Source organism: Lissotriton helveticus, chromosome 6 (genome assembly GCF_964261635.1).
Source record: "Lissotriton helveticus chromosome 6, aLisHel1.1, whole genome shotgun sequence".
Taxonomy (NCBI): Eukaryota; Metazoa; Chordata; class Amphibia; order Caudata; family Salamandridae; genus Lissotriton; species Lissotriton helveticus.
Genome location: NC_136067.1, coordinates 1,464,514,635 through 1,465,339,625, shown reverse-complemented (window position 1 = coordinate 1,465,339,625; position 824,991 = coordinate 1,464,514,635). Strand labels below are relative to the sequence as shown.

Here is an 824,991-nt window from a genome sequence, read left to right as displayed (position 1 = left end):
ATTTGAACCGTTAAAAGGGGAAACCTTAAAGGGTTTTCTGAAATTGCAAATAATGCACAATATTGCACATATTTTTCATTTTCCTTTTGACCTTTATAGCAATTAAAATATACTTACAACTTAAACAAGTTGACAAATTGAATTTTGGGTCAGAATGCAGTACACGTTCAACGTACAATTAAGATGTTTTAGAGTTAATTGTTTGTTATTGCAGGAAAGATTCCTTTTCTAATTCGAGATCAGGACTCCCTCTTCTAAAGAGGGACCATTTAGACTGGTCCACAATGACATCTGAGTAAGTCGCTAATGCTCATCATTAAATCACTTGTATGCAACATATAGTAAAAGTATTAGAGATAGATATTCTTGTTTTTGACTAGTTTTATGTTCATTTTTATTATTCAGTACAACCTTACAAGTTAGAAGTCCGTAATCCACTTAAAATGTGTTTTGCTCTGCAAAGGAAAGAATTGCTGTACCGAGCTCCCAACAAACTGACTACATTTGTAATTAATAAAGTGTGTTTTGAAGGACACTGATTTTGTTTTTTTGTTCATTTTACAAGCCTGTTGTGTTTGAGAAGGGAACCTTGCACAGTTTGTATGTTTATCTATGACCGCATTAACATGGGGAGTGTCTACTGAGGAGTCTTAAATTAGCATTTTTTTCCAGTCACAACAGGTAATAATCATGAGTAGGGGCGTAGATTAGTCAAAAACATTAGCGGGGTGTGAGTCGGAGAGTTCCCAACTTGTAACATTGTGGACCCATCTAAAAAGAGTAGCGACTGGCTGAGGTCACTGAACGGGAATAATGGACAAGCTTAGAGGCATTCGTTCTAAGTTATTTAGTAAAGTAAGGACATTCCTGATAGCAATAATATAGTCTTAAGTCACAACACAAGTTAGCATAGAACTCAAAGTGTCTACTATTTATTTGTGAACTACAGTATACTATAACAATTTTTTTAGCATGTGCTTAAAAGGCGCGATTGAACACTTATAATGGGAAAGAAACAGCTTTGACCTGAAAAATGAATTTGAGTGTTTTTTTGTGTTGCAATTGTTTATTAAGGAAGGCATAGGGAGGGGAACATAGCATGGGTAATCATCATCCAGCAGCCAGGTACGGCAACTTAACGTACAATGGTATTTAGGATGAGATGGTACATAAGTACATAAGGATGAGAATGGGGAGGGAGGGTGGGAAGGTAGTCATGGAGTGGGAAAGGTAGGAGACAGGGGCTAGGGGCCTCCGGCTCTTGGGTGGGCTCTTTCTGTGGTGTCTGCAGTGTCATATGGTAACGGATGGTTGTGGGGGAATATGAGCATCCTGGTTAAAAAATATCCTTTATGTTAGGTAGCGATGGGGCTGATGAACACGTATGAGTGTCTGAGTCCGGGTGTCTGAGGTTGTGTGTGGGGCAGAGGTCAAGGTTGGGATGTAGAATGGGCAGGAAGTAAGGGTTGCTTGCCTCTGATCCTGCTATCAGTGGTATATCCATAGGTCATTGTATAAATGAATGGGACAATGATGAAAAGAAAGGGGAGGGAGACGGGAGATGAGAGGGCCGGGTTGATGGTGCTGGTGTTCTCATCCGCTGTCGTCAGGTTGAGGGGAATGGGAATCCATATACATTGGTGGATCTGCATGTCTGTGGGGGAGGAGGAAGAGGGGGGAAGGAGTTGTGGGAGGGGGAGTTGTTGGTGGAATTGTGGGAGAGGATATGAGGAAGAGAGGGGGCAAGGCTAAGGGGATGGGCCAGGGAGGGAAGGGGAGAGGAAGGAGGGATAAGGGGTCCATGGGGAGTGAGGGGGAGAGGTGGGAGGGGAGGGTAGGGATGGGGAGAGGTTGGGGAGAGGAGAGTGAAGGTATGAAGGTGAGGTGGGAAAGGGTAGGCTGCATTAGGCTAGGGCAGAATAGGTTGGTGGAGGGATGAGGAGAGGGTTGCTGTGAGTGGAACTGGTCCTGAGAGATGAGGCAGCACGCCCTGCAACCTATGAACTTTGCTTTTTTCCCTACTGACGATTGAGGAATCATGAAACACGTGTCTAGGGATACGAATTGAAACTAATAATACAGCACTGGCTATGAACACTTTGAATTTAATTGAGCGAGAAATAATGAACTACATGAACCATCATGCAAGAGGTAATTACGCTGGGGCGTGTCTGGTGCGCTCCCACCCCCCAAAGAGTATAAAATGTTTGTGAGCTGACGAGCTTGGGAGCCTGCGCCTTCATGCTGTGAGTGGAACTGGTCCTGAGAGATGAGGCAGCACGCCCTGCAACCTATGAACTTTGCTTTTTTCCCTACTGACGATTGAGGAATCATGAAACACGTGTCTAGGGATACGAATTGAAACTAATAATACAGCACTGGCTATGAACACTTTGAATTGAATTGAGCGAGAAATAATGAACTACATGAACCATCATGCAAGAGGTAATTACGTTGGGGCGTGTCTGGTGCGCTCCCACCCCCCTAGGAGTATAAAATGTTTGTGAGCTGACGAGCTCAGGAGCCTGCGTCTTCATGCTGTGAGTGGAACTGGTCCTGAGAGATGAGGCAGTACGCCCTGCAACCTATGAACTTTGCTTTTTCCCTACTGACGATTGAGGAATCATGAAACACGTGTCTAGGGATATGAATTGAAACTAATGATACAGCACTGGCTATGAACACTTTGAATTGAATTGAGCGAGAAATAATGAACTACATGAACCATCATGCAAGAGGTAATTACGTTGGGGCGTGTCTGGTGCGCTCCCACCTCCCTAAGAGTATAAAATGTTTGTGAGCTGACGAGCTCGGGAGCCTGCGCCTTCATGCTGTGAGTGGAACTGGTCCTGAGAGATGAGGCAGCATGCCCTGCAACCTATGAACTTTGCTTTTTTCCCTACTGACGATTGAGGAATCATGAAACACGTGTCTAGGGATACGAATTGAAACTAATAATACAGCACTGGCTATGAACACTTTGAATTGAATTGAGCGAGAAATAATGAACTACATGAACCATCATGCAAGAGGTATTTATGTTGGGGCGTGTCTGGTGCGCTCCCACCCCCCTAAGATTATAATAGAGGGTCAGTACATGGGTAGCAGTGGAAATAGGAGTGGGGAGGAAGGATGGGAGAAAGTGAGTAAAGATTCTGTGCTGAAGGGGTAGGCAGCTGTGCGGAGCAATGCTGCCAAGTTTAATCCATATGGTTGGAGGGGGACTAGGGGGAGGGCGAGGGACCTGAGGCGCTTGATGTAGGGCATGTGCCATGGTTCTCGTTATGCAAGAAAGGTGCCCACGTTTGGAGGAACAAACCTGTCTGGTCTTGCAAATTGTAAATGATAGGTTCAGGCGAAGCTGCTTGGACCATGGCCACAAGCCCGGCCTCCTGCAATGGGGGTGTTGGCGACCTCCATTTGCGGAGGATGCATATCTTGGCTGTGGCCAAGGCTGTGTGGAGGAGTCACCGCTGTGGCCGTGAGAGTTCCGGTGAGTTCTGTGTATTACTCAGGAGAATAGCTGAGGGGGTGAGTTGTAGGTGAGGAGACATGTAGGTTCTCAAGACTGATCCAATATATGACCAGAAGGGTTGGATCAAAGGGCATTCACATATGAAATGTCTTATATTGCAGCAGGTGTTCACGCATCTTCAGCAGTTTGCGTGTGGGAGGAGAGCTGCTCTGTTCAGTTTTGTTGGTGTTCAATACCAATCGTGTATCGTCTTAAAAGGGCAGAACTTCAGGTGGGCGTCCATTGTGCCCATATGCAGGGCCTCAAGGGCATCTGCCTACTCGACGTCTTCGTGCGTGACTAGCAGACGGGCTTGCCATCTGGCGTATAGAGCTTGTGATAGGGGTTGCGCGAAGAGATGGGATGAAAAAGTACCGTACAGTCCTGACATCACCTCTATGTGTTTACCCCATACCTGTAGATAGCACACTACTGGGGGAGGCTGTGGGGACCATGGGCGAGGACCCAAACAACCCCACCATGCCTCTGTGAAAAGGGTATCCATGTATGGCCGCTTTGGTGGTACCAGCCGAAATTGGAAGGGCTTCATTTATGTCCCAATATATTATATAGCCAGAAAATGAGGAGAAGTTGTCGATGCCCAGTAAGGTCGGTTGGTATCATTGCAGATCAGTTACAGTGAGCAGAATGTCATCTGTGTAGAGATAGAGCTTGGAGTAGCCTGTTGGGAATGGTATGCCCGCTAAGCTGTCAGAGTTGCAGATGGTAGAGGCTAAGGGTTCCATGGCCAGAAAGGAAGAGGAGTGGGGAGAGGGTGCATCCCTGATGTGTTCCCTGGTGAATTGGGAAGGGTTGAATAAGACGCCCTGCAGTTGATGTGGGCAGTGGGGCAGTCACACAACAGTTGCATCTTAGCGATGAATTGGTCTCCCAAGCCGGAGTGCTCCATCGCCACAAATAGGTAACTCCAGACGGAGAGGGCCAATGCATCAGTCTGGAGATCTTTGGCTGTCCAAAGAGTGTGTGCCACAGTGTGATGGTGGTTTCTGGAAGACCGGCCTGGTATGAAGCCTACTTGCGTGTGGTGTATCAAAGAGGAGAGGACTTTTCGCAGGCAGGATCCTAAAACACTGGCCAACATTTGAATGTTGCAGTTTAGCAGGAAGATGGACCTGTAGTTGCCACATAGTAGGGTGTCTTTCCCAGGTTTGGACTGGATAGGAGCACTGCCTTATTAGACAGGGGACCCAGGGAGGATGGCAGTTCCGCCTCTTGAAATGCGACCCGCAGGGTGTCAACCATCTCTTCTCCAGACCACCTATAAAATTCAGCTGGGAGGCCATTTTCCCAGGGGGCTTTTTGATAGGGTAGTTTGGATATTGTGAGGCCTTTCTCCTCTTTGCTGAATTCCCCATTCTAGGAGCTCTCTGCCATTGTCTGAGAGATGGGGAGGGTATGCGCCCCTGCTGATTTTATAGCGGGATGGCTATGACGGCTTCCAGTTGACGGAGCTGTGCTGCCAGCAGTAGTCCAGCTTTTTCCCCTTGTACGTAGTGTTGACCTTTCATGCATTGCCAAGCGCATTCAGATTTAGAGGTGAAAAGGCTATTAAGGGCCATGTTCTAGGGATCTTGGTGCTGCAAGATGGGGTGGGCGGAATAGAGGCGGGTATAGGACAAGATGTCCCTCTCTAGATCCTTCTGGCGGCTGCCTGTTTGTGGGCCACCTCAGCATCCCTCATGAGTTGGCCCCTGATGGTGGCCTTCGCGGCAGCCCACAGTATTCTGTGAGAGGTCACTGAGTTATGGTTATCAGAGAGATGGGCCTTTAGTTGGGATTCACCCCGAGGGGTTCCGTGCCGCTGTATGTTCATGCACCATGGATCTGAAAGAGACCATTAGTTATAGATTCCTCACCTTAGAATTACCCCTAGGTGTCAGACTGGATCCGGAGAATCTTTCTGTAGCAGTACCTCGGCACGTTGGTAGCTGGAATTGGTCGACTCCTTGTCTGTCGGCGGTTTTGTGGTCGCCTGGATGACATCACGGTGTCTACTTAAACTGCACCCCTGCAACTTGACGTCAGTTCTTTCTTTTTCCGCGCCAGCCAGTGCAGATCCAGTGAGAGCTTCCCCCTTAGTCATTTTTTGCTGAATTTTTTTCCACTTATGTCGAGGTCTTTTTTGAGTCTATTGACTCCTGGTAGCACGAGGGATGTCCCATCATCAGACCGGCTTCAAGCCTTGTGACTCATGTCAAAGGTCTTGTCCCCCCCTCCTCAGCACCTTGAAACCCTCACGGGTGAGTAGCGCGCTTTACAAACCCTCATTGATTGATTGAATATGGTTCCGCATGGAAGACTGCTCGTGGCGGATACATCCCTCAAGACTGCATTTTGGACCGTGATTATCAGATTGCGTTCCGGTTGTTTTGGCCTGATGAGTCCTGTTTCTCTCAAGTAAGGTGATTGATGTATTACATCACATAGGTCGAAAATCGATCGTTTCATTTCACGCAGTCTGCCTTTCCTTTGAAATATTGTCGTGGGGTCTCAGTGAAACATGTTTTAAGAATCTCTCGGTCATCTGAGTTGGAAATCTATGTTTGCCGTCGCTCTATACTATTGGGATTGACATTCATATAGTGTTTACTTGAAAAATTATGCTGCGAGAATCTCTTTGAATTTCACTTACTACCCCTAAATTTCATCACTCCGAATTCCAGACTACAGGAAAATTTTCCCACGCTGTCATATCTTGATGGATGACCAACACTTTTGTTGTATATTCTGCATTGCTCTTTGACATATACGGAGATATAAGGATTGACTTACAGATCACCCTGAAGAAGTCCCAGACTGGGACGAAACGTGTCGGCTGTACTGTTTTTTCTACCACATAATGGAATAAAAGAGATCAAAACTGAGGAGCCTCGCTTTCATTATCATTTGGAGTTGGACTTCTATCCATCTTAATTGTTGTATTGAGCTTTATGACATGGTACACCCGTGCTTTTGTTTGAATGGTTCCGCACCTCGTTTGCCTTTGGTGCCTGTAGCGCAAGTGCTGCCATAGTGCCTGGAGGAGGCCTGGGCAGTTCTCTCCGTCGCAGTGGCAGAGGGTTGAGATGCTGCTAAGTTTGCCATTCAGTGTGGGCTGCATACCGTCAACTCTCTAGGCAGAATGGTTTCCACGTCAGTAGCCTTGGGGCACTACGCCTGGTTAAGGACATCTAGTTTCTCTGGGGATGTCCAATCCACCCTTCTGGACATGCCTTTTAATGGCGTTGCCTGCTCAGTGACAAGGCAGACTCAGAGCTTGAGCGTTACAAGGAGGGCTACAGCCAGATCCTTGGGCCTCACAGCCACTTCTCAACCCAAGCAGTCCGCCTTCCGGCCCTTTTGTTGGTACGGAAGAGGTGCCTCATGACTAAGTATGGGCGAAATTTGCGAACTCGCGGTTCGCGAATCTGTGCGAAAGCGAATTCGCGTTCCGCATAATCCGTGAATTTGTGCGAATTTGCAGATTTTTTTTTGCGTGTTCGTGTTTTTTTTTGCGTATTCGCGGGTCGCTTGCAGCGCACCGACCGCGAAGTTACCCATGCGGTCGTACATGGGCGCGGCCATCTTGTGCGCCTTGCGTATTTCCGTTTCCGGGCGCTATTTGCAATCTTGTGTTGTGTGAGGGGTGCTATTACGAGTTTGCGTGTGTTTTTGCGTGCTCGCGGGGGAAATATCGCGCAAACTTACCCACGCGGTCCTCATTTGGTGCGGCCATCTTGTTTTTCATTCATTGCTATGGTTCTGGGCATGGCTTTTCTATCCTCTTTCAATCTTTGCAATCCTTTGTTTCTTTGAACTTTTTTTTGCTCTTTTTTGCTCATTATCTATCTCTCTATTTGTCTAGATCTATATTTTGTGTTTTTTTCAACTTTTTGTTACTTTAAAAACTACTTTTTTTGTTTAGCTCTCTCTTTTATTTTATTTATTTTTTTCCACCTAATCTTTTCTTCTTTTGCCCAGGACCATGGCAAAGGGAGCCGGGAAAAGTAAGGGGAAGGGTCCCGCACCCCGTACCCGGCTCCCATGCGGGCGATTGAGGGGGGATGTAGTGGCCAGGGAGATTTTCACCGCGGTGGAGGTGGCCACTCTTATATTTTTTGTTTTGCGCCACCTCCCTAAGACCGTGGCAGCAGGGGGCAGGCCCGGTCAAGGGTATGGCCTCCGGGAGCGTCGCCAGCGGTGGGATAAGGTGTGCCGGGCCATGCAGAGGGAGTCGGGGGTCCGGCGCACCTATGACCAATCGACGCACCGGTGGGCCGACCTCCTCGACCGGGAGCAGGACCTGCTCGACCTGCTAGGCGTGGAGATTCCTGGCCTTGGTGAGTAGCTATTTAATAACTTTTTGGTTTTCTTCTGCTCTGTGTTATATTGCTAATATATGTTTTTCCCGAAGAGCAAGAATGCTGCCTATTGGATTACATTGCAGGTAAAATAATGTTTAAATAGCTTCTGTGATTGCAGGTGCTCGCCTCCTCAGGGGCGTTGCTACTATGCTTACTTGTTTGCAACTTTGTGCTCATTTGGCCTGAATATGTATGAGTGTAGTACTTAGTTTACAGAACTGCGTAATGCTAGAGAGACTAGAGACTCAAGTCTAGTCCTTCCTTTGTACTCCTGCTGCCACTAAGAAGAAAAGATAGTGATGGATTAATAGGTTGAGTATATTATGACTTGTTATTAGTAGTAGGACATTTTTTAGTGGTCTGCAATCATGATGACGGACTGTGTCTGTCACGTCGCGTGCTGCTGAGTGCTGGCAGACCTAGTAGAACCTTTTTGTTGTTGGTTTAGTTAGTGATTTACATAACTTTCCAAGTAGACGGTCTGCGAATCCAGCAATACTGTACTAGTATCCTCCTAGTTGACCAGATCAGATAGGTCAATACATGTAGTGCAATTGTTGCTAATTTGTTTCCCCAAGATAATTTTAGATTGTGGTCAAAGAAATCAAATATTTCAAAAAAACAATCATCCATGTTTGTGTTTATTTCATGATCATCAGCACCTCTCATGGGCAAGAAGACAGCAACACCCCAGACTCCGGCGGAACAGAGTGGGCAGGAACGGTCCTCTGCAGGCTCTTCTGCTGGCCCCAGTACGTTGTTCTGTTGTTAATATAATTATACTTCCCTAACTTTTACAGCTCCTATTCATTCTAAACTGTTTCCTAATTCTACTTTTTACAAAATAGTCTTTGATCTTCTTGTAGACTGTTTCTACATTCTTATCCTGCCTCTCTACCATCACGCTCTGTGCTACTACTATTTACTATTATTATGAGTCGGTCTGTGTAGGTAGCTAAGCTTGCCCAGTCGGCAAACGGTATTAAACAAAACTATGATCCAGCAATAGCTCTAGAGGCACTCAGTGCAGTCCTTTGGGTTGCCCTTGCTGTCTATTCCAGTCTTCTTAATGTTAGTGCTTGGACAATTTCCAACAACAAAATGTCAATGTCCACCAAGAATAAGCTTAGTACTTGGCTTTTTGATTTGATAGTAGCACATACCATACCGCTAGTGTTTCAGGGACTATTCTGCACATACAGAAGTATGGACAAGAGAAATAGGACATTGTTGCTTATAGGTGCAGTTCGACTTTCCACATACCTCAGTCAGAAGTAACTTTGCGGGACTCGGGAGCCCTCACCTTGTTGGAACATCAAGTCCTCCTGGTGGTGATGAGGAGTAGTTGGTTCTGTCTGTAATTATAAAAATGTTGCACGTTAAAGAGCAAGCATTCATCATTTGTGCCAAAAAGAGTTGCATGTTATGGCGAAGCATATAAGTTAACACCCTCCCCAAAACCGTGACTTTTCTTCAGTCCCAATAATTAAAATTTGTATATGTATTAACATTTTCTCTTCCATTACGAGATGAAATAGGGGGTGGTGTATGGCATCTAAAAATATGACATGTTTTTTCTAGGCGTCACAACATCGGATGCGGCACTACCCACCACCAGTGCCGGAGCCAGCAGCGCGGAGGGGTCCACTCCAGGGGCGGATGCGGCGACGCCACAAGTACCACCAGGAGGAGCTGAGGGCGATGGCTCAGCAGCGGCGGATGGTGGTAAGTTATTATTATACACCTTACTTATTGACATTTTAGAGAAGGCTCGCAAGGAGTGTATGATGTACTGTACAGTAGACAGTACACTACTACAAGTACACTGTACTGTTAAGAACAGTTACTGATTTAGAACTACATTTTAGCCAATCACAGAGAAGACAGTCACCCTTGACTTAGCAATAGCATTAGCGGCGGTAGTTCTTGAGTAAGCAATGGCCCCCTCTATTTGACTTCAAATCAGCTGGGAAACTTTTATCGTGAAGCCAAGTCAAATCAGATGAACTTGAGGGATGTGATGAACGAAAAGGGAAAGAACTTAGGTTCAATGGAAGGACGAGCGAGTCGTAACATTTATGACTATAAAGAATGATATGTGTTTTTGAATGCAGGCAGAGGTGGCTGATAGGAAGGAATCAGATGCATGGCTGCTTGAAGCAAGGATGCATCGAGCAGTAGCCCTTGATGTAACTGAGTATGGCCAGTGCCACAGCTATACAAAATTAAGAGCTTCCCTATCCCCACCTGCATGTACTGCTTAAAGTAATGCATGCAAGTCTTCGTCATCATGGCCTGTGTCTCTTTTTCTTGGGTGCAAGCTGACTGAGCTGGCATTATGCCGGCTACCACAAGTTCACGTACAAGTAATTTCTTTTGCAAAACTATCGGAAAAAAGAAGAATACTGGTGTACTCTCTGACTCTCTGACTATGTATTGAGTCCATAGTGCTGCCTGATAGTAGAATTCCTGAAACTCTCACTGTTACAGGCCTACAAAGACGGCGGAAAGATACATGCCACAATGTTATACTGTGCTTGCAAATTGCTAGTGTTACTGTGAGACAACTTTCTGTTGAATTATTTTGTGTTATTTTTAAAGAGTATTGGTTACATTATTTTTCTTTCTTGTTTCATATAGATGCTCCAAAAAAGCTCACCAGACAGGAGATGGCTGTCCGGGCCAGGGCCCGTAAGCTGGAGGCCATTTGTGTGGAATATCGCCGGCTGTGGGCTCGGGAACAGGAGGAGGGGGCGTCAACATCAACAACCTCCTCCAGTGCCCCCGTGTCCACCAGCCAGCAGCCTCCAGCATGGCGCCGTGCTCGGACAGCCTCCCGCCACCGCCCAGCTGCAACAACACCAGCAGCTGGCCCCCCAGAGCCTGGATGGCACGCCTGCCCCGCCTATGCCTCAGAGTGGACTACCTGGAGCGCAAGGTGGACAATCTTGAGCAACAGCTCCGGGAGCTCCGCAAGGAGCGGCGGGACCGCCTGTCCAGACACCGCCGGAAGTGACTGTGTCCCTTGCCCCTTTTTTAAAGACTGTTGGGGTTGGGAACCGGGAGTTGGGGATTATTTGGGACTTTTCAGAGGACTATTTGAAATGGACAATTGTTTGGGTTAGGGAGGGGTGGGACTAGTTTATTTTTGTTAGGGTAAATATAATTATTTATTTTACATACTTCAACATAGTGTAAGCGTTGATGTTATTTTGTGGGGTGGTGGGCGGGGGTTACGGCACGTTTGGTTTCCTCAGACTTACCAGCATGAATTATCTAAAATGTCCAGAAATGTTCAAAAGTGCCACTAACAGAGTTAGTGAATTCAATTGGCCTACTAGTACTTTACTAGTACTACTGGCAGTCTCTCCTCCGAGTCCTAGCCCATTATTCTACCTCCCCAAAATGCTTATCTTACCTGTGATTCGTGTTTGAGAATAGAGCTAGGCACAGCGCTGGCTGCATGGCAAATGGCGATTACGCCACCCCGGACCGAAATTCCATTGTTGTGGTGTTAGTAGGAGTGGTACCACACTAGCAGTAGCAGCATATGAAAAACAAAGTAAAAAAATGAGACATTGAGTGGCCTGAGAGGAGTATTAGAAGGAACAGTAGCCTAAGCAATGCTGAAGATAAGTATGGGGAAAAAAGAATTGCATGGATGATTATGGCTACAACAAGAACAGTGACACAGCAGCGTAACAAGTCTTCTTGACATGCAGGAGGAGGATGTTGACAATGGATCCAATCAATGGTGGGCATGAAATTAAGAATTTATTTTAAAATACTTGTTTTTTTAACCAGAATTGCAATATCCTAGGATTCATCTAGCTGCCTTAAAATTGATTTGAGGAGGTTGCTTGCACCTTATCCTCCCCAGCAAGTGTGTGGAATTATTGTTGTAATTTACTCACACCTCAATGAAAAGCACACAGCCCGGGGGAAGAGGGTTAGGGTTTGAAACTTGGATGGGAATGGGGTTTGTGGGGAAAGTTTTGTGGAGAGAGGGAAAAAAAAAGCACAGCATGGACAACAACAAAGGAAGATAAACAGATCTTTGGATATGAAGCTATCCATAAATCTTTTAAGGGACATAAAGGAAGTGCATGCACTACTGCATGCATGAAGTTGTTTGCTAAATGGATAGGTTACTGAAAAGTAAGTAGTAATTTCTACAATGTACTAACTATGACGAAACAATGTGACAGTACAGGGCTGCAGTAATTAAGCAATTTCACTTGCCTATCTGCCCTCAGAGAGAAGAACCACATAATACATTAAATTAGTTTAAAAAATAGCAAAGAAAAAAGTATACAATGGCTGGAGGGATAAATTGAAGCAGAGAGCAAACAAATGCACAGAGTCACACTCATAGAAGTTCACAGCAATAACATTACTTAAAAGATAAGTAGAAATGAAGATGGATACTGTAACTGTATGTTGTTGTAGTTGTCCTGTTGAATTTGGGAAGTTGCATGCATCCAGCCATTCCTCTTTTTCGCGGTACTCCTCCATTCCATCTGACGCTCCGTCGATCAATGTTGGGAACCAGAAGACACCTTCTCCACTGCCTGCCTTGAGGATGCTGAATTGCGGCTCACTAATGATAAGCCTGAGTTCATACTTTTTCCCATTGCACAGGGTAAAAGCCGGCCTGTAATTGTTGATGGAAAAACAGGAAGTCATATTAAAACACCAGGGAGAAAAGAATATAAGGTACGCTGTGTAGTGCAAAATAACACTTTCAGTTTCAGAGTCGACAGTATTACAATACATACAAGCATCATTTCGAAAGTGCGTACTCTGTGTCTCCTTTTCAAGGATAAATAAGTGTGGGCGAAATTTGTGGATCTTTCCCCTCAAGCTAGGTGTAAACTGCGATTTTAGAACAAAATTAGACCTTCCCAGCAGTGCTCCCAGACCCCTCAACCCACCCCCAAAAATCTAGAACACCCCCAAGTAGCCCCCCAAAAACATGCGGTACTGCGACCTGGCTGAGGCCTACTTGAAAATCGTGCTAAAATGCGCTCTGCAGCTAGGCCCAAACCCCCCTTTTCCACCATGGATTTTCTTCAAACCACTTGCAATCAAAATTAGACCTTCCCAGCAGTGCTCCCAGACCCCTCGACCCAGCCCCAAAAATGTAGAACCCCCCAAACAGGCCATCACAGAAATGCAACACTTAGAATCTCCTGAGGCCTAACTTTAAATCGCTCCAAAACGCGCTCTGCAGCTAGGCCCAAACCCCCCTTTTCCACCATGGATTTTCTTCAAACCACTTGCAATCAAAATTAGACCTTCCCAGCAGTGCTCCCAGACCCCTTGACCCACCCCCAGAAATGGAGAACACTCCCCAAGCAGCCCCCCAAAAACACGCAGGAGTGCTATCCTCAGCGAGGCCTACCTTTAAATCGTGCCAAAAGCGCTCTGCAGCTAGGCCCAAACCCCCCTTTTCCACCATGGATTTTCTTCAAACCACTTGCAATCAAAATTAGACCTTCCCAGCAGTGCTCCCAGACCCCTCGACCCACCCCCAGAAATGGGGAATACCCCCAAACAGCCCCCCAAAAACATGCAGGAGTGCCTAAAAAAACTTTTTCACCATAGATTTTCTGCAAACCACTTGCATTCAATATTAGACCTTCCCAGCAGTGCTCCCAGACCCCTCGACCCAGCCCCAAAAATGTAGAACCCCCCCAAACAGGTCATCACAGAAATGCAACACTTAGAATCTCCAGAGGCCTAACTTTAAATCGCTCCAAAACGCGCTCTGCAGCTAGGCCCAAAACCCCCTTTTCCACAATGGATTTTCTTCAAACCTCTTCCAATCAAAATTAGACCTTCCCAGCAGTGCTCCCAGACCCCTCGACCCACCCCCAGAAATGAAGAACACCCCCAAGCAGCCCCCCAAAAACACACAGGAGTGCTATCCTCAGCGAGGCCTACCTTTAAATCATGCCTAACGCGCTCTGCAGCTAGGCCCAAACCCCCCTTTTTCACCATGGATTTTCTTCAAACCACTTGCAATCAAAATAAGACCTTCCCGGCAGTGCTCCCAGACCCCTAGACCCACCCCCAGAAATGGGGAACACCCCCAAACAGCCCCCCAAAAAAATGCAGGAGTGCTATCCTCAGCGAGGCCTACCTTTAAATCGTGCCAAACGCGCTCTGCACCTAGGCCCAAATCCCCCTTTTTCACCATGGATTTTCTTCAAACCACTTACAATCAAAATTAGACCTTCCCAGTAGTGTTCCCAGACCCCTCGACCCACCCCCAGAAATGGAGAACACCCCCAAGCAGCCCCCCAAAAACATGCAATACTGCTGTCCCCAAAACATGGGAAATCGCAAATCGCGCCTTGACAAAAAAGTGCTGTTTTTAGCACTTCCGCTACCTCGATCCTCTTGAAACTTACCAGGATACTTGTTCCAGTGATTCCCAAGAATCTCAGCAAGGCAGAACAAAATCGATCCACTGTAAGGTGTATGACTAGCTCACCCAAACACACGCGCCCGCAAAACACCAAAAAAGGCCACAATTCGGCCAATTCTGAAAAAACGCCAAACCCCCCTAAAACCTTGCCAACATCATTATGAACGAGCCTGCATCGGCCCTGAGCCCTAGACTCCGGGAACCCTAACAAATTATTAATTAAACCCAAAAACCCTAGTAAACCGCACTGAACCCTAAACCCTAGATATGCTTTGTCTGTCTGTGTCAAAGAGCCTAGGTATGCTACATTAGGTTGCTTCACTCAGTGGTGCCTGCCTTGACCGTCTGCATGGCCCTGCCGCAAGCATGGGCCTAAAATCAGTTCCGCTCACAAAGTTTACTGTTTTTCGGCGGCAAATTCACAATCCTAGAATCTAGCGAAATAGCCGGAAATTCACAAACTCCTGAGCGTAACAGATTTTTGGCCCATGCTTGTGTGCAGGGCCATGCAGAAGGTCAAGGCAGGCACCACTGAGTGAAGCAACCTAATGTAGCATACCTAGGCTCTTTGACACAGACAGACAAAAGCATATCTAGTTGTATGCAGCAAGCCACATAGCCCCAATTTTACATGAACTGCTGTACTCTGTAATCTGCCTGGCATAACACTACACTGCCTCGACCACTCCATATCACGACTAGATAGACATGTAGTTCTGCTGTAGTAGTTGTTGTAGACTTGTTTACCTGTTTGACACTCACGAATTGGCCATAGTTCTTCCCTAAACCGACACTGATGATCCATCCATCCCAGTGAGTGACTGTAAAGAAAAAAGATATAATATTTAATCAATCATCATGGTATATTGGCAAACAGTAAGTCCAAGGACATTTGCATATTGGAAAATGCAACATAGTGGCCCCTGCAGTTGAAGTACAATTTGAATTAAACAAGGTAAAAAAAGCAGAGTAGACTTGAGTTACATTTAGTGGGTAAAAGATTAAATAATAACATTAATTAATAAATTTCATGCACAACAAACAAACATCAATTGCTTTCATCAGAGCCTGACAGCCATTGATGTCCACTGCATGCCATCTTCTTCTCATTATTCATTACCTGTTCCATTTTTTGTCCGCATCTTCTTCTGAAAGTGCGGGACCACAGGGCAGCCTCTCCTGTCAATTTCAGAAGTAACTGTCAGCAATCAGCAAGCATGAAGTCAGTAATTCCATTCCCACTTGAGGGGACCCGTCTACGAGTACGAAGACAAAGTTTCTTTATTCTGCGTAATCCAGCCATCTGCCTTGAGGGAAATGGATAGGGGGAGTCTGGAGGAGGAGGATATAGGAGCATGATTGAGTTGTGAACTTGTGAACCTCACTAGTCAGGTGCTGGGTCTTGGTCTGATTCAGGAGGGTGTCAACAGCATGGGGTACTAACATTGTAAGGGGGTTGGAAAGCACAATTCCTTCACTCTGTCGTATCGAGACTGCAGCGGCTGCAACAGCTCGTAGGCAAGCTGGTAATGCTCTGGCTACGGGGTCAAGAGTGACTGAGAAATAGGTGCAAGGGCGCTGTTTGGGGCCAATCGATTGGGTCAGGACAGATAATGCACATCCCTCTCTTTCGTGTGTGAAAAGGGAGAATGGTTTGGAGTAGTCTGGGGTTTCTAGAACGAGTGCCGAACAAAGGGCGTGCCGCAATTCTTTGAACGCGGTCTGGCATTTAGAGGTCCAGGGGAGGGGAAAGAGAACATCTTTGGCTAGAAGGGAAAGTAAGGGCTTAACAATGAGACTAAAGTTCGGCAACCACTGTCGGCAGAATGAGGTGAGGCCTACCAGAGAGCGGACTTGCTTCTGGCTCTTAGGGACGGGAGTGTCTAGGATAGTCTGGATTCTGTCCAGATATGTTACTAGGGATTTACAAAACTGCAACTTCTTTCGGGAAACTTTGTGACCATTCTCTGCAAGGAAGTGTAGGAGCTGGATGGTGGCTGTGACTGCAAATGGAGTGGTGTCGGCTGCTAAAAGGATATCATCGACATACTGTATCAACACCACCACGTCCGGTAACTGAACTGCATCTAGCTGTCTTTTGAGTGCTTGGCTATAGATACTCAGACTTTCGATGTAACCGTGGGGTGCTCGACAGAATCCATACGAGCGGGATCTTAGGGTAAATCCGAAGAGGTAGCGGCTGTCTGGGTGAATGGGTATGGAGAAGAAGGCGTTTTTGAGGTCGATGACAGTGAAGGTGGTGGCAGTGGACGGGATCAGGGTCAGGATGGTGGTGATGTCAGAGACTACAGGGTACTGTGGCACAACTATCTTGTTGACCTCTCGTAGGTCGATAATGAAGAGATACGCTTTCTCATCTCCCTCTCCTTTTCTTTTGATGATCGGTAGAATTGGGCTGTTGCAGATGTTGCTAACTACTTCTTCTACTACTCCTGCGTCTACTAGCGACTGTATTATTTCAATTAGTGCTTTCTCGCCTTCTGGTGATATCTTGTACTGAGGTACTTTCGGTAGGGTCGCTTCCTGTCGTACAGTGACATGCACTGGATCTATCTTCATTCGTCCTACGTCTGAGTCAGCTTTCGCCCATAAGTGCGATGGTAAGGTATCAAGTAGGGATATGTCTGCGTCAGCAATGGGGTACATGTGTCGTGGAGGGCAAGATCTGAGTAGGCTGGGGTTGTCATATAGGATGACTCGGACTCCGTCGGGCAAGCATCTAATAGTTGCTCGAAAATATTTCAGCAAGTCAAGACCCATAATGGCGTCTGGGGTATTGGAGGAAAGGAGAAATGTTGTGTCAATGATATTGTCTTCAAGATCAAAAGGGATCTGTTTGGACAAGGGGTTGGTGGAGGGCGTACCATCAAATCCTATTGATGTCACGTGTGAGCCAGACAAGGGTGCCCTTGGAATCAGTTGTTTGGATAATGCACTACATGTTGCTCCCGTGTCTACCAGAAATGGAGACTTTGTGCCTAGGACCTTTGCAGTAGCATAAGGGCCTTGCTGGTCAACATAGAGCTCGACTGGATCCCTCCCTTGCCCTTGGCAGTCCTATGCATAGTCATATGCGTTGTCGCAGTCAGACTGCTGGTACTGATTCTGTCGGGGACGGTCAAATGTATTCATTCTACCTGGCCTTTCGTCACTAGTGTCATTTGTGTACCCTCGTCCACGTCCTCTATTTTTCGGTCCATTCGCTAGTTCTCTTGTCTCTTTGTTCCTATTCATTTCCAACAGGACCGGACATTGGGACTTCCAATGCCCGTACTCTTTACAAAAAGCACATTGGTTCTCGCCTAAGTCTCTACGTCCAGCATAGGGTGCGAGTGCATTGCTTCGGGGTGGTGGAGTTCTTGGGGTATTCAGTTGATAACCTCCCTTGTATTGTTCTTTCCCTATACTCACGCCTTGTAATTGGGCTATCATAACTCGTTCCTTTAAATCCTTCTTTTTCCTTTCGGAAGCTCTATTGCTTTCATTCTTCTGGTGCTCGTAATACTGGGCCATTTGGAGGATGGCTCGACCTTTGAGGCAGACCAACTGCTTTCACTGGTTTGTAATTTCTGTGAAACTTCCGGTAACAGACCTTTAACATAATTCTGTACAAACAAGTGATGTACGGTTGCAGTGGTCATGTCCTGTCCACTGTAATCGGAGAACACCGTTTTGAACCGGCAGAAGTATTCGGAGAAATCTTCTTGGGTTTCTGGTGGCAAGCTGTTACTATAGACCAGTCTACCTTTTTCTCGGGGATTAGAGTCTTTACTATTTGTACGATCTTATCTGGGATGTCTAGTATGGCTTTCAGGGGTTTCTGTCCAGGGTTTTGTTGCTTATCGAGATTGTCGAGTTGTTCCCAGGTATGCCCGAACAGGTCAGTGTGGTTGACTTTCCGGATTTGCTTCCACACGTCAGCTGGCAGACATAGCCCAAAGAACAAGTCGATGTCGGCAAGGGTCATGATTGTCAATCCTAAAGCGGTACCTAATTCCGTAAAGAACGCGGTGGGATTCTTTCGCAAATCCGGCAAGGATTTGCGGAATGTCAGGATGTCCTGTCTATCCTAAGGCTGATACACCCAGTTGTAAACTACTCTACCTTTTGCGTCCTGGTGATTTATGTCATCGTGAGTCCCCTGTCCTCTAGGGGGAACCCAATAGGGGGCAGCTTCTTTTATGGGCATCATATTGTCAAATCTTTCTAGCGGGGATTCAGCTATTACAGGTGTGACGGTCTTGACTATTCGTCCATGTTCTATGAGGTGGCGGAAGACTTCTAAAGTGTAGGAGAATAGTTCTGCTATGTCGCATTCACTCTCGTCCCCTGTGTCCACCTTTCTATATAGAGTCATGAGTCGGTCAGGTCCTATTTCCTTATATTTTTCTTCGTACGCTGTGAGGGTGTGATAACAAAATTGCACGACAAAGTGTCGTTTGTAATTGCCAGCGTAAGAGTTACACGTGTCTGTGATATGTTCTTCGGCTTCTTTCCTGTCAACTAAGGTCTTAACTATTTTTTCGATGCTGGCCCGTTCAATTTTGCTTAAACGGGGAATTCTCTACGGTTCTTTCTCTTTGGTTTCGATCCCTTCTGAGGTGTCTTTTGACGAGGTGTTTAGTACGAGAGGCTCGGTCGGCACGGAGGCCGTGGGAACCGAGGCCCTGGCACTACCTTCAGTTAAGTTCTGGGGTTCTAGGTGCTGTACTAAGGGATGGGTAGGGGCATAAGGAGGAGGCATGTAGATGATTGGGGGACCTAAGAGTAAATCATCATCCGTCCTTTGTATTGATGGGAGCTCAGGGTAAAGCGCTGAGGGTGTCCTAACAGGGCATTGGCCTGAGGTTTCTGATTCTCGTTCTTTTCTAGCGTTTTCTCTTTCCTTTACTTCTTCTTCCAACTTTCTCCCAGCTAAGTGAGCTGCTTTTTCGTAGCTCTTAATCGATCTTTGCTTCGTCTCTTTTCTTACGTTGCGTTGCTTCTTTGCGCCACATGCCGAGACTATCAAGCATGGTTGGCGTGGTTTTATTTTTGCGAAGGGCTATCTCTAGCGCTTCTATTTTAGCGAGGTCAAAAGATCCCATCAGTGGCCACTGACTTTCTCGATCTTTCTTAGTATTTTTATGCCATAGTTTACTGTAAGCTACGGCGACTAGTCCATATCTAACATACATGTCCTTATTAGGAGTGCCTTCCAGTGGAGCTGGATTATCTACCTCTAATAAACGGTCCGGGTTGAACCAATTTCCAATCAGTGGGGAGAAGATAGGCATGACGTATATCAGACAAGTGAAGATCTCAAATAATGGTGGACAAAGGTCCGCACTACCTATCCTTCACTACCTGCAAAGACTAGACAGAATATTTCTATTCTTCGTTGTTTGCAAACAGAGAATATCTCAAAGAGAACCAATATGTCGAGTAGCAACGAAGGCTTAACAAACCAATAAATATAAGTAATACTAGTATTTTCCAAACAATCAATCAATCAATCATTCAATCAAAAACAGTTGTGCTGCACGACCTTACCCGGACCGAATGGACTGTTTCTCGTCTTCCACTTCCAGCGCCCGATCGTCCTCCGTTCTCCGTTGTTGCCGCGGCACTCCTGTCGGATCCCAGTCAGGACCGTCGATCACTCGAGAGAGAGGTCCGTTCAGAACCAGTGAAGGTCGGATGATCGGCTGCCAGACGAGGGTCTATCGGGCAGGAGCTCTTCCCGATCGTTGCAGTCGTTCACTCCGTCGTTAGGACCTCTCTCACTGGACCCACGTGTCGCTGATGGGCCCCACGTTGGGACGCCAATTGTTGAATAAGCAGATTTTCCCCAGATATCCTCAGGCACTGCTTGGTGTTAGTCGCCTCTAATTCAATCGGTAGTTATCAAATAAAGAGGCGGGCGCTGGAAATTGGAAAGCAGGAAACGGATTTATTTCTTCGAAGGAAAACACGTCGGGTCAGACGAACAGGGCGTCATTTCGAGGTGCTCTAACTGCATCTCTGTGGCCTGGCCTTTTATACACAGTTTTATCTCTTTATTGCAGTGTAACACATTCCTGACATTACTTTGATGCATTGTAAACCATCTTTGGAATCCCCGTTTCAGGCCCGTTCCCACACATATCAACAGTACTGTACCCCACCCCGGTCTCAGTAAGTAAGTATTTATTAGCACAGTTAATTAAAACCAATGCAATACAAAAGTAGAATATATAAAAACAAGAGTAAAATAACATGTATTTTAAAACCGACATAACATAGTCATTGCTGTTCTATTCGTGCTGGTAGTAAGGTTCACGCAAAAAGTACTTTGGCAGTGGAATTAGTTTTTGTTTTAAAAGCGGTTTAAAAATCGGTTCTGGGCATTTTTTTCCCACTGCCTTTAAATATTTTACCAGGCTGCAACTCAGCTGGGGGTCCTGAGATGAAAAACAGGTGAGAACTGCACTCCTTCGTGTGCGAGTCCCGTATCGAATGAAATGGCGCTTCAACAGGAGTTTCCGCTCATCTAGCAGTTTCTTGCAGGAGCATAGCAAGTGTAGCATGTCCTCTTGCGTAGCGCCGCATAGCCGGCATAGCGTGCCTGCTTTCTCCTTTAACCAGTGTGGAAAATGCTGAATGCAGGGTAGCAAACCTAACCGGTACCTTAGTAAGCACATTTAATAGTTTTGGCATAGCCCATGCTGAGATAGTTGTGAGGAGCTTTTGCCGAGTACGGTCTCAGTAGGTGATTGCTATCGCGCAGCTGGGCATTCTGGCAGGAGCTGAAATACGCGCAATCGGTCGGATCTCATGGGGTTGTGGCATTGATTACTTCCGGCTCCTTTGATGGGAGGCGAAATCCTACTGTACGGGGGCAATAAACTGTATCCGCAGGGGTTGGTTATGGCCTGAGATCGGATCGAACAGCCAGGTGCACGGGAGGAGATTATCGAAGGGTCTGTTCGTGCGCAAGGGATGAAAGGGCATGTGGGCTCGGCACGGTAAGTGGTTCCAGGGCAGGGTCGCGCTGAGAATGCTTTATGACTCTAGCATGTGTGCTTGGGGGTTGCCAGCGCGTGGGGGATGATTGCGAGGTCGGGGAGACGTGCAGGCGATCGGCAATGTTACGAAATGGCCACCGCTTACGCGCCCGCAGAGGCCTAAGTGGGACAAGATGGCGCCGGTAATGTTCACATCGCATTCTAATATTTAACATGCCATCCAAGTACTGGGTGTAGACACCTCTGGGCAGTTACTGACTAGTTTGTCTACCATAGATCGAGATTTTCTAAACGTTAGCTCGGGTTTCCTTGAAACCAGCCCTCCTATGACAGGATGCGCTGTCACTAAATTCCAATTTTTATAGAAAATCCTCCTAATCTCGTTATGTTATCTGTTGAATGTTACTATTGCCCTAGGTTGGATTTCAGATTTATTTTCCATCCCCTCTGCTGGTTTTGGTTTGAGAGTAAGAGCTTGATCTCTCGTTAATGCTCTAGACCGCTTTATTGCTCTCTTGAGAACCTCCTCTGAGTATCCTCTAGCTATAAACCGTTTTCTACTTTCTTCTTAGGCAATTTGACACTCCAGATCTGAGCTACACACCCTTCTGATACGCAGCATCTCCCCAAAGGGGATGCTGCTTATCAGGTGGTGTGGATGTTGGCTTGCCGCATGCAGGACAGTGTTGCCTGCAGTCATCTTTCTATGTAATCTGGTTGCAAGACCAGTGTCCTCTACATACACCTCAGTATCCAAGAAACGGACTGATTTTTCATCAATTGTGGAGGTAAATTTTAAATTTAAATGGGTATATATATATATATATATATATATATATATATTCACTGAAAAAACCATAGGTTATAGACCATATATAGTTAGGAATTAGCATTTACAAAACCTTGAAAATTCACTGAAAAAACCATAGGTTATACACCATATATAGTTAGGAATTAGCATTTAAAAAACCTTATTTTACTCACACAAAACCATTGAAATTCCATATATAGTTAGTTGTACTAACTATATATCGCGCACCCGCAATCCACTGCTGATCATGTCACATATTACATCATTCATGACATGGTCAGTGACATCACTGATGACATCACTGATGACATCTCAAATGACATCACTGATGACAACATCCAGTGACTGTATTTTTCTGTAAAGTTAAAATATGTCTTACATATTGAAGATTGAGTGGATGTATAAGTGTCTGGATGAATGATTTAGTAGGTGCATGACTGACTGTATGAATGAGTGATTAAATGTGTCTCACTGAGTGCATGGGTTAGTGACTAAACTGTCTCAATTTGTACATCATTATGTCTGTTGTTCTATAAACTGCTGCATGTGTTGATCATTAGCTATATGATTAACTATATGGGTTATTGATTGGTTGCCCAAGTATTTGTATGGGAGACTGAGAGTGTGTATGGGTGGCTGGGAGGTGTATGACTGTGCATAGATGTGTGAGCAGTTGATTCACTAGATGTATGGGTTCAAAAGTGCATGTGGAAACAGCTGTATGGGCGGTTGACTGTGTGCATGAGTGTATTGGTGAGTGAATGGATATCTCAGTGCTACATGTCAAAGTAAGTACATATGTAAAACACAGTACATGTGAGAGTTGACATATATAAATAACTGTGCAAAAGAGCCAGTGAATGTGTGAGTGGCTGTATGGATCATTGTGAACTTGTATCAGGGATTGTATAAGAGAGTAAATATGTGTTAGTATATGTTTGAATAAGTAAGGTGTGTATAACTGTATAGTTGAGGAAATGGAGGTGTGATTGATTCTTTGCATGACTGACTAGGTGTGTGAGTAACTCCATGGATGAGTGACAGTCTGTGAGTGTCTGTTTACACTGAGTGTATCTAAGGTTATATTAGAGTCTGAAGAGCTTCATCGTATTATCACATGAATGATGTCATCAGTGATGTGATCAGTAATGTCAAATGAGATGTCATCAGTGATGTCATCAGTGATGTCATTTGAGATGTCATCAGTGATGTCATCAGTGATGTCACTGACCATGTCATGAATGATGTAATATGTGACATGATCAGCAGTGGATTGCGGGTGCGCGATATATAGTTAGTACAACTAACTATATATGGAATTTCAATGGTTTTGTGTGAGTAAAATAAGGTTTTTTAAATGCTAATTCCTAACTATATATGGTGTATAACCTATGGTTTTTTCAGTGAATTTTCAAGGTTTTGTAAATGCTAATTCCTAACTATATATGGTCTATAACCTATGGTTTTTTCAGTGAATTTCATTGGTTTTTTAAAAGCTAATATCTATAGCTGTAAAATGTATTCTTCTTTAAATCCAAAAATATATTTTATATGTTTATTAATAATTTTTTTTAAATATTTTTTTTGTTTCGCTCCCGGTCCGCGAACCGGAAAGCTTTCCGTTAGCTCAAATTGATGCCGCGACCCGGTCCGCGAACCGGTAAGAAATCAACATCGTGACGCGTCGCGAAAGCGCGACGTATCGCGTTGCCGCGTAATGCGTCTTATGACGTACCGCACTAGCGCACCCGGAAGTGCCCCGGGGCGCGGACCGAGGCGCGAAACGCAGCTCCCCGGAAGCGATCCGCGGCGCGTCGCGAAAGCGCGACGTATCGCGTTGCCGCGTAATGCGTCTTGTGACGTACCGTGTTAGCGCACCCGGAAGTGCTCCGGGGCGCGGACCGAGGCGCGAAGCGCAGCGACCCGGAAGCTAACCGGGGCGCGTTCCGCAGCGCGTAACATGAGCGTGAGAGGTCATGTGACTTGTTAATAAAACTTTTCATTGGTTCATTTCACTTTTGGTTTCATAATCATGTAAGGCTAGGTCAGGTGACCTAAAAATAACACTTTTCATTGGTTGAGAACTATTGTTTTTCCCAAATGATGAAAACCCCTCCTTCTTTCCTCACTCTGACTTTCATCATTGTGAGAGGAAGACCTTTATTAATACTTCAGAAATGGCTTCAGTAGTTGCTTCAGCTGGTGCACCCCCACCACCACCTCCACCACCTCCACCTCCTCATGGGAAGAGAGGACCACCTCCCCAGGTCATGACCAACACAGAGGAGGAAGAGGAAGAAATGGAGGAAGAGGAGGGAGAAGAACCACAGTTCTTAGAAGAGTTGCCCCGGGTTTCCCATAAGAAACCCAGTTTCATCTGGCAGTTTTATTCAATCCCTCCTGGCCAAAAAAAAGTGAATGCGAGGTATGTCACCTGCCTCATCTGCAAAGATAAATTATCAAGAGGGACGGATAAGAAGTATAGTTATGGGAACTATACTATGCATAGGCACATGACCAGGAAGCATCCACTTAATTACAGCCGGGCGGAAATACGGGATTTGCAGGAAAATCCAACATCAACTCCTGTGGCCAGATCAAGATCGTCAATTTCATTGACACCAGCAGAGGCACGGGAAACTGTGCTAAACATACAAGAGAATTTTGGCCACATGAAACATACTTGTATGCACTGTGGTGCGTTGATAGCATGTGGTAATATGAGTATAAATGCTATCAACCTGGCTTATGAACATCATAATTGCCCTAACCGCCCCCAGTCATTTTTTTTTTGCTGCTGTTGAGCCCTTTTCAATGCCTGTTTTTTGTTGTTTCCCCCCCCAAAAAAAACAAAAAAATATAAAATCGTTCAAAAAATACAAAAAAAACAAAAAATGTTCAAAAAATTAAAAAAAATATAAAACAACAAAAATATACAAAAAAAAAGTTCTTTTCAGAACTACCTCCCCTTTCAAAAAAAATTGCTAGAATGTTTAGCACTCTGGCAAGCTCTATTTCTTTTGGTTCGCTTCCCGGTTAGCTTCCCGGTACGCGGACCGGGAGCTAACCAAAAAAATGTTTTTAAAAAAAAAGAGTAAGTATAAGGAAAGTAAATAGAGAGTGATGTTAAAAGAAAGACAGCTATAGGGAGTAAACCAGAGATACTGTTTAATAGATCTATTTACCGAAGAAAAGACGGAAGAGGGTATAATTGTGAAAAACAAAATAGATAAGGAAGTGATAGAAAAAAAAAGAGAGTATAACATTAACAAAGAAGAGTTTCTTGGAGAATGTGAGTGAATGTTCAAAATAAGATTAAAACATGGGGAATAACAGAGAGAAAAAATAGAAAACAGAAAACAAAAAATAACAGAAAAAGATTAATTGAAACAGCAAAGAAATGTAAGTAACATAGAGCCATATCATCAACATAGGCAATAAAAGTTTTGCAGCTTTTATTGGCAGAAATGTGTCGCTAAAGCCGCTTTTGCGGCAGAAAACTGCCGCTAAAACCACTTTTGCACCAGTTTTCTGCCAATAAAAACAGCAATAATTTTATTGGCTGTGTTCATAATATGCCCCTTAGTGTGCTTCAACTACACAGAGAAAGCATTATGAACAAATAGTGATAGAGTGATCAGTCAAAGACACTAAGAGTAATAGAGACGGAGTGAGTGAACAAGAGTGAGGAACTATGAGAAGAGAGGGACTGAGAAAAAGAGTGGAAGGAGTTGAGTAAGTAGGTAATAGAGAAAGGAATGAGGGAAGTAGCAAAGGCAGGAAACTGAGGGTTAAAGAAATGAAGCAGTGGAACTAATAGAAGTTAAATGTGATAGAAATGTAACGAAAAGAGTACAAAACATTTACCTTATAATTGTTGTTAAATTACTCACTTTTTGTTTTTATACTTGAATCTGTGAAAGAGAGAACAAACATTTGAAAAATATTAAAACATGTATTTAAAAATTACAAAAGACAAGGGAAAAGATTGAAGGACAAACAGTTTTTCAACAACTTTGACACTTACAGAAGCTTCTGCTTCTCCAGGCCCCCTACACAGTCCTAAAGATATACATTTTAAACTAACAGTATCTTGATGCAGATGAAGTGAGGCCTATCTTAAAACATGGTGCATCTTTTGCATTGCTGTTGTCTCAGAAAAGTGTCGCAAGACACTAAAATTTTAAATGATTGCTTCAGGATGCCAATAAGATGTGTCCTATCCAGAGGTTTGTTTGAGGTGAGGCCTACTCAGGGTTGCAGATGAAATTTCGAGTTGTTGAAGAGAATAGAGGACATAATACATGTGAAGGTCTACCAATGAAGTGAGTCATGTCCACTGCACTCTTGAACAAAGTCCAAACCTCCTATGTTTCCCTGGACAGACCTAAACTTGATCTGCACAATGTGATTCGTAATGATAGGAAACACAGGTGATGTAATTGAAATACGTGCAATTTCTTTTGCTCATTTCACAATCACATCACTTGTGTTTCCTTTGCTTAGGTATCTCATTGTGCAGATGTAGTCCAGCATATGAAAGAGTACGCAGAAGTGCAGCACTGCATGCAACAACTTTGACACTTACAGAAGCCTCACCTTCTCCATGCGTCCTACACAGTTCTACATATACATCATAAATGCAAACAGTACAGAATTAATTATACATGTTAAATGGTTTCTTTTTGCTGTTCTCAGAATGTATCAAAATTCACTAAAAACAGTGACTTGAAGGTATTCATCATATAACAGCGGGGAAAAAAAAACACAATCAAAATGATTGTGTTTAAAAAACCCATACAACATAACAAATCAGAATTCAGAACTCCTTAAAGTTAACTTACTTTCCATGACGTCAAAGGATGTCCTATGAACAGCTTACACTCTGTTGTGCTGTTATTACTTTCAGCCCGCCACTTTCTGAAAGAAAACCTCCATCGTTTTTAAAAACATGTTACATGCAATAAATTACTTCTTGCTCTCTACCACAAGTTTCCACAAAGCCAAATCTTGTCAGAGCCATTTATTACTCTTGGATTTCTTGTAAGCCAATCCCGTCATTTGGCATTTCTGCAACTTTCAGAATTAAAATGTTGAAGATCATTTTCACAATCCTGGAATAGTAATATCTTCCCCTTCTTGCTCAGTCATGTTCTACATTTCCTATGACACTGATACTGCTTACTATGAAGCAGACGTACACTATCTCTATGACTACTACAATTATTTAATTCTCTACATCACTTTTAATCACAAAGCAATGTAAAACAGTAGACAGCATTGCAGACTTACATTCCCTCTACTCTATGTTTTGATTGGCTGCTTCAATTAGCTTATAAAAAGAAATAGTTTTTCTGAACTCATTCAAAGTGCACTTATTTCTCCATGACGTCCAGTCTTATGGTTAGAAGTTATGTCTCTGAACTACACTTATCCTCAAGGCCAAATCGTGTAGGAGCCATTAGAACTTCTTGAAATTCCACAGAGCACATCCCGAGATTCTTTCCCTAAAATTTTGGTTTTAAAAACACCAGGTAAGAGTTTTTAAGGTCATACGGCAATTTTTTTTTGAAAATTAAAACAGAATCATTGCAAAATGACCAGCCATTTCTAGACTTTAAATAAGCTGTGTAATGTCCTGATGTTATTGAAGGACCGTCATGATATATAATTGCTGCAGTTACAAAAGTCCTTCCTGATATTGACAACTGCGAAGCCACAAATTTTTTTATTAAAGTTGTCAATTTTGTTCCATCAGGCCTACATCGTTGGAACATTAAAATGACATACTGGCCATATGTTCATATAAATAATGTGGACATCATTTCAGATTTACATTGGCTACACTCCATGTTGTGATCAGCTGCTTTTACTAGCTTATTAAAGGAGACTGATTTACTGTCTGGCAAAGTTAAATATATAAATCTTTCTGAGTCTACACTAGTAGTACTTGATACCATACAGTTCTCGCAGTCATGCTGCCATTGATAAGAAAGCCCAAACAGCTGATCTACATCTACACCTTCAGCATGCAATACATCAAGCATATACATTAAAAACTCCTGACAATCTTGCTGAATATTTTGAGAGAATTGTGTTTGGCCTGAACATCTGTCTAACAGATTTCGAATTTCAGACACACTTTCTATGTTTGTTCTATCAGTGCTACATTTCTCTAACACAGAATTTAACAAACTGCAAAATCTTTGATCAGAATTGACCACAATCTCTTCTTTTACATTTTCTAGAGAAAACAAAACATTAACCACTACATTAGCATAGCAGTTGACACCAGAACTGTTTTCAAATTGAAAACCAACAACATCTTCAACAGAATTCTTTTTGTTTCTGCTTATAATTTCAGGTTCATCGACTTTTCGTCTTTTTGCTACAACCTCCCCAGTATTGGTTACATTTCTTCGTTTCCGGCCTACCACACGTTTCTCAAACAAAGGATATTGAGGCAAATGTGGCGCATACTCTCTTCTTAACCTATTGTATTCCTTAACACAATCTAGATCCGCACAAATGCTTGTGACATCACACTCAATCAAGTACAATCCCGATAAAGTTCTAACTCGTGACAATGCCACATATGCCATACCCTCCTTGAACACAGAACTGCCAATATTCACCAATGCACTGTCTACACTTAAACCTTGCGATTTATGGATTGTCACCGCATATGCCAAGCAAACAGGAAACTGCTTACGGCGAACATATAAGTCTTTTACAAGCAAAAATCTAGCAGAGCAACGACCAATTAGCTGTACTTCCTCAATGCCATCAAATTTAATTTTAAAAAATTCTATTCCATCTCTATTTCTGTATTTTACAAAATCAACAACATTACCCATTGATCCATTTACCAGACCTCTTTCAACATGTAAATTCCTTCTTAAAATTATACGGCAGTTCAAGCACACATTCAGAGTCTTTTCAAAACCTGCAGTTTTAGATATACTCTTCTCTAATGAATCCAATTTTGTTTTCAGATTCTCAGACAAAGTAATTGTTGATCCCATATGCTCTACTCTGTCAATAGCTTCCAGTTTCACAATCTCTTGCTTTTCTAAATGCAACATTTTGTTGTTGAATTTGGCACATTCTGCAAGAGTTGGCATCAAACATATTCCAGATTTCTTCTCAGTAATTTTCTGAAAAATATTCTCAGGCACAACATCTTGTTCTGGATATAAATTTGACAGTAATCGTGCATGTAAAGCTTCTTTCCCATGCTCGGTCACTTTTCCAATTCTAACATCTTGTAGAATAGTCTTGTAAACTTCATCCTTCGCCTGACGCATATTTTCATGCAGTTCAGCATAATTGAAGTTTAACCATATATTGACGTTGCCAATGCTGCCTAGGCACTTCCTGGTATCTTCATGCGTGAGCATTTTGAACACAGGTTGTCCTTTCACTGGTGTCAGCTGCAGAAGATCTCCGAAAACAATGATGTGTTTGCCACCAAATAACACATCATACTCTGTTTTGAGAACTTCTTGCATTCTCAAATGCACAAAGGCAAGCATGACATTGGAAACCATGCTTACTTCGTCAATGATAAGAAGTTTCATTTTCCTCAAGATTCTTGAAACTTCAAAACAAGCATCTCCAGATAGCTTGTGATATTGTAATTTGTTGTCATGCTCCACTGGCAGCATCAGTAAACGATGTAAAGTAATCCCTTTAATGTTATGTGCTGCCAGTCCAGTTGGAGCGGTGACAACACAAGACAGCGATGACTCTGTCCTTTCCTGCAAATAGCATGAAATTGCTTTAATGAGGAAACTTTTTCCAGTTCCCGCTTCTCCACTCACGTACAGTCGGACAGGCTTCAACGACGTACATGAGCACTCTTTCTTGTCATGACTTAATCCATGATCAATTTGCATGGTAACTTCGTCATATATTTTCCTCTGCTCAACGTTGAGTTGTCTTTCCAACTCTTCTAAGTTAACCGCATCCTCCTGAGCATGTGCCATGGCTCTTTCCACTTCATTCATAGCAGTGGCAGCTTCATTTTCGATAACAGGTCCTCCTAGTGGATCCTGACTCAATGAAGCAGAACTCTGACTGTCCTGAGAACTGTCTCTGGCAATCTCGGCTGCAATCATTGCTTCCTGCTCAATTTCCGCATTCAACATTTGTACATATTTGGGAAAAGCAGGACATTCTATGGTCTCCTTGGCGGCATTGAAAGAGTCTTCGTAACAGAGAAAATCTCCAAGCAGTTCCTCTTCTGCACGCCAAGGCTTGAAAAGTTGCAAAAGTGCTAAATAGAAAAACTCCTTTTTTTCAGGAGATTCGCCACTCAATTTTCGATGGTTTACCAAGTGGCATTTTCTTTGCTTGACCAGACATCCCTCACTTCCTATTACAGCATACACTCCTTTCTCAGTATCTTCTTTGATGTTCCTCTTGAATATGTAATTTTGCAGAACCTCATATAGACAAACATTCTCGAGGTGACTGCTTCGATTTGGATAATATGTATCCAACATGTTGGTCTTCAAAATGTCGGTACTGTTTGGCTCCTTTTCCGCCAAATACTCAATTTCCCGCACAGGTTTGAGAACTCGATTACGCGTTGCAGCAAGACCAAGACTGGCCAAAATAAAACTCCTTGACTTGGCATAGAGACTTGCTGAAGACAACCGGTCAGAACATTCGTACGCTCCGATTTCTCGATGCGACAACATCTTCAGACTGAAACTGTACAACTTCTTGCTGAGGCTCTTTTCATGGGAAATGTCCTCCCACATATCCTTCAATTCTGTCTTCTCTTTTTTGGTGATGTAAGACGTCACATACCGAGCCACAGCCATACAGTTATCAGCCACAAACTGTATATCCATGTTAGCATTCCACATGGACAAAATCACCAGGTTGTAGTCGTTGATGTACTTGGACTCTTCGTTCCTCTTCAAATTGTATGTGTTTTTAGGTGATTTCTTCATCACATTATGTCGCAGCGAAGACATCAAACTGTTTACTCTTCCTTTAGAAATCACCGGTCGTGGAAAACCGAAACGACATTTGGTGTAGAACTTGTGCTTGTTTCGGAATTTACGACGACAGTACTTTCCACATCGATGGCTTTGGAAACGCAGAACTTTTTCTCTTAGGCTTTTCTTCTCCTTTGCGTTTGGAACAGCACACGTAGAATACTGTTGTATAAAACTCATCACTGAGTCTTCTGGATCCGTTCCAAATTTAGGTGCATCCTTGATCCACAGCAACATATGTATATGAGGAGCACCTCTTGCTTGGTACTCCTTTCTCCAGAAGAAATCCAACACCTCTCCAAGAGGTGGATTCTTCTTATTCATGATGAAAGACATCATAGCTTCAAATCTATGATTGAAGTACCTACATACATTGACTGGATCCAAAGAGCACAGTTCTCCGGGTGTCTTGAATTCGATGTATTCTACGTTAGCATTTGCCTCTCGTAGAAATTCAAGTAAGTCTTCCCAGCCATACTCGGCACAGCTCAGAGTGAGGAACCATGTGGGAGTACCTAAGTTCCTCAGCATACATTTTAAATCACCATGACGACGGTACCAGTACTCATTAGTACCACGCTGACACGCCATGAGATTAATCAGGTGAGAATCCAAAATACTGTCTTGGACATTGACTTTATCCATAAATTCACTTGCCGAGATGTTTTGCATGTGTATACCCCTTTTCAAGATGTGGTTCACTGCATATGACAGTCCAGACAGATCGCTTTCAAACAGGAGATGAAACAAATAAGGAATGCATTGTCGAAACCTAGCATCTCCTGCATACAATCGCAAAGTCCGGTATTCAGAAGCAGGAATTTGATGAGGTCGCTCATCATATCTTCCTCCCTGACCTGTTGGAAAAAGCTGTGGGAAACACTGAGCTTCCAAACTTTCCTCCCAAACACTAATGGGACTCCCTTTGGCTTGTTTCATTTGAAACAACTCAATAGCATTCCCCATGACTTCCTTGGAATGCAAAGGATGAACACTATAATGTTCATATATTTCTTCACTAGTAGAGGGTTCTACTTTCTCAATTTGACCAGCACACAAATCGCTATCCTCTTCCTCACTTACTTCCTCTTCTGCAACATATACATTCTTATAGTATTTATTATTTTTTTTCAAATACAATGTTGCCTTTTTAACTTTCCTAACATCTACTAAATCTTGCCATATTTTCTTATTCTTTGTCGGAACCCCATTAACTAAGATAACCAGAGGTTCCTCGTCCACTTTTTCTACTCCAATTGTGTTAATGTTTTTCTTCAAATCTAGAGGCAAATAAACAACTCTTCCCTTTAATCCTCTCTGTAAATCTGATGGAGGCAATTTCCCTGTCTTTGGCTCCATTCTTACAATAGCCTGAAAGGGATGGATACTTTGAATCAAAATAGATTCATAAGTATTTAAATCCTTCAATTCAGAAGGAATCTCAACCAATTCCAGATTATTATGAACTGCTCTAGCAGGCATCTGGTTTTGATTTAATTTGCAACAACAATAAGTACACACACGTTGATCCAATCCCAAATCAAAACAATTTTCTACCATCAAGTATGTTGCGAAATCCTTCCATTCACTAATTTTTTCCCTTTCACTTTTTGCATATAAATCCACTAACTTAGTCTGATTCTTATAATAAGTGCGTCGACAACACACACAAGTGAAATTGGGCCTCTCACTTGATTTGACCTGAAACGTGGCAATTTCCCTCTGGAAATTATCTGTACTGGAAACCTGTACACTATCTTCCACATTACCCGCTTCTTCTTGGTCAATTTCAACATTCTCCTCTTTACTTCCAAAGTAACAAAACTCAATTTCTTCACATATATTCTTCACATCTATTTCAGAACCATGCAAAAGAGCAGCACATAATTTTTTAAGCATAATTGCTGGACTCTTAGCATAATACAACATTCTAACTAATTTCCTCACTTTATTATGATGCACTGCTAGCATCCTGAAATGATGAAAAACACTCTGGCATACTCTCCTGGAAAGACAAGCCAGTGAATGACCATGCAAACCTGTCACTTCTCTCACTCTGCAAGGATCTAATTCTTGCAACAACCTTATTTTCTGCTTCAAACTTTTCTTATTAAATGACCGTACAAAATCACAAAGCAAATTGATGGAATCCTGTCGCACACTGCAAATACTACTACACTTCCAGGTGTACACAGGACCCTTAGCACGTCTTCCTAAAACCTCATTACCTAACACCTCTTCTGCCTCTGTTGTCACAAGTTTTTCTTTTTCAACTGGACAACCATCTTTCACTTCATAAGCACGACCACTGGTGTCAACTGCATGCACCAAATCATTATCCTGGAAATAACTCTCCTCATTAAAAAATGCCTCACAGCTTGAACTATGCATCCATTCTCCAGAAAAAACTTCACAAAAATTACTACGATTAACTATTCTCTTCCATCTACTATTTCTTTTGAAATCATAAATTGCCTTGTTTAGCTTCCTAATTCTATTGATTATCAAAATAAATAACTTACGTTTAATTTCGAATGCCTGATCAATAACTTTCTCTACTTTTTCTTTTCTCTTATAAAAAACCACTTTCTGTTGACCTTTCTTAATATTTTTTAACAAATTGCCAATTATCCTGTTGCGGAACATTCGTTTACGAATGTCCCTAAACTGTTGTTTCCTTCTACTATCATGCACAGAGTTATCTCTTGCTCTAGCAGTAACATTTTTGATTGGCCTTTCCTTTCCATTTGAATTGTTTCTCTTTTTCTGGACTGAAACATTTTCTGTAGTAATATTTTTTTTACTGCAAATATTTCTTATGAATGTTTTTGTACTCTTACCCGGTGCTTTCTTGTTGACTTGACAAATCTTTTTGTTAGAGGACTGCTGCTTTTTTTCAATCACCTGCTGTCTTTGACGTTTTGCAGCCTTTCTCAGTCTTTCTTTCGTTGGCATGGTGAAATGTTGAAATGATCTGCAGTTGAATCTGTGGTAAAATATATTAAAAAATGTTATTAACCACTATTACCCAACAGTACATCAATAACAGTAATCAAAAACTTAAAACACTACTTTACATTTTTACATATAAGATTTTTTAGTGCATGGCAATTTTAGAATACAGAAATAGCAGAAAAGAAATGGAATTTATAATCATGTTACCTGTGCTATCTTATATGTGAATCTGATCTAATTTTATGAGCATATTTTAATATTTTATTGAAGACACTACACATAACCTGTTTTTGAAGGTGTCTTTATTTTTACATTAAACGGTTTACATTTTTACTTTTTTTTTATTGTACATTTTTAAAATAAATGTTTATAGTTCCATAGGCTCAAGCAGGTCAGCTTCCCACCCTATGTCATATAATTCGGACAAATCTGCATCCTCATCACGTTCTTCTTCATCCTCAGGATTTAAATTATCCAAGGGATCAACATCCACTGATGTTTCAATTACAAGTTCAATGATGAGGTCGAAATCAACTGATTGCAGATTATCGCTCATGTTGATGTTGTCTTTATCTTTAAAGAAAGATAACAACAATGAGATGTTGCAGAGTAAGAGACAAATCTCAGAGATTATAATAGTAAAATTGTTTAACAAGAGTAACATTTTGCAGATATTATTTAGCCATGTCCAGCGATGCTGAGCAGGTGAAGCCTATGTCTAATTTTTCAGTGAGCAGGACTCATCTCTTCTTAACCTTGGATAAGCCTCACCGACTCTGTGTCCCCTGCACATACTTAAATGTAAAGGGGCAGATTTATGTTAAATGGCACATCCCCAGGCATGCACCAGTTAACGTGCACCGCTGCTCTACCACCCATGGTGTGCCGCATTTACAATCAGATAGGAGAAAGCTGCGTCAAAACCCTGCGCCTGCTTTAAGCAGGCATAGGTCTTGACGCAACATTGTGGAGATGGGGCACCTCTGAGCCTTGCTGGAGCTGCATCACACTTGCAATACAACTCCAGCAATGCGCCACCTTTACAGCACAGATACGTCACGCATCTGTGCCATTTTTGCCCCATGCTGCGCCGCATTGTAAATGCAGCACACCATGGGTGGCGGAACAGCGGCGCAGGATGACTGGCACATCCCTGGTGATGCGCCAGTCATCATAAATCTATCCCTAAGCTTCTTATCTTGTTACAGATGAACCGCCATATGTATCATCAAACTATTTAGCATTTCCTAAATAGCGAATTTTAAGGAATAAATAGCAATTCTTTACCATTCCTAATTTGCAATGAGCAAATTGCTAATTGCAAATTACCCATTCATTTCCATGGGCCAGGAGGCCCATAGGAATGAAGGTGCAATTTGCGATTAGCAATTAGCTCATCGCAAATTAGGAATTTTTTCAAGGGTGCAGGGGTGTCTCAAGAACACCCTGCTGCACCCCCTGAAAAAGAAATTTGGGGGCATATGGCGCACATACATGCCCTAAGGGCATGTATGGGCGTCATATGGCACCTTTTGTTTTTTGGAAAAAAAGCTTTTTGAAAAGAATTCGCAAATTACCACCAACTAGAAGTTGGTGGTAATTTGCAAATCCTTAATGGCATTTTTTGCATATTTTTTGTTTGATACATTGCATTTAAGGAATCGCAAAATTTGCAAATCCTTCAGTGCAATCGCAAAATAAGGAATAGCAAATATTGCTATTCCTTATTTTGCATCAAACTTGTTTGATACATACCATTTGTCTAATTAGCATTCGCAAAGGCCGAAATTTGCAGAATTTTGATCTTTGCGAATGCTAATTAGCTTGATACATATGTCCCAAGTGAGGCCTGTCTTGCAACATGGTGCATCTTTTGCATCACTGCTGCATCAGTTTCATGTGGCACGTTTTTTTTACACCATGACACATCTTGCTAAATGCATCAATTTGTAATTTTGTCGCCTCATAGCAAATCTTTTGCACCGCCGCTGCATCATAAAAGTGACGCACAGTGGCGCAAAAGAGGCATACACCTATCATAAATCTGTCCCTAGCATTTTAAATGATTAATCCAGGATGACGATAAGGTGTGGCCTATCCAGAGGTTTGTTTAAGGTGAGGCCGACTCAGGATTGCAGATTAAAGTTACGCTTGATGAAGAATACAGAGGAGATAATACATGTAAAGGCCTACCAATGAAGTAAGTAATGTCCACTTTATTGCGCCAGTCATCATAAATGTATCCCTAAGCTTCTTATCTTGTTACAGATGAACCGCCATATGTATCATCAAACTATTTTGCATTTCCTAAATAGCGAATTTTAAGGAATAAATAGCAATTCTTTACCATTCCTAATTTGCAATGAGCAAATTGCTAATTGCAAATTACCCATTCATTTCCATGGGCTAGGAGGCTCATAGGAATGAAGGTGCAATTTGTGATTAGCAATTAGCTCATCGCAAATTAGGAATTTTTTCAAGGGTGCAGGGGTGTCTCAAGAACACCCTGCTGCACCCCTGAAAAAGAAATTTGGGGGCATATGGCGCATTGGCGTCATATGGCACCTTTTGTTTTTTGGAAAAAAAGCTTTTTGAAAAGAATTCGCAAATTACCACAAACTAGAAGTTGGTGGTAGTTTCCAAATCCTTAATGTCATTTTTTACATATTTTTTGTTTGATACATTGCATTTAAGGAATCGCAAAATTTGCAAATCCTTCAGTGCAATCGCAAAATAAGAAATAGCAAATTTTGAATTAAGGACATTTTAAGTCATTTCCACATGTGCAGTGTTTTCAAATTTTGATTTGAAAATCGTTTTTAGGGAAAAGGAATGGTTTGTAAATTTATGACAAGGACATAATGGTGTATGCTTCTTTATAAGGCATTTCACTGTCTCTGATGTCATTTTTCCCATATTACATCATAAGACCTTTCCCCATGGAGCACATTCCTTGTAAATATGCTCCCACCTGTGCATGGTGAATTTAGATTTTGACTGTTTGAGTCACATAGCCATGTTAAAAGTGACCCAAAAAAATTGCAAAGGCTTTAAAAAAACACTTTCATGTGTCTTAAGGACATTTTAAGTCATTTCCCCATGGGCAGTGTTTTGTAAGTGGCGCAAAAGAGGCATACACCTATCATAAATCTGTCCCTAGCATATTAAATGATTAATTCATGATGACGATAAGGTGTGGCCTATCCAGAGGTTTGTTTAAGGTGAGGCCTACTCAGGATTGCAGATTAAAGTTACGCTTGATGAAGAATACAGAGGAGATAATACATGTAAAGGTCTACCAATGAAGTAAGTGATGTCCACTTCATTGCGCCAGTCATCATAAATGTATCCCTAAGCTTCTTATCTTGTTAGAGATCAACCGCCATATGTATCATCAAACTATTTTGCATTTCCAAAATAGCGAATTTTAAAGAATAAATAGCGATTCTTTACCATTCCTAATTTGCGATGAGCAAATTGCTAATTGCAAATTACCCATTCATTTCCATGGGCCAGGATGCCCATAGGAATGAAGGTGCAATTTGCGATTAGCAATTAGCTCATCGCAAATTAGGAATTTTTCCAAAGGTGCAGGGGTGTCTCAAGAACACCCTGCTGCACCCCTGAAAAAGAAATTTGGGGGCATATGGCACACATAAAAATTAACAACATTCCTTTACCTCAAAAACGATTTTCAAGTCATAATTTGAAAACACTGCCCACAGGGAAATGACTTAAAATGTCCTTAAGACACATGAAAGTGTTTTTTGAAAGCCTTTGCAATTTTTTTGGGTCACTTTTAACATGGTTATGTAACTCAAACAGTCAAAATCTAAATTTACCATGCACAAGTGTAACCATATTTACAAGGAATGTGCCCCACGGAGAAAGGTCTTTTAATGTAATATGGGAAAAATGACATCAAATGTCCTTAAGACACATAAAAGCGTTTTTTGATTGCCTTTGCAGCATGTTTGTATCACTTTTAACATGGCTATGTAACACAAACATTCAAAATCTAAATTTGCCATGCACAGGTGGGAGCATATTTACAAGCAATTTGCGCCACAGAGAAAGGTCTTACATTGAAATGGGAAAAATAACATCAGAGACAGTCAATTGCCTTATAAAGAAGCATACACCATTATGTCCTTGTCATAAATTTAAAAACAATTCCTTTTCCCCAAAAACGATTTTCCAATCATAATTTCAAAACACTGCACATGGGAAAATTACTTAAAATGTCCTTAAGACACATAAAAGCGTTTTTTGATTGCCTTTGCAGCATGTTTGTATCACTTTTAACATGGCTATGTAACACAAACATTCAAAATCTAAATTTGCCATGCACAGGTGGGAGCATATTTACAAGCAATTTGCGCCACAGAGAAAGGTCTTACATTAAAATGGGAAAAATAACATCAGAGACAGTCAATTGCATTATAAAGAAGCATACACCATTATGTCCTTGTCAGAAATATTATAACCATTAATTTTCCTCAAAAACGATTTTCTAGTCATAATTTGAAAAGACTCCACAGCTCCTATGCAGAAAAACACCCTGTCAGTACTAATACTTCACATTTTCTCCAATTACATTTTCTCAAAGAAACAAAATCTATTTGTAAAACACTTGAGACAAAGCAACATTTGAAAAACACAACTTTCTTCATAATTTTCTCCTTAAAGCACACTATTCTCTATCTAAATTAAAGAAATATTTTCTCACCTTAGCAAATACTTTGAGTTTGAAAACAGTCTCAGAAACACACCAATTTGTCTTCAGCAGAGCAAAAGGTATGCACTCCAGAGTCTGCAGCTATCAAAAGCACAGAAATGCTGTAATTCTTCACACATATCTCTCATGTCACCCAATCAAAACTCTTCCCTCACTTTTTTTCAAATGAAAACCCTTCCCCCCTCTGCCATTTCATGCCTTTTCTGCATGGCAACCACCTCTTGGAAGACTTCTGGTGTTTGCAAGTTCACACAACAATGTTGCAATTGAACTCTGAACTCTCAGTGCACCTGCGTATCCACTGCAATCTTTCATTTAATGACTTTTTATTGACCATTCAAAATACATCTTTCAAAGAACTCATCCATGCACCCTAACTTTCTGTTTTCAGCAATCAAAATCCACCAATCACTGTTACTGCTTCATTAACACAGAAACTCCACAGTTTTTTTCATTTTAAACTCTCATTTTTTCAACTGCCATTTCATTGCCACACTTCATCTGACTGCAGCAGAACCTTCTCTCACCATGTTTTCTGTCTGGATTGTTGGACATAGTTACATCTATTGGGCTCACAGGTATGCTGAGAACAGGAATTTACCTAACCTCAATTTACAAGATGTGGAAATTAAGTGATTTGGCCACAGAGGATTAAAATGTCACCAATTGATACCATTGGTGAAAACCTTTATGCATTTGCCAAAACCTGACCTGTTAATTGTGCACTGTGGAGGTAATGATTTGGGCACTTTGACTGGGGTAGGTCTGGAAATGCTTTTAAAGGACACCTTTGAGCAATTGATGGCACTTTTTCCTCAGACTGCCTTGGTATATTCAAATATATGCCAAAGACAGAAATGGAGGTGGTCAAACCAATTTTGTCCACAAATTGAGAAGTCGAGGAAGCATGTAAACAAATCTGTTTCAGCTTACATGAGAGACCATGGAATGGGCTCCCTGTACAACAATAACTTGCGTTACTACATGCAAGATATCTACAGAGGAGATGGAGTTCACTTCTCAGATGAGGGCAACAGAATTTTCATTCTGAATTTAAGACTGTGCATTGGTACCTACTTATAAGTACCTAAATGTACCATAAACCCAAAAGCTCTTCTCAGAGCTACCCTACATCTGATCACTCACAATTATTATTTTACTCTAACATTTTTCACTAATTTTCAACAAAGTACGCTCCCTGGGGCGCTTCCCGGTACGCGAACCGGGAGCTAACCTCGCGAAATTTTTTAAAAAAATGTATTTTTTTCGCACATATAAGCCTCCTCAGCCACCCTCAGAAAACCTAGGGGGTCAAAATAAGTCTACCGTGCCCCCTTCTACCCATTCTGAACATTATTTGCCCTCCATCTTGTATCTTAATTCGACCGAAACACAAAATGGTGGACTCCCGTAACGCTTAAGGTTCGCGAACCGGGGCGCTCACCAGTTCGCGTACCGGGTCGCTCCCTGGGAAGCGCACCATCAAAAAAGGTGGGAAAGTAGTTTACAGAAAAGCAACTGGAGACAATTTCACCAAATATAGATTAGCTCATACTACATACCAATCCCTACCATTTTCACAAATTTGATTGGAATTCCATTTAGCCATTTAGCCTGTAGACCTCTCTAAATACCCTGAGGTAAATTACTTCTCAAAACACATCTGAAGTGTTGGAATTGACAACCAATTAAAATGTTACTTTCATTTTCTACTTTTTTTACCTGACATTTGATTGGTTATGTACCTGAATATATATAAAGAAAGAGAGAGAAACATAGCCATTTTGACTACTACTTCCTGAATTACATTGCAAGATCATTTTCACTCACAACTTAAACTTGTTTTTAGAAGGTGAGATATTATTTTATAAATTTGAAAACATTTTCAGATAGTTATATACTATCCCTCTGTAAGAGTTAGACATTGAGAAAGGCTTCTTTATTATAATTATGGATTGATTTATGTTTCTGTGGTATAATTATGAATTTACTTAGGCTTCTTCACAGGCACTTTTTAATAGTACTACTTCACGCCTGAAACCATACAGTGCCCATAGATTACTTCTCTGTTATAAACTCACAAGTACCTGTCTGAACTTAAACCCAACAGTGTCCTATCACTACTGATATATTTATTTTTTATGCAAATTACAGCAATAAAATGGAAGGTGAGCAGAATGTTTCCTTCGAAATTGTTCTGGACAGCAACAATGAACAAGTTATGGAACCCATTGATGACTTAGAATTCATGGATTAGTCACGGGACTATGAATTACTTCAATGTGTAGAATCTGTCGATCATTTACTCCATTATGATGACGGTCAAATGTGGGAACTTATGTTCACTCAACAAGAGGACATATCGGACAGTCAAATGCTAGACGTTTTATTAAATTTTGAAAAACAATCTGAAAAATAAAATTGTATGTAAAATAAAAAAATTGTTTGAGTCTTTAATCATTTTTATATGTAATTCATAAACTAGTTAAATGTTAGAAATGTTATTAAATTTTGAAACACAATCACAATAATAAATAATTGCTTAAAAAATAAAAAAATTAAAAAATAATCAACAAAACCAACAATCAATTAACATACAGTATTTGAAAAGTCTATCATTCATTTTTCATTATAGTACGCTGCCCAGAACGCTTCCCGGTTCGCGGACCGGGCGCTACCCACGCAAAAAACTTTTTTTTTTTTTTTTGCCCCGCGGGGCCCTTTTAAAGCCTCCACATTAAACCTAGGGGGTCAGGGAGGATATACTATGCCCCCTTATGGTCATTTCCCCCTTTGTTTTGGCCTCCTCTTGTCTCTCGATCCTACCGAGAGACAAGATGGCGGCCGCTCCGGACTGTTTAGAATGTTGACAGGCACCGGAGAGCCAATCAGCTTCGCTACGCGAAGTTCCGGTACGCGTAAAGTCCGCGAACCGGAGCGCTGCCCGGAGCGCGCTTACAGATATATATCTTTTTTTAAACGTTAATTTCTCAAAATCCACTGAAGCACATATATTGAGACCTAGCAAAGGCACATCGGGCTACCAGTCCCTACAATTTTGCCAAGTTTCGTGCAAATCCATTCAGCCGTTCGGGCTAAAAGTGAGGCCAACCGCCCTATGGAAAACTCAATGTTAAAAACACGTTTTGGGACCCCCCTTTTTTCTCAGAAACCTCCCAAACTCGAAACGCGTAGGCGGACAGGATCAAGTCCTAAGTTTTTGAGAAATAGTTAAAACTGTTAGGAACATTAAGCCTGCTAACATTTCTACCGAGAGGTCGTTTTTGTTATGTGGAAGCTCATTGAAAGGCTTCATTTTGGTCAAATATTTCTGAATATTGCATGAAAATGTCATGAAATGATACATTGAAAAATTCCCCTTCAATTTGAAATGAAACCACATGTTTTTGTATATTGTTTATTGGTTATATGTTTTCACAATTTATATGTATGTTACGTCAAATTATTGTGCAATCACGCAATTTTTGATTTGAATTTCATGTTGTACGTTTATGGCCAGTACGTTCAAGACATTGATACTTCTCTTGACTGAAGTGATATCTACTGTTTATAGAATTGATGAATAAAACGGCGTAACTAATCGCCAAGATAAACATATTAAGCTTTGTTTATCTTTTTCATCCCAAATCAAAATGGTGTGAAATACTATGAAGTGTGGGTTCCTTTGCTGTTTTTACAAAGTATTTGGGCCCGTACCCCACTCCTGTCCGAATGGGCCACACTCCCCTTTTGTAAAAAGTTTAGAGCGGGTTGCTACCCGAGTGAGTTAGGACTGAGACGGTTACTGTCTCTTGGGTATCACGAAATTGATTAAATTCATAACAAGGAATAATCTTCCTTGTCAAAGCATGTCAGAGAAGGAAACATTGTCTTTTACGGAAAGCCACATACAAAACTTGATTGCTTCTAATCCCTTCTCGGGTCTCTCTCTAAGTACCACTGCAAAACATCAAAATGAGGCAGATAGGTTAACTCGTCTCCAAAAAAAGCATATAAGGACAGAATTGCACGGACATTTCCTTCTACAACATTTGCGGGCTGGCACAATACCTTGGGGGCTGCAAGTGAAAAATATACCAGTTATCTTTGTGGAAGATCCGGAATATAAGAAAGGCTTTAGTTACATCAATACTAAATGTAGTCGAGACCTCATGGTCCACACAATTGAGACCGCTCAACGTCTATGCAGTGAGGAAGAAAAAGAAATTGCTGAATTATTAAAAGCCATTGCTGACAATAAAACTGAAGTAGAGGCAAAAAATTTACTAGATAAAATCGAAAAAGAAATCCAGACTTTTAAAGATATAACTATTAACACCAAAACTGCCCAGTTCGAGAAGGACTCCAAGTCTTTTAAAATAGAGCAAGTGTATCCCTTTTTGAAGGAAGACTATTACACCACCATTGACTCAAAAAGAGCTCTAAACTCGTACCAGGGCAGATCAAGAACGAGATTCACCACCTTCTCATCCACTTCATCATCTGGATCGTCTCCTGATTCCAACCAGGGTCAGCAAAACAAAAAGGGCCCTAACCAACCTTTTTTAGGAAAGGGCGGGCAACAAAACGTCCGCTTCAAACAACCACCATGGGAAATGCGGACAAGGAACAGATACTACAACAACTAGCTGTATCTACAATAGTGAACCTCTCTGATAAAATCCTCACTGAGGACGAAAACAAGATCCTCAATTTGGGTCTCAAATTCGTCCCATACCGACGAACTGATTTCACTAAACTCAAGCTTGAGGCAATGGATTTTTGCAGGAAAATCAGATTAAAAACGTACTTTGCCGGTGTAGAAGCCGCCACGAGCAATGAAACTACTGGCCTTAGAGTGAAATCCAAATTTTTGCCTACTACTAATATTCCCAAACAGGTGTACGCGTTCGAGCAAGCAGTCTTGTCAGCGCTCACACAATTAGAAAAGAGAAAATCATTTATCAACTACAATATCAGTAAGGGTCAGCTTAAAGCTATAAAAGATCTGAAATCAGACCCTTCGATCATTATCAAACAGGCCGACAAGGGTGGGGCAGTGGTGGTATGGCCACGCCCAATGTATCTATTGGAAGGAAGGACACACGTGGACAATTTGGAATGGTACCGAGCGGTCAAAGAAGACCCGGTGGTAGAAATCCAAAACAAAATTTCCTGTATCACCAAAGAGGCATTGGAGAATGGCTTCTTGGGTCCAAAAGAATTTGAATTTCTAAATAAAAAGTCACCGAGAACACCTGTTCTCTACTTCCTTCCTAAGATCCACAAAAATAGTACAACACCCCCTGGGAGGCCGATCGTCTCCGGCTGTGACTCAGCCCTTGAGCCTGCTTCAAAATATACAGATTTTTTCTTGAAACCATTTTTGGATGGGGTCAAATCGTACCTAAGGGACACTATTGACTTCATCAATAAACTCCAAGAAATGACGTTTGACTCTGAAACGCAGTTGATGGTAACGTTAGACGTTACCTCACTGTACACCCAAATTCCCCAAGATGAGGCTCTTGAGGTGATGGAAATTTATTTAGATCAACGCGAAAGACCACACAGAGTTCCAACTGATTTTATTCTGGCCTTGGCTCAAATCACACTAAAAAGCAATTATTTCAAATTTGAAAACGAATTTTTTGTTCAAATCAAGGGCACAGCCATGGGTTGTCCCTATGCTCCTGAGATGGCGATGCTGTACATGTCACAGTACGAGGAAAAATTTATTCATAAGGACAACCCTTATGGTGCAAATATCAAACAATGGTTAAGGTATATTGATGACGTCTGGCTCCTGTGGCAGGGGAGCCAGACCGAACTCATGGCCTTTCATGAATGGCTAAACTTGCGACACCCTGACATCAAATTTTCCATTGACTGTAGTAACCATAGAATGACATTCCTCGATGTGGCTGTTGGCACGGAAGGGGGTAAGTTTACCACTACTTTGTTTAAGAAGGCCACAGACAAAAACACTATTCTACACTACAAGAGTGCCCATCCACAGTGTTTGAAAGAGAACCTCCCATATGGCCAACTGCTTAGGATCAGGCGCAATTGCTCTGACCTTGATGAGTTCAATGTACACGCAGATACCTTTTGTGATGAACTAAGCAAAAGAGGTTACCCCAGAAAACTTCTTAAACACTCTAAGAAACGAGCCCGCTTTACCCCCGAGAAGAACTTCTCAAAATAAAAACCAAAAAAGAGTTGGACAAACTTGTATGTGTCACCACATATGGAGCTCACACGAACAAATTTCGCCAGATCATCCTGCGTAATTGGCATTTGTTGGAGGGATTAGACTTCCCTTTGCAAAAGCCCATTTTCGCTATGAAGAAAAACTTGAGCGTCGGCCAACAAATTATTCGAGCTGACAGTTTCATACAGAAACCCAAAAGTGATTTAATTTCTAAATGGAACCTCAAACCCGTCACAGGCCACCACAAATGTGGTACTTGTGTGGCCTGCAATAAGGTTGTAGAAGGAGATGAATTTTGCCACAATGGCATAAAATGGAGACACAGTTTACACACAAACTGTAAAAGTAAAAATGTAATCTATGGGATCTTGTGCGCCTGCAATAAATTGTACATAGGTAAAACATGCCAACAGGTAAATGTCCGGATAACTCAACATCGCTCGCGACTCAAGAAAAAAGTACAAAATGCCCCAATGGTTGAACATTTTGCTACTGCAAACCATAAAGAAACCGACTTCAGATGGACCGTTCTGGCCGGAATAGATCCACAGCATAAATCGCCTAATGTAGAGAAGGCATTGTTGCGCAAAGAGGCCTATTTAATACTGCGGTTTGACACTATCAATACCGGCCTCAACTCAATGAGTGAGCTATCAGGCTGTAAATCTGCACCCCAGTCGATTGGAATCTAGGCCCGTTAATGCAACAATGGGTGGAAGTGGCAAAACCTGCATCCCATTTTAGTGGACTTCAGGCCCCATAATGCACCACTAGGGCACAGCAAAAACATCCCACCTCTGATTGGCCAAGCAAGAATGAGTTGGCCCCTTTGAGACACTGAGGGAATCGACTCGCATCCACCTTGTGTGATGGAATGAGGAAGTGGAAGAACGCTGTTGAACTGACAGGTATGGCGACCACATAGCTATCAGCGGGCCAGCGGTAACGCTGCATTTCACGGCGGTTGCACTCATTAACCGTAAATTAGGCTAGACAACACCACAATTTTTTTAAATGTTGGTCTACTAAAATTGGTTCAAGTCGCGCCGACGCTTTACTCTCAAAACATCCAGCGCGCGCTCATTTCCCTGTAAACCGAAGCATGATTTCTAACGAACACCCGCGTTTTCTCAAACAGAACCGCGGCACTTGAAAACAATCCAGAAGGGACTCAGGCAGAAAACCGGCCCAACTGAGAACTAAGGCACCTTTGAACTCTGCCAGTTTGGGACAAATTCAGTAAGTCATGACCCGCGTGCGCAAAACTGCACTTGGGAGTCTATTAGATAACTTCATTGAAAAAGCAAGTAATGTGCTTATTTCACTTGCAGTGCACCATGTGAAACACGAACACCTTCATTAATGAAAATTACAGCTGAATTTGGTCCCCCTTGTACCTGACAACCAGGTATGAACGTAATGCCTGTTTATCCGTTAATTCAAAACAAATGTGTACACACAGCGCTTCATAAAAATCCCTGATTCTTTTAGATTAACGCACAGACCCCACAGATCTACAAGAGTGTTTTGGATGAACCGAATTACCTCAAATCCCCAGGGGTACGTGTCATTTTAAAGCTGTACATAAGAGAAGGATCGAGCAGGTTGAGGGGAGCAATCTGTAACGAGTATCCACAATTTTTGTGTCTTTTATTAATAGGTTTATCAAATGGGGAAAGGAATACATTTGGCCCTGAAGAGAGTTTGAGAAGAAACCTCCCAAACTCGAAACGCGTAGGCGGACAGGATCAAGTCCTAAGTTTTTGAGAAATAGTTAAAACCGTTAGGAACATTAAGCCTGCTAACATTTCTACCGAGAGGTCGTTTTTGTTATGTGGAAGCTCATTGAAAGGCTTCATTTTGGTCAAATATTTCTGAATATTGCATGAAAATGTCATGAAATGATACATTGAAAAATTCCCCTTCAATTTGAAATGAAACCACATGTTTTTTGTATATTGTTTATTGGTTATATGTTTTCACAATTTATATGTATGTTACGTCAAATTATTGTGCAATCACGCAATTTTTGATTTGAATTTCATGTTGTACGTTTATGGCCAGTACGTTCAAGACATTGATACTTCTCTTGACTGAAGTGATATCTACTGTTTATAGAATTGATGAATAAAACGGCGTAACTAATCGCCAAGATAAACATATTAAGCTTTGTTTATCTTTTTCATCCCAAATCAAAATGGTGTGAAATACTATGAAGTGTGGGTTCCTTTGCTGTTTTTACAAAGGAGTTGTATTTTGCGACACAACTCCAGCACTGTGTCACCTATATGCTGACAGATGCGTCACGCATCTGTCTCTCCTTGCGCCATGGTGCGCCACATTGTAAATGCGGCACATTCATGGTGGCGCAAGGGGTTCCTAACGTCACGCAACATAACTGCTGCATCTCTGCTGATCTGCAGGGATGCCCCAGTTATTGTAAATCTGCTCCTTAGCGTTTATGGACCACTACAGAAGGAAGCACGCAAATTAGCCATGCCTCCTAGGGGAGGGAATTAAGGAAGGGAGTTCCCAAGCGTATTTCATTTTAAAGTCAGGCAGCTGATAATAGATATAAGTTATTGATTTAGTTAGATTCTTTTTAGGCACACAGCAAACTCTTCTCGTCTCTACTGAGCTACAGTTTGCATACCATGGGGCTTATTTTCAAGCATCCAATACTCAAAATCAAAAAGAGAGGGAGGATTAGAGAACTAGTCCTTATCACCTGAGGTAATGTGTCTAATCAAAGAGAACTAGTCTAACTGGATGTGATATAAGGCTCAAAACTGTATGGTTGATGATGAAAAGAAAAGTCTTATTTCTTTTTATAAAACTCTCACCCACCAACCTAGTTGGTGGCATGCTTCATCTTCGGGCGCACCCAGTGACACCGAATGTGTCCCAGGTGGGCTACAACACCCGTATTGCTGCGGAGCAAGTATATTACTGAGTGTGCAGTGATGGTGACGTGAGAGTGATAGTTTAAAAACTGTCCAGTGGTCCCATTACCCAAAGGGGTTATTTTTAATGTTTGGGCCTCTAGCAGTAATAAAAACAAGGTGGTGGATGTAGGTGAAGTAGTATTAGGGTACCCCTGCATCCAGCGGTTGGTCTGCATGTTTCAGCCAGGCCTTTTGGTATACACTGGCTTTTCTCATGACCTTAGTAATATGTGAAATGTGAGATCTATACTAGCTTTCGTGTTAGACCAGAAAATGTGTTGCACTCGCTATGGTGCCCTATGTGTGAGAGGGGGTTTCCCGCTCAAGGAATTCACTAGCGTTTTGCTGCGAGTGCCCTATGAGATTCCGGCAGGGGTGCTGGCTTACATTGTTGCTCAGGACCCTCGTAAAAACCTGTGCTGCTGCGTTGGATTTTCCCATGTTAAAAATGACGCAATAGCGGCGCAAGGGGCTTGTAAATAAGCCCCAATATCTTTCCCATGCTTCGCTGCGAACATGTCATCTAGCACCTATCCGCTCAAAATAAAACTGCTTTAATTTGATAGTCAGGCAGACATCATCAGGTACGAATTAGGCATAGTCCTCACCGGGGGCCATTGTACAGTCAGGTAGAATACTGGTAAGCAACTGTAGTAGTGATGAGATTACCTTGTTGATAACATAAAAGTTCTTCTCGTTTTTGATGCCCCATTGCGCTGACCTAGAATTTACTCCAAAATTATTAGTTAAAAGCGGCCCGCACCTCTGATTATTAGCACACCTGAAACAAATGCACATCAAATGGAAATAAAGGAAGGCATTGGGTAGAGGATGTGACCAAACAGCCCTGGCCGCTTACTTTGGATATGGGGATTCTTGTTCGAGTCTCGGTGTCGGCTCAACATGCCTACCAAAAATAAATGTGACCTTGTGTAATGTAACTAGTGCTCATGTAAAGCGCTCTGATACATTTGGGTTAAGTTTGCGCTATATACAAACTGCAAAAAGAATAAAGACGAGGGAGGAGGAGGGCCCATTTGAAGGACTGGAAACATCAAGGATGCTGATGACGAAGAAGTAAAACAAAAAATTAGATAAGGAGGTGACTTACAGGGTAGGTTGAGCACGTTTTGTGGAATCCTATAACATGAGATGAAGCAAAAGAAAGAAGTAGTGCTCTGAAACATGTAAAGTGCCAGATGTGAGAGCTTACAAGTAATAGGGCAGGTATCCATGGTTGGTAACAATACACCAAGAGGCAGGACAAATGTAAATGATGCACCACAGAAAAGCAAGGAGCTTTGAAGGGCACAGAAAAAAACTAATAAGCAGCGATACACTGGATACAGCAGTATCCAAAATACAGTACATGCGCTGCCTAGGCGAGACCTAAAAATAGGTTCAATGGTGTGTTGCATTAACAGCATACATTGGTGCAAAATTTCAAAGAAGGGAGTTCAAATAGTATATAATGCAGCGCAAGTTTCAAGAAATTTCATTAGAAACAACTCAAAGGATAACACTGACATAATATTGATTAGCATAGTTTGTAAAGTCCAGTCCCTTTGTGGCTCAGGAGGGAGCTTATTACCTAACAGCCATCCTGCTCAACAATTTTCAGAAACAGAACGTTTTACTCATAGGACACCTTTCAAAATACAAATCTCCATTCATGCTTATTTAAGGACTCCCTGTTGAGGGGCGAGCTCTGGTTATTCCAAAGTTCACACTCCCAGATGCTCAGAATAGCAGTATTCTGCTAAGTGCAGATCTATCTGTTCAGTGCAAGTTCCATCTTAAGTGCAGAGCTCTCTACTCTGCAATTAACAGGGCTCATTGCTCAGCACAGAGTACACTGAACAGTAGAGGGCCCCCTCTTCTATAAAATAATCTCCTGCCCATGAAAGGGTTCATTGGTGAGTACAATGCTCCTCATCAACTGAGAACATCCTTCATAGCTCCAGTGTCCTTGCACAGTCCTATCTACATGTGCGGGTTAATTCATCTCTTGAATGTTATAGCTATTCATTGGGAAGGATTCCAAGATTTAGGAGAACCAGAGAAAAAACAATGAAACAGTTCACAAAAGTGACTAACCTTATGTGACACAAGCACAATGACATATGTACTGGGAGAATACAATATCTGTCTAGATAGAGAAGCAGCTTGACAAAGGAAGTAGGAGACACTTAAGTGGCCACATTTGGAGGGATGTTGGTTCCTCCGCAAGGACTATATGTCTAGGATTGAGTGGGAATGTTCAGAGACATCCTAAAGTTTCAGGGGACTGAAATGCAGGGGGTACAATGGCTCAGGTATAGGGGCATATAGAGAGTCCCCATCAGGAAAAAATATGTACCCTTGCAAAGAGAGGCAGGGAGATTACAAGTCCAGGGGAAGTGAACAGGTCAAATCAGAATGAGTGTGTTCTAGTTGAGAAGAGATCCTGTTGTCCTATAGTTCCTATATGCCCTATACTGGATCTGCGCATTTGGATAACATAAACTGTGGGATTGGTGGCAGACTGGTTCCGTGCACCCCCACCGAATATGTTAGCCTGTCTGTATCAGCTAACTCACAGTGCCACTAGAATCACCTCTTATGGGGGAGAGAATAATTTTTGGCATCCTCAGAATAGGACTACCCTGATCCCTCAGAATTGTGGAAACAATATACTACCTTTTGCTCAATCATTCATGCTCACTTAGTTGGTCTCAGAGATACACAGAATACACATACTAGGCATTTTGTCACTAAGAATTTATTGATCAGTTGTTATTTTATTGTAGAATACATGAGCTGTAACAACCATTAGACAGGAGCCGAGATATATGATTAGCAGTACTACGAAAGTGAAGGGATGGTACAGTTTTACCATTTTGCAGTAATCATGAAAATATACAAGTACATAAAATACATGATAAAAAGTGGGTACTCCTACGATGCCTCCCTAACTAGATATACCTAAATATACCTAGCATCTATGTATGTGTTATGCCAAGAATCCCTCTAGGATCAAGTCAACCATATTACCTGAGAATGAGAGAGTATGGGACCCCGTCCTGATCTCGATTTGGACACCCCGCGAGGGATGTTAGACCACTACGAGCTTTAGTGTCTACTTTCAGCAACCTCAGCGTCTCTGGTCAGTGTGTCAGCCAGGAAGTCACGATCTTCTCTGTCTTCTTAAGCAAGACATGATGTATATATACCCATAGATCTCCCCAGGGGTCCTCCCTTGTTGTGTTACTGTGTCGGCCTAAAGGATGAGGTCGAACCTGAACTATATACAGAGATGTTATATAGGAGATAGTAGTCCTGCTGTGCTTCCAAGAAACATCATGCATAATGTAAGAGATTTGAACTAGGGAAAAACCTGCATTCTGAATGCAGTGTCGTATCTAGGTAAAATGTCAGTCCCTAAGAACCATTATGTATGTAATGTAGGGAGATTATAGGTGAACGATTGTAATGTTACCTGCACCTATATAGGGTACCTATATTTAATACAACACTGTGCCATGGGTGAAATATCCAGGAAGGACGATGTCCTCAGAGAGTGAGGGCAGCTAGGTATTGGGAGAATGTCCTGGGATAAAGGCTGTATCCAATGAGAACATGCATTCTGGTGCAGAGGGAAAATGTACACAGGGAGCTCTCCTGGAACATTTCCTTGGGATGTACTGGTTGCAAGATATGTGAGCATATCTACCGAGACACAGCATGTCCAAATAGGTGAGGAATGTGAGGACAGATGGACCAGATACAGGGAGATGCACTTTCAAGTATTGCCAAACTTGTCCAAAGAGGGAGCATGGCCAAATACATGAAAAGCTTGTGTCCAGGCATCTGTGACATCTCTGAAGGCAAGGGTGATGGGGGTTGTGTTTAGGGGTTGTGGGTATTTGCTTGGGTATTTGCTTGGTAAATGCATGGATTACACAAATGGATTTGGAGGGGAGGGGAGAGGAGAGGACCTAACTGAATTGAGACATGGAGGGTGGACATGATTTCAAGCCACTGGGTCTAATTTAAACCAATCACTGCAATCACACACTCCTATCTAAACACAACTCTGCTTCATAGACGAGACATAGCTCTGAAAAGGCACCTCTGTTTCACACATTTTATGCAGGTCTGTAAATGCACTTCACACTCATATACAGCTCTGTAAATGCACTGCCGCCAAACTCAGCATCATTACCACTGCTGCTCAAGCACTGAAACACTGGCATAGCTTATCTAATGTATCTCAAAAAGCTCAAGTTGCACCCAGTAATACCTAAACACAGGCAAAGCTCAAGCAATTCATCAAAGTTTTGCCCTGTATCACCCAGTGGTTTCAGAAACACCCTCACCTTACATATAGACCTCTGGCTCCTTACCTTACAAACGGGAGATCTATTGCTAAGCAGCACCTCTTTTATTATTTCATTTCATTTCATTTAATCTTTATTTCGGTCAAGTGCAACCATAAAAGATACATTTTAAAATCAACATTTCATTTGTATTACTATTCTCCTTTCCATTTACATAAATCAAAGGCGATTAGGACACGGAAACAAAAAGGGTAGCAGATACGATTGTTCATATGTAATCACAGCCTCTACACGCCATAAAACCTATCTAAGTCATAAATACATTAAAACAAGCTAAACATCCTTTAAAACAATTTAAAAACATACACATGTAAACATATACGGGATGGTTAAGTCACAGTGAATTTTTAACCAATTGGAAGGTGCAAGTGCATTTCTTATTCAGCTTGATGTTATAAGTCTTAATCGCGTGGGATGTTTTCCTTAAAACTTTAACCCCATTCTTTTCCTTGTCAGAAATACATTAAATAGGAACCTACTTACAGAAAAAACTATTATTTGCGAGGAATCAGTTCTTAGGATGCGCTCAGCTTCGCTGCAACTCCTAATACCTAAATATCTGCAAAGGGGTTTAATCCAACGTTTCCTTGCGGAATTATATGCTGTGCAAAAAAATAGTAAATTAGCATCATTTTCCTTTGTTTCCTCTGCCCATAGGGGGCACAAATCACTTCCCTTGCCCCCCCTTTCCCCGTTCCATCTAGATGTATTGGCACCTATTTGCAGAATTCCGTATCTGAATTGCAAGAATAAGGATTTTGCTAGCGGCGGTTCTTTCTCATCCAAAAAGGGCTCTAGGCAAGCAACATCTTTGGAGGCTAGGAACTTCATAGTTAAAGGTCCAATGGTCGAACTGTGTAGCAGACTGTTTGCTATGTGGTTCCAATATGTCAGTTGTAGTTGTTTTTTACAAGATCCCGTTAGACGTTGGGGATCTTCCCAGTAATGGGATAGACCTAACTTTTGCATCCATGTCATAACGTGTATTAGCCACGGGATGTCTCTACATCGTTTTGTATTTATAATTTCCTCCAACCCTGCTTTATAATGTGTCAGGTCTGGAGTCGACCAGATTCTGATCCAAAATAATAAATGTCTTAATGCTGCACAGTGGTCCGTACGTTTTGTATTCAGATCCATGAACACTGGCAGCAATGGTGTCCTTGTTGGAAGTTTTAGTAGTTGCCTATAAAATGTATTTTCTTTCCGCTTAAAGTTCTTTTTACAATGGGATCCCCAGATCTCTGCCCCATAAAGTTCTGCTGCTTGGGCTTTGGATTTATATACTTCCAGTGCGGGTGATACAGCCTTGGATGTGCTAGCCTCATGTTTTTTTAATATGGGTATCGAATTCTGGAGCAACATTATCCTACTCTTTTCAATTTGACCTTTCCAGGACATTTTACAGTCTAAGGTAATTCCTAAATAATTAAAACTTTCTACATATTCAAATGGTTGTTTATTTAAAACAAGATTCTTTTTAAATGACTTGTGTGAGTTTAGTGACATATATTTAGTCTTGCTGGAATTTATTTCAAGACCCCTCTGTAAACAGTAACTATTAAAAGTATCCACTAAACATTGGAGTCCCTTGGAGGGTTTGTGAGATTAAAAGGGTATCATCGGCGTATAATAAAGCCGGTACCGCTTCGCCCCCAAGGTGTGGAGAATCATGCATGCAATCCAGTAAGAACTTGGGGATATCGTTTACATACAGTGAGAAGAGGGTGGGTGCTAGTACGCACCCCTGTCTAACTCCTCTTCTCACCGGAACCGGTTTGGTTAGTTCTCCCTTTGGTCCCCATCTTATCATAGCAAAGTTCCCTGTATGTAGCCTGATTAGTTGTCTAATTAGTTCTGATGGAACCCCGATTTTCTTCAGTGTAACCCATAACTGGGAACGGGGGACCAAATCAAATGCAGCCCTAAATCTATAAAAGCAATATATAGGCTGCCTTTCCTAAAAATGACATATTTCCAATAAATACAAAGGAACCTAAATACTTGATCAATAGTGCTTGTTTTAGGTCTAAACCCTGCTTGATACTTTGATAAAAGATACACCTCATCCATCCATTCTAATAATCTAGTTAAAATATGCCTAGCATAGACTTTCTGTAAAATATCAATTAAACTGATTAGGCGGTAGTTAGCTGGGTCTTGGGGATTACCCTTTTTAAAAATTGTGACAATCTCTGCCCCTTTCCACGTGTCAGGGATTGGTGTCCCAGCCGCAATTGAGTTACATAAAACATTTACGTAGGGAGTCCAAACTTCTAAATCATGTTTTATTAGATCGCCTGGGATCTTGTCGGGGCCAGGTGCCTTCCCTGATTTAATGGCCATTATAGCATTTTTGGTCTCCTCTAAGCTAAAGTGCAAGTGAGTGTCCACTATTCCTTCTTCTAATTCATTTCTTGTGATAAATGCACCCCACCACTATCGTGGTAGAGATTGGCAAAGTGGTCTACCCATGTTTTCTCATCTAGGAAAAGATCTTTTGTACTTTTCCCAGTCCTATTTCCCTTTGCAATTAGGCTCCAGAAAGCAACCTGGTCTTTGGTTTTTGCAGCGACTATTAAGTCCGACCAAATATCGTTATCCCAGGCTTTTTCTGCTTCTAGTAATATCCTTTTGTATTTTTTCCTACTCTCGCTAATTCCGGTAGGACTCTTGATTTTAATCGCCTGTATGAGTTTCATCTTTGCTATTCTACATTCTTTACTATACCAAGGATATACTGTCTCTCTTTGGTTACTACTTCCTCCGTCTTCCTTTTTGTACAACTTAGTCAGTGACGGGAGGAGAGCTTCAACCAGGTTGTAATGCAGTTGTAGTACAGTTTCTTCCCCTTCCGTTAATTCTTGGAGAGGGGTGACAATATCAGAAAAAGTATTATATATATTTATCATTGTTGCATCTCTGGCTAAGATATAGGGCCATTTCAGGGCTCGCCTATTACTTATTTCTAACTCTCCTGTAGGTGGGTTATTTTCTTCCGCCCGCACCTTGATAGACTTGAAGGGATGGGATTCTATTATCAATTCTAGAGGATAATGATCACTCTCTACTCTATTTACGACCCTTAGATCTATGGTAATATGCCATAGATTCATGGAGATCATAATATAGTCTAGCTGGCTAAGTGAATTCCCTCTGCAGAATGTAAAGCCGCCAGGTCTATCGGACGGTTAGCGACCATTACATGCCCGTAAGTCGTGTCCTACCGTAAGTTTTAAAATTTGGGCTGCCACGACCGTACATTTAATCTCTTTACTGAAGGCTAAGCTGGGAATTTTATAAGCCATATCTTGTTCTTCAAAAAGTTTGTGTATTCCCGCTATGGGTTCATATTTGCAATTGAAATCCCCCCCCACAGATTACACTTGACGCAGGCTCGACCATATCTAAGAAAGAACCAAGCTGTTCTATGACTCATGTTTCATTGTAAGTACTATTTGGTCTGTTGTAAATATTAAGTAGATATATGAGCCTATTGTCTTGCGTTATTACTTTTACTCCCAGTATATACGGGGATTCAATATACAGGGGGATTATATCTACTTCTAGAGTGATACTTATCCAAATGACCAAACCGCCAGATGGCCTACCTCTGCCACACTGACTAGCATTTATACTATAAGTTTTATATCCCAGTCTCTGTGAGGGTTCTAGCGACCAAGTCTCCTGCAGGAGTATTATATCACTCTGATCTATATATTCACTCCATATCCTGTCTGCTAGATTTTTGGCAAGGCCTGCGATATTCCAAGAGATTATCTTTATTTCTAGGCCAGTGTGTTTTCCCTTGGCTACAACCTCTTCTTCAAAATCTATATCTATTATTTCTTTATTTGCAGCCTCGGGCTCTATTTGTTGGTTCAGGGCTAATGTCTCACATATCATGCCTACTTCTAATCCTAAAGTACCATCTATTTTGTTTGTCTCTGATACTCCCCGAGGTATCTCAGCCATAATTTTGTTTCGTGTTCCTTTAGGAGTATTAACATTCGGGCCTACTTGTACCCTCGGACTGCTCAGTCAATCCAGGTCATCCAACGTAGACAACTCCGAGAACCTGTTGAACAGAGATATTTGAGGGGCCGACACACCGCCACTTCCTCCCTTAGTTGATTTATAAAAATAGCCCAATGGAAGCGTATTTATGTCTGTGGTACAATGGGGAGTTTCTTCCTGGCAATCTAATATGCTTCTCACTAGTTGCGGCCGTCTAAGGTTTATGAACACACAATCACCTCTGATGTGTTTTGGAGCATCCCCCACCCATCCAACTCTGCGAACCATCAGTATATCATCTACATTTGTTGGATGAAACCATTTAAATTTTATAAGCCAATCTGCTGTTTTATTTCGAAGATTGGACCATGTTTCTTTTTGGTCTCTTCTTAGAGTTGGGACTCCAGTTAGTACAATTACATATGGGCAAGATGCAGGAGGTAGTTGTAATACATCCTTGTTAGGTAATAGATCGGTCCCCTTCGGCCTATATATAGCCGATTTTTCAGTATTATTGGTTGAATTGCCAGGAACGGCTAGTTTGGCCATACTACTAGTAACACTTCCCCGCGTGGTCTCGCTATCTCTATCTGAGCGTCCATTCTTGTTGTCGGGCTGCCTATGTTCCTCAGTGCTAGCACTGACCAATGGGGTAATGTTAGTAGTTCCTCCAACTCCTGACTTGTTTTGTATGTTCCTATTATCAGAGGAGGTGGATTTCCCTCTGCAAACATCACCCCTGCTATTGTTTCCAACTAGTTTACTCATTTGCTCAACCTTAGTTTCCATCTGCCTGAAGCTCAATTTTTTCTTGTGGCAGTTGACCAAACTCTGTGTGTGTGCTGGTGGATTTCATTTGTGGTATTTCGCCCGCCGGCTCACTAGTTATTTCGCTAGTTTCCGTTACCTCTACTATTTTCCTGCTTTTAATGTTACGTGGGGGTGGATTTGGCTTCTTTGGCAGCCCAGGGTCACGACTCTTGTTTTCCAAGGCTGGCCTTGGTTTGCGCAGCCTAGAAACTAGAGCAGTGCTGGTTACACAATTTGTTGATTCCTGGTGTCTGTTGGAATTAAAATGGGAGTAATAGATAGCCGTTGGGCGTTAGTAGTGATAACTATGGGGCTTAATGGTATTATATGCGATTGTTCAATATGGGGTAATGATTGATCCATAATCGGATCTTTAGGATCACAGGATTCTCGGGCTCCAAGTCTTCCTATATTTGGTGATGTTGGAACGGGTTTGCCTGGCCCTGAATCTTCTATTTCTATACTTGTGTACGCTAATACTTGTGGGACTGTTACAGGTGATTTAGCTTTCCCTATTGCTCCTAGAGATGATCTTATGTCGGTAGTCCCCGTGGATAAACGCTTCTCTGTTAGTATAATCTCGTGCTCAAGGAGCGATTCTGCCCTGTTCAGAAAAGCATCAAGAGTCCCAACCATACTGCCTCCCACCCGTGTACCTTTTTTCCTTCCCCCAAAAAACTCGACCATTGTTTTTGCTCATAATGTAGCTCTGTGATGAGCATCTTCCCAGTATTTTACTTCTGCTCCTTCTGCCTCCTCCCACGTAACTCGTAGGGCAACCCCCTTTGTGCCCCTTTTTACCTGTCACCTTTGGTTGAGTCTCTATCCAACTGCAGATTCCTCACCAATCCTCCCAAAATCCCTGTTTTGTGGTTGGACTCTAGCTATACATAACATCTCAGATCTAGGAATCTGCACACTTGCCACATCAGTTTGCTTTTGGGGCTCTGGGTCTGGGGGTGTGGATACTCTTGAAAGCTACTGAAGTCAGTTCATGGCAGTGGCGCCATTAAGGCTCCACATGTCATTTCCGGAGGGAAATAGCATCAGTACAGAGCCGCACAGCACCACCTACCAGCGGGCAGAGGTACTTCTGACAAGATTCTGGTTCCAATCTGACACCTTGGTAATTATTCAAAAGGTGAGGAATATGTGGCTGGATAGTCTCTACCAGACAGAGCATTACCAAAGGTAAGTAACTTGTTCTTCAGCACCTTACATAGGGGTAGTAAGCACTATACACTTACTACCCGGCTCTTGTAGAGGCCAAAACAGACACTGAGGGGGAGCCAGCCTACTGCTAGGAAGAGAGCTGCCATTTTCTAGCACAGTGACGCTGCCCCTGTATTTTCAGTAGTCAACACTTTCTAGTTTTTTTTGTACTTAATGCCTTGCTACAGCTTACTTTGCACCCAGAATCATTGTGTTCCTAAATATGATTTGTGCATGGAAAAGGGTTTTCAAACTTCTGTTGGTGTTACATTAAAGATGATGTCACACCTACACACGAATTTGCACTTTAATGTGATTTGTGCTCCTAAACGTCTTCCCATACTCTTGTTGATATTGGTCCAATGTTAATTGTATACCTAAATATGATGTTACTCTAAATGGGATGTTGATCCTTAAAGTGTTTCTGTAGTCTTCATTTTGAACCAAGTTTGATTTGGCACCTAAATAAAATTTTATATCTCAGTCGGATTTATTTCCCAAATTTCTTACATTCTTACTTATGTTAAACCTAAAAGTGATTTTACCCATTTGTGTGATTTGAGCAACAAAACATTTTCCACACTCATATTGACAGTACTAAAGGTGAATTTGCATCTCAGGTGTTGTAAACCATTTGTGATGTAATACTAATGAACACCTTTTTGTATCCACCGTGATACCTAACTCCCAGAGTTTTTCACCTAAATGGCACCACACCCCCTTGTGCTGGCTTTGCACAAGGGATGATTTTGCACCTGCATGCATTTGTGCACCCAAATGTGATGCTTGCTGCTAAAGTTCTTTTGCACTTAAATTAGATTTTTCTCCTTCAAGTGTTTCCACAGTCCTGTTGATTTCACACCAATGGAGTTTTTGAACTTGCATGTGATTTTTCACCTAACTGTGGTTTGCTTCTAAATGTGATACATCATCACTGGCACCTAAATATGAGTTTTCTAAATGTTTTCTATACTCAAGCTTATGGTACACCTAGAATGATTTTACACCTAAATGAACATTTGCATTTAAATGTGATTGTTGCTCAGGTGTTTCCACATGCTTGCTTATGTACCAAGTATGATTCTGCACCTAAATGTGATGTTATCCCTAAGTGTGATACCACAGTACTGCTTACTTTGCACTAATGTTAGTTTAGTACCCAAGTGATTTTGCATGCAATTTTGAATTGTGCTTCTAAACATTTCCATACACATGCAAATGTTGCACCAAGGATATTTAGTCACCTCAATGTTCCATCAACCAAATATTGTGCCAAACTGATGCTGTCTGTATCACTGTACAGAGTGTTATGCTATGGCTGTCCTATATTGAATCTACTTCACTTCACTAGTAGGGTAGTGGGAAATTTAAATTAGGATTGCTTGGCTGGTAACGTGGTTCATAGGTGGAACTCTTTTGAGTTTGAACACTAATGCTTGTCCATTGCCTGGATCAGCCTTCGGAATAAAACAGCACAACAACCTGATTTCAAAGCCGACAAGCTAACAGGTGTATGTCTGGACCTTTTAGCAAACCCTTGGTGGGGATGTCACTCTGGAGTTCTGGTCTGCAAAGTCTGAGCCTCCCAAGCAGTAGGGATGGTGGCCTTGACTGGTGCCTGGATCCCGGGCCTTCAAGGAAGATGCCTCCCCAAACAAAAACCATGGCTTTACCTGCCTCTCACTGGGGATTACTGAACTGAAATTGTTTGGCCTGTAGGAACCCCCAGACGGGCCCGATGCCAACTTGCCCTGGGTAAGTTAGGGGGCTCTGCCCTATGACTGGAGCCCTGGCCTGGGGTATTGGGCCTTGATTGTTATAGTCATGGCTTCTGCCACCTCTTACTGGGGATTCATGGAATCTCCAGCCAGAAGAAGCCCCAGACTCCTATGTCCAACACTGCCCTGCCTTTAGGGAAGGTGGCCCTGGTTGGTGTCTAGACCAGGCCTACGAAAACCAGACCCTTTGGTGAAACCATGGCTGCACCTGCCTGTCCTCTGAAATTACTGGAGATGTTGAGGCCAGCCTCCTCGCCGGGCAGGCTAGGTGGGACTGACTTGTGGTGAAGCTCCGTCCTGGGGGACCATGCCTCCCAGGCAAAAACAATGGCTTCGCCCACTTCTCACTGTTCGATTCTTAAAGTTAGTTGATCCGGAGAAGCCCCAGACTCCTCCATGGACTAATGTCACCCTGCTTTGGAAGGGAAGGCCGCTTTAGCCAGTGCCTGGGAGACTAAGTCCCTTCAGGTGTGAGCACTTGCTTCACAACCATCTCTTGCTGGTTATTCTTGAAGCTGGTTGACCCTGTGGAGCCTTAGGTGCCTCCCCCGTCTGACACCGGCCTGCACTGTGTAGGGAAGATCTCAATATCTCCCTGGCTGACTGCTGCCAACCCAGGCATTTGGCCCTGGATGCCTTGGGGTGATATTTGCCTGGTTTAGCTATTTTCTTCATTGATTTATGAGCTGAGTGATCCACCAATGGGAGTCCCAAGCAACACTGTTACATCTGACCAGCTGCAGGCACAGGAAAGGCAGGAGCAAGACAGCACTGCACATGCAGTGAGAAGGTATGTCACCCCATGAGGCTTCCACTCTGGAAGTTAACATTGATGAATCAAAAAGATTTTCCAGGTGCTTTTCCCAGAAGCCCCACCCTGTGGCACCAGGCAGGTGAGTGGCTCCCAATGCAGCGGAGGTAGGCAGCTCCACTACCAGTCTGCCCACACATCCAGGCAGTCCTATACACATCTTCAAAGCTTAGCCTAGCCACATGGGGCTGGGCAACCAGGTGTCTGGCAACAAGGAAGGGTCTGCCATTCACTAGTCAACGCAAATGGTGGGAGCCAGGGCTGACCCCTGGGTGTCAAGAGCCCCTCACCTAGGCAGCCGGCATGAACCATCTCGCCAGGTTGGGGACCCCATGCCCGGTATGGAGGGGCCAATGGAGAAGGGGCATGTTATTCCACACTCCCGTAATGATTCACACAACCATCGCTGAATTGTGCATGTGGAAGCCACAGTGGCTAGGGCCGGATCCCCTTTCACCCCTCAAAGCAACAACCATGTGCATCTGCTGAGGTTTGCGACAATGGCATTTCCAAGTGGCATGGCATCCCTACTGAAAGGAGTTGGGAATGCACTCATGTCCCTGCTCCCTCCCATTCCAGTCTACTTTGCTCCATCTTCTGGGCACTCTAGCAGGGATGTTTCTGATCTCTTGCAGGGCTAATCAGAGAACCTAAAACATAGATTGAGAGGTAACAGAAAACAAAATGTAGCAAATAGCAATTTAGACAGAGGACTATAGCAAACAAGAAGAGTCAGTCACTGCTTGTAGTTTTCTCTTTCTTTAATCCATTTCTTTTCAATAGGTGCAGCCAACCTGTTTCACCTGAATGTAGCTTCTTCAGGGTACAGTAATGCACACAAATGGTCTATTCCTTGTCTGAGCCACATTGTCGCACTCTATCACAGCATTTTCCTCAGCATATCACAGTTTTACTTTTCCAAACATTGAACTTAATGGAACTTTAGTCCTGTTTGAGGTTAGTTTGGCCGCAAAAACATCATAGCAAGGAGAGTTTCCCGGTTAATAGTGTCTTCAGCAACGCGATTTTTATTGACCACAGTGTCCCAAAGTAGAGTCAATGGGACTTGGGAATTCAGGTCACTAAGTCATGCCTGGAAGTGACGTCTTTTATTTATTTAGAATACAAAATGTCACCAGAGATATTGGCTTGGCACCTTTTGTACCACCCATGTGGTCATGGTGAATGGCTCACAGGTGTAATTTCGTACACCCCTAATTAATATTCTGCACACCCCTAATTAGTGCCTTACACTTTTTCTGCATCAGTTTATTATGACGACCAAACCATAAACAGAGAGCTTCATATCCTATTGCACGCTAATATGCAGGTATCAACATGTTGGAATAGAAATGTTCATGTTTGTGCATTGCCCTATGTCAGTTAGCATTCGCAGCACCATTTTCTATTCAGGCGCCATTATGAATCATGATCGAAACTTATCCTTTGCTGTTTCTGAGAAAAAGCCTCCGTTACGTTTCTGCACTGTTAGGTTTTGCTTCACTAATGAATAGATTGTTCATATTAGTGCATACCTTTCTCACTAGATAGAGGCCCTCTACCACTTGTCTGCTGGTGGGTGCAGGGTGAAATGACCTAGGGTTGTATTAGGTGGTGTGAGATATAAGAATAGAAACTTATTTTTTTTCTATTTCACTGTCCAGCTGCATCTGCTTGGAAAATTTCTCTTTGGGCGTGCCTTCGCGCGGTCATGAAATGTAAATAATGTATCTTTGTGCTTGTTGATTTCAGTCCTCTCTGCAGCACTCCTAGCGACTGGACAGACTGGGCTCCACTCTGAGTATATATGAATAAACAGTTATTGGTTTGTATTCTCTACTGTCTGACCGACTCTTCATTTGGTATGGAAGGCTGAGAGGTGGTCATTAGTGACCCGGGTGACCCTAAAACACTTCCTTCAGTTGCCCGAACAGGGACTCCTTCGAGTGATTGATCCATCCCCTTTCCGCAGATGGGGGTAGGCCAAGGACATCATCGGGTTGGACTGACTGGTTCAGGGATCCCTGTACAAAGGGTTTTTGTTACTCGCAGCTGCCCCTTCTGTCCCGCGGGACGGTGCCTTGCCCAGTGGTCATCCCAACCGTAGTCCTGAACGTCGAAATCCTTGGATCTGACCATTTGGTCTGAAGAGTTTGCAGTGGAGAACAGGTTTGTTTGTACTACTGATATCAGGTGAGTTTGTTTTGGTTCTTTGTGGATATGGCACCATTGTGTTTTAAGTTTTGTATGGTCTGAGGACCATTTTTGATAAAAGTATTTGAAATTACTTTGCTAGGTAAAAACAACAAAGTTAGTTTCCTATTAAAATGGCTTGTTTTAGTAAAATCTTGTATTCGTGTTGTCGTTGTTGTTCTGCAGATACTCGATTGGATGAAGCTCAGCCGGCGCCTCCTGAAGGCAGCCCTAATTTTGACATGTATGTGAAGCATGGTATTGGCCTATTATGTTTAGTACATTATGGCACAAATATACGAGGGATATTGCCGAGGCACTTTTGATTAATAAAAATGTTTATAGAGCAATTATTTAAGAAATGAAGTAGACAGTCCATGTTTGATTCCCTCAGAACTTAGCAGAAGGAGGCTAGACCGAGACGGTTAAAGATGGGTGCACGGAAAGGGAAAATGCAAACATTGACACAGAAAGCTGTGGCACATGATAGAGAAAAACAAAAGTCTGGAATTGAATGTGAAGATAGGAGATTTTGATTGCAAAATGATGTCTTATTTGACCAAAGAAGAAGACGATATCTTTGTAGAGGAGCTGCTAGATACTCGACTCCCACCTCCTTATGCCCCACAGAGGATATATCCTACCGTTTATTTACATTCACAGCACCCTGTTACGTCTGCTTTGGCTATTCCCGTATCAACGGCTGTTGTTTCGAAGGCTTTCACTACGGCACATCCTGCTCCTTCTTTGTCCTCGCCATTTTTGCCAATTTTGACTCTCAGCACATCTACTGTCTCGGCTCCTGTATCCACTGTTCTTTCTCCTCCGGTGCAGGCGCCAGCAACGATTGTACCTGTCACTTCTGTTGTTTCTCCTTCCAAGGTCTTTCATCCTCGAAGAGAAACAAGTATTAGCTGACAAGGCAGCGTGGTGGGCTCGAAATGCGATCTATAGTGTGGAGGATGTTTGGGAAGTCATGCACGATTTTGAACCCTTTATACAGCAACATGCCATTAAGCATATGTCTGCTTCATTGATTAGTCTTTGGCAAAAACACATTGGGACAGAAGCGCCTCAAATTTTATTCAATATTAGAGACCGGGTTTATGCTACTGATTTGGTAATAGGCCAAGTACTTGGGAATATTATAACTCTACTTGCCTACAGGGCTAGAACACATGAGATGAGCCATACTCAGATAACTCAGTTTCCAATGCAGGAGGTCCATCCCATATATCACCCAGAAATACCTGAGATAAGGATCAACGCAGTAATGTTACTAGACTGGCTGCAGTGCCCCGTTTTCAGGAACAATGGGTTTATAATCCATGGGAAAGGAGTGAGGGTCTAGCCCTTAAAGCTCATTTGTCTGATTCTAGGAAGAATCCTACAGCTTATTATAAAGAATTAACTGAGGCTGCCTCTTCTAATGTAATGACTATTGCTGATATTGAAATGTTTTTTGGTCTCCTCTTTCTTGTTGATGTTTGGAGACAGATTCATGTGCAAGACCATGTCGTGGAGTTGGGTGGTACATGGAATGTGATTAAGGGATAGGGTCAGGAAAGGAAGCCAGGTGATACACCCTGAGCTGAGATACTTGCTTTGTCAAGTCATATTATTACATATATGCATTCTCTTATTCCGACTAAGAAGGTAAGCTGCGACAAATTGACGGCTTGTCAACAGAAGGATGAAAGTGTGTCTGATTTCTTTACCTGGTTTGAAGATACTGTTTTGGACTATAGTGGGCAGGATATGTCTATCGAGGGAGGAGTTTGATTGTTTCTTGAAAGATTTGTTTAAATCTTCTTACTGAAATTACGACTCATTTAAAGGCGTCTGAGAGTACTTTGTCCACCTCTTCCCCCTCTGTTATTTTGAATGTGGCCCAGTACTATGAACATCGAGATCAGGAGGAAAATGATAGGACTGATAAGGAACACAAGGATTTAAAGATGAAGGTGTTGTTGCAGCAAAAATGTAGGGGAAATAGTAGGGGACGGTGTGGTCCTTCCACATAACAGTAGACAGTTTTCAACAACACCTTTAGGGCCAAATCAGTGTGCGTATTGTAAGGAGGAGGGTCATTGGTGTAGCCAGTGCACTGTGCAAGTTGCAGCTCCCAGAGGGTGCGGTTCTGGTGGGAGAGGACGTGGGAAAGAGAGAGCTCAGAATGCTACGGTTTAGCAGGGTCGTTCTGATAATAACTACTTTGATGACCCTCGTGTTGGCCAGTATTATCATGATGACTATGATATATATGAGGTGACAGGTATGTCCTATAGCTAGGACAGCCAGCGACAGGGACCAGTTCAGATACCTGTAGATCAGCGTGGTCCTTATATCACCGCGGATTTGCGAGTCTCGACTAAGGAATTTTTGTTGGACACAGATGCGACAAAGAGTTCTGTTTCTCGACATATGGTCCCTGGGGCAGCCCTGTCTGGCCACAATAATGTTTCGGTAGGTTTTTCAGGTGTTCCGGTTTTAAGCACTATTTCATGCCCCCTTATATTGAATGTTGGTCCTTTTACTGAGGAATCTCCGTTTTTGTTGACTTATAACTGTAGTGACAATCTGATGGATTTGGACTTGTTGAAGAAGTTGTATGCTACTATCTATTGCTCTCTTGCAGGTGTCTATATTACTATGGGTCTGGATGTGAGTACTAAACAGTGCTTGTCTCAGGATGCACCTCTTCCAGCGGAATTTGCAGATGTCCCACCCACTCAAAGGGTGACACGTGACACCAGTGTAGGACTGTTGCATATACCAGCAGTTTCTATACAAGTTAAAGAGAAAGCTGTCTTGCTTCATATTCCGCAGTATAAGATTCAGCAGGCAAGAGAACAGGCTCTTCTTCAGTTTATGCAGGATTTGATACAAAAGGCAGTAGTTGAGGAAACGTCTGGCAATATTTGTAATAGTCCTATGCTTCTGATACTTAAAAGGGCACCTTCAGGCTCCTCTGAGAACGCTGATGATGTTTATCGTTTTGTGAGTGATCTGCGCGAGGTTAATAAAATAGTGGTTCCAAAGTTCCCTGTGGTTCCTGACATTACTGCGCTTTTGACGATTATTCCTTCTACAGCTACATTTTTCTCTGTTATTGATTTGAAAAATACTTTCTTTAGCATTCCTATCCATCCAGACAGTAGATATGTGTCTGGGTTCACACTGGCTGGTAGGAGTTTTAGATACAGTCATGCTTCTCAGGGCTATACGGAGAGTCCTTGTATTTATAGTCAAGAATTAAAGGGTCAGTTGGTCCTTATCACTTTCCTCAGATAATGTATTGGTGCAGTATGTTGATGATCTACTCATAGCTTCTGATACGGACAGAGTTGCAAGGATAGTGCAGTTAAATTGTTGCTGCATTTGGCCCATCATGAACACAAGGTTTCTCTTTCTAAATGTCAGTATTGTCAACAGTAGGTTACCTATTTAGGTTACCTACTGTAGATGGAGGATAGGTGGTAAACCCTTGAGCACATCAATACCATTGTTAAAATATCCATTCCACAAAGTCAAAATGATGTGCGTGCTTTTATAGGTATCACTTCCTACTGTCGTCATTGGATACCTAACTATTCCCTACTAATTAAATCTTTGCTTGCATTAACAACAAAAGAAGTGCATGAGCCTTTACCTTGGACATCCGAATGTCAGCAGTCTTTTGAGCAATTGAAAACTGCGCTTTGTTCAGCTCCAGTGCTTAGTACACCTAACTATGGGTACCTGTTTGTGCTCTATGTCCACGAGATGATTGGTTACACGCTTTCCGTCATAACACAAAAATTTGGTTATAAGCAAGAACTGTGTGCTTATTTCTCTGCTGTGCTTGATCCAATCACAAGAGCCCTCCCGAGTTGTCTGAGAGCGGTCACGGCTGTGGCCACTTCAAAAAGACAATCTGCTGGACTCGTACTTGATACTGACCTCACAGTTATGGTACCCCATGCTGTGGATACACTTTTGAGTAAGACAAAGACACAGCACCTCACCAGGGCACATCTTACTGGCTATGAATTGAACCTCTTTGCAAAGCATATTACAATTAAAAGATGTGCTACTCTGAATCCGGGGGAAAAACCAAAGGAAATGATGGACGGAGCGTTGACAATACAAGCACTCACCCCCAGTCAACTGATCTGGGTTTAATCCATCACCGTTCTTTAGCCCACTCCGCCACCCCAGTTCACTTTACTACCTCTCCCTTTCGAGAACGATGCAGTTGATAAGAATGATTGTATCTACCAGTAAGAAGAGACGAAGGCATGAGTAGACCTGACTGATGTTCCCATATCTGACCCCCAAGGAGAACTATATGTCGATGGGTCTTGTTTTAAATTACCAGATGGCACCACGATGGCAGCTTATGCTGACACTACGTTGCTCACAGTGGTAGAGACATCACGGGTCCTCTATCAGTCAGCTCAAACTGCTGAGCTTACTGCTCTTATTCGATCTTGTGAATTGAGGGAGGGGCTGGTGTTCAACATCTTTACTGACAGCCAGTATGCCTCCGGGGTCACGTATAATTTTGGGCAACTCTGGTCAGAGAGAGGGTTTCTTACTTCTCAGCTTTTGTCTGCTTTAACGCTCCCCCAAAAATTGACCATAATTAAATGTAGTGGCCACAGGAAGGTTACTGATGACGTGGGTAGAGGGAATGCTTTTGCAGATCAGATAGCTAGGGACACGGCCCGGACACAGATGAAACACATGTTCGTAGCAGGTCCAGCTAGGTGGGTCCCTAAAGTTCTCATGTTTGAGAATACCCTTGAAAGTGTAAAGGAGATACAAAGTGAAACTACAATGGAAGAAGTAGGGGAGTGGCAGGAAACTACAGCACAGTTAAATGAGGAAGGATGTTGGATTGATAAATCAGGGAAGCTGAGATATATATTATATTTTTCCTGTGGTTACTATGGCACATGGTCCAGCTCATATTTGTGCAAAAGGCATTTGTAAGCTGTTAGACCCTGTTTGGCAGAATGTTAATATCTCCAAGACAGCTACACATTTGGTGAAACACTGCATGGTCTGCATGATGCATTATCCAGGGAAAGGTACCCCTACACCTCCCGATAATTTTGCACCACCCACTTTTTCTTTTGAAATCCTTCATATGGACTATATTGAATTAGAGAGATGCAATAATCTTAATTATATTTTGGTGGTTGTATGTGCATTTAGTAAATGGGTCGAGGCTTACCCCACTAAAGATAATAAAGCCATTATGACTGCAAAGGTACTCCTGAAGGAGTTCTGTCCTCGTTTCGGCTTGCCCCGAGTTATCTGGAGTAACAGTGGAAGTCATTTGAATGCAAAAGTGATTCAATTGATTTGTGAGGGTCTCCATATGAAGCAAAGATTCCATGCTGCCAATCATCCACTGTCAACGGTACTCTCAAACTAAAATTGGCAGAAATTCAGGAGACCACAGGGTTAAAATGGCCAGATGCTTTACCATTAGCACTTTTGTCGACAAGAACAACATCACATTCTAGGACAGGACTGTCTCCTTACAAGGTAGTGTTTAGGGACCCGGCTAACGTCTGGGGCGTCCTGCATCCTCGTAGGTTCTCTGATATTGAGTACACTGTGTTGCTTGATTACCTTGGCCAGTTAACAGGAAATTTGCGTTCTATTCACCAACAGGTGCGAGAGTCCCTACCTTCTACACCAGAGGGTGTCGGGCACGATATTCAGCCTGGTAAATTTGTACTATTGTGCAATTTCCAGAGGAAGAAAAGTTTCGAGCCATGCTGGAAAGGCCCTGAGCAGGTTCTGTTGGTGGCACGCAACCCACTGTCGGAGGGTTCCCTTGCCTCTGCCCTATGACCAGTGGGTCAAAGACGGAGTTGAGGACTCAAAGTGCGAGCGGGTGCCCAGGTCTGTCCCTTTTAGTAATGCCCAGCTAACGTGGACGCAGATGGATAAAGAGAATGAGAATGTATTGAACAAGCTGTTTCTCCAGAAATACGAGCTATCCAAGAGCCTTTGTTCACTGATCACACGATGCCTGGGGCTACCAGGTACAATTTGCGCACCCAGCTGAGGAAATACGGATTCCAAGGAGAAAAGAGATTAGGGATGGACTGCATAAGATAGGTTGTACTGCGGTATAGTACCAACAAAGTAAGCTCAAATTAGTGATGGATTTTTTGCTTACTTTATTCTAGTTGTTTGAACATTAGTTAAGAAACGCCGAAGTATACCCTAAGGTATACCATCTTGATCGACGTGGGATACATTAAAGAGCTTAGGACAGAGCAAGCTCCAATGCCGGTGCTCAAGAGTGCCAACTTATTGATGGACAATTGGAGCCTTTACCAGTGAGGCTCTGACGGACACTGAGAACTTGTATATTACCTTTGCATTTTGCCCCATTTTATCATTCTTTATGAATCTCTCTGGTAGACATATTCCTGAGGAAGAGCAACCAGTGATGTAGCTCTTGGGATGGTGTTGCCCTTAGGTCTGCCCTGCAAATACACTAAGACTAATGTCCATTAGGTTAAAAGGTCAAAGGATTTTGACCAAAGAATTCTGTGAGGGAGTGACTGATATAGAGGTCAATAATTATAGTAATGGTATTACTTTTGGGTACATCCTTTCTTCCATTTTCACTTTGGGTGGTATCTCTATGGACTGGGATGAGAAAGCCAGAGAATATTTTGGGTGCAAGTTACAAATTTTATCTAATACTACCTTGGCATTTTACGCGACTTCACCACTCAGTTGGAATGTATGCCAATATATTCCGAACAGGCTAGATACGCGGTTGATTTTATCTTCGCCAAGAGTGGTGGTGTAGGCGCAGTAGTGGGAGACCAGTGTGTAGTCGGGATCAAAAATATGGAAAAGAATAATACCAAATACATTCTCGATATCCTCGAGAATGTCAAGGGAATGGAAAGTGGAAATTGGAGTTGGTCTCTTTTCGGTAGTTGAGGCTGGATTCTTGAAATGGTGATTTACATGATTGTGATATTGGTGCTTCGTTGTGCCCTTATTCAGTTGTTCCTATTGCACCACCATTCTCACCCCCAAACGGAAGATATCAATTCTTGATACCAACGCTGAAATTATGGTACAGAAAGAAATTGAGGAGCTCATGAACATAGATTAGGGCATTTTTGAGACTTCTTCCCTCCTTACAGTCTCCTTTCCCGGTACTGAGAACATGGAATGCTCCTAAGGATTTATTGTAATTATTGTTTATGGTTTCCTATTTTCCTAGTTTTCTGTTTTCCTTGTTGCTGTTAGAAAATGTTTTAGCTGATGCTAAAAGGAGGATCTGTTAGAATAGAAATGATCATGTGTGTGCATTGCCCTATGTCAGTTAGCATTCGCTGCACCATTTTCTATTCAGGCGCTATTTTGAATCATGATCAAAACTAATCCTTAGCTGTTTCTGAGAACAAGCCTCTGTTACATTTTGTTTCTGCAATGTTAGGTTTTGCTTCACTAATAAATAGACTGTTCATATTAGTGCATACCTTTCTCACTAGATAGCAACGTTCATGATCCCAGTCGAACGGAATGTCCGAGGACAGTACATAGAGCTGCAGCCTATGGTCGCCATCTTAATCTAAGTCATCAGTTAAGTTCCACCACAAGAAGAAGTCATAGAAGTCGAAGAGGTCGAAGAGGTCTTTGACAAAGAAGTCGAAGAGGTCTTCGACAAAGAAGTCGAAGAGGTCTTCGACTTCACAGTGCCCGTTCAAATCCTTGGACAAGTTGAGGGAGAATCGGCACTCCAGACCTCGCACCTCGGCAGAGCCTGTGCCAGGGTTAGCTTCTCAACTCCCTAACTTTCCTGGAACCAGAACAATCCCTACTCAACTGAAAGAGTTCTATGAGGACATGCACCTCATATATAAATGGCCCGACCTGTCTAGAGCACCTTCGGGTGTTATGAGTTTATGAGGAGCCCCCACTGGATGGCCACCCGGCGCAGCATCAGGGAAACTGCAATTGGATGAGCGGCAGATCCCTCTCCTTTCCCCAGCCACACTTGGCTGTAGTGACAGATGTTATGAAAAAAACAGGGGTTATGCCCAAATTACCCTCCTATACATGAGCAAGGTACATCAAAAGATGTGTATAAACAAGAAAAAGTACAGAGGGATCAATTCAATATTTATTTTCATACAGGGATAAACTAATTACCCTGATGTTTCAAACGATTTTTAGAAAAAATATATTCACAAATTACAAAAACATATATACGTGTCAAGTGACAAGGTGGGGCACAGACAAGGTATATACAAAAAAATACACATACCCTAAAGACTATACAACAATGAAACACCCTAGTTTGCATTCATCTGTATATACAGTACTATGTACAAAATATATACAAGACATTATCACAGTGTACACTCTTAAATCAAAGTGATAGACTTCTAGGAAGTCCTAAGGAGCGCCAGAGGTATGCCACCCCTAACTCATTATTTATAATGGCGCTTATATTGGAATATGAACCAACTGAAACTTTATAGCGGACTCCTTCTTAGAGTGTCGACGCAGTCGCGGTCGCGTTTCAGCCACTCGTTTCTATTAGCTTCATCAGGACAAGGGCATGAATACACTTAAACAATGGTGCAGGAGCACTCTCCAATCCCTAATTGGTACAGGGACGGGTCAATATAGGCACTCAATCCAGGAGTACCTGAATTTAGGATGTTTTCTGTGGGGGTCGCTTGTGTTGCTATCTGTTGGATCCCTTAATGGTGTCCAAACACTTTATAAGACGCTCTTGCGCCCGTGTTCTCTTCTGTTTTAGAGGCAACCTTCAGTCAATTAACTCGCGTTTCTTATTTTTAGCGTGTCTACTCTTATCTCATTCTATCAAGCTTGCAAATGGCATTTCCTAATGTAGTGACAGATGTGTCACTCGTAGGCTGGGAAAGGTGGAGACCGGATACCTCTGGTCTCCAGATAAGTCTGGTCTCCACATCGACCTGTTGGAGCTGCAGGTGAACCAATTGGTATTAAAGGCGTTTCTTCTCTCAATCAGGTCTGGTGCAAGTATTGATGGACAACACCACCACCATGTGGTACTGCAACAAACAAGGCAGGGTGGGGTCGTGGTTCAACACATGGTAGGATCTCTGAATCCCAGGGCAGACAAACTCAGCCATAGATCACTAGCGAACCACGAATAGCATCTCTATCCGAAGGTGGTGCAAGGTCTCTTTCAAGAATTGGGAGAACCTTGGTTAGATCTGTTTGCCACTGCTGAGAATGTGCAGAGTCAGATGCTTTACTTTCTTTTCAATAAAATATGAAAAGAGCAGGCCCAAGTCATTCTTGTGGCTCCGGATTGGACACGGAGAGTCTGGTATCCCGAGCTATGAGCATGAGCCTCACCTCCAGTCAATTTGCCTCTTTTGGAAGATCTTCTGTTGCTGCAACGGGGAGGGTTCTGTGGTTCTGAAAAATATGGATCCGTAATAGTACCGGACTCGAGAATAAAAACTTCGTCGAAATAGGACGAATTTGGTATCAAAAGACCGAGAATGACGAGTACATCAAGTACATGTATTTTTCGGCATATTCGAGTGACGATTTCACCTCGAAATCGTCATTTTCCTTCTAAACCCTTAGCTGCATGTTGCCCTCTACATAGGCCTTAATCCAGTTGAATTTGATTCCACGAGGACACATACTCCTTAATCGACTTCTTCCTGACCCCAGTACAAGTTAGAACCATTGCCCCAGGCCGAGCTCGTTAGGTCAGTTCCCTCCCAGTGGCCGAGCAAGATAGCATCTAGGCCCAACCGGCCATAAAGCCATTTCAACGCGCACACCTGCCATATCTCGCTCACATCTTTCTCCACTCCTTTTCCTCACTTATTTTATGATGGGGAGGTGACCGTTTTTATTAGGGGTCCAGCGATATCTGATGAAATGTTGGGCCTTGCCGGATGATTTGTTATGAGCAGCACGACGTGAAATATGTACATGCCATCATGACTCTGCTTTTCTTTTGTAATCAGTAACCATAAATGAAATACCGCGAATCCAAGGAATGTTTTGCCCAAGGGTGAAAATTGTGTATAAGAAGAGAAACCTAACCTTGTGAAAGTGTGCAGTCTCCTGAATATACTGGTATTGTACTTCTAGGACCCTGTCACCTTGGTTGCAGCCAGTAAACGAATCTTTGACTTCACCTGGAAGACTCTGAAGTTTCTGTAGGTCTGACTCAGGAGAACCCGAGGTCTCTGGTGTGTTGATCCCCTGGCACCGCTGGGTTACCGGTTCGGTACCGGTTCTTAAAAACCCAGTACCTCATTTGGCGCCCAGCGTTTGGGGCGATTCCAGTGGTACCAATCAAGCCTGAAGATCGTGAGGAGCTTCGTGTGAAAATTCCGGAGGAGGGCCCACCACCTCATCGACCCCTGCATGTCGACGTGGTCCGAAGGTCTTTACTACGAGGTTCCCCGCTTCTCGACGGCTACAAGGACTGCTGCCCTGGCTATCGCCCTGATGTTGGACCCTTGAAATTTTCGGTAGAGCGAAATGCTGAGACGAGTCTTCTGGTGAAGCCATCGATATTTTCAGTTAAGTATAAGTGGAGCGTCTCCCAGTCCTTAGTTGGACTTACTTTGTGGTATCTTGGAGATACATAAAGGTTTTTTTATTGGTTCTTGCAAGCACCATAACCGAAGGACTCGTGTATTCACGAGAAATATCGTAATCGATAAATCCTTTGAAGTTTTGGAACTAGACTAGAGAGTGAGGATGCCTAGTCTTAGACTCGGGAATTGGTTTTGTCTTGGTAGTAATAATAGGGACTCCCGATTGGAGGACTCGTGTCCGGTTCCTCCAGTTGGAACTCCGACTTACGAGCTGTACGTTAAACATGGGGTAGGCCCCATCGTTTACAACGAGGTATGGATTAAATACACTAGGAAAGATGGTGTTTTAAAATGGCCCCAATATGGTAGCTTTGATTCTGAAATTTTAGACAACCTTGAAGTTAAGCTCTTCAAAAAGAAAGCCCGGCCGGCGATGTTTGACTCTTTCCGCATATGGCGCAAAGAAGCCAAACAAAAAGAAATTAAATTAGCTAAGAAAAATAAGAAAGAAGGGGGACTTTCAGTAATGCAAGCTGCCGTGCAGTTTAAAGATAATGAGGAAGAGCAGATAAATGAGCAATTGCACAGGCAACGTAAAATGGCAATAGATAAGTGCTATGCAGTTTTGCCGTCTCTTCAGCAAGGGACAGCAAAAGAGCGTGAAAAAGACCAATTAATGTCGCAATTGTTAACTTCGCCACCCCCCTATGCGCAGAATGCTACAGCACCCCCGCAACCTTTTGTTGCACAAGCTGCGCCTCTGGCTCTTCCACAGCACCCACCAGCTGTTCTTCAGCTGGCTCCTACTTCTTCGGTGCAGCCTCCTCCAGGCCCACCGACCACTTCTGCTTCATCTATGTCTTCTACGATTTTGCCTACTGTACTTTCTACAACTCCTAATGCCCCTTCTATGATTTTGCCTAGTACCACATCTATTATTCCTCATACCTCTTCTGCCATCTCTGCACCCGCCTCATCTCACCCCCTTCTTTCATCTGTTTGTTCTTCCGTTTCACCTTCCCTTCGGCAGAAAATGGCCAGCACTGTTACTAATCTTCTTTTACCGCTTTTCGGGTCGCCTGCTACGACCCCTAACATAGGAAGAAGACAGTTGCGAAGTCAACTGCCCGATTATCAAGAGAGAGATTCCCTGAATAGTTTAGCTCGGAAATGGGTCATGGACACTGCAAAATATGATTTACAGTCTGTCATGGAAGTTTTTCCTCAATGGGAAACAGCGACACAGAGATATGTGTTCGAACAGATGTGTGTTTTTCTTTGCGAGGATTTAGAAGACAATGATCAGGATTGCCTCCCACAAGAAATGTGTCGTATAAAGTTTAAGTTTAGTCTGGGTATGATTGTAGGTCCCGATGTAGAAAAAGCAGTTGAAATGCTATTATCATATCGAAGTAAGGGAAGTAGTTCTGGGTCACCATCGGAATCCAGTGCATCTAGTAGGAAAAAGGCACGACAATACCCTATGAGAGAAGTTCCCCCACAATGGAGAGAGGGTGACGCGACAGCTGTCCCACCTGTCCTGCCCCACTTTCACCGCGTATGGGTACATGTTCCATGGAAGCGAGCTGAAGTTTTAGCACTCAAACAAACACTACCAGATCCGCGTAAAAATCCTGCAGGGTACTATAAAGAATTGTCGCAAACTGCTGGATCATGTATAATGAATTTGGCCGATATCGATATGTTATTCGGGAACGTTGTTCCACAGCCTTTATGGGGAAAAATTCGTCATGTAGATCATGACCAGGAATTAGGTGACACGTGGGCTAATATTACTGCTGCAGATGCACGACAAGTTGGTGGTGCCAAGCCTGAGCCTCTGATAGCGGAACTACCTGGTAGAATAGTAGATTACATGAAAACGATAATGCCTGCAATACGCGTAAATTGGGATAAGTTATCTGCATGCAAGCAAAAGAAAGAAGAAACTGTTTCAGATTTCTTCACCAGATTTGAAGAAACATTCATTGACCACAGCGGTCAAGATATGACCACAGAAGGTGGTCAGAGATTGTTTGTCGATAAATTTGTGCACAATCTACTTCCAGACTTGTGTAGAAAATTGAAAGATTCGGAAAGTTCTTGGGCAGTCTCATCTTCAGCCCAGATATTAGCTACCGCACAGTACTACGAGAATAGAGACAAGGATGAGAAAGATAAAGTAGAAAAGAAAACTAGAGAACTCAAAACGAAGGTTTTGCTACAGCAAGCCTATCCGCCACGAGGTGGTGGTAATAGAAATAATAATGGTCAGAATAACTACCAGAACACTTTTCAGCAGCCTCAGAGAAACTTGCAGAGATTCGATTACAATCAAAACCGCGTAGGTCCCAACCAGTGTTTATACTGCAAACAAGAGGGTCATTACAAATATGACTGTCCTGCCCTACCACAACGTGCGAATGGAATTTCTGGCGTAAGAGGTCGTGGTAGTCAGCAAGCGCCTAGAGGTAGAGGGCGTGGAAACGCCCCTCAGGACGCACGTCCCCTTCCACCACAAAACTCTATGAACAGGTTTGACCAGCAAAATAACGTATCTGACAGGACAGCTCAATACTACGTTGACGAGTATTACACAGAAAATGAGCAGTGGGAGAGTAATGATTGCTAGGACAGCCTAAGACAAGGAGAGGGAGTTGTTTCAGTTCCAGTAGATCAGAGTGGACCTTACGTTGAGGTGATTACATCGGGTGTGTCAGAACCTTTTCTGTTGGATACTGGTGCTACAAAGAGTTCTATTATGCACTCCAAACTCCCTGGCGCACCTTTGTCTGGCGAAATGAACGTTTCCGTAGGTTTTTCTGGCGCCCCGGTTAGAAATCCGATTTCTGACCCTTTATCTCTTTCTGTTGGTCCTTGTGAATTCGAAGCACCCCTTATTTTGACAACAGGTTGTGGTGAAAATTTGCTAGGATTAGATTTGCTAAAAAGATTGTATGCAACTTTGTACTGTTCTCCCTCAGGAGTACAACTGACTTTAGGCAAGAAAGTGGTTTCTCCCATGTATTTGTCGAGAAATACGCTTCCAGCAGAATTGGCACTCCTTCCGGATATTCTTTGGGCTACTGGTCCGAATGATGTAGGTCTTTTAGAAATTCCACCATATGTTGTAACATTAAAGTCGAATGTCAAAATGCCACGAGTTCCCCAATACAGAATATCCAATGAGGGCGAAAAAGCTTTGCTAGCGATTGTTTACGAGTTAATTGAGAAAAACGTAATTGAAGAAACACGAGGCAATGTTTGCAATAGTCCTGTTCTGCCTGTTTTAAAACGAACTGACCCTTCCCAGCCACCTGTGTATAGATTCGTGATTGATCTTAGGGAAGTAAATAAGATAGTGGTGCCACAATTCCCAGTTGTCCCCGACATTACAACATTATTGACTATGATTCCAGCCTCTGCATCCTGGTTTTCGGTGATTGACCTGAAGAATGCTTTCTTCAGTATCGCGATTGCTGAGGAAAGCAGGGATATTTTTTCCTTTAGCTTAGGTGGTCGCAGTTTCCGCTTTAAACGCGCTCCTCAAGGCTACTGTGAAAGCCCCTCAATATACAGTCAAGCTCTGAAAAGTCAGCTCGACGCAATGGTTTTGCCCAAAGGTTCCACTCTCGTACAGTACGTGGACGATTTGCTCATAGCCGCGGATACCGAGAAAATATGTAAAATGGCCACGTTGGCACTACTGCGTCATCTATGTGATCTACATCACAAGGTGTCACTTTCCAAGCTCCAATATTGCCGACAAGAAGTGACCTACTTAGGTCATCTCTTATCGAAGGAGGGAAGGAAACTGACCCCAGAAAGAATTCAGGCAATAGCAAAATTAAATGTGCCAAGAACGCAGAGAGAAGTACGCGCTTTCTTGGGCATTACATCGTACTGTAGACAGTGGATTCCAAATTTTTCGTTATTAGCCAAACCCTTATTGGCACTAACGTGTACAAATACACCCAATCCCATTCCTTGGTCTGATGAGTGTCAGAAAAGTTTTCTTGAATTACGCACAGCATTATGTTCGGCCCCTGTGTTAGGTAACCCCAACTACAGTAAACCTTTCACATTATATGTCCACGAGAAGGAGGGTTGTGCATTGTCCGTGCTGACTCAGTTATACGGAGATAGACAACGGCCATGCGCCTATTTTTCGTCAACTTTGGATCCGGTAGCACAAGCATTGCCAAGTTGTCTAAAGGCCACAGCAGCAGCAGCTGTTTCTATTCGACAGTCTGCAGGTCTAGTAATGAATAATACACTAATCGTGATGGTCCCGCATGCAGTAGACACATTGTTAAATAGGACCAAGACACAGCACTTAACTAGTGCTCGACTGTCCAGTTATGAATTGACGCTACTAGCAAGCCATGTGCACATCAAAAGATGCAGTACCCTGAACATAGCCACCTTGTTACCAATTGCTGAGGAATCGGATGCTTCAGAACAGCACGATTGTTTCCTCAGAACGGAGGAAGAAACGAAAGGGAGAGTTGACCTATTCGATACTCCTCTCGCCGAATGTGATGGTACATTATGGGTGGATGGTTCATGCTTTAAGCTCCCAAATGGTAACGTGACTACAGCATATGCCGTCACAACTTTGCACACAATCGTTGAAACTGCGCGAATACCACACGGTTCAGCTCAAGCCGCTGAACTCGTGGCATTAACGAGAGCATGTGTGTTATCCAAAGGAATGAGAGTGACTGTCTATACCGACAGTCAGTATGCTTTTGGAGTGGCTCACAGTTTTGGGCGATTGTGGAGAGAACGTGGGTTCCTGACTTCGCATGGAGCTAAGATTCAGCATGGTCAGTTGGTGAATGAGCTTCTTGAATCACTGACGTTGCCCCTGAAAGTAGCGATCGTGAAGTGTAGTGCACACAAGAAAGTGATTGATGATGTTGGTCGTGGAAATGCATTTGCTGATGAAACTGCTAAGGAAACGGCAAAGAATATGATGAGCCGAATGTATGTTGCGAGCCCAGAAAGATGGACTGGTGATGTTGGAATATGTGAAGACACGATAGAAAGTGTGAAGTCCATCCAAGCTGAGGCCACGGAGAAAGAGTTAAGCATGTGGAGAGAAAGTACAGGGAGAATGGATGCAAATGGTTGTTGGATTGAATCGACAGAGCAACAGAGATGGTTGTTACCCGATGCATATGTGCCTGCAGTGGTTACAATGGCTCATGGGATGGCCCATATCAGCGCGAAAGGGATTTGCGAGTTGTTGGCCCCAGTGTGGAAGAATTCAGGGATTCCCAAGTGTGCAGAGAATGTCGTCAAGAATTGCATGGTATGCCTGAAGCACAATCCTGGTAGGGGAACCCCAACTCCAGCTGGTCATTTTGCACCTCCTACGTACCCGTTCGAGGTTTTGCAGCTAGATTTCATACACATGGAGAGGTGCAACAACTTAAAATATGTGCTCGTGGTTGTTTGTGCCTTCTCAAGGTGGGTAGAAGCCTATCCCCTAAGGGACAATACCGCCTTGTCCACAGCGAAAGCCCTTGTGAAAGAGTTCTTCCCCAGATTCGGAATGCCTAGAATGGTCTGGTCGGACAACGGAAGTGAATTTGTGGGTTGTGTGATGAAACGAGTGTGTGAAGGGCTAGGCATTAGTCAGAAGTTCCACGCTGCAAACCACCCCCAATCAGCTGGATTAGTGGAATGTTACAATGGCACGCTTAAACTTAAATTGGCCAAAATCCAAGCGAGCACAGGTCTTAAATGGCCTGACGCTCTACCCTTAGCACTCCTATCCACCAGAATGACTGTGCATTCGCGAATGAAACTCAGCCCCTATGAAATAATCTTTGGTCGGCCAGCCAACATATGGGGAGTGCCTAGGCCCACGAAGTTTAGCGAGCTGCAACACCCCATTTTGCTCGACTATCTGTATGAATTGACGGCTAAATTGCGTGTTTTATATCAACAGGTCCACAACACCTTGCCTCCGATCTCTGAGACACCAGGTCACTCCATTGACCCTGGCTCCTGGGTGTTGGTCAAGAATTTCCAGAGGACAAGAAACGACCAGCCCAGATGGACCGGACCTCACCTCGTCCTCCTGTCTACAAGGTCGACCGTTAAAGTGGAGGGGAAGGCCAATTGGGTCCACGGGATCCATTGTAAGAAGATACCCTTCCCTCTGCCACATGACCAATGGGTCCGGACAGGAGGCACTGACTCAGAGCGCACAACTAATGAACGTGTAAAGGAAGCTAAACGTGATTGTGACAGTGAGAACATTTTTCAAGAAACTACGCCGCCATCAGAACAATTGAACTCTGTGGAACCTGAGCTACTATTTCCGGACCAGACAATAACCGGGAAAAGACGCTATAATTTACGACCGAGAAAAACAGACTAAAGTAAAAGTGATTTATTTTATGATCCGAGAGAAAAACCTGTGGACTAATAAAGAAATAAGTTTTTTTCCAAAATGCTATTTTTGAAAGTACAGATTCTCCCATCTAGGTAACTTGCTTATTTTTGTTTTTTTTCGAACCGCCATCCGGGTTCCGCTGCTAGGGTCGCGGTTGACTAAAGACTTTTGGGTGCAGCTGACAACAATAGGTTGCTGGTTCCAGTTGGTCGAAGGGAGCCACCCTAGACTGACGGAAGCATCCCTTAGCAGAAACAACCTACCGCCGCGGGCAGCACCTTAGAGAGGATGGAGTTTCCTGATGTGGAGAGAACTGCCAAACAAATGAACTTTAAGCAGAGACTTTTGAAAGCAATGAGAAAGAAAATTTTTATAATAATGTGTATTTTTATGCTATTTAGCGTAATGGTGTTTTTAATAAGCTATGTTCTATTCTCTTTTCATGTGACATTCACGCCCACTACATCACCCATACCTCCCCCTACTGTTTCCTCTCATTCTTTCCACTCTTTGCCTGACCACGAATCAAATAGGAGATTAGAGTTCATTAATAACTCCTTCGTTCAGCTATTACACCAACACCAACTTGTAATGAACACAACCAACTGTTGGGTGTGTGGTCTCATGCCCCACACCACGGATAGAGGTATCCCCTATTTGGTCCTGCCATTTAGTCGCAATGGGTCAGTATGGGCATATAGAACAATGTTCATATATGCACGAGAAATCCAACCCCTACGTTCGGTAAAAGACAACCTCAAGACTAGCGCCCTAGTCAAGGGTATAGTTGACATGATCAAGGTAGTAACTTCTTACGAAGATACCCCGGATGATGAGATACTTGCATATGTAGGTTGGAATGTGACCGGATATGGCACTACAGTAAGTGAGAAACAGCAAGCCAAGAGATCGTCCCCTATCTGGATCGTACCCCATCAAGGTCACCTGTGTCTGCAAGGTATTGGTAGGAATCCCAGAGCTCAGCTAGGGAAGAGTGTCTGTACAGAAACGTACGTTTTTGGATCTCAGACTTCCCCTGCCTTTTTAGCCGCAAAGGGTACTTATTTTATCTGCCATAATAGAGCCTATACATGGTTGCCCCCTGACTTCTCGGGCTCATGTTTTGTTTCATTCCTGTTACCTCCCACCTACACAGCAGCGGCGGATTACCATCGGACAAGGGTAGTTCGAGGTGTTTTGAGTAAAGAAGACCCTGCGGGTCAAGAATTTGGTGACTTTGCAATGGGTGTTCTGCCGTTCTGGGGAGCCATGGTTAACAGCAGAAACATAAGGCAATTGACAAGGGTAGTTGAATCCACCGTGATTGAAACTGCTGGTGCCCTTAGTAACCTGACTGCTGAGCTCCAGTCGGATCGACTGATGACCCTTCAGAACCGGGTCGCTTTGGATGTAATACTTGCGGACCGGGGTGGGGTATGCAAATTGATCCAGTCCAGTTGTTGCATTTTCATTCCAGATAATGCTCCAACAGTGTACGGGGCCATCTCCAAACTACATAGGATTTCCGAATATATTCATGTGGATAAAGGAGATTGGTCATTAATGGGATGGTTCTGGGGACTGATATCTGCCTGGGGATGGAAAATTCTGATGGTCATTGGGATGGTCTTAGCCATTCTTTTCCTGTTCTGTCTATGTATACAGTGTGCTCCTGCAATATGTGGCCTCTGCGCTACATCATGTGTAAGGAAGCCTGTGTCAAGACATGAACTCAGCACTAGAATGATGTTGCAGCAACATCTCAATGACTTTAGGAATATAGATCTGGACTCAGATTAACATGAGGATAGATTAATTGCCTATGTAAGGGCAAAAGGAGGGTCTGTGGTTCTGAAAAATATGGATCCGTAATAGTACCGGACTCGAGAATAAAAACTTCGTCGAAATAGGACGAATTTGGTATCAAAAGACCGAGAATGACGAGTACATCAAGTACATGTATTTTTCGGCATATTCGAGTGACGATTTCACCTCGAAATCGTCATTTTCCTTCTAAACCCTTAGCTGCATGTTGCCCTCTACATAGGCCTTAATCCAGTTGAATTTGATTCCACGAGGACACATACTCCTTAATCGACTTCTTCCTGACCCCAGTACAAGTTAGAACCATTTCCCCAGGCCGAGCTCGTTAGGTCAGTTCCCTCCCAGTGGCCGAGCAAGATAGCATCTAGGCCCAACCGGCCATAAAGCCATTTCAGCGCGCACACCTGCCATATCTCGCTCACATCTTTCTCCACTCCTTTTCCTCACTTATTTTATGATGGGGAGGTGACCGTTTTTATTAGGGGTCCAGCGATATCTGATGAAATGTTGGGCCTTGCCGGATGATTTGTTATGAGCAGCACGACGTGAAATATGTACATGCCATCATGACTCTGCTTTTCTTTTGTAATCAGTAACCATAAATGAAATACCGCGAATCCAAGGAATGTTTTGCCCAAGGGTGAAAATTGTGTATAAGAAGAGAAACCTAACCTTGTGAAAGTGTGCAGTCTCCTGAATATACTGGTATTGTACTTCTAGGACCCTGTCACCTTGGTTGCAGCCAATAAACGAATCTTTGACTTCACCTGGAAGACTCTGAAGTTTCTGTAGGTCTGACTCAGGAGAACCCGAGGTCTCTGGTGTGTTGATCCCCTGGCACCGCTGGGTTACCGGTTCGGTACCGGTTCTTAAAAACCCAGTACCTCAGTTCAGCACCCAAATCTGCGCACTCTCTACCTTCATGCATGGAAATCTAATGACGACAGTTATTAGATTTCAACCTTCCTCCCAGAGTCTGTGATGTTATTTTATCAGCCAGGCTTCCCTCCATCAAGACGCTGGGACAAATTTATGGCATAGTATACTTCCAAAACTATTTACCCTTTCTCTGCACCCCTCTCTCAGGTTTTACTATTAGTTTGCTCCTTGGCCCAGCAGGCACTGCTCTGGCACATTTAAGGGCTACTTATCAGTCATTTTGGCATTTTTGTGGTTGTCGGCCCAACCTTCTTTGTTTAAGCGACCCATTGGGGCGAAGTTCCTTAAAGGTCTCCAACATGTTTCTTCCCAGGCCATTCCTTTCATGGCCCAGTAGGACTCAAACTTAGGGGCTCATTAGGATGGCGGACGAACTTGCGTCCGTCCGCCACCCTAGAGTAGGAGGGACCGTCCGCATGGGCTGCGGCGGTCCCTCCGTGCAAATTAGGATGTGACCGCCACCCTGGCGGTCACATCCTGGATATTTAACATTGCATATGTATGCAGCAAGCAGCAGGCACCGCGCGGTGCCTGCCGCTTGCTGCATACATATGCAGGAGGGTACCATAGGTACCCCCCATGTGCACCCCCCACCCCCCCTTCACCCAGGGGGCCCGCAACGGGCCCCCGCAGTGAAGCTCCGTATGCTTTTACACGGCGGAATATCCGCCGTGTAAAAGCATTTCTTTCTGTGCATCCTAATATGGTGGACGGTGTCTGAGAGACGCCGTCACCATATTACAGCTTTTCCGCCACGGTTGTAAGCCAACCGCGGCGGAAAAGCTGCGGACGGAAACCAGGACCCACCAGCCATCCTAATGTGGCGGTGGGTCTTTGGTGGGTCCGCTGCGGTTTTTCCGCATCCTCCGGGCCGGCGGTGGATTCCGCCGGCCCAGAGGATGCGGAAAAACCGCCATCCTAATGAGCCCCTTAGTTCTGACTTTTCTGATGTGCGCACCTTTTGAGCATAGCATAACTGCCCACTGCATTGCTAACCATAAAGATATCCTTCCTAGTGGCCATTTCATCGGCCAGGAAGGTCAGGGAACTGCTGGAACTGTGTGTGCACCGTCCTTTTACCACATTTTACTCAGACAAGCTGGTCCTTCGAACACATGCCTCCTTCCTTCTGAAGGTAAAGATACCCTTTCATGTAGACCAATACATCATCTTGACTACCTTCTTTGCTCTGCCTCACACTTCCAAAGAAGAGGATAGAATCCACTACATGGACTCAAAAAGAGCATTGTCGTTCTATCTGGATTGTACCAATGAGTTCAGGGTAGATCATTAAGTCTTTGTCAGATATGTTGGAGCTCAGAAGGAGAAGGCCATGCAGAAATGGACCATCTCATGCTGGATAGTGTTCTTCATAGAGATCTGCTACGCATTGGCAACAAGTAATTCTCTTAAGGATTTGGCACTTAATCCACCTGAGCCTAGGCTGCAACACCTGAATTAGCTCACAGAGTCCCTGTCCTGGACATCTGTCAGGCAGCTACGTAGGAATCGCTGCACACATTTTCCAAACACTAGTGCCTGGATAGTCAGGTCCATCGTGATCGGCACTTTGCACGTTCTGTCCTGCAGAACCTTTTGGTCTGACTTGATTTTGCAGACTCGCCGCAGGGGAGGCATTGCCTGGGTATCTATTCTAATCTTCGGTTAGAAGTCTCCATCAGATGAACAAGTTACTTACCTTTAGTAATGCCTTTTCTGGTAGAGATTCTATCTAGCTGCAGATTCTTTACTGACCCTCCTATCTTCCCGGCTCTGCAAACTTGATTTCAGAGTAAGGGTCACCCTTCTAAGGGCCTTAGAAATTCACACCAGTCGTCAGTGTTGCCTGTGACTACTTGCTTCTGGCGTGAAAAGTCATGAAATGAAATTGCTGTCAGCGTGCTGGAGTGGCTTCTATATAGGCATCACATACATCACTTCCAGGGGGGACAGCGCTGATGATGCGGAGTTGGAGCTAAATGACACCCCACCTGCAGGGCGCAGGGGTACTCCTATAAAATTTCCAGATCCAGTCTGGCACCTGGGAAATATTATAAGGTACGGAATCACGATTCTCCATAAAAGCAGATATTCCTCGTGGTGATCAGCTACACCAGGTGGTTAACATGTCAACTTCTACAACATGTCCATCAAAGTAGAAGAAAATTATATATGTAAAAAAAATATAGTTATGAGGGAGGAGCTTCGCGCGCATCCGAGATGGCCGCGTGAGCACAGGGCTCCCGAGGACCCACGCTACCTCCCGCATTTATCCTGGATAATATCCTGATCTGATGGAAGATCATTGAAGACATAACCCGGCTGATGTACTAGCAGGTTTTTGGGTCGGAAGCGGACACAGGGTCCCCGAGATCTGCCGTCCTGAAAATTGCGGCCTTCTCCTTGGAACAGCCTGGACCTAGGGTTGTGGCAGTGCCCAGGTCGTAATCCAACAACAACGCCTTGAGGGGATCAGACAACAGCCTCACTTCACTTTCGGTTTCGTTTCTCCGGTGCACTGTCTCCTATCTGCGGTGTGTCTGTTGTTCGGACGAGCCCAGGTGCCATCTCGTTGAACCTCGAGCTAGCGACTGTTTGGCTGTGGACTCAAATTGGCTCAACTTTGCCTCCTGTATTCTTGTGTGTGAACTTTACGGAGCCATTTGGACCAGATCCCGAACCTCCCTCCGGGGCACCCGAATCACCATGACGGGCAAGCCTGAGGGTGAGAAACGGAAAGTCAAGAACACCATCCGTGGAGGTTCCACCCAGACGAATGTCATGGATCGCTACACACTTTCTAAAGGATCCCCTGGTGGCGCACCTAAGACCCGGGAAGAGACCATCGACGATCCTGCTGTATTGGCGGACTTAACGCTACAAGACGTGATGGGCGCCATTGCTGGCATTCAGTCTTCTATCGGCCAACAGTATGAAGCCTTGGCTTTGAAGTTGGACACGGTGGCCATTGATGTTAACCTCATTCGCACTGATCTGGCCAAGACGAATGAGAAAGTGAAGTCATTGATTGTCAAAGACATGCAGCCTTTCTACGGATGTGTCCGACTTGCAAACTGAAGTGCGCAACCTTAGATCGGCTAATGACTTTTTTGCTCGTCGCCTGGAGGATTTTGAAGGCCGTGCACGGCGCAATAACGTGCGTATTATTGGGGTCCCAGAAGATTCTAGTTCACTCGCCACTGATTTTCGAGTGGAGGACCTCATTCTTAATCATCTTGCACCCAAGGGCCTGAGCAAATTTTTTGCCATCGAACGTGCGCACAGAGTGCCAGGGGGACAGGTGAAGCCCGGTTTTCCCCCCGTCCGATTATTGCACGGATCTTCAACTTTAGAGATCGCGACGCCATTTTGCAGGTGGCACGGACAAGCGGCCCTACGCAGTTCGAAAACGCTGCTGTGAGCTTTTATCCGGACTTTTCTCAATCGGTCCAGAAACAACGTATGGGATTTCAAGGAGTGAAACGGCGGCTTAGAGACATGGATCTAAAATATGCTATGTTATTCCCGGCCCGACTGCGTGTTGAATATGACAATCGAACATTCTTTTTTATCAGGCCTGAGGAAGCGAGTGATTGGTTGGACACTTTGGCGGCTCGCCGTGCTGCCCAGGAACATGCTGGTGGTGCTGAGGGGTGACTGATGGACCTAGAATGACTATCGCGCCTGTGTCCGGAACACTACTCAATGTGACCAGCTGAGGCTCACTGACTTCTTTGATCATTCCATTCGTATCTTGGGAGGTGGCGGGGACGGTGGGACCCTTTCCTCCTCTGGGGTTTTCTTTGTGTAGATTAGTTCTTCGTTTGAAATTGTTAGGGCGACAGGCACACTGCAAATTGGGGTGGCTTTTGAGTCGGTGCAGGGGTGCAGGGGTGCAGGGTGGGGGGGAGTTGTGTTGGGAACCTTGGGGGGGGAGGGACACGTTTTGGGAATGTTTGTTTTTTCTTTTTCAAGGCAAGGTACTTTCACTATCTTTGACATTGGTGTGACGCTCGTTTTGCGATGGGAATTCACTGTGGATCTGAATGGGGGTAGAGGGTTGAGGGTATTGAGCTGGAATGTGAATGGGTTGGGTGATCGCATAAAGAGAGGGGTGGTCCTGCAGCTGTTGCGGCGCCTTTTGCCTGATGTCGTTTTGCTACAAGAAACACACTTGATAGTAAACACTTGTCAAGCTCTTAATAGACGGGGTTATCGTCTTGCTGCCCATTCTGGATTCACATCTAGTTCTAGAGGAGTGGGTATTCTGCTTAGGATTTCCTTCCCCCTTAAGGTTGATGATGTGATCCTTGATGCCAGGGGTCGATATGTCGCACTTGTTGGGAGGGAAAACCGATTTCGTTGGTGTCGGTATATGTCCCCCAGGGCTTACAATCCACGACATTTACGGACCTGGGGCGGATGGTTCTGGGTCTCCCGGAGGGTGTTTTGATAATCGGTGGTGATTTTAACTCTGTCGTTTCTGGCAGGATAGACCGTTATCCCCCCCGAGATCTCCCTGCTGCGCAATCCTGGTTGGGTGACTTCCTGGAAACATTGGGACTCATTGATTGTTGGAGACTAATGCATCTGGAGCAAACACAGTTTACTTTGCATTCGGGAGCTCATGGTAGTCTCTCTAGACTGGATTATATCCTAATACCGGCGGCACTGTTCCCCTCGATTGGGGAGATCAGACACTTAGCCCGGGGTATTTCGGACCATTCCCCTATTTGGTTTCATTTTAATCTTGGCATCGGAGCCGAAGGGAGAGTGGCTCCGATTAACCCCTGGCATCTTCTTAACCCTAAGACTCGCACTGAATTGATTAAATCATTTGATCTGTATTTTACTGAGAATGCTGGTTCTGTGTCCTCGCCTGTTTCGTTATGGGAAGCTTTTAAGACTGTGATCAGGGGACAGGCATTGTCTCTGGTGGGGTGTGCCAAGAAATGTAAGAATGAGGCAATTGTTCGGCTTGAGACCGAAATCACAGATCTGGAGACTGCATTGGAGCGAGAGGTGTCTCGAGAAGCGTTACATGTCCTCCGCCTTAAACAATTAGAATATAAAAATTTGGTTACGGATGCGGCAAAGATGATGAGTAGGGAACAGCAGGGGCGGCTATATGATGTGGGTGATAAAGCAGGAAAATTGATTGCCTGGCTGGACAGAAGGGAGAGAGCGAGTCAAGTGGTTCCGGTGATTGAGACATGCAATGGTGTGCGTGTAACGGACCCTGTTGAAATTGTTGAATGTTTTGCTGATTATTTTCGAGAGGTCTATACCTCGGTGTCCGACAGGCCCGAGGAGGATTCGCAATTGTTACTTCGGGATATAGCACTTCCATGTTTGTCGGAATTGGATCGGGACAGTTTAGATGCCACGCCCTCGGGGATGAGGTGGCTCTCGCGCTGCGCTCCATTCGTTCCGGCAAGGCTCTGGGTCCCAATGGCCTTCCTGTTGAACTGTATAAGTTACGTCCTGACACTCTGGCTCCCTATCTCCGTGAGATGTTTTTGGCTGCACGAAACAGTGGCTCCTTCCCTAGAGATCAGCGTCTTGCGACCATTGTGGTGATCCATAAGGAGGGTAAACCGCGTGATCGCTGCTCGTCTTATAGACCCATTTCGCTCTTGAATGCGGAGCCTAAAATCCTCGCCAAACTGCTTGCTAATCGTTTGATTGCGGTTATTAGCGACCTGATTCATCCGGATCAGTCGGGTTTTATCCCGCACCGTAACACGGCATTAAATTTGCGACGTTTGCATGGTGTTCTCACGAGGGCCCCGACGCTGCGTGAACCGGCCATCTTGGCGTCCCTAGACGCCACGATGGCCTTTGATACAATTGAATGGTCCTATCTCTGGGCGGTACTCGCCAAATTTGGATTCGGCGCGGGTTTTATTGGTTGGGTCAAACTCCTGTATGAAACGCCACTGGCACAGGTGGTGGTTAATGGCCGGGTCTCCGCGCCTTTTACCCTCGGGAGGGGCACGAGGCAGGGTTGTCCGTTGTCCCCACTCCTCTTTGCTTTGGCGTTAGAGCCACTCGCTGCTTGGCTACGGTGGGAACCTTCAATGAAGGGTATATGCTGGACGCCGGAATTTGAAGATCGCATTTCCTTATACGCGGATGATATTTTATTGTACCTTACATCTCCCCAAAAATCGCTCAACGTATTGTTTGACGTGCTCAACTTCTTCGGGAAAAACTCGGGCCTTATCATTAATTGGTCGAAATCCTACATTTATGTACTTGCTGGTGATGTCCCTCGTTTGCCATGGGGCTGTCCCATCCAGTTGTCGCAGTCTGGCTTTAAGTATTTGGGTGTGTTTATATCGATGGATCCGGCGGTTCGCTATGAACGTAATTCACTCCCTCCACTCCAGAGGTTGCGCTCCGATGTAGCGCGTTGGTGTAAATTGCCGTTAGCTCCCCTAGGGCGTGCGGCCCTTTTTAAAATGATGTCCCTACCGCGGTTCCTATATGCACTTCAGAATAGTTTTGATATTTTCCCATCGAAATATTTCCGGGAAGTAGAATTGTTGCAGAGGCAACTACTATGGGACGGGCGTTCACGCATCGCTCTTCCGAAATTGACACTCCCCTGGTATGATGGCGGTATAGCGCTCCCGGATATTCGTAGGTATTATTGGGCTTCCCACCTCGCTGCCATCAACCACGGGATGTATGGCCCGGCGTTGAATCCAGCTTTTGAAATGGATAGGTGGCTGCTCCCCGGTGGTGATTACTATAGGGCGCTTTATTCGGGACCCTCCCGTTCACAACTCTAGGGGCCTACCGCTATAGCCGTGCGGGTGTGGCATAGCGCAACGGCGGCTATGGGCTGGAGTGATAAATTAACCGGTGCGACTCCGCTCTATGCCTCTGCGAAGTTGGGTAGCCTATGGATGACGAAGGGATTTGATAAATGGGACACGATCGGTATTAGTAAAGTGCGTGATCTCTGGGGTGAAGACCTTCTCGGATCTGCAAAAAGAGTATAAACTGAGTGACAGGGAAAAATTTCGATATGTCCAGGTACGCCATACTCTGAACTCTGTGTTACTAGTGGGTAGCGATATTCCGGATTCTTCCCCCCTCGAAGATCGTATACTAGACGGTTATGTACCGGATAGTACTATCTCATTGTTCTATAAGAAAATGATTAATGACCGAGCGAGCTTACTCGATCGCCTCCGTGAAGCCTGGACTGCTGATGGTATTGAATTGGATGATGAGGACTGGCAGTCTGCAATCTCCTCTCCCAGGGAGGTGGCGATTCCTGCCCGCCTCCATCTGGTCCAACTTAAGATCCTCCACAGAATCTATGTCACCGGTCCCCGTTTGATCCATATGGGCTACTCCACGGATGGCATGTGTAGGCGTGGGTGTGGTCTCCTTGGCACCTATCTCCATATCATATGGGAATGCCCTGAGGTGGTGCGAATTTGGAAACGTATACATGAGGTGATGGATGAAGTAACGGGTGTTGTGATGATGCCGGAAGCCCGACAATGTTTATTGAATGTATGGGGTCCGAATGACTATGATGTGTCACAGCTTCGATGGGTGACTCTGGCCAATATGGTTGCGAAGAGGGATATTGCACGGTTGTGGGGGTCCTCGAGGCCGCCTACAGTGACTGCTTGGATAGAGAGTCTGGACTGGTGCATGTTCAGGGAGAAGACAGTGTATGTGGCAAGAGGCAGACCCAGGAAATGGGGAAAGATTTGGAACCCTTGGAACTCATACCGTGGGGATATCTGCACGCCCCCACTCACTGCTATTCCTAGTCCTTCCCTATCGCCCTGACCCACATTCCTTCTAGCTGTGGTATATTTTGCTGTTCATATGCAATTCTGCCTTCGCCCCCCTCCCCTCATCGGTATTCAAAGAATCTTTTCTCCTGTTCTCATGTATTTCCCGTCCTCCTTGAGCGCAGACCTAATGATTGTATTATCACCGTATTGCCTTGCCTGTATGTTTTATGTGTGATTTTTTTCATGTTTTCAAAATAAAAAAGTTACAAAAAAATATATATATATAGATATTAAATTACAAATGTCATACAGAAACAAGCAGCCAGAGTGTTTCAGCAACCGCCTTTAACTGGGCAAACCAGTACAACAATCACAATACTTTCTACATTATCAATAAATCACTAGAATGCTAACCTTATGTTCTATTTTGTCATTAGTATCCACCATTAATTTCTCTTGATCTATCAAGGTAACGTTTACAGACACATTTCATTAATATTGAGTCTAATGTCATCTATTCTTTAATTCATATTTCCTAATTTGCATTTCAAATTTCATTTTAGTTGAGCATAAATACTTATTTGTTCATTCAAAATAAATATTAGTATAAGAAGTGTTGATTATAGCAATGGCTATCAATTTTTAGCATGTTGGCAATTTTAAAACCATTTGTTTAAATCAATCAAAAAAAGACTATATATTTTTTTCTCATGGATCCCCCTGACCTTCAAATGTGCCCTGTGCTATAGTTCAATTCTATGAAATATGCTGTAATTGTCATCAAAAGTGCAACAAATATGTAATGTTAAAGACTATCCAGGTCTCAACTTTTCCAGCAGTGACAGGCTCATGCATATGGTTTATAGGCACATCATCGATCTCTTCACTTAAATATTGTTGTAAACATAACACAAAGTTCAACAGATGTATAGTGTTGGGAGATGTTCTAGTCTGAACTTTGTTGCGCAACAACAACAAATTGCAACCCATAATTCATCACCAACGTCTTAAATTAAATGTGAATATGAACAAAATCCTATTATGTTTTCTTATTGTTTAAAGGACAAAATCCATGTGCATACTACTGATGTTAAATCACAGTAAGCAATTCGTTATGGTAAATCACAATACAATGATAAATCACAATAAAGAGGTAAATCACAATAAAACATTCTCAAATATATCAATTTGTGAAACAATAGGATCTCAAATAACTATAATAAACCTATCACATGATAATAGCATGATTGTATAACCCTTCTTAACTGCTATCAAATTATTAAAATGTGAACATTATACATGTACATGGAGTTTTGCACCCAAATTATGTCTCCTTGATATTTCGGTCCCTAGTAATAGTATCATCCTTGATTCACATTTACATGGCCACAATTCATGATCTCCACTTTGTGGATGTAATTTGGTATGTTTTATTACATAATATTTGAGACCAGTGAGATTGCTGTTATGGACATACCAAAAATGTTTAGCCAGATGGTATCTCCTGTCATGATTTCTAATGGCTCTTAAACTTTGTAAAATGTATAGAGGTAGGTGGTAAACTCCGCTCGGCTGGCGGAGTTCACAGAGTTTTGCTCACTCCGCGCTCCCCTTGGAGCATGAAGTTCGTCAAAAACTCAGCTACTGGTGCGTCGCGGAGTTTGTCACCCACCCCTTAATTAAATATTTATCCGCATGCGCTTCTGTACTGATTGTAAGTCTCCCAAATGTACATACAGAAGAGAAGTGATACTGCGCAACCGTAAGTAACCAACTGAAGTGTCAGACTGACTTTGATCGATAGGGGTTCTTACCAATCAGAGAAGAGTATGATTTCCCAACATGGTGTGGCATCTAGTGGGAGTTTATGGATGGAGGCGGGATATGCCGAATCAGGTTTGTCTACCCCTCACTCCTCGTGTCAGGTCCTCCTTACCCGCTCATCTGCCTCGAAGCAGTGGACTGCGAATCGATGAGATGGGAAAGTTGTTAAGCAGTGACCACGCAGCTCTGGGTTTAAGGAGGTAACACTAACATGCTTGAGAAGGGTGCGGAGCTCTCCGACTCCAAGCGCCGCATCTGAGACAACACAGCCAGTAATACAACTCTGGTAACACTAAGTGGGCAGGGGTGGCCTTAGGCATGTGCAAGCTGTGCACCTGCACAGAGCCACCAAGCCAAGATATATCCTTAATATATTAATCCTCTGAGGATGGATACATATTTGCGTGGCGGCCCCTTGCAGGGATTTGGCGGCCTCGGCTCTGATCCACTTCCAAACACCCTGAACCCCCATCCTCTTCACTGCCCTCTGCGCTCCGCCCCGCCCGGACCCCCTGTTCCGGGGCCCCCTACCTACGCTCCCTGCCCAGGGCCGCCATGAGCCTAGAGCCGCCCCTGAAGTGGGAACCTCAGCAACAATAGCAGGGCTGCCCCTGGCAATGGTACTTCATCATGGGAGGAAGGCAGCTCTGGTTCTGGCAGCGAAAATGAGCAACCTCTGGTGAGACCCTTCTGGCCCCCCTCCTTGGTTTCTCCCCTCTGTCCTGCAGGTGGAAGCATGCGTGCCGGGCTGCAGAATCAATCAACTCAAGCAGTTGTTCCGGAGTACAAAGCTGTTAAATCTGGCAATAGTTTCATTTTATTGAATGTTTTGAGCATCGATACATGCCTCAGAGCGCTATTGGGTATATGTAATGCTGTGTTAATGATTCAATCCATTTTCTCACTGTTCTCTGTGTAGTGCTGGTTAACTTCTGTGCTGTTCCTGTCAGTGCGCTCTTACGAGCACCTCCATGTATAAAACAAACTGTAAAGAACACAAGTAAGAGAATAAATGGTAGAGCGAGTACGCGTAGAACGTGAAATAATTGTAGTTCTAGTTCACAGACACTCAGACGTGGATAACTTGCGCGAAGTTTACTTGCAACTGATGTGTGTTCATATAGATGTTTCTATTTGGTTTTCATTCGTGTCCCCGACCCGATTTCCAAGTTGTGTGAAAATAAACAATAAAAAACATTTCCAAAGGATTCTCAGTCTGCTCCACTGCTCTCTTTAACTATTTTACTCAAAGGAAATGTACAGCTCCCCCAAAGACTCCCCACTGCTCTTCTAGGCTGTAGCACACACCCATAACACATGCTTTCACAGCTCAGACCACAAGACTGTGCTGCCGACGGGGCACTGCCTGAGAGAAGTCAAACACCTACCATTGTCCTACACAATGACCAAAACACAGTGGGGCTTATTTACAAGGCCCTTGCGTCACTTTTGTGTCATTTTTAGGGAAAAGTGACGCAAAGTGGCGCAAGGGCCTTGTAAATCTGCCCCAGTGTTTGCAGTGAGAGACACGCTGCCCTCAAGTCGGGTCCCAATTAATGTATAACAAAGCTTCCCCAAAGAGTATCTCCCCTTTTATAGGAGTGTAGACATGAGGCTGTCCGTTTGATGAGTATGTTAGTGTATGGCAGCTGCATCCAGATATATTATTGGGGTTTGAATGTGAGGCTGTCAGAGTTGCGGTGGCGTTGGCTATTATTTGCTCCAATACTCCACCCATTAGCGGAACTCTGCGAATTAGTTTTTTGTTAACTCTGTAGAATTACACAGAGTGAAACTCCACAAGCTCCACCCAGGCCTAAAAATGTGTATCTTAACTTTGAGAATTGTATTCCCAACATATTTCATCCAGCGCATACATTCCAACACATAAATAATAAAGTCTGAGTTTCATAAAATCCTTTCAGTGATCTCTCAGGTCCCACCTTCAAATGTTTTATATTCCTTTTTGTTGATGCTGTATGACCATGCTTTACACTTCCCTCATTTCCAAAAACCATTGTTCTTTTTGATCAGCCAATTTTCTTTATTCCATTATGTACACATGCTACTCCAATAGGAGTATATTGCCCAGTGATTTGGTTTTATGATATGTGATTTTGGTATTTGAACTTATTTTGGTATTCAGATGTTCATAATGTTGAAGGATGTTGCTAAGAATACTCGACACTGGTAAATTCTCAACTATTTATTAATGGCCAACACGCATGCTCCTGCAACGTGGAGCGTAGCTGCAGTCGGCTCGGCGATCAGCTGGTAACTGTCAAACCGGACAGTTATCAGCTGATGACCTCACCACTGGAACGGTGTCCTCGCAGGGACACTGGAGAGCACACCGGGTATGGTGTCCTGTGAGGGATAAACACAACACATCCCCCTCCTTTGGGGAGTACTGGAACAAATAAGAACGGGAAGAGAGCATAAGGCTCTGCTATCCACATATATAGTCCTTAAGTTTAGTTGACGGTCCTAACAGTCCACCAGCCCTGCTACTGTCCACAGGTCACGCCAGGTCACAGACTGGGATGGCAGGTAGCCTGTGCCTTGCGCCTACAGGTCTGGATGAAAAGGCCGAACAGTCCCCTGATTGGGTGTCATCATGTACACCATCATCACTTCTCCGTCCTGGGGTAGCAAAAAAATCAATGTCGGATTCAGTGTCAGAAAAATATCGTCTTGCCGTACTATCCTTCCGCGTACTGGATTGCTCTGCGGTAGCATCAAAAGGTGTGTTATCCACCGTTTCGTTCTCGGGATGTCTTTGAGCTGACAGTGCTGTGAAATGCCAGGCCTTCCCATCCCTCAGGCGTGCAGAATTGCAGTACCCTTCACAAACGGTTACAGGTTTGGTGTATCTCTCTTGACCCTTGCCGACGTGTCCGCTTCTTCTTGCCTTCACTGCATATCTAGCCTTGATTTCCACCTCCTTGCACCCATGCTTTTTGTTGTAGTAACTCTTGCTCCTGGATTGTGCTTGAACCAGTCTTTCTCTCACCACCTCTGAAGACCAGTGTACTCTTTGTGCAGCCTTGACCCAGCCCACATTGTCCTTCGTAAGTGGAGTCCGTCCGCGCATGAGTTCGAATTGGCTGTGGCCAATAGACTCACACGGCGTTATTCTGTAGGCCCACACGGTCTTCAGCATTTCTTTCTTCCAGTCCAGTTTGTTTGAGGTGGCTATCTGAATGATACCTTCAAGTATTTTTTTTAATCTCTCTGCAGCTCCATTGGCTGCTTGCTGGTATATAGACGTTGTTATATGTTCAATGTGGTGCTTCTTCATGTATTTTTCAAATGGGTCTGAGGTGAATTGTACGCTGTTGTCACTTACAACTCTTTTTGGTAATCCCTCACGCATAAAAGTGTCTTCCAAGAATTGGACTACGTGTTGAGAGTCGGCTTTTCTGGTGACTCTTACTTCTGTCCATTTTGTGTAGTGGTCAATTATAACCATTATGTATCGTAGTTTGTTCTCATCAGACACCGGTCCTTTCATGTCAATGCCATTAATTTCCCAAGGCATAGATGGGCACTGTATTGGCTGCAGGGGAGGTCTGTAAGTCACTTGAGTTTTGTCTGCTTCCACACATAACTTAAAGTTTCCCACCTTATTTTCAACGTCTTGGCCGATGCCTGGCCACCAATACATGTTTTCTACCTTGTTTTTACTTTTGGCGATGCCCAGATGTCCTTCATGGCATTCTTCCAGTATTTTCTTCCGGAAATCCATAGGAGGTACGTATCTCCCGCTTCTCATAAGTAGTCCATCTTCTATGGATATTCATCCTTCACCTCCCAGAAAAGTTCCATTCCGTCTTTTAGTTTATTCTCGTTAGACCAACCTTCTTTGACCATTTTGATTACCATTCCTGTGTCCTTGTCCTTTATTTGTTCCTCCATCCATTCTTCCCTTGATATTCTGTTGGAACATTCCCATACATTTGTCGTGCATAACTCATCCACTTCATTTGTTTCAGTGTCATTGTCGGTCTTGATAGGCATTCTACTTTGTGATTCAGCGTAGTCGTCGGTGTCTGGCACGCTAAGCACGGGTTCACGGCTGTTGGGATCCAGCTTGATTCCTAGACTTCCTTGGTCCTTCCATCCAAGTACAGATGGTCCAACTTTTGATACATAGAGTTTACATTGAGCCTCTCTACTCTTAAATATGAACCTGAGACTTCTGTACCCTAATATTTCAATAGGTTTTTCATTGAATGATTTAAAAATGATATCTGGTTCATAGAGTTTCTCACCGATCACCTCCTTGAAATTTGCTTTTCATACCTTTTCGTTAACGATGGTGTAAGGCGAGCCTGAATCTGCCGCTATGCTTATTTCCACCCCAACAATAGTCATAGCACACATCGGTTTTCTTGTCTTAGCTCCTTTTCTTGTTTCTTTTACCTCTTCTCGTTCATCTTCTATGTTGAGAATGTACATGTTGATGTCTTCATCTGTGTCATCCTCCAACTCATCTTCATCGTCATCCACTGCTTTTACATGTTGTGGTTTTTTCCTATTACATGCCTTGTTGAAATGTCCAATTAGGCCACAGAATGTGCACTTTGCTTCACTGGCGGGGCATCTAAAATCATATGCCATGTGTGCAGTGCTTAGGCATCGGTAACAATATCCTTTCCACCGTTTCTCATGTCTTTTTTCTGGTTGGTTAGTGTCTTCCTTTCTTACAGTTTGTTTGCTGTCTTTCCAACCTCTTTGATCGGACACCTTGCTGACATGGTCACTTTCTTTCATTGCTTTATCGTCTTTTAACACCGCCTTTGCACATCGTCCAGTGAGTTCTGCTTTCCTAGCTATATCTATTATGTTCTGCAGTGGGTACTCCCCCTTAGCCCAAAGATTATCTTGAATATTTTCATTTGAGCCTTGCATTACTATTTGGTCCCTTATTAGTTCATCGTGTAGTCCTCCGAAACGCAGTTAATAGCTAGGTCTTTTAGAGCAGATACATAGTCGTCTATTGTCTCCTCCTTCGCTTGTTTCCTATGGAAAAATTTGTATCCGTCTACCCCAACACAAACTGTCGGTTTATAATATGCGTTTGTCATCAATAGCGTTAGAGAACACATCACCATCGTTTTCACCTCTTGTTCTCTTGTTTATTGATTTATAAACTTTTATACCTCCTGCGCCTAAGCTGTGCATTAACATCTTGTACTTCTTTTCTGGTTTCAACTCTGCATCCTCTTCAATTGTGGCGATGTAGTTGAGGAAATACTCCCTCCACTCTTCCCACTTTAAAACCGGTACACTACCAGCTCGTAGAAAGGATTCAGGGGGGACAGATTCCAAATGCAACCGGTTGCTAAGTCACTCATTCTGGAGGTATAGTCTAATGACTTCTCAATGTGTTGCCACTCCTGCACCTGTATGACCTTTCTTTCCCTGTAGTTAGGTTGATCTGCTAAAGTCCCATGAGCGTTTTCTAATTACTAATGATAAAGTTACTGTATTTTTGTATTATTTTTGCATGAATCTATGTATGTTTTTTATTCGAATTTACAGTTTTTCTTCTGCTTTTAGTATTGCACAGGTACACCTCTTGTTTCTTAAGAGATGAGCTTTGATAATACTAAGTCTCATAAGTGTTTACTGATCGCTATATAAAGTCACTGTATGCTGTTGCAATGTTCTGAGTTATTGGATTAGCTCGAATTTACCGTTTTTGTCCAGGTTCTTGTAGTTGCTCAGAAGCACAGCCACTCGTCTGGTCACTGAAGAGATGTGCTTAGTTCGCGTCGTGTTTGCACATCAAACTCACTTCCTCGTTTTAGATTTGGTGAACTAGAACGCTGAGTAATATATTTCTCAATGGAATCCAAAATGGCCGCTAACGTCAATTACGTGACGATGCGATGACATGGGACCGGCTCCGATTCTCCTCAGCTGCTCGTTGACAGTTCACTGCTGCAGACGTTAGTTTTGATGGTTGACTTGGCAGTGGAACGTTTTCTTTTGAGGCGCTCAGTTCTTTTGTACCAAAGTGCCAGATTTATTACTGTTTTCCTTCGTATCGCCGCTTATTGCTGTATTTTAATATTCCGCTGCGCATTTATTTCACACACTCTGCCAGCGCGTAAGTTCACTCACAGTGTTTTCCGGCTCCTTTTTCCTCAGTTTCCTTTTAGGATATATTCCTTCAATTAGCCGCTCTTCTTATATGCGCTTTGTTCGGTTGATGTTACCTTGTCATCTCAATTGTTTTTCATAGGAATTGATTTCCTTTTACAGACTGCTTTTATTTCCTCCGTGGGTTCGTTCGTGTTGGCCCCTCGTCGCCAGTATTGCTAAGAATACTCGACACTGGTAAATTCTCAACTATTTATTAATGGCCAACACGCATGCTCCTGAAACGTGGAGCATAGCTGCAGTCGGCTCGGCGGTCAGCTGGTAACTGTCAAACCGGACAGTTATCAGCTGATGACCTCATCGCTGGAACGGTGTCCTCGCAGGGACACTGGAGAGCACACCGGGTATGGTGTCCTGTGAGGGACACATGTATGATAAACACAACAGATGTGTCAATTTGTTTCAAGTATTGATCTTATATTCTGATGTTCACTACTGTACTCCATGGAAAATATAATCTGAGACTCATTTGTATTCAGATCTTTCTCCGGATGGGTTCCAGAGGATCCTCTCTGATTCATTCAATATAACAGTTCATCTACCTTTCTCATATTTACTCATTGATACGCTCCAAATAGAATCGTTTTTAGATAACCTCTATTCGAGAGTCTTGTCACCATTCTTTTTGCCTCTTTTTCAAAATCTTCAACTGAGGAGCACATTACTTGTTCTCTTAATAACGTACTGTAGGGTATGCTCCATTTCAATGCTTTCTGGTGTCTACTGTGTGCATGAAATAGTGAATTACTTGTTGTTTCCTTATGATACATTCGTGATTTTAATTTATCATTCTTGACATACAGTGTTATAGCAAGGAAATCTATCTTGATTTTTCTCCATGTTAAAGTGGGTTGGATGTTAAGTACATTGTTGTTTAATTTAGAATCCTCTCTTGGATTGGTGTCAATCTCACATTACATATATTAATCACAAGTAGCTTTTAATCCAGAGTTTTGCTGTTCCCAAGGTCTGTATCTATGCTTTGGCTGTTCTTCCTCGTGCCCCCTCCTCATTTTGCACTTCTGCGTCCTCTTCCTCCTCGTTTTCATTTCCCTCTTTGTCACGTAGTCATTTGTTATAATCTCATTTCCCCATAACCACTTGTCTTCTCCCTTGTACCTTCATCTGCAGATTAACCTAGGTCGAATTTATTTCAGTTTCACTATCTTTTTCTTTTGCTCTCAGTGATTTCAAACCTTTTAGCAAATGTATAAATTCTACTGAACTGATAGTCTAGTTTCTCACTGTTGAATGTATGCGCTCTCCTTATTATGGTTTCCTTCATGTTTCATAATATTTTCTTCCATTTTAGTTAGTAATATTTTTGCTTCTTATTTTTTTTATTCCTTCTATTTCTTTTAATCATTCCTCAGTCTTGTTTGTATGTCCATTCTGCATTTAGCACGCTTAATTAGTGTAGCTATCAATTTTATAAAACAAAACTCTGTGTAGGTGCTCCATTCAGTTAACCTTTTAAAGGCGGCAGTCGGTCAATTTCCGACAACAGCACTACCTCCACAGTGTGGTTGTCGGCCATTGCCCAACACTGATGAGATAAATATAGGCCCGTTCCCCAGCAGCCTGATTGTTTTTTGTTTGTCGTGACGATCGTTACTATAGAATGGTGAAAGTAAAACGAGCTGAATGGCTTGTATTACTTTCGCTGCATCAGTACTCAGTGGCATATCTTAGCACCCCCAAGCACTGGCTGCTTTTGGAGAGGTATTGTTGTGATAAGGATAATCTCCCCTATCTAATCGTACCTCTGTCCAGTGGAATCCTGTTTGGGGATCACCACAGGAGAGCAATCCCCAAGGAGGGATCCACCCACTCGGCCACAAGAACATGAGGGAGCAGCACCTTATGATGGTCCATCTGGGGATGTTGAGGATGAGTCAAGCTGTGGTGTTCTGTATGGTCTGTCGTTGGAGGAGGTGGGTGGTGGTTCTGGTGTAAAGTTTATTCCCGTAGTCCACTCGGCTGGTGATGAGGGCTTGGGTCACTGTTTTCCTGGTGCTGATGGGGATCCACCTAAAAATCTTGTGAAGCATGCAGAGGGTGTGGAAGAGGAGGCTACTGAGTTGACCTGAAGCTTCTTGGATAGATCACTGTCCAGGATGATGCCTAGGTTGCAGGCATATTTAGTGGGGGTAGGTGAGTGACCAAGTGCCTGGTGCCACCATGTATTGTCACATTGGGAGATGTTCCTTCCAAAGATCAGAACTTCAGTCTTGTCTGGGTTTAGTCGCAGGCAGTTGGATTGTAGTGAAGGCAGGGCCTTGTTTGTGCACATTGCTATGTTAGCATAGGCTTATTAGAAGTATAAACGCCATTTTACCTTTTTGCTGCTTTTACACACAACACTGCATATAACTGTTGTTGTAAGTTAGGCTGTGTGTATTTCTTCACATGAGAATGACTTGTTTTCAACATCCCTAGACTTACATTGCGACCTTATTCTGCATAGTGAGTGCTAAAGCCTCCAAGGTTATCATAACAATGTTAGTTGTTGTTCGGGCTGATCGGCTCACATTTTAGACACAGCATGCTCGCAGCTTGCAGCTAACTGAAATTCTGGCGCCTTTAATATTGCACTGTAGTCATGATTCTAGGCACTTGGAGAAAATCTGTTTCCAGAGAGAGAGAGCTTTTGCAGATCTTGATGCGATTCACCTCTGCTGATCTTGGAGGTATGGGGTCCCCTATTCAAGCCTAAGAGATCTTCTATTTTTTTATAAAACATAGTTCCTAGCTAGGCAGGGTGGCATTCAAGGCACTATAGGACCTGTTTCCACTATCATTATAATATTATTTCTCCTTTTGTGTTTTATGGAATTGTAACAATGCTGATCATATTATTTTTAATCATATGCCTGTTTATGTTAGCAAAAATACTGCATCTTAGAGCACGTCGTTAAAATAAACATTTCAAACATTTCCTTGTCTCTATTTACGCCTGTTGTGGACTGGTATGAGAATAACAAATGAAAGAATGTTCTTGAATCCCAACCGTTCCTGAGTGTAACCTAAATCGCATGTCTGGGTTGTCTAATCATTTTACCTTTGCTGTAGGATGAAGAGCTAATGAGACACTGAGGCTAGTCGGTTAGGGGGTTCTAGGCACTGAGGTGAGTTTTTTGGTCTACCACAATTCACTGTAGTCCTGGGTCTCTGTGCACAGTTCTGTGTGTGAGCAGAATCCCTGCAACAGGATCTCATCCAGTCTGCGACATTGATCATGGCATTCTGGAAATTTCATCTGGTGGTGGCAGTGTCTTTCGTGAGAAAGAGGATGAGTTGGGTGTCATCAGCATATGAAATGTTGAGTCCTTGGTTGCCGACAATGTCTGCCACATGTGTCATGTAGGCATTGAAGAGGGTGGGGCTGAGAAACAATCCCTAGGGGACTCTACAGATTATGCTTTTGTGTTCAAAGGTAAATGGTGGAAGGTGGATTTTCTGAGTGTTTCCTGAGAGGAAAGAGGCGATCCATTTGAGGGTGTTTTCTCTGATGCGGATGCGGTGGAGTCTGGTGATGAGGATGTGGTGGGATGCAGCATTGAAGGCTGCAGAGTGGTTGAGGAGCATATAAAATTAATTAATTCCAATAATATCACATGGCTTAAATCAATATTCATTATAAAATTACAAATGGATAGCTGAATGGTAAAACCCTGTAAAATCCCTTTCCAGAGGATCATAAGAGATCATAGGGGATTCAGTTGATACATACAGCACCTCAGATGTAAACCGGACAATTTCTGTCACATCAGGACGCCATATATTCCTGCAAAAACCAAAACAAAAAACAAGGCCTACCCTTCTAAATGAACTTGGTGCCAACCTATTCAAAGCGCCCTGATTAGTTAATCTCCCACTTAATCACAAAAAAAAATTAAACCATTGTGTGTAACATATCGGGCAATGAAACACTGCTTCTGGGTCAGGTGTTCCAGTGCTATGGAGTGTAGCCAGCTACAGACCTAACCATTGAGAAGCTGCAGTTTGCCAATCATCATGCCCAGGTGACTAATCGCCCAATTAATCAAAGGGGATCAAATCCTTTTACCCAGCCTCCTAACCCCCTTTCTTTACAGTTCTACAGTGATCTTTCTAAATTATAGATAACCAACAATCGCTCAAGCATGCTTGAATAGTGGGAGGATTTGCACTTTTCCACACCGTTGTGATTAGAAGCAGAGCTACTGCTATTAAAATAAAGATAAAATACATCTGAGTCAGATCTCCTTTGCAGTGGTTATCCTAACCGAGGAGGATCATGATGGAACTAATGTATATGTCTTTACTAAACAGCTTTTTACAAAATAACGCCATGCCTTACTTCAGAGACTGTAATCCTTCACAACTATAAAACATATGTGCCATATTAGCCAGACTTTCTCCACACCAAGGACGCTTGTTGTCTTCTCTCTTACCCTTCTCAAACAACTTTGCTAGGGTAAAATAGAGTCCAAAACAGTTTTCTAGTGTTGGTCTCTCAGATTAGATGAGAAGAACCTTCATTCCTAGCCCAATGTATATATGTAGATCCATGTCCGCCTCCCCTAACTTCCTTACCCAGTTTGACGCAACCTTCTCCAGGTCATCCGAGCTGTTTCCATTAACAGTTTATAAATCTGTCCTATCGTACTATCCAACTGCATCATTGCGTCAAAGGGGGGGGGGGGTTCTTTCCAGTGAAAATATATTTACCTTGGGCTTCCTCAAAAATTCCCTTATTTGTAGATATTTAAAAAAAGGACCTGGCCCCTAGCCCAAATCTTGTTGCAGTTCCATAAATGAACATAATTGGTCAGCAGAGTAGAAATCCCCTACCTTATTGAGACCAGAATGTTCCCAGTGCTGGCCCAATGTGTCATAGAAGTTGGTCATAAAAAGCAGAGAACGTCACATGGGGGTATGCCTGTTATATTTTTTATAGTCAACAGTTGGTCCTAGACACTGATTAACCATACAAATAAATTTGAAATCAGTCTGCTACAATTAGTTTCCTTAGGTCACCTTTTGATTAAATCACTATGATCAACACAGAACAATGCATGAAATATATAACAGCCCCAACATTTATCAATTGGTATAAGAGAACCACACCTGAAACCAATAAGTCTACATAAAGTCCATGAGACTTTCTTATTTAATATACAATTTCACAATCACAATTTATAAAATACAGTTATATACAAAGGGTTTCAATATCAATAACGTGCACAGAAAAGAGTGAGAATAAGTGCTCATGTGATTGATCAAAGGGATCAATAAAGAAGAGTGATAAATGATTTATATACAAGAATGATGAGCCTGCCCTAACTCAACGGCTTGCAAAAAAATGTAACTCTTTTTCGCTGGCGTATGAATGAAAAAGTCCTCCCGTATTTCTTTATTTGCACCAATTGGCAAAGGAAAAAGGGGGGGGGGAAGGGAGGGAAAAGGGGAAATTGCAGGTGCAGGCTCCAAGGGAAATATGTCGACGTTTCGACCCAGAACGAAATTGGCGGGTAATTGGATTCCTCAAATAAGGGTCTTCATCAGGACGGGGCGGGAAGGGGCGAAGGGTTTCTCAATGTGCACGATAATAATTTGACCAGAAGGTCGGTGGGTATCTGAAACAACAAATGAAAATAAGGGCTGAATATCTCCAAAACGTGTTCTAACTACAAAACTAAATAAATGAAAAGGGGGCGTGCACTCACCCTTGTATGGTGTGCCACCCGTACGTCGTTAATCCGCACCCAAAAGACTTCTCACTTTGCTGACTCTATCACTGTAAGGGGGACGGATATAAATATTCCATCAGTGCTACTATCAATCAGTAGTCCCTGCTCTATACATCACTTTTAATCAAGTTACGTCACCTAGTACAGGCAGAGTCAATGTTCCTAGATGGTACACAGTAATTTGTCTTTAACATAAGAGGAGAATCGACCTGTTACCAGCCTCCTCCAAGAAGAATCCTGTTTCTGAACCCTTCTACCACATTATCATACTGAATCCATCAGCGACTTGTATGCAAACATTCAACCAAACTTCTTACTTCCTAATTTAAAAAGAGGTCTGGGTCGTACTCACCCATGAGTCGTCCCATATTCAACTCCATTGCTTTTTTGTTTGCTAAAAACAGGGCAAAACAAAAACCTCAATTAAAAACTTGGCCAGTGGCTTCACACACAGGACAAAAAAATTAACATAAGAGGTCATGAATTTTTGTCCTGTGTGTGAAGCCATTGGCCAAGGTCCTTTGACTATAATTGGGTTAACCCCTGTTTTATAACTGTTATATTTTTTAATCATCAGCAAATTTAGAACCCTGTACCAGACTCTCCAAGCTGTGATCAGATTGTTAAGCCATACTTTTTTAAATAACAACTCAACTTGTCGAAGAAGACAGCCCCATGCTGTTTTATAAAGCGCCAACTCATATACAGTAGGAGGCAGTGTGCCATATCCCTGATCCTCTCTATTGCCCCTCTCTATTGCCCCTTTTAGAAGAAAACAATACCCCCATAGTTTGTAAGAGGGCTGCCAATAAAAAAACATAATATTAGGAGCTGCCCAGCCCCCGTGTAGATTTATATGATATATAGTGATAACCTTCTGGTTTATTTTGACCCCTAGATACGGAACCGTATCCTGCCAAGAGCCTCTGGATGGTGGAGTCGGCCGGGGCATGGAACAGCAAGCTGCCATCAAACAGAAGGTCAATGAGGTGCTCCCGAATATTCTCAGGGAATACTCCATCCCGAAGACAAGCATGACAACGGAGAGTGACCGAGGAAGCCATAGCCCGCACCAATACCTCTGAGATGTCCAAGGCGGTGCGGAGAATAAACGCCGCCAGCTCCCGGCCATCCAACGGATGATGCCTTAAGTCCATTTGACCACCCTCCGGGGACGCCGCTGATCCCAGAGATTCAGCCGAGTCCCACAACCAAGAAGAGGCAGGAGCCAGCACACACAAGGTGTTCAGAGCCCGCAGGGTAGCGTTGGTCGAGGCAAACATGTTGCGCCCCAAAGAGTCCAGCCAGCGGCCCTCTCGGGACAGCGGAGTCAACAGTGGTGGAAGGGAGGGAAAAGCAGTCCGCAAAAGATGACTGAAGGCCAAGGGGTGGAGGGAAAGGCACGCCAGGTCACGCAGCGCTGGGAGATGCCAGTGCAGAAGATGTTGAGGCACCGGATCCCCCGAGGCAGGACGCCTCCAAGCCCCTGTCAAAGAAGAAAGGAGGGAACCCTCAAAGGGGAGCAGAATCTCCCTCCCACCAGAGCCCTGGTGGAGGACCTCCAGCAGATGGTCCGCTGGAAAATGAGCCACCAGGTCACCCATACACAGGATGCCCACAGCCGTGGACACCGGGTGAGCGAAGGCCGTACCTCCCTCCGTAGGGCCCCGCGGAGGTGAAAGCAGCTCCTCCGTGGGCGACGGCTGCGAACTAAGGCCGCCGTCCCCGAGGCCAAGCGAGACGGGCAAGGACCAGACCTGGAAGTCAGAAGGAGCCGACGAATGAGGGACCTGCCTCTCTTCTGACGAACACCTCTGCCTCCAAAAGGGTGGGGAGCCACCCTTCGACGCCGGTGAAAAATACACCACACGGCGACCAGGCTCCTAGGAAGGATGACACCAAGATACAAGCTGCCTCCGGAGAAGAAGGAGCGTCCGAAGACGAATCCGTGGTACGACCCCTGTGCGGAGCCGTAGAGTCCGCTGCCTGAGGCAGAGTGAGCACAATTTTCATTTAATCATTTTTACTTTTTCATTTTTCAAAGCATGTCGTCATATCCAAAAAACAAAACCATTGTAACACTTTTTACACCTTCAATACATAAACATCCAAATTTTTAAAAAAAGACAATATAAATAAATGACAAAACATCTGTATCAAAAAAAGACACCATATAAAAAGTGAAATGCCTCCAACTACTTAGTTTAGAGGGCACCAGTCCTTATGTGATATATACATAAACAAGCGGACAATAAATATTTCAAACAGGGCCTGCTTGTTTGCTGTGCTGGAGACTCTTGGTATAGAGGGTCGAATTATCAAAGGGAATACATCCTATAAGTAATTCCATGTAATTCCCATTATTATTCTTGCTTCAGCACAGGGTCAACTCGTTTCAAACCCAAAGCTGCTTAAGGGTTCTCATAAGGCGTGGACTGGAAGTGGCCTTCACTATAAAACCAGGTGCGTAACACAGGCCCCCGCAGCCCCTGCGTTGCGGGGGGGGCCCTGACCTCCAGGGGCCCCCTCGGGCCCCCTCACTCGCAAGCCTCTTCATCATTAATTTGGTGCACACGCCCGGCCTCTTGATAAATTAAATGATGTACACACACGCCTGGGTGGGCCCCGAACGGGCCTTCAAGGCTCTTTATTAGTTAGATAGTGCACCACACGGGCGGGGCCCAGGCCGGGGCTCCTAGGAGCTTTATTAATTAAATGGACTGTGGGTGGATGCGCGCGGCGCGCAGTTAGTTGTCTCCGAGTCTTCGCGCTCTTCAGGGTGGGGCTTGTGACCAATGCCATGATGAAATGGTCATGCGCATTGCGGAGCGCGCACAATTAAAAGTGCACGTGTGAGGTGAGGCATCCCAGGACCCACCCACACCACGCCAGAGACGGAGAAGGCAGGACCGGTCACCGTCCGGCACCTTGACCGGCCATAATGTACATTATTACTACGAGCCCCTGCTGTGCTGGCTAGCTTGCCTTGCCCTACCTTCTGCTGCCTGTGCGCTCGTGCCTGTCTCTGAAGCTGCAGGCCAGGCACCAGCCACAGCCCGCAGGTCAGGTGAGTGTCTGTAAAAGTTAGACATAGTGTAGGCGGCCCAGGGAGTAAGTAATACAGGCCCCTGTGTTGGGGGGGGGGAGTTGAGGGGGGGCGGTTGCGTGCATGCGGGGCAGTGGCATAACGAAACTTGAGGGGGCCCCCCTGCAAAGCACATGAAGGGGGCCCCCCCGGTGGCCTGGCCTGGCCCACCACCTACCACTTTGCCCCCTACCACCCAGAAATCTAGTATATGTTGATTTGAAACCTCCAACATTTAAATAAAATGCCTCTATATTGTCTTTCTCTATGTTCTAATGGTAAAATGGGAAATACTCTGAACATACAAGCTATGCCATTTGTAACAATACTGTCAAAAGCAGATTATTTAATTGAGGCTGCAATCAGAAGTTGTCGCGTCAACACCTCAGCTCACCGCTGGCATGTGCTGGGCCCAGGCAGTGTCACAATCCGGGGAGGTGAGCACTCAAGCAGAGGGTGCAGCAGGTGCAGGTAGACGGGGCTGCTGCTCGTTCTGTCTGCTTGTTTTGCTAGATTCTCTGGTGCAAGGCGAAAGGAAGTCAAACCCCATGTCAGATAAATAATATCAATCCAAATAATAATATGGAAAGAGAAAGTGCTGGGGCCACCTGCATGCCTTGTCAAATACTGGAAGAATCCACACAAAATGTGAAACATGATAACTCGCTGCACCTTAAGGAACATATGGCACAACATGTAAGCCCAATAGCATCAAAATGGAAGTATACTGGGTGCAATGTCCCTGTGCGGTGCAGGGAGCCAGGGCCATTCGCCAGCACCAATCCCATGGCTGGCATCATACGTCATTAAACATGTAGAACAGCTGGGCTTAGAGAGGTCTACTTGCTTGCATTGAAACTATACGCTCATACGGTATGCCGCATAAATTCACTTGCTGAAGGAGTCTGCCGGCAGAAGTCCTACGAGGCGAGCGAGCACGAGAGCAAGAGCGAGACTGACTGCCAACTGGTCTGTTATGTGTTGCTGTAGGGGTCTTGATCTGTGTGCAATGGCTTTTCAACACGTTTACTCCTCAATCCTTAATAAGGCTTGGGGGTTCAACTGTTGTTCTAGCGCCAGGACACCTTATTTATATTTGCCTGGCTTCTCTACCTGCATATTTGGATATGTTTGCCATGCTGGCCAGGTACCACATGGAGGTAAAGTCTGACATTGACATTTGAAGTGATCTCCAGGCCAGACGTTCTCATTCCTGCCATACTGTTGATAGAGTTCAGTCTTTCCGAGGACGGTGAATTGAGTGCTATTACACTTTGCTATGGTAACGCCATTGTTTAAAGCAATTAGAAAGGACAGATGTGTGGCATGAAGTGCTATATAAATTCAAGTTATTGTTATTTTCAATAAGTGCCTAGATATTGTGTGTCGGTATACACCAATTATAAGTCAAACTTTTTAATTTTGTCAGTGGTTGTTATCACAGAAGATGGAGCTCATCTGATATCAATTGTTAAGTAATAAACATATAAACCACCGACAATCGTCCGTCATGTAATTGCAGTTGCACTGTCACACATACCACCCAGAGTCCATGTAAAATGCATGCTACTTCACAGCATAATTCTGAAGCCCAAAAGACAGCGGATAGGCATTCTCGTTCACACAGCACTGTACCTGTAGTGCATTTGACAAATTCCCTTCCACTCATAAATTCCAGCTCTACACTAAAATTTACATTGCTTCTCTCTTCTCTCCAAGGGTTGTAAAAAGTGGTGGAAGTGGGCGGAATCGGCAGGGCACGGCATGCCCCCGCTTCTTTAATTACATAGATTCCGTTCCCCTACTTTTTTTGTTTTGAACATTCGTCCCAGGATGGCAGAAAAAGCTAAGGTCTACAGATAATGCTCGGCATTTGTGGCAGTTTGGGGAAGGGCGGGCGGGCAAAGAAGGAAAATTACTTGCCTTTTCCTTCTTGCCCAGAGAATACAACAGTTTCAACTTCTGCTCTGCCGCTTCAGCTTCCCCTCTATCTTTCTTCCTCTTATTCCCTCTCTTTCTGTCTAGCAGCTCCTTCTCCCTTTTGAAAACTAACTTGAAGAAACAATTCTCACCCTCTTTCTCCTTTTCTTCATTTGTTCCCCTTTGAATTGGATCCAAAACAGAAAAACACTTTTACTGGAAATGTTGTTTTGTTCAGACATTTTTCTATTCCAAAGTGTAGCCCCTGGAATAAAAGTACTAAAATATAAAAAAAAAAGGAAGAACTAAATAAAGCAAGACAGAGTGGTAGCAAAGTCGCCAGACTGATTATATTCACACCCAAACACATTAGCGCAGAGTTTGCAAGTGAAGCATTACTTTTGTTTTCTTGACTTTCTTGGAACAACATTTGTTTCCCAAGGTGGGGAACTAGTGCATCAATCCTGAAGGATGTAAGCAATGGACATTGAAATGGGTCCATGTCCTTAACTTTTCAGGCAAAAACACTCACTGATTTCTGAATAGTGAGTGTAAAAGCATTAAGATAACTATGTTGTTCCTGCTGACATTTCACATGCTTTACTTAATTTTGCATTCCCTATGAGTGTTTGCTTTTTCCAGGATGTGCATACAGGTGTTTATAGCAGGGCACAATTGGGTTGTAGTTGAAGGCAGTGCGAGTTTCTGTCAGTGGGGTAGTATGGTGTTCAGTTGGGGAGAGGATGTGGCACTATGGTCAGAGCTGCCGAATTTTAAACTGGGGACTCAGGCTCAGCTTTCATGACCAGTTCACCAATCAATCAATCAAAGCATTTATATAGCGCACTACTCACCCGGAGGGTCTCAAGGCGCTGGGGGGTGGGGGGTCCGCTACCGCTCGAACAGCCAGGTCTTGAGCTGCTTCCTGAAGGCGAGGTGGTCTTGGGTCAGGCGGAGGTGGGCCGGGAGGGATTTCCAAGTCTTGGCGGCCAGGTAGGAGAAGGACCTTCCTCCTGTGGTGGCTCTTCGGATGCGGGGGACGGCGGCGAGGGGGTGGCTGGTCGATCGAAGCTGGCGTTTGGGAGCGTAGAAGTTGAGGCGGCTGTTTAGGTATCCTGGGCCTTGGTTGTGTAGGGCTTTGTGTGCGTGGGTGAGGAGCCGGAAGGTGATTCTTTTGTTGACCGGGAGCCAGTGCAGATCTCTCAGGTGTCCGGATATGTGGCTGCGGCGGGAGATGTCCAGGATGAGTCGTGCTGAGGTGTTCTGGATCCGCTGGAGTCTCTTCTGGAGTTTGGCGGTGGTTCCGGCGTAGAGGGAGTTGCCGTAGTCCAGTCGGCTGGTGACGAGGGCCTGGGTGACCGTCTTCCTGGTCTCGGTGGGGATCCACCGGAAGATCTTACGTAGCATGCGCAGGATGTTGAAGCACGACGAGGAGACGGCGTTGACTTGTCTGGTCATGGAGAGGGAGGAGTCCAGGATGAAGCCCAGGTTGCGTGCGTGGTCTGTTGGTTTGGGTGCGCTGCCCAGGGCGGGGGGCCACCAGGAGTCGTCCCAGGCGGAGGGTGAGGATCCCAGGATGAGGACTTCCGTCTTGTCCGAGTTCAGTTTCAGGCGGCTGTTCGACATCCATTTGGCTACGTCTGTCATTCCTTCGTGCAGGTTGGCTCTGGCGGTGGCGGGGTAGTTGGTGAGGGAGAGGATCAGCTGGGTGTCGTCGGCGTAGGAGATGATGTTGAGGTTGTGCTGGCGTGCGATGGCTGCGAGGGGGCTCATGTAGACGTTGAAGAGTGTTGGGCTGAGCGAGGAGCCTTGGGGAACGCCGCAGATGACTTCGGTGGCCTCCGATCTGAACGGGGGAGGCGGACTCTCTGTGTCCTTCCGGCGAGGAAGGAGATGATCCAGTCCCGTGCCTTCTCCTGGATGCCGACGTTGCTGAGGCGCTGTACTAGGGTACGGTGGCAGACAGTGTCGAAGGCCGCGGAGAGGTCCAGGAGGATGAGGGCCGCTGTTTCTCCGTTGTCGAGCAGGGCTCGGATGTCATCGGTAGCTGCGATCAGGGCGGTCTCGGTGCTGTGGTTGGCCCGGAAGCCGGACTGCGAGAGGTCGAGGGAACCATTCGTCTCGAGGAAGGCGGCCAGCTGCTTGTTGACGGTCTTCTCGATGACTTTTGCCGGAAACGGGAGCAGCGAGATGGGGCGGTAGTTCTTGAGGTCGGTGGGGTCGGCTGATGGTTTCTTAAGTAGAGCGCTGAGTTCGGCATGCTTCCAGCTCTCCGGGAAGGTAGCGGTGTCGAAGGAGGTGTTGACGATGTCCCGCAGGTGGGGTGCGATGACAGCGTCGGCCTTGTTGAAGACGTGGTGAGGGCAGGGGTCGGTCGGAGATCCGGAGTGGATGGAGTTCATCGTGCGGATGGTGTCTTCGGTGCTGATCGGGGTCCATGCGCAGAGGGTGGTGGTGGGGGGCGGTGGTTCGGTCGTGGCGTGCGTCGGTTGAGTGCTGAAGCTGTTGTGTATGTCCGCGATCTTGTTGTGGAAGTAGGAGGCGAGGGAGTTGCAGAGGTCTTGTGAAGGGGTGATGTTGTTGTTTCCGGCATTGGGGTGGGAGAGCTCTTTCACGATTTTGAAGAGTTCCTTGCTGTTGTGTGCGTTGTTGTCCAGTCGTTCCTTGAATGCGGTTTTCTTGGTGGTGTGGATCAGTTGGTGGTGTTTTCGGGTGGCGAGCTTGAGGGCAGTCATGTTGTCCGGTGTTGGGTCTCTGCGCCAGGTTTTCTCGAGTGCTCTGCAGTTCTTCTTGGAGCTCTTTCCTGAGGGAGCACATTCCATTGATAACTTTAGAAGGCCCTGCTAGACCTTAAAAGCCCTGGTGTATTAGCACCAACAAGTGGATGCTAGAGGTGGCAAGTGTGGGTTAACCTTCAATGCTTGTCCACCACAATCCATACTGAAGTTCACCTCCAGTCTTGCTGGCAGGCCTATGAAGCAGCACACCCAAGAGCAACAGTAACTGTCACTGAGGTCACACGACCCTTGAGAAGGGCCGGCTCTAGGGTGGTGGGACCGGTGTGACAGCACTGGGCTCTGATTTTGGGTGGGGTGTCGTGTTTGCATGTATGTTTTATGCTTTTAAAAGCACTTGCTGCCTCCTTCCTGGCCTTCAGCAATTTTCGGCAACAATAAAAATGTCATGATGACTCCGGTGATTAATGTTCTTCCTAGAGAGAGATTGGTGTTTTGTCTAATGGAAGTTTTGACTCATGGAAAGGTAGCACAGAGGGTTAATGTGCATGCTGTAAAGAACATGTACCATGCAGATCACAAAGTGCACATAATATAAGTAGGTCAGAGGGTTACTGCTTCAGTCAGAGATCATTTTGTTACTTGCAGTTTATAAGTTAAAATCCTAACATAGAACAGTGAGCTATTAACTGTCTTCTAAGAGGTGCATACAAACTGCAAGGTATAAATTAGAGCGTTATGTTTTCTTCCCCCAGTCCTTGATTATCCTAATGTTGCAAAAAGTGTTCTTTTGGGTAGAAATCAATTCTGATTATTAAAGAGATCCCCCAATCATGGATTACCTTTTAAATTCTGAGTTTGTGTTTCTCCAAACCAATCACTATTAAACTATACTGCCTACTAATATGGTTGTCATGTGACTCCTACACCTTGTAGTCCTTAATCTTATGTAATATTTTCTATGCAGTGATTTACACACATATAATTGATGTCTCTGTGTAATATGTGTGATGTAAAGTGATCTGACACCCTACACTGGTATGAATGGCGCTGTAAATCAAATTAAATACACCTGAGAGAGTGTGTGGTATGGAGACTTGAGGGGCACTTTTAAAGGATGGTAGTGAGAGAATCCGTGGTGGAGGTGGTCGCTGGGGGCATTAACAAACATTGTTGCACACAGCGCCACCAGCGCTAAAAATGTCCCTGCCCTTGAGGCCAGTCCGCCCCACGCATTGGTACCTCCATTGGCCTTGTTTCAGCAATAGTAGATGCAACTCATCAGTGATCGGTAATTCGGGGTTTGCACGCACACCAAACTAAGTTTGAAAACTTCACAGTCTCTCTGCTTCATTCACAAGCACTTTTAACATATGCTGCCTGTTTTGGGCCACTGTATTTACGCAACAAAGGAGGATAAAATTATGCTGCAGTGTTGACTAAATTATGCAGTAAAATGGCTGCAGCCTAATGCAGTATACTTTCTGATATTTTATTATTTTGACATATGTACACATGCTAACAGTCTCTGGAAAGATTTTGCCTCATTAGCACCAGTGTAACATACAAATGCAGCAGTGAGAAAGGTGATCAGTCAACCTTTGCAAAGGGCTGTCCACGTCGCAGCAACACAAGTCGCATTTTTTTGTAACTTTTGATCCTTTTGAGCCAAAAACTATTTATTAGTTAAAATTGTCAGATTATGCAGCAGATCTTGTATTATGTAGAAAATATGGGAGAGCCATAATTATAAAGAAAATATTTGCAAATTAGGATATTTTGCCATTCATGTTTGAACTGCTCTTGTGGAAAAAGGGAGAAGTGCTGATGACAGAAACTCCATGGCTTAGAGGCAAATGGCTTGTGCTTTCACTTTTAGGCGTATTTAGGACATACTGCGATTGGAAACATATCCCACTTTGTGAATGTATTTTAATGTCAATAACTCATATTAAACCTTCAGTAATCATGTGTATCCTTTGGTTGAATAAAATAACATAATAAGCTGTAACTGGGCAGTGAAATGCAAAACAAATACTAAAAATGGGGATGTTTTGTGCATTCAGGCCACACATCTGACTCTGCCCACTGATCCAATCTTCGGGTTGATCCCGCCATCTGATTTTCCGCCCACCGTTCCCCTGCTTTTTTTCCCCCACTTCGACCACTGGTTGTAAATAAAAAAAGAGTGCACATCTCATCCTCTGATTGGAGGAAAAATAACCAGGTTGTACTTTAACTCCACATAATTTTTTTCCACAAAGAAAAAAGGCGACCACGTAAAACGTTGCATTCATTTCCCTGGCTACAAGGACCTGTTTATTTGAGCAAAGGCGCAATGTTGCCATCATCTTAATATTACAGATAGGAATGCACTCACATCAGACGCTTTAGGAGGAGTTTAAAAGTCACCTGATAGTCCTGAACCTGCATAAAGCACTCAGTCTGAGGCGTCTTTACTATGGCCTACTATATCTTTGCAGTGTACAACGGAAGTGTTAATCCTACCAGTTTCTTCAATAGTGCATTGAAAAGTGCGAAATGAAACAAAAAATCCACAATGTTGCATTGAGGTGGGAACAACAAATTAGTCACCGCTTTGTCAGAGAGCAGTTTGTTTTAGGTATTAAATATCTATTGGAGCACAAAAATACCACTGATTAAAAGTCTCATTAACATACATTTGTAACCACTGTATGCAGTTTCGAGCGAAATAGTAAAGTCTAGTTTGTTGTTGTAAGTATTTCTGTTTTGGATTAAGTGTTGGCTGCATTTTCAACAAGACTGTCTTTAGATGACTCCTAAACACGCAGTAAGTCACTGGAGCTCTCAAGTGCGGGCTTGGAAGTTGTAAACCATCTCGACCCATAATGGTGTATTCACTTTGCAGAAGTTTGGGAGTTCAACTTCTATTCAACTGAAGTCAGCTTAGAACCATTTAGGGAGATTTTCTTAATTAAGGTTCATTGATCATAAATTACCATCTTTATCGTCAGCTGCAGCTTCTGTTACTTAAGTGTGAAACTCAACCGCATGCATTTCGCATCAAAGAAACCGCTTCAGCCACATCACCCAATATCTCACTGTGGACTACGAGACTAATCTGATCTGAGGCCGACACTTTCTCCACTTGTGATAGATTTTTGTTTTACTTTGCTTATGCTGGGCCAGGGCCGCTTACACTATGTTTTACTTTTACAGATTAGTAACAGTAAGGATGGGGGATACTATAATAGGAAGACCTAATGAGGAAAGAAAAAGAAAACAGTGAGGAGATAGGTTATGTCATTTAAATATTTTCTCATTTATACTCTGAGGCCCGTCCGGGGCCCATGTTTCCATACCCCAGATGCCAGACAGACACTACACTGACGCAAACAGCCAGAATCTGACCTCTGAATACAAATGGGTCTCCCAGCTGCCTCGCTTCATTTGCTGGCAGCGAGGGCGCCAAATTTATTTCCGCCCAGGGCGCCACTCTGTCAAATGCCGACTCTGTATTCGACCACAAATGAAAAAAATACATTCTCACAACCAAGATTGCAGTATGTGTTTTACATACATTCAAAACTTTATTGAGGACTCACAAAAATCTACAGTAGTCGCCATTAAACCAATGCGAGTTCCACGTCATTACACTTTCTCAGCAAATGTCAGCGGATGATCAGAAATCAGCATGAATCGGGTGAGTCGTGCTGCGCACTATCTAATTAATGAAGAGGCTGCTGGCTCACTGAGAGGTCCCCGCATGCACGCAACCGCCCCCCCTCAACCTAGGGTGACCAGATTTTCAAAATTAAAAACCGGGACGGGCACAAACATAGAAAAAGGACTAAATGTTCTGTTAGTTTCATGGATATATATATATATATATATATATACACACACACACACACATACATGTATATATAAATACATTTTTTTATGAACCCAAACATATATATTTGTGCTCTTTTAAAGAAATGTATTTTCACATTACCTCCCGTTCTGTGAAGAGCACCAGGGTCCAGCTACTGCTGGGCCTGGCCTTGCCCTGTGGCCTCTGCAGCCCTGATTCACACCTCATTAAATCCTGCTGTGCTGCTCAAGTGAGGCGAAGCCGCACAGCAGGAGAGGTAAAGAACTGAACTTCTGCCGCCGTTTCCTGGAGGGCGGGTCGCAATGTGAACCTGCAAAGCCCTGCATAACACTCATTAACTTGCAGGTTCACCCGACCCTTGCTGAAAAACCGGGACATTTCTTTAAATAACCCAGGCACTACTCAAAAACCCGGACATTTCTCCAAGTTGGAGAAAAGTGTCGGGACACCGGGACACTTCTCCAAAACCCCGGACCGTCCGGGGAAAACCGGGACGTCTGGTTACCCTACCTCAACCCCCCCCAACACAGGGGCCTGTATTACTTACTTACTACACTATGTCTAACTTTTACAGAGACTCACCTGACCTGCGGGCTGGGGCTGGTGCCTGGCCTGCAGCTTCAGAGACAGACACGAGCGCACGGGCAGCAGAAGGTAGGGCAAGGCAAGCTAGCCAGCACAGCAGGGGCTCGTAGTAATAATGTACATTATGGCCGGTCACGGTGCCGGGCGGTGACCGGTCCTGCCTTCTCCGTCTCTGGCGTGGTGTGGGTGGGTCCTGGGATGCCTCACCTCACACGTGCACTTTTAATTGTGCGGAGCGCAATGTGCATGACAATTTCATCATGGCATTGGTCACAAGCCCCACCCTGAAGAGCGCGAAGACTCGGAGACAACTAACTGCGCGCCGCGCGCATCCACCCACAGTCCATTTAATTAATAAAGCTCCTAAGAGCCCCGGCCTGGGCCCCGCCCGTGCGGTGCACTATCTAACTAATAAAGAGCCTTGAAGGCCCGTTCGGGGCCCACCCTGGCGTGTGTGTGCATCATTTAATTTATCAAGAGGCCGGGCGTGTGCACCAAATTAATGATGAAGAGGCTTGCGAGTGAGGGGGCCCGAGGGGGCCCCTGGAGGTCAGGGGCCCCCCCGCAACGCAGGGGCTGCGTGGGCCTGTGTTACACCCCTGATGCGGGGACCTCTCAGTGAGCCAGCAGCCTCTTCATTAATTAGATAGTGCGCAGCACGACTCACCCGATTCATGCTGATTGCTGATCACCCGCTGACATTTGCTGAGAAAGTGTAATGACGTAGAACTCGCATGGGTTTAATGGCGACTACTGTAGATTTTTGTGAGTCCTCAATAAAGTTTTGAATGTATGTAAAACACATACTGCAATCTTGGTTGTGAGAATGTATTTTTTTCATTTGTGGTCGAATACAGAGTCGGCATTTGACAGAGTGGCGCCCTGGGCGGAAATAAATTTGGCGCCCTCGCTGCCAGCAAATGAAGCGAGGCAGCTGGGAGACCCATTTGTATTCAGAGGTCAGATTCTGGCTGTTTGCGTCAGTGTAGTGTCTGTCTGGCATCTGGGGTATGGAAACATGGGACCCGGACGGGCCTCAGAGTATAAATGAGAAAATTTTAAATGACATAACCTATCTCCTCATTGTTTTCTTTTTCTTTCCTCATTAGGTCTTCCTATTATAGTATCCCCCATCCTTACTGTTACTAATGTGTAAAAGTAAAACATAGTGTAAGCGGCCCTGGCCCAGCATAAGCAAAGTAAAACAAAAATCTATCACAAGTGGAGAAAGTGTCGGCCTCAGATCAGATTAGTCTCGTAGTCCACAGTGAGATATTGGGTGATGTGGCTGAAGCGGTTTCTTTGATGCGAAATGCATGCGGTTGAGTTTCACACTTAAGTAACAGAAGCTGCAGCTGACGATAAAGATGGTAATTTATGATCAATGAACCTTAATTAAGAAAATCTCCCTAAATGGTTCTAAGCTGACTTCAGTTGAATAGAAGTTGAACTCCCAAACTTCTGCAAAGTGAATACACCATTATGGGTCGAGATGGTTTACAACTTCCAAGCCCGCACTTGAGAGCTCCAGTGACTTACTGCGTGTTTAGGAGTCATCTAAAGACAGTCTTGTTGAAAATGCAGCCAACACTTAATCCAAAACAGAAATACTTACAACAACAAACTAGACTTTACTATTTCGCTCGAAACTGCATACAGTGGTTACAAATGTATGTTAATGAGACTTTTAATCAGTGGTATTTTTGTGCTCCAATAGATATTTAATACCTAAAACAAACTGCTCTCTGACAAAGCGGTGACTAATTTGTTGTTCCCACCTCAATGCAACGTTGTGGATTTTTTGTTTCATTTCGCACTTTTCAATGCACTATTGAAGAAACTGGTAGGATTAACACTTCCGTTGTACACTGCAAAGATATAGTAGGCCATAGTAAAGACGCCTCAGACTGAGTGCTTTATGCAGGTTCAGGACTATCAGGTGACTTTTAAACTCCTCCTAAAGCGTCTGATGTGAGTGCATTCCTATCTGTAATATTAAGATGATGGCAACATTGCGCCTTTGCTCAAATAAACAGGTCCTTGTAGCCAGGGAAATGAATGCAACGTTTTACGTGGTCGCCTTTTTTCTTTGTGGAAAAAAATTACGTGGAGTTAAAGTACAACCTGGTTATTTTTCCTCCAATCAGAGGATGAGATGTGCACTCTTTTTCTATTTACAACCAGTGGTCGAAGTGGGGAAAAAAACCAAAGGGGAACTGTGGGCGGAAAATCAGATGGCGGGATTAACCCGAAGATTGGATCAGTGGGCAGAGTCAGATGTGTGGCCTGAATGCGCAAAACATCCCCATTTTTAGTATTTGTTTTGCATTTCACTGCCCAGTTACAGCTTATTATGTTATTTTATTCAACCAAAGGATACACATGATTACTGAAGGTTTAATATGAGTTATTGACATTAAAATACATTCACAAAGTGGGATATGTTTCCAATCGCAGTATGTCCTAAATACGCCTAAAAGTGAAAGCACAAGCCATTTGCCTCTAAGCCATGGAGTTTCTGTCATCAGCACTTCTCCCTTTTTCCACAAGAGCAGTTCAAACATGAATGGCAAAATATCCTAATTTGCAAATATTTTCTTTATAATTATGGCTCTCCCATATTTTCTACATAATACAAGATCTGCTGCATAATCTGACAATTTTAACTAATAAATAGTTTTTGGCTCAAAAGGATCAAAAGTTACTAAAAAATGCGACTTGTGTTGCTGCGACGTGGACGACCCTTTGCAAAGGTTGACTGATCACCTTTCTCACTGCTGCATTTGTATGTTACACTGGTGCTAATGAGGCAAAATCTTTCCAGATACTGTTAGCATGTGTACATATGTCAAAATAATAAAATATCAGAAAGTATACTGCAATAGGCTGCAGCCATTTTACTGCATAATTTAGTCAACACTGCAGCATCATTTTATCCTCCTTTGTTGCGTAAATACAGTGGCCCCAAAGCAGGCAGCATATGTTAAAAGTGCTTGTGAATGAAGCAGAGACTGTGAAGTTTTCAAACTTAGTTTGGTGTGCGTGCAAACCCCAAATTACCGATCCCTGATGAGTTGCATCTACTATTGCTGAAACAAGGCCAATGGAGGTACCAATGCGTGGGGCGGACTGGCTTCAAGGGCAGGGACATTTTTAGCGCTGGTGGCGCTGTGTGCAACAATGTTTGTTAATGCCCCCAGCGACCACCTCCACCACGGATTCTCTCACTACCATCCTTTAAAAGTGCCCCTCAAGTCTCCATACCACACACTCTCTCAGGTGTATTTAATTTGATTTACAGCGCCATTAATACCAGTGTAGGGTGTCAGATCACTTTACATCACAAATATTACACAGAGACATCAATTATATGTGTGTAAATCACTGCATAGAAAATATTACATAAGATTAAGGACTACAAGGTGTAGGAGTCACATGACAACCATATTAGTAGGCAGTATAGTTTAATAGTGATTGGTTTGGAGAAACACAAACTCAGAATTTAAAAGGTAATCCATGATTGGGGGATCTCTTTAATAATCAGAATTGATTTATACCCAAAAGAACACTTTTTGCAACATTAGGATAATCAAAGACTGGGGGAAGAAAACATAACGCTCTAATTTATACCTTGCAGTTTGTATGCACCTCTTAGAAGACAGTTAATAGCTCACTGTTCTATGTTAGGATTTTAACTTATAAACTGCAAGTAACAAAAGGATCTCTGACTGAAGCAGTAACCCACTGACCTACTTATATTACGTGCACTTTGTGATCTGCATGGTACATGTTCTTTACAGCATGCACATTAACCCTCTGTGCTACCTTTCCATGAGTCAAAACTTCCATTAGACAAAACACCAATCTCTCTCTAGGAAGAACATTAATCACCGGAGTCATCATGACATTTTTATTGTTGCCGAAAATTGCTGAAGGCCAGGAAGGAGGCAGCAAGTGCTTTTAAAAGCATAAAACATACATGCAAACACGACACCCCACCCAAAGTCAGAGCCCAGTGCTGTCACACCGGTCCCACCACCCTAGAGCCGGCCCTTTTCAAGGGTTGTGTGACCTCAGTGACAGTTACTGTTGCTCTTGGGTGTGCTGCTTCATAGGCCTGCCAGCAAGACTGGAGGTGAACTTCAGTATGGATTGTGGTGGACAAGCATTGAAGGTTAACCCACACTTGCCACCTCTGGCATCCACTTGTTGGTGCTAATACACCAGGGCTTTTAAGGTCTAGCAGGGCCTTCTAAAGTTAGCAATGGAATGTGCTCCCTCAGGAAGTGGTCTGGTGAACTGGTCATGAAAGCTGAGCCTGAGTCCCCAGTTCAAAATTCGGCAGCTCTGACCATAGTGCCACATCCTCTCCCCAACTGAACACCATACTACCCCACTGACAGAAACTCGCACTGCCTTCAACTACAACCCAATTGTGCCCTGCTATAAACACCTGTATGCACATCCTGGAAAAAGCAAACACTCATAGGGAATGCAAAATTAAGTAAAGCATGTGAAATGTCAGCAGGAACAACATAGTTATCTTAATGCTTTTACACTCACTATTCAGAAATCAGTGAGTGTTTTTGCCTGAAAAGTTAAGGACATGGATTCATTTCAATGTCCATTGCTTACATCCTTCAGGATTGATGCACTAGTTCCCCACCTTGGGAAACAAATGTTGTTCCAAGAAAGTCAAGAAAACAAAAGTAGTGCTTCACTTGCAAACTCTGCGCTAATGTGTTTGGGTGTGAATATAATTAGTCTGGCGACTTTGCTACCACTCTGTCTTGCTTTATTTAGTTCTTCCTTTTTTTTTTATATTTTAGTACTTTTATTCCAGGGGCTACACTTTGGAATAGAAAAATGTCTGAACAAAACAACATTTCCAGCAAAAGTGTTTTTCTGTTTTGGATCCAATTCAAAGGGGAACAAATGAAGAAAAGGAGAAAGAGGGTGAGAATTGTTTCTTCAAGTTAGTTTTCAAAAGGGTGAAGGAGCTGCTAGACAGAAAGAGAGGGAATAAGAGGAAGAAAGATAGAGGGGGAAGCTGAAGCGGCAGAGCAGAAGTTGAAACTGTTGTATTCTCTGGGCAAGAAGGAAAAGGCAAGTAATTTCCTTCTTTGCCCGCGCACCCTTCCCCAAACTGCTACAAATGCCGAGCATTATCTGTAGACCTTAGCTTTTTCTGCCATCCTGGGACGAATGTTCAAAACAAAAAAAGTAGGGGAACGGAATCTATGTAATTAAAGAAGCGGGGGCATGCCGTGCCCTGCCGATTCCGCCCACTTCCACCACTTTTTACAACCCTTGGAGAGAAGAGAGAAGCAATGTAAATTTTAGTGTAGAGCTGGAATTTATGAGTGGAAGGGAATTTGTCAAATGCACTACATGTACAGTGCTGTGTGAACGAGAATGCCTATCCGCTGTCTTTTGGGCTTCAGAATTATGCTGTGAAGTAGCATGCATTTTACATGGACTCTGGGTGGTATGTGTGACAGTGCAACTGCAATTACATGACGGACGATTGTCGGTGGTTTATATGTTTATTACTTAACAATTGATATCAGATGAGCTCCATATTCCGTGATAACAACCACTGACAAAATTAAAGTTTGACTTATAATTGGTGTATACCGACACACAATATCTAGGCACTTATTGAAAATAACAATAACTTGAATTTATATAGCACTTCATGCCACACATCTGTCCTTTCTAATTGCTTTAAACAATGGCGTTACCATAGCAAAGTGTAATAGCACTCAATTCACCGTCTTCGGAAAGACTGAACTCTATCAACAGTATGGCAGGAATGAGAACGTCTGGCCTGGAGATCACTTCAAATGTCAATGTCAGACTTTACCTCCATGTGGTACCTGGCCAGCATGGCAAACATATCCTAATATGCAGGTAGAGAAGCCAGGCAAATATAAATAAGGTGTCCTGGCGCTAGAACAACAGTTGAACCCCCAAGCCTTATTAAGGATTGAGGAGTAAACGTGTTGAAAAGCCATTGCACACAGATCAAGAAACCTACAGCAACACATAACAGACCAGTTGGCAGTCAGTCTCGCTCTTGCTCTCGTGCTCGCTCGCCTCGTAGGACTTCTGCCGGCAGACTCCTTCAGCAAGTGAATTTATGCGGCATACCGTATGAGCGTATAGTTTCAATGCAAGCAAGTAGACCTCTCTAAGCCCAGCTGTTCTACATGTTTAATGACGTATGATGCCAGCCATGGGATTGGTGCTGGCGAGTGGCCCTGGCTCCCTGCACCGCACAGGGACATTGCACCCAGTATACTTCCATTTTGATGCTATTGGGCTTACATGTTGTGCCATATGTTCCTTAAGGTGCAGCGAGTTATCATGTTTCACATTTTGTGTGGATTCTTCCAGTATTTGACGAGGCATGCAGGTGGCCCCAGCACTTTCTCTTTCCATATTATTATTTGGATTGATATTATTTATCTGACATGGGGTTTGACTTCCTTTCGCCTTGCATCAGAGAATCTAGCAAAACAAGCAGACAGAACGAGCAGCAACCCCGTCTACCTGCACCTGCTGCACCCTCTGCTTGAGTGCTCACCTCCCCGGATTGTGACACTGCCTGGGCCCAGCACATGCCAGCGGTGAGCTGAGGTGTTGACGCGACAACTTCTGATTGCAGCCTCAATTAAATAATCTGCTTTTGACAGTATTGTTACAAATGGCATAGCTTGTATGTTCAGAGTATTTCCCATTTTACCATTAGAACTTAGAGAAAGACAATATAGAGGCATTTTATTTAAATGTTGGAGGTTTCAAATCAACATATACTAGATTTCTGGGTGGTAGGGGGCAAAGTGGTAGGTGGTGGGCCAGGCCAGGCCACCGGGGGGGCCCCCTTCATGTGCTTTGCAGGGGGGCCCCCTCAAGTTTCGTTACGCCACTGTATAAAACGTGAAATACAAACAAAGGGGAAATAGGTGTCGGTGACTCTGAACCTTATATTTCAATGACTCTCTCTCAGACTCCACACTAGACACCTAGTTATACCTGTAATTTAATGTTCCTTCCATCATTTCGATTTTCTATTCATAGGAAAGCATGGAAACTCTGTGGATAGATAAACACATGTTGGGGAATAATCAGCACATGAGATATTAGCGGCTGAATACCTCACTGGTAGGCCTTGAATGTATAAATTACTACCTCCCACTGTAAAAGGCACGGATTTGTATTTCAAATTTCGCAACAGTGGTAAAAGCGCTCGAGTGAAGTAATTTCAAATGAAGCTCTGGAGAAACATGACATTTTACATTAGTTCCTTAAAACTGGATTATGAAGTTTTGCTAGATTGCAAGGAATTTTGAAGAAAACTGATCGAAGACTGAGCCTACCTCGATAATAATTCACAGTTTCAATCAAGATCCACACTGACAGCCATGGCGGGGGCCCCTCTCTGATCCCAAATTCAAGCTTCACTCTCGACCGATCCTACCGGGAGAGAAAGCATGAATTCATTGTTTACACAAAGTTGGAGTGAAAGCAGCCGCTGGCTTGGCATTTCACACGCTTCTAGTTCGAAGACGGTAGCGCGATGCACTCGCGTCTAAAGCGTACCGTTCTTAGTTGTTTTCATGCGTCCGGCTCCTCAGTTCCTCTGCCGTCGCGATTCTGAGAAACCTGTATGTGGAAGTTGCGCTGATTTAAAGGGGCAGCTAAAATGGAATAGAAAGCACCCGGAGCTTATGATGCTAGTAGTTTGAAAGCTGGTAAACTGTGTAGATCGAATAAAGAATGAGGATTTTGAAAGGAGGGGACCTTTTCTATTTATTTGGATCTAGCCATATTAAAAGGCAAACTGAACTGTCAATATCCAAAAGATGAATCTCACAGATTACGCAGTTCCGAAAGTTCATTCAATCCCTTCATTGCCGTGTCAAGTTTCAAGATCAAAAAGGCCTCTTTTTGAGATAGCCGCAAATCAGGATCACCCCCTCGTGAGGAAAAATTTTCAATGGCCAGAATAGTCCATTTGAAATCGTTGGGAGTGTGATTCATTTGTAAAAAATGAGGTACCAATGGGGCCGTTGTGACTTTATTCTTGATCCGTGAGCGATGTTGTATGATTCGTTGGCGTACTTCCTGTGTGGTTTTACCAACGTAAACTTTTTGACAAGGACACACAATAGCATAAATTGCATATTTAGATTTGCAATTAGAAAACTCGTCATGTCGCTGGAGGATGAGACGGATGGTGCTTCCCAGTAACTCCGTGACCAATGCTCTCAATGGAACTTTGACGATGCCCCCTGGGCTGAAACCATAACATTCTGTAATTACAGCGGTGCCAAAGCAACCTTGGCTGATACCCGTTGGAGCTGTCCTATGCAGCTAAAGAGGCATTTGGCTCTGGTACACCCCTCGGCTGTCACCTACCCAGCCGGACATCAGACAATGTTTTCCTTGTCTTCCTGTTGTGTCTTCCACCTGCATTCCTTACCTGTTTACCATTCCCCGTCTACTTTCACTCCCCTGAAGAAGTGCATACGCGCTAATAACTCATATTATTGTGTAATCTCTTGTTTTTTTCTCCTATGTCTATACTTGGCTATGTAATTATGTAACCTGTAACTCACTGATCCTCATGTAAAGCGCTCTGATACCTCCGGGTCTCGCCAGCGCTAAATAAAACTTTGCAAATAAATCAATCAATCAATCAGGGAATTGTAAGCGCGCTACTCACCTGTGAGGGTTTCAAGGCGCTGGGGGGGGGGGGGGGGGGTGGGCGCAGATCTGTTTAGCAGATGCGGCAGGTCTTGAGGGTCTTCCTGAAGGTGTTCAGGGAGAGGGCACGTCTGATGTCTGTCTGTAACTCGTTCCAGGTCTTGGCTGCAATGTGAGAGAAGGATCTTCCGCCTGCTCTGGCTCTGTGGATGCGCAGAGTTTCAGCCAGTGCGAGGTTGGAAGATCGGAGGTTTCTTATGGGTACGTGGAAGTTGATTCTCTCCTTGAGGTATTTGGGTCGGATGTTGTGTAGGCATGAGTGATGATTTTGAAAGTGACTCGGGGAGCCAGTGGAGACTTCATAGGTTTTGGCTGATGTGTTTGTGTCGGGGGATGCCGAGGACGAGTTTGGTGGCGGTGTTCTGTATTGTCTGGAGTTTGCAGAGTAGGGACTTGTTGATGCTGGCGTAGAGTATGTTTCCATAGTCCAGTCTGCTGGTGATGAGTGCATGGGTGACTGTCTTCCTTGACTCAGGGGATCCACTTGAAGGTCTTGCGGAGGATGGGGAGGGTGTTGAAGCAGCTGGAGGTGACGGCGTTGACTTGTCGGTTCATGGTGAGTGATGAGTCGAGTACGATGCAGAGGTTCTTGGCGTGGTCTGAGGGGGTAGGTGGGCTTCCGAGGGCAGCGGCCACCAGGTACTGTCCCATGCAGAAAGAGTGGTACCGAGGACGAGGACTTCTGTCTTCTCAGCTTTGAGCTTCAGGCAGCTGTTGGTCAGCCAGACTGCGACGTCTTGCATTCCATTCTGGAAGTTGAGTTTGGCAGTGGTGAGGTCTTTGGTGAGGGAGAGGATGAGCTGGGTGTCGTTGGCGTAGGATACAATGTTGAGGCCGTGTTGTCGGACGATGGCTGCGAGGGGGGCCATGTAGATGTTAAAGAGGGTGGGGCTCAGCAATGAACCCTGTGTGACTCCACAGGGGATTTTCGTGGGGTCGGAAAGGAAGGGTGGGTGTGTTATCCTTTGGCTTCTTCCGGTGAGGAATGATCGGATCCAGTCCAGGGCTGTTACTTGTATGCCTGCATTGTGTAATCTGGCGACTGGTGTGCAGTGGGAGACTGTGTTGAAGGCCGCTGATAGGTCAAGTAGGATGAGGGCTGCGCAGTGGTCTTGGTCCAGGAGGGTGCGGATGTCATCTGTGGTAGTGAGTAGGGCGGTCTCTGTGCGGTGGTAGATTCGGAATCCAGATTGAGAGGGGTCGAGGACGGCGTTCTCTTCAATTAATCATGTCAGTTTCCTGTTGACTTTTTTCGCTTCAACTTTAGCTGCGAAGGGGAGGAGCGAGATGGGCCGATAGTTTTTGAGGTCGGTAGGGTCAGCTGTGGGCTTCTTGAGCAGGCTTTTGACTTCTGCATGCTTCCAATCATCCAGGAAGGTGCCTGTTTGGAAGTGGTGTTGACGATGCGTTGTAGTTCGGGTGCGATGGCGGCTGCGGGCCTTTGGTAGATGTGAGGGGGGAAGGGGTCTGTGTGGGGCCCCCGAGTGGATGCTTTTCAAGGTCGAGGCAGTGTCTTCGGCCGTGATCTGTGTCCAGTTGGAGATTATGGGCTGGCTGGTATTTCTGGGGGGCGGGGGCTGTCTGGAGAGCCTGGTGATGGTCGAAGAAGTTGTTGTACAGGTTTTTGGTCTTGAGGTGGAAATAGGTTTCAAGCTTGTCACAGAGGTCTTGGGATGGGGATGTCTTTTGCTTCGCTGCGTGGGTTGGTGAATTGAATTCTTGAATGACACTGAAGTTTCTTCGAGTTGGTCAGGATTTTGTTGTGGATGAAGTTCCTCTTGGTGGCTCTGATCTGGTTGTGGCAGTCCGTCATGGAGTCCTTGTAGGTGGTGTGGTTTTTGGTTGTCTTGCTGTTTCTCCAGTTCTTCTCCAGCCGTCTGGCCTCTAGTAGAGCGGTGGTGAACCAGGCGACTTTCCTGGAATGTTGTCTGTAGGGATTGCGTAGCGGGGCGAGCTTGTCTGCGTAGTTGGAGATCCAGGTGTGGAGTTCTCTGGCTGAGTCATTTCTGTAGGGTGTGCAGGTGAGGTTGTCTCGGATGAGGGTCGAGTTAAGTTATTCATTGGTAACCTTGCGCCAGTTCCTTCTTGGTGGGTGTGGGGCTGGTTTGGGTGCCTTGGGTTTGTTGATGGCGAAGTGTACGCAGTGGTGGTCAGTCCATGGCGGCTGCGCTGTGTGGCTAAATTGGACGCTGTTCCTGCCACGAAGATGGGGTTGAGGGTTTGTCCTGCTCTGTGGGTCAGTGTGTTTATGAGTTGTTTAAGTCCGATGTTGGTGATGTTGTCATGAAGGATAGTGGAGTTCGAGTCACTGGAGTTGTCGAGGTGGAAGTTCAGGTCTCCAATGAGTATGTAGTTTGTTGAGGCGATGGCGTGGGGTACGATGAAGTCGGTGATGGTGGTGGCGTAGGGTGTTCGTGGGCCGGGGGTTCAGTAGATGAAGGTTCCTCTGAGTGTGGCTTTGAAGGTGGTCTGGATCTGGAAGTGCAGGTGTTGGGCGGAGGTGAAGGTTCACTGGAGATAGTTAGGTGGAGGGTGCTCTTGTGGGCGAAGTCTTCCAGGGTTGAGTATGAGGAGGGTGGTGGTGTCATAGCGATGGGTAGTGGGAGGTCCAGTGTTTCTGGCGCTGGCTGTGGTCAGGTTGCGGACAGGCACCGATGGGCTCGCCTATGGCACGCCAGCAGTGCGCCCGTTGCAGCCTTTAAGTAGAGGAAGTGGGAGGGGAGAGAGGCTGGGAGGAGGAAGTGGGGGAATTCCGGGGGGGAATCCGGGGTGCGAGGGGCCACAGGGGCAGCAGTGGCGAAAGGAACAGGCAGGCACAAGAAAAAAAAACAGTGGTGGAATTAGAGCAAGACACAGATGGTAAATGGTAAATAGTTTCTTGTGATGATTATTTAAAATCTTACAATATTACACATCTCAGACAAAAAATAAAAACTGTATTCTTGAATAAAACACAAAATGTTATTTGTAAATACTTAGTTATCTAAAATAGTCATGACATCTAGATTACTTTTAACTATCATTAAAAACTTTACAAAAATAGCATTTAAAATAATGTCGTTTGAGTTCATGCAATTAATCAAGGCCTGTCTACATGTCCTTATGCCACGTGCTTTGAAGGGAAACTTTAGTAATGATTTCCTCTCCTGTAGAAGCATAGGGCAGGTACAGAGAAGATGAAGCATATCTTCCTCACCATAGTTACACAGTCTACATTTCATTTGAGTTTTCGGTCTCTCCCATGGGGGGAGGTGAGATAGGCCTGGCATAATTCCAAATCTGGCTTTAAGGAGAACCTGTTTTTTTTTTTCTGTCCATGGTGTTACCAGGTATTGTTGGATTTCCTTCTTTTTGTATCCATTAATTACCATCCATGCATGTTTTCTTTTGGTGAGGATAGCTTTATCGTTTAAGATGGATAGATGATTTGCAGTTTTATTAATTATTTTCTTGAACGATGACTTATTTATATTGTTTTCCCATATTGGCGTGATTGCAAAATCCTTTATTGCTTCCCTAAGGTAGATCCACGCAGTAGAATTTGTGTCCTTATTTATTTCTCCCCATAAGAGTTGCGATATTTCATTTTGATGGTCATTTTTTATTTTATTCCATACTTTTATAAAGTGGCCTTGCCTTGCATATTGCTGTCAGTCCGAACTCTAGCCTTACTTGGGCGGGGGACGCATTTGCTGGTAAATGGAATATTGCTCGGTAGGCTCTGGTTATGATCTTATTCAGAGAATCACTATCCTTGCCCATTATTGCTTCACTGCCATAAGTTATGGTCGGTAGGAGTTTTGCGGCAATTACATTCAGCAGGGGACCATAGGTGAGGCTGGGAAGTGACTTTTGCACAATTCTGAATGCTGCAGTTAGTGAGTTCGCTTTTCTTTGAATCTCAGTTTTTTGCAGTTGATAGCTACCATTTGCAAAATCCTTTATTGCTTCCCTTAGGTAGATCCACGCAGTAGAATTTGTGTCCTTATTTATTTCTCTCCATAAGAGTTGCGATATTTCATTTTGATGGTCATTTTTTATTTTATTCCATACTTTTATAAAGTGGCCTTGCCTTGCATATTGCTGGTTGGTCAGTCCGAACTCTAGCCTTACTTTGGCGGGGGACGCATTTGCTGGTAAATGGAATATTGCTCGGTAGGCTCTGGTTATGATCTTATTCAGAGAATCACTATCCTTGCCCATTATTGCTTCACTGCCATAAGTTATGGTCGGTAGGAGTTTTGCGGCAATTACATTCAGCAGGGGACCATAGGTGAGGCTGGGAAGTGACTTTTGCACAATTCTGAATGCTGCAGTTAGTGAGTTTGCTTTTCTTTGAATCTCAGTTTTTTGCAGTTGATAGCTACCATTCGCATCAAATAGCACACCCAGGTATTTATATACCTCTACTTGCTCCAGCTCCATTGTATCCATAATCCATTTACTTTTATATCTTCTCTTGTTGTTTTTGGCCACTACCATAATCTTTGTTTTAGTCTCGTTTATGACCATCCCGTTCTCTTTGGAGTATGTTTGAGTCCGCATGATTAGACGTTGTAGTCCCACTTTGGTATGGCTCAATAGTATGACGTCATCTGCATACATCAAATTCGTGAGACGTTTATCAGCTAGTTTCGGGGGATGCGCATTCTCCTCATCCAGTATTCCCGTTAGGTCTGCAAGAAACTAATTAAAAAGTAGGGAGGCTAAAACACAGCCTTGTTTCAGGCCTTCCTTTGCTGGAATCTCCTTTGATAGTGTTTGTCCGTCCCCCATCCTCACACTTACCCATGTCTCTGTATATAAAAGTCGAATCAGCTTGAGGAGGGGGAGTGGAATATTCATTTTTTCCAATTTATTCCACAGAATGTCTCTTTTAACACAGTCAAATGCTGATTTAAAATCTATAAAACATAGGTACAGGGGTTGTTTGAGTCTGATTGATTTATCCATTAGTAATGCCAGAACCATTATATTAGTTGTTGTTCCTAGGCCTTGAATAAAACCTGTTTGGTTTAAGGGCAATTTCTTTGTTTCTCTCACCCATTCAGATAGTTTTGTTAACAAAATTCTTGCAAATAGCTTCGCATCCGTATCTTGAAGAGTAATCAGTCTGTAATTTTCTGCAAGAGCCCAGTCTCCCTTTTTAAAAATTGGAGTTATTAAAGATCCTCGCCATGACTTAGGGACAGTTCCAGTTCTAATAACTTCTATGTATAGTTTCTCTAGTGTGGTCGCCCATAGTTCTGGGTTTTCTTTAAAGAGAGCAAACGGTATCCCATTTTGTCCGGGAGCGCTGTTTTTCTGTTTTTTTATAAGTTTCGTTATCTCTTCTATTTCTATAACTATTGGCGGGTCGAAATTATTATCATTAAAGGGAGGTTTATCTTTTTTGCACCCCTGTCCCTTTTCGAGGATTCTTGACTGTGAAGTGTCCTGATTTAAATGTCTCCTCAAAAAGATCTCCCATTCCTGCTCCGTTAGTGGTGATGAGATTACCTGCTTGTTGGGTCTAGCAAGGCTATTGATCATCTTCCAGAAGTCTCTAGTATTCTTTTGCTTGCTAGCGTGGAATACTTTTGCCCAAGTTGCTTGTTTTGCCAGATTTTTCTCACCCCACAGACACAGATGGGTACAATAACCGTGGCACAAAAGGGAAAACAATAATAAGAAAAAAAGTCTGAGGAAGGTTACGGTGTTTCCAGGCAGTCTGGTCACAGTTGGAGCGGGCAGCAGGAGCGGAGCTGTGGGAGAGAGTGGACCTAGACCGAGTAAGTATTGCTCAAGCAAAGGTTTCCCGATCCAGCCTGGGAAATTGTAAGGTAAGGAATCTGCAGCTAGAAGTATCTATCAGATAGACAAGCCACACCACAAATTGTGGATAGAAGGCTTGGTGGGACCTCTGGTCTTTCTACTTCTCTGTCACAGTCCAGCTGGAGACAACTTGTGCCAAGGTTGAGCCATATAGTAGGCCATGTGTCAAGGTGCAGTGCATAGCGGTATTACATGCTCCCTCCAGGATGGTACTGTCCGTGTGAAGCCAATGCTGGACTGGTGTAATCACAGTCTAGTGCCACCTGACTCAGAATCACTGCTCCTCACAGAGAAGAGATGGGAGATCAGTAAACAAAAATACCTCTCTCCATATTCATAGGCTCAACAGATGAGGCACCAGTTCACTGCACCACATGCAGCAGGTTTGTTCAAGTCACTCTTTTTTTGCTTTTCTGGTGCCAGCCAACCAGTGAGAGATTGTCTGTCCATGGTTGGGCCCAGAGATAGGACGGCCAGCAAAGAGGGTTTATCAATGATCCGACCATAGCAGTCTAGGGTGTGAATTAGCTGAAAACTGAAAATAAATTGAGAGTTGTTCCGAGTAGGCGGCTCCAAATTATATTAGATTTGTGACACCCAAAATGCTTAAGATGCCTTGATAATGATGTGTTTGTCAGTTTGCTGGAGAATGCATGTGTATGTCTATGTAAATGTCATTGTATGCACGAGCACCTGTTTAAATGTATGTGTGTGTGTGTGAAATGTGAAAGCCTGAGAGGTAGGAGGTATTAAGTCTGGGAGCCGGCAAGCACAGGCACTGGAGTGGCCAAAAGAAAATAATGTATTCCAACAGGCGGCAACTCCTATCTGCTCCCAATAGAGTTAATGGTACTGTACAAGCACACAATGCTCAACCCCCTACACTTTGTGCATTCCAAACCTTGCAGACTGGCACCACACACAGGGCCTTAATTACCAAATTATTTGTCTCCACACAAAATAACAGACATGTGGCTCCTGACCTGGCATTAGAGAAATGGAATGCAGTACTTGATCTGACACTGGCACCGACTGACTGGACTTTTTTTGCTGTCCGCAAACTGGCATGCTCACACCTTATTGTAATCTGTGCATTATTTATTTAAGTATCTTTATCAAATGTATTATACACTTATTAAACTATATAGATTTGGTCTAAGAGGGGATACCAACTGTGGTCGGAGCGTCTGAGGCAGAATTCCTGCATCTAGCAGGGTCCTGCCCACCCGTCGGATGTTTTTGGACGCAAGTCATGGAAGCCCTAACTGCAATGGTGTTGGAATCTGTGTTGTGTCACCCACATATGTGCCTGCTTGGATTATTTAAGGATTTACAACTGGCCAATCGTAGACTCATGGCAATGGCCTTACTGCTGGCCAAAAAGAGAGTTGCCATGTATTGGGGCAAATGCGCGGCACACACTAGGTGGCAGTGGCTGTCGGATAAGGTCTACTGCATAGAACAATTTGAACTGTATGCCAAGGAACGGCTGGTGACCACGTGACCTAAGGGTATATGGGTTCCCCTTACCACCTACCTGCTGACACTTTAGGATCTTTCTTCGAGGAGATACGGTGGATGGATGGTTCAATTTATTGGATTGGAATGCTGTGATGAAGGTACTTGTGATATAGCTATGACACAGATTACATGCTCTGTCTAATGTAAGCGGCACTGTTTGGTGTTAATGGTTTGTACTTCATATGCATGAAGCAAAAACGCCCAAAAATAAAATAATACATAGATTGCCATAATAAAAAACACATAATGCTTTTTGGAGAAGTAGCAAAGTGAGAAAAGGAAAGAAGCTGCTGCAGAAACATTACAGTGTTTAGCAGATTTCGGACTGCAACTTGGTGGGATTAGTCAACTTGAAGAAATGTCTGCTCTCTTTCCTGTCTCTCTCCAATGACTGTCATTCTCCATGCTCCTGTACATATTTCTCCTCCTGGATATCTTTTCTTTTGTCACTCTCTCCCCTTCTTTTCTCACAGTCACGCTCTGTCCTCTCTTTCATGTCTTGCTTCTGTCTTATCACTTTTTAACTTCATCTCAGTGTCTCCCCTTTCAATTTCATTCACTCTTTGTTGTCTATTCTCTGGCTGTTTCTCTTCACTGTGATGCTTTTAGCTATGCGTATACTGTCATCTTTGCTCTCGCTGCCTTTCTTCATACTTTCCATACCTCTCTTTCAGTTCTTTTACTTTCTAACTTAATTTGAAAGCACCATCCTTCTTATTTACTGGGGCACCCTGCCCTCATCTCTGTCGATGGGCCATTCTAATCCTTTTCCTTTCACCATTTGTTGTATTCTTCTGTTTGTTTTTGACTCTCCCACCTGTTCCACATTTCTCTTGGGGAAGCCCTTCTCCATACTGCTGGAACTCTCCTAGGAAGGAGTACGACTTTTTGGTGAATGCATTTGTGCCCCTCCACTTTAAAAGTTCACCAGCCGGCACTGACCAGCCATTTCTAAAAGAACTTGTGTTGTGTGCAGCATATGTCCATCACATTAAACTTGCTCTATTCTATAGTTGGGTGTCGTATGTAAGTACTGGCTACCTGGCTTTTCTAAAGAAGGCTTCTGAATGATAGGCTCAAGTTATGGCTAGGAAAAAGGGCTTGCCTGTTCTTCAAATGCAGATCGCAGTATAGTTATACCATAAAGCCTTGACCTAGGCCTGATGTTCTCATGATCAGGGGCATGGATTCAGGGGGGATGTATGGGGTGGAAGCATAGTCGGTTCTGCTGCCAGTAATCATGTGTTTATTTTATCCAGATTACTGGTGCCACGAAGAGGCACTGTTGAGAGCACAGGCCGTGCCCTGAGCTCATAGCACCTATCCAAATGAAATTGGCACAATTCCAAAGCAACGGGCCTCTCGCTGCCTGTCGATCACTCCACTCTGCTGCTAGGGTGATCCCTCAGTGACCTTACTACAACTCATTCCCTCTGAAGGCCGCCTGGTTCACCACAGAACTCCAAGAAGCCAGGCGCTCATGCAGACGCCTAGAGAAAACCAGAAACCACCTAAGCACGGAACCACCACAGGAGTGCCCTGAAGGAATACCACCAGCGCATAAGAGACACCAAACGGACCTTCATAAGAGACAAAGTCCAGACCAACGCGGCCAATGCCAAGGAACTGTTCAACTTCATACAGCAGTTCACCAAACCCCCCCAGCGAAGCTATGGACGTCACATCTTCCCAGGAACTCTGCGAGAAGCTCAGCTCCTACTTCCATCAGAAGATCCAGACCCTCTACGACAACTTCAGCGAACAGGCGCCGGACACCACCCCCCTCTCCACCACCGCAGACAAGCCAATCGTCATGACCTGGAATCCTGCCACCATCGAACACATCACCGCAACCATGAAGAAAACCCACTCAGGGGCCCCAATGGACCTCTGCCAACCGCACATATTCCACAGGGCCGCCATCGCACCCAAACTAGGACATACCATCAATGCCTCCTTTAGTTCTGGCATCTTCCTTGATGACTGGAAGCGAGAGGAGGTTAAACCCCTTCTCAAGAATCCAACAGCTGACCCAACTGACCTGAAAAACTATCGGCCCATATCTCTCCTCCCCTTTGCGGCCAAAGTCACTGAGAAACTTGTAAACGCCCAGCTGACCACCTTCATTGAAGAGAACTCCATCCTTGATGTTTCACAATCTGGATTACGCAGCAACCACAGCACCGAACCTGCCCTCCTCGCCGCCACGGATGACATCCGCTTACTACTTGACCAGGGACACACCGCGGCCCTCATCCTCCTAGACCTCTCCGCAGCCTTCGACACTGTCTCTCATCATACGCTCGCAGCCAGAATTCACAACACAGACATACAAGGAGTAGCCCTGGACTGGATCCAGCCCTTCCTCTATGGCAGAACCCAGAGATCAGACTCCGTCCCTTCCTCTCCGAACCCACTGACATCAACTGCGGAGTACCCCAAGGATCATCGCTCTGCCCAACACTCTTCAACATCTACATGGCCCCCCCCACACCATAGTCAGACAGCATGGGCTCAGCATAGTATCCTACACCGACACCCAGCTCATCCTCTCGCTCACGAAGAACCCCGAAGACACCAGACTCTACTTCCATGAAGGACGTCGCAGCTTGGATGAAAGACAGCTGCTTGAAACTCAACTCAGAGAAAACCAATGTCCTCATCCTCGGTCCCTGCACCTCCGCCTGGGACAACACCTGGTGGCCTTCCGCCCTCGGGAAGCCACCCACCCCTACAGACCACGCATGAAACCTCGGCATCATCCTCGACTCCTCCCTCTCCATGAACCGCCAGATCAACGCCGTTGCCTCCATCAGCTTCAACTGCCTGCGCATCCTCCGCAAGACCTTGAAATGGATCCCTCCGATTGCAGAAGGACCGTCACTCATGCGCTCATAACCAGCAGACTAGACTACGGCAACGCTCTAACGCCGGAATCAACAGAACCCTCCTACACAAACTCCAAACGAGCCAGAACGCTGCAGCCAGACTTGTCCTCGTAACACCACGCCACAAACACATGACCCAACACCTACAATACCCCCACTGGCGCCCCGTTGAGAAGTGGGTCACCTACAAACTTTTCACCCACACCTACAAATCCCTCAGCAACATCAGACCCAAATACCTCAATGAGAGTCTCCTTCCACGTACCCAAGAGAAACCTCCGCTCTGCAGACCTCGCCCTGGCAGTGGTCCCGTGCATCTGCAGGAACAGAGCAGGTGGGAGAACCTTCTGCGATATCGCAGCCAAGACTTGGAACAAGCTTCCCCTGAACATCAGATGCTCCCCAACCCTGCACACATTCAGGAAGGACCTCAAGTCCTGGCTCTTCGACTGATCCGGAGCTGCCCCTCCCTACCCTCCACGCCTTGAGACCCTCACGAATGAGTAGCGCGCTTTATAAACCCCCTGATTGATTGATTGATTGATTGAGTGATTCTTGCCTTCGTTGGGGTGTGGCGCCGCATTCAGGGTCCAATGCTTGAGCAGCATAGTGATATATGCTGTCTCAGCATGCTGGTAATTTTATCTACAATTGGAATTCTACTTGTGTGTTCTGGGAGCGCTGTGCTGCCTCTTGAGAAGGCAAGTGTACCAGCCAGGTGAGGGAGACTAACACTCTTCCGGTGTGTATTGTTTACATTTTTGTCTACCACAGGCCGCATGTGCACCTGCCATGTATATATACTGGACTTGTTTGCAAATTCTGATGTACGAGCATCATGTATTTATTTATGTATGTTTTGTCCTGCCAACAAGTGCTTTGAAGCGGTTGTCTGTTAACAGCAGCACTGTAAGAAAGTCAGACAATAAAAAAACCAAAATATTGACTCTGGAAACAGGCATTTGAAGTTTCAAACTTGCACGTGTGTTTTGGGTGACCCACAGCTGGGCATGGAACAGGGCTGACTTTTAGGGCACTGAGGCGCAGAGTTTGGGGGTGCTGAGTTAGGGGGCACTGTCAGAAAATAACTTAGTTTAAATATGTCTGCTACAGCAGAGTTCCTTGGGTGTTTCAGCAGGATTCAGACAACAATAGCAATGACAAAATAACGCTGGTGATTAAAAGTTATGGTTCTACTGGAGAGCGTATTGGAGTTTTGTCTAGTAACTGTTTCAACTGTAGCGCAGAGTGTTGTAAGGAATGAATCCATCAAACGTAGATAAGTAGATGTAGAGGTATTTATTGTATCATATGCAGTAGAGTAAGAGCGGACCCTCCACAGCAGCAGCAAGACACCAACTGCCACAGTGAAGAACCCAATGAGCGGACAACACAAGAACATGGAATATAGATCATAGGCTAACAGGTATTCCAAATAAACTAGAAAGGTAACTTACATGTACTACACATCTTCTCCCTTTCTGTTGTGAAAAAGAAAATTAAAGAAGAGAGAAAGAAAAAAAAACTTAACAGATAAAATCTTGCAAATAAGCAGGAGGTCGTCGAGACATAAGTGAACGTGAACTTACAGGATCATTGTTTGTAGAGAGAAAAACCTGAGAAGAAACAGGAGCATCACCACCCCCCGAGCTAGTAACTGGACAAGGAAGTGGAGACTCCAAGGACATATGATCAGCCAATAAGTAACCACTCATAGAAGAAGCTGTATTATCAGGCACACGAGAAGTAGAACCACTCTTAGGCAGAGCAACAGAAGGCAAGGTAGATTTCACTCTTTTGTAGAGAGCCACACGCCTGAAGTTCCAACACTCACCATTGTTAAGTATAACACAATGGTTCAACACTTTCTTAACTTTGAAAGGCCCTTTGAATTTGGACAAACCTCTTTGCAGTCTACCCAACTTAATTTTAACTAAATCTCCTACTAAAAAAGAAGAAGAAACAGGAACATGAGAAGAGGATGGATTAGCCTCTTCCCCATCAAAAGTGTTAGACTGAATCCGCAAAGTAACAACATCTCTCATCCATGAAGGAAACAGCTTCAATCCAGGATCACGCCCTCTCATTAATTGAAATGGTGACAAATCTCCAACAACCAAGGGGGTGGTGCGGTAGGCTCATAACATTTCGTCCACCATCTTTCTGACAACACACCCACCACTGGAAGCCATCTGAATAATGCCCTTGACTACCTTATTCGCCCTCTCACATATCGCATTGCCCTGAGGGTTATACAAGGACGTGCGATGATGAGAGATACCACAATCTTTCAAAAATGCCAGCATATCTCCAGAAGTGAGTTGAGGTCCATTATCAGTAATGATGACAGAAGGTAGACCCTCCTCTTTAAAGAGATTACCTAAGAATCTGATGGTACAAGATGTAGTGATCTCATTAGTAAAATGAACAACCAACCACTTAGTGAAAACATCAAACACAACTATGGCAAATCTGTCCCTCTCATTCAGCTCACCCATCGGACCAATGAAGTCCGAGCAAATCGTGTGTCAGGAACTACCCTAGGACCAGTTTTCAGACGTTTCTCCCCTTCTCTGCACATTGGACAATTTTCAACCCACTCAACCACTTGCGAATCTATGCCTGGCCACCAAAAGTGATCCTTGATGCGTCTCTGAGTGAGAGTCTGACCCATGTGTCCCTCATGCGCCAAAGCTAGTAACTTGTTTCTCAACCCAAAAGGTGGTATACATTTTTCACCCTTAAAAAGAATGTCATTGACAATTGACAACTCATCCAAAACCTTTATATAAGGTCTCACAGATATTGAGACAGAACTCTCACGTCTTGATCCCAATCTAATCAGTTTGATAACTTCTTGAAGGGTAGTGTCAGCAGTCATCTCCTTCAACCAATCACTGGAAGAGAACACACCCTCACCAACAAAAACAGCATCCTCCACTGAAGCCACAGCAATGTCATCACTGTCCAAGGACACCTCCGAATTATGAGAAGAACGCCAGTCCAACGGCAACCTTGAAAGACAATCGGCCTGAACATTCCTCCACCCTTATATATATTTTACAGAATACTGAAACTCTTGTAATCTGGCTGCAAGCTTCATAAGCCGGGCTGAACCTTTACCTGCTCCTCCCGGTGAGAGTATCTTGATAAGGGGTTTGTGATCAGACCTTAAAATGAATTTCATGCCCCACAGATACGTGCGGAAATATTCCACAGCCCAAGATGCAGCTAGCGCCTCCCTTTCAATGACTGAGTAATTTTTCTCAGTATCTGTGAGAGTCCTTGATGCGAAAGCTATGGTAACCTCTGATGATCCCTTCATTTGCGAGAGCATGGCACCTAAACCATGTGCACTGGCATCCACCGTGACAATAGACTTTTGATGTATATCAAAAGGAAACAAAACTTTGGCATCACAGATCTCTTTCTTAATGTTATCAAAACATTGTTGTTGTTGGATTCCCCAGGTAAAACTCACACCACGTTTAAGTAAAGATCTGATTCCAACAGTTTTATCAGAATTTTTTTTACCGAATTTCGAATAATATTTGATCAGTCCCATAAAGGAACGTAACTGATCCTTATCACATGGCTGAGGTGCAGAACGAATGGCTTCACACACATTTTTTTTGTTTTAATTCCTGAGGAAGTGATGGTGTAACCTAAATAATCCACCTGGTCCACTCCAAACAAACACTTATCCTTACGCAAGGTAAGACCAGCAGTGGATAACTTCTCCAAAACACACTTAAGTGTGGCATTGTGTTGACTTTCAGTTTGACCATAAATCAAAATGTCATCCTGAAAGTAAACGACTTTTGGTACACCTTCAAAAATGCTAGAGACCATACGTTGGAAAACACTCGCTGCCGAAATGAGACCAAAAGGGAGTCGAGTGAACTGATAGGTTCCCCATGGGGTGATAAATGCTGTCAAGCATTTGGAATCCTTGTGCAAATCAATTTGGTGGTATGCACTCCTGAGATCTAATTTAGAAAAAAACTTTGCACCATTAAGAGTAGTAACAAGTTCAGTTATGTTGGGTAATTGAAAGGTGTCAGCTACAACACACTGATTAAGGGACCTGAGGTCGACACAGAAACGGAGCTTGCCGTCAGATTTCTTCGTGACGACAATAGGCGAAACCCAAGGAGAAGCCTCAATTGGTTCCATTACTCCAGAAACCAACATGTCATCCAAAAGAGCTTTAACATCGTCTCTAATAATAATGGGAATGCGTCTAACCCTGTGTTGGACAGGAATGGCATCTTTTTTAAGTATAATTCTATCGGAATAACCTTTAAGATGGCCTAATTTTTCACTGAAAACCGTTTTGAAATTTGAAAGTGTGGAATATAATTCTAAATCATCTACAACCATGACTTGAGGATCTGCACGGGGATTAACAATGATGGAAAGGTCGTATTGGTGAACCCAACCCAGGATAGCGGGACCAGACTCAGAAACATAAACTTTCCCTTGAATTTGTCTCGAGGAAAACTTGATAGTGGCCTGAAAATACCCAAGGATGTCTAGGGGTTCACCCTGATAGCCACCTGGAGAAATGTCTTTCGGAAGAAGAGGACCCATACCCCACACTTCCACATAAACACACTTAGGAATGATAGAGTAGCGTGAACCAGTGTCCACCATTAAATGTACATTCTTCTCAAACAAAGCTTTGGGTCTGTTTTTCCGTTTGAGTTCTTCATGCTGAACATTATCATCATCGCTAACTACTAAAATTTTGTTAGATTCCTCATTAGATTCTGGCATATCATTTACACAAGATACAGAAGACCGAGGTCTACTTTTGCATACTCTAGCATAATGCCCCAACTTGCCACATTTCAGACATTCTTGTTTAAGTGCAAAACAAAATTTTTAATCGGTGGCATGACCATAACTACCACACCTTAAACATTGTTTAAGAGTTGCTGGTTTGAAAGTGTTCTGACTTTTCACATTCCCCATTTTCTTGTTTGGAAACTTCTTCTGTTTGATGAGAGCGACTTCATCCTGATCATTCTCCTCGTGTGGAGAAAACATGTGAGTGTGACTAGACACTTCACTAACGTCACTAGTGACCGCTCTCTTTTCCAGTTCCTTCATACAACCCTCAGACTGTTCAACAACCTTGGCTAAATCAATCGCAGTTTGCAGATTAGGATTCTTCGCTGCCCATAAGCGCTCTTGGATTTTTTTGTTGTTGCATTGTACTATGAGCTGGTCTCTAATTAGCTCATCAGTCATGTTGCCGAATTTACACTTGACGGACATTTCCCTTAGTCTAGACACAAAATCATCAATAGTTTCACCAACCTTTTGACTTTTCGTGTAAAATTTGTATCTGTTCATTACTAGATTTTCTTCCTTGGCATATCTTATCTCTAATCTCGAAATAGCCTCTTTGTACTCATCTAAAGAAGCTTGCGCACCTGCTTGTAGGACTTGAGGTAAGTACTTAAAAACGCGTTGACCCTCTTTACCTAGTGAACTCAAAAGTAGCACTTTTTTTCTCTTAGCTGAGTAATCTTGAGCATCCAAGGCATCCAAATAGTTTTCAAACATAGGAAACCAATCCTCCCAGGATATGCTTGGCTGACCTGGCATAGGAAGAAAGCTAGGTGGTAGGACTACAGCACCACTTTGTAAGGCAACATGTTCTGACATGGTAATATTGTTTTCTGGAATAAGTTATTGAATGTGCAAGATCACTACAGTTGTGGTAATAGTCAATAGGTGCTAAATAATCAAGATAGGCATTGAGAAAGGAAGAAAAAAAACTTTGTAATGTAAATAAACATAGTAATGTCAAAAACGCTTTAGTGAGAGTAATATAATATTAGAACTTTACTTGAAGTGAATGCGCAAAAGACGTGCGCATCGTCGTTGCTTTGCTGAAGGTAAAACGAGTGAACCGCTATCTTCGGTTACTCCGGCAACACAAAATGGCTGCCTGATGCGTGCTGACGTTAGACCAAATGACGTTGCACACGTGACTTCCGACTGATGCGCGTTGACGTTACAGAAGCGCCACTGCCATCACGCAGGCTTAGAGGGTTCGCGCGTACACAGACGTCAGGCAATCTTCCACCAACTCTCCTCGAGTGTTCTAACACGTCATCATTCACTCCGCGGAACAGACCGGAACAGTAGACAGAGGGAGAACGATGCGGTAGAACAGGTAGGCGAGGGAGAGGGGAACAGTACTTGCCAGCGCTTCGTTGTAAAAGTTGTAGGACTTCTGTATGCAGTCTCTGGAGTCTCTGGACTTCTGTATGTAGTCTCTGGAGTCACTGCAACGTTGCGTGAAACAGCACGATGTCGGATTTACCTCATCTTGGTCCGCTCTTAGTTCTCTGGTCAGAAGACGAGGTCAATAATTCGTGGATTCGATGTATCGTCGCCAAAATGTTGTAAGGAATGAATCCATCAAACGTAGATAAGTAGATGTAGAGGTATTTATTGTATCATATGCAGTAGAGTAAGAGCGGACCCTCCACAGCAGCAGCAAGACACCAACTGCCACAGTGAAGAACCCAATGAGCGGACAACACAAGAACATGGAATATAGAACATAGGCTAACAGGTATTCCAAATAAACTAGAAAGGTAACTTACATGTACTACACAGAGGGTTAATGAGTCTTCTGAAAAGAAAGTGTACCATCCAGATCACAGAACTGTATTTCTGTAAATAGGTCAGTGGGTTTCTGTTTTTGTCACAGAGATCCTTTTGTTACTTGTGGTTCATAAATATCAATTCTACGTAATATACCACAGTGACCCATGAACTGTCATCAAAGAGTCGCATGAAAACTGCATGGTATAGATTAGGACGTATTGTTTTTCCCCAGTCTTCCATTATCCTAATGTTGCTAAAAAACGTTTGGTTTGTACAGAAAGAAATACAGTCTTATTAGTATAGCCTACCCCAATAGTATGTTAATCCAAAATTTGTGTTTCTTAAAACCAATCACTCTCAAAATATACTGCCTACTAGTATGCATTACATGTGATTCATACACCTTTTAATCCTCATTGTTTTATGTAACATTTCCCACAGAATGATTTACACATGTATGATTCATTGTCTCTGCATAGTTTATGTTTGATGTAAAGTGCTCTGACACCCTACACAAGTATGCATAATGCTATAAAACAGGAACTCTTTTGGATAATCGTACATGTGGCTGTCATTATCAGGCAGCCAGTGTAATGCCTTTAATACTCTCAGTAATGGCAGTTTTCGAGGTAAGGAATGCAACAATTACAGATTATAACTTCACAATGTTAATCTACATTAAATAGTATTGGCAGGAAGGTGAAACTGCTTCTTTTGGCACGTTGAGGGCTTGAAGATGGAACTTTGTCTTTGGCACTTTGGGGGCAGTGGCATGAAAGCAGAATCGGTGACCTAACGTAAACTGATGAGCCCCCCCCTGCAGAATGGGCTCAGTGGGTGCTCTCCTGAACGGTTGGGGTCCCCTATACTGCAGAGGCATGCTCGGTAAAGCAGAGTGGGTTTCGTGTGTGTTTAATTATTTCATATTCCATTTCATTGCACGCATACTGCAAGGCGTGCAATGGCATGGCCTAGAGGGCGAGGAAGCCCCCTCCAAAACAAGAAAACACAGGAGCCCCCCGACACTGCGCAGGCCTCCATTACACCCCTGAGCATAATTGGGTCTTTGACATCTAGGAGGGTTGAATGTTGAATTGGGTCTTTGGCATGCATAGGCGTGATGTGAAGTTGGACCTTTGCAGTTTTGGCCAGTTAGTTGGTCATAACAGGAATTGGAGCATGCATCTCTAAATGCTTCCATGTGTCATTTGCATATTGCACTGCAACCTTGTTTTAAACGCAATCTGTAGATATTACCACAGTGTGGTTGACATTTGTTTTGCATCTGCTTGCTATTGGCAATTACCTCAAATGAAATTCTTTCAAAGAGGATTCTTTCACAGATGCTTCTCTTTTCTACCAGAAAATTCCATGTGTGTATTTCTTTTGCATGCTCTTCAGTTGGATGTCTTTCCATCTACTTAAAAAAAAAATTAACCTCTGTTACTCACTCCCATTATAGTTTATGCTTTCTAAACTGAAATGTCTGTATACACACCTACCTTGTTTATAGCAGGTAAATAACTGATATAGAAGCTAATGAAGTGACTTCCTTAAAGCCACACAATTCATAGTACAAAGTTTGCAAATATGGAGGTACTCTCTTGGTTCCAAAAACTGCAAGCAGGACGCTAGATTTAATGAGATATGTATTTCATGTTACATTGTTTTTATCCCCTCTTCTTAAACTATGTCAAATGTGAAACAACTCATCACCTCACCGACGCACAAGGCAGGACACACCCTCGACCCTATCTTCGCAGGAGGAAACAGCGCCTACTTCAGCCACACCATGCAACCCCCCTGGACGACCACCACTACGTGCACTTCAGCGTTGACAAACCCAAGCTGCCAAAACCCGCTCCATGCCCGCCGCAAAGGAACTGGACCAGAGTCACTGAGGAACAATTCAACTCCACCGTTAACCACACCTGGATCACAAACTACGAAGACAATCTCGCCCCTCTACCCAACGTCAACGGACAACGCCCCAGGGAAGCCGCCTGGTTCATCACAGACCAACAAGAAAGCAGGCACACATGCAGACGCCTGGAGAAGAACTGGAGAAACAACGAGACACCCGAAAACTACACCACCTACAAGAACACCATGACGGAATACGACCACCACATCAGAACCACCAAAAGGAACTTCATCCACAACAAAATCCTCGCTAACTCCAGCAATTCTGAGTAACTTTTCAGCGTCATCCAGGAATTCACCAAACACCCCAGCGAAGCAAAAGACATCACCCCTTCCCAGGACCTCTGCAACAAGCTTGGATCCTACTTCCACCTAAAGATCAAACACCTCTATGACAACTTCAACAACCACACACCGGACCACGCAACCAGGCCACCCTCCGACAACTCTAGCCAGCCCACCATCTCTTCCTGGTCATGGGTCACTACCGAAGACACCACTTCGACCATGAAAGGCATCCACTCAGGAGCCCCCCACAGACCCCTGTCCACCAGACATCTAACACAGAGCCGCCACCGCCGTCGCCCCAGAACTATGACGCATCATCAACACCACCTTCGAGACCGGCATCTTCCCTGACGACTGGAAATGCACTGACGTCAGGCCCCTGCTCAAGAAGCCTACAGCAGATCAGGGGCCTCAAAAACTACCACCCCATCCCGCTCCTCCCCTTCGCTGCAAAGGTCGCAGAAAAAAACATCTAAGTTGAACTAACAATGTTCCTCAAGGACAACGCCATCCTCGACCCTTCGCAATCCGGACTCCGCAACAACCACTGGATCCGTTCGTTCCTCACCGGCAGAAGCCAAAGGATCAGGTTGCCACCCTTTCTCTCTCCGAACCCACAGAAATCAACTACGGAGTGCCCCCAGGGATCATCGATCAGCCCTACCCTCTTCAACATCTACATGGCCCCCCTCGCCACCATCGTCTGCCAGCACGGCCTCAGCATAGTATCCCATGCCGACAACACCCAGCTCATCCTCTCCCTCACCAAGGACCCCACCACCCCCAGACTCAACTTCCAGGAAGGAATGCAGACTGTCGCAGCCTGGATGAACAACAGCTGCCTGAAGCTCAACTCAGGGAAGACAGATGTCCTAGTCCTCGGGACCACTCCGTCGGCATGGAACAACACCTGGTGGCCCACCACACTCTGCAGCCGGGTAACGCCAGCGCCTCAAGCAGCTTCTACACCCTCCGCATCCTCCGTAAGACCATCAAATGGATCCCCACGAAGTGAAGGAAGACAGACACCCACGCACTCATTACAAGCAGACTGGAGTAAGTCTCTACTGCGCAAGCGCCAGACAATACAAAGCATCCCCGCCAGACTAGTCCTCTGTATCCCTCACCACGAGCACTTCAGCCAACACCTACGGAACCTTCAATGGCTCCCCGTCGAGAAGAGAATCTCTTTCAAAATACTCACCCACGCCTACAAATGCCTACACAACACAGGCCCCCAATACCTCAACGACAGAATCAACTTTCACCTACCCAAAAGGAACCTCCGATCCGTCAACCTTTCCGAAACCCACAGCATCCACAGAGTCAAATCAGGGGGAAGAGCCTTCTCCCACATTGCAGACAAGACCTGGAACGAGCTCCCGATCAACATCAGACCACCTTCAGGAAGGCAATCAAGACCAGGCTTTTTGGCTAAACCGAACTGCTGACCCCCCTCCCAGCGCCTTGAGACACTCATGGGTGAGTAGTGCGCTTTACCCTGATTGATTGTGATTGCTTCTGTAATGCTATGTCTTGTAAAGCACGTTGATACCCTCAGGTCTAGCCAGTGCTATATAAAACTCTCAAATAAATACAACAATTGAAATGCATTTGCGAGAGGGGGTATGGAGAGAAGGGGGCAATGTGGGATTGTTGTAGTGAGGAAATTAGTGGAAAAGAAGGTAATTGGGGGAAGGGGTACCAGTCGCCACCAGCCCTAAAGCCAGTCCTGGTATCGGAATAAGTTGCTTAAACAAGAGACAAAAAGGGAATCGTCCTTTTGTGATGCAGTGACCTGGTTGTAGAATTAAACTTGAAATACTCAAACTCAAAATGCGGAGTAGCGATTCTTCTCCGTAAATCCCTGTCGGTCACAGTAATGAAGACGTGGCCTGACCCAGATAGCAGATATGCATTTGCCAAGTTGTGGATGGGAAAACAACAGGGTTATACCCAAATAACCCTCCGATACCTGGGTAAATAACAAATTGTTATACAAACAAAATTTAGTATCAAAGGAAATGATGCGGGAGACTTTAAATGAGTCGAGTACATTTAATTACTCTCTCAGAGATGACCATTGATCATCATGAATATATCTTTTAGATACACAAAAGACCACAAAATACAATTATTTATACATATATAAGACCAATACACAATGTAACACATAACAAAACCCACATAAATTAAACATACGAGCGTCCCCCTATAATGTCTAAGAGAACCACTCTAAGGAAATCTGACCAGTATGACACAGTATGGCTATTCGCTAAATAGACCTTGCTCACAGCAATTCAATACATTTATGATTTATCCTGATTCCTCCAACTGAGTGTCGACGCAACCACGTTTCAGCCTTATCTTTGTTGGAGGCTGGACAGGTATGGGTGGAAGACCGTCCCCTGCTGCTGCAACAGAAGTCCTCCCAAAGAGGCAGTCTGATTGGAGGATCGATGGCCATGCTCAAGAGCTCAGGATGCTGGACTCTTCGTGCCCAGTCCAGAGCCACAAGAATGACTTGGTCCCGATCTGGCTTGATCTTCTTCAGCACTCTGGGTAGAAGTGGTACAGGCGGAAAGGCGTACAGGAGGCTGCAGTTTCACTCGTGACTAAAAGCGCCTCCGAGCGAGTGCTGCCTTGTAAATTCCAGAGTGAAGAATTGCTGACATTACGCGTTCTCTTCGGTGGCGAACAGATTTAACCACGGCTCTCCCCACTACTGAAAGAAACCTTGCACCACCCCTGATTAAAGACGCCATTTGTGATCCATCATGTACCAGGGGCTGCCCTGCCGTTCAGGGAACCTGCCAGGTGTTGAAGCACCAGGGATATGACCTGATTTTCCAGCAATGTCCAAAGGCGAAGAGCCGCTTGACATAGGGTCCACGACCCCACCCCGCCCTGTTTGTTGAAATAACACATGGCGGTTGTGTTGTCTGTGAATACCTGCACTACTCTTCCTCTAACAGAAGGAAGAAATGCCTTCAGTGCAAGACGGATCACTAGGAGCTCAAGAAGGTTGATATGGAGATCAGACTCCGCCGGAGACCAGAGACACCTGATCTCTGCCTCTCTCAGGTGGCTGCCCCATCCAAGGAGTGACGCATCGGTCACTACTGTGAACTCTGGTTGGGGGAGGGAGAGGGATCTGCAGCTGAACCAATCCTGGTTCGTGAGCCACCACAATTAACGTGCAGTTCCCTCAAAGATCTGGACGACATCGGAAAGATTCCCCTGATGCTGCACCCACTGGAACTTCAGGTCCCACTGCAGAGTCAGCATATGCCACCTGGCATGATCCACCAGTAGGATGCAGAAGGCCATGAGGCTCAGCTGCCTCAGGGTCATTCTCATTGAAATCCAGGATAGAGGGTGCAACATCTGTATCATAGCCCGAATATCCCAGACTTGCTGCTCGGGAGGATAAGCCCGAAACTGTGCTGTATCCAGAACTGCTCCAATGAAAAGGAGCATCTGAGAGGGAGTCAGGAATGACTTTGGCATGTTGATAGTGAACCTCAGCAAGTGCAGGAGGTTTTCCATAGACTAGAGGTGGGAGACGACTGTTTGGGGTGAGCCCGTCTTCAACAACCAGTCATAGAGATAAGGGAAGACTGGAACCCCTGATCTGCGCAGAAGAGCTGCGACCACCGCCATTACTTTCGTGAACACCCGAGGGGTGCTGGTAATGCCAAAGGGGAGCATGGTAAACTGAAAATGCTTGTAGCCTACCGTGAACCGTAGGTAATGCCTGTGGGCTGGCAGGATGGGGATATGGAAGTAGGTGTCCTGCAAGTCCAACGCTACCATCCAGTCTCCAGGGTCGAGGGCAGACAGGACCTGAGCCAACGTGAGTATCATGAACTTCTCCTTCCGGATGAAGCTGTTGATGGCCCTGAGGTCTAAGATAGGCCTTTGTCCTTGGGTCTCAGAAAGTAGTGGGAGTAACAAGCACAACCTACTTCTTGCACAGGGACCTTTTCAGTAGCTCCCTTGGCCAATAGAGCGGCAACCTCCTGGCGGAGAAGTGCCAAGTGATCCTCCGACATGTGATGTGTGGTTGGTGGCATGGAGGGAGGGGTTGTCTTGAAGGGGAGGGAGTGGCCCCTTCAGACTATCTGCAAAACCCACCTGTCCAACATGATGTTTTACCAGTGGTGGAGGTGATGGCAGATCCTGCTGCCCACTGACAACTGGTGGCCTGAAAGGTCAGACTAGGAGACTTTGGAGTCTGCTACAGGGGAGTTATGAGTGCACTGGTCCACCCGCTGGCCCCAGACCTGGGTCACTCGGTCCCACATCTGCGGCTATGTAGTGGCTGGGTAGCTTGCGCAGCCCTGTGGCCAAACTGGGTAGAACGTGGTGGGGCACCCCTTCTGTAGCAACAAAAGGGGCGAAAGGCAGACTGCGTGGGGTGAGAATCCTTGAAGCACTCGAGCGCTGAGTCCGCCTTGTCGCCGAACAGGCAACGGCCATCAAAGGGCATGTTCAGAAGGGTGGATTGGACATCCCTAGAGAAAACAGACATCCTCAACCAGGCGTAGCACCTCAAGGTCACCGACGTGGAAACTGTTCTGCCTATAGAGTTGATGGTATCCAGCCCACACTGAATGGCGAACTTAGCTGCGTCTCGACCCTCTGCCACTGCACCTGTGAGAATTGTCCGGGCCTCCTCCGGGCACTGTGGCAGCACTTGCGTAACCGTATCCCACACCGTATGAGAATAACGGCCCAAGAGGCATGCAGTGTTCACTGACGACATCGCTAAGCTGGTGGACAAAAACATTTTCTTCCCAAGGTGGTCTAGCTTCTTGGATTCCATATCTGGGGGAGCAGTAGGGAATGCGCCCTTAGCAGACGAGGCTTGGACTACCAAGCTCTCGGGGACAGGGTTTTGGGAGAGGAAAAGTGGGTCACCCAGGGCCGGGCGTCGGCGTCGGGCAATCATCCTATTCACAGGAGCCCCTGTGCTGGGCTTGGACCAAGCGCCCAGGTGGACATCATTGAGGGCTTCATTAAAAGGCAACAGGGGCTCCAAAGAGGCCATTGCCGGTTGAAGTACCTGTCAGGACGTTAGTCCTGACTGCCACCGAGGAAGCTCCAAGGCCCCAGGCCTCAGCCACCCTACGCAACACCACTGCAGATGAAGCTTCCTCCTCCGTAGTCACGGTAGCGGGGGAGAGCATGCTGACGTCTGGGGAGGTATCCAAACCACTGGCATCACCCAATTCCTCTCGCCAGTCTGGCTCCTCAAGCTGGTCAGCTAAATTGTCTCCAGACTCCTCCCAAACCTTCTTACCCTCCTCTGGCTGCCACTCAGGGCGATAGGGAATGGCAGGGATGAACAGCAGTACAAAAGTACCCTCCGGTGCCGGTACCGACGTCGGTCCGGCTCTGTGTTCATGTCGGGGGTGAGGCAGGGGTCGATGCCATTTGGGAGCACAACCGGCATCGGGGCGTCATCACTAGAGGAGGGGAAGGTACCCTGAGGTCGACCGTTGCCGATCCCGATCCAGGCCTGTATCCTCAGGGGCCCTTCAGCACCGGAGTCGAAGCAGCCGGCATCGAAGGCCTAGGGCTCCCTGAGAAGTCCTCGCGGGCGGAGTCGGGCTGCCCAAAGGTAATGTGAAGTGCCTCATAAATAGCTCGAAGCTTGGCAGGGGACACTCCTGCTCAGGGAAAGGGAGGGAAGCCCTGAGCCGTCCCAGAAGTGGGCTCTGAAGATGGAGCTAGAGAGCAACAACGCATCTGGTCCCATGTCGCATCGACCGAGGGATGGGGAGAAGGCGAACAGTGACTATGCTTCTTAGCCTTCCTCTTGTGCTTCGACTTACCTGAGGACTACGGAGACTTCGATGACGAGGGGTGGTGGCTCCAAGACCTACCTCTCGACCGGGACCTCGAATGACGTGGAGCGGACTGCCGGACCTCTAAAAGCTTTCTGGACCGCTCCTGCGAAGACTCCGGATTCATGCCCCGGCAGTCGGAGCACAACTTCGGGCCATGGTCACGTTCCAGACACCAAAGGCACACGAGGTGGGGACCCATAATGGACATCAACTTGTGACAGGAATCACAAGGCTTAAATCCCTCCCTTCCCCCTGGCGCATCTCCTTATTCTTGCCTGCTCTCTTCCTCATATCTTCTCCCACTACTCCGCCAACAACTCTCCCCTCCCATAACACCTCCGCTCCTCCTCCCCCTACCCCACTGATACGCAGTTCCACCAAATTATATGGATTTCCATTCCCCTCAACCTGACGACTGTGGATGAGACGCCAACACCATCAACCCAGCCCTCTTATCTCCCTCCTCCCTACCCTTTCTTTTCATCATACTCCCATTCATTTATACATTGACCTATGGATATACCACTTATATCAGGATTGGAGGCAACCCTTACTTCATGCCTGTTCTACAACCCAACCTTGACCTCCGCCCCACACACAACCTGTTCATCAGCCATGTCGATACCTAACATAAAAGATATCCCTTAACCAGGATGCTCATATTCCCCCACAACCATCCGTTACCATACAACACTGCAGAAACACAGAAAGAGCCCACCCAGGAGCCGGAGGCCCCTAGCCCTTATCTCCCTCCCTTCCCCTTCCATGACTACCGTCCCTTCTTTCCCTCCCCATTCTCACCCTTATGTACTATGTACCATCTGATCCTAATTACCAGTGTACAAAGTTGCCGTACCTGGCTGTTGGATGATGATTAACCATGCTATGTACCCCTCCCGATGCCTTCCTTAATAAACAATTGCAACACACAAACAAACCCACTCAAATTCATTTTTCAGGTAAAAGCTGTTTCTTTCCAATTATAAGTGTTCTATCGCTCCTTTTAAGCACATGCTAAAAAACTTTAGATATTGTATACTGCAGTTTGCAAATACAAAGTAGACACTTTGAGTTCTATGCTAACTTGTGTTGTGACTTAAAACTAGAATATTGCTATCAGGATTATCCTTACTTTACTAAAAACTTAAAACGAATGCCTCTAAGCTTGTCCATTATTGACCGTTCAGTGACCTCAGCCCGTTGCTTCTCTTTTTAGATGGGTCCACAATGTTGCTAGTTGGGAAATCTCTGACTCACACCCCGCTAATGTTTTTGACTAAGCTACGCCCCTGCTCATGATTATTACCTGCTGTAACTGGGAAAAAAATACAAATTTAAGTCTCCTCAGTAGACACTCCCCATGTTAATGCGGTCATAGATAAACATACAAACTGTGCAAGGTCCCTTTTCAAACACAACAGGCTTGTAAAATGAACAAAAAACCAAAATCAGTGTCCTTCAAAACACACTTTATTAATTACAAATGTAGTCAGTTTGTTGGGAGCTCGGTACAGCACTTTTTTCCTTAGCAGAGCAAAACACATTTTAAGTGGATTACGGACTTCTAACTTGTAAGGCTGTACTGAATAAAAAACGAACATAAAACTAGTCAAAAACAAGAATATCTATCTCTAATACTTTTACTATATGTTGCATACAAGTGATTTAATGATGAGCCTTAGCGACTTACTCAGATGTCATTGTGGACCAGTCTAAATGGTCCCTCTTTAGAAGAGGGAGTCCAGATATCGAATTAGAAAAGGCATTTTTGCTGCAATAACAAAAAATTCACTTTAATACATCTTAATGGTACGTTGAACGTGTACTGTATTCTGACCCAAAATGCAATTTGTCAACTTGTTTAAGTTATAAGTATATTTTAATTGCTATAAAGGTCAAAAGGAAAATGAAACATATGTGCAATATTGTGCATTATTTGCAATTTCAGAAAACCCTTTAAGGTTTCCCCTTTTAACGGTTCAAATGAGGTAGAACAATTGACAAACCACACAAATCTCTAGAGAGAGATTTTTTCCGAGGAGTCACACGTGATGTGATTTCACACAAGTAACTTGTGACAGTGTGATCACTTTGCCCATGACAGCGCTCACTTGGAAATCACTTTGCCTATGACAGCGCTCCCCCTTTTGCTTTCAACAGCAGTTTTCGAAATGGTGTAATTATTCTGAGAGAGCACCACATTCTATACGTAAACAAACAAAAGTATACTTTTCTACACATAAATGGAGTATGTTTCGTGTTGGATTCGTTCAGCAGCTGTCTGAATTGTACTTTCTCTTAAACGCTCAAATATAGTATTGTGCACCAGCAGAAGAACAATGATTATTAATAACAGAATAAATAATAATGGACAAATTCGGGGTAAGTAAGGGTGTACCACTTTGTTATTTTATATTGCTCTGCGTTTTTGTGTGGCTCCCTCGACTTGCTCAGATCTTCATAAACCGGAGTTTATTATTATTTGTGAATCAAACACAAAATGCCTAGTTTCAGATTTAAAATAGGGAATGCCCATTTGATCCACACGGCCTTCTCTTGCAATTCGGTAGAAGTTCAAAAATATTTTCAGGAATTCCGAAGTTCAGCTCTCTTTTTGTTTTAATTTTCTGTGGTTATGTTCCTGCATGTTATGATTTGCCATTACAAATTAGGACAAGTACTCAAGGCAATCTTTCTGGATTTGATGGAATTAAATCCTAACTCTGAAACGTCGAGTGTTCTTGGCAAGGTCGTTTGGTGATACTTCATTCACAGTTCTCCTTTTGATGCGCAAATGAATGTTACTAGTCTTATCTTAAACTTTAATTCCGAAAGTTATTACTCAAAAAAATCGACCAAGATTTATTTCATTTACAAAAAAACTGGAAAATGTTAAGTTGGACTTTCTAGGGGCACACATATGGCTAACCTAATTTACCCTATTACAAATAGTTGGTACACTTATTTTGCCACATTATAGGTTTCCATATTGCAAGTGGCTGCTTTAGTGGTTGAGTCATATGGAACAAGTGTTGCTCCCAAAGTGCTATGGTTGTTTAAACTTTACTGACATATCCCTTTACATTATTGGGACTTTATATACACATGTGTGATCAGTTCAACATTCACTACAAACATAGGTTATGTTAAACTCTTTACATCGATGATTTAATGTAACATTTGTGCACTGATCAAATCTTACACATTAGTGATTCAATGTAGAACTGGATATTTGTCTGCAGGAATGAGCACCTTAATTTTAGGCTGAACTTAAAAACATATATATTTGCAATATTCTCTGATTATGTTTCGCTGGGTAATAGCCGCGATTGTTCTTCGTCTGTGCCATTTATATTGCGCGATGCCAATCTGATTAAAAAGAAACAGAAATACGTGAATGTTTCAGAGTTTCTTTGACCTCAGTGTTTTTCACAAAGAACTAGGACATGTCAATATAGAATATCGAAGATAAACCATAGCACCGCATTCAACTGACCATTATTGGTTAACAAAGGTATTTTCACAAAAGAAGTTCAGTAGTTATCAACAACATATTTTTTTGTGTTACAGTTGCCTTCTTGTCCCCTCACAGACTTTATGTCATTTGTGCTCGTCAATGCACTGGCATTTCAATGATTCACTTCTAATATCGCTGTATGTTTAAAGAGAGACAAAATCAAGACATTGGAGTGCCAACCTGCTCTTTGTTTTGTATCATTGCATTTACAAAGGCTGTTTATCAATCTGCGCTTGGAGAAGCGGGTGGGCGGAAGAAACAGCCAACATGGATAATATGCAATGCACCGAAGACAGCAAGGCTGAGACATATGCAGCACAGAGTGGGTAAAACGGAAAAGGCTAAACTTCAACAGATAAAATGGCTGTCTCGATGCTGTAAAATAGCTTGAATTCTATGTTGTAGCTACAGGCTGAAACAGAAAAATGTTATTTGAAAGGGTAAATATGTTCACCCATGTAACAATGTTACACAAAACATGAACAGAGTAAAATTCTTTGGATATTCTTCCTTATCTCACTCAAGAGGAATGCCAAATACCAGCTCAATAGAACCAACCCTTCAGTCCTACCATCAATAAAGATAAGGCCGTTGCTACCAATATTGAGTTAAAAAAGGTGCTTGGGAAATGTAAAAGTATAGCTCTGTATAAACAGCAGATGTTAAAGATTAAGGTACTCTTTATGTACACTCACAGCACATCTATCTAGACTGCTGTAATTGTGTCTATGAGATGGAAAATACTATCTGCCGGGCATGTGAGAGTAAGGGACAAACAGACTATTTTCCCCGTCCACATTGCCACTTCTCAGTGGCATAACAAGGGGGAGGCCAGAGCCGTGATTGCCCCAGGTGCAAAAATCTTAGGGACATACTGAAGGGTGCAACATTTTTAAAAAGGGAGCAACATTTGAAAAGAAAAGTGGAAGGATACTTGCCCTGCCCCGGACGCTGGCAACCCATGCTATGCCACTGCCACTTCTACGTAGCTGTCCACTGGAAATGTCTCCACTGGCTCTCTCTACATCTGCAGGGGACATATTTGGTTCCATTACTGGAGGATGGTTCTCCTGGAACCAGTTTTCATGCTGGTGGGACTCAGGGAGATGCGCTGGTGCCCAATATATATCTTCTCCAGGATCAGACCAGCAAAATGCCATTTAAAACTGGAGTATGTAGGCAACGGCATAGCTTAGTTTGTGATGTCAAATTGGTATTAGTAGCTAGGAACAAGAAGGAAATTCCCTGATTTGCAAAGAGACACTTCCAGGAAAAGTGTGCTGGATCATTGTGCAGGCTCCAGGGAGTGATGAGCAACAGTCCTCTTCTGATGTCTGGTGGGAGCCTGCTGTGGACCTATCCCCATTCAATACAAACCTGCGCTTTTGAGTAATGTGGTCCGTGTGATTCATAATCTCTGTGAGTGACAGGTTTCTGCAAGAGCAAAATGTGGTCATCAACGGTTCTGACACAGCTTTCTCAGAAGTCGGAGAATTGATGGGCTGGAATGAAATGCATAGTAGAGATTGAAATGCCTTACTCAGGCAGAATCCGTTTCCCAGGGTTCACTGCAACAATAACTGTAGGGCACAGATCTGCGGGCAGGGTGTGTGTTCTCATGAGTAGCAAAGAGCTCCACAAGAGGATTACTCAAGATGGACTAATCTACCTCAGGATGAAGATGCCAGTTGTGACTGGCAAGAAGGCACCAACTGAGATTGTTGAAAGACATGTTAGTTGTTGGGTGCGTAGTCCTACGCACTCAGACTGTATTTGTAGATTAATTCCAAATGGAAGATGGACCTGTCGCACACCTAGGTACCTTGCGGTACACCTGACTGTTAGTGAGGTCGTTGGTGCAAGTCAGTAAACCCTCCTGAGTGTGAGGGTGAATAAACTGTTTAATTAGCACTGCTCCCGAAGGGGAGAGCGTCCCCAACTCACACTCCTTTGAATTTTTAAATAATTTGAACTCTTGTAAACTTTCAAAAAGTATTTTTATTCTTCTTTTTCACATTGTTTTTGTTCAATTCATTGAATCGTATCTCTTTCATCAGTAATATTCATGTCTCTTTCACATGTGATTACTATGTTCCGCCCAATGCATTTCGGGCTTATCCCTCCATCAGGGGACTTTAGTCTGTAAACACAGAGTTAACTTTCAGCACAAGAATAACAGGTAATTTTTCAATAATACACATGAATGTCACCATGCATCATTCATTCAAGTAAATATCGTGTGTGAAGGTCATACATTCACGTGGTGTGTAGAATGAATATTCATAATAAAACCGTGTTGAGGAAAAGTAACAATTGAAATCGGAAGAAATAAATGAAGTTTGGGTGAAAAGCGTGATAAAAAGTTTAAGTGTAAAGTGTTATAAAAAACGCTATCTACAACAATGAAAATGGAACAAACGTCGAAGAGCATGCCTCGAGTAAAAAAAAAGGTAAAGTAAAGTGCAATAGCGGGTGAACAAGTTTATAAGGCTATGGTACCCCTTATGTTGTGTGTACATTTCCGTGTGTGAGGTGACATTCAAGGGTGCTCGCGGTTTAAAGAGGTGATATCCAGAAAGCCGGTGGTTGTCAGTCCAACCAGGTTTAGAATCGACTGGAAATTGCAGTGACTTATGAGACGGCGACCGCTGGCAAGCGACCGTGTCCTCAAAGCAGTTAGTCTAAAAAGGAATAAATAACTCCAGTGAATCGATGTGCACAATTCTTCAATAGTATTGGCACCGGGTCATCTAAAAACTGACTTACCAATCTATCGAATTTTCCGTGGGACGCGGTGTAGTCAAAATCGAGTATGTGTTCCCTGTGAACCGGAAGTATTTAACCAAGTCCTTCCGGTAGAGATTGAACAAGCGAAAACTGACTACAATGGTTCCTTCCTCTAAAGCCACAGTAGGAGAAGAAACAAAATCAGCATCGGAGTAGGTATCCAGCCCACTGGCATTCACCAAATCCGCACACCAGGTGTGCTTTGGGACATCTAGGAACTGATACTCATCAGGGTCCAGTGGCCCCTCCCAATCTTTCATAAATTCTAGCCCAAAGCCAGCCTGGGCAGTCTGCCCCTAGTTGGCATTGGAGTCATCGTCAGACGAAGCCCTTCCAGCTCCATCTCAGAGTCAGGGATGACTTTGGGGACTGCACCACCAGTGGGCGCTGGTGGCGCAGGGGATGTCGGCAGTGGAGTCGATGCCGGGGAATGTCGAAGTGGCTTGGCCGGTCTGATTCATCCATGGATCCAAGGGGCCTAACTGACACCAGAGCGAACCATCCGAAAAAATCCCAAAGGTGCTCCAATGGGGACGGGCCGCCTAAATATGAGGTGCATGGCCTCATAAAATGTTCGGAATTGAGCAGGGGTTGCTCTAGCTCCTGGAAACTTGGGGAGGTGCGGAGACAGCCTAGATGTAGGCACAACTGCGGAGCCACGCCTCGAATGCCGATTCTTCCTTGCATCTTTAGGAGACTTTGGCGGAAGGGGTGAAGTCGAAGACCTCTTTAACTTCTTGCTCTTCTTTTATTTATAAGACTTACCCAACGCTTACCCAAAAACATGGACGACTTGGACTGTGACGATGAGCGCTTGAAGTGGCTCCGCGACCGATCCTGGAACCTTCCTTTCGACCGGGAGCAAGAACATCACAGCATCACACGTTGAGCAGCAAGAAGCGTGAGGGACCACTCCTTCAAAGGGTTGGGTTGCATGGTACGAGTGTCGATGCAGGTCTTGGCCTCATGGTGACGTTTGAGGCCTCACCGATGGACAAAGTGTGATTCCGTCACTAAAATCTGCCAGTAACAGGCACCACAAGGCTTGAAACCAACCTCCTTCCTTGGAGACATCCTGCCACACCAGGAGACAAAGTCTAAAAAAATCACTGACAAAAGGATTGACAAAAGGTCAGTTAAAAAGTGAATAGTGGTAGCTCTTCTCCAGATCTGCGGTGATTTGCGTTAAAAGAAAAGATCTGATGTCAGCGAGCTGGGGTGGTACCTATATAGGCACCACACACATCACTTTTGCCGTGGACAGCGATGCCACACAGAGCCAAACTATGCCAACTTCTGGCACACAGGGGTACTGCTCACAAAAAAATCCAGATCCAGTCTGATGCCTTAGGACTATTCTAATGTAACACATCTATGGCTAGATAGAGTCTGAGGTGTTACAGAAGGTAAGTAACTTGTTCTTTAAAATTGCACACACAGACTGCAATGGCAGGCCTGAGGCATGCTTACAGGGCTACTTAAGTAGGTGGAACAATAGGTGATGCAGGCCCAATAGTAGCATTTCATTTACAGGCCCTAGATGCATATAGTACCACTTTATTATGGACTTAGAAGTAAATTAGCTACGTCAATTGGGGATGACTCAAAGTTACCATATTTTAGGGACGGAGCACATGCACTTTATCACCGGTTAGCAGTGGTAAAATGTGCAGAGTCCTAAGGCCAGCAAAAATTAGACCAGCATAAATAGAGGAGGAAGTCAAAAAGTTTGGGGGAAGACCACCCTAAGGCTGACAGGTCTTACAGTACTGGACTCCCCCTTCTCCACCACAACAGTGGACTCCACTCCTTCCCTGTAAAGAATCAGAGCCATACAGAAATGGTAAGTAATCTGCAGCTAGAAGTCTCTATCAGATATGTTTTTCTCCCAGTGTCCTGGTTTAATAATATTTCCTTCATTTTCATAATGGCCATGTATAATTTGCAATACGATACTGACATTATTACAATGTAATGCCCAAACATAAAAATATACATGGAACTATTCAAGGAATTGTTGTCACTAAGAAGTTTCTCTGAAAGAACACACACTAGTACCCCTAGTTGGGCTTATCTTTGGGTATCCTCCATTAAGTTTCCTAAATTATAAGACCATCGGGATGGGCAACAATTTAAAAAATGCATCTACACAAGTCTAGTAAATTAGCTCTTTTATACTTTATATCTTTGAATCGAATTGTGTCAGCACACAAAATCATGCTCAACTGTGATTCAGGATGATGAACAGTTAGAACAGGCAGCGGTGTAGACTTAATTCAATGCAATGTGTGAGTGACAGTTTGCATGTCATTTTGCATGCTCGATGGCACATGCACCACTTGCAAATGCAGGAGATGGAGACATTCACCAATCAAAGACCAAGTAGCTATCAATGAAGGGGCAATAAATGGTATTTCCTCAAGTCCTGGTGATATTTTACATACCAAATATATTGTGCTTTTTATCAGACACTTTGATGTTCAATATTGGACTGAACTTAAACAATCTCCTTATTCACTAATTTTGTTTCACTACAGAGAGGTACTGTCACTCTCCACCCATGGAGTGAGCACCCCTATTTCTACAAAATAAGACAATATTTTGTGTGCCACAAGTGTGTCATATGTTACATGTTCATCTTTTTTGCCTTGATACACAGGCGGTGCTGGTTAATAGCATGGAGTGCAGCATGGGCCAATTCCTAATTGATACAATCAAGGGACACAATTTAGAGCACGTATACCTGAAAGAGAAATGGTTGCCAACTATTTCATGTTGTTCCACAATAGTATGAAACTTCTGGTGGCTTACTTAACGGCATTTAATCACGTCAATATATGTTTAACTGTGAAAGATAAAGTGGATTTAAAGGAGCAAACACACATGCCATAAACGTGTTGTCATAAAAAACAATCAAATTGAGTTCCTACCAAGTACAAACTGAGACAAAGTTAAAGTAGGAAAACAAGAACTACAAATCATCTAAAAATTAACAAGAAAAAAAGTTAGGAAACGGAATAATTGAATGGTAGGCATAAAGTAAACAAAGACATTGCCTGGAAATGTATGATAATACACCTATCGTCCTCTAACCTGGAGTTACTGACAACATCTGTTAACCTGAAACTGGAATAGAGACATGAACCACACCCCAGTTCTCTTAAATTCAGCAACTTAATTCCACAATCTTTAAAAAGGGTGACTTACCTTTTTTTAACCAGGCTTTCTCTGAAGTAGAATATTCCTACTGACAGACCCTGAAAAAATTGTCACAAGTTAGTATACCAAAACGCTACGAATATAGTTCGTATACATTAACTGAAACACACTTAAGAACAAACATCTGCCAAGAAGTCTGCATTTGAGTGTATGGGAAATATAGCCAAACATTAGCACTCAGTATTACCAACGTTTTGCATATAACACTTCGAACTTTTGTAGTAAATAGCCTTGTAAAATGAAACGTGATTTGTATGGCTTGGACACTTAAGTTAATTTAAAAACTTCTCATCCTTCACATTTCCTTTTTTGTTTTTGCTGAAACCCACAAATTAAATATTGTTGGGCAACGGATTGCTTACAAGCACATGATAAGTCACTCGAGCTATTCCTGGGCTAATACGTTGGATCACAATGTGCATTTAAGGACCTTGCGACGTGTTATTTAGTGGGATTTGTTTCTTACACATTCTGTCCCTTGTCTATCCGCATATTACTTTTAATAGTTTGGTACTTGCCACATAATTCTGAGGTTTCCATTGCTGAACTATGTCTGATACAGCGTGACATGTTATTGGTGTTGTGAGTATATGTCTTATTGACAAGAGTTAGGGGTCTGTGATTGTGGGCGTGTGTGCAAAAGCCTGTGATCTTTTGCTTACTATTATTGTTTTTATCAATGCTGTGCTGGACGCATGTCAGATAAATCTGCATAATATGTTCTGATCGATGGCTGTGCAAGTCATACCATGGAGTGAAGTACTGTTACAAGCATAGTAATAGCTACATGGCCTATCTGTACTTCGTTGGATGCATGAAAGGTTTCTTGTCAACTTTGTTCTGATAGTTGTTTTCTGTATTTTAGTCACGAGACTGACTGCAATACCTGGGCTATTTTGGATGTATGCGATATTTCGAGCATTTGTATATTGTTGAAGGTTGGAGTATTCTGTGGGAAAATGCAGGCAGTACTATATAATATTTAAATAACAGATATTACAATTATTAAGTTACAATGAACAATGACAAAACACAGTTGAGGACCCTAGTGTCCCTATCCCAAAGGGGAAGTGTACTATACTGTGTTAGATAATACACCTGTTTTTCTTAATAATTGTGACATATGAAGACTATAAGCATTGTTTTACAAAGTGATCCTTCATTTAACATGTTCTGTTGATCGCTTGTCTTACAATAAATATATCACATATTATGGCTTTATGTCTCGCTGAATAAAGGAGTGTTACTGTATCAGTGTTTGTTTAGTCGATATGCATACTTGAGCCAATTGTGTCTGATGCTTTGTTGGATCCTCAGAGTCTGGAGGGTTTTAAGAAGAGTCTATTGGTCACTGAAAGAGAGGTGGTGTCTATGAACCCATATGCAAATCAGTGATAATACAGTGATGCTGATCCTTGCAGATACTGCATAACATATTCTTATTGTTCTTCTTTCAGTTATACATAACTCATGCCCTAAGGCAACTATAACTCAGGCCCTCAACATGTACTACTACTTACCACACATATTACATCAGTTATGACATGTTATATGACATTATTGATAATATACCTGCACCATTTGCACATTTGCAGTGAAATCATTGATGACAAAACCATACATAGTGGTGGCACATGTTCTAATTACCTTAGGGCATGAGTTCTAGTTACTGGAGATAAGTTCAGTGGTTTTGTTATATATCTTTTAACTGACATATACAACTAACTATAACATCCCTTTAACTATATATATATATATATATATTCACAGAAAAAACCATAGGTTATAGACCATATATAGTTAGGAATTAGCATTTACAAAACCTTGAAAATTCACTGAAAAAACCATAGGTTATAGACCATATATAGTTAGGAATTAGCATTTAGAAAACCTTATTTTACTCACACAAAACCATTGAAATTCCATATATAGTTAGTTGCACTAACTATATATCGCGCACCCGCAATCCACTGCTGATGATGTCACATATTACATCATTCATGACATGGTCAGTGACATCACTGATGACATCACTGATGACATCTCAAATGACATCACTGATGACATCACTGATGACATCTCAAATGACATCACTGATGACATCATGACACACCAATACCAGTTACTACATAAGCACTCACTGATTCCTACGTCTACACACACATTCACTCATTCACCCATACAATCACTCATACATACAGTCACTTATTATTACAACACTATCATATGCACTCATACACCTATGCAGACAGTCACACACTGCCACTCATCCATGGAGTTACTCACACACCAAGCCAGTCCTGTAAAGAATCAATCACACTTCCATTTCTTTATCTATACAGTTAAACACAGAACACCATACTTCAGTGACATCACTGATGACATCACTAATGACATCTGAAATGACATCACTGATGACATCTCAAATGACATCACTGATGACATCATGACACACCAATACCAGTTACTACATACACACTCACTGATTCGTACGTCTACACACACATTCACTCATTCACCCATACAATTACTCATACATACAGTCACTTATTATTACAACACTATCATATGCACTCATACACCTAGTCAGTCCTGTGAAGAATCAATCACACTTCGATTTCCTCATCTATAGTTAAACACAGAACACCATACTTTTCACACATATACTAACACATACTTACTCTCTTATACAATCACTGATACAAGTACACATTGATATGCACAGAGTCACACACCTCCCAGCCAGCCACACACACACTCAGTCTTCCATACATCCAGTCATTCTTCAATATGTAAAACGTATTTAAACTTTACAAAAACACACAGACACTAGATGATGTCATCAGTGATGTCATTTGAGATGTCATCAGTGATGTCATCAGTGATGTCACTGACCATGTCATGAATGATGTAATATGTGACATCATCAGCAGTGGATTGCGGGTGCGCGATATATAGTTAGTGCAACTAACTATATATGGAATTTCAATGGTTTTGTGTGAGTAAAATAAGGTTTTCTAAATGCTAATTCCTAACTATATATGGTCTACAACCTATGGTTTTTTCAGTGAATTTTCAAGGTTTTGTAAATGCTAATTCCTAACTATATATGGTCTATAACCTATGGTTTTTTCTGTGAATTTCATTGGTTTTTTAACAGCTAATATCTGTAGCTGTAAAATTTATTCTTCTTTAAATCCAAAAATATATTTTATATGTTTATGAATAATTTTTTTTTTTAATATTTTTTTTTCTTCGTTCCCGCTTCGCGAATCGGGAAGCTTCCCGTTAGCTGACCTTGATGCCGCGAAATAGACCGCGAGCCGGTAAACGTTTCTTTACCGCAAGTGCCGCGTTAGAAAACAACATCGTGACGCCTCCCGTCCGCATGACGTTTCACGTTGTCGCGTGATACGTCATATGACGTGCTACGTTAGCGAACTGGTACGCGAAGCGAGTCGCAAAGCGCAGGTTTCTGGAAGCAAACCGGGAGGCCCTGCAAAGCGCTTAACGTAAACACAGCAAGTCATGTGACTTGGTAATAACACTTTTCATTGGTTCATTTCACTTTTGGTTTCCTAATGATGTAAGACTAGGTCATATAATCTAAAATGAACACTTTTGATTGGTTGAGAACTCTTGTTTTTCCCAAATGATGAAAATCCCTCCTTCTTTCCTCACTCTGACTTTCATCATTGTGAGAGAAAGACCCTTTGTGATCACTGAGCAATGGCTTCTTTAGTAGCTTCAGCTGGTGCTTCCCCACCACCTCCACCACATCCAAGGAAGAGTGGACCACCTGCTCAAGTTATAATTCAACAAGAAGAAGAAGAAGAGGAACAGGAGGACGAGCACGAAGAGAGGCAGTTTTTGCCTGAGCAGCCCAGGACGTCTCACCGGAAAGAAAACTTCATTTGGCAATTTTTTAAAATTCCCAAAGGTCAGAAAAAAGTAAATGCAAGATACGTAACTTGCCTTATATGTCAAGATAGACTGTCCAGAGGGACCGACAAAAAATACAGTTTCGGAAACTACACAATGCATCGCCATATGACTAGGTGGCATCCTAACAACTACAGTGCTGCACAGTTTCGGAACGACCTAGATAATCTCCCTATTATGGCCAGAAGATCTGTTGTACCGGAAGTAACGGGACCAGAGGGCAGGGAGATGGTGCCAAATATACAAATGAGATTTGGTGAAGTAAAACACACCTGCGTATTTTGCGATGGATTCATTTCCTACGGAGAAAGAAGCATCACTCTGATCAACAGAGCTATTGACTATCATATGCAAGTTTGTCCGAAACGCCCAAAATAATAAATACTTCTTTTTTTTGTTTTGTTGCTCCTGTTGAGCCCTTTACAATGAATCGTTTTCATTGCCCCCTCCAAGAAAAACCCCAAAAAATATAAAACTGTTCCGAAAAATTCAAAAACAGTAAAAAAATGTTCAGAAAAATAATAATGTTTCAGAACTACCTCCCCGTTATTAAAAAATTGGTACAATATTTGGAACTGTGCCAACCTCTATTTCTCTTAGTTCGCTTCCTAGTTCGCTCGCCGGTACGCGAACTGGAAGCGAACCAAAAACAGTAAGTATAAGGGAGGGAAACACACACTTATGTTAAAATAAAGACAGCTATAGGGGAGTAAACTAGAGATACTATTACCCGTAATCCACTGCTGATGATGTCACATATTACATCATTCATGACATGCTCAGTGACATCATCAGCAGAGGATTGCGGGTTTTTTGACAACATGCCTTATCCACGGTTTAATAACGCTGCCTTTTGCTTTATATAAGTTTTCAAATTGTATGAAATATATACCAATAGGTCGTTATGAACCTTTAGGTAGTGCTTTTCTTCATGAGGTCTGGTCGCTTCCATACACATACAGATGTTTCAAAGATGATCAAGAAGTTTATCTGAATGGAGAGGAATGCACTGAGACGCCAGATCATTCACTAATGTGTAGGCACATACAGTTACACGGTTCATGCAACAAACACCGACCAAATATGGCTTGCGTGTTGCAAGGCACGCCAGTTCCTGCTATCATCCCCACGTTCAAGTTGTTGGAAAATGGTAGTTATTTGATGCTCAATAATGAAGATTGTTCTGAGTTAATTAAAAGTATTCCTTTTATCGTAACAGTAAGTGAACGGGTTATTTGCTGCAGAAATGTTCTATTTCCTCCCACACATGAACATAGGGAGTTTTCAATCTGGCCACAAATACCAACCTTGGGACACGTTTCAACGGCATGGCAAGAATAAGAGCTCTTTTGTCTCAGAGAGAGGTGGCCTTGAGTTCGGCCCGTGAAACTTTCGTACTTCACATAGCGAACACCCGTACAGAGGTGCACACCCTTTTCAATTAAGATTTGCCTTTCAATTTCAGCAACATGTTTCCGACTATCTTTAACGCATCCTCCACAAAGTCCCTGACACACTTTTTTAAAGTTGTTACCAGTGGTCTCGTGACTTCATTTGAGAAAATCTTTGGAGTCATCCCTGCTTCCTTTCATTGTATTTTCTGCACTCTGGTTCGTGGATTGGCATTTTTACTTGCATTACCAGCGGACGCTCTTGTGCTTTTTTACATTTTTAAATATGGATGTCCCTCCTATGCAACCTCCGACCCTGCAGCTGCTGACACTGTTCCGCAATCGCATGCTAGAATATTATGGCACAATGCCGTTGGCGATATTAAGCACGGCATATGGATTATCTTTTCGGTTCTCCTACTTCACCTGTGTCCAGCCTGTATTTCACTGCCTGACCTGTGATTTCGATTGGGCCATTGATTTGTGTCTCTGCGGACCGGTTTCTCCTGACGTCGACTTTAATCAGCTGATGACTCCTATCATTACTCACGAGTTGGTTTGTCCTGGCGAAAGGATTATGGCTGTGGCATTGATGCATGGACTACTTGGTCCCTGGAATTTACTGGCGGCAGCACAGTCTTTCTTGGAAGAGAGCTTTCTTGAAAACCCACCGAGCTGTCCTCTGATGGTGATAGAGGATCCGGTGCTGGGAGAGCACGTATGTTCTTTTCCGCTTTTAAATTGGATGGCTGAACTGTTTTCGGATGAAGACGGTGACTTCCTATTGGAGGCTGTTGCAGCTTATTTTGCATACACAGTTATGTCATAGACCTTTTTCATGTTTGATATGCTGAGTACTAGCATTTCATTGACAATTCATTGACTTATTTATCAAGTTTTTATTATTTACCTTGCCTATTGGCTTAAGACTCGATAAAGTACTTGGCTGTTTTATTTTTCTTTAGCATTAAATTTTCCTAGTTTTTAATGCTTTACCTTGCGGACCGTCCACATATAAACTTGCAATCTGCTCTCATGAGATGGCACTTCTATTATCTTATTCAGTTCGTTTCCGGATCATGAGGAGGTGTCATCTAGGTCCTGGATATCTTTACACCGTGTTAAGTTAGCATGGGCTCATTACCGGTTTAAACGCCATTTTTCCTTTTTTGCAACTTCTGCACACGACACTTAGTTGTTGCTTTAGCTTTCCACCTAGTAGTTCATCGTGGTTTACATGAGAATAATATGTTATTGGTCTACTATCTGCTTTACTTGTTAAACTATATCTGTACAGCGAGTGCTAAAGTTTCAAGAACAACACGATACAGAATTGTTATGAGGTCTGATCTCCACGACTTCATACTCATAACATAAGTGCAACTTCTGCCAATTCTGGGCATGAGGCGGGTTTTATATTGCTTTGCCGAACACACATACACAACAGTTGATGCGGTTCACATGAAGAGAGAGCTGGTGTATGGTGATGTGATTCCTTCAAATCTAAGACACTAAAGTATGGGCACGCCCTAAACCAACACAAAGAGACCTTCTTAGCAAATAATATAATATGTGTATTAGGGAGGGTGAGATATAAGCAGCCGCGGGCCGTGGAGGGAGTTACGATGGGGCAGGGAGGCGGGGAGGGGGAGAAGCAGGGTGGAGCCCTCTCTACCTTGCCCCTCCCCCTCCCCGCCTCCCTGCCCCACCGTAACTCCCTCCACGGCCCGCGGCTGCTTATAAGTGTTGCTAACTCTTATTCATTTACAGCATGTTAACATACTGTCACCATTCGCTTTTTATGTACTAGTAACTATGCTGGTAATTTTGCTACTGATAATATGTGTACTTGTATTCTCCACCCTGCTTCTCCCCCTCCCCGCCTCCCTGCCTCACCGTAACTCCCTCCACGGCCCGCGGCTGCTTATAAGTGTTGCTAACTCTTATTCATTTACAGCATGTTAACATACTATCACCATTCACTTTTTATGTACTAGTAACTATGCTGGTAATTTTGCTACTGATAATATGTGTACTTTTATTATCTAAGGTACTACGCCTGAGAAGACGGCATTAGTAAATAAACATTTCAAATACACATCTGTTCTTCTTAACTCCATGTTCTGGTTTCTAAGAAATCTATAACGACCGACTGTTCATGAGTTCCACGTATCCTGAGGTACTATAAGTTCATATTCTGGATTGTCTAAACATTGAGAGTTTGTTATATCCAATGTGACACTGTACCTAGCTTGCTAAGGAGTTTTTGATTACTAACGTGAGTTTTGGGACACCCTAATTCGCCGAGGTTCCAATCCTCTGTCCACAGTTCTGTGTGACAACAGAAACCCTGCGACAGGGGCACCCCCGACCCTTGCTGGAGCTTCATCACACTTGCGATACAACTCCAGCAATGCATTCGCCGAGGTTCCAATCCTCTGTCCACAGTTCTGTGTGAGAACAGAAACCCTGCGACAGGGGCACCCCCGACCCTTGCTGGAGCTTCATCATACTTGCGATACAACTCCAGCAATGCGCCACCTTTACGGCACAGATACATCACGCATCTGTGCTGTTTTTGCCCCATGATGCGCCGCATTGTAAATGCAGCACACCATAGGTGACGGAACAGCGGCACAGAATGACTAACACATCCCTGGTGATGCGCCAGTCATCATAAATGTATCCCTATGCTTCTTATCTTGTTAGAGATGAACCGCCATATATATCATCAAAGTTTTTTGCATTTCCTAAATAGCGAACTTTAAGGAATAAATAGCGATTCTTTACCATTCCTAGTTTGCGATGAGCTATTTGCTAATTAGCCGAATGTAGCCCAATGAAGCCCAATGTAGCCCAATGTAGCCCAAAGATGGCCGCCAGACACACAAAAAAACAAATGTAGCCCAAATATCAGCCAGATGTAGCCCAACTATAGCCCAGTGACAGAATGACCAATCAGCTTCGCAAACCTCCGTTACGCGAAGCGGAGCGCTGTTACAGATATATATCTTTTTTTGAACGTTAATTTCTCAAAATCCACTGGAGCACATATATTGAGACCTAGCAAAGGCACATCGGGCTACCAGTCCCTAATATTTTGCCAAGTTTCGTGCAAATCCATTCAGCCGTTCAATTATTATTATTATTATTTTTTTTTGCCCCGCGGGGCCCTTTTAAAACCTCCACATCAAACCTAGGGGGTCAGCGAGGATCTACTATGCCCCCTTATAGTTATTTCCCCCTTTGTTTTGACCTCCTCTTGTCTCTCGATCCTACCGAGAGACAAGATGGCGGCCGCTACGGACTGTTTGGAATGTTGACAGACGCCGGAGAACCAATCAGCTTCGCTTCACAAAGCTCCGTTGCGCGAAAAGTCCGCGAACCAGAGCGCTAACCGGTCCGCTGTTACAGATATATATCTTTTTTTAAACGTTAATTTCTCAAAATCCACTGGAGCACATATATTGAGACCTACAAAAGGCACATCGGGCTACCAGTCCCTACAATTTTGCCAAGTTTCGTGCAAATCCATTCAGCCGTTCGGGCTAAAAGTGAGGCCAACCGCCCTATGGAAAACTCAATGTTAAAAACACGTTTTGGGACCCCCCTTTTTTCTCGGCCCCCACTGGACGAACCCCCCCAAATTTTCAAGGGCTGCTCAGAAACAAAATGTGCCATTTTCCTGAAAATTTCAGCCAATTCCGTCCACAAACGCCAAAGTTATTAGACATAGAATTTTCAAAAAACCCATAGAGAAAAAATCCTAACTATATATACCTACTGGCGACCGCCAGTAGGTAATATATATATATATATATATATATATATATATATATATATATATATATATATATATATATATATATATATATATATATATATATATATATATATATATATACATATACATTACCTACTGGTGGTTGCCAGTAGGTAGGTATAGTTAGGACCTAGTTTCCATAGGAACAAAATGTTTTGTTTTCCCAATAACTTTGGCGTTGTTTGACGAATCTTTGCGAATTTTTCAAAACTCGTGCGGCGCTCCGGTCAGCTCCTGTCTTGAAAGTTTCGGTGTGATTCGATAAGCGGGGGCCAAAAAAAAGGGACGGGTCCCAAAACTTGTTTTCTCCATGTTATCTTCCATAGGAAACTTTAGACACGGTTACAGCTCGACCTACTGAAAGGAATTGCACAAAATTTGGCACAAAGGTAGTCCTTGCTTCAGAAAGAGACCTTTTATTAATTGGAGTAAATTCGTTTCGTAGTTCCTGAGAAAATCTAAAAATAAAAGTTTTGATATATAGAGGCACGGTGGATCCGCAGACCCTTCCGACAATGAGCTTTATACTAATTGGCTATCTTGTGACTCGGTAGAACTGAGTCTGATGAAAACAGGTAAACAAAGGTGAGAAAGAACAAAAGGGGGCAGGGCAGAAGCACCCTGACCCCCTAGGCCTGCTGGAGTTTTTTAAAAAGCAGTTAAATGTGCGCTGGGCCAGATGAAAAATAAAAAAATCGAAGCAAGGGCTTCCGCACCTCATTAATTTTAGGCCCCCAGGTGGGCCAGGTCCCAGGGTATTTACAAAATGTGTAGCGGTGGCCCGCGGGGGCCCCCGCAGCCCCAGGGACCACACCTCCCCGGGGCACTAACTGTTTAAATGCGGGGGTCCATTATGGAACCCCGGGCCCCGGGGACCATCGCCTTTGGAAAAGTTGGGAGGGGGGCTGTACAGCACCCCTCCTGGAGCCTTCAATGGCCCTGGGGACTGCCACCACCAAGGGCCGGCTCCTGCACTGTCCCAGGGTGCCCACCCCTGAGACACTGCTGTTTGCTATGGTAGGGCGGGAGCATGACTCCCGCCTACCATAGCAAACTCTGGTTTGGATTTTGGAAGAGAGAGCAGGGAAACCTGCTTTCTCTTTCAAAATCCAAAGCAGATTGCTTTTCCACATGGACTTGGGGATCCGGCAGGACTGTGGGGGCATTGGGGCTCCCCCCACGGTCCCCAACAAAGTGGCTAGGCCCCAGGGGATGGGGTCCCCGGGGTGAATAGAAATTAATTGTAGGAGCCGTTTTTTTCCGTAAAATTTGGAGTTCTGAACATAGTGCGGCGCTCAGTGCGACCCCCTGGTGTGAACGCGAGAGGTGTGCTGTTCCCAGCGTGGCCCACTGGTGTGAACGCGAGGGGTGCGCGACTCCCAGCGCAGACCCCTGGTGTGAACGCGAGAGGTGCGTGGTTCCCAGCACGGCCCCCTGGTGTGAACGCAAGGGGTGCGCGACTCCCAGCATGGCCCCTTCTGTGAATGCGAGAGGTGCGCAGTTCCCAGCGCAGCCCCCTGGTGTGAACGCGAAGGGTGCGCGACTCTCCGTCACGCTGGGGGCGTGACACCCAGCACAATTTTTTTATTTTTCATAAACCTAGGTTATATGTTAGGATATTGGGTGGCTCTAAAAAGAGCCCTTGTGTTTATTGGGAGATTTTTGTCACTACATGTAAGTGCCGATGCAGAGTCTTAAGTTGTTGAGAAGGACCCTGTTTCCCTTATCTGTTGAAATGTGCACCATCAGTCCTGTAGATGCCATCCATATTAAAACGCAGATTGTTGTTGTATATGGACCCCATACTATGGGCTCTGAGATAAGCAGGAATAGCTTTATTGACATTTTTTCTAGTTTTCTCAATCTGTGGACAAAATTGATTGGATCAGTTCCATTTCTGTCTTTGGCATATGTTAGAGTAGACAAAGGCAGTTTGGAGAAAAAGTAACATTAAATTCTGCAAAGGTGTCCTTCATTAGTATTTCCTACCCCAGTCAATGTGCCTAGGTCATTGCCACCACAGTGCACAATTATGAGTACATTTGACTGTAGCACTGCATGTCTTAATGCCTGAGTCATTGTACAAGTGCATGGATACTGACTGGATAGTTAGAGTGCTGGTAGTTGACAACAGGGTGAGTTTAATAAGTGCTTGTGTTTCGGCACAGTGATTAGATAAGGACATGGTTCTGTTAGGACAATTGCAGAAGTGGGCAGAGAGTGACATTGTGATTGGGACACTGTATGGCTACTACCTGCGTTATTGCCGGAGTGAATCAGTAATCTGTAGGGGGTTAGGACCTGGATAGAATGTGCACAGAATATTGTAGGTGTACTTATGTTAGTGGCTAGGCCATTCCATAAGTACATGACTAGTAACTAGAATGATTACAGTGCTGCAAACAGAGTGAAGGTGAATTTTTAAGTGCTTAGGTATTGAAGGAGTGATAGGATAAGTAGATAGTGGTGGATAAGTGATTGGAGAAATGCATGGGACAGACAAGAGGATTTCTAGGCTGCATGAGTACTACCTACATATATACAGGAGTGTACCAATAGTATGTACCTAGTTAGAGGTCTGCATGCATTTTGCACAGAATATTGTAGGTGTAATTGTGTTGGTGGCTAGGCCATTCTATAAGTACATGACTAGTAATTGGAATGCTTACCATGCTGCAAACAGAATGTATGGTGAATTTATAAGTGCTTAGCTATTTGCGGAGTGATAGGATAAGTAGATAGTGGTGGATAAGTGATTAATACATCAATTTACAATAGGGAGCACTTGCACTGTGGCACTGGACAGCAGTGGCACATTGTCCAAAGCATCTAACACCAGCAAAAACACATGAGACAACAGCAAAAATGGAAGGGAGACCCACGCCAATGGTGCCAGGTCGAACACTGATTATGACTGATTGTTTTAATGTGTGAATATGTACATTAGTAGTATACCGCATAATTTTAGGTGTTGATTTCAAATTGGAAATGTATAAGTAGAGTTAAGGTATTAGTGATAAGACTAGTTTATATGAGTCTCTAAAGAGGTACAGTTATAATATGCGACATCATTTTTGGTGTTTGGTTTCAATTTGAAGTTTGTTCTGTGAATTTATGTGGTGTAGATAGTGTTGTGGTAGAGAGACACTCATTTATGTTTTTCAGTGATATGGTGAGACTTATAGCAGAGAAATGTGAATGGTTTCTGCTTTGTATTTGGCTATGTGAAATATTAATAGTAATTGTAGAAAGGTAAAGTATCAGTAGAGATTTATGCAGTACTTTAATCCTACAAGGAGTGTTGTTCTTGCAGATCAGGTATGCCCTGTTAGTACTGAGACACTCCTCCAATCACCCATCGAGCACCATACAATTATTCATTCAGTGCATTAATACCTAAGCACTTATAAATTCTCTATGCACTCTGTTTGCTGCACTGTAATTATTCCAGTTACTAGTTATGTACTTATAGAATGCCCTAGCCAGTAACAATAGTACAGGTACGTTATTCTGTGCACTATGCATGTAGATGTCTAACCAGCTACAAACTATTGGTACACTCTTGTAAATACCAAGTTAGTACTCATGCAACCTAGGAATCTTTCTGTCAGTCCCATGCAACTCTCCAATTACCCATTCAGCCCTATCTACTTATCCTATCACTGCACCAATACCTAAGCACTTATAAATTCACCATGCACTCTGTTTGCAACACTGTAATTATTCAGTTATAATGTCAAGTACTTATGGAATGGCGTAGACAGTAACACTGGTACAGCTTAGATATTCTGTGCACTATGCATGCAGACCTCTAACCAGCTACATACTATTGATACACTCTTGTAAATACCCAGTTAGTATCCAGTCACTGTCCATGCACTTGTACAATGCCTCAGGCATTAAGAGGCGCAGTGAGACATTGCGGGGGTGGATGGTGCAGAGATTTTTATACATGCTAGCAGTGCCGCATGAAATATTTATTTTTATTACCTCTTGAGAGGACCCTCTCACACAACTTGCACATGACTTTCCTCGCATTAACTTTCTTTTCTCCAGCTGGAATAGTAAAAAACTTCCAAATGACAAATTCAGGTCTCTGCTTTGATGGTGCCTCCTCCAACACTTCTTCATCTGAAGAAAGATGTATTTGCTGCTGCCCAGATGCCATTGCTGCTGTAAAGTTTTTAAGCAACACCAAAAAAAACCTCAAACAAGTTCTGGTAAGAGAAGAGATGTTTCTCATAAGCTGCTCCAACAAGAACAAATAAAATGGGTGGGGTCCTTCAACAGTGGGAAATGTTATTTTTTAAGGTCACATGGAAGTCGCGCACCCAGCGTGCACGGAGAATGCACCCCACACAACTTCGCGAAAATATATTTAACAATAATATAAGTTTATTACAAGTAGAAATATATTATTTTCATGAATATATTCATGAATAGTTTAGATAATCTCTTGCCCTGATATGTACATTAAAGTTACATATATATAGTTTTACAATATAAAAACTTTTACAGGAGTCCCGCAGCCAGCACGTATGTGACGTCATGCGGGACCTGCCACCGCGCAAATGTCACGTACCGTAATGCGCACATGACGCGAAAACGCAGGAGCATGAGTTGCGCACCTGGCGCATACCAATCACGCACATCACTTGATGTTATATCTATATGGCGTAACACGAAGCCATGCACCCGTCGCAGACCGTATGCCGATCCTTCACGACTTTTCCAATATGGCGGCTACCATACGCGCACCCGCATCATACCATTTCCCAATATACTGATTAGCGCAAATTGTGAAAAAACTTGAGCCTGCCCACCCAGCTGTTGCTGTTCAATGTTCAATATGGCTGCATTACATTTTCGAATCATAATATCACAGTGCCCACCAAAAACAGTCAAGAAAGAAACATCCCCAAACTCCAGACCCTCTGGTTCCCTCCCCCTCCCTGCCCTCCTGTATAAAATCAAACCCACCCCCCAACCTCACTCCCCCAACTGCCGCCCCCCTCCTTGCCCCCCTGTCCATGGATTTAGAACTACCCACTCCCAAACATGGCAGAGTGCCTCTCTCCCCCCTGAAATGCTGAAAATGCACGGGATAATTTACTCCCATCCCCACCTGTTCACATCACAATTAACTTGTACTGTAGCCATCCCCTGTTCGTATTGATTAGTCCCGTTCTGATCACATTGTTTAAACCCATCAGTCTTAACCCGTGCATCAGGTCCCTTGTAGTAAGTCATGCACCTGATGGGTATACCAAACCCTCACCCATTCCTCCCCTACTTGCGCTTTCAGTTGGGCACCGTCTCTCCATCCGTAAAGCCAAGAGTCCTCACTCCTGCGACCGACCTTCTTCCTCTACTGGGTCATTTGTTACAGCGGCCGCTCGGCTACCTCTGCGCTGGTTAGTCCTTTCAGAGCGTCCTCGTCTTTGGCTTCCCACCGTGCTCCATCCTTCCATCCAGTCTCAGACTGCCTCTGGCTCCACTCTAAGCCTTGTAGGAAAGAACATCGCGTACTTCACCTCATGGTCCCGGAGTTCCCTTTTCACCGCCGGAAAGCTACGACGCTGGGCCTGAACCTGGGTCGTGAAGTCAGGAAAGAAGGCCACCTCATAGTTATCTATTTTCAGCGGGGGAGTGGATCTCGCCGTCTGCAGGATAATGTCTCCATCTCGATAGTTGGAACACTCGAGCAATCAGAGGTCTCGGGGGCGCTCCCGGCTTTGGTCTACCTCCTGGTACCCTGTGGGTTCTTTCAATGGAAAAATTGCTGGACAGAGTCTTAGGCTTTAGGTGCTTCATGATGAGGTCTTCTACATATAGGTCTGCTGCCGGCCCCTCCGTTTTTTCTGGAACCCCTAAGATACGAATGTTATTGCAGCAGGCCCAGCCTTCAAAATCATCGAGCTGCTGAGCCATCCTCTCCTGCTTCTTCTGCATTTCGAGCATCTGCGTCTGAAGTTCCGATGTGTCCGTCTGTAGGGCAGTAGTGACTATCTTGAGCTCCTGGACTTTCTCGTCCATCTTCCGGAAATCCGCTCTGATTAGAGAGACGGCCACTGTGACCGAGTCCACTGAGGCACGCACTCCGTTAATAGCCGCCATTACATCATGTAGGGTGGGCTCCGGTCCTTGTTTAGAGGCAGCCGCTCCTCCACCTTCTCCGATTGCGGCGAGTCACCTTTTTCTCCCACTTTAGACCATGCAAATTTGGCAAGCTGATTTTTGTCATTCGTCTTAGGTCCCTTCCCACCTGTTGCCATGGATGTGCACTAGTAGATGACCCACTAGGTGAAAACACAAGGTAGCGTCGGTGGATGAGCCGCCGATCACTGGTGAGAGTAGACAAAATCTTGGGAATCACTCTTGGAGTCGCTGTCTGGCCACCGCGGTCCTAAAAAACAGATTGTCCAGGCTGGGCTTCTGCGCTTGTCGCAATTTTCATCCGTATGGTTGAAGTGCCTGCACCAGCTTTCTTTAGGGACCATCTCCGCACTCCAATCGTGACACTCTAGTACAATATCTCCCTCTTGCCTGGAGCTTTCAGCCCCTCCTTCCGACAGGCAGCCCGGGTTCAGAACGTTCCTCAAGCCCCTGCTGCAGCGCCCGTAGCATCAGCCTGTCCTTGATCAGCTGGGGAGGTTTCAAGAGTCAATGCGCCCTACTGCAACCTCGACAATGTCACACAAGCGTTACCAGTACTTGGCCCCATAGAAGGTGGAAGCAACCCGCTGCGCCAACGCGGTCCAGATGTGGGGAGCCGTTTGGGCTATTCACCTTCAGACTCAGGCGCCCTTTGTCGCCAGTATACGTCACTTCTTGTCTCAGGCTCCACGTGCAACCATGCAGGCCCGGACGTTCTATGAGTTCAGGCACTCTGGGCAGTGGATATATTAATTTGCACCGGTATGCTATGCCATCCATCCCTACAAAGCAGTCTGCAGCGTGTTTTCCCTTTTCTGGGCGTCCCTCACTTAGTGTCCAAAGTGCCACCTCGCCCGCTCTCCTATCCCTTCCCGCACCTCACCTCTTTTCGTGAGCCGCGGTAGGCCGCAAAGCCGGGGCCTCAATTTGTGGCGTAGCGCAGCCCACTTCAGTCGAGCGGCTGCCGCGCCTCCTCTTGCCATCTTCTACCGGAGGTCGGGTTTGCTGGCCGAGCCCTTGGACTAGGCCTCAGTCCCCCGCAGCACCCGGGAAGACCCTTCAGTGGGCTCCTTCGCCCTCACGTCTATCCGAATTGCGCCAACTGCTCTGTGTGCGGCAATGCCGGATCATTGCTCGGGCCTCCGGCTGCAGCTGTGCCTCACCAGCACTCACCAAAATTGCCGCCCTAAGGGCGCTGGGGATGCCCAGACGTGGGTCCCAGGCACTCCACACCACTTGGAGTCAAGCTAGCCGGGCTGAAGAGAGGTGTTACCTCGAAACCGGTCCGGTCCTCGGATGCTTGATTCCGGTCTGGGAAAGATATGGCTGTTGTAGTTCGGACTGGACTGTTCCCATGGGGCAACAGGGTCAGAGCTGATTTGCATAAAGCCATTATCTGACCCAGGGTGGTGTGGAGTGCAAAAAAACGATGGATTTGGGCCCAGATCTTTTGACTGGGGGAGTGTGTGACATTGATCCACATTCAGTCCATCACTTGTTGTTTTTTGCAATTGCCGCCCTAAGTGCGCTGGGGATGCCCAGACGTGGGTCCCAGGCACTCCACACCACTTGGAGTCAAGCTAGCCGGGCTGAAGAGAGGTGTTACCTCGAAACCGGTCCGGTCCTCGGATGCTTGATTCCGGTCTGGGAAAGATATGGCTGTTGTAGTTCGGACTGGACTGTTCCCATGGGGCAACAGGGTCAGAGCTGATTTGCATAAAGCCATTATCTGACCCAGGGTGGTGTGGAGTGCAAAAAAACGATGGATTTGGGCCCAGATCTTTTGACTGGGGGAGTGTGTGACATTGATCCACATTCAGTCCATCACTTGTTGTTTTTTGCAATTGCCGCCCTAAGTGCGCTGGGGATGCCCAGACGTGGGTCCCAGGCACTCCACACCACTTGGAGTCAAGCTAGCCGGGCTGAAGAGAGGTGTTACCTCGAAACCGGTCCGGTCCTCGGATGCTTGATTCCGGTCTGGGAAAGATATGGCTGTTGTAGTTCGGACTGGACTGTTCCCATGGGGCAACAGGGTCAGAGCTGATTTGCATAAAGCCATTATCTGACCCAGGGTGGTGTGGAGTGCAAAAAAACGATGGATTTGGGCCCAGATCTTTTGACTGGGGGAGTGTGTGACATTGATCCACATTCAGTCCATCACTTGTTGTTTTTTGCAATTGCCGCCCTAAGTGCGCTGGGGATGCCCAGACGTGGGTCCCAGGCACTCCACACCACTTGGAGTCAAGCTAGCCGGGCTGAAGAGAGGTGTTACCTCGAAACCGGTCCGGTCCTCGGATGCTTGATTCCGGTCTGGGAAAGATATGGCTGTTGTAGTTCGGACTGGACTGTTCCCATGGGGCAACAGGGTCAGAGCTGATTTGCATAAAGCCATTATCTGACCCAGGGTGGTGTGGAGTGCAAAAAAACGATGGATTTGGGCCCAGATCTTTTGACTGGGGGAGTGTGTGACATTGATCCACATTCAGTCCATCACTTGTTGTTTTTTGCAATTGCCGCCCTAAGTGCGCTGGGGATGCCCAGACGTGGGTCCCAGGCACTCCACACCACTTGGAGTCAAGCTAGCCGGGCTGAAGAGAGGTGTTACCTCGAAACCGGTCCGGTCCTCGGATGCTTGATTCCGGTCTGGGAAAGATATGGCTGTTGTAGTTCGGACTGGACTGTTCCCATGGGGCAACAGGGTCAGAGCTGATTTGCATAAAGCCATTATCTGACCCAGGGTGGTGTGGAGTGCAAAAAAACGATGGATTTGGGCCCAGATCTTTTGACTGGGGGAGTGTGTGACATTGATCCACATTCAGTCCATCACTTGTTGTTTTTTGCAATTGCCGCCCTAAGTGCGCTGGGGATGCCCAGACGTGGGTCCCAGGCACTCCACACCACTTGGAGTCAAGCTAGCCGGGCTGAAGAGAGGTGTTACCTCGAAACCGGTCTGGTCCTCGGATGCTTGATTCCGGTCTGGGAAAGATATGGCTGTTGTAGTTCGGACTGGACTGTTCCCATGGGGCAACAGGGTCAGAGCTGATTTGCATAAAGCCATTATCTGACCCAGGGTGGTGTGGAGTGCAAAAAAACGATGGATTTGGGCCCAGATCTTTTGACTGGGGGAGTGTGTGACATTGATCCACATTCAGTCCATCACTTGTTGTTTTTTGCAATTGCCGCCCTAAGTGCGCTGGGGATGCCCAGACGTGGGTCCCAGGCACTCCACACCACTTGGAGTCAAGCTAGCCGGGCTGAAGAGAGGTGTTACCTCGAAACCGGTCCGGTCCTCGGATGCTTGATTCCGGTCTGGGAAAGATATGGCTGTTGTAGTTCGGACTGGACTGTTCCCATGGGGCAACAGGGTCAGAGCTGATTTGCATAAAGCCATTATCTGACCCAGGGTGGTGTGGAGTGCAAAAAAACGATGGATTTGGGCCCAGATCTTTTGACTGGGGGAGTGTGTGACATTGATCCACATTCAGTCCATCACTTGTTGTTTTTTGCAATCACCAGCACTAAACAGTTCGAGCGGCTGCCAAAAGAGCAGCGCCGCTCAGCCTCCTCAGGGTATCTCTGGTGCCGCCTCTTTGTACGGAGCTCCGCCGGGCTCTCACTGGGGTCTACAGGCTACAAGCTGCTTCCGCTCCACAGATGCCGCACCCCCCTCGCTCACCGTCAGGGAACCGCCATTACGTCTCTAGTCGGAGTCTTTGGAAAGGGGGGTTATAATCCTCATACACACTGCAGCACCAGCCAGTCTTCCCGGGGGGAGGTAGGGAAGGAATCAAGACGATTTCAGGCAATTTGTGTGGGGAACAGGAGCTCCGTTAGGCAGCGGCCATTCTTGTTGGCTGCTAGCCTTGCCCCCGCCGGCAATTATTTCTAATCCACATACAGGAACGTAATTCAAACAGCTGATTAAATATATATATCATAGAAATGTATATTGCCTAATAGACTGGCCGATGTAAAGCGCAAATTCTCACAGAATTATAATTATGCAAGAACAAATATCCTCAGCATATGGATGTCCTCATGTTAGAATGCTGATTTTACTGCAATAGTGTCTACGGTTTAAGGTACGTGTGCATATGTTTCACAAAATGCAGGGTAAAGTACCCTATTTAAATATACACACGTGTAAGCCTATATATGCAAGTTGTACAACTTTATGCATACTTTAAATCTCATTATATTGAATTAATTTTGATAATGATGAGGATGGATTAACTTTTCCCCTAACATTTTTAACATCAAGGGCATGTGCGGACATTTCATACTGCACTATTAGAAGTTAGGGTACCTGATTTAAAATCAATGTAAAAGTTACTCTAAACTATCTAGCATGAAATGCATAGGATAACATATCATACTGCACAATTGGGGGATTGTGTATCTCATTTGAAGTTAAAGTAACAATTCACCTAAACTATTTAACATAAAGTGCATGTGCTAGAATTTCCTATGGCAAAGATGGAATATAAGGTGCCTGATATAAAGTGCATATACAGTAAATAAATTATAAAGTGCCAGATCGAAGGTACATGTGCATCTTGAACTGTAGAATACATAAAATACTAACGCCAATTATTGCATACTTAGGGGCCGATTAGGATTGCGGTAAATCCGCATCTTCCGGGCCGGTGGAAGCCACCGCCGGCCCGGAGGATGCGGATTCACCGCTGCGGTGGCTACGAAGACCCCCGCCAGATTAGGATGGCGGTAGGATCAGCGGCGGACGGCAGGTCCGTCCGCTGCTGAAGGGAGGGGTGTAGCCTGATATTTGGTGGCGGTGTCTGCAAGACACCGCCAGCCAAATTAGGAAGCATGTGTAAACATGCTTTTCCGCAGCGGTTTTTCTGCCGTGGAAAAGCATGTGGACCTTTGCTTCGGGAGGGCCCTTGCTGGCCCCCAGGGTGAAGGGGTGGGGGGGGGGGGTGGCACTGCATTTTTATTCACAAAGCGGCAGGCACCGCACGGTGCCTGCCGCTTTGTGCATGCAAATGCAATGCATGCAGTTTTAACATTGCGGCGGGTGCTGCTTCAAGCAGCACCCGCCGCAATGTTAAAGTTACAGGATGTGACCACCAGGGTGGCGGTCACATCCTAATTCGCACGGAGGGACCGCCGCTGCCCCTGCGGACGGTCCCTCCACCTCTGGGGTGGCGGACGGACGCAGGTCCGTCCGCCATCCTAATAGGCCCCATAGTTTGAACTCAATTTAACCATATGTCCTATTAATTCAATATCCTGTCTAGGATGTTTTTACTCCTCAATTTAAATACGTTCTACATCGGCTAATACACTTAACCTAGGACTCTCCTTATCATATTCAGATACAGGTTTATCTTCTATAATTCTACCCTTCTGGTCACCAAAAACAAACATGTCTGATAACTTGAAAGGTGGACATATTGTTCTGCATGCACATTAGGTCTCTGCGGATCTCTGTACCCAATAATAAGATCATCAACATTAACTCCTGATTTCAACCTCCCGGTTTCTAGGCTATAAGATGGATGCCATAATAAATCATAATAAGTCAGGCCTATTTATTGCCATCATATGCCTCACAGATATGTTTTGCCATTGCAAAACAAATCTTCTTTAAGTCAAAAGAAGAGTGCACACTCCTGAGCTGACAAGCAAGAAAGTTTATTATATCAAAGTGACATGCAACAGAGTTACCAATGTGTTTTAGCATCACAGATTTTTGTGCCTTGTGCAAGGCTCTGATGCCAAAATGCATCAGGTTACTCTGGTACCTTTCACTTTGATGTTATAATAAGTTTTCTTGCACGTCAGCTCAGGAGTGCATGCTCTTCTTAGCCTTGAAGATTGAGTGGATTATTTACAGGGTTTCACAATGAGGCTCAGGGAGGGGGGCCACACACTATCATCCACCTTCTATTAATTGGCGAACCCCAGGTGGTGGGGTTCTCAGGGCCTAAATCAGCTTGGGGAGAGAAACCCATACACCCACTCCAGGGTCATTTAAAGTAAAATAAAAATTCAGTGGCTGCCATTTTTTTAAATGCAATCCTACAGGAGTACAGCGGGATCGCATAAAAATACATATTTCGGCAGAAGATGTGGCTCTGGGGCTAGGGGGACGGGGTACCCCTACACTGCCCTTTATATCTTATTTCTTTTTTTTTTTTGAAGACTTTATTTATGTCTGCTCGTTTTACACAGCATATGCCTACAACCCGGAGGCCGGCTGCTACTTATATAGTACTTTCACAATCGGAATCTTTTCCTCTCCGTACATTTATAGTCCTGCAGCAATAAACCCATATGGTAGCAGAAAATACGATCGTATTGATTAAGAGAAATGTTCGTCTTACTTTTTTGTTTTTTGCATTTAAAACTCGAACTCACGAAACTCAATTTGTGACTCAAATATCTCCAATGTATCATAATATCCTAAGGCATCACATTCCAGGCAACCCGGCAGCACAGCATCCCTGTTCGAGCTCGTATGTCCCCCCACTTCAGAAATTCACATGGTCACCCCACCCCCTTATCACTCCCTCAGCTGGGCCCCCTATCCTATCTTCCATCTAGGGCTGCTAGCCCACCTCTTCCTCATCCTCTGAGCTGTCTAGATCTTCTTCTGACAAAGGCTCACATAGGTCCCCTCGGTACCTGTTCCACGGCAGCCAGACCTTATTCCATTTCCACGGGTTGGCCCTTTGCTGATATACTGCGCGCTCAACCACTAATAACATGTCCATGTGTTTGCACCATTGAGTCAAGGTTGGTGCCTCGGCCGCCCCCCATTTTTGCGCTATATCACGCTTAGCTACCACAATGCCTATAGTGGCCCACTACTGCCCCTGTCGTGTCAGGTCGTTTGGCCCCCAAATATTCAATAAGCAGGTTCGTGGATTAGGTGTGATGGATACTTCCAAAGTTTGTGAAATGGTGCGCATTATCTGTGTCCAGTAATCTGCAATTATAGGGCATTCCCAAAGTGTGTGTAGTAGTGTACCTTCCTCCCCACAGCCTCTAAGGCAAAACGGGTGTTCAGCCCTGTGAAATTTATGCAGCGCAGTCCTTGTGTAATAAACCCGATGCAGTATCTTAAATTGCACCAGTCGAAACCGTGCTGAGATGCCTGCCTCCCTCGGGGACGCCGTCGCAGCATTCCATTCTGTCTCGTCCATCTCCCCTATCTCATTCTCCCACTTTTCCTTTAGCTTCTGCAGAGGGTCTGGCACATTGTTTAACAATTTCCTGTATGTGTGAAGTGGCTTTATTTCGCAAGTAGTCCGTAAGTAGTCGGTCTTCTAACGGCGAGGATTCCGGGACCACCGTACCCATTTCAATCGCCGTCATCAGTGCATGTCTAATTTGTATATATCGGTACATTTCGTTACTACCAAGGTTATATTGTTGCTGCAGCTGTTCAAAGGGGATCACGCCATCTTTGGTCCACATGTCACCCACCGTGGAGATACCAATATTATCCCACTGTGTGAACCCTTTACTGTGCCTCAACTGTCCCAATGCCTTAGTATCCCACAGGGGCGTAAGCTTTGTAATGATACCTCCCCATTTCATCCTCGTCTGAGCTTTATGCCAGAGTATTACTGTGTGTTTGGTTGGCCCTATGAGCTTTGCCGTTAGGCTCTTGTTATACAGCGGGGCCAGCAAACTGTGCGTGCCCAACTGAGCTCTGTCCGCGAGAAAGGCCGGGTCATCCTGTGGCGCGTGTAGCCACTGGTTGACAACCTTAAGGTGTGCCGCCCAGTAGTACAATTGCACATCTGGTAACGCTACCCCACCGTCGTACCAATCCTTGACCAGTTTCACGTGCGCCACACGGGCCGGGCGGTCCCCCCACAGCAGACCGGTCACCGCCGATGTTACCCTGCGGAAATACGATGGGTGCACCAACACCGGTGAATTCTCCAACACATATAGGAAGCGAGGCAGCGCCATCATTTTAAACATGGCCGCCCTCCCCAACAGTGTCAGCGGAAGCGCCTTCCAGTGTCTCGCGTCAGCTTGCAGCCGGGCGAGAGGTGGCAGCAAGTTTAGCTCATAGAAAGACTTAGCATCCTGAGTAATGTGGATCCCCAAATATTTGAAGGAGGTGCTCACTATCGATAATGGGCAGTCATGCGGGAGATTTGGGGGTGGATCCCTTAGTACATAAATAATCGACTTAGCCCAGTTAATCTTATATCCTGAGGCATGCCCGTGTCGTTCACACAGTGCCAGCAGTATCGGGATGCCCCTCTCGGGGTCTGACAGGTAAATGAGCATATCGTCTGCGTACAGGGAGACTCTATCTTCCCAGTTCTCCCCCCATCGTATCCCCTTCAGCAGTTGTGATGTTCTGATGACTGTAGCCAGTGGCTCTAGGACCAAGGCGAACAATAAAGGCGAGAGTGGGCATCCCTGCCTCGTTCCTCTAGCCAACGTAATGTCACGGGAGATATGGCCATTTGCCGCTACATGTGCCACTGGATCCGCGTACAAGATCCGAATCCAGGAGATGAATTTAGAGCCAAAGCCCATGTGTTCCAGCACTGCAAACAAATACTGCCATTCCACCATGTCAAACGCCATCCTGGCGTCTAGCGACAGAATGGCCGCCGGTTCCGTCAGTGAGTGGGCCCTTGCTAGCGCCCCGTGCAGTCTGCGTAAATTGAGTGCTGTGCATCTATGCGGCATAAAGCCCGACTGATCCGGGTGGATCAGCCCCGTCAGGTGCGGCGTCAATCTAGTGGCTAACAGCTTCGCTAGAATCTTAGCTTCCGCACTGATGAGGGAGATTTTATATCTTATTTTTAACTCATTGTCAATTCAAGGGACTGTGTTCCAAGTTGTTTTAGCCAGCTAATCAGAGTTCTAGTTCCCATTCCATGGGACCTACACTCCTGCGGGAACGAGATGGCCCAAGAAAAACAAAGTCCTCTAGGCCAATCAGGATGCTTTATTTTTTTTAATTGGAGCCTGAGGGACTCTTGCGAGAGTCACTCAAACCCAACTGTCCAGATATACAAATATATGTGTAACTTATTTTCTCAAAAACCACTGAACGGGTTTTCACCAAACCACAAAAAGCATGCTTTCTGGGCCAAGTTCGAGCTTTTCTGCCATATTTAATGTAATTCGGCAAGTTGCCTTTGCGGTATTCCTGTTAAATATTGCCATAGAAAATTGCATGCTTTTGGGATCCGCCCATTTTCTCAGCCCCCTGCTTAACAGATCTCCCAAAAATATTCCAGGAAGGAGTTGAGGAGGAAGACACATTGTTTTGTGAAGATTCATCTAACAGCGCCAACGTTATTAGCAAACCAAAAATCACTTATGATGTCATCCAAGCGCTGTTTTCCCCATATATTGGTCTATAAATTACTATGGAATTAGAGGCCTGACAATAAGTACAAAATAGCTCAGGAGAATATCAGCCATCATTACTGCCATCACAGATACAACTCCGTTAGGTGTAGAAAGCATGCATTACGTGCAACTTTGACCCTATACCATACCCTTTACAGCTATCAGAGTTCATATTAACAGCCAACCACGTCTATATAGAACACCCTATGGTGTTCAATCAGTATTCCAGTCTTCAGAGAAAGCCAAGTTTCTAAAAAAAGCGAATATCAGTTCCAAAACACCTGAATCTCGCCGACCCTACATTGAGAAATGAAGTTGATATCAGTAGAGAACTGGGTACTGTAAACAGGGCATACTCTATGGAAAGAGTTTACTTTATACCACACTGTTTGCTAACAGGGAAACGTTCATAAGAAACACACCATTATAAAGTATCTACAAACAACAATGCACACTATGCAATAGTTTTCAAAAAATAGTCTATTTTCTAAAAATAACCAAGATCTGAAGGTGCTAAACATCCTTCAACCTGCTTTCTTATACTGTTGTGAAAATGTTACGGATAGCCCATCTTCTCACCCAAAACAAACAATTGTATATAGGTTAGTACCTGGTGCACTGAATCTTAAGTTATGTAGAAATTGTCATGCTGACATGATTCCGTCTAATAACTCAAGGCTGCTTCCTAGGCCCCCGGGTGTCTCGTTTTCAGAAATATCTGCATTTGGTGTTTTTCCCTAGATGGCAGTCGAGCCTGAGACTAAAAACACAAGTGCCCCCCTTCCAAAGCCAGATCGTTTTGTGATGGATAATTTTGAAGTGTCAACAATACATTTTGGACTCTACCCTTACGATGTTCCATACAGGTACTCAAATATAGGCCCGGGTAATATCATACACCTTCACCTACATTACCTTCCCTACACTATACAGTAACAAGCCTTTTAGGATTCAACCTTTACCTAGTTCTAGTCCTGGGCGCAGAAAGAGGGTTTCCCTCTGAACAATAGCGTCCTATAACTTTATCAATAGACTCACACAGTATGAATTAATATTCATAAGGGTTCTTGGAAAGCAGGCAGGGGCTAAATCACCACCTGCATAATATCTATGTACAAGGTTCATCCCATACGTTATCCTCAAATACAACAAGGCTAACACAAGAAACAAAGGACAAAGTAACCCTAGATACTTCCTGTATAAATACAGCACATCTTGCTAGTGTTAGCTAGAGGAGACCGAGGCTTCCAGCCGGCACACTGACCAAAGAAGCTGAGGCTCCTGCATGCAGATGCTCCAACTGACAGTGGTTTAACACATCCCTCGTTGGATGTCCAACTCGAGGCCAGGAAGGGATCCCACACTCTCTCACTTCAGGTAATGGGGTTTGACTAAATCCTACAGCGATTCTTGGCTTGACACCTACTCACATGCCAGGTACTCTTAGGTACATCTAGACAGGCATCGTAGGAGTATGTGCTTTCTTTTTATCATGCATTTTATACTCATGTATGTATTCATGATCATTGTAAGATGATAGAACTGTACTATCCTTTTATATTCACTGTATTGCTAATTATATATATCTGCTACTGTCTAACGGTTGTTGTAGCACATTTATTTTACACTAGAAGAACTGTGCAATAAATTCTTATTGTAGCATGCCCAACTGTTTCTTCTGTGTAACACTCTGAGACCGAATAAGTGAGCATCACGATTCTGAGGGATCAGTGTTGTCATGTTATGAGGTTGCCAGAAACTATTCTCTGGCCAATAAGAGGAGATTCTAGTGGCATTGTAAGCTAGCTAATGCAAACAGTCTAACATTCTCAGTGGGTGTGTTCGGAACCAGTCTGCCACCAGACCCACAGTTTATGTTGTCCGAACCTGCAGAGTCTGTATGGGAATATATAGGGACTACACAACACCCTTTTGTGGGCACTTAGCCCACCCACAGAAAACACAAAAGTGATAAAGGGACCAAGGGATTTTATAGACTTGGATTAAGTCCCCCGATCCTTTACGATCAACAACAAACAGAAAATCCCAAGTCTACTCTATTATTTGCCTATTTAAGGAGAACGATAGCTAAACAACTCTGTCATCAAGAGTAAACCACAAGAGGATATAAAACGTTATAGAATAAAGAGACCCTTGTAAATAGTTGGATTCCCATCACTCACCAACGTGATCATTATCATCATTTGGGTATCCATCCTACCTTCCACTAGCCCTCTTGATCATAGAGGGGAATTCAGTGGATTGTTTCCTCAAAAAGGGTCGTGTAGGAAAAAATGAAATTAGACTCGCATGGAACTGTAAGGGGAAAAACCCACAGTGTATGTGAGAATAACAGGTACAGTGCAATAGTGAGAGTAAAAAGGATATACAAGAGAGAAAATAATTTATTGGGATATCTATTGTAATCCTTATTAAAAACAGTGCAAAGAAGCAGTTTCCAAAATAGCTGCTTATACCAACGGTCAACATTTTTCAGCCAACAGGACAAATGGTCCACGGCTTTCTTTAGGACCTTTCTGTTAATAGTATTGCTACTGCATAGAATCTATTGTGTCCAAAGACTAGTGACAAATAAAGAGAGAAGCAATAAGATACGAAAAATACACGTGAAGGTTGGAATTATTACAACATCTGGTGCCAATTACAGATCCTCGGAATAGACGAGTTGTGGAGGTCACCTGTAAAAGAAATTTAGATCATGGTACTCTTAATGACAGAAAAAGGTTATAGGTGAATAATACAGAGGTATATACAAATTATTAGTCTCAAGACAGCTTCAAGCTTGTAATGCATTATAATGGGAAAACATTGTTTTGCTCACCCGTCTGATACGAGGACTGGACCTCACCTCACATGGTACCCACTCAGGTCGATAAGGCCCCGCTCTGACAAACTTAGATGGAAGAGGGACATGTACAAAATAGATCTTGTAAGTAACTGTATCGGACTATTTACCTAGTCCCTCCGTCTCCCATACGTTATGTAAGTCTGTTAGGTGATTTCGCTGTCAACTGATCAGAGAAGTCAAATTACACTCAAGTGTCCCATGTGAGGTTTAAAACACCTTATAAAACAAGCATTTGCAATGCAATAAGTTCCGCAATATTAATGTTTGAGCTATTGGCATTGCTTAATAATGCAACACCAAATGCTCAAACTTTAATAATGCGAGACCTATTTCATTGCAAATGCTTGTTTTAAATGTGAATAATTCTTTAAAATAATCTAATATAGAAGAAGGAACACAAGTAAGACGATCACACTAGGAAATAGAGGGCACATGATATTTTGAAGACAATAGTAACGCTCACAAGAGAATATTCGGACAGCCTGCAATGACAAAAATACAGTGAGGTGGGACTGGATTTGGGGGAAGGTGGCTAGGGTCAGGGAGGCCAAATGCTGGTGTCTGGTGGGAGGGGTGAAGAGTCAGGTGGTTGTTCAGTCAGGTCCCGTGTTGTGGAGGGCTTTGTAGGTGTGAGTGAGCAGCTTGAAGTGGAGTCTCTTCTTGATGGGGGCCAGTGCAGGGGGCGGAGGTGGGGTAGGGGGGGTAGGGGGGGATGTCTTGGCAGATTCAGGGAGATTTCTTGCTGCTGCTTCTGGAATGATCGACTCTCTCACCTTCGCTCTTGTACTTCTGCCTTCATATCCTCTCCCTGTTGGATCTCATCACAAACAGAAGGCCAGTGGCAGTTTAGTGTTCTCCTACATTGCCCCTAAAGCACCTGTCTCTACACAAGTACTGCTGATCCCTCATAGAAGTACAGTGGGGCCCTGGCCGCCTACCCTTGGGTTCCCCCACCGCAGGCTTGTTAAGATGAACACGATCCTCTCCCAGGGCACCCCCCATCCGTGGCGCCGGGCCCTGGGTGACACACTCCAGTGTGTGCTGTGTTAACCATCAGTGGCACACGCCATCCATGGTGCTGGGCCCTGGGTGACGCACTCCAGTGTGTGCAGTGGTGACAATTTGTGGGGCACAGCACGCATGGCACTGGACTTGGGTGACGCACTCCAGTGTGTGCAGTAGTGATAATTCGTGGGGCACAGCACGCATGGCACTGGCCTTGGGTGACGCACTCCAGTATGTGCAGTGCTGTCCTCCCCTCTACCCGTGTGTCCTTGCACGGTTTATGTTCACCATGATACTATGTGCTTCTTTGTTCCAGTGTACCTCGCCAGTGTCTACCCCTCCACCGTGGTGGTGTACCACACACACACACAGCATGAAGGAGTTTTTTGGGGTGTGCCAGGCGGCTCTTTGTGGTTGTTTGATATGGGGTACATGTGGCCTTTCTATTTACATATGACCAGTTGCTTAAGGAATTAGTTACTTCATTGTTTGCTGTCGCGCTGATGTCCCCGGGGCGCCACCTCCCAGTGCTAGTGCTCACAGTACTAACATCTTAAACACATACCCTCTGCCAGATACAGTTCATCTGATATACTTTTTTCACATCATTATGATACTCTTTTTAATCAAACTCCCATATACATCTTCATTTCAAATGTACATTGTGTATATATTTAAAAAGTTATATACACACCAGAGAATTGTGTTTGTCTATTATTGTTGTTCTAGATCTCTCTGGATAGTTTTGACACTGTTAAGATTTGTAAAAACAAAGCACAAGAATGGCACACCACTGTCATAGAAAGCAACTCTAAAATGGCAACCTCTTCAACTTTCCACTCTATCATCAAAAGCAACGGCAGCAAATGAAATCATGTCTTTCATTTAGACTACTGCATCACCACTTGTAAATGGTTAGCATCTGTTAACCCTATCCCTCTCTTTCAAATAGAGGTTCCTGTTGATGCGTTTTAACAATGTTTTTGCGATGATCGCAGAGAAATTGCTGAAAAAAACAGGAGTTAAAACCTATAGCTAGACACTGACTGTTTGGGAAGCGCGAGCTCTGCCCTGCGAGGTCCGTCCTGTTTGGATTTGTCTGCTTTGTCCTGCTGATTTACCTCGCGGTACCCGCTCCGCGGGTCCCGCTTCGCCTGTGTGCCTGGGCGCACCATTACTGCGTGTGGACAAGGGGAGCTGCTGGAAACTCGGGAAGAGGGCTGCGAGCGCCAGGTGAGGATCAGGGACTCCATTGCCCAGGAGTCCCTGTGCTGCCATCATTCCCTGCACCTGGACGCTCTCCCTCTCCCTGCTGGACACGCCCCATAAACACCCACTCCCTATATTAGGTGCAGCTTCCCCCGCGGCGCGGGAGCGCGCGGGAGGGCGCCGGGAGAAGCCCGGGACAAGGGCGGGACCGTCTGTGGCCGTCAGGGGCCGCAGGAGGCCGGGCTGGGCCACCCCTTTTCCATTTACAGACTTGTGTTTGATTACAATTCAGTACTTAATTGTTTTCCAGGATCAGCTAGTCATTCGAGGGCAGCAGGGGGTTGAAAACTATGGCGAATACCTTAAATACCTCTGCTTTATTGACTTCCATGGGTGATGCTGAAACTGCGGTGATGGGGCCTCTGGATTCGTATTTTAAGCGTTTGCCCCAAGATATTGACAGGGAAATTGCCTTGGCGGAAAGACGCGCTGGACGAAGGTTATCGATCGAATTGATGAAAAATCCCCTTGAAAAACACATAGGACAAAGTTTCCCTGCACTAGTCACCCCGTTATCTTCTACAGTATTGCCACTTACACAAGAAACACTGTATGATATATCTGTATGCAATGAGCTGTTGGGTGCCTCTCCTATAGATACAGTGGTTACCGCCCTATCATCAGAGCATTTAAAGGCTTCTAATGCTGCGCGTATAGGACAAAATGTTACACCAAAAGTAATTGTTCAAGTACACGCTGTCAAGCCCAAAGTATGCTCAAAGAGGAAGAGGGTTACAACTTTAAAAAAATCCATAGTCCCTAACCCAGCAAGGAAGATTAGGAAATTGGCCATCAAAACACCCATAACCCATGCACTAGCTGAACAACAGAATGGGGTAACAAGGGGGGAGGAATTGGTTACCCTAATAGACGTAGAAAATCCCGAGATTCCGGCATCACCAATAACAGAAATAATCCCCATTGCCATAGCATCTCCAGGGAAAATGAGGATTCATCCGGAACATTTATTGGATTTGGAAAAACTTATACGCTCCCTCTTAAGTCCCCTTGAAACTAAACTGGAGAAGTTAGCAAAACAACTTGACCATTTTGAACAAGCTAGTTTGGATAATTTTTTCTCAGTAAAATCATTAATTAAGGCTCAGAACAAATTGGATGAGAATGGGCGACAAAATAACCCAGTTGAGCAGGATTTGGGTGTTACGGGGGTCGAGTTGTTTTCCGCTAAAGTAAGTGGGGTTTCTACTCAGCAGAAACAGGGACTGAATAATAATAAAAAAAATTTAGCAGTACCCCGACCACCGGTAAACAATAGTGGCCCTGGGCGTACTAATACCAACTGCACTAGCACAACGGCCAACAGTACTAAGGATAGTATAAAAAACTGTGCCCCTGTGGTTCAGAAAAAGTGTCCACCTTTACCATCTACTATGGACTGTGTGCAGGGTACATTGATTGATACAGATAAAAACCCCGTTATAACTATTGATGGATTAAATGGGCCGCCTGTCTCTCAGTTAGTAAATAAGGGTGGCCATGTAGGAAATGGTAATCACACAGCCAGTGGAAACAATGCTAGTATGCCTGTGGGAAATAGTGTTCCCGTGAGTGTTGCTGCTCCAGAACGCCGCCCACCAAAACCTTATGCTAATAAACCTTTAACTCGGATTCCCCCGGTCCAACTTACCCCTGATTCCTATCCATATGTGGCCATTCTCACCAATGTTCCTCCCCTACCAGATGGCCAAAGGGAAACATATGATATGTTAAAAAATAAAGCCATGCATTGGCTGCGGGTAAATAGACCCCTGCCAGGAGATGTGGATGGCTTGATCATTGGGGTCAGAAGGGTCAATTGGATTGGGAACACTTATAAAAAGCAGGGGGGTGAGTGTATTATAATTAATTTTCAAGACCCAAGGGTAGTAGGGTTAATTACGAAACCTGGATGGAATATTAGCATTGGTGGGATTGGCGTTGTGGATTTGACCTTTTTTTATCCAAGAACTCAGTCATCCTACCCAGGGGGGAATGAGTCACTGAGATTTAGTTTGCCTCCACGGGTAGAGGCTAGCTATCTCCCTGCTCCCTTCTTGCGTCCACAGGATGGTTACAACCAGGTATATAATTCTGATGGTGGCGCAGGTTACACGAGATGGGGATACTGTCGAAACTTACCAACGTACCATAACACAGGCCCTATTATGGATTTGGTTAATCGTTTTAATCCTTTAAGTGATTTGAACATTAACGGTCGTCTACCCACATTTTTAACAGCGCCTACAATACCAATGCCTGAGAGGGTAACTTCCCTATCATGCTCATTTATGACCTGGAACGTTGCAGGAATAAGAGCTAAAAGATCGGACCCTACTTGGATACAACATATTTCTAAACATAAGGTCATAGCTCTGCAAGAAACATGGGACACCTCACTTTCTTTTTCCCTAGATGGCTTCCTAAGTTTCATAATACCCGCTAGTACCAGTAACGCGGGGAGAGCAAAAGGGGGGCTTATTACATTTTTTTCTTTGGACTTAGCAGGAACTTTTAATCTTTTGAATTCAGGTTCCCCAAACATTTTAGCGATAGAATGGATAGCCTCCCCAAGCTGTACTATACTAGTAATTAATTTTTACAATGCCTGGGGTGGACCAAATGAATTTGAACATGTGCATTGTTTGGAGAACTTGATAAATAAATACAGTCAAAATTCACATACTCCTTTCGAAATTTTTTTAATGGGTGATTTTAATAGCCACAAATGTCAATTGCCCTGCCAATCACTAGATGTAGATTCTCCGGCTGGAGTCTACATTCCTCACTTTGAACATACCAAAATGGGGGAGTCACTTGACCTATTGTGTGCTAATTTTAATATTTACGAATCATACAAAACTGCTTCTAATGAGAAGGTCCCCACCTTTAAAGGCACAATTAAGGGGACGATAATTGATTACATATTTATGTCCATAGGCTTAATCTCAAAGACAAGTGACTATAAGGTTACTGTCTCACCCCATAGCGATCATAACCCGCTGTCAACTGTAATACACTGGAGTGACTTATGGCGCAGACAGGTGGATCAGCCCCGGGTTTGCGCCTTGGCGGTGCCCAGTGATCAGGGCAGACGGCTTAGATGGGGTATGGCTATGGAGGAACGGTTTATGGAAACCTTACTCCCCAAAATTGAGGGACCAATAGAAACTTGTCTTGACCAAACTGCCTCGAACCTTCAGGTTGTTACAGCTTTTAATTGTATCTGTGCACAAACTGTCAGGGATCTTACAAAACCCAAATCAAAGTACCCCACAATGCCCCACAAATGGTTTGATAGCAAATGCTCAAGGTCACATAGAGAATTGAAACTGGCCCTTAAGGCCAAGGAAAGGGATAAAGAGTTAATCTCTCATCTGAGACGGGCCTACAAAGCCAACGTGAGGGCAAGGAAGGATGAGATCAAGAACAATGCATGGAACGATCTACTCAATGTAGATGTTCTAAAAAACAGTAAACAGTTCTGGGAAATCATTAACCACCCCTTTTTTATAGGGGAGAACAATCTGAACACAGATTGTGTAATTCCCGATGAGAGATGGGTACAGCATTTTAGCTCTATTTATGGGGGTGAACCATTAGTCTGCCCAATTACTACTGTGGCGGCCCATTGCGCAGCCACAGTGGTATTTACGGAAGAGCAAGTCCTAAAAGCCATTATGGACACGACAAAAAATAAGGCTCCTGGCCCTGATGGTGTCCCGGCAGACTTTTTTAAATTTTGCCCAGTAATATGGAGTAAAGTACTGACCAGAGTGTTTAGAGCAGCAGCCGAAGGATTCCTACCTCAAACATGGGCAACATCTATAATAGTTCCCATCTTTAAGAAGGGAAATCGGGAGGACCCCGGGTGTTATCGCCCAATTTCCCTTATCGACTCTACTTTTAAAATCTTAGGTAGAGTCCTTTTGGTTCAACTAAGGGAACATTTAGAATTGAATGGGGGACTCTCGAATATTCAATATGGCTTTCGCGAGAATAGGGGGACATTGGAACAATGTTCCAATCTCCACCTTCTAGTCTCCAGGTATACGGTGGTCGGGGAGGGGTCAGTTTACTTGGCCTTTATGGACCTCTCCTCGGCCTTCGACCTGGTGAATAGGAGTAAGTTATGGACTATTCTACTAGAGCTAGGTATAGAGGAGTCTTTGGTGGCATTTATGGCAAGGTTACACCAAGATCTTAAGGCAAAAATAAGAGTCACCAGGGATGGAAGGTGCACGGAAAGTTTTAAATCTGAAAAAGGGGTGCGCCAGGGTTGTATCCTGGCCCCCCTTCTTTTTACTATTTATATAAATGGCCTGGGGAAACACCTAGAAACAGGATTGGCTGATGTTCCCCGTGTAGGAGGAGCTCAGATCCCAGCCCTCCTATACGCGGACGATGCCGTCCTGATAGCACGTACAGGGATTAGCCTACAGATTCTTCTGGACCGTTTTGGTTCCTTCATGGAGAATCTAGACTTGAAAATCAACGTCGCCAAGTCCCACACCATGATTATTGGTCGCAAAGTGAATATGTTGCAGAAAAAAACTTTTATTTGCAAAGGGGAGATTCTTTCCAGGGTTCCAGTCTTTCCTTACCTGGGAGTCCTCTTTGATCAACGAGGGTCCTGGGTCCCCCAGATCAAAGCAAAAAGTCTTAGCTTAGCACGATCCTCATCAGCCCTGTTGGCCTTTACAAAAAGACTGGGAGCCAAACCAATGGAGGCGCTGATTAAAATATACAACAGCAAGTGCGTTCCAATCGCTATGTATGGATCTGCGATTTGGGGCTATGTAGAGACGGCAAAGTTGCAGAGGATAGAAAATGGTATCATTAGGAATATTTTATCTGTCCCTGATTCCACACCCACTTTCTCTATTCATGAGGAAATAGGTTTACCATATATCTCTGACAAACTAAAATTAGCCCCCCTCCTTTTCTGGGTCAAAACATGGCTGAACCCCGAGCTGACGTTAAACCATGCCATTCTTAAGGACGTCATTGCAAGGGATAATGCCATGAGAATTCCCTGGCTAAAATATATTAAATCTACATTACTAATGCTGGGGAGACCGGAACTTTTTAATAACCCATCTAGCATCAGGAGGGAGGATGTCAGATTGATTAAGCAGATGTTTCTGGAGAGGGTTTGTATGGATAGAGAAGAATTGGAATTGAGGAAACCCATGGTGAGGGCACATATTGTTCTAACGACTTCGCCCACCATGGAACCATATTTAAAAATTGTGACTAATCCTCTTCATAGACTCCTCTTAACTAAATTCAGGATGAACTTAATCCATTACTCTCTAGGAAATTTTCCGGTGTGGTCAAAACCTGATGATGGTCCGCCATGCGGATGTGATCAATTTTCAGTTCAAGACACCCTTCATTTTATATTCTTTTGTGACTTTTATAGTAGCGAAAGGAAAAAATATTTATTCCCTGTATTGAAAGCGGCGGGCTTTTCTCAAATAAGGCCAGCCTTAATCTTTCTCCAAATGTTAGCAGATACCTAAACCATGTTTAGCGTTGCTTGCTATTTAACTGCTGCATTTAGATCTAGGAAAAAAAGATTACCCCAGATAGACCTGTCGTAAACTCAAATTTGTTCTTAAAGATTAATTCTTAAATTTGTAAATAGATTTGTACTTTTGAGAAACAACCTGATGAAATGTAATCATTGAGCAGAAAACTTTTTGTAATGAAATCGAGTGATGTTTTAAAGTAATTGTATTTGTGTTTGCTTGATGTCTTTTATGATTTTAACAAAAATCGAATAAAGAGTATTTTGACTGACTGACTATAGCTAGCTTCATTTTTTAAATTTAAATACTGAACAACAGTTTATTACATAGCCCAGAGTTGAAAATGAAAGCTTGACATTATTTAAATTGTGTCATCAATCTATATATTTAAAAACAAATATTCTATCTCTTTAACACCCTTCCCCCCAATACAGTCTCAGCTCAGTGTACCTAGCAACCAAGTGGAACTAGTAGGTCACAAGTACACAGCACATTCTAGAAGGAACATGCTACTTCCAAATAAGATACAGCAGGTGTGCTTTACTCCACAGATTCAAAAGCATATCCATGTCTGTATTACATTTCGTTTTTAAACAACAGCAAATAATAAGACTTCTTGCTAAGGCTTCAAACACACTACCTAAATTGTACTCACTTTCATGCGGACAGCATCTAATGAAATATTTCTTTAAAAAAAAATGTAAAAACACCTCCATTTTAACTGCTTTTCCTTTGGAAAACTACCTCACTCAGATCTAGCCTTCTCCTGACTACTATTTTTCCTTCACATCAAAATGCTTGGAGTATACATTGTGGGATTCAGCTATATCTATTGAGCTAAAGAGGCTGCAAAAAAGAGAGGTTTTGACAGGGACTTGGGTTTTCCAAATGTGCAAATTACTTGGTTTGGCCAAAGAGGGTTAAAGTTTCATCAGTTACGGGTTAAGTCTATTGTGGATTCCCAAGCTCCTCATCTCATGATTATGCACTGTGGTGGCAATAGCCTAGACACATTGACTGAGGTAGGGCTGGAAATCCTAATGAAAGAAACCCTTTGGAGAACTGATGTCGCTTTTCCCTACATTGTCTTGGTGTACTCTAATATATGCCAAAGAAAGAAAAGGAAGTGGCCAAATCAATTCTGTCCACAGATTAATAAAGCCAGGAAACATGTTAATAAAACAGTTTCTGCACTCCTCAGAGGCTATCACATGGGCTGTATCTATAACAACAATCTGCGTTTTGAAATGCATGGACTTTATAGAAATGCTGGAGTGCACTTTTCAGATGAAACACTGCATCCGGTCTTATGTGTAGCAGCCGTATACACACAAACAACGGAATGGCTCTTGTCAAAACCTCCCAGGTACCTCAAATATTGTGAAGTTTTTTGCTACAGGTTTTTATTTTTTGACAATCTTTCTGAAGATGTCGCAATCCCCTCGGACAGGTCACAAAAACAAAAAACACAAGCAGACATTCAATGACCACCGACATACCAAACATAATATGAAAAAAAAATCCATTCTGAACATTGCACTACAAATTTTACTATATACATACTTCTTTCAAAGCATGTTTAAACTCAAACATCTTTCTGATCTATTTTCCTTTTTCGCTGATATTCGGGGCGTTGTGATGACGCCGTTAACAAACGACCATGCGGTTTCCATAAAGTGAAAACACATATATGCACATATATTACAGTATTTTACACACTAGGGTTTTATTACCGTACACTTCAAACTCATGTTTTTTCTAGTGTGTTTCTAGAACAACCATCTCTAAAACCTATTTTCTGTTTACACAGTGAGGTCGGCAATCGCGATCCCTGCAGTTATATCCCAAAGGCAGAAAGCAAAAGCAGGAATTCAATAGCCACATTCAAAAATGATAACTATATAATTAATTCTAACCATCACAGTAGATAACTCACTATATAAATACCTCTATAAAAACATTTATCAGAATCTCAATATCGCTATAACAATGTGTATTAATGATTCATTGATATTTATTTTATATTCCCACCAATATTCGTGATGAGTTTGCGCTGGTCTCGACATTCCTTTGACTGTACACGGGAACAGCGTTGACGGTCTCGGCGTCATTGCCAATATTGTGTCCGATTAAAAAAAAAAACATTTTGGACACAACTTGTGTACCTAACACCCCCATTTCTAAAAACATGGGGGCAGAATACCTCTACTCTGACCACTTATGTTAGCTTTTCTCAGAAATGCTCAGCCCCGGGAACTGTTCTTGAGCAATAAAATGGCAGCCGCAACTTTCTGGTCAGATTCTGTCCAGCAAATAAGAACATTCCTGTTAGCATGTGCTTTCGCGATTAATCCCAAAACCGTAGCTAAATATCCGCAACCAAAGATATCACTATAATTTCTGGCTTAAATTTCGCTAAAACTACTGAACGGATTTACACCAAATAGACAAAAGGCACTTCCTTGAACCAACATCTACCTCCCTGCCAAATTTGGTGTAAAATAGGAGTGGCAATGTTTCCGATGGAAATAAACATTACAAGTGCACACATATTTTGTGTCCCAAATTCCTGGTCCCCACTGCACAGATCACCCCAAACTTTTAATGATTGGTCAAATGACGCCAAAGTTATAGGCAAGTCAAAAAATGCTTTTCCTATGGAAACAAGGTCCTAACTATAACTACCTACTGGCAATCGCCAGTAGGAGATAATATATATATATACATACACATATATACATACACATATATATATATATATATATATATATATATATATATATATATATATATATATATATATATATATATATATATATATCCTACTGGCGGTCACCAGTCGATAGTTATAGTTAGAACCTAGTTTCCATAGGAAAAGTATTTTTTGATTTGCTAATAACATTGGCATCGTTTGACGAATCTTCACGAAATTGTCCAAAAAAAAGTATCCAGGTGAGCTCCTATCCTGAAATTTTGTGGGTGATTCGTCAAGCGGGGCTGAGAAAAAAGGGGCGTCCCAAAAGGCATTTTTCTTGTGTTTGTTTCCATAGGACATTTTGGGGCAGGCTACAGCCCGAACTGCTGAATGGAATTGCCCCAAATTTGGCAAAAAGGTAGTGCTTGGTTCAGAAAGCGACCTTTTTTTAAAAAAATGGTGTAATTCCGTTCAGTAGTTGCTGAGAAATTAAAAAAATAGAAGTTTTGATATCTGTGGCCGAGGGGGATTCGTGAACCCTCCCGTCCTTCACTGTGATTGGCTGCCAACACTCCAAACAAGGAAGTGTTGGCAGCCATCGTGAGACTAGGTAGAACCGAGTCACAAGAAAACAGAGAAATAAGCAAGAAAAACAAGAAAAGGGGACAGGGTAAAAACAACCTTACTGACCAAGGCCTACGCAGGGGGTCCCACAAGGACCCCAGGCCAAAAAAAAGCATTTTGTTCTTTAAATCGGTCGAAGTTGCGCTGGGTGCGAGAGTTCAGACAAACATTTTTTTTAAAACAAAGCACGGGTTCCGGCGCTACGTTATGTTTAAGCCCCCGGGTGGGCCAGGTCCTGGGGGCATGCAGAAAATGTATAGCGGGGGACCGCAGGGGCCCTGCAGCCACGGGGACCGCCACCTCGCCGGGGCTCTATTTTTTAAATAATTATAGTATACATATATATATACACACATACATATGTATATATATATATATATATTCTCGGGACTCAAGCTTTGGACAGGGTGTCATTTCTACAAGCATGTTGCCAGAATTGCAAACTCCGTGACGAAACATCATTTGAGTTATATTGATAATTAATGCACCGGCATATTGCAGTGAGCGCGATAATAATTGTGCTCAAACAACAAGAACTGCTCTTCGAACACCAAGCTTTAAAGTATATGTTCCAGTTGCATTATGGGACTTGTATTTTAGAAAAGTCACGTGATGTTAAGACTTACTTAAAAGGCGTGCACACATGCACTTGGTGCTTACTTTCCTGTCCGTGATCAAGGCTACTCGCCGAAACATGTCGGAGAATGGAAGCTTTCTTGTGCCGCATACCCCTGAATAAAGCTGTTGTCCTCGGAAATGTGCCTCTGCATTTTGGTTTCATTGGAGCGATGGAGTGACGGGCTTCTCCGTGCCCGCCTAACAGAGGCCGCCCTGTAGGGTTGGAGGCTCCTTAATTAGAGGGTGTTTGTGTGGATATATATATATATATATATATATATATATATATAATGCGGGAAACGCTATGTAGGAAGTACCGTTCATACGGCACACGTCCGAATCCTACAGCATTTGCGAGCCATAAGTAACAACGATGAAACATACCCAGTGGCCAGACACATTAACAAATCACACTCAGGCAACAGCAATGACATCAAATACTTTGTCATCGACAGTATTGCAAAAAATATCAGAGGGGGAAACCGCAGATTGGCCTTGCGACGTTTGGAATCCAGATACATAATCCTTTTGGATTCCAAAATCCCTAATGGATTAAATGCCGACTAAGCACTGACAGTACACATATAGTCCAGCGTAGCCTACTCCCTTAACCCAACCCACTCCCAAACATCTGCAACTTCACTTATGTAAATACTTTGTTTCGTTTAGACACAATTTTTTTATTTTATTTATAGAATTCTAGCACATAATTACCTTGTATCAATACTAGGGGAGACCCACCGCATCAACACCATTGTTTGGAATCAACCAGGGGGTAATGTACATAGAGGATCTATGGGTATATTACTATGTGTATTCAGCCACATATTGTACACTATGTAGAGTGTTTTCACACGTTATGTTACTCCACTTGGAGACGAGGCTCGTTTGAGTATCCTTTCGTGCGATTGCTTTATGAAAGAAACACTTGTCTTCTTACATTTTACAATAGAGGGCAGGATGAGAAATGTGGCAATGTTACTAGGTATACGTATTCATCTGCAATTGTAATGTGAATCGTTTTGAACACGCAGATATATACTGTATGTTAACTGACTATTAGACAGTAATCAAGCCCTTTGTCAAACATAATGAATTATCAAAGCGTGTTTTGTATCAATTACATAGGGAAAAACACGAATGTGCAGTTTTTCCACCGCGCGTTTTTTAGATCCGTGTGTCTTTTCCCTAGTTAGTAAACGCTGACATAGACACCATGTTTAAACTGTGCATGTAAACAGTAATACCACTCGGTAGGCACCTACGTTATTTAACTGTATCTTAAATTTCCGTTGGTATGGGGCAATATGCACGGAATAATACTAATACAATCATCGTTTAATTTTGAGTATCATTGTGTGTGAATTTACGTTTATATTCTGTAATTTTCATGCGCTAGACTCTTCTATGTCTGTTGTTAGAATACCGTTACATCACTGGTAACCAAGGTGACGATTAACGAATCACAGTGAGGTAACTGTGCATGTGCTGGAATGTACTTAATTGACAGCGTCATTCATGGCAGATGAAGTGAGCAAGGCGGAGGCTTCCGCCGAAACGCGTCTGTAGCAGCTTTATGGATTAAAACTTTTTCTTGAGTTGAATTCACGGTGTCAGTGCCATCCTTGATCGGAGTAAATGTGGATTGGTAACCAATATATATATATAGCGAGCAAGGCATCAGGGAACGCCGAAACACGTTTGGTTTTTATGGTACAGCAATGCACGAAAAAATTATTACAAAATAAAAAATACCAGCGGCTGCTAAATGCAACAGAGTCCGTCTCTCTCAATTGTGGTGAGCGGTGGATGAATGCAACGTGGAGAGTGGAACTTCGATATATATATATATATGTATATATATATATATATATATATATATATTCGTAACCAAATGCCCTCAAGCTTCGGAAGGTCACTCAGCTGTCTGCCAACCATCCGGTTTTCACTTCTTTCTCCCTTTAGCATCCCGGCAAATAATAACATCGCCTGACGCGTTTCAATGTGGTATACATCTTATTCATAGGCTCACTGACGTAGGCTGTGACAGAAAATGCTCTTTTATTTCATTTCCGCATGCTTAATTAACATTAATTGTCCTCAGTGGGCTTGCGCATAGTGCGTGAATGTTCAGTGGCATGTTGGGACCTGTAATCCCTCCTCGAGCAGTAATTTTCTGTACACAATTCTTAATTAAAAAATATTTCAAACAGTTCATAATTTCAGGTATGCTGTCCCGCATTATACCCAGAAAAGTCTAACTTGTTCAAAACATATAGTTCTCATAACAGTTATGAGAACTATATGTTTTGAACATTATCAATGGATACAACATAATGGCCACCTGGGCAGAATTGTGGTACTGTAAAGGAATGGAAGCCCACTGGGGCGCAATCCGAATAGACTTTTCTGCATACCTGAAATTATGAACTGTTTGAAACATACTATGATGCAATAGTTATGGACTTATGTATATAGCATGTACATAGCAACCTCAACACTTCACATATTGTTGAAAGCATTTAAAGATTTCTGCCAGTGTTCAATCGAAGTAACAGTGTTTGGGACGGGTAGTCCTACTTTTATTGTTATTATTTAAGCACTAGATAATGGAGGCATTCAGGAAACTGATTTACCCCTGACCAAGGTGCGGCTGCACCGAAACGCGTCGGGTGTTTTTTGACGCTTTCTGTTATGAATAAATAACAGGCTTTAAGGATTTGGGCTTGAGCTTTGCTTTTTGTATCACAAACCAGCACCTGTCTGAATATTGGAGGGGTCGCTCCCTCGCTCGAAGCCCGCCGTCGCTGGAGGCTGGAGGATTGGCGAAATTGCTAAGAAATATATATATATATATATATATATATATATATATATATATATATATGTATATATATACATTATCTACTGGCGGTCGCCAGTAGATAGTTATAGTTAGGACCTATTATCCATAGGAAATCCGCAACAATCTATTTGGAATACCTTTGGCGCCGATTGACGAATCTGCACAAAACTTTCCAGACCTTTGGCCATCTCCGGTCCGCTCCTATCCTGAAAGTTTGGGGGTGATTGGTCAAGTGGGGGCCGAGAAAAAAGGGGGGGGTCCCAAAACGCATTTTCCCCATGTAATTTCCCATAGGACCTTTAGACGCAGCTACAGCCCGAGCTGCTAAATGGAATTACACCAAATTTGGCAAAGAGGTAGTCCTTGGTTCAGACTCGTGCCTTTTGCCTTTTAGTGTAAATCCGGTCAGTAGTTCCTGAGAAAATGACAATTAAAGTCATTTATATATCTATGGGTGCAGTGGATCCGCGTAACCCTGGCGTGCACGAGCTGTACGCTAATTGGCTTTCAACAGTGAAAATCAGGAAGTGTTGGCAGCCATCATGTGCCTCAGTAGAACTGAGGCACAAGAAACCCAAAGCAAATGCCAAAAAAACACGAAAAGGGGGCAGGGTAGACACACCCTGACCCCCTAGGCCTGATCAGGGGGTCCCACAAGGACCCTCACGGCCAAATAATGTTTTTCTTTTTTTTTTTTTTTAATCGCGGGATGCCCGTAGGATCCGCGCATTCTAGCAATGGAAAAAAAAAACGCGGTCTCCAGCGGTAAATATGGTAATTTGCCCCTGGGGGGCCAAATCACGGGGGCATTAAAAAGTGTGGGAGGATCCCAATCCTCCCCACACTGCCCCGCAGACCTTATTTTGTTATAAGGGCTTGCATGCTTGCTATCGTGGCTGGATTGGTATATGCAAGGCCTTTGAGGTGCCTATTGTGGCACCCAGATATTGTTGGATGTGGGACAGTTGGAGGTGAGAATTTGTGAGGTTTATTGTAAACCCTAAGTTGTGAAGTAGTTGGATTGTGGTGTGTGTGTGATTTACAAACTGGGTATGCGACTTGGCTTTTATGAGCCAGTCATCCAAGTATGGGAAGACGTGAATTTGTTGTCTTCTTAAGTGGGCTGCTACCACTGCTAGACGATTTGTGAAAACTCTGGGTGCTGTGGTGACTCCGAATGGGAGAACCTTGAACTGGTAATGCTGACCGTCCACTATAATCGAAGATATTTCCAGTGAGCAGGGTGAATGGGAATGTGGAAGTATGCGTCCTTGAGATCTAAGGTGGCAAAGAAATTGCCTTGTTTGAGTAAAGGAAGGACCTGTTGAAGAGTGACCATATGAAAATGGTCTGATTGTATGTATAGGTTTAATGGTCTAAGGTGCGAGATGGGCCTCAGGGTTCCGTCCTTCTTTGGAATGAGAACATACAGGAAGTAAACCCCTGTGTTTTGATGATGCAGGGGAACTGGTTCTTTTGCATGTTATTGTAGGATGGAAAGCACCTCTTGTTTTAGAAGTGTTAAATGCTCTGCGGACATTGGACGCTGTTTGGGTGGTATTTTGGGGGAGTTTAAGTGAGCTCCAGGCAATAACCGGATTGGATGATTTGTCTCACCCACCTGTCCGTGTTAATGGTGTTACAGACAGGTAGGAACTGTAGCATCTTCCCCCGACTGGAGTATAATGGTACGGGGGGAGTGAAGGGAAGTCATTGTTTGGAGGAGGAGGCAGTGCAGGTCTTGGTAGTTTTGCCTCTACCTTTGTGGTTATTGCCCTGGTAGCCTCCTCTGTAATAACCTCTGGTAGAGAAAGTCCGTGTGGGACTCTTATAGGAGGGGGAGGAGTTATCAATGGTAAAACCTCTAGAGGCACCCCTATAAGAGGAGTGACAAAAGGAACCTCTGGGAGTTTCCGATTGCAAAGCTCCCATTGATTTAGCAGTACTCATCTTTTTTCATCTTCTCTAAACAATTAATCTACAGTAGGCCCAAATAAATGTTCCTGTTCAAAGGGTTGGTTTAGTATGGTAGTTTGAACCTCAGGTTTGAACCCTGAAATATGTAGCCAGGCATGTCTGCGCAAAAGAACACTGGTATTAATAGCTTGGGAGGCTGTGTCTACAGCATCCAGAGCACATCGAATGGAGGTATTGGTTATAAGTTTCCCTTCCTGGATGAGATCATTGGCCCATGTTTTATTTTGATCTGAAAGGTGTTGTAGTAGGGGCTCTAATTCATCATAGTGTGCCCTATCGCACCTAGCCAGCAAAGCCTGTGTGTTGGCAATTCTACATATGTTGGCTGCTTGGGACGCTGTTCTTTTACCAGATGCGTCCAACAGTTTTGACTCCTTATCAGGAGGTGTAGCATCGCCTGGGGTCTGGGAGTTAGCCTTTTTCCTGGCGTTGGAGACTACCAAGGAATCTAAGGGAAGCAGCCCTTTAAAGTAAACAGGGTCAGCTGGGGCAGACTTGAATTTCTTTTCCACTTTGGGGTTAAGGCTCTGCCCTTACAGGATCTTTAAAGACTTCAAAAGCGTGTTTGATTACCCCTTTTAACATTGAGAGAATGGATGTGGACATTTGAGATGGTGCAAAAGTGTCCATGAGGAAATCTTCTTCTATAGGGTCTGTGTACAAATTTACACCGTCGTATTCTGCAGCTCTTTGTATGAGCTGAGTGAATCCTATAGTGTCCTCTGGAAGGGATGGTCTTGATGGGTAGATATCCTCTTGTGGTTTATATTAGGAAAATATGGTGTGCCATAACTTTCCGATGAGTCATTTGGGATGTAAGAATGACTAGGTTCCCCTAAAGGTTCATCATCCCCTTCCCCCCCAGAGGCGTCCTCATCATCATGAGGTGGAGGAGATTGTGAGGGTACTGGAGATGGGATAGGAGAGATGTGGTGTGGAGGAGGAGGTGGAGAAGAATTCTTAAAGGAGAAGTGGCAATGTCTCTTTTCTTTAAAGGGAGTGGAGGTGGTGCAGGTTTGTTCATTTTCCTTTTCTTGGAAGGACTAATTATAAGGTGACCTGTTTTGGGGTCTATTTCGAGAGTTTTTTGGGTCGGATCAGGTTGAATAAGCTCCTCCTCTGGAGTGTGTTGCTTCGGTGCCGATTTTTTCGGAGCTGACTGTTTGTGTGGATTAAGTTTTGGAGTTGTTTTATGCTCCTTAGGTTTTGTATCAGGAGTTTTCCTGGGTTCCGAAAGTTTAATCGGGATCTTTGGAACCGGTTGTTTGATTGGTTCCGATGATTTTTTGGGATCCGAAGTTTCTGTGCCAGTGGTCTTCGGAACTGGTTGTTTCTTTGGTTCCGATGATTTGTTCGGATCCGAAGGTTCAGTGCCAGTGGTCTTCGGAACCGGTTGTTTCCTTGGTTCAGATAATTTTTTGGGATCCGAAGGTTCAGTGTCAGTGGATTTCGGTGCTGAGTGCGCCAATGTGGAACCAGGCTTTGGTGCGGACGAAGACAGTGGTTTCTCATTGGGTTTGTCTTTTGTTGTTGGTGCCGGGGATGGGGTTTTGGTACCAACGGTAGGCTGGCTCAACCAGAGTGGCCTGAAGGCTTATGTGTGGACTTCTTTGCTGGGTCCGAAAGCGGGGTGTGGGAAGTTTTGTCCTGGTGTGCACCTAGGCCCAAAGGTGAAGGTGTTACCGAAGCCTTTTTATAAATGGGGGAGGGGTCGACATCATTACTTACGACCTGCTGCCCTGGAGTGATGTCTTCGTCTTCGGAGTCGTCGGCTTCAGAGACGCTAATGTTGCCCTCTTCGATCTGCTCCTGCTCTGGTACATTGATGCCTTTTTCGAAGATATTATATGGTATTGAAGTTGATGATCGAGCCATGCTTCTTCGAGCCCAATGATCCTGTATTGTTTTCTTGGAGCCGAAAGAGGCACAAGCTTGACAGCCTTTGGCCTCGTGCTCGGGTGAAAGGCAGAGGTTACGCACCTCATGAAGATCGGCGTGTGGAAACTTGGATCCACTTGAGGACACTTTTTGAAAGGAGTCCTTTCCATGAGCCAAAGAGCCTGATGGCGCAGATAGGCCCAAAGGCATGTGTCAACGACCGGAACGGAAGAATTCAAGTTTGCAGAGATGCGCGCCGAATGGGAAACGCGATCGAAGACAATACCGAAGAAAGGGTAAAGGATTGCGTGTCGAAAGGTAGAATGGTAACGACACCGAACTGGAGCGCGCCGAACATAAAGATGGAGTCGGTGCCCAGGCGCACTATTGTCCAGAGGAGGAGTCACCTATCTCGTGACTTCCAAAGACTTGTTCCAAGACAATAACAAACTGCAAACATCCGGGCCCAACACCAGATGGCAATCTATGCATAGTGTGTGATCTGCAGCTCATATCCCTCGAGCATTACATTGGAATGCGGTCATAGGTATGAGAGCGTGTTTTCCATTTCAGGAAACCATGCCTAGGATTACAGCCAATCCCACAGCTTTGCAAATTCTAACCTTATTGACATTAATTAGGCAGGTAACTAGGCTGCCCCCTTCAATTCCTTATTTTGTGAATGAGCCTAATAATACATGGGTCAGTTACGAAAATACTATTCCATTAGCAAAAATAGTGTGCACAATTTGCAAACATTTTTGCAAATGGAATAATATCAGGACCTTAACTGGCTTAAGAAGATGGATGCCAATTCTGTTCACTCCTTGTTTGTATTTCTACCTGGAGGTAAGTGGCTGTTAAAATCTGCATTATGTACAATGATACCAAATGTAATCTGGTTAGCTTTTTCGCCGCAGCGGATATTCCACCGGGGATACGCCCAATCCGACGTGTGCGCAGATCGGACAGCCCCCGGCCGTCCGACGCACACGCCCACTGTGACGTCAACACGTTACTTACCTTTGGTAACGATATAACTGTAAGAAACATTAGTTAGTGTTAGATTCCTTACCTCGGAATATCCCCAGGTGTCAGACTGGATCGAAAATTTTTGTCAGCAGTACCCCTGCGCGTCCATAGGCGTCGCCTCCGGCTCCGCGTCCATCGTCGGCGTTGCGATCCCCGGGATGACGTCGCTGGAGTACTTAGACGCCGCCCTCGCGTGCTGATGCCAGTTCTGTACATAGCTTTCCGTGCCAGGAATGCAGAGCCATGCAAGAAACCAACACTGGTGCCATGAAACTAGGGCCCTGACAGGGAAAATCCTTAACCCTAGATATCTATTCGCAGAACGGGGAGGATGGGTGGGACGGTAACGAATCAAACCCTAACTAATGTATACCATTTTTATGGAGGGACGCCTGGCTGCCAGAATGACATCACAGACTTCAGGAGGCAAGTTAAATGGCATCAACTGTCGCCGCTCAATCTCCACGCATGGAGGTGGAAGCTGGACAGGTTCGGGTGGAGGACCGTCCCCTGTTGCTGCGACAGAAGGTCCTCCTGAAGAAGCAGTCGAATCGGGGGATCGATAGACAGACTGAGTAGCTCGGGATATCAGTATCTTCGTGCCCAATCTGGAGCCACAAGGATGACTTGGGCCCAGCCGCGCCTGATCTTCTTCAGCACTCTGGGCAGAAGTGGAATAGGCGGAAAGGCGTATAACAGAACTCAACTCCACTCACGACGAAAAGCATTTCCGAGCGAGTGCCGCCTTGGAAAATTGAACGCGCAGAACTGATGACATTGCGCGTTCTCTTCGGTGGCGAATAGATCTAACTAAGGCTCTCCCCACTGCTGAAAGAGACCTTGTGCCACGTCCGAGTTCAGACGCCACTCGTGATCCATCATGCACCGACGGCTGAGATCATCCGCCCTGGCGTTCAGAAAACCTGCCAGGTGTTGAACCACCAGGGTGATGCCCTGATGTTCCAGTCATGTCCAGCGGTGCAGAGCCTCCTGACATAGGGTCATGACCCCACCCGCCCTGATTGTTGCAATACCACATGGCGGTGGTGTCCGTGAACACCTGCACTACACTTCCCCGGACAGAGGGAAGGAATTCCTTCAGTGCAAGTCGGATCGCCCACAGCTCCAGAAGGTTGATATGGAGCCGGGACTCTGCCAGAGACCAGAGGCCTCTGATCTCCCCCTCTCCCATGTGGCCCCCCCCATTCCAGGAGGGACGCATCCGTCACAACTGCTCCAGTTAGGGTAGGGAGAGGGATCTACCACTGACCCAATCGCGGTCCATGAGCCACCACTGCAACTGTCTCGCAGTGCCCTCCGAGATCAGGACGTGGTCGGACAAGGTTGCCCTGGTATTGTGCCCACTGGAACTTCAGGTCCCACTGCAGAGCCGGCATCCACCACCTAGTGTGATGTACCAGCAGAATGCAGGAGGCCACCAGACCCAGCAGCCGTAGGACATCCTGACCGAAACTCGGGATAAAGGCCAAAAGATCGGAATCAGAGCCTGAATATCCCAAACCCACTGCTCAGGAGGATAAACCAGAAACTGTGCCAAGTCCAGAACCGCTCCGATGAAGAGGAGATCTGGGAGGGACTCATGTGTGACTTCGGCATGTTGATGGAGAACTCCAGTGAATGCAGGAGGTCAGCCGTAGTCTGGAGGTGGGAGACGACTGTTTGGAGCGAGCCCGCTTTCAACAACCAGTCGTCGAGATAGGGGAAGACTGGAACCCCTAATCTGCACAGATGAGCTGCGACCACCGCCATCACTTTTGTGAACATCCGAGGGGCACTGGTGAAGCCGAAGGGGAGCACGGTAAACTGAAAGTGCTTGTGGCCTACCATGAACCGCAGGTAACGCCGATGGGCCGGCAGGACAGGAATATGGAAATAAGCGTCCTGCAAGTCCAACGCTACCATCCAGTCCACATGGTCTAGGGCAGCCAAAACCTGAGCTAACATCAGCATCTTGAATTTCTCCTTCCGGAGAAAGCAGTTGACGCTCCTGAGGTCCAAGATAGGGCGCAAGCCTCCTTTGCCCTTCTTGGGAACCAGAAAGTAGTGGGAGTAACAACCCCGTCCTACTTCTGGGCCAGGAAGGCGCTCGATGGCCCCCTTGGCCAAGAGAGCCAAAACTTCCTCCTGCAGAAGTTGCAAGTGATCCCCCGATATGCGGTGGTACTGCAGTGGCATGGCTGGAGGGGTCGCCTCGAAGGGGAGGGAGTAGCCCCTTTGGACGATTTGCAGCACCCACCTGTCCGAAGTGATGGTACGCCAGCGGAGCAGGTGATGGCGAACTCTGCCTCCCATTGGCATGGAATGGGCCTGAAAGGCTTTGAGGCAGATGCTGCGGGAGCGGATGTGGACTGACCCGCTCTCTGTCCCCCTGCTCCGCCGCGGCGGAATGCATGTCCGCGACCACGTTGAGGTTGGTTCTGCGGCCTGTAGCTGGACGAACGTGCAGGGGTGTCCTTTCCGTGGCCACGAAAGGAGCGAAAAGCAGAAGTTTGCTGGCACTGGGTCGACAGGCCCAAGAACTTGGCCAAAGCCCTGGCGTCCTTAAAATGCTCCAGCGCACTATCTGCTTTGTCGCCAAAGAGGCGACGGCCATCAAAAGGCATGTCCATGAGAGTGCTCTGGACATCCCCTGAAAAGTTCGTGGACCTCAGCCAGGCAGGACGACGAATCGCCACCGTTGTTGCAATCACTCTGCCCAGCGAGTCCTTGGTGTCAAGTCTACATCGATTGGACTACCGTGCTGCATCCCGCCCCTCAGCAAGAAACTGGGCGAGCCGTGTCCTGGCCTCCTCCGGACACTGGGGCAGCACGTCCACCACCGTATCCCACAGAGAGTGTGTGTAACAGTCCAAAAGGCATGCGGTATTAAGGAATCGCAACCCTAGGCTGATGGAGGAAAACAGTTTATTGCCAAACTATTCCAGCCTTTTGGATTCCCGGTCCGGTGGTGCGGTCGGGAAGGCGGTTTGGGACGTGGAGGCCTGGGTAACCAGACTCTCAGGGGTGGGGTGGGTGGACAGGAAGCAGGGGTTGCCCCGAGCTGGGCGGTGGTGCCGGGTCACGTTCCGATCCACAGGGGGAACAGTGGTGGGCTTGGACCAAGTGCCCATCAGAATGTCAGTGAGTTACTGGCGGTTGAAGCACCTCGGTGAGGAGGTTAGTCCTCACGGCCGCTGCAGGGAGCTCAAGGCCCAGGGCCGTGGCCGCCCTGTGCAGCACCACAGCATAAGTTGCTCCCTCCTCCATAGCCACGGCCTCCACCAGCTCATCTACCCAGTCCTGACATAACTGGCACTGCTGTGCCAGAGGGTCCTCAGATCACTCCCAGTCCTCCCCTTGATCCATGTCCTGATAAACAGGCAGAAATTTCGGAGCCGGGGCATAGGTGAACAACTCACCAGTCGGCGTCAGAGCCGGCGCCGGGCACGGGCCGGGGTGCAGAAACCGGGGCTGGCGTTACCCGAGAACGATGCCGGGGTTGGCTCTGAGGGGGTCGGCACCGGCAGAGGAGTCGTGAGGTCAACCGGCGTCGACCGGGATCCAGGCCTGGATCCCAGGGGGTCCTGCGGTGCTGGGACGAAGCCACAGGCAACACAGGTCTAGGACCCCCTGTCGGACCCGCAGGGCCCGAAGGCACGCTGGCAGGGCCTGACAGTAGAAAGAGAGTCCTCATGGCCACGAGGAAGTCTCGAATCTGCTCCGGAGTCGCATTGAGCCCAGGTAATGAAGGGTGTGCTGCTGGATGCCACTGTGCGGGCTTCGCCGGAACCGCGAGGGTGGTGCCACCTGAACCCTCAGCCGAGTCGCGCGAGGGGAGGTCGAAGAAGAATGGTGTTTCTTCAACTTCTTTTTGCCATGCCTCGACTTACCAGAGTGCGAGGACTTGGATCCCGACGATCGGTGATGACTCCGGCCCGCGACCGGTCCCTCGACTTCCTCCTTGACCGGGACCTTGAGCAGCATGGAGCCGACTGCTGGAGCTCGAGTAGCTTGCGGGACCGCTCCTGCCTAGCCTTCGACATCAAGGCCCGGCAGTCGGGGCACGACTTGTCATCGTGGTCGGCCCTCAAACAGTAGAGACACTGGCGGTGGGGGTCGGTTACCGACATCAGTCGATGACAGGCGTCATACGGCTTGAAACCGGGCATCCCTACTGGCACCAGGAGTCGAGTCGACTCAAAAAAGTTAGACAAAAATGTCCAAAAAGTTAGTCAAAAAATGACTAAGGGTACGCTCTTCCCAGATCTGCGCTTGCTGGCGGGGAAAAAAGAAGATCTGACGTCAGTGCGCGAGGGAAGCATCTAAGTACTCCAGCCACGTCTTCCCAGCGATAACGACGCCGACGACAGACGCGGAGCCGCAGACGACGCCTACCGACGTGCAGGGGTACTGCTGATGAAAACTTTCCGGATCCAGTCTGACGCCTGGGGGATATTCTAAGGTAAGGTATCTAATACTAACGTGTTTCTTTCAGATAAGGGTAGACATCAGCCCAGTAAATAGTAAAGTTTCTTTCCTATTGGCATGGTTACTGGACAAGTTTGACATCCATTCTGCTATTTAGCCAGCTACTATGTCAATAATGAAAATTATTTTCTATTTGCATGGCTGCTGGCCAAATAGAATATAATTTCTGCTATTTTGTCAGTGGGCAGGTAAATATTGAAGTTTCTTTGCTATCTCCAAGGCCAAATGACATGTAATGTTTGCCATTTAACCTTTCAGCAGGTGTCGGCCAATGGCTGACACCGGCACACCTTCCCCAGTGTGGCTGTAGGCCATTGACTGACACTGGGAGAGTTGGAAAGGGGCTATTTATACTTTCACTGAATCAGTGATTGGGGGACTAGGCAATGATTCTAAAAGGAGAGGCGCTAGAAAGGGAAGAATCTCCCCTTTCAAAAGGTAGTCCTGTCAAGTGGTTCCCTGCTAGGGGATCGCCACAGGAGAGCGATCCCCAGTCAGGGATCCACGCACTACACACCGCTGTGATTGGAGGAACCAGCCCCTTATGCAAGAGATTTTTCTCCCCTCAGGAATGTTTGTTTGAGCAGTCTTTTTGCCCATTAGTAGTTTTATAATTTTATAGAGGTGGGGGGATGAGCATGGCCATGCACCCACCCCGCATACATTGGGAAACTGTACTCCAGCCCCCTCTTGGAGTCCCTAAGCAAGGGTTCCCATTAACCTAGTTTTGATTCGTTCATGTTACTGGAACAAGGACCAGCCACACAACTAGGGCAGCAATTTTATCGGCACAAGTGGGGTAATGCTGGGAGGTAGGACGTTTGTGGGTTCTTGCAGGTTCTGGAAGGTACCATCACTGAAATGTAGGGAAAATGCATGATTGCAGGCAAGGTTTGAGCTTTGCAGAGCAGTGTGGGTAAAAAAGTTCATGGGATCCACCCAAATCACACCATCATGGATTCCCCCAGGTGTTTAGTTTTTAAAAATGTGCAGGTCTGCTAGGCTTCCTCTGTGCTGGCTAATTTAGGGACCATAATGCACAGTTACCCACTTTGTAAAAAGGGGGTCAGGTTTGAGCGGAAAAATGTGAAGTACTCATGTTGTGTTTTGGGACATTTCCTGTTGCGGGCTCTAGGCCTTCCCACACAAGTGGGGTACATTTTTATCGGAAGACTTGGGTAGAAGGAAGTTTGTGACTTCCTGCAGATTCCTGAACTTTCCACCACAAAAATGAGAGGAAAGTGTTTTTTCCAAAGTTTGGGGTTTGCAAGGGATTCTGGTTAACCTCTTCCATGCTGGTGACGGAACGGTTCCGTCACGAGCCACGGGTGGGCTGTGCTGGTGACGGAACGATTCCGTCACGGCCCTGCCGCCGCGCCTGCGCGGCGCGAATTCCGAGCCTGCGCTGACGTTCTGAAGAACGGGCGGGGCCATGACGGAACCGTTCCGTCACAAGCACAGCTCACCCGCGAGCCGTGACGGAGCGGTTCCGTCACAAGCACGGAACCGCCGCGCGGCCGCCCCACCCCCTTAGCGCTGCGGCGGAATAGCCGCCGCAGCGAAGGGGTTAAACAACCTGGGGATAGCAATGCAAGTCACCCATGCTGGGTTGCCATAGGTGTATTTAAAGATGTACTGGTTTTCTAAGTTTCACTAGGTGCCGGCTGAGCTAAGGCGCAAAATCCACAGCTACCCACTTTGCAAAAAAGGGGTACGTTTTAAATGGAAAACAGAGATGTATCCATGCTACGTTTTGGGCCATTTCCTGTTGAAGGCACTAGGCCTACCCACACAAGTGAGATACTATTTTTGGAAGACTCAGGGGAATACTGGATTGAGAAAGTTTGTGGCTCCCTGTATATTCCAGAACTTTCCATCATAGAAATGTGAAGACAATGTTCTTTTTAGAGTGTGAAGTTTGCAAGGGATTCTGGATAAAACAGCTGGGCGAGAACGACGCACAACACCCCATCCTGGATTCCCATATGAGTCAGATTTTTTTATTTTTTTACAGGTTTGTAAAGTTTCCCTAGGTGCTAGCTGAGCTAAGTCCCAAAATCCAAAGTTACACACTATGCAAAAAACAGGTCAGATTTGAGTGGGAAAATGTGATGTATCCATGTTGTGTTTTGGACCATTTCCTGTTGTAGACAATAGACCAATCCATATAAGTGAGGTAGCATTTTAATACGAAGACTTAGGGGAATGCTGGGAGGAAGGAAGTTTGAGGGTCCCTGCAGATTCTGGAACATTACATCACAAAAATGAAGGTGTGGAAAATGTGTTTTTTAGTCAACGTTTGAGGCTTTTAAGGAATTCTTGGTACAACAACCTGGCAAGAGCCATACAAGTCACCCTATCCTGGATTCTCCTAGATGTGTAGTTTTAAAAAATGTACAGGTTTGCTAGGTTTCCCTACGTGCTGGCTGAGCTATGGCCCAAACTCCACAGTTACATACTGTGCAAAAAACGGATCAGTTTTGAGTGGAAAAATGTGATGTATCAGTTTTGCGTTTTGGGCTGTTTCCTGTTAAAGGCACTAGGCCTACCCATACAAGGGAGGTACTATTTTTATCGGAAGACTAATGGGAATGCTGGGTGGAAGATGATTATGGTTCCCTGCAAGTTCCAGAACGTTCCATCACACAAATGTAAGGAATTTGTTTTCTCCCTAAGTTTGAGGTTTTCAAAAGATTCTGGGTAAAACAACCTGGTGAAGCGACGCAAGTCACCCATTCTGGATTGCCATAGGTGTCTAATTTGCAAAAATGTACAAGGTTTGCTACATTTCCTAGGTGCAGACTGAGCTAAGGTCCAAAATCGAATGTTCAACTCTTTGCAAGAAACAGGTCCGTTTTGAGTGGAAAAAGATCATGTATCCATGTTGTGTTTTGGGCCATTTCCAGTTAGAAGCACTAGACCTACCAACACAAGTGAGGTACCATTTGTATTGGAAGACTTAAAGGGATGCTGGGTGGAAGGACGTCTGTGGCTCCCTGCAGGTTCCAGAACTTTCCATCAGATATGTGAGAATTGTTTTTGTCTTTTTGTCAAAATTTGCAAGAGATTCTGGATATAACAACCTGGCAAGAGCCAGGCAAGCCACCCTATCCTGGATTCTCCTAGGGGTCTAGTTTTTAAAAATGTACAGGTTTGCTAGGTTTCTCTACATGCTGGCTGAGCTATGACCCAAAATCCACAGCGACATACTTGTAAAAAATTTTTTTTTAAAAGGCCAGTTTTGAGTGGAAGAATGTGATGTATCTATGTTGCGATTCGGGCCATTTCCTGTTGCAGGCTCGAGGCCTACCTGCACAAGTGAGTTAGGATTTTTATCAGAATACATGTGGGAGCATAGAATAGTAGGATATTTGTTATTAACAAATGGATTTCACTGCATGTGTGCCTTTCAAATGTAAGCCAGTGTGTAAGACATTTTGAATAATCCCTCTAAATCATGTGCTCCTATGGGTAACCACAAATGTTGATATGTACAAATAACTGCTGCTCCTAAATTCCATATGTAGTAACCATTTTAGAAATGTATAGGTTACCTTGATACCTATTTTTCACTCTACATATTTTCACCATATGGATTGGTCTATACTCAGTACACAATGAAAATCATTGTACGGTGCAGCTTAGTTGTTGACTTTGGGTACCTCAGGTTCTTGGAGAACCTACAAACCCCATATATCCCCACAACCAAAAGAGTCTAGCAAACGCAATGATACATTGCTTTTATAAATCGGCCTGTGTGACAAAACTTTATAGATAAAAACATTATCACAAATGGTTGTTTTCTTCCTACTCCTATGGTTGTTTTCTTCCTACTCCTTTCACTATTTCAGCATTTAGGGCCTTATTAGGATGTTGGTCAGGGATTATCATGTCCTTTTCCCACAGCCTTTTCATTGTGGTCCCACAACCATGGAAAGGTTGTCGTAAAGGAATTTGGGGGTCTCTAGCAGGACCCCCGCCCCCTGTAGGCCTCCGTTATGTGGCTAGGAGGGATGCAGGAGGTGCCACCAAACATTCATATAGCACATGGTGCCTAGCCACGGTGCATGTATGTTTGCACACATGCCTTTTACTATGGCGATTGGCCGCAGCACATGTTGGAATAGTGAACTACATGTTTCAGACCACTTACTCTGCGGTTGTATCATAATATGGCAGGTGGAACCAACGACTACATGTTAGGCAGTCTCCGTCCCACCATCGTAATGAGGCCCTAAGTTTCTTTGGGTAAATCTTGCAGGATCTACACATAGAACTCTTTGCTGAATTGGGAATGTTGTCCACTTTTCAGAAATATATAGCTTTCCTAGATCACCCATGGGTTTCACAATGGTTGCCACCACAAACAGAAAGTAGGTTAAAAGCACAAAAAATAGGAAAAATGGGCTGTATCTTTGAAATATGCCAAAATTGTGGTAAAGAATTTGTTTTTTTTATTCCGCTCTGCATGTCCCTGAAAGCTGGGAAGATCGTGACTTTAGCACAGCAAACCATTCATTGATGCTATTTTATGAAGTAAATAACCAGACACTTGTATCCATAGTACTTTTCCCCCCTATTTTTCCCCCAAAACTCAACATTTAGCTATACTGTGGCTATTTTTTTAGTCACAGTTACATAAACAAAGGGAATCCTACTGACAGTGTTTAAGGGAAGTGTTACCCACGGTGATGTGGGAGCACTTAGTGTTTTTTAAAATACCCCTCACACACCAAAAGGCCCCTTGGTGTCATGCTTCATCATAGGGGTCTTCGCACCCCTCTAGCGGGATGCGGCGTGCTACGACTACGCGGGAGCACTTATAGTAATGACTATGTGTGGTGCGTGTGATGCAGGTGGTAGGGATACTTATGTGAGTGGTGGGATTTAGTAAAGAGTTAAAAAGATACCTGGCTCGTGGGTGTATTGGAAAAAACTTTATTCACAACCCCGGGCTGGTACTACTAAAAGAAGTGAAGTGCGAGGTTCAATCTGTCGTGTTAATGGACAGTACCTCATGTGTGCGTCGACATGTTTCGGAGCATGTGCTCCTTCTTCAGGACGGGGGCACAACTTCCCCACCTTACTCACGTTTCACTAGTTTGTAACTCAAAAGTTTTTTGTATAAGTAACAAAAAGTGAAAAAATTATTTATGTGTATAAAAATATAGGCTATAATGTGCCTCAGAGTTTTTGCTCAAGTTCAATGCAATTTGCATGGCCTGAGAAAAGAAAAAGAAAATGGAGAAAGTCATCATGGTCATGGGTAGCTCAGACAGGTGCAGTCACCTGGAACAGACCATTTGCCCAATTGGCCCTTTAAAAGAAGGACTGACAAGACATACAACATAGAGAACACACATTTTGTCACTCAGATGAATATAAAGGAAGTGTTGGTCATACTTAATAGGTATAGCTTGCTTGCTTCATGAGCACTCTAGAACGTCTGGGGGGTGATTGCCATTAGTGCAATCTAAGTAAAGAAACAATCTGGGTTTTAAAATCATTACTTACTTAGTCATATGGAATGCTTGTGTTGCGAACACCATACTCACAAACTCGGGATGAGTTGTCCTCCGTCTTACCCCACACGCTGCTCCGCCGGAATTAATTTCAAAGTCTGTCGTGTGTGGTATTTATACTCGGTATCCCAAATTAGTGATTCTGGCTTGTTAACCCAAGCGGATGTGATGGTGTGCCCAAATAAGGGTTATCCGCCCTTGATTAGTAAATTGTTTAGATAATTATGGGTCCTTTTACGGGAGGTCCGGTAAAGCGTGATCTCTTCTTAGCCCCGGGTTCCTGCGCAAGCGCCGGTAGTCTTTCTCTGCTCGCGCATGCTCGGTTCCATATATTCTACAATGCGCATGCGCGACGGATAGACGCGATTCCTAGCGCATGCGTGCTTTCATAAGAGTATTCGGGCTGCACGTTTTTTAACAAGGAGGCAAATTACAAGTTTGCTATGAGAGCCGAGGGGGAGGTTTTTAATGTATATGTTCAAGTATTTGCCAAACATGAATGTTTAGGTAGAGCCATACATGTATGAATTAAAAACACAATTTTTAAGACACAACAGAACAAATATCCATCACCAGTTTCAGGGCTTTAGTGATATCTTGTATTTGGCAGATTCTATTGCACGTGTTTAAGTCATCATTTCTCTATTATCAGTAGTACATTAATGGAAGTAGAGATATTCTAAAGGTGGTGAGTATAGCTACTAATGAGACAGCTGTCCCCAAGGGACATCATCATTTAGTCCCTGGATGTGCGTACCCAGACGGAACACCCATCTTTGTTCCTTTTGAAATAAGCCTGCTTCTGCTGGCAGTTGTTCAATGATTGTCCATCTTAGATCATTTACACAGTGTTGTGTTTCGAGGTAGTGTGTCGCCATTTTAGTTGTACTTTTTTTGCAGCGCACATTGCTCTTATGCTCGTTTATACGTGTTTTCACAGCTCTGGTGGTCATACCCACGTATTCCAAACCACAGGGGCATGTGATCAAATAAATGACGTTCCTGGTGTTGCAATTCGCAAATTGTCGCTGTTCCCAAGTGGTGCCATTCCTGAATGTCAATACACTGCTCTTTTGGGTTAGGTGGCAGCTACTGCAGTTTCCACATGGGAAGTGACCTTGTATCCCAATGGTGTTTTGCCTTATCTCATTGTTGGGTTTTGGTCTTGTATGTACCAAAATGTCTTTAAGGTTTCTACCTCGGCGGTGTGCGTACATCGGTTTTTCCAGGTTAAGTGTGCCACAGTTCAGAATACCCCAATGTTTATTTATGATTTTAGAGACTTCATTGGACACGGTGGTATAGGTAGTGATGCATATTGGTCGTCTGTTTTTGTTTGTCTCCTGTTGTTTGTCCTCCAGTAGGGCTTCTCTGTGGTTGTTTTTTGCCCGTTTCATGGCTTTGTTGACGATTTTTACTGGGTACTGCCTCTGTATTAGTTTCTCTTTCAGGTCATTGGCCTGTGTCTTACACTCAGTTAGCTCAGTGCAGTTGCGTCTAAGGCACAAAAATTGGCCGTACGGTAAATTTTCTCTCAGGTGTCTCGGGTGGAAGCTATCATATCTTAACAGACAATTCCTTGCTGTGGGTTTGAAATGGGTTGTACTTTTGAGCCTGCTCCCTTCGGTGTAAATGTTTAGATCCAGAAAAACCATTGATTGGTTAGAGACTGCGCTGGTGAATTTCAGGAATGCATTCTGATTGTTAAGCCATGTGAGGAAGTCGACTGCAGACTGTTGGTCACCGTCCCAAATGACCAAGACGTCGTCGATATACCTTTTCCAGGTATTGATGTTTCTCCTGTATGGGTTATTTGCATGAAGAATTTTGGTTGTCTCCAAGTGGTGGACATAAAGTCCATCCAGACTTGGAGCAAATGTACTACCCATGCTGGTACCATGGGTCTGTAGGTAAATAGTCGATTTATATTGAAAAAAGTTTTGTTGTAATGCCAAAGAAATGCACTCGAGGACTAGACCCCTTGGTGTTTGGTACTTTTTCAGTCCCCACCAGGAGAATCCACAAATCTTGGGTACCTTTAAAATCCCAAGGATGTTGGTGAAAAAAAGGACATACATTTGGCATGGATACCTAATGTGGACACAAAGGTATGGAGGCCTAAGCACAAATTACCCCAAATAGCCAAAAAGGGCTCAGCATGGTGGGGGGATGGGGAGCCCCAGCAGTCAAGGGGTTTACTAGCATCCAGGTAAATTCATTTGCTGTTGGCACAGTCAGTCGCCAAATAGTACAGAATTTCTTGTATTTAACAAGCAGCCTGGTAAATAGTGACATTTCTCTGCTATTTGCAAGGTCATTAGCCAAATAGTACATCATTTCTGATATTTAGCCAACAGCCGGGTAAATAATTAAGTTTACTTGACATTTGCATGGCTGTCAGCCAAATTATACATAATGTCTGCTCTTTTGTTAGCATCTGGGTAAAGAGTTCATTTTCATTGCCATCTACTTGACTGCTGGCCAAACAGTACATAATGTCTGTTAGTTATCCACAGGCCATGAAATAGCAAAGTGTTTTGCTATTTGCATGACTGGTGGACAAAGAGTAAATAATCTCTGCTATTTAGCTAGCGGCCCAGTAAAAATCAAACTTTCTTAGTTATTTGTATGGCTGCCAACTAAACTGTGTAGAATCTTTACTATTTAGCCAGCAGAGCCTAGGCTAACTGTTAAAAAATGTCTGCAATTTAGCCAGTGGGCAGGTAGTTAGTTGAGAAGCTCGTCAACACGCCCACCCACAGAGCGGGTCACACCCTCGACCCCGTCTTCGCGGGAGAAATGACATCCGGTTCAGCCACACCACCCAGCCCATCTGGACAGACCACTACTGCGTCCACTTCATCTTCAACACCACCACTGCAGCCAAGCCAGCCCCGCGCCCGCCATGACGGAACTGGAGCAAGAGGAGCACCTCATCACTATCCTCCATCAAAATCCCCCCAGCAACGCAACCAACATCAAATCCGCAGTGAGGGAATTTCACCGCTGTGTCTCCTGCTACGCCGACAAGCTGATACCCCTCCACCACACCGCCAACAACACCCCCTGAAGGCAGCCTTGTTCACCATGGAACTTCAAGAAGGCAGATGCACCTGCAGATGCCTAGAGAAAATCTGGCGACACCAGAAAACCACAGAAGCCCATAACAACCACAAAAGCGCCCTGAGGAAATACCACCAGCGCATAAGAGACACCAAACGGACCTTCATAAGAGACAAAGTCCAGACCAACGCGACTAACATCAAGGAGCTGTTCAACGTCATATAGCAATTCGCAAAACTGAACTGCGAAGCCTCGGACATCACACCCTCCCAGGGACTCTGCGACAAGCTTAGTTCCTACTTCTTAATCTGAAGATTAAGGCCCTCTACAACCACTTCAGCGAATCAGCACCGGACACTACTGCCCTAACCACCACCACTGACAAGCCAACCATCAGGTCCTGGAATCCTGTGACCTTAGAACTCATTACCGCGACCATCAAGAAAAATCACTCAGGGGCCCCACGGACCCCTGCCCACCACACATCTTTCACAGGGCCACCGCTGTCATTGCACCCAAACTAGGACGGAAAATCAACGCCTCCCTCAGATCCGGCATCTGCCCAGACGAAAGAGGCAATGGTGAAACCCCTCCTCAAGAAACCCACAGCCGACCCTACGGACCTGAAGAACTATCAGCCCATCTCTCTCCTCCCCTTCGCAGCCAAAGTCAACCAGCTGACCGCCTTCATCGAGGAAAACTCCATCTTCGACGCTTCCCAGTCCGGATTTCCGCAGCAACCACAGCTCTGAGACCGCCTTCCTCGCCGCCACTGATGACATCCGAATGCTTCTAGACCAGGCTTACACAGTGGCCCTCATCCTTCTGGACCTCTCCACAGCCTTCGACACCGTCTCACATTGCACACTCATAGCCAGACTTCACGACGCAGGGATACAGGGAACCGCCATCGACTGGATCCAATCCTTCCTATAAGGCAGAACCCAGAAAATTCTACTCCCTCCCTTCCTCTCCGAACCCACGGAAATCAACTGCGGAGTTCCCCAGGGGTCTTCTCTCAGCCCCACGCTCTTCAACATTTAAATAGCCCCCCTCGCCGCCATCGTCAGACAACATGTGCTCAGCATCATATCCTATGCCGACGACACCTAGCTTATCCTCTCACTCACGAAGATCCCCGAAGACACCAGACTCTGCTTCCAGGAAGGAATGAAAAACTTGGCAGCTTGGATGCAAGACAGGTGCTTGAAGCTCAACTCAGAGAAGACCGAGGTCCTCCTTCTCCTCAGACCCTGCACCTCCGCCTGGGACAACAACTGGTGGCCCTCCGCCCTCGGGAATCCTCCCACCACAACAGACCACGATCATAAACACGGCATCATCCTGGACCCCTCCCTCTCCATGAGCCGCCAGATCAATGCCGTCGCTTCCACTAGTTTCAACTGCCTTCGCATCCTCAGTAAGACCTTCAAATGGATCCCCCTGACTGTAGAAGGACCGTTACCCATGCACTCATAAGCAGCAGACTGGACTACAGCAATGCCCTGTACACTGGAAGCAACAGGACTCTCCTACACAAACTCCAAACCATCCAGAACGCCACTGCTAGACTTGTCCTTGGGACTCCGCGTCACGAACACATGACCCAACACTTACAAGACCTCCACTGGCTTCCCGTCGAGAAGAGCGCCACAATTCAGGATCCTCACTCACGCCTACAAATCCCTCAACAACATCGGGCTCAAATACCTCAATGAGAGAGTGTCCTTCCACGTACCCGAAAGGAACCTCCGCTCCGCAGATCTCGCCCTGGCCGAGGTCCCCCACATTCACAGAAACAGAACCGGTGGAAGAGCCTTTTTCTACATCGTCGCCAAGACCTGGAACAAGCTCCCTGTGAATATTAGAAGCTCCCGACCCTGCACAAGTTCAGGAAGGACCTCAAGACCTGCTCTTCGACTGATCCGGAGCCGCTCCCCCCCATGAGCCTTGCGACCCTTATAGGTGAGTAGCGCGCTATACAAACCCCCTGATTGATTGATTATTTACATGGCAGCCAGCTAAATAGCCATCAAAATACATTTTATTGTAAGCTATTCCATATAATTATGTAATGAGTCCATAGTATGTTATTGGTTTCAGAAATCTAGCAGGATTTCGACATTCATAGCTTATATTTTCAATAAACCAGTATGAAAAAAGGCAAAGTTGCCCAACTACAGTTCCCTAGGAAATAAATATGTACTCACAACAGCCAAAGAAATTGCTCCTTGTATTGCTGAAGCCCATTCAAAGTGAAATCTATCATTTAGGAATCCACCAAGTGTTGGTCCAATAAACCCTCTAAAATGAATAAAAAGATAATATTTTAGTACAGCAAGGAATATACAAAATACAAAGCATAGGTACAGGTAAGCACACATGGTCAGGCCAACCGGCCATGCATCTTGGGGGGATAGACAAGCAGGTTGGCCCTAGTCCCCTCTTAGTTCTCAGAGCAGTTTTTAGTCCAAACATTTTCTCAGTCTCAAGCTTTTGATTTTGGTTATCAGGGTACCCTTAGCGCCACCACTAGGAATCCAGGACTGGAAGGACACCAATGAGGTTAGGACTCACTCAAGTTGGGTCAAGGTGCAGGTTCAAGTTGGTTGGAGTTGGTTCTGTCCCTGAAGATCTGATCAGGAAGCCAGCCAAATAGCCCTTGGAGACACTCTGGTGGAAAAATGCTCAGCAGTAGAACAGGACTCAAACAGCAGGACAGGCCTTTGGCGGTTCAAGACAGTCTTCAGGCAGCAAAGCACCCCTTCCAGGTGCTGCAAAGCAGTCCTATTATGTACGCAGCTGGCAGTCCTCTGACAGTCCTTCTGCAGATCTACTGAAGAGTGGCCTGAGGGTCCTAATTTTATACCTGGTGCCTCCTTTGAAGCAGTAGAAGTTTCTAGAGCATTTTCTTTGAAGTGCTTAAAGTTTCCTGCTTCCTTTGCCTCATGGCTTTCCTTTGTGTGAAGGAAGCACACAAGTCATTCAGTTGCAAGTGGGGCTGCCCCCCCACCCCAAAACCTGCCAGTGATGGCCCACTCAGGCACACCTAATACCTCTGTTGTTCAGCTGCCTCGGAGGAATAAACAAAGGTCAACTGCCAACTACTCTCAATCATATGACCTAGGAACAGGCGGAAGACACTTTTTAAAAGTGGCATTTTCAAAAGTACAATTTAAAATACAACATTACAAATAAAGAAGATTTTTATTCACAATTTCTCAGACACCAAACACAAATTATTTACAGGTTCCCAATCAAAGGTAAGCATTTAATAAATGTAATAAGGCAACTGCATGTAGTCTGCAATGGTAGGCCTTGGATATGTTTTAAGGGCCACTTAAGCCAGTGGCACAATAAGTGCAGCAGGCCCACAAGTAGCATTTAATTTACATGCACTTCGCATACGGTATACCATTTTACTATGGACCCATAAGTAAATTAAATATGCCAATCAGGTGTAAACCAATTTTGCCATGTTTATAAAGGAGCACAAGCATTTCAGCATTTGTTAGCAGTGGTAAAGTGCACAGAGCCCTAAACCAACAAAAACAAAGTCAGGAAGTATAGGAGTGGTGAATGCAAAACGTTTGGGGGTGACCCTGCCCTCAGGGTCATGTCCAACACTCCTTAAATTCTGCAGCCAAATGTTCAGGGCTCTTTGCTCTTTGCCTTTGAACTGATCAAGAATTTATGCTACGATTCTTGTGGTGCTAAGACTACATTCATTGATCTCATTGGTCTCACTGACATACAAGTTACTTTCCTTCCGTAACAATGTATCTGGTAGAGACGATTCTACCTGCAAATTCTTTAACGTTAAATTATTACCAGGTGTAAGACTGGATCCGGAAAATTTTCTTTGCCACAGCATTTTCTTTGCCACAGCATCTCTGCACGCCGGGGGGGGGGGGGGAGGGAGGGGTCGGTACCATGTGACTCCGCCCTGACCCTGGAACACCCTCCCTACCCGCCTGCGACAGACCCAGGAGCTGCTGGCCTTCAGGAGACTTCTTAAGACCTGTCTCTTTGATCAGTAGCAGCCCCCCCCCAGTGCCTTGAGACCCTCACGGGTATGTAGCGCACTTTACAAATATAATGATTGAATGATTGATTGATTGACGTTGTCCGTAGGCATGACGTCAGCAAGGTCATATAAGCCCCATCCCGCGGAGCCATCACAAACAAAAACTGTGAGAATATGGGAACAGTGTGCGAAAAAATAGGAAAAACAAAAAGGGAAGAAACGAATGGTGAGGAACAGCACCAGTCGGGAGAGTGCCAGGCACTGTGGCACCGAAGGGCAGAGAAGGGAAGAACAGAGCACAGCTACTGCGAAACAACCCTGCAAGCAAATACGACATCCTCCCTGGGGCAGAAAAGCAAGTGAAAAATGTCACAGCAGACGAAGAGGCCTGCAACCACAATCAATAAACAGTGAAGGACAACAAGGCCGGAACAGAAGAGTAACGACAATTTGCCCCAAGACAACACCAGCAAGGAGAGGCGCATCCCCTGTAAAGAACTAAGGGCCGAGGCACAGCCAAGGGACCCCAACTCAGAGGATTGGAGAGAAGTCAGGAATGTCAAGCAATGAAAAACGGAGATGAGCATAAGTAGGCCCCACACTGGAAGACCAGAGTGCAGGGACGCATAAGTAGCCATGAACGCACCAACCAATCACCAGAAAGGAAGGAGAGGATCAAACCAACAGACCGAAGCATCTCACTATGGAGGAAGCGAAAGAGGGCACTCGCAGAAGACATAACCACCCGGAGGCAGGCGAGTGGGTAAGACCAGCTGAAGGTCCTTGCGAAACGGGAAGGAAAGGAGGGTCGTGAAGGGATCTGCGGCTAGAATAGTCTCTACCAGATACATCGTTACCGAAGATAAGTAACTTGTACATCTGGCAGAGACTACTAGCCGCAGATTCCTTAATGCAGAATAGATACCATAGCCATACCCAGAAGGGAGGAGGCCCTGCGAGGGGGCCTCCCAGTAAGAAGAAACACAAGGCCCCAGCAGGGGAATTGTGAAGGGGACAAGAAGGGCGTCCCAGCCTCACCAAGCAGAAGGAAGCATTGATGAGGCGAAGGGAGGCCAGCACACCCCAAGCCCAGCCAGGAACATCCGCCAAAAAGCCCCGGAGGGACAGACAATGGCAGAGGAGTACAGAGGAAGAAAAGAATCACCCCAAGACTCCAAGGAGGGGAGGTAGAAATGGAGGTAAAGCCCTCCACAGGAAAACACACACACAGTGAAGGGGACAGCTGAACCGGCCACAGCCTCGAGTCCGAGGACAAGGCAGGAACAGCTCCACCGTCAAGAAGAGCAGGCATGAGAAGAAAGACGTAGTCACACAAGGGCTCCAGCAGAACAAGAGACAAAAGCGGAAGGACCCACGCCAGGACCCCCGGCCATGCACCAGAAAGAGCAGGCATGCGCAGCCAGCAGCTGGCAAGTACCATGAAGCCGAGCACCCAGACCAAGCCGAGCGTAAGACGAAGGCCAAGGCTAGGGGAATCCCTAACAACCCCTAAAGGGAGACTGTTCTGGACATAACTGACCCACAAAAAGAAGTGGGACCAGCCAGAAGAGAAAGACACGTAGGACGGACAAAAACCTGTTAACCAGAACACAGGGAAACACCAGGAAATCCTATCCACCCTGGAACACCAGAGGATCAGTCCAAAACACCAGACAAAAAGGCAGAAACACCACAGTGCAATGCTGCAGACGGCATACCAAGCTGGCCCAGCGATGCAGCGGATACTGAAACGACAGACCCATGAGCAGCGCAAGCTATGCCCAGACAAAAATAAGAGAGCCGTACCAGCGGTATACAGAAACGTCAGGAAAGGCGAGGAATCCACAAAAGGGAGTCCACCTCCTCTCAGCGTATGACAAAGCTATACAATATCTATAAGTACCCCACTTAGGGTATGACATGTCCCAAAGAAAACATGGGAACCACTCTTAAGGAAAGAATCCCGCATCAGAGAACAAGAACATAGGACCTGCAGTAAGACCTGCGGTAAGAACCACAGATGGCTTAGCAATCAGCCAAAAAATACACACTTGCCAAAGGGCTGAACTAGCAGCCAACAGAAGAGAGGGGCCAACCAAGGGACCCCGAAGGCACATCAAACCACACAGAGCATGTAAACGGGCCACTAAAAAAAAACGATTCCAGGAAGCAGATGGGATAACACCTCCCATCAAGCCTCAGAGGATCAACAAGCTAGTCTACGGAGGGGAAGGAGGACGGAGCCCCGCAAGGAGACGCTGAATAGCGGAGTCCGCATGAGTGTTGAATAAAAGGACCCCGTCAAAGGGCAGTTCAACCAGATGCTCCCTAATACTCTCAGGAAAAACAGCATCTCTTAGCCAAGCAAGGCGATGAAGAGCCACAGAACTGGCCATAGCACAGCCGAGAGCATCGGCGAGATGCTAGGCCGCACAGAGAATAAATGCGGCCATGGTGTCTTAGATCAGCGCTGTCACCCTCATGGGAGACATGAGAAAGAAGGGACTCCACAGAATCCCACAGGCTGGAGGTAGCCCTGGCCAACACACAAAGAGTGTTGAGCGCCCACAAAGCAGCACTGGAAGAAGCAAAGGCGTTATGCCCCATGAATCCAACCACCGGGCCTCCCGAGACGGAGGAAACAACACAACAGGCAGGGACGGAAAAGCAATCTGTAGAAGAGAGCCTTGAGTAGAAGGGTGGAAGGAAAGGCAGACTTGGACATGCGAAGCAGGACGGTGGCGATGCACGAGCGGCTGAGGCACCGTATCACCCGTGGCAGGATGCCCCCAAGCCCCCAGAAGAGAATTGACACTTCAAAAGGAAGGAACAGCTCCCGTCCACCAGAGCCCTGGTGGAGAACTTCCAAGAGATTATCTGTAGGGAATGGGGTGATGGGGTCACCCACCCGCAAAATGCCAGCGGCCGTGGAAATAGCCCGAACAAAGGCAACACTGGCCTCCGTAGGGTGCCGTGGTGGAGAAAGCAATTAGCCCGTGGGCAACGGCTGCAAACTGAGCCATTCATCCCCATGTCTAGCTACAGGGGGAAGTTGCCACCCCCGGAATGGTGGGGGATCCACAAACAAGTGGGGGACCTGAGGGACCCCTGGGAAGAAGCCGGTGGAGGAGCCAACCACGAGTTGCAGAAAAGAGGGTCAGAGGATTGAGGCCGCGGGGACGGCTAGGAGCCCTCCCTGGAAGACGCCAGTGAAAAAGCAACAATGCTGTGTCCTGTCTCTGGAGAGGAAGAAACCAGTAGATGACAAACCTCCGGAGAGGAAGTAACCTCAGGAGACGAATCAATGTCTCGATACCAGCACGGCGCCGTGGAGTTCGCCACAGGGGCAGGCACTGCATCGATCGGTGCCGGAGTGGGCACTGGCGGGGCTGAGCCGGCCTCCACAACCACGTGCTCCCTAGGAGAATGGGGTGACGTCGGAGCCGGTTTGGCTAGCGCCGGCTTGACCTCACACGGGGCAGCCGCCTACGCAGAGGACCGAGAGGGACTTGGGAAAGCACCCTGGGCCCTGCCATCCACCTGTGGCACCGCCAGGGCCGAGGAGGAAAGCCTGCGGCACGGAAATGGTGCCGGCTCTGCCTCTGGCGAGGCAGCCGCCCGGTGAGAGGGCCGAGGGGAACTCGGGGACAAGCCCTGAGTCCCGGCGACCTCCTGTGACGCCACAGGGAGCCCCGTAGGGATTTGTGGCAAGGCAGGGATGACGTGTCGAAGAGGGGAGCCCCGTAGGACCACGCCTCGATGACACCACCCTCCAACAACCTGAAGCAGAAACCTTCGGCACTGCCGGCGACTCCACGGACGGTCCCGCGCGAGGCAAGGGATCCGCGAACATCTCAGGAGGTCTCAGGAGACCGTCTCAGGAGCTGCAGAGCAGCAGCATAGGCTGTCATTTGGGCCCTAGTCGCCCCAACGCCTGGAAACGGTGGGTAGGGTGGCGACAGTGCACGGTCCGAGGTGAACCAGTGCCCTCTGCCGAAGGAGGACAGGGCCTTGGACACAAGCTGCAGGACCTACAACTCAGCGAGCAACGCCCTTGGAGCCGTGGCGAAGGGCGATGTCGCAGACGGAATCGGCGGCTCCTGGCTTCCGAGGTAGGGGGCGGATGCTGGGACAACACTGACCTGGACAAGCGGGCCAACAGCAATTTCAACCGGCGTTCCCGCCGTGAATTTGGTTTAAGGTGCTGACAGGCATAGCAATCCGTCGAGTCATGGTGCTCGCCTAAACACCACATGCAAATCGGGTGAGGGTCCGTCGCTGACATTGGACGTGCACAAGCGGTACACGTCTTGAAGCCTGAAGGCATTCGCACACTGTTCCTCAATGCAAAGCGTGAAAGAGAAGGCCTGAAAACAGGCAAGGACATGATCCGGATCCGCGTTGCACGCGTAAAAGAGAAAAACTGACCTTGGCGCGCCTGGGTGGGGCTTATGTGACCTTGCTGATGTCAGGCCCGCGGACGTCAGGGCGGAGTCACGCGGTACCGCCCCCGGCGCACAGAGATGCTGTGGCAAAGAAAATTTTCCAGATCCAGTCTTACGCCGAGGGATAATTCTACGTCAAGGAATCTGCAGCTAGTAGTCTCTATCAGATGAGTAAGCCAACATCTTACACCTACACTACAAGTGGGACAGTTTGGTCCTGGGCCTTTGGAGAGTTCCTTCACAAAACCTATGCCTCTTTTCTTGTTAAAGCCCAAGTGCCTATTGAAATAATGGACATTGTAATTGTTCCTCTCCAACTCACTCTTCTACTTCTTAAACCATGACTCTATATGTAAATGTTTCTATTATGAAGAGGTTTGCATGAAAGGCTTGACTGTGCCAATGTAGTGAGAGGCTGAGGAGGCAGCCACCTATCACTATACAACCACCAAAGTACTGAGGGTCTGAAAATAAAGTTGTCAAACTATTGCAGGGAACCAATACTTCTTAGGATGAAATCCATCACACAACCCTAGGTGGCAATGCTTCATCATAGGGTTCTTCGTCACACCCTACCCATAGTGTACGGTGTGGGCTACAACTCTCCAGCTTGAGAGGAGCTCTTTTTATTGGGTATCTCCTATGTGGATAAGTGGTATGAGTGATTGGTGCAGAGTGTGATAATGAGAAGCAAATGAGAAGAGTGAGAAAGAGTTAAACTACCTCTTGGTGGAGCTAAAACAAACTTTAATTTGTCCACAAACTGGTCGGTGCACTCAAGTAGTAAGAAAAAGTCTTCAGTCCAACAATAAATGATGTAGTCTACTTTAATCTGATTCAGCTGTTCGAGCCAAGGAGGGGTAACCCATAAATCTTCACAAAAAGACTAGTTAAAGTTGACACAGCCAATGAAAATTCCAATGAATTGTAGAATTGTACAGCCAGCATAGAACAGCTCAGCCAACACGTGTTTCGTTGTTAGGCATGGGACACCTTAGCTTCTTAAGGTACACAAGGAGCACTCTCCCTGGCGCATTACTTTGCTGCTGTATTGTAGAGCATTAACCTACTGGCTTATGATCACGGCACCATTGTGCCGGTTAGCCTGATATACTTTTTAATATTGAGCAGATTTACACTCACGTATCATCCCTGAAGAAGTCAGGGTGTTACGTGCCTATCAACGAAACACGTGTTGGCTGAACTGAAACTCAATTTTCAAAGAAAAGCTGGGGTGATATTGTGTTATGAAACCTTTACTCTATAACCATAAACCTAATCCCAAGCTCTTTCTCTAGTATTCGTGGTCTTTGTAAACAATTGTATTATTTGCAGCAGTAGAAAAAGCATCTTTTGGATTGCTTACCATTTTGACCAAGTATATTCAATACACCTAAAGTTTCAAAAACTAGTATCTATAAGTTTACCATTAAACATTGTGTGGAGAGCAGTCAAGGGAATAGAAGGTTATGGGGAGATTACCAAAAGTGCATTTCTCATTATAATTCCCCAATGCAATATGTAAGAATGCAAAAACATTGGACATGCATAGGCAATAAAAGGTATTGACATAAGAAGAAGCCAAATACCACATCCTGTTGCACATTCCTGCTAGTCAGGGCCTAAGGCTGAACTCGGAAGGGTGCTGAGGGCAGGTGCTAGTACAGGGCTTCACAATAGGCCACAAATGCTGGAAACAGCCACAGGTACTGTCTAGCTGAACTGGGTCAGGTCATTGGGTGCAAGGTATGGACAAAGCCCATCCCTAATGTGTAGTATTCAGAAGCCAAATCAGGAAGATGTGTCCATCAAATAATGTGAACAATGTTACTGGGAATAGGACATGACCTTCAGTCACACCTGTGTCCAGCATGCAATGAGTCAACTAAAGGCTGTGTTAAGTGGGTACCATGTTTGGGAATCTAGCTGCAGTGTCAGGCTGAAGGCCTTGCCCTACATCTTTTCCCCACACCCAAACCAGGTGGGTGTTAGATCTGGGGGTCTCTAGTTGGCAATGGTATTCACCTTTGTCCAAATATGGAACCTTACTTCTAAGTCAGGATAAGGGGATTACACTTCTAAATAACCACTGCTCACCCCCTTGGTAGCTTGGCATGAGCAGACAGGCTTATCTCAGAGGCAGTGTTTTAAGCATTTGTGAATATACACATTAATACAGTGAAAACACTACATATGGACACAACAAAGGTTTTATAAAAATAAGTATTCTTTATATAGACTTAACATGAGACCACAAACGACAAAAATCCACAATACTGTACGTAAGATTGACTTAAAGTTGGTAAAAGTTACTTAGTTCAAGTAGATGATAAATGCGACAAACTTTTCAACAAAGTACCTGGATGCTTAACGCAAAATGAACAAAAGGCTCCCAAAAGGGGAGATGCGTCTGTTCCGTAACCCCGGGGAGATGATGCGCGTGCCTCAATGCTTGCCCAGCATAGGGGATGCGTTGTGATCCTTACCAGTGCGAGGTTGATGCATAGATTCTCGACTTTCGGGATGGTGGCGATGCGCAAGATGGCGCCTCGATGCGATGTGATAATCCGGGTGCGATGCGAGAAGATGGTGCCCTTGATGTGATCGTGATGCGTAGACACCCTGGCAGCCTTGCGACAACTCTGTTCTTTGGAGCCGCGACAGGCCCTACGACACGCTTCTCCGGTGATGTAATGGCGACTCTCTTGATGGAGTCACGCTTCTCTGGTGATGCGACAGCAGGCAGCTTTGACGAAGACACGCTTTCTGGGAGATGCGGCGGCGGCGCACTTCTCCGGCGATGCGACGATCTCCGCTGCGGCTGCATCACACTTCTTCTCGTTGCGACGCGCTTCCAGCTCCCAGCGACACGCAGGCTTCTGCAGTTAGAATTCCCAGCAAGGAAATTCAGGGGGGAGCTGGAGATGAGGTCTTTTGTCCCCGAGACTTCAGCAGGAGGCAAGCACAAATTCAAGCCCTTGGAGAATATTCTGTAGATAATGAAAGTCCTTAAAAAGTTCCTTCTCCTTCCCCTTGGCAATAAAGAAACCACTGCAGGCCAACCCAGCAAACAGCACACTGGCAGAGGGGCAGTCCAAAACGCCTGTATCTTCCTTGGTTCTTCTCCTTGGCAAAAGGTTTCTTGTTCCCAGAAGTGATCTAAAATTCTTGGGTCTGAGGCCCAATATTTATACTACTTTTCTCTTTGTTCTCTGAAGGCAGAGGGGCCTTTGCCCAGTCCAAACCAGCTTGTGAGCACTCTGTTTACAGGATTTTCCTTTCACAGTGCAGGGCAGAAACATCAGCCGCACCCCAGGAGGTGGAGCCAGCATTGTGAAGGGAAGGCCCAGCCCTATTCAGGTCCAAGGTGCAACTCCTCCCTCCCATCTAGATGCAGATCTCCCTATTCACCACTGGGCTGACTCATTCTGTCTCTTGGAATCCCCCAGCCCTGTCACTCAAACTCCAGACAAGGAATACACAACCTAGCAGAGGCAGGCTTTGGATAGTTAGACAAGAAAATACCTACTTTCTAAAAGTGGTATTTTCAAACACAGAATGTTAAAACCAACTGAGTTCAGGCATACTAAATTCGAATTTCTATCATGTTTCTTGAGTCAGTTAGCATTATGAGATGTAATAATCTAACTGCCCATTCTGGCCTATGGAGAACAGTTTGCCTTGCAATAGTGAAAAACGAAAATGGCTGTAATTCACTATTAGGACATGCCACACACACACCAGGGCATGTCCTACCTTATACTTACAATGCACCCTGCCCTTGGGCCTACCTTAGGGGTGTCTGATAAGAAGAAAAGGGAAGGTTTAGGGACTGGCAAGTGGGTGCACTGGCTAAGTCGACATGGCAGTACTAGACTGCACACAGGCCTTGCAATGGCCAGCCTGAGACACACTTTACAAGCTGCTTCTGCGGGTGGCACAACCAGTGCTGCAAGACCACCAGCAGCATTTGATTTACAAGCCCTGGACACACATCGTGCACTGTTCTAGGGTCTGACAAGTAAATCAAATAACCAAATCATGGAATCACTAATCAGTACATCAATTTAACATAGGAAGCACTTGCACTGTGGCACTGAATAGCAGAGGCACAGTGCCCAAAGCATAAAACCAGCAACAAATATCAAAAACCGAGGAGGCAATCCGTCAAAATGGAAGGGGGACTCACGCCAATGATGCCAGGTCTAACACGTGTCCCCTCCAGCTGAAATGTGGGGAGAACTACCCTTCCCTTGGGAGTTCTCTTCACTAAGGCGGAAAAATCTGGACAGACCATCAGCGTTGGCATGTTCTGTCCCAGGGCGGTGTTCCACCGTAAAGTCCATACCCTGTAGGGAAATGGACCACCTCAACAACTTTTGGGTTCTCTCCCCTCATCTGCAATAACCATCTGAGAGGTCTGGGGTCAGTCTGAATCAGGAAGTGATTCCCAAACAAGTATGGTCTCAACTTCTTCAGTGCCCAGACCACAGCAAATGCCTCATGCTCAATTGTACTCCACCTCTGTTCCCATGGAAGTAACCTCCTACTGATAAAGGCTACAGGTTGGTCTAGACCCTCTTCATTAATCTGTGATAGAACAGCCCCCACACCATGCTCTGAAGCGTCTGTTTGAACAATTAATTCCTTTGAGAAGTTGGGTGCCTGAAGCACGGGTGCTGTGCACATGGCAGTCTTCAGGGCGTCAAAAGCCTTCTGACAGGTGTCAGTCCAGTTCACTTTCTTGGGCTGCTTCCTGGAAGTCAGCTCAGTCAAGGGTGCAACAATGCTGCCATACCCCTTGACAAACCTCCTGTAGTACCCCGTGAGTCCTAAAAAGGCTCTCACCTGTGTCTGAGTCTTTGGGGTTCCCATGCCAGGATGGTATCAATCCTGGGTTGTAGGGGCGCCACCTGGCCGCTCCCTACCTGGTGACCCAAGTACACCACGGAACCCTGCCCGATCTGGCACTTACTCGCCTTGATCGTGAGGCCTGCCTTTCGCAATGACATCAACACTTCCCAGAGGTGGTGCAGATGTTCTTCCCAACTGGCACTGAAACCTGCAATGTCATCCAGGTAGGCGGCACTGAAATCCTCCAGTCCAGCCAACACCTGGTTGACCAACCTCTGAAAGGTGGCAGGGGCATTCTTCATCCCAAAAGGCATCACCCGGAATTGGTAGTGCCCATCTGGTGTAGAGAATGCTGCCCTCTCTTTGGCCCCATCAGTCAAGGCGATCTACCAGTACCCAGACATCAAATCAAACGTGCTGAGGTACCGTGCAGCCCCTAACCGATCAATGAGCTCATCAGAACTGGAGTTTGGGTGTGGCGCCAGGCGCGGCAGCCTTTGGGATCCAAACAACTGGGCTGGCCCAAGGACTGTTTGAGCACTCAATCAACCCTAAAGCACAGATTTTGGAGACTTCCTCCTTAATGTAAGCTCTGACCTGGTCAGTCACTCTGTAAGCCTTGTGCTTCACAGGAGGACAATCCCCAGTGTCCACATCATGGACACACCACTCAGTGACACCAGGAACCAAGGAAAATAGATAAGAGAATTGTCCCAACAGTTGGCGACAATCTTGCTGCTGATCAGGGGTCAGTGTGACAGAGAGGCTGACACCATCCACTGACCCATCTTGCTCTGTTGCAGACAGGAGGTCAGGAAGAGGCTCGGTCTCCTCCTCCATTCCATCATCCGTCGCTAGGAGCATGCCCACTTCGGACCTTTCTAAGTGGGGCTTCAGGCGGTTAACATATAGGACCCGCAAAGGGTTCGTTGGAGACAGCAAGTTCACCAAGTAGGTGACATCACTTTTGCGCTCCACCACCTCAAAGGGACCAGTCCACCTGTCCTAGAGCGCACAAGGCTCTACATGGGGGGCCCTGACCTAAACTTTCTGTCCAGGCTGAAGCTCAATCAGAGTGGCATTCAGATCGTACCCCCACTTCATCTCTTCCTGGCTGGCTTCCAGATTCGTCTGAGCGAGATCTCTGAATCGCCAAGTCTGGTTCCTGAAGGCCAGCATGTAACTGTATACATCCTGGGGAGGTTTCCTGGGAGATTGCTCCCAGCCTTCCTTGACCAGACTCAAAGGTCCTCTTACCGGGTGTCCCTACAACAGTTCAAAGGGGCTGAACCCTAGGGACTTTTGTGGCACCTCCCGGTAAGCAAACAGAATGCATGGCTAGAGGACGTCCCACTTACGCCTCATTGTTTCCTCAAGACCCATGATCATGCCTTTAAGGGTCCATTCAACCTTTTAACCAGCCCATTACCTTGTGGGTGGTAAGGAGTGGTGACCTTATAGGTAACACCACACTCCTTCCACAGAGACTTCATATAAGTGGAAATTAAGTTTGTACCTCGATCAGACACCACCTCTCTGGGGAACCCTACACGAGAGAAAATCCCCATCAGTGCACGTCCCACCACGGGGGCCGTCACTGTCCTGAGCGGGATGGCTTCCGAGTCCCGGGTTGCATGGTCCAGCAAGACCAGGATAAACATGTTGTCAATGGTTGTCTTTGGGACCAGTGGCCCCACAATGTCAATGCCCACCCGTTCAAAGGGGGTACTGACTAAAGGGAAAGGTTGGCGAGGAGCCTTGTGCTTCCTTCCACTTTTCCCATTTGCCTGGCAAGTTTGACAAGTTCTACAATAATTATCTGAACTCTTCCGCATCTGGGGCCAATAAAAGTGGGAGACAAGCATTTCAATTTCAATTTCAAAGATTTATTCGATTTTCACATGTTAAAAAAAATCATAAAAGCAGTTCATACAAAAAATATATCCATACAAACATACATAGCATTTAAAAAAAGTATTAAATCCATTAAAGTGATTCAATCGAATAGTTAATAATTCATAATAAGCTCCGTCGTTTCAGAACACTTTTTAAAAACATTGTCATAGTCATTATGCATAGAGGGTTTCCCAATAGTTGCAAGTTCAAATACGCTGGCCTACACTGCCGCCAGGCCCCACCTCTCAGGTATTGTTTTATCCATCTGGAGCAGATGGAAGGCGGTCTGGGAAGACGCCTTGTCGCATGGGCAGACAGGCAGAGTTCTGTTCCAGTCGTTTTTGGTTGGGAATGAGACTATATGGTGAAAAATATTGAACCTAAATCTAGTGAGGATAAAACGTTCAAACCCCAAAGTCACAAGGTTTAGATAAGGTTGTATTTTATGGGTAGTCAGCAACAGTTGGTGGTCGAGCACAGATTTTTTGCTGACTTCACTTCCAAACCTTAGTATATTAAAGTGCTCCATGCATAATTTTTTCAGAACTTTCTTCGGGATTTCCTCAATTAATTCGGGGTTGTTGTACCATTCTGGCCTATCAATGTCCGTTAGAACTCTCCTAACGTACTCAAGCCATTTAATACGTTTTGCATTGTCTAGGGCCATAACGTCGCTGATTATTCCTCGATTTAGGCCCAATTCTGGTGTCGCCCATACTCTACGCCAGAGCAGAATTGGCTGGGTTCTAATCAGATCTGTCAAATGTTCCATTCCTAATTCCGCATGGCAATTGTAGACCGATATGCTCTTCGGGAGGGCCAGAAGGTATCTTAAGAAATTATTTTCTACAATTTGGAGCGATGTTACATCTTGGTACCCCCATACGCCTGCTCCATACAGTGCGATACTTCTGCATTTTGCCACATATATATTGAGCATGATTTCAGGTTGTTTTTTGCCCAGTTTGCTTGCAAAGTGCTTTATGGCCGCAATAGATCGTTTGAAGGCTAGAGTTCTATTTTTCACCTCGGGACACCAAGCCCCGGATGCCTCAATTGTAACCCCTAGGTATGGAAATATTTTAGTGGCTTGTACTTGGAGTCCTGCTACATTAAGTTGATTAAATCTGGCTCCACCTTTACCACAGCACATCACGAAGGATTTTTTAGCGTTGAGTTTAAGGCCCCTTGCTTCCATATAATCTACATATTTGATTAGGGCCCTTTGAGCACCGACCTTCGTTCTAGCCATTAACACGGCGTCGTCCGCATATAAAAGTGAGAACATTTGCCTACTTCCAAACTTTGTTGAATCAATATTACTGGCTCCCAATTCCTTCTCTAAGCTGTTGGTATATAGTGAAAAAAGGAATGGGGCCAGCACGCAGCCTTGTCTCACCCCCTTTTGTATGCGGAAAGACCCGGTACATTCCCCCCCCCCCAGGCCAAACCTAACTTTGGCGGTAGCATTTGAATATAGTTGTCTCAAAAAGAGAACAATAGCTGGGTCCACATTCATCTCCTCTAGTGTTTCCCAGAGCTTAGTATGTATTACACAATCAAATGCAGAGGAGAGATCGACAAAAATTGCATAAAAACAGCCCTCTTTTGCTCTGATGTACTTCCCTTGTAACAAGACAAAGTTTAAGACTTGTTCGACTGTACCCATCCCAGCCCGAAACCCATATTATACGGGTGTTAAAATGTCATTTTCCTCTGCCCTTGACTGTAGTTTAGTCAAAACCACTCTGCCTGCAATTTTCATTAATGAATCTAGCAGAGATATGGGTCTATAATTTGATGGGCTTTCCCTATCTCCCTTTCTGTATATTGGGATTATTAATGATTCTGCCCATGTTTTAATGAAACCTTCTGAGCAACAAGCACCCAGAACCCGCAAACAGACTGGTGCCCATAGGTCAGTATTCACCTTATAGAGATCACTAGGGATCCCATCTGGTCCCGGGGCTTTATTATTCTGGGTAGAATTTATTGCCATTAGCACCTCATCTAAGTTGAGCTCAATTGGGATGGGACAATGATTACTCACTAATTGAGATTCCTCCTGGGTGTTGCAATATACATTCGAAAAAAAATCCACCCAAGATTTTTCATCGATGGCTATCTCCATCCTAGCTGCCACTTTGTTATTAAGGAACGGTAGATTAACTACCTGCCAAAATAATTTTGCATCTCTGCTCTCCGCAGCTTTCACTAGGTCTTGCCATGCTTTTTCTTTGATTGCCTTCTTTCGTTGGTGCCTAGCTAAATTGTATGCCTTTCTAAGTGACCTAATTACAACATGGTCCCTTGTTGTTTCACTCAAAGCCAATTTGAGGGCCTTATGTGTCTTAGTGCATTGAGTGTCGAACCAGCCCGTGGGGCTATTACTTTTTTTAGAGCGGGTCCTGGTCAAGACACCCTGTATGGTGCTAGTAATGTTACTAAATGCCTCCAAGATTTCATTGTTTGAGGACCTTTCCCCTAAACACACCAAGAATGAGGGAAGAGCACCTTCCACAATTTTCTGAAGAGTTTTTACTGGGTCTACCATACTCCATTTTAGGGCAATGCCATTTTGCCGTGCTACAGCAAGGTTTTGCGACCATGCCAGGGTCTCAGTTATTGTGGCAGTTTTAGATCCTGGGGCACTAACAAGAATTTTTAACGGTAAATGGTCACTCAAACCGATAGTGGGGGTCTCGTAATTTGCCACCCGGCCACCAAACATATTCGGCAGGATGATGAAATCAATAGTTGAGTGAAGTCCCCTCGCTAAAAAGGTAGAAGTGAACTTAACCTTGGGGGAGTAAAGCCTGTTTGCAAAGCCCAAATCAAACTTGGCCATAATGCCATTTAATATTTCCCCTTTATCATTGTGTTGGAAGTGACTACTATCCACATGGTCCCCCTCCCCGTATTCCTGGAAACCGCATGTTTCACTAGTGCATAGGTTTACGTTGAAATCACCTACCCAGACCCATATTAGATCTTTCCCTTTCATGGGTTTTACCTCCCTTAATTCTTTTGTCAATTTTGATAATTCTTCCCTAAAATTAGAGTTCTTGATATTATTATAAAAATTAATCACTATTAACACGTTGATGGAATTTAGAGGAATGGTAACCAACTGAAAGTAAGGTGAGGTTGATCTTCCAGAACTACTACTAGTGTTTAAGCGGTTGGACATGTACACACATAGTCCCCCTTTGTTCCTACCATGGCTAGAGGGCACAGCAGGGACATGGAAAGTCGTAAATCCATCTATGTGTAATTCAGTTAATACCCAAGTTTCCTGAACACATAATATGTCGATGTTGTTAACAAACTCCCCCCACGCTGTTTCTTGAACTTTGTTAGCAAGCCCACACACATTCCACGACACTACACTTACTTGGCGTTCATGTGTGCCTATATCTTTGAGTTTGGGTGTATGTTTACTTTTGGTTATTTTACACGAGATCTTCGTTATCGTGTCATCCTTCAAAGTGGCCCCCTCAATAGAATTCTTCTTGACCCGGGCTTCCTTTCCCGTCTTACTTTTTTGCTTGGACCCAAATTCCCTGGCTCTAGTTGTATTAGTACTGGTTTTAGGGTGCATCTGCTCAAATACGGAACACTTGGGTACAACCTCTTTTCCCCCCCCAAATTTGTTACCCGGTTTAGAGACAGGAGAACTGAGTCAGTCATTTAGGTCCATGCCTGAGAGGGGTTCAAAAAGGCGTTGTATTGGGATATTCCAATATTCTGTCGGATTTGTGGGGTAGTGGGCATAGTCAAAGGGAATAGCAGATCTATATTGGGGTAGAAAAGAAGATTGGGAATTATTTACATAGTGTCTTGTGAGATTAGGGTGTGGTTTACGATTAGGGAATTGCTGGAAATCGGGGCGACCCCATTTTGGGGGATGAGTACGAGGCCTCATCAGAGCTTCGGGGTAAAAGTAACATAAGTTTCGAGGAGATATACTGCCCTCCGTTCTCCCCGAAAACCAATCACAAAGGTGGGTTACAACTCTGTGGTCTCTAAAGTTTGTTATTACCACATCTCCCTCTATATCTTTGGGTCTCACCCCTACCCAATCACACCGTCTAACAGACACTATGTCCCCATTTAAATGTGGTGGGAGAGGTCTATTAATCCGCAGCCAGTGTATGACCTTATTTTTGAGACTGGTGTTTGGTTCTATACTACCCACTGTTATCACAGGAACACCAGTCAAAATGATAACATAGTTTGTTGATTCTGGGGGTAGGTCAACATTTCCCTTAATCTTTGTTTTTACCCTGTTCTGTGGTGGTACATTTGTTAACCTCGGGGCTGTGGGAACAGAGGCTTTCAAGGGGATTGGCTTAGCCTTTCCCTTATGTAGTGCTTGTGTGGCCACTGATCTAGGGCTGTTGTTGTTATTCGTGTTTTTTTTTTTAGATTTATCCTGTCGTGGGGTCAAAGTATTCTGTACAGGTTGTGTTTTTGAAGGACGAGTTTCCTTTGAAGTATTTTCTTTCAGGGCTTCCTTGGGTGTATATGCTGCTAAAATACGGTCCATATTTTCCCCTAACTTTTTGACCCTTTCTAGGAGTGGCAGCATTAAAGATTTAAAGAGACGTTCAATATCCTCAAGGAGTCCTTTGGACGTCAGTGCTTCAGAAAACATGCTCATATCTGGTTGTGGGTTGCTTAATGCGTCTATCTCTAGTTTCTTACTAGTTTTGTTTAAAGAGTTCTTTATTAGTAAGGGTGAATTTATGCTTTCAGTCTTTTTTCTCACCCCAACATTCCTCCTTTTTTTCCTTGGTGGCGAGTGGCACACTTCTTGGCCTTTCTTTTTCTGTATCTTTTCTTTGGGAGGACTAACTATTTGCAATGATTGTGTCTCCATTTGTACAGCCTCCACCGAGGGTCGATTCGATACAGGGGATGAGGGACTTGAATTGGACTGAGAGACATGATCCAACACTATAGGAGAATTCGGGTCAATTAAACAATGGGATATAGATGGTGACTCATTAATGTTGATAGCGTTATTTGACTCATTTATAGTTATATGGGGTGGACCTTCCTGAAAAATCAGAGGGAAGTCATTGGTGTTAAATAAGTCTGCATCTGACTCTCCCATAGATAGAGCGTTATTTGATGAATGAGGAGTTAATGCCTCTTTTTGTGCCAGGGCTGGGAGTTTGTGTTTGAGAAGTTCAATAGAGAAGCGACGCTCAGCTCGCTTCTCTGCCAGCGCTATCTCTCTGTCTATTTCCCTAGTTGCCCGTGCAAAGTACTTGTCTAAAGGCCCTAGTATAGTAACCCCTACAGTAGAAGGTAAAGAAGAGTTTAACACGTCTGAAGGCATGCTAGTGCCTCGGATCGATATTGATAAAGGTGATGGAAAATGGTAGTTGGTTTACAGTCATAAATTAGCACAACACTCAGGAAGCTACAGTTTATCCTTTGGCGGTTATGAAACAGGGATGATGGCAACTTACATTTCAGGTTACGGTGGCAGGATAGGCGAAGTGGGAGCTTGAGACCGACGTTAGAGGATGGGCCCAGCCCAGCCTCCGTCGGCCCCCGACGGCCACAGACGGCCCGCCCTTTGCCCGGGCTTAGCCCCGGGCGTCCCCCTCGCGTCCCGCGACGCTGAGGGCTCTGCTTCTTCAAGGCCCCTCCTGGCGCTCTATTCGCGTCAGGGCAACGCGCCGCCGCAAAGGCTGCCGGGATATGTAGTCCCGGAGCGGCGGCCCGGTTGGTGGCGGTATGACCTGCGGCGCTCCTGTGTTCGACCGGTGCTGGTGCTGGCGGCTCTGTTCCCTCGTAGGTAATGCGCAAGGCTCCCCCCGCTCCACCGAGGGCTCTGCTTCTTCAAGGCCCCTCCTGGCGCTCTATTCGCGTCAGGGCAACGCGCCGCCGCAAAGGCTGCCGGGATATGTAGTCCCGGAGCGGCGGCGCGGTTGGTGGCGGTATGACCTGCAGCGCTCCTGCGGCGCTCCTGCGGCGCTCCTGTGTTCGACTGGTGCTGGTGCTGGCGGCTCTGTTCCCTCGTAGGTAATGCGCAAGGCTCCCCCCGCTCCACCGAGGGCTCTGCTTCTTCAAGGCCCCTCCTGGCGCTCTATTCGCGTCAGGGCAACGCGCCGCCGCAAAGGCTGCCGGGATATGTAGTCCCGGAGCGGCGGCGCGGTTGGTGGCAGTATGACCTGCGGCGCTCCTGCGTTCGACCGGTGCTGGTGCTGGCGGCTCTGTTCCCTCGTAGGTAATGCGCAAGGCTCATTTCAAATGTCTTGTCCTGCCCCAGATATCCAGCTAAAGGAAAGTCATGAGCCAACCTCAGTAGGAAGGCTCTGAAGCACTGGGGTACCACCAGCACACGGGCTGACCCAGGCTCACCAACCTTAGGCCCGCTATACAGGAGACCGTTCCCCCAGTAGATCCAATGTGATCCAGACTGATCACCTGCTGCCTGGTTTGTGTCCTGTTGCCTCAAACCCTCAAGAGAAGGGCACTTCTTCTGCTCTGCACAAAAGTCCTCCCTGTAGGTCCCCCCTTCTTGCTGCCAATGGTTCAGCTCAGGTAGGTTCCCCAGTTCAGAAACTTGCTCCCCTGTAGGTTCCAGGGCATACCCCTCAAGGTCTGCCTCCTCCTGGACCGTGGGAACAATGGGGGCTGGTTTCCCGCGCCCCCACCTCTTCTCTTTAAGGCAGGTTCCTGGGCCATACTATCAGGCTCCAGGATCTCTTGAACACCCTTGTCTGCCATAGACCAAGTGGTCACACACGCCCACTCAGGCAGACCCAACATCTCTAAATGAGCCTTCTTCTCCACCTTAGCCCAAGGGGAGCTTTCCAAATCATTGCCTAACAAACATTCAGCAGTCATGGCTGGCCTCACAGCTACTTGAAGAGTACCAGAGACCCACCGCCACTCAAAGGGAACTTGACCCACTTTGCAATGGCTCTCTGTATTGTCAGCAGCAACAACTGGGAGGAATGCATTGGGGACCCCCTGCTCTTCAGACACCAAGTGACACTTGACAGTTGTCACACTGGCTCCGGTGTCTCTAAGAGCCTCCACTCTATGGCCATTGATGGTCACCCACTGCCTGTACTTTTTAGTGTTATCAGGCAGCTGAGTTTTTGGACCATCTCAAAGTCTCCTAATGAGACAAGGGACATTTCTGCGGGACCCCACCCACCTTGGGCACCCTTCTCTTCCCCACCCATGGCTACACTGGCCATCTGATGGGGTGGTGCACGGGGTGGCACATACTGACCCTTTTACGGACACTGGGGATCATACCAACGGTGTCCCACCTACTTACACTGAAAGCAGGTAACAGGCCCTGTATGAACAGGTTTACCTGTTGGGGATCCTAACTTCTCAGGGGGAGGCTGGGTACCCTTACCTTGGGTCCCTTGGGAATTACTTTGGGGCCCTTTCTGGAACTCCCTCTGTTTACCCTTGTCCCCCCCACTCTTCTGCTGGGGACGCTGCCCACCTTTGGCAGAGTCTCCCACAAGACCTGGTGAAACCTGGTACTGACCCAGCGGTCCGCCTCCTCAGCAGGTTTTCTAGGGTTAGTCAACTTGCTATCAATAAGGTGCTGGCGTAGCTCTGGAATCCAATTAGCAGACAAGTGCTCCCTGGCAATCAAATCATAGAGCGCTTGAAAATTATCCACATTGCTACCCCTCACCCAACCATCCATAGCTCTGCAAAAGTAAGATACATATTCTACCCACGTGGTTCCCTCCAGCTTCTTACAATTCCTGAACCTCTGATATAGAGTTCAGGGGTTAAACCATACCTTGTCGTCAGTGCTTCCTTCATGTGGGCATAGGACATCTTATTCTCACTGGGTAGGTCTAACAAAGTATCCCTCCCCTCACTCACAAAGCGGTCCCACAACCCTGCTCCCCAATCCTTCTCAGGGACCCGGTGGGCCAACATTGCTATTTCATAGGCTGCAAACCACTGCCCAATATCTTCATGCTTATGGAAAACTTTGATGACATCCTTGGGAATATTTACCCTGCCTTCTGAAGGCACAGATGGTGCGCTGCCACCAGAGTGATTGATCTCTAAGCCCTTCACCTTGATCTCTAACTCCCTCAACATCTTCTCATGTGCCATTCTCATTCTCTCTCTCTCCAAGGACAATCTGTTATTCTCTGCTTCTCTCTGACTCTCCATCTTAAGCTTAGCCATCTCCAGCTTGTGTGCCTTATTTCTCTCCCTGTCTTCCAACTCTCTGGGGGACAGGTCTTAGGAAGAGATACTGCTGCCAGGTGGGGATGGTACCCCACCTCTCGCTGAAAACACTGGCCTATCAATTTGCCCATCTGCATCCCCAACTGGCTCCACCACAAGTTCTGGGGCATTTCTTGCTTCTACCCAGGCCCTCAGCGCCTTTTGGTAGTCATACTTTTTAGAAATTCCTGGTGTAGCAACTTTCAATTTCTTGCAGAGATGCTTGAGCTGTTTCAAAGTGTAGGTTTCCAACCTCTCTTCCTCAAATTCAAGATCCATAGATGCAACAGATGCTGGTTTACTCATGGTAGTAAGAATTGGGAGTTTTCAGGAACAAAATAACAGTCCAAGGAAAAAGATTCAATAAAAAAAAGTATGTGGTCACTTTTGGTCTGCACTCACTAGTAGTGTACACCAATTACTGTATATCATTTCAGTTCAAAAAACTTTATTTCGGTAATACTGCCATAAAATCACAGTAATGGAACACATAAAAAATGCTGCAATAACACAAAGGAGCCAACGGCACAGCTGCAATGGCTCACGCAGGCGGTGGCGCGGGAATTTAGGGGCCCAGATGGCCCGCAGGGCAGAATCATTCAGCGCCATGTCTTGTCCTTCATAGTGCTCCAGCAGAGGCTCCAGCTGGATCAGCTCACTCTCGAAGAGCGTACCCTCCGCCAATGCTGGCTACGTAGCCAGAAACGGGCGGGATTTCCCACCCCCTATGCCCCGGAGATCCCTTTGGGCATGTGCACTACCCTCCCGCATGGCGGGGATTGGTCAGCGCTGACCGTATGGGAGGACCGCGGGGTCCACATGATAGGGGACTTGTATAGGGATGGTACCTTGCTGCCGTTTCACGAACTACGAGATACCTTTGATTTGCCAAGGGGTGACTTTTTGCTGCATGCGGCTTTGGTGTCCGGAATCCAGAAACGCTGGAAGCTGGGTCTGGTAGAACCCCCCACGTCATTGGGCTGCCAATACGTCACGATGGCCGCTGGCACCTTCAAGGCTGTCACCTGCTTGTACAGGAGATTGGCATTGGATGGACCACCGCCCCTGGATGGGCTGCGGGAGCGCTGGGAGAGAGACCTCGGCCAGCAGATACCGGAGACGACCTGGCCACAGCTCGTGCGACGGGCCTGGAAGGGCACACGCACAGTTCGGTTCCAACTAGTCCAATACTTCACCCTGCACAGGGCTTATTGGACGCCGGTTAAAATCCAGCGGGTCTTTGGTGGAGCACACTCAGTGTGTCCTCGCTGTAATGCGGAGGGTGCTGACTTTGGTCATATGTTTTGGTCATGCGCAGAGCTCGGTCCATACTGGACTGATGTTATGTCTTGCTTAAATGAGGTTACGGGACGTCAAATTGACACAAACATGGGGGCTTGCCTCTTACTCTGGTTCCCGCACACGACAGCCACAAAAATTACAAGTAAATTCTTTGACCTGGGGTTGATTATGGCCAAGAGAGAGCTCACAATGCACTGGAAGTCAAGGGGAGGCCCCAGCTTCCTGAGTTGGCGGGGGAGTTTTCAACAATGGGTGAATAGTGAAGGGACCCTTAAATTACAGCTAGCCAGACGCACTTCTAATGACAAAGCGCTAGATGCGGCTAGGGTGTGGGGTGCGCTGGTGGCGGACCTTCAATCAACGATGGAAGCTAGTGGGGGAGACGAGTTGGCTGCGCCGGCGAGTCAGACAATGGAGATTAGGGCGGGGACTGTGGGGGTGCACGCGGGGGGTGCAGCCAGCTAGGCCCGCGCGCCCTGATACATGTGAGGATTTGAGTGCCCTTGCTGAAAGGGAACGAAGGACAGCTAAGGTGCCATGTTGTATTTTGCGCACTTTCTGGAACATCAACCAGCTGAGGGCTGCGACTGGGAGTGCTTGGGAGGGAGTTGGGCACCACCGCACAAAGGTTTATGCCAATTTGTGGGAAAGACGGTAGAGGGCACACTGACGAGGGGGGGTGGGGGTAGAGAGGGAGGGGGGAGGGAGATTCGTTAGGGTATGGAGGTTGCGGGCTAATGTGGGGTATGTCCTAGCAAGGACCATGGCGCTGACGCCCCGTTTTTTGATGCATGGTTGTAAGATGGTTGAACAAAACTCAATAAAAAATCTGTTTAAAAAAAAAATAACACAAAGGAGCCAAGAGGGAAAGAGTAGGTACAGAAGGCATCGCCCTCCACTCAAGTCAATTAAATCACAAAAAGATCCCTGTACCAAGGACAATAGTTAGCATACGTCTAGTCAACATGAGTGTACACAAATCTGGATATTTTACTATATAATTCCAGAAACACCCCCTCTCTCTTCACGGTTAGGTGTGTATTCTCTAATGTCTTGCTGTCCACAACAAACCAATGTTTGTCTCTAAAAACCTGGAGTTTCCGGGTTGCATTCAACTCAACACGTCCAATGATGTCTGCCCCCTTAAGACAGTACATCCACCCACAATTAAACAGATGAAAAAATGTGTGGTGGAAAGGAAGGCACCTCACGGGCGAACAACCCTCGGGGAACTTGGCAGATGTTACCAATTCTATGCCCCTTTCTCATCATTGGTTACCATTCCAATTCCGAAAAGAAAATAGTGTACAAAACAAAAGGTGCGTGCAAAGAAGTGCTAGACAAGAAGCTAAATCAATAGCTCCCTAGTGTGACCAACATACAAGAGTGATATAAAATCATCAGACACACTCATTATATAACTTTATTATTAGTACTAGTGTGTACTGGTGAGTTAAAAAGGCTGGTAGCTTAATATGGCATACCACTACCTGACACCGACATGTTTCACTGCCCCATTACTTTTGGCAGATTCATCAGGGTATTAACACTCGGTCACCACACCAATATTGGACATCTTTTTAGGACACTGTTGAGTTGAAGAACACACCCATTAAAAGCCACATCTGGACCAATCTCGGGACCTTATTCTATGAAATGTTGATATCAATATGGGAATCATTACCCTCAATCAGCCATGTCCTCTCATACCAGCTGATCAGGCAAACATCCGCCCCATTGTAGATTGAAGCATCAATCTGGAAGTAAAAGGTCTGTAGCTAGAGCTATCAAATATGTTCTACATCGGTGTATAGAATGTAAAATTACACCAACACATATTCCTTCATTATGGGATCACAATCTACCCTGATATAAGTCACCTATCTTACACTTCTAACAAAAGGATGAGGACCCGGTGTGCATGAACCCACATTCACCCTGTAGAAGTCGTTAGTAAATGGAGACTGAATCTCCGGTTAACTCCCTGACTCAATAGTCTTGCCGCCTGTTACCTTTATGTCCCACCGCCTGTTACCTTTATCGGGCAACTATTACTGATACAAACCACATGTATCACTTCTACCGCTACCCAATCTCCTCACCGTACACGTATGGAACCAGGACCTTGTATAATCCCAGGAACGCCGCGTACTACCTGCCGGCGTTATTTAACTGTATGTTGATTTTGACACGCCCGAGAATGTCCGGTCACATGGTGTGCGGAGCATGCTCAGAAAGGCTTAATCGTGTCTGGTAATGGCGGGCCCCATCTTAGCGTGGGGTCAGAAGACGTTTTCCAAGATGATTTATTTTAGTGAGAATGCCCACGAAGCCGCAAAAATCAGTCCACAAGTTATGTGAATATCCAAACCGATACACATTAAACCGCCATGAACACTGCCATTTCCTGATAGTATAACTGCTCGCATCGGTTGTTAGCATCGGTTTAAACATCACAATATACACATCTGACCAACCTACAATATTTTATATATATTCTTAGTTTACAGAGACAATGAAAAAGGACAAATTGGGGCCGGTTGTTTAAAAACTAACTGTATTCAGAGATTGCATTACACATAAAAAATGCCACAGCATAAGATAGCATAACGAAGTATAAAAACAATTACATTGATTGCTCTCTCGCATTTAAACCCTGAATATCAAAAACTAAACAATATAAAGAGGGAAACTGCCCCTCTACGGATTAACCCTTGGTAAAAGTTAGGCAAAATCGAGCATCCCAAATATAATCAATCTTTAAAATCAAGATAGAAAAATACCATCATATAATACTAAAAATTTAAATTTCAAAATATAAAAAAGCTAACAGGTGAGTTTAAAAAATTTCAACATCAGTTAATACCATTTAAAATCAGGAAATTGATCAGTAGTAAAATAACACCATCTAAAACTCAATCCAAGCATCTCACTAAACATCTGCGTTTGCACCACATTGCAAATAAATATTTTGCTATAGCAACAACAACAACCGGGTGCGTATCATGCTTTAGTAATCTATAAACCTCTCTGTAGTTTCTTGTTCCTAAGTTCTTACATAGTTGGAGAATCCATTTAGATCTAGCCGGATGGTATGCTGGGCAAAAAAAGATCACATGGATCTCCGTCTCTTCTATCTCATTACACCCGGGACATAGTGATTTGTTGGCACCCACCCACCTGTTAGTAAATGCATGAAGGGGGAGCGTCCCGTGCCTGAATTGAAGAAACAATTTCTTAGCTACAAGAGGTTGTATCACATCTAAAGCCGGCTCCAGGGTATAATGCAATTTTACATCCAAAAACCTGGAGGTTAAACTAGATGACTCAGTCGATGGCATAATTCTTGTCAATCTGAATTCTTTCAAAGCAGAGGTTAGTGATTGTTTGGAGGTAACAGGACAAGACTCCTCAGGTACAGACCACAAATCCTTTCTCACTATTTTACGAAAAGTGTCCCGAATAAAGGACAGCCAATGGATCCTCTCCACTCCCAAAATTGACATAACCGATTTCAGTTCCTCTCTATAATCCATCAACTCTGGCGTACTCCATAGCCAACGCCAGTAGAGAACTGGACGAGAGGTGATTAGGTCAGCAATGGGAGCAATTCCCAAATCCATCCTCAATGGAATTAGGGGAGTGCTCTGTGGTAGACCCAAGAGTTGCCTTAAAAAGTTATTTTCTGTCACAATTAGAGTATTAGTTGGGCAATGACCCCAAAGTCAGCACCGTATAAAGAAGCTGCCCTGGTTTGAACCTTATATATGGGGGCCAATAACTTTAACAGCACAACTTCTATGGACTTTTAAAATTCCCCCACTTGCTTGGGTTAATTTTAGATTCACCTTAAAAATCTGAGGCCCCCATTCCATTCTCTCATTCAATGTAAGACCCAGATAGTCAAAAACAGGCACCTTTTCTAGTGGTCTAGAATCCATTTTAGGATGGGGGCAGTTGGTAGAATTGGCATGAAAGACCATGTACTTTGTTTTCAAAATGTTGACCTCCAGATTCCTTTTCTTACAAAATGAGCTGAATTCATTTAAGACACGCTGCCTCCCCATAGGTGTTTTAGATAGGAGCAGCGTGTCGTCCGCGAACAGTAAAGCAGGTATTCTGCGGTTAGCAAGTTTTGGCGGGTCTATGTCCTTAACAGATAAAAGGTTCTTTATAAGCCCATTTAAGAAGAGGGAGAAGAGAGTTGGTGCAAACACACAAACTTGTCTCACGTCCTTCTCCACAGGGAAAGGGGCAGAATGTTTCCCACTATTCCAGAATCTTATTTTGGCAAATGTACCTTCCTGTAAACGTTTAAGCTGTTGACAAAGGTAAACTGGAGCCCCCATTTCAAGCAGTAAATCCCACAATTGGTCTCTACCATATCAAACGCAGATTTGAGGTCCACGAAAGTTAGGTAGAGAGAACCTCCCTCCAACAGTATAGTTTTCCAGTAGATCAGTTGTAGTCTAAACAACTGGTCTATAGTGGAGGTTTTAGTCCTAAAACCTGCTTGTAGGGTAGTAAGTATATTATGGTCGTCCATCCAGCTCTGCAGTCTTCCCAAGAGAACACGAGCAAAAATCTTTTGTGTTACATCGATCAGGCTGATAGGCCTATAATTTGCCGGTTCTAAGGGGGAGCCTTTTTTATGAATGGGAATGATCTCCGCACCTGCCCATGGTTGCGGGGGGTGTCAGGCCGTGAAGGATTGCATTAAATAGGTACTGCAGATATGGGCCCCAGACCGCCAATTCAGATTTGAACAGGTCTCCTGGGATCCTATCCAGTCCAGGTGCCTTGTTTGGGAGGACTTTGGACAGGGCCATTGTAACCTCAACCAAAGAACAGGGAGGTATATCTACCTGGTGGACAAGAATAAGAATAATGGTAGGCAACCCCATCGCAAATACTCCATTTTGAGGTTTGGAATACAGAGGTTCAAAATAGGAGCGCCAAACCTCCTCCCCAAGGTTTGGTTCAATGGCATTCCTGCCCTCAGGGGTTCAGTTCATTACCAAGTTCCAAAACCCTCTGGAATCTTTATCTTCTAGGGCTTTCCTAATGGCCTGCCATCTGTCAATTTCCCATTCTAATTTAGCTTCTAAAATAACATTTTTAAAAGATGCTCTAGCCTCCCTTATGCGTACAGTGTCACCCTGTCGTAATTGAGTCAAAAGGGCGTTCTTTGCCTCTCTACATGCCCTATTGTACCAAAGGTTATTGGTTCTTTGATTATTCCTTATATGGGTTGATGCGCTAAACAAAAAACTGACCTAGGGTGCTGACCATAGCCACATGGTTTTCCCCCCCAACACTTCTAATGAGTCAATAGCGCCATTGTGATCTACAAATGAGCTTGCCTCAACTAGAAAGGGTATAATAGATTCATACAGGGAAGCCTTCGCCTCTGGGGATTGTAGAAAGATTCCCTATCGAATTCTTCTGCCTCCATCGACAGCAAGCAAATCAGAAGGGGGGGTGTAGTCACAACCTGTCCCTCTGCCGAATGGCACCACTCCAGGGTAGCAACCAACGGGTTGTGATCACTTTCGGGACGGGACTGCACCAGAAAGTTCACAATCCTATGCCAAACTTCCACATTAACCAAGATATCATCTATTGCGGTGGCTTGGCCATTCCTTTCAAAGGTGTATTTCCCTGGATTATCGGCAGATAGGCAACAATTGCATTCTCTCAATGAATGGCTAAGAATAAGAGTGGTCAATTGCAAGACTAGGGGGGTCCAGCCCTTCACCGGGTAATGGTTACACATTACACATTGGGATTCCCCACGATGAGTCCTCATCACTCGTGACAGAATCAGGTAGAGAATTCAAAGATTCAAAGTGGCAATTGAAATCCCCACCAATGATAGGAAAAACTCCATCAGGCAGCGTAGAAAGAAGGGAGGATAAATAGCCTACCGTCTGCGACGTCTGGCCATACCTAATCGGACGAGAGTAGACGTTGATAATGGCCACCTTTGGGAAATTAATGAGGGAGGGAAATTAATGAGGGAGAGAATAATACAGAGGATATCAGGGCAGTGGGTTTCAATCGTCCTAACTGAGCAGTCTAAATGAACGCCAACCCAGATACCCAGCCCCCCCGATGGTCTTCCCGTGAGCCCTTGTACCGCTGCTTTGCAGTATGTTACAAACCCCACTCTATGCATAGGCTTCAAGGCCCAGGTCTCCTGGAATAGGCAGATCTCATGAGTGTCAATGAATTCACCCAAATCGGGGTGTTCCATTTTGGTACTCAAGCCAGCAATATTCCAGGAGAGCATCCTTAGCCCTTGTACTATAAATTCCTTATTACTCTGTGAATCTGGAATGGAGTCCCCTTTCTCATAGACCACAGACAACGCTTCCTCATCGTGGCCAACAATAGTTTCAACAATATCCTCGGGACGGAAAGCGACTGACCCATTAAGATTCTCTATTAAAACCAAATAATTACCCAACTTCACAGGATAATCAGGGGCCTCAACTTCCTGTTGCCTTTGAGCTTCTGTGACCTGGGGTAAGGAGGTCGGTTTCCCACAATGAGTCGCAATAGACTTATTCCTCACCCTGCCGGGCAATGCACAAACTTTGTTGGTCGGTCCCTTAGACGATTCCTTACTCAACAGTTCCCTGTTCGACAACAAAGACTGCTCATGGGCCACAACTCCCTAACCAACAGTAGGAAAACCTAGCCGTTGGGTCTTAGGAATTAAATGATGGCTACTGGTGATTAGTCAGTCTACCTGATCTAGGACACTAAATCTGTTGCTTTCAGGGAAGACGATTGGTAGAATGGTGTTCCTGCCTGCACTCTCGATTCCCTTCTTACCCAGTTTTCCCATGACCCGCTCCTTCCCTCTGAAGATGGCTGAAAGGGAATGGCAGGATAAAAATAGGTTAAAGGGTTGAAGACCGTGTCAGGTGCCAATGGCAAATGTGCTCTACCGCCCACATGTCCCTAAAGTTAATCAAGATGCAATCGCCCTCAATATACTTCTTTCTTTGGCCCACCCAGTTGACTGTACGGGCAAATAACATTTCGCTGTATACCTGCGGTGGAAGTGGCCTGTTAATGTTTAACCAATGGGTACATTTGTTTTTGTGATCAGAATACGACTCTTCTTTACCATAATCCAACGCAGGGACCCCAGCTAATACAACAACATACGGAATGGATGCGGGTGGTAAATCTATACTTTGCAAGCTTGGCTTCATTACACCATGACTCAGCGAGCTCCTATGGGGGGCACGAGTTTTATCTATGTTCACGGCTTCAGGCGCCAAGCCACCCCATCTCGGTCGGTATCACTCTATTCGTGTTCTCAGTAGTATCTACCCCCCCCCCCACGTATCATACTGGCAGAATTTACAATATTGGGAGCATCAGCATTCCTGCTACAAGAGGGTAAAGGTAAGTTAGACAAAACTGGAAAAGATGAACTAGAGGGGGCAGAGGGGATACACAGTACTTTTGCTATTGTTTCAGAAGGTCAAATGTCCCCCCCATCGGGTTAGCGATATTAGCATGATTAGGGGCAAGCAATGATTCAAAATGCAAAAGCCTTTCCTCTAATAAAGAGAGTCTTTCCAGGAGGGGTACAAATGATCTAGTAATTAACGCTTCCATTCTAGCCCAAAAGTCCACTCCAATTTGGGACAAATGGGCATCACCCGAATTTGGAGAAGTCATACCCTCCAGGTGAGACAAGGAACAAGTTTCAGATGTTGTTGGCGCTTCTGTTGTTTCCGTTGTTCCGGTCCTTGCAGGTTTTTGGATTTTGGCATTTTTGTTTCTCTGGGGACCGCCACCCTGCTTTCTCTTTGTTGCCGGGTCTCGCAGTTGAGCCGCTGCTTGTAGCGAAGAACTATAAGCAGACCTTGTTAAAGCTCGGGGAAATGCACTACTAGCAGACTTTTTGTTCGCAGGATTAATATACAAGGTCGTTGTTGCAGACTCCAAAGAGCAGGAAGTGTTTGCTGGATTCACTAGATCCTGCGATAGCTGGTTGGCGCCTCCTTCAGGGGCAAGAAGATCAGTAGCCGAGACTAAAGATTGCTCGGGTGACCTTACGTGCATTAACCCGCCCAGGGATGAACATTTGGCTAACATGGGGTCCAGGGATAAACGTTGTTCAGTTAGTTTAATTTCGTGCTCCAGTACCGATGTTGCTCTAATTAGAAACTGGTCCAGTGTCCCCACCACTGACCCACTCGTTGAATTCCTCCCATTTCCCCCTCTGATAGACATCGCAGCTTTGTAACCACCCCTACAACCAAGCCCAAGTTCAAAGACGTCAGATGGAGATAATAACACAAATGTGCAAATGGTCTTATGAACACTAACCTTAGAGTACAAGGTTCAGAGGGGGGGCCCGGCCCGTCCTCTTCCGTTCTCGAATGGGCTCAAACAGGCCCGCCCGGCGCGTGCCCGCACCCGTCCCGTGGCGTGGGAACTGCGATGCGCTAAGTAGGTGCCAGGGAGGTGATTCAAGCAGGCACAGGTGAGGGCTCTCCGCTCACGCCCCCTGTGACTTGTGGTTCAGCAAGCGTCCTCCTCTGAAGTGCAGGTGAAGCGGCTCCCGCAGAGCGGGAGCTGCGAGGCGCTAAGTAGGCACCAGGGAGGTGATTCAAGCAGGCTCAGGTGCGGGCTCTCCACTCACGCCCCCTGGGACTTGTGGTTCAGCAAGCGTCCTCCTCTGAAGTGCAGGCTAAGCGGCTTACTGTATATGAAACACAAATGCAGGTCCAAATCCTCACCGCTACCACCAATATTAGATCTGGGGGTCTCTGGTTGGCAATGGTATTCACCTTTGTCCAAATAGGAACCCTTACTTCTAAGTCAGGATAAGGGGATTACACTCTTAAATAACCCCTGCTCACCCCTTGGTAGCTTGGCACGAGCAGACAGGCTTATTTCAGAGGCAGTGTGTTAAGCATTTGTGAATATACACAGTTATACAGTGAAAACACTACAGATGGACACAGCACAGGTTTTATAAAATAAGTATTCTTTATATAGACTTAACACAAGACCACAAACCACAAAAAACCACAATACTGTACTTAAGATTGACTTAAAGTTGGTAAAAGTTACTTAGGTCAAGTTAATGATAAATGCAACAAAGTTCTCAACAAAGTACCTGGATGCGTAACGCAAAATGAATAAAAGGCTCGCAAAAGGGGAGATGCGTTGGTTCCGTAATCTGGGGGAGATAATGCTTCGTGCCTTAATGCTTGCGCAGAGTAGGGGATGCATCGTAATCCTTACCGGTGCGGGTTTGATGCGTAGATTCTCTACTTGCGGGTCGGTTGCGATGCGCAAGATGGCGCCTCGATGCGATGCGATAATCCGAGTGTGATGCTGGAAGATGGTGCCCGTGATGCGACGATGCGACGGTGATGCGTAGAAGCCCTGGCAGCCTTGCGACGACTCTGTTCTTTGGAGCCACGACAGGCCCTGCGACACGCTTCTCCGGTGATGAGATGATGACTCTCTCGATGGCGTCATGCTTCTCCGGTGATGCTACAGCAGGCAGCTTTGACAAAGACACGCTTTCTGGGAGATGCGGGGGCGGCACGCTTCTCCGGCGATGCAACGATCTCAGCTGCGGCGGCGTCACGCTTCTTCTCATTGCGACGAGCTTCCAGTTCCCAGCGACACGCAGGCTTGAGCAGTTAGAATTCCCAGGAAGGAAATTTAGGGGGGAGCTGGAGATGAAGTCTTTTGTCCCTGAGACGTCAGCAGGAGGCAAGCACAAATTCAAGCCCTTGGAGAATATTCTGTAGATGTTGAAAGTCCTTAAAAAGTTCCTTCCCCTTTCCCATGGTAATAACGAAACCACTGCAGGCCAACCCAGCAAACAGCACACTGGCAGAGAGGCAGTCCAAAACTCCTGCATCTTCCTTGGTTCTCCTTGGCAAATGGTGACTTGTTCCCAGAAGTGATCTAAAATTCTTGGGTCTGAGGCCCAATATTTATACTACTTTTCTCTTTGTTCTCTGAAGGCAGAGGGACCTTTGCCCAGTCCAAATCAGTTCCTGAGCACTCTGTTTACAGGACTCCATCTTTCCTTTCACAGTGCAGGGCAGAAACATCAGACGCCCCACAGGAGGTGGAGCCAGCATTGTGGAGGGAAAGCACAGCCCTGGAGCACTTTGTTGACATGATTCCTTCTCTTCTTTCACAGTGCAGGGCAGAGACATCGGCCGCACCCTAGAAGGTGGAGCCAGCATTGTGGAGGGAAGGCCCAGCCCTATTCAGGTCCCAGGTGCAACTCCTCCCTCCCATCTAGATGCAGATCTCCCTATTCACCACAGGGCTGACTCGTTCTGTCTCTTGGAATCCCCCAGCCCTGTCACTGAAACTCCAGACAAGAAATACACAACCTAGCAGAGGCAGGCTTTGAATAGTTAGACAAGAAAATACCTACTTTCTAAAAGTGGTATTTTCAAACACAGAATGTTAAAACCAACTTTAGTAAAAGATGTATTTTATCATTCTGAGTTTAGGCATACTAATTTAAATTTTCTACCATGTTCCCTGAGTCAGTTAGGATTATAAAATGTAATAATCTAACTGCCTATTCTGGCCTATGGAGAACAGGTAGCCTTGCAATAGTGAAAAACGAAAATGGCTGTAATTCACTATTAGGTCATGCCACACACACCAGGGCATGTCCTACCTTAAACTTACAAGGCACCCTGCACTTGGGCCTACCTTAGGGGTGTCTGATATGAAGAAAAGGGGAGGTTTAGGGACTGGCAAGTGGGTGCACTGGCCAAGTCGACATGGCAGTACTAGACTGCACACAGGCCTTGCAATGGCAAGCCTGAGACACACTTTACAAGCTGATTCTGTGGGTGGTAGAACCAGTGCTGTAAGCCCACCAGCAGAATTTGATTTACAAAACCTGGACACACATGGTACACTATACTAAGGTCTGATAAGTAAATCAAATAACCCAATCATGGAATCACTAATCAGTACATCAATTTAACATAGGGAGAACTTGCACTGTGGCACTGAATAGCAGTGGCACAGTACCCAAAGCATAAAACCAGCAAAAACATATCAAAAACAGAGGAGGCAATCTTCCAAAATGGAAGGGAGACCTCAAGCCAATGATGCTAGGTCTAACCGTGGGTATGGAATGTCATAGATGATACCTCCTGGGAAGCTAAAGTTATGATTGTGCAGATCACTACAGTGGTATAATATTGCTTCAACACATGCCACAAAAACTTTCAGAAAAAGGTATGTTATTGTTATGATCCAAAACAAAGAAAACCTTTTTCACCACATATGCTGAGCTGTGCAGCCATTCACCAGTGACACCATTCCTTATCTCTTCAGAATCAGCTTCACACGCCCTTCAGCAGTGCACTGCACGCTCCTGGCACCAGACTTGGCCTAAGGCTACACCCTACATTCATCTTAACATCCAGAGTTTGGGCCCCAGAATCTGACTCTGGGTGCAGGGTGACAGTGATGTTGAGTACAGGGCTTGACAAAAGGCCAGACCTTAATACTATTTCTGTTGTTCAGAGCCAGCTATCAAACTCAGTGTTCTTTGATTTGCAGCAAGTAGCTTCGGGATGTTGGAGAAGGGGAGCAACTGGGTCATCATAAAGCTAGATATTAGTTCCGCTTCAGGGCATATTTGGTAGGTATTATATATCATTAGCAGTTTTCTATGCATTCTTACTGCATTGGATCTAGAATAGTATCGAGTGCTAGACCACGTATACTATGAAGTGTGGCAAGGGATGGATGATATCAGTTTAGTGGAGAAAAATAAAGAGAAGGTAGGGGTGGGTAAATCGGATACAGGGCTAGTGGCGTGAGAAAGCCCGCTTACACATTCTCAAGGTAAAACGGGCTTGCGTACTACGAGTGGAGAAGGTGTACATGACTAAGTGGAGGGTAAAAAAGATCAAAGGTGTGGAATCATTCATTGCCGTTTGGGGGAGAGAGCAAACATGTACACAATGCATGCACAAAAATCCCAGTGTTGGCAGAAGCGAAGTTCCACCTCTCAGCTTCATGTGTAAACTAAATCAAGGGACAGTGTAGAAGCTCTTGTTAAACAGGTACGTGACCCACATTGACAGATCTCATAGGTTGTGATGTATAAAGCATGATGCAAGAGTGAAAACATGAGAAAATGGAAGTACTCAAGGATGACTTTCAGTTTTTGAAGTAATAATATCACAAAGAGAAGCAGCAGAAGCAGGTTAGGCAAAGAAAGTGGGCTCCTGGTTTGAACATATGCACTTTTTTTTAGCATGGCTAGAACAGAGTGATGTGCATTAATCAGAATCAGAAACTGCTGCCTCCTTCAGGTGGGGATCGGAGACTTCTGCCTCCTTCAGGTGGAGATCAGAATGAGCTCTTCAAGGTAAAACATAGGACACCCAGGTTCAATGTATGTACACATGGTAAATTGAAAGAGACATATTTTGATGTAGTTAAACTGCATCATTTTTGAGCAGCAATAATGCATTTTTGTTCTTTCAAGCAAAGTCAATAGGTACAATATATAACTAGAAAGGGAGACCAAATCTACACCTAGGAGGTTAATAACTCAGGCTTACATATGTACAATATATAGAAGCAACATAGAGATATTGTTTCCAGTACTATCAATCCTTGAAGACATTTCTGTCGTTTTGAAAATGGTCCATTCTGAACAGCGTATCCACTTGATACTTTAAGGTCATTGCAATTTTCCTGGAGCCATAACTGGATTACTGCACCTCTGGGAGAGGGGGTTACTTCCATAAATACCATCTCCAAGTCCATCCTTTTTTCATATCAATTATTTATTAGTGTACAAAATGCAAGAATACATGCAAAGACCTTTTTAAAGTCACCCGCAGGCAGCAAGCCACATCGCAACTAATGTGTTAGGTTCCCCATCATACAACAATGTACACCCCCCAAGTTGCCTATACACCAGAAACACATTCAAACGTAGACCTATCAGGATCCTGTATCTCAACTAAAGCCCGGAGACAACTGCATAGCGACAAGTGGAATGGGGAGTTTCTGACAAAGGAAGGAAGGGTGAGGTCCCATCATGTTCAAAGTCAATCTTTGAAAATCTAAAAACCTTGTATCTTCTTAAGGGATTCTCACCAAACCGTCCAAACATGTTTGTGTGAATCTGAAGTATGTTTGGACTTCTTTAGCAAGCCCAGTCTAATTTGTATGGCATGGCAGGCTAATTTATTGTCCCTATTTTATGTATCACATGAAACCTTTGGGGTTTATTTCTCCAAAAACAAATAATGTAACTGGTTGCCAGTAAGCCCAACGATTGATATTCTGGAACATTCTGAGCAAGTGACCAGGAACATAGTGACAGCCATAGCACATTTCATAATGGATCTCTCTACCCTAAACACACTTGGAGGAGGAATGTATGTCCCTGCTCCACCGTCCCACTGTTTTTCTGACACCCGTTTGCCTAAAATTCGTTCGTACTCCTAGTTGAAAGGCCAAGACTGGGGGGGCCTCCTGTGCAAGCAATGCCTGGTATTGGTTAGACAGAGCACCTCCACAGCCTACTGGATTAGGAAATTCAGGATCAAGCCCTGGGGCAGCCCTAGTGCGACAATGTGAGTATCAATGGGACTCCTCCTGTTTCAACCTTCAAGTCAAGGTGAACACCCCCTTGGCCGAATCCCAGATCCATAGAAGGACAAAAGCGTTCCCAGCCTGGGGAGTTCAATTGATCATAAATGCCTTGTGTTAACCTCAAAGCTACAATGTATGTCTCCTGTACGTGCCCCTTGTCCATCGTCAGCCTCAAAAGTGAGTTCTGTCTCCCGAGCATTAAGGAGTAGGATTGTGTGAGGAAGAAAAAGGTACTTAGCCCGCCCTTTGGCGGAGGTGTCGGTGTCACTGGTCATCCGCCCGAGAACCCATCAGTTAGAGTCATTCTTGATCCCGCCATGTGGCAGTGCACCTTTTCGGATGACTTCATCCAGATGTATCTTGTCTCTTCCAAAATGCACCAGAGTTGTTCCTTTGTTGTGATGCATATGTTGGACGCACAGACTCAGTGGTTCCCAGCTCTGTGACATCATGTTGTTTATCTCCTAGTTCAAAAGGAAGACCGAAATGATATTTCCAAAAATACTTAACGCTTTCTTCGTGCAACTTCTGACAGATCGCCTTGAATTCTGCTGTTTGATGTAGGGCAGCCTGCCCTAAGTGTTGATAAATGGAGCATGTGTATTCTTGAACTAAAACATTTCCAAGTTCTCATGCTTTTCCCAGCTCTACTTTAATTTCTGAGTAGTAATGAAACTTGACCAAAATGTCTCTCTGTCTTTGTTGTTGGATCACTTGCTGAGGGCCGGCTCTGTGGACCCTATCAAGGGGGACTTCACTGTTCCCATCTCCCGGTACTTCGGAAAATATAGCTATCATAAAGGTGTTTAGATTAGGCTCTAAAACTTCTTCCCTCAGGCCGCATATGAAGGGTTCTAGAAGTTCTTTAATTTGTCTAATGTCACCTTATTGGTGATTTACCACAGAGGTAAGAGAAAACGTAGCAGCATCCTGTTCCCACAGGCTATCAAGCCTGGTTTCAATGTCCATGATGCATTAAATACCAGACTCAAAGTCTGAGCGTAATTCCAGTATTTTGGAGTTCGAGTCAGAGCGCATATCAGCAAGGCTGAGAAATCCTGTATCAGTTCATCGTGCAATTCTATTTTGAATGTGTGGAGTATATCCAGAAGTTCTGTTTTTCATGCATCTCCATGTACCACTCGCAACCCAGAGGTGCCCCCATACCTTGCAGGGGAATGCAAAGCTGATCTGTCGTCCCATTCTGCATCAGGGTTCATGTATGGGATTGCTTCTATCTTCTGCGCTGTAGGGCAAACACTATAAAGAGGAGACTTAGGGGCCTCAGAGTTGAACCCTCCCCATATCTCCATCAGTCCACCCCTACAGTACTGGTTCAGGCCACCAGGGCACACTTGTCACTTATGTGGGATTTGATGTGGAGATACTAGCAGCCTCGATGCAGGTTTGTTGGAACTGGAGGTCTCTGGTTGGCACAGGTATACACTTGTGACAAGCAGAAACCCTCAGCTCCACGTCAGGGCAAGGGAACTACTCCTTCGAATAACCCCTGCTCACCCTCTAGGTAGTGTGGCGCGAGCAGACAAGGCTAATCCTCAGGGCGATAGTTAGTTAAGCATTTATGATCACACACAGTAAACCCTCTGACCCACCACAAATGGACACCAGTCGTATGGTTGTATCAAAAATAGGTATACTTTATATAAAAGATATGTTCAAGCAGGATTATCACAAGACCAAAATAACATTTAGCGAGTTGAGGCCACAAGATTACAATAGGCAAGCTTAGTCTTTAACCCCTTGCATGCTCATGACGGAACAGTTCCGTCATCAGCGTCGGTGCTCCGGCGCTGATGACGGAACATTTCCGTCATGAGCCAATATGGTTTTAAACCCTTCAGCACTGCAGCAAAATTCACGCAGCACTGAAGGGGTTAAATGTTCGTTGTTCAGCAAGGTACGATGACAGGGAAATAAGAACGTTGCGGACCCTGGATCCGATATGAACTCGGGACGGAGTTCAAGTGTACCTTGCTTGTGGAAGTCCGAGGCGTTTCAGGCGCGGCTGGTGAGGGCGGACCCTGGACGAGGCCGACGGTTCTCCAGAGGAGATCTCTCCGGCTCGGTCCCCCTCGAGGAGCGAGGCGGGGGAGCTAGACTGCAGAGGGTTGCGGCGTTCTGGGATCGATGCAGCTCACGGGGCGAGGCGCCGTTCAGGCCTGCGGGACGTACTACTTCTTAGCACGCCGGGTCGTACTTGTGGATCTGTGAGGGGCGTCGCGTTCTCGGGCAGACGGGTGCAGCGCCAGGCTTCCGGTACCACTGTACGGGAAGGCCTTTCTTGAGGTGCGGCACGAGCCTTGGTATGCAGGAGGGCAAAGCGAGACAGTCAGGTACGTGACGACGTACGGACCGTCCGAGGCTATGGAATGCTCTCCGTGCAGATTCCGGCTGGAGAAGATGAGAGGTACCCAACGCTCTCCGTTAGCGGCGAGGTGACAGGAGAGCGGGCGGCCCAGCACTGAAGCGGAGAGCGACTCAGGGATGAGCGGGGATCTCTACGGTGGGGCGACCAGGCTCCGAGCTGTCACGACCTGGGAGGGGGCGAAGGCACCCGAGTCACAACTCTGGCGAGGGAATAAGAAATAAGGCCCAACAGCAGACGGGCACAAGCAGATAGAACCCAATGGTCCTGGGGTTCCGTTCAGGGGGCAAGCTCTCGATCAAGCCCTTGGAGATCGTTTCAGGCACAAGTCTACAAAGTCCTCTCTGGTCCTTTTCTCTCCGTTCTCAGCAAGGCACCACTGCAGGCCAGTCTAACAGGATACAGACTGGTTTCCGTCCTTCAGCTTCTCTTGGTCCTTCTAGTCAGGCAGAGGTTCGTCGTGGTCAAAACTGGATCTGATTTGCAAGGAGCGGAGCTCCTATATTTATACTGCGTTTCTTCTAACTTTGCAGGCCAGGGGGCCTGAGCCTGGTTCAACCCGGTTCTGGAGTACTCTGTTGACAGGACGCTGCCGTCTTCTTTCAGGGTGCAGGGCAGAGACATCAGACACTCCGCAGGAGGTGGAGCCAGCATTGTGGTGGTGGAGCACAACCCTATTCAGAGTCAAGGACTACTCCGCCCACCCATCTTGGTGTAAGCACCCCATTCACCACCTGGAGCACCCGACGGTCCCCGGGAATCTCCCAGCCCTGTCACTCACACAACCCCAGACAGCATATACACATCCTGGCAGAGGCGGCTGAACAGGTAGGTGAGCAAAGGCTAACTTTCTAAAAGTAGCATTTGCAAACACAGGATATTAAAATAAACCGTACTAAAGGAAGTATTTTATTATTCGGAATTCAGGCATACTAAACTCGACGTGCTACCGTGTTCCCTGAGCCTGCCAGGACTATAGCGTGTAATAGCTCCGACAGCTCAACTGGCCTAAGAGAACAGGTAGCCCTTCAATAGTGAAGAACTTGCGCAGTCAGCGTGACAGTACGGGACTGCACGCGGGGTCAGCAATGGCGGACCCGATACATATCTTACGAGTCCGCTTCTGTGGGTGGCGCAACCAGCGCTGCAGGCCCACTAGCAGCATTCGTATCTACAAGCCCCGGCACTCCTTGTGCACTTTACTGGGGACTGACAGTAAACCAAATAATCCAATAGTGGAAATCAATTACATATACACTTTACATTGGGAGCACTTGCCCTGCGGCACGGATTGGCCGTGGCGCAGTGCCCTGAGCATCGAACACCAGCAAAACATCTGAGCCACATCAGCAAAAAGTGGAAGGGAAACTCACGCCAAGGTGCCAGGTCTAACAAGGTTAATGCCCTATCCTGTCTTTAAAGTGTCTACAAGGGTTGCTGGAATGTCTGCGCACGGGGGAGGCGAGTGTCACAAGCCAGTCGCATAAACCTGAACCTTTTTGAGTACACTGAAGGTTGACTAACCTGAGATTCTGTCCTGACCGGAGCGATGGAGAAGAATGCTAGACAGCCCTCCTACGTCTCACTGTGTTCACCAAAAAGTCCAAGAAACTACGTACTCTAGGAACCCCGAAGGGTAAGGTGGATTAGGCTGAAGGAAACAGAGAGGGTGTCTAATGCCGGGTATGTATCTTCTACACCGTGCACATTTCGTGCTGTGTCTTACTAGATTCTACTATGCCACCTTAGACTCACGAGCACATCCGCACTAATGAGAAAAAAACCACAAAATTAACTTTGGTATACCAGACTTCACTTCTTCAAATCTTATAAAACCAATTTGCACCCTCCAATATATTTTCTATTTGCTTGATTCCTTTTTTCGTAACAAGTGCAACCGGTTCTGGTTGTTTTCCAACAGTCTCGAGGTAGCTCTCTCCCTTAATTAAACTTTAATTCTTAGTTCAAATAATAGAATGTTAGTCACTTGTGCATGTGTGCTTGGATCTAACATTTTTCTGTTGAATATTCACAGATCTGCGCTCGAGTCGACTTAAGCTCGACTTCCAAATTGCCTTGCTTTTAACCTTGTATTGTCTCCTCACTCAAGTGTGCATTGAATTCTCTGTCCGTAGCCCCAAGAGAAAATAATCTTTGGACTCATCTCCTTCTTTGTTTTCTTCTCCTTACAAGTGGCTTGAGTTGGCCAGGTTGATGCCATGCAGGAAGATCTCATCCTTACGCTGAGTACCGTGTGTATGTGAAGCTAAACCAAAACACTGTTGCGTTGTCAGATAAAAACAGATAAATCGTGAGTCAGCGATTTCTCTTTGAACGCGGATTGCCTAGCAAAGGTGTAGCTCACAGGGAGATGGGCGCCGAGATTTCAATATCATGCAACCTGGTCCAGAATGTTTTTTGGGTTACATCGTACTTCAGTTTGTTTGTAATCCTGGTGGTCGGTTCTTTTACTTTGTCAATGCGACAATTTTAGTGCTCCTGGTAGCCAGCTCTATAATTATCACGTTAATGCACAATGATATATTGATTATGTGTCATCACTATTGCATTTTAACAACATACGCACATCTTGATACCGTGTGCTTAATCTCGCCGCTGGTGTTGGGAAACGGCTACTTTTAGCCTCCATGTTTAATCAACTCGATCCAATTCTTGGGGGTTTTAACACTTCTAGTTGACTTGTATTGGGGACTCCTTTGCATGACCATGACGGATTGCAGCTCTGTGTGGCTGTGCAGGGGACAAAGTCAGATCCATCCTACGTCATTAAATATCAGAATGTAGCACCCATGCGCGACCCATTATGCCATCTTGTTTTCCCCACGTTGTTTGCAGGGTCTCACAGGCCTCTCCACTATTGGGCTCCAAAGGCAAGTTCATCCCGCCAGCGGAGCTCAACTCATCTGTCCGTTACCATAGCTGACGCAACCCAAGTTCACAGCCTCTAACAATGCCACACGCTGGAGCATGCCTTCCTGGGCTCCTCTGTGCCACACCTGGCTCCATTTCAGCCAAGCCGGGTCTCTGGGAGCATTCCTCTTTCGGGTAGGGTCTACGACCAGGTGCATCTCCGCAGTCGCACCTCCTCTTGGAAAGGGACACCTGGCACCTGTGAATCAAAGCAGCATGCTAGGGAATTTGAGGAATATGCTAAAAATCACCGGCCAGGCCTGAAGCAGAGACAGAAAGTCTTCTGCTAATCCGCAATCTTGGCCACGATCCCACTGGAATACCTTGTTCAGACATCCTAAGCTTAACACTCTACCAAATATTCTTTCATTCTTACGCTTATTGACAACCTTGTATTCTTCTATTGCTCCTAAAGGAGTCCCAGTGCACTTTAACTACCTAAACATTTGGGGAGATGCTGCAGTCATCCCTACACATTTGCCCATGGAGGCGAAAACCCTACTTTCAGATATCAAGGAACACAAATAACACAAATCGTCCTTCCTATACCAGATGTTGCTGCTCAACCAACTATACCCAATGGTTGGGGTGAGGGAGGAGTGGACAAGAGACTTGGGACCACTGGAGAACGAGGACTGGATTGAGGCTATGGCTGCCCCTATGGAGGCAATGATAGCTTCTCAGTTCCGGCTGATCCAGCTCAAACTGTTGCATTGCACATACCTTTTAAGTACACGATTGTTCAAAATGGGATAGGTTGGCTAGGGGCGTTGCCTGTGCTGTGCAGTGACAAGTAAATCAGGGACAGAGATGACCATTTGACCTCCAGCTTGAATGCTGTAAAATATGATGCGTCTGTAGACCTTACCAGGAAGGCTGATTTGGATCTGTCAGATATGTGCAAAGCGGCTCCAGATGTCTCGATGTTGTGAAATGGGGTGCTGGAGGGAGAACTACACCTCAACTGTGTTGTTACAGAACACTGCATCCTGCAGCCAATTTTTTCATTTGGGGACTGGGCCTTTCAGCTGAGCCATCGCTACTCTATGTTTAGATAGTGGAAGTAGCATAGCAGTCAGATGATTACTTTGTTTTGGAATATCAGCAGCATCACCAAATAAACAAGGAGAGGTGTGGGCTGTATAGGAGAGTGGGTCAAAATAACACGTTACTAACTTTCAATAGCGTTGTTTCTGGTGGGACCTTTAAATGTAGAATCCTTACCTTTTTTAATATCCGCAGGCAGTAAACTGAATTTATTTTGAAGCACATGGTTCTGCACATTGGTAGGTGGTGCCATTGGGCTTCATACAGCCGCTGGAAGTGATGGCGTGGAGCTACCCCACCCTTGTGGGGTGTACTCAATTTACTTTGGACTATTTCACACACTCAGTCACGGATCACCCATGACGAATTTGAGATGTCAGTGTGCTATATAGAACTTTGTACCTTTTAGCAGCTATGGGCAGCCGCACCACAGAACGTGAGGATAAAGGTCAGTGCAGAATCTGCAGTTAGATAGAGTATAGACGAGAAAAGGTGTTACAAAAGTTAACTAGCTTGTTCTACTCATGGATACTTCTATCCGCGATTTCCTCACTATTTGAATAGATACCAAAGCTGTACTTCCCCCACCTAGAAGAGTGGTCTCACACCCAATAAAATTCTTTAGGACCATGTGGGCAAAACAGCCTTCTCTACGGACCCGACTGTAGTGCTTGGTGAATGTAAGCATTAGTGCCCATATAACATCCTGGCAGATGCCCAGGACAGGAACAATCCTCACCAACACTAACAAAGATGCCTTAGCTCTGATGGAATGAACCTGTTGGCCCTCGTGGGACTTCTCCTTAGCACAGCATGTTTTTACATAAACGAAGATCCACCTGAATAGGGTTTGTTTCTGTACCACTTTCCCCATCTTAGCTCTGGCAACTTGCAGTAAAAGCTGGCCACCAACCATGCACTCACCTGAATGCTCAATGTAGAGACTGAGATCCTCTTCAGGTACAACCAGGGAAGCCTCTACTCCTCTTTAGAGGTACGTGGAAGAGATAAAAACAGGGAAGGTAGTTCTCTTTCACACACACCAATGGAAGGGCAATAAGACATTTAGCAGAAAGGAAGTATCAGCCCTCAACACCAATTTGCTGGAGAAGAAGGCGGTGAATGCGTTTGTAATGAATGCCTTCAGCTCACTAACACCGCATATAGAATTGTCATGAATATTACATTCTTGATGGTGAGAATTTAAAGAGAACAGCTGTACATCTGTCTGAAAAGCAGGCCCATTAGAATTTAAGGACCAAGTTAAGGAAATATTGAGGCAGAACGTAAACCATAGGTGGGAATGTGTATGTCAGCCCTTTGAAAAATCTCATCACAAGTGGTGAATTGAATAACAAATCTTGATCGAGCAGGGGCAAAAAGGTCAAAAGGGACTACATATAGCTTTTAATTGTACCCACTAGAAAGCCTAGGCTAAAGATAGAACAAACAACAAAATGTAACAGAATTTGGCTGTTAAGTACAAAGCTGATTTGTAACTAGTAGTGTGCTGTTTTCCCTGGTCTACCAACACTACACTGAGGTGAGTGAATTCTAAATGGTCATTCAGGGCACCCTTAATATGATGCACTACTTTGCCTCACAGTTACTATGTTGAGGGAGGATGTAAGCTGGACTGTTTGATTTCCTCTCCATCCCCCTTTTGTTTGATCAGAAGTTTGGATATTGATAATTTCTACATAAGACTCTTACAGTTCAAATCCTTAACTACTGAACACGATTGAACTCAACAGTACTGGCACTATGGCTACATTTCAAGGTCTCAGCTATAATGACAACATGATCACAGCAATCATTCAAACACCTTCCCTTTTAGAGGACAGTAATAGTACTCTGCTGAATAGCATCCAAGATGAATTGGGATGCCTTCTCCTTAATGAAGAAGAAACAAGTTAACACAGCTCTACATTGAGCATTATTGACTGATTGTCTCCTCAACAACGCAGCTCCTATTAGCCTTTTAGTGACCAATGAGCCAAGGATATTTCTTGATGACATTAGCTTTTGGAAAGACTGGCCAAAAATAGCTCGGAAGTGTACAATTTATTGGTTAATACTCATCATCAACATAGCAAAGCGATTATCAGATGATTTTCTTGCTAAAATACTCTTAGATGAAAACTCACTGAGAAGTCCTGTGCAACTGACCCTATATAAGAAAAGACTTGAAGAGATCAAAACTGATATCAATAAAAACAAAGAATATCACTCCATACTGAAAACAATTAAACTACAAAAGAACAAAAAGAAATTCAGTTAAGAAAAGTATACTTTTGCTGGAGTGGAAACAGGAATTAAAAGACATGGTTGATGAATATCATTGCTAACCCCTGCAGCTCACTTCTAATGCGATAGATCTTTTCCGCTGTTCTAGAGAAGATCAGGAGCTCTGCATCACATAGGTTATAATCACAATCACTAATCTATTTTCAGTCAATAATGAGAGTTTGGTATGTGTTAAACTTTTTTTTAATCAAATCTTTTAGTAAGTCATGTTTATTAGATCACAAGTTAAATCGTATTTATCCCAATCATCGAAATATTAACAGAAATCAAAAATCAATATTAGTTACTCAGGTCATATAGTAAATGCATTAAAGCGTATTCCATAAAGGAAATAATCCCTATAATGAGAATCAGGAAAAAAATGGGAATCAGTCAGAACCCCTAAAGAGTTCTAATCCGAGAGAGTGAGCGAAATATATAAACTTTTAGCACTAAAGTCAGCTCAAATAGATGAAAAATATATCAAAGCAAAACTGTCCATAAAGAGAGGTTCAAGAAACTAACTTGAGTCTCAGAGTAACGTGGACTGGGGAGAGTGAATGAGGGATGCAAAAGTCTCAATGGTAAGTCGTAATGAAACGGTAGTGAGCCTACTCTAGGGACAGACACTATTATAGAGAACACATTTTATCAATGTTGCAGCCTTCAAGCTTCTTTTTCCTTTAGTCAGCCAATCAGCGTCCAATGCTTTCATGGGAACAGGATCCCTCCTCATCTTCTCATAGAAATACAAAAGTCTACAGACAGCAATGTTAGATTTGCAACATAGGGGCTCATTACGATATCGGACGGAAAGCAAACCACCCGACTCCTTGTCGGATCCAGTTCTGACCAACTGGCGTTCAGCGTGTCCTCACATCCGATTACGATACTTTGCTACACTGTTCGGAATGTCTCCTATTGACTTTAATGGGAGCCTGTGTTCCGACCGAGAACACTGGCTCCCATTAAAAAAAGGGGTGGTTGCTGAAAATCTTGCACCTTGTGGCTGGCACCCCATGGTGCCTGCCACTTTGTGCAGGGTATTAAAGAGGGGTCCCAGGGGTACCCCCCACCAAAGGCCTAAGGATGAAGGGAGGCATGCCAGGGGGCCCCAAAGTCCGTTTCCGACAGCCTTTTCGTTTCGGACAGACAGAGTCGGAAAGGATGTCCGAATCCGACATCGTAATCTGTCAGTCGGAAACGTCTGTAGAGCTGTACGATTTGGCTTCAACTGACTCGGAATCTCCAAATGCTGGTCAGAACCAATTCGGCCCAACCGAACGGTTTCCTTTCAGACCGCGAGCATCGCAATTTGTCGGTCGGAATTTTGTACGACCCAGTCGAGCGGATAGGTTCCGACACGGTTTAGAGGAATCTGACTGCCGTTCTGAGGCTTTCAGAGCAACATCGATATCAGCCCCTAAGTCGCATCCATTCTAGTGGGTCATTGTCCCATTCAGGCCTATTTGCCCACGTTTAAACCACGTTTCTATTCTTCTAATATATCAAGTTTCTTAACAAAGGTCAATGTAGAAATTGAAACACCAATATGACAAAAAGAAAAACATATGGCACAACAACCATTCATATTCGTTAAAATTGCTGCATTTTCATATATGCACTCTTCATTACCCCATTGAAAGACTAGTTTCTAATCATTTGTTAACAGTGTTCTTTGTGTAAGTAGAAAAGTTCTGTGGAAAAATATGAAAACATTTATTTATTATGAAAAACTTATTTATGGAAAGGTTAAGAAGTAAACATTTTAGGCGCATTTAAAGTTTCTAGTCAAGTGAGCTTGTCAGGCAATGTTGCTTTGGCCATTTGAGGCCTAGTACGAGTAAATATGGCTGCTTATTACATTTTTATGGATTTAAATACATTTTATTGTTCATTAAAGCTTACACGCTAACTCTGCACATTATCATAAACTATATGATTTTCTTATTATTTAAAAAAAAAGCTACCCCACACTTCCAACAGTTGTGATTACCAGACTCCACAACCAACTATTACTACAAAGGTTTGTCCCTGCCAAAACAGGTGGACATCTAGCTCAGATGAGTGGAGCAGTGGAGATGAATTTTCAAAACCCCCTCATAATTTTGTGGGCCATACAGGCCCATCTTACTACCCGCCACCCTCATTTTACAACTAGCAATGGGTGGCTACCCACCAAGATATACACACCCACAGAACATCCAGCCTTTTTTAGGACAAGGCAGAGGAACTACCTGGCAAAAGGGACTCTAACCCCATGTCTGATGGACAGAATAACCACGGATGTAAACAAGGAGCAAAACAAAAGGCACCAGCACAACGAAGACAACCCAATTGTCAGCATATCACAGCAATCGTTATATATTTATTTTGAGAAGAAAGTATTAAAACAGGGATTAGGCTTCGTACCCACGCCTGAGGAGGACCACTTAAGGTTACATTGTGAATTGTCAGCTTTTTGTTAAAGAAACAGTTACAATTCTTCAGACAGACTAGATAGGGCGGAGAACAAAAACACTGAACTGAGGAAAACCTCTACCAGTAACCCTCCCCTATCAATATTGCCTAGTAACATTCAAACCTTTGACCCAGCTGTCCTAAAGGTAATTCTGGACTTTTCATAACATCTTTAGAGAAGAGACAGAGGCAAATATAAACCCTCTCTAATGACAAGACCATCACAATAAAACCAGCAGATAAATGGGCAGCAGTGGTAATTATTTCATTGGAAGATTACAGGGAAAAAAATGTGCGACTCTTTTCTGATGGTAACAGTTACAGGAGAATCACCAAAGATCTAATCCCTGACCTGGAAAACAAAATAGAGACAATGGTCTACAAAGCTTAAACTGTGAGGTGGATAAGAAAAGCAGAGTTCCTCCAAAAGCACAACCCTAAGATCTCTTACTTCTACACACTCCTAAAAATGCATAAAGATAGAATACCATTGCATGGAAGACCAATCATATCTGGCATCAAATCCATACTGAAAACATTTTCGTACCGACATGGAGGCTCTTAACAAGAGCATTCCACAAGATGCCACACTGTTCCTCATTGAAAAACTACTGAGATATTCACACTGGACAGTCATACCCCAATCAACTTCATCATTCATCAACAAGTGTGACACTAAGGAAAACATATTTCAATTTGAAAATAACCTGTATTCAGAAACTCAGAGTATGTTCATGTGAAGCACAGTCTCACCGAGTCTGGCCTGCCTCTATATGCATTACTTTGAGAACACATTTATTTACAACTAAAACAATGGATACAGACAGGTGATTAGTCAATGAGGCAGAATCATTGATATCTTAGTAATATGGAAAGGAGAAAGATCCAAAGCTGAGGATTTCTTCAACTTGGCGAATAGGCTGAATTTAAAGTTAACCCACACACTCTCAGATGAAGGAATTTCATTTTGGGATTTAACAGTCAATATTGAAGATGGTGCTTTAAATACTAACACATATTGTAAGAAAAGAGACAAGAACAGCCATGTAAAAAATGACCGCCACTATCCCAGAGCCCTAGATATGAATTTACCATATGGACAATTTCCGTGAATACATAGGAATTCCAATAGAATAGAGGATTACGACACTCATGCTGAAGATTGCTCAAAGAAACTCAGGATGAAGAACTATCCAGCTAAAATAATCTGCAATACTAGGAAATGGACAAGGAACAGCAGGAAAGCATTACTGGAAACTACACCAAAGATGCCCTATGAATGAATCACTTGCAAAACAACATATGCTTCTATGTCGAATGAGATAAAGAAGGTCATAAACAAAAATTGGAGCATTCTAAACACCGGAAAGCAGAACTTACCATGACCACTGATTGCGTTCAAGTGATCCAGTAATCGAAGAAACATTTTGGTCTACACCAAGCTTCAAAAACACACAAAGACTGAATCGATCACCACACTCTGAGGACTCCTGAGAATTAATGGGCACTACCCTTGTTGTGACTGCAACATCTGTCCCCTTAATGAACCAACAAAGCAGATTGACTTTGTCGAAACAATGGTGGCATTGTGTAGTTACACTAACTGCAACACTAATCTGCAACATACTTAATCCAATGCCCATTTAGCTTGAAATATAGGGGTGTGTCTAAGAGGGCGTGAGTGTGAGAGCGTTTTCCTGGAGCTTTGCTGTACGAGCGCTGTACTGAGGCAGATGGCGTGCTCCTCTAGGACTCTCACTGACTGTATCGGTCCCAGAGCAGAAACTAAGTGCAAGGGGCTAGGATTGACTCTGCTTTGACTGTTGTGACCACTTTGGAGGTCACAGTCCAAGAACTGGTCGGTTGACCGCGCGGCCAAAGTTGCATCCACCAGATGGCCTTGGGTCTGAAATCCCCTTCCAGCTGCAGTCAGCCGCCTGCAGCCTTCCTTCACTTTTCAGGCCTGTGGTGATGGGCGCCTTTTCTGGCAGGGACAGTGATACCATGAGGCCTTCACCTGACTGATTACAAACCTGCGTGACTCAGCCGCCCGACCCCAGTTATGGCCAAGAGTCGTCTCCCCTGGCTGCCTGCATGCTGCCCGCTGCTGGTGGCCGCATTCCCTCCCTTAGCCTCGCAAACTCTGTAAACCTTGCACGGTGGGGGTTGCTACACAATTCTCCACTGCTACCTTCAGCCTCCCACAAGCTGGGGGTCGACCTATGCCTGGACCCGAAAGTGGCAGATGAGTCCTACGACTGGAGAGGACGCTGAAGACAAGCCTGTAAGCTGACAGGGACTTGGCGGGCCGGTTAGGGCCAAGCACAATTTCCTGACAATTCGAGTGATCAAAAACACGCTCTGCTCACAGCAGTGAAGGCCTTCCTCCGACGCCCATCCCCTGATGACAAAGCACTTATAGCAACTAGTGCCTCTTTATTAATAGGAGGTTCCATGGGAACTGACTGCTTTATGGACACCTTTGGACGAGACCCTGAGATGGATAGAGGTGTGATAGGCCGTGCCAAGGACTTTGCTTTTCACCCTGGTGTACCATACACCTCGCAGGGCCCCTTCTCATTCTGCCTGAATGTTGCTGTAGTTGCCTATGCTGTGACGCTTGGTATCCCTACATGCCTAATTCCATCAATAGCGTCATAAACCTCGTTCTCCTGTGGGCATGCAGACACCTATTGTAATGCTCACCCACACCCATCACCGCACCCTCAGCAATACTGTGCCCACGCCTTACATGCCCCAAAGCTGACAAACTTGAATGGGCAAATCTTGCAGTGGTGGCCCCCCTTGCTCCTAAGACGCTGCTTCTGGCCCTCTATCGACTGCACCGGACCCTGCTCACTAAAACACTAGTGGGGGCACAGCACTGCTGTGACCTCGCATCGAAACACTAAAAAGGATACAACTCTGAAAGAAATGTTTGCCAAACCACTGGCAAAGTAACCACATCAAAACAGAGAGGTGCCCTTGACAGCACCCCTAATGGCAGAGACAGTTGCGGGAAGCTCCTAAGGGGACCCTTAGAATGGAAATTGCAACACTCAAGCAAGACATAGCGGCAGAAGTAATGGATATCAGATGGGACCTTGACAACCCGAATCAACGAGTGGACTCTTTGGAGCAAACCAATGACTCCTATAAGGAGGAACTGGATGGCACTGAGCTGAGAGACAAAAACATGGAACTCCGTTACCAGCTAGATGATCTCCCAAAAAGATCCAGGCTCTCAAATATCCGCATAAAAGGGGATCCCTTGCAGGCAACATCTGGAAAGTTGGAAGACTAGGTCACTGGCCTGTTTCGCCATGTGGCCCGGAACTCGTAGACCAGGACATCATTCTTGGCAGTAACTACAGAGTAGGACGCCCAGTATTATTGGCAGAAAGAGGCCATCACGTCCACGGTGCACAACAGAAATGCTATTTGACTTTGTAGGCCCAAAGACCTTCTGACTACAACTGACTCCCTCTGCAAAGAAGAGATTAAATACAAGTGGGGGCACCCTTTTCGGCTACAATTTGTTTTGGAACAATGAACCTAGGAGTATACCCATTTAGATTAGGCCCAATCACTGCTGGGCATGGTGGCTCTCCTAGGGGAACCCCCTCCTCCAGAACTGCACCGTTCTGTACGTCAAAGGAGGAAGACAGTTCGTAACCCTTGCAGACCGAAAGCCACAAGGAAAATGCTGGCGAGACAATGGAGGATGGGCCTACTCCTCTTTTAGGCTCTGAACAAACACTGTTTGTAGCTGCAAGGGCCGTGGGATCGGATCCCCCATAATTGTTTCTGTTTTTTGGCTGTGGAACACTCTGGCGACCCCGCACTGGAGAATGATATGAACTATTGCCAAAGATATGGACCCTCAAGTTTTGTTTTTCTATGTTCCAGGACAGGGAACTCACTTGTTGAACTGCTTCTTTTTCTTCCCTTCCTTCCCACACGAGACAAACTGTGCCTTTTCACATACACTGCAGGCACCACACTGTGGCAAAGCTTGTAGGGGTACATGGGTGCCTCCACGCTCTCCCTGCTCTCAATGACTCCCTCCTACTTGCTTACTATAATTAATATATTTAGCTTATGCATCAGAGGAGTCAATGCCCCAGTGTAATGCCTTGCGCTTCTTTCCATTCTCCGAGATACGAGGGGCCTCATTACGATGTTGGTCGGAAAGCATTTCGACCGACTCTTTGTTCCAACCAATTTGGATTCGGGGAGCCAACCAACTGATTATGATGCTTCCAAACACCGTTCGGTCAGACTCCTATTGACTTCAATGGGAGCCTGTGTTCCGTCCGACAACACAGGCTCCCACTGAAGCAAGGGGTGGTTGCGGAAATCCTTGCACCCTGTGGCGGGCACCCCATGGTGCCTGCCACACCATGCATGGTTGGAAAGTAGGGACCCATGGGTAACCCCACGGGCCCCAACCAGAGGCCTCAGGTGAAGGGGGTCTTCTATGGGCCCCCCAGAAGTTATTTTCCAACTGCCGATTCAGAAAGACAGACCGAATCAGACATCGTAATACGTCGAGTGGAAACGCGATCCGTAGCCCTGTATGAGTTGGCTCCAACCAACTCGGTTTCTCTGAATCCCCGTCAGAACAGAGTCGGAAAGTCCGAACGGTTTCCAACTATTGTAATCGGTCAGTCAGATATGTTTACGAGTCTGTAGGAAATGCGGGTTCCGACACGGATTCGGACAAACCGAATGCCGTTCAGAGCCTTTCCAACCGACATCGTAATGAGACCCTAAATGCGACATCTGCTTCCTACAGGAAACCCATCTGCTTACAGTTGACAGGAAGCGCTTTAGCTCCTGGTCATTTGACCGCTGATACTTTTCATCAGGACAAGGGAAGAAGGCAGTGGTTGCAATTCTCCTGGCTACTATCTTTCCAGGGAGGCGGACTAAAAACACACTGATGTGCCTTGCAGGCATGAAAGGTCACACGTTTACATTGGCAAACCTTTATGTCCCATATGGCCACCAAAAAGCTTTTCGTAAGGACGCAATAGTCCGCATCCTTCACCCCCCCCTAACTTGGATATCATAGGGGCCCTGAGGTGTGGAATGTATTAAAATATCTACTTGCCCATGGGACAGGTTACTTCATAAATCTACTTGTCCTGTAACAAAATCCACATGTCTGGTGCCATTTAGTGCGTCGACAAATTATGGCAGCAATCTCATTATATAGGAGCTGAGATATAGTCTCTCTGATTATGCCAGGGCTCATACCATAGAAGTGTTTGAATACTTGCAATCCCCTTATGTTGCCACGTTTCCACAGATCTACATACTGGGGCTGAAGGTAGTGGTAAGCAATAGTTCCAGGGTTAGAAAGCTCTTTTGAGACTGTGCAAACCTAATTTGCATGTTTTACGGGTTTTCAACAACTCTTGTCTAATCTGTTCCAATACTAATAAATGTTGGCAATTTACTCCTAACAATGGCAGACATAAACCTTCTTTCAGAGTTGGGAAAAAAGTGGTTGGAGGGAAAGTGAACTTGCAAACACTCAGATTTTCGCATGAGCAAATTTACATATGCATATTTGCTCATGCTAAAATGCAGTTCACAAATATTTTCTAGGAGTTCTATTTCTTGACCTACTTCTGTAACTTCTTGGGAATTCACGAAAGCCGTATAGCTGCACTTAATGCAAGGACATTTACCATGGGTGCACTTTTGAGACTTTCTTTAATAATTGGGCCCCTAACATGGTCTGACGTTAACCGTGACCTTTTGAGTCTATTAAAATTCTGTCTCTCTCTCTCTCTCTCTCTGTATTGTCTGCCTTCACTGTGAGTGACAGCATTCTGTTCTTTCACAAGGAGCATATCGGCACACAAAGTATTTTTGTTCAGTGCCAGTAACTGTGGCAGTGTGCGCTTTTTGAGACCAAAAGCTACTTTTGCTTTTGTTAATGTTTGTTATAATGGTGAAGGCCTGGCAGCTCCCACACCAATATGGTTTTACAAAAACCATGCCAAAACAAGTCATACATTGACAAAACTAAAAAGCTGACCACCAATTCCAGGCTTACTGGCTTTGCCAATGCTTGATTATGTTTGTTTCCCAAAATCTTATTGGAACGGGCTACACTGATTTTACTTTATGAATATTTTTGGGAAATATTAGCATGCATCAACACATAACTAAATGATGCTGCAAAGAAATGGTACCTACAATTTTACAGTGGTTTAGAGATTTTTTTTTTCCTGCTTTCATTTTTTTATGAACATTTTTTTTTTAAGGCAAAGAATCATCCATCTTGCTTTCAAGCTTCTGAAAATATTTGGATTAAATCAGAGAGTATTCTGGGAACATTATACATAACCTCATATTGCTAAACTTTGAAAAAGTGCATACACTGTCAGTAGTACAGTCCGAGCTTACAACATTTACTTAGTGCACTCACCCTAATAATAAAGGTTTTCAATTAATGAACCATAAATACAAGTTTGAACAGCATTGACACATGGACAAAAATATTGCCTTAACTGCAGACAATGCCCTTCCCTGATCCATAATGTGGAACTTCAAACTGGCAGGCACATGGTTTGTGCTGCAGGAGGTTGGGCCTACTTGTCCCAAGGACAAAATACACATGAAAACTTTTTGGCCTTGACCCCAAACAACATGTCCTGGGCGTTGGGCTATAGGAATTCCACATCCCTGTGGGGGAAATTTTAACATAGTACTCCATGAACGTCTAGATAGATCCATCCAGAGGACAGGACATACTGGTACCGTTACCACAGCGTGAATGCAGTGACTGGCAGACGAAGGGTTGGTGGATGTGTGGTGACAAAAACACCTGACTGTGAAGGACTACACCTTTTCCGCGGCACACCAGACTTATGACTGAATTGACTTCTTTCTCACATTCCCACACATCACTAGCGTGACTGCGGCAGTGGATATCGGAGTGGCTGCCCTCTCAGATGCGCCCTTCCTAGCTCCACACCACCACCACACACTTGGCACCTCAACTGCAAGCTCCTCACCTATGAAAAACTGTCACTATTATTACGGACACTATCAACTCCTTAGCTACCAATGACACACCAGACAAACCTAGAGCATTGCTGTGGGACACACTAAGGGTGAGTTTATAGATGTAGCAGCCCACCTCAATAAAAACAGTCACAGCACTTGAGCTCAGTTGGAAACCAAGATAAGGGAATTACAAGAGGCACACAACTACACTGGTTCATTTGCGATACTGCCCCAAATTACTGTCGCGCACAAACAACATAAGGCCTTAGTTATGGATAGAGCAGAATATACCCATTTACTCACAAAACTGAAATTTATTTTAGAAGGAACAGAGCGGGATGCCTACTGGCCCACCATCTTCGCTCCCAAGCTGTTCCACACAGGGTGGGTGAGCTTGTGGATTCTGACTGTACCACAAACCATCAGGTTGACCTGATCGTACAGGAATTTGAACATTTCTATGCCACCCTCTATACAGAAGAAGAGCAAGATGCTGGGAACACTGACTCTTATTTGGCCGTGGTCCCCTTGGCTTGCAACCCTCAGGGAGATCTTTCCACTTTAGAGGCGATATCACCCCCATTGAGTCCTCATGGTCATACAATGCCTACAAACAGGCAAAGCTTCTCAGCAAGATGGTTATAGCGTAGACTGCTATGAACTATTTGGATCATTGCTAGCTCTCATACTGGCGTGCCTGTACAACACCTTTAGTACTGCTGGTACCCTTAAAGATACAATGCAACTTGCAACAATCACTGTAATCCTCAAGACCAGTGAGGATCCTGCACACTGCTCCCACTACCGACCTATCTTGTAACTTAGTGTGGATGCCAATATTTTAACGGTTGTTTTAGCACATCGTCTTGCTCCCTATATGCAAGGCATAGTGGACCCTGCCCAAACCGGATTGATACATGAGAGAGGCTGTAGCAATAACCCAAAGCATATTTGTCATCTGTTAGATAAGAAGCAGATTTCCCGTATTCCTGCTCTTTTGCTCTCTATAGATGCAAAGAAGGCTTTTGAATGGGTACACTGGCTGTATCTTCGCTCGGTATTGGCAAAGTTTGACCTTCGTCCACGGTTTTGTTAGTGGGTCCAGTGTAGTTATACCTCTCCTAAAGCAATGGTGAGAGATAATGGGCTCCTGTTGCAGCTCTTCAATTTCTTCAAGGGCACTCACCAGGGTTGCCCTCGCTTTGTGCCTTATATATGGGGCCCTTTGGCTTGTGAGTCCCAAGGAGTAGGGTACCTGGGCTTGCCGATACACACTACACCTGGATAAACAGTTAAGCACAACTATGCTGCAATCTTGACAACCACCCGTTCTTATTTATCTATGTGGAGAAGATAAGGCCTCTACTGACTGGGGTTCTTAGCGGCTGTTATAATGACACGTTTACTGAAAATTCATATATGCAAACATTGCCACTCAAGCCCCCCCCTTGCAGGTAATCGAAAAGCGTCAACGCCTTATAAAAGACTTCATATAGGATGGGAAGAAGGCACGCATGGCAAAGAGGCAGGCGTACTTGTATCAGTCGAAGTGTGGGCTAGGTGATCCTAATCTATTATGCTACTATCATGCACCACAACTGCGCTATATGGTGGAGTGGTCTCGGCCTAGCACTGGAAAACACTGGTGTTTTATAGATCAAGCGGTGGCTGGCATTCGTATTTGGAAGGTACCAAGGCTTCTGAAACAGCATCAGCCAGTAGGGGTCTATGTCTCACATGTGCCCTGGCTACAATGGGAGTCTAGAACACGGTGCACGTCCACTGAAAACTGTCTACTTATACTTCAGCCTAGACTACGATTATTGTGAACCCAATCTTTCCCCTGCACTACATGGTTCCGCGTTTACTCAATGGCAATATGCCAATTGCAGGAGGGTGGGTGACTTCTTTAATGTGGCGGTCTTATGGAATTTACTCAGATACAGTATGCTTACGGTCCCAATCCACTGTGCATTGGTAGTATATCGCCAACCACTATTGGGTTTCACAAACTCTGATTCATTCCCATGCCAGCAGTCTCCTCACGGCCTTCGAAAAATGGCTCTATACTCTCTCCTAGGAAAAACGACTTTTTTCAGCCATATACACATTCCTCAATACACCACAGATGCCCTCAAACACCTGCACAGCAATGGTGGGAGAAAGAATGTGAACATACATTTACCATCAAAGAATGGTGCAACATTCTACACTGAGCCTGTGCTTCTGCTCACAGTACTTACGGCAAAGAAATGTGTAAAATTGCACATTATTGGTGGCGTGGCTACGAGGGCGAAGATGGTGGATGTGGCTTGTTAGAGCTCCCACCAGCCCGTTATCAATCCGTCTATTTATCCTGGCCTCCGGACCAACATCCCACCTCACACCTGTGGCGGAGGTAGTAGCTGGCGAAGGGTGCCCTCCGGTGTACAAATCTGGGCTTCCTGATCTTCGGTGGCTGAGATAGCGGTGGCAGCACCCCGGGGCCTACGCGCATCGTGGACGACCGCGGCCTCGATTTTGGCGATCCCGGCCGGGAGCTCCCGGAGTCAGCTGGCTGTGACAGCGGTGGGGCCCGCGTTCCGGGGTCTGGGCCGGCAGCAGGGCAGTGAGTGGAGGTGCGACAGTGACCCACGAGAGAGGCGTGTGTGCAGGCGCCACAGGAGCACCGATAGAGGACTGCGGCCTACATCGAGACCCGGGAGCCGGGGCCTCGAGTTTGGGCGACCCCAGGTTCCTGGAGGTAAAGTGTGAGTGAGGCAGGGGCCGGGCAGCAGCGGGACTGATAGTGGTGCGGGCCCCCTGGGGTGTGACCCTGCTCGCTCTCCGGACTGGGAGCGACTGGATTTGCCTGGTCTCCTGGCCTCGAGGGCCCCCCCGGTGTTTGATCCCCCCGGAGGTGGTGCCTGCAATCTGGTGTGCGAGCGGAGGCCGGCGGCAGTGGCGAGGTGCGCACACGGTGTATCTCTGGGGCCCCGAGTGACTGGCTGGGAGGCGGTGAGGCTGGAGCCCGCGGAGAGCCCGATTGACCGCCCTGGGGTGACGGCTGAAGGTGTGGGAGACCCCCAACAATCTGTGGCGAATACCTGGCGGTAGATGGTCGGGATTGGAGCCACATGCCCCGGGAGGTGTAGCTCGACCGGTGTCACGCTATTCTCGTCGGCCCACGACCGGAGCTCCATACACCCTGGGGCAGTGGAGCCCACAGGGAGCAGCGACCCTGATTCCGCAGGGGCTTGCCCCGAAGAACCCTGCTTGTGCCCCCCCTGTGGCGGACTGAAGCGGTTTGCGAGAGGTGTGGAGGCGGGGAAGGCCATCCTGAACTGTTTTCTTGGGCGGTTATTGGAGACGCGGGATACCTTGCCGAGAAGACCCGCGACTGCTGCGAGGGCAGGTGCCCCGGAGTGAGCCTCATCATGACCAGAGGGGGGGGTGGGCCTGCCAAGCAGGGACCCATCGACAAGTTTACGGGGCCCAGTGGAAGCTCCGGAGCGTCCGGTGGCCAGGGGCCGGGACCGGACAACGCAGCGCTCATGGCGGCAATTACCCAGTCCAGGGACATGCTGGATGCCAAGATTGGGGCGGTTGGAGCACACGTGACCCTATTGCGCCAGGACCTGCGCAACGCAGTGGCACGAATCACAGAGACGGAATCTAGGACCTCGGTTGTGGAGGACGATGTTGGGACCCTGAAGCGGAAAATGGCGGCGATGGAAAACATTCAAAGGGGCCTGGCGCTCCGTGTGGAAGATGCTGAAGGGCGGGCGCGCAGAAACAACCTTCGCTTTGTGGGTTTTCCGGAGGGTTGCGAGAAGGGCCATATGGAACAGTTTCTATCCCAGTGGTTGGAGAGTTGGCTCCCCCCGGATGTCCTATCCCGCTGTTTCGTGATTGAACGTGCACATAGGGCCCTGACACAGAAGCCGCCAGCGGGAGAAAGGCCCAGACCGGTGATTGCTAGAATCCTGAACTTTCATGACAGGGACACTATATTGAGGGAAGCAAGGGCCAAAGACTCCCTTCTCTTTGAAAACCAAAAGATCATGATCTTCCCGGACTACACCAGGCTTGTACAACAACAGCGGCACTCCTTCATTGCCGCCAAGGCGAAACTCCGTGGCCTCAAAATTCAATACTCCTTGCTCTACCCAGCCCGCCTTCGGGTGGTCTTCCAGTCACGTACTCACTTTTTTGACACACCGGAGGATGTTTTCAAATGGACAGATGAAACGGTGAGCGTCAGGCCCCGTGCTCAACCTGGTTTAAACCCGGGCCGCTCGAGAGACCCGTCGCAGGACTGAGGGGACCAGACTGCCCGAACCAGAAGGAATAGAAGGTCTCGCTCTAGGAAACGCTCTGCTTCTTGAAGTGGGTCTCCCACGGTTGCACCTAGCGACTCTGATCAGTCTGGAAAGGGTTGATGAGACACTGTGGGGCGGTGTGCCCTGTTACAGACGCCGTGAGCTCCGACGGAAAGGAGCTGTACAGCTGTATTCTACTGTATTGATGATTGACTGCTGCGCCTCCTGCTGCGGCTAGTTTGTTTATCTGTCATTGTGTGGGGTGGTGGGGAGGGGTTCGGGGTGCTCCAGTATAGGGGCTACTTGCCTCCTACATTAGTGGGAGTTGTCTAGGGAGGGGGGGGTTCTTATTGTTTGCAGGGGTAGTTGGGATCCATTGGTATGGTTGGCTTTGGGCGCTCTGTTTTGTGCCCGAGGTTGCCCATGCCGCGACAGATACTTCAGAGTTCTATGAGGTATAGGGGTGGGGGGCAAGGGGGGACGGGGGTGGTGGGTTTGGGGGGGGTTTGGTTGGTTGCCAGGTGTGTGGGGAGGTTGTTGTTGTTGGGGGTACAGGGGTGGATGGGGGGGATTGCACGTGATTTCTAATGCTTTGCCAATGACTGTGATGTGTGCTTGGGCGTGGCACCGGGGGCCCGATGGGTTCGGTCCAATTGACTATGGCTGACGCGTCGCTTCCGGGGCTCCCCAGGGAGTCCATTCGTGTGATAACTTGGAATGTGAGGGGGATGCTGGACAAGATCAAACGGGGGGCGATCTTACGATGGGGGAAGAGGGAGGCAGCGGATGTACTCTTGTTGCAAGAAACACACATGATGGGGACGAAAGTGCTTAGTCTGCAGAGGTTTGGTTATCAGCAAGTCTATCATGCCGGGTTTTCGAGGGGGTCCAGAGGGGTTGCTGTTTTGGTGCACCGCAGGCTGGCCTACATCCACGAGAGACAGTGGTCTGACCCACAGGGTCGCTACATTTTTATAAAGGGGATGGTAGGTACTGAACCAGTGGTCTTTGGAAGTATTTATGCCCCCCCTCCATTGCAATGGTCATTGTCTGAGAAGTTGTTTGCGGTGTGGGCGGAAATCCCTGAGTCCTTGGCAGTGTTGGGAGGTGATTGGAACGAGGTAATGGATGTGTGTATGGACCCCCGGAGATTGCAGGGGATGTTGACAGCGGCTGCCCCTACCTGGTTGAATGCGATGGTGGAGGGGATGGGCTGGGTGGATGTGTGGCGACATATGCATCCCAAAGTGCGAGACTACACGTATGTATCGGCAGTGCATGGTTCATTCTCACAACTGGACTACATATTTGTGCCCAGTGCGTTCCTAGACAGGGTGTGGGAGGCGGGGATCTTACCTAGAGGGCTGTCTGATCACTGCCCGGTAGCTGTTAGGGTTGGACTACATAAGGTACGTCAGCCGTTCCGGTGGAGAATGTCCTCATGGCACCTTCAACAGGCCGACTACATTCAGCACCTGAGGGGCGCGATTGCTCATTACTGGCAGGAAAATATGGTGGAAGGTATGGATGCAGTTGTGGTCTGGGAAGCAATGAAGCCCACCATCAGAGGGGTGGATATCGCATGGTGTGCGGCGGCACGTCGACAACATCGAGAGGCCATCACTGAGGCGGCAGCGCGGGTGGAAACTCTAGAACAGCGGTGCCGGGAAGGGGGGGACGCGGTGGCGGTGAGGTTGCTCCTGCAGGCACAGCAATCATATGCATCTGTGCTACTGGACGAGGCTCGACAAGCGTGGCTGGCCACGCGGAGCAGAGTCTATCAGTGGGGAGACAAGTCCTGTACCATGCTCCACAGGCTATGTCAACGTACCCTCCAGCCACTCACGCTACCGGGTCTCACCAACGGGGATGGCGTGGCGATCATGGACCCGGCTGAACTGGCGGCGAGCTTCGCCCGCTATTATATGGAGCAATATGCTCCAAGGGATTGCCTATCAGTGGACGCGATTGCTAAATTCATTGACGACTTGCCTCCGAAGGCGGTCTCAGATGAAACCAGAACGGCACTAGACCTTCCCCTGACGGCAGAGGAACTGGGAGACGCACTGGGACAGCTCAACACAGGGAAGGCGCCTGGGCCAAGCGGCTTCCCGTGGGAATTTTATAAGACATTCCAACTCCAATTGGGGTCCCATTACCGGACCGCACTGGAGGCGGCGCAAACGCAGGGTAGACTGCCAGCTGACTGGCGACACGCCGAAGTTGTGGTCTTTCAAAAGCCTGGCAGACCCCCCAGACAGGCCGGACTCCTATCGCCCGATCTCCTTACTCAATATTGAGGCTAAGCTGCTGGCTAAGGCCTTGGCGAACCGCCTTCTCCCATATGTGACTGACCTGGTCCATCCGGACCAAGCTGGTTTTATACCAAATAGGGCGACGCGGCACAATATCAGGCGGGCGCAGGCGGCTGTTGATGCTATTGGAGCCAAAGAAGAACAGGCGGCCCTACTACTGGCAGATATAGATAGAGCCTTTGATTCGGTCAGTTGGACATACCTGTTCGCGCTCCTGCCCCGCCTCAACCTGGGCCCAGTGTTTATCTCCTACGTCAAACTGCTCTATACCGATATCACGGCATCTGTACGAGTCTCCGGGGCGGTCTCCGAGAAGTTTACAATTGGCCGGGGGACCCGACAGGGGTGCCCGCTCTCCCCGTATTTATTTGCATTAGCTATGGAGCCCCTGGCCTCTTGAGTACGTATCGACGCGCAGATGCGGGGTTTTGAGTGGGGCGGAAACCTCACCGACAGGATTGCACTATATGCCGATGATGTTCTCTTCTTCCTAACAGATTTACGCAGATCGGGCCCCCGAGTCTTAGAGATAATGCGCATCTTCGGGGAGGTATCAGGCCTTTGGCTGAACCCGCGTAAGTCCACTCTGTGGGTGTTGGGTGGTGGGGTGGTGGCGGATTCATGGGCGTCGACATTGCAGGTGGCGGCCGGGGGATTGAAGTATCTAGGTGTGTTCCTCTCCGAGTCCGCGGACGTTGCGTGGGAATGCAACGTGGTACCGGTGTGGGAAAAGGTCCAGACTGATGCCAAAACGTGGTCTCGAATGCCTCTTACCATCTTTGGTAGATCTGCGATCTTCAAGATGGTCGCACTCCCGCGCCTCTTATACCAACTGCAGAACCACCCCCACCTTATTGCTCCCCAATGGTTTCGGCAGGTTAATTCTGTCTTGAGCCGTTTCCTGTGGGCTGGAGGGGCAGCTAGGGTGGCGTTGCGGACGTGCTTCCTGTCCACATATTGTGGTGGCCTAGCTACGTCGTACCTACTGTCTTACTATCAGGCCTCCCACGTGCTGGTACTTAACGAATGGTGGTATGGGGACAGAGGAGACCCGGCGTACGCTCTAGAGCGCTAGCTGATGGGTGATCATACGTTGCACACGATCCTATACTCGGCCAAGCTACGGCGCGAGCTGCCGTGTACCGCACGAGTGGTATTTGTTGTATGGCGGCAGGCGCTGCGTCGCATGGACTGGTGGAGCAGATTAACAGCAGAGACTCCGTTGTGGAAGAACGGGAGGCTCCCCGGGCTGGCCTCGTTGACGGGGTTCGGTGGTTGGGACACAGTCGGGATCTCGGCACTAGGACACGTACTGACCGGGGTCACCCTCAAATCCTTCCAGGAGCTCAGTGTTGAGTTCCAAATGCCCAAGACCCAATTCTTTCGCTATCTGCAGTTTCGACATGCGCTGGCGCCTAGCATTGCGGGCTTGGAGTCATTGCCGGAATTCAGCCCAGGCGAAAGTCTTCATGGGTGACCTTGGTGATAAGAAAGTATCCAAAATCTATCAGACGCTAGTTACACACTGCTCCTCCACCCTACTTCCCCTTAAAGATGCCTGGGAGAAGGACGTTGGACCCTTAGACGATGATGATTGGAGGGAGGCATTGGAGTCCCCGAGAGGGACGGCCATAGCAATAAGACTCAGGCTTATTCAGTTCAAATACTTACACAGGGCCTATTACACCCGGGAACGATTGTGGAAAGGGGGCCTGATTGTGTCTCCGGAGTGCCTGCGCTGTGGAGTTGAGAGGGGTACGCTGCTGCACACGGTGTGGTCTTGTGCTGTCCTGACCAGATTCTGGAGTGGTGTATGGAGTTGTTTGTCAGAGGTATTGGGGTGGGATCTTCCTCGCACTCCCCGCTTGGGGCTCCTCCATGTACTAGAAGGAGTAGGTGGAAATATATACAAGCGCCACCTATTGTTTCTGGGTTTGGTCGTCGCAAAGAGGGACCTGGCAAGGGCATGGAAGGGAGTGCGGGCCCCCTCATTGTGTGCATGGAAGGCAGGTCTGGACTACTTTATGGGGCTGGAGCGCCCGGTGTTTGAGGCCAGAGGATGCCCCCGTAAGCATTACAAAATTTGGAAACGATGGGCGGAGTATAGGGGGTTGATTCTGGACCCTCCAGCAGAACAGGAGGATGGTCTACAGGTGGAGGAGGGCCTAGGGGGTTGCGCCATACCGGGCACACTACGACCAAGTGCTGAAGGCTTAATGTGATCACGTGCATAGGGTTAGGGAGGGATAAGGGGCGGGTAGACGGGACGTTGGGTGGTTGGGGAAAGGGGGTGGAGGTGGGGGGGGGTGGTTTGTGTTTTCCTCTTTTCATTGATTGGGCTATGCAATAATACTGAAACATGACATGATATTTGGTGGTGATCTCCTGATTGTGGGGAGCCACGTATATGATTTTACCTGATCAATTAATCAATAAAATTTGTTGTGAAAAAAAACATTTGCACATTATTGGTATTTTACAACAGCCAGGAAAGCTCAGTGGAGAATGGCAGAGACAGTATCTTCAGGACGGGATGTAGACAGACTGGCACCCTTACCTCTTTGGCATTGCCTCAAAATAAGCTCCTTTTGGTCAGAGGTGTTAGCAGCTGTGGACGAAATCTCGACACTGACCTCCCAGGATTTCCTAGCTACATCCTATTGGGACCTTTGAACCCTCTGGCACACCCCTTAAAATCTGGAATGCGACATGCCATTACCTGAGCGCTCAGGGCCTCCAAACAACATTTGTTTTCTCGCTGGTGCTCAGATGCAATCCCAACGAGACTGGACTGGCTGCATAAACGGTGACGGCTATTGGGAATGTCGAATTTGACAGCAATAGTGACCAATACGCTACAAGTTTGATAAGATATGGGGACCGTGCATCTTTCAGACGAATTTTGAGAACTGACTTGTTCAACATCCCTGCATGTCCTCTGCCTGACATACCCTGACTACGCACCTACCTGAACCAGCATGCTACATGTTGTCCTCAGTCTTTCTCACCCCCCTTTCACTTTGTGGTTGTGGCCCACTTCTCTCAGGTTGTCGACACACCCCTACACCCCCGTATGTCTTCCTACCTCTAATGCTATATATTTTGTGTTGTTTCCCCACCAGCCAGTGGATGTAGGTGGGATGGTTATTGTACCTTGTTGCTAAAAATACTTAAAGATTTAAACCTTAACTTGAAATATACAGGCATGAGTACAAGACAAATGAAAACCAGGATCAATAAGCACAGTAGCACGATCCAATGCAATGAGGAGAAACTAAGCTAACAAACCACCATGTCGAATATAATTGCACTCTCAATGATATGAAGTGGTTAATTTTAGAAAAATTACAAAATGGGCCAAATATTCAAGAAAGACTACTTAATAAGGAACAACACTTGGGGGCCCATTAGGATGGCGGGCGGATTGCCCCCGCCAGGCTGGCAGTAGCCACCTCCGGCCTGGCGGGGGCAATCCGCCCGCCATCCTAACCAGAATGACCCCCGCCATATTAGCATGGCTGGGGGGTCTGCGGCGGACGGAAAGACCGTCTGCCGCTTTTCCGCCCCGGTCACCTTGGAAAAGGTTTAATATGGTGGCGGTGCCTATCAGACACCGCCAGCCATATTAGTATGGGCTGCAACAGATGCCTTCACGGAAAGGCAGGCAGTCTTCACTTTGGGGGCCCACTGCGGACCTCCGGAGTGAAGGCGAGGTGGGGGGTGCACATGGGGGGTACCGCAACCCCCAGCATTTGCATACACAAAGCGGCAGGCACGTGCGGTGCCTGCCGCTTTGTGTATGCAAATGAATACATGCATTTTTAGCATTGTGGCGGGCGGTGCTGAGAGCACCGCCCGCCACAATGTTAAAAATGCAGGATGCGCCCGCCACTGTGGCGGGCGCATCCTAATACCCCCCACGGGACCCCCGCCCTTATGGTGGGCGGTCCCAAGTACCGTGAGGATGGCGGGCGGGCAAAGTCCGCCCACCATCCTAATGGCCCCCTTGGTCTTCAAACTGCATACTGACAAAAGTGGATTAAATGATGAGATACAATGGACATTCGGTTCAAAAAATTGATTGAAGACTATTGCTGACCTGTTCTCCCATTTTCAATATTGGGGTTACAGACTCCCTCTAAGAGAATTATCATTTACTTTCATGAAGCCTCACCCTTGCTATAACTTTAGAGTGAAGATTGGGATATCTGATAAGAGAAGCATTGAGGCAATTTACTCTAACATGGCATGGATTTCCCTGTTTCATTTTCTGCAAGGAACTTTTGCATTCACAAGCAATTGTACAGAATCGCACTCTCCACAGGGAATCCTGATATATCACCCGCCGATAAGCACATGCAAGTATTTCGAGCTACTATTTGGGCCATCGCTCAATGGGTACACTACATATTGGTGCCAACAAAAAGCTATGAAATAACTTTTAGAGCATTACCGCCCTACTGGATAGCACACTTCCATACAAACACTGGAGAATAATTGCTCTCCAAATGGTGCCTACTAAACACAGCCAAGACTGCCTAGCATCAATTCACGCCAATCAGGTACCTCAGAAATTATTCCACTTCAAAATGGCCCCCAGGAAATGTGATGCATACCTACCTTGTACCACGTCACTTGCATTACACCGATGAATAGACGGTAGGAACAGATTAAAATCCCTCAACTAACATGTTGTCCCATTTTCTGAGACCAAAGAAGGGGGTAGGTTAATTGCAACTCTCCTTCAAGACAAAAGTAGGTGCCTAGGACTCATTTTCTATAAAACGGGAATGACTTACTGCACCACTGATACAATATCTTAGTTATTCCGTGAATCAGCATAACTATACTGTGTTCATATGCTGTTGTTGTATGAGAAGCGGCTCCATGCCACTCCAAAGGCGCTGGTTTAGATTCCAAAACGGGTAAGATAATACCCTTTTTTAGGGCTTGAATACACAAAAACCACCAATTCGTTTGCAGTGATCTCTTTGTCCGCATGCCGGGTTCTTAATTGTACAAACTGAATCATAATTCATTATGTGCGAAATTTTACCGTTTGTCTCTGTAAACATTTACATCTTGTTGGTCAGAGTGTTAATAACAGGTCATATACGGATAAAAACTCCAATGTGAGAAACACCCCTTTTTTCCCAATTAGATGTATTCATTCCAATTCAAGGATATACAGCAACACATTCTAATATAACCAACACTAAGTAGATTAGGGCACTAACTTTGTGACCTGAAGTTTTGCACTTTACACATTTTTTTCTTTAAAGTTTTATATAGCGCAAACTTGAGCCAAAGGTATCGGGTATCAGAGCGCTTTACATGAGCACCAGTTCCGTTACACATGGACACATTCATTTTTGTTAGGCACAGGGAGATTAAGTGATTTGCACAGAAACACAGGATGCTGAGCGTCATTGCCAAGAGTCGAACCCGGTCCCCCAGATTTGAAATTGCCCACCCTAGCCTGTTAGGGCACATCCTAAGTTGACCGCCACATAGAAGCGAAGACTCAGTATTCCCCCAAACACATGATATTTTATCCTTGGCATGGGAAACCTCTGCCAATTTTACCTCTAAACATGTTCCTGATGGAGCAGGGTTTTGAGAAAGTAAAACCTGCTCAGATTAATCCCCTAGTAACATTTACTACGGGTGTGATGCATGATTAACCTGCACCAACACGAACATAATGGAAAAATGCTTTGCGCATGCGTGCACTAATGCTAAGACTAATGTGTGAAAGACATGGCCGCATTTGCGTTCGGCTTTTAAGTTTAACAAAAATAATGCTGCTTTTGCACATTAATGTTTTTGCTAGGAAAAATTACATTGGGTTAGTACAATGGTGGGAGGTTAACAGTGAAAAGTATATTTCATGAAATTAATAATGTCTGTTTTTCATTTACTTTGGAAAAGTAAGGTCTATATTTCTGCATGAACATTAGGAGTTAAAAATGGTCAAAGTACGAAATTATATGCTGAAAATCGAGCTCTGGAAGAGAATGGAGAGGTGGCAGGGACTAACCTTCGCTAAAGAACATTGCTTGTCTGCCAAGTAACGGAAAGATGGCTATGGGAATGAAAGAAAATGTACAAACTTCTTCCGTCAAAAGCCGCAGAGCTGAATAATAAACATGTAGAAAACTGAAACATGTTACAGTCAAAAGGAAATGGGTGGATAGTTTAATGTGAATGAATACAAGACAAAGAGAGTATTAAAAATTATGATCATGAATATGGTGGTCTGATAGAGCACATCCAGGCTTTGCCGATGAGACACTGAGTTTTCCAAAATGTTTCAACTACTGTTATGTTATGTTATAAAAGTCTCTTCTATAGCGCACGGCTACTCCATAGAGTGTCCCGGCGCTTTTGGCAAAGAGAACTACAAAGAAAAATGCACAACACAACACCGGCCGCGGGCCGACAGAGAATTACTGGGAGAAAAGCCAGGTTTTCAGTTCCTTTCTAAAAGAAAGCAAACTATTGGCTGTTCTCAAGGAAAAGGGAAGCTCATTCCAGCATCGAGGTGCCACGTGCGTGCACGTCTGATGGTGGGAACAACGGCTTTAGCCAGCGAAGCGGACCTGAGAGTCCTCCTGGGGGCATAGAAGGCCATACGCTTCCCGAGGTATTTTGGGCCAATCGAGTGGAGGGCCTTAAAGGCCAGGGTCAGGACCTTAAAAGTAATTCTCTTAGAGACCGGGAGCCAATGCAGTCTCTCGAGTAGCTCCGAGGCTCTTGCCCTTCGCTGTAATCCAAAGATGGCTCTGGCAGCCGAATTCTGCACGACATGCAAGCGTGCCATCAGATATTTGGGAAGGCCAAGGTAGAGAGCGTTCGCGTAATCAAGACGCGAGCCTACCAAGGCCTGGACAGTAATTTTTTTATGTTGCAGGGATAGTAGAGGAAGAAACTTCCGCAGCATTTTCAGGATGCCGAAACATTTCCCTGTCAGCCCTATGATCTGGGGTCTAAAAGAGAGATCATCATCACACAGGACACCTAGATTTTTGGCTTTTAACGAGGCAGCATCAGGCGGAAACATATCGCGGGGCCACCATGTCTTCCAACAGGGATCTGGCGGGCATCCGAAAAAAAGCAGCTCCGACTTATCGGAATTGCACTTCAGACTATGCCTCTGAAATCAGTCAAATACAGCGCCCAAGCATTCCTTAAACCGGCCGCCGTCAAAATCCTCACCCTTGTTGCACGTGAAAAGGAGCTGGGTGTCGTCAGCATAGGATATGATCCGGGCACCAAAAGATTCCGCCACCGCCACTAGAGGGGCCATATAGATGTTAAAAAGGGTGGGGCTCAGGATGGACCCTTGAGGAACCCCAACCTCCAGCGGCGGCATTTCGGCGGAAAACGGGGGTGCCCAGACCACTTGTCGGCGGTTGGTCAGAAAAGACTTAAACCAGTTCCACACCGTCCCACGAAAGCCGATCTCCCAGAGTCTTAAAAGGAGACCGTCGTGGGGAACGGTGTCGAAAGCCGCCAACAAATCCAACATGACCAAGATGGCTTTACCCGCACCATCCAAAATCTCTCTTATGGCATCGGTGATCTCAAGAAGAGCTGTCTCCGTGCTTAAATTCGCACGGAAACCCGATTGAGAGTCATGCAAGATATTATTACTCTCTATAAAGCTGGAAATGGAGAGATGCACATGCTTCTCAATCACCTTAGCCAGAGAGGGAAGGAGGGAGATTGGTCTGTAATTGGCGTGAACAAGGGGATCTAAAGATGGTTTTTTAAGCAGCGGCAGAATCAAGGCGTGCTTCCAAGCCGTAGGAACCTCTCCCGATGTCAGGGAAGAATTAAGCAGTGGGTTGAGCAAGATATTAACTGCCGACGGCACTCTCCCTAGGCATTTTGCTGGGCAAGGATCAAGCGGCGAACCCGATTGAAGCCGAGACAGGAAGTCAAGAGAGGAAGCAAAAGAAATGGAAGGGAAAGCCGAAAGAAAAGGGCCTTTCTCCTTCAAGGATGGTGGCACAGTTATCGGATGACAGGCAGCTGGACTTAGGCCCACAGCAGGAAAAGAGCCCTGAATAGATTTGATTTTATTAATAAAAAACTCACTAAGCTGCCTAATCCAAACTTCAGTGTGAGAGTGGATGGGCGTGCTCGAGGAAGGGGAGATAAACTCTTTTACAATTCTAAAAATGTCTTTGCTCGTATTTTCCGCTGCATCAATTCTGCGCTCTAGATAGACTTTTTTTTCATCCTCCATATGTTTGTGGTACAGTTGTATTGCATCCCTATATTTAATTTTGTCTTCCGGGTCATACATGCGCCTCCAAGCTCTTTCAGCCCTCTTGCAATCTTGGCGCATCTTACCTAGAAGAGGAGTGAACCAAGGGGCCGAGGCATGTCTACCCACAGAATTGGCTGGCTTACCAGGGGCTAGCTCCTCAAATCTAATTGTAAGCCACTTTTGCACCAAGTCAATGTCTTGTTCCAGGTTACCAGATAGCAGGCAGGGATGTTGGCAGATCATCAGAGAGCATTTCCGCCGTAACTCGATGGAAAGGCCGAGATACCCTTCTGGTATCTTTCGCCCGTCTTGTACCTGGCGTAACTACAGAAAGAATGCAGAATTTAATTAAAAAGTGGTCTGACCACAGAACTGGAAGCGGTGGGGAGACATCGATTAGACTAGTAGAAAAGATCTGATCAATAGTATGGCCTTTGATATGAGTAGGGCTGGAGACATAGGGAATCAACCCTAGAGAAGAGGCAATGTGCTGCAGCTTACTAGTATCCGGGTCCGCTGTATTGTCCATATGGAGATTAAGATCTCCCAATAGGATACAATGCTCCGATCTCAGGCTGGGCACCGAAAGTGCCACCTGTAGTTCGTCAAATAAGGAGCCTAGCGGTCCCGGTGCCCTGTAGATAATAATCCCCGCGCAAGTTTGATGGGGAGATAGCCTAAGAGTGAAACCTAAGGCTTCGCAGCCCGTGATATTATCAACGGGGAAAGTTGAACAAGGAAAGCTCTTGTCAACAATTAATGCCACACCTCCACCCCTGCCTACCACTCTATCCTTCCTATAGATAGTATAATCCGGAGGGATAGCAGCGGCAAGATCAGGGCCGGAGCACTCACTCAGCCAAGTCTCAGTAAGAAACAGACACGATGTTTTAAAGTCTGATAGCAAATTCCAGATGTCAGTGGAATGTCTACTGAGAGATCTGGTGTTAAGCAGATGACAATGAAAGTGTAGGGGTGTGGATTCAGGCAGAAAGCCCTCCTGACTCTGCAAGTGCCAACCACAGCCAGAGCAGCCCTTCCTAAGAGAACGGCCACCTGGAAAGACATGGTGGCAGGTGGAAATATGTCCTCGTAGAGCTAATAGCTCGCTGGAGGAATAGGAGAGCATGGAAACTAAAAGTGCGCACCCACGACCGGACAAAAGAGCAAGACGTAGGAGAAGAACCACGGGCCTATCTCGCCGACCTCCGAGACGCTGACGAGCGCAGACGGGCAGGACTCTGGCACGGATCAGGCGCAGGGAAGGCGCCTGAGTCGGTTGGACATGTAGGTTTTAGGGTATAACTGGGGTGCTTTAAGGGGTGTGGTTAGGTCGGCATTGGGAGATGCGATTGTTGTTGTCCGTCGGTTTGCTGAGGCCTACCTGTTTCCTGTCCTTTTGCCAAATATTCTGATGATCTTTGATCCATCCCTGAAACTATCTCAGGGGATCCCCTACTATCCCTGTGGCCAAGGGGAGGTATTTCCTTATTTTCCTTGGGTTAGTATTAGCTAAATAAATAGTACTTTGCATAATCAATGGAAATGTATTTTGTCTCTGAAACTTTTTTGTCTATTCGCCTATTCACACCTTCATGTGCATTTATTCATTTTGATATGAGTTTGATACGATTTACATTAATATATGTTCTCTCTCTGTGTGAATAATACATTGTTTGCCTTGTGAATCTGTACATATATGAGCTCTTATTATTCTTACATTATTTGGTGATAAACAAAATTAACTTTACACTGAGTTTGTGGCTATTCAGATAAACATAGATAGATAAGATAGTTATTATTATTACCATCAACTTCTCAACTTTAGGTCCATCGACCAGAGGAAAGAAGTTGGTATGCAGGCTCAGTTAGCTATTTAGAAAATTAGATACAAGCCTGTATAATGAACAACTGATTTATTAGTGTTCTTTTAGTCTTGAAACTAAAATACAGCGTCATTCAGCGGATTCATGTGGTGTGAGTTGTGTTATGGGCCTGTGAATGTGTCAAATGGTCATTGATTATCGATCCCTGATTGGCGCTGGATCAGTTTTTGGTAGCAGAGGATGATTAATTATAGATTACTTTGGTAATAATTATTGATTATTTGTTTCCTAACATGAAAAGTTATTGTTTTGTTCTATGTCTGGAAATGCGGGTACAGAGTTACCTGAGATCCCGGGATAATACTGTTTTAGCTTGAAGTAGGCAGAAGAAGAGTGTGGATAAGTTATCACACTGGAGAAGTACTTTGCCTGTTGTCGTAATACTGAACAGCGAAAGGATGTAGGTATTATATTAGGGACTATTCGTATGAGAGTAGATTTTTGTGTGTAATAGTGAAAGGTCAACTTCCGAAACTCGAGCCTTATCCCCAAGACTCCTTTCCATGTGAAGGTCCTCTTACGAAACTTTGGCCTTATCTCTAGAGGAGTACCAAATCCTTCTGTAGCTTGTTTGGGTATAGAATAGCGCTGGTCATTGTTTTACTCGAAGTGAAAGAATTCTCGTTTTGAAGTGAAGACTATCTCTTTACCTAGTGGAACAGACAAGGTAGCATTGTTTTATGTTGTTATTAACAAGATTTTGGTCAAGAAAACCTAGAAAATACATTGTTGTATCATTTTGTAAAGGGAGGGTGTTACGGCGGGGCTAGGAATAGGAAGCAGACGTGTCCTAGTAGTAGAAGATTTTATTTTATCATACAGGTCATCGGTACAGGTTTTTCTTGTGGCTCCCTTTCTAGGGGTTCGGCTTCTTTCTTGACGGGTCTTTCGAAGCACTCCCTCCTCCTTCCTCCGGACGGGGCTCCTCCTCCTACTGCTGGGCTCTGGAGGCTCCGTAGTGCTCGCCCTCGCCGGCCGCCGAGAAGGGAAAGAGAAGAGAGGACAAGTAAATGCTTCGTGCTGCCAAGAACGGTATTTGAGTGGGGAAGGGGGGTGTGAGGTACGTGGGGGGAACACACGGTGCTCTGCTACTTGGACTCGTGAGGGTGCAGTTACAGTGCCGGTTCAACAGGGGAAACAGATGGTCTCTACGACCTTTAAACTACATAAGTTGTCGGCCTTTCCGCCTCCACCACCCCAGGAACCGTTCACGTACCTCGGCTAGCCGTACTCCTCCTGGCGTACGGCTGGGCGGCTCGTGGGGTTGGCCTCCAGGCTTTGCTGGTCCCGTCTCTTCTCTCCCGGCGTTCTCTGTTGAGGTCTCCGCTCTCCTTGAGTCTTGATCCGCCGACTCCGGTAGCTGCTCCCTTGGTTCCGGGTCCTCCGTTTCCGCAATGTTCTCCTCGCTCAACCACCTCTCGCCTCCGATCCGCTCCTCGTCCTGCAACCACCTCTCTCCTCCTCTCCAGTCCGTCTCACTGCTTCCCGCCTCTCCGCTCTCCTGCACTCTGTCCGCTCCTCCGGTGTAGTAACACACCTGGGGACTGTCGGAGCCTCCTTTTACCTGCTCGCGAGGCTCCTCCTCCATCAGGGTCTCAGTACACTTAAAGGGCCCCCATCCGTCCTCCTCCTCTTCGTCGCAACTATACCTTTCCAGTGCGGACCATCCAGGAGTTTGGGGAGGCTGTGGAGACAAGAGGGGGGGGTCGGACATCGTTAAAGGGGGTCCCTCTTCCCTGCGAGACCCCGTACCCTGGTTACAGAGGGTCAGTGGAAAGAGTAATACTGACGTCAGAAAAAGCTTCGAGAGCTGTGATTGATTGACTGTTGTAAGCAGTATTTGTATTGGTCGAGATATTGCTTACATAGTAGTGCTCTAATTGGTTGAGTAGTGTGCGTCGCACTGATATTGGACGATTGTTAACAAATAGAAATTGCAGAAGTACGAAGAATTTGTTGTTTGCTTATTGAATTGTATTTTAGCGTAAAGAGTTGGGAAAATGAAATTAATGAATAAGATTAAAGATTTCTTTAAAAAGACAAACCCATGGGGGGGCGTGGCTTGCTCCTGAGCAAGATGGCCGCAGACTAGAGAAGCTCCCGGGAAGAGACTGACTCCCCAGCACATCGGTATATTAATCCGTAGGTCTATTGTGTCCCAAAGGCATCTACTTGTACCTGACGACGAGCGGATCTCACTGATTCAATTCCGGCACTTCTCCGAGGCCCGTGGCATTGTGGAGAAGACTGAGACGATATCGGCCTGCTGAAGCGGCTCCCGCAAGGGGACTAAAGTGTGGCGCGTGCCCGCCTCCGGGGGGCTGTGTGCGGCAAATCTCGCCTGACCTGTGTGGCTGCAGGAGGACTGTGTTGGCCGCGGATGCGGCGGGAGTGGTGGCAGCCTGCAGCACTCGTGACATCTGCCAGGTACGGGTGCCCCCCCTCCTCCTCCCCCTGTAGCAGCACGGACTACGGCCTATATTTAACCTGCGAGGCGGACGGCGAGCTGGGGGCCGGTCTGATAACGCGACAGGGCATCTCCCTGCACTGATTGAAGCTCTGTTCTGGCCACCTTTGATGCAGAAAATATCCCATGTTTTGCTGCTGGGAGCCTAATGCCCAGATTTGATCGGTGCATATACCTGGAGACGGGCCCGCCCGGGCAAGGATGCAGGAGGTGAGGGGCGCCAGGTGCTGACCGCTGCCCAGGACACGGTGGAGAGGTGAAGCGATCTGTTTGGGGGCCAGGAGGGCTGTTCGGCTCCCGCTGTCTGTACCAGATTTTGCCTCCTGGCGAGTGGAGAGGGTCTTGGGCCCAGGGGAACCGCCTAGAGCACGGCGTGAATTAGAGAATCCGGCCTTGGGCCTAGGCCATGGCTGTAGCCCGGGAGGCCTCCCAGACTGTTGCCCAGCCTTGTGTAGGACCGCGTTGAACGGCGGGAATAGTGAAGTGTATGGTTAGATATAACATATAGGTGTCTCCCCTGCCTCCGTTCTACAAGTTACGAGACCCCCTGGACGGCCTATACTGAGGACAGATTGACGACAGGCCGTGCAAACCCTAAGGCCTCGCGGCTGGTATCGGCGAATAATGACTGGCATTGTACCGCCAAATGCAAGATGGGGGGCAGGGGCCCTCGCACGACCTCACAAAGTAACTTTGACAAATTTGCATATAATAAAGACTTTCTCCCGCTGTCGCAGCGCAAAGACCCAGTGGATAAGACCCTAGATGACAGTGTTGTGCCTAAGGTCACACTGGAAGATATAATGGCAGCCCTTACTAATGTTCAATCGACAGTGGGGTCAATCTACACAGATGTCACTCTCCTGCGGGCCGATTTTCAGAAGATGACCGCCAGGGTCACAGAGGTCGAGCAAGTGACCAAATCTTTAATGAAGGACACTACTACATTGCTCCAAAAGGTGTCACAGCTTGAGATGGAAAACAAACGCATGGCGGCGATGCTGGACGATCAGGAAGGGCGCGCCCGCTGCAACAACGTCAGAATCACGGGCATTCCAGAGAGCGAAGGGGGCCTGGCAATGGACCTGTACGTAGAAGAACTCATAAAAAATAGACTACAACCCAGAGGACTCTCAACCATTTTCTCTGTAGAACGTGTACACAGGGTGCCGGGAGGAAAGCCCAACCCGGGACCCCCCCTGACCAGTCCTTGCCCGAATTTTCAACTTCCGGGATAGGGATGTTATACTACAGACGGCACAGGTGGCGCTGCCATTACGTGTTCAAAACTCGACAGTGTCCTTCTTCCCGGACTACACGGCGGCGGTGTCGGCGTGTCGCAGGAACTTCCCAAAGGTTAAAAAGGAGCAGAGGGCCCGAGAACTGCCCTACTCGATGCTCTTTCCAGTGAGGCTACGGGTGGTAGCAGACGGAAAAACATGCTTTTTTGAGACTCCCGAGGAGGCCCACGACTGGTTGGAGGGATGGCGGCAGGTGGAAGGGACTGGACGACCTGACAGACGTCGGCGACATCACAGAACAGAGGACAGCCACAGAGACCGAGAGCACGATATGGAGGGGGACCACCAGCAACATAGGGAGGCCGGAGAGTGAGAGTTTAGAATGCAGTTGAGCATCGGATTCAGGAGTTATGCAGTGGTGCATAACCGAACTCATTGTCAATCAGGGACGGTAATGGACCCTTAAGAAAAATTGCCTTTGAGGAGGGGAAAGATGTAACTTCCTCCAGACTTCTCTCCCCTTACACGCAAGTAATGTTCATGGGGCTTGGGTCTAAGCACTCTGCTATGTTGGGGTGGCGGGCAGTTGTGAGTCCATCTGGCAGGGAGGCAGGGTGGGGGGTGGAGGGCATGGGAATGTTTCTTTGTTCATGTTTGTTTATTATTATGATTTCAAGCACAGTACTCAGATGTGCATTGTTCAAACGCAGTACAAGGCATAGGTGTAGCCCCAGTGATCCGGCATGGCATCTCAAACACTTCACCAGACAGGACACAACACGCCCCACCTAGCCCTACGCAGGGAATGTGCTCGTTGACTCAGGTGGCTCCGCTTTCCCTGCTCACAAGGAATGGGCGTGGACTGGGGGACAAAATTAAGAGGAGCTTGGTCCTACAGTGTATCAAGCAATGCTCGCCAGCGGTAGTATTGCTGCAGGAGACGCACTTTACTGGCACCACCGGTAAAGCAATGGACAGATGGGGTTCACAATGATAGTGCACTAAGAATTCTCCTCAGGATCTTGGGGGGGTAGGTATTTTGGTGCGAAAGCAATCCCCACTGATAATCCATAACACAAAAATAGATGATCAAGGTCGGTTTGCAGCCCTGATCGGACAGTGGGAAGGGCGATCAATTAATATAGTCTCAGTTTACGTCCCACCTGCATTGCATGCGATTACACTCCCGGCTCTCAGTAAATTTCTACTTGACCTTCCGGTGGGGGAGTTACTGAGTGGAGGGGACTTCAACGCTACTATAGACGGGACTATTGACCGATACCCTGTGACGTCCAGTGACTCCGGTGTATCTCGCCTTGGCTGGTTTCTGGAGGCACTCGGACTTACGGATGTATGGAGATGGCACCACCCGACCACATGGCAATACACATTCCACTCCGGGTTACATAATAGTCTGACAAGAATAGATTATTTTTTGGCCTCAGTGGACAGCCTCAATAATATTGATAGCATAGAAATCAGACCCAGGGGTATCTCAGATCACTCCCCAAAACTCTTGCAATACACGTACCACCACAAGATGCGACGGCGTATATATCCGATAAACCCTGGCTACCTGCAGGTCCCCATAATCAAAAAGGCCATCACTATGGCGACAGATCTCTATTTCCGAGAGAATGTTGCGTCGGTTGATTCCCCTACCACCCTATGGGAAGCGTATAAAACAGTCTTGCGAGGGCAGGCTGTCGCATCTATTACAGGGCATAAGCTGGAGAAACAGCAACAGCTGCTAGATTTAGAATTGGAATTGCATAGGGCAGAGACACACCACACTGTTAATCCAACACCCGCCACGTCCCAAACCCTGCGTCTGAAACAACAACAACACAGAGAACATCTCCGTAAATTGGCCTTGCAACGGTTAACGGCCGTGAAACACGGGTATATGAAACAGGCGACAAGGCAGGAAAACTCCTTGCATGGCTTGACAAAAGGGAGTGGGGTGCTAGGTGGATAGCGTGGATCTCTACGGAAGGGGGCGGGCTTAGTACGGACCAACGGACATTAGTGCACACACTAGCACATCACTTTCAGAGGGTATACACGTCCACCTCTATGATGACACAGGAGGAGGCTATGGGTTATATAAAAGACATTGATATGCCCAAACTCACCCCAGAGGCAGCGTTTGAGCTTGAAGTGGATCTCTCGGTAGAGGAAGTTCAAGCGGCAATTAGTTCACTGCAGTCTGGCAAAGTGGTAGGGCCTAATTGGATACCTATAGAACTCTACAAAAGAACCGCGGGGACCACTGCCTCACACTTCCTGCGCATGTTCTCCGACAGCCTACAACTGGGCGAGCTCACGCCAGACCAACGTATGGCTACTATAGTGACTATACTGAAATCGGGCAAACCTGCTGAAGACACCACCTCGTACCGCCCAATATCATTGATTAACGCAGAGGCCAAAATCCTTGCTAAGCTGTTGCGACTAGGCTCACACCACACTTGACACCCTGATACACCTCGACCAGTCCGGTTTTATGCCCGGTAGGAATGCGGCCTTCAACCTGAGGCGCCTCCATGGGGTATTGGCCCGTGCTCCGTACATACAAGAGCCGGCGGTCATCTTGTCTCTGGATGCCCGAATGGCCTTTGATATGGTCGAAAGGCCCTTCCTATTCGCCGTGCTCCAGAATCTGGGCTTTGGGCCTAATTTCTGTGCCTGGGTCCGTCTTCTCTACACTAGGCCGATGGCCCATGTTGTGGCTAATGGACACATTTTTGATGACTTCCCCCTGACGCGTGTCACGCGACAGGGATGCCCCTTGTCGCCACTGATCTTTGCCCTGGTGTTGGAACCATTGGCGGCATGGATTAGGTGGGACCCAATGATACGAGGACTAGGTGGACTGAAGGGTGGGAAGACCACATCTCTCTATATGCGGACGACGTCCTATTATATTTAACCTCTCCTAAACGTTCCATACTAATTCTCCTAAACATCTGTGAAATCTTTGGGAGGGTGTTTGGATACACTATAAACTGGTCTAAATCGGTCCTTTATGTCCTACATGGCCCCCACCACAGCCCTCCCTGAACTTCCCACTTCATATCTCCGAAAAGGTCTTTAAGTATTTAGGTATACATATAACAGACCACCCTGACGAATTCTTTAAACAAAATCTCCAATCCCCGTTAGACCACCTTAAAAGAGATGCAACACACTGGGGGACCATGCCGTTAACATTGTTGGGTAAGGCAGCACTGTTCAAAATGATGGCCCTCCCTCGATTTCTATACGTGTTTGTTAAATGTTTGGGAGATCAACGACCTCACTCACCAGGCACAGGACTGGGCCACATATGGGATTATGTTAGCCAAGCGTAACAACGCACAAAAATGGGGCTCAGCGGAGATACCAACACTGGCCTCATGGTGCAGGGACATGAACGAGGCCATGGTTGCTGAAAGAACGGTATTCATCAATTGGGGATGTCCCCGGAAGTGGAGTAAAGTCTGGGGGCATGGAACTAATTTAGGAGGGACATATGTGAACCACCAAGTGATCTTGATGAGGAGGGTTTGGAGGAGGATTAGCGTGGTAGGGAGCGTTGATACTGCGGTGGGAATGGGCTATGATGGGCGAACAAACTCTATTGCTGAATTGCCTGTGACAATTATGAACGAATGTATATTGAAGATTGATCGTGTACATCTGAAACTTTATAAATTGCTGTACTGTGATTTCATTGTTAATAAATCAATATACATAATTTAAGAAAAAAAAGACAAACCCATAGTGACTAGAGAGGGAATTCTTATTCCACCTATAAGAATGCCTGCTTCTTTTATGATGTTAGATTGTGGTTTTCACACATGCACTTGGTCAGAAAATTGGATGAAGTACACTGAAGATGACGGTATTTTGCCTTTTCCAGAGCATGGTACATTTAACGTAAGGACTCTACAGAATCTGAGAAATCGAATGAATTCTTTACAACCAAGACCTAGACCTCCTCAGTATGAAGCGCTTGAGGAATGGGAGTAAGAGACATTTGAGCAAGAGATTTATAGGGGTGAAAGAAGATACAGGAATATGATACCTAGATATCCTTTTGAAAATTGAGAAGAAAGATTGAAAAGATGGAGGAGAGCTATAGTAACAGAGGGTTTATATCCAGTTTTAGTTGCTGATGAATCGACTGGAGGCAAATGTAAAGAGAAAAAGAAAAATGTAGAGACATCAGGATTAAATTTAGATGATTCTGACGCTGAATTGCTAGATGATATTTTGACAAAAAGACCTCCGCCGTATCAAGAAAGTTCAAAAGAGTCAGTTCCAAATGCACCATTAATGGGAACACCACTGTTTCCACAGGTTCCACAAGTTCCAGTAGTTACTAGAGTAGTACAAGAGAAAGAAATGGATATGTTGACTAAATCAAGAGACAAATTGACTCAGAAAATTAAACAATTGAGTTTGAATGCGTAAGCTTTGACAGTGCCAATAACAATTGGTCCTATAGTTCCATTGTATGGAGATAAATAGAATGTAACAAAAGTACATACATTGACAGTCCGAATGAATGGTGTTAGGAATGAGGTAGTAACAGTAGCTGATCAGGTTGAACAAGTTGAGTCAAATACTTCCTTGATTGATCTTCCAGTTTGTGACTTGATAACTGAAACTCCAAAGACAAGTGCACAAATAGAACCAAGGAAGATAGTGCAGAGTGTCACTCCAGCGTCAGGGAGTTCAATGGGTCCTTCACCTGATGAGTTAGATGATTGGATAAGGGGAATGATAAAGGGAAAACCTGAACCACAGAGTATAGGTGTGAGTAAACAGAGTGGGTTTGGAGGAAATGATTATTGGTACAATAAGTCCAGATAGATTGAGTACTTATCGAGATGAGGAGTTATTATTCTGTGTAAAGATATTACCTAGAGAGCAGGAAATCTTAATGAGCAATTGACAGATGCTTCTAGTGAGTATGGTGTAGACATAGAGAAGTCAAAGGTATTACAGAAACCGTTTGGAATAGATTTTACTGATAAGAATTTTGAGAGTTTGAATGCGTCTGGTAAAAGATTGCAAATAAAAGAGCTGATATATATTTTGAAGAAATGGAGAGAGATGTGGAACGATGGAAAGGTAGACGAGCGAAAAAGAAAGAAGAAGCGAATACTGATAAAAATGTGTCTTTGTTACCATTGAGGGAAGCAGAACAAGCTGAAAGGGTGTGTCCAATGAGAGAAGCTCCAGGTGGTGGATATGTTCACATTCCTTGGAATAGACAGGATATATTGTCCTTTACAGATGACTTTCCTAGATTGAGGGAAAAACCAGTTGAGTGGTACAAACAGGTTGAGACGTTTGTGAAAGTTTCAACGGTCTCGTTGAAAGATTCCAGGGTTTGTTTGAGATTGTTGTTCCTGCTGATATGTGGACTGAGTGTAAGATTACTGTTGATTGGCCTAAAGAAGAATACCCAAGAGATCCAAAACCAGGTGCACCTTTTGATGATGTGATGAAAAAGTACAATCAGGTAATAACTTATCTGAAACAGATTGGGTAAAAATAGACAGAACAACACAAGAACCGAAACAATCAGTACATGCATACTATGAGAGGTTGTTACTGGTGTTCAAACAATAAAGTGTGTGTGAGAATATTGGAAATAAAGACATGGGACATTTTGTATATTGTTTTGTGTTTGGATTGAAACCAGAGATTAGTAGCATGATTCAGCAACATTTGATATGTTGGCAGAGCAAGACAATCAATGAAATATTGAGGTATTGTAGTGATTATATTGAGTCGAAACATAAAAAGTTAAGAGAAAATGATGTGGGCACAAGTGAAAGTAGCAGAGCAGCAAGAAGCAAATAGGGGTTCCCAAACAGATTATCAGATGAAGGGTTTGAATCAAAATGGTCAGGTATCTGGTGGTGGCAAAGGTAGATTGAAAATGAGTAAAGATGATTTGAAAAAGAAATATCATTGTCATGTGTGCGGAAAATTTGGACACGGGAAGAACAAGTGTAGAACTGTTCTAAAGAGAAATAAGGTGTATCAAAATTTAAATCCGCAGATGCAGTTTGAGTGGTTGTGACTCAACAACAGCAACAGCAGCAGCAGGTAGTTACTCCACAGTTACAGGTGCCACAAGTTCCTATGCCAAATAATGTGAAGGTTCAAGTATAGAGGTACAGTGTGAACAATGGATTTCACGCAGGTGAACAAGTTGGTAAGAATGTGCAAATGATTTCGCAATACTTCTTGCAATGCAATGAGAGCGATTCAAACTCATCTCAATGATGGTGCCTGAGGGGGGGGAAGAGTGGGTGCTTGGCGCAACTCTAGAGGTAGATCAGTCAGGTTCATTTGTTGATGGAAAAGTGGAAGGTAATGATATTACATTCATAGTGGATTCTGGTGCTACCCATTCGACTGTGAGAGCAGCAGAAATTCCTAACCTACCCCTCTCAGGAGAATTATCCAAGTTGTAGGAGTCTCAAATAAGCATATTAAAACTCCAATCACAAAGCCAATAGAGGTTCATATTGTAAGATTTAGAGACATGCATCAGTTCGTGGTATGTGATAAAAGTCCGGTGAATCTTTTAGGAAGAGTTTTACTTTGCAAGATGAATTGTACTATGTATTGCACGCCAGACGGTATTGCTTTCCAAACACTAGATGAGGATGTTGTATTTAAGATGATGTTAGGGAAGCAAGGGACAGAAGTGGATGAGTTGTTTTCACTTCTCACTGAAATAGATTTGCCTGCAGAATTGAGAGATTCAGTAAGGTCTGATGTATGGGACTTTAGCAGGAGTTTCTCCTGTAATTGATCAAATGATTGAACAGGGTATTTTGAGAGAAATACTGAACAGTCCTTGTAATTTGCCTATTATGGGAATTAAAAAGCCAAGCGGAAAATATAGAAGAGCACAAGATTTGAGGAAAATTTATAAGATAGTGGTACCCTGTTGTCCAATAGTGCCAAATCCTTTGTGATGCAGAGTGGTACACAGTGATTGATCTGTGTCAAGCATTTTTCTCGATTCCTTTACATCCAGATAGTCAATATTTATTTGAAATCCGATTTAGTGACCATGTTTTGGCTTGTTGCAGAGTTCCTCAAGGGTATTCAGAGATTCCCACAATTTTGAATCAGATCTTGAAAAAGTGTTAGGAGACTTTGGAAATTACAGAAAAATCAGTATTGGTTCAGTACATTGATGACCTACTGGTGGCATCAAAAACATGAGAGGCATGTGTGACGGATACAATTGCCTTATTGAACCATTTGGCAGAAGATGGACAGAAAGTATCACCAGCAAAATTACAATTTTGTAAGCAGGATGTCCAGTATCTAGGACACAAAATAGAGAAGGGAGTCAGGAAAGTGACACCAGAAATGATCCCTATGATTCAGCAAATGAGTCTACTCAAAACTCAGTGAGAATGTTCTTGGGAATGGTTGGATACTGTTGACAGTGGACCAGTGGTTTTTCACTGACTGAAAAACATTTACAGAGGCTGACACACAAAGATGTGACTGATCCGATTGAGTTGGATAATGAGAGCATGAGGGCTTTTATTGAGTTACAAGACAGTCTTTGTCGTGCACCTGCATTGGGAATGCCAGATTATGGAAAGGATTTTGCATTATACTGCTGTGAGAGATACAGGTGTGCATTATCAGTTTTGACTCAAAAACATGGAATGGCACGATGTCCAGTGGCATCTTTTTCTGCTACTTTAGATACAGTGGCTGCAGCATTACCAGGTTGTTTGAAAACAGTTGCTGCAACTTGTGAGAGTCTGGAACAGAGTGAATCGATTGTGATGGGACATCCAGTTAAAGTATATGTTCCACATTCAGTTGAGATTCTTTTTACAAGAACAAGGACACAGCATATGACTTCTAGTCGGCTGACTAGGAATGAAAGAGAGATATTGGGTGCTGAGAATGTGACAGTGGTGAGATGTACGGCGATAAATCCTGCAACAGTGTTGCCTAGTCCGTTTAGCGAGGAGGTAAAAGACGGAGCAGATCATGATTGTTTGGATGTGACAGAGTTGTGTACGAAACCAAGGCCGGTCATCAAAGACAGTCCACTAGAAGAATCAGTTAGCGTAATGTTTGTTGATGGATCATGTCTGAGAAATGAATGTGGTGTTTTGAGTTCTGCCTATGCAGTATGTACAGTGTCTGCAGTTCTAGAAGCATCCTGCCTAATTGGGGTAAAATCTCCACAAATTGCTGAACTAATCGCTCTGATTAGAGCTTGCAAAATTGGCAAAATTTTGAGAGTGGCCATATTCACTGATAGTCAATATGGCTTTGGGGTGGTCCATGATTTTGGGCAGCTATGAATGCAAAGGGGATTTCTGACTTCTTCAGGTTCTCCGATTAAAAATGGCAAAAATGTGAAATATTTATTGGATGCCTTGCAATTGCCCAAAAAGATTGCAGTGGTGAAATGTTCTGCACATAAGTCAGGAAATGATTATGTGATGAATGGCAACAAATATGCAGATCAAGTAGCGTATTTCTGTGCACAAAATTCCATTGCCATCAACAGAAGGGTGGGAAAAACAAAAAACAATTGCCACTTGACGTTTTCCTCTTTAGAATCTTGGGATGAAATTAGGCAGTTGCAGGATGAGGCAAGTGATGAGGAAAAAGAGCTTTGGATAAAATCAGGCTGTACAAGAAGAGCAGAAGATGAAGTGTGGACGTACACAGATGATAGGCCAGTAATGCCAGATTGCTTACTTTACCAAATGGTAAGGGTATACCATGGAATTGCACATGTTGGAAGAGCTGCAATGATTCAGCTCTTCAAGCAGTCATGGTATAACCCTACATGTAGGTTCATTGCAGAGAGCATATGCCAGAGATGTGTCATCTGTCAGCGCCGAATCCAGTTAGAAAGACAGTAATTATTATTATTATTGAATTTATAGGGCGCACAGCTACCCGAAGGTGTTCCGGCGCCAACGGACACACGCAAGAGGTGGAGCTGCCCTATTGGTTAAATAACCAAGTTTTCAGATCTTTTTGGAATTTCTAGTAAATAGTTTCATGCCGACGTTGTAAGGGGAGAGAGTGCCACAGTGAGGGAGTTAGACAGGTGAAGGATTTACCACCCATGCGTACTTGTTTGATCAGGGGGACTTGGAACTTCGCCTGAGATGAGGATCGAAGTAGGCACGTAGGAAGGTACGGGTGAACCAAAGCCCTGAGGTACTGTGGCGCTGTCCCAGATTTAATACTATGCATGTAGCAAAGGGCTTTAAATTTTGTGCGATTTTCCACCCTGAACCAATGAAGGTCACGGAGGGTTCTGGAGATGGATGCCTTTCTAGGTAATTGGCACAGTAACCTGGCAGAAGAATTCTGGACGACTTGCAGCTTACCCACCACTGCTTTGTTGGCGCCCAAGTATAGTACGTTGCCGTAATCCAGTCTAGACACAATTAGGGCGTGTATGATCGTTCTTTGTGTGGACCTGGGCAGCATCCAAAGTATTTATTTCAGCCATTTTAGGATGGCAAAGCAGGTCAAAGCGACCTTGACCGCATTCTGTCTCATAGAGAGTTGGTCATCTATGATTATACCAAGATTGCGGACTGATTGGATGGTTTAGGGAGATCGCCCATTGGAGGCGGCAAATGTTGGGGGCCCCAAAGATATTTGTTTCTGCCGAGGATAAGAACTTCCGTTTTCCCACCGTTAAGTTACAGCCGATTGGAAAGCATCCAGCCAGCTACCTTTTGTGGCCCTACCTGGAGCAATGACACATTAGATGTCTCCTTGGAGGACAAGGAGAAGATGAGCTGGGTATCATCTGCATAAGAGAAAATTGTTAACCCAGCTTCCTCAGCAATAGTGGCCAGAGGACTAACATAAATGTTAAAGAGTGGCGGGAAAGTATGGATCCCTGTGGTACTCCATGTGGGGAAACATGGGCCTTAGAAATAGCAGAAGGAGAGAAGACCTGAAAAGTCCTATCCGATAGAAAGCTAGACAACGATTTGAGTGGAGTGCTGTTCCGACAATGCCCCAAGAATGTAAAGTTTGTAGAAGGGTAGGATGCGATACAGTGTCAAAAGCAGCACTCAAGTCAAGCAGTATGAGTGCATCGTTTCTCCCTTGTCCAGGCGCTTGCGAAGGGTTTCAGTGACGCCCAGGAGCGTGGATTCTGTAGAGAAGCCAGCTCTAAAACCTGATTGTGATGCATGGAGGATTTTTTGTGAGTCTGCGAACTGTGACAGTTGCTGGTTGACATGTTTCTCCAGGATTTTAGACAAGGCTGGGAGAATGGAAATAGGGTTGAAATGAGAAAGTTCCGCTAAATCAGCATTTACTTTTTTCAGCAGGGGTAGGACCATGGCGCGTTTCCACGCCGCTGGTACTATTGCTTCACGTAGGGATGAATTAAGCAGTTCCATGATAACATTAAGTAATGGTAGTTCCAATTTTTGAAGGATGGGAATGAGAAGTGAGTCTTTGGGGGAGCCAGATCGAAGACCGGTGAGGATGGGACTAAAAGATGGTGTATCTAAAGGCAGCCAGCTTTCCAGCGTCTCACCAGGGGTGGCATTGGTTGACTGTATCATAGAAGAAATGGTACTGCCCAATGTGGGTGCAATGGGCTTTGGATACGGCTCTGTATTCGTAGGCATGTTTCAATGAAGTAGTCCGCCAGGTTTTCACATTGCACTGTATTTAGCCCCAGGGACATGGGTTGGCAAGATGCACCTGACAGCTCTTTTACAACTTTAAATAGGACTTTAGGATTGCTGTGAGATAAAGTGATGGTGTCATTTGCATGTTCCGCATGCGCAGCTTTACATAGTTCATGGTAATCCTTTTTTGCCCGTTTATAGATAAGTTTTGACTCTGGTGTATAGTTCTTTCTCCAATGTCTTTCTAGAGCTCTACATGTGGTTTTAACTATTTTTAATGTATCAGAGAACCATGGGGCATGTAGGCGATGATGGCTCATTTTTTTGTGGAAGAGAGGTAAACATGCGTCAACAAAGGCCATCAACCAAGACTGAATGTTGTCCACCTCCGCAATCTTTGTTGGGGGGTGGCGGAATATTGTTTAGAAGATGTTGATTAAATTGATCAATATCTACATTTTTCCAATTTCTGAAGCCCGCTTTAGAAGGAAAGGTAAACGAGTTTTTGCACTGCGTCTCCAGTTTTACCCTAAAATCGACCAGGAAGTGATCTGGCCAAATAATGGGGAGGGCTGTCTGGCATAAGATGTTAGCTAGATTAGATAAAATAGGGTTGAGCAGATGTCCCGCCTGGTGAGTGGGCCCAGAGTTATGAAGTAACACATTCATGGCTGCTAAATCAGCAGTCAAGGTGGAGCTGACAGTGCATGTGGGGTCATTGAAATGGATATTTAAATCTCCTAGAACAGTGAAATTCGTAGCTTCCATTAACTCTTTCGATGCTGATGACGGAAGCGCTCCGTCATCAGCTGCGGTGGCGCTGTGCTGATGACGGAGTGGTTCCGTCATGGCCCGCACGCCGCGCCTGCGCGGCGTGGATTCCGCGCCTGCGCTGGGGGTTCCATTGAGCGGGCGGGGCCATGACGGAACCGCTCCGTCATGAGCACAGCCCAACCGCGGCTGGTGACGGAGCTGTTCCGTCACCAGCATGCGCCCGCCACGCGGCCACCCCGCCCCCTTAGCGCTGCGGCGGAATAGCCGCCGTAGCGATGTGGCTAACAGGGGAGCAATGAGTTTTGGGAGCAGCGATCCCCAAGGTCCAACAGGACCCGTAGGTCAATAAATCAGGATCCCAGAAAAAGTCAATTGCGAAGTGAGCGAGAGTTTAAATAAGCTGCCTTCACAGTCTATGTAGGATAAATCCTCCCATTTGCAGGTGTAAGTATTTTTAAAGATTTTTTTTTAAAAACATACTTTATTAAGTACTACATCATAACAGTCATGCGTCCTAGCAAGGACTTTGTGAGAGTTATTTTTTTTGTTTTACAATCGTGTACAAAACACTTTTTAGTACAGTCCAACCAACAAGGTTTCAATGCCAATATAACTCAATGTAGACAATACAAGTATAATACAGGTAATGTATGTCGATCAATAAGCCGCAATAACTCTACATATAAGTACAATTCACGATTTTGAAAACAATTCCAGTAACATAAACTCAACTTCCCTCCCCCGCCCTCCCTCCTGGTCTGTCCTTCCCTGAATAAGTCACAACCAAGTATAGTTACGTATTAGTAATTTCTATTAACCCAGATGATGTACCGGTGGAGAGCTAATAGGGTAGGTATGGTGTTCGCTGTCTTGTACCTGCAGGAGCTGCTGGGTGGATTATGGAATGGGATTGAGGTGTGTAGGTAGGAGGTCTTTCTGTCTAAAGTCCTCCAGCATAATGTCCCAGTCCATACAGATGGGATGTTTCCGCAACCCTCTCACCTCCTCCCGTCGAAAGGCCACACTTTCAGCACCACCCCATCGAAGCATGTCGTCCTGCCACACGGTCAATGGGGGGGGCATCTGGGCGATTTCCATCTCATGGCGATCGCCCTGATAGCCAATACAAGGGCAAGGTCTAGAAAGCGTAATTGGACCTTCAAGGCACTGGTGCACCTGCGGAGTCCCAGCAAGCACTCCAGAGTGTTGTCTTGGAGTGTGAGGTGTGTGATCTCCCCGAGTGTAGCCCGGACTTTTCCCCAATAGTCAATAAGGTGGGGGCAGGACCAAATCATGTGTAGAAACCCCACCTCATCTGTTTTGCATCGCGGACAGCAGTGTTGGGCCTCTGGAAACATGCGCTGGATTCTATTTGGGGTTAAGTATGACCAATGGAGTATCATGGTTTGTATAAATTTAAGTTTGGCGTTGCGAGAATCTCGCTTATGGTGTTCTAAGATACTCGCCCAGGCTTTGTCAGTAATTTCCAAGTCCGCATCTTCTGCCCATTTTGTGCGAAGGGCACAAGTGCCCTAGAGGCTTGCGCCCGAATGTCAGTGTACAACCATTTAACGAGATGGCCACCCTCTCCCAGATAATAAAGCATGTGCACTAGCTCTTGTTGTAGGGGTTCCATACGTTGGGGCGCCCATGTATATTTAAGGTAATGAGCTATTGTTGAGTACAATAAGTATAGGCGGTCTGGTGCACCAGTTCTCTGCACCAAAGTGTCGTGGTTTAGTAGGGTGCCCTACCCAAAGAACGATCCGACCTCTCCCAGCCTGGCTCCTTTCCAATCTCGCAGATGGGTCCTTGTGAGTCTGCCCCCGGGGGTTGGCAGTCCTAGGAGGGGTATATTTCTCGCATATGAGACTGCGCCTGAGGTGTAGCGCAAAGCCCTCTTCCAGCACTGAAGTGCAGTTTCTAGCAGGGGGGCCCCGTCCGGAGGAGTTTTTATCTTGGGAAGAGGTAAGTGGTGTAGGGCTCCACGGTCAAGGTCACGGGTTCCGTAGCCTATTTCCTGCAGGTTTCTGCCAGCCGTCCAGAATGATAGCCATTGGAGTTGGTTTGCGTAGTAATACGCTCGGAAGTCAGGGACTCCCATTCCTCCCCTATGGGGCTCTAGTTGTAACTTCTTTAGGCTGACCCTACGCCGACCTTTCCTCCAGATAAGCTCCGTGAGCAGTGTGTCCAGAGTGCGGTAGGTGGATTGTGGAACCAACAGGGGTAGGTTTACAAAGAGGTAGAGGAGGAAGGGAAGCATCACCATCTTAGAGATGGCAATTCGCCCCATTGCTGATAGAGGCAAGGATGTCCAGAAAGAGATACTCGAACGTATGGACGTAATTGCCCTCATAAAGTTACCGTCTAGTTGATCAGTCGTGACCGGTATATGTGGAAACCCAAATATTTGAAAGTAGTATGCGCAACCAGCAGATTATATGTGCCGAATTGGAGCACATCAGTCCATCCTGAAAGTAGAAGGCATTAGATTTTCCCTCATTAATGGCGAGGCCCGAAATACGCTCAAAAGTGGAGAATATGGTGGGGAGGGGAGCCGCCCCAGCCGTCAGGTCGCGCAGATAAATAAGGATCTCATCAGCACAGATGGAAATTAAATGTGCAGTACCAGCTATTGGGATTCCCAGCCGTTTGGCTGATTGTCTCAGGGCTATTGCTAACGGCTCCAGCGCCAGAACAAACAATAAAGGTCAGAGGGGCATCCCTGCCTTGTGCCCCTATGTATAGTATATTCACGTGAGATATGGTTCCCAGTGCGTGCTCTGACGGGGGGATTAAAAGGGAGCAATCGTACCCATTGTAGGTACAATTAAGGGAGCTCAAAGCGTTGTAGGGTCGCAAACATATAATTCCATGTTATGGAATCGAAAGCCTGTCGCAGGTCTAGTGCCAAACATCCGGCATCCCCATTCATCCCAGGGGTGGCCCTCATGGTGTGGTGTAGGCGTCTAGTGTTCAGGGAGGTACTGCGTGCCGGGAGAAACCCACACTGGTCTTTACGTATGAGCGTATTTAGGACAGGGAGTAGTTGATAAGCAAGGGCTTTGCTAAGTATCTTATATTCGGTCGCTAACAAGGACAAGGGCCTATATTTAGATAGATCCGTACCATCGCATCCCGGTTTGGGGAGGGAGACAACTAGGGCTTGCATGGTGGAATGCGGCAGGTGTCCAGAGGTCAGGTCCGTCTTATAAAGTTCCTCCAGCTTTGGTATGAGAGTATCCAAATAAGTTTCATAAAATTATGTGGGTAGGCCATCTAAACCTGGGGCTGTGCTCCAGTTAAGGCCTTTTATTGCGACTCGTATTTCGTGCTGGGTAATGGGGCCTGAGGATCTCGCTTCGCAGCTGCCTTAATACTGGGGAATGTCAGGCAATTGAGGAAATCGTCCATTAGTGTGTCAGTGGTGAGTGTCGGTGCCGCATATAAGTTACTGAGGTAAGTGCAGAAGGCTTTGTTAATTTCGAGTTGTGTATATACTAAGCTTTTGGTCGGGGTATGTATGCAAGTGATGACAGGTGTTTCCGGGTTGTCTTGCAATATCCAGGCTAGCAAGTACCCGATTTGTCGGTTTCAGCATGCTTGCGCTGTGTGTAGGCCTGGTGGTCAATAACACAGAGAGTCTCTAGGGTCTCGGCATGTCTGATACGAGCATCCCGTAGGGAGTCCCGTTTATCTGGGTCTGTCACTGCTGCTTGTTCCAAGTCGGTCAATTGGCCCTCTATAATAATAAGGTTGTTATGTGCTTCTTGTCTAGCCCCAACTATGGACCCAATTGCGGAACCTCGCACCACCACTTTCAGCGCATCCCATTCTACGAGGTGGGAGGAGGCCGTGTTCCAATTTTCAGAAAAATAATTTGTAATGGTGGTAGATAGCGTGGTACGGAACGGATTATCTTCCAGGAGCTGGAGCCAAAGTCTCCAAGTAGGAACTGGGGTGGGAACTCTGTCCCATGATAGTGTGATCTCTAAGGGGTTATGGTCCGAGAAGGTCTTAGCTAGGTAAGTGGAGTAGTGTATTTGCGTGGCAATGGTGTGGGAGCATATAAACCTATTGATCCTCGTGTGAAGTTGGTGAACTGGTGAGTAAAAAGAGTATTCTGTGTGTGTGTGGGGTGCAGCAGTCTCCATACGTCCCTCAGTCCCCAACCAGACAGCCAGGTGTTCAGGAGATCGGTTAGTTTGAGGGCGGCTGCGGAATGTAGAGGGGGATGAGACCTGTCTAAGGCTATGTTTAGAACAGCATTACAATCGCCACCCAGGATCCAGGGAATAGTGTTCCAACCAGTCAGGGCCATACTCAGTCGCTGGAAGAACTTGTCCTGGTCAAAGTTCAGAGCAGAAATACTGCCCAGTACCACAGGTAGCCCATCAAGGGAACCCTTCAACAATATGTATCGGCCCTGATCACCAACCCGGCGGTCCAGCTCTGTAAACTGGACCCCGTGGCAAATCCAGATGGTTGCCCCACGTACAAAGGCCAAATGGTTAGTGGAAAAAATATGTCCCCGACATTTTGTACGGGCCTTCGCGGCTTCAGTGTCCATGAGGTGGGATTCCTGGAGGAAGACAATTTGTGCCTTCCGCTTAAGGAGGTGGGCATGAACCCGGTGCCTCTTATGTACCGCTCCTAAACCTCTCACGTTCCAGGTCAGCAGTTAATATGTGCCTAAGGTGGGGGTCCAGCTAGGCATGGTCAGTTATTATAGATCAAGCTACCTCTAAGTCAGAACCGTGTAGCTGTTACAGACCAGGAGTACCCAATTTCCTTCAAACAAAACAAACTCGGCGCAGCCATTAAACTATGCTTTGCCAAACCAATAACCTCAACATTCAAATACCATGAAACAGTGCATTCGCTTTGCGGGGGTTCGGTGCCGCCGTTCATAGTGTTGTCTACGTGGTTACTTAGCTCCGGTGGCTCAACGGAGCCCGGGGAGGGCATACATATGACAATTAACATGCACAAGAGGAAACGCCTCAAAGTGTGGGTATAAGAAGCTTGATAAAAGGCAGTGTGCCCATGGGGTGCCAATTAAAGTATAGTGACAGACTAGGGGGGCCCTAGTTGTTTATACTATACAAACATTGTGATATCATAACAAATTGCACACATATGACTAGGTATACCACGTTTAATAGAGTTTAAATGCGTTTTGATAAAAAGATACTGGTGCAGCTGGTGGGTCAGCAACTAGACGTAAAGGACCCCTCTGGGAAACGAAATGATTATCAGATCTTGCACTTCAATTATCTACTAAATCATCTACAGACTGAGGTGTCACCGAAGGGAACAGAGTGATGCTATGATCCGAGTCCGACTGAATGGTGCTATCCTCCGAGTCAGTCACAATATCTCAAGATCTTGGGTTTTTACAAATCCAATAAACAAGTCCTACCGGTAATAATACAAAAGCCTCTGCAATATAAATCACAAAAAAAAAAAATACATCAAAACATCAGCTGAACTCAGAATCAGCCTTAAATATCCAAACACTTTACATACAGCAGACACATCAATTTCTAATGTAAACTTCAAAATCTTTATTGCACATTAGAAACACCTCAACCACTGTCACGAGCACATGAATAATTCTACCCTATTCATACTTCCAATCCAAATTGTTCAGGATCAAAATTGCAAACAGCCTTGGCACAAAGGGATTTTAGAAGCAGAAAAGCAGGTGCTCTTTAACAGGTAACCATCCTCTGCAACCAGGATATGTGAGAGCAAAATCACTGTACCCCAAAATCAAGACACTCAAGTTTTACCTCAAATACTGTTCCCACATTAACTGTATTGGAGATGGTTTTAAACCTCAATTTGATGAGGCAATTTGCCTCCTCATTAAGGCACTCCCTAAAGCCTCAAATCAGGAGAAAATACAAAGCATCTAAATTAATCCAATTTTATCTTCGATTGGACCACTCAATCAGTGAGTTCTAGAAGAATGAACATTTTAATTACAAAATTCAAAAATAAGTGGTAAAGATTCAGTGCCATAAAGGCTCTCTTAAACAGAGTTATAAGGAGTATGTGCAAATCAGAAATGATTGTAAGTCCCAAAGGGTTGCAAAATCGATAGAAAAATGGACAGCATCTATTTAAGCATCCATGTCTATAGGAAAATCTTCTGGTTCAACCCCCAAATCAAGGTTTTTTTTTTACACATTGTTCTTAATTATTAAATTAAGGCTTCTGCATATTCATCCTGGTGCAAGTAAATTCATCATTTCTTCAGCGAATAAAAGCACAAGAAAGATAAACGTCATATTGCCTTTCCACTTTAGCACTACCCAATTTCATTCATAATTATTTAAGACCCTCTATACTAATGTCATCCAGACATGCTAGAACAGAATATGTTAAATCAACAAAAAGGGCCTGATTACCATACCGATCGTCTGCCATGGGAGCAATCCGATTAGAACTGCTGAGGCTGGGAAAATTCCCCCGCCGTATTACGATGCAACCTATGTTACAGTGGCAGTCTCATCAACAGCTGTGGACATACCCCCGAGTATGTTGCTGCAAGTGCTTGCAAAATCACAGAAAACGTGTGATATGTACAGACACATTCATGACATATGTGGGGATATGCCTTGTGCACCATGCACCTATTTCTGGAGTGTGGTGATCTGTGCACAGTCCTGTCAATGGGGATACATGCCACCTATGGACTTACCTGCATTCCAGTGCCCACAGGTTTGTATTCTTCGGGGTTCAGCTGCTACTGTGTAGGGTAGACCTGGATAAATGGATCCACGCTGTAGACTGTTGTGGAGAAGTTGATTTGAGGGAGCATGCACCCCAAATCAATGTTTTACGACAACTCCAGGCAGACGGTCGGACTGCCACAGTGGGGTCATCAGAAACTCACATCGTAATCCAGACGACGGTCGGCTGCCCAATGGATGCTATATTTCTTCAACCCCCATCTCGGCGGTTGGACAAAGGCTGTGGAAGTCTGTGGTCTTTTCGCGGTCAGTCGGAGTAGAGGATGCATGCATTATAATCCAGCGGTCGGACCTAACGCTTCCGATGAGACAGTGGCAGTCAGACTGCCTCCAACAGGACCAAGGAAGCTGGTCTGACCGGCATCGTAATCAGGCCCTTAGTGTTATGTGAAAGAACAGGTCTCAGTTAACCAGTGAAAGGAAGGAATACATGTTATGAGTTACAGCTGACTGCAGAAGTTAATCTGGAACAGGACAACAATTATGCCAGTGGACAGTACCTTAGCAGATTTCAGCTCGACTGTGCTCTGAAAAGCCTGAGAGAGGTGGATCTGTGCAAGCACTGAATTAGTGACAGAGATGACTTCCTTCTTGGGCAAGAGGCTGATTTACACAGAAATGTGGCAAGGGTAATAAATATCAGAAACATACACTTATTTGTGTCATAGGAAATTCGTTTCAACACCAGTCATATTACATCAGTCTATACATGTGAATGTGTATGTCTAACTGAATAACTCACACTGTTAGTGCTGTTAACAATGTGCAAAAACACAAACCCATACAAATCTCTAACAAGGGTTACGATGGTAAAAATGTATTATCAAAACTCTGACAAAAAATCTTCTAGGAAGCTGAAATTTATAAATAATGTGTTACATCAATGGCAAGAAAAATGTGTATTACGAATTTTATTTTCGAAATTTGGGTGCTGACCATGGTTAAAGAATACTCGAGCTGCCTAAGTGTGAAGAGAGTTCTGTGGTAGATTAATATAACTAACACAAATCATGCAAATAACTACTAATACAGCTAAAACTGCATAGAGATTTTGTACCTACCCAATCGACCAGGTTGAAGTAAAGAGCCCAGAAATGAGACCTAGGGTACTTAATCCTTCCTGAAATCCATTTTCACTGCAAACACAAAAAATGCAATAAGTGAATCATACAACTGGCAAGACACAATTACATATTTGGAAAACTTGAAAATGTAAGCATGCATCACAGAAATACAGTTACATACACATGAAGGGGTTGACACAACCAACTACACTGAAGTACGTCATTCACCAACTGAAATCCAAAAGAAAGGTAAACTTAAAGAACCTGAGTTCAGTTTTAAGTAAAAAGATATGCTTGTAAAGTAAATCGGCCATGGAATCTGTACCAGTCTCATTTTTGTTAGAAATGTTTTACCCCAAGACTTTGGCTTTTACAGTTGAAAATTCCAAAATATAAACCATTTATGAAAACAAGAAACATTTGTGGTGGGAAACGATCCATCAGTGTATAGATACGTTTCCAAGGAAAATGTGCCGTATCACGGGGCTTTGAAAATTGATGATTCTCTAAACTATGCAACAAGGATCTTTGAATCACTTTCTATTGAGAATTAAAGGTCCTTAAATTATACAAGGCATTACCAATTATCCTTGAACTTGGGTCTACTTAATCCGAGAATTAAGGAGATCGAATCTGTTGGTTATATTAAACATAAACACGACATGACACGGCTCACCAACATCATCCAATCGCAAAACAATTACCATCATGTCTTATGCCGATGACACCCAACTCATTCTCTCTCTGATAGGCAAGACAATCACCACCAGAGGACAACTTCACCAACTGCATGACAATGATCGCAGACTGCATGTGAACCAACTGGCTGAAGCTCAATACCGACAGGATGGAGGTACTAGTCTTCATCAAGAAGACATCCCCATGGATTACAGCTGGTCACTGTCGGAGCTAGGATCAACACCCACAGATTATGCAACAAATCTAGGTGTCATGCTAGATGACAAGTTCAATATGATGGCTAAAGTCAAAGCAGTGAGCACTGCCTGCTTCCACATCCTATGCATACCACCAGACCATCACACAAGCACTTAGCACCAGCAGGCTGGACTACAGCAACACTCTCTAAGCCTGAATCTTCAAAAAACTGTTACACAGACTCCAGACCATCCAGAATGCAGCGCCAAGACTCATACTCAACATATCATGCCACATCCACATCACACTACACCTCAGGAAGTTCACTGGCTTCCCATTCTTAAGCACACACAGATACAAAGCCCTGCACAGGACCAGAATACCTGAACAGCTACATACTCTTTCACGAACCCACCAAACACTTACGCTTTGCCTCACTATCACCTGCACACACTCCCTGCATCAGCAAAAGCAAGATATGCATAACCTCCCTCAACACATTAAAGCATCCTCCTCACTTCTTGAGCTCCACAAGAATTTGAAGACCTGGCTCTTCATAGAAGCACCTTGAGTTTGGTAAATTCTCAGGATACCACTTATATTAAGACAAAACAGAAGTAATAACATGGAACTCAAAAACTCTGACTAAAGTAAAAGAGATGATATACCTGTGGATCAACATCAAACAGAAACTATAGAAGCTCAGCGCAAAAAACTGTCAAGGGTATCAACGGACATAAATATCCTTTTGAGGAAGTGGCAGCATCTATATTTAACTATCTATGGGAGGGTCAATCTAATCAAGATGTGTATACTGTCTAAAATAGCTTTGTTGTTCAATTGTATCCCACTAGAGTTTGACAGAAGAGATGTCCATAGCTGACAGTGAGTCAAAGTGCAGGGACTAGGGGGCAAATGCATCAACCAAAATACCGGTCGCAAACGGTCCGATTCACAGAATCAGCCCCTTTGCGACCGGTATTTTGGCATTTGGGATTACCTAAATTGCAAATGCATTTTATTCCCTATTTGGGATGCAAGAAGCCTTTCCTAAATGCAACTTCGCATTCAGGAAACGCTAATTACCATCAACTGCAAGTTGATGGTAATTTGCAAAAACTTTAGAAAATAAACAAAAGTGCATTTTTCAAAGTGGCATGTGGCCCACACACATGCTCTTGGGGTATGTGTGTGCGCCACATGTGCACACATGCCTATTTCGGGGGTGCATCAGGGTAGCCTTTTGGCCCCCTTGCACCCTTGAAATTGCATGCACATTTTGCGAGTACCTACTTGGTACTCGCAAATTTTGCATGCAACAGGCCCATAGGAAGGAATGGGAAGCTATTCCTTAATAGCGAATCGCAATTTGCAATTGGCAATTAAGGAATAAGTAGGAATCGCTAATATTTTAGCAAAACCTACATGCATAGGCAATTGCGATTCCCATAATTGCGATTCTTTAATAATCGCAATTAAGGGATCGCAATTGCCTACCTTTGATGCATGTGCCCCTAGATTTCTAGATTCCGATGACATACTCACTGCTTGCTGTTTTTCAGTTGGTCACTAAGAACTAGCCAGGCCTCCGATAAAATCCAAGTAAAAGCAAAAGGATTTATATGCAGAACCAGGTCTTTTCACACTACACGGTGCTTTTCTTTTAGTACTGTAGTTTGGGCGTTTTTTTAATACAAGCATCACTTTTCTTTCGAATCTCCATTTCCTTCACTGTACAGAAGAACCACATGTGTCCCCTGCATCACAGTGCTCCTCAATATCATCACACTGCGCTGCCCCCATCCCCTCTGTGATCCAGGGCAGAAAGGAGTCAAAACAACAAAACTGTAAAAGCTGCAGCAACGCACATCGGCTCCGCAGTCCTGGATCAGGACTCCTTGGCATTGGCAGCGCTGCTCTGTCCCTTCCACTAGCAGCTCCTCACGTAAACGGAAATAGCAGCCCTTCCTGCAATCAGAAACAGGGTGGTAGCCCCACCAGGAGAGGTCAAGTTCTCAGCGTTACATAAAAGTATATATAAGTATATACAGGTATATTATAAGATGTATAAGATTCAAGACAGCTGGGAATTTCTGTCCAGGTTGAAGGATGGAGCGGCCCTCGCTCCTACAAGTATCTTAATTAAGGAGTAAGGCGTTTTAGATATTCGCTTAAAAGTCATTCGAATGGAAACTATTGGTTTACTAACCTTTAAAAAGTGAAACAGTTTCAAAGGAAATTGATGGATCTGAGTTTCATGTAAAAAGAAACGTGTTTTGCTCTAATACGTAAATCTTGTTCGTTAAGAGATGCAGGTTTATACTGAAACTTAATTGGTGTTTCATTTCTTTTAACAGTAAGGAAAACACCAAAGCCACGTGCCTAGCTTGTTTGTATTTATGCGTTATAAAATATGATTTGAAACGTATTCATATTCTCTGAATCCTGTTCTCTAACTTAGAGTTAGTTAAGTTCCTCATGAAATCCTATTGATTGTTATCCTTTACGTGTGATCATTTAAGGGCAACATTTGTGATGACTAACTCTTTGTTACTCGATTGCTGGACTCTGAATATTCCCAAGGCATCAGAGTGGATTCCAGAAACTTTTGAGCAGCACCTGTGCATGCAGGTAGATGGGGCCGTGTAGCTCTGCACTGACGCAGTATCACTCAGAAAATGACATACAGGGCGCCTATGTAGGTACCAATCCCGCGCACTGACGTCAGTTGCTTTCGAGGCTGTCCAGGACCCAAGATGCAGAGCACCAGCAGAAAACTGGCTTTGACTACCAGTGTGTAGATTTTTAGACATCAGATCTTCTTAATCGGTGGAGCCCAATTCACAAAACAGGGAGGATGGGATGGCTGTTGAGGAATCTGCAGTAAGATAGAATTTCTATCAGAAAACGAGTAACCAAACGTAAGTAACTTGTTTTTCTGATAAAGGCTCCTAACCGCAGATTCCTCACCTTTTTAATAGATACCAGAGCAGTACCTATTAGGAGGTGGGTCTGTGAATTGGCTCAAACCAGGTAATCCTGTACAACCGAGCAGCCGATATGCCCTTCTTGGCAAATAGGGCCGGACTGGGAACCAAAACCGGCCCTGGCAAAGTGCTCGGCCGGCCTCCCTCCCCCAGGGGTTGGGGGTGCTGCCGAGCTCCTTGCAGGGCCGGTTTTCGGCCGATTTTGTTAGACGGCCGATTTTGCAGCTATGCTGCAAAAAACGGACCTGCAACAAAAATGGCCCCAGGGGCCCAAAACCGGCCCCCACCCGTGCAAACCACCGGGGGATTGCCCGAGGCCCGCTTCAGACAGTCCAGCCCTGTTGGCAAATTGGCTATCCAGACAGTAGTGTTTTTTGAATGTATGAAACAATGCCCACTTAACCACCTGGCAGGTGTCCAGCACATGAACTCTTTGTGCCAACACAGTGGAAACAGCTTTGGCCCTTGAGAAAGGGTTTTGCCGACCTTCTGGAGGCTGCTTTTTTGGTCAGTGCTTAGCAGATCTTGCTGCAGGGTACGATCCAGCAAGAGGTGGTCCTCTTCTGCATGGCCTTGCCTTTCTTCGCTCTAGGGAATTGAGGGAGCAAGGTTTCATACGTATAGAAACTTGCTCGAATTCAAACCTCTCGAATTAACATGTAACTTATTAATCAATATGTTTGTATTATTAACAATTACCTTACACAACATTTCTAGTATCTAGGGGAAGCTTGCGTATGTGCTTTTACTAACAATAACCCGAGTATCTAAAAATGGCCCCCGAAAACGCGGGAACTGTATTGCGCATGCGTCTGCCACATCTACGTGGTGTAACACATCCCTGCTTTTGGTGGGAAATTTCTACAGCTGCACACTAATGCCAAAGATGGCCGCTTCATGTCTCACACACTAATGCACCTACTGCTGCTTGAACTAAACTTTGTTTGTTCTGCTTAACTATTAATGCTATAGTTAAAATAAAGTAATGGGAATAGAGTAGAAATACGTGGTATACAGTGCATTCATTTCTTTTCGCATTCTAATGCATCTCTCTTTGACTTTATTAATAGCTTGTATTTGGGCCTGAAGGGTGACTTGTAACGCCATATTGAATCCGTACTGCGCATGAACCAAAAGTGCTGAGAGACCTCGAGCGGTAGCATTGAACCAATGCCAATGACGGTCTTGCCTGAGATGCGCATGGGAACCCGACCCTGGGACCTGCAAAGAGGAGGACAACTTGCAAACTTATATTAACTTTGTACATTAAATGAAATAATATTGTTAGGCGGAATAAAACCCATGGGAAATTAAATTATGGGCGGGAACATTGATCAACTATAGCGAACGGAAACGATCTCATACTGGCATGGTGTGATGACCTCTCCTCGCCTTTCTGACCAATCAAATGAAGGGAATACACATATTCGCAACATTGGGGGGTGGTACATTGCCCTGGAAATTGTATAACTAAGGTAGGCTTAGTCCGTTAGTTTGTCCGACTTGTCACAGACCTGTCACAGACCCAACGTATGCTAAAGGAGAATCGAGAGCAGAGGGCTGGTCGAGTACTCTGTCAGAAGAATCGGGGTTTGCTGAGGGGGAAATATCGATTACCCAGTCGGGATCCGAGAGTAGCCAGAGAGGAGTGTGATGCTAGCGTTTTCACTTAGCTGAGGATACCTGTCCTGTCCTGATTTGCACCTGTGTAAATGTAAATGTAAATGTAGGTGTACTTATATAGCGCAAACCTGTCACCCAAAGGGCATCCTGGCGCTTGCTTAGGGAACCCGTCCTGGTATTCCCCTGTGAGAAACCCCGGCAGGGTGTCCACAAGGTGAAAGCCAGGCATCCCGCCGCGAGGGGCCGTAGTGGAGATTAAGCAAGCTATTGCCCAGAGTTGCAGAGTGTGACCCCGTGATTCGAGTAGGCACCGGAGCGCGAATTGTCGAGTCCGTGGAATTTTTGAGCCCGAGACCCGCCGAGGCGGGGAATCGAACCCTGGTCCACGGTCGATCTCAGCTTCCGGGTCTGCCGCCTCTAACCACTGAGCCATGCTTCTCCACTGTCCTGTCCTATTGGCACCTGATTAGTCGGGGGAAATTCCCTTGTCCCAGCCCGTTGCCAGGGTTGATCTTCGCTTTTTTTTTATTATTATTTTTTTTTTAAACATTTTTATTAAGCATTTCCAAGAAGTTTTTCCACATATTCCTGCATATGATTACAGCACATACCTATTTCACAGGTGGTTAAGAACATTATTATACATTTATGTCGAAGAAGAATCATCAGACAGATATATACATAATATATACTACCCATACCTATACAACAATCGAGAGGAACCCAGATAAAAGGCAAAAAAAATAAATAAATAATAATAATTCTTTCTTTCACTGACCTGGGTTTAACCTACTGTTTTTCCACCTCGTGATAGGTTGCCATATACTATTACCTAATACCTTAGCCCTCCTTCCTTTCCTTTCATAGATTGCTTTTTCTAAATTATATATAGACAGAAGACTTGCAATCCATTCCTGGAATGGGGGGGGAGCCTTATTCAACCAGTTTCTTGCTATACATATACGATAAACTGCAAGTGAAACAAAAATAAACTCTACTGGCATACCTTCTGCCGAACCAACCACCCCCAGTATAACTAATTCATCAGTGAGTTTAATCCTAAACCTAAGTGATTTATCAAAAAAATCCTCAATGGCCTTTTTCAGGGTAAACAGTTGTGGGCACTGTGAAAACATATGTACAATATCTGCTTCATTTGAGTTACACCGAGGGCATGATGTACCCGACGTGCCGCCCCACTGTGCTATTCTGGCCGGGGTGTGATAAAGTGAAAATAGTGTCTTAAAGTGCTGTGATTGGAGGGTTGCAGAGCATAGCACTGTTCTGCCCAAATCCAAAGATAACTGGAAAGTTTCTAACCCTGACCCCAATTTTCCTGCCCATTTTTGTGAGTATTTTGCCCTTTCATCTGTTTTATAATCTTTCAGTTCCGCATAGAGTTGTCTGATCGTACACTTATTGGTTATTTCTATATATTCCATAATTTTACAGTATCCCAATCCTGCCGGGCCACCTTGTTTTTGCATTAAAAAACTTCTGGTTTGAAGATATTTATAAAAGCTGTTGTGTTCTAACCCGAATTTAATTTTTAAGGCCCCAAACTGTAGCATATTCCCCTGGCTATCCAACAGATTCCCTATTTTCACTATGCCCTTATTATACCAGTCTCTCATAGTAACATCCCTAAAGATCTCCCTCGGTAGTGAACAATTTGTGTACAGCCGCGTGTAGTTATTAAATCTACCCAAACCAAGTTTTTTTGTCACTCCTTGCCACACCCTGTAGGCTGCCTTCAAGGTCTTAAACCGTGTATGCTTAAAATAAGTGAAATCTGTTGTGTTTAAAAACCCATTCTCAGCCTCCTCACCCAACAGTGTAATATAGACATTAGTTGATCCTGCCTCGGTTTCTCTTGTATGTTCTGTACCTCCCCCGCCTATTAACCCCCGGCAGTACTGCATTACAGCGGCCCAATAGTAGAGCCTGAAGTCCGGCGCCCCCCAACCACCTTTATCTCTGTCTACTGTTAGGTGTCTATACGCTCTCCTTGTCTTCCCTTTGGCCCAGATGAATTTATTCAAGATCGCTTCCAGCTTATTAAACCATATGTTTAAAAAAAATAATGGAATAGATCTAAACAAATACAAAGCTTTTGGGAATGTTACCATTTTGATTACATTAATTCGGCCCATTAAGGTCAGATGCAAATTATTCATTCTTTCTGTATTAGTTTTTATTTTTGACAGTAGCGGACTCATATTAATTTCGACTAGCCTATCTAAGTCAGTTGTAATCTTAACGCCTAGGTACGTAACTTCAGTAACTACTCTTGTATCCTGAAAGTTCACCCAGTTATTTTGTATAATCTGTGTTTTCCCTTTATTCAGTGAATATCCTGCGATAGTGCCAAAGAGTACAGCTTCTTGTTCGATTTCTACGATAGCCGACCCAGGTTCCGGGGTAACCACCGCCACGTCATCTGCGTAGGCAAGTGTTTTGTGCTCATGAGAATGCAATTTAATCGGGAGAATGTTGGAGTTCCCTTCCAATCTTCGCAGAAGAGGGTCAAGGTATAAGGCGAATAACAATGGCGAGGCCGGACAGCCCTGCCTTGTACCGCGTCTTATACGTATACCATCAGTATACCCTCTGTTTATCCTTACTTTGGCTGTGGGTTCTAAATATAGCGCCTTTATAGCCTTTATATATCCTACTCCTAGCCCAAACCACTCCAAGACCTTCCACAAGTACCCCCAGGAGACCCTGTCAAAGGCCTTCTCTGCATCCAAGAAGATGGCCGAGGCAGGGTCTCCTGTGGCGCCTGCAGCGTCCAATATAGTAATCAACTGCCTTGTGTGTTGAGTGGTCCCTTTACCAGGTATAAATCCGTGCTGTGTTGTGACTACCATCCCCTCGATTACCCTACTTAGTCTTAGTGAGAGAGCTTTGGAGTAAATTTTGGCGTCCGCATTCATAAGCGTTATCGGCCTATATGAACCGGGATCCAGGTGTGATTTGTTTTTTTTCAAAATAACAATAATATTTGCTCCGGCCCATGATTTTGGTACATTTTCCCCCCTCTGTGCGTGTCTTAAAATTTCCAGCATATCAATCCCCAGGGTGTCCCAAAAGACTCTATAAAATTCCGCCGGAATTTGATCGGGTCCCGCAGCCTTCCCTGAGGGGAGTTTAGTTACTGCCATATGGATTTCTCCCAGTGTTAGTATAGATTCCAATGTCTCCTTGTCCTCCGCACTTAATTCTTTATGTGGGATACCCGTTAGGTAGTTCTCTATCTCATCCTCCACATCTCCCAAATCTTGATCATATAGCTCAGAATAGAACTCCCTGAACACCTCCCTCACGTCTTCTACCTTAGTCACAACATTACCCCCTTTATCCTTAATTTCTTTAATTTCTCCTGCTGCCAGATCTTGTCTAATACGGACTGCTAACATATGTCCTACCCGCTCATTAAATTCGTAACATTTCTCCTTTTTTACTAAGTAATTACTTGCCACTTTGTTTGCCAGTTTTTCGCTAGTCTCTGCCCTTTTTAGTTCTATTTCTAATAGGATCTCCTCCAGAGGCCCTTGATTAGTGACCGCCTGGATAAGCTGTTGTTCTAGCTCTGTTAAATCCTGTAGCCTATTTGTTAATTCAAGTTTTTCTTTTTTGCTCCTGTGAAGAGTATAGGCCAGTGTTTCCCCTCTTATCCCTGCTTTGAATGTATCCCAGACCACTCCTGCAGAGGCCGTGCCTCTATTTACCTCCCAGAATTGTCTGATCCACCTCTTCATTCTGTTAACATAATCTTCTTCCTTAAGTAGCCCTCTTTCAAAGGTCCAATTATATTCTTTATAGGTAGTATTGCAGTTCTGAGGAATAGTCAGTACCAATGGATTGTGGTCTGAAAAAACCCTGGGCAACTTTTCTATTTTTAAATTTGATACCAAGGGACTAGAGACTAAAAAGTAGTCTAATCTAGCAATAACTTTGTGGGGTGCCGAGTAAAAGGTGCTGCCTGTTCCCGTGGGGTTGTGTGCTGACCAAACATCCACCAATGCGTTATTGCCCATTAAATTGATAATAGCTCTTCGTGTTTTCTTCTTTCGGTCTCCCTTCATCCCCCCTCCCGACCTACTCAACCCTGTTAGCCCATTAATATTAAAGTCCCCGCAAAAAATTACTGGCTCTGTCCATACTGCCAGCTAGACATCAAGTGTTTCGAATAGTTCAGGTTCATCTTCGTTCGAGCCGTATACAGACACAATTGTGTATCGCCCTCCAGCAGTCTCCCCTTCTACCATCACCCATCTCCCTTCATCGTCCTCCTTCTTTTTCTTCACCACCATAGTCCCTTTTTTTGCAACAATTGCCACTCCTTTTGTTTTTACATCTTGTTGTGTGTGTGCTAATACTTCATACCCTAGCTGATCCATACGGTATTTATCCTTTCCTCTCACATGTGTCTCCTGAAGACATATAACATCCAATTTTAATAGTCTACACATAGCTGCAACTTTCTGTCTTTTCCCACCATCATTTAAGCCGCAGATATTAATGGTAGCAACTCTTAACGCCATCTGATCTTAAAAGTTAAGCCCGCAATCATCCTCCTCAAAATATTTATTGTCACCTGTTTATACCTGCATAACTTCTTAGCTTGTGCTGTACATAACCTTACTTCTACACCGCCCCTTTCCCTCCACCCCCCCTCTCCCGCCCCCCTGTCACACCCCCTCCCCTTGCTGACCCCCCCCGTTACAGGCAAATAGGTCAATCATGACCTATGTGTGGCTACACACTGCTGTAGTGTCGCCTCCTTCTCCTACCCATCCTGCCTGTGTATTCCCATATTCAATATAACTTGAAAAATGGAGCCTATGCTGGTTCGGAGTCCCTACTTCTCTTGCCTTTCTGATTCTCTGCGATTTCTGCGAGATACTCGCCTGCTTTTACTTCTGAGAAAAACATTCTGACGCGACCCCCTGTAACAACTTTCAGCTTTGAAGGGTATATTAGGTATGCTTCAGAACCCTGGCGTTGAAATGGAGTGATTAGCTGCCTAAGTTTCCATCTTCTTTCTACGGTCGTGTGACAGAAGTCTGGCCTAGTAAAGAATGTGATCCCATCAAATGACTTTTTTTTCTCCGGTCTGGCAGTCTCCATAACTTCCTGTCTGGCCAAAAAGTTTCCAAAGAAAACTAACATTGCCCTAGGAAGGGCATTCGGGCTATTTTCTCTTGTTTTCTTCTGCGTCAGTGGGAATCTGTGCGCTCTCTGGATTTCAAGTTCCCATTGCCATTGTGTCTCCGGGTATGCGCCTTTCAACAGTTTGATCATGAGCCCCCTTGGGTCTTTCCCTTCCACTCCTTCTTCTAGACCCAGAAATCTCAGGTTGTTCCTCCGCTGGCGATTCTCGAAATCCTCCAGCTTCCACTGTAGATCCTCGATCACCTTTCCTTGCTCTGCTCTAGAAGCCTGCCAATCTGTGACTTCGTCCTCCAACCTGCCAGTTCTTTCCTCGACCTGTACCACCCTTTCTTCCACCTCTTCATATTTTTTGTTCATTTTCCTGATACTTGCTTGTATTTTTTTAGTATCTTGTCTAGCTCTCCTGCTCTCCAGACGAGCTTCCATGTGCATTTGTTTCAGCATGGCAAACATTCCATCCAGAGTCGCTTGGGGTGGCGCTTCGGTTGTAATTTGAGAGATATTTGTAGGATGATTGTCAAGGGCATCGCCTAGCTCATGTTCCTGGTATATTTTAGAGGTACTGCCATAGTCCCATAGCAATTTCCTATTCGTACTTGATGCAGCTCTGTCTATGTCTCTGTCTCGTCTTATCATAGTACGTCTTTTTTTTCTCTGTGTTTCTTTACTTCTGTGCTCACTAGAGTGGGACCCTTCCGACTCTGATCCTAGCGAGAGATCTGTGGTACTATCTTCCTCCTCTGAGCCCAGTAACGAGGAATCCGAGCCTTCAGTCACAGAGTAAAATTTTTCCGCCTCGGGGGAGCGTACTCTCCTTCCTTTAGCCCCCTTTGATGCACGACTTTCTAAACTTTTCATGCTTCCCCAGTTGGATTGTGCTAGGATATTACTGTCCCCAGGCGTGGGTGCAAGGTTTACCTCCATCAGAGCTTCAAGCATTTGAACATTGTTAACATTCATTGCCTCTCCTGCCTTCTTCAGCTCTGGTGTTGAGTCTGCGTCCGCCTCTGTCACTGCATCCACGTCTGGCCCCTCGCCTGCTTTCTCTGCAGCCTTCTCTCTCAGTACGGCTCTCTCGTGAGGCGTGCACGCCTAGGGCTCCGGTTGCCTGGCAACCGCCGTGCTTGCGTCCTCGCGGCCGGTGAGCTCAGCTTCCGTGTTTGTCTCAGTGCCAGAGACCGCAGCGCTTTCGGAGATCAAGATTGCTGGCTGGATTCTCCCCGCAAAAGCCTCCGTGACTGTGGATTGCCGTAAATCTTTGCCTGGGACAGGTACATTGCTCGTGTGCTTCGGAGCTCCGCTGTCCGATTGGTGGCGCCTCTGTTGTTGTTGCTGTCCTTTAGATGCAGGGGTTCCCGCTTGTGACGTTGCCTTGGGCTCAGCTTTTTCTTTAATGGCTTTATCTGGCTTCTCTCCTTTCTCTCCTTTCCTAAGCTGTGCCTTTTGAGCGGTAATGCTCGCTGCAGTGGTTCGTTTGCTCAATGCTGTCGTTTTCGGGATAGCTCCTGTGCGCTGTGCCATCCTTTTAAGTGTAATGAAGCCTTGATTGAGCGTTTTCCTCAGTTGCTCTCCAAAATAAAGTCGTAAGGCAATCAGTGTTTTCTTTAGCACCTCAGTACTTTCATCACTGCTGCGTGTCTTCCAGAAAATCAGCATATCTTTCTTGAACTTCCAGCCTCATACTCCATGGATCAGGAGAAGGAGTAAGTGCGACTGCTTTCTACAGTAGCCTAGCGGCCATCTTGAAATAATATTGTTAGGCGGAATAAAACCCATGGGAAATTAAATTATGGGCGGGAACATTGATCAACTATAGCGAACGGAAACGATCTCATACTGGCATGGTGTGATGACCTCTCCTCGCCTTTCTGACCAATCAAATGAAGGGAATACACATATTCGCAACATTGGGGGGTGGTACATTGCCCTGGAAATTGTATAACTAAGGTAGGCTTAGTCCGTTAGTTTGTCCGACTTGTCACAGACCTGTCACTGACCCAACGTATGCTAAAGGAGAATCGAGAGCAGAGGGCTGGTCGAGTACTCTGTCAGAAGAATCGGGGTTTGCTGAGGGGGAAATATCGATTACCCAGTCGGGATCCGAGAGTAGCCAGAGAGGAGTGTGATGCTAGCGTTTTCACTTAGCTGAGTATACCTGTCCTGTCCTGATTTGCACCTGTCCTGTCCTATTGGCACCTGATTAGTCGGGGGAATTTCCCTTGTCCCAGCCCGTTGCCAGGGTTGATCTTCGCACCATTCTAGGTAAATATAATCTCTGTGGTATGTCCATGTGCCGTATCCCTTTCTCACCCTTCTCAGGTACCAATGTCTAGAAATAATCTCGTAGTATTTCTACAGCTCATTACTTTGATTATTATTTTCTTGTTTGAAAAGTCTTTGACTGCACTTGTTTGGACAATCATTCACAAAACGTTACATAGATAAAGTGTTTAAAATTTCTCAGTCTGTGGTTATTTATAAAGATAAATGTTATTCCATTACCTATTATGCTAACTCCCTTCGATCCTTAGGACTTAGAGCACAGGTGACAAGGATTTGGCAAGTCATGGTGTATAAGCATAAGTCCTAAAGTGAATAAAATTTTGATAGGCAGGAGGTTAAGTAGGATTACCGGTTCAAGGTGTGAATGTTTTAGGCCCAGGTGAGTATGGTAAACCGAGCTGGTAATCCCGCGCCATCAGTATTTCTTTGGTAGCAGAGTAGTGGTTAGGGTTAGTTAAGATAGGTAGTTAGTTGCACATTGATTTTGTATTGATAATATGTATTAACCAAAACCCATTTGTATTGTTTTATGTTGTCTGCAATTCCCCGGGGATATTGAATAGCGGGTGGTTAAAGGAAGCCACACTACAGTGAGGTTACTTGCCTGATGAAGTAAGTGTGTAAAGTTAGGTAGAACTTGAAGCACTAGTTAGAGATTATTTTCTGGGGTAAAAGTGAGAATAATTGATAGCAAAGGAGTTCACTGGTAAAAATGTTGGTCTTATATCACCTAGAAAGGGTAAGTCTGAAGGAGTAATAGGTTCCTTGATGCTCGTATGAAGAGTAAGCGGAAGAGGTTTTACTCGCAGTGTGTGAAGGGTAAACGGAAAGGTTTTACTCGCAGTGAAAGAATTTGTCATTTTCTTTGAATTTAGTCAATCAGGTACAGTAGCGAATGTTGTTATGTTGTTAAATAATAAAATGTGCATTTAAATTGAAAATAAATTGAGTTGTCTTATTACCTTGCAAAGGAGGGGTCAGTCGCGGGTGCTGCACTGACCTCACAGAGAGCAGAGCTCGGATTGGTTGAGGCAGCGGGTGTGTACATGAGGTAATATTGTAAAGGAGGGGTGAGTGCAGAGCGCGAGAAATCATCTCAAAGGAAAAGCTACTCAACCATTGGTTGAAATTATTTGAATTTTAAATGTTGATAGGTCACTGAAAATAAGAGACGCGCTAGTATTGGAGAAGCATTTAAGTGAAGTAAACAATTGAGTATACTGCAATAATTAAAGGTTTCAGTGTTAATTATATGGGGCATTTAGATCCAACAATTATAGGCAATCGCCCTGATAGAAGGTACTTAGGTTTCGCTCACGAACAGTATATTAGAGGAAGACCACATATCATGTATGGAGAAAAGAGAAAAATTTCATTTTTGCAGAAAATTAAGAATTATTTTAAAAAGGATAACAATTTTAAAACGAGAGAAGGGATTATTATACCCCCACCAAAAACGCCTGCATCATACATGATGATAGAAAGGGGCTACCACACTTGCGTATGGTTAGAAAACTGGATAGAGTATACAAAGGATGATGGCATATTAGCTTTCCCAGAATATGGTACATTTATTGGTAGGATTTTGCACAATTTACAAACTCGCATGAATGAATTAGACCTCAGACGAAGAATGAATATGAAGCAATATGAAGCATTAGAAGACTGGTAAACTGAGGCTTTTCAGTGAGACAGACCCTGATGTGACAGGAATTTAAGTAGATTTACCCCAGATTTCCAAAAGATACAAGAGATAAGCAGATGAAACAATGGAGACAGTGCATGTTAGTAGGAGGACTATATACTGTATTTACCGCATAAGAACAGTCAGGAAATAAAAATACAGAGAAAACTAAACATTTAATAACTAGCAGTGGTGATTCAGAAGATAATTATCTTGAGGATTTATTAATGAGAAATCCACCACCCTATCAAGAAGATACAAGGCAGGTTACCCCAAGTGCTCCATTCTTAAAACCACCTTTGGTTCCTCAAATTGTACATGAGACCACATTAGAAAAGGTATTAGGAGAAAATGAAAGAGAAGCAATAAATAGAGAAGTGAATTAGTTCAGAAAATCACTCAACTAAATATGAGTCTTAAAGCCCTAACAATAGCAGTAACAATAGGTCCTGTCGTTCCCTTATATGGGCATAAGCAACCTAGTTCTAAAACTCCTGTTCTGACTACACCCGTTGTACAACCCAGAAAAAGAAAATATTATTATTGATGACCAGGCTAGTGAGTGCGAGTCAGTGATTTTCCTGATGGATTTACCCATAAGAGAACCTGTGGGTGATTCGATCAGGAATGTTACTCCTGGATGCTCTAGAGAAGTACAGATTGAAACATCCACAGGAACGAGAAATGCCACTGTAGTGACCCCAGAAGAAATAGAAAGATGGTCCTGTGAGATAGAGAAGCCAAAATCACAGCCAAAGGTATTGGACATTTTCAAACTAGAAGAAATGATAGCTGGTAATGTTGGATTAGAAAGACTAAATACATTCAGGGAAGAAGAATTGTTATTCATATGCAGAAGTATCACTTGTAATACAAAAATATTTCATGAGAAATTAATGAATTTGGCCTCCGACATGGGAATTAACATAGGTAAATCTAAAGTATTGCAGACACCTTACAGAGCTGAATTTTCTGACAAAGGTTTAGAAAACATGAATGTTTCAGGACGAAAATTGTAAATAAAGGAATTATTGTCATTGTTACAAAAATGGGGAGACTTAGACAGATGGAAAGCTAGATGGACAAAGAAAAAGGAGGTAGCTCAGGCAAATCGAACCACATCTGAGTATTTAATGACAGAAACAGAAAAGGTAGAAATGTTGTGTCCAATGAGAGAAGTTGCAGGAGGAGGTTATGTACATGTCCCTTGGTCCAGACAGGATATTTTATCATTTACAAATGACTTCCAAAAACTCAGAGAGAAACCTGTAGAATGGTACAGGCAAGTTGAAAGGTTTGTGAACGTTTCAAAAGTATTGCTAAAAGTTTTAGATGGTGTATTTGACATAGTTGTCCCTGCAGATTTATGGACGGAATCCAAAATTACGGTAAATTGGCCCAATACCCTAGAGATCCAAAAACAGGAGCTCCGTCAGATGATGGTATAAAAAAATACCATCAGGTAATAACTTTTTGAAAGGAAAGGTACCTCCAAAAGAGACAGATTGGACGTGAATAGATAGAACAACCCAAAATAAGGATGAGTCAATGCACGCATATTATGAGCGCCTTTTAAAAGTATTCAAACAGTACAGTGGGTTGGAAAATATTGATAACAAGGAAATTACACATTTTATTTATCGTTTTGTGTCAGGTTTGAAGCCAGAAATTTCGCAAATGAATAAAGACCATAAAATATGCTGGCAGGCAAAGTCTGTTGATGAAATCCTCAAATATACAAAATATTGTGTGGATGAAATTGAAAACATGGGGAAGAATTTGTAAGAGAAGGTAATCTGGGCACAAGTAAAATTAGCAGAACAAAAGGAACTTCAGTTAAGTCAGCAGATACATAATCAAGGAAAAGGAGAAGGTCAAGGAGATGGAATTGGGGGCAGATCAAAAGGTACATTGAGCAGAGAAGAGGCAAAGAAAAAGTTTCCCTGTCTGGTGCAGAAAATTGGGGAATTGGAAAAACGAGTGTAAGTGTATACAAAGTAATAATGTCTAAAATGACAATTTAAAGCCACAGACGCAGAACGAGGTGTCAAGGAGACAACAGCAACAGGTAATACAAAATCAGTTACCACCTGCCCCTATGTCAGATTTTGTGAATCAAGCCAAAAACAGTGTGGACAGCAGATTTCGGGAGGGAAGTGGTAAGAAAAATACGGTAACACCACAATTTCTTTTGCAAGACACATTTTTTTAAGAAGACATTTATTGACGGTGCCTTAGAGGGGGAGAAGAGGATGGCGTACTTGGTGCATCCTTATCGGTAGATCAGTCAGGTCCTTACGTGGAAGGCAAGGTTGAGGGAAATGACATCACCTTCTTGTTGGGCACTGGTGCTACCCGTTCTACTGTGAGAACAGCAGACATCCCAAACCTGCCCCTCTCAGGAGAAGCGATCCAAGTAGTGGGCGTTTCTAATAAACAGATTAGGACCCCTGTTACAGAACCAATGGAAGTTCAAATTGGCAATTTTAAAGAAATGCATAAGTTCATAGTGTGTGACTCCAGTCCTGTAAACTTGCTAGGTAGGGACTTGTTGTGCAAAATGGACTGCACAATCTTTTGCACCCCAAGTGGTATTAAAATTCAGACTCCAGACGAGGACGGAATATATAAATTAATGTTAGCTAAGCAAGAAACCGAAATTAAAAAGATTACCAGAAAAGATTCACCAGAAGAACTGCAAAATACTGTAAATCCTAATGTGTGGGATTTTACCGGAAAAGAAGTACGATTAATGGCAAATGTTGATCCAATAAAAGTGACAGTGAAGTAAGGGGCAGTTTCCCCAAATACCTGACAGTACAAAATGAGCCCAGAAATAAAGGCAGGTGTTTCAGCAGAAATAGAGCGTTTGGTTGAGCAAGGCATTTTAAAAGAAATAATGAGCAGTCCATGTAATTCACCTATAATTGTCATAAAGAAACCGAGCGGGAAATATAGGGTGGCCCAAGACCTCCAAAAACTAAATAAAATTGTTGTTCCATGTTGCCCATTAGTACCAAATCCAGCAGTGATTTTGTATCAGATACCAAGAGGAACTGGATGGTTTACTGTAATTGATTTATGCCATGCTTTTTTCTCCATCCCATTGCATCCAGACAGAATATTTTTATTCTAGTTTAAGTTTGACGAGCATGTATATGTCTGGAATCGTGTTCCTCAAGGGTACAATGAAAGTCCATCGATTTTTAATCAGATTTTGAAATCATTTCTTGAATCTTTGGTGCTGCCCGGACAGTCAGTATTGGTGCTGTATGTACACGACCTACTGGTTGAGTCTTATACCCGAAATGACTGCATTGTGGATACAATTGCATTGTTAAATCATTTGGCTGAAGGAGGACATACAGTGTCACCAGAAAAATTGCAATTCTGTAAAACATCAGTGAAATATCTGGGACACCAGATAGAGAGAGGAGTCAGGAGAGTGACACCAGAGAGAAGTAAAATATTCAGAAACATGAATTTACCCCAAACACAAAAAGAAATCAGGATGTTTCTCGGGGTTGTAGGTTACTGTAGGTAGTGGATTGTGGGATTTGCAGTCCTAGCTAAGCCTTTGATTAAACTGACAAAGAAACAAGCAAAAGATCCAGTAGAATGGGTTGAAGAGAGCATGACTGATTTCTTAAAATTACGTAACTGTATGTGCTCAGCTCCAGCATTAGGGAAGCCAGATTATTCAAAAGAATTTGCACTATTCTGTGATGCAAGAGACAATTGTGCACTTTCAGTTCTGACCCAAACCCATGGCATAATGCGACACCCTGTGGCATATATTTCTGCCACACTGGATCCAGTGGCATCTGCATTGCCAGGATGTCTGAAAGCTGTAGCTGCAACTTGCATGAGTTTAGAACAAAGTGAGTCTATCATAATGGGACATCCAGTGGCAGTGTATGTTCCTCATGCAGTTGTGATTCTGTTAACCAGAACACGCACTCAGTAAGTAACTCCTAGTCGGCTGACTAAGTATGAGCGAGTCATTCTAGGGGCAGAGAATGTAAAAATAGCAAGATGTACTGTCCTGAATCCTGCAACACATTTACCTAATTCACATTTTGAGGAGGTAAGAATAGAAGTCGAGCATGATTGTGTCGATCTTACAGAATACTGTACTAAACCACATCCAGACATACAGAAAGAACCACTAAAAGAATCAGAGTACGAGCTATTTGTAGATGGCTCATGCATGAGACATGAGGAAGGAGGATTGAGTGCTGCTTACACTGTGAGCACATTGATTGGTATAGTCGAAGCATCCTATTTACCAGTAGTCAAGTCTGCACAAGTAGCTGAATTAATTGCTCTAATAAAAGCTTGCATAATTGGGAAAAATTGGAAAGTAACCATATACACTGATAGTCAGTATGGTTATGTGGTTGAGCACGACTTTGGCCAACTCTGGATGCAAAAGGAATTTATGACTTCTTCAGAACTCCTATTAAAAATTGACATTTTGTAAAAGAATTACTTGAAGCAATTCAATTGCCAAAAGAAGTGGCCGTGGTCAAGTGTGCTGCTCACCAATCTGGAAATGACAAAGTGACAGCCGGTAATCGTTATACTGATCAGGTGGCTCAACATTGTGCCAAATACTAAATGGCAGTAAACACAAAAATCGATGTATGTGGAATCAGTTGCCAACTTATGCTATTAGAAGGAGTAAAAACATGGGAGGAAGTGAGAGACTTACAAAATTAAGCAGAAGCAAAAGAAAAAGAAGAATGGGAGAAAATAGGTTGTCAGAGAAGGGCTGAAGATGGTGTCATAATTTACCTAGATTGGAGACCAGTGCTACCAGACTGTATGCTTGCACCTATGGCTAGGATGTACCATGGGGACGCACACATAGGCAGAGATTCAATGATAAGACTGTTCAGACAAGACTGGTCTAGCACAAGGTTCAGGAATGTAGCAGAGAGTCTTTGCCAGAGACGCTTAATTTGTCAACAAATGAACCCTGGTAGGATAACTGCAGTTTGCCCCGGGAAAATTGGAAAGGTAGAAGGCCCATTCATAAGACTACAAGTTAATTTCATTCAGTTACCTTGTCGAGGATTAAAATATGTCCTTGTCATTCTCTGCCTGTTTTCCAAATGGGTGGAGGCTTACCCGACCAGAAGGAATGACAGCTTAACTGTAGCCAAACTACTGTTGAGAGAGCTGATTCTTAGGTTCGGTTTTCCAGTGACGATTGAATAAGACCGAGGGTCTCATTTTAATAATGATATAATTTGTATAATTTGTGAAGCATTCAAAATTGAGCAAAAGCTGCACTGTGCATACCGATGTCACAAAGTGAACATAGGTTATCACTAACCTCATAAGCCGGATACAGGGGGAGCGATGACCGATGCTACTTCTCCTTTTCCCCATACATGGAACTACCTGCGAGCAATAGTAAACTCAAGCAGACAGCACCACAACAGGGGAAGGGGAAAAAGGGACAAAAGAAACAATAAAGTTGCCGCAGCTTGAATAATCACTCAAGGACTGGTTGAGAGCCGCTTGGATCCTAATCCTCTATAGCCCGTGAATTCTGCAGGGGCGAGAGAATATGTCATACATACAATACACACACTTCCTAATGTAAATCATATATGACTATGTGAAGATATACACTTACATGTAAGCTGCCACAAGTTACTTTAGTTACTCAACATAACTTCCTGTCATGACTTATCTGAAAACCAGATGGATTCTAGTTACTGTAGCTCTTGCTTGGATCTAGCAAGGTAATCCGAGCTTCTCAACAGCCCTGTTCATCAGATAAAGGGCTCTGACGATTGATGCGGTTTGGAGAGTTCCACCTTGTAATTGTTAGTACCAGATTCCAAGGAAAATATGAAATAGGAACATAAGCGCGTCCTATTGCGGGAAAAAAAGAGTGCACTAAAGGGCTTAATATCAGCCTTTCTGCTTTCAAACAGTACGTGCACAAAGGAAACCAAAAACAACTGAAGACTCCTTTTGGACGGTGAAAGCGCCTCTTCGCGCTTTCACAGAAACAAGGGCAAGATTCTGAGCGAGGCCTCACAGAAGGAACATGTCCGCGGCAAACTTGGAATTCAGTTTCCGCATTCCTTCTTCTCCCATTCCGCCGCGTCTGAGTGCAGCCGAATCCAGCGCGGAAATGCGCTTGCTACACACAGAGACCGCAGCGTCTACAGGCATTTAATCCAGCGCGGCAATGCGCTTCTAACATACGGAGTCCGCGTATTCAAGCCGTTAATCCAGCGCGGAAATGCGCTTTTCCGCCGCGTCTCAGTGCGGCTGAATCCAGCGCGGGAATGCGCTTTCTACACTACCAGAGAATACAATCAAAAAAGGCTTACCAGTAAACCATGAGCATAGTCTTTCAGCCAGAACATGAAGGATTCAAGGTCAAGGAAGCAAGAAATCAAGTGACAAGCACCTGATAGCAGGAGAGGAGGAGCTTAAATAATCAATGAGGAAAAGACTGTGAGACTCCTCTTACCTCAGCATTCTGTGAAGTGTAGTTCCAACTTTCATCCCTCAGGCATTCATCGTATACCTAACGCATCTAGGGTGAAATGTGACAACCGCCCAGAGGCTTCTGTAGTGGTAGAACAACTCAATGGCGCAACCAAATTGAGATTGGGAAAGATGTGTGAATCCACTCGATTAGAGTAGCTTGATGCTTTAGCTCTTGTTCTGATGGGACTCAGAAGCATTCCAGATAAAAATACAGGCTTGAGTCCCCATGAGATACTCATGGGAAGAGCAATGAGGCAGGCATGGTTACCAGGACACAAGCTGATAAATATAAATGATGATTTGGTAATGGAGTACTGCAAAGAGCTGGCTGACCAAGCGCGTTCTATCTCTCACCAGGTTGGGGAAGACGCTGTGGCCAGACAATCAACTCCAGCACATGACTTGAATCCAGGTGATTGGGTAGTGATAAAAGATCGCACGCAAGAGTTGTGCCTAGCTCCAAGGTGGTAAAAACCACATCAAGTAATACTGGTTACCACCACAGCTGTGAAATGTAAAGGCATACCAAACTGGATATATGCCAGCCATACTAACAAGCATTTGCAATGCAATAGGTCTCGCATTTACACGAGTTTAAGCTATTGGCATTGTAAATAGCAAACCTTTTATTTATGTTTTAAAAACGAAAACTGAAATAAAATGCCTTGTTATTTGCACTGTCAATCGCTCAAACTCGCGTAAATACGAGACCTATTGCATTGCAAATGCTTGATAATCTTGCTTTGGGACTTTAAGATTAAAGGACTTGTGATGGGGGTTTCTTATGGGCTATTTTAACCACTTACAATGAAGATCCCTTGGATATGATCAAATCTAAGTGTTCCCTCACTCGAGGGCGAGCCCATCTACCTGCATTCCGCAGGAGGCCGGGTGATGCAGCGTTCCACAATGGTGATGAATCGGGCTACGTCTCCTAGTGACGGGTGCAAGCAGACTTCTGCAGCAAGCGCATTAACCAACAGAGCTGTCTTACTGCCAGTGTACCCTGCAAACTGTTGGGTCTGGACAGATGATTGCTGAGTTTTTAAAAACTGGATGTTTAAGTGGCTTGTCAGACACTCTCCATGTCTCTGCCCCCTTCCCCCACTCACGCCCCCCCTCCCCTCTCCGCGGCTCCAGTGCCCGCTCTGCTGCCCTTGAACCCCAAGTTATGAGATCTTTTTCTGTTTCTAGAGCCGCCTGTATCCAACAACCAGCGTTTAGCCAGGGCCACCAAGCAGTCGCGACATGGCCTCGACATGGAGCCGGTGGTCGCATGATTGCTCCACCCGAGTGGTGTCTCCGCGGAAGACAGCGCCGAGAAAATGTGAGGCACCGCCGGGGGGCTTTTAACGCCAGACTGCTGTCCATGGTGAAATCGGGAGCAGGGTGAAATGAGGTCACTGGTTCTGTGCCAAGAAACCCTACGCTGTGAGTGCCTGGTGCGCGCTCCGGGCCGGGGTATCTACTGTCAGAGCCCCTCCGAGGCGGCAGCTCCTTCTCCTCTGAGCCCACGGGCTGGAGGCACAGGGGGCGGACGGAGCTGAGCACACCTCCCGGGCCCCGCCAGCCTCCCACGGGGGCAGGCTCCTCCCTCACACCCCTGGGCCCTCCCTCTCAGCCTCTTCACCACAGGCAGCGCCGCTGTGCAGATGTCCGCGGAGGATAAACCTGGCAGAGCGCAGGGCAGCGGGCATGACGCGCAGGGGCCACTCCAAGGTAAGGGGGCAGCGGGCATGACGCGCAGGGGCCACTCCAAGGTAAGAGGGGCACCGGGCATGACACGCAGGGGGCACTCCAAGGTAAGGGGGCAGCGGGCATGACACGCAGGGGGCACTCCAAGGTAAGGGGGCAGCGGGCATGACACGCAGGGGGCACTCCAAGGTAAGGGGGCGTGACGCATGAGGCACAAGTGCAACTCCAGGGAATGGAGGAGCACAGGGCATGGGCAACTCCAAGGTAAGGGGGCACTGGGCATGGCGCGCAGGGGCCACTCCAAGGTAAGAGGGGCACTGGGCATGACGTGCAAGCCAGGGCAACTCCAAGGTAAGGGGGGCACCAGGTGCATTGGCAATACGGGGCACGGCGCGCAAGCCAGGGGGAGGTACGGGGCATGGCGCGCAAGGCGCAGGGGCAACTTCAAGGGAAGGGGACACCTGGCATGTTGTGCAGGGGCAGCTCCAAGGTAAGGGAGCAGCGGGCATGACGCACCAGGGCCACTCCAAGGTTAAGAGGTATAAAGCGCAGTGGTAACTCCAAGGTAAGGGGGAGTACCGTGCATGAGGCACACGTGCAACTCGAGGGTATGGAGGGGCACAGGGCCTGGGCAACTCCAAGGTAAGGGGGCGTGGCGCATGAGGCGCTGGGGCAACTCCAAGGTGAGGGGGGGCAGGGAAAGAGCGCTACCAGAGCGCCTGTGTGAGCAGTGGCGCGGGGCCGGGGGACCTCTGAGAACCCCCAGGTGAAAGGTGGGGGCAAGACAGCTCGCAGCACCCCTGCTTGGGGAGTGAGGGAGGGCACAGGGCCAGAGGAGCGCCGAGAAACACGATTTCAAGAAGGACAGGTGAGGGCGCAGGCCTTGTGGGGCGTTTGCAACCCACAGGTAAGGAGGGGAGATTGGTGCCAAAGGGCACGGAGCGCTCCCCCCCCCCCGCAAGGTCGGGGGGGCGGGCGGAGGTATGTGTCTCTGGAGGGCTCTGAGGGGGCAGGGCGCTGCCCCGCTGCTGCAGGTGTGTGGTATCACTCCTGGGTGTGTCTGTGCTTGTTTTTCATCTGTGACATGTGACCCCCCCCTGGCTATCTCCCGTCAGTGAGGATAAATTACTCCCCCGACCCTCCGATCCCACAGAGAGCCCTGTCTGCAGCCCTCCCCCTCGTCCATGCGCCTTCTGGGCGCTCTCTGCCGCCTCGTGTGGTCAGGGGCGCGTCGTGTCCCACGCCCACGCCCGCCCGCGCGTGCACGCACCAGCAGTATCTGTCGGTGTGTGCCACGCTGACCCATGAAGACTGCATGCCCCCCCCTTCTGAGGTTCACCCCATGTCATATATCTTCATATTGCGCACTCAAGGGCCTCAGGCACGTGTGTGCGTGAGTGTCTGTGAATTCTCACTCACACACAGCAGTGCGTTTGTATTTTTGTGCCGCTTCTGACTCTTTATGAATGCATTTCGATTATTATTGTTTTCAGTGTTTCATTCAAAGTGTTTTTGTGCAAAAGTGCAGGCATTGGTGTAAGATTTAACATATAGCATGCTGTGTGTACGCGGGCCAACTTCCAGTTCAGCAAAGCAGGCAAATGAAGGGATATGAAGCAAAATGTCGTTGCTCACGCAGGTTGATGAAAGGGGAGCCGGGATTGGCTTGCACCTCTTCAGATCCTGGAGTGCACCATTTATCACTAGTCACACTCGTGTGCGGCTGGTTTGAATGCTGTGTTTTTCAGGGGCCTCCTGTCTGACTGCTTCATGTCACCTCTGTACCAGTCTTCTGCATTTGAAAGACCTGGGAGAATTTTGTGTGCACATATATTATATTTTGTGTGCGGCGCTGTTTTTCCGAGTGATGCTCAGCGTGTGACCTAGTGCGGAAGTCTTGACCCCAGACACCTGCAGTCTGGGGGGCTGGATCCTTCACGGCAGACGCTGTGCACAACATATTGGATTTGAAATATATTGCTTTAATAACAACTAACTAAAGTTATTGCTCGTTTTAAGTTCCGCATTCTTTTATCGCTTCAGCTGTTTTTATTCGGGGTCATAGGTCAGGCGCGGGTGCCTGTAAAAGCGAGATTGAAGTTGTAGCCCGTGTGTGTTTACAATGAGTGCGAAACAGGGGGCACTTCACACCCCCGGCCACTGACACTCTTATTTCAACCCTGGGCCTCTCTGGACCACTGCAGGCCCGGGTTATTTACAGCGGTGTCGTTCCCTCCCCTTGAAATGCTATCGTAAGGGGGGGAGGGGGAGGGAGGGGGTGTTGATGAACAGGCCTGAGAGGAGGGAAAATAAAACGAACACCTGGGATTTCTAACTCGTCTTGGTAAACTGATGGATCTTCTCAAAACTATTTGAACGTCTTTCAAGTCGAAATTCAATAAAAAAATTCTTTATTTCGGCCTTGATGGCCATAAAAGCACAATGAAAAGAATACAGCACCGTTTATAGATATACATCTTACAAAGATAAAGTGCGCGTGCGTTGCAGTATTTAAACAAGCATTGGCCGCGCGAATTCGAGGGTGCCTACCGCTCTTGCCCCCAAAACAAATCACCGCCGCAGCCCTGCTCCGTGAAAACCGGAAGTCAGGCACTTTTGGCCGAGACGGGGGCGGGGCCTGCAATCCGGCAGGAAGTCCCGCCCGCCGCCGCCGAGGAAGAAGTGAAGCCGGCCGACTGATGGCCTCTCCGCAGCCAGGGGCTCCCAGGTGCTGGAGGGAGCCCCGGGAGTGAAGTCCTGCCCCCTGGTGCCGCGACGAGACGAGACTGCCGCAGAGAGGAGCCCGATCCCCAGCAACTGCCCAGTGAGTGCCCGACCAGCGCTGCAGAGGAGACACGGTAAGTGGGAGGAGGAGGCGGGGGGTGTACGCTCGTGTGTGTGTTCGAATGTGTCTGTGCGTGTGTCTGTGCGTGTGGGTCTGCGTGTGTGTATGCAGTGTGTGTGTGCCTGTGTATGGCTGTGTATGTGCGCATGCGTGAGTGTGGAGTTTGTTTGCGCAAGGGAATGAGGCACGAGAGGGGTACGGCGCGGTGCGCGCTCACGAGGTCAAAACTGAGCAAATCTGCGCTCGTGCACCCTCTCGTGTCCACATTCCCAAAAACGGGTGACATTAGTTGTCGAAGCAGACTGCAATCAATGCTTACGCATTGAATGCAGGTCGTGCTTCGACCTAAAAAGGTTAATGAATCTGACGAGGCAGAAGCTGAAGGTTGTGCAACTGAACGGTCCCAAGAAATCGATCCTGAAGTAGCTGATGAGGAACGACCTAGCACCAGTCAGGATGAGTGCATACCCACAGTCGACATACCTGAAGATATTGTGAGAACCAGAAGTCAAACCTATCTAGATAGACAGAGTGATTGTAAGGATGAGTCAGGAATAGAAGAACGCACTCAGATTACAGAAATCAAAGCCAATAGTAATTCTGAGGAGGACCAGATAAGGAAAGATCAATATACTCAGACACACAAAACACCCGCCAGAACTCCAGAGTCTGAGGAGGGACAGATAGGTACTAGAGAAAAAGCTTAGGCAGAAGAAAATCAAGAGAAAGAAAGCCCTGAGCAGGACCAGACAGGTATAGAAAAACAAGTTCAGGAAGAAGAAGGAGAACAAAGTCAAAACCAAATCCAGCAAACTCCTGAACAGGGTCAGACTAGTGTAGAAAAACCTATCCAGGCGGAAACGACAATAATAATAAGCCCTGGACAAGGTCAGATAGAGAGGAATTCTGAAGACGAAGAAAATCAAAGTGTTCCACCAGTTAATGAAAATAAAAGGACACTTGAGGAAAATAAAAGCACAGTGCCAGCTGAGAGGCTCAGAAAAAGTGATACTTGGCCTGGTTTTATCGAAAGACTGAAATTTTGCCTTAAAATAAATGAAGAACCTGATCAAGTAGATGAAGTAACAAGTCAGTCTGGACCATCCACAGAAAAACCCAGAAGGAGAAGTCCACGATTGAAAAGACTAAATAATAAATTCAAGGGTCCTGAATAGACGTACGTGATTCTCGAAGAGTTTGAAAAACTGGAGATCAGTGATGATGAATTCATTGCTGATCAAATTGACGAAGAAGTGAGATCAACTTGAAATTAACTTCACAGGTTATATTCTATGCAAACGTTACAAAGAGGGGCTAAGTCCTCTTAGTCAAAAATGGCTGATAAAAGAGCTGCTGGAAACCAGAAAAGAAATTGTTGTAAGACATGACGTAGAATAATCATATGTAGTATTTTAATAGTACTCATAGCATGGTTAGGACTGACAATAGCTATACCTTACTTAATGAGTGAGTGTAGACAGAATGACACTAGTGCACATGGAAAGGTAGCTAATCTTAAGCAAGGCAGAGTAGAATTAGAAGCACCAGATGAGAAAAAATTACAGAATAAATAGAAATGAGACAGAAATGAATGTGTTTGCTGATTTTTTAGTACATCATGTAGAAACTATGGAAGTTAGTGATTGCTATGTGTGCATGAAATTGCCCACATCAGTAGCTGAAGGAGTGACATATCATCATTTACCACTGACATATGGTGTTTCATGTAGCATTCTAACTAGTTTATTTATAGAACTGGAAAGTTACAGTATTATTATTCTAACATAGATATGTTTTTTTTCTGAGAATCCTATACGTAGAAACATGAACCCTGTCCTTAGCGCTGAAGAGGCACAATTTTTGGTAAATTTTTTCTAACCATGAAAACAATAGATATATCTGAAGCACACAAAGATAATCTTACATGTAAACTATATGAACAAGAGAAAGTGTTTTTGAATTTAGTAGAGAAAAGGAGACACGATTTCCATAGAAAGCCACTGAACCGAAACCCCAGATATCCAAAAGGGCTGAAAGGGAGGATTTTATTGCAACTGGCAAGGCTCATGCTGCTATGTCTCTGGACTTTGAAAAGAAAGGGAAAATCTGTCTCATAGGTTAAAAACATAATATAACAATATTTTTATGGGTTCCAGTGAATGTGAACACAATTTCCTGATAATTGGGGGTTGGGGACTAAAAGGGGGAACTGATGCAGTGTTTCCTGGAATCTATTATATTTGTGAGAACAAGGCATATTTTAGGTTGCCTGATCAATGGTATGGGAGTTGCTATTTCGGAATAGTATTCCCAAAGGTATACCATATAAAAAGAATCACTGGAAGCAATGAAGAGAATAATGGACTAACACAAAATAAAAGAGCTAGTTTTGCTGAAATTGTACGTGACATATTTTATGCATTGATACCTTCAGTGGGAGTGGTTCGGAATACACAAAGAATTTGCAAATTATCAACAGTAGTGGATCGCTTATCGACCGACACTGCTGAAGGATTCTTGATGATCAATACCGAATTAGTTGCGGTAAGATCAATGGTTTTCCAAAATTGACTTGCTCTTGATATTTTATTGGCAAAAGAGGGCGTAGTCTGTAGAATGTTGAGGGCTCAACATTGTTGCACATACATTCATGATAAAAGTGTTGAAATAGAAAAGTACGCATTTGAAAGAAGAATTGAAACCACTGGAGGTTGATAGTGTGTGGAAGAGACTATCTTATGGTCTCTCCTCTATAGGTAGTTAGTTTTCTAACGTAGGAAAAAGTATTGTAGGTCGAATACTGATACCAATAATGGGAATAGCCCTATTGATTTTAGTGATAATGATTTGGTGCAAATGCTGCAGAAACAGAAAGTGGTATGCAGTAAATGAGAAAAGAAAGAAGATGAAATGAAGGGGGTGTTTTATTAAAGAATGAAAGGCTTTCAAAAGAATAAAGAAAGAAGACATTCTAAAGTAATAGAAGAAATAGAATTGGGAGAATGTTAAAGTTGGCATCTGGTTCCATAATTAGTAATGGTATGGAATGCCATCAAAGAGGGGATTGATGGAGCAAGGTTTCATACGTAAAGAAACTTGCTTGCATTCAAACCTCTTGAATTAACATGTAACTTATTAATCAACATGTTTGTATTATTAGGAATTACATTACACAACATTTCTAGTATCTAGGGGAAGCTTGCATATGTGCTTTTACTAACAGTAACCAGAGTATCTAAAAATGGCCGGTGAAAACACAGGAACCGTACTGCGCATGCGTCTGCCACATCTACGTGATGTGATCCATCTCTGCTTTTGGTGGGAAATTTCTACAGCTGCGCACAAATGCCAAAGATGGCCGCTTCATGTCTCACACACTAATGCACCTGCTGCTGCTTGAACTAAACAGGAGAGGCTCTGGCGGGCCCATCTCGATCCCTTGGAGAAGGAACAACACAAACTCTGTCTAAAGGAATAGAAGTTAGCCATCGTGGAGGAAAAGAGGGCTTATTTCTCTAAGGTTACTGCCTCTCTTAACTCTCCTAGAGATCTTTTAAAATCATAGACTCCCTATCCTCTCCCCAGGTAGCAGATTCTATAGTGGAATCTCAAGAGCTGTGCGATAACATTTCTGCCTTTTTCCATACTAAGATCTTGGATATCTATGGCACGCTTGAATCTTTAAACTCTGGTATGGGACCTCCTATCCTCCCTGCCTCTTTTGAGGCCGGGAGTCTGCCTGGTGAGCAGCTCTCGAGTCTTTTGTCCTTTCCTCTCTTAACATCAGAGGTGATGACTCAGCTTTTGGACAATACTAAACCGGGCTCTCCCTTAGATCCTTGTCCGCTTAAAGTATTGAAAGCTTGCTGGGAAGTGGTTATTCCACCTCTTATGAATGTTATGAACCGTGCCATTTCGGATGGAGTTTTTCCCTCCTCATGGAAGATGGCGGTTGTAAAACCACTTCTGAAGAAACCTGCTCTGGACCCAGGGGATTTGAAAAATTTTCGTCCAATTTCTCTTCTTCCTGCCCCCGCAAAGATGTTGGAGTCCTATCTCAATCTCCATCTTAGTTCTTACCTCAGGAACTCTGCCCTTTTGGATGTCTCTCAGCACGGCTTCAGGAGACTTCACAGCACTGAAACTGCTCTTACTGCTGTTGTTAACAACATTCGCTCTCAGGTCGACAAGGGCCATACCACTCTTTTGGTCCTGTTAGACCTTACGGTGGCCTTCGACACTCTGTCCCCATCCATACTGGTGTCTCGCCTCAGGGAGATAGGGGTCGGAGGCCCTGCCTTGAGACTTCTAACTTCCTTTCTCAACGAAAGGGAACAGAGAGTGAAACTGGGCCAGTTTCTGTCTGCCCCTAAGCCTGTGCACTGTGGGGTCCCTCAGGGCTCTTCATTGAGCCCCAAATTGTTCAACATCTATGTGGCCCCACTTGCCAGGGTGGTTAGATCATTTGGGCTGGAGGTGCTGTCCTATGCTGACGACACCCAAATAATGGTCTCTCACACTCATTCCGTGAAGTACCCTGCCCAGAATTTCAGGAGCTGTATGGAGGCTGTCTCCCAGTGGATGGTGCAGAACTTCCTGAAATTGCACGGGGAGAAAACTGAGGTTTTGATCTTTGGGGGCAATCAGGATATCTGGTCAAGGGACTGGTGGCCGCCCTCACTTGGGGAATGCCCCCCCAAGCCAGTATGCTAAGAACTTAGGGGTGCTAATGGATACTGCCCTCTCTTTTGACCGTCAGGTCAAAAGGACCGTTTCCACTTGCTGTGGCATCATAAGGGTTCTCAGAAAGATCGCCCATTATCTTTCCCCTGATGCTCGGAAACAGGTTGCGGTGGCATTAGTCTCCTCTAGACTGGACTATTGTAACGCCCTTTATCTGGGCGTTAGCAAGAGCCTTATCCATCGTCTCCAAATGGTCCAGAATGCTGCGGCGAAGATGGTTTTGAACCTCCCTAGATTTGCTTCAGCCTCGGCAGCCCGGGAGAACGTGCACTGGCTCCCTATACACTACAGGATCACTTTTAAGATTTTGTGTCTATCTCATGGAGCTTTTTACGGTACGGGCCCAGAGGGAATTAAGTCTCTTGTTCATCTTTATTCCCCTAGTAGATCCCTTTGTTCCTCCAATAAAAACTTTCTTGAGGTCCCCAGGTTTGTAAGAGCAAAATGGGGAGGCAGAGCGTTTTCCTCTGTAGCACCCAGATTGTGGAACTCTCTCCCCCCTGGGCTCTCAGGGCAACCATCGCTCGCACTGTTCCGTAAGACTTTAAAAACGTGGCTCTTTTCTGAAGCGTACTTGTAAAACCGACTTTGTCTGACTGTGTGCTGGATGACCTGCTTTGGCGCCTTGATGCCCTTGGGCTAAGTTGCGCGATATAAAACTCTGTTCATTCATTCATTCGTTCTGCTTAACTATTAATGCTATGCTTAAAATAAAGTAATGGGAATAGAGTAGAAATACGTGGTATACAGTGCATTAATTTATTTTCGCATTCTAATGTGTCTCTTTTTGACTTTATTAATAGCTCGTATTTGGGCCTGAAGGGTGACTTGTAACGCCATATTGAATCCGTACTGAGCATGAACCAAAAGTGCTGAGAGACCTCGAGCGGTGGCCATGAACCAATGCCAATGACTGTCTTGCCTGAGATGCGTATGGGAACCCGACCCTTTGACCTGCAAAGAGAAAGACAACTTGCAAACTTATATTAACATTGTACATTAAATGAAATAATATTGCTGGGTGTAATAAATCCCATGGGAAATTAAATTATGGGCGGGAACATCAATCAACTATAGCGAATGGAAATTATCTCATACTGGCTTGGTGTGATGACCTCTCCTCGCCTTTCTGACCAATTAAATGAAGGGAATACACATATTCACAACATTGGGGGGTGGTACATTGCCCTGGAAATGGTATAACAAAGGTAGGCTTAGTCAGTTAGCTTGACCGACTTGTCACAGACCTGTCACTGACCCAAGGTATGCTGAATGAGAATCGAGAGCAGAGGGCTGGCCGAGCACTCTGTCAGAAGAATCGGGGTTTTCTGAGGGAGAAATATTGATTACCCCGTCGGGGTCCGAGAGTAGCCAGAGAGGGGTGTGGCGCTGGCGTTGCACTTAGCTGAGGATACCTATCCTGTCCTGATCCGCACCTGTCCTGTCTAATTGGCACCTGATTAGTCGGGGGAAATTCCCTTGTCCCAGCCCGTGGCCAGGGTTGGTCTTCGCACCAATCTAGGAAAATATAATATGTGTGGTATGTCCATGTGCCGAATCCCTTTCTCACCATTCCCAGGCACCAATGTCTAGAAATAATCTCGTAGTATTTCTACAGCTCATTACTTTGAATATTATTTTCTTGCTCAAAATGTCTATGACAATTATTCACAAAACCTTACATATATAAAGTGTTTAAAATTTCTCCGAGCCTGTGGTTATTTATAAAGGTAAATGTTATTTCATTACCTATTTTGCTAACTCCCTTTGATCCTTATGACTCAGAGCACAGGTGACAAGGATTTGGTAAGTCATGGTCTATAGGCATAAGTCCTAAAGTGAATAAAATTCAGATAGGCAGGTTAAGTAGGATTACCGGTTCAAGGTGTGAATGTTTTAGGCCCAGGTGAGTTTGGTAAACTGAGCTGGTAATCCCGCGCCATTAGAATCCCAAAAAGAGCTGATTGTTCTCCTGGTGTTCTTTGGGATGATAATGTAAGCTAGGCGCTCTTTTGAAGTCCAAATGATGAAGCATCTCCTCCTCCTTAGAAGGGTGAGGTGGAGCATAGACCGCCGGCAGGGTGTTGGATTGACTGAGGTTGAACAGCATCACGTGAGGTAAGAAAGATGCATGTGTCAGCAGAACCACTTTGTCTGGGAAGAAGGTGTGCACGGCAGCCTGACACAGAGAGCCTGAAGCTCACTCACTCGCCATGCCAAAGTGATAGCAATGAGGAACACACTCTTGAGGGTGAAGTGGCGCAAAGGACAGCTGAGAAGCAGCACTAACGGAGTGCATATCAAATGTGTGAGGACTAAGTAAAGGTCCTACAGACGTATGACGAAAGAAAAGGGAGGAAACAAGTATTGGAGACTCTTCAAAAACACATCACAACTGGTGACTTGAATATAAAGGGCTGATCCAGCAACCATAAAAATGGCAAAAGATCCAAATGGTACCCCTTAACTGTGCGCAAAGCAAAGCCTTGCTGAGCAAGTGCCAAACAAACAATAGAGGGTCAGATCATTTGGCCTGGAGGGGTCAATCTGCCATGTGTTGCACCAAACCACATATATATCCCAATGACAGGTGTATAAAGTTTTTCTTGAGGGATGCCTGGCAGCCATGATGACATCAATCACCTTTGGAGGAAAATCAAGGTGTACTGCTGTCACCACTTAATCTCCATGCATGATGGTGGATATTGCGATGGCCTAGGTGCAGAACCTGGCTCGTTTGTTGTGATCGATGTTAAAGCCCAAGATAGCTTGATACAATACTCTTCATGTCCAATCAAGGATTACTAGAATGACTTGGGCTCGGTTGTTCCTGATCCTCTTCAGAACTCGGGGTAGGAGTGGTTTTAGAAGGGAGGCATACATGTGTCCTGAGTTCCATTCTAGGCAGATTGTGTCCCCTAGTGAGTGGTGCCTTAGAAACTCCAATGTACAGAACTGCTGACATTGCACGTTCTCAACAGTGGCAAATAGATTGAGCCAAGGCTCCCCCCATTTGTGGAAGGGACCCCCTGCCACCACCAGGTTTAACTGATGTTCGTGATCCCAGTGGTTCCCAAACTTTTTCGACCCACGGCTCCCTTGACCTATTGGCCATTGACCACGGCTCCCCACTATACTAGTTTTTTTGGAGAATGGGGGGATGTAATACCAGCCTTGGGATGAAGCTGATAAAGGTATTATAATCATGTACGCAGGTTGTTTCGTATTACTAAGGCGATAGTGTGTTAAAGTGCAGTGAAATTAAAAATACCTCTGGGAAATTCACTAACCAATACTTTATTCTCAGTGGCCCAGGGTATATTACAAATGAATGAACGAGATGGATAATATGTCAGAACTACTAATTGTGTCAGGATTATCCCTTGGTCAACATATTTCAGCTCACGGTAAAAATCAAGGAGCTTTCTCCAGGACCTCTCTAGTGAATGGTGGTGCAGAGTGAAAAAGTGAGTGGTAAAAATTTCACCACGTGTTAATGCATATTTAGCACACGCTCCAAGGTGTGCATGTCATGCTGGATGGACAAACCGTATTTTAGGGTCCATCAATGATAAAATACCTGCATGAAGAAAATAGACAGGACAAAACGACATATAACATATATGAGAACATTTGTAAAAACATTGGCTGTTTATGGTTTTAACTTCCATTCTGTGATTGCCCATGTGGTGCTCAAAACACTTGGTGTCCTTCATCCGTGCAAGGACACTCATACGAATGCAAGCAATACATGTTTTCAAAGCTTAATTGCAACTGTAGTGGACATGCTCGTAAATAAAAACAGGTCATAGGTGCGTTGCACCCTATGTCAAGAACAGCCGTGAGATGTGCGCTGTTGGCTGCGGGCTGACGAGCATGCTTGAAACCCAAATGTGGTGAGCATGCCGGTCTCTCTTGTTGCGAGTGCACGCAGCGTGAAGTGTCACTTATCGCTCTAAGTTTAAAGTGATAGTGACTGAGTATAGCGGTTGAGAAGCAGCATCTGTGTGTAAATTAGCGGACGCTCTGCACTTGCTAATTAATGTTGGCTTTCTATTGTGAGACAGAAAAAACAGGATATTGCCGTATAATTTACATTAATCGTGGTTTTTTGGGGGCCGCTCGGTTCTAGGGAGGGGTGAGTTCCTATTAGATACTCTGAATGAGAATGGAAACAATTAGAAGAAGAGTCTGGGTCCGTGACTGGCAGGTACAAAAAAGAAATGAAGAATTCATGCCACTCTGAATTATCACATAGAAAAACCTTACTTCATCTCGGAGCTCGCCCGCATGTACACCTATTTCGGTCTCCTTTGAAACTGGATGTGCCTTGCGGGAAGTTACAGTCTTGTCTTTAAATATTATTGGGCTGCCGTACTTCCTGATTGATGACGCAGTATGGGAGGACATAACGGCAATGCTGCATCATTCAGAGCATTAGACTGCTCATCTTCAGTGCGAAACTGTCCTAGCAGCGCTGCGCGATGACACGGTGCGTAAGGCCGTTACAGCAATGCTTCATCATTCGGAGCACTAGGTTGCTCACCTTCAGTGCACGACTGCCCTAGCTGTGCGGTGCAATGACAATGCGTTAAGGTACTATGTAATGGCGAGCTGTGAGACGCGAAAGGTTGACAGTACTTAGTTAATAGTATATATACCATGAAAAAAACAATGACAAAAACGATGAAAAAAACAATGAAAAAAACGATGCTCATTGGATTAGTGAGTTTATCGTCTCCCAATTGAAGTTTAGGCTTCAAAGAATTCTATGTTGCGAAATGTTCATATGATGGCTACATCTGCTCATAACTCTGATGGGTAATCCCACTATATTGCCAATTGTCACAAAAGGAGTATCCTATATGTAGTTGATAGGATACTCCTTTTATGACAATCATATGAACATCTCGCAACATAGAATTCTCTGAGCGACATCATTGTCTTTCCCGCTTTCCGACTCCACTAACACCGCTGGCTATGCTGGCTCCCCTACTCCGCTCTGCTGCTGGCTGGCTGGCTCCGCTCTCCTCTGTGGCAAGACTGCAAAACCCGGACTGGACTACCGGTAAGAGGCAGGAGGGGTCCAGAAAGAAGGAGGAAAAGTGCAGAAAGAGGCAAGAGAATTGCTGAAAGTAGCAACAGAGGTGCAGAAAGAGGCAAGAGAGGTGCAGAAACCGGGATTAAAGTTACGAAAGCAGGGAACAGAGATGCAGAAAGAAGCTAGAGCAGTGTGGAAAGAACCAACAGAGGTGTAAAAAGAGGCAAGAGGGGTGCAGAAAAAAGGCAGGAGGGGTGCACAAAGAGGCAAGAGAGGTAAAGAAAGAGGCAGGAGGCTGCAGAAAGAAGGAAGAGAAGTGCAGAAAGAGGCAAGATAATTGCTGAAAGAAGCAACAGAGCTGTAGAAAGAAGCAAGAGAAGTACAGAAAGTGGCCTGTGAGGTGCAGAAAAAGCAAGAGCAGTGCAGAAAGAACCAACAGAGGGGCTGAGAGAGATGCGATGGGTGCAGAAAGAGCAAGAGAAGTGCAGAAAGAGGCAGAGGTACAGAAAGAGGCAAGAGAGTTGCAGAAACAGGAAGGAAAGGTGCAGAAACAGGAAGGAAAGTTGCAGAAACAGGCAGGAAAGGTGCAGAAACAAGGAACATTGATGCAGAAAAAGAGGCAAGAGAGGTGCAGAAAGAGGAAAGAATGGTGCAGAAAGAGAAAAGAGGGGTGCAGAAAGAGGCAGGAGATCTGCAGGAAAAACAGCGGAGGTGCCGAGAGGCAAGTGAGGGAGAAAGAGATGAAATCTGCAGAAAAAAGCAAACGAGGTGCTGAAAGAGGCAAGTGAGGTTCAGAAAGAAGCAAGAGAGATAGAGAAAGAGGCAATAGAAGTGCAGAAAGAGGGAAAAGGGGTGGAGAAAGAGGCACCAGTGATACAGAGAGAGGAGAGAGAAGTGCAGAAAGAAGCAAAAGAGGTGCTCAAAGAGGCAAGAGGGATGCATAAAGAGGCAAGAGCAGTTCAGACAGAACCAAGAGATGTTCAGAAAGAACCAACAGAGGTGCTGAAAGAGGCACGAAAGGTGCAGAAAGAGCAAGAGAGGTGCAGAAAGAGGCAACAGAGGTACAGAAAGAGGTAACAGAGGTACAGAAAGAGGCAAGAGAGTTGTAGAAACAGACAGGAAAGGTGCAGAAACAGGCAGGAAATGTGCAGAAACAGGCAACATTTGTGTAGAAAGAGGCAAGAGAGGTGCAGAAAGAGAAAAGAGGGGTGCGGAAAGAGGCAAGAGATCTGCAGAAAAAACAGCAGAGGTGCAGAAAGACGCAAGTGAGGGAGAAAGAGGCAAGAGATCTGCAGAAAAAAAGCAAACGAGGTGCTGAAAGCGACATGTGAGGTTCAGAAAGAAGCAAGAGAGGTAGAGAAAGAGGGAAAGGGGATGGAGAAAAAGGCACCAGTGATACAGAGAGAGGAGAGAGAAGTGCAGAAAGAAGCAAAATAGGTGCTCAAAGAGGCAAGAGGGATGCAGAAAGAGGCAAGAGCAGTGCAGAAAGAACCAAGAGAAGTGCAAAAAGAACCAACAGACGTGCTGAAAGAGGAGCGAAGGGTGCAGAAAGAGCAAGTGAGGTGCAGAAAGAGTCAACAGAGGTACAGAAAGAGGCAAGAGAGTTGCAGAAACAGGCAGGAAAAGTGCAGAAAGAGGCAGGAAACATTGGTGCAGAAAGAGGCAAGCGAGGTGCAGAAAGAGAAGAGAGGGGTGCAGAAAGAGGCAAGAGATCTGCAGAAAAAACAGCAGTGGTGCTGAAAGAGGCAAGAAATCTCCAGAAAAAAGCAAACGAGGTGCTGAAAGCTGCAAGTGAGGTTCAGAAAGAAGCAAGAGAGGTAGAGGAAGAGGCAATAGAAGTGCAGAAAGAGGGAAACGGGGTGGAGAAAGATGTACCAGTGATACAGAGAGAGGAGAGAGAAGTGCAGAAAGAAGCAAAAGAGGTGCTCAAAGAGGCGCAAAGGGTGCAGAAAAAGCACGAGAGGAGCAGAAAGAGGCAACTGAGGTACAGAAAGAGGCAGGAGTTGCAGAAACAGGCAGGAAAGGAGCAGAAACAGGGAACAGGAGTGCAAAAAGAGGCAGGAGGGGTGCAGAAAGAAGCAACAGAGGTGCAAAAAGAGGCAGGAGAGGTACAGAAAGAAGCGAGTGAAGTGCAGAAAGAGGCAACAGAGGTACAGAAAGATGCAATAGAGGTGCAGAAACAAGCAAGAGAAGTGCAGAAAGAGGCAAGAGAATTGCTGAAAGAAGCAACAGAGGATTAGAAAGCAAGAGAAGTGCAGAAAGAGGAATGCGAGGTTTAGAAAGAAGCAAGAGCAGTACAGAAAGAACCAACAGAGGTGTGAAAAAAAGGCATAAAAAGAGGCAAGAGGGGTGCAGAAAGAGGCAAGAGCAGTTCAGACAGAACCAAGAGAAGTGTAGAAAGAACCAACAGAGGTGCTAAAAGAGGCGCAAAGGGTGCAGAAAAAGCACGAGAGGAGCAGAAAGAGGCAACTGAGGTACAGAAAGAGGCAAGAGAGTTGCAGAAACAGGCAGGAAAGGAGCAGAAACAGGGAACAGGAGTGCAGAAAGAGGCAGGAGGGGTGCAGAAAGAGGGAAGAGGGGTGTAGAAAGAGGCAAGAGGGTTACAGAAAGAGGCAGGAGGGGTGCAGAAAGAAGCAACAGAGGTGCAAAAAGAGGCAAGAGAGGTACAGAAAGAAGCAAGTGAAGTGCAGAAAGAGGCAACAGAGGTACAGAAAGATGCAATAGATGTGCAGAAACAAGCAAGAGAAGTGCAGAAAGAGGCAAGAGAATTGCTGAAAGAAGCAACAGAGGATTAGAAAGCAAGAGAAGTGCAGAAAGAGGAATGCGAGGTTCAGAAAGAAGCAAGAGCAGTGCAGAAAGAACCAACAGAGGTGTGAAAAAAAAGGCATAACGAGGCAAGAGGGGTGCAGAAAGAGGTAGGAGAGGTGCAGAAAGAGGTAAAAGAGGTACAGAAAGAGGAAGGAGCGGTGCAGAAAGAAGCAACAGCGGTACCGAAAGAGGCAAGACTAGTGCAGAAAGAGCGAAGAGAGGTGTAGAAAGAGGCAAGAAAGTTGCACAAAGAGAAAAGAGGGTTACAGAGAGAGGCAGGAGGGGTACAGAAGGAAGCAAGAGAGGTACAGAAAGAGGCAGTAGAAGTGCAGAAAGAAGTAAGAGAAGTACAGAAAGAGGCAAGAGAATTGCTGGAAGAAGCAACAGAGGTGTAGAAAGAAGCAAGAGAAGTACTTAAAGAAGCAAGTGAGGTACAGAAAGAAGAGCAGTGCAGAAAGAACCAACCGAGGTGCTGAGAGAGATGTGAAGGGTGCAGAAAGAGCAAGAGAAGTGCAGAAAGAGGCAGAGGTACAGAAAGAGGAAAGAGAGGTGCAGAAACAGGGATGAAAGTTGCAGAAACAGGGAACAGAGATGCAGAAAGAAGCTAGAGCAGTGTAGAATGAACCAACAGAGGTGTAAAAAGAGGCAAGAGGGGTAGAGAAAAAAGGCAGGAGGGGTGCACACAGAGGCAAGAGAGGTACAGAAAGAGGCAAAAGAGATGCAAAAATAGGCAGGAAAGGTGCAGAAACAGGGAACAGGTGTACAGAAAGAAGCAAGAGTGGTGCAGAAAGAGGCACAGGATCTGCAGAAAAAAGCAAAAGAGGTACTGAAAGAGGCAAGTGAGGTGCAGAAAGAAGCCTGAGAGGTGCAGAAAAAAAGGAAGTAAAGTGCAGAAAGAAGCAAGAGGTGTAGAAAGAAGCAAGAGAAGTGCATAAAGAAGCAAGTGAGGTACAGAAAGAAGAACATTGCAGAAAGAATCAACAGAGGTGCAAATAGAGGCAAAAGGGGTGCAGAAAAAGGTAGGAGGAGAGCACAAAGAGGCAAGAGAGGTACAGAAAGAGGCAGGAGGGATCCAGAAAGAAGGAAGAAAAGTGCAGAAAGAGGCAAGAGAATTGCTGAAAGAAGCAACAGAGATGTAGAAAGAAGCAAGAGAAGTGCAGAAAGAGGCAAGTGTGCTACAGAAAAAAGCAAGAGCAGTGCAGAAAGAACCAACTGAGGTGCTGAGAGAGATGCAAAGGGTGCAGAAAGAGCAAGAGAAGTGCAGAAAGAGGCAGATGTACAGAAAGAAGCACAAGAGGTGCAGAAACAGGGAACAGAGATACAGAAAGGAGGGGTGCACAAAGAGGCAAGAGAGTTACAGAAAGAGGCAGGAGGGGTACAGAAAGAAGTAACAGAGGTGTAAAAAGAGGTAAGAGAGGTACAGAAAGAGGCAGGAGAGATTCAGAAACAAAGAAGAAAAGTGCAGAAAGAGGGAAGAAAATTGCTGAAAGAAGCAACAGAGGTATAGGAAGAACCAAGTGTAATGACCGGATTTTCTGACCAAGTTAGCAGCTCACCCAAACACCACAAACCCAGTCATCACGTAACTCCATCCCTTCCCAGTCCCTATTTACAACAGTACCTGGGGTACTTACCTGGGAATGGGGAACCCACAATACATACAAACATATACTACTAATATACTACTAAATCCTAGAGAAACTACGGAATTCCATCCTACATCCTATGATCTCACCTGGTAACCCCACAGTAATCTGGCTTGGGCTACTCTACTCCCTCTCGTGTCAGGGAGCAGCTCCAATATATTTATCCCCACTTGTAGCCCCACGACGATCCGGCCTGGGCTACTCTACCCCCCTCGCTCCTCGGGGAGCAGCACACTCTACCACACCATCCACAATTGGTGTTCTCACTAATGCCCTATCTTGAGCAATCTCATTACACTGTCCTATTAATACCTCCCTCTCTCTCTCTCTATTGGGGAATCTCCTAAGTACCTAATATCTACTGGAAGTATCTATCTCATATGAATTGTTACAAGAATTGATTATTAAGAAGATCTGACATGTTTCTTGATTCGACCCACACTCACCCCCGTCAACAGTTACCTTGTCAGAAGGGAATGTCCCATCCTTCTGTTCATCAGCATCTGGCTCGAAGAAGGGTTAACTCTATCATGGAAACAATACTCAGATGCAAAAGGGGTCTCTTTATTACACAATGATAAAATGACAAGGAGCTAAACAACTAATGCTCTTTATGACACAATGATAGAATGACAAGACAAAGGAAAACATTGCATAATAAAATCATATTAGCACCTAACAGTCTAAGCATAGCCTGAAAAGTAAAGGAAAGAGTTACTTCACCTAGAAAGCAAAAAGGGGGTGAATGATTATATATAGTGCAAACTAGCTAAGAATACCTCACCCTGTTAAGAAGGGTCCAACTGTCTGTTCCTCTCTCTCTGGTGAAATCAGGACTCTCTCTCTCTCCTGCACCATCACCAACGTGCTGACTTCACTCCACTGGTTCAACTGCTCCAAAAGCTCCAACTGGCAGCTCCAACTCTTCCATCTGACTGGCAACTGCTTCAATACATTCTGACAAACTGGCAGCTCCAGCTGACGGTTCCAACTCCAAAGATCATCTCTGACTGCTTCAACTCCAAAGACCAACTCACTCCTTCAGCTCCAAAAACCATCTGACTTCTTCAGCTCCAAAAACCATCTGACTGCTGACTTCTCTGCACTTCAGTAATATAGAGTGCTCTCTACCCATGGAAATTTCCAACAGAAAGCTGCCTCCCACCGAATTTCTGTGCCAGCTCGAAGGCTCTCTGCGCAACCGCAGTGGCCACTTGCGTGTTGCGCCTAGGCCTAAGAGACAAACACATTCCTTCGATAAGAACCAGTTTTCACTGGCTCCTCTCTAGCACATAACAGGCTGAACTCTAAACATCACCTTTACCCTGCAAGCGCCTCAGTCAGCAGAGGCAAGAACAAAGATGGCTACCCTCTAGTTTAGGCCTCTAGGCCCGAAAAGAGGCAAAGAAGGCACAGAATCATGCCAAAGCCAATAGGCGAACACTAAAAATGGGCACACATAAGGCTGAAATAAAGGATTCAAGAATATATACTGAGATGGCGGTGGACAACAGTCACCATTAGCCCAGATAGCATAAATTATCCGGGCACCACATCAAGGTAGAGCAGAAAGACGGGAGAGCAGTGAAGAAAAAAGCAAGAACAATACAGAAAGAACTAACAGAGGTGCTGAAATAGGTGCAAAGGGAGCAGAAAGAGCAAGAGAAGTGCAGATAGAGGCAACAAAGGTACAGAAAGAGACAAGAGAGCTGCAAAAATAGGCAGGAGAGGTGCAGAAACAGGGAACATGAGTGCAGAAAGAAGCAAGAGAGGTGCAGAAAGAGAAAAGAGGGGTGCAGAAAGAGGCACAGGATCAGCAGAAAAAAGCAAAAGAGGTACTGAAAGAGGCAAGTGAGGTGCAGAAAGAAGCCTGAGAGGCGCAGAAAAAAAAGGAAGTGAAGTGCAGAAAGAAGCAACAGAGGTGTAGAAAGAAGCAAGAGAAGTGCATAAAGAAGCAAGTGAGATACAGAAAGAAAAGCATTGCATAAAGAACCAACATAGGTGCAAATAGAGGCAAAAGGGGTGCAGAAAAAGGTAGGAGGAGAGCACAAAGAGGCAAGAGAGGTACAGCAAGAGGCAGGAGGGATCCAGAAAGAAGGAAGAAAAGTGCAGAAAGAGGCAATAGAATTGCTGAAAGAAGCAACAGAGCTGTAGAAAGAAGCAAGAGAAGTGCAGAAAGAGGCATGTGAGGTGCAGAAAAAAGCAAGAGCAGTGCAGAAAGAACCAACAGAGGTGCTGAGAGAGATGCGAAGGGTGCAGAAAGAGCAAGAGAAGTGCAGAAAGAGGCAGAGGTACAGAAAGAGGCAAGAGAGGTGCAGAAACAGGGAAGAGAATTGCTGAAAGAAGCAACAGAGGTGTAGAAAGAAGCAAGAGAAGTGCAGAAAGTTGTCCGGGAGGCGCAGAAAAAAGCAAGAGCAGTGCAGAAAGAACCAACAGAGGTGCTGAAAGAGGCACAAAGGGTGCAGAAAGAGCAAGATAGGTGCAGAAAGAGGCAAGAGGGTTACAGAAAGAGGCAGGAGGGGTGCAGAAAGAAGCCTCAGAGGCGCAGAAAAAAAGGAAGTGAAGTGCAGAAAGAAGCAATAGAGGTGTAGAAAGAAGCAAGAGAAGTGCATAAAGAAGCAAGTGAGGTACAGAAAGAAAAGCAGTGCATAAAGAACCAACATAGGTGCAAATAGAGGCAAAAGGGGTGCAGAAAAAGGTAGGAGGAGAGCACAAAGAGGCAAGAGAGGTACAGCAAGAGGCAGGAGGGATCCAGAAAGAAGGAAGAAAAGTGCAGAAAGAGGCAATGGAATTGCTGAAAGAAGCAACAGAGCTGCAGAAAGAAGCAAGAGAAGTGCAGAAAGAGGCACGTGAGGTGCAGAAAAAAGCAAGAGCAGTGCAGAAAGAACAACAGAGGTGCTGAGAGAGATGCGAAGGGTGCAGAAAGAGCAAGAGAAGTGCAGAAAGAGGCAGAGGTACAGAAAGAGGCAAGAGAAGTGCAGAAACAGGGAACAGAGATGCAGAAAGAAGCAAGAGCAGTGTAGAAAGAACCAACAGAGGTATAAAAAGAGAGAAGAGGGGTGCAAAAAAAAGGCAGGAAGGGTGCACAAAGAGGCAAGAGAGGTACAGAAAGAGGCAGGAGGGCTGCAGAAAGAAGAAAGAGAAGTACAGAAAAAGGCAAGAGAATTGCTGAAAGAAGCAACAGAGGTGTAGAAAGAAGCAAGAGAAGTGCAGAAAGTTGTCCGGGAGGTGCAGAAAAAAGCAAGAGCAGTGCAGAAAGAACCAACAGAGGTGCTGAAAGAGGCACAAAGGGTGCAGAAAGAGCAAGAGAGGTGCAGAAAGAGGCAAGAGGGTTACAGAAAGAGGCAGGAGGGGTGCAGAAAGAAGCAACAGAGGTGCAAAAAGAGGCAAGAGATGTACAGAAAGAAGCAAGTGAAGAGCAGAAAGAGGCAACAGAGGTACTGAAAGGTGCAAGAGAAGTGCAGAAACAAGCAAGAGAAGTGCAGAAAGAGGCAAGAGAATTGCTGAAAGAAGCAACAGAGGATTAGAAAGAAGCAAGAGAAGTGCAGAAAGAAGCAAGTGAGGTTCAGAAAGAAACAAGAGCAGTGCAGAAAGAACCAACAGAGGTGTAAAAAGAGGCATGAAAAGAGGCAAGAGGGGTGCAGAAAGAGGTAGGAGAGTTGCAGAAAGAAGCCATAGAAGTGTAGAAAGAGGGAAGTGAGGTACAGTAAGAAGCAAGAGCAGTGGAGAGTGGACCAACAGAAGTGCAAAAAGAAGTAAGAGGGGTGCAGAAAAAGTAGGAGAGGTGCACAAAGAGTCAAGAGAGATACAGAAAGAGGCAGGAGGGGTGCAGAAAGAAGGAAAAGAAATGCAGAAAGAAGAGAATTGCTGAAAAAAGCAACAGAGGTGTAGAAAGAAGCAAGAGAAGTGCAGAAAGAGGCAAGTGCTGTGCAGAAAAAAAGGAAGAGCAGTGCAGAGAGAACCAGCAGAGGTGCTGAAAGAGGCACAAAGCGGTACAAAAGGGGGTGGTGATGGACGGAGCATCTGAACCAATCAAACACTCACACCCAGTCGAAAGATCTGGGTTTAATCCATCACCGTTCTTTAGCCCACTCTGCCACCCCAGTTCAGACATGGCTATATGCAAATCAGTCTGACTCTGTGCCTCATGGGAACAGTCCAGCCCGAACTGCCAAGCCATGCCTTCCCTGGACCGGAGACAAGCTTCCGAGGACCGGTTTCTGGCATTACAGCCTTCTTCAGCCCGGCTTGCTTGAATCCAGTGGCAAAGTGAGCAAGGGACTCACGTCTGAGCATACCCTGCCACACTTATGGCGGCCAAAAGCGGTACAAAAGGGGGTGGTGATGGACGGACCATCTGAACCAATCAAACACTCACACCCAGTCAAAAGATCTGGGTTTAATCCATCACCGTTCTTTAGCCCACTCTGCCACCCCAGTTCAGGCATGGCTATATGCAAATCAGTCTGACCCTGTGCTCATGGGAACAGTCCAGCCCGAACTGCCAAGCCATGCCTTCCCTGGACCGGAAACAAGCTTCCGAGGACCGGTTTCTGGCATTACAGCCTTCTTCAGCCCGGCTTGCTTGAATCCAGTGGCAAAGTGAGCAAGGGACTCACGTCTGAGCATACCCTGCCACACTTATGGCGGCCAAAAGCGGTACAAAAGGGGGTGGTGATGGACGGAGCATCTGAACCAATCAAACACTCACACCCAGGCACAAAGGGTACAGAAACAGGCAAGAAAGGTACAGAAACAGGGAACAGAGTGCGGGAAGAGGGAAGAGGTCTGCAGAAAAAAACAACAGAGGTGCTGAAAGAGGCAAGTGAGGTGCTGAAAGAGGCAATAGATCTGAAGAAAAAAGCAACAGAGGTGCTGAAAGAGGCAAGCCAGGTGCAGAAAAAAGCAACAGAGGTGCTGAAAGAGGCAATAGACGTGCAGAAAGAAGCAAAAGGGGTGCTCAAAGAGGCAAGCGGGATGCAGAAAGAGGCAACAGCAGTGCAGAAATAACCAAGAGAAGTGCAGAAAGAAGCAACAGAGGAGCAGAAGGAGGCACGAGGGGTGCAGAAAGAAGGAAGAGAAGTGAAGATAGAAGCAACTGAGGTGCTAAAAGAGCCACAGAGGGTGCTGAAAGAGGTAAGCCAGGTGCAGAAAAAAGCAATAGAGGTGATGAAAGACGCATTAGAAGTGCAGAAAGAAGCAACAGAGGAGCAGAAGGAGGCACGAGGGGTGCAGAAAGAAGGAAGAAAAGTGCAGAAAGAAGCAACAGAGGTACAAAAAGAGGCAAAACTGGTGCAGAAAGAGGGAAGAGAGGTGTAGAAAGAGGCAAGAGAGTTGCACAAAGAGGAAAGGCAGATGCAAAAAGAAGCAAGAGGGGTGCAGAAACAGGGAAGTGAAGGAAGAGGCAAGTGAAATGCTGAAAGTCGCAACACAGGTGTAGAAAGAAGCAAGGAAAGTGCAGAAAGAGACAACAGGGGTGGAGAAAAAAACAAGACAGATGTAGAAAGAAGCATGGAAAGTGCAGAATGAAGCAATAGGGGTGCCGAAGGAGGCAAGAGAAGTACAGAAAGAAGCAACAGAGGTGCAGAAGGGGGCAAGAGAATTGCTGAAAGAAGCAACAGAGGATTAGAAAGAAACAAGAGAAGTGCAGAAAGAGGCAAGTGAGGTGCAGAAAAAAGCAAGAGCAGTGCAGAAAAAACCAACAGAGGTGTAAAAAGAGGCAAGAGGGGTGCAGAAAGAGGTAGGAGAGGTGCAGAAAGAGGCAAAAGAGGTACAGAAAGAAGAAGGAGCAGTGCAGAAAGAAGCAACAGAGGTACAGAAAGAGGCAAGAGTGGTGCAGAAACAGGCAAAAGAGATACCGAAAGAGGGAACAGAGGAGCAGTGAGAGGCAAGAGAGGTACAGAAAGAGGCAAGTGAAATGCAGAACGAAGAAAAGGAGGTGCAGAACGAGCCAACAGAGCTGGAAAAAGAGGCCAGAGGGGTTCAGAAAGGGAGAAGAGAGGTGCACAAAGAGGCAAGAGTGGTACAGAAAGAGGCAGGAGGGGTGCAGAAAGAGGAAGAGAACTGCAGAAACTAACAGAGTTGCTAAAAGAGGCACGCAGGGTGCAGAAAGAGACAAGACAGGTGAAGGCACAAAGGTACAGAAAGAGGCAAAAGTGGTGCATAAAGAGGGAAGAGAGGTGTTAGAACTGGGGGTCTCTAGTTGGCAGAGGTAGGTACCACTGTCCAAATAGGTACCCTTGCTTCTAGTCAGGGTACGGAGGAAACCCTCGGAGATAACCCCTGCTCACCCCCTTGGTAGCTTGGCACGAGCAGTCAAGGATTATCAAAGGCAATGTGTAAAGTATTTGTACGAACACACACAGTAACACTGAAAACACCACAAACTGACGATGCAACAGTTTAGAACAATAAAGGTACTTAATCTAAACTGCACAAGACCAAAACGACAAAAATCCAACATACACAGTTCAAGAATATGGTTTCAAAAGAGTTCTTGAGGTTGCGTTAGAATTGTTTACAGTTGCGTCATGTTTTAGCCAACGGTACCTTTAAATGCGACAAAGTTCCAAGTGAAAAGCTGTAGCGGTGAAAAGCAAGCGATACGTCACTCCTGAGACCCTGGGGAGGCGATGCGACAACCCTGCTCGATGTAGCGGGCGTGTTGCAGTGACTCCGTTCTGTACGGGGAGGGATGCAATACCTTGCGTGGATTCCGGTGCACATGTTTTCGGTGCAAGCGGCTCGCAAAAGCACGATGCGATAATCTTTGGGGGCTGCGACAATCTCCGGGGCGACGATGTGCGGTCCAGCGGCTATCTTCCTTTCGCAGCTCCTCGATGCGATGGCTCTGCGACGATTCTCGCAGCGACATGATGCGGTCCACAAGCAATCGGTGCGGCGATCTCACCCAGCGACGACAGGCTCTGTGACGATGTTCGCAGCGATGGAAATCTTTCCGCATACGAAGGATGCAACGTCGCTGCGACAATCTCAACTTTCGTAGTGGTGGGTATTTCCTTGCACTGTCGGGGATGCGCTCCGCAAGCGAGCGATGCGATAAAACTTGCAGAAAGTTCCTTAAAGCTTATTGTCCAGCTTCCCAACACAGGTACAACTTCCATAGGCACCACAACTGGGCCAAGCACTCCAGGAAGGACAGAACTCTCTCAGCAGAGTTCAGGGAAGCTGGGGGCGAAGTCCTTTTGTTCCTGGGACTTCTTAACAGGGAGCCAGCTCTTCTCAGGCCCTTGGAGATTCCTTCAAGCAAGGGGACACAGCACAAAGCAAAGTCCTTCCCCTCTCCTTGGCAGCAAAGCAACAGCAGGTCAGTCCAGCAGAGCAATAGCAGGACAGTTTTCCTTCTTCAGTTTCAGCTTTCTTCTTGGCAGAGATTCCTTCTTGATTCCAGGATGGTCTAATTTTCTGTAGTCAGGGGTACTGTACTTATACCCCTAAAAGTCTTTGATCCCGTTGTGCAAGAGAGCTCTGAGCCCGGTCTGAACCAGTTCTGGGAGTTCTTTGAGCACTTTATTTTCCTGGCCTCTCCTTTCCTTTCAGAGAGAGGGGCAGGGTCATCAGCCGCCCAGCAGGAGGTGGAGCCAGCATTGTGGAAGGCAGGCACAGCCCTATTCAGGCCCAGGTGCTACCCCCTCCCACCACTCTAGATGCAGATGAAGCTATTCAGCCCAGGGATTGCCCACTCAGCCTCTGGGAGCCACCCAGCCCCTGTCACTCACAAACCAGACAGCCAATTCACAAACAGGCCTAGGCACACAGAAAGGTCAGACAAGAGAACAGCAACTTTCTAAAAGTGCTGTTCTCAAACACAGGATTTAAAAACAACCTTTCCTAAAAGATGTGTTATTAAATTCTGAGTTCAGGGATACCAGACTTTTACGTCCTATCTTGCTCCTATGGGAAGATATGCTGGTAGCCACTGTAGCCATCATTCCCCATGATAGCCTATGGGGAAAGATAGCCTTACAATAGTGAAAAACAAAAATGGCTGTAATTCACTACCAGAGCATGTCACCTGCACTAGTACCTGCTCTACCTTTCACATACACTGCACCCTGCCCAAGGGGGTACCTTGGGCCTTCCATAGGGGTTACCAATATGTACAGAAAGGGAAGGGTTAGGCCTGGCCAGTGGGGACACTGACCAGGAGGACATGGCAGTTCACAGACTGCACACAGGCACTGCGGTGGCAGGCCAGAGACACCATTTAAGGGCTACTCTTGTGGGTGGCACAATCAGTGCTGCAGGCCCACTAGTAGCATTTGAATCACCAACCCTGGCACTCTCAGTGCACTTTACTAGGGACTTCTTAGTAATACAAATATGCCCATCATGGTTAACCAATCACAATTTACCCAGGGAGCACTTGCACTTTGACACTGAACAGCAGTGGCAAAGTGCCCAAAGCATCTAAACCAGCAAAAACGGAATCCAGCACAGCATCAAAAATACAGGAGTTAAAGGCAAAAAGATAGGGGGAAACCACGCCAAGGATGCTAGGTCTAACAAGCGGTGTAGAAAGAGGCAAGAGAGTTGTACAAAGAGGGAAGAGGGGTGCAGAAACCGGCAAAAGGGGTGTAGAAAGAAGCAAGTGAGGTGCAGATAGAGGCAAGAGAGATGCAGAAAGGGGCAAGAGAGGCGCAGAAAGAGGACATTGAGGTGCAGAAAGAGGCAATTGAGGTGCAGAAAGGGGCAAGTGATGTGCAGAAAGAAGCAACAGAAGTGCAGAAAGAGGGAAGAGGGGTAGAGAGAGAGGCAAGAGGGGTGCAGAAAAAAGAACTGCAGAAAGAAGGAACAGAGGTGCAGAAAAAAGCAAAAAAGGTGCAGAAAGATGTAAGGGGGTATAGAAAAAGGACAGGGAGGTACAAAAGAGGAAAGAAGGGTACAGAAAGAGGCAAGAAGGGTACTGAAAGAGGCAACTGATGTGCAGAAAGAGCTAAGAGAGGTTCAGAAAGTAGAAGAGATTAGCAGAAAGAGGCAAGAGAAGTGCAGAAAAAGAAAGAAATGTGCAGAAAGAAGCAACAGAAATACAGAGAGAGGCAAGAGAGGTGTAGAAGGAAGCAAGAGAGGTGCAGAAGGAAGCAAGAGTGGCTTGCACACCATTATTACCAATTTAACACCCTCATTTAGCAATAAGTAACAGGTGAACAATCTAGGTTTCAAAGGGCCTTCCACCACGTTGTGACACTTGTTGCATTTTTGGTAACGGTTGGCCCGCTTGAGCTAGAAACAAGGCTTTTTTTGTTCAAATCTGCAGATTAGGGGAAAAGATTATGAATTATGTGGCTAATGCGGAATATTTATAATTGTGCAAAAGTCGGTGCAGCCAGTCGCATAATTCCAGTGGCTCTGCTCATACCTCTGACTAGGTCAGTGATTCCTTCTTTATTTGTCTCACTGAGTTCATAGTTGAGCTTCTATGGAGATGAGGAAGACTAAACCTGAGGTTACCACTCCACAACACAGATTACCACACTATGGAATTACTCTCCATAATACATAATCTCACTCTACATAATTCCTATATACTAAATACCACATACTTTCTATCCACATAATTTCACTGCACAACATACCACATAATTCCACTACACACAACGTACATTTTTTTTTTTTTTTAAGAGTTTTATATAGGGCTGGCTAGACCCGGAGGTATCAGAGTGCTTTACATGAGGTTCCACAAAATTGCAAGATTACGTCAGTTCCAATTTACATCAGTTGCTAGACAATTACAAGAGCATAGAAAAATGAGATAAGTGAACAGTAGAGGGGAAGGGGGTAAGGGTAAAGGGGTGGGAGGGAGATATGGCAGAAAGACGAAGGAAAGTCTGCCCAAAGTCCGGCTGGGTATGTGACGGTCGAGGGGGAAGTCCCAAAACCCCAGGAGAGACGAAAGGAAGTCTGGCTAAAGACTGACTGGGTAGGTGACGTCCAAGGAGGGAATCCCTGACCTGTCTCCCCTATAGCTAAACCAGGTAGCTCCATCGGGCATCAGACAAAATAGCTAGATCTCAAATGACGAGGGAAAACTCACAGGTAAACAGGGTGGGGACTAGGGCCAGGACAGGTGAGGGCAGAGGTCAGTAGCAGGAAAGTGGAGAGGAGCAGAGCAGAGCAGAGGTAGTTCGGTAACAGTTACATGGTTACAAACAGTTACTGGAGCATGGTGAAGCACACGAAGCAGCTACATTGGCTTCCTGTGACGCAGCGGTCGATGTTTAAGACCGGATGCATGGTCTTTAAGACCTTGTTCAGTTTGTCCGAAATGGACAGGTCAGGTAGAGGTGTGGTAGTTAAGGCCCATGTCGGGGTCTTTGGCATGTTTTCTGGTGCGGTCACGGGGGCCGCGGCATGCTGCGATGCTGTCGGTTTCCCCATTGCTGCGGCGACTGAAGGCGTGGTACATGGTGTTCTGCCCATTGCGTGTATGCTGGGTGATCCTGACGAAGGAGTGGCACCCACCTGATGGAAGAGGGAACGCACAGCCGTTCGATGGGCGTCAGGAATTGCGGGGGCCCTCGCTCCGGTCAGCTCAGAGTTGATCTTGCCACTTTGTAGTTGCCGGGGGAGGCGGGTGCTGTGCCGCAGTTTGGGTGTTGTCGCGGGGAAGCAGTCTTTGTAGGGACCCCAGGTGGTCGATGTGCTAGTTCGCGTGTTTGTCCAGTACCCCAGCGAAGAGATCTGAATAGGGAGAGTCAGGGTTACAGGGCCACCATTTTAGGGTTAGGCAGCCACCCTCATGGAGCCGGTATGTTTTTGCATCTGGGTGAGGGAGTCTCTTTGGAAGTGCCACCGATTATGTGCAATCCGCTGCTCACCTTACACTCAATGATGCCGTACTCCCCTAGGAGTGTCCAGATGTTTAGAAACTGATCCGTTTTGGGGTCAGGCGTAACTGGCCGGTCGGGAGTTATCTCGTGTTTCCCCACGAAGTTGGGGGCAATAAGCGATCATCCGGTGCAGGAGTTGCCGTCCAGCAGCGTGTGGTGTCGCGACTGCATTCCATGGAGTCGCATGTCTCATAATAGCTGCCATTGGTAAGTCAGGCAAGCCGGCGCCGATACACAAAGCCTCCCTAAAATCGACAAAAATGTTCGAAATACCTTGTCTTATAGGGAACCGCCCGGTCCACTTCAGAGGGGTGATTGTGTTAAAATTGTTGGGCCGCATCAATTGTTAGTCCTTTTTGTTATGTTCGGCGAGCAGCCGCCATTTTATGCTTCTCAGCTCCAGTTCGCGTCGGAGAAACAAACACCGATTTCGCTCAATTTAAGTCAGCGCAATCCACTGCGAAGGCATCCTCTTGAACCATGTACCTTCCGAAACCGGAAACTGCAGCCGCAGTGTAATTAGCGGTCGTCTACACTCCTGGAATCCAGCATTTCCTCTCCGCTCCAACGGAGCCCCTCCACTCCACTCCCCAAAAAATTAGTAAAAAACATTTACATTTACAACACCAATCGCTCTACCTCTTGCAAATGTGAAACCTATTACATTTCAAACACTTCTTTAACTAGTAGTCGCGTTTGCAGAGTGGTGGAGAAAGGGTGCTGGGCCTCCGCTGCATAGAAATTACAGGAGGTACCAGGAGGCCTTCTTGGCCCCCAAAGTCCCTTAGGAGTAAATTGGACCTCATCCTCCATCCTGTAGTCTACCAGGAGGCACGTTTGCAGAGTGGTGGAGAAAGGGGGGGCATGGCCTGCAAAGACGTCTTAGCAATCCCACTGTGTAGGACTTACTAGAGGTAACAAGAGGGGTAGTTGGCCCCCAAGGACATCCTTGGGGGCAAAGTACCCCTCCTATTACCCCCAACAAGTCCCACACAGCAAGATTGCTAAGTTCTCATAGCAGGCCACGCTCCCTTTGCCCACCACTCTGCAAACGCGCTCCCTGGCACGCTCTTGGATGGGGATTGAAGTCCCCTTCGCAGCTGAGGGTCCTTTAGGGGCCAAATAGCCTACCTCTTACCTCCAGTAAGCCCCACACAGTGGGATTGCTGAGAGGTGGACACAGGCCACGCCCCCTTTTTACACAACTCTGAAAACATGCCTCCTGGCGTGCTCTTGGTTGGGGGATGAAGTCCCCTTTCCTCCTGAGGGTCCCTGGGGGCCAACTAGCCCTCCTGTTACCTCCAGTAAGCCCCATGCAGCTAGATTGCTGAGAGGGCTCAAAGGCCACGCCCCCTTTTAACACAACTCTGCAAATGCAACTCGTGTCGCACTGCTGCTTGGGGATGAAATCCACTTGTGTACTAAGGTCCTCAGGACAAAAGAGGACCTCATCGCCCACCAGCAGTGCGTCAAGAGGCGCGTTTGCAGAGTGGCGTAAAAAGGGGCATTGCCTCAGACCACCTCTCTGCAATTCAGCTGTGTGGCGCTTAATCAATGTACCTAATGGGCTAGTTGGCCCCCAGGGATCCTCAGTATTCAAGGGGACTTAATTCCCCAACTTAAAACACGTCAGGGTGCGCGTGTGCAGAGTGGTGTAGGGAGGGGGCCGGGGCTTCTGGAGAGATGCTGGCTTTTTTGAAAAATATTTTTTCTTCTTTTTTGGGCCCTGGGGATCCCATTCCCCAGGGCCTGACCCTTTAAAAAAATACATAATTAAAATAACAGGGTATGGCCTCTTTAAAAAAATAACTATTTATAGGGAAGGGGGGCCGCGTGGCTTGGACATTTTATTTTTAAATTTGAGGGGGGCTAGGCAACCCCATCCCCAGGCCGATTTTGGCCCCGGGGACCCCATCCCCCGGGGCCCGGCCATTTTTTATTTTAAAAATAAAGGGAGGGGGGCACTTCTGGCCTCGGGGACCCCATCCCCCGGGACCCACCATCAAGTTGAGGACTGTGGGGGGAGGCCCAATGCCCCCACGGTCCCTGCTGGCTCCCTGCCTCCTGCGGGAGCCAGCATTGCTTTTGGGCAAGGGGAGCTGCTAACATGCAGCTCCTCTTGCCAAAAAGCAATCTGCTTCGCTTCATGGAAGCGAGAGCAGGTTTCCTGCTCTCACTTCCATGAAGTGAAGCAGAGTTTGCTCCCGCTCTGTAATAGCAAACAGCTATGTTACGGGGTCGGGCACCCCAGGACATTGCAGGAGCCGGCCCTGGGAGGTGGCAGTCCCAAGGGCCATCAAGGGCTCCAGGAGGGGGGCCTAGTGCGACCTAGTTATGCCAAGTAAAGCAAACCTAAATTAGGTACTGTTATTTTAATATAAAAGTAGGCCCTCACAAATCTAACTTTGATCATTATATCACATTCACCTGGCTACAATATGTCAGTCATCATTATTGATTTTTCAAATCATTCGTCTGTGATGCTTTCATATTATTGTAGGTGGCAGCAATTTGTTCATCAGGAGCAATCCCTTCCTTTGACATTTGCCTCATCATCTGCTTCTTCTTGTTACTACTCTTACATATAAAACCCCTAAAAAAGAACTAATTTACGAAACTTTAATATTAGCACAACACTCATTATTATAACCATTATTATGACTGAAATATTAATCGTTATTAGTTTAGCTTTAGTAATCCTTTTAATCCATTAATCTATATTTTGCTAAATGCTTGGTTCTCCTAATGATCAAATCTCATTCCAGAGGAGTGTCAAGTTGTCAATATATTTGTTAACACTCTCGCTATTATCTGAAATATATGTGCAACACTGAGGGCCCAATTCACAAAGGTAAACTTAGACCTGAAGTCTAGGTTCCTGATTCACAAAGGTAAACTTAGACCTGAGGTCTACGTTTAGACCTGAAGTCTGAGTGCCTGATTCACAAAGGTAAACTTAGATCTGAAGTCTAGTTTTTTAATCCTCGCAATATTAAAACCAACACCTATAGGTGGAATCAAAAAACAAACCAATCTAATACTTGCTGACTTCAGTTCAGTTCTTTATTTATTTCGGTGGTTAAAAACCATCATAAAAATCCATAACATTACATATCCACATATAATCAGACTGAACATAACAATATTAAAAACAGGTATAAAAATTATTATTATTTACAAGCTTTATCCAGAAGAAGGGAGCAGTAAATTCATAACATCCTCCGTCAACCCCTTGTATTTCTTATTTGACCACCATTTTTAAAAAGCTCAAAATAGTACACAGGGTACGTGTCTCAGTTGCTCTTTGCAAAAATAATAAAGCAGTTTTTGCATGATAAATTTTTGATTCCTTTAAAATGTCCACCAGGAATCTTCGACGCGGCATTTTATAAAAAGAACAAAATAGTACAAAATGAAGGGTGTCCTGCGGAGACCTATTGTCGCAGCCGCAGGCACCCTTCTGCTCAATTGTTAGTGTAAAACCAGACGGGTAAGATAAAATATTGTGTAACAAATTGAGCCTAAAACGAGTCATTAAAAACCTCTCATGTGGACTGTAACTTAAAAAGAGATACGATTCCATACCCATTTCATTGCTTACAAGCGAGTGGGCTGCTACCGAGGATTTTTTAGAATCAAATTCATTCCTCCTGTTTTCGTATTTTTGTGACAGCTGCTTTTGGACATAAAATTTGCAAGAGCTATCCACGTTTGAAGGGTCAGAAAATAATATTTGCTGGTGGATGGACTCTAGGGTTTCTTTAATGTATTTTAACCAGGGGATTTGCAACCATCTGTCTCTCTGGAGACAGTCCTTAATAATCTGTTTTGTTAATTCCGCATTTGGGTTTAGCCAAATTCTAAGCCAGGTCAAAATTGGTCTCACTCTGATCAGATCAGATATATATGGAGTGCCCAGCTCTTTATGAATGATAGCTGCCGGGATGCTCTGTGGTAGCTTTAATAGTTTCTTTAAGAATTTGTCTTCCTACACTTGAATCTGATGTGCATCCCTAAAACCCCACACCTCTGCCCCGTAGGTGGCTTTGGAGGTACTGACCGCTCTGTACAGTGTCAACACCTGCTCAGGAGACCAACGTCCCATCCTTCGTGCAAAGTTTAGTATGGCCCCGTTTGCTGAGACGAGTTTCCTGGACCTTTCCTCAATCAGTGGGGCAAACTTAATCTTTTCGTCAAACAGGAGACCCAGGTATGGAAAAGTGGTCACAGTGTCCAAAACGTGAGTTCCTATTTTGAACACAAATCTCTTGTGAGGTTTTTTCCCTGTCACAATAATAAAAGACTTGGTTAGATTAACAGAAAGATCCAGATTCCTCATAAATTCTGCAAAACCAGTAATTAGAAGCTGGAGGCTCACTGCTGTTCGAGCAAGAAGGACCGCGTCGTCCGCGTACAGCAGTACCGGTATATGGCGCGATCCCACTCTTGGGCAGTCAGTTTGTGGTAAATAAATAAATAATACCCTATTTTTGACTAAGCATATAGCATAACAGATAGCTCAATAAAATAAGAGTCAAGATTCGAGGTAGTAGGAGTTTCTGCAGGTTTATTACAGCATAAGGACAGGATCAGGACAACCTGCATAGGATGACCCAGCAGCTGCTGGGGCTTGGTCTGGGATGAGCGCGCTAACTTTTAATAACAATACATCAACTTATATACATAGCGCAAACACATAGCATTACATTGCAGTAGGCGTAGCAGTGGGTGGAGCAGAAGGCGTGACGCGTAGCAGTCGCGAAAGATAACAGTAAAAAGAGGTGTAACTGGGAGTATACTTAGGCATGTGATGAAAACGTAACAGAATATGTCATGAATGGGCGGAAACATAGGAGGGGGCTACCTAAGGAGCCGGGACCTCTAACCTAATGGTGCGCGAAAACTGGCAATGACGTATTACTAGGAGAAGCTGGGGGCTATGAACTCTGTGCTAGGAGCAGAGACTAGAGTCTGGAGGGTCGGAGCGACATGTACCTAAACCCTATCTGGTATCTGGTGTTTAGGGAACATGTTGATATAAACTAGAAGTCATGAGGGGAAAAGCTAACTTGACTCTAAGACTGGACCATGCATTATTCTACATGTAGTGCGTGATGAAGAATACTAAATGACCATTAAATACAGTATTTCTCTAACATGGAGACGAGAAGGCTAGACAATGACGGAAACTATTGATGCAGTTCAGTAGCTTAGGAATGCAGAAGAGGAGGACTGAACTGATAGCTGGAACTATAACATACTTTTGGCAGACTCAGAGACAGAGCCGAGCTGCACCGGGCACTGCGAGGCAGGAAGTAAGTGAAGGGTCGAGGATACAGGTGGGGGCTGTATCGCTCCTCAGCGAGGCTTTCAGGAGACAGGAGCTGAATCTGATGTCCGGGCCCTTTTGAGGCCTGGAAACGGGGACCTTATTATGGAATAACGTGCACACTGAGAAACGTGGCAACATTACTTTACATAGGCCTGATATTCGTAGTATTCACGAGGACTGGGAAATGACATACCAGAGGTGGACACAACTGTAATTGCGTCTTGATCAGACATGGGGAATAACATATGCATATTGGTCATGCACACATAACATATGATGGATGAGGCGTAGGGACACAGAACATGGCAAAATTTACTTTTCCACATTCCCTCCTTGTCACTACGTTTCCATCAGGAAACATCAATTTTCATGATACCATCTATCATTTCATACAGTACCATTTGCTCGTCTCGAATTGTCTTGGAACGGGACTTAGAACGGGGCTTGGGACTAGGAATACAAGAGGTAGCACAAATGCCGCAAATCGCAGGGCCACATTGTATACAGAGGCAGCAGCTGAATATGATCGCTACTGCAATACCTAAAAAGGACAGGACTTTCCATCCCCATGCGGAAATTATATTCCAGAACCAACCGGACCATGTCCAGGTGCCTGGATCTTGGTGTAACAGATGGGCAATTTTATGGAGTCTGGTTATAGCTGAATAAACAGACGGCGCGTTATTTGGAATGAAAATGCAGCAACTAGATCCGATGACTCTACAGGCCCCGCCCCTATCGGCCAGTATGACGTCAAGGACGAGACGATTTTGCAAAACGACAAATCTCATAGCAGATTGTTCTTCGGTTAAGTTACCTAGAGCAGAGGCAGTCTCATTTACTACAGCTTCAAGGGTTCTTGTTAACCTACGGATCAGTTTACTATTCTGGACAGGTCCTACAAAGAAGAAGAAACCTTTATTGAAATCTGTATACTGTTCTAGAGTAGTTTCAGTATAATCGACAATTGGGGACTCCCTTCTATGTCTAATGTGTACTAGATGTGTATTTCTGTGATAATCAGATGGGGCTAGAAAAACAGGTGGCAGTAGGAAGGCAATTTAACAGGTTCCCTCCCAATCGAGGGGCAGACGAACATATGCAGTTTGACCACAAATAAAATAAGAATGACGTGAAGCTTTAAAAATAGATTTCCTACTGTCACTGTACTGGATAACAGTAGTACATTCACTATGACCTACATGTATGGAACCATAACTACGAACACATAATTCGCCTTTGACAGGTAGTACTGAAATAGCAGGTAAGTCTGGAGTAGTATCAGACTGAACATTCAGGACCATGAAATTAGACGAATAATTACCTAAATTATAAACTTCATTTTCTAGATCTAAACCTGTTCTGTGGGGGAGACCTTGCTTGTCTGGGAAACATGTACTGTTAAGAAAAGACATATCTGTTAAGGATGACGTTAACGTGGACCATGCTCCACACGAACCATTATGTGAGAATGGATAAGGAAAAAGTGGCAGAACTCCCTTCGGTGTCTGAAAAGGGGGGAGTCGACCACACACCCAACAATTAGTGGCATTGCTGGTCTGGTGTGAGTAGTGTAACATACGGATAAATGTGTTGTTACGCATAGCGAGGCGGTAAGAATATTCGTGAGGAGGCAGATCACTAAACGTGTGCTCTACTGTAGCATTAGCAGACATATTTGCATGAGGAACTGGAAAATACAGATAGAATGCATAGCTGGTGCAGGAAATCATTATGCTGATGAATAATACGAAACTCAGAAAAACGATACATGGAATTGAACTTCGACTGACTCTCTCACTATGGGGGTCTATTTTATACATGTCAGAAACAGTCTAACCGTTTCACCTAGGGGAGGACTTATACAATCAAACTGACTGACTTATTTTACTAGACCTGAGCTTTAACTTATACTCCTGTTGCGGAGTTTTCTCTAACAAGGGAGGGGTTGTAATAATGTCTTGTGCGGGACAGTCCTTAAGAGCAATATTCTGGCAGTCCTTCAAATCCTGGGAAATGTTTTTAGAAACGGATTTCAGTCCTTTAAAAAGTTTAATATGAGAAAGGTGGATCCATCCTTTTCTGCCTTCCAACTTGACGGCAGTACGGGTGGTCAAGAGGACCTGACGTGGCTCCTTCCAACGTGGTTCCAGCGGACTTGATCTGTCGAAATTCCGGACCATCACTAGGGAGCCTGGAACGATTTCATGTGGTGCCACCTCGGTATTGTCTGGAAATGCGGCGGCAACCTGTGAACGACATGAGTTGAGGGCAGACATCAAGGAAGCTAGGTAATCTGTCAGCATATTACATGAAACATCAGTAATACTTCGGGGTCTAGGAGTACCCCACATATTAGGGGGGCGGCCGAATACGACCTCATACGGGGACAGACCTGATCTGGAATGTGCGACCATGCGCATATAAAACAAAGCGACTGGCAGAGCTACTAGCCAGTCCACACCTTTTTCTTTACAGACTTTGGCAATACGGATTTTCAGAGTCTGATTATGTCTCTCTACGAGACCGGCTGCTTCAGGATGGCGTACACAATGAAACTTCCACTGGTACCCTAACAACAGGGAAACATGCTTCATGAGTTCAGATGAGAATGGCTGGCCGTTATCAGAATATACGACTCTAGGGAGTCCATATCTAGGGAAGAATTCACGAACCAACTGTTTGGCAGTGGTCGCGGCTGTGTAATCTGGGACTGGATATGCTTCTGTCCATCTGGACAAAGCGCATACAACTACAAGGACATACTTGAAACCTCGACATCGCTCCATTTGAATATAATCCATCTGGAGGACCTCAAAAGGGTGGTCAGGGGGCTGGAAACCACCTTGTTCCACCGGGACACTTTTACCTGGGTTAAACTGACAACATATCATACAGGTACGGACTTTCTGCTTGGCTGCAGCTCGTAAATGCTTATTGAACCAAATATTCTGGATACTGTCTAACATAGCTTTTTCTCCTAAATGTGCTGGACTATGTGCGGTATTGATAATGACTTGAACCATAGAATCGGGGAGAAACCATGTGGCTCTACCCTTCGTTAACCATCCTTGATCTGTCTGGACCCCTCCTTGTTCAGACCATTTCTTGATTTCATCGGGAGTAGCATGTAACTGGATATCTATGACGTCTTGTGTAGGGTCCTTAACTGTCATGCATGTAATCGGATCTGGAGTATGTGTCTTATTAACTGGAATGTCTGGAGTCTGTGCTGTAAGCTTGGCTGTGCGGTCTGCTAGGTCGTTACCTTGGGAAATAATGTCAGTAACTTTCGTATGTGCTTTGCACTTCATGATAGCAATAGATGTCGGTAAATGTATGGCATCTAACAGGGCTTGAATAAGGAGACCATGCTGAATCTTGGTTCCATGAGAAGTCATGAAACCTCTCTCCTGCCAGAGCACTCCGAAGTCGTGTACAACTCCGAATGCGTAACGTGAATCTGTGTAAACATTAACTTTCAGGTTCTTGGCGTGTATACAGGCTTGTGTCAGAGCGACTAGCTCTGCTGCTTGAGCGGACAGGGTATCAATACGGTGTGTTTCAATAACTTCGGTGTCAGTAGTCACTGCATACGCGGCGACTAGTTCTCCTGTACTAGTTCTCATACATGAACCATCCACATAAAGTGTCAGGTCGGGATCTGGTAATGGAATGTCTGTCAGGTCTTGTCTTGGCTTTGTCGTAATATTAACTACTTCCACACAATCATGTGGGTCTGGATTTGAATTAACTGATGGTAACAGTGTAGCAGGATTCAGGACGTTGCAGCGTCTGATTTCTATGTGTGGCTGGAACAGTGTCAATTCATAACCTGTTAAACGTGCAATTGTCAAGTGTTGAGTCTGTGTTCTGTTTAAAAGAACTTCTACGGAGTGTGGAACTTGTACTGTCAGGGAGTGTCCTAAAACTATGGAATCACTTTGTCTGATAGCTAGAGCTGTGGCTGCAACTGACTTGAGGCACGCAGGCAACGCCTGGGCGACTGGATCTAGTGTGCTCGAAAAATAAGCACAGGGCTTGTATTGTCCTGCTTGATCTTGTGTGAGAACAGATAATGCTGTACCTTCACGTTCAGTAACGAAAAGTGTAAAAGGCTTACTGTAGTTCGGTGTAGCTAGAACTGGAGCTTGACATAGGGCTTTCTTTAACTCGTTGAAACTAAGTGTATGGTCAGATGTCCAAGGGAGGACAGTCGATACGGCTGCCTCCTGTGTCGTTAACTGTATCAGTGGCTTGGCTAGAAATGCATACTGGGGAATCCATTGTCTACAATAAGAAGTAAGGCCGATAAAAGCACGTACCTCCTTCTGGGTTCTGGGCTGGGGAAGACTCGCTATTAACTGGATACGGTCTGGTGTCAACTGCCTACCCCTCTTGGACAGCAAGTGTCCTAAGTATACCACTTGCTGGACACAGAATTGAAGCTTCGAAGGTGACACCTTGTGCCCCATCTCGGCTAGGAAATACAGAACTGTAAGGGATGCTCGTTCGCAGTCACGTTCAGAACGGGCTGTGATCAGTAGATCATCGACATACTGGAGCAGGGCAGTGTCAGTTGGCATGTGAATGTTGTCTAGTTGTCTCTTAAGTGCTTGACTGTAAATACTAGGACTTTCTGTGAAACCTTGAGGAGCGCGTGTAAACATATAGCTCCTTCCATTTAAACAAAATCCGAAAAGAAACTGGCTGTCTGGATGAATTGGAACACTAAAAAATGCATTCTTGAGGTCTATGACAGTGAAGAACATGGCTTCGGAATCAATGGCTGTTAACAGGGAAGAGATGTCTGGGACAACTGGGTACTGAGGAATAATACATTTATTAAGCTCTCGTAAATCAATCACTAATCGATATACTGGGGGTGCATTCGGATCAGTACGTTTCATGACTGGAATGATCGGAGAATTGCATACATTGGAGTCAGTTTCTACAACTACTCCTTGAGCCATGAGCTCGTCAATAATTTTGGACAAGGCTGCTACAGCCTCAGGTGGCAATCTGTACTGTCTGATTCGGGGTAACACTACACCTGGTTTGAGAGTCACACGATGGGGTGTGATTTGCATATAACCTACATCAGTTGGACCTTGCGCCCATAAGTGCTGTGGAACATTAGACAATCTTGAATCAAAATCTCGTAATACATAGTGACCCTTAAAGTCACGTAGGAACAGACGTATTCCCTCTGGGGAACAGCAAATAACTGCACCTAATTCTTTCAGTGTCTTAATGCCTAACAGATTTTCTGGACATGACTTAGTAAGTAACAGATCAGTAGTGCGGGACAATGGACCTACTTCTAGAGTGACGGGCTTTGATATCTCATTAACTATTGGCTTTCCTGAAAATCCAAGGGAAACATTTCTTGAGCCTGAGAGCGGAGCCCCTGGAACTTCGGCGTGACTAATTGTGGTCCTACTTGCCCCTGTATCGATCAAAAACTTTCTGTCTTTCCCTAATACTTGACTGTGAACATAGGGACCTTCTTGATCTACAGGTATCTCGATGAGAGGCAAGCCTACCTCCCTCTCTAGGCTGTTTCATGAATATGGCTGATACTCTGGATACTCAGACTGTGCATACTGGTACATCTGCGATGTAACGTGCTGTGTTGCAGCAATAGGCTGCGGTGCGGAAACTGTCTGTGGTGCATTCTGTGACTGCGGAGTCTGTGAAACTTGTTCTTGTCTAGGCGGACGTGGTCTTTCTTTAGTCTTACCAGTAGCTATATTATGTTTCAGAACTGCACACTCGTTTATAAAATGACCTGGCTGTTTACAATAATTGCAGTTCCCTTTAACGGGAGCTGCAGGATGACTGGCTTGATTCGGACCCCTCTTCTGACTGTCTTGAGGAACAGATTGTGCAACTAGCACTTTCATTTTCGTATCTTTCATACGTTTTCTCTCGTGTTCTTGCTCTTCCCTAACTCTATTCTGGTGATACTGAAGCATCTGGAGCATCTGGGACGGAGTATTTGCTTGCCAGGTGCTTTCGACTTTCAAAACTCGATTTTTAATTTGTGGACTTGAATTCTCGACTAATTTGGTAACGAAAAGGTGAGGGTATGACTCACTACTTGTCTTGAGACCACTGTTGATACTGAAACATTTTTCAAATCTAGAATAAAAATCACTAATATCTTCATCTTGTTTCTGTTTACAGGCTGAGATTGCATCCCAGTCTTCCTTCCTAGTTGTCAATAATCTGGGTAAAACTTGAATCAATAATTCTGGTAATTCTTTACATTTATCTCCAAGACCGGTACCTGGTACTCGTGCCTTGTCTTCAGCTTCTAGAGCTGCCCAATCGATCTTTTTCTCTCCCACCTCCCATTCTTTTTCCTTTAACTTTTCATACACCCCTGCGGGTAACAGGACCTTTAACATTTTAATGATATCTGGGTAAGTGTATTCTCCCATACGGAGCATGTCTTTTAATTCTCTATGGAACCCGGCTGGATCTTTGTCATGACAGGGAATTAATTTCTTCATTTCAAGAAGTTCCATCTTTGATATTGGAGTGTATACAAACACTCGTTGCATTACGCCACCCGCCCCTTGGACTGGGTGGACTTCTCGTAACGGATTCTGTCTGTCTATGTAGAATGATTTACTTTCTGGGGGTGAGACATGAACAAAATGCGGGTTCAGAAACGTTCTGTATTTGTGACGCTGTTCTAGAATGACACTAATTAAATCGGTACCTAGACCTCTCCATCTATACTGGAGTAACTCGTTCAGAATATCATGCAACGGACCTGGATCAGAATGTTGACCCTCATACAGAGTGATGAGGTGCTGGATCATATACATACCCACCAGTCGTTGCTCGGCTGGGGGCAGTTTCAGAAACATTTGTGCCACTATTTCGTCTGGAAAAGTGGTAGAATCAGTAATCCATCGGACTGCTGATCGGGCTAGTTCTTGTTCATGCATGGTACTTAACTCACTGTAACCGATTCGTGATTTCAGAATGTGATCGGTAGCTTGAAATACTTGTTCTAGAGAACCTAGTTCTAGTGCTGGATGATGAAAAATAGACTTGTGTTCTAGACGTAAATGGCGATCCGGAAATCTAGATTTTCCTACATACGCTATTCTGGCGGGATTCTCGTCCTCTTCTTCAGGATCAGAGATACTTTCTTTCTCGCTTACTTGTGCTGCTTTACGCTGGTCGTGTAACCTTATTATTTCTTTACGAATTTTCTTGTACATACTCTCCATAGCACCGACGGTCTTGTGCTTACCCTCGGCTATATTATCACTCCACCTTGTCAGGATTTTCATCTCGGCGGAATCTTTAGACGGGTAATCTTGTTCTCTTATTAGACAATTGATCAGGAACTTTAATATCATGAGCTGAATCTCGGCTTTTCTTTGAGACATAATCTCGCCAATACTTTCTGGACCATCCCCTGTACGGATGAAACGATATATTCTGTCTAGATCTTCTTTCATATTCGGCAAGGTGACTAGATACTCGGTCACTCTCCTTACACGTAAGGAATATAAAACCATATTATATTCGCCTGGAACTGGATCATAGACACATTCGTTAAGGGTTTGCCTGATTTCTGTAACAGACTGATGTTTGGGCGTGCGCTGTAACGCTTGAGCATGTAATTCGAGTAATGTTAAACGCTTGTGTGGCGGCGGGGTTTGAGGAAGACCTCCTCCTGCGGCCCCTAGACTAGAATCGTCGACTGACATTCTTCGTCCTGGCAGAGTCGGTAATTGTAACGTGGGCTGGACTTGTATGGCGGACTGGGCCGGGGGAGCTGTTAAGGGCACCCCGGTGTCTGGAGGAGCATGAATTACCTGATTTACAGGGACTGGCGGAGCGCGAACAGGATTTGCATATTCTGGGACTGTGTCGTCCAAGTAGGACGAAATAAAAATATCAGCTGCGGTCGGTTTGTGACGTAGCTTGGTCGGAACTAATGGTGGCGGGAAATTACTAGATGCCTCTGGGGTCGCTTTTGGCACACCTTCGGCAAGAAGAGGATACATACCCTTAATAAGGGCATGCCTCTGTCTGTCTGACTGTTCGGTTTTGACTTGCTCACCTATCTCGATTAATTCTCTTTCTTGGGCTCGTTCCTGGGATTCTCTACTTAACTCTGACTTTCTGACTTCCTTTTCAGTTCTTTTATGAGCTTCTTTACGCCATAACTCGATGGCATCTTTCTGTGACTGTCTGGCTTTCTTTTTCCATAATGCTTCTTCTACTCGCATGATACATTCGGCATCCCATGTACCCGATACGGGCCATCTATACTTTTCTTCTAACTGTTTGGTATACTCTACCCATAAATCTAGATACAATATGGCGCTTATGCCATGTTTCTGATACATAAAATGACCTGGACTGTCCCTGGGCGGGACAGGAACTGCTTCTTCTAATAAACCCTTTCTAGTTTTTAACTGACGTAATCTTGAAAAGAGCGGCATTGTAAACTTGAATCGGAACACAATACAATACACGAAAAACAATAACAATTGGGAAAACAATTCAGGCATACCATGACATTGGAAATACATTGAACAACATTATAAATAACAGTTCGAACAGAATATTACCTGGAATACTGAGAACAGAAATACAAGAATTTCTCGAGAACGGAACAGACTAGAGTTACTGGATGCACTGCTATAACAGTACGGAACATACCGGTCCCATAAAGGAACGCATCAAGACCCGTATCCACCTAGGTGAACACTTCGTTTGTGGGCTTGGGTACCACCAACCCACGGACCAGAGTCAATTTAGACTGACCCTGTCTAGATACTACCCCAGCAATGGTACACACCGGGCAGCACGGAACGGAAGGCCTCGGACGGGACTGGACTGCTACGACGACGAACTTCGGACTTCGGACCTCAGTTACGGGTGGGCCTCCGGATACCTCGGACCTTGGACTCTCGGCTTGGGCTCTGGTCGGGACTCGCCGCGTTCCTCCACCGTCTCGTTCGGATGCTGGACCGCCTCCTCCGTCTCCTCCGTGGGCCTGAGGGATACTTGAGCAGAAATATCTGCCACTGCGCAGAAGAGTTCCGTCACGACTGCAGAGGGTCAGGGGGTCGGCGTGGCTTCACCGACGCGTGGGGAAAGGGCAAGTCCCTGTTCGGGCGCCATTATGTGGTAAATAAATAAATAATACCCTATTTTTGACTAAGCATATAGCATAACAGATAGCTCAATAAAATAAGAGTCAAGATTCGAGGTAGTAGGAGTTTCTGCAGGTTTATTACAGCATAAGGACAGGATCAGGACAACCTGCATAGGATGACCCAGCAGCTGCTGGGGCTTGGTCTGGGATGAGCGCGCTAACTTTTAATAACAATACATCAACTTATATACATAGCGCAAACACATAGCATTACATTGCAGTAGGCGTAGCAGTGGGTGGAGCAGAAGGCGTGACGCGTAGCAGTCGCGAAAGATAACAGTAAAAAGAGGTGTAACTGGGAGTATACTTAGGCATGTGATGAAAACGTAACAGAATATGTCATGAATGGGCGGAAACATAGGAGGGGGCTACCTAAGGAGCCGGGACCTCTAACCTAATGGTGCGCGAAAACTGGCAATGACGTATTACTAGGAGAAGCTGGGGGCTATGAACTCTGTGCTAGGAGCAGAGACTAGAGTCTGGAGGGTCGGAGCGACATGTACCTAAACCCTATCTGGTATCTGGTGTTTAGGGAACATGTTGATATAAACTAGAAGTCATGAGGGGAAAAGCTAACTTGACTCTAAGACTGGACCATGCATTATTCTACATGTAGTGCGTGATGAAGAATACTAAATGACCATTAAATACAGTATTTCTCTAACATGGAGACGAGAAGGCTAGACAATGACGGAAACTATTGATGCAGTTCAGTAGCTTAGGAATGCAGAAGAGGAGGACTGAACTGATAGCTGGAACTATAACATACTTTTGGCAGACTCAGAGACAGAGCCGAGCTGCACCGGGCACTGCGAGGCAGGAAGTAAGTGAAGGGTCGAGGATACAGGTGGGGGCTGTATCGCTCCTCAGCGAGGCTTTCAGGAGACAGGAGCTGAATCTGATGTCCGGGCCCTTTTGAGGCCTGGAAACGGGGACCTTATTATGGAATAACGTGCACACTGAGAAACGTGGCAACATTACTTTACATAGGCCTGATATTCGTAGTATTCACGAGGACTGGGAAATGACATACCAGAGGTGGACACAACTGTAATTGCGTCTTGATCAGACATGGGGAATAACATATGCATATTGGTCATGCACACATAACATATGATGGATGAGGCGTAGGGACACAGAACATGGCAAAATTTACTTTTCCACAAGTTCCCAGTGTCAGCAGGGCACTCTCTAGGTCATTTATGTAAAGAGAAAATAGGAATGGAGCCAGGATACACCCCTGCCTTACCCCGCCAGAGCACGGGAAGGGATCGGTACTCACCCCCCCCCCGCGCTATAGCGGACCTTGGCAGAGGTGTTCCAATGCAGTTCCTTGAGTATATTGATCAAATCTGGGTCGATTCCCAATCTAAACATAAATGCCCAGAGTTTAGCTCTATTAACATTGTCAAATGCCGCTGCCAGATCCATAAATCCCATATACAGCGTCCCGTCATCTGACTTGATGTATTTGGCTGCTAAAAAATATAAGTTTAGACATTGGTCACTTGTAGACCTGCCTGTTCGAAAACCATACTGGGTGTCCACCAAGGTGTTATGGGTACCAGTCCACTCTATCAGGCGATTGAGAATTGCCCTACCTAATACTTTGGCCGAGACATCAATCAGCGAGATTGGTCTGTAACACTGTGGGTTGTCTCTGCAGCCTTTCTTATATATGGGGACAATCACTGCTGTTGACCAAGATCTCGGTAAACCAGATTTAATTGCGGCATTAAGTACTCGGGTCAGAATTGGTGCCCATAAATCAGTATTACTTAAAAATAGGTCTGGGGGGGGTGCCATCCGGGCCTGGTGCCTTATTTCGCGTCAACCCTGACACTGCTTTTAGAACTTCCGGCAAGGAGAATTCTAAATCAGTTGCCCTGGGTCCCTCCCAAATCCCATCCTCAATAACTACCTCCTTCTGATTGTACAGGGTCTTAAAGTGATTAGTCCATTGGTCTGGTAATATATTGGTACTGATTACTGGTGAGCTTGAGTCTTGGTGACAGGGCCTGTTTATAATTCTCCAAAATTGGGCATAATCCCTATTTTCCCCTGCTTCTCTAAGGTCTGCCCAAACTTCCTTTTGAAGAGCACTCTTCCTTCTCTTAACCTGCGTTTTGTAATTCTGTCTACAGTGGGCGATTTCATTCTTATCTCTCGGGGCCTTCTTTAAACTCTGTTTTAATTCTCTTAATGCCCTCGAGCAATTTGTGTCGAACCATCTTGGTGAAGATAGTTCCTTTATCGGCCTCTTAGTTTTTAATAGCCCATCCACTATTTTGATTAGAGATTCATAAGCCAGAACCACTCCTCTGCCCTCTATCGCAAGGTCTAGGCAGGTCTCTATGTGTTCTTTCCCTTTGCCCACTAGGTTGGTGTAGAAATCCTGTGGGTCAATCATTCCCCACCTTATGCGCCTCCCTTGGTCCGTAGGTTGAATAACAGTGCTTCCTCCCATATTTTTTACTGGTAGATCATTATATTTAATTTCCAGGAAGAGAGGATTATGATCGCTAAAGGGGCTCCACTCCGTTCTTGCTCTTATAATCTGATCTTTAGCAAAGGCAGAGATTACCATAAAGTCTATTATAGACGCACAGCCTCTACCTTTGAATGTAGGTGTGGGAGTCTCCCCTGCTTTCAACGGCACCAAATCCATTGTGTGGGTAAGCGCGAAGCTGTCTAGAAGCTTCATCAATAATGTGCCCTCCTTGTTGTGTTCAAAATGGGGACCCTTTTCTACAGGGCAAGAGGACCAATCGGGAGAGATGGGGAGTAACTTAGGGCACAGATGACAGTTAAAGTCCCCCATCAACAAGATAGTTGGTTCAAGCCCTCCCCGCCTTAGATCTGTTTCCTCATTTAGCCTACTCTCAAGCTCTAGCAGAATAGGGAAATTTCCATCACTTGAACCCGGATTGTAAAATTTTAAGATCAGAAGTCTCTGGCCCTGCCCCTGCAGTAGAACTGCTTGTATTGTGTCTGACGCCCAGACCGGTTGTGACCAGGTGCCTTTTAGATCTAGGTCTGCATATATCACAAAGCCTCCTTTTGCTCTCCCAGAATTAACTTCTTTGGCTGATCTAAAAAAACATTTATAACCCTCCAGTTGACATGAGTCTGAGTCTCGCGCCCATGTCTCTTGTAGAGCTATAATGTTACAGCCCCTTATGTATTCATTCCACTCCTTATTGTTAAGTTTAGCCCCTAAGCCTGCTATATTCCAAGACAGGACCGTTAGTCCGGCCCTATTCGCCTTCCTGCCCTCTGTACTGGGTACCTTTGTTATAAAGTCACCTAATTCTATGGGTTCTGTAGCATTTTCAATCTCGACCCTCTGCTTAGGGGGTTCTTCCAGTCTCAGTTTTAGCTCACGCCTTGCGCTGACAGGACCAACCTCTATTGCAGACACAATGAATTCCCCAGTTGCTAGAGGTTCTACAGGTTCATTTTCCGTCATAGGTAGTCAGTCATTTTCCTCGAGTGACTGCAAAGGGGCAAATCTATTTCTCCACTGAGAGTAGTCTCGTGGAGGTAGAAACTGATCAGGGTATCTTGTAGGTCTGGCTCTTTGTATGTGTTGCGGCATTACAGGATGCCACCCAGCATTATCAGCGTTATTAGCGTTGTTACTACTCCTGCTCCTTGGGTAGAAATACCCCAGCGGGAGCGCACATATTGTGCTAGTAAGGTTTCTGTTGGGGTTCTTCAGGATATAATCTACAAGTCCTGTGTCTCTAAAATTTGCTACTATGCAATCTCCTCTTATGTCCTTCTTTCTACCACCAAGCCAATTGACTCTTCTCACATGGACTATCTCACCTCTTTCCCCATTATTTAATGGTCTGTGTATATTTAACCACTTGGAGATCTTCGCATGCAGTTGGGAATGAGATTCTTTTTCTGAGGCCCTAATTTCCGGAACCCCAGCAAATACTTTAACAAAGGGGCTGGCATCTGGAGGAAGATTTATGTGTGGCGGGGGGCTATCTCTAATAGAGAAGGGATCCTGGTCCATAAGGGATGAGGTTTGGGGACCAATTCTTTGGTAGTGGTCTACCTGCCCCAATTGCATTAGTGGTTGTGGGGGGGCTTTATCAGGGTTTTTAGCGTTCATCTTGTGATTGTATCCCCCCTCTCTGAACTTGGTTTGATCCCCCTCTCTGCTCTTGGGGAGCTTTCGGCGCATCGTGTATCTGGGCAATTGTATGTTGGGTATGGCTAACACAGTTGTTGCTTGACAGTGTGTTTTTGTCAATGTTATCATTAGTGGCCGCCATGCTTAGTTGGTTGGGGTCAATGGGGGGTTTCTTAGTTGTGAGTTCTATTATCTTACTTTGTTTGGACAGCTCATTCACTATCTTATCCACCTTACTTATAATGGGTTTCAACTGGGCAATTAGAAAGGTTTCTAGATGTTTTTTGAGGTCTCCTAGGACTTCCTCGATCCATCCTGGTGGGTTTATATTTATGTGTTCGTTATCATCTACCAGGATGACCTCTTGCCTATTTTTTTTTAGATCTGACAGCCCTTATGAGTGTCTTGTTTTGCCTTTGTTGTCCCTTGGTCCTCCCCCGACGTGTTGGTTTTCTCTGGGGGGTCAGTTTGCTAAGACCTGAGATTTCTGTCCCGGGGGAAGGTGGGAGTTGAGCACAGGGAATGGCCTCAGTTGCGTTAATTGGGGAGGCTACATTCCCCGTCATATCAGCTAATAGCGGGTCTCTACAGGGTGTTGGAGTCGCTACAACGGGATTAGGTGAGGAAGATAGACTCCTTTCCATGCGTTCTATTTCCCCGGATACCTTCTTTAGCATCAGGTCAATAGCGGTAGGTTTTTTCCCTTTACTTAGGGCTAAATCTTTTGAATTTGCCAATGTTTGTTTGGGGGTTTCAGTTTGGCGAGCTTTACTCATAGCCAAGCGTGTTTTAGGGTGGTTAGACATATTATAGTCTAGCTCTTTACCACTTATCCTCCCCCAACAAAAACCACAAATCCTTATAGTGCCTTATACTGCCTTTATGCGCATCCTGGCGCTGGTGAGGGCGTCACTGGTGGTGCGAAGGGCCCCGGCAGAGCCAAGCCCGGCCGGGAGACAGGCGGAGCAAGGCCCGGCCCTTTGCTGGTGGTGCTGCGGCGGAGCAGAGCCCGGCCATAAGGATTTCAGGTACCGTTTGTGTCCCCCAACTGTTCTCTGTCCTGGCGCTGCCTTTATGCGCCTCCTGGCGCTGGTGAGGGCGTCACTGGTGGCGGGAGGGGCCCCGGCGGAGCCAAGCCCGGCCGGGAGACAGGCGGAGCAAGGCCCGGCCCTTTGCTGGTGGTGCTGCGGCGGAGCAGAGCCCGGCCGTAAGGATTTCAGGTACCGTTTGTGTCCCCCCAACTGTTCTCTGTCCTGGCGCTGCCTTTATGCGCCTCCTGGCGCTGGTGAGGGCGTCACTGGTGGTGGGAGGGGCCCCGGCGGAGCCAAGCCCAGCCGGGAGACAGGCGGAGCAAGGCCCGGCCCTTTGCTGGTGGTGCTGCGGCGGAGCAGAGCCCGGCCGTAAGGATTTCAGGTACCGTTTGTGTCCCCCAACTGTTCTCTGTCCTGGCGCTGCCTTTATACGCCTCCTGGCGCTGGTGAGGGCGTCACTGGTGGTGGGAGGGGCCCCGGGGGAGCCAAGCCCGGCCGGGAGACAGGCAGAGCAAGGCCCGGCCCTTTGCTGGTGGTGCTGCGGCGGAGCAGAGCCCGGCCGTAAGGATTTCAGGTACCGTTTGTGTCCCCCAACTGTTCTCTGTCCTGGCGCTGCCTTTATGCGCCTCCTGGCGCTGGTGAGGGCGTCACTGGTGGTGGGAGGGGCCCCGGCGGAGCCAAGCCCGGCCGGGAGACAGGCGGAGCAAGGCCCAGCCCTTTGCTCGTGGTGCTGCGGCGGAGCAGAGCCCGGCCGTAAGGATTTCAGGTACCGTTTGTGTCCCCCAACTGTTCTCTGTCCTGGCGCTGCCTTTATGCGCCTCCTGGCGCTGGTGAGGGCGTCACTAGTGGTGGGAGGGGCCCCGGCGGAGCCAAGCCCGGCCGGGAGACAGGTGGAGCAAGGCCCGGCCCTTTGCTGGTGGTGCTGCGGCGGAGCAGAGCCCGGCCGTAAGGATTTCAGGTACCGTTTGTGTCCCCCAACTGTTCTCTGTCCTGGCGCTGCCTTTATGCGCCTCCTGGCGCTGGTTAGGGCGTCACTGGTGATGGGATGGGCCCCGGCGGAGCCAAGCCCGGCCGGGAGACAGGCGGAGCAAGGCCCGGCCCTTTGCTGGGGGTGCTGCGGCGGAGCAGAGCCCGGCCGTAAGGATTTCAGGTACCGTTTGTGTCCCCTTGCTGACTTACATTTTCTGTGTTCACTCTCCCATGATGTACATCACTCAAACTATCCACATGACAGATTTTAGAAAAAACTAAATCTAAATGGCACAAAGCTGCCCTACTTGGTGTAAAATTAGCAGTTTTGTTATAAATGTGATAAACACCTCTACACATATTATCAACACTACCTACTGTATGAAACCAATCTGTGATATAATTATAATTACAAACACTATTCCCTTTCGTAAGTTGTTATGCCTTTCATTAATTTTTATTCGCATCATACTCCCACTGCCTTCTTTTTCTTTCTAGATTATAGGACTAGAAGGTATTTGTGAATTTTTTATCAGCGTCTCTTCTCTTGACTCATATCTCATCCGTTCATAACTTCTCAACGTATCTTTTGATCTGTTCCTGTTTTAATAAAATCATCATCTGCATCAGTCAATCTACACACATTTTTTATGTTAGCTCTCCCAGGGTCAGTACGATGAAACGCTATAAAGCCTTTATATGGTTCATGGTGCTTGATAATAGAGTAATATACTATGGACAATAAACTATAAGAAAGAGGTAGCTATGTATAAGTCACACCTGCAGAAGCAGGAGTAGGTAAGTGAGTACAAATATAACAATCTTACAAATTCCCTAGAGGCCTTGAAAAATCTACTCGCCCACTCGCTATGACGAGTCAGATTTTATCAGGTCAAGCTATATTTAGGACCTACTCGCCCATTCTGGCGAGTTGACAAAGAATTGTTCAGTCAGAAAGGGAAGGGGCAATAAAGATGCCTTTATATTTTTTTTTTCTTGTCATATTTGCTCTGTGTCCAGAAACAGAGGCCAGAAGTCAGTTTACAGTTAGTATTCCTTATCTTACGTTCATGTTTCAATTTCCTTTAAAGGAAATCATTATAAACTCAATTAGGGTCTCTATTTGCATGTAACAAAATAACCTTTCACTAGCTTCCCTGGAAACGATGTTCTCCTGTTGCAACATTGCAAGGCTGCTCAGCTGAGCCACTGTTAACATGTCGGTGTTATTTATGGGCAAAATAAGTTAATTGTTTTCTTGTGTTAATAAAACGTGCAATTTCTTCTGTGATACAAGTTATGTGCATTGTTAGCCAATGAAAATAATGAACATGTAGGAGTTGATTTTAAATTAATAGCAATATGGTTAGATGTGCAAATAAAATCTCAATACTGTTTTTACGTAATGTGCTATGAAAATTATGTGTTTTCATTGTTCATAACATTGTAAAAAGACAGATGTTTTGGGAAAGTCCTATTCCTTTCATGCACTGCATGTAGTTGTTTAGACAGCTTTAGGGTCAATCTGCTGGTTGCTCAGGGAGGGACAGATGTTTGTGGTCCTTGTGGGACTTATTTACTATTATTTGATTAAGTGCCAGATGTGCAGTGCTTATTCAAATCCTTAAAGGTACATTGCATTAGAGCATTTATGATTTTGGTTTTAGACTAATTCCCTCAATGAATTAACGTTTGCTTCTGTCAAGTTACTATCAGGGTGAATAAATCTAAAAATACTGAAAACTGGAAAAGCTGTGTTCTGCAGGTTTTCCTAATGATTTTGCCTGAGCATTCACGTTCAGGATTCTCCCTTTCATGCCCATCGACCATCGTTAATTAAATAGAGATGGAACCTCGTAATTAAGATGAGCTGGAAAATGGTGGAAATTATGCCATATGTTATTCAGTGATCTGGGGGCAATGGCTCAAGCACATTCCTGAAAGGGATTTGGTATTCCATCATATGGATCCAGTGCTTGTTATTCCATGAGACTCAAGCTCTCCCTTACTGACACGATCCACTGAAGCTAACAAGTGCCTGTTGTTGTATGTGGTTTCTTGCAGGGAAGGAGATAGGGCATAATCGCCAGAGCTGTCGAACTTCAAACTGGGAAACCAGCTTTGAGTTCTGGTTTCAGTTGAACATCCTGTATTTTTCGGAAAATCACTTCGGGCCCGATGTAGTTAACCAAATACCGGTCGGTAACGGCCGATTTCGGCCGTTACCGACCGGTATTTGGTTTTTAATATGTAGGGGGCCTAAAATTTACAGAATCTGTAAATTTATAGATTCCGTAAATTTACCGATTCGGTAAAATACCGAATCGGTAAATGTACCGAATCGGTAAATCTAGATGTAGGTGGCACTGAAAACAGTGCCACAGGCCCTTAAGAATTCGTTATTTACCACAAAATACTATTTGGTGGTAAATAACGAATTCCTGTGTACATGCACATCTGTGCATGTCCACCTGTGCCATGTGGCACACATACATGCCCTAAGGGCATGTATGTGTGTCACATGGCACACAAGTCAGAATCAGGGGTGCAACAGGGTGTCAAAGTGACACCCTGTCCCCCTTGACAATTCCGTAATTTTACCGAATCGGTATTTACCGATTTGGTAATTGACATTGATTCCTATGGGCCTCAAGGCCCATAGGAATCAATGGCAATTACCGAATCGGTAAGTACCGGTTAGGTGATTACCGAATCATACCGATTCAGTAAAAATTACCGAATTATTTCCTACATCTCATTTACCGAATCTAGAATACCGAATCGGTAAAATTCGGTATTCTAGAGTCGGTAACTGAGATTTACCTACATCGGGCCCTTAATCTCTCCGTAGCTGAAAAAATGATTTTTTTTTTAACAACATGGTTTATTGTTGACAGCCGATACAGATCTGGCTCCACCAGGGGGGCCAGAAACACACAGTAATTATTAATAATACTGATATCAAAATGTTTGTCATTACAGTTATACAATTTTTGACATATGAATGTTTGAAAACAACTTTTAACAACAAAACAAACGTGCCATATTAAGCTTAGAGAAGAAATAAAGAAATCTAAGATACATAGATCAGGCCCTCCAATGAAAAGACAATTATACTCACAATCGCGGACCCAGTACAAAACAGTCATGTCTGCAGTCCCTCAATATCAGAAGCTGAGGAATAGGTTCCAGGTAAAGCCCTCTATAGTTTGCCCACCTCTTCCATATTTTAGGGAGTTTCTGGGGGCATCCCCTCACCTTAAAAAAGGTATTTCCAGACCCATAGAAAAATCAAGGCCTTTTTCCAGATTGCGACAAAAGGCGGAGACTCATCCTTCCACGTCCTGGCAATGACACATTTAGCTAGTGTGAGGCTTAGAAATAATAAGTGATGCTTTTATCAGTTGCCACCCAGTCCATCAGTAATGTGGAGCATAGTCAGGAATGGCGAAAGTGGGATATCCCATCCTAGGACCTTCGAAAGGCAAGTGGTCATCCCCCCTTCAAAGCCTCAGTAGAGACATACACTGCCATACCATATGTATATGAAAGTGCCCTCCACCACCCCACAAAACAGACAATGGAAGGAGGCAACAAGCCCAACAGGATAAAGCCTATATCTAGTAAAGTAGACTCTGTGAAGGTATTTAAATTGAAAAAGTCTCAAGCGTGCCGCAATCGCTGCGGTGCGGACTCCAACGCCTCCACCCAATCGTCCTCATCCAGTGGGCCAAGGTCATTCTGCCATGTGTCCTAAGTCTTGTGCAGCATAGTGGGACTATCATTTAGAATTGTCCGGTATATTTTGTTTATTTTATGATCTCCCAGATCCCCCCCAAACACCTTAGCTTCTAATGGGGTGAAATCTAGTATGTCCGCCTGCTGTGCTAACTATGGGGAGAAGGCATGCCGGAACTGGAGGTATCTGTAGAATTGCGATCTGGGCATGGCATATTCTGTCTGGAGTTCCTGAAAGGACTTCAAATTTTGACTGTGCATGACCACCCCCACTGTATCGATCCCAATATACTCCCAACCCCGAAACCAGGCCAGCTGGCAACAAGCCGTTATGCAAGAGGGGTTTCTTTGGTCAATTTACCCCACCATCCCATCATGCATAATACCTGTTTCCAGGTTGTAAAAACTGTTCTGGTCGCAGGACAGTATGTGTACTATATGTACCGGCATAGCATCCATCAACAAACGCTCAAATGCATATGTCTTCATACCACTAGTCATTAAGGATGAGGAAATGTGATGCTGCATGGTAGGCCTGGATGTCTGGAGTGGCCACTCCACCACAGTAGATAGATTTGAAGCAGGTTTTCTACACCACTTGCGCCATGCCCCCTCCCCTTCCACCCCCCTAAGACACTGAGCAAGGATTGAATTTTGTTGCCTGAACCACGATGGCCGTATCGGGTATGAGCGATTCTGTAGCTAGTACAGCAGCCGAGGCAACAAGACTATTTTAAATATGGCTGATCTGCCAAACAGGGTCAGAGGTAAATGGAACCATGAGCGCACCTGGTTCCCGGTCTGTGTCCACAGTGGGGCCAGATTCCTGTCCCATGAGATGGACTGGGAATCAGAGAGGAACACCCCTAAATACTTGAATCCATCGGGGACCACCGTCACCTCGCAACCATCCACCCAACTGATCCCCGTCCTGCAATGGCCACAAAAAGGATTTACACTGATTTATGTAGAGGCCAGAGATTTCACCAAAAATGTGCATCATTCTGAGCAGGCGTGGGCCAGTTCTATTGGGCTGCATGAGAAAGAACAGCACATCGTCCGCTTAGAGCGCTATGTGGTCCGAGACTTCTTGTGACCACTCAAAGCCATAAATCTGAGCATCTATTCTCACACACTCTGCAAGCAGCACCATAGCCAGCGCTAATAGATACGGGGAAAGGGGGCATCCCTGACGAGTTCCCCCTCCAATTCTAAAGGTATATGAGATGGAGTTAGCTACACAAACTGAGGCTGTGATGTCAGTATATAGCAAGTGTATTAAGGAAAGTAGTCGAGGACCAATATTCAGGCGTTTGAGCAAAGCGAAGAGATAGGTCCAACTAAGTGAATCGAATGATAGAGTTGATTTACGGCAGCGATAGCATTGTGCACCTGTTGAATATTATGCCATGTGGCCTGGGTTGAGCATAAAGCCAGCCTGGTCAGGGTGAATCAGGTCTGTAATATGTGGGACTAAGCGGTTAGCAATTAACTTAGCCAGGAGTTTGGCTTTGAAATAGGGCAATATGAGGAGTGGAGTTCGGGTGGTCGACCCGCCTTTAAGAAAATCACTATCTCTGCATGCCTACAATCTGGAGGGAGGCACCCATCTTCCACCGCTGCATTAATGGCTACCAGGTATGGCGCCATCAATTGAGATTGGTATTTTTTAAGGAACTCAAAGGGGAAACCGTTTGGGCTGGCCGCCTTGCCCGAGTTCATATCCATCAATGCTTGTTGAATCTCCTCCGTCGACAGGGGAGCTTCAAGGGCCTCACGTACCCAATCAGGAAGGGTCCACTGGGGCAAGTCTGCAAGGGATTTATGGATAGTGTTGGCATGGAGGGTCTCTCGAGAGGGATAGAGGTCTGTAAAGTAGGTGGCAAAGTCGGCTACGATTTGTGATGGGTTTGTAAGTATCTTCCCATCTGGGCCACATATATGTGGACGAATTTGTGGACGTAATGTCTGTTGACACAGGGGGTAAAGTAAGGCGCTGGATTTGTCACCCCACTGGTGAATCTGGCTACGGGTGGCGAGCCAGTAGAGTCTAGCTTCGCCTAGCAGCTCGCTGGCATGCGTTTGCTGTGTGCTAAGTAGTTGTCTGCGCACTGTACCCCCCTCTTCCTCCCTGCTTTTATGCTCCAACTCAATCAGCCAGGCTTAGTCTGTAATAACTTCTCACGGCGTTGTCAATGCGGCGTGGCACAAAAGGTTATGTCCGCCCCCCTAAGTGTAGGTTTCATGGCTTCCCATAAAACTATAGGAGATCCGACTGTGCCCGTGTTACATGAAAAGTAATCAGTGATAGATGTAAGGAGATGTAGTCTATATTGTACATCTTGCAGCAGCCACGGAACGGTGAGCGTTTAGGGTCGAGGCACAGTTGTAGTGAAATTGGTGAATGGTCAGACAGACCTCGGGGTAGAATTTCAGCGGATTGTAGTCTGTGGGTGTGAGGTACAGAAATAAATATATAATCTATGCGGGAGAAGCACTTGTGTATCCCCGAAACGTTTGTGTATTTATGCTCCATGGGGTGTAACGTCCTCCAGGAGTCGACCCATCCCATTCCCTGAATCAACAGCAGAAGTTTTGACTCTTGCATAGCCGATGGTCGCTCTACGCCGCGCCATCTATCTCAAGCAGGGCACATCATTCCAGTCCCCACCAAACATTGTCAGGCCAGATGGGATCTCAGTCCAGAGCATTGTCAAGTGCTCTACGAGATTCCAAGCTAAGGGAGGAGAGGCATATATGCTGCCCAAAACGAGGGGCTCACCATATAGTGTTCCAGTAATCACTATGAATCTGCCCTGCGGGTCAGACCAAGTCTTAGAGTGAACAAAAAGAACGCTACAGTGGATGAGGATTGCTACTCTGCGGGACCCCCTAGTAAACCCAGAGTGAAAAGTCTGAACAAACCCAAATCTAGCCAGGCAGGGCGTCTTGGTGCCCAGCAAGTGGATTTCTTGTAGGAGTAACACTTTTGCTTTATAGCTTTTAGCCTGTCGGAGTACGGCTCCCCATTTAATCTTGTCCAGGAGGCCACGGACATTCTAGCTAATGATTCGAAGTTCTCTGTGACTGGTGCCCTCCGGCATTTAAGTCTGAACCAAACAAGTGCCAATACTGAACACTACTTCCCATACACATTTTCAATGGTACCAATGCAAATACATCACAGGTTCCAAACCGAAATCAATTCACATATTTCTTTTTATTTTCAAACTTTTAGCTAAGTTTTAGAAAATCCATCTCAATACATTAATAAACTCAATAGAAAAATACATCCACCAATTCATAACAATTTACACAAACACCCTTACGACACCCACTTCACTCAATATTTTCCTTCAGCCATTCCACAATCATTCCAGACAGACACATAACCCACTCCACACAACCAACAGTTACCCTACTTGTTAAGCCAAAATGAATCGTTTTTTTAGAAAGGCAGAGCACAGAAGGGAACACCGTGCCAACAGCCAAACACCACACTTGCAGCAGTCTCAATGAATGGAAAGTACAGCAAGAAAATTGCACTCACAATAAACACATGTGATGTATTTGCATTGGTACTATTGAAAAAGTGTATGATAAGTAGTGTTCAGTATTGGCACTTGTTTGGTTCAGATTATATTGGCTCAGCCTTACTGAGTAGACTCAAGGCCCTTTGGAGTTTCTTCGACATTAAGTGTCATGACTGGCTGTTAGATATACAAATGAAGGTATGTACCTGGATGATCTGATTGGCCCGGAAACTACGTGTGTAATAGCTAACTATGAACGGAAACTTCTCAATAGCCCTCCCACCCTCCCATCCCACCCAAATACCTCATAAACATTGAAGTATCTGTCACGGTATGATTTGTCTCCCATCCCAAATGAGGAGTATTTATTTATTTATTTATTTATTTATTTCATTTGTAAAGCGCTCTATCACCTGACGGCATCCTGGCGCTGAGAAACTCGGAGTACAAGGCAAGAGGCGAACAGCAGAGCGGCAAGGGCAAACTAATACAGGACAGTATAGCAGCTAAACTTTCAGAAACAGCAGCGTTTACCCATCCCGTGCAGGGCTTTAAACACTAGGCAGAGGGACTTGAACTGAATTCTCTGTCTCACCGGGAGCCAATGTAATTCTGCCAGGGCCCTGGAGGACGAAGACCGTCTAGGCCAGCCCAGAGCAAGATTAGCTGCGTTAGACTGAATTTTAAGAAGTCTGTCCAAAGGAGACTTGGGAGATTCAAGCAAAAGGGCATTACAATAATCCAGTCTGCTCAAAACGGTACTCTGTACAACTAGTGCCCACGCTTGAGAAGGTAGTAAAGGAAGAATTTTACATAGTGACCTAATAATCACCAGGCAGCTTCCCACCGTTCTGGTGAATTGAGCCTCCATGGTCAGCTTGTTATTAAACATAATGCCCAAGTTACGAACCTTCTCCACTGGTCTCGCTGCAGTTGACATATCACTAGGCCAGAAGTTACTAGGCAGCACTGAGGGGGTCCTGTCCGCAGAGCAAAAGAGTACCTCCGTCTTACCGGCATTGAATTGCAATGAGTTATCCTTCAGCCACTGAGCCGTGTCACGCAAACAGCAATGGAACTCCTCAATAGAGGTAGATTGTTCTCCCTCCAGTGAGAAAATAAGCTGCGTGTCGTCGGCGTTATTTGTGATGTTAATCCTATGCTCTTTAACAACCGCAATCAAAGGTTTCATATATATGTTAAAGAGAATCAGGCTGATTGCCGAGCCCTGAGGTACCCCATGTGTGATGTTAATCAGTTCTGACCGTTAAGGAGGAAGGGACACCGCCTGCGTTCGACCCGTAAGAAAAGAGTGGAACCATTGCAAGGTGCAACCCTTCACCCCCACCTTCTCCAGCCTGCTTAGCAGAATTCCATGGTTGACCGTGTCGAACGCGGCAGACAGGTCAAGCAGGATAAGAACCGCTGCCTGATTCCTGTCTGTCCGCAACCGAAGTTCATCCATCACGGTCACCAGGGCCGACTGTGTACCATGAGCAGGCCGGAAGCCGAACTGAGCCTCCTCCAACAGTTTGTGCTGCTCCAGATGATTGGAGAGGGTCCTACTGACCACTTACTCCATATTTTTGGCCGGAAAGGGCAGAAGTTAAATCGGCCTATAGTTTTTGGGACATTCTGGATCCAAAGAGGCCTTTTTAAGCAAAGGAGTTACCAGAGCTTGTTTCCACTGCAGCGGCACTACACTGCTATTAAGGGACTGATTACAGATTAACCTAAGCGAAGGAAACAGCTCTGTCTCAAAGGTCTTCCAAATTTTATGAGGTACAGGGTCTAAGGGGGAGCCCAATGAAATGCCCTGTGCTACTTTACAAAATTCTTCCAAGGTCAAAGGAGCAAACCCAAATTAAAACGTTATCACTTTTAGTATCTAGGTGGTCAATAGGAACGACCTTTACCTCTTTCTCCTTATCGCCGCTACCCACAGAATCAGTGGTTCCAGGCACCACATGCTCATTCTCCTCCCCCAACACGTCCTTGATAGCTTTGATCTTAAGATGAAAAAAGTTAGCTAAGTTGTTACACAATTCCTGGGAGGGAGGTATCTGCTTTTTTGTACATTCCGGGTTGGTAAGATTATTTAAAATATTAAAAATACTTTTGGAAGCATTGGGGGCATTAAGGATGACATTTGAAAAATATTCTGCCTTAACCCTGATTGACTCCTTTTTATAGCCCACAATCTTAGATTTCCATATTTGTTTATCTGAATCAGAGTAGCCCCTTCTCCATTTTTTCTCAGCCTGTTTACAATACAATTTCATAGTCTTTAAGTTCTCATTGAACCATGGCGCCGAGGGACTACCTCTAGTTCTATGCTTTTTCAATGGTGCCAGAACATCCAGGTCTGCCATGATCTTTGCGCAGAGAGAAGTATAATTTTTCCCGACTGGCTTGGTAACTGAAAAACAGTTATCTACCGCAAACAGCGGGACTGAGCCTCGCTTGCGTAAGAGCCCCTTCCAGTCACGACCAACATAATTTTTTCTAACCCCACTTGGTCCTATTGTTCTTTTTGACAATGTCCACTACAAATTTAATTACAAAGTGGTCGGACCAAACCAAAGGTAAGAATTCCGTGATAGTAAGAAGATGCTCTTCAGAGAAAATCAGATCAAGTATATGGCCTCCCTTATGGGTTGCTTCTACCACCCGCTGAAAAAGGCCAAGGCCCTCACACGACTGGAGAACATTAGGATACCCTGAATTGAGGGAGCCATTCATCCAAAAGTTTAAATCTCCTAATATAACCACTCTGTGATAGGCAGCGACCATGTTCGTAAAGATCTCCAGTAATAGCAGCTGTTGAGGCCCCGTAAAGACCCCAGGGGGCCTATAACAGATAATCCCTGTTAACACATACGCATGGACATTTTTAATGGCAAAGCCTAAAAGTTCTATTCCTTCAATCTCATCAATACCAAATCCCAGGAGTCCTTACAGATTACCCCAATCCCCCCCTCTCCCGCTCAATCTAGGTTTGTGACAGAATTTATAACCGGGTGGATAAGCCACACCCGAGTCAACATCACAGTCCGGGCGAGTCCAAGTTTCCGTCAAAAACAGAACCTCCAAACCATGATGCTCCAACAGCAATTGAATTTCCACACCATGTTTAGGTAAAGATCTTACATTCAAAAGCCCGCATGACAGCAGGTCTTTACTCACAAAATCTGTAATCGGTGGAGCCGTTACCTCAAGTCCAATACTCCCCGTACCTTTACCCTGAATCCCTATGTTACGTAGCTCAGCACCGGAATACCTTATGGTAGACCCTCCCACCGTACCTCCGAGATTTCCAGTGGAAGGGGCAGCGTGGCAGGCGCTGGGCGCGTCCTTAGCGCGGACGGGCGCAGACGGGCCTGCCTTTGGCGCGTCATCGGCGCGTCCGCTGCGCATTCGCGCCGTCATCAGTTTTTATGCCCCGCCAGCGTCGAAATCTGGACCGCTTACTCCAAAGATGGCGGGTCCGCTCGCACGGACGGGCCCGCACTCAGGAGAGCGGCAATGGTGCTGAGCGTGTGTGGGAGGATCGTGTGGGAGGAAGGGGGTCACCCCCAAAGTCTGCCTGATATTGGTAAGTTTTTAAAATAAGATTCTAGTATTAGCGGTACAAATAAAAATCGATAGCAATAAAAGTTAAAAAACGGGCGTAGTTGCCTCTAAATTCTCTGCAACGCCGCACTGTGAACTCGCAAGCTTCAGTTAATGGTGTAATAGAAGCAACATTCAGTCAATGGATCCCCATTTGGAGTCCCCTGCACATAACAACGTCTATTAACATAGAGACATATGTACAATTGTAGCCCAAGTCTGTTAAACATCTGAGTTGTAAATGTCTTTTCACTGTCCTCTACCTATAATTAATACTCAAAATAAATCAATTATTTGACAGATATTAATACATTGGAATTAATCCTGAGCAAAAGAAAGCGAAATGTTCTTGTCTATGCATATATATACAATGTACCCATCAAATGTTTCAAAAGATGTTCATGTCGAACATCTACATTTATTTAAATATTTACAATTGCATAAAAACTTTTTTCATACATCAAGAAAAAACACTGCCAGGTGCAGTTGTGAAGTGCAAGGAAAAGTGCTCGTGTGAAAGAAAAGATTGATGAAACAGGTTAGATAATTCACATTAAAGAAATAAGGTACAATTCCTTATAACAGAAACCTGACCCAACAAAAACTAATTCAAAAGCATTTGACGAGAATGGGGGGAGGAGGGGAAAGGATTCAGGTTTCCAAAAGAAGGGATGTCGACGTTTCGACCCTGGCGCATTAGTGGGTGGGTTAGCACCTCAGCTACGGGTCTTCATCAGGGCTGGGACGGACAAGGGGACCTGGGGTGAAGATGAATAGATCATCAGTTCTATAATATCATACGGATTAAAAGTTCAAGAAGCCGCCAATCAGTAGAGTACATTAACTAAGATGTAAGAGGCAGCACTTCAAAACGATGGGCCACCTAAGAATAGACAAGAACAGTAGGCTAAATGCCAAGAATCAAATATTGGCACTACACAGCTCTGTGGGGTACTCATTAAAAAGAAGAAAGGGAAGACGCACTATTTTGGGTGATACCCCATTTTCTTAATGTTTTCACGGTCCTCAGCGGGGCTTGATTAGGGTGCAGCGTGCTGCGGCTGGTCTTCAGCCAATAGTCTACAAGACTTACTGCAAATTTTAGATCTTTTCTTAGAACGCGATCGGCGGCGCAGCTTACAGCCACCTCAGGGGACCCAACGCCAGGCCCCCCCGGATGAGGAGTCAGACTCAAGTCTGGGTGGAGTATGGGGCTGAAGTTTCACGACCTCATCTGTCCAGTGAAATACCTCCTCTGGCATCTCAAAGAAGTACGTGCGTGACTCGTAAGACACTCTCAGGCGGGCTGGAAATAGCAAGGAGTATTGGATCTTGAGGCCACGAAGATGAGCCTTGGCCTCCACAAATGACCAGTTGGTATAGTCAGGGAAGATCATGTTATGGAGTGAGGCAAATACATGGGTAGCTTTGAGTCTGGCTTGCTGCATTCTAACATCTTTGTCTTTGTAATTAAGGAGCCTCGCTATGATTGGCCTTGGGTGGGCACCCGGTGGGGGCTTCTGCAGCAACTCCCGATTTGCACGCTTGATTATAAAGCATGGAGAGACTGTGTTAGGCAGGAGCAACTCTGTAAGCCATTTGATAAGGAAGTCCTCTACGCTTCCTCGAGGAATCCAACAAAACAGATTACTTCTATGAGCGCACCATTCTGAGGCTTGTAAACGCAACGCCAGGCCCTTCATGAGCATCTCCAGGGTAGATACTTTCTTTTGGAGGGTGTTTACTGTGTCTTCCACCACTGAGACCAGGGTTTCTGATTCAACTATGCATTGCATAGTATTTCTAAGATCTTGCCTGAGCAGCATAACATCCGAGCCTACAGCACCTATCTTGGCCTCAAGTGATCCTCCGACTGTGCAAGTAGCGCTGCATTCTCCGGCATATGCAAAAACAACAGTTGATGGACAGAATGCAAAACAATGTCATACATTCACCCCAGTACAGAGATCTGGGCCTAAATCCATCGTTTATTTGCTCTCCACACCACCCCAGTTCAGACACGGCCATATGCAAATCAGCCTTGACCCTGTGCCTCATGGGAACAGTCCAGCCCGAACTGCCAAGCCATTTCTTTCCTTTCCTGAATCAAGCATCCTAGGACCGGTTTCTGGCTATCAGCCATCAACAGCCAGGATAGCTTGACTCCAGTGGTGTGGAGAGCATTGGACACACGTCTGAGCATGCCCATCCCACTCGGGGTGACAAATGCAAAAACAAAAGTTGATGGACGGAATGCCGAACAATGTCATACATTCACCCCAGTACAGAGATCTGGGCCTAAATCCATCGTTTTTTGCACTCCACACCACCCCAGTTCAGACATGGCCATATGCAAATCAGCCTTGACCCTGTGCCTCTGGAAACAGTCCAGCCTGAACTGCCGAGCCATGTCTTTCCTGGACCGGAATCAAGCATCCTAGGACCGGTTTCTGGCTATCAGCCGTCATCAGCCAGGATAGCTTGACTCCAGTGGTGTGGAGAACATGGGACTCACGTCTGAGCATACCCATCCCACTCCGGGTGACAAATGCAAAAACAACAGTTGATGGACAGAATGCAGAACAATGTCATACATTCACCCCAGTACAGAGATCTGGGCCTAAATCCACCGTTGTTTGCACTCCACACCACCCCAGTTCAGACATGGCCATATGCAAATCAGCCTTAACCCTGTGCCTCATGGAAACAGTCCAGCCCGAACTGCCAAGCCATGTCTTTCCTGGACCGGAATCAAGCATCCTAGGACCGGTTTCTGGCTATCAGCCGTCATCAGCCAGGATAGCTTGACTCCAGTAGTGTGGAGAGCATAGGACTCACGTCTGAGCATACCCATCCCACTCGGGTGACAAATGCAAAAACAACAGTTGATGGACAGGATGCAGAACAATGTCATACATTCACCCAGTACAGAGATCTGGGCCTAAATCCATCGTTTTTTTGCACTCCACACCACCCCAGTTCAGACATGGCCATATGCAAATCAGCCTTGACCCTGTGCCTCATGGGAACAGTCCAGCCCGAACTGCCAAGCCATGTCTTTCCTGGACCGGAATCAAGCATCCTATGACCGGTTTCTGGCTATCAGCCGTCATCAGCCAGAATAGCTTGACTCCAGTGGTGTGGGGAGCATGGGACTCACGTCTGAGCATACCCATCCCACTCGGGGTGACAAATGCAAAAACAACAGTTGATGAACAGAATGCAGAAAAATGTCATACATTCACCCCAGTACAGAGATCTGGGCCTAAATCCATCGTTTTTTTGCACTCCACACCACCCCAGTTCAGACATGGCCATATGCAAATCAGCCTTGACCCTGTGCCTCATGGGAACAGTCCAGCCCGAACTGCCAAGTGATGGATTAAACCCAGATCTGTTGACTGGGTGTGAGTGTTTGATTGGTTCAGATGCTCCGTCCATCACCACCCCCTTTTGTACCGCTTTGATCGCCACAAGTTGGCAGGGTATGCTCGGACATGAGTCCCTTGCTCACTTTGCCACTGGATTCAAGCAAGCCTGGCTGAAGACGGCTGGAATGCCAGAAACCGGTCCTAGGAAGCTTGTTTCCGGTCCAGGGAAGGCGTGGCTTGGCAGCTCGGGCTGTACTGTTCCCATGAGGCACAGTGTCAGACTGATCTGCATATGGCCATGTCTGAACTGGGGTGGCAGAGTGGGCTGAAGAACGGTGATGGATTAAACCCAGATCTGTTGACTGGGTGTGAGTGTTTGATTGGTTCAGATGCTCCGTGCATCACCACCCCCTTTTGTACCACTTTTTTCGCCACAAGTTGGCAGGGTATGCTCAGACGTGAGTCCCTTGCTCACTTTACGACTGGATTCAAGCAAGCCTGGCTGAAGACGGCTGGAATGCCAGAAACTGGTCCTAGGAAGTTTGTTTCCAGTCCAGGGAAGGCGTGGCTTGGCAGTTGGGCTGGACTGTTCCCATGAGGCACAGGGTCAGATTGATTTGCATATGGCCATGTCTGAACTGGGGTGGCAGAGTGTGATAAAGAACGGTGATGGACTAAACCCAGATCTGTTGACTGGGTGTGAGTGTTTGATTGGTCCAGATGCTCCGTCCATCACCACCCCCTTTTGTACCGCTTTGTTCGCCACAAGTTGGCAGGGTATGCTCAGACGTTAGTCCCTTGCTCACTTTGCCACTGGATTCAAGCAAGCCTGGCTGAAGACGGATGGAATGCCGGAAACCGGTCCTAGGAAGCTTGTTTCCGGTCCAGGGAAGGCATGGCTTGGCAGTTCGGGCTGGACTGTTCCCATGAGGCACAGGTTCAGACTGATTTGCATATGGCTATGTCTGAACTGGGGTGGCAGAGTGGGCTAAAGAACGGTGATGGATTAAACCCAGATCTGTTGACTGGGTGTGAGTGTTTGATTGGTTCAGATGCTCCGTGCATCACCACCCCCTTTTGTACCGCTTTGTTCGCCACAAGTTGGCAGGGTATGCTCAGACGTGAGTCCCTTACTCACTTTGCCACTGGATTCAAGCAAGCCTGGCTGAAGACGGCTGGAATGCCAGAAATTGGTCCAAGGAAGCTTGGTTCCAGTCCAGGGAAGGCATGGCTTGGCAGTTCGGGCTGGACTGTTCCCATGAGGCACAGGGTCAGAGTGATTTGCATATGGCCATGTCTGAACTGGGGTGGCAGAGTGGGCTAAAGAACGGTGATGGATTAAACACAGATCTGTTGACTGGGTGTGAGTGTTTGATTGGTTCACATGCTCCGTCCATCACCATCCCCTTTTGTACCGCTTTGTTCGCCACAAGTTGGCAGGGTATGCTCAGACGCGAGTCCCTTGCTCACTTTGCCATTGGATTCAAGCAAGTCTGGCTGAAGACGGCTGGAATGCCAGGAACCGGTCCTAAGAAGCTTGTTTCCGGTCCTGGGTAGGCATGGCTCGGCAGTTCGGGCTGGACTGTTCCCATGAGGCTCATGGTCAGACTGATTTACATATGGTCATGTCAGAACTGGGGTGGCAGAGTGGGCTAAAGAACGGTGATGGATTAAACCCAGATTTGTTGACTGGGTGTGAGTGTTTGATTGGTCCAGATGCTCCGTCCATCACCACCCCCTTTTGTACCGCTTTGTTCGCCACAAGTTAGCAGGGTATGCTCAGACGTTAGTCCCTTGCTCACTTTGCCACTGGATTCAAGCAAGCCTTGCTGAAGACGGATGGAATGCCGGAAACCGGTCCTAGGAAGCTTGTTTCCGGTCCAGGGTAGGCATGGCTTGGCAGTTCGGGGTGGACTGTTCCCATGAGGCACAGGTTCAGACTGATTTGCATATGGCCATGTCTGAACTGGGGTGGCAGAGTGGGCTAAAGAACGGTGATGGATTAAACCCAGATCTGTTGACTGGGTGTGAGTGTTTGATTGGTTCAGATGCTCCGTGCATCACCACCCCCTTTTGTACCGCTTTGTTCGCCACAAGTTGGCAGGGTATGCTCAGACGCGAGTCCCTTGCTCACTTTGCCATTGGATTCAAGCAAGTCTGGCTGAAGACGGCTGGAATGCCAGAAACCGGTCCTAAGAAGCTTGTTTCCGGTCCTGGGTAGGCATGGCTCGGCAGTTTGGGCTGGACTGTTCCCATGAGGCTCAGGGTCAGACTGATTTACATATGGTCATGTCAGAACTGGGGTGGCAGAGTGGGCTAAAGAACGGTGATGGATTAAACCCAGATTTGTTGACTGGGTGTGAGTGTTTGATTGGTCCAGATGCTCCGTCCATCACCACCCCCTTTTGTACCGCTTTGTTCGCCACAAGTTAGCAGGGTATGCTCAGACGTTAGTCCCTTGCTCACTTTGCCACTGGATTCAAGCAAGCCTTGCTGAAGACGGCTGGAATGCTGGAAACCGGTCCTAGGAAGCTTGTTTCCGGTCCAGGGAAGGCATGGCTTGGCAGTTCGGGCTGGACTGTTCCCATGAGGCACAGGTCCAGACTGATTTGCATATCGCCATGTCTGAACTGGGGTGGCAGAGTGGGCTAAAGAACGGTGATGGATTAAACCCAGATCTGTTGACTGGGTGTGAGTGTTTGATTGGTTCAGATGCTCCGTGCATCCCCACCCCCTTTTGTACCGCTTTGTTCACCACAAGTTGGCAGGGTATGCTCAGACATGAGTCCCTTGCTCACTTTGCCACTGGATTCAAGCAAGCCTGGCTGAAGACGGCTGGAATGCCAGAAACCGGTCCTAGGAAGCTTGTTTCCGGTCCAGGGAAGGCGTGGCTTGGCAGCTCGGGCTGTACTGTTCCCATGAGGCACACTGTCAGACTGATCTGCATATGGCCATGTCTGAACTGGGGTGGCAGAGTGGGCTAAAGAACGGTGATGGATTAAACCCAGATCTGTTGACTGGGTGTGAGTGTTTGATTGGTTCAGATGCTCCGTGCATCACCACCCCCTTTTGTACCACTTTTTTCGCCACAAGTTGGCAAGGTATGCTCAGACGTGAGTCCCTTGCTCACTTTGCGACTGGATTCAAGCAAGCCTGGCTGAAGACGGCTGGAATGCCGGAAACCGGTCCTAGGAAGCTTGTTTCCGGTCCAGGGAAGGCATGGCTTGGCAGTTCGGCTGGACTGTTCCCATGAGGCACAGGTCCAGACTGATTTGCATATGGCCTTGTCTGAACTGGGGTGGCAGAGTGGGCTAAAGAACGGTGATGGATTAAACCCAGATCTGTTGACTGGGTGTGAGTGTTTGATTGGTTCAGATGCTCCGTGCATCACCACCCCCTTTTGTACCGCTTTGTTCGTCACAAGATGGCAGGGTATGCTCAGACGTGAGTCCCTTACTCACTTTGGCACTGGATTCAAGCAAGCCTGGCTGAAGACGGCTGGAATGCCAGAAATTGGTCCAAGGAAGCTTGGTTCCAGTCCAGGGAAGGCATGGCTTGGCAGTTCGGGCTGGACTGTTCCCATGTGGCACAGGGTCAGACTGATTTGCATATAGCGATGTCTGAACTGGGGTGGCAGAGTGGGCTAAAGAACGGTGATGGATTAAACCCAGATCTGTTGACTGGGTGTGAGTGTTTCATTGGTTCAGATGCTCCGTGCATCACCACCCCCTTTTGTACTGCTTTGTTCGCCACAAGTTGGCAGGGTATGCTCAGACGTGAGTCCCTTACTCACTTTGCCACTGGATTCAAGCAAGCCTGGCTGAAGACAGCTGGAATGCCAGAAATTGGTCCAAGGAAGCTTGGTTCCAGTCCTGGGAAGGCATGGCTTGGCAGTTCGGGCTGGACTGTTCCCATGAGGCACAGGGTCAGACTGATTTGCATATGGCCATGTCTGAACTGGGTGGCAGAGTGGGCTAAAGAACGGTGATGGATTAAACCCAGATCTGTTGACTGGGTGTGAGTGTTTGATTGGTCCAGATGCTCCGTCCATCACCACCCCCTTTTGTAACGCTTTGTTCGCCACAAGTTAGCAGGGTATGCTCAGACGTTAGTCCCTTGCTCACTTTGCCACTGGATTCAAGCAAGCCTGGCTGAAGACGGCTGGAATGCCGGAAACCGGTCCTAGGAAGCTTGTTTCCGGTCCAGGGAAGGCATGGCTTGGCAGTTCGGGCTGGACTGTTCCCATGAGGCACAGGTCCAGACTGATTTGCATATCGCCATGTCTGGACTGGGGTGGCAGAGTGGGCTAAAGAATGGTGATGGATTAAACCCAGATCTGTTGACTGGGTGTGAGTGTTTGATTGGTTCAGATGCTCCAACCATCACCACTCCCTTTTGTACCGCTTTGTTCGCCACAAGTTGGCAGGGTATGCTCAGACGTGAGTCCCTTACTCACTTTGCCACTGGATTCAAGCAAGCCTGGCTGAAGACGGCTGGAATGCCAGAAATTGGTCCAAGGCAGCTTGTTTCCAGTCCAGGGAAGGCATGGCTTGGCAGTTCGGGCTGGACTGTTCCCATGAGGCACAGGGTCAGACTGATTTGCATATGGCCATGTCTGAACTGGGGTGGAAGAGTGGGCTAAAGAACGGTGATGGATTAAACCCAGATCTGTTGACTGGGTGTGAGTGTTTGATTGGTTCACATGCTCCGTCCATCACTATCCCCTTTTGTACCGCTTTGTTCGCCACAAGTTGGCAGGGTATGCCCAGACGTGAGACCCTTGCTCACTTTGCCACTGGATTCAAGCAAGTCTGGCTGAAGACGGCTGGAATGCCAGAAACCGGTCCTAGGAAGCTTTTTTCCGGTCCAGGGAAGGCATGGCTTGGCAGTTCGGGCTGGACTGTTCCCATGAGGCTCAGGGTCAGACTGATTTACATATGGTCATGTCAGAACTGGGGTGGCAGAGTGGGCTAAAGAACGGTGATGGATTAAACCCAGATCTGTTGACTGGGTGTGAGTGTTTGATTGGTTCAGATGCTCCGTTCATCACCACCCCCTTTTGTACCGCTTTGTTCGCCACAAGTTGGCAGGGTATGCTCAGACGTGAGTCCCTTGCTCACTTTGCCACTGGATTCAAGCTAGCCTGGCTGAAGACGGCTGGAATGACAGAAACCGGTCCTAGGAAGCTTGTTTCCGGTCCAGGGAAGGCATGGCTTGGCAGTTCGGGCTGGACTGTTCCCATGAGGCACAGGGTCAGACTGATTTGCATATGGCCATGTCTGAACTGGGTTGGCAGAGTGGGCTAAAGAACGGTGATGGATTAAACCCAGATCTGTTGACTGGGTGTGAGTGTTTGATTGGTTCAGATGCTCCGTCCATCACCACCCCCTTTTGTACCGCATTCTCCGGCATGGCCTGCCTCATGGACACCCTGAGTCAGCACCGGGGACCCCGCACCAGTATATTTATCCATTGTGCTCTGTTCAGATGGGAGGTCCGGTGGCTTATCCTTAGCCATTCTGTATATGTATTTACTAGAAAGTCTTATGAGTGCAGAGCCAAAAAGCGACCCAGCCCCTCACACTCAGCGCAGAGCAACATCACTGGTTTCGATCTGTTTGGCTGGTCTACATGGGGGGTTCAGCCAGGCAAGAGTGCCACATCCGCAAGCTGACTCGCACCTAGTCCGACCGCTTCTGCGAGCCGTGCACCCCACATCCCCTAGCAGGTGCCTACAAACCACCCAATCAAATACCACCACAGTAGGGAGGTCGCTGGAGTGGTCTGTGTGGTTTCAGTGGAGACTGCCAAAAAGGAGTGTGTGTCCAGGCCCAATATCAGGCCAATGACTGGGGTTCCCCCTCACCCCGCCACAGCTGCACCAGGAAGCCCAGAGGCGGGAAGAAACAGCGAGGGGGGTGGGGAAGGGCCCCGCTCCAAGCCTGTCTGCAGAGCTCAACAGGGGGGCCAGTCGAATATCCCCCGCAGCCAGCACGGGGCTCAATGCGCGTCCAAAGCTCCCTCCAGCCACCACAGCTCCAAGTGCGTCTCCTGTCGGGAAGTGGGCAATGTACACCGTGGCTCGAGCTAGCCCCCGAGGCCCTGACAGGCCGCAAGACAGAAGGCGGATCAGGAGTGTCTCTTGCGGCCTCTTGGCACTCAAGTGGGGGTGCGTCCACCTCCCACCACACCGCAGGATCAAGGCGGCTCAGTATCGGTGGGGCTGCAGCCGCCAAAGTAGGGTTTTGGCACCCAAACGGCAGCAGCCAGATGGCGCCAATGCCCAGCAACAGTCTCCTCTCCAGATCTGGCACAGAATGTGGAGCCGCCCTCTGCTCCGGCACCCTCACAACCATTGTCCGCAGTGCCCATCAGGGATGGCCAGGAGCGGGAGTCGCTCCGCAACAGGGCCCGGGTGATCAGCACAGCACCCGGCTGTCTCCACGCCGCGCCCCGATCCGACCACCGAACCACCGGCTGGATTCGACCGGGAACAGCCGACTCCACACTCCCAGGTGCCGCCACCAGCAGCCTCACCGCGTCGGGCGTAACCTCCCCCACAGCCCTCTGCCGAGCAGGCGTCCAGGTATCTCAGCAGCTCGTCTTCCGCAAAGCGTGCCTCATCGCCGTATCAGGGCCGCTCACCAAGCTGCCACTCTACAGCATCAATCACTGTGTTGCACCCTCTGGAGCCCTCAATATGTTTCGGGTGAGTTTTTCTGGTCTCCGCAGTAGCTTATAAATAGGTAGGATTGGCAGATGCGGCAGGATTATTGAAGGATTATTAGCAGGCTACGGGACCTTTGCTAAGGCCCGTCTGCCATGTTGGATTGCCGAGCCACGCCCCCCCCCCCCCCAAAAAAAGATTCTGACCTTATGTAATGCAATTTTGTGCTCATATAAAACACTCTGAAGGTCTTGAGCCAAATAAGTTCTATAGTAACAAAAAACTGTAAAAAAAATGTTGACTCTAAGACCTGTCCAAACAGCTTCTTCACTGGTGGGCTTGAGCTTGTTTACATAGAGTAGCAAAACATAACATGTATTTGTAAAGCACACGTTCAATCAATGGGATCTTGGCGCTGAATGACAGATGTTTATTGTTACTCAACTTAATGGTACTCATTTTATCAACCTCAGAAGGATAAAAGGCTGGATGGACCCGCCAAGATTTGAACCTGTGACCACGAGGTCGAATACAGGTCCCTACAGTAGATACATTAGTCCACTGAGCCACCAGACCCGTGGTAGGCAGTCCCTGTACATAATCACTCATTTGCCTTAGAACATTCCCAACGGTTGTAGTCGTTTCCATCGTAATTTAGAGTCATGCAGAAAAAAATGTTGCATCTAATCCATGAAGTCTACATTACGTCTATGTCAACAATTCAAGTTCACAATCATTGACCAAACTCATAAAACGCTGGCAGGATGACTTCATTCCTATATACACAAAACAAATTGTCCGTACGTCTTGTAAACAACTACCAAAACAATAATGTTCCATCTTCCTGGTTTGTTGCCTATGGGTCTCCCTGGTAACCATTAGGCGTTTGATACTGTCAACTCCTTTAGGGTAGAACAACCTTCCTTCAGAATCCTTCACCCCTTGCTGTTAAAGTGAACATTAACATTCATACTGTATAGATCAGACAATTACTTACATTTTACTACAGGTATTTCCATAAAGACCTTTGCTTTTAGGCCAATCCCCTGAGCCCTTGACTACAATGTGTTTCAATGTATTTAATACACGCATAAATAAGGCAAAGGACTAGTAGAATAAATGGATATGACGTGGACCAATTAGAACACATCTGTTGCATGTTAGTTTACTTTATCACACTGTTTGAGCGGCCTTTAGTAACCTTTCTACTGCGAAACCCGGCGGAGAAAACATCACGTTAATAAATGAAACACTTTGACAGTGTTCTAAATGTAACGGTTTAACCACAGAAAGAACACAATGTATTACTTACTATGCACACGAAAGCATTTCGGGGAAGATAGGAATGGCAGACAGCCCAAGAAAAATGCCCAGAATGACCAGTGTTAAGACGAACAGCCATAGCACACTGTGAAAAAACAAGTGGGAAACACCACAGTTAACAAATTTGATTTCTTTTCTTGAAAAGTAACAGTGATTATTTCTGATCAGATGACGACTTTAGGCACTGGCCAAAACATAAAGAGATTGATAATAATGAAAAAGCTATGCATGTGACTCATATGGTCTGCCAATGGGCTCTGATGTGCAAGTGCCAGGTCAGACCTTACTATATGGCTGTGTCACAGAAACAACATAGAATCACCTACGCTCATCTCAGTCAGGCGTGATGCAAGGGTAGAACAAAATAGCAAGCAACCTTTCTTCTGTGAACATGTTATGTCCAACTTCAACATTATACTAATCATGTAAAATCGGCAATGATAATCGACGTTCTGCAAACAAGAGATAAGGAACTGTACATAACTCATGGTTATTTCTGTTGTCTCTGTCCCTTGCAATGAAACACTTTCATCAGGACATACACAATGAATATAACTGGTGTTCTAGGCAGTTCTCAGCCACTCTTATTTGCAATTTTGAGTTCCCTTTTGGCAACCAATAACCGTTCTCTGTGCAGGGCCTTTGATCATTGTGCGCTATCAACCAGATGGGGGAACATGTAATTCCGGTCACCGAGGGAACTGACCTAGCAGGTCTCTGGCTGAAGAGGGTCTTTCCTCCTCAGGCCCTTTCTCCAAAAGAACTCCTCAGTGAGTTTCACATCAATGGACTGAAAGGTTACCAGAAGACGTGTTTCATTTTGGGTTAACCACACTTCTTCCAAAGATCAGGTTAGGACCGCCTTCTACAGCTAGTATGAGAAAAGTACACCAATCCATAGAGAAGGTGGGTGAGCTGGATTCTGAACGTGTAGGCTACGCTCTATGAGTCTAGCCCAGAAAACTGAGGCAGGGGCAGTAATCACACTTGAACTCCTCTTGTGCTACATGATGTGGTGTCATCCCCCGACCAGTGGTTATGGTGATCACCTGGCATGGAGGCAAAGTCTGGAAAGGACTGCAATTCAGGACAAATATTCAGGACAAGAGACCAATTTTACAGACACATCCAGGGAGCGACCATACCCCACTATTGTATAAGTGCATTTATTTTCATTTTTTTATATTACACTATTTATTCACTATGATCTATATGTGATTGCCTCTAGGTGTCACGTCCAAAGCACTCCGAACATTGAACGCTGCCTGGGCATTTAAGAATGAACACAGGTAAACATGGGTAGTCTAACTTTGATTAAACAAAAGCTCACCCTATCACCACAGATAATATACAAACAGGAGTCAGGAGTATTGATTATTTAAATGGTGAATAATCCTATGTGAACACGGAACACTACATGTCCCATGATGCTGTGGAGACATAGCCTCAGCAGGAAGTGTGGGAGAGGCTGGACTATAAATCATGCTTCCCCACAGTGTGTTGTAGATTATTTGTTTCTTCAGCATGGATCTCAGCAGTGGATAAATCATCTGTGGTGGGGTAAGGGTGCCATTGCACCTTTTTTGGAACTTTTTGTTTTGCATCACTCCTAAGTGAGGGGAATCCTTTGTGGAAGGTTCCATGGCTCTCCTTCAATTTCTTTCTATTTTGTATTTCTTAGAAATCCTAAGAGACACAGCAGTGTTTTCAGCTGAAATGAATTAATGTTAAGGATTGATTAATGGGTAGTCTGCCCTTTCAGGTGACCTATGGATTTATTGAAGTTAAATTGAAAGCAACTTAAGTTGCTTTTCATTTCTTTAGTTATGCAAACATTTCTTAAAGAAACTCAAGTAGATTTTCTTTTATTTTATTTATGGAAACAATTCTTAAAGAAACTCAAGTTGTATTGCATTTATTTCCTTTATGGAAACAATTCTTTGGGGCTCATGCTGTGTGATAAACAGAGAGGCCAGGATGGAAATGAATTACAAATACAGTGCGATTTCTGAGGCTGTGTTATGTTTGGAACAGAACAAAGAAGTTTTGAGAAATAAACTCAAGTGGTATTTATTTATTTCCTTCATGGAAACAATTCTTTAGGGCTAATTCTGTGTGAATAAATGGAGTTCAGAAGGGTAATGAATTCCAAATAAAGTGCCATTTTTTAGGCTGTGTTTTGTTTGCAATAGTACAAACAAGTTTTAAGAAAGAAAGATACTTTTCCTGGGGTTTACAGATAAAGCTATGAGGAATAAAATAGCTTTTTACAACTGTGTAAATCTGATCACTATGAAGTATGTTTAGGAGCTCTTGTAAGAGGAATATCAAGAGCCTTCAGCTACAGGAGAATTAATTTGCTTTGCTTGTTTTGCTATTACCAATTAACAGGGGGTGCCAATAGAGTGCAGTTTTGTTCTCCTCCCCTACGAAGCCTGGCAGGAGCTTTCTTAGAGTGGGTAACACTCAATGTGAGTTGGTCACAGAATATTTTACTAGGGAACAACAAAAGGAAGACTGTTATGTTGTTCTAATTCTAGATCTTTTGTTGCTTTTTTCGTTTTCACAGTACAATCATAATTCATATATCTCATTTAAAACAGACTTCCATGTTCTACATAGATATATCTACATACATATGTGTTTGACAGACGTCACCGATGACAGTTATATTATTTTACAGGTATTTGCATAGGGAAAAATGATGAATATATGCGACTCTGAGATAAACTATTGTTAATGGTGTTATTTGATTATAGGTCTTCTTCTCTGCTGTTCCCATCCTTTCCTTCCCCCACTTTATCAGCTCATTCTGTGCTTTAAGAGAAAGCAGAATTGAGGCGATTGGGAGGGGGGCCCATTTTGTGCAGCGAACCGATCCCGAGGTATCAGCAGGCTGACACTGGGGATGCTACATTCAAGTGACACGTTATGCCCTTGTTCAATAGAAAATTGAGGCTCTTGGGCATTGTGTCAAGGACATCACCCCAAATTTACCCAGACTTTCTTGGAGAAAAGCAACATTTTGATAATAATTATAAACAGTTTAAAACAGCTGAAAAAAACACTTTGTGAAACATTAAGCTAAGTGACGTTATCACCTTCTGCTAGTTTAGACAGGTTGAACAAAATCATCTGGCTCTACTTACCCTTCACTGGAGTTTAAAGAAATGAAGCACAGCAGATTGTGTGAGTGACGGTGTCACACTTAATGACAGGATTTGAAATAGCCACAAATTGTCTGTAGCCTCACAGCATCAAGAAGGCCCGTCTGCAGCATTATGCAGTGATTGCCAGGCACTCAGTATTTATCTCTGAACTGGGAGCAGCGACCACCAGACAAAGAGAATTAAAGAGCAACATGAAGTCAAGATCAGATGCAAATCCACAGCAATTAATCCAAAATGTAGTTGTTAGGAACCAGATAAAGAAGGGGAAAACATTCCTAAAATCAGGCAAATTGGGTCCTTTGTGAGTGGTGGAAAGTATTGCGTACCAGGAGAGGAGCCTCAGCAGAGAGGTCAGAAAGAGTAGAGGCACTGTCAAGTGATTGAACAAGCAGCACCCATCCACCCCTGAAAAGGGTGCTGGGGAAATGTTCCACTAGTGATGCTTGTGTAGGACGAGCAGGAGCCAGACTCCTTGGAAAGTTGTACCCAGTGCAATTGCCCACACTGCCCATGTCTTAAAATGCCGTGACAGTTGAGCCAAGCTGAACTACTGATCTGGCCAATCCCCAATTGCCAAAGAACATGAAGAAATTCAAAATATTTGTAACGTAAATTACACAGCTAACAAAACGTAAGAACATGATAAAGATTTTAAAATGTAGAAAGTGCTTATTTAAACATATAGGAGTGTTTCAATTTAGTACATTAGATCACAACACTGCCGCAACATGAATTTGAAATGTGAATTTTTCAAAATGAACTGTAAAACATTTATTAATCCTCCCTCCTTACAACACCATGAGTGAACAAAGGGAACCAATTGTCTGGTGTCCCGTATATCATGGGCAATAATATTCTTAGCTACTAAAGCTACTAAAGCATATGAAAGTGAGATTTTGTACATGATCCATCTTGAACTCAATTACTTGAAAGTGCTCTCAAAGTTCACTATCATGTAAAGTAGATACATGAAGTTAATTGATTTGACATAGATCATCTATTTTAAACATGTGGAGCAATCTGGGATTTGAACCCAGGTTTCCTAGTCACATTAAGTACCATTAAGCCACTAACTAGATTAATTTATTTTTCTCAATCCCCTTTAACACCAGAGGACAGTATCTTTGCACAATTCTGTCAGATGGGTAGCAGGCTGTCCTAAATAAACACAGACAGATCACAGGTTAATCTGACACTGTAAGGAAAAAGGCTTTTTGCAGAACCCCCCCCCTCCCAACTTTTTGCCCCATTTGGACTGCTCGCTGCGGTTTTGCGACTCTGAGAGTGCACTGAGGCTTGCTATCCAGACCTCAGTGCCACTGTTCTAACCCATAACAAATTGTATGTCAAATTGGGTAACCACAACTGGAGGAGACTGAATTACTTATAAATCCCTAGTATATGGTACCTCTGCCATGTACGGCAGAGTGCCTATCCAGGGCTGCACCACTGATTGTGCCACCCTGTGTGTGACAAAGTACAAAATGGCTCCCAGCCTGCCACTGCAGACTGGAAGAGCAGTGTTAGCACGGCTAGTTCGACTTTGCAATTCAAACCAATGGCTAAGTCACCACTTCCCTTAACCAAATATTTAATTCTCCCCTAAGGAAGACTCATTGAGCCCTGAGGCAGGGAGCTGTATATTATTAGGTGGGACACATATTTTCTATATATGTCCTAACAGCAAAACTTCCAAATTGTTGTTTTTGCTGTGGAGGGTGTTAGTAGCTCCATTGCTAACACAGAGTTACCAGCTGACCACTAAGCCTAACTTCTGAATAGGACTCCTAAAAAGGGTACTTCAAGGTATCAAATAAATTGTGCCATTAAACCCGACTTGATGCCCAGCTGAATTTAATGTCACTTGCAGAAATGCAAGTTCTAGAAAGTTGCCACTCTATGTCCCAGTTTGTACAGTGGTCTAACATAGCCACTGGCCATCAGGCAGCTTTCTGCCCTCCTGCGAGTCATGTGAACAGCTCCTACACTTAGGAACAAAAGAAGCCTGCTAAAAGGTGAGGTGTTACCTCCCCTTCGCAGCAAGCCACTAAAGGTGTTACCCCAAAAGGCGAGCTTCAAATGATAAGCTGCCTTTGCTGGGCAAACCGCAATCAAACTCCTGTGGGGCCCTTTGTTCAGGCAGACAGGCTGGCGGCGGAATCAGAGAGTAGAGACCAATGCCCAAACTGGTTTTCCCATGGGTATGTAGCCCACAGGTAGCAAAACCTTTAGGGTGGGCTACCAATCGCCTAACATCCAAGGGAGAGTTCAGGCATCTTGAGAGTGAGCACAATGGTGTCCTCTGAGATTGGTAGATGCCACTCTTAGCTGAAAAGTTGTCACACAGCGCTAGGGGACCTGGTAGTCTTGCAAATATTTGATAATAGAGCAAGCGTCAGCCAATTGCTGTGGCCACACATATAGGAATCTGGAGTAAGAATATACAGCAAGTAGAATTAATTTAAATGCAACATCCAAATTTGGAGGACCACAATGATCTAGGTACAAGCAGTGAAGCAGTTTGTTTGAAACTAAGAGGGTGTCTGCGGTGGGCGTGCAATGGCGGAGCATTCTATTTGTTCGGAAGTGTTACAACTAAGGACATACTGTTTTTTCTGCTTGCACAGACCAGCAGTGCTTTTGTAGTAAAGAAATTGTGGCCGCCACACCAGCATGGGCTGACATTACACCCTCATGGGCAGCTTTGATTATTCTAGCCTGGGGTCTTGAATGGGAATTACACAATCACCCACCATAGGGATGGTAGCAAAAGGAATATTTTGGGCACTTAAGTGGTAGCAATATTTTGCTGGTTATTTTTTAGGTAAAGGGGTGCAGTAGCTGGAAACATTGATTGCAGCCATGATAGCTTCATCTACCCTTGTAGGAGGACAAGTAATCGCAGGACTGTAGCAGTCTTAACTGCAGATTTGGCTGCTTCATCAGTCAACAAATTCCCTACAACGTGTATTCTAACATGCTGATGACTCAATGTATGTATCACATGAGCCTGTGGAAAACTGTCTAAGTTGTGCCAACTTTTCTCAAAGGAGCTTGTGCCTGATAGTATTTCCCTTTGAGTCTCTGAATCCATTAAGGAGCCAACAATGCAAGTTTTCATTAAAAGACTGGACACAGTAATACAAATAACACACTATTAGAGTGGGAAATTCAGGATCCATATTCTTTAGCGACAGAATCAATGCTTTTAGTTCAGCCAGTTGTACCGTGCAGTCCCCTAGGGACTGTGTAAAAGCTTCTTGAAGATGGAATTTTCCAGCCGTCATGACACCGTGTTCGGTGGCACAAGCCACTGAGTATTGGTGTTTAATGTCTATAGCAGGCTGGGCTGAAACATCAGTATATATGATGTGTTTATACTAATCAAGAGGCAATATGTTACTGGGCATGGGGTATTCATGTTCACATTTGAGAAATTCTTGACTTTGTGTCAAAGACATAGTTTGCATCAGTAGCCATCAGGGAAGTGGCCCATTGTATTCATCCAAATTTACCCAGACTTTCTTGGAGAAAAGCAACATTTTGATAATAATTATAAACAGTTTAAAACAGCTGGAAAACACTTTGTGAAACATTAAGCTAAGTGACGTTATCACCTTCTGCTAGTTTAGACAGGTTGAACAAAATCATCTGGCTCTACTTACCCTTCACTGGAGTTTAAAGAAATGAAGCACAGCAGATTGTGTGAGTGACGGTTTCACACTTAATGACAGGATTTGAAATAGCCACATATTGCCTGTAGTCTCACAGCATCAAGAAGGCCCGTCTGCAGCATTATGCAGTGATTGCCAGGCACTCAGTATTTATGTCTGAACTGGGAGCAGCGACCACCAGACAAAGAGAATTAAAGAGCAACATGAAGTCAAGATCAGATGCAAATCCACAGCAATTAATCCAAAATGTAGTTGTTAGGAACCAGATAAAGAAGGGGAAACCATTCCTAAAATCAGGCAAATTGGGTCCTTTGTGAGTGGTGGAAAGTATTGCGTACCAGGAGAGGAGCCTCAGCAGAGAGACCAGAAAGAGTAGAGGCACTGTCAAGTGATTGAACAAGCAGCCCCCATCCACCCCTGAAAAGGGTGCTGGGGCAATGTTCCACTAGTGATGCTTGTGTAGGACGAGCAGGAGCCAGACTCCTTGGAAGGTTGTACCCAGTGCAATTGCCCACACTGCCCATGTCTTAAAATGCCTTGACAGTTGAGCCAAGCTGAACTACTGATCTGGCCAATCCCCAATTGCCAAAGAACATGAAGAAATTCAAAATATTTGTAACGTAAATTACACAGCTAACAAAACGTAAGAACATGATAAAGATTTTAAAATGTAGAAAGTGCATATTTAAACATATAGGAGTGTTTCAATTTAGTACATTAGATCACAACACTGCCGCAACATGAATTTGAAATGTGAATTTTTCAAAATGAACTGTACAACATTTATTAATCCTCCCTCCTTACAACACCATGAGTGAACAAAGGGAACCAATTGTCTGGTGTCCTGTATATCATGGGCAATAATATTCTTAGCTACTAAAGCTACTAAAGCATATGAAAGTGAGATTTTGTACATGATCCATCTTGAACTCAATTACTTGAAAGTGCTCTCAAAGTTCACTATCATGTAAAGTAGATACATGAAGTTAATTGATTTGACATAGATCATCTAATTTAAACATGTGGAGCAATCTGGGATTTGAACCCAGGTTTCCTAGTCACATTAAGTACCATTAAGCCACTAACTAGATTAATTTATTTTTCTCAATCCCCTTTAACACCAGAGGACAGTATCTTTGCACAATTCTGTCAGATGGGTAGCAGGCTGTTCTAAATAAACACAGACAGATCACAGGTTAATCTGACACTGTAAGGAAAAAGGCTTTTTGCAGACCCCCCCCCCCCAACTTTTTGCCCCATTTGGACTGCTCGCTGCGGTTTTTCGACTCTGAGAGTGCACTGAGGCTTGCTATCCAGACCTCAGTGCCACTGTTCTAACCCATAACAAATTGTATGTCGAATTGGGTAACCACAACTGGGGGAGACTGACTTACTTATAAATCCCTAGTATAGGGTACCTCTGCAATGTAAGGCAGAGGGCCTATCCAGGGCTGCACCACTGATTGTGCCACCCTGTGTGTGACAAAGTACAAAATGGCTCCCAGCCTGCCACTGCAGACTGGAAGAGCAGTGTTAGCACGGCTAGTTCGACTTTGCAATTCAAACCAATGGCTAAGTCACCACTTCCCTTAACCAAATATTTAATTCTCCCCTAAGGAAGACTCATTGAGCCCTGAGGCAGGGAGCTGTATATTATTAGGTGGGACACGTATTTTTTATATATGTCCTAACAGCAAAACTTCCAAATTGTTGTTTTTGCTGTGGAGGGTGTTAGTAGCTCCATTGCTAACACAGAGTTACCAGCTGACCACTAAGCCTAACTTCTGAATAGGACTCCTAAAAAGGGTACTTCAAGGTATCAAATAAATTGTGCCATTAAACCCGACTTGATGCCCAGCTGAATTTAATGTCACTTGCAGAAATGCAACTTCTAGAAAGTTGCCACTCTATGTCCCAGTTTGTACAGTGGTCTAACATAGCCACTGGCCATCAGGCAGCTTTCTGCCCTCCTGCGAGTCATGTGAACAGCTCCTACACTTAGGAACAAAAGAAGCCTGCTAAAAGGTGAGGTGTTACCTCCCCTTCGCAGCAAGCCACTAAAGGTGTTACCCCAAAAGGCGAGCTTCAAATGATAAGCTGCCTTTGCTGGGCAAACCGCAATCAAACTCCTGTGGGGCCCTTTGTTCAGGCAGACAGGAAGGCGGCGGAATCAGAGAGTAGAGACCAATGCCCAAACTGGTTTTCCCATGGGTATGTAGCCCACATGTAGCAAAACCTTTAGGGTGGGCTACCAATCGCCTAACATCCAAGGGAGAGTTCAGGCATCTTGAGAGTGAGCACAATGGTGTCCTCTGAGATTAGTAGATGCCACTCTTAGCTGAAAAGTTGTCACACAGCGGTAGGGGACCTGGTAGTCTTGCAAATATTTGATAATAGTGCAAGCGTCAGCCAATTGCTGTGGCCACACATTTAGGAATCTGGAGTAAGAATATACAGCAAGTAGAATTAATTTAAATGCAACATCCAAATTTGGAGGACCACAATTATCTAGGTACAAGCAGTTTGTTTGAAACTACGAGGGTGTCTGCGGTGGGCGTGCAACGGCGGAGCATTCTATTTTTTCGGAAGTGTTAAGAACATACTGTTTTGTCTGCTTGCACAGACCAGCAGTGCTTTTGTAGTAAAGAAATTGTGGCCGCCACACCAGCATGGGCTGACATTACACCCTCATGGGCACCTTTGATTATTCTAGCCTGGGGTCTTGATTGGGAATTACACAATCACCCACCATAGGGATGGTAGCAAAAGAAATATTTTGGGCACTTAAGTGGTAGCAATATTTTGCTGGTTATTTTTTAGGTAAAGGGGTGCAGTAGCTGGAAACATTGATTGCAGCCATGATAGCTTCATCTACCCTTGTAGGAGGACAAGTAATCGCAGGACTGTAGCAGTCTTAACTGCAGATTTGGCTGCTTCATCAGTCAACAAATTCCCTACAACGTGTATTCTAACATGCTGATGACTCAATGTATGTATCACATGAGCCTGTGGAAAACTGTCTAAGTTGTGCCAACTTTTCTCAAAGGAGCTTGTGCCTGATAGTATTTCCCTTTGAGTCTCTGAATCCATTAAGGAGCCAACAATGCAAGTTTTCATTAAAAGACTGGACACAGTAATACAAATAACACACTATTAGAGTGGGAAATTCAGGATCCATATTCTTTAGCGACAGAATCAATGCTTTTAGTTCAGCCAGTTGTACCGTGCAGTCCCCTAGGGACTGTGTAAAAGCTTCTTGAAGATGGAATTTTCCAGCCGTCATGACACCGTGTTCGGTGGCACAAGCCACTGAGTATTGGTGTTTAATGTCTATAGCAGGCTGGGCTGAAACATCAGTATATATGATGTGTTTATACTAATCAAGAGGCAATATGTTACTGGGCATGGGGTATTCATGTTCACATTTGAGAAATTCTTGACTTTGTGTCAAAGACATAGTTTGCATCAGTAGCCATCAGGGAAGTGGCCCATTGTATTCATCCAAATTTACCCAGACTTTCTTGGAGAAAAGCAACATTTTGATAATAATTATAAACAGTTTAAAACAGCTGGAAAACACTTTGTGAAACATTAAGCTAAGTGACGTTATCACCTTCTGCTAGTTTAGACAGGTTGAACAAAATCATCTGGCTCTACTTACCCTTCACTGGAGTTTAAAGAAATGAAGCACAGCAGATTGTGTGAGTGACGGTTTCACACTTAATGACAGGATTTGAAATAGCCACATATTGCCTGTAGTCTCACAGCATCAAGAAGGCCCGTCTGCAGCATTATGCAGTGATTGCCAGGCACTCAGTATTTATCTCTGAACTGGGAGCAGCGACCACCAGACAAAGAGAATTAAAGAGCAACATGAAGTCAAGATCAGATGCAAATCCACAGCAATTAATCCAAAATGTAGTTGTTAGGAACCAGATAAAGAAGGGGAAACCATTCCTAAAATCAGGCAAATTGGGTCCTTTGTGAGTGGTGGAAAGTATTGCGTACCAGGAGAGGAGCCTCAGCAGAGAGACCAGAAAGAGTAGAGGCACTGTCAAGTGATTGAACAAGCAGCCCCCATCCACCCCTGAAAAGGGTGCTGGGGCAATGTTCCACTAGTGATGCTTGTGTAGGACGAGCAGGAGCCAGACTCCTTGGAAGGTTGTACCCAGTGCAATTGCCCACACTGCCCATGTCTTAAAATGCCTTGACAGTTGAGCCAAGCTGAACTACTGATCTGGCCAATCCCCAATTGCCAAAGAACATGAAGAAATTCAAAATATTTGTAACGTAAATTACACAGCTAACAAAACGTAAGAACATGATAAAGATTTTAAAATGTAGAAAGTGCATATTTAAACATATAGGAGTGTTTCAATTTAGTACATTAGATCACAACACTGCCGCAACATGAATTTGAAATGTGAATTTTTCAAAATGAACTGTACAACATTTATTAATCCTCCCTCCTTACAACACCATGAGTGAACAAAGGGAACCAATTGTCTGGTGTCCTGTATATCATGGGCAATAATATTCTTAGCTACTAAAGCTACTAAAGCATATGAAAGTGAGATTTTGTACATGATCCATCTTGAACTCAATTACTTGAAAGTGCTCTCAAAGTTCACTATCATGTAAAGTAGATACATGAAGTTAATTGATTTGACATAGATCATCTAATTTAAACATGTGGAGCAATCTGGGATTTGAACCCAGGTTTCCTAGTCACATTAAGTACCATTAAGCCACTAACTAGATTAATTTATTTTTCTCAATCCCCTTTAACACCAGAGGACAGTATCTTTGCACAATTCTGTCAGATGGGTAGCAGGCTGTTCTAAATAAACACAGACAGATCACAGGTTAATCTGACACTGTAAGGAAAAAGGCTTTTTGCAGACCCCCCCCCCCCCAACTTTTTGCCCCATTTGGACTGCTCGCTGCGGTTTTTCGACTCTGAGAGTGCACTGAGGCTTGCTATCCAGACCTCAGTGCCACTGTTCTAACCCATAACAAATTGTATGTCGAATTGGGTAACCACAACTGGGGGAGACTGACTTACTTATAAATCCCTAGTATAGGGTACCTCTGCAATGTAAGGCAGAGGGCCTATCCAGGGCTGCACCACTGATTGTGCCACCCTGTGTGTGACAAAGTACAAAATGGCTCCCAGCCTGCCACTGCAGACTGGAAGAGCAGTGTTAGCACGGCTAGTTCGACTTTGCAATTCAAACCAATGGCTAAGTCACCACTTCCCTTAACCAAATATTTAATTCTCCCCTAAGGAAGACTCATTGAGCCCTGAGGCAGGGAGCTGTATATTATTAGGTGGGACACGTATTTTTTATATATGTCCTAACAGCAAAACTTCCAAATTGTTGTTTTTGCTGTGGAGGGTGTTAGTAGCTCCATTGCTAACACAGAGTTACCAGCTGACCACTAAGCCTAACTTCTGAATAGGACTCCTAAAAAGGGTACTTCAAGGTATCAAATAAATTGTGCCATTAAACCCGACTTGATGCCCAGCTGAATTTAATGTCACTTGCAGAAATGCAACTTCTAGAAAGTTGCCACTCTATGTCCCAGTTTGTACAGTGGTCTAACATAGCCACTGGCCATCAGGCAGCTTTCTGCCCTCCTGCGAGTCATGTGAACAGCTCCTACACTTAGGAACAAAAGAAGCCTGCTAAAAGGTGAGGTGTTACCTCCCCTTCGCAGCAAGCCACTAAAGGTGTTACCCCAAAAGGCGAGCTTCAAATGATAAGCTGCCTTTGCTGGGCAAACCGCAATCAAACTCCTGTGGGGCCCTTTGTTCAGGCAGACAGGAAGGCGGCGGAATCAGAGAGTAGAGACCAATGCCCAAACTGGTTTTCCCATGGGTATGTAGCCCACATGTAGCAAAACCTTTAGGGTGGGCTACCAATCGCCTAACATCCAAGGGAGAGTTCAGGCATCTTGAGAGTGAGCACAATGGTGTCCTCTGAGATTAGTAGATGCCACTCTTAGCTGAAAAGTTGTCACACAGCGGTAGGGGACCTGGTAGTCTTGCAAATATTTGATAATAGTGCAAGCGTCAGCCAATTGCTGTGGCCACACATTTAGGAATCTGGAGTAAGAATATACAGCAAGTAGAATTAATTTAAATGCAACATCCAAATTTGGAGGACCACAATTATCTAGGTACAAGCAGTTTGTTTGAAACTACGAGGGTGTCTGCGGTGGGCGTGCAACGGCGGAGCATTCTATTTTTTCGGAAGTGTTAAGAACATACTGTTTTGTCTGCTTGCACAGACCAGCAGTGCTTTTGTAGTAAAGAAATTGTGGCCGCCACACCAGCATGGGCTGACATTACACCCTCATGGGCAGCTTTGATTATTCTAGCCTGGGGTCTTGATTGGGAATTACACAATCACCCACCATAGGGATGGTAGCAAAAGAAATATTTTGGGCACTTAAGTGGTAGCAATATTTTGCTGGTTATTTTTTAGGTAAAGGGGTGCAGTAGCTGGAAACATTGATTGCAGCCATGATAGCTTCATCTACCCTTGTAGGAGGACAAGTAATCGCAGGACTGTAGCAGTCTTAACTGCAGATTTGGCTGCTTCATCAGTCAACAAATTCCCTACAACGTGTATTCTAACATGCTGATGACTCAATGTATGTATCACATGAGCCTGTGGAAAACTGTCTAAGTTGTGCCAACTTTTCTCAAAGGAGCTTGTGCCTGATAGTATTTCCCTTTGAGTCTCTGAATCCATTAAGGAGCCAACAATGCAAGTTTTCATTAAAAGACTGGACACAGTAATACAAATAACACACTATTAGAGTGGGAAATTCAGGATCCATATTCTTTAGCGACAGAATCAATGCTTTTAGTTCAGCCAGTTGTACCGTGCAGTCCCCTAGGGACTGTGTAAAAGCTTCTTGAAGATGGAATTTTCCAGCCGTCATGACACCGTGTTCGGTGGCACAAGCCACTGAGTATTGGTGTTTAATGTCTATAGCAGGCTGGGCTGAAACATCAGTATATATGATGTGTTTATACTAATCAAGAGGCAATATGTTACTGGGCATGGGGTATTCATGTTCACATTTGAGAAATTCTTGACTTTGTGTCAAAGACATAGTTTGCATCAGTAGCCATCAGGGAAGTGGCCCATTGTATTCATCTAGGATGTAAGGCTTTTGCGTTAGGAAAGCTGGCCTTTGTAACAGCCTTTAAGGTTGGGACAGGAGTAATGATAGTTATGTGTTTCCCTTGAGCCAGTGGCCTTTCCTTAATGACAGGAACTGTCTGATTTACAGCACAAGGAAGACCATAAGGAGTGGGAGATGGTTTATCTAACTCACAGCCAGTAAACCTATTGCTACTGGTCACACACAAATTATAACAATCATAATTACAATTTTTGCAGATTTTATTAATTTTACCTCTATGGTATAACATGGGGAAGAAGGCGGCCTTGAGCTCCATGCAACTAGGTACTACCCTCCTACATCATCGATGAAATGCGACAGAGGGCGGTGAGTGCCATTAGTAATTAAATGGACCTCACTGAGTGAAGGCTCTCCCTTGGTTTATCGAATCTGGCCCTACCCCTCGCCCCATCCCATGTTTCTGTAGACTTGGGTAGTTATGATGAAACAAGGCCTTCATATCTCTCTGCTTGTCCCATGCCAGCCACCAAACGCTCAAAGCAGCTGACAAAGGTTACCCAAAGGAATAATCCATGCAGATGGAAGCTCCAACCCTAGACCCTGTTCAAACTTCTCAAACTGTAGCTTCTATCTGTGAACAGCCCAATTCATTGGCAGAGAAAGCTAGGGCCCACACAATAGTTCCTAAGTCGCCGGAGGAGGTACAGTTATTGGAGGATTGCTTTGCAAAATTCAAAGACCTATTACAAGCAGTAGTATCACTGATCATCTGACGACTTGATGCCTTGGAACATTCACTCCTGCGATTAATCAGTCAGAGGACAGAGCACGCCTAAACCCCGCTGCAGCTTTAGTATCATTGCCGGCTTCAGTCACGGACCAAAGTCGGACTCAAAGCATCCAAGGACTATCTGCTCCATCACAGGGTGATTCCACAACATTGTTGGAATTGCAAAGCCACTGCACGTTGATTCCACCACTAATGGGCAGTGATTCTACCCTAAATGATATAAGATACATTCAAAGGGATCCCCTGGAGACTTGTGCAAGACAAAGAGCAGAGCTAATGGGGGGCTCAGCTCAAATTATTAAGCAGCCACTAATCAACCTACCCCCAGCATCTTGCCCCTATGCTCTGGTACCATCAGGAGTCATTCCATTGCGGAAGGACCAACTCAAGACACAAAATAACCTCTTGAATAAATCTCTGCATTGGGTAACAAGACACAGGAACTTTCCCCACAAGTTGAGAAGCGATATTTTGCTAACAGAGGTGTGGGTTGGATTGGCCCTGGACCTAAGGGCAGACCAAGTGCAATAATTAATTTCAAATCACCCCCCCCACTCCCCCCGGTTAAGCAACTCCTTTTCCGGAAAGAAGTTAGTCACCCAGTTGTTAGCAACGTTCTACCACTCCCCCTGTGTTATCTCTTCAAACCAGGTTTGTTTATACAAAGCCCTCCAATTGTCCAGCTGCTCCTTCTATCATATTGCCATCTTCATCCTTTACTACATAAAAGAGGTTAACCTGCGGTCACCGGACATACTTGGAATTAGTCTTACATTGTGTGGTACTATTCCTTGTCATGTCTATAATATATACTGCAGGTGGCCAGGGGTGGAAGACCCGAGTCGGATGTGATCAGCTTGCTAATGGCGCATTTAGCTTCATTCCCAAATGAGATAATGAAAATTGTAGCAGGTGATATCAATTGTCAGTTTGAGCCCTTGGATGCTCACTTTATACTTCATTCTACAGAGGAAAACTTGGCCTGGTCTATACCCCAATTGTCAATTTTACCAGCACTCAAATTGCCCCCCTTGGCAGTCCAACTAAACGCGTTTGTGCTAAACAAGGGCCTAGGGCCTGTAATGGTAGATCTACCTCATATAGAGGGAACCCATACATTTAACCATCATTGGGGGTCGATCCTTTTGTATTGCATCCTATTGGATGCGCGCCTCTGGGCTGCTGTATTAGACATGACAGTGATCCCTCGCATTGATCGTGACCACAATCCCTTATCATTAGAGCTGAAGATGACAATACCAACAGCATGTACTAACCCAAATGGCCCTCTTGAGAATAGATTGGTTTTGTCATCTAGCAGGTGGAAGGTGCGCTGGAGTACTATTTTAACATCAGAAGAAAATATTGACAATACTTACTAATGTGTTGCTGGGGAAATTGGCGATATTCTTAGACCAGTTTCAGCTTGAGTCGGGAAAATGGGCAATCTTACAGATTCATATTAACATTGTTTGGAAAATGATGTGAATTGTTCCATGTAGAACCCGACCACTGCAGCAGAAGGCTCAAATCCCCAACATGGTACAACCAGCAGTGTAAACTTGCAAAAATAGCACTGACAGTGGCCCTAAAAGAGCAGGACCGTTCTATGAAGGGAGGCTCGATTTAATATAAAGGCTGAATAACAGAGGCCAAGAGAGAATGGGAATGGATGAAGTGGACCAATCTGTTGGCTGCGGCAAGAAGAAGGGATTCACACTCCTTTTGGAGCATAATTGCTACTCGATTAGTGGATGGTAAGCCCCGGTTGAAAAATATATTCCTATGGCAACCTGGGTTGCAAATTTTACAAGCTTGTATTCCTCTCATGATTCTAACTCGCCAACAGCTGCTGAATCCCTTACCCCTAGCAGCAGCGCCACTCTAGCGACTAGTACTGCCTCTACAGGCATACTCCTGCATGCCTAGTCGCCACAAACAAAGAAATCATTGCAGCTATTACCAAAATTGTCCCCCAGAAAGCCCCGGGTTTGGACAGGGTTCCAGGAGATCTTTTCCTAGGTAGACCCAATGTGTGGGAAGCCTATTTTTCTTTGGTCTTTAGCGTCTTAATGTGAGGAGCTCCCATACCTCCAACATGGCTTGCAGCTGAGATAGTTCCCATCTTTAAGAAGGGAAACCACAATACTCCAGCTAATTATTGGCCCATTAGCATAACTGATGGTGCCCAAAAACTATTTGCAAGGGTTATTCTGAATAGGCTCCCAGAGTGGATGTTTGAGGTCCTTACAGCCTTACAGACAGGGTTCAGGCAATTGATCAGCACACTGGACCAGGTGCTCTGTTTCCAGTTCCTTTATTGGAAATGTGTTTCTCTGGGGTGAGGAAGGCTTAATATTTCATTTATAGATCTCAGATCTGCCTTTGATCTAGTTCCCGCCCCAAGTTATGGCAGGCCCTGGATAAATTGTGGGTGTCGCAATGCCTGTTGATTACGATTAAGCGTCTACATGTAACAACTTTGCCCAAGTGAGATGTGATTCAATGGGCAAATTAACTGAGCCTTTCCCTGTCCAAAGGTGAGGCAGGGCTGTGTCTTAGAGGGTTCCATTTGGAGCCTGTTAGCACGTTTGAGTATTTGGGAATGACCCTAAATAAGCACATTAATTGGGACCACGATATGACTAGAAGCAGGCTAATGCTTGAGCAAACCCATGGGGGTATTATAAAACTGCAAAAGAGTTACCCTTTTAACCCTGTTACCCTGGAACTACAAGTTTTGAATCCCCAAGCATTAGGCTTGGCCCTTTATGAAGCTCTGGGGGCACAGGGCTTGTAGAAAAAGGATTCTTGTGAGAGCTGCCAGGGCTCCCTACTAGTACTCCATTGCTTCTTTTAAGGTTAGATGCGGGGCAAGAAAACCTGATTGATGTGGTTGGCTTAAAGCTCCTATTCTATTGCAAGAGACTCTGGTCTACCCGGAGCTTGCTTCCTATCAGTCAGACCTGTAGGAGATTCTATGTTGTAAGGGTGCAAAATAAATCCCATGGTTTAAGTACTTCATGGCTACATTCACGAACATTGGGCTAGGGCAAATTTGTGATTCTCCCACCGAGTGCTTCGAAATATCAAAGGCCCAAATTAAGAATTCCTATTGGCAATACATTTGCATGCCAAGTCAAATGTAGTAACCTTAACTCTGGCATTCCTCCAATGGAAGGATAGCTATGGGCTGAAGTGCTTCATGGATGATATTGAGCCGCTAGCTGCAAAGAAACTTTATCTGCATTTTAGGTTTGAGTCCCTATTCCCCTTTCTTTTACAACTAGATTGGTTGGCTGACTTGAGGCCCTATTCCCACCAACGTGCCCTTTGCCCCTCAGCAAGTGTAATAGTAGAGCATGTCCTATTCTGTTGTCCTGCATACCAAGGCCCTAGGAAATTGTATATCCAATTTTTGTGTTGATACCTCTGGTACAGGACATGTCCAGAAGCTCTGAGAATATGGAAGTGCGATTCTACCCATTATATAGTATTCACAGTCTCACAGTCCTTGATGACTATGTGGAGAATTAGGCACACATTTTATGAAAATATTTACTGTGTAGCCCTTCAATGGTGTAAATACCTAATTAATTGAAGTGCTTATTGCTACTTTATTGACTTCTATTTCTTATATGGATTTTAATGATGTATTTATGCCTAATAGCACCTATCTTTTTTTACCACGATTATAATTGTTTTTTTAAACACTGATCCTGCACTTTGACTTCACATTTGGTAAGCAAAGTAAAGTAAAAAAAATACAATGGTAAGAAAGAAATGGGAGAAATGCAGTAGTATAATGATACCTATTTTGATTTTATTGTATGGTGTGTTTTTTTGAGCTGCCCATACTAAGAAAGTCATATAGATAATGCAGGTGACATAGAGGACCATTAATGAGCACATTCCTAGGGCTCTTTTGAGGTTTTTGTTCCTTTGGTTTTTTGCCTCAGTATTGTGATAGCATTTTAACAAACGATGGACTACAATTGCATTTGTTTTATACATTTATACAGCTATGGCCTGCGTCTAGTATTCATTATGTTTTTTGTCGCTAATGTTTTTGCACTGTGCACTTTTATGGTTCACTGAACCGAATAAAGTTGATTGGTAATTTATGCTGCTTAAACCTGCGTGAGGCGTTGGTGTATGACAAATGCTGCTGCTTTACCTTTAATATTACTCAAAATGAATGAGGATATAGTAGCAAAATTTCCCATGAATTACATCTCCAAATCCAGGGAAGGGGCCCCGTATTTATTTTGAATTCGTGTCAGCACTTTCGGCAAAACAGCAAGTGATGGTGTACCATGTGTCATGGTATATATTGCCACCAAAACTGTACCCCATGTGCGACAGTCATCAATGTTTGGAACCATCCAAAGTGGCAAGCACATCATGAAATGAAATGAAATGGATGCATTTAATATAGCGCACAGCTACTCAAACAAGAGTGTCCTGGCGCATGGAAGCGGCAAGAGTGGCAGAATGCTGAAGAAGGGCTAGTTTTTAAAAAGCCAGATTTTAACATTCTTCCGGAAAGTTATCAGGTCTGGAGTTAATCTCAGAGGAAGACTGTTCCACATCAGTACCCCAAGGAATCCAAAAGATCTTCCACCCGAACGCGCAAGGGAATGAGGGCAAGGTTTGCATTTGAAGATCTTAGGGATCTGGTTGAGATATATCAGTTTACGCGTTTGTTTAAATAGCAGGCTCCTATGCCATAAAAAGCTTTGAAAAAGATCACCATAGCTTTGAAATTGATCCTTTCCTTCATGCTCAGCCAGTGCAAGGATCTTAAGATGGGAGGCACACTAGATCTGGGTTTGGTTCTCACAATAGCTCTGGCAGCCGCATTTTGCACCACTTGCAGGTGCTGAATAAGACATTTGGCCAATCCGAGGTACAAACTGTTGACATAGTCTAGTTTTGAAGTCACCAAGGCTTGCACCCCAATCTTTCTACTGTCTAGTGATAGCAGTGGCAGGAATTGTTTTAACATGCAGAGTATGCCAAAACAGGCGCCTGTTAAAGTTTGGATCTTTGAACGCATGGAGAGAGTATTGTCAATGACAATAGCTAGGTTTTTTACTTTCTCCTAAGCTGAAGGTGACAAGTCTTTCGGCCACCAAGTGCTCCAGTTATAAGTTTCAGGTGGTCCAAAGAACACGATTTCTGTTTTATCTGGATTACACTTCAACTGATTTATCTTGACCCAATTAAATAACTTTGTGAGTCAGGACCTAATATTTGCTCCATCAAAATCAGTTCCTTTGTCACAGGTAAACATCAGCTGTGTGTCATCTGCGTATGAGACAATTTTAGCGCCTTCTTCTTCTACCAAAGGTGCAAGGGGTGATAGGTATATATTAAATAGGGTGGGACCGAGGATAGAGCCCTGGGGATCACCCACATTCATAGCAGATATGGGAGATGAAAAAGGGGGGAGACAGATGTCCTGTGATCTATTTTCCAGGAAGGAGGACATCCAGGTTATGGTGGTCCTGCCCAATCCAATGTTCAGTAGTCTAAAGAGAAGCCTCTTGTGTGGGACCGTTTCAAAGGACACCGACAAATCGAGTAGGATCATAACTGCTTTTCCTTCCTGGTCTAGCTTACCCTTGATAAATTCTGTCACCTCCAACAGAGCAGACTCCGCACTGTAGTTAGACCTAAAGCCTGATTGTGAATCATGATGTAGCTTCCAGTCTTCAATATGCTTTATGAGAGCTCTGCCTACATGTTTCTCTAATACCTTAGAGAAGGTGGGAAGTACTGAGATCGGCATATAGTTGGCAGGATCGTTATGATTAGCATTTGCTTTTTTTTTAAAAGAGGTAGGATCTTTGCCACCTTCCATATGTGCGCATTTTACCAGAAGAAAGGGATAGATTGAATAGCTTATTAGCTGTAGGATTGATGATAGTTGCTCATAAATTTAGTATATTCGTCAGGCAAGAGTCAGTTGGAGAACCTCACTTTATGCTTCGGAGAAGAGTGAGCGACTTCTCTAATTGTAGCTCGGGGAAAGATAGTAAAGTAGGGATCTCATGCAAGACAAACTTTCCATTTACCGAGTAATCCTCAGAGATGTTATCGAATTCTTGTTGAATTAAAGTGATCTTGTTATGGAAAAATTGCGCTACCTGCCTAGACCATTCCACCGTGAGTGGTCTTTCCTTCTTATCGGCTTTAGGGAAAGTGAATGATTTCAGTATGCTGAAACTTTCTTTACTCTTATTTTGGGCTGATTCGATCTTAGTCTGGTAGAAGTTTTTCTTAGCCACCCTCACTTGTGTATAGTGAGCTTTTAAGGTGTCTTTATAGGATTTTCTATCTTCCGGCAGATAATGTTTTCACCATTTCCTTTCCAATCTTTTGCAGTTCTTTTGTCTAGTTCTAAGAGATTCGTTGAACAAAGGCGATTGAAGCCAACCTCTTAGAGGAGTGGGTGGCTGCGGGTGTGGCAGCATCAATGTTTGCTCGGAGCCAGGACTCCAGTAAGAAGGCATCCCTGTCAGGATTGCCAGTGAGCTCCGTGGAAGACCGGTCGAGGGTGTCTACTAAAGCAGGGATAGATATTTTGTGAAAAGCCCTGCAGTTAAAGTCCCTCCTATGTGCATTTGATAAGGGATCTGTACATATGTTGGGAATTTTAAAATTGAGAATGAGGTGGTCTGACCAGGTAATAGGCAGAGGTGAACTTGCGAGTAGATCAAAGTTGTGAAAAATTTGGTAGAGGGTATGGCATTTGTCATGGGCGGAAGCAGAAGTTGATGGGATAAGATTACAGGCCTGCATGGTATACAACAAGGAAGTTGCTATGAGGTCATGTTTTTTATCCATGTGTATATTAAAATCTCCCAAAATGAGGCAATTGTTGTATTTTAAGGCCAGTAAGGTGGAGGCTACTTTGTTAAGCGTAGTGATAAAATTACTGAGTGCACCTGGAGGTCTATATAATAGAATTCCTGCTATACTTAGTTGGGGAGATAAAATGCAATGAAAGAATAAACACTCTGCCCCCTCAATGTTATCAATCATAATAGGAGAACAGTCCAGTTTATGTTTAAAGATAATCGGTGACACCTCCTCCTTTCCCACAAGCCCGTTCCCTTCTGTGGATTTTGTAGCCCGCAGGGATGGCTGAGGAAATGGTGTGGTTAGAGGCCTCGGACAGCCAGGTCTCAGTGAGAAATAGAAGATCTGGTTGTTCATCTAGCAAGAATTCACGAATGTGTAACTCATGATTTTGCATAGAGCGACAATTCAGTAATGTAGCGTTAATATTATCTATTTTATTCATGTCCTTCAGCTTGTTGCTAGGAAGTGGAGCCTTAGATAAAATCTCTATAGTACGAGAAGGGGTCCAATTGCAGCCTTGGCAATGGAGGCTGTTATAGGTATTAAAGTCTACAATTCTACATTGGCAGGATACGGAAGACTTTAGACTGAAGAGTTTATCACGCTTATGTTCTAACAGTAGAATCTTACCTGCGGGATATGGGCAGCATGGCTGGCGCCGGCCACCTTCGGGATGCTGACTGGCGCAGACAGGCTTAATTTAGGCACACCTTCGGTGCGCCAACGGTGCACCCACTGCGCGACCCCGCTGCGCGCCTCCGCTGCGCGCGTTCACTGCTCGTCTGCATTAGCATCAATTTAAGTAGGCGAGGGCCTTCGATGCAACTGGACTGCTAACCCGGCAAGAAGAGGCTGGGTGGAAGTGAGGAAGCCAAGACCAGCCCTCCGCACAATCGGCAATGCAGCCGCGGTGCACCAGGGCAGTAAGGAGGCAAAATTAAGCGGGGACCACATACAAATTAGCGCTATGACATAAAGTGCTGAAGTAAGTTTAAAATCAAACAGTTTAAAATCACAAGGTTTTAAAGTTTTTTTTAAAGCGTAGCATAAAATTGTGCACTAGCTGTAGGCATCAGCAATCCTTACCACTGTCCACTGGGGAAACACTGATTCAAGCTGATTTGTTTTTTGTGCAACCCAGAACAGAATTTCCTTCCATCCGGTGGGAATCTTAGCCATGTTAGCACTGGTAGTTAGGGGCCTAATAGAAAGCACAGCTAACTGTGGCTAGACACCTTGAACAGCCCTCGCTGGGGCTGTTGTTATCGTATGCATAACAAACTGTGTTAAATGTCTGTATAGTGTGACTATACCAGTATAGAGATTGTGTAGATCACCCGCATTAAGCAGTGCTAAATTTAGGTATGGTGTGTAACCAGTCAATGCAAACCATGTAGCTCCATCATTGCTGAAGGCACCCAGTCAAATGTTATGTAATATATGTGGTAGGTCGCCTTGGAACCAATTTTGATGTTCCTGAAATATTAATGGAATGTCTAAGTTGTTATAAGCTCTGTATTGGCTTGGTAAGGCAGCTTCATTGTATTTTTGAGAAAAGTTTGTGTGTTAGCATCTATTGCTAGAAAAGAGAACCATGAGCATAATCCTACAGTTCTATAAGCTTTGTGAGCCTCAATCGGAAGGTAACAACTCCACCCTAATTTTGTAGCTTATGTCATATTAAATGGGCTATAACAGCAGGTCTGCAATTATCAGGAATATTGATTGCATTCACTATTGTGGTGAGTAGGATTCATAGAGGGAATCACTATAATGGGGTATCCTTTTAGAGGGTCAAGCTTGAACAGCCTACAGACAAAAATAAGTGCTTCCTATTATGCTGGGGAGAATCTGTCCATAACACCACGGGCATCTCCATTTGAAGGGGACTAGAGTACCTTGCGAACACATGAGAACTACTCAGGACACCCGTCAAGTAAGTACCTGACCTAACAATGTAGGTAGCGCCATGTTATATGGTTCCCACCAGAAAATGTAGGACACATTTTTAGGAAAACAGGACATCAGAATGCAGGGACTGAGTCCATCTACACCATCAGAGGCTGTTAGCCCAATTCTCAGCTAGCTCACATTGACTCACCCAAACACCTAACCTTTACAGCGTAGCAGGTCATTTTAGCAGCCTTGAACATGGCACTCTGATCCCCAAAGGATCATGGAAACAGATCTTATCCCTTTTATTGTCAACTCATGCATGCCCTTGGTAAACATAAGAAAGATACAAAGGATGTTTTCAATACATTTATTTAAAATCGTAATCTTGCATAGAGAGAATGAGCTACGATTATTAGGCAGCTAAAACAAAGCAAAGTAACCATCATTATGAACATTGAGAAAAGGATGAACAGTCCAATATATATATATATATATATATATATATATATATATATATATATATATATATATATATATATATATATATACACACACACATACATACATACTGCCATGGTTGGACTTTTCATCCTTTTCTTCATGTTCATAATGATGGTTACTTTGCTTTGTTTTAGCTGATGTTGAACTAACACAGCTGTCGTTCCAGGACTGTCATGGCTGGAGTGCCTCTCCGACCTGTAAAGGGGCAGTGCACTGTTTATATAATAAACAACTGTGTTGAGATACAGCTCTGATGCAATCATGTGCCTAGATGTAAGAAGCTGTCTCCAAGTGGGCAATGAAAACACTATGATATCTTGTTCTGTTCTTAGCCTTGAACAAAGTGTACAGATTATGTTGCAGGATAAATAGTCTAAAGACAAGCAGCATGTATAGCGCCTTCTCAGAAAAAAACAAGTAGAAACAATATAAGTAAACAAAGTCTGCTAAAACGTGTAAATGTAAAACTGAACTGGAGAACCAAAGTGGATCCAAGAGGGTCTTACTACAACCTGAAGGGGCTTAAGTGTGTTGAGAGACTGAACTCACAGTGAAAACCTCTGTATAGGGAGAAATCTGCACTTATTAGGGGCCTGCCCACACAAAGGATATATGGTGTGGCAAGGGACTGACCTCCATGTCAAAAGCTTTGCACAGGCGAAGACTCTGTGTAGTAGGGTCTTGCTCACGTAAGGAGGCTGAGGTGTGGTGAAGGACTGCCCTCGCTAAAACCTATGCAGAGCGCAAAGGCTGTGCATAGTAGAAGCTTACACAGGTAATGGGTATTGCGAGGCACTGGCCTGTACTTGAAGATCTCTGTACATGGCAAAGGATGTGTGTAGTAGGTGTCACTGCAGATTGCACAATCCATCAATACTGCCAGCACTGTCAATAACAGTAACAACCATTACACTCCTATAAATATGACAATTCAGACTATTCCGGGCCCTCAAATATATAAGAATTGTTCGGGTGGCAGTTATTAGTCATTTTTAATTTATATTAAATGAATATACAACTGTTGTTGTGCTCATCTCTAAATTAAACAGACAGTGCCATCATGTGACAGACTGTCATAAGTGCCGGTGTTGACAATTAAATGCAGAGCACCGAAAACCACCAGGCTCAATTAAAGCACTGGTCTAGGTTGTCTGGAGGAGTAGGCTCTCTGTGAAGAGTTAAACACGAGGGTGAAGGTTTGCATAGTAGGAACTAAGCCCCTTAATTAGGCTTGGGTGTCTGAAAGAATGGTCTCTCTGTGAAGACTTTTGTCCATGGTGAAGGGTGTTCGCAGTAGGAGCATTGCCATCTAACAGGACACGCGAGTATGGAAGAACTGGCCATTGCGTTGGGTAAAGGCTCAGTATACTAGGAACTTGCCCAGCCCAAGCAATGGGGCTTGGTTGTCTTGACTGAGTGGGCTCTCCGTGAAGTCCCCTATGTAAGGCAAAGGATGAGCATAGCAGGAGCATAGTCACCTTTTGGGGCTTAGGTGTCTGGAGGGAGTGGGCTCTCTGTGAAGACTCCACTACAAGGCAAAGGATGTGCATAGTAGGAGCATAACCACCTTATGGATACAAGGGACATGAGCACCTAATTGGGCTTGGGCACCTAGAGGAAGTATACTCTCTGTGAAGACTTCTGTACAAGGTGAAGGGTGTGCATAGTACAGGCTTAGATACCAATTTGGGTTTGAATTTTATTTGTTTATTTATTTATCTCCTGCGGGTCCAGATGGGGGACAAGCTGAGTCTCTTGCAGGAGTTACCAAAAACACGAGTGAGAGCAGTGCAGAAACGGTGCACTGAATTATTAATGTTTGCTTTTATTTTGGCCCTGGACCTACCTACAAAGGCCATGCAAAAGGTTTCCCCTACCTTACCCCTTTAAACTGATCATAATTTTATTTATCAGTATAAGGGGACCAAGTCTCTGTTGGGGTTACGTGTGGCCAGGCAATTAGAAGGCTAAGGTCCCATGGTGCGGAGATGGCCAGCAGGAAAAAAGCCCATCTAAGCCAACTTGATTTTTTTTTAATTGTCTGTTTCACCGGACTAATCGTCCAGAGGTCTCTATTTTTTAAAGATTCATTTAATTTAATGAAAAAAGAACAGATTTACAGAAAATCACAAAAAGCCCACTTTCTGCATAAAAATGTTGCTTTCTGACAAAGTTGGCGAACCTCAGTTCAGCAATTTACTCTGTATCACTGTTGAAATTACCTATGGAAATTTAATGAGAAGATTGCACATTGAAAACCCACCCCTCTTTTTCTCGGCGTCCTCTTGACAGATCACCTCGAATCTTTCCAAGAAGGAGATGGATGAACTTTGGTTTTGGAAAGTTTTGTGAAGATTGTCAAATAGCATCAAAGCTATTAGAAAAACAAAAAAACACTCTTGCTATGCAGTGTGACCTAATTATAACTATACAGTGGAAATGCCCACTGTGTAATATATGTCTTTCCAAACACTATTTCCCCATGCAATTTCCAGAGGGAAAATTAAACAAAGATACACAACAAATGGCTGATGAGAATTACACTAAATTTGGCTAAAGCTTTCTCTGCACTGAAAGAGTGCTTTTTGTGAATGTGTGCTTTTTGTGATTTGGGTAATTCTCTTCAACTGCTTCAGATACATTAAAATAAAAAATAAAAAGATTTCTGTTGCAGCGGGAGTACAGTAGGCAAAAAAAGGGAAAAAAATAAAGCATTCTGATTGGCCTGGTCATTGACATCAAGAGCAGTCCAAATGGACCAAGCAATCTGATTCTCTGATCTCAACATGAGAAGAAATGATCTGGCTCTGTCCCCAAGTCCAATTTTTTATTTAAAACACATAGAAATGGGCAGGGTAGGTATACCATGACTCCCTAGCCCGTGCAGGTAAAAATGGAGAGTGGGTGTTGCATTCCTATGGTAGTCAGCACGGCCTCTGTGTAATCCCTTGGAAGTCCTGTATGCCCCCCCCCAAAAAAAAAACAATGTATAAAGGAAGAAGGTGGGGTGGGGTGGGGATTCATGGACTGTTAGTCGCTCTTGAGGGAGGAGGGATTGACAGCCTGCAGGGAGTTTGGTGCAGGGCCACGCTGCAGGCATGGCCCTTTGGCCAACACTCCTCCACACACAATTGAAGGCCATGTGCGGTGGGGAGCTGGCCACCTTTGTGTTGGAGGCAGATCCCTGCCGCAGGCCACCTTATATAAGGTAAGATCTTACTACCACACATAACATCATTTTAAGGTGTTTTTTGTGTGAATTTCCAGGGTTTTTTAAATGTACATAAAGATCTTATTACCATATTTAACTATATGGTCTCTGTAACTTTTGACTTTTTCTTTGACTTTCTGGGGTATTTGATCATACTCACCCAACTCCCGGACTGAGAACAGCTTTTAGCCACAGTGTGGGGATGGTCAACCCAAGCAGACCTCACCCCACATTTTCACCCACTGAAGCTTGCACAGTGATGCTGAACTGATCTCACTGGAGGACGGTGGTACCTCGCAGGAGGATCATGCAGGGTCCTACAAGTGTACTGCGGTATCTCACGGGGAGGGTCATATTCTGTCTCGCTGGAGTACTGCGTATTGCAAAGCATGACCATTTATTTTTTATTATTATTTGGGTCCTGGGGCGGGGGCACTCTGAGCACCCCTCCCCTACCCCTCAACCTCAGAATGCCATCGGGCCAGCTTACCAAGAATACAAATCAGATCCATCACAATAGTAGAACAGTATAAGGGCTTGAGAGGAAGATTTCTGAAAACACAGCTTTATGAGTGGTAAACAATAGCTGAGAAAGAGAAGCATTTCCATTAACCAGTCCAAGGGGAATGGGGAACCACATACATGGGGGACTGGTGGTTAGTCTTTGCAATGTGAAGAGCTAGAGGATGTGGAGAACTCAAGGAACAAGGAACACTTCGCAATGCAGAAAGGAGTGCGTGCATTCAACCACTTTGCATTCTCACTCAAACCACTCTGCATGCTCACTCTGCTTTGGGAGTTAAGAATTGCAGTTGCTCATTCAACTGGTAATGTGATTCTGCATGAAATCTCATGTGTGAGCATTGCCTCTGTATTTTCAAGAGCTGCTCTGAAACTGCTCTAGGAGAGAATCTACCAGAAAAAGCTCATCTCATTAAACTCAGAAGAAAAACTAAGTATATTGTGTTACAATAAGACCCCACTTGCTCATCGGCGTAACAGAGGCCCCCGCAGCCCCCGCATTGCGGGGGGGCCTCTGAGCTCTGGGGGGGCCCTCACTTCATCATGAAGTAAAGGGCGCGTCCGGCCTCTTAATAAATTAAATAGTGGTGCGCAGTGCGCACGGCACAAACGGCCTCTGCGGCCCCGGCCGGGCCTTAGAGATATGCCTCGCTCTTCATTTAATTTAATGGTGCGAAAGTGCTGCGCATGCGCGGGCCCCGGCCGGGCCTCAGGCTCTGACTGAGCCTCTTCATTAAGCCTCTTCATTAATTAAATAGTGCGCAGGCCAGGCCGGTCCTCTGAGGCTCATTGCTTTGCTTTCCCAGTCCTGCGACCGGACTCTCGTCCGCGGCTCAAAGTAAGTACCAGTCGCCTGTATATTAAAACAATTACAGCACCTGCTGTATGGCCTTAGTTAGAGGCTTGCTCAATCAATACCCGGATGTGCTTCTGTCACGTCAGCGAGTAAAATACTGACTGCTGACTCTAAACTATGTTCGAGAGCTAAACTCATCTGTGTCACTGACTGCAATGCCTGCGGGGCTGGGAAGGTAGCAGCGCGCAGATAGTGACCACTTCAGAGTAATGGTTTCATTTGGGCTGAGAGTAATATAGTTTTTGAAATAAGTACACTGCAGCGCCCGTCCCTGGCTGCCAGCTCAGCTGTGACCCAACTATGTCACTGTGCGTGCCTTAGCCTTCCCCAGATCCCGACCGGGGACATGTGTCAAGTCAGCTGACTGTGTTGACTCGTAATTTTGCAGCTGAGAAGGTGCTCTTACGAGTTCCGTGTCGTTGGGGCCCCTTTATATTGTAGTTCTATATTTTATCCTGGTAAATTCACAACTTGAACAACTAAAGAGCAAAAACAAAACAACTGGATGAGCTATACACACATACATGGAATTGGGAAAGTTGAAAACTGTTTCAAACAGAAAAGGTGGAACATACATGTTAAAGTGCAATCCAAGCTTCCTTGCAAATAGAACAGGTGTGTGGTATGCGCAGTAGGCGCACAGAAGTATCACAATATTGCAGTGTGCACTGATAATCCTTGTGCACAAAATCATCTAAAGCATGGGAGCAGCTCCGTGTTGCTCTATCACCTGAGTGCTTCTTTTCCTCTTCTATGCTCCGTGTTGCACTCATTCATTTGAATGCACCTCCCGATTCCACAGTATTCCTCTCCCTTGTCGGCTGCTTTTAATTTCCCCACTCCATCCCATCCCTCCCCCAACTGCACCTCCATTGCCCTTACACCTGAGTCCAACGTTCCCCCCGACTTTGGTAGAGCCAACAGGCCTCAAAGACAAGACCTATTGGATTTCATTGACTCCCAGAGGGGATCCAGGGGGCCCAGTGAGCAAATCAATTAATTTTTCTGCCGGCCCACCCGGCAACACTATTGAGGGCTAAGATGAGAATGTTGTTCGGGCCTCGCATCCTGTTAGTGAAGTGTCCCATGTGGGACAGAGAGGCCCTGGAGTCCACACTGTGATGGTTTGCAACTGCGCTGGCATCATTAATAGCCAGGGAGGAGCATGGGGGCCCAGTCGGAAAAGCATGGCTATGGCAATCGGTTGTTAACTGACTTTTCTGTCGATCCTGCCTGCAACACATCAGTGTGTCCAATCAGGCACTGGCAGCGCTTCTCTGATGTTTTCCTACCTCAGCTTGTGCCCCTGCCCAACCCGGGTGTGTGTCTACCTTATGTGCACAGAAGTTTAATAAAATACTGCCTCTGAAATACTTGTTTAATGCCATGGTTACACATTCGTTGAACAGTATGATCAGATTACAAAAGCTCTTTTTTTTAAAATATATTTTTATTGCAGAATCAGAAAGAAAACCATTCAATAGGCCAACCCACACACCTACGGCCTCCCGACAGTTAATATGACAGTATTGCAATACACAGCCATTTAGCCCACATCCCGGAGGCTGGGCGGCGCTTCAAAGTATCATTCTTCGGGAAATGCCTCAGTGTGTGCCCTGTCCGGGCTGTAGGTCAGTTATGTCGTGTAATATCTGCTTTTACCCCACAACACCCCTCCCCCCCGCACCGCCAATCCCCAGGCTGCCCCTATGGTCGCTCCCTGCAGATCCAATCTATTTCCTCACTGGGCCATCCGGGTCTGATATACTGCTTTGCGGTGCTAAACTACCTACTCCACGAACACCCCCTCTCCTCCCTCCTCCCCCCACAACTGCTGCTAATGCGGGCACCCAGAATCTCTCACAGCTCTGAGGCACGTCATCCATCAGGATATTCAGACAAACATGCATATCACATGGAATTTCAGCCAAACTCTAGTCTTCCTCCGCATCGTCTGTTACGTGCTCCCGTAACGCCTGTACTACCAACTCCCAGGACCGCGCCAGTTCCAGACATTTCCCGTTGCCAGTTCTAGTTGCCTGACGCATCTTAAGCACACTCTCGCAGCCCGACCACCTTAACAGCTCATTCCTCCATCTCCTCACTGACGGGCCTTCCTTAGACTTCCAATGCCAGGTTATTTCACGCTGTGCCAGCATGATCCCCAAATCAATGAATTTGCTTGTTACTTTAGTCTTCCTGGTATGCGGGAACCAGAGGAGCAGGCACGCAGCCATATCAAAGTCTATCTCCCTGTCCGTAACAGCATTCAGGAGTTCACCGACTTCCGGCCAGTACTCCCCTAACTTCGGGCATCCCCACAGCATGTGATCCAGATCTACCTCTGGCTCCAAACATCTCGGGCACATGGCGTCAAGCACCTGGAAGTGCCGTCGTAACCTCTCCGGAGTCAAGTACGCCCTATGGACAATGAAAAAATGCACTTGCTGAAACCGTGCATTCCTCGTCCCTTTCCAGGTCCTATGCAACACTTGGCCCCATACGGTGTCTGGTATTTGTTTACCTATGCTGACCTCCCATCGCGACTTTAGTGCCAACAAGGGCGCCAGTCCCTCATTCAGCATTCTGGTATGAAGGCAAGTCACAGCCTTGACGGCGCCCGCGGCCATTACCACATATTGGCATGCCATGGTCACCTCCGGCTCCGCCAGCCCTCCCCCCAATATCGTTGCATCGCTGTCACCACCGCCGCATGTAGTAAGAAGGTTCCATCCGGTAAGCCAAATTGCTCCTGTAAAGTCTGGTACGGAACTAGCGTCCCGTCCATATAGAGGTCACCTACCATCTGCAAGCCCAGCTCTTCCCATGTCAACAATCTGGACCAATCGCCCCCGTGCGGTAGCGCGGTCAACATTCCCAGCGGTATCTCCGGTGCATACGGCTCTTTTCAGGCTCCTATTCCAACTTAATTTGAGCGTCTTTTCCTCTATCGCAAGATCCCTCATGTCCAGTTTCTGTTGCATTACGATAGACGACAAGACATGTCTCTGGATGCCGATCCCCCGGTCACGATCCGGACCCCTGAATTCCCTGGCCACGTTCTGCGTCAAAACCTGGAGTTGCGCCGCCAGATAATATAACTCAAAGTCGGGAACGGCCATCCCCCCCTCGCTCTTGGGCCGTGTCAGAGTAGTCAGTGCCACCCTCCGTCGTCCGTGGCCCCATAGGAAGCCGGTCACCAATGTCTTCAACTCTCTAAAGATTCTCTGCGGGATCCACACCGGCAGTGTCCGGAAGTAATAAAGTAGCCGCGGGAGTGCCACCATCTTCAGCAGTGCCACCCGACCCAACACGGATAGTGGGAGAGACGCCCAGAAATCCATGCAGCCCTTCAGCGCTCGAATACAGCGCTCCACGTTCCCCTCTAAGAGGTCCTCTGCATCGTGGTAGATGCGCACCCCCAGGTAGATGAAACAAGGAGGGTTCCCATACCACCGGTCTCGTGAGCTGTGGGCAGAGCGTAGCCTTCCGCAAAGGGAACACACATGTCTTGGTCCAATTCACCCTGAGACCTGACAGCCTCCCGAACCTGCCCAGCATGTCTACCGCACCTTCCAGAGCTCTCCCAGGATCCGCCAGGTACAATAACAGATCATCAGCGTATAGTGATATGTAGTGCGAGTCAGGTCCCTGCGCTATCCCGTCATATTCAGTGCCTGACCGTGCCTGCGCCGCCAGTGGCTCCATCGCCAAGGCAAATAGCAGAGGAGACAGCGAACAGCCCTGCCGCGTGCCCCTACAAACCGAATAAGCTGGAGATACTATGGGCCCTAGCCGTACTCGCGCCTTCGCTGAGGAATAGAGCACTCTCGTCCAACTCCGAAACCCCTCCCCAATTCCAAACTTCTGCAGCACACCATCCAGGTACTCCCATTCTAAGCTATCGAATGCCTTTTCGATATCAACTGCTAATACCACAGGATCCCACTCCGTTGTAGCAGCAACGTCAATGACCCGGACCAGTCGACAGATATTCATCGAGGTGCTCCTGGTCGGGATGAATCCCGCTTGATCCCTATGCACTAAGGTGGTCATCTGTGGTAGGAGCCTGGAAGCTAAAATGCGACTCAAGATCTTATAATCCACCGTTAACATAGACAATGGGCGGTAAGAGGTCACGTCTAACGCGTCCCTGCCTGGTTTCAACAGCGGCACCACCAGCGCCTCCCTCATGGAGTCTGGTAACCGCCCCACCCGTTTCGCCTCCGCGTACACTATCAGCAGTCTGGGTGCCAAGATATCCACGAATTTGGCGTAGAATTAAATCGGTAACCCATCCACCCCTGGCGTTTTGTTCCGTGCCATGTGTTTAATTGCCCCTCGTATCTCTGCTAAAGTGATGGGGCCCCCCAGGTCCTTCGCCTCCTCTGTATCCATCAACGGTAAAGGGATCGGGTCCAGGTATTCACCTATCTCCGAGGCCTCCGCCTCCAGGTGGCTCGCGTACAGTCCCATATAGTAGGACTTGAACCGCTCCAAGCCCGCGATTGAGAATAAATCACTTCCCCATCTTCGCGTCGTATACTCATGATCGGACATCCTCTAGGTACCGGATCGGCCAGCTTGGCAAGGAGTGTGCCCACTTTATCCCGTTCATCATGCACTTTAACAACATACAACTTATAGTCATAACACCGCAGTCTTTCCGTCTCAGTCGCCACCACCTCTTTAGCTTGCATCAGTTGGTCCTGCGACTCTGGCCTCTCGGGTCTTCGCTGTTCCAGCCCTCTCAGCGCCTCCTCCGCTTTCGCAAGGTCATTCAGCACCGTCCCTCTCACATTCAGAAACCTACCCATGCATACCCCTCTCACCACAACTTTCATTGCATCCCATTCAATCGACCTCGTTGCTGCTGAACCTGCATTGTCTGTAAAGTAACTGTCAAGGCCCTGACGGACCGTGTCGCTGAACACCGGGTCTTCCAGTGTGTCTGGACGCAGTCGCCATGATGGAACTGCCGATCTCGTCAGCTGCCACTGCATGGAGATCAACAGGGGATTATGGTCCGAAATGGTCCTGGACAGATATTCAGAATGAGTCACTACACTCGCCAATGAGCTGCCACACAGCACTGAGTCCAGTCTAACATGTAGGTCGTGCAGCATGGAAGAATAAGAGTAATCTCTGATCTCAGGATGTTGTGCCCTCCACACATCCACCAATCCCCATCTGTCCTGCCATTCCGCCTGTGAGTTGCTAGCCGGCGTACCGGGGAGTCTACTAGTGGTGGGTGCGACCTATCCAACAGCACATCAGAGATGGAGTTAAAATCCCCCGCCAGTAAAATAGGGCCCGCTAAATAATACGCCAGTGAGCGCGATAAATCCTCAAAAAAACGAGCTTGATCAGAGTTGGGGGCATATATGTTACACAGCACCACCTCCCTACCATAGAGACGCCCCTCAACCGCCACATATCTACCCTCTGGATCTATTCTCTGGCTCGTGACTTGAAATGGCGTACCCGCCCGTATCCATATCAATACCCCTCTGGCGAATGCCGAGTGTGTCGTGCCAAATACCTGACCTCGCCACCTCTTCTGTAATGCCCCGCACTCCTTCTTAGTCAGGTGAGTTTCCTGAAGCATTGCGATCTGAACGCCCCTTCTTACCAAGTAGGCATGCACCTTGTGGCGTTTCACCATCGTACGAATACCCCGGACATTCCATGTGACACATTTCAAGTTAGGTAACGTCCCCATAAAGTATCGTTCTACACAGTGGCGCTAGCCAATAAATGATTCCCGCATTGCAGCAATTGTACAGCCCCTTCAAAACAATTCCCAAAACTCCCTCTACCCCCCTCCCCAGGACAGGACCTAATAACCCAGCTTCAGCCCCCTTCCAAACCTTAAACACCCCACACATCACACTAACCTGTGGTCGTCACCACAGAAGACCTTAAGGGTCTGAGGAGGTCAATGGAGCCCCGAACCAGAACGGCAGAGCTACCACCCCGCGCCCGCTGTCCCAAACTGCTTACGCAGCCCCATACCTGGCAGTCCAATATAAGTCTGGAGAGTCCATACCGACAGGCATTCCTGAATCGTTCATTAGCCACGATCCTCACTCGTTAAACATGCCATCCGAAGTTTGTGGGGTGACCTCCGGTCCCCGTGCACCCCCTACATCCGAATCGTCGTCTCCAGTCTTCCCCTCTTCCTCCTCCGATGCCGAGCCTCCAGACGTTTTCTCCTGCTGTGATCCCGTGATGATCGCTGTGGCCGCCAACGCACTCTTCCTATCGGCCAGCATTTGTGCATCTCGCTCGGCCCGCTGGCGCTTATTCCAGGAGCGGATGCGCTGGGATTTCCTGAGCTTGACTGGTTGCTGCCGATCCTTGTTGGTTCTGTGTGCACGATCCGTCCCCGCACGATATAGTTCAAGCCAGGACCATGCCTCGTCGGGTGTTTGGAAAAAGTGGGTTCTGTCATCAACGACCACTCTCAGCTTGGCGGGAAAAAGCAAGGAGTATTGGATCCCCTCCTCTCGCAGCTCCTTCTTCACTGATAAGAAGGATGCTCTGCCCCACTGCACTTCCTGCGTGTAATCTGGGAAGATCGTGACCCTGCTATTATCCACCTGGAAGGGACCTTGGGATCTCGCTCTCTGTATTAACAGATCCCGATCTTTATAGTGCAACAATTTGACCACCATCGGCCGAGGTGGTGGGCCCTCTAGGGGCGGCTTGGCAGGCACCCTATGCGCCCTTTCCAGGGAGAAGAAGGGGGACAGACCCTCCGGCGCCACCACCGTGCGGAACCAGTCCTCCATATAGGCCACTGCATCATCTTTCTCAATTTTCTCCGGAAGCCCCACCACCCTCACGTTGTTCCTCCGGTTACGACCTTCCGCGTCCTCCGCTCGTCGTTCCAGGAGCGCCAGTCGGCTAATAATGTCTGTCAGTTTATGTTCCGCGGTGACCACCGCCGGTTTCAGCTCCTGAAGCAGTTGTTCGTTCGATTTCACTCTATCAGAGAGCTTGGCGGGGTCTGCTCTTAGCAGGCCCAGCCCCGTCACCACCTGCGCAATGTCCTGGTGCAGCGCGTCTTTTGTAGCAGTGATCGCGTCCAGAATAGCGTCAAGCCGTTGGTTCAGCCTCTGTTCCTGCTGCGAGGTCACCACTGGGGCTGGGGCGCCGCCATCTTGGATCAAGGCATTCCCGTCCCCCTGCCCTGGCGGCGCAGCGAGGCCAGCACCCAGCGCGGCCATCTCGGTTGCGAGAGATGCGCCACTCGAGCCGCTTCCACCGATCACAGCTCACCGTGGCAATCCCACTAGCCGCACCGTGCCCGGCCCCTCCCAACACCGCCCAATGGCAGATAATGAAACGTTCAGCACCCTCTGCCCCAGATCCAGCTTGTCTATTCGAGACCAATAGGCCCCCTTCTGCGTGCAACCGCCTGCCACTGAATTATAGGTGCGCACTGCACAGTTCCATCCACACGCGCACAGCGCCTCTGGTATCCACAATGGTTAGGGCAGCGAGCCTAGTGCGCTCCTCCAGGGAGAACCGACGGGTGTGGTTCCGGGCAAACTGAGCTCGCCGCTCATATCAGCATCCCAAAACGCGGGCTCTAGCGTGCACCAGCTTCCAGCTACTGTTCCATCAGCCCAGTGCCCCACACCGTGCCGACCCCGCCTCCGGTGGCAGGCCCACCGTCCACTTCCAGGTCCGTCCGCTCCCCTGGGCACACAGGAACCGTGGGGGGCCTGGCCTCGGCCCAACCCCAGGGGTAGTCCACTGCACGCCGCTACTCCGCAGCGGTCCTCAGCCGAGCACCCGGGCCCCCAAACAGTGCTGACCCCGTCTGCCTGGCCCCATCAGCAGCAGTCTTATCGGTGGGCGACCGTCACAGGCCAACAGCGTCGTCACCTGTCCAAGTCGAGGCCAAGCCCTCCAGCCAGGAACCGGAGAGCAGGAAGGGGGAGGGGCACCGCTCCCACCGGGTCTCCGCCGCGGACCGCTTTGCCTCTCAGGATCAGCTCCAACGATCCGCTCCCCAGCTTTCTGCACCACTAGTGCCGCCCAGCAGTCGCCAGTGCGCTTGTTTCTCTGCGGTGCAGGGCCTCTAGCGCTCCCGATCCGGCCGCGCCGCCATCTTGCCTTTGTTCGTCAGTCCGTCCGGCCGGGCTCCCAGATCCGGTCGCGTGTGTCTTCCAGGGTCCCTATAGGGTCCAGACTCTCCTCTCTGGGTCAGCGACCCCTCCGGATCACGATTTATGCCGCCAGGGGTACCAAGGGCAGGTCGAGCAGGATAATAGCGGGACTCGGCGCGGAGCAACTCGCTCACGCAGCCATCCCGTTCTGCGCTTAAGCCACGCCCCCCATCAGATTACAAAAGCTCTTCAATTTCTGGTCCTTTGTAGAAGTTTTTAAACCCTTGTTACTCAAATGGGTGTAATTTCTAATATTTATATGTTTCCCTCGTCTTCGCTGCTAAATTTTGCTCACACGAAAGTGTCACTCATAGTCATTGAAATGTCACTCATAATTACACTGAAATTATGAAAATGTCACACACTGCAATCTGAAACCTTGGCAGCTTTCCATTAAATGGTGAGTCTGAATCAGGGTAGGTGCCACGCTCCTACACTGTCGCCAGAGACTGAGAAGGCCCTGTCCGAAGTCCCCATCCATAATTTAAATGAATTTCTCAGTATTCCCTCCCAACCCCCCGCCTGGCTACCCTTGCCATGCCCCTGCCTTATGCTTCTGCTGCCTGCCCAGCCTCGCGCCTTCCTCGGAAGCAGCAGGCCAGGCTAGGCCCAGCCCTAAGGTCAGGTGAGTCTGTGTCCAACTGTAGTAGCCAGGAGTGGTGCGTGGGTAGTGGCGAAGACGGCAGACCTCCTAAAACCCACCAGGAGTAAGTGTGAAAGTTGGGTAGCAGCATTTAACAGGTGGGCATAATCACAGGGCCAGGTTTTTCAGGTCCAAATTTACTTGTGGAAATGCACGTTACCACAAAATTGTCACAGGTCGATAGCCTGCAATGTGGACAATGCATATGTTTAGTGCAGGAGAAATGTACCGGACAATCCACCGGTGCTGTAGATTAACTGGCATAACGAAGGTGAAATATGTGAACTGCATAAATACAAAAACGTACGCAGGTGGAAACTTACTAGTGTAGATCGCGAGGTGTTTAGGGTCAACTGGTAGGTGCAGGACCCTTTTTGAAACCCCACAAATCTTCATCTGAGCTTTTCCCAAAACTACATATTAAGTTTTTCTGAACGTATATTTTAAGTTCTAGTTGATCTAGGCTTGCAATCAATATCAGATTTAACAAACAAGTTGCTATAAAATAAATCAAAACCATGCATTTGTGTTAAAACACAATTTGCTAGAAATAAGTTTTACTAAAAAACAATAGGGAGAACATAGATGTACATGGTAGGAAATTACAGGAGTATAAATTAACCATTACCCTAGCCCCAACCACAAAACTGCCAGGAAAACCAGTATTATTTATGACCATTTTGATTGTGAAAGCGTGACATCAGAGTCAATGTGTTCTTCATAGTGTTATTGTTTGACAATTCTTAGATGAAATAGATATTGTTAAGAGATTTTTGTGACCGAAATTAGTTTGTACATTTGTACATCTCAAACCCATAAATGCAAAGTTAGCAAAATAGTTATAAAATCAATGTCTGGTATTTTTGCACTGTAATGAAGAAAACCATGTTATCGCCCTTTTTTCAATTTAGTGAATGGGGGAGGTCCCTAAAATCCCCCATGGCCTATTTCAAACCCCTTGTGCAGTTTAAGAGTGTTCTGGGGCTTAGTTGTACTCAGGTTTGCTCCTAGTGAGATCTACCCTGCCCATTTATGTTGGACTTGGCCCTTATGGCAGGTTCACCCCTAGACTTTTTGCTTTAAATGGTGAATTGGTGATGGTGATTTTTGGTTTCTGCGTACTTTCACTGTGTCCCAGTGGAAAGTGCGTGCGCACTCTGAGTGCGTGGAGTGAGGTTGGCCTGCCCTCCCATAGGAATGCATGGGGAATATATGTGTCCCTGGTAGTTCCTGACGTGTGGGGAGTGCAGGCTCGAGTTTGGTATGTGTGAACTCGTGAGAGTGAATGCTGCAAAATGGTGTATGCGGCATGTATGTGTCTAGTGGGGAAGTGCCACTTCTAGACATTGATGTGTGTGTGCAGTGAGGGTACTGGCGTGTGATTGGCTGGAGCTGGCTGGCATGCCAGGCTCCAGGAAGTCTGGATGGGTCTGCCTGGTGGTGAGTGGGAGATTAGCATGCTGATGGCTGGGGAGGAGTGTACCTGTGTCCTGAATGAGGCTGGGCTTTCCCCAGACAATGCTGGCTCCACCCCCCTGTGGTGCGACTGATGACCCTAGCCCTGCCAGTGTATGAAAAGGGTGATTGAGCACATCAAGAGTGCTCACCAACCAGCTGCGACTGGTTTCTCCCCTCACCCTGTGCCAGAACAAAGGATTTACAGTATAAAAATGGGGCTGTGTCCCCACAGAAGTTGTTCTCTGCCAGGATCCTGCCTGAGGGGGCTGCTGCTGCTGCTGCTGGGCCAGAGTACTGCCACTTGGATTGACTCCCTGCCTGGAGACCCAGTGAGCTGGATCTGGGCCCAGCCTTGCCCCCTGCCTGCCTCCAGACCTTGCTGGAGCTTTGTGGATTGCCTCTTGCGCTTAAGAGCGCTTTATTTCTTCCCTAAGCGCTGGGAGCTCTTTATTCTTTCCCTAGCGCCTGAGAGCGCTTTATCCGGCCCCTAAGCGCTTGGGAGCGCTTTTTGCACAGTCGGTGCCCACCCGGCGTTTGCCCGTCTACTTTTGCCGATTTGGGAATCCCCTGGCAGGTGCCCACCCCGCCAGGGACCTTGCCACTATCTGCGCGGCCCGACCGAGTGCCCACTTCGCTTTCTATTTTTCATTAGAGGCCGGTGCCCACCCGGCATTGCCCCCGAGGGATTGTGAATAGCGACTTCACCGCCGCAGCCCAGGAGACCCTGCCGGGCCGCCGCGCTGCCTACGGCGACCCGGAAGTCCCGCCTCTATACCCCCAGGGCCGCGCTGCCATTGGCGGCCCCGAAGCGGAAGTCAGGCGGACGGTAGCGAAGGGAGAGCCCCGGCAGAGGAGGAGCCGTCCCGCCAGCGAGACAGCCGGTGAGTGGGGCTCAGAGTGCAGAATCGGGGAGGGGGGCGTCGGGGCACATTGCCGGTGCCCGCCCCTCCCCGTCAGAGTGAAGAGCCGGTTAAGGCTCTTGGGGGCAGTTGTATTGCTCCTGAGTCCCCCGTGAGGGACTCCAACGAAGCCCGCATATGAGATTGGAGCCCCGAGGCTCCTGGGGGCAATCTGTTCGTCGAGCCTAGAGAGGCTCAGGGCATCCCCAGTGCTTCCGGGTCCCCCCTGAGGGACCCCAACAGCCCAGTGAGGCTGCATCAGTGTGCCTAAAGAGTCCAGGGAGGCTCTAAGTGCATGTCTTGGCCAGAGCCTGCGAGGCTCCACCGTTTGGCCACAGCATTGCTTACAACTGCCCAGCACTTCGTGGGCAGTTGCACCGTTTAGGACCCTGACATTGGGACTGCCACAGGTTGTGGTTTACGTGACTGTGTTGCATAGTTGCTTGTTCCTTACACCTCTGAATGGGTAAATTATTCATCATGTGTTCTCCTGCGCTGCACCTCTGAATGTGTTGATAATGCGTCATGTGCCTTGTTCTTACACCTCTGAATCTATTGTTGATGCATCATGTGTTTTCCTTCCTTACACCGCTGAATGTATGTTTATCCATCATGTGTCATGTTCTTACACCCCTACAGGTATTGTGATACTTAGGTGGTTGTTTTTCTCCTAGTACAGGTGGTGCTAGTGAGGTCCTGGTTACCAGTAGTTACTGGTTGTGTGCTTTATGTTCTAATTTGTGCTACAGTTATTTTATATTCTAACTTCTAAGTGCTATTTCTAAAAAGTGTTACTTTTAAAAGTGCTGATTCCTGACAGTGGTCCAGGTGGCCCGGTCTAGCACATATCCCCTGTAAATTCTACCCGTGCCTGTTGGCACATTGTAAAGTGTGTGTTTTTATCTAATGTGTTTTGGTGTAATACAAAGGCTATTTTTAAATATACCCTTGTGTGGAGTTTCCTTTGTGGTGGGCCTGGGTGTTGTTGCTGGGGTGCGTGCGCAAATACTTAACTCACATCACCTCCAAGTTTAGCCTTGCTGCTCGCGCCACGTTACCTAGAGGGTGAGCAGGGGTTACCTTGGTGTGTAACTCCCTTGCCCTGACTTAGGAGTGGTGGTCTCTGACTGACTTTGGCGCAAGCCCTGGCCAGCCAGGGATCCCATTCTAACAGTTTATTATTGTAAGATGCTGATGCCTGTGACCTCGCTGACCCTTGTAATAGCCATAGCCACTCCTGGTTTCCTGCCCCTGTCAACTGCCATTTCCCACTCCTGCCCCTTCTCAGTTTATGCTCTAAATTCATAACTCTTGTAATTTGCCTATTCTGCAGCTTATGAAAGTCAGCTCAGTTTTATATGTTCTGTCTGTTCTATTGCCTGCTCTCATCACGTGCACTACTCGATCCTGAAAAGTTATGATTGAAATATAACAAGGTTATAAAACAGAAATTTCAGAGTTTTTTTTTAGGATTGTTTGTTTTCAGATCCATGGCTGCCCACTTTTCTGCTGTTCTGACTGCCTGGTGAAGAAAGCATTATTTTCAACTTGGCCCTTTGACGATAATCTTGCGTGCCTTACCCATTCGTTATTACACGTGTTTAAGATATTTAAGTTGTCTGAAACTCTTATTTGACATATTGGTTTCAACAAGACCAAACTATACTGAAGGCATCAGACTTTAGTCCGGAGAGGACATCAGTGGTGACATTGCATATTACCATTAACTCCAATGAATAGCTCATGAAAACAATTTTTGCTACATTTATTTGCTGAAGGTGGATGATGCCTAGAGTGTGGTGGGCATGGCTGAATGTGATGCTCTATGGGGTCCAGTGGCAGTAAAAGTTAGTTTGGGGTGTGGCTAAATGCCATACAGCACAAGGGATGACCAGATGCCATGGACTCATGCTCTGAGGTCACTTGGGAGTGAGTGTAGAAAGTGACCAAAGGCCAGACACTGCATTTAGTAGGCTCTCTGGACAGAGGGACATCATTAGGAGGGGAGTCTATACCCATATTGATATGGAGCGAGGGAATAGGGTGCAGGGTGTGCCTGAAGATTGTATCCTTCGACAATGGCCTTGTGGAGTGGACTCTTGGTGCAAAGAACTTGGGCAAAGGCTGGCCCGAAACTAGTGTCTACATTGAAAAATTACCAAAGTAGTTAAACCATTACTGAAAAAAAACTTTATGGGAAGTTGTAATTGTTTACTCATATCAAAAATGTATTATAAAATAATCATTGTCCTTCAAGATCTTAAGTTAGATAGATGTTACTGCTATGAAATGATATGTGTAGAACCTGCAGACCCATAAAATGTGCTAGTTCTAGTAGGTCTTACGCATTCTGAGGAGTGCGGTGTTCATTATGTCACCACTGCATTTAGTGTTGATGTTGGGTAGTGAGAGGCCTCTCCTCCTGCATCACATCATGGAGGTAGGGACGGGTGTAGAGTCCAAGGAAGTAATACTAAGGCCTAAGAATAGGCAGAGAACAGCGGCTGGCTGGCCTGTCTCAAAACTGGGACATTTTCTTTCAAGATCAGTGTCTCTGAAAGCTTGTGAGGGTCGGGACAGAGTCAGTCGCTTCTCAGGCAAACATGCTTAATTTGTGCTGGTGGATGCATGTTGTATACTCGGGCTTTCAATATTTGGGTATCCAGAATTATTTTTCATTTCCAAAGATTGACCCAGTCCAATAGAGAGAAAGGCAGAAAACAATGGACAAAGAAGCAGGAAGAGAAGGATACGACAGCAGCAGTGATAAAAGCAGGAATCGGGATAAAAATAATCCCAGCTGTGAGCTTAGAGTCCGTGTGTAGTGGAAGAATCAGGCATGGGGTGGAATAAAAATTAGGCTGCTCTGAAAATCTCCCAGTTTTCTATTGTGCCTGTGAAAGGCTTATCCTTTGCTCACAGCTTGTATCTAGAGAGATGGGTGGGTAGATGAGGGAATTAATGGATGATATGGACAGATGGTCTTGATTTGGTATGTGTTTCGATGCAAGTGTTTGGATGGATGGGTGGGGATGGATGAACGGTTGGGTTATTGTGTTAGGTTGGCTGACTGGCTGGGTGGGTGAATAGATGGATGAGTTTTGCTAGTTTGATGGATAAAGGGTTTGGATGGATGAATAGATGGGGTTGGATAAGTGGGCGGGTGGTGGATGGGTCATTTTGGTGGTTTAGTTGGATGGGTAAGGATAGATGGGTTATGACTTGTGGATGGCTAAGGGATGAATAAAAATACAAAAGACAAATGTGTAGCATTTGACTCGAAAATGGTCACACAAAAGTGTCAGATATTGGCACAGCAATGACGTTATTAAAAATGTTCCCGCCCTCGCCTGCATAATTGTGAGCATCCTCATAATGTGATATCAAAAACAATGTTATCCCGGTGCACTCTGTTTTCTAAAAGGTTTTGACTGAAGTCTTAGGGTGGTGCTCAAGTCGTCGCACGTAGTCTAAGCGCGCCTTCAAATATCAGCGAGTATTGAGGGTAGAGCACACTATCCTCAGGGCTGAGCACTCTTTAACAAAGAAAACTTGTTTCTACTCCAACTCTTTCGTTTTAAATTCATCAAATTTATTAACGTGGTTCAAATCATGGAAAACGTTGTATGTTCATAAGCAAAAATTCATAACGAACATAATTCCATTCTTATGTAATCATAAACTGATTTTTGGGAAAGCTTCCATTCACCCAATGCATTTCGGGTCCACAACAATATGACCCTTCGTCAGGGGTCTGAAAATTAAGCGCAAACAGGACCAAATTAGTCACTCATGTAATATACTGAGGCATTAAACAACGTGATTTCAAACATTCGTCAAGTAATAACTACATCACAAATTAAACTGTGCATCCCAAACATTTAGAGTCGTCTAGCGGCTATATTTAACATTGCCGACTGCAACTAAAGAAGTGCGTTAGAAAACAAACATTTTATCACTTACGAGTAACGGGACGCAGCAGCGTCTTCACAGTTGAGATTCGAATTCCGCATATGTGAACGGAAGTATAAGTCACGGGATTTAAATCACATGATCGGGCCTGTGACCAATGACGGCCCAGTATCTCCGATCGTGTGAGAAACCTATTCCATTTTTACATACGATAGCGAGGTTTGAATCTCAAAACTTTATCGCCTTTTGTTTAACTAAACAACGGTCACCAAACAATTCAATTATCGGAATACTGTGGGCTGTACGGGGATCAGAAAGTGTCAGAAGTCAATGCTGAAGTTACAAATCATAAAAAACATGCGTGTTCAATCCGATCATTAAGCCCGAAGGGCTGGGTTGAATTCAGTTTTTTTATCCAGTGAAATTCTGCCCCTAGTCTCTGCTTCATAGGATCCATGTCTGGGCGTTGCTGGATACTCTCGATGACCATAAATTTTAGCTGAGAAATTTGGTGGCCCATTTCTTTCCAGTGGCTTGCCAACACGGATTTTGCGTTGCTCAGTCTGATGTTACTTTTATGCTCCGTGATGCGGACCTTGATCTTCCGCTCTGTTTGTCCGATATAAATCTTACCGCATGGGCACTTGATAAGGTATATACAATTAGCTGTATCACATGTACTGGAATGATACAAGTTGATTGGAAAACCTTTTGTTGGATGACTGATTGTTCTTCCCATTATCACATTGTTGCAATGAATACAATTGAAACATTTAGACATGCCTTTCCAAACTGTTTTGGGTTTAGTCGGGGTATTTAACAATTCTTTCAGATTTCTAGACCTTTGAAAGGCAAACGTGATTTTCTTGTCGAATAGAGTGTTAAGATCTGGTTCAGTTTGAATCAAATGCCAATGTTTATTTAGGATATTTTGAATTTTACGAGAATCTGAAGCATATTTTAACACACAAATGGTTTTCCGTTGTTGTTGTTTACTCTTAGTGGCCAATAAATCACTTCTCTTCATTTTCTCAACTTTGGTTGATGCTGTTTCCAAAATATCCGCAGGATACCCTCTCAACTTGTACTTTTCTGTTTGTTTCAGTATTTCTGTCTTTGAATTCTGTTCATCTGAATTAATTCTTTTCAACCTGATGTATTGGGAGGTCGGTAAATGTTTCTTTAGAGATTCTGGGTGAAAGCTCGTGAATAACAAACTAGCATTTCTATCTGTCGATTTGTGGAAAACTTTAGTGCTGATAACATTATTGTTCAAAGTGATTTGGACATCCAGAAATGCTATGGTTACATTAGAGATTGTATGAGTAAACTTGATCCTTTCATTGTGAGTATTGAGTTCAAGAATGTTAGACTCGAGAGATTCTTTGGACCCATGCCATATCAAAAAGATATCATCGATGAAGCGCTTGAATAAAATCAAGCCATCCGTCCAAGTTTGTTTACTCAAAATGTGATCTTTCTCAAATTTTTGCATAAAAATGTTTGCATAGGAGGGTGCACCCCCAAAACCCATCGAGGTTCCATTAGATTGATTGAAAAATTGGCCATTCCACTCAAAATAGGTATGGTATAGTGCGAATTGCATCAATTGTAAGATCAAATTTGTTGATGTTCCTCTAAATCGCTGTTGAGCAAACTCCACTCTAAAGCTTCAATGCCATCTTTATGTGGGATAGAAGTGTATAACGCCACCACGTCTATGGTGCACAGCAAATAAGTTTCTTCAGGATTTAACTTGACTTGATTGAGCATGTTTAAGAATGATGTCGTGTCTTTAATGTATGTCTCTCCCTGTTGAACTCTGGGTTGCAAGAATTTGTCTACGAACATGCCTGCAGGTTCCGAGATTGACCCGCAGGCCGAGACAATGGGTCTAAATGGCGGTTTGACAGGATCCTTATGTATCTTAGGCAACATGTACAGTTTGGGCCTTCTGGGGTATTTCAATTGAAAAAACGCATATGTTTTTTGACTAATCCATTTCATGGTAAGTGCATGTTCCAAGATTTGTTGTAACACTTTTTGATATTCTTGAGTTGGATCTCCGGCTAATGGTAAATAAATGTCTTGATTGTGAACGTGGTTGTCCACGCTCGTCTGGTAGAATACTCTGTCCATCACGATGAGGGCGCCGCTCTTATCGGCTTTTTGAAAAACAAGGCTTTTGTCTCGGGTGAGATTTTTCAGTGTATTCCATTCTTTGGAGGTTAAATTGGTTTTCTTTGGTTTAGCAAAGGCAAGTTTCTGGATGTCAGATGATACAGCTCTTTCAAATGCTTCAATGGTTTTGTGTGTTGTTGGCGCACAAAATTCACTAGGTGGTTTAAACTCACGGTCCCATTGTTCTGTTTGAGTAGATTCCATGTCTTTGAAAAAATACTGTAATTTCAGGTTGCGGAAAAATTTGAAAAGTAATATTTCTGTTTCACCTGCGTTTGTTCTGTATGTTGGTACGAACGTGGTTCCTTTGTTCAACACTGATGTTTGCATTTTGGTTAATTGTTTAGATGATATATTTAAAACGAAAGAGTTGGAGTAGAAACAAGTTTTCTTTGTTAAAGAGTGCTCAGCCCTGAGGATAGTGTACTCTACCCTCAACACTCGCTGTCATCCTCATAATGTGGCCATATTGCTCTCGTTGGCTGTTGCTCACCCATATTTATTATTGATTGTTGCCTGGGAAATTTTTGTCTGCAAGTGTGTGGTTTTTGCAGCAGTTCCTTGGAATTTCCAAAGAAATAGTTTGGGCTGTTCTGCCTTAAGCTTCTATTGCCAGCCCTCTATTCAAGTAGCATGTAAGTTGGTAGGATTTAAATGTCCCCCAATGCATCACGCTTCCCTCTTCTCACAAAGGGCGTGCAGATGTTAAGTGTCTTACGGCATCTTCCATGGCATGTGCGAGATATATTAAAAATGTGTGCAGTCACCTCGGTCCTACAAGTTTCCTCAGTGGGTTTCACTGTTGAATCCAGTCCTGGATTTGCTCTGGTAAGCTCTCGGTCAGCATAGGCCCTTGACCATGAGGGATCACCCACCTTGGCCCACCCCTAAGTTTCAGTGGGTGGTGGGGTGGTAATCGGATAATTTGGAATCAGGGAGGGCATCATAAAGGGGCGGCTGGGGCCCGGCCGGCAATAAAAGTAAAACATAGTGTAGGGCAGTACATACTTCACCCACTCTCCATCTGGTGCCGGTCATACACCTGAAGGAAATTCGCCCGCATATACTATAAAATCAATTGATCAATCTACAAGCAAAATGAAAGCCTTTCCAAACTATGGGGTCAATTAGCTCTAATATGGTGGCGGTGTCTATCAGACACCGCCAGCCATATTAGGCTGTGCTGGGGATATGCCTTTCCGTGGTGGCAATGCCGCCACGAAAAGGCATACGGTTCCTGCTTTGGGGGCCCATTGCAGGCCCCCAGGTTGATGGGGGTGTGGGGGGTGCACATGGGGAGTACCTATGGTACCCCCCTGCAGTTGCATGCACAATGCGGCAGGCACCGCGCGGTGCCTGCCGCTATGTGCATGCAACTGCACAGCATGCACTTTTAACTTTGCGGCGGGTGCTGCTTAAAGCAGCACCCGTCGCAATGTTAAATATACGGGATGTGACTGCCAGGGTGGCGGTCACATCCTAATTGCAATGGAGGGAACGCCGCTGCCCCTGCGGACAGTGCCTCCACCTCGGGGCCATCATAATCAACCCCTATATCTAAATGTTAGTATTTCTACTTGTGGTTGTCTAATCTCACATCGGGGCTCTAACGGATTCAGTATATATTGATGAACATCATGATCCTTGTAATAGGCAATGTTTCCTTAATTTGCTTACCGCTTTCACTTGTTTATCTACTTGAGTTGATCATTGTCGTACTAAATCCTATTTTACGTCATCAGTGACATACTAAAGTCATAATGTGGCTTTAAGTTTGGCTGATATAATGTTTGCTGTGCTCTAATTTCTCACATATGTCTCAGTCATGTATTCACCCCCCCCCCCAAAAAAACTTCGAGCTGCCTTTAACAAATGCCTCAGAGCACTCTACGAGGAGCCCTGTGTATATACACCTATCTGTGATAAACGCGGTACTTCTACCAGTTATGAGTCTAACATGACGAATTGCTGGTCTGAGATGTCGAGATGATATACTGTAGGTGGTGGGCCGGGCGGCGCGGGGGGGGGGGCCTTTATGTGCTTTGCAGGGGGGCCCCCTTAAGTTTTGTTACGCCACTGCACTAGCTCAAGCAAAAAGTCTAGAGGACTGCCTTAAAGGTATCCTGAGCAATGAAGAAAAATAAATTAAGGTTTTCAAGCAAGACAGTGATAATCAGGGTTCAAACTCTAATAGTACCGGAAAGGATGCAATGGTGGAGCGACCTTTGACCCTGCTCGCAGGCATGTCGCTCCCCAGGCCACCACACAGCCGCCAGCTGCCTCGTGTCCTGCTTCCTGCCGCTGCCTGGTTCCCGCCGTCTCCCGATCCTTTCCCGCCGATGCGTCCCTGCGCCGCCGCCTCCAGCTCCCCATTGGCCACCCCGCTCCCGCCTCCCAGCTGCTCCTCCCTCCCTCTTCCCCTCTTATGGAGGCCGCGCAAAGGAAAGCCCATCTGCGCCCGTCCACGCCTGGACCGCGCCCAGCGCCAGAAACCCTGGACCCCACGAACGCCACAACACCAGACTCCGCTACGATGCCAGCACCCTCTACGCACTCAATGCCGGCCGTAACCACACCTGCTTCCAAGCCACCCCGAAACGGACTCACGGACCTTTCTCCTGCCACACCTGCAGCTTCACCTGCAACAGAACCACCAAACCTCCAAGGACTGTACCCAACCAGCTCCGCTGCATACTCCTCAACACCCGCTCCGCACGCAAACACCCCGTCGAGCTCTGGGATCTGCTCGACACCTCCGCCCCAGACGTGGCCTTCCTGACCGAGACCTGGTTGAACGACTCCTCTGTGCCTGTTATCGCCATAGCCATCCCAGACGGCTACAAGATCACCCGCAGGGATCGCGCCAACGGAATCGGAGGAGGACTATCGATCGTCCACAAATCCACCCTCGAGGTCACCACCCACGCAGACGACACCCTCAACACCGCCGAACACCTGCACTTCCGGATCCACACCGACCCCAACACCACCCTCAGAGGAACACTCATCTACAGACCATCCGGACCCCGAGCTCAATTCAGGGACTCCATCGCCGACCTCGCCAGCACCCACGCACTCGCCTCCACAGATTACATCCTCCTCGGGGGCCTGAATTTCCACCACGAGAACAACGACGCCAACTCCGCCACCCTGATCGACAACCTCGCCAACCTCGGCTTCAGACCACTCGTCACCGCACCCACCCATGCCGCTGGCCACACGCTGGAACCCAGCTTCTCCACAGGCACCCACGTCGCCTTCAACCACACCACGAACTCTAGTGGACCGACCACCACTGCATCCATTTCACCTTCAACAAATCAACCACGCACCACCGCAACCAACAGCTGCCTCGCCGCTGATCACCACCCTCGCCCAAAACCCGCCCACTGACCCCACCAACCCAGCCCGCAACCTCAGACAGTGGATCGACGACTGCGCCAGCACCCTTTGCCCCACTCAAGAAACCCTCCAACAACCACGCCAGCAAGAGAGCCACCTGGTTCACCGATGAGCTGCAGACCTCCAAAGACACCTGCCAGAAACTGGAGAAGATATGGCTCCACGAACGCACTCCGGACAACCACGCAGCCCACAAGGACGACACCCGCAGACATCACCACCTCATCAGATTAGCCAAGAGATCCTCCATCAAAGACTACCTGGAAAACAACGCACATGACAGCAAAAAGCTCTTCAGCATCGTAAAGGAACTCTCCAACCCCAGCACCAATGCCAACGACATACCGCCCTCACAAGAACTGTGCAACTCACTAGCCATATTCTTCCACCGCAAGATCGCTGACATCCATGACAGCTTCCACACCATGACCGCCCTGACCACGCCAGACCCCACCTCCCCTGCGAACACCACCAGCGGCAACCACCCGACCTCCTGGTCCAACATCAACGACGACGAGACACGCAAAGTCATGAACTCCATCCACTCAGGATCTCCGTCAGACCCGTGCCCACACCACATATTCAACAAAGCAGACGCTGCCATCGCACCCCAACTACGGAAGGTCATCAACATCTCCTTCGAAAACAGCGACATTCCAGGAAAGCTGGAAACACGCCGAAATCAACGCCCTCCTCAAGAAGCCCAAGGCGGACCCCAAGGACCTCAAGAACTTCCGGCCCATCTCCCTGCTCCCGGTCCCGGCAAAGATCACCGAGAAAATCGTCAACATGCAACTGGCCCGCCACCTGGAAGACAACAACATCTTGGACCCGTCCCAGTCCGGGTTCAGACGGAACCACAGCACCGAGACAGCCCTCATCGCCGCCACAGACGACATCAGGCGCCAACTAGACAACGGCGAAACATCAACCCTCATCCTCGACCTGTCAGCCGCCTTCGACAAGGTCTGCCATCGGACTCTAAAGACACGCCTCATGGAAGCGGAATCCAAGAGAAGGCCCTTGACTCGACCACGCCCTTCCTCTCCGGCAGAACCCAGAGCGTCCGTCTCACGCCCTTCCGATCCGAGGCCACGGACAGCATCTGCGGCGTCCCCCAGGGCTCATCCCGACGCTGTTCAACATCTACATGGCCCCTCTCGCACAAGTGGCCCGCTAACACGACCTCAACATCATCTCCTACGCCGCCGACACCCAGCTCATCCTCTCCATCACAAGGACCCGCACACCGCCAAAACCAATCTCCACGAGGGAATGAAGGCCGTCGCCGACTGGATGAGGAACAGCCATCTGAAGCTGAACTCAGACAAGACAGAGGTACTCATCCTCGTACCCACCCCCTCAGCCTGGGACGACTCCTGGTGGCCGACCACACTGGGAACTGCACCGACACCCACCAACCATGCACGCAACCTAGGATTCATCCGTGACTCCTCCCTCTCCATGTCTAAACAGATCAACGTCATCTCCTCCTCCTGCTACAACACCCTCCGCATGCTCCGCAGGATCTACAAGTGGATCCCGAACGAAACAAGAAGAACGGTGACACAGGCCCTCGTCAGCAGCAGACTGGACTACGGCAACACACTCTACGCAGGAATCCCAGCCAAACACCTATGACGACTACAACGCATCCAAAACGCCTCCATCCGACTGATCGTCAACGTCCCCCGCCGCAGCCACATCACCTCCACCTGAGAGACCTACACTGGCTCCCCATCGACAAGAGGATCACCTTCAAGCTCCTCACCCACGTAGACAAAGCACTCCACAACGCCGGACCAGCCTACCTGAACAGCAGGCTCAGCTTCTACACCCCGACCCGCCAGCTCCGCTCCGCCAGCCTCGCCCTTGCCGCTGTCTCCCGCATCCAACAAACAACCTCCGGAGGCAGATCCTTCTCCTACCTCGCCGCCAAGACCTGGAACACCCTCCCTACGGCAGACCCAAGACCTACTCGCCTTCAGAAGACTCCTTAAGACCTGGCTCTTCGAGCAGTCGCGGCACCCCCTCCCCTCAGCGCCTTGAGACCCTCACGGGTAACTAGCGCGCTTTACAAGTACTCTGATTGATTGATTGATTGATTGCACAGCAAATGTTCAGCATTTAGAGTGGCTAAAATATCCTTATTTAACAATCCTAAATTTGTGATCCTTCTCTCTGTTACAGTCAATGAGTAATTAATCAGTTTTTTCTTTCTATTCATATTTAGCAGATAATACACAGCTCCATGGAAAAATCCCATAGCATGTTAACTTTTTTCACTTTGTGGTGCACTTAAAACAAATAAATAAAGTGAACTGTACCTTTTAATGTGCAGGAAAGGGACCGGTCCTAACAGGACAAAACATGCAGCTGTCCCCAAGCAACCAATGACGACAAACCATTTACGTACCGCCTAAAAACAAAAAATGCATCTTCTTCAGTGCACATTTATACATTTTACTTTGTTGTCCTTTTTCTGTTCTCTGGCTAATACTTAATTTGGGTTATTCAGCTCTTTACTGCCATACCCTACCTCTTTCATGTTCATTTCACTTCTCATCTGGCACAAATATGGAACAACATTCATGGTACCTGTTACAATGTGGTTGGTGACTAATGGTTTCATCTGTAAGATTACATGACTAGCTCTTGTTACATCGTTTTGGTGCATAAAAATATTCACAAAAAAAAGAATGAAAAAGAACCAATGCAAAGATAAGAAATGTTCCAATTACTTACCGGTAATTACATTACTCAGAGTACATTTTCGACTATGTCAATTACGTAATGAGGCTGACGTGCCTCACAGATACACCCTTTCAAATCCAAAAAGAGTACTAAAGCCCCACCCACCCTCTTCACTTCCTGTTTTAGTTGACTGAAGGCACCAAAGAAATACAGATGGAATGGTCACCACAGGGCAGATGGAAGGTGTTAATTATTCTAAACGAAAAAGTACTAGGAGTAATGTAAACACAGTCCAGGGCACACGTTATGGGGACATAACAATAGTAGAAATGTCTCGTATTGTACCAATTTCTGTGGTCGACACCAGTATATTTGTTCGAAAGTATTTAATAATGCAACAACAAAGAAACAACCAGCCGACACGTGTTTCGTCACATAGGGAACTGTCCCGTGACTTCAATTCAATTCAATTCAAATAAGCTTTATTCGGTTGGGACATACAACCTTAAAAGCACAATATATGATCACATTACATGAAAAAACAATTGATAAAAAGTTGACATCCATAATGAAAATGACATACAAATACTGATTCCATTAAACATCATAAACTGCGTCAGTTCTCCTAATGTAAACAATAGACTCATAGCAGCATTACATAATTTTGGTAACAAAGATCCAGGACACGTGGGCTTCAAAAAGTGCAAAGTGTAAAGTGCAAGGTGCTTAATTAGTGAGACCATCCCTAATCATTGTGGAGATAGTTAATTACGTTAGAACAACATACTCTTCCTGGCATTGATTGAACTTAAAAAAATGTAACGGTATAGAAACAAATCTCAGGTTCTTAGGGTCATAGCAGCATTAGTGGTTTTGGCATCATACTTTCTAAACAATGGTTTAAGATAAGCAATTCTAAAAGACAGGTACAAATCACATAAAAGTAAAAAGTGCAAGGTGCTCTGCTTTGTGTTCCCGTCACAAAGGCATGGGGAAACGGGGCGCTGTTTCATCGTAGGGAATGCAACTAAATCATGCACAAGGCCTAACCTCATTCTGGTTAAAACATAGCGGTGGGAAGGTCTCGTGACAAGTGAAAGGTATGTTTGGAAGCCCTCCGTATCTATATGCAGATGATAAAGTTGATACTTGGTTTGCTTCCTTACTATTTTCAGCCTGCGTTTATTCTTATGGGACAGGAAGGTACTCTTTAACTCCTGTTTGGACAAACCAGAGGCTTCATTTTGATTTTCCAAGATAGTTAGATCGAATATGACCCGAAAGGAATTTGCTAAATAATTAAGCCAGGGGATCTTAAGTAATTATCCAGTCGCAGGCAATCATTAATAATAGACTTGGTAAAAATGGTCTCCTCTTTTAACCATATTGATCTCCATAACTGATGTGGTCTCAGGGCTATTAAATCCATCAGATAATTAGGACCAACTTCCCAATGTATAAGTTCAGAGGAGGCTGAGACCGGGAGACATAAAAGCTTGTTTTTAAAATAATTCTCTTCCATTTGTAAATCACAGCAAGAATGGTATCCCCAAATCACAGCCCCATAGAGTGCAACCGATGTGCATCTTGCTTTATAAATATTAACCAGGTCTTTGATACGGCGATCCCCTAAGTTAGAAGCAAATTTAAAAACACCATATATGCTTTTCCTCAATTTGGCCCGGACATGAGACAATTTATGGTTCAGTTTCCCATCCGAAGAAAAGGAAATACCTAAATAACAAAAATTATCCACGTTTTGTACTTTATTGCCTTCAATAAAAAAGGTTTCAAACTCTTGTATTTCGGGCCGCATACCATTGTAAAAGTTTTAGCCTTATTTATCATCAGCTTCCTCTTACTAATAAAAGCCGCAAACCCATCGATTACCCTCTGGAGGCTTACCCTTGACTTCTTCAGGGCTATTGGAGGTTGGAAACGTCCTGGTGTGCTGTGTGGAAATTAGGGTAGAGTGCACGAGGAAGTGTAAGACGCCTAGGCAAACTGTTGCTAATGACGTCCAGGTAATGAAGGAGACAATTAGGTGGGTGAGCCATACTGCGGGGAAGTATGAGACATCTTAGGGGACAGTATAAGGAATGTCTAGTGTCAGGAGTGAGCGAAGGCTGGGTGCGCCAAACTACTCGAGTTGGTAGGAGAGGACGAACAGACACTGGGTCCGTCTCGATATCCTTGAAATATATACTGTCACGTTGGGAAACTGACATTAGCTGTTATTGTTGGATGCTTATCATTTCCAATTGTGTACACTTGTTTGTTTCTGAGCCCTGAAGAAATCACTGCGCAAAACCGTAGAGCGCAATGAAACGTGCGTTGGCGAAGGCTTTCGAGAATAAACTGAAGTGATTGTTCCAGCAAAGAATCAAGCATTTTTGTTACACTGCTATTGATATACTGTATATACTGTTAGTGTGTGCAGGGGATTGTTGTTTTGTTCTACCAGTGGTTATCCCCGCGCTGGGGAGGAGGGTGGCCCTCCCTACCCTTATGCACCGCAATCCTTACTTATTATTAGTGTATACTCACATGCGCACTGCCCTGGAGTGCCAATCCCCTCAGAACTACCTACCGAGTAGTTTCAAAGGAAAGCAAGGAGCTCAAGGTGAAGAAATTGCCCTACATGGGCATCTCCTAACTGATGAGGGCTCATTTGATTGAAGCAAGATAGAGCAAAGGAAGGGTCCTGGGATGAGGAATATGAGATGGCTAGGGTACCAGTCACTATTGAGAGTTGGACGGCGGCATCTTGATATACGCCAGCAGGTAATGTGAGAAATTCCAGGAAGCCGTGCAGAGTTGTTTAAATACATGTATGCGATCTGGAAGGTTCACATTACTTTTGGGAGGTACACCTGGGTGAGGTATGATGAGGAATTCAGAGCGAGTTTGGCTTACGATGCCAAGGGCAAGTGGGGGGGAGCCGGATAATGATTTGTGACCCCATACCATGGGGCTATCGTGGCCCACGCCAACGATCTTTATGGCCTGTGGGTTGCCAGTGACATAGCAGCCCTTTGGAAGCGTGGAAAAGCGTGGCTCAATGGTTAGAGCGGCAGACCCTGATGCAGAGGTCTGGCCCGGGACCAGGGTTCAATTCCCGCCTCGGCGGCTCTTGGACTCAATTTCCCCGGACCTGATAATTCTCGCCTCCGTGCCTAGTCTAATCATGGGTCCCACTCTGTGACTCTGGGCAATAGCTTGCTTAATCTCCACAACGGCCCCAGCAGCGCTTGGATGCCTGGTTTCACCTTGGAGGTGTCCAGGAGTGGACATTTCACAGGAAAGCCAGGATGGGTTCCACAGCGGTATGAATACAGTGCTACGAGACCTCTGGGTAGAAGTGCGCTTTATAAAATACAAACACATTTACATTTACAAGCATCAGGAAAAGGAGAGCCAAGTCAAAGAAGGGCGTGTTCAGCATAAAACAGACTTGTGCCTTAGGGGATTATTGTAAATTTAGACACAAATGTTCAAGAAGTGCGAACAGGCACCCACATATACATTGCAGAGGGAATGCAGGGACAAAAAAGGGGAAGGGGGGACAGTGGCAGCAGTAAGGGTACAAAGGGGGAAGTTTGGGAAATCCAAGCACTGGGGGGGAAGGGCTCATATGCCAGTTAAATTGTATAGATTGGCATACTGATTGCAATGATACGGGAACCGGGAGGACAGGGAGTTATTGACAGCAGGGTTTCGCGATGGCATTACATTGGGGTATGAAGGTATAGAGATGGGCAAAGAACAAAGTCAGAGCGAGACCACCCAAAGGTGGTGCAGGGTAAGCTATACAAGGAAGTCATGGAGGGGCAGAACGTGGGCCCTTTCGACGCCTGGCCACAAGAGAGGTTCATTGTCTCGCAATTGGGGTAGTACTGAAAAGGGAGAAGGGGAAGTTTTGACTGATACAGCACCTTGTCCTTGCCCTTGGGCCAGGCCATTAATGATTTCATTCCAGAGGATCTTTCGAGGATCTACTCTTCAATGGATGTGGCACTGGACATTGTGAGTAAGGCAGGTCAGAGGCGACTATGGCAAAGAGTGACATCAAGTCAGTGTTCAGGCTGCTGCTTGTTTCTCTCCAGTATTTTGAGCTGTTGTGTATACAGTTGTGGGAACAATGGCACGTGGATAAGGCACTGTCAATGGCTGGCATTGTCAAATCTGTCTTTGCTCCACTATTGGATACGTTTGGAAGCAGGGGTTAAGGAGGACATGGGGATGTGGCAGGCATTCTTGACTCATTTCAAAGGGGTGTCATTGGAAGCCTTATGTGAATGATCGGACTGGCAAATACAAGTCTTTTCTGATTCTGCAGGAGGGACATGCTTTGGTCTGTAATGGCAGGTACATTGGTGTGTTGAACGATGGGTGGAGGACTAGAAGAGGGGTGTGAGAAGCATTGCCTTTCTGAAGTTGTTTCCATTGTTAATGGTGCAGGCTCTGTGTGGAGGTGGATTTGCAAACAAAAAAGTGTTGTTCAACATGGATAACATGATAGTGATGGAGGTGGTGAACCGCCAGTCACCGCGTGAGGTACAAGTCTTGAAGTTGCTGAACGTTTTTGTGCTGATCTGTTTATGCCAGAACATTTGTTTCGAGGCACGACGTGTACTAGGACAAGATAATTACAGTGCAGATGCTCTGTCCCGTTTTCAGTGACAGAGACTCTGTGGTCTTGTTTGGGAGTGGACAAGGACTAGATGGTGATGCCGGCAGACTTGTGGAAAGTAGTAGAAAAAGGATGCTGCAATTGGTAATTGGTTCCTGGGCCATTTCTACAAGATGGGTGTACGGTCAGGCATGGTGGGAGTTTTTGACATTAGGGGCCCAGAGGAGAAGATGGGACAGCCACAATGGCAGACGGCATGATGATGTGGTGAATTCTATCGTGGAAAAGGTGGAACAGGGTTGGTTGAGGGTAACTATCACCAGGAAGCTTTCCAGTATTGCTTCCCTTGGGAAGCATTTGTGGGGTTATGTGCCTTCGACTGGAGAACTGGGTAAGTGGCTATTGGAAAGTGGGCGGGGGAGGATGGTAATGGGGGTTAAAAGCAGTTACCTCTTGTTAGACTTGGCCCTTTTGGCAGGTTCACCCCTAAACTTTTTGCTTTGATATGTGACCTGGTGTTAGTTATTTTTGGTTTCTGTGCACTTTAACACTGTGTCCCAGAGTAAAGTGCGTGCGCTCTCTGAGTGCATGTTGTGAGATTGGCCTGCCCTCCCATAGGAATGCATGAGGAATGTGAGTGTCCATGGTACTTCCTGATGCGTGGGGAGTGCAGGGTCGACTTTGGTATGTGCGAACTCGTGAGATTGAATGGTGCGCAATGATGTGTGCGGCGTTGATGTGTCTAGTTTGGAAGTGCCACTTCTAGATGCAGGTATGTCTGTGTAATAAATGTGAAGTGACTGTCTGGCTTGTGATTGGCTGGAGCTGGCTGGTGTGCCTGGCTCCAGGAGTCAGGATGGGTCTGCCCCGGTGGTGAATGGAGAGATCTGCATGTTGATGTGAGGGAGGGATGCACCTGAGACCTGAATAGGGCTGGGCTTTCCCTACAGAATGCTGGCTCCGCCCCCTGTGGTGCGACTGATGACCCTAGCCTGTCCTCTGAATAGGGAGAGGGGCTGAACACAACAAAGTGCTCCAGAACCAGCTGCAACTGGTTCTCCCCCTGCCCTGCAGCCTGAGACAAATAATTATGTGCATAAAAAGGGGTGTGACCCCATAAATGTGTTCTCTTTTCTAATCCTAACCTGAGGGGGGCCTGCTGCTGCTGGGCGCCAGGAGGACTGCCACTGGGGACTGCCTCCCTGCCTGGAGGGCCCTGTGAGCTGGCCCCCTGCCTTCCTAAGGACTTTTTCTAGACTTTGTCCCTGGACCTGTGGGACTTTGGTGGCCTGCCAGCGCCTGGGAAGTGCTGGCCTCGCCCTCAAAAATAGCGCGTTGCACCACTAGTGCGGCGATCCCTATCTTGAGGCATTCCCCGGCGTGGGGATCCCCCATTTCCTCATTTTCTGTGCAGGTGCCCTCCCCGCTTATTTGCCGTACATTTTAATCATTGGCAGGTGCCCACCCTGCATGGTGTGACTAGCGGGTGCGGACCCCGCGTTTCTGCAGCTTCTGGCCCCTAGCATTAATAGCGGGTGCCTACCCTGCTTTCTATAGTCTTTAAAGAGGGAGCCTACCCCTCGAAATCACCGCCAGCGGCCCGGGAGCTTTGGGAAGGCCTCCCCCCCCGTTGCCGACATCACGAGGCCGCCACACTGGGATTGGTCCCAGCCGTGGGCATTGCCTTGCAACAAAGAGGAAGTAGCGGGACATCGCGGCACCGGAGAAGTGAAACCGGAAGCCAGCGGCGGCTCGAGCAGGGCTCCCCTGAGGAAAGGGAGAGCCCCGCTTGGCGCCTGGAGACCGGTGCCAGAGTAAAGACCCAGGCGGGAGCCTACCCCGCGCTGGGCGGCACCGGAAGGAAGACCCGCCCCTGCATGCTGCTGGTGAAGCCCCTGTGAGTAGTGCAGAGGAGGGAGTTATCTTGTCAGGAAGTCAGGAGTCCCCGTAGACGAAAGGGGAGCTCCCTGTGCCCAAGTGCGGTGCCTTTTGAGGCACCACGCCTGACTCAACTGTTTCTGAGTGGGCCTGCCGTTGTGGGTCGCTCCAACGTGAGGGGCAACAGTTTAGTTAGAGCCGGAGAGGCTCCACCAAAGGGGGCATTGTTCTTCCGAGCCCATGAGGCTCCCGGGCACATTGTTGATTAGAGCCCGAGAGGCTCCCACACCCACATTGTTGGGGGCATTTCCGAGGGTAGAGCGGCCCCGGTTGGTAGCGGGCCACTTCGCCAGTGTGGCTGCATACTTGTTCTCGAGCCCACAAGACTCCAACGTGAATTGGGGCATTTTGTATCTAGAGCCCACAAGGCTCCCACGTTGTTTTTGGGCACTATGTTATTTGGAAGCCCAGAGGAGAGCCAGGAGGCACGCTGGTGCCAGGCTCAGTTCCAGCCGCCCAGCACTTAGTGGGCAGCTGCATCGTTTAGGCCCTTGCGCATTCTTCTTTGGCTGCCTGTGCAGCCAGCCCAGACATTCTGGACATTGGGTCTGTGAGCCCCTGAGAGGCCAAGTTGGCCTAGGGGCAGTTATGTGATTTTTGGTGCAAATGTGATTACCAGCCTAATGTGATCTATACCTCTACATGTGTTTGTCCTGCCTAGGAGGTTGTTTTACCTAGTATAGTTCTACTAGTGAGGTTGTGTCCCTGCGTGATATATGCCTAAGGTGGTTAGGGTTGCGTAGTGTGTACCTACGTTTTACCAGTAATTACTGGTTGTGTTCTACAAGTGCTATTTTATGCTACAATTATCCTATGTTCTAAGTGCTAATTTCTACCAAGTGCTATTCCTGACAGTGGTCCACGTGGCCCTGTCCCATGTATATAATCCCCTGTAAATATTGCCCAGTGCCAGTTGGCACAGTGTACCTGTGTGATTATGACCTAATGTGTTTATGGTAATACAAAGGCTATTTTTATATATAACCTTGTGTGGAGTTCCTTTTGTGGGGGACCTGGGATGTTGTTGTTGGTGGGTGCATGCGCAAATACTTAACTTACATTGCCTCCGGGATCAGCCTTGCTGCTCGTGTCACGTTGCTAAGGGGGTGAGCAGGGATTATCTTTGGAGTGTAACTTCCTTGCCCTAACTAGAGTGGTGGTTTCTGCCTGGCTTTGGCGCAAGCCTCAGCCAACCAGAAATCCCATTTCTAACACCTCTGTTTTGGCCATTTATTTGCAAACTGATAGATCTCTTGACAGCATTATGCTCCAGTGTCGCGGAAGCGGTTTTATTTTCATATCTGATGTGTTGCATGGTTTTTGGGGCTTTCAGGGTGTCAGAGATGCTTGGATGGAAAGGGGTTGTAGGTCTATGTTGATGGGATTACAAGTCAGCATTCTGAAATCCACGGTGGATCAGGAAGGAAAAGGGGCTACAGGATGACTGCGGCCACATCCACACAGTGTTGTCCGGTTTTGTGGTGCTGGAAGTTGCAAGGATGAGCAGGAGGCCCACAGGGCATTGTTTTCCAGCTTGTAAATGGGTCACCGGTGTCATCCTTTCAGCTTTTGCAAGTGCTGCAAGAGGCTCTGCAGCATGTGGGGCTGCCAACAGCAGAATATGGGACATATTTCTTTAGAATCGTGGCCCGTTATAAATACTGTTAAAACGGACCACAATTGAGAGATTTGGCACTGAGCCTAAGGGCACAGCTGTGTTTTTACCAGTGCCTGTCAGTGGGTTAAATATTTGCCCCACCAGTTTTGTCTGTCGCTGGCCACCACTGCAAAGTAGTTAAATGACAAAGCTACACACAGTCAGACTCTAAGCCTTTTGTTGGAATGTATTTTGGGCATTTATTTTGAGCAAAGTTCAGCACTGGAGTAGTCTACGGGTCCCAGCCTGGAATGGAGGCGAATTTGGTAAGTGGCATTATACAGGAAAAAGAGTCAACATTCAGAACAAAATTCAAGTTAAAGTAATGTCAATTTCACAGGGTAAGTTAAGGTCACTTTTACAAAAACACTTGAGGATGTCAAGCAATAATATGGGAATAATATAAGAGTACGTAAATAGAACGCTGACACAAAACACACAATATATTCCTGGATACCACCGAAATGAAGAACAAAAAGTTGGTTGATTGAGGACAATGGACATGTGCCCAAAATAACAGTGCGTATATGTAAATAACAGCTAGGTGGTCACCATAAGTGGTGTATAGCCACTGACAGAAAATAAGAATTATGGACACAGGCGGTAAGTAACAGTCTGAACAGCCTGATTCCGTTGGTTTTCTGGAAACTGAGATATTTGGCAGGGTGGAGGATCCTTGAAGGAGCAATCGTTGCAGACCTGAATCTGGTTCGCTTTTAGTAAGAAAAAGGCATTCTTTGGGATGAAGAGCGCAAATTTTAGCAGGGTAGTAGATACGAAAAGTAAAAACTGGGGGTTTGTTTCAAATGCTGTGCAAAACGCAGCAGTTAAGCTGAATTCATTTTGCAACCTTCAGGGAATGACGTGATTCCAAGGCCCAATAAATGTGATCCCAATTGCGTAGCTTACTGCAGTTCATCAAGAGGGAGTGTAATTGCTACTCATTAAAAAATACTTTGCAGGAACGGACATTGAATACCACTGGTTAGAAATAACGACCTCCTTGGTGACACCTGCTCCATATCAACTTCAGGTATATGGGTCCTTCGAAGAAGCAGTTTTAAGTTAAATATAATCAGCAAAAATATTGTCTGACAAAAATATCGAGTCCTAAATATGGTTTACAAAATCTACGCTCACTGGGTGTAGATTTTATACCAGTAATCGTAATGAGGCGCAATTTTTGTAAATAATATTTAGGGCATCACATTTCTGCCAGAAGATATTTAGTTATGCTGTTCTGGTACAGCATTTAAATGGTTCTCAAGGATTCAAGGACATGGCCATTTGTATCAAGCTTGGACGGTGAGCCACGATGCATCCTACTAGGCACCAAAAAGGAACCTGGTATCAATTAAAGCTCATCGATCAACCACTGAGGCACCTAATATCAATTATGGCACATCTGATCAACCACTGAGGAACCCGGTATCAATTGTAGCACATCTGATCAATCACTGAGGAACCTGGTATCCATCATTGCACGTATCACACAAAATGCACAACTGTGGTCAAGGTCATGTGTATATGGTAAATGAGTAAGACAACCTCTCTCATCACCCATGTGATGTCATGCAGCTGACTAGGGGAGACATCCCTTAAAGATAAGAACCCTCACTCACCCGAGGGTGACATGCTTCATCATATGGGTCCCCCTTACCAGTGTAGAAATCCTAGTCCACACTGGGAGCTACTACTCCGGGATCTTAAAGGAGGAGCTCAGAGATGTTTTTGTGGGCAACGGGATGATAATCCCATATGTGAGCAAGAAAGGTGTAGTGAAGATTGCAGCGCTGTGTCAAAGAATAACAAGTGAATTTAAAACTATCTAAGGGGATACACTAAACTATTTTATTGGTGTGTTCCACTTGACAGGATTAAAAAGTAACAGCACAGTGGTATAGAGGTAGAACCACTGTCACTAAGTGGTCGACATGTTTCAGCCTCTTGATCATAAAGTATCATCGGCTTTCTTCAGGACCAGTTGGAAAAAATGTGATATTGCTGCTGTCAGTATGTGACAAAAACAATACCGGGACTGCACTGTAGCACTGATTGCAAGACGCATGTGTCGTCTTGGCTAAACCGGCTTCAGGACACTTAAGGTACATTTCGCGCATGTGCGCGACCCAGACACTACCTTTAATAACGAGAGCGCGTTGATAGCAGTGTAGTGTTATGCTGCACTAAATGCGCATGCGCAGTCTATCAGCGTGTATCCAGAGCGCATGCGCAGTTCTAAAACAGGCGATTAGGGTAGACGCCGTTCAACATTAGGCCCCCGCCGCAGCAGCTGCGGGCAATCTAATCAATTAATCATACGCTATATAAACAGAGAGCCTTCCTGCCGTTCGGTACCTCCCGGGGCTAGCTCTACTCGAGCCACGAGGTACCGACGGACAGGTAAGACTATGGGGACAGATCCATTATTTTGGACTCATATTTGGGAGTTGAGTCTGAGAGAATAGCTTAAACTTATAAGAATCTCTTCCCTCCAAACTGTTTGCTCCTTCCTTTTTCCTTTTTGGGTCAGTGCAGTACAATACCCGTTTGAGTGCCTAAAACTCTTCTTTTGGTTGAGCCTATTTTTGGAAATTGTAAAATGTACCTTTTAGGACATTTGTGCTCTCTGTAGTCAATAATATTGATACATGAATATATATTAATTTTTCCCCTCAGTGCGGGGCCTCCTCCCAGAGCAGCTTGCCAGGTAGAGGTGAGGCAGGATTTCCTACTTAATGAGGGTAAGTCCTTATGAGTGTTACAACCCCAAACCTATTACACCATTAAAGTATATGATACATATTTAAGGCAAATGTGTAATTTTGATCAAATGTGTATATGTTTTTCCTCTCTCCTTGTGTTTTGCTATTCACCTTGCAGATACCTGGGTATGACCTGATCAACAGAATAAAAGACAGGAATACCGGTGTAGTATTTATAGTATCAATTTATTTCCTTGTTTTTGTCACATACTGGCAGCAGCAATATCACATTTTTTCCAACTGGTCCTGAAGAAAGCCGATGATACTTTATGATCAAGAGGCTGAAACATTTCGACCACTTAGTGATAGTGGTTCTACCTCTATACCACTGTGCTGTTACTTTTTAATCCTGTCAAGTGGAACACACCAATAAAATAGTTTAGTGTATCCCCTTAGATAGTTTTAAATTCACTTGTTATTCTTTGACACAGCGCTGCAATCTTCACTACACCTTTCTTGCTCACATATGGGATTATCATCCCGTTGCCCACAAAAACATCTCTGAGCTCCTCCTTTAAGATCCCGGAGTAGTAGCTCCCAGTGTGGACTAGGATTTCTACACTGGTAAGGGGGACCCATATGATGAAGCATGTCACCCTCGGGTGAGTGAGGGTTCTTATCCTTAAGGGATGTCTCCCCTAGTCAGCTGCATGACATCACATGGGTGATGAGAGAGGTTGTCTTACTCATTTACCATATACACATGACCTTGACCACAGTTGTGCATTTTGTGTGATACGTTACCTGGGGAACGCACTTCCAGTGGTCTAACAAAATTCCCCCACAGACCCCCAATCTACGGTAGTTGTTTCATCCATCATTGCACATCTGATCAACCTCTGAGGAACCTGGTATCAATTATAGCACATCTAATCGACCACTGGGCCTTGAAGCAGCTTAAACAGGGACGGGGGAGATCCTTGGGAGTACTCAGTCCTAAACGCACAAGTTACTACTTGTGTAACGATATATCTGTAAGAGACATTAGTTAGTATTAGATTCCTTACCTTAGAATATCCCCAGGCGTCAGACTGGATCCGGAAATTTTTGCGTAGCAGTACCCTTGCGCGTCGGTAGGCGTCGTCTGCGGCTCCGCGTCCGTCGTCGGCGTCGTGGGCACCGTGATGACGTTGTCGGAGTACTTAGACGCCGCCTCCGCGTGCTGACGTCAGTTCTTAGACACAGCTTTTCCCGCCAGAATTCAGAGCCATGTCAAAAACCAACACTGGTGCCATTGAAACTAGGGCCCTGAAAGGGGGTAACCCTATAACCCTAGATATCGGTTCGCAGAACGGGGAGGATGGGTGGGTCGGTAAGGAATCTAATACTAACTAATGTCTCTTACAGATATATCGTTACACAAGTAGTAACTTGTGCATCTGAAAGAGACACGTTAGTATTAGATTCCTTACCTTAGAATAGATACCCCAGCAATACCAAACCCGGTGGTGGGTCTGCGAACCAATAATCACACCAGAAAGTCCTGGAGGACGGAACGGCCAAAGAAGCCATCCCTCCGGACTTGACTGTCCAGGCAGTAGTGTCTGGCAAACGTGTGCAGCGATGCTCACGTAGCTGCCTGGCAGATATCCTGTAAGGGCACACCCCGGCCCAGGGCAGTAGTAGTCGCCGTGGCTCGGGTGGAATGAGCCCGTAATCCAACAGGGGGCTCCTTTCTAGCCAAGGAGTAGCATGCCTGGATACACAAGATGATCCAACGGGAGATGGTCATCTTGTGCACCGCTTTTCCCTTCTTAGCGCCCACGTAACCAACAAAGAGTTGGTCATCCACCCGGAACTGGAGTGTGCGATCCAAGTAAAATGAGAGCGCACATTTTGGGTCCAGACGGTGGAGCCGCTCTTCCTCTTTAGAGGGATGCGGTGGCGGGAAGAAGGTTGGCAAGGTGATAGACTGCCCGATGTGGAAGGCCGTGACAACCTTGGGCAGGAAAGATGGCTTAGTACGCAACACCACTTTGTCAGGATGGACAGAAAGAAAAGGTGGAGTACAAGAAAGGGCCTGGAGCTCACTCACTCTCCTGGCAGAGGTGATGGCAACCAGGAAAGCAGTCTTCAGAGTAAGAAGGCGGAGAGGACAGTTGTGAAGTGGCTCAAAAGGAGCGCACATCAGAAACGTAAGAACCAGGTTCAAGTCCCACTGAGGCATCACAAACCGAACAGGAGGAAAGGTGTGTGTAATGCCTTTTAGAAATCTATTTACAATAGGGGACTTGAACAAAGAAGGTTGATCAGGCAGCCTTAGAAAGGCTGAAAGGGCAGAAAGGTAGCCCTTGATAGTGCCCAGAGCAGAGCCCTGCTGGGCAAGAGAAAGAAGGAAGAGAAGAACCTCAGAGAGAGGGGCAGCAAGAGGATCCACAGCCTTTGCTGTGCACCATGCCACAAATTTGTTCCACCTGCAGGCGTATACCGACTTCGTGGAGGGATGCCTGGCTGCCAGAATGACGTTAAAGACTTCAGGAGGCAAGTCAAATGGCCTCAACTGTCGCCGCTCAATCTCCAAGCATGGAGGTGGAGACTGGACAGGCTCGGGTGGAGGACCGTCCCCTGCTGCTGCGACAGAAGGTCCTCCTGAAGAGGCAGAGGAACCGGGGGATCTACTGACATACTGAGTAGCTCTGGATACCAGTACCTTCTCGCCCAGTCCGGAGCCACAAGGATGACTTGGGCCCGGTCGCGCTTGATCTTCTTCAGCACTCTGGGCAGAAGTGGTATAGGCGGAAAGGCGTACAATAGCCCGCAACTCCACTCGCGACGAAAAGCGTCTCAGAGCGAGTGCCGCCTTGGAAATTCCGATTCATAAAGGGGGTGGTGATGGACAGAGTATCTGAATTAAGCAGAACACTCCTACCCAGTCAAAAGATCAGGGCTTGATCCATCACCGTTTTTTAGCTCACTGCACCATCCCAGCTCAGAACCTGGCTACATGCAAATTAGTCTGACCCTGGCCCAGTGCATTATGGGAACAGGGCAGACCAAACTACCAAGCCAATTCTTTACTGGAAAAGAAACAAGCTTCCGGGGACCGTTTCTGGCATTACAGCCGTCTTCGGCCCGGCTTGCTTGAATCCTGATGGTGCAGTGAGCAAGGGACTCACATCTGAGCATACCCTTCCACACTTGTGGTGGCCAAAACGATTCATAAAGGGGGTGGTGATGGACAGAGTATCTGTATTAAGCAGAACACTCCTACCCAGTCAAAAGATCAGGGCTTGATCCATCACCGTTTTTTAGCTCACTGCACCATCCCAGCTCAGAACCTGGCTACATGCAAATTAGTCTGACCCTGGCCCAGTGCATCATGGGAACAGGGCAGACCAAACTACCAAGCCAATTCTTTACTGGAAAAGAAACAAGCTTCCGGGGACCGGTTTCTGGCATTACAGCCGTCTTCGGCCCGGCTTGCTTGAATCCTGATGGTGCAGTGAGCAAGGGACTCACATCTGAGCATACCCTTCCACACTTGTGGTGGCCAAAACGATTCATAAAGGGGGTGGTGATGGACAGAGTATCTGAATTAAGCAGAACACTCCTACCCAGTCAAAAGATCAGGGCTTGATCCATCACCGTTTTTTAGCTCACTGCACCATCCCAGCTCAGAACCTGGCTACATGCAAATTAGTCTGACCCTGGCCCAGTGCATCATGGGAACAGGGCAGACCAAACTACCAAGCCAATTCTTTACTGGAAAAGAAACAAGCTTCCGGGGACCGGTTTCTGGCATTACAGCCGTCTTCGGCCCGGCTTGCTTGAATCCTGATGGTGCAGTGAGCAAGGGACTCACATCTGAGCATACCCTTCCACACTTGTGGTGGCCAAAACGATTCATAAAGGGGGTGGTGATGGACAGAGTATCTGAATTAAGCAGAACACTCCTACCCAGTCAAAAGATCAGGGCTTGATCCATCACCGTTTTTTAGCTCACTGCACCATCCCAGCTCAGAACCTGGCTACATGCAAATTAGTCTGACCCTGGCCCAGTGCATCATGGGAACAGGGCAGACCAAACTACCAAGCCAATTCTTTACTGGAAAAGAAACAAGCTTCCGGGGACCGGTTTCTGGCATTACAGCCGTCTTCGGCCCGGCTTGCTTGAATCCTGATGGTGCAGTGAGCAAGGGACTCACATCTGAGCATACCCTTCCACACTTGTGGTGGCCAAAACGATTCATAAAGGGGGTGGTGATGGACAGAGTATCTGAATTAAGCAGAACACTCCTACCCAGTCAAAAGATCAGGGCTTGATCCATCACCGTTTTTTAGCTCACTGCACCATCCCAGCTCAGAACCTGGCTACATGCAAATTAGTCTGACCCTGGCCCAGTGCATCATGGGAACAGGGCAGACCAAACTACCAAGCCAATTCTTTACTGGAAAAGAAACAAGCTTCCGGGGACCGGTTTCTGGCATTACAGCCGTCTTCGGCCCGGCTTGCTTGAATCCTGATGGTGCAGTGAGCAAGGGACTCACATCTGAGCATACCCTTCCACACTTGTGGTGGCCAAAACGATTCATAAAGGGGGTGGTGATGGATAGAGTATCTGAATTAAGCAGAACACTCCTACCCAGTCAAAAGATCAGGGCTTGATCCATCACCGTTTTTTAGCTCACTGCACCATCCCAGCTCAGAACCTGGCTACATGCAAATTAGTCTGACTCTGGCCCAGTGCATCATGGGAACAGGGCAGACCAAACTACCAAGCCAATTCTTTACTGGAAAAGAAACAAGCTTCCGGGGACCGGTTTCTGGCATTACAGCCGTCTTCGGCCCGGCTTGCTTGAATCCTGATGGTGCAGTGAGCAAGGGACTCACATCTGAGCATACCCTTCCACACTTGTGGTGGCCAAAACGATTCATAAAGGGGGTGGTGATGGACAGAGTATCTGAATTAAGCAGAACACTCCTACCCAGTCAAAAGATCAGGGCTTGATCCATCACCGTTTTTTAGCTCACTGCACCATCCCAGCTCAGAACCTGGCTACATGCAAATTAGTCTGACCCTGGCCCAGTGCATCATGGGAACAGGGCAGACCAAACTACCAAGCCAATTCTTTACTGGAAAAGAAACAAGCTTCTGGGGACCGGTTTCTGGCATTACAGCCGTCTTCGGCCCGGCTTGCTTGAATCCTGATGGTGCAGTGAGCAAGGGACTCACATCTGAGCATACCCTTCCACACTTGTGGTGGCCAAAACGATTCATAAAGGGGGTGGTGATGGACAGAGTATCTGAATTAAGCAGAACACTCCTACCCAGTCAAAAGATCAGGGCTTGATCCATCACCGTTTTTTAGCTCACTGCACCATCCCAGCTCAGAACCTGGCTACATGCAAATTAGTCTGACCCTGGCCCAGTGCATCATGGGAACAGGGCAGACCAAACTACCAAGCCAATTCTTTACTGGAAAAGAAACAAGCTTCCGGGGACCGGTTTCTGGCATTACAGCCGTCTTCGGCCCGGCTTGCTTGAATCCTGATGGTGCAGTGAGCAAGGGACTCACATCTGAGCATACCCTTCCACACTTGTGGTGGCCAAAACGATTCATAAAGGGGGTGGTGATGGACAGAGTATCTGAATTAAGCAGAACACTCCTACCCAGTCAAAAGATCAGGGCTTGATCCATCACCGTTTTTTAGCTCACTGCACCATCCCAGCTCAGAACCTGGCTACATGCAAATTAGTCTGACCCTGGCCCAGTGCATCATGGGAACAGGGCAGACCAAACTACCAAGCCAATTCTTTACTGGAAAAGAAACAAGCTTCCGGGGACCGGTTTCTGGCATTACAGCCGTCTTCGGCCCGGCTTGCTTGAATCCTGATGGTGCAGTGAGCAAGGGACTCACATCTGAGCATACCCTTCCACACTTGTGGTGGCCAAAACGATTCATAAAGGGGGTGGTGATGGACAGAGTATCTGAATTAAGCAGAACACTCCTACCCAGTCAAAAGATCAGGGCTTGATCCATCACCGTTTTTTAGCTCACTGCACCATCCCAGCTCAGAACCTGGCTACATGCAAATTAGTCTGACCCTGGCCCAGTGCATCATGGGAACAGGGCAGACCAAACTACCAAGCCAATTCTTTACTGGAAAAGAAACAAGCTTCCGGGGACCGGTTTCTGGCATTACAGCCGTCTTCGGCCCGGCTTGCTTGAATCCTGATGGTGCAGTGAGCAAGGGACTCACATCTGAGCATACCCTTCCACACTTGTGGTGGCCAAAACGATTCATAAAGGGGGTGGTGATGGACAGAGTATCTGAATTAAGCAGAACACTCCTACCCAGTCAAAAGATCAGGGCTTGATCCATCACCGTTTTTTAGCTCACTGCACCATCCCAGCTCAGAACCTGGCTACATGCAAATTAGTCTGACCCTGGCCCAGTGCATCATGGGAACAGGGCAGACCAAACTACCAAGCCAATTCTTTACTGGAAAAGAAACAAGCTTCCGGGGACCGGTTTCTGGCATTACAGCCGTCTTCGGCCCGGCTTGCTTGAATCCTGATGGTGCAGTGAGCAAGGGACTCACATCTGAGCATACCCTTCCACACTTGTGGTGGCCAAAACGATTCATAAAGGGGGTGGTGATGGACAGAGTATCTGAATTAAGCAGAACACTCCTACCCAGTCAAAAGATCAGGGCTTGATCCATCACCGTTTTTTAGCTCACTGCACCATCCCAGCTCAGAACCTGGCTACATGCAAATTAGTCTGACCCTGGCCCAGTGCATCATGGGAACAGGGCAGACCAAACTACCAAGCCAATTCTTTACTGGAAAAGAAACAAGCTTCTGGGGACCGGTTTCTGGCATTACAGCCGTCTTCGGCCCGGCTTGCTTGAATCCTGATGGTGCAGTGAGCAAGGGACTCACATCTGAGCATACCCTTCCACACTTGTGGTGGCCAAAACGATTCATAAAGGGGGTGGTGATGGACAGAGTATCTGAATTAAGCAGAACACTCCTACCCAGTCAAAAGATCAGGGCTTGATCCATCACCATTTTTTAGCTCACTGCACCATCCCAGCTCAGAACCTGGCTACATGCAAATTAGTCTGACCCTGGCCCAGTGCATCATGGGAACAGGGCAGACCAAACTACCAAGCCAATTCTTTACTGGAAAAGAAACAAGCTTCCGGGGACCGGTTTCTGGCATTACAGCCGTCTTCGGCCCGGCTTGCTTGAATCCTGATGGTGCAGTGAGCAAGGGACTCACATCTGAGCATACCCTTCCACACTTGTGGTGGCCAAAACGATTCATCACCACCCCCTTTTCTGAATCGTTTTTGGCCACTATAGGTGTGGCAGGGTATACTCAGACATGAGTCCCTTGCTCACTGCTCCATCAGGATTCAAGCAAGCCGGGGCGTAGAGGCTGAAATGCCAGAAACCGGTCCCCGGTAGCTTGTATCCTTTCTGGTGAAGAATTGGCTTGGTAGTTTGGTCTGCCCTGTTCCCATGATGCACTGGGCCAGGGACAGACTAATTTGCATATAGCCAGGTTCTGAGCTGGGATGGGGCAGTGAGCTAAATAACGGTGATGGATCAAGCCCTGATCTTTGGACTGGGTAAGAGTGGTCTGCTTAATTCAGACACTCTGTTCATCACCACCCCCTTTTCTGAATCGTTTTTGGCCACTATAGGTGTGGCAGGGTATACTCAGACATGAGTCCCTTGCTCACTGCTCCATCAGGATTCAAGCAAGCCGGGCCGTAGAGGCTGAAATGCCAGAAACCGGTCCCCGGTAGCTTGTATCCTTTCTGGTGAAGAATTGGCTTGGTAGTTTGGTCTGCCCTGTTCGCATGATGCACTGGGCCAGGGACAGACTAATTTGCATATAGCCAGGTTCTGAGCTGGGATGGGGCAGTGAGCTAAATAACGGTGATGGATCAAGCCCTGATCTTTGGACTGGGTAAGAGTGGTCTGCTTAATTCAGACACTCTGTTCATCACCACCCCCTTTTCTGAATCGTTTTTGGCCACTATAGGTGTGGCAGGGTATACTCAGACATGAGTCCCTTGCTCACTGCTCCATCAGGATTCAAGCAAGCCGGGCCGAAGAGGCTGAAATGCCAGAAACCGGTCCCCGGTAGCTTGTATCCTTTCTGGTGAAGAATTGGCTTGGTAGTTTGGTCTGCCCTGTTCCCATGATGCACTGGGCCAGGGACAGACTAATTTGCATATAGCCAGGTTCTGAGCTGGGATGGGGCAGTGAGCTAAATAACGGTGATGGATCAAGCCCTGATCTTTGGACTGGGTAAGAGTGGTCTGCTTAATTCAGACACTCTGTTCATCACCACCCCCTTTTCTGAATCGTTTTTGGCCACTATAGGTGTGGCAGGGTATACTCAGACATGAGTCCCTTGCTCACTGCTCCATCAGGATTCAAGCAAGCCGGGCCGAAGAGGCTGAAATGCCAGAAACCGGTCCCCGGTAGCTTGTATCCTTTCTGGTGAAGAATTGGCTTGGTAGTTTGGTCTGCCCTGTTCCCATGATGCACTGGGCCAGGGACAGACTAATTTGCATATAGCCAGGTTCTGAGCTGGGATGGGGCAGTGAGCTAAATAACGGTGATGGATCAAGCCCTGATCTTTGGACTGGGTAAGAGTGGTCTGCTTAATTCAGACACTCTGTTCATCACCACCCCCTTTTCTGAATCGTTTTTGGCCACTATAGGTGTGGCAGGGTATACTCAGACATGAGTCCCTTGCTCACTGCTCCATCAGGATTCAAGCTAGCCGGGCCGAAGAGGCTGGAATGCCAGAAACCGGTCCCCGGTAGCTTGTATCCTTTCTGGTGAAGAATTGGCTTGGTAGTTTGGTCTGCCCTGTTCGCATGATGCACTGGGCCAGGGACAGACTAATTTGCATATAGCCAGGTTCTGAGCTGGGATGGGGCAGTGAGCTAAATAACGGTGATGGATCAAGCCCTGATGTTTGGACTGGGTAAGAGTGGTCTGCTTAATTCAGACACTCTGTTCATCACCACCCCCTTTTCTGAATCGTTTTTGGCCACTATAGGTGTGGCAGGGTATACTCAGACATGAGTCCCTTGCTCACTGCTCCATCAGGATTCAAGCAAGCCGGGCCGAAGAGGCTGAAATGCCAGAAACCGGTCCCCGGTAGCTTGTATCCTTTCTGGTGAAGAATTGGCTTGGTAGTTTGGTCTGCCCTGTTCCCATGATGCACTGGGCCAGGGACAGACTAATTTGCATATAGCCAGGTTCTGAGCTGGGATGGGGCAGTGAGCTAAATAACGGTGATGGATCAAGCCCTGATCTTTGGACTGGGTAAGAGTGGTCTGCTTAATTCAGACACTCTGTTCATCACCACCCCCTTTTCTGAATCGCCTTGGAAATTCCAACGCGCAGAACTGATGACATTGCGCGTTCTCTTCGGTGGTGAATAGATCTAACCAAGGCTCTCCCCATCGCTGAAAGAGGCCTTGCGCCACGTCCGAGTTCAGACGCCATTCGTGATCCATCATGCACCGACGGCTGAGCTCGTCCGCCCTGGCATTCAGAGAACCTGCCAGGTGTTGAGCCACCAGGGTCACGCCCTGGCGTTCCAGCCATTGCCAGAGGCGCAGAGCCTCCTCGCAAAGGGTCCACGACCCCACCCCGCCCTGTTTGTTGCAGTACCACATGGCGGTGGTGTTGTCCGTGAACACCTGCACTACACTCCCCCGGACAGAGGGGAGGAATGCTTTCAGTGCTAGACGAATCGCCCGTAACTCCAACAGGTTGATGTGGAGCCGGGCCTCCGCCGGAGACCAGAGGCCTCTGATCTCCACCTCTCCCATGTGGCCTCCCCAGCCCTGGAGGGACGCGTCCGTCACAACTACGTGCTCCGGTTGGGGAAGGGAGAGGGATCTGCCGCTGACCCAATCGCGGTCCGTGAGCCACCACTGCAGCTGTCTCGCAGTGCCCTCCGAGATCAGGACGTGGTCGGACAGGTTGCCCTGAAGCTGGGTCCACTGAAACTTCAGGTCCCACTGCAGAGCCCGCATCCGCCACCTGGCGTGATGCACCAGTAGGATGCAGGAGGCCATCAGCCCCAGAAGCCGCAGCGTCAACCTGACCGAGACCCAGGATAACGGCTGAAAGATGGGAATCAGAGCCTGAATATCCCGGATCCGCTGTTCGGGTGGATAAACCCGAAACCGCGCCGAGTCGAGAACCGCCCGATGAAAAGGAGCTGCTGAGAGGGGCACAAGTGTGACTTCGGCACATTGATGGAGAACCCCAGCCGGTGCAGGAGATCTGCCGTAGTCTGGAGGTGGCTGACGACTGTCTGGGGCGAGCCCGCCTTCAGTAACCAGTCGTCGAGGTAGGGGAAGACTGACACCCCTGACCTGTGCAGATGAGCTGCGACCACTGCCATCACTTTCATGAACACCTGAGCGGCGCTGGTAAGGCCGAAGGGGAGCACAACAAACTGAAAATGCTCCTGGCCTACCGTGAACCGCAGGTAACGCCGGTGGGCCAGCAGCACGGGGATGTGAAAATATGCGTCCTGCAAGTCCAACGCTACCATCCAGTCACCAGGGTCGAGGGCAGCCAAGACCTGAGCCAGAGTCAACATCTTGAACTTCTCCTTTCGGAGGAAGCGATTGACATTCCTGCGGTCCAAGATGGGGTGAAGGCCCCCTTTGTCCTTCTTTGGGACCAGAAAGTAGTGGGAATAACAACCACACCCTACTTCTGGCTCAGGAACGTGCTCGATGGCCCCCTTGGCCAGGAGGGCCGTAACTTCCTGTTGGAGAAGCGCAAAGTGATCCCCGACATGTGGTGGAACTGAGGTGGCATGGCTAGAGGGACAGACTCGAAGGGGAGGGAGTAACCCTTCCGGTTAATCTACAGCACTCACCTGTCCGAAGTGACAGAGCGCCAGTGGGGGAGGTGATGTTGAATCCTGCCACCCACTGGCGTGGGGTGCACCCCAAAGCTCAGACTAGGAAGGCTTCGAGGCGGATGCTGCGGGAAGAGAGGTGGACTGACCCACCCGGTGGCCCCCTGTGCCGCCATGGCGGCCTCCACGCCTGAGCTGATTTTGGTTTTGCGCAGGCTTCTGGCTGAATGAACGTGCAGGGGTGCCCCTTAATTGGTCACGAAAGGAACGAAAGGTAGAATTGGTCGGGCGTGTGGTGGAGAGACCCAAGGACTTGGCCGTAGCCCGAAAGTCCTTGAAACGCTCCAGCGCACTGTCCGCCTTATCGCCGAACAGGTGGATACCATCAAAAGGCATGTCCATGAGGGAGCTCTGGACATCCCCCGAAAACCCAGTGGACCGCAGCCAGGCATGGCGACGCAGGGCCACTGTTGTGGAGATCGCTCTCCCTAAAGAGTCCGCAGTGTCCAGCCCACACCAAATGGCGAACTTAGTGGCATCCTTCCCCTCGGCAACAGCTTGGGAAAGGACAGCCCAAACCTCTTCTGGGCACTGGGGCAGTGTCTGCGCCACTGTGTCCCACACCGCGTGAGAGAAGCGCCCAAAAGGCATGCGGTGTTGACTGACTGCAGCCCCAGGCTGGCAGAGGAAAATAACCTTTTGCCAAATTGTTCCAACTTTTTCGATTCCTTATCCGGCGGGGCAGTAGGTAACGCACTTTGGGAAGTGGAGGCCTGAATGACCAGGCTCTCCGGAGTCGGATGATTAGTTAAAAAGGCATGGTCACCCGGTGCCGGGCGATGACGCCGGGCCACGTTCTTATCCACAGGAACCCCTGCGGCTGGGTGCCCATCAAAATGTCCGTCAAGGCCTCATTGAACGGAAGCAGAGGTTCCATAGTACTTGCCGCCGGCTGAAGCACTTCAGTAAGGAGGTTCGTCTTATGAGTGACAGTAGGCAGATCAAGGTCAAGGGCATCAACTGCTCTACGGAGCACCACAGAGTAAGTGGCGCCCTCCTCCATCACAGCGGGAGGAGACCTAAAACCCGGTTCAGAGGAGAGGTCAAGGCCACCTGAATCCTCCCATTTCTCTGCCCACTCATGTTCGGACTCGAACTACCGTGCAAGAGGGTCCTCCGACCCCTCCCACTCATCACCCTCCTCCACGGCCTGAGGCACTGGCGGCACTGGGGTAAACAAATGCTCCAACGGCATCGCCAACGGTGCCGGCCGGCGCCGATCCGGCTCCATGTCCCAATTTGTGTCCCAAGCCGGGGTAAAATTGCTCAGGATATCCGGCAAGGGCAGAGGTGGAACGAACGGAGCCCATGCTGGCACCGGGAATGGGACGCAGGGGGCATCGGGCCGGAGCCGCCAGCAGAGGACCCTGTGGCACCGGGGCCGGAGCCACGGCGGAGGACCTTGCAGCACCGACGGCGGAGCCGGTAGCGAGAAAGGGCCCTCCATTGGGACGGCGAGGCCCGAAGGCATGAAAAGGCAGTCCATGGTGGCAAGAAACTCTTGCATCTGGGCCGGAGTCGCCGATGGACCGTATAAGGTGGGTAGGCCACAGGACTCCCCCCACGTCCACATTCGAAGACTGACACGGCGACATCGGAGAGCAAACACGCTTCTTCGACTTTTCCTTGTGACGCCGCTTACCGGATTCCGAGGGCGAAGACTTTGAACCCGAGGAGCGATGATGATTTGATTTGATTGTTAGATTTATATGGGGCACGATTGCCTTGGGGTGTCTAGGCGCTTTGCGGAGGAGAATGCCAGAGATGGTATATTTTAGTTGAAGAGCCATGTCTTCAGTAGTTTTCTGAAACCAAGCAGTTATGGGCAACTTTTGATGTTTAGCGGGAACAAGTTCCACAACCTCACAGTACCCAAGACAAAGCTTCTGCCTCCCCAGTTCAGTTTCTTAAATTATGGTGTCAGGAGGAGTTTGTTTTGTGCTGAACGTAAGTGCCTTGATGGTTGGTACCATGTGATGTGTTGCTTTAGAAATGCTGGTCCATTTCCGTAAACGGCTTTGTGCACTAGACTAAGAGCGTTAAAGTCTATTCTTTTTTTCATGGGAAGCCAGTGGAGTTTTTTCAAACCATCAGCGATGGAATGGAATTTGGGAATGTCTAGCAGCATTCTGGCGGCAGCGTTTTGTGTTCGCTGAAGTTTAACCATGAACTGTTTTTGAAGACCTAAATATAGTGCATTTCCATAGTTCAGTCTGGCCATGGCTAGGACCGTCACTAGTGCTTTTACAGCTTCTGGGGGAATGAAGGAGCGCACTTTGCAGATTGATTTTAATGTGGGAAACACCAAAGAGATGACTTTGTTGACCTGGTGTTGGAAGGTCAATCTGTCACCGCGGATGGTCCCTTGAGCGACCCCTGGTCCTTGAACGGCAGCTTTCCGGACCGCTCCAGCAAAGCCTTCGGAGCCATGGCCAGACAGTCGGGACATGACCAAGAGTCATGTTCGCGCTCCAGACATTAGATACAAATGTCATGGGGGTCGGCCACCAACATCGTACGGAACAAGCCCCATAGGATTTAAATCCAGGCATCCTTATGTGGCACCAGCAGTCAAAGACTCAAAAGGAGGAGAGACAAAGTCTCAAAAAGTGAGTCAAAAAGTGATTAGGGTACGTGCTCTAACCGGATCTGCTCTTGCAGGTGCGGAAAAAGAAAGAACTGACATCAGCGCACAAGGGTGGTGCCTTAGTAGTCTCCATGACGTCATCTCAGTGCTTACGACGCCAGCGACGGACACGGAGCCGCACAACGCCACCTACCGACGCGCAGGGGTACTGCTGACGAAAAACTTTCCAGATCCAGTCTGACGCCTGGGGATATTCTAAGGTAAGAAATCTATCACTAACATGTCTCTTTCAGATCATAATTTTTTTCACAAAGAATAATTACTTAAAATGTGTTCCTATACAGTTTGATATATGGTTATTTTGCCTGTTGCAGGGGTATGTGTGTAAAATGAGTGTGCCAAATTTGAAGCCCACTACGAAGACCGAACCAACGAAAGAAACAGCAAGGACTGCAGAATATCAGCCAGAAAACAGGCTACTACATGAAAAGAGCACTTCATAGCTGGGAGGCCTGCAGGAACAGTGAAGGAGTAGTCAGCAGAAGAAAATGTTACTTATCCAGTAAGCATCTCTCTGTGGCATGAAGTGCTGTACATTCACATGCTATGCATAATCCTCCTATCTAGTGTTGGGCCTGGATGTGTGCTAGTTGTTTTTCTTTGAAGAAAGTCTTTCGAGGCACAAGGTATTGTGATTCCTCCTCTTGCTGGTAATGTGCATGGTCATCAACTCCATTGTGAGATTGTTTTCCTGCATGGCAGGTGAGGTTTGGAATGTGAAGTAAAACATTGTATAGCGAGATGTCCAAGCCAAGAAAGGAAATTGAAAATATATATGTGACTGCAATAGCCACAGACGTCTGGGGAGGAGGGTGGGCTCATGTAAATCTATAGCACTACATGCCATGAATAGATGCTTACTGGGTGAGTAACATTTTCCGTTTGAGACATGTGTGGCTGTAAATACACATGCTGTGTATAGACTATAAAGACGTCCTCCAATAAAAGTGGTGGCTAGCCTGTGGCAGGACAGTACATAGACACAATAATGTTTAGCGAAAGTATGTGTGTGGACCATGTAGCTGCTTTACAAATATCAGCTACAGGAATGTTGCCAAGGAAAGCCACAGAGGCTCCTTTTTTCCGAGTGGAGTGGGCTCTAGAAGGGATAGTTAATGGTCTTTTGGTTTTAGCATAGCATGCTTGTATGCATTTAACAATCCACCCAGCAGTGCCTGATTTAGAAAGAGCTTTGCCTTTATAGGGTTTGGAGAAAGCAACAAATAGTTGCTCTATTTTCTGAAAAGTTTCAGTTCTGTTAATATGATACATGAGGGTTCATTTAACATCTGCTGTATGGAGCGACCATCCCGCAACTGAGTCAGGCTGAGGGAAAGAAAAAGAAGTCCAATGGATTGACGGAAGTGGAACTGGAAGAGCACTTTTGGGAGAAACTTGGGGCAGGTGCGGAGTGCGACACTGTCTCTGTGTATTTGGAAGAAAGTTTCTTTTAAAGTTAGTGCCTGAAGCTTACTGACATGCCTAAGTGAAGTGATGGCGACCAGAACTGATACCTTCCATGTGAAAAACTGGAGGAAGCAGTCTTGTTAGGACAATGTTAAGATTCCATGTCTGGACTCGTGGGATCCGATTAGGAATGACTCTTTTAAGTGCTTCCATGAAAGCTATAATTATAGAAATTCTGAAGACGAAAATGTGTTGCATATTCTGAAGATAAGAAGCTACAGACCCCAGATGTAATCATATGGATGTGAAAGCTAAACCACAACTTTTCAGAGGAGGCAGGTAGCAGACAATTTATTGTACTTTGCCTGCTAGTAGGCCAATAAGTTTCGACCAACAATAGTAAACGATTTTCTACCACTTAGCCGCATAACAGTCACGAGTAGTAGACTAGTGCTCCTTTTTAAGAATGTCCATGCATTGGGGTGGACGGTTAAGTTATCCAAACCCTAGGACCTCAGGAGCCAGATTGCAAGGCTGAGAGACTTGGGGTCCGGGTGTCTGATTTCTTCATGGTTCTGCATGAAAAGGTCCAGCCTGTTGGGGAGTTTCTCGTGTGGAACTACTGTGAGTTCTATGAGAGTGGTGAACCAAGGTTGGTGTGCCCATGTGAGAGCTATCAGGATGAGGGGGAGAGATGTCTGCCGAAGCCTCCGAACGACAAACGTGAGTATGGGGAGAGGAGGAAAAGCCTAAGCAAATATCCCTGACCAACTGATCCATAGCGAATTGCTCCTGATGGTGAGTGTGGGAACCTGGAGGCAAAGTTTGGGTATTTGTCATTTTCTGCTGTTGTGAAGAGATCTATGTCCGGCAGTTCCCAGCGTCGGAAGTAGTTCAGAAGGACTTGAGGTGAAGTTCCCACTCCTGGACTTGTAGCTTCATCCTGCTGAGTTGTTCGGCAAAGTTGTTGTCCACTTCCTGTAAATATTTGCTAAAAGATGGATCTTGTGTCTGAGTGCCCATCTTCTGATGCTCTGGGCTAAGTGAGAGAGCTGAAGGTAATGTGGTCATGTTTCCCGTTTTGAAGAAGGCTACCTTGCAAGTGAGGTGGGGTAGAAAGGCTTCCTACGCAAGGTGAACATGTAGCAGTTCCACATAATTTATGAGAAGACTCTTGTGTATAGGTGTCTACTGCCTTTGAAAGTCAGGTCCTGTGAGTACGCCTCCACCCCATAAGGGAATCATCCTTTTTGATTGTGCTCTGTGGAAGTGGGGCGGGAAAAGGCCATTTCTGTAACCGGTTGTTGGTGTTCCACCAATGAAGAGAACAATAAGCTTAATGGCCCACCAACACTATATCATCCCAATGACCCTCCACTTGAGACCACTGGTGCACTAAGCATTCCTGCAATTGATGCATGTGTAACCTGGCATGGGGTACTATGGCGATAGAGGAGGCCATCATGGAGAGGAGACGCATGACTTTCCTGATGGTGACTTGTTTGCCTAGTTGGAACAGAGGGATGAGTGTCTAAAAGACTGTATCCTGGTGGTATTTTGGTAGGCCATGACCATATCAGAGTTGAAGAATGCCCCAGATAAGGTTGAATCTGGAGAATCTGGAGGTGTGATTTTGAGGTGTTGCTAGTAAAGCCTAGTTTGTGGAGTAGATTGAGGGCGACCTGAGTGTGTTCAAGACATTTCTGATGAGTGGCACTCTTGAGTCGATCGACCAGATAGGGGAAGACGTGGATGCCTTGACTGCATAGGTGAGTGGCCATCACCACGAGGCACTTGGTAATAACCCTGAGTCTGGTAGTGATTCCAAAAGGGAGCACTTTGAACTGAAAATACTGTCCGCTGACTACACATCTGAGGTACCAGCAATGTGCGAGATAGATTGGAAAGTGGAAATAGGTGTCGTAGGTTTGAGTGCGGCCATGAAGTCACCTCGTTGTAATAGTGGGATGACATCATGAAGAGTGTCGATGTGAAAGGTGGTCTGAGAGCATGTATTTGTTTAAGGGCCTGAGGTCCAAAACTGGTCTGAGTAACCCATCCTTTTTTGGGGTTCAGAAAACTCCTGTAGCCTGTTAATGGTGAGGGATGGGCTCTATAGCATCTTTTTAAAGAAGCGTTTGTAACTCTTCACGTGAAGCTGTTGATGTTGTGGGGAAAGTTTGTGTTTGTGAGCTGGACTGGTGGGAGGTGTAGAAGTGAGCTTCAGATAATAACCATGTTGGATAATATCCAATACTCACTGGTCACTCACAGCCTCGAAAATAGCCTCTGGATGAAGTGTGTTGTGCATGTGGGCGATGGTTCCGGAGAGTAGGTCTTGGAACCTCCACAAAAGGCTGCGCAGCAAAATGACCCGCAAGAGGTAGGGGTTTGAAAGGCACCTTTTGCCGTAGCTGTCTAAGTGCCCTTCTTTATTTTCTCTAATAACTGATCAACCTGCAGTCCAAAGAGGTGTTGACCATCGAAAATCAGGCCAAATGTGAGAGATATGGAGCCATACATGCCTGCGCAACAGGCCACTAGAATTAACCTCCGTAGCAGAAATGTCCACAGCATGTAGGGTGCAGTGGATGGTGGACATAAGTTCTTGTTGCCCCGATTTGTTGGGTACCAGACCCTCAGAAGTGAGCTTGTCTGAAAGGTGAGCATTTCGGTAACATTAAAAGGGAAAACATAAAGGTTGCAATGGCGATCCCTAGTGACCTATGAATCATATCCAAAAAACAACGTGTTATTCACTCCAACATATTTACACAACTAATATTCGTACCGTATTTGCATACAGAATAGTGATATGTTATACTTACTGGCTTTTTATCGCTTATTAAGCCTAGCAGTGGAGATGAAAGTGAATAGGACAATGCAAGACCGAGGAATACCAACCCCACTTGGCCAACTGGTAAATGGAACTGTGGATACAAAATTAATACATTTGTCAAAACAACATGCATTCCTTTCATTCAGTTATGAAAACAATACATTTAGGGGCAGATGTATCAACAACCAGATTTGCGAATCTCAAATAGCGATTTTTTAGAAATCGCCATTTGAGATTTGCAAATTGGTATGTATGTAGAAATGCACTTTTTTTTGCGATTTCTTAGAATTCCTTAATTGAGATTAGCAAATTGCGAATCGCAATTAAGGATTCATTTCCCATTCATTCCTTTGGGCCAGGAGGCCCATAGGAATAAATGTGAAGTTATTCTCAATTTGCGATTCGCAATTTGCGAATCGCAAATTGAGAATAATTTCAAAGGTGCAAGGGTGTCTTAAGGACACCCTGCTGCACCCCTGAAATTTACATGTGTGCGCATATGGGGCACATACATGCCCTAAGGGCATGTATGAGCACCACATGGCAACTTTACAAATGCCAAAAAGTGCATTTGTAAAAGAAATCGCAAATTACCACCAACTACAAGTTGGTGGTAATTTGCGATTTCTTAGTGTAAATTCGCAAAACTTTTTTTGGTTCTTACATAGCATTTAAGGAATCGCAAATTAGCATTTAAGGAATCGCAATTTACGATTTTTTAAATGCTTACGCAATATTAAGGAATCGCAAAATGTGTGATTCCTTAATATTGCGATGCGTTTTCAATGATACATAGCATTTTCCTATTTTTTTGTCGCAAACGCTGCTTTTTAGCGAATCGCAGCGTTTGCGACAAAAAAAACGTTTGATACATCTGCCCCTTAGTTATTTGGTTTGCTATGGGTGACTGACACAGCACTATGGAAAATATGCCTGAAAGTTGCCAGTTAATTATGTATTTTCAATACCATGAGAAATTAAAAGTAACACATTGGTAAAGTAAATATCAAATTCCCTCGTAAACAAATGTATCTTGTCTTATTTATTAGGAGATAGGATCTGCATTCAATGTAGAGTCACTGTTAAAGTTGCCGGACTAATATTGTCGCATTGCATATGTGATTTAGTTTACTTATCACAAGGGACCCGATTCACAAAAGTAATCTGAGACAAAATCCTAACTTTAGGACTTTCGGTATTCACAGAGGCATTTAGGAGTACTGAAGTTAAAGTTAGGATTCCTAACTTTACTACTCCTAAACTGAGAAAAATCCTAACTTTACGACTTTTGGTATTCACAAAAGGCATTTAGGAGTAGTAAAGTTAGGATTCCTAACTTTACTACTCCTAAATGCCTTTTGTGAATACCTAAAGTCGTAAAGTTAGGATTTTTCTCAGTTTAGGAGTAGTAACGTTAGGAATCCTAACTTTACTACTCCTAAACTGAGAAAAATCCCAACTTTATAACTTTTGGTATTCACAGAAGGCATTTATGAGTACTAAAGTTAGGATTCTTAACTGTACTACTCCTAAATGCCTTTTGTTAATAACGAAAGTCGTAAAGTTATGATTTTTCTCAGTTTTGGAGTAGTAACGCTAGGAATCCTAACTTTAGTTGTCCTAAATGCCTTTTTGAATACCGAAAGTCGTAAAGTTAGGATTCTTCTCCGTTAGGATTTTTCTCAGTTTAGGAGTAGTAAAGTTAGGAATCCTAACTTTAGTACTCCTCTAATGCCTTCTGTGAATACCAGAAGTTTTAAGTTTAGGATTTTGTCTCAGATTGTTTCTGAAAATCAGCCCCAAAGAATTTTAACATACCCAATGTTCACATTTCTGAAAAAAATTAAATAAGGTTTGTCACGTTTTAATGCAATAAAAATACACGGATCTAAGCAACATTTGGAGCAAACATGTCACGCTGGAGCCCTGCATGAAAGCTACATTAAGGAACAAGCATTTGCAATGCTTTAGGTCTCGCAATTGCAAGAGTTTAAGCTAATGGCATTGTAAATAAAAATGCCTTTAATGTATTTGTTTAGAAAATTAACTCATAAATAAAAGGTGTTGTCCTTTACAATGCCAATAGCTGAAACTCTTGTAAATGCAAGACCTATTTCATTTCAAAGAAGCAGCTGCCAGTTGTAGGAATCTGGCTCTATATATACCATACCAAAATGAGGTATAGTGTGCACAGAGTCCAGTGGAACCCCAAAGGTAGGCAGAGGTAAACGTAGATAGCACCTAACTCTCTATTTGTGGTAGTGTGGGCGAACAGTAAGGCTTTATCAGAGGGTAGTGTTAAGCATTTGTTGTACACACTCAATCAGCAAATGATGTCACACACTTAACTTCTTCCACGATTAGGATGACCCCCGGCCGTCCGATGTCATGGTGGTCATGTGCGTCGGACGGCCGGGGGCAGTCCGATTTGCTCACGTGTGGAATTCGCCCACACAGCAGGGGAATCCGCGCCTGCAGCGATGCGGTTAAAGACTGAACTCAGACCAATCTGATTTGTATAAAAATATTATTTAGTTGTATTTATATCCTAGAACCAAGCAAACCTGGCACAGGTAAGTGTATTTGGTACTTTTCAAGGCAGGTTGAACAATACCAGCAAGCTGAATGAAAATGACTTTTACAGGTTGGTAAATGTTTACAATACAGTGAAAATGACTGTTAGATTACTTTGAATTAATTTGCAGATAACTTTCTGGATTACTTTTTCTACTCAGTGTGATGCACCTAGATATCACACTTGGACATTTCATAGAGAAAAGGTAAGTAAGCAATTTTTAGTTCTTTGCAGTTTTTCAAAGTTCCATGCATAGCCAAATCCACACAACATATTTCAAGGAAAAACTGTCTGTATTCCTATGGCGAGAAATTAATTTAACGGTTAACAGGTACGTACTTTGTTGTGAGAGTTGGTATTCTGGGGTTAGAACCTGGGTTCCCACAGGGTCAAGGATGCACTCTGAAAACACCCTGAGTGGCATTAGGGCGGCAGGGTGTAGAGTGCTGAGGCCCAATGTTATCCAATGGGGGCCAAGGGGCCTCTGGTTGGTGGCTGCTCATGAGCAGGCCACAAGGTTGTGGGAGCAAAGCTCCTAGGATTTAGCTCAGGGCAAAGGGGGATCCGATTTAGTACCCAAGCTACGCCCGCTGTGGCGCAGGGGTGGCAAGGTACTGGTTTTGTGTCAACACAACAAAGACTACAGGTTCGGGGACGAAGATCTTCTGGAGGTAACCACCAGAAGGAGAGGTAAGTTGGGATGCTGGGACACCGTTGGTTGAGCCACCCAAGGCCGTGGGACTTCGGGTGCAGGGGTGTCTTTAGGCGTTGGGTTTTCCTTACCAGCTCCAGTCGAGGTCGGGGGGATCCTCCAGAAAGGGGCTGCAGGCTTCGCTGGGAAATTCAGGCAGGTCAGAGATCACCAGATCTCAGGTCAGGATCACCGGGGGAGACCTCCTCATGGCGTTGGGCCGCTCGGGCCGTGGGTGTCGGGTGCAGGGTGGGGCAGACTTGCGGATTTGGACAGAGCCAGAATCTGTGAGTAAACAAATCCGGTGCTCAAGGGAGACAAAGTCTTTCTTGTGGAAGGCAAGGCAGGTCCTCTGGGTTTTCGAGGTTGCTGGCTGCAGGACTCACCAGGATTTCACTTCTGCAGGTTTGAGGTGGGGACAGGCCGGTAGGGCTGGGGCCATGTCAGTGGGTGTCCTCTTCTTATCTTGAGCACGGCGTCTTCGGTCCTTCTTTTTCCTTTCTTCTTGGTCGGATCTTGTCTGAAGAGGCATGGTTCAGGGTTCCCCAAAATACTAGATTTAGGAGCCTAACAGGTAGGTAAAGGTTGGGGTGGGTACACCTCCTACTATGCCTCCCTCTGGTTGGCTAGGTTACCCCACCTGCAAGATGGTGGGGACTGAGAGTTGTGCGTCACCTCGCCTCCCCCACCTGAGGAGTGGGGTTGGCAAAGGTGGGCACACCTTCCTTCCTCACTTGGTTTTCAAGAAGATTCTCCCGCCCAAAGTGAGGGTCAGAAACGGTGGGGGCCAGTTGCTGGAAGCAGCCAAAGGCCTTGGGAAGTTCAGAAAGGTGGCAAGCCTTGAAGCTTCCCCTTCGTGGACCCTACCCATCCTGGGGAAGGATATTTTGCACCTCGTCCCAGGATGTGCATTGCTTCAGACCCCGAAAGCAGCAGGCTCTCGACCCAGGGGTCCAGAAACATGCCTGGTGGTGGTACCTGGCAAGCAGCCACTCAGCCTGGACACTAGACTTAGGTTGTTTTTCAGGGGGCATCTCTAAGATGCCTCCTGTGTGCATTTTTCATAAATCCCACACTGGCATCAGTGTGGGTTTAATGTGCTGAAAAGTTTGATAGCAAACTTCCCAGTTTTCAATAAAGCCAGTATGGTGCTGTGGAGTTCGTAATGACAAACTCCCAGTACCATATACTCCTAACCCTTTCGGTGCTCAGGACGGCTGGGAGCCATCCTGAGACACAGTGGTGTGTGCTCAGGACGGCTCCAAGCCATCCTAGCACCCACTCACGGAGGAACCACTGGCGCTCCCCCCATGGACTGCTGATCGTGGTGCCCCCACCGGGGAGGACAGCGGAAGAAGCCCTTCCACTGCCCCCTCCTCTATGTCATCTAATGACATCAGCGCGCATCGCGCTAGACATCAGTAAATGAAACTGGACGCAGTTGAGGTTCCGTGACGATTTTACTCGTGTTTGTAACATTGTCGTAAATACATAATTTTGGTATCAGTGAACCGCAAATGATCCATTTAGTATATCCTGGTGTTTTCGCTATGCTACGAGCAAGAGCACTCCTGTTACAAACACATTTCTGTTCTACCCATGGCATCCATCTTAGACACGGAAGCCATTTTGTACTCCTTGCCCTCACATAGTCAATGGACACGCAATGACCTCTTTTCATTTAAGGACACGTAGGCTTTAACCGGCGATTCACCTTGCGAGTGACACGTGCACCTTAGGCCAGCAACTCTGTGGCAGCATGACTCGGCAAGAGCTGCCTCCCCAGCCTGAGGCCAGTCCTGCTATACTGGTTCTTGTGTCCGTTGGCCTGATCATGATTAGGCGGCCGAAGCTGGTAACCGTGCCCATTTACGACCCACAAACATCTCTTATCCTGTCTTTCTATCTTCCACACCTGGCTCTGCTCCTTTCCTTCTGGGCCTTTATTAGGGGGAGGTAACTAAATTTACGATGAGGCGGTCCGGGTCTTGAATGAAGAATTGACATGGGATTATGATGGACTAGTGGGAACCCCTCATTCGTAATGTTTTGACATCAGATACTGTTGACGATTCCTGTGCAACGCCAAATATTTATTGTTTAAGACACGAATGTTTAGAACTGTGGTAACATGTAAAGAATTTGCCCCGAGCAGAATATTTAGTATATAAGGAACAACCCTCTTTGTACAAATTGAACAGGCTCCTAGACACTGCCCGTGTGCAGTTTCTGTGACTTCTGTGTCCCTGCAGTAATAAACCTTCGGTCTTTGACGCCACCATCGAGAAGCCCGTGTTTCTGTTTGTTTGTGCACCGAGACAGGTTGAACTCCGGGGTCTTCGGGTGTTTTCCCTGACACCTCTGGACGGAACCAAAAAGTCCAGAACTCCAATTGGCGCCCAACGTGGGGCGACGTCATTCGGTACCGGTCCAAAAGCCTGAAGAGTTCGAGGAGCTTCGTGTGAAGATTTCAGAGGGAGGCGCCCCACTTCATCGATCCCGGCATATCGCAAAAGTGGCCCCGACGTTCTCTTCCGCGAGGGTTCCCGTTCAGACGGCTGCAGTGGTCCGTTGCCTTGACCGTCGCCCTGTCTTGGACCCGAGGTGCAGTCCTTAGTACGGCGAGACGTGACGGGTTTCTCCTTGGTGACGTCTTCAGTACCTCAGTTAAGTATTTTGTGAGGGTTGCTCCTGTTTGAATAATCCTTTTAGTTCTCAGTTCAGTTCAGTTCTGTAAGATTATCACTGGTTATTCTGGTTACGATAATCATTCTGTTCAGTTCAGGTATCGATACGTTTATCAGTTCTGGTAGGCCTAAGTTCTTGGTTCGAGTGCGCATCTTTTCTGTTTGTGTCTTGTTTGTTTTGGGTTCCGGATTATAAAATGGTAAGTCGGAAAAATTGTATGTTGTCTTGTTTCAGTTGCAACAGTGATTCCCAGTTGGAGGACTCGTGTTTGGTTCCTCCGATTGGAACTCCCCTTTATGATCTATATTGCAAATTTGGTGTGGGCCCTATCTCTTATAACGAGGTATGGATCCGCTTCACAGAGAAAGATGGTGTCCTTAGTTGGCCACTACATGGTAGTTTTGAACCTGAAGTTCTCGATAATCTAGAAAGAAGGTTGTTTAAGAAGAAAGCCCGGCCGGCAATGTTTGATTCTTTCCGTTATTGGCGAAAAGAATCTAAACAGAGAGAAATTAAAAAGTTGAAGAAAGAACAGAAAGAGCAAGAGTTGACTTTAGAACAGTCTGCTAGGCAGCTGCAACTCAACGAGTCTGAGAAAGCGATGGAGGTGGCCAATAGAGAACGTAATTTAGCGATAGACAAGTGCTATCCTGCTTTACCATCGAGTACGGCTAAGATAGTAGAGGACCCTGAAAAGGATCCCCTGTTGTCTTACTTGTTACGATCACCCCCACCGTATGCACAGGGTGCTACGGCTCCACCTATACCGAATGTTCAATTACCGGTTGCTGGACAACACGGTGTCCCTGTTCCCGCTCCCCTGAATCAAGTTCCTGTACCTCCTGTGGTCAATATTAATGTTCCTTCGACAACCCCTCTTCTAGGGTTGCCGGCTTCTTTACCTATGCCTGTGTCGCTCACACCTGCTAGTTCACAAGCTATTTTTCCTGCTACTCCTACTGTTCCTAATCTATCTGTTCCAACTGCTACTCTATTTACTGCCTCTGCTAATATTATGACTCCACTTTCTGTTCGTCGGAGAATCACTGATTCTGTCTCTAATATTCTATCTCCCTTCTATAAAACTCTGATTAAGACTCCTACCTCTGACTCTGTACAGAGGCGTAGTCAGCTTCCCAGTACTGAAGAAAGAGGAATATTAGATTCCACTGCTCTTAGATGGGTTTCGAAAGTTGGAAGATATAATGTACAAGATGTATTAGATACATTTATGCAATGGAATGAACCGACACAACGATATGTGTTCGATGAAATGTGTTTCCTTCTACGTGAGGAATTGGAAGAGGATGACCCTGAATCAAATCTAGGAGAATTAATTAATGTTCAGAAAGAGTTTGCTGCAGGTATGATAGTCGGTCAAAATATAAAAGAAGCGATGGAACTGGTTCTAAGTTATAGGACCGACTCATCCCTTCGTTCACCGAGAGAGTTAGAGAAACGCAGTACGAAACAAAATCGTCAATACCCAATGAGAGAGGTTCCACCAATTTGGCGTGAAGCTGTGCAAGCTAATGCAAACCTTGGTATTGCAGCCGCTCCGGCCCAATTCCAGAGAGTATGGATACATATTCCATGGAAGCGAGCTGAAGTATTAGCAGTGAAACAGGCCTTGCCAGATCCGCGTAAAAATCCTGCAGGGTACTACAAAGAGTTGGCTCAAACAGTTGACGCTTGTGTATTGAATCTTGCTGACATAGATCTGCTATTTGGTAATGTAGTACCGCAACCAATTTGGGCTAAAATTCGTAAAGAGAATCATCCAGTTGCCCTAGGTGGTGACTGGGCAGCTATAATTGCAGCGGATGGTCAACAAATAGGTGGTTCTAAACCAGAACCCCTAATTGCTAATTTGCCTGGTAGGATAATCGATTTAATGAAAACCTTGATGCCAGCATTACGCGTTAACTGGGACAAATTGTCCGCGTGCAAACAGAAGAAAGACGAAAGCGTCTCCGATTTTTTCACAAGATTCGAGGAGACTTTCGTGGATCATAGTGGTCAGGATATGAGCACAGAAGGAGGCCAGAGATTATTTGTTGATAAATTTGTGCACAATCTGTTGCCAGAACTTAGTGGTAAATTAAAGAATTCTGAAAGTGCGTGGGCTGTCTCTACGACTGCGCAAATACTTGCGACTGCCCAGTACTATGAAAATAGGGATAAAGAAGAGAAGGAAAAATCAGATAAAAAGACGAAAGATTTAAAAACTAAAGTACTTTTACAGCAAGCTTATCCGCCTCGCACGAATCAGACTAATATGCAGCAAGGGTCATATCAAAGAACGGATTATAATTTTCAAAGGCCACAATACCAATGGAATCAATGTGCTTATTGCAAAGTGGAAGGTCATTACAAAAATGAGTGTCCAGTTCGGGCACAAAATAATGCTGCGGCAGCTCAGAAAGGTCGTGGTAGTTCCATGCAAAACTCTAGAGGTCGAGGACGAGGTGCTATGCCTCCGCAGACGAGTGATCGCCCTTCTAATTATTTCGACCAGCGAAATGGACAATCTGCCCAACAGAATAGGTCTCCACAATATCATGTTGAAGACTATTATGAAGCTAGTGAGGAAGTTCAGCAAAGTGAGTACTAGGACAGCCATGAACAAAGAGAGGGAGTAGTATCAGTTCCAGTAGATCAGAATGGGCCTTATGTCGCAGTAGCAACATCAGGTATAGTCGAACCGTTTCTGTTGGATACTGGTGCAGCAAAAAGTTCTATCATACATGCGAAACTCCCTGGCGCACCTTTGTCTGGCTCAACAAACGTTTCAGTAGGTTTTTCGGGCGCCCCTGTTCATAACCCTGTTTCTGGTCCTTTGTCTATTTCTGTTGGACCCTGTCAATTGAAAGCACCCCTGATTTTGACGACAGGTTGTAATGAAAATCTGCTTGGTTTAGACTTGTTAAAACGCCTATACGCGACATTGTACTGTTCTCCAGCAGGAGTACAGCTTACGTTGGGTAAAAGAATAATCTCTCCGATGTACTTGTCGATGGATGCGCTCCCACCAGAGCTGCGTTCACTCCCTGATACTCTTTGGGCGACTGGTCCTAATGATGTAGGTCTATTGGAAATTCCACCCTATGTAGTAACTTTGAAAGCAAATGTTAAACTTCCACGAATTCCACAATACAGAATCTCTAGTGAAGGTGAGCGTGCGCTCCTACTGATAGTGCATGATCTGATTGAGAAAGACGTTATAGAAGAAACTAGAGGTAATGTCTGTAATAGTCCTGTACTGCCTATTTTGAAACGAACTGACCCTACAAAACCTCCAATATATAGGTTTGTAATTGATCTTAGAGAGGTTAATAAAATTGTGATTCCACAGTTTCCTGTGGTTCCAGACATTACTGCATTGTTAACGTTGATTCCTGCTACAGCAGCATGGTTTTCGGTTGTCGACTTGAAAAATGCCTTTTTCAGCATTCCGATAGCCGAAGAAAGCAGAGATATCTTCGGTTTCTCTCTAGGAGGACGAAGCTTCAGGTTTAAACGCGCTCCACAAGGCTATTGTGAAAGCCCATCCATTTACAGTCAAGCATTAAAAAGCCAGTTAGATTCCTTCGTACTTCCTCTTGGTTCTGCTTTAGTACAATATGTCGATGATCTTCTAGTGGCTGCTGATGACAAGGAAACTTGCAAAACAGCTACAATTTCTTTATTGCATCATTTGTCAAATTTGAATCACAAGGTGTCACCTTCAAAAATGCAATACTGCTGCCAAGAAGTGACCTACCTAGGTCATCTCTTGTCAAAGGAGGGGAGGAAGTTGACCCCAGAGAGAATAAAAGCAATTACACAGATGAATGTTCCTAGCACGCAGAGAGAAGTACGTGCCTTTTTAGGTATTACCTCATATTGTAGGCAATGGATCCCAAATTTTTCTCTTTTAGCAAAACCATTGGTAGCCTTGACTGGGAAAAATGTTCCGAGTCCGGTACCATGGTCTGCAGAATGTCAACAGAGTTTTTCTGAATTGCGAAATGCACTGTGTTCAGCACCTGTATTGGGTACACCCGACTACAGTAAGCCATTCACGCTCTATGTTCACGAGAGAGAAGGTTGTGCATTGAGTGTTTTGACGCAGAAATTTGGTGATAAACAACGCCCTTGTGCGTATTTTTCATCGACGTTAGACCCGGTAGCTAGAGCGTTGCCTAGTTGCTTGAGAGCTACAGCCGCAGCTGCAGCTTCCATTCGACAATCTGCTGGTTTAGTAATGAACAACATGCTAGTGGTTATGGTTCCTCATGCGGTGGATACACTCATGAACCGAACCAAGACGCAACACCTGACCAGTGCTAGATTATCAGGTTATGAACTGACACTGTTAGCTAGTCATATTCAGATCAAAAGATGCAATGTATTGAATCCAGCAACATTGTTGCCGACTAGCCAAGAGTCGAGTGATTCCGAACCACACGACTGTTATTTCAAAACTGAGGAAGAAACAAAAGGACGAATTGATCTAAGAGACACTCCGTTGTCAGATCCAGATGGCACGTTGTATGTTGATGGGTCTTGCTTCAAATTGGAGAATGGTGATGTGACTGCTGCTTATGCAGTAACGACCTTGAGTACGATTGTGGAGACTGCAAGAGTGAGTCAGAATTCTGCCCAGGCTGCAGAATTGATCGCGCTAACAAGAGCGTGCGTTTTAGCTAAGGGAAAGAGAGTGAATGTGTTCACAGATAGTCAGTACGCGTTCGGCGTGGCCCATAGTTTTGGCCGTTTGTGGAAAGAGAGAGGTTTCATTACGTCCCATGGGACTAAGATTCAACATGGTCAACTAGTTAATGACTTGTTGGAATCTCTAACCTTGCCGACTGAAGTTGCGATTGTAAAATGCAGTGCTCATAAAGCAATCACGGATGATGTTGGTCGTGGGAATGCTTTTGCTGATGAGACTGCAAAACAGACAGCTAGAAATATGATGAGTAGAATGTATGTTGCAACGTCTGCAAGATGGATTTCTGAGTCTGGAATGTGTGAGGACACAGTGGAAAGCGTGAAGGAAATTCAGAGAGAGGCGACTGAGGAGGAAAAACTTGCATGGAGAGAGAGCACGGGTAAATTGGACTCGAGTGGGTGTTGGATTGACTTGTCGGAACAACAGCGTTGGATGTTGCCTGATGCGTATGTGCTTGCAGTAGTGACGATGGCACATGGAACAGCACACATCAGTTCAAAAGGGATTTGTAAGATGTTGGCTCCGGTCTGGAAGAACGATGGGATTAGTAAGTGTGCAGAGAGAGTGGTGAGAAATTGTATGGTATGCTTGGTGCATAATCCTGGCAAGGGAATCCCCACACCTGTAGGTCACTTCGCTCCTCCTTCCTGCCCCTTCGAAGTGATCCAGCTAGACTTCATTCACATGGATCGTTGTAATAATCTGAAATACGTCCTAGTGGTAGTTTGTGCTTTCTCCAGATGGATCGAAGCATACCCGCTAAAGGACAATACTGCCTTATCCACTGCCAAAATTCTTCTTAAAGAATACTTCCCCAGATACGGAATGCCACGGATTGTATGGTCAGATAACGGAAGTGAGTTCGTAGGGAAAGTTATGCAGAGTGTGTGTGCCGGCCTAGGGATTAGACAGAAGTTTCATAGTGCGAATCATCCCCAGTCCGCGGGTTTAGTCGAGGGTTACAATGGCACCCTTAAACTGAAACTTGCTAAGATACAAGCATCCACGGGTTTGTCCTGGCCAGACGCATTGCCTTTGGCTTTGCTATCAACAAGAGCAACTGTACATTCTAGAGTAGGGCTTAGTCCTTATGAAATAGTTTTTGGTCGTCCTGCAAATGTTTGGGGGGTACCTAGACCAAAAGAATTCAAGCAGCTGGAATACCCAATGTTAATTGATTACCTTTTCGACTTGACTGCTAAATTGAGTCTTATTCACCAACAGGTTTTCGATGCATTGCCAAAGCCACCGGAGAGTCCAGGCCATCAGCTGAAACCGGGTGATCAGGTGGTCATTAGAAATTTTGCAAGAACGAAAAATCTTCAGCCCAGATTCATTGGCCCTTTCCAAGTCCTACTAGCAACGAGAACTGCTATTCGTGTGGCCGGAAGGAAGAACTGGATCCATACGACACATGTCAAACGTGTGCCTTTGCCACTTCCTTACGACAACTGGGTAAAGAAAGGAATCGGTGCCTCTGAAACGGAACAAGTCCCCAGGTTCATACCTTTCAGCGATGCAGAACTGATCACTGATTCACTAAATTCTGACTCTCCTCTTGAAACTGCTCTTTTGAACCCTGAACATTTGTCATCCACACCCAACGAACATTTGCCATCTGCACCAAAAGAACATTTGTCATCTGAAAACGTGAACATTGCAACGTCAGCTGAAAATACATTGTTTCCAGATCAGACAGCTCCTGCAAAACTGAGATACAACTTACGTTCTCGCAATATGGACAAATAAAGCAGGAAACTGCCTATTTTCAGATTTGAATTTTCTATACATTTGCCTCCAGCCAGGAAGTTTGCTAATACTTTGTATTGTTTCTTTTTGTTTTAAAATTGCCTTGCCGTCTGGGTAGCCGTAGGGTCGTGGCTGTGTGCCTAGTTGAATCTGCGGGGGTCAGACACAAGGTCGATCTTTCTGTTAGTTCTGGGAACTCCCAGGGCTGATAGAGGCATTTTCATCTACGTACACATCATCAGTGGTCGCGAACGGTCGTAGAAGATGGAGCTTCCTGAGCTGCAACGAGAAAATGTAATTTATGTTCGCAGAAATAGACTGTACAGAATACTTCACAGCAAATGCTTTCTAATGCAATGTGCAGTTACATTTTTAATTGTTTTAATAACGTTGGTGGGTGGAATCGTCTTTGGTGTACATTTGATTTTTATGCCAGTAACTACAGTACCTTCCCTTGATCCTACTACTTCTACGGTTTCTTCTATGCATTCTTTTCACTCATTTCCTGAACACGAACAAGCTCGACGCTCAGAATTTATTAACAATACATTTGTACAGCTCTTGCATCAACACCAACTGGTAGTTAATACTACAGACTGCTGGGTGTGTGGCTTGATACCTCACACTATGGATAAAGGCATTCCCTATCTAGTCTTGCCTTTTAGCTACAATGGATCATTTCAGGCCTTTCAGACCATTTTTTCATATGCCCTTGAGACCTATCCTCCGCGTCCACCACGGTCCACTAAATACAACTCAGTCAACAAAGCTTTAGTCCAGGGAATTATTGACATGATTAAAGACGTCAATAATACTCCATCTTACCCTAGAGATGAATTACGGGTGTATTTGGGTTGGAACTCTACAGAGTATCGCCTTAGTTTGGGAGAAAGCAAGCGTAAAAGCTCCACTTCAGTTTGGGTCGTGCCTCACCGAGGTCAGGTCTGTTTGCAAGGAAATGGGAGAAATCTGAGAGCTCAGCTAGGGAGGAGTGAGTGCGTTGAGACTTACGTATTTCCGTCTAACTCCTCCCCTGCCTTCCTTACTGCTAGGGGTACCTACTTCATCTGTCAGGACAGAGCATACACATGGCTGCCTGCTGACTTTTCAGGTTCATGTTATATTGCTCGATTGTTACCTCCGACATACACAGCTTCTTCAGATTATCACAAGACCAGAGTAGCAAGAGGTGTCTTCAGCAAGGAAGATACCGCTGGTCAAGAAGCTGGAGACTTTTTCAAAGGTTTCCTTCCTTTTTGGGGGCCTATGGCCAATAGTAGAAATCTACGTCAACTAACACGGGTAGTTGAATCTACTATTACAGAAACTGCTGGTGCCCTTAGTAACTTAACAGCTGAGCTTCAGGCGGATCGTCTCATGACGTTGCAGAACCGTATGGTCCTAGACGTAATACTTGCAGATCGAGGTGGGGTATGCAGAATGATCCAATCGAGCTGCTGTGTCTTTATTCCAAATAATGCTCCAACAGTCTATGAAGCAATCTCTAAGCTACACAAGATTTCCGACTCTATACACATAGATAAGGGAAACTGGTCCTTCATGGAGTGGTTTTGGACTCTGGTATCAGCATGGGGATGGAAGGTTCTGATGGTCATTGGTGTCATCCTAGTATTTCTGTTCTCGTGCTGTCTTATTATCCAATGTGGTCCCGCTCTGTGTAGTCTCTGTGTTGCAACCTGTTTCAGAAAACCACCTGCATTAGGAGAAAAGGCACGAGACAGGATGATGATACAACAACATGTCACTGACCTAATGAGCATAGAATTAGACTCTGACTCTGATATAGACTGAGTAATTGCCTATGTAAGGGCAAAAGGAGGGCCTGAGGTTCCGTGACGATTTTACTCGTGTTTGTAACATTGTCGTAAATACATAATTTTGGTATCAGTGAACCGCAAATGATCCATTTAGTATATCCTGGTGTTTTCGCTATGCTACGAGCAAGAGCACTCCTGTTACAAACACATTTCTGTTCTACCCATGGCATCCATCTTAGACACGGAAGCCATTTTGTACTCCTTGCCCTCACATAGTCAATGGACACGCAATGACCTCTTTTCATTTAAGGACACGTAGGCTTTAACCGGCGATTCACCTTGCGAGTGACACGTGCACCTTAGGCCAGCAACTCTGTGGCAGCATGACTCGGCAAGAGCTGCCTCCCCAGCCTGAGGCCAGTCCTGCTATACTGGTTCTTGTGTCCGTTGGCCTGATCATGATTAGGCGGCCGAAGCTGGTAACCGTGCCCATTTACGACCCACAAACATCTCTTATCCTGTCTTTCTATCTTCCACACCTGGCTCTGCTCCTTTCCTTCTGGGCCTTTATTAGGGGGAGGTAACGAAATTTACGATGAGGCGGTCCGGGTCTTGAATGAAGAATTGACATGGGATTATGATGGACTAGTGGGAACCCCTCATTCGTAATGTTTTGACATCAGATACTGTTGACGATTCCTGTGCAACGCCAAATATTTATTGTTTAAGACACGAATGTTTAGAACTGTGGTAACATGTAAAGAATTTGCCCCGAGCAGAATATTTAGTATATAAGGAACAACCCTCTTTGTACAAATTGAACAGGCTCCTAGACACTGCCCGTGTGCAGTTTCTGTGACTTCTGTGTCCCTGCAGTAATAAACCTTCGGTCTTTGACGCCACCATCGAGAAGCCCGTGTTTCTGTTTGTTTGTGCACCGAGACAGGTTGAACTCCGGGGTCTTCGGGTGTTTTCCCTGACACCTCTGGACGGAACCAAAAAGTCCAGAACTCCACAGTGGAATCCATTTGCTTCCAGCGCGTCCAGGAGGAGAAAGTGAGTTTCTCCTTGGGGACGGGGGACTATTGGTAACAAAGAGGCATGGGGGAAGGGAAAGGATTTTCCTTTCCTCCGATGTCTCTTTGAGCATTCCTGCTGCGAGATCGCTCGATCGGCAGCAGGAATGCCCACTAGACACCAGGGATTTTTTTGGGGTGTTTTTTTTAATGTACTATATATTCAGGGAGCAAGGCAAGGGTCATTCCCCCTGGGGGACATATTGTTTGGCCGTTTTTGTCCTGTGGGGAGGGAGGTAGATCGGGCCAAATAATTTTTTAGATTGCCCACTGGGCCACCAGGGATTTTTTGCTTTAGTTTTTTTTTTTATTGATTTCTAATGCATGCGGGGAGCTGCCCCTTGGGCAAGGGTCGCTCCCCTTTGGGGGACATATTGTGTGGCCGTTTCTGCCCCCCCCAGCCCAAATTAGTTTTAGATGGACCACTGGGCCACCAGGGACTTTTTTAAAAAAAAAATTGTATTACTAATGCATGCGGGGAGCGCCCCCTTGGGCAAGGGTCAATCCCCTTTGGGGGACATTTTGTCTGGCTGTTTCTGCCCCACTGAGGGGGAGGGAGACTGGCCCAAAATGATTTCAGATGGCCCACTAGGGAACCAGGGATTTCTTTTTTTATATAAATGTTTGTGGGGAGCGGCCCCATGGACAAGGGTTGCCCCCTTTTAAGGGGTCGAATATTTCAGCTGTTTCTAACCCCCTTGGGGTCAGCCTTTTCCTTTTAGGCCCACCTACCCACCAGCTTGGCTGGTAGATTGTGGGTGGACTGGTTCATTATTTGCATATGTGATTGTAATGTTTTATTTTCCCTTTATTCTTGTGCTTTTAGTTCCTGTTTGCGGTTTCTGCAGTTTTGCATAGTTGCATTTATTTGGTAAGAAAAAAAATATTGTTGTGTGTACTCCAAATGAGTATTATTGTCATGAACAATTGATTTTTTTGTAAGTGGTGTCAAAACAGCAGCATATTTAGTTTGTGTTTGGAGCGTGAAATTCTTTTCGATGTCTTTTGCGTTGTCTTATGTGTAATTTTCTTTTCTTTTTCTTTTTTAGGGGGCTATTGTTGGTCCTTGCTGTGTCTGTGCAGAGTAGGTGGTGAGTCTATCTGCTTCTGACAAGTGAGTGGTATAGTTTTGGAGTATATGGGTTTTTGTGATAAAGCCCCATTTTGGTTATTAGTTATTCTACAAAGTGTTTGTTGTTGTTGACTTGTTTGACAAGTTACCCTTGTTAGTAAGGATTATAGCTAGCTGCAGAATTACTGCTCAGCAGGTGGTTAGTATACTTTTTGAATCTTCCTCTGACCATGATTATGAGACTGACAGTGCATTTGAGGGAGAGGAGGGAGTGCAAGACTCAGGCAGTGAGTTTTCTGTCCATGAGGAATCATCTGATGATGAAGCAACTCTCAGTGCAGATGAAGCTACTCTCAGTGCGGATGAAGTGCCTGTTTTAGAGGAGGGCACAGATGTGCCGAAGATGCATGAGGCATCTGGATTGCAGCATGGTGCTGCAAGGCTTCCCATTGGAAGTGCTGGACTCTGGGTTAATCCAAACATGGTGCAGCCGGTGTTGCCTGCCTTTAGTGGTGATGCAGGGTATAGACTGAATTGTGAAATATTTTTGCCTATACAGTTTTTTCAGTTGTTTAGCAATGATGTATTTTTGGCTGAGATTGTTGAGCAGACTAATTTGTATGCTGAAGAGTATTTGAGGGACAGCAGTGACAGACTTAGGCCCCACTCTAGAGCTACCCGGTGGACTCCCACAAATCTGGATGAGATGATGACATTTTTGTGTTTGACTTTTTGATGGGTTTGATAAGGAAGCCGTCCATTGCTTCATATTGATCTACTAGAACATTGATGGCAACGGCCATATTTCCTGAAATTATGAGCAGTGATCAGTATTTACTTGTGATTTGGATGCTGCATTTTGTTGATAATGCTTTGGCGTTGCCACAAGATCACCCTGACTGTGACCGTCTTTTTAAAATTCAACCTGTTCTTGATCACTCAGTAGATCAATTTTCAGAGATCTATACTCCAGGGAAATAAATAGCTATTGATAAGTATTTGGTCCTGTTCAAGGGTTGTTAGGTTTTTAGACAGTACATTCCTAGCAAGAGGCTTGTTATGGAATTAAGATGTATATGTTGTTTGACAGTAGGACAGGATATGTCTATAATTTCTGGGTGTACACTGGTAGGGATTCCACTGTCCTCCCTGGTTGTCCATCCACTTTAGGAGTTTCAGAGAAAATTGTGTGGGAACTTGCTAGAGGACTTTTTAACAAAGGTCACCATTTGTACCTAGATAACTTCTACACTGCTGTGCAATTGTTTAAGGAATTATTCAAAAAGGACACTTTTGCTTGTGGCACAATCCGCTCTAACCATAAAGGTTATCCAAAAGATCTTGTTTGCACAAAGCTTCAGAGGGGACAGTGCAGTGCCTTGCGTAGTGATGAACTGCTAGCTACGAAATTCGTGGACAGGAGGGATGTGTACATGCTGACTACCATCCATGATGAAAGTACTTCACCTGTGGTTGTTTGGGATCAGGTTGCTGAAGTGTGCAAACCTGTGGGCATTGTAGACTAAGCACATGGGTGGTGTTGATAGAGTAGATCAGAGGTTGGAACCTTACACTGATATCATAAGGCTTACATTTGGTATAAGAAGTTGGCCATCCATCTTTTCAATGAAGCAACTTTTGGATGGTGGGGAAGAGCCGTCCTCATCCACCTTGACCTGTCAGCCATGTTCGATACTGTTAATCACTAGGTATTGACACAAAGGCTGAGGGCGGCAGGCATTGAGGGTTTGGCTCTAACCCTATTGACATCTTTCCTGGCATCTCGCGAACAACTGATAGATTGGGACGGTCTCAAGTCTGCAAAATTCGGCCTCCTGTGCTGGTGTCCCACAGGGATCCGCATTGTCACCCATGTTGTTTAATCTTTACGTAACCCCTCTGGCCAGGCTAATAGGAGATCATGATTTGATGCTTGTATCGTATGCAGAAGTTACCCAGATAGAGGTATCAGTAACCCAAAATGTGGACAAGATGGCGGTTAGGTTCAGGAACTGCCTGAAGAATGTTATGCAGTGGATGAGCTCACATTTTTTAAAGCTCAACACAGAAAGGTCAGAGGTGATCGAATTCGGGCAGAAGCCTTCAATATGGAGCCCACTGAGGCTGTGAACTGCCCCATTCCCGTAACTATGGCTAGGAACCTTAGTTTCATGTTTGACAGCAATCTAAAATGTACCCAACAAACGAATCAGTTGTCATCTGCTTGTTTCTACACGCTGAAAAACCTGCGCAAAATCCTTCCGTTTACCTCCTTAACCATGAGGAAAACGGTAGTCAGGGCCTTGATTCCCTCCAGAATCGATTATGGCAACGCCCTTTACATGGGAGCAGACAAGGGCCAGACTGCCAAACTACAGTCCACTCAGAACGCGGCGGCCCGGGTGCTTTATGGTCTTCACAAATATCCCCCTACTTCAGCCACTATTAAATTGCTCCACTGGCTACTGGTTCGGCAGGGAGTGGACTTCAAGGCTCTCTGTCCTGTACACAAAGCTTTGTATGGTGGGGGAGCCGCGGATGTGCAGCTGCTATTTAAATGGCATTCTCCCCAACGCTCCCTCAGATCAACGAACACAGGTCTGATTTTGATCCCCAAGATAAAAAAAGTCAGATGGGGTGGCAAGGGTTTTGCGAACCAAGCGGCCAAACTGTGGAACGTACTCCCCGTACAGATCAGACTACAATCAAACAGGACCATCTTTAGTTAACAAATAAAGACCGGGCTCTTTCCCAAACTGGCTGATTGATCAGTGTGGCCCGCTTTTTTTCTCACTCAGCGCCAAGACGCCTCGGCATTCGTGCGCTTAATAAATAAGTCAGTCAGTCAGTCAGTTAGTGCATTTGTTGTGTTCAAGGAGTGTTCTCCAGAGTCAAAGATGACTTTTGTTCAGTTTTAAGAGTCTGTGATAGGCAGCCTTGTTGTAGTGGAACAGGCAATTGTTCCTAGAGTTGGAGTGGTGGAGGTGTGGCTAGATTGAGAGATTACCACTTTCCCAATGCAATTCCTCCCACGCCCCCAGAAAAACAATCCCTGTAAGAGATGTAGAGTCTGTTTGCAAAGAGGTATGTGGAACGAGAGTGATATGCACTGTGCTGACTGCCCTTCTAATCCTGGGATGAGTGTGTCCACATGTTTCAGATTATATCACACTCAAAAGAGATTCTGGTAGCAACCGTAAGTCTAATAGTGTACTGCCTGGTCTGTATGTTTTTTTATTTGTTGTTCAGTTTCACGTTTGGCATTTGAAATACTTCTTTAGTTACTGCTGTTGTGTTTGTAGTTATACTTTTGTATCTAGTTCCAATTGGTTTGTAATTTCTTTCTTGTTAAAAAAATTATTTGACAGTGTGCGTGGACTGGCGCTTTGCTGGTAGTGTGCATGGACTGGCGAGTGGCTTGCGGTGTGCGTGGACTGACGCTTGGCCGGCGGTGTGCATGGATTGGTACTTGGCTGGCGGTGTGCGTGGACTGAAGCTTGGTTGGCGGTGTGTGGGCCTGGCGCTTGGCTGGCGATGTGCGTGGGTTGGCGCTTGGCTGGCAGAGAATGCGGGCTGGCGCTTGGCTGGCAGTGTGGGTGGGATTGTGCTCGGCTGGCGGTGTGTGAGTAGTGACTTGCTGCTGGTCATCACATACTCTGCTAGTCAAACGCACTGCAGACACTATGTCAACCACCAGCTGGTGGATTTCTGTGTCAGTCATGTGGGCGTATGAAAGTGATGGGCCCTTGAATGGCACTGTCTGTACATGTGAATGTTGTAATGTGCTGGGCCCGTGGCTGGCGATGTGAATGGTCTTGTGTGTCACGTATGAAAGGTGTGTGAATGGCCTGTAAAGAGATTCGTGCTTTGCCGTGGCTTTACACCTCACAAGGTGTAAGTCATTGGTTCAGGTTTTTAACCTTTTAAATATTAACAGTGCATTTCCATTTTCGGAAATCTCTGGTTAATAGAATTCTACGTTCTGAACCTTCACTCTCCCTCGTGTCAAATCCAACCAGTATCTGTGAGTACTTAAGGGATTGTTCATTTTGAAGGAATATTTGTCTTTTCTGTCTCTCTCTGCCAGAGTGTACATTGTCTCCACATTGTCTGTGGATGTGAGTGTTGTAATGTGCTGGGGCCGCAGCTGGTGGTGTGAAAGTGTGTGTCAAGTATGAAAGGTGTGTGAATGACCTATAAAGAGGTTGGTGCCTTGTCGTGGCTTTACAGCTCACGAGCTGTGAGTCATTGGTTCAGGTACTTAACCTTTTAATTATTAACAGTGCATTTCCTTTTTGTGAAATCTTTTGTTAATAAAATATACATTTTGAACCTTCCACTCACCCTCCACTCACCCTCTTGCCAACTACAACCAGTATGTTTGTGTACTTGAGAAACGGATGGATAGGCAGTCATATTTGTCTCATGTCTTTCTGTGCTAAGGTGTAGTCTGTCTCTAGGGAACATTTACCAACTTTAGATATTTCTGTAAAGTAAAAGAAAATGGGGAGTGCTGAGTGGTGTGCCTCTCATGGATCCCAACAAGTTTTTTTTACTCACGATGCCATGCAAACCTCAAAATGTGACTATAGTCAAACATTTTCCTTGCATTACTGTGTCATATTATTCTGCTGTCAATAAAACCACAATTTCCCTACCACCCCCGATAAAAATGGTACCTCACTCGCGTGGGTGGGTCAAGTACCCGCAACAGGCAAGAGCCCAAAACCCATGGAGGCGACCTCAAAATTACCTATCACAAAACAACCTGGTTTTGCAAGGGGGGTCTCCTGGGTTTTTGTCCCGGGGCTCGGCGGCCATCTTGTAAAACTACCAAACCCACACATTTCCGAACACTAACACCTGGGGGAGTCCAGCGAGGTATGGCTTGCGTTGACCCCCAATGTTTCCTACCCAGAATCCCCTGCAAACCTCAAATGTAGCTGAAATAAAATCACTTTTTTTTCAAATTTCTGTGTGGGAAAGTTCTGGAATCTGCGTGGATCTACAAATTTCCTACCACTCAGTGCTCCCCGAGGTCTCCCGATGAAAATGGTAACTCACTCAAGTGGGTGGGTCAAGTACCCGCAACAGGCAAGGGCCCAAAACCTATTGATGAGACATCAAAATTACCTATCACAAAACAACCGGGTTTTTCAAGGGGGGGGGGGGGGATCTGCTGGGTTTTTGCCCCGGGCCTCGGCAGCCATCTAGGGAAACCTACCAAATCCACACATTTCTGAAAACTAGACACCCAGGGGAGTCCAGCAAGGTATGGCTTGTGTGGATCCCCCAACGTTTCTCTACCCAGAATCCCCTACAAACATCAAATTTTGCTGAAAAAAGCTAATTTTTCACAAATGTCTGTGTGGGAAAGTTGTAGGATCACTGGGCAGACACAAATTTCCTACCACCCAGCGTTCCCCCTGGTCTCCCGATAAAAATGGTACCTCACTTTTGTGGGTAGGGATAGAGGCTGCAACAGGAAATGGCCCAAATCGTACTGTGGAGACTTCAACATTACCTATAACAAAACGACCTGGTTTTTGGGGGTTGCACCTGTTTTTTTGGCCCCGGGCTCGCCGCCATCTAGGGAAACCTACCAAACCCACACATTTCTGAAACCTAGACACCCTGGGGAGTCCAATGAGGTATTAATTGCAAGGATCCCCCAACGTTTCCCTACCCAGAATCCATTTATATCGGGAGACCTGGAGGAATGCTGGGTGGTAGGAAATGTGTGGATCCACGCAGATTCCAGAACTTTCCCACACAGAAATGTGAAAAAAAGTGATTTTTTCTCAGCTAAATTTGAGGTTTGCAGGGGATTCTGGGTGGGAAAACGTTGGGGGGGCCCACGCAAACCATACCTCGCTGGATTCCCCCAGGTGTCTATTTTTGAAAAATGTATAGGTTTGCTAGGTTTCCCTAGGTGCCGGTTCAAAATCTACAGCTAGGCACTTTGTAAAAAAAGGGTTAGTTTTCACTGTGAAAATGTGGTGTGTCCACATTGCGTGTTGTGCCATTTCCTGTTGTTGGCACTAGGCCTACCCACCCAAGTGGGTCACCATTGTTCTCGGAAGACTTTGGGGAATGTAGGGTGGGTGGAATTTTGTGGATCCACACAGATTCCAGAACTTTCCACCACAGAAATGTGAGGAAAATGTGTTTTTTTGACAAATGTTTTGGTTTGCAAGGGATTCTGGGTAACAGAACCTGGTGAGAGCCAGACAAGTCACCCCATCCTGGATTTCCCAGGGTGTCTAGTTTTAAAAAATGTATAGGTCTGCTAGGTTTCCCTATGTGCCGGCAGAGTTAGGGTTCAAAATCTACTGCTGGGCACTTTGCAAAAAAAGGGTCAGTTTTCACTGTGAAAATGTGGTGTGTCCACCTGGCGTTTTGGGTGGTTTCCTGTCGCGGGCACAAGGCCTACCCACACAAGTGAGGTACCATTTTTATCGGGAGACTAGGAGTAAGAGGGAATGCATTTCTGCCTTCCAAATTAAAGACAATGTGTAAATAAATAGTCACTTTGAAAATGTCCTATAATCTCACTTTTTGAAAAATGTTGAGCTCCGAATTTGTATAAAAAGGCTTCTGGGCCATCAATATAGACGCCCATGTTGTATTAGTGAGCTCCCCTGCCAGCATACGGATGTTCTTAAATTGAAAGGCCATACATTAAAGTCTTATGTCTGGCAATGCTAACCCTCCCTTTTTGAGGCTGCTCCCTATTTTTTTCCATGAAAGGCGGACCCTGCCGGATGCCCAGATGAAACTTGATATTTTCCCCTGTATTTTATTGAATTTAGCCTTAGGGAAACTGAGTGGTATGCAATTAAAAAGGTGTGTTAATTTCAGAAGGATCAACATTTTTACCAGGTTAGCCCTCCCGCAGATAGACAAAGGTAAGTTATTTCACCTGGTTAATTGCTTGTCTACCTCCTTCATCTCTTTCTTCAGGTTGCGGGAGGGGATCTCATTGATTTTGTCTAAAATTACTATCCCCAGGTATTTCATCTCTGTGCAGCTGCTACCTCCCCAATCTCCCATATTCCAACACATTACTTCTGTCTTATATAGATTTACTGAACAGAAAACAGCCCTAAGTGTTAGGAAGCTGGCCATGCTTTGCCATCACATGACCTGCCTTGCCGGATATTTAAGACTGGCCCTGCCCATGAACCAGTGCTTGGTATCTTTTAGTATTGGGTTCCAGGTTCTGGGCTGTTGTTTCTGAATCCTGCTTTGTTGGGTTCACGGGCTTGTGATCCCTTTCTAGGTTTTCCCTTCCTTTGGTTCTAGTTTCATGGTGCTTTCATTCGATCCCTGTCCCCTTTATTTTTGTATTTCCTTTAACCTGATTTTTTGGACCTTGTCCTTGGAACTCGTTTTGTTGTTCATATTGGATTGACGAGGGACTGCTGGGGCTCCAGCCCCCTCGGACACTTACCCGGAAAAGAAGCGCGGCGCATTGGGACTTCTCCGGTGACACATCAGGATCATCTCGGAAGAGGCTGCGTGGAAGCCGAGTAGCGCGCTCGGTTTCCGCATCTTGTGTATCCAGTCCTCATCGTTATGGGCTCCTTGGTCGTTTTCCGACGCGCTGAAGAAACAGAAGAGCGCGATTAGTGCCGGAAGCGGTGTTTTGAAGTAATTGTGAGTATTACTCCTTAGGTACAGAAGCGTGGAGGTGGTGGCAAGTTTTGGTCTGCAGTCCAGGTTGGGGTAAAGCCATTCCTGACGTCTCTTTCCCTTGTTTTGTTTTCCCACCCCCTGTCCTGGGCTCCGGTGTTGTCTCATGGTTATATATCCTATGAGTGACATTTGAGTCAGGGTAGTGGATTGGGCCATACTACGTTCCTGCAGTGTTTGGGCCGGTGGAATCCAACAGAATACCAAGCCCACGAATATTAACACTGCCTGGACGAGTATGGATGAGGATGCGGGCGGAGTTCATAGCGTACCTACTTTGCAGAATGTAATGGGGGCGTTAACAGCATTACAGGCTCAGGTACAGGATTTACGGCAGGAAAATGCAGGACTTAAACAGGAGCTTGGGGCAGTGAGGGCGAGAGAACAGGCACGTGATAGGGGACCGGGTCCTATCATACAACCAGCGACTTTTCAGTATGGAGGAGGGACGGGACAGGGTTCGGGAGGAGGAGCTGTGTGTAAATGTAAATGTATAGGCATTTATATAGCGCACTACTTACCCGTAGGGTCCCAAGGCGCTTCGACCGCTGCGAAACCCTTCCTGGCTTCCCTGAGAGATGGTCCCTTAGTGGGTATCTCCAGGGTGAGACCAGGCATCCCCGGCGGTCTGGTGGGGCCATTAGTGAAGATGAGGCAAGCTAATGCCCAGAGTTGCCGAGTGTGAACGCTGATCAGAGTGGGCACCGAGGCGAGAGAATTATCGAGTCCGCTGACCCTGGTCCAGAAACCTGCCGCGCCGGGAATCGAACCCTGGTCCCGGGCCGTCCTCTGCTCTCGGGTCTGCCGCCTCTAACCAGTGAGCCACACTAGCTCCTATCGCTGTTACAGTTACAACACCTGTTCCTGTTCCCTTAGCCCCCCCGGAGAGGTTTTCAGGAGCTAGCGATAAGTTCGGGACTTTTATGAACCAATGTCAGCTGCATTTTATGTGCAGGCCGAACGCCTTTCCCGATGATGCAGCCAAGGTGGCTTTTACTGTATCATATTTGGCTGGCACCGCTGCTCAGTGGTCGATCCCCCTTGTGGATAGTGATGACCGCGTTTTGTATGACTATTCAGCATTCAAAGAGTTAATGAGAGGACTGTTCGCTAAGCATGCTTTTATGCAGGCTAGCGATGCTGAACTCTTAAAGCTAAGACAGGGCAGACAGGATTTGTTAACGTATATATCTACCTTTAACAGATTGGTGTCAGAGACTCATTGGCCAATGGCCAAAAGGACATCCTTGTTTGATCAGGGTCTTTGTGAAGAACTTAAAGACGTGGTATCGCAGGTAGTAGATCCTCCAGACGACTGTGCCGCTTTCATCGATCTAGTGGTAAAATTAAATCATAGGTTGTCTGAGAGGCGTGGGGAACGAAATCGTTTTCAAGTGTCCAGGGGGAGTTATGTGAAATCAGAAGTAAAATCCCTGCCAACCATAGGGTTGCTCCTGAACCTATGGAGATAGGCGGGGTGAGAGGTCCATTGACCCTGGAAGAGAAGAACAGAAGGAGGGATCAGAATTTATGCTTGTATTGTGGACAAGGTGGTCACTTTGCAAGGGAGTGTCCCATAAAACCTTCTGGTGCGGCGTTGAACAAGAGGGTAGCATGTATACATATGTATACATGTGGACAGTCGTCCAGCCTCCAGGGAAGGAGCTGGGGGAACGTATGATGTACTGGATGTACTGGGTGTGGTGGATCGGGTGCCTAGGCATTTTTTTATTCCTGCTCATCTTTTGCTCTCCGTAAATAACCGAGTTCCAGTGTCAGTCTTGCTGGATTCCGGTGCAACCCGGAATTTCATCGATATCTCTTTGGCTGAAAAGTTAGAGATACCGTGTCGATATAAGAACCAGCCAGAACCTGTAAGAGCCATCGATGGAACGGAATTAACTTCGGGGTCTATTACCCGTCAGACTGAGCCGTTGAGGTTGTTGTGCGAGAATGGTCATTCAGAATCGGTGGTGTTTGATCTCATTGATGCCCCTTCCTTTGGTCTAGTATTGGGGGTTCCATGGCTTCAGGAACATTATCCTAAGATCGATTGGGTGCAACGTTTGGTGACCTTGGAGTCCACACATTGTCTCAAGCATTGCTATAAGGAGGCCAGTGAACAGATTACCCCATTGTCGTGTGCGTTGGCTGAGGTTGGGGCTGTGCCTTTGCAGTATTCGGCCTTTCAGTGTGTTTTCGACAAGGTTCAGGCTCAGGGTCTTCCTCCTCACCGGTCTTTTGATTGTAAGATCGAGCTGGTACCGGGTGTTCCTTTACCTTGCTGCCGCATATATGCGCTCTCAGAACCTGAGGAGTTACATCTTAATGGATACCTGGAGGATATGTTGCGGATGGGCTATATCCGCCCATCTTGTTCGCCTGTGTAATCGGCGATCTTCTTCATTCCGAAGAAGGAGGGGACGTTGAGAGCCTGTGTGGACTACAGGGCTCTTAACAAGGCTACGGTGAAGAACAAGTACCCTCTTCCACTCATCCCCGTGTTGCTGGATCAGCTCCGCAAAGCGACGGTTTTTACCAAATTGGATTTGCGGGGCGCTTACCATCTCATACGTGTACGCCCCGGGGATGAGTGGAAGACGGCATTTAAGACCAAATATGGCTTGTTCGAGTATTGCGTAATGCCGTTTGGCTTATGCAATGCGCCGGCGGCCTTCCAGTTCTTCATTAATGAAGTCCTCCGTGATTATCTAGATAGAAGTGTCATCGTCTATCTAGACGACATCTTGATCTTTTCGGAGACGGGGGCTGAACACCAAGAACATGTGACACAAGTGCTACAGAAGTTACAAGATCATCATCTGTATGCCAAATTAGAAAAGTGCCAGTTCAGCACCCCTAAGGTGGAGTTCTTGGGGTTTATCATTTCAGCGGAAGGCATCCAAATGGACCCCAGGAAGATACAGGCTATTGTCACCTGGCCAATACCGTCCTCTGTTAAACACATCCAGGTCCTTCTGGGTTTTGCCAATTTTTATCGGCGATTTATATCCCACTTTTCTGATATTGTGTCTCCCATGACCAGGTTGTTGAGGAAGGGGGTTCCCTTTGTTTGGTCTGCTGAGGCTCAGGCTGCCTTCCATCTCTTGCTTGGGAAGTTTACATCAGCACCTGTATTGGTGCATCCCGACCCTGCCTTACCGTTTTTTGTGGAAACGGACGCTTCACTGTGTGCCGTGGGTGGGGTGTTGTCCCAAAGGGATGCTGTAACTGGTCATATACACCCCATTGCCTTTTTTTCTAAGACCCTGTTACCAGCAGAGCGTAATTACACTGTAGCGGAGAGGGAGCTGTTGGCGGTGAAATAATCTTTCGAGGAATGGCGGCATTACTTATGGGGCGCCCGGCATACCATCACGATCTATACGGACCATAAAAATCTGGAGTTCTTCTGGTCTGCCCGTGCCTTAACACCTCGTCAAATGCGGTGGGTCTTATTTTTCAACGAGTATGACTTTGTCATAACATATCGACCCGCTGCACAGCAGAAGAAGTCCGATGCTCTTTCCCGGATACATGTTGTCATTAGGGATGAGGGACAAGAGAAGGAAGATAGACCCATGATCAGTGGTGAGAGGATTATAGAGGGTACGTGTACTGAGGACTTCCCTTCTTTAGTGAAAGATCAATTGCGTCAATTGGATTTGGCCCCTTGGTTAGCGTTGCCTCAGGTTGTGGTTCATGACGGATTATTGTACCATGAGGATCGATTGTTTGTTCCCCCCGTCCTGAGGGAGATGGTCTTGCAAGGGTGTCATTCCTCTGCATTGGTAGCACATCCAGGGATGCGAAAAACAAAGGAGATGTGCTTGCGATGGTTTTGGTGGGACACATTGGCTAAGGACATTCAGAGTTATGTGGCAGCTTGCCCTGTTTGTGCCACTAGTAAGCCCACCCATTGTAAACCAGCTGGCCTGTTGCAGCCCTTAGAGGTCCCTCCTGCTCCTTGGCATACTGTTAGTATGGATTTTCTGACCGATCTTCCCTCTGTGTCAGGATATACTGCAATCCTGGTGGTGGTGGATCTATTCACTAAAATGGCGCATTTCATCCCGCTCTTTAAGATCCCTACTGCTAGAGAACTGGCCTTGGTGTTTATGTCCTCAGTAGTCAGGATCCATGGGTTACCTTCTGCCATCATATCTGACAGAGGGGCACAGTTTGTGTCCCATTTCTGGACTGAGCTCTGCTCTATGCTTAAGATGGAAATACGATTAACATCGGCGTATCATCCGCAGTCTGACGGTCAGACTGAGCGGACCAATCAAACCATGGAGCAGTATCTGAGGTGCCTTGTGTCATCCTTGTCCTGTGATTGGGTGGCTGCTCTTCCCATAGCGGAGTTTGCCTATAACAACAATTTGCATTCCGCTATGGGCATGACTCCTTTTTACTGCTCAATGGGGTACCATCCTAGGGCGTTAGCCATCCAACCCACTGGGCATGTGCCAGCCATAGATGATACATGTAGGAGGTTGAGCGATATTTGGGGTGTAGCACGGGAAAATTTGCAGGAGGCAAAGGTCAACATGAAGGCCCAGGCTGACAGACATCGAGTCCCTGCTCCATCTTATCAGGTGGGAGATCAGGTGTGGTTGGCCTCACGTAATCTTAGGCTGCAGGGGTCTCGTAAGTTACAACCTAGGTATGTGGGCCCGTTCTCTATTGTGCAGGTTATTAACCCCGTGGCTATGAAGCTTGAGTTGCCTGATGATTATAAGGTCCATCCTGTGTTTCATACGTCTCTGTTGAAACCATACGTTCCTTCTGCTCAGGTCTTGCCACCACCTCCACCCGTGTTGGTTGATGGGGAGGCGGAGTTTGAGGTTCAGGCCATTTTAGATTCCAGACGTAGGAGGGGTCGCCTTTTCTATCTTGTTGATTGGAAGGGTTATGCCCCTGAGGATCGGACATGGGAGCCGGCAGAAGGGGTACATTCTCCTTGGTTGGTCCGTTTGTTCCATAGACAGCATCCCACTAAGCCCCACCCTGTGGGGAGGATCATTAGGGGGGGTACTGTTAGGAAGCGGGTCCAGTCTGCTTTCTATGGCCATGCTTTGCCATCACATGACCTGCCTTGCCGGATATTTAAGACTGGCCCTGCCCATGAACCAGTGCTTGGTATCTTTTAGTATTGGGTTCCAAGTTCTGGGCTGTTGTTTCTGAATCCCGTTTTGTTGGGTTCACGGGCTCGTGAGCCCTTTCCAGTTTTTCCATTCCTTTGGTTCTAGTTTCATGGTGCTTTCATTCAATCCCTGTCCCCTTTATTTTTGTATTTCCTTTAACCTGATTTTTTGGACCTTGTCCTTGGAACTCGTTTTGTTGTTCATATTGGATTGACGAGGGACTGCGGGGGCTCCAGCCCCCTCGGACACTTACCCGGAAAAGAAGCGCGGCGCATTGGGACTTCCCTGGTGACACATCAGGATCATCTCGGAAGACGCTGCGTGGAAGCCGAGTAGCGCGCTCGGTTTCCGCATCTTGTGTATCCAGTCCTCATCGTTATGGGCTGCTTGGTCGTTTTCCGACGTGCTGAAGAAACAGAAGAGCGCAATTAGTGCCGGAAGCGGTGTTTTGTTTTGTTCGTGTCCTACTCGTCCCTGGCCCCAATATTTAGCATTCAGATTGTCTCTAGGGGTTTTTTTATGCCCTTAGTAAGACTTTTTCCCCCTAAAACCCGTTTTTGATATCCCTGGGAAAGGAGTGCTTTATCGGAATCTCCCCTGGACCAAGAAGCAGCTTTTGCAGAAACTTTTGTTCTTCCTGCTACCAGGACCTCCCGAGGCCAATCCTGTCTTGAAAACAAGTAAGGAGGTTGTGTTTTATATATGGCAGAGTGTGGTCATGGGAAAGGAGGGAGGCTGTTAAGTAGGAATCGGGGATTCTGAAGTAATTGTGTGTATTACTCCTTAGGTACAGAAGTGTGGAGGTGGTGGCAAGTTTTGGTCTGCAGTCCAGGTTGGGGTGAAGCCATGCCTGACGTCTCTTTCCCTTGTTTTGTTTTCCCACCCCCTGTCCTGGGCTCCGGTGTTGTCTCATGGTTATATATCCTATGAGTGACATTTGAGTCAGGGTAGTGGATTGGGCCATACTACGTTCCTGCAGTGTTTGGGCCGGTGGAATCCAACACTAAGACTGTGACTTGCAGTGAGAAGATCATTAAATATTGGCTATTTTTCAGAACTTTCCCCAATCGGGGAATCCCCGGAATACCGGATTGTATGAATGATGCCTTGAGTTTACCTCTAAAGCAATCGGGGATATCATAATGGAGGGATCTGTTAACAACTGAAGGAATGACGCCCTGGGAGGTTCAAAGTATGAGGACAGACAACAAGCTATCCACTTGCAGATCACCTCATGGTCCTCAACAGTCATGGAGGAGGTTGGGGGTAATTGGGACTTTGAGACCTCACTTCAGGACACTAGCCGGAGGACCAAAGAAGTGGCAACATGGTATGGTCAGTTTTTGGAGGCAGAGGAAGAGTCACTGAAGGCCCCCTCCGATATTTCGTTAAATACACTGCACAAAGGCGACATACAATCTATGTGGACAGACTCATTGAAATTTCTTTACGCTTTTGTAACCCCTGCTCATTTTAAACGTCATAATTTTTTTGTCATACACAGGTTGTATTGGACTCCACAAAGATTGGCCAAGTTTGTGCAACATCCGGTTCCCTGCTGTAAGAGGTGTGGTCTCTTAAGGGGCAAATGATGTTCACGTTTTACAGGTCCAGTGATTAATAAATTCTGGAAGAAGGTAGAAGCCATCTTAGGAGCCATATTTGCAGAGAATATAGTCAAGTCTGAAACACTGGTAATTCTCGGGGTGGACAGCATCTCACAACACGTCTTATGTAGAAAGCAAAGGGGTTTACTTTTCTATTTGCTGCCCCTGGCCAGGCGTGAGATCTGTAAACGTTGGTTGGACCCCCAACCCAACCTTGAAGGATCTATACAAATGACCCTTGTGTATTCAGAATTTTGTCTACTTTTCTAAAATGTATGGCTTTTCAAGATCCATTATTGCTTTCATACCCATTTCTACCATTAACTGGAAGAAGATTGAAAGCACAAAAAATAGGAAAAATAGGCTATGTCCCAGTAAAAAGCCAAAACTGTGTAAAAAAGTTTGGTTTTCTAACAAAAGTCTGCCAGTCCCTAAAAGCTAGGAAAATGGTGACTTCAGCTCCATAACCCCTTTGTTGATACCATTGTTAAAAACAGACGCTTTCATTTGCAGCACTTTTTTTCCCATTTTAAAAAACCCAAAACAAATGTAGCTGTATTTTGGCAAATTTCTGGGTCCCCTCTGGGGGGATCCACAAATCCTGGGTACCTTTAGAATCCCCATGATGTTGGAAGAAAAAGACGCAAATTTGGTTTTGACACCTTATGTGGTCAAAAAGTTACAGGGGCCTCAGTGCGAACTACCCCAAATAGGCAAAAAAAAAAGGCTTAGAACAGGGGGGAAAGGCCTAGCAGCTAAGGGTTTAATGGCATTACTGCACTTACAATGCCTAAGAACTGGCTTAGACACTGTAGGGGTACAGGGCGTATGCACCTTTACCCTCACCACTGGTATAGTGCACCAAGCTAGAGGGGTGGCTGACCTATGCCAGGGCTGTGGGTTGTAGGCATGGAACACCCGGATGTGTGCCATGTGAACCTCTTCACTTTGTTCCGCACCAAAACACACAGCCTCGAAAGGAAGTATGTGTGTGTAAGGGTACAGGGTCTCGAAGGGTGGCACAATAAGTGCTGCAGCCCTTAGAGGCCTTTCCCGGCCACAGTGCCTTTGGTACAGGTGGTACCATTTACAAGGGACTGACCTGTGGCCAAAAAGTGCTGATTGGGTTTTGTTTTCAATGCAGTTTTTGGGAAAGAACATAGGCCCGGGGAACCTGTTTTGCAGGAACCCAGGGCACACTCAGTCAAAGCACATCATCAGTTTAGCAAAAAGTGCAGGCAACCATGCAAAAAGAGGACCCTTTCTTACACCACTGACCGGAGCTGCTTTGAAAGTGAAAGCTCGCATGGTGAATGTTGCAGGAAAGCATGTTATGCCTGCAGTAGGAGAAACTCATTGAAGAAAATAGTGCTTACAGACTAAATAAGTCATACCGTGTAACAACAGAAGTAAAAGGGCCAGTCCTCATGGGAGGTCACAAATGAAGACAAGGCGGTACTAAGGAGGGACTAACAAGCCTATTAACGAATCAGAGCCCAGCATTTACAAAGGGCAATGACACAAGCCAATGAAAAATATGGGCGGAGAGTGGGCTAAGCTTCAACTACATACTAAAAAACAGCATGAGTCGCAGAACAGCGCATGCGCTGCCCAGACATGACCGAAAAAACACTGCAATCTAAATTAAATGAATCTGAGACAGCGGCTTTAGAGCTCCATAGAAAGCAACACACTGGGGAGGGCCAGAATACGAGCTGCATGGCATTGACATGGTCCAAACTCTGCATGCGCAAATACGTGCGGTAACACCCTGCCACAGCAGTGCAATTAAGAGTTCATCCTCAGAGAATTCAAAATAACCGTAGGGACTTGGGATTTTCAGTTCTAGTTCGCAATGAATTTCCTACTCCATACAAATTAATGTTCACACTTACCACCGGCTGCGAGCAGATGGTGAATGGGGTTGGAGGGCAGGGCGGTGAGGCAACAAGAGGGTAGAATGTCAGTGGTGAGGATTGATGGAGCGAGGCAGAGGGAAGCCATGCATGCTCTCCCATTACGTAGTAGGGGAGCGGGCTACACTTATGCCTTCAACCCATTTCCAATGCTTCTGTGATTTTAACAACTTGATATTTCTGGCCAATAAAATCTGATAGGGCCTGGTGTCCAAGAAACCAGGTAATCCGGGTGCCTGAAGATTGGGCCACCAAAAGACACCTGACTTACAATTGGGCGTTAATAGGGCAGGACAGAAGGACTCGGAGTCAGACAAAATGGAATGAACGGTTAACACTTTACTGATTACATTTTGGTCGCTCTCCTGGGCCCCTTCAGATTTGACAACGTAGCTGTTTTCTAAAGGATGATCCCCAGAAATGAGCCTCTGATCTAGCAAACTAACTATGTCCACCATGCCTTTGCTACGATTGTCTATGATACAAGTGAAAATCTCTGAGGGCTGCATGATCTTTTGCTGACTTAATGGGGGTTTGGTGTCATGGGGTGGTGGCACAGTGACGGTGAGATTGGCCCTCATGTAAACAACAAACATGGCCCCTCCATTCCTGGCTTGGAACTGAAAAAACAGCTATAATTGGGGTGCAGTGAGCCCCTCAAAACCTTGGGGCCTGGTGCCACAGAATCAGCTGTATTATTGATGGGTAACCCATTGTCACGGTTAGCGACTCGCAAGTAGTCAATGGCAGAGATCAGAAGTGCAGATCCTGAAAATGAAGAGTGAGGAGCCTCCCAAGCAGATGTAGGTGCATGAAAGAGGAGGAGAGAGTGAGACTGAAGAGGAGAAAACATCAGACAACAGCAACATTGCAGGATCCAGTGCAGTTCATGTCACTGTTATCCTAAAAATTCTGCACGCTGAAGGCACTGGGATACGACCAGCTCCTTTTCCACAGCAACCACAGGCTTTGGATACACGCTGCAATTACTGGATGACATCATGAAGTCAAAATCCTAAATGATAGATACCTCAGGAGGAGATCTAGACTCACCATAGTCCTACTAAAGAACAAGAAGTGCTAATTAATAAATAAATACTCGGATTTGTAGAGCACGGCTAATCACCCGTGAGGGTATCCAGGCATTGTCCGTAAGCACGGGGAGATTAAGTGATTTTCCCATGATGTTGAGTGGATGCTGAGATGCGAAGCTGGATGCCCAGCTCCAAAGTCAGCAGTTCCAGTTGTTACACCACATCTTCTCACTCAATGTTGGATGACAGCAGAAATATTTGAAAGGGAATAAAATGTTGTTGGACTTGGCCCTTCTGGCAGGTTCACTCCTAATCTTTTTGCTTTTAGTATGTGATCTGTGTTAGTGATTTTAGGGTCTCTGCGCACTTTTTCCCTGTGTCCCAGGGTAAAGTGCGTGTGTGTAGTATGGCTGGCCTGCCCTCCCATAGGAATGCATGGGGAATGTGTGTGTCCATGTTAGTTCCTGATGTGTGCGGAGTGCAGGCTCGAGTTTGGTATGTGTGAACTCGTGAGAGTGAATGCTGCGCGATGGTATGTGCGGCTTGTATATGTCTAGTGGGGAAGTGCCACTTCTAGACATTGATGTGTGTGTGCAGTGAGGGTGCTGGAGCGTGATTGGCTGGAGCTGGCTGGCAAGCCTGGCTCCAGGAAGTCTGGATGGGTCTGCCCAGGAGTGAGTGGGGAGATCAGCATGAGTGATGTGTGGGAGGGTTGCACCTGGTTCCTGATGGGGCTGGACTTTCCCCACACAATGCTGGCTCCGGCCCCTGTGGTGTGTCTAACGACCCTAGCCTCCCCAGTGAATGAAAGGGGTGGTTGGGCCATCAAGGGTGTTCCAAAACCAGCTGCAACTGGTTTCCCCCCACCCTGCACCCTGAGACAAAGGATTTAGTGGTATAAGAAGGGGCTGTGTCCCCTTACAATTGGTTCTGTTCTGTTCCAGGATCCTGAGGGGGCTGCTGCTGTTGCTGGGGCCAGGAGGACCGCCACTTGGATTGTCTCCCTGCCTGGAGACCCAGCGAGCTGGCTCTGGGCCCAGCCTTGACCCTTGCCTGCCTCCAGACCTTGCTGGAGCTTTACTTTTTGCCAGAGCGTCTGGAAGCGCTTTATTCTTGTCCCTAGCGCCTGGGAGCGCTTTATTTTGTCACCAGCGCTGGGGAGCGCTTCCCTTTCTCTTCGCCGGTGCCCACCCGGCATTTGACCCGTTTTGGCTGTTTTTCGTATACCTGGCAGGTGCCCACCCCGTCGGGACCTGGTGCCGTTCTTTCGTGGCCCGATCGAGTGCCCACCTCGATTCATTGAGTGATTTAAACCAGCCGGTGCCCACCCGGCGTTGCCCCTCGAAAATCACCGCCGCAGCCCAGGGACATTGAAGCCGTTGCCGGGCCGCTGCCTAGTGCGACCCGGAAGTCCCGCCTCCATACCCCCAGGGCCGCGCTGCCATTGGCGACCCCAGAGGAAGTCAGGTGGATTGCAGCGTGACGGGGCCAGGCCGGAGAAACAGGAAGCAGCCTGCCACATCTTGCCGAGGCTCCCGAGTGAGAGGAGAGCCCCGGAGTAGCAGAGGAACCGAGAGACCGCAGCGGAGCCCCGCCCGCCTCCAGCGAAGTCCGGAGCAGGAAAGCCGGTGAGTGCGAGTGGGCCCTGTGGGGTCTCCCGGGCGGCCCCCATTGTTCGTAGATCCCTAGAGCCTCCAGGCATTCAGGAGGTGACAGAGCGGCCCCGAAAGGCAGCGGGCCGCTCCAACATGCATAGTTGCTCCGAGTCCACGAGGGACTCCAACTTCAGGGGCATATTTAGTATTGAGAGCCCGTGAGGCTCAGGGCATCCCCGTTTTCGAGCCCGGGTGCTCCCCACGCCCGCAGAAGTTTCACGAGCCCTGAGAGGCTCAGGAGGGCCATTTGTACTTTAGAGCCCACGATGCTCCCAGCTCCCGCCCATAGTTGTTTTAGAGCCCCGAGAGGCTCAGGGGGCAGTCCATTGTTTTAGAGCGCTGAAGCTCTTTAGTGCCATTCTATTTACTCTGCAGAGCCCAGCGAGGCTCCAACGTTGGCCATCATTGATTTACAACTGCCCAGCACTTTGTGGGCAGTTGCCACGTTTAGGCCTGTGTTCTACGCTGCCTGCGCAGCCTGTCCTGACATTTTTGACTAAGGGCATTCCAGCCCTTGCGAGGCCAGTTGGCCTGAGGGACAGTTCTTGTGTTGTGCCATGTAATTCTGGCGCATTGTGATTTATGCGCCATGTGCACCATACGCAATTTATGATTTACTTGCTTATGTGATCCCTTTGCTAAATGTGACATGCTTAGGTGATTGATTTATGCTTCCTTCCCTTTGCTAAAAGTGACCTGCTTAGGTGAATGTATTTTGATGCCTCATGTGCAATGTGTTTAATGCTTCGGTCCCTTTGCTAAATGTGACCTGCTTAGGTGATTGAGTTGTGTTTCTTCCCCTTTGCTAAAAGTAACCTGCTTAGAGGAGTGTTTTAGGTTTCCTTCCCTTTGCTAAATGTGACATGCGTAGGTGATGGTGTTTTCCTTCCATAGGTCCTGAGAATAAGGTCCTAGTTCCCTGCGTGATTTTCCTACAGTGTTTAGGGTTGCGTAGGAGGTATTTACCCTTTACCAGGAAGTCCTGAGTGTGTGCTACATGTACTATTTTGTGTGTTACATTCATTATAGGTCTATGTGCTAAGTGTTATACCTACAAGTATTATTTCTAAAAGTGCATTCCCCTGACAGTTGTCCAGGTGGCCCTGTCCTGTACATAATCCCTTGTAAATTCTGCCCGTGCCTGTTGGCACATTGTAAAATGTGTGTCTCATCTAATGTGTTTTAATTATAATACAAAGGCTATTTTTATATAACCTTGTGTGGAGTTTCCTTTGTGGTGGGCCTAGGGTGTTGTTGCTGGGGTGCGCGCGCAAACGCTTTACACATCGCCTCCGAGATTAGCCTTGCTGCTCGCGTCACGTTACCTAGAGGGTGAGCAGGGGTTATCTTGGTGTGTAACTCCCTTGCCCTGACCTTAGAAATGGCGATCCTGACTGACTTTGGCGTGAGCCTTGGCCGGCCGGGGGTCCCGTTTCTAACAAATGTTCTTTCAAGAAAGGAAGGATTAATATGCGATCCATCGAAAAGGGGAAGGGCAGGGAGGCTAGATGTTCTTGGGAGAGATCCAGAAATAGTTGGAGGACAAGGTTTCCTGGCAGACCATTGTAAAAATCTAAGTGTATGCTCTATGGTTAGACATAACAGTATGAATAGATGTGGAAAATTGGGAGCTGTACAACTGTAAAAGGGGTGCAAGCAGGGAGTCATTTGAGTACCTGTCCAAAGTACCTATTGTATGCTGGAAAAAGAGCTGATGCCATCCTACAATCTCAGGAAATCTCTGCCAGGGGCGTGAGGTGGAGAGGGGAAAAAACCTGGTGTCTGTTTTTGTGAATCATAAAAACTTGCATCTATTGTGCTTTAAATATGAAGCGATATCACTAGACCTAGCTCTGGCTAGGTGGTTTGAGAAGAAGAAGAAGGACACAGTGCACAACGCTGCAACCAATATGCAGGACACAGAGCAGCCAGTACAAGAGCAACACTTCCACAAGAATGATTTACAGGCACTCTCCAAGAAGAAAAGATGAAAGTGAAGCATACCAATGGCGAGACACCTTATCTGTTTAATGCAAATATAGCACGTTATAATGCATGCTTTACAACGCGGTAGGTAACAACACGGTTGATACAACGACCACGTTGTTACAACGGGATGCCATTACTACACAAGTCATTACATCGATTTGCAGTAGATGGCGCTGTAACATTAGGAATGTATAATTTACTATTCCAACTCCAGCCTACGCAACAGAAGGAAAGGTGTTGGAATAGTAAAATATACTATTCCTTATGTTAGAGCGCCATTTACTGCAAGTCGATGTAATGACTTGTGTAGTAATGGCACCGCGTTGTAACAAAAAGCGCTTGTTGTAACAAATGCGTTGTAAAGGCATCGAGGTCTAATGTTTATGTTTTGATGCTTGTAAAGAGCTTGAATGCCTAGGCGTCTTGGCGCTGAGATGTAAACAGAGAGACATAATGATTAGAGGCCTATGCAGCTGTGAACAGCCAGGTTTTCAAACTCTTCCTAAAAAGTTGATAGTTGGATTGAAGCTTCATAGGAAGTGGCAGTTTGTTCCAGAGTTTGGCAGCGCAGTGTGTAATTGAACGGCCCCCCCATCTTGCCCGTCTAACCTTTGTAGTTTTAATAAGAACTAGACTGGCCGATCTGAGGGTACGTGGAGGTACATATGGTGTAAAAAGTTTTTGAAGGTCCTCAGCACCGCCTCCATAGATTGCCTTATGCACAAGACTTAGAGATTTGAATTCAATGCGCTGTTTAATGGGCACCCAATGAAGAGATTTAATTCCTTCTGAGGTTGGCTGTCCTCTAGGAATGTTTAGTTGAAGTCTCGCTGCCGCATATTGAAGGGATTGCATTTTTGCAGTTGTAATTTATCAATTCCCATGAATAGAGCGTTACAGTAGTCCAGTTTGGATAGAAAAAGAGCTACTGTCACTGTCTTTTGAAGCTCTTGGGTGATAAAAGGGAAGATCTTTCTCAAGATTTTTAAGAGAAAAAAACAGGATGAGATAAGACTATTTATCTGGGAACCGAAATTCAATTTATCATCAAAGATGATCCCCAGGTTCCTGACCTTTGCTACTGGGTAGGGACACTCTCCGGCTTCGGTTGGCCACCAGGACCGGTTCCAACAGGGCTGGCCTGACCCAAACTCCATCACCTCTGTATTATCTGTGTGTAGTAATGACTCACTACTCAAAATGAGGTTTCCATGAAAGTAGATTTATTAAGTCTTGAACAATAGGTGCTCCCAGCTTGGCGGCATAACTCTTCTCACAACGTTCTAACCTGCGCTCCCGGAGGTAGCGCGGACCATACCAAGTGGGGAGAAAGAGAAGGGGGGGGCAAGGGGTGAGGGAAGAGGGAGAGGTTACAACACACCATCCTCCCTAAGGAAAATAGATGGAGGGGATACGTATGAACTCCCAGCAGAAATGGGTGCTGGAGAGATGGGGAGAGAGAGAGATAGAGAGAGAGAGAGAGAGAGAGAGAGATGTATAGATGTAGATGGATAGATGTGAGACACAGAACAAAAGGGACGGAAACAGGGGACCCCTAGCCAAAGTATAATCGGAGGATAACATGAGACTACTGCTGACTAAGGTGCATGGGATATGAGGGGTAGATTATTTGACATGAATAGGAGATGTACTTATTTTATCCCCGGGCATATACAGACAGGATTGCATGAGACGCTCTTGTCCAAATATATGTCTACCTAAAACAGGACAAAACTCATGAGAATTCAGATTGCAGCAATGAAAATTATGAGATGAGAAACTTAATACATAAACAGCTGTAACATTCTGGAGCCACAAGAGTGTGCCCAGTCAAGATATGGGTTGTGCCATACAATGAATGCACGGTTACGTGCTTAGGCGACCTGACATGGTTAAATCACGGGTGTAGTGTCACATCCTTTTAACCCTCGAAATCAACCAGCGCAGGACACACTAGTGAATGTCTGTTGCACCATGGGTGTGCACTCCTATGATGTGGGCAGTACAATTAAGGGATTTACAAGTATGTACTTTAGGCATCCTGTCCGGGGTAAAACGCAGGTTTATCGATCGCCACCTTATTTTTCCCTTGGCTCCTTTTTTCTGTCAGAGCTTGCCCACAGTCTATTTCTACCTTGGATTCCGAACTTCTCCTGCTAATATTACCCTTTCCTTCCGGAGGATTGATACTGGCGGTAATGTTCTTTTCCTTGCTCTTACATTTTATCCTTTTGCATTTCTTAACAGTGGAACTGGTGCCTTCACCCTTTCTTTCGAAAACTCTTTCTGCTCCAACTATCCCTTCACAGGTTTTTTTTCTTTTTCCTTTTTTTTTTTTTCTCGTGCTTCTTACGTATTTCTCTCTCATCCACCAAGCCCTGGTAAGATTCTTGTCCTCCTCTTAGTTTGCACTTGGCTGTATTCTCCGCACGTTCTTTCGAACTGGTTGCACTTTTGCACCCACGTTTTCCTCTAAGTTTGCACCTGGCAGTATTTTCCACCCGTTCAACACAACTTGCTGCACCATCACAACTGCCTTCCACTTTTACACCCATGTTTTTTCCCAGTGCCTTTTCCTTCATTTGTTCTCTTCTTCTTCCCTCAAGAGATATTCTCAATTCTTTTTTAAGCTTACAAAGTTCCTCCATAGCCATGGTGGATTGTTCAACTACATGCCTTTCCTCGTAGGCTAATTCTGGTACTTCCAGAGCATACTGTTCACTGATCATTATCCTTATTTCTTTCCTTACATTGTCTCCAACAACGTTTCCCAACAACACATTCTGTTTTTCCTCAAATTCGACAAAGGCTGCTATTTTTTCCATTTTGTACTTCCAAACCCCTCTAGTCGCTGCTTCAATGACCTTAGATGGAGGCGTCTTTCCTCTCACAAGCCCCAGCAAGGTAAATTGACTCCTGTAGATTACCCCCGACCCTCTCCTGGGTTCATAACTTTTGAAATTTCGCAATGTCCTTACTTTCCAACTTTTCTCCCCTTTAAGTACAGCTAGCTCTTCTTCCACATCATAAATCTTGTTACTTTTCTTCCCTTGACTCCACACTATCTCTCTTCCTCCACTCACGATGCTGTATTCACCCGTTTCTTCTACATCTAATTCATTTCCTAGAGTTATATATAATTCACTCTTGCTAAAATCCTTGTCTACCACAGTACTCTGTGGCCCTGAGACAGAGATGAGGCTCATATATGCTCCCCCTATCAAGATGGTGTGCCTCTGCTTTGCTTCGCTCTTGTTCCTCACCATTACGTTATCTCCCTCTTCTCTGTGCATTTTCCCCACTTGTAGATTGGCACTCCCTCCCTGCTGCCAATGTTCATTAGATTCCTGCACAGTCTCTTCCCCGGCGTATCTGTCTGTTCTTCTTATCTCTCTCTTCTCTCTGTTATTATTCATTTCCTGGTACCTGTTCCCGAAGTTTAATTTAGGCCTTAGTTATATCACAAAATGTTAGTTTCTACCAAATTTCCCTCCTATGTTCACGAACATCTAATGCTTCTTTTGTATTGAATATGTTCCTCTGACCTCAAAGGTTACGCTCTTCCTCGTCGGACTCAGCTCACACTTTACCTTATTTTCACCGGGTGGCGGTTGTTGGCTTGCTACTTTTCTTCACTCCCATCAGGAGACTATAGTAATCACCAAACCTTCTCCCCCTCACGTTGAAGCACAGAGAATATACGCATCACACTCACTACGTGATGACTACGATAAATTCAAATGCTGCACCAGGGTTTGCTGAACCTTCTCGAATCTCCTCACGCAGCTCACACACGCTGCCAAAGATCAGTTTCAGACGCGGACACCCAGTCCTGCTCCCGTTGGCCCTGACGGTATCAAAGACTCCTCACACGCACCTGCTCCACCTCTGTGCTTCCCAACATGGGTTTAGCCTTTGGGTACTTTTCATCCCACACTCCTCAACGAACATGCCTGAACTCTCAGAGGCTGATCACAACTCGCCATCCAATTCAACTTTGTGTTTGGAAACAACACTTCCTAATGCCGTCTACGACAATTGCTTCAGTAGCTCGGAGCCCAGTTCAGTTTCAAGTGCTAGGTCGGGGTTTTGACTAAATTCCTGCTCCGTTCCTTTCCCCAAGGTCAGCTTCAATGGCTCATCTCAAACTCATGTGCAGTTCCACTAGAAATCCGGCCGGGGTCTTGCTTTCCTTCACTATGGCAATTTCAAAGATGCGCCAATCACCACACCTCAAATCCAAAAGTCACCGGAATATGTTTAACTCACTCAAGCTTAAGCTGTCAAACTCCTTTGCACTTTATTTCAATAATTCCACACGTGGGTAGTTTCCTGGTGTACCCTTTTACACACCATACTAACTTCATTTACTGGAACAGTGGCTCGCTACACACACTGTTTCCCTAGTTTTATTATTATATTTTCCACCTCTATTTTTACACAGATGCGATGCACCACCTCTATGCAGTGTCACGAAGCTTAAGCACCTAAGGTTTCGCTCCACGCGTCTCACAGTATTTCTGGGGCTCAACACAAATAATGCAGTCCAGCCCGGGTCCCCCACGGATATTCTCCTTCACCCAACAAGTGGATTCCTCGAGACTTTCCACGCTCCTCCTTCAATTCTGGGATCAGGGGCAAGTAATTAAATCATACCTCATACAGCTCACGTTGCTGCCTCAGTTTAATTTCAAACACGGAAACAAAGGTTCGCTACACTCTTTGTTCCTCAAATGTCACCTCACACAGCTGCTGCACGCTGTTTCAAAGCGTTACCTCAGATCCTTTTCGCGCGTTGCAACAGGGATTGACTGCCTTCCCTGATATTCACCGTCACTTAAATTTCCGCTCACCTCAAATCAGTCCCTTTCGCGATGCTTAATATGCGACTTATGATGCACGCTCAGCTACTTTCAAACGTCGCTCACCACAAAACAGTTCTTTATGTGTTACTTAAGATGCGACTCTAATACTTGCACCGCTCACCTCACCTCACGTAGCTTCAAGGTCTCACAACATGGACCTACGTAGATCTACGGCACATGGAGAACTATGCCTTACTTCATTGTCTCCTGCAACTTCGCACCGCTGGCTCAGTGCGCTGAGCGTCGCACGTCACTTTCACTGAGGAGTGTCTACCGCTTGATAGATTGCGACAGGAGAAGGTTGGTTCTGCACACTGACGCCGTCCTTGCCTTCGCACTTCGCCTTTGCCCTCCTGTGCCCAGCGTGACACTCGGTCAGCACCCTATCGTGATGGGAGGGATAGTGCTTCTGAGTCTTACTTCTCCCCCCCGATGGTAGAACCGGAACTTCCTGTCAACGACTCGACAGTTCCTCGGGGCAAGACCATCCGTCTTGTCGCGCTCTGAATTCCTTTCTACGCAGACAGCCTGACAGACTTCCGCTCCACAAGGGAAACTTATTACGGTGCCAAAAGACGCCTCTTCAACGCCAGCAACAGAACGCTTTCGCTATGTGTGGTGCCCGGCTGCCTCAGATCAACCTGCCGCTGCTTAGTTACAGGTCTGTGCACCTCTTCTGGACCACTCACCAAATCGCTCGATGCGCCCAGAAGCCTCAGATCAACGTGCCACAGCTAATTACGGTTCCTTACACCTCTTCAGATCGTTTCATTAAATAACGCGTTGTGCCCGGCCACTTCCGCTCAACCTGCCGCTGATTCTTCGTAAGTCCCTCCGTCACTCCAGCGGGACTGTACGCACCGGCTTCACCAACGCCTGTGACTTCAAACGAGGAGGCAAGCTTCCTCTCCTCACCTCAGCACCAGCTCACCGACTCCCCGGCTAAAACCACTTCCGACTTCTAGAAGCGAGAGCCTGACGTCCAGCAGAGACGCTCTTCGGTTGATTATATCTGGTGCTGGGAAATCCACAGTTCACTCGATCCGCAATGTCCGCACAAGCATCAAGTTCATCCCGGGGAGGGAAAGCACCTCACTGACCCCGGCTCAGCTCCCGGTCCTCGTCGCCACAATGTAGTAATGACTCACTACTCAAAATGAGGTTTCCATGAAAGTAGATTTATTAAGTCTTGAACAATAGGTGCTCCCAGCTTGGCGGCATAACTCTTCTCACAACGTTCTAACCTGCGCTCCCGGAGGTAGCGCGGACCATACCAAGTGGGGAGAAAGAGAAGGGGGGGCAAGGGGTGAGGGAAGAGGGAGAGGTTACAACACACCATCCTCCCTAAGGAAAATAGATGGAGGGGATACGTATGAACTCCCAGCAGAAATGGGTGCTGTGTTTATTTTCAGATAGTTCTGACTCATCTAGGTCATAATCTCGGTGAGACAAGTGTGGAACCCGGCTGCTGTGGTCTCTGGCTGATTGATGACAGAGATGACGAGTTGGGTGTCATCAGCGTACGAGACCAGAGCAAAGCCATGCTTCCTAACGAGATTGGCCAAAGGGGTGATGTAAAGATTGAACATGGTCGGGAAAGGGCAGACCCCTGTGGAACACTGCAAGGAAGATGAAAGCTGCTCGACTTCATGCCATCCCAGAACAGCCTCTGCTCTCTGGCCGCCAGAAAAGAGGACAGGAGGCAAGTGCGGCCCCCTCTACCCCAATACTCCTCAGCCGCTGCACCAAGATGGTATGGTTTACGGTGTCAAACTCGGCTGATAGATCAAGGAGCACGAGGACCGCCCTGCCGCCCTCATCCACTACCCTGCGGATCTCTTCAGCTGCAAGGATTAAGGCAGATTCTGTGGAATGGCGTGAGCGGAAGCCGTGTTGCGTGGTGTTCAACAGATTGTTGGCATCAAGGTATTCGGTCAGTGCAGTATTCAGTTTTTTTCTCTAAAACCTTAGCCATGATCGGTAGGCCGGCAATCGGGCGGTAGTTCTTGGGGTCATTACGGTCTTGGCTAGGTTTCTTCAGGAGAGGGGAAATAGATGCCATTTTCCAGATTTTTGGATAACAGCCGGAGGTTAGAACTTGGTTCAGAATTGGGGTGAGATTTTCACAGATCTTATAGGTGGCTTGATGCATAATGGAAGGGGGGCAGGGGTCAGTGGGGGCGCCAGATTTTATAGAAAGCAGAAGTTTCTGTACTTCAGCACTACTCATCGGCTGAAAGCAAGTTAGCTTACAGTGGGGACGTATCACAGGTATTTTTATCTCCTGTGGTTCTGGAGCATGTAAGAAATCATTATAGATTCCTTGCACATTCTCTTGAGAATGCCCGGCCAGTTTATCACATAGGGTATGATCAGGCTTAAAAGCGTTGTCCTGCTGGGGTTTGGTTAGCATATTAACGGATTTAAACAGTTCCTTTGTGGAGTTGCCTGCCTCCTTTATTTTCGTAGTTAAGAACAGGTTTTTTTCGGCTATGATTGCCTCCTTATATGGTGAGATGGTGTTTTTATAAATAAGTTTCTTTTCCTCTCCGTAGTCCTGCCTCCAAAGCCGCTCGGAGTTTCTACAGCTGATCTTTAAGATTTAAGTTCTGGGGTGTACCAAGGTGACGTGGTCTTAACTCTTTTGACTGTCATAAGTTTCAATGGCACAACCCATTCGGCTGCTGACAATATCCAATCATTTAGCTGTCGGACTGCCCCATTGTTGTACGTGTTGTGGGTGAAAATCAAAGGGTTGGAATGCTTCTCCGAGTGATTGCCAGTGGTAAGACTTTTTGCAAGCATTCCTCCCATCACCTGCTGTATGTATTCTGTACCAACCAAATAGCTGTGCTATGAATTTGCAGATTGGCATACAAAACTCCAAAATGGGGAAATGTAAGATGAGCCCCATTCCCCATATGGAGGTAGCTTTTCCTTCACCATCCTTGGCTCTTATTCTTTTCTCTTTAGTTTTCTCACTGCACTTCCCGCTTACTCCCTCACTTTAACTCTTTACACCCTTACCTCTCCCCCTTCCCTTCCCGTTCCTCTTCTAATTCCTTCTTGGTATTATTTTTTTTCTCCCTATATTGTCTTATTTTTTTTACAGCACTGTCAGTAGTGGCACCGTAGCTAAGAGAAAAAGTCAGTGAGCCAAGGGAAGAAGCACCAGAAGTAGCTGGAAATGGCAGACAGTAGAAAGCGATGAAAGACTTTGTTTTGCTTCCACTGCTTATACTAATGAAATATTAACAAAATGACAATTGGGCGTAGGAAACACTTATTAAGCTTATTACTATGTGTACATTTATTAGGAAAGATTAGCGTAAGTACAGTCTTAAAGCCTAGTATTTGAATAAGTTGGGTGGCACCAGCCAATCGAAGTTTACACAAATAGTTCTTGTACTTCAGCTACTATAACCGTTTGTATGGTTGGAATTGTATAAGATAAGACAAGACAATAATAACGCATATGTTTTATCAATTGCACATCTTCAACATACTGCTAGGTTGATTATGCCATGCCCTGCACCGCCTAGGACTTTCTTACCTGTTGGTGGCTGAGTCAGATAATTGAGTCTGCTTAGCTTAAAATTAAACATCTGGCGTATTTTTATGAAATGTGCAAACTTGTTTTATGTTCTCAAAATAAGACATTTTACTGACTGACAGATGAAAGAAACATGGAGAAATAAATAAAGGTCAGTATATTTCACTGGGTCTCTGGGAACCAAGTTTTAAAATTCATCTTTGCATGATAGTGGCTCTGACATGGCACCAGCTCAAAGTTTGCAGGTATTGCGTTCAGCACAATAATGGCAATGTATAAATACAAATAATAGGTCAACCTTACGGGTTAAAGCATATTTTGTGTTTGTACAGAAGACTGGGGGCACTCACCCCCAGACATGATTCTTGATCCTGCTTAAAGATACAAGGCGCCCTGGGCCACAGCATCTCTGATATTCGCATGGTACTTTGGGATGTTGTTAATGTGCCTGTTGAGTGATGCAAGGCTGGCATTTGAATGGAAATCGCCAAATAGCTGCAAGTCTCCCAGGAACGGTTTCCACCGTATGTCATAGAATGAGGGCACAGGGAACATGCAGCACTGAGACCAGTGACACAAGAACATGGTCAATGGGGACAAAAGGACAGTAAACCACCTGTTGCAAGGCAACACTTTCCATGGGCTACAGACCTCAATACAAATCCTTACAGACATTTCATAGTAATCAGTCAACAGGGTTCCACAATAAGAGATTTTCACAGACCCTAATCAGCACACCAGGAACTTGACAACCTAGTCGCGAACACCTAGCTAAACCAGATGAATATGGGTTCCCACCCAATGTACACTGTCTTCGGTGGAGAACAATGACCAAGACATATGTCAAGACTCAAGTAGACCCAGGCACACAGTAGCTAAAACGTGTTAGGTAGAGGGTCCTAAAAACCCAAACCCCATTGGTGAGCCACAATGCAGAGACAGCCAAACACGCCCTGAGCAGACCCACAGATTAGTTTGGAAGTCCACATAAAACGTACATTGAATAATGCCAGTTATTACCCTGTTGAACTTGGGAGGGTTCATTGCAGTTGATTTTGAAACAGCGAAACTTAAAGTGAGCATATGTCAAGAAAGCGATATGACAACAGCTGCAACTCATTCTCTATTGTTATCAAGGCAGCTCAACCCTTTTTAATAGGGCCTCTGGAGGGAACCTGGATGTTGAAGACATAAGCAATGTTTGGGTGTAAAGGTGTCATCCTTGAGAACAGACAATCCCGTTGCAGTTTATAGAGCAAGGTTATGCACGTAAATCGACTTGTTTGGACTCAACCCTCTCAAAATAATAAGTAATGTATTAACCAACATGTTTTGTCTGATAACAAATGCACCACACGACATTTGAGGTATCTAGGGGAAGCTTGTCTATGTGCTTTTACTAAACAGTAACGCGAATGCATTAAAATGGCCGCCGCAAAGCAGGAATTTTTCTGCGCATGCGTCTGTGATACTCACGTGACATGACGTATTCTTAAGCTTGGTGGGAAAATCTTTGCTTCTGCGCACTAGAACTAAAGATGGCTGCTCTAAGTTCTCATGCGCTTACGCTTGCATTGCTGTTTTTACTAAATTGTTTGTTCTGCCTAAACCTTAATGCTGTAGTTAAAATAAAGTAATGGGAATAGAGTAGAGATAAGTGGTATACAGTGCATTCATTTATTCTTTGTTCTAAAATAGTTTTTCTTTGACTTTGTTATTAGCTCGTGTTTGGACCGATTCAACGACAACGTTGCTTCATCTTGGGTCCCGCGACTGCGCATGCTCTATGTTCTCAAGAGTCCACAAGCCATGGCATTGAACACGAGCCAACTCCTGACTTGCTAGAAGATGCTCATGGGAACCTTACCTTCTGACCCTCTGGAAGGAAGCTGAACAAATCGTTATAATACATTGTAATTCTTATTGATACATTCACTGCCGGGTGGAATAAAAGTGCATGGGAAAATAAAATTATGGGAGGGAACATTAATTTAAATATTTGAATGAAATTACTTCATTCTGGTATGGTGTGATCACCTCTCCTCGTCTTTTGACCAATCAAATTGAGGGAATACACACATTTGCAACATTGGGGGGTGGTACACTGCCCTGGAAAATGGTATAACTAGGTAGGCTTAGCTAGTTAGAGTCTCCGACTTGTCCGAATAGCTGACCTGTCACTGATCCAATGCACTCAATAGGCGAACGAGAACAGAGGTGCTGGCGGAGCACTCTGTCAGAAGATTCGGGAGAAGAGGTGCTAGCGGAGCACTCTGTCAGAAGATTCAATAACCCAATCAGGGTTCTGGGAAGGAGTTCGATAACCCAATCGGGGCCAACTGTTAGCTGTAGAGAGGGGTGTGACGCTGGCGTTGCACTTTAGCTGTGGGTGCCGGTCCTGACCTGCGGTGGTCCTGTCCTGATCCAATTTGGTCCGTACTAATCCTGGTTCTGGTTTGCACCTGTTCTATCCTCTTGGCACAGGCACTATCGGGGGTCCTGTCCTTTATCCCAGCCCGTGGCCAGGGTTGGTCTTCACACCATTCTAGGTAAATATAAAAGTTGTGTGGGTAAGTCATTGTGCTGTTTCCCTTTTCTTACCCTTCCTATATTTCAATGCTTAAAGAACGTTTCATAATATTTCCACATCATCTTGCTTTTATTATATTCTTTCTAATTGAAATGCGATTTAATCAAATTGGTTTGGACTCTGACATTTAAGAATTTACATAGATAACGTGTTTAAATCTTTCTCGAGTCGGTGGTTATTTATGAATGCAAATGTTTATTTACTACCTATTTTCTTGCTACCTCCTTTGCTCCCTTAGGACTCTAGGTACCGGTAACAAGGATTGGTAAGTCAAGGTATAGGTCCTAAAAGGTTAAAATACAATCACTGATTTAGCGTAGGTTTACCTGTTTCAAGTGTATTTGTTTTATGGGCCCAGGTGAGTATGGTAAAATCTCGGGAAGGTGAGCCCGCGCTCTATCACAGTTATATTCTGAATATTGTGTTCATAATGTGTGACTGAGTATCGATTAGTTACTGTGCTTTGTGTGGGTGTCTCTGAATGAGTACCCATTAGTTACTGTGCTTTGTGTGGGTGTCCTTGAAATTTGTGGTTAAGGAGTATTCGAAAGAACTCCAAAGTGACGACAATAACAATTAAGAAGACAACCAGGGTATTCTGCTTGTTACGGGGTAAGAAGATGAAAGTTCTGCATACGTCATTTTGAGAGTCGTGAAGAGCAAAACAAGTAAAAGTTATTAGGCTTTCCCTCAAAAGTAATTTTGAAACAATCTGTCGCATCTTTAGATGCAAACCTAGGTACATGATGCAATCTCACAATCTGCGGAGATTATTGTGGCAGTTCTTCCCTGTACCTAGGACCACACAGCACACCTTTGGCTACAACCCAAACCTCAGTGATAATCAGATTGGGCAGCTCCTTCTGCTGACGGATAAATTGCACATTAACAAGCCAAAAAAAGGCAGCAACCACATGTACAACGTTTAATAAAATCTGTCCCTCTTAGATGCAGAAACAAGACGAGCGCAGAGGTGGTGATGAGGAGCTGCTAAGCAATAGATTTTCTCAACTGACTCACTCAGTGTGTTCTTGCATTGTAAATTTGAGTACAATGTAACTATACTATAGGAATTGAAAGGAGTAGCATGCCAAAAAAAAGGCAAAACAGGGCAACGCTAATCAATTCCAAATAATCTTAGAATCTTAAAAGTCATGAAGCAGATATAATGTAAGACCTACTTGCTGTTGGTCGGTTACCCTCCTCGGGGCTCAGGAGGTAGGAAGCTAAATAATACAGCCATCATTCTTGTAAGTTCTGGGAGGCTTAGCACCACATGACTAGGCTAGCATAGGAGCCCCCGAAAGAGAAAAATGGTTTCCCGTGTACACAAGGCACAATGGCATATAGGGTTGCAGGCAGGTTGTGGCTTACCTTTTCTGTGATAAAAAGTGACATAGTGGGATCCAGAAAGCCCAGGCATGAGCTCATTGAGGTTATAATAAGGCACATAAACATTATCTTTGGTAGTGTGATCAGCCTCCAGAAAGAATCTCGGCTTGGAACTGCATCTGGATTACAAAAGGTAGGGGAAAAAAAGTAAATGAATTACCTCCAAACTGAAAACAAAACAAGGAAAACAACTAATGTCCAGACCCCGCACTTAAGTGATGGCCTTGTCTTAGAAAAAGTTGCTTACCTGTAACAATTGTTTTCCATCTGGGATCTTTTCTATACATTCCCAGGGTGAAAATCTTAGTGGACAATTAATCCAAGACTCATTCCATTAACATCATTGTGAAAACTGAATAATGACATCAGAATGAAGAGCAGGCAACTGATGAAATTATATTTTACTTTTTTACACATTAATACAAGATCACTGTGATGGATAAAAAATAAAGCACTTGAAAAAATCCTGTGATTTTTAGTACTTATGCAAATGTAGAGCACATATAAAAAATATTCTAAATCACGTTCGCAATCTCAACAGACCAGGGCTTCGTCATCTGAGCCTTTGGAACATACAATGCAAAACTCACTTGCATTTTGGTGCTCTTTTATAGGTTTCCTGTAATGCAGCAAACAGAAATGGAATACGCGGTTCAACAGAAACTCAAGTTGGTAGCAAACAAGCAGGTGCCTAGCTCTTCTCCTGGGAAAAAAGTGACAAGACCTTTAGATAAACATACAGTAGGATACAATAGAAAGCTTACTTCAATAAATCTGCAGTTTCTCTCATCATCCCCATCTCCTTACTGAGATGAGTCAGTTCCCTTCCAAGTGACCTCTTTCTTAATCAAAGAGCTCCCTTTGAAGTGTACTGAAGAGCCTGGCTCTCCCTTCCATTAGTGTATCTCACCCAGCTTACAGGAATGCAGCATTACACATTTGTTCTACCACCTCTCCTCATGATCCTCCAGTCAGCCCCAGGTCTCCTAGAATGGAACCCATGAGTTTTCCATGTATTGTACAGTTTACAGGCATACATACACCCAGCCCGTGCACATGAGATACAGGGATTGCACAGCACTGTATTATGTCTGTATTGTACCACTCACTGGCCAACATATACCCAGCAAATATATTCCACTCACACACTGCGCAGCCCTACACACCAAACTGATGTAGAACACGGGTGAGTTAAGCACACAGCAGCAGAACTTTAAATTAATGAGCACGTCTGCCTCACTCCAGTGACACAGGTAAAAAGGAGATTCTCACTGGTACGGATTACTAAACAGTATGCTGCCAGCACTGCGCTTATCCCACTTAACTACTGGCAAAGGCAGCAGCCTTTCATCACTATGAGGGTAGCTCTTTACACGTCCCTACTGGTCCAAAACGAACACAATCCATGAAACACGCTGTAAGAAATTGGGTTATTGACTGAGGATGGTGAAAACTGAACTGAAGCAACAACCACAATCCTTGCCAAGGTGAACTACAAAAGTCACTAAATGAACTTGTGCTAAGCCTCTGGTAGCTTGGAACTAAAACAGTAAATCTTAACTTAGAGGCACCATGTAAAGCATGTATGCAGCACATCAACAGTAATACAGTAAAAATGCAAGAAAAGCCTCACGCGATTGTACAAATGTAATCAGTAGAACCAGAGTTATGAATTTCAAAAGTTTTGAGTGTAAAATAGAGCCTATAAGATCAAAGCGCCAACCTTGGGCATCTAGTTGCCAGAGACTGGGGCAGTCAAAAGTTATGGCCAGACGTGATGGAGCCCAGTACGGATACACAAGGTCAACTGGTCTGAAGAAAATTTCCTGAGAAGGTAAAACTCAGCGAGACAAGGGAGCCGGCAGTGTCTAAGGAGGAGGTATTGTGGTCAAGGAGCCACTGGACATAATCGCAGAGAAGGTTTCTATGTCCAGACTATGTACCCTTTTTTGAAGTCGAAAATCTCCAGGCGGGCAAAGCTGGAGGCTGTTGCCAATGAGGGCTCCATAATGCAGAATACCTTTTACGAGAGGACCAGCTGAACAGCTGAACAGGATTTGCTGCTGCAGAGAAGAGCATAGGGGGGCTACTTCAAAGTCAGGATGCTTCTCAGGCGGATCAGCGAGCAGTTAGGTCCTGGTCTTCTGTAAGCTCTCAGGAAAATGTTTGGTGGAAAATGTTTAAAGTTTCAGGTTTTGGCTGAAGAAGCACCTTTAGCACCACTTCCAAGGGTCCAAGACTGGTTGGGCAACATAAGGAGCGTCAGGACTCACTCAAGGCATAGGCCAGATGAAGTGTTATATTCCATATTGGTAGTATAATATAGTCCTCGGTAAACTCATTACCCTTCACCTATATTCTCTCCCTACATTACACTTGTCACGGTTTACAGGGACTGACCTTTTGCATTCAGAACGCGGGTTTTTCCTAGTTCGAAATCTCAAACATTATGCATGAGGATACTTGGAAGCACAACAGGACTTCCATCTCCTGTATAAAATCTATGTACAAAGTTCAGGCCCAACGTCATCCTTAGGCCGACACAGTAATAAAGCAAGGTAGGACCCCTGGGAAGACCTATGGGTATATATACATAATGTCTTACTAAGATAGCTAGAGGAGATCGAGACTTCCCGGCCGACACACTGACCAGAGACGATGAGGTTCCCGCATTCAGACACTCCAGTTCGCAGAGGTCTAACATCCCTCGCGGGGTGTCCAACTCGAGACCAGGATGGGGTCCCACAGTCTCACTCAAGGAAATGGGGTTGACTAGATCCTAGAGGAATTCTTGGCTTAACACCTACAACCATGCTAGGTACACTTAGGTACATCTAGATAGGGAGGCATCTTAGGAATAGGCACCTTTTAGCATGTGTTTTATATACTTGAATGTATTCATGATTTTAGTAAGATGGTAGAACTATACCATCCTTTTACTTTCATAGTACTGGTAATCATTTATATCCTATACTGTCTAACGGGTGTTGTAGCACACCAATTCTACACCAGAATAACAACTGTTCGATAAATGAATATTGAAAACGCCCAGCTTGTTTTGGTGTGTCTCTCTGAGAGAAACTAAGTAAGCATGAGTGACTGAGCGAAATGGAGTACATTGTTTCCACAGTCCTGAGGGATCAGGGTTGTCATGTTCGGGGGTTTCCAGAAACTGTTCTGTCCTTGGTAAGAGGAGATTATAGTGGCACTGTGAGCTAGCTGATACAGAAAGGCTAACGTGCCCGGTGGGGGTGATCATGAGTTCGTCTGACACCAATCCTTCAGTGTATGTTGTCTAAACATGCAGATCTTGTATATTGTCTATAGGAACTACACGACATGGCGCCACCAACGTTGGTTGGGTACTTATTCAACAGTAGAATCTAAGTAGTTCAGTAGTGCTATTGGTCAGAAATCCCTATTCACAAAACACCAGAGACGTCTGGAGTGGGTAGGCTAAAATCCGCAACAGCTGAGTAGGCAAACATCCTATTTATTGGCTGGTAGTTTAACAAGCTAGAAAGAGAAACATTCCTAAAATTGTGCAAAAACCTTATTTTAGTTTCCTTGAAAGGTTATTTGGTGTTCTGAAAACACAATGACTAACACAGACATAAACCCATTAGATCAAGCACTGGACCTCTCAGAAGACGAGGAGGATGCAGACACAATATAGATTGCAGCAAATGTTAGACATACAGTCACCCTGAAATTGCTTGCGCATGTTCAACAGTTAGAGGTGGCATAGTAGCTTTCGTGATCGAGGCATACAAAGCATACAGAACAGGGGTATTTTATTCATGGATTACATTTCCAGCAGCAAATGCAAGAACGAAACCATTTCACTCCTACACAGAAAGTGATGCACCAGCGGAATATTGTCAGTTTGAAGAGATTGAGGTTCCAGGAACACTTATACTGGTTTAAAGGATCCCTACCCCATATAAGAAGAAGAGTAAGACTCGGTCCGCTTGGAAGAGAAGGAGCGACATGGCCTATATTGGCAACTTATACACCACACCCTGACATTGAAACTATGCCAGGACCAGACTTACTCATATTTCACAAAGAATGAATAAAACTTCTCAGAAACATGACGCAATATGTCATGAGAACATTAACAGTCCTGCCAGCAATGGTAACAACAAATACAGCTCAAGTTCAAAATACAACTACTAAAATTACACCACAAACATTACACGCAGTAATGGGTAAAATGCCCGCAAAACGTGAATTAATGCCATTGTGGATAGCTCAGAAAATAACACAGCTAGAATCAGTATTCCTGAATACTAGCCCATATGAAAAACACAGAATGCTAACAATCTGCTTGCCCATGGGGATCACACCACAACTAGAGGACTGTACCTCGTGGGGTACAGTTCTCGCTGCCATATATACCAGAACTCATGGTATCCCATCATTAGCAGTAGTACCAGACATATTAAGACAAATACAAAATAAGTACGGAGCAGAGCGTGCAAACTTAGGGATGAAGTTACTAGGTAACTATGCCCAGGTATCAGCGATAATACTGGCAAATATTAAAGGGGAAGAAGCATCAGTGGCCATCCGCCAATGCCTAAGGGAGTTCAGTTCTTTACAACAGGAGGAGGAACTACCCAAAATAATTGAAACTGCATATGCAGAATTAGGCAAAAAAGATCTCAGTCCAGAGGTATTTCTCCTCTACAGGAACCCTCCGAAAGTAGGTATATCCTTAGGAATAGGGGTAACATTAGGAAACCTGACAGGTATCAGGATACTGATACACGTTCCTCCCGTTCCTTTCAGGATTCATCGAAAAACTCAGAGAGGGAAGGACGGTCAGAAAGACAAGAAGATCGTACAAAGTCCAGAGACAAGCAGCACACTCAAGAATACACTTCCAAAAAAGAAGATAAAGCCAAACCAAAAACACAGTTCAAAAAGAAGAAGGTTGCAGGTCTAAACATCAGACATTCCCAGAATTCTGGGGACTCAACTACTGGACAGGGAATAGCCTCTGACGATGCTAGACAGTGTGGCAGAAGTAACAATAGCTCACCAGAACCTGATGGAATTTCTGCTGACAATGGACTTGAATGATTATATCACGGTGGAAACATCTGATACTAGGGTAAGTGTCCCACATAAATTGTATGAAATAACACTCTATACGGAGGGGGACAAATGTAGTACAGTTAGAGGTCTCTTTTGGGAGAACCTGACGTTTGGCTTTGACATTTTGTTAGCTGAACAAGACTGGACACAAGCATTCTTCATGGATTGCCCTAGGGGAGAAATGGTAAATTTACCAGCATTTTCCGACCACATTCCAAAACTCTTAAAAAATACATTTGAGTGGGAGTGAGCGGTAGCCCAGGCTCCAGCATTATACAAAAACCATGTTGGATGGGATGAGGACTCAACCCACCAAATTATTCCACTAAAAAACAATCCAACTGCACAAAGGCCGTACCCTATAAAGCAAGAAGCTAAAAAAACAGGTCAGGGAGATCTTAGATCAACATGAATATCAGGGGGTGATTGAAACTTGCACCTCTCAAATGAATAACCCTTTGTTTCCAGTATCAAAACCAGACAATTCGTATAATTTAGTTTTAGATTACAGGCATTTAAACACTTACACCAAGACGTTTGCAGTTCAAATTGTACAAAGTGTTGCATTGATGAATAACATTGTGCGGTAAAAATACAAAACAACAATAGATATCGCATATGGATTCTTTGGCCAAAATATAGTGCTTAAGAGCAGATACTTGACAGCATTCTCACTGCTAAGGTCCCAGCTGCAATTCTGCCAACTCCCCAGGGGTATAAGAACAGCCCGGGGTTGTTTTCAGTAAGAGTAACTGAGTTACTTAAAAATCTGGATGAAGAGGCATTGTCCTATGTGGATGATATTTATCTTACGGACGATGACCTGGAGAACACTTGAACAGAGTAAATACCCTAATTTTGGGATTCGCCTCTGAGGGTTACAAATTACACTTTAAAAAATCAAAAATAGCCCACCTTAACATCCTTTTTCTAGGATATGAACTTTCGAGTGGAGGAAGAAGCCTGGCAGCTGACTTTTTGTGCGCTGCTCCAACCTCCGAAATCATTAAAAAACTTACAATCAATACTGGGGTTGCTTAATTTTGGCAGAACATACATTTTGAATTACGCAGAAAGAGTAAAACCTTTCTGCGATTTAATGAAACCTGACTTTTCAGTTAGAATCTGGACACAGGAACACACAGATAAGAGGTTAAGTAAGAGGAATCGGAATAGGACTCCGCTATAACCCCTCTATCTGAGGAAATACCTCTGAATTACCTGTATCAATTTATGATAAATAAGGGTCACCGCCAAGATTTAGGCGCACGTTAAGTTAGTCACTTCCATTTCGCACAGTTTTCATCACATGCTCAGACCTGTGTCTGAGCGCCCCAACGTGGTAAAAGGGAATGTTTGGGTGGGGATTGGGGGGGGGGGGGAGGACGCGGGGATGGGGGTGGGGGGAGACCTCGAGGTGGGGAGGTGAGTTCTACAAGGGGGAGAAAAAAGACTAAAATAATTCACTATACCTGGTACAAAGCTTTGGTTAAAGGGATATTTGGAAACTGTCTGAGATGTCTGAAAAAAGGAGAAAAGCTACTAAAGTCTGAATTACAAATACAGAATGGGGAGACTTAGCATCTGCTCTATTAATGTCAGGGGTCTTAATGATCGGGGTAAAAGACAGAGGATGGGTTAATATATTATACTAAGCCAAACTGATATTCTCTGTCTACAAGAGACCCATCTACCATGGTCTAAGAAACATCTTCTGAATATAAGAGGCTATGAGTTACTCGCTAGCTCCTCTCAAACCTCCAATATTAGAGGCGTAGCCATACTGGCTAAACCAGGTTTGGGTGGAAGCAGACGACACCTGGTAGATGCTCATGGTCGCTGGGCAGTGGTTGAAATGGAGCTGGGCTTTACACTATGTACTATATATGGGTCTAATCACGATGATCCAGAAACTTTTGATGACCTTGAGATTGAAATATTGAATTGGCCCGCCCCTCTTGTAGTCTGTGGAGACTTTAATGTCTCTGCGGATTTTACAGAATCAGGTAGAACTATCATATATCAGGGACGTAAACCCAGGGTATTTCGCGCCATAACTGCATTAATTAAAACCCACGGGCTGCAAGACGTATGGGGAGAAAAGGAGCCTAATAAACCTCGATATACATACTTTTCCTGCCCGGCCAAAAAGTTTTCTAAATTAGATTATTTTCTTGTTTCTGCTGTGATTTTAAATAGGGTGGAAATCAAGAAAGCCCCCAAGGTAATCTCTGACCATAATCCTTTGATACTTCAATTCTCTATCGATACCCTGACTAGACCATCATCAAGGTGGACTTTCGAAAGAAAGTTATTAGCAGATAGTAAATTTGTCGACCACCTAAAGAACTGGCCCCAAAGTTACTTCGATATTAATCGTTATAGTTCAACTCGTAATACTGTCTGGGACTAATTCAAAGCATCATTAAGAGGAGAGGTAATTAGCTTTTCTGCGCGACTTAGAAAGGAAATCAAAGCCTATAATGAGAACCTTCTAATTCAATTAGCAGATGCAGAAGAACTAATGGTCAGAGCGATAGCCAGGGGGCATGAGATCATAGAAACACAACAGAAAGTTATGGTTATTAAAGCAGAAATAAATCAGTAAATATCCCAAAGAGCGGCCGATCAATATCAAATAGATAGGGGCTCATTGTATGAAACCGGGGAGCAGGCGGGTAAACTATTAGCTCTTAGAATTAAACAAAGGAGTAGTCAAAATATTATCAAAAACATTCGTGAGGGATCCCAAACTTATTCAGAGCCAGACGAGATTCGAGAAACTTTCAAAAATTACTATCAGGCACTGTATGAGGAAGAGATAAGGTCGGATTTCTCTAATATAAGCTGGGATGATACGGGCCCAAAATTGATGGAACAAGATAGCCTCGGGCTGGAAGAAGATATATCAAATGAGGAAGTAACCGAGGGTATGAGGGACCTTGCGATAGGAAAAGCTGTAGGACCAGACGGCATCCCGCTGGAACTGTATAAATGCCTACAGAATACTATAGCTCCTTTACTAACGGATCTATTTAATGGCATAATCTATACCATGGATATCCCTAGCTCATGGAAGGAAACCAATATCGTAGCATTCCATAAAAAGGGTAAGCCTAAGGACAAACCCGGAGCTTATCGACCAATATCCCTCATAAATTCAGATACAAAGATCTACGCCAAAGTCCTGGCAAATAGATTGGGAGGGGTCATCGCCGGTCTGGTGTCCCCCTGGCAGCATGGATTTATCCGGGGTCGGGGAACAACGGACCATGTGAGACGGGCAATTACGCTGTTCGATATCCATGCTGCCCGGGGGGATCGGATGGCGATGATCCTTCTCAACGCTGAGAAAGCGTGTAATCGTGTCACCTGGCAGTTTTTATGGGGGATATTGGCGCGAAGGAGATTTGGTCCGAAAATAATGAGTGCAATAAAAGCGATGTATCGCGAACCCAGGGCCCGGATCCAGATGATGGGGGGAAGCTCGGAAGAAATGTTAATATCTCGCGGGATACGGCAAGGGTGTCCATGCTCTCCAATAATCTTTGCCATATACAAAGACCCCATGATTCGCAGAATTTTAGGATGTGAGGCAATCAATCCAGTAGTATGTAGGGGCTATGAAACAAAAATATTGGCATATGCCGATGATCTGGCTGTCTTAACTCCAAATCCAGAAACGGCTATAATAGCTCTTACAGATATGGCTAGGAATTTTGGTAATTATTCTGGATACCATCTTAATGAAACCAAGACTCAAGTTATATGCACCAACAATATGGTAAGACATGATACTAGGTGGGTCGACTCGGCAGTCTATCTAGGGATCAGGATAACCCCAGCAGTTAATACCATAATCGAAGAAAATTTTGCTCCATTGATTGTCTCAATTAAGCAAGAATTAAAAATAAGAGATACTATACATCTCTCCCTAATAGGACGAGTAAATGTTTTAAAAATGACTATGTTACCAAAAATACTCTACCTCTTCCGATCAATTCCACTTCTGGTTGGAGAGGGATGGATAAAAAGTATAGAAGCAGTAGTCTCAAATTTTTTGTGGTCTTATGGTAAAATCAGAAGATCCTTAACATATCTATCACTTCCGCAAGAAAGGGGTGGCTTGGCAGCACCTAATATTAGATTCTACCAATGGGCATGCCTTACGAGTCAAATGAGTATATTGTTTGATATTTCTGCAAACCATACTCAGCTAAACGATCCTCCCTCTATCTTCGAACTACTAGTGGGTGAAGATGCTCAAGGCTTATTGTTACGTCAAACAGAAAGGGGGTATTACAATAGGACAAAATATAAAATTATGGATGGCATATGGAAAATGTGTAAAGCTATCCAGAAAACATTACTAATTCCTAAAATACATTTTTATACTCCACTTTGGGATTCTAAAATCCTCCATCAATTACGTAATGATAGGATGGGGGCTATTTGGAAACAACAAGGAATCAGAAGAATGGGGGACATTCTGGATAAGGGTAGAGGGGAACTACTCGCTTTTACTGATATCCAAACTAAATTTGGCATCCCCCCACACATGCATTTAAGTATCTTCAGATCCACCAAATATTACATGGGAGAAGACCCCACATACATCCAGGAGGGGAAATTAAAATAATTAAGCATATGCTCGGAGGCGAAGCCCAGATTAAAATTAAATGTATATATAAATCTCTAACCGATTCAATAGTAGACGATATGGATAAAGTAGAAACATCATGGATGACGAAATTGAGGGACCCCGACTTTGACCTAGATTACGCTCTTCAGCTCGCGAATAAAGTGTTCCGGTCTACCAACTTAAGGGCCCAACAATATAAAGTCCTCTTTAATCTATATTATACCCGGCCAAACTTTCTAAATGGGGTAAAAGGGGGACGATAAGTGTCCAAGATGCCAGGAGGGACCTGCCGAACAAATCCACATATTCACGCAATGTAAAAAAATGAGGGGAATCTGTGCAGAGATTGAGAGGTTTTGGGGCTGCTAGATATCCAGGTAAACCTATCACCTACCCTCATGATTTCTGGTATTGGTAACAATCCTAACTTAGAATGGGATAAGGAGGCTTTCTTATTTATATGTTTAGCAGTCCTTCGGATCCTGGTGGCAGCAGGATGGAAGGATGACACTGCACCTACTTTTCAAATGTGGCTTACTAGATTTCTGAACTGGGGTGGCAGAGTGGGCTAAAGAACGGTGATAAACCCAGATCTGTTGACTGGGTGTGTGTTTGATTGGTTCAGATGCTCTGTCCATCGCCACCCCCTTTTGTACCGCTTTACTAGATTGCTAGGCATCCATAATATTGAAGCTGCTCTCTATAAAAACAGGGGGGGGGGAGATGAGGGAAGGAGGGCTCTGCGTCTGGGCTCCACTTGCTTTGTGGAGACAAACCCCCTGAAAGGTTATTTTTGTGTTTATGTACAGCTATGAATTCCCCAAAAGCTCAATGTACCTATCTCTCATTCTCTGCCCTCTATTTTATTTATTTATATATATATGTCTTCTGTTTATAATGGCAACCATGCAGTCTATCCTTTATGTCTATGTATGCCTGAAGGAGGGAGGAGGGCTCTCTCTCTATATATACCAATAATGTTATGGCGCCAATTAGATTGACAAAGCCTGCTGTGCAGGCGAAACGCGTCTCTCTTTTACTGCAGGGTCGTGGGAGACCCAAACATCAATAAAGAAGCCTGATCCATGCATGCCTCGTGTACGTGCCTCTTCTTCATTGAAGTAGGATTGTTTTCTCTCATTAATTTCGGCGTCGGCAGTTGGCGCTGTACACGTATCACCAGTCGTTCTGTGGCTCTACTATTAACTGCAACAAACTTTGGGAGGAGCACGGTAGTGCTATGCTGTAGAGCCCCCAGAGAGCACGCCAGGGAAAGGACCAAGGATGGCAGCTGTGGGGATTCTAGATTGCAGAGCGAGGCGGTCTTTGCCGACTGTCAGCACAGGGGTCTGCTTTCCGCAGCAGGAAATGCCTTGCCTGGGATTCTGGCGACCTTTGGTGACTGGGCACTGTGGTTGCTGATGCATAAACGGTGAGGTGTGTGGGGCACACTGAATTTATTTACTTCGGTCTCCTACTACCCTGTTTGTGTGCCTATGATTAATTGATCTTGTGCTGCCTGGCAACTCAGACATTTGCGAGACTCCCCTGCATTTATGCCCTTTATCTTTGATCTTAAGCCCTCCGTGGGACAATGTTCCGGTATTGACTGCATCGGTTTATGAAGCTGTGGCATTTTTAACCTTCGCAAAGGTTTCTGATGAAACTCTGACTTGTATAGCCGCCTGAGGGGATTATGGGAGATGTAGTCCCACTCGGAGGAGCAGCCAGCACCCATAGGCTAAAACCGCCGTTGGAAATATGCACAACATGTGCAACTCGGAGCCCTGTGGCAGCGCTATAAGTTCTTTGTCCCTTCATCAAGAGTGCGTATTTTCGCGCACATTTGTAAAACATTGCTTTGCAGAAACAGTCATTCAGCATGTCTTCGTCTTTTGTACCGGACAGACAAGGAAGTAGGAGCCAGTAAACATTTTTAATACAGGCAGCACAACCTGCATTCACGCAGTTTCTAAATCTTTCTGTACACAGTAGATTTTTTATCAGAAAGGCAACGCATGTTGAGAGCATTTGGCGCCAGTATGGTGTTTCACTTTGACAACTCCTCGGCATGCCCTCATGACTTTCAGGCTAAACAGACTCTTGTATATAATTGTTTTTTGGCTCATATGTTATGAATTCGTTCATGTTTTATTGTGGACATTATTTGCCTGTAGTGCAATATGCAGTTATTTATTACTTTGAATGTCTTGCACTTTGCAAGGTATGCATATGTTGAAGGCCAGTATGTCTTCTGTTTATAATGGCAACCATGCAGTCTATCCTTTATGTCTATGTATGCCTGAAGGAGGGAGGAGGGCTCTCTTTCTATATATACCAATAATGTTATGGCGCCAATTAGATTGACAAAGCCTGCTGTGCAGGCGAAACGCGTCTCTCTTTTACTGCAGGGTCGTGGGAGACCCAAACATCAATAAAGAAGCCTGATCCATGCATGCCTCGTGTACTTGCCTCTTCTTCATAGAAGTAGGATTGTTTTTTCTCATATATATATATATATATATATATATATATATATATATATATATATATATATATCTATATAAAGTTTATTTATTTTTTCTTTTATATCCCTATTCTATATTCCCATGCTAATTCTGACTAGCTGAGAACTATATATTTTGTTTCTTCTACAATCTGTAAGCTATGTCACTATGAAACTCCATGTTCAAAATGCTTGTTTTTTTCTCCTTTAGGAATTTACAGATTTAATGTATTGCACCAGGTAAAATGAAAATAAAAATATTAAAATAATAAAAAAGGAACACACAGATACACTTAGGGCCCGATGTAGGTAGGACTTATTTACCGATTTTTAATTACCGAATTTTACCGATTCGGTAATTAAGAATCGGTAAATAAGAAGGGGGGGTATGTAGGAACATCCAGATGTTCCATTTACCGAATCGGTAAATATCTGTATATACCGACCGGAATGAATGGGGCATTACCGGTCGGTATTTACCGAATCGGTAAATACAGATTTTGACAAGGGTGCAGGGGGTGTCACTTTGACACACTCTAGCACCCCCAAAAAAGGTTTGGGGCCATGTGGCAGGCATACCTGCCCTAAGGGCAGGTCTGCCTGTCATATGGCACAGGTGTGCATGCACACATGTGCATGCACACCTGAATCGGTATTTTAACATCAAATTGAATTTGATGCTAAAATACTGAATCGGTAAGGCTTGTGGGACTCAGAAGAGTCCCACCTACATACCAAATTTACCTAATCGGTAGAAATACCGATTCGGTATTTTACAGAATCTGTAAATTTACCGATCGGTAAATTTACTGATTCTGTAAAATATGTGTCCCTACATACCAAAGCTCAAATACCGGTCGGTAACGGCCGAAAATACCGATTTTCGGCCGTTACCGACCGACCTACATCGGGCCCTTAGTTCCTAAAAAGCTGACATGATAGTTTCAAAACACTTACAGACACGCGTAAATGTACACAACCTGGTGATTCGAATAGTTGCAGGTCAATCAGGGTACACTTATCTAACATATAATGTAGGTGAAACAGTACCAATAGCATATAAATCTCACTTGTACACAAATGCTGAGATGCGTTTCGTGTCTACAGAAAAAATTCTAACAGCAGTACAGACTGCTGTAGTCCGAGAAAAGAGCCCTGGCTCAGTGAAAACGTATAATAGTTGTGACCTCGGTTCCAGCCTTAGAGGCTGCTACAAAGGCAAGCGTTCCCAATGCTAAAGCATTACATCCAGGATGGATACAATGGGCCAATTCTCTCACTGCAACAGATGTAGAATACAGGTACGACCCACATTTAAAAACACAAGCATTTCTGCAGTACGAACAAGAATATCCTCTACCGAATTAAATAATGCCTCTAGATTGGTATGAATACATTATTTACACTGATGGTTCTGCGCAACCGGCCATAGGGAGTAAAGAGCAATACAGTGCCGCGTGTGCTATAGTTAAAGGACGGATGCAGGATGGTAAAATTCATCCAAATTACACAAAAACACAGTCTCTTGACGACTGTACGGCACAGCTGGCATAGCTAAAAGCACTAATACTGGAACTGGTAAATACGGATCGAGAATTCCCCCACACTAATCGTGTGCGAGTCTTTTTACTGTGTACAGTCAAACAATTAATATCTACATCACTGGGGACAGAATGGGTTAAAATATGCAAAAGGTGGCACAATTAAGCACAAAATGCTATGGGAACAGGTAGTGGAGTTGTAAAATGAACTACCAAGGGCTCACGTGATACACACACTGAGTCATCAACGTGATGGCATTCACGTTGAAGGAAACTCATTGGCTGACGAAGCCGCAAAGGGGGTTGTACACATGGCTTCTGTAGCTGCAATCACTCGTTCAAAAACGAGAATAGACGGTGAAATAATGGTTGTGATTATTGCCACACACAATAACTCAGCGGTACCGAAAAAGTTTCCACTGAAGTACTCCTACAAGTTGGATGCAAACAATGTTCCATTTGCTCAGATTCCTGAAGAGGGGGATAGAGTAATACCAAATATGGAACAAAGGTTAGGATAATTCTAGCTGCGCACAAATGTATAGGCTCTGCACATGCAGGAGTTCCTGCTACGGTTTCTTTATTGAAACAACGCTACTGGTGGCCAGGACTAAGAAGGCAGACTAAAGACTACGTCTTGAAATGTGACATCTGTCAGCAGATGAAAGGTTCCACAGTAACACGTCCAGAGCAACAACATTACTAATATCAGACAAACCCCTTGTGTGTGTTTTTTAGACCACTGCGGCCCCTTACAATCTGATGAGGCGAACAAGTATATCATGGTGGCAGTGGATTCCTGCTCTAGGTTCCTAAGGGTGTGGCCACAGCGACCGGCTGACGCTCGAACTGTTATAAAAGATTTGCGAGTCTTTATAGGAACATATGCAATAGGCACACTTCATTCTGACCGTGGCCTCGTGTTTAGCTCTCGGGTTTACAAGGAAACTATGGGAAGTCTGGGTAGCATTGCGGTACTCCTCTCCGTACCAGCCCGAGGGAAATTCGGTTGTAGAGAGGAAAAACCAGGACTTAAAGCAATCTTTAACAGCTAGATTATTAGGCTCGGTGGCAATTTGGTAAAACATCTGTATGGAGTCCAAAGAGCGCTGAATAATCAGCCAAGAGCCTCCCGGGGGGGGGTCACTCCTTATGAGGTTCTATTTGGTATGAGAATGTGGGTACCTGATCTTGATTGTGAAGGCACAGTGGCGGATAAAAAACCTTTTGACATCCATAAAGGTTCGGCTGTTTTACTGGACCTGAATGAAACCAGGGCACAACAGAGTAATGCCAATATAAAGAAGAACGCCACTGGGGAAGCAAACGTGTCACGGCAAGACCTGTCTGGATCCCTAAAGTTAGGGATCTAGTCAGAGAGAAAATAGCAGACAAAAAATAATTTGGGCCATCATACAGAAAGCCTGTACCTGTCCTGGCAGTTGAAGGAACAAGAACAGTACTTCTGCCACCTCTTGCCAGTAAAAAGGACAAAAGATTTGCCTCAATTGACCTAATCAAACCAGACTATGTGGCCGATACTGAGTAGTAGGCCACGTGGACTCCAAAGTAACAGACACCCTCCTCTCACAACTATACAAGAAGTTTAAACAGACATCACTTTTGAAGGGTCACCTACATGGAATGAAGGACTAAGCAGCAACGCAATGGAACTCGCTCCTCTTGAACCTGAAGTTCAACATGAAAACTCAGCTGAAAGACAAATTTCAATTAGATCAAACATGGATATCTACGTCAACATGCCCCAACAGGAGCAAGCTACAGTTTCCACGAAAATTGTGGTACTACCGAAAATTGATCGAACTGCATCTGGCTATTTCATTGACTTTGACAACTTCTCATTAGATCCAAGCAATACCAAAACAACGCCAGCCCAAACAACTAGTCGCCAGCAATTTAAAGACTTTCTGATCTTTCTCAAAACAATTTACCTGGTATCACCTTTGGTGGAACTCTGGGTATCTACAGGAATACTTTTCTTTCTTTTCTGGATAGGCTTAGTAATTGGTTTTAGTATGCTTATTAATGGAACTTGTCTTTGAGAAAGCTCTGCAACATGAAAAGTGAATATGATCTTGAAACAGCACCTATCATCACATTGTGAAAGAAGAGGCCTGTCAACAGTGAACATTACAGCAGTTCCTATACCTGATGGTATAGTATGGGGCAAGGTTGATTTCAATATATTTGGCCAGACTGAACTTATAAAAATGCCACATTTATTCAAAATAGCATTGAGTGATATCATTACCTCAAGTACACTTTCCGATGATTGGGACTATGAAACTGTAACTAATATGTTGTGTGATTTAGAGAAATCTGGTGCTTTTTCTAATAATGAAATGTTAGAAGACACATCAGACTTTGAGAAAATGCATACATCAGCTAACCCTAGGAAGGTTTTAACATATCACCAATGGGAACATTGCCCAACACCGTCGAGAAGCAGTTCAAAGACATTTGTACAAAAAGTTCGGTATTTCTCAGGGTTTAACACCTCAGACCCAGCCTCATATTATTATAAGGTTGCACCTACACCAGCACAGAAAAATATGCTGACAAACACCAAACAGATCTATTCTGCTTCCTTTATTGCCCAGTTGCAAGAATAAGGGTAGGACCTATGGAAAGACACAATAGACTTAAAATCAGTCTAGGGTACTAGAGACTGGCGGTCCAGGGAACAGAGGCACTATTTAGAGCATGTCTCATTCCTCATCAAATAATGTTCTTAAGTGAAAAAGTACAACAAACAACTTCTCTTGGGTTAGCCAGGAATAAAGATCTAAATACACCTCGGGTGCAAGAACCATCACACACTGAGGAGAATGCTACATCACAAAAAGTGGTTACTAAACATGACATCTTGCAAAGCAATAGATCAGACCCCGATTGGAATGGATGGTTGATTTGGCCCACAGACACCAATAACCGTCAAGAAAGATTCTTGGGTAAAACTGAAGGATTTAGTATCAACAGGCCAGATCCATGCTATGTACAGACACGACACCCAGGGGTAGTGACATCATACAGTGTTGGGAAGTTATGCCTCGATTGGCTACAACCCTCAACACTCACACAGGTGAAACAACACTTATCCTTACTTACAGGGGATAAGGACCTGCAGGATTTTTTACTAGGTCCTAGGAAACCACGTCCAAAACTTTTTTTATATGCTGTCTATAATGAAATACGGAAAATTTCTCAACTAGAAGCTGCGGAAAGATTACGAGAAATCACTCGTCTAAATCTAGAGAAAGCTCTATCAATGGTCGATAATGGGTTAACAACCTTAACATCCAAGATATATTCACTGGGCAACATTGTATCTTCTGCTATCTATGTACTAGAACTAGACGTGTCCATACTACAACACGGACAATCGCAATTACGTTCTATTATGTTGCTAAGCTGGATGCTGCAATCTTTGTGCGCAGGCTATGTGCCATGGCGTTTTATAAGCCACACAACTCTGTTCTCCTCTTACAATCTGACAAAGAAACGGATAGAAATGGCACACAGGGGAGTGAAGTATACAATGCTGCGCGTTGAAATACTGGACAGATTAACATTTGCAGTGGCAGAATCACCGTCTACAGAATGGTTAATCCATGGCCACATAACTCTCCCGGTCACAACTTTTCAATTCCATTATTGCCTAGAACAAATGCAGGCAGATATGAGAAATTGGGTAAGGAATTCATCAAGGAATCTTGGAAATTTTAATACAGATTTTGATGCCGAAGTGGGGAAAAAGAAGTATTTCTTAGCGGTACTAACTGTGAGAATACCTTAAGTGGATCACTTATATGCCAGGATATAATGCTTCATGGGGCCTGTAATGGTTCAATAGCAGATTTGTCCTGTCACTTCGAGGGTGCCCCAGCTGCCATGATAAATCCAGTATTCAAACTACTTTCGAATGAGAGTTACTTAATGCTGAACTATCAAGGTTACTGTGGGATGCTTCCGGGCATTGCATGTCTGGTAACGTTAACTTTCTATGTTACTTACTGTATGCAAGTATTGTTTCCCCCAACACATACAGTCAGGGAGGTGCAGCTTTGGCCTTCATTAAATATTTCATTAATACGGTTTGATACTTTGAGCAGAATGAAAGCCATGAATAAACAGAAATCTGTGTTCTTAACCTCCGCTCAGGAGACTTTTGATCTCGAAGTAGCAAGGTCTTGAGCAGAGATACAGGCCCTTACACGTACCAACTGCCCTTTTCATTTTGCAGTAAATGGTAAATCGTATCTTTAAAATGTCTGATAGGACATGCATTGTTCACCTATTTAAGAACGCAGGTTCTGGACTGTTAAACACCTTTCAGACTGTCCTCGGAGTTATTCCAAACTTTATACACTACGTATTGGGAAGCATTTTTGGAGGACTGCCGCTGATCCTGTTTCTAATAGTAGGTATCCTGATTGTCGTTTTTCTGCTACGTAATGGATGTTCCGGTTACCAAGGAGATGAAAACAGTACTCCTGGAGAGAAAATACTGTGATCGCATGGCAAGCCACACTTCGCCTAAGGGAACTAAGTGCTTCTTAGTTCTTATAGTTCAGACCAGTCTGGATGGACTGCATCTTAGCTGTCCTCAGATGCCTGTTTTGCGGAGAAGAATGCGTGTTGAGTCTCTGTCTGACACTCCCATCATGTTTGCGACCGGACGTTGATGCTTTACTGGACCTGATAATGGCCCAGGTTTTGCAGTGTCCTCAGCGTATTCTTATGTTGATGTCGGCATTCTTAGAGCCACCGCAGGTAACATCAGCACCTGTTGGTACAAACACCAGCTCCTCCTCTCGCACCCAGACCTTGGATGGCGCACAGGCTGCCCCAGCACCGGCTGTGGACAGTACAGAAAATCATCTGTGCTCAATAGACATAATCTGTGAGGTGTTACAAGGACAGCAACTGCAGAAGCAAGCAACAAGAATGTTGAGTCTACCAGCCAGGACATAAACATTTGGCTCATTTGGCCCGTCATGTGCTGGGAAGAAATTCTACTTTAAAAAAAAAAAAAAAATAAACCAGAAAACTGAAACTATATCAAAATTGACATTCCTTTCACGCATGTGTGGCTTTCAAAATGCTTGTAGTAGTTCGGATTATATCTACGGACATAGAGCAATAGCCTATCTGTCAATTCCTAATACTTTCCCTTTTTTAACAAACATTTTTTTTTAGATTTTTTAGAAAAACTTTTTAAACTAAATCTCAAAAACGTTTTTGGGCCCAAAGGTGTAACAGGACCTGCTGTAGAATTCTTTGAAATGTAAGTAGGGCATGGAACAGCTCTGCCTCATCCATTCTGGCAGGATGTCCCATCTTGCTAACACCAAGTCCCCCTTTCTCTCACTGTCTGAGAGGCATACACAATGTTTGGGTGCCAACTATTCACTGTCATGTGACCTAGGAAATGGGCTGCATGCACCACATGGATAGGACAAGAAAATCACAAATGTCTAAAATGGCATTTTCAGAATTGTGACTTAAAACTCGACTTCACTATTAAACAGGATTTTAAATTACAATTCTTTTGAGACCAAACATGGCATTTTTACCAGTTCCTAAACAAGAGTTAGCACTTATTAAATGTAATTCAATGTTAACCTTTGGGAGAGGAAGGCTGCGTTGTACTGAAAAATCAATTGAGGAGTTTTTCCCTACTACTTATGTAAAACTTAAAAACACATTTCCAACCTTTTAAATACAAGATACCCTTCCCCATGGGATGCTTCGGGTCCATATTAGGGGTGATTATGTATGTATTTAAATAGGAGTTTTATGCCTGACAAAATATTTATTTTGATAGGTTGAATCAGCAGTTTAAAACTGCACAGAACCTGCTATGGCAGATGGCCTGAGACATGTTTCAAAGGACTACGTAAGTGGGTGGCACAATAACATGTTGCAGGCCTACTAGTAGCATTTAATTATCTGGCCCTGAGAATGTATTACCACTTTACTAGGGACTTACTTAATTTAAATGTGCCTACTGAGTATAGGCCAATTTTACCAATTTTAAAAGAGTGAGCAGAAGCACTTCAGCGCTGGTTATCAGTAGTAAAGTGCACAGAGTGCTAAAGCCAACAAAAACAGCTTTCAGAAAAAAGGAGGGGAGAAGGAGTGGAAAAAGGCAAGATAATGCTTAAAAGAGAAGCAGTAGCAATTTTTAAGTTAAATACATTAATGCATTAATTAAATATAAAAAAATAAAATCAAAACAAAGTAAAAAATGTATGTTCATAAACAAATAACATAAAATTAAACACATATTAATAATAGTATATATATTGAAACAATATGAAGATAAGTATTGAAGTCAGGGAATAATATATATATATACTATTTCCAATCCAGTTTATGCAACAGTAGGGAAAGTATAGGCTTTCAGAAGGGTTACATTTACTATTCCCACTCCAAACAGGTCAACAGTAGGGAATTTACTGAACTTAGGAGGGATAAGATTTACTATTCCACCTCCAGTCAGTGCAAGAGTAGGGAAAGCATTGGACTTCAGAGGGATTAAATTTACTAGTTTCACTCGTCTGTGCAACAGTAGGTAAAAAGTTGGACTTGGAAGGGTTGAAATTTACTATTTCAACTCCAGTGTGTGCAACAGCAGGGAAAACATTGGACTTCGGGAAAGTAAGCTTTGCTAATCATACTCCAGTCTGTGCAACAGCATGGAAAGCAATGGGCTTCAGAAGGATTACATTTACTATTCCAGTCTGTGCAATGGTAAAAAAGAGTTGGTCTTCGGAAGGGTAAGATTTACTATTCCCACTCCAGCATCTGCAACATTAGGGAAAGCATTGGATTGTGGAGGGGTTAAATTTGGTATTCCTACTCCAGTCTGTGCAACAGTAGGGAACGTGCTTGACTTCAATCACATTAAATATTTGAATAACCCTATTAATTTAGAATATATAATTCTTAGTATGAAAAGAATATATATATATATATATTACCTACTGGCGGTCGCCAGTAGGTATATATAGTTAGGATTTTTTCTCTATGGGATTTTTGAAAATTCTATGTCTAATAACTTTGGCGTTTGTGGACGGAATTGGCTGAAATTTTCTGGAAAATGGAACATTTTGTTTCTGAGCAGCCCCTGGAAATTTGGGGGGGGGGTTCGTCAAGGGGGGGGCCGAGAAAAAAGGGGGGTCCCAAAACGTGTTTTTAACATTGAGTTTTCCATAGGGCGGTTGGCCTCACTTTTAGCCCGAACGGCTGAATGGATTTCCACAAAACTTGGCAAAATTGTAGGGACTGGTAGCCCGATGTGCCTTTGCTAGGTCTCAATATATGTGCTTCAGTGGATTTTGAGAAATTAACGTTCAAAAAAAGATATATATCTGTAACAGCGGACCGGGCAGCGCTCCGGTTCGCAGTCTTTTCGCGGTACGGAGCTTTGTGAAGCGAAGCTGATTGGTTCTCCGGCGTCTGTGAACATTCCAAACAGTCCGTAGCGGCCGCCATCTTGTCTCTCGGTAGGATCGAGAGACAAGAGGAGGCCAAAGCGAAGGGGCAAATGACCATAAGGGGGCATAGTAGATCCTCGCTGACCCCCTAGGTTTGATGTAGAGGTTTTAAAAGGGCCCCGCGGGGCAAAATAAAATAATAATAATAATAATCGAACGGCTGAATGGATTTGCACGAAACTTGGCAAAATATTAGGGACTGGTAGCCCGATGTGCCTTTGCTAGGTCTCAATATATGTGCTCCAGTGGATTTTGAGAAATTAACGTTCAAAAAAAGATATATATCTGTAACAGCGCTCCGCTTACTTTTCGCGTTACGGAGCTTTGCGAAGCTGATTGGTTCTCCGGCGTCTGTAAACATTCCAAACAGTCCGTAGCGGCCGCCATCTTGTCTCTCGGTAGGATCGAGAGACAAGAGGAGGCCAAAGCGAAGGGGCAAATGACCATAAGGGGGCGTAGTAGATCCTCCCTGACCTCTTAGGTTTGATGTACCATTTTGCCAAGTTTGGTGTAATTCCGTTCAGCCATTCAGGCTGTAGACGTATGTAAATGTCCTATGGAAAATTGCATGGGGAAAACACATTTGAAAGTGTTGAAATTTAGAACCAATTAAAATGTTACTTTGGTTTTGTATTTGTGTGTAATGAAAGTTAATTGGTTATGTATATATCTCAAATGAGAGGAAACCACAGCCATTTTGTGATACTACTGTCTGAGGTACATTTGTGAGGAATTTTTGGTGGTCAATTTTTGGTGTTTGATTTACACAGTACTAACACTTCTCCTACTTTTAAAAAGGTGAGTTGTTAATTTGTAAGGGGAACTATGTTGTACACTTGAAGATAATTTGAAAAATGTTTTCTGTTATTTATTTGCAGTCTTCTGTTATACTAAATACTTGATAAAGTTAGTTTTATATTATGTATTACTAAAAACGATAAATGAAAGTGATTATTTTTTTCTGCAATTTACAGCAAGCAATTTCAAAATAAAATGGCTCACAATGAAGAGACCGTGGCAATTTCTTTTGAATTATCCACTACATTGATTGAAATTGACAGCACCAATAATGAAATATTGTCACAAGGAGGAGATGACATGAATGATTTTTTTGATCAATCTGTTGATGGCGAATTTATCGAATGTTTGGAGACCATAGAGTTACAAGAATCATCATTGCAGACTTTTAATGAGGAGATTCCAGATGAGATGATTGAAGAGGAAATTCCTGATGAGGACATGTTACTAGTTCTTTCAAATTTAGAAAATTCAGAAGAATACATTTATATTTAGAAATCAAAAATTGTTTGAGACATTATTCATTTTTATTTTTAATTTATGAGGTTGTAGCGAAGTGATTGTAGTATAAAATGAGACTTATAGTATAGAGTGCAACATTTTTATGTTACATGGTAAGTTTACTCATATTTACTTCCCTTCTACCACTATATTATCTCCAATGTGTATTTGACATCTCTTCTTCATCTCCGGCCTCCTTTCTCTCACTGTGTGTCTCTGATGCATCTTATTGCTGCTATTTTATGTAATTACAGAAGAGAGTAAAATAAAATAGTTCGGAACGTGAAAAGGGGGCAAAGTAGAGTACCCCTCACCCCCTAGGCCTTCTCAGGCGGTCCCAAAAGGATCAGTTTCTGCTTTCCTGAGAGATTATGGTATGAGTTCCATATACCACAATAACTTGCATTACAACATGCAAGATATATATCTCCTATTACCAACTTTTGGAGATATTTGCGCTAAGCGCGAATATCTCCAAAAACTAACACCTGCCCTGAGCAGTTCTTAGCCATGTTATCCAATGGGAGGTGGATAACATGGCTAAGAGCATTAGCTCGGTAATGCATGAATATCGCTGACTTTTTAGCGATATTCATGCATTGCGGCCGTTTTTTATCGCATTTGCGATAAACCTTGATAATAGCAAGGTTTAGCTTCGATAATTTCTGACGATGCTTAGCGGTAAAAAATTCGTTGGTAAGCATCGTTAGCGATAAATATCGCTTAACTTTGGTAATATGCACCAACGTCTGTTAACGTTCGATTAGAAGGAAATGAGGAAGTGTTGAAAAACATTGTTTGCGCCATCTTGCCTTTTTTGAAATGCCACACTTTTGTCGTGCACGGCAGCCATTTTAGATGCCTTGACCAGACCCACTCTCTGCACGCTGTCGATTCGTAGCATGGGTCCCCACCCTCGCAAGCATCTTCCCCAGGCACTGGTCACCCCCGCTGTCTGTCTTATGCATGGGCAATAAACCTCCCCCCATCTGCGCTGCTCTTCCCTGAGAATCACACTCTGTGCCCGCCCGACACCTCCCTTTCGCCCTATTCACTACCGCACCCTCTGACACTCCTCTTCCTCTGTGTCCGATTGTCCAGGCTATCAGCTAGCCCTGCAGATGTAGTTTATGGCCCCAGCTGTAAAGAATCACCCCTCTTCAAAGGAGTTATAGTAGATCAAGGCCCACACCCGATGAGATCCGTCACACCACACGTGTTCCTACTATCTGAAAACCATCCTGTATTGTGATTGGGGAGGGGACCGAGCCTGAAGCCGAAGATTCCAGGGATGACTCTTTGTACATCAAAGTTTTTACATTTATGTGTCACATTAAAAATATATAGCACTCCAACAAAGTAGTAGGATTATAAAACTTTAATAACTTATAAATATATACAACAAAACAAAAACAGTAAAAACATTTAAACAACGAAGAGACCGTGGCAATTTCTTTTGAATTATCCAATACATTTATTGAAATTGACAGCACCAATAACGAAATATTCTCACAAGGAGGAGATGACTTGAATGATTTTTTTGATCAATCTCTTGATGGCGAATTTATCGAATGTTTGGAGACCATAGAGTTACAAGAATCATCATTGCAGACTTTTCATGAGGAAATTCCTGATGAGGACATGTTACTAGTTCTTTCAAATTATGAAACTTCAGAAGATGTTGCCTGGGTGCTGCACTGATTTGGGTATTCGGCGTGGGGCGTCCCGGGGGGTGGATTGTCAGTAGCGGTCTGTTGTGCGAATAGTTCCAAGGCAGCAGAAAGCGCTGAAATCTGGATGTCACGAAGGTGATGTCTAGTAAGTTGCCGCCCAGCAAATAACGGCGTGGGGCGCCGCGGGGGTGAGTGAGTCCAGTAGGCACCACAGCTATTCTTACCGGCATTGCAGAATTACTGCTGGGGACAATGCCTCTGCTGTAGCAGGGTCACGGCAGAAACAAAAAGGATTCTGTTGAAGATGTTGTTGGTCTTCAATTTGAAAACAGTTCTGGTGTCAACTGCTATGCTAATGTAGTGGTTAATGTTTTGTTTTCTCTAGAAAATGTAAAAGAGGGGGAGGCAGTCCAAAGTTCTGGTAAAAGGGCAAAGGAAAGGATCGGTGGTTTGAACTATCAGTCAAAAAGGGGAGGGGGTGCAACAATTTTTCCTACCGGGTCACAGTGTGCTTTCACCGGAACTGAGGTCTGCAGGATTCTAGTCATTCAAAGTGAGGCTGGCGCCAGCATGGGAGCGCCGATGTCCCGCGGATACAGTTTCGTCACTCCACGGGCGATCATGGCAGTCATTCCCCATCGGGGGTGTCTGCGGGGGTCGGAGACTCCCGCGGCTCCTCTAGAATCTTCAAGGTCGTGGAGGACTACGGTGGTGGAGTCAACCAGTGACCGGGCCATTTCTTTATGCTGGGCCCGCTCTTGCCAGGTCGACCGCCATTTTGAGAGTTCGGTAGCTACTGGCGATCGCGGGGTCAAATGAGCGGACGGGCTCCACCCTGCCGGGCGAGACGTTGCAGCATCGCCACAGTGGAAGAACCCTTTTCCGGGCGCCTGGAGCGCTGAGGGTGCAGGTGGGAAGCCTCCACTGGGGAGGCAGGAGAGGCCTGTTCGCACCGTCTCTCTCTCCCAGTGCACCCCACGGCGTCTCGCTTGAGATTTGTTATGGCCGGACCAGGCGATGAGGACGAGGGGGGGGGGGGTCGGAGGCATGTGCAAGACATCCCCCCCCAGTGTTGTCAAAGCCATTATTGAAGAAAGAAGAAATGTCCCGTCCGTCTTCGGGCCGGGCTTCCGGTGGATGTCGGCCGGACGCCCCTTGCTCTGGCCCCATGAACGGGTTCCTTGGTTTATCGGCTGCAGCCGGATCCCATCGGCCCCGGCCGTTGGTGGCCGGACCGGTAGAGAATGTGGCGGGACTACCTGCAACTGTCAAGGGCCACCGCGGCCGGACTGGGAGAGAGAGGGGAGGGTCGAGGACACGGATATTCCCCCCCCTGCAACTCTCCAGCGTTGTCAATCCCCCTGGCCGGGTCCCGCTGGCCTCGGCCTCTCCTCCGGCTACACCCTACGTGATGATCTCCTGGCCGAGGCGTGGCAGCAGGACCCGCCTTATATGTGTTGCTTCCGGCTGGGCGTAGCCGAAAACCTGTTGCCCTTTGGAAGTTTCTAGAATGGGGCGGATGTCTGCTGACTTCTATCTTTCCCAGTTTGCCGTTATTTGGCCGTGGCAGGCGGTGTGACAGACAGGTTTTGGGGCAGTGAGGGGCGATGTTTTCAGGTTTCTTATTACAGGCTTACTTCTAACGTTTCTTGTTTCTAGGACAATAATAGGTTTTATCATTACGTATTGTTATCGTTTCTTTGTTTGTTATTTAATAAAAAGTTCATCAGTGTCCTACTGATTTTCGTTTTCCTATTCTTTTCTTTCCAGGTTGTTTCATGCTAAAGTTTCTGTTAACAGGATACAGTGATCACTTCGTTATTATTGCATATGTCCTTTTCACTAGGAGTGCTCTCTGGTCGGGCCAGATGACGTATCTCTAGTAAATGGTCCGGGTGAAACAGGTGCATCAATCAGTGGGGAGTAGATAGGCATGACAGATTACAACGGGGGAGAAAGGTCCGCATTACCTACCCTTTCACTACTTGCAAAGATTTTCCTACGTATATTTGCAAACAGGGAATACCTCCAAAAAGAACCAATTCCCAAACAGTCAATGTTTGGGCAAACAATCAATCAATGAGGAACGAAATAGGCACGACGTGTTAAAGGTTTGCGTTACCTACCCTTCACTATCTGCAAAGGGAGAGAGAATATTCCTATTCTTCCTCGTTTGCAGGCAGAGAAGATCCTTAAGAGAACCAACTTCGAACAATTCAATGCTCGATTCAAACAATCAACAAGGGGTACTGTGAACACAAATGGACGCCGCTTATGTACATACACATTGCTATTTTCAACAGGTTGTTCTTAATGTTTCTATTTTAGCGAGGTTAAAAAGAGATCCCATTAGTGGCCTACTGATTTTGCTCGATTCCTTTTGTTTTTTTACACGATTTTTCGCTATCTGCAAAGACTAAACAGAGTATTGCGACTCTGTGCTTGTTTGTAAATAAAGAATGAACCAAAGAGAACAATCAATCAAATGGAGAGAGAAGCAGGCACGACGGATTACAACGGGGGCAAAGGCCTGCGTTAACTACCCTTCACTATCTGCAAAGAGAGAGTACTCCTAATAGAAATGAGGGGTGGGGGGCAGCATTCAAAGCAGATCAGTGTGCATAAACACGAAAATGTTTTTACTTACCACGTACTTGACATTCGACAGCTTATGATATTTGCTATTAAAAAACCATTGAAATTCACTGAAAAAACCATAGGTTATAGACTATATATAGTTAGGAATTAGCATTTACAAAACCTTGAAAATTCACTGAAAAAACCATAGGTTATAGACCATATATCGTTAGGAATTAGCATTTACAAAACCTTATTTTACTCACACAAAACCATTGAAATTCCATATATAGTTAGTTGCACTAACTATATATCGCGCACCCGCAATCCACTGCTGATGATGTCACATATTACATCATTCATGACATGGTCAGTGACATCACTGATGACATCTCAAATGACATCACTGATGACATCACTGATGATATCTCATTTGACATCAATGGTCACATCAATGATGATATCATTAATGTGACAATACAATGCATCTCCTCACACTTTAATATAACCTCTGTTACACCCAGTGTTAAATACAGAGTATAATTTTTGAAACCATTGACACACCAATACTAGTTACTACATACGCACTCACTGATTCCTACGTCTACACACACATTCACTCATTCACCCATACAATCATTCATACATACAATCACTCATCTTTACAACACTATCATATGCACTCATACACCTATACAGACACTCACACTCTGCCACTCATCCATGGAGTTACTCACACACCTAGTCAGTCCTGTAAAGAATCAATCACACTTCCATTTTCTAATCTATACAGTTAAACATAGAGTACCTTACATTTTCAAACATATACTAACACATACTTACTCTCTTATACAATCATTGATACAAGTACACATTGATCTGCACAGAGTCACACATCTCCCAGCCAGCCACACATACACTCAGTCTCCCATACAAATACTTGGACAATCAATTAATAACCCATATAGTTACTCATATAGCTACTGATCAACACATGCAGCAGTTTACAGAACAACAGACATAATAATGCACAAATTAAGACAGTTTAGTCACTAACCCATGCACTCAGTGAGACACATTTAATCACTCACTCATACAGTCAGTCACCCACCTACTAAATGCTTCATCCAGACACTTATACATCTACTCATTCTTAAATATGTAAAACATATTTAAACTTTACAGAAACACACAGTCACTGGATGATGTCATCAGTGATGTCATCAGTGATGTCATTTGAGATGTCATCAGTGATGTCATCAGTGATGTCACTGACCATGTCATGAATGATGTAATATGTGACATCATCAGCAGTGGATTGCGGGTGCGCGATATATAGTTAGTGCAACTAACTATATATGGAATTTCAATGGTTTTGTGTGAGTCAAATAAGGTTTTGTAAATGCTAATTCCTAACGATATATGGTCTATAACCTATGGTTTTTTCAGTGAATTTTCAAGGTTTTGTAAATGCTAATTCCTAACTATATATAGTCTATAACCTATGGTTTTTTCAGTGAATATATATATATATATATATATATATATATATATGTATATATATATATATATATATATATATACAATTTACATGAATAAACAATTTAATAATTATCAATGCAAACAAATTGTTATTTATTAATGACTTAACTCCCACACTGTACTGCCACAAACCCAGCAACCCACACTTAAAATATAATTAAAATAAATAAGTATTACAAAATTAACATAATTGATAATCGATTAATTAATTAATAAATATTTGTGAATTATTTCTTAATGAATGTCCTGTCCTATACCCTTACAAACCTAGCAACCAGAAGCCAAATATAACTAAAATACATTAATATGACATAATGTAAAAAATTTATTATCAATTAAATAATTAATAATAAATAATTCATAATTCACACCTAATTAAGTTCCCACTATATATCCCTATAAACCCAACAGCCCACACCTAAAATAGAACTATTGTATAACATGATTACAAAATTGACATAATAAACAATTACAATAATGAATATTAAATTAATAATTAATTGTTAATTACTACTTAATTAACTTCCTACCCTATATCTCTACAAACCAGCTGCCCACAAATAAAATTTAACTAATGTATAAAGGTATTACACAATCTAGATAAATAATAATCAAATAATGAATACATTAATAGTTAATTGTTCATTATTACTTGATAAACTTCCCACCCTAAACTACTATAAACCCAGTATCCAGCACACAAAATATAACAAATATAATTATTGCACAATTTACAAAAGTACTAAACAATTAAATCTGTAATAATAAATTAATATTTAATTGTAAATTATTAATTAACTTCCCTCCCTATACCTCTACAAACCTAGCAACTCACTACAACCATATAAAGTACTATTAGTAATTACATGAAAAATTAAAATGTACTTAAAATTGCAACCTATATTTGCAAATATTATTAATAATATTACAAACAATAATGACAAAATGTATACATGAACTAAAACACATTAAAAACAATATTTTTTAGAACTAGATTATTCAAAATGATATGAACAACAATATTCTTAAAAATGATATTACCTGAAAAAATAATTATATTCTTGACAACGCTTTTGTATCACAAGATTTTTTCTCATGACATACAAAACTCAATATTTTTTTTCAATCACGAACTTCCTAGGCCTTGCAGAAATCATCCCAAGTAGGCCCTCCCGCAACTAGTAAACACTGCAGCTCTGGAAGTGATCCAGCCTCCAGCACCTACCCCAATTCTGGAACCTCCTCCCCCCTCCCCCCCTCTGGAGCAGAAGCAAAAACCTCCATGTCCAGTATTCCTTTCCTGCAAACTACCTTGTGCTTGTCCCTGCAAATCAGGAGGATTCCGCACTATGAAACTTGTGTGCAGTATGTGCTTTGGTCACTTCACTGCTGTGGGCCAGGCTATAAAGGCTCCTGTTCCTGGAACCCAGTATGGGGCAATCAAATCAATGCCCAAGAAACATCCAGCACCCTGCTTTTCCCTTACACAAACATGGACCATGGCCACCTTGCCATGAGCTCAATCTCAACCCTGCCAAGTGGATACTCTATGCCCTCTCCACTGGCTACCAAACCTGTATCCATAGTCCCAAAGAGTATCTCCTCAGGCTTAAGGTACTTCCTCTCAACCATAGAGCAGAATCCTCCAGTATTCCTCAGGACAGGCACTTTCCTAACATTGATACTAACTTCCTGCACAAACCTCATTGTGTTCAGAGCGCCTGTGTCCCTCCCCCAGATCTCCATAGTAACTAGTTTGAGTGCAATCACACCCTCTCTGGTCCCTTCTCCCACATGTAATATGACTGCTATCATGTGTGCTACTGGGTAATGGTCTTTTGTCTGACAATCCCTCTTTAAGTGTCCCACCTGGTGGCAATAGTGACAAAGTCCTTCCCGTGGACATGAGAGAACTTCCCTATTCTCCCTTCTCATGACGCCACTTTCCAGTGCCCCATGGAAGAGCAATGAGGACATACTTTGCATCCTCTGTTGAGATGGTGGGTGGCAGGCTTCATGCAAATGCAGGTTGGGCAGTCCAAGGCTTCTCATGGGGAGATAGACACAGGAGGGTGAGCGCCGGCTCATAACTCAAAATAGGTGCAGTAGCAGCAATAACGGATTAGCATTACCATTTTCATGGACCTTGTGTGCTATGCCAGTTACCCTTACCCTTAATCTCTTGTTTGGAACCAGTCTGTGGAAAGTTCTTCTACCCCGTTGGCTTAGAACCGTGCTGTTATAGACTTTTGTGAAACCTCTTAGCTAACCACTTGTCAACCAATACTGCAAGCTTCTATGGATCCCTCAATGTCAAATCAGACAGGTATTGCTTAAATGGGGTAGACCCCTATTCCTTGAGTTGCGTTGTCACCATGAACCGGTTAAGGGACTGAAAGTCTTTGGCCTCAATCCCTCTCACTCACCCATTCCAATCATGCACTACACCATGAATCCCAACACTCAAACAGAACACTGTCCGCTCTCTTACAATCACTGAATCTCTGATGGTACTGAATTGGCTTCAGTCCAAACCATCTAATCAGAGCTTCTTTCATTCACTCACAGGCATCCTTCCAATGACGGTTGTCTCATCCACTTCATACACCCCATTAAGACAGCTGCCTTAAACACCTCATATAAGGCCTGTGCCTTACAAGCGACCTCAAAGCTCACAAACTATTCCAAGATTTCCTGCCCTTCCTTACAATTCTGTACAGGATCTCTTGGAACATTTGGCACAAACTGGCCTGAAATGGACGTAGTCATTTTTCCCAGATGGAGTTGCAATGGCTGCCATTTCAAGTTTCTCTCTCTCAAGGGCTATTTTCCTCTCCAGCACTCTTTCCATTTCTTTCTGTCCCCCCTCTTAATCGCTCTATCCTTTTCCTGTCTTTCTCTCTGTTTCTCCTCTCTCTCTTGCAATTTCTCTTACAAGGCCCATTCCTCCTGTCTCTCCTTTCCTCTTGTTCCTGGCGACCTAGTCTTAGCATATCCCACCTCAAACTCTCTGGCCTTCTCTTCTTGAAGCACCAGCTGCACACTGAGGGTCCCTGCTAGACTCAACCCATCCAAGGGGTTTACTCATGGAACTGCTGACAGTGGTACCCTAGAAATTCAAGGTGCTGTACATACACACAGTGTCTAGGTGAACCTGTGAAAAATACATTATCGGACACACTCTGCATGGGTGAGGAATTGATCTGATCTAAGAGGATCCTAGAGCCTGACTCTACAGCGCTCTCTTCTTGCGTCCCTACCATGGTTCCTCACCAGAGCCAACTACAGTCTTATCCCATTCGCCCAGTGCTTCAAACTGGTCCCTATTGAAGTTAGCAATGTCCTCTCTGTCTCTACTTCAGGATATCCTCCACCCTGTGTCCCTAAATCAATCCTTCATTTACTAACATGGTGCTGAGGTCCCTTCCCATCCCTTTGTTTTCCATCATCTATGCGTGTCAACATTATGCATAAAAACTGGATGTATTGTACTATCGGGTGTAAATTGTAAATAGCCATTGTCGCACCGGCATCCAAAGTTCCTAAATGTTAGGCATGGTACCTCTTGCCACCAGTTCTCAGAACCCTGTTCAGAGGGCCACAGTGCAAGCAGGAGCTATTTGTCCCACCTGTGGTGGCTGATGGGCTGGGGCTCAACCAACTATGAATCCTGATCAACTAAGCCAAGTATCCCTTCAGCACTTGGCTCTCAGTGTCAAGTACTAAACTTTTTGGTGCTGCAAAGGCGTGCTGGAACTCCAAGATGCTGGCTTCCAACTCACCTTGATACCAAAGCCCTTTCCACGTTCTCCACTTGGTCAGGACAAAGACACACACAAGGGTAATGTAATGAATAGAGAAAGCGGCTAGGAGGACAATCTCTGTTTGTGCGGTGCATCAGCGCCGTAGTTGGCTGTTCCTTCTCTTAATGGTGTGTCAGATCTGCAATAGTAAAGACGTTTTTAGCACATTATGAATTCAAGTTGAATCTTATCCTCTCTATTTCCTCCTCAGAAACTATTATTGACATGTATTTTTTGCTGTTGATGAACTCTCTCACTCCTTGTTCATGGTATGATCCTAGTACGACCTTGGATATGTCAGTACTTAGTCTGCTAGCTCCTCTTTAACTTGTCCACTTTATCCCCTCCATGTTCCCCTTTTCTTAAACATGATGTTTCTATCAGGTTCTTATCATACACTTGAAGGTCTTACGGTGTCCATGTGAAATCTCCAGTGCCATTGGTTTAACAGTTCACATCATCACGTACTAACAATTAACTGTATAAAAATTAGAGATGCATATATAGTTCTATACATGCATTACATTATCATCAAGTGAGCTACAAGCTGCAGGCAAAAATAAGTGTTAAAGAGCAACACACTCCAGGCAAACAAAGTTAATGTGATCATTCTTGGGGGCGTGGCCAAGTCGCCGACCAAGATGGCTGCGCGACATTGAAGCTCCGCCAGCCGTTTCCAGCTCAGTAGAAATATCCCCTAAATATGCGGCATTAGCGGACCCCAACTTGACGTCGCTCGATCACTAAGCATGTGGTGTACATGGTGATTCCTCCGGTTCCCTGTTGAAGGCTCCGCAACCGATTTCCTAGAGCTCAGAGGGAATGGCTATTGTCGGCCGCAGCCGGATCCGTTTCCTGCGCAGCTCGACTGGATGCTCGACTCGACCGTGGGGTGTCATCAGACTGGAGTGAGCAGCAACCGCTGCGGTGAGTGCGCTGGGCACGGGTCCCTCTTTGTGCTTCCCTCCTCCACATATTCTCTGGTCCATCCGGGGAGCGGCCACATTTGGCTGTGCCCGGGCTGTTCCACCTGTTCCTGCCTTATCCTGGAGGCCCCGCGGGGACAGGTCCCACGGGTGAGCCTTGGAGGCGACCCCCCAGTTGCTTGCTTTTGTGGTTGTGGGGGGTGTATCCATCTTTCCCGGTGCCTGGTTGCAACCACGCGATGTCCCACCATGCCGGCCCACTCGGGGTGCAGCCTGTAGGCCTAACTCTCTGCCTTCCACCTGTATCATGGGGCCTGAGATTGCCGACACCACAGCATGGCACTTTCCCCCTTGGGGGCATCTGAATCCTGAGCCTTGGCCTAAACGCAACTGCCAAAGCCCCATACTTCATCTGCTCCCGATTACATGCATTCCAGCCCACAGACCCCATCACAGCATTGAGGCGCAGTTAACATCCGGTCATACCTCTACATCGGTGAGGGCTCGACGGAGTGCTCGCTACCTGTGCACTCATCAGTCCTCTTGGCAGACTGCCCCGGGGTGCGATTCGACTGCTCTTGATGCACCCTGCGCACCGTCTCCATTCCCCCCTCTCCTCTCACTAGTAGAGGGACCTGGTTTCGTCTCTCACCCTTTATTTCCTCAGGGATCATCTTACTGCCTCCCTATTCTCATCGTTACACAGCGGCATGGGCCGCAAGGACCCTAAGAAAAAGACCCTTCCTTTGGATAAGCTTGTCAAGAAGGTGCCAGAGGGCAGTTCTGACATGGCGGAGAACGACAGGGCGCGGACCAGGATGGCGACTCCAGTGCTCAATCCTTATTACTAATACAGGAGTTGAGAGCGGGTTTCAGGTCGCTAGATGGGCGGTTTGACACCTTAGACAAGGAGCTCCAGAGTCTGGGGGCCAAAATTCAAGTGCATGACAGGTGCTTAGATGTGGCAGAGGCACGCATATCGGACATAGAGGATGGCACGGCACAATCGCTCAAGAGGCTGGAGTGCGTCAAACGTATCCTCAAGGATGTAGTGATCAAGAACGAGGACCTTGAGGCACGCAGCAGGCGCAATAATATTCTCCTCTTGAAGGTGCTGGAGACAACAGCCATGGGGCTTCTAGACCTTTTTGTTGAGGCCTTGCTTACTGATCTGTTTGGGAGGGAGTCCTTTACCCCTGGCTTTGTGGTGGAAGGTGCTCACCGTACTCTGAGCCACTGACCGAAGCCGGGCCATCCCCAAGACCCATAACATCAGGCATCATGAACTACGCCTCACCAGAGAATGCAGGGATACCATATGGCCGGACTCCAAATTATCTCTCTACCCAGACTTTACCATCATGATGCAGGAGGCCCGTCGTAAGTACAATAGGGTCAAGGCCACCCTCAGGTACATGGGTTTGAAGTATGGCATGCTATACCCTGCCAGATTGCGAGTTGATGTTAATGGCCGGGCCTGTATTTTCGATAACCCAACTGAGGTGCAGGAATTTCGCCTTACATGCAAACAACACAACAACCAGACGGTCGCTGACGGGGTTACGACCTCCCCTCCACACAGCGACTCCGTCGCAAGTATGGAACTCTTTTCAAGTTCTGGAACGGGCTGACTCTATCGCCCTGGTCCTCTCCTAATGTTGCATGGCTATATTGGGATAATATTACTCCTCAATACAAAATGTGTCGAATAGCTGGTCGACTGGCGTGACATTGCCACCCTTCATGGTGTACACCTTGAGTTTGTTTCTAGTGACACTAGTATACCGCTCTAGGGTTTTCTCATTCCAATGCAAAGCTACTAGGTATATCATGTTTTGTTGTCTTTTGTGGTTTTTGCCTTGCTTTCTTCGTAGTGAGGTTAGTTTGGGTGGGGGCTAGGGGGACAACTATCCTACAGACATTTTACAGACATTTTTGTTTCTTTACTGTTCTTCTCACTGTCCGATTTAGCATTTACCAGCAACTGATTGTTTTTGTCATTTGTGCCAAAACCACTAGATGGCCCAACTAGATGGTCGCTCTGGCTTGTCCTTTATGTCCTGGAACATCAGGGGTCTTAACGATAATCGTAAGAGAAGACATGTTGTCCATGATTTACTTTGTCACAACATCAACATTGCTTTTTTGCAGGAAATGCATCTGCCCAAATCTGATTCCGCACATTTTGCTTCAAGCTGGGGTGCACACAGATAGTTTGCCAACTTCCGCAATTATGCTAGGGGCACGGCCATTCTTATTCACAAAAGGGCCATCTTCAGTCTTCCCTCCACCATAAAGGATAGCGAGGGTAGATACACCATTGTTACTGGGTCACTAATGGGTCACAGCACTGCTCTGGTGTGCGTATATGCTCCGAACACTGATTCCCAGTAATTCTTTCATTCCCTGCATGCCAAGCTCTTAAAGTTAGATCCTGTTCTACTACTGGTGGGGGGTGGGCGACTTCAATGTGCTCCTTAACCCCGACTTGGATGGCACCGCTAAATCTCCTGGAACTAAACCATGCGCACGCCGTGATCCTCTTTACCTTTGTGAACAATAATTGCTACTTGACATTTGGCGCAAGTGAACCTCTCCCTCACTGAATACACACATTTTGCTAGCCAACACAACACTTTCACTAGGATCGATTATTGGTTGGTTTCTCCTGGCATCTCCAGCTGGTACCACTCAATCACGACTCTACCGAGAACATATTTCGACCACTCCCCGGTTAAGCTTATCCTTAGAGGTCCCCGACCAGATGGGTTCGAAAGTCAATGGCACTTTCCAAGACGCTCCCTCAACGATGACCTCTTCTGCTCTGAAGTGCGCAAAGCCATTGAAGACTACTTTGCCATCAACACTGGCTCGGTTGACACTTTGGCAGTCCTGTGGGAGGGTTTTAAAGCATACATTAGGGGCGTCTGCCAGGGTACTAAAAACTCTATGAGCCACACTCTCTCGTTTGGAACGCGACCTGACAGAATTGGATAGCGCAACAATGAACACTTCTAATCCAGAGGCAGTTGGACACCGGCTAGCCCTTTTCACTGAAGTGAAGAGGGCTAGCAGATCCGCAGATGGCGAGAAACTTTTTTTAGGCAAATATCAAACTGCTCATCGCTATGGCGAAGGCGCACAGCCAGGCCGGGTGCTAGCTCAGATGCTTCGACCCCCATAAAGCAAAGCCTACATCACTGAGTTGCGATCTTCCACAAACCAGGTGCTCACTGACACCTCAGAGATTCGTTACGAATTCCTTGATTATTTCACCACTCTATACACTTCTAGAGAAGGGTGCGATCCCACTGCATAGGAAGCATATTTATCTGAGATTGTTGTGGCCTACCTAGAGAAGAATCTACAGGACTTCTTGGCTGAGCTGATCTCGGAGAACGATGTCATTTGTGCCCAGGGGCTGGATGGCTTTACGGGGGAATTTTAAAAGTCATATAAGGATCTACTGGTGCCGCAACTGAACGATGTATATGCGAAGCCCCTCGAGAAAAAAAATCTTACCTCCCACACTTCGTGAGGCTGTCAATAAACTCCTCCCCAAACCCGTAAAGGACCAGTCGTTATGTGGGTCATACAGACCTTTATCCCTACTATATTTAGATAATAACGTTCTGGCCAAGATCCTTGACATGCGCTTGTCTCTATTGATGGAATTTATCATTTCAGCCCAATACAGCTTTGTTCCCCACCGATCTACCTCACTGAATCTCAGGACGCTCATCTTGATTCTCCACAGAATTAACCCAGAGGTCCCAGCTGCCGCAATCCTGTTGGACACTGAGAAGGCAGTTGACTCCTTAGAGTGGCCTTTTTTTGTGTCTGTCATGCGCCGCATGAGAATGCCTGTGGGATTCATGGACACCACTGCATTACTGTACAGCTGCCCCATGATGAGACTTCAACTGAACGGCACACTTTCCCGAACCTTCTCTCTATCTAGCCGCATACGCCAATGCTGGCTGTCCTCTGTTGCCCTTATTCTTTATACTCGCTAAGGACCCCTTAATCCGCCATTTCCAAGAGAAGGATCTACAGAGCGGCCACCAAATCAACATTGGCCCCCTTCTGGTCTCGCTCTATGTGGACAACACTATCCTTAATGTCAGGGAACCTCAGCTCAACTTGGAGCCTCTCATCAGAGAGATAATCAGATTTGGACAACATTCTGGCCGGGGCATTAACTTCCCCTTAACCTCGAGCACGATTCCATGGGAATGTGAATTCCCCCTTGAATGGTGCAACAACTCCATTAAGTATTTGGGCATGATTATACATCAGGACACCGGCAAGATCCTCCGCCTCAATTATGGTCAAGCAGTTAGCGCCCTCGAGGATCAGGTGGAGAGATGGCTGCGGTTGCCATTGTCTATTGCTGGCAGAGTTGCAGTAATCAAGAAGGTTGTTCCAGTTTTTGATCTCCCCAAATATTTATATATTTTTAATAACATCCCTGAACAGTTTCTTTTTGACATTACGCTCGCATCTTATCAGATTGTGTGTGGGGGGGGGCAAACAGGCTTGCATGTGTTGGCAAGTACTGACCCTTCCATATGAGAGGGAGGATAAGGGGTGCTTGACCTACAATTTTACTATTGAGTGGCCCAATGCAGCTACACCTTTGCTTGGTTCCACCCTGATGCTAGGATCCCATTTCTCCACCCTGAGGCAGATTTCGTTCTGCCTAAGAAGTTATCTACAGTATTACCCAAGGGCGTACCCAGAGACCATATCGATATACAGACAGTCTATACCACCAGCTGGGCCTGGAGAAGGGAGGCAGGTCACCGGCACAACCACACTATATTCATCGGCTCTACCTATCCCCAATGCTCGCTCTCTGCCAATCACTGGTGAGAGACGGGTGCAGCACACCTTGGCCAGCTTTGATATCACTAATTTTGGAGACTTGTACCCTGGAGGGCATGTCTTCTCTGTGACGGACGACGTCCAATTTCACAATGCCACCTTCATGGATCGCTTCGTTCTGGGTCGACTCCGTTCGGCCCTACGTGCCTCCCTGCCTGGTCTTCCTATTAAAACAGACTTGTTCATTCCACTCTCCATGATCATTGAGAGCAAAAAAAGGGTTCACCTTATATCTAAACTATACAAGGCATGTTCTGGCATTATACCGGTCAACAACGACAGGATTCGTAAAGAATGGGAGGATGACTTAGGCCGCCCCATCGCAGACGACCAGTGGGCTAAATGCCGCGCAGTAACGTAAGAAGTCTCTTTAAACAGCCGACATCAATTACTCCATTTTAAATTCTTGCGTAGAATATACATTACCCCTGCCAGATCCCACAGACTTGATCCATCCAGACCTCACACCTGTCGTAAATGTGATGACCCACACGCAGATTTTGCCCATCTTACGTGGACCTGTCCAAAACTACAGTCATATAAGGAGTCAGTACACAAAACACTAGGTGACATGACCGAACTGACCCTCATCCCCTCACCCGAAGTGGGACTTTTAGGTTACGTGGTAAACTTCCCCAAAGGAGTCAGGAAATGTGTCTCCCTCAGTTTACTGCTGCCCAAAAGAGAAATCGCTATTCATTGGGGCCAAAAGACAGATCCCACATTGCAAAGTTGGCTGAATAGTCTGGCATTCTTAATCACAATTGTTTGTTTACCAATGCTCCTCTGGGTGATACAGTGGTTGTGACTTTTTGATTATGTGGCTATACCTGAAACTGTTTGGGTATAGGAGGCCCCGATGGAGGGCTGTCGGATGGCGGACGTCTCCATTTGGGGAAGCTGGGCGGGCCTTCAGGACTGCATTCTCAAATTTTGCTGGGTTCCTTCTTTCCCTTTCATTTCTTGGTATATTGACTCTTACATTGATGTATTTTTTCTTTTTTCTCATTATTCAATGGTAATGGCAATGACAGTGAGCACCTATGTTTGTATTGCTATAATGCTATAATGTACTAAATTGGTAAATAAAGTTTAAAAAACTAAATGTTAGTCTTTCTTTATCCACAGAGAAAAAAGATACGCTATTTACACCCATGGTAAGGTATTTTCAATTCCTATTTGTTTTAACTGTCCTATATCCGAGGCGTGTTACCGCCAGGCATGTATACTATGCGCTGTCCTAATGCTGTTCTTTTCCTTCACTTCTTAGACACCCAGGCATGGAAGCAACTCGGCAATGGAGACCAGGAATCCAGGTGAAGACGGGAGCAGTGACCAGGAAGAGAATCCTCTTAAGGTTGAACAGCAAGCAACTTCCAGAAGATGAGCACTGCTAAAATAGAAGATGGCTGCTAGTTCTCGCTCGACTACTCAGTCTCGAGAGACTTCAAAAGAGTTTTTCTATTTATCCCCCATATTCTGGTTGCTATGTATGCGCTAAAAGCCCTTGGGGGAGGGGGCTTTTTAACGAACATGCCATTCATGGAACAGGGGTATTTTGTTTTATAGATATGTGCCCCCTGGAAGGCAATGAGGACATATTTTGCATCCTCTGGTGGGAAGGTGGGGGGTAGGCCTGACCGTTGTAACGCAAGTCGAGTAGTCCAAGGCTTCTCAGGGGGAGATAGACACAGGGGGGTGATCAACAGTTCATAACTCAAAATAGGTGCAGTAGCAGCAATAACGTATTGCCCCGTCGAATGATTGCTATTATGAAAAAGGAAGTATTATATCCAAACACAAAGTAAAATGCAATGTTCACTGCCAAACGTGCCGGGAATCCCTCTGCGCTTCATGGGCGCCTTCAGATTGGCACTGCAAGGGCGTGTAACATTTCAGAAACCCTAAGAATTGGGATCCTAGACAACTTATTTCATGATGGAGTACTCATCCCATTTGAAATACTTACGTAGCAGACAGGACTTCAGACCAGTACGTTTCTGGCATAAAGAGTCGCCTCATCGCAATAGGGGAGCGGATTTGGGGCATAACTATCTCATAGCCCGCCCCTCACCCCCGACACAGACACTCTGCACAATGGGTGAAGGGCGGAGACTCATCTCCTAGCTTGCGAAAGCCATCTCACATTAAAGCACTAGACCTGTTTGTTCTCCTACGACAAACATGAGAACACTTCCTTAGATGTACAATATCCCCTAAAGAATGGAGTTGGGAGCTTGCATACACACGGAAGGTTGCACATTTCCAATACATACAAAATAATATACTGCACAGAGAATATCTAACACCTGCCAAGTTGCACAAAATATATCCTGCCTGTATCCCCCCAATGCTGTGCTCCCACAGCAGATATCACTCATGTTCTGGGACTGCCCGATCACCAGCACGCCCTGGACAGGGGATCTGCTCGACCCTTGTATGCACTACGGGCAGACAAGCACCTAGACTGCTTGGCTTGCTGCTTACTGTGCCTTTAAAAGTGCTACAGAGATAGTGGTGCATCTAACTGCTTTATTGACTTGGCCTTGCTGAGTGCCCGACCGTTGGCGCTTTGATGCAGCACTGACTCACTGCAAGTAATGAGGGGGCCAGAATTGAGAGGAGAGCGGCGACGTGGCAGAGCCTATCGGAACAGCGATCTGCCCGCTGGGGCCTTTACGCAAGATGGCTACAGCAAAGTGACTCCGAATGAAGCTTTAGCATTGGAAAGTGGTGTTGAGTGAGAGCAGGACAAGTGTTAGAAAATGGTGCAGCATTTGGGCTGAGCCTTGGAGTGCTAACCTGCGGACAATGGAACTGAGGGGGCCATCCCAGGCAGAGTTGGCGTTCATTGGATCAGCATGGCAGGAGCGGATATGGCAGTGATCCCCGGCCATCATGTATTCGGCCTGAGCACATAGGGCGACCACACGGCCTGGGAGACTGACTCCGTGTGTAAGAAAGGCAACGCTGACCAAGACTTAACCTGGGAAGCAAGATCTAGGGTCCGCAGCTTGGAGAGAGGAGGAGGCGGATGCTTGCGGTGGTAATACAGGAATCGGGCCTTTGAATGATGCGGACCCCTTGGGTAGTGACTGGACCAAGGCCAGGTCTTCATGTACAGCACTGAGGACGGGTGGGCTTGGTAGGAGAAGGCTGCATGTGGTCCCCCGGCTGGCCAGGGAATCGACCGGGAGAGTTCTGACAGGGAGTGTTCTGGGGCTGGCATTCAAAGCTGACGTGAGCCAACACAGATTGGGCGGTTCCTCCCCGCATTCATACTGGTGGTTGCTGCCGTGGTGCTGGTGCAGCTAGGAGAGCCCCCCATACCTTTAGGGGGCCAGGGCATGGAGGAAATAGATCCGACTACTGTCCCCAATCCCCCTGTTGTGCCTTTGGTTCGGTGTCTGATCTTGGGTTTACTGATTAAATACATTGACTGGAGCTCTGAACTGCAGGTTGGCAATCGGAGTCTGTGGGAACCGGAGCGCAGTGGGGTAGTCACCCCTGTGGACCATGCACTGCTATATTGCTAACTTTTGGATTGAGACAGCCATTGGCATTTGGGGACCCGGCCTCCCCCTAGTTGAACCTACCCAATAGTGTGTGCTCCAGATCATAGAAAACTAAGATGGACTAATATACAAGGTTCCCCACTATGTGCCCTGCCACTCTGAGACAGATGTGGGGGAGCCCTCAGTGATTTTGGGGGGAAAATACAGGTGCGCAGATACTAGCAGCCATTGCATCAACCAAAAGGCGCTGGAGGGGAAGATAGATTCCATCTCCATTGAGGTCAGGAAACCGGAATGAAGGTGGAGTCCCTTTCAATAGAAATGAAAGAACTTCAGGCCATGGTTGGGGCACTGCTAGTCAAAGCAAAACAATTGAGCCTCCAACTGGAGGACAAGAAGGGTAGAGCTCGAAGGTACAACCTGCGATTCATTGGTTTTCCGAAGATATTGGAGGGTGCTACTCCGGTGGCCTTCCTGAAACATTGGCTCTAGGGTGTTGTCGACTCCTTGAACTTGTCACTCTATTTTGTGATTGAATAAGCTCACCATGTGTTAACGTCCTGGTCGCCAACTGGTGTCCTGCTACACACCATCATCGCAAAGGTGCTCAACTATAGTGATCGCGACAGCATAATACAATAGCCCTCGACACATGGGGCCCCTCACTATCACAGAACAGAGATTGAGACATTCCTAGATTAAACCTGTAGGCTGGAGGCCGAGGGGCACATTTCAGTCTGCCAAGCACTCCAGTTCCTGGCCTACAAATACATTTCGATGTTCCCTGCTAAGCAATAGGTGGTGAATGGCAGCCAGTCTTAATCCTTCATGAGCCCTAAGGAGGTGTGGAACTGGTTAGACACAGAGGACTTACAGGATGCGGGTAGGGAGCAGAAGAGGGCTCAGAGCCCATGAAGAAGGAAGCTGCTTAAACCCAGTGGATCGACCAAGCAAAGGCATTGGCGCATAGGGTCTGCTCCAGACCAAATTCCGGGTGGAAGTGCAGCGGGATAGCGCTGGCTGTGGCAGAGTCTGCCTCTCCAGAGGACACTTTGGGCCGCCCCCCCAACCATGACATTATGCTGCTATTTGTGAAGGGGATATCTGGGGACTGAGTGCCTCCTGAATATACGTTGGTTGGATCATGTTGTTCTCCTTCTTCATATGGGACCTAAGGAGTTGGTCTGAATCCTTTTTGCTGCAGCGGAGGTATGTTATTTCTGTGTTTACCACCAGGGAAGATGGCAGGAGCAATGTGTAGGACCATCACACATTCCCATCTTTTCGCTTGTGCTTTTTGATTCTAATACTTGGTTTTCTCTCAATTCATTTCTTCTGTGCTTTCTACTTTAATTTTTTTTTTAACATGTTATAACTGAGCAGCTCTAGGGGAAAGGTTAGGATTCCGGGGTCTGGCTGGCACATGTCCTCCATGAAGTTGGCTTAAGGTTCGTTAGATGTCAGTTGTCGGCTAGCTCGAGGTTTGTGGCTGCTACACTGTGTGGGAGGGAGTGAAGGACTCATAGGCATCTTGAATGGGGAAACATCTCTGGGAGAAGCGGTTTGATGTTTACCCGGTGTGTCGGGCTTTCTTGGTCTGGTGGTGGTTGTAGTTTGTTGCTCATTTCTAGGGGGTAGATTTACACAGGTGAGACAGGGGCACAGACACTTCCACGGTGGGTGGGGGTGTCAGGGAATTGACTAAGTTACCCTTCACAGAATTCAGAGGCAAGATGGGCAGGGAAGAGGCAGGTGCCCGGCGGGGAGACAGGGGGCGACCTGAGATGCCATGGCGAGGGAAATGAAACTTTTTTCCGGGAATGTCAATGAATTACAAGATTATAAGAAGCGATACAGGGTCCACACCTACCTTAGATGTCATTGGGTGGTCATAGGTCTACTCCAAGAGATAGGCCGCACGGAGTTAGAGGTAGATGAGCTGCAGAAGAAACAGAGGGGGCAGCTGTACATCTCTACTTACTCCTCTTATTATAGAGAAGTAGCTATATTGATTGTCCCGGGTGTGTGCCCTTTTGCCTTAGTGAGACGAGTGCAGATGTGGAGGTGTGTTACTTGTTTCTTTCAGGAGCTCTAGATGGAAGGGACATTAGCTTCATGAATGCATATGCCCCCAACTACAATGATATAGCCTTTTTTGGTAAGGTGTTGGGCACACTATTGCATTGTCTGGAGATGCATCTTATGGGGGCAGGCTATTTCAATTGTCTTTTAGAAGGAGACATGGATAGTAACAACCCTCCCACCCAATCATACTACACCAGGGATGGTTAAGAAGCTGGCAGCGTCAATGGCACGTTTGGATTGCATTGATGCGTGGCAAGCTGTGTACCCCAACAGGGAGAAATACACTTTTCATTCAGAAATGCATGATAGGAACAGCAGGATGGACAGGATCCTTGTGGCGCGAGACCTGGCTGATAAAATGATGGCGGTGGAACACCTAGGGTGTTTTCTGTTTGTTCATGCCCGGTGCTCATGACATAAATGTGCCTCTCTGAGGTGTCTGGCATTAAGCACCAGCTTAAGGTGGAGTTATGGGTGCAAGAGAGTGAGCTGGATAGACTTCAGCAGTGGGGTTGGCAGGGAACCCCCTATTACAGGGCAAAATAGTGAATGCTAAGTGGTTGAGACTTGGGACAGACTAGATAACGTCACACTGAGGGAAAACAGACAATTGCTACATAGCAAAGGTGATCGGCCAGGCCACCTTCTGGCATGGCTCTTCTTAGAAACCGCCACCTTGATAATGTGCCTGCAGTCAGCAGGGGTAAACAGGTTATGAGGCAAGCTTCAATCAATAGCAAACTCCGGGCATGCCTGTACCAAATGCAGGAGGATTGTGCTGCCTCTGAGGTGCAGGAGTTCTCGGCCGTCTTAGATTCAAGAAAACAATTGTTGTCACAGCAGGAGGCCCTGTATTTGGCACTGACCAAGGAGGAGAAACAGGAGTTGATAAAGGCCATGCCATGACATAAGACCCCAGAGTTGTATGGGTTCCCTACAGAATTCTATGCAGCATACTCTGATGGGCTCGCCAAAAAAGGGAAGACTCTGATAATTTTGCCTCCTAAACCAGACAGAGACCCTGAATGGCTTGGTTCTTATCGTCCTTTGTGCATGATAAACATCAAAGTGAAAATCCTTTCTAAGATACTGGCTAATAGATTGCGAGGGGTAGTCGTTTCGCTGGTGCATGAAGATCAATGCAAATTTAGACTGCAGATAAGCACCTTCATGAATAAACACAGACACATTTTTACGTACTCAGTGCAGGATGTAGTGATGGAGATGGCAGTGGTGGTACTAGACACAGATAAAGTCTTAAACACGATTGGCTGGGGATACATGAGAGATATCTTGAAGCATGTGGGCTCTTGCACAAACCTGCTTAAAAGGATAGCTCTCTTATCCTCAAGACCCTCAACAAGAATCAAATCTGGAAAATGTGTCTGGCAGCCTGGATATACAGAGGAGTAGGCAGGGTTGACCCCTGTCCCCTCTCCTGTTTGCGTTGGCCATGGAACCACTAGCAGCATATCTGAGGGCCATGCTATATGGCCTAGGGATACGGGTCGGCGACACCAAGCATACATTTCCCTGTATGCAGATGAAACCCTGGTATACATCAGTGGATCAACGTCTGTGGTGCCGTTCTTCCGAGAAATGTTGAGTGCATTTGGAAGGTTGTCTGGCCTCCAGCTGAATGTGACTTGGGCCCACATGCATCATTGTGTCTTTTTGCATTTCTTAATTTGCGAAAAATAAGGAATCGCAAATTAAGAAATGCAAAATGATATGCATCAATGTTTTCGGTATTCTTGTGGGATTCGGTAAAAATCGCATTTTTTACCGAATCCCAAAGAAATACCGATTTCTTAACTTAATTTTCGCAATTCCCATTGATTCCTATGGGCCAAAAGGCCCATAGGAGTCAATGGAAATTGCGAGTGGCACTTAGAAAATTTCATGGGTGCAGGGGGGGGTCCAAAGGACCCCCCCATGCACCCCTGAAATGTACTTTTCAGCATAAGTTACATACACACATGTCCTAAGGACATGTGTGTGTGTAACTTTACAGTTTAAAAAATGCATTTTTGTGCATTTTGAATAAATTTCGCAATTTACCACGAAGTTGAACTTCGTGGTAAATTGCACTTCCAATTTAAATAAACGCATATTTTTCTTTAATGATGCATAGCATTTAAGAAATCGCACAATTGCGATTTCTTAAATGCTAACGCAATTTTAGAAATCGTAAAAAAGATGCGACTTCTAAAATGGCATGATGCATCCCAACAAGCACTTTTGCATTCGCAAACGGCCGATTTTAAGGAATCGCACCGTCTGCGACTGCAAAAATGCTTGATGCATGTGGGCCTAAGTCCCTGATAATCAATATCACATGGTGGGCCAGAGATGCCCCTGACCCCCTTCCTAACCTGGGCCGGAGGTGGAAAAGGAATAGCTTCCGGTACCTGGGGATACAGCTGATGCACAAGGCTGAGAATCAATTTGCTTAGAACTTATGTCAAGGACACCACAGATTGTTTATTGAAATTGGAAAAAGTCCGCCATATATTTGATGAGGAGGTGATCTTATGTTCCAATGGTGTGGTCGCGCTTTATACCTCGATAGCCCATGATGATGGCCTAGAGGCCGTTGAATGGAGTTTACTGGCCTCCTCACTAACAACTGATAAGAGTATTTTTCTACTAGAACTGTTGCATTTTTCACTCTATCACAGCTATTTCAGTTGGCAAAACAAATTTTATTTACAGAAGACGGGCACTTCGATGGGTTTTCCCGGGGCCCCTTCATATGCCAATACATTCATGGCTTATTTTGAATACAATCACATCTTGACTAACTCGAAATGGATTGATAATGCAGCAGTATTTCTGCGATATATATATGACATACTTGTTATATGGAAGGGATCAAAGATATCACTGATGGAAAGTATCGCTGAATTAAATGAAGTCAACCCTAGAAATCAATTTACATATGATATACAAAATGAGAAAATCCATTTTTTGGACATGCAAATTTGCAAAACGGATGCAGGATTAATAACATCAGTGTATAGGAAACCCACAGATGTAAACAATGCGCTTCACTTTTCAAGTGCACACCCATACTCCCTGAAGCAACACCTACCAGTTTCTCAACTAACAAGGATTAGGAGTATTACATCAGATGAGGAAGCTTGTTCAAACTTGATGCAGGATCAATTGATGCGATATAAGACCAGTGGCTACCTGGACCAGACTTTGACAAAGGCAGCACAGAAGGTGGCATTAAAAACTAGAGAAGCTTTATTATTGCCAGTTGTGAAACAACTTGAAAATCCTGAAGTCTTTGTTTTAAAGTATTCCATTCAAGCATCTCAGATTAAAAATGTTATCAAAAAACGTGGGTAAATTATAGCTCAAGAACCAGACTTTTCCAATCGCTTCCGAGGTTCTCCGATATTTGCTCATAATAGACCCAAAAATATGCGTGAACTGCTAAAACCTACTGTGAGAGTTATAAAACAAGTCAGTAAGGGAACGAGGAAATGCCACAATTGTGGACAATGTGGAAACGTAATTGTAGGAGATGTCTTCACACATCCACATACAGGCAGAAAGATGAAATTGCACCACAGAAAGGGTAATATATGCCATCAAGTGCCCATGCAGATTGGTTTATGTTGGTAGAACAAGCCGCAAAGTTAAAACATGTATGGTAGAACACAAGAGTAGGATTAGAAATAAAAATACTAGCTCTTCACTGGTTGCTCACTGGCTACAGGCATCACATACCATCCCACAATTGAGGTTCACCATTTTAGAACAGGTAGCCATAAGTTCAGGAACAGATGTTAACACCGCATTGGCGCGCAGGGAGACACATTGAATAAAAACACTTGGTACAGTGATACCTTGGGGTGCTCAATGATCACTATGAGTTATTGTGTTTCCTCTGAGTTGACTTTAACTTTATTTTAATCTGTAGACCTTTGCAAAGGATTTGCACTCATTCTTTTTGCCTATTCATTCACATCATTATTTCACATCATCATGATACATTACTTTTTCCTAGTCCCTTGTAATATGTGAATTTCCACATAAGCCCAACCCTTGTTTGTCACTTCTTTTTACCTCTAATTACCTACACATAAGTGTTCAGGTAATATATAATTTTCAATGTTTGGGAATGAGGTTTTTATCCTTTTTTGGTTTTTAGTTGGAGCGTAGATTGCGAGCTCCTTCATCGGCTAACACCCGATATTTCTAGTATTTTGTGTCTTTACGACAGGCACTACCGAGCATATTGTACTCTTGTTGATATCCTATGGGAGTCTTTTTTGATTACTTATTAATGAGCTTAGACTCTTATGTTTGCTTCTTAATAATGCACATCTAAGGTGTATGATATCCCCCTTTGTATTGTCAAGTTTACGGGCACATTAAAGTTTGTTGAATACGAATACGCCCGTGTTGGGATGTCTCTTTAAATCTTCCGCACGCTGCTCGCGTTGTCTCTTTAAATACGCTCAGCATGCTGGGTACACTTACGTACTCCGGCTACTGGCGTTTGTTTCGTATGAGGTTCAAGAAGTTTCTGCTTCGGCATCTATAACCACCGTGAGAACTGCGGTTCAGCTAGTTCATTTCTTTTATATTTTCGCTTAGACCTGTACCGTTACCAGCTTATTTTGTTTCGTTTTTCAACAGAAAGCATCCGTTCTGCAGAACGCATTTATTTATTTATTGCTGGCCGCGCAGCTAGTAACACCCTGATTATCTGATTACACGGGTCCATGAACCGGGAGCGTTGGTTCTCACCATGCCACTCGTAGTGTCGGGTAAGCGTCATTTTGGATGAAATTAACTTGGCGAGCCATTTCATAGATTTTAGTGTCTCTGAGGCTCATTAGAACAATATCTTGATATTTATTTTATTATTTTTTTCAGTGACACATCCTGCGTCTTTTCATTTCCAAGAGTAAGAGTCTATTGTTCTGACTTCATCGAACCACTCAGCCTTTTTAGGGACATTTCTTTGGACCTGTACTGCATGACTGAGATAGACACTGGTCACATTTTCTGGTTATGAACTGGGTTTCAATGTGCATTCCCACTATTCACAAGGTAGCATACCAATCATTCATTCACTTTGTCCTTTCTCTTTTCTTTTCTATGTTGCTTCACCATTTGAGTGCAAATCCTATTCACTTTTATGTATTGTCCTACAACCTATATTCGATTGGTTGAGATTAATGTGTGATTAGTTCACATCTGTTGTGTTGTAGATTCCAAAGGAGGACACACCAGACCTTATACAGCTATTGTGTGATGTAATTCAACCCCTGAAGAAGGGTTATAAACCCGAAATGCATTGGGATTGTCTCTGTTTATATCCTATAGACAGGGATTGCTATATGTTACGGACTGTATACATATGAAGTTCAATAAATCAATTTCTTTCTTTCTTATTACGATGTGAATTCGTATATTTTTCATATTATAACATTCTGTTTTGTATGGAATCAACTACACTAAGTAGTTTACTACATTGTTGAAACTTACATTGATTATGTTTATTGAATACAGTATACTTGAACAGAAAATTCTGTGCGTAATCTATTGAAGACACTTATGTCCTTAGCTGTGCTCCGCGTAGACTATGGTTTTCTATAGCCTCCTTTTTGTTGTATGCTTATCGTGAAGGATAAGGGCTGTACCCTCCACCAACGTGGATGCACGCAAAACTTGAGTAAATTCGCTTAAGGACTAGTATATATTTTTTTGATTATTTATTTAGAAATTGATGTGCTGGCCCACTCCAGGTATTGATATTTCACTGTAGCATCTGCCTTTATTTCTGCCGTCCTGCTTCAGCTGCTCTAACTTTGCCTTTAACTGCCCCCTACCCACTTTCTGTTTCCTCCCCTTCCTGGAAGTCCCTTTTCCAGACTAGAACTAGACTGCTAACCTCCCCAGGGCACACAGTGTCGTTCCAAAGTGTAGTTCATGGCTGACATTTCAACAAGTGCCACACGCATCTTGTGCCAGACTAACGCATTTGCTGATTATTGTTGTATCAGTGCAATGCCCCAAGATTGTCGGGCAATAAAAATTAATTAAAGGCTGACTGTCTCTCAGCACCTCGCAGTAATGCCTGTACCCGCTCCGTTAGTGTTATTTGGCAGCTCACTGCTGCCTGCGCCAACTATACAGTTGCTGATGACACCATGAGTAGTCTGTCAGTACTATTATCCCATCGTCGTGTAGTATGTGCTGCCTGTGCTGAATCGATTGCCTTTGTAATTGGCTGGCTTGCACGCTTAACCCAGCCAAGCAATTACCAAGCTGCTTCATAAGTGACCCTTGCACGTGATAAACACTAGTCAGTTCTGGGCCAACACAGCATCAGATAAAGAACAGTGATGTAACAGTACACACACACACAACCACACAACCACACACACACACAACCACACACACATAACCACACACACAACCACACATACAACCACCACCACACACACAACCAAGCACACACACAACCACACACACACAACCACATACACACACACAACCACACACAACCACACACACACAAAACCACACACACACAACCACACATACACACAACCACACACACCACCACACATACAACCATAGACAACCACACACACACAACCATAACCACACACACACAACCATAACCACACACACAACCACACACACACAACCACACACACAACCACATACACAAACACAACCACACACAACCACACACACAACCACACACACACACACACACAAACACACACATAACCACACAACCACACACACAACCACACTGTCAGTGCACACTTTCAACAGACACCATCAGTCGTCAGTGCACGCTTTCACCGGGCACAAACACCACCAGCCGTCACTGCACGCTCACTGGGCACAAACATCACCAGCAGTCAGTGCACACTTCCACCAGGGACACACCACCAGACGTCAGTGCACGCTTCCACCAGGCACACACCACCAGAGGTCAGTGCACGCTTTCACCAGGCACACACACACCACCAGCCGTCAGTGCACGCTTTCACCAGGCACACACCACCAGCCGTCAGTGCATGCTTTCACCAGGCACACACACCACCAGCCGGCAGTGCACACTTCCACCAGACACACACACCACCAGCCATCAGTGCACAATTTCTACAGGCACACACACCACCAGCCATCAGTGCACACATCAATTGTTAACGCATCTACAATTAACAATTGTAGCAATCGCAGTATGGCGCACTTTACTTTTCAACATATTCATCTAAAGCGCAGCATGCCACCATTGCTACAAAAATAAATACACATTTTTTTGGCCTACAATTTATAGACTTTTGGTGCAATTGGTGTTGCAATATTTAGCAATGCCAATAGCTCAAACTTAATTAATGCGAGACCTATTGCATTGCAAATGCTTGTTATTTATCCGTTGTGATAATTAACACATAAATAAAAGGCATTGTCATTTACAATGCCAATAGCTCAAACTCTTGTAAATGCGAGACCTATGTTATTTCAAAGAAGCGGCTGCCACTGTCCTGAGCTGCTTGGAAAGTGAAAGTGCGCATGCCGTGCTGATTGTTGCAGGAAAGCATGTTATGCCTACAGTAGGAGAAACTCATTAAAGAAAATAGTGCTTACAGACTAAATAAGACATACCGTGTTACAACAGAAGTAAAAGGGCCAGTCCTAATGGAAGGTTACAAATGAAGACAAGGCAGTACTAAGGGGACTATTAACGAATCAGAAGCCAGCATTTACGAAGGACAATGACACAAGCCAATGACAAATAAGGGCGAAGTGTGGACAGAGCTTCAAGTCCATACTCGAATACAACATGCCTCACAGAGCAGCGCATGCGCTGCCCAGGCTCAACCTAAAAACAAACTTACAATAAACAAATACAGATACAGTTTCGTTAAGAACCATTCACACAAGTGCTGCATACAGTCTACGTTGCTGACCTAGTTAACATTTTTATTTCCTCTCCTTGTCCTTACTTTAAAACACACACCTCACACTGTGATATCTTTGCTGGCATCAGCTGTTATATCTTGGTACTTAATACACCTTGTATACATATGACAAGGTTACAGCTGGGATATTTCAAAGGATAAAATCACATTACAGTCCTAGCGTCACCCTAACATATGGTGATTTTGGTCAATTTACACTGATTAAGGCCCATTCACTGTCCAGCCTTCAGAGAACTGTTTCAAGATAAGATCTTTTTCCAGGGGATAAGGCAGCCAGCACATAACACTATTTTGGTAACGCTTCCATTTGATTACTTTGTTTTGTAAAGCACATCTGCTTTTTTGAGGGAGGCTAAAACATCTTTTAGCCTCCCTCAAAAGTCCCACCCGCACCTTGCATTGACTCTTGATTGACCAGTGACCCTCCTTCCTCTAGGTATGCCCTAAGTCAGTGTACCATCTCTCCTCTACCTCAAAGATCACACAGAAAAAGAAATATTTATGTTGTATAGACTGGCTTCCGGTGCCCATTGCATCTGACTTCACACAAGCCTTCCCCGTGTTAGTTATCAGAATGATTCCCAGAAAGAAGAAGCGTGCGCCAGAGGATAGCATATATTCCTGAATCAGACTGTATGACTCAGTGTGTAGTAATTGTATAGATATTTAATCCCTGGTGGCACACCATCCGGGATAATGTGCTGCATGGTTAAACACTTATAAGGTCCCAAAGGCGAAAGCTATTGGCCATGCCAATGCCTGTTTAATTTTAGTCACAGGGGAATTACTGGGACTGCCTAGCACTCTTTTAAAATACCCTGTTCTATCATTTTCTTGATTAAGAGTTTCATGCCCTACTATGCTTCCCATACAAGCTTGCACTAAGGTGTTTGAGTGCAAACTACATTAGGTTTAATTTTCATTGGCTTTGCACTTTTCTTTTAATCAACCATATTGCTTTACCTGTAAAATCTCATATCTCCTCCTTCACTGGGTTGCCTAAATTAGGAGACAAATCATCTTTTTGAGTGTACTGGAAAGAAATCAAATATTGTGATTTTTAAAACTTAGTCTTCGACCCGCGTTTGAATCGCTGCATCATCTGCAGTGGTGGCTCCTCCGCTAAGGCGGAGGAGCGCCACCCCACTGTTCACGGAGCAGTGTAAATGAAAAAATAAAATCATAATAACTGAAGTTATCAACATTTTACTTTTTGTATAGTCAGGCTAGGGTGAAGTGGGGATTGGCTCTTCTGATGTTGGGGTGGAGGAGTGGTTGCGCATGTTATTCATGCAGGCAGCATTACAGCCTGCATGGAGAACATGCCCAGGTCCCCGTTACCTTGCTGAGCACCAAACTACTGCACTCAAACCAATAACAACACTGCATTGCAGCATTGTGTTTGGCTCAGGGGAGCCTGGGAGCTTACCAATCAAAACGCTGCGTAACAGCATTGTCACTGGCTGTGGGGAGCCTCGGAGCTTCACGGTCCCTGAAAGAGACTCATTAGACATGGAAAAAACGCAGAGATGGAGAGACGCGGCGAGATCAGATGTGTGATTTTTTTCATTTTTTATTCAACCCCCCCCTCCTTGCCCCGCCACCCCCATACCTTACCAGCTGCCACTGACCATCCGGTGTACAATAAATCATGCAATTCACTTTGCAATGATGATCTCTAACTAAAAGGTTTATATAGCTCATTTCACAAATGATAAATTTGAGATTGCTCTCAAATGGGTCCATGTTTATGGGAACATTTGCTGAGATCTGATTTATAATTTGATTGTTATTAATTCCAACTTGGGACTTGTTTGTTTGAGAGGGGTAGGTTTGGAGCCTCCATGAGCTGAACCGTGGAGCAGGTAGCGCCAGTATAGATCAGAAATGATACTGAAGGCCATTCACTTCACCATCTACATATGATCTACCCTGATCTACCTTTAGGCAAGACTGCAACAAGCATGCAACACTTCTCCCCTAGTAACCGTCATTGTGAATTAACCGCAGATCCTGAAAACTGTAGATAATCATTATTAGACATTAAAGGACTCTGTTGATAGACTGGCATTCTATATTGCATGTTGTGTAGCATTACTGAAGCTACTGGCATATTCATGTTGAATTGCCTTTTATTTAGCAAATTCAGCTCAGAAGCCAGTTGGACTGGGTCAACTACCTCAGTTGGTTGCATTTCCATCTGGATTTGCTTCTGCTGCATTTGAGGAAACAAAATGATTTTCCATTCAATCTGGCTTCTGTCTACTTTCACGTTTCCAGTGTCCAAGATGTCTGAAGTAATAGCAAGGGGTGCACTTTTACAACCTGTTGATATTTGTATTTGTTCCATTCAAGTTATTCACCTCTGCCTTGAGGACTATCATTAGACTTATCATATCCTTGCAAAATTACTCTCTATATGTTCAAATTTCCACTATCAACTGAACTAGTCTCAAAACGTGCACCCATTACCTGACTCTTTCACCTTTCTGAAAATGCTTAGGGCCTGATACGAGGACCGCCAAACTCGTGGTGGAGGTCTCGTGGCGGTCTGGGACTGCGGCACCAGTGGTACGACCACCGTTTTACAACTACAGTGGTGGCATTAATCACTGTAGTACTTTGCACTTGAATATTTAATCTACTCTCTTAGTCTGCCAACACATCACACTCTGCTCGGTATGGAAAGCTTTGGAAGAATACCGATCACTAACTGTTAGAAATGGGGGTCTCTAGTTGGCAAGGGCTTGCACCATTGTCCAAGTAGGGACCCTTCTTCCTAGTCAGGATAAGGGAGTTATACTCCTAAAATAACTTCTGCTCACCCCCTTGGTAGCTTGGGACGAGCAGTCAGGCTTATCTTAGAGGCAGTGTGTAAGGCATTTGCACCTAAACAGTAATACAGTGTAAGCACTACAAAAGGACACCACACCAGTTTTGAAAAAAAGTCTTGCAGTTCCAGCTGACCCATCGGTACGGGCCAGTAACAGCATGAACAGACCCGTTAACAGTATCTTTCTTAGTGCGGCTCACACAGAGGGGCGAGTCGTTCTTGAAATCCGTTGCGGTTGCAATGCAAAGTGGAAGCGGTGCAAGGTGCGGTGTCTTCTCGATGCGGTGCGAGCAGCGGCTTGGTGACGATCGTCCAGACTGCGTTGGTGAGGCCAAGGCTGGCGGTGCAGGGCGAGACGGTGCTTGATGCGGTGCTGGCAGGTTGTGGTGCAGGCCAACCCAACAAAGCAACAACACAGCAAAGGGGCAGTACTCCTCCTGGCAGCTCTTCTTCTTGGCAGGTTCCTTGATTCCAGCAAGTTCTCTGAAGTCTTTTCTATCCCTGAGACTTCTAACACGAGGCAAGCTCTACTTCAAGCCCTTGGAGAAAACTCTAACAACAGGATGATGAAAGTACAGTCCAGTCCTTTCCCTACCCAAGACAGAAGCAACCACTGCAGGCCAACCCCTCAACACGCAGCATAGGGGCAGTGCTCCTCCTCCAGCTTTCCCGGTTCTTCTTCCTGGCAGGTTCCTTAGTTCAGAAGTAATCTAAAGTCTTGAGGTCTGGGCCCCAATATTTATACTAGCAACTCCTTTGTCCTCTGGAGGGAGAGGGCCCTGGACCTAGTTCAAACCAGTTTTGGGTGCATCCTGCCAGTGTGCACCTTCTTCCTTTGTCAGTGTGGGCCGGGGTCATCAGACTCACCACCAGAGGTGGAGCCAGCATTGTGGAAGGCAGACACTGATCTATTCAGACCCAGGTGCTACTCCTCCCACCCATCTATGTGCAGATCGGTCTATTCAGCCCTGTGGTGACTCACCCTGTCTCCAGGAGTCTTCCCCTGTCACTCACAAACCAGACAGACAATACACAAGCTAGCAGAGGCAGGCTGGATGGTTAGGTCAGAAAATACCTACTTAATGTTAACATCAACTACACTAAAAGGTGTATTTTATCATTATGAGTTCGGGCATACTAAACTTGAATTTCTTCCATGTTCCCTGAGTCAGTTAGGATTATAGGATGTTATAATTAAACTGCCCACTCTGGCCTATGGGGAACAGGTAGCCTTGCAATAGTGAAAAACGATTTTGGCTGTAATTCACTATCAGGACATGCCACACACACCAGGGCATGTCATACCTTTAACATACAATGCACCCTGCCCATGGAGGTACATTGGGCCTACCTTAGGGGTGACTCACATGTAGAGAAGGGAAGGTTTAGGGACTTGCAATTGTGTGTACTTGCCAAGTTGACATGGCAGCCACAGGCTGCACACAGGCTCTGCAATGGCAGGCCAGAGTTACACTTTACGGCCGTTTGCGTGGGTGGCAAAATCCAGTGCTGCAGCCCACCAACAGCAATTGATTTATAGACCCTGGCACTCACAGTGCACTTTACTAGGGACTGACACATAAATCAAATGGCCAATAATGGAAATAGCAATGCATAACACAGTTTGCACAGAGAGCACATGCACGTTAGCACTGATTAGCAGGGGTAAAGTGCCCAGAGTCCTAAAACTAACACAAACAGGTCAGAGAAAAAGAGGAGGAAAAAGCAAAAAGTTTGGGGATAACCCTGCAAAAAGGGTAATTTCCAACACAACCCCCTTTCAGCCTAAATCCAGGGTAGACCAATCCATACCTTGATGGACTTCCCTGCTTGAGGCGATAGAACATGGAACCTGGCCCACAACAGCAGCGTTTCATTCCCGTTCTATGCATTCCTGAATCTGGTTGGATCCCTCTATCCATACTCTCAGGGCCCACTAAGCTGACCCATGGGGAACCATTCTCCTCACCTGTGAACCCCATCTGTGCAGCGCCTAAACTTACTTTGCGCACAGATGTGTCCCAACAGACTGACAGTACCCACATGGCCCAGTCCACCCCCGGGGTGTGACTCCTGTCCCCCCCTCCCAGGGGAAACCCTGTCCACCAGGACAGCAAGCCACAGTGGCTACCGACAGTGGGGAGACCCAGACTTTATGCCTCTAAGGGCTCTCTAACCTATGTGACGTCAGAGAGTGGGGGGTGGTAGCCCCAGGTGCCTGGCACACTTCGTCCACTCTCCCTCTTGTCAGGTCAGGGATGATATCCAGACACTGACCCACCAGCCCAGGGTCTGTACCCGGCGGCTGGACAGGAGACTGGGGTGGGCTCTCCCACAACTGGTCCTCCTCCCTGGGGCTCTGTACCCTCCCACCTGGAGCAGTACCCCCTTCCAGAATGTCAAGGCACCTGTGGCAGGTGTCCTGCCCAATTCTTCCACCAGTTCAGGACCACCCTCCAGCAACTGGTCTACCAACCTATGGTCTAACCCCTCAGGTTGAACCGGGGTCAGAGGCATGGACCCACTCCCTCTGCACCCCCTTCCAGAGCTCTGCACTCTCCCACCTGGAGTGGTACACTGAGAAGACAACCTGGTCAGGACACTGCTTACAGTCGTCCTTCCCTCCAGGTCAGGCAGGACCTGAACCTGGCTTCCCAACCCAGGAACTAAACCCTGAAGCTGAGCACCTACCCGACACACCAAGACTTCCTTGGGAGCACGCATGCCCCACCCCTGAGGGTAACACATGACTCATGTGTTGCGTGATAGGCTGACTGGCGCAGATCTCCTGACCTCTGTCTATCTGGCAATGCACGAAGATCACCCAGGACAGAAGTGGTGTCACCATGGTCACTGCTAGGAGATTCAGCCCTTCTGGCTGGCCCTGACCCACTGGTTCTCCCACCCAGGAACGCATCCCCCTCTCACCCCTCCATCTGGACGTCTGTACCTTTCCAACTTGAGCAGTGTTGCCAGACACCAGAACCGGTGGGATGCTCGTTACAGCAGTCCCGCCCAGTTCCCCAGACACTAGGGCATCCCCCTTACTGGGTGGCCTGCCAGTACAGCTTAGGCTCCTTACCTGGTGCCCCTGAATGGAACCAACCAGGCTCTGGGACCGGGTTTCGGGCACCTTGGGCCACAGCCCATTCCCACTCCTTCTCCGCGGAGAGTGGACGTGAGACCCTACACCCTCCCCACAACACCAGGACATATCTGGGCTACCACAAACCTCTCCCACCACCCTCGGTTGGGAAATACCTAAGCCACTTCCTTCCGGGTCACCCCCAGATGCTTCTCCAGACCCTCTGGAATCCCCCAAAAGGTCTGCCTCCAGTGCGGGCTCCCTGGGGTCAGAGAACTCACACTCCACCTGGTGTTTGGCATACCTTTGGAAAACAGGGACTTAAAATATGCTCTCCAACTATGAATCACACCGCCCCACACAGTTGTTAACCAAACTACCCTTCACCCAACCATCCAGGGCCTCAGATAAGTACCCCATTCTCACAAGACTAGTGAGACAGTGTCTAACTGTTGCTGTCTCTCCATCCATGCTCTTCTGACTGGTCTCCATACCTACTTATCAGGACCTCTATTGTGGGGGGACCCCTCTCCCTGCATCTCACATCTAGAGTCAGTAGAGTTTCCCTCCCACTACCAGGAATATGATCCCCTGTGCCAGTTCCCCAATCTCCCTCAGGGACACTGTGTACCACGAGCGTAACCTCACAATCTTGAACCCCCTGGTGTGTCAACCTCCTCCTTGAAGCAGGGCTCCAAATCTGTGTGTGCGTGTACCTTCCCCTCAGTACTGGACACTACATTTTTGCTGCCACCATCTGGGCTGGGCAAAGCCCTACTGGCTTCCCAGTCCAGCTCTCTCATTTTAATGTCATGGTAGAACATCCACTTCCTTTCCTCCATGGTTATTCTTTTGTCTTCTATTTCCCTCTCCATCCTGAGTTTTTCCAACTCAAACTTCCTTGCTTCCCATCTGTCCTCCAGCTCCTCTGGGGACAAGCTACTGCTGCCTGGCCTGGAGGCCCCCCTCCCAAAAGCACATCCACCATTGGAATAGGCACCTCTGCCTCACCACTGAGATCACCAGATTGCCCACTGGCATGTCTAGCTGCTACCCAGGCCCTCAGCGCCTTTTGTAGCTCCTCCTTCCTAGTGAGGCCTCTGATTTGGATTCTTAGGTTTTTGCAAATCGCTCTCAATTCCTTAACATTGAACGATTCCAACCTATCCTCCTCAACGCCAATTTCCAAGAGTGCAACAGAAGATGCAATTGACTCAGCCATGTTGAAGTAGCAAGTTCAAACTTGCAAGATCAAAAATAGGCCAAAAAGAAAAAAAGAACAGTATGTGGTACGTAATGGTCTGCGATATGGTAGTAGTGAACACCAATCACTGTAAGTCAAGTGCAAACACAAGTCCTATCCTCTCCACTGACAACCAATGTTAGAAATGGTGGTCTCTAGTTGGCAAGGGCTTGCACTTTTGTCCAAGTAGGGACCCTTCTTCCTAGTGAGGATAAGGGAGTTGCACTCCTAAAATAACCCCTGCTCACCCCTTTGGTAGCTTGGCACGAGCAGTCAGGCTTATTTTAGAGACAGTGTGTAAAGCATTTGCACATAACCAACAGTAATACAGTGTAAGCACTAGTGTAAGCACTACAAAAGGACACCACACCAATTTAGAAAAATATCCAATATTTTTAGTAGTAAATGTTTTTATTGAAGAAATCAACACAGTTCAGGCATCAACAATCACGAGCATTTGTCAATCAGTTCAGTAGCGCTAGGGCGCGAGTTCATCAGAGGGCAGGGTATGCAGCATATAGAAATTGTAGTTATACACAGCAAGCCGCCTACAACCCAACCGGGCCGGCCGCGTTTCAAAACATTGCAACGTTAGTCTAAGCAGCTCTAACTTCTGTCTTCCGCCCGTGCCCTCCGACGCTGACGTAAGCTATGGCTCATTTCCAGCACTCAACCGTGCAGTTTGCCAACACACTATTAAACTATCAACCCCTCCCCAATATACCCTACCCATCCCATCCCTTCCTGAACCCAGCCCCCCCCTTACCCCGAAACTCCAACCCCAACAAACCCACACCCCACCCCCATTGCCCCCCCCCCTCCACACCTCCCCCTGGTGATTCATGGTTTCATTCCAGCAGGTCATACCTCAGCCCGTTACTGATTTGGGGGCAGGCTTGGCGTTCCCCTCCGTTGGGGCAATCTCAGTCAACCTCAACAACCGAAGATACCTCGGGCAGGTGACTTCCACAAATTCCGAGGACAGAAGGGCTAGAAACGGCTGCCAAAGTTCCGCATACCTTGCCCCTTCCCCCGCTTTATACAGAGAAAGTCTTTCCATACCCAGGACCATCCACAGGCGGTGGAGCCACCCCTGATATGTGGGAACGTGGGTCGTGCGCCAGTGGGTTACAATGTTCTGTAGTGCCGAACCCAGAGCTATGGCTATCAGTCGTCCCCTTCGTGAACGTAAGGGGTATGTCAGTGCGTTTGGGAGCCCTAGAATGACGTAGGACGGGAAGCGCGGGATTTCAGTGTCAAAATGTTTATCAACATCATCTAGAACTTGACGCCAATAATCCTGCAGAAAGCTGCAGTCCCAAAGAGTATGCGTGAGGGTGCCTAGTTGTCCGCAACCTCGCCAACACAGGGGGTCTTTGTTACTATCCATCTCATATAGCCGTTCTGGAGTGTAGTACCAGTAGGTCACCACCTTCGTTAAAGTATCCGTGAGCCCCATATGGTACGCCGAGTGTCGTGCCCTGTAATATATACCCTCCCATTCTTTATGGGTAAATGTCCTCTCCATCTCTCTCTCCCAGCGTGCCCTACTCGCGCTGTAGGTGTGTTGGTGCTTGAGTGTGAGCATTTTGTATAAATCAGAGATAAGCTGCTTGTCCGACTTGCGGGTGATCAACCAATATTCGAAATTCGTCAGCCGCCGATCCGCGTCTGGTCTCACCGTATTGCTGAGGGCCCAATGTCTGATTTGAAAATAGTGGAGTCGCTCGGTCTCCGGGAGGCCGAAGTCCTGGCGTAGTTGCGGAAATGGGATTATTCCTTCGGGCCCGTATATCTGGCATAGGGAGCGACAACCGGCCGACCTCCAACGTTCGAAGGCCTTTCCATCCAGCCCCGGCTGAAAGTCGGGGTTATCAAGAATGGGAGTGAGAGGTGAGGGGGCGGTTGTGAGAACGAGCTCCACACCCACCCGATCCCAGATTTCAAGCGGGACACGTGTAATGAGGGAGGCGTACAAGTTGTGGGGCCTGTGTATTTTACGCATAAACGGGATCTCTTGCAGTGTGCGCCCTGCCACTGCCTGGTCTTGGAATAACCAGTGTTTCCCGGACTCCCATTGGACCCATTCCGCCAGGAAGCGTAGTTGTGCCGCCTGGAAGTAGGAGGCCAAGTTCGGAATCCCGATCCCCCCCTGTTCCGGCGCGAGCATCGCTATTTGGGCTTTTAGGCGCGGTTTCCTCCCGTTCCACACAAACTGGGAAAGATCCGACTGTACCAGCTTAATCCATCCTGTAGGAGGGGCGAGAGGTATAGTGCGAAAAAAATACAGAATCTGGGGAAGGATCGTCATCTTGATCGCCGCAACCCTGCCCAACCAAGACAATGGGTAGTGTTTCCACTGTCCTAGCTCCTGTCGACTTTCTGCCGGAGGTGGGTGTAGTTAACGTCCACCGTGGTCTGAAGGGAGGCCGCCAGATTGATCCCCAGATAGGGAACCGTCTCCGTGGCCCACCGTAGAGGGAACTGGGCCTGCAGCGTGGCACGCGTGTCCGCGGTCAGTGAGAGGTCGAGGGCCACTGATTTCGCCAAGTTGACTTTGAACCCCGACACACCTCCGAACCTGTCTAGGACGGCCATGCAGGCAGGGAGAGAGCTTCGGGGGTCCGCGAGTGACAACAAGACATCGTCCGCCCCGAATTTGATGCCTCTAACTTCCGGGTCAGTTCGGATAAGCTGTGCCAGCGGCTCCATATATAAGGCGAACAGGAGAGGGGACAGCGGGCACCCCTGCCGGGTGCCTCTCTCAATCTGGAAACGCGGGGAGGACAAGCCATTAACCCTGACGGAGGCCGAGGGAAATTTATAGCAGTTAAGTACTCTGGCCCGGAATTTGGGACCCATACCTGCTTTCAGGAGGACCTTCTCGAGATAGGGCCAATGAACCCTATCAAAGGCCTTCTCTGCGTCGACGGTTAGCAGCATATATTCGCCTCGCGTCCGGGATGCTTTCTCAATGAGATGGAGGGCCCGCTTGGTGTTGTCAGATGTCTGGCGCTCGGGGATGAAGCCCGACTGATCCGGCTGTATAAGGCCTCCCATATAGGGGCCCAGCCTAGAAGCGAGGATGCTTGTGTAGAGTTTAAGATCGACATTTAAAAGGGAAATGGGCCGGTATGCCCCACAGTCAGTAAGATCTTTGTTGGGCTTGGGTATTACCGCGATGGATGCTTCGAGCAGGTCCCGGGAGATCGCCCCGTCTTCTGCAAACGATGTGAAGAGTCTGGCCAATAGAGGTGCAAGTTGAACACAAAAGGTCTTGTAGAAGCACGCCGGGAAGCCATCCGGCCCCGGCGCCTTCCCGAGTTTGAGCCGTGAGATCGCAGAGATAACATCCTCCGGTCGGATGTCTCTCTCCAAATTATCCACTTGTTCCCGGGTCAGGGCTGGTAACGGTATCTCTTCGAGAAAGGCCAGCTCCGCCTCTGGGTTAGGCGGGTCCGCTTCATAGAGAGTGGCATAGAAGTCGCTAAAAGCCTCCGCTATTGCGCGGTCACCGGTGACACTAGTGCCATCAGGCCCCTTCAGTTCCTTAACCTCACTTTTCTGGGCCACCGTACGTAGTTTGTGTGCCAGGAGGCGCCCGCATATATCCCCCCCGATGTAGTAGGCATGTTTCAGCCATAAAGCCGCATACTCCGCCCTATCAATGTCCAGCGCTGCCAGTTGCTGACGGGCAGTCCGTAGTTGGCGCCAAATTCTCGGGCTCCCGTCCGTCTATGAATTTGCTCAAGCTCTCTGGTCGTTTGGGTGAGTTCGTCCCTTTTGGCCTGGCGTTCTTTGTTTTCCGCAGAGGAAAGCGAGATAAATTCACCCCTCAGCACGGCCTTGAGCGCAGCCCATTGCGTAGCCAGCGCCGTATCCCCGTTACTGTTGTGGGACAGATAGTCTTTTATGGCGTCTTGAATTCTAGTGACCGCGTCTTTCCTATAAAGCAAAGAATCCCGGAGTCGCCACACCCTGCCCAAACGCGGTTCTCGAGGCCCTTTTAGGGTGATCGTGACCGGCGCGTGATCAGATAGAGACGCTGTTCCGATTTCTGCATTGGTGACCAGTGGGCGAGCTGCAGTGGAGACAAGCAGGTAATCTAGGCGTGCATAGGTCTTACGCGCTGCTGAGAAGTGCGTGTAGTCTGTTTCGCCTGGGTGAAGCGTGCGCCATGCATCCACAAGCCCAAGGTCCCTCAAGCGGGCCAGACCTGACGTTGACAGGGCACCCACCTGGCTAACGCGCTGACAGGAGCGATCTAGCAAGTTGTCTAGGACCAAGTTCAAATCACCCCCAAGCAGAACGTGACGGTCTATCGTGTCAGTCGCCTCTGTAAGTGCGGAGTGTAGGAACTTTTCTTGGCCTTCGTTTGGTCCGTAGATCGAGCTAATCGTGTAATTCAGACCTCCTAACGCAAACCTGTAAACCAGTAACCGACCTTTAATTTCCGCCATCTTTCCCAAAACCTTACCCCTGAATGTGCGTGCCACCAGGATTGCTACCCCGGCTTTCTTTTCTGTGCAGGAGGAGAAAAATTGCAGTGGGTATTTACTAGAATGGAGGCGGTGGCAGTCCTTAGCTAGGAGGTGTGTCTCTTGCAATAGGCAAATGTGAGCCTTGGAGTGCTCTAGAAGCAAGAGTACCGCCTTACGTTTCACCGGGCTGTTCAGGCCTCTCACATTGAGAGTGAGCACAACCAAGTCACCCATTGTTGTCCAACGAAGTAAAGACTATCAGCTGACCCTCAGTGCCGTGCCCCATGCTCGTGCCGGCAGACCCCCCCCCCCCCCAGCATTGCCGCCCTTCCCACCCCTGCAGCATCGTCACTTCACATTGCCCGTCCACCATGAACCACGAAACCCCCCGCCCCCCCACCCCTTGCCCAACCTCAAAGAACTCACCCAACTCCCAAGGCCCCACCCCCTTCCCCCCCAACTGCAAACTGTCAGTGTATGTCCAAAATAAAGTCATAGTCTCTCATCCAGGGATGAAAAGTAGAAAAAGGAAATAAAGTAAGGTAGTCTTACTGGATTGTCCGGGAGTCTTTCTCCCGCCAACGGCCAGAAGGCCAGAGCGGACATGTGAATCAAGCAAAGTCTTAAGACGGTCATCCTGTGGGGCCCGAACTACCCTCCATGGCCACTGCGTCCACCGCGGCGCGCCGACCTGCTGCAATCTCCGTCGCCGGAGGTTTCTTGACTCGTCTCTTACGTCGCTGTTGACTCCATTGCGGCCTCCTCCCCTCGATCTCTGGCATGGGCCCCTGGGCCCCCGCGTCCTCTGTCGGTGTCTCAATGCCAAGCAGAGAGCAAGCTTCAGCCACCGATCGAAGCTGGTATTGCTTATTTTCCAGTCTGAAGATTAGACGGAAAGGGTGGCCCCATCTGTATGGAATGTCTTTCTGCTGTAGGAAGGAGGTGACCGGCTTGAAGAGCCGGCGTTTGTGCAGCGTAAGCGCCGCCAGATCCTGAAACAGCAGCGGTGATGTGCCCTGGAATGCTATCGGGTGCGTCTGACGAGCTTTTTGAAGAATTTCTTCCTTAGTTCGGTAGTCCTGAACACACACCAGGATGTCGGGCGGTGGGGCCGTTGCCGCGCGGGGCGGGCCAGTACTGTGGGCCCTGTCTATCTGCAGGGGCGAGTCGAGCGGTCTCCCCAGCACGTGGTTGAAGAGTTCCCTGGCGTAGCGAAACGCATCTTGAGTAGCGTCAGACGTGGGAACATTGCGAATACGGATGTTATGTCGCCTAGAACGATTTTCTAGGTCTTCCAGGTGAAGTTGTAGATCCACCTGTTGGTCGTGTAGGCGAATGATCTCCTGTTGCTGAGTTGAGAGTTCCGTCTCCCGTTCGTCGCCCTTGGCCTCCAAGTCCGCCACCCGTTCACCTATGCCGTCCATCTCGCGCCGCACCTCTCAAATCTCGCTGGCGAACTCGGTCTTAAGGGTTTGGATGTCATCCCTCAGGGTGGCGAAAAGGGACTCCAAGAAGGCCTTCTTAATGGGTTCCGCGCCCTCCTCCAGGGCCCGTTCCGCCTTCTTCGGTGCTGGGGCCATGGCTTCCTTCTGCTGAGGGGATTGCGACTTAGCAAACTTCTCCTTCACCGTCTTGCCTCGGGGCGTCCTGCCCGTGGACATTCCTCCGTTTCGGTGGCCCAGGCGCCCCCTCCTCCGCTGCCCCCTTTCCGGTCGCTGGTTGTGGATCTCAGCGAGCACGACACCAGCCGTGGGCCCCCCCGGGCTACACTCTCGCAATAGCCCCTCCGCTAGTCGTGGCGCAAGATCGTGGCACGTCTCACACGACCCTCGTGTAACTCCCTGTAGAAGGCCTGTCGTGCTGCCCAAGCTGGGGGGTCAGGGCCCCCGGGGAGGGAAGAGAGTCCGGGCCGCGGGGGGTGAAGGGCGCTGCTTCAGTCCGCCGGGGGTCAGGGGGCCGCCGGTTCCGGGCCAGGCGCCCCTCGGGCGGGATCGAGGGCCCCGTGGGCGGGGGGGTAAAACAGCTCCAGGCGCCGGCCCCTGACGCGCTCGACAAGGCGTCCTCGGTGCCGTCCCTTGGTTGGCACTGCCTGGTGCACAGGGAAGGAGGCAGGCCCCCTCAGACTCCACAGGGCTGCCTTTGCTAGGGGTGGCAGGGGACGCCCCCGGGATGGGGCCCCCACGGGAACCCAAACAGTTCAGGAGAAGGCAGGGCCTAGCAGGCCCGGGCCGAAATGCCCGCCGGGAGGCTCGCTGCACAATCACCCCCGTGCCGCCCAAGGACCACCTCAACTCCGCTTGCCGTGCCCAGGGGCCGCTCTCACCTCCGTGCTCTGTGCGCGCCACCGCCGCCGTTCTCCGCGGTCCGCAGGGCTGACGCACTCGTCTCGCTGTCAGGGCAGCTTCTCCCCTTCTGCCGGTCCCCGGCGTCTCTCGCAGGGGGCTCCGCACCTGGACCAGTCACCAAGCGCTCGTAGACGGATCTCGTCCCAGGCCCCGCAGGGGCGCCCTTTCTCGGCTGCGCCCTCCGCCTCACGTCGGCCCCGCTTCCAGGCCGGAGGGGGGGATGGGCGCTCTGTTCCTCCGGGCCGTTACTCCTCGCCGCCTCCGCCCACGGCGCCGATCGATGCTTCCTGCTAGTCCGCTCCGGTGCTAGGACGGCTCCGGCAGCCCTGGATACCGACTTCGGTCGGAAAAGGTGCCGGAACCGGTGCCGAATACAGGCCGTTGGCAGGAGCTGTGGCGAGACACGTCCGCTCACTCCGCCATCTTGGCCACGCCCCCAATATTTTTAAATACTTAAAACAAGACCAAATACGATAAAAATCCACCATATAGTACTTTACAAATAGTTAATTCACCAGATGTCTTTAAATGGCAAAAATTCATTGAAATCACAGTTCATGCAAGTTGGTAGCTCGGTCCGAGCCTACCGCGATGCTGAAAACAACAGAGTCTCGCAGTTCCAGCTGACCGCGTCGGTACAGGCCAGCAACTGCATCAACAGACTCGTTAACAGTACCTTTCTAAGTGCAGCTCATAAGGGGGTGCGAGTCGGTCTTGGCGTCTGTCGCGGTTACAGTGCAAAGTGGAAGCGGTGCAGGGCGCGGTGTCCTCTCGATACAGTGCAGCCAGCAGCTCGGTGACGATAGTCCAGACGGCATCGGTGAGACCAAGTTGTGCGGTGCAGGGCAAGACAGTGCTCGATGCGGTGCTGGCAGATTGAGATGCAGGCGACAGAGTCAGATGGCGGGAATTGGCGCTGGCGGAGCCGGACAGCTGTGCGTGATGAGACGGTCACGGGTGTCGATCCAGCGGCGATTGTGTCGGTGAGGCCAGGCCAGCAAAGTGAAACAAGGCGGTGCGGGCTGCGGTGCTCCTCGATACGGTGCAGGCAGCAGCACGGTGACAATCGTGCAGACGGCGTCGGTGAGACCAAGGTGTGCGGTGCAGGGCGAGACGGTGCGGCCTGTGGTGCCTTCAGGACACAAGGGCAGCGACCGAGTCGGTGACAAAGCCATTGGAGAAAACCTTTAACAGCAGGATGATGAAAGCACAGTCCTGTCCTTTCCCTACCCAAGACAGAAGCAACCACTGCAGGCCAACCCCTCAACACGCAGCACAGGGGCAGTACTCCTCCTCCAGCTTTCCCAGTTCTTCTTCCTGGCAGGTTCCTTAGTTCAGAAGTAATCTAAAGTCTTGGGGTCTGGGCCTCAATATTTATACCAGCAATTCCTTTGACCTCTGAAGGCAGAGAGGCCTGGACCTAGTTCAGACCAGTTCTGGGTGCAACCTGCAAGAGTGCACCTTCCTCCTTTGTCAGTGTGGGCCGGGGTCATCAGACGCACCACAGGAGGTGGAGCCAGCATTGTGGAAGGCAGGCACAGCACTATTCAGACTCAGGTGCTACTCCTCCCACCCATCTATGTGAAGATAGGTCTATTCAGCCCTGTGCAGACTCACCCTGTCTCCTGGAGTCTCCCCCAGCCCCTGTAACTCACAAACCAAACAGACAATACACAAGCGAGCAGAGGCAGGCTGGATGGCTAGGTCAGAAAATACCTACTTTCTAAAAGTGGAATTTTCAAACATAGAAAATAAAATCAACTTCACTAAAAGATGTATTTTATCATTCTGAGTTCAGGCATACTAAACTTGAATTTCTACCATGTTCCTTGAGTCAGTTAGGATTATAAGAATGTGATAATCAAACTGCCCACTCTGGCCTATGTGGAACAGGTAGCCTTGCAATCGTGAAAAACAAATTTAGCTGTAATTCACTATCAGGACATGCCACACACACCAGGGCATGTCCTACCTTTCACATACAATGCACCCTGCCCATGGGGGTACTTTGGGCCTACCTTAGGGATGACTCACATGTAGAGAAGGGAAGGTTTAGGGACTTGCAAGTGAGTGTACTTGCCAAGTCGACATGGCAGCCCCAGGCTGCACACAGGCCCTGTAATGGGAGGCCAGAGTTACACTTTACGGCCTGTTTGCGTGGGTGGCACAATCCAGTGCTGCAGCCCACCAACAGCATTTCATTTATAGGCCCTGGCACTCGCAGTGCACTGTACTAGGGACTGACACTTAAATCAAATAGCCAATAATGGAAATACCAATCCATAGCACAGTTTACACAGAGAGCACATGCACTTTAGCACTGATTAGCAGTGGTAAAGTGCCCAGAGTCCTAAAATCAACATAAACAGGTCAGGGGAAAATAGGAGGAAAAAGCAAAAAGTTTGGGGATAACCCGGCAAAAAGGGCCATTTCCAACACTAACACTGACGCAAATACGCTAATGCCTTCTTTTGTCTGATCTTTTACTCCACTATACTTTAAATAGATCTGCATTAGCTTCTTGAAATAGGCATTAAATGATTTGTTAGGCTCCTGAGTAGCCCTCATGATTTTGGACAAATGTATCTCTTTTACAGAAACCTTTTATCGCAAATGTGCAATCACTCTCTTGTATTTTTCTTTAACAACTAGAGCGGAACCATTATGAGCCTCTTTGAAGCTTTCCTGATAACCATGTTACAGCCACTTTATGCTTTATTAACAGAGATAACATAAGATGAGACCATATCCGCATGATTCATATTGTAGACCTTAGTCAGGTCTCAAAGCATTGCACAATGTGATAGAAATAGCCGCCGACAAAGCCTCACTATTGAATCCCCAGGAGGAGAGAGACCGCGCACGATTGTGGATACCACAGGTGGACTCCATATCCCATCACCCCTTATGACAACGGTCGAAACGCCGTCGACGATATTGTGGCCACAAACTAAGGAGGACACAGTGTTTTGTGTATAGGAGTTCTTATGTGGTTCTAGAACTCTTATGTTTATGTAACCTACATGTGTTTGCCACTTGTCTGGTTTTATGTATATGTTTTGTAATGTTCTTGTTATACCGACAACCCATCTGAGCTTTATGTAAACTTTTTAAATCTAAATAAATGTTGTACTTTTCTATAATCACATGTATATATATTTTTTTCAGAATTACCTTTTCCTTGGGCCAAAAGTTTTTATTTTTTCCTTTTTTACTTGTTCTTTCTCTGTATAACTTTATTGTCCTTACGGTATGTTATTGATTGATGTACATTCTGAACCTCTGTTTGGAAAAATAAGATCTCCTCGACGGCGTTTCGACCGTTGTCATAAGTACATGGTCATCCTCAGGACAATAAATTTTCTGAACTTGTCATCAACCAATAAAATAGCCAATTGCTGTGGAGTCAGTTTAAAAGTTCCACTGACTACTATAAAGTTCGTCCATAACTGGTCACTGAAATTTTGCAACAATCTTTTCAAGGAAGTCGCTGCCTCCAATCGGCAATATTGTGACAACCAAACGAATATAAATATTCAGCAAGAAGGAGACAGCAAGAAGGAGACTAAGTTGCAAGGCAGCTTGCCTTGCAACTTAGTCTCCTTCTTGCTGTCTCATACTTGCCACGCACGCGCATATAGCTTAGGCATTTCGGCATGGCGGCCAGTCTAAATTGCGGCTCGTCGGAATGAGAATCGACCCAAACCCAATTTATATTCGTTTGGTTGTCACGATATTGCCGATTGGAGGCAGCGACTTCCTTGAAAAGATTGTTGCGAAATTTCAGTGACCAGTTATGGACGAACTTTATAGAAGTCAGTGGAACTTTTAAACTGACTCCACAGCAGTTGGCTATTTTATTGGTTGATGACAAGCTCAGAAAATGTATTGTCCTGAGGATGACCATGTACTTATGACAACGGTCGAAACGCTGTTGACGATATTGTGGCCACAAACTAAGGAGGACACAGTGTTTTGTGTATAGGAGTTCTTATGTGGTTCTAAAACTCTTATGTTTATGTAACCTCTATGTGTTTGCCACTTGTCTGGTTTTATGTATATGTTTTGTAATGTTCTTGTTATACCGACAACCCATCTGAGCTTTATGTAAACTTTTTAAATCTAAATACATTTTGTACTTTTCTATAATCACATGTATATATATTTTTTTCAGAATTACCTTTTCCTTGGGCCAAAAGTTTTATTTTTCTCCTTTTTTACTTTTTCTTTCTCTGTATAACTTTATTGTCCTTATGGTATGTTATTGATTGATGTACATTCTGAACCTCTGTTTCGAAAAATAAGTTTAGCCCCTGGTTCAGGTGGTTAGGGCTGCCCCTGTGGTGTTGAATATTTACAGGAGATCTGGCCGGAGTAGTAGAACTAATTGAAAAAGATATTGGCCATCTCTTGAAAAGTCACCACAATCCCTTAGATATAATATGAATGGGCAATTTTAACACCTATAGTTGTTACTGGATGGAGCCCGTGGCCTGTGGTCTGATAGATGATTTAGGGGAGCCTAATCGCCACTTTTCCCATAACGACTATGGCTTTGCACTAAAGAGACAACTAGTGATTCATAACCTGGAGATAATAACTTCAGCTGACCCCAATACATGCTAATTAGACAATAAGTTCTTTGTCCGATCCCATAATTTAACCATCAATTTCATTCTGGCCTCTGAAGCTATAAGAGCACAGGTCTCCCTTATCAAGACAGAAATCTATCCATTTAGCGATCAAGCTGCAATTACTTGCCAAATGCCATGGGGTTTAAAGAACATTATCCTGGTAAACGAGTACCAAAGCCATCAATTGCAAGGAAAAATGGGATTGTCCTGAAATGGGACAAGCTAGACACCTCGAAATTCACTTGTAGTATTGTTGCCATTACGACTCAGGAGATCTCAATCAGTTTAGACCTACTCTCACTGCCTGAAGAAATCCCTGCAGCCTTTGAACGAATTTAAGTTGAAATGTATATTTGTTAGACCTGTCTGCTTCTGGGAAGACTCTAACCACTATGATTTATTTTTTGTCCCCCTTAGCCTCCCAGAGTTTCTATTTTTATTTTTACATATGTCCATCAGGAGTTTTTTTTTAATGCTGTCAGGGGGCTAGGTGTTCCTTGACGATGACGCCATTTTTCCCTCATAACCTGTGAGGCCTAGTCAGCCCCCTTGAAAATCTAGGGATCTCCAGAAACCTAAAATGGTGTCCACCAACTGCCATAACGGACACTACTGGAGGACAGGTCCATAGGATAACATTAGGGAACTTTCTAGAATTAACTAGAGGCTTCTGCAGGTCTCAGGCCACCCTATATAAGGCCAGTGACCAGCAGCCATTTTGTGCTGACCCCAGAGTAGAGGAGTGAGGCAGTGGTGAGAGGAGGTGGACACACTGAGAGCAGCTAGTTTGTCACTGAGGCTGACAGTTACTTCAGAGGATTGTTCCCCCTTCAGCCTTTGACCGATCCCTCTCTCAAGACAACAGCTATTGATAAAGAAATCGAGCTACGTGAGAAGGAAGACCCTTCTTAATCAGCATTACTGTAAAAACTGACAGGACCTTCCTTCTGAAACTTATTCTCATATCCCCTGCCCAGCGCTGCACCTACCAGGGTGTCGAGTCAGTTGTGGATCCCTTGAAGCGCCTTGGTGTGGTTGGAGAACTGTGGAGCCTGTAGCCTGGAGGAGCGAGTCGCCGCTTCAAAGCGCGATCCCCGTGGAGCCAGGTGAGGGGAGAGACTGTGCAGGAAAAGCGGCGGAAGTGCAGCGCCGGGCGGGAATACTAATCCCTCGCGCCCGCGCTGTCCTACCCTTGGCCGTGAGGAGGCGGATCGGAGGAGGCGAGGCCTACGGGAGGCGTGTCTGAGCTGTGAGCAGCCTCCGTGAAGAGACGCGTTCGCATCAGGTGACCAGCGCCGACTTCCCGCCGGAGCACTACCTTCCCGCAGCTGCGCAAACGAGCCGGAGCGCGCAGGAGACGCCCAGACGCCGAGGGAGACGATCGTCGGGGGAGCCCGCTTGGCGCTTCCTCGCCTGAAGTGCCCCGCCTTGTACCTGCCTCAGCGCACCACAAGAACACCACAGGAACAGCGCCCCGAGCAGCAGAAAAGGGAGAGACCCCACGGCAAGCCCTTCAGTGTGTCACCAAAAGCCCCAGCGCCAGCTCAAGCTGAGGAGTCAACCAGGGAAGCTGGGCAAAACCCTTTGAGGGCGATTGTCAGGCAAGAGAGGAGGACTGTGGCGGTTCGGCCACTGTGACAGTAAGGAGAGTGGGGGAGAGAAAGGAAGGTGCTGTGCCCTGGGGACTAAGGTTAAACAAAACTACCAGATCTTGCGTATAACAAGGTGCCCTGACATGTTGTCTGATTAAACTCTAAATTGTGCATAGTAGCTGAGGGGATAACAACTCTTTAACCCCCACCTCAGGTTTATAGGTTGTCTGACATATAAATTACTGTCAATAAAGCGCTGACAGTACTTGCCCATTGGGGAACTTTCCTCAGGCATTTATAGCCCTGTAGGTGACTGTAAGTGTGTATCCTAGCTCTGTGTGAAGGTACAGAGAAGGGGAGGGAGTTCTTAACCCTTTGGTAATGAAGTAACCAGGTATTTGGGCCGGTTCAAGTCATGAAATGTTGATGACATTGATTGTTAATGTAAAGTGATATTGCATAGTGTAATTCTCTTGGAATATTTCTAATCCCAGAAGAGTGTTATTCATTCATCAACGTATCCATTGTCAATAGAATGTGTTTCACTGTAATTTTTCCACAGCAAGAAGAGCGTCATGTATTTTCCCAAGACAAAAGTGTAATGATTATTTCTGAGCGAAACTGATGTGGTAATCTGTATAATTTGAATCCAAAGAGCCATATTATTTTTATAAAAGGTAACGGTATTTTTCCAAAGAGAGGTGTTGTGTCTTTATTTTAGTGGTTCATCACTGTGGTACTGTGGGTGAGACTTGTAAGTACTTAGCCAACGCCTTGAGTTAGCTGTAGACCACTACTGTGCCAAGCTACCCTATGTAGGCTTGGGAAATCTAGGTCTAACAATATTAATCTCTTGCCGCATTGTAACCGAAAGGCCAGGGGGTCATTATGTTGATTTAATGATCGTTGTACCAAAGCATTAAAAAACCTTGATATCGCCCTCAGTACAAAACCAAGAGATTTGGTGCTGGTAATATTGTAACACTCCTCTTATAAAACAGAAAGAGATAATAGACTAAGGGCTCTAAAGGAAGGAGCCTGGGACAAATGAATACAAGCAGCAACAATAAAAAACAGTAGGGAATTCTGGCACATAATTAATGGCCCGTTCCTCAAAGACAAGACTGATATCTCCCTAGACCAGCATGTAACGGAGGGAGCCTGGGTAACTCACTTCATGGGGGTATTTGAGACAGAAGGGGAGGGCTCTGTAATGCCATGGTGCTGCCTGACCCACCCAGAGGGAGCCAAACTATCTTTTACCCTCCATGAAATGAAAAATCCACTGAAACAATGTAGCAAATCGAGGGCAGCAGGGCCAGACAGGGTACCGATAGATTTCTTTTTAATTAATCAAGAATTATGGGCCCCATTACTCACTAATGTTGTTAATGCTATAGCACAAACTAATGTCCCCTCATGGAAAAAGTCAGTTACTAATCCGATTATAAGGAGGGGAACAAAGCATTAACGAAAAACTATCGACGAATATCGGTGCTAGACAGTACAGCGAAATTAATGGGTCGTCTTCTGTTAAACAGGTTAGAGGTTTGGGCTCAAGAAAACAAGATACCAATTTGAGCCCAGTATGGATTTAGAAAGAATAAAGGGACTGTGGATCTGTGTCGCAACTTAAAAGTATTGATTTCTAAATATACAACAGCTAAGGCAGACCACCTTAACACACCATTTATAGACTTATCAGCCTCCTTTGACCGAGTGGCTCACAGAAAGCTATGGTCAATAATGGAAGACATGGGCATAGATAAGCCAATAATAAATTTTATTCAGGAGTTGTACTCCGCTGCCATGGGTTGTGTTCGCCTTGGGAGGGAGGAGGAATGCTCCAGACATTTTTTAGTTGCCCACGGTGTCAGGCAAGGGTGCATACTCGCTCCCTTTTTATTCTTACTTTATACGAATGGCGCAGAAGATGCATTGGTTGGGTCCACCAGCGATGTCCCTATCATTAATTCTGTGCTTGTGCCCCTACTCCTTTATGCAGATAACTCGGTACTGCTGGCCCAGACTGGCAATGCATTGCAGACGCTCATAGACTCCTACACAATATTTCTGAAGAATCTAGACCTTAAAGTGAATGGATCTAAATCATTTGTGCTTGGGGCAGGGGCAGGAGCAAGACTAAGAAATCCACCTAACTGGAACATAGAAGGGAGGAAATTGGAGGTAGTAGATTAATTCTGCTATTTGGGGGTACTATTCGATTCGAAAAACACATGAAAAACATGGTGGCCAATAGACACCTCATGATGGAAAGAAGCTTAGGGGCAGTTTTTTGTTTCATCAAAAAATTGGGGTCTAAATCTATGGAGGCCATAAAAAAAATATATGAAGCCAAAACAAACTCTGTGGCAACGTATGGGGCACCAGTGTGGGGAGTCACTAATGTATCTACTCTACAACAAATTGAGAATACATTTAGGAAACACCCGATAGGTGTCCTCCAGTTTTGCTCCTCTTATAATTGCCACAAAATCGAATTGGATGTTCCTTTCATTATGGCCCAGATTTATTCGCCCCCCCCCCCCCCCATATGGAGAAGAGAAACATTGAAGCTAACACATGAAATTCTACAGGACTGCTTAAAGCTTGACGGGTCACGTAAAATAAGTGGCTGCAGTTTGTCAAGAATAGTCTATATACTATTGGCTTGCCTAACTTATTTGATGACCCAGCTACATGCACCAACATCTCTAGGTCGGAAGTGAAAAAACTACTGACAGAAAAACAGAGGCAAATGAGATGAGAAGCCAACTGCTCTAAATCTAGGGTCAAACAATACCACCTAGAGCCACCAATAAACATATCCGCTTTTAATTATGTATCCTTTGTGACAAACATCCAACATAGATTCCTGTTAATGAGGTTCCGATTGAACTATATTCCTTTAATGCTGGGTTATCCTGCTAACACTTACTCTATGGAAGCCCTGTCTGCCTGCCCATTTGACGCCTCTTCAGTCCAATGTGAACTTCACGTTTTAATTTTTTGTAAACTCTATAGTGAGGAGAGGAACAGGTTCATTCACCCATTCTTGTGCAGATATAGGTTCAGGCAATGTTGGAGACCTAAATATTTCCTAAAACAATTATCGGATCTCTATACCTGCTATTCTTGGCTCTATTTTTTCAATGTGCCATAAAGAGACAAAAACAGTACTTGTAATATAAGAAACTATAATCAAGTTTTGATCTATCCCTCTTCACTCTATATTTTAATTGTATTATAGTTCTATTTGTATTTTGTTTTAAAGACACTGTTTTAACGTATAGTATGATTTTACTGTGTTTAGAATACTTTTTATGCCGTTTTTATTAATTGCCGAAATAAAGCGATTATGGCGGACTGACTGACGATGGAAGCACTTACAGACTACAGAAAGAAGTGCCAACATTGTATTTTTCAAGAGATTGTCAAGGTCTATGTCTTTTGATTTTTCTGGTATGCCAAAAGACCTCAAATTTGCAGCAAGTTTCAGACTGTCAAGGCACACCATGTTACTATACAACTATAGAATGGAAGCGATACCACCATTTTGAAATCAACAATATGATTTTGTTTGTTGTCAACTCTGCCGTTTTCAACTTATAAAGTATTCAATTCTCTGCTTCACACTCATATCACTGCTGTCTAAGTTATCAAAGAAGCCTCCGATGTTACTACTGTACATCAATCTTGTCCATCTTCTCATGAAGTACTTCATGAGAAAACATTAGAGCTTCCCCGTTTGGATCTGTTCTGCCATTATGTTCTCTCTGCCTGCCACTCGTTATTAAAAACGGGTTCTGTAGTGGTCTGAGCATAAAAATCTCTTGGGGAGGTTTTACTCTTGTTGTTTTTTCTTTCTCTACTAATATTTGAATTTCCATCCTTAATTGTGCACCTAAAGTTGACTTTGATTCCTCTCTTCACAGGTCTTGGTGGCTCCATACAGTTTTTGAGTGGCTCTTAGGGCCACACACAGCACCCCAACTGTTCCTTTCTGCTCCCTTGCTGCCACTCCTCTCTTTGAGAATTTGCCCACAAAAGGCGTGCAGACGCGGCATGGGACTGGATGAATGTGGCTGATGGAAAATGATGCCAAGCCTTGAGATACAGACACAACTTTTTAGTGGGTAGAGTCAGAATGTTTGTCACTCATTCACTAGTTCCCTCTTAGTTCTCCCACCAGACCAACTTTCAGTTAAACTAATCACAATACAAATGTTAGGTAGAAGATAAATAGGAGGATGGTTACTTATGTAGGCAAACACTGAAAGCCGCTAGAACCCTTATGTAACTGGTAGTCAGAAAAGGAAGAAACTGGGTGAACCATAACATAATTTTAGTTCTGTCAGAACTTTTGCAAGGTGAATGAGCCCACACATATAGGATAGGAACACCTTTTTGCATCTAAAATCAGCATTTTTTAGACACCCCTAATATTCATAACCACTTAGGTAGCTAAGCAGTTTAGTAGTTAGAGAAAACATCAATGCATAGGAAATCACAAAATTACTTGTCGTGGTTTTCTTTCACTTATTTTTAAGTGACAAAGTATAACTGGGTAAAAGTTAATTATGTGGAGCTCAACTACACCAACCACCTTCAAACAGAAACAATGAAATGTGGTTTCTTACCATATCCGGGTAAGACGAACATGTTCAGTGGCAGCATGAGAAGCACAACAGATCCTAAAGCAATGAAGGGAATTTCATATCCAAAAGTCTGGTACAAAATGCCACCGATGGCAGGGCCCAAGACAAGGCCCAGTCCAGTAAAAATTTCCAGTGTTCCCTGAAAGGTCAAACACATAAAGTTTCTTCTTTGTTGAAACACTTAAATTAACTGTGTAAATCACTAAAGGTAGATATTGATCAGCACAGAAGTCAACAGGTGCATACATGTTTCAGATGAGCACAATGAATGGTTTCATTTATTTGCATTTATTTATGTATTGAGATCAAATAATCCATCAACAAGTAAAACAGTCATAACATATGTAGAACACTCTGCTTGGTACCGATTTAAAATCCATACAATGAAAAGAATAAAATCATGTCAATATAATGATTACTAAAAAATGTGCCACTAATGGGCCATGCCAACTCTAGGAATTTATGGCCAGATGAATAAAGAACGTAGCCAGTAAATGTTGTCACAAATTGTGAACCGCCTTTTACTGAATCTATTCTGTTTTTGCAAACAAACCTATGTTCGAATACGTTTGTTCACAAACACCTGATTCATAGTGGGCCACAAATCGACCTATTCATGAATATTAATACAGTAGGTCACAAATTGCGATCCACTATGAATCGCTGGCTGCTTCGTAGGCCCACCATGTTTTAGACTGCTTTTAAATAAAAGCAAGCATTTGTGTTTTTCCTTAAAGAAAACGAGATGCGTAAAAAAAAAAAGTTTACTTTTTTTAACGCTAGGCAGTGGTCACCACCGCCTACTTAAAAAAAATTCTTAACATTCACAAAAGTGAAGGAGTACTTGGGGGCCCCCTTCTCGCTTACGAATGTCTCACCACTACATTTCTGTAGTCAGTAAAATATTAAAGTTTTGCTACCGAAATTTGGTCGCAAAACGTGAATACATACTACTCCAAATACTACTTGGGATGTGGAAGGACACCCCACACACCTTCAAAAAACTGATTCGGACTTTGGTTGCAAATTCAAATTGCAATTGGTGGTTTGTACATCAAGAAGTCCTTTTTTGGGTTGCAAACAGAGTACTGAAAAAAGAATTCGTACATGTGGACGGTAGAAACTGGAAAAAACACACTGGAACGAATAACTGTTCCACATGTTTTCTTGTTTATTCTGCAATGTTTATTTAACAGACCTCCGAATACCGCTTGACCAATATTTAGTAAACACTGTAATTGGAAGAATGCCCAATCTGAATTTAAAATTAAGTGCTCGTGCTAAATGATTTAATATAGTCCAAAAAATCCTAGAACTCAGGATATCATTTAATTATCAAAAAACTCCCACCATTCTCTAATCAATATATACCATAAAGGGCTTGCCAATACCTAGCCTTTATGATTTTAAAGCCATTTGTGGAAGTCTTCGTTTCAAAAACTTTATTCGGTGTATGTAAAACAACCATGAAAGTATACATAGATAAAAAGCTGATTACATTACACATGAATGGTATAAAGATAGTAAGAGATATTACAAGCGAATACCCAGTATGCAGCATAATACCAAAGTTAATCATATCTAAAAACACTAAAAAATGTTTAAAAGAGGTACAATCTCCATTTAAATTCCTCCAGGGTCTTCACTATGTCAGAACGACAACACTTTTATGTATATTAATTGCATTTATAATAACAATGTGCTACATTAAGACAGACCGTAGTGTCGTTTATTTTAGACCTGTATTTTAAGGCAGCAATATGCTATCCATTACCTCGTGTAAACAAGAGTGGTTTTAAATAGTAACTTCTAAAACTAGAATAAAAACCACAAAACAGTATAAAGTGCACAGTGCTTTGCTTGCTCCGACCACCACATGGGTAAGGGGTCGAATCTAAGGGACAAGTTTTTATATTGGTGAAGGCAATTAGGTGGTGAGCAATTCAAACTTTAAATCTAACTAGTACAAAACGGTGCATGAGATTAGGAATATAGGTTAAATAGTCTTGACAGCCCTCTGTTAAAGTAAGTGTTAGATAACACTTTACAGTTGATTTCCTTCTCTCACAATCCAACTGGACTTCACTTTTATGGGTCATGAAAGTTTCTCTGATAGACAGCTAGGTAAGTGGTGTTACCAATAAATGGTTAGTCCGGACACAAATCTTAAACAATTTACTGTACAAAGAATTATTATAACTTAACTAAGGAATCACCAGTACATTGTCCAGGAATTAACAGTCTAAAATAATTGACTTGGTAAAACTGGTTTCGTCTTTGGACCATATGGTCTGTGAGATACTGTAGCCCTATTTCTCTGTAAATGATCTTGGAAGAGGCTGAGGTAGGCAAACTGAGAAGGCATTTGAGGAAACCTGTCGTAACCTGTGCATGTCTTTCCACATGTTTACTATATAATGAATAGTTGGTATCTCACTTGCCCCCCCTTGTAACCCATTATCCCTTCCTGCTCCTCCCCTCCTTTCCCACTGCCTTGGTATTTCCCTACCTTAGAATGGTGAGGTGAAGCTCACCTTGGGACGTTGGTGTGCCTCAGTTGCCAGCTGGTGCCTGAGGATCTGGGTTCAATGTTGAATAAACCACTTCTCCCCTTCTTCCTGGGTCAGCGGTTTATTTTAACAATTTGGCGATGATTCTTGCTGCGCTGGGGGCAACTTCTGATCCTCCCCCAGTTTCTGATCACCAGCTGAAGACTCTGCACTCCTCCGTGACGTTGAAGAGTAAGCTGTCAGGAATATTCTTCTACACTGCTGGTGAGTGCATCCATTCCTGACTTTCCATGAGTCATCCTGAAATTAAACTTTGAGTGGAAACTTCCCTGGAACCTGTGTATTCTCATTAGTTTCCTGTGACGTGGGGGTGTTTAATGTGCCGCCTGCAGCTGCCTTCTGCGCTGACAGGCACAGCTCTTTACCTCTCAACAAAGATATTTCGCCATCCTCACTCCTGAAGCTTCCCCTGTGTGACTAACTTTCTATGCCGATAGTTGAAGAGTGAATCATTCTCAGCCTAATTGGTTTTGAGCTGTTTCTGCCTTTCAATATACATCCTTACCCGTGGTCTGATTTCACTTCACAAATGGAGTTCTCCTTTCAGCTGTTCCTCACCTGCTGTGTGCCTTGGGTGAACTGATGTTGTCTTTTATTGCTTCACAGGCTTTCTTTAATGCTTAGCCATGCCGTATTATTGATTGCCTGATTGAACCCAGCTGTCAAGTGCGGTACTGTTTCGTTGCCGCTTTGGGTGCTCCAGAAACCCCTCAGCATTTGTCGGTGTCTGCCATGCGCAATGGGAATCCTCCTCACCCGCGTGAGGAATTCACTGCGTAAGGACTAAACCCTCTCATCGGGTGGGAAAGGAGCGGTAACAAATGTTCCGCTTTAGCCTCCCGGCTGTTTTGATGGATGGTTTCGGTCAAGCGCAAGGGTTAATCTTCACAGTTGTGTGAGGAATCTGTTGTGCGCTTGTAATCAACCCTTTTTTGAAAGACCATTCAGGTGCGGTGACGCATCCGCCATTCCAGCTGTTTTCAACATGTGATTTCCACACCTGCTGCCACTGAGGAGATTTCTTCTTCTGTTTATTTTTCCTGTTTATGCCTCGAAGGTTCTCTCAACAAGCTGGTTTTGATTGTTCCACAAAGGTTCGCCTGCCAGCCTCATCTATGCGGACAGGCACAGCTTACGTAAGGTTTTCTTCATCGGTTTCTCCCTGTAAGGGGTGTATCTACCTGGATTTCCCTGCCAGTGCGCTTACCGCTGACTGGCACAGCTCACATCTTGTTATTAGTGCATGTTAAACACCTTATCGCTGACGGGCACAGCTTAGAACTTGTATTGTCCTCCACAACTAAAGCACACAGTATTACTCCTTGACACTGACATTTTACTATTGGTGCTATATTTGTGAAAAGTGTTATATTTCTTAGAAACTTTAGTATTTTAACTTACTCTTTGTATTATTGTTACTTTTAAAACATATTCAGTATTATCTTGGCCAACTCCTCCATTTCTTTCTCCCATTCATCACTCTTTCTCCTTTCTTCCACTTCTTCTCTTACCCTACTCCTGTCTTTTTTCCCTTGTTATTCTCCTATTTTTTCCTTTCCATTGTGGCGTCATTTGCAATGTCTCAACCTCCTCCGTTCTTGAATGATGAGGGAGAACCACTTATTCCTTGGAAAAGATTGGAGAATCTTTTTGAATCTTATCTAATTGCTATGGGGGGGCAGATTTTCTTCTGTACGCAAACAGTATATTCGGTTACATAGTTTGAGAAAACATGCGAGAGAATTTTTTGATGATCTCCCTGACACTCTAAATGAAGGTGAAAGTGGAAATGAAGATGCTCACGGAGACCCTCACCATGAGGTCTATCAAAATACCCTTACAAAATTCGAAATCCAATTTGAAGAAAAAATTAATGTGGTCCTAGAAAGCCATAAATATTTCTCTAGATCACAGGGGAAGAATGAAAAAGTAGGTAATTACATTGCAGTGTTACGGGGTTAGCTTCTACCTGTGAGTTCGGTACATTAACGGAATCTCTTATTAGAGGTCAATGGGTGAGGTGTACTTCTGACAAGAAAACCCAAGAGAAATTATTAGCTGATGCTCCTGATTCAAAACAAGCAGTCAATATTGCAAAAAGCATAGAGCATACTGCATTTTGTATGAATGAAATGAAAGATTCTGTTGAGGTCAAACAAGTCAATGACAATAGTGTACTCAAGGTGTCAACTAAGGATTATAAGAACAAAGTATCCTCCACTGAATAAGTAAAACAGAGAACTGAAGTTCTAAAATGTAAATGCTTCTGTTGTGGTAATCCCAATCATTTGGCCAACAATGTAAGATGTCCAACTAGGAATGTTACGTGTAGGAAATGCAACAAACGTGATCATTTCTCTTAAGTTTGCAATGATTTAAGAAAAGATTTCACTCACATCGTTCACAGTGAGACAGAGTCAAATGAAGACATTATATTCTAGGTAGCAGACCCTAAGGATTTGTCTGACAGTAACTACCCCAATTGTGAAATTTTCCTTGATGGCATTCCGTATATGGTGTTAGCAGACTCATGTTCCCCCTATACCCTTATCAATGAAGGTACATTCAAGGCCAACTCAGGAAGCAAGGATTATGAAATGTTGCCCCCTGATGTCAATCCAGGTGGTTACAACCACGATCCTATACCCTTGATAGGCATGCTCGTTATGCAGATCAATTTCAAAGACAGGGCTACTGTGGGAACAGTTTACATTACAAGAAGTGGGTCTAATTTATTAGGGTTGTAACACCAAAAAGATCTTGGATCCTAATGCTTCTGAACCTGTGTATTTAGTGGAGAGATCTGGCATAGGGAAAGAAGTTTGTGAAGAACTTCCTGAAGTATTTTCAGACAAGTTGGGTCTGCTGAAGGGTTTTCTGCATAAAATCAAGTTAAAGAAACAAAATAAACAAGATGTCCACAAACCTAGATCTGTCCCCTTACTTATAAAAGACCCTCTCAGAAGAGAATTAGAGAGATTGGAAACTTTTGTGCTGATTGAAAGAATTGAAAGCTCAGAGTGGTTAGCTCCCATAGTGGTCGCATCTAAGGAAGGAGGGAAATGTATCTGCTTATGTGTGGATCTTAGGGATCTTAACTTCAACATTTGGGTGGGTAGACACCCTCTTCCCAACATCAACGAGATCCTCAGTGTAATTCAAGGTGCCAAATATTTCAATGTCCTAGATCTTTCCGCAGCGTACCATCAGGCAGCTCTCCACCCCAATTCTAGAGCCCTCACATCCTTCATAGCGCCCATTGGAGCCTACCAATTCTACAGAAAACTGTTTGGCCTGGCAGTGTTCCAACAAATAATGCAACACATTTTAAAGGGATTGGAAAAAGTGTTGTATTTCCAGGATGACATCCTGATATATGGAGAAACTGAACACAACAAGATCCTAAGAGAAGTTCTTTGTAAACTAAGCAAGGAAGGGTTCACCACTCACAGAGACAAATGTAAAATACGTGTGAAGTCTGTAGTATATCTGGGCCACACAATCATTGGTGAAGGAATTAGACCTAAAACCAGCTTAATGGATTCGGTCAAGCTCGCACCAGCTCCCTCTAACAAGGAAGAGCTTAAATCCTTTTTGGGCCTGGTAGGGTACATGTCTAAGTTTGTGGAAAATGTTGCAGGACATGTGCACTCTCTAACAGAATTGTTAAAAAAGGGGTCCCCCTTTAACTGGAATTCCCAATGCCAAAGTGACTTCTTAACTTATATCAAACAAGCCATAGTAAAAGCTCCCACTTTAGGAATGTTTGATCCCAGTGCCAGGACAACTTTGACTACAGATGCAAGCATGAAAGGGCTAGGAGCCTCACTCACGCAAATGGTAGATGGTAAAGAGAGAGAGATAGCGTTTGCGTCCAGGTCATTGAAAGAACCTGAATGTAACTATTCCACAATTGAGAAAGAGGCTCTTGCTTGCTATTGGGCAATAAACCATTTCAAATTTTTCTTATGGGGAATTCCCTTTACCATGCGTACAGATCATAAACCGCTACTTCCTATGTTCTCCAGAAAAAGCATAGAAAGGGCTACTCCCCGCATTTCTAAATGGGTGTTGGGCTTACAAGGTTTCAATTACACCATATGTTATGTTTCAGGTGATAAAAACCAAATAGCTGACTGTTTGTCGAGACTTCCCATTTCCAACAAGGATTCACAATTTAACCCTCCTGAGGAAACCATCCCTGCAATTGACATTCCAGCCATTAACCGCATCCATGCGGTGCATTTTCCGGCTGTGCGCTGGAAAATTTAAAAACCCATTGTTCATGACAAGCTCACCTTGTCATGAGTGTACCAGAGGTACACCTCATGACGAGCTGAGCTCGTCATGAGCATCGAAGGGGTTAACAAAAGAAGAATGGGAAAAGGGATTACAAGAAGACACCATTCTAAGTGATCTAAAAAATTTGATCTGTAAAGGATGGCCCAGAATTATCAAAGATCTTCCTGAGATTCTCAAGTCTTTATGGGTGGTGATAGATGAACTATCCATAATTTTGGATCAAATCTACAGAGGTAACAGAATTGTTCCTACCACTAACATGCAGCAACGCATCATAGAGGTGGCACATGAGGGACATCCAGGAAGAAGTATGACCAAAAGTGAAATTAGACAAAATTATTGGTTCCCAAACATGGACTGTATGGTGGAAATAACAGTAAAACATTGCCTAGCGAGTGGTTCAAGTGACAAATCCAAGGTCACTCGAAAAGCGCCCCTCAATCCAGTGTCTGTTCCTTCCAAACCTTGGGACAAACTAGGTTTGGTCGTCATAGGTCCTTTAAATCTACTAAATGTTTCTCAAAGATTCATGTTCGTACTCATTGATTATCATTCTCATTGCATCTCTACAAAAATGGTTTCCTCCATCACCACACCATCTCTGAATTTCTAAAAGATGTCTTCTCAAAAGGGATACCCAGTACCCTGGTCACAGACAATGGTGTTCAATTTACGTCGAATTAATGATGCAATCCTTATCCAAACTAGCCATCTCACATGTAAAATCTACCCTTAATTGCCCTAAAGCTAATAGACTGGTAGAAAGGGCTAATAGAATGATAAATAACACCATTCAAATGGCCCTTACGTCGCACTAACCCATAGATGAAGCTATGAGAAGGATGCTATGGTCATATCACTCCTCTCCTAATGCCATTACAGGAGTATCTCCATTTGTGTCTCTGAAAGGGAGGAATCCAGGTTCTAAACTCAGTCCCAGTTTGCTAAATGGTGGAAGTGCCGTCTGGGTAGATAGGGTATCAGTCATGGAGAAAGTTGGTTGGCATCAACAGGAGTACAAAACTAAATATGACCAGAAGTGGGTAACTCCCAAGATAGAGTGGTTTGAAAGCCAATGATAGTGATTAAACGACCACAGGTTGGTTGTTTCAAAGTATCATCATTCTCTAAACCTCTAAGAATCCAGCATGTAAACAGTAATTTAGTGGTTTTGGAAGACGGTAGCAGCTGGAGCATGGACAATATAGCCTGCTGCCCCAAAGTGGGTATTCCCATGGCCACTAACAAAAAATGTCAGGATGAGTCGTTCTCAAACATGCAACAGCCTAGTGTTATCATTATATATGATCCACTATATTGCAAATGTTTCTCTTCCCTGTCAAAGGGAAGTGTAGTGTAACCTTTGCATGTCTTTCCACATATTTACTATATAATGTATAGTTGGTATCTCTCTTGCCCCTTGTAACCCATATCCCTTCCTGCTCCTGCCCTCCTTTCCCACTGCCTTGGTATTTCCCTACCATAGAATGTTGAGGTGAAGCTCACCTTAGAACTTTGGTGTGCCTCAGTTGCCAGCTGATGCCCGAGGATCTGGGTTGAATAAACAACGTCTCTTCTTCTTCCTGTGTCAGCGGTATATTTTAACCAAACCATTTTCCTCCGTCTGGAGTGCTTTACTATTATGGTGGCCCGACACACCAGCCCATATATCGCACTAGATAAAACCCTTGCCCTATCAATTGCTATCATCTACTTAACGGGCCTAAAGCCCAGCTTGGTTGAAAATCTAAAAATTCCATGAGTGCATCTGTTCATTTTGCTCCTGACATTAGTGACTTCACTGGAACATGGGCTATTACCTGACAAAGTAATACCCAGATAGCAAAAGGTATCAACGGTAGCCACCAACGACTTATCCATAAAAACTGTTCTACATTATTTGTCCCTTGACCCACAAACCATTGTATAACTTTTGCTTTTGTTAATAATCAATTTTATAGCAGCAATAAAATCCCCAAAGGTGTTCATTAAACACTGCAGCCCTACCGGAGTCCTGGTCAGTAGGACAGCATAATTTGCATACAAGAGCACTGGTGTGGGGCACCCAGCAACTTGTGGGGTGTCGGCATGCACTGTTTGTAGGGTCTGGTCCACCCCATTTACAAACAAAGAAAAAAGTAAAGGGGCAAGTACACAGTCTTGCCGAATACCGCGTTTAACTGCAAAGTTCTTAGTACATTCGCCTTGTGGACCATAGCGTGCTTTACACGCTAGATTCTGTGGAGAGGTGTGGTGCAGCAGCCAGGGCAGCTGACTTCGGAGCACAGGACTCATCGTTCGATCCCCGGCTCAGGCGGCAGCTCAGCTCAGCACCATGTGACTCTGGGCAATAGCTCACTTAATTTCCGCAATGGCCCCCAGCGCCTTGAGACCTAATTTCCGCAATGGCCCCCAGCGCCTTGAGACCTGTAAGGGTGAGTAGTTCTTTAGGCTGATCTCGCTTCTCTCTGTGCTGGCTAAGGTACTCGAGAAGGAAGTCCAAATACAACTGGCCGAATTCTTAGAGTCTCACAAACTTCTTCATGACTTTCAGGTTAGGCTATAGCACAAAGACCGCCCTGCTGAAAGTGGCGGAAACTATAAGGGAAACTGTGGACCAGGGTAACTGTGCGATGCTGGTGCTGGTGGATTTGTCTGCAGCATTTGCTATGGTGTCGCACCAGATCCTCCTAGAAAGACTAGCGTCTCTGGGAGTGACGGGAACTACCTTAAGCTGGTTCCGCTCCTTTTTGGAGGGACGGTCTCAAAAAGTGTTTCTTCGCCCGCATGTGTCCTCTGCCAGCTCTTTAGTATGCGGAGTACCGCAGGGCTCAGCCTAGAGCCCTTCTCTTTTTAATGTTAACCTTGCCCCCTTAGCTCCAATAATTGAACGACTGGGGGTTAAGGCCATCTCAAATGCTGATGACACTCAGCTTGTGTTCTCTTTCAGGGATCACTCAGAGGCGGCATTCACCAACTTCAAGCGGTGTCTGCTGAAAGTGGCGACTTGGATGACTGATAGCTGCATGCTGTTAAACGCAGAAAAAACAGAGGTTTTATTTTTTAGTAAATCTTCTCCCCCAGGTCAAAACTCTGGTGGCCCTCAGAGCTGAATACCCCACCGGTTCCTGCAATGTCGGCTAGGAACCTGGGATTTAAGTTCGATTCCAATCTATCAGGCAAATCTCAGATTTGCCAGGTTTCTTCCACTGGTTTCTGGAAGTTGAAAGCCTTGAGAAGATTCTTGCATCTATTGCCGATGGACTTCAGAAAGTCAGTGGTCCACACATTAGTCATTTCACAGCTTGACTATGCAAACAGTCTATATCTGGGTATGCCAGACTACCTAATCAGGAAACTGCAGACTATTCAAAATGCGGCAGCAAGGCTTATTAGGAACGTGCCATATCGCCACCACATCTCCCCCCACCTCCGGAGCCTACACTGGTTGCCGGTTAAGAGATGTAAAGAGTTCAAGCCGTTGACCCTGGCTTACAGAGCTACTAGAGGTTCCGGTCCACAATACCTAAAGCAAAGACTTCGGAAATACCATCAAACAAGGGCGCTGCGGTCAAATCATCAGGAGTTATTGGTAACTCCGCGCTTCAGGAAAGCTAGGATTGGTGGCCATGCCTTTTCGGTTAGAACAACTGTGCTATGGAATTCTATACCAGAACATCTACGGAAGGCCAAATCGGAACGCCTATTTAGGAAAGCACTGAAAACGTGGTTGTTTAACTTGACTTAAGCACTCTTAGTCTCCTGGTCATACTGTTGCCCCTGCTGCTAGCGCCAGGACACCTCAGTTGGAGGTAGCCGCGCGCTCTACAAATGGCAATAATAATAATAGTTTGCGCTTTACAAATACGGATTTACATTTTTACATATAATCTTACCAAAAAGTAAATAATAGGCCAGGTGCCCCTATAGCGAGCAGAGTAGTCCAAAGGATAGTATAATCTACTAGATCGAAAGCCCTGCTCAAATCAGCAAAACAGAGATATAATCTTCCTCCTTTAGCACATGTATATTTGAATATTAATAGTACCAGATTCACGCAGACATGGTGTGGATGTAGCGAATTTGCAAGAGACGCACTTACCTATAAATAGTGGGCTCTTATCGTAACATAACTTACAGGGGTCTTTTAGTGCGGTGGAATTCACCTTACATGCTCAGGGGTGCTGAGATGGGCTAATAATAGGTCTGGTATTACACTGCAGGAGCTCCGTAAGAGGGCAAGTTTGTCATTGTCATTGTTCGTTGTCCCACCTGCAGGAGCTCCGTAAGAGGGCAAGTTTGTCATTGTCATTGTTCGTTGTCCCAGAGACAGGGAAGCATTCTAATTGGTTGGGGTCTACGGACCCAGCCACTATGACCCACAGTTCTACAATACACTTAGTGCCCGCTTGTATCATTGGGGAGACCTGCCACAGATATGGGGTGGTGAATTCAACTGCATTAGATCCAACCAGTGTCCGTTCAAATGGTCTTCCACATCACCCCTCTGCTGCCGCCAGAGCCATCATAGGTATCTGAGAACTCTTAGGCCTGGTCGATATATGGAGACTTCGCGCTCCAGAGAGCGCAGGTTTTGCGCACTACTCTGCAGCGTACAACACTCATATTAGTATTGATTTCTGGTTGGTATCCAATGGCTTGGTGTCCTGAGTTATCAAGTATGACCTGCTACCGAGTCCTTTTCTGATCATACACCCGTAGTGTTGGACATAGCTCTCCGAGGTCGGAAATTCACTGCATTCTCCTGGTGTTTCCTGCTATACTCTATACTAGACACAGTATTCAAGGCGGAACTAGCACAGGCGATAGAGGAATTCTTCCAACACAATATTGGTACTGTGTCTAGCTTTAGCATGGTTTAGGAAACCCTCCAAGTTTACATTAGAGGCACCACAATCTCAAAGCATGCAGGGGGTACTCAAGTTCCTGAGAACTAGACTAGCTATGTTAAAGAGAGGTATAGCTCAACTGTAAATAAAACACCAATGGACAGGTAATGAACCACTGCTCAAAGACATCAGGGAAAAGCTTGAGGAATTTCAGGAGACTGCAGACGCTGAAGTTAAGCATCTAGTCAAATATGCCCCTGCCAGAATATATGGGAGGGACACCACCCAGGTATCACGTTGGCTGCATTAATGTGCCACAGATGAGATTCGGGAGTGATCATGGAAATATTAGATGAAAATTACCAGCCGGTACATGATTCAAAACGCATAGCTGACAGGTTCTGCAGATACTACTCCAAGCTCTACTGCTCTCCCGAGGCTCCTGAGGTAGAAGCTGTAGCAGACTACCTGGAGCACATACACATGACATGGCTCACAGTGGAACACAGAGAGCACCTCATGGCACCTCTGGATCCCTCAGAAATACGAGCTGCACTCATTGTAATGCGTGTGACTGGATCCCGAAGTACTGATGGCCTCACTGTGGCCTTCTACAAGGCCTACCAATCACCCTTTTTGAGGAGCTGGTTGAGACAAACATGATGCCATCCACAATGAGGAAGCCGCCTATTGTTGCCCTCTTAAAACCGGATAAATCACCCAATAACCTTACCTCGCATAGACCCCTGTCGTTACTAAATGTGAACACCAATATTTTTGCCAAAGTTCTGGCCAACCGCCTGGCCCTGTTGGTGTCAGTAGTCTGTCATGAACAAGTGAACTTCGTCCTAGGACGGAGTATCACCTATAATCTCTGCACTTTATTTGGCCTGATGCAACAGATAGATCCGGAAGTGAAGGCTGTGGCCGTCTTTTTAGATACCATTCGATTCAGTGGACTGGGTATTCATGAAGGGTGTACCGTGCAGGATTGGAGTGGGAGACATGTTCTTGCGCTTAATTGTGCTACTCTACAGGGCACAAACTGCCAGAGTCAGAGTGAACAACCATGTCATGGTCCCCTTTGAGATTGCTTGGGGCACCTGAAGAGATGCCCCTTGTCATCTTTATTGTACGAGCTGGCGGCTGAGCCACTGGCCTGTGCTCTAAGAGAATACCAAGGCCACAGGGGCCTGCGATTCCTGGGACATCAGTTTATAATATCGGCATATGCAGAAGATACTCTTTTGTTTGTTTGCGACCCCAAAAGTAATCTTTCACCTATACTTAGGGAAGCTGTCCAGTTCGGTGCCCTCTGGGGACTCCGGGTGAACAGGGGTAAGTCCACCATCTTCCCTCTGCCCCCCTCCACCTTGCAGCCGATAATGGAATCCCCCTACAATGGAGGACAGACTCTATACAGTACCTTGTTAAAATATTCCATACTGATCCGGCTATAGTAATGCTAGATAACTTTGGAAAAGCAGTGCACAAACCAGAAGAAGACATAGATCACTGAATTAAATTACCATTGTCTTTAGTAGAGTGAATTGCCCTGATGAAAATGATAGTATTGCCCAGATTTTTCTTTCTATTTCAGAATATTCCAATTTCCTTGCCACAAACGGTTTTCACGTCCTTGCACTCATTGCTGACCAAGTTGGCTTGGGCTGGAGAGCAACTCAGGGTCAAATGGGAAGTCCAGACATTACCATACAACATGGGAGTGCTGAACACGCTAGAATTAGAACAGTATCTCAATCGCACTGCACACATGCCCATTCCTGTCTACACAGTCTGAAAGACCTACCGCATCTACATGTAGAAATAGAAGACAACCTTCCACATACTTTACCTCCGACCCTTTTTCGGGAGCCAACCAGACAGCACCGTACATTTGACTCATTGAACTCCACAGTATGGGCCTGGTGTAGGACGCTGGCGAAGCAAACGGGCTCCCTATTGTACTCACCCCATATTTTGCTTGAGTGGTGCTGGTTGTTCCCAGTGAGGAGGGAAATGCAGTTACTAAAGCCCTACACTCATCAGGCATACTCAAAATGGGAGACTACTTCAGTGATGGAATTGTTAATAGTTGGGAGCCAGAGTCTCAGGGTGCAACTGGACACACATTTCTCACTAGTTTCCAGTACTTCAGGCTCACCAGACTCTGCGGGACCTCCTGGGGGCTGAGATGCAGGAGCCTTTTGAAATTCCTGCATTGTCGCTTTTGTTTCAAAATAATAACTATGTGAAGTTAATCACCCAATGTTATGCTCTTGCACAGGAGGCCATGCGACCAGCAATGCTCAAGGCATGGATAGACTGGCAGAGAGCTCTCGAGGTGAGCATTGCCGATAAAACATGGCAATACTGCTGTGCCAGGACAGGGGAGATCTCTCTCAACGGTAGGCACCGACACATACATTTTAAATGTATAAACTGCATTTACTAAACACCAGAGAGATTGCATCGCTATGGTCTGCACCACTCAGCAGTGTCTACGTTGCAGAGTACAGGACGCTGGCTTCCTAGATAAGGAATGGCTCTGTCCTGACATCATGGCTTTCTGGGTAAAGATTTTCCAGCAACTGTCACTCATCACTGACCACAAGTTAGAACTCAATCCATTATTAGTTCTACTGGGTCTCGATAGAGAGGTGAACAAGGGGGAGAGGAAACTGGTGGCACTTGGGTTCCTTTTAGCCAAACGCAGGGTAGCTATACGTTGGGCCTGTGGCTCACTTCCTACTCTGGAAGTCTGGCATAAAGACATGATACACTGCAACACACAGTCGAATCTTTATAGTGCTCTTCTTTACCCACAGAGTCGATCTAGGACTATTTGGGGCCCGTATCAGGTTTATTTGGTCGGTAAGGAGACAGGAAAGATGCAAGGAGAGCGGGAGGAGACGTCAGAGGTTTGATCTTATCTTTTGTGTCATAAGTTCGGCCTTCTTTATTTCCAGCACTGTTGTGTTAATTCGGGAGTTACTATTGTGCACTTGAATGGAGGTTGTTATCTTGAATGTCATTTGTCACCTTTATCGATTCCCAATCTCTGTATCTGTAACATGTATAATTGCCGTGCCGCTTCCAGCCTATCTGCAATTGTATTTTGTAATCCATTGCAAGTAGTAAAGTTTAAAAAAAGGGGACAAAAAGTAATGCTGGACATGTTGCTTGTTTTTAGACAGCCTTCCCTGTGATGCAATCAGTACACTTTGAGTAAGGTTAGGAACAAGGAACAAGATATCCAAGTACATACGTTGCCCGCTGAGAGTCAGCTTATAACATCTAGACACATCACTGCATCAGAGCTGTACCTCTAACACAGTAGCTTTATTACATAAACAGGGAACTGACCTTTACTGGGTTAGAGGGGACACTCCAGGCACAACGGTCCTGGGGCAACTGTCATGTTCGACGTATAGCTCTGCTGATGCTGACCTTCCAAGTTGATCCTACAGAGCAACTGCCAGTCCAACTCCAGACCAAGACATCCAGGTATGGGGTCTTAGGCAATCCTCAGAGAGCTGGCAGATTGGTACATCTACTATGCTCCCAGAGTAGAGGTAGTGCAAGGCAGAGATAGATATTCAGAAATCAAACAGCCACATTCGGATTGTTCATTCTCCTCACCGTGTTCAAAATGGTGGTTACTCAGCTTTGTTTCATCTGCCAGATAATCACAGCTCATTCTTCCTATGAAAGATTACGATTGTTTCAATAAATGCATTGAAATCATACCTTGTATCTTTCCTGTGTTTTACCAAGGGCATGAATGAGTAGAGAACGAAAGGGGTAAGATTTGCATCCAAGATTCCCTTGGGGATAAGAGTGTAATGTTTGAGGTTGCCAAAATCATCTGTTATCCTTGCTAGTTTAGGGGTTTGGGTGAGGCACTGTGAGCTAGTTGGGAATTGTGCCAACAGTTTCTGATGGCGTAGATGGACTTAGCCCCTGCATTTTAATGTCCTGTTGTCCGAATCCACAGTCCCACATTTTCTAGTGGGAACATAATAAGAGTTTCCTCTAAGAAACTTTAACAAAATTCTATAAAGGGCTGCAATGTTGTTCCACCACACACCTTTACCTCAAGGTATTAACGGACCGATATATTGCAAACATGTTGAGGAACTATGGACCATCAACATCTGGTTGGGCAACAATAGCCTGAAACTTAACGGAGCAACAATTCAAATTCTCGAAGGTACACAAAGTCAACCCAAGCAAAACGACTCCTTGTGTCCTTCTGCCCGACTTTCCTCAGCTGGAAGGTTTCCATCAAGTCTAACGGCACTTCGGGATCTATTGAGAAACTGACCGTAGTCTCTGCTCTCCGACTGGAGCAGTAGTAAAGACATCATTTTTACATATAAATCAACTCAAACTAAACTAGTGCATACGTTTCCCCAGAACACCATGCTGTAGTTCTACATGCTGATCTTCTACACCAGATAAACGGACTATGAAAAGTTCAACCTGGAAATGGCCGCCTAAACTTTGCTCTAAAAAATATTGGTTACACAACTAAAAAAAATTGCACCTAACCCCCATAAAGAAAAGATTCAAATTCAAGGTTGTCTTCCTGATCTTAAGTGTCTGGAGGGTTCTACACCCAAATAAATCTAGAACAAGGGAAGAAATTAACAACCATGCCCACCCTATACTCTCCATTGGAGATTGCCTGATAACCACACCAAGCACCAGAAACATGAGTAGAGGCGTCAGGAGATTTGCAGTAGTGTCACACCAATTATGGCACAACTTCCTTCCACACATAAGTGTTTAACCATGCAACAGTTAATGTTGTTGCCCCAAGGATATTGTGCTGCATAACTAAATACTTATAAGATCCCAAAAGCTAGACCTATTGGTTATGCAACTGAGTTTACCTATTGCTGGAATCCTGTCAGGGTTTTGAGTCGTATGCCTTTATCTAAAAACCCATGTATATGTGGAGTGAGTAATGTGATCAGTAGTACTGGGTTTCGCTATGGTGGAGCCCCCCGGTAAGAGGGTGGGGGGAGCTTACAGTCATGTGGCTTTTCCAAATACTGTGTGTGTGGACAATGGCCCATATCCACGGCACAGACAATTGTATAGAAATAGCACTTTTGTTACTTTACTACTGATTTTGTCTCTTTTGCTAATTTTCTTACATCTTAAAATTTCCAGAAAGCAATCAAAATATGAGAAATTACAGACGAAGAAGGAGCAGCCACAGTGGGAGCTGTTACCTTAAAGTAGCAACACTATATCACGGATTGAGGTACTCAATTAACTTTAATAGTAGCTGAAAATGCATGTCTGCACAATGGGCACCTTTAGCAGCAAAGTCCGGGTGAAATGGACCCTAAAGCAAACAAGAAAAAAATGAGCCACCTGCCTTTGGTTGTACTGCATAAGGGGGGTCCTCAGTCACCCGAGTTCCAGTATCACTGCTCAGCTTGCACTAATGACAGCTATACCCCTGGGCACATACACAGTATCTGCTAGGAGGAACTCTACCAAGCCCAACTCCATCAGCCTCCCAGTGACTCAAGTCCCTATTATTAAATGCAGCAGCATGTGTAGAAAATTGAAAAGGAGCCCTGATGAACGTTTTCTGGGGTCGGGAAGTGTGAGGGAGACAGAGACCTTGACATCAAGACTCAAACTATAGCTTAGAGAGATGTGTGTGCGTGTCACAGAAAGCCTTCACATTTCAACAAGCTTGGTTAAGGAATGCTGAAAATAAATAAATTAAGTGCAGTTCGAGGTAATTTACTCATTTCTGACTTTGGCCTAAGAACAATGATATTAGTTTCCACTACTACTTCAGCTGAATTTAGTTATGTCTCCACATACATTTGAAACATTTCCCACACATCTGGGCAGTCGTTATGGGCTTCACAGACTGCAGAGAGTCGTTTGTGGTACTGTTAGTGTGTGTAAACAGAATGATCTGTATTACAGCTAAGTGGGTGGCTGATCTTGCAGTGATAAACACACAGGTGGGGACTTACAATCTTATCCAGCACTAATGAGTTTAGAGGCTTTACATTTTAAAAACCCCTTAACATGGGAGTTAAAAATCAAACTCTATAACCAAATTTACTCAAAAACATTCCACTAAATTAACATGGAATGCACACTGATATCTCAGCAGAGGTGCCTGTTATCATCCCAGGAGTATTCTGTGTATGTTTTATGTCGCTGGGTTATTAGCGTATGGAGACTGTACATGGAGGTAGCACTATACGTGTTATAGATATTGCTCCTTTATAATTGTTCTCTTCCACTTGGTACCTTCCTCCTACCCCTCCCTCTTCTTCCCCATTGGAACGTTCCTCTGTCCCTGAAGGCTACCTTAGAATGTTGGGAAGTGGGCAGACTGAGCGTGAATAGAGAATGTGAAGAAGTTTCCTGTTGTCCTGGTGGCGTAGTGGAGGCCGTGAATAAAAAGACATTTCAGTTACCGTTTCTGGTATTCTTTTCAACACTGGCGATGACTGGTCTGCGTGAGGGAGCAGCACGGGCAGTAGGAGAGTGGCATCCGCGGCGGTGGTATTTCAAAAGATCATGAAACACATCTTGGAAGGGATTCCTCATACGATATGCTTCCAAGATGACGTTTTAATATATGGTGCCACTAGTGAGGAACATGATACACATCTCAGATCAGTTCTTGGAAAATTCAAAGAAGCAGGGCTCACTCTCAATGAGAAGAAGTGCAGAATTGGAGTGGAGTCTGTAGATTACTTGGGGCACTCAATATCCAGAGAGGGTTTCCGACCTAAGCTGAGCCTTTTGGAGGCCATCGAGAAAGCTCCAACTCCCACCAATAAGCAAGAATTACTGGCTTTCCTAGGACTGGCTGAGTACATGGCAAAGTATGCAAAAAACTTTGCGGACATTGCTGGCGATCTTAGAGATCTCACCAAGAATCATTCCCAGTTCAAGTGGTTAGAACAACACCAGAGTGCTTTTGAGGCCATTAAGTCAGCTATCCTTAATGCCCCATATTTGTGTAATTTTGATCCTTCAAGGAAAACCATCCTGACCACGGACGCCAGTAATAAAGGATTAGGCGCTACTCTGTCCCAAGTCATCGCAGGCAGAGAAGGAATAGTTGCTTTCGCCTCTCGTACCTTGAGCAGTGCAGAAAAGAACTATTCGGTAATAGAAAAGGAAGCACTAGCCTGTTTCTGGGCCGTGAGACACTTTACATTTTACCTATGGGGCATTAAGTTCACCATACGCACGGATCACAAACCCTTGGTGTACGTTTTCAGTTCTAAGGGGGCTACCAGTTGTACACCCAGGATTGCCAAATGGGTGTTAGGATTGGAAAGTTTTATTTTCAAAGTTGAGTTTGTTGCAGGTGAACTCAATAAGGCAGCGGATTTCCTTTCAAGCGCACCATTAGACAAAGTGGAGCAATTTGAAGTTCCAGAATTTCCAATTTTACAAGTACATTCTACCACCATTAGCAAGGAGGAGCGGGCAGAAGGTATGAACAGTAATCAAACCATCAGCAGGTTGAAGGAACTAACTATAAATGGTTGACGAAGAGTTGAGTAAATTCTGGGAAGTGAAGCAAGAGATTAGCCTTCATGAGGATTTGCTCTGGAGAAAGGACAAAATAATACCCCCAAAGAACTTAATTGATAAACTGATTGATCTAGTCCATGAAGGACACTTGGGAAGAAGCCTTACAAAGAATAGACTCTGGGAGCACTACTGGTTTCCAGGCATGGATTCCTGGGTTGAGAGCAAGGTGAAGAACTGCCATGCTTGCGCAAACAGTGACAAGTCCAAACATATTCAGAACGCTCCATTATCCCCAGTGTCAATCCCAAGTAAACCATGGGATAAACTGGCTTTGGATATCATAGGCCCAATCAACAGGTCAGGCGTGAACAAGAGGTTTATCTTCACTTTCACAGACTTCCATTCACACTGGGTGGTGACGAAACTGGTCAATGTAATCACTACCGAATATTTAATTTAAATCTTGAGCAACACGTTCTCCAATGAAGGTATTCGCTCCGCATTAGTTACGGACAATTGAGTACAGCTCACGACATCAGCTATGTCTGAATTCTTGGAGAAGCTCAATGTTGCGCATCTCAAAACAGCATTGTACTGCCCACGGGAAAATGGAATGATCGAAAGAGTGAATAGAATGATTAAAGAAAACATCCAGTTACCGTGTGCCAATAATATCCCTGTAGAAAGGTCGATTAGGGAGTTGCTATGGGCATTTCACACTACTCCCAACACAGTAACTGGCATATCTCCTTTCTGTTCTCTCAGAAGAAGGAAACCGAGTACCACATTTTTCCCTTTCTGGATGGGAGGAGGAGAGTTTTCGTCTCATTTGTTTGAAGAGGTTAAAGACAAAGTAGAATCTCATCAGGCCAGATATAAAGAACGGTATGATGTGAAACATGGATGCAAGTCACAAAATTGGGCAGTAGGAGAGTTGTTGGTGGTGAAGAGGCCTAATATCACTGGCAACTATGAGTCCAAATATTTAAAGCCCAAAAGGATTGTAGAGGTAAAGAATAACACTGTGACTTTAGAGACTGGACAAAACTGGGGCATGGACCGGTTGGCAAGATACTATGAAACCGGGGCTCCTGCACAGGGGAACTCTCTGGGAACCACTGACCAAAGAGTGCACACCAAGAGGGCTACCAGTACACCTAACTGGCACAAGGACTACAGTATGTATTAACTTTGTTAGTATACCGGTATATTCTGTTTTTCCTAGTTTTGTTAGGAGGGAAGATGTGTTATAATCCCAGGAGTATTCTGTGTATGTTTTATGTAGCTGGGTTATTAGCGTATGGAGACTGTACACGGAGGTAGCACTATACGTGTTATAGATATTGCTCCTTTATAATTGTTCTCTTCCACTTGGTACCTTCCTCCTACCCCTCCCTCTTCTTCCCCATTGGAACGTTCCTCTGTCCCTGAAGGCTACCTTAGAATGTTGGGAAGTGGGCCGACTGAGCGTGAATAGAGAATGTGAAGAAGTTTCCTGTTGTCCTGGTGGCGTAGTGGAGGCCGTGAATAAAAAGACATTTCAGTTATCCTTTCTGGTATTCTTTTCAACAGTGCCTTTTCACGAAAGGCTGGAATCTAATAGATTGAAGCACAAGCAATAAATAACATCAGAGCCCTATGCTTTTATGTCCTACACATAATTGGGATAAAAGGTCTTTCTTTGCAGCAGACAGTAACACACTGATATCTTTTATATCCCTCGTTAGCTTTATATGCAGGGGGAGCTTAATCCAGGGACTATGTAAATACCACAACAGATGGTAAAACAGAAGAAGGTGGCAGGTGGTTGCTACTCCAGCCTTATATTCGTGAAGTAAACCATTAAGGGTTGTTCCCTACATACTTCCAATTAGCTGCTAGAAAGAGATGACAGCGATCAAATGTATTGTCAATCTTAAAGTATGTAAAAAGATGAACGGTTGATAAATGACTGAAGTCTACCTGTCCATTTACTTTTATTTTAAAATAGGCCATTGCGTGCCTGATTTTGCCATCTGGAGCAGCATTATGTCCTCGTTTCTGAAAATTGTCCTTACTGGTACAGAAATCGACTGAATTTTACATGCGGTGCCTTGAATGTTTCCAATTTCCAATAGGCGCAGCGTCTCAAAAAGTACTCAACCCACTGTATAAAATATGAACCACTTATGGTGTGACCTTCAGTAAACCCCTGCCCCCTATTCAATCAGAACTTGGCCCAGCAGAAGAATGGTCATACTTCCAATTGCTCACTAGTAAAGTGAACCCCAGTCTGCTCTCATAAGATGAAACCCCGGTCTGCTCAAACCTGGGAAACAAAGCAAAAAATAAACTATTCTCTATAATTATCAACTCAATAGTTCCAGAGCAATGCGCTGCCTAATGTCACGTCTGAATGGGGACGAGATTTAAATTTTGCTTTCCAGTCCTGCAAAGCACTCTACCTGCCGGTGACAAGGCCTAACTCATTGAGCCTCTGCGCACCGAGCACGAATTTTGAGTGTGTGCTTCGGACAGTGACTATATTTTAGTTAAACTGGCCTCATCCTACATCCTGCCTTTTCTGCACCTCCTAGAAAACCTCACTAGTATCTGCAGCTGTTATGTCCTGCTGAGACTACTCTAATGGCATCTACAAGGAATTTAAGAAATCTCACTACAAGTAATGCATCGTCATGCTACTGGACTGGTATTCAGTGTGACATGGCACAATCACATAATACCGGCACTAATGTCCCTCCCCTGGCTACGAATTAATGACAATTCACAATTCAAAATTCTCTGCCATGGGGCATTCCTCACTTTTCGAACCTTTTAAACTTGTGGCACACCTGATGTCACTCTACTGCAGATGATCGGCCAGCCCATAAAGACAAGCTGAGGAGGCGGGCTCTAATACACACAACTATCTCACACACTGCTACCAAGGCAATTGGTTGGACTACTTGGCCGCCTTGCCTCCATTATGAAGCTAGTACGAATACTGTACCATCAACTTGAGATTGCCTTCATCAGGGCCAGGTCTATGTGCAGCCTGGATAACAATTACAGGATTCCACAGCAACAGAATCGAAAGGTACAAATATCTGGTTTGGGCTGCATGTACATGGCCCTGGTTTAATGCCACAAAGTGAACTGCAAATTAATAGCCTAGAGCACAGTTTTCCAAACTTTTCATGTTGGTGACACACCTTTTTGCCAATCTTCATTTAGCGACACGGTAACGCGCGCCAGCGTAGCGCGCAAGCCCAAACCACCTATGGGGGGCTCGGGATTTTTTTTTTTTAAATAGTGGGCAAGTGGTGCATTTCCAGACAAATTTGAGAAAGCAGGAAGGTTAATAAAGCAATTGTGAATCTGTTCTAACCAAGACAGTGACTGTCAAAACTGAGTGTAAGCAAGGTTAGGTTTGTGCCTGAAACAAGAATATAATCATGCAAACATTGACACATGCCACAGTGATTTATGGCAGTGGAAGAGTGCAGGGACCAAGGTTGGTAAACAAACCTTTCAAAAGTGTGACATATGCAACCAATGTAACCCCTCTGTGCTGGAAGTATTTTTACTAATAACATGACAATATAACTGAGAAGAGACGGGTCCTCAGAAAGGAAATAAATGATGATGAATGGCAGCAGATTGAATGCAATTACAAGAGTAAGACCCTGCACCACACCCTTGCAAGGCGCTGATGGGCAGCTGAATGACAATATCTGAATGAACATTTCAATGAAGACAAGAATAGAACTGAAGCATGTCATTAGTGAGAGTAGCAAAAATGCTGATATTGTACATGCCAGTCTCGAAGATACGCCCCTTCCAGACCCACCCCAAGTAATGGGCTGAGTAGTGACACGTCTCTTTTTCCATTTAAAGCACTGCGTAAGGTTCATGGCTCACAGCTGCAATGGTAACTAAAGTGACCATACAAAGTAGGATAAAGGCATAGAAAGAAGGCTGACGAGAGAGTGGAGGCGAAGAACAAGGCATTCTTCAACACAACCAAAGAGACAAGAGGGGAAAAGGCTTTGCTGAAGCGCGCCATCATCAGAAGGGAGCCGGAGAATGTCACCAGTCCTGTTCAACAACATATGAACTGTCATTCAATGGAGGGAATGAGCAACACGGTCACACAAGTCCACACTCAGTACATCTGATCACACCAGTCAAGCCACAATAAATCCTGTTCAGGGGCAGACACGCCACACCCACCACACAGTTTGAGGTGGCACAGACCTTTTCAAATCGTAATCGTATCTGTTTAAAAAAGAAAATATGCTTTAAGCCTGTCTGGCTGTGACCTAAATGAGTGCCTCGCACTCTCAGCTTTCCAATGCAGCCATGCTTACGGCTCATGTAGTCGGGGGCAATCGAGGGAGTCTGCGAGGCACTCAGCTGATTATAATTATACACGTCTTTCGGACTGCTTTATCTATTTTCTGCAATTTTAGCTAGTCAGTCAAATGAAAGCCGTCTAACAATTATTCTTAAACTTTGCAGCAGTTAACTTAGAGTTTGTCCTTGTTCAAAGGGGTGTAATTTCTGATATTTGTGTTACCCTTGTCTTCATAGCTTGATTTTTGCTCACTAGAAAGTGTCACTCATAGTCACTGAAATGGCACTCAATTACACTGAAATTATCAGAATGTCACACATGGCAATCTAAAACCTTGGCAGCTATGCACTTTTCTCTCTCCACAAGCTCTAGGGCCCCTGTGACACTGTGCACTGGCAGCGGGCCCGTGGCCTGGGAACTCCAGACTGGCTCGGTGGGTGGAGTAGTCAAGGAGGCCCCTCCATTTAATTTGCAGGTTCCGGGGCTAACAATGATGCACTATTTCTACACCAGCTAAATTAATCCAATCATCCAGGTCACTGGCTCCCTGGTGAGGCACAGTTGCATTGGAAGCAGCCACAGCAGTTTTGCCCCCTTGGACCAGGACTCGCTGTTCCTCTCCTCACCTGGCGGCCTCAAGAAGCACAATAAGCTGTGCACATTTTAGGATGGGGCAGACAGCGCACTGACTAGACTAAATCCAGTGCAGCTCTGCTCCACTGCCTTCATGTCCTAATCTGTGTTTGTTCGACAGACTGGGCAAACACAGATTAGGACACAAAGGCAGTGGAGCAGAGCTGCACTGGAGTTAGTCTGGTCAGTTCGCTGTCTGCCCCATCCTAAAATGTGCACAGCTTATAGTGCTTCACAAGGCCGCCAGGTGCGGAGAGGAACAGCGAGTTCTGGTCCAAGGGGGCAAAACTGCTGTGCAGGTGCACAGTTGGTCAACTCAGCCCCATAAATAGGAGCATACCGTTGTGCTAGTCGAGCTATCAGGCCAGGCCTACGTGTTGGGAGTGGGGCTGTCCCAGGGCTAGCAGTGGGGCTAAAATAAAGCTGGACTCAGTCTCTCTCCTCAGACTGGACTATTGGCACGTATAGCAGTGTCTGTGACCACCGCACAGTTTGAGGTGGCACAGACATTTTCAAATAGTAATCTCATTTTACGGCAATCTAAAACCTTGGCAGCTATGAAGGAGTGCGAGAAAATAAACACCGCGGTGCTACCGAGAATTGCAAACCTTTTCTCTCACAATGCAAACACAAGAGCTTTGTCCCTCAAACCGCAGTTCAGAAAACAACAAACTGTTTATGGCAATTATAATGCAAAGAGAGAGAGCTGCATCACCAGTGCGGCGTGCTATGCGAACAGAGCACCCAACGGAAATCACAAAGGGAAACAAGGCCGCGGGCTCAGCTCACGCTCACCTAACGCTTCTCCTTCCTCCACACTGCGTCACTGACTGAACGCGAATGCAACGTCCAAGGGAGCATTCGCACTAATCTGCCAGCAGACGTCATCGTCGTGTGACACACCCACACATGGGAGGGGACACAGTACCGTGTCGCAACACACAGTTTGGAAAGCTGTGGCCTAGAGAGTGTTAGCAAGATCCAGATTTAACAGATTGGATCTAAGAACAAACATTTAGGTATGGCCATACTTCAATCATGTAACTAGAACAATTATTTTGCATTACTACATTTACAAGGATCATGGAAAGCATTAATAACGTAAATTATGTTTTCTAGGTCAATGATGAAACATTGGCAAGCTTCTTCATTACAAACCGTATTCAAAGGAATAGATCTTTGCCATTCACTTCAAAGTATCGTAATCAATAACAGTCATTTATTTCAAAGTCAAACATGGTAAAGCATCCTTTCTTATTCTTGTACCAAATGTTGACAAACACTTCTACGGCCGCACACACAAGGAAGCTATCGGCTTCAGGAATATGAAAGAAAGCTCGTAAAAGCGATTGTGCATGTTTGCCTAATGAGCCTTGACAGAAAGTGCGATCGCGATCAAAGAGAAAGACGTGCGGCTGAGTGTGACGCATGAAAGACATCAAAGAGAAAGACGTGCAGCTGAGTGTGACCCGTGAAAGACAGATGGTGGCTGCTCGCGTGAACGCAAGCGCTAAACAGCCAGTAGCACTCTGAAAACTCACCTACTAAATGTCTCTTCGAGCAGCGCATGCGCTGACTCAGCGAGACCTAAAAACGCCTCTCCCAACACTAGTACATCCAGGGTCAAACATTTCCTTAAACAAAAACTGTAAGTTCTGCACCTCTATTCCGAGTATGCATATCGCTGATATCGTTTTTCTTTTTTTAACTTACACACTCTGCTCCTGTCCATTATTGTTGTGCTTACTCTTTCAGTAAAATGTATGTATTCAGGACAAATCCATTGCAACTGATGAAGATGTAAATTACATTCCTTTCATCTCCCCAAGGCCTGAGTAATGTTAACTAAGACCTAGATGTAGTTAGGTTTTGCAATATGCATTACACAAATAAATAAACATAAACATAACATATAGCCACCTATTTGATGCTGAAGAGCTTTGGTAAGAACGCAACTTACTTTTTGTTCCTGCTGCAGCCTTAATAACCCCTGGTACCAAACATTAACAAAGGTCTTGGATACTAAAGAGAAAATCAGGGGATCATAGCTCTAAACCTGATACTTCTAATTTACGTTGAAGTAAACATCAATATTATCTTATGCCACCTTACAGTGAAATACATTCTACAAAAAAGGTAAGTACTATTTTATTATTTCAGGCAAGATAATATTAGTAAATCCAATGAATGCATGACAGTATTGTTTAAAGGTACCTGAAATTGCAACTAAAAATCCAAACATAAAATACACATACCAGCACTGTGGCGATATTGTTAGGAAATGCCTTTGCTAGAATAGAAAATGATGCTGTCATGGCAGCTCCAAAGCCAACCGCATCCACTGCTCTCACTACAAAGCACAGAACAACAAAAGGTGTGCCGTCAGCTGCCTTGTCCAGAATACTGCAAAGAAATAGTTGAGTAAGTCCTTATGATAGAAAATGCATGTAGACAAATGAACCATGCAAAGATGAAAGCATAACTGTTAAGCCAACGTGTTTCATTCATAAAAGAAACTTATTCAGGGCTGCAAACATATATAAACAGAAATTAACAAATAATGCTCATACAATAAAAAACATACATGAAGACATTGTGAAAAACAATATTGGTGATAGTAAACATCCCAATTCCGACCATCAAAATCAAAACCACAGGGTAACAAAATCAAAAATCACATGGCGGCCACACAAGACGTGCATTAGTGAGCTCTGTCTTGGGCCAGCAAACCATCCGGGTGTATACCGCTTCAATCTGGCCTGACAACACCCGAGAATACGTGGATGACCCCAGCAGGAAGCTGCTGTTGAGAGGGGCGTCCAGAGGCTCCCTCCTCGCCGCCGTCACACAAAAATAGCGGCTTACGTTTCGGCCTGCTAAGGGGCCATGAGGCACGGTGGCTGGGCGCTAGAGGCTGTTAGAGGCTTGCCCCAGGCGAACTGACAATCCGTGAGGTACTTGCCTGCTGCCTGATTCCTCGTGCCTCTCCATTGAGTCTTGTTGCAGGTATGGCCTGGGCACATGTCGCACACAGGAGAGCGGACCAGAGGAGCTATATTCACCTGCATTGCTTTTGGTGGAAGCTGCCTCCTGGACTTTGCTGAGATCAGCCACGAAGGCTAATTATGCAGGGGAAACATCATTTACCACGAAGGCATTACCACTACTCACGTTTACCACGTGACACTTACCACGCAGGGTGCCTTCCACGCAGGGTACCTTCCACGACGTCTTTACCACGGGCTAGGGGGGAGACGTGGTATTCCTTCAAGTCGATCTGCGTGGGCATGGGGGGGCAGAGGGAGGGGGGGGGCTCGGAGGGGGGCTGGGGGGGGTCTCCCCCCCCAAAAATAACAAGCAGGTTACTTTAACAAAAAAACGAACATAAATTTAAAAGAAAGAGGAAAGAGCCTCCCCCAAAGACGTGCCGTGTACGTCAAAAAAGCAGTCCTTTTTTTATTTTGGTATACGTGTTTTGACGCTTGTTTCAAAGGAGGATGGAAGTAAGGGCTCGTGGAGAAAGACGTGAAGGTAAGACGTTGCAACGCGTAGTAAAATGCTACGTTGTAAATACCAGCGTGGTAAAGCCACTTGCGAGGTAAAATTCGCGTGGTAAAGCCATGCGTGGTAACTGAAATCGTGGTATAATCATATATTCATTATGCAGCCGTACGAATGTTCCATGTAAGGGCCCCCTGCTGGTTACAGCTGCCACTCGCCTGGTCCTTTGTTTGGAATGAGGCCTGCTGTAAGCTCTTACGCATGGGGTCCCTACTTCGGAGGTCTTGCAGGCGGAGATCCTGGGGGAAGAGGCCATCACAGAGGAAACTCCACAGGCTGGCTACAAGAGTCCTTGTTGGCGGGGGAGATGGATGAACAGCAGACACTGCTGCTTTGCCCTGTGGGATTTGAAACAACTGTCTAGGTCAGTGCTTTGCTCCCGGGACCAAGGTGAGCTATTACTGACACTGCCTAGATCAACCACTCTGCTGCAGGGTGTGAAGCCGTTGCGTTAGTTGAGCGGCTGCTGGGGGCTACATATCCCACATCCCACTTCATGTCAATTCAGCAGCTGTATCCACCTAAGCCCTGCGCTGCCGTACTGCACGGGCCGGGCAAGGGAGGGCCAGTCCGTGCCCATCTGAGCCCAGAGGAGGCTTGGTTGGGCCAGGCCACCCCCAATCAAAACCGTAAAAGCGATATGCTCAGAGACGTTTTAACGCATGGGCAAAGTTGGCTCTGGCCCAGGGCCCCAGCCATTCAGGAGGCCCTCTGTTAGCACCAGCTCTGTTCTGCAGAGAGTCCTGCCCTGATGACCTTGACCTAATTCTTAAACAGATTGTTTTAAGTACTGTTTTACTTTCATTTACGTTTTTTTAACAACTGTTTTTATTAGTTTTTTTCTTCATAATAAACACATACCAGCCACACATTGGTTCGTTAAGTTGCAACAGGCAACGATAACAGACAAAAAAAAGGAAGGACATTTCTGATATTTGTGTCATTTACATCTTTCTGTGTCCAATGAATCCTTTAAAGTTTCACAGCAAATGATACTACTTATATAACATAATTTATATCTTGCCTGGCATCAGGCACATTGTCTTGGATATATGTCTGTGGTGTCAGTGATGATGTTTAACCCTGGGCGAAGCACTACGCTACGCTCGCGGAGTTTGCGAAGTTTTCGCAACTTCGCACTACGCGAGCTGCACGTAGCACAGTGCGAACATGCGTAGCGTAGCGTAGTGCAGCGGTCATTTTTTGCTTGTTCGCGGTCCTGAACGTCATGTTCGCGACCGCGAGCAAGCAAAATGACATCCTGGCGAGATTCTCAACACGAGGAGGTCCGGTTTCTCATTGTGAGTGGTTGCGCATGCTCGCGACCGCTCTCAATGAGAAACTACCTGTTCGCGTTGAGAAAGCTGCCGCTCGAGTAATAATCTACTCGAGCAGCAGAAAACTACAGCTCGCACTGTGCAAGATGCCGTTTTCAATGCTTGCACAGTGCCGGATGCTTGTCCGCACTGTGCAATCATTGAAAACGCATCTTGCACAGTGCGAACATGCTACTACGCAGCTCGCTTAGTGCTACGTGAAGTTCGCGTAGTGCGAAGTGCACTTCGCGTAGCGCTACTTCGGGAACTACGCCCACCCTTAATGATGTTCCTAATACGTCTTACACTGTGCAACTGCACTGGGCAAGCATTTGTCACGATGTGCTCCGTAACTGTGGAGGAGGGGTGTTAACAAAACTGTGGCAAAATAATACTTAACAGGTTAGGGATCTCAACTGTGATGCTGGAGCTTAGGTACCCTGGGAGCAACAATCTTGGGGTTAATGTCTGTCATTTGTGCTCTGGCGCTGGCTGCTAGCTTGGAAAGGGTGTGTTCATGGTTGCACTAATTTGGTGGGTTGGAATTCTTTACCTTACACTTTTCTGCTTCTCCGCCCCGCATGCTCTCTTCTATGGTATGTGCTCTTGAGGTGTATCATCTATATGAGTCTGAGAGGGCAAGGCATTCCCTTGTATGTGAGTCAATGCGGTTAGGATTTCATCCCAACTTGAAATGAGGGGGATCTTGCGGATCCCAAGCATGTCCTCACATCTGAGTGCAGTGCTTTCTGCTTTGGCACAGTTTAGCATGGAGCTTCTCCACATTATTATGAGCAGCAGGTCAGGGTCCTTCCATCTTTTTGTGATAAGCCTTTTTGCTACTGCCAACCCAAGATCTACAAATCTAGACGTGGTTTTATTGTTGGGGGCTCTATGATATAAATGCAGAAGATATACGTGCCATACAAACGGGAGTGTGCGACCTGTGTAGTGCGCCAGCGCGTCGGCTATTGCCGACCAATATTCTGTTAATGTGGAGCACTCCCATAGCATGTGTAGCAAGTCTGCATCTAAATGCATACATCTGGGGCATTTGGTATCTTTTAAGTATAAACAATGGTTCTGTCGGGTATGAACCAAGTTGCCTTAAATCATGTATAAATCTGAAATTTCTTGAAAACAGTGCTTCATCATATTTTACATCAGATGTGATTATTTACATCAACTGGTACATACAAAACCTAGCCAAAAAAGAGAGAGAGGGTCATAGAGGTTTTAATCACCAAGTCTACTTATCCGTAACTTATAAGTAGACTTGGTGATTAAAACCTCTATGACCCTCTCTCTCTTTTTGGGTTTGGTTTTGTATGTACCAGTTGATGTAAATAATCACATCTGATGTAAAATATGATGAAGCACTGTTTTCAAGAAATTTCAGATTTATACATGATTTAAGGCAACTAGGTTCATACCCGACAGAACCATTGTTTATACTTAAAATATACTGCCCAGGTTCTGAGGGATACTGGGTCACCCCGTAAGAGATTTATGCATTTGCTATCTTGGCGCCTAAAGTATTGATTGATCTTCGCTGGCATGAGATACACTCTATGGGTGATATAGAATTGTATTTGTCGCAGGCGCTCATTCCTTGGAACCTGAGTTGTGCTTGCCAACACCGAGGCCCATTCTGTGTCTGTGAGCTGGGGTCCTATGTCTGCCTCCCAGTGCTGGCGGAGGGCCGATAGGTTTGCCGCTGTGTGATGCCTGAGGGATGCTGCAAACCATTTGACAAGGTGCTCACCTTGACCCATAACATGTAGGTATTGTATGGTGAGGTGTGTCTCTGGTTCAGTAGTCATGTCTCCCCATTTAGCTGTTATCAACGCTAATAGGGAGTGATGCAGTAGAAATTGGCCGGGAGGTAATTTGTCTTCCACCATTCGCGTTGTATATGGGACTGGTGTTCCCTCTCGATATAGACCCCAAATACCTGAATTCCGACAGTGTGGCAGAGTCTGAGATCTGCTGCTGTGGTTACTGTGTGACCTCTGGGTGTTCACTCCAGAGGTAGGGCTGGAGCGTATGGTGTGGTTTTGCGGGTGATATACAGTGCTCTAAGGAAGCTCTTGTAGGCCACATTCAGCAGAAGTGAGTCCAGTGGCTTGGCTTTTGAACATGGGTGAAATATTACCACTAGCTCCGTGATCTGTAGGGGGTCTTGTGTGGTTACTGTGGCTCCACTGTGGCGGTCAGCAAACCATCTGGCAACCCATTGTATTTGGGCTGCTAAGTAGTACTGTTCCAAGTGTCGAACTGCCAGGCCACCCTAGTCCACCTGTAAGTAGAGTTTGCGGATCGCCACCCTGTGCCTAACTTTCCCCCATATGAAATCTTTTGCTAATCTTCCGAGGGGCCGGAAGAAGGACGAAGGGATGTAGCATGGGAGATTTGTGAAATAATATAAAAACCTGGCAGTATTACCATCTTTAATATGGACACTTTCCTCGTCACTGATAGTGGGAGCGTGTTCCAAAACGCCATCTGGGAGCAGACTGCGGTAAGTGCTCTGCCCAGGTTGCCATCTTCTAAGTCTTTTGGGCATCTGTATATGCGGATGCCCAGGTAGAGGAACATGTATGCACACCAACGAAAAAGATATATAGACAGGGTTGAGTGACGTTTACTCATAGTCCAGATATAGAAGCAAAGTTTTCCAATATGGTTGCTAATCTCTGTGGGATACAGTGGATGTCTCTTATATATATAGCAAAAGATGGTCCGCGTACAAAGATATTGTGCGTGTGCCGTCTCCTTGCGCAATGCCGTCTGGTATCTATGTGCGCATTGCTTCCGCTGGTGGCTCAATTGCCAGTGCGAAGAGCAATGGAGACAGTGGTCAGCCCTGCCTAGTCGCTCTGTGCACTTCCACGAGGCCGGATATGTAGGGGCCTATTTTAACCCTTGCAATAGGGGCACTATACAGTAGCTTCACCATGTTGAGAAAAGACTCCCCCCAGATGATATTTATCTAGTGTGGCAAATAGGAATCCCCGCTCCAGGGACTTGAATGCCTTCTCCAGGTCTAATATGAGGTAGCCTGCTCTCAGCCATTGGGTTTGTGAATATGTGGCAATCCTAAAGAAGCGCCGAAGGTTTAAGGAGGTGCTTCTTGAGGGGGAATAAAACAAGAACTTGGATGATTTTAACCCTGGGTTCTACTGGCGCTTTGCCTTTCAAGGTCTATCTAGTAGTACATCAAATATAGTTTCTGAGTAGGTGCTTAGGCTCGAGGCAGTCATCCAATACCTCCTACAAATAGATCAGCTGATCCTATACTTTAGAGCAAGAACCTAGCACACCACCATACATATATCCACAAATACATTTGTATAATAACATTCACAGGATGTATTTTTAATTGTCACAACAAGATGTTCCAGCTCCAGCTGACACGTGTTTCGTCGCTCGGGCAGATCACCCACGACTTCCTCAGGGCTGGTTGTAATTCCGTCCCAGCCTGTTACGGGTAGGGCAGATATGTTAAACAACACATCAGTCGTTAGTTCTTCTTTAAGGGTGGCCACTAGGATGTAGCAGTATACAGTGCTACTCAAGATTGAACTAAGAATACGGAGGGGTGCATAATAAATAGGCTTTCCTGTTTTCAGTTTCTATTTTTGGTAAATTCTGGTGGTGTTTTTTCAGTGTTTTCCAGTGATTTCAATACCTTAAAAAACAGTGCTTTTCAGTGGTTACTCATTTTTGCGCCATAAAAAACAACTGAAACAGTGTTTTACAGGTGTTTATGGAACGCTTTGCTTTTATTATTGCTTTCTCTCTTCAGTGATGCATGGTATATAGACAGTGTATGTACAGTGTATATGGGGTCCAAATACATTTTTACAAGTGCAACTTATTGTAGTACACCATACAATATTTCTTCAGTGAGTCTTTGGTCATTCGTGCTCTCTCTTTCCTTCCCATGTAAACTTTTATTTGTGAAAAGGCCCTCTTGACATCGGCACTTGAGACTGGCAATGCCAAAACAGCCAGTACACAATTTGCCAACTCTGGGGGGGGCGGAGCTAGCCAGCGCTGATGAAGGGAGCGTAGGAGCCGAGCTCCGCTCTATTACCATCAAAATCCTGCTAAATATCCTGAATTAACGGAGGAAATTTACCCCTGAAGTGTAGGCACACGCTCCAGACGCGGAAGGGAACACCTGACAGGCGTCCCGCTGAAAATCAACGGAGTACGGAGCAGCTGAGACACCCGTAAAACTACTACGGACCAGGCCTTGATCCGCGGATTCGCCTGGGCTGTGCGCCGCTGTACGTGACACTGCGTGCGGCTAGCCGTAGAGTTGCGGACCCGTCCCTGGCGGAGCGAAGACGGGGCTTGAGATCGGCCTGCGGAGCGGAGAGAGACGGCGCTAGGCGAGGGGGAGACCACGCAAGCTGCTGCCCGGAGTTAGTGAGGAACAACGAACGGTGCGGAGGTGGAGGACAGGGAATTCGGAGACCCGCATGGTTCCCTCTAGCGTAATGGCGGCGGAAAATTGGCGGCAGCTCGGTAACTGAACGTATGTACTGGGAACGGCCCTAATGATACTAGACTTGCTTTAGGCTCACAAAACGATCACAATTGGGGCTATTGATACATCCCTGAGCGCCAATTGATCGGACCGAGTGCCCCCTCCCCCCGTCACAGCTTGCCCTGAGTGGCGGGAAGAGCCCAGAGGCGCGGTGTGATGGAGGGAGAAGACCTGTGAACGCCTACGGGTGCGGTGGTTGGCTGGAGGAGAGGGCAGCTACTGCACACACTGAGGAGCACACATCACAGACCGACCACGAGTGGTGGAAAAAGAGAATCCCCCCCCCACCCAGGCATCGAGAACACATTTGAGTGGACCGGGCGTCCTGTTAGACGGTGCGAAAGGCCAGTGTACAAGCACAAGCTTGAAAGCTGCTACCAGCTAGCCTAGTATACAGCCTGTCTGCTTACAGGAGAGAGGGCGAGCAAGAGGAGCTTCCCATAGCTTGATGAGCGGACTGCCGGATCGTACTGAGGTACACCCATGTGAAGCTACGGACACACAGAGCTGAGCGCGTGGTATTAATTCGCGACAGATTATTCACAGACGATACCACAACGGAATTCCACTCAGCTGGCCTAGACATCACTTCTGCGGTAGCAGCTGGAGAAAGGGACGAGATCAAGTCCTCTACAAATGTGTGCTACGACACGGTGTACATTGGGATACAACAGGTTATACAGTGAGACAGATTGGTGAGAGCCGCATTCACTGGTGGCTGGCCCCGGAGAGTACGGGGGCGAGGGGGCCACGTTGTGCCACGGGAGCCAACTGTGTGGTCCTGGTGGCTGAAGAACTGTTGTAAATCAATCGCTGTTCACACGCGGGGAGGCAGTTCGACTTGGACACTAACGTATCAACATGGACAAGAACGACAAAACCCAGACCAAGTTGGCTTTTGACCAGCGACGAACTAAACCACCTGAAACACAAGCATCTGCGCCATCCCCGACAAGCAGAGGCCAAGATGGCTCACTGTATGCGGATATAAAGAACATGCTGGTGACAATGGAGAAAGGATTACAAGATAGTATGGCGTCCAATGGCTCGAAGATCGACGCTCTCACGTACCGAATGGATCGCATGTCAGAGCGGGTGGACAAACATACGGAACGACTTGACATGTCCGAGAGACGGATCACGGAAGTGGAAGAAGCACAGTCTGAATGGGATAAAGACCGCAAGCAGTTCGCTAGACTCCTCCAAGTTATACAAGACAAGTCTGAGGATTTGAAGGCCCGCTCGAGGCGCTCGACCATCCGCATTACGGGGATAGCGGAGACGACGCAAACTGGGAAGATGGAACTCTTCGTAGAGAAACTCTTGACTACTCTATTGGGAGAGGATTTATTCTCACCGATGTTTATAGTGGAAAGAGCGCATCGCACGTTGGGACCTCGACCGCGCCCAGGCGCACCTCCGAGGCCGATAATAGCGAAGCTATTGAACTACAGGGATCGTGATACGGCGTTGAGGGTTGCAAGGGACAAAGGGAAACTACAATTCGAAGGCATGGATGTTTCTTTGTACCCTGACTTCACTGCGAAAGTGCAGGAGGAGAGGCGACACTTCGCCCCATACAAGAAGCAGCTCCTGGAACTTGGATTGGACTATGCTATGTTGTACCTGGCGAAATTGCGGATAAATAGACAAGGTCACTCACACTTTTTCACGGATCAAAGAGAACTTCAGAAATCTTTAAAGGAGTGGTCCAAGGAGCAGAGGAGTAGCCCAGAGGTCAAAATGAGGTGCATGGTGAGAGCAGCCACCTGGACGAACAAGAATAACTTAACGGGCGATGCTCAGAGCTGGATAATGTCTGACCCACTGGAGAATGAACCAAGTTGTTGCTACTGGGACTCGTATTGAAGTAACCTTGGGAGTCTAGAAATCCCGAACTGTGGAAGCGGAGGGGCCTGCGATGGAAAAGTGACGCTATGGATGGGTGAGATCTTTTCAATATATGTGCCCGATAGCGAGCGGGAGCAGTTAATAGACTATATGCGGACATGGTTTTTAGTATATAATCTAACGCATATGGTAACTGAACATTGCTAACGATATGTGTGCCTTAGGAGAGGGGGGTAACGAAGGGCGAGGCCCTTAGAGACTCCATCCTGTATTGATTTAAGCCTCACGTTAATGGACACTTAGAGGGTGATAGAGCTGGGGCAAACGTGAGAAATGTAATGCTGATGTACTGTTGTATATTTGTGCTGGCGACCTCTGCCCTAGCACTTTTGGCTATAACGGTTCTTATGGAGGTCAGTTTAGGGGTTGTTCAAGCTGTTTCCAGCGAGGGGATAAAGGGGGGAGAGACAGGGCACTGCCAGGCCAGGTTGGGGGAGGTCGGCTGTGGGGGGGGGAAGCTTGGGGTGGGGTGGGTGGTCTATTTCGGGGAAAAGGAAGTTGTTTGTTACGCCAGACGAAATTCTACTCAGTACTAATTCTCAATCTGCAACTCATTTGACTGACGCCCTTGGAAGAGCGGCACCCAGAGCTGGGGAACCACATTGGATGACTATCTTGACTCCCTTGACAGATGGCTGATTGCAGTGGTATGAAGGATGAAAGAGCTCTTGAATCTCTGAGGGCATTGACTTGGAATGTGAGAGGTCTTAATGATTACCGCAAGCTTAGGAAAGTTATATCTTACCTACACAGACATCACATTGATTTAGCACTTATCCAGGAGACTCACCTCCCGATAACAAGCAGGATGCTCTCAGCTAGGGGTCTGAGGGGAAATAGTGTGGCAGCAGGGTTTACTACACATTCCAGAGGGGTGATTGTATGGGTCAATCCTAAGTCGAACCTACAATTGACAACGATAAAAGTGGACTCAGAAGGCCGATACTTGATAGCCAGGTGTGTAGGTAAGGGACATGACCTTATTTTGGTTAACGTTTATGGTCCCAACTACGACTCCCCAGATTTTTACGAGGAGCTGGCGACGCATTGTAGACCTTACGTTTGCTCTAGAATTTTATGGGGGGGGGGGCGATTTTAACCTAGTATTTGACCCGGATGTGGACAGGTCAGCGGGGCCAGCATGGCGGCCAGCGGCCGCAGCTTTGCAAATGAAATCAGAGCTTGTCAAATTGGACTTGGATGTATGGAGGCAGCGGAACCCCACGAAGGGCGGATATACTCACTACTCTGCTTACCATGACATCCATACAAGAATAGACTACTGGCTGGCATCTCAAGCTACTGTCAAAAGTATTAGGGACTGTATGATACTGCCTCGCACCCTTTCAGACCACTCCCCCCTGCTACTGGTATTGGAAACACCGGTAAAAAGAATCCCCCCCTTTACATGGCGCTTTCCTCCTTACTCGTTACTGGATGAAGTATTCAGAGGAGAAATTGCAGAACATATAGACATTTTCTTTGAAACTAATGTGGGTACAGTCGATAGTTTTCAAACGGTTTGGGACACATTTAAAGTATACATCCGTGGTATAGCAATGTCTAAACATTCAAGCGTGCTCAAAGTAATAAGGCAAAGACTGAAACATCTTGATACACAATTGTCAGCCCTAGAAAGACAACAGCAGGGTAACCCCGATACTGCCACTGCAGAACAAATTAAAGTACTAATTTCTGAATATAATGAGGAGGCAGACAGGGAAGTTCAACACTTGGGCAAATACGCCACTGCGTGCACATATGATGAGGGAGAACGGCCCGGCTCACTGCTGGCTCGAATAATGCGGAATGAAAGACGACCTCTGGTGGTGGATGAGCTGCTGACATCAACGGGGGTAGTACTCACAGGGGAAACAGAAATACATGAGGAGTTTCGAGACTACTATTCTGGACTATATAAGTCCAGATCTACTCGAGTGGAGGAGGAAATAGATGATTATCTGAGCTACATTAAAATGCCACTATTGTCCAATTCCCAAAGAGAATTCTTGATGATGCCCATACACCAGGATGAGATTGTGGAGGCGCTAGAAGGGATGCGCTCTGGTAGCGCACCAGGAGCGGATGGGTTGACAGTGGGCTTTTATAAAGCCTTTAAAGATAAGCTGGTCCCACATATATCTACTCTGTTTGACGACATCTGTGAAGAGGGTAGTATGCCTGGATCTATGAGGGAGGCTCTTCTTGTCACGATTCTGAAACCTGGGAAACCTGCTAATTTGTGTGGTTCCTACAGACAGCCATCGCTGCTAAACGTAGATGCTAAATTGTACGCAAAAGTACTGGCCAGGCGTCTGGCGTTACTCATCCCAGAAATGGTTGCTACGGAACAAGCGGGATTCATACCTGCCAGAAACCTCACTTATAATATCCGCACGGTATTGGGGACCATGCAACATGTACGCCAGGAAAACAAAGCGATAGCGATTTTCCTCGACATGGAGAAGACCTTCGACTCGGTGGAGTGGCCCTTCATGCTGAGGGTACTCCATAAACTGGGGCTGGGGGAACCCTTTTTGCAAATGATAGGAGCTTTATATTACAAACCCACAGCTAGACTGCGCTTGGGCAATAGTGTCACAGAAGCTTTCGAAATCAGTAGAGGTACTAGGCAGGGTTGCCCACTCTCGCCCTTACTGTACGCGCTGGTCGCGGAACCATTGGCATGCGCAATCAGGGAATACCATAGGCACGAAGGGATCAACTTTCCAACCTACCGGATCGGTATCTCTACGTATGCAGACGACACACTGTTATATGTCCGTGACCCGCAAACAAACCTTTCCTCTGTGCTCAGAGAAGTTGTAAGATTTGGAGCTCTTTCGGGTCTGAAAGTAAACTGGACCAAATCAGTCGGTTCCCATTACCACCAGTGACACTACAATTTGATATGGAGTACCCGTTGCAATGGACAACGGAACCGGTCAGATACCTAGGGATTCAGCTCCCGACGGACCCGGACGTTTTAATACGGGAAAATTACGGGGTGGCTTTTACGAGGTTGGACGAAGACATGGACGCATGGTGCAAGTTACCCTTGTCATTAATGGGTAGGATTGCCATCATGAAGATGGTAGTATTACCGCGGTTTCTGTTCTTATTCAATAATATCCCAGTAGTTCTCTCCAGGGCCTTTTTCAAAAGCCTGACTCAAGTTCTTGTTAAACTCGCCTGGGGCGGTAAACAGCCAAGAGTAAAGTGGAAAACTCTAACGCTCCCTTATGAGATGGGAGGACTGGGGGCACCGGACATGGAAAGATATTACAGAGTTGCCCAGGCGGCTCATCTACATACGTGAATACACGGGGATTCTGCTATTCCCCATGTCATTCTTGAACGTCTGTTTGCGGAACCTGCCCCATTGCCAGCCACTGTGTTCTACCCGGCTGATCGCAGTATTGGTAAACTTGACTCGATTAAGGCCACGAATCACGCGTGGCATGCGCTCTTACAGGAAAAGGACTGTGTGCTGCTGCTGCTGCTGCAGTGTACTCCCCACTTATGCCGATAGAATGGGCAGTGTGGCTTGCCCCTCTGAAAGAGAAAGGAGTCACACTAGCTCTGAATAAATTGGGGGTCGTAAAGATGGAGGACTTATTTGTAGGCGGAGTGGTTAAAACCTGGGAGCAGGCTCGCCCCTCGGATATTGCGACATCGTTATTACTACAATTCCAATTCCACAGGGTGCGCAGTGCGCTCCTAGAACTATTGGGCACAGATCTGGCGGAGCCCCCAGACCTCCTGGAACTCACTTAAGTGATTAAAACGGCAGCCCCTCACAAGTTAGTTAGGAACTTAGTTAAGCTGGGAATCAAACAACAGGAACAACAACACTCTAAGGCCAGGATTGCGTGGCAGCGCGATCTACAAATGCAAATAGACGATAAAATGTGGGAATACTGCTGTACGAACACGAGAAAGCTGTCTCTCAATGGAAGTGAGGCAGGGTATGCTCAGACGTGAGTCCCTTGCTCACTTTGCCACTGGATTCAAGCAAGCCGGGCTGAAGACGGCTGGAATGCCAGAAACCGGTCCTCGGAAGCTTGTTTTCGGACCAGGGAAGGCATGGCATGGCAGTTCGGGCTGGAATGTTCCCATGAGGCACAGGGTCAGACTGATTTGCATATAGCCATGTCTGAACTGGGGTGGCAGAGTGGGCTAAAAAACGGTGATGGATAAAACCAAGATCTTTTGACTGGGTGTGAGTGTTTGATTGATTCAGATGCTCTGTCCATCACCACCCCCTTTTGTACTGCTTTTGGCCGCCATAAGTGTGGCAGGGTATGCTCAGACGTGAGTCCCTTGCTCACTTTGCCACTGGATTCAAGCAAGCCGGGCTGAAGACGGCTGGAATGCCAGAAACCGGTCCTCGGAAGCTTGTTTCCGGTCCAGGGAAGGCATGGCTTGGCAGTTGGGGCTGTACTTTTCCCATGACGCACAGGGTCAGACTGATTTGCATATAACCATGTCTGAACTGGGGTGGCAGAGTGGGTTAAAGAACGGAGATGGATTAAACCCAGATCTTTTGCCTGGGTGTGAGTATTTGATTGATTCAAATGCTCTGTCAATCACCACCCCCTTTTGTACCACTTTTGGCCGCCATAAGTGTGGCAGGGTATGCTCAGACGTGAGTCCCTTGCTCACTTTGCCACTGGATTCAAGCAAGCCGGGCTGAAGACGGCTGGAATGCCAGAAACCGGTCCTCGGAAGCTTGTTTCCGGTCCAGGGAAGGCATGGCTTGGCAGTTCAGGCTGGACTGTTCCCATGAGGCAGAGGGTCAGACTGATTCACATAATAATAATAATAATAATAATAATGAGTTTTATAGAGCGCGAACAGCTACCTCACTAGGAGGTGTCCCGGCGCTGTGAGAACAAAATGGCCAAAAAATAGCCATGTCTGAACTGAGGTGGCAGAGTGGGCTAAAGAACGGTGATGGATTAAACCCAGATCTTTGGACTGGGTGTGAGTGTTTGATTGATTCAGATGCTCTGTCCATCACCACCCCCTTTTGTACCGCTTTTGGCTGCCATAAGTGTGGCAGGGTATGCTCAGACGTGAGTCCCTTGCTCACTTTGCCACTGGATTCAAGCAAGCCGGGCAGAGGACGGCTGGAATGCCCGAAACCGGTCCTCGGAAGCTTGTTTCCGGTCCAGGGAAGGCATGGCTTGGCAGTTCGGGCAGGACTGTTCCCATGAGGCACTGGGTCAGACTGATTTGCATATAGCCATGTCTGAACTGGGGTGGCAGAGTGGGCTAAAGAACGGTGATGGATTAAACCCAGATCTTTTGACTGGGTGTGAGTGTTTGATTGATTCAGATGCTCTGTCCATCACCACCCCCTTTTGTACCGCTTTTGGCCGCCTTAAGTGTGGCAGGGTATGCTCAGACGTGAGTCCCTTGCTCACTTTGCCACTGGATTCAAGCAAGCCGGGCTGAAGACGGCTGGAATGCCAGAAACCGGTCCTCGGAAGCTTGTTTCCGGTCCATGGAAGGCATGGCTTGGCAGTTCGGGCTGGACTATTCCCATGAGGCACAGGGTCAGACTGATTTGCATATAGCCATGTCTGAACTGGGGTGGCAGAGTGGGTTAAAGAACCGTGATGGATTAAACCCAGATCTTTTGACTGGGTGTGAGTGTTTGATTGATTCAAATGCTCTGTCAATCACCACCCCCTTTTGTACCGCTTTTGGCCGCCATAAGTGTGGCAGGGTATGCTCAGACGTGAGTCACTTGCTCACTTTGCCACTGGATTCAAGCAAGCCGGGCTGAAGATGGCTGGAATGCCAGAAAACGGTCCTCGGAAGCTTGTTTACGGTCCAGGGAAGGCATGGCTTGGCAGTTCGGGCTGGACTGTTCCCATGAGGCACAGGGTCAGACTGATTTGCATATAGCCATGTCTGAACTGGGGTGGCAGAGTGGGCTAAAGAACGGTGATGGATTAAACCCATATCTTTTGACTGGGTGTGAGTGTTTGATTGATTCAGATGCTCTGTCCATCACCACCCCCTTTTGTACCGCTTTTGGCCGCCATAAGTGTGGCAGGGTATGCTCAGACGTGAGTCCCTTGCTCACTTTGCCACTGGATTCAAGCAAGCCGGGCTGAAGACGGCTGGAATGCCAGAAACCGGTCCTCGGAAGCTTGTTTCCGGTCCAGGGAAGGCATGGCTTGGCAGATCGGGCTGGACTGTTCCCATGAGGCACAGGGTCAGACTGATTTGCATATAGCCATGTCTGAACTGGGGTGGCAGAGTGGGCTAAAGAACGGTGATGGATTAAACCCAGATCACCACCCCTCTTTTGTACCGTCTCTCAATGGAAGGCATAGGCTGGTTCATTTCAAATATTTGCAGCGGGTCTATTACACGCCAGAGCGTTTGCATAGGTATGGGCTTCGACAGACTGCTGAATGTGAGCGTTGTCATGCACAGGAGGCAGACTTCATGCACATGGCTTGGAGCTGTCCTGGTGTTAATAAATTTTGGCAAGAAGTGTTTCTGGAAATGAGTGATATCCTGGGGATAGCGATGCCAGCTAATCCGGCACTGGCTCTGCTGGGTTACTCCAAGCCATTACCAGTGGCACAGAGACGTCTAGCAGACATGTGCCTGTTGATAGCTAAGAGGGTGGTGGCTATATGCTGGATGAGGGGCCTGTTGCCTACGAAGAGGAGATGGGCAAGAGATATGCTGTATTGCAGCACGCACTCGGAAATTTATAGTGAGTTGCTCTCACCTACGGCCCGGCCCAAGGATTTCTGGAGTCTGTACAGGACACATTTGCACACTGGGGATGATGAGGTAACAACACAGAGTGAGGCAAATGAAGGACAGGACTTGCACACTGCAGAACGGGAGGAGATAGCTCAGGGTGAGATCTGGGGTGGACAGGGGCTGATGGAGGAGGAGACAGGACAAGATTAAAGGGACAAATGGACGATCCCTGGAGATCGAGGAAGCAGGTAGGGAATCTGAGTTTGGAGGAACCCAGTAGGTAGGCGAGATGGGAGGCAGGGGGTAGAGCTCTAGCCAATTGGTTATACTAGATCATGGACCTATAGGGTGGGTTGACACGTGTTGACGTGAATGCCATAAGGGCTGAATACGAAGTGTAGATAGATTCCCCCCCGGGACGGTAGGGGTAAGGCTGTCAGTAGGGTTGGGTGCATGAGGATGAGCTGAGATAGTGAGTGTCTGGTATGTTGAGGGAGGGGGGTAGTTGGGGTTAGTTTTGTACTTAGAGATATGAGCAACTGTTTTAGGCAAGCATTTTAGTGAGGTAGTCGCGGCAATCATTGACAAGCCATTGCACGCCCACAAGCGAGGAGGGCAAAGCAGGCCCAGCATTACGAAGCTGCTGATATAATGAAGTCACTTGCATTACATATTATTTGAAAGCCGCCGGACCTCCGGGGTGTCGGCTAATTGGCTATGTATGATGTGACCAGATACTGCAGAATTACTGCCTATGATTTGCTGCCGGCCTCCGGGTTGTAGGCTACACGCAGTGTAATATGATTAAGTGCGTAAATAAAAGTCTTTGAAAAGAAAAAAAAAAAACTATTTGCCAACTCTGGCCACTGATGTAGCTTTCTATGCCAATATGGATTCACCTGAAGGTTGACATTCTCTGGGACAGGTTATGCAACATGCGTTGAACTGGTTGCATATTTTGACTTTAGCTTTAAACAGGGATTCTGAAGGGATTAGCAATCAATACGGATTCAGAAGGGACTTGAAGCCCCGCCCCTGTTTCCCTTTGGCCCGCGTCATCGTTTATGGTAAACGGTGGCAGGTGATTGGAAATCAGGCTTCTTGGTGACTGCCTTTTCCACTTTTAGGACGGCCCATGTGGACAGGCCAACTCCATCTTTGTTTGGCGTGCACGTCAGAGGAGGAGCCCTAAAAGAATTCACTTTGAAATGTATGTTTCACTTCCTCACTTCTAATTGGGGATGAAAAAGGAAAATACAGAATTTCTTGCAGGGTATACATAATGAACGACGCAACACATGCAGGAACAGATATAGCACGACCCCTGGCTGTCTTGGGCATCGGCACCTTCTGGACGAGCTGTTTTTGGTTTTACTGGTATAGACAAACTTAGCATGAGGTACGTGCATCACTTTGTAAATACGTAACTTACTTAAAGGCATCTGGTCGGCCAGCTAAGCGGTCTTTAAACCAAGGCAAAGCGTTCACCGTGCGTGCACGTTGTATGGAACACATACAGTGCACGTAGAGAATGTGGAGGCCATAGGGAAGTTGGAGGCCACAATTAGTGTAAAGCAGGTAAAAGGCAGAAAAAAAATTGGGAAAGGGTCGGTCGTACAACACCTCTACCCATGACTAACACTGACAATGTACGGATTTGTGAAAACAGCTTGTATGTACCGTGCACCTGATAATCGCCTGCTCGCCAACAGGGATTAGTTGTAAAGCACACCTGCCTCCTGGATTCCTTATCATTATTCAGGATGGGGCTGCTGCCAGCCTGGACCCCACAAACACAGCGTTCATTGCTCTGAGCTTTTGGGACAGTTCCAAGCTCCGAGATCACAGTCAACCAAACACACGGGAATGTCTTCCTCATCTCGCGCATAACAGCCTGTGAAACTCCCTCTCTCACTGGCGATGGCTATCAATGCGACACTGTTTTTAACATTTGTACCAACTCTCTCACTGACAGAGTTGGCTCTGCTAAAGATCAACTTGTTTTACGCTGGCTGTTAATAGCATAACTCACGCCGCGTTAAGACAGGTTAATAGTTTCAATTTGGCTCTTTTTCACTTTCCTTGCTTTTAATCGCTAGACACGTAATTAGGTTAAGATATCTGCGTGTTGCTAGTAATTATGCATTCGTGTTTGCCTTTGATATTAAAATCATAGCCCATTGACTTTTACACTATACAAATAGCTACAACAGATAAAGCCATGCGACAGTAAATGGGCTACTAATCTGTATGGCTGTTAAAGTTGTAATGAGGGTCTTCTTACTTGGAAAACGATTTTTAGAAACTATTGCATCGGGAATCCACTGCATGCACTGGATGGCACTCCAAACCCCAAAGAGCACTGCATGGCAAACTGAAAACAAGCATTGGCATAGCCAATAGGTGTAGTTTTTTGACTGCTTGATTTCGGAGTTCCGCGGGCCGCGCTTGTTTTAATGTGCATGGAAGACAATGTTTGTAGCGTTGGTCTGCAATGTTCTTTATTCATTCTTCATTCATTCACTAACTCATAGCCATGTGCTTGTGCGTGGTCCACCTGATCGGGTGGGTAGAGGGAGAGTACATTACTGCCAGTGCTTGGAAAAAAGTGTAGGTACTCATCAAATTAGGCTGCTGGTGTGGGGGAGGGGCCAAAGTGTGTGATTAGGAGGCGGAGTTAGAGGAAAACATTTAATAAGATCCAGACTAATTCAAAATGTTTCAATTCTGAAAATATGAGTTTGTGAATTAGACATTGTAATTTCTGGATGGGGTGGTGGTGGTTTTTAGTGTTTGCCAATTCATTCCATTTTCCACTGTACACCATTTTATTGTGGGACACTTGCATAATTTTTCTCCTCTTTGATATCCTTCATCTTTCACATTATCTACACCTTAGTGGCAATTTTTTTTAACTCGCACTTTATCTCCATCTTCATGACAATCTTGCTTCATTTCCTTTTCACCCTGCCCCCTCCCATGCACAAACATGTACATGTTCACTCTCTCTTCACGCCTGTATATGCAACATTTTCTTTTCCTGCTGCTGTTAATATTTCATCTGCTGCATACCTCCTTCCCACACTTACCTACAGAATCATAATTAAACCTGGCACATATGGAGCTATCCTCTGTACACGCTGCTGAGAAGCCAAGGATTGGATGTGCAAATTCTCAGAACACCTTTGTGACCCACTGACAGGCACAATGAGACTTTCACACTTCAAGTCCAAATGCTCTTGATCTCATCACACCGGGAGGATGCGGGCCATTCTATCATCTCACTACTCTGCTTATTATCGCCTGACCCTTCCTATAAGTCTTTTTGTTCACTTCCTTGTGTCCCTTATTTTACCCTTTATCCCCCGCTCCTCACCTGCAATCTGAGAAAAGGCTGATCCTCCTTTAGAGTGGCAGCCACTCCAGTGAACATGAATAGAGGGCTCGCTATTGCACTCATTTAAGCCCCTTAAAGCCCTGCCACACCGGATTTGGAGGAATCTTTGTGTGCATTGGAAAGTTCAAGGCTGCATAATTTAGGGTTGCGACCTGTTGGTTTTTAACTGGCATTGCCAATGCCTAGCCAATACAAAAATTATGAAAATCACTTTAAGTCGGTATTTTACCCCCTTCCCATTACATACTTCAAACAGCAAATAAAGAAAGCGTTTTCAAACTTGTGCTCAAACTGTTTTGATTATCCTTCCCTGGTAAAGACGGAAAAAAGACAGAAGAGCCATTTTAAAAATGAATACGGACGAGTTTACATAGAGTCCTATTTTTACACATCATGAGCAGGCCTTGGCAGAATCTTAAAATATTATAAATGTCCAGTATTTGTCTCCGTCCTCTCTGGCGCTCAATGGAAGGAAGGTCCCACGTCATATCCAATGCAGACTGCCTTGTGATGACCCTCCTAGCAGGGTCCTGATCTGGCTGCTGCGGTACTGCAGGGAACAAAGACGATCCTCTTCAATGCCCCTCGCTGGGCTTAGCTAGATACGTGCAGAGGCGGCATGGGTGCTCACAGCTGCAGAGGCAAAGGAGGAAGGGAACGCCATTGGAAACCGCTTCCTTTGAAGGGATTCCCTTCCTTCCCACCACACTGCAACAACTAGGAAGACCCATGTGAGCCATGTTTAATCCTGCGGCTCCTCACGGAAAATGGCGATGAAAGTGATTACTGCACTTTTCACAATTACACTTGCGGTGGTGAATGCATCTTGGACTCCCAGACTCGGCCTCTGTGAGCTCCCTGACATCTCCCGCCCGCGCTCACTCCCCGGCTGTCTTCCTTTGACAATTGGACACCTCTAGACTGGAGGAGCTGCTCGCCGTGTTTTGGGGGTGATCCCTGGTGGGAGGGGAGGAGCAGAGAAACGCGCAGAGAGGGCAGTGCTGAGAGCAGTGGGAGATGCCCAGAGCTGCCAATGTGCACTGAGGGTCCAAAGCTCCCCAAAACCGCCCTTCACTGCAGATTGTACTGATGGGCAGGACCATGGCAGACGGTATGGGGCAGGAGGAGGCCTCTCTGCTGGGACAGCACGGAGAGTCCGCATCTCCCGCAGACAGGTACGCCCTATAAATAACTTTTTTACATCCCATGTACAGCGCTTCTCTGCCTCATGATGCCGAGTGCATGCGTGCTCTTAGGCGACTATTGTTTCAGTGCAAGAGGGACGAGGCACAGGCCAGGATCACACGTTGTCGAGGAGCCAGGATTAGAATTCAGGTACCCTAAACCTATGACTGGCAATCTAACCACTGTGCAGCGCCTACAGCAATTAGTCTGTGCTTCCAAGCGATTTCAAAGGTAGCATTGTTAAGTAAACGGTCTTTTTAAAGACCTGTGAAGTACTCTGGTGCGGCAGTAGTAAGGCCGATGGCAGCAGACCACAACAGCTCTTCTCCCCCCCACGTGAGCCAGGAAGGGGGCCTGGTGTTGCTCTGGCCCTTGGGCCATTCACACCTCGGCTCCCCATGTGCAGAAGCAGTGTTTTCCCCGACACCTCTGCACCAGGCTCCACAGGCAGGCCAATGGTTTCTAGTGCTTTGGCTCCATCAAGTGGCCAAGTGGCGCAATGACTATAAAAGTCAGTGACACTCAGTTTAAACCGGGTCAGCTGATTTTCATCCTGTAGGGTACTGTCGGGCAGATTCGGTTTTAACCGAATTCCGGACAGCCTAATAATAAATAATGTTCATGCACACTGTTGGAGCAATAATTGATGCAGAAACGTGAAGATATTGAGCGCATAAATATAATACAGAAAGAAGAACTAACGACTGACGTGTTGTTTAACATATCTGCCCTACCTGTAACAGGCTGGTACGGAATTGCAACCAGCCCGGAGGTAGTAAAAGATTGGAAGTGGTTTTTTATACAGCCCTGAGGAAGTCGTGGGTGATCTGCCCGAGCGACGAAACACGTGTCGGCTGGAGCTGGAACATCTTGTTTTGACAATTAAAATTACATCCTGTCAACGTTATTATACAAATTTATTTGTGGATATATGTATGGTCGTGTGCTAGGTTCTTGCTCTAAAGTGCTTCTCGAGGGTCACAGTGACCCAAGGAGGGGACCACCTGCGCCAGTCTATCTGCCAAAAGCTTTCCTAGTACTTAGAATCTATGTTAAGTAGGGCAAGGGGCCTTTCCTTTCATTTACTTTTAATGTGGGTGATGTGTGTGTCTATTACAGACATTTTGCAAAGAAATGATGTGTTTAAGTTTCATGCAGCGTTCATATGAAAGTGTCTTTTAGATCAAAACAGGATCTCACATATGAGAAATGGCAGGGAGTCAAAGTGATTATTTCCAGTAATATTAGTGAGCTGCTGCTGTGTTACAATATTGAAAACACACATCACCACTGTTCCCTCAAGGGCGCGTGCACACCTCCCCTGACGTCAGCGCGCACCACCTTGCGTGGAGCGCGCACACAGGACGTCGCTAGAGGGTCGCGCCGCCGGTCGCTTCAAAGAGGCGAGCAGCGCGAACATGAGGCACTTTTCGTGGCGGTGGCGGCGGAGTGGGCGTGAGGAGTGCAGGTAAGGAGGCGGGGGGCTGGTGGGAGCGCGAGGCAGGGCTTTTGTTATTAAAGCGCGGGGCAGACTGTGGCCTTTTGTTTAAGTATTGCTGTTGATCAGAGCCCCTTCACGGGCTTTGATTGGAATGGAACAGAGGGCAAAAAGGCACAAAAAAAGAGTCGGACAGAGGGCAGAAAGGCACAAAAAACGAGTAGGACAGAGGGCAGGAAGGCACAAAAAACGAGTTGGACAGAGGGCAGAATGGCACAAAAAACTAGGGAAAAACGAGTGGGACAGAGGGCAGAAAGGCAGAAAAAACGTGTGGGACAGAGGGCAGAAAAAACGAGTAGGACAGAGGGCAGAATGGCACAAAAAACGAGGGGAAAACGAGTGGGACAGAGGGCAGAAAGGCACAAAAAACGAGTGGGACAGAGGGCAGAAAGGCACAAAAAACGAGTAGGACAGAGGGCATAAAGGCTTAAAAAACGAGTAGGACAGAGGGCAGAAAGGCACAAAAAACGAGTGGGACAGAGGGCAGAAAAGCACAAAAAACGAATAGGACAGAGGGCAGAAAGGCACAAAAAACGAGGGAAAAACGAATGGAACAGAGGGCAAAAAGGCACAAAAAACGAGTCGGACAGAGGGCAGAAAGGCACAAAAAATGAGTAGGACAGAGGGCAGAATGGCACAAAAAACGAGGGAAAAACGAGTGGGACAGAGGGCAGAAAGGCACAAAAAACAAGTGGGACAGAGGGCAGAAAGGCACAAAAAACAAGTGGGACAGAGGCAGAAAGGCACAAAAAACGAGTGGGACAGAGGGCAGAGAGGCACAAAAAACGAGTAGGACAGAGGGCAGAAAGGCACAAAAAACAAGTTGGACAGAGGGCAGAATGGCACAAAAAACTAGGGAAAAATGAGTGGGACAGAGGGCAGAAAGGCACAAAAAACGAGTGGGACAGAGGGCAGAAAGGCACAAAAAACAAATAGGACAAAGGGCAGAAAGGCACAAAAAACGAGTAGGACAGAGGGCAGAATGGCACAAAAAACGAGGGAAAAAAGAGTGGAACAGAGGGCAGAAAGGCTCAAAAAACAAGTGGGACAGAGGGCAGAAAGGCACAAAAAATTAGTGGGACAGGGCAGAAAGGCACAAAAAACGAGTAGGACAGGGCAGAATGGCACAAAAAACTAGGGGAAAATGAGTGGGACAGAGGGCAGAAAGGCACAAAAAACGAGTAGGACAGAGGGCAGAATGGCACAAAAACGAGGGAAAAACGAGTGGGACAGAGGGCAGAAAGGCACAAAAAACGAGTGGGACAGAGGGCAGAAAGGCACAAAAAACGAGTAGGACAGAGGGCAGAAGAGCACTAAAAAGGAGGGGAAAATGAAGTGGAACAAAGGGCAGAAAGGCACAAAAAACGAGTGGGACAGAGGGCAGAAAGGCACAGGGCACAATGGCACAAAAAACGAGTGGGACAGAGGCAAAATACAGAAATATAGGGGCAGAATGGCTTCCTGCACAACTTGATTTGACACGTTATTCGTGTATTTTTTTAATCTACAGTACTGATGTATCCCATCAAATAGTTAAATATAAAGCATACTCTTTGATGTAACACAGACTGCCGGCTTCCCCACTTGACCAAACTGTGTGATCTTAGGCAGTTATTTTATTTCACAGTGCTCCCTTTTTCCTTCATTTGATAGCAGCTTTGAATCCACAATTTCAGTATTTGTACAGAACAAAAACATTTCACTCCTTAGGGTATCCATTTAGGGAATTGTGAGTCTGCCATTTTTTTACATGACGTTTGTTGCATGAATTACATGCCAATATCATGCGCCTCAGGCTGGACCAAGGTTTTAGTTTGCTTATGTGACATTTTCATAATGTCAATGTACTTATGATTAGCATTCGATGGCTAAGGGTGACATTTTCTTGTGAACAAAATCAAAGCAATGAAGATGTGGGGAATATGTAAACATCTCTGCAAGTAAAACACGATTGAAGGTTATTCCTCTTGATGCAGGTTTTTAAATGTAAGGCTCCATTTTTAAAAATGTTTTATTTACTGTTCAAAAACACCCTTAAATTATTACAATCAAAAGCTGCTACTCTTCCGCTCGGGGGGTCTGTCGCAGGTTTTCTGTCATTGCAATGAATGGAAATGCAGTTGTTTGGCAGTTAATAGGTTACTGTTCTATATTAGGATTTAAAGTTATAAACTGCAAGTAACAAAATGAGCTTTCTGACAGAAGCAGTAATGCACTGACCTGGTTACATTGCATGTGACTTTTGATCTGCATGGTTCACCAGCTTTTCATCAGGCATTTTAACCTCCTCGGCTACTTAATGAGTCAACTTCCAGTAGGCAAAACTTAGATCTCTCTGCATCAGGTCCATCATTCTTCAGTTATCTTGACATATTTATGGTTGTCTGAAAATTGCTTGAACGTAGTTATCATGTTTTTTGCACGCCAATGCAGCATCTTCAGGTGGGATCTTTTGATGGATTGTGTGCTGCTGAGCCAGCCTGTGGGTTACCTTGTTCACCCACCTTAACCATTTGCACAGTTTGTATTTTGTGTTACACCTTCTGTGATGCCGCTTTCCCCTGGGATTCAGATTTATAGACCAGTTTAAGATAATGGATGCTAATAATGAAACACATGGGCACACCCCTGTTTGTCCTAGGCTGGAATCCCAGGTAATTATTTGGTCATTTTTCCTATTGGGCCTCTAGACCGGTCCCATGCATAGTTTGTAATTCTGTAAACAGGCGCACGTGAGTGCAAGCAGAAGAGGTAATTGTTTGGTTGAGTTAAACTGTGCATCTTGTACATTGTAGTATAACAGATTGCAGTCATGAGCTAGGCGTCAAGGTAAGCCATGTTTCTTTATTTTGCAGGCTTTGTGGCACAGCAGGTTCAAACCGGCGGGTACGGAAATGTTCAAGCGCAAAGCTGTAACTTCGGGAGAGTGCAGTGCTTCACCACAAAGGAAGACATTTTGCCTTGTATTCAAGGAAGAGTGGATTAAGGAAATTGTGGAGGCTGAGACACAGAAGTCACGAAGCAAGGTTCGCATGCAACTCGGGGAACTATCTCAATACAGTCCAGACGTGGGCTTGATTTGCAAAGCATGTGCCGAAGCCAAGATGGTTGGGGACTTTTCCACAGGGAAGAAATGGAGTGATAGCTGGAAACTGAACTACATGAAACGCCATCTACTTAGCAAAGTACACAAGTCTGCCATGGTGATATTGAGAAACAGAAGTGCTGCTGCCAGGTTTGGTTTTGGAGTGCAGGCAATGCTGACAGAAACTGCCACTGACAAAGCAAACAGAATGGAAGTAGTTGAACGCCAAAGATCTATGCCTGAGGAGATAAAGATTCTCATCAACAACGTGTTGTTGGCAGTCAAGATGAATACTTCAATGTTATCTGTACAAGACATCCATGACCACCTAGCTTTGTATGTGAAGATACCAGACAGCTGGAGGAGCAAGAACTATGCCTTTGAGTTCCTTGAGGCCATCAATAGTGTGATACACTGTGAAGCTATGACAGAACTTCGGCAAGCTTTGTATCACACCTTGATAATTGATGAGAGCACAGATATTTCTGTTACAGAAATTTTCATCCTGTACTTCAAGTTCCGACCTGTAACATCAACAGAGCACAAAACGCAGTTCGGGGGCATAGTGAAGCTGATTAGCTGTAATGCCGAGGCTATCACTACTGCTGTGAAAGAATTCTACACTGCCAATGAACTGGACCTCATGAAAATGGTCTTGTTCATATCAGATGGTGCGTCTGTGATGCTGGGTAAGAATAATGGTGTTGCTACTCGCCTTAAACAATCCATTCCTCATATAGTTGAGCAGCATTGTGTCACCCATAGAGAAGATTTGGGAGTTGATGATGCCTGGAAGAGAGTTACAATGATTAAAGAGATGGAGACATTATTGAGGACTGTCTACACTGTGTTCTCCAGATCTCCTGCAAGGAAGTCCAAGCTGGATGAAATTGCATCGGTCACTGAATGTGAAGTTGTCTCTTTTCGACCACTGAATGAAGTCCGGTGGCTTTCAAGGCATTTTGCTGTTGGTGCACTAATTCCTAATTACGAGACTGTTCTTAAGTACTTGGAACATGAGAAAGTTGAGGAGAATGATCCAATTGCTAAATATTGTTATATAAAGCTATCGGACTCCAACTACCATATTTCCCTTGCAGTACTTGCATGACATTCTGGGTGAATTTGCATCTTTGTGCAAACTATTCCAAAAAAGTTATTTGACTACTGTTGAAGCTGTACAGTATGCAATAGCAAAGATTGGCCAAATTAAGCTACAGTATTTATGGGACACTGTCTTTTGGAGCAGCAATGTAAGAGAGCTGATGGTGTTGTACAAGGAAAGGCAAGAGTTTGACAGTGGGCCTATTTTGTCTTTTGTTTCCCTTCTTTGTGAGCACATGCAAAAAAGGTTCCCTGAAGATGAGCTAAAAGAATGGGCAAGTTTTGAGATCCAGGCAATAGTCACACAATCACATTTTGATTTTGGAACTGAGAATATTGAAAGACTTGTTGAAAAGTATAAAAATGTCTTGGCCCTGGGTGATTGTGAAACACCAGAAGATGTTGTTCGACAGTACAGAGACTATAAATATGTGGTGGCAGAACATGTAAAGGGTGGGTTATTTACCACCTTTCAAGACATGGTGAATTTCACTGTACGCAATGCTGCTCAGTATAGTGTGGTGTCTCAGCTTGTTGATGTCTGCGCAACTTTTCAAGCATCTAGTGCAGACTGTGAATGAGGATTCAGCCTCATGAATACTATCAAGAGTAATTTGAGGAATAGACTAGAGCAGAAGCATTTAGATATGCTGATGAGGACAAAGGCCTACCTCCTGAATAGGAAAGTTGACCTAGACCGAGTTTATCAGCACTGGAAAAATGGCAAGGATCGCCGTGAGAAGTAACCCCGTCACCCATCTAGTGACGCCACTTGATGTGTCTGAACAGCCCTCTCCCTTCTTGTGTATATGTGATATTGTATAGGCTCGCAACATTTCGCCACCCAATGAACTGTGCTCCAGTTAAGAATATTTATTAAAATCTTATGATGGTGCCACCATTGAAGTCTTGTGCTTTTCTAAACTTGAAGCATACTTGCCAGTGTAACCAATTCATGTCATGGCGTGATTATCCAAATTGCAAACTGCCCCTAAGATCCTTATTGTGGACCTGTATGTGTGAAAATGCACCATCTTTTCACTTTTTAAAGTAAACGTTTTGAGTGCCATTTGGCGCCGCAGACACGCGTGGTGTGGTTCCTGGTGCCTTCACTGCCGCACACAGAGGAAAAACATTAGAGGGAACATTGCACATCACTATCCCTGAATATTAGGTGTAAACGCATTTAGAATGTGGACGAGTGTGCCTGTGCACTTTCAGTGACTTTGCCAAAGAAGGCAAGAAAGAGAGTGAAATTGGATCATAAATTATTGTCCCAAACAGGGGCCCCCAAAACACATTTGGCCCAGGGCCCCCAAAATCCTTAAGATGTCCCTGGGTACGCTCTTACCTATTTGCTACAGTAGGAGATGGTTGTATGTGTCATCGAGTCCTGGCAAACATATCTGGGGTTTATTGTTCGTGTTTTTCCCTCGCAGCGTGTTGCCTAGAGTGATGGAATTCAATCCCGTTTGAGAAGGGGGTGGCTTTGCTCCCCTGACTTTTCCCGCACAGGTTACTCACAAAAATGGAGAAAAGGAAAGCTACTGAGGGAGCACTAGCAACAGCCAAGCTGAAAAAAGATAGTGAATAAAAACAGAAGGAAGTAATTGTGTGATAAATAATATAGATAACATAGACACCATACTCGACAAATGTGTGGATATATTAAATACCTCCCTCCCTCTGCATTGAGACAACATGCAACCATCTACAAGCTCTCTGACGTCTAAAAAGCTAAAGCAAAAGCGCATCCACTCTATTTTTTAGTTGGCCAAGGCGAAAAAGATGAACTTGGACAGGTGTAAAGTTTCCAATGAAGTTGTTCCAATATACTCAGAATCTCTGAGTGTTACTGAGCTGCAGCCTAAGCCCCAGGACGATTTGGTTATTTAGTGTAAAATTAGCTTTCCTGCCTCGTGCAATAATAGATCATTGTCAATGGGTACTGATGTCAATAATGATGTGATTAAAGAAGGTGATGCAAGGGTGCAGTTACAAGACGGAGCAAAGTGGGGGGTACCAGGGCATCTAGAAGATTTTGGGCAACTATGGAAATTGTAGGTGGGTGCCTTCAGGAAGAGGTGGGTTAACTTAATAACATTATGAAAAGCCTGGAAAAGAAGCTTTTGGGGTGTGCTAACACAAAAGGCAACTATCCAAACCATTGGGGGTAGGAGTGATTTAGCTCACGGGGCAAAACAGTACTTAGACAGCTTGACAGTGACCTTTACTATGTCCAACACCCAGATACATTCCGGTTTGAATAGTGTGCCCCAAACCAAAATCTTGACTCATACCCCCAAACCCTGGGATGTAACTTCACAAAGGCAGCGAGAGGAGATGGGCGGGGCACAAATCTCCCTGGGGTAGATCTAAGATCTGAGGGTGCCAGAGGGCTGGTTAGGAGGAATGGCGGGTCAGGGATAGGGTGCTGTTGTCGTATCCCAGGGGACAGGTTCAGATGGAGACCTACACTAGAGATTCAGCGAATTGGGTTGAACCTATAGTTTACCTAACCCAAGTTCCCAAGTTGGCAGTGAGGACCAAAGAAGGAAAGGTCTTCCTTTTAAATAAAATCACACATTGGTTTAGGTGGGTGTGTCAGTGCTTTTCAATTATTAAGAACAGTATAATGGATGTAGAAAGATTTTTGGGGCAGGGGGGACACCAGAGACATGTTAAGATTAGTACTCAAAGACACAGCCTTAGTAGAGGGTTTGATGGAGATAGACGCAAGGTCCATTTTGAGAGCGAACACTGAAATTCAGCCTAAATACAAACTCCATGTGGTGTCTTTTCCTGGTGACAACCATACTCCTAGTAAAGTTTATGAGGTACGCTGACACATTGAAGACCAGCTCAGTGGATTGACTGGAAGGCAGAGTAATTACCATTGAAATAATGTAGGAATTCCCGCAGTCCAGAAATGCACCAATGTAGATGGTGGGTCAGTAGCTCTGTCCGATTACAGGCCAGGAAGAGCCCTGGGCTCTGACGATTGTGACCGTAGAGGGGCTCCTAGAACTCTCAGAGGAACAAAGGATAGGACCAAAGGGATGCCCTACGCCCATAGGGAAGGTAGGGAGGATAGTAGTAGAATTGAGCTTGCTCTGGAGGATGTAGAAATTATATCTTGAAATGTGGCAGGGATTGGTAGGGAGTTATCCAAAACTGATTGGGATACTTTTGTTGATACCTATGACACCTGCCTTTTTCAAGAAACATGGTGTACCGTCACAATATATAGTAATGGGTTTACCTTGTATTGTATTGATGCACTACAGTCTGGTAGAGGGAGGCCCTCCGGAGGACTAACGGTCTGGGTTACGACAAAGCTATGCGGTAAAATACATCAAATCACCATTGCTTCACCTGATGCTCGTGTAAATAGTTTATCTCTGCCCTTCTGCCTCAGCTTGACCATCTTTAATGTCTATAACCGGGTTGGAACCGAAGTTCTGAGAACTTGGTGCTAAAGGCAATCGAGGATATGCTCAAAGTCCTGCCTGGTGATGGTTTCCTCTTGATGGGGGGTGACTTTAATACAACCTTTGAACCCTTAGGGTTAGCTCTACAAGCTTTGACTTCCTATCTCGATAATATGTAGAAGATTCCACAACTAGACCTCCCCGTGGTGAGATGGTCAACAGCAGCAGCACAATTATTATCATTAATCTTTAGTCATGATCTAAGAGCAGCAAATGGAATGACATCCTATGATAGAGATTATAGCTACTCTCAATAGAATTGGCCACACTAGCTGCATCATTATTTCCTAATGGGGCTACGACTCTGGCCATTCCTGAAGAACAATGTCCAAGCTAGAATGAACAGTGACCATAACACCCTTACCTAGTCTCTAGAGTGTACTATGATTTTGAGAAATCTAAATAAGGCCAATAGGGTGGTAGAGGATATCCTCCAGTCAAACAATGAGAAAACTAGGAAGTGGGAATGGTTAGTCAAGCATCCTGAGGACCTAGTAAATTCTCTTTTATAATGGTAAAAACAAAAATGGAAAATATTCACCGCCTCCCCTCGAAGCAGAGGTCAATGGATCTGCAGAGAATCTATGATACCCTCTACAGTAGGATTAAAGATCTCTTAGCCCAGAACAAAAGAGCTGATCCTCAAAGGAGCAAAGAGGCGGCCTAGTACAAGGTTTATTGTAGAGCAGCCAAAGAGGTTCTGTTGAGGGCTGTGAAATCCAAGTGCAGGGAATACTGGGTGAAATATGGAGCTGCTTATAAAAGGGAACTAGACAATGCAAAGAGAGAGTGGGAAGGCAAGTTGTGGGAAAATATGTATACAACTATGACAACGAAGGACCTTAGATCCTTATGGATAATCGCCTCAGAAAGTGCCACTGGCACTTAAAGGAATGTGGCGCTTTTTATCCAACCCTTGGACTGGGCCTCCTATTTTGGTGACAAATATTCATGCCCAGAAGTGTCAGGAAGGGGAAGAGGAGCTCTTTTGGTTAGCTCCGAGGCTTACAATGATAGTTGTATGAAATGTGAGCTCAGTGCAATCGTGGCTGCAATGAAATCTTGTCATGTCTCCAAAGCCCCATGTCGAGATATGCTACCTAATGACCTATATTTGGTCGCCCTGGAAGTCTGGGGCCCCTCCATAAATGTACTTTCCAATGCTATATTGCAGGGAATGGACATCTCCCCATCATAGAAGTCTGCAGAGATTATTCAAATTTTCAGAAAAGGGCCAAACAATGAACCAGAAAATTACAGACCAATCAGTTTGATTGGTGCACTACAAGAAATCTTCTGTAAACAGGTATTGGCCCATCTACAATCCTGGATACAAGCTATTAATATATTATCGGATCTCCAGGCGGGCTTCCATAGGAACATCAGTACCCTAGATCAGGTGGTTTGCTTTAACTGTATATTTTGGAATACCGCAGTGATTGGTGGAGGCAAGTTAGATGTAGCCCTCGTCGACCGGCGTGCTACATTTGATCTAGTACCCAGGGATATTTTATAGAAGGAGCCTCAAAAAATGGGTTTACCAGAAAATCTCTGGATATCCTAATTCAACTTCACTCGGACAGCTGTGCCGGATGGGGAGAACAGAGACAGTTGACTGACCCCTTTAGAACAGATTGAGTTGTCAGACAAGGCTATGTCCTAGCACCAACCCTGTTCTCGCTGTTCATAAATGGAATAGTCGATCACTTAGCTAAGCATTGGGTGCCCACCCTGCTCTTTGCGGACAACATGCTTTTGCTATCTAAACCCTCCTGGGGGCTGCAGCAGTCGCTAAATGATTTCATGGCATTTTGTAGGGAATAGGGGTTTGAGCTAAACGGCACAAAAACAGTTTTTAGCCCACTACATCAAAAGAAACTGGGAAGATTGCAGATGCACGTTGGTTCAAGTCAAATTGAGTAAGTGTCCAGTTTTGATTATTTAGGTATAATATTACTGCCCAATCTTAATGGGGACTTACAAATCCAAAAAGCATATGGATCTCTAACTTTATGGCATGACACGGAGGCCAACATGATGCAAATTCTCCTTTATTGCCACAACTCAGCAGTAACAATGAAGAGAACATAGAGCTTGTGAACATTCTAGAAAGGTATATAGCTCATGGACACACAGCCATCTTCCTTCTTTGTTGCTGCTGCTCACACAGATAAGTGCCTCCTATTTACTCGTCCTTTCTGATGCACGTGCTTGCTTGATTTTCACCCTGTTGTCGCATATCTGGGTCCACTTGACCCTACCTTGCGCTCATTTATTGTTAACTCTCTTCTCTCTCCTTTCTAAGGACTGCTATGTTTTTTCTACATTGCCTATGTTTTGTGTATATCTGTTCTTTATTGGCCTTCTCTGTTTAATCAGTACCTTGATCTATTTCCTTGATGCCCGTCTTCTTGACCTTCATTCCGGGTGCCTTTCCACCCCCTTACTCACATTCGGGACTCGTGTTCCCGCTCCTCTCTCTTCGCGTCTTTTAAACGCGAACGCAATCTCGTTGCTATGCGGACACCACCCGCAACCCGGCCGGATCGACGGCCTGCTAGCCTTGCTTGTCGGCGCTGCCTTTCGCTTACCTCCCGTCTCGTCATCGGTCTTTTTGGCATTCCCCTTCCCCCGCGACATGCCTCTGACGCGTGCCGCGGAGGGTACGTGGCTTAGAGGAAAAGCCCTTAGCAATGCGCAGAAACTCCTCCTTACGTCGTTGCCCTAGTTACAAACCAGCTTTCGACAGTTGACTCGACGATCGCGATCTCCTCAGTTCTTGCCCCGTTTTTTCTCACATTAATGACAATATATCCCTAAAAAAAGAAACAGGTCAAACTTGAGGTAGGATTATTATAGACCTGAGAGATTTTTCTTGGGGCGCTTGTGCTTAACTTACCTTGTTAATAGGGTAAAAGACTGCTGGACACTCTTGAAATAGGGTTAAAGACTACGGGGCATCTTGTCCTTTTACTTTTATATTTGACAATGTCTTCTAACCCTGATGCCTCAATAGATGCAAAGGTGGAAATGTTGGTTTCTAAAGCCATGGATAAAGCCATGAACTCCTTTAACGAAACCATTAATAAAAAGTTTTTGGACACCATAAATAAGAATTTTGAAAAGTTTACTGGGGCATGGCCTTCTACTAGCGGCGCTCACACTCGCACTTCAAGCACTAAAGAAGGGGCAGTCAAGGCCCCAAAGAAAAGAGCCGCGGGGGAACAACCTACCTTCTCCACAAAAAAACATAAGGTGTCATCAAAATCGGCTCAATCTCGCCACCAGGGCAGAGATCAGAACGGTGCCTCGGGCACCACAGAAGGACAAGAATCAGGTCCAGATTCACCTATACATATCGATAGCGACGATCACCATGATGCGGAGATAGACCTCTCCTGCTCATCTCCCTTTGATTCGGACGTTGAGGCCCGGGAGAATGACTCCGTGGAGAGCTCGGAGGGAACAAACAAGGCATCAGGATCCAAGATGGGCTTCACTGACCCCTTTGGGGATAATATGTTTGACCCCTTACTAATAAGGCATCCCCTTTCTCCCGAATGGTTACCATCCCAACATGTCGCAGACTATGTTAGCTTTTGGCTAAGGAGGGAAATTCCCAAGGAAGTGAGATCAAGATTGAGATCGGAATGTCCTCGCCCATCACTTCCAGATAAAATCGCCTTCACCCCCGAATTAGACCCTAAGGTCATTGCATTTATAGCTAAAGGTGCAAAAGTCCCGAGAAAGGGCATAGACAAAGGGCTCAGGTCATGTCAAGACCGCCTTCTTGATATTATTGGCCCACTATCTAAAATATTTGATTTGGCAGAGAATGCTTATGTTGGAGGCATTCCAGTTGACCCTAAAGAACTGCGCGAATTGGTTCAAAGATCTATCTGCCTCCTTGGCAATGCCAATACTGCCCTGTCTAATGAACGTAGGAAGGGGATTCTACTTAAAATAGACCCTAAACTTATTGAATTAGCAAATAAGGAGACAGGTCCAAACTCCCAAGGACTCCTCTTTGGAGAGGAGTTCATACGCGATATGGCAAAATATGTTGGAGCTTTTAGTTAAATCCAGAAGTACCAACGTGAAATTAAAAAAGTCTTCCAAGATAGAGTTTTTGGACGGGCCGGGAGAATGCGGGGTCGATTCCCCGGCCGAGGTCAATACTCTTCCAGACCCTATTTTGGACTTGGTAACAGATATCAGCAATCATCATTCTACGGAAGCAAGACCTTTTACCCTCAGAGACAACGCGGCAGAGGAAGATTCTCACGTGGAGATAGGAGAAATAGGACCCTTTCCACAGGTAAGTGCAGTGGGAGACCATTTAGATACCCCTGTAAAGGTGGGTGGTAGACTAGCCCTTTTCTCTGGCAACTGGAATATGATCACACAGGATCCTTGGGTATTACAAACCGTAAGGGGTTACAAAATAGACTTCCTGGGCACTCCCTTTCAGCTAAAACCTCCCTGAGAGATAATATTCTCTCAAGATCAAAAGGAAACTCGTTTCTCAAGAGGTTCAGGATCTCCTCGCCAAAGGGGCTATGAGATAAGGCTCTCAGAGAGGGTTTATAAGCAATATTTTCTTAGTAGAAAAGAAAGACAAGACCCAAAGACCTGTGATAAACTTAAAAAGGTTAAATGGATGGGTGTCTTACCCCCATTTCAAAATGGAGGGAATACACCTACTCAGAGACGTTCTAAGGAAAGGCGATTGGCTCACACGCCTGGATCTGAAGGACGCTTACCTGACCATCCCTATTTGGCCCCCTCACTGGAAGTTCCTACAATTCACTTGGGAGGGAAAACTTTGGGAGTTTTCCAGCCTCCCTTTCGGCCTGTCCTCAGCGCCTTGGTGTTTCACCAAAGTGCTGCGCCCAATGGTGGCTTGGTTAAGGGAACGGGGTGTGAGGCTCATAATCTACCTGGACGACATCCTCATCATGGCTCAGACCAAGTCGACCATTTCTTGTCACACAGATCTTACCATCCAGCTCCTGGAATATCTGGGATTTGTCATAAATATAAAGAAGTCTTGCATTGTCCCTTCACAGGAGACCCAATTCCTGGGGTTCATGGTAAACACGCTATCAGGAGAGTTGAAGTTACCAAAGGAAAAGATAAAGAAACTCAGGAAAGAGTTAAAAAAGATTCTCTCTCTTGCTTCTTTTCCCTTGAGGCTTTTGGCGAGAATCCTGGGTCTCCTTTCTTCGACCATCCAAGCGATCTTCCCCGGCCCTCTTCATTACAGGGCTCTTCAGAGACTCAAAGCGAAGGCTCTGAAGGCGTCACAATCCTACACTCAAATGACCAACTCTCTTGGTGGCTGAAGAATGCGGAAGCATGGAATGGCAGAGCTATCTTCGGCGAATCCCCAGACATGATAATAGAGTCGGATGCAAGTCTAGAAGGTTGGGGGGAAGCTTGCGCCAACCTGTCAACAGGGGGGTGGTGGACACGCGAGGAGAAGAACATGCACATCAACTGTCTGGAACTTTTAGCTGGTTCCTTTGCAATTCAAAGCTTTACTCAAGAAACTATGAAATGTTCTATAATGCTTTGCATGGACAATGTCTCTGCGGTGAGATACGGGAACAAACTAGGAGGGCCACATTCGAAGGGCCTGACAGAAATAGCGAAGTTTTTCTGGGACTATTGCCTGAACAAGGGACTGTCAGTCACAGCAGAACATATCCCTGGTTTGAACAATGGTGTGGCAGATTGGTTCTCAAGGAATTTCAGGGATTCCAGCAATTGGAAACTGAACAGAAAGATATTTCTGAGCATTCAAGAACAATGGGGCCCCTTCGGGACAGACCTCTTTGCAGACAGACTGAACACCCAGTTAACGAAATATTTCAGCTGGAGGCCGGACCCTCAGGCATCCGGAGTGGATGCCTTCCTCCAGAATTGGCAAAACTTAAAACTATATGCCTACCCGCCATTTGTAATGCTCCCGCGCCTCCTCTTACATGCTCGCAGATACCTTCAGAGTATGATAGTGGTATCCCCCCTCTGGAGGTCTCAAGCATGGTTCCCACTCATCTTGGAGATGGCAATAGACTTTCCAATACTGACCCCGTCTTTCAACCGTCTTGTCCTGGGCCCTCAGGGCGAATCTCATCCCCTCCTAGAGCAAGGCATTTTAGTAATGACGGCCTGGAAGATTTCAGGCGACAATGGCAAATCCCTGGCCTTTCGCACAATGCTTTCCGACTCATATCTGAATCCTGGGCTCCTGGGACAAGGAAGGCGTATCGATTGGCACGGAACAAATTGGTTCGCTGGTGTCTTCAACGACATCATGATCCCGTTTCAGTTGATTTAGTTCAAGTGGTTAATTTTCTTTCAGAGCTTTTCGCTTCTGGCCTCAGTTATAGAACTGTTAATGTTTATAGGTCGGCGATAGCTGCAAGTCACTCCTTAGTTGATGGTGTTTCTGTTGGTCAAAGTCTTTTGACCAAAAGAATTATGAGAAGCATGCGTGTTCTCAACCCTCCAACTCCTAAATACTCAGCCTTGTGGGACGTGGGAAACATTTTGTGTCTTATCTCTTCATGGGGAGAGAACGATGTCCTCTCCCTCAAACATATTTCTTATAAAATTACTGTTTTACTTTGTTTAGTCTCCTTCAGGCGAACTTCAGATGTTACGGCATTAGACGTTTCGAGCAGAGCCTTTCAACCTGAAGGGGTTTGCTTTTACTTAAAAAAAGGACTAAAACTATGTCTTCTTCTATCTTCTATACTTTCTTTCCTGAGAATGAAAGATTGTGTGTTGTTAAATGTATTAAAGAATATGAAAGAAGGACTGTCAATTTGAGAGGTTCTGAGACAACTCCTGATCTCCCATAGATCTCCTTATAACCCAGTTTCCTCTCCTACTCTCGCAAGATGGGTGAAAGAAGTGATGAGTGAATGTGGTGTTGACATTTCAATATTTGGTGCACACTCTCGTAGAGGTGCTTCAGCTTCTAAAGCTTTTATGTTTGGTGGAGGGATCCAAGATATTTTAAGAGCTGCAGATTGGTCTAATGAAACTATGTTTAAAACTTTTTATTTTAGACCTATTGATAATGTGATTGATAATGTTCTCAATTCACTTTGAACTTGCATAATGTTGGCCTGCGTGTCATGCCATAAAATTTAGATTTTTCACAGCCTGCTGGGCAGAAAATCTGGATTTTATTAAAGACACGGAGGCTAATATTATCCCTCCACTATTCACCCCTCCCATGGGGTTATATTTTTTAACATCTATATTATTTCTTCTTTCAGAATAAGGATCTTTCATCTCCTGTTTTACGAAGATGAAGATGTTTTGTTTGGCGTCTCTCTTCAAGTTGGAATATTTTTTGACCTTATCCTTTTGTTTCGCAGCATTGGACAAAGAAGGAAGATGGCTGTGTGTCCATGAGCTATATACCTTTCTAGAATGTTCACAAGTTCTATGTTCTCTTCATTGTTACTGCTGAGCTGTGGCAATAAAGGAGAATTTGCATAATATTGGCCTCCGTGTCTTTAATAAATCCAGATTTTCTGCCCAGCAGGCTGTGAAAAATCTAAATTATTTAGGTATAATATTACTGCCCAATCTTAATGGGGACTTACAAATCCAAAAAGCATATGGATCTCTAACTTATCAACAAGCTGCTTACATTGTGAAATTACACAAAAGAAGACCTTCACGAAGAGGGTGGCTCTGGTCCTAGAGATATATAATGTGAAGGCATTAGGAGCTGTTTTATATTGTTCAGAAATCTGGGTCTGTGCAAATATCAAACTACTGGAAAGAGCCAAACACAAGCTTCTAAGAACTTCATTGACCTTACCAACGAGTAACCCACTGGTTCCAGTTTACCTTGATCTGGCATGGAAGAACTGAAGAGAAAAAATGTAGAATTTGACATATTGGCATAGGCTTTGGTTTCCCCAGCCCTTGATACCTATCGAGTGGGCCTAAGAGAGTTAATGGTGCCAGGGAAGACTATGATAATTCCATGGCTCAAATTTATGAAAACCTGTTGGGCAGATTGGGCATTGAGAGATTTTGGCTAAACCTGGATGATCTGACTATAGTCTCCAAAGCCAGCTTAAAAATTATTTACTGGGAAGTTATGGCAGTTCTAAGGGTCATGGGAAAGACAGGTTGCTTAACTGAGGAATGTTTGAATAATAAACATGTCCCATACTATGAGTCTACAATAGATGAAATAGTGCAGATGAGAGCACGTAAAATGTATATTCAGTTTAGTTGAAGTGATTACCAACAAAAGCTTTCTGTAGAAAATGGACAGATGTAGCAGTTAAAGATGATCTATGTCCAGTATGCATGGGAGCCCAGAGACGTCAACCCACATACTATTATTTTGTCCAGCTTATGTTACCCAAACAAATGAATGGACAAAGCCCACCTGTGGGTCGCTGGGAACCAGGAAAGCATTTGGAGGCCCTTAGAACACTTAGCACAGACACAAAGAGAGTTATAGTGTTTGCTACTGCAAAAGATTTATGGTCTGTTTAGATCTGGTGCACCAGGTACTTATGAGCAAATTATTGATATATGTATGGGGCAGCACATTCCTCTGGATTTTGTTCCAGAAGTTTTAGTTGAAACCTTTGATGATATTTATCTTGTAAGTAGGTCTTTTATATCCGATTTACTTTTTTTTTAACATTTAAGTTCTGTTTAACAGTTATATTGTGTTGAGGTGTTGTGACACTCTTTTAGAAGTATTTGGTTGTTTGCAAAGATAGGGTCAGCATGTTGAAATATAAAATCCGATACTTCTCGGTTTTGAATTTAGCTATTTGTCATCCATTTTACCTCTGCCCTACTTTCCAGCCCCGGCTCTATCCTTGACACCTCACCTGTACAAACATTTGTAAAGAATCTAGATTGGTGTATTGCAGGCTGTGTATACATGAAGAGTTAGCGCAAAAGAACAGCCGACGTCTTGTTGTGCAGCCTCAAGACACGAAGATTGCTCAAAACACCAAGGCTGTCGATTCTCACCCTTACCTCATTTGTGTGTTTTTCTCAAAGCTCTTTTTACACCGTGGGGTGTCAACTGTTTGTGATCTTTTTCTATAAAAACCCATGTATTCATTGCTCGGTGTGATTCATCTATGAGTATCTCTTGGTGTTTGTTGCAAGAGGTCCCGGCTCATGAGTGTTATTAAATTGCTTGGTTTTACTTCACTCCAGTGTCGATTCTCCATCTTGTTTGCACCCATGGACAAAGTGTGACCCTGCACCAGTGTGTCTGCCAGACCGGGGAAGGAGATCGTGTCGGTGAGAAGAACTTCACTAAGGAGCGCACCACCTGAGGAGACTAGTTCTTGTGGCCAAAGTGATTCTTTCGGCTTCCCGACTCTGATCTTCTCGGCGGCTGATGATCTTGACTGGGGCTTCCAAGCGGTCATTTGGAATTGATCATTTGATCCCGGAGGATCGGCAGTTGGGAGTCGAAGACTACGAATAGGTAGGATTGTATTGAACCGGTTTTTGTTTGTTTGATATTTGTTTAATTAACATTGGCAAATGTTAATACCACAGGTAATGTGAGAGACTTCTCTCGTAATTTCTGTCTGAAGAGTTCTTATTTATATATTATAACCATGCCTGTGTTTAGTAACCTATGGAAGTTTTGTTGTTGCTGCTGTGATAAGCAGCACATTTTAGAAGAAAATCAGCCGGCGCCACAAGAAGGTACGCCGAATTTCGAAATGTATGTTAAACATGGTATTTGTCCAATCATGTATAGTGCATTGTGGAACAAATATACAAAAGGGGATACCTTATTTCAGTGGCCATTAGAGGGGATGATGGACCCTCATAAACTTCAGTACTTAGAGAAAGAATTGTTTGCTAGGAAAGTTAGACCAGCTATGTTTGACAGATTGCGAGTGTGGAGGAAGGAAGTGAAGGAGCGGCAGTTCAAGGCAGAGAAAGTGAGAAGGAAATAGGAAAGGAAGACAGTTTATCAAAAGTTTAAGGAATTAAAGTATAAAGAAGTTCAGGACAATATAGAATGTTTAGATCGAGAACATAGATTGACAACATCTAAAGAATATGTTGTGACTCCAACAGTAATGACCAAAGTCCACCATGATGATGCTGTCTCAGAAACCAATAGATTATTGATTGAACGACCCGCACCCCCATATGCACCTTTGGCACCCCCTCCCCGTGGACCACCAAATCCTGTACTTCCTGTGCCACAGCCCCCACCTCCTCCACCGATGATTGTCCAACCCCCACTTTTCAACCTGTGCAGGTCCATCCCTTATCCTCCAAACCCAAGCCAACGCGCATGAATTGGCAGATGGTCCCATGCCTATCCCAGCCTCCTGAATTCTCCGCTCTGCCATACCTCAGCCATGCCACGATCTAATAAAACAGACAGTATTGAGTTGGTTAAATGATTCGGAAATGGAGGCCGGAGAAATGATAGACCAGATACAAGATTTCTCTGAAGGCGAGCTCTTTTGTCTCATAAACAAACTTTCTTACCAGTGGTTAGCCCAATGGGAGATGATTACAGGGGGAAATGGTCCAGATGATGTTAGAGCCATTAATCGGCAGAGCCAGGTAGGGGCCTTCCCTGTAGGAAGGTTTAATACCACCATAGCAACAATAATGCGACACCGTGATGATCTTTTTGCTTCTCCCCGGAAAAGACCTATGAGGGAAGCCCCGCCCCAGTTTATCCCCGGGAGAGGGAACGCAAACAATGATGATCCTAACAGCCCCAACGCTAGAGCCCATTTGATGTATAATTGGATATATACTCCCTGGAAAAGGACGGATGTTCACACGGTTAAAGCCTCTCTACCTGATATTCGAAAGAACCCTAAAGATTCATTTTTTTTTTATGTCCTCATAACACCACCGATTGGAACAAGAAGAGACACCCTTCGTAAGTACCCAATATCGGCTATAAAGTTGTCAGAATTTCTGGGTTGATTATTTCGAGATTTTTTGCTGCCCTCCCAGTTACTGAAACAGAAGGGTGTAATCATTGGACAAGAAAAGGGGTCTTCAAAATTTTAACAGATTCCATAGCCTGAGATTACTTTTATCCAGTTCTCTAAACCAACTGACAGTTTTTCCAGGCTTGCCATGTAGGGGCCTCCACTTGGGTCCACACTTTACAGATCTCTCTTCTTGCTAGTAGTACTAAATAAAAAATCTGATAATGACAGTTCGCTTGCAAGTCAAGCTTATCTTTATCCTGCTGGACTATCCCAAACATAATTAACTCAGGGCTTACCTCTATGTCAACCCCCACGGACAGCCATATAGCTATACCAACTGCCGACCAGAATCCTCCCAGCTTTGGGCAGATAGCATACATGTGCACATCATCAGCATCTTCGCTGCCACATCGCTTACACTTTGAATCTGTACTTCCTTTTATCTTCTGCAGCTTTTTTGGAGTCCAATAGATTCTATGTAGAGTAAAAAAGGTGATTTTTCTTTAAAGTAGCCGGTTTAACCACCCGATAAAGTGTAGTACATGATACTTGCCATAAATCCGCCAGCTCTGCTTCCGGCAAGCTTCCATCCCATATGCTGTGTGGTAATTTCACATCTGCCAGTTCTGCATTCAAAAGAAGATGATACCAAAGTGCCACCTCTTTTTTCCTTGCCGCTGTGATCTGAAGTTCCAGCTCCAGTGTTCTGAGTCTCTATCAAACCCTTTCTAAGTCTTAAGCCAAGAGTTAATCTGGTAGATTTTAAATCTAGATATTGCTCGGTTTGTCTTATCATGCCAATAGCTCCAGATTAGCTTTTGCCTACCATCTATCAAATGACCCCACTGCCTGACATCTGGCTTTTCAATGGTTTTGCAAAGCTATCTAACAGGCATTCCAGGGTACCACGAGAATCCCAAATAGGCGACAACCTGCTGTAATAAGGAATACCTAGCCTGGATCTCGTCTCGTACTAGGTTCTTGCCAATAACTGAAGTCATTTAAATCTAACTTTTTAGAACAAAATTTGGAGCCCCATATTTATAAGAAAAGTCCTCCTCAGACAAACCCACCAGCATGGCTTTAAACATAGCCCCTATAAGAGGGCTTGGCTAAGCCGAGCTGCGGAATGGCCGATTGCTGAAGCGGCTCTGCTGGCCGAGCCTAATTATCCGCCATTAATCCGCACACGAGATGGTAGCGGATCGACCCCTGCCCCAAGATTGACTGCTGACACCCCCCGGCGACAATTGGGTCGCCCGTACCGGAGGAAAAAAAGGGGGTAAATCCGCTGATGCAGACGACGCGGACCACAGCCAGGTGGAAGGGGACACGGCGAGCCAGCTACCCGCGGAAGATGTCAGAGCGATGTTTCTGGAGCTCAAAAACAGTTTAAAAGGTATAGATTCCAAAATGGACGCCCTGGCAGATCGTATGGACAAAATCACACAGCGCATGGATAAGCAGGAGGGACGGGTGAGTGTCCTTGAAACGCGGGTTACGGAGACGGGAGAGGGGCAGACCGAAGTAGAGAAGAAAATCCAGGGTATGGATAAAGTACTGGAGCTCATAAGCCAGAAGAACAAAGATTTGGAAGCGCGCTCGTGCCGCAATAACGTGCGCATCACGGGCGTGGCAGAATCCACAGACATCTCTAACATGGAGCTCTATGTTGAGGGCATGATGAGAGACCTGTTCGGTCCTGGCCTGTCCCAAATGTTCCTCATAGAACGTGCACACAGAACTCTGGGCCCGCGGCCTAAGCCAGGTGCACCTCCACGGCCTATCTTGGCTAGAGTGTTGAACTACAGAGACCCTGATACGATCCTCCGGATGGCTCGTGAAAAAGGTGCCATACAATATAAAGGCAATGAGATAGCTCTGTATCCGAACTTCACCTTGCAAGTACAGGCGGCGAGAAGGGAGTTCATTCCCGCAAAGAAAATATTCCAACAAATAGGGACAAAATACACCTTGATCTATCCGGCTAAGTTGAGAGTGCAGGGACCTGGGAAGCCCGCCTTTTTCACCGACGCCAAAGCCACATTGTCCTTTGCGAAACAGCTGGCCAAAGACCACAAAGCCCAGAAGGCGCATGATACGGAGGACAGGCTCAGCGACAATGACTGACATTTGTCATTATGTACAGCCGATGGTGTAGCTGATACTGCATGCAGGTGTTGATGGCCTGGGACTGTTTTGTTGGGTAAGGCATTCGCCCTGTCAATGTATATGGACTGTGACTCCTTGCAATTTGTTGGGGGTTGGTGGGGACTGCTGAACATTGACATTGCTAACGGGTGGGGGGTGCGAGTCCGCTTGCGCCTGTTGCGGCTTGGCCACCCTGCCACAAGCGAGGGTTTGATGCCGGCAGACCCGACGCACCCACTGGGATGATTCCCCTTGTTTGGATGGGCTTTTTGATTTGCAGAATGTTGTGGGGGAGGGGTGGGGAGGATTCACAACCTGATTGGGGGGTTGGTGTAGGCGGGGGGTGGGAAGGGGGGTTGTTGTGGAAGCAGACTTTGCGGTCCCAAGTTTTGTCGACACGTAGGATTACACTATTTGTGTGCCAGAAATGCGGATACATATTATGGTCATACTGTGCTAGCCTGATTTCATACCCTCATAGATGCTCGAGTGTTGTTGTGGTAATACAGCTATCTATATCACTATACTACATGTAAGATGACTTCTGTTGCTAACTCAGATGCTTCTAACACTCTGACCTGTCTAACCTGGAACGTGAGAGGTCTCAACGATCGTAGGAAGACTAGGCTCATACATTCCTATCTTGCGAGGAATGGGGTGGATATCTGTTTTTTACAAGAAACACCCCTTAAAGGCTCAGAGTCAGAGTGTTAGGGCACTCCGGTCCAGACGCTGGGCGGTAGTGGAGGTGGCCGGCTACTCCATTTATTCCAGGTGGGTTGCTATACTGTTGCGTAGGGGATTGCACTGGCGCACACACAACACCATCTCAGACGGAGAAGGCAGATACATTATACTACAAGGGGAGCTTTGTAACACGCCTGTAGCGTTGGTAAACACCTATGGCCCAAATGTAGATAGTCCGGATTTTTTCGGCACATATGGCATGAACTGAATAAACTACGTCCTATTGCTGTCCTTTGGGGCGGAGAATTTAATGTAACCCTATCCACAGACCTCGACAGGCAGGGTGCATCCCGATTACATCATCCAAGGGCGGCAGACATGCTTCACAGGATCATGGACGAACTCTTTTTGGTGGACTCCTAGAGGGCCACTCACCCGACGACTAGGGAAGGGACGTGCGTTACTCATCATAGGAGTGCATGGTCGAGGCTAGACTACTGGCTGCTGACCAGGGATATTCATGCTTGGCTTGTGGACCCTGAGCACCTCCCCCGTACTTTCTCAGATCATGCCCCTGTCCGGATTAGACTCCGTCTCCCCCCGCGTACGCACAGCCCTTCTCTTGGAGATTTCCTGCGGGCGCTCTCAGGGACCAGGTGTTCCGGGAAGAACTCTGTGTCCGAATTGAGGGGTATTTCGACACAAACGAAGGTTCAGTCGAGGCCCAAGGGGTACTCTGGGAGGCATTTAAGACGGTAACCAGGGGTGAGTGTATTGTACTTAAAACTGGAGTGCTTCGAGATATCCGTACCACGCTGTGCAGGCTTGAAAGGGAGATTGGAGAACTAGAACGGTTACAGACGCACACTCCATCGCAGGATACGGCGGCTAAAATTCGGACTAAACTCACAGAATATCAGGGCGAGGCAGAGAGAGAGACGGCATATTTGCGTAAACACACGCAGGCCCGGCGTTATGGCGAGAGCGAGAGGCCCGGCAAAACGTTGGCGGGTCTACTGAGTGCTCCTAATGGACACGCATTTATCCCTGAACTCCATGCGGAGAGTGGAGAGGTGCTTCGTACCCCACCCGCTATCCTGGGGGAATTTGCCCAATACTACTCCACATTATACACCTCCTTGGTATCCCCCTCGCAGGCAGACATAAATGAATACCTGGACGACATTAGACTGGCTTAGTTCAATGACGGGGCACGTAAATACATGGACCAGCCGATCACTGTAGAGGACGTAAAACAAGTAATTAGCGCCATGCCTGATGACAAAGCACCAGGGGCAGATGGCTTGACGGCAGCCTTTTACAAGGAATATGTGGATATCCTGGCCTCGAGGCTCCTGCAAATGTTCCTTGAGGCTGTAGAGACTGGGAAGCTGCCACCTACCTTGCGCGAAGCGACCATTATCACACTTCTAAAGCCAGAAAAGGACCCCACTAGGACAGACTCGTATCGCCCTCTGTCGCTCATCAACCTACATGCCAAAATCTACGCTAAACTGTTGGCGGACAGACTACAACCCATGTTGCCACAGATAGCGCCGACAGATCAGTCCGGCTTTATACCAGGTCGCTCCACTGCACACAACTTACGCACCCTCTTTGGTATATTACATTATTTGGCACCTCATGTGCAAGCAACGGCTGCCCTGCTGGACGCCAACAAGGCGTTCGACTCCTTGGAGTGAACGTTCCTATTTTCTTTATTGTCGCGCTTAGGTTTTAGCGCATTGTTTCTCAAACAGATACAGGTCCTCTATGCTGACCCGATGGCTAGAGTTCGGGTTAATGGCCAGATATCTCAACCCTTCCACATCACTAGGGGTACAAGGCAGGGATGCCCGCTGTCCCCCCAGCTGTTCGCTATCGCCACGGAGCCACTGGCGGCGAAACTGCGCCAATACCACACTAGCAGAAGCATAGGATTCCCCACCAGAGGCATACTTGTGTCACTGTACGCAGATGACATCACGGTATACTTGACCAACCCCAAAGAAAACTTCGACATTGTGATGAGGGAGTTCATACGATATGGAGGACTTACGGGAGTACAAATAAACTGGAAAAAGTCCACGATGTTGACACTGACAGACGACACTACACCCTTCATATGAGAGTTCACTATCCAGTGGGCGGACAGCGAGGTGCGCTATCTGGGCATATACATCAGCAGGTCGATGCAGGATCTCTGGACAGCTAATTACGGCAGGGTTATGGACTGGCTAGAGGACAAGATCTCGAGGTGGAAAAATCTCCCACTGTCTCTGACGGGACTCATCGCCATCGCGAAAATGGTAGTCCTTCCAAAACTCCTTTATTTATTTGTTAACATCCCTATGCCGCTCAATGCACACTTTTTTAAACGCTTGCGCACCAACATTCTTGATCTGGTTTGGGCAGGCAAACAACCTAGGGTTTCATGGAAGGTATTGACCCTACCTTTTTCACAGGGAGGCCTGGGAGCCCCAGATTTTGAATTATATGCCTATAGCGCTCAGGCACAGTTCTTACACTATTGGCACCATCCCACCCCATTTCAGCCGCACGTGGCTATAGAAATTGACAGGATCGCACCACTTCCACTCAACACGGCTGTTTTTAAAAAATATAGGCGCCCACAGTGCGAGATTGACACTGTTGAGAATGTACGTTGGGCTTGGACGAACATTGCAAAAAGGGCGCATCAGGGAGTGTTATATGCACCATCAATGCCTCTAGTTGGCAATCCGTTGCTACGTCCCCTCCTAGACAAAGAGCTATCACACTTAGAGTGCAGGCACATGAGCTACATAAGGGTGGAGATGTGTACCCGGGCGGCGAGTTCCTGTCATTCCAAGGAATGTGCGACCCACCACAGCCTCAGACATGCTCCTTTATTATCAGTTGCGGGCTGCGTGCAGGGCTACGTTTCAGGAATTCCCAAAGGAGCCCCCTACACTGCCAGTGCTAGAAAACGTGCTGTCAAACTCATCACACGTATCTATAGCATCACACAGGGTGAATCCCCGCTCATCTGCACACGATCCCGGGAGGCTTGGGAGGTGGAGGCAGAGTTGCCCATTACAGAGGAACAATGGACATATTGCTGTACTCAGTTGGAACACCTTTCGCCCAACTACAGACTAAGACTTATTCATTTTAATTACCTACACCATCTGTATCGCACCCCGATACAGATGCATAAAATGGGGGTACAGACGGACACACAATGTTGGCGGTGCGGGACACAGGATGCTACATTCACACATATAGCATGGAGCTGTCCTCCTGTGGCTCGCTATTGGGTTGAGATATTCAGACACATAAATCTCATAGTGGAGGGGTCAGTGGAGGGATCTTTGATGCTGGCATTGCTCGGCTATGTGCGGGATGTGCCGGTGCCACAGCGTCGACTTGTAGCTATGTTGTTATTGATGGGCAAAAGACAAGTGGCAATTCATTGGAGGAAGATGGGACCTCCCTCAGTGGCAGGCTGGTTGTGTGCGGTCATATATTGCAAGGACCAGCTAACAGCCTTTTGGGAACAGATGCCCGTCAGATCCAGACCTTTAGATATTTTGGCCCCTCTTGTTGAATGGTTGAGGTCGGGAGGCGTGGATTATCTGACAGAATAGACTGTACATAACGTATCTATTGTTATTTAGGCAGTTATATGTCGGGTATATGATGCTGTTGAAACTGAACACTCGAGCGAACACATAGCAGAATTATCTATCGCACCTGATTAGCGGTGCTCTTCTTAGAGGGTGGGACAGGGAGTGACAGGCTATCATTTTCTACTGGCATAACGCATTGTGGACTAAGAATGGGGTATTGGTTATGTTTTCATTATGACTCATGTTTCAAATCTGCATATCGTTATGGGATTATCGTCCATGCACTACCACAGAAATTGAATCGCTGCCTGCCCCAGTGGTTGTTGGCACATAAAGCTGTGTATACCAATCAAAGTTAGTTAGCCGCCGGCCTCCGGATTGTAGGCGAAAGGCAGTGTATTTGCAGAACTAAGCAATAAAGGACAAAAGAAACCACACAAAAAAACATGCCCCTATAAGAGATTCATCCAGTCTTTGTAGAAGCATCCTATTATTTTTTAATTGGAACGGCCAGCAATACATTTGAAAATCAGGGAGACCTAAACCCCCTACTCCTACTTTCCGTCTCAGCTTCTTCCAGGAGAGGCGTATTCCTCTACTAGCCCATATGAAAGAGGAGGTCTTCCCATGCAACTTCAAAAGAGTCTTTTTTTCAAATTACAACGGAATATTATCAAAGAGAAAGGTACGCTTTGGCAGAATGGACATTTTCACAAGGTTAATCCGACCATAGATCGCAAGAGGAAGATTCTGCCGTTTCTTTAATAATACATCTAACTTCTTTCCTACTCTTTCCAAGTTAACGGCCGCTAACTTCACAAGATCGTTAATTATTTTGACCCCCAGACCAAAGGTTTTTATGATTAAGTACAGGCAGCTATTGACTCTTGTGTTATGACGCTAGCTGACATTGATATGTTTTTCGGCATGATCTTACTGCCGGACTCACCCGGAAACAGGATCAGGTTATTGATTTAGGAGGAGATTGGACAGCAATAATAGCAGCTGAAGCCGATAGGAAGCCTGCTAAAAATCCGAATCAGCTCATACCAGACCTCCCCGGTAACATACTCACTTTTATAAAAACGATGATTCCAGCACGGAAAATAGATTGGAAGCTCCTTACTGCTTGTAAACAAAAACAGGGCAAGTCCGTCCCTGATTACTTTACTCGCTTCGAGGAAGTTTTCCATGACTTTAGTGGCCACGACACATCTACACCCACAGGATCCCATTTATTTGTAGACCGATTTGTTGGCAACATACTTCCTGAAATATCTGTTCATTTAAAGGGGTCTGAAAGTACATGGGCCTCAGTATCCCCTAAGGCCATATTAGATATGGCTCAGTATTACCATAACCAGGTGACAACTGAGTATGATAGAAGAGAAGGCAAAATAAAGGAATTAAAGACTAAGGTAATGATGGTTCAGGCTTACGGACCTCAGGGTTGGGGCTGTGGTCAACATTTTAGACAAACACTTCCAAAAGGACCACTGTGTAGACAGACACCACTATGACTGGATCAGTGTGCTTTTTGTAAAGAAAAAGGCCACTGGCATTCTGAATGCCCCATTTTGGCTTCAGGCGGGAGATGAAGGGGGCAAGCAAGTGGTAGCCGGGGACCTCAAGCCCCCTTGACAGCCACAACAAAATTCAGGTAGAAATAGGTCAAATAATTATTTCAATCAAAGGAATAATCAATATTCTTTGGATGGCTACGAACCAGATGATGCCATAGGAATGCACTTTGTCTAGGACAGCGTAGGACAAGGAGGACGAGTTGAGATACCTGTAGATCAGTCAGGACCCTATATTACAGCTACCATACTTGGGCAGGATCAGAAATTCTTGGTACATACAGGGGTGACATGTTGCACAATATCTCAACAACTGGTCCCTGGGACACCCTTGTCCGGCCTGATAATAACATCAGTGGGGTTAGATGGAACACCAAACCCTAGCCCTGTGTCCCGAAAAATACCTTTACAGGTTAACAAATGTAGTACTTCTGCACCCTTTTTGCTTCTCCCGCATGCCTCTGATAATTTGCTGGGACTTGACCTTTTGAAATATTTTCATGCTTCCATACATTGCTCTCCATCTGGGGTGCGTGTTACCTTTGGAAGGTAGACATCGCCTAAACAATGTAATATTTCCCCTATACTCGGACCTCGATTCCGTTCCCCCATGTGTCTGGGCTACTGCAGACACAGATGTTGGGAGAATGGACAGTAGGAAGGTGCTCTTTTTCCACTTGTCCCATAAAAAAATATATAAAAAGAAGGTGAAGATGCAGTAATGCACATCATTGATGACATGATACTTACCAGGGTCATTGAGGAAGTCTCCTCTAATGCGTGTAATAGCCCTGTTCTTCCTCTCCTTATAAGAGGGGATGGAATACAGGATGAAGTTTATAGATTTGTGATCGATTTGATAGAAATTAACAAGATAGTAGGTCCTCGATATCCTGCTGTTTCTCACATTACCACCCTGTTGACTTTGGTCCCGCGCACAGCCACTGTGTTCTCCTTCATTGATCTTAAGAACGCCTTTTGTCTATATCCCTATACATCAGGATAGTAGGGATTTTCCCTTAAAGGTCGTTCATTTAGATTGTGTAGAGCCCCTCAAGGCTATACAGAAAGCCCTAGCATCTACAGCTAGGCACTCAAACAACAGTAGTTTGAATTTCCCTTACCAACTGGAGTCACAATATGTCAATGACATCCTGCTCGCGGCTGACAACTGTACATTGCAAAGAAGTCACCCTCTCCTTATTACACCATCTTGCTGCTAAAGAACATAAGGTCTCTAGGAATAAATTGCAATATTGTCAACCAGGGGTCACCTATCTAGGTCACCTCTTGTCGAAGGAGGGACGCACTCTCACCAAGAATAGGATTCAACCTATCATACACACTCCCATCCCCTTACACAAAAAGAAGTCAGAGCACTTATTTGCACTACCTCTTACTGTAGACAATGGATCCCCAACTGTTCACTCATTATCAAACCCCTTTTGTCCCTTGTTACCAAAGACACCCCCTTTCCTCGACGATGGTCATCTGAATGTCAAAATGCATATCAACAGATTTGTGCATCCCTTTGTTCTGCTCCTGTGTTGGGTACCCCTGATTACACCAAACCCTTTACACTATATGTACACAAGAGAGAAGGGTGTGCATTATCAGTCTTGACACAGCCACACATTAGCAAACATTGCCCATGTGCTTACTTCTCAGATGTATTGGACCCAGTGGCTAGAGAACTCCAGCGTTGTCTTAGGGCAGAGGCTGCTACAGCCATCTCCATACGACAATCTGAAGGTATAGTATTAAGCAGCAAACTTATGGTTATGGTACCACATTCCGTAGACGCACTGCTTAACCAAACCAAGACACAACACCTGACTAGTGCTAGGCTCACAGGGTATGAACTCATGCTTTTGGTACCCCATATTACCCTGAAGAGGTGTTTGACATTGAATCCCGCCACACTGTTACCCTTACCATCTAAACAACCCCATGATTTGCATGATTGTATTTTCCTGACGGAGGAACAAACCAAGGGGAGAGTAGATCTTAAAGACACAGCCCTGTCAGATCCTGAGGAGAATTATGGGTGGATGGCTCCTGTTTAAAATTACCTGATGGCACTACCTCTGCAACCTATGCCATAACAACGTTGCAGACAGTCGTAAAAACAGCTCGCATTCCACAGAGATCCGCCCAAGCTGCTGAACTCATTGCACTCTTGAGAGTTTGTAAACTCAATCAGGGATTATCAGTAAACATTTACACCGACAGCCAGTACGCATTTGGTGTGGCACACAACTTTGGCAGGCTTTGGAAAGAATGGGGGTTCCTAACCTCACATGGTGCCAAGATACAACATGGTGAATTAGTAAATGGCCTCCTCACCACCTTGACAATGCCAAAGAGCGTGGCCATCATCAAATGTAGTGCCCACAAGAAAATTACAGATAAGGTGGGACAAGAAAATGCTTTCACAGATGAGATCGCACAAGATACTGCAAGTACTCACACAAGCAGAATGTATGTACAACGGTCCTAAACTGAAAGATGGGAAAACATGTACACGGAGGATCAGGAGATACAACAGTCAGGTACTGAACAAGAAAAGGCAGAATTGGAAAAAGAAGGGGAGTTAGATGATGAGGGATGTTGGAGGTCCAAAGATATGTCAAAATGAAAATTGCCCATGCCTATTTACTGCCCTTTTTGACAATGTCTCATGGGTCTGCCCACGTTAGTGCTAAAAACACCATCTCCCAACTAGAACAGGTTTGGGACAATCCAGACATTCGTAAAACAGCTGAACATTTAGTAAAGCATTGTATATATGTCTACAACACAATCCCGGGAAGGAAGTTTTAACCCCCCACAGGTGGATTTCTCCACCCCATGTACCTTTCAAAGCACTTCAAATGGATTATATCCAGTTGGAACAATTTGAAGTACCCTTTAGTAGGGGTTTGTTCATTTAGCAAGTGGGTGGAGGCCTATCCAACTAAAGATAATACTGCTTTGACAACGGCTACAATTTTGTTGAAAGAGTTCTTCCCTCGGTTTGGAATTTGTAGGGTCCTATGGAGTGACAATGGCCCTCACTTCACTGGTCAGATAATAGAGTACCTACTGAAAGTTCTAGGGGTAAAACAGAAGTTTCATGCTGCAAATTACCCACAGGCAGTAGGACTTGTAGAGCGCTCCAATGCCACCCTGAAGCTTAAACTTGCTAAAATACAGACAACAACAGGCCTTAAATGGCCAGATGCCTTTCCCCTATCCCTGTTATCAGTTTATTCCATCCCACATAGTAAGATAGGTCTCTCTCCTTATGAGATAGTGTTCAGGAGGCCAATGAATGTATGGGGACCTCCAAGACCAAATGTAATTAAAGAAATACAGTACCCTGTTCTCAGTGATTATTTACAAAACTTGACTGAAAAATTGTCTCTAATCCACCAACAGGTACATGAAGCCATACCTGACAATTCAGAATGTCTAGCCCACCATCTTCAACCTGCTGATTTCATATTGACAAAAAAAAACTCAACGCTCCAAGAATTTGGAACCCCGCTGGAAGGGCCCCGAGCAAGTCCTGCTTGCAACTCGGACCACTAACCGCATCACCAATAGAAAGAACTGGATCCATGCCTCACACTGTAAGAGGATACTAGCAACTGTTCTCTAACCAGAAGGCAGAAGTGATTTGAAAGACATATTGCAAACTCAGAAGACAGCTGCTCCTGTGAATGAAGAAACTCTGTTTTCCGATCAAACTACACCTGCAGTAAGGAGGTACAATTTACTACCAAGGAAGGGAAGGAGCAGATAGAGATACCGGAGGACCTGCTCCCAATTAGTGGGAAGGTTCAGCTGTGGCACAGTGGGATCGCGAAATCAGCTGAACTAGGTGCAGTGCGGGTTGTGATACGTGCTCAGTTATACCTGGGTCTCTCTCCAACCTTTGGTTGTATTATTACTGTTAAGGAGAATGCAGAAATTGGGATCCAAGTTGGGAACCAAGGACAAGACTCTGTACATGGCGACTCTGATCATATTGTTGATAATATTGGCAGCAACAGTGGAGGAAGTAATTCCAGCCCGGAGCCTACTGTCTGCTACAACTACTCCTTTCCCCACAGAACATTATAACTTCACTCTTCCCTATCATGAAAGGAAGCATCGATTTTAATATCACAATAATACTTTCATACAAATGTTGCATCATACTCATAATGCTACAAATACTACCAACTGCTGGGTATGTGGAATGTTGCCAGCCCATCAGAAGAAGGGAGAAACGCCCCTCATTCCCTTTCCATTTTCACATAATGGCTCCTGTAGAGCCTGGTTCGGACTTTGGTGGGCCTCTAAAACCTATAATATTACTACAGCTGATGTAGGGAGAGTTAATGCACAATTGAATAAAGTGTGTTACCCTAATTACGATGGCCTCCCACAAGCCAAGGGAACTATATTAAAAATGGAGGAATACAGCAGGGGTAATTCCTCCACAAGGTACATCTTCCCCAACACTCGAACAGCCAAGGGGAATGGGCCTCCTGTTATCGCTGTTAAAAGAGCCTGAGCAAGTCTCTGTGTAAGCAGTATTGACAGTATCCCTGTGGGAAAAAGTGACTGTGCTACAGTATTGAATATCACTGGAACAAACAATAGCAGTTTTCTATCATCATATAACACTTACTTCATTTGTGGAAACACAGGCTACAATCATTTGCCAATAAGATGGTCTGGAATATGCTATGTGTTCTTCTTTCTTCCTCCTGTGTTTTTAGCACCTGCATCTTATCACAAAAAGCGAAAACTGTTTAATGACACTTCCTTGAAACGATTCAAAAGAACTATAAATGGCAATGAAGTGGATCAAACTGACACTTCATTACAACAGTATGTTAATATTAATTTGGGTCTCTTTTTCTTCGTTGGTCCAACACTGAAGAGCAGAAAAGTAAGAAGCTTGACCCAAGTGGTAGAGGCAGTGACTAATCAAACAGCAATGGCTCTTGGAAATATCACAGAAGAGCTCCAAATTACCAGGATTGTGGTTTTGCTAATTCGAAGGGTTTTAGATGTGATATTGGCTGATCGCGGTGGAGCGTGTCGCATCATCAGAAGTAGCTGTTGTGTGTTCATACCTGACAACTCTCCTTCTGCCTATGACGCTATTTCCAGACTGCATAACATAGCTGCAGAAATACATCAGGAACAAGGAACACGGGCTTGGTCTGAGTGGTTGTGGGGTATTGTTTCTGCTTGAGGCTGGAAATTATTAATGAGGATAGTAATTATAGGAGCCATCTTTCTCCCTTGCTGTTGCTGCATTCAGTGTGCCCTTGTGATATGTACAGCTTGTATAGCTACTTGGAACTGTATCAGCCTCCCCCAATTAATGTTCATGAATCAAATAGACAAATGATTATGCAACTCGAAATTGATGAACTCATGAGGATTGATATACAAGATTAATATATGTATGGATTAGCATAGGCTAAAAAGGAAGGACTGTTGAAATATAAAATCCATGACTTCTTGTTTTTCAATTTAGCTTTGCATCATCCATTTTACCTCTGCCCTCCTTTCCAGCCCTGGCTCTATTCTTGACACCTCACCTACACGAAAAATATGTAAAGACTCTAGATTGGGGTATTGCAGGCTGTGTATACATGAAGAGTCAGCGCAAAAGAACAGCTGGCGCCTGCTTGGAGTTTCCAGACAATGGTCAAGTCCTGAATAAAGTTTACACAGATAACATATTTGTTGTGCAGTCTCAAGACGAAAAGATTGCTCAAAACACCAATGCTGTCGATTCTCACCATTACCTCATTTGTGTTTTTCTCAAAGCTCTATTGACACCATGAGGCGTCACCTGTTTGTGATGATCTTTTTCTATAAAAACCCATGTAATCATTGCTTGGTGTGCTTCCTCCTGGAGTATCTCTTGGTGCTTGTTGAACGAGGCCCCCGCTCATGAGTGTTAATTAATTGCTTGATTCTTACTTCACTCCAGTATCGATTCTCCTTCTTGTTTGAACCCGTTGACAAAGGGTGACCCTGCACCAGTGTGTCTGCCAGAAGGCACCCTTCCACAAGCATCCTGCATTCCTTACAAATGGTTTGCTAATAATCTGTATATTTAAAAAAAAAAGAAATATGTTGTGTTTGTATGTATTTTAATCAATTTATATGTACTAGATGGTAGTATGTTATTTTTTTTCTGTACTTGTATTTTTACATTAATTATTTAAAATTATGTTATTGACACAAGAGCTGAAGATGTGGTTGGTCTGCGTATGGGTTTGTATTGGAAGAATAATTAATTATCTCCTTAACGGATCCTCAATAATATGTCCCTAGGGACCTTTGTGGTGGGCTTATTTATTTATTTTAATTTATTTATTTATGATATTTATAGAGTGCTCTGTCACCTAACAGGCATCCTGGCGCTGAAACCAACAGTGTGACGATCAGACTTATGTTCCGGGAGTCGCAAAATGATCAGTTAGGGACTAGGAAAGAGCCAAGTTTTTAATCTCTTCCTAAAAAGGAGGAGGTCCTCCATTTGTTTCAGCTCCAAAGGGAGCCTATTCCACAGTCGTGCAGCTGCAGTGCCAAAGGCCCTACCGCCTAATCTGATTTTTTTGTACCTAGGCACCTTTACCAGACGTGCTGTAGAGGAGCAGAGGCTCCGCCCTGGTACATAACACGCACATTTCCTTCTCAACAGTGTCGGCCCAAGTCCATGCAGAGCTTTAAAAACTATACACAAGGATTTAAACTGGACTCTCTGGAATATCGGAAGCCAGTGCAACTCAGCCAGAGCTAAAGAAGTAGAAGCACGCCTTGATTTTCCCAAGGCAAGTTTCGCTGCTATCGCTTGAATCTTCTGGAGCCTATCCAGTAAATATCTCGGGGTCTCAAGCAATAACGGGTTACAATAATCCAATCTGCTTACAATGGTGCATTGCTCTATCAGTGCTTGTGCATGCATTGGTAGCAGCAAGAGAATTTTACGCAGGGCTCTGATAATGGCAAAGCAGCTCCCCACCATTTTTTTTACCTGGGCTTCAAGAGTCAACTTACTATTGACCATGACGCCCAAATTGCGGACCTTCTCAACCGACAACACTGGACTAGCTGATGCAAATGGTCAAAAATTCAGGGGAAGCCCTGTGGGGTTCTTCCCCACTGGACATTATAGAATCTCAGTTTTCTCTGAGTTAAACTGGAGCAAGTTTTCCTTCACCCATTGGGCAGTATCTCGGAGACACTCATGAAACACTTCCAGCGTTGTGCACTGTTCTTCCTCTAAGGAGAGAATCTATTGGGTATCGTCAGCATAATTTACAATGTTAATGTGTGACCTTATAACAGTAATTAGGGTTTCATATAAAAATTGAAAAGTATAGGGCTGAGTGCAGAGACCTGCGGGACGCCATGCAAAATGTCAGTAAAAACCGACTTATAGGGGGGAGCGCCACTGCCTGTTTCCTATTAGAAAGAAAAGATTGGAACCAGCTATGTCGTACCTGCTATTCCTACCTCTTTAAGTCTTTCCATAAGAGTGGCGTGATTGACAGTGTCAATTGCGGCAGACAGGTCAAGCTGGATTAAAACCACCGCTTGACCTCTGCACGCATACGAAGCTCGTCCATCACCGTCACTAAGGCTGTCTCTGTACCATGGGCTGGACGGAACCCAAATTGCACATCCTCTAAAATTCCGCTACTTTCCAGATACTTAGAGAGCGCACAACTAACCAGGCGTTCTACAATTTTGTCAGGATAGGGTAACGGGTAGATCGGCATGTAATTTTTAGGGCAGCCTGGGTCCAAAGTTCCCAACTGTACTGTTCTTGGTGACCCTTCATTACAGTCTCATATTCAGGTCGCATTTGGCCTCATGACTGGACTTGAACCCTTTGCCTTTAATTGGAGTCACACAGGACGGTCTTGTTTAACCCCTTCAATGTTGGCCCGTTTCCGCCACTGTGCGGTAAACAAACGAACAGGGCGGGGCCGTGACGAACCCCAGCCGCCATACGCACACGAGCGCCGCGGAGCGTGACGGCTGGGGTTCGTCACCAGCATGGAAGGGGTTAATTGTCTTGTTATTGTTTTTAGTCTCAAAGCTCCATTGAATTTATTAGATGTTTGTGATGCTGCATGTGCATACTGCCATTTATTTGACTTTAAAATATTATTATACCTTTTTTCAGATAGCCAATGTAATATGTATAGGCTTGAAGATAACATTAAGGTTGGTCTAGTTGATATTAAGGACCATGGTGGTAGGTTAAAGCTCACATTCATATAGCAACCTCCAAAGTATAAGACATCTGCAGGATGAAGTATATGGTTAGTAACAATTTGGACTAATGACATATGGGTCTGTCATTCATTATTTGCTATAATTTCTCTTTATCTAGACTCAATACTTCTGTCATTTAATAGGACTTGTGTAATTAAGGTGCTCCATCCTAATGGATTATTTAATAGAAACGTAAATGCAAACTACCCTGGTGTTGATCTGAATCTTAACAGATTATCATTTTGTGGGTACTGAGCATCACATGTATTGCAACTGCTCAATGGTATTTACAATCATTATGCACCATGAGGAATGTCCCTAGTGCTGATCTTTCTGAGATAGGTTCTCTATTTGCAGTCACCAAGCACCATATATCTTGTAACTGCTTGCTGGCATTTACACCCATTATGTCACTTGCAGCCTGATTTGGCATTTTGATCAACTTATGACTTCAATTTATTCACATATATTCCTATATCCTACCAGTATCAATAGCCTTCCATAATGGTTGCAGCACAGTACTATTGATTTTCAAATGAGAATTCCAGCTGGAATCTCGTTGGTGTATGCTCTCCTAATACAGGGGTCAATTGTGCCTTAGGAAAAACAGAGTAGCGAGCACGTTTTGGTTAATTTTTTCAACTCTGTATAATATATATATATATTTTCTTCTTTTCCCTTAGTTTTCTGTTAATTATACATTGGCCGCATGAAATGTTTCATTTATAATGGCTCAGTTGGGCTTTTGGCTTATCTTTGATTTGAATTTCCTTATCTTGCATTTATACTACTTAGCGGTCGCGGCAGCCTAAGATGTTATGTTATGTTATGTTATGTTAATTTTGTGCTTCTATAGCGCACGGCCACTCCACGGAGCATCCCGGCGCTTTAGCGAAGGTACCCACCAAAAAGGGAGCAACATAACAACTGAAAGGAAACGTAAAAACAAGAAGACAACACCAGTTAAGGGAAGAGCCATGTTTTAAGGGCCTTTCGGAAGGAAAAAAGGCTAGAAGCCTGTCTTAAAGAAATCGGGAGGTCATTCCAGGCACGGGGAGCTAAATAACGAAAGGACCGGCCTCCTGCTCTGGCGCGCTTGATGATGGGAACATTCATTTTAGATAGGGAAGAAGATCTAAGGGATCTAGAGGGCTGGTACCAAGAAAGTCGTTTTGCGATATATTTAGGGCCTATGCCATGTAAGGCCTTAAAGGTCGTGGTCAGGGTTTTGAAAAGGATCCTTTTGGCAATGGGTAGCCAATGTAAGGTTGAAAGAAGATCCGTCGCTCCGGCTCTTCTTGGAAGACCGAAAACGGCTCGGGCCGCTGAATTCTGGGCGATTTGTAAACGTCTAACCAAATATTTGGGAAGTCCCAGGAATAAAATATTCGCATAATCCAGCCTAGAACCGACCAGCGCCTGGACAATGATTTTCCTGTGCTGGATGGACACTAGGGGGAGAAATTTACGAAGCATCCGAAGGATGCCAAAGCATTTCCCAGTAAGACAAGAAATATGTGGTCCGAAAGATAGGTCACTGTCGATAATGACTCCCAGATTTTTGGCCTTCAAGGACACACTGGCAGGGGGGAACATGTCCTGCGGCCACCAGGGTTTCCAATCAGGCTCGGAAGTGCAGCCAAAGAAAAGCAACTCCGACTTGTTGGAGTTGCACTTCAGTCCATGACATCCAAACCACTCAAAAACCGCACTCAAACAACCCCTAACCTGGGCGTCATCAAACAACCCACCCCTGTCGCTTGCCAACAGGAGTTGGGTGTCGTCGGCGTAGGAGACAATCCGGGCGCCAAATGACTCCGCCACCACCGCCAGAGGGGCCATAAAGATGTTAAAAAGGAGGGGGCTCAAGATGGAACCTTGGGGAACCCCCACTTCTAGCGGTGACATCTCGGCGGAGTAGTGAGGCGCCCAGATTGTCTGTCGGCGGTCGGCTAGAAAGGATTCTGCAGTGTTTTAGTGACATATCACTCGGCTTTAGTTCTGTGGAATCCACACAGGTGCATGTTATTTAACCAGGTGGGGAGTTAGTGTTTAAGAGGCTTTAACATTTTTTTCCTCTGTTATTCAAGATAAGTAACGCCTGACCTGCAATCCTGACACGGAATCATGAAAGATGATTTGGAGAAGCAGGTGAACAAAATGTTACTCTGCATCATTTCTTAAACATCACGCACAGTACAGTCTTTCTCTGCGCAAAGGGCTTCATTACGATATCGGATGGAAACTTTCCGCCCGACACGTCTCAGATTCCAGAACCGATCGGTCGGATTACGATGTGACCGAACACTGTTCGGTTCGAGTCCCATTGTTCCCTATGGGAGCCTGTGTTCCGCCCGACAACAGAGACTCCTGTGGGGAAATGGGGTGTGTGTAGAAATCCCTGCAGCCGGCACCCCATGGGGCCTGCTACACAGTGCAAGATTTTACAGGGGGGGTCCCTTAGGTACCCCCTAGGAACCCAGCCGGAGGACACAAAAAAGACTATTGGAAATAGACATCGTAATAGGTCGGTCGGAAACGCTGTTCATAGAGGTGCAATATGCGGTTCCGACCAACACGAATTCTCTGACAGCCAGTCAGAACCGATTTGGAATGACAGCGCAGTTTACTTTCCGACTGCGAACATCGTAAGCCAAGTGTTTAAATTGCCTATTGTGGGCACAGCATCATTGAGTTTTTCCACGTTTCTGTTGTATTTGTTTATTTAAAAATCGCTGAGCCATGCAGTGGCATGATTGCTATTTGTGATTTAATATAAGGTTATTCTAAGCGTATTGGTACACTCGTCACCAGACTATCAGTGCCTACATTGGTATCTATTTGGCTCATGAGGGCTTTGTGTTATTTCTGCTTTTACTCTGCAGTGCAGGGCCCATATTGACACAATGTTATAAGGTTGCTTTCATTCTTTAGCATAGACAGCACAGGACTAAAATTGTTATAATTGCCTCAATGTGGTCCACACAGATGTGGGGATATAGGGTTTCAAATCTCCCACATTGAGAGCTTGTATTTATATGAGGTCACATGGTAATATTGCCTGATGCGGATATGGCGGTATTTTCCTTTTCCTTTCCCCCTCCCGCCCCCTTTTATGAAGACTGTATCTTAAATCATTGTTGCGCTTTTTACAGCATTATGGTTGCTGTTGGAAGTGCAAATTAATACAAAGTGACAAGGCATTATTAAAATATGGGTGCACTTGGCACTGGATATAATTGCTCAAATCTACATCAATTTAGGCTTATACAGACGTTGTGATATTTTCTATGCTTTTTTGTATTGGAGAGCCCACATTGAAATAATGTCACTTGGTAGCATCTATTCATTGGCGCTAACTGCAACAGACTCAAAAACTGCTGCTACTGCCCAAATTCGGTCCATGTACACCTGATGATACAAGTAACTAGCTTCTAGCCTTTCAGCTTACAGTGCTACAATGTTGCAAGACGTTAACAAATAGCAAAATTAATCTCTTGCAATATGAAGGAAGAGTCCAAAGTTTCTTTTTGCTAAGCATCTGGATTAAGATAAGCAAGAACAGAATCTACGAAGGTCAGTATTATATTGCAAGAAATTATCAAGAACCTTATCTTGACAGTAATTACCTAGCTACTTGCATTTGTAACACAATGAATACAATGTTTATTAGTGTGTCTCTAATATGAAATTATAGAATGTGCCCCATACATTTATTGTTTCAGACGAATACAAATTTGACAAAACACAGTTTTTTCTGTGCTTTATCCTAAAGTAACTTTTTGCTGCTTGGTTTTAAGAAATGACATTTGTTGAACAACTTTGTTGAGTTTGAAAGGGGAAACCCCATGGTGAATAAGGAGAATACAAGTGTATTCAAAGGATGCTACTTTCTTTTGCAAATCTTCATGTTCCTTCTGAAGATTACCATCTCTATGTGAGGTAAAGCTTAAAAGTGTCCCAAATAAATGGGAAGAAAGAATTTTGTTAAATAGGTGGCCATATAAGAGGTTCGCTGTTCGTTATTTAACAGAAAGAGATCAACATTGTACTGACGTGCCTTAAAGAATACAATATTCACATTAGGAGATAGATGAATCGAAGTAGGGATATAAAGAGAAGTTGATATTCTCACAAAAAGCAATGGTCCATTACCAAATGTTATTTTTAATATTAGTTGCATAATGATGGTTGGATCGTCAACACTGCTTTCATAAATCGAGTATTAAGTTAAAAAAACACCACCTTACCGATCCCAGCAACCCCCCACTTCCCTTTCTTATCAGCATACAATTTGGTACTTACCCACTGCATATGTTTGACTGCATTGGCAACTTCTAGAGTATAGGAAAATGATAGCCTAAATTACTAAGTTACTTGTCTTGTATTACGCTAAAAGAGTGTCTTGGAGACATATAATGCCAGGATTTATATGATGGATTTCAGTTTTGTGAGCTCCAGAGAGAAAGTGCCCCAATGCCTAATTCAAATATTAACAAATGAACACATAGTGGGAACCCTCCTTCTCCCACCAAAGCACGAAAAGTACAAATTATCTAACTTATTGTCTAATTATGAATTCTTAAAACACTAGCTGCCTTAGTGCTTTAGCTTTACCCTGTGCAATGCAACAAAACAGTATGATTTTTGTATATGGTTTTCAAATTACAGTGTACTTGGAAATAAGCTTGATCTACATACCTGCATACAGAGAGATCGTTTCCTGGTTGCTCAGACCCCCTTTTATAAATGGCATCCATGGTAGCCTTCCATTGTGTTTTGGATTCAATGTGTAGGTCCGAGTTAAGGTCTGAGTTCAAATTAATTTCAGAACGGTCTGATAAAGAAAAACGTTTCAAGGACCTCAGAGGTTTCAATAGTATCATTCATTGTATCCAAGGTTAAAGCTTTTAAAGAGAATTTGTGGTCTTTATTCATTGGGATTCCTCCCTTGGCGGACGGTACACCATGCTGTTCAGACAGAATATTTGATGCTCCCAAACTGGTAGGTATATAACAGCCAGAAATAAAGACTTCAGGGTTAGAGCTGTCCAATAAGGAAAATATTAGTAACAGCCTGGATAGGCTTAGGGGATGACTTGTTAGGTCCGGACAGAAAGCTAGATGCAGCTATTTCAGAAGATTCGAAAGGGTGTGAGCTACCATAAACATTTGGCGAGATATTTGGACAAACTGAGTTGGCAGGCTCACCCACTTCCTTCTGAATGCTGCCTTCCCCAATGTCCAATTCTTGGCATTTAACAGAGACCATTTCACTGTTGGCTTCTCCATTGACGCATCAAGCCAACTAAAACCCAAAGCGTTTCGGCGAAACGCGTTGGGTTTTTGTTGGCTTGATGCGTCAATAAATCTTTTAAGCTTCTTGGATTCGTGCAATTCATTGGGAGGAGTACATGCGTACTTTAACGTGCGGTGAACGACTATAGGATACAGGGTGACCTCGGACCCTGAGGTGCACTGGCACGGAAGTATCCCTGCAATTCGAGGAGGTGGAAAGGTGATATATATATATATATATATATACACACACACACACACACACACACATTACCTACTGGCGGTCGCCAGTAGGTAGTTATAATTAGGACCTCGTTTCTATGAGAAAAGCGTTTTTTGTTTTCTCAATATCTTTGGTGCTGGTTGACGAATCTTCGCGAAATTTTCAAAACTAGTGGCCCACTCCGGTCAGCTCCTGTCTTAAATGTTTCGGGGGGATTCGACAAGCGGGATCTGAGAAAAAAGGGGGGTCCCAAAAAGTGTTTTCCCCATGTAATTTTCCATAGCTGTAGCCCAAACTGCTGAATGGGAATTACACCAAATTCGGCAAAAAGGTAGGTCTTGGTTCAGAAAGAGCCCTTTTCATTAAATTGTGTGAATCCATCCAGTAGTTCTTGAGATATTTGAAAAAAAAAAGTTTCGATATCCAGGCACGCAGTGGAGTCGCGACACCTTCCGAGCACGAGCTTCACTGCGTTTGGCTGCCAACACTCCAAACCAAGAAGTGTTGGGATGTCATCAGTAATGTCACTGACCATGTCATGAATGATGTGATATGTGACGTCATGAGCAGTGCATTGCGGGTGAGCGAGTTATATATTTAGCTGCACTAGCTTGTAAGTGATGTGAGTTACAATTAGGAGTCACAGTGTGAAGACGCTTCACAATCTCATCACAACTATTGGGTAATATTGTGGGCAACACCAGGTGGAATGTAATAACCTACACGTGTGTCAAAAACAGAAGCAACTGTAAAGTATATTGTTATGATTTCATGTAATGTTAATATGTGCTGTAAACAAAAGTGTGTAATTCTGTTCACAAAAAAGCTCCCTGACGAAGAGCATTTATTGCTCGAAATGCATTGGAGCATGGGACATTATGAATATGAATTATGTTTTGAAATGAAAAATGCTTAATCAACTATACAAACAATGTAATGAAAAAGATTAAAACGTTCATAAAAATGTAATTAAAATCCCCAAATTGAACCCTCACCTAAAGAGTTGGAATTATTTAAACATCCTCTTAGTAGGCGATATAAAGGAGTACATACAGGGGGATGCAACCAATGATATTGGAAGCACAACTTTAATTGTAATACCAGGCGTTAAAAAGGGAGGAAACGTCACCCCTGGAGCACCCGGAAAATAAATTAAATTCATACATCACTGAAGCTCACCAAAAAAAAGGCTGTGCGCAAGCAATTACTTAAGTTCGTTCTTCAATAAAAATCAATGATGCCATTTAACACATCATGAGTGATGTAATATATGAGGTCATAAGCAGTGCATGACAAGAGCAAATAATATAAACAGTTCACAAAGCTATAATCAGCATTCAGGGGTTTTCAGGGTTTTTTTACATTAATTTTTATCTCATTTCAACACCTAACTATACCACTACTTTGACTTTTTGTTTCTGAATATGTTTTTGTAACATAATTTATTATCTTATTACCATATGCAACTATAACGTCACTTTAATCTTTGGATTTTTTCAAAGAAATTCTGTGGGGTTCTTTCATCACATTTAAAGCTAAGCGTACATCAAATCCATGCAGTCAACTGGCAGGCAATCTGCGGCCAACATCGTTGTTGTGCATGACCTTTGGTTGCACCTAACCTCAGCTGATGCCAACTGACTACTTCATATGCACTTTAGCTGCGCGCCCCGGGGGTTGGCCTCAGGGTCATGCCTCAGGACAGGCTATGCCCCAGCTTCCCAAGGGAGGCCAACGTTCCTCACAGTCGGCCAATCCTTCAGCCATGTGGTTCGGATGGGTGGCCCCACGTCAAGGCAACAGCAGGTAGCCAACCATAGTGAGCACAGCTATGGCCTGCACAATGGTGGTTGCCTTTGCCCCCTCACTACTAGGCCCGTGGGTCAGTGTGGGCTAACCAGGACCCCTGTGTACACTTTCATATTTGTTTCCCCAAGACTCTGCGACCAAATCCTTGATTCCTGTAATGATGGCTGAAACATTTTCTTGAAAGTTTCAGCCAGCCAATAAGTTTTTGGGTACTGGTACCCCAGTACTAAAATGGCCAAAAGGAAAAAAGCTCCAGCTGCCATTCAGAAGCAATTAGTTTTACATTTTTTGGGTACTGCAGAAGTCCTGCAGTACTCCTGAGGTATCAACATGTCAGTTATCTATAACTTTTTCTGAGTGTTAACCAATTCATGCCCAACCCGATTTCCTCTTCAAAGACTAATTTTAAAAAAATGGCTTAACAGTTTTATACCACACAGTGACAAAGGATATGGCCATAGCCGAAAAGGGTCAGTTTGGCAGCACTGTAAATAAAAATTCGAACTTCAGCAATCCCCTAGGCATCAGCACCTTTCTTGTTCGTTCTCGGTGGGGAGGGCGGTGTGAGGGACTAACTTTTCAAAATTGGCTGAACAGATTTACACCAAACAGTGACAAATAATTTTCTCAAAGCAAAAACACATCAGTTTGGCAGCACTTTAATTAAAAATGACAATCAATCAATCAATCATTGCATTTGTAAAGAGCACTATTTAACAGAGAGGGTCTCAAGGCGCTGGGGGAGGGGGATACTGCTACTGCTCGAAAATCCAGGTCTTCAGGAGTCTTCTGAAGGTCAGCAAGTCTTGGGTCTGCCGTAGGAGGATGGGGAGGGTGTTCCAGGCCTTTGCGGCGAGGTGGAGAATGATCTCCCGCCGGCGGTAGCTCTTCAGATGCGGAGGACTGTGGCGAGGGTGAGGTCTGCGGAGCGTAGCTGGTGGGTGGGGGTGTGGAAGCTGAGTCGTCCATTGAGGTACGCTGGTCCGGTGTTGTGGAGTGGACCTATCCGGGTAGCCTGCAACACACCTGCAGAGTTTCTCGAGGGAGCGCCCACGGAGCCTCTGCCATCATTGCTACTGGCTCGGCAGAGATGCCTCACTGCTGTAAAGTTTGAGCTGGCGGCTCTCCCCATCCGACCGCCACCCTACTCAAGGATTTCGCCCATTTATCCACGCATTGCGGACCCCAGGAACGATCCGGATGGCTTGCTTGCACCCTCCGAGTTCTCATCCACTGTGCTGTGCCCGAGGTGGTGCAGAGGGGTTCCCGAGTGGGGAACCTGGTGGCAGACCTGGGCCTGAAGCTCTGGGGGCTGGCAGAGCACTGGCTGCGGGTGGTGCCCGCCGGAGGGGGCCGGTGTATGTGAACGAGAGGATGGACCGAGAGGAGCTGTGCGGCCCGGCCGTGCCCTGCCTGCTCACCCTGGAAGTGGTGGCCGAGAACCCCCTGGAGCTGTACAGCGCCGTGGTGGAGGTGCAGGACATCAACGACAACGACCCTGCCTTCCTGGCTGGGGACATGCATCAGCGAGTCCGTGTCCTCCGGGGTGCGCTTCCCGCTCAAGAGCGCGTACAACCCTGACGTGGGGGGTCAACTCTGAGCGGGCACTTCATCCTCAGCGTCCAGACCGGGGGAGGCGGCACCAAGTAGCCAAGTAACCAAGAGCGGCCTATCCCGCCACGGACTCTCATGAACTTCTTTACTTTTTCTTTTGTCCTGGCTACCATTTTGCTGCTGTTCTCGGCCACTTTTCTCGGGACCCTGCCCTGCCATCTTGTCCATTACCTCATCCTTTACCCTTTTCCCTCGTTTCCCCCTTGACGATCCTCAAATGTTTCTTCCCTTTCCTGTTTTGCCTTTTCTCCATACCCTTGTATCCCTCCGACCCTCCCTTGGTGCTGTGACTGCATCCCCACTCTGCTCTCCTGTTTGTTTGTTTTTTTGGGTCTTGACCTGAGAAAATCTACTATGTGTATATATATGTATATAGAGATAACTCTTATCACTAGTATATGCAGTAGACCTTTGTACTCTCTACCATTCCTATGTGACACTTCGAGTATATCCATTTGTATCTCTTCCTTGAGTGACTTTACTACTTGTACATTTGCAATTTTCTTTCGGTTTGTATCTCTTCCTTGTGTGACTTTACATCTTGTACATGTGCAATGTTTTCTGTTTGTATCTTTTATGTAACACATGTAATCCTAAATCCTTATGTTTTGCAACTCGTTCTTAAGTAAAGCGCTCTGACACGTTTGGGTACATTTTGCGCTATATAAAATCGCATAAAATAAATAAATAAAAAAAACTGAGCCTTTACCAACATGGCCGCTGGTTCGGCAGAGACGCCTCGCTGCTGTGGAGTCTGAGCTGGCAGCTCTCCCCCTCCGACCAGGAGGAGTGGTGATTGCGGCGAGTAGCCTACGAGGAACCACTCCAGTGCAATCCATGGCTGGAAACCGGAGCCTGTGGAAACCAGAGCCTGCAGTGAGTGATGGCGGTCCTGCAATTTAACCCTGGACATGCCTACCCTCCAGTCCCGACCTATATTGCTTGGCACACCACAGCCCCTTCCGGAACATACCCACCCCAGAGAACACTCTTCATCTGAGCGGCCTGTCCCGCCACGGACTCTCATCGACTTTACTTTTTCTTTTGTCCTGGCAGCCATTTTGCTGTTGTTTTCTGCCGCTTTTCTCTGGACCCTGACCCGCCATCTTGTCCATTCCCTCGTCCTTTACCCTTTTCCCTTGACGATCCTCAAATGTTTCTTCCCTTTTCTGTTTTGCCTTTTCTCCATACCCTTGCATCCCTCCCACTCTCCCTTGGTGCTGTGACTGCGTCATTCCCCCGGCGCCCCATTTAATGGAACTCTGCTCTCCTGTTTATTTATTTATTTATTTAGGGGGGCCTTGACCTGAGAAAATCTACTATGTGTATCTATATGTATAAATAGATAACACTAATCACTAGTATATGCAGTAGACCTTTGTACTCTCTACTATTCCTATGTGACTCTTGGAGTATATCCATTTGTATCTCTTCCTTGTGTGACTTTATATCTTGTACATTTGCAATTTTTTTCTGCTGGTATCTTTTATGTAACGCATGTAATCCTAAGTCCTTATGTTTTGCAACTGGTTCTTATGTAAAGCGCTCTGACACCTTCGGGTAACGTTTGCGCTATATAAAAACGCATTTAAAAAAATCATCTTGCGGACAGGGAGCCAATGCAGGTCTCTCAGGTGGGGTGTGATATGGCTGTGGCGAGGGATGTTGAGGATCAGGAGTGCAGAGGCGTTCTGGATGCGTTGAAGCCTTTTCAGGAGTTTTGCAGAGGCTCCTGCGTATAGTGTGTTTCCTTAGTCCAACCTGCTGCTGATGAGGGCCTGGGTGACCGTTCTTCTTGTTTCGGTGGGGATCCACTTGTAGATCTAGCGGAGCATGCGGAGGGTGTTGAAGCAGGAGGAGGAGAAGGAGTTGACCTGGCTAATCATGGAGAGGGTGGAGTTGAGGATGATCCCTAGGTTGCGTGAGTGGTCGGTGGGTGTTGGAGCTGTTCCCAGTGCGGTCCACCACCAGAAGTCGTCCCAGGCCGAGGAGGTGGGTCCGAGGATGAGGACCTCCATCTTGTCCGAGTTCAGCTTCAGTCGGCTGTTCCTCATCCATTCGGCGACGGCCTTCATTCCTTCATATAGGTTGGTTTTGGCGGTGTGGGGGTCCTTGGTCAGGGAGAGGATCAGTTGGGTGTCATCGGCGTAGGAGATGATGTTTAGGTCGTGTAGTCGGGCGACGTGGGCGAGTGATGCCATGTAGATGTTGAACAGCGTTGGGCTGAGGGATGAGCCCTGGAGTACGCCGCAAATGATCTCAGTGGCTTCGGAGCGGAAGGGGGGGGAGGCGGACGCTCTGTGTTCTGCAGGAGAGGAAGGAGGTGGTCCAGTCCAGGGCTTTCTCTTGGATCCCGGCGTTGTGGAGGCGTGTGCGGTGGCAGACTGTGTCGAAGGCGGCTGACAGGTCCAGGAGGATGAGGGCCGCGGTTTCTCCATTGTCTAGCAGTGTTCCGATATCTTCAGTGGCGTCGATGAGGGCAGTTTTGGTGCGGTGGTTGCTGCCGAACCCGGACTGGGATGGGTCCAGGATGGTGTTCTCCTCGAGGTAGCGGGTTCTCGAGCACATGCGGGCGATAGTGAAGGATTTCACCTACCCAGTGGCCCGACATTTTGCGATCAAGCATAAAAGCGACAGAAATCTCCTCCAGTACTTCTGTTTGTATCAGGTACCAGAAAATCAGAGAGGTTGAAATAGGGTACAGAAGCTTAGAAGGCTGGAATCCCGCTACATAGTAGATTTACAAACTAAGGCCCCTGGGGGACTCAACAGCGGGGAGGAATTAGCAGTACATTTGGGAATATGAATTTGTGATAATCCAGAATAGGCATTTTAATGAGATGAACTGTTTTGTGACGCAAAATTGTGAATTGTGGATCATATACGGATTTTCTAATCACGTTGAATGTAATTTGTCTTCAATTATCAAGAATATGGTGAGTGGGTGCTATTGAGAAATCATATAACATGAATTTGAGATAATATACTGGATTATGTCTCTTTGGAAACGTGAATATTGAATGAAGTCTGTATAGATTTTTGTGTTGGATGGGGAACGTTGTAGATATATGGATTAACTAACATTGTTAATGAGTCCATGAGGAGGGAGAAGCAAACTAGGTGGGTTGCCATCGCCGATCCACGGCAAGATTACATAGAACAGGACGATATTGTCATTGTTTCGTTAAAACATGGGGGCAGAATACAACCACACAGTCGGTATATTTGTGTGGCTGTTTAGGATGCCCAGTTTAAGTTGTGAATTGTATTTACAATATGGTGCCCATGAATTGTCCAAGTGCGCAATGTCCCTCTTTTGTTTCAACCATCCAAATTTGGTTTCAAAATGGCGCTGCGCAGCTCGTTACAGTTGGACACAGAGCAAGGGAGCTTTCCCGGAACGCGTCTGTCTTGGCGAATAAACCCGCTTTGCTGAAATTTCCCGTGAGTGCTGTCTGTCTTTTCTAAGGACTTGGAGAAGATTATTATTAATTTCGCGGTACGCCACCGTGTTACAGCACCCGTCTGCAGAAGTGACTCGTTATTTGGCGTGCCTTGGAGCAGTTATATATATATATATATATATATATATATATATATATATATATATATATATTCCTGCTCCAGTTACACCAAGTTGCGAGTCACTCAAGAGGCGGGTGCTGTTCTGCGGTGGTGTCCCGCGTCAATATTAAAGCTTCACAATCCTTCCTATTCCAAGAAAGGAAGACAGCACTCGCGGGACTTTTGCTTAGCGGTGTTTTATTAAAACAGACAGACACGTTTCGGAGGAACTCCTTCCTCGGTGTCAACAAGTAACGCGCTGCGCGGCGCCATTTAAACTGATTTGCATTTCATCATGGAAATCCAAGAGGGCTAGCCTCTACGCTACATAACGCGCGCCATCTTGGAAGTATATACTCCCCAACTTTTAACCATCTCACAGTTAAAAACAGAATTCATTGTGGCAATTCATTTAAAACCAACTTTACATTTCATACGTTATGCATTATAACTGTGGTTCACTGAAATCACATTAATCTAGCCGTGGATCGGCAATTGCAACCTCTGTCAAGAGGTTGCTTAACCCCTCGATGTTCCATGAATGAGGTGGAGCCCGGGATCGGAGCTCCACGTCTATCGACAATAAAACGATGTTCAAAGTAACAGAGCTAAGGGAGGGGGCGGCCGGCATGTTTAAGAAAAATATTCCTGATATACCATCTGTTGCAACAAAAACGACCAGTGACATTCCGAACACGCTGACAATTCAATACAATAAATTGGAAAGACTATATGAAAGGGAAGTACGTAAATGGTGGGAGGCCACCTCTTTACATAGAGGTGGAAAGAGTCCCCAGAGGTTTACGTATATATATCGTTCCAGCATACGAGAACCCCGATCCGATGCTGCTGGAGGCATAGGCGGCGCACACAGCTCGGTCATGTAAAGGCATGTTGGAAATTTTAGTATAATTCGCCTGGAGTGACAGGGACAAAGCTCTCAAGGAAATCGCAACGTTGTAGGAAAAATTACAACAGAATGCTGACAAAGAACAACAAGAACATCTAAGAGAGGCCATAAAGAAGACGCTTGCCAAATATGAAATACAGATTAAACAGCGCAAACAAGAGAAGTTTGATCGAGATGAATGGGACTATGCAATGGAGAGAGTCTTAACCTTTGCGAAAAGGTTTGAACAACCACGCAAGGAATTGGTGAACAAAAGCAAGACGCAAACCAATGAATGACCACCCAGGGTAGAAACCTCTGAATCCGATATCACGGAAGGTGAACAATCGGGAAAAGATACAGCAGGCCCATCTGGAAGACTACAGAAAACTCCTTTTCAACAGGAGTTCAATATCATTCGCCAATCATGGCTAAGGGGGAGCAAGAGCAAGCCCCCCGAAGAAGAAGGAAAACCAGAAGGGGCGGTTGGAAGAGGAAGGGCAAAGGCCAACCAAACAACCAGAGTGACCCGGAGCAAAAGAAGAGGAAGATGGTAGGGGAAGAAGATCACCTATCTATAATCCATCTATCTTCCAAAGTCCTGACCACCACTGAGGAATCAGTATAAAAACTCAGACTTATATTCTGCCCACACAACTGCATGGAATATACTCAAACGAGGATCGACTTGTTCAAGTTTGTTCGCAAGCTGAAACTGCATACATTTTACAAGATAAGACCAACAACAAAGGAGGCGATATTCCTCAAATTAAAGAATAAGGAAACAGATTTACTTACTGTCAATGACTTGACAGCTTTGTAAATATTTGAAGACTTACGCCAGGAGGGTTCAATGGAAGTTCCACAACAGGTCACGACTCTAACCCGACGAACTAGGCGAGTGGAGGTGGAGCAGGAGGCACCTAGTAGTGGCTTAAAATTACCATCTCAGTTTCTACCACAGATGCGGTCTGATGCTATAGACACTTTTTCTGATTTGGTCATCAAAGATTTGATTTTATTCAGGGAAAATAAAAAATCTTCTAAGAAAAAGGACAATCTAACCAGAGCACAAAGACTGTCAATAAGAAATCTTGAAGAGGACAAATCTATCATCTGCAAACCCTCGGATAAGGGGGGGGGAACATTGTCATACTATCACAAGAGCAGTATGTAGAAGAAGTACTGCGACAACTGAGGGATCGGAACTGTTATGAGTTACCGTCAATGGAAAGATACCATGAGAGTATCCAACAACTCCATGAACTTTTAAAAAAGTGGCATGACAAAAAAATGCTGGATCTGGACGAGTATTTATTCTTAAGGACCACCAACCCAATCCTGCCCACTTTTTACCACCTACTCAAGGTGCACAAAGATAGAGACAGACCACCTGGGCGACCAATAGTTTCCTCGATGTGCAGCTTGACTGAAAATCTCTCCAGGTTTTTCGAGAATTTTTTATTTGAGGCAGTTCTTGGTTTAAAATCATATATCAAGGACATGACGGATTTCATTGATCACATACAGGCGTTGGAGTGGCAGCCTACGTACTGATAGTATTGGACATTACTTGTCTTTACACTTCCATTGATCACTCGCAAGGTTTAAAAGCAGTAGAGTATTTCTTGCAGAAACGTCCACTGAAATTCGCTATGCATAACAGCATGCTGCTAGAACTAATTAAGTTCTGCCTGTTTAACAACATCTTTCTCTTTCAGTGAGACCTCTATAGGTAGGTCTCGGGGACGGCGATGGGCACCTGCTTCGCCCCCAGCTACGCAAATTTATTCGTTGGCTGGTGGGATGAGCAGGCGGCCTGGGCCTCCATCAATGAGAAATGGACCACCAATAACTGCTCATGCTCCCAGTCTCCAGCTCGTGCTGTGGTGTAAGATGCCTGTTCGTGAGTGAGTTACCCTCTCCCCCCTTTTTTTCTTCTTTCCGCTGTTTATCACACCAACTTACTGTGTATTCTCATCTAGCACTTGTATTCACAGTTTGGGTTATCACTTTTTCATCTTATCATGCACTCTTAGGTATCTTATCAGTGTGGTCTTTCCCTTATTTTATGGTGAAGGATATCTAGCACACTTTACACAGTGCTCAGTTTAATTAATATGTGGCTTGCAATTATTGTTTTCATTCTCTTTTTTGTATGAGTTTATAATCATTTCCACTTTTGTGGTATTTAATCATACAGTAGGACCGCCTTTTTTAATTCCGATTGATATTTTATTGTACATGCATCCTTTCTTTCTAGGTTTCATTTTTTATGTCCATGGCTTCCTGATGAAGGCACACAGCCGAAAGGCGCGTAGGACACAGATTTTCAAGAGCCATGCCAGAAATGACTGTCTTCTGTACTAATGATATGACTATTTTGTCCTTATGTCTTTGATGTAACTTGAATATTTGATGACAGGTTTCCATATATCCATGACAGACACGGAGACGGTATATACACCACAGTTACTCTTAGATTGTTTCAATATATAGTAACGGAATTGTTTGAATCAAGTTCAAATACAAGAGGATCGAAAACATTTTTTACTTCTCTGTTTTGTATTTAGCTTCACTAATTTATAAAAAACAATACAAATAAAAATATTTTTGATACTATTCTACTGTGGTTGCATGTACATGTTCTTTACATTTGATATTTAGGTCCACTAGTATTCTCAAAGTTCCCAAATGGTGATATTTACACATTAGATAATTTCCCTGATTTAGGAATTTGTGTTAGGGGAACCCGTATTTTTGCACACTCTGTAATTGTCAGGGTTCAGCGGGTCCAAGTTTGTTTTCTTCAGTAAAGGGCGTATGTATTACTTTTTAAGTTCTTCTGGAAATAATCCAGTAGTTAAGGAATCGTTGATGATTCTTCTCACTGGAGTGGCAGCAGAGGTTGTTAAAAGAATTGTCTTGAGAGTTTGTGGCAGACAGGGGTCAGAAGGGCTGCCGTCAGGCCTGCTTGCTTTGACCAGATCCATAAATTCATCGTGTGAGATGTGTTGGAAGGAACGGAGAGGCTTGATTACAGCATTCTTGGATTGTTGTTTTGTACAAGGGTTAGTGCTGGTGCTTTGTTTCTGTTTTAAGTACGATTCCAACGTGTCTGCTTTGTCCGTGTAATGATTTGCTAGTTTGTCTGAGTAACAGGATGAGTTCCTTCTAGGCAATTTAGTTTGCGAAATTCATGGAGTATTTTATAGAATTCTTTATTTGCACATTTAGCGTTTTGAATTCTGTCGGAATAGTACCTTTTCTTAACGTTTTTGATAGCCGACTTGTATAATCTAATAATTTTCTGTAGGGGAAGTTTGTCTTGTTTGGCGTTTGTTTTGAGCCAGGTACGTTGCAGCTTTCTAATTTGTTGTTTTATGTCTTTTATTTCTATGTTTCTCCAAGGCGCTTTTTTTCTTTTGTTCTGTTGTGTGGTTTTGAATGGTATCAGGATGTAAAAAGCTTCCTGTAGCCACTCATATAGATTATGAACAGAATTTATGGTTTCAGATTTGTACTGGATGTTAGTTGTGTTTCCAAGTGTTCCAAATTGAGTTTGTTCAACGGCCGATAGGTGGATGGATGTAAGGTAGTTTCAGGTGAGTCGCTTAGCGTGGTTTTAGGTTGGAAGACAAGCAAGTGGTGGTCTCACCATGTCACTGGAGTTATAGTTTGAAAGGTAACTATTTCAGTATTAGCAAAAATGACATCTAGGATATGTCCAGCGGTATTTGTCGGATTGTGGACAATCTGATGCAGGTTCAATGCATCTAGGCCGGTGATTATTGTTTTAGAATGGGTCTTATTGGGTTTATCAAACCAAATGTTAAGGTCACCCGGAACGCATAGGTTGGAGTGTATTGTCATCAGGTTTAAAACTGTGTCTGGAAGTGCATCTGGGAATGTTGCCTTGCTAGGTGGAGGTCTGTAAAGAAGCAGGAAGTTACAGGAGGAAGACGATGTAGGATTGCATCTTGTTTGAAGAGCCTCACAATTCTTTATGGAGATGTTATCAATTTTAGTGATATGTATTGTTTGCCTGAATACAACAGCTAGACCACCTCCTTTTTTGGCTGTATGATTTTGGGTGAATATTTGATAGCCTAGAGGAATGGCTTAATGCAGGACTGGAGTCATATCTTCTCCCAACCATGATTTGGTTATGAATAGTATGTCTGGTTTTCCATCGCTGAGAAGGTCGATGATGTGATGCTTGTTTTTACAGAGGGATCGAGCATTTATTAGTAGACAGTTTAGTGGGTGGCCTTTGGTGTTAGTGGGACTTTGTTTGGTAGAAGAGTGATCAGTATTGTGTGGGTTTGTAGCAGGTGTGTTTTAGTGATGGTATTAGCTGTATTAGGATAGCAATCGTGTGGCTGTTCTGCATCGTGTTCCTCATCCAGCATGCTAAGAAGGCATTTTGATGGGTCTACGTGTGTATGTGTTGGAGATGGTTTTTGAGAGTGAGTTGGAGTGCTGTGTTGCTTTTGTGGTGTAACATTGTTGTGAAGTAGACATGGGGAAGCAAAGTTGTGAGGTGTGGCATGTTGCTTATATTTTTTGCATGTGTTTAAGGCGGAAGGTGTAGGAGTCAGGGGAGGTGGTGCAGCATGTGGGTCATGTAGTAATGTTCTAAATTGTCCAATGAATGAGAGGCGGTTAGAAGAGAGGTGCTGTATTGCTGTATCTGTGTTAGGTGTGGTGGAAGAGTGAAAGCTTGGTTAGGACCACAATCAATACCCAACACAACAGCCATGCAAACTATAACTCAAATACCAAATTCAAAGCTCATGACTTCACCCTTGATGAAACAGATGCATTTACACAGGTTGGATTTGTAATATTTATCACATTACTCATCGTTTTGACAGGGATGAGTGTGAATGTACTATCATTTGTTCTTTAATCATATTTTTCTCTTTGGTGTTTTTAGTTATTGGTATACATATTGTGAGGTCAAAAGCATTGAAATAGGTGTGAAGTATGGTTTTTGCATGGCTGTTGTTTGAGTTACCAACTGTGGTCCTAAACATAACTTGCGAATTGCAGTGGTTTCTCCCTCTTGATTGGCAACCATAACTGCATATTGACAGTCGTTTTTTGGGTGGCTTTCAGAGTTTTTTTTTTAACACATGCTTAAGTTGTTATAACAAAGCCAACAATAAACTCAGTTTAAACTTAGTTTTTTTGCTTAACGAATTACTGTTCTTTGTATTGTTTATCATACTCCACATCCAAGATTCATTAAATGACGCCAAACTTATTAAGAAAACAAAACACACCTTTCGTCTGGTGACTGCTAATAAGACTGAAACTCACCCAAACAGAATAGTAGCAACTCCAGATGCAAGCATTCCGGATAAAAACATGAACTTTGCTCCAATTTGCACGAGCTGAAAAAGAAGCACAGTTCTGTTAAACTGTAATACTCACAAGTTCAGCACTAAAATATAATTAGGAAAGCACAAAATGCTCAAAGACATAGGCAGGCAGTGATAACCTGTGCGTTTCTATGGAGGTTATTTTTCCACACATCAGCTTTCCTTGCTATTGCCAATACTTACCAACCCCCTGCATTGCATTTTAGAAAATTCGGCACAGAGAACTACAGAGTAGAGGCACTGACTTACAGCACTACCCTGCATCCCAGAGACTGAAACCTATGACACAGCACCCAAAGACCAGCATACTCAACTACATCCTGAGGGTAGAAACCTAGGACATGCACTGCAGCCTAAAGGCACTAACGTAATACACTGCATTATATTTTTAGATCTCGCCTGAGCCAGCGCATGCGCTGCACTGCGAGACATTTAGTGAGTGGGCTTTAAAAAGCAGACCACAGCTTTTTGTGTGGCACAGAGTGTGTGTTTACGTGCACAATTACGAGCAGAGGCGCCATCTGGCACATCGCACACCACTCACCAGACGTGACGCTGCAGCTGCTTTCACTTTTGTCACCTTGTGCACACCACTCGCGTGCTTTTAAAAAAAATTATTTTAGCGAGTGCGCGCACACACAACTCCCGGGCTTATGCTTTGGGAATGTTGAGTAAGAAGGCTCGTGCAATGTTGAACCCTCCATGTACATTGGCTTAGACTTGCTGCTAGCACACCTAGTGCATGCACGAGTCCGTGGTCTTGTACGACACTTTCTGCAGTCCTGTTTGTAGCCATGCTTCCTTTACGTGCTGGTATGTTTTCACACACAATAGTAAGTCATGCCACGCAGCGTCCTGCCTTGTACAGGCCTGGACGAGGAAAGGTATCAGGTGTGACATAAGGCACTAGGCCGACATGCTGGTTCTCTTGGTGCTATAGCATGCTGTACTGTTCAGAACGGCATGCCTCAGTGATTCATTTGAGCCCATCTGTTCCCCGATGCTAAAGCATGCAAATACTGGTTGGACAAATATGCACAGACTGTGTCGTGTATCACAGCAACAGGCATCTTTTTGTGCTTCTTACGCCCATTGTGAACCTAGTTGCAACAGAGACCCCTGCAGTTTTCAATGTAAATGTTTTGGTTTCGTACATTCATTCAAGCCGCAATTTGACTTATTCCCACTTTCCCATTCATTCTTAAGCGCCTCTCCTCTCTACCCCGCCACCCCCTCCTCCTCATTCACATCCCGGTGCCCTTCTACGGAGCCCATTGATGCGATACCCCCTCCTGCGCTCTGAGATAGCAGGGCAGCTGCTGATGCTCCCGCCACTGAACGAGAAACGTCACGGCGGGAGGCTGCCAATCAGATCTCGGGTACCACAGTTATTTCTGAGCAGGTGGATTGCTAACAACCCGGGGAGCATAGGATGTTTTATCTACCTTGTGCTTCAGTAATTAAGTAGGGCTGCACTCCAGCGCACTGCCTGAGGTAAGCGCTGGGCACGCGGGCACGAAAGAAGCGACAGTTCCACAGGCACTCCGATCCCCCTATTCACAACAAGCATTTGGAATGCAATAGGTCTCGCATTTATTCGGGTTTGAGCTATTCACATTGCAAATAACAATACCTTTTATTTTGTTGTTGTTTTTAAAACTTAAATAAAAGGGATTCTCATTTACAATGTCAATGGCTTAAACTCGCGTAAATCGAGGACCTTTTGCATTGAAAATGCTTGTTACTAATGCAACCCATTGTACCATGCTCAGCTCTATGTACACTGGCTCACCACACTGCACTACAGCTAGGGACAGGCATAAATTAGTTTTAATAATGATGCAGTAATTTTTAGGTCAGGATGAAAAGCTTTTGCTTTACCGTAAGCTGGCTCTTTGCAAAGCACATGATAATGGCTAGAAGGGAGAGTTGTTTCTTGGTTCTAGTGAGCGTCATTGTTCCTGGCTTGTTAAAGCCCTAGCTGATATGCACAGAGTTAATGATGCATACATTGTTAGAATATGCCTTCTCGCACAGGCCCGGCTCCAGGATTCTCAACCTGGGATGGCCATGAAAATACCTGGATGGGCCAAGAATATGCATGAGTGAAGCAGACAATAATCAACATAGATTTTATGAAATACATGGGAGGGGGCATTGATGAGCCTGCTGTATAAAACAGCTTTTTGCACAGACCTATCAAACTATTGTCTGATGACATTACTTGATGTTGAAGTTGTTACATGAACTACAACCATGGGTTGCACACCAACATCTTTTGCCATTTGTTAAGTAGGCTTCCTTGGTGGTATATCAGACAAAATGTTAACAGTGCCTATGGTTGCAAATATTTTAATAGTGGGGAACTACTGTATGCTTGCTTTATGAACTTTGAAATACATTTTTTGGGAGGTGATAGGAACTTATTGTCGAATAAATGTAATATCTGGGGAATTCAATACTATTACAAGCTATCTGACAGCTATACAGTAGAACCTCAGTACAAATAAGGCTTAATAGCAACGTTGCTTTATCTTCTGGGATCTATGGTTATAGGAGATCAAAACAAGGTGGTGGGCTCACCCTTTTCTTTTTCAGCCTCTGTTTAGCAGACTCAGGGCTGCTTTGGTCAATCATAAATCTTGATCCCCACAGAAAGAGTAGAACTTGACATCAATATTACAGTACGCAGCTGACATAATAATACTGAACTGAATTAGTTTTGACCTGTAGCATCAATTAATTATCCTTCACATGTACAGCGAAAACAACAGCAGTAAAAACAACAAACACAAATGTTTTAGTATTTGGCAAAAAGGTTTTGAACTCAGGACGGTGTTATATAAATAGTCAAGCTTTTGCAATATTACCAACCAAAAGAAATCTTGGTCTGGTGCAACGAAAAGGGCAGTCATTATCAATTAACTTTGCTAAACCTGAAAGCTGCTTCTTAAATATGTGTTGCACACATTATTTATTCACCTTGTAGGCCCAACGGCAAAGCCATTCCCAGATGCAGCATGTGCCATATTTCTATGCACTGTGGCCTGTGATGCAGAGTCATACCTAGGGAAACACTCAAAGAGGTTGGGCATTGAACCATGTAGCTTGCTCTAATTATTCAGGTCACCTAACAAACTCTCTCTCAGAAGAACAATCTAGCCAAGTACACTATGGGAATGAAGCTTGATTTGTACTGATTTGGCACCAAAGCAGAAATTGAGAGCCACATTAAAATCTCAGCTTTTGTTGGAGTTGCTTAGCTTAAGGGCTCCCCCATATTCCCATAGTTTACATTCATACTTACATACTAACATCATTGGATATGCAGCAGGTATGGGGAATCGGATTGGCACATATGGTGTATTTAAAAGGATAATGACAAAACATCTAAATGACAAATTATACTGAGTAGAACGATGTAGTGATGAAGGTCTACACAGGAAGGATGTAATTCAGGATGTTTTATTCGAGTAGATAACAGGTAGTAAAGTTCAGAACATCAAGTAGTTAAGTTGTAAATCCGAGCCCCACCTGGAGCTGCCTGTCAGCTGCTCAGCCCATGACCAACTGTCACTTCACCACTCTGAGTCCCAACATTCCAAGTCATCATCAGACTACAACATTCTAATGAGTCAGAGCACAGGCACTGGCTGAGCAGGAGTGGTAAAATACCTTACAATAAGAATGCAGGATACTACATATATCCCTTTCCTTCCAACAGGAGAACAAATGCAAAATATGATAAAAGATAACAAGAGTGAACAAAGGACACATAGCAAGGAAGGAACAATGGAGTGACAGAGAGAACATCAAAGAAAAGAGCAAGCAAAGCATAGTGAGGAAAAAATATGGGAGAAGAGAAGGAGGTAAAGGTAAGGTGTAAGAAAGAAAATGGAAAACCCATCCTAAACAACAACGAAATAGAAAGAAGGAGACAGAGAGAAGAAAGGGAGGAAATACGAAATAGAGAGAGAACAGACTTGCTAAAGATAACTCCCAAACATAACCACTGGCCAGGCACGCAAGACAGGAAGGAAGCATAAGGCATGACGCAAACCAGATACCAGCCAACACACAGACACAAAGAAGAGGAAATAACGGATCTCCTCCTGTACAGTGAAGGAAAAGAAGAAAAATGCGAACAAGGGAAGGCTGGAGACAAAGGACGACAACAAGCAATGTAAATCAAGAAACCAAGGATGAAAATTATGTATAACAGCACGAGGAAAGCTGGACATAAGAGAAAGCAGAGAAGAAGCGAAGTAAAATACATACAGTATAACTAATACTTCCCCACATTTTCAAGTACACAATAACAATCCGATATAAGTTTAACATTGCGTTATACAAAACAGAAACAATTACTGAATGTAGAAAGACAATATCAGCCAATGGGAATGTAACCCATGACCGTCCTCTACTCCTAAGAAAGAGTGTGAGGAGCACTGTAAATGGGACTGTGACTCATACTGTGAAAGCCCATGAAAGGACATCCCCCGTGTAGAATGTTACATGTAGAATAAGAATGAGACAAAGACCCATAGGACGCACCCTGTGTGAGGGTAGCAATGTGAATGTAAATGGAACTATAACCCATGCAATGGTGCCCTGTGACAGGATACCTGTGTGAATGTAAATGGGACTGAGACCCATGGAACGGTCCCCTGTGTAAGGGTAAGAACCGTGTGTAGCCCATGTAGGCAAGAATATGTGGGCAAAAGGGACTTGTATCCAATGCCATCCCTGTGTAGGGAAAAATATTGTGACATACGTAAACATGTAAATAGAACCATGAATGCAAATGGCATGTCAGGATGGCAGACTGTAAAATGGATCACACCCGACAATCCCATGTGGTATATACGCTATGCAAAAAGTTACTTAAATTTAATGTAACAAAACCCCATCAAGAATGCTAATGGCGAAATAGCTACCAGGGGTACACACAGCTTGAGAAGTGGCAAGTTCTAAACTGCATGGCATTGGTCAAACAAAGGCTAGTAAGCACATTATTATTGTGGCAAAGGAAATAGAATGAAAGAAAGTGTGCATTATGTCACAGCCAACACACGCTGAATAGCAAAATCTTTTGTCACACAGGAATGGTAATATTTAATACACTAGTATTACGTGGCATTCCTGGTATGTTTCAAATGTCCAAGGTTTGCAGAGAAAGTTCAAAATGAAAAGTCAAAAAATGAGAACAGTGCAGTGAAAGAGCGTTCAAAATTGTAGTGGCGATGAACACTAGGCAGTCCTCTTTAAAGTTGTACAAAAGTGCATACATCCGATGCGAAGTGTGTAGAAAAATGTTGAATGTAAGGGGCGTGCATTGTGTAGGCTAAGGAAAATCCCTGCTTCTCTCACCTCATAAACTTGACAACGGTGGACTCTGACAAGAAGCTAACGGTAAATGACAGCAGTCCATAAAAATCCTACCGGTATGTAAGGCTCACAGCACGATATCCACTGGAATGCAGTAGATAGCGTTGCCGGCTTCCCTTTTCATAGGTGGAGTTACTTTGAACTCAGAAGAGTTTCAGCAGACAAACATGGGGGCACGTAGTGGTACGCAGCGCCGGGAGGCTCACAGCGCGTTGCTGCAGGCAGACGTCAACAAGCAGCAAAGGCAGAGTTCTGAGCCTGACGTTACAGAGGGAACCTGTCGTCGTTGAAATCCGCGCGGCTAAATAGGAGAGAGCAGCGCGCGCAGAAGGCACTCAAGAGGAGCAATGAAAATAACGGTTTAAACAAAAACCGATGAGACAATAGATTTCTGAAGAGAAAAAGTTATTGGTAAAACTCACCACAGCTTAATTTACGGTGGCTGGCAAATCTTATTAAGCGCCATGACATGAAGGCATTCCTCTTCTGGCAAAGACGGTGTTCAGACGATCCAAAGCCTTTCTTAGAAAATATACATCAGTCAAAACGTTATCTAGATAAAACGCGGGAGTTGAGAGATGTGAGAACACCCACACTAGTGTAACTTCTACAATGTTAAAGTAAAACCATCTCACAGGAGGCAAAAGCTGTGGTGCATAGAGAAAGCTGGTATAAAGAAAACAGCAACACTGTTTTAGGCAGGACAATTTTGCGCTGTGTAACTTTCTGAAGAAATTAGCGATAGGATGTACACCATGTTGTTCAGCCTAATGATGTTCATGAAGACAGAACCACATGTTGAAAGATTCAGAGTCCAGAATACATACTGTAGATGTGCACAAGATCACACAGCATAGACAGCCGGTGCTGAGGATCACACAGCATAGACCGCAGGTGTTGAGGATCAAGATGAAACAAACAGCTGTCTATAAGTAGTGGAAGGCACGTGGTAATGCAGCAGACTGTGGTGGTAAAGCCACAATCCAAAATGTGTAGTGAAGATGAGCACAGCTCGCCTGGGATAGGGCTGTCCGGTGGGAGGACACTGGTGGGGCTGAGTGGCGCAGTGCTTCATGCTTACATGTTTCTTGTTGTCTACTTTGGTTTCTTGAGAGAGACTTGTTTCTTCTTTGATGATTTAGTAGTTGTTCAGTGTGCAACACACGTTTCTTGTTTGCAGTAGTTCTAAATCCCGGCCTAGATAAAACTCCAAATAGCCGTAGTCCCTTTATAATCTAGGGATCTCCTCCTAGAGGCAATGCAGCAATTTGCTCTTTTAGATATATGGAGGGAAAGACCAGGCCTGCAGCAGGGGGTATCGTTTAGAAATCATAAATATCGGCAACAATCCAGAAACAATTACATGCTGATCAGTAACTCGCTGAGAGATAGAGTTAATGATATTACATATCTGGCTAATCATCTTTCTGATCACTCAGGGGTTCTTTTACGCCTGGATGGTCCATCAGTAGGGCATATTCGTACATGGTCATTTGATCGTTCTTTACTCCTGGTGGAGGAAGAAAAAGCTTTCCTTTTACAAGAAACTGAATGGTTCCACGATACAAATCTGGGGTCAACATCAATATTAAATGTGTGGGACTCTTTTAAAGCTTTTCTGCGTGGTCAAATCGCCAGCAGGGCAAGCTTTAGGAATAAAAAGTATAAAGAGGAGGTATCTTCCATCGAGGGGAAGTTGAAAGATCTAGAAGCTAAGCTATCCCCTCAAGCCTCGCTCGAAGCCCAGCAAGAATGGAAAGCCAAATGGGCTAATTTAAAAGGGCATCTAGAAAGCATCCTTCAGTCCAGGCTTATTTGTAGATGGGAGGCTAGTAGAATTGCCCATTTTGAATTTGGAGAGGGCGCAGGCAAACTCCTTGCCTGGAAAGCCAAGGCTGACCGGGCAAGAAATCATATTAATGAGATTACTAGTGGCAATGAGATCTTCCGCTCAGATGGGGAAATCAGCCAGGCCTTTCAGACCTACTTTCAAGAGATATATTGTGAGGACAAAAGGTTAGACGTCGCCAGCGTTCAAAATTAGTTAAGGGATATCCCCCTCCCCTCTCTAGGACAGGACCAACAGCAACATCTGGATCAAGCCTTTACTCAAACCGAGGTTAGAGAAGCCATCCAACGCTATAAGTCCGGGAAAACGGCGGGCCTTGACGGCCTTCCGGCAGAGATCTATAAGATGTTGGGAGAGAAGATCATTCCTGTTTTAACGCAGTTGTTTAATCATGTGCTGAAGGCTGGTTTAGGGCTCCCAGCTTCTTGGAACGACGCCCTAATATTCTTGATACTAAAACGCGGGACACCTCCGTCAAGTTGTGGGTCATACAGACCCATCTCGCTTTTAAATGTAGATTATAAACTTTTTACTTCTATCCTGGCAGCAAGATTGGGTCTTTTTGTGGGGTGATGTCCTTCATTTGGATCAGAAAGGTTTTGTTAGGAATCAGCAGCTCTTAGATCTCACGTATGATCTTATTGGCGCTATCGATCTTCCCTCTACATATTCCCTCCCATTGGCAGCCATGACATTAGATGCCACCAAGGCCTTCGACAGAGTAAATTGGATTTACCTGACGGAGGCTTTGAAGAAGTTCAATTTTGTCACATGGTTCAGTTGATTCACCAGACCCCACGCTAGGCTGTTGGTTAATGGGAATATTACAGACTCTTTTAAGATTACAAGAGGGACCAGACAGGGCTGCTCACTTTCCCCTCTTCTAGTTGATCTTTACATCGAGCCATTTGCCCAACGGCTTAGGGCGGATCCTAAAATACAGCCATTTAAGTATGAGGAGTGGGAGAGGAAGGTAGCCCTGTATGCTGATGATATCTTGTTGTTTTCCGCAGATTTACAGTCAGCTTTCCCAGCAGTCATCAGTTTGGCCCGGGAGTTTGGCTCTGTCTCTGGTTATGAGATCAATGCCGCGAAAACTGAAATCATGACCTGGAATTTGGCAGAGACACATTGATGTCACCAGCCTAGCTCCAAAATGAGAGACCTGGGGGTACATGTGGTGCAGGATATCACAAAGATCGCTGAGAACAACCTAGATATAGTGGCAAAGGAATGTAGAAGGCTTATGAAGTCTTGCGCTATTCTTCTATTGTCAATCTTGGGAAGAACTAATCTGATCAAGATGACGATACTCCCAAAGATTACTTTTCTTTTTAATTTTATCCCTCTTTATTTTGAAAAATCCACGATTGTGAAGCTTCAGAGCGGCATTAACTCATTTATATGGGCATCTAAGACATCTAGGATTGCTTGGAAAAAGGTGAGAAGAGAAAAGGGTGACCTCCAGCTGTATGCCTGGGCTTTCCAACTCTCACATTCACATGTTACCGAGAATGCCCATGGATACTGGTGCAGGAGGGATGTTTTTGGCTATGCTTAGGGATGCCAAATTGTCAGAGGAAGTTTTTTTGTTCAAATTCGGGGATCCGAAGTTTTTTTTTAAAATGAGTCTTCAGGGGGTAGCCAAAATCTGGGCCCAAGTTAGGAGGGCAGTGGGGCTCGACTATTTTTTCAGCTTGGCTCCCCTTTGGGATTCTCCTGGAACGCCAGAGTGCCTAAGGGACAGTCTGGCAAAACCTTTGAGCGACGCAGGATTATTGGTTTGGAGAGACCTCCTCGATGGAGGCACCCTTATCCCCTGGGAACATCTCCAGGATAGAGTTGGGGGAGGACTCTCTCGAATTAAACATTATCAACTTGCAAGTGGGGTCCAATCTCACCCACGGAAGCGCGCCTTGGGATGCGGAACCATTTTAGAACATCGGCTTGTGACCAAACCCCCAGAGAAGAAATAAGTTTCCCTCTGGTACCAAATCCTGCTGGAAGAAGTAGATGGTGAATTTAAGCTTGCTGAGGAACTTTGGGGGGGGGGGATTGTGCTAAACTATGGCAGAAATCTTGTAAGATCTTCTATGAAGTTGTGAAACCAGCTTGGCTGAAAAGAAACCACCTGTTCACCATCCACAGGGCCTACCTTACTCCCTATAAACTGACAAAAATTTCAGATGGGCCACCAGTCAGTTGTAAAAAATGTGGCCTGGTTTCCGCTCAGATATACATATGTTTATGGAATGTCCTTCTCTTGATACTTTTCTGGCGGGAGGTCGGAAATTTTCTGACAAGGGTTTTAGGCTGCGCTATTAACATAGATTTGCCTATAATAATATTTGGTCTTGCAGAAAACATCACTGGCCTCGCTGAAGGTTTGCTTTTTTATTCGGTTCTGCTAACCAGGAGGCAAATCTGTATAAAATGGACGGAATCTAGTCCTCCCACCTTTGCGGAGTGGCAGTCATCCCTTTTGGCAGTCTCCAAATTAGATCTAGCCAGACAGGGAAGTAGCAAGAACAAGGCATTTTGGAATCCTCTGCAACTTAGATGGGACTCTTAGATGACGAAGTAGAATCGTGTTATTGTGTGTTTTTTTTCTCTTCCCCAAGTCCTATGATTATGCTGTTAACACCCTTCGGGTTAAACCGTGTGCTGCCAGGTATTGTGGCGGTTTATCGGCGAAAGTCATCTAGCCTTTGAGCTTGGCAGAAGGGGTATCTCAGTGGTTTCTTCATTGATACTCAAGGCGGGTCTAGTACTAGTAGGTGGGGCTCCATTCTAATAGCCTACATTCCTCAGTGTCATGAGAGTGAGTACAGACGCCCAGGGTGGATTTTGAAGTGAGATTGAAGGCAAATGAGGACAAAAAAAGATGCCAACACAGGCCTGTGATATATGCTATAGATTACTGAATTCCGTCGACATGTAGAAGATACTATAGTGAGGATGTTAAGATATGAATCCTAATGGGATCGCGGTTACCGGTGCGTGGAGTCTAACTGTAGCTAAAAGGACCCATTTATGATATTGGACAACTAAATAAGGTATATTGTCCTATGTATAATGTCTAAAATTATGCTAAAATGTCTACAAAATGGGGCTCACCAAATTTAAGATAAACTGAAATATATGCCCAAGATAAGATCTAATTGGTTTGGAAATTGAATTGAGGCATTTTCTTTTATGATGTGGATCTGAGTCTGTAATATGAAGTTAAGTTGAACTTAGTGTATATATGGAGAAACAAATAAAGTATAGCTCCCCATGGATAACTTTGAAAAAAATGTTGTTGTTAGTTGCTAAATCAAATTGGGCCTCTCGTGCGAATATGCACATTTTATAAATGAATTACATATAAGGAAATATATGACTTTACAGATGGGTTGCATATAGGAAGTATAAATTGATGTGCAAACTGATAGGTGAACTGCTAGTACTCATTCATTAAGATGAAATATGATGGGGCATGTTCTGTTATGTAAATAAGATTTTAAACTTCATATAAATCAAAAAATGTTGTAAATGGTTTTATTTAAGAATAAATTATATGTCATGTGTAGCCCTGAAGAAGTCTCTTTATAGAGACGAAACGCTTTGGCTACTGAGAATTCTTTTAATCTTTTGAAGAATTGAATAAATAAGTTTTCTAAAGAAACAAGGACTCCTGTGGATGAATTGCTACACAACCCATGCTGTAAAAAGTCAAGAACTACTTGGATATTAATAATTAAGTGTGTGTGCTGGTCACGCTTGTTTAATTTTATTAAGGAAGGATAGGGGACTGTCCATCCTGATCAGAGTACCACATTAAGGAAACTACATTCACCATAAGTGATATGTGTAAGAGTCTTTGCCTCAGTTTCTTTCTCTTTAAATCACAATTTATAAAGAGTGATAAGACATTAATTGTTAAATATATGCTTGTAAAGTGAAGCTCCAACATTTTGCTCTTTAACATCTTTCATAAATTAAAATAAATCTAAATGAAAATGAGAGCACAGAAGATATAAGAAATTATGCCTAAACCTCAATAATATTACTTGCTTATCTCCCACAGAGCATTGTTTGAATGGTGGGTACTTATTTTGCTGGAAGATTATACACTATCGTATTTCATCATTTTCCTTGCCTCCATCTTTCTTCTTCTGTTTGTATACTTTGTACTTTCCCTTCCCATTGACTCTTTTCACTTCTCCCCTTCTGCCTTCCCTTCTTTCCTGCTCTCCATTCCTCCTATTTTCAATCTACCTTCTTTCTGCTCTGTAGCCAAATTCCTATCACACTATACTCTTTCCTGACTTCTGTCACTCACTTTTACTCGGTCTCTCTCTTAATTCTGCTCACGCATCTTGACATTCTCCGATTGATCTCTGAAGTCTTGTCTTCTCAATTCTCTTCTATCTGCCTCTCCCTTTCCCTTCTTTCTCTTCCATTTTATGCCCATTCTCATCTGCCCTGTTTTCCTTTCTGTTTTCCATTTCTCTCCCAATGTTTCTTGCTTCTCTTTCACCTCTCATCTCCCCCCTCTCTCTTCGGCACACAATCTTTCCTCACATCATCCAACAGAACACATGATTCACCACCAAACGTATACCATGAACTTAACAAGTAGTAAGGCACAGGAGCTGACCTTAAACCCTATATGAAACAAAAGGGATCTATATAGGTCAACAATATTCCAATGAGGTCTCATTGAGAAAATATTTCACAATTCAATGGAATCCCTAATAAACCATATTGATAACTGAACAAGAAATATCAATAAGCGTTGGAACATAGTGTAAGTTAGTTTACTGAAGCAAACTTTCAAAAGACATGAGTAAAATACGCTTGCTTAAGCAGAACAATAACTGCTCTGTCTGGAAAAAGTGAACACAGGTTGTTGGCTGATATCAACAAATAGATGCCCATGTGTGTTGCGTGAGATACGGCAACAGACTTACAGAACAGCTGCAGAATGGACAGGGAATTATTGTCCATCTACATGTACACACTGCGAAGTATAGTGATCATAAATTATAATCACTATACTCCACAATGTGGCTTTGATGTCGTAATTATCAAAGGAGTTTTGGCCCCTGAATTACTTATCGGTCAACATGAGGATGGTGGGAATGAGGATCGGATCCAGCAGCGGCCAGTGGCAAACCAAAGAAGTGGGGGGACAACATAACACAACAAAAAACAAATAACTTACTGGCCGCATCGCAGCTCTTCCACTCCTCTCTGGCTCAAGTCCTCTGCAGGCACAGGCTCCCAGACTTCCCAGTGGCTAATCCAGATGCTGCTCTCAAGCTGCTGAGAGCAGTGTCATTATTGGCCTGACCGACCCTGATTTCCGTTTCCAGAGAGACTGGGAGCCTGTGCATTCTGGATCCAACTTCAGGTTGGAGACAGCTCAGTGCGCATGAGGGTGTGGCTGTCCTAAGACAGCAGTCCAAACCGGCATGCGCACTGATAGCAGTGTCCACCACTACTACTCTGGGGCAGCCATCGCCAATGACCTGCACCCCAAGACTCAGCCTTCAGAGGATAAATAAAAAGATAATAAACCTGTTTTATTATCATTTTATTTTTCACGTTTTGAGACTGCTGGCGGGGGCGTTCCTTCGCCTTAGCGGACCACTTCTTCCCCATTAGCACACACACTTTACACTATTCACAGCACTTCTGATGGTAGTATCGCTATAATACCTGCAAAGAAAAGTCACATAGCGGGGCCATACAGCAGAAGTACCTGTCAATTCGGACTACTGCCAACCTTTAATGTACATGGATATACCAGAAGGATGTGAGACCTAATCCTCCACCTTGGTGGTATGTGTAATATACACAATCATGCACATTAGTAAGGAAGGGAGATCCAATGTATCTAATACAAAATATTTAGTAGTTTTCTCTGTTATGTACAACACTTACATCTTTTCTCAAGCTAACAAATGTTTACAACAAAATAGGGCAACTCTTCTCAAGTCCTTCAACATATTTTTGAACATTTCTACGATACTAAGAATATTTCCTCTATAACGCACCAGTGGAAAGTAGCAGTAAATACATTTACGCACAAACGCTTACAAAATGTATTTCCAGCCTTTTGAATTTTTTTATATTATATTACCCCACTAAAATGAATTTTTGGTTGTTGATAAATAAAACATACAAAAAGCAAAATGGCTATGCCTACTCTTTCATATTGTCTTGCTTAGCAAACATCGGTAAACCTCAGACTGTTTGGTTTTGCCAGTGATTTCTGTATCATTATTTAAATAATTTCCCCTAGCCAAATTCAGAAAAGAATAAGTGCACTTAACTGCCATTTTCGATAACTTATACTAAGCAGCCAATAAAACTTCAATTCAGCAAGTCCTATAATATGAACAAATGGCCAAATTCTCAAAGATATTTATGTACTTAACTTAAACGTCGATGAGTAAATTAAGTTGTTTACGGGGACAAACTCCTCATAAATGCAAGCACAAATGTGGAGGTAAGCAGAGATAAAACATGAATTTTCAGTCAGGAGTACCAAAGGGGCAGCAAGTGGTACCCATAGCTTGTTCTTTGCTGACCCTGGAACTGTTTCTGCAACCCTTAGTTTCAAGGCTCATGAAAGCAGCAGCGTGACAAGAAAGTAGAGAGGTTTCTAAGACTGAAGTTACTTTCTGTACTGTGCACTCCTTGCCTTTCCCCTACCTCCTTAGCAGGACTTGGCAGAACTATGAGGAAAAAACCTCTGAAAGGAGTGTGAAAAGTCTGTTCGAAAGTGATAAACTGCACAAAATCACTTCTGCTAGCTATAACAATTTTTTGAGTAGACATTCATGAAATTGTATCCACAATTGAGAAAAGTACTTACATATTTTCCCAGGACTAACGAAGATATGAAATTGAATAAAGCAAAGCATCCAAAAATGAATCCAACTATTGTATTGCTAACACCTTTCTTCGCAGCCTGCATGGGGGGACACATAAAAACAATAAAACGAAGAGCATGAACAGCAGAGCAAGTTGGGCTTACAATGAGCAAGTGTGAGATCACTACATGATTAAGCACATATGGACTGCTTGATGTAAAAAAAGGAACCACCTACCTCCTGAGGAAAAAAGGGGGCCAAAATAGAGTAGACGATCATTGAACTAAAGTTAATTGAAGCACAGGAGATCAGGGTGAAAATCTGTGCTCTTGAAAGCTTTCCAGATTCCTCTTTGAACTCATCTGGTCTTTGACTGTCTGAAACAAAAAATGAAATTGGAAAAAGTGAAATCCTGGAATACAATAAAGGAGGAGGCAGGGTATTAACTCCCACACAGATTAATATTTGAGGACCTTGTAAAGCTGGTGCCGATGAGAATTTAGGGAAAAGTAGCACTGACACAAATCAACAGGCCCTTCTAAGAGAAAAGTGAGTGTTAAGTATTTAAAACAGCACCAAATAAAACTAAAGTCAAGAAATCAAACTACACAATTCCCACATAAATGTAGTAAAATAACAAACATTTAATAAGTAAAACAGAATAAAAAATATCAAGAAGGTATAATAGTTTAAAGTTCAAAAGTCACAAATCCTTAAGAAACTTCAAAGTGCTAGGGAAGGTCAAAGAACAGAGGTCCCTAGGTGAATACATTTATACTTCTGGAATCATTTAGATCCTGGCGGATTACCAGGCAGCCCACCAGAGGTGCTGAACTCATGACCTCCGCCACACAGGGAGAGAACGGTGTCCACAAGTCACGGTGCAGACAGCGGCATCTGAGTTGTTGGGCATACCAAGTGGCGGTGTGAAGCGAGGTGGTGCACACAGATCACGATGCAAGCAGCGGCTCGGTGGCGACATAGGGCGACATAGGGCGGCGGCATCGGTGAGACCAGGGTTGTGGTGCAAAGTATGGCGGTGCCCTCTGCAGTGCCTTTAGGTCACAGAGCCTGCAGCGGTGGCGTTGACAGCGTCAGGTTACCCTTTTCCTCCTGGGCAAATGAAACATCTAGTTCCAGAAACTGGTAACCAGAAGAAGTTGAAGTCTTTGATTTCCCTGAGCCTTCCAACAGAAGACAAGCTCTACATCAAGCCCTTGGAGATATTTAGAATGCAGAAAGAAAAGTCCAGTCCTTTTCCTGCTCAAGACAGAAGCAGCAACTGCAGGCCAACCCAGCAAAGCACACAGAATAGTGGTAGTCTCTCCTCATAGCTGTTTCAGCTCTTCTTTCTGGCAGGTTCCTTAGTACAGCAGTAATCTAATGTTCTGGGGTCAGGGCCCAAATATGTATACCACATTTCCTTCTGAAGTTGGCAGAAACAAAGTTCCACTGGCATACACAATCCAGTTCTGCCTGGCTGAGGCCAGGCTCACTCCAGGGTGTGGAGAAGGCATTGTGGAAGACAGACACAGCCCATTCAGGCGCGAGCAACAACTCCTCCCACTACTCTAAATGCAGTCAGGTCTATTCAGCCTGGCTATGAGTCTCTCAGGAAAGGCAGGACACAACTCAACTTCCCCTGGTGTCTGTGTAGTGTGAATGCACAAACAAGTCCCTGTCAGTGTAAAACCCAGACACTGAATACAAAACTGGCAGAGGCAAATAGGATGGTTAGACAAGAAAATACCAACTTTTCTAAAAGTAGTATTTTCAAACACATAATATAAAAATCATCTTCACTAAAAGATGTACTTTTAAATCTTGAGTTCATCCTAACCTCCATTTCTCTATCTTGTCCCAATGGAAAGTTATGCTTGTAAGATGTTACAAAGCAACTCAAATGTCAGCCTATGGGACAGATAGCCTTGCAATAGTGAAAAACGAAATACGCAGTTTTTCACTATCAGGACATGTAAAACACAACAGTACATGTCCTACCTTTCACATACACTGCACTCCACCCTTGGGTACCTTGGACCAAACAGAGGGGTGCCTTACATAGAGAAAAGGGAAGGTATGGGCCTGGTAAGTGAGTGCACTTGCCAGGTCGACATGGCAGGGAAATCTGCATGCATACACTGCAGTGGCAGGTCTGAGACACCTCTGAGAGGCTGCCAGTGTGGGTGGCACAATCAGTGCTGCAGGCCAACTACCAACATTTGGTTGACATGCCCTGGGCACACACAGTGCACTGTACTAGGGACTTAGTAGTAAATCAAATCAGCTAATCATGGAAACACCAATCCGTAAGCACAATTTACTTGGAGAGCATATGCACTTTAGCACTGAATAGGAGTGGCAAAGTGCCCAGAGTCCTAAAACCAATATAAAGCAAGGTCAAAAACAGGAGGCAAAAAGTCTGGGGTTGAACCAGCTGAAAAAGCCAAGTTTAACACTTATTCTGTGCTTGTTTAATGGCAACTCCTCATATAAGGCCCTTCTAAACATATGGAGTATGGTGAGTTCATGAGGCTGAAGAGGGTACACAAAGATTTATATGAGGCTCCAATGGTTTTGCTTATTAAGCGGCACTGGCCAAATTAGACTATACACGTGTGATTATGAGTTATATGAGAATGTCCATGAACGTATGGGGCTGAACTTGGTATCTGAAAGACAAGCATTGGCAAAGTCAATAGGTTTGGCATTTGACAGTGGAAGTATTTGGTATTTGTCGGGTGACTTTGTGCATTGCCCTCAGACAGGGCTTGACTGGGATCACAAACCATCCCTGGCAATTAATTCCGACCAGCCCCCCGAGGAGGAAGGGGGGGTGTAGACGTAATTGCCAGGGCTAGAGCACTGCTGGGTGCTTTTGTTGAAAGGGACTGATTTTGCAGTACTGCTGCAAAACCGACCCCACTCTTCCGGCCCACCGGGGAAAAGCCTGGTGCCTGCTACGGCCAATACGGTCCTGCCCTCAGATGTCCTACAAAGGAAATACCATAATAAAGTAACATCTTGGGCTGAAGCAATTCAGAAGGAGAGCGTACTGCTATCTTGCAGAACAGACTGCATTAGCAGGGTAAAGCAAGATTTAGCCTCAACAAAGTGTCATGAAAAGGAGTCAGTAGATGAAGTTTATTTTGTAAGTGATGAACTTAAAAGATATGCACCCTTCAAATAGTGCATTGCAGATACATTTAACAAGGAGGTAGTACATTTGCTGCATTTTAAGAAAACCTGTGTGCCAATATCTTTACTTTATGAGCAAATAAAGTTATAAACACAATGCCACATGATCATCACAGCAGAATGAAACAAATAAATACCCACGGCCAATTAGAGAAGAGCAATATGCCCTAATGACAGTCTTAGGCATTCAAACACCAACACTTACTAAACAAAAAAGCCATAAGTCACCGAGTAAAATTTGTTGTGTCAGCAAAAAACACTCGAAATTACAAGTTACACATCTTGATGCATTTGCAGTCTAACAAACAACGTGAGCCCAGTTCAAACCTTACCGGAGAGAGATGGGACAATGTAACTATTCTTCAAATTCCACAGCCTTGATGAAAGCCAGTGCCCAAATGGGGATGACACAAAGCCCGCTCTGTATCTTTCTGTAGTTCTTTATAGTGTACTTATTTGAAGAATTAGTGGCATGAGGTCTCGTAACATTGAAACCTGCCTTTAGCCAGACCTAGAAAATCCTAGAATATGACAATTTGGGTTCTCGTCCTGCCCATAGCACTATATATTTACAAATAACAGGTACAGAAAACTGCACAAAGAGCATGGTGCAACCAGTGCACAAAGATGACTCACTGAGTTAAGTGCTCCCTCTTAATATATATGTGTGACAATTGGGTCATGACATGAGCTAGAATCTTAACCTGGCCAACACGGAGTATATCTTTACAAGGTTGACAAATTGCACACTGTGCAATTAGCTAGTTATTTCCAGCAAAAAAGTCGAAACTCCATTAAGTTCTGTATGAAACAAGTTCTTTTTAATATTACTCTGCACAAGGAATGGTTAGAGGTCATGGCTTGTGAGCAGTACAATATTGTCATGTCCAGAGGTGATACGTTGTTCACATGCCTACAAAGCCAGATAGCATGTGATGACATTAGATGCAGATTACAGCCTCAGGCCATGCTTTGCTTGTACAGTGCAAAGTGCCTGGATGTCTGGTATACCCTCAGGGTACACCATGGAAGCATGTGGGGTGATCTTGACATGCGGCTAGATATTTTTTTAAATTAGGGTAAAGGCGTATCAGTTCTAGAAAAAAATTAAGACATGATATGGCTGAATCAACGTTATACTACTTATAATATTGGCAAAACACTACTTTGTATAGTTGAAAGGACATTCTAATTATGAAGACAGCAACCATGGTGAAACTCTGCATCAAAGGTGAACATATTTTGCAACGTATGTGGTTGTTTATAAATTAACCTATTTATTACCTAGAATATCTAGAGAGCAAACATATAAGTAACCTGTAAACTACTAAAGTCCAACCATTGTCCAAGTTCTCTAATCAATACTAAGCTACTACGTACGTGCCAACATTTTTAGGTCTCGCCTAGGCAGTGCTTGGGCTGTCTCGTTGAGACATGCAGTATGTATTATAGCGTGGAAGATTTGTTTAAGCTCCGCCCACTCTCCGCCCATTTTTTTGTATTGGCTTAGATCCTAAATACAGCCTTCCCATTGGTTTTAGGCTTGTTTGTCCCTCCTTCTGACAGCCATGTTGGCATTTGTGTCCTTCCATGGCTATTGGCCCCTTTACTGTAAACACTATTTTGTTCCCCTGCCTTCCCCACCCCCGTCGCCTCCCGCAGTCCATGACTTCTGGGGACACCACCACCCTCTGCACTCCTGTTTGCTCCTTTTTTACCCCGCCCGTACTCCCTTTTAAAATGCAACAGGACTCGTGTAAATGCAAGTTCTATTGCATCACCAATGCTTGTTTTTAATGTAATGCGCCCGCATTTTGGCTCATGGAGAAGCGTGAGACCACCCCTCATTTACAAGTATTTAGAAGCAAGAGCCCACTCCGCATTTGCAAGCACTAAGAAGCGGTAGCCCACCCCGCATTTGTAAAGAGCCGCCGAGATCGGCCAGAACCGCTGCCTCAAGAAATACAGGAGTCAGGCAAGGCTGCCAGACGTTGGGCGGAGCTTACGGCCCAGCAGAGGAAGTTACTGTGTGCCGGCGAATGGAAACACATGGCTGCGACTTTTCAAAAGGAGAGGGTCGTGTTTAGGTTATATATCGTAAGAGTTCAATATAAAAGCTCACTTAGTGTTGTAATAATTGTCCCAAATAAAGTGACGATAGGCAGAACATGAAGGAAATTACAGCCACGCAGCAATTCCCTTGTGATTGGCGGAAATTCATAAGGGCACAGGTGGGTGGTGAAATAAATTAATAGCGGATGTTGTTCGATAGTGGTGATTTCCTGTTTATGTTTTGGCCCATTCCTATCGTTAGGTTGCAATCTAGTTCTTCTATTTTGGGCATCTATTGGACTGAGGAGCAGAAGTAGTTCTCCAAACACCAGTTATGTTATGTTATGTTATGTTGTGTTATGTTATAGTGACTTATATAGCGCTCAGCTGCCCCAGCAAAGGGGCGTCCCGGCGCTTCTAGCAGCTCACAAACAACTGACTACGATGAGGTTCAGCAAGACAATGTCCGGAAAGTTATGGTCTGCGACAAAAGTGTGTTATATGGACGGGTTAGGACGAAAGTGTTGTGGATGCCATGGTGAAGACATTTCTTCAGCTATGGGTGTGGGAGTATTGTTATGGAGCTGGGATCGTCGCCAAATGATGATAATTATTTCTTATGGTGTGGTTTGAAAAAAAAAAACATTCACACAATAATATTTCCTGCAGGGTGGTTTGAAAAAAGCACCCATATAATGTTTTCTAAGGCGTAGTTTGCAACACATTCCTATTTCAAGTCTTAGCGATTGAATACGCTGGGTAAATAGGATAAAACATGAACAACAACTTGCTTAGAAATACAAACAAAAAAATATGTTTGCATTTGTTGGAGCAACCCTTACCCAAAACCATCGGAGGAGTAACCTGGCTTAAACACCTAGGGGGCAGTATGGATTAATAAAGCATATTTGTTAGGAAACAATGATGAGCAAACCCTCGCAGTTTGGATGTGGTGAGATTTCAAGTCTAGGTCCGCCTATAAACTAGCTATGCTTGGAGTTCCTTTTACATACACCTGATGACAAAAAGGAATTAGCGGGGGTTCTGTTCTAGCTTTCGTTGTATGGCTGTATAGCAAACTACTTAAAATAAATGGAGACAGGAGGAGCACTACTTATTTTTTTATTCTGGTTCAATTGAATCCAACATTTATTCTGTTGTGAATCTTAGAAAACATTCATGCTTATTAAAAAAACAACACAATCTTGTTGGGGCCCACGAAGAAATCTTTTGCTGTGCCAAATGAATTTCGGGTCTGCGTGGCCCTTCCTCAGGGGCTTGATTCTATGAAAAATACAGACAAAACATTTACAAGAAAATGTACAAGAAAGCTATTAAAGATTTCATACAAAAATTTGTACCTAGGTTCCACAACCAAAATGTCGAGAAAATGTAAATTCTGGCATACATACATTCATCAATTTGTTACATTGTATATAAAAGATGTCCCTGTAAACATAATTGGAAAAAATACGGAAAAAATGTATTAATAACAGTGCTCAAACTAAACAAAAAAGCGCACACGAAATAAACTCTCCACCATAATCCATGATATCACCCTGAATGTGATTTTAACACCAATTACACAAAACATGACATCACTCACGAAGGCTGTGCTCTGCGTGGACAACAACGTGATACTGCTCCTGAAAAAATATGTAAATACCGAGTATCTGTGCCACCCTAAAAACCATGAAATCATCCTCCTTACACACCCGTTGCAACAAACAAACCTGGATGGATGCTGGCGTGAAGTCAAAAACTTTCAATGTCCCGCTGAATACCAAACATCCACAAAAACCACGTAAAATTATTATTCTCCCTAATTTGTTACAGAAACCTGCAACAATAAACTCCACCTTCAGCAACGGTCTTAGCTCCTCAAGCGCTATGAACAGCCAGGTGGCTTCTCCACATTTACCGATCATCTACATCGCGTCTCGTTTGGGACGCCATGAATCCCACGGGTAGATGTTAGATTGCATCGACGGTACAACACAATATACGAAGTACTACAACAATTGTAATTCTCTAGCTAGACTAAGCCCGAAGACGGCAATAAAAACAACTCCGAGTTCAAATAGAAACTCCAAAGATTGTTCATCCCGAAACGGCTCAAAGCTACTTAGATACAAATCAGGTTGACAAGCAAGTTCCTTACTTAAAAAGAAACTACCCTGTCTTTCTTAAAAAAAGACAGATCTATAAAAACATGATCAAATACTACTATTGCCACGTTGCGTGAAACGACATAAAGACCAAACCAAGAAACACTGTGAATAAAAAGTAAATCAACTAAAATAAAAATAAAAATACAGATACATATATAATAAAAGTACATAAGTGAAGACTATATACTCAGTGACATGAATATTTCTATTCACAATGTTAAGGTAGTAAAACACCCTTCTTGCACTGGTAGTGTACATATACATAATAATAAAGTATTAGAAGATATGAATAACAAATTGGATGCATACTCAAAAGAACTGTAGGAAGGAAAGTTAAGAAAGCACAAAAGAGACACCTTGGACTACAAACTCAACGAGGTACATAGTTGGGCAGAAGATTACGACCAAAGAAGAGTATTCTTTAAGAGAAATACAAATACATCATCTGAGGAAAGTGTGGCTACAGAGAGTGATACAAATGTTAACAGACCACCTCCATTGGTTGAAAAAAGAATTGAAATAGCATGAGTGGAAACAGTAGGGGAACTGGCAGTGCAAGCAGCTGCATCTACTTCTAAGTCATTTTTAGCCCAGGAAATGGACACAAGCCAACCACCAGGAAAACCAGCAGGAAAACCAGGAGAAGCAAAAGAAAAACCTGAGGAGCCAGAGAATAACCTAATTGTCAATATTTTATCCATTGAATTAACCGCTCACCAAACTAAAACCCTAAACACAGGATTGGGGTATGTACCTACCTGTCAAACGAATGCTCTGGAGAATGAAGTAGCTTTCTTCAAATTTATGAGGATTTTACGTTTACGTTATTTCTTTTCAAATCTGAAAACTACCGAGATGGAACGACCCAAACCAGAATTCATTGAGTTCAAACGGAAGTCCACATTCCAAGCTCCAACATCTCACAAAGTGCTGGATGCATTTGAGAACTTAGTTAAAAATGATTTACAAAAAATAAAAATAAAAAGTTCGAAAAAAACTAATTTCACTATACATGAAAGGAACATATTAAATCTCCTAGCTCAAGATTCACGGATCATGATACAAAAAGCAGACAAGGGAGGAGCTATTGTTATAATGGACAAGACTTTTTACACCCGGAAGGTTGAAGAACACATTATGGACTTTACTACTTATTTTGCATTGGATCAAGATTCCACAAAACAGTTGATCTCAACTTTGGAAACTATACTTAACAAGGCTCTAGAAATGAGATGGATAACAAATACTCATCAAATGAAGTGTGTTCATAAATTATGTGCACATCCCTGCTTAGGGCACGCCACTAGGGTTCGTCACAAAGACAGACTCCACTGTATTTTGAAGTATGTTCGTTTATTGTTCATAGAATGTTAGCATTATATGTTCAATTCATTTCTTTATCCCTTTGTTTCATCAATGTGGTCAATGTGGTAATTCCCAAAATGTTGCTCCAATGCATTTCGGGCCTTTATATATCCAACTCACTCTCAAATGCGATTCCAATCAAATGTTCACATTTCACAGTGTGTGTTTCAATGTTACATTACATAAGCACACATAAACAAAAAGAGAGAGGTCAGAACAATCTCTGATCAAACTTTCAGGGATTTTTAAGGACCACACGAAACGGAGTCAGAAATAAGGTTAGCACACCCAATTTGGGTGATGAAGAAAGCCCTCACACACCGACCTAGTCAGTGTCATGCTTCATCATCGGGCCCCACCAAAGAGGCCGAGTGCCTCTTTGGTGTGCTACGACGCCAGATAGACTGCGGAGCGGGTTGTGTGGGGAGGGCGTGCTCTAGATTACAGTGAATTAATTTAAAAGTGCCTTAAAAAGGGTATCCAAAACAAAATTTAATGAGTGATCCCTAAGGCACAAAGAGTATTAAGTGTCTGGATTTAGTTGCCAAGGATTATGGTTGGTTAAATACAGAATATACTCAAAATAGATTTACTTAGTCAACATGTTTCTGCCATAAGGGTGGTTGTTTACCAAGGCATTCGTCAGGACTAAACCCCGGCGGTATGGGCTCTCTAATCACCCACCCTAACCTGGGGACGTGAAAGTGAAAAAAGTGAAAAAAGTGCTTAAAAAAGGGGGAAGAGTAAGTTACTCATTCCAAAAAACTCCTTAAATTTTGGAGTGTAACAGCACTTTCAAAATGGGCGCTAATGGCACCATGGGTCACGGGAGGGGATCGGAGCGAACCTGGCACATCGCCCTCGGTGCTCTCGAACCGCCGGAAACCTAGTTGTAGCCTCGAAACCGGACCCCGAAGATGAGCACTTTTTTCACTTTTTTCACTTTCACGTCCCCAGGTTAGGGTGGGTGATTAGAGAGCCCATACCGCCGGGGTTTAGTCCTGACGAATGCCTTGGTAAACAACCACCCTTATGGCAGAAACATGTTGACTAAGTAAATCTATTTTGAGTATATTCTGTATTTAACCAACCATAATCCTTGGCAACTAAATCCAGACACTTAATACTCTTTGTGCCTTAGGGATCACTCATTAAATTTTGTTTTGGATACCCTTTTTAAGGCACTTTTAAATTAATTCACTGTAATCTAGAGCACGCCCTCCCCACACAACCCGCTCCGCAGTCTATCTGGCGTCGTAGCACACCAAAGAGGCACTCGGCCTCTTTGGTGGGGCCCGATGATGAAGCATGACACTGACTAGGTCGGTGTGTGAGGGCTTTCTTCATCACCCAAATTGGGTGTGCTAACCTTATTTCTGACTCCGTTTCGTGTGGTCCTTAAAAATCCCTGAAAGTTTGATCAGAGATTGTTCTGACCTCTCTCTTTTTGTTTATGTACGATTGGTTGGGGACTGAGAGAGTGTCTCCTTTCCCTTGCTCTCCCTTTGTTGTTGAACATTACATAAGCAACCTGCATTCAATTATCATCATTTTATTTTTGCCCCGTGCCCACGGTCAATGCCTCTTTTCTTTTTCGTAAGATTCCCTTCGGCCATCCACTCAATATGGCAGATACTCATGACGTAACTCCCTTTTCGATGTCATCAGCGCGTAAGCACGCTGAACGTTGGTCATTCACCCAATATGGCCGAACACCTTCCTGCAAGTCTCCTCTCGACGTCACTGACGCACTATTGCGCCAAATATTTCCCCGGCATCCGAACGCCGAGTTAAAACTTCCGCAGCCCGATTCCGATCGGATGGAGGACATCTGGACACTTCCCGAACCTTCAATCATTTCAGTAAGTCGGGTTTCCCCGCCTGCTCGTTAAGGTTACGAATCCATCTCACTATCACGGTAACTGCTGCTATTAAGGCTGACCTTGTTCTGGTTTTCACTTACAGCTTTTCCGAACCCTTTTGAACCCAAAGACCACGTGAGCTTCTTTTGTAGTGTGTTTATCTAGGAACCTGAATCGATATTTCTATTCTTTGCCCTTGTCCGGTTATAAACCAATAATATCCCTACAACGGCATAGAAACCCTATTCATAATTCAGTCGTAGCGCATGCTGTCACATTAAGCAAGCCTACTCCTCCAGCCCCCCTAGAAAGCACACTGAGTTCTTAAACAAATCCAAGGCTCCAGCAACCTGGGAAATCCCCGCTGCCTTTGTTTTGATTTCGTCCAAGAACTCCTGTAAAGCACTGTAAGAACGACCAGTTCTTAGTGACATCTTTATTGACGTCTTATGTCCAGCCTTACGTCAAACCCGGCACCTCTCAGGTATAAATATACCAACGCTGCCTTAAGCAAAGACACAGTGGTGGTGAATCTGGAGCAGCTACTACTTGCCCGAGAGCCCAGCTGATGCGAGAGCCCACGGACGCTGCCCCTCCCCTTTTGACGCGCTGAGAAAGACGCTGTCTTTTCTCCTGCCGAGAAAATCCAGCCTCCGGCATTTCCAGCTTACCCTTGCGGGTGACTGGGATATCGAGTCCTGAGAGAGAGATACCAGCCCTCCTGCTTTCTATTACCCAGGTACTGAACTGACTAAACCCTTACAGAGAATTCTTGCATCAGATTCTTGGCAAAACAAACTTAACTTAAACTGCTACTTACTTACTCCTTCCCACGTATTAGGCTTAGGTCAGGTACACCGGGGTAGGCGTATTTAGAAGCACCAGTTGAGTACGATTAGTCAATGTATATGTATGTATATATTTTATTCATTTTAAAGTATCAAATGGCTAAGAAATCATATCAATGCTTTTACAGTATTATTTTATAATCCTGCTTTTACTATATGCACTTTACTTTACTATAAGTATTGCAATTGTAGCAATTCATTTCTCTTGTATGAGGAAGGAGACTGCTCAATAAATAATACCTTTTATTGAAAACGCCCGTCTCTCTTTTCTCTGCAATCTGGTGAAACTAAGTACGCACCTTTGACTGAGTGATATAGCTGTCTTTTGTTTTCACACGACTCTAGAGATATACTCTTAATCAAGAAGAGCAAAGTGGTCATGTTTTATGGTATTCAGAAACTAAATCCCTTCTTGTCTATCCAGGGAGGTTAAACTCCTCCTCGCTTATTCAAGAAAGTTTCTAGTGAACTCTGAGCTAGCTGGCAAAAACTTAAGTCTAATATAGTCAGTAGAGACCTAGTTAACCTCAGTCCTACGTCTACACTACTGAAGATATTATTCCAATGCGCAGAGCCTATTGGGACTATAGGAACTACACTACATGGCGCCCAACGTTTGGTAAGACGATAAATCTAACGCAAGACGTTAGAGTAACTCAGTCATGCTCTTTCACACAGACCCTTTCTCCCGTAAATACTCCAAAGACGTCTGGAGTGGGTCAAAGGTTAAAATCCGCCGGAACTTAGTAGGAAGAGATTCCTATGTATGGTTTTTGGTTTATTCAACGTTGAAGGATAAAGTGTTCCAAAATATTGTGCACCTAATCTTTGTTTCCTTGGAAACCTGCTCTGCAAACTTTCATTAAAACAATGTCAACTAACGGCGACAGCAACGAAACCGGTGAAACTGCAGTAGATGCAAATCAACGGGGTTTCGATGTTACAGGGTTTAATGAAAATGAACCGGGTGCAATTATCATCCCGGGAAACATAAGAAAAACTATAACTCTTAAACTTATAGAAAATGGACTAACATCGAGAGGTGGTACAGTCATATTCGTAATTGAGGCACATGAATATCGGCAGACAGAGGTATTCTATTCATGGATAAACTTTCCAGCAGCAAACGCTGTCACACATGAATTCCACTATTACAAAATAGAGGAACCTCCAGATGAGTACACTCCTTTCGAGGAGGTGGAAATCCCATTAAAATACCAAGAGCACCTGCTCTGGTTTAAAGGCGCACTAAAACATAATGATCACATCACCAGGCTCGGTCCACTAGGTAGACCAGGAGCAACGTGGCCGGTTCTAGCCAGCTACACACCACATCCTGACATTAATAAAATGTCAAGCAAAGAACTATTAGTTAAAATAAAAGAATTAACACAGGCATATAGAGAGTTAGTTCAATTGGCAATGGAGGATATAACTTTCCTCCAGAAATTGAAAGAAACAGATATAGCAGAACAACCATTTGAACTTGCCAGAATCATAGAAAAATCCTATGAAAAGCTAGGAAGAGATAGTTTGGGTGGGAAACCAGTAAAACCCCAACTAACTGAAAATCCTGAAAAGATATTTATTAAAAATAATCTAAACACTCCAAAAAAGAGCTGGGATGGAAATAAACAATCCACTCCCAAAGAAAAAAGATTCCAGTCCAGAGGAAGGTCTCCTCGGCGGAGAGAAAGATCTCCGGACCAAGGACACAAGTCTCCCCAGAGGGAGCCCTCTGAGAAAAGATACAACCTTAGAAATAGGGATAATTTGAAGAAACCTGATAGATATCAAGATATTGATACACGTCCCTCTCGATCTTTTCAGACTTCCTCGCAGAAATCGGAAAGAAGAGGACGGTCAGAACACAGGGAAGAGCACGGAACCTGCTCATCAAAGTAAAAAATTACAATTTCCAAAAAAGAAGGTAGCCAGTATTAAAGTAATCAAACATGCCGAGGATCCTTTTTAGCTTCTTGCAGGGGTGCAGGGTGGGGGGTGTTTCCTTTATTGTTGGGGGGTGGGTGGGGGGGAAGTTTGATGTTTGTGTGTTGTGTCCTCAAGGCGATTCTATCTTGCTAATGATGTTTTTGATGTCATGCTCATTGGAGGGGGGTTGCGGCGTTGCTGTGTGGGATGGGGGGTAGCGGGTTGAGGTTTATTTCGTGGAATGTTAATGGTCTGGGGGATCGTATTAAGCGGGGTGTGGTGTTGCGATGTCTACGACGTTTGTCTCCAGATATTGTTTTTCTACAGGAGACTCATTTAGTGGGCAATACATGTCGTGCAATGAATAGGTGGGGCTATCGCCTCGCCGCACATTCGGGGTTTACCACGGGTTCCAGGGGGGTGGGTATCCTTGTTCGGGCTTCCCTCCCCCTAGCTATTGATGATGTGATCCTTGATGATCGGGGGCATTATGCCGTCCTCGTGGGTCGCTATGAGGGTCGGACCCTTTCCTTGTTTGCCGTTTATGTGCCCCCCGGTCTACAGACCTCTACCTTTTCCGATTTGGGCCGTGTGTTGTTGAACCTCCCTGATAGTACTCTCTTCATAGCTGGTGACTTTAATTCTGTGTTCTCCGGTCTACATGATCGTCACCCCCCCCTAGGGACACCCCTTTGGCCCAACAGTGGCTGGGTGGGTTTCTGGATACGTTCGGCTTGGTGGATTGCTGGAGGCTTATGCATCCTACTCAGCTTCAATACACTTTCCACTCTGGGGCCCATGGGAGTCTGTCTAGACTGGATTATTTCCTGATGCCTGCGGCGCAGTCGCCGGCGGTTCGTGAGATTAGACACCTCCCCCGGGGCATCTCTGATCATTCTCCGCTCTGGCTTTGTTTTGAGATGGGGGTGGAGGCGGCGGGCCGGGTGGCTCCTATCAACCCATGGTACTTCACCTCCCCCGAGACCCGCAATCTCTTGATTAAGTCTTTGGACAATTATTTTTTAGACAACGAGGGTTCCGTCTCCTCTGCGGTATCCCTGTGGGAAGCCTTTAAGACGGTGATTCGCGGGCAGGCCCTTTCCCTTATTACGGAATCCAAAAAGGCGCGGAATCGGGAGGTGGTGGACCTTGAGAGGGAGATTGCTGAGATAGAGGCTGACCTAGAATCGGATGTTACATCTGATAAACTCCACGCCCTGGGTCTGAAACAATTTGCTTATAAGTCTTTGGTCACAGATGCGGCTAAACTGATGTTTCGGGAGCAACAGGGTCGTTTGTATGATGTGGGGGATAAAGCGGGTAAGTTGTTGGCATGGTTGGATAAGAAGGAGAGGGCGAATCGTGTGGTGCCTGTGGTTCAGACTTCGAACGGTGTGAGAGTGACAGACCCGGTTGGAATAGTTGAATGTTTTGCGGATTATTTTCGTGTGGTTTATACCCCTGTGTCTGAACGGGATGTTGATGACTCTCGCCTTTTGTTGCGTGATATAGCTCTGCCCAGTGTTTCCGATTTAGACCGAGTCTCTTTGGAGTCCCCTTTTACTACGGACGAGATAGCGACGGCCATTCGCTCACTCCGTTCGGGCAAAGCTTTGGGCCCGAATGGATTGCCAATTGAATTGTACAAGCTAAGTCCTGACAAGGTGGCGCCCTATCTTCGCACCATGTTTTTGGAATCCCGCGAACGGGGTATTCTCCCGTATGATCAGCGTCTGGCTACGATAGTTGTTATCCCCAAAGAAGGTAAACCTCGGGACCTTTGTTCGTCTTACAGGCCCATTTCCCTGTTGAATGTTGAACCTAAAGTCCTGGCTAAGCTCCTGGCTACCCGCCTCTTGACGGTCATTAGTGGCTTGGTTCATCCGGATTTATCCCGCATCGCAACACGGCTCTTAACCTACGTCGTCTCCACGGAGCTGTTGCGAGGGCGGGGCTTCTGACGGAGCCGGCCATTTTGGCTTCGCTTGACGCCTCGATGGCCCTTGACACGGTAGAGTGGCCCTATCTTTGGGCAGCTCTTGAGAAATTTGGTTTTGGACCTGAGTTTATTGGTTGGGTGAAGTTGTTATACGCCGAACCCTTGGCACAGGTAGTGGTGAACGGTCGGGTTTCTGTCCCCTTCTGTCTTGGTAGGGGGACCCGTCAGGGGTGCCCCTTGTCTCCGTTGCTTTTCGCGCTTGCTCTGGAACCGTTGGCTGCGTGGCTTCGATGGGAGCCTTCACTCAAAGGGATCCGTTGGTCACCGGATTTCGAAGACCGCGTCTCGCTTTACGCGGATGACATTCTTCTGTATCTTACTTCCCCGCGTAAATCCTTAAATGTCTTATTTGACGTTCTTACTTCGTTTGGTGCTAACTCGGGTCTGGTTATTAATTGGGCTAAGTCCTGTGTGTATGTTCTCTCGGGTGTCTTGCCCCCATTACCGGACAGGTTTCCTGTCCAGGTTGTCCAATCTGGCTTCAAGTATTTGGGGATCTTTATTACGCTGGACTCCTCGCTCCGGTTCGAGCGTAACCTCCTCCCCCCGCTTCTTAGACTGCGACTGGATGTGGCCCGTTGGCGTAAGCTACCCCTGTCTCCTCTGGGCAGGGCTGCCCTTTTTAAAATGATGTCTTTGCCGCGATTCCTCTACGCGCTTCAAAATTCTTTTGACGACATTCCCGCTACCTATTTCCGAGAGATCGAGAGTCTTCTAAGGCAACTGATCTGGGACGGGCGTCCACGTATCGCCCTTGCGAAACTTACCATCCCTTGGTATGACGGGGGCATGGCGCTCCCCGATATCAAGAGATATTATTGGGCTTCCCAGCTGTCTGCCATTAACCACGCAATGTATTCCCCGGGTCGAGATCCGGCCTTTGAGATTGATGGACTCCAGCTGCCGGGAGGGGATTTTAATAGAGCGCTTTATTCCAGATCGGCCGGGCGCCATCTTGTGGGCCCGTCCAGGACCGCAGTCAATGTGTGGCACGCCGCAAATGTGAGTTTGGGATGGGAGAACCGACTGACAATGGCGACTCCGCTTTATGCTTCTGGACGTTTGGGGTGTCTCTGGTCGACTAAGGGCTTTGACCGCTGGGATATGATTGGTATATGTAAAGTGGGTGATGTCTGTGTGAAAGGTAGAGTGAAGTCTTTCCAGGCCCTTAAGGCAGAATATGACTTGAGTGATAGAGAGTTTTTTCGGTATTTGCAGGTCCGGCATGCCCTGACCTCAGTTCTGGCTCCTGATGTGACCCTGCCCGAGTCCTCCCCCCTTGAGGATCGCATACTGGATGGACACCTGCCCGATAGCACTATCTCCCTTATTTACAAGAAACTGATTAATAATCGCGCTGATTTATTGGTCCGACTTAGGGAGGTTTGGGTCGGTGACGGATTGGACTTGGATGACGAGGATTGCCAGTCGGCACTCTCTTCTCCGAAAGAGGTCGCCATCCCCGCCCGTCTCCGTTTGGTTCAACTTAAGATCCTCCACCGGGTTTATGTAACTGGTCCGCGTCTGGTTATGATGGGTTTTTCCCCGGATGGCTTATGCAAGCGTGGTTGTGGGATGAGTGCTACATTTCTGCATATTCTTTGGGAATGCCCGGTGGTAGCAGCCTATTGGAGTGATGTGCTTGCGGTGATGACTGTTGTGACTGGTATTACCCTGCGGCCTGAGGCCCGACGATGCCTGTTGAACGTGTGGGAACCCACCGACTATTCTGTGGCACAGACCAGATGGGCGACCTTGGGATACATGGTCGCGAAGCGGGACATTGCGCAACTCTGGGGCGCATCCAGACCGCCCGAAGTCTCGGTGTGGGAGGATAACATGGACTGGTCCATGTTCCGAGAGAAGACCGTCTATGTGGCTAGGGGCAGACCCAGGGCGTGGACGAAGATTTGGGGTCAGTGGAATGCATATCGTGGAGATATTTGTACCCCTCCCTTGGTTGACACTCCCGATGTTACCCTATCTCCCTAGGCTGACGTTCCCGAAAATTCTTTCCTGTTATTTTGGGATTTTCCTGTCCTCCCCGCTGGTCCCCCCCCCCGGCCTTGCCGAGTTCCATTGATTTGCTTTTGTCTTCCTGAGTAGTGTCTCTCCCCTCCGCCTTTTGGGCTGACTTGATTAATGTGCATTCGCCTTGTTTAGAGTTCGTTGTTTTTACGATTAATACAGAAAATTATTATGTTCTGTCCTATGTTTTGAGCAATAATTGGTATATGCTTTGTGCCTGGCCTCGAAAGTGATCGTTTGCTTCTTATGTTGTGCGTTGCTATTAGCGGCCAGCCCGTGTGGTTGTGGGCCCATCTCTGTAATTTTTATTTGATTGCTCAATAAAAGTTTTTAACCAAAACATGCCGAGGATCCTGAGGACACAGCTGAAAAACGGAGAGTGGGCTCAGACAATGCTAGACAGCGCAGCAGAAGTGAGCATAGCTCGCAAGATCCTGATGAATCATCTGGAGAGTGGACACGAATGAATACATTCAGGTGGAAACTGCAGATACCAGAGTTAGCAAACCTCATAAAATATACGAAATAACATTACGTATAGAGGGAGATAAGACTAGGAAAATAAGGAAAATAAGGGGTCTATTTTGGGATAACCTTTACAAAGGCTATGACATCCTTTTAGCTGAAAAGGACTGGCCACCAGAGTTTGTCAGGGAGTGCCCTCATGGCGAAGAAATGGTGAAGAAATGATTATGCCTGCCTTCTCAAATCACATTCCAATTCATAAAAAATATACACTTGCAAGAAAGTGGGCAGTAGCCCAAGCTCCTGCATTATATAAAAACCATGTTGGATGGGAAGAGGACTCTCCTCCTGACAAAATCCAGATAAAATGTCAACCAACCGCACAGAGGCAGTACCCATTTAAGCAAGAAGCTAAAAAACAGGTCAGGGAGATCTTAGATCAACTCGAATACCAGGGGGTGATTGAAACATGCACCTCACAAATGAACAATCCTTTGTTTCCTGTCTCCAAGCCAGACGATTCATATCGTCTAGTTTTGGACTACAGACATCTAAACTCATGTTGCAAAACTTTTGCAGTACAAAACTCACACAGTGCAGCACTAATGAATAACATTGTGCGCAAAAAATACAAAACAACATTAGACATCTCTAATGGATTCTTTTGCAAAACATAGCACCTGAAAGCAGGTATTTGACTGCTTTCTCAATAATGGGCTCGCAGCAAAAATTCTGTCGACTCCCACAGGGGTTCAAGAACAGCCCAGGATTATTCTCAGCAAGAGTAACAGAGTTACTACAAATGTATGATGATGAGGCATTATCTTATGTCGATGACATCTATCTAACAGATGATGACTTGGATACTCACTTGAAAAGAGTGAACACCATAATATTGGGTTCACAGCAGAGGGTTACAAATTCAACTTTAAAAAGTCACGAATTGCCCATCTAACTGTCCTATTTTTAGGATATGAATTATCAAGTGAAGGCAAAAGCCTGGCAGACAATTTCTTAGAAAAATGCGCTGTAATCCAAGCACCAAGTACGCTGAAAAACTTACAATCAATTCTAGGTTTCCTAAATTTCGGAAGAACTTACATTCTAAATTATGCAGAGAGGGTTAAACCTCTCTATGAACTAATAAAACCAGATTTTAAAACAATCAATTGGACTCAAAAACACACAGAAATTTTGAGATCATTGCAAACAGACATGTTAGCTAAAACAAAATTGCAAACACGCGATAACACACGCAACCTTGTGATCCGGGTCATCCCAGGAAGATGCGGATTCACATACCTAACCTCTAATGAAGGAGAAACGGTACCAATAGCATACAAATCACATTTGTACACAGAAGCTGAAAAAACATTCAGTATTGCAGAAAACATTGTACATGCGGTTCAAACAGCTGTAGCAAAAGAAAGAGCCCAAGCCCAAGGCAGACGGATTACTGTTTTAACAGCAGAATCAGCCTTTGAGGCATTAACAAGCCCATGTAATTTAACTACCATGGCATTAAATCCAAAATGGATACAATGGGAAAATTCTCTTGCTACAGACAAAGTGAAATACTATTTTGATCCGAACATGAAAATAATAAAAAATCTAGAATATGAAAAAGAATATCCTCTGCCAATCGACATTCTGCCCATACAACTTTACGCCTGTGTAATATATACAGACGGATATGCACAACCTTCAGTTTGGGGAAAACAAGCATATAACGCCACATGCGAGATTGTTAAATTCGGGTGGCACGGAGGTAAATTGAAACCTCTGGTAACAATATCACAATCTGTAGAAGACAATTCAGATCAACAAACTGAACTAATAGCTTTGAAAATGGCGCTAGATATTGCCGATTGCGTATTCCCGACACTAATAGTGTGCGATTCGCATTACTGCGTCAAATCATACAATCATGACTTGCAGAAATGGGTTCAAAACGGTTACAAAGATGACACAGGTGCCACAATTAAGCAAAAATCGCTTTGGGAACAAGTAGTTCTTTTACAGAAAGAACTACAAAAAGACTCACGTGATACATTCGCTGAGTCATGAACGTGATGGCGTTCACGTTACTGGGAATTCATTGGCTGAGACAGCCACAGCGGAAGCAACTAAACCGGCTTCCGTAGCTACAAAAAAACTTTCAGAAATATACATAGACGGGGAAACTATGCTGGCGGTAAAAACGTCATCAAAAGGCGACTGTGCAGCGTTACCCATCAACTATCCACTCAATTATACATACATAATCGATGCAAACTCCGTTCCTTTTGCTCAAATCCCTGGAGTGGGGGATAGGGTAATTCCAAACACGAACAGGAGAGTATTGTTAATAGCAGACGCACACATGGGTGAGGGTCTAAGACACCTTATGATTAAGGAATCTCTGAAAGAATTACAATCAATATACTGGTGGCCAGGAATGAGCCTGCAACATCACAAATTTGCAATAAACTGCCCAGACTGCAACAGAGATCGCAGTGGCGAACCGGCCGGTGTATTGCCATGGCCCTTCGCTTAAGATAGGATAAGGTGACCTATATGCAAAACCCAATAGGAACAATGTGTCATATTAACATATAGAGACTAGTTTCACTTAAAATGTAGACCCCAGCTCTCGGCTGACGTCTGAACTGTTATAAAAGATTCACGAGTCTTTATCAGCACATACGCAATTGGCATGCTACATTCTGACCAGGGTCCTGCTTTTAGCTCTCGAGCTTATAAGGAGGCAATGACCAGCATGGGCATTGCGTTGCGGTAATCTTGTCACTTCCTTCCTGAGGGAAACGGGATGGTGGAAAGAAAAAACCGAGACATAAAGCAATCTATAACGACAAAGGCATTAGGTTCGGGGGTTGGGTGGGTCAAACATTTAACAAGTGTCCAACGTAGTCTTAATAATCTGCCAAGAAATTCTCTAAAAGGTTTCAGTCCGTACGAACTATTGTTCGGGACTAGAATGCATATCCAGGACCTTGATAGTCAGACTTCAGTGGTAGAAGGAAAATGCTTTGATATCAAAGATCGTTTGGCTATTTTACAGGACTTAAATGAAACAAGAAAAGACCTGAGCAACATAAAGTTGAAACAGCAGCCAACAGCCACTGAAGAGAAACCACCTGTCCCAGCAAGGCCTGTCTGGATTCGAAAGATTGGGGATCTGGTCAGAGAGAAAATCGCGGTGAAGAAGGAATTTGGGCTTTCTTACAGAAAAGCAGTACCTGTCTTAGCTATCAACGGAACAAGATCAGTTGTACTACCGCCCCTTGCTGGTAAAAAGGAGAACCGAGTTGTATCCATCGACCTGGTTAAACCACAATCATGTGGCCAATAATAAGTAGTAGGCCAAGTGGACTCCCAAGAAATAGCAGAACACCAAAGTTTGCTACAATACAAGAGGTTCAAACTGAGAGACTAATCACATTTGATAAACCTACAGTGAATCAACAAGGAATATGCAACAAAGCCATGGAACTTATGCCTCTTAAAATCCAAATTGCAACAGTTCGTGAAGAAACACCAGTCTACAACGATGTAGCCTCAGACTATGCTAATGAAACAAAGAAAATTCCAAAAGCAAATGAAAATCCGGAAGCAATTCAAACAATTGACATAACTGCATCAGGCTACTTCATCAATTTCGATGACTTTTCTGAGGATCCAAGCGAACCTGAGGAACATCAAACAACAACAAAGACTTTTAAAGACAAAGCAAAAGAACTCTTTCATCAACTCAAAGAGACCTATCTGATTTCTCCATGGATTGAATTTTGGTTTGTGCTAGGTGTACTTTTTCTCCTGCTTTGGCTCATCATGGTACTGTGCTTGGGACATTTCATTGAGGGAAAATATAGTACCATGGACACAGCAAGTCAGAACATCAACTTGGTCCTAAAGCCACACAAGTCCTCACACATCGAGAAAAGAGAACTATCATCAGTAAATTTTACAGCCAATCCAATACCCGGTGGGGTAGCTTGGGACAAAACAGATTATGAAATTTATGGGCCGGTCGAGCTCTTGAAGTATCCACATCAATTCAAGGTTTCATTAAGTGACTTTGTAAAACCGAGCACTTTCTCTGATGATTGGGACTTTGAAAGTATTAATGATATGATGTCAGACTTAGTTATGTCAGCAAAATTTACAGAACATGATTATTTACAGGGTTCATCAAATTATGAACAATTGTACTGCTACAATCACTATGCTAACCATTATTTGCATAAATCTGCTCAACCTAGAAATGCTTTTAATTATAATCAATGGGAACATTGTGCAACTCCACTAAAAGGCAGTTCAAAAACATTTTATGATAAATTCCCATACTTCTCAGGGTTTAACACAAGTGATGCAGAAACATTTTATTTCAAACTGTTAAATAGGACAGGAATGAAAACCATGCTGACAAACACTAAATTAATCTATTCTGAATAATTTTTTGAAAAAATGAATACATTTGGTTTTGATTTTTGGAAAAATATTATTGAAACGAAAACCATCTGGGGTACCAGAGATTGGCAAATCCAAGGTATAGAATCATTATTCAGTGCCTGCATGATCCCAGAACAAATTATATTCTTGAATGACACAATTCAACAGACAACCTGTCTTGGCCTAGCCAAAATTAAAGACTTAAATAAACCGTCTATTCCAAAGCCAACACCTGACAGTAATAGCACTACAGATGTTGAGATAGACGTATCCCATATTTTTAACCAAAATAGAACACATCCTGATTGGAAAAAATGGTTGATCTGGCCCACAGACACAAATAACTGTCAAGATAGATTCCTGAACAAAATACAGGGGTTCAAATTGACCAGGCCAGACCCTAGATACTCCCAGAGACAACATCCAGGGATAGTAACAACATACAGTGTAGGAAAACTCTGCCTCGAATGGCTACAGACATCCACACTGGCAGAAATTAAGCAACACTTGACTTTACTTAAAGAAGGTGCTGACTTGCGTGATTTCATACTGGGACCACGCAAACAGCGTCAAAAACGTTTCATAGCGGCCTCTATATATGCGGCATACAACGAAGCTTGGAAAGAAACACAAATTGAAACAGCAGAAAAAATACGGGAAATTGACCGTATCAATTTGGAAAAATCACTTTCTGTTGTGGACAATGGGTTAATGAGTGTCTTCCAGAATATATTCACTGGACAGTATTGTATCATCTGCAATTGATATAATAGAGCAGGACTTACTAATGTTACAACTTGGTCAGTCCCAATTACGTTCTATTGTACAGCTTGGCTGGACGTTACAAAATCTGCGTTCAGGCTACGTGCCTTGGCGTTTAATCAACACAACGTCATTATTCTCTATCTTTAACCTTACTGATACACAAATCAGCTTGGCACAAAAAGGAGCGAAATATAAAATTCTAAGCATTGAAAAACTTGAGAGATTACCATTGACAATGTCAGAACGACCTGTCATGTTCGATACGATTGGTATCCCACATGTATTTAAGACAATTTTTTCGGGACTGTTGACACCCTTCAAAGCAGTCCTGGGCATCTTTCCTAATTTTGTCCATTCGATCTTTGGCGGCCTTCCACTCCTGTTGGGACTCGTAGCAGGCATTTTATTTTTGATTCTCCTGCTTCGTTATGGCAAGCCATGTCACAGACAAGACTCCAGCTACAATGGAAGAAACTATCCTAGCTATAAGCTATTGGGACCGCATAACTAAAGTCCTTGGATTAGCCCGGCTAAGAGATCTGAATATGACCTGGTTTCTTTCATTCAGACCCATCTGGCAGAATTGTATCTTACCTTTGTTAAGATGTATGCTGTGCGGAGAAGAATGCGTGTTAGACGTCTGTCTCACACTACAATCAGAAGTACCATTGGATATAGATACCTTGCTAAGTCCTGTAACGGCTCATGCATCGTATTGTCCCCAGCGGTTACCTATCCTGATGACGGCATTCGTGGAAACTTCACCACTGCGATTAAAGGGTAGTGAAGTGAAAGATGAGAGCAGCATCAACCAGGTACGACCTTCTGTGAGCAATGCTGATCAATACATCACTGAAAGCAATCATGCTCAAGACTGCATGATAGCGGCGTTTTCCAACTCGGTCGAACTTTCACCTGAAGCGGTAAACTGCTTTTTTGAAAGTCTGTCTGAAATGATGTTCTCCCCTGAACAGAAAGAATAACTTTAATGCAAACAAGTACACAGTGTTCCCTGAACTCTGAATATGGCCTTCAGCTTTGATAAACAAAAGCTACTGAAAACATTTGGAACTATTTTTTTCTCTTCTTCCCCTGAAAAACGAAAAAAAAAAAATTCCCGATTCCAAAATATTTACTTTTTTATGGCACTTGTACTCTGCTTAAAGTAGAACTATTCTTAGAGAACAGAGCTTCTATTTTTAGGAACTCTAGAGACTATATATTACCTCAGCCTCTATCATAATTAGAGATAACTGTATTTATATTTGATGAAATGGTCTCGCACTTCTTTTCTGTATTTAGAGCCATTTCATGTGTAATTTTCGCAAAATCATTCCGCTGATATATATACATCCTATTTTATGAATGATTACTCTGCTTGAAAAACGTACGGTACCTATACTCATTTTTCATGTATTTCGCATACGCCATTTCGAATGCAAGAAATGTATTTTGGGGTGGATCGGAATACACATGCACCGTTAGATATGTTTACTATTGCTTAGTTTTAGTAATTATGGACATGAATTCGTGAAGTGGTTGTAGTGTGTTGATCTAGGAACCTGAATCGATATTTCTATTCTTTGCCCTTGTCCGGTTATAAATCAATAATATCCCTACAACGGCATAGAAACCCTATTCATAATTCAGTCGTAGCGCATGCTGTCACATTAAGCAAGACTACTCCTCCAGCCCCCCTAGAAAGCACACCAAGTTCTTAAACAAATCCAAGCCTCCAGCAACCTGGGAAATCCCCGCTGCCTTTGTTTTGTTTTCGTCCAAGAACTCCTGTAAAGCACTGTAAGAACGACCAGTTCTTAGTGACATCTTTATTGACGTCTTATGTCCAGTCTTACGTCAAACCCGGCACCTCTCAGGTATAAATATACCAGCGCTGCCTTAAGCAAAGACACGGTGGTGGTGAATCTGGAGCAGCTACTACTTGCCTGAGAGCCCAGCTGATGCGAGAGCCCACGGACGCTGCCCCTCCCCTTTTGGCGCGCTGAGAAAGACGCTGTCTTTTCTCCTGCCGAGAAAATCCAGCCTCCGGCGTTTCCAGCTTACCTTTGCGGGTGACTGGGATATCGAGTCCTGAGAGAGAGATACCAGCCCTCCTGCTTTCTATATCCCAGGTACTGAACTGACTAAACCCTTACAGAGAATTCTTGAGTCAGATTCTTGGCAAAACAAACTTAACTTAAACTGCTACTTACTTACTCCTTCCCACGTATTAGGCTTAGGTCAGGTACACCGGGGTAGGCGTATTTAGAAGCACCAGTTGAGTACGATTAGTCAATGTATATGTATGTATATATTTTATCCATTTTAAAGTATCATATGGCTAAGAAACCATATCAATGCTTTTACAGTATTATTTTATAATCCTGCTTTTACTATATGCACTTTACTTTACTATAAGTATTGCAATTGTAGCAATTCATTTCTCTTGTATGAGGAAGGAGACTGCTCAATAAATAATACCTTTTATTGAAAACGCCCGTCTCTCTTTTCTCTGCAATCTGGTGAAACTAAGTACGCACCTTTGACTGAGTGAAATAGCTGTCTTTTGTTTTCACACGACTCTAGAGATATACTCTTAATCAAGGAGAGCAAAGTTGTCATGTTTTATGGTTGTCAGAAACTAAATCCCTTCTTGTCTATCCAGGGAGGTTAAACTCCTCCTCGCTTATTCAAGAAAGTTTCTAGTGAACTCTGAGCTAGCTGGCAAAAACATAAGTCTAATATAGTCAGTAGAGACCTAGTTAACCTCAGTCCTACGTCTACACTACTGAAGATATTATTCCAATGCGCAGAGCCTATTGGGACTATAGCAACTACACTACACTTTTTTTGTTTACCTTTTGCATTAATCGCTTGGTATCCCCTAGTTCCCCACTGCATGTATGCACCCGTTTCAGGCAAACAACTATGATACCACTTGGGCGAGCACTTTTTCCCCCCGACTTTATTTAAATAACAGCAACACTGTACACTAAGTTTGAGAACACATTGTCGAGGTCACTCTGGTTTAAACATCACCAAGTTTCTAAGAACGTTGGATATAAATCTTTTGCATGTATTTCGTTATGATGATTGGCTATTTAGCAAACTTTTGCTGTTTGAATTTCAGGGCTCCTTGAGAAAGGGCGATTCCCTCCCGAAGTGCATTGGAGCAACATTTTGGGAATTACCACATTGATGAAACAAAGGGATAAAGAAATGAATTGAACATATAATGCTAACATTCTATGAACAATAAACGAACATACTTCAAAATACAGTGGAGTCTGTCTTTGTGATGAACCCTAGTGGAGTGCCCTAAGCAGGGATGTGCACATAATTTATGAACACACTTCATTTGATGATTATTAATCAGCGTAAACGGACGGTTACGCTACCTGCAGGAGCACCCATACATAATTAACCTTCAAGATACATTTAAAAGCTAAACTTCAACAAATCCCAGCTGTGCACCGTACCTATTGATTTATTCTTCAAATGGATAACAAATACTACACAAATGTATTTGACAGAAGCCAATCCAAGAAGACCAGGATTTTATATGTTACCGAAGATCCCAAAGATCTCTATGACCCACCTCTACGACTGATTGTCACAGGATGCGAAACAATTTTTGAGCCCATTGGTCAGTACATTGATTACTTTTTACAACCCTTCGTCCAGAAATGAGAATCATATGTTAAAGACACCACACATTTTCTAAAAAAGCTTCATGCAGTGAAATTGGATAAAGAGGTAATTTTTGCACATTGGGAGTTAAAGCTCTGTATACATCCATTCCACACCTGGGAAGTATGGAAGCAGTTGAATGGGCTTTATTAAAACAGCCAGCCATAGGAGCAGATAAGGTGTTCATTCTTGAAATGTTGCATTTCTGTCTTTATTATAGCTACTTCGAATGAGAGAGGCGATACTATTTACAATTGAAGGGCACCTCAATGGGTTTTGCTGGGGCCCCAGCATATGCTGCTACATACATATCAAGATTTGAAGAAACACACATTTACAATGACAAATAATTGACAGACAACGTGTTCTTATATTGCAGGTACATTATATTTTTCTACTTTGGAGCGGCAGTTGGGATGTCCTGGAAAAGAAAATCACCCAATTGAACTCTTTTGATGAATGTATCCACTTTACAAGTACAATCAAAAACAAGCATTTACAATGCAATGGTCTCGGCATCATTAAAAGTAGAGCTATTGGCATTGCTCATGACATTTCTTTTTTTTTCCTTAAATCATAAATAACAGCACTCACTGCTCTGCGCACTCACTGCTCTGCGCACTCACTGCTCTGCGCACTCACTGCTCTGCGCACTCACTACTCTGCACTCTGCACTCACTACTCTGCACTCACTACTCTGCACTCACTACTCTGCACTCACTACTCTGCACTCTGCACTCTGCACTAACTACTCTGCACTCTGCACTCACTACTCTGCACTCTGCACTCACTACTCTGCACTCACTACTCTGCACTCTGCACTCACTACTCTGCACTCTGCACTCTGCACTCACTACTCTGCACTCACTACTCTGCACTCACTACTCTGCACTCACTACTCTGCACTCTGCACTCACTACTCTGCACTCTGCACTCTGCACTCACTACTCTGCACTCTGCACTCACTACTCTGCACTCTGCACTCACTACTCTGCACTCTGCACTCACTACTCTGCACTCACTACTCTGCACTCTGCACTCACTACTCTGCACTCTGCACTCTGCACTCACTACTCTGCACTCTGCACTCTGCACTCACCACTCTGCACTCTGCACTCACTACTCTGCACTCTGCACTCACTACTCTGCACTCTGCACTCACTACTCTGCACTCTGCACTCTGCACTCACTACTCTGCACTCTGCACTCACTACTCTGCACTCTGCACTCTGCACTCACTACTCTGCACTCTGCACTCTGCACTAACTACTCTGCACTCTGCACTCTGCACTCACTACTCTGCACTCTGCACTCACTACTCTGCACTCACTACTCTGCACTCTGCACTCACTACTCTGCACTCTGCACTCTGCACTCACTACTCTGCACTCACTACTCTGCACTCACTACTCTGCACTCACTACTCTGCACTCTGCACTCACTACTCTGCACTCACTACTCTGCACTCTGCACTCACTACTCTGCACTCTGCACTCACTACTCTGCACTCTGCACTCTGCACTCACTACTCTGCACTCACTACTCTGCACTCTGCACTCTGCACTCACTACTCTGCACTCTGCACTCACTACTCTGCACTCTGCACTCACTACTCTGCACTCTGCACTCTGCACTCACTACTCTGCACTCACTACTCTGCACTCACTACTCTGCACTCTGCACTCACTACTCTGCACTCTGCACTCTGCACTCACTACTCTGCACTCTGCACTCACTACTCTGCACTCTGCACTCTGCACTCACTACTCTGCACTCACTACTCTGCACTCACTACTCTGCACTCACTACTCTGCACTCACTACTCTGCACTCTGCACTCTGCATTCACTACTCTGCACTCACTACTCTGCACTCTGCACTCACTACTCTGCACTCTGCACTCACTACTCTGCACTCTGCACTCACTACTCTGCACTCTGCACTCACCACTCTGCACTCACTACTCTGCACTCTGCACTCTGCACTCACTACTCTGCACTCACTACTCTTCACTCTGCACTCACTACTCTGCACTCTGCACTCACTACTCTGCACTCACTACTCTGCACCATTGCGAAGATTCAGCCTTAATGTATGGACATTCGTACTGTCCAGCATATGTGTAAATGATGCTCCACTTACACGGTCACGGGTATAGATAACCAGCACTACACTTGCATAGAATACTATGAGAAGTCGAACATTCCACAAGGGTTTTAAGCCACTTCTGAGGTACCAGCCAAGTATTTCTGCCTCTTCAGAATCACCAGTGGCACTTTTTGTACATGGTGTGAGGTAAGGGTTACTCTTTTGCTGAGATACAGAATCGCAGAGGCCTCCTAAAAGCAAAGTCGTTCCCCTGTGCAAAACAATTATCTTATCAGTAAGCATGTGCGCAATACGAAGAAAGTGGAACGCGAAAGAACGCAAAATTGGATCGTTTCCCCCGATTTCTGTCGTTTCCCTCAATTTCTGCTTAGGGTCGTGTGACCGAGACTCGAACCCGGGTCCTCTCGGTCCGAGGTCGAGCGCCCTAGCCGTTAGGCCACCTCCTCTCCGCTATAAAAGCGGCATGCGGGGAGCATCTTGTGGTTTTCAAAACCCATTTGTGCGGCCTACTCTCCGCCTCCGTATCCCGTGTAATCGGAAATGTGTGGCACCGTCACAAGCCTCTCCGTAATTAGCACCGGGGCTGAGTAACGAGAGAAAGGATTACTCCCTTATAAAGTGCTTGAAACCCGGCTATCGGTATAAAGCGCCACTTAGATAAACAAGGCCACAGTTAATTGAATGCCCTCCATTTTTTAGGTCTAAATTCAATCGCGGGCCCTATGCTTTATCCCGTTCTCAAAGAAAGGGAACTTCGTATCCTTTAATGTAAGTTCTTGAACTGAAAAGCTTATTATTCTTTCAACAGTAGCATGTCTCCCTCTTGTTTAACTCCACCGAGAGTTTCATTTGCAAGAGAGTACCCAAAGCGCTACTGAGAAACTAGGGGCTGTTGCATTTAAATATCCGCAAGCCCAACACCAAGGCTGCCTAGTCTTGAATTTGTCTTGTGCTTTTTTACTACGGAGGCCGCTAGCAACCCTTCCGCCTTCCGGCCATGTCGAAGGCTGCCCCAAGTATTACATTATTTATCTTGGCGCTGTGCAATGGAGTTTCTTGTTACCCATCTCAACGAGCGTCATGTTATCGACCTTAGACGAATGATAGGCAGGGCAGCCCTACAGGATCGGTGCCTCCTGGTCCTCGTGGTGTCCAGCTGGAGGGCCTACTCTTCAGGGTGCAATTGAGAGACCTGAACTTGCCATCACAACTGTCAGTCGAAATAGGTGGCGGGTTATGCCTCTCACCGTGGCCTCGGTGGCCTGCGCAGTGCCTACCTCCCGGTGCTGGAAGGTATTTTGTGCGTAATAAATTGGACATAAGCTGGGCAGTCTTTAATAAGAGGACGTGCAAGATTATCCCTTTCACCGGCCAAAGCTTATCTCTCAATGGATGGCTGAGGGCCATTGCTCTACAGTTAATTAGCAGCAGAGGTAAATCAGGCTCTGGAAGGAGACGATCTCCACACATCTATCTTTGGAGGGCTTCTTAGGTCAGAGGTCACAAAGGACCGATGTGTGAGGCGGGAGGAGGCCCGAGAAATGAAAGAGCAAACGGCTGGAAAGGATCCCAGTGCATCTGAGAAAACCCAGCGCTGAACACTGTGTATTTCAATATAAACAAGAAATCACTGAGGTCCGTTTTTTTTTTGCCGACTTTTATATAGCGCAAACTTGACCCGAATCGGGTATCAGAGCGCTTTACAGAGCACCAGTTACGTTACATGAGCACACAACACTCACCTTTAAAGTTGCTGGGGACGGCCGCCGGTGCAATCTGCAGACTGCAGAGTTCACAGGAGAGGAGGGGCTGGGGCCTGGAGGAGCAGCTCAGGCTCGCAGTCCGTAGTCGCAGGCTCCGCTCAGCTCGAAAGGAATTTGAAAAGGAGGAAGTGGGGGGGGGGGCCAAAGATAAAGGGCAAGATTACCGTGTCACTGTTCTGTTGCATGAAATGGTGTACGCGCTCGCACCATCTGGATTGCATTACACGGGCACTCTGACAGCTCGTAATTAAAATTAATCACTCTGCCGTGCTCGTTCTCGCACACAATATGCCACATCGGGCACGCGTAAATTACTTACATCCTATCACGGCAACGCTAATACATACACAGCACAGCGAAGACGAATCACTAGGCAGATGACAAAATACAGTAAGGAATGTGTCTGTTCAGACCCCTAGAGATCCTTTCTTTCTTCTTTAGCATTAGGAGCTCGAAGCTCCACCCCCTTCGTGGGCGGAGGCCGAGCCCTAAACAGTTGTTACCTTTTTAGATGTGTTGGTAAAAATAGAAAACGACATCATCCACACGGAGGTCTCCCACAAGCTGAAGAATAAGAATCATTTCACAGCTTTCACCCTCAGAATTTGATCCACAATCTTCCATATTCTCAATTTTTACACGCCAAAAGAATATGTTCTAAAGAACAAACATTACAATAGAACATCAATATACAAAAAACTAGATATTTGTCGAAAGGTTACCCAGAGCATATTCTGAGTTAAGCTATTAAGAAAATGGAAAGCAAGACACGCAACAGTTTATTGGAAAATAAACCGAAACCAGAAATGACTAGACAAGTGTAGTGTAGTTCCTATATTCCCAATAGGCTCTGCGCATTGGAATAATATATTCAGCAATGTAGACGTAGGACTGAGGTCGACTAGGTCTCTACTGATTATATTAGACTTAAGGTTTGCCAGCTAGCTCAGAGGTCACTAGAAACTTTCTCAAATAAACGAGGAGGAGTTTAACCTCCCTGGATAGACAAGAAGGGATTAGCTTCTGACAACCATAAAACATGACAACTTTGCTCCCTCAGAATAAGAGTGTATCTCTAGAGTCGTGTGAAAACAATAGACAGCTATTTCACTCAGTCAATCGTGCGTACTTAGTTCACCAGAGTGCAGAGAAAAGAAAGACGGGCGTTTTCAATAAAAGGTGTCATTTATTGAGCAGTCTTCGCTCTCATGCAAGAGAAATGAATTGCCACAATTGCAATACTCATAGTAAAGTAAAGTGCGTACAGTAAAAGGAGGATTATAAAATAATACTGTAAAAGCATTGATATGGTTTCTTAGCCATATGATACTTTAAAATAGATAAAATATATACATACATATATACATTGACTAACGTACTCAACTGGTGCTTCTAAATACGCCTACCCCGGTGTACCTGACCTAAGCCTAATACGTGGGAAGGAGTAAGTAAGTAGCAGTTTAATTTAAGTTGGTTTTGCCAAGAATCTGACTCAAGAATTCTCTGTAAGGGTTTAGTCAGCTCCGTACCTGGGTAATAGAAAGCAGGAGGTCTTGTATCTCTCTCTCAGGACTCGATATCCCAGTAACCCGCGAAGGTATCTGGAAACACCGGAGCTGGATTTCTCGGCAGGAGAAAAGACAGCGTCTCTCTCAGTGTGTCAAAAGGGAGCGGCAGCGTCCGTGGGCTCTCGCATCAGCTGGGCTCTCGGGCAAGTAGATAGCTGCTCTGCTCCAAAACCACCACCGTGTGTTTGCTTAAGGCAACGTTGGTATATTTATACCTGAAAGGTGCTGGGTGTGACGTAAGGTTGGACATAAGACGTCAATAAAGATGTCACTAAGAACTGGCCATTCTTACAGTGCTTCACAGGAGTTCTAGGACGAAATCAAAACAAAAGCAATGGGGATTTCCCAGGTTGCTGGAGGTTTGGTTTGTTCAGAGAACTCGTTGTGCTTTCTAGGAGTCCGGGGAAGTAGCCTTGCTTAATGTGACTGCATGGGCTACGACTAAATATGAATATGATTCCTATGCCTTTATAGGGATATTATTTATTATAACCGAACAAGGGCATAAAATAGAAATATCGATTTAGGTTCCTAGATAAAAACACAATACCCACTCCACGATCTAATGTCCATCATTACTAAAACTAAGCAATAGTAAACATTTAAAAGGTGCATGTGTATTCCAACCCACCCCAAAATACATTTTTTGCATTTGAAATGGTGTATGCGAAATACATGAAAATGATTATTGGTACTGTACGCTTTTTAAGCAGTGTAATCATTCAGTTAAAACGATGCATATATATATATATTAGCTGAACGATTTGCGAAATTTACACATGAAATGGCTCTTAATACAGAAAAGAAGGTTGAGATCATTCCATCACATATAAATACAGTTGCTGTAAATGTGCTACAGGCTGAGGTAATATATTGTCTCTAGAGTTCCTAAAAATAGAAGCTCTGTTCTCTAAGAATAGTTCTACTTTAAGCAGAGTACAAGTGCCTGAAAATGGTAAATATTTTGCAATCGGTCCAAAAAATAATTTTGCTTTCAGGGAAAAAATAGTTCCAAATATTTTTAGTAGCTTTTGTTTATCAAAGCTGAAGGCCAAATTCAGAGTTCAGGGAACGCTGTGTGCTTGTTGCTTAAAAGTTATTCTTTTTGTTCAGGGGAGAACATCATTTCAGACAGACTCGCAAAAAAGTTGTCTACGGCTTCAGGTGAAAGTTCAACCAAGTTTGAAAATGCCGCAACTGAGCAGTCTCGAGCATGATTGCTATCGTCGATGTCAGGATCAGCAATGCTCACAGAAGGTCGTACCTGGGTGATGTTGCTCTCATCTCGTACTTCACTACCACCTAATCGTAGTGGCGAAGTTTCAACGAATGCCGTCATCAGAATGGGTAGCCGCTGGGGACAACACGATGCATGAGCCGTTACAGGACTTAGCAAAGTATCTGTATCCAATTGTACTGCTGATGGTAGTGTAAGACAGACGTCCAACACGCATTCTTCTCCGCATAGCATACATCGAAGCACAGGTAAGATGCAGTTCTGCCAGATGGGTCTGAATGAAAGAAACCAGGTCATATTCAGATCTCTTAGCCGGGCTAATCCAAGGACTTTAGTTATGCGGTCCCGATAGCGTATAGCTAGGATCGTTTCTTCCATCGTTGCTGGAGTCTTGTCTGCGACTTGGCTTGCCATATCGGAGCAGAAGTATCAAAAATAAAATTCCTGCTACAAGTCCCAAAAGAAGTGGTAGGCCGCCAAAGACAGATGGACAAAATTAGGAAAAATGCCCAGAACTGTTTTGAAGGGTGTTAACAGTCCCGAAAAAATTGTTTTAAATACATGTGGGATACCACTGGTATCAGACATATTTAGGATTTGGCTTAGCATTTCTGCGAAATGCACGGGGCAATTTGTTGATAAAAGGCTATGTATCTCTGCCGTTGTCCTTGCAACTTGCAGATCATACGTTTCTTTTGATGACGTCAAGGGCACAGTTGTCTGTAAAAGAACAGACTTTATTCTGCTTAAAGTATCAATTCGAATAGAAGAGATATTCAAATAATGCCAAATTTTTGCCTCCGTATCCGGAGTGCTGTTTGGATACAATACTTGCATACAGCAAGTGACCATGGAACTAACGCTCACAAGATAGGCTTTTCCTGGCACCATGCCACAACAGCTGTGGTCCACTATTAGAATGTAACTCCTGTTAGAAAGCCGTCTAAAGAATGGCACTATTTGTGTTGCAGGTGTGCCGTGCTGGTGACATGAAAGGTTTTTTGAAGTCCCCTCACAGGCCCCATGCAGGTTAATACCTTGACACAGAAGTATAACGCTTAGTGATCGTTTACAATTGTTACCACTAAGAAATACATTCTGTTTCTTTTCACTGTAACATGTGTGTGTGTAAGGCAATTTCCATGATGACTTAATGTACCCTTTACCCAACATTTCATACTGGCCCGCTGATATATACTCTTGACAGTATTTAAATTGGAAAGTTGTTATCGGAATTGTAATTATCCCGTGTGTTATCCATTCAATGACAGGTCTTTCTGACATTGTTAATGGTAATCTCTCAAGTTTTTCAATGCTCAGAATCGTATAGTCTGCTCCTTTTTGTGCCAAACTGATTTGTTTATCAGTAAGGTTAAAGATAGAGAATAATGACGTTGTGTTGATTAAACGCCATGGTACGTAGCCTGAACGCAGATTTTGCAACGTCCAGCCAAGCTGTACAATAGAACGTAATTGGGACTGAATGTGTTGTAACATTAGTAAGTCCTGCTCTATTATATCAATAGCAGATGATACAATACTGTCCAGTGAATATATTCTGGAGGACAGAGTCATTAACCCATTGTCCACAAAAGAAAGTGATTTTTCCAAATTAATACGATCAATTTCTCGTATTTTTTCTGCTGTTTCAATTTGTGTTTCTTTCCAAGCTTTGTTGTACGCAGCGTATATACCGGCCGCTATGAAACGTTTTTGACGCTGTTTGCGTGGTCCCATTATGAAATCACGCAAGTCAGCACCGTCTTTAAGTAAAGTCAAGTGTTGCTTAATTTCAGCCAGTGTGGATTTCTGTAGCCATTCGAGGCAGAGTTTCCCTACACTGTATGTTGTAACTATCCCTGGATGTTGTCTCTGGGAGTATCTAGGGTCTGGCCTGGTCAATTTGAACCCCTGTATTTTGTTCAGAAATCTATCTTGACAGTTATTTGTGTCTGTGGGCCAGATCAACCACTTTTTCCAATCAGGATGTGTTCTGTTTTGGTTAAAAATATGGGATACGTCTATCTCAACATCTGTAGTGCTATTACTGTCAGGCGTTGGCTTTGGAATAGACGGTTTGTTTAAGTTTTTAATTTTGGCTAGGCCAAGACAGGTTGTCTGTTGAATGGTGTCATTCAAGAATATAATTTGTTCTGGGATCATGCAGGCTCTAAATAATGATTCTACACCTTGGACCTGCCAATCCTTGGTACCCCAGATGGTTTTTGTTTCAATGTTGTTTTTCCAAAAATCAAAAACAAATGTAGTCATTTTTTCATAAAATGTTTCAGAATAGATTAATTTAGTATTTGTCAGCATTGTTTTCACCCCTGTCTTATTTAACAGTTTGAAATAAAACGTTTCTGCTTCACTTGTGTTAAACCCTGAGAAGTATGGGAATTTCTCATAAAATGTTTTCGAACTACCTTTTGGTGGAGTTGCACAATGTTCCCATTGATTATAATTAGAAAACATTTCTAGGTAGAGCAGATTTATGCAAATAATGGTGCGCAAAGTGATTGTAGCAGTACATTTCTTCATAATTAGATGAACCCTGTAAGTAATCATGTTCTGTAAATTTTGCTGACATAACTAAATCTGATATCATATCATTAATACTTTCAAAGTCCCAATCATCAGAGAATGTACTCGGTTTTACAAAGTCACTTAATGAAACCTTAAACTGGTGTGGATATTTCAAGAGCTCGACCGGGCCATAGATTTCGTAATCCGTTTTGTCCCAAGCTACCCCACCGGGTACTGGATTGGCTGTGACATTCACTGATGATAGTTCTCTTTTCTCGATGTGAGATGACTTGTGTGGCTTTAGGACCAAGTTGATGTTCTGACTTGCTGTGTCCATTGTACTGTATTTTCCCTCAATGAATTTTCCCAAACAAAGAACCATGATGAGCCAAAGCAGGAGGAAAAGTACACCTAACACAATCCAAAATTCAATCCATGGAGAAATCAGATAGGTTTCTTTGAGTTGATGAAAGAGTTCAGTTACTTTGTCTTTAAAAGTTTTTGTTGTTGGCGTTTCTTCAGGCTCGCTTGGATCCTCAGAAAAGTCATCGAAATTGATGAAGTAGCCAGATGCAGTTCTGTCTATTGTTGGAATCATTTCAGGATTTTCTTTTGCTTTTGGAATTTTCTTTGTTTCATTAGCATAGTCTGAGGCTACATCGTTGTAGACAGGTGTTTCTTGACGAACTGTTGCAATTTGGGTTTTAAGAGGCATAAGTTCCATGGCTTTGTTGCATAGTCCTTTTTGATTCACTGCAGGTTTATCAAATGTGATTAATCTCTCAGTTTGAACCTCTTGTATTGTAGCAAGTTTTGGTACTCTGCTATTTCTTAGGAGTCCACTGGGCCTACTACTTATTATTGGCCACATGATTGTGGTTTCACCAGGTCGATGGATGCAACTCGGTTCTCCTTTTTACCAGCAAGGGGCGGTAGTACAACTGATCTCGTTCCGCTGACAGCTAAGACAGGTACTGCTTTTCTGTAAGAAGGCCCAAATTCCTTCTTCACCGCAATCTTCTCTCTGACCAGATCCCCAATCTTTGGAATCCAGACAGGCCTTGCTGGGACAGGTGGTTTGTCTTCAGTGGCTGTTGGCTTCTGTTTTAACTTTACGTTGCTCAGGTCTTTTCTTGTTTCATTTAAGTCCTGTAAAATAGCCAAACGATCTTTGATATCAAAGCATTTTTCTTCTACCACTGAAGTCTGACTATCTAAGTCCTGAATATGCATTCTAGTACCGAACAATAGTTCGTACGGACTGAAACCTTTTAGAGAATTTCTTGGGAGATTGTTAAGACTACATTGGACACTTGTTAAATGTTGGACCCATCACCCGAACCTAATACTCTCGCCGTTATAGATTGCTTTATGTCTCGGTTTTTTCTTTCCACAATCCCATTTCCCTCAGGATGGAAGGGACAAGAGTACCGCAATGCAATGCCCATGCTGGTCATGGCCTCCTTATAAGCTCGAGAGCTAAAAGCAGGACCCTGCCAATTGCGTATGTGCCGATATAGACTCGCAAATCTTTTATAATAGTTCTGGCGTCAGCTGAGTGCTGGGGTCTACCTTATTAAGTGATTCTAGTCTTTAAATGTTAATGTGACGCATTTTTTTCAGCTGGGTTTTGCGTATAGATAGCCTGGTGCGTTATCTATTAGAAGAGCCATGGCAAAACTCCGGCCGGTTCGCCACTGGGATCTCTATTGCAGTCTGGAGAGCTTACTGCAAATTTGTGATGTTGCAGGCTCATTCCCGGCCACCAGTATTCTGATTGCAATTCTTTCAGAGATTCCTTGATCGTCTGGTGTCTTAGACCCTCACCCATGTGTGCGTCTGCTATTAACAAGACTCTCCTGTTCGTGTTTGGAATTACTCTATCTCCCACTCCAGGGATTCGAGCAAAAGGAACGGAGTTTGCATCGATTAAGTATGTATAATTGAGTGGATAGTTCACGGGTAGTGCTGCACAGTCGCCTTTTGAAGACATTTTTACCGCCAGCATGGTTTCCCCGTCTATGTATTTTTCTGACCGCTTTTTTGTGGCTACGGAAGCCTGTTTAGATGCTTCCGCTGTGGCTGTGTCAGGCAATGAATTCCCTGCAACGTGAACGCCATCACGGTGATGACTCAGTGTATGTATCACATGAGTCTTTTGTAGTTCTTTCTGTAAAAGGGCTACTTGTTCCCAAAGCGTTTTATGCTTTATTGTGGCACCTGTGTCATCTTTGTAACCGTTTTGAACCCAGTTATGTATGTCATTATTGTAAGATTTGACGCAGTAATGCGAATCGCACACTATTAGTGTCGGGAATTCGCGATCGGCAATATCGAGCGCCATTTTTAAAGCCAATAATTCAGTTCGTTGACATGAACTGTCTTTTACAGATTGAGACATAGTTACCAGTGGTCTCAATTTACCTCCGTGCCACCGGCATTTAACAACCGCGCACGTAGCACTGTCAGCTTGCTTACCCCAAACTGAGGGTTGTGCTGATCCGTCTGTATATATTACACAGGCGTAAAGTTGTAGGGGCAGAATTTCGATTGGCAGAGGATATTCTTTTTCATATGTTAGATCCTTCAGTTTTTTCATGTTCGGGTCAAAATAGTATTTCACTTTTTCTGTAGCTAGAGAATTTTCCCATTGTATCCATTTTGGATCTAATGCCACGGTAGTTAAATTGCGTGGGCTTGTTAATGCCTCAAAGGCTGATTCTGCTGTTAAAACAGTTATCCTTTTGCCTTCGGCTTGGGCTCTTTCTTTTGCTACAGCTGTTTGAACCGCATTTACAATGTTTTTCCGCACGACTGAATGTTTTTTCAGCTTCTGTGTACAAATGTGATTTGTAAGCTATTGGTACCGTTTCTCCCTCATTAGAGGTCAGGTACGTGAATCCGCATCTTCCTGGGATGACTCGGATCACAAGGTTGCGTGTGTTTTCGCGTGTTTGCAATTTTGTTTTAGCTAACATGTCTGTTTGCAATGATCTCAAAATTTCTGTGTGTTTTTGAGTCCAATTGATTGGTTTGAAATCAGGTTTTATTAGTTCATAGAAAGGTTTAACCCTCTCTGCGTAATTTAGAATGTAAGTTCTTCCGAAATTCAGGAAACCTAGTATTGATTGTAAGTTCTTCAGCGTTTTTGGTGCTTGGAGTACAGCGTATTTCTCTAAGAAATTGTCCACTAGGCTTTTGCCTTCACTTGATCATTCATATCCTAAAAACAGGACTGTTAGATGGGCAATTTGTGACTTTTTAAAGTTTAATTTGTAACCCTCTGCTACGAACCCAAGTATTATGGTGTTCACTCTTTTCAAGTGAGTATCCAAGTCATCATCTGTGAGATAGATGTCATCGACATATGATAATGCCTCATCATCATACATTTGTAGTAACTCTGTTACCCTTGCTGAGAATAATCCTGGGCTATTCTTGAATCCCTGTGGGAGTCGACAGAAATTTTTCTGCGACCCCAATATTGAGAAAGCGGTCACATACCTGCTTTCAGGTGCAATGTTTTGACAAAAGAATCCATTAGAGATGTCTAATGTTGTTTTGTATTTTTTGCGCACGATGTTATTCATTAGTGCTGCACTATGTGAGTTTTGTACTGCAAATGTCTTGCAACATGAGTTAAGGTGTCTGTAGTCCAAAACTAGACGATATGAATCGCCTGGCTTGGAGACAGGAAACAAAGGATTGTTCATTTGTGAGGTGCATGTTTCAATCACCCCCTGGTATTCAAGTTGATCTAAGATCTCCCTGACTTGCTTTTTAGCTTCTTGCTTAATTGGGTACTGCCTTTGTGCAGTTGGTTGACATTTTAACTTGATTTTGTGAGGAGGAGAGTCCTCATCCCATCCTACATGATTTTTAGATAATGCAGGAGCTTGGGCTACTGCCCATTTTCTTGCATATGTATATTTTCTATGAATTGGAATATGATTTGAGAAGGCAGGCATAATCATTTCTTCGCCATGAGGGCACTCCCTGACAAACTCTGGTGGCCAGTCTTTCTCAGCTAAAAGGATGTCATAGCCTTTGGAAAGGTTATCCCAAAATAGACCCCTTACTTTCCTAGTCTTATCTGCCTCTATACGTAATTTTATTTCGTATATTTTATGAGGTTTGCTAACTCTGGTATCTGCAGTTTCCACCTGAATGTATTCATTCGTGTCCACTGTCTCCAGATGATTCATCAGGATCTTGCGAGCTATTGTCACTTCTGCTGCGCTGTCTAGCATTGTCTGGGCCCACTCTCCGTTTTTCAGTTGTGTCCTCAGTATCCTCGGCATGTTTGATTATTTTAATACTGGCTACCTTCTTTTTTGGAAATTGTAATTTTTTACTTTGATGAGCAGGTTCCTTGTCTTTGGACTGGACGTGCTCTTCCCTGTGTTCTGACCGTCCTCTTCTTTCCGATTTCTGCGAGGAAGTCTGAAAAGATCGAGAGGGACGTGTATCAATATCTTGATATCTATCAGGTTTCTTTAGATTATCCCTATTTCTAAGGTTGTATCTTTTCTCAGAGGGCTCCCTCTGGGGAGACTTGTGTCCTTGGTCCGGAGATCTTTTTTCTTTGGGAGTGGATTGTTTATTTCCATCCCAGCTCTTTTTTGGAGTGTTTAGATTATTTTTAATAAATATCTTTTCAGGATTTTCAGTTAGTTGGGGTTTTACTGGTTTCCCACCCAAACTATCTCTTCCTTGTTCTTCATAGGATTTTTCTATGATTCTGGCAAGTTCAAATGGCTGTTCTGCTATATCTGTTTCTTTCAATTTCTGGCGGATCGCCACAGATGCTGCTTCTCCTTTTATGTTGGCTAATGATATAGCCGAGACCTGCTTGAAGTCTTTCAGTAATTTCATACCCAGAGTTAAAGCAGGTTCTGGACCGTATTCATTTTGACTCTGTCTTAGCACATCGGGTATCACCGTCATGGACGGAACACCATGTGTTTTTGTGTAAATGGAAGCAAAGACTGTGCCCCAAGTGTCACAGTCCTCCACATGTGGTGCGATCCCCATTGGAAGACAGATAGTCAGAATTCTGTGTTTCTCAGTAGGGGTAGTATCTGGAAATACTGCCTCTATTTGAGTTAATCTTTGTGCTAACCAGAATGGAATTTGTTCCCGTTTTGCGGGTACTTTACCAAGACATGATTGTATGTTCTGTGGTGTAATTTTGTTTGTGTTCCCCTGATGAGGGGTCAGCTGTGGAATGTTAATTGCTGGTTGGACTGTTGTAGTCCGCATTACATATTGGACTAATTGTCTATGTATTTTAATCAGTTGTTTTAGCTGTGCTAATAGTTCCCGGTCTAACATTTTTTCTATGTCTGGATGTGGTGTGTAGCTGGCTAGAACCGGCCACGTTGCTCCTGGTCTACCTAGTGGACCGAGCCTGGTGATGTCATTATTATGTTTTAGGGCGCCTTTAAACCAGAGCAGGTGCTCTTGGTAATTTAATGGGATTTCCACCTCCTCGAAAGGAGTGTACTCTTCCGGAGGTTCCTCTATTTTGTAATAGTGGAAGTCGAGTGTGACAGCGTTTGCTGCTGGAAAGTTTATCCATGAATAGAATACCTCTGTCTGCCGATATTCATGGGCCTCAATTATGAATATGACTGTACCACCTCGTGATGTCAGTCTGTTTTCTATAAGTTTAATAGTTATAGTTCTTCTTATGTTGACCGGAATGAGTATAGCATTCGGGTCATTCTGTTGGAGAGTTGTGTCTTCCAACAACAGTTGAGACACTGTAGCATCTCTTTCTTCGTCTCCGTCAGGCATTTTACCGACAGAAAGTCTTTTTTTTTAATATGCAGATCAAGTTTCAAGGAAACAAAGATTAGGTGCACAATATTTTGGAACACTGTATCCTTCAACGTTGACTAAACCAAAAACTATACATAGTAATCTCTTCCTACTAAGTTCCGGTGGATTTTAACCTTTTACCCACTCCAGACGTCTTTTGGAGTATTTACGGGAAAAAGGGTCTGTGTGAAAAAGCACGACTGAGTTACTCTAACGTCTTGCGTTAGATTTATCGCCTTACCAAACGTTGGGCGCCATGTAGTGTAGTTCCTATATTCCCAATAGGCTCTGCGCATTGGAATAATATATTCAGCAGTGTAGACGTAGGACTGAGGTCGACTAGGTCTCTACTGACTATATTAGACTTAAGGTTTGCAAGCTAGCTCAGAGGTCACTAGAAACTTTCTCGAATAAACGAGGAGGAGTTTAACCTCCCTGGATAGACAAGAAGGGATTAGCTTCTGACAACCATAAAACATGACAACTTTGCTCCCTCAGAAAAAGAGTGTATCTCTAGAGACGTGTGAAAACAATAGACAGCTATTTCACTCAGTCAATCGTGCCTACTTAGTTTCACCAGAGTGCAGAGAAAAGAAAGACGGGCGTTTTCAATAAAAGGTGTAATTTATTGAGCAGTCTTCTTTCTCATGCAAGAGAAATGCATTGCCACAATTGCAATACTCATAGTAAAGTAAAGTGCGTACAGTAAAAGGAGGATTATAAAATAATACTGTAAAAGCATTGATATGGTTTCTTAGCCATATGATACTTTAAAATAGATAAAATATATACATACATATATACATTGACTAACGTACTCAACTAGTGCTTCTAAATACGCCTACCCCGGTGTACCTGACCTAAGCCTAATACGTGGGAAGGAGTAAGTAAGTAGCAGTTTAAGTTAAGTTGGTTTTGCCAAGAATCTGACTCAAGAATTCTCTGTAAGGGTTTAGTCAGCTCCGTACCTGGGTAATAGAAAGCAGGAGGTCTTGTATCTCTCTCTCAGGACTCGATATTCCAGTAACCCGCGAAGGTATCTGGAAACACCGGAGCTGGATTTCTCGGCAGGAGAAAAGAAAGCGTCTCTCTCAGTGCGTCAAAAGGGAGGGGCAGCGTCCGTGGGCTCTCGCATCAGCTGGGCTCTCGGGCAAGTAGATAGCTGCTCTGCTCCAAAACCACCACGGTGTGTTTGCTTAAGGCAACGTTGGTATATTTATACCTGAAAGGTGCCGGGTTTGACGTAAGGTTGGACATAAGACGTCAATAAAGATGTCACAAAGAACTGGCCATTCTTACAGTGCTTCACAGGAGTTCTAGGACGAAATCAAAACAAAAGCAATGGGGATTTCCCAGGTTGCTGGAGATTTGGTTTGTTTAGAGAACTCGTTGTGCTTTCTAGGAGTCCGGGGAAGTAGCCTTTCTTAATGTGACTGCATGGGCTACGACTAAATATGGATATGATTCCTATGCCTTTATAGGGATATTATTTATTATAACCGAACAACCTGATTTGCATCCAAGTAGCTTTGAGCCATTTCGAGATGTATGGTCTTTGGAGTTTCTATTTGAACTCGGAGTCATTTTTATTGCCGTCTTCGGGCTTAGTCTAGCTAGAGAATTACAATTGTTGTAGTCCTTTGTCTATTGTGTTGTACCGTCAATGTGATCTGACGTCATCTACCCGTGGGATTAATGGCGTCCCAAACGAGACGCGATGTAGATGATCGGTAAACGTGGAGATGCCACTTGGCTGTTCATAGAGTTTGAAGAGGTAAGACCGTTGCTGAAGGTGGGGTTTATTGTTGCAGGTTTCGGTAACAGAATAGGGAGAATTCTTTTACGTGGTTTTTGTAGGTGTTTGGTATTCAGCGGGACATCGAAAGTTTTTGTCTTCGCGGCAGCATCCATCCAGGTTAGTTTGTTGCAGCCGGTGTGTAAGGAGGATGATTTCATGGTTTTTAAGGAGGCACAGATACTCAGTATTTACATATTTTTCCAGGAGCAGTATCACGTTATTGTCCACGAAGAACACAGTCTTCGTGAGTGATGTCATGTTTTGTGTAATTGGTGTTAAAATCACATTCGGGGTGATATCATGGATTATGGTGGAGAGTTTATTTCGTGTGCGCTTTTTTGTTTTGTTTGAGCACTGTTATTAATAATTTTTGGGGGTTTTCTTTTCACCTATGTTTACAGGGACATGTTTTATATACAATGTAACAAATTGATGAATGTATGAATGCCAGCATTTACATTTTCACGACATTTCAGTTGTGGAACCTGGGTACACATTTTTTTATGTAATCTTTAATTGCTTCCTTGTATATTTTCTTGTAAATATTTTTTCTGTATTTTTCATAGAATCAAGCCTCTGAAAAAGGTTCCACGCATGCCCGAAATGCATTGAGCACAACGAAAGATTTCTTCATGGGCCACAACAAGATTGTGTTGTTTTGAATGTTTTCTGTGATTCACAACAGAATAAATGTTTGATTCAATTGAACCAGAATATTGGTTTTTAGTATCACACATTATTGGTACAAGAAGTTGTTAATACGGTAAATAGTATTTAGAGATTTTCCAGCAAATGCATAGTAGCTAAAGTGCGCAGAGGTCAAGCGCTAAGACTTGAAATAGAAAGGCATAGAAAATCGGCATGACCAGACAGCAAGTCAGCCCCTGCAGCACGCTAGGTTTAAACTTTTGAGAAAAGGTTTAACAGGAAGTTAAAAAATAAGGAGTGCTCCTCCTGTCTCCATTTATTTTAAGTAGTTTGCTATACAGCCATAAAACGAAAGCTAGAACAGAACCCCCGCTAATTCCTTTTTGTCATCAGGTGTTTATAAAAGGAACTCCAAGCATAGCTAGTTTATAGGCGCTTGCCAGTCAAATTGATTTTGTGGCTTCTGAGGACCTAAGCTTGAAATCTCACCACATCCAAACTGCGAGTGTTTGCTCATCATTGTATAAACTTTATTGTTTAGTTAATTAAAACCATAACAAAAGGAAAATGGAAGAGAATTTAACATTACAATAAAATCAATAAAATTCTTCATAGTACAGTTTAAAGTGCAACATTTAAGATGATGCTGGTAGGAGCTTTATCAGATTGCTCGTCGTTAAAATAGTTAATAATACTGAAAATCTTGTTTTAAAATTTCAAGAGCTTTCAGCCGCTTTTCAAAGGCTATCAAGAACTTTATGAATTTGCAGTTAATTATAGGGTCTGTTGAGTCTAGGGCATTAATAATGGCCGATCTACAGGTGCGTAGACCTTTGGCCTTAAAAATGTTCTTTAAGAAGAGTGTGCGCTCCCGGTTCAGTGTTTTGCAGTGGCATATAACGTGGATTATATCTTCTTTTGTAATGCCACATAGTCGACAGGCGTTTGCATCTGAGCGTTTCCAGACTGGTTCATCAGCCAGAGTTGGTAGTTTGCCAAATCTCACTGCCATCAGCCTTTTTTTTATAAACACGGAGCACGTTAATGCTAGGTAGGTAGCCGAGGTGAGATTGTTATAACTGTTAATCACGGTCCATAAATGGGAGCGGGCGGCAAAGATGGCTTTATCCGTAATTAATGAGTGAAATTTGGCCGCTTTTTTTAGAGCCTGTTTAAAGGACGTGAATGGCAGGTTTTTTTCCCACAAGTTTACAGTGCATGTTTGCTCCAGAGCGCCAGTCGGATATTTGTTTGCGGCAACATTTTGTTGGTTTTCTAATTCCTGCCATAACAAGCTGTCCAAGGTGTTATTTATGGAGTTCGTTTTAATTCTATACCATACTCTAATACTTGTGTAGAGTCTTGCCATCAGGCCAAATGCTAAACGCGTCTGGGCGGGTGAAGCTGAGCGTGGGAGTTGCAAGACCTTCTTGTAGATTTTTGTGATAAGGCTGTTTAAGGTAATATCATCCTTGCCCTGCATGGCTATACTGGCATAGGATAGTGTTGGAAGTACTTTGGTTGCCATCACTGTTAGTAGAGGTTTCAGTGAGGGGCCTTGCAACTTTCTTGCCAGTGAACTAAGAGTGAATGTTAATGCTCCGGCTCTCTGCTTCATATATTTTTTTGGGGCGTTTAGAGTGAGCTTGTCATCGAGGTAGTATCCTAAGTATTTATAGTTTGTTACTCTTTCCAGTGATTTTCCCTCAAGTGAGATGTTAAGTTGGACTGTACGACGGTTGGTTATTGACATAGTTTTTGTCTTAGATAGATTCAGAGTTAGGTTATTTACCGTCAAAAATTCTGATGTTACTGCCAGTAGTCTGGACAGGCCCACTTTAGTTAGGCTCATAAGCACAATGTCATCGGCGTAAGCCAAATGGGTAAGATGAAAATTACCAAGTTTCGGTGCATGCGCATTACAGATGTTTAAATTTCCCGAGAGGTCTGATATGAATAGGTTAAAAAGCTGTGGTGCTAATACGCAACCCTGTTTTAATCCGATCGATGTGTATACTTTTCTTGATAGGTGTGATCCGTCCCCTAACTTGATTTGTGTCCAAGTATCGGTGTAGAATAGGAGTAGCCCCCTCAGTATTTTCTCAAGTATGGCCCAAGCTTTCAGCTTCGCCCATAATAGCTTGCGGTCAACGCTATCGAAAGCTGCCTTCAGGTGGATAAAGCAGAGGTTCAGGTCCTGCTTCGAACGCTGGCATTTTTCCGCTATCATGGTTATTGTTAGTATATTAGACGTAGTTCCGATGCCGGCTCTGAAGCCGGTTTGGTTTATTGGAATTATTGCTTTATCGTCTGCCCAATTTACCAGGTCTTTTAAAAGGATAGAGGCAAAATATTTAGCTTCGATGTCCTGGAGTGTTATTAGGCGGTAATTTAAATGGTTGGCTCTGTCTCCTCCTTTGTGTATTGGGGTGATGATAGAGCCTTTCCAGCTTTCTGGGATGCGGTTATAACTTTGAACATCAGCAAAAAGTTCTTCGAGATGTTGGGCCCAAAAGTCTGGTGCTTCCTTAAAGGCAATTTGTGGGATGCCATTCTGGCCCGGCGCTCCATTACTTTTTCCCTTTCTTGTTTCCTAACAAATATGCTTCATTAATACATACTGCCCCCTAAGTGTTTAAGCCAGGTTACTCCTCCGACGGTTTTGGGTAAGGTTTGCTCCAACAAATGCAAACATATTTTTATGTTTGTATTTTTATGCAAGTTGTTGTTCATGTTTTATCCTATTTACCCAGCGAATTCAATGCGTACGGTTAGCATGCCATTTGGAGGAATTCCTGGCTATGGTATTATTTCAATGGCAAAAATTTGTCAGCTGAATTACGTATTTTGCCTTTTACTTGAAAGGCCAAAAATGTACGTGTATTTGTAAGCAACTTTATGATGAGGATGCCGGCAGTTTATGGGCCGATGCAATTAGAGTCCAGTCTTCTGGTATGAAATGGCACTTCACCAGGTCTCCTATCAACAAAACGTAAGGGCCACATAGACCAGGTATGACCTCCTTATTAGAGGCCTGTAAAAAATCCCCACTATTTCCCATTAACTTTGACCCAATTAATTTCCTAGGGAGAGGTTGTGTGTGTGTGGGTGGGGACGGGGGTGCGGGGTGGCCGGTGAGAGAGAGAGAGAATGAAGAATATGTGTTTTTTAGAAATATAGAATAACCTATAGAAATCGAATTTACCATGTCCATTTCTACATGTTTTTCCCCTATATTTCATCAAGAGCCTTTGCCTTCTTGAAGTAGGTATAATCTCTAGGTAGAATATCCCTGTTTGACTTGGCCCTTTTTGCAGGGTCATCCCTGAACTTTTTGCCTTCCTCCTGTATTTTGTCTGAACTCTTTTTGTTGGTTTTAAGACTCTGGGCCCTTTACCACTCCTGATCAGTGCTAAAGTGCATATACTCTCTATTGAAAATTGTTGTAATGGATTAGTGGCTCCATGATTGGCGTATATGATTTACTTGTCAGACCCTAGTAAAGTGCACCATGTGTGCCCAGGGCCTGTAAATCAAGTGCTGCTGGTGGGCTTCCAGCACTCATTGCGCCACCCACCGGAGCAGCTTATAAAGTGTGTCTCAGGCCTACCATTGCGGAGTCTGTGTGCAGACTGGTACTGCCATGTTGAATGGGCAAAGGCACCCACTTGCCAGTCCCTAAACCTTCCTTTTTCTGCATATTAGTCACCCCAATGGTAGGCCCAAGGGCAGGGTGCAATGTAGGTAAAAGGTAGGACATGCCCTGATGTGTGTGGCATGTCCTGATAGTGAATTACAGCCATTTTCGTTTTTCACTATTGCAAGGTTACCTGTTCCCCATAGGCCAGAATGGGCAGTTAGATTATGACATCTTATAATCCTATCTGACCCAGAGAACTAGGTAGAAATTCGAGTTTAGTATGCCTGAACTCAGAATGATAAAATACATCTTTTAGTGAAGTTGGTTTTAACATTCTGTGTTTGAAAAAAACACTTTTAGAAAGTAGATATTTTCTTGCCTAACTATCCAAGCCTGCCTCTGCTAGGTTGTGTATTCCTTGTCTGGAGATTAAGTGACAGGGGCTGGGGGATTCCAGGAGACAGAGTGGGTCAGCACAGGGCTGAAGAGAGCTACCTGCATATAGAGTGGTGGGAGGAGTTGCACCTGGGACCTGAATAGGGCTGTGACTGTCTTCCGCAATGCTGGCTCCACCTCCCGTGGTGTGCCTGATGTCCCTGGCCCACACTGTCAAAGGAAAGGAGAAATCTCGTCAACAAAGTGCTCCAGGACTGGCCAGTACTGGTTTGGACTAGGTACAGGACACTCTCTGCCTTCGGAAAACAAAGAGAATAGGTGTATAAATATTGGGACCCAAGAACTTTAGATCACTTTTGGGAAACAAGAAGAACCACTGTGGAGGAGAGGAACCAGAGAGAAAGTGAAGGAGGAGACTATCCCGAAGCGGAGTGCTGTTTGGAGGATTGGCTTGCAGTGGTTGACGGGGTGCCAAAAAAGGAGAAAGGAACTTTGTGCTACATTCATCAACTTGTAAAGGATCTCCAAGGGCTTGAAGATAGAGCTTGCCTCCTGCTGAAGTCTCAGGGGCAACAGACTTCACAAACCAACTACCCTACATTCCCTTGCTGGGAATTTGAAGTGCCGACTGTTGCGCTGGGCCTTCTGAGAGACTGCGTGTCACAGGGAGCTGGACGTGCAACTCACGGAGAAGAAGCGTGATGCAGCCGCTGTCATCGCATCATTGAAGAAGAGTGCAGCCGCTCCCGCTGTTGCATCGGATCACCGAAGCGCCTCGCATCGCCAGAGAAGAGTGTCACCGTCGCACCAGATGCCGTCGCATTGCCGAAGAAGCATGTCGCCGCCGCAGCCAATGTCATCGCATCACTGAAGAAGGGTGCCACCGCTGTCGCATCGCATCACCGAAGCACCTCGCATCAGCGGAGAAGAGTGTTGGCGTCGCAGCAGATGCCGTCGCATCCCAGGAGAAGCGTGTTACAGGGTTTGTCACGGCTCCGAAGATTCACAGAGTCGCCGCACAGCCGTGCATGCATCGCCTCGTCGTTGTCGCATCAAGTAGAAGACGCCATTTTGTTGCATTGCATCGGATCGTCATCGCATCACGGCATGGCTGGTGGCATCGCCACGGAAGCGCAGTAAGAAACCGCTGCATCACCTCCCCACGCCGAGAAGCACCGACACAAGTGGAGTAGTGTGGCTCACTGGTTAGAGGCGGCAGACCCGGAAGCAGAGGACGGCCCGGGACCAGGGTTCAATTCCCGACGCGGCAGGGTCGTGGACCAGGGTCAGCGGACTCGATAATTCTCGCCTCAGTGCCTACTCTAACCAGGGATCACACTCGGCAACTCTGGGCATTAGCTTGCCTCATCTCAACAACGGCCCCCCACATACGCCGGGGATGCCTAGTTTCACCTTGGAGATACCCAGTAGGGACCATCTCACAGGGAAAGCCAGGACGGGTTCCCCAGCGGTCTACAGCGCGGAGATACCCCATGTGGGGTGATTCATGCGCTTTACAAGACATCATTACATTACATTACATTACATCATAGTCCCCTACGCAGCAGTACGGAACCGACGAATCACTGTTCTTGCGTGTAAGGAACCGACGCATCACCTTCCCTGCAACACTTTCGTTGTATAGCATTACGCATTCAAAGGTACATTGGGCATAAAGTGTGGCATTTACCATCTTAAGAGAACTAAGCTACTTCTACCATTTTTAAGTACAGTATTGTGGATTTTTGTCGTTTATGGTCTTGTGTTAAGTCTATATAAAGATACTTATTTTTGATATACAACCTGTGTGGGGTCCATCTGTGGCGCTGTCACTGGATTACTGTATGTGTTCACAAATTCACCAAACACTGCCTCTGAAATAAGCCTGTCTACTCATGCCAAGCTACCAAGGGGGTGAGCAGGGGTTCTTTTAGGAGTGTAGCCCCTTACCCTGACTAGACACAAGGGTCCCTATTTGGTCAACCAACTAGAGACCCCCAACTCTAACAGTCCCCCTGAACTCGCCATTTCTGCATGTCCACTAATATCTTTATTGAAGGGCGTAGTGGGTACTACATTTCTGGGGAGGCGGGGGGTCAGCCCTGGAGGGAGCCGAAGCAAGGATCTGGATTGGCTCTTAGAGCAGAGTACGAGCCAAGCCATATGTAAATCAGCAACAAATGTTTTGAAAACAAATGATAAACAGTTTACAATGGAAACATTTATTTTTCAAAATATTTAAGAGTTTTGATTAAGTACGTACGAATATATCACCAAATTCAGTATCATTTATTGAAAGAAATATATTTTAAATATGAAACATTCAAGAATACCCCCAGGCCGATGATGCCATGTGTTATTAAAAATGTCAGTTTATATTCATTATTTATATAGATACAGTGTATAAAATGTTAAGCAGGGTTATTTTGTTAACTTTATATAAATTAAGTTTTGTGAATATTGTGTACGTGAACCCCACGACATTTGTTTTCGGAAAAGATTTCACAACGGCATCCATCATATCCAGTTTGTCACAATGTGTTCTAACCAGATCAGTTCTTTCCTGATCACGGACCGATAAATATATCGCCCATAGTCTGCTTTCAAGATAGAAATACAGGATGAGCATGTTTTCAATTGTTCCCGAAACATCACAGCACTCGTTGAACTTGATTGTCCCTTGCTGCGTTTGTTATGATGTGCGTGTTACATCCCATGCCCATAGGAATGAACGGTCCCATGTGCCTGTAACAGTAGATGCTTCAGCACCCAGGCTAATATGCTGCATTGCTAAATACATATAAGGTCCCAAAGGCGAGACCGATGCATTGAAAATGCTTGTGAAACAGGGAAGTGAGAGATTCAAAAAAAGGAGTGTATTTCCCCATTCCTTATATTGAAGCAGATACGGTTTTAGGTGGGTGACTCCTCAAATAAAGCCATCTTTTGAGGTTGTATGCTCCATCCAGGAATATGCATGGTAAAGCGCACACTCCAGCCCCACCCGCCCTGTGTCTTAACACCCGAGACCCCAGCCCTGCAATCCAATCCGCCCCAGCCCTTAAAACGACCCAAACTTGTCACCTTGAGCCCGAACACTTAGTCTGTGCCTACAAAATTACCATAACTCTAGCCCCCTGCCTTGAGCCCTAAAGCTGACCCCCAGGCCTCAAAACTGCCACTTCCCTTCCCCTCTCACAGAGGCCTAAAAACCTGCCTCCTGACAAAAACGACTCCGACCCAAGCCCCCTCAGAGCACTAAAATTGAACCTTACCCCTAAAAACTGCCCCTACCCTCTGCCTTGAGCCCTAAAACCCAGCCCCAGCCCTTAAAACTACCCTGACCCACCTGCCGTGAGCCCAAAAACCATGACCCCTGCCAGAAAAAACTACACCGATCCCAGACCTGAGCCCTAAACTGACCCCCAAACCTTTAAACTACCCCCAAACCTGGCCCCAGTCCTACTTACCAGGCCGTGTCCTGGAGTTTCCTCGTACGATCTTTCCTGTTCCTCCCCGCCCATGCGCACATCTAGACCGCTGACTGCCTAAGGCATATACGTGGTTATGGCAGAGGTGTGGTTTAGGCAAGCTTTGTTCCACATACAAGGAAACAGTTCATCCTGCGCTGTGAAGGTCGTTTCCCATCTTTTGGCTTTACAAGTCGAGAGTCTACTGTCTGAATTCAGTCTATTGGAATGTATGCTAGTGAAACTACATTCAACAATAATGTCTGCAGACAAAAACAAGCATTGGTAAAGCCAACATGTCTAGCCTTTGAGATTATTAGGTCTGCCATTGCCTTTTTGTTCATGGTGTACAACATGGGCATTGCTGGCTTTGGAAATTATTTGTAGCCATGCTGCATAAGCATGGCTGCTATGCAGCATGGCTAAAATAATTTTTAACAAGCATTTGCAATGCAATAGGTCTCGCATTTGCGAGAGTTTAAGCTATTGGCATTGTAAATGACAAAACCTTTTATTTAGGTTTTTAAAACTAAAAGATAAATAAAAGGCAACGTCATTTTCAATGCCAATAGCTCAAACTCGCGTACAAGTGAAACTTATTGCATTGCAAATACTTGTTTACGATAGCGCTGCTGTTAGCATTAACTTAATCCACACAGCTCTGTGCCCCCTTCAGGATACAGGTGCCCGCGGCCCAGCTCCTCCATGCTAAAGGCGTTGCTCTGCTGGGTGCACCTAGTGAGTCACCCTAAGGAAAGCAGCGGTTCACAGTGATGGGTCTCCTGCTGGCCAAAGGAGAGTGGTTATGCACTGGATGCAAAAAGCTGTGCCTCGACATGATCGCTAAATACAAGACATGATATATTGCAGAGAACAAGCCGAAGTATATGCTGAGTAACTTCATCCTATGTCCTGTCCTAAAGGTTTTTGGGATCCACTACAAACTTACCTTCAGGAGCAAGTTAACTCAGACCCTTCCTCCACCAATAGCGAGACGGCTCCGGGCCCACTGGAGAAGGTGATACCACCCACGTGATGAAACACTGATGCACTGTTGACATAGTTTCCTGGTACTTGATTCCAGTCACTGATATACTATAACTGAATATAACGTTCATAGCTTGCATTCTGCTAATTTAATTTCACTGCGAACATTAATGTTCTGAATGCACCCACTGCAAAAGGTTATTAAAACTTTTTTAAATAATTATAATTTGGCTATATATAATAAAGTCTTGCTTTAATGTTATGTATGGTATGAATGAGCTACAGATTTCAGCTCTAAGTCATGCATTGCAGTTTGGAGTAATCACATGTACCGGATGCTGGTCACGGTGTGTTAGTACTCTGAGTAAGAGCCAGTACCCGAAGTGTGAAATAACAACAAAGCACTTATGTATTATTTTATGAACTGCAAATCAATAGAGAAATAACGGATTAATTGAATGAACGGATCTAAATACAATACTTTAAACTTACGAAAAAGTATGTCTTAAAATTAACGTGACGTGTTTCACCTGGCAGATCAAATCCTCAAGGTTGTGCATTTATTCCCTTTTACATCTAAACTTCTGAGAAGTTATTGTACGCGTAACGGGGGATAATGACTATGTTGATATGGTCTCCAAACACTTCAATAAATTGCTAACAAAGAGGAGCATGCCATTACTGAATGTTTATTTGTGCCTACCTGAAAAGAAAGGAGCACTTCTTAAAGTGGATAAACAAAAGAGGAACTGGAAATTCATGTCAACATGCGGTCTGTATTCGTGACTTCACAGTGTCTGATACAGACTGACAATAATATTGGACCGAAATTGACAGCTTAATTTCGCGAATCCACCTCAACTTTAATCAGTTGCTGATGCCTCTCGCACCCTGTGAATTCCCTTTTTGCTTCTGCTAGTAATGTGTTTACTGGACTGTGTTTTCTTAGAAAGCAAGACTAATGTTACACATGGTTCAGTTAGATAAGCACAGATTAAACCTCAGCCAGAGTTCATTCCCAGCACACCCACTGCGCTCATTCTCTTGCTGAGAGATAAAAAGATATCTCCATGCACTACAATCATGGCTTGTGAAGCCGCCAAGTCTGTCCTCGGCATCGAGGTTGGATGTTGGAAGTCAAACTCCAGCTGGAAGATGGAGAAGAGACCCACTGGATGCCAATCACACTGCCAATGCCTCACCTGAATCCTCCTTCTGCAAAAGAAAGCACCCCCATCTAAACTGCGTGCTGTTCAATGAGCAAAAAGTAATACAACAGTTTTGATCCACTTATAGGTACGGCACTAGACATTCTATTCCTCAAAGAAGCATGGTTGGGAATATATATGATTGCAATACTTCATGAAGCTAACCCATCTGGTTATCAAGCAATTACACAACCAACAAGGAAAGAAATGTGACAGGCTGGCTAGTATCTTAAATGATACAATAACAGTCACCAAGAAGGAAGAGGTGACAATGTAAGGTTGTGAAGCTCCTCTTACTAAATGCAAGCTCAGTTACATTTTCACCTCCAACTTCTTTTTGCCCTGCAGACCACTTCCAAAGGACAAAGTCTTTACATATGCTTTGATGGACACTATATCAGATTTCTGGACCAAACTCTCAATATCTGTATACTCAGTGACTTAAAATTGGGTTTGATAAACCAAATATGCCTCAGCCAAATGCCACTTAAATGGGTTAAACACACAGAATTTACAACAGATCCTCCCCGGACCTACGCACATAGCTGATCACACATTGGAGGACACCGTCTCCTCTTCTCCATACCGGAGCTCACTGCTATTCAACATGTTTCAACAGTCAGATTGACTGACAATCACATAATCACTTTCTCACTCAAAATCTTAAATAAAATAAAGAAGTCCTGCAATATCACAGTAACATACAGGCAATAGAACAAATTAAAGGCGCAAGAGTTGGGATCTTAGCTAACCACACACACAATTAGAAACAATAAATTCAGTAGAGAAACTTCTTGAACGGAAGACCAAAGCTGTTGACGAACTAATCCCAAAAAGAACTTCAAAGGAAAAGAAAAAGAAAGACCTTTGGATGAATGCAGTGTTAAAAAAGATAAAAGGACAAACCTCAAGACTTCACCAGAGCTGGCACAATGAACCCTTAAGACAAAATGTGTCTGCAAAGACACAACAGGATGTATAAATACTACATAAAAAAGACGAAAACAGTCCATTTATCAAAGAGGATCGACAATGCCAAACGCCCAAACAAGGAACTACATTCTATGATGAAGCCACAAAATTCTGGAATTCCCTACCTCAAAGCTTAGAGCACACTGAGAATGACTCAGAGTTCAGAAAATGGATAAGAGTAGGGTAGTCCTAACGTGATACATCTGATAATCCATACGATTTTCTTCACGAACACGAGTGCCAATAAAAATTCTGACCTTACAGTCTACAAACAGATGGCCCTGCAATACCTTCTAATGATCATGGAAGAACAAGATCACCCCCATTCCCTTACTAACACCCACTTATTAAGATCAAGAGAGAATCCGATCAGTAAGCGGTTTATACAAGTTTCCATTTAAGTTTTTTTTAAGTGTATATGTTTGTCTCCATATTTTTACATATCTTAGTGTGGCGTACTCTCTGTGTCGCTAGGCGCATGGATACCCCAAATGGGGGTAGGTTGCGCTAGACAAATGGTACAGTGCAATATGCTAGCCCTCATGCAAACAGTGTTCTTTCTGCAGTTTTATATCCTCAGATTGCAAGGTATCTCAAAACCCCTCCTCCATGTTCCTAAATTCATGCATGGAACATTGAACTGGACTTAAAACTAGAGACTGTTCTCGCTTTCCTTTCCTTTCTATTCTTTCTTCTCCTTACTCTACATCCTCTGCAGGAGTTGCTCTCTCTGAGTGAAGCCTTCTCTAAGCCACGTCTGTCTATTCTCTATTATTGTATTTCAGCCCAACCCCCCCACCTTTTGAATCACAACCTCCTCCTTTGAAATCACATCCTTGCAAAAATACCTAAGCACTTACTGCTTATCCACTCATCCCAACAACAATTTGAATAAACTCACAATCTCCCACTAATAAATATATACAACGCATTACAATTTAATTTACCACAAAGAAACAGGACTAAAATAATGGAACAGTTTACTTGAGAGCACAAGACTAATCCCAATAACAAACAATAACGGAGAAGCATGCTACCCGCTGAAAGGGTTTCAACACCTTACTAGAAGAAGTGCTATATAAATCCAGTTACAATTGATTTCTATTGGACCAAATTCGGGATTTAATGTGTAAACACAGTTAAACACGGGTATGGACAAATGCTGTTTGTATTTCATATCACATTAATGCCAGATCTACTGACATGAGAACAGCAATGCAAGCCACCTTCATGCAAATAAGCTACAATTTGCAATCGTGCTTCACACACGAACATATTTACAAAGCTAATGGAAGCTCGGCAGCAGAGCAAGTTTTATCAACTTATTAATATACACAGAACATAAATAGAGCAGATTTCTCGAGAGAGAGAGAGAGATTTTAACACAACAGTGCACTTTAGCCAACAGGGATCTCTACGTAACTCTGTGGCTACCGGGAACATCAAACCAGTTTGCCATCAAAGATCTAGTGTACTTGTCCAAGCCGTATGTACAGATTTCTACGTTTTTTGACCAGCAATAGAAGAAAATTGGATCCAAACCTAGAGGCCTGGGGTGTGGAAGCACACACATTGCCAGGCACAGAGAAAGCCTATAAAGTGAGTTTTTGGGTTTTATCTTTCCCTCTCTCTTTCTCTATGCTGTGAAGGTAAGAAGCGGTTGGGATCTTCTCCAGTGCACTCACCTTATAGACCACCACCTTCCATGCTTTTAGCCTTCCTCAAGTTAGCACCTCACCTTATATTCTTATCAGTAACTGAATATTGGGCAGTAATCTCCATGTATCCACTCTTCTCCCCCTTCAACTCAATGTGTCACTGAATTCAAGCTAGCCTGGCTGATGAAGGGTGATATGGGGAAACCAGTCCCAGGATGCTTGTTTCTGATACAGAAAGGACCTGGCTTTGCAGGTCAGGTTGAACCATGAGGAACAGGGTCAAGACTGATTTGCATATGGCTGGGTCCAAACTGGGGTGGCGTGGTGAGCAAAAGAATAATGGATTAAACCCAGATCTTTGTGACTGGGGGGTGAATGTTTGCATTGCTTCGTTGATCAATTGTTCCTTTTGCACTAGTGGGCTTGCAGCACTGGTTGTGCCACCCACGAGGAGCCCTGCAAATGAGTCTCAGACCTGCCATTGCAGTGTCTGTGCGCACAGTTGTCACCTGCCATTTTGACCTGGTAAGTGCACCCACTTGCCAGGCTTTAACCTTCCCTTTTCTTACATGTAGGTCACCCCTAAGGTAGGCCAAAGGCCCCCCTTGGCCATGGTGCAGTGTTGGTGAAAAGTAGGACATGGACTGGTGTGTTTTACATGTCCTGATAGTGAAATACTATGTATTTCATGTTGTAACTATTAAAAGGCTGTCTGTCCCATAGGATAACATTGGATATGTACTGTACCATCTTACAAGTGTAACTTTACATTGGAACAAGATTGAGAAATGGAGTTTAGGGTCTCTGAACTCCGAATTTACTGACACATATTTTAGTAAACGCAGTTTTTAGGTCGAGCATCAGCGCGCATTCGCTGTCTGCAAGACCTGCAGTAATTACTCTATGGAGTGAAATTACAGCAGCTGCTTGCCATTGGTTCAAAAGTCCAATGCTGTTGTTCCCTGGCTTCTTATTGGCCGGTGCTCCAGATACATCACTTCCGTTTCAAAGCTAGGATCATCGGCACACTACAGTTTCCCTACACAGTAGGGTTTTATCTATTTGTTTGTGGACTACTTCGTTTTTTTAAATAATTGCCACATTCAGCGCTTACAGTTTGGGACTTCCAGCGGCTGCTCCAGACTCCGGGGGCCCCCTTAATGCTGGGGGTCTCGACTAAGGGTGCGTTAGTCTGTGGGTGTGGTTGTTGCTATGTCCCCTCTCCTCCGTGCTTGTCAATTCGATTACATGGTTCATCCATATTTTTTAGGTTCCCATCCAGTTTCCGTGTGTGCTCTGGGCCTCCTGGGAGTGTCTCCCACGTGATCTGAGTGGGAGGGCCCGGCCCCAGTGAGCCATAGTAAAGTCTATGGCACTTTCTGACTTTTTGTTGGGCCCCAGCATGTAGGCTCCGCATTCTGGGACTCCGTTAAGTTTGCAGGAGTGCTTGCATTGCCTCTGGCACTAGAGCTCCCTTCCCAGGACATGCATTCGGCTGGTTCAGGTTCTTCATGGCGCCATATTGCACTGGGCCGACAGTCGCTTGTGGCACTCCGATGTCTTGAGAAGTAGTGGGTTGTCGAGTTTGGGACTTGAGCCAGGCCGGGAGTTCACACTGCAGGGCTTCGCTTGTGTTTTAGGTCGCAGGGATTCTTTGTTGGGGGAGGTTCCCGTCTTTGGCAGTGTTACTTCCTGGGCCGGGGCCTTCTGCTTCGATCTGTGTGTAGATCCGTTCCTGTGCCTTGATCCACCAGATAGCCGAGCCCCATCTCTCTCGATGGTGGCATGCAGCGGCCGTGTTCTGATGTCCGGTGCCAATCACGGCTCTTTTTTCCATGCTGGACGTCCATGGGCAAGGAGCTATGTTCCGCGGCTTCACTGGATGATCTGGAGTTGCCAACGCTGACTCCATGAGCAGCGCTGTCCCACCGCTTCGTAGTAGCTGTCGGCTTCATTCTCATTAGTCGCTGGGTGCCTTGGGTCGGCTTCGGGGATGGCGCAGTTACGGGCCTCTTCTCACTTCGTCACGTCTCGAGAGGTAGGCCCTCAAACCCCAGCTTCCCCGCTATTCGTGTGCCGTGGCCTACTTCCCGTGGCCGACGCTGCTCACGTTACCCCAACCTGCCTGCAGTTGGAGGGCTAGGACTTGTGTTCTCCGAGTCTGTCTGGCGGTCTGGGGTTATCAGCAGCAACTTCAGGGGCAGCACTACCCCTCTCGCTTCAGTACTGCAGCCAGCTTGGTTTTCACGGGTGATCAGCTGGGCTCCTGATGGTAGAGGCCGGTTCCGGCAGTCTTATATTCTCAGGGTTCCTACCGGGGGAAGTTAGGCCTTTTCCACACCGGCTCATTGTCGAGGGATTCCGTTGAGGTTCCGCTCCCCCCTCTGTTTACTTTTGTAGGTGGTGAGTGCCGGGATACAGGATAACGTCGGGCTTGTTCCAGAGCACAGTTACAGAACGTCTAGTATGGTCATCATCTTGGCCACGCCCCGAGTACTTGTTAAATGCATGTAATGGATGCATCTGTGCATATAAATGGTACAGCGAATGGAGGATACAGTACTGAGAGGTGTGTGTAACTGTGTATATGCACTGGGCGCAGGTGTGCCTATGAATGGTACAATTCTTGGAGGGCCCGGAGTTCCATTTTAGGAGACCCAAGCCCACATGGTGAAACATGGAGTGGAGGTAGAGAAATCCTCCCATTCAGATTTGTGCATTGCTAGTGTCCTGTAAGTAGGGTGGGAAAACACTGGAGAGTGGAGAGCCACGATTCCCTTGTAAACCTTACAGGTTGCTCTTTGAAGATTCAGTAAGAGGTCACAAGGATGGAGTCTGGGCATATCTCAGGAAGGAGCTGGGGCTGATGTTCATAAAGAGTAGGGTGGGGCCCCTCCAAACCTTTTGATACACATATCACTGTGACTGACATCCAGGTGGGAACTCTGGTCACTCCTATGGACTGTGTTATGGGTTTATTACATGGCCCCTCCAAGAAACAGTGCCTTGAAAAAGTTGTCAACAGACGATGCACGGTGTCGTGGGGGTTAGGGGTTGGTGCCGAAGTGAAGCCGGTTCCTCTCTGCCACGGGGGAGGTGAGGCATCGAGTCCGTGATGAGGCACGGCGTCAAATCCAGGACAGGGGAAGTTAGGCGGAGTTGACCAGGAGGCGTCGGCTCCGGCGAGCTGATGCACATTCGAAGAGTTTGTGAAGTCACCCTCGTCAGATATCCGCTCCATGATAATGTGATGATAGCAGTGTTGGTGTGAGCACTGGCATCAGCAAGGATGATAACTGCAGGCGCTGTGGTGCAGGCGGCGCGGTGCATCGGGCACTTCACAAACGGTGCCCTCTGCCATAGGCAGGTTGTGGCATCACTGGCGGCATCGCTCACGGTGTCGGAGTTGTTCTTCTTACTTTGTACATTGTCAATAATATTGTTACATTTGAAGAAATTGGGTTCTTTTGCATTTCTCTGTTGGTGTTAATTTAGTTGTGAATTCAAAAAATTGTCCTTTTAACTTGAAAATGTTTTATTTTCAATCCACATGCTCATTTTCTGGGGAAATAACACTTAGGGCCTGATTCCACTTTCCGGACAAAACATGCTCTGGGCATCAGAGCGAGTGAGTATGATGCGCCCTTAAGCATACGAACTCGATTTGCTCTGCCTACAATTGAAGTCTATGGGAGCCTGCGTACAGATGCGTACATAGGCTCCCACTACAGGAATAGGTGGGGAATTGCATACACCCTGTGACGAACACCCCCTGGTGCCAGCCACAATGTGCATGCTTGGATCGGGGGAACCCATGGGTACCCCCCACCCTGTGACCGATTCAAAGGACCCAGTTGAAGGGGGGCCTGCTACGGCCTCCCAAAAAACGCTTCCTGGAGCTTTTTCGAGTCGGAGGCTCCGACTCGATCCGGCTGATCAACGCGTGCATTGTACATGGTCGCTTGGAAATTGGACCCATTGCCCTGCACGAGTCGACCATGTTGTATTCGTCCGGAGGGCTTCGCTACGGGTACGAGTCGCGATATTCACATTGTACTTACTCGCACGTACAGCGGTACGAGTCCTTTGGAAACCGGGGCTACGAATCGGACTTGCTCGCTAGGGATCCCGTTCAGAGCCCTTCCGAGAGAGATCAGAATCAGGCCCTTAGTGCTATATTTGAAATGCATGTGCCACAACCACGAGTTTACAAACAATATATTTTTATGGTGGCTTTTTTAAACTCTTGCTTAACAGACACTTAGCATGTGAAATGCAAAGAACTCCAATTAATCTCTCCAATGCCCCCAAGAACGTTTTGAAAAAATTATGTCAAAAGGTGTATTGTTAAATACGTAGTACTTTAATGATATGGCAAACCAATAAAAGCAGAAGCTCCCTAGTAGTACATCCCATTTCCTGTAAAATGTGAAATGGGGCCCCGGTCTGTCAATATTGTTGAAACCTTTTTGTCATGATGCCTCCCATCTGCCACGAGTTAAGTATCAATGGGGTAACCCAAAATTCTACTAGACCCGGGTCAAAATTGCAGTACAATAAACAATTGGTCACAGTAGCAATCATTTTTTTTTAAAGAAATAGAAAACAGCATTCACAATACCAGTATAGCATAGTCTGCAGTGAATGCAATGTATTTTCAAAGCAATATTCAATTCAGTTTTGGCAACGCAGTTGCTCTTCCATCTCGAGTCAACTAAAGTATTTTTGAAAAAAGGGTGCTCTGGTGTTGGGAAGGGAAAGGAAAGGGTGTCTCGGATCAAAGTGAGTGACTGAGGGTGGCGGACAAGGGAAAGCTGATGTGACATATATACATCAAATTCACATGGTAAAACCAATCCAGCCTATCACAGGTTAATTGTTCCAATTGTAACACATAGCATTTTCGAAGACACTGATAATGAATTTCAGACGTTGGGGCTTGTGCAGTAGTAGTAGTCAACATTTCGGCCCCTAAAATGTTCAAGGCGATTCAAGCCTTAGAGTGGGGTCTTCATCAGGACTGTGTGAACATGGAGCACCTAGAGCAATTAAATAATCTGTGTTAACGGGGTATAATTAGGAAAGGTAAGTAGTGAATGCCCATTTTGAAAGATAAGGATTACCTAATTATTCCACCAGTGCATACATTCCGGCTGGGCGGTCAGAGAGAGTGGGCTCAACAGCTCCTAAATGCAGAGAAGACATAGATTCAAAATGCTTTACCATCAATTAAGGACAATAAGTGTCTATCCCATCTGCCGCTGGCACCCAGTTAATGTTAAGAACTACATGCTATATGCCAGTGCCAAAATATTCTCGCTTATTACATCCATATATGATGGGTGACCACTGTGCCAAACCTACCACTAACATATCAAGGGCAGTATTTTGTACAGTGTTTGTCCTCCCTAATACCAAGAAATTTCTCCACTATGGTAGCATCATCATTTTTCCACAAGTGTCCCATATGCCAAGAAATACCTTAAGGTGCCAGCACCAGTATTTTTGCCACCGGTGCCCCTTATGCCAAGAATTACATCCAGCATGCCAGCACCACAATTTTGCTGTGGGTGCTGTTTATTCCAGGAATTGTAACTAATGTGTCAGTGCCACCATTTTACCATGGGTGTTCCACATGGCAAGGATTACCTCTAGTGTGACTAAACCACATTCTGCCATGGGTACCCCTAATGCTAAGAATTACCTCCAATCTGCCAGTGCCAGCATTTTGCCATGGTTTCCACTTATGCAAGAATTACGTCCAGTATTTCAGCACTTGTGTATCGTATACTAAGAATTACATCTTATGTGCCAGTATTTTGCACGGGTTCCCCCTTGTGCCAAGAATGACCCTCCTCCCCCTTATTTATTGTCACTCGCTCAGGAACGCAAGGGACCTGCTGGGATTTTAACAAAGGTCTCTGCAGAAGAGACTATTGTAGATTCCGGCATGAGTGCTCTAAGTACTCTGGAAGACATCCCCTCGTGCAGTGCTTTGGGACTGGGACTAGAGGTATGGGACATCAGACAGGGCAATGGAATCAGCATACCAACATGTACTGCACCAGCAACAATATCAGAAAGCAGGGGGTAGAGGAGCACAATTCTTAGATGCATTGTAGTGTAGTTCCTATATTCCCAATAGGCTCTGCGCATTGGAATAGTGTATCCTGTAGTTTAGACGTAGGACTGAAGTCAACTAGGTCTCTACCGAATATACTAAACTTAATTGTGTGTGCCAGCTAGCTCAGAGGTCACTAGAAACTTTCTCGAATAAACAAGAAGGGATTAGTTTCTGACAACCGCTTAAAACATGACAACTTTGTTCCCCAAGAATATGAAATATATCTCTAGAGTCGCGGAAACAATAGATAGTTATTTCACTCAGTCAATCATGCATGTTTCGTTTCACCAGAGGTGCAGAGAAATAGAGAGATGGGCGTTTTCAATAAAAGGGTATTATTTATTGAACAGGTGCCGCTGCGCTGAAGGCTCGTGCGTGGACTGTGTTGCTGTGTTGTTTTGTGGGGGCTGCCCTGCTTACCTGCCTGGAGATCCTTGCCGAGGGTTTTCTTCATCAGAAGGAGGACGCCACCTTGCTTTGCGCTACCTCCTGCCAGATGCGAGGACTACCAGTCCTATCAGCCCCTCTGCACGCCACAGCGCCGGGAGCACCTGAGGCTCGTTAGCCTCACAGCATATAACAACTTGCAGCACCCGCTGGCGCGGGTGCCTCTGCGCTGAGGGCTTGTGCGTGGACTGTGTTGCTGTGTTGTTTTGTGGGGATTGCCCTGCTTACCTGCCTGGAGATCCTTGCTGGGGGTTTTCTTCATCAGAAGGAGGACGCCACCTTGCTTTGCGCTACCCCCTGCCAGACGCGAGGACTACCAGTCCTATCAGCCCCTCTGCACGCCACAGCGCTGGGAGCACCTGAGACTCGTTCTGCCCCTCCTACCCTTACTATATTACTGGCTACCGCCCGCGCAACACGGGACGTTTGCGGGCGCCGGGCTAAGCTCGGGCAAAGGGCGGGCCGTCTGTGGCCGTCCGGGGCCGGTCGAGGCCGGGCTGGGCCAGCCCCTCAACATCCTTGCTACGGACTGGGACTAAAGTATAGCTAAGTGAGCTGCTAGATTATTATTGATTTGTAATTTAACTATTAGTATTTATTTGTTGTTGATTTAGTATAGTGGGTTTGCTCCTTTTTGCCACCATAAATAGTTTCTTTTGAAATATGAGTAAAACCAGCCGCAAAGGGGGGCAGGCGTTGGGGGAGTGGGGACACTAGATGCCTATCTCCAACGGGCAGAAACAGCAGTGGCTAAGGAGATAGAGCTTGTAGAAAGGAGGCTCTCAATTGATCCTTTCTGCTTGATTTCAAATCCAGTATCAAATCTAGTAACTGGAGGTAGTTGTGTCTCCCCAGGAATCCTAGCAGGTGCAAATCCCCCCCACCCAAGATGACCCAGCGTTAGCTACCCATCCGACAAATATCACTTGCTCATCTACAGTGAGCTCCCCACCTTCCCCTCCTACCACCCGCACTAGGCAGCTAAGGGCTTCGTCAGGTGCTAAAGGCAGGGAACTCTCAGGGAAAAGAAAAGCAAACAGTGCCACCAAAGGAATCGGACAAAATGCCAAACAGGCTAAGAAAAAGAATTCCACACTTGGGTTGGGCACCCATAACGATATAGTAATTAGTCAAGAAATCCCCCCTGCCATACGAGGAGGGAGTAAATCCACTATTCCAGTATCAGATGTCACTGTGGGGGACTTTACTTCTGAGTTCATTAGACATATGGAGGACAGGCTAAGAGCACTCATTTTTCCTGTTATGGAAAAGTTGGACTCAATTGACCGTAGACATGGTGCTTTAGAAAAGTTCTTACCAAAGGATCAACTCCCTTCCAATGGAATAAAAACTACCAATGAATGACCTAACAGCGTACCCATACCGTCAGGTGTAGGTCTGAGTGAGGCACCTGTGGCCCCAGTGGCCCCAGTAATTAATATCCCGGCCCCAGCCATAGGTATCAAAGCAGGAGTTAAGCCCGGCCCTAGGGGTCCGGTTGGGAGATAGATCCTTTGGGCATTGGCCCTTCTAAAGAGGTATTTCTTCATTTCCTCCCAGAGGCATGTCCGTACTCTATCATCCGGGCAAATGTCCCAAAATCTCCAATGGTGGGGAAGAATATTGGATAGCACTTAAAAACAAAGCTCTCCATTTTTTTAATACTAAAACAGTGCTGGGGGATCACCTTTTTAGGACTTTTAAGATGGTGAGAAGGGTGGCTTGGGTGGGAAAGACCATGAAAAGTATGGAGGGGGATTGTGATGTTGTGAGTTTATCTTCTCCCCAACTGGTGGATCATATCCTGAGACAAGCAGGATCTTTTAGGATCCACAACGATTCGATCAATATTTTACCACTGGGTTTTTTCTACCCCCCCATCCCTGCTGCCGATTTGAACAGGAAAGAGATTCATTATCAGACAGTCCCCCTTATTAATCCTGTACCACTGAGCAACAGATTCGAGGTCTTTAGTTCACTTGATACTAATGATTGTCTTCAAGGCGCCCAAGCTCAGGAACAGTGGGTAGCTAGTACAGCTAACTCACATATAGTGGGTTTACCTATAGTTCTTGAATTGCTAGGAGACAATATTCCTGCTCTGGGAGTCAGCCCAACATCTAGTAGTATTCCCGATGTCAATGTTAATAGCTTACCTCAGGAGGCTATACAAAGGGGGCAAAATGATATCGTAGGGCCAATCGAAGGAGTGTCCCCTAGCCCACACCGACTGGATGCTGATCTTAATGTGATATCACTGGTTTCATGGAATGTGGCTGGGCTTAGAAGCAAAGTAACATCACTAGACTGGCTGTCTTTTATAGACAGTCAGGATCTAGTTATTTTACAGGAAACTTGGTTGAATGTACCCGAGTTTAGACCCGGTTATCTTAATTTTCACGTCCCTGCTGTCCCTAGCTCCCGAGGGCGATCAAAGGGGGGGCCTTCTAATATGGGTTAAACAAGATAGCCGATATATTATCAATCAAGTTGACACAAATAGCAGTGATATTTTGCTAATACGAGTCCAGTGCCCCGAATCCAAATTCTTATTTATTTTTAATGTTTACTCTAGGGGATGCCAGGGGGCAAACCCTCGAACACTATCGAGGAGTTAGATGTACTCCTCGAGTCTTATTGTAAAAAAGGTAACATTATAGTTGCAGGTGATTTTAATTGTTGTTTTGAACTCCTGGACAGTAATGACAGAACGGAGACAGCATTACTTAAGGCAGCAGACGAAATAAGAGCTACGATGGACAAGGGAGGTTCCGCAGTTCTTATACTTTTGGATCTCTCTGCCGCCTTTGACACGGTCGATCACGTCACCTTGATCGACCGTGTCTCGGCTTTAGGAATAAGAGGCAAAGCTAAAGATCTTCTTGCCTCATTCCTGGCCAACCGTCCTCAGACAGTTAAGATGGGCAACTACACCTCCCAGGCCTTCTCTCTCCCTTGCGGAGTGCCACAGGGCTCCTCGCTAAGTCCGATGCTTTTCAACATCTATGTATCGGACTTGGCGAGGGTAATAAAATCTTATGGAATTGCTCTCACAACCTATGCTGATGACACTCAGTTAGTGTTATCAGTACATAACGACGGCACTCTAGTTGCAACCAACTTCCAGGAGGGAATGAAGGCAATAAGTTCCTGGATGTCATCAAACTGTCTTAAACTAAACTCCGATAAGACGGAGGTGATGACATTCGGGAACTTGCAGCCCATCTGGTCCCCTCAGTGGTGGCCTCCCCAACTGGGGAACCCCCCTCAACCAGTAGTCAAGGTTCGCAATTTGGGAGTAATCATTGATACCAAATTGACTTTTTCTCAACACGCCAACGCGGTGGTATCTTCGTCCTTCTACATCTTAAAAAGGATTAAAAAACTATTACCTTATCTACCGCCGTCTGCGGGCAAAACCCTAATTAGCTCCTTGGTGTTCTCGAGAACAGATTATTGTAACGCCTTCCAGTTAAATGCCCAAGAAAAGGTCCTTCACAAATTACAGACGGTACAAAATGCCGCAGCCAGAGTCCTTTTGGCCATCCCCAAATTCACCCCCACTTCCTCCTACATCAGAGAGCTACACTGGCTCCCCATACGGAGTCGGATCAAATTCAAGGCTCTATGCATAGCCTATAAAGCTATTAATAGTCCTGGCCCACAGTTCTTAAAAACAGCTCTCCGTCCCCTGGAGCATGCTAGAACCTTAAGATCATCTTCAGCACACCTACTGATGGTTCCACGGACAAGGAGGACCAATTGGGGAGACAGATGTTTTACCATAGGAACTGCTAAACTGTGGAACACACTACCACTCCACATTAAAACTGCCCCTTCGCTACTATATTTCAGAAAGAATCTGAAAACCTGGCTGTTTTCATCTTAATCCGTCCTTACCTCACGAGTGAGTTCAGTAGCACTAGCGCCGAGACACCCTCACGGGTATTTGCACGCTCTAAAAATCGCATAAAATAAATAAATCTTACTTTGGAAGAAGACTGTTCAAGGAACATCCCTCGGGTGACCCATCTACCAATCATAAAATGGACAGAGGCAGCATTGCAGCTCAAAGTCCTATGTGTTGGCCAAGGCCTGCGTGCTTTAAATGGGTGACCTTCTTCTGATAAGCATGGGGCCTTTCCTTTAATAATGGTAGTCGTAAGAGTCGCATCGACTATATATTCACTAATAAAGAGAACTGCCCAATATTAAGGACATGAAGGTAGTCAAAAGGGTCGAAAGGGATTATGACCCACTTCTCCTGTCATTTAAGACACCCAATTCCTGTTCTCAAGAGAATCTTTCCGACGGGATGGAAATTGTCCTATCAAATGACACTAGACGTGTTAGATGGGCCAATTGTTTAGTGGACGAGGATAAGATTGCGGCTATGAGGGCTCTGACAATTCAGGCTACAGCCGAACTCCAAAAACGTATCACTCAGGAAGAGGTAGTGGCACATGTTAATTCAATCCACACCAATTTTTTTAAGCAACTAAAGGGTTTTTTTACAAAAAAGGTTTCTAAAAGACATAATAGGCCTCTTAAAAAGGAAGAACAATGGTACGGCAAGTCTTGCAGGGCTGCGTATAAAGCCCTTGCAGAGGCGGTAAAATCCAAGGATAGAGAAATAGTAAAGAGTGCCCATTCCCTTTATAAGAAAGCCCAGTACGATGCTAAACGTGCTTGGGATGAGAATTACTGGAGAGATCTTTATCTAGCTAGTAAGGAACAATAATGTGTACCTTTTGGGATATGATCAAATGGGGTAGGGGCATTCAAAGGGGAGAACCAATAAATGATGTTTCTCCTGACCTCTGGGTCTCTCATTATGCGTCTCAGTTCGGCAGATATAGCTAGGGAGACGAATGTGGATCATATTCCCTCCAATCAGGATTTAAGTCCTTTACATTTGAGAGGACAGAGGTAGATAAGGTACTGAATACCATCCCTAAGGGCAGGGCACCAGGGCTAGACTCAGTCCCTGCTGACTTGTTCGTATATCACAAGGAGGTCTGGGTTCCGTATATTCTATCCTTGGTAAATGGAATTGCCAATGGAGCGCCCATACCAGATACCTGGAAGGGCGCTGAGATCATTCCGATCTATAAAAAGGGGGAGCGCTCAGACCCAGGGAATTATAGGCCCATAAGTCTTATAGACTGTATTCAGAAGGTGGTAGCAAGACTTGTTTTGCAGAGAATCCAAGGGTGGATCGAGGAGGAAGAAGTTCTTTCACCTCTCCAGGCAGGATTCCGCAGCCATACAAGTACTATAGATCAGGTTTTTAGATCTGTTTTAATTTACTGGCGGGTGGTTGTGTTAGGGGGGTGCCCGATTTACGCGGCATTTGTCGACCTCAAATCAGCGTTCGACTTGGTGCAGCGTGCTAAAATGTGGGATGTTTTTGAAGAGCAGGGTATGCCATTAAATATTTTGTCCTTTCTAAAAATACTACATGAGGACAACTTTGGCCAAGTTAGATGGAACCAACAGGGTGGTGTTACTGACAAGTTCAGGATCGCCAGAGGTGTTCGCCAAGGGTGCGTACTTGCCCCGACCCTCTTTTCATTATACATCAACAGGGTGATCTCCTACTACGAGCCCCAGCCTACTGATGCCCCCTAAACTGGATGGCAGGTTGATCCCCCTGCTGATGTTTGCAGACGACATCCTGTTGATTTAAAAAACTCAACAGGGTTTACAAAAAGCTATAGATGTGTTCGAGGTCTTCTGCAATGATCATGGGCTTTTTATAAATGTGAGTAAGACCAAGTTCATGGTCCTCCACAAGTCCAAATAAGTAAGAGGGAAGGTGGTCATGAACGGGGCACAACTCGAACAGACCCAGGTTTTCTCATATTTGGGCATAACCCTGGCTTCAAAATTGGATTGGAAATCCCACATTGCCCAGCTGGTTACAAAGCATGTGCAGCTAGCTGGAGCTTTAACAAAAGAGCTACTTCTCTCACACACCAGACCAATTACCCCTGCATTGAAAATTTACGATGCTAAGATTGGAGCTGCAGTTCTTTGCGGGGGGGGGGTTATGGGGCTATAGTAACCTTGCACCCCTAACTAGGGCACAAAATAAATGTTTACGAGGAATTACAGGTCTTCCCGTATCTACCCCTCTGACCCCTCTTTTTTATGACTTGGGTTCTTAACGCCTAGAGGACATGGCCCGCTACAGACGAGTGGCATGCTGGAGGAGATTGTGGGTCACGCCAGATCTCTCCCAGTATGCTCGGGCATTTCTCGAAGTTAGAGATGCGGATAGAGCACATCGAATCCCCTGGATGAGGGAGCAATGGGCCTAGCCAGCTTGTGGGAAGATCCAACAGCTCATATCTTCCCACCTAGGAAAACATTTAGAGAACTTTATTGGAGTATGGTTTCCTTGAAAAGATTTGGCAGCTGTGTTGGTCCGTCCTTGACCGCGGACTTTCTGTAACTTAAACACTTGACAGCTTTAGAGGAATATTGGGATTGTATTATTGTACCCGAGGATAGGAAGCGATACCACCAATTCAGGGTGGGTACATTACCAATTAATTCCTTTACTGCCAAATGGAGAAACTGCAATGACCCTAGCTGTCCTTTTTTCCGTAACCAACGAGAAAGTATCGGGCATATTTTATTTATCTCTCCTGAATTCAAAGCCCCAAGGCAAATGTGGCTAAAACCCATTTGCTTGCAGTAAGGACTCAATACAGGGGTTGAGGCATTAAGGATTCTTAAGACAAATAGCACTCAACCCGTGGTTATTGCTGTAGCAAAATTTCTTCACTGGATGTGGATCATCCGTGCTCGCAAATTACGTTTTAACTGAGTATTTTTATTATCTGCCACCTAAAACCTGTACAGGGACACGTATTGTATATAGAACATTGTGTACCCACTCTTTGTATAACTTGTTATTAAAAAACAGATTTAAATAATTTTTTTTAAAGTAAAAGGTGGAATAGATTGGGATCTGCCTCATTGCTCTGAAGTTCACACCGGTTCTGTGTCTTGAATTTAATTGTATATCATGTTACCTTGTTGGTTTAAAAAAAAAAAACTTGATATTTCTTTTTTAACTTGTCTTTTAGGATTTTAACAATCGAAATAAAGACTTATGAAAATGAAATGAAATGAACAGTCTTCTTTCTCAAGCATAAGAAATGAACTGATGCAATCGTAATACTTGTAGTAAAGTATAAAGTGTACAGTACGAAGAGTATTATAAAATAATATTGTAACAGCATGATATGGTTTCTAAGCCATAAAATACCTAAAATGCATAAAGTGCATTCAGTGATAAATAATGACTAAAAGTACTCAACTGTTGCTTCTAAAATACGCCTACCCCGGTGTACCTAACCTAGGTCTATTACAAGGGAAGAAGTAAGTAGGGTGTAGCCTAGTTTTAGTATTATTTGCCAAGAATTTATTCCAAGAATTCTCTTAGGGTCTAATCCGCTCCATACCTTGGTTTTAGAATGTAGGAGGTCTTGTATCTCTCTCAGGACTCGATTTCCCAGCAACCCGCAAGGGTAGCCTGGAAACACTGGAGCTGGATTTCTCTGCAGGGGAAAGTACAGCGGTATACAACCGTTTCAACGCAACTTTTACAACAACTTCCTTTACAACACAATTTTTACAACGCAGGATCCATTACAACGAACTACCTTTACAACGCATGTTTTTACATCGCAGATGCCTTTACAACGCATGCCATTACAACGTAAGTATTGGTAAGTATATAATTATATTAAAAATGTTATTTAATTATTTATTTTTTTTATTAATATATTTAGAAATAAAATATTATTTATTTAAAAAAATAATTTAAATAATTCTATTATTAATTAATATTTTTACTCCTACACTATCCAGCACCTACCCTACTATTTCACCCCCCTGGAGTTAGAATAGTAATTTTTACCGCTACACTATCCAGCACTTACCCTACTATTTCACCCCCCTGGAGTTAGAATAGTAATTTTTACCCCTACACTATCCAGCACTTACCCTACTATTTCAACCCCCTGGAGTTAGAATAGTAATTTTTAGCCCTACACTATCCAGCACTTACCCTACTATTTCACCCCCCTGGAGTTAGAATAGTAATTTTTACCCCTACACTATCCAGCACTTACCCTACTATTTCACCCCCATGGAGTTAGAATAGTAATTTTTACCCCTACACTATCCAGCACTTACCCTACTATTACACCCATTATTATAAAACACCTAAATTATTAAATAAAAAATATATATATTTATAAAAAAAAGAAAAATAAAGTAAAATATTATTAAATTAAACTATATTAATTTTAATTACATTACATTTTTAAAAAATATTATATACTTACCTATACTTACGTTGTAATGGTATGCGTTGTAAAGGCATCTGCGATGTAATATCATGCGTTGTAAAAGTATTTGTTGTAAAGGATCCTGCGTTGTAAAAAATGCGTTGTAAAGGAAGTTGTTGTAAAAGTATGCGTCGTAACGTCATACATCCAAGTACAGCGTCTCTCAGTGCGTCAGCTGGAGGGTCGGCTTCCTTCGGCACTTGCTGCAGCAGGGCGCATCGGGCAAGTAGATAGTCGAACTGCTCCAAACCACTATGTGTTTGTCTGGACAAGTGTGGGCATATTTATACCATGAAGGTGCCGAGTTTAACGTAAGATTGGACATAATAAAGTCATCAGAGACTAAATTCTCTGAAAACTCCATGATTTCTTGGATAACTTAATATTCATACAGGGGGAAGTCCCTGACTGCTGAAGGCGGGTTTTTCCAAGAAATCGTTGTAGATTTTCAGAACTAGTGGAAGTAGCCAAGCCATATTAGGACTACTTGAGCTATGTCTTAATATGGTTATGATTGCTATGCCTGTATAAGGATACGGTATTTTATACCTATATAAGGGCATGAATCGGGAAAATTACACTAGGGGTCTAAAACGCTATACAACAGCATGGTTGGTGCACTTCCCCATCAGAAACGATGCACAATTGTTTTCAGGAACGTTTTAGACTAGGGCGCCAGGGACCAAGGTTCAGTAGGTGGGCAGAAACTTATGGTCAGCACATTCACAAAGAGGGTGAAGCAGGGGACACTGTAAAAGAAGTCCAGGAGCGCAGAATGGCAGGGCCATTTAATACATGGCCAATGCAGGATCTCATAGCCTCACCTCATCAATTGGGGTAGTACTATAGAAAGAGAAGGGTCAATTTTGCCTCTAACAACACTTGTTTTAGCCGGAAGGAGCTTCCTTCAATGATTTTATATCATAGGAGGTTACGTCAGAGTCATATTCATCAGTGAATGTTTTCAGGGCTCTGGTTGAAAAGGTGGGGAAACGGGTCACAGATGGCAAAATGTGACATAAAATAAGCTTTTAGGCTGTTACCGTGGCATCCGGAGGACAATCAGTTGTTGGGGATTCAGTTCGACGGACAGTGGTTCATCAATAAAGCATTACCCATGGGGTGTTCCATCTCTTGTGCCCTGTTTGAGTATTTCAGCTCTTTCTTACATTGGAATTTGACAAGGCAGATGGGCACGGATACAATGACTCACAAGCTTAACGTCTTCTTCCTGGTTGGTCAACACGGTTCAATGGACTGTCAACAGCAGTTGGCAAGGTTTCACAAGCTCATGGATGAACTAAGTGTCCCTAGTGCCAGATAAGACACAAGGTACAACAAGGTATTGTCATTTCTGGTAAATGAACTGAATTCAGTGGCCATGGAGGCGAGCCTCCCAGCAGAAAAAGAAACTGCACATGCAGATGTTGCTTGACAGTATGTTGGCAAAGCCAAAAGAGACTGTTAGGGAAGTACAGGTACTGTTAGGGCATTTGAACTTGGCGTACAGAGTAGTGAGGACAGGGAGGACATTCTGTAGGAGACTGAGCCAGTCTTTAGCAGGGCTATCATTGTCTTACTATCACATGCACCTATCAGCGGGTACAAAAGAGGATTTACGCATTTAGGGCAGGTTTCTAGAAGATCTCAATGGCATACCAATGACGGCCCCAAAGGAGTGCGAATGGGACGTGCAGATACATTATGATGCTGCAGGGGGCATCGGATTCGTATTGTACTGGCAGGGTAGGTGGTGTTCCGAAGTGTGGCCGGAGAACTGGAAACATGGGACAGGAGTATTGCCTTGCTAGAATATTTCCCTCTAGTGGTAACAGTTACCCTCTGAGGGCAGGAACTGGCACATAGGAAGGTTCTTTTTAGAGAAGACAACATGGCTGTGGTACATGTGGTGATTAAACAGGTGGCAAGGAATTCACAACTACTTAAGCTGCTGAGGGTTTTCGTTATAGGCAGTCTGAGACATGATATAGCATTTAAGGCCAGACATGTGCCATGGGTGGACAAAAAAGTTGTGGATGCCTTGTCTCGTTCACAATGGAAGAGGTCCCATGGCTGGCCTCGGAGGCGGACAAGCTCAATACACCTGTGCCGAAGGAAATGTGGACCGTAGGCGAGAAAGGATGCGGTATTTAGTGGTAGGGTCTCTGGCAGAATCCACTAGGAAATTGAACATGCAGGCTCGGAAGGGGTTTCTAGCTGGTGAGGCTAGGCGGAGGTCAGAGGTCTGGCCCAGGGAAGACGATGTTGTGCAATTTATTCTGAAGTTGATCAAAAAGGGGTTATTTCGGATTAAGATTACAGAGAAACTGGCAGGGATTGCCTTCATGGGCAAGACCTTTTTGGGGTTACTTAATGTCAGCCAGGGAACGGGGGAGAAGTATGCTGGAAGGATAGACAAAGGAAATAGGTGGGGGCGAGGAGGACAGTGTTGAGGCAACTTTTAGGCAACATATTAGGAATACTGCAAGACAATTCAGGGGAGGGGTAGACAGTTTTGTTCTCGACATTGATATCCTTGATGATCTTTGGGGTGTCCAGGGTGTTTGAGCTTTGGGGAGGAAAGGAGTGCCAGTGTTGGGATGGTCGGAGGGGGCAAGTAGGAGTGGGGAGTGGGGTAGCTTAGAGTGCGACTTTGCCAATCTGAGACAGGCCAAAGATCTAACGGGAAGACAGTGTTATTACATGCTTTCCCTGATGTGGGCCGGTGTCCAGTCCAGTGGTGAGTTAAGCTGAATGCAATCTGTGGGGACAGGTATGGCACAGTTTTTTGTTGAGGTAACGGAGAAGTGGTGACCTCTAGCCAGTTTCTCTCGGTTATGTGAAAGGCGCTGGAAAAACTAGGGGAAGCCCCAGGAGAGTACAGGACATTCTCGTTCAGGATCGAAGTGGCCCCAGAGGCAGTTCGATAAGGCTGGGACAGGGACAAGATCATGCAGCTGGGTCGTTGGTCGTCGAAATGCTTTCCTCTGTATGTATGGCTGGGAAAGCAGGAGTGTTGATGAAGATGTCAATTGTTTGGCTCACATATATGTTGTTCTTTTCAGGTGCTGTGGCAGGGCCAGAAGAATTGAATTGTCTATCTAGATTATAGGACACTTGTTTGTGAAATGGGAATAAAGGCATGAAATACAGAAGGGTCAATGTTTGAATCCCAGGCTCAACGAAAGTTGGTATAAGATCACATGGCATGGCAAAGGTGGGATGAGATTGTAAGAATTGTTGGGGTGTTTAAACAAATTGTTGAAGCGGTGGCACACATGCCCATATATGTTGGTCTTACACTAAGGGGAAAAATTATTTGGTGGTATATAAAGGTTTATCATTGTTAAAGCAGACGAAGAGGGCCTTAATTGAAATGAGTGGTCCGGATGCTTCTTCCTGTGGACAGAATTTATTCCAAGGAGGAAGTGGAGGTGGGCTGTGAAACTCGCCGCCATTGACAAGAAAGGTGGAAAAGTAACAGAGACATGCAGGTGTTTTGTAAAGTCAGAGGTTTTGGTTGGTTGGAACACCCTGAATTAAAGTATGAGGTGGTAGATTTTTTCAAGGGAGACAGGGTGCGTTTGTCTTGCTACGAGATGAAACCTTATCTGATACAAGTGAGGGAGGCATTAGACAGGACTTTGAACACCAGAAGGTACGATAGCAGTGCCTAAATAGGGAGGTCAGACAAGTTGCAGGAAATGAGGAGGCCTTTTTGAGTGGCATTTGGCTGCTACTTTTACCATGGTTACAAATTATGATTAGGGTTGTGAACAGAGGAGAACCAGGAAAAAGGGGGATGGCAGGAAGTTTACACCAAGTGGAGGCAACAAATTATAAGCTTATAAATAAATAAATAAAGTGTAGGATACTTAGATAGTTAGATGTTATTAGAAGTAGGTTACAGGAGTTTAAAGGCCAAAGGTTAAATACAGAGTATGAGTTAAACAGTTGCAAGAAAAGGATGTAAAGGGTGTGGGAAGGTTAGGGGTGGGGTAAGTGAGCAAATGTATAGTGAAGTTTAGTTTTGTAAGGCAAAGGCATAGGGTATTTTGTAATGTGCACCTGTGTTAAATAAAGCGCCCTTTTCCACACAAATGAGCATATTTGTGGTCTGTGCTGCTCCCCTTTGACTCAAGGGCACTGACCTTATGCATGCAGGACAGTGTTGAATGACCTGGGGAGCAGATCGCGCTCTAAGACAGCAGCAGATCCATGTCTTATAACAGCTGTCGAGTCACATGCATGATGTGGGGGTCCCACAGTCCTGTCCAGCTGAGCGCACTGTTAAAAGCAGCACTGCCAGCCAGCAAAATATATTTAGTCATCTGCGACTGTTAGACCCCTCCAACGGAGGACATTGTAGCTGGGCATTGTCTTGTGAAATCTGTCTTGCGATTTCTGAGATAGGCCAATAAGGCACCATGCCCACAGATGGTGGCAGAGCAGAAGGCAGCTGAGGGGAAAGTCAGCCTCTATATTGCAAAGACCATCAGGAAATTCCATGTTTCCAGCTACTCACCAGATACCAACCGATACTCTAACATGCAGTTGATACTTTCCTTAGGTATGGAGTCTGTTTCTAGTTACAATCTTATAGCCATCAAAGTGAGACATAGAAATGTGTGGAGCTAACCGGTTATTTAACCATATTTCACTTAAAAGTAATATATAAGATTTGTGTGTTTTCCCATTTATAAGCTGGTAGAAAACAAGTATTCAACAGTGACTGACTTCAGGGGGCCCACTGTTTTACGTATTCAGCTGCCATGCACAGCGCCAAGAACCACAGAGGCAAGCTCCGCAGCTGGCCTCTCAGAGGACAGCAGTGACACAGTTTTGCAGATGCAAGAGCAGTCCTGCTGGCCTTGCACATCAGTCTTCAATCAGACTAGCACACAGTCTTGATGCCCAGTCGACCCTAGCATAGCCCCACTGTAAAGATATTATGTGCTGGCTCAGCCTGGATGTCACTTCTTTGAACAGGGAAGTCCAATAGAGCACTGGCACCTTTGAAGCCAATATCAGAGTGCAGGGGCGGTTCATCTGTTAAGGGGGAGGAGTGTCACCCCACTAACTAAACTGCCCCAGAGATGGAAAAATAAAATGGTAATAAACTTCATGTATTACCATTATATTTTTCAAAACCCTATCCTGAGCAGAGCGTCGGTGTTAGACCTGGCATCATTGGCATGAGTCTCTCCTCCATTTTTTTCTGTTTGCCTCCTCTGTTTACGATGTTTTTGCTGGTATATTGCTTTGGGCACTGTGCCACTGCTGATCAGTGCCACAGTGCAAGTGCTCCCTATGTGAAATTGCTGTATTGATTGACTTCCATGTTTGGCTTATTTGGTTTACTGTCAGTCCCTAGTAGAGTGCACCAGGAGTGCCAGGGCTTGTAAATACAAATGCTGCTAGTGGGCTTGCAGCACGTGTTGTGCCACCCACAGAAGCGGCCTAGTAAAAGTATGTCTACAGGTCTGCCATTGCTAGACCACGTGCAGTCTGGTACTGTCACGCAGACTGCGCAAGTACACCTACTTGCCAGTCCCTAAACCTTCCCTTAACTTCATGTTAGTCACCCCTATGGTAGGCCCAAGGGCAGGGTGCATTGTAAGCATAAGGTAGGACAAGCCTGACAAGGTTGGCATGTCCTAATAGTGAATTACAGCCATATTCGTTTTTCACTATTGTAAGGTAACCTGCTCTCCATCAGTTAGAATGGGCTGCCAGGATTATTAATGCTATAATCCTAGCGGGATCGGGGAGCATGGTACAATGTCGAGTTTGGTATCCCTGAACTCAGGGTTTAATAACGCATCCGTTTGGGTGGATGGTTTTTGGACTCTGTGTTTGAAAATAGCACTTTTAGAAAGTAGCTATTTTCTTGTCTAACTGTCTACCGGTCTCTGCTGGTTCTGGTGTGCGTGTGACAGGAGCTGGGTGGCTCCAGAGGTCTGAATGAGTCAGTGTGGGGTGAGTGGGGCATTTGCATTGAGAGTAGGGGAAGAGTAGCTCCTGATAGCCTGCCCTGCCTGATACAATGCTGGCTCCGCCCCCCTGCCAGGCGACTGATGACTCTGTGCCTGCCAGGGACTTTCCTGGCCCCACCTCCTGCCGGGCAACTGATGGCCCTGCCCCTGCCAGTGACAATGCTGGCTCCGCTCCTGCTGGGCGGCTGAAGACTCTGCCCTGCACAGTGAATAGGCCAGGTGCCTAGGCCTGGCAACACCCACAACAAACCCAAGATGGGGGGAAATTCCCCTGCATGGACAAAGGGATCAAAGCCAAAAAGGGGTATAAGAGAAGGACCCCTGAACCAAGAATTTAGATCACTTCTGACAAGGAAACCTGAACCAAGGACAAGAAGCCTGCTGATCCAAGGACTGCCTACCCCTTCTGCCAGAGTGCTGTTTGTTGGGGGAATCCTGCAGTTGCTTCTTTATTTTTGCCAAGGAACCAGGAGAGAGGAACTGAGTGTGTACTCTCAAACTTGCTACAGAAAATCTCCAAGGGTTGGAAGAGTGCCAGCCTCCTGTTGAAGTCACAGGGCCAAAGGACTTCATCTATTTGCTAAAAATGCTTGTTGCTGGAACCTGAAATCCAGCACCTCTGAAGAATCCAGAAATCTCGACGCCGACGGACGCCGCCGAATCCAGCTCGACATCGTGAGTAACGGCTCCAGTGTCCCGCACCTTCGACGCCGGCCGCCGGGCCCGATCGACGCCAGTAGCGACGCCAGTGAGTAGCGAGTTCGGCTCCAGCTCCAAGTGACCCCGTGTTGCCGCCGCCGCTGATCGCATCGACCCCGAGCCCTCTCGACGCCGTGAGCGCTGCTCACTCTTGCAACATCGACATCGACGACGCCGTATCCTGCTTCATCTCGTGAGCGCTGCTCCTGCCTGATCGCCCCGACTCCGAGGCCCGATCGACGCCAAAGACGCAACGCCGGACATCTCGACGCCGCTGATCATCGAGTGCTTCACTTTTCCAAGGTACTGTGTTGTGGGGGTCTGTGCGACTCCGGGCTCGACGTAGCGCTCCTCACGGTCGACGCCGAACCTTTGGATTAACTTTGCCTCGACGTCGTGTGACTCCAGTGTGGGTTACATTGTTGCCAAGAACTGTGTTTTAAAGAAGAAGAGTTGCTTTTGTTACTAAAGACTTTGTGCTAAGAAGAAACCGTGCATGAACTATTATTTTTCATTTTTATAATACTACTGTGTCGTGTCCATTTGTAGTGTATTCACTTTATTACTGTATGTGGTCATAAATGCTTAACGCACTGCCTCTGAGATAAGCCTATCTGCTTTGCCAAGCTACCAAGGGGGTGAGCAGGGGTTATCTAAGTGTGTGATCCCCTTGCCCTGACTAGAAAAGGTGTGTCCCTATTTGTCAGAAGTGTATACCTCTGCCAACTAGAGACAGCCGCTTCTAACAGTCAGGATGTGGGGTGGGGCTTTGTGCTTTCTGCAACTGCCAGTCAGGCAGCATCAGAAAGTAGTGATGGGCAGGGCACTTTAAGTTCAATGTACGCAGGTCTCTTGCGATGGCCAGCCTGACATGCACATTTTAAACCTCTCTAAACCAGCTGTCTAAGACAGCTGGGTTATAGACAGCATAGGGCTTCATTGTCTTCGGGAGCACCGAAGGAGTTCGCTCCCTCCAATCCTGGTGATTCTTCCATGCTGCATGAGAGCAGCGCCAGTATTCGTTACTGCAGTTTCTTCGGTCCTGCGTTGAAGTCTGCCTAAAGAAATACCTAAGTGAGGAGGACGTTGTGCCAAGAACGTAAGTCTAATTTTCTTTTTATTTACTTTTATTTTTGGCCCATATACGCCACCTCCCTCTGTACATGCCAGCTGCCACTGTCAGAGTGTGGGGGCAAGGCAAAGACGTGGTTAAAAAAGTTGGTCTTTTACCTTCAGCTAAATGAATGTAAAATAACGCAGCATACATGTTATGATGAAAGATAAATGCAAGTAGAGGAATCAGAGGGAAATGCACTCTAAAATTATGAAGTCTTGTAGGATAATGCTATCACTGCAGCTATCTGAGTGTGTGAGTGTCACCAGAGAGAAACATTACTGAATCATGGTTATGCGGGGTAATACTGACTTGTGTATTTTTATTGCCATCAAAGACTTATTGTTTAATATCATGGGGCCACAATTGTTTTCCAGCACTATCATCCTTGAAAGGAGTAGTACATTAGTGACTTTACATTTCAGGGTTTTTGCAGCAGTTTCAAAATGCTTTTAGAGCTCCTCATTGCTCAAAGGGGTGTTGTTTCTGATATTTATGTATTTCCATGGACTTCATTGCTTGGGTTTACATGTGGGAAAGTGTCACACGTTTGGCTGTTGAATGTCATTTATAAGTACACTGAAACCACGAAAATGTCACACATATGCAGTTGTCGAAGTGGGCAGGATCGGCCGGGCACGATGTGCCCCTACTTTTTCAATTTTATAGAATCTGTTCCCCTACTATTTTATTTCAAAGATGTTTCCTAGGACAGCAGAAATAGACAAGGCTATGGATAAGGCTTGGCTGTTCGGAGAAGGGTGGGGGTGGGCAGAGAGGAAAAAGGACTCTGCCTCTTCCTTCTTGCCCAGAGAAGGCAAGAACAGTGTCCACTTCTCCTGCTCTGCCGCTCTTAGCTGCCCCTCAACTCTTTCTTTGTCTTTCTCTTCTTACATCTCTTTCTGTCTCTGTCTCGCTCTTTCTCACTTGCTGAATGAAAACCGTGACTGCAAGACACGGCTTTTGCCCTCTCTACTTTCTTTTATTTGTTCCCCTGTGAAATGGATCCAAAAAAGAAAGAAACACTTTTCCTGGAAATGTCGTCTTTTTCTGAATTTTTTTCTATTCCAAAGTGCTGCCTTGGGACGGAGGGAAAAAATGGTTCAAATAAGAAAAATAACTAAATAAAGCAAAACAGCGTGGTCGCAAAGTGGCCAGAATGGTTTCATTCACACCCAAACGCATTTGTGCCACTTTACAGAGTTTGCCAGGGAAGCGCTACTTTCGTTTTCTCATCTTTCTTTGAACAACATTGTTTTTCCCGTGTGGGAAACAGCACCATTCCCAATACCTAGTACTTAAGGTTTATTAGGAAATAAGCAATGAATATTGAAACAAGTCCCTTCTGGGCTCTGTAGTCACATCCTTAACTTTTCAGGCAAAAACACTCACTGATTTCTGAATAATGAGTGTAAAAGTGTTAAGGTAACCATGTTGTTCCTGCTAACATTTCACATCCTTTACTTAAAGTTGCATTCCCTACGAGTGTTTGCTTTTTCGAGGATGTTTTTACTTGTCTAGTGCATAATTTGAATTGAGTCGCACCCAGGTGTTTATAGCGAGGCATAATTGGGTTGTAGCTGAAGGCAGTGCAAGTTTATCTCGGTGGGGTAGGATGGTGTTCAGTATGGGAGAGGATTTGGCAGTATGGCTAGAGCTGCCGAATTTGGAACTGGGGAACCAAGTTCAGCCTTCAAGAACAGTCCAGCAGGCCACTCTTCTGAGGATGCACATTCCCATGCTAGACCTTAGAAAGCCTGCTAGACTTTAGAAGCTCTGGTGTCTTAGCACTAGCAGGTGGACCCTAGCAGTGGCAAGGTTGGGTTAACCTTGAAGGCCTGTCCATCACAATTCATTCTGAAGTCTACCTTTAGTCTTGCGGGCAGGCCTACAAAGCATAACACCCTAGAGCAACAGTGTCTCTGTCACTGAGGTCACAGGACCCTTGAGGCTAGTCCACCTCATCCATTGATACCTCCATTGGCCTAGTTTGAGCAGTAATAGTGCAACTGATCAGAGATCGGCAATGCAGGATTTGCACACACACCAAACTAAGTTCATAAACTTCACAGTTTCTTTCGTTACTTCATGCACAAGCACTTTTAACATATGCTGCCTTCTTTGGGGTCTCTGGAATTATGCAGCATTGGAGGACAAAATTATGTCACAGTGTTGACTAAATTATGCAGCATAAATAAAGGATGAAGCGTAATGCAGTAAATTTTCTGATACTTTAGTATTTTGACATTTTTAAACATACTAACAGTCTCTGCAAAGAATTTGCCTCATCAGTACCAGTGTAATATGCTAATGCAGCAATGAGAAAGGTGACCAATCAACCTTTGCAAAGGGCTCTCCTCTACGCAGCAACAAAATGTCACATTTTTAGTAACTTTTTATTCGCTTGAGCTATGACCAATTTGTTAGTTAAAATCATCAGATTATGCAGCAGATTATGTATTTTAAGGCAAATGTGGCAGATCCATACTTATGTGGAAAGCATTTGAAAACTAGGTGGCTTAGTATCAAGAACGCGTTAAAATTATCGCCGCTTTAGTGTAAGGAAACTGCTGCTAAAGCGCCGATAAATGGCTTGATAATATGCCCTTGAGAATTCCCATAGAAGCCCAGGTTAACACCAGAACCTGGGCTTCTATGGGAATTCACAAGGGCATATTACCAAGCCCCTTATCGCTGCTTTAGCGGCAGTTTCCTGCCGCTAAAGCGGCAATAGTTTTAATGCCCTTCTTGATAATATACCCCTAGAATAGTTTGCCATTCGTGTTTGAACTGCTCTTGTGGAAAAAGGGGAAAGGGCTGATGACAGAAACTGCATGGCTCAGAGACAAATAAATGCCTTATGGTTCCACTGTTAAGCATATTTGGCACATTGTGTGATTGGAAATTTACATTCACAATGTGGGATATTTTAATGTCAATAACTTATATTGAACCTGAAATAAACACGAGTATCCATTGGTTTAATTAAAAAAACGTAATAAGCTGGAACCGGTCAGTGAAATGCCAAATAAATACAAAGAATTGGAATGTGTTGCTCTTTCTGGCCACACTGCTGACTCCGCCCACTGACCCGAGCCACAGTTTATTCCCGCCCTCAGATTATCCGCCCACAATTCCCCGACTTTTGCTCCCCACTTCGACCGCCGTACATTGTGCAGTGTGAAATCTTGTCAGCTATGAATAGGATATGGCCAGTTCAGATGCCCTTCCCTCGACACCTCGCTGCTATACTACTGATGCAACACTGCTGTTACGAAACCGCACAGTGACTGACAGTAGAGGAGGAATAAATGAAACGTATGGGCGCTCAGGTGCACGCTTGCTCGGAAATGATTCCCGGATTTTACCTGCGAGGTCGCCTGTTTCGGGTCCTGTTTCCGCACCGTCCATGGCAACAGGTCTGCAGGGACGGCGAGGAGCGTCCGGGTGCCTTTTCTTGGGGGTGGAGAATGCGAAGACGCCGCGTTTCACCCTCTCCCGGCTGCACAACAACTCCACCCCTCTTGGAACCTTCACTTGGACAGGACAGCCTGCAGCTCGGACACGAAAACTACCGCCTCAGTCCCAGCAGAGGGCAGCACTGAAAGCAGGACTGCCTCGGGTACAATCGCAGGCAATAGTAATAATTCACTATATGAGCTTGAATGAAGTTCGAAATGTGCGCTCTTCTTCAAATTAAACGTTAATTGATTTGTACAAACTACTTAGTTATTTATACATGTATACATCGGGTAAACACGCACTTATAATAATTAAGGATGGTGATACCCACCTGTATCACTTGCATGAGATCGTTTTACCTGAATTGAATTGCACAAAGTCGTGGCAACAAATTAAAAGTGTTTCCCATTGGCGAAACAGATAGGTAAACAAGCATTTGCTTTGCGATAGGTCTCGCATTTGTTAAAGTTAGAGCTGTTGGCCTTGAAAATGACAATGTTTTTTACTTGTGTGTTTTTTATTTGCGGTAGAGTAATTATATTTGCACAGCGCTATCCATGGGTATATAAGCACTAGTAAAAAAACATTGTCATTTTTAACGCCAACAGCTCTAACTGTAGCAAATGCGAGACCTATTGCATTACAAATGTTTGTTAGTGAAGGTAGCGAGCAGGACCAGCAAAGTAAGTAAGAAAACGAGTTACTTACCTGTAACTACGGTTATCCAGTATTGGTATCTTTCATAGATTCACATGCCTGAATCATTCCCCGTCGTCGAGGCGGGAGTCCCACGGTAAATAAAATATATAATAGCAGTGCCTAAAATTTCTTGTAGTAGGCTGGAAAAGCCTAAAGGCCTAACTAGGCCTCAAAACTTAGCAGCCTATCTACATCATTATGTAAAAAGACCTGAAATATTAGCCTCAGCCAATCAGCTGTCCTCACCCTCTAGAACCTTCCCTGCTCAGGCAGTTCTCCTCAGATTTTCCCAGCACAAGTGAGATGTAGTATCCATAGCCAGAACTGCCCTACCGGGGAGGAGGGTGGGTGCATGTGAATCTATGAAAGATACCAATACTGGATAACCGTAGTTACAGGTAAGTAACTCGTTTTCTTATCCAGTATTAGGGTATCTTTCATAGATTCACATGCCTGAATCAGAATAGCAAGCAGTAACATCATGTCTGTCGATAGAGGAAGGTGGGAGACAAAGAAAAATATAAATCAATCCCCACACAACCAGGAAGGTAATAGAGTACAAAACATGTCAAGATAACATATGCATCAAAACCTTCGAATATAACAGATAGGACAGCATTATAAATATGTAAAGTTTAAAATATATAATCTTTCCAACCTTAGTGAAGAAGATGCTGCAGCACTGCATCACCAACAGCTGTGTCATCTTGAACTGCCGACTGCAGACAGTAATGTTCGGTAAAAGTGTGCACACTTTTCCAAGTAGCAGCTCGGCAAATGTTCTCTAGAGTCACTCCAGCGAAAAGGGCCGTAGAGGTCGACACTGTTCTCGTGGAATGAGCTTTAACCTTCCTTGATAAAGGTCTATTGGCCTTGTCGTGACAGAAGGTAATTGTGGAGGACAACCACCTGGCAATAGTTGCTTTTGTGACAGCTTGACCGAAGGTGGGTCTTCCATAGGCAACAAACAGTTGTGTAGATTTACGCATGTCTTTTGTCTTTTGCAGATAGAATTTCAGACATCTTTTGACATCTAGAGAATGTAAAACCCTTTCTGCAGGAGTTTTCGGATCCGGGAAAAAGGTTCTAAGCTTGACCGGTTGATTAATGTGGAATTGAGTTGGCACTTTAGGAATGAATTTAGGGTTGGTCCTAAGTGTAACAAAGTCCTTAGAGAACTGCAGAAAAGGTGGAGTAATAGTGAACGCCTGTATTTCACTAACTCTGCGAGCAGAAGTAAGAGCCAACAGAATTGCAACTTTCCAAGTCAGAAATTTCAGTTCCGCTTTATGGATTGGTTCAAAGGGCCTTTTAAGAAGTTGGGAAAGGACTACATTAAGATCCCATTCCGGAGGAGGAGGACGAACTGGAGGAAAAACTCTGAAGAGACCTTTAAGGAATTGTTTGATCAAGGAGGAAGAACATAAGGAAGGTTTGTTGGAGTGCTTCCTGAATCTGGAGATTGCTGCCAAATGTACTTTAATGGAAGAAAAAGCTAGACCTGATTTAGCCAGAGAAAGCAGGTATGGAAGGATGGCTTCAGGAGGAGCTTGCAGCGGATGAACATCATTATCTCCACACCATGAACAAAACCTCTTCCACTTGAAACGGTATGTTTTGATGGTACTTTGTGCACGTGCTTGCGACAATATTTTCCTGCATTCCGAGGGAATGTTTAGGTCTTTGAACTCTAGGAAATCAGGAGCCAAGCGTGCAAGTGCAGCGATTGAGGATCTGGATGTTGAATCTGACCGTCCTCTCTTGTCAGCATCGACATAGTCGGTTTGAGCCGAAACGGAGGCTGTTGAGACAGCAGGAGAAGTTCTTGAAACCAATATTGTCTCGGCCAACGTGGAGCAATGAGAATGAGAGTGCAGTGTTCTCTCTTCATCTTTTGCAGGACTTTCGGAATGAGCGGAATCGGAGGATAAGCGTACGCAAACATTCCGGTCCATCTCATGAGGAGGGCGTTTCCTCTTGACCCCCGTCCTGGGAACCTGCTGGCATAAAACAGGCACTTGCTGTTTTGTTGCGTGGCAAACAAATCCAGCGTTGGTCTCCCCCAAAGGCGAAAGACTGTGTCTACTTGATGTTGTTCGAGTTCCCATTCGTGACAGTCCACAAAAGTTCTGCTGAGACTGTCTGCTAGAGAGTTATGAATCCCTTGAACATGCTCCGCTTTGAGGGATATGTTGTGCTGTAAGGCCCATTCCCACATTTCCTGAGCTTGCAGTGACAGGGTAAGAGATTTCGTTCCTCCCTGTTTGTTTATGTAGAACATGCTGGTGGTATTGTCCGTGCGCACCAGGACGGACGAATTCACGATCCTCGGTAGGAAAGCTTGCAGGGAAAGAAAAATGGCCCTGAGTTCCAATATGTTGATGTGCATCTGTTGGTACTGATGAGACCATCTTCCCTGGATTTGAAGATCCTGAAGGTGACCTCCCCAACCTTCCATGGACGCATCCGTAGTCAGAGTGTAGTCCGGAATCTCTTGGAGGAAGGTGAGACCCTGCGACAAGTTGTGTGTCTTCGACCACCAGAGAAGAGCCTGTTTCATTTTGACCGTGACTTTGATGCGGTCGTCGAATGATCCTTCGACCTGCTTCCACTGACGAAGCAACTCTTCCTGCAACGGTCTCATTCTGAGTCTTGCCATAGGAATGAGATTGATCGCAGCTGAACACATCCCCAGAAGGGAAGCATACATCCGAACTGAAAGTGACTTTTTTGCGGATATTTGTTTTGCCAGTTTGACGAGCTTGTTTTGACGCTCTTGTGTCAAGTATGCCTTGCACTGGCATGTGTCCAAGACTGCACCCAGAAAAGTTAGTCGTCGATGAGGGTGGAGCTGAGATTTTTGAGAATTGAGGGTCAATCCTAGGTTCGAGAACAGTGAAAGTGTTTTGTTGACTGCCTCCATGGTCGAATGACTGGTGGGACCCTTTAACAGCCAATCGTCGAGGTATGGGAACACCTGGAGTCCCAGGGACCTCAACATTGCAGCCACTGGGGCTAGACATTTCGTGAAGATTCTGGGGGCCGATTTGAGGCCGAATGGGAGGACTTTGAATTGGAAATGGACGCCGGCCACTTGAAATCTTAGGAATTTGCGGTGGTGGGGGTGAATAGGGATGTGAAAATATGCGTCTTGCATATCCAGAGAAGCCAGAAAGTCTCCTTCGTTCAGACAATTCAGAATGTCCTTCAACGTTACCATGCGGAAACTCTGTTTCTTTAGATATTTGTTGAGTTTGCGCAGGTCCAATATTGGACGCCACTCTTCTGAATTTTCTCCACAAGGAAGAAACGTGAATAAAAGCCCAGCCCTTTCTGAGAAGGATGGACTAGTTCTATTGCATTCTTGTGTAGCATCTTTAAGGCTTCTTTGAAGAGTAAGCGCAGACGAGGGGGAGGGGGACCCCTGGGCGGCGTTGTGGGAGGTTTTTGTAAAAACTCCAAAGTGTGTCCCTTGCTGACCAAATCCAGGACCCACTGATCTGAAGTTATTTTCCTCCATTGATGGTAAAAGGCAGAAATCTTGGCACCCACGGGAAGGGAAAGAGGAGTGGCCGACATCCGGCAAAGCTCATTGGCGCTTGTTAGAATCTCTCCTTTGATTACCTGAGCGCCGTTGTCCTCCCTGCCGAGAGAAAGAACCAGAGGCAGGCTGCCTGTTAGAAGATTGATAGTATGGTTTGTTGTAGGATGATTGATACTGGCGATTTTGTTGGTTTGAATAATTTCCTCTGGAGGAGTAACCACGACCTCTTGCACCTCTAAAGGACCCTCTCTTGTATTGCAGGGTTCCCAGAGATTTCGCTGTATCGGTATCGGTTTTAATAGCCAATAAAGCGTCATCAATGTGCTTTCCAAACAAGGACTCACCATCGAAGGACATGTCCAAGATCTTGGTTTGGACCTCAGGTCTAAAGGTGGTAGCCTTGAGCCAACCTTGACGTCTAAGGACAATTGCTCCAGCCAGTTGTCGAAAGTTGGTATTAGAAATGTCTAGGGCGCAATCAATAATTTCTGAGGCCGCCCTTTCACCTTCCTGCACAATTCTGCGTACATCCATCTGATGATCCTCCGGGATCAGCTCAAGATATTCCGAGAGCTCCGACCACATCTGCCTGTCATATCGAGCCAGGATAGCTAAGGAATTAGCTGCTTTAATGGATGCTGCTGCGTTTGCAGAAAATTTCTTCCCAATGGCGTCAAGCCTTCTTCCCTCCTTGTCAGGTGGCGTTGAGATGGGAGCAGAAGGATTCTTGGACTTTTGCTGCGCCGCCTGAGAAATGACCGAATCCGGTCGAGGATGGCCGATCAAACAAGCAGGTGTATCGGATGGTGCTCGATACTTTTTATCAATCCTTTGTAGAACTGCTGGAATGGAGGCTGGTGTTTTCATAATATTGAGGCCTTCCTTCCAGATATAGTCAATAATAGGTATGGCTCTGATCACTCTCCGATACCCTTCCTTAAAGTCATGTAAAAAGCAGTCCGACTGCTCAACTGTGACGACCAATTGAAATCTATTAGCAGCTCTCTGCATAATATTGTGAAAACCCCCAATATCTTCAGGTGGAGAGTCTGAAGGACGGGGAGGAGGCGGAGAAGGTGTAGGGATGACATAATCCTCCCAAGGGTCCACTGGAGTGTTATCCGGTAATTCTCCCTCCTCTCTACTTTCGTCACCATCAGAGGACGAACTGTCCAAAACCTGAGGAATTGGTGAAGTACGTGGCTGTGGAGACAAAGGAGCTCTTGGCGACGGAGGTCGAGGCACAGTAGCCGGAGCAGATGACCCAGCGGGCGCACCCTCAGTTGGAGGAAATCTCTGTCGATAATCTGCCAACATAGCTTGCAAGTCCTGTATTAAGGAAGTAGGTAAATGTGTTGTGTCCTCAGACCGAGAAAGTCTAGAACGAGGTGACTGATATGGAGTGGAGTAGACGTCATGCGTATATTGCTCCTGAAACTCTTCTTCATCATCCTCTTGAAGTTTAATATGCAATTGAGAAGGGTGACAGGCAATCCCAAAGGGGTCATCATCCTCTTCTCCTTCTTCTGACTCTCCTTGCATGTATGTTTCCAAAATGTGTGATGGCAAGAGCGGAGATATATGTGAATAATCCTGCCTTTTGTAAGTTTTCATTTGGAAATGAGTGAATTGTATCTTTGCAGGTGGGGAACCGTGCAGCCGATGAGCAGAAGCCCCAGTAAACGGATTCTCCGTCGACGGCGCTGCCAACGCCAAAGATTTTGTCGTCGACGAGGCCGTCAAAGGTATTGTCAATGACGAGTCCTTCGATGTTGAAAGTGTCGATAACGCCGTCATCGACGAGGCCGTCATCGGCGGGTCCCTCGTCGTCGAGACCGTCGCCGGCGTCTTCGTCGACGGGTCCCTCGTCGACGGGACCGTCGATGGTATCTTCGTCGACGAGTCCCTCGTCGACGGGGCCGTCGATGGTGTCTTCGTCGACGGGCCCCTCGTCGACGGGGCCGTCGATGGTGTCTTCGTCGACGATCCCTTCGTCGTCGGGGTCGTCGATGGTGTTCTCGTCGACGACGCCGTCGTCGACGTGTCCGATGGTGGCGTCTTCGTTGACGAGATCTTCGTCGACGAGGTCGTCGATGATGTCTTTGACGACGAATCCTTTGGAGACATTGTTTTCGTCGACGACGGCCGTGCGGTCGTCGACGGAGCAGACGTTTTAGTCGATGGAGCCTTCGCAGAGAAGGATTTCACAGACTGTGACTTGGTTTTTGATATTAAAGGTGGAACAGACATCAAAGGTGACGTGATAGCTGAAGTGGTAACCACAGAAGTAGAAGAGGAGGTAGAAGTCCAAGTAGTAGTTGGTACAGACACCAGAGTTAAAGTTTTGGTCTGGGTAGTACTCACATGTGAAGAAGCCGATGCACTCTGAGAGGGTTCTGAAGCTTTCTGAGAGGATTTCAACAATTTCTTTCTCTCAGGAGAAGCATTGTCCGTGGATCTAGCTCTCTTGCTAGAAGTTGAGGCTTTGTCCATCCTCATCAGCAGATGAAGACTTTAGCCACAAAAGAACCCTTGCCTCCCTATCCCTGATGGTTTTCTGAGGGAAGGTACGGCAAATTCTACAGTCCTTCACCACATGAGAAGGATGTAGGCAATAAATACAATCCGAGTGCTTGTCATCCACATGGACTCTCTTCTTGAAGCAGGTTCCACAGGGTTTGAAAAGAGCTTTCCTTTCAGACATTTTAAGCTTGAAAATCCCAAAAACTGAGTAGGCACTCAGGGAGACTCCCTTACACACGAAGTGCGGTGAAAATCTGAGGAGAACTGCCTGAGCAGGGAAGGTTCTAGAGGGTGAGGACAGCTGATTGGCTGAGGCTAATATTTCAGGTCTTTTTACATAATGATGTAGATAGGCTGCTAAGTTTTGAGGCCTAGTTAGGCCTTTAGGCTTTTCCAGCCTACTACAAGAAATTTTAGGCATTGCTATTATATATTTTATTTACCGTGGGACTCCCGCCTCGACGACGGGGAATGATTCAGGCATGTGAATCTATGAAAGATACCCTAATACTGGATAAACTGAAATATAAAGACGCGAACCGGAAATGAGTAGATTCTGGTACATCCTAATGCCACCCTAGTATAACATTTACTGCTTTGTTTGGTGAAATTAGAAAGCAGGACCAGTAGAGCGAGCAGACACACATATAAAGTGGAGAGGGCAGGCTGCGGGGCAGAACCGAATTAGTTGCTGTACCCTTACTGCCATTCTAGTGCCATTGTTTAATGCTTTGTTTAGGGAAATGGATAGTAGATCTAGCAGAGTAGGACACTCTTATAGCAAGCATTGGCTAAGACAATAGGCCAGGCCTAAGCAAACTCACTGTGTTTTTGTGCAAAGGTGCAGTATGCAAAAAAAAAAAAGGAAAACAATATGAAAACATATAATAATAAAAGTGTCCGGGCATTGCATGGCGCTCCTTTTTCAGGCGACTGTTCTGTAAGTGCTGTCACTCAGTCTGCAAGAGGCAATGGATGAAGTGGGATGACCGATTCCCCAATGGTGTATGCTGTGACTTATAGAAGCAAATAACCCTTGGACAGACCAGAGCCTGAAGTGAGCTGACTAAAAGGTTCTGTGTTTGTGTTGTATTTTGAGTTGGAGAGACAGCTAACGCTGTCTAAAGGCCAGGTTTAACAAGCAGTGTGGGGAGATAGTAGGGTGCCAGTACTGAAAATGGTGTTAGCCTTCCTCTTCCCACTGCTGTTTTTCTTCTGCTATTCAGCATACAACTTACGAATGAAAGTTTGTTTGAGTTAACCCTGTAAAAACTGTCCATTACATAGAAAGATGGTGACCTGTTTAATGTGTTAAGAGGCTCCTTTTAGTCCGAGTGAGTCCCATGGCCAGTGGAATGAATGAGGGAGTATTTTACTTTAGATATTAGTAGGTGCATGCCCTGCTAGCACTGGGGATAGAGCACGAAAAGTTTGTGAAATTCGATGCTACAAACATGAAAACAGTGAAAACAAAATTGTTTTCTCTTGGCAGCCCTTGAAATCCGGAGATTTTGGTTTAAATCCAACTGCAAGTGGCTTTGGCTCAATTCTCAGCAAAAAAACGCCCTAAGTAAAATGTCACATAGAAGTATAACCTTAAATAAATAAACAATGGTGAGTGAGACAACAGGAGAAGGAGCAGGAGAGACGCAACAATCGAGGCACAATGCAGGGACGGGTACCCAGAGATAATTGCCTGCCACGTGTTTTATTAAATAATTGCCTCATGCATGTTCACCCCTGCCTGCAGCCCGTTAAATGAACAATGACACGGGATGGGGCAAGAGAGACGCAACAATCGGGGCAAGATGCAACAATGGGAAGAAAAAAAATAGAAATATACCTTCTCTCCGACCGGTTGCGAGCACTGATTCCTATGGAGCTGATATGAGGAGAAATCTGCACGTTCACCACAGAGTGTGCGAGGAACAGGAGGCGGCTTGGGGGATTTGGCGCGCACAGCAATGCGATCGGGACATTATGAATAGCTTTTTAAGGCTGAATAACCACAAACGTGAACATCGCCGAAACAAACACAGGGAACGATAGTATAAAGAAACAGTCGCACCCGGTCCCAGTCCTGGCCCCTTGC

At 45.3% G+C, this 824,991-nt stretch overlaps 1 protein-coding gene across 2 annotated transcripts; it reads right to left on the bottom strand.

Annotated features, from left to right (window-relative positions):
* Nucleotides 1-151,785: 151,785 nt before the first annotated feature.
* On the bottom strand, nt 151,786-816,224 carry LOC144763557 (MFS-type transporter SLC18B1-like). Of its 2 annotated transcripts, XM_078649272.1 has the most exons (15): nt 816,040-816,182; nt 795,049-795,111; nt 733,534-733,673; nt 733,299-733,394; nt 719,132-719,205; nt 643,518-643,665; nt 617,015-617,171; nt 540,552-540,688; nt 490,770-490,871; nt 461,603-461,694; nt 409,939-410,034; nt 316,250-316,324; nt 222,155-222,248; nt 159,845-159,894; nt 151,786-153,702 (listed from the first exon to the last, which is right to left on the bottom strand). In XM_078649272.1, the coding sequence occupies exons 3-15, from the start codon at nt 733,573-733,575 to the stop codon at nt 153,636-153,638; spliced, it is 1,230 nt and encodes a 409-aa protein (XP_078505398.1). In that variant the 5' UTR covers nt 733,576-733,673; nt 795,049-795,111; nt 816,040-816,182; the 3' UTR covers nt 151,786-153,635. The 2 variants fall into 2 exon arrangements, with proteins under 2 accessions (XP_078505398.1, XP_078505399.1); XM_078649273.1 differs by lacking the exon at nt 795,049-795,111 and having other exon boundaries at nt 816,040-816,224.
* Between the last annotated feature and the right edge of the window lie 8,767 nt (nt 816,225-824,991).

Bases quoted from the DNA above. Each gene is read 5' to 3' on its own strand.
- LOC144763557 (XM_078649273.1), bottom strand. From the start codon at position 816,082: ATGGACGGTGCGGAAACAGGACCCGAAACAGGCGACCTCGCAG. The intron at 733,674-816,039 runs GTAAAATCCGGG...TTTTTGTTTCAG, and splicing joins CGAAACAGGCGACCTCGCAG to ACAGTCAAAGACCAGATGAG. The intron at 617,172-643,517 runs GTATGTGTATTT...TTGACCTTTCAG, and splicing joins ACAATATCGCCACAGTGCTG to GGAACACTGGAAATTTTTAC.